At 28.3% G+C, this 1,086,002-nt stretch overlaps 13 protein-coding genes and 1 long non-coding RNA gene across 20 annotated transcripts; 9 read left to right on the forward strand and 5 right to left on the reverse strand.

Annotated features, from left to right (window-relative positions):
* Positions 1-6,103: 6,103 nt before the first annotated feature.
* Positions 6,104-67,868, forward strand: LOC107442193 (neogenin). Of its 2 annotated transcripts, none has more exons than XM_087165813.1 (26): positions 6,104-6,418; positions 17,052-17,211; positions 20,214-20,359; positions 25,169-25,453; positions 26,490-26,640; positions 28,019-28,161; positions 28,846-29,121; positions 34,681-34,903; positions 37,860-38,014; positions 40,959-41,246; positions 41,928-41,977; positions 44,308-44,449; positions 46,207-46,317; positions 47,456-47,650; positions 48,998-49,093; positions 51,062-51,382; positions 52,234-52,341; positions 53,236-53,430; positions 55,032-55,064; positions 56,860-56,998; positions 57,084-57,301; positions 57,887-58,006; positions 58,164-58,304; positions 61,643-61,921; positions 63,561-63,718; positions 65,791-67,868. In XM_087165813.1, the coding sequence occupies exons 1-26, from the start codon at positions 6,346-6,348 to the stop codon at positions 65,887-65,889; spliced, it is 4,305 nt and encodes a 1,434-aa protein (XP_087021939.1). In that variant the 5' UTR covers positions 6,104-6,345; the 3' UTR covers positions 65,890-67,868. The 2 variants fall into 2 exon arrangements, with proteins under 2 accessions (XP_087021939.1, XP_087021940.1); XM_087165814.1 differs by lacking the exon at positions 6,104-6,418 and adding an exon at positions 14,712-14,767.
* Positions 67,869-82,793: 14,925 nt separating this feature from the next.
* LOC147808017 (uncharacterized) lies at positions 82,794-83,777 on the reverse strand. Its single transcript, XR_015434619.1, has 2 exons — positions 83,690-83,777; positions 82,794-82,878 (listed from the first exon to the last, which is right to left on the reverse strand). It is a non-coding gene; the product is annotated as an uncharacterized LOC147808017 (long non-coding RNA).
* Positions 83,778-85,814: 2,037 nt separating this feature from the next.
* On the forward strand, positions 85,815-124,703 carry LOC107447762 (transmembrane protein 145-like). The gene is made up of 13 exons (XM_087165815.1): positions 85,815-86,064; positions 93,002-93,076; positions 93,965-94,039; positions 100,043-100,243; positions 109,788-109,869; positions 110,173-110,244; positions 112,156-112,305; positions 116,212-116,384; positions 116,986-117,158; positions 118,803-118,923; positions 120,705-120,764; positions 121,331-121,480; positions 124,568-124,703. The coding sequence occupies exons 1-12, from the start codon at positions 85,948-85,950 to the stop codon at positions 121,439-121,441; spliced, it is 1,410 nt and encodes a 469-aa protein (XP_087021941.1). The 5' UTR covers positions 85,815-85,947; the 3' UTR covers positions 121,442-121,480; positions 124,568-124,703.
* Positions 124,704-132,942: 8,239 nt separating this feature from the next.
* On the forward strand, positions 132,943-166,964 carry LOC107447760 (transmembrane protein 145). Its single transcript, XM_043040603.3, has 13 exons — positions 132,943-133,099; positions 139,696-139,770; positions 140,654-140,728; positions 141,513-141,713; positions 143,784-143,865; positions 144,133-144,204; positions 145,424-145,573; positions 150,699-150,871; positions 151,503-151,675; positions 153,778-153,898; positions 155,004-155,063; positions 164,430-164,579; positions 166,462-166,964. Exons 1-13 carry the CDS (start codon positions 132,983-132,985, stop codon positions 166,543-166,545), a joined length of 1,533 nt encoding a protein of 510 aa, XP_042896537.2. The 5' UTR covers positions 132,943-132,982; the 3' UTR covers positions 166,546-166,964.
* Positions 166,965-170,556: 3,592 nt separating this feature from the next.
* LOC107447763 (cytoplasmic dynein 1 intermediate chain) lies at positions 170,557-199,685 on the reverse strand. 2 transcript variants are annotated; one of them, XM_016062765.4, is made up of 17 exons: positions 199,276-199,577; positions 198,298-198,379; positions 197,872-197,959; positions 195,120-195,229; positions 194,455-194,475; positions 190,929-190,949; positions 187,343-187,531; positions 185,906-186,059; positions 185,060-185,159; positions 184,574-184,699; positions 180,750-180,896; positions 178,841-178,954; positions 178,645-178,765; positions 177,562-177,722; positions 174,187-174,327; positions 171,988-172,113; positions 170,557-171,191 (listed from the first exon to the last, which is right to left on the reverse strand). In XM_016062765.4, the coding sequence occupies exons 1-17, from the start codon at positions 199,402-199,404 to the stop codon at positions 171,027-171,029; spliced, it is 1,995 nt and encodes a 664-aa protein (XP_015918251.1). In that variant the 5' UTR covers positions 199,405-199,577; the 3' UTR covers positions 170,557-171,026. The 2 variants fall into 2 exon arrangements, with proteins under 2 accessions (XP_015918251.1, XP_015918252.1); XM_016062766.4 differs by lacking the exon at positions 190,929-190,949 and having other exon boundaries at positions 199,276-199,685.
* Positions 199,686-206,014: 6,329 nt separating this feature from the next.
* LOC107445121 (uncharacterized) lies at positions 206,015-208,080 on the forward strand. Its single transcript, XM_087165816.1, has 2 exons — positions 206,015-206,265; positions 206,802-208,080. The coding sequence occupies exons 1-2, from the start codon at positions 206,152-206,154 to the stop codon at positions 206,913-206,915; spliced, it is 228 nt and encodes a 75-aa protein (XP_087021942.1). The 5' UTR covers positions 206,015-206,151; the 3' UTR covers positions 206,916-208,080.
* Positions 207,248-220,982, forward strand: LOC147808018 (ataxin-7-like protein 3). Its single transcript, XM_087166827.1, has 8 exons — positions 207,248-207,269; positions 208,529-208,682; positions 209,587-209,657; positions 212,979-213,026; positions 213,723-213,806; positions 215,181-215,206; positions 217,595-217,704; positions 219,191-220,982. The coding sequence occupies exons 1-8, from the start codon at positions 207,248-207,250 to the stop codon at positions 219,315-219,317; spliced, it is 642 nt and encodes a 213-aa protein (XP_087022953.1). The 3' UTR covers positions 219,318-220,982.
* Positions 220,983-232,718: 11,736 nt separating this feature from the next.
* Positions 232,719-271,899, forward strand: LOC107445122 (alkylglycerol monooxygenase). Its single transcript, XM_087165817.1, has 11 exons — positions 232,719-233,093; positions 236,221-236,348; positions 240,476-240,627; positions 243,699-243,802; positions 248,552-248,647; positions 252,629-252,695; positions 255,786-255,934; positions 258,910-259,044; positions 260,590-260,706; positions 263,350-263,432; positions 271,665-271,899. The coding sequence occupies exons 1-11, from the start codon at positions 232,902-232,904 to the stop codon at positions 271,885-271,887; spliced, it is 1,446 nt and encodes a 481-aa protein (XP_087021943.1). The 5' UTR covers positions 232,719-232,901; the 3' UTR covers positions 271,888-271,899.
* An 11,652-nt stretch (positions 271,900-283,551) lies between these two features.
* Positions 283,552-906,269, reverse strand: LOC107445120 (potassium/sodium hyperpolarization-activated cyclic nucleotide-gated channel 2-like). Of its 2 annotated transcripts, XM_071178704.2 has the most exons (11): positions 906,114-906,269; positions 768,164-768,424; positions 723,901-723,960; positions 468,051-468,650; positions 388,584-388,747; positions 384,317-384,591; positions 312,636-312,785; positions 297,673-297,891; positions 288,171-288,317; positions 285,228-285,471; positions 283,552-284,434 (listed from the first exon to the last, which is right to left on the reverse strand). In XM_071178704.2, the coding sequence occupies exons 2-11, from the start codon at positions 768,250-768,252 to the stop codon at positions 283,968-283,970; spliced, it is 2,415 nt and encodes an 804-aa protein (XP_071034805.1). In that variant the 5' UTR covers positions 768,253-768,424; positions 906,114-906,269; the 3' UTR covers positions 283,552-283,967. The 2 variants fall into 2 exon arrangements, with proteins under 2 accessions (XP_071034805.1, XP_071034807.1); XM_071178706.2 differs by lacking the exons at positions 723,901-723,960; positions 768,164-768,424; positions 906,114-906,269 and adding exons at positions 351,024-351,107; positions 475,394-475,479.
* LOC107446236 (sodium-dependent glucose transporter 1A) lies at positions 575,426-593,797 on the forward strand. Its single transcript, XM_016060832.4, has 8 exons — positions 575,426-575,620; positions 577,606-577,712; positions 578,924-579,050; positions 581,782-581,952; positions 584,721-585,049; positions 587,212-587,423; positions 589,409-589,640; positions 592,665-593,797. The coding sequence occupies exons 1-8, from the start codon at positions 575,584-575,586 to the stop codon at positions 593,388-593,390; spliced, it is 1,941 nt and encodes a 646-aa protein (XP_015916318.1). The 5' UTR covers positions 575,426-575,583; the 3' UTR covers positions 593,391-593,797.
* On the forward strand, positions 610,248-619,331 carry LOC107446233 (uncharacterized). Its single transcript, XM_071179160.2, has 4 exons — positions 610,248-610,388; positions 615,051-615,259; positions 617,394-617,625; positions 618,823-619,331. The coding sequence occupies exons 1-4, from the start codon at positions 610,254-610,256 to the stop codon at positions 619,174-619,176; spliced, it is 930 nt and encodes a 309-aa protein (XP_071035261.2). The 5' UTR covers positions 610,248-610,253; the 3' UTR covers positions 619,177-619,331.
* A 64,067-nt stretch (positions 906,270-970,336) lies between the features above and the next one.
* Positions 970,337-1,034,547, forward strand: LOC107446239 (DIS3-like exonuclease 1). Of its 2 annotated transcripts, none has more exons than XM_087165818.1 (22): positions 970,337-970,373; positions 974,594-974,730; positions 976,506-976,657; positions 977,221-977,302; positions 979,200-979,341; positions 980,596-980,731; positions 982,906-983,057; positions 985,064-985,179; positions 986,281-986,393; positions 994,081-994,234; positions 1,009,266-1,009,414; positions 1,012,072-1,012,263; positions 1,014,212-1,014,314; positions 1,014,928-1,015,022; positions 1,016,100-1,016,262; positions 1,016,464-1,016,559; positions 1,018,077-1,018,229; positions 1,021,357-1,021,506; positions 1,024,751-1,024,855; positions 1,027,207-1,027,521; positions 1,029,196-1,029,303; positions 1,034,348-1,034,547. In XM_087165818.1, the coding sequence occupies exons 1-22, from the start codon at positions 970,352-970,354 to the stop codon at positions 1,034,480-1,034,482; spliced, it is 2,970 nt and encodes a 989-aa protein (XP_087021944.1). In that variant the 5' UTR covers positions 970,337-970,351; the 3' UTR covers positions 1,034,483-1,034,547. The 2 variants fall into 2 exon arrangements, with proteins under 2 accessions (XP_087021944.1, XP_042896540.2); XM_043040606.3 differs by lacking the exon at positions 970,337-970,373 and adding an exon at positions 970,715-971,162.
* A 1,558-nt stretch (positions 1,034,548-1,036,105) lies between these two features.
* Axud1 (AXIN1 up-regulated 1) lies at positions 1,036,106-1,060,993 on the reverse strand. Of its 3 annotated transcripts, none has more exons than XM_016060835.4 (3): positions 1,060,705-1,060,993; positions 1,045,934-1,046,276; positions 1,036,106-1,045,399 (listed from the first exon to the last, which is right to left on the reverse strand). In XM_016060835.4, exons 2-3 carry the CDS (start codon positions 1,046,250-1,046,252, stop codon positions 1,043,871-1,043,873), a joined length of 1,848 nt encoding a protein of 615 aa, XP_015916321.2. In that variant the 5' UTR covers positions 1,046,253-1,046,276; positions 1,060,705-1,060,993; the 3' UTR covers positions 1,036,106-1,043,870. The 3 variants fall into 3 exon arrangements, with proteins under 3 accessions (XP_015916321.2, XP_042896542.2, XP_015916322.2); XM_043040608.3 differs by having other exon boundaries at positions 1,060,591-1,060,855; XM_016060836.4 differs by lacking the exon at positions 1,060,705-1,060,993 and adding an exon at positions 1,049,748-1,049,989.
* Positions 1,060,994-1,067,513: 6,520 nt separating this feature from the next.
* Positions 1,067,514-1,075,681, reverse strand: eIF1 (eukaryotic translation initiation factor eIF1). Its single transcript, XM_016060833.4, has 3 exons — positions 1,075,393-1,075,681; positions 1,073,409-1,073,566; positions 1,067,514-1,068,321 (listed from the first exon to the last, which is right to left on the reverse strand). The coding sequence occupies exons 1-3, from the start codon at positions 1,075,424-1,075,426 to the stop codon at positions 1,068,175-1,068,177; spliced, it is 339 nt and encodes a 112-aa protein (XP_015916319.1). The 5' UTR covers positions 1,075,427-1,075,681; the 3' UTR covers positions 1,067,514-1,068,174.
* Positions 1,075,682-1,086,002: the final 10,321 nt, after the last annotated feature.

A 1,086,002-nucleotide genomic window follows, 5' to 3' on the forward strand; every position in this document is an offset into this window, starting at 1 on the left:
AGTTCTTTTTTTTTAATACCCTGAGAAGTTAAAAATACTTTACAAAGTTTGTGATCATCAATTTCTCACTTTTACTTTTAGCCAAATTTTACATTAAATGTATTAAGATTTACTGACTAAATCGAGTAAAAAAATCAAATCAATTAAACTAAACTCAGTTGTGCGACAGCCCATAGAGGGCCAAGGCCTACCGTGCCAATCTCAGTTTTCTTGGCCTTGGGTTCCGGGGTGCAGTAGCAGATGTTCCGGTCTAATGGTCAGCCGAATACGAAACCCCCAGTGTTTAGTACCCAAGCATGCTTGGTACACATTTATCGACCCACTGAAGGGATGAAAGGCTGAGTCAACCTTACCCGGCGGCTCGAGGATCGAACCCAGGCCCTGTGGCACAGGAGCGCGAAGCGCTACCACTCAGCCACCTGGTGGACAAATCAATTACATAAAAGAAATAAAATAGTTTAATTTGAGAAGCGCTTGCTCAGAGGATAGAGCGTTTGCTTCCCAGGGAGGTGATCCAGGTTCGAATCTCAGCGATGGCTGGTTTACATGAATTCTGCTCCCGGCTAGCACCGATTATACTGCTGACGTAAAATATCCTCAATGGTAGACGGAGCATGGGTTAGAATATCCTTGCTGTCGTGCTAACCGTGGGAAGTTTTCATGATATTCTTATTCATGTTACTTTAGTTTCACCAAAAAGTATTCCACGAAGGCTAGTTTGCCGCAGTGTTTGATTCAGGGGTTTCTTTTTCTTTTGGGTTGAGTTCAAAATTACAAGGCAATGGAATTGAACATTGATCGTCGTAAACTCAAAAATGGGTCTGCTTTTCCACACCGGTTATAAAATACTATAAAATGGTTTAATTTTGACTTAGAATTTCATTTAAGTAGAATTAAAAATGTTATATTTTCTTTTGCGACTACCTGTGAACTTTCCGTTAGACGTATCGACGGTTGGGAACGTCGAAAGCACAGAATACTCATATATTTTTTACGCTTATTTACGATAATAGAGCACTTTAATCGAGAGAAAAGTTAAAAAGAACTTTTTTTTCTTGTGATAGAAGACTAAAATCTAAAAAAAAAAAGGAAGGCCAGGATAGTGACCTATCCTTGATCGCAATCAAGTTTATCTCCACTGTTGAGAGAGGAGAAAATTCTGTGCTCCATCCGCCAGAATGATCCCGTAATCTTTGAGGTCAAGTAGGGATGATAGCTGCAGTCCATTCTTTTAAAGGATAGTATTTCAAAGTAGGATAGAATTTCCATAGGTTGATGCGGAAGAAGAAAATGCCATATCTTTCTCTTTTCGATTATGTCAATAATCGTTAATTTTGCCTATCACTATGAAAAACAAACGAGTTGTCCGATAATTTACTTAAATAAAATAAAATAAAATAAAATAAAATAAAACTTTTAAGAATTAAGTTGATTAAATGACTAAAAAGAATATAAAAATTTAGTTTTCGTCCAATATAAAACGAAAAACATAAGGTGAATCACTTGCGAAGATCGTGCGCTTGTGAGGGAGGATTTTCGGTTTTTTAATAATGAATACATAGTTGAGGTGAGAGTGGGGGGGGGTGATCAATTAAATGTTCTACGTCTAAGTTCTATGTTCTACGTCTTATGTTTCTAAAAAATAAGTTATTGTCTAATTTTTATTGTAGACTTGGAAAACTTTTTTTTAAAAAAATTTGTTTTACTGTTTTCTTATTTTTAGCATTGCATCTGTTTGTTAGATTATGTCGGAAAGGTGTTGCGATTTCGATTAGCGATAAAATCGTGATAAATTTTAGTTGCCCCATGTTGAATTGAAACAATTGTGTACTTGCGTAACTATCAGGCACAGAGCTATAGTTGAAATTTTAACACTATAGCTAATTAAAAAGTAGCTAACATTCTTGCTGATGATAATTTCCTATTTGCACTAATATATCAAACATTCTGCTTGCAGAGATCAGGAAACGTATGAAATTTGCATTTTAATCAATTTGAGCTCTAGTAGAGATTTGAGCGCTCTAGTAGGCGGAAAGTAGTAAAAAAATTACACCCTCATACACATGCAAGCGAGCTAATGAAAACGTAGCAATAAAATTTTTTTATAATGCTTTTAAAAAACGCTTGTTTTTACGAATTACGTTTATGTAGAGAGCAATAAGGCTTATAGGTTTTGCTTCGTGTTGAAAATTAAATTATCTATTTATATAAATAATGTTTCCCTTTAATTTCTTTTTTTTCTTTCTAAAACTTGTCAATTTTTGTGACTTTAAAATTATTTACTGGATACCATTAATTCTAAAATAAAAGCTTATATCCATATTTTTCAAAATTGTTTTTGCTTAATTTATTCGGTTTTCTTAAATCCCTTTTTTGACATTTAAGATGCAGAAATATTAGCAAACAAGGCGTTAAAAAATATTCAGGGTGTTTATTTATTTATTTTTATCTAGTATAAAGCTGAAACTTTTCTACTTTTTATTTTTTGCTGAATATTTTAATACAGTTTTACATAAGTGATAAAAGCTCTATTGACCTAAAATACAAGATGCAAGAGTGTTTTCGCTCCAGCGTTCTTTTAATTGATATAAAAATTTCAGAATAACGTCGAGTCGTGATATTTCATAACGTTAAAACTTTTTTAACCATACAGAATTTAATTTATATTAACCATAAAGTATTTTTTTAATGACTCGAATGATTTTTAAAGCTTTTAGATTATGAATTTGTCATAATTGCATCGATTGCTATTAGACCCAATGATTTTCATCAAAGCTTTTTTATCTCAAATATTTTACAAGATTGCTAACTAAAAATTTTTGCAAACAAATTTATATTTTTGAAACGTAGTCTTATTGTTTTGTGCAATGTTATTGGACAGAAATATCAGATGAGAACAAAGAAACAGCTGATTAATAAACAAAGAAGATCCAGATAGTTTTGTTTACTGGTTTACAATTATTTATAAGAAAGTAAGTCACTGCTATTTTTAAAACACACTTTATGTGAAAACGTGTTCATTCAATGCATGCTATTAAATAATGAATACAAAATAAGAAGTATCTGAAATACTAAATAAATATATAGAATCAGAATGAACTTTTTGGCATTAATACTAAATAATCTCTTCCATAAAAAACTTTTAATGAGTTATTGTATTAAATAAATAATCCCAAGAAACTGAAGAGGTAAGATCCTGATTGGAAACTTCATTCGAGTTAATATACTGACCAAATATTGAATAATAACTACACAAGTTTGTTGATGAAGTTACAATGGTAAATGAGTATTATTAGTTTTAAATTTTATCCTCATAGAATTGGAAACTAAATCTGTGTTAATACAATAAAAAATGCAAGATTTTTCAACTGAATAACTCTTAGTTTTTATGCGACAATCTGTTTATCGAGAAGAAAGAATAATAATTGTGAAGGGATTGTAAAGGTTGGTAGTCCATTTTTATTATGATAACAAAACATTTAGGTCAAGTAAAATAAAATTGATGTATCTGTATTTTCTAACAAAAAATTTCCAGTTCAATTGAAATTCACAATGAAAATTTCGGAAGTCTTAATTGTATACTAACTATACTGCAACACCTAACTACTAGGACTGGGCTATAAATCAATGTATCGAGACATATCGATTTAACGCATATATCGGTAAGACGATACAGCGACTTTCATTCAAGGCGATGCATCAGAAATCTGATTTAAGCCGTCGAGTAAAGACAACGAGCGCAAAACGATATAGCGATATTAGACACGCAAGGATATAAGATAACGATATAGCGATATAAGACTCTTCTCTTACGCGCTGTGGAAGACGATGTTCGTTTCGTTATGTTGAAATGGCCTTGATTGGTGAACTGTAGAATCAGAATCAGAGTTTTGAGAACACATATCGCATGTTCCTTTTCGCACCTCTTAGCTTTTTTTTTCTCTGTCGTGACTTTTCTTGTAGATTATTTTCAGTAGGACTAACTTCGTGATCGCCGATGTTACCTTGTTCTGAAGGCAATCTATTATTGAAAAGAATATATAAAGAAGAGTTTCTGCATTAATTAGATAAGTTTTTTTTAAAAAAAACTTCGTTTTATTTTTAAATGTGAAAATTATCGGCAATCTAATTTAGGAGCCCATAAAGAATTGAATTTGTTAGGTTATTTTTTTACTTTCTTTTAATTTATTAAAAACTTTTTGGATGAAACTTCTAATAATTTAATGAGTTTTTATTACTGATTTTAAATTTATAAATCTTGTTGTTTTTATTTTTAGATTAAAACAAAAGAAGTTAGAAGTTGAAACAAAATTTATTTTTGTCATTTGGATTTGGACATAAGTCAATCGACTTTGCTTATACAAAAAAATTTGAAAGGTTTGCGTATTTTATTCATTTTTTGAAATCATTTAGTACTTCGTTTTATTAGAGAGTATAATAATTTTTTTAAAAAAATATTCTTTTCATATTATTCGTTAATTAGCTAAATATATTATGGAATATCACAATTTTTTAATTTTTAAGAAATTAAATCTTACTTTGTGTTTCGGTCATTATTTAATTTAATTTAATTGTTTATCTGAAATGATAAGGTCCCGCAGTGGACTGATCGTTAAGACACGGTTCCCAGCAGATCACCGAAGTCAAGCATCACTGGCTGCGGTCAGTGTGCGGGTGAGTGACCACTTGGATCAGTCTGCGTAGGGACCGAGGGTGTGCGGTATTGGTCCTCGTTAAACTGTTCTACCGTAAGGGGCTCGACTTCGAGTGCAGGTCGTCGAGCTACCGAAGCGGGGGTGCCATCCCATCTGCAGAGGATCAAAATTGTGATGGCATGTCTTCGGATCATCCTCAGGGATGTTTCCCAGACCGTCGCCAATAGCCCATTGTGCAGCTCTAGTGTGACGTAAATGAACTATAGAACTATAATAACTGAAATGATAATAATAAAAAATAGTGTTTTAAAAGCGTTTTTTTTCTAAAATTTATATAGCACTTTGTTTTAATCATACAAATAATTTTTAACGTTTCAGTTAGAAAATGAACATTGCGATCGAACTTAATAATTATGTAATTATTTATGCATAATAGTACAAGAAAATATTAATTTGTAAAAAACGCTTTAAAAAAAGTTTTTAACACTTTGCTTTACGCGTATTGTGAATTTCTAAACAAACATTTCAATAAATATTTTAAGTAAGATTTGAACATTGTAGTCAATTTATTTAGTATCTTTCTTAAGCAAAACATATATATCTTCAAATTTATAAATTGATTTAAATTAATCTGAGTATGAAGTTTTGATAGAAATCTGTCTTTCTTTGCCTTACAAGTAAATGAAATTCAAAAATACCATATCGCGATACATCGCTATATCGCGATGCAAAACTGACGATGCATCACGATATATAGTTTCTAATATCGTCCAATCCTACTAACTACACTACAGCTCTTCAGTTAAAGGGACTCTAACTGATTTGTATTGTAAAAGCACCAACAGAACCTGCTTGGAAGAAAATCTCACGATCAAATTAGAAGATGTGACAGCCGCTTTTGTTTGTAACCAAGAGTGGTCCTGCAGTGGACTGATCGTAAAGACACGGTTCCCAGTTGAACACCGAAGTCAAGCATCACTGTCCTGCGATCGGTAAGTGGATTTGTGACCACTTTGAACAGCCTGCATAGGGACTTAGGGTGTGCGCTTTCGGTCTTCGTTAAACTGTTCTACCTTACATTGCTCGATCTCCCTAGCAGGTCGTCGGCCTATCAAGGCAGGTGAGCCATCCCCTCTGCAGAGGATCAAAATTGAAAGGGCATGTCTTCGGATCACCCTCAGGGATGTTTCCCAGACCATCTCCAATAATCCATTGTGCAGCTTTAATGTGACGTGAATAAAGTACCTACCCCACGCAACGAAAAAAGGATCTAGGGGAATGGTCCTGCAGTTTCTAAGCAGTGCATCTTCACAAATTAAAAACGTCACTCATAAGTCTCAACACGCTTGTGTCTGCCTCAGAACTGAAATTGACTCTATTGTAACCGTGGTTATAGCGACCTCTTTACGTGAGAATGTGTACTAATTAAATGCTATAAATTTTAAGTAGCCAAAATTATGATAGGAGAATCTAATCTAGTTTTAACCTGTCAGTAAAAAATCTCATGCTGCTGGGCAGGATGTAAACAAGTAAATTAATTTAAAAGCGTCTTTGGAGTGCATCTTCTAAAAGAGCGGCTTTAATTTTAGATAATTTTAATTTATAAATGAGATAATCGTGCTAAATACCATTAAATTTCTTTTGATATGATTGATTTCCTATTAAATCTTCCCAGCATACTGTTTCAACGATGACAGTTAATTGTGAATATTTTGTAAGGTATCTGTATGTGTTATGTGCATTGTTGATTCAAATTTCTCAAGGTAAGTAATTAAAATTATGTTTTAGATTTGATGATCCTATCCTTAATATCAGTGTTTCATATTTCACTATATTCTGACACCTTTTGCAAAAGTTCGCTTAATGTTTATCGATGGAAGACATCTATGAAATTGTTGTTTTTTTAAATTGAAGATCATATATGATAGTTTTCTTTATTTATTTGGCAAAAGATAAAAAGATTATACTTCTTAGGTAATAAAAAAATGTATGTTTTGTTCCACTTGTTTTTGATTAACGAAAAAATATCGTACGAATTTGGTTTTACCGATTTAATTTTCTACTAATATAATTTTAAGATTTAGATTTCGTGCTTTTGTCCTTTTTCAAATTTTTCTATCTTTATTATCGTTCTGCCTTTCTTAAGGAAAATCAAGTGGTCAGTCTGGATATACATTTTCTACAGTTATTGAGGGTTCAATAATTTAATAAAAATTTAAATGCTTAAGATTTTATTAATTTGGATAAACAGTTTTATGCAGGACTAATTGATTTGAGCCATTGTTTGTTAATTTATATCTTATTTGTAAATATAATTTTACAATTGCAATTATATGTTTGTATTATACATATACTTAAAAAATAAATGTTTAAAAAGATTTTAATATTGCTTGTAATTTTACATTAAAAACTAAGTTGTATTTTGAAATCTTCTCAATTTTTTTTTCTTTCCTCGACTGTCTTAAGGAGTTATTTATTTTTAATCTTTTTTTGATAATAAAAGAAATAGTTAAATAATAGGATGTCTTCAAAAAATGTACATATTTTATAAATAAAGCTACGTTTTAGCTATGACATATTCTACATATAACATATTCTACATATTTCATATATAATTCACAGAAATCATTAAGAAAATTCGCATTAGGGAACATTTACAACACTACTAAACTACGTATTGTAACACCAACTATTTATTGAACTACTTATTGTAACATCGTGGTATAAAATTATATTTTTAATTCTATAATTTTACTTTTTTTAGCTACCCTTGTCTACGATTTTATATTTAATATGTTTAAGCATTCCACTTGCACACACGCACATATATATTATTTTTATATAGGCCTACTAATTCTGATCACTACGATACCTGAATCATTGTAGCTGGTACCTAATGCTTTAGTAAAATTTGTCATTAAAAAGAATTCGGTTTTGGTACTTCATTTTCTTAATTGTTAGCTCTTAAAATTTGGCCCTAGATCTTAGAAATTCAGGATTTCTGTCAGGTTTCGTCGATTTAAAACAGCTTGATTAAAATTGTGACTTAGATCAATTTTTTTAGATAATCACTTATTTAATTAAAAAAATAAAGTTTTTTTCTAACACGTGACTTGTATTGTAGCAATTTTTCTATGTGATAATTGCACAAAATATTTATGGAGGTATAGTCATTTTTTTTTTATAAAAAACTAATTTTTTTTTGTCCTACATTTCTTGCTATAACTTAAAAAATATTCAATGAAACAAAACAAATTTTTTGAAGCAATTTAAAATTCATTGGAAAATTATTAATTTAATATTTGAGAAAAAATTGTTTAAAACTATGCAAAACATGATTAATTAAAGTAGTTATTTTATACTGCGTATGCGAGGGGAAAATGTAATTTTTTTTCCTTCAAATTTTGAACTGAATCATATTTGGCAACTACTAAAAAAAAGTCTGATTTGAGTATCTTAAAAATTTAAAAAGTTTCAAGCCATCTTCTAAGTAGTTTTTGTACTATTGAAAGAAAGCTGAAAATGACACAAATAATATTTTGTACTGTTGAACAAGGTTTATTAAAAATGATACCGACATTATTGAGGATCATCTCTCATGAAAGTATCTTTTCTTTTGCATGTTTTTGTTCCTTATACAATCATGTTTTAGGGATGAATGTTTATTGTGAGGTATAATTATTTGTTATTTAATTTTGTGTTCTGGTACAAAATAACGTTTTTAGACAACCCCTTATAATTTTTAGCTTTTTTTAAAAAGTACAAAAACTACTTAGAAAATTTCATGGAACTTTTTACGTTTTTTAACAATATTCAAATCAGACATTTTACATTAGTTTCCAAATGCAGTTCAATACAAAATTTGGAAAAAACTGCTAATTTTTTCTGCTCATGACCAGTATAAAAGAATAACTTTAATTACTTGTATATTGTACAGTTTTCAACGAAATTTTTCAAATCTGAAAGCAAACATTTCATTATTAATTTTAATTTTGTAATTGATTACATTTAATTTTATTGTATATTTTTAAAGTGATAGCAGAAAAAAAAAGTTAGACAAAACAATTAGTTTTTATAAAAATGTCCATATTTCCATAGATATTTAAGCTAAGCTCACAAAATTTCGTGTAATTATTGCATATTATTATTTTTAACATAAGGTGTTCAAAAACACCGTTTTCTGTATGTAATTTATTTTCCTCAAACCTCTAAAAAGCTTTAAACTTCATTGATAAGTGTGAGAAATCCCATGATCTAATCACTTCTGAAATTATGAAATGATTCTTTACATATTTCTTGAGCAATAAGAAAGAAAGGTATTAGTATAGAAGTGTTTCCATTATTTTTTCCATCCTCTGTACATTTACTTTGCATTTACATACATTTACTTTACATTTAAATTACATGTTTTATGTTTGTAAAAACTAAAAAGTTACTAGGCACCTAATAATAAAAAATAAAAAAAAGATTTAAATTTAAAAAAATATCAAGATTTTTCTAAATTTCTCCAAGGTCATTCCAAGAGAAGCCATATTGAATTTTCAAAAATGGCCCCCACTATTTTATTGTTATTTTTCAAAACAGCATGAAAAGTTCTAAAAGTGGGCAAATTTTCATCAAAATCGGAGATGGTGGGTGCCATGAACTGACTAGATGAACGGTGTAATATCGTTTTTCTGCTTAATGTGCTTTGGCAAACAGTGCATACTGCTATTTCAAAGAGCTTGACAGTGATAGTTGTTGTCCAGGAAGTGCGCAAAAGTGTTTGGCAAACACTTTCAATATTTGTAAGGCCATAAAAAAGTGACAGTATGGAAATCTGAGTGTTTCTATGAGAAATATTGCTTGTGAAATGGGTGTAAGTGATAGATGTATGTGGCGAGTGGTGAAAACAGAGTTTAAACTGAAGCCTTGCATGTTCCAAAAAGTTCATCTTCTCACTGAAGTAAACAAACTTATGTGGCTCTAAAAATGCTGAAAAATATTCAGATTGGCTCTAAGGCAGTTCTGGGAAAAAGATTCTGTTTCACTGATGAGAATCTCTTTACCATCCAACTAGCTCATAACTTCCAGAACGATGAGATGTGATTTTCAGATACTTCAAGCATCTCGGTAATTGTCTGGCATGGTCTTATGGCGTAATTTGCACAAACTGCAAAACACCTGGTTTTTGTGGAAGAGGTTGTCAAAATAAATCTAAGAGTGTAGCAATGATTTATTCTAGTAGCTGCTGTACTTTCATGAGCCAAAAAATACTTCGGCATTTCAAACTGGAATTTCAACAACACGCCACAGCAATCAGCAACCAACAAGGCAAAAAAGACTCGAGTGTATGGTCCATTTTGGAGTCTTTCATAAACCACACAGCAGTTTGAACTTTCTGAGGCCATGAATAAGCGTATGCATTGGCATGGCATCACTGTAAAAGGCAGCCAATTTGGAATCAATTAAATTTACTTTTTAGTAATAGTCGACTCTTATTTTTTTATTTTTCATATTTCGTTAATTAATTTTTTTAAAATAAAGTTATATTTAAATTTGTCGAACTATTGTAGTAACATTTCTAAAATTTGTTAAGAAAAATTTCAACTTTTGCTAATTACTTTCGCTAAAATCTTTTTAAAGTATGATAAATAGGTGGTATTTTTTTGTATACAATAAATTAAATCGCTTTCGAAATGAAGACTTGAAATGTTTTTAGATTTTATATAATAAAATTGCAAATAAAAAGTAAAGGGAAAATCAAAATGCTGTTATATTCACCTATCTTTTTGATTTTGGACATTTGTTTTTTCTAATTTCCAACGTTTTATTTATTGCATTTCATTGCAGATGTTGAACTTAATGCCTTAATCTAAAATAGAAAAACAAAATAGTTATAAATGTAAAAATCAGGGGCGCTATGACATGTCACTGTAACCTCCAAAAAAAAAAAAAAAAAATTCATTTTTCGGCAAATTTTGTTTGGCCATTCGGAATATTTACCGAATTGTAGTAACCGGAAAAAAAATCGACGACGAAAGCACGCGAATTATTACTCTTTAAAAAAGGGTTACTCAAATGCGTGTTTTGTTTTGAGATTTGCTTGTTGTAATAAAAATCGTATTAAAAATATCGGATTTTAAAAACTATGTGAAAATCAATATCAATAACTGTCGAAAATACAATCAAAACACTATGGATTTACGATATTATTTTCGTAAATTGTGATTTATGTCAGGAAGTGATTATTTAAATGCGCGATTCAAATTTTACATGCGGAAATAATAATATCAAATGAGAAATAACCGGAATTTTAAAAACCTCGTGGAAATCTGTAGCACTAACAATAACTGCCGGAAAAAATGTTGGAATCAAGGCATTAAAAAAGTAAATTATTAAATAAGCGATGATGAGTTTCGCTTGTAATAAAATTGTTTAATAAAAAACATCGAGGATTTTTTTTTTAAATGTTTAAATTTGTAGCAATAACTGTTCAAAGAACAATTGAAACACCTTATGGATCAACGATGATATCGGTGCAAATCGGGCGTGTTCAAGAGTGATTTCTTGAATACGGGATTTGAACTTCGCGGTCGGTACTAATATCGGCATTTTTCGAAAAAAAAAAAAAAAATATCACGAGAATATAAATAATAGTATCTGAGCAATAAAAAACATGGAGATTTTTAAAAAATGTAAAAATTCGTTGCAAAATTGCCGGGAAAAAAATTATCAAAACACTACATATATTATTAGCGAAGGAATCGTTGTGAGCGATAAAAATACTAGAATGCGTGATTTAAAATTTTCATGTGCGTAATATATTAAAAATATTCTATAGATTTTATTCAACCACATTTATATTAAAAAAAGGGAAAATGTACCGCATTGATGAATTAATTCCTTTGCTTTAAATCTGAATTTGTAACAAAATCCTCACTCACAGTCATATTTATTAAAATATAAAAAATGGTGTCCGTTAGAAATCATGGTCCTCCCTTTAATTTTTTAAAGTGAACTATCTTTTAAAATTTCGTGATTTCGGAATATATATTTTTTATATTATCCTATGCTGAAGTAAGTCATAAACGAATTTTTATGTCTCAAATGGGAACAGAAAAATCGGGAGCATTTATTTCCCCACTGATGCTAGTGAACTTGGCCAAAGGATACTCTGTGTTCTTTGTTCGCCAAGCTAGTGAAAGGCATCTTTTGAATATAATTCTGCAGAAAAAAAATCTTTCTAAAATTTTTACAGAAAAAGAAACCCAAAATTTTTTATTTCCCGGAAGAAAAATCTTTCTTCAAGAACTCAGTAACATTCTGCGACATTGTCGCCGCTATTCTGAAACGTGGAATGTAATAAGTAAATGTAGCTTGAAGTTACATTATTTATCAATTTGATTACACTGAATTTCTACGATTGAAAGACATTTGATTTGATTGATTTAATTACATATGTAGAATTTTCTACGATTGAAAGACTGCGTGAGCAAGACACAATTAAAATGTTTATCTTTTAATGTTCAATAATACTTTTAATAATATTTCTACTTATTGCCGCCGTCACCATTATTTCAGAAAATTATTAGCGATCGTGCTTGTCACTGCCTTACCTCGAGTTAATTTATTACTTTTAAAGTTTTTTAATTTCTATTTTGGCTTTTTGATTTGAAATTTCATTCTGAACTTTAGGTTATAGCTGTTTAAACAAGTGGACTATTTTCAGGATATTCTATTTCTAATCAGTAATCGATTATCTAAAATATTTATTTTCTGATTCATGGGATAGTGAAAAAAAAAAAAATTCATTTTAGCTGCGAATTTCTTTTTTCTTCTTTTTTTTGGTATTTATTTATCGAATGGTTCATTATTTATTTTATTAACCTCAAATAAAAAAAAAAAAAAAAAAAAAAAAAAAGCATTTCCCCAACAGTCCATTGAATGCCAAGGGGCTTGTGGATGCAGGTTAAGATTCCACAATTTCATGACCAACGGCCTGATTGTTAAGTGTGCTCAGTGTTATGCACAGATTGGGAACTTCAAGCCGTTGCTGAGGCAGGGGATCGAACCCCACTTCGCAATAACAGTTCAGTGACTTAACCACTGATATTTTTTATATGTGTAAAAAATATGTGTTTAAAAGCATTCTCAGGAAATAAAAAAAAAAACCCTCTTTGAAATTTCTATTTTTTAAAAATTATTTTGGAATAAAAGTGCGTTATTTAATGAGTTTTTTTTCTTCATTAATTTTATTCATCTTTCTTTCATGGTGTTATAATATGTAAGTTATTGTGCAAAATGTGAATCACTGAAAATTGATATTCTGCTTGTAGCGTGTGTTATCATAAAAGCATCTGAAATTATAAAAATTAATGCCAATTAAATTAACTCATCAACTTCCTCTTTTATAGAAGTAAATTAATTTAAACAAAATAGTTCATAAATTCATTTAAAAAAACTCTTGCTCCCTGCCCACTCTTTTTGTTGCTGTACTTTTTTCTCGTTTTTTGTGTTCAATTTAACTAAAAAATATTTCATTATTATTGTTTACAGTTTAATGAAAAATAAGAATTTGCTACCTTCAATTTAATTTCGCTTTTATATTATTGATCGTTCTTCGCAATCTTATGATTGGGTTCACATATCAAATAATCTGCACTGCTTGATATTTTTCATGAGAAATAAATGCAAGGAGAGATGACTCAGGAATGACTTTTTGGCACCCAGGTGGAGTGTGTCACTATTGGGGAGGTTGAGGTTAGTCAGCTAAATTGATGCGTTTTTCCTGCTCCCTGCTAATGGCAGGGGGTGTAATCACCTTCCCTCCCTTTATCACCATTTCACCGCCAAATCTTATGATGACGATGGGATCTCCAATTTTTACTGCTTTGCTATTTTTTATAAACGCTGAAAACAAACGATGCAGTTAAAATTGTTAAATTTTAATTATTTGAGAATGAGTTTCTGTTATTGATTTTAGCTTTTGGGTAGCAGAGTTTATTGTTAGTTGAGTCATTGATTTTAATTTTTTTGAGAGATTTTTGGTATCTATTTGTAACTTACGAAGTTTTGCAACTTGCTAACTTTGCTGTGAAAAATTTCATTACCTCAAAATTAGCTTGATGTTACATATTTTGTTTAAAAGCGGAAGTTGAAAATAAGAAAAAATAAACGTTTTCAGAAATATATGGTTGTTAATTAAATCGTTTGCTTAAACTGCGTTTTAAAATAAGAAAAAATAAATAAACGTTTTCAGAAATATATGCTTTTTTATAAAATCGTTTGCTTAAAAAACCGCGTTTCACCTCGAATAATTATTATTAAACAACTATTCACAGCTTCTAACATTTTTTCAAATATATATATATATATATATATATATATATATATATATATATATATATATATATATATATATATATATATATATATATATATATATATATATATATATATATATATATATATATATATATATATATATATATATATATATATATATATATATATATATATATATATATATATATAAATAATTTCTTATAATTAACTTTTTTAAAAAAATATTTATTTTTCCTTTCCCAGTCTTACATTTAACGTTTTTAAAATAAATTAATATTTAAAAATTGTTTCATTCATATTGATTGATAGTTCGTTCATTGGATTGTTTTTAAATCAATTTTTGAACCAAATATTGGGTTCTATACAATATTGAACGTATTAATTTTCAACATAATGTATGCATACCTATAGTTTTCTTAGATACTCCATTCTAAGTGGGGTCCCATTGCAAGGGAGATTTTCTGAAGGTTATATTTATTTCAGGATTTCTTTTCGAGTTAGTAAAATACGTTACAAATCTAGTGCAATTTGATTTTTCTACATTAATTTAAAACATCTTAGTATTAAGTTAATTAACTGCATGTGTTAGTCTCAGACTGATAAAGCAGGAAAATTGCGATTGACACTATAAAAATAAAATTTCGAATGTTGCTGCTGCCTTATTTTATTATTATTTTTTTTTTAAAATTAAGCATAAAAAAAATTACACCTGACTAACTTACTTTGTTTAATTTTATTCTATTCATCAGAAGAGGAATCGTAATAAACTCAAAATTGATTGGATGGTAGCATTTGAAATTTATGGTTGATCTTTTGTGTTTTTATTTTCATTTTTTTTATCTTGTCGAAAAATTAATTATTTACAACTTTTCCTCGTCCGATTTCGCCCGATTAATCACAAACCGAAGCTACCATCTCGACATTACTAAAATTAATAAAATCATAGTGAATTTTTATAGTTAATAAACCAAAAAATCAAAAAGATTCCATATTTCTAATTTTAATGCTTTTATTTTCACGGGGAAGTAAAGCTGTTTTACCATTTTACTAAGAAATTGTAGTTTGCTGACGCATGCGATCTGTAAATTCAGTTATTAAATCGTCTGCCGTCATTTATCATTCTGATGGAAAAGAAATAATTTCAATTTGTAAATTTGTACCAGAGTTCTTTAATAATTTGTAAAATTATTGTTTAAAAATTGTGCATTGAAATTCTTAAAAAATACGAATTTTTTCCCTCCTTTTGCTGTTACTAAATCATTTATTTATTGACATTAAAAGTGTTTATAGATGGATCGTGATAAAAACAAAAATGCTTTTCTTTTCTTGAATAGGGATTTCCTCTGCAATTTATCTTTCAACCAATTAATTTATTGAGTCATATTTGCTCGCATCAATCACTGAGTGATATAAATAGTTTTTCTTTAAGCTTCAATAAAAGGATTTCTTTAATTTATAACATTCTATCATAATAATTTACCACGAGTTTTAAAAATTTTAAATGGGGATTTTTTAAGGTCGTTAATCTTATTTCATTATTTATGTTTTTTACATTTGTGTTCTTTGATGATCCCGCCTTTATATTTATCTGAAAGAAACACATGTTTTGATTAGTGATAACCATTCGAGGGTTTGTATTCCTGATAAAAAAAAAAATATTTTGATCTTATTTGTCCTGATTTCTATCTTTTTGTTCTGATATTGTTGTTTTTCTGTGCTTTCAGAGCATCCCATTTTCGGCGAATAAAAATGAGGATTTTAGAGTAATCAATTTGAAGAATCAGAAAATTCCTACATCTTTTTATTTTAATAAATAATAGTTGGGATGTGTATAGTCTAACTTCTCATAGTCTTATTTTAACTCTACATATTCCTTGGCTCAATTTCCTATTAATTTTCATTCCTAAATTAGCACATAATCATTAATCATTCTAAGTGATATAAGAATTTAATATCGTTATACATCGTTACAAATTATTGATATTTCTCATTAAATGGCTTGCATTGCATTATTTTTTAGATCTAGAAAATATAATTTAAGCTAGATAATATTTTACTTAAATTACATTTATGTTAATCATCTTTTTTTCCCCCCTAAAAAAAGGCTTAATAATAAAATTGTAAAAAAAAAAAAAACGTTTGCCAAGTGAATTACGCAATCCACATATACAATAATACCGTTTTTAATAATTATCGCGTTATAATTTTGTTCCATAATTATAATTGTCGATAGATCCCACAATATTATCGTGTTTGATAAAAATCATTGACGATAATGATTACGATTTAACCGTATTTGATAATCATCGTGTTATTAACGTTTTTAATTTTTCTGGATATTTATGTGAATATATTCTAAACGATACGTGATACTATATTCTCAATACGTGAAAATATTTTCAAAAATACCGTAATTATGTTTAAAAATATAGATATTTTACAATACATTCATAAATTGCTGAGCTCCGCTGTGACATTTAAACAGTTAATCACATCGAAATATAGCCTCCAAAATTTGAAGTACTAAATATTACAGAAGTATAATTAGTTACCGTAAAATATATGTAATAGTACATAGTTTTAGGTATAATTTATAGCTTTTGAGAATAGTTAGAAGAAAATAACTTGCAATGCTTTTAGCTTTATAAATTCCATGCACATCCTCTGTATAACTTTAGTCAGATTTTGCAGAAGGCTTCAATTTTAATCCTATTTTTTTATAGTTTTTCAAGCATTCATCCTTAATTTTTATGACTTATAAATTTTATACATTTGTACGGCTTAAGAAAATATAGTGATAAGCCACGTTTTCATCATATCAAGAAATATTCTTTAATTTAGACTGTTATGTTTTCAGATGGGTTCTTTATGAGTGTCCGGAATTTCCTCTGAATAATATCACACTCAAAATTTTCTAGCCTACATGGAAGTAGTTGTGTTTTACACCAAAAACAACACAATTTGAAATCGTGGCTAATCATTATACTGTTATTTTAATTGTTATTATCAGATTTGAAATACTTACGATAAAAACACGTAATATGACAAAATATATTTTTGTGATTTTAGGTAGTTATGGTGGATTTCCAAATTTTCAGTTTTTAGTTGAACCTCGTGACATAATCGTTATTAAGGATAATGCTGCTATTTTAAATTGCTCAACTACTGGCCAACATACTGTCATAAAATGGAAAAAAGATGGAAGTTCATTAGATCTTGATGAGCGTCGGTAAGACTTTTTACTTTTAGCTTGTTTGTTGCGTTGGAAAAATGTATGCTAGTTAGTGTAATTTAACAGGATAATAAATATGCTGTAGAATTTGGTAACTCAGAATCGAATCAAATACAGGACATTTAAAAAGCAATTAAATTGGCATTTAAAAAGCAATTAAAACGACTATTTTGTAAAAAAGGAGACTATGGCGACTATTTTTGTCAAAATGTAGAGAAAAACGACTATTTTGTAATCAGTTGTGAAAAATAGGCTAATTTTTTTTTTTACTTATTAGCTAATAAAAAATAATAAAGATACTATTTTTTCTCTCACAGCACTGACTATGGATAGGATCAGGGACAGGGAGGATCATCATGATTTGTTTTTTCCCTTCTGTTTTTATGTGACTTTAATGTACAAGTGATGGCTTTTTTCCCCACTCTATTTGAACAATGGAATTACAGTCGAATGTATTATGCTGCTGGTGTAAGCTACAGCAAATATGTCTACTTGTTCTGCTTTTTGGGCAATTTTTCCTTGTGACAAAATTTGCTCTGGACTCACGTTTATGAAAACGGGAGTTCGAATCCAGCCGGCCAAAGAATCTCGTGTAGTAAATGGTGACTGATGCACGTTAAATATGTTGGGTCACAAAGTCCTCCATGTTCCTTTTAACAAATCAATACTTCTGTTGGTACTGAATAGGAGATTGTTTGTTCTCTGGTTCAGGTCAAAATTACGATCTGTGGATGTATGAATGTGTCCGCTATATAAACGGGTGTGGCAGAAGTTAATTTTTGGCCATAGATGGCGTCACTGGAAGACATGAACAATCACACCCCCTCTGCCTTAATGATCGACGACAACAACATTTGCGATTTTATGTATGATTGTCAGACATGTATGATATGAAATGAGAAGAATTGGTTAGTAAAATATTTAAATTTCATATTTTGGTAAAATACTTCATTGAAGGTAGAGAGAAATAATTTGTCGAATGCTAAGGAAAAATGTTTAACTTAAAGGAAAACCAAGAACAAGTTTCAGATTTTTTTTTAAGAAATGGGGAGGAGCAGCAAATAACAAATATTAATGAAACTCTTAAAGGAAAAACATGAGAATAAATGTGTAAAACGATCAAAAGAATTGTAAACTATTGACCAAAACAATTGTGGAACTATTTGGGGAAATTAAAAGAAATAGTTAGAAAAAAAAATGAAAATTTTATTCTCATTAGTGTCAGTAAACTCCTATCATTTTTCATTTGACACATTGTAATTCATAATTCTTGATAAAATTCTAATTCTTTGTTTAATTATTACTTTTGCTCTTGTAAATAAACAGAATTTATAAAACATGGGTATAATGTTTGTTTATTTTTTAAGTACTGAATTTAATATTTTTGTCTTTTATTCATTTATTATTGTTATTATTATTTTTTTTTTTTTAGAATTTTTTGGGCTACATTTTATTATTACAGTATAAGTTAAGTATTGTAAAAACATGTTAGAGGAACAGGAAATTAATTCTAGCAATTGTTTTATATATCTAGAAACTATTTTCGGGACTATTTTTTATTTATTTCTGAAGCAACTTATTCCAGTCACATCCCTGCAAATAGGTTTTTTAGAAATGATATGCTTGAACTGATGATTTTCCTGTGTTTTATCATTTTCTATCGCTTCTCAGTTTATTTTTTATTACCTGATTTTTATGTTAGATTTCTGATAATAATGAAAATAATTAAACTCCCAAAAATATTCTATCACAAATGTATATAATATATAAAAAAATTAATGTAAATATTAATTTTTTTTTAAATGTATAAAAACTAATCAAAATTAACTTAGAGTATTTATAAAGATTAAGGTCAGGTGTTGGTAGTATGAATTTTTACATTTAGATTTAGGGGATGATTCACTATCTAATTTTTGATTAGTTATGTTTTTTCAGTTGAAACTTGGGCTCTTTTAGGCAATTTTGCTACCCAAGTCTTTCATGTTGATATCAATAGTTTTAATTTTATTTAGTTATGTAATATTATTTGTTTAAAATAGTATAAGATTATTTGCATTTTATTATTTCAAAATAAATTGCTATGTTTTTTGACCTACTAATACCACTACCTTCTGTTAAAAGTTAGAAAATTTACAATACATTATTAGTATAGTATTTTTTACCCCATGAAAAATATAAGCAAAAAAAATTATTGTTATTTAATACATTTGCTGCATAAATATCTTTCTTAAATTGTTTAATTTTTTATAAATGCCTTTTCCTTTTTTTATATTTGTATTTTTTGTATGTTTTTTTTTTTTTTTTTTTTTTTTTTTTGCAATCATATGCCTGTGTTTTAAATATAATGCTACCAATTATCTACCAATATTAATAGTCAATTAAGGATATGTAAATACATTGTTTAGATAAGTTTTGTATTTAATTATTTTTTAATATTTGTATATAATTTTAATTTTTGTATTTAATTTTAATTTTTGTATTTAATTTTAATTTTTGTATTTAATTATGTTATAATTTCAAATATAACAATTACAATTAGAAATTTAACTAGTAACAGATTACTGAACTTTCTTCAAAATAGCTATCAAACTATTCAGCATAAATTTTTAAATTAGTAATATACTTTTAAATGCAACTTTTCTCTTTCAAACACAAACTTTATTTTATCAGTAATATTTTTTTAAAATCAACTTTTGCATTTTCTAATAAAATTATTTTTAAAACAGTTGAAGGCATATCAAGTTGTCACATTTTATCCAAAAAAAGGTAAATCAGAAAAAGAGAGGGAATTAAATATTTGTGTGTTTTTGAATTGTTATTTTGTGTTATATCATAAAACAATAAATAGTTCATTTAAATTTTATTTTCTGCATAATTTTTTGTTTGTTTTTAAAACGCATAGACAAAATTAAATTTTTCTTCTTCTAATTTTTGAAGTTGAATCTAATGCACTAATTTGAATATTTCAAAACTGAATAATTTTTTTTTTATATATTTAGATTTGTTATGTCAAATGGATCTTTAATTTTCAAAAAAGTTGTACATAGTAGAACTGAGAGGCCAGATGAAGGACTTTATCAATGCTCAGCATTTAAAGAAGGAGTTGGAACTATTATTAGTAAAGAAGCTAAACTTCAAATAGCATGTAAGAAAACATTATTCATTCAATTTACCAAAATTTTCTTTTAAAAACTGTATACTTTTGGAAAATGGTTAATGTAATTATTATTTTTTGAAAGTATTATGCAGGGTTCACAGTTTTCTTAATTGAAAATATTTTATTCTTCTTTGTCTTGATTTTTAGGTTTTAGTTGCGATATCTTAGATTTTTCTTAATTATGTGATTTTCCTGTTTTTTTGGAATATTTCATTCCCTACAAATACAAATGCGGATTTTAAAGTAATGAATTTGAAGAATCAAAAGATTTAATTTCCTTTTACTTTAATAATTAATGCCAGCATAAACTATTTTATTGTAAAAATTAATGCTAGCAAAATCAGAATTCGATAGTAGAGAATGCCCATTAATTATGTACAAGATTCAGGTATATGGCCTTTCCCTCTGAATTAATTCAGTAATTAATTAATTCTGAATTAATTGTTTCAAACTTTTTGAGAATTCAGTAATTTTATGATGTAGAAACTCAATTACCAGCTTTAGATCTTCAAATTTTTATGGGGATGAACTCAGGGGACACACGTTTATATATTCAGGGATGAGATTTTTCCGCTTTTTAGCGGATTTCCGCTTTTTTCACTTTTATCTCTTGAATTTCAGCTTTTTTTTTAAATCAAAAATTCAGATTTTCTAAAAATTTCACTTTTTTTAAAATAAGTATTCCGCTTTTTCAGAAAATTCACCGATTTTCAAAGAGAAACAGAAAATTCAAACTACATAGCTACCAATCCTTTCTCATTTTTAGAGGAAAAGGTGTAAATATGGGCACCCTCTTTTGTTTTTTGGATAAAGTTATTTTTAATTTGAAAATTTCTAGATTTTTATCTTTCATTAACAACTATAACAAGTTTCCTAAATGCGAGAAGGCAAAACAATGATTAACATCAATTATTTCATTTCAAAAACGACGATTTTCAAAAATCTTTTAAAAAAGCACCAGAAAAAATGGGGTGTAAATATGGGCCCTCTTCAAAAAAGCCACCAAAAATAGTTTAAAAACAGGATAAAACAATAAAAAATGGTAGAGAATTTATTTATTGCAGGAAAAAAAATTATTTACAGAAATCGCGAACATAACTGGCTCTTTCACCCCCGGCACAGTGTTCACATTTGGCACATAACGCATCTTACCAACACCTCTCCTCGAGTGTCTTCAGAGAACTTTCCATCACAAAAACTGCAAGTTGCATCGCTTGAGTCTGGTTTATCCCCACCGTTGACATTTATTAGATTCGTATCATCATCGCTGTAGATAAGAGGAGGGTTATCGAGTCTGATGAGTCCGATGATGAATCGTATCGTTGCGTGGGCCGAATTTTCTTTTTTTGAAGGCCTTTCGTCTTCCCACCCTGCCCTCTGGCCGGTCTCTTACCCCGGGAAAACTCAAGGACGTCTTCTTGAGAGCACTTGTCAAGCGTCTTGGTCAACTGATCCTTGTATGATAATCCGGTGATGAGGCTGGACCTTGCTGCTTTGCGTCCACGAGTAGTGGTTATCTTCTTAATGTTGGGAACAGGAGATATGTCGAATGGAGAAATTGCACTTGAAGTTCCCGGGGAACATTGAGGTATTTCAGCTGCCTTATCAATTGGCATAACTAGAGCCTGATGTGCTAAACTCCACTAAAAAAAGTTGGTGTAATTATGGGCACCCTTTAAATGGGGGCCCATATTTGCACCAACCCCACCTAAGAAGGATGGCCACTATCATAAGTAACCTAAAAGCGTGCGTGACTAAAGGTGTGCTTCAAAAAATAGCTTAAGATCTCCGATTTCCGGATATCACTGTCAAATTATTTTTAACTGAACATAAGTACATGAAAAGAAAACGATTTCACATACCTCTCAAAAGTTTGCAGTCCAGAATAAACACCAATTTGCACAATAACTCACGCTGCATCCACACTACTTGAAAAAATGGTTTCAACTGCTCTGTACAATCTTATATTAGCAACTGGCGCCATATACAGTCCTTGCCGCCAGTCTTCAGTACCTCCCATAGCTACTAGGGAGGGGTGCCCATATTTACACCTGTGCCCATTTTTACACCTTCTCCTCTACTTATTTTAGCTATTTTCTCCCCTTTTACACGCAGCAGATAAGATTTTCCGAATTTTTTACCCGCCCTTCAGATAGATCCGATTTTCGTAGTTCAAACGACGCTGCTTCTGACAAGCCTTTTAGAGGTCCCAAGCCTGGAATCTGCTAATATCTCGATTCTTATTCACACGATTTTAATATCAAACATAGCTTTTCATATTTGCGTGTTGTGATTCTTATTCACGCGATTTGAATATTGTACGGCGCGATTCTTATTTACGAGATTTAAAAATCGATTCATATTTACGCCTTTTTAAAAACCTATGCAGCGATTCGTATTCACGCAAGTTTAAAATTCAATGTCTTGATTTGCTCATGCGGTTTATAATATCAAACATTGATTTTCATATTTATACGTGATTTTAAAATAAGGCATTGGCATTCGCATTCACACATTCTAAAAATTACGCATCATGATTCGTATTTATGCGATCTAAAAATTGTGAATCTTGATTTGTATTTACGCTTTTTAAAAATTCTATATCCCAGTTTGTATTTTCTCATTTTCAAAATCGTATATCTAGTTTCATATTCATGTGATTTCAAAATCCATAATTGTTATTCATATGCACGCAATTTTAAGATCAACTATCGCGATTCTTGTAAGAAGTAAAATTTTTTTTTAATTAGTTACTATAAAGGTGACTGTTTTTCTGACGACGATTATTAGTATATGTAAGTGTTACAACATCAGAGAAACTGGAAGGGAATATATTCAAAACTTACATTCTGTGCTTGCAAAGAAGAAAAAATAGGATTTGTCACAAGATGATTGAAGATGGACTAAGGACTAAATATAGCAAACATAAAGATATAGCAAACAAAAGCAATCACTTAAAAAGGGATTTAATTTAATTTTTTTTTTTGGAAAAAGAGTTTACTCATCATCAAAATTTTATTTATAATTGCTGTTATTTATGCTATAAAATGCAAAATTCTTATAAAATAAAAAACAATTATCTAAACAGTTGCTGATTGTCATGTAATTTTTCAAACTAAAATAGCAATTTTTGTATGTTAAGGACCCATAAGCAGAATATTTTCAAATGTTCTGCAACAGGACTTATTAATTTATATAAATGTTCTGCAAGCATTTCATAGCGAAAAAGTCAATTTTACGTTAAAATACTATATTTTCACTTATTAAAATACAGAATCATACATAGATACACTACATTATTTTTTAAGCCATGGCAAACATTCTTGATTTGTTACTTTTTCAATCACTTTTGAAGTACAAAATTTTGTTAATGACGATGATAATGAATTATTACTAAAATGCCTATGATATGGATCAAAATATGGCCTGTTTTAAAAATCTTTCGAAGGGACAAGTGTCCAGATGCTGCACCATTTGCAAACACAAGCATTCGCTGGTCTGTTGTTCCAACAACTTCTTCATCTCCATCGAAATCATTCAGTCTTTTAAAAACTCTGTCACTTATTCAAGATGCAAATTGTTCTGCAGGACTTCATTTGTTCTGCGACGTACGTCACAGTTTTAGGCACTTTCTGCTTCTGGGGTTAAGGAGTTACTATATATTTCTACTTCACTGTTATTGATATGTTTCAGAGGGCTCTAGTTAGATTAGACTATAATATGAACATAATGATTCAGTCTATTGTTAAGGTTTTTTTTCCCAATATAATTTAAAAAGTAATATTACTGATATATTTGCTATAAATCACATAACAGTATTTATTAAAAGAAATGAAATATTAATGTATATTCTCAGTAGTTTTAATTTGCTAATCCAGGTAGTTTTTCAAGTAATAATTCTCTTATGTGAACTGTGGAAAAATATAATTTCCAGCTTTATTTTTTCAATTGGTAATTTTTATTTTCACTAAATGTTAAGTATCAATGTAATCATTTATATAATAATAGATTAGTACACAATTGTATGTCAACACATTATTTATCACATTAAACTGTGTGGAATTTATTATTAAAGGGTTGCGCTTGCATAAAATTTACTATCGTGGAAATTCAGCTTTTTTGCCTTTTGGCTAATCTCATCCCTGTATATTGTTCTAAGTAACTGCAGTGACAAATCGTTTTTAGTAGTTTAAAAATTATTGATTTATGTCTTTCATGTTATTTTAAAAATGATTGATTTCAAATAACAACTAACTAGTCATTTGGAGAGTCAGAAATACAATCAGCAGAAAACGACAAAAATGTTAAGATATGTATGTTAGCAGGACAACACTTCATCAGGGGACACACTGCGTGCTAACACACAGAAACCTTTCTGTTGCCAGTGGTGAAACCAAAAACTGACAGTGCCCCCGAGGCCCCATAATGTAAAAACAAATAAAAAAAAGCAATTGGAAAAATTGAAATGTAAATGTAAAGAAAAATTAATGACAAACAATCGCAATTCAAAAGTACATGGAGTAAGTCTTAATAATGACTTAAAAGTACACAGACTAAGACTTAATAAAGAGACTCCCACATATAAGAAAAATAAATAAATTAAGATAAAGTTACAATTAGAATAGCCACATCAAAATAAAATATAAATTGCTAAATAATTAAGAAAACTTTAGTCAGTTTGATCATAAGTTTGATTATAAGTTATTTAGGTGTCCCACTCTTTATTTTGTGTACTGTACAAAGTTTTTTTGTTTCAATTTAATTACGTACTTATTTTATCTATGCTTTTTTTGTTAGCTTTACCACCATTTGCAAAAGTGATTACGGATCTTTCTGTTTCCCAAGAACAAACTGTTTATTTTCCTTGCTCAATACAAGCTGTACCACCTGCTTCTATAACCTGGTTCAAAAATCAGCAACCTCTACATTTAGATGCAACTCGGATGACAATTTTACCGAGTGGAGCTCTGGAGATTGATGATGTGCAACCAGTAGATAGAGGCACTTACCACTGTGTTGCAGAAAATGTAGAAAAAGCAAGAGAAAGTGACCATGGAACTCTTTCAGTTAATCCAAAAACAGGTTATTATTTGCATAAAATTTTTAAAAAACTTAAGATTAACTTGGTTTTTGTTTAAAATGCTTTAATTTAATAGTTTTTATTTACTTGCAAAAATGTTTTTTTGCTTATACCAATAGATTCATAAATTAATTTTAAATTTTTTGTTTTCACCATCTATTTATTTAGGATTGTATAAATAAATGTGTTTAATGCTTATTTTACATGGTATTACATATAAGAGTGTTCTTTATAATAGGGAGAAAAAAATTGAAAGCCTGATTACTCCTTATTTTCTTTCATTTTCTAAGATCCGTCACATGATTTCGCCATTAATCTTTTTTTCGGTAGATATTACTACGGATTTCATGATTTTTTAAAATTATTTTTTTTAATGTAATGATGACTTACATAATACAAAAATGGAAATAATTGCTTTGTTTTACCCTCAACAAAATGTGAGAATAATATTAGGATAAAAAAATATTGCATATTCAATTAAAAAAACTATTTTATTTGATCAGAAGAAATTTTTTTTTGAAGTTGATGTTTTTGTTACTTAAAATTAAAAACGTGTATACTTGTTATTTTTAAAAGTATCTTGCAGAAAGATGTTAGTATTAGACAGGTATGTTGCAGAAAGCCCAAAAAAATTCTGCCCCCGGGATTAACTCGTTCAGTGTAATAATATTAAGCTTGTTTAACTTTTTGATGATATTAGTTTTGTAGATATAATTTGCTATAGAACATAACTGTCTATTTTATTAATTTAAGAAAACATTCATTTTTGAAATTTTGAAAAACCATTGTTTCTTACCAAAGAGCAATTTTTACAAGATTATATTTCTCAGATTTCTTATAAGTTTTATATTAAAAAAAATATATCAGGATGAAATAATCCCAGTTTTTGCTTGTCTTATAATCAGAAATAAACATATAATATAATAAATATAAGAATTTATATTTTTGCTATAGAAAATAGCAAAAATCTAACAGGGATAAAATTACTATGACAAATTAAGAAGTCTCAGATTTTAAAAATAATTATACTTTTTTCAGATGAATTGTTGTCATCTCCTAATTTTATTGCTACTCCTCCATCTACTGTTGTGATAGCTAAAGGGTCCAACTTAACTCTAGATTGTGCAGCTAATGGCAATCCAAATCCTATAATAACCTGGTTAAAAGGAAATTCTGCTATCGATTTTTCGTAAGTACATTTCATATGGGTATGAAATTTTAACTTAAAGAATTTCTATTTATTAACATATTATTAGTTATAAATTTATAACTCCTCAATGTTGTCTGACTTATTCTGTTGTTTTTGAAATTGAGTGATAAATTTTTTTTTTTTGCGCAATTAACTTGAACGAATTTTCTTGGCATGAATGTTACTTCATTTTATTAAAATATTTAGGTTTTTGTAAGAGAAGATGAAAGAAAGGAAATTAATAAAATTAATGTTAATTGCTTTTATGGTGAAAAACATTCAGTTGAAGTTAGTATTTGTTCCACCATTTCTTAGACATTCATTGATGCAAAGATAATTTAAATATTGCTATTTGCAAATATTGAGTTTATGCATATCCTATGTAAATCATTAGATAAATATTTTTTTTTAAATGGAGTAATTACTTTTTTATTCCTATTAAATTATTATATTATACTATATTTGTTCAGGTTTTCTTAGTAGTATTAATACATTTTTTCTAAATTTATGCATCTTAAATTTATTCTTATATACTCTTTATTCTACATTCATGAGGTAACAATTACTTAAGGGATGGCATGAGTGAGTGTAAATACAGGGTGCACTGCTGTTAATGTATATTTTTTGAATCCTTGTATAAAGCTAAGCTTAAAGGTTTACTCTTTAGGAATTAAATGCAAATAATTAAAAAGAAGAAAACTAAAACAGGTTATCCAAATCTGTTTAATAATTAGTGAAAAGGGAAGATTAAAAACCTCAATACCAATTGTTTACCTGATGGAACTTGAAAATCTTCTTATAATCACCTTTCAACTCTCCTTTGTTTCTTTCATTTGCTTCCTGTTAAACATATTTTTAAATTTTCAGTTACGTCATACTTAGTTGTGATTTGTTAGATTTCAATAGCGTTTTTTATTTTTCTCTCCTAAAAATTAATTTGCATTTTCTAATGTACTTTTTTTATATAATTTTTGTCAGGGATTCTACGAAAATAAATGGTATCAAAGCATAGTATAGCTCATTGATTCTTTTTTCAATAAAGGGAATTGAACATCAATTTTGCTTTTAGCGACAATTAACCCTGTACTGTAGCAATTACACCTTATGCTATTATTGATTGTTTTCTTAAAATAAATTTATTTTTAAACTAAATTTTTGTAGGGAAAAAAAGGAAACGTTTAAGTTTACAAATAATTGTTATAAAAATATAAAGTTACTATAATTTTTCTTAATCAGAAAACAGAGGAATATTTATTATTTCTGTGATAATTTTTTCATATTTTATGCTTGCGTGTAAATCATTTATTTAAATAATAGAATTTCAATAATTTTCTTGGCTTTTTCCAATTTTTTCATTACTCTGAATTCATAATTATAGGTTTTTAGGAAGTCGCTTTAGAATTGTAGGCTCTGGTAGTTTGAATCTTGAAAACGTTGCTGAAGAAGATGCAGGAACTTACATGTGCCGTGCTGAAAATGCTGAAGATTCCATAGACGCTAGCTCCACAATAACTGTTATTGGTTTGTAAAACATTTTAAGTTTTTATGAATTTTTTGAAATTTTTGGGGTTTTATAAATTTTATTACTTTTCTTTATAAAATTTATTCCTAAATTGAGCTTTAAATGATAGTGTTTAAGCAAATTACTATTAAATGCATTTTCATCTTAAAACTTCTTTTTGGCTGTATCAATTTTGCAATTTGGCCAGCATCAATTTTATACTTTTTCTATTGTATTAATAATGTAGAGTAGTTTCCTTCAAATAGGTTATTCGATAATTGCAAAAGGCTTTAGGCAAACAATTTAGAAGAAGAAAGGCATTAAAATAAAATTCTTTTTAAACTAATTAAGCCAGTAATTTCTATATTAATAAGTTAATATAGAAATTATTATCTAAATTAACTGAATTTATCTAATTCTACTATTTCTTTTCTTCACATCGGTTTTAACTCCATTAAAGTTTTAGGTTTCTAATTTGTAAAGCTGTTAAAAATATGTTTCCATTTTTTTATGAAAAAAAGACTTATTGTTTTGAGATTTCCTTTTTTGAGAAATGAGGCGCTGTTGTACAAAATTTATTTTAATTAAATTTATTATAATTAAATCATTTAGTTACTTTGTTTGTGAGTGTTCAATAGTATTTAGTTGATGTTAAATTTAATAATGAAGTCTAATTAAAATATAAATTTCATTACATTATCTAGTTCCCCCATATTTTTTGACCAAGCCTCAAAATCAAGCTGTTTATGAAAAGGAAGATGTGACATTCAAATGCAGTGTTTATGGACGACCCTTACCAATTGTGCGTTGGTTCAAAGACGGAGATCTCATTGTTCCGAGTGAATATTTTCAGATTGTAAATGGCTATAACCTGAGAATTCTGGGAGCTGTTAAATCTGATAGTGGAATCTATCAGTGTTTTGCTACAAACTCTGCTGGAAATATCCAGTCATCTGCCCAGTTAAAAGTCCTCAGCAATGGTAAATTATATTAAATATTTGTTTCAATTAATGTTCTCTTTATGAATTACCTACAAAGCTGAATATGTTTATGAATGTTGATTGTTTAAAATGAAATGCTTTTATTAAACTTCTAAATTGTTCCATTCTCCAGGCATGAAATTCTTGCACATATCAGAAATAAAATGTGTTAATTCATTGTTTTCTACATATTAAGTGGTTATTTACAAGCTAATGATTCTTGTTACAGCATTAGACTTGATATACATGTATCTGTATTACATACTCACTATTTAAAGGTTGGTAAACTATTAAAGACTGCACACTGTTTGCACTAGTTTTGATTTGCTTGCATTCAGCAGTTAGCATGTCTCCTGCATTTTTTTTAAATCATGGAATTTTAATATCAGCTCATATTTTGTGATTGGTTTTTATATATAATTTCATTTACATGTATGTATGATAATTTTCATTTCAAATTAATAAAATGTTTTTGAATTTTTTTTTTATGAATTAGTTTGGTAGTTTATCAATTAGTTTGGTAGGAGGGAAAAATAGGGTTAAACTGAAAAGAATTATAATGTGAAAGCAGTTTGAATTTTTGTTAACCCTATAATTGTCAAGCTTTTTGGAAAAAAGTTTTCTGTAGTTTTGAATAAAAAAATTATTTGCTCTCTTGGAATGTTACCAGTTTTAGTGATGCAGATAAGGTCAGAAAATGCAAATAATATTTAAAAGAATTTCAGCTGTGCCAGGGAAAATTATGAAAGAGATTCCCCTTTAAAATATTAGCCATGAACACATTTTACCACTATCACAATTTTGCATACTATGTTTAATAAATTGGTTTAAAAAATTGCTCACTAATTAACTAATTGCTAATTAAGAAAATTTTAAGCTAGTCATTGAAGAATAAATAAACAAAATTTTCATAATTTCACAAAAATTTTAACATAATTATCTTAAATTTGTTCTCGCTTAAAAAAGCTTATATTTACAGTTTTGTTTATGGATTTTTTTATTTATAAATTTTTTTTTATTGTCTGATGTACTGTCTGATTTTATTGTCAGTTTAAAATGTATAATTTTTTTTCTACTTTTCCATGCATTGCTTCTTGTACATCTAATACTTACAAATGCAAAGTTAGCTTATTTAAACAAATGAAACTTTATATAGTTATTGTTATTTTTTTAATACTGGAGTTGCCTATCGAGTGAGATTTTTATTACTATAAGTGGAATAACTAGTTGTATATTTATTTAGCACTGCAGGGATGAGATTAGCCAAAAGGCAAAAAAGCTGAATTTCCACAATAGTAAATTTTACGCAAGCGCAACCCTTTAATAATAAATTTCAGACAGTTTAAGGTGATAAATAATGTGTTGACATACAATTGGTACTAATCTATTATTATATAAATGATTACATTGATACTTAACATTTAGTGAAAATAAAAATTACCAATTGAAAAAAAAAAAGCTGGAAATTATATTTTCCCTCAGTACACATAAGAGAAAATTATTACTTGAAAAACTACCTGGTTCAGCAAATTAAAACTACTGAGAATATACATTAATATTTCATTTCTTTTAATAAATACTGTTATATAATTTATAGCAAATATATCAGTAATATTACTTTTTAAATTATATTGGAAAAAAAAACTTTAACAATGGACTGAATCATTATGTTCATATTATAGTCTAATCTAACTAGAGCCCTTTGAAACATATCAATAACAGTGAAGTAGAAATATATAGTAACTCCTTAACATACAAAAATTGCTATTTTAGTTTGAAAAATTACATGACAATCAGCAACTGTTTAGATAATTGTCATTTATTTGATAAGAATTTTGCATTTTATAGCATAAATAACAGCAATTATAAATAAAATTTTGATGATGAGTTAACTCTTTTTCCAAAAAAAAAAATTTAAATTAAATCACTTTTTAAGTGATTGCTTTTGTTTGCTATATCTTTTATGTTTGCTATATTTAGTCGTTAGTCCATCTTCAAACATCTTGTGACAAATCCTATTTTTTCTTCTTTGCAAGCACAGAATGTAAGTTTTGAATATATTCCCTTCCAGTTTCCTGATGTTGTAACACTTACATATACTAATAATCGTAGTTAGAAAAACAGTCGGGCAATTCCATGAAAAGGGGGAAAAGCATTGGAAAATTCAAATAAGAATAATGTTATTATTTTGGATGTTTTTTGAATTAGAAAGGTTTGAAGTTTGATAATTTATCATAATTTTTTTTGTGAATTAAGTTTTTTAGTATTGGCAACCCATTGAACATTGGCATTTGCTTGTTCTGATTTGGGTGAAGAACATGGTCAGATTTTGAAAATCAGTAAGTTAACATTATTTTCATTTCAAAATGTTCCGAAGAATAAATATTGTTTATTACACTTAATAGAAATATTGTGCAGTGTAAAAATAAGTTTTTGTTATTAAATTCACTTAATTATATAAATTTCAAATAAACATTATTGCATGTAACGTAAGTTACCGAAAACTAGAAAAAGTTTTTATGTGTAAAAAAGATCAAGTGATACAAAAGTAAGAATAATATTTTTTCTTTCTTAGAGGCTAACACTAAATAAGCAGCAATAGTTTTCTTTTCAAACATTACTTATTTATTGTTTTGTGCACTATTCAATATGTGTAACGTAAGTTACTGACATGCATGTAATGTAAGTTACCAGTGTGAAATGAGTCCTCTTGAGAATTGGCATATAAACTAAATAAGCTGTATGCAGTTACAATACCAAAGTTTAAATGAATTATCCACTGCCCTAAGATATTAATTTTAAGGAAAATCTTTGCATTAAGTTATTAATTTGGGTGTTGGCATTCATATGTTTTTAAAATTCGAGAAATCTCTCGACAAGCACCAGGAGTTAAGGATATAGTTATAATTAGAGATGCTAAAGGTATCAAAAAGAAAGTACAAAACACGACATTCATCTTCTTTCAGCTCGAGAAATGCACCAAATGTTTATGGAAGAAAATTTAGAATGCAAAATTGAAAAAACTAAATTCTTTGAGCTCCGTCCAAAGCATGTCTTGCTTAGTAGCAAACTTCCAAGAAATTTTTGTCTTTGTAAGTATCATGAAAAGTTCGGATTGACTAAGGAAACCTTCAGCAATATTCATAATGTTCCATCTTTCGAAATTCTTTAGAAATTTATTTTATGTTTAGAAAAAATAGATGAGTGCGAGTCTCTAGAGCAGATGAGTGGAGTGTCTTGTCTATTCTCAAAAGCATCACAGATTAAAAACATTAAGCAAATCCACCATTTAAGAGTACAAGAAGGTATACCAGAAGAGTTTTTTTAGTGAAAGATGTTAAAAGAGAAAATGATGAATCCAAGATAAAAGCTGGGGGTTGATATATGGTGAGATACGAGGACATGTCTGTTGAAGAGCAAGAATTTAAAGTCAATGTAATGGCTGCTGCGGGAATCTATTGTAAATGGCCAGAAAAAAGAGATGAAATATTCTACCAGAAGGAAAACATGGTGAAAAGAATTGAGCCCCCTGTACTAGTTAATAACAGAGGACCTTATAAGTTTGCAGTTATGTGTGATACAAAGGTTTCTGAATTTGCTTCATGTACACTTTTTCTCCCTTGCACTATACTGTTTAAATATCTTAATTTGCATTTGTACATTATTGGGATAAAAGTTGGATACAAAGTGAATTTCGTAACGTAAGTTACTGTAACGTAAGTTACCCATTTAAAAAATTATATTTAATTTAATTTTTAAAATAAAATCTTAAATCTAGGCTTAAGAAATATTTAAACATATCAGAAAAATAATACATATAATCTTAATCACGCAACATTTGTATAAGAACAGAATTTTGCCTTCAAGCATATTGCAAATTTATGCCATTCCTTTTTCGGTAACGTAAGTTACCACACTAATTTTAGGTTTTTACACTGTTTAAATTACAAAATATTAATTATTTTAATTAGATTCCTTTTGGTTTTGATTGTAATTTTAAGAAATCACTTAATTTTAATATGTTTATTAGTATTATTTGCTTGCTTTTAAGTTTTCAGTGCATTAAAGTTTATGTGAATGTAACGTAAGTTACCGTGGAATTGCCCAGTCATCTTTATAGTAACTAATTTAAAAAATTTTTCTTCTTACAAGAATCCCGATAGTTGATCTTAAAATTGCGTGAATATGAATAACAATTATGGATTTTGAAATCACATGAATATGAAACTAGATATACGATTTTGAAAATGAGAAAATACAAACTGGGATATAGAATTTTTAAAACGCGTAAATACAAATCACGATTCATAATTTTTAGATCGCGTAAATACGAATCATGATGCGGAATTTTTAGATTGCATAAATAAGAATTATGAATTTTTAGAGTGCGTGAATGCGAGTCCCAATGCCTTATTTTAAAATAACGAATAAATACGAAAATCAATGTTTGATATTATAAACCGCATGAGCAAATCAAGACATTGAATTTTAAACTTGCGTGAATATGAATCGCTACATAGGTTTTTAAAAAGGCGTAAATACGAATCACAATATCGGATTTTTAAATCTCGTAAATAAGAATCGCAACATACAATACTCAAATCACGTGAATCAGAATCGCAACACGCAAATATGATAAGCTATGTTTGATATTAAAATTGTGTGAATGAGATCGAGATATTAGCAGATTCCAGGCCTGGGTACTCTGAAAGGCTTGTCAGAAGCAGCGTCGTCTGAACTACCAAAATCGGATCTATCTGGAGGGCGGGTAAAAAATTCCGAAAATCTTATTTGCTGTGAGTAAACAGAGAGAAAACAGAGAGAAAACAGCTAAAATAAGTAAAAATGAGAAAGGTTTGGTAGCTATGCAGTTTGAATTTTCTGTTTCTCTTGAAAAATCGGTAAATTTTCTGAAAAAGCGGAATACTTATAAAAAAATGAAATTTTTAGAAAAATCTGAATTTTTGACAAAAAAGCTGAAATTCAAGTGATAAAAGTGGAAAAAGCGGAAATCCGCTAAAAAGCGGAAAAATCTCATCCCTGCTTATTCTGCCCTGTAATCAACGAAATTTTAGGACTGTTTTATGAAAAAACTGAATTATATACATTAACGATATATGTATCTTATGAAAAAGACCTTTATCAGTTGATTGAAAATAGTTGATGATGATACATGTCTTTTTGCATGACTTATTGTAAATTTTGCTGGTTTAAAAATCAATAATTTTCATTCTTTCATTTTTTTTATATTTATGACTGATTAAAAAAGTGTAACCAGAATAGCATGCTAAATTAAAAAGCCTTATACAAAGGATTTAAGTTATTATTTTATTTTGTGTTTAATTTTGCATTATGATTTCTATAATTTGTTTGTTTTTGTTGACAAATTCTAATTATAATTTTTCTTTTTTCCTCTTTTTACAATTTCTGTTTCTTAAATCATTATGAACTTTACTGTTTCACTTTATGATTGGCTGCTTTCTTTCCTTGCTGCTATTACAAATTTCATTTCTTGTTACCTCTGAAACTTTCTCAAATGATATATTAACAAATTAAAAGATTCTTCCGAATCAGCTGCTTTTTCTCTTCCTGTAACTTTACCTAACTTTCCACACAAACCAGGATTTCTTCAGTTTCACAAGGAAGGACCATCTGCTCCATTGAACCTCACTGCTGTTATAGTCAAAACTCGATTTATCACTCTATCCTGGGAACAGCCTGTTCAGAGAAATGGACCAATCATCGCTTATTCTGTGTATTACAGGGAAATTAACTCCTCTAGGTAAGTTTTTATTATTTTTTTTACTACTTTCTTTGATTCAAAACAAAAACTCAATATTTGAATTTTCCTGAGTTGGTGTTTATGGAAATAACGAGAAAAGTTGAGAATTGCTTAAAAAGTTACAATTTCGGTACAATATTAATAAATTATTAAAAGTTTTTTTGCCCTCCCAGTTTAGGCTTCAGTGGCCATCTTGAGTTTTTTTTTCGGGGGGGGGGGGGGGGGGGAGGGAACTTTTATCTAAATAGTTAATTTGTTAGATTTGTAAAATATGGGTCCAAACAGAGAGTTTTAAAGCAATAATATTTGAGCTATTAAGTTTTTTAAATGGGACTGATCAAACACTTCCTTCAAGTAAATAATCAGAATTATTTTGATTTCTTTTTTCAGCTCTTAAAAAAAATGCAAATTTTTATTTAGTTATATTAATACCTATAAAGTTAAGTTATAATTTTGCTTGCGTAAAATTACCAGCATACTTATTCTGTGCAAGAGAAATACCCATCCCAGTCAATGTGTCATAATTTATTTTTTGTGCCCCCTTTTCAATTTTTGACGTATTTGGTTCGCTATAACACATAAGCTGAATCACTGATCTAAATAAGTGATGTATTGATTTCTGTATAATATGCATGTTACACTTGATTAGTGAAATAATGTGTTTTTTTAAACTTATTTTTATGCTGAATTAAATGTGACAAAATTTAAGTTGAAAAATTTAAAGTTATGTGTGTTTTGTCCTTAAGTATATTTTATTTAAAAAAAATTCTTTTTACATGAAGACTGTTATATTTCTTAATTATCAGTCTTTTCTACTTGGTTTTGATCACTCTTGTTTGAACCTAAAAATAAGACATAGAAAGCATTTCATTTGTCTAAATAGTTAAGTTTTTCCTCCTTGGTTAATTAGAATAGAAGATCAGTTAATAAAGACTCCCACCTCTTACTGACTGAGAAGCAAAGGCAAACTTCAGTTATTTATATTGGCAAACTTTGGATATACTGGCCTAATAATCTGAATTAATATATAATCTGTAACTGGATTAATAAGAATAAAAAAGGTTCTAAATATGATTTTATTTAATAGTAAAATTAAGATATATAAATTTCATTCTTTTTAATTTTTATTTATTCTGATGTAGATTTACTATTCATAATTAATAATGTTTTTCAGAAATTTAACAATAATTATTATACTATTAAATTTTTTTGGATTAAATATTCTATTTTCTTTAAAGTTTTATTCTTTATGTAAATATGGTAACAATTATTCCATTTTTTATGTTAATCTTGGGTCCAGTTTTATAGAAGAAGAATTATCATAGTAGTGGTAATGTTCTGTTGTACATCTACGTTTTTGTCAAGAGGCATTATTGCATGTATATATATATAATCTAAGATTTTTTTTTATTTAGAGAGAATTTTTGAAATTAATATCTATGGTCATGAAATGAAAAATTACAAAATAATAGACTCCTTACTTTATAGGAACGAAGAGATGCATTTTAAATAAGATAAAAAAAATTATAACTTTAAGCAAGAGAAAGTTTTTGTAATTTATTTATTGTAATTAATTAATTTGCCTATTATTTTTTAAATTTTTTAAAACTATTAACACGAAGAATTTTTTGTAATTAAATAACGATTGAATTGGGGGATAATTAGGCACCCAAAACCCCCTGGTTCTAATGTCAAGAACTTTAAATTAGCAGCGGACGGTTTGTTCCTTATTAACGAACTTAGGAGCATGGGAAGAGATCCATAGTTAAGGATTTATTTAAGGATAAAATAGCCATAAACAAAGCCAAACCCGCATTATTATAATTAAATTTCAAATAATTTGGTTACAGCTTAATCATCAAAAAGGCTATGAGAATTAATATAACTCTAACTGAAACATTTTTCTGATATAGAGAAGTAAAGTAGCTAAAGGAATAAAGAGTTAATAGATTTTGATATTCTATTTTACAGTGCGCGACAGTGAATTAATGAGTTATATATTTGTATAGAATTAAAAAGTTAGCTGTTACATTGTTTGTTAAGAAAGGAATGAAATATTTATATTTGTTTTTCTTAAAATGTGATAAAAATGAAATGATTTCTTTCATTTGATTAAGAATGATTAAAAAAATTAAATTTACAAAATTCAAAAAAATTTAAAAACTAGGAAATATGTGATGCTGCCTATTATGACATCATTTAATAATCAATGTTTATTTTCATAAATTACAATAAAAGTTTTTTTTGTTTACTTTTCCTTTTAACATTTTTATTGTATAATAGTGTTTAGAAGAAATTTGGGTTTCTTAACACATATCTTTTCATAAAAATGGACCATTCACAAAATATTTTAACTGAAAACGGACCCTACACAAAATAATTTATCTTTTAATCGAACCGTTCAAAATTTTTTTTATCTTCATTATTGTTTTGTTAATCGTAAAAACACTTCTCAGGCGGGTGGGAAGAAAGACATGTAAAAAAACTAAGTTTTGTCTTCGACAGGCGCTTCTTCCCTTATTCATCCGAAATGAATATTCTGTGTTGTGCAGTATAGGCTTAATATCAAATATTTGTATGTTGAATCTCTAATTTAGTAGCAGCAATAGCTGTTACTTTTTGAAAATTAATTTTTTTTATTATAATTTTACAGTGTTGATCATAATCTTGTATATCTTTACAATTTAAAAACTCCTTGAAAAAGTTTTTTGCAATAACAGGACCCTATTTGCACAAATTCACAAAAGCAGGAGCCTGGTTGAAAGAATGTGACTTAACGTTTATTTTATATTCACAAATTACGAGTAATTTTTTCACAATTTTACAAAAACGGACCTTTCACAAAATGTTTGGACAGACCCCTAATAATATATTAATTATATTTTTTATAAAATATATCAAATAAAGTATCAAATTTAATCATTAATAATATAAAATTTTGTCCTCTGTGTTATAGGGAACGTGTACAAAATATAACTCGTCCTGTTGTAGAAGATATAAACATCCAAGGCTTACAACCTGCTACAAATTATGTTTTCAGAGTTATTGCTTATAATCAACATGGACCTGGCAGATCATCAAATGAACTTTTGGTTCAAACTCTGAATGATGGTATATTAATTAATCTTATTATATTTATTAAGAATTATTTTTTTAAACCCGAAGATTTAAATTTTTTGGTATAAACTCAGTTATGATTATTTTCTTAATGTGTGTTGATTTGATAGTTTATTACGAAACACTTAAATTTTTTTCCAGTTAAGTACGTTGTGCCTATTTTGTTTTTTATTTATTACATTTATCTAGCCTAATTAAAATTGACATTCATGTTTTTCAATATATATTCAATATTTTAATATTATCGAATCTTAAAACTGGATGTTCTGTATTTCATTTATATTTTTTGTACAATTTTCTTAAGAAATGGAATTAAAAGAGAACATTGTAAGTTTCCTGTTAAACACGTTAATAATAATAAAATGCTATCGAAATATGAAGAATCTCTTTAGAGATCTAGCGCATCTGAGAGGAAATTTAAAAAAAAACAACATTTTATTTGTTAGATTAAAACTAAAAGTGTTGATATTAAGCATCATTCCATTTAAGACATAAATTGATTTTAATGTTCTATATAGGTAGTTATCTGATCATCATGACATTTTCATTTTTTTCATCTCACTTTTATTTATTTTCCTAATAACTACTCCACATACTTATTTAACCTTTAAGAGCATAGTTGGTAGATTGCATGAATGGCCAACTAGATAAACAACTTATTACTGCAGAATGACACAATCACCAATGTCTTACAATTTAACTTTTTTCAGAATATTAAATCAGTATTTAAATTTAAAGGTTGTTAACATTTCTAACTTTATTGTGTTTAGATGAAAAGTCTAAATTTATCCACCTGTTAATTTTGTTTATAGTTATGATTTTAAAACTTTTTCTATAAGATTAAATTTAAATTCAGCACTAATAGAAATAAAAAAAATATGAGCAGAAAAGCAAAATTAATGAAGAAATAGTCCTAATTCATTTAGGAGAAATGTGTTGAATCACCATATAATTATTAATGCTTAATTAAGTTTGTTAATAGGTACAGATTGAAATTTTAAAAAAAGCTGTAAGTAAGCTATTGTACTAAAATCCAAGTGGAATAGAGAAATGGTACTAATTTATTTGAGGGAAGCTAAAAAATTCATCAAACTATTATTGATACTCAGTTAATTTGGATATTGGGTACTAATTTAAAAAGAAAAAATAAGCTACATATTAAAAAAACGATCGTAATGGAGAAATGGTACTAGATAGTACCATTTCTCCAAAACTAAGAAGTCATTATATCTCTTCTGACGACAATGACAAATTGATTTTGGTAATAAGAACTAATATTTCAATTAGTTATAATAGTAAAAAAAAAAATGCTTTGAACTGTTAAGTAAAATTTAAAAAGCAATCGTACTAATTTGTTTAGGAGAAGACTAAAAAATCGTCATATCATTTTCGATGTCAATGCTGTTCAGTTTGTATGCGAACAGTTTGTATGCCCTTTGTGTAAGCAACGAGAACTAGTGAGTGTATTACCAACCTCGAAAGAGGCAAGTGTGTGAATTCAATGTGCAAATAAAATAACAGTCCGCTGCATTAATATGTGTTTTGAGTCTTGAGTTAAGAGAAATAACAAATGCTACTCAAATAATATTGGTTATAAGTGCTAATTGAAATAAAAAAAAGTAAGCGACAATTTAAAAGGCAAAATTGATCAAGAAATTTTAAAAAAAACTGCCTACTATTAACGCCAATGATACTTAGTTTTTTTTTTTTGTTATATGTTTTATTGGTATTATGGTAAGAGCAGTTTCAATATATACCAAATCCTTTAATATAAGTACCAAGTATTTATGAATAAATTAGCTGCCTATGAAAACTGCACCAATAATGTGCATTTCTATTAAAGTCCTTCAAAGGTATAAGTACAGAAAATTGCTGGTTTGAGTTAAATTTAAAATATCATGAGTTGGCTTCAAGCAACAGTATTTTGCTAGATGATACTGAATAAAGTTAATATTTATTTTGATGGTATGTACTAAAAATTTGCTAAATCTAATAATATGAAGTCACTGATCAGAGCAAGGAATAATAATAATTAAAAAAAACAGGAATTTATTTTAGCTTTAATGATTGTTTTGTTATTTGTTTTTCAGTTTTGTGTATGATTTCCTAGTGTTGTTCTGTACTATTTTTGATTTATTAATTCTTGTTTTTTTTTTTTTATCCAGTGCAAGGTACTGGTATTCAGATAGCATTCTATAAATAAAAATTTCCATAAAATTTTTTATTTCGCTTATATATATTCATCCTAACTAATAATTTATATTTTTAACTTGTATATTGAAGGATTAAGGGCAATGTATTGATAAGCCAAATTTTTAATATTTAAAAGAATGTTGTTCATTTTTAGTATAAAACATAATTTCCATGTTAGCAGTAAGAAGATCCCATCTATTATGCTATGCATCTATTATTAGAAATGACAAAAACTTGTTGCACACCTATCTGGAAGAAAAAAAACGTAGGAATAGTTTAATGTAGAAAAGCCTCTTTATCATTATATTTTGCCACAAGTCCTTCATTTGTTGCAGGATTTGTCTTAATAATGATTATATACATTATTATCTTGTGTATAAGTTTACTCTCTCTTTAAAACTTCAAGATGGTATTTAAAGTAGGAAGTATTTATTGTATAAATCAACTCTTGAATTTAAGCTCTTTAAAAAAACAAATTTTTAACCCATTATAATTAAACTACAAGTTCATTGGCTGATATCAATTTTTAGACATTTTAGTATTAACTCAAAAGATGAACAATTAGATTGAAATTTTGAATGTGCTACAAAAGCATTACTTTTTATGCCTTTGTAATTATTTAATATTGTACAAATGTTTTACTATTGTATTAGTTGAAACCACAATTATTATTGAAATTTAAGGACTCAAAAAATATGCCAATCATTTTTTAAATTCTGTTCTTATTTCTATTTAAACTTTCTAGTTTATGTTCCCAATTCTCCAAACTCATTGACTGTCATTCCAAGAAACTCTACATCCATACTAGTTAAGTGGAATCCTCCAGACACAAAGAAGGAGTCTGCGGAATACTATAAGCTTTTTTATGTTGCATCCGGTTCATCAGATGAGCAAGAAATAGAGACCAACAGTACAAGCTATGAGTTGAATGATCTCAAAAAGTTTACTGAGTATACATTTTGGGTGACAGCTTTTAATAAAAATGGACCTGGTATGAGCACTGATGAAGTTACGGTCAGAACTCATGATGATAGTAAGTGTATCATACTGTTCTACTTTATATTTTGATAAAAATTCAAATTTATGTTTTGTTAAAATTAAATCAAACTACTAAAATAGAGCTTAAGCTACCTTAAATGAAAAGAAACATAATTAAGTGTTTAATTTTAATCAGGCCACTCACAGTGTTTATTGGCTAGTATCTCTTCAGATTTACTGTTCTAGAAAATTTTACTTTCTTCAAATTAAGTTAGTTTTATGTCTTTTATTTATATCAGTTGTAAAAAATATCAGTTAGAAAATAAAATAAAAAAAAAGCATTTTAGGTATCTTAAAAAGACTTATTAATAAGAAGACAAAAATATTTGCCTTGGGAGTTCAGAGAAGGTAAGTACAAATTGTTATTTATGGAGTTGGAATTTTTAAAAATATTTGAATATTTCAAAGCAAAATATTTGAAAAATATTTTTTTTTAGCATAATTACACTTAATTATATTACTTAATTTGACTTGAGAAATAACTGTTAACTAATATTTTATATTAACTTACATCCATCAAATTCTAGATTAGTGTTATTGTAATTTTTGTATCAGTTTTATTATTGGTCTATTAAATATAGAAATACTTTTTTTTTTAAATGAAAGACTTCATTGCTTTTGCTGAATTGCTTTTTTTTCTACTAAGATCTTTATATTATCATTTTTAATTTTTCAGAACCGGGTGATACTGCTCAAAATGTGAGCTTAGAACCAGCAAGTTCAACGGTATGATATATTTGTTGAATAGTATTTTTTTTAAAAAAAGTGTTCCTATTTTATTGAATTTAAAGGGTACAACTTGTAATAAATTTAATTGTTAATACTCAAAATGTGAAGAAAATACTTAACTGTAAAAGAAAAAAACTATCAATATGGTTTTTCCTAAATAAAAAATATGCTATTTATTAGGGATCTTCAACCTGTGGCCAGCTGAATGCATTTTAGTGGCCCACAAAGCCTTATCCACGAAATGTCAATGTAAAACTATCAATCACAAACTATCAGCATCAAAAACAATGTCAAACTATCAGTAGTCATAGTAAAACTATCAATAGTCATAGTAAAACTATCAATAGTCATAGTAAAACTATCAATGCAACATATTCACACCTGAGGTAGGGGGATAAGAGAAACTGTTGTATCAGACTGGAGACGTCCTTGGGGTTGACTAGAAAGGAAGAAATAGCGTAGAATTTCTTCTAACGTTGTTATCAGTTAATCAGGCAGTTGACAAAGATGTAAGTGAATTTAAATATAATGATTGGTTGACAATTAAGCAGGGCTTGTGCAATTGATTTACCTAGATTTACTCATATTTACTTAGGTTTCTTAATTCATAAGTATTTGATACTTGAATAAATGCACAATGGCCAGCCTTGATAGTAAAAAAAGGAAAGTTGAAAAAAAAGTGTGATTCTTTCAAGAAAAGGGGATGTCTCTTTACTTTCCTGTGGGGATGTCTCTTTTTTTTTTTAAATAAAAATTCACAAACACAAAACAATGTTTTATTCATTATGCCCATTTATTAAGCAAACAATTATGATAAAAAAAATATGGTGTGTGTATGGTGCCATTCATAAAAACTACAATTTTAGCTTCCTGCAACAAATACAAAAATTTCACTTTTATGAAAAGTTAATACTATTACATAGTTGGTATGATGGTTAACACATTTTATGTCTTCTTTGCAATGAAATACCAGCGTTTCCAAGCCTGGGCATTCTCCATATCAAATTATTAAGCTAATCTTGGGGAAGATTACTCCACTCAGCAAGCAATGCTCTCCGAAGTTCTGATACACAAATAGGAGGTGGTTTACGGGCAGCAACTAGTCGACCAAGCATGTCCCATACATGCTTTATCGGATTCTAGTGAGGTGAGTTGCCGTAAATGGAACACATCTGATAGACTTGCAAACATATAGACCAATATTTCTTTAACGTCTGTTCATGGTTTGCCTTTAAACTGTAGTAACCGTAGCTGCAAATAGCTAATGAGACACGTCGGATGCTGTGCTTCCTCTGCTTCTTTTAGAAATTACTGCCAAATACCAGTTTTCATTCAGAGTTGTAATTAGGGACATTACTCAAATCTGATGTGATGGCATGTGGAAATAATGCTATGATGACTTTTCAGTTTCATCTAATGAGAAAATTTGTGCAATAAATCTTTGAATACATGATGATTGTTGTCGTAAAAGTAATTCATTTTATTCAAAGGACTTAAACACAGATTATTTCAACAGCTCGTGAGTGATTTGGAAAGCTGAATATAAGTGATGTTGTGTATCATGCTAAAATACGTTGGTTGAGTCAGGGAAAGATGCTTCAGTGGCTATTTTTATTGCAGAACAAAGTTTAGCTATTCAGAGAATCTATACAAAATTTCATTAGTGACTTCAATGATGAGAAGTGGTTAAGGGATTTTGTTTTCCTAGTTGATATTACTGGTCACCTGAACTACCATTTATTGAGGAAAGGTCAAGTTATTCATAATATTTATGAGCATGTGAAAGTTTTTGTGATAAAATTAATGCTATGAAAAAGTCAGTTACTAGAAAAAGTTTCAATTCAGTTTCCTAAATTGATGGAGTTTTTGAAGAAAAAAAATATAACATGGAACTCGGGCAATTATATACAGAGCGTTTTAAATCTGGAGGAAGAATTTGAAATAAGCATATCTGAATTCGGTGAAAAGGAAATTTTCATGGATATGTTCTCCTCACCATTCTCTTTAGTTGTATTCATTCTCTGTAATCAATTGTTGATTTTGTAGAGTTTAGTATAAAAATCATTAATCCTTTTTGATCAAGTGGAACTGCAGATTAATCATTACAGATATTCCAAAGAATACATAATATTAGTGTTTGTAGTTCTCTTTTTTTTTTACGTTGGAAAGTTTTTTTCACAATGAACTTCCTGGCAAAATATTTTTAAGTAATTAATAATAACTTCACTTAATTAAAATTGTTATTTTTTTTTTAACTGCAAAGTTATATCTTTTTTAATATTTTGATGGAATTGTAATTAAGCTAATTGAAATTTTATGTACTTTAGAGTATAACCATAAGATGGGAACCTCCTCCTTTGGAATACCAGAATGGTGTCATTACTGGATATAAAATACGTTTTAAGAAACGAAGTGGAAATGCTGAAACTAAAACCGCAGATGGAAGCAGACGATTGTATGCACTTGTTGGTAAGTTTGTAATTATGTTTTATATCTTAACTGTAACAAATAAAATAGTAAAAAAAAAAAAAATTATGTCTTAATTTATTATAAAACTGGCTGATTAAATTTGATTTTTTTTATCATGTCAAGTCGTGCTTATTGATGCATATTCGGAAATACAGAAATGGAAGCTGTTTTTTAATCTCTGCTTTTAAAATATGTAAAATAATATATCAGAGATAGTGATTAGACCGAAAAGGCACCCTTTGGAATAGATCAGTTCAATTACTGGCATATGCCGATGACATCAATGTCATAGGAAGGTCAGAGAGAGAGAGAGCAGTGAGAGAGGCCTCAGCATAAAAACAGAAGTATACAACTGTATTAAAATGGCAAACAAATGTTTCTTTGGACTTAAAGCAATTAAGATCAAGCCTAATCAGCTGAAAAACCAAAATTAAAATTTATAAGACTCTTATTCTACCTGTATTGCTCTATGCAAGTGAAACATGAACACTAAGCGCAGACACTGAGCATACTCTTGGTGTTTTTGAAAGGAAAATCCTTAGAAATATTTTTTGCCCAGTACAGGAAAGAGGCTGTTGGCGAATCTGATACAACTTTTAATTATATAGACTCTGTGGACAGCCACAGATAGTGCAGGTCATCCGAAGCAATAGATTAAGATGGCTAGGCCATATCTGGAGAGGTCCAGAAAACAACGCAGTGCGAATAGCCACCTTTAAAAATCCTTCTGGATCTTGGGCCAGAGGAAGACCTCCAACTAGATGGCTCGATGACACTACTAAAGATCTCAAAGTAATAAAGATTAACAACTGGAAAAAAGTCACCATGGATAGAAGAAGGCGTTGGAGGCTACGCATGGTTGAGGCAGCCAAGGCCTGTAAGGTTCTGTCGTGCTGAAGAAGAAGAAAATAGTATTCAGATTAGAATTGTAACTCTACATTTAAGGTGCATCAGGGGAATATCACAAATCACTCTCATCAGCCACAAATGTAGGATAAAAACAGTCATAAACCAATTTATTTTTCAAATGAAACAAATAATGGGGGATAGGTGAAAAAAAGTTTTTTAGAAAGACTTATGGTTTTCAATTAATCAGATTTTGAAAATGCTTTTTTGATTATTCAATTCAATATTAACCCTAAAGGCATAACGTCCCTGAGTAAAATTGTGCTGAAATTTCTTTATTATGCTTTATTTTCTCATCATAGGTAGGATGCATTTATGCAAGAAAGCCTGCATCTCAAATTGCAGAGAAAGTCACGACTAACTATATGAATTACCTGATAGTTAGCCTTGAATTATACACACCCCTAATGTGTGTAATTTTTAATTCATTACTGATAGGAATACTAAAAAATTTTATTATGGCTGTGATTACAGATCAACCTGTATGAATGTTTTCTTTATCATGTTAGTTTGTAGCGATTAATATAAAGCATTTAGTACAAGTTACTCAAATTATAATTTGGGAAAGGATTTTAAAGCTTTCCTTCTTTTTTAATATTTACCACTTGTGCTAGTTGCTTATTGCCATCAAAATAATTATTTTTTAAAATTTTTTAAGATTAAAATTTAATTTTCTAGACTGTCTTATAACACTATTATTTTTTATTTTGATTAGAATGCTGTAAGAAAACCATTAATGATTTGTTGGAAATCTAATTTTTTATTTTAACATTTTTAGTTATAGCAAAAAATTTTAAATTGTACTTAATGGAATGTTATTTATGTTTTTTTTGTGTAAAATTAATCTTTAGATTTGGAAAAAGGAGCTGAGTACATGGTCAAAATTGCAGCCATTACAGCTAAGGGTACAGGTCCATTTACTGATTGGCAAACTGTTGAAACTTACTCAAATGATTTGATTGGTAAATATATTTAAGATTTATAATATTGTTATATGGACCTCATCAAAATGCATTCATATTTTTTAAATATATTTTTATGCGTCACAGTTAAGTGCAAATTTATTTCACAAATCTGCTTGTGAAAAGAACTGATAATACAGTGTTGGATTAAAGGGCAGTCCATTCACAATGTTGGGTTGCCTCTGGTGACTAAAAAGTGATTATTTGGATCTTTTTTTCGTTTTTGGGCAACTTTTTGAGCTAAAAAGCATACAAAGGCAATTATTTTTTTTGAAAAAGTGTGGACTTTTTGAAGGCCTAGGTGACTATTTTCTCATATATCATGATAATATATAAATGTATAATCAGCAATAGTTTTTTGTTCTATTCCGCTTTTTTTAATTTTCCAAAAAAAAAAAAAAAAAAAAAAAAAAAATAGCAACTTTATGCTTTTATAAACGAAATGTATGAATAAAGAGAATTGAAGAATAAGAGAGAGATAAGGGGTAAAGTCCTTAGGGTTGCTTCATATATGATCAGTTTTCGCTTAGAAGATTTTTGTTTATTGTATTGATCATCTTTGATGGCAGAAATGAATCTAAGTTGGTGTAGTTTTGTGCTACTAATTGTCATTTTTTCCTAATGGTTTTGCTCAGTTCAAAGACTCTTCAATCTATAAATTTGCATTATTTTAATTTTATTTAAGGGAACAATTTTTTTTCATTTCATTTAACTTGCATTTGTGAAATTTTTTTAGTAAATATGGAGAGTTTAATTCTTCAGTTTCAAACATTGACACTTTGGGATATACAAACTACATGATCTTCAACCGAGTCTTATCTATAAATAACATATTACGAAGCGTATTCAAATAATTTTAAAAGTCCAATTCTGTTATTTAAAAATTGAGCATCACAATATCTATTAAAACCATTTGAAAATCAAACTTTGTGATTCATATTCATGGGATTTTAAAAATATCAAGATTTAAACCAAACAGTACTGTCTGTAGTCACCAATTTTTAAAATTAAACATCGCAGTTCAAATTTATGTCACTTTAAAATCAAACATCACGATTCAATTAAATTAAATTAGTAACAATTTTTGAATTGATTCTATGTTGTATAATTATATTGTTTGTTATTTGTTTGATTGTAGAAAGTAAAGTTCCTGAAATGCCAAGCTCGCTGAGGGCAAGACCATCAGCTAATTCAATCTTTGTCAGTTGGGTACCTCCACGTGATCAAACCATTATTGTCAGAGGTTACAAACTTGGTTGGGGTATTGGTTTGGCTGACGTTTACACTAAAATTTTAGATGGCAAGCAACGACATTTTACAATTGAAAAGCTACGTAAGTAAAGTTTTTGTAAAATGCAAAATGTTTTTCTCCCTACTTTTTGTGAATGTTATTGATAAATTAAATGAACTGAAGAGAAAATAACTCTGTAATTGGAAATTTAAATCACATTTAATGTCATTGTTCTGAGAAAGTATTTCACTAAATATTTTTGTTTTTCACTTTATGGAGTTATTATTTACCAGCAAAAGAATAGATCAGTCAAAATATCAATAATGTAAGTTTACTTTCTGAAAATAACCATTTTCTTCAATTATTTCCTTGAATTTTATTTATTTACTCTATCGTATTTAGTATGCATTAACAAATTTAAGCATATAAAGTTCTAGAGTTAGGCTTATTGAAAAAAAAAAATTATTGCCATTAGTCAATACATCATAGCATGCTATGATGTATTGACTAATGGCAATAATTTTTCTTTATATGTGTTGTAGGTGGAATGTCTTAAATCTTCTATTGTTAAATGTTTAAAAAAGTTAATATACATAATGAGCGATTTTTCTGTTGTGTGACTGTTTTCTCGTTCTCGATTACCCATTTTTTACTTTTTAAAGCTGTCAACTTGTACTAAATGGAAGTAAAAAAAATTTTTTTTTTTAATTTTAAAAAAATTGCAGATTTGTAAAAGACGTTTTTTTTTTTTTTTTTTTTTTTTTTTTAGTTTCGAGAGCTCTTTTTAAGAAATTCAATTTAAAAGATGATTTGTACATTGGTTTCTAAAATGTACCTTTTTCTTCCTGTAATGCCTGAATAAGGGTTTGTTCTTTGATCTCAATGTGTAATTTAGCTTAATTATTATTTATTTTTCATTACTATTATCAAACCCTTTTTTTCCAACTTTTTTTAATGATTCAACTAGGCTCTTAGTTTATTTTAAAAATGTATAATTATGTTCAAATACTTGCGCAAATGTTTGTCCCTTTTGATAAATTTCTAATAAATGCCTTCGGCTGAGTTTGAAAACAAAGGCATCATATGATGTATTCTATAACATAAAGGCAACTACAATATTCTAGTAACTGGTATTTTGAACCTATTCCAATGTTATTATGGATTACTTAGATTGTTTGGTTAAATACTTATTTGAATTCTTTCATAAAAAAGCAAACATGAATAATATTAATAAATCGTATGTAGTTAAATGAAAATATTTCTAATTCTTCTTAAATTTTGAGTGAGAAAAATATTTATTGTTAAAATTTGAAATTCTAGCATTGCTACTAATATCTTTGTCATAGACTCTCAGAATTGTGTTACAGTTTATTGGGATTTTCATAATATGTATTGTATAATATGCATCTTTATATATTGTTTTTATTTAAACTTTGTTTTTTTTTTTAGAATCTTCGAGTGAATATGTTATAAGCTTGTTGGCTTTCAATGAAGCAGGTGATGGGAGGCCTGTATATGAAACTGTTAAAACACAAGTGGAAACCAGTAAGTTTTTTTGTCATAAAATGTATGTCACTAAGTGTGTATTCTAATGTATGTCAGTAAGTGTGATTACATTTATGTAGCCTTATTTCTTGTATAGGTTGGGAAGGATGTTTTGTAAGGGAGAAATATATCTACAAGATCATATTTTATATTCAAAGCAGAATATGTGTTATTTTTGTAGCAATTTCAGCTTTTAAAATTTTTCAAGTTTTTTTTTTTTTAATTTCCTAAATGCAATTTTTAAAGTAAAAATAAACTAAATTTTAAAAACCTCATTAGCAGATACAATTGATCAGATTGTGAATTATTTCAAGGTATAAATATTTTATAATCTGAGTGTATATTAAAGATTAATGAAAATGAGTGGAATAAAAATTATTAGAATTTTCTCTATATTTTTAACTTATTTTATGAGTTCTATATGCTTGCAGCTTTGCTGTAAAATAAACTTATTGATTTTCTTTGTTTTTCTTTTTGTCTTTTTTGTATTTATTTATTTGACAAACGAAACAACCTCTGTATGAGAAAACCAACAAAGGCCACAAACATGTCATTCCCTCCATAATTAAACTGTTAGAACTATTTCGATGTAAAAGAAGAGAGTGAGATGGAAATGTACAGTAGGGAATCGATTATCCGGAACGATCGGGACCATCGCTATTCCGGATAACTGATTTTTCCGGTTTTCTGAATCGCTACAAAAGCCGTTTTTTTATTGTTAGACCTAACTGGAAAAAAATTTGGAAATAATCTTAAAAAGAAGAAAAAAAGATGAAGTAATACACTAATGATTATTTCCAAAATGATGGCTTTCAAAAAAGAAAGAAAAATCCTAAAATCTTATGAGGAAAAAAAAATTATTTTTTTGAAAATGGCGGGAAAATTTATTGAATTTCGTTCCGGTTTTTTGGTTTTCTGGTTTTCTGAATTCCGGATAACGGGTTCTGTACTGTATAAGCAAACCTTTGTGGTTCAAAAATGAGTCTGTGTCACTCATGCCTAAATGAGCTTTTGTTAAATATTGAAGGATAAGTTTCATCCTTATTGGTTTTTCCATTGTCTTAATTAATGGTCATCCTACATATCCATACATGCATACAATGCTTTAAACAATAGAATATTATAGTTCTTTATAAAAAAAAAGTAAGGTTATTGGCTATCTACAAGAAGGTTTACAAGTTTTACATATACATATAATGTTTATAAATGTAGATATTATCTTCCCTAAAGTTACTTCTTGTAATCTTTGCTTTGATTTCATATGTACACACATGTTATGTTGCTTAGTTTCATTTGTACATATGTTTCATAAATGTTATAAGAGTTAAAACAATAACATTAGAAACATTCAAAATAATTATTTTTTATTCTTAATAGCTATTTAGAAATGAAATTTGGAAAAAATTCAGTTTAGAAAATAATTACCATCACAATTACAAGAATAATTACGAAATTATAACCAAACTTTAGATGTATTAAATTCTTTTTCTTAGTAGCTGAAGGAGAAAATTAGATTAATTCTGAGTTTTACAACATTGCTTTTTTGTGGATAAGAGAATTCATATTTTAAATTGTGGCCAGCTTATAGTAAAAAGAGACCCAGAAATTCGAAATCCTATATCCTAAGGACGCACAGTTTTTAAAGTCGTTGATCATTGATTTTAGTTACACTTTATAATCACTTACTGTTGTATTTTTGTTTTTTAAAAATACATATAGTTTAGTCTTTCAAATTTAAATGATAATCAGTAACTTTTAAATTTTTAATTTATTTCTTCATTATTTTCAACTGGCTTTTAAATTAAAAACTTCATAGTTTCATCAGTTATTGTTTAGATTTGTTAATGACATTGGATTAATGATGTTATACAAAACTTTGGTATTTATTTCCATTTAAAATAAATGATGGTACAAAGCTTCTTATAACTTTATCAAGAGTAAAACACTAATAATATTTCCTACTTTCAGCTCCAGAGCCGTTGACACCAATGTTACCCCCTGTTGGACTGAAGGCTATTGTTCTGTCATCCTCAACAGTTGTTTTATACTGGACTGATACAACTCTTTCTCGTAATCAAGTTGTGACTGATAACAGATTTTATACTGTTCGGTATACTGCTTACATATACTCTTCAGCTCCAAAGTATCGTTTCTTTAACTCTAGTGATTTGAATTGTATGATAGATGATCTCAAGCCCAATACTCAATATGAGTTTTCAGTCAAAGTTGTGAAAGGAAAGAGGGAGAGTACTTGGAGCATGAGTATTTTAAATACAACCGAGGAAGCAGGTTGGTAATAATTAGTTTATATTTTTTTAAATTTTGTTAATGTAATTTCTTTTAACTACTCAACTGTGCTCATTCCATGAAAGTATTTCGTTTTTACTGATAATTAGAATAGTTTTTGTCTTAATAATTTGATATACTTGTGGCTTAATACAAAAATAACCTCAGTCAATATTTTTTAAAACGGTAACTAATCAACTAAAAAGGACAACTTTTAAGAGCAATATTAAAGTAAAACTTGAGATGAGTAAATAGGAAAACGCTTCCTTAAATATTATGTAAAAGACATAAAATACTTCAGTACAATAATTTTTTTAAAGGATTCTAACATAAATTAAAATGTGAGAGAAAAAGTACCGAATTACAAGACCCTTAACTTTAAAAAATGTGATGGCTGTTTTTGCATTTAGCTACAGATATATTTTCTGGAATTCCAAAATATTGATGGTTTTATTTTCCATTTTCAAGTGTTTTGACTCCTGTAAAATCCATACAAGATTTCATTTGTATTAATCATCGCTTCTTCTTTTATTTTATTAGTTTATTACATATTTGTTATTGCAATTTCTGAGCTTTTTTTTTTCTCATTCAAAAAGCTAAAATTTAGTTTAATACTAATGTACTTTCATTTTAAAATATTTTTTTTCTATCATTTTCAACCATACTATAAAAAATTTGATAGTTTTTAAATAGTCATGTTATTTTTTGTTTAGCATATCTTATGTACTATTGCATATTAAATAGCTATAAAAATAATTTCTAACACTGTAATATGTTCTAATATTTTATTTAAAGTTTGAACTTCAGAAGGAATCTTTTTCTATGTTTTTAAAATCTTATTTTTGTTCTTTTAGCTCCTTCATCTCCACCAAGGGACCTCACTGTAGTTCCTTCAGAAGATGACAATTCTGTAATTAATTTGCATTGGCAGCCACCTAAGCAACCCAATGGCCACATAACAGGTCATTATAATTTTTTATATGCATAATAGATTATAAAGACAATAGATAATAGACTATGCATAATAGATTAGTAGGTACATTTCTAACCAAAGAAGTAGCCTCATAATAGTGAATTAAAGTTATTAATGATATGTATTTAAGAAAATGGACATAGTTCTTTAATACATATTTTGAGCTGTGTCCATTTTCTTTGTGTATTAAAAGCTTTTATAATTTTTTAAACACACATTTCATAGTTGTATAAAAAAAAGCTCAGTGAGAATATGCAAAGACATAATGGACTGTAAAGCCTTTGAACTTATGTTAAAAAGGATTTTAAGTAGTAATACTGGGTGTATAGCGTTTTTAAAAAATGCTTAAAGGTGCTTATTTTTTATTTAAATTTTTTAAAAGCCCTTAAAGGTGCTTTTTTATTCGGGGTTTGTAAAAAGTGCTTTATAGTCCATCTTTAAAAAAGAGATTTTTTCTTTGCTGTGTCAATTGCCGTTCTAAATTACAAAAAAAGCATGATTTTCACAATTTTCTCTGCAATAGTTATCAGAAACGAGTTATTTTATCATAATTATGTGAAGTTTGTGGAAATGTTTTTGAATTTTATTGATTTTATGTTCATAAATTAAGACATTTAAACAATAGAGAAATTTTTTTATTATTGCACAAATCGTAATTATAATTTTTTTTTTTAAAGTGAATTAGAAATTTTTTTTGAGTGCTTAAAAAGTACTTAAAATGTGCTTATTTTTTGTTGAAAAATCTGACTACTCACCATGTAATATAATAATCATAATAATTATCTTCAGGAAAGTCATTAGTTTTTTTTTTTCCACAATTATTATATTTCCTTGAAATGATACCTTGAAATAACAAAATTTCTTTATTCAATTGCTTAAACAGGTTATGTGATATTTTACACTACTGATAAAACACAACGAGACAGAGATTGGGTTGTAGAAGGTGTTGTTGGTGACAAAATGACCACTATATTGAAAGGTCTTACTCTGGATACAATGTATTATTTTAAGATACAAGCAAGAAACAATAAAGGATATGGCCCGCTTTCTTCTGAAATAGCTTTCCATACAGCTGCAGGTGCTTATTATCTTTAAATTATTAACTAATTATTCATAAATTGTTATCATTTTGAATTTTATTTATTTGAAGTTCATGAAATAAATAATAGAAGTAGTTATTTTTATACAATAATATTGAAACTATAATTCTGCAGTAAGAAGAGAAATAAAATTTATCTTTATTTGCCATCTTTTTTCCTTAATATTTGATTTCCATGTGCAATTCTTTATTTCTTTTGTAAAATTTTTTTATAACTGTCTAAAATTTCTCTCTCTCTCTCTTTTTTTTTTTTTTTAAAGTTACTTTCCCATAACAAAACTAAATGTGTTTATTTTTTGAAAAAATTTCAAAAGCTTGTTATTTTGAATACTATTCAATTAAAATTAATTTTCTTTTAGTACAACTATCCATTAGTGTTCACAGGCTTCCTTTTGTAGAAGGTTCTCCATAAACTCTCATAACTTATTTCGCGATATAAATCGTTTTTAAGTGTCTTTTCTTTTACAATTTATCAATGAAAGCACATAGCAAGCAATTAGTTGATAATGTAGCCATTTTCATTTTTGAATCTAACTTTTAAATGATTTTTTTGAATATGCATAAGAAAATTTTTAAATTTAATTATTTATTTATTTTATGTGTATAATTATATGTTACTCAATCCTGATATTTGTTGCATTCAGTAAACATGTTTTTAATAGCAATTGTATGTATCTATAGTTTTTCTGAGAATTTCTTATAATTAGAGATTTTACAATGTGCCTTGAAATTAAAAGAATTTTGGGGCTTTTAAAAATAATACAATAAGTTTTCTTGTTGGATTCTTTTATGTAATGTTTCAGTTTATTTTGCTGCGTTTAGTACCTATATTCAATGAATTATTAAAAAATTAATACTTGCATTAATGGCTTTAAGTTGAATTAGAGAAACAAGGATCTAATACATTTTATAAAATTTCAAGTAAATTTAATTTGTAAAAACTAAAATTTGACCTTAAAACTGGAAGGATAAAAAAAAACTTTTTGTTTCATCTAAAATGTTATTATTTTATTAATTTTGTATCTTTTTTTATTTTCCTTGAAGAGAATAAAAGAATATCTCTTAATTCATTTTTTAACATTAATCATGTATCTTTATGCTTAAAGTAAGCTCGTTTGGTTCCTAAAGCATTAAATTGTTATTCAATTATGACAATTTGGTTTGAAAACCATAGTTTCCAAAATGAAGCTTATTTCTATTTATTTTTTATTTATTGGTTCCTATTAATTTTAATTTCTTGATCTGTTTACTGTTATTCTTGTTTGACTTGGTTTGATAGACCTACTTTTCGAAATAAAGTTTCTTTTTAATTTATTAGAAAAATTTATTTAATTTATTAATTAAAAGAAAAATTTATTAAATGTGAGATTTGTATTCATAGGGATACTGATATCAATTGGAGTAAATAGCTTTTTTTATGTTAATGATTACCTTTCTTTTTATTGTTTTGTCATGATTTTTTTTTTCGTTTCTTTTTTTATTATTTATTTTGTTTTATTTATTAATTTTGTTTTATTTATTTATTTTTATTTTGTTTTAATTTTTTATTGCATGATGTTTATTTATATTTTGAAATTTAGGATTAGCGCTAGCATCTGGATCATCATATTTTGGTGAGTTTTTATTTTTTATATTATTGTTTCTTATTCTAATTTTAGAAAATTTGACTTTGCAATAAAGTTGAGATAAACCTCATATAAAATTAAACTGAATCTCCATTCTTGAATCATTGCTCTTTTTATTCTTTGTAAAAATGAGAAATTAAAGCTTCAAATTATTATTGATTTTAAATAAACATTAATTATATTTTTATGGATTACCAAAATTGTTTTAAATTTTTGTTTTTCTTTAAATTTTATTTCTTAGTAAAATTCATTGTTTTTTTATTTTAAAATTTTGTACCAACTTTTTTATTACTTGCTTGAATTTATTTATTTATTTGGTTAATTATATTGAATCATGATTTATTGGATTCCAAAATTCTTTATCAAACCTTTTTTTTCCAATTCTTGTACAACTACTTCTCCCAGGAAGAAAATTAAGTTTCTCTATTAAGTACACATACTTCTGGGGAAACATGGGGGCTTTGAAAGCTCAGAGGACTTAAAATTAGCTCAGGGAATACTCAGAAAAAACTTGGGGACAACTCAGGAAAAATGAAAAAATTTGTTGAAACCTGTAGAAATTGTGGTTTTTTTAAACTTAATTTTTAAATGAAATTTTTATAAGAAAATGTTTTTTACTTAAGCCCTCATCACAAAATTACTAATTTTTCTACCCAATTGTATTGTGAGGTCAATTCTGTTGATACAGCGATTTTAGGTTAAGTAAAAGCATTGTAAAAATGTATGCTCTGTAATGTTTGAATAATTTCTTTAAGGTTCAATTATTACTTAAAGGAGAAATTCAAATTATTTTTTGAACTAAAACAAATAATTTTTTCAAGATTTGTAAGTTGTTAATGTTCCTTGAACTGCTATAAATAATTTAAGTCTAAAAAATTAGGCAATTAATGTGTGAGTCATAATATTGTATAGTATAGTACAACTAGATAAAATTAAGGAAAGATAATAATTTTATATTGATAATGATACTTAAAACTTTAGTTTTTCACGCATTTAAGAATTTTACTGCTGATTTTGTCCACCAATATTATTATTTATTTATTAACTTATGTATTGAGCTGTTGTGTGTGTCTCTTTCTTACTAAAACCTTTATATCTAAACATTTTGTGTAACAAAAATTCAAATTCATGTCTAAATACCTAAAAGAAATAATGGCTATAGTGAAAAAGGAATTTGAAAAAGGCTAATAATTATCCTTACACTAAAATTTTGGGTTTTTGTCAAAAATGTGATAACTTTTGTCGAAACTTCATTTGATAAAAACTACCTATGTCAAAAAACGATTTTTTGCTATGATGAATAAAACCATGGTTAAAACCGAAAAAAAAATTGTTAATTGTCAAAAACTTGCCAACCCTGATGTAATTAGATTTATTTATGCTATGTAAATCAATAAATGTCACTTCTAGAAATAAATGATATTTGTCCTATTTTTTCAAATCTGAATTGTTAGAAAGATGATTATGTATTAATTTAAAATCCTTTTTCCTTGTCATCTTTAAAAATTTTGTTAATTAGGATTTCAACTTTTCTGTTAAAGATATTGTTTAAGTAGAATATAAATAAAAAAATTTCTATGCCAGTGCTAAGTTTTAATTGGAGGTTATTCTTCATTTTTTGAATTAATAACTTAGAAAAAAATGTTTAGGCTTAAATTTGAAATAATTTTTTTCTTGTCTCTATAAAAAACCTATAAAACATTTGGACCCTGAATAGTTGCACACAATGCAAAATTGAATTTTTTTGAAATATGTTTAGTAATGATTTTTTTTTTCTTTTTAGAGAGTAAAGGATTTGCTAATAGTTTGCTATACATTATAATTTCTTGCATTTCTGGCATTACAATGATCATCATAATTGGTGTTAGTATTGCAGTTTGTAGACGTCGCAACAGATATTTAGCCCCTGATGGTTGCAAAAGGTATTAAATTGATATGTTAAGAAAAGCAACTAAGTCTTTACTTATCTACTGCTTATGTATTTTAATTCTTATTTTTAATTTTTAGTTATAAATCTTCAAAAGGGGCATCATCTAAAAATAAAGGTGCTGCTAAAGATTTAGTCCCACCCGATCTTTGGATTCACCATGATCAAATGGAATTGAAATCAATGGATAAAAGTAGCAACTCTAACATGTATTCATCTTCATCTCAAAGGTCTTCTCAGGAATTGGGTCATGAGCCTCTTTTAAATACATTAGAAAAAAAGAAAAGTGCCTATTTAGGTAACAATTAAATCATCAGTAAATTAATGGTTGTTTTTATAGGTATATGCATATGTTTTCCTTTTATGTTGTTGTTTTTTTTAAATTTCAAGCTGAGTTTATAACTCGTCTCATTAGCTTATTTAGAATACATGTTGTTGTTTTCAGCTGGATTTTGTCTTTGTCTTCGTTTCATCTATTTTTCCAGCCTTATATTCCTGATTTGGTTATGTTTTTAAAACAGCTTACACATTTCCTTCAATGACATCTGATAGCAAAATTTGAAATATGTTTTTCTTATCATTCGGAAATAATACTTAAATTATTTTTCTCTTCTTATTGCAAACCTAACAGGGGAAATCTGGGCAGCTGTCGAATCCTTCCTTTTACTTAATTTTAATTTTGAAAATTTAAATTTTTTGTCTTCTTGTTAATTTTTTGTTAACCTTTGTAATTTTTTTTAATTATAATTTTTGTTTAATTTGCATTTATTTTTTATTTATGATTTATTATTTGTGTTACTTTTATTTTGTTCACTTTCATTTTTTTTTTAAATTTTATGTTTATGGTTTTATTAATTTATTTTTTACTTGAATAAAACTATAGATTCCCTCAATGATGATCTTTTACCTAATTCTGACAAATGTTATGTCAAGTGCCGTCCAATAAGAGCTGCTCCTTTAAAAATTTCACTTGATCACCAAAAACCTGTTATAAGTATTGACGGTAAGTTTTTGATCTAGATTAATTATTTTTTTGCTTTAAAAATATAGATGTTGCCTTGTTTAATTTTTATTTTATATAAGAGGGAGTTCGTAACATGAGATTCAAAGTAATATAACTTTTGAACAAAAAGTAAAAAAAATATTTTTTTCTCTTCCAGCTTCAGTTATCACCTCTAGTGGTGGCATGCACCCAAGTGCTTATGATGTAGGAACAACAAATAGCTTAGGACGTCCCATGTATCCTAGAACTCAGTACAATATTCAACGAAATCTTGGCCCCCATGATATTCAACCTGCAGGTATGTAACATTTTTGTATTTGAGTTCAATTTATTTGTTAAAATAGCTGGATATTATCTTTTGAGTATTAAAAAAAATTTAGATTTGGTTAAAATTTTATTAGTAATATTGGCTATTTTGGTGAATACAGTCTAATCTGTGCCTAAATAATTTGAAAACACTTTGTAACAACTTTAGAAAACTCAGAAGCAAAGCTTTACGTAAAATGTGATAATTTTCATAGTGTACAATGTTTCCACAGAAATATATGAAAGATTTATTATTGTAATGAATAGAAATTATAGTGCTAAGGGTAATTCTCAAAACCTAAGAGCATCATGTCCAAACTAAATTTCACGAGATTGACTTGAGACAGAAAGTTGTAATTTTTTATATATTTAAGAAAAATTTTTTCATGCTTTCCAAAAAGTTTCTTCATTTACAATTTCCTAAGAAAAAATGTAAAAGTTCACTCTCCTGGTCTGTCCGAAACTTTTTCTTAAATTTATTTAATTAAAAAAATTTACACCAGCATTTCAGTAATTTAAAGCAATATTAGTAAAATATATATGTTTGTTTAAATATTTGTCTCAAGGTTTTCATGACACTCCCCTTGTGTGGGAAATTTTTATATGATTTTAATAAAAAATGAAGAATTTTTAGTCTCGTACCTGCAACATTGTTTATTCCCACCATACTGTTGGATTAAATGAGTTTTTTGTCCAATTCATCTCATATTTATCATATATTATCGCAGCTTTTGAACAGTTCTAAACCGAGCTGTGGTTTCTGTTGTCCTTTTCCGGTTTTAACAGTTTTTTCTACATAGAATCATTTTTTAAAAAAAAATAATGCGTATTATAATGTGTAATAATGTGATAATTCCAATAGAAGAACTCTCTTAGGCTTAAATCTGTCTTTAGAACTTAGTAACAAGCCTTATATAGAAATAAATGTAATACTCTTCATGTACAGAAAGGTCACTCTACTTGTCTCCATAAGTATGACTTTACATCGTTAATCTAAGTTTCCTTTATTATGGTCTTGTTAAGTGTCCTAATAACGAATAAATGTGAATTTTTTTTTTAGATATTTTAAAGCACTTCTTGATTTTAAGAATTTATGATATGAAACTGTCAAATTTTTTGAGAATCACCCATGCACACCTTGCACTAAATTAAAAAATATTCAGATCAATATAAATTAATTTTAGTCACTCTCTGGAGACAAGTTTATTTGTTATGGTAAATGTGCAATAGCAACCAAAATTTGATGTTTATTCAGTTATTATAAATAGGTAATCATTTCATTTATTTCACAATATTGTGATCTCTTGTGATTGTTAGATTTTAGCTCTCTAAGATTTAGAAGTTGTAGTTATCAAAGATTGTGTAATGATTCTATTTTAATTGCACATATGTGTTATAAATTTTCACTTACTGTTGTCTTTTGCTTTTAGATATTAATTTTGTTAAAAGATTTTTACTGGTCATAATTTTATATCTTTTGTAATTTTTTAAATCTTTCTCCAAACTTTTCCCTAACAAAAGGAGCAAATAGTAGTTAAAAAGAATTTTTGTAAGACATAATAATATGAATATACAACTACTTTGTTTTTGTTCAGGAACATACTATAGTTAATTTTGAGTAAGTATAGAACATTATTTTATTCTGTCAAATCTTAAAGCAGTTTTCTGTTGAAAATCTTGGTTCATGAATAATAGCTTTCATTTGAATACTATAGGACTTCGATTATTTGGAGCAAATCGTCTTCAGATATCTGAAATATTTTTAATTATACAAACACTAAGTGGATAAGCTATATACTGCTCTAGTTATAATAAAAAGACTGATGAAACAACAAAAATCACATAATTCAGTTACTTTCAACTAAAACAAAGCAACAAACGTCAGCAAGTTTAGTTGTTACTCGCATCAAATAATCAATTGTATGTAAGCCTAGTAGTAAAAAAAGTGTCGTTTTTTAAAACCTTCCCTCTCATTCATTAAAACAGTCAATTATTTCACCATAAGAAGGGTCATTATTTTACAACATTGTTGCAGCTGTGCAACTTTTTACATACTAACAGTGCTATAAAGATAGCCTAAAAATTGACAACCCAGATATCAAAAAAAAGAAAGAGAAAAAAAGAAGAAAAAAACCAGTTTGAAACTCTGCACAACCTTGTATATTGAGTTTTGGACAGAGGAACTTACTGCTAAATAAACATATAAGGCATTGTTTCTGATGTAGGTTTTTTGTGTTGAATTAAATGAAACCAATTTTGTGATGACCAAATTAATATTTTAAAAGTTTTCGAGTTTTATATAAAAAAAAGTTGAATTTTGTACTTATATGTACGAATAAATAAATATGAATTTTGTATCTATATCTGCATCTGAAATTTTTATATTGAATTGATTAAAAATAAACAATGTAAAAAGTGTACACTTTTTACATTGCTATCTAGTGATTATCTAGACAAAACAGACACTGTTTCCTTGCACTTTTTACACTGAATATATGTTCTTAGATATTTTAGATTTTTGTCAGCTTTTCAGATACCTTCACTGATTTTGTTATCACGAGTTTGTTCATACATCAATACTTGAAATACAATACTTATGATTTTGAAAATGATAAAAAGAGCATGTTATTAACTCCTTGCTAGTGTCGTCCGAATCCTGTTCGGGCAACTATTATGTGCATTTGTTGTGAAGCCCGAGCTGCTTTCGTTTCTACTTTAGGATACTTAATTCACTATTTTCCTAATAGATGGCATTAGTGGTCATAGTTTTTTTTACCGATTACGACTTCAGTCGAGGGAGGGAAATGTGAGTGGGGGTTTGGGGATATACCATACTGTAAAAGATTTGTAAAATTTATGTTTTGAAAATCATATTGTTGTATTTTTATATTATATTATACTAGTAATATTATATTTAGCTTCAAAATTTTGTTTAATTTTTTCTAATTGAATAAGATGTGTGTGTAATCCATTACTTTTTTTTGTGTATGTAAAAATTATAAATACAGTAGTTATTGCATTTAAAATTTTATTTTTGCAATAAAAAACCATTTGCTAACTTTTATGATAATAAAGAATTAAATTAAACAGTCAAAAAAATTTCAATTTTTTTGTCCATTTTTCTGAAATATATGTCATTGTTAAGGGGTTAAAGATAGAGATAAAAACAAATACAAACACTGCAAAAAAAAACAAACCTTGGTTAATAGAGAAGTATTTTGATCAAAGAGGTTCATATTATTAAGGTTCTACTGTTCTGTATATTGCAGTTTAGTTAAATATTTACACTAACATGTCATATTTAAATTTTTTTCTTTCCTTTCTTCAAAGTTGTTCTTGGGGAACCTCCTCCTCCTCCTGTATCCTTACCTCTATGTCCCCCACCTTCTTGCACAGCTACCATACGTTCTGTATCAGAAACACACGGCAGACTAAATTCAGAAAATCAGACTGTGGCCTTCATTCCAACTGTTCATGAAACACCAGAAGTTGGCAACTGTAGCACTCTTACTAAAAAGCAATCCTCTCAGCAACATCCTATGCGAAGTTTCACTATTCCTGCTTCTTCATCTCAGAGTGTTCCAGCTACCCCACTTTCAAAACATACAGGTAATGATGTCATTTAGGGTGAAATATTCCCTTCCATATTAATAATAGTTTGCTGTTCCTTAGGGATGCAAAGAGATTGAGATAAAATTGGTTTTTCAATAGGAAAAAGAAAATGTTTTCTTTACAGCAACAATTAGTTATTGTTTATTTTTCTTAACAAAATTGCTCAAATATACTCATGAGCTCTATGTAAGCTCACCGCTAATTTAGAAAAACAACTCTGCAAATTAAATTTATTTTTGTTGCAGAGAGAGAAATCTGGTTTTGTATTTTTTTTCTTCTTTTATTTGCCCAGAATTTTTTTTATCTCAAATCTTCAAGGCTACTTAAAAATTATATCTTTTTTTTCAGGAAGATGATATTTATGTGTCACAGTTACCTTCAACACAATTTAGAAATCTAAATATATGATTTTTCTTATTGTAATAAGCTCGTATCATAATGTGCAATAAAGAACACATCGTATAAATAAATAAATCCTGATTCATATCAATGGGATTTATCAAACATCTATCACAACTCCCATTAATGCGATTAAATTTCTAATCATGGATCATGATTATTGTCAGGGGTCTGTCTAGACATTTTGTGAAAAGTCCTGTGTTTGTGAAATTACGCTTATTTTATATTCGCAAATTACTCATAATTTGTGAATATAAAATAAGCGTTAAGTCAAATTCTTTCAACCAGGTTCCTGCTTTTGTGAATTTGTGCAAATGGGGTCCTGTTATTGCAAAAAACATTTGCAAGGAGTTTTTAAATTGTAAATAGATACAAGATTTTGCTCAACACTGTGAAATTATAATAAAAAAATTAAATTTTCCTCATTAAACAGTAATTTCTGCTACTAAATTAGAGTTGCAGCATACAAATATTTGGTATTTATACTATACTGCTCAAGGCAGAAAATTCATTTCGGACGAATATTGAAGAAGCATCTGCCGAAGATAAAACTTAATTCGATTACGTCCGTCTTTCTTTTTTTTTTCCCATGGAAGGCTTTAGTTGATTAACAAAACAGCAATGAAGATAAGCAAATTTGTGAAGGGTCCAATTAAAAGATAAATTATTTTGTGAAGGGTTCATTTTTAAGTTAAAATATTTTGTGAAGGGTCCGTTTTTATGAAAAGATATTTTGTGAAGGGTCCGTTAACGGACCCAAATTTCTTCTAAACAGACTTAATCTGATTTATTACCGATATGCACACAATTTTACCGCAAATCTCATAGGACTATTCTTACTTTAACTAGTATCTGATGCGCTTGCTGAGATTTGTGCTCACGTGATACTAAAATCTTGAAACCAAGTACTGAGAATAAAAATAATTAAAATATTTCAACTTTTTCCATGATTAACAAATTGCTTGTATTAGATATTATTGTTCATTTTTTAATGAAACAATGACCTTCATTTAATCTTGTATTCAGATAAATCTCATCCCTGTTAAACTCAATATAATAACAGGCTGTTGTGTGTTTAATAATTATATTTGAATGAGATTCATAATTTTTTTAGGATATTGAGAACATTAACTAGCTTATCCCCTTATGTTTTAATCTATCTTTTGTTAGTTTTTATTTATTCTTTCTGTTATTAATCTTATGTTATTTGAATTTAACACTATTTCTCTTTTATTAGCAATTAAATCACCCCCTGTAGTTTTAAGTCCTCATAAGAAAGTAGTCCTTCATATACCTGGGGAGACAAGTTCTTCATTAGTACAGTCATCTTCCAAACCTCTTTCGACAGCAGTTGTTTCTCCTACAACTAGTGATTCAAATTCACCTCCTATTCAAGTAAATTTTTTATTCATTTGAATTTTAATAAAATATATTTAATAGATTTAGAATTTTTTAATGAAAAAAAATTATAAATTCATTTGAAACATAGCAGGTAGGACTGGGCGATATTAGAAATTATATATCGTGATGCATCGTCAGTTTTGCATCGCGATGTATCGCGATATAGTATTTTTGAATTTCATTTACTTGTAAGGCACAGAAAGTCAGATTTCTATCAAAACTTCATACTCAGATTGATTTAAATCAATTTATAAATTTGAAGATATATATGTTTTGCTTAAGAAAGTAAATAAATTGACTACAATGTGCAAATGTTACTTAAAATATTTATTGAAATGTTTGTTTAGAAATTCATAATACGCGTAAAACAAAATGTTAAAAAAAAATTTAAAGCGTTTTTTGCAAATTAATATTTTCTTGTACTATTACGCATAAATAATTAAATTACATAATTATTAAGTTCAATTGTAATGTTCAATTTCTAAATGAAACGTTAAAAATTATTTGTATGTTTAAAACAAAGTGCTAAATAAATTTTAGAAAAAAAAAGGCTTTTAAAGCACTATTTTGTATTATTATCATTTCAGTTATTATAGTTCCATTATAGTTCATTTACGTCACACTAGAGCTGCACAATGGGCTATTGGCGACGGTCTGGGAAATATCCCTGAGGATGATCCGAAGACATGCCATCACAATTTTGATCCTCTGCAGATGGGATGGCACCCCCGCTTCGGTAGCTCGACAACCTACACGCGAAGTCGAGCAATTTACGGTACCTCGTTAAACTATTCTATTTACCGAGGACCAATACTGCACACCCTCGGTCCCTACGTAGACTGATCCAAGTGGTCACTCACCCGCACACTGACCGCAGCCAGTGATGCTTGACTTCGGTGATCTGCAGTTAACCGTGTCTTAACGATCAGTTCACTGCGGGACCTTATCATTTCAGATAAATAATTAAATAAAATTAAATAATGACCGAATTATGAACGAAAAACAAAGTAAGATTTAATTTCCTAAAAATAAAAAAATTTTGATATTCTATAATATATTTAGCTAATTAACAAATAATATTTTTTTAAAAAAATTATTATACTCTCTAATAAAACGAAGTGCTAAATGATTTAAAAAAATGAATAAAATTTGCAAACCTTTCAAATTTTTTTGTATAAACAAAGTTGATTGACTTATGTCCAAGTCCAAATGACAAAAATAAATTTTGTTTTAACTTTATTTCTAAAAATAAAAACAACAAGATTTATAAATTTGAAATCAGTTATAAAAACTCATTAAATTATTAGAAGTTTCATCCAAAAAGCTTTTAATAAATTAAAAGAAAGTAAAAATATAACCTAACAAATTCAATTCTTTATGGGCACCTAAATTAGATTGCCGATAATTTTCACATTTAAAAATAAAAATAAGTTTTTTTTTAAAAAAACTTATCTAATTAATGAAGAAACTCTTCTTTATAGATTCTTTTCAATAATAGATTGCCTTCAGAACAAGGTAACATTGGCGATCACGAAGTTAGTCCCACTGAAAATAATCTACAAAAAAAGTCGCTACAAAGAAAGAAAAAAAGCTAACAAGTACGAAAAGGAACATGCGATATAACGATATGTGCTCTCAAAACTCTGATTCTACAGCTCACCAATCAAGGCCATTTCAACATAACGAAACGAACATCGTCTTCCACACCGCGAAACGACATTGGAACGTAAGAGAAGAGTCTTATATTGCTATATCGTTATCTTATATCCTTGCGTTTTTATATCGCTATACCGTTTTGCGCTCGTTGTCTTTACTCGACGGCTTAAATCAGATTTCTGATGCATCGCCTTGAATGAACGTCGCTGTATCGTCTTGCCGATATATGCGTTAAATCGATATGTCTCGATACATCCAACATCCATTTATAGCCCAGTCCTAATAGCAGGCAATGCAATTTGTAATCCAGAAATGATTTTATAACTTTTTATTAATTTTTGTTGCATTTTTTATGTTGAAGATAATATTTATTATTCTGGAAACATTTTATTATTATTTTTCTGTTATAGCCTTCAGAAAGCACAGAGCATCTAAACCAAGAAGTTGCGAATTTAGAAGGATTGATGAAAGATTTGAATGCAATAACTGCCTCTGAATTTGAATGTTGAAGCTATTTTTATTGCAAGAAGAGGCAGCTTAGTTATGGCAACTGTAGTGATTTAGTGTAATAAACTTAGAGGGAATGAAGGTTATTACTACCAATTGTTGTGTGCTATCGAACAAAAGCATTGTGAATAATTTCATAGAACAAAAATGTGCCTGACAATTTTATTTACAAAATTGATTTATAGTCATCATAGAATTAAAAGCATTGTGTAGTTGTTTTGAGCTTTGAAAGTGTCTTCAAATTAGAATAGAAATGGATCCTTTTTTTTCTTCATAATCATTGGAATTTAAAATTAAAAACCTGTTATATTTACAAAATTTAAAAATCTGTTAGTCAGAGGACCAATTTTGTGACAGGTTTCAGAAGCAACTTCTAAATTTTTACCATATTACATTAAATAATAATAATTGCTTTAAATATACCTTACATTGTGCCAATTGTGTGATCTAAAAACACTGTTCAAGTTTCATTGTAAAAGTAAATTTATTTATAAGGGTTGCTAAAATAAAAGCTAGGCATGGATGATAGTGACAAAAATACTTGAACAAGAGCAGCAGCACTTTTCAGGGTTATAAATTAAAATAATGGGAGTACATCACAGATTGTGTGTAAATATATTACATGAAAGCACTTAAAGTGACTGTAATGCTGTGCTAAAAGTGGCTGCACTCAAAACAGAACATTGCACAGTACTACAAATTTTATAAGCAGATGGTGGGCGTAACATGGGCATTTATCATCAAATGCTAACTGTAGATGAAAATTACTATGTGCAAAGGGTGTAAAAGTTTTTAGGAAGGATGTATAACATTATCAGATCTGCTCACAAATTTATTGCTACTCTTGAGGAAGTTATAAGTGGTAATCAAAAAGTTATAACTCGTAACCTGTGCAACATTTTGTTTGTCATAAGTGAGAGAACAGTGCAGTCACTTACTGCTGTAAAAAACCATACTACATTATTTTGTTCTGGATGCATTGTTCTGGCTCAACTTAAAATTCATTTTAAGTGATTTTATAAAAATTAGTTAATTAATTATACTCAGCCTGTAGTTTTCACTTCACTTACTTTAAAGCCCTAAAACTTTTCTCTGCTCTCACTAATGTATTACTGATGCTATCAAACATGCCACTCAAGAAAAGCATTGCCAAATCTTTTTATGATAAGAAATAAGAGACGAAAAAAAGAACTTGGGCATTGACTTGGAAAATATATTTATAAAAAAATTGTGTAAAAACATATGATGTATTATTGTAAAATTTGTGTACTATGCGGTTTGTGGTGCTACAAATATGAATATTTTCGTAACCTTTGATGTGCTTTTATATGCCAATTGTATTTAGCTATTTTGTTTGTTACATTTTGGGTACTAAAGTTGTAATGTTTGTTAAATTTTTTCAATCAGCTGACTTTGTAATACATTTTTATAACTCAACCAAGCAATTTTTATTGTTGGTATTTTAAATAAGAAATGCATGTCATACGAAAAGTATCGTATAACTCTAATTCATTCTCATCTGTTGTACTTTTTATTCATAATTCTCCATTTTTTAACAGCTATTGATGACTCTTTTTTAGTTTACTTGACTCATTTCTAAGAACAAGTGTATATGTATTTAAATCTTTTTAACGATGCATGCTACAAATATTTTAATTAGAATTGCAGTTTATAAACTGACCATTATCTTTATTATAATTATTATTTTAGTTTGAAAACAAATACTAAATTTCATATGATTAGGCTATTTGAATTTTTTTTTACTGATTTTTATAATTTTTTTAAAATTTAAACATTAAAAAAATAATCATCATTATTTTTGTTTAAAAGCCAATAAATACTAAATTTTATAAAGCTGAGTTATATGATTTATTTAAAATGTTGTGGATGAATTAAAATCTAAAGAATTATTTTACAAACTTTAAAGGATCCTTTTTTATTTTAGACTTTAAAAGAATTTTCGTATTTTAATAAAGCGCAATAATAATAATAATTCACTTAAACAGTGATTTATGTCAAATTTTATCATTTTTTATGTTGGGTTCTTATATGTTGTTAATCATAAGCAAAGAGATAAAATTAACAGCAATGTGCTCATTTTTCAATAACATATATTATTCATGTTTTCAGCCAACTTTATGTTCATATCTTCCTTCATTTTATTTTCATCTCTACTTGGTCACTATTAAACCAAAAGTATTATGATGCCCATGGTACAGAGTGGAAGAATCACGAGACAGATATTATTTAGTATGTTAGTCCCCATTTGGCATCGATTGTAGTTTCGCAGAGAGCTGGAGAGACTTGTCATCAGTTTTTGATAAGGGGCCATGTAAATTGACTTCTATTACAGCTGACAGTGAGGAAGATCACTGCTTTGTTCCTTCTATTCTAATTATTCTAAAAAGGTGTTTTATGGCGGAGATCTCAGAAAGGCTGTCTAGTTTTTAAGCATCCATTTTGTTAAACTGTGGCTCCTCACGTCTTGATGTATGAATGCAGTTTTCCTGTTGTAAGCTCCTTTTATATGGACCCTTTAATTTATTTTGGTTATCCTTCTCCCTTCAACCTATTCATTTTTGTATAACCATCCAATTTTGACATGCCAAACCACTAGTAACACTTTTAACAGGGTGCGTAGCGTTTTTAAAAAGGGCTTAAAGGTGCTTATTTTCTACTTATGTTTCTTAAAAACCCTTAAAAGTGCTTTTTTCATTAGGTGTTTTTAAAAAGTGTTTAATTTTTTCTTTTCCAAAATGAGATTTTTTTCTTTAACATATCAATTTTTACCTCCAATTACTCAAAACGCGTGGTTTTCACATTGTTCTATTTAACGTTTTCATAATTCATTCAACAACAATCTATTTCGATATACAATCGGTCTGTAGCGCCTAAAAGCGCCAATCATTTTATGAAATACTTGAGGGTTCGAATACTGAGTGGGAAGGATTCATACATTCTCATGAGCATCTCTGCTGCATTTTGCAAGAGAAATAATATTTTAATTATTTATAATTTTGAATAAATTTTTTTACATAATTGTGTAAAGTAATTAAAATTTTAAATTGAATAACTCACTCAATATTGAATGTAATTTAAAATTGTGAAATTGTTTTTATGGTGGCTAATATAATCACAAAAAGAATTCTTTGCCAAAAACTAGTTATTTTATCATGATCATGTCACTTTTTAAAACTATTTTGCATTTTGTTAACATATGAGGAATTTTCAATGTAAATGTTCTTTGAGTGCTTAAAAAGTACTTAAAAGGTGCTTATTTTTTGCTGAAAAATTTGACTATGCACCCTGTTTAAAACTTTCGGTTATGCAAACAGTGTTACTGGAAAAATTGACTTCTTTAGATGCATATCCTGATACTTTTAGCTAGATAGTGTACTATTACTTTTTAGTAATCCATTTTAAATCTTCACTTATTAATATTGCAAAGTAATGTCTTTTATATGTTTTTTTTATTTTTTTTGGTATAATTTTTTTTATTTGTTGACATTTCACAATTACTATTTAGAATTTGTCCAGAGGCAATAATTGTGCAATGCTTAAAAAATGTTTTTCATGTTTCTTTTATATCATTTAAACTGAGCTGTTTTAAGCTAGTTTTTCATTCCAATATTGTTCCTTTTTTATCATTTCATTATTGCATGAGTGAACATTAAATATTTGTAGGCTTATTTTGTACTTGAGCTTACTTTGATTACCAGTACTTGAGCTTATTTTGATTTATTTAAATCTTCTTAAAAAATTTTTTTTTTTTTTAAACTCCTTCAAATGTGAATTTAGTTTAGTTTTACTTTTATTGTTATTGTAATAATGCGAAATGATTTGCTACAAATAACGAATTATAATTACTTATAACAAATAATGATGTTATTACAAATATTTCAAGGTTTAATTTTTTTTTTTACAAGTAGACAAAGTTGTTTTGGTTTGAAGACTTTTTTTTCTTTTTGTAAACATAAAAAATCTTGCAGTTTATTCTTTAAAATGCAATTATAAAATAGGATTTTATAATTGCTTCTGGCATTTTGTGAAAATTTCAAAGGAAAAAAAAACTCTTATTTTTATTATTTTGCAGTTTTTAATATAAAGTGAAACCTCAATTATTTGAAGTCATTTAGACTGAACCTACTTCAGGTAATCAAAATCTTAAGATTATTGAGGTAATATATTTTAATAATAAATTCTAAAAAATCTATTTTATTATAGTGCTGTTTGTCTTCAAATTTAGTTTTGTTGTTGTTTCTATTGCTTTATTGCCAATATCAGCAAGCCTGCTTGGGAAACCAAGTGAATTTATGTGAGAGGGTGCGTTTTTTGTTTTTCAGTGGCTTCATCTATCTCTAAGAATATAATTTCAGTCGCACACATCACAGCCCGTTTTACGTTGCATACCCATACATATCTTAATTTTGACCGGAACCAGAGAATGATCAATATCCAATTCAGTACCCCCAAAGGTATGGATACATTTAATTTTAATGTGACGATTAATTTAATGTCTTTTTGTATAATAAATTGGTATAACAATATTTTATTTTCAAATACATTTGCTATCTTACTTTAGACAACTGTCTTTTTCTAATTCTGAATCATTTACTTGATTTCCTTGATTTATTTTCTTTGCAAGCTTTTTAAGACTTTCTTCTGATTCAATTAACACTAATATATATATTTCTTTCACACATAACATAATACGCTTCCTTCTAGAAGATGGAAAAGCACATTATGGTCAAACTAAACTATACTATTAATATTCAAAGGATGAAAGTTACAATATTCTTTTGAAAACCGAAGCAATCTACTTAACTAACTAAGAAAACATTAATTTATAAATCATATAAAAAAACATGTTATTGAAAGTTCCAAAAAAAAAATCTTTAAAATTGGTATTGGAATGAAAGAGGTTCAGATAATTGAGGTTTTATTGCATTTTCTAAGATTATTTAATTATGAAAATTTTTTGTGTTACATACATTTAATTTTATCATAAATATTGAGTTTTCATAATACCAGGTTTCAAAAAATTAATTTTCATTGGCTCGTCTATTATAATTTTGTTTTACTTATTAATTCCTTTTAAGTAATTAGTTTTATTAGTTTTTTTCCATTATTGAAACAATTTTGTCTTCATCTTTCTTGCTCAAGTTTAATTAATTATGCTCAAATCATTAATGCTCAATATCTATTTTATGAATCTCTAACTATGCATTTGTTGTTTATATTTCCATCAGTTCTCAGGAATTATTTTGCACATCAACTGTTGTGTTTAATTTTTGTGTAAATAAGTGTATATTTATATATTTTGATAAATTTTTTTTTATTCTGTATATTTAGTGCCATTTTTTTTCTTTTTCTCTTTTTATTGCAATATTGTGGTGAATGTGTGCCAATTTTTTTTCCTTTACCTTTTTTATTTATGCGTATATGCAATTCTACTTAAGCTGAATATTTTGGCAGCTTTTTGTTTTGTAATTGATAGTTTTTTCTTTGGTTGTCGAAGCTTATGAGGAAAACAATTGTTACATTTAAAATCAATTGGGATTTATTTTATTTATGCATACAGTAAGTAAATTAATTTGTATTATAAAATTTTACTCTCTAATATAAAATATTAAACATAGTGAAATACATGTTTTTATATAAAATCCCTATTTGTTTTTGATTGATCTCCTATTTAGTTAAAAAAAATAAATGCTTCATGCTGTTTCTAATAAGATAAAAATTATGATTTTAAATAACAATACTTTCTTTCATTAATAATGCTGATCAAAGTTTTTTTTAAAAAATTTAATTTTAAGTAACTATTTTATGTTAAAAGTATGTTTAGATATTCGTGTTCGTTTTTTACTTTAGGTGTGTTTAATTTTCCTCTAGTTTATAAATTTGTTATTTCAAAATCTGTATGATACTATATAAAGTGAACAATTGGCAATAAGTTTAATTTATAAAACCATGTGCTTTGGATCGATTGATTGTACACTTTCTGTGCATTCTATATGTTTTGTCTTTTATAATAACTTTTACTGAAATGTATGATACTAGCCATTTTTATACCTCTGGTATATGAATAAAATTTTTGTTACTCATGAGTTTTGTTTTTTCCATGCATCCTATAAGTAATATATGCAACTTATAAGTAATCTATATTTATCCCGTTAGTTAAAATAAAATTTCAAAATATTGTGTTTACAAATAATTTCCCGCTGTTCGTCACAAGATGGCATTACAAGAAGGTTGTGTGGAAATCGACTGGTGTTAAACGTCTTACTGTAAGTTTGTTCATCTAGTAAGATCATAACCTTAAAATATCAGTGATTCCGCATTAGCATTACATAATTGTTTTCTTGCAAAAATGTCAAATTTTGTGCCACATAAGCGTCATTTGTGGGAACTTTTGATTAATTTGAAAATATCTGCAGCTGAGGTTCATCGATTGCTTGGAGAAGCATATGGTGAGGATGATTGAAGTGAGAGAAGTTTTAGTGAGTGGTTTCAGAAGTTTAAAAACAGTGTGTTTGACGTGGAAGACAAATAACGCAGTGGAAGGTTGAAATTGCACAAAGACAAAGAATTGGAAGAAGATTAATCCCAAACGCAAAAAGAACTTGCTGTTACATTACAAGTGACTCAGCAAGCAATTTCATATCGTTTAAAATTGTTGGGAATGATCCAAAACAAGGAAGTTGGATTCCATACGAACTGGAGCCAAGAGACATTGAACTTCAATTTTGCATGATACTTGATCTTGCTATTTGGAAGCACATCAGTGGGAAGTCCTACCCCACCCGCCGTGTTTGCTCTTTCAGATTATCACCTATTCCTCCCAATGGTACATGGTCTATCTGAGCAGAAATTTAAATCATTTGAAGAAACCAAGGAATGGGTCGATTCGTGGATATCCTCGAACGATGAAGAGTTCTTCCGACGTGGTATCCGATTGCTCTCAGAAAGATGGGAAAAAGTAGTGTCAAGTAATGGAGAATACTTTGAATAAAATATAATGTACTGTGTTTTCACAATAAACTGCTAATTTTTGATAGAAAACGACGAAAACTTATTACTCCCAATATATAAGTAATTTCTACTGCTGTTGATTATATCTAGCAATTATCTCACTATTGTAAAGAACCTACAGGCTTAAATACAAGTTTGACAACAGGTTTGTATTTTTTAAAATTTTATTTGCATATCTTTTGTGTTTTGTTTAAATATGATTTTTATACTGTTGTGCAGAACCTAGAGGCTTAAGTTCAAGTCCAACAACAGGTTTGCACGTATTTTTTTTTAACTGCATACCTTTTTTTGTGTACTGTTTAAATGTGAACTAATGTACAGACTTAAATCCTAGTTCAAAAGCAAGTTACTATTTTTTTCTTTTTCTTTTGCATAGTAAGTTAATATTATGCAACAAGTTTATGATATAATAAAGGGCAACATTATTTAGTTATAAGTCTTTAGCTATAACTTACTAGTTTCATGGTGATGACAGCTAAAGATTTCAGACCTTTATTAATTAATTGATAATGAAAATATTTAGTTATCGTTTTACAATTGTTAAACGTTGTATAAGTCGCAATTATCATTAAATAAGTTATTTTTGCTTACATGGTAAATTTTATATGAAATTCTGTTCAATCAACTTATAATGAATACAAAGTATTGAATAATTAAAATTCTGAAGCAATATTAATAATTAACTCCTCGCATTATTGCTGAATAGTCTCTTTGGAAAAAATAAAACAAATTTTTATACTAATAGAAATTTACGAAAAAAAGGTAGTGGATGAAGTTATGTTTGAATTTTATTCCAATAGAATCCAAACTACTATAATTTACAATCAAGAACTAAAAATGATTGTAAAAGTATTCATGAGAGTGGTTGAGCGAAACGAGTAGAGCATCCAATTTTATAAGTTTCTGAAATGCTCATAATCTGAAGCTATATTTTATTTAATACTTTAAAATCTAAAGTGTTTTGTGCATGTATATTCAACACCTAGAAAGGAGAAGACCTCCGCTCGGATCAATTTAGTAGTCCGACGTAATGAACATAAGTTGCGCAGTGAGGAAAGATGTCATACCGTCCGGACTAGTTAAGGGTCGGATTTTTCGTTTATGGTAACTCGTGCTTTTCGTAGGTGTAGGTATATTTCAAGTGAAATCAATAGTTACAATCGTAGTGGCTAGAGTCACTACCTGCTAGAAGAAAGAAAGCCTCAGCACGGGTTACCATAAGTAGGAAATTTGATCTTTTAGTAGTGACCAAACTTAATGACATCTTTCGAATTTCCCTACTGCGCAACTTAGTAGCCAGAACGTAATGGCATCTCTCTTATTTTTCCTCCACTGCGCAGTTTATGTTCGTCACGTCGAAGTACTAAATTGATCCGTGCTGTGGCTTTCTCTTTTCTAGGAGGTGTTGCTAGAATACGGCAGATTGTTTTGACAAAATTTAATTGATTCGGTGTTTTTCCTTTTTTTTAGAGGACTATCTAAAGCTAATGTTTTGAGAACAAGTTATGCTCTATGGATTATAACCGAACATTCGCGTTTAAAGTCAAGTTTACGGTAGAAAAATCTCTGATTTATCTTTACAAAATACTATAATTAGTTTAGAGTTATACAATTTTCCCACTTATAACGATTTTTGGAGGAAGTTTTAAATAAAAATTTCCAGGTCTTGAAGGCGGTAACGCATGGAGGCTAAGTGATAGGGGCTGTTATCAAGAAGCAGGTAATAAATTTATAGGGTGGATATCCATCTTTACTAACATGAAAATGTAAAACTAAGTAAAGGAATGTCTTTTAATGTTCGTGAATGTGCGTTAGTTATTTTATTGTTCCGAGTTATATTCAAGTTGTGAATGTTTCTGAAAAAGTTGTTGATAATGTTTCTGATTGAATGTTCTGAATTGAGAATGTTTCTGGTTGGGAGAGCTTTGGAGAAGTATCATAAAGCATTTTATGCATAAAGAGAATTTTGGAGAGCGTTGAACCTCAATATCCCGCAAACTTTTACGCTGTTAATAACCTAATGTTAGCAAATTAAACCTTCTAAACTTTGATTACACCATACTATGTGTGACATTGCGTCACTTCATCTCAATTTTTCTGTTGGGATCGTGACCTAAAAATTAGACCGAACCCTGACCCCTCTCCTGTGACGCCTCACTGTCTGTTGACCTTCACGCCTGTGACCTTCGGCAGCCTTTGATGTGAACACATGGAGAATGGTTAGCTGCAATCACAGTTTGTGAATAATTGTAATTTGATTTTTCGCAGTTAGTCTATTCACTTCAAGTCCTATTTTAGGAAGTTTAACTTCCACTTCTTGCTGTTTCTATCAATATTAGTGCCGTAGATATAAGGAACCCGTAAGAGGAAGTGAAGGTCCTATCTTCTCAATGGCAACGAAAAACCAGTTTTCAGAGTTACCTTATTTTTGTGGTTTATCTTATTATTGGCGTTTTAAAAAAATTTACTACCTTTTTTTTTTTCGTTGAGTGTTTAGTTGTACTAGCTCTGATTTCGAATATAACAATATAATAAAATATAAAAAATGGACAATAAATTGTATTTTTACTTTTAGAGTTAATAAAACTTTTAACTCGATTTAGAAATATGTATTAACTTAGTTAATTACTTATTAATAATTAATTTGATAATTTAATTTTACAATGCTAAACTACTAACAGAGCCTTTAGTAGAGTGTACTTTAATGCAGAGCTGCCATCTAGTGATGGAATTAGTAAATCCCTACAGCAATGAAATGAAAATAGAAAGGAGTGTACAAAAAAAAAATTTAATTTTGGGAGGGATGAATTTTTTTTTTATTTCCTGGAAAAATAAGTCGTTTAAGAATTTTTTACATTTTAAAAGAAGAATTTACTGACATTGTCAAAAAGTGTAGAAACAATTGCTATTATATTCGGACCAGCAAATCATTCCAAAATAGAAAAGAGTATTGAAGAAAATTAAACTTTTACAATTTAAATAATGTTTTTTCTTCCTTTCATAAAACTTGAAACAAAAATAATTTTTTTAAAATAGTTTAATTTGTATAAAAAAATTCCTTGATGTTATGTTGACATTTTGCTTTACACTTACCTTTAAAAGTATTTAATTACGAAATGAATTCAAGTTTAAGTTGATTTAGTTGATTTTACTGTGCTTGAACACTATTTCGAGAGCACAAAGCTTGACGTCAAAGATTTTCTTTTCCGTCCACGCTGAAAATGCCCTAAACCTTCTTCGAAGAAGCATTATTTACATGCATTAACACATTGGTCACATATACATGAGTTGGTTTTCAGATATTTAAATTTAAACAAAAGGGGGAGGGAAAAACATTTTTCTAATTCTTATAGATACTATTGAACTATTGTTTTAAAAATTATATTGTGTGTGTTAATGTTAGCCTTTTCTGAAAAAAAATGGTTCTTCGAAAATTCGTTGTTTTGACGCTTCAGCTTTTTAACTTCTTCTTCTGAAGGAAAATAAATTATATTTAAAATTGTACTTAAAAGAAACTAGAGACAAAGGCTGCAAATAAATTTCATTCATTAAAATTTAAGCGAGAACGAAACATTATCTGTGAAAACCAGCGAATCCCAGTTGGGGTAAATAACGAAGCATACTTGATTTTCGGGTGAAACAGAAAAAAATTGAAAGGAGATTGGTAGAACTATATCTAAGAATCATTAGGCAATCAAATTGGTTTTGCCGTTTTTTCATCTTTTCTTCTTTAGGGACTCGATAGTTTCCAACTATCTTTTTGTTACTTCCTCGCTTCTCCGCATATTAGCCTGCGACCAATAATCAAAGAATATTATAGACAGTGTCCCCCATCCCCCCCCAAGTTCTTGGGCGCATTCATCCCCCCCTAAAATAATTTGCTAACTTCCCCCTTCCATGTTAGCTTGTTCGAAATAGTGCTACGTTGCTTCTTTTATTTATGTACTTAAAAAGAAAAAAATTCTCTCGTCTAAATCCCCCCCCCAAACCAATAATTTTATTTAGTGTAAAAATCCCCCCCCCAAGCTTTAAGTGGGTGCATCGTGCGCCCACCTTCCCCCCTGATTATAGAACCCCTCTATATTCTTTGCTATAGTTATCGGTCTCCGATAATTATAGGTTAGCCTATAATTATTCTTAATAAAATAACCTATAATTATAGATTAACCAATAATTATAGGTTATTTTATTGAGAATTTAATCTAAATAGTACGCAATTAATTGCGTACTATTTAGATTAAATTCTTAATAAATATTTAAACAATTAATATTAAGAACGAGGAAACGGAACACTCTGCTCATATATTTTAAAAATGTTTGTGGCACATGAAGTCGCAATCTGATTAAAAACTTCATGTTCTGGTGTCGCAAATAAATGTCTCAGTCAGAATTTTATCAAAATCTTAGGAATCACTGTTGAGGATAATCACAGCTTAAATGGATTCATAATTAATTAGAAAAATAGTAATAATCCAATTAGTCAAACAAATAAATCTAGTAACCCAAATAATATCCTTACTTCCCCATTTAGTCTATGGCATACTAACTGGTCTTTTATGATTTTGATGACATACATGCTATCCGTGACTGAAATTAAATTATCAGATTTTAATAATGCTCTTTTTTTATTGTTTTCTTTTTTTTCGTATATATATATATATATCAGCATAATTGTTACCGTGGATGACTGAAATCAAGGGAATGTCGATTTTCACCGGTGAATGCCAACAATCGCATAGTCGCTTTGGTGAATGTCCGAAATATTTGTTTTATCCGATTAGATATTACTTTATTCGTTGATATTATTTTATTTATTCGCTATTTTAATATCGTGGGATAGATTGGGTGAAACATCCGTGTTCGGAGAACCGATTCAATGCATATTGGGCAGTGGCACTTGACCTTAAAAAAACATCGATGTAGGACATACCGGGCAATGGCACTGAACCTCTAAAATACATTGATATGGGGCATACCGGGCAAATGTATATCGGGTAGTTGCACATAACTAGAGCTAGTATATAATTCGGACATTTACCAAAGCGATTATGTTATTGTCAACATTCACCGGTGGAAGTTAACAACCACCAATTTCTTTCATTCACGGTAATATAAATAAATTCTGTCTCATAGTATTCAAATTATCTACGAAACTGGCAGGATGTTTTGGAATTCGAAATTTATTTTCTGATTTCTTTGGATCATTAATTCCCAGGAAAGGGACCTAAGGAAGCACGTGCCATAACCCAAAAATTTTCCGATTTTTTTTAAAATTCTTTCTTTAAATCCATAAAATGATATTTTTATGAATTAAAAATTTATATAATTCATATGTAATTTAGCAAAATAAAAGATTAAATTTAATAATACTACAAAATTTATGCATCATTCTCAACTGTTGTATTTATTTAGTTTATAATTGGAGTTAGTTGCTATTTACGAAAGATAAATTTTCTTTTAATTACCTTTATTTTTCCACTGATACAGAGAAATAATTTTTAAAGACACCTTTGTTAAAATTAAAAGTTCAATACTGATTTTTTTTTTTTTTTTTTTTTTTTTTTACAATTTTAAATAACTTACAGCATTATCGAATTCAAAATTTACATTCTGATTTGTTTCAAGGATTAATTTCTTGATAAAACTTGATAGACTATGATGAATGTTCTTAGAATTTTTAACTAATAATTTCCACTTCAGACGATGTATCCTTCTTTTACTACTAATTAATGTAAAATATGGCGTACGATTTTTTTTTTTAATTTCAGTAAATGCTGGTGTTGAAAACTATTTTATTTCATTATCAAATAGCTTTTAAAAATTTCGTTTCGACTTTATAAGGCCGGATTGCGTCAAATGCATAACAATAGTAAGTGGCAGATTATGCAATTTTATTCTTTTAGCTTTTAAGGTCATTCCATATCTAATAATTACACGGTTAAATAATAAATGTATGTGATGAAATGTCTTTATATTCTTAAAACTGTTCGGAAATAATTTATGAATGAAAAAAACAAACAAACTGTATTTAGCTTTTTTACATTTTGATTGTTCTCGGCAAAGAGATTATTTATCTAAAATTAGCTAGTTTCTAAAAAAAAAAAATGTCTCTTTGAAAAATTGTTCCCGCTGCATTTAATATTATATCTTTTAACCATTGTTGAAATAAAGTTAATATGAAACAAAATATCTTTTTTATATTTACTTACTGGTTAATTTTATACGTCGCGTGAAATTTTCTGACATATTTGCATCGAATGTATTCCAAAATACATTATTAGACCATAAAATAATTTGGAGAAGCAGCGGATTTCGAGAGGATCAAATTGCAAAATGCTTCAAAATACAAAGGATGATAGAAAAATGCGATCCATAATTATTTTCTTAGTTTTTATTGATATCTTAAATCTAATAATTACAAATATACATTATGATGCGAATCTTCTACACGCATCAGGTGAGAACGGAATAGTAACATTTTTAGAAAATTTATTTGTTTCACAAATTTGGGGAAGAATATTTAACAAAATTTTCAAACTCTTTGTATTCGTACTTAAATATTAGATCTAAAGTTTTTATATATATGCTATCACATATTTTGATAAGCTCATATATAAGAAGCTCCGTTACCACAGTTTTTAATATACTTTTTGAGGATGCGCAAAATTAAATGAAAACACATACATGCGTTGCTAAGTAAAGTTCAACGAAACTAACGCAGAAATGTTATGAAAATCTGAAAAATCATTCATTTGTAATTTTAAAACAATAAAACCTGGTAGATTGCTAAAGAAAACCGGGAGGATGTGAAAGGCAAATGTTTGAAATATATCAGGTTTAAATTTAATCCTGCTTTCCTCAATGATGATTCATCATTCAAGAAGCTTATTTTCTTCCTTGTTTGAAAATTAATCTGCGACCGCTAATGTTAATTCTGTCTTTATTTTTGAAAACAATTCTAAAATTATAAATTAAAAACAAGATTTAAAGACCCCCTTTTACACTCAAATGGTTATAAAAATCAGCTGTATATATGTATATGGTCTGAACTTGTAAAGGTTTCCTAAATTTATTTTAGAACGTCATAATTAATTTTAATAAATTAAAGAAAAATTGCATACAAAGTACTTAAAATATTTCATTTATTTCTAGGCTATTTTAAAAAATTCCGCATCCATTATCTCACAAGAGAAAAAATAATTTTATTGAAATGTACCTTAAAAAAAAGTAAAACCTTTATTTTCTGAGTATATTATGCTTATTTTTAATATGTATTTTGTATTCTTCTGAAAAGTGTTCAAGATGCTAATTTCTCAGAAGCAGAGAAATTGTTCCAAGTAGAGTTATTGCTGAGCAATTGTTCCATTTTAATGGATCTGATTGCATTTTGTATAGAATTTCCCAAACTATTTCATTACCTGAAGATCAAACGTTTAAAAAATGCACTAATATTAAGGAAGATAGGACAGAAAGTTTATCTGAAAAATTGCAATAAAATTTAAAAGTGTAGAATTTTAAGTTGGTAGATATTGCAAATTGATATTTACACACTGTTTTCAAATTTCAAAAGTGATAACTCAAAACATATCTCAACAGATTTTTTTAATTAAATATTTTAAGCATTATTTACAACAAAAAAAAACAACAACAAATATCTTTACTAATTTTATTTATTTATTGTACAAAGATACTGTAATCAACATCTTGTAGGTGCATTGAGTATGAATTTTTACTTCAATAAATTGTTTTTAAGTACGAAGCTATAATAAATGAAAGAAGTCAAAATTACTACTGGTTATGTGAACAATTTAAAACTTTACTTAATAAAATAGTTGCACAGTTTCTCATTTTTCTGAAATTTCAGCAGACAGATATCACAACTGAAATACACTTCACCTAAATGCATATTCTTAAATAAATGTATTAATAACCATACAAACAATAGTTTTAGATACAAATAACAAATATAAATAAGAATTTTGCACATAAGGATTCTTTCCTTGATAGAACGGTTTTAAAAATTATTACTTAGTGGTAGCTTCTTCAAACATTACATTCAAATAGTACCAGGATTGGTAAGCTCTTGTCAGGCTAGAAAAAACTGATTATGTAAATCTACCCAATCCAAGAAACTGTCATTTACAATAAACATCTAATTTAAAAATGGAAGTTTAACATAATTCACCCAATAATTCTATACGAAAATCTATTTTATTAATTTTTAACGTTATATTATACATGCTTAAAGAATCTAGTTTAGAAGAGAAAATTATTAAATTTTGTCTGGGTTTTAAAAAAAAAAATATATATATATATATATATATTTTTCTTCACAAATAATGTGCAATTGAAAATAAAACAAAATTTCAGAATAATATTTGCCATTCATTTAAAGCCTACAAATAATTTTAATTAGGTGTTCACAACTCCAAAATATTATTTATAGGATTAATAGTAACTTTTTCAAAGTTTATTAAAACAATATCTTAAAAACACATTTAAAACATGTGTCTTTGCATTTTATAGAATTTTGTGTCATACAGAACATTGGACACATGTTTAAACTTACCAACTAAGCATGACAGTAATATTAATCTGAGAAAGACAAGCCATAAAATGCATAATATAATTTTAAGATTCAAATAGTTAGACACATAAATATGTGCTTAAGCATTACAGAAAAAAACTTTTTTTTTTAAACTTTCAAGAACATATAACAACTAATATAACACAATAAATTTATCAACATTAGTTTGCTTAACCAAGTAGAGTAGACTTAAAAATAGAAAGATATTAAAAGTTAATGTGGTTTATAGAATTTCATTGCATAGATTTTCTTCTTTAAATAAATTTCCAGCATACAAAAAAAAAAAAAGTTTCATATGCATAAGTATAAACCTTAATAACTATATTTCAAATTGTCGAAACTCTCCTCTGAAAAATTGCGTTGGAACGACAGGGATAGGAAAAAATCCAGTATATTTTACGAAACAATATACATTTTATGATAATTGTCACAGAATGTACTACATATTTTACACAAAAGGAATTTTAGAGATTTTTCTAGTTATCAAAATAGAAAAAGTGCAATATTTTCCAGTTAAAATTGACAATATACTTGAAATTCTATGTGATATGTTTACTCATTTTACAACAATACATGGAATGTGCATTAAAAGAGTTAAAGAACTTAAATTATCATCAATAACTTGATCATTTAATCATGTACAATTTTAAAAACAATACTTAAATTTTTATAAATTAGAAACAATAACCTTAACATTACTCCCAAACAGCAGATTAAATTTTGTATAAATACGAGAATCAGAACTTTGGATTACATTTCATGATATGATTATATGCACACAACTAAATGGAGAATAATGAAAACTCCAAATGTTTATTTACATATCCATATAAAGGCCAAATTACAAATAATCGGCAATATAAATATTATAATATATGAATTACAGAAAACTTTCATATCTTTAAAGATCAAAATTAAACTAAAAATATTTTGATAAAACTGCAATGTTTTACCCAAAAATGGGAACTTACCAGTTTCGGGAGTCTGTAAAAATGTCACTTAACTTTTATTGATGTCATATCAATGCAATACTAATTGCAGTAAGAGGTACATAATATAGCTAATGTAGTAATAAGCTTTTTAGAACATTCTTAAACTTATAAGTACTTGAAAATGTTAATGAATGACTTACCCTAGAAAGTAATTAATATCTAGCCAAGTTTGCAGGTGAGCTTTAGCTGTTATACTGAACTTGGAAAAAACAATAAAAAGAAAACCATTTTAAAAACATCTATATAGAAAGGTTAATAAACTTTCTAAATAGGCAGTTCTCTAGCTATTGGTTCACCAAGTTTATCTTCTCCACGATCAGCCAACTGTATGTGGTACACAGACATGCTTCCAGTCATTCCTATATATGAATCATGAACCACTAGAGAAAAAAAAGTAACATCAACAATACTTGTATTAAAAAATTACAACGTCAAAAGAGATAAATTTCTCACATTGACAAAAAATCACAATATGTTGTTACTCTTTCTTAGAGTTAACTTATTTATTTTAAATACATTAATCTCATCTATCAATTTTGAATGCAAGGCATACAATTCCTATGATAGTTACTAGGAAATTTAGAAATATATAAAGATGAATTGTAGATCTAAAATACTCTTAACTTTAATCACCACTTTTTCTTAATATAGCTAAATACAACCTTCATATATTAATACTCCATATTATAAACTATTCGTAACGTAAAATTTAGTATCGTTCCTAAATTCTAATGACAAACAGCACAAAACACAAGCATTTATCTCTAAATAAGTTCATTTACTATTGTGCATAAATAACAGACTATATAATTTCCTAAAATTTATGCAAGCTCATTTTTGCTATATTATCGCAGATTTTACTAAAACATTTTTAATGATCAAAACATTCGGTAGAATAAATATTCCAATATGAAAACATTTTTAGGTTATCAGAAATTTCCCTCTGTAAAAATTATTTTGCAATTTTTTTAAACAATAACCACTCAATCAATTAATGCTAAGCACATAAAAATAATTTTCTAAAAGAGTGGAGTTATGAATGCATTATAAAATTCATTCTCATTGGAAAATAACACGAGAATGGTGTTTACGCTTTATAGAACGTAATATATAAACATTTATGCAATGTTTTCACATTTAATTAGCTAAAAATAAATACCAAAAATATATTTATTAATAATTTTTACTTACCACAACAGATTAGATATCGATCCCATGCAGTAAAATTTCAACACGTGAAATTAACAAGACATCACAACAAAGCACACGAACACTGGCGATGTGGCGATTTAACAGATAGAAAAAGTCGCCACGATGATTGAAAAAAGTAACCCATTTTTCGTTGCCACCGGGAAGATAGGACCTTCACTTCCTCTTACGGGTTCCTTATATCTATGAAACTCCTATAAATATCGCCCATTTTTTTGAGAGATGGCATTTTCAAAATTTGTAAGTCAACAAAATCTACGATCCCTTAACAGGGATTTTTCATTTTTACCCCCTCCTCTCTTCGAGAGACGGAGTTTTTGTTTAATTGCATGGCGGTCATTATTTCACCCCCAGTGGGTGCGTAAGCTGTCCGGCTCGGCTGTGCTGGAATTCTTTTTTTCGCCATGGATGAATCTTCGGAGGGCAGATTTTGAGAAGTATGACTCCAGCGGCATCCCACTCCCGTGTTAAAAAATGATTTTTGTTACATTCTCTCTCCGTTCCTGTTTTCTCGAAAGCCTTTTTTATGATACGCCAAATGTGATTTTAAGAAGCTGTCCATGTTACGATGTCCTCCACTAATGCCTATCCCTTTTTCAATCATGTGCCAGAAATTAGTGTGCTGATGATATAGCGTTTTTGTGATAGTGCTCCTCGATGTGTTGTTCAAAATAAAATAAACAAGGAATTTATAGTGCCTCTCAAGTGTTTTCCCTTCATTTTGATGTCATTGACTCCTACTTTAGGTACCTGTTCAGCTTACTTCTGATAAACTATCAATTATCCTGGTTGGTCGAAAAGGGGTATGTAAAGAAATAAGTCTTTGATATGTTCTTTTTAGAAATTGTACCTTACCAGTTGTATTTTATGTTATTGCGGCACATCGTATAATTTAATAATATTTTATTTTCGGTCAATTTTAATTATAACAACAGCATTCCCATCCAACACTATGGTTCAACTGGAATGTGGAAACATGATTCAATTTTACATCTTGCAGGGTTGTAAGAACTGGGCGATCTCTCTGGGTTCGAATTCTGCCCTCGGCTCGCACCAGCCACAGTACTGACGTAAAATATCTTCAGTGGTTAACGGATCATGGGTTAGAATCCCTTTGCCGTCGGGCTAACCGTGAAAGGTTTTCGTGGTTTTCCTCTCCATGTAAACAAATGTGGTTTGATTCCTTAAAAAAGTGCTCCGTGGACGCTAGTTTGTCCCAATGCTTGATCCAGAATTTCTCTTGTCTTTTGGACTAAAATCAAAATTACAAGGCTTACGGAGTTGAACTTTGATAGTCGTAAACTAAGAATTGGGTCAACGACGGTAATGAAATAAAATTTTGCTATCTTTCTTATGTCATACATTTAGACCAGAGGTTTATAACTTACGTGAGGCCGGGGGCTGCAATTAAAAACAACAGTCAAATGGTGGGTAGCAACTTCCTCAAAATTTTATAAAGGACTCTTTTATGTTTGAAGGAACATTAAATATTACTGTCAGACTTTTATCAAGTTGTACAAAGCAAAAGTATTGAATTGTAAATTAAAATAAGGAGTAGATTTTTACTTGAGAAATAAATTATTTTCCACAGTTGGTATGTTAAATTTCACAGAAACAAAAAAAAAAAATTCTTTTTTTTCTTCTTTTTTTTTAGCTACTGAAAAGTATTTTAAACCCATAAAGATTTTTTTACGAAAATTATCCGCAAAAAACGACAACTAATATATGTATTTTGGTTCGCGGTTAAACAAAAAAAGGCTTTGCCAAATAAAGGCCAGTTGGTAATCACTGATTTAGACTATTGAAAATTGGGGAAGGGAGCGTTATCTAGCTTATTCAACTCAATGTAATAATTAATACAATTTATTATTCGGTATATTTCAATATTTAAACATTCATATTACTATCATGAATGTGCATAATCTATTATGACTACTATCATAAATTTAAACAAATAATCAATTAAAAGCCTAATAAGTAAATAATCTGTCTGGTTCTAAAGATATATAGGTAACTATGGTATTTGTTTCTTTCAATTAATACAGCAAATATGATTGAATAACCAAAGTTTTTCCGATACTACGTTTAATTTTCTTCCTCATAATTTTTGTTGTTGTTATTCTAGTTATTGTCCTGAATTGCATTGACTTACGCATAAACAGTGGGGGCGACACCAAATGGTTTCTATGGAAACTCACACAAAACTTAGGTGCTTCAGATGAGAGCATGGTGGTTCCGCTATGGTGGTCCTGGAGTACCACCCTCGCTTTTATGGAATATTTATAAATTTATTTCTTATTATTTGTTTTTATGAAGTCGAAAGTACAATTCTTCAAGGTGAATTACGAACCAATAAGGTATGTTTATTATAAAGTGTGTTCATGATTTCTTTAAGTAATAATTGTTTTTAAATACTGCTTCACTAATTAATCATACATACTTCAACGTCTTATAGTTGGGTTGCTTGTTTGGAAAATAAAGTCATTTTCCTCCCTTAAAAATGAAACTGCCCGCATTATTAATTAACTTTTTTGTGTTATTCTCATTTAAAATAATTTTCATTATAAACTGTTTTAAAATTCGCGATCGCAACGCTCGAGTACGCCGTCTAGCGGGAGCCTGTAAATATCAGACATTAATTTATCACGTTTTCATTTAGTTCCATTGAAATCATTGACAGAATCAGACGCCATTTTTAGCAGCAAATAAGAAACAAAATTTCCCTAAGGAAAAGGCCGAAGAACTTAAAAAAAATCTCCAGAATATTAGTAAATCTTTCAGGAACAGAACAAGCCAAACATTTGAAGAAAAATTCCTCAATAATTTTTAATTTCTATTATCAACAAATTTGCAACTGATGACTTCCGATTTCGGACACTGTTACTGATGTGTGCATTAAGGTAAAATGCATTTCTTCTGTCTTCAATTCATTACGAATTAAAGTGAAGTCAACATTGCTTTCGTCATTCCAGTGAATAAATATGAATTCAGAACATACAGAATTGTAATAGTTATAGCATATTCTTCTTCGTTATAGAATAGTATATATTTCTGTATCCATATAGTTCGGAAAACAACAATAAAAAATTATCCAAGTTACTTGAAATAGTGCCATTTGTGCTGATTCTTAATTAATTTTAATCGTTTTCTTGGTAAGTATTTTTTAGTTTTGAAAGAATAAGTTCAACTAGAATTTAGCTATTCTGTTTTTAGCTACATATTCAAATTCATATCAATTATAAAATTTTGCTGTGTAGTATGTTATCTAAAAGTAATGAAGGAATAAACTATGTATCTATTATTTGAGAATAAAGTTTTCAAACAAGGAACTTATCATTTTGGAATTCTCCGGGAATTATAAATCAGGTAAGTGCAATGATTTTTACAATAAAAAATATGCTTGTAAATATTTTTTTTTTCATTTGATGATGGTTCTCTACAGAATGGTTTTTTACGTCTGATTAAGAACTATAAGAATAATAAAAAAAGAAACAATATGAAAGTTTTTATTTCAATGTAAAGAATTCTTAAAATCGTTTTTTTATCCTAAGAATTCTTTATTTTCCGTTTTTTAGTTTATAATTTTTTGATAAAAATTGTTCTCAAAATACCTTTTTTGAAAAATTAAATGGTATAACATTATGTGTTTATGTATACTTCTTGTATATTCCAATGTTTGAAGTGATATGATTCAGAAAAGTATGGAATAAAAATTCGGTACTTACGTATTAACGCCACCGCCGCTACAGATTTGGCGGTTTTTAAGTGCCGTTAATCTACACTTAAAATTTTTGCGACAATTCATAAAATAAAACACTTTATTTAAAATCAAAATAGTCAATCGGATTTCGGTGGAAAATGAGCCGATATAGAGTTTAGCATAGATTCAAAACAATCATATCGCCATATGAACTGTGATGTTGCTACATCACACGTGCGTATACTGTCTTTTGTATTTTTTGTTTTGGCAGGTTCAAGAGATGTTGTTGGCTCCTTGCGGTCCTCACCCACTTTAAGTAATTGTTTTTATCATTTTTTTATCATGCCATGTAAGTTTTTTTCTCTCTTCCTAAGGGGGATAGTGTGATGTTGCTACATCACACGTGCGTTGTTTTTCTACTCCTCAATAGTTTTTTCAGTTGTCGTTCTTTTAACCGCAATAGCCTTTTACTTCATTTAACTTGTTTGACTCTTTTTTCGTATCGATTAACCCTACCCTAACTTTAACCGTACATCGTTTTATCGTTTTTCCGCGTGCCTTCTTGGCGGCAGTCGAGGAAGCCACCGTGAGAGAGAAGCATCGCTCTCATTTTTATGATAGCTTCAAGGCTCTTGCCTTTCTGCTCAACATTTGTCCCTTTTACAAGAAATAACTATGGAGATTCATTAAGTCAAAAATTTAACAAAAATAATTTCAAGACACTATCACGTTCCATTAAGATAAAACAATGAAGTTTGACACGTGTTCCTAATGTTCTACTGTCCAAGTGTGCATGCGGCACGATTCAGATAATTTGTTGATGAACTGGAATCCATCTTCATTCAAAATGAAAATTATCCTTTTTGTCTAAGATGTGAGTTTTTCCCCACGAGATCCCGTATGTGTTAACACCACCTGTCCGGAGCCATCAGCATCTAAGAATCAGTCATGAGAAGAAGAAATAAAGTTCCTTAAAATTTCCTAAAAGAACTCTTAAATGTTTCAAATCCAAGTAGCACCATTAGACCACACGATCCTGGAGATCCTTCTGGAACGAAGGATCAGGTAATTGATTTGAACAACATCTCACTATTACGATCACTCTTTTATGTTTTTATTTATTTCATTCAATATATATATTTAAAATCTTAACGATATAACATGAACTCTGATAAATAAGATTCCAAATGAAATAACGTTTCCAAAACGTACGTTTACCAAGATAAAGTTTTATGTTGTGGGAATTGGTACATTTTCGTTTTTTCGGTAAAATATTTCCCTCCTGAAAAAATAAAATTGCATCTTGTTTTGTTTTTGGCAAATCACAAAGACAAATTTTTGTAGCACTAACAATGGCGACAAAAAAGAATTGTTTTTTTGTTTTTGTTTCGTCAGCATTCTTTATTTTACGTTTCGTAGTTTATAAATAATGATTTTTTATTGAAACTTGAAATTTTTTGATAAAAATTGTTGTCAAAAAACTTTGTTTACAAAATTAAATTTCATAAAATTATGAGGCTTATGTATACTTTTTGTTCATTTTAATTTTTGAAGTAATATGATTCTTAAAACTATAGAATGTGAAGTTTAAATGGGCCTTTCATGTTATATCATTAAATTTAGTAAAACTATTTCTCAGGCATTAGGTTTTAACTCTTATAAGAATATACATATTTTTTTCAGTTAATGCACAAATATTTTTCCGATGTGTTTTGGATATTCCTTCTCTAATAAAAAGAGATACCATTTTGTTTTCGTTTGCATAAGAAAGAATATTAAGCATTTTTCTTTTTTAAATTTAATTAGCCACAATAAAGAAGGAACGTTGCAATGCTACGTGCTACATTAACGACGTCTCTAGAGTAACTGAATGACTGTTCATATAGAAATCGCAGGTATTAGTCTCATACAACAACGCCCCCTATAGTTCGTTACGATCGCGAATTCACTGCAGGTTCACAAGCTCTGGCAGACGTTACTGGTGAAGAAATTGATTATTGTGAGCGGCCTGTGATCCTTGCAGGAGATTTTAATGTGAATTTCTCGTTACCTGAAGCTGAAACATTATTAACCTTCCTTAAAGACAAATTTGGATTGGAAATGTTAAATGGTAGGAATGATCCAACAGGGGGAACTACCATTGATGCAGTTTTCGCAAGAAATATTGAAAAAATAGAACGCAAACATTTTGTATCTTACTTTAGTTATCATAATCCCATTGTAAATGTTATAGATTTGGATATTTCTTCACTCGAAAATGATAATTAAAAGATGCGATCAATTGTGAATTGTAAGCATTGTTAATAAAGTTTGTCTTAAAGAAACAATATGATTTCACTAAAAATCAATTTCTACCCCTTCCTATTTTCATTTCCATATTACGAAGTTTCACTTCTTACACGCGGAGGGACTCCACGCACTATTTTCTTTTCCATGCGATTTTGTTCTTTTATGAACTATATTATTACAATTACGATTTATTACAAAACTCATTTTAAAAAGAAATGGACTGAACCCACTTTCTTCAAAAGCGACTTATTTATAATGTTGACTGTTGCACTGCAATTATAATTATTATTTTAAGGACTCTGACCTATGATCCGTCTACCACTGATGATATTTTACGTCAGCACTGTGGTCGCTGCGAGCTGGGTGCAGAATTCGTATTAACCAGCCATCGCTGGTATTCGAACCCGGTTCACCTCGTTGGAAGGCGAACGCTCAATGCCCTGAGCTACCACAGCTCTGTGTCTCATATTTTTTATAGCTTAAAATATAGTCAAAAGTCACGCATTGTAATATCAGGATTTAGGTGAGGGTGAGACACTCTATCACTCAGATGTTTTTTTGCGCAATAAATTAAGATTGTCAATATTAGAGCTTCCCTACTTTTTTCGGCTACGGCCGGCTCCCCTTCTTTTGGCGGAATCCCGACTTTATAAATAAAGTATATAAAGACAATTGTGAACGTATTAATCAATAAAAGACTTTATTTTGGAAATATCTATTAAGAGGAATGAAAATTTTTTATCACTTTATCCATAATAATTTTAGATTAGGTTTTATGTTATACAGTTAAATTCGCAGTTCTGGAGCTGAGCCTAGTCTAGTTATTAATTTGTATTTGGTGCATGCTAAAAAAAGAATAAAATAAGCTGAATTGTGCTGTTTTCTTTGGAATAAAAATGAAAAAGAACTGCAATAAACATTGTTATTAGGGAAACATATTTCTTTATTAACGAATTCAGTAATTTGATTTTGATATAAAAAGCGCGGTAAGGTATACTAATTTTTTTTTTTTTTTTTTTTTTTGCAATTGCATATTTATTCTGTAGTTGATTCTATTCAATAAATTTTATTACAAAAATTAATATTAAAAAAAAAAAATCCCGTTTTTCTTTTGCTGGCATTTTAGTTTCATATAGGCAACCGAGACATTGGATAAATATCGAAATGTAATTAAAGGTTTCAAAAACATTTAGTAATGGTTGCTGGTTAAAAAAAAAATAATCCTAATCTCGGGACCCTATTTGGGAATCGCTGGTCTATATTGCTGGTCTTATTAGCATGGTGAATCTTATGAGCAGGAATTTCTCACCTTCTGTTTCAATATATTCCACAATGATCAATTTGTGGATGCCACTAAGTAATGTAATGTATCAGTTACTGATAAAATTCGGAAATCGTTAATGTGTTCATTATCTTGTTAATCTACAGAATAATTAGGGTGATCCGTTGAAGTAGGCAATCAAAGTTTTTCCGCAATTTACCTAGAAATGAACAGATTAACGGTTTCCATTTCGTTAAAGTTTCTTCGATTGTCAACTAATCTATTATTGACTAATGTTAATATTGAATATATTAACTTAATTCTTTAGATACGGAAAGTATAACTAACATGTTAATTTCCTTAATTACAATAACATTTTAAACTGTTTGACTCTTTGTATTATAACTTTTTAATTAATTGAGGATTGGTTCGATCAACTAGTGTTTGATTAATTGATTGATTAATTGTTTAATTAATTGACAGAATTGATTCTTTAAATATCAAGAAATAAATGACAATAATTTAAGATGATAAATAAGAGAAATAATTTAAGAAAAGTTGCTATTGCTTCATCAGCGATAATATTTTCACTTTAACTATTACCTAAAGATAATTTACAGATTAACTAAGCAGTTAGTGAAATAGAAAAAGATTAAAAAAATAACTCTGATTATTAAACTTATTTCTCAGAAAATAATGAATTAGCGACTGCCGTGTAGGATTTTAGTTAACCTTTGATGAGGTTTTTAAACTATATATTACGAAACACTGCATGCATATTCAGTTTTATTCCTTATGCATATGTTTAAATCTGTGTTTTAATTATTAAAAAAAAAGTTATTTGTAAGTAATTAGTATGATCCGTAAACTTATATATGATTGTGTCTACGCTCATAATATATATTTTCAAATTTCTTTTCGAAAAATGAGATAGTAAAAACCTAAAAAATAGGGATCTCAAATTAATATTTTATAGAGATAAAAAAGAACAAATAAAAACGTGAGCAAAATCTGACGATTATTATCGAGTTTAATCACGGTGAATGTGGAAAAATTATTTTCGATGTCGGATGAAAAGGGGAAGTCATTCCTAACCTAACCTAACTCAATGGCCTCTCAATTTCCTCAGACATACATAAGTGTTTTAAATTTACCCTCACTGTGACTGACTACGATAATGAATCGCCATATTTTGGCAATGCTTTTTTCTCACTTAAATATTAATTCCAGACACCTAGTGTTAAAATTTTCCACATTTTTTTGATTGGAATCTAAAAAAGTTACTGCTCGGAGTATCTCTGATTACGCGAAAACGTCGTGCTTAGCTCAGATATAGCGATATCATTAATTAAATAAAGTTATTTTTTGATTACCTCAAATTTTTCGATATCTCTATTTTAAATGCAGTCTGTGAAAGAAGTTTTTTTCATTATTTAATACGAGGGTTGTAAATTAAATAGTGGCAACTTAACCTTGAAATTCACAGAAGGGCGGTCACGCGCAAATAGGATATGGGACGGTGATGTGGCGCTGTTGTCTATGTGTAGAGTGCAAAAAACAGTCGATCTGCTTATAAGGGTAGTTGTTGTGTGGCGTTAAAGTGAGGAGTTTCGTTTCCATCGCTCTAAAGCATGTTTTCAAAAGGTTTAATGGCGAAAAAAGACGAGATGCTTGAACCCATCGTGCTACTATACGGTAGAGCATTTGCTCCACAGGCTTCCACTAATCCTTGAGAGCATTCTGTTGCATTTTTGATACGGGCAACCTCGACTTTAAGCCACGACCGCTGATCACCTTTTGAAAACATGCTTTAGAGAGCGATGGAAACGAAACTCCTCACTATAACGCCACATAACAACTACTCTTCTAAGCAGATCGACTGTTTTTTACACTCTACACATAGACAATAGTGCCACATTACCGCTCCCATATCCTATTTGCGCGTACCCGCCCTTCTGTGAGTTTCAAGGTTAAGTTGCCACTATTTAATTTACAACCCTCGTACATTGTTTTAGTGTTTTATTGTGGTTCTTTTTATATACAGAACTGGGCTTTCTTGGCGAGATTTTGTTTCTTATCTGAATTTGGAAGGTTTGAGTATACCATAGATTATCCAAAAGTAAGTAAACTTTTTAAATAATGTTTAGTGATATTGTTATTTTCTTTAAAATGTAAGGTTATTCACCCGAGAAATATTGTAAATTTGAAATAGTAGCAAAAATAAACTAATTTAATGCTTATCCACATTGAACTCACTATTTTATCTCTTTTTTCTTCTTCCCATAACACATTTTCGAGATGTTCTTAAAAAGGAAGCCATCTTTTAAAAAAGGAGTTGATAATTTGGAAAAATAGATTTGTTGTAAATTTTAATCCTTTTTTGATGATACTCTTTTTATGGAAAGAGAAATGAAGCCGTAAATAAAATTTGATTATTTTTTAGAGTTCTGAATCGATTTTCTTTTTATCATATAACTTTGGCTTAACAAATTAAAAGCTTATTAACAGTTTCATGCAAGGAGACTTACTAATACTATCGAAATTATATTCCTTATACTAAGCCTATTTGACAAACTTTTTAAGATACAGGGAAATGTAAAGTTGTTTTAAAGTTAAAGTTGTAGTGATAGAGTAAAATACTTTTCTTTCTTAAGGTGATCCCAAAATGAATCTAAAAGAATAAAGTAAAAGTACTTAAGTTTTTTTTCTTCTCATGTTTAAGATGCTGAAATTTTTGAGACAAACTTTGTTTAAAGTTTTTTTCACCCCGGCAAGGTGGTGCAACTTCGGATAGGATGATCGGTTTTTCATTGTCCTACAAAAGAAAAAAAAAACGCATGAAGTGCAGACAGTTATTTGATTTCTAATAGATAGTTTGGTATAGTCAATTCCATATTACTCTTCACAACACCAGCAGTTAACGAAGAACATTTATTTTTGTGCTTGAAATCTGAATTAAATCATCCCAATAATTTAATCTTTTTGCTGATGATGAATTTATTTGCAGGCTTTTAAAACGCAAAACATTTTATTGTACTTCGATGAAAAAAATCAGTGGCCTGCAGTGTATCAAAAGAATAAGGTAAATATACATTCTAAATCTCTCATTCCTATGTTGTACACTATTTAATGAGATACCTCTCAACTGGATTGAATATTGCAAGTCTTTTTATTCAAACAGTAAAAAAGGACTAGCTAGAGAATTTAGTCGCTCATTTTGTCTGCGTATTAATACACAGTTCTACACAGCTCAATAGTTTTTTCTCCTTGCAACTAATGGGTGTCCCTAAATTCACGCAAGGCTAGAATTTTTTTTACCATTTTGAAATAAAATGTAGCCAATATAAACAAACAGAGGTAGCAGGCAGTTTAGAGTCATGAAAAACGGATCGCTTATTGAAAAGGCAATCTGATTGTTGGCTCATTCCCTGTTCGTGAAAGGCCCTGGTCTGCTGATCAGAATCAGTGATCACACAAATCATGCGAGTTTACTCCGTCTAAAATTTATGGCTTCAAGTTCACAAACATCAACAACCAGCCGCAACAATACAAAACGGTTATTGAAAATTTTAACAAAAGAGTGCACATGTGACAGCAAAATCGTGGAGGCCATTTACCATTGTGGCGTTGCGGTCTGAAATGCAAAGTCCGAATTACGAATCTCTGACGTTGGACTACGTCGCTCGCAGCCGATAATTGACGTAAACCTCATACCTGAATGGAGATATGCGTGAAGGGCGAAATCAGTAAAATGCGCGCAGTATGTTTTGGATATAACTTGGCCGCATCCTCACAGATTGCTCTCTCTCTCCCCGTCGGTTCTAGCTAGCAATCCGGCATGTTCTCGCCGGTTACCTTTTCGCAGTTTATTTCCATGCTGCTTCAATGTTAAAGTTTTATATATGTTAAAATGTTTTAGTTAAATTTACAAGTTTCCTAAATGTTAATAAAGATAGTTATTTATTTAAACTTAGTGTTATTCATGAAGAAACCTATAACCCGTTCTCGGAAACATTTTCATGTGGAACGCCTTCCTACAGTTATATTTCTTTTTAGAGTTTAAGTGGGGACTCTAACAAAGATACCAATCAACCCCACAAGTGGTGACCCTGACTTAGAAGTAGTGATATCCTTCTGAATCAAAGAATGTGTGTAATTATGGATTACTATTTTTCTTGAACTTGGCTGGCCTACCTGGTACGCAGTGAGTAGTTACTTCTTGGTTAATGTTTCTCTTTTTCAGAGCTGTGCATTGTGCCATTTTTATAGGTTTTAATGTTTCTATACACTAGTGAAATTTAAATTTTAACGTATTGAATTTAATTAAATTCTCATGGACTTGTAAACAATTTGATTTTGAATTCATAAAGTACAATGTAAAATTGAATTAATGCTTTCGTAAACTATTCATATTTTTTCTTGAATAATGTACTAGTTTTTAATACATTTTCAAAGGCATTTAAATTGTTAACTTGATAGTATAATGGCTGAAAACGAAATAGCCAGAGTTGCATTTCGAGCTCCACCCGTTTGGAAAACCGAAATAAATTTATGGTTTCTTCAAGTAGAATCAAAATTTGTGATGTCGGGAATTGAAAAAGAATTAACAAAATACCACTGCGTCGTTGCAGCGTTAGATATGGAAGTTCTTTCCTACGTAAAAGATATCGTTGAGGTTCCACCTACAGATAATCCATACACGGTTCTTAAGGAACGTATTGTAAAACGTTTTACACAATCCGAAAGTTCGCGATTGAGGACTTTGTTACAGGAATTGTATTTAGGTGATAAAAAACCAACACAACTATTACATGAAATGAGATCGTTAGCTGGTAGTCAAATATCTGACGATGTTTTAAAAACATTGTTTATTCAGCGACTCCCTATTAATATTCAGCAAATATTATCAATTAGTAAAGACAAACTTGATGATTTGGCTCAAATCGCGGATAAAATAAACGAAGTTTCTTGTTTCGGTACTTCAAGAACAGAACATAATATTTCGTCCGTTGATTTAAAAGGGTTACAATCTCAAATTTCTGAACTTTCCGAAAAAGTTGAAAAATTGACTTTTCGACAAAAAAGTTACAATGGAAGTAAATTTCGTCAACGGTCTGGTTCAAGGCCTCGTTCGAATTCGAATAATGTCAATAATACTTCGGAAAAACAGTATTGTTGGTACCATTTTAAATTTGGTAAAAATGCTAAAAAATGTGTCGGTAAATGTTCATACTCGGAAAACTGAATTCCGCTTCTGTTTCGGTGACGACAGATAGTGGGTTAAAGTTCAGTCGCCTCTACATAATTGACCGAAAATTAGGTTTTAATTTTCTAGTTGAAACTGGCGCGTCAATTTCAGTTTTTCCACGCGACCCACACATTCATAAGCAACCGACTACGGAGATAGCAATCTACGCTGCGAACGGAACAAAAATAAACACATACGGTTTTCGTAGATTAACGTTAGATTTTGGTTTAAAAAGGCAATTCAAATGGAAGTTTGTTATTGCTGATGTAGTGCGACCTATCTTGGGTTCAGATTTTTTAGAATTTTTTGGTTTATTGGTTGACATTAAAAATCGCAAATTGATTGATAGTACTTCGAGATTTTCAGCTAAGGGTACACGGGTTCGCGGAAAATCGTTAGGTTTAACTACGATTTGCGGAAATACTGAGTATCATAGGCTTTTGTCAAAATTTCCCGGTATTACAAATCAATCTTTTCTAAAGAGTCCTAAAAAGCACAATGTTACTCATTCTATCATTACAAGAGGTCCACCGGTTTGTGCAAAGGCTCGTCGTTTAGCCCCAGACAAACTTAAAGCAGCTAAAAAAGAGTTTGATATTCTTATAGAACAGGGTATAGTTTGTCCTTCCAATAGCCCATGGTCTAGTCCCTTTCATTTAGTTAAAAAAAAGAATGATGAATGGCGGGTATGCGGTGACTATCGAAAGTTAAATTCGGTCACTTTAGAGGATCGTTATCCCATACCGCATATTCAGGATTTTTCATCTGGCTTAGCTGGTAAAACTATATTTTCAAAAATTGACCTGGTAAAAGCTTACCACCAGATTCCATTAGACGCGGATTCGAAATCTAAAAGTGCGGTAATAACACCTTTTGGTCTTTACGAATACAATTGCATGTGTTTTGGATTATCAAACGCAGCGCAAACTTTTCAAAGCTTTATTGATCAAATCCTACGCGGATTAGATTTTTGTTACGCATATTTAGATGACGTGTTAGTCGCTTCCGCAACTGAAAGTGAGCATATAATGCAATTGGAACAAATTTTCGAGCGGTTGAACTCGTTCGGTATTATTTTAAACGTCGAAAAATGCGTGTTCGGCCAAAAGGAGTTACAATTCTTGGGATTTCTTGTTAATACTCAAGGTATTTCCCCTCTACCTGATAAAGTAACTGTTATTCAAAATTTTCCCTTGCCAAAGACTGTTGAGGAATTGCGCCGTTTCTTAGCTGTATTAAATTTCTATCATAGATTTTTAAAAAACGCTGCTACTATTCAGGCCCCCCTACACGATCTTTGTAAAACTAAGAAGAAAAGGGATAAAACTCCGATCACTTGGTCAGAGGCAAACATTAAAGCTTTCGACGCTTGTAAAGAATCCGTTGCGAATGCGGTAACATTAGCGCATCCGATAGTGAATGCGGAAATTACATTAATGGTAGACGCTTCAGATATTGGCATTGGAGCAGTTTTGCAACAGATTGATAACGATATTGTACAACCATTAGCGTTTTTTTCACGCAAACTTACAACTACGGAACGTAACTATAGTACATATGATCGTGAGTTACTTGCAATTTATAGCTCTGTAAAGCATTTTAAACATATGTTAGAAGGACGAAAATTTTGCGTTTATACTGATCACAAGCCATTGACGTACGCGTTTTGTAAAAATAATGGTAATAACTCGCCTCGACAAGTAAGACACCTCGAATACATTTCTCAATTTACTACAGATATACGTTTCATTTCGGGAAACGAAAATTTAGTGGCAGACACACTTTCCAGAGTTTCTGAAATTCATATATCTGATAATATTAATTATGAGGAAATGGCACGTGCACAGTCTTCTGGGGATGAGTTGCATGAGGCTAGACGATCAGAGGTTTTGAAGCTCAAACCTTTCGTATTCACGCCAGATGGTTTAGAACTATGGTGTGACACGTCCACTGGCAAGGTACGCCCTTACGTACCTCAAGCATTTCGAAAAGTAGTTTTCGACAATCTTCATAACTTATCTCATCCAGGAGTGCAGGCAACTGTTGACTTGATCCGACAAAGATTTGTCTGGCATTCCTTAAAAAAAGACGTCTCGGAGTGGACAAAATCCTGCTTGCAGTGTCAGAAGTCTAAGGTTCAACGACACACAAAGTCTGAACCTGGTATTTATCCTCTTCCACGATGTCGTTTCAGTCATGTCCACATAGATATAGTAGGTCCATTACCTCCATCTAAAGGATACAGGTATTGTCTGACATGTGTTGACAGATATAGTCGATGGCCAGAAGCATTTCCAATGACAGACCAGGCAGCAAATACAGTGTCTGAGAATTTCTTTTCTGGGTGGATAGCTCGCTTCGGAGTACCAGATGTAATAGTGTCCGATCAAGGCACACAGTTCGAAGGCAATCAGTTCCAAGAATTGGCTCGATTTCTTGGGTGCGAAAAGAGACGCACCACAGCATATAATCCCGCATCAAACGGAATCGTAGAGCGATTTCACCGGCAACTCAAGAACGCTATCAAATGTCACTCTACTGACCGCTGGAGTGAAGTTCTACCAGTAATTCTTTTGGGCATTCGTTCCAGTTTGAAGCCTGATATCGGCGTTTCAGTAGCAGAGTTAGTTTACGGCTGTTCTTTAAGACTGCCTGGAGAATTTTTTAGATGCCATACAACTGATTTACCACAGTATCATGATTTCCTAAAGGTTTTACGGGAATATATGAACAGAATGCGTCCTGCTCCAACATCTCGCCACTGTCACAAAGACATTTTTGTGCATAAGGATTTATTATCGACAAGTCATGTTTTTGTTAGACAAGACTGCGTGCGCAAGCCCTTACAGCAACCATACGATGGACCTTATGAAGTGTTACAGCGTAATGAAAAATTTTATAAGCTCAAAATCAAAGATAAAGAGGTCAACATAGGTATTAACCGCCTAAAACCAGCTTACATTTTGAGTGGAGTTGACAATGCCAGAGAACTCCGTTCAAAACGCACTGTCCATTTTTTATTACCGTAATGCTTGCATATTGTGTTATGGTTGCATGCACAATTTTATGGTTATAACTGCATGCATGGTTACTGTTACATTGTTGTAATTGTTTTTTTTCGTCTTTCAGACTGGGAGTACCTGTGGCGTTGCGGTCTGAAATGCAAAGTCCGAATTACGAATCTCTGACGTTGGACTACGTCGCTCGCAGCCGATAATTGACGTAAACCTCATACCTGAATGGAGATATGCGTGAAGGGCGAAATCAGCAAAATGCGCGCAGTATGTTTTGGATATAACTTGGCCGCATCCTCACAGATTGCTCTCTCTCTCCCCGTCGGTTCTAGCTAGCAATCCGGCATGTTCTCGCCGGTTACCTTTTCGCAGTTTATTTCCATGCTGCTTCAATGTTAAAGTTTTATATATGTTAAAATGTTTTAGTTAAATTTACAAGTTTCCTAAATGTTAATAAAGATAGTTATTTATTTAAACTTAGTGTTATTCATGAAGAAACCTATAACCCGTTCTCGGAAACATTTTCATGTGGAACGCCTTCCTACAGTTATATTTCTTTTTAGAGTTTAAGTGGGGACTCTAACAAAGATACCAATCAACCCCACACCATACATACTTTACTATATATTTTCTAAATCCGTTTAAAAAAAAGTCACAATTTTTAATTAAAATCTAATGTTTCTATCAAAATTATTTTTTAAGAGAATTTTGGGACATCATGTACTATTTATTAAAAGTAATCTTTTGTTTTATTTCTAAGGATGAGATATTTGTTTTATAAAAACATCTCTATTAATTCCACTAATTTTTTTTTATTCTCCAGACATGTAGAGAGAAAGAATCCGTATTAATTATTGAAAATGGTCAGGTGATCTACTTGAATGAATCCACCTTTCATTCTGGATGCATTGACCACCCCGAAGAGGGCAAAAAAGACTGGCTGCGATGCCACAACGAAAGGACATTCGAGTCCAGAAGGGAAAGATATTGGTTCATAGCCATCAGCAATTGTGATGCGAAAAATGTGAGATTTATTTATTTATACATAATATTTGTTTAAGATCCTGATGATTAAGGAAATGTTCATAGCATGTTTCACCTTTTATATATATATATATATATATATATATATATATATATATATATATATATATATATATATATATATATATATATATATATATATATATATATATATATATATATATATATATATATATATATATATATATATATATATATATATATATATATATATATACCAAAGAGAAAATGAGATCGAAATATCTCGAATTATTAATGAGGCAGGTGGAATGAAAAAAATATTAAAATCAGTTTAAAAGCCGGGTAAAACATGAAGGTGATCCCCAGATGACTTTCAATTTAGTTTCCACCTGAAAGGAGACAGTTTCTGATCTTTTCAAACTGGCTTTCCAGCTTCCTAATTAGTGAATCGAAGGATTTCGCCTTTTTGTTTCTTCCTCGTTTAAGTATTAATTTGTGACCCCAAATGTACATATTTTTTTTACTTTATTTTTGATAATGATTCTAAAAATATTTATTAAGGATGGTGTTTACGGAACACCCTGCGTATTTTGAATAGTGGTATGCACAGATATTTGATCTCGCATAGGTGAAAGGGTGTTGAGAATTCTTTTGTAAGTGTTGTTGCATAATTTTAACCAAGATAATAGAGTTTTATATTCTTCCAATTTTTTTTCCTTCATAATTATATATACTTAGGTTGAAACTACATAGTTCCGAGGGTAATATCATTGATTTCTTTTTAAATAGTAATAATAGTAATTTAAACGCAGAGGAAATTCTTTTAAATCCAGAGAAAATTTTTTTAAAAGAAATATTTTAAAATTTCTATTTTGGCAGTCGTCTTTCCTGTTTATGTAATACTAGCCGCCAAAGGCGGCCAGCTGTCCGCCACGCTAAAGGTTTTCACAAGTAAAGTTTTTTAAAACATAGCAGGAAATCTGAAGATTGGTGGACAATTAAAGTGTTCCTGTTCTGCAATTTTGTCTTCATATCCAGTTCTGCTGCAGATGTGTTATAGCTCTTGAGGATGTTTGAAAATGTAACTTTGCTATGGTAACCTAAGGCCTATGGTAACCTAACCTATAATATAACTATCAGGTGGAGACTTGTTTTTTTTTTTTTTTTAAAAAAGGGACTCAGAAATTGTAAAAGCATACAAAAGTTGCTTTCGAAATCATCATTGGCCAATAGCTGAAAACTTCTTCCATTCTTCTTTGACGTTTCTCTGATACTTCTTGGGCTCTAGAATTGCTTGTCGAAATTCTGTCATGTTCCATCCTTCTTTGACATTCCACAGACATTTCTTGGGCCCTTCTTCTTTGAGAATCTCTTAACATCTTTTTCCTTGACAAAATACAAATTTTTTTGGAAGGCGGTTCTGCCATGTCAGTAATTGGGTTTTTAAGAAGTCAACGAATACTTTAGAACAACAATTACTATGAAAGCAAATCATGAAACTTCAATATTAAAATCTAAGTGCTTACCTGCAAACTGAAACTTTCTGAAAATAACTAATTACATTTAATAAAAACGGTTAAAATAAAAAATAGAAAAACCAAAGAAATCCAAGATAAGTGTGATCGTTCCTTCAAAAACAATTAAATTCCTATTTTATATATTATATACAACGCTTAAGAAAAAAAACTAAAATGCTAAATGAAACATGAAAAGAACACGAAAACGAATTAATTTTTTATGGTATCTATTTCTATATTGCTACAAAAATTATCGTTTTCGCTTAAGAAAAAAAAATAGAGCGTGGAAAGAAGAAGAAAAACTTATTATAACAATTATGAACAGCGACAAATATATCAAAGCGAAGCGTTCTATTTACGTATTGAATATGCTGCCACATTTTTAATACAAAAGTTAAACTTTTCTCCAATTTGATAAATGTAAACTAATGCGAACTTTACAATTAAATTATTAATTCCTTCGTGTATTAATGGCTTAAGTTGTCGAAAATTAATATTTCAATTTTAAGGTTCGCATTAGCATACATTTATAAGAGTGGAGAAAAGTATATGCATTTTTTAATAGTTTTTTGAATATGGCTCTTTGAAGATGAAAAAACTTAGGTTTTCGGGAAAAATATACTTGAGGGTGCCCCTTGGCGAAATTGGCGACTTATGTTTGGCGCCATACTTGTTTGCCCGGACCGCCGTGGTAACCCACAAACAGGACATTTATATCTATTACTAATTAAACCTTCATTCATGCACCAGTCAATCACTGTTTTTTTCTTCATTGTTATTAAAATCGTACAGAAACTTAAGATTTATCTTATTGACAGTATTCATTTTTAGTTCCAGAAGCAAAAATAACCTTACCAGCCGGTATCCAAAGCAGAACTAACGGATCTCTGAAATTACATTTAAAAATTCATTTAAAAACAACGCTAAATTCTAAACTAATCAGAATCACGATTAAAATCTAAACCAATCAGAATCACGATTGGTTTTCAACATCGCCCAGCTTGGCGATCAATCGCGATCACAACTTGGCGGGGGCACCCTCAAGTATAGTCTACCCAGGTTTTCTTACAAAATGACTGATAACTAAAAAACTAATCCAAATTTTTGAAAAAGAAAAAAAATACTTCTTCATTATGTCAAAACACAATTTTGTGCCGAGTTTCGTGCCTGGGCGAGGCTTCTGGGGCGATATATTGTGATTACAGACACACAGCCGCGTTTATTATTATGTATAGATATAGATTTTCATGACGTTTGGTAAGTAAGAAAGCAAAACAATTTTTAGATAAATTAAGAGAAATTGTGTCATAATTGAAGCTCCATAAGTCGGAAAAAATATTAAAAAGTTTGAAGTAGTTATTCATGTTTATATGACTTCTTTTAAAAATGCGAAACTAGGTTTGCAAATAATTGAAGAAAAAAAAAAAAAACAAGTAGTGGCGTGTAACAGTTAAATTAAATATTATTTGTATTGGTGCGTGTAAAGTAGCGTTATTTATGCATTATTATTAAAATGAATGGGTTGCATAATTGGATGTATCTCTGGATATAGTCATGATTAAAAATAGGTAAATGATTAAAAAGTCTATTGATGTAGATGTGTTAATAGGAAAGAAAAAAAAACATTGGTATTTACATATTTAGGAAATCTGGGAACACATCAGCACTACTAATTTAACTTTCACCTATGAAGCCCGTGCTCTTTATTGTTTTTATATATATTACGATCGTCGTTCCATTTTGTTTCTTTTTGTAGTATACTCAATAAATAGTTAGTTTAACTTAAAGATGTCATGTTCAGTCAATACTAGCATAACTCAATAATTCCTACAGGTTATGGACTCCAGCAAGCTATTTATGCGAAGTTAAAATAATGAAATAATTGAGTTTGGCGATAGTTAAGCGGAAGTGTTAGTGCTAAGTTAATTCATATTCCGAAAGTCAGCAATTGCAGTTAGTTTAAGTAATGGATCAAGGAAAAATCCAAGTGAAACCATTAAGTGGTAAAAGTGATTGGGCAATTTGGAAATACAGAATTAAGTTTGTTTTGAATTATCATGCAGATGCTCTGGAAGTTGTTGAAGGAAAGATGTACAAGCCAGAACTGCCTGAGCCAACAGCTTCTGAAACTATCAAAAAGAAATATAAGGATGATCTCAGAGATTTTAATAAGGCAAATAACTGTGCGATGATGGTGTTAACCAACTCCATGACAGAAGACACATTACAAAAGGTAATGAGATTTAATAGCGCAAGAGAAGTTTGGCTGGAACTTCAGAAAATTTTTGAAGATTCTTCTGACAACCAGCTCTATAGCATTTGTCTTCAATTCTTTAAATTTAGTTGGTCGGATGATGATATGTCAGCTCATTTATCAAAGCTCAAAAATTTATGGAATGATTTAAGTAGTGGTCTTGAGAGTAAAAGTGAAAACCGGCTACCAGAAATGTTGTTAATTTGCAAAATTTTGGACACTCTTCCTCTCAATTATCGTACCTTTAAATCAAGTTGGCTACTTTTGAATGATGAAAAAAGAACTCTAGATGAACTAACAACACAGTTGTGTACTCATGAAAGAGAGATAAAGAAAGATTCAAGTTTTAGTGAATCATTAAATCAAGAAGCATTAGAAGCAAAAGTAACTAGAGCCAAGCCGATTTTTAAAAGTAAAAGACATCTTGGAAAGTGCAATTACTGTCATCAAAATGGTCACTGGGTGAAAAATTGTCGAAAGTGGATTGCCGATGGTAGGCCAGCTAAGCAAAAGCAAAATGAAAATCTTCAAGATAGAGATAATGTTATTGCAAATAATTCATTATTAGCTCTTCACGAAGAAGTTTTTTCATTTGAAGAAAGCAGCTACGATTGGTTTATAGATAATGGTGCTTCAAAACATGTCACCAATAATAGTAAATTCTTTGCCGATTTTGAAGTTTTTGAATCCCCGCATGGGATTACTGCTGCAAGTGATAAGGTACTACCAGCTATTGGCAGAGGCACTTTAAAGATTATGACAAAAGTTAATAGTGAGAGACAATTTAAAGAACTTAAAGAAGTTTGGTTAGTCCCAGATATTAAGAAAAATTTATTTTCAGTACTAGCAGCACAGGATAGAAACGAAAACAGTAAATTCATATCAACAACGGAAGAATGTTGGCTGAAAATTGGTAACAAAACTGTACTCTATGGTACAAGAAATGTAAGAGGTGGTTTATATAAAGCACATATGCAAGTTCTTATGCCAAACAATCCAGTGGAAGTGAACTTAGTTACCACAAGTGATTCTATTCTGCAATTATATCATGAGCGCTGGGGACACCAAGACAAACGCCATGTAAAGAATGTTCTTGAAAGGCAAATGGATTAACAATCAACTCTGTGAAGCATGCATCTACGGTAAAGCTCATCGATTAAAATTTGGTAATAGACAGAAGACCAAGAGCCCAGGAGAGCTCATCTCAACAGATGTTTGTGGACATTTTGATCAATCATTTAAAAAGTATCGATATTTTGTAGTTTTTAAAGATCATTTTATTAAATTTCGCTATGTATTTTATCTTCATAAGAAATCAGAAGTTACCCAAGCTCTTGAAAATATGTTAGCACATGCCAAAAATCTAGGGCACAATATCAAGGAGATCTTAAGTGATAATGGAGGAGAATTCGATAATGAAAATGTGAGAAGAATCTTGCATAAAGGTGGAATTATTCAAAGACTAACAGCTCCTTATACGCCTGAGCAGAATGGCGGCAGTGAACGAGAGAATAGGACTTTAGTAGAAATGGCAAGAACTTTGAAGAATTCCAATTCAGAAATAAATTTTCCTTCATCATTATGGGCAGAACTGATAAATACGTCTGTGTACATATTAAACAGAACAGGAAAAAGTTCATTACCAAACATAAGTCCTTATGAACTATGGATGGGGCAAAAACCCAGAATAAAACATATGCGAATAGTAGGATCATCATGCTATGTCCATATACCAAGACAGAAGCGTAGAAAAATGGATAAGAAAGCCATAAAAGGTTATCTATTGGGATATGATGGTGATGAAAGATATCGTATCTGGATAAAGGAAAACAATAATGTTATCTGTTCTCGAGATGTAATATTTGATGAGAAACCTCTAACTAATTGTGAAGATTCTGCAGTAATACTTTTGATTGATACAATGACTAAAGGCCTGGTTTCTTAGGACAGGACGCCGTCAGCTGGAAATCAGCGCTAACCTTTGATTGGTCCATTTGTGAGCTTAATAGTATACGTCATCGAACGCTCATCTTGAACTACAATTGCCGTCCAACTCAACTGCAGTTGGATTACAACGTGACGTTAACCACAGAAGCAATGGCGGACAACATCCAACAGCACATTGAAATCAGCCAAGATTTTGATTTTGATATTAAACATAGCTTCTTCATTAAACATAGCACTCTTCATTTAGCTCAGCTATAATGTGTTTTTTCTTGGACAAAGTCATTATTTGTACTCTAAAACAGTGGTCGACAATAACAAAATCAAAACAAATTCAAAATAAATATTTGTTTACGTTATTAACGCATGCGCAATGAGAGATAATGTCTGCGTTGGACCGATTGCTCAGGCTGAGCTAACAAAAAAGTATTTTTTTGGCGTCCGCTCTACATCAACTTTCCGCTGACGCCCAGATAAGGCGCTAGTTCTAAGAAACCAGGCCTTGAGCTAACAAACCAGTATTTTGTTGGCGTCAGCGGGACGTTGACGTCACGCCGACGCCCAGATAAGGCGCTTGTCCTAAGAAACCAGACCTTAAGTTACCTACAGAAGCTGAAAATGAGGGAAAGCTTGATCAAAATTACTTAAAAGAGAAAATGAGTTCAGAAAATGAAAGTGAAGATAGAGAAAATTTATTTACTATGAAACTGAGAAATCGTAGTGAACTAAAACAGCCTAAAAGTTTTGAAGACTATGTAATGGCAGTTGAAAGTTTCATGTCAGATTCAAATGAGCCAGAGTCATACGAAGAAGCTATCAATTGTAAAGAACACAATTGTTGGATAAAAGCAATGGATGCTGAAATGAAATCACTAAAAGAAAACCAAACATGGATATTAACACCTTTACCAGAGAAAGCTAAGGCTTTGCCTTGTAAGTGGGTGTTTCGTATCAAGAATTATCCTGACGGTACTATAGATAAGTATAAAGCAAGATTTGTGATTAAAGGATTTAATCAAAGAAAGGGTATTGATTACAATCAAACTTTTAGTCCAGTTACTAAGTTAGGAACTGTACGTTCAATAATAAGTATTGCAGCTTGTGAGAATATGCATCTTACGCAATTTGATGTATCAACTGCCTTTTTATATGGTGATTTAGAGGAAACCATTTACATGTATCAACCTGAAGGTTACACTAATGGCACCAACGATGTATGCAAACTCAAGAAAAGTTTGTATGGCCTTAAACAAGCTCCTCGTTGTTGGCATAAATGTTTTGGTAGATTCCTGTTAAACCTTGGCTTTAAAGTTAATGAAGCGGATCAGTGTTTGTTCATTCGGGAGAAAGAAGATAAAAAGCTACCCGTAGCTCTCTATGTAGATGATGGACTAGTTGCTGCTACTCACGAAGAAGAGTCAAGAGACTTCATAAATCAGTTGAAAGCTCAGTTCAAAATTACAAGCAAGCCATCATCATATTTTTTAGGGGTAGAAATTTATAGACTTGATGATGGAAGCATTAAACTTGGACAAGAAGCTTACGCCACAAAGATACTACAGCGGTTTGGTATGAGTAATTGTAGGCCAGTTCATACACCTATTTTAAAAGAGGAAGAATCATGCACTAGTGAAGAAGAGAGGGAAACAGTATTTCCTTATCGTGAAGCTGTCGGTGCATTAATGTATCTTATGATGGGCACTAGACCTGACTTGGCATACGCTATAAGCGTTTTGTCACGTAAGTTAGAAAATCCTGCCAAAGAAGATTTTATCAAAGTAAAACGTGTATTTCGATACATTGCGAGTTCCAAGCAAAAATGTATTATTTATAAATCAGGCTACAAACCAGGAATTCTAGAATGTTTTAGTGATGCTGACTTTGGAGGCTGCATGAAGACAGGAAGATCGACGAGCGGAGTTTTAGTTTTGCATGCAGGTGGGGCTATATCTTGGTTAAGTCAGCGTCAACCTATGGTTGCAATATCAACCACAGAGGCTGAGATAGTTGCTGCAAATGAAGCCGCGAAAGAATTAATTTGGCTTAAAAGACTCTTCAATGGAATTTCCTCCTTGAAAGAAGTGCCAACAATTTTTGTTGATAATAGTGCAGCGGTCAGATTGGCTCAAAATCCCGAGTTTCATCGTAGAACGAAGCACATCAGTATTAAACATTTCTTCATTCGCGAAAAGGTTTTAGAAGAAGAAATTAGTGTGCAGCAGATCTCAACGGAGGTGCAAACTGCAGATATATTGACGAAGCCCTTGCCTAAGCCAAGACTTTTAAAGCTATGTGAAAAGATGGGACTCTTATGAACTCTTAACATTTAAGTGTTACTTAGAAATTAGTAGTTTAGTTTTTTTTCTCTTTTTAACAAGGGAAAGTATTGATGTAGATGTGTTAATAGGAAAGAAAAAAAACATTGGTATTTACATTTTTAGGAAATATGGGAACACATCAGCACTACTAATTTAACTTTCACCTATGAAGCCCGTGCTCTTTATTGTTTTTATATATATTACGATCGTCGTTCCATTTTGTTTCTTTTTGTAGTATACTGAATAAATAGTTAGTTTAACTTAAAGATGTCATGTTCAGTCAATACTAGCATAACTCAATAATTTCTACAAAGTCATGATAAAACAAATTAAGGCCGAAATGTATAAAAGGTAATTAAATTAAATTAAGGGGAATGTGATCGTTAAGGAAAGTGGTAGTACAATGCTAATGTGGGATAACAATAACCCAATGAGTTCAAAGGGTTACAAAGTGTGAGGTTTGGACAAATTGAATGATTTGGTATCACCAAATTTGGAAAAGGGGCGAAATTAAAGTAAAATTAAGATTAAAGATAAAACGGTAAAGTAATGCTATATCCAAACAATATATATGAGTTAATACAGTAAGCTGATGTTTCCAATAAGAAAAACTAATAAATTCACATTTATGCATGCCCATAACAATAATTGAAAGGCACTCACCCTGTACACATAGGACATTTTAAAAGACAACCATCAAAAGAAGACAAATGAAACACATATTTTTAACTTGCGTTTAAGATTTATTTAAGAAAAGAAAATTTAACAACATAACTAGTGGAAAGACGTCTTTAAAACAATTTTTAACATTAGGAGCACCTTTAATAGAAATGGGTGACGAAAGAAATGATGTCATGTAGAAAAAAAAGGAAAGCGAAAAAGATTTAACTATTGAAAAAACATATATAGAAAGAAAGCTTAATTTAAGAGGGTCTTTAATATAAAAAAATTAAAGGTAAAAAATGAAGCTATTAGAATTACAGAAATTAATTTCACAGATTTAATTTAAATTATAGACTGACTGAGAAAAAGATGTAAAACATAAATTTCCTTGACACGGACCGAAGTCCGCATCTTGGAGGAAAAAAAAAAAAGGAACTTGCAAGAAGGAGGCACAAAAAGAGAATGTATTCACAAAGTGACTTAAAAATTCCGTAAGGGGAAGTGCGATGACCGCAATGACCATGAGAAAGGTCAACAAGAAAGTTAAAAATAAAATTGCTAAATCGAAAAAAAGGAATAACGTTTAAGGAAAAATCAAAGGCTTAGGTAAAATTAGAAATTAAATTGTCACATTACATTAAGTGTAAATGCGACATGGCGACTGATTGTTTAGGTGAGAGGCACATTAAAAAATCTGCAGGATAATAGTTCCCCGCTTTTAACGTCTCTGATATTAAATCAAAATGTTTGATGTATGTTTTTTTTAAAAAATCTAACCCCTTTTTTATTTAAGCATTCTTTATTAAACATAATTATGTATTTAGTTTAAGCAAAAAATAGCTAATTGCAGTTTTTGTACATTTATAGGGATTGTATCTGGAGTACAAAATTACTATGACAAATGATCATAACAGCTTTTGGTTTAAGCATTTTTCAGCAGATGAGTTTTGTAAGTAATTTTTTTTTGTATGTATATTATTATCTTCTATCTATGCTTATTTTTATGAATTGTCTCCTCTCTGTTTCATGCTATTGTCTTCCTCTATTCTAAATATATTATTGTGTTCTTAGTATGGTTTCAATTCTGAAATGACTTCAATTGAATATTGTTAAGACTACAGAAAAAAAAATCGATTTCATGTTTATAAAGTTCATAACATTCTATGTTTATTAAGTTATTTCATGAATTTTAAACTCTAAGATATGCAATATAATCTTATAACTAAATATTAATTATTTTGTATATTTTTAGACATATTGCAGATAGATATTAGTTTTTTGCTACTCTACATTGTTTTACTTCTCTTGTCGTTTATTGAAGCTGGTAAGATACTCTTATGGCAATAACTTCTAACATTCAATTTAAAAATGTGTTTACTTTAGAGTGATGGTTCTCTTTGACTGCAGTGAAGAGGAGTAAGAATCGTCTTGGATGGGAGTTAAGTTTATCCAATAATTCGAAAAAACGTGTATATAATAATTAAAAGCCTCAAAAACTGAAGAAAAAATCTATGCAAAAACGTTTTTATGTTTTGCCCAAACGCTGCTGATATCAATAGGAGCAAAAGAAAAATTAAATTATTCTAAAATCGGTTTATTTGAGAATGTACGAGGCTCATCCAGAAAGTAAGTTTCCCTAATTTATTTAAAAAAAGAACTCACACTTTCGGGAACATATTTATTGGCAACTAGTACAGCAATGTTTCAGCTATTTTTCAACTTAGCCACCACCAGAATTGAGACACTTGTCGTATTGTGGGATCAACTTTTGTATCCGTTTGTTGTAGAACTCTGCCGCCTGCGAATGGAACCAGCATGTGATAAACGTCTTCAGCTCTTCGTCGTTGCCAAAACGCCCAGCGGAGGACAGGAATTTCTTGAGGTGCAAGAAAACGTGAAAATCGCTGGGAGCAATATCAGGGCTGTAGGGTGGATGATCAAACAACTCCCTGCCAAATTCCGTCAAAACAGCTACTGTGCGTCGGGCCGTATGTGGATAACCATTGTCATAGAGGAGAGCAACACTTGCAGTAAGCATTCCACGACTCTTGTTTTGAATGGCAAGTCACAATTTCCGCAGTGTTTCACAGTAACGGCCACAGTAACGGTAGACGTCTGTCGCATGCTGGTTCCATTCACAGGCGGCAGAGTTCTACGACAGACGGATACAAAAGTTGATCCCACAATACGACAAGTGTCTCAATTCTGGTGGTGGCTAAGTTGAAAAATAGCTGAAACATTGCTGTACTAGTTGCCAAGTTTAAATATGTTCCCGAAAGTGTGAGTTCTTTTTTTAAATAAATTCGGGAAACTTACTTTCTGGATGAGCCTCGTAGCTTAAAAAGTGTTTTCTCATTCTCATCGGACAAGCTGGTGTTTTGATGATTTTAATCCCTTATTTTCTTTTCCCGACCTCAATAATGCACGATAAATGTTGAAAGCATTTTTCCCCTTCATTTAAATATTAATTTAAGTTTTAAAAGTTATTTCATTTCAGTCTCTAAAAGGATTCTAAAAATGTGTAGAGTGTAAAACGTAATCGTGGGAGGACTCACTATTACTGTGATAACTTTGTAATTTTATCATAAGTTTAAGCTTTACTAATTTTAAGTTTATTGTTGATTATAGTTTTGTAGCTGGAAACTATAACACATTAAATCAAAATAAATTATGCAAGCTAATACCACTACACTCTCAGAAAAATAAGTTGAAATTTGAACAACGATATCGGTACTTGAAACCATAATGCGCTGTGAATTTGCTGCAATAGGGTGTTCAATTCATCTCTGTTTCTGTTCCGTTCAAGTTAAACTATTAATAATATTATTATTTTAAGACATGAAGTTTTGCAAATTTATAGCAATCATAATAAGGTGTTAAACTATGTTTTAGTTCCGTTCAAGTGGCACCATATTACATGTAATTAAGTTTAGTAGGTACGATAGTTAATAATTAGTTAATTATCTAGCCATATTAAGGTTACAGGATATTAGAACGGTATTATTGCACAAAACTCTCAATAATTTCTATCAGAGTAACGCATGCCTTCAATTGTTTTTCGCCATACCTCGCGTATACAAAGTTCGAGTATGATTTTGGGATGAATTTTTAAGTCTCGAAAATTTTGTGGGAGTTTCCTTAAGCTCTTAGCGCCAAGTTCCTTATTTTTTGATCACCTAATCATGAGACTATTAGTATAACATTTAAATTTGAAGAAATTTTCATTAATTTGCAGATGCTCTTCGATCCAGACATTTGTTTCATCGCACTTATGCTCTCTACCTTACTTCAGTGATTCTGGAATGTTGTGGTTTATCATTTATGTGTGCCTATTATGCGAATCTTGCGAAAGAAGGATATGCTCTAATGGAACTCAAACTCTTGGGTAAACTTATAGATTGTTGCTTTAACCATTTTTTTTAAAAATAGCGTCGACGCTCGATATGACTAATTCTGTCTCCAAATAAAACTAAAGCAACGAGCAACGAACCAGTTGGCCTGACTTTTATAAGTATGTAGAATTTCGAGTGTCTCGAGATTTGAAATCGTATAGTCAAATATCAACACAAAGTATAAGTATATAAGTGAGGCTGATGACTTTAATTTTTGCCTCTTATATGTACGCTCTTACAAATTTTAGGTGTTTTCGGGTATATTTCAGATTTGACGAAAATGGGTATTGTAGTGAATTTGTTTTTTTAAAAAAAAGATTATGTCTTCTGAATATAGCATATGCTACCATTTTAAACAAAAACTTGTCATTAGCTTAATAGCGCTGTTGAAGAAGTGTAAAAATCATAATCTAGTAACTGAGTATTTATATCAGGGGTTTCCAACTTGCATGAGGCCGGGGGCCACAATTAAAAACACAAATCAAATGGCGGGCCGCAACTTTATCAAAATTTTATGTAGGACTCTTTTATGTTTGAAGGAACATTAAATATTACTGTCAGATTTTTTTTTCTTGGATGCAAAACCTGAGAAATAAATTTTTTTGCACCGTTGATATGTTAAATTTCACAGAAACGAAGAAAGTAGGTTTTTATTAACGAGAAAAGTATTTTAAACCCATACAGATTTTTCACGAAAATTGTCAGCAAGCAAATGACAACTAATATATTTTAGTTCGCGGGCAACAAAAGAAAGCTTCGCTGGTCGGATGCGGCCCCCCGGCCGCCAGTTGGAAACCACTGATTTATATTAAAAGGTTCTGCGTTTAGTCCTTACATTTATCCAACACGGCATATGTAATTGGTAATTAAAACGGAATTTCATTTGCAACTAGTTTTCTTCAACTTTTTTTATGTCTAGGCGAGAGACTATGCTGTTAATTTTCTTGATATTGAGACCCAGCAGTTGAACCTTAACGGATGTAAAACTTAAATTTGAATACTCAAATAAATAATTTATGTATACGTTCAAACCATTTATCCGCTGTTTGATCGCTTTTGGCTTTTACTTAGGGACCATGTGTTGGTGAATGTTTTTTCAAGTTGTCCCCCACACAAAAATTGGCCTCTCTTTGACTGTTAAGTACTAATTTTAATATCACTATGTCAAAAGTATTGGCATTTAAAAATAGATCACAATCTTTTTCAAATTTGATTGATTTATATTATTTTTGCATCGGTTAGTATCTTCGTTATCCAAACAAAATTTAGAAATACTCACGAACTCCCGTATTCAATAAAATTTCGCTATGTATATAGTATTCATGATATTATATTTTTGATATATTACCAATAATGATCACGAAATTATCGTATTCGATAATTATAAACACTGATCACGATATTGGTGAATTTGCTACACCTACATGTATTATCAGGAGCCGATGACTCAGTCAAAAATATAGACATTTAACGATCTATAATGATATTTTCCAATTTCAGCCATTACGACTATTATTTTTGCATTACTCATATTTCCGTTACCCAAACAAAATTTAGTAATACTCACAATAATGCTTGTACTAAGTAATAATAGCTATGTATAATACTCATGATATTATTTTTTGAAACTATTTCGTTAAAAGAGGCAGTAAAAAATTGCCAAATTGTGGTGTGCTAAATCGGATCCACAAAAGCAACCCTTCATCTCAATGGTCAGCATAAGGAATCTCGGGAGCACAATGACACTTTACCTTAAAAACATCAGTGTATGTATACCAAGAAGTGGAAATTCACCTTAAAAACATCAGTGTATGTATACCAAGCAGTGGAATTTCACCTTAAAAACACTTTACTATAGGGTATACCGAGCAGTGGCACTTAACTTTAAAAGGAAAAAAATATTAGGTATACCGGGTAATGGCACTACGCCCTTTGATTAATCAGACCGTTAAAAATAATAAACTAAGATTACTATTGCTTGATTATTATGTTTGGTGTTTGATTATTATGTTTGGTATTATATTTTAATGCAATAATACTCATATTAACTAACAGATTAATAATAAATAGCCTTACTTTTTTCATTGTGTAACCACCGAGGGGACACTAAACAATTTCTGCATCTCAAACAAAATTATTATTTTTAAATGATTAATCTATAGTTTTCTGGTGTTTTTAAAAGTATTTTTAGTGAACTTTGAAATTTCGTAATTATAAATAATTTGATTTAAATATAGTAAGATATTTAATGTCTATTTATTTAGACTTTTATGAGCTGGGAAAATTCTTTATATCTTAAGTGGGAATGATAGAGGAAGATATTGATGAGGAATTTTCTGAATTAGGAAGCTGCTCTAGCTACATTTTGTGTCGTCAATAAATTTCATGCTAATTCTGAAAGGAAATTGAAGCACAATACATTGAAATCCTGCAAATGCCATTTTGTACCATAACTTTTTTTCCCTCCTATAAACTTAAAAATTCTTCCCTCTCTGGACTTATCAGTTGTATTGGCAGATCTTTTACAGGGGTTTTTAATCATATCGTAGTATTAATACCCCTCCCCCAAAAACGCTGAGGAACAGTTAAATTTAAAAGATGACCGAAATAGTAAAAAAATGTGAGGAAAAAATTCTGATGAATAATGAGGATGGGATTTTGGTAAATTAAGTTTTTTTTTTATGAACATTAAAACAAATTACCAATTAAAATTTGAAGAATAAATTTAATTTAAACATTATTAAGAATTACAAATAAAAATACATAAAGTTAAATGAAATTAAGATTATTGGATATCCATGCTTCACCAACCAGCACACGAGGTAAATTGATGCGTAGCGTTGGTTGCTGGTAGAAAACTTGTTTCACATGAGTCACTGCAAGTTGAAGCGCAAGTGCCTTTTGTATCATCAAGTAAAGGTGAAATTATAGGAGCAGGGCACCGTCGCATGATAAATGGATAGAACATTCTGGACCAAAAAATCTAAATTTTCAGTTAGTAGCCAGTGGCCGGTAGACTCCAAACAGTTAAGTAGCCACTTATTTCTCAGACCTAATGAGTGAGTGACCGATATCGATAGGTCCTTTTCATTTAATAGCCTGTTTTTTCCTCACTTGCATTAAATTATATATTAAAAAAATTATATAAGAAATAATATACGCTATAAAAAGTTAATTCAACAATAAAACTAATATAAATATGTCACAAAATTTAGTTAAATATACTGACTTTAAAAAAACATAATTTAAAATATTTGGGGAGGCCTAATGCATTTAATGTATACATTACAATTTGAACATACGTGGATTGCTAAAGTATTCTCCTTTCCCATGAATCTTTCCTTCACAAATTGATGCATTCTGAAAGATCAAAATTTTGAATGGGGACATTGGACATTTTAATGAAAATTCTGTTTTCCAAAGTCTTTTTGCATTAATGTATTCTTCATTAAAAGATTTTCAAAAAAATAATTAAAAAACGTTGGGAAAAAGAGATCGGTTGCTTATTTAATTTAAATCACCCCTTTTTTTTTGTTTTCGCTTTATGGAGTGTTTATTTTAAGGTCTAGAACATTTCAATCAAGCTCTAACAATTTTTGCCGAGTTATCAATGATAATTGAGATCGGGTTTTTCCATAAGGAACACACCTCCTGTTTTGTATCCAATAGCTATCTTCAATTCGTCCGAACTTTTCAAATTCCGTCTTCTGTGTGTACTCATATCTTTTGATTTCAACTATTCTGATATATTCGAATCTAGCCATCTATGCTACCTATTTAAAATTGGCATGAATTTTCAGGATAGCCCAATATGTAAAATAATTGTTAATGAACTTATGTTTCAGTAGCACGATAAGAAAAGGTAACCATTATAAAAATTTCTTCTCTTCATTTTTTAGGAAAAGTGATTGAAGCTCTCAGTACATTGTTTTTACTTGTTCTGCTGATTTTAATAGCTAAGGGTTATACAGTCACAAGAGGAAGATTAAGCAAAATAACATATTTTGAAATATTTGTTTTTCTGTTCTTGTATATTCTTGTGTATGCAGTGTTATTCTTATATGAAGAACAAGTAAGTCTTTATTAAATGTTAAAATTAGCATTTTAATTAAACCTGGGAACATGCACCACTTGAAATACGTAATAACTAATACTCAATCCGACATATAATGGCAGGAAAAAAATATTTTCATAATTTTTCTGTTCTAAATAAATTAAAGAATAATGCAAAGATGCTATTTATACAAAAAATTGACATCTTTTAAAAAATAATAAGCAGGTAAAAATGTTAATCCGTTCTGCTTAGGAAACGAGATATCTCTCAACAAACTTTAAAATGTGTAATAAAGTTCGACAAGAGATGGCGCTTCTGAATGGAAAAACTATATTTCCGTTAATTTCAACAAAACTGCTTGTTTGGGCATCTGTTAACAATGTCCTTGTACTACACCACGCTGAAATTGCAGATGGCGCTAGTTGTTGACAAATTTTCAACTAATTTTGAATCTTAGTGATATTACCCGTTTTCCATTACAGATTTAAAAAAAAACATTTATGTCTATCTTTTTTTCTTTTTTTGACCTGATATGCAGTATGATTACTTTTTTTAAAAAACTTTTTTTTTTGCAATAATTCAAGATAAATAAATTGTTCTCAAATATTTTTCTTTCCAGTTCTTTGACCCAGGAAAGGTTTTATACATTTATGAAAGTCCAGTAGGTTATGGCATAATTGGATTACGCTTAGTTGGCTGGGCTTGGTTTGTGTATGCTGTCACTTTTACAATGATACACTATCCCGAGAAATCAAACTTCTACACTAAGCTATTTTTACTTTATTCCATATGGTAAGCAAAACAAAATTTTAAATTTCTAACATCGAAAAGAATTTCTGCATGACACTAATTCTCTAACAGTCAGAGAGGCGCAGTGTTTAATATTTTGCGAACATAATCAAAGGCTGAAATAAAAGGGATTGTTGTTAATTTAAGCGCAATGTTCAGACAACTAATTGAACTAAAATTTCGATTTCAATTGTATTTACAATTACATTATAGATTTAAAATACATACATTGTTGAAAAAGCATCCAAATTAAAAAAAAAAAAAAAAAAAAAAAAGACTTTCTTAGACAGGGATAGAGCGTTTCAGCGTTTGCCTCCCAATGAAGTTTGAATCCGAACGATAGCTGATCGTTACGAATTCTGTTCCCTGCTCGTGCGTGCCGATAACAGTGATGACATAAAATATTCTCAACGGTTGATGGATACGAGTTAGAATCTCCTGGATGCGGGTTAATCCTAAAAAATTTTTGTGATTATCCTTACTGTTTAACGCATATGCGAGATAATTCTGTCAAAAAAAAAAATTTTTTTTTGTCGTATACCTGTTTAGGCAGTGGGGGTGCGATTGTTCCTGTTTTTCAGTGGCGCCATCTATGGCCAGGAATTCGACTTCTGCCACGCCATTCACACAACCACAACCCGCTTATAGGGCGGGTCACACTCACCCACAAAGGAGAAAGAACATGGAACACACACAGAGAGAAAGAAACATCCATGCCTTGGCCGGGATTCGAACCCAGGACCTTTCTGGTGCAAGGACAGTTCCCTGCCCCCTACACAGGTCGGTCGGCAAATAAATAAATAACATGAACAAATAAATATAAATAAAAGCCTCCATGGTTTCTAGTTAATCCCATTACTTGATCTTGGAGCTCCCTTGTCTTCCAGGTTGGGTTCAAAATTGCAAGGCTACGAAGCGAAAAATGGGTCTACTGTTAAACGCTGGTAATAAAATAAAATAAAGAATAACAAGGTAAACTAGTTTTAACTAATTTAGCGCCCTTAAACACCACAGATTTCAGGATTCTTAAATTATTCTCTAAAAAAGTTTAAACATGTAAGCAAAGAAATGGGAAGTTTACGTGATTTAAGTTATTTATTAGATATAAATGGCTAAAAATAGTTATTATAATAATAGGCTAAAAATAGTTTTTATGCTAATAGTTTTAATTTTTCATTTATTATTGTCACAAAATTTCCTATATTTTTTAATTATTATTGGTTGTATATGGGTTTTTTTCCCAGGAGAAGTAAAAAAATAAACGCTCTAATAATAGGTAAGCATATTTTTGGAACTTTTGGACACCCTTCTCTTTCCCTTGTGACATACCTTTTCTACCCCTAAAAAAAGCGAATCGCAACATTCCTTTAACATGTGCTCAAGCAGATTTTTTTTCTTTCACTAACTCGCATTACTTTCGCAACTTAAAAAGAGATTTATTTGTTCAATCTTTGGTTCAATCATTAGGGATTTTAGATTTTTACGTAAATATTTTTTACATTCCTTATTTCCCTTGTCAACAAATAATTGCAAAACGCAATCCCCATTCTGTTGTTAGAGGCTTCAATAGAATTACATTACATTGTTTAAGCATATTCGTTTAAAGACTATTTTTTTAATATATAAAACTGTTTGTTTTCTTTCTAGGTTCCTCGCAGCACCAGTAGTTATTCTGGTTTCAACTTATGTTGTGCGAAAGTGGATTCGAGAGAAACTTATCAACGCCGTGGAACTGTTCATTTCAATATCAGCTCATTTCGTTTTCTTTGTAAGGAAGAGCGTTATTTGAAAATTCTCATATAATTTTCATATATATTTAAGAACTATTATTAATCAAATTCAATAATACCATTCATTATATTCATCATTTGCCCCGCAGTGGACTGTTCGTAAAGACACAGTTCCCAGTAGAACACTGAAGTCAAGCATCACTGGCTGCGGTCAGTAAGCGGGTGCGTGATCACTTTGATCAGCCTGTGTAGATACCGAGAGTGCTGTTAACAGTGTCCTCGTTAAATTGTTCTACCGAAAACTGCTCGATTTCGCATGCAGATCGTCGGGCTACCAAAGCAGGGGAGCCATACCCTCTGCAGAGGATCAAAATTGCGATGGCATGTCTTCGGATCATCCTCAAGGATGTTCTCCAGACTGTCACCAATAGCCCATTGTGCAGTTCAATTGCGACGTAAATAAAAGTACCTACCCTCATTCATCATTTCATTTTACATTCATTATATTATGATATTCATCATATTATAAAGAGTTGTGTTTTATGTTTGTCAATGTTTAAGATAAAAATTCCTAATTATTGATAGCTTTTTAATTAAAAAAATAACAATGAATATTTTAAAATTAATTTAAGAAGCTGTATATTTTACTTTCCTTATCATATTAAAGGTTTTAGCATGGCAACTTATTAGAGATAAAAAAAAATGGTTTACAATTTTATCATCTTATAAACAATTCAAGATAAATGTGGTTAAAATTTTTAATATTTTATAAAACAAACTTTTTTTTAACTATCAATAAAATTATTAACGGAAACACTATTTGTACTTCAACATTAAAAAGATAATATTGTGATATGACGCGATTATTAATTAATTGAGTTACAAGATAATTGAGGCTCTTTAAAAATTACTTTTTGTAAAAACTCTCTATATATAATTAAAAAAAACTATATTGACATATTATATATAGTTATAAGTATGAAAATTCTATTTAATACGCCCATCCCTAGCTTACCACGGATAATGGGCTTTGATTCAAAGACTGGATATCACTTTGAGAGAGTCTTAGAAAATTCACTCCGTTTCTGAGCCGTGATGGCTCAAGGGATAGAGCGTTTGCCTTCCAATGAGGTGAACAGGGTTCAAACCACAGTGCTTGTAAATTATCCTCAGTGGTAGAAGGATCAAGGGTTACAGTCCCCCTGCCATCAGGCTAACCGTGGGAGGTTTTCATAGCTTTCCTCTTCATGTAACGCAAATGAGGGTTAGTTCTATCAAAAAGTCCTCCACGAAGGTAAATTTCTCCCAATACTTGAATTAGGAGTTCCCTAATCTTCTGGATTGGGTTTAAAACTACAAGGCTACGGAGTTGAACATTAGTAGTCGTAGACCCAAAATTGGGTCGGCTGTTCAATGACGGTTACGAAATAAAAAATAAAATATAATATTCCGAACAATTTTAGAGTTACAACGCGCAGTTGGGGAGCATGCTGCGGTGGCAGGGTAATTACTACCGCCATTCGCTCTTAGATCTAAATCATAGTAATTCAAGCCCAAGATCCAGTATTGTCTTAGAATCATCCATACAGATGAATTTCAGAGTGTTACCAATATCATATTAATGTTTTTTTTCCCCAATGCCCACCTGGAGAATGACCTAAGTCATACAGGCATCTGAAGGGCAGATTTGTTGGCCACTCTTATCATATTAATGTAATGCTAGAAAAATATTGACGATGAAATCAAATCTGAAAAATATAAGCTTAATATGTATTGATTTTTTTAAAACTTAAAATTTTTTTTTAAAATTTATTTTTAGGTTTTGACAAGACCCTCTAAAGCAAAAGAGAACTTTCCTTACCCCGTGAGAACATCTCAAGTACGTATTTTGCACTCCTATAACACCAGTACAGCGTTTTGAGTATGTATTCTATCCATTGTAATAGCTGTTAATAGCGTGGCCATCAAGAGGGTCATGACCCCAAACATTTAGTTAAGAGAAGATTTAATCGACGACTAAGGACACTAAAGTTTTACTATTTTTATTAGGCAGTATTATTTTAGGAATACTTTCCCACTACGAGTTACTGCAATCATTTGTTTGCATTTTGATGCTTTGATATTTTTTTTTCAGCAATTGAGACTTCAAGGATTACTTTAGGTTTACCTGGACTTAGTTTTTCTATATTTTAAATTACTTAGGCAGGTGAAAAAGAATTTCTCTTGCAGGGTTTCTCCTGCAGTATAGCGCCCTTGTGAAAGTGGTCACAAATTACAAATATCACTATTTGTTCCTCCAAAATCCACAGTTGATAAATGGATTTTTAGATCTTTTTTTTGTACAAAAATATTTTAATTATATTATTTAATATAATAATTTGCTCTAATAAATCATAATACAATTATTTCTAGCATATTTAGATAGTTTTTTTTTTACCTTCACAGATTGGTGTAATGCTGCCCTCTAATGGCAGGACTCTAGTTGGAGATAATTCATTAGACCAATTTGCCCATCATCCACAAACGCTGACATCGCCAAACTCCATACTTAATTAATCAGCTATATTTGGAATTGCTACTGCTGCTTCAGAGATAGTGAGATATACTTTTGTTACATTTATGTTCATCAGAATTAATACTTTTATTAAAAAAATTTTTTGCTAAAAAAAACAGAAGAATTAAAAAATAAATAAATAATGCAAGTCGGTGGAAATATATAATTTACTGCGTTCAGCTCTTAAAAAAATATTATACTCATAAAATTTCGAAATTAGTTGCGAACGTCGTCAACAGATGGAAGTGCTGAATGAAACACACTATAAAATATTGTCTTCTGCCTTTGCGGATGTTAATTCTGATCAAAATATTTGCATGAGAAATAGTTTTGTCCTTAGGATCCAGCATGTTTTTGTTACAAATAATGGTTTTGATATATATTGATGGATGTAAACATAACTAACTTTTTAACTTGGTAAGAAAATATTAAGTTTTCTAAGAGCGTGGTTAAACGTGAATTTTTGTCTTCTTTCTTTTTATTTATAAACTAGCTGTACCCCGCGAGCGTTGCAACGCTTTCCGTTTGAATTTTAAGTTTGCATTTAAGTGTGTAAATGAGATTTGCGATTATGATTTGAAATGAGAATTTTATTTAATGGTGAAAAACCAGTGATAGTCTCAACAGTTAATTCTCTAGGAGTCGTTAGTGCATTTTCAAACAGACATGTATGGTGATGCACACGGACCATGAAACAGATTTTGGATGATGATCTGAAAAAAGTCTGGATCAATGGCAACATCAGGTATTTCTGCTGATATGAGCTGACCAATTTGTCATAAAGTAATTTTTCAATAAGCCAAATCATGTGGCAATTCTCTTTTTTTGCCATTCAGTAGACTACATCTAACACCGCTGTTGGGAAGTCGAACTTTGAATTTTATGAACCATATTGGACGACGACGCACAAGAAGAAGAAAACAGCTTGTTTGAGACAAGAGCACATTTATTTATAGGACGAGGACATTTTACACATATAATGACACATAGGAAGAATAACTACTTAAAGACACCGTTTTCTTTTATACTTATCGATTGTTTTTTCTATTTTTTATATATTTTGTATTATGTCGCCAGATTTCAACTAATTTATTACAAATAAAATATTTATTGATTTCTTATAAAATATAGATTATGCGAACCCGCAACATCCTCCCCACGAACAAAATAAATTGTAAACTTTTTTTTTTAGAATTAAGTATAACCCTTTTAAAACATAAATTTCAAATTATTTTAGTTTTAAATTTTTTTTTTCTTTTTTTGTTTTACAACAATTTCTGATTATAAAGATATTTTTAATACTTAATGTCTTAACGTAAAATTTTTTTATAGTTCACAAGTCCAGTTTATTTGGTATTTTTATTTTTCTTCCATAACCATTCTCTCGTATTCCTTCTGAAACAGGGACTGCTGATTTCGGTTTGTAAAAATCTGTTTCTTTAGGCGAAATTTCCAAGGGAAACAGCTTTGGGTCCTATTTTTTCTCCATGGATTGTTTTTAATTTCGCAGCTCTTGATATGTCATCTTGCCGGGATATAACTCTGGTTTCTTAGGACATTTATATATTTGGACCTTAGGATATTTATTATTCAATTGTTATAGAGTGTATAAATACACTCCATAACAAGAAAATCGACGCACCAAGAAGGTGTTGTCCGATTGAAACGAAAATTGGTGGATAGGAAGACAATGTACAGAATAGTAAATGATTAAAATTTCAGAACAATTGAATAATTTATTGCAGAGTTATAGTAACAATTTTAATAAGGTGTTGATCCGCCTCTAGCCCGGTTACAAGATGCCACACTGCGTGACATAGACCGATAAAGCTCCCGGATGGTCTCTTGCGGTATTTCCTGCCAAATTCGATCCAATTGTCGAACGAGGTCATCAACATTCCGTGCCAGATGCAATCGCCTTCCCGTCATATCCCAGACATGCTCGATGGGAGAGAGATCTGGTGATCTGGCAGGCCAAGGAAGAGTTTGACAAGCTTGCAGACAGTTCAGAGCAACACGTGCCGTATGTGGTCCTGCTGAAAAACCAGCCCAGGGCGCTGCAAAAGGAACGGTAGTAAAACAGGTCTTAGGATGTCGTCGACGTACCGCTGTGCAGTAAGTTTACCTCTAATGACGACCAAAGGGGTCCAGCTGTCAAAGGAAATGTCACCCCAGACCATAATGCCTTATTGAAGGCCGGTGTGGTGTGCGATAGTGACTGCAGGATCCCCCTCTGCTCTGTGCGTCTCCAAACACGTCTTCGATGATCGTCAGGACACAGTTGGAAGCGGGATTCGTCGCTAAAGACTATACGTCCCCAGTCGGCATCATTCCAGCCAAATCTGTTCAAAACATTCATGCATACGAAATTTCAAAGCAATTGGAGGATTGCTTCTTGGTGCGTCGATTTTTTTGTTATAGAGTGTAATTATTGAAAACGTGCAGACAGACAGTAAACGTTTTTATAAATAGTCAGGGAGGCAGTTTTCTTAAGACAGACAATATGTTCCGTGTTATGACAGATAAAAATAATAGTCTTGATGGTCAGTTACAATAATGTACCTTGAATCTGGGACCCCTTGAACCTTACCAGCTAGTACCTCAAATTCTATTTTAGTATTAAAAAATGTGTGAAAGTATGCAGAACATTAACTAGTAGACCATAAGTAAAAAAGTGCGATAGTAAAGGCAGGAAAAATGTCACTCATCACAGGCTGTTACATACAGCAAAAGCCTCTTTATCCACGTTTCTATCCTTCGACAACAACAAAAGGACCTTTCCATAGTTTAAAATGCGTATTTGACATCTGAGCTGTAATTACCAAATTTTGTGTAACTTCTACACAACATTAATGAGACAATTTTCAACCACATCATCTTGCTGCATGCAGACATCAGATCTTAGGATCTACACCACTAGCTTCTACACAGAGAAATCAGTGCAGTGCACAATAATGGAATCATTAATTTTCAACTATGGAAGTGAGTTGCGCTACCACAAATCGGTTTAAAAATATAATTTAATAATTTTTTTAGAAAATAAATTATTTAATACATTTAAGTTCATTTAGTTAAAAAATATTTATAGTTAATATTTAATGATGTCCTTCTAATTTTTTTTTCCATAGCCACTATATGTGAATGGTACAAGACCAACGGCACCTTCTGCAGCACAAATTAATAATCAAAATACTGTTGAGCAAAACGAAGCAACAACTACAACGTAACCTAAAGCATTTTCCATGATGACTAAAAATTTCTTTAGTTCAACTTTTTGAGGGACTTGGTGCAAGAAATGAAAGTTGAGATCCAAAAAATCATTGGCAAGAGCTAAGTAAAATTAGAAAAAATAAAATAAAAATCAGTGACACTATTCAACTCACACTCCAGGATTGGTGTTACATTTGTGCCTCGTTCTTACACTTTAAAAAGATATACAATCAAGAATGCATTATTATTGTAATTATTGTTTTGGGAAATTAAGACTTTGATTTTTGCACTTGGTCCCTAAATTTAAAAAAAAAAAAAAAGAAAAAAAAAAAAAAAAAAAAAAAAACTGTACATATGAATGTTATGATTTTTAGTTATCATTCTGGCTTTCAGGTGTTGATTGTATTTCACTCTATTTTGTAAATAGTATTCCCAATTGAATACTAAACTTTATTGTTGTTAATATGTTTAATCACCATTTTCCTTCAGTTGGGATTCAAACCATTCTAAGGTTGAAAAAATTGCGTTTGGTTATAAATGGCAGTTTTTTTTTCTTCATTTTTTTCCTCGACAAGAAGTTGACATTTGGCCCTCATATTAAACAGCTGCGAAAACGCTGTGAGAAAACTATGAACATGTTACGCGTCATTTCAAATACGCATTGGGGTGCAGATCGTATTGCTTTACTACAGATATATCGGGCACTTATTCTATCGCGTATTGATTATGCTTGTGCAGTATATGGCACTGCCTCAGCTTCTCACCTTAAAAGGTTGGATACAGTGCATCATACTGCCTTGCGTATATGTAGCGGCGCATTTCGTACTTCTCCAGTTGAAAGCCTATATGCTGTGTGTCACCAATTGCCTCTAGATTTGAGACGCATGCAACTCGGTCTAACGTATTATTTTCCCGTAATCTCATCCACATCACATCCTCTTAAACGGGAAACACTTCCAGGGAGTTTAGAGCGGATTTCTGATGCTCGACCCTCACATGTTCGCCCTTTTAATGCTCGCATGTGCTCGCTCAACCAATCATTCAATATCTGTAACTCAACTACACAATGTGTCGATCACTCGCCTATTCCACCTTGGAACGTTTCACACTATCATTTTCATTCTCCATTCGATGTACATAGTAACTCTCATGTTACGGCTATCGTTTTTCAGCAACTATACAAAGCTCATCGTCATCAATATTGTCAATATGTTCCGGTTTTCACAGTTGGCTCAAAATCTCCTGACTATGTAGGTTGTGGTATTGTTATTGCTGACGACACCTACAGTTATAAAATACCAACTACGTGTTCCGTATTCACCGCTGAAGCCGTTGCAATTCTGTTGGCATTAAGGCTTATTTCAGCTAGTTTGAATCGGAAGTACTGCGTTTATTCGGATAGTATGAGCGTATTGCGCCAACTTAAACATTTTGACAATGAAACTCATCCCATTTTGTGTTTTATACAGCATTTGCTATTTAATCTTCATAAGAATGGTTTGGACATTTTGTTTTGCTGGGTTCCAAGTCACGTAGGAATCCCATGCAATGATTTAGCCTATACAGCAGCGCGATCTGCTACTACTGCTTTAAATTTATCTATACCATTCTCAGATATAAAAATACATATTAAAAAGTATATAAAATCTTTATGGCAGCAACAGTGGGATAACCAAGTGAATAATAAGTTGCACGCTCATAAATCAAATTTGGAACCCTTTCCTGTGTTGCGATTACGTAGTGCAGATGTTAAACTTACCCGGCTGCGAATCGGACATACCAGACTGACCCATCTACATTTGTTGTTTGGTGAACCACCTCCTCAATGTAACACTTGTGATGTTTTACTTTCGATTCACCATATTTTAATCATTTGCCCATGTTTTAACAGTCATCGTCTTACCTTTTTTGGTAGTTCTATTTTATCTATGGGAGATTTGTTGGGTGACTCTCATCATCCTAACATTTTTGCATTTTTACGTGCTATTGGCATTTTAAATTGTATATAAGTTTATTCTGTTCATGAATTTATTCACTTTTAGAAGGATATTCTTACTTTTACACTATTTTAAATGTCTTTCAAAATTTTACTGTGCTTTAACTTTGACCTGATTTTAATCCAATATTACCGCTGATTGTTTCTATACGTTTTTATCAATTTTTAATGTGATTTATGGAAAATATGTATGCACTTTAATTTTGACAAGTATAAACATATTGTTTGGCGCAGTATATTCACATTTGGATCTTGTGCTATTAAACTCTACATTCAATCAATCAATCAATCTTCTTTTTATTCCTAGCATTAAGTTATCATAGGAACACACACACTCAAACTTCTATTATAAAAATATAAAAATGATTATATCTATTCTAATATTAGGATCCTAAACACTTTTGTTTAAAAAATTAGGGAAAAAATACAGAAAAATGAGCTTAAAATTTAAAAAAATTTAAAATCCCATTTTGTGGAGTATTTCTCTAAAACTAACAATAAGTGAAAATATTATAAATTCGAAGATTTAAAAAAAAATTGAAATAAAGTTCTTTTTTTCAAGTTTTGTTTAATAATAATTGTCCTGTTTGGACATAATTTTTATAGCAAGCTATCACACATTTAAACAAATTTACTAAGTTAATAATTATTTAATAAAACTGCTATACAGAAAGTTAAATCCATGGGATTTTTGTTTTGTTTTGTAAGCTAGAAAATAAGCAAAAAAAAACTTTCTAACGCATCTTTGGATTGTTACAATAACGCAGAGCTGCGGTGGGTTAGGGGTTAGAGTGTTCGTCTCCCAGTGAGGTGAGCCACGTTCAAATCTCAGCACTGGCTGGCTTATAAAAATTCTACTTCGGGCTCAAACAGACCACAGTGCTAACTTAAAATATCCTAAGTGGTAGACTGATCATAGTGGTAGACCCCTTACCGTCGGCTAAGGGTGGAAGGTTTTCCTCTCCATGTAACATAAATGTGGGTTAGATCCATTAAAAAAAATCCTCCATAAAGGCTAGTCTGTCCTAGTACTTGTTCTAGAAGTTCTTTTGTCTTCTGGGCTGGGTTCAAAATTACAAGGCTTAGGGAGTTGAACATTGCTAGTCACAAATTCAAAATTGGGTCGGGTGATTGGTTATTATAGAAAATAAAGCAGAGCACAATGTATAAAAGTACACTGTTAATGTCAAAATACAGAATATAAAGCTAAAAATTCATTTTTCATTCTGTTTCAGTACAATAATGATCAACTGTCTTTTTTAACTAGACTCTTTGACAGAATGTGTTTTTTATTATAAGTCCCGCAGTGGACTGATCGTTACGACACGGTTCCCAGCAGATCACCGAAGTCAAGCATCACTGGCTGCGTTCAGTGGGCGGGTGGGTGACCACTTGGATCAGTCTGCGTAGGGACCGAGGGTGTGCGGTATTGGTCCTCGTTAAACTGTGCTACCGTAAAGTGCTCGACTTCGCGTGCAGGTCGTCGGGCTACCGAAGCGGAGGCGCCATCCCCTCTGCAGAGGATCAAAATTGTGATGGCATGTCTTCGGATCATCCTCAGGGATGTTTCCCAGACCGTCGCCAATAGCCCATTGTCAGCTCTAGTGCGACGTAAATTAACAACAACAATCTTTATTATAATATGTTCTTGAATCTAATCTTTGATAAAAATACAAATGCATATTCATTAAATTTTATAAACAAGGTTATAATTGAAGTCACAAAATTTTGTTTTGAAAATCTGCAGAAACAACATTGAACTCGAGTTTTAATTAAAATAATTGATAAATACATATTTTCAATTTCATAAACAAATTTTACACTGTAGCAATTGAAGTCTAAATGACAAGTTCAATGAAATTATGTTAACTAAACTAAACTAAAATGTTTTAAAGACTTTTTAATTTCTTAACAGAGTTGATACTTATCAATTATAGTGTTATTCCCTGATTACACTATTTCCCTATCTAATAACAAGGAAAAACTAGTTTTGGTATGTAGAGAAGACTGCAGGTTAAAATACGACTTTTTAGGTAAAGAATCCTGAGGGGGTTAATAAAATTAATATCCAATTTAAAAAAACTAAATTGCAATATGATTTATTCAAAAACATTGAATAATTACAAATTTTTATGGTTTTAAATCTCACCCAATTTCAATGAAAATTTGAAATGTGGATTTACGCTTTTAAAAATTTTCAATTAGATTTCTTTCAGAGTTTTTGTTTGTTATCATTTTAGGGAAAACTTGAACCTGCTTTCATAATTTATTCTTTTCACGTACCAAATAGAATATCATAATTTATAAAGTGAATAAGTGTGGTTTTGAAATTTGTGGTTACGAATATTTAGTGGATATGGGTAATCAGAGCCCAGAGTCTCCTGCCATTTGAAATTATTCAAGCTAATAATAACTCAATTACACAAAAAGTAATTTATTAAACATGACAAGCAAACCTTACAGACAGAAGAAAGTACAACATTGTGTAGAAATAAACAATATGCAAATATAAAGCTTTGGAATCACATTTAATAAATCCTGAGACAACAAAGACAAAAATACATAGAAACCAGTAAATTATTTAAAACATATTTAATTCAGAACAATTAAAACTTAGTAAACATCATGTTTTTAATATAGAATGACAGGATTGAAGTATAAGGCATCAGAAGCTCTACTCTTATTTTTATCACATAGGTTTTCCCCCTCGGAATCTGCAGATTCCGACAAAAATTTAATTTAAACTACAATATAAAAGTATTTAATAAATATAAAAGCATTGGTTCCTTTTCACCATAATAAATAAAATTTAGAACAAGTTCAGCAAAGGGTGATGAGGAAAATGGATTTTTGAATGGAACTGTAGATGTAAGGCGTAAGGATTCATCTGACTGGAGTGATTGTAAGGTAAGGAGATTGAGGAAGAGGAGTAACAGGAGTTGGAGAAGAAGATAAAACGTCTTGGGGGGAGAGTAGCTTTCGACCATGTCAACCTTCATGATTTTAAATAACAATACTTTCTTTTATTTATCAATGTTTTTTTTAAAAAAAAATTAATTTTAAATAACTATAGGTTAAAAGTATGTTTAGACATTTATGCTTGTTTTTTACTTTAGGTGTGCTTAATTTTCCTCTATTTTATACATTTGTTATTTCAAAACCTATATGATACTATATAAAGTGAACAATTGACAATAAGTTTAATTTATAAAACCATGTGCTTTGGGTCGATTGATTGTACACTTTCTGTGCATTCTATATGTTTTGTCCTTCGTAATAACTTTTACCGAAATGTATGATACTAGCCATTTTTATACCACTGGTATATGAATAAAATTTTTGTTACTCATAAGTTTTGTTTATTCCATGCAACTTATAAGTAAAATATATTTGTCCCGTTAGTTAAAATAAACTTTCAAAATATTGGGTTTACAAATAAGTTCCCGCTGTTTGTCACAAGATGGCATTACAAGAAGGTTGAGCAGAAATCGATTGGTGTTAAACGTCTTATTGTAACTTTGTTCATCTGGTAGCAACATAATTTTAAAATATTACTGATTGCTTATTAACATTACGTAATTGTTTTCTTGCAAAAATGTCAAATTTTGTGCCAAATAGCGTCATTTGTGGGAACTTTTGATTTACTTCTTTAATTTGAAGAAATCTGCAACTGAGGCGAATCGATTACTTGGAGAAGCATATGGTGAGGCTGCTTTAAGTGAGAGATGCTGTCTTGAGTGGTTTCAGAAGTTTAAAAGCGCTGTGTTTGACATGGAAGACAAAGAACACAGTGGAAGGCCGAAATTGGCCGAAGGCAAGGAATTAGAAGAAGATTCATCCCTAACGGAAAAAGAACTTGCTCTTACATTACAAGTGACTCAGCAAGCAATTTCATATCGTTTAAAATCGTTGGAAATGATCCAAAAAACAAGGAAGTTGGGTTCCATACGAACTGAAGACAAGAGACATTGAACTTAAATTTTGCATGGTACTTGATTTTGCTACTTGGAAGCACATCGATGGGAAGTCCTACCCCATCCGCCGTGTTTGCTCTTTCTGATTATCATCTATTCCTGTCGATGGCACATGGTTTATCTGAGTAAAAATTTACATCATTTGAGGAAACCAAGGAATAGGTCAATTCGTGGATATCCTTGAAAGATGAAGAGTTCTTCCGGCGTGGTGTCCGAATGCTCTCAGAAAGACGGGTAAAAGTAGTATCAAGTAATGAAAATACTTTGAATTAAAGATAATGTACTGTTTTCTCACAATAAACAGCTAATTTTGATAGAAAATAGCAGAAAATTATTACTCAGAATACTGCGTTTCCCTCTATGCGAAAAAAATCTCTTAGTCTTGTAGTCACTGTAGTCTTAAACGTGTCAACTAGGTTACCTCTAATATTCACAATTTCTTACTGCTTTTCTAATTGAGCTAATTTTAAGTTTTCTAACTCTATTTCCTGTTCTGATTCTGGTTTCGCTTTTCCTAACTTTTCCCTTTTTTCTTCCAAAACATTCTCAATTAAATCACGCAAAAACTCAATATCAGTTTTAAATGCCTCACTAGATTCAATTAAGCCCTTTAAATCCACTATTTTAGCATTTTCTGGAATTATTAAATCCAATTCTTCTGCAATAGTAACTAACTCATCCTTTTTAAAGTTCAACTTAAGGGCCATTTTTATAATTTGCTATTGCAAGAACTACACTTTAAAATCAGTAACTCTATCAACTACTCGCCGCGTTTTCATCGAAAGCAATTCTCTAAACTAAACGCTACTTAACAAAGTAAACTAACTCCACTAAAGCAATACACATAATAAACCAAAAGCATCACAGTTCACAAATTACAATTAAGTGAAAATTTCACTTACCCCTATAACATAAATCACACTCAAAAGGGGAACAACATAGCTCTTTCGCTGTATCGGGATCGTTGTCCAAACGAAACCAAAACTGTAACTCAAAACACAGAATTAAATATTATGATTCGTAAGTTCGCATAACCAAGCTCCGGGTCTACTGACCATGTTTTGGATCTCGATAACTCTATTTTTTAAATACTTCACAAATTATAACACCACAAAATGGACTGTAATTTTTCTCACAGTTTATTGTGCTCTCTGCTTCACAACTATCACTCTCGTTCTCCATATGTTTCTCTAGATGGCGCTACAACCGTGCGGATACAGAGCGTATCCCCAGAAGTAGAAAGTGCCTAAAACTGTGACGTACGTCGCAGAACAAACGAAGTCTTGCAGAACAATTTGTATCTTGAATAAGTTACAGCGTTTTCCTGGGAAACCCCGCCTACCTGCCTCCGGTAATCTTGCGATCACCATTTTTATCAAGAGAGCTTCTAAAGCAAGCCGTAAAAGAATTAAACTAAGTGATTTCCAATTTCATAAAGTTTATGACTTTTGCATTTTCCATTCCCATTTCAGAAGCAATTTGTGAATCGTGGGGATCCACGATTGACAGGATTTTTTTCTAAAAGACCAAATGCTTTCGATGGAGATGAAGTTGTTGGAACAACAGACCAGCGAATGTTTGTGTTTGCAAATGGTGCACCATTTGGGCACTTGTCCCTTCGAAAGATATTTAAGGCAGCCCTTATTTTAATGTTCGGACCTTCGAATCATAGGCATTTTATTAATAATTCCTCATCATCATCAGCAAAATTCTGTACTTCAAAAGGGATTGAAAAAGTAACAAATCAAGAATGTTTGCCTTGGTTTAAAAAATAATGTAGTGTATCTGTGTACGATCTTGTATTTTAATAAATGAAAATATAGTATTTTAACGTAAAGTTAACTTTTTTTTTGCTGTGAAATGCTTGCAGAAAATTTGTATAAATCAATAAGTCCTGTTGCGGAACATTTGAAAATATTCTGTTTATGGGGCATAATCTAACTTATTCAACTCAATGGTATAATTAATACAATTTAGTATTTGTTATATTTCAATATTTAAACATTCATAAGACTATCATGAATTTGCATAGTCTACTATGACTACTATCATAAATTTAAATAAATAATCAATTGAAAGCTTAATAAGGAAATAAACTGTCTGTTTCTTAAGATATATAGGTAACCATGGTATTTTTTTCTTTCAATTAATACAGCAAATATGATTGAATATTTTTCCGATGCTACGGTTAATTTTCTTCCTCATAACTTTTTTTTTATCTTGTTATTCTAGTTATTGTCCTCAATTGCATTGACTTACGCATAAAGAGTTATGCGCTGTTTGAGTGGGAGCGGCACCAAATGGTTTCTATGGAAACTCAAACAAAACTCAGGTGCTTCAGATGAGAACATGGTGGTTCCGCTATGGTGGGCCTGGATTACCACCCTCGCTTTTATGGAATATTTATAAAATTATTTCTTATTATTTGTTTTTATGAAGTCGAAAGTACAATACTTCAAGGAGAATTACGAACCAATAAGGTATGTTTATTATAGAGTGTGTTCATGATTTCTTTAAGTAATAATTGTTTTCAAATACTGCTTCATTAATTAATCATACATACTTCAACGCCTTATAGTTTGGTTGCTTGTTTGGAAAATAAAGTCATTTTCCTCCCTCAAAAATGAAACTGCCCTCATTATTAATTTACTTTTTTGTGTTATTCTCATTTAAAATAATGTTTATTATAAACTGTTTTAAAATCGTTTTTTTTTCATGCGCTTTTGCAAATTATTACAATTACAATTTATTACAAAACTAAGAATCGCATTTTAATAAGAAATGGACCGAGCCCACTTTCTTAAAAAGCAACTTGCTTATAATGTTGACTGCTGCACTGCAATTATAATTGATATTATTTCAAAAAGAGGAAAATTTTTCATGTTTGTATTTTACAGTATTGTTATTTCTAATGCACCAATCTGTAAATTCAATAAAATAGGACTTCTTATAGTTGTTAAATTAAATGTCGGAAAATATCTAATATAATATAATGATGATATATTATCAAATAAATGTTTTCGAACAATATATTTTATGATTTTAAATAATGTTTAATTTGATAACATGCATAACGATAAACTTAACCGTTTATTGCTAACATTTAGCTATTAAGTAATAAATAAAGGATAATAATAAATGATAAGAAACTAGTCGTGCATTTTATATTACTAATATAAATGTTCTTAATAATATTGATTTTAGGTTATATAGAATGTCTCGTAATTATCACCCTTAATTTATATATTTGGAATCCTAGGCAAAATTTAACTGAAATTAGTTAGAAAATGGGTGTAGTTTTAATTAATATTTAAGCGAGAAACAAAATGAAAATTGTACAAATAATTTTGGAGAAAGTCTGGATTAAAAACAGTTTAATTGCCGGATGAAATACGGGAGTATTTTTAGTAATTACGTTTCATTCAAACTCAACTCAAAAACTCAACAATTTTTTTACCTCGCTTAAAAACTAATTGAACCCATAATGAGTATGCAGTTTTTACTTCATTTTTGACAAAATTCTAAAAGTATATATTAAGGTTGGTGATTAATGGACACCAAGACAATACGTAACGATAAACATTAGTTGATTAATTTTAACAAAAATAAGAGTTTTTTTTTAAGTAACATATTAAGGATGTGCTCCAAAGTTAGCTTTGGGCTACTTATAGTTCAACGCTCCTTGAAAAAATACAAATATTCTAATTCTAAAAAATAAAATTGTCTTATTCTAAAATATAAATTTCAACAATTATGATTTTGTTTGTAAGGAATGAATCGCATGGTTTTAAACAAATCAATTAAGCCCTTATTTTAAAGAAATAGTCAGTGAAAAAATAAACGGACCACCGATTAACTTTTAATCTAATGATCTGATCTTCACATTCTAAGACTAAATCTAGGTTCGAGGGGGTGACCTAAAATATATTAATTAGTTAGTGTAGACGATATTTTAAGTTACAAATATCAGATACAAAAACGTATTTTTTCTGAATAAGCATGCTTTTTGTTTCGTTGAATTTAGATTTCTAACCCTCAAAAATATAGGAGATAGCCGCAATCTGGGAAATATGGTCCTAATAGTTTGATTTCATTAATGTTAATTTTACTTTTTGCTTATTTCACCATATCTCGAGTTTTTAAGAGAATTGAAAAATTTTTGAGCACAATTATAAAATTCGTTTATCTAAACATAATTCCATTCAAAATATAACCTATAGCAGGGATGGCGAACCAATGGCACGCGTGCCATTTATGGCACGTGACACAATATTTTGGGCACCCCACCGATCGCAATTGTTATTGCACTATGAATTGTTATTACACAAATGTTATTACATTATGAAGCATATGTAACAATTAAATTAAAAATCACAAAAACAAACAAAATAATAAACAACTATTAATAAAAGAATTAACAATTAATGCTTAAAAAACAATTAATAACAGTAAAAAACAAGTTAACAATAAGTAACTAGCAAAAAAAAATTAACAGTCTTGCTTAAACTAACATCCTACAACCTAATATAAGTTATTTGTCATCTAATCTGCAGCAACAGAAGTCACACTGATGTTACTTCAAGTTGAATTACACCTATAACTGAGACATTGCCAAAATGTATTATTTTTCTTCAATGTAAATAGTTTTGAGTTGATAGTATTTAGTATTATTATTTTCCCAATAATCACTAAGTCAAAATTACTTGACGGCACGTCTATGACATCATTGAACAGTTTTTTAGAAAAAATGGCACGTTAGTGTATAAAAGTTCGCCACCCCTGACCTATAGTATACTTTTAGTACTTTGATAAATGAGTTTTATAAGTGTGTGAATTTTTTTTATAAACTTAAAAATTCTCGAGTAAGCAAAAAGTAAAATTAACATTAAAGTCAGAACTTTGGACCGCTGTCCTGAACAAACTATTTAAACCATATTTGCCAGATTGTGGCAACCCCCTTTATATTTAGGGTCGAAAATTCAAATCGGTTGAAAGATGATGGTACATTGTGTCTGATTTTGTAGCTTAAAATATCGTCTGTACTAACTCATTAACATAGTTGAAGTCACCCCCTCCAACCTTTAAGATGGATTCCTAGAACGCGAAGATCTGATCAAAAGTTATTCAGGAGTGATTCGTTTTTTATTTTGAGCACTACACATATAATATTTATCTTGTACTTTTTTTTACTGGCACGCATCTGTGCAAAAAGAATAACTATATGTCTTAAACCAATTATATGTCATATTTAAAAAAAAAAACTATTTCTATATTTTTTTCATCCGATGAAAAAAGATTATAGTAACCGAAATTTCTTATCAAGGGTGGTGTTTTAAACAGGCTTTTTTCATGTTTAATATAGATAGGCAATTGTACAAACGAATTTGAAAATAAGAAAGAGGGGAAAACTTTTTAGCGATATGGTTGCAGACGAGAAATCTTCTTAAATTAAAATAAGCTAAAATTACTTTTCAAACCGAAAAAAACTAATGGAATTTGTGAAATACTTCTCGAGGAATAAAAATAAAACTTTTTGGAAATTTTATTGTTCAGAAGCTCTTCAGCTGATTTCTTTCAAGTTTTGAATTTCACAATTTGAGAATTTATGTAAGAACTAATGGCCTGCGCCACCTGCTCGCTAACGCTCGCCAACCCCCGAAAATTGCTACGCAATCTTATATGGTTTGCTTCTTAAACCAAGCTCGCTTAGCTCGCTACTAACTTAGGTACATTGCAAATGCACAAAGTTCTAAGAATTCAAAACAATCATTAAAAGCCATATAAAAACTTTTCTTTTTTAAAAAAATTACATCTTTTCAGTAAATACTAGGTCATTAAAGTAAATTTGAATTCAAATAAATGACATGTAATTTGTTGAACCTGTTAGAAATGTGCTATAGTATAATTCGTAATATAAATCAAAAATCGTCAAATAAATTCGCAATATATAAATTCGTGAAAAAAAGCGCTTTCGACAAAATACTAAAATACAGATCTATCGACAAAGACTACTCACTTCTGCCTAGCTTAATAGTATGAGGTTGCCGCAGCTGATGCTCTCTGGTTATTTCCGTTTTTAAGAGAGCTATATGTTGGCATGCGACATTTTTAGCAGCAATCATTGGTCGATTCGCCGTGTAAGAGAAATAGTAACGCAGACAAAACAAAGCAAACATTGGCACCGGCGGAAAAGAAATACAGCCAAAATTTGGGGAGCCACGTAAGAGAATTATATATATTAGATCTATGTACCTAACAATCTGAACAATCTTCAATCCTTATTGAATTTAATAATCAATTTCTCACAAAAATATTTTTTCCAATTATCTTAAATAAACGAATTTCATAATAACAGAATTTTTTTTTATTTGCCTAAATAGTTGAAGAGTTATAACAAAGTACGAAAACATTAAAATTAACAGTAAGGGACCTAAATTGCTTTTCTGACTAAATTAACGGAACTATATTTTCCATATCAAGACTCTCTCATATTTTATAGATTAAAAAAAAATCCGTCGATAAAAAGATGTTTTATTTAGAGAAAGTACATATCTGTGGACAGTTTTGAGAATTTCAATCCCATCTTTCATCTGACTGACCTCGATAATAATTTATCAAATTTAGATAACTTTCATTTTATTTGTTTAATTCTGCTATCAACAGGGCAATGACAAGGATTTTCTTTCTCCTTTGAAGTTAGAGCTTAGGAAAAATTTTGGTAAAAAGAAACACTAATTGTTTACATTAAACAATTTTTTTTTCTCTTTTTCTTAAAGAAACATTTTAGAAGAAATAGAAAAATGAGATGGATGCGACAATCATAAATCATTTACAGCTGTACAAGAAGTTACACTTGGAACTGGATCAATGGAATACGGAGGGAAAAAAATACTTAATGGATCCTTTTGCTGCTTGAAATAGATTCACTAATCGATTCTCCAGTTGTACGAATCATGGTGAAATAAATTGGAACAAGTGATATATCGTGCAGGAGTTAAATCAGTTTAATGTTCGGAAACTCGTGTTGTCATAGATTTATGTTTAAACAAAGTGTTAAACTGTTAAATGAACAGCAATTCATTTCGGAAAGATAATTAAGCATTTCGTTAGTATTTATTGCTTGTTTAAAGCTTAAGAAAAATAGATCTGTGAATAATCCAACCAAGGCAATATAGGAAGTGTGTCGATGCAAATTAACGGTATACTTAAAATATATATTTTTTAAAAATACTTTTTACAAATAAAATATTTTCGAAATTTTGGTTCTTAATGTAAATTTTCATATAAAGATATTTAATAATTCAGTACGTAAATATAAATTATATAAATTGATTCAATATTTTTCTTTTTTTGATGATTAAAAAATTGCAAAGGATTTTAAAAATTAAACAATGTTTTTCATTGGAAAAAAAATTCGATTGCTGCTTTTTTAATAAGGCTCTAACTTTAAGATGAATAATAAAATAATAAACAAATAAATATTTTTCAGTACTACTCTTTAAAATTTTTGAGGTATGATAAGGCTTACAACTGGATGTTCAACTCCGTAGCCTGGTAATTTTGAACCCAATCCAGAAGACAGGGAAACTCATGGATTGTGAGAAATTTGCATTCGTGGAGGATTTTTTGATGAAACTGATCCGCATTTGAGTTACACGGTGAGGAAAACCACCCACGGTTAGCCTCGCGGCAAAAGGACTCTAACCAATCATCCGTCTACCACTGAGGATATTTTATGTCAGCACTGTGGTCGGTGAGAGCCGGGTGCAGAATTTGTATCGATCAGTCATCGCTGGGATTCGAACCCGATTCTTCTCATTAAAAGACGAACGTTCTATCCACTGAGCTACCACGGTTCAATGTATTAACTTCTTAGGAACGAGAAAAACAACAACATGTTTTTATGGTCTTATTAACTCCCTTTTTTGACTGAAATCAATGACCGCGTTAAATTTTTTTATAGCTTAAATATAGACAAAAATCACGCATTGTAATATCAGGATTTAGGTGTGATACTCTATCACTTAGATGTTTTTTGCGCAATAAATTACTATTGTCTATATAAGCTCTTTTCTACTTTTTCAAATATATAAAGACAATTGTGAACGTATTAATCAATAAAAGCACTTTATTTTGAAAATATCTAATAAGGGGAATGAAATTTTTTACCATTTTATCCATAATAATTTTAGACTAGGTTTTATGTCTTACAGTTAAATTCGCAGTTCTGGAGCTGAGCCTAGTCTATTTATTAATTTGTATTTGCTGTATATAAGCTGAAAAAGGAATAAAATAAGCTGAATTGCTGTTATTTTTTGAATGAAAATTAAAAAGAACTGCAATAAACATTGTTATTAGGGAAACATAATTCTTTATTAACGAATTTTGTAATTTTATTTTGTTATAAAAAACGCGATAAGGAATGATAATGTTTTTTCTTTTTTATTTATTTATTATTATTTTTTTCTTTGCAATTGCATATTCATTCCATAGTTGATTCTATTCGATATAATTTTATTACAAAAATTAATATTAAAAAAAAAATCCCGCTTTTCTTTTGCTGGCATTTTAGTTTCATAGGCAACTGAAACACTGAATAAATATCTAAATATAATTAAAGGTTTCAAAAACTATGATTAAAGGTTACTGGTTAAAAAATATAATCCTAATCTCGGAACCCTAGGGTTCCGGGAACACTATTTGGGAATCGCTGTTCTGTATTACAAAATGAGAGATCTTATTAGCATGGTGAATCTTATGAGCAAGAATTTCTACGATAATGAATCGCCAGATTTTGGCAATGCTTTTTTCTCACTTAAATATTAATTTCAGACACCTAATGTCGAAATTGTCCACATTTTTTTGATAGGGACTCTAAAAAAGTTAATGCTTGGAATATCTCTGATTACGTTAAAACACCGTGCTTAGCTCATAGCGATATCATTAATTAAATGAAACAAAGTTACTTTTTGATTATCTCAAATTTTTCGATATCTATATGCAGTCTGTGGAAGAAGTTTTTCTGATTTTTTAAGACATTGTTTTAGTGTTTTATTGTGATTCTTTTTACATACAGAACTGGGCTTTCTTGGCGAGATTTTGTTTCTTATCCGAATTTGGAACGTTTGAATATACCATAGACTATCCAAAAGTGAGTAAAACTTTTTAACGATATTTAGTGATATTTTCTTTATGATAATTTAACGTTATTCACCAAAGAAAGATTTTAAATTTGAAACGGTAGCGAAAATAAACTAATTTTATATTTATCCACATTTTCCCTTTTTTTTCTCCTCATAACATATTTTCTTGATGTTCTTAAAAAGGAAGTAATCTTCTAAAAAAGGAGTTTACAACTTAGAAAATTAGATTTCTTGTAAATTTTAAACCTTTTTAGATGATATTTCTTAAGGAAAGCGAGAAGAAGCTCTTGTAAAAATTTGATAATTTTTAGCGTTTTGATTTAATTTTCTTTTTGTCATATACCCTTGACATAACCAATTAAAAGCTCCTTAACAGGTTACTGCAAGGAGCCTTACTAATACTATAGAAATTGTATTCCTTACATTAAGCGTATTTGGCAAACTTTTTGAAACACAAGGAAATTTAAAGTTGTTTTAAAGTTAAAGTTGTAGTGATAGAGTAAAATACTTTGCATTCTTAAGGTGATCCCAAAAGTATCACAAAATGAATCTAAGGATAAAATAAATGTACTTCAGTTTTTTTTTCTTCTTATTTTTAAGTTACTGAATCTTTTGTAACAAACTTTGTTTAAAAAGCTTTTTCACCTCGGCAAGATGGTGCAGGTGCAACTCCAGATAGGATCTGTTTTTAATTGTTCTACAATAAAAGAAGAAAAAAAAACGCATAAAGTGCAGACAGTTATTCGATTTTAATAGTTATTTTGGTATAATCAATTCCATATTACTCTTTACAACACTAGCAGTTAACGAAGTACATTTTTGCAATTGAAATCTGAATTAAATCATCCCATTAATTTAATTTCATTTTTCTGATGATGAATTTATTTGCAGGCTTTTAAAACGCAAAACATTTTATTGTACTACGATGAAAAAAATCAGTGGCCTGCAGTGTATCAAAAGAATAAGGTAAATATACATTATAAATCTCTCATTCCTATGTTGTACACTATTTAATTTGTCAGTAAAAGTTTTATACATAGAATACACCTCTCAACTGGATTGAATATTGCAAGTATTTTTATTCAAACAGTAAAAAAGGACTAGCTAGAGAATTTAGTCGGTCATTTTGTCAGCGTATTAATACACAGTTCTACACAGCACAATAGTTTTTCTACTTGCAACTAACGGGTGTCCCTAAATTCACGCAAGGCTAGAACTTTTTTTACCATTTCGAAATAAATGTCAATAAAAACAAACAGAGGCAGCAGAAGCAGGAAGTTTTTAATTATGAAAAACAGATCGCTTATTGAAAAAGTATAGCAATCTGATTGTTGGCTCATTTCCTGTTCGTGAAATGCCCTGGTTTGATGATCAGAATCAGTGGTCACGCAAATCATGCGAGCTAATGCTGTCTAAATATTATGACAGCAAGCTCACACCCATCAACAACCAGTCACAATTATACAAAGCGGTTATTGAAAACTTTAACAAAAGAGTGCACATGTGACAGCAAAATCGTGGAGGCCATTTACCATACATACTTTACAATATACTTTCGAAATCCGTTAAAAAAAATCACAATTTTTCATTAAAATCCTATGTTTCTATCAAAAGTAGTTTTTAAGAAATTTTTGGGATATCCTGCACTATTAATTAGATGTAATCTTTTGTTTTATTTCTAATGATAAAATATTGATTTTATAAAAATATCTCTATTAATTCAATATCTCTATAATTTTTCATTCTCCAGACGTGTAGAGAGAAAGAATCCGTATTATTTATTGAAAATGGTCAGGTGATCTACTTGAATGAATCCACCTTTCGTTCTGGATGCATTGACCACCCCGAAGAGGACAAAAAAGACTGGCTTCGATGCCACAACGAAAGGACATTCGAGTCCAGAAGGGAAAGATGGTGGTTCATAGCCATCAGCAATTGTGATGCGAAAAATGTGAGATTTATTTATACATAGTATTTGTTTAAGATCCTAATGACTAAAGAAATGTTCATTGCATGTTTTGCCTTTATATATATATATATATATATATATATATATATATATATATATATATATATATATATAATAAATAAATACAAGAAAACACGAAGAAAGTTAAGAAAAACAATAAGTATCATTTAATGCGCTTAAGCTGCAAGTAAACAGAACTCATTAGATATGTTCAAAATGAAGAAAAAAACAAAGAAAAATAATAAACAAATTTAAAAAAAAAGGGGGGGGGGAAATAATAAGTAAAAAAATAACAAACAGTTTAAAAAAAAAAACCGTGTGGGCTGAAGAAAAGATTATATCTTTTTTTTCCCCCCCCCGGTTTTTTTAAATAAATTTCACCTTTTTTTTTTTTTTTTAAACTGTTTGTTATTTTTTTACTTATTATTCCCCCCCCCCTTTTTTTATAATTTGTCTATTATTTTTCTTTGTTTTTTTCTTGATATATATATATATATATATATATATATATATATATATATATATATATATATATATATATATATATATATATATATATTCTTCTTCTTAGCAAATTTGTGTTAACTGTTAGATTAATATATCTATTTTTAAGGCATTTTTATTTTATTTTCCCATATGGGTAAATTTGTTTCGTGTTTTTTTTTTCTTTCATCTTAAACTCATTTTTAATTGCATTTTCATTTTTTAGTGATATAGACACATTATAAAGAGTAATTTTTCTTTATCTTAGGATAATTATTCTTTATTTCGAATTATCACTATTTAAAGAAATGTGTTCTGAAGAGAATCTTTACGCTTTCCCATACATTTTCTTTGTTTTATTTTATAATTCTATATATATATATATATATATATATATATATATATATATATATATATATATATATATATATATATATATATATATATATATATATATATATATATATATATATATATATATATATATATATAAGAGAAAACGAGATTGAAGAAATATCTCGAATTATTAGTGAGGCAGGTGGAATGAAAAAATATTAAAACCAGTTTGATTGCCTGGTGAAACATGGAGGTGATCGCCTGGTGACTTTCAATTTAGTTTCCACCTGAAAGGAGACAGTTTCTGATCTTTTCAAACTGGCTTTCCTGCTTCTTAACTGTTGAGTCGTAGGATTTCGCGATTTTGTTTTTTCCTCGTTTAAGTATTAATTTGTGACCCCCAAATGTACATATTTTTTATTACTTAATTTTTGATAAGGATTCCAAAAATATTTTTAAGGGTGCTGATTACGGAATACTCTGCGTATTTTGAATAGTGGTATGCACAGATATTTGATCTTGCATATGTGAAGGAGTGTGGATAATTCTTTTGTAGGTGTTGTATAATTTTAACCAAGATAATAGAGTTTTATATTCTTCCAATTTTGTTTCTTCATAATTATACATACTTAGGTTGAAACTAAATAGTTTCGATGGTAATATCATTGGTTTCTTTTTAAATAATAATTATAGTAATTTAAACGTAATAGTAATAAAAACTAAATAATAATAATAGTGCAGGGAAAATTCTTTTAAAATAAATATTTTAAAATATCTATTTTGGCTGTTGTCTTTCCTGTTGATGAAATATTTTCATGACGTTTGGTAAGTAAGAAAGCAAAACAATTTTTAGATAAAATAAGAGGAATAGTGTCCTAATTGAAGAGCCGTAAGTCGGAAAAAATATTAAAAAGTTTTAAGTAGTTATTCATGTTTATATGGCATCTTTTAAAAATGTAAAACTAGGTAGCAAATAATTGAAGATGCAAAAAAAGGAAAAAGAAAGAAAGTAGTGGGGACTGGTTGTTCAGGTGAGAGGTATATTACAAAATCTGCTGGACAATAGTTCCCCGCTTTTAACGTTTCTGATATTGAATCAAAATGTTTGAAGTTTCTTTTATTTTTTTTTATTTTAAATCTTACCCCTTATTTAATTACGTATTCTTTATTAAACATAATTATGTTTTTAGTTTAAACAAAAAATAGATAATTGCAGTTTTTGTACATTTATAGGGTTTGTATCTGGAGTACAAAATTACTATGACAAATGATCAACACAGCTTATGGTTTAAGCATTTTTCAGCAGATGAGTTTTGTAAGTATATATTTTTTTTGTTATACTATCTTCTCTATCTATGCCTATTTTTATCTATTGTCTTCGTCTATTGTAAATACATTATTGTCTTCTAAGTATGGTTTCAATTCTGAAATGACTTCAATTGAATATTGTTAAGACTGCAGAGAAAAAAAATCGATTTCATGTTTATAGAGTTATTCCTAACATTCTATGTTTATTAGGTTATTTCATGAATTTTAAACTCTAATCTTATAACTAAATATTAATTGTTTTGTATATTTTTAGACATATTGCAGATCGACATTTGTTTTTTGGTACTCTACATTGCTTTACTTGTCTTGTCGTTTATTGAAGCTGGTAAGATATTCTTATGGCAATAAGTTCTAACATTTAGTTTAAAAATGTGTTTACTTTAGAGTGATGGTTCTCTTTGGGTACCGGTACGTCAACAGCCCGCTGACGCCCAGATAAGGCTCTTGTCTTAAGAAACCAGGCCTTAAGAATCGTCTTTTAGTCTAAGAGTTAAGTTTATCCAATAATTCGAAAAAACGTGTACATACATAATAATTAAAATCCTCGAAAAGTGAAGGAAAAATCTATGCAAAAACGTTTTCATGTTTTGCCCAAACGCTGCTGATATCAGTAGGAGCAAAAGAAAAATTAAATTAATCTAAAATCGCTTTGTTTGAGAATGTAGCTTAAAAAGTGTTTTCTCACCCTCATTGGACAATCTGGTGTTTTGATGATTTTAATCCCTTACTTTCTTTTTTCAACCTCAATAATGAACAATAAGTGTTGAAAGCATTTTTTCCCCTTCATTTAAATATTAATTTAAGTGGCAAAAGTTATTTCATTTCCGTCTCTAAAAGGATTCTAAAAATGTGTAGAGTGTAAAATGTAATCGTGGAAGGTGTGATAACTTTATAATTTTATCATAAGTTTAAGCTTATCTAATTTTAAGTTTATTATTGATTGTAGTTTTGTAGCTGGCAACTATAACACATTAAATCAAAATAAATTATGCAAGCTAATACCACTACACTCTCAGAAAAATAGGTTAAAAGTTGAACAATGATATCAATACTTGAAGCCATAATGCGTGAATTTGCTGCAATAGGGTGCTCAGTTCAGCCATGTTTCTGTTCCGTTCAAGTTAAACCATTAATAGCATAATAATTTTAAAACATAATGGTTTGCAAATTTATTGCAATCATAATAAGGTGTAAACTATGTTTTCGTTCCGTTCAAGTTGAGCCTTATAACATATAATCAAGTTTAATGGGTACTATAATTAATAATTAGTTAATTTTTAATTCTCTAGCTATATTAAGGTTGCATGAAATTAGAACGATATTATTGTAAAAAGCGCTCAATAATTTCTATCAGAGTAACGTATGCCTTCAATTGTTTTTCTCTTTACCTCGCATATACACAGTTCGAGTATGAGTTTAGGTTGAATTTTTAAGTCTCGTGGGAGTTTCCCCAAGTTCTTAGCGCCAAGTTCCTTACTTTTTGATCACCTAATCACGATACTGTTGTAACATTTAAATTTGAAGAACTTTTCATTGATTTGCAGATGCTCTTCGATCCAGACATTTGTTTCATCGCACTTACGCTCTCTACCTTACTTCAGTGATTCTGGAATGTTGTGGTTTATCATTTATGTGTGCCTATTATGCGAATCATGCCAAGGAAGGATATGCTGAAATGGAACTCAAACTCTTGGGTAAACTTTATAGATTGTCACTTTAACCATTTTTTAAAAATAGTGTCGACTCTTGATATGACTACTTCTGTTTCCAAATAAAACTAGAACAACGAACTATCCGCCTCCGGAGACCAGTTGGTCTGCCTTTTTAAGTATGTAGAATTCCGAGTATCTCGAGATTTAAAATCGTATAGTCGAATATCAACACAAAGTATAAGTATATAAGTGAGGCTGATGGCGTTGATTTTTGCCTCTTATATGTATGCATTTACAAATTTTAGGTTTTTTTCGAGTATTTTTCAGATTTGACGAAAATGGGTGTAGTAGTGAATTTGTTTAAAAAAAAGATTATGTCTCCTGAATACTAATATGTTAGTATTTTAAACAAAAACTTGTCATTAGCTTAATGGCGCTGTTGAAGAAGGGTAAAAATCATAATCTAGTAATTGTGTAGTTACATTAAAAGTCCCTTTCTTTAGTCCTTACATTTATACAACACTGCACATTTAATTGGTAATTAAAATGGAATTTTATTTGCAATTAGTTTTCTCTAACCTTTTTAATGTCAAGGCGGGAGACTGTGTTGCTAGTTTTCTTAATATTGAGACCCAGCAGTTGAGCCTTAACTGATATAAAACTTAAATTTGAATACTCAAATATATAATTTATGTATACGTTTAAAGCATCTATCCCCTGTATGATCGCCTTTGGCTTTTACTTAGGGACCATGTGTTGGCTAATGTTTTTTCAAGTTGTCACCCACACAAAAATTGGCCTCTCTTTGACTGATAAGTACTAATTTCAATATCATTATGTCAAAAATATAGGCAATTAAAAATAAATCGCAATCTTTTTAAAATTTAGCTAATTTATATTATTTTCGCATTGGTCAATATCTTCGTTACCCAAACAAAATTTAACAACACTCACGAACTCTCGTATTCAATAACATTCGCTATGTATAATATTCATGATATTGTATTTTTGATCAATAATGACCACAAAATTATCGTATACGATAATTATAAACACTGATCACAATATTGATGCTACATCTACACGTATTACACCTACACATGCTACACCTACACGTATTATCGGGAGCCGGTGACATTGAAAATATGGACATATAACAATATATCACGATATTTTTTTCAATTTAGCCGCTATTTTTACATTAATCAATAAATTAGTCAATTTATATTATTTTTGCATTACTCATATTTCTGTTACCCAAAGAAAATTTAACAATACTCCAAATAATGATTGTACTCAATAATAAAAGCTATGTATAATTTTCATGACATAATTTTTTTGAAACTATTCCGTAAAAGGGGGCCGTAAAAAATTGCCAAATCGTGGTGTGCGAATTCAGAACCACAAAGGCAACCGTTCATCTCAACGGTTAGTATAAGGAATATCGGGAGCAAAGACACTTTACCTTAAGAACATCAGTGTAGGTATACCAGGCAGTAGAACTTCACCTTAAAAACACATTAGTGTAGGGTATACCGAGCAGTGACACTTAACCTTAAAAGAAAGAAAATATTACTCTAAGTTATACTGGGTAATGGCACTCACATCCCTTGATTAATCAGGCCATTAAAAATAATAAGCAAAGATTATTATCAGAGTCTGATAAAGGCAAGGGCATACGGGGCAGTTGCCCCAAGCCCCGCGTCAGAGGGGGGGGGGAATCGAATTGAAAGCTTATTTTAGGTTTCCTGCATTAATGAACTTTTTTTTAAACAAAATATCAGTACAGTGTAAAATCCGTCAGTTTTATGTTAGCTTCTTCAGTAATATATCGTATGAACACAAAAATATATGTTTCGTAAATCCATGGCTTTCTATTGCGGAATTCAGCTAAATTTTCGTAATTACAATGGACAAATGTGGCTAATTAGAAGCCTGTTTTTTTACATGTAGCAAAATGCGATGTGTTTACAAAAATACAGGCTTTTGATTGGCTTAAGTGAGCCGTGCAATTGCGAAATTTTAGCTGAATTCCGCCCTAATGTCAGCAAGCATATGTATCTTTCGCAGCTAGATGACAAAGTTAACAATCAGAAACCTGCATTCGGCATGATTGACATAGAATTGTCGGAACATCATTAAAATGGACAAAACGATAATTCGCCTGACCATTGGAGGGAGGGGGGACATTATAACTATTTTAAGTTCAAGTCAATTTTCTTGTTATATATTTATAATGAGGTGAAGAATTTAAATACCTTCATAAAGTTCAATTCCTCATTACTGAAGTAGTGAAAAAGAGCCCCTCCCCCCAAAGAAGTTTTTGCCCTGGGCCCCAATTAGGCTAAGTCGGGCCCTGATTATTATTGCTTGATTATTATGTTTGGTGTTTTATTTTTATCCAATAATACTCATATTAACTAACAGATTAATAATAAATAGCCCTACTTTTTTTATTTTGTAACTACCGAAGAGACAATAAACAATTTCTGCACCTTAAGCAAAAATATTATTTATAAATAATTAATCCATAATTTTCTGGTTTCCTTTAAATATTTTACATGAGATTTGAAATTTCGTATTTATAAATAATTTTAATTGGGGAGGATATTGATGAGGAATTTTCTGGATAAGGAAGCTGCACTAGCTACATTTTGTGTCGTCAATAAATTTCATGCCAATTCTGAAAGGAAATTGAAAGACAGCACATTGAAATCAAGCAAATGCCATTTTGTACCACAATTTTTTCCCCTCCTATAAACTTGAAAATTCTTCCCTCTCTGGACTTTTCAGGTTTATTGGCATGCATTTTATACACGGGATTTTAATCATATCGTAGTACTAATTTTTCCCCCCGTAAACGTCGAGGAATAGTTAAATTTAAAAGATGATCGAAGTAGTAAAAAAATGTGAACAAAATGGCATACAAATGCCATTTTGTACCATAATTTTTTCCCCCTCCTATAAACATAAAAATTCTTCCCTCTCTGGACTTTTCAGGTTTATTGGCGTGTATTTTATACACGGGATTTTAATCATATCGTAGTACTAATTTTTCCCCCCGTAAACGTCGAGGAATAGTTAAATTTAAAAGATGATCGAAGTAGTAAAAAAATGTGAACAAAACGGCATACAAATGCCATTTTGTACCATAATTTTTTCCCCCTCCTATAAACTTAAAAATTCTTCCCTCTCTGGACTTTTCAGGTTTATTGGCGTGTATTTTATACACGGGATTTTAATCATATCGTAGTACTAATTTTTCCCCCCGTAAACGTCGAGGAATAGTTAAATTTAAAAGATGATCGAAGTAGTAAAAAAATGTGAACAAAATGGCATACAAATGCCATTTTGTACCATAATTTTTTCCCCCTCCTATAAACATAAAAATTCTTCCCTCTCTGGACTTTTCAGGTTTATTGGCGTGTATTTTATACACGGGATTTTAATCATATCGTAGTACTAATTTTTCCCCCCGTAAACGTCGAGGAATAGTTAAATTTAAAAGATGATCGAAGTAGTAAAAAAATGTGAACAAAACGGCATACAAATGCCATTTTGTACCATAATTTTTTCCCCCTCCTATAAACTTAAAAATTCTTCCCTCTCTGGACTTTACAGGTTTATTGGCGTGTATTTTATACACGGGATTTTAATCATATCGTAGTACTAATTTTTCCCCCCGTAAACGTCGAGGAATAGTTCAATTTAAAAGATGATCGAAGTAGTAAAAAAATGTGAACAAAATGGCATACAAATGCCATTTTGTACCATAATTTTTTCCCCCTCCTATAAACTTAAAAATTCTTCCCTCTCTGGACTTTTCAGGTTTATTGGCGTGTATTTTATACACGGGATTTTAATCATATCGTAGTACTAATTTTTCCCCCCGTAAACGTCGAGGAATAGTTAAATTTAAACGATGATCGAAGTAGTAAAAAAATGTGAACAAAATGGCATACAAATGCCATTTTGTACCATAATTTTTTCCCCCTCCTATAAACATAAAAATTCTTCCCTCTCTGAACTTTTCAGGTTTATTGGCGTGTATTTTATACACGGGACTTTAATCATATCGTACTACTAATTTTTTTCCCCCGTAAACGTCGAGGAATAGTTAAATTTAAAAGATGATCGAAATAGTAAAAAAATGCAAGGAAGAAAGTCTGGTGAATAAAGAGGATGGAATAAATGAATAGATCATTCTAGACCAGAAAATCTAGATTTTCAGCTAGTAGCCAGTAGCCGGTAGACTCCAAACAGTTAAGTAGCTACTTTTTTCTCGAACCTAATGAGTCAGTGACCGATGTCGATTGATCCTTTTCACTTAAACCTTTTTTTTTTAACTTGCATTAAATTATCTATATATATTTCACAAAATCATATAAGAAATAATCTACGCTATAAAAAGTTAATTCAACAATAAAACTAATATAAATATGTCATAAAATTTAATTATAGTATACTGACTTTAAAAAAACATAATTTAAAATATATTTGGGGAGGCTTAATACATTTAATACGTATACATTACAATTTAAACACATGTGAATTGCTAAAGAATTCTCCCTTCCCATGAATTCTTCCTTCACAAATTGATGAATTCTGAAAGATCAAAATTTTGAATGGTGACATTGGACATTTTAATGAAAATTCTGTTTTCCAGAGTTTTTTTTTTGCATTAATGTATTCTTATCATTTAAAGATTTTCGAAAAAAATAAATAAAAAACGATGGGAAAAAGTGTACGGTTGCTTATTTAATTTAAATCGCTACCTTTTTTGTTGACTCGCCTTATGGAGTGTTTATTTTAAGGTCTTGAACAATTCAAACAAGCTCTAACAATTTTTATCGAGTTGTCAAAGACATATGAGATCTCGTTTTTCCGTAAGGTAGATACCTCGAGTTTTGTATCCAATAGCTATCTTCGATTCGTCCAAACTTTTTCAAATTCTGTCCTTTGTGCGCATTCATATCTTTTGATTTCAACTATTCTGATATATTCGAATCTAGCCATCTATGCCACCTATTTAAAATCGGCATGAATTTTCAGGATAACCCAATATGTAAAGTAATTGTTAATGAAATTATGTTTCAGTAGCACGAGCACGATAAAAAAAAGTAACCATTAGTATCACTATAAAAATTTTCTTCTCTTCATTTTTTAGGAAAAGTGATTGAAGCTCTCAGTACATTGTTTTTGCTTGCTTTGCTGATTTTCATTGCTAAGGGCTATACAGTCACAAGAGGAAGATTACGCAACAAAACATTGTTTAAAATATTTGCCTTTTTGTTCTTGTATATTCTTGTGTATGCAGTGCTATTCTTATATGAAAAACAAGTAAGTCTTTATTAAATGTTTAAATTAACATTTTAATTAAACCTGGAAGCATGCACCACTTGAAATACATAATAACTAATAATCAATCTGTCGTATAGTGGCAGGAAAAAAATCTTTTTTACAATTTTTCTGTTCTAAATAAGTTAAAGAATAATGCAATGATGTTGTTTAGACAAAAAATTATATCGGTTGAAAAATCATTTAGTGAAAAATAAAAGAAGGTAAAAATGTTAATCAGTTGTTTAGGAAATCAGTTATGTCTGAACAAACTTTAAAATGAGTAACAAAGTTCGTCAAGAGATGGCTCTTCTGACTGGAAAACTATACTTCCGTTAATTTCAACGAAACTGCTTGTTTGGACATCTGTTAATAATGTCTTTATACCACATCCCGCTGAAATTGCTAAAGGCTCTAGTTGACAAATCTTCAACTAATTCTAAAACTCAGTGACATTACCCGTTTTCTCTTCACAGAATTTAAAAAAAAAAAATTCTATCTTTTTTCTCTTTTGGACTTGATTTTTAAAATTATCGGTTATTTGTGAGACATCCCGTTATAGTGTTAAAACTTAATACAGTATGTCTAGTTTTTTTAACTTAAATAAATTGCTCTCAATAATTTTTCTTTCCAGTTCTTTGACCCAGGAAAGGTTTTATACATTTATGAAAGTCCAGCTGGTTATGGCATTATTGGATTACGCTTAGTTGGTTGGGCTTGGTTTGTGTATGCTGTCATTTTTACAATGATACACTATCCCGAGAAATCAAACTTCTACACTAAGCTATTCTTACTCTATTCCATATGGTAAGCAAAAATTTTAAATTTCTAACATTTTGTAATCGAAAGGAATGTTTGCATGACACTAATTCTCTAACAGTCTTGAGAGGCAGCGCTACACACTGTGTTTAATATTTTGTAAACATAATCAAGGCTAAAATTAAAGCGATTGTTGTTAATTTAAGCGCAATGTTCGGACGAATTGAATTAAAATTTCGATTTCAATTGTATTTATCCTTACGTCACAGATTTAAAATACATTGTCGAAAAAGTACCCAAATTAAATTTTTATAGTAGTATAAATAATTTGTGTTAGGTTAAACGCACCACGCTGATAAAGGCGGTGGTTTTGTCTAAGATAGCAGATTAAATACATAAAGGTGGAAAAAAATAAAAACATTTTTAGACAGGGATAGAGCGTTTGCCTCCCAATGAAGTTCGATTCCCAACTATAGCTGATCGTTACGAATTTTGTTCCCTGCTCGTGCCGATCACAGTGATGACATAAAATATTCTCAATGGTTGACGGATCAATCCTCAATGGTCCCGGATTAAGTTAGAATCCCCTTGCCGTCGGGATAATCCTGAAATTTTTTATTGTGTTACGTGAATGTGAGATAATTCTATCAAAAATAAATAGCATGAATAAATAAATAAATAAGGTAAGGTAATAAGGTAAACTAGTTTAAACTAATTTAGCATGCTTAAACATCACAGATTTGATGGTTCCTAAATTATTTCCAAAAATAGTTTTAACATACAAAACAAAGAAAATGAAAATATTTTCAATCGAATGGGAAGTTTACGTGATTTCAAATATTTATTAGATATAAATGGCTAAGAATAGTTATTAACAAATATGTCTTTAAATTATTATTGTCACAAAATTTATTGTTTTCTAATTATATTATCGTATGTATATGTTTTTTTTTCCAAGGAGAAAGAAAGCACTCAAAGTAATACGCAAGAATATTTTTGGAGATTTTGAACACCCTTCTCTTTCTCTTGACACATCTTCTCTTCCCTTCCCCCCCAAAAAAAGCATAACGCAACATTCCTGCAGAATTTTTATTTAATTTTTTTCACTAACTGGCATTAGTTTCGCAACTCAAAAAGTTGAAGCATTCTTTTGTTAGGGATTTTAGATTTTTATGTAAATATTTTTTACATTCTTTATTTCCCTTTTCAACAAATAATTGCAAAACGCAATCTCCATTCTGTTATTAGAGGCTTCAATTGAATTACACGTAGTATTTTACATTTTTTAAGCATATAAATACACTCTATAAGAAAAAAATCGACGCACCAAAAAGGAGTTGTCCGATGGAAACGAAAATTGGTGGATAGACAATGTACGGAATAGTAAATGATTAAAATTTCAGAACAATTGAATAATTTATTACAGAGTTACAGTAACAAGTTCAATAAGGTGTTGACCCGCCTCTAGCCTGTATACAAGCTGCCACACGGCGTGGCATAGACCGATAAAGCTCCCGGATTGTCACTTGCGGTACTTCCTGCCAAATTCGATCCAATTGTTGAACGAGGTCATCAACATTCCGTGCCAGATGCAATCGCCTTCCCATCATATCCCAGACATGCTCGATGGGAGAGAGATCTGGTGATCTGGCAGGCCAAGGAAGAGTTTGACAAACTAGCAGACAGTTCATAGCAACACGTACTGTGGTCTGGTATTGTCCTGCTGAAAAACCAGCCCAAGGTGCTTCAAAAAGAACGGTAACAAAACAGGTCTTAGGATGTCGTCGACGTACCGCTGTGCAGTAAGTGTACCTCTAATGACGACCAAAGGGGTCCGGCTGTCAAAGGAAATGGCACCCCAGACCATAATGCCTTGTTGAGGGCCGGTGTGGAGGGCAATAGTGAAGGCAGGATCCACCCCTCTGCCCTGTGGGTCTCCAAACACGTCTTCGATGATCGTCAGGAGACAGTTGGAAGCGGAATTCGTCGCTAAAGACTATACGTCCCCAGTCGGCATCATTCCAGCCTGATCGAACGTCGATTTTGCGCGTTTTAGTGCGTTCTTGGTGCGTCGATTTTTTTTGTTATAGAGTGTATACTCGTTTAAAGACTACTTTTTTAATATGTAAAACTGTTTGTTTTCTTTCTAGGTTCCTCTCAGCTCCAGTCGTTATTCTGATTTCAACTTTTGTTGTGCCAAAGTGGGTTCGAGAGAAACTTCTCAACACTGTGGAACTTTTCATTTCAATATCAGCTCACTTCGTTTTCTTTGTAAGGATGAGAAAATACTCATATAACTTCTATATATATTTAAGAACTATTTTTTTAATAAAATTTAATAATACCATTCATTATTTAATAAATAATATTATAAGGGGTTATGTTTTACGTTTGTCTCTGCTTAAGATTAAAATTTATAATTATTGATAATTTTTTTAGTTAAAAATTAGCAATGAATATTTTGAAACTCTTTTAAAAAGCTTTTCTACATTCCAAAGGTTTTAGCATGATAACTTATTCAAGATAATTATGGTTAAAAATTTTAATTCTTTATAAAAGAAACTTTTTTTTTAACTATCAATAAAAAGATTAAATATAATAATGCGATATTAGTTAATTGAGGCTTTTAGTTGGGTTTTGATGAGTTTTTGGTTGGGCATATTATATATATATATATATATATATATATATATATATATATATATATATATATATATATATATATATATATATATATATATATACATATATATAATATGCCCAGCCAAAGCTTACCACGGCTAGAGAAGGGCTTTGATTCAAAGGCGGGATTTCCTTATGAGAGTGCCTTAGAAAATTCACTCCACTATAACGTTCCTGAGGGGCTGGATAGTCTGGTTGGTAGGACACTGGGCCCATGCCCAAGAGTTCGCGAGTTCGCTCCCAGGTCGGTCGAAAACTCCCCTTGTAGTAATAGTAAATCAAAACCTCTGGGGGTACTGATCCAGGAGTTTCCTTGTCTTTTTGATTGGTTCAAAATTACAAGGCTACGGAGTTGAACGTTAGTAGTCGTAAACCCAAAATTGGGTCGGCTGCTCAACGACGGATATAAAATAAAATATAACGTTCCCGACAATTGTAAAAGTCTACGCGCAGTTGAGGAGCATGCTGCGGTGGCAATGTAATTACTACCACCATTTGCTCTTAGATCTAACTCATAGTAATTCAAGCCCATGCTCCAGAACAGTCTTAGAATCATCCACAAGGATGAATCTCAGAGCGTTGTATATTACTGCAGTGCTAGAAAAACGTTGACAATCAAATCATATCTGAAAAATATAAGTTTTAATATGCATTGTTTTTTCTAAAACTTTAATTTTTAAAAATTTATTTTCAGGTTTTGACAAGACCCGCAAAAGCAAACAAGAACTTTCCTTATCACGTGAGAACATCTCAAGTACGTATTTTGCACTGTTATAACACCAGTGCAGCGTTTTGAGTATTCTATCCATTGTAATAGCCGTTAATAGCGTGGCCAACAAGAGGGTCATGGTCCCAGATATTTAGTTAAAAGAAGATTTAATTGATGACTAAGGACTAGGACTGGGCGATGTTAAGATTTCAGCATCGTGATGCATCGCCACTCAAACATCGTGATGTTTCGATACATCGCGATGTCACATTACTATTTCACATTTGGTTTTGCCAAATTTTGCATTCTTGCACACCTTTACTTTTTTTCTATTTGATGCTACTGTAAAGTAAGACTAAATCTAAAATTTTAAATATATATATTAGATTTTTAGAATTTAAACTTTGTGTGTTTGTGGAAAAAGGAGAGTAAGATTTCAAGGGGGATATTCAGAAAAAATTTATAAAAGTGAAAATCTGCCAAAATGCATCAAATTTACATTATACGAACTATATTCATTTTATAGGTATTTAATTTCAATAAAGTTATATAATCAATAAGAGAAAAAAGTAAAGATAGGAGTAAATTAAATATATGACTTTATATCCGGGTATATCAGTGTTTAGTAAATTGATTATTTTCTTCTTTTGTATTAAAATAATTCGATAGACTGTCTTTTTCAATTTAAATAAAGCACATCTTTTCAAACTTTTCTGAAAACAATCGGAAGTTTTTAAAGTAAAGAAAGAGGGTATTGGATAAATAGTTAACTAGTGAAACGAATAATTCATTAAAATTTTACATGCAGCTTAAAAAAAATGAGAAATTATCTTTAAGGATGAATTAAAAAAAAAGAATAGTATTTCAACCTTAGCCAACAAAAATTATCGTTAATTTTCAACATTCTTAAAGATGGTTAGGTATCTTAGACAAAAACACATTAAAAAATTATTACATTAAGAAATAATTTTTCTAGAAAATAAAATTAGAAGAAATCGGTGCATTTTTTCAGCTCTCATATTGTAATAAATTTATCTTAACATGGACATTTTAGCAATTAATATTTGATATTTGTGGATAGAGTGCAGTGCATGAAAAAAAAATTACTGTTGACTTCATAATTGGATTTCAAAAAGTCTGATTTTTTTTTAAATTTATTTTTCAGAAACTATTCAACTAATTTCTTTTAACTTTTTTATTTTAAAATAAAAAGTTATATTTTTAAAAAAAATTTACATACCTTACAATTCAAACTTTTTTCGACTATTACTGATAAAAAAATTAATTAAAATCATTTTTACATAAAATTATCTTTGGATAAACGAATTATGTCAGCCAACTGTAAAAATAAAATAGATACAATTATAAAAATAAAATTTTAAATGTGCATTGAGCCAACAATTTAAAAATCTTTATAAACAGAAAAATAAAAAACTTAATAGAAAAAGATAAAAAATATATATATATATGGATTGAGAAAGCTAGAAAACTTAGAACAGCCAATGCGCATAACCTCTTGACCTTTCATTCTCCAGAATTTCTTGAAGAATATCTTTCAATAATTTATTGAAGGTAGTAACCTTCAATAATTGAGGAAATTGAGAAAAACCAGCATAAAAACAAAATTTCCTGAAAAAGGATATTATGGAAATTATTATGGCTTCAATATTGTAAAAATCAATTATTTGAAAATTTATTTTCAAAATTATTGATGACCTAATGTATTATTATGTTGATAAACTATATTTCGTGGAAATAAAATTTAACTGCACACTCTTATTAAAATTGTTATAAATAAGAAAGATCAAAAAGCAGTCTTGTCGAAAAAGAAAATGCTAAAGAAATAAAAACGAAACGACTGTCTTAAAAAGAAAATTTGCGTTTGAGAAGTTGTCGGTTCAAAACCTCGTTTGCAAAGATTTTTTGCAAAAATATTAGATTTTTTTTTTTTAATATTTTCTAACAATAATAATAATCATTTTTTAATAATTGAAAACGTGGTCATTATGCAAAATTGCAGCTTTATATAAAATTATTAATGAAAACATTTTATCCATATTGAGGGAATGCAATTCTTCAGATTTAACAAAGAAAAATAAATAGGTAAAAAAGTAAATAAATAAAAAGTCTTATCGAAACAGACGATCGTTTCTTCAACAAGACAAAAATGATCTCAAAGTATTGTCAAATTACAAAACATAAATAATCCTCCGAGAATCACTTTCTTTTCTTGGATTTACACGAAATGAAGAAAGCACCTTTTCATCTTTCATTGGCGATGAGTTAGAGTCACATCGTTACTTGACAATTCGCGAAGGAAGAAACACAAGGGGAAAGATCGTCTAGTCACATCGGAAATCATCGTGTGAGCACATCGTTACTTGATGCTTCGCGAAGGAAGAAACATAGGGGAAAATATCGTCACGACAATCGATGTCGCCGCATGATCGGGGGAAAATGCTCATCGCGCGTGCTTGCGAACATCGATGTTGGAGAGGGAGAATCGTGCTTCGCGGCATCGGGAAACATCGATGTTAACCTGGCATCGGAAAACATCGTGCTCACATCGGAATTCACGATGCTTCGAAAAGGAGGCCAGTCTAAGCATCGGATCGGCGATGATTGCACAACATCGATGTTTTCCGATGCATTGATGTATCGCCCAGTCCTACTAAGGACACTAAAGTTTTACTGTTATTTTTATTAAAACGGCATTTTTTAATGGATAAATAGTTATTCAAACAAAATATTTTACGAAGCAAAAATATGATTCTAGAACAAATCCATCAATAAGAAACTGTTTTACTATACAAATTTAATCACACATTTTATTTTAGTTCATTAAAATTTAAATATTCTTTGCCTTTAAAAATTTAAGGTTTGGAATAATTAGGTTTTTAACCTAAAATAATTTTCACTGGCATTACATAGAAAGGAATTTAAAATATGGATTTATATATTTCTTTCCAATTTGTGTCTCCCTCCCTTTTTTTTTTTTTAAATAAATTACTTTTTATTTTACCTTCTGCAGTAATTACCCTCCTCTTTTAGGGGACCCAGAATCGTGGTATTTGCCCCGGGCATCCAAGAATCGTTGCATGCCATTTAATACTAGAGTATATTAGGAAATAAGTAATTCTAATATGCAGTCAAGTAATGGCTCTTTATAAGTTGCATGCAACTTTATTTCTTCAGCAATACAATTTAAGTTGTAAACACATATCAATGTAAAAAGTGTTAACCTATACTTTTTCAGCTATTATTTAATGTGTTTACTTTTAAAATTTATTGTCCCAACTTGAAGATAAAATAATGTGTCAGATTGAGGCAGTGGTGTAGGAAGACATCAGATGTCGATCAGCTGACACTTTTTCACAATGCGCGTCATGTAATTTTAATGCAGTTACTGAAGCTAAATATTTTTTTAAAGTTTTGTTCTGTTGAAGACTTAACAAACAGAGTTAACATTACAAAAATTAAGTAATATATCAATACAGAAAAATCAGTAATTTTTTAAAATATTCTTATAAAGATAGGATTTATTATTATACATGTTTCCATTTTACGAATCAGTATGCACTTTTAGGCTGAATCCTAATACTACATTCGTTGATCTGCGTATAGAATTTTTTTCCCCTCCCAGGTTGCAAATTTTATTAATTTACTTTTTTTAAATATACCAACTACGATAAGCTTGTAACTCAGGACCATAAAAATATTATTGCAATATGTATAAAAGCATGTAAGTGTGTTAAATACTATGTAATCAATGAGGAAAATATGAATTAAAAGTTAAAAAACAAGTTAATGTTATAGAATGTCAATTCATAATCCGATTAATTTTTTTCAATTTTTTTTAAAGATTGTTACACCGTTTTGAAACTAATTAAATTCTACCACTTAAAAAACTATGTTGACATTTAATCCATTGTTTAAGCAAATATGGTTGCTTACTGTGTAAATTTGATTTAGACTTAAATATTTGAATTTCGCAATTTGAATGAACTAAATTAACCTTCACTAGAAACTCACTTCATTTTAATCATTACTTTTGCTAACTACATTTATTATTATATAAATAACTCCGAACTGGAATTATGATTTGATCTTAAAAAATAAACACCGGGAATATTTGTTATTTGTCACAAACAAGTTGAAACATCAAAACTAAAAATTATTCGATTCAATGATCACAAAATTTTAAATCATATTAAGACAGATCTAGTTTCCGATTATATCACTTAACTTATTCTAATAATTTAGCTCGGATACATTTAAAACTTAACCCACAAACTCATATTCATCATTTTTACTTACATTATTTCTACTTAATTATAGTTACTTTAAAAACTTATCGCCAAAGATATTATTTAACAATAATACAAAAAAAAATTCCTTATTGATCTAAAGCAGTTATTTAGTATAAATTTATTGAACTACATATTTTGAGAGCGCAGTTTTATATGAAGTTTTATTTTAAGGGAATAAAGGAAAATATAACTTATTTATTAAAAAGCGAATATATTTTATTTATCAGCTTTTGGTTGTTAAACGGTATTTATATTTTATCAAATAATTTTTATCAAGTAATATCTTGTGATTACTTTATATAATAAAGGAACTTCATTTTTAATTTTAAGCCTTTAACTTAAAATTATTATAACCATAATAATAGTAATAAAGAATGATGGTAAAAGTGGGTATATAATAAACGCATTCTATTTGTAAATGCCGTAAATAAAAGAACAAATAAATAACTTACATAAGTATAACTTATTTCTAAGAAGTTCCTTAAAAACTATCTTTGATAAGCTTTATAATTTTCTGAACGTAGAAGTAAAATTATAAGAAAATTGATGTAGCTCTTTCATTTCAGTTTTGAGGGTTCATAAAAAATACCATCATTTCTGTCGTAGAAATAAATTATAACATTTTCGACTAATAAGCTGAAGTGACAGTTTAAATTTATTTATCTAATAGATCATTTCGATGGATTATTAAAAACAACAAAATAAAACAATTCTATGTTACATTTTAATATATAGATTTGTGAAGCTGCTCACTGTAATTAATATAAAGATTTATCAAAATAATCGAAATTAATTTATGAAAAAGTACGATACCGAAATTTTTGAAAGAAAAGGCATTTATTAATTTTCATTAAAACTTACAACATAACAACAGATTGAGACAAGTTTACTTTACAAAATTTTATTAAACACAAAAATACAGAAAATTATGGTTATATAGAAGATATATTCATATAGATGGTATGCTGGCTAACCCTGGGAGGTTTTCGCTTTTTTCCTCTCCATGTAATGCTAATGCGGGTTAGTTTTTTAATATTTTAATTAACTATAACTACACTAATTAAAGTTCGCAGTGCAGAAATTTCTACTCAGAAAACTCTTCTCTATGAAGGGCAAAGGAGGGTCAGGGAAGAGAAATTAAAATAACACATTAATTACATACTTTGTTCTATCGATATAAAAGAGCGAAAAATTGTGAATAAAAATTGCATTACACATTTTTAAAATGAATTCGAAAAATTTCTCGTTATTAAATGCATAAGATATTGCATAATTACTACTCTTAATATATATTTTTAGAATATTGCGAAAAAAAGTTTTAAAAAGTGTATTAATTAGGAATTACAGATTAATATTAAAGCAATTAAAAAAAACTAATAGTTTCAAAATCTAGAGAATCAACTAAGGAATCAGGGCTGAAAACATCAAAACCAGTTTGACTGTCTGAAGTAACAAGGCGAAGCATAACTCTAAGTATTAAAACTTATTTTTATTTTTTAATTTATCGTGATGAAATTTTGTGGTGTTTATAATAATCACATTTCTCATTCTTTCTATTTCATCTGGCAATCAAACTAGTTTCATTATTTTCAGTGTTGCTTTCCTTAGCATCGATTAATTATATTTTGATACCGTTTGTATTTTTCTCTCGTGAATATTAATTATGTCCACTGTTCTTTTACTTCCTTTTTTTTAAAAAAAAGAATTTTACAATACATGCGCATATTTTCATATTTTTCTTCGTTTACTGATTTAAATAAAAGTTTCATAATACTTTAGTGTTCTTGTGTATTTACATTAAAGCCCTAAAAACAGGGCTAAGTGCTTGTTCATGTTTGGATGATGTGTGGTCTTGTGTACTAGCTATTTTTTTCCCTTACCGTGGAAAAACAAACTATCCCAGCTGTTGGAGTAATTAAAATTATTTATGGAATGGAAAAATTGCAACCTTTTCAATTTTTTTAATGTATATGTTTTTTTAAACTTACAAATGAGTGTACGATATATTTTTAAAAAAAAAAAGGAAAACTGCAGTTTTATGATGCCTATAGTATATTGGAAGATCTTTACGTCATTGTCTCGATTTGAATTAATCTCACTTGATTCGGAAGCTAAATGTTTTAATTTTGAAACATCTTTAAAAAACAAGGGAAAATTTTTTAAAAAAAGGGGAATAATGTATTTAAAAAATAAATTCCACTCTAAAAATGAATAAAAACAAGAAAATTATTACTACTAAGTAAATAAAATGCATATAGAATGAACGAATTATTAGCGAATATAATGTTCATAATAAATTACAAGCTTATAAATAAAAAGTAAGCTATCGGTTTTTAAAACGCTTCCCATATCATTTCTTCAAAAGGACAGAGAGAGAATAATATTTTCAAAAAGAGTTGAACAAAGTAAAGTACTTGGCAAGGAGGGAGCAAGACCACCTACAGAGTATATTAGACCTCAATCGTCTTTTGGAGAATGAACTTGGGGGTGGAAGTTGCCTTCCTCCCTTACTCAAAGGTAGAAAGTGACTTGAATTTCAAAGGCAATATTACAAAAATTAATAAAGGATAAAAAAAATTGACCTACATTTTCGTAGTACATAACGTGGTTTCATAACGAAAATTCGTGTAAAATATACATTAAGAATTTGAGAATTTTATTGGTCCATTTAAAGTAGAATGATCAAACCTCATTCAGTAGGAATGTATCTAAAGTTCGTAAAATTCATAAATTGTATTTGTCAAGAGTCTCGCAGTGGACTGATCGTTAAGACACGGTTCCCAGCAGATCACCGAAGTCAAGCATCACTGGCTACGGTCAGTGTGCGGGTGGGTGACCACTTGGATCAGTCTGCGTAGGGACCGAGGGTGTGCGGTATTGGTCCTCGTTAAACTGTGCTACCGTAAAGTGCTAGACTTCGCGCGCAGGTCGTCGGGCTACCGAAGCGGGGGTGCCATCCCCTCCGCAGAGGATCAAAATTGTGATGGCATGTCTTCGGATCATCCTCCGGGATGTTTCCCAGACCGTCGCCAATAGCCCATTGTGCAGCTCTAGTGCGACGCAAATTAACAACAACAACAACAGGAAAGATTGAAAAAATTATTATTATTTTTTTTAATTGATCACTCCGATTACTACACAAGAAAAATCGATTCAAAGTATGACAAGCAGAATTGAGGAATCTGTTTGGTTCGACACTTTTCTCCCGGCAACCACGATTGGGGAAACGACTTTCTGATCATATGAGCTCGCCCCGTGCTCTTTGCTTGCCAAGATTTTACATATATTTTTTTGTTTACTGTTGGCAATAGATTTTGAATTTGATTAATTGATTATAGAACAAAATATTTGTTTGCTTTTCTTTGCCTTGTTTTTTTGTTTGGGAGTTCTTTTTTGAACTTTTTTAGATTATTTTAAAAGTGGATTAAGTTTCGTACTTATTTTAAAGTACTTATTTCTGTTATCATGTATTTGATTAGTTCAAGGTGGAGAAAACCCAAGGGGAGAATGACTAAACGGCGACGTGCCTCATCGTTGAATGCTAAAAAACGATGGGGGAAAAATAATTCTAATAGTGATACAGTAAACGATATAAATACAGCTACATCATCTGAATCAACTACAGCTATAGGATTATTAGATTCTAATAATGAAAATGTACCTGTTAGAGATCCTAACGTTGAGGTAACTAATTATAACATCGTCAGCACAGCTGGTCTTCTCTTATGAAGAATATCAATTGTAATAAATGTGGCAAAAATGCTCTTACTGTAGAAGAACATACAAATTTTGGTTTTGCTAAAAAATTAGAATTAGTATGCAAAAATTGTTCTAAAAGCTTTGGATCAACGTACTCCAGTGAAAGAGAGAGTTCTAGCAAAACTTATGATGTAAATTGCAAGCTAGTGTCTGTTTTCTTGGAGACAGGAAAAGGATTTAAAATGAACTTATATAATTCCTGATTTATTTAATTTCTCGATTGTCTTAATGATTTTTTTTTCAATTTTTGTCAAAGATTATGAAATGGCATTTTTTAAAAGAGAATATAATATTTCTAGAAACAATGTTCTGAACAAATTATGCAAAGGACAAACCTTTATAAAATATTGTATTGTAGTATTTCTTATACTGTTTTTCAAATCAAAATAAAATAACTAAGTTTTTTAGTAAAGGGATAAGTTTCCTTAATAACCATTTTCAACTTTTATAGCAGTTCTTTTAAGTTTTAATCTCGAAATAAACCATGATTCGTCTGATTTTAGTCATCTTCATTCATGCTCCAAAAATAAATTTATAACTGGATTAGATGTAGCATAATGACTGCAAATTTAGTTGTTGGACGATTATCTATAATCCTAATTTAAGATTCTTAATAACATAACAATGACAAATCTTAGATATTTTATAAATAGTCTTCTGTAGGTTATAAAGTTCACAATTATCTAAATATACTTTATTTGTAGAATCAGAATTCAGCCGAAAGAAGGTTGATTATTTAGGGTTCCTTAGCTGAAAAAAATTTGGGTATAGCTGCATTAGAAGACGCTATACTGGTAACACTTTTCCTGGCAAATTATGTTTTCCCACCATTGATATATAAAAGTTAATATTATTTTAAAAATGAAAGACAATTGAGTTCAGGTAAGACCATGAACGAGAGTAAACCCTGAAGTTTCTAACGCCGAAAAAATATTTTCAAAATATCACACTGCAAATAATTTATTTTAGGAATACTTTTCCACTGCGAGTTACTGCAATCATTTATTTACATTTTGAAAACATATTTTTAGTATTTGAAACTTTAATAGATTACTTTAGGTCTACCTAAACTTAGTTTTTCTATATTTTAAATTATTTGGGCAGGTAAAAAAGAATTTGTCTTAACTTGTCTCCTGCATTATAGTGTCCTTTTGAAAGTGGTCACAAATTACTTAAATCACTACTTGTTCTAAAATCCATAGTTGATAAATGAATTTTTAGATTTCTTTTTTTTTGTACAAAAATATTTTAATTACATTATTTAATATAATAAATAGCTGTATTAAATCATAATACAATTATTTCTCGCATATTTGGATAGTTTTTTTTCTTTTCTTCACAGATTGGTGTAATGCTACAATCTAATGGCAGGACTCCAATTGGAGATAATTCATTAGACAAATTTGCCCATCATCCATATGCCCTTACATCGCCAAACCCCACACCTAATTATGCAGCTATATTTGGAATCGCTGCTGCTGCTACAGAGATAGTAAGATATACTTTTGTTGCATTTATGTTCATCAGAATTAATTCTTTTATTAAAGAAAAATATTTTTTTTTGCTCAAAAAAAGCAGAAGAATTAAAAAATAAATAATACAAGTAGGTGGAAATATATAGTTTACTACATTCAGCTCTTAAGAAAATATTATACTCATAAATTACGAAATTAGTTGTGAAGTTCGTCAACAGATGGAAGTGCTGAATGAAAAAACTATAAAAAATTGTCTTCTGCTTTTGCGGATGTTAATTCTGATCGAAATATTTGCATGAGAAATAGTTAGGCTGTCCTTAGGATTCAGCATGTTTTTGTTGCAAATAGTGGTATAGATATATCGATGGATGTAAACATAACAAACTTTTTAACTTGGTAAGAAAATATTGAGTTTTCTAAGAACGTGGTTGAATTAGTGATGTAACGAATAGTGATGGGGACGAACAATCGGCCAAAATTTAGGCCGAATACCGAATATTCGGTGGCTGAATACTTACTTTTTAAAAATTTCTCTTTTGATTGTAATTTTGTAATTAAAGTAATTTTCAAATTTTAAATTAAAAATGAAATAAATATTAACAAAATTGCTTTTTTAATCTTTGTATATTTAAAATTTTTTTTAACAACTTGATTTATTTTTTGTAATAATTTAAATATCTTGATGCCAATAACAAGGCAATATGGCTTTTATAAATCTAAATAATTAATGATAGCATATTTTAGTTATAGTTATACTTGTAATTTATATGCTATTTTATTTAAAATAAAAACTCATTACTACTGTTAAATGTATTCTTAACTTTCTTTTTTGTCAGAAAAATTATTAAAACCCAGAAAATTAAGAACTTTTTAAATAGTTTCACTTTTGAAATTTTAATTTTGTAATTAAATAATTTTCAAATTTTAAATAAAATATGAAATAAATATTAACAAATTTGCTTTTTTAAACTTTCTATATTTAAAAAAAAATTTAACAGCTTGATGTATTTTTTGCTCTTGCAAGTACAGTATACAGTGAGCGTTTATTTTCTGAAGCTAATAATATATATGAAACCAAACGAAACAGACTTCTTCCTATAAATGCTGAAAAAATATTGTTCTTGCATCATAATTTCAGACTTTACAATGATAAATGATTTTTTTATACCTGTAAACCATATGTATCAAGAGATCCATTAAATGGATAATTAATGTTTTACATTTATAATAAATAATTATATAATCATATATTTCTAGTGCATATTATTGATAAATAGATATTATTAAGGGAATCACAAATAAATTTTAATTGCCGATTCAGATAGTATTCACACTTCTATTTAACAAACTATATATATTTGTATTTTAATGTAAAAGATTCCAATGCTTGTTTAAATACATATGATGATAAATTTGAAACAAGTAAACATTTTTATTTACGTAACATTATTAAATACACTTATGTATTATACAACTAAATTGAGTAAATGTTAGATTTTCTAATAATTAATGCAGTGAAATGTAACTCTGCAATATTCATGATTAAATATATTTAAAAGCACATTTAAAAAAATATCTTTCTTTATTATTATGAATTTATTCAACTAAATATCTAATAATATTCATATTCAGCCGAATAACTTCAGTAATCGGCTAGGCAGAATATTCGGCAAAAGGGGCGAATATTAGTTACATCCCTAAGAGAAACCAGTGCAGTACATAATAATGGAGTCATTAATTTTCAACTATGGACGTGAGTTGCGTTACCACAAATCGGTTTATAAGTAAAATTTAATAGTTTTTTTAAAAATGAACTATTTAATACATTTCTTAAGTTCGTTTAGTTAAAAAAATATAGTTATTATTTTATGATATCCTTCTAATTTTTTTTTTTTACAGCCACCATATGTGAATGGTACAAGACCAACGGCACCTTCTGCAGCACAAATTAATAATCAAAATGAAGCAACAACTACAACATAACCTAAAGCATTTTCCATCAGGACTAAAAATTTCTTTAGTTCAACTTTTTGAGGGACTTGATGCAAGAAAAGGGAGTATAGATCCAAAAAATCATTGACAAGAGCTTAATAAAATTAAAAAAAAAAAATCGGTAATTTTTTGCTACACTATTCAACTTGCACTCCAGGAGTGGTGTTACATTTGTGCCTGGCTCTTACACATAAAAAAGATATACAACCAAGAATGCATTATTATTGTAATTATTGTTTTGGAGAATTTAGACTTACCCGATTTTTGCACTTGGTCCCTCAATTTCAAAAAAATTGTACATATGAATGTTATGATTTTTAGCTATCATTCTAGCCTTCAGGTGTTGATTGTATTTCACTCTATTTTGTAAATAGTATTCCCAATTGAATATTAAACTTTATTGTTGTTAATATGTTTAATCACCATTTTCCTTTAGGTGAGATTCAAACCATTCTAAGTTTGAAAAAATTGCATTTAGTTATGAATGGTGGTTCTTTTTTTTTTTTTTTTTTTCTTCATATTTTTTTTCCCTAGCAGCAGTCTATTGAATTATAACCTTATTAAAGTTATAGGAACATTCAAACTTCTATTATAAAATTGATCATATTAATTTTAATATTAGGATCATAAACTTTTTTTTTTGTTTAAAAAAAATGGGAAAATACAGAAAAATGAGTTTAAAATTTAACCAAATTAAAAACCCCATTTCATGGAGCATTTCTCTAAAACTTACAATAAGTAACGTAAAAAATATTATAAATTTGAAGATTTAAATTTTTTTTTTTGAACTAAAGTTCTTTTTTTAAGCTTTGTTTAATAATAATTGTCCTTGTTTGGACATAATTTTTAAAGCAAATTATCACACATTTAAACAAATTTGCTAAGTGAATAAATATTTTATCAAACTAATGTACAGAAATTTAAATCCATGGGATTTTTGTTTTGTTTTGTAAGTCAAAGAAAACTTTCTAACTCATCTTTGGATTGTTATAATAATGCAGAGCTGCAGTGGGTCAGGGTTAGAGTGTTCGCCTCCCAATGAGGTGAGCCAGGTTCAAATCTTAGCACTAGCTGGTTCATAAAAATTATACTTCGGGGCTCAAACAGACGACAATGCTGACATAAAATATCCCAAGTGGTAGACTGATCATGGGTTAGAACCCCCTTGCCGTTGGCTAAGTGTGGAAGGTTTTCCTCTCCATGTAACATAAATGTGGTTTAGATCCATTAAAAAAAACCTCCATAAAGGCTAGTATGTCCTAGTACTTGATCCAGAAGTTCCTTTTTCTTCTGGGTTGGGTTCAAAATTACGAGGCCATTGAGTTGAGCATTGATAGTCACAAACTCAGAATCGTGTCGGGTGTTCAATGCCGGTTATTATAGAAAATAAAGCAGAGCGCAATGAGGAACCTGCATGCTTTTTTTTTATGTTTTAAAATGAAACATCATGCCATTTTATGAAGATAGACACCAATTTAAGACCGGTGCAATAACTAGTTATTTTGTTATTAATAGTTGAAATCGCTCGATTAGCCCCGCCCCCTAAATCGCTGCTAGGTTATGAACAGCATTGATTCTGCTCTGATGACGTCACGATACAGTACAACCACAACTCCCATCATGTGAAACGGACGGTGAAAGCATATGCCGCTCCGAGTATAAATTTTAAAAATTAGCGCCAAGCAAAAACTACAAGTGTTGCATTGTATCATGTGCAATAGTTCTACATTAAACACGCCAAATAAATTATTTTTTAGTGTACCAAAAGATGAAAAAAGACAAATTTGGTGCAAAGCCATCAAACGCGATGAAAAAAAATACTCGCAAATTGTCTGCAACTACTGCATTATACTGTTGCTAAGACCATTTTACAGTAACTTACTTAATTATAATTTAATTCTATAAGATTGTTTCTCTGATTGATAAGCTTCTCTGAATGAATAATTCATTATACTGAATTTTAAAATGTTTTTGAAATGCTGTTCAGATCACTTTCTTTCTTTCTTTTCTTTTTTCTTTAAAATGAAAGAATTTTATTCTGACAGAACAGTTGTGTACAGGTTCTTTTTTTTAAAGTCAAAAAATAATTTTATTTGGAAGAAAAAATTATCAAAGTTAAAATAAAAAAGGAAAGGATTTTATATATAGACAAATATAAATAAAAATGAATCAGTATAAAAAGATTAAAAATGAATTTATTTTTTTCTAAAGTTGTTGAAAAAAAATAGTTTCAATTCGACATTTATTTTTTCATTCCTCAATTTTACTTCATTATACTGTAGGGTTTTGAGTTAAAAAATAATTAATTAATTTTATCTGGATGAAAAAATTATGAAAGTTAAAATAAGAAATGATAGGGGTTTAGCTTTATTTATATTTCTTCAAAAAAAAAAAAAAATTCCTGAAAATATTTTAGAAGTTAATAATAAAAAGAATTTTTTTAAAAAAATTTACCTATATTCCAGGTCATATACGATTCATTCCATTCCCTCTAATTGGGATCAACTCATTAAATAAAAACTTTCAAAACAGTTCAGACTCATATATAGACAAATATAAATAAAAATGATTCAGTATAAATAAATAAAAATGAATTTATTTCAAAAGTTGTTAAAAAAAATGTAGTTTCGATATTTATTTTTCATTCCTCAATTTTATTTCATTATGCTGAAAGGTGATCACAAAAATTTTCTCAAGGAGGAGGATGCAACTGATATACACTACATATATATTTAAACTATATATAAATAATATAAGCATGAAAGAAAAACAATTTTTAAAAAATGCGGTTCAAATTAAAACGCCTTTGTAACACATTTTTAGATAGGAAGCTTTGGTTTAACTCCTCCCGTTCGCTGAGATACTGTATCCTGACGTCATAGCAAACCACGCCTCATTTTGTGTCACGTGATGTTAGTTTCGTTTTGGGCTAATTTTAAGTTAAGTTTTTTTTAATATTCGGGTCAGTTTTTTAAATTCTGAATTGATTTTAGGGAGTTTCAAGATATAAACTATTCAAAATAATCAACATTCTGCGATTGCCCGAAGCATGCAGGTTCCTCATTTATAAAAGAACAGAACAGTGTGACATCTCATATGTAGCTTTGAAGTTAAAAGAGTTTTATCAATGTCAAGATACAGAATATGAAGCAAAAAATTCATTTTTCATTCTGTGTCAGTACACTAATGATCAACTGTCTTTGTTAATTAGATACTTTGACATAATGTGTTCTTTATTGTATATAGAATCTAATCTTTGATGCAATGATGATCTTACAAATGCATATTCATTTAAGGTTATAATTGAAGCCACAAAATTTTGTTCGGAAAAACAGCAGGAACAATATTGAACTTGAGTTTTAAGAAGATAGCTTATAAAATTAAAAATATGTATTTATCAATTAAGTTTACAGTGTACAAATTGTAGTCAAAATGACAAGTCCAGTCAAATTATGTTAACTAAGCTAAAGTAAAATGCTTTAAAGACTTTTTAATTTCTTAACATAATTGATACTTGTCAATTATAATATTTCTCCCTGATTACACTATTTCCCTATCTAATAACATGGAAAACCTGGTTTTGGTATGTGGAGAAGACTGCAGGTTAAAATACGACTTTTTAAGTAAATAATCCTCAGGGGGTAAATGAAATTAATATCCAATTTAAATAAATTAAATTACAATATAATTTATTCAAAAACATTAAATAATTACAAATTTTTATGGTTTTAAATCTCACCCAATTTTAATGAAAATTTGAAAAGTGGATTTATGGTTTTAAAATTTTTTAATTAAATTTCTTGTTATCATTTTGGGGAAAAATTCTGCTTTTATAATTTATTTATTCTTTTCTCGAACCAAATAGAATATCATAATTTATAAAGTGAATAAGTGTGGTTTTGAAATTTGTGGTTATGAATATTTAGTGGATATGGGTAAACAGAGCCCAGAATCTCCTGCCATTTGAAATTATGGCTGAAGGAATTATTCAAGATAACTCAATCACACATAAAATAATTTATTAAACAGGACAAGCAAACCTTACAGACAGAAGAAAGTACAACATTGTGTAGAAATAAACAATATGCAAATATAAAGCTTTGGAAGCACATTTAATAAATCCTGAGACAACAGAGACAATAAGTGTAAATACATAGAAACCAGTAAATTATTTACAATATATTTAATTCAGAACAATTAAAATTTAGTAAACATCATGTTTTTAATAAAGAATCACAGGATTGAAGTATAAGGCATCAGAAGCTCTACTCTTATTTTATCACATAGGTTTCCCCCCTCGGAATCTGCAGATTCCAACAAAAATTTAATTTAAACTACAATATAAAAGTATTTAATAAATATAAAAGCATTGGTTCCTTTTCACCATAATAAATAAATTTAGAACAAGTTCAACAAAGGGTGATGAGGAAAATAGATTTTTGGACGGAACTGAAGATGTAAGGCATAACAATTCATCTGACTGGAGTCATTGGAAGGTAAGGAGATTGAGGAAGAGAAGTAACAGGAGCTGGAGAAGAAGATAAAACGTCTCCATTGAAATATGGCTGATTATTTTGAAATTCTTCCAAAGTTTCTGTGAACTTTGACCATTCATCAGGCTTTGGATTTGATAGTTGCTAAAAAGAGATGTTTTGAATAAGCTTAGGCAAATATCTGTGTTTTGTAATTACATCTATCCCAGAAATGTTTTGCAACTGTTGTACGTTAAATATGATCCTTTCATTTAAAGGTTTAAAAATATTGAAAAATGGTTGTTTTATTCGAAATAAGTAAATTCCTAAAAAATTTCAAGGTGTAGTGTAGAATTAAAAGCAATCATTGCTAAACATTCAAAACAAACTTAAATAAAACTATCTTGTTTTCTCTCATTACTTACAATACAAACAACGATTTATGGTTTTTATACAATACAATATTTAAATGTGTATATCTTTTGAATACAATATTTAAAAGTGTTGTAAATCATAATAGAGTAAATGAGAATGTGTTTTTGCAAAATTAATACCAAAAATCATACAATGATAATAGAGAAAAAGCAAAAAAAAAATTTTTTAATTGAACTTGGTTAAAAAAAATAAGGAATAGTTAAGTACGTAACTTTTATAATATAATAAGGTAAATTACCTGAGACATTTTTCCCAATATAAAGCTTTTAAACATTATTAATAAAAAGAAATTATTTTAAACACTTTTTTTTTTGCATAATGCAAAACTCTTTTTTGCAATGGAAAATTAAATACTGAGTTAAGGATAATTTAAAAAAAAAAATATTATGAATTATTTAAATAAAAATTTCCATTTAATAAACAACAAAGCATTATGACTTTTTTAAAAAAAAAAAATTGTATTTTAATCATAAATAGAAAAACAGTTTGTAAACAATAGCGAGATACACCGAAATGGAATAGTTACCTCTCCCACATCATACAGCCAAATTTTACCTAAAGCATCACCAACTGCAACATGTTGTCCAGAATGAGTCCACGATACCCTGTTTAATGCTGGGCATCCATCGATTTGAACGCCAACTGTAGGCAGCTTTTGAATAAATAAATGCAAATTAAATAATATATAAACTATACTTTTTAAAAAAAATTCTAAACAGTAAACTTTCATGAAAATTTTCCAGCAAAACAACTAAATATATAATATATTTAAATTCAGACTAAATGTGCAACACATACACAACTAGAATATTTTTAACTATTTTTGTAAAATATGCTCATGCATTGTGACATTTATTTAAGTCACATTATTTATGCTTGCAATTACATAAATAAAGAAATAACATATAGCTTAAACAAGTTACAATTATTACTAATTGAAGGTAAATTTTTTTAACACATGATATTTTTAATTAAGAGATGTTGGCATGTCATTAAATACAGTAGTGGTGTCAAACTAATGTATAAGAATGTGATATACAAACAAACTTATTTTGGGGGTGTTCAAATATTTTTATGATGGGGGTGGTTAGTGGAGGTAGCATCATTTTAGTATCATGAATATTTTGGCCATATGAGATGCATCCTAATTTTCTTATGAAGGAGGGATATTTATCATAGAAAAATGAGCAAATTCATTTGAGAAAAATTGATTCAGTATTTAGAGAATATGGCCATACTTAGAAATAATGAAAGAAGTCCCTCAGAGTTATCAAGAGAATCATTCTCTTAACATCAAGAATTTCTGTAAAGATAAAAATTTAATGGTTGAGGCTGAGAGGTCGAAGCCCCCAAGTCTCCATTCAAAATTAAAAGTGAACTGTTCCCAACGGATAGTCAGGAGCATGGGAAGAGATAAAATAGCCAGAAATAAAGTCAAGCGCCTGTAATCAATATTAAATTTGAAAATAATTTGGCAAAAGCTAATTGCCAAAAAAACTGTGAGAATTAATATAACCGTGTAACTGAAACATTTTTGTGGCAAGAAAGAATAAACAGTTATAAATAGATTTTGTTGCGACTGTGAATTAATGAGTTAAAAAGATAGCTGTTACATCGAGTGTTAATAAAATATTTATATTTGCTTTTTATAAAATGTAATAAAATTAAATAATTGGTTTCATTTAATTAAGACTCGATTAAGAATGATTTAAAAAATAAATTTAAGAAATTTTAAAAGCTAGGAAATATGTAATGCCTATTGTGGCATCACAATTATATATGCCCAGGGGTCTGTCCTGGCCAAATTTACCACCGTTTAGCAGTACCTTCACAAATTCAACTTTAAAAAAACGGTAGTTTCAGAAAATACTTTTCTTAAAATTTTATTTTTGTATCCCTTCAGAAATGATAAATCCATATTTTTTTGTTGATTTTTTAATATAATTTTTAATTTTCACAAATTATGTCTAAATTTTCACAAAATAGGTACCTCTCAGAAAAACCTAGACAGACCCATGATGCCTATTTTTGGCAATTTTGGACTGCCCCTCTCCTCTTATCAGTATGAATAAGCAAATAACAAACCCCCTCCTATGCTTTCTTACGAAAGTTGCAACAGTCTCCCGTTGGTTTTTGTTTTAACTTTGACATTTATTCTAGTAATCTAGTTTTAGGAATAAATTCAAATAGATGAAACTGTGAATAAAATAAATTTAACGTTTTATTTAATAAAATTTTGAGCAGAATATATTTTAGAAATCTTTTGTGTTCATATCTCTTTACCAATAAAACTCTTCAAAGAAATTTTTTCTTTCCCTGAATTCACTTTTATTCCATACTTAAAATGTTTCCACTTGCAATTTTTGTTGCATTTTTCATTTTGCTATTTAAGAAAATTTTAAAAATAAGGGGACTTTAATGTCTTGTGTAAGCATTGCTCATACTCTCTTATCAACAAAAATAAGCAAATCACAAACTCAAGCTGCCATAAGGTGCTTAAATAATATTTGAACATCTTCAAGTATTTATAAAATATTCCAAGAACACAATTGCATAAATAATTATATATTGCATTTAAAAGCTCAGATAGAAACAAATAACTAATGCGAGTAATTAAAGACTATTGTTAATTGATTAAGCATCAAAACCCATGAACAGCACAATAAATTTGTGTAAATTTTAATAATAAAAAAAAAATTAAAAGTAAGCAATATTGTTTATATACCTCAGAGTCGCAATTTAAATTCCAAAGATCCAGATTACCCAAACCATCGACACAAGCAAATAATGCTGGATGCACCGGTGACCAGCTGACATCAAACACATAATCAGAATTGTGTTCAAATGAGTACAGAGGTTGACTTTTCTAAAAATAAAAAAAGCACAGCAGTTTGCTATAATATTTAATATCAAGTTTAAAATTTATAATTTTACTATAAAACCGAAGTGTATACTTTAAAAAAAAAATTAATTTAAATATATATTTATTTTACATAAATAGAAACAGGAACAAAGACTTACACACTCAGACAGAGAATAAACAGAGAAACCAACACTAAAAATATCAGCTGTATAATAAATAACAAGTCCTACAATATACATACTAAACTTTTTAATGGAATATAAAGGTTTTTATTTTTTTCAAAAGTAGGGGGCTCTCTCCGCAATTGCTTGCTATGAAACAATTCACTTATTGTTAAAATAAGGGACTAAAAGGGCACTTTTCTTACGATTGCTTTTCTATAATTAGATTAAAGATATATCTCCATTATATACTTATATATACGGTTGCTAGCAATAATACATTTAATTTATAGTAATTAGAACAAAGGAAATTAGAAAGTTTTTCTTTTACATGGAAAAACTGTCTAATGTAAACTACTTAATAACTTTAAAAAAAAATATTTGAAACTTGTTTAAAATATAGCTCATTTTCAGACAAAAAGTACACAGCTATAAAAAAAAATTATAATTCATCTGCAAATAGTTTTTGTTAACTGAATAACATAGGAGAAAAAATTCAACCATAAACAACTATTGATCACATCAAATACCATTTGATATCAGAATATTCTTAAAACATTTCTCTAGAAATGCACTAAATTCACACAACTTTTGTCAAATAGTTTTTGAGTTAGAAGAGTGAGAGGTGAAATTGCCTAAAATTTTCTTATAAAGCAGTAACAGGGTTCCCACTCTATGATGAGATTGAAATTCCAGGACTTTTCAAGGACCTCAACAAAATTTTCAAGGACCTTAATCTAAGACCAATTTTAAAAATTATTCTCTTCTACTTTACTAGAAGCAACAATGCTCGTTGTGGCAATAATTAATTTCAAATATAATACCTAAATGCTTTGCCTATATAGAGAGAAGAAAGTATATGTATTATGGACTAAAATTTATATTTTTTTAAAAACAACCCTACTGGTTTTACATATTAATTCACAAAATCATTTTCAGCACAATCTATAACTAACGGTAGTGAGGTGTTAATGGTGAAATCCTTTAATCCTGTGTATTTCCATGTGAAGGCTGCATGAAAGACAGAGCTAAATCTTAGGTATTCCATATTCCATGACTATTCCATAACCCCCTCCTCTCCTCTATTAAACATCGTTTCTGAAATTATTCATCCATAATTTACACAACCTTCTCTAAATGTTATGCAGCAACAATTCTTTCTGAATTCTATCCCATTTTCACCATGTTTAAAAGCATTATTCGGTATGTGTAATCCACAACTGCCAATGAATATGACCTGGTGGGAATATTTCTTTTTTAATTCACACTGAAGCTTCTAATAGAATTTCCAATTGACATAGGGTCCATCCATTTATAATTGAAGTATTTTAGAGAGCTTTTAACCATCATCCATGCATTTGTAAAAAGAGGACAAAATATTTTCTGCAGTTCCATGACCCATAAATTGGGAGGTAAGATACTTAGTGCAAACTTTATTATCAATTCCTTACCATAATGTCCATCTGCTTAGATTGTAGAGACTGATTTAACGTCTCATCAAAGAATACAGTGTAGCAATCAACATTCTTCAGCTCATTTATAAGAATCCCTTTGAAGTATAGTGCCAATCCAAAGGAGCCCAAATAGGCTCACTTTGTGGCACTACAAAAAAATTGTCTCGCTATACAGCTATCAGCAAACATATTGGAGAACAATTTACTAATCCCTTCACAGGAGTTACATGAATAATTACTAGTGATGCACTTCAGACTCCAGAGAATTTCAGCATCAAGCACATTCCTTTTGACCAGATAAGAAGACAATGTTACCTCGGCCACTAACGTTTCTGTTTCACTTGGGGCACACGATGTTGAAGGAGTATTTACACCAGATGAATTAGATGTTGATGTCTTTGGAAAAAGAAAACTCAGGGCATGAGACTGCTTTTTTGTTTTACCTTTCTTTCATGTGTGATTTCAGAGCAGATTCTTCCATTTTTGCGATATCGATCTCCTTCATGCATAATCGGCACTTGGCTCTGAACTTCTTTTTGGGCATCGATAAAATCCATTCTTTATAAGCTTGGTTATCCATCTATTGGGGATTAAAATAGCACTTCCCAGGCACAACTAGTCTAAACTACATAACACAAATACGAAGCCGTGCCTTTGCGGATACGCTTTACAATAAAGTTTTGAAATGACGCAAACGTAAGGACAAGTGCGGATGGTAAAAGGGCAAATTTATTGAAAACTACAAGGTACATATTGTTACGAAATTCGAGAATATTCCAGTTTCGATAAGAAAAAAGAAGATTTAAGCATATGCGACAGAAGATGAAGTGGAGTCTCGCCCCGAATGCATTGATTGTCTGCTGTGCTCCACGTGCTTGGCAGACACCAAGACGCTAGGCCCGGTTAGAAACGGTGGCGTTAAAAACCACGTGAGAGAGCTCGGGAACAAAACAGAAAGAACGAGAAAGATCCGCGGGTGTTTTATAAAAAGGGCCACCGGCAGTATTGGACAAATTCAAGGACCTAAGACGTTTTTCAAGCACTTTCAAGGACCTAAATTTAGCAACAAAAAAATTCAAGGACCGTGGGAACCCTGAGTAATGTTTTTTTTCTTAATATAGAGATATATAACTATATGAAAGTACCAGACCTTGATTTACAAAGTTTAGCTTTTTTATATCAAACACATACATAAATTAATGTGGAAAAATGCACCCACTATGCAAAGTGTTACAAAATGTACAGGGTATTATTACTGATGTGAGAAAAACAGTTCATGAAACATCAAGCAAGTTTAAAAATTAAAAGAATGCATTCGAAAAATTTAAATAAATGTTGTTGTTGTAGTTCATTTACATCGCACTGGAGCTACACAATAGGCGACGGTCTGGGAAACATCCCCGAGGATGATCCGAAGACATGCCATCACAATTTTGATCATCTGCAGAAGGGATGGCACCCTTAAATTTCGTCAACTTAAATTAATTTTTAAAATCATTCAAACACACTTCAGCAGATCAGTGAAAATGTGCACAGATAAGTGCTTTCTTTATAGTTGCTGGTTCTTTGGAACGATAACTAAATTTTCTTACTTTCTACATATGTTTAGTATTAAACATTACCCTAAGATTCCATAGCTTTACAGTCCAATCAAATGAAGATGTCAAGAATAAATCAGGGAACTCCATAGATCCTCTACTTTTATGAGTGCTAATGGCAGTGACAGGCCCTTGATGACTTTCAAATGAATCAACAATTCCACTTTTGCTTCCATGGCGACAAGCTGTACACATACATAATTAAAATAACTTAGATAATGAAGATAAACACACAAGATGAACAGAAATCTATTTCGTTTTAATTAATGGCAACTATTTATCAAAAGTTTATGCTGAATTTTTTAAAAAAAGTAAATAATAAAAATGCAATCCCTCTCTCTATGCATATAAAATACTAAGCACATATACTTGACAAGCTAAAACAGAAAATATGCATGAATTTGAAGTTAAAAAATAAAATACAATTATACAGTTAATACAATCAAATGAAACTGTTTATAAGAGAGTATACCAGTCAAATTTAAATATATTATAAATTGAAATAAACTACATTGCAAAATAAAAATAATGGTAATCCCAAAAACCTCTGTACTGATCTCCAACACTATGGAAAAATCATAAAATTTAATTGTACAGCAAACACTAAAATATTTGTAATTAAATGTTATGATTGGTTGGTTATTAAGTTTTAAAATTGAAGAATGTCTAAGTATTGCAATACATGATAAATAAACTGCACTTCAAAAGAAAGTTAACAAAACTTAGTCCTCAAAGATGAAATTTGACTAATAAAAATGAAGACAGGCTATACTTTATGCAACATATAAATAAAACTAAGCAACATGAATAAAGCATAAATAATGGCACAAAAACATACTATAGTAAGAATACACAATAATTTTGGGTCTATAAACAAGAACCATTGTTGGTGTCAAAACACAGGATTAAATGACACTGTCAATACAGGGGGAAAAAAATTTTTATGTTTAGATTAAGTTAGATTACCATTTTTCTTTAACGTTTTTTTTCTTTTGCCTGTGAGGTCAACAAAATTAACATGTGGCACTCAATGCTGTGTTGTGCTATTTCTGTCACCAGAATTTAATTAAATGCAACTTTTTGAATAAAGTTTGCATTCATAGTTACCTGAATATACTAATCCATCTTCACTTCCAACAACAAAGTTGTTAAATTCATCATTTGGAAAGGCCATGCATGTAACAGCTACTGTTCTTGATTGTTTTTGCTGATTTAGTTCTATTGTATCCTATTAAGCAGAAGAAATTAGTATCATATAAAATAAAGCAATTTAAAAAAAAAATCAACAACTTTTAAAACATACTTGAGGGTATGACAACATGTCGACGCTCCAGGTGCAACATTTGCCATCAGTAGAAATTGTAACTAGATTGTGAGCATTTTCTGATCCAACCATACATATAGAATATACAGGATGCTAATTTTACAAAAGAAATATATTTTAGTTGAAAAGTCTAAATCTATCTTTAATGTATACAAGCAAGATTAAAGTAGTTTCTTAAATCATTTGTATTAACAAATTATATTGATGAAATCTCTGTACAGTGGCACATTGCAGTATGGCTAAATCATGGATTGAATTAATTGGCAGTATTAACTACTATGGAAGCAAGAATATTAAATATTCTAACCAATGATGGAGATGTAAAGCAAAAATAGTTTTTTTAGTATACAGTGAAAGTACATCTGAAAAAAAAAACTAAAGGTTTTTACATTTTTATCACATTTCTATTAAGTTGAACAACAAAAATGAACTACACTTTCTATTTAATATCAGAATAACAGTACAGTACAGAACCCGTTATCCGGAAATAAAAAAACTGGAACGAAATTCAATAAATTTTCCCGCCATTATTTTAAAAAATGCTTTTTTCCTCATAAGATTTTAGGATTTTTCTTTCTTTTTTGAAAGATGTTTACCTTACTATCATTTTGGTAATAATCATTAGTGTATTCCTTCATCGTTTTTTCTTCTTAAGATTATTTCCAAAAAAAAAAAATTTTTTTGTTGGGTTTAACAATAAAAAAACGGCTTTTTTTTAGCCATTCAGGAAACCGGAAAAATCAGTTATCCGGAATAGTGATGGTCCCGATCGTTCCGGATAATCGGTTCCCTACTGTACTAAAATTCTTAGTGCAGGACAAACAATGAAAATATTACTTATCAATAAAAAATTCATTTGTTTTATAATTAAAATAAAAGTTTTATTTCACTGCTGTTTCTTTTTCCTTCATATTTATAATTTAAATGCTTAATATGCCTACATTCAAAACATTTTAATACTACAATATAATTTTAAAGCAATAATTCCACTACACCCTGATATGTAGGTCACAAATATTTGTAGCAGGCATCTAAATTTTTAGCATTCTGTAACCACTTTTCATTAGTTTCATATTCTACTGGTTTATAAATTACGATCTTGGTGCATAGAAGTTTTTTTTCCAGATATATATATGACATTATAACTTATATATTTGTAACGATTTAATTCTTTTTTTTTAGTCTGAATGATTCAAAAAGCGATTACTTTTGTCAGGAAAGAATATGAAAAATACAGAGCACATCACATTTGAAGTTTTGGTGGAGATTTAAAATTTTAATTTTACATTTTCATTTTTAATATTGTGCCTATATGTTTGTTACAACATGATACCGTGTTGGGAGGTGGTTGAAATTCTAATTTGCAATAAGTTTTGATTGCACCATTTAAGAAACAATTGGAATTTTTATCCCCATGGAACTTTAACTGAATTTTGAGTACTGTGTGGAAAATTGTCAAAATTACGATCAACAATCAATAAAGGATATTTGGCGATTAAATGCAATCTAAATTTTGCTTGTAGCTGTCAAGAAATGATTGAAATTTGTATTGCCATCAAGCAGAGAGCATAACTCAGTTTAAAACACCAAATCGGTCAACAAACACCAAATTGTCAGTCAAAACTGATGGTTTTGACTAACAATAAATTCTATTTTGCGCTACTTTTTGTGTGTAGTTGTAAACAAATGATTGCAAATTGGATTCTCATCGGACATGGTACTCTAGTAGAGATTTGTTTCCTCTGGTTAAAACAGGAAGGCAATTTAATAAAGCAAAGTGATATTAAAAGTTTGTCATCTAAGTTAATATGAGTTACTAATAAAGCAGAATTATACCATTAACAAAAAAAAAATCTTAAATACTCAATAAAGGAAGTCATATTCCTACCGTGTGAGCAATAGCTGATAGGGGGCTTCTTTGGACAGGAGTTCTTTTATAACTTCTATTATCCCACAACACTATCTGACCAGAATATGTTCCACCAATGACTAGATTAGGATGATATTTAGCAAAACAAGCTGAGGTAATAGGAGACTGAAAAAATAGGAGAAAATTTTATATATATATATATATACACAACAAAATAAATACAAGAAAACATGAAGAAAGTTAAGAAAAACAATAAGTATCATTTATTGCACATAAGCTGCAAGTAAACAGAACTCATTAGATAAGTTCAAAATGAAGATAAAACAAAGGAAAATTACAGACAAATGAAAAAAAAAAAAAAAGGGAGGGGGGAATTATAATGAAAAAAAAACTAATTTAAAAAAAAAGAAATAAAAAGGATGAATTTTTTTTTTACAAAAACCGGTAAATAAAAGATATAATCTTTTCATGAGCCCACACGATTATACCTGCAAAATATCATTCTTTAAATCATTCTGGAAAAATTTCCCGTTTATGTAAGTACATCTGATTTCGCTACTCGCTTTAGAGATTTAGTTTTATACTGTTTTTTCTTTTATTTTATTTTCTGTTTTTACTTGTTATTTTTACTTATTGTGTTCTATTTTATTTGTTGTAATTTTTGAAAAAAAAAATTTTTTGAGTGCTCCTCACAATATTGCATTAATATATTTTGCTTTGGCTACATTGATACAATATCAGAAAGCACTCTTTTTTGCGGATATAATCGTGTGGGCTGACAAAAAGATTATATCTTTTATTTTACGGTTTTTTTAAAAAAAAAAAAATTTAATCCTTTTTTTTTTAATCAGTTGTTTGTTATTTTTTTCATTATTATCCCCCCCCCTTTTTGATTTGTCTATAATTTTCCTTTGTTTTATCTTCATTTTGAATATATATATGAGATACATTGACATTATTTTAGATAGAAAACATAAATAAGACTTAAAGAGTGGGGTGAAGAACTTAGTGGAAGTACATGTTAACTAACAGAGTGAAAACATATACAGTGAAACCTCCGTTAAGCGGACATTCATGGGACCAAAAAATTTGTCCGTTTACGAGAGTTGTCCGTTTACGGGAAGGGTACCCTAATAACGAAATTTAACACCGTAAATTGTTTTTAGAATATTCTCAAAGATGTAGAAATAATTAAATAATATCTACAAGGATACTGTAAATATCTACAAGAATATTTATTTAAACAATAAGAAAGATAAAAAAGAATACATAAAGAAGTTTGATATAAATACATAATTCTGGATGTAGCTACAGATAAATAAATGTAATTTTCCTATTAGCATAGATCAGGGATGGCGAACCAATGGCACGCGTGCCATTTATGGCACGTTATTCAATATTTTGGGCACGTCACAGATCACAAAGTTCACTATGAAGCATATTAACGATTAAATTAAAATTTAAAAAAAATTAACAAGCTAACAATAAATAACTAGCAAAGAAAAATTAACAGTTCTGCTTAAACTGACATCTTATATCCCTAATATAAGTTACTTGTCATCTAATCTGCAACAATGGAAGTCACACTGATGTCACTTTAAGTTGAACTACGCTTATAACTGAGACATTGCAAAATGTACTTTTTTTTTCTCAGTAAAAAAAGAGTTTTGAGTTGATAGTATTTAATATTATTATTTACCCAATAATCACGAAGTCAAAACTATTTGTCGGCACGTCTATGACCTCATTAAACAATTTTCTAGAAAAAATGGCACGCTGGTGCATAAAGGTTCGCCATCCCTGGCATAGATACTCAAGTTAGGCATATGATACCAAATAGGAGCGTACTGCCATCAGTCCGTTTCAATTATTAGGTTCACATCCCCTTACACCTAGTTATCATTTGATAGGGAACATGGTTAATACCTTCTTGGAAAATAAACCTCCCATGATTCACAGAAAAAAAAGTAATGCATACATGTAAGTCATGAGGACCTATGGAGATGATTATTCACAATTGATCAGCTATCAAGTGTCTGAATAAATGCTTCATTTATATAAACACCTCAAAGATTATACTTCTGTTCTCTTTTTTTTTACCCCAGTTGTGTTAAATACAGTCTTCAAATTGATAAGAAAATTAAAGAAATTTTCAATGGGGAAGAAGCATTGAGAGAAGTCATTTCAACTTGAGGGGTCTCATAACCTGTGTGGTCCAGATGAAAAGATGCCGATGTCAAAATTATTTCAGGAGTGCAGTACCATTTTCTCTCCTTTCTTTACAAAGATAAGGCAAGGTGACAGGAGAATGATTGATTTTTCGGTGGTGAAATAGCCTAACAATATTTTTAGTTATGGATAAGGCAAAAAGCTTTATTTTCATGCTTTAAAAATGGTGAAAAGTTGCATTTTTTTAGCTTGCAATTTATTTAGAAAAAGTAGTGTCCGTTTCAGGACCAAAATGACTGTCCGCGTCCGATTACGGGAGTGTCCGCTTTGTGGAGAATGTACGTAATGGTTTATTCATAGAAGATTCCCGGGGAATTAAAAATATGTCCGTATTGAGAGGTGTCCGTTTTGCAGGAGTGTCCATAACAGGAGGTTTCACTGTATTCATATAGGATTCAGTATTTACATAAGATATAAGTATGGTTGGTAAATTTTTGTTATGTCACTTTTTGATGGTTTCAACAAGTCAATTCTAGAGTTTAAGTTTTATTAAAAAAGAAGTTGCAGAGGAAATCATAATCTTTGTATTAATTAGAAATATTAATAATCTAGAAATATTAAAACTCAAAAAGTTTTTTTTTACCATGGCTTTAAATTTATTATGCACTCTGAAAATGGTAACATATGGTAATTTTGACCTTGTAATGGCCGAATTAATTCATTTAGCATACAAACTATTTAGCTAAACATGTTAGCTTTCACAGTCAAAGAATACCAAAAATACAAGAGAAGCAAAAGACGTAATTACGAAAAAGTAAATTAACATTTAACACAAGAGAGACAGAAAGGAAGGATGTCGGGTGAACAGTGGAAAGATGAGAGTGAGCTTTCCATATACTTAGCAAAATTTTGCTCTCGTGTTTAGGGAAGCCAACATTGTTTGTTTCATTCCCTGTTATTGATGTAAATATCACAGCCAGGGAAACTGACAGTCTTAATCAAGTGTTTAGATATCATATTTGATAATAATTCCAACATTTTCAAATCTTTTTTGAAGGTTTCGAAGATCCTGATTAAATTTTCTTGTGAATAAATACATTTAATTTTTTAATATTAATTAATTAATTTTTATTAATATCAATTAAAATTAATAAAAAATAAATATTAATAATTAAAATTAATAAAAAATTAATATTTATTAATTAAAATTAATAAAAAATTAATATTAATTAATTTTTTAATATTAATTTAAAATACATTTGATTGTACGAGTTGATCGTGCCAACATATTTCATAAAAAATGATAATAAATGCAGTTGTCAAAAGAAATCTATAGTAAAGTATACTTCAGAAATCTATTTTTTATAATTATGTTTTTAAAGTCTATTTGGTTAAATTCTTCGTTTTTATACATTGTTTGTAAATCTTATAACTACGATCATTAATATTTTCAGCTTACACCACACCAGGCATGCTGATTTTGTAATTTTACCGATCGTAAAAAGTATTTTACAGTCGGTACTGTTTAAATGCACCATCAGTGTTATAGGATGCTATGCTTTGTAAAAACATCTCAAATGTTTATGAATTGCTCATTTTCTCAAATTCTGTAAAATGCTAATTTACAAGTTCTTCCATCAAGATCATCAAATGTTAGATAAGAATGTACAAACCTGACAATGAAAAATATATTCAGGAGTATTTTTCTTAAATTTTGTGTTCCAAATTAAACAGATACCATCAGGTTGATGAGGAGCATCTTCATTCTGATTATAAGATGCACATAGCAACTCTGGGAACTAGATAAAAAAAAGTTAATCAAAAGAGATAATTAAAATTAATAAGAAAAAGTAAGCTAATGTCAATAAAATATGAAGTGAATAATCATAAGAAAGAAAAAAAACTAGTGTCATTAAAATATGAAGTAACTAAACAGTGGAAAAAGATAGTTTAGATAAATAAACAATACTACCACAATATACTTTTATGTCATAATTATTATCACTGTATTATGTTTTTTTTTCTTACATCAATACTTTTAAACACAAAAAAAATGCATAGAATGTTGAGATTGTAATAAAACCTCAAAACAAATAGAAGTTAAAAAAAAAAGAAAAAAGTAGATATGTATTTAAAAAAATGAAAGAACTGATACAGACCTGAGTGGACCAGTCAAAACTAGTGATAGTACGATTCTTTGACCAAACATCATCAGAAAAGCAACGGTTTAATAGCAATGACATTCCTGACCTGTCTTCACTGAAATAAGAAAATATAAATTTTTTAATTACTGTAATTTATAGGATCTATAAAAGAATTATGAAAAAAATATTTTTTATCATTTAATTTGTTAATGGATGAAAAAAATTTAAACTGCAAGGTATAAAACTTTTTCATTATTTCAATCATAACGTAATTTTAAATGATAAAATACAGAACCTGATAGGAATTGGTTGAAGAGTTTTCTAAAAATAAAACTACGTTGAGATGTTAAAATATTAAAAAGTGAAAATAACATCAGAGGTCTAAACTTTTGACTGTTTTAATGACTGAAATACTGGGACCATATTTTTTTTCAGTATCCATTTTGTTAATAAGCCTATTTTTTTTTGTTGCTAAAATAGAATTTAGTTTTAAGCACTTTTTTTAAAAAAATTATTAAAGAACATTTTAAGATTTGTCTTAATTGTGGAACAGATTTTCAGTAATAACTTAAAAATATGTGTGCGATCTTTCCAATTATACTATATTGTTTGAATAATTTTCTGAGTTTTCTGCAAAGTAATTATTGTCTAAGAAAAAAATCACAATTAAAAACATTTTATCCCATTAGGAAAAATTATTAAAAATTCTATCAATAGTATGATTGTTATAACGATCAACAGCCAACTTTCTTTAATCATGATAATTGAAAATAATTATAAAACAATGCATAAAATATACAAGAATAGGATCATTGATGCAATAATGAGCAATTAATAAATAAAATATTAGTTAAAATATACCTCTCTGATTCTTCTTGTACACCAGTATAATCAATAAAAATGTCAGCATCTTCACATAAGGCCCTTTCAATAATTCGAGAAGATCGGTCGATGAATTGCTGAAAATTTTCACTTCTCATAAGTAAGATTCTTTCTTCCTCACTCAAATCTAAAACTGAAGGTAATAGATATTCTTAATAATGCAATTTATCATTATATGTGGAATTCAGAACATAGCATTCAATTTATAGGGAAGAGCTGTATTTACGATTTGTCAAAATACTTATGAAAATACTTTTCTTCTTCTTTTTTATAAGATAGATTTTACGAAGCATTTTTAATGCTTACAGAAACAAATATTTTTAAGATCTTTGCATTTGAAACAAATCAAGGTGCATGCTAACCCATACCAATAAATTTTTCAAAATAACTTCAGCACCATAGATATTTACAGTTGAGCTAATTCATTGCACCCCAAATTTAATAAAATCCCGGATGTAACACAAAGTGAATGTTTTTCATAATATTCTAAAAAATTATTTTAGTGAAGCTACGAAGTACTTTACTGATTAGTTGATTTTCTTCAAAAATTGTGATTAGCAATGAAGAGTTTATTAAAATGATTAACAAGATATGTTGCAAGCTAGTGCATAGATTCAACCTACTATTACAAGAGAATATCTATTTTTTGTTTTGCTCATTATATGGATGTTTTAGTTCAGGCTTTTGCAAATCATATATCTGTTAAATGATTATATTCATTTTATCAGCACACACATTTTTGATAATGGGAAAATTATTCATAGTGCTTCAGTTTTTTTTTTATAGATTGATAATAGTGTGAAAAATTTTTATGCTTGTAGAAAGTATAATTTAACTTCTACAGTTTCAATGCTTTTTAAAATAAGAAAAAAATTCAGAACAGTTTTACTTGTAAGTTATTACACATCTTTTACATTTACTTGCTCATTTTTTTGTTAACCAATCTCGTTATAAATGAATTTTGTATGCACTATTAATATGCATAAAATGAAGTGAATACTCAGTTGAAATTTGAGTAATTCTTTCAAGCTAGGGTGTGGATTTTGGCCAAAAGAGTCTTTATTGCATAAAAAGTATAAACAAAATAGTAACCACTTCATACTTAATTAAAAAACTTTATTTAAATTAAGAGATGGACTATTCTCTAGACTTGCCAGACGAGAATGATGTCTGACAAGTCTCGAGAATGGATGTCTATTTTGGTAATTTACAAATGTGGACTTTAATTTCCATTTTAAAGCCAAATGAAGTTTTTTTTTTTTTAATGAAGTTTATTTTTCAGCATCAGATTCTTGGAATTATTTTCAAAATAACAAATTTATTTCATAAATATTTCAAAAACAACACTCAAGGGAAGGTAAAAATAAAATTGGTAAAATAAAATGAATTTTTATTAGATAAAATAAGTTTTCATACTCTTTTTCTCTACTTCTTTTTCTTTGTCATTAATAATAAGTTTCTCATCTGTAGCTAATTTTGAAGCTTTGATTGCATTGACATTTGTTGCTTTATTATGTTTAGAAAAATGATGAACAATACCATCGGTTGATGTTATAGACAAACTTTCACCATCTTCAGATATAGATGAATCATCATAAGTCAGAACTAGAAAAAAAGTCAAATAAATAAATCAAATAAACAGCTACTAAGCTTATAGTACACACATTTTAAAATATGGTAAATTGAAAATGCTTAAAATGGCCACCAAAAATTGAAAGAAAGGACTAGAACTCCACTTAATTGTGTTTTTTTGGTAATTAAATTCAAAATAAATGAAGTAGATTTTATTGAAATTTCCAAAGTTAATTTTGTCATGCCATATATTTTATAAAAAGGAATATATTTTTTACAGAATTCAAGCAAATTTAAATGAAACACAGGTCAATCTTCTGGCTGCATTAATTTATTTTAAATATCCAAGAGGAACTTGTTTACTTCATTTTACTTTCTATACAGAGTTACTAACTTTTTTCCTGAACAACCAATACAAATTTATATGCTTTTATACTGCTTTTGGCTATTAACTGCAATTCAAAGTTTTATCATCTTCAGATTTTGCAAAGTTTGGAAATAATATAGTTTCTATATAGAGTCTAAACATAAAGAGTTTTAGAAAAACATGAAGAAATTACTATTCATCACCAGTGAAGAAGTTAAATCATCTTGTGCAGTTGCAACTTTTAGATTCATCACAGGGCATGATTGTCTGTGTGCCCAATCTTTTTTGTTTAAAAATTGTTGACTAAAAATTGTTGAAAATTGCCTACATGTTCTCTTTGTTTGACACAGGCCAGGATATGGCTGCTTTGGGTTTAGATGAATGCCCTGCCTTATTTTATTGATCAACTCAAGTAGAGAAATATTGAAAAGCCCATGGTCTAATGACTTAGCTGCTAAACAAATGGCATTTGAAGAAGTTAAAACATGAAGAGCAAACTAATACAAAGCAAACATGTGACAAAAATTATTTTAAATTTAACAATTAAATTTATAAGTTATTATTTAAGTAGGCAAAGCAAAAGGTTTTTTTCTGTAAACAAATTTAAAATCAAGTGTAGTTGTAGAGATTTTTAATCTCTACGTTTTAACACCATGCTATGAATATTTGCTACATAAATACTATTGTTACAAAATCTAAAAAGATTAAAATTGTTTGTTTGATTACTTTACTGAGTTGCTAGACTCTCGATTCTCAACAACTATTTTTAACAATGTCTGATTTGTATCAGTATCACTGTTTTAGAGAAATTTTATCAAGCATATACTTCTGATGACAAATTTGAAAGAAAAAAAAAATTAAAATCACTTTAAATGTAATTGTTAAGTCATACATTATGAGAAATATACAGCATTTCATAAATTAAAACACACAATAGAATTTTAGTTTTGATTAAGAAATGGTTAACAAGTAGAATTTGGCTTTGAATAGAAATATCCCAATAAAAAATAAACGGTATTTGTAAATTATATACCTTTTTGCTGCAATAAAGAAAAATATTAAATGAAGCAACTTATACAAAATTACAATCAGAAAATAAATACTTTCAAAGATACATTTTTTTTAAAAAGAAAATTTATCAAAACAGATAAAAATTTTTTTTAAAAAAAATTCTAGTCAACTGAGAAATCAGGAAATTTTAAAGGAATATATTTTAGAAAAGCAATAAGAATATTTTTTAACATTTTTTACACTGATTTCACCCAAAAAACATAATTCGACACTTTCAATGTGGTTACAGAAATAGAGGAACAGATATGATTTTTTACTAGAAGTATCCCCTTTTTTTATTTAATGATATAATTTTTTTTTCTTCGTTTTTTAGCTTTATTTTACTTATCATTTAACGTGCCAAAGCACTTCCATTTGTTATTGAAGTTGAAAAAATAATGACACACAAAAGATATAGATATTTTTAAAATTATAAACTGACTAAAATTAATTCCACAAATACTGAAAATATTGATATTGTCCACAAACTTCAAGGCACATGCACTTAGATACTCAATATCAAAATCACTATATATTAAAAACAATATAAAATAAATAATTAGCGAAATAAAAAATAAATAAAAAACTCGAACAATTATAATGGTTAATTAAAAAATCACAAGGTCAAATTGGTAAAATCTTTCCATGAATCACTCAAGGGTTATTACCATGACTGTTTGCCACCTCAGCAGTCAATTTCTTACTTTTCCAACACAAACTATGCTAAATTTGGCGACCAAAATTACTATACACAACCTATTTATATTTTCATTAGGTCTTAAAATCTGTAAACAATTTTTTAAAGTTTTACTTATATCTTTATAAATGACAATGAAGAATCGTGTATTTAAATTCAAAAGAAGTGTCAAAAAATATAAAAAAACAAAGGAGGCATGAATATATGCCCTGAGATTTTAATGTTAACACAGTAATTAGTTTGCTTATAATAGAACAGTAAACAATAATTAGTTTGCTTATAATAGAATAAGAATCTGTACAAAATAATACAAAGTATTTAGATACAAATGGAGTTTTGTTTCATTAATGATAAATATTTTAAAACAAAAACTTTACCTTATTAAGTTTATATTTATATACAATAAACAAATATTTTAATAAAGACTTATATTTAAATTAACTTTTATCTTGAAAATTGCTTTAAACAGTAAAAAGACCAAATGATTTTAATAATTAGTGACTTTCTGAACAGAAACAATATTATCATATAACATATAGTTTAGTTTACCAGATAGTTTTACAATTGAAAACTTAGATTTTACAATTCATAATGAATTTAATTGTACAAATAGGTAGAACAAGTGATTGTACAATAACCTTTGTGTGCAAGTGGTACTGTACTGTTACCTCATTTAACATCTATGTAATTTATCTCGGAAGTTTTTTCATTTCTTAGGAAATGAAAATTTTTAATATATTTCCTAAGGTTACTAAAATATTTTCTTAATGACAACTAATAATAAGTAGGTAACTATTTAAAAATAGGTAATTTAACTTTATTAAATTAGTGTTACTCTGTCTAATCATTTGAATTCTATGAATTAAAAACAAGCTTACAACATTATACTTCTTTTATTGAAGTCACACAAATTAAGGCAGTTTAAGGGAAATATTCTTAAATTTATATTAAAACACAGATTGGTCATGAAATGCCTGGTTTGCAATATCTAAAGTTCTATTGTTAAATTATTATAGTAACATAAAGACTTTTCATAAGTCAAGAGTCTCTTTGAAGAATGTTTAGTTATCTAGGGCTAAAATAAAAAACAATTAGTACATAAAGAATATAAATATCTTATAAAATATTGAAAATATATTTTATTGACATAATAATTTGAAGAAGATAAACACTAAATGAGGAGAGTGCATAAGTAAAAGCATACATTCTTATTGCATGGACACTGACATTTAAACTCAAAACTCTATACTTGCAGCAGAGAGCAAGACAAGAAGAAATAAGAAGAAGAAGTCATGCAAAAGCAACGCATTACATACCTTGAAATTCATCTTCCCACTCTAAAGTGATAAAAAAGGAAAGCTTCACCTCACAGCAGGTAAGAATCGTGAAACAATGCAAAATAGAAAAAAAAAAGTACTTTAAGATAGTGAATGAGAGTACACACAATGAAATTGAGAAAACACTTAAAATTATTATAGAGATAGGAATATGTAAACCAAAACTGTTTCTATATAGACTGAGATTTAATCAACATATTTGAATAAAATTTTTATTGAACAATAATTTTGTAAAAAAGGTAACTAAAAGTCAAAGTTACAGAAAAATTGATTTGTGATATTAATTGATTACAATCCGAGATAATTATTATAGTTTTTCAACACTATTATAATTTGAGTTTGTTCAGTTATAATAATAATTGCATCGCAATTTCAAATTGCAATGAACTAATATTAAGGGATAAGAAGAAGGTTAATGAAGAAAATAATTTATTTAGAAAAACAGTTTGGAAAAAAAAAATTATGAATGTTATAAAAGTAGTTTCCAACTGAAGGTTTTTTTTTAAATGAAAATGTCAACTAAATCTATAAAGCAAAATTTATTCTAAAAGCTTTCCTGGTAAATTAGTTTAACAATTGTAGTAATTTAAAAAAAATGAATATTAAGAGTTTTAAGAACAACTCTAAACTTTATCTCTCATTATTTATAGTTTATAACATTATGAAACTAAGAAAAACTTTATTTAAATATTAACCAAAGACTACAGAGAAATTACTAGTTACTCATTTGACTTTTGAAATCAGTGACACTAAATACTAATTAAAGGATTAAGTTTCTCAATTACTGAAAAATTTGGAAAAACGTAACTTAACGTAAACTTAATAAATTTTCCATTTTATAACTAATAAAAGAAAGGAACACATTACAATATAAAACTAAGAAGTAAAAATAAATGTTTGGTAATTCATTAAGAGCTGGGTTATAAAAATACTAAACTGAAATAATAAACATTTTTTAGTTCTAATTTTGGAAACAATTATGCATGTTAATTACATTTTCATGCTCTTGTACACTTTCTTGTGAACATACATTCACAGAGCCCTTCAAAATAACTTTGTAATCTATGACCAATAACATAATCTAACAGATATTTTAAAAATATTTTTTAATAACTATAAACAAAACATGGGATGAAACTAATTAAGTAAACAAAAGTATTTAGAAGATGCTCAAGTACATGGTTAACTAGAAAATATTGAATCAAAATTAGAATTTTAAAAAAAGTGAAAAAAATCACAGCAGCCCACATGTAGTGCTATAATTTTGCTATTTTGAACTCCTCTTGCCTTAACGACATTACGAACAAAACCTCCCAACACTAGATAATTAAACATTTGTCTGATAGATTCAAGGCATTAGAAAAATTGTAGTCTTACATTTTTATACTTATCTATATATATATATATATATATTTTTAACAAAGCGTATTCATCTTAAGCTGCTCTAATGTCTTAGATATAAATAAAGGAAATATAAAAATAAGCATTTGTTTTATTAGTCTTACTAGTTTTTAAAACAGTAAGACTAATTTAAATTTAGATAAAAAGCTTAAATAAGATTTTTAATAATGAATAAATAACAATTTTCAACTAAAAATTTTTTGACAATTTTTCCCTATAAGCATTTTTAATTTCATATAAACTTAAATTAATATAAATTGTTGAGAACCTAATATAAATGTTATAAATGTTTCATTATTAATTTACACTCTATTAAATATATTTGCTAATGTAATCAACTTTTCTTTTAATAATTTAAAAAATAATCCTTTCTAAAAAATGTTTTGCGAGCATTTAATTGTAGGGTGGGTACAAACTGATATCAATAATATCCCAGATCAATATCAAATCACATAAAGTGACAAACTTCCTCCCTCTCCTAAAGATAACAATAAATATAAACAGCACCTTTATTTAAATAAATTTTTGAAAAAAAAAAAAACACACACACACACGCACACAAATTAAATATTTTTACGACATAATATTCTATCAAGATTCTTTACTAATTAAGATACTTATTCAAAGTACAATTCAAAGATAAGGTAAAATAACAATTTTAGTAATGCAGAAGATTTCACAGCAAAGAAGAAAATAGTAAGGTGCTCATGTAAAAGATATACCAAAGGAAAAAAAAAACCCATGCAATTTTTAAACACAAAAGTAAAAATTATTTAATGCAAGTATAGAGTTTTTAAAACTTTTTTGACACAATTTAAATAGTATTAAATACTAAAATGATAAGTCATGTGTAATAAACCACTACTGAAACCACTCTTCAAGAAAAACATTTTTTCATGGCACCAGAGTAAAATGTCATTAAATGTAAGGGAATATAACTTATAAGGAAGCTTCCTTTTTAATGAAGAGAAGTAGATATAAAAGTTTTGTGTCACAAGGGTAAAGAAACAAAATTTAAATCAGCATTTACATATTCAATCTTAATATTGATGTTTAAACTGAATCAGTATTTGAGACTCTTTACGAGACATAAACCAGCTTTCCCTCATTGCTATAAGCCAGCCATGTTGAACTGGATGAAGGGAAATTTTCACTAGCGTTAAAAAGTTTGTGACATTGGAAAACTGAGGAGTAACTAATTGATATATCCATTAAAGATGCTAAATCAGTTAAAGTTATAGAATATATTCAGGTTAATTTCAAATATATGCATTTTTTTTCAAAGACAGGATGACAGAAAATAAATCGAAAAGAGAAGAAATTAGTATATTGTTCTAATTTTAAACCTATAGCTCTGAGTCACTAGAAAGATGTTCAGATGAAACTCGTAGAACATTAAAGTTTTAATGTTTCCTGAATATTTTTCTTTTTAAATTTATTTAAATTTTTTATATGTCTTCTTTAATCTGAAAATAATCATATTTCAGAATTTTTTATAGTAAGAAGAAAAGTAATGATTTATTCACTTTTACAGATTACAAAAGCTTTAATATGATAATAAATTTCCTTTTCCTTTCTTTTTTTTGAAAGAAAAATTAAAATGAAGGATTGCAAATGATATAAAGTTACTTAAAATAAAGTTTTATTCAAAGGATCAGAATTATATCCAATTGCTGTACAATAAGACTTCTTATAATTGCTAATGATCTGCGGGCATTGTCAAAATTAAATAAACAATTACAAATAATTTCTTACAATAAATAACTTCTTGACTTTCTAAACTTCATTTACCATGGGTTTCAATTTCATATAAATACCAGTGTACATAGTACATAAATTACTTAACCATTCACCTTCGACCAGTTTTTTTTTTCTTTGAAAGAAAAAAAAAATTACAAAACTGTTTTATTACGGTTGGTTTATATAATTTTAAGTTAATGTTATGTTCAATGAAATTCCTTTTATGACTAAAACTCCTAATTTAATTTTTTAATATCTGTAGAGTATTTAAGATTAACTTATTAAGTTATGCTCAATTAACATTAAATGGGATGTTTAACAAAATTAGATTAAAGTAACAAGGATAATATAATAAAAATCTTACCATAATAATCAAGTGATGCAGCTGAAAAGATAAAAATAAAAATAAATATATTTTTGTTAGAGAAAAATGAAAATATAAATTAGTAAAAATAAAATTATAATTAATGAATTAACTATTTGCATTGCCCTAAAAAACAATAAAAATACATTTATTGACCATACTTTGTTTCACATATTATTATATAGGATTCTCTTACTAATGAAAGAGTTATATAAAAAGAATATTTATTTCTTTTAAATTTTTGCTGTTGACAGGAATAATAATAAAAAATATATATAAATCATATCCACACACAAATAAATAGCTAGTTAAGTAATTCAAATGTGCTTAAAACAAAGTAATAGTAATAACAAAAAATATTAGAACAAAACTAGAAGTCTGGTTTTTTCTTTTTTAAAAAAATCATAAATTTCTTAAATCTAAAATAGTCTAGTAACTACTTTAAATTTACGAAATTTTTCTCCACAGATCACTACAGAGCTACATAAAAGTTAGCTATAAAATAAAATTTTTAAATATGCAAACTTGATAAAAAAAAAATATAGAAAAATTTATGACTAGAAATGATTATTTATTTATATCCTGTAAAGAGTAAATTAGTAATTTTATTTTTAAATTACCAGAAAGATACAAGAAAAATATATTTTATTTTAATTAAAACTTACCTTCTTTGTCACTTCCTGATTGTAATGTCTGGGTGTTTTTGTCATACACAACTTTTTCAAATGGGGGAACTGTTGTTGTGTGAACATTGACAAACGACAAATTCACTTTTCTATGAAATGAAATTAAATTGAATTAAGTAACAATTTAATTAGTAAATTACAAAATAAGATATGGATGGGTGATCGTGTAAAGCTAAGGGTGGTGGCGCTAGTGGTAAAATTGCTCTTTCAAGACTTCCGGGTTACTGCTTCCGATATATTTTTACGCCGCAGATTGAAAAAACGCGCCACCATATTATTGCATCATATCTTTTGCCGTATTTCACAAGTACCGAGTTCTTTCTTTCGGCCTTTAAACTTCAGCATTAATATATTAATATTATAATCATTAGAATATTTTCTAATTAGGCTAACTTAAAAAGATATTTTTAAAGATATTTTTGGCGACATTTTATTCAAATGTAGCCAAATAAGGGATAAAATACAAAACATGGCAAACCTTAAGAATTATTCACAATGAGATATTAACTTTCCAAAATTTTTTTTGGCCTTACGACCTCTGAGAATCAATACATTTCTGAAAGCTCTTATGAATGGTACAATTATGTTTAGATTTGAACCCAAATTACAATAACAAAACTGCATAGAATATTTGGCTTGTTCACACATCGCCTCGTAGTCATAACATAAGCGGAGGGATACACCGGAAATTTTCTAAATTTTTTCCGGTTTAAGGACGCTTGTTATTGTTTACATTAAACCACCCATCCATAAAATATCTTTTAGTTTATAAAATCTGTAATAAATACTAAATGCATAACCTCCAGAGATATACAGTAAATATATATATATTGGCTGGAACAAGTGTTACACATATTTGAACATTCATTTTAAGTTAATGAGGTTCAAAGAAATTTTTAGAACTACTATTTTGTTTTGCTAGAACATGTGAACTGAACAGGTGACAGAATCTTTCAGAATTCTTATCTAAGGCAGTCTACATTCAAATAGGTGGGGGGAAATTCACTAATCCAGAAATATTGATTGGGGACACATTTAGAAAGAAATTTTGTTTACTTAAGGACCATTCACAAAATTCTAAACTCTATTTAATTTTTCAAAATGAGTTTAATACATTTTAATATAATAATTCTTCATGAAATTATATACTCATAATAATAAGGTTGACAAAATAATTTTCTCGAAATTATATTTTGACTTTGGCTAAAATCGAAAAATAGGATCATTACAAAAAATTCTGATTTGACCCCTGTTGATAGTATAAAATAAGATTTTCAAAATATTCTGAGAGTAATCTTTAGTTTGAAATGAGGACAGGTTTAACATGGTTTTAAATTTCTTTTAATATTGAACAACAGTTTTAGAAACTATATTTCTTTTCATAAAAAATGTTAATTATTCTATCATTTTAATTGTCCTTGAGAATGTCGAAATATCTCAAAAGTAAAAAGAATATTTGACAGTAAAATATGAATTAGTAAGTTCTTATCATTAAATTTTTATCTTATATTTACCATAAAAATATACGCATTTTGTATAGTCAAAAGTTTGGTTAGTTATATAAAGATTAATTTTCAAAATTTTGATAGCACAAAAGAATTTCAGAAAAAATGCATTTCAAATCAAACTTTGATTTCAGTTGATTAAAATTTTTATTACAAAATCTAAGATCATGGTGAAAATATTTGCACTAAGACAATATTTCTATAGGGTAATATTCCTCTAAAACAATATTTACAGATAGTGAGGTTTAAAAAAATTTTTTGAAACTCTCATTTAAAAAACTCATATCTTTAGTTACTAAAACATAATTAATCAAGAAATCTTTAAGTAATGATTCTTTATCAAACATTATCGTTGGACTCAGATTTAGATTTAATAGAAATCTTTGTATAAATTATATATGTAATTTCATAACAATGGCAAATCATTTTCTAACTGTTAACAGCGTACAAAATTGTTAGTGGTTCACAGAACCTTCAAACATGTTCGGGAGGTTGTAATAATAATACTACAAACAGAATAAAAAAATAGTATATATAATATAAAAACAGATGACACAATGAATTAAGAAAAGGAGACTATTTAAATTTGTGTATTTCAGTCTCTGTGGCTGCAAATTATGAATGCCTAAAATTTGATACAGAAAATAACAAAATGAAATGCATAGTATACAAAAGCATGAAAATGATATTAAGTGATATAGAAATATATTTAATGCTAAATTTCGAGTGAATCAGTAATATTATCTATGGACCAGTACATATTGATGTTTGCTGGTCAAAAGGACCAGCAATTTTTTTAATATATCATTTCTAATGTTGGTTAATTTAGATAAAATTTGCTTCAAAACTATTACATGTTTTTTATTTTTTATAAAAAAAAAAGCTCCATATAAATTAAAAATTAATGATCATGATATTCATATATTTTTATTTAAATTTAGCTATTTTTGAAAGATATAAAATTGCCTATAAATTTGAATTATTTCATCATATATTTTTTTAAAAAATTATTCTAACTAATATTGCTAATTTTTTTTAAATAAAAAATATTAAATGTTGTTAAAAAATTTTCTACAAAAAAAAAAAAACTTTCTGCCAACATTTACATAAATTACACATATCCATTTTACATCAATATTACTTAAATGATTGTTAAGAAATTATAAGTGGTTCACAGTGTAGAAAATATTGAAATTAAAAAGAGAAAATTATAAAACAGTACTAACTTTAGTTTCGGCGGAGAAGGCTGGGGAATAACTGGCTTATTCAATGATGAATCATTTAGGCTTGATTCTGTCGTACTAGGGGACGAAGCTAAAAGGATAAACATTCAAAGAAAGTATTAATACATTTTTTTAAAATTAGAAACTAAATATATTAAATTTGAAAAAAGTTAATATTATGTTATGTTAGGAAAGTTTAAAGTATTATAATAATTTGAAAAGTAAAATAAAAAAAACCATTAGTATATAAACTTTTAACACTAAATATGCCAGCAGTGAAGAACTATTGGTATATTTAAAGTCAAGAGCACAAAATATTTAGCATATTTCATTTTTAAAGTTACACAAATCTTATTTCAGTTAAAAAATGAATAAATAATTTATTTATTTAATAAACGTAAGCTTATGAATGAAAATATTTAATATTACCAATCGATGTAGTAACATTCAAAGATGCTAATAATTTATCAGTTTCAATCAAGGCATCTTTTTGGACAGAGAGTTGTTCAACCTAAAAAATAAAAAAATAATAAAAAATAACAAAATTTACTTGTAAGGTATAAAACTATTCAGTTAGATAAAATACTATTATATGAGGTTGGGTTGGTATAAAATCTTTGAAATTCTATAAATTCCTTTTTAAAACATCACAGTCATTCGGAAATAATTTTCTGAAATTAAAAAACTTCAATAAAATATACTTTAATTTGAGTTAACTGTTCTCCTTTAAAACAATTACCAAAATTATTTTTCCCCAATAACTGACCACAACTGAAGGAAATCAGAACGGAAGTGGGATTCAGGGGAGATTTCTGTATTGTGATCTTGAGAATCTGGCAGAGTCTTGGCAACTTCCCGTCAGCGGCCCACGAGAAACTAAAAAAATACATCACAGAAAGGGACCAACTCGAAATGTATAACTCGTAGTAAAACTCGTAACTCGAAATGTAAACATCTATATTTCCCCCCCTCCCATTTAAAATTAATTCAGCACCTTGGCTAATGTAGTTCGTGTGGCAGATCAGGATATGGAAATATCCCCAGGATTAATATGATCATTTTAATTTGCTAATCTCTATAACGTGAGTGGTAATGCTTATAGGTTGATATGAAAGACACATAATAACTAACATGTTTTAAGTAAATATAAAGAGAATAATTAATGCAACTTAATTAAAATAAAAATTTGATAAATTTAGAGTAATAATTTACTGCTACTTAAAGACAGGAAAGTTATATCTGACCAAAAAAAAAAAAAGCGCAAATGAAAATTTTTAAAAAATAAACAGCTGTCTTGATGCTTATAAATAAATATTCATCAATTACCAGCATCAAGACACGCTGGTTATTATATTTGCATTGTTTCTTCATTTATAACATAACTAATAATCGATGCAGGCAAATTACTTTTTGAGCTTCTTTTTCACGTTTTCTTCTCGCCTTTTCTTCTCGAAGAAGGGCCAATTTTTCACGTTTTCTTTCTAATTCAGCTCTTCGATCAGCCATTCCATCTTTTTTAGTCAATAATTGCTCCATATATGCAGCCCAATCATCTACAAAAAATGTGGCAACATTTAATATAAATTTAAATTTATTATTATAGCCACCACACCTGTTGACACATTCTGAACATTAACATAAGTAATATTAAAAGGGAAGTGACGGGACAGGATGAGTCATTCAAAATAAATAAAAACAAAAAAGAAACCATAACTTCGTTTTGAAACTGACAACAGGTCGATTGTTCTAAATTCCTAAGCAACTTTTTCAGGTCAAAAAATTACTCGAAACTCGGGAATTTTTCATTCTTTAAAAACAATAAACTCAGTAAACAGATTGAACTCATCTTGAAGTAATGCTTATCCGAACGCTGATCGTGGCTACTGAATGTCCGAACTAGAGCACATAGTACGAACTTAATGAACTTTAAATATTTTACATCAGCACGTTAATTGCTTTTCAAGTTTACTCATAGATTAAACTATTTTTGAATAATATCATAAATTGATCAAACAATCATATAATTCTGAAGTATATTTTAAACCTCATTGCGAGCAATAAGTTAGTTTAATAAAAAGCATATAACCTGAATTGATTTTCGTAAATAAAAGGGAGCCTGCAAAAGGAAGTGAAAGTCCTATTTTTCCGGTGGTAACGAAAAAAGGGTTACCGTTTCAATCATTGTGGCGACTTTTTCTATCTGTTAAATCACCACATCGCCAGTGTTAGTATGCATATTTGTTAAGGCCTTTTGGCGTGCTAAACTTTTACAGCGCTGAATAGATATCTAATCTAGTTGACGAAAGTAAAAATTATTAAAAACTTAATCTTGCATATTCACTGCATTTTCTCCCCATTTATTTTAAAAAAAGAGGGAATCTTAAAAGAGGGAAGAGGAAGTTTAGTTTCTGTTTTGATTTTCTTATAGATTAAAATCTTTTAAGTTGGATATATAACTCTAAACTACATTAAACCATATTTCTAAAAGAAAACATTATAGGAATTTTAAGAAATAATTTTATTAATTAAAAACGAAAAATATTAAGAAAAGGGGAAATATCGAAGTACATTCCTATACAACTGAAAAGAGGAGGAGAAGGGCCAAAGGCATGAAACCGGTCTTCACCCCAGGTAGCGTATTCGAAAATTGGGTTTGCCTGTGAAACTGAAAGGTAAACTGAAAGGCTTGCCGGTCGTACTTAATTATTTTGATAATCTAACTACTTTCTTAATAAAAATGCTCTGGATTGGTCCATCAATGTTTATTCGTGCAAATCATGTAAAATATTTGAGATTTTACGAGCCTATGAAAAACTGAGAAATTTTGATAGCATAGCAAATCTCAATTCAGATATTTTGTTTCATAAAATTAAAAATAGGAAAAGTTTCTCATTAATAATTAATTTGAGTAAAAGCTTAAGCGTAGTTCCCAATCCAAATATTGTATACATATGATTTTCTTCGATTTTTTAGAGTGTACTTTTAAATATTCCATTTAAGTAGAATTCCTTATTGGGTACATATAACTAATAATATGTTAATTTCAATCTCAGTTATGATTGAAAAATAGAGAAGATTATCTAGAAATACATTTGTAATGGTGAAACTGTATTTAAATAAATTTGTCTGGCTATTTAGAGAAATGAACTCTTTGCCCAGAACAACCAAAATGTAAGAACATTTTAAACACATTTTTTCATTCATAACTTATATCCGAAAAGTTTTGAGAAAATCAGGTATTTTATCATACATATTTATTTTTTCGCAGTGTAATTCTTAGATATTGAATGTCCTTGAAAACTAAAATAAAAATTTTGCTTAATCTGCCACTTGATATTGTTATGCTTTTGACGCAGTCCGATCTTACAAATTCGAAACAAAATTTTCAAAAATTATTTGATAATCAAATAAAATAGTCTCAAACATCACATTCTACTGAAATTTAAAAAAATCGTAAGCTGGATTTCAAATTAATTAGTAGTAAAAAAATTATATATCGTATGAAGTGCAACTTATTAGTTAAAAATTCTAAGAACATTCATTAGTCTATCAAGTTTTACCAAGAAATTGATCCTTGAACAAATCAGAATATAAATTTCGAATCTGATAATGCTGTAAGTTATTTAAAATTATATATATATATATATATATACACTACCGGTCAAAAGTTTGCGAAAATTTTGAAATCTACGAAAAAATGGTCTAAATTTAAATGTTCATAGAACTGCGAAAAATCATTCAAACTGCATGAAAATTTGATATGTTCTAAAGTGAACCCTCTACATTTAGTTACATATAATCAAATTGCAATACTTTATTTTTTGCGAACTGAATCCAGCTTTTCATCATGGATTGTTTCTATGGTGAAAAAAGTTGTTAAGTTTGAACACCTGCCAAACTTGCAAAAAAAAATTTTTATACTTTCTGTTAATAGAAAATAGTTATTTCAACCGTTCTATGTAAGCCCTAAAAATTTCAGATCGATTTGATTTTTTTTGATGAAGTTATAGATTTTTGAAAAGCATGTGTACTTTTCTCGATTTTTGAGCATTCCTCATATGAGGTCTTTTGGTCTATACATCTTCTACCAAAGAACCTTTTAATTTTAATGTTTTCTATATTTTCAACTAATTAATATTGATTATAAAACAAATATTCTTATTCATTATTGTAATTACAAAGAATTTATTATGAATATAATTAAAACAATATCTCATAAATGTCACATTTCATCGAAAATTTGTTTGTTCTTGCAAACGATGCTCTGATATTTCGATTCGAAATCAGTTATGAGACATTTTACAACAGGAATGGAACTCTATATCACTTGAAGTGATTAATGGTTTGTTAGATCGAATGCCACGCATATGTAAGGCTATAATAAAAGCAAAAGGTGGATGGTTCGAGAAATCTAAGATTTAAATGTTAATTTATTTAATTACAAAATACGAATAAGAATATGTTAAATATTTGACCTGTTGTAAATAAAATAGTTTAGTAAAAATGCAAATTTTTTATACTATTGATATTATTTTTTTAGAATTATTTATGTAATTATTGTCATAACTTTTTATTTTAATTTAATGTAAAGTAAAAATATCACAACAAAACTAATACATATAAGCAATAAATATAAACAATAAATATAAATAATAATAGTTACAATAATGAACAAGAGTATATGTTTTATAATAAATACTAACTATTTGAAAATATAGAAAACATTAAAATTAAAAAGATCTTTGGTAGAAGAGATATAGACCAAAAGTCTGCATATGTGGAATGCTCAAAAATCGAGAAAAGTACACATGTTTTTCAAAATTCTATAACTTCGTAAAAACAAATCGAAACGATTTGAAATTTTGAGGGCTTACACAAAACGGTTCAAATAACTATTTTCCGTTAACAGAAAGTACAAAAATTGTTTTTTGCAAGTTTGGCAAGTGTTCGAACTTAGCAACTTTTTTCACCATAGAAACAACCCATGATGAAAAGCTGAATTCAGATCGCAAAAAACAAAGTATTGCAATTTGATCATATGTAACTAAATGTAGAGGATTCACTTTAGAACATATCAAATTTTCATGCAATTTGACTGATTTTTCGCAGTTCTATGAGCATTTGAATTTGGACCATTTTTTCGTAGATTTCAAAATTTTCGTAAACTTTTGACCGGTAGTGTATATATATATATGTAAAGGAAAATCAATATTAAACTTTTGATATTAATAATAAATAATAATATTAATGATGCTGCGTCTTTAAGAATTATTTCACTATATTAATTGAAAATAAAAATAATTAAGACAAAATTTATCTTTCATAAATAACTGCTAACTTCAATTATAAACTAAATAAATACAGCAACATTAAAATAATACAACAATTAACAATAATACTTAAATTTTGTTGCATCGTTAAATTTATACTTTTATTTCGTTAAATTACCTATAAATTATTGAAATTTTTAATACATAAAAAATGTAATTTTAAGGATTCAAAGGAAAAAACTTTTTAAAAAAATCTGAAGGTTTAAAAAAACATTTGATATATAGTATTTCTTCAAAGTCTTTGTTCCTTTCAATTTCCTTAGAATTATCAAAGTCCTTTCCAATTTCTTTAGAAATTAATGATTCTAACAAATCAGAAAATAAATTTCGAATTCCAAAACATGCTGCCAGTTTCGTATACAAGTTGAATTCTATGAGACAAAATTTAATTATACTGTACAATATATGTCAGGAAGAAAAAGTAGTTATGAAAATTATTATTTTATGTTGAAAAAAAATTATTAAAACCAAGAGATACTTTTTTACGTCACCCAATAGGAAGTTTGAGATTTCATGTGCCACAAACATTTTTAAAATATATGAACAGAGTGTTCCAATTCCCCGTACTTTATATAAATTTTAAATCTAGTATTCAGAATTTTAACTAATAGTACGCAATTAAAGGTCACAGGCTAATATTTAAACTGGGAAGTAGCAAAATGACAGTTGGAACGATCGAATCACTAGTTAAAAAGAGGGGATGAAAATTGCAAAAACCAATTTGATTGTCTAATGATACTTCGACATAGTTCTACGCTACCGATCTTCTTTCAATTTCCTTTTGTTTCGCCCGAAAATCCAATGTTCGTGCTCGCAGCGCTCGAATACGCCATCTGGGGAGAATACCGGTTCCATATCTGAACCCTCCCCTTTCCTTCTCTTCTCAGTTGAATGTAGTGGAATGTATTAAGATATTTTTCCTTTCCTTATTATTTCTCGTATTTAATTGTTACTAATAATTTTCTAAAATTTCTGCGACTCTTTCTTTTAGAACTATGTTCAAGGTAGTTTTCAGTTCTATATAGTTTCCAAATATAAAAGTTTTTAATCTATTTGAAAATCAAGAGAGAAATTGCAGTACTTTCCTCTCCTATGACTCTCCACACGCTAATGGTGAAAGCGTGTAAAGTATTGCCATCCATAGGCAGAGAGTTCTGCTCTACGCCACATATAGCCCATTTCGATAGTCAATGTTTCGTTATTTGCATTCCACTTTCCCCAACTGTTTCGCTAGTTTTCAGAGGCATCGTTTTTTCATGTTTAACATCTAATATGCATAAACTTATTTGAACCCACTGCCTATAGTATTCTTTCACTTAAATATTGACTAAGATTCTAAAAAACTATATATAATGACATCCTGTGTTAAAAATAGCAATTAGGAACACCCCATATTTTATCAAATACTTTTCATTTTATTAAATAGTTTATTCGGACATATATTTGCCAATTTTTTCAGACGTTATCTGAAATTTCTAAATTCAACATGAAATTAGAGGTTCTTTTCCAACTTTTTTCTACTCGATTAAAAAGAATTAGATTGAGCCTAATATTTTCAAAACCGTTTTTTTTTCTTCTTTGAACAAGAGTAAAAAAGCTCAAGCGACGAAACGCTGCAATTCGAAGAATAAGAATATTGCATTTTTCGAAAACCAGCCATGAATATGCGACTAATAAGTTTCCTTCCTTTCATATAAATGCAAATGCAGTCAATGTTTTTTCGAGCATTTAACGCACTTACACTTTCCGTCTGGTCGAAAATGAAATTCTGTGATGAAAAAATTATTGTGCACTCGAAATGGTGTTGCTTTTTCATTTCTATGAGATGAAAGAAATTAAATAAATTCATTCATTCCATTCCACTTCAGAGAAGAACAAATTATATCGAAAAGCCGCGTTGCCTCAGGGGATAGGATGTTTGCTTTTCAATAAGGTGAACCGGGTTCGAATCCCAGCTATGGCTGGTCGATACGAATTCTGCATCCGGCTTATACCGACCACAGTGCTGACGTGAAATACCCTCAGTGGTAGACGGATCATGGAGTCCTCTTGTCGTCAGACTAACCATGGGTGGTTTTCCTCCCCATGTAACGCAAATGTTCCACCAAAAAATCCTCCACGAAGCCAAAATTTCTCCCGATGCTTGATACTGGAGTTCTCTCATCTTCCGGATTGGGTTCTAAATTACAAGACTACGGAATTGAACATCGGTAGTCATAAGCCCAAAACTGGGTCGGTTGTTCAACGACTGTTATAAAATAAAAAAAATTACAATTTAAATTAAAATATCTATAATCGCGATAATTTTTGCTCAATATGAATTTATTATTTCATTTTATATAAAAAGAGAAATTATATTTCAATTCTTTCTCGTTTCGCAAAAATCGGAAATATTTGCTCTTCCGAATGTATTAGCAATTATGTTTAAAAAAAAGCTATGCAAAGCTATGTTTGTTACTATTATGTAACGAACTATATGTTACTATTATGTTTGTTACTAATGTTACTATTATGCAAAGCTATGTTCTAAATGCACTAATTCCTAAATGACTTATTTTTAAATGATAGAAAATTGCATCCCCTCTGAATTATTATTGTTATTTTTTAATATTATCCTTTTTCCATTATTTTAAGAGTAAAAATACAATTTATTATATGTTCTTATATTTGATTATATTGTTACATTCTATTTCAGAACTATTACTACTAAACACTCATTCTGAAAAAGTAATGACAATATATAATTATTTACGCCAATAGTAAGATGAATTACAAAAATAAGGTAAACCTGAAAACTTATTTCTTGTTGCCACTTAGAAGATAGACCTTCACTTCCTCTTACGGGTTTGTTTTACCTACGAATTTTATATGTTGTCGAAATATTTTAAGTTGTTTAGTTTTTGGAGATAGACTTAAATTTTAAGTTTCTTTTTCCCCGACAAATTGTTTTACAATGCAGAAGAGTTCCTTTAATGATGGAGTATCCTTCGAACGTGAACCATCATTGACAAGACCGCCGTCACCTTTAGCTGTTCCTGAGAATTTTGAGCCATCAGATGTCAGTGATGTAAGTGCTGTTAAAATATTTATTTTTTTCACAGCTTTCTGCAACAGCTTGATTTGTTTTTAATAATATACCGCCTTTAACATTTTGAATTGTTTTTATTGTCATTTATTGTTATAAAATTATTTATTGTCATAAAGTTATTTATTATTATAAAGTTAATTGATGACTATGTCATACAGATTGAATTAAGGCAACCTTTTAGACATTTTAATAGTTTTTATTTATTTTTTGTGTCTCTGAACTTTTTCCTATAATACACATTATTTTTCTATATAAGAGACAGTTACAACCGTCTAGCTGAGTTGAATGTAAGTTTTTATTTCAAGCATAAATGATACTGAATTGAATGTCAAACAAGTTTAATAGTTGAAGATATGCACTATTGCTAACAATGTTTAAGATTATTTTAATGAATCGGAACCTCAGATTTCGACTAAAAATTAACTAGTTGATTTTTATTATATCCTATTTTTTGAATGATATGTATTAATATGAATCTTTAATCATTACTTGCAGTAATTACTTGAATCTTTCAGGAAGCCTTTGCTGCTGTGGCTGATGATTTGATCAATGATGTCATCTTAGATTTTTGTTTTCAAGTACATAGAGCATCTAAAATAGGTCTTTATAGAAAAGATAAAGAGGAGTAAGAGAGTTTTTTTTTTTTTAAATGTTTATCATCGGAAAGTGTGAATCGAAATTTTCATTCTAAAATGGAATTTATGCATTGTATTCTAAGTGTAAATATTTGTGGGAAGTTGGTTTTAGTTTCAATCCTTTTTTTAATTTAATTCTTTAAATATTTTTATGTTACTGAGATTAAGAAACAATTACTTTATTCCTTTAGAAATGAAAAAAAAAAATGGTTTAAGTTAGTTAAAGAAAGGCTATAAAATCTGGTAGATTCAAATGGAATCAGCAAGTATTTATTGTTCTGTAAGGACATAAATTTTGCTAATTACAGATAATAGTATACTTAGTTATGAGTTTCATAATACCCTGCAGTAAGCAATATAGTATTATGAATAATCATGAAAAAGTTTTATCACGATTCAGCTTGATACAGTTGAACCTTTTTGATGTTCCTATGTGTTTGCAATAATACTAATAAGGAAAATAGAAAAGAAAAAGGAGCACTTTTATTTAAATGCATGCATTTTTCAGTGACCTAATATTTTTGATCACTGAATTTAGAATTTAAGATGTTTTTCTGTTTTTTTTTTAATTTATTTTTTTTTAAATTTTTTTATTTCCAATTCTTAAGAAACTTTCCTTGAGCAATTTTTCAAATCTTTAGAGATTACCATGTTTGAAAGGAAATTGCCTGACCATTCCTGAAGATGCAATATGTGTTACATTTAAGAATATCTGCGCATAAAAAAGGAAAGAACTTACTAACTCCAAAAAGAACTGAAATAAAAGAAACCCCTGATATTCATGAGAAAATGGTTACTGAGAACAATTAGGTTACAGTATGTGATATTAAAAAAAGCTTAGACATCTAAAGATGTACAAAAAAAAAAAAAAAAAAACAAACAAACAAAGAAAGTGGTAAAACAGAAAAACTTCAGTAATGTAAAATCAATTGAGGTTGTTTGAAATAAAAGTTTTTTGAAATAAATGTATGTTATTTAACATTTAAAATATTAGCACAGTTAATAATTTGACAGAATTACTAAAAAATATTGGGTTTTTGTCCTTGCCTTCCCTTGAGTTCATAATTTTGAAGTTTGACTGCATTACTCTTTAATAGCATCTGCATCTATAAATTTCATTATAATTGTAATCTCAAATTAAAATAAGATAGAAAATAACCCAATATTTTTTCCATTATTTAAACTCTTTTTGTTACATCACTTCAGTTATCAGAATTTTTTTTACAAATGTGTTAGTCTTATTGATGGAAAATTTTAAATTAATAAAGTGTAACTTTTTATTGATGTTTATAACATCAATTTTGCTGACTTTATTTAATTTTAAAATATTATTAGATTTTATTCATTTGTTTTATTTTGTACTGATAAATATTTTGAGCAATTCAATGAAATTAACTCTAAGTTTGAAAATTTTTTCATTCATTTTATAGTTTATTTTTATTAATTAATAATTATAATATTTCTTTTGATTTTTCATGTGATTCTTGCATTTCATCTAATTAAGAGAGACAAGTAAGTACTCTTAATAATTTTTTTTTTAATAGAATTGTTATTTTGCATATATTTTGTGCTCATTATTGTATTAATATATATTCTTTCATTCTTAGAGGTTAAAGAAGATATATTTGGTCAAATAAGTGCTAAACACAATATAAATTGTCCTCATTGTACCAGAAAAATTGAAGCTTCTCGATTTGCTAACCACTTAGAAAAATGCATGGTAGGAAATGGACGACTAAGCAGTAGAAATGCTAGGAGAAAGTGAGATTCTCTTTTTGTTTTAAATCAATTAAATTAGCGTTTGAAAAACTTCTGTCTTAATATTTTATCAAAAATAAAAACATTTCTGATTATTACAATTGTCAATAATGATATTGTTATTAATTTATTATAGTGGATAGTTCAATATTTCAAATTTTATGTCTTAGTAGGTAATATATTTTTGTTTTTCAGGAAATTTTTTCTTTTTGCTCAAAACTGTTTTTGATCTTCAACGATTTTGTCTCATACTGCATAGAATTTATATGATAAATATAGCAACTGTTCTTATGATAAATATAGCTATTGTTTTTGATAAATATAGCAACTGTTCTTATGATAAATATAGCTATTGTTTTTGATAAATATAGCAACAGTTTTTACTCTTCAAAATGTGTTTGATGGAACCTAGTTACCAAATTTTAATGTTTATGGTTGTAAGCATTTTAAAACTCACAAAACTTATGTTCACAATTATTGATATTAAAATTACGTAGAAAAAGTTAATTACAGGAATTTAAATGATAACTTTGAAAAACTCTTAAAAATACTTATAACTTTCAAATTTAAAATTTGGCTATTAGGCTCATTAAATTTTCGACCTTTAAAATAAATTTTTTTCTTAAAATTTTTAATTAATTATTGAATGAATAAGGAAATTACCATCATGTAATTTTTCATGGGTTAGCATCGAAGTGAAAATCAGGTAATAAAGTAAAATCTCTTTATTATCTGAAAAAAGTATTTAAACAGAATATAATTATTAGTAATAAGTAATGCTTCTAAAAAAATAATTCTCTATTATAAATTTTTAATTTTGTTTGAATAATCTGTACACAATTGCAAATTTATTTTTTGGAAAATTAGTTTGATTCGCTATTTTTTATTTATTTATTTTTTCTAATAGAATCGATGCAATGGGGAGTGATTATGATGATGATGAAAATGAAAGTGACTCCAGTTATTCATCAAGAAAAAGTTAGTTTTATTTAATAATTGTTTTTTTTTTTTTTAAATATAAAGTTAGGCTGCCTTCTGAAATAATAACTGTATTTTACTCTTTAATAATACTCTGAAGATACACAAGAAAACATTTTTGTATAAATATCAGAGAATATAAACTTGACCTTTAAAAGTTTTTGTAAGTTTAATATAAATTATAAACTCTACACAAAAAAGAAAGAAAATTAGAACTGAAATTACATTACCAATCATTCTGCACTATGTTTAAATTAGGGATAACTACTTGCTCTTCAGTTTAATAGATAATTTTTTTTATTTATTAGTGAAATAATTTATCATGATTAATGTATTTATTGTTCCACCAAGAAGAACAGAATAATTTCAGTTTTTTTATGTTAGAAAAAGTTAGAAAATATTAAGTTCTGTTAATGTAGCTGTTTAAATAAATAACATGTTTTCTGAAATTAATCAAGCAAACTTATATGTATTCCTCCATAGTGGGTAAGCAAAGAATTGTGAACAAGTTTTTTTTAAAGTTTTAGTTATGAGATAATAGTTTACTTTATATCATAAATATTATGAGATAATAGTTTACTTATTTTTACTTTACATCACAATTCTTGAGGTATTCCTTAGTTTTATAAAATTCATCAAGTCCTGAAACATAAATTAAACTAAGGAAGTCAGAGTCTTCAAATAAGTGATGATTGTGGTGTGAACTTAGTGTTATTGCCTTTCAGTTGTTTACAAAATAAAGTCCTGATTAATTAAAATCTCTTATTTTTGAACAGTTTTTCACAGCTAATTTATCATGCCATTGACTTGCATTTCAATTAGAATTTTTTATTTTATTTTGTATTTGTATTTATTTAGAATTTTAATTTGAATTTTTTTTATGCATAATCACTAAATCAACATTCAGGACTGTACTTGTTGATTTATTGCCTAACACCCTAAATATGGATTCCTAGCAGCTCATGCTAGCAGGAAAAAGAAAAAAGTTGGGGTTTATGAGATGTAACTGGGTGTCCGGAATAGTGAACTTCATTTAAGTAAGTTATGGTTATAATTTTGGATTAAAATTCAAAATTGAAGCTTTTTTCTGATGTAAATTAACTCTCAAGACATAGATATGAAATTATGAAGGAAACTTATTGAAATTGGCTTTATTGAAAAACTTTTACTTATAGTCTGGGACATCATGCCATACTTTTTAATTGCATTTCCATCCTCATGCCTGGTGGAAAGGGGTTAGTGATTGACAATTTCCTAAAAATTAATTAACATATAATTATGATAAAAAAAGATTAAGACACAGAGTGGGCATTGCTGATAAAAAAAGATGTCACTAAACCCTACTAAAATAAGTGCAATTTTGGAAACTTTTTTTTGTTAAAATTTTATATATTTAGTCCTCCCACTAAAAGCATTTATTTTTTGCTTTGTTTAAATTTTGTTTTATTTGAATTCAATTAATAAATTTATGAAAAAAAATGTATATTTTTTTGTTTCATACTATAATTAGGAGTTTAAATTGTTGAAGGGACTAACGCTTAACCAGCTGCCAAAAACATATCTGAAGTTGATGCATTTTTAAAAATTCAATCTTAAGTAAAGAAGGGGTCTGCCAAAAATCATGGCAAATGGTACACCAAACAAAAAAATTAAAAAAAAATTGGTGTGACTTCAGATTTAGGAGGAATTCCTATACCAGTGTTTTCACTACAGCACGAGAACGCGAGAATCTCGCATATTTTTTTCTTTTCTCGCATTAAAAAATGATTACCGCGAGAAATAAACCAATTTCAAAATTCGCGAATTTCTCGCATTTTGAAAAAAATTTCTCATTGCGCCATTTAGAATAAAATCCGTTTCACTTTTCTTCCTGGATCTTTCATTATTTTCAACATCTGCCCCATTATCTAGCTTCCCTGTTTACCAGTATTGTTCAGAATCTTTAAGAACTACAGAACACCATCCCTCCGAACCTCTTTCAGAACGCATTTCTCTGCAACCACGTGTTTACTGTAGGTAAGGTTTCTTCATGTAAGACGTTCAAATTTTTTGCGCATTAATGCAAGATGGACAAATACCTTGTAAAGGCAATATCTTCTACTCCGAAACGGACAAATGAAAATGAAACAAATGTGGGTAGAAACGATCAAAACGAAATAAATACGCATTTGAGTTACCTAATGAGAATAGCTGATGAAAAAGTAGATATAGAACATTTTCCATATGATGATGCAGCAAAAATATTCAATACTTTAAAGATTAGAAGATATTAGAAATTTATTATAATTAAAGAAATGATTTTTTTCATGTCTCTTTGTGTTTTTGCTTTTTAATTTTTAGAAATCTCACTTAACTTTTTGAAATCTCACCCTGTTTTTGAGAAAGGGTGAGAAATTCTCACCCATTTTTTTTCTGCGATGAAAACACTGTATACTATCTTATAATTTGAATGAGGTGTGTAACACTAATTTTATCTAGTTTCGAATGGCTTATATTAGAACAAGATTTAACTTAGAAAATGAAAATTTATATACTTTCAGTTTCATAATTTGACATAATCTAACTTGAAAGTATGTATATTTGGTCTGAAATAAATACAATAAATACAATTTATTCCTTTTACCATCACTTTGTTTCATGGCTATTTTTTAATGTTTAATATTACACATTTTATTTTTTCACACTCTGTGTCATGATGACAATAAAAAAAAAAAATTGCTGATTTTTTTATCATTTTTTTTTTTGGTTTGTAGTAATAATTTCACATGCTACACGACAATAATAATAATAAAAAACCCACTTCCGATTGAGTATTTTTTTTAATGTCCAATTTTATTGAAAATTGGTGAAAACTGTGAGTAAAATAAATTAAACCAAGATATTGTATGTGATATTTTAAAAATAATAATCAGTAAAAATGATGGTTTGAGAATAATTTACTTGTGATTTTTTAAAATCATAAGTAAAATTAAAAATTAAATAAAGAAATGTTGCTGTTATGAAAATAATTAACATTTCATAAAAATTCCTTTTTCCCAAAGAAATTATTTAACACTTTAGTTTAGCTATTGGTTACACACATATTACATATTAGTTGGTTGTAATCCTGGTTCAAATAATTTTAGAATAAGACTGAATCTTAATAAATAATCTTAATAAGATTTAAATTTTAATAAGTTTTAATCTTAATAAGATTTAATTATTATTGAATGTTTATTCAGTAGTCAGGAAGTTAAAATTTCTTGCAATTATTAAAATTTCCTTTTTGAAATATAATTTATAAATTTTTACTTTGAATTTTATTCTTTGTGTTAATTTTAGAACCAAAGAAGAAAACAACAAAGGGAGCATTCCGTAAGAAAGTTACCAGTAAGTGCAGAGCGTTTTTTTTTTTAGAAATAGCTATATGCTAATTATTATTTTAAAGAATTAGCTTTTGAATGTTACTAGTCTTACAAATGTTCTTTTTTCTATTGCTTTGTTTATTTTAGTTGTTATTAAATTAGAGTGTCTTTATTATGATTTATAACATCATATTCTTGATAATTATTTTAAAAATAAATCTATTCTTTTAAATCAAGTTTTAAAGAATTGAAAATGAGAATTTTCTCCTTTCTTTACTAAAGTGTTATTTTTATTTTATTTAAGAGCATGTTTTAAGACTTTTTTAATAATTCAAAAATTATTTTAGTCATTTTCAGTTTCATTTAAAATTACTTACCATATCAACAATTAAAAACATGGAGAAATTAAGCTAGTTTTGTTTTTCGAGGTTAGTTTCGATTTTGTTTACATTTCTGCAGTTCTGGTGCAGTATGTCTCAGGAAAGTAAAAAGTACATTTTTGCAGGAAGTACATTTTTGCACAATTTGTCGCAGCTGTATCATCCCTAAAATTGCAATGTTCTGTTTTTAATTTTAAAAGGTGGCTCATTTTATATATCAGTTACTTTATTAGGCAGACACTCTATTTATGTAATTATTAATTCAGAATTTTCTTAGTTTTTCTAAGACTAATGGTGTTTTAATTTCTTTGATGGGCTTTATATATTTTAAAAATTTTCAGAAGATCCAACTATGCTCTCCATCATAGAAGCTTCCTTGTCCCATGGTTCACCTTCTGTTAGTGGAAGTGATCAAGTGTCACCTGGTAAAAATCCTTTTATTATTATAACAACTTCTTTTTCTTTTAACCTGATTTGTTATGATTTTTGGATTGGAGTGACACAATAGGGGTGGAACATAGCTAATTTTTAACATCATTTGCTAATTTTTATTGCAATATTTAATTTTTGTAACTATTTTCAAAATGAAAGGAAAAATTCAGAAATAAAGCTTCGAAGTAGGTCAGGTCATCCTTTGAAAAATAAATCAAGCAAAATCAAAACCATTTTTAAAATGCCTCTTTAAAGTTTGGGATCTCCACTTTCATGTCTCATTTTGTTTTACTCTAACAGAATTATTTTCCTGGCTGTTTGAAAATTGAGGATGATTTTAATCAACTGTGATCAAAATTGCTCTGGAAGATAGCAATTTAGCCAAAGTAGCAATTTTATTCACTATATTTGAGATTTTTTCTTTCATGTCTCATTTTCTTTTCTCTATCAGAATATATTTTTTTAACCATGATCAAAACCACTCTGAGAGTGTTTATAATGTTTGAAATTTTTTTTTTTTAAATCTTACTTTCTTTTCAGCCATTCTGAGATTATTTCTTTAATGTTTGAGATTTTCTCTTTTATGTCTCACTTTTTTTTCTTCTCTATCATAGGGGTGCACAATTTTTTTGAGTGAAAGGCCACTTGCACAGCAGGCAAGATTAGCGAAGGGCCGCATACATATTTAGTCATGTTAGCGGCAAATATGATTATTTTTATGTAAGCATTAGTGTTCTAAGCACCAAATATTTTTTATCAGTAAACTTAATAACATATTTTCAGAAAATTAAATACTTATAATTATTTGAATTTATTTAAAACTAAAAAATTTGACACATTTCTTTAAAAAACTTTTTCCATTTTCATAATTAATTTATCAATATGTACATAAATATACATAAATATTGGGATGGGTGTTATAAATTCCAACCAAAAGGAAGCTTAAGGAATGAAAGTGCAAAAAGAAGCATATTTTGCAGAGTAATATAAATTTGAATTAAATATTTTAATAAAATAAAATTTATGATGTTTAAACTAAAACCAAATTAAAAGAAGCTTTTACTGAGTTCAGAAGTTCCCAGGGGCTGCACGTCAACAGTCAGCGGGCCGCATGTGGCCCGCAGGACATAGGTTATGTAATGTTTGAGATTTTCTATTTCATGGTTCAATTACTTTTCTCTGGCAGAATTTTTTTTTCTGGCTATCTAAAAATTTCCATAAAAACTCATGTAATATTGGTTAAGTTATGTTGACAAATAATCTATGAAACATATTTGATTTAAATATTTTAGAAAGTATATATGTTTAAAATATGAACAGTAGTCTTAAATGAATTCACTAATTATTGTTTTTCTTTAACATTTTAGAAAATTACAAGTTGTTCTTCACTCAGGTAAATCTAGCTTTTTTTATTTTAAACTTTGTAAATCTAAAATTTATACTCACTATAAATTATTAGATATTAACAATTATTGTGTATTAAAAATATTATGTTCATTAATTTTATTCATAAAGAAATTTTTAAGTTTAAATTTGTTGTTGACATAAAGCTAACAATAGAAACTTAAGAACTGATTCTGAAGTTAAAGTTTATCAAAATCATCTTAATTTGATGATAATTGAACTGAATACCTCCTGTTAAATATCTAGTGTAAAAAAATATGCAATACCAAACTACTAAATATTATTTTGATTTTTATCTCATTTTGTTTAAGATGATTTACCAAATTTTTGCATTTTATATCATCATCCAATCTCATTCTAATGCTTGTTTTTTTTGTAAAATTCAATGCCAAAAATATATTTTAGCTATTTTTTTGGTTAGACTCACAAAGTGATTGTCTGCATAAAATTTTATTTATAAATAAAGAATTACAATTTTTGTTAACCTAAAACTGCAAAGTAAGATAAGTTATTAAAAAAAAATTAAAATGTGGAAAATTAAATAAAATAACAGCTTGATGTTATCGGGTGGCCACAGACATGGAAATGAGGGAAAATATGGAAAAGTCAGAGAATTTTATCAATCTGAAAAAACCAAGAAAATGTCAGATAATTTAATTAAAATAACCAAAAAGTCAGGGAAGCTGAGTTAATTTAAATATGACATGCACAATCCAAGATTAGCAAGATTAGGTAAATTAAGTCCCAAGATTTTTTCCTAAAAAATTTATCCTCTAGTAACTTTTTTAAATTAATTCAATTCTAATAGAAAATATAAGTGTTTTGGTACAAGGTATAATTGAAAAGTCAATAAAATTTCTGTCACAAATTAAAGAAAAAAAAAAAAATCAGGGAAATTCAATAAAATTAGTTTTGAAAAATCAGATTTTTTTTTCTTTCTAAGTATTTGTGACCATTCTGGATATATTTCTTTAGATCATTGGATAATATTTTATACGCCTATTGTTTTTGTTTTATTTGAAAAGATATGCAAAGAAGCAGAGTAAAACTAATTTACTGTATATTTTACTTCATAAAATTTATATTTAATCAATTAATTTAACTAAAATTTTTTAACCAATCTCTTTTTTACTTAAAGTTTACTATTAACTGTTAAAATTTTAAAAATTAGGAACAAATATTTTGTTGTTAATTTGAGGTTTTGGTTCTGAATAAATGTTTTTTGTTCACCAGAAGGATGCCAGGTTTCAAGAAATTAAAAATTGTTGGCGTAAGAGACACATTATATTACACATTATAATGTATAATTTTTAATGTTGCCATCACTTTAAAATAGAAAAGTAAACTTCAGATAAGGATTACATTTGAAATTTCTGCTACTTTATAACATAGATTTTATTATGGATAGCATATTATTTGAGCAAAGTAATCATTCTAGAATTATTGATTTAATATGTATTAGGTGAAAGCATTATTTCCAACACTTCTACACTATTTACTGGCTTTCTAAAACTAAGTTAAACTATATTTATAAAAAAGACATTATTAAAATATGTTGAATTAAATTTTTATGAATTCTTTGTTTCGACAAATTTTAATTCTTGTCATAATTGACTTAAACTTGAAGACACTTATCTCCTCGCCAAATTCGCTTTTTAGATTTTATTATATTTTGAGTTACAACACCCCTTTCAGAAGCAAGCTGTAGTTATTGGCAGTGCTGGAAGATATAGTTGTTAATTTCCTGAATTCAAGATGCCTGAAAGGCTTTAATTGTCACCCTTTCTACACTCACTGCTGTATTTATAAAATTTTGTCACCTTCGTGCATTTATATAATTAATTAAAGCTATCGGTTTTCGAAGACATTAATTTATTTCATCAACATGAGCTATCAATTTTAACAAAAAATTTACACTGAATATTTTTTCTCGAGTTAGTGCACAGTGGCAACATAAAATGTCTGCAGTGGTAAACGAGGCATGGGTTAAAATCCCGTTGCCATTGAGTTAAATAGGGGAGGTTTTCCTAAATGCACGTTATTACCATAAAAAAAAAATCATCACGAAAGCTAGTTTGTCCCGATGCTTGATCCAAGAGTTTTTGTTCTTTTCTGGGTTTGGTACAAAATCGTAAAGCTACAGAGTTGAATGTTGACAGTCCTAAACTTAGAAGTAACCCAGCTGTTCAATGTCAGTTATGACTTAAAATAATAAAATATGTAAGATAGGGCCTATTTTTGTAAAGTAGCACCTATACATCAATCTTTTCCATGGTATTGTTTCCAGATAGGTACTTTTTTATTTTGAACAAAGTCTTTTTTTTTACTCTTTTTAAGTATTAAATGATTTTAAAAATTATTGTTTTAATTTTTTTAGTATTGTGGAGTAAAATCTAAGCATACAAAGAGAATGTGCATGAATACTCTTAAATGCTCTCAACACACTGATAAAATGCGAAATGATATCCGGAAGGAACTTTTAGCTAGGTAAGTTCTTAAGAAATAGGATTGTTTAAAATGAATAAAGTAAAAAATTCTATTAAATTTTGACAAATTTTTTTACGAAAAATGTAAAGATTTCTTGATTGATCAACACCTAGAGTGAAAAAAGAAAGAGTGAAAAAATTGTTATAAAATAATATTATATCTTGTTATGTGTTGTTAATATTTAGTTGTTTTACTTGTAAATTGAAAAATGGAGCATCGGCTTATACGTTAAAGGAGAGCAACACAAATATTTCTTTTTTGATTTCTGACTTTTAACAAAAAAAAAAAAAAAAAGGCGTATCTGTACGATAACTTTTTATTTGGGAATAATGAAATTTTTAAATTGAACTTGCTTATTTAAAGTGATTACAATTTAATTCCAAAATAATTTAGGCAAGGATTGACATGCATTCTGAGGAGTTTTTATTCTTTTTTATCTGCAAATTAGGTTTTTTTGTAGTAAAAACTATTGAGGAAAACTTTGATTATCATTTAGAATTGTCGAAATTTATTTTTTGTAAATTTTTTTTTAAACAAATGCAGGTCAACTTAAACGCAGAATGCAACAAAAATTCACAATTTTAAAATTACAAATGAGGGTCGATTTGTACACCAAAAAATGTGTATAAAATGGTTGCTTAAATTTGGTAATTTGCTTTAAAATAAAATTACTGAATTTAACTAACTTTTTATAGCCTGAAGCTCATTGAATGAATAAAAATTTGTGTGTTCCACGTTTCTTTGTTTGTCAAACATTTGAAATAATTTTTTGATTCGGTTCAATGTGTTAAGCTAACCTTGTGAATTATATAATGATAGTTTACTGTTTTTTTTTTTCATATTTAAAAAAAATTTTTTTTTTGTTGACATATTTCAAAATATATCCTTACATGCTAACAATTCTCAAATGATGTTGATTCAAAATATCTCAAATAATGTTGATTCAAAGTATCTCAAGTTAAGAAGTCACTCCTGATAATTTTAGATTAATGACTTAAATAAGTGTCAAGTTTACAACAAGTAATCTAGCATTTTTAATTTAAGTTACAAAAATTTAAAAAATACTGTTTTGCTATTAAATATTTTTGTGTACTTTACTGTAAGTTTTTCAAATTCATTGTTAAATAATAATGCTTTTTACTATCCATAATAATTTATATATTTAATTTATGTCCTTTATTTATTTTCCTTTTGATTAATAAAATTGTTGTTCAAAGATTTATAACACTTTCAGTTTAATTTTTTTTGATCACAGAAATTACTATGGAAATCTTAAAAATATTCCTAAAAAGTTCAGATTTCGAAATGTTAAAAATAAGAAAAATAAATACCTAAAAAAATACTAAATTTTTTAAGAAAATCCTAAAAAAAATGTACTATAGGTTAAAAAGGTTTTAGTACTATTTCTATAGTAGTTGATATTAAGTACTATTGATAGCAATTTAGTATGTTTTTATTCTTAATTAATATAATAGTATTTTTTTAGTTACAGTAATGAACAAATAGTCGATGATGTACATATTGATGTAGATACTGTTGATGAAGAAGGAGCTGCATTCTATACAGCGCCTGGTATGTCTAGAAGCTCATCCCCAGAGTTCAATTCTGATTGAAGACTTGTAAAATCTCATTTTTCCTCACTTTTTGGGACTTTTTAACCTCTTAAAACTACTACTAAAATAACACTGGAAAATTGATCTAGTTTTTCAAACATTTTCAAAAAGTATTTTTAAAATTTAGAGAAATACATCTCTGTTAGGATTTGTAGAAAATTTTGAGTTCTTATATTGTATTTAACTGGCTATATGCTATTGCATAAATTAATAATAAAATTGTTTTTTTATTTTTATATTTTTGAGAGTGCTGATTTTTATGAAATGCCTTTGCCTGTTATTCAATGATATACATAAAAGAAAAAATTAGGAATTTTAAATTTTGTATTATGTTTACTTATGTCATAGCAGAATTATTAGATATTTAAATTTTCTTGGTACGTAAAATTAAACTGAAACCTATTAGGACCGACCACTCTCTGTTCCACATTAAAATGGTCATTAATAGAGGTTGGCTGTTCCTATGGGTTACCTTCATCAATTTCAAAATGATATCGATGGCACACGATTTTTAGAAAAATATTTTAATTTTTGTCAGTGTCATTTCCTTGCTGTGGAAATGCCTTTTGTGTTGGCGTCATGAAAACCGGATCGAGAAATAATATTTAGTAACAATAAAAATAAGCAAAAACAAACTCATCAATTATGAATGATAGAACTATTTTCAAAATGAACAATTATGTTTTTTGTGTAAGTTTTCCTTTACTTTTATTTATCTTTTAGAAATGACGACAAGCTTGTTTGTTTGAGATGCTTAGTTTTTTCCAAAGGAACTTTTTTTTCTAAATTAACTTTCAACGCTGAGGTTTTCCCAAACGCTGGGAGATGGTCTCTCCTAAAGATTTTCTTCAGCACTAAGTCTATGGAAAAAATTCTGTGCCTCCCAAACGTGGTTGTAGTTAGGGGAGGTCAAAATTTTGTTTTGATCAGAATCTAGTATTACTTTATAGTTAGATATATAATAATTTGAATATTACAAATATTGTCTTAATGAAATACAAAGAGTCGTAACGAAAGAGCAATCTATATTTTATTTCTAGAAGCACTTTTTTTTCCTTTTATTTCTGGTTTTTGTTTTATTCAGGTTATTGAGTTATACATTTTTATATGCATAGCTAATTATACTGTATATCATTTTTATATTGCAAAGTGATACATTTCTATATTCACAGCATGAGTTTATTTAGTTTAGAATAAAGACCCTACTTGAGTTATTTAATTTATACCATTATTATTTATCTAGTCTAATTAAAGGACTAAATGTTTGTATTTATCCCAAAACAAACTGCCTTGATTTATGCATTATTTTTTAAACACTATAAACTGAAATTTATTGTTAATTTGCAGGTTGATGTTTTTCCTGTCAGTTTTATAAGTTATTCTATTTTATTTATATTTTTATTAAAAAAAACATCTTTGTGTTAAAATCTTTTTCAAAAATATTTTTGTACATACATTTACATGATATTTTAATTTAGGATGCTTTTTTAATTGTCAGTGCAGCATTAAAATGTGATTTAGAAAGCTTATTTTGTAAATGTATATATTTCCTAGACCTTTTTTTTTTTTTTTTTTTTAAAGAAAATAAAATTATTGTTCAGTTATTTTGTATTATATTCTTTGTAGGTATGTCTTATTTTAATAAACAAAATATTTTGTCTCTTTTTTATGAATGCTTATTTATCTGTATTTTTATCTTGGGGTCAATTTTTGGTGTACTATAGTTTGTCAAAGAGATCATTAAAAAAATCCATTGTTTTTCATCGCGATAGGTACGTTATCAACACATTTTTTTTTTTAAATGGTTGCTTCTATTTCTCTTTTGCAAAATAGTTTTTTAAACTTGGAAGTATACCAATTTGTTATTATCCATAAACAAGTAGCATGATTTTTTTTTTCAAATCCTTAATAAATCTCTTACTATATTATTTTAATCATTTTGAAACAGATTGAAATCTATATTTTTGTTCTTAAAATAGTTTTACTCTTAATAAAATTAAATTAAGATATTGAAATCTAATTATGTAATTCAATTATGAGCAATAAAATTAGTTTAAACGCAGAAACAACCACCAGGAAGAAAAAGCTGGCAAAAAGTCTTTCTAAGCACTGTCTTTTGAATTAGCTAGATTAAATACTAAATTAGCTAGATGAAAATGCTAGATTAGCTAGATTAAATACTGAAATAGCACTTGAAAGCTGTTCGTGAGTCAAATTGGCTTTAACCCTTTGAAGCAAAGTTTTTATAAAATATATTTTTTCATACTTTTGTTTTCATTATTTTGTATTAATTTAGGTCAAAATTAGTGGAAAATATTGCATTCAGCATTTAATAATTTATGGTTATGAAATACTGCGTGAAACACTGGTGTCTTTTTCTGCTTTAATAGTAAAATCTTCCGAACACGGCTCACTTCAGATCAATAATTTTTCAAATTTGCAGTTATAAATGGGACACGGGGTGCCCCATCTTTGTGAAATGGTTAACATGTAAAATTCATTAAGCTTATTTTAAATATAAACATGTTATAGAGTTTTTATTTTCACTCTTTCTTTGATAAGATAATTCTTTCCTTCAAATAAGGATTTCTATATAATTGAACAATTATATAATTGTAAATATCTATTTTCACGTCTTGGTAATACTTTTTCCCTTTATAAATGTTGATCTCTTTTAAAAGCATACTTTAATAATTAGTTCCTGCTCTTTGTATGTTTTTTTTGTTGTTGCACATTTCATTTTCTCCAATAATATATTTAAAAGACAAACAATCTTTAACCAAAACAATTCGAACAAAGCATTTGTTTTCCATTCTCATTATTTAAAGAACTTAATTTAATAGATTCATAAATAAGGTTTCATTTGTTAATAAACTATATTATTGCCTTATTGTTACTGATTTCTGACTTAAGTATTGTTAAGTAACTTCTAGAATAAAGCGGAAAAGAGACTTAATTCTGGGAACATTTAAAATTTTCTATAAAAATTGTTCTTTTTAATATTAACGCACAAAATGCTCTTATGCTCTTATCCATTAATAGTCATGAAAGGTTTACGTACATGCGCTCGTGTAGATTCAAGTATATATTTATGAATGGTAAAGATTTTCATTAAGCTTATGCAGGTTCCCCGCTGAAGTCCATATCTATACTTTTAATTTTCGAACATCTGCTGCGGTAGTCATTAAAATAACTTCTAGATACAATAAAGTGGCTATGTATGAACAGATTAAATCGTTCATCGCTCTACCTGGAGGAAAACTGCTGAGTTAGCGATCTCAAAAATGGTACGAAGTATAGAAAAATGTTGTATAGCATTGTTAGTATTGCACGTCTGCAGTTATTGCTATATAAGTGATATTCAGGTTTAGTTAAGTTACGATGTACTAACAGATTAAACCATTTACAGCGTTACCAGGTGAAAACTACAGAGTTGGCGTTTCTATCTTCAAAAGTGGTTCGTGATATGGAGGAACATTATCGATATAGTCAGAATAGACTTACTTGCGGATATTAAGGCTAAAAAGGGAGATAAATTCTATAAAAGAAGCGAGTTTGTCAGTTAAAATTCCATATAGTGTGACGCAAAAAAATTATATTAGAAAATACTGTTAAAAAATAACTTATTACCTTACCGAGGTATAAAGTTTTGGAGGATACTATACCGCGCGAGAAACTTTGCATGACGAATTTTGTTTTATCTCCATTGGTATATTTAAAAATTAGAGAAAAGTGAATTCAGTTAAACCTAGTTTTATGAAGTTTCAAGTGTAGAGAAAATGTTTTCAAAATATCAAAGTGCATACAGATGCATAGCAGGAGCGGGATAACTTTCGCAGTACTAAAAACAAGTATTCCTGCCATAATTTTTTCGAATTTTGATATTAAAAAAATTCTTTCATTATTTGAAACTTCATAGTTTACTCTGTTTTTTTTCTTCCTTTTTTTTAAAAATTTTTTAAAATTGTCGTTGAACAACCGATCCAATTTTGGGTTTACGACTTTTAATGTTCAACTTCTTAGCCTTGAAATTTTGAACCCAATCCAGAAGACAAGGGAACTGAGTTGGGAGTATTTGGATAAATTTTTCTTTGTGGAGTACATTTTAATGTATTTTTTGGTGAGGAAAACCTATCACGGTTAGCCTGACTGCAAGGAGTCTTTAACCCATTATCCGTCTACCACTGAGGATATTTTACATCAGCTCAGTGATCAGTGCAAGCTGGGTGTGGAATTCGAATCCATCAGTTATCGCTCTGATCCGAAACCGGTTCCCCTCATTGGAAGGCAAACGCTCTATCCCTTGAGTCACCATGGCTCTTACTTTGGGTTTATCCGAACTCACTTTTTCTATACATTCAACTTTAAATTACTCATTGAAAGAGAATTTTCTATACAAGATTCTTCTTCGGCATAGCGCTCTTTTAAGAACATGTTGAACACAGAAAATTAATGTTTAGTCCTTCCACCATAAGAAGACCTTCAAATATTGTTACTAGTCCTGCAGTTATGACTAGGCGTAGTTACGTTAATGACTATTTTTGCCGTGTTTTCACGATTCTTTTAACGGCGCTTTGACGATGTAAAGCGTTACACTTTAAATAACGTAACTATAACGCTATTTAAATTTCACAAAGCTCATGCACAAAAATTTCCCTACAAATTGTAGTATCGCTAAAGGGGTCTAAAACAAGGCTATTGTTACCGTTAAACGCGACCGCCCTGCAAAATCTCTCTATTTCGACTCAAAGATGTGCGACAATATGAACTTTCCGAAGGTCAGCAGTCTTCTGGTGATGGCTAGACTGCATATTGTGATTAGTTAATTAAACTATATAAATAAAGGTGTATCGTATTAGCCTGCTAAAAAGAAACAAATGTACATTTGAAGCATTATTTCCTTGACATTAATGTCCACAATGTGTCTTTTATAATTAGTTTGATGATGCAGCACAATTTTGTTATTTATATTTTCTTCCATCTCCTATCGCTTTCGAAAAACATTAACTCGTCAGTTTTAAAAACTTATTGTAGCCTATAGCCAATGTATGATATTTTGGCACCACTTGTATAGATGCTGAGTAATTTGCACCAAAAAGTTCATTATTTTGATGTTTGGTTATGATTTTAGGAAACTGAACAATAAAATTTGGTTTTACAACACGTAATTAAATTTGGTTTATGTGGTAATTTTATCCATGATACTTTATTACGTGGCATAAAAACCATTTATTCTGTTAAATTTACTTTCAGTTTTGTACTAAATGTGTGGTTATACGAACTATAATTTTGAATATCAGAATTTTTGGTAAACCGTTACCGTATCAATGACAGAATTGCCAAATGTGTTGTTTAATTACCGTTTATTTGGTTTAGGAACCAGATTTTTTTTTTACCGGTCAGTATGGAAATTTTACCATAATTTATTTCTCTGTGCTTTATGCTTAATTTTTCCAGTCAATGAATAAAATAAATTGCAGCATATAACAAATGAAAGAAAAATAATTTTCTTAAAATTACTACTATTCATAATTCTCAGTTTGAATTAATCTTACCTTTTTTTGCTTGTAGCATCGCAAGAATTTGGTAAGTTTTCGACCAATTTAACAAAACACGCAATTTCTATCAATGCAAAGTTCTTAATATTTTGCTTTTATAATAATTCGGAAAATCTTTGGGGAGGTCATAGCTACCTCCCATCCCCGTGCCCCTGGTCATATTCAATTCTTGGAATCACAGTCAAATAAAGCACGGAAGTTTAAAATTCCCTTTTTCTGTTCTTATACTTTTTTTCCCCGCAAGACAATGTGATCACTATATCGAAAAAAAAAAAAAAAAAAAAAAAAGAAGCCAATGGGTATAATATGAAAAAAGCACAACTACTTCCACTTACTAGGAATAACATTTACCTTTTAGTTTAATTAATAAACTGAGTTTTAAATATGTTTACTAAATTCATAAACTTCGGTAAACAACAATATTAATTATTTCCAAAGGAACTAGACTAATAGAATTCCAACCTGGCGAGTAGCGACTTATTAAACAAGACACTTCGTTTGATGCTTTTACTTGTTGCTAGAAATCAGGTTCGCAGAAAATGCTGTTTACTAGTTAAATTTAGTAGGAATAACACGATTTGTGACGTAGGGTATAGTATACCCAATTTTAAGTTACAATCCTGAACTATAATACTTGAGGACCATGCATGAACTATAATACCCTGACGCCATCGTACGCTTTTTTAAACGATATATTTCTCTATGGCCACAATTCGCGATCGCAACGAACTGTAGGGGGCGTTGTTGTATGAGACTAATACCTGCGAATTCTATATGAACAGTCATTCATTTACTCTAGAGACGTCTTTAATGTAGCGTGTAGCATTGCAACGTTCCTTCTTTATCTTGGCTAATTAAATTAAAAAGAAAATGTTTAATATCCTTTCTTATGCAAACGAAAACAAAATGGTATCTCTTTTCTTAGAGAAGGAACATCCAAAACACATCGGAAAATGCACATAAACAGAAAAAAATATGTATATTCTTATAAGAGTTAAAACCTAATTCCCGAGAAATAGTTTTACAAATTTAATGATATAACATGAAAGCCCTATTTAAACTTTACTTTCCATAGTTTTAAGAATCATATTACTTCAAAAATTAAAGTGAACAAAAAATATACATAAGCCCTTATTTTATGAAACTTAATTAGTAAAAAAAGTTATTTGACAACAATTTTTATCAAAAATTTCAAGTTTCAATAAAAATCATTATTTAGAAACTAAAAAACGTAAAATAAAGAATGCTTACGATACAAAGCAAAAAGAAAAAAACAATTCTAAAAATTCCTTACATGAAAATAAACAACTTCATGTTTTTTCTATTTTGATTCATAATCGGATGCAGAAAGCCATTCTGTAGAAACTATCATCAAATAAGAAAAAAACTACTTAAAAGTAAAATTTTTTATTTTATAAAAATTAACACTTACCTGCTTTATAAGTCAGAAGAATTCCAAAATGATTTGTTTTTCGACTTTTTTTACCATTTTTTATGCTACGAAAATGCGTCTTTGGGATTTGCCAAAAATAGAAAAGATGCAATTTTATTTTTTCAGGAGCAAAATATTTTGCCCATTGTCCACCGAAATCCGATAAACTACTTTGATTTTAAATAAAGTGTTTCATTTTATGATTTGTCACATAAATTTTAGGTGTAGATCGGCGCACTTAAAAAGCGCCAAATCTGTAGCTGCTGTGGCGTTAGTACATTAGTACCGAATTTTTATTCATACTTTTCTGAATCATATTACTTGAAACATTAGAATATGCAGGAAGTATACATAAACACATACAGGGTAACAAAAAATTATAGGGATCATTTTTGAATGTTTTTATTTCCAAAATTTATTACATAAATTCAGCGATGTTTCTCAATATGTCGACCTCCGGCATAATAGATTTGTCTACAACGCTTCGGCCATGATTTTAAAGCCCGCAAAATGATTTCCTGGGGGATTTTCTTCACCTCTTCTCTAATAGCTCTTTGAAGGCCTCTCAATGTAGAAAATCTTTTCTTATTCAGTTTGTTTTTCAGATGTCCCCATAGGAAATAGTCGCATGGTGAAGCATCAGGACTGTTTGGAATCCATTGTTCTGGTCTCAGGAATTTCACTTGCTGATCTGTTAGGAATTTCTGGGTGACCTTAGATGCATACGATGGGGCAGAGTCCTGATGGAACACAGCATCACTATTAGAGTACAATCTGCAGTAATCATCCTTAAAAAAGGGCTTTAATATCTTCTGTATGAAATACTCAAAATTTATTTTGGGCCCCAGGTTTCACAAACCAAGGTTTGGTCAGACCATGGGCGGATATGCCCATCCAAACCATTACGCCTTTGACATGAGGCACCGTGGTTGATGGTGTCAAGTCTCGCCTGTTCTGTCCACGGCTAAGATATTGAACTTTAGATTTAGCATTAGTATCAGATAGATAGATCCAAGCTTCATCAGTTGTAATGAACTTTCTCCATCTGTCCTTACAGAGAAGCTTGTAGAGAGGCCATAAGCGTTGCCTCCTAATTTGCACCGATCTCTCACTTAAATGATGACATTTAGGTTTTTTATGGCATTTTTTCTTCAACTTTTGTTTTAGTTGATAGCTTACAACTTGCTGACTCCCGTTAAGAGCTTTAGCCATGCTTGTCTGTGTTGGAGGATCCGGTTTTGATGTCATCTTATCAAGCTTCTGCAAATCTGATTTCTTCAATTTGCTTGACCGTTCACTTCTTTTTGGTTTTGCATTATTTTGCATCGATCCAAGTTTTGAATTCTTGATGCGACTGATATGGCTGAGTGAAATCGCAATACCTTTCTTTTTAAAATGGGTTTCTATAATCTTGTGGCTCCATCGAAGTTCTAAAAATGCTTGTACATCACACCAATTAGCTTTTTTTCAAATTTCTTCAAAAGCATTTTTGTGATTTTATGAAATAGTATTGCAATTGAAAGTCACATAGTAGAGCTTTAGATCAGTATGCTATATATGTAAAAATGTTTCAAAACTTTGGTAGATAACCACAAAAGTGATCCCTATAATTTTTTGTTACCCTGTAATGTTATACCATTTATGTTTTCAAAAAAAGTATTTTGACAACAATTTTTATCAAAAAATTATAAACTATAAAACTGAAAATAAAGAATTCTTAGGGTAAAAAACGATTTTAAGAATTCTTTACATTGAAATAAAAACTTTCATATTGTTTCTTTTCTTATTATTCTTATAGTTCTTAATCAGATGTAAAAAACCATTCTGTAGAGAACTATCATCAAATAAGAAAAAAAAATTTTACAAGCTAATTTTTTATTATAAAAATCATAACACTTACCTTCTTTATAAATCCGCAGAGTTCCAAATGAAATGTTCTTCGTTTGAAAGTTTTATTTTCAAATAATATGTACATAGATTATCCATTTATTACTTTTAGATAACGTATCACACATCAAAATTTTATAATTGTAAGATTTCGATATGAATTTGAATATGTAGCTTAAAAACAGAACAGCTGAATTCTAGATGAAATTATCTATTCTTTCAAAACTAAAAAATACTTACCAAGAAAACGATAAAAAATTTATTAATCATCAGCACAAATGACACTATTTCAAGTAATTTGGTTGATTCTTTATTGTTGTTTTCCGAATTATATAGATACAGAAATATATACTGTTCTATAACAAAAAAGAGTATTCTGTAACTATTGCAGTTCTTGACGTTCTGAATTCACATTTATTTATTGGAATGACGAAAGCAATGTTGACTTCATTTTAATTTGTAATGAATTGAAGACAAAATAAATTATTTTACCGTAATATACACATCTGTAACAGCAAGTGATCATGAAATTGTAAATTATGTTCTTGGTAATAGAAAGGTAAATATTATGGAGAAATTGTTCTTCAAATGCTTGGCGTCTTGTGCTTCATTGTTTGGCATGTTCTGGTTACTTTTTTCAAGTTCTTCAGCTTTTCCTTAGGGAAATTTTTATTTTTATTTGCTGCTAAGAAAATGGCGTCCGTCATGGCCAATGATTTTTATGGAACTAATTAAAAACGTGACAAATTAATGTCTGATATTTACAGGCTCCCGCTAGAGGGCGTATTCGAGCGTTGCGATCGCGAATAAAGGAAAATGAAACGAACGATGCATTGCATTTTAGATCATTCGTTAATTTTAGATTTTGAGATATGGAGTTTTAAGGACGACAAAATAGCTCAAAATAGGTTAAAAAGTGAAATTGCGATGGAATATCGAAATCGCATTTTACTTAGTTGGTTAATTTTTTACATTGATTTTGATTCTTAAACTTTTTTATTTGCCGAATGAACACTTATTTAAAATCATCAAGAAAATTGGGACAAATTCATCATGACATTTGCTTTAAAAATACTCGTCTGCTTGTCATAATATTAATAAATGACTTTTCTTCTGATTTTATTCATAATTTTATAATATTCATACTTATTCTTTTGAAATACATACAATTTCTTAACAAATAAGCAATAACAGTAAGAAATTTGTTTCGCTTAATTACAATCTATGCAGGCTGTTTAGTTGGGTATTGCTTACGTAGCCTTTATAAATAAAATATGGCGTAGTGATTTTTAATTTCTGTAAGCTCTCAAGATGTTTGGTAAATCAAGATACTATATAAAGATGCACAACTTCTGAATAGAAATCTAAGAGTTTCCAATTCAATGCCGGAGCCCTAACTAATCTTTTACGAAAAAGCAGCAAATTTGTTTCAGTGCTTGAAGTAATTGCTACGCTTTTTGCCCAACTAGTGAAACGACGATTTTATCGTTTTCTTTTATTATTTTAAATTGAATTTATGAAATTCTTTTAAATCGTTTGATTATTTATTTTATTTTAATTCTAGGAAATGTTTGGATACGTTTTCTTTAAGAACGTCGAATGTTAATAAAGACAAAGTAAAACACATTTTCTTATAACTTAAAGTAATGGTTACGATTTGATTTAAATATTTAAACTATTTTCCCTGTTCTTAAATTAATATCTTGTTCTTAATAATAATCCTTTTATTAATTCTTGCTAATCTTCTAAATTTCAATGCATTTATTAAATGCGTCTAGATTGTCTCTTTGTTTCTTGTTATTACTGTTTGCAGTTATGTATTGTTTTTTTTCTTCCTTTAAGAGTTCTTCGAACTTGAACTTTGTTCCTTAGGTTACAATTGGTAAGTCCTGAACACATTTTAACGTTATATATTTGCGTGTATTATGTAATAAAGGTTTTTCCTTTTATTTCGAAAACCGAAAACATTTTCTTTTGTGGGAACGATGTATGGCAAATTTTACCTTTCGTGAAAGCTAAGAACATGTGATACGCAAATAATTTTTCTGATAATATTACTGACAAAATGGCACACTGGAATAAAAAATCTTCTTTGCTTAGGAGTGATCTTCGTATCCTTGGTGACCTTGGTATCCTATTTATATATATATATATATATATATATATATATATATATATATATATATATATATATATATATATATATATATATATATATATATATATATATATATATATATATATATATATATATATATATATATATATATATATATATATATATATATATATATATAAATCTCACTTATTTATCATTTTCAAAAATATATTAAGTAAATGTTAATAATGCAACAATTTTCCAACCTAATATTCGGGAGTAATAAAGTAATTACTTTGAATAAACTAACTTTTTAATTATTTTTCTCTTAGGTATAAATGAATCGTGTTACAATCAGCTGATAGAAAGATTTAAATTTATCTGTTGTTCTGAAAAGTTCGATATTTTATTTATTATTTTTTTTTATAAGCAATAGATTATAGTTAGGTTTTAAATTTGGCGCAACTAGTAATTCTAGTGTTAAAATTATTAGTAATTCTAGCTTTAAAATTATAAGTAATTCTAGCTTTAAAATTATAAGTAATTCTAGCTTTAAAATTATAAATAAATCTAGTTTTAAAATTATTTGTAGGTCGAAAATATCACATTAGGAAAAATTCTTTTAAATCAGAATCCTTTTCAATTTTTTTAACACGAGGAAACTTTTATAAATGGCGGGTTATAGACATCGTTTCTCTTTTTTTCTTTTTTCTGCTTCTTTTTTTAAAAAAAATTTTTTATGCACAAAATATTTTTATAAAAGGTGTTCTTTTAAAATTTTTTATTTTAAAAATGCCTCTGACCAGCTTGTGTAGGGGTTAGGGAACTCCCCTTGCATCAGAAAGGTTCTAGGTTCGAATCCCGGGCAAGGCATTGATGTTATTTCCTTCTCTGTATCTACTATCTGTCCTTACTGTGTGAGCAACGTTGGCCCACCTAATATGGTGCCCCTGAAAGAGTGGCTAACAAATCTGCCCATCATGTGTCTGTATGACCCAGGTCATTATCCAGGTGGGGCATTGGAAAAAAAAATTAAAATCGTTTTCGTTCTTTTTCACTGTTAAATTTTTATTTTGGAAAAAAATGAAATAGATCGAGACTTAACAAGCAACAATTTTGTATACATATGTATCAATTTGCAAGTTGCGCAAAATTAAAATGAATTTTTACGATTAAAGAAATGCAGACGTTTAGTAAGAATAAGGAAATAGGCTTAATGGAACATTGAAATTGTTAATCACTCTTTGCTCTCAACCTTTTAAAATTAAAACACATTAATTTAGTTTTTTTTTCGTAAAATATTTACCGATTTTAAAATGTTGCTTAAAAATTGAGAAATATAAAATATGAAATGGGGATATTATTTAAGGGGGACATATTTATTAAAAACAATAATATAAAATCACATAGCGTTTGTATCAGACGTGAGCGACAGGTGACCGAATTCCGGCAATATTGCAATGACTTCCCAAATTATAAAATACGGATCATAATATACCTTGGCCTCTTATCGTGGGAAAATTTTGATGTTCAACTTTTCGTTGTACCGTAAATGCGTGTGAGTTTTATTCAAAAAGCTCCTTTACGAAGAAAAGTTTTTCGATTCCTAATTTATAAGTTCACTATCTTCTGAATCAAGATTAAAATTATAAAGTTACGGATTTGCGCAAACCTGGAGTTATTTTCTCTCTTTTTTAGATTATATATATATATATAGATTATATATATTACATCTATGTAATCCTACGTTGCTTGGTGAAAAATGTATAAAATGATATTTTTTTTTTCAGATTTGTTGTCACTTTTTATTATTTCAAGAACCAATGGAATGGTGATCTAACAATTAGTAGAGGAAATAAATAAAGCTTATTTTCAAAATTTGTGATGCTGATGTTTTATGAATTAAGGACTTTTGCCATATATCCTTGATTTAAAAAGCATTAGTTTTCAATGTTAATGGGCTTACATTTGGAATGTTTTTTTTTTAAAATTTGGTTTCATTATAATTTTTTATTTTATCCTTGGTCAATGTTTACTACGATTTCACTTTTTAAACATTGGTTTGTCTTGAATTAGCAAAAAAACTGTTTCAGACTAATTACATTGAACATGAATTATTTTATTTTTTAAAATAAATTATGTTTAGCGCATTTCTGAAGTACGTATTCATTATTGCCAGAAAATTCGATGTTTGAACAAAAACAAGGTTATAAAAACGGACTTATTCACCACTGACATATAGACATTTTCTCTTTGCAATTTCAAGGTTACACTCATTAAAAATAAGAAACAAAAGGTTTTTACGCGACTTGATGGTTCAAAAGGAAGAAAACAAAGATTAAAAAATACACCTTGCTCCTTCAAATGCCGTTTAGCCCGTAAAGAAACACTATTTACATTTTGAGCAAACATAAGTGTTTACCTAAGCTTTTAGAACTTTCACAATAGGCTGTTCCGTTGTGAAAATGGAATTATGGGTTATTATGGTTGGCAATAAGACGGACTAGGCGATGTAAAATATTTGAAAATAAAAAGTCTTCACTTTCCCCGTTAGTTGTTTTATCAGTTAAATTTTACTTTGGGCTTAGCACAAGTAAATCGCTTTTGATATGGATATTTTGGGAGATTTGGCTAAGAAAATAGGTCTGATGTTGTATGTCGTTGATTCCAAAGAAATTTTGTCTGAAGCATCGAATTTTGTGAGAGATTTTATCAAGAAATTGGGCTATTTATGGTATTTTATGAATCCGAATGATCACGCCTTTGAAACTGTTGACAAAGTACCCGATTACTACAAAGAGGTAAAAGTTTCATAGTTTCTCAAATTTTATTTTATGATTGTAGTTATAAAGAATAGAGCTTTAGAATAATTTTTATTCTAATTACCCAATTTGCTAAAAATATTTTTGCTTTTAAGATCTTAAGAAATTGAGAATATATATGACTTTGTTTAGGGCTATAATAGGCTAAGACTCGCATTAAAAGTTACTTTTTGGGTTCAAACTTTACAGTGTATGAATAGATTATTTGGAGTTTTCATATATTCTTGTAATGTAAAAAATTCTGGAACGTTAAAAAACAATTTGAAGTAAATTAAAAAAAGAGTTAAAAACTCAGTACTCTGCTTTCATCAATACAGTGGGATAATATTTTTGTAACATAATGGAGTATTGTTTTCACATTAAATGATAATTGATTATAAAAGGTTTGGAAGGAAACAAAATACAAATTCCACTGAGCAAAGTTATCATTGATTTTTGAGAAAACGATGATGAACTTCCTTTCTCAACCTTTTTGCTTTCAAAGCAACTTTTCAGTGATCATTGTGTTTGGGAAGAAAAAATTTAGATACATTTTATTTGATCTATATAGATGAGCTGCCTAAGCAATATTTTTATGCTTGTTAAGTTGCAAATTTTATATTATAATTTTATATGCTTGACAGTTAAATGTTAGTGAAACTGAAACATGAGATAAGGTTCCAATCACGTATTGTGGCGTTTCTGTACGTAAACGTTAACGTCAATTTATTATCAATAATGAAACATGTGAATACAATGGCTTTATCCCTTATTTTTAAAATTATCATATAAACCTTCTTTTTTTGCTTTCAACCACAGATTTTAGAGGTTCGCATTGGTTTTTAGCGATGGTTTAATTCTGAGACTACGTTATAGATGTTGAATTTACATGAAAATGACAAATGCCACTCAATATCGACAATTTTTTTAACGTTTTCAATCCTTTTCAAACGATTTTTGGTTATTGGTTTTATACTTACTATTGTACACATACACAGAAAGAATTCTTCGCAATTATTTTTTAGGGATGGATCGAAGAAAGCAACATACGCTAACAAGAATTATTTTTTTTTGTCATATTGCTTGAAAAGGGTGGATTTGAAAATCTAGCTTTCTTAATTTTTGATATATTGCAATTTTTGATCTATTGTAATGATATTTTTGTATACAGACAAAATGAAAACATGGGAAAAAACAATTCTCTTTAAGAAGTTCAAAATTTTAGATTTTCAAAATCTCACTAATTTTGAATATTGCATTCACATGAAAAGGTTATTTTTAAAAATATTTCTTTTATACATTAATCGAGTATTTGCAAATAAATAAGTGAATTAATTTCATTAACTGTAAAACAAACTAACTCAATAATTTTATACTAATTATGTGTAACGGTTTATTTTTTCGTAAAAAATTGAGATAGACACAAATATTTTGACATATATTTTCAATTTAAAATTATCATTCACCAAAACTCTGGTACACACAATAATAAATCAGGGAATAATAATAACGAAAGCTTGTAAAAATTATAAGAATTAGAAAATATCGGATTAGACAGCATTTAATTCTTCTAAAAAAACGGAAAACATGATTTTTAAAATAAACTAATTCAAAATTTTTTTAAAAAAAATGGTTCGACACCAAAAAGTAAGAAATAAAATATTGGGTACACTTATAAGAATCGAGTTGATATAGTGCCAGTTAATTTTACAAATATTATGTTAATTTTAATCAAAGTTTATCTTCAAATGTGTTGCAAAAATTTATTATACAATTTTTAAAAAAATCAGATGAAAAGTTGATGATTTGCTTAAAGTTATTGTTGTTGGAAAAACGACGACTTTTTATCTGCTTTTTTGTGATTGATTCTTCAACTCATTACTATTTTTTAAGTAGAAGGTCTGTAATTAGTTCTTGCTCTTAGCCCGTGTATAGGCAGTTAGTGTTTGTATATGTACTTTAATCTCTTAGTGAACTTAGAATGATGAAAATTTGATTAAGAAATCTTTCTATTAAAACTAAAATGACAAAAGTGAAATACTACTTAATGCATAATTCCGTGAATCGTGTGCTGGTTTCAACTAAGTTATTTGCGATTTATGGAAGCAATTATGAGGGCTCTCAATTTCTCCCAAGTGACAAGACTGTCACATTGCAGATCTTCAAAGTATCTTTATAGCTTTCTTTATTCGGTATATAAGCTAAATTTTTTAGTAAAGTATATGAAATAAGTACACACAATATCCTTTAAGATGGTACATAATAGTTTTTATTTTTACTATATTGTGAAAAAATTGATAATTATATAATCTTTTCCAGAACCATCCTAGTGCAGTTCAAAGGCTCTGCATTATTCTATATGATACAAAAAAAAATCTTTTTTTGAAAAAAACCCCCATTTTATTAGAGCAATTTTTAGTAATATGCAATACCCCTTATTGATCTAATGTGACATATTTGTCACGTGAATCACGAGAATTCTCATCTGAAACAGAACTGTTTCATATCAAGCAAATGTTTTTTCATTCTTTTCAAAAATTAAGTAGTAGCTCGCAGAAGGAAATGTTTAGTTATTAAAAAATTAACTACTTTTTAAATAGAAGTTTTCTTTGGCATATAAATTGTTGTTATATAAACAGGTGTTAATGAGTTAGTATTTTTAAAGATTGAAAGATAGTTGGTTGAATCCAGTTACCATTAAATTTCATGTATGATCAGTCTTGCCCACCATTTATTGCATGAAAATAGTTCTTGATATAAATAAAATTATTTCAAATCAAAATACTCTAATTTAAATACTCTAAACAGGTCTACAATCCTCGTTTTTAGAAAAATCCTACATAGCGACTTTAAGAAGAATTGCTGAAATTTATAAGTAGTGTAAAAAGTAGATCAAAATGATTTATTAAAGCAAATTAGATTAATATTCAACGATAAACTTAGTTGGTATTGTCGAAATATTTGAGTTTTTAAGGCAAGCAAAGATTTCTGTCTATTAAAAACAGTTTTAAGTTGAGATTTTTTATCTTCCAATTATGAATATTATTAACATTCTGTTTACTGAACAATAGAAAATAGCAATTTATTTGATTCCATGCGACTATTAATATATTCTTATAAATTGCAGGTAACGCCAGCATTTATCTTTGTCATAATTTTAGAACAAGTATTGCATTTTGTAAGAGGAAAGAAATTAATGAGATTGAATGATTCAGTCACAAATATATCTCAAGGCATTCTTATCGAAATTTTCAAGTAAGCATTTCTTTTTCTTAAATTTTTTATTCTCTACACTCTGTAGAGTACTGTTAAAATTTTAATCAAAATAAATATTTAAATAAAATTAGTCAGAAAAAATATCACTTGTTTACGTTTAAGAATGAAGACTTATACAACAATAGCTTTAATCCTCAGCAAAACTGAACATATTATGGAGGAATATATGAATCAGGCAATCTTACTACGCATAACGGGCAAAGTTAGGTCGAGGTGTACCATGTTGTCCTTAAAAATGAGATTACATTTAGGTTCAGAAAAAAATAAATAAAAAATAGCATTTCTTCATCCTTCAATGCAAGAAAGCTAAACGGTTTTTCAAAATGAGATTTATCGTAACTGATGAAGATTATTTTGAGATAATTTATTTTATATCTTCGATTATTAACAATTACTAAAATAAGCCGTTAAGTAAAATATGACTAGTAATGTCACAAATCACAATAATATCACAAATGTAGTAACTCGCTTATAATGGATCGCTTTCCATTCTCCTGAGCGCTTTGCGCTGTCGCGCCACAGGTCCTTGGTTCGATCCTCAGGCCGGGCAAGCTTGACTCAGCCTTTCATCCAATCAGTGGGTTGATAAAATGAGTACCAAGCATGCTTGGGAACTAAACAATGGAGATTCCGAGTTGGGCTGACTATCCAACCGGAACATCTGCTCTTGCACCCCAGAGCCCAAAGGTCAAGAAAACTGAGATGGGCACAGTAGGCCTTGACCCTCTATGGGCTGTCGCACCACGGAGTTTAGTTCAGTTTCCATGCTCCTGATCGTCGTTCTGAAAGTACTCATATACGTGGATTCTGAAAATGTTAGCGTCGGACAGTTTGGCTATCTAAAACTACCCAGTCCTAATGTCAGAATTAGTTATAGAAAAATAATAGTGCCAAATCTAAAGCCAACCCCACGTTCCTAATATTAAAATTGAAATAATCAGGTTTACAGATTAATTAGCAGAAAGACCGTTAGAAATTTATATAATCCTGTAATCGAAACATTTTTCTGGATAGAAAAATAAGGAAGCCCAAAGAAAGTAAGATTAAAAATACAGGGTGGCTACAAAATACTTTTAAAAATATGGAAACATTTTATAGTACAGATAAATCGAAAAAGATAAATTTATAAATATGATGAACACTATAAATGGAATCGACCACCATCTTTATCGATTACTAAAGATAATCTCATACGCCATTGTCGGATGGTGGCGCGAATCGTTTTAAGAGGTAATTTGTCCCATTCACGTTATAAAATAGTTCGGAGAGAGACCAAACTTCTGTGCTGTTTAGCACAGTATCTCCAAACACAGTAGTCTGAAGGATTTAGATCTGGGGAAGAAGAGGGCCAATCTTCTTGCTTGATAAACTTCGGGCGATTGACATGGAGTCAAGCTTGTGTTGATTTGGCTCGGTGCGATGGTGCAGAATCTTACTGAAATATCCAATCCCTTATGAGGTACAACCAGACAACTTGTGGCAATAAATGTGTAGCCAATACTTCCTTTTTGTAATAATCAGCATAGATTTTTGGCCCTTTATCGATGAATTTCATAGGAAAGTTTCTGTTATTTGACACTGCAACCCAATCTATTATGGACTTCTTGTTCTGAAAGCGTTGTACAGTTCGAACACTTTCAGGTATATCATCGAAGGTTACTAAATATGCAACATTACTTTTAGCATTATAACATTGTTCTCCCCACATATTTTCTCATCGAAAAAGATTATTCTGTGAAAAGTTTTACTATCGTGCCGGTTCAGCAATTTCTTACATCTTTGTAACCTTTTCAATTTTTGTGCAGTTGTCAAACCTTTAACTTTTCTTTTGCGATAAGGGTGAAAATCCAAGTCTTCATTTATTATAACTTGCATAGTTTTCCCACTGCGTTTTCTTCTGGAGCCACATTTCATTAGCAGAACGTTCTGGATTTCTACGTATCTTTTTATGAATTCTTTTGAAGCACTCTTTTGTACGAACTGAGCGTGAACTACCAGACCTGGGTCCATCTTCACAGCTATTAGTATCCAATAGTCGATTTATAGTTCTATTTATAAGTGTTCTGTTAAACCCAAGAGACTTTAATTGCTTAAAGATTCTACCTGCAGAAAATCCTCAATCGAAAAGCTGTTTAACCATCAACCTTATCGATTTTTTCATAAAACTGATTCTAAATATTTTGCTTTAAACAAAAATCGTTTGCACTTATAGAAAGTGCCACCCACAGGAACAGTGAGAGAGAAAGCAACTGTTATATAAAACAATTAAAATTAATTCCTATTTTTTGAAGTATTACTGTATTTAGAAGCCATCCTGTAAATTTTGATGTTCGTTTTGTAGTGGCATAGAATTGCAATTAGTTATGCGCACGTATTGAATAAAAAACTTAACGTTACATTTATTGTTAATAAACACAGGAATAGACGTATTTATATTCCCCTTTTAAGAAATGGGATAAAAATAAATTGATTATTTAATTAAATTTGTACGAGATTAGGAATGATTTAACAAAATAATTATAAATTGAGGAAGTAAAGGAAATCTAAAAGCTGGGAAATCTGTAACAATATGTCTATAATAGGATGCGTATAATACGAGGGTTGCTATTTATATTTCTGGCCTTGGCAACAGTAAGTGTTGCTAGTTGACCGCAGACGATTTTAATCGAAAGTTTGATATTTTTAAACATAAATTCAGCACGATTTACCATTATAGCTTCATTTGTGTTGATGACAGTAAATTGAAAAGTTCTTCTCTTTCAAAAAATGGAATTGAATCGTGAACATTTTGGTGCCATTATTTTTCATAACTTTCGACGTGGATTGTCAAGACAAGAGTGCTTCGATGAACTTAATTCTTTATTCAGCGATAAAGCGCCATCCTACAGCCCTGTAAAAAATTGGTATAACGAATTTAATCGTGGTCGATGTTCGATCCAGGACGAATCCCGTGCAGGTCGTCCAAAACCCGTTGTTGTACCAGAAAAGATCGATGCTGTGCGTGAACTGATAAAGCAAGATCGTCATGTGACATACCGTGAGATAGAGGCGTCTTTGGACATTAGTATGACTAGCATCAATAAAATATTGCATGAACATTTGAGCGTGAAAAAAATTTGTTCGCGTTGGATCCCGCATAATCTGACAAACGCTCAAAAAAAGGCTCGTGTCGATTGGTGCAAGGATATGTTGGAAAAATACGTTCAAGGTACATCAAAGGCTGTGTATAACATCTACACAGGTGACGAATCATGGATCTATGCATATGAGCCGGAAACAAAACAGCAATCAACTGTATGGGTCTTCCAAGACGAGGCAAAACCAACAAAAGTTGTTCGAGGAAGAAGCACATCGAAACAAATGATTGCCTGTTTCTTCGGCATTAACGGTCATGTGGCAACAGTGGCGTTAGAGCAACGCAGGACGGTCAATTCTGAATGGTACACGACCATTTGTTTGCCAGAAGTCATCGGAGAAATTCGAAAAAAGCAGAAGAACAGGTGAATCATTCTTCACCATGACAATGCGAGCTATCACACACCGACTCAAACAAAGGCATTTCTGACGGAGTGAAAGATCGAACTGATGGGTCATCCGCCGTACAGACCTGATTTGGCGCCCAATGACTTCTTCTCATTCCCACACATCAAAAATAAATTACGTGGACAACGATTTTCGACCCACGAAGAAGCGGTTGATGCATTTAAAACGCATGTTTTGGAGTTACCTCAATCGGACTGGGAAAAGTGTTTGAAAATTGGTTCAAACGCATGCAAAAGTGTATTGATCATCATGGAGAATATTTTGAAAAACAATAAAACCAATTTCGATCCTACATATTTGTTATATTAATAGGCCAGAAATATAAATAGCAACCCTCGTATCATCACAAATAGACTGTCCGGAAATTTGTAAAGGCCTATATGCAAATGATAAGCAACAGTTTCATTTGAAAACGTTATTTTTAGAAAAAAATAAGGATTATTATTCTATTGCTTCAAATTTTTCTCTCTCTTTTTTATGTATTAACAGATAACAGTTTATTGCTTAAGCATATTAAAAAAAATGCTTTTTGGGTTGCAATTTATGCTATGTTATTATCATAGGATTCCTGTTCGTGGTGCAGAGCTGTTACTGTATTCTTGGATCTATAATAACTGGCGACTTCATGCTCTTCCTTGGGATTCTCCGTGGACTTGGCTAACTTGCATGGTTACGACTGACTTTCTCTTTTACTGGATGCATCGGGCCACTCATCGTAAGTGACGGAGTTTTTCTTAATTTTTATGCTTTTCTAATCGAGTGTAGTTTTTTTTCTTCTTCTGAATGAGCTTTCAATGCTTGTTTTACCGAATAAGATTTTTTTTCTTTTCAGTACCTTTTTATAAGTTAATTTTAATTAATTTAATTTGTGCTCTTTTTTTTTAACTGGAAGAATCAGGCCATTTATAATAAATAATAAATATTTTTTAAAAATTTTTGTTCTGCTACTTGATGATTTTTTACTCTATGTAATTTATGTGCTTGTTTTCATGGCACGTGATAATTCATTCAGAGCACTTTTTGATTAATAAATAAAAAATATAGAATGTTTTAAAATCAATAGAATATTTGTAACAGTTGGTTGTTGAACGTAGGTTTATTAAATAAAGTAAATTATAAGATATAATGATCAAACTTGTAATAAGGGGGAGTGATGTTGTGTAAGGTTTCAATTCCGTAAGATTATTAACTCTCCATTTTAATAAACAAAGAAAGAACTAATTTATAACAGTTAGAGAGAAGCGCGCCTATCTTGGCGAGTGGTGATCGTTTTGGCGAGGAGATGAAAAGTTGGTTCGAAGAAGTTGAAATGAGAACACGGACTTTTGAACGTTCTCTCGCTCGAGATTTTTTATATATTATTTCATGTGTTGAATATGTGTGTGTATTTGTTTGTGTTGTGGAAACGAAGAGTTTGAATAAATAATAGTTTCCAACCTGGACTATTTATTTGTGCCACACATTACAGTTGTAATGTGAGGGTTTTTAAACTTTTTATGCGAATGCTCTGGCATTTTTAATGATATGACAATGTTGACTAAATTTTAAAATGGCCCATACGAGAAAATATTTGTTTTTAAAATCATTTCTGATTGTTATTTATTAAAGGTGTCATGGAGTAAGATTTTACTTTCCCGATTTCATTGCTAACTTATGGAGGATTGTATGAATAAATTAACTAATTATTAAGTCATTAATTAATATTTTGAAATATTTTGTGTTTTATTTCATTCAATATAATGTATTTTGTGCTACTTAGTTATCACATTTTAATGTTTAATGGCTTTAAGCATTTGTTAATTTTTTTAAAAACTATTATGATACTAAAATTCGACAAAGGTTAAAAAACATTTTAAACATTAATTAAGTTTAAAGAGTACATTTGAAGAAATAAAAACGAACATAAATATTGCAAAATGTTAATTAGTAATTTAATAAATAAGAAATTTGTGTCCATTAATTTTCTATAATTGCATATTGGACCAATTAAAAGTAGCATCTGATATCAGGAGGTTCATCAAAAATGATCCGTTAAAAGTGGCTCATTTAACTTGAGCGCATTTTTTCTCAAAAAAAAAAAAAAAAAGAAGAAAAAAACATCATTTTTGTTTTGTTTTGATCTTCTTTTCATAGTGCACACTTTAAAGCGAGTTTTTTTTTCTTTTCTGGAATTGTTAACAATTTATTTATTTTTAAAATTTGATTTTGTAAACATTTGGAGTTCATCTTAAATTTTATTTTGCCAAATTTCTAAAAAAAAAAAAAAAAAAAAAAATTCCCTAGCTAAAATGTGCTCTAATACAAGAGGGGTAAAATAAAAAAAATATTTTGAAAATTGATTCAGTAATTTCTTAAGAAAAGATGTACCATATTTGGCTTTTTAACATACATTGTAAAATATTCTGAATCGAATTACGATAAAAAATACCGGCATACAAGATGTCGATTCTTTTTACCATCAAATCCATTTTGACCAGAATATTACGGAACAAAAAACATGATATACTGCAATTTTTATAGTAATAACAGCTGTCAAATCACTGTAATTAAATGAATATTACGGTAAATATTATTGTAAATATTACTATATAATATTTTGAAGCGAAAGATTAGATTTTAGATTTAGATTTTACGGTTAAACAAATTTCATGGATGATGCACCCAAAGTGCTGATACTTTACACCGTGTTTTGATTCGGACTTTATTACAGTGTAGGCTGGAATAGAACATGAGCCTAAGGAAATGTTCTATCTCAGCCTATTAAGTCCGTTGAGACAAATGATTATTCATTTAAAATTAACAAAACGAAAGGAATAGTTATTTAACAACTAACAAAACGAACTGAAGATATCAAATAAAGATTTTATCGAAATTTTAGAGCATATACATAAATTTGAGGTTATGTTTAATAAGTGGTATATTTTTTAATACTTTTTTAGAGAATTTTAAATTAGATTTTCTTTCATAGCTACTTTTTTTTCCCGTAAAGAACATATATGTTTTGAGAGACAGAAACTTGAAAACTATTTTTAGCCTCTTAAATGACTAGCTTTGAAATGTCATTTAATTTATTCTTTTAAAACTTTGAATAAACTCGCCAGAAAGTTACGTTAATTAACATCATCTTTATTATTAAAATTTCATTGTAGCGACAACTTTTTTTCTCAACGCTGTTTTAAGATAAGTAGAATCTTTTAATTATGGCAAGAGATGATTTTGTGTCAAGATAATATCCGTAACTTTATTACTCCGTAGTTTAATCAATATTTTGTCAGAGTTTGGCTTGTAAGTTAATGAGATTTTTATAAAAAAGGATGATTTTAAGTTCTTATTTTTTCAAAAATAATTACATAATGAAAGAACTTTCGCATATTTTTTTTTGAAATATCAAGTTTTTATTCAAATTAAGTTAAAAAGTCTAAGCATTATTTTGTAAATACAAACTGAATGCATTAGCTTAGTTATATCCTGATTATAAATAAAAACATAAGCGTAATGTAAGCGCAAATATAGCTTAAGAAAACATTTAAATTTGTTTACTTAAAACGTTTCAAAATAATGCATGTTAATTGAATATTCCTATGCAATTTTTTGTGAAGTAAATAAGTAAAAAATTTAAAATTTATGTGAAAATTTTTAAAATTTAATTTTATTGTTTTTATTTAGCTTTAGATTTTAATATATTTATTTTCATATCATTTTTCTTCTAATTTTACAATCTCAGCTTGTTTATTTATTTTGTTAAACCGATAAATATTTTAAATATTATTTCGTTTTTTCTCTTAGAATGCAGTATTTTGTGGCAATTCCATGAGCCACATCATAGCTCGGAAGATTTTAATCTGACAACGCCTCTTCGCCTGAGTATTTTCACAAGCTGTACTATGTGGGTAAGTTTAGTAACTAATTGATATCAGTAGTAATAGCATAGATTATTGATGCGGTTTTTGGTATCCATTATTGTAGCCCAGAAATAATCATTTTCCATTAGTTGCTTTAAGTTATACTAATATCAAGTCACAAAATTTGCTTCAGTTTTCATGTGATGTCAAGTTGAAAAATCTTGTCATGCAAATTGAATCTTTTTAAGATATATAAATTGAATCTTTTTAAGATCGATAGAGGACCAAGGCCTACTGTGCCCATCTCAGTTTTCTTGACCTTGGGCTCTGTGATGCAGATGTTCCCATTAGGTGGTCAGCCAAACGCTGAACCCCCAGTGTTTAGTTCCTAAGCATGCTTGGTACCATTTATCGACCCACTGAAGGGATGAAAGGCTGAGCCAACCTTGCCCGGCCCGAGGATTGAACTCAGGACCTGCGGAACGAGAGCACGAAGCGCTACCACTCAACCATCGGAAGTCAAATCATATTTATATTTAAGATAAATTGCTGGATGTATGAATGGATTTGCCCTATAAACGGGTGTGACGTATGGTGTGGCAGAAGTCAAATTCTTGGCCATAGATGACGCCACTGAAAAACAAGAAACGCACGATCTGCCTTAAACTTTGCTCGGTTTCACCAAGCAGGTTTGCCCGTATGGCAATTTGCATTAGAAACAACAACAACAAGATAAATTGCAGCATTGTGTAATCAAATTTAAGAAGCACGGTAATATGGTTTAACTTAGTACCACATTAAAGTTGCTGCAAATTTGTGTGATTTTAGTTCCAAAACTTATCAGAATATGGTTAATCTTGAATGGAATAAGTTTCAATTAAACACCTTATTTTAGCAAATTTCTACGTTATTTTGGTTCAAGGCACCAATTTTATGATGCAACGGGAAACTACATTTTTGCATAAAAATGACGGTTGAGCGCCATCTGTTGCATTTTCAGGTTTACTAAGTTCTGCAAATCAATAACATAGAAAATAGTTTCTCCCCGAGTGTTATTACACAGTGAAGATGGCTGTACTGTGGAAAAATCCTTCCTTTCAGAGAGCAAAAGCTGTTTTTTTCCGAATCAGTTTTTAAGGACATAAAACTTTTTGTCCTCGTGGCCTTCAGTTGTGTTAATTTTTAGGATATTGTTGCTAATATGCCTGCCGTTTTAAAGTATCTAGAATATGAACTATTCTGTGGCTTATTCTAAGGAAAACCAATGTCAGAATTTAAAAATATTTAAATTAAATGTTTGAATTTTTTAGAAAAATTTTAAATTTTGAGCAGTTTATGATATGACGAAAGCTTGACGATAGTAGTTTTCTGTTGATTCGTTAAAAACTTTTTCAGGCTGTTTTGTTTATAAAAGTTATAATTCTCTTCAAGTAATTATATTTGTTCGTTAGGTTATGCCAATTATTATTTTTACAATATGTTAAGACTAAAAAAAGGACCTTTATTATGATCATCCTTATGTGATCGAAAATTTCAATAAACAGAAATTTAAACTTTTATGAATATACGAAAGCAAGAAAAATTTATGGGTACTATTATGCATTAATTAATCGAAATATGCAGTCTCATAATTGTAGAGCCCTAATCACTTTGACCTCTTTGGTCAACAAACTGGTCGTGATATTTACGTTTATATACTAACCATATTTCATAGTTTTATAATTATTTTTATATCGCAATTATGTTAAAAAATTCGAATGGAAAATGTAAATACCATTAACTTTTGAAACCTCAAAAGGGTAAACTTAGATGATACAGTTGAAGCATTTGATGATCGAAATATAAAATCAAAAATTTATTCTTTCTTAAATTAGTTTTCATAAAAACCTAAATTTTAAATTGGGAAAGATTTATGTTTGGTTAAATACAAAATAAGAATATTAATTACGTTTCTATTTTTTTTTTTGATAACATATTTTAAAAAGGAAAGTTTCTTTATTTTATTGATTGTGCATAATTGAACGTTATTAAAATGGTTGGAAAAAAAATCACATTTTCAACTCTTATTATTTAAACAAGCTCTAATAATTTGTTAAAAATGCCGTTGTTTTAAAACACGCAATAAATGAACTTCACGCTATTGTTCGTGCAAAGAGTTTACACTTGCTTATTAAATACGATACATATTTACATAATCCTTTGTGATTGAACATCATCACTATTTACTTCCTTTTGGATAAACATGCGATTTTCTTTTATATTTAACTCTTTGTTATGAAAGAAATACATTTAAAAATCAGTTTTGTTTGAATGAGTATCGAGATTATTTACTTGGTTAATATTAAATGAATCAAGTGTTACGTAATACCATCAAGTATACAGTTACATATTTTTTATTCTTTGGGAATCACTGTGCTGTCAAAACTTCTCTTGAATGTTACTTGCGAATTATTTACTTGGTGAATACAGAATATACCAGTCAATCCCAAAAGTAAAGTTGCCTATTTTTTTGAAGAAAAAAAAAACGTTTATTTTTTTGAATATTGTCATCATTTTAAAGGCTAAAGTTCTGCTTATTTTCCGATGAAATTCGCAGAAACTGTTGATGTATATTTGCAGATTCTGTGACAACTTTTGTAACCGACAAATAGAGAAATTGCTGGAGAAGAAGAATGTTGAACAAGGGCGTAAGATTTTCACAAATTGCTCATCGGACCATTGCTTTCTGCAACAGTTTCAATAGAACATCATTACATACATCTTCGATTGTCTTAACTTGGCGCCTAGGGAAGTTCTTTAATTTAAAAAAAGCGTTAAACCACCATAAAAATGTTACTTCTTTTTGATGAGATGAAATATGAGATTGGGACAGAGCGAAGAGTTGATATGGCATTGGCATAAAAAACTGTTACACGCCAACAAAAATGCATAGCTAAATCTGAAGATTGTGTAAGAAATTAGACAAACTTTCAACTTTTAAGTGAAGTAAATATCATAAAAAATAAACGGAACGTGGTATTTTTAAAAAACATAAGACTTTAATTTTGGGATTTCCCTGGTATTTCATTGTACTATTAGGCTCAGAGAACTGTTTTTTTTTTTTATTCCATTGGTATTACAACACGCTTCTAACTTACTTTGATAACTTTAAATTAACAAAAAAATATCTAAAGTCAATGCAAAGCAGTACTTAACTCACTTGTAATTCAAAAACTCACTTGATACTAATTCACTTATATCATTTGTAATTTAAAAAAAATTATAACGCGTAACACAACAGTTATGATGACCACGCGTTTTTTGCCATACACATCATTCAAAAGGTGACATATTTTCTAACGTCATGCGCACGGTTAGAAAACTTTTGAACGTCTCTCTGTTCCTTCCGCAACGTCCATTTTTTCTTTACCGGCAACAGTGTTAATCTACTTAAGTTCAAGGGCGTATAGTGAACATCGCGAAAGAAAAACTTCCTTAAAAGCGAGATTCTTTTGTGAATCTTTGGAAAATGTTTAAGATAGAAAAAGCAGAATTTCTTTAATAAAGCGATTTTTACTTCTTTTTACCCGATCCATTATGTCTTTCGTTTTTTTTAATTTTTTTTTGTAACCGTCGTTAAACAGCCGAACCAATTTTTTGGGTTTACGACTACTAATGCTCAACACCGCAGCCTTGTAATTTTGAACCCAATTCAGAAGACAAGAAAACTCCTGGATCAAGTATTGGGAGAAATCTTGCCTTCGTGGAGGACTTTTGGATGGAACTAACCAGCATTTGCGTTACATGGAGAGGAAGACCACGAGAGCCTTTCACGATTAGTCTGACGACAAAGGGACTCTAACCCATGATCCGTCAACCACTGAGGACATTTCACGTCAGCACTGTGGTCCCGGATGCGGATTCTTTTCGACCAGCCATCGCTGGGGATTCGAACCCAGTTCACCTCATTGGAAGGCGAACGCTCTATCCCCTGAGCCATCGCGTCTCTATGTCTCTTGTTAAAATTGATCAAAAGTGACCAGGGACCAATAAGTTAGCTGTAATCGAAACAGAACATAAACTTTTCATCACTTGACTGCTGTGGACTTATATGATTAACAGAGCATTTCGTTTTTAAAGACTCAAGCTTGTTCATAGAACTCACAAAGGAAATAATAGAGAGCATAAAACGTAGTAAATATTCGTAGCACGAGGTGGGATTCGAATTCATACCATCCGGCTTGGTGTTCAACATCTTGAGTTATCTGATTCAAATTTTTTAAGAAAATATAATAAAATTGCTATTTTTTTAAATTCTACGGAGCTTGCAATTTGTTATAAATATTATTACAATAATATTTTTTTTGGTATATTATAGAATTTACTAAAAGATTAAAATTCAAGGCAAAAAATGATTTCGTAAATGCACCATTTATAATATCGTGGTTTCAACTAATGGTGACTCCTCAAAATGGATATTAATAAAGCAAAAAATATAATTACCTTTTCTCAGCAACAATTTCTTTTTTAAAAAACAATAGTTATGTGAAAAGTGTGAAAGGTAATTTAAACGTATTTCTTACTGAAAACTTAAATATAAAATGTTAAGATTTTTTTATCAGTGTGAAAAATATTAAAGTGATACGCTTTATTCTAATATAATGTTCGTAACTATATTTTATCTAAATTAATTTACTTTAAATACATTTATCCTGTAAAAATGTAGCATGTATTGTATACATACTGAAGCTTTTATTTAATCCTATTGTACTTTTTAGGAATGAAATATTAATTAGTATCTTATTTCCTTTTATAAAGCTTACGTACCTACCCATGGCATTTTTCATCCCACCCTCTGTGTTTTTAGTGCACTATCAACTCAATGTCATATTTCAATACTGGCTCCATAGTGAAGTAAGTTATGCATGAAATAATTTTATATGAATATTTTGAATTCTTAAATTTAGTTTTTTGTTAGAATTCGCTTAACAAATAAAATTATTTGTAATACAAAACAAATAATATTGTTTTAATCCTTTCTAAGGCCATTGTAAGTATGCTTACCACCAATTTCATCAATTTTTAAGCTGAATGAATTTCTTTTATTTTTCTTAAAATGATTAGTTTTCTTACCAACAAATAGATGGAAGCACAATATATATTTTTATATCAGTGTAATTTAAGAATTTAAGAACACTTAGAATGTTTCGCAAAAGTTTCTTTCTTTTGACGTTTCAGAATAGTTAAGTGAAAGGTTTCAGTAATGTTTTACGTTTCTATTATATATTATGTTGAGTGGGTGTGATCAATGATATGCGGATTCTGGACTTAGAAGGCAATACCTTTCTTGTTTTAAAAATTTTGTACATAGAGATCAGTTAGGAAAACTAAGTAAGTCCCTATTTTTTTGCGATAATCTCAATGCAGTTTCTAAAATTATTTGAATTATTCCATTTTGTAAGACATTTAAATAATGAGACTAGAAGACGCATGGATAATTATATAAATTTTTTAATTTTTAAAAATCAAATTTCTAATGACTCCAAATGTAATATTTCCAATTTCAAATCTGAAACGAAGTAGTTTTAGTTTATATTTAATTAAAACTAAAAAAAGGATGTGAATTGAAAATGAGAATGAAATTAATTGAAAATTGAAACATAAAAAATTGATTTCTTATCATTTTAACAAACATATCAGTAAATACGAAGTAGGGTTAGTTTTTTATTTGGTATATTAAGTTTCATGGCTAACTATAATAATTAAAGTACAAGAAATATAAGAAATTTACATCGTGAATATGTCGTTAAATAACATCTAAAAATTTCTATAACTATTTCTATAATATTTACTTACAAATTTAACTTTTACTACCAACATCAATATTGTTATTTATAGCGAAAAATATAACCGTATAAAAATATCTTGCTACTAATAACATTTAAAAAAGATATTTCAATCGAAATGTTTTGCTAAATATGAAATATTAGCTTTCCATATCTATTTAAAATTAAACTTTTAAATTCATCTTCTTATTTTTTGGTGCAAAATAAGACATTTTATAAAGAATTGTTGGAAATATGTGCAAAATACTAACTTTAAAAATTGTGGTAAATGTATTCAATAGACTTTTAAGAGATTTCAGAACTTTTTAAGACTTTCAAGCAGTTATTTTACTTATTACATAGATTCGGCCTTTTTTTCATTTGTTTAATGCTATTCATTTTTTGAAAGCACAATAAGACATGTAATCTTTTTCTCCAAACTGTAAATATTTCTATAATTTCCATTACGCAATTTTCCATTGTGTTTGCCAGAATACTTACATATTATGTAAAATTACATAAAATGTTTCCTTGAACAATCGGCTAATGCATTTAAAATGGTTTTCTAAGCGCTATTAATTTCAGCGGATTTTTTTTTTATCTAAATTTTATTATTGACTGCTATTTCCGTGTCTGGAGAGGAATGATCCTTTATTTTAGTTTCTAATAAACGTATTTATTTTTAGTTTTACGAGGAAACCTCGTGGTTCAAATCTTATGTTTAAGCTACTTTTATTCATGCGTCAACTGAAATTATTTAAGCAAAACTACAAGGAATAAAATTATGGTAAATTTACCGTACTTTAATGACATTTCTTGTTAATGAAACAAAAATATACAGTATTCAAACCCTTCATTTGGTAATTTTTTCGTTCATATGGTAATGATTTACTGGAAATTATGTTTTTCAGAATCATTGTTCTTATTATCACGCATTTAGTAAATTTCCCCGTAAATACGGTTTCAATGCCATGCTCTAAGGTATCATGATAAAGTTACTAAATTTTATCACAGATTATAAAATTATATTTTATTGTTAATTTTATCAAAATCAAAACCAAAGCGCTTCGGGGAAAACTACTGAGCTTTTTGGTGTTAGAGACGGAAATATGGTGCTTTAAGAACTTCGTGAGAACAACGCGAGTTCGAAACGCTTTGTCTCGCAAAAATGACCCATTGTTTGAAAAAAGAAATTCTGAAATGCGCACAACAGCAAAAAAGGAAAAAAAGTTTTAGAAATTCGAATCAATTTTTTAAAAGAATATTTTCTTTAAATTTTTTTATTTTTTATTAGAGTAATTTGTCAATGTTCCTATGCTTTGAGGCAAGACCCCACTTGGATTTCTTTAAAGTTTAACAAAAAAATAACTATCATGCAAAATATGTTCTCCCCAAAGCAGTATTTTAATATATTTCAAATAGTTTAGAACTTAAATAGACATTAAAATGAGGAAAACAATGTTAAAATAGCAATTTCACTTGATTACAACGAATTTAATAAGTTAAAAATAACAGATACAATTTATTTCCGTGCTACTTGAAGTCTTTATTGATATACTTTACGAACAACGTTTTGATTGAGAAATGTTTTGTACTAAAAATTATAACGAAAATACTTAAATTTTGCATTCTTTTAAAACTTTAAAAGCTATGCTAGAAAGGGAAAAAAATCTTTTTGATTTCAAAAAGTTTGATATCATTCTTTCTTTCTTTATTTGTATAACTTTTCCGTACACTAGCTGAAGGCGAATAACATAAGTGTTTTTGGCCTAGCTTATCTTTACATCTGTGGCTGGAAACCAAGATTTTATTTTTTTTAGAAAATAAATAAACAAATTAAAAAAGTTGATTTTTCAAGCTAAAGTGAGACGGTGACTAACGTTTCGAATTAATTAATGGCAACTATCACTTTATAATTCTAATTTAATTTAAAGAGAGAAAATACAGTATTGCAGTTGGTTACTTTTATTAAAAAAGTAGTAATGAAATGCAAGAACGTAATTTTTCTGAATATTTTGTAAAAAAATTTCAATTCTGATAATTTCAGTTTCGAACTTACAATATCACGAATTTAATAATGTCTATTTAAACATCAATACATGGAAAGGAAGTTTGTTAGGATTTGAAATATGCTGTCTCAAAAGTTTTTCCCAAGAAAGCGATCATAGACAAATGTTCCAAAATGTCAATTTTTTACTCATAATAAAAGTACTCATTAGATTTTGAGTTCGTTTTTTCCTCATTAAATAGTTTTGCTGAAAAAGATTGGATAAAATACTTCAAAAATATATTTCAGACACTTTCAAATGCATTTTATTTAAGTAAAACATTTATTACAACTAATTGGCAATTTTTTTTAAGTTTGAAACCCGTAGTCTTGATAAGCGTATTTAGTAATTGTTGCTAAAATGTCAGTCTAGTTCAAATAATAAAATTAATTTATGATTTAGATATTATAATGTACCCAAATAATTAATATATGCACATTGCTATTCACGTCCATATAGTAAATTTCATTTATGCTTTGGATATTATAATGTCTCCAAATAATTAATACATGTGCATTGCTATTCACGTCCAAATAACAAGATTAATTTATTACTTGGATATTACAATGTATCCAAATAATTAACGTATGCGCATCGCTATTCACTTCCAAATAACAAAATTAATTTATTACTTGGATATTACAATGTACCCAAACGATTAACATATGCGCATTGCTATTCACGTCCAAATAACAAAATGCATTTATGATTTGGATATTACAATGTATCCTAATCATCAATACATGCGCATCGCTATTCACGTCCAACAAATAATTAACATATGAGCATTGCTATTCACGTCCAAATAACAAAATTAATTTGTTACTTGGATATTACAATGTACCCAAACAATTAACATATGCGCATCGCTATTCACGTCCAAATAATAAAATTAATTTATTACTTGGATATTATAATGTATCCAAATACTTAATAAATATTTTTTGTTAGAATAAAAACTTTCTATTTAAGAATATATGTTTTTTTTAACCTTAATTGGATTTTTTAAAATTATTTTACAGTATATTCCTCGTCTGGGTGTTTTAGAGTACGTTTTTGTAACTCCAAGCCACCACAGAGTTCATCATGGTATGCTTTATATTTACAAGTATTTTTTTAAAAATAATGTATGATTTTTCGTGCTTTTCTTTGGCATATGTTAAATTTATTATTTCTCTTCAAATACGACAGATGAAAATAGCTAATAGATGAGAATAAAAAAGTGGAATAAAAAATGGATTGAAATAAAATTTATAGTTAACCATAAAAACTAATTGTACTACAATTTAAAAGAAAGTCCAGATTAAATTACGGTATAAAGTACCGGCTCTTTAGGTGCATCATCCGTAAAACCTTGTTTACGATAAAATATTTGTGGTAGCATGTTTTCCAGTTATATGAAGCAATTGGTCTAGTTTTTATGCTGGAAGCATTATGATATTACGATGATTTTCTGTTGTATAGTGCTCGGAAGAAAAAAACGGACCACCCTGAATAACTTTTGATCTAATGATAAGATCTTCACGTTCTAGGACTCAATCGTATTGGTTCGAGGTATCTTTCTGACCCCTAAATTATAGAGGATAGTCGCAATCTGGGAAATATGGTCTTAATCGTTAGGTTGGGAGAGTGGTCCAAAGTTTGGGCACCTTAATGTTAATTTATATATATCTCGCCATATCTCGAAATTTTTTTTATCGAACTGAAATTTTTTAAAAAAAAATTATAAAATCCGTTTATCCAAGGATGATTCCATGCAAAAATTAAATTGCAGTAAGTATTTATTATTTTTTATTATTTAATTTAATAATAGTCTGAAAAAAAATTTGAAATGTAAGGTGTGCAATGCTTTACATCATTTTAAATTATCGAATTTCCAATGACGAATATCATAAAATATTGATTAACAATGTAACAATATTTAAGATTTGATTACGACTTCGAGGATTATCAACTGTTAAACTCGCAGTAAAAAAAGTATTAAGAGGAAAAATTTGCAGCTCACTGAAATGCAAAAACTGAGTTGAAATTTGACACGTTGAAAGCGCTATTTTCATTTATTAATGAGAGAGTTTTCATAGCGCGAGTATTTTTTCGAACGAAATTCTAGTTTTCTGAAAGATATTGCAATTTTAAGTTAAGTTAACTTTTTCGCCTTAATTTATGATCATTTAACCATTATTCTTGAAAATTTTATTTATCTCTCGAGATCTTCAATTTACAGGTTTGTGCTCGACTATATGTTAAATCTAAAAAAATTTCTTTTAGCGAAACAAAAAGAATAAATAAAATAAAAATAGGAGCTTAGATATTGTCAGATACAAATCTTTACATTTATATTGATATTTTTAAAAATGTAAAAAACTCAAGAGTGACCTGATAGCTGTTTCCAATTGGAACTGTTGCGGACCCTTTCCCGGGTATGTAATATTTCTGCTGCACGATTTTTTTAAAATTTGTTAACTGCTGCAGCAATAAAAATCAAAACAAAAATTTTTCAGGCTCGTATAAATTTGTAATAAATTGTTTGAAAATATCGTAACTACTCATGCGGAACTTATGCATTGACTAGATTTGTTTATTTAAGTAGGGTATGTATATTTTTGCGTCACGCTGCAAACAAAACGTCATATACAAAATATGTATTTTCTTCCTAAAATGAAACTCTAGAATCTTGAATATTGTGATAGCAACTATCTAATTTCTTACGTAAGCACCTGATTTTAATTATAATTTAAACACATTTAATGAATCATTTAAAATGTTTACACATGAGAGGATAATACCTTTTCTTCTTTTTTTTTGTTGCACTGTTAAAGTATGATTCAAGCTAGAGGGATTCATTAAACTTCATATTTGAGAACACAAAATAGTAGCTTAGATTTTGTTCTGTGGAAAAATATAGTTTTTTTAGATTAATTCTTGAAACTTGATATCTTTGTTTCTTGTATGTCCTAATTACAAACTCTGGATTTAATTAAGCAAAGGAAAAATTGATTAAAAAAATAAATTTTTTCTTCTTCTTAAAATGATTCTAAAGTTTGCAGTTTGCTTTTTAATATGGAAAAAGATTCATTCTTTGAACCATAATCAGTATTTTCATAATTAAATATTGTTTTCTGTATATCAGAAATATTCTATTTCGAAAAAGAATCAAATTATATTTTTATCCTTTTTAAATAAAGGAACTTTAGAAATTGAGAGTCTTATTTTCGACAAGAAGTTCTCCCTGATCAATTTTACTGGTTTAAGGTTTATTTGCAATGCTACAAAATTATATTAGAAATATTTAATGAGACTTTTTAGTTACTACCTTTCGTAGCATTTGAATCCTTCGTTAATAAAAGAAAATTGGAAGAACGTCTTTCAAAATATTTAATTGTGTAAGGAAATGGATTCGTATTAAATATTCATTACTTTGTTTTTATCACTAAATGAAAAATATGAGCAAGATTTTTCCAGAAAATGAATAAAAACTAAGGAATACAACAATTACTGGGAAATGTTATTCAAAAAGAGTTTGAAATATTACTTTCACCATAAATATTGAAAATTTTATTTTAGATTTAAAAATTCACGAAAATTTAGGAAGATAAACTGTTAGCAAAATTAATAATTCCAACCCACGGATTTGATAAGTAATATCAATTTCTACTGTGTTTTTTTATTTATTTAATTTTTCCACATTTATTTCATTTTTACTGAAAATAAGCAATAAAATAATAATTTATTCTGGGAAAAGCTAGAATTAACAGGGTATGCATAAATAAAATTGTAATTCTTTCAATGAAATAACTAGCTTTGGATTTCAAAAATAATTTATTTAAGATAGTAATCATAAGACCAGGCCTCAAAATATTCGTATTAAATGAATAAATGATTTTTTTTTAATTAACCAACTAAATAATAAGAGATGAAAGATTTCAAATGTCAAAAGGTAAAAATGACACTAGGGAATAATATTCATAAGCTTAAATTCTAAAAATCAATTGCTGCTGTTTTAGTTTTCTATTTTTTATTTTGTATCATCTAGTCGAAAATCTCAGATTTATCATATGTTTATACATTTTTCTTCTCAATTCAAGTGATTGTGTAGTAAAGAACTTTTTATTTTGAGACCACATTTGATTTTAATTCTGCAGTGATATCTATTGTTTTTCATTTTATTGTTGTTTTAAGGTCGTAATAGATGGTGCATCGATAAAAACTTTGGAAGTATCTTTATTTTATGGGATCGACTTTTTGGGACTTTTGAACCTGAACGAAATACAAAAATAGTGTATGGAGTGACAACACCCTTAAGAACATTCAGTCCTATACAGATACAAGTAAGTATATAGAATGAAGTATATAGAAGATAATGTATATAGAAGATAATGTATGTATGAAGATGAAGTATATACAAGTAAGTATATAGAAGAAGAGATTTGCTAGTTTGTTTCAAATGGCGTTGTTGTAATGTAATGTTGTTGTAAATGGCGTAAATAAATTGACGTTCTATTAATATAATATAATATAATATAATATAATATAATATAATATAATATAATATAATATAATATAATATAATATAATATAATATAATATAATATAATATAATATACAATGCAATGCAATGCAATGCAATGCAATACAATACAATACAATACAATACAATACAATACAATGCAATACTGGAAAAAGAATTAAATGTTAACAATTTTAAAACATAAAAAAAGCCTTAAAATATAGAGCTCATTTAGCATCACGTTTTAAATAATCTTGTAATTCAAGTATATAAATCAAAGGATCAAGAAAATATTTGAGTTAGATACATATATGGCAACGTTACTTTTAAAAAGTAACGAGTAAAAGTACGAGTATTTTTAAAAAAAGTAACGAGTAAAAAGTAAAAAGTTCTTATTTTGAAAAGTAACGAGTAAAAAGTACAAGTAAAAGTACAAGTACTAAACAAAAAAAGTAACGATTTAAAAGTACATTTCTAGGAAATCGAAAATTCAAAGTAACCTAAAATTTTATTGAATAATATTCTTATGTTCTTTAATGTTATTGCAAAATTGTTGTTATTTATTTACAATTACAGAGTATGTAATGTATTATTTTTAATTTTGAAAGTTATGGAGATTAATTTATTTTTAAATTCGGAAGAATATTATAATATAATTTTATAATATAATCGTAGAATATAATTTTAAAATCAAATATAATCTTAGTATCAAACATTTTATGGATTTGCACGAAAAAGAAATTTTATCTATTGATTTTAATTTTTAGTTTCTTATTTTTATTTATTTAAATTAGGATTGATTTAAAATTGTTTTACTCTATATAAACACGTTTTAAAAGCACAAACATAAACAAAGCAAACACGGGGTTTCAGATAGCTTTGTGATCTTTGAGCTAGTAAAAAATAATTGAATGTGCAGTATAAGTTGAAACAGAACAGTCTACAGTTTTATTTGTAACAATGGCTAATGCTGAAGTCATGCGAGAAAATCATTTTCCGGACATTTCTGCCTAACGGAATAATTAAAATTTGTGAACGAATTTTAGTATCAGCGGCTAAATTAATACCTTCGAGTTTTCAAGAGTTAAAATAGTAATTATAATAGTTTTCAATAACACAAATAGTTCTGAAGTCCTTAGAGATTTGACTGGGCGTTGTTTGACAAGGTCGGGCATAAACATAATTTTAGTAAAAAATGTACTAGGTAAAAAGGTATTTAGTAAAAATGTATTAAGACAAAAATGTATTATTAGTGAGTTCAAAAAGGAAATTGAAAAACGTAATAACAAAATCCAACATTTTCTATTTAAAATTTATTAAACAAATGCATAAAATTCGGAAATGAATGAAAATAACTTGCTAATTAATATTTTTATTCATTTTGCAAAATAATTGCATTTCGAAAGCATTATTTTTTTTTTAATTTTTTTTATTTTATTTGGAAAGCTTACCGAGTTTTAGAAAAAAGTAACGATTTCATTCGACATTTCCGTTACAAAAACTTGTACTTTTTCCCTAAAAAAGTAACGAAAGTACAAGTAAAAGTACTAAATTTAAAAAGTAACGAAGTACAAGTAAAAGTACGTACTTTTTACTTGTACCGGCGTTACAAGTAACGAAAGTAAAAGTACTGCCATATATGGTTAGATATCTAAAATATATAATTAAAAAAAAAAGAAAAACTTTCAACCAAGACACTACATAACTTTGAATAAATTAATACATATATGATATTGTATTGGAATATTCTTTTGTATTCAAGTAAATAAGTAGTGTAATCAAGAAAATATTTTAGGGTCATAAAATATAAAACGAAGCTTTAAGTAAATGATATAACTAACAATATATTTCATTTGTTTAAAGTATTCAAGACAAGGGTGCAAGATTGGGGGATCAAACTCCGCTTTTAGGGCTTTATTTCGAATGACCATGGTATGAATGGACGATTTATTAAAGCGCATCCTACTGCGTATAGACGTCAACTGTTTTGTCGGCTGCCAGGATCGAACTCATGACCCCAAATTCTCCTCCAGCTGTGGCAGCGACGCCTTAATTAATTATGTTACTGGAGCGCTGAAAGCAGAGACTTTAGTATTCAAGGTTTAAAATATAAAACAAAGCTGTAAAGTAACAAAAATATTTTTCGTTCTATTCTACCTGCCCTTTATATTTATGCTATCAAGAAAATATTTTATGAGTTAGAGTTTAAACAAAGAGCAAAGCTTTAAAATAAATTAAATAAATAATAACATCTTTTAATATTCTTATATATTTGAGAAAGGAAATAAAACAATGGAAAATAAGAATATTTTTTAAAAATAAAATTCGTTTTATAGAACTTGCTTGTTGCCGGAGCTTGTATGAAGAATTTACTTTGGCTCAAAAAAATCTTGGGTTAAAGGTAGGAAATAAAGTTTGGAAAAAAATTGGGAAAATAGAAAACTCGGTTCCAGAAAGCTTAACAATTACTTTCTATTCTTTAAAACGGTACAACATACAAAACAATCCTAAAAAAATAAATAGAGCTATAGAATATGTATTTACAGTAGGCGAACAAAAGCGTGGAGCTTACATGTAGTGAGGTGCTACATTCCATCACTACCAGAGCACAACTATTTAAAAGATTTTGCACAATTCTTACGGGCAAAGAATATAACGTGACGCACCGTACTTCATAGGGTCGTTTTGCATTTAAACTGGAAATTAAAGATCAAAATTTCAAAAGACGTATCTAACTGTATTTTATAGATAAAACTTTGGTGAGCCATAAATGAAAACTGTTTTTCTTTTTAACAGACAGGTGTTCTTCAGAATATATGGCATAGATTTAAAACTGTTGAGGGTTTGTCCAATAAGTTGTCGGTCATTTTTAAGGGACCAGGCTGGAAACCAGGAACTTCATGGCTTGGAAGATTGGAAGATGTTCCTGAGGTAATGCAGTTTTTTTTCACTTATTACTTCATGATAAAATATAGTTCTACCATAATGTATGATTAATTTCGAGGAAAAATATTTTGATGGAAATAGGCTCGTAGAAACTTTCGGTGATCAATTTTGACCATTTGTAAACACTATATTTTTGCACTTGTCTTTGCGAAAAAAGAAATTCAACTTTTTTCTCTTAGTCTATAGTTTAGAAACATGTGTGCCATAACCATAAACATTCTATCCACTGTTATCACCTTACACAAAAACTGCTATAACTTTGTAAATAAATGGAGAGCAAACAAAAGGCAAGTATTTTTAGAAAGTTAAGATTATAGAAATTCTAAATTTATGATAAACTTAATTTCGAAAATTTTGTGCAAAACCATGTTTTTGCACCACTAGTCAGATATCTATAGCAAAATATTAATCTTTTGTGTAAATGTTTTTTCCTTTGAATATTGTAGTAAAAGGGCTCGATTTATATAAAATAATATAGAGGATTTTTGATTCATTGAATCATTTTACAAAAATTGCTTAACACTTGTGTAAAAGTTTTGAGCCTAGTTTTACTATATTTTGAGAAGAAAATGTGAATCCAAACATAATTCGGCAAAAATTCGATACAGTATTATCTGATTTTTAATCTTAAAGTTAACTTTAAAACTTGGTTGCAAGTTTATTTGCTTACTACTTTCTAGTGCTAAATTTCTAAAAACTACAGGTTTAAAATAAATAGTTTTTTAAATGTTGAAAAATATTGTTACTACAATACGATCAATTATTGTTTTGAAAAAGTACTTATGAAATGTTAAATACATACTCTAATAAAAAGGATAGTACAAATAAGGGATGTTACAAATAAAGGATATTACATTTTAAGGTTAAAAGATATTACAAATAAATGATATACAATAGAACACAAACAATAAAGGATATACAGTACAACACAAGCAATGAAGGATATTACAAATTAAGATATTCTTAATAACTTTACTTTTTCCATTATCTTTTTTCAAAATGCATCAACAATTTTTATTATAAGTTATTTGGTCACTAAAAAAATGTAGAAATTTATTTTTCATAATAGAAACAGCTGAATCAAAAATAATATTTTTGGAAAAATATATTTTCATTAAATCAATACATTTTAATGAACTAATTTACTTTCTGATGAATTTCTTTAATTATTTAATAATACAGCCTAACATATTATTTGGAGTGTTAACTGTTTAAAATTGCTTTTTTTCTAATTTTATTAAAATAAAGTTTTTATTAGTATAATTACACAAGTTTAGTGATTCTATATTTACCAAAATTTTTAATTATAGAGCGAGAGAGTAAATGGAGTATATATTTAATTTCTTGAATGTGCTCTTAATTTTTTCAATGCTTTAAGCAGTTCTCAAAATAAATTTTTCGTAAATTTTCTTAAAAACATAAATTAATATTTTGACGTATGTTTTAGTGTTTGCATTTCTTACAAAGTTTTTTTACAGTTCCACTGGTGATTATGATTTATATATCAGTAAATCTGAAATTTAATTTTAGCCAAGAGAAGATGAGCCAAAATATGATCCACAACTGCCAATGTGGTTGGAAATATACGTTTCATTTCATACTGGAGCTTTAGTGATTGGCTATTTGCAGCTTATTCTTAATTTATCCGTAAGTCTTTTCGTATTTATGTGCGTTTTTTTGTCTCGATAATGATAGAAATTTTAAACGTGAACCTAATAATATTTCAAATTTGCTGCAATCTTAATATAATACTAAGTTAAACCATATTACAATGAAAATTCTTGAACTATTTTCTATTCTTCTATTTTCTTGAACTCTATTAACTGATAATAGGGTTCAAATTAAACAGAAGCAAAGCTAATAAGAATAACTTATTAGGAGTTTCAGATTTTAAAAATGCTATTGTTAGAATATAGTAACGTATTTAAAGCACAATAATTTAAAATGTTAGAAAGGTCGAAATGTTAATGCACGACTTCAAGACCGAAAGGATATCTGCATTTCGGATGAAAAACTGCTATTTAACTTTTCTTTTCTGACCACCGAGAAATAGATTTTTGTGTGTGTCCAGGTTTGTCTTTTATTTTTCTAGAGTGACAAGTTTTAAATAACTAATCACTAGTGAATGAAGGGGCATTGCTTATGTTTTCTTAGGAGTATCGTATCAGAACTTTTTACTTTTTAAGGAATTTTGTAGCTATTCAATTTATTTTAACATTTTATGCATGTAAACTAAAATTTAATGCATTTTGAACTAAAAAAATATTTTTTTCTGACATTTTTTGAATTAAATTTAAGGTTGCGTTAAATTTTTGATTTCCCCGAAATGTGCTATAAAATCATTACTTTTTTTTGTTTTCTACTTTTACTCGCTACTTTCTAAAATCAAAAAGTTTTATTTTTCACTCGTTACTTTTCTTTAAGTACTTGTTATTTTACTCGTTACTTTTTAAACGTAATGTTCCCATGTATGGACACCTCACAATTTCAAGAAAATAATGCATCTGTTAATTTTCAAAACCATTTTAATAATTCCTTAAAATATCACGTGAATTACAACAAACTTAATATGTTTCGCTGTAACCTTCACTTGCCACAATATACCTTGTATATGGATTTAAAAATTTTAGATATGACTTTTAAGGAAAACTCTTTATTGACATTGGGTTTTTTAATGACTTCATGGTCCATAAACCTTGATTCTTTTAAGAGGTCTCATTCTTCCCAACCGGGCACAACTGTCAAGGGGGTGGAGACTGTCATCTTCATCATCTTTATTTACTTTTCATAAGCAAACTGATGTCTGATATTTACTCTTCTTGGCAGTAGCCTTCATTACACTTAAAATACAAGGCCGTCACCCAATCAGAGTGTGAGAAATATAGTGCGCGGTATTTTAGATTCGTTATTTATTTTTTTCTTAAAAAATTATGCAAAAACAATTCTGCATTTAGAATTTTTCAAAAACTTGGTTTTTCAACTTTTTTCAACTACTTTTAGAGTTTTGATAAATATCTTTTTTTTTGTTCTTTACATTAGTATATTTTTTCAGTTTTATCTAAATCAGTTTTTGTCAGTTTAAACAATAATAAAATGAATTTTAAAAATCCAAAAAAAAAAATAAATAAATAAAAGAGAAAAAGAAACAGACAAATAAACAATGTAAAAGTTCTTTTTTTTTAAAACCCGAAATGATTTGCAGCATAATTTTAATGCTTTATAATCCTTAGAAAAAAAAATTATATTTTCTTAAGTTATTAAGCTCTCATAACCATAGAAGTAATTTCTGCCTCTCATTCCTGATATACTTTTGTTTTTCTCTTTTTTCAGAAGTATAGTTCAATTGAATGTTATTTTATCACCAAATATTTATTGAAAAAAAAAAGAAAATGAAAATCAGAAATTTAACTAAAATACAAGATGGCGAAAGAGGAAGTTTTTTAAGTAAAAGTTTTGGTTTCGGAGATTGAGAAGATGAATTATTTTCCTTACACTTCAAGCAGATTTAATACAGACAATTTTTTTTGGGGAGGGGGAACCCCCCCAAAAAATTGCTAAAGAAATAAGGTTCGAGGTTTTTTGTTGCAGATAAAGTTAGTAAATATTGATGCGTGATGTGACATTAAAAATTGTTTTGGAAACAGCTTAGTACAGAGGTGTATTATATCAAGAGGTAGTATGGGAGCCAGATGTATCTAATTTTCAAGGGAGAGAAATTTAAAAACACATTATTTAAATACACATTTTTTTAAAGATTTTTTTTAAAACTTAATTGATTATAAATCGATGATTACTTATTTTTTATTTTTCAGGAGCATTAAAGGAAATTTTTCCCTTTCTAATTAAGGTTGAATTTGATTCTAATTATTAATATTCCTATTCAAATTATTATTACAATTGAGATTTCTAATTATCAATGTACCAAACATCTCCTTCGCAAACAACACTCATGGGTGGAGGTTACTAACTGTTAGCTGTACATTAAATTCATAAGTTCAGATAATATTTTCAAAAAGTTCAGATCAGACTTTCAAGCTGATAACAGCACGTTATATCACCAACTAAAATTTTCCTTTTTTTTAATACGTCTCACGTTTTTTTTAATTTAAGCGTGAAAAAAATTTAATTTTTTCTTCATTCACTTGAATAAAGTGTTTTCATTTTTTAAAATTTTCATTTGATAATTTTTAGTTTCTTCTATAATTAAGTTCTATATGATTTTGAATGCTTTCTAATGGTTTAAATAGTTTTTTTTATTAATCATGCGAAATTGTGTCAAATATTTTTCAGATGGTTTCAGCATGGTCATTAACACTGAGCAGTTTGTTCATAATACTGACAACTATTTCGATTGGATGTTTGCTAGATTTAAGGTATGTCTGTTTTTCATACTTTTTAAAAACATTTTTATAAAGCCAATTAACCAAATTATTAAACGTTAAACGGAAACTTATTTTAAAATGAGGCTTCTGCAGTGCAAAATTTGATCATATGATAAAATTTAGGCTTTTTATAAATTTCACCATTAATTTATAAAGTCAAACTTATGATTTGATCTTATAAGTTTGAAGATTAAAATTTGACCTAATGGTCAAATTTATAAAATACGCAAACTATATTCAATGAGATTTGTACCATGAAACGTTTTATTTAAAAACTAAATTTTTATAAAATAGGATTGCAGCAATGCTAGGAATCATCAAAAGAACTCAAATTTATAAATTATAGAAAGAAAAAAAAAGGACGCATTCAATCATGTTTAGCTTAGCAACTACCAAATACGACTGCTTTTATGATTGATATCGTCAATTAAGTTTATTTATTTGACTTTTTTATGAATCATAATTTTGACCATTGGGTCATTCTACGCTTCTTTAGTCAACAACCCTAATACACAAACCTCTGTATTGATCTGCAACACAATGAAAAGATTCTAAATTTATCTGCAGAGCGTGTGCTAAAATATTTATTTTTAAATGTTACTTTGCAGTTCCGTAGTTTTAAAAGGCTAGAATGACGGTTGCAGTACATAACGAAATAACTGCCCTACAGAAAGAAAGTACTTTCTGGTGTTTTTAATTATCTCTTTGCATCTAAAATAATTAATTTAAAAAAATTCTGAAGCAGTAAAATTAAGGTTGAAAATATTCTCGATTTTAGGTATTTTCAGTTTATCGAAATAAGATATTATTAAAAATGAAAGTAAAGAAATGAATTAAACACTTGGTGAATTAAATAAAGCTTGTAAGAAAAATTTTGTTAGAAAATTACAAATTTTGAAAAATTAAAAATTCTGCTTGAAACAAAATAAATTAAAATTTTTAAATTTTAAATAGCATTTTAAAAATTAAACCAGAAAGTAGAAAAAACGAATTTTATTTGTTTGCTAAGTAGAAATAAATCTCGCGATGTCTGCTACAGAAGTGCCGTACTTCTTCTCTTACCTGGCTAGTTATAGATACTTCCGTTTCTTACAAATACTAATAATATTTTACAGCTAATGAAAATTTTATGTAGCGATTCAAAAATTTCTAAAACTAAAATTCCTGACCAATTTATATTTACGTTTGTTTTAGTGTTAACCATTTCTTGTTAAAACATAGTATTTAGCCTGAATTTATAGCTGTGAAAAAGAGGTAATCTAGCAAAATTTAAAGGGATTATTTATAAGCAGGCTGATGAGTGCAACAGTAGTAACTGTTCAACATATGATTATTAATTCAGTATTTTGATTGAAATTTTGTTTATAGATTTCTTCGGAATTCTTTCGAAACACTCAAAGTTATTCAAGAAAAATAAATCAAGAAATGAAAGTCATGTGGTTAAAACTAAATAATTTTACTGTCTAAGAGTGCTTTACGGTGGTGAATAATCTAGTAACTTTGCATGTTTATTTAATGCCGAACGAGACCTTGACTTTTCCACATAAAGCTTTTGTGTGCATAATATTTGGGAAATTTCAACCTGGTGACCTTCCACTAAAAGTTGCTCGTGAGGCGATGCTGTGAGAACAAATAAAATATTAAAATCGAAATCGACATACCGTCACAGATTTGTTTGTATTCTAATAGTTTTGGGACACGGTTTTGCCTCATTAATTTTTCTTTGTTTCATCTGATCGCTTTCATCTCCTTGTATTTAAAGTTGCGTGTGTATATATATATATATATATATATATATATATATATATATATATATATATATATATATATATATATATATATATATATATATATATATATATATATATATATATATATATATATATACCAGACATGGTTTTATTTATGGGTTGTTTTTGTTATTTTTGATAGCTTTAAATTTAGGGATTGCTTAAAAATAATAACTTATCTAATAATTAATAACTGACTTAATAGTTAATAACTTACTTATCTTTTAACTTCAAAGTAAAAATAGTTTTCGGGAAAAAGTATACTTACAGTAAAATGTGATAGTTATTTATTACTTTATCAGTTTCGGATCTAGTTTTTCTTACCCAATTTAGCAAATAATAAAAGTTGAAGGTTAATTAGAGTAAACGAAACTGCAAATATTTGTCCAACATTCAAATTATCAGAGAATGGGGGGAAGTTAGATATTTTTTTTCTCTATTCTGTTTGTTTTTATTTCTTACGATATATTGTTCGTCGTATAAAATTTTTTTTATTGGTTTTTGAAATGAATACCTACCATACGAATAAAATTAAATTATTAATAGTTAATTAAATCATAATATTCTTTTTAAATTTTTTTCATAATCTGACACTTTATTTTCATTAAGAGAAATATTACACTTTGTGAAAAAAGATATTAAAAATTGTAATATTATTAACTTTGAAATACATTAAAACATTTTAAGAGAGATGATTTCCTTAGTTTATATTTAAATACGAAAAATAAGAATAGAAACAATTTGTTATCATAATATTATAAGCTTATATATATATATATATATTTATATATATGATTTTAAATTCCTAATATAAGATAAATGATGCATGTTACAGTGCAGAAAATCTGATATACTCAAATTTTTACACTGTGAAATTACTGAAAAATTACTTATGAACATTACTTTAAAAATTATGGTATAATATTTTTCTGTAAAAATGGATTTTACGGATGATGAACCCAAAATGTACTTTAATCCTTTACTTGATCCGGAATTTTTTACAGATGTAGCTTTAGCACAACGTTAACATTCAAATACACTGGTGTAAGAAATTAAGAAAACTTGTTGACTTGGTCTATTATCTATAGAACTACTGCACCGATATTATGAAATTTTATGTGTACAAGCATTGCAAGGCAAATAACCATTCAACAATTGTAGTACACACTCATGATCGAGCGTAACACTCATTGGAGTCGGAAACAGCGGTTGTAAAATAAAAAAAAAAATAGGTTGATTCACTTGAGATAACTGTCATTAGTACTGTGCTCGATGTACGTTGGTAGCATAATATAATCTAAGATTTTTTTTACCGGAATTCGAATCTTGATTGGCTGTGGTAGATACTAGCGTATTATTCTTTAAGCGATTACACAAGTGCAGCACTTTTTTTTCGAATGTACTTCGATAAAATTTTCCTACTTATTACTACAGTAATCCACCAAATAGCCATGTATTAAATTGCATGAGGTGTTTTGCCAACCCTTACTCTTCTCTTCAATATTTTATCTCGCAAAAGAAAAATTAAAGGCTTACGTACAAACATCATATCATTTTGATTCTCAAAGACCTCCTCGATCAATGATTCCTAATTATCTATAATTTAAGCTGTTTAGTTTTAGATTTAAAATTAGAAGACAGTAAGTACATTAAATTTAGTACATGCGTTGAATCGGGGAAGCTCATTAAACTTTAATTCAAGTTAAAATATTAATCTTTTGTGTTTCCAGAAAAATGTTTGAAAAGTTCGAGCTAGTTTTGAATTTTTTTTCTTTTCAAGTTTATAAACTATGCTTTAAAATGCGAAACATAATATTGATTAATCTGTGATTGTTCTATTCAGAATTTATCTACTCGAATTTATTTTTCTGAACTATTCAGAAAAATAAATTCGGATATAAGAGTTAAGTGAGCAAACTTTTGTTGTTTAAACAAACTAATGACATAAAGACATTAAATGGATGTTAACAATGTAGTTACATATTCTATCTATCTTCTGTTTTTCCCTTATCGGAGAACTAAGAATGTTCAAATTCTTGTAAAAAGCTATTATCTTACTCATGTCAGAAATATCTTGATTAGAAATTTTATTATTTTGGTCATGTGTTTCTCTATTTTAGTTTCAAGAACATTTCTAATATTTTGATTGCGTACATTTTTCAAAAAGTTTTCTTAGCAAATAATCAAAGCTTTGATGATATTTCACTGTAAATGAATGAGAAAATAAACTTAATCGCTTAATCGATAAATTTTAATCGGTTGAAGAGGAAAAAATTCTGTTTAAATTGCCGTATTAAGTAGTAAAAAAATAAAACGAAAAAAATAAAACATAAAAAAAACATAATTCCGATTATAAATTCAAAATATACGGTATTTCTGTACATATAATAATGGTTTACTGTAAATTTTGGTTTTCAAAATGTTAGTTCTTATTACCATACATACACTAAACACTACAAAACTGAAAAGTAAATTTTACCGAGTAAATAGTTCTTATTCCATGCTCCAAGGTATCATGATAAAATTAACAAATTTCATCACATTTACCAAATTTTATCACATATTATGAGACTCTATTATATTTTTATTATTTATTAAATACCAAAATCATTGCTAAAGCGCTTTGGAAAAATTACCGAGATTTTCAGTTTTCCCTTAGAGCCAGAAACACTGTAAATTTTACCGTATTCCGACAGTTTTGACCATAATTTTTTTTTCAGAGTGCAGTATCCAAAATGATTGTGAGATATTTAAACTAATTTAATTTTCACAAAATTATAACTTGAAAGAGAATGCTTTGAATTATATTAAGTCCCTAAACGCAATTTATAATTTATGATTCTATTTTTGATATTAACACTTTGAATAGAATAGTCACTGATCATTAGGGTGAGAAAAAGGATTGCATAGACATATTTTAAAGTGAATCATATGAAACCTGATTGTTTAGTCCAGCAACGGTAACTGGTCTTCTGTGAGTTCAATCTATCATATACTTTAATAATACGTAACCCCTATATGAACTAATAGATTCGTAGTATGATTTAGAAATCAACTGTCTTCTTTCGATAGTAGGACAATACACGATGTACAGTGGAACAGATTATCACTTAAGATATTAGAAGAGATTGCTATTCCTTTCACCCAAGTTTCAAACTTGTAAATTGGAAATCCTTAAAAATTTAGATTCTAATATGCGGGCTTGGATTCCATATTATAACCTTCTTTTTAAAAATTTTATTTCATAACCGACTTAATTCTGCCTCCTCCATAACCTTGCAATTTTGTACCTAACCCGGAAAATAAGAGAACTCATTCACGGATTAGGACAAACAAAAATTCGTGGATAACTTCTTGATTGTGCTCACCCGCATATGTGTTATATGGAGAGGGAAACCATGAAAACCTCCCGTGGTTAACCCGATGGAAAAGGGATTTTAATCCATGATCCGCTTACCACTGAGGATACTTTACATCAGTATTGTGGTTTTTGCACTTCAGGAGTAGAATTCGTATTAAACAGCCCCCGCTGGAATTCGAACCCGGGCTACCTCATTGGGAGAAGACCTCTCTTTTCCCTGAGTTACTGCTGCTTTACAATCATTTTTATAATAAATCTTAAAATTTATCAATAATTTGGTCTACGATACATGAAATATTCTAAAATTGTCTAAAATGTAAGAGTTTAATATAGCCGATTCCGAAAAGCTCCGTAGCTTAATTTTCGTTTTAATTATATACATGAAATATATGTAATTTACCTCTTCCTACATGCCGGCACGTAAGTGTTTTTTTCAGTTCTACCAAAAGATATGATCAAAGGGTTGAAAGATGCAAAAAGTTATATATTTCCATTACATTTATGCAAGTCAATTGATTATATTAATATAGTAAATTTAACTAGGATTAAAATTTTTTGAAAATTCAATTGCATTCCAATTTCATTGCTATTTTCGTACAATAAGTATCAAAATAAAATTCAATATTTCTTAGATGATTTATTAGGAAAACATTATTTAAAATTAAGTTTGAATTTGCTTCAATAGTTTGATTTTTCTCACTACAAAAATTTATTTTTTGTCCCACTTGGCGTTGTTTATAATAAAATTGAATCAAAGAAACAAGCAAAAAACAAATGACTTGTTAAGAATGAAAATACATTCTTTGTGATAAGATTTAAAGTTTACATATAGGTAAAGAAAACTGTATAAACAAGAGGAATATAAATTGGCCTGTAGTTTTTTGTTACAAATACCAATACTAATGAAAACATACATTTTATTTTTTTGTAAATAAAAAAAAAATATTTATTATCTATCTGCACAAAAGAAAAATTTAACATTGCTATCAATAAACTTTATCAATAGAAGAGTTTAAGCAAATATATTTGATTTCATATTGATATGACGAAAGTGAAATTTGAGGTAGTATTATTTTAGTATGTGTTTAAATTCCGTAAATGCTCTTACTTAAACATGAAAAAAGTATTTTAGTCTTGTTTTAGAATTATAATTTATGGAATTTAGAATCATAATTATATTTTATAGAATTGTAAGGTTATTAACACACCACACATGAGAATTTTTTTCTCTCATGTAAATCCGAGTAGCACTACCCTTTAAATACCTCAGATATCTACCATTCTCCTTTCCTTTGTTTTTTTCCTTCAGATATAGTATAAAATATTATTTAATTTAGCTACTTATAGGCACTATAACTAAGAGGAACTATGAAAACCAGCTTCAAAATTGTCCAGACTAGGAAAATGATAAGGAATAAATTACTACATCTGTCTAAGTTTCGAACAAGTCTCGCTTTCTTATTCTTCATCATAATCATATCCTGATACATCACTATAAATAAAAAAAACAACTTTATTCTTAGTTTGTTAGCAAAACTTTCTGGTAGAAACAATTTCGAAAAGAAACTCCCAATATTTTATCAGAAAATTAGTTGTTTTTTGGCATATTGCAAATAACTTCTTAAAAGTACGAAGCATAGCTATTATAATTTTTAAAAGCTGATCATTACATAAAATATGTAACAGTAATGGGGCATATAATACGAGTGAATAGCTACGATAAATTTTGAAAGCAAGAAAAAAATGAATATCTATAATTTTGAGATTCCGCCAGTTAAGGATATTTGTTAAAGCAATCTTTTATTAAATTTTTTTCCGGTAAAATTTGGTTCTCAGCCAAGAAACCTGTATGTCGTAACTTTCTAAACTACGTTCAGATTTCTGAACTTTTCTTGAGTATGTAAGATTGTTTTCGTTTTAGATGACGTATCTGCTTTTGCACTTATGATATTATAATCTATTTTTAACTATAATTAAATATGAAAATAGTTATGTTAATAGTGAGTTTAGCATAGAGAGTCTTATTTCTGCTAAACTTACATCAAGAAAAATAAAAAAAGTTTTCCGATAGATTGAACGGATTGGTGTTTCTGCAAATTTAAGTAAAACTTTGTCTGCTGAATGAAATGTTAAAATATACACCGGGAAAAAAATGTACGGGCAAAACTACTAGAATACGGTAAATTTGCCGTGTTTTTAGATACATGGCAGCACCAAAAAGTTTGGTGAGTTTTACCAAAGTGCTTTGGCAATAATTTTGATAAAATTAGCAATAAAATATAATTTTATATTATATGATAAAATTTGATAATTTTATCATGATACCTTAGAGTATGCTATAAAAATCATTTATTCGCTTAGATTAACTTTTAAGTTTTGTATTTTTTACTAAATGATTAGTCATAAGAACAATAATTTTAAAAAAGAGAATTCCTGGTTAACCATTACTTTATGAACGAAAAAATTACCAGATGAAGGGCTTAAAATAGCTTATATTTTGGTTTTTATTTCCAGAATAATGGTTTTTTCAAACAGAAATGTCATTACAATACAGTCCTGTAATTTTATCAGAATTTTTTTCTCTGTGTAGGAGTTTCAAATGAAACTGGCGGCGAAGCAGTTTAAAAATGTAAAGAAACATTACATATTAATAATTTTATATGAAATTTATATATATTATTTTAATTGTGAGCAAGAAAATTGATAACTAACTTCTAATCTAATTTATATCCAGTTATATAGAGTCTTTCATACTTTAATTGAAACATATAAGTTATCCTTAACAATCCATTTAATTTAAGAAATCTGTGAAAAATAACTGTCGATGAATCTTAATTTTGAACTAAAAGTCAAGTTGTATGTAGTTCATAAAAATGCCTGAAAACTAATTTTTTAACAGTGCATACGTTTTAATTGTGAGATCCGGTGGCAAATTTCCATTACATATTATTTTGAAAACATTTTAAATTGAATATTAAAGACACGATCATATTAAATTTTAAGATTTCCACACTATTTATACACGTGTTTTCACAATTAATGGTAGTAATTTAATTTTTACTTTTTTTTCAGCTCTTCCGCACCAATATTGGAGATCATCCGATGCCCACTGTATTTCATACTAGATACGATCATTCAGCGAGAATTTCAAAGAAGTTTCACAATTCTTTACCTTTCAATGTATGGATTCAGAAGTTTGTTTTTGGCTTCGTTTGTCTTTTGGATCTTGGCTTGTCCTTTTACAAAGAAACTGCAGATATCTAATGTTATGCAAAAGAAGTTGGCAATAAATTGACAGCTTATCTCATTCGGTATACGAAACATATTCTATCTCAATTCACATTACACTTTTTTAAAAATCAAATAAATTTTATAGATAAGAAACTTAACTAATGTGTTTTTTTATTAATTTGAAAGGCGCCTATTTTTAAAAAAAGTCAATGTTTTAATAAAGATTAAATTTTTTTTAAAAATTAATAAGTTTAAAAAAATTATATTATGCATATTTTGTCGTGTAAGTATGTTCATTTAAGGAGGAATTAATGATTTTTTTTTATTTCAGTTTTTTACGTTAAATAATAATTATTTTTGATGTTGTACTGTTATTTCTAATAAAGCCTGAACAAGCCAAGCTCGAAATGCCATTAGCCTTGTGAGTTAATTCGGGAAAGAGCGCCCGAAGTCGGGAAGAAACCTTTAACAACAGAGCCTCAAAGTTGAAAGCACGACTTAACTCAGAGCTCTCCGAATATATGGCAGGTGCACTCGTTTCTGAGGCGACGTGCACAATTTAGACATTGATCTAAAGAGGAAGGAAAATTTTCTTCAGATCCCTGTACGGATGACATTGCTCACCGCTGCTTTGTCCATCCAAGTCTTTCACATTGTTCGAGATTAATATTTTTTGATTACGATATTTAATGCTATAAAATGTTTTGTACTTACTAATTCTGCATATTTCATGCTTAATAACTCTACCAAACAGATTTTTATATACTAAGTTTGTAATATTCTTTCTACTAACGATCTCGGACTGGACCTCTCCCCTTTTTGTGAAGCATTTTTACTGAAATTAAAATAATGCGCTCTTTCAACATCTAGTTCTCGGTTAAAGGTGTCATGAAGGTTATGGCAATCGGCCACTTTTTCCTCCAGACTAATAGGCATCCATTGATCTGAAGAGGGTGGATAACCACTAGAGGTAAAATCTTAGTCCTTTACTATAACAGCCCAGTAATTGCTTTAAGCACCGTGAATTGTGTAAAATTCTAATGTTTTTGCTTTTTATGTTTTAAATACTCAAAAAAGTGCTTAAAGTATTGTCTTTTCCTTACATTTTCATTTTATTGCTTTTTAACATTTTGTGAAGTTCGTAGTTCTGAATTTGATATTTTGAACTTTTTATTTATTATGTTTTTCCTATTTGTTAATTAAATTCCACTTTGCAAACGCTTTTAATCTTTAATAAATCCTTCGGTGATTTTGGTATAAAAGAATGAGACAAACAAATGCAGTAAATAATAGTTTTTATTAATTCAGCTTGCTCGTTCCAGGCTGCAAAAATAACATTCCATCTTTTGCTACATTCAGCTCTTTGGTGTAAATAGTAATAAAATTTTCCAATAATTTTGGCAATCTTGAAAAAGGCCAGGCTTTTCACTTACCCTGAAGAGCTTTGTGATGATTTTGCGAAACTAAGCAAAAGCGCAATGGAAATTTTCAAGCTAAAATTTTTGCAACTGATTTGCTTTAAAAAAATTATAATTACATTGGAGAACTCAGCGATAGAAGCTGTCTTTCTTTCAGTTATTGATACGAATCTTTGAGTACAAATGAGTTCGCTTCCACATCATTTCCAAATTCAAAAAAATAATTAATACTTCGTTTTCAAATTAGAAAACAATACTTGACGAATCACAACATGCACCCCTTTCATTCACTTTTGTCGTAAAACTCGTATTTGCCGCAACATTACAAAAATAGCAATCATTAGAGACGGAAGCAAGTCTCAAAACAATCGTTAGCCACAGAGTGCAGTTGTGCAGACGATAATATTTAGTGAATGAGTATTGCAAAGTGAACTGAAATAAACGTATTAACGGTTAGCAAAATTTCAAGATTGCCAAAACGTTTGTCGTACTAATGCTGCAAATTGACAGTAGCACCACTCAAAAAATTATAGGCAGCTTTTACAACTTTTAAAATATAATTAGTTTTCCACACTCGCGTTGTACTCTGACTCAGCAGCTTGGTTCTTTCCTCGTACAGCAAAAACTTCGAAATTAAGAAACAGCTTTTACAACAAATATGATGTACTTTAGTAATAATATTAGTGATGAAAAAATTAAAAACATTTTTTATTTTTTAAGAAAAATCCGCGTTTCCTGCAAATTATGTATAAATTTTTTGGAAATGAGAAAACAAAATTATACAGTATTTAATAATCTAAAACACTCTTCGCATTTAAAAACGAATGGATAACTTTAAAAGGATAAAAAGGATGTTATTTTGCTTTTTAATTTTTACATTGCACTACTTTTACCATTGGTATCAGAAAAAGTTGTGGTCTAGACTGATTTTAAGTTTTGGTATAAAGTAGTAGAAAGCGAAATATTTATTCAAAATTAAAACTAGGGCATAAATGAATTACGTTGCAATTTTTTAAAAAAATAATATGGGGTACTGAGTAAATAAAAACGCTAAATGTGCTTAATTATTTATGCATTGTTCGTACAAAGGAACTTTTAATACAGTTTATAGATTGCTAAATAGAACAACTTAATTGTTGCATCATACAACTTAATTGTTCCTTTTTTACAAATGTAAAATAATATAAAATGTATAATTATATATGCATTATATATAAAATTATATATTTATAAAATATATAAAATTTTCTTATTTTAAACAATATTGTTATGAGTTTATTTTATTATATTTTGAATTTGTGTATTATATTATAATATCTGATTTATTAAAGTTATCCATCCGTATTATGCCTTAAAAATATGTTTTAATTTTAATATTATATGCTTGATGTAGTTTCTAAGCTGGAATTATTCTCTATAGCAGCAGGTTTTTGTTTAGAAAAATTATTTACGCTGACATGAAACAAAAATATCAGTTAAGAGATTTTTATTGTTTTTTTGGAATGTGAAGTATACGAAAAGATTTTCAAGTTTGTCAAGTTAATTTTTCTAAATCACAAATGCAATAAGACTGCTTTAGTAATCCACTAGCCAGCATTGGATCAAATAATTAATTCAAATTTTGGTTTTGAATTGTTCAATTGCCTAAAGTTGTAATTGCAAACAGAAGACAATGTTCTTTTTAAGAACAAATATTTTTTAGAAATTTTATTCGAATGTTTGTTGTCAAGATATGCACGGATAAATACTAACAGAAATAATTTGCGCAAATTATATAATAAATTATGTTATTAAACTGAAATCATTTAAAATTAAATATTAATATTTCAGTACAATGTTCTTTTTAAGAACAAATATTCCTTAGAATGTTTGAATGTTTGTTTTCAAGATATGCACGGATAAATACTAACAGAAATAAAATGCATAAATTATATAATAAATTATGTTATTAAACTAAATTAATTTAAAATTAAATATTAATATTTCAATACAATGTTCTTTTCGAGCAGAAGAAAATTTTCTTTTTAAGAACGAATGCTCTTTAGAAATTTTATTCGAATGTTAGTTTTCAAGATATGCACGGATAAATACTAACAGAAATAATTTGCACAAATTATGTAATAAATTATGCTATTAAACTAAACATATAATAAAATAAATAAAGTATAAACTAAACTATAAATAAATTATAAACTAAAAAGCATATAATATACAAAATATTATACAAAATAATGTACTTAAATTACATACAAAATATTTTAAAAATTAAAAAATAAACGTAGGTAAAAATCATTATGAAGATATCAAAGCTTAATATGAAAATCAAATGCATATGAATGTACAAATGAAATATCAAATGCATAGTAAAGCTATTTTTATGTTTCATCTTTATGTTTCAAATAATCACTCACGAAATTGGGAACTTATACATAATTTGCAAGTTTCTTTACCCTTTAAGCTGTTGAGATCTGAAGTAAGTTTTCGATGAAAACAGTTCATTAGATTTGGAGCACTTTAATAAAATGTTTTCTAATAGTTGCGAGGAAAGCAACCCAGCGAAAAAACAAGCTTCCGTACAAGTGCATAGTACTACTTATATTGCAAAAAGAGTACAACGTTAAACATACAGTGAACTTGTACAATAAAGTGAGTGCTGTGCATATGAAAAAGTGCTCCCAAAAGGAGGGTATAGAATATATTTGATTGCGCATGGCAAATCAATTTTTTTTTATGCAAAAGGAACGGCCAAGGAACACACTAACAAATTACAGCGCTATAGTATCAAATACTCTGATTATCAAGACTAATTGCTTTTTTTTATATGTTTTAAATACAGTTTGCTATGTAAAATCATCACAGCTTGCAAGCATCTTTCATCTCAATACAATCGAATAAAAAGTACACATTCATAGCATTTGTCATACGAAATCAAATGTTTCATTTTCTACATTATTGCGTTTATTAAACTGTTTTAATATAAATTAAGAGTTGATTCTTATTAGCTTACAGTAAAATGAGAAAAAAAACATGTTGTATAAACGAATTTGAAAGAAAAACAAGTGTAAAATCATTTAAAATTAAATATTAATATTTTAGTACAATCAGGTCAGTTGTTAGTTTGTGTTTGGTTTTTGTTTTGTTCAAATAATTTACATTTAATATTCTGCTTCCCAAATATCGCCAGATATTTTGCATTTTGAAAAAATCAAATCTTGTTTTTGGCTTTTCCAGTCACTTTTTGAGTCTTGGTTGAATTTTTAGTTTTGCTACTTTCTTTGTGGCAATTTTAGTCGAAAACTATTTTAAGTTTATGTATTGTCCACATATAAGGGAAAATAAAAGCATAATAAACGCAATGATGAAGGTATAAATAAATTATTTCAAACAATTAATCAATTTTCTAAAATAACATGTTATAAAAGTTTATAAATCATTCTTTCCAGGAAATAACATACCTTTATGAAAAACCACAAATAAAACCTGATTAAGAAGAAAATATCATATGAGCATTTTTGTCTATTTATGTATGAAACAGAAACTTTAAAAATATTCTAAGAAGAAATAGCTTAAAAGGTTTTTCAAAATTAGGCAACTTAAATTTATCTATTGTTTCAATTATTGGTGTTTACGAGCGAATAAAAAAAGTTGCTTAAAATAACTTGGAAATTTTAGCACTTAAAGTACTCATGATTATATTATTTTTATTAAAATAAAACAAAATAGATATGATCAGTAACTAATAGAACATAAATTTAGTTCTAATGTAATTGATTATTTTTTTTCATTAATATTTTCATGGATTGTGGATAAACAAAAATATTTAACCAAAGTTTCATTCAAAGATCTTGAAAAAAAAAGAAAGAGAAAATTTAAATTAGATTTGATTTAAAAAAAACTTTTGATTTTCAAAAATTAAATTTTTTTATGTGATAATGTTTACTTCTAAATACTGCAACAGTAGCTAATTATGAGTTCAAAATTATAACAACTTAAATTATAGAATAATTTCAAAACATATTCGATTTTATTCATTTATATTTACGTTTTTTCAATCAAGATGGATGTAAGCTCATGGAGGTGTATTATGTAATTTTGTATCTGGTGCAGATATTATTTAAAGTTAAAGATAAGTATAAACCATTTATAATAAGAATACACAAAAGGACATTATGAATGACAAATGAATGAATTATAATAAGAATACAAAAAATGACAGAATCTTATAAATGTTAAATAGAAACATATAGATTTGTTATACATGCAAGTAAGAAAAACATGCTTCAACTATTGTTGTAAATTGACGAAATTACACAAAGATAAAAAATAAATATGCAGATATTGTTAATTCATGAATAAAAACTTAAACATGCTTAATCGAAGAAAGATGCTTTTTAGTCGATTTTATTTACAAATGCTTTAAGTGTTGTCATGAATGAAGTCATTATTGCAATATTGAAAAATATTGCATGAATTACAAGCAGCTTCTTTCAAACGGTTGAGACAAATGCAATAATAATTAACTTAGATATGCAATAATAATTAAATTAAGTAAAAACATATGATTTTAGATTTTTGCATCGAAATCAATATGAATGTTACATTTTTCTCACTTTCAAACATATATGTAGTGGTTTATTCTATTATTTTAAATTAAAATTCCAATAATAGACGTTTTATGAAATGGAATTGAATTAAATTTTGGCATAAATATTCATTTAATTGGTTATATCAGTAAGGGCAAACATTTTTCAGATGGAAAGATACGTTTTCTTAAAGTCAAGAACAACTTCAAAATAATCCCGAAAATAAGGGATTTTATCCGAAATGTAATTTAGTAAAGATGCATTTAATGTTTAGTAGTACATTTTATTTAAAAAAAAAAATTATGATCGATAATAATAATGTTTCATTTTTGAAATTTTCAATTTTATTGAAATAAATTCCGAAAGAAGAAGAAGAAGTCACAATCGTACATAATATTGTTTGTTAATAATAAAATCATTTTATTTCCATAATTTACGTTTTTTAAGGAAAAAAATTCAGATTTTAGTCTTTTTGAAGATCTAGCTTAATTTGATTTTGCATCAATAAATTTTTAAGACTCAGAAAATTACTTTAAATAATCTTTATAAGTTTGACAAAAATATATCATTTTCGTCAACGATTAAAAATAATTATTAATTAATGGAAAATAATTACTGGAACTTTTTTTTCCAATTCAAAATGTAGTAATAATTTTAAGATAACTTTATTTTTGAGTCATTACGAATAAAATTTAAAATTTCAGATAAAAACACAGAAAGATTTTTACAAACAGCTATTTAATGAAAAATCTATATGCATTTCAAATAATGCTAAATAACGACAGCGGTCAAAATATTTTTGGTTTTAAAATTAAACATAAACAGATGCTGCACAAGCATATGTTGTTTATTATCTAAAAATTTAAATCGCTAAGTAATTGGTGATATAATCAAAATCAAAGCGTGTTCAAAAATTACGGTTTTGCCATTTCTGTATAACATAATATTAACTTTACATAGACATGAATGAACTATATTAATTCAAAATTTTCTTTAACTGAATAAATAAAAAAAATAACCATCAAAATGTTACCCATTAAGGTTTAGGTTAATATTTTTTTTACTACCAACTTTTTCACGTAGGAAAGGAATGAATTTAGGATCTTTCACACATTTTCAAATACCTTCAACAATTTTATACACGGAAGCCTATATCATCACAATCTACTACAACAACGCATAGTAGCTACATTTGGTGGCCCACTAAGGAATATACTACAAGTGCTCAGTACTCTCTCCAGTATAACTATACATTTTTTTTTAAATTTCTTTCCTACAACAATAATACTTATTTTATTACAAACAATTGAGGGCACAGGTGAATTGCATAGTAAGGCTAATAAGCAATATTTGTTTATCTCCAATTACATAATACAGTTCTTTGTTAAAATATATCGAAGACAATGTTTGCTGCTAAGGGCTTGCTGTACAGGCGTACTCTTCGCTCCTGTATCACGTGAGTGCTTTGTTTTTCAATAATGTTTATAACATTCATCTAAACTCCTGGTACTGTTCAGTGCATATATTAAAACATCTTATACAAGAATCTTCAACCATATTGTTAGCAATTAAGTGTAATTTTACAACTATAAATTGCTTTCATCTGTAAACGTAATTAGTTTAAAGATGTAACCGAATGTTCTATTTTAATACATTTCTTTTTAAAGTGTTGAAAATATTATCATTGTATTAGAAACAGTGGTCACGTTAAAATTTGCATGATATTTAGATTATGGAATGTTAGTATAATTTAGTAGTTCAAAGGAAATACATTATATAAAGGCAAAAAATTTTGAAAATAAAATAAATTTTGTTTAAATACGTGTATAGTAACATTTTTACGTTGTATTAGCCATTGAAAAATGTAGCAATATCAACAAATCTGCAATATATTTAACAATTTGATTAAACGGATAATAAATAAATCGGTATGTGCTTTACTGATAGTATACTTATTTAACTTTTAAAAACTTCCTTTAAAGTATGCTTTTAAGACTTCAAAAACTAGTAAATTTCAAAAATTCAACTTTACACAACGTTCGTCTTAGAAAAATACTATTTACGGTTATTATTTTAACTTTTTTAAATAGCAATATTTGTTCATGCTCATTTAGATTTAATAGGAGTTTTAACTATGAAGAAAATTTGTAACTATGCTCCATTTCAATGTTTTACATCTAGGCCATTTCAATACAATTTGTATCAACAAATATTATATGTCAACATGTTTTATATCAACAATTTTATTTCAATATATTTTACTTCAATATATTTTACTTCAATATGTTTTATTTTAATATGCTTTATATCAACATTATTTCGATGAGTTGAAGGCAAAAGCTATTAAGCTTGAACTAAAATAAAGGAAAAAAAAAAAGGTTTGTTAAAACTAAATGTCTGTTTCTTTAATGGAATATACGAAATTCAAAGAAAAAGTTCCTTTGTCTAGCAAGTAATTACTTTAGTAGTAAATGCTATAGTAACATAAGAAATCAGCCTAAAAAATTTTGAACCTTGAATTTTCAACATTTAAAAGGAATATTTTTGTTTTTAATTTTTCTTAAAAGGATATTATATCATTGTACATAATCAATTAATACATGAGTGCTGCAAATTGTGTAAAAAATTGCATGTATGGTTGAGAATTCTTGTAACAGATTATGAAGAAGCTCGTTATAAGGGAAACCAGGATTTAGTTGAAGTTGAAAACACATAATAATGTATTGAATAACAAAAACAATTCAAGATAAACACATAAGAGAAACCAGCAGCGGGTATTCGGGTAGATAATTTTGGTTTAAATGTATTTTTATTGTACTCAATTAAATTGATTTCTTAAAAATAGAAAAGTATTTAATATATCTTATATTTTAATTCGTTATTAGATTAAAGTAATAAATAAAATAAAAAACTATAATAGTCAAAATAAGAATTTGTTAATTATGCTCTTTAACTTTTTTATTGATATTTCTTAAAATATTAAAACATAAAAATAAAAATCTAGTCACATTATTTAAAAAAAATATTAAGGGGGTTCAGAGCACGAAGTTTCTCAAATAAAATAAATAATAATAAAGAAATGATTTAAGCTTTCTTTTCGGTTTGTAGTACTTAACTATGAAAGGCTGTGCAAAATCAATGATAATTAATACGATGTTATAATTTTAAAGGCATTTTGGTCCACGATTCTGCATTGATATTTTAAAATGTTATGATTTCAACAGTGCGAAATTTGAGAAAGTAAAAGTTTAGAATTTGATAGATAATTTTAAAAATTTAAACAAATAAAAATGGAAATTTAATTTTAGATTCATAATTTTTTCAAACGAGTGAAGGAGTAAATTTTTAAAACAAATAAATCCTTAATTGAAATAACTAACACATTTTAAACAATAATATTGCTTTCAGCTATTCGAAACATAAATTTAAGCTTTTGGAAATTAAAAATTTTATTAAATGTCATAAATTCCATTCATTAAATGTTTATGACCTTCATTGAATGTTATAAATGCGAACAATATCAGAGTATATATCAATTGATTGAATTGTATAAGAATTAAAAAGAATGCATGCATTTTAAAATAAAAACTTGCATTTTGAACCCCCTTAAAACATTATTTAATTTTTATAGAATAATTATCAATAAAAATTGAATAAATTTTTTACTAACTTAATATTCAACTTCTCACAAAGATTCAACTAATAAATTAGGGCCAAATCATATTATATAAAACACAATTAATAAACACAGGAAAAAAAACTTAAACTTCTATCATCTGACAAACTAGAGCGACATCTTGTGATTGTGTTCAAAAATGATTTTAAAACCTATGCATTCTAGAACTGATGTTACTGAATTTACAACAAAAATGATTATCAGGAATGTTTGTCGTTACACAAAATTCACAGAACAAATAATGCAATGATTATCTTCGATGAAAGTGACAACATACAAACACTTATAATGTGTTTAACAACACATCGCATTAATTAATATTGCATTCAAGAACACAGTTAAGACATAAAGTTTTATAATAATTTACAAAAAATTACTTCTTGATTATGGAAAAATATGTATAGAATAGGCAAGGTGATAAGAAATATCTCAGAAATATACCTTAGCAGAACTTTTAACAAAAAATAATTAAATATGCAAAATAAAGAATGAATTTTGGCATGTAATGATTTAAGGTTTCATTAAAAAATAATTTTTTATAAACTTTGTTCAAGCATTTTCGGCCTAAACTAAATACTTAATGTGAACAAAGAATCATTGATTTATAATATTGATAAATGACCGATAGTGGAAAGCTTTCACAAAACAAACATTAAGTATTGACAATGCAGATAATCGCCAACTGAAAGAATATTGACGGATAATCATAAAAAAACTGGTAGATGACCGTAAAAGTATTAAACGATTGGTTAATAACAAAAAGATTATCGGCTGATTATCAAAGGAATATTGGAAGGTAATATATTTGGCCGTTAACCATAAAAGCATTAGCCTGCATCAGAAGAATATTAACCTATAACCAGAAAAGTTATGGTCAATAGCTGTAAAGTTCTTGGCAGTTAGCCATAAAATCATTAGCATTAAATTAAAATCATTATTTTTTTCCTGGAATTTTTTAAAAAAAAATAGCTTTCCAAATTTACTTTGTTTTCGAAATAGCTTCTCAGCTTGTATTTAAATTTAATGTAATTGATAAAATAAGTTTTAAATGAAAAGAATGGTGACTTTTATTCCGCTACAATTAAAAATAGATGTAAAATTGAAAAAAACAAAAAAACAAAAAATATTTCCATGGTTGTGTAAATAACTCCTTTTTGATTCTAAGTTATTTTTTGTCACCTTGTAAACTTCTTGTCTGCTTCAAAACAATTTTGCTATGAGTTATTTGACAAAGGATTTAAATTATACGAAATATTTAATCATATACTTTAATTGACCTTTTGAAATTTCTGTAAAAGTTTGCACTTTGCGATTTCCTACAATTTATTTAAAAGTTTTTTATAGTTTATTTTATATTATCACAAAATTGATATAATTTTTTTAAATTCCTATAAGCATAGCAAATCTGAACATTATAACTGTTCCAGCTACTTGCTTACGTAGATTAATATCTATACTTAATTAACCTGTTTTAGAACGATATGTTTTTTTTTAATAAAAGTGACATTATACTGCAAGATATTTTACACCATTATTTTATATAAACGGTTAAATATTCCAATTTATAATAATTAAATCAAATATAAAAATGTATTATATTAATTTTCAATGCATTTTAAGGTATATTTTGATTAGAAAAATTAAAAAAAAAAATTTGCGTATTTGGAATTTTTTTTGCGTAATTACTTTTAAATTCTAATATAAATATATAAATAAGCAAATGTTAATACTGTTTGGATTCCGGGTTGGATACTTGATTTAAAAAAAATTAAATTTTAATTTTTTCAGATATAAAATTAATTTATTTTTTAAAATTAATTATAAATTAATAAAGCGCGTCATTATATTTTATTACTTCTTGAAATTCAAAAAAATATTTCATTTGACATGATTTAACAACGGCTCGAGTGTTACAAAAATAATTTTCTGTCATAAATAATTTTCTCAAGAGCCTTTGAAAGGAGTTTGCCAAATCGTTTCAGTTAAAAATGATTATTTCAAATATGTTTTGAAAAAATAAATGTTCGTTTATGTTTATTAAATCACAATAATTTTTTTTTGTAAAAAATAGATAAAAGTATTTATTTGAAAAAGATATTTTTTGTTGGAAATTTTAGAATTATGAACAAATCGTTCTAAAACAGATTCGGAGCGACTATTAATATATATATTTTGCTCTCACAGTCTATAAGTGCTTTTAAATTATTTCACAAATCCCCAACAATAAGAGGAAGAGCTCTCCATAAAACCACGAAAAGTGATTTTTCTCTCTTGTAATTTTGTTGTCTGTTATCAGGGGGGTTTATAACACCAGACACCAGGTGTTAGTCTCTGTTGTCATTAATACTAATCAAGCAGAAGCACTCCATGGACTATACCGCGTCATCAGCGGTCACTTTTTTAGGATGTTTCATGGTCAAACTTTGCAACGTTTCTCATCGGCGAGTGATCACATGCGGTGGAACTCTTATGCTTGGAACATGGACTGGAAGACCTGCTCCGTGTTGGGCAAGCTCGTGGCCTGAAAGAAAGTCTCGGATCTGTGCATGGATCCGGGCTCGGAACTGTCCGGAAATCCCAGGTCCATTCGCGGAAAACAGCTCTCGGACTTGGGTCTGGGCATACCCCTCGCCACAGACAAGTGCCCTCCCATGAGGGGGGCTTTGTTAGAATCGTCCGAGTCACTTTGGGCACTCTGCAACAGTAAGCTGACCGTCTTCAGGTCGGTTTGCAGGTCTTCTCGATTCGAGACTAGGCTTGGATTTTTGCCGATTTTGTTGAGCCTTTCGGCGGCGATTGATTCCATGGTTCGCCGCATGAGTGGATATAGATCGAGGACGGCGTTAAAATGTTCCACTGATAAAGAGAATAAGTTGCAATAGGTCTCGGCCCGAACGCTCGCCACACGCCGGGCGTTCGTCAGCAAGCAGATTTCTAAAACAAATCAATATTGATAATTAGTACATGACTTAAATGAAACATTTTTAACAATGATAGTCTGTTTAAATTTTAGTAAATATCTAAAGTTGAAAGTTTCAGAAAACCTCATACTCGCATTTTTAAATTTTTTTTTTTTTTACATAAAATATGTTTCATAGCTTATAATCATAAATTTTTTTTTTGAGACATGAAGAGCATAATGAAAAACCATTGGAGTATATGACATGAGTCATTTTCAATAGAATCTTGTATTTAAATAGCAACAAAAAGCTAGCAAATAGTAAATCGAATGTAAAAGTAAATTAATGATAATGAACACACAAAAGTACTTATAAAACTCAGTAGGAAAAAAAATAGCTATTAAGCGTCTTGATTTAAAAAAGCCTTAACAAAGTAATCTTGACTGGTACGAAACGGATCTTTTCTTTAACGTGCGTTGAGTACTTATTTTTAATTGTTAAGTTACGTTTTTTAAGATTCCGTTTTTTTCACATTCTTTCAAGAATAAATTGAATTGACAAGACAAGTACACTTCGATTGAAAAATGGACTGCAGTTATTTCGATCCTAATCATTTTACATTTATTAAAATTGAAGATGAAAAAATAAAATTTAGATTTAATTAAATACTGATAGTTTCAATCTAATTCAACAAAAAATAATAACAACACATTCAACAAACAACAGCAACGATAACAGTAAGACATATAGTGAAACAGAAGCCAATGGATTTTTGAAAGACAGTTTTAAAATTTAAATCATAAGGAAGTCGAAAATTGTTAACTTGCCTCCAAAGTATGAGCCATCCGATAAGCTGGTGGCGACTTCACCATTACTCATAACAATATCTACTATACCTTCTTGTATGAAATACATCTTCGTACCTATAGTACCTTCTTTAATAATGACGTCACCCGGCTGAAATACCTCATATTTTAGCTTAGTGACGACGTCATTCACGAAGTTGGGATCTGCGTTCGCAAAGAAAGGAACCGAAGCCACCAGGGAACGGCAGTTATAGTTGATGACGTCCTTAAATTATTAAAAAAACATTTATTACATAATAAATCTTAAAAACAGGATTTTTTGAAGCTTATGGATTAGTTTATTTAATTTTCGCTTCAGGAATAAGCATGTAGTAAGAAATGTAGTATGTATGTACACTTAGAATTTCAACAAGAAAATGAAATGATGCTGATATGATTTTATGCCAGCGTTTAAAAATGAATTGCAGACTAATTTGCATATTTATAAATATTTGCAGATTTTAAATTTTTTATTAATGTCTATAACTGAATTATTTTACAGACATTTATATAACAGTAAAAATACCCGAAAACCAGGTATTTATATCATTAAAGAATAATATTTTCAAACTTATAAAAAAAATCCCGTAACAGTTGCAAATACAAACTTATCGAAATGTTTATGCTTAATTTTTGGTTTAATTTCATACGTAGGTTCAGAAAATTCATAAAACTAACTGAAACAGTTTCGTACTCTAACATTTCAATCACTTAGTCATTTTATTTCTTGTTATGGATTGGATGGAGATAAAAGAAATTTATTTTGAATCAATAACAATGGTATATGTAAAGAAATTATGGATAAAGAAGTTATTATGATTGAATGAAACAAGCGCTTCAAATGAATTAACATTTGATTGTGATATGCTAGTATTTTCTGCACAAGTTTTTCAGAATAATCTATCTAAATTTGAATTTTAACTAAAAGGCCATTAAGCTATATTAAAAGTTATGCTTGGTGTTATCAGAATTCAAATACACTGATAGAAAAAAAATCTCAACACCAAGAAAAAATTATTATGGAGTAATGAAATTTCGGCGATGTGCTTATCTGAGCAACATATTTAATTAATTAAAGTTTGAGGGTCACAGGTAGTTGAGAGAAAAACAATTTCAAATGTGAAATACTGGTACATTACTAACCGCTATAACCAGCAGAATTTTCAATGCAAGCATTCAAACTTGCACGCATTGTGTCATACAGATGCCGTATGCTATTTTATGGGAAGGAGTTCGCGCCTGTTGCATTTGGATAGTCAATACGGGATAGTTAATGCTGGTTGTGGATGACGCTGAAGTTGTCGGCCAATGATGTCCCATGCGTGCTCGATTGGTGAAAGATCTGGTGATCTAGCAGGCCAAGGAAACATGTCGACTTTCCGTAGAGCATGTTGGGTTACAACAGCAGTATGAGGGTGAGTGTTATCCTGTTGAAAAATACTCCCTTGAATCACCAGGTTGACGTACAAACTTACAGTCAAGGTGCACAGAATAACAAGAGTGCTTCTGCTGTCATAGGAAATTACTCCCTAGAGTATAACTCCAGGTGTAGGTCCAGTGTTTCTAGGCCAAAAACAGCTCGGTAGAAGGCGCTCATCTGGTCACCTTTTAATTAATATACAACTATGACTGGCACCAAGGCAGAACCAACTCCATCAGAAAACACAGTAGATCTCCACTCTGTCCTCCAGTGAACTCTAACTCGACACCACTCAGGTCGTTAGCGGCAGTGGTTTGGAGTGAGCGGAATGCAAGTTACACGGGGAGTTAAGGAGTTCTCACTCGGAACTGTACTTGAAGACGCCGATTTGCAACAGTTCGTTGTATCACTGTAGTACCAACTGCAGCTCGAATTTCTGATGCAGACGCAACACAGTTCGCCACAGACATAAGCCGTACACTGTGGTCTTCTCTCTGAGTATTCCCACGTGGCCACCCAGAACTCGTTCTTCTTAAGAGTACCTTCCTTTGGCCACAGCTCTCAGCAATCATAAGCAGTGAATACATCTCTCCCCAGTTTTTCTGCAATATCGCGGAAAGAAAATCCACCTTCTCGAATCCCTATTACACTACCACTTTCAAAGTCAGTGAGCTGTTGATAATGGTTCGTCTTCTTAAAAACATTCTTGACTACCAGCAACTATGTCAACATTTAACGAAAACTAGCGCTTACGAACTGTAGAACACGTATTTAAAGCAACCCTGATTTGAATGTTCACAGGGGCGCTACTAGCGCCAAACTTATGCGCCAACCACGGAATTTAAATAAACATAATTTTTTAGTTGTATAAACAAGCCTACCAAATTTAATTTATCTAGCAGAACTCGTTCTTTGTGGTGGGAGTTTTTCCCCGTCAGTGTATATCGAACCATATCGTTAGAAATATCGATATTTTTTCGATATAACTAATTTGCATTATTTCTCACATTTGTCAATGGTTTCTTCACCCCTATGAAGTTTATCAACACGCACGGCGCTATTGTATTATATAAATATTGTTAATGACAATATACTCCTTATTGCTTCTGATATTTATCGATGTCCAAAACGACCATAAATTTATCGTATCTTAAATTTTTATTACTAGTGATTTTTGCGACATTATCATAAGCGATATTATAGCTGACGATAAAAACTGAAAATTTAACATTTATGTTCAGGTGGTATGGCATTTGAATACTTAAAAAGAAATGCCTTAAAAATATCGTTATAGCGAATTTTAAAAAATATCAATTTTTCACGATGCATTAAGCCAATTTGTAAAGCTCTATCCTTAAAGAAATGAGCTGAGCATATGATGCACGGTTATTCTTTCATAATATGAATAAAAGAAATTCAGAAATAAAAACGAACAGCAATATACCTTCATTTAAATTAATTTATATTTTCAGTTAAGAAAATTAAATAATTATTTCATAACTTACTTCTCTAAGTCTCTCGGATAACTCGCCAAGGATCATCTCCTCGTCGAAGAACTTCCCTTGATATCGATGTTCAAAGTAATCTGTTATTCGAGTTCTAAGTTCTCTGTGTAGTTTTCTATAAGCCATATACTCTTCTACTTGTTTTAGCTAGAAAAAAAATAATTACTGTTATTCGAGTTCTAAGTTCTCTGTGTAGTTTTCTATAAGCCATATACTCTTCTACTTGTTTCAGCTAGAAAAAAAATATTTAATGTTATTCGAGTTCTAAGTTCTCTGTGTAGTTTTCTATAAGCCATATACTCTTCTACTTGTTTCAGCTAGAAAAAAAATATTTAATGTTATTCGAGTTCTAAGTTCTCTGTGTAGTTTTCTATAAGCCATATACTCTTCTACTTGTTTTAGTTAGAAAAAAAAATAATTAATGTTATTCGAGTTCTAAGTTCTCTGTGTAGTTTTCTATAAGCCATATACTCTTCTACTTGTTTCAGCTAGAAAAAAAAATAATTAATGTTATTCGAGTTCTAAGTTCTCTGTGTAGTTTTCTATAAGCCATATACTCTTCTACTTGTTTTAGTTAGAAAAAAAAATATTTAATGTTATTCGAGTTCTAAGTTCTCTGTGTAGTTTTCTATAAGCCATATACTCTTCTACTTGTTTTAGCTAGAAAAAAAAATAATTAATGTTATTCGAGTTCTAAGTTCTCTGTGTAGTTTTCTATAAGCCATATACTCTTCTACTTGTTTTAGCTAGAGAAAATTTTTTTTTCAATATTACTCTTCAATTGAACAGTTTTACGATAAAGGTATTTTGTTTTTTCTTCTTCTAAAAATACTATTCTTAATCTTTAGATATTAAAAAAGACGAATTTACATATTAAATATTAATTTATCAGAAAGTCAGCTGTCTAAAAGTTTCAAGATTTCAAGTTGAATATTTGTTTTTTCGTTTTCTGATGTTTTTTCTTTCTATAACCATCGTTGAACAGCCAACTCGATTTTGAGTTACGACTACTAATGTTCAACTCCATAACCTTGTAATTTTGAACTCAATCCTGAAGACAAGGGAACTTCTGAATCAAGTATTGGGAGAAATTTGCCTTCGTGAAGGATTTTTTGATGGAACTAACCCGTATTTGTGTTGAATGGAGAGGAAAGCCACTGAAACCTCCTAAGGTTAGCCTGACGGCAAGGGGACTCTAACCCATGATGGGTCTACCTCTGAGGATATTTTTCATGAACATTGTGGTCGGTGCGAGCCGGAGGCGGAATTCTTATCGACTAGCTTGGCAAAATTGTGATGATAGAGCATATTTTGACGGTACTATATATTTATTTTAAAAATAAAAAAAAGGCATCAAAATAGACACGCCAGTCAAAAACTAGTAGTATACAGTAAGAAATTCCGGATCAATTTACCGAAACACTTTACGAACATTTTATCGTAAATCCGTCGTAAAACTTTACGGAACATTTTACCGTAAATCCGTTGTAAAACTTTACGGAGCAAGGAATCTGATATACCGTAATTTTCACAGTGGTATTTACAATGGAATCACTGTAATTAAATAAATATTATCGTAAAAGTACCATATAAAATTTTACAGTAAAAATGAATTTTTCGTTAAAATGGATTTTACGTACATCTTTTTTACGTTTTACGGATTATTGGGAAACCTCCCAGAGGATTATTCGACACTCACAAAAAATTATAAGAAATAGGGTTTCTTAAATTAGAACTATCGAAATCTTAGTAGAATATTGCTAATGTATAGAAAAGTCCACGTATTTTTCTCAGAAATATGTAAAATAACAAAATTATGTGGTTAGTCATAATGGTTAGACAATTTCAATACTGTTTAATTTCAGATTTTTTAAAATTTACTTTTATTATTGTTTAAACAAACGGAAGCCAATTTGAATGATAGTGAAAATTTCATTACACTTAAATTACGTAAAGGAAAAGATATTTATCATATGCCTAAAAACAGACAATTGTATAATATCTAACTACTTTTCAAAAAATAGTAATGGTGAAGTTGAATTGTTATAGTTTTGTCAGAAAAGTCAGTAATGAATCGGAAATACACCACGCTATGTTCCTAATATTTTAATTGTCAGACGATCTTGAATTTTCCATGTTTTGAAAAAAGAAAAAAACTACCGATCATCAGTTTAATTCGTGAATTTGAATTATTTTAATTCGTAAAAATTATGTGAAAATTACAGAAAAAAGAATAAAAGAATTTTTCACATGTGTCTTCATTCCTTTGAAAGTTGAGTTCTGTCGCTAGTCTCTTGAGGACAAATTTGCGTTTAATTAGTTAATTTAATTTAACGCTACTTAATTTTGGCTTTTCTAAAACGATAAAAATTACAACAAATGTTTTTTTTACAACTGATACATTGATACACTTCTCCTTTGAAACATTAGTTATATTTTGAATATTTAAAATATTAAGCAGCATATTCGTAGAATTTAAAATTATAATTATTTCGCTTCTTCCAAGCAGAGCATTTCACTTAAGGCATAATTGCTATTCATTTACCTGTATGATATAAACTGAACAAGCATTTATCAATTATACATTTGACTGAATTTAAATTTATATCAAGTTTGAACAGTACTATTCACAAGAATAAATATGGTAAGTATTTTCTAAGAGTGAAGTATGCATATTATATTTTTGAAAGTAAACACGTCACATTAAAAGTTTAGCATAAACTAAATATGGATGGAAATTATTATGAATGCCCTAAAAGTTCACTTTCATTTAAATGCACATAACTTGAGTTTCCATAGAATTTACATTAAATCTTTAGAACTATTTGGGGTGATTCCGTCAAAATGATTAACGAAAACAGCTTTTATTTAATATTATAGTATTTTGTGGGAATAAAAGTTAAATTTAAATATGTCTGAATGTCCTTAAATTTGCATTCAAAATCTTATTTTCAAAATTATTATTGAAGATCAAATTATATGAAATCATGTAAAAGCGTTGAAATAATATTTATGAAAAATTCCATAGTAGTTTTAAAAGAATATCGTTTCAAATTAAATATAATTTCAATATGTTTAATTTCAATATAATTTGTATATAATTCTATTGTATTTCAATAAAATTTGTATTTCAATTTATTTTAGATAATTTCAATTTGAAATTTAGTCAGTATTCATGAATATCGAAACGTTTTTTTATAAGAATACGCATAGTGAATAATAGTAATTTTAGACAACTCTATTAATTATTGTGCATAAAAGTGTACGTCATTTTCCTTGTTTTTCCATAAAAGTATCTAATCAAAGAGACATTTCCTAGAGAAAAAACAATCTAAAATACTTCGATATGAAAAATTGTCAAAAGATTCAGTACGATCTGCGTATCTAATGTTAAATTTTGAAAGGTTTAACAGACATCTGTACTTGAAATTATTTGTTAACCCTATCTCACCGACTGTCACAAATAGATGGCAGCATGAAACGTAATCAATCAGTGTAAAAAGATAAAGCTGAAAGGAAACTAATTTTTTAGCAGTTTATTTGAGGGCGGGGTTATAATAGTTTCATTTATTCTTTCATTTAATTCACCACTACTTAGTTCAAACTAAAAGAACTAAGTCGATGCACTTTTAACTAACATGGATTAGATAAACGATTAGACTAACGTTGATTAAAGTGAAAGCAAGAAAAGTCTGTCAAATTATCCATAGACGAAATTTAGCTACCACTTTTTATTTTTTTTACATCCCGATTCCGATTTTATACGAATTCTCTTTGGAATCACCCGTTTCGAAGGGGGTTAAGGCGCATTTGCAGCTTCATTTGATGAAATTACTTATATTTTATTTCATTATTAGATATCATTATTATTAGTATTATTTTATTTCATTTACAAGTCTTCGTAACGTAAGTACCCAAAACAAATGTACTTATTTTACACCACTGGCGGTTTAGCAAATGAGCAAAATTTAGAAAATGCTTCTCCCCAATATATTATACCTCTCTCTAATAGCATGAAAAAAAAATCAATAACATGGAAAACCAATAATAATGCATGCACCGTTAGAAATTTCTCAGACAAAATGGTTAAATAACAATTTATTTAATTGTTATTTTACCATATTCAAACGAAACAGTCAAATAACTATAAATGAGAAGGGATTCAAACTGTTAACTGTGAGAAAAATAGTTTATTATCTGCTTTCACTTAATACGGTTAAACAACCAGAATTTTATCGCACTAACTAGCCCCACCCAATGAAGCCACTTAGTTCCTTGAAGATGGATACAAATTATAGCCGAGAGGGCTTGTCTATGCCATGACCGACAGAACGGTGAGTTCTATTTCCGCCTTTGACACCACAATATTTTCTCCATTGTCTTCAACACATGAAGAGTTTCCAGTGTCCTGCACTTTCCAATTTGTGACTCTGGACCATTAGAATACGATACGCTCATTCTCGCATAGATGGCAGTACTGTAAAGCCGCGTAACAAAAAAAAATTGTATTTCCCATCTCTTGTGATAGGTGAAATAACCAGCCAAACTAATTAAACCACATTCCTAATTTCGTACAGTTTAGAAACCATGCTAAAAGTAAATCGTTAAAAAACCATAAAGCTTTGTAATCAAGGTTTTTTACCCATACTAGTAGTAAACGGTTTCAAAACCGTAAAGGTAAGAATTTTTGTTTCCCGCAAACTTTACAGCTAATTAGATGGACAGACTGCTACTGGTTATCTTAAGGTAATTTTGTAATGAAAATTCTAACAGTGTAACACAAGTACCCAAAACACATATACTAGTTTTAACCCACTGGCGGTTTAGCAAATGGGCAAAACACAGATAATATTTCTCCCTATTACACTACTCCCTTATATAATAACATGGAAAAACCAATAGCATGGAATACCAATAATAATACGTAAAACACATTAATTTCTATATCAGAAGTTCTTATTCATTAGCATTGATCCTCTTTTAATTAAGATTATATTGCATCATCTTAGTATTAGAGCTAACCACTTTGCATCAAGAAACGACATTTCAATATAAACCTAATAACCCTTGCCGTCAGGCTAGCAGTGAGAGGTTCTCGCGTCAAGTGGGTTAGCTCCATCAAGAAGTCCTCCACGAAGGCAAAATTTTGCCAATACTTGAATCAGGAGTTTCCTTGTCTTCTGGATTGGGTTCAAAATTACAAGGCTACGGAGTTGAACATTAGTAGTCTTAAACCCATAAATTTAGGTCGACTGTTCAACGACGGTTATAAAATTATAAAAAACGTCGTGAAACCATATGTTAACATCGTGAAACCACAATGTTACAACATATATCAACATTAGGCCGGAATAGCCTGGTTGATAAGGCGTCAAAGCAAGAAGTCACGAGTCCGATCCCCTTTGGCCAAAGACTAATAGTAAATAGTGACTGGTACACGTTAAATCTATCAGGTCACAAAGTCCTCTGAGTTCTCATAGCAGATCGATACCTCTGGGGGATACAGAATTGGAGATTAATAGTTCTCTGGTTCAGGTCAAAATTACGATCTGTGAATGGATGTATGACTGGGTCCGCTATTTAAAACGGGCTGTGACGTGTGTGTGGCTAAAGTCATATTCTTGACCTATAGATTGCGCCACTGAGAAACAAAAAACGCACCCTTTGCCTTAAATTCGCTTGGTTTCTCAAAGCAGGCTTGCTGGCATGACAAGTGGCAGTAGAAACGAGAATAGATCAAAACTTCTGAGAAATTAAAAACAAAATATTATGCATCATTACGAAACATTTCATTTTCTTTTTCTAAGAACCGAATGAAGATGATTAAGAGTTTCTAATGAGATAATTATTAGTTAGATTTATCTGTTTGGATGTAAAAAAAACACTCATTATTGAAAATCAATTTCATTTTCTTGCATTTTTTTTCATAATTCTTATTTTGTGAGAATGATTTTTCCATCTTTTTGTAAAAGTTATCAAATAAAAGTAATCATAATAACAAATTAACGAAAATTATTATAGTTTGATAAAAAGAGTTAATTTTTCATAACTTTTAAATTAAAAAAATAATATTAGTAAATTACTTTAGTAATTATAACTTTCGGTGATTACGAAATCGTTGTTGATTGCCTTATTTCATATCGCGATATTGGTAACAGTTATTTGAATAAAGTAATAAGATAAAGACTAAAAGCAAAGACGCCGCGAGCTTACATTTTTGGAAGGGGGAAAATTTCCATTTTGCCGAAAGAAATTCTTATTTTGACCGAATCATAAAGTAACGGTCACAATTATTCTTCCGTAAAGGGACATCAAAAGGGACTCTAAAAAATTTCTTGGTAATGAAGCTATACGTCATAAATAACCTAGTTGTCAACTTTTCCTATTTTTTCCAGAAAGTTTTACTTTTATATTTTAAAAATTAGCAAAATGTATACTTTGATTTTTTATTGTGTTTAATAAATTTGATTTAAAATGTTCTTGCCTACCATTATACCTAATCAATTTAACCATATACATAAGCATTCTGACGATCAATAATGTGATGCTAAAGAAATTTATGATGGCAGTTTAGAAATTGAATATGATTGGTGTAGTAAAAACTCTAAAGAGAATAACAAAAAAAAAAATCTACTGAGATCAAAATCTACTATCTTCAACCTTTTGCAATTCAAGGGCCACAATAATAATTTAATAAATTTCGAAGGCCTCGCATGTATTAGATAAAGGTAAGGAAATTCAATAGCAGGAGAAGAATAGCAGCAGTATAAGGTATTGATTATTTTTTGCTTTGGAATTTTGTTCTTGGAACGAATAATACTAATAACTGTTTCAACTATACATTCATGACATGTTAACAGTTTGAAAAAATACTGTGTTCGCCAATTTCCTTGATGGATGATACAAAAAGCTAATATGAATCTCTCTATTTCGAATAAAACTGGCTTTCATGTATTCGGAAATAAGAGGAGCAAGACGAGTGATTGACAATGGCATAAATTTCTTTAAGACGAAATTGTGAAATGGCTACCTTAAACTATACTTAAGCATGCCTTTTTTCATAGATAAATAAAAATTTCATTTGTGTTTCTAAAACTAAATAAGTAAAAGTGAGAAAATAAAATTTTGTAAGTATGCCAAATGACCATACACTATTTGACGAATACCGAAAATCTTTGGGAGGTCCCAGTGACCTCCCATTCCGGCTCCCCTGACTAAAAGATTAATTAAGTCAAAATTAATCTATATAGCATTAAGGTGGCTAATAAAAAATGTTTGAAGTATCTTTTGTAATTGCTTTCCAGCATGACGTTAAAACCAGCATAGGTTTTTCGTGATTTTCACTCTCACAACCTCATATTTAATAGTATAGTAAGCTGTTTTCTTCTTTATAGCCTTCATCACCTCTCAAACTTTGTTGGTCAAATTTTGATGCATCCTGCATATCGTTAAACATTGGTAAATTTATAATCATCAAAAAAGAATAGCGTTTATTTATATATATATATATATATATATATATATATATATATATATATATATATATATATATATATATATATATATATATATATATATATATATATATATATATATATATATATATATATATATATATATATATATATATATATATATATATAAATGCATTTTTATAAAACGAACGAAATGCACTTTAAAACATCTAAAAATCTGAAAACTGTACCTTACTTATTAAAGAGTCCAAATGTTTCGTTAACGGCTTAATATTTTTTTAAAAATTAATGGCATTTTTAAAACCATATTGCATTTGGCACGTGTCTGACATGAACAATTTTTCACGAAATCTTGATAACAGTCATAGCTTCACTCAATCAAGCCAGTTTACAATTATATTGATTACTATATTCCCATTTACAATACTAAGATTTCTGTCAGAAAATATTTATTTCAAACCAATTGTCCTATTGAAAGAAAAAAAAAATAACACCGATAAAATTTCATTAAATTCACAGCTTAGGTATTGCAAAGACAAGTAATCAGTATAATTACACTCGTAATGTATGATTTTTTATTTGCCTGTAATCATTATTACTTTGCAATTAAATATCATAAAATTATTTCTAATCATAATTCTCTGTAATTGGGGGAAAAAGAGATTGCTAGTAATCTCTATTAGAATTATAATAAAAATTATGATCAACTGTTTTCACGATTACAAACGCTCTTTTACTTTTAATCATTTACAGTTTTGCTCAGCTGTGAAACGAAGATCATTTTAAAATATCTAAGTTCCTCTTTTAAAGCAGCATGTCATTCATACTAAAGAAATTCACCACTGGATTACTGTCAGTGACCGGTTACGAAGTGTTTCAGTCATTGACGGTAAAAATAAATTTAGAATCATATAACTATTAAGTTATCAGGATCATTAAATAAATCATCGAATCATATTGGAAATCATATTGAAAATAAATCATATTGGAAAGCAAATTTTTACTTGAAATTTCTTGTCGCAAAATTAATGGCTACTGACTGTAATATAACATTTGAGACTCAGGTAATATGCGTTCCAAATAAAATCAAACCGTGGAACGACGCGAAATAGTATAGTGCTGTAGTGAGAGAGTTTTATGCTCGTTGCTCCTGGTCACCAATGTACAGGAAATGAGAGAGATTTTTTTTTTCGATGGTTCGGTTCGAATCTTTGTGTAGTTGTAACAACCATGGAAAGGGGTATACATCCCGAATTGAGTACAGAAGTTTTATATAATAACCATGCAAATTGACGGTCTGCTCTATTAATTTAGTTCTTTACAATAACGAGCACGGGGCATTTTTGTCAAGGAAAGGAGTTGGCTTTATAAACTGATGGTTAACTCTACTAGTTTTGCAGAAATTTCTTTGAGTGTTGATATGCGAAAAGTGAAAATATCATGGGTGTTAATACACAAATGGTGGCTAATGAATCTTAATATCCTTTTTCATCTTTAAAAATATTGAGCTTTTAAACATTTTGATATGAAAAGTGTTTTCGTATCTTTTGAGATGAATTAATAGAAAATGTTAAACACAGTGTTCTATCTTCAAAATAGGGATAATTTCAGGGAATTTAAAAAATTGAACCTTTTTAAGAATTTGTATTTGCATTTTTTTCCTTTAAACATAGAAAACAATACATTGGGATGCACTATGTCACTATAGTCATACTATATAAAAAACTATTTAAAGATTAGGAGATAAATATTCTGAATTTAATCTTAAAAGTCACGGAGAAATCAATACGTGGTTAAAGTACTAAAACTAAATAATTCTGAAACATCTTCTTTTAAAAAAATGTTACAAATCAACGCTCTGTCTTAATTTAAGCTTGCTTGGTTCTAATACCTACCACTAGGTGTCACCAGTAACACGAAATATAGATTTACAGAATTTAAATACACTCAAATAAATTTCCCATATATTGATTTCATGAGCATATTTCTTATAAACCTTTGAAGTAAAGATGATTAAATAATAGTACCTTTTCTCTGTACTGTCTCCTCGAGGAATCCAGTGACTGTATGAGATTTGTGGTGTGACCGAGGAAGAGAGCGTAGCAAGTGGCGCCGCTTATCATACTGAGCAGAGTTAACCACATGTCGGTCAGGCTCTGTGGGGGAAAACGTCCGTAGCCGATGCATAGCATGTGTGACATCGCCTTGAATAACGCCCACGAGTACTGATTGAACCAGTGGGCAGTCTGAAAGAGTGTCAATCATATTAGCAACAAGCACATTTAATGTAACTTTCAACAAATTGAAAATTATTCAATTATTCGCTTTCGCTCCCGTCAAGACTAAAAGGGTGAGATTTTGTCTTCTATTTCTCGTGCCCGTGATATCTCCGGACTAGAGAATTCAAACGTAACGCACCGAAAAGGCTTAAGTATATCCATTTTTTGTGTCCGTAATTTTTTTTATTTCTTATCTTGCACACTAGATGGTTGCACCAGATGCAGTTTTTAATGCAACTAGAGATAGTTTATTTTAAACTAGATGTTATCACTATCCAAATATATGTATTTGTGATGTGTATTTCGTACTCTTAGCTCAGCTATTTATGATCTTTGTGAATACACGAGGTTTGTGTTCTATGATAAAATATTTTTTATATTATGTACATTATGCATATGTAAAGTCATATGGACATATTAAGTACAAATGAAGTGTTAAATTTCAAGCTAAAAAAATTTCAAAAATAAAAAATAAATACATATATTGTACAGACACTTTTTTTAATATAATTTCCTTTAATAAAAAATGACACTTTTATGACCGTTTGTTTGAAAATAATAAGATCGTTTGAAGGGGTTAAGGGTTCAATTAAATGCTATTGATAACAGCAGATGAAACGTAATAGTTATTTTATGTCACATTTGACAACATTTAAGTTATTGATTGAATAAAATAATTACAATGTCTGAGGTTTTCACCTGAAGATTCAAAATAAAATGAAATCAATGTTTTCAGACAACGCGTAGGAGTTCGTTTTACAGAAGTTTTAACAAAACCAGAAATTATTGATTGCACAAGGAGGCAGACTGGAACGAGTAGACTAGAATATATAATTTAATTAAATGTTACAGATATTTAATTAAATCATCATATAGTCAACAGATATTAAGGTATTTGATATTAATTATTAAAATGGTTCAACTGTATGAGCAAGGGCTAAATATTAAAATGCCAATCTGCCTGAAAAATTGAAATACATATTAAAAATCAGAAATCAGTCAAAGAATTTTAAAACCAAATGAACTGAAACGATAATGTTATATAATTTAAATTAGAAGAACAGTTCTAAACCTCAAAGATATCCTTACAAGGTTAAAAAAAACATTTTTTCAGTCATTTTAATATTAAGTTTAGCTACAAGTATAGCTTTTATTGCGTAAAAATATGAATTATCTATACAAATATATAATATAATTAGAATCAGTTTTACAGCTCTTTATTTGAAGCTATCCTTGTACAATCTGAAAATATCCTTATTATATAATTTGAATAAATTGAACAGCTTTGAATCAGAAAAATATTCATATAAGAATATTCCTGTTAAACCATTTACATACAAAGTATGACAATTATTCTGGAACTATCAATACACGCATAGAAAAGTCGATATTATATAACCTAAATCAATAGAACAGCCATTGGTCTGAAAATATCAGTAAAAGTATTCAAAAGAACTCTCATATGAACATTTATTGATCCAAGTACATTCATATAAGAACAGAGAATATGCTTGTAATATCATTTGAATACATAATGCTGCTCTTGTTTTGAAAATATATTCAATAAACTGAAAACCTTCATGTTACAACATTTGATAGAATAGAACAGCTATTGGGCAGAAATACCTAGATAAGAATAGACTACCTCTTTTCTTTCAAGAAGAATAGTTCTAAATTGATCAAGGGGAAGCCATTTTATTTTTAAACTCTAAATAGATTTTTTTTTGTTATCGTTTATTTCGAACGTAAGGTAGGTCAAATCCAACTTTTGCTTCAAGAAAAAGAGCAGTAGAAATTGTAGAAACAAATCCCTTTCTGAATTTTTCAGTTCTTTCATACCACAAGGGAATTTTCTTAAGAAATTCTTTCTTATATTCCAAAAATACTTGAGTCGCATGGGATGAGCGGAAATCCTTTATAAGATCCAAAACATATTTCTATTCCAAAGAACTTCTTGCATTGTTCTGAAGTTGAATAGTCACAGTGGAAGGAAGAAAAAGGAAAACTTCTGGACACGCTTTGACAACTTCGAAAGTTATATTAAGAGGGACTTTCGCCTGATAAGAAAGATTTGAATATCAAATAAGGAGGCATTCCGAATGAGAATCCTTGACATTAAAGAATAGAGTTTAGAATTTGGTTGAATAACCACTTGATTTTGATTTGAATGGAAAAGTTTTATTACAATTCATTTGCGGTTATAAAATTTTAAAATTATTTTATGATTAGCAATCTTTAAGCATTATAAAATGAGGCAGAGCTAACTTGTATGCATGCGGAATTAAACTTTTAATTATCTAGTTTCATTTTTTAATTATAACACAGATGGTAGTATGAAAAGGATATTTCAAAAATACTTAAGTTTGGAGTTGCATGGTATGAGCAGAAATACTTAATAAGATCCAAAACATATTTCTATTCCAAAGAACTTCTTGTATTGTTCCGAAGTTGAATAGTCACAGTAGAAGGAAAAAAAGAAACTCTCTGGACACGTTTTGACAACTTTGAAAGTAATATTAAGAGTAAGAGAGACTTTTGCCTGATAAGAAAGATTTGAATATCATACAGGCAGGCATTCTGAATGAGAATCCTTAACATTAAGGGATAGAGTTTAGAATTTGGTTGAATAACCACTTGTTTTTGAATTAAATGGAAAAGTTTTACAAAATTTTATTTGCGGTTATAAGATTTTAAAATTATTTTATATTTAATTATCTTTAAGCAGGATAAAATAAATCAAAGTGAACTTATGAGCATACAGTACTAAACTTTTAGTTATTTAGCTTCATTTTTTAAACTTTAACAAAGATGGCAGAATGAAATGATTTTTTTTCAAGCTATAAGTGAAGCACAGTGACTGTTTTGTGGAAGTTGTATTTTCAACGATGATCACAATCTTTTTTAAAAGATAAAACACTGCTCTTTATACTGTTTTTTATTTGAAAAAAAAAAACAACCAAGAAGAATATGAAAATGTTAATTAAAGTCAAGAGTGTGCAATATAAAATGAATATTCAGACTTCATGAAAATTTGAGGGAGCAACTGTTCACAAATTTGCACTTTGACTGTGTATATTATTTGAGGGAGCCATGAAGGTGCGAGACGGTGCAGATTTTTATTCCACCAAATGGATTTTGTCATGCATTATTTTAGGGAGACGTAAAGCGGCGAGGCCTTCAACGATTTCGATACCTCCAATTTGTATTTAATATACTAATGTCAGGAATTAAAAGTAAAGCTATAAATAATGCTGAGTTTATGGAGCCCATGTGAAACCAAGACGCAGCGTGCTCGAGTAGGCAATCAACCCATCCCGTTAGACAGTTAGTTTTTAAATAAATTGGAGGGCAATCGATTTCACCAATGGCAATTGATAAATAAGTTTATTTAGACATGTCTCTTTTGAGGGAATTACAAGAGATATCTCCTCTATAAACATTAGTAATTAAGTCATAAATCAGTTAGATAGTTCATTTTCTAAAAAAAATTTTATCTCTAACTAGCTATTTTGTGATATTTGTGATGTGTGTATATCAATATTTTTTACCGTAATTTTTCACAGTCCAATTTTGATGATTATGTAAGAAACAACAGTAGGCTAAATTAATAATTCAATTAAAGAATTTTAGATTAAACTTTTAAAGGAGATTAAAATCTCCCATAGAAGTTGAATATAGTTAATTGGGATATGTTTGAAACAAAATTAAAATATATAATCCTGACATTTTTTTGCGTAAAACAATATTAATCTAAAAAATGGGAAAAATTTTTAAACAGTGATTTAAAATAGCGATAATAATGATTTGGTTTCTTATAGACGCTCTATGTTACATGTTCATACTCACGTTAGAATAATAGAAGTTAATACACAGAGAGTTATGATTAGATTTTTTTTATTCTCGTATTTTACATAATATCATGATATCGGTGTTATGACATTGCAAAAAATTCCGGATCAAATTAAAATATAATTTAAAGCTGCTTGGGTGCATGATCCGCGAAATCTATTTCCCCCTAAAATCCATTTTTACAGTAAAATATTATACCGCAATTTTTACAGTAATATTTATTTAATCAGAGCAATTAAAAAATTTTACGATAATTATTACTGTAAAAATTGTGGTATATGAGAGTTTTTGTTCCGTAACATATTCCGGTAAAAATTGATTTTCGGTAAAACGTGTCTGCAACCTCAATGACAGTATTTTTTACCGTAATTTGATCCAGAATTTTTTACAGTCTAGAAGAACCTCCGATGCGTGTTAGTATGTACAAAACACGTATCAAAAACTTGGCCAGGATCTACTCTCACTTGCGAAGTTCTTCTTTAAGAAATAAGAAATCTTTTTCGCTTAATCCTGAGTTACAGTTTTTTTTTAAATTTTATATAGCTTACATGCTGTTTATTTAAACCTTTTATAGTGTTTTATTTTGCATGTAAAATAGTTTTTCTCAAAGAAGTATTTCCACAGTTAAAAAAGTTTTATATTGTGAACAAAATGATGTACATAGTTCAGCATTTTTAGCCTTCATTTATTAGATTTATTTCGGACGAGGCAAAGAACAATTACTTTCTTGTAACCATGAAGCCATTAAGATTTTTTTTAAAGTACCTTTATTTTGACATTAAGTCTGATAAAAACTACTAATATTCTTCTAACGTTTCACTAATTACAGTTTAAACGATTTTCTTAGTAATTTTATAGCTTTGAAATTGAAAATAAATCTTACTTACTGTGGAATTTTTCGTTTTTCGGCGAGGTAGTGGAAGTATTCTCCCCTTTATTGTCCTGTATACGCGGATCAATACATCTTCTTACCCAACTAAATCACGTTTTTCTTAACTATTTCTCGTCTTCCATGTACACACATAAAAATATTGAAATTCTGTTACATTTTTTCGTTTTTCAGGTACAAAATGGAGACTTGTGAAGTGTGAGGTAAAAACTAACGATTTGGAAGTTTTGAGGTCAACTTTAATGGAAGTTGAGTATCAGGTTTCGATCTTGATAGAAGCTTTTAGAAAACCCTTTGCGGGACACATTATATCCTTTTTTTGAGGAACATCCTCTTTTACGAGGAAAATCTTGAATCGTGTTTGTTCTGTATAGTTTACAATTGAAGAGCTTTATTCGAAATAATGTTTTCTTTTCCTTTTTTTTTATTTCGAAAACTATCGTATTTAAATGTATAGGCATAAAGATTATATACGTATGTCGAATATTTTTAATACCTTCCGCATCTGTGTTTGAGTTATTCTGAGATTTATATAAACGTGAAATAGTTTTCTCTTTGTAAAATTCGCAAATATTATTTTTTTGCAATCGTTATCTCTTTTTGTAAAATTTTTTAATATTTTTTATAAATAGAATGAAAACAGAGAAGCAGCTAAGGTAAACTTGTTTTTGACTGCTAAACTATATGAAAATAAATTGACATGTTTATTTAGTATTATGCATATTTAGTACTTCCGTTTTCTTTGTTATTATAAGGATCATTCTCCTTCAGATTTTAAATTGAAAATAAATTTAACTTACTGTTGAACTTTTTGTTCTTTTGGAGCGGTATATGAAGTGATTTTTCTTATTATATCTCTGGATGATACATGATTCGATGTATCTTCTTAACCAACAAAAATCAAATTTTTTAAAAACTATTTTCCGTCTTCTATGTACAGCGCGTAGAATAAGAAGGGGAAATCCCCTGAATAACTTTTGATCAAATCAACGGATTTTCACGTACTAGGTTTCAATCTTAAAGGTTTGAAAACGGCTAACTTAAAAAAATATGCTAATTAATTAGTACAGATGACATTTTAAGCCCCAAAGTCAAACACAGAAACGTACTTTCTCTGAATAAACATAGCTTTTCCGCCAGGCTAGAATTCTTGATCCACAAAGTATGAAAGGTAGCCGCAATCCGGAGAATATGGTTCTAATAGTTTAGGCAGGAAATAGGTCAAACGTTTGAACTCCTTAATGTGAATTTCCATTTTAATGTATTTCGCTATACAATGTTAGAATTTTAATTCTAAAATTATGGTAAAATAATTGGCAGCAGTTTGTTCATCCCATTAACAGTAAAGTTTACTGTTAGAAACATTTGTTTGAATTTACGGGTTCGTGACCGTTTACAGCTGGTATTGTGGATTTTTTTGGTAAGTGTGGTAAAATTTTGTTATTTCATCCTGATATCTTAGAGCAACGCTTCCGAAATGGTGTTCCACGGAACCCTAGAGTTCCGTGGAAGAGGGAATATCGAGGGTTAAGACTTTTTTAAACAGTATTTTCTAAAAATATTTGTCAATAATCTATTATTTATTTATTATTTCCATTGCCTTTATGAAATTATAAATATACATATATATTAAAAAATCAATTTTTCAGACAATAATTATGAAAAAGTATGAAAAGGACATGCATTTATAAAAAAACTGCAATAGTATTTCACATTGTCCTTTTCAAAACAAACTAAAACAACTGAATTCTTTAATCAAGAAGTATGTTTGTCTAATAACCATTTTCAATGTTTATAACAGCTCTTTTTTTATAGAAATATAAAATTTTTTTAGCTTGACTAAATTTAGCTCTAATGGCAACTGTCGAATATAAAACATAATTTAATGATAAAACGATGGATCAAGGATAAAACAATAAGAAAAAATTTCATTCATCCTATTAATTATAAAAAAGTCTAAGAGTTAAATTAGTGTAGTTTTTTAATGGCTAATTATTTTTATTTACTTTAATTATGAAATGGGCTTCCGTCAAAAGAAGCTTGATTATTTAAGGTTCCGTATCCCGAAAAAAAATCGCAAACCGCTGCCTTAGAACATGGCATAAAAACCAATCATTCGGTTAAATTTAAATTTCAGTTTCGTATCTTTTTACTAAATGTTTGATAATAACTGAGTGAAAATAGACGTGAGGTCTAATCTGCCAATCTCATGACTGGCTAAATGGGGATTCGAATCCATGCTTTGACACCACAATATTCCTTCAGCTCATGAAGACTTTTCAGTGTTCAGCACTCCCCAATTGGTGACCCTGGCCCACTGGAATACGGATCTCTAATTCACGCATAGATGTCAGAGCTATTTAGCACAAAAAAATCTAGTATTTCCCCTCCAATATCAATTAAAACTTTATTTTAATGGTTTTGAACCATTCTAGTTGTAATTGATTACAGAATTGTATGATCTCGTATTCCCGGTTGTTTAACCATACCAGTTGTAAATGGTTTCAAACCTGTAAAGTTAAAGAATTGTTCCTAACCATAAATTTTACGGTCAAACGGATAGACAGGCTACTGTCAATTATTTTGCTGTAATTTTAAAGAAAAAATTCTAACATTGTAGGATCTTACGTTACATAAAATTCGAGGATATTAAATAATGAGATGATTCTTTCTTATTTGGTAAAAAAAAGAAAAGTTTAATACTTCCAAGGCGGATTATATTTCTTCTATCAAGTGAACTTTTTTATTTTTCAAGACAATTGTGGCATCGCTGCTGTATCTAACATTATTTCTTGTGAAGCGAACTGAAGTGGTACCGATCTTCAAAGTATAAATGTTGTGACGTAAGTTTGATATTTGCTTTTTACCTATTCTTCTTCAAACAGCTGTATTTAGCGAGAACTGGGCGTGTGGAATCTGTTGTGTTTGAGTGTAAATAAATGTTTTCTTTAGATATGTACACAAGTCTTATTTCCTAAACCCAGGATAATTCAAGCATTTGTGTCTAATTGAAACTGCACCAATCATAGTCTCGGAAAAACATACCGAATAAAAATAATTGCTGATTTCAAGAAGATTGCAATTTTTAATGAACATTTCATTTTTAAAAGTATATTTCTCGTAAACTATGCCATTGATAGTTAGATCAAAAGTAGTTCAGAGTGGTCCGTTTTTTTGAGTGCTGTACATATCTTTCATATGCTATTTAAATAATTGAATTTATTATTATTCATCTTATTTTAAATATTTGTAAACGTTTAGTTGGGATTCTTGATTTCTTCGAAATGTATGACAAATTTTTCTTTAATTTTTCTGCTCCCCAAAAATCTCATGAATTTGTTGTTCACGGTGTTTTAAATATTCACAGATTTTTAATTTTAATATGTTTTAACCTGTTACCAGAAATTGATGGTTTTCTTTATTGAGTTGTGATGCTTATTGTTTTAAAATTTGGAATTTATAATGCTCATTCAATATGACTTCAAACCTTCATTTTTTCTTTAATATTGACAGGCCAAGATTAAAAGAAAAATACAATAAAAACGTGATTATTTCTAAAATTAATAGTATAAGAAATATAATCAGTTTTGTGTTCGTTTTGTATTACCTTTTTTTTATCTCTTTCGATTAAACGTTTTGTTAATTAATAATTTCTGTTGCGCACACGAAGAAAAATTTGTTTTCGGTTTATTTTGAATTATCAATGAATGCTGAATGTTTGAAATATCAATGAATTTCTTTTGAATTATGGCTCATTTTGTTTTTAATTGTCGCCCTTAGTTTTTGGATAAAGTAATCATAAAATGCTTGTGACAAAGTTTTATAATATGTTTTGAACTAATAAAAGTGATCCCGCATATCTTTTAAGGGTAGAGAATTAATCTATGGTAATACTTATTATAGATTAAGTTTTGAGTTTACGTTACTACGCTTAGAAATATTTTCATTTATTTTCGGTGTCGAAAAATTTAAGTTTTCTTTTTTGTTTAATTTTCACGGAGTTCAGGAGGAGATAGTGGTTTCTGACTTTAATTCTCCAAGATTCAGTGAGATAAATACCGGAGAAAAAGAATGTTTTTACGACTTTTTTAAGTACCTCATAAAACTAAAAGTTTTTAGCGGCAGAAAAAATACCGAAGTTGTTCCAGTCTGCAATACATTTACTCACGTTATCAAACAAAAGAAATAGATTTTCTAATTTATTCCATGAAAAATAATTTTCAGAAACGAGACCTTTAAGAGGATGGTAAAATGTAAAGAAATAAAAAGTAATTGAATTTTTTTTAAAAGAAACAAAACTACAAGGCAATGAATGATACAAAAATCACTCGTTAATCTCAGTGTTTCGATCCACAAGATTCAGTTTTTATAATAAAACATTGATTTAATTAAAGTTTCGATTTTAAATTATTGCTTTAATTGTTTTTCATGCTTTAATGTATAAATAGATTTTATGCTGTATTAATCAATTATTTCATGCTTTGGAAATGGTAATATATAATTATAATTCACCATGATTTTGATGAATTAAAACATATAAAATTAAACTAATTACTAACTAACTTCTCTAGTAATATTGTTTTATATGCAAAGTACTAATTTGAATGTATAAAAAATGTATTTTAATAAAGTATACAAACTAAAATTATTGAATGCAAGATTACTTCAGAAATAGAATATATTATTGTTGTTTCTACTGTTCGTTTTTCAATCCCTACTATTACTTTTTTTCATATTAAATCTAGCTTAATCATTACTGTTTACTAATTCTTATTGTAATAGTTTTTTTTTCAAATTATCTGATTAACGTTTTCTATGCCCTTAATTGATACTTTTATTTTAAATAAATATTATCACCATTCCTTTATTGCATGATTAGTAATCTCTAATCCGTTGGCATATTATTACCTGTTACCTTTTTTCGAATAGATAATCTCCGATAGAGTATATATAATAGATTTAATTATATTTTCTTATTTTTAAATTAATAACACTTTGTTGCATTCATACAAATACTTGTTTGTCTAATTCGGGTGGGGGAATCTCAAATCTGAAAGTAATTTTGCTCTTAAATCTACGGATTTTTTAAAAGGAATTTTTAGTCTTTTCTGCCTATTTAATTCTATTTCTATTTTATGTACAATTTTAAAAACGTTATATATGTTAAATGTTGCAACAAACGTTTAGAGGAGTAAGGGCACATAATTAAATCTGCTTAGGAACCCATACTCGTCTTTTTCGGCTAGGGATATTTTCTTATTATGACCGGTTCAGTGGCACATTTGAGGGAAGCGCCCGTTGCGGCGTATGATGATATTTCCTGGTATGGGTACCTATGCAGTTTTAATTTTAATGATCTGCCCTAACTACCCTTAAAGTTTATCGCAACATTTATGTGAACCCCTGTCATTTTAAATGTTTTGAAAATTGCACATTTCGACACAAAATAGACTAAAAATGTCCTTTTAAAAACAGGCTATAACTTGAAGATGGAAACCAACAGCAAATTTGAAATCAGAGATGTGGAAGTATCTGAGATCTGTTAAAAATTCTCATACTGTATTTTAAAAAAATGCCTGGTGAAGCCATTAACTTCTATAGACCTCGTTATATTTTTATATATTGTTTTGTTAACGAAATCCTACTAACACATATTTTTAAGTTCAATAGAAAAAACTAATCAAGTTTAGCATGCGAGAATACACTTTAAAACATAACAGTTATATTTAGAAAACACAGCTTCTAAAAATCAATGTAAAAGAGTACTTTGAAATTTACGAAGATGTAGGAGAAATAGTAGTTAAATTAACATTTAAATTAACGAAATTCTGGTCAGTTGGCTGTTATAAATATGAATTTAATGTTAAAGTTATAATTAAACTTAAATATTTGAATGAAATATAGCGAAAATAATTATCTTTTTAATATATTAGAATTCTTAATTAATTTAATTCAATCTCCTTCCTTACTGAGACATTTTCTTCAATTACTATGATGATAAGAATGATCTGATTGACGTCACAGGGGGCCATAAACCGTAACAATAGGAAAATATACAATCATAGTAATGTGCAGCTAGGCTTTGCGATGTCATGTAATTGTTAAAACTTCAAGTCACTGTCTTTGAATTAAGCATTTGCATTTGGTTTCAAATTTTAATCAACGGATATCTTCTTACATAGATGTGCTCTATTAATTAGTAGGTGAATGAAAAATTTAATTAAAGTGTCAAACCAACGTTGCGGCAGAGCAACCACATTTAAAGCTTAACTTTATATTCGAAGAGTACTGATAGAGATTTATAAATGGCTATTTTGACACAATAGAGGCGTGATAAGAGAATGATTTTGTTTATATATTATTTACGTCTGTAAGATAGAGGCTTTGGGTCAAATTTTTACAATGTTCATTTTATAAAGAATGGTTCGTTCTGATCACGTGAATACAATCTTAAAGTATTTGAAAATAATCATTTGGTGAATGCAAGGAAATTGAAAGTTATTTTTTAAACCACCTATGTCGCACATTAAAGTATATTAAGTAGAGAGAACGTATGTCAGACCTGTCAAGCCCGACATTTGCCAAAACACACACACAAATTTTTTAACAAATAACGCGCCATTCCATATTCTTAATAGCTGCATTTTACACCAATTATGTAGAGTTCTGGAATTCATTTCTTCTACTTTACTCGAAAATTAGGTGTACAAGCTTTTGAACCCTATCTAGAAGACAATTGGAATTTTGGATCAAGTATTGGAGAAATTAGCCTCTGTGGAGGACTTTTTAATGGAACTAACCCACATTTGCGTTACAAGGAAAGGAAAACCTCCCTTGGTTAGCCTGATGGGAAGAGGACTCTACTAATAAGGATATTTTTCATCTGCACTGTGGTCGGTGCTAGCCAGGTGTAGAATTCGCATCGACCAGCCCTCGCTGGAATTCGAACGCGGTTTTAAATCATTGGGAATCGAGCGCTCTATTCCCTCAGTCACCACGGCTTATGAATTTAATTGTACTTTAATTGTGTACAGTAGAAGCTAAATGATAGTTTTTTAGTATAAGACCTACTTATTTTAGTAGATTTTAAGAATATGAGCACCACCATGTCTACTCTGTTCTTTCACAGTCATAGCTGAATGTCTTAAACACTTCCCGACTCTTTATTATCGTTTTGATGAAATGATTTTTTCCTGTTCAATAATTTTTTAACAATGCTATCTATTTTATTCAATCTTTTCTATATTGTACGTACAGCAGTATTATTTAGGCTAAAATCTTGAAGTACAGAGTAATTTAAAAGTGGAAAAAATTTAATCGAAATATTAATTGGAAATGTAGAATCTACAAATTAATGGAAAGGGAAAAATCGGAAGACTTTTTTTACCACCACTTCGGCGGTAATAGTGTGATCGAGTACGGAAATAGGCAGGTATTTAGCTACACTATCAGAGGAGAGTAAGATGGCTATTATGCAGGATAATGTTTTCGCCTGCCCGATAGTTCCGATACATTCCAATCCCATCCTTTGTAACTTTTCTTGTGAGGATATGTTAAGGTGGCTGTTAACGCCCTATCTCTACCACCAACTGTTTTAGATGACCTGCGGAACCGTGGCGCTGTTGTGATACACTTTGAGACCTTTTCGAGCGTGGAAACAGTTTGGCTGCCACTTAGATGATTGCCCTGCTGCACATTGGAGGACAAAATGAACATTTATAACTCATGTTAAAAGCCTTGAATCACCCTTTTTCATTAGCATGTAGATGGTTCATGGTCAATTTATACTTTCTTAAATGCAAATTAACTAAATTGAGTACATACACTGTACAAAAAAGGTATCTAAAAATTGAGTAAATAAGTGTCAAAATAGCTTCAAAGCAAATAGTAGTCAAATTTCTTACCCAAGAAACTCCATGGTAAGCACACGTGTGTTAAAAACTGAAACAGAATATACTCATTTTTGAGCAAAATGCATAGTATCAACAGAGAAGTGGAGGGAGGAAGATGTTCTTTCGGCTGCCAGCAAGAATTCGAACCAAGGACCTCTGAGATCATAGTAAAAATCTCTTAACACCATATAGTTTTAACCCCATTACAGGGATAGTTAGGAATCTTTATATAGTGATTGCCGCAATGACACACCATTACATACATTTCTTTCTCTAAAATTGTTTTAAGATAAGCAAACTAAGCAAAAAGTAAAATTAAAATAACCTAAGCTATTGGGTCCATATTTTGCAAAGTGCAACACTTTGTATTAATAAAAGTGGAAACAGTATGTCATGAAGTGTCATTGCGGCTGTTACTATATAAAGCTTCTTAATTCTTTCTGAGGTGTACAACTATAGTGGGGAGAGTATCTTACTATGAATCCGGAGATCCTCCGTTCGAATCCTGTCAGTAATTAACGAACATCTCGCTTACACAATTCTCCCTCCACATCATTGTTGAGACTATGTATTTTGCTCAAAAACTAGTATTGTAAAACTAGTAAACTGACATTTTAAAATTTGAGTATTATTTGTTGCGCAGCTATTTTGGCACATTTTTGTTCAATTTAGAGAAACTTCTTTTTTCAGTGCATTTTAGAATAACTCTGTAAAAAATAGTGATAATGTTTAAAAAAACACCTAATAAAGGACTTTGAACGTAGGACGTATTAATAAATTGAATTAAGTCCGCTATGATTATAAACAAGTTTTAATCACAAATTTTTCTAAAAATCCAACATTCGAAAGGCATTCTTTTATTCTTGACAATAGAAATGTTTTAATACCTTTCTTAAAAAAATGCTTTTGAGATTTTAATTTATATAAAGTTTTTGAAAATCAAATATCCCTTACAAAAAATAAAGTGTTTTTGAGGTCATTTTGGGGTTGACATATGTAAAGAACTACACCAAAGGTAGAAAATGAAGTTATGTTCTGCATCAAAAATAACCTCATTAATAAACCTCAATTTCAACCTCATTTACACCTCACAAAATCTACCTCAATCAAATAATTTTAGTTCAGATCGGATGAAATTATCCATACCTTAAATATACGTATTTGCTTGAAGTGAAGAAAAAATAAAATGTTCACTTCAAATACAACCTCCCTAAGCTGGCTGCTCTAAAGTAGATTGTCATCAGCCTCAAACGTCAATAAAACACACCTTGGGAGATTGATCTTTTAAGGTTGTTTTTGAAATCAACTTCGAATAAACCTCAAATCAACCTTGACACCTCAAAACAATAACCTCAAATTTACCTAAAAAATACTTTAAATTTTTGTAAGAGATTGTTATTATAAATAAGTTTAATGGTTCGATAAAACAACTCTACAATTTTCATTTTTTAAAAAAACCAAATATTTGTTGACACAGATATACAAGTACTCCAGGAACTTCTTTTAACTTCATCAACCTCAAGTGTGAATAAAGCAACTTTATACACCTTGGAAGGTTGATCTTTTAAGGTTGTTTTTGAGATCAACTTCTAATAAACCTTGACACCTCAAAACAACAACCTCAAATTTACCAAAAAAATATTTATTTTTTTGTAAGGGATTGCTGTTATAAATTAGTTTATTGATTCGATAAAACAACCATATAATTTTCATTTTTTTAAAAAACCAAATATTCGTTGACTCAGATATACAAGTACTCCAGGAACTTCTTTTAACTTCATCAATCTCAAGTGTGAATAAAACAACTTTATAGGCATTGGGAGGTTGATCTTTTAAGGTGGTTTTTAAAATCAACTTCAAATAAACCTCAAATAAACCTTGACACCTCAAAACAACAACCTCAAATTTACCACAAAAATACTTATTTTTTTGTAAGGGATTGCTATTATAAATTAGTTTATTGATTCGAAAAACAACCATATAATTTTTTTAAAACCAAATCTTCGTTAAAATAGATCTACAAGTACTGCTTGTAAATTTATTTTTCTTGAAGAAGTAATTAAATAAGAGAAGATTCATACCTCAAGCTCATTGATTGCGACCCAGGAGTTGGGGGGGAAGCCCTGTAGCATGGGCACGAGGAACTGCAAACAGCCACTCCAATGTCCTATCAGCAGCATCATGCATATCAAGTTGAAGATTTTCATAAATACGCTAGCCATGTTGAAGAACTGCAAAAAGAACCAGATTCAATTATTTCAATCCAATAATCGTTTATTCAACGATGAAATGAATTCCTGAAGAGTTAGAATTAATGGAATTTGCTGTGTTTAGAAATATTGATAAAAATAATCGGATAAGATTTTTTTCTTGAATTTCTAAAGGAGCTTATTAATGAGAAGTTTAGTTTACTGATAATTTATGCAAATTAGTAATGAATCATTTTTATTTTTTAAAGTACATCATTGTAAATCATTTTTATGATAAAGTATTATCTGTTAAAGTTACCAAGTATTAATATTTTTTTAAAATCAAACATAACTCTGTTAAAAACTTTGAAGCGTGTTAAATCTTCAAATTTGCTTAAATCTTGATAAATTGAATCTCATTATTGTATTTTTTAAATTTAATTATATAATGTCATGGGTCAACTTAAGTGAACATATATTTTAATTTAGAGTCTTATTTATACATTAACAAACCTTCAGCGCATCATGATCCAGAATATCAGCATTATGGTTCATCGTTGAAGCAAATTTTTTAAGTGTTCAAGTAAAATGTGGATTTATTTTTGATTTAATATTCTCCGAGGAATGGAAAATAAGTACAGATATTAAGTACAGTAGTAAGTTTTCCTGGAAATTAAGTACATAATAGTTCTACCGCAACAGCAGGGGTAGTGTGGCAGTTTCACGCATGCGCACACGTGTATCTGGTTGATAGTCTGTCCTCTGATGCCATAACAGCGGGATTGTGTTGTATTTATAGTTAAGTTGTTAAGGAAATTAGGTTGTGTCTACAGTGAAGTTAGTATTCAAAATTAAGACGTCTAAGTTCAAAAGATCTAAACTGATCCAGCCGACTGTGAGGTGCGTTCTGTAATAAGGTTCATTAATGCTGTACGATATTGTGAAGCATTGCGAAAACTGCGTTTTGAGATTCATAACAAAGGACGAGGAATGCTCAGTCAGGACATAGTGTAACTTTATGGCAACGCACGTTCTGGTAGTGTCTCTGAAAAACATATTCAGCGATTGGTTGGGAGCAATTCGATCACCTGCCGTACAGACTCTACCTCGCACCTTCACAAAACTACTTTTTTTTGAAGTGTAGCTTTGGAGGAAGGTGCTTTGGCAGTGATAAAGAGGCATAAAAACGGTTTCTGAAGTGATTGTTTTCACCAGGGGGCATCTTTCTTTTCAGAGGATATAGACAATTCAATTTTCCATTTTGATAAATGTCTGAACAATGGTGGCAACTATGTAGAAAAATCGTTTTCGAAACGAAACTTCATGTAAAAATAAATTTTGTTAAAAAAAAAAAAAACATTGGTATGCGAGTTTTTCCAATATGGTACTTACTTTCCTGTCACGTCTTGTAAGACAGTAATGTATTCTTTCAGTCTTAATTTAATCACGATAGCAATTTCGGTTGGGGAGTTCTTTTGTTATTTTTTACTAGTTAAAATATGGTTAACCAGTAGTTAAAAATGCAAAATGCTTGTAAGTTTTAATTTTTATTTCAAAGTAACTTAAAAAAACTAAAATCTACCTATATGCAATTAACTTTCCAAAAGTGTAAGTGAATGAAAGAAAACATTGGAATGCACTTGCATTTTAACTCTGTTTTTTTATGTTCACTAATAATTAATTCAATTTCTAAAAATAAAAATTTATACATTGTTATATTTTTAAGCAACTAAACCAATTTAATTACACAATTCTTGAACTTATGAACGCTAAATAAGAAATGATTTGTACTATCTCCAACAGTAACTAAAAAATTACAATATTCAGAAACATCCAGTTGTCGTCTGTTACAACAAGAATACTATCAATCATTCATAATTACGTTTTAAAATTATGACAACCTTTCAGACTGGCATGAAATGCATAATATAACAAGGCGATGAGTTTCTCGTCTTGCTCATTAGCACATGCTTTTCAGAAATTAATTTTTCATAACATTTAGTCTGCTATATTATTCTTTAAAAATGCGTTACGCTTGTTGGGAAAGAGCTGGAGGGTAAAATTAAAATTTTTAAGTAAAAGTTCCTTTTCTTGTTTGAAGTAAAAGTTTTAATTCTTTTGAGAATAATTAATTTTGATTTATATTTTAACAGTGAAAACTGAAAGATAATTTTTATGCTGACAAATTTAAAGCTAAAGGACATGCTGAATAATACACATTAATTTAGTACGTTTGCTTTTATATCTTTAAGATCAATATCCTTTGATTCCGACGTGAATAATTCAAACTAACATTTATTTCATAGTAAACAAAACGTTAAAACTTTATTTCATAATTTTATTTTTTCCCTTCAAATTTTTGATTCCGACGTGAATGATTCAAACTAACATTTCTTTCATAGTAAACAAAATGTTCAAACTTTATTTTATAATTTTATTTTTTCTAATTTTTTAAATGGAATCATTGTCAAAGAAAATCACAATATTTGACCTACTTTTGAAGTGCAATTCCTCAAAAAAGCCATTATTATAAAGTAATGATGTAAACAAGATAAAAGTGGTAAGAAGTTTAATTGATACGAAGAATTGTTTTCTTTTTCGTTATTCATTTGCGTTTTCACACTGCTTGGTTTAATCTGTATACAGCTTAATGTAGAATGACCGAAAAAACAATGGAAAAAATTTTTAAAGGTCATTTTAGTTCACTTTGTGTATAGGATAATTTAAACTTAATGGGATCAATTTTTAAATTTCTCTGCAACCTTACCATTTCCAATTTTAATCACTCTGAGGACACTTTGAGTTGTGAAACTAAGTTCTAAAAGTCTCAGTCTAAGCTTACAAAATGAAGAAAAAGTAAAACGGGCATAACTTAAACTGGAGAGAAAATTATGACAAGTCAAAAAGTTTGAGCAGACCAAATTTTATAGCCAGCAAGCACTTTAGACTAAAATTTCATATAGTTACTGAAATAGGCAAAGGCAAAAGTGGACATAATATTCTCAAATATTTTTAGACTTAACTTAAAAAGTAGTAAGACTTTAAAGTAATTTAACTTAAAAACTTAACTGTGGTAAAGATTTCGTTTATTTATAAAAATTCTCATTAAAAAAATAAATTGGTTTTCTCATCCATAAGTGCTAGAGACTGCAGCTTATAAAATCATGTACTTTTAGTGAAGCTTTCTTTTTTTATTCTGAATTCTTTCTTTTATTCGGATTTGTGATTTGGTTAACTACTAGTTGTTCTTTATAATACCAGGTAAAACAAACAAATTTATAATTCAAATGGAAGTATGGAAGTCTCCAAAATAAAAAAAACTTTCGCTACAATTTGTGATTTTGATTAGAATGACTTTGACGGAATAAATGTAAATAAAGTTACTGTACAATATTATCCAATATAAATTTTTTAAGAAAAAAATACCAAAAACATGTTATTTGGTGCGTTAGATATTTAACAGTTTTGACTTCAATTCTCGAAACTTCTTTATCGTTCTTCCATCGAACCTCTGTCGGAATACTTCAGCAAGGATAAAAAATTTACATTTTAATTACTTAACACTGATAGATGACACTGGAGAACATATTTTTTGTTTCATTTGTACAAATTACTGGATATTGCCTGATTCCGGACTGAGGATAACTGAAATTATTTTTGCTGCTAAAGCAACAGTTTTTTAAATGACATTCTTAATCTATTTTTTGGCGAAATGTAGAAGTTTGAAAACGTTATATACAACAGAGGATCGTATAAATGTCACAACAAACTTCTAGGTAGTTAAGGTGCATCATCAGGATTAAAATTGCTTAGGAACTCATACCCGGAAATGTCGTCGTACGTGGCTTAGGATGTTTCCTTATTATGACCTGTTCAGAAGCAATTGAAGAAGCATTTCATAATAGGAAAGTGCTCCTAACGGCGTATGATGACATTTTCGGGCATGGCTTTCCATGCAGTTTTAATACTTGGGACATGCTCTAACTCCTCTGGAAGTCAGCCGCAACATTTATACGATCAACTGTTATAGATATGTAACATTTTTAAACTCGTGCACTTCCGCAAAAAATAGATGTAAAATGTTATTTAAAAACAAACTGTAGCTTGGAGAAAAAAAACAATTGCAGATTTGTAATCAGCGATACGAAAGTATTTAAGTTCTACTAAAAAAAATATCATGCAATAGAAAAAAAAAATTCCATTCTGTAATTTCTCAATAGAATTATGCTGTCGTTTGTATACTTTTTATGTGATTGGGATAAATTCGGTGAAACAAAATCTTCATGTTTCTTAACCCCTTAACAATCGGTTAATTTTCAAGAAAACGGTCATAAAAGTGCCTATTTTTTGGCTTTTGTATTTGTATTACGTATTTGATTACTGCTGACATCTAGTTTAAAATAAACTAACTATCTACAATTATCTTAAAAATATCCTGGTACTGCCATCTGGTGTGTAAAATGAGAAATAAAACGGGAGCGAGAAGGAAGGGGTTAAACAGGCACAAGCAACAAGTCGTAGCTATCTGTTTTCATTTATAGCTTAATTATGTTCTAAATTCGGAAGTGTTATACACATTCAATTCTTTTATAATTTAAATAAAACAAATTTCGCTTTCCTTTAAATGAGACCGATATTAAAATTTGTGGGATTCGAATTATTGTAAAAGTTTCTCTTACATATCCTGTTATAAATTTCGGAGTTTACTGAATCATAATATTGTATAAGTATGCTGCAAATGTAATAAGGATTCAAACCTTTTGTCGTACTTCTTAAACTTGATAATGCGACGCTGTAATGACTTTTTATTGACACGATACTATGGTTTAAAATGATGCATGATTCAACTTTGTCTCGAAGAACTTATTTGCTCTGATTTGACTTAACTCTGATGTTATGGTTCAATGTAGAACTGATTCGTTTAAGACGTAAGTATAAAAAGAAAAAAAAAATTAAATGAGATAAATACATAATTTGAATTGATTGGAAAGATTATTGACATTTGCTTAAATAATTTTCTTATCAACCAATCATTCAAATAAATAGTTTAGATTGGTGCAGTTTCTTTAACTTAATCTTGTTTGCTTTGATACGATGGAATCCACTCCATGTCCAGATTTGGACAATCTGATTACAACTAAGAGAGGTGTTTCAGACAAATGTGTATGGGCTTGGGGATTGGTGTAATTACTTCTGATAATTTGCTTGACTGATTCCTTTTTAGGAACGGAAATAAGAGAATCAGATATAAACGAGTTTTTGTTAATCCGCTCTTTATTCTTAATCTGAAATCTTTACTCTCATGAAATTTCATCAGTATATCAGTGATATTATTTTTACTTGCATACATTCTATTTGAACTTTTTATATCTAGTTACTGAAAAGTGTGATTTTGCAATTTGTTATGAAGAAAAAGGTAATCAATTATTAAGCAATTTAAGTATAAAGATAGAGTATGTGTAGTTTTGGGAATTATTTTATTACATTTTGAATTTGAATTTATTTCAATGTATGCATAATACAAAAAAGAAAAAGATTCCATGAGGGTCAGTTATTGGAATAGGGGAGTCGTCGTGGTATTATGGTTCTACAATTTTGAGACATGAAGGTGGCCAAGTGCACTTGCCATCTTTACTTTTCAGACAATCTGTTTATTTTGATCTGAAACTGAGTGATCTTCAAGAGACTAACGGGATTCCTAAATTGTTCTCCTCAAACGCATCTTGGGTTTTATAAAGTTCTTTAACTATTTCGTGTTTAAAGTTTCTTAGATTGTTTAGTAAGTATAATTGTGCTAAACCATTAGTTTTCCACCCATAAGCTAAGCACTTAGGTTACTAATTAAAAGCTTTCGACAAACCCTTTGAAATCGGCAAACATTTTTAAATTGCATCATAAAGAAAGAAAGAAACAGTATATGAAATAAAATTGTGCTCATATGTCACTTCACGTTAAAGTTGATTGGAAATTCATAAAATTTAACTTGAATTCAGTTTTGTGATGTTTGATGATTTACGCTCACGAGAGTTTGCTTTAATTAGAACTCAATATATTTGTTTCTGTAAAAAAATAGTAAGTATAAATGAGTTTTAATAAATATTTTTGTGCAGAAAGGCATATTCATCATTAGAGACATAAACAACCAAACTTATTTTATTCGAAGCATGTTTTACTTGCACCTTCAATTTTTACTAAATTTTCAAAGAGTTTACAAATACCACGGAGGAACGTCTGAGTATTTTTTTAATGATCTAGTCACAGCGTTGCCTTAAAATAAACTGTAGGTTTTAATCAAGAATGTTACTTTACGTGGATCGAAGCGAGCCAACCTATGAATAAACCAGCTATTGAAGTATGTAATTAGAGCAAAAGGGAGAAACGAAATCTTAGGGAGTGATTTCAGATGAAGACGTATTTTCAATTTTCAAGAACCATTCTCTATATGCAACATTAGTTTCAGCTTTGTTGTAGTGAAAGTTTCATAATATGTAAATATTGTGAAACACATAGATGGCTGATAGTTTATTAGAGGTTAGATACGGAAACTTATTGGGCGGCATTTCTAAACCCATATAGCAAAGGTACGAAGCCAAGGTTAAGTGACATGGAAACTTCCATTTCAACCGAAAAAGATGGTTGACTGATGCAAAAACAATTTGAAATAAACGAGAAGGTTGTGTGAAGAAATGAGAAAAATGAGACAATGAGAAAAAAGAAGCTTTCAGTTGTCTTTCATGCGAGCATGTACAGTGATTAAAAAAGTTTCGGGTTGAGTTCTTAATTTCTTCAGTGAAATATACTATTTTTTTAAACGAACTGCACATTTTATCTGTTATGTTTTGTATGTTATTTTTGACATAAAATTGTCTATATATAAGCATCGTTGAGTAAATTTTAACTCAACTTTCAATTTCTTATCCTATTATTTTTTTAATACTAATAAGCGATATATCACGCTCTCTAATATGCGATACTATTTAAAATTAAGAAACAATACGCATCTTATTGCGAATTTCTTTGCTTTTGATGCGATTGGAAATGAGCCAGCTACAAATGAAAGAGTTAAATTTCCTATTGGAATCTCAGCTAGAAGCCTGGAAAAAGTAATAGTTACTGAAATTAAATAAAGTTGTCATCCTGGCCTGATGAATTGCGGGATTGAAGAAAACAATTTTGTGCACCCGAACATTTAAACAGGAAAGCATAGCAAAGGGACTAAAAAATAGACACAATTGTTTAAAATTATAGCAATTTTAACTTACATATTTAATATGTTTTGGTACTATATTTTGACACTAAGAGACCTTTTCTAGATTCTTCAGATTTGTTAATATTTTTAATTCTTGAAACAAATTTGCGGTGTTTTTGAGTTTTTCAAATTTTACTTATACCTAATGATTTGCACTGGTCGCATTATTGAAATTGACATCATAAAAATTAGTGTGTTTTGAACGTAATTTTTAAAAGAATATCTCATATTAGGAACCCTTCCCCTTCCAGTTTGTATTCTTCTATAACATTTTTATTAACGTTGCCTTAAATCTTTTAAACTCATATTATGTCAAGATTTAGATATTGTCTTTATTTAAAGTTTAAATCAGCAATTTTTAACTTGGTTAAAAGAAAATTAAATACGAAACATTTTTGAGGATAAGAAATAGCTTGCAATGATATTCTTCTTTTTATACAATAAAGTATTGTTGAGAAAATTAATGTTTTAATAATGGTGTAATAACGAATTAATGTTTGCAATAATTATCAGTTAATTTTTGATCTGAAATAAAAATAATCCTTTTAAATAATTAGAAAACAAATCGAGCATAATCACTTTAAAAGGTGTAGTTAAATCTTAACGCCAGCAAATGATAAAACTTACATCCATCTCAGATGTTTTATCTCAATTCACGTATTATTTGAGGCAAATTTTTGCATAATTTGGAAACCGTCACACTATCAATATTTCTAGTTTACAATCGAGCAAAGAAGATGAAAGTTCAACTTTGATTTGAGGGATGCTGAACCTCTCACAGAAACAAGTACGAAAACTGTTATAAAAAGGCATATATGTTTTTTGTTGTATAATAAAGATAATTATGTCCTCATAAGATAATTTACAAAATAATCAGTTAATTGAATGAAATAATTTTATAATATTTGATTTCTTGTTTGTTAAGTCATTTTCAAATTTACATTAATATTCGCTTTGTGCTGTATGTATGTTTGATTAGCAAACCAATTTTATATTAGATATTTTATATATGCATCTTAATTTAATGATTTTCGCTTCATATTGTACCGTAAAAATAATTTTACTGATTCTTAAATATATCTTATCCTACTGCAATTATAACTTTTAGTGCTACTATATATCCAAAATGGCGGCTACTTTACACCTAGAAGAGTAAAAGAACATTCTTGGTTTGAAACGCATAGATCCAAAAGCTATATATGGTGCTCCACTACACCAAAATTTGGTGTAAAGTTGTAGCAACCAATTTAGCGTTGAAATACACAAAAATTTTTCCAGTGTAGAAAGCTAAATAAGTATTACAGAATAGAGTGTAATAAAGATTGGATAATTGAAGTCACTGAATATCATTAGGCGTTAATAATATAGGCGTTAATAAAAGATATGCTGATAACAGTAAATTAAAATGCAGGCGAGATTTTAGGAGTTGCTAAATACTAAATATTCTTCAGTTTTGTAGTAACAAGTAACATTTACATGTAACTTACATTTTCATGTAATCTACGTGTTAGTACAAATCGTGGAACACGTAAAATTTTATTACTTTCTTTAAATAATATGTTAAAAACTGTAAAGTCGATAACATTAATGTTGGTGATTGTAAATTTAAACAATTTATATTTTAAAAGTTATGTCTGATACTGAATAACTAAAGGAGGGCAGTAAATAAAATCCTTCTTAATTCCATCTCTTAAATGAAAAATTGTAAAACGAAGCAGTTTTTCAATAGACATCTTAAACTAAAAGTGGTTTATCTATAAATATAAATCAATGTATTAAAGATAAAATCTATTTGTTTCTTTTTTCCCCTTCTTTTTTTTTTTTAGGATGGTAAAATATATTTCGTTTATTTATAGAAGTAACTCTAAAAAATAAATAATGTTCTTTAAATCCAGACATTGAATTAGACATCCGCATTAAAGAAGAATTTACAGAAAAGAACAACATCATTTCAGATATGAAAAATAAATATAACGTTAACTTTTATAGAAGGAACTATAAAAAAATCTATTAACTATTTTTTATTAATCCAAGCTTTAGTAAAGTTTTAAGGACACGTCCTCCGAATAAGCTACTTCATATCAGGATAAGCTTTAAAATAAATTTCCTTTTACAGTAAGCAATTTTTAAAATTTTTTTTAAGAGTGATATAAAAAGATTTGGATTTTATTGCGTATATAAAATTTATTTGTTTGAAACTGTTTTCTTAAATGGTCGATATGTGAATAATAAATGGAGTTTATTATTTAGAGTTTCGTATTTTGTCTACTAAACTTTTCAAGGCATTGTTTTTTAAATGCATTATTTTCTATTGCAGTTTTGTTTTAAAAAACTTAAGAGAATTCCATATTGTGAACTATCAATTCTGTCTTTAGCAGCTTGGGGTAACTTTGATCGATGGGGTTACTACACTCAGGCAAAAATCCTGGAGAAATTTGCAAAATGATTTTGTGATAAAAATAGTTGAAAAACGTGTTACTGATACTCATACTAAAACTAATTTTAATATATTATTTATAATTTTTTAATTTAACAGTAACAAAAAAAAACGTTTGAATTATAAGATATAAAAACTTTTGCAACGAAATATAAGTTTAATTATGATCTTTTACGTGGCAAAATCTAAATTTTGTGATAAATACAACTGTATATAGCTCAAGCCAGTGTTCAAGAAAACTACATTAATTTTTTAGTTTACTTATTACAAAATTAATTACTACAACGCCTACAACTACTTTGCTACAATGCAGTTAACTACAACTATTTATTTTTAAATCTAGGTTCTACAAACTACTTTTGAAATGTAGCAACTACTTCACTACTTTTAAGAGGCGAACTTTGTTGGCGAAATTAATTAACTCCTATGTTCAAGACGATTTTTAATAAGAATTTGGCTTATTTAAACATGAGGAATTAAGAAATATTTGTTCATGTTCAAATGAGCCAATTTGTTATTCCAAAATTTCGTTTTTTTACATTTGTCCATTTAACTTTCAATTTTTTATACCTTTTCCGATAGCGAATTAAAAAAATGTTAGGAAATTATCAGATATTTGCAATTTTGTTACGCGTTAAATGCTCTTTCATCTCCTCTAAGAAATTAAGTACTTCGAAAATATGTTTCCTTCCTTTCAAATGACATTGATGTTTCACAAATGCACATTCGCATGCGAAAGTGCGACCAAAATGATTATTTATTTATTATTCGTAATAGTTAGTTTAAATATTATTTATACGGTATTCTAAATACGTAATTCTTGTTAATGCTCGGTCGTTATCACATCCTTGGTGTAGTTACGTGTATTGTCTCTTAGTTTTTAAAAATATTAACTAGGTCAAACGCTATTCAAAACATAGTCTGATAAGCCATAAGATCTTATGCAGGCAAAAATTATTATTCTATTATTACCGAATCAAGTAATAAAAATAATAAATTAATAAAATTTTTTTTACTTAAAATTTATTTTAAGTAATCAAGTTTTCTTCAACTATGATTCACGCAATTAGTATCAGTGTTTTGACAAAAAACGAAATATTGCAAAATTAACTTTTAGATTTGCAGAAATTTTCACACTTTCGATTAAATAGCTTGCTTAAGTAAAGTTTCATATCATTGCAGCTATTTATCATTGCATTCATTTAAACGATGAATTTAAAGTTCATCGTCTTCAACAATATATTTTAGAAAATTAAATGGAAATTGCAATGGTAAAAAGAATAATGGGACCATATTTCAAAGATAGCGGCGACTTTCATATCTCACTAGAATGCGTCAAATTCCGAACATCAGACCAAAAGTTATTCTAGATGTAACTAGTATTGTGTACTACAGCATAAACTTAAAATTATTTTCGATAATTAAAATACTTTTTTAGATTGAAACAGATCTTAGCTTAACTGGTTGCATTTCACAAAATTCTATTAAAACTCTTTTCAATAATACAAAAATATTTTAAAAGTAAAAAATTAGTTTTCACACAACAGTAAAAATATTTTTTTTCTATTATTTTTAAAATTTTGAAGAACATTATCTTAACTAACTTAAAACATTTTCAAAATGAAATGGTAAATATAATTTTGCACAAAAATGTTGCAGCTTCATAATCAAGATTATAAAAATTGAGCAAGTGTATAAAAATACAACTATGGGGACTATATAGTTGTATTTTGATATTTTATTAACGTAACATTGTTTTAGGCAAATTTTAATTTTTTATGTGTGTTTAAATCCTTTACTTAATGCCATAACTTTCAGAAAAATGAATACTTTCCTCATTTTAAATTTATTTCACGTATTAAGTTTAATGAAGTATATCCCATTGTAGAAAGATATAATTTCTGAAAGAAATAATATTATTTTGGCTCAGTTAAGCTCGAAATAGTTTGCTTAAGTTTCGTAGAATGATTCTATATTTAGAAACAAGTATTCAGTATTTAAAAAAGAGCCATAATTTCAAGCTGCATTCCATAAGAAAATTTTTACGAACTTAGACTGTTCTAAAGAAACCGAAAAGAACAAAAAATATTAAGCGCACTTTTTCGAAAAAAATATGACTCGTTAGAGTGCTCTTAGGTTTAACGATATTCAAATGTGTTCTTGAGAGAAAATTGCCATGGTAGAGGGCATTTTTATTGATGGATGTGGATTTTTAAAGCTGCAGTTAAAGTTACTGGATTGATATGCGTACAAATTAAACATAAAACTAAAGATTGACTTTTAATTTACATGTTAGTAATTTTATGCAAAAAATAAAGTTAGATAATTTTTTGTAATTAAGTGTATTTTATTACAAAGGAATTAAAGTGATAACGGTGCGTTTTTAAAGATGAAATATTAATAATTGAAATTAATATATAATATATTAATATATAATATATATAATAATTGAAATTAATATATAATATATTAATATATAATATATATAACAATTGAAATTAATACATAACAATGGAATAAATAATTGAAAACTTATCAATGTATTTTAAGAAAAGAATTCGGTTACATATATCGTGTTGTATGGTAATGATATTTCTGGTTAAGAAAACCAACACAATTTTGGATAATAAACCAAAATATACCGTGTTTAAGATATTTATTAAGTAATTTTTCAGTTGATATGATAAGCGGGAAATAGCTCATATTGCTACACTTTTAGTAAAAAATACAAAACTGTAGAGTAAATTTATTCGAATAAATGATTTTTATGCCATTCTCTAAGGTATCCTGACAAAATTACTTAATTTTGCCGCACTTTCCAAACTTTATCACACTTAATAAAATCATATTTTATTGTTAATTTTATTACAATTCTTGCCAAAACACTTCAGAAAAAATTATCGAGTTTTTAGTGCTTTTACGGAGCCAGAAAAACTGTAAATTTTACTATATTTGGGTACTTGACAAATTTATTCGTTTTCACGATCTCTACATTTTAATAAACTCCGTTTCCGAATCATGCTTTACAGAAGTTTATTAATATAAAAATTAGACACAAATTAAAAATTAGAGACAAATTAGACAATTTAATATATGCCAAACCTTTCTAATATCTAAATTAAATTAATAAGAAAAATCTAATTATTTAATTATTTACTTTGAAATCACAAGAAAATGTGTATAAGTCATACCACCTTATTTCAAGCTATAGAGAAGTGTTAAATTGGGGTAAAGTTTTGATTTCGTTTTAACAACAAAATAACCACTGACGTTTACATACTGTGGGAAATCATACAACTCGTTAAACCAAAATTTCGTTTAAATTGTTATTTCCTCTCAAATTTGAGATTTTAATCTGGAACTTTAGTTGAATCTGATTTTCATTAAACTTTATCGTACACTGAAGATAGAAAATATGGTCAAAACTACCAGAATATGGTAAAATTTAATGTGTTTCTGACTCTACACTGTAAAAAATGAATTATTCTCAAATCTTATTAAATTCATACTCACAATTCTAACATCATAAAATAATAATAATAAAAAATAACATAACACATTTATACATAGCTCATTAATTGACAACTTAGAAAAAATGCCCACGATTTTGGTTCTCCGTTAGATGACTCAGTTATTAGAAAATAAAATAATTTTTAAAGTAATTTTTGTAATATTTAAATTAAAAGAAAGACATTTTACAATATTTTTAATGAATCACTACACTATCTGTTTGAAAAAATATGCCTTGCATTAGTTGAACAACTTTATCTATTATTTCAAATTAATAAAAATATAAAATGTTAATGAATACCAAACATCAAAATAAACTTATTATATTAACTTATATTTAACTTATTCTTATACTTAACTCGAATTATTTAAACTTATTACTTTTATAAACGGGATGGGATAACATTCATTTCACTCATTGGAGATAAGTAATTATGTTAAAGATAGTTATTGAGGACATTAATTATGAATGCTCTGTTATGAATGCTAAATTATTTGAGTTAAAATTTGATACATATCAGATGAATTCCATATGCCTTGAAGCCTTGAGTGTGTAGATCTTATTTCAATAGTAGATTTGTTTAAAAATTCAGTGGTTACTAATACTTTACATTTTAAGACAATATTTCAATCGCCACCTACCATTACTGTTATTTAACAAAAGTGAAACATTAAAAAATACTTTATATTTAAAATTTAACTTAAATAGAAAATTGCTTAATATAAAAAACATTAAGTAGTTACAGAATTTAATATAATTTGTATATATTTAAAATACAAAACATTTCAAATGTGGAAAACTTCCTTTTAGAATTTTTATTAATAATATTTACGATTACTACTTTTTCTTGAGTCTATTAGTACAAATTTTCATAGTTTGATGAAATAATATTTTCAGTACCTGTATGAAAACTGGTTTATTATAATAATTAGCTATTTTTCACAATAACTTTCGAGTTTAGCAAATATAATGCATTTTTGTATTAAGGGATTCAGTTGTCAGGAAAATGTTTTAAAAGAGCTAATAGAGCTGAGTGTTATTCCATAGTAACTAACATTTAACATAAGGATTACTAAAATAAGTGATTTATAACGTAAACAATGATTATGTATCAAACTGTAACATAAATATGATATTGTTTAGCTGTGTAAACTAGTTAGTTCCCCAAAATTAGTATTGTAGCTAACGAAATATTCCTTCACAATAAATGTTAAGTTAGTTTCAGTACTAATTTTGTAGAATTAATTTTCTTAAAGTAATTACCAAAATCAATTAGATATCGAGTTTAAAAGTACAACGATATAAAACTGAGATAAAAGTTTTCTTTTCTAAATTAAATATTAAGCTTAAAAAGCAAGAATAATTACTCTCTTCTAAATCAACATAGGATCTAATTTATTTAAGAAAACTAATACTTCTTAGGCCAGCCATCGAGTGGGCAGGTGTTTTAAAGGAATTACAAAAAAGGAAAGAAAAGATTAGAAATTCTTTGTCTTTTTTTCGTCTAGTTGTTCAAAATATAACAAGAAGGTGTTAAATGAGAATCGATATCCAGGGATCTAAAGTATTGATCAGCTTTTATTCGTTGCTCAATGTTCTTTCTACTTTAGAATGCTTTTAGTGAGATCACACCTTAAGACCCTTCTCATGTCAGTAATTTACATGCTACTTAAAACGATTCCTTGCATTTTTTTTATCTTGTTCTATTCAGTACTGATTATAGTAATTTAGATTCCGATCTAAACTGCCAATAGATTGAAGTGAGATATATTAGGTGTTGGTTGAGGCAGAACATTTTATACATTGTAGACCTTTTTTTTTCGATAAGGATTCTGTTGTTATTTACATGATTTATGCATATATGGCGTAATTAGGAAGACTAGCATCCTGAGAAAGAATGATTGAAAAGACTGAATGAAAGAATTTTTTTATTGAAATGTTTTTTAGGTAATGGTTTTGTTGGTATTTGCACGACATTTTCATATATTAATTGATTTGGAAGACTAACATTCTTAGACAAAATGATTCAAATGACAGAATGAATGAACTTTTTGAAATACATATATATATATTATTAGAATTTGGCCAAAATGAGGAGCTATTGCGTCACAGTGTTTCCGCTAGAATTTTTTGATTGAAATGTTTTTTAGATAATGGTTTTGCAGGTATTTGCACGACGTTTTCATATATTAATTGATTAAGAAGACTAACATTCTTAGACAGAATGATTCAAATGACAGAATGAATGAACTTTTTGAAATACATATATATATTATTAGAGTTTGGCCAAAATGAGGAGCTATTGCGTCACAGTCTTGCCGCTAGAGTGTGAGATAGCCTAAAAAAGGGAATGCAAGGCAAGTTAACCATCAATTGCACTGTGTTACGCGTGGAGATATGGGCATGACTTAACTGAGTTACGCGGGATGATTGTAAGCTCTCGAAGCGTCGGAACCAGTATCAGCAAAACGGCTACTCTTGTGAAGTGTTCGAGAGCAGCAGTTATTAATGGGTTCAGAGCGGACTACCTACCTGTAAAAAAATTCATGTTTTTCTTCCCTTCTTTTACTTTGAGGTAAAAGTCTTGGAAATGTCTCATAAGTTTAACAGAATATTTACCTACATTCCTTAGAGTCAAAGCATGCCTTTTTCTGTGTCATTCCATTATATTCAGTCTTTTCTTTTTCAAAATTTTCCTACCACATTTTATAAATATTTATTTATGTTTCGAAAAGTAATGTTTTAACTCTTGTTATATGAAAATGATAAACCAAAACTTGAAAAAAAAATAAAATGAAAATGTGTAATATTATTTTTACTAATAGTTAAATTTTAAAAATATTGTTTCACTCTAAATAAGATTTTTTTAAAAAAAAGAAGGGTAACATTTTATTTTATTTTATTTTTTATTCATTTTTTCACTGTTTTTTTTAAATGGCCTTAAGTCGATTAAATTGGAACTACATGAAAGAAATATCAAGGTTATTAGTGTTATCATTTTGTTTCAACTTATTAATTGCGATAAAAATAATAAATAAAATATTTATCTTTCTCTTCAATCTATCCGATAGTAAGTAAATTTTGCAAAATATTTAAACTTGAAATTGTTTTGTCTTTCTAAACAAATAAAGCAAGCAGAAAATCAAAATACTATGCGGATGCTAGTATACTTTTTACTATCCAATGAATAAATTAACTAGTATTAATATTCTTATCTAACAAGATACTGATTTTATATAAATAATATGAAATTTTTATTCCTAACGCGTCCTTCTAAATATCGAAATACAACTAAGAGAACGCAGTCTTCAATACTTAACTTGAGATTTGAATGTGTAATGATTTTCATTATTATACTTATCGTCTATAAATTAAATAAAATGTAGTGCAAAAATAACTATTTTTAAAAAAAAATTAGGTAGAGAAGGTGTTCATGATAAAAGCAAAAATTTTTGGTGGATAGTTTAGTATTTATTGGAAAATGAATAAATATTAAACAACTATTCTTAGTGGTATAAATATTGATCTTCATAAGTAAGATTATTATTGAATTTTTATCAATATAAAATTATAATCATCAAAATCCAATCGTCAATACTTCATTCAAGATTTGAATTAATAATGACTTTGTTTCTATACTTAGCACATCTATAATTAAAGTTTAGACTCTTCGTAACAACTTTGACTCTTAAATAACCTCATTAAACATCACTTGCTGGAACGGGGTGAAAAGTCTCGAGGGAAAATTTGTAGTTTAACGTGAATCTTCTAGAGATTTAGTAGATATTTTAAGGTAAGTGAATAGAGTTCCCTCTAAAATTTGGAAGTTAATAACATTAGCATTTATGTGAATTATGACGCTAAAAATGTACTTACAGCGTCATAATTTGCCCACCAAAAGTGACACTTATCAACTGCGATGAGCATTTGTTTACAAAAATAATCTTAATTAAGATATCTCGAAAAATAATAGCTTTATGTAATAGTTTATTTTTAAGTTTCGTTTATTTTAATTTGTTATAAGAGAGCCGTGGTGGCTCAGGGGATAGAGCACTCGCCGCCCAATCAGGTGACCCGGGTTCGATCCCATCGATACGAATTCGGCACCCGGGTCGCAACGACCACAGTGCTGACTTAAAATATCCTTAGAGGTCAACGGATCATTAGTTAGAGTACTCTTGCCGTCAAGCTAACTATGGAAGGTTTTCCTTTACATGTAGCGCAAATGCAGGTTAGCTTAATCAAAAAAGTCCTTTATGAAGGCAAATGTTTTCCCAGGAGTTCTTTTGTTGTCTGGATTGGTTTCAAAATTGTAAGGCTATGAAGTTGAACATTGGTAGTCGTAATTTTTAATTTTTTCGTTAATTTTTGTTTAAAGTTAAAAAAAATATAAATAATATTAAAAAGTAATGCTTTTGGTTCTCAACATTGGCTTTTTAAATATTAAAATCTTTTAAAAAATGACTCATTTGAGATTTATAAAAATGTTTTGCATGCTTTTCTTGGTACTGCAGTGTAAAATACAACTTTCGCATTTTTCTTAAAAAAATTTAGATGATACTGTATTCTGGATCATCTTAATCTGAGTTTATTTCTAGGTATTTGTGCGTTCAATAAATTTTTTAATTCATTTTAGATTTATGGCATGTGTAATCATGCTTTGAAACTTTTAATTAGTTTCACTGCATGGTAGGACAAGATATCATAATACTCACGTGATACAGACAGAGCTGTATTTTTTTAAAATTTTTTTTAAGAAGATTTTAATCCCTCTGTTGAAAAACTCATAACTCCCAAAACTTTTGTAATCTTTTTTTCCTCTTCAGATTTTGAAACATCTAGCAACATTTTTGTAACGTAGCATTCATATCTTTTTAGTTTTCAGAAAACAAGCAATAAAATTTTTTGATAAACTGTTGGAAATATTCAAGCATTATTATTCAGTGCCTGTAAAGTAATAGATAGAGAAAAAAAAACTGTATTGATATTGGAACATTCATCGAAGTTTTTTAAATTTACTTAAGTAATGATTCAGAAGCTTCCTTTATGCTTAAAATGTAGATTGTTAAAATTTTGACAGAATTTTTTGCATACATTAATAATAGATTTAAAAAACATTTTGGTATTGAAGCATTTGAGCTACGAGGGCTTGGCTGGTTCATGCCATGGAGCTGTCAATATGACGGATCGGAGTTTGATCCTCAAGACTGGCATGAACCCTACCCAACTTCTGCTCGATCCTCAGTATCTGCTTGAAGTCTGCAATTGGTACCTGCTTGTTTAGAAAATAAAGGCGGCATGTACGCTTCACTAATCACAGTACTGCAATCACGCTCTTGAATGCAAAAATATGTAGCTTTAAGATCATTTTCCAGGTAGGTCGTCTACCTGAAAAATATCGGGCAGTAGAAGAAATGCTTTACTTTATTGAACCATTTACCAACACTTTTTGATGTATCTAGAAATTGTTAAATTTCATCATAAGCTGTTGGACATATTCAGAAACTATAATTTAATGAACGCAAAATAGTATACCTAAAACAGTATATATAATTCTATTCAATCATTACGAAATTCTTGGAAGTTTGAAATTGATTATTGAGAAAAGTTTATTATCGCAATTCGATGCATACACCTGTTCAGTATTTGTCTGCATGCTTGAAAATTCCAACTCCAGTCATTTCGATTGATAAATGAACCATTCTGTGAGAAAACCTCATTATTTTCTCTTGACAGTTCATTTCCTTAAAAAATTTCTTTCACATAATATATTAATATTTCAGACCACGGTTTAGTTATAATGAATAAAAAATTGGAAACCTTTTCATTGATTAAAAATGTTCCCGTATTTCATCGAGATAATTTGAAATTATAAAATAAACTAATTTTTGCTATTGGAAAACTCATTATATTGTATCTCACAAAAAATATTATTCAGAATAAATTAAACTATCAATAAAATGTAAAAAGCGAACGTGAAATGCATAGTATTTTTAAATCTGTTAATTTAATCATTAGTTATATGACTTGTTCAATTAAATTTCGTCCAAGTATTTTGATTTTAAAATTAGACTTCTATTACCATTTTTGATTCTTTTGTTTAAGTATTTAAATAATATTAATAATGATGATTATAATTAACAATAAATATAAATCAGTGACATAAAATGCATGTTTTGAATGAATTTTTTTAAAAAAAAGTATTAATTTACTTTTTTAAATTCAGAAAAAGTATAATTTTATTCAATAAATTACTATCCTCAATGGATTTTATTTTATAAATTATTATTCATAAATCATAGATACAGATATTATATGTGAAAAAAAATTATCTATGACTTGTAATTAGGATCATTACAAACGATATTATTATTTGTAATTAAGACAAGAAACTGTTACAAGCAATCATAATTATAAATGGCATTTCATTCAAGTAATTATAATTACAAAACATTTTTCTTTTTATATTCAAACATCTCTAAAGCTTTGGACATAGAAAACAACGATATCTTGTGATAAATAATTTCTTTCTTTCCAAGATAATTTCATCACGCTAAAACGAAAGAAATTGCTAGAAGACAATTATCCCAATAGCAATTATTATCGCTTACAACAATTACATTTGTAGTAAATTTACGATATTCTATCTACAAACTTGCTGTTCACAATCGTCCCTATATCTTACTGTTTTTGCAATAAGAAAGCTAACTCAGCGATTTTTCTCTAGGCGGTGCTAGAAGATGTTTCATTTTGCAGCGTATAGCAATTTTATTATGCTTTGACATAAGGTACCCAGATGCCCTCAAATTATGAGGATAATCCTTGAATTTCAACAGTTGTTTTTAGAAACTTTTTAGCTCCTCGAGTGCAGAAAATGTCTTTACATTTTAACAAATGCTCTCAAGTTAAGAAAAAACCATTATCCTTAGGGAGAAACATGTTTGCTTCTAAGTGCACGCCAAATGGATGCCAAGCTCCAAGCGCGAACGTATATCAACATTGTTAACCGTTGAAACGACGTTGCACAACCTTCTTTTCGCATGCTTCCTTAAATCGTATAATGGGGAAAGCAAAACTTATTAAATAAAAACTATTGTTCCTATAAAATTAGAAAGTTGCATCATATTCAAATAATACTTTCTGTTGGCATTTAAAGAAACTGATAAAAGATTAATAAATACTGTTTCTTACAAACGATTTTCTTCTACAGTGAAGCAAAAGTCAAAATTCTTTATTTCGCATTTAATTTGTTAAGAGCACGTCAGCAGACTTGACGTTTTTAGTGGTCCATTTAAACTCAAAGCTCTTGCAACGTTATATATTTCTTTCTTCTTCGAAAACGAATGTTCTCCTTACTTATCGAAATGTGTCGCTAAGTCTAAGATTCCAGTAATTACTCAGCTATAACCTTTTTTTCAATAATTCTATGATATATATCGTAAAAGATAGCACAAATTAAATTTCTGTCTGACGTGTTTAAATTCTAAAAGCCTTTATATAGTTATGAAAGCATATTTGTATAATTTGATAACGAAATAAAACGGAACTATATGCGGTTGCGGATTATTTAAATCCTATACCGAAATGGAGTTTTCTTAACTTGCAATGGTTTTAATAGATAATTTTGTCTGACAGAGAAAATAAGCAAAGAGCAAAAACGCACTGAAAATTAACTGATAAAAGCTCTACACTCAGATAAAAATAATTTCAGCAAAAAATAAATAAATAAAATAAGAATAAATAAAAAATAAATAAACGCATTTTAATAAGCAAATCATTTACTTATTCATTTTACGAGTGCGGAAACAAATATGAAAACTGCTAAGTAACTTAATCAAGTTTGATGAAGATGGTTCTACATTCGATATTTAGTTATTAATTCTTTTATAAAAAGATATCTTAGTTGCAAAGACAAAATAATATTTTTCATGAATATATGGGAGACCTCAATTCATAAAAGTTTTTGTGAATGCTCTGATTTGTCCTCAAATCATGGTTTAGAAATTCATGGTTTGTCCTCAAATCATGGTCACCTTAATTAGATAAAATATCAATTATTGTATCATTCCAGAAATTAAGAGAATGGATATGGACTTACGAGGGTATTCTGTTATTAACTTTAACACATTAATTAGTTTTTAAAATAATGGAGTATTTGTGCAAGACAAGTATTTATATGTTTTCATTTGGATCAAAATGTTCTATCTAATTAGTTCGATCTAGTGATTTTGATAAAGATTCTTGTGCATATAGATTAAAAATACTTTGGCGATAGTGGGCGTATATTTATTCATTTGAATAATTTATTTTGGTTTCATTCTGTTTATTTAAAACAAAAAAAAACATATATTTTTGGGTAAAATTTAGTTTATTTTTTTGGCTTTCTGTGATTGCTTTATCTTCCTATTAGTGACATATAAGGGCAAGGTTAATCGGAAAGAGTTATCTTGGATTAAGAAGCCTTACGGTTCAAAGCCCTTGTCACTCATTAATCAAGATCACTTCTAAGGGATAAAAAAAAGTTATTTCTCTATTCGCCTCATATACTATGCATTCAATTCTTCTCTGTCGATATTCCATTAGGAAAAGTTGCTCAGATGCAATTAATCATTTTTATTTTGTAAACGCCTATGCATTGGGCAAGAAAATTATTAGTCTTAATCAAAAAAATCTAATTTATTTTATAGAATCCAGAGAGTTTAAAATTGCAATATTACTTTAAATCGAAAAGAATAATGGTAATACATAAATTTATTACTCATTAACATACATTTAAATTATTACTAAGAAGAATTTTTTATGCTACTTAATAGTAATAAATTATAACTTTATTATACATATGATTCGTAAAGTAACTTTTAATTTTGTATTAAAAGTTTTACTATTTAGGTTTATAATTTAATTATTCAAGGTTTTAAAAAGTGTTTGTTGTTAACCTGCTTAAATATTAGCTTGAAACTGAGAATTTTATATATTTTTTCACTTGAATTTTGATTATGATTCAAAAATTATAGATTAACCCTTTGATGTAGAATTTTCATTTAATATATTTTTCGTACTATTTTTCATTATTTTGTATCAATTTGAGTCAAAATAAGTGAAAAATATTATATATAGGATTTTAATAATTTATAGCTATGAAATAGGGATAGATAGGCGCAGTGTCCTTTGAAAAGTATTCACCGACGGCTCACTTCCAAACGATAACTTTTCAAATTTGCACTTATTTAGATCTAAGAGAAACAGTAATTTATCATTTAAATTTCTTTAATTCACAAAATAAGTTACTAATAAATTTTGAATGTGAAAATATTTGAGCTACTTTTTTTGGATGAAAAAGCCCAAGAAACTGAAACGAAACGATATTATTTGTTTAAAAGTTCCCGCTCTTCGAAAAACACACAAATTAGAAATAACAATTTGTATGCTTTAAATTAGGTGGCCATTTTCAAGGCTTACCAGACGTAAATGAAAAGAAACAAAAGTGATTTAAAATAAAAAAATTTAAGCTGCCAACGAAAAAAAGGAAAGATATAAGGGAGGAACAAAACTAGAATAAAAGAATCACAGTAGCTGAGAGAGGGAAAAAAAGAAGAAAAACTGAACAGGAAAAACCACAGTTGCCAAGACGGGCAAATCAGGTTAAAATGCATTTCCACGCGCCATGAAGGGTTGATGAGGAACTAACGTCGTTAACAATGAAATCGGCATGCACACGAATAAAACAAGATTCCAGGGCATCAAGATGAGCTGGTGTGGAAATAATTTTGGCATTGTCGAAATTAAATTGATTCCCAAGATTCCAGGAATGTGTAGCAGTTGATGATTTTTGATTTCTTTGATGATGGACATATTTACCCTCTGTTCCACAAGTACAAATTTTAAATCGCGTATAGTTTGTCCGATGTGTCCAAGAACACACTGACAAGGAATGTGGTAAATGTCCCAGCGATTATCGAAATTCATAGGATCATTCAGAGACATAAACTTAATTTTATTAACGGGTCTAAAAATGACTTTAAAACCAAAACGAGAGTAAATATTATCAATTTTATTACAAACGGGAGAAAAAAAAGAACAGTAAAGTAACAAGTTTTCTTAAAGGATTAGAGGAAGAAATATTCCTCTTCTGAATGAAGTTTTTAAACAAGTAATACTTTATTTAGATTTCATATTTTAATACAAATATAATTCCGATTATGCAACATTTTTAGTAGCTATTCAACTGTTTTTTATAATTGAAAATGCTAAAATATATTTTTACTTGTAATTAGAGCAACAGAAAATATATATATGTATAAAAAAACACCTGTGTCTCATTATCTTCGTCAAAGGTTTAAGGGCGGTGATTACGGAACATTTTCTGTAAAATCAAGTATTTTAGATTTCTGGAAGATACACGCAAAATTTTGTAACACTCCTTTAAATCCCCCAAATCGCAAGAATATAAACTAGATAATGGCAATACTTTAAGAAAGAACCTTGAAATTAAACGCATTATAAATATACGTGATATGAGAACAAAACGTTAAGAGTTTAAACACTGACCCTAAAACTAGAGCAACCTATCACAAGACGGCACTTTCAGGAACAACCGCCTATGAATAAAGCAAGATTTCAGGATTTATGCCGAGCCTCTTAACATAAATGTCATCAAGACACAACGAGTGGTTATCATCGTTAAAACACGGTGGAATGCTGTTTGAAAAGTTTAAGCGATGTTGTGAGTTGACGGCGAGACGAATTTATCATTTTAGATGGACACACTCTTCGCTAAATGATGATTAAGGTATCTCCGTAGAGGTTACTTTAATTTCTTTGGAAGATTCCTTATTACTTTGGATGTAATCAGATAATAGCTCAGAGAAAATGGAATAGTTCCATGAGTATATATCAAAGGATTATGCAGCATGTTTTAAAAACGATGTTCTAAACATATTTTGATTTTCTGGAGGATTCGAATGAAAGTTTCCAGTTATAAAATTTTCTGTACATTGTTAGAACTCTTGGAGTGAAATCCATAACATCCTTCGTATTTTCTAGAAGCATATGGCTGCGCAAAGTTGAATCATAATATCATGCAGATTAATTAGTATTGAAATCGTTTACACAATAATACTGCTCTATTTAAACGGAATCATGGTTCAATTTAGTACCCATTTAAGGTTGATGCAAGTTTGAATTTTATCATGGTTTAAGCGACTTATATAATTCAAACTGAAACAGATTTTTCTAAGAATATAGCAATGAATAGAATATTCCTTTACCAAATCATTGAAAAGACTGCTGAAATGATATAAATTTGTGTATTTATTATTTTTTTTTAATGGCGGGCACTTGGGGTTTGTCCCATTGGCCACAGAAATGCCAGAACTGCTACTCTCTTCTCGTTACCCAGTGGGCACCTGTGGTGAAACCATGTCGGTGGAGCAGCGTCGCCCACGTCACACAACCACAAACCCGTTTATAGGGCGGATCGCATTCACGCAAAGAGGAAAGCACGTAGAACGCAGAGAGAAAAAGACGCATCCATGCCCTGAGCAGGATTCGAACCCGTGGCCAATGACTCCGCAGTCAGACACGCTAACCACTCGGCCACCTGGTCGACATTTGTGTATTAAAGTTGTTTTACCATCGGAATTGACCATTTCAAGACTATGATCATGTGATTCTTCCTTCTCGGCCTATAGTATCATATATTAAACGAGCCCTACAGAGTTCAGTGGCCCAAGATCACACAGACGTCATCTTAATTCACTACTCACATATAACTCTTTAGTATGTATACTCCTGGAACGTGAGGGCCAAAAGAAGCAGTTTTTTCCCCTTTCCCCTGAACGAGTTAAATAGATGATTAGAGGCTCTTAATAATTAACATTTGACCTGCAATTGACACCCGCTGGCTGAGTGGTAGCGCTTCGCGCTGTCGTGCCACAGGTTCTCGGTTTGATCCTCGGGCCGGGAAAGGTTGACTCAGCCTTTCATTCCTTCAGTGGGTCGATAAAATGAGTAGAAACCATGTTTGGGAACTAAACATTGGGGGTTGACCACCCAACCGGAGCATCTGCTCTTGCACCCCAGAACCAAAAGGTCAAGAAAACTGAGATGGGCGCAGTGGGCCTTGGCCCTCTATGAGCTGTCACGCCCCTGAGTTTAATTTGACTTGTAATTTGCAGACTTGTAGTTTTGAATTTATTCAGAAGGCAAAGGAACTCATTACATTCCGCATTTGCATTTAACAGAGAGAATAACCACGAAAACTCCCCAACTATTTTTTTGGTGCCAATCGGATTGACTGTTTATCTGGACACTGTACAATTTTAGTATCTTCATTTTGTAAACCAGAATCTGTTCATGAATATTGAGAATATTTTCCTCGTTTTATAATAGTTTTTTTTTAATTTTTAAAATTGATATAGAGTTAAGATAGTAGATGGATAAAGACTTTCCCTGAATTGTTTAGAAATTCTACCTTAAGGATTACCCCCGCTCAATTTCTTTTAAAAATTCTATAGATCAACTTTATTCACTACATAAGGAAAAAAATCAATAGAATGAGATAGAATTTCACGTGGATTGACATATTTTATTAAAAAAGTGTATATTATAAAAAGAGGCTGTCAGTTTTTGAAAAAAGTTTGGGAACGTTTTTTAAGCAATTGAATTTTGAATATCTATATTATCAGCAAAAATATTAGAAAGAAATAGCATTTTTGGATCTAAATATATTTAAAATGAAATATTTTAAGTAACAGAATAGTTTATAAAATAATCATTTATTTTTACCATTTATTAATTCATGCCTTTTTTTTTAAAATTCAGATTTAAAATATAAATATTAATAAAATATTTTATTCAAAAAAAATATTGATTAAGATAAGATTAAATTTGCCTTTTTAAAAATTTTCGAATTTTTATGGACACTTTCTTTATCTTGAATTATAAAATGAAAAAAAATATATACATCATTATTTTCATAATTATTTTGCTTTAAATATTTTCATAAATTTAAATAAATTGTATTTAGGTACTTAATATTATCCTTACCTTATATAATTATAGTTTAATACGTAACATTTGTAACTTTTATGTATTGATGATTAAAATACTTTTATGATTAAGAAACGTTTTAAAAAATGCACTCATTTTCTGCTGATTTTATAATAATTTATGAATAATATTAATTTAATCATGTGTGGAAATGGAACTTGATATGGCATGGAAATAAAATTTACATTCAATGCAAATGTTCTAAAAGATTTCATCTGTCAAAAGTGCTAGCACAATATAAAAGTTCCGAACCAAGACTTTTAAAAATGGAGTTTTTGCATTTATACATAATTTATACCAATTGGATAGCTAGCGGGAGACATTCAGTAATTTTTTACACTTTTGTGTAGAAAAATAGAATTTTTCTTATTCTTCAGTAAACTTAGATTAATTATTTATAAATTGTATTGATTTGTTTAAAAAAAAATTCTCCATAGCTGTAATTTCAAAAGAAAAGAAAGTTATTGCTTGTTAGAATTGATGTACATTTTGAAAAATGCATATTTTCATATACTATAAAGAGATCTCTTGACAATATTTCAAAGTATTGCTAAGAACTTTAACTCACAAAACTTAGCAGGACTATTACGGTATGCCATCGAGTGTAATTTATTATTGAAGCTATTTCCAGAGGAACAACGTTCTAGAAACTATTCCGGCGGAAGACACTGGTAAAGCTCCTACAATTTAATTTTTGGCTGATTTCTCAACTTCTCGTGGTATCGTCTAGGCAAGACCGGAGAAAGAGGGCTACGGGGGCAGGAGGCCTAGCTCACTAATAATTTTTAAGAAACAATTTTGACCACGTGTGTAAATTTTAGGCTTAATTGAATTCGATGATTTATGACTTTAGTTTTTTGAATAGTACTACTTTCACTTCTGAGTTCTCATACATAGAACACAAGGAGTTTATCTGAAGCTGAATCTGGTATAAAGGTATATACAAGTTTATTTCATATATACGTCTCAGGGGCGAAAGAGTATTTGGAAAACTCTTTCTAGAAATTTAAAAAAAATTATGCCTAAAGAGCTGGAACATTAGAAATCCACGCGCTTAGATATTAGGCATGACAAAAAGATCACAATTCAAATTTAAACTGTACTCAGAAACAAGGCTGATGCACTAGTAAAAATTATGATAGCCTAGAATACTAAGACTGAATGCAAAATTGGTAGAGAGATATGAGATCCTGGAGGCAATAAAACAGATAAAGTCACTCTATAGTGATGTAGCTAGACCAGCGGCTAACAACAATAATAAATGTTCATGGCCGAGAAGCAGTACTAAATGTAGGCTAAAAGCAAAAGAAAGAACATGTGGTGGTTATTTATCCCAAAGATGAAACGGAATAAGCAGAAAATACTCGGAAAGAATTCGTTAAAAATATTGATTCGGTAAGATTAAGATTAAGGACACGAAAACTTAAAAATTTGAAGAAAATGTCGAGTCCTGATTGAGATCCCAAATGAAAATGATGTGGATAAAATCATCAATGAAATTAAAAAAAAAGGGATATGAATGAGAATTATGAAGTTGTTAAACCAAAGTTGAGATTAACTCAAATAATAATTTACCCTATTCCATAACACATGACTTAGTAGCAACTATACATGAACAAAATGAAGACCTCAGAGAAATTGAACTTACTTGCGATTTTCCGCTTCACAAAAAAGTGGACAACCATTGGGTTCTAACGTTCCCCCTGGACAAGTATAATTAAGTAATAAACAAAAGAAAACTCAATGTCAAGTGGGAAGTCTGTCAGATGAAAGATTTTTTAGGGGCAAAATTTTGCTACATATGTGGAGTTCTAAGGAAAATAACGAGGGATGGCAGACACACAAGGAAAAATGCATGCATTGCAATGGCTGTTGCAAATTAAAACAGTCAAAGTGAGTACTTCTGCAGAAATTGCGGAAATAGTAATAAAAAATACAAAGTAAGAAAACGATACAAACCATAGTACTATGGATATAACTGCCAAACAAACGAAAATCAAATCGCATCCTACTCCCAAAGAACAGATAATAAAAACATCGAAAAAGATTTTAAACTACCTCACATGATAGATGTATTATGATAATCAACATAAGTAACCATCACCTCAATGTAGGAATTCACACTGATTTATGATGGTTCATCATAAGAATAGCATATTGTTTTGATGGTTTGTTCATGTTGAGCCATTAGAAATTTCCATCTTAGTTTCTTAGAAATCAAATGTAACGATTATGAACCACCATCACCCCAATGTCGGAATTCGAACTGCTTTGAGACAGGCCAACATAAAAAAAAACCAAAATTATTTTAATGGCATATTCCTGCTGAACCAACAAGAATTTTTATTAAACCATAATGGAAATGCACTTTTGTACCATTATGGACTATCGCGGATTTCCATCATAGTATCTTAGAAATCAAATGTTATAAAGATCATGAACAACCATCTTCTCAATGTAGCAATTCGGACTGATTTATAATAGGTCAACAAAAAAAAAAAGCCAAATTGTTTTGATGGTATATCAGGAATGGAATGAACAATTGGACGAATTATTAAGTTTAATGTGAGGACCAGATCTTTCGTAACAGATTTTGAATCACTCGAAGAACTCCAATACAACACAACAGAAATATTCCAAGACCATTGATTGGAACATAAAACCTCCAGAAGGAAGAGGCATTGAAATCAACATAGATAATAGCAAGATAAAATACGACACGGTAGATACGATAAAGCTGTTCTGCTAACAAAACGGTATTTCACCGATTTTCATCCGAATAATTAATATATTAAAACCGTCTGTTCAAATTCTAGTTATTGCCATACAGTTTCGTTTAACGTATAATAACAACAATTTTTTAAAAATCATTTTCAAATTATTTTCTTTTCTTGCTTTTATTTTTATAAGGGTGGATCTTATAAAAATAAAATTAATATCATAAAATATTAATATCTGGTACAAGAACTAATTCATTTCGCAACTTTCGTAGAGGAAACCTGATTCAATATAACAAAAATCGGTTGTAACTAAGGATTTTTGATTTTTATGGTTAAAATTTGTTCTCCTATGGTAAAATAAGGAGTGTGGCTACGGAATTATTTAGTAGTTTTTACAGAAAAAACTTGTTCTTGCATGGTAAAAAACAGCTGCGGTTACGGATTTGCTTCTCAAATTTTACGGTTTTGCACAACTGCTAGTTTAAAACCCTCAATTTTACCGTATTTATTTTTACAGTATATGTCAAGTACAGTATATGTAATACGGATGAGATGTGAAATAAATGCTTCTCATTAAAGATCTATGTTTTCTGTTTAAAATTAAGCATAAGCATCTTTAGAGTATTAACATAAATAGTTAAGATTAATAATGTAATAATGATACGTTATTTTTAATTAGATTATTATTATTATTACTATTCTCTTTTAACTAAGTCAATAAGTATATTGCTGTCGACTCTCACCTTTATGTATTTTTTCTTAACGTATTACATTTTCGATAAATCCTTTTGAATGCTTTTTTACCCTCTTTTTTTTGATAATGGGATTTTTTTTTAAATTCTGGATTTTCCAAAGTGCATAAATATAAAATAAAATGCATGCTTATGATAAATACGAAATATCCGCAGCTTTCAGTTATGTAACAAACCCATTGTGTGTGTGAAAATAGAATTTCTTAGTGTTCAAAAAATCCAGTTATCAAAGTACCTTTAAAGTTCATGAAAAAAAATCATATTGCCATTCTAAAGGAGAAGCATTAGAAAATATGGATGAAACTCAACATAACAAAATGCTTCTAGAGTTTAATCGATTATTTTCAGTCTCTAAAAGTAGCAAAGTAAATTCTGAAACACCGTTGAATACCTTTTATTGCTTTTATACCTTAAATCTGTAGAGTTTGGCAATATTTAATTCCATAATAAATATAAATGAAAAAAATTATAATATATATATATATATATATATATATATATATATATATATATATATATATATATATATATATATATATATATATATATATATATATATATATATATATATATATATATATATATATATATATATATATATATACGAAACAAAATTAATAGATACAAAAAAACACGAAGAAAATTAAGAAAAACAATAAGTATCATTTATTGCGCATAAGCTGCAAGTAAACAGAACTCATTAGATAAGCTCAAAATAAAGATAAAACAAAGGAAAATTACAGACATATGAGAGAAAGGGCTATATTGGTGCAATATCAGAAAGCACCCTTTTTTGCGGATATAATCGTGTTGGCTGATGAAAAGGTTATCTTTTATTTTCCGGATTTTTAAAAAAAATTTAATCCTTTTTTTCCCCCTAGTTGTTTTTTTTAATTTATTTTATTGTTATTTTTTCTTTCCCCTCCTTCTTTTCATATGTCATTTCATATGTTTTCCTTTGTTTTATCTTCATTTTGAACTTATCCAATGAGTTCTGTTTACTTGTTTACTTTACTTATATATATATATATATATATATATATATATATATATATATATATATATATATATATATATATATATATATATATATATATATATATATATATATATATATATATATATATATATATATATATATATATATATATATATATATATATATATATATATATATATATATAGATTTCACTATTGATTAGAGAGCTAGAAGAAAGTAAATATTGTATTTAGGAAACTCCACGAATCGAAATCGTTACAACTCAACAACAAATCTCAACACAATGGAAACCCAGGAAGCACTCAAGAAAATGAAGTATTTTGCTTTTGAATACTCTGCAGAACCCTTCAGAATGTTCACTTCTGCTTTTTCATACTTGTTTCTCTTCCACTCAGAGATCAGAAATTGCTTTGTTTCCTTTTCGTGAAGATAACCGATATTCAATGGTAAAACAACAATTTGTTGTGAGACTTGGTCCTTTTCTTATAGCAAATGAAAGACGTGTTCTTATTCAACACGGAGTTATATCCTAAAGTAAGTCATGCGGCTGGATACTTATGAAATAGTTGCTTCATTTTTTAAAGATAATTGCTTTATTTTTTAAGCTAACGTAGGTCGCATGAACTTACTACGAAATGTGTTAGTCCAGGATTAGAAATTTCTGAAACAAAAATGGTTTACTATACAGTACGAGGATTAGGAGGAAATTTGGAATAAATTAGGGAAATTCTGAAAACACGATGAGGAAAGAAGCTTGACGAAGTTCTGGAAATACCCAGAGAGAAAGAAAGCATCATGTCAAACAAAAACCAGATAATATTACCCGAAATGCGAAGCACTCCAAATAAAAATAGAAAATAAAAGTAACACGCCTAATTTCTGTTCTACAAGAAGTCAAATCATATTACGAAAAAGTGTTATCTCAAAAATAAACCGGTTTCAACTAATTCTGATGATAGAACATTTAGGTGTAAGAATTAAGTAAGCAGAAGAAAGTACTCGAACGCTAATGTGATATTCAATCTAAAAATAGTGACTCTAAAAACTTTGCGTTCTGAAAAAAATAAGAATTTTTGAAAAATAATAACGCAGCAGGTAATGACGCATGGTTACTTAATTCACGCGCTTCTCCACTCATTAAAAAAAGCCTTTCGAATTTTTGTTCTAATGACAGGTACTGAACTTTTACGTTCTTCACCTCAGAAGATGCAGGAAGTGTTGCTCATTTAATATAACCCAGTGGGTACCTATGAACCTAAGTCACGGAGGCGAGCAACATTACCTACTCCACACTGCAACAGATACCCGCTCATATGGTGGTCTCATACGGTCACCCGTTCACACATCAATAGGGACAACACATAGAGATTATAATCATGTCTAGACCCGGATTCGAACTCGCAACGATTGGCTTCGCAGTCAGACACGCTAACCGCTTGGCCACCTGGCCGGTGAATTCGAAAGTTTAAAACACAAAAATGTATTAGTATACTGGTCAGGTAAGGACTTAACTTCAGAGTCTGAAAGTAGAAGAATTTTAAAAAGCAAAATTATTTTTAATGACTGAAAATATTTTTACTATTAGCGATGTTTCATTTGCTCCAGATCTAAGAAAAAATTTAATTTCCGTTTAAGTTAATTGATGAAGGTTATATATTAGAATCAGGTGAGAGCAATGATCTTTTAATTTTAGTAACAATAAGGATATTGTTTTTAAAGCAACAAAAGTAAATGATCGTTCCAAAATTAATACGGAACTTTTCAATTAATACTGATTCTATTGATTGCAATGTTGTAAAAAGGTTCTTTTTGGTATAAAATATTTTGAAATTTCTGATTATGAATTGCGTGATTTAAGTAAACTATTTCATGTAAATCATGCGAAAATAAATGCTGAACAAACTAATTTTGCTCTAGAATTGGTTCAAAATGATTTATCAGGACCAACTAATACTGATTCTTTGGGTAATTCTATAAGGCATTTTTCTTATTTTTTGAAGCATAAATAGGAAGTGTATGATATGTTAACTGATTTTTAAAAAAAGTATAAAAAAGTTGATGAATAAGAGAAATCAAACGTTTCAGAGCAGATATCATATTAGAATTTGTGAATGATTTTGATAAATTCTCAGAAAATCTGTATAATTCATAAAAAAGTTGTACCTTATAATTTGGAAAGCAACTTTAATGCCAAAATGGTTATAAAAGTTACAGTGGATTAAGTTGGAACATTTTCATACTACAGCGAATTACCAATAAATTTTGGTGATGATGCTTAAACTTTAGCACTCACATATCTAATCTCACGTCGTGCAAAAACAAACAAAAATTTTCGCTTAAATTAAGTTCAGAAAAAGAACCAAAAGTAAGTTACTTAAAAACTTTTGGGTATGTAGCATACTTCCATATTCCTAACAATGCCGATATAGTTCAGTTCCTGTTAAACGAGGAATTTTTGTTGATTATTCCAGAGATAGACACGCATAGAGTATTTATGACATTGCCAAATATTTATGATGTATCTAAAAATATAATGATTTGGGTGAGATATGTTAAATGTGATGAATCGATTAAAGAAAGTAAATTTATAGCATGCAAAAACAAATCTTACGATTGAAATATTGATTTAACGAATAACAATCACTAATCGAAAGGGAAAATCAAAGATGAAAGCGGCATAGACAACGGCATTAACTTTAGAACGTTCTGAGATGTTCAGAAAAGATTAAAACCGCAATATTATCCATGAATTCATCCGTGAAAAGCTCACACACACTCCATAAATTATGATCAAGCAATAAATAGCCATATATGCCCATAAAAGAGGAACGCTCTGAGAAACGAGTTTTTGTCAATGAATAAGATTAATAATCATAACGTTTTCAAGTTAATAGATCAATCAAATGAAGAAATCAATAACAAAGAGAAAATAATTAAGAAAAAATAGGTGTATCTACCCTTTTTTTCTTAATTATTTTCTCTTTGTTATTGATTTATTCATTTGATTGATCTATTAACTTGAAAACGTATTAAATATGTATATGAAAAAGTAGTTTTTATAGCTCAGTTGCAACAGTATATAATCAAATTAAAAATGTAGTGAAATTTAAAATTATATTCATATTTAATAAACACAGAATCATTAAGGTGAATAATTACATTATCTGCAAAACTTGATTTAAGTGTTAAATTTTTTGATATTAAAACTGCTTATGTATGTGGACATATTAAATAAATTGTTTTTGTGGAAATTCCACCGAGTTATGAAAAAGAGCATGGTGAAAATAGCATGTATGGTATACCCCAATTTGGTAGAAATCAGCATATTAAATTAGAAAATGAACTAAAAGAGATTAGCCTCAACAAACTTGCATCTGTTAGTTATGTATTTACCAAAACTGATGAAATCAATTTTTAGCTTTTTATGTTTACGTTGATGAATTAGCAATATTTCCTAACAATACTGAATTTTGTGAAGTTAAACCTTTAATCTTGAGCAATCATTTGTTTGAAATGAAACTGCTGAAATTTTAAATTTTTAGGCATAGAAAATTATAATTATTAAAGAATATAATTTGAAGCATGAAATGGAATTACTTTGTCTCCAACTCCGAATATTGACTCATTTTATAGTAAATATGAGCTAGAAAAATGCTAAAAAGCCAATCTTCTGAACAAAAGGCGAGAATAGATGTTTTAGTTCAACATAAGAGTTAGTTATACAGACATATAATCAAGACATTATCGGTGAAATTTTATATTTGGCAAACAGAACGTGTCGCGATATTTTCCCTGTAAGTTGTTGTAATTTATGATTAAGTTATTTATCACAAATTAATGAACGTTTCGAGTTGGAAATTAAAGTTTGGATAAATAAATTTTGAAATACTTAAACGTCGAACAGAAGACGAAATTTTGTTTTATGGATTTGGATAAGTATTTGGAATTTTAAACAGTAGTGCAGATGTCAGCAGGGGAAATGCTGAAGATGGTAAATCCTTTTCAGGGCTGTGCAAGGTATTTCTCTGATCTTCTGGAAAAGTAGAAAAAAAAGATTTGTTGGATTCTGATCATGTGAAGCAGAGCTATTTATTAGTGCTGAAGCAGCAGAAGAATTAAGATGGATTATTAAAATGTTAAGTGAAATTAACTGCAAAATTTCCATTAATGCTCCAACTGAAGGAATATTTTTTTGATAGTCAAACAGCAGTTGCCTAGTTAAATAAAAGTAAATCATCTGACAAAGCTAGACTTGTGACTTTTAAATTTTAATTTGTTCGACATATGATTGACGATAAAATTTTAATGACATAATGTGTTTAATAATACTGATGACAAAATTTTTCTAATTTTTCTCAAAAAGATGTTAAAATTATTAAGCGTAAGTTTTCTTTTAAAAAAATATTTTTTTTTCGTAATTTGTTTTTGATAGATATATTATTGTTTTTCAAAAATTAGATATTTTTCACAATAGGGGAGTGTAGTATTAATTGATACTACAAAGGTTTCTTAAATGACGCCAGATGACAATTTTTTATGTTTAGCAATTGTTTGTATCTTATGTCATGATAATAATTCGAAATTTCATATATTATGTTTTAACGCAAATGGAAACATGGATCTATTTAGCAGCATACGTTGAGCCAAATTCATATAGTATTACGGTTCAAGGTAACGATATTGAGGTTCAAAATTTTGATGATTTTCTTGATTGAAAATTATTTAAACGGAAGTATTTTTAAAAATTTTTGACAAAAAGATTTCTACGCTTTTTTTAAAAATTATGCTCGTTCTTGTAGACATTAGAATTTATTTCCGTTTTCTATTTTATTAGCTACATTAATAGATAACTCTCACATAAACTTTACTCGTTTTCATATTATTTGTCTCTTCTTCATAAGCTAACTTTTTAATGCAATATAATTTTTTCGTAACATTGTATAACTTTATAAATTATGTGATTTTCTAGTTTGGAAGGAAATCAAAATCAACATTTTTCTTTCTTTTAAAAGATTTAACGGATTATTTTTGTTGTATTTATATAAAGTTTTTGATTATGTTTTTATAAAATTTTTCTCTACGTAATAACTTTTGAAAAAATTTAATGTTACGTAAAGGTTTTTTAAAAATATTTCAGATATTTATAAATGAATTGCGAAAACAATAGCGAATCCTCATTTCTAATTTGCAAAAACAATTAATATTTTTAGCTGGTTTAAAAAATTTCTTCAAATCTCATATACTGTGTGAGCAATTAGTTTAAATATACACATTTTGAAATGTCTTTAGTAGCCCTTAGTTTTATTTTACATACAAAGTGATCATGAAAAAATGATATTATAATAATTAAAATTTAATTTTCAAAGTTAATACAGTTAAATAAGTGACGACAAAACAAAGAAAAGTATTCTAGAGATTTTTGTCTCTTTTTTACCCAGCAGTTATTTAACGCTGGTCTACCATAATTTCAGTTTTACTGAATCATCTTTTTTAAGTAGATTATTTGAAGCGTTCTTTAAAATATCGAGTGTTTTTGACAAAGATGGATTTGACGATTTTAGTAGCTCTAATATTAATTACTATCTCCTACTTTTAAATCTTGCATTGCATAATTGAACAATGGTTTCAGTAATGTTTTTTTTTTAAAAAAAAACTTCAAGTGATGTGAATTAAACTTCAAGTGAATTAAAACTTAGAATGTTTATTTTTTATTTCTAAGGTGATTGCTTCAAGAAATATTTTTCAAATATTATTCTTTCTTAAAATCCGGTTATTTTTGTATGTTAAAGGTTTGTGATGCACTGAGAGAGATGTATGGTCAAAACTACCAGAACATGATGAAATTTACCGTATTTATGGCTCTACGGGGACGCCAATAAGCTCGGTAATTTTTACCGAAGAGCTTTGCTAAATACTTTGGTAAAATTAATAATAAAATATGATTTTATAATATGATATAAAATTTGATAAATCAAATACAATTTGGTAAATGAGATAGCATTGGTAATTTAGCATGGCATGAAAACCATTTATTCGGATAAGTATACTTTTAAGTTTGGTATTTTTAACCAAATACGTGGTAAATATGTTGAAAACCAGAGTTTTTGGCAAACATTACCATGTGAATGGTAAAATTATCAAAAAATGGTACCGTGTATTTTTATCTTTTACCAGAATTATGTTGTTTTTTTTTGTTAATACCAGAAATGTCATTACCATACATTCCAGCAATTTTACCAGAATTTATTTCTCTATCTACGGTAAAAATTTATTAACTAGTATGTATAATGATTTTTCTCTTACTACTGAGCTTTCCCTTTAAATGGTATTAGTAATTTTTTAGAAAAAAAACAAGCGAAAAAAAAGTAAGTGAATATAACATGTAATTACTTAATACCAAATAATTTAGGTACCTTTAAACAGAGTATGGCGAAGTTGTATATGGCAAGAAACTAAATTGAATTTTATAATATCAAACGGTTAAAACGTTTTGAAGCGAAAGCGCCTTCTGTTACTTTGCATTTAAAAATACTTTACAACTTTAATTATCTTACCATTTAACGTAGCTTTAAATGCTCTTTGTAATGGAATTTTTTTTAGAAATTCTGGTTGTATGATCCTTAACTAAGATAAAAATCTGAAATTCTTAGTAGTCTAAAATATTTCATGAAAGGGTGATAAAGCAGAAACACCAGCCTTTGCAGAAAGTGCATCAAATAACAGAAGTGAAAAGATTAAACAGGCAGATATTTAAACAAGAAAAACAACTACAGCTAAAACAAAAATGTTTCACACAGGCATCATGCAAGCAGGAGACTAAATAGCACAGCAATGCGGATAAACCAAAGAGATAACATTCATTTTTTTCAAGTTAATGAATTAAATGCTAATTTAAAACCAAGGGAAATTGTCTTACTTTAGATAACCTGATACAAAATATATATATTTCCTGAATTAACATTGGCATTTAAAATCAAAAACCTGGTGAGTTAATGAAATGATTGAGGATTTGAGAAATCAATTCAAGAAAAATGGAAAAGATAGAAATGTTCGGTTTGCTGCGCTCCACTTAAGAAGCTAGATTTTTTTCTACGGATTTTTAAATCAGTTTTCTAAGCTTGTCAAAAGATGGCGTTGCTAGTTGAGAAATATATTATAAAACATTGTTTTCAAAACAGAAACCATTTCTATCTACAATACGGCGCTGCCTGAGGACAGATACGTCCATGCAAATATTTCAGTTAGAATGGATTGAAAAACAGAAGAAAAAAAAATGCTTTTATGAATTTATCAACAATGCTAGCAGTTGAAGGATTTAGTAACTAATTTTGAAATACAGCAAAATCATGGCTTTTTAAGCCGAATGCAGCAAACCGCAAATATTATTTGATCTCTTTCCGTCTTTCTTTTGACTTTTCAAATCAAGAATCAATTTTGGGACACTCTAAAATTTCGAAGGTTATCTCTTTGATTTAGCGTTTGGTGTATTTTTTTTGTGATAAATTTGTAAAATAGTAAGAGTTATGGGGTAATGTTGAGCACCCCCTTAGTATTTACGCACCTTTAATGCAAACGATTCCCCGCATAATTCGAAACAATAGCTGAGTGGTCCCGTGCTTTGAGTGAGGGAGGCCAGGTTGTGCATCTGCAAAAAGGGATGAGTCAAATATATAAGTACCTAACTTTTTTTTGCTTGTTTCTAAGCTACTCTCTAATGCCTACTGCTGTTAGACCTAAAATTTGTAGATTGAATATGGAATTTAAACAAATGTTAAGTTATTTTTATTTTTGCTAGTTTTTTGCAAACGCACAAAAAAATTTTTATTCCATTATATTATTAATATAATTCCATTGTATTAAAAGTTATTCCATAATATTCCGTTATTTTCTTAAAATCTATCTTACAAGTTGTTTCCAGACTTGCCAGTAGCTGCATCTGTTTATAATTTATAAAATTAGAAAAAATTATATTTTCAAGAAGTTTTCATAGTATATGTTTGTTAATGCTTTTAAACTTTTGAAATGTATCAAGTTAAAAAAATTTTTATGAGGCAAAAGCAGAAATGAAAATTTTCTGTAATATCATATTTTTACGGATAATCCTGCTTTGAAACTATTTAGAAGGGTTCGTATTCTGATTAAATCTGATACAAAAAAACTGAATACATCAAAATTTTGTTATAAAATTTAGATAAAAGCGTCTTTTTTTTGCAAATTGTTTTGGTAATTTCGGTTTGATTTATATATATATATATATATATATCTTCAATTTGTTTTTAATATGATAATATATTTTCTATATTTTTCTCATGCGAATAATTTTTTTATAATATAATTCTTGAGTAATTAAAATTAAATTTAAAACATTTAATTTGACCTGATATTTATTATTTTAATTAATTTAAATAGAAAGTAATAGTTGTAAAATATTTTGTAGATATAAACCAATTTTGTCCTTTCCAAATAAAATTAAAATAGAGGAATTATTTTGATTCAGAGTGTCAAATACGTTTAATTTTTAATTTATTGAGCTCTAAATTGAAAAATAATTCTAATTTTGTTCTTATAGGATATTTTAATATAACTTTCATTGTTATAGATATAGTGCCATACAGACTGTCAGCATTAAAAAATTTATTTTATTTCATTTTATTATAATTTATTTATTTCGAATTTGAAAACAAAAACTCGAAACTGGTCAAGTATGCAAAAAATTAATTATTTTTCAATGGTTTGGAAGAAGTACATTTTAGTAATATTTTCAAAATTCCATTTAATATATAGATAATATATTCTCATAAAATAAAATATACTTTCAGTTAACAGAAAGCGAGTATTAGATAAATGCTAATATATATCGTTTGCTAATTTCATAATTTGGCAATGATTATTTATAAAATTAGGTTAGAGCTCCGAAGGGGCATATCCAATAAAAAATTATAGAATTATTTATAATTATGATTTTTATCTTATAAAAATTTCACACTCAGAAGTGTATTTGATCTGTAGGATTGTTTTAAAATAAAATATATAGTTGCAGAACAAGAGTATAGGTGTTCAAAATTCAAAAGTAGCTCTAAACGAGGAACAACGTTTAGGATTTATGTCACGTGAAAATATAATATTAGGTGCGGAAAAATGTTCTAAATTTAATATAAACCTCAGTATGTTATTAGTTCCTATTTAGTAATTTAGTTCCTTCATAAATGTGACCTTTGCCTCATTTCCTACCTTAATCATTTAAGCTTCAGAAGAAAATTTAGCAACAACTATTTTTTCGAAAGTAAAAGAAAAATAATAGTTTTTTTTAAAACTTTTTATATTTTTGAAATTATATTTCTTTTTATTTTACCTAATTAAATAATGAAAAAATAGGAAAATATGCGATACAAAAAATTTTTTTAGAAAGTTTCTAGTACAAGAAAAACCATCAATTATTCTATTATCAAAAATAGAATCACTTTCTTTTCAATAAGTGAGAAAAAGACAGTTCATATTTCGAGTTTTCCAAGAGTTGTTTGATTTTTCTCGAAACATGTTCAGCTGTGCAGAAAGCATAAGCATAAAAGGGTGCACTATATGAATAGATTAGTAGAAAACTGCTCACTAGCATGCAAAATGTTTTTTTTTCTTTACAAAATTTTAGATTATTAAGTTTGTTGAGTATGAAACATTATTTTAAGGGCCTATTTAAAAAGTACATAGTTGTAAATATTTATTAATAATTAGAGATTTAAATTTACTTTATTATGATAATAAGTCAAAAACTATTCACGTGCATCTTTTATTTATAAAGCTAAAAATCATATTCTAAGCCATTATATGAAAATGTGATAAAGTGAAAAAGTTATTTAGATATCTGACTCTTGTAGATCATTTAAGTGTGTATATTGCTTATTTAAATATGCATATATTATATATTATTATTTTATTTTAATAATTTGTCAAAAAAAAACAATCACGTGTATATTTTATTTGCGATGCTAAAAATCATATTCTAAACCATGTTTTAAAATATGATAAAGTGAAAAAGTTATTTATATATCTTACTCTTGTAGATAGTTTAGGTATGTATACTGGTTATTTAAATATGCATATGCTTTTTTATAGTTCATACAACAATAAATTAATTCAAAACTAAATAAAAAATATTACTAATAGTATTATAAAAAATTTTCCCCTCCAAAATAACTTTTTTTCCCGAATATGTTACTTTTTTTTAACTTTAGTTGTTTTTTAAAACTCAAATTTTTATTATTTTATTTCGTATCCTGTTATATGTATTTTTTAAAACTCAAAATCTTATTAATTTATTTCGTATCCTGTTATATATATTTTAATCGGACGAATTAGAGATGTAAATAATTTTAGCATCTGAACTCATTAAATTGACATTTTCCGCTGTTGATTGCATCGAAAAGAAATGGGAATTTTAAATCTCTTTTTTTAAGTTTTTGACACAAATTTTATACATTTACTTTTCCATCTTAGGAACTATGCGCAATATATTTTTATCACACTCATGCAAGAAAATAAATAAAGAACATACATGATAGCATGAAATATTCCTTATAGTAAGTTAGAAAACAAATTGAAATAGACAAAAAATATAGAATAATAATTTAATTCTTTTAAATTTAATTTACATTCATTAATATCGTTTTACATTAAATTACATAGCATTTAAATTGCTGTGTAATCTATGCAATTAACTGAATACCATCTGAGACTAATTGAGTTAATTTCGACTCTAGGTACTTTGAAATAGTTCATTTTCAATTTAGATAATTGGAAATATGTTTAGCCCTTTTTAAAACAAATTAATTATTAAGACAAATTACCTATTTAAGACATTTTCACAAAGTAACACATAAAAATCACAAAACATTCTCAATAAGGCAAACGAACAGGGTTCACATCAAACATACATACATCAATAATAAACATGCTACATGAAAAATGCAAGGTAGGACTATATAAGAAGAAATATATGTTGCACACAAAGATAGAAGCATCACACACCTATAACTTACCTGTTTTTAAGAGTATATCGTGATAGCTTCATAGTGACGTATAGACAGTGATCTAAATTCTACAAGTTACTCTCTAGAAAATATTTTAACGGTGAATGTAGGAAATCTTCATACGAATATATGGTAGTAGTAAAAATTATGAAAGCATAATTTCTTACCAGCGTAACTCAAAACGAATTTTATAGCTATTTTTACCATTGTTTATTAAAACAATTAAATATGTAAACATGGAAAGATATAGTTTTGAATCATATTTAGATATTTGTTCAATCTCCAAACATCGCTTAATTCTTATTATTTATTATCAGTTTTTTTGCAATCACATCCGTTTGAATTTCTTACATGGTTTAAAAGTAATTTTTTAATATTGAAGTATTTAAAGCTATAGAGTTTTTTTATTTGATGAATGATTTTCACATTCTTAGAAGTAATTTCAATCCTACACTAAGAAAAAATCATGGTGAAAATAATAAAAATATGGTAAAATTTATCTTGTTTCTTGCTCTATGGGATCACCAAAATTCTCAGTATTTTTTTTTTTTTTACCAAAGCACTTTGGTTAGGATTTTAGTATAATTAACTATAAAATAAGATTTCAAAGTATGTGATAAAATTTAATAAATATGTTAAAATTTGGTAATGTTATCGTGGCACATTGGAGCATGGCATAACAACTATTTATGCAGTCAAATTTACTTTTTAGTTATGCATTATTTTATTAAATGTATGGTTATAATTATGAATAATTCATAAAATTGCTATCTAATAATTGGTATAATTTGTTATAAATATTCAAACGGTTTAGACAAAAAATGTGAAATGATTAAACTCATTGCAGAGCACTTCAGTATAAACTAATATTTTGTATTAGTTTAAAAAAATTTAAATTTAAAAGTAAAGCATTGACTAGTTTAATTGAAATGACAGAATTAAATAAATAGATTGTGAGTTTTAGATCAAAATATTAAAGGAATCATATTTAAACAAAATTATTATTAATGTTTTACTAGTTAAAATTATTATGCTGCTTGACTCTAAACGTAATTGAGAAAGGTTGCAAACATTAGTCTTTAATTAAATACGAAACTGATTTGAAATACTTTTCTCTTTAGAGACATTTAAATGACTTGAAGCATTAAAAATTGTCTTGCAGTAAACAATAAGAAAAATTTGTGTCGTCACTTTTGCGGCACGTCATTATTATTTGACATCAAATACTAATTAACTATAAACTACGTAATCTTTATTTTTATGATGTTTTCAATCCTTGTTTTTCGAAATCTTAGTTTTAAATTTATCTCTTTGAAACTTATGTTATACGTGTGCAAAAAATGATAGTTATTTGTACAACCACAAATTGGAATGAACATGGAAATATGTGTTTCTAAAATCTTAAAGGTAAATGTTTTCATATGACAAATTAATTAGATGTTTTATTATGAATTAATTATTAATTTAAAAATGTAAAATAATGAAATTAAAAGCAAATAAGTAATAACATTTTTAAATTTCTTTTTACAAAAATCGGTTTTAAATGCGTATTTCAATATGGCGTTTGAAAAAGAAGGCATTTTTAAAATACAAATTGGGAAAAAATAATGGATAAAGACAAATAGTGTTTTCGTTTTGTGTAATGTTACAGTAGCTATATAAAATAACCTAAATAAAATTGGTGGAATAATTAATCAAAGAATTATCAAAAACTTATCATATGAAGATAAATAGTATTTTAACTAAAATCAACTGTAATAATACTGTATCAAAAACTCCGAATAACAATAGGAAAAATGATTAAGTATTTATCAAAAACTTATCTAAACGTAAAGAAAAATAATTTTTTAATCATCTGAAATGATATTTTTACTATATCGGATAACCCAAATAAAAATAGAAATGGTACAGGATTTATCAAAAAATTAACAAAAGACAAGAAAAAAAAGTTTCGTAATCAACTGTAAAGATACTCTTACTACATAAAATAATCCTCACGAAAAATAAAAGAAATGATCATGTATTTTCTTAAAAACTTAGCAGAAGATAAGGATAAATAGTGTTTTAATTATCTGTAATGATAATGTCACTATAAATAAACAGCATCGCAAATTTAACAACAACCTCAACTAAAAATAGAAAAACTGGATTTATGGACCAAGGATTTATCAAAAACATACGAAATCAAAATCACTAAAGCATCATAAACAATAACGCAATTAAAAATAGAAGAAATGATCAAGGGTTTTTATCAAAAACTTAACAAAATATAAAGATAAATAATGTTTCAATCATATTTAATAATATCGTTACAACATAAAAATGAAAGAAACGATAAAGGATCTATTAAAAACTACACTTGTAAAAACATGAATCAACTGGTCAGAATTGATTCAACTTTAAATCATAGTAAGGGTAACTTGAACAGGGTATACGGAATGAATTTGCTGCTGACTTTAAAAGTTGTTAAACTGAGTATTAATAATATCTTTGAATCATGTTATAAAGGTTTGGAAGTACTATGATATAGAAAAACGTAGCACTATATTAAGGTTATAATAAATTTTGTAAGATATTAAGGTTGAATTCGATTCAAAATTTAAAGATAAAGAGAATAAACTTTAAAAAAAAACTTTTAACACTTATTAAAGAAAAGGAAAAATAATATCAAACACATAAAAACACTTCATGTAAATCGGATTATAAAAAACCTTTACACATATAAGTATATTTATCTATAAATATTATCACGATGTTAAATCCAAATGCAATTGACGTTTATGGTTGTTTGAATATCTAATAATTTGCTGTTGGTTGTAAAATTGCTTGAAGTCACATCCAATGCTCAAAATCCAATATTATTAGTTAAACATGGAACGGAAGGGTTAAAATTAGAAACTTAATGGAAGGTGTAGATGAAGTCGGAGTTTTCGATTTCCGATTTCTCGAAAATTTGATGTTTGCAGAACTATACTACTTGATATGAAGTTCAGGAAGACGGTAATAAAATATGCATGCCATTTTGCAGATTCTATCCGAAAATATATTCATGACACATTTTCTCTGAAGTTGAATATGGGTTTTTCATTTTTTACCGAAGCGGTTTGGTAATGGTTTTGGTAAAATTAACTATAAAATATGATACTTTTATCATAATACATTAGAGCATGGCATAAAAACCACTTATTAGGCTAAATTTACTTTCCAGTTTTACATTTTTTACTAAATATGTGGTTATAAGAACTATAATATTGAAGACCAGAATTTCTGTCAGGTCTTTACCATGTGAACGAAAGAATTGAAATTCCACGTAGTTAGGTTTTATTACCTACAAATGTGTTTTTGTCTTTTTTTTTAAACCAGAAATATCACAACAATACAGGTAATTTTACCAAACGTTTTTCTCCGTGTGATTTCAGGCAAAAATGAATTGCATAATATGTATATTCCTTTATTCACATTTTTACGAACCTTTCTTTTTCATACAATATCAAAGCATTAAACACGAAAAGCATTTTAAATATTTTTAAAGAATGTCGCAAATTACTTTTTGAAAATTCTTTATAGTCAAAATTTTGTTGGCTAGCTCTAGTTTGTTAAATTTTGTTTAAATTTAATTTTTTGATAAAATGTTTTCAATTTTTTCATACGATTCATTTAAAAATTTGAGCATTATAAACTAAACTCAGTGGCACGACAGCCCATAGAGGGCCAAGGCCTACTGAGCCGATCTCAGTTTTCATGACCTTGGGCTCTGGGTGCAAGAGCAGATGTTCCGGCTAGGTGGCCAGCCGAACGCGGAACCCCCAGTGTTTAGTTCCCAAGCATACTTGATACTCATTTATCGACCCACTGAAGGGATCAAAGGTTGAGTCAACCTTGCCCGTCCCGAGGATCGAACGCAGGACCTGTGGCACAGGAGAGTGAAGCGCTACCACTCTGCCACCGGGCGTCTTAGAGCATTAGAATCTATGATTTATTTTAAATAAAATAAATTAGCTTCTCAATGTCTGAAATTGTTTTTATCCCAGTTTTATATCAGAATGAATTAAAATTTGAAAAAAAAATTATTCCGTCTTAAAAATTATCAGGAAAAAAAAAAAGAAAAAAAAAAACCTCAGCCAGTGAGATCTAAAATTATGCTACGGGTTTCATTTAGTCGAAATAAGTGAGAAATAGTATTAAAGTTATTATCCATTTACTTGTTATAGAAAAAAAAATTGAATTGAATAAAATCACTCAAGTTTTAGTTTATTACTTCGAAACTAGTTACTACTATAGTTATCTACTTAGAAAGCTAGTTCATTTCATAATGACTTTTTTATAGTTTATATAAGTAATGCGGGCAAGTGATTGCTTTTAGGATGCCTTAAGAGTCTTTATTTTCCAATTTTCTTATAAAAATATTCTTCTAGAATTCTTTTTAAAAAAAGTGAGATTTCTCTACATTAGATATTAAGTACATACTTTTATATTCAAAATAAAAATTTAGCAGTGTAACAATATGAAATGCTAGGATAAAAATAAGATGTTTTATAGATATTTATTTCCATTAGCAGAATAACAAGTTTACACATGTTCCGTAATTTGGTAAAGTAACTACAAAAACAAATTACTTCGTCTTACATAAATACTATTAAATTTACTCTTTTACCAATCAATTAAATTTAATAAAATTTATTACTCTTTCAGATTTAAACTGTTGAGTTATGAAAAAACTGAAACAAGTAAGGCCTTTCATTTAAGTAAAAATTAATTATGACATCATGTTCTAAAACTGGTAAATACTATGAGATTAAATGAAGTTTCTGAGCAAACTGATTTAACGGATGAAACTGGGATCATCCATATTTAGAGCATTATAAATGACTTTCCGAACTTTGCCCTGAGGCGTTAAATAGACTTAGGTAGACGTAGATTAATTTATCATAACTTCTGAAAGAGAAGCAATTTCCTCAATGTGATAGTGATTGATTGGTTTCTCTTAAAGTGTGTCTATGGAAAGGTAGGTGTTGTCTAAAGACTTTTACTTTAAGAAAAGGGGTGTTTTCAAAAATATTTTATGCTCTGATTTTATAACAATTGCAAGATTTTAAAGTAAATTTTATTTGCTTATATTTCCACCGCAACGATCTAGTTATTTTAAGACATTTAAAAATACGTAATATTGTCCTAAAATCTGAAATGTAGCAGCGTTTAGTAAAGAGTATTTTAATTTTTCAAAAAAAAAATATTTCATCTATTTCTTTGAATATTTTAAAAATATCCTATGAAAATATCTTTCCTTTATTTATTTCAATGTTTTCAATTTTTTATATTGGTTTTCATTAGCAACTTCTGTAGAATTAAGACAAAAACAACTATTATTTTGACTTTTAATTTTCAATCACTAATTTTTTGTCAATCTAGTTGGATATTTTTATTTATTCTACACTGAGGAGAATAGTACTGTCAAAACTACTCTCTAGAACATGGTAAAATTTACTGTTTTCATGTTTCTATGGAACACCAAAAAAGCACGGTAAGTTTTACCGAAGCGCTTTGATAATGATTTATAATTAATAACAAGATATGGTCTAATAATATGTGAAACAATTTGGTAAGTTCATTTAGAGAATGTCATAAAACTCTCCATTAGGTTACCTTTGCTTTTTAGTTGCGTATTTTTTGACTAAATATATGGTAATGAGAATTATAATTTTGAAAACCAGAATTTCTGGCAAACCATTTAGATGTGAACAAAAAATTACCAAATAAATGGTTTAAATATCGTACATTTTAGTTTTTTTAAAACCAGAATTGTCATTACCATGCAGTGCGGTAATTTTACCAGAATTGTTTTATCTGTATAATGTGCATAGTTAATAATGCATTGTAAATAAGATATAAATGCATAACTAATCTAAATTTAATGACATTTTTTCTGAAATATATGAATATTGTCACGTTTATATGTGCACTAGTTCTGAACTATCTTGATTTGCTTTGGTAATTATGTATTTTTTTATGAATAATGATTCTTACAATACTGATAAAAACTAAGATATTTAATTTTTTTTAAATGAAAGGGTTTTATTACCCCTAGTGTGATTTCTTGTGAGATATCTTTGGGCATTATAAATATAAATTTTATTTTTGCGTCGTAGATAAAAGGTTAATTCTTATGCTCGTCATGAAAATCACCATTCCTTAAAAGTTAAGGACTCAAATTACAAGTACGATTTTACTAGTCGCCTTCCTCTTGATAAAATTTGTACTTAAATCTTGAACTCCTCATTTCAAAACATTACTAAACTCTAAAGACTAAGCTTTTTTCAAAAATCTTTTCAAAAAGTGAGCGACTTTATTTCATAATCATTATTTTTAGTTTGTTTATGGAAGCAATAATAGTTTTAAAATATGAATTTATTTAAAGATTATTTGAAAAAAATATTTCAGTTTTCTGCATTTTAATAATAAAAACTAAAAAATTTATGTATAATAGTGGTACGATTAGTCACGTTTAAATGTAAAAACCCGCATTAAACATGCAGTTAATAAAGAAAATTTACTTATAAATAAAATCACATTAAAGTACATTTCTGATTTAATCAACATGCTCTATACCTCAAGGAATTAAATTTTTGAGTCAGGTATATCTCACGAAAACGTAATTGCATTCTGTTATCTCTTTGCCGAAATAAATGTTTTAGAAGTTATTTAAAATAAGAAAGAATAAAGGTGAACTTAGCTTGAGTTGATGAGAAATATTCTACAAAAGATTTACAAAAGAATCCTTTCATTTTATTCAGAAACCTTACGTTTGAAGAATTATTTCCATTTTAAGTCTTTTAATATTGCAAAGTTAAGGAGGTAAACATTTGAACGCTATACTTCCATGGATAGATATTACAAAATAATCAAAAGTAGAAAAAAAAGAAAAATTGAAATTTTAAAATGTTTTAAAAGACCATAAAGGAAATATAAAGTTTAATCGGGAGTATTTTTATACTATAAAAGACTAAAATAATATTAATCATAAAGTTTTTTTAAAGTAAAGCTAATATAAAACTATAAATCTATTTTAAAACAATCTGAATAGGTATTTTTTAATCGAATAATAATGTATAGATGATAATTGTTATAGATTAATAATGCTTTAGAATAAGGATTTAACATTTTAACAATAAAAAAAAAACTTATGCAAAAACCTTTATTAAATACACGGTATTGAAATATGTAGTATTCAAAAAGCATATTCATATTTTTGAACACTATAGATCTCGCTATAAAGTTCATAAATAAAATAAGTCAATTCATAAATGAAATCATATTAAATTGCATTTTTTTGATTCAGGCAGCATGTTTTATATCTCAAGAAATTAAACTGTTGAATCATGAATTGTTCGCAAAACTTAATTACATTCTGTTATTTCTTTGCTGAAAAAAACTTTCTTGAGGTTATTTAAAGTAAGAAAGAGTAAAGCGAATTTAACACGAGCTGATGAAGAGGAATAATATACGAAAGAATAAAAAAAAAGAAAAAAAAGAACCCCTTCTTTCTATTTAAAAACCCTACAATTTAAAGAATTATTTCCTTTTTAATTCTTCCAATGATTTTTCATCAACTTCCACTGCATGTGCCGGATTGCATGAACCTGTACTAAAAGTAAATTTAACGTAATAATGGAAAAGTTAAAGAAAAGTTTGGTAATGGAGGAAAAATATATGAGAGTGAAAAAAAATAATTGTAATGAGTTCTTGCTCTGCTACAAACATTAAGGCACCCTGAAATGACTTTCGCTGCAATAAAACGTAATAAAGTAAAACAGATAGCAATGCAAGCACTCTTTAGAAGGGATTCTGAATTCTGAACTTCGATTTTTTCCCCGAATTACACTATAATGTTATGCTGTTATAAAAGTTTTTTTATGTTTGTTTTTGGAGCTATAAAATTAGGATGAAGGAGAATTTGATGTGTTAGGCGAAAAAAAAAAGCGTATAGAAATATGAAGAAAAAAACATTCAATTATTTATAGGGTCAAATAACTGGATTACTTCAACTTGTGTTTGTTTTGTGTGTGTTTGGAAATTAAACTTGAGTGTTATGGAAACTTTGCTATTACGTTTACAGTAATTTTGAAGTGTATTGATATATTTCAACGATAATCGATATATAATCGATAAAAGCAATTTGTCAAATCTATCCGACATGAAGATTGAAATCCTTTGGCAAATAATCGACCAATATTTCGTATCAATTAGTAAAGTTGATTGAAACTTATTTCGTATTAAATATTCTTATCAATTAAATCTGACAAGAAGAACTTTTACGTCACCAGTACACTTTATCTTTATGTAAACAAAACGCCATTTTGGTTATATCTTGAAATTGCACAATTATTCGTCTTTAAACTTCTAATATATCGTTCAAAAGCACTTGCTACACGTTTAAAACATGCTCTACCATCATTTTCTACAAGAATTTAGTTATATAATTTAAATATACGCTAATCATTAGCCATATTTACAAAGCTTCGAAAAATACAACTTTCTGGTGCTAGCCAGCAGATTCGTGTAATCTTTACCAATTATTGGTATTAAGATAAAGTAATCATTCACACAATTTTTAAAGATTTTCAACGCCCACACAGGTGTTACACCAAAGTGTTTACAGTGTAAAGTGTATAGTCCTAGATTATGGTTTCTAGTGAAGTTCAAACTGAGTGTAATTAAATACTTCTTAGATTGTGAATTACTAAATAATTTTTATTATTTGATTCATTTCAGGTCAGAGTATTCCCTTTCGGACTGACACTCCTTTCAATTTTACTGACATTTTGTGTAATAAACACACATGATAAAATATGCAAATCTATGAATTTTTCGTTTTTTAATTTTAAAATTGCTCAAGTTATAAATATTTAAAAAAGAAAAATTTCCATAAACAACAGCAAACCTGCATCCATATAAATTGCTGTAACTATTTTTGTAATTGTAGCATAAAGAAATTACAAACTCCATTGCAAAGCTAAGAAACAAATATTTCAAGTGATATCCTATGTACTCTTCTGAGACTTGGTCAAAATTACGAAGTGACCTGATTCGACCTTAAATATCTCAACATGTGTCCTCAAAAAGCTGCAAATTTTTTTCGTCTTCTTACTGCAACACTTATTTATTTTCTGCACTTGTTCAAATTTGTAACCTGGTGTCGCAACTAGAAGTATGTAATGAATTATCATAAGGGTTGCGTTGCAGTACAACTGTGTCTTTTTACATCTCAGGCATTAGACATAATTTACAAAGAAAGGTGAGTAAAAATTATTAAACAAATCTTAAATTCCAAAAGTGTTTTTTTCTAAATGCAAATATCATTTATATCAAAAGTAATATTATAAGTATTATTTGTATCTCACTTTGCATTATGAAATAAACCCGACCTGTTTTTATTTTTGCATTACTCTTCATAACGATCTGTTTTTTTTGGTCAACGTTTAATATCAAAGGCCTCTGAAGGTACGTGCATGACAGTGAGAGTCACGTGGCTGTAGAAAGCTTATTTTAACTTGTTCTGAGGTAATATTTACATCTAATCAGTTATGCTTGAGGGACCTGGTGATTTTGAAAGGGATAGTTGGCAAGAAGTATATTTATTTTTGTTGCTGTGAAAAATGCGAACAGTTTATAATCATGCAAGACTGTACTTTCTTCAGACTCTTTTTGAAATAAATGTGATTATTTTCACCCAGAAGATAGCCACAAAAGATTTGACTTTCGAAGTCCAATTTGTCTGATGAACCTTTTCATGCAAGAAATTGATTAAATTATCTTCAATTGAAAAATGCACCTTTAGCACACAAGCTCAAAATTAAAATCACAGAAATCTGAAGATCAATTAAGATCAATTTTTGATAAGCTTATTAAAAATCTTTTTTTAATGGTTATAAAAAATAATGAATAAAAAATAAATCTGTAAAATCGTAAAATAAGAATTAATCATTAAAAAAAAGAATTTGGATGCTTTAATTTTAAATTCAAACATCTGCTTCAGCTCTCATAGTAAATGATAATTCTAATTAATCAAAACACAAAATTAATTATTTAAGACTCTTCTAAGAAGGGAAATGTCTTTTTCCCTTGTAAAATATCAGTTTATTTCCTTTAGTGTATTTGTCTTTTTTTTAATTCAAGATTGCTTAAATTACTTAACATTTATTAAATAAAACCACTTAAGTACTGTTGCTTTTAAAGAATCTATAAATTTATTTGTTATCAGGCTAATAAAAGTTAATAACTGATATTTTATTTTTCGATTAAACTAAAAGAGGACAAATGAACCAGAATTTTGTTTCTGTATGTTTTTAATTTTTTAAAAAATATTTCGAGAAATAAGTAATATAATAATAAATAAATATTAAGAAGTTGTAAAAAGGGGCATTGTTCTTATAGCCAATTATTTAAAAGAATAATTACTTGCATATTATTTAAAAATTATTTGACCACGTAAAATTTGATTTAGGCAGTAAAAGATATATATTTATATATATATATATATATATATATATATATATATATATATATATATATATATATATATATATATATATATATATATATATATATATATATATATATATATATATATATATATATATATATATATATATATGGGTGTTTGCGTGTGTGGGCGCATAGTTTAAAGATTTGGTTTCGAAAGAAATATTTTACTTCATATTTGTTTGAAACATGACATGGTTTGCAATAAAACCAACCCCCCATAGAATTGATTTTTAGAGTTTTATCCTGGATTTCCAATTGTTGTCCTTCTTATAAGATAAGTTCTGCAGTGTTATTTCTTCTTAGAATTGAGTTGGAAGAAGTGTCAAATCAATGAAGACGGGTCATCTTGAGACCAAGACTCATTTTTTTCTTCTTTCCCTTTCCTTCTCTGTCTGTAAATAACGATTCTCTGTTCACTCAGGCGTGGATGACTCAGACCAAGAATTCAGTTTCATCCCATGGGTACACCAACATATTGCGTTTCTGAGAGGGCCGTCCTTTTGTAGACCAGTCATATTTCAGATATAAGCATAAAAAGGTATATTTCAGAAAATACTTTATTTTTTTGGAGAGACAAGTTTAAATTCCTTTTATTAAAAAAAAAAACTATTTGAAAAAACCTCTAGTGTATTTTAAACTTAAAAGATAACTTAATATATAAACAACTGTTTATAAAATGTTAAACCTACACTCGTTAGTTGAAACATTTAAGTATTGTTCAAAGCACATAGTTTATTGGGGATATACTATGTGCTTTGAACAATACAATATCCATGCAAAATAAAATATTTTCTTGACCAAGTTGTATTTTAATTCGGTGTAACTTTTTAAAGTAAATACTAATAAGTTTCTATATTTGAAACTTAAAGTCAATTTTTAAATCTCTATGACACTTTTAGCAGTTTTTAAAAAATTAAATAAACTTATGCTGGTCAACCATTTTTATTTACCTTTTTTAAACCCAGTAGAATAGAATTTTTGCTTTTAAAATTTTCTTTTCTTAATATAGAGACCCAAGATTTAAGATTTAAGATTTAAACATAAGTGGTAAAATATTTAATGTAGAACCATTTATTGTACCAACTCCTTCTCTTTGAAATCTTAAATATGAATCTCTTTTTTTATTGAGATTCTTATTCTCCAGAAAAAGGTAATTATATCTGAATAGTAGATTTAAGCATTTTGCTTCATAATAAGATTTATAATATATGTCTAAGAGTTATTTTGTAAAGTTTAACGTATTTTTATTTGAAGGATAACAGTTTAAAACATACGAGTAAAAAAATGGTGTTTAAATAAAAAGGATGAAAAATATTTTTTATTATTTAAAATTGGTAACTTGATTTTATTATAAGACTTCAGTAAATTTAAATACCTTCAAATTAAATTGTCGCTTTAGTAAAGAAATATTATATTAATGTTTCAAATTGCAGGTGACAATTAAATTGAGTATATCTTTAGTTTTTGATAACTTAGTTAGCCTACGTAAATGTTTCTAGCATGCGTTTTCACTACAGCACTTGTCGGCAAAGTTCAGTGTACTTAAAATACAGTGTACACAATGTATATTTAGTTTGACTGAAATTCGACTCTGCTTTTATATATTTTAAATACTTTTCTTTCAAAATTAAAAAGATAAACATTTTGTAACGACGCTGTTTCGACAACGCAGACTAAAGCTAAAAAAAAAAAAAGCGATTTTTCAATATTGCTTGCGAACAATTCATCCTAGAGGGGTGAAAAATATTTCAAAATTATATATTTTTTTCAGTTATTTGTACGAAAAACATCAATTCAAAAGGTGAAGCCTTTCAAAAGACGCCTGGGAAACTTTAAACTGTAATACTGGATGCGCGTTAACTACATTTTGCAAGAAAGTTTTTTTTATTTTTTATTTTATTTCCAATGAACTGCACAATCGGTCTTGCCGATGAGCAGACCTAGTGCGTTCTCTAGAGGTGGTCCATTCTTTCAGGACCACCACAATGGGTGAGATACCGTTGGTCATGTTAATTTGGACGTCTAGTTTCTGCCACACTAGATGGCAGCACCGAGACTCTATTTGGATGCTAAAGTGCACTAGGAATTTAATTTTGCCGGAAATGCCAAGAGCCAATAAGGCACTACAGGGATCTTCTACATGACGCATAATCATACGACATGGCTACTGACGATTTTCTACATCCCGAAACTCCGGTGCCTGGGCCGGGGATCGAACCCGCAGACTTGGGCTCAGAACGCCGACGACAAACCAACTACGCCACCCAGCCACCTTTTTGCAAGAAAGTAATCAGAGTATTTAAACCATTCCAAGAAAATTCGCAAATTACAAGAGAAAAACATAATCCAAAATATATGGTGTCTCTCTCTCATTCTAGATTTATTAGATTTCTATTAATTTATCCATATATACAAACTAACTTTCACTTTTTAGTTTGTGGTAAGATATTAAGGTGGGCCCAAGAGTCTTAATTTTCAGAATAAATAAAACAAATGAAATAATTTAGTTATCATTCCTTATCTTTCAGAAAAAAGGATAAGCTCCCATTTTGGGCTCTCAAAATGGGAACATTAGCACTTAAAGGAATAGAGAGATCATTCAAAAAATTTGTAATTGTACTTATAATCTTAATTTTAAGCAAAACTACTACTTTCTAATACTGCCGCTTTTTGTAGAAGTTCTGAAAATAAAAATTTTGCTATGCTTTATGTTTTTAATTGAAAGTTAACTTCTCTGCACGTGTAGTCTTTTTTTATTTTCGAAAATTCAAATAAAAAAAAAATTTAAAATTTTTTTAAATGATTTTTTTAAAAATTATGTAACTTTTCTAGAGAAAACTATTATTATCACCTTGAACTCAGATAAAATAAAGCAGATATGTGTAACAGGTAGTACCAGTTACGAATTGGTCTTCAACTTTAAAGATTTTTAAAAGTTAGCTTATTTTAGTTAAATAAAACTTGACATTGGATACGGTGGACGTAACGTAGCATTATAAATAAAATACTATTATTTCAATAATTTCTGTAAATAGCTACCTAAAACTTAAAAAAAGTTCATGTTTTTTAAGTTAGATTTAAAATTTTATTCTGTGATAACAACGTTTAATCATAATTACTGAAAATCGAAGAATATTAGTTACTCTAACTTCCAATATACTACTGTCAATGTCAACTTCAAACAGACAAGGGAACCTACTTTCTCCATGTATAGATCAGAAGAATTCTGCAAACGGTATTTCTTTCTTTGTTAAGTAACCAAATGATATTTTTTGAATCATTTAAATGAGTCCTAATGAATATTTTTACCTAATTTCAAAACTTAAGTTTGCAAGTATTTTAATCATTGCTTTAAAGTTGACGTTTTTAAAATACTTCCAGCCTATTCGTTTAAAGTTTGGTAACTGCGTTTAATAGAGAGCATAGCACAATTTAATGAATAAAATGGAACAAAAATATTCCAAATAGTTACTTAACTAAAGAAATTTCTTTCACGAGATTCAAAATGGATTAACATGGAAAAAGTTTTCTGTCTAAAGGAAGCACTTAAGTTCATGGAAATTATAGATAGGACACTATATGGATTATAAATATCCTTGTGTTAATATTACAACTATTCAAATTTCCCTTATTGGATATAATTCACTTATTGGATTAAGGTTATAAATTCAGGCTTAACTATGAATATTATCATTAACAATTAAGAATAAATAATAATAAATAGTTCGCTTTTTGTGAATACAAGTTAAACGGTTTCAACTCAAACAGTGTCTCGTAAATGGGTAATTCCTAATTCTTTCTAGATTTATTTCGAATCGAATCATAAATAATTCACAACTTCACATTCCTTGGAGAGGAAATTTCCGAATATAATACATAATGGTACTGAACGCGGCAATGTCCTAAGACCATTTCATAAATCTTTTCGGCCCTTAAATTAAACGATAAGTAAACATTGTATGCGCCCCAATATTTATCCAGAACTTTGGAAACTTTGCAGTAGTCTTTTCCATAAGACAGGATTTTCTGCGTCTTAAGACCAGCCTTGCTGGACAGGAGAGAAAATTTTCCGGCTCAAATTTTCTTCTGGATTCATCGATATGCAGTAGGCGAGTGGCGAACTACGACAGACGTTGCTTTTCAGATTGGGTTATTGTCACATGTTCTCCCATAGGCGAACTCTATTACGCCTTCGTTTCGAAAGCATTTGAAACGGTAAGACTCAAAGCCGAAGGATTAGGTCTCGTGTGGTGTATGATGGAATAAAGATTTTTACGTCAGGAAAGTCGAGTTTGTTCTTCCGAGTGGGTGCTTTTTAGTGCAGAGTGCTTAAATAAAGTGGGAGTCTTACTAGTAGGAAGTGTTAACATTACGTTTTACGTTCGTAAAATAAAAAAAAATCTTAATATATTTATTGTTCACTCGATTTGAATAAATATGAGAAAAATTGAACCAATAATTGAATTTATTTTGAGAGCATAACGGTTCTAATTAATCTAATGCAGTTTTAAACAGTTGGGCCCCTAATTATATATATATATATATATATATATATATATATATATATATATATATATATATATATATATATATATATATATATATATATATAATTAATCTTTTTATATTATTCCTTTTCTGAATATCTTTTTCTTAATTTATTATTCAAAACGAAATGCTTTCTCACACTTTTAAATTCGCATCCAGTCCTTTAATCTATTTTTGGCTCAAGTATGCATCAATTAAAAGCAATACATTTCCCCCTTTGCTCTTTGTAGGAATCTCGCGAACTATTTAATAAAGCAATTACTATTACTAAAATTTCCCATATTCCCTTAAATGAAATATTTTACTGATTTACTTTGCAAGATTTTCCGCAGCTTATAATGAGGCGCACAACATTTCATGACCACTTTGATACATGTTCTCTGTCTAATGATTAATAAATAAATTTTGTACCCTCCTTCCCTGCCTAAGACCTGTTTTAATCCTTCCACTCGGCAACGACGTTATATATATATATATATATATATATATATATATATATATATATGATTTTTCCAACCAATAGAATTTTCTCCATTATGTTTGAAAAACGCCTTACCTCAATAAAATAAAATAATTTACCTCAGTAAAATATTTTCTTTCGCTATTATTTATAAAAAAAATGATAACAGTTGAAACATAACGTAATAAAAAATAACTAAGAACTAAATAATTTTAAGGAATTTCTTCTTACTTCAATTTTAAGGTATTAGGTCAGAAAAGAATGCAAGAATTTTTTTTTATCGTTTTAATAAAAAGACTAAAACATTTTTTAGGAAATTTATCTCGTGTTACAGCGAATCAATACTTAGATATGGTATAAAATAAACTATGAGGTTGAAAAATATTTTTCTTACCTTATAAATAAAAATATTTAAAAAAAAGTTAAAATTGTTTCAGGGATTATGTTTCTCAATAAATTCTTTCAAAAGAAAAGATATTAATTACAAAGTTGGAAACACAATCCAATTTTTTTAAGAAATTAAAAAAAATAATTTGAAAATATAGATTAGGTAATCAGAAAAATTATCTTTTATTTTAAAAGAAAAGGTATTACTTAAAAGATGTTTTTTATATTTTCTAGTCAGCATCTCTTAAAAAATAAAGCAGAAACTTTTTAATTTTCTATAATACAGATGAAAACCATTTATAGACGCATGTAACCTTCTTTTTATTTACGAATTTATTACGAAGGCAGAATTTGAGAGAATTTGAAGAAATAACTATAAACAGTTATAAAGCAGCTAAAATAGAAGCAGCTGAAAGGAAAAATTAGGATAAACTCCGAAACTGAAATAAGATTTAATTTGTTCTATATTAATCACCGACTGTACATTGTTAGAAATTTCTCGGAAAAAGTGGTTGAATAACAATTTATTTAAAGATTAATTTACCATATTCAATCAAAAGAATTAAATAATGATAAATAAACTAGTAATCAAATCGTTAAGTGTGAAAAAACAGTTAATTAACTGCTTTCACCTAATATGGTTAAACAACCAGAATTTTATCGCACCAACTAAGACCACCCAATAAAGCCACTTAGTTCTTTGCAACAGCGTACATATCATAACCAAGCGGGTCAGTCTGTTAATCTCATGACTGGCAGAACTGGGGTTCGAGCCCCAGTATTGTCACCACAATATTTCCTCCATTTCCTTCAACGCACGAAGAATTCCCAGTGACCAGCACTTTCCAGTGCCCATTACCTTACGAAAAGCAGATTAGAAGATCTAGTTAAATTTTATTTTTGAAAAATGCTAGTTGTAAACGGTTAAAAAAACCATAAAAGTAAAAAATTTTCTTTACTGTAAACTTTACGGGTAATCGGATGGACAGACAGCTGCCAGTTATTTTACCATAATTTTAGAATGAAAATTTTAACAGTGTATTTGAATGAAATATTACAGATGGGTGTTATAGATTTCTGAATAACTGGGTTTAATTAAATTATTTATACCTAATACATAATTATTCTCGATCACTTTGCAATATTTTATGATTTACTATTGTTAATTTTAACGAATCAGCATACTGGTGAATTTTTGATTTAACAAGGCTGAAATAAATGCTTTTAGAATAAGCTAAAGTTTAATTGATTATTCGATAAACAAGCAAACTTTCAAAATTAATTTTGTAGTAAAACTTCTTGAGCACATTGAACCTTTTACAAATCTTTTTGAACTCTGATTTTGAAGCATCACACGTTAATGAAATACTTATAAAGGGATTAACCGCGTGTCAAGCAGTGCTTTTCAATCATGTAAATTAAGTAAGGACTTAATAACGTAAGCGAAAGCTGGAGTTGAGTGGAATTAAAGGTAAAATTACTGGATAAAGGTTTGACGTTTACAAAATTTTCTTGTCCTCCAACATAATGATAACCACACTCTTCCGTGAAATTTACTATAAAAAATAGTGATGAAGATATTATTTGATTGAAAACTTTATTCCCTTCAAACATAAATAGGAATTAGCAGTCAACATCTTTTAAGCACTCAAAAACAGACGCCCATTATCAAGACTTGACAGACGTGAAGGAGAGAAAACAAAAGGGATTTGAAACACAAATTATGAAAATAATAGCCAAAGAAAAAGTGGAAAAAATAAAGGCTAGAAATAAAAACTAGAAAAATCACAGTAGTCGAGAGAGAAAAAAATGAAAGAAACAGAACAAGAAAAACCACAGTGACTGAGAGGGGCAAATCAAGGTAAAATGCATTTCCACGCGCTGTGGATAGGTGGAGAGTAACTTGAAGGTAATTTGACAAAAAGTTAATAAAATCAGTTTTAATTGCAAATAATTTGGATTACTCTTAATTCTGAACGCTAAGTTCAAATTTTCCTTATGTTGAAAGAGGTTCATTTTTTTGTAAAACATATTGGTTTTTCATTACATTAATAGGAAAATGATTTCCAGAAGAACGAATTCTTATAGTTGGATGTTTTCAGATGTTTCATTGTTTAGATATTTCATTGTACGCTATCTATACTTCAACGCTACTCTTTTTATAATGCTTCAGAATTTACTATTTACTTACATTTGATAAGTCAACTGCGGAAAAGTAACTTAAGGTGATATAGCAAGACGATTTAAAATTTGAAACGTTTAAAATTAATTGGATACTACCTAGGTTTGTAATTGTAAAAAAGTTAAGGTTTAAATAAAGTTAGCACTAAGTTTAAATCTTGATAAAATTAATTATTCGAATGTAGTGATATAATTTGGTGTTATTTGACCCCCTTCAAATGTTGTATTATAAAATATTTTTTATGCTTAAATAGTGGTGCAGTTGAGCTTTAAGATCGATTCCAGAGCAGAAGAAAGATATCTTCAAGAGTATAATAAGCTACTAGTATTCATTAGCAATTAGATTATTAATTTTCAAGTTTTTAATTGGTTATGGGTTACACTGTATTTAATATTAAAGCATGATGATAATTTAAAATCAGCAGAGAAAAACCATGCTTTTTAGCACTGTTCATTCATGCATTTGTTAAAAACCCGCCCTTGTTGCTCATTCATACATTTATTTTGTTTAATTTGTAATATGATTTTTGACGTTATGAGAGTTTGGAATATTTCAAACTTAAACAAATCTCAGCATTAACTTTTACTGTCAAGGTTATAGTTATCGTGTATGCTTTATAAAAATTATTTTCACACTTGAAAACCACTTTTCAAAGATTAGGGATAAAAAAGTAATGTTTCATTTTAATTAAATAATGTTATGCTTATAAAGTAATGTGAAATTAAAGTTACAATCAGTCACAACTACGAAAACTTATGCGCAAAAATATTACAATATATATTTAAAGTCTTTTTTACAACCTAACCTGAATTTTATAAATGCCAATGGAGAGCTAATAATAAGTTAAGCGAATTTTTATTTCTTTGGTCAAAAGTAAATAATATTATTTTAAAGACCACATCTTACAGAAGAAATGCTTGATTAAGAAGAAAAAAATATATCTGAGACATATAAAATTATGCTGATGTCTATAATATTAGAAAATAAAATTTAAGTTTAAAACAATGTGAATGACTGAAAAATTACAAATTTCTTCTATGTGCTCAATTCTGTTTGTGTTTTATTATTTACTTACATATTAAGTAATCTATGTATTAACAGAATTAAAAACTTCCATCAGTTGCAAAAAATATAAATGTTTCAAAGAAATAATCAAAGGCTACTCTCAAAGCTCCAGTCTAGACAAAAGAATTCGTCCTTTGAAGTAATTAATTGAAGTAATTAATTAAAGTTTTCTTTATGTGTTTTTGATTGATCATTTTGAAGATTAGATGCAAGAAAAAAAAATTTCGTTTGCAATTATAATTTTGAAAGTGACAAGATAAACATAGAAAAGTTTAATTCCAAATCTATACGGATAATTAATTTGCCAAGTTTAAGTCTCAAAAATGATATAGAAATTTTTAAATTATATCCAGAAAAAAGTTTGTTATAATCTCATTACTTTATTTTTTTTATTAAGCATGGAATTTTCATAATTAGGAGAGGTAACGTAGCTTTTTAAATAAACAAATAAATTCATTACTATCAAAGAATTTTTTGTTCAATGAAATTAGATTCTAAGAAAAAGGCGTGGACGATATTTTTTAATCGGCAAACTAAACCGTTATTTAAATAAATTAATCAAATTACTAATATTTTAAAGTCTGACAAAAAATGCTGGAAAAAAAGTTTTCTGCAATTCCTTTCAATGTCGATTTTTAAAAGTAAATTATTATTTTTAATGTCATGTTATAACGAAAGCTTCAGCTTACTGATTAAATATTCGATTTAAACTTAAAAAAGTAGAGTAATTAAAATTAGCCTTTTTTTAAACGGATTTGTATTTTTGATTCTCAAAAAAAAGGAGAAAGTGGATAATCGCCTTCCGGAAGAGATGTACTGAATAGTTAGTTTGGTCAGGAAACCGGTCGAAAGTTTGGACTCCTTAACACTAGAATGCCAGATGGAGTCGGTTTGTGCAAACCTTCCCTTTTTTGAAAAGTAATTTTTTTAAAAAAAACTATACGTAGGGTAATTTTCTGATGCTTCATAATATGATTCAATTGAAGTACTTATTTATTAATTTATGTTGAAGCCTATTAGATGCGTAAATATTGAAAATTATGATTAGAATGGCGGCAAGAGTTAGAGTGGCTCTGAGGAATTTTGGAAAAACTTAACAAATATTCTCTTCTGGGAATTGCTGTAACATGTCTGTCAGGGTCACGTGATGTAATAACACGCATTTTCTGATGTTGCGAGCTAAAAGCTTGATATTATAGATATGATCATTTTCTTTTTGTTTTGGTTTTTTGGACGATGGATGGAAAAGAATAATAAAATGGTGAATTAGTTTTTGTAGAATTTTGCGTTATTTCTTTTGTAAAAGGTTACGACTGACAAATGCGCGGGGAAACCCCAATGGATTTCAAAATAAAAGATTGGTAGTTGTTTGTTCTATGAATTTCAAGTTGTTTGATGGAAGATAGTGAGTTATTTAGATTGTCTTGAAATTGGTTTAGGAAGTGGCATTTTTTTTTTGTAAGAAGGTGCAGTTTAGAAAGTAGTAGGTGAAAAATGGCATTTTTAGGAAGAGCTTTAAAAGTAGATTTGAAGTGTTTGGCGGAAGAGTTAGGAGAAACGGCAACGGAAGACATGAGAGTTACCGAATTAAAGAAGATTATATTGGCAAGTACGGAGTACGAAGAGGAGTTTGTGAAGGAATTATTAAAAAGAATAGTTAGTGGAAGAGAAGAAATAAAGCGCCAACAAAAAGAAGATGAAATTAGGCGACAAGAATATGAAATTAAGCAACAGGAAAGGGAAGACGAATTAAAGCGGCGAGAACAGGAAAGGGAAGATGAATTAAAGAGGCGAGAACAGGAAAGGGAAGGTGAATTAAAGCGGCGAGAACAGGAAAGGGAAGATGAATTAAAGCGGCAAGAAAAGGAATATGAATTGGAGAGGTTGAAGATAGAAGCTTCATTGGTACATACTGGTACTATAGGAGAGACGAGCAGCTCTCGAAATGAAGAAGCAAGAGAACATGTACCTGGTGGATTGCAAAAATTAATGCGTACTTTTGATCCAAAAGAAGGTGATATAAGTTTTTATCTAATATTGTTTGAAAGACAAGCACGAAGAGTCCATATAAAAGAAGAAGATTGGGTAACGCATCTTGTTGGATTATTGCCTCTAGAAATGGCGAATTTAATTGCAAGGGAGCCTGAAGAAAAAGCAAATGATTATAAACATGTAAAATGTATGTTATTGAAAAGGTTTAAATTGAGCCCAGAAGCATTTAAAATAAAGTTTAAGAGACATTGTAAAGCGGCTGAGAGCACTTGGCGAGATTTTGGATTTGAATTGGCGAACTATTTTAACGAATGGGTTTCGGGACTAAAAATTAATGATTTCGACAGCCTGAAACAACTTGTCATTGTCGAACAGATAAAAGAACGAGTACCTGGAGACATACAAAATCATTTTATTGATGAGTGGAGTAGAATTTGCTCAGTCGACACACTTGCTGAGAAGCTAGATGAGTACGAGAATGCAAGGAAATATAACCAAACTACTAAATTCATTGCTTCTCAACCATATAGGAACTTATACCGGGAAAAACCAAACATGGTTAGTAGAAGATATCATACATTTGGTGAAGGATATAAACATGAGCATAACAACCATGGCAGAATTGATAAGCGGAGTTCTTCCCAAAATCCAGTCACATGTTTTAATTGTGGACGAGTAGGACACTTGGCACGATTTTGTCGAGATAATAAAGAGAGGAGAAGAAACATTGAAGGCAAAGTGGCCGAGGTTCAAGTATCGGAAGGGCAAGTATCCGAAGTTAAGGTACTCAGAAATGGAAATATCGAAAGCAAAGTAGTCACTGCAAGATTTAACGGTGAAGTCATGATAGGAAACAAAAAATGTAAAGGCGTTCAACCAAAAATAGCTGCCCTTAAGAAAGTTAGAATTTCATATAATGGAAATGAATACGAAGCTGTAGTAGATTCTGGTGCACAAATAAGTGTATTTAAAAACGATATAGTGGGTAAGGAAGTGGATTACAAAGGGCATATAATATTACAACCTGCGTTTGGCGAAAGTCTAAAAGCTGAATTAAAAGAAGTGGAAATCGCTTTGGTAACGGAAGGATATATTACGCCTATAATTAAAACGATGATAGCAGCCGTCAATGGGTTAAATGCTGACATTTTGTTGGATGCTGAAACTTATGAGGCATTATTAGAACAAAAAAGAGTATACAATCCCAGTTTTACTGCTGCTATGAAGCTAAGATCAGATTCCCAAAAGGAGCAGTTATATATGAGTGCAAGTGACGGAGAAGAGCAGCAGGAGCCAACAGTAGGTGAATGCGGTGATAAAAAGAATGGAAATGAAACCGAACGATTCAAGATACAACAACAAAGTTGCGATACTCTCCAAGAAGCATGGAAATTGGGGAAGCAAAATAAAGGAGGGTATGTGATACAAAATAATATACTATGCCATGAAGAGCTGTTGGACGGGAATAGAATACAACAATTAGTAATTCCCGAAATTAGAAAAGGTAAAATACTAGAAATTGCCCACGAGTCAGTATTCGGAGCACATCTAGGAGCTCGTAAAACAATTCAAAGAATTAAATTTTCCTTTTATTGGCCAGGGATGGTCAAGGAAATTAAAGCTTATTGTAGCTCATGTCATGGGTGCCAAGGTAGAAGAGTTGTTCGTTCAGTAGACAAAATTCCGATAACACCTGTGTCACGTCCTGAACTTCCATTCCAAGTGGTGAACGTAGATCTAATTGGTCCTCTAGATCCAGTATCAGCACAAGGACATAAATATATCCTTTGTTTGATGGACCAACATTCAAGATGGCCTGAAGCAGTCCCGCTCAAATCGTTAACGGCAAGGAATACATGTGAAGCACTGCTCGAAATATTCTGTAGGACAGGAATTCCAGAAGTAATCGTGGTGGATAATGCGACAAATTTTACGGCAAGTTTAACGCAAGAGTTTTTGAAGGTTTTAGGAGCTTGTCCGCGATTTTCAACGCCATACCATCCGGAAGGGAACGGATTGATTGAAAGATGGAACCAAACTTTCAAAAATATGCTACATCACATTATTAGAGAAGTAGGAAGAAATTGGCATCGACACATACCATTTGTACTATGGGCTTATCGAGAAGTTCCAAGTGCAACTACAGGAGTACCACCTTTTCTGCTAATGTACGGGAGAGAACCGAAAGGCCCGTTATCTATATTGAAGTCAATTTGGGCCGGAGATATGTTTTTACCTTTGAATATGAAAGGATCAGCGGAGGAATATTTAAAAGAGTTAAAAGGAAAATTAGAAATAGCAACCGAAAAGGCAAGGTTAACAAGTGATGTGCAACAAAGTAATTATGCCAAATATTACAATAGAAGGAAAAAATACCGGGAATTTGCGCCAGGAGATCAAGTACTTGTGCTAATGCATGATTCATCCAATTCATTATATGCCAGATGGATAGGTCCAGTAAAGGTAATTAGAAGAGTGAAACCGAATTCGTATTATTTGCAAATGCCTGAAGGAAATTTAAGATTATTGCATGTTAACAAAATGAGAGAATACAAAGCGAGAATTCAAACAGTTGGAGTTGTCTATGATATTGATGATGAATTTGGTGAAATATACGAAACACCAACTCTTCCTACAGATGTGGAAAGCTATGAAGCATTGAAAGGATTAAATTTGGATTACTTACCCAAAATGCAACAAAATCAATTGAAAGATCTTTTACATAGACGCAAAACGTTGTTTTCGGGGAAGATAAGGATAGCTAAAGTTGGGAAACATGCGATAAAGCTGAAAGCTGAGGAGGATACGATGAAACCAAAAACGTATAAGATACCAGAAAACTTAAAGGGGAAAGTGGATGCACAGATCAATGAATTGCTAGCGTTAGGACTGATTGAACCGGTGGTAAGTGAGATAGCACACCCGGTAGTATGTGTTCATAAGAAAGACGGAACAATCAGGTTATGCATTGATTTCAGAAGTTTGAATGCTCTTACCGTTCCGGATGCATATCCAATGCAAAATATGATGGAGTTGAATTTCTTAGTAGGAAAGAAGAAATTCATTACTGTGCTAGATATGTTGAAGGGATATTGGGCTATACCGATGGAGAACGGCAGCAAACACCTCACAGCATTCCGAACTCACCGAGGCCAGTACCAATGGAATGTATTACCCTTTGGATTAAGAAATGCTGCTGCAATCTACCAAAGAGCTATGTCTAAAGTGGTTCAGTCCATGTCTGATTTCACTTGTGCTTATATCGATGATTTAGCAGTATTTTCTGATACGTGGGAGGAACATTTGATTCATCTTGAAGAAGTTTTTAAGAGATTGGAATATTTTAATTTCTCCGTGAACTTGAGAAAGTGCGAATTTGCTAGACAAAAGGTTAAATACTTAGGACATATTATTGGTTCAGGTAAACATGCTCCTGACAAAGAACGAATAAGAGTAATACAGAAATTAGAGGCACCCAAAACCAAAAAACAACTGAGAAGTGCTTTGGGATTATGCAACTTTTACAGGCAGTATATTCCAAACTTCGCAAAGATTGCTCTTCCACTAACAGAGCTTACTAAAAAGAAAGTTCCTAATGAGATTCCTTGGAGCGAAGAAGCTGAGAAGGCATTCAAGGAATTGAAGACGTCGCTATGTAAGATCGCAGAGTTACAAGTCCCAGACATAGAGAAACCATACTACTTGCATACGGATGCATCTCAAAATGCGGTCGGATGTTGTTTAGGTCAGTTAGATGAAGAAGGAAATATTCGTCCCATAGCTTTCGGTAGCCAGAAGCTGAATTCAACTCAACAGAAATGGTCTACAATTGAAAGGGAAGCTTATGCTATTATTTGGGCTTTGCAGAGATTTGAAACCTTACTCTGTGGTGCTAAGATTATTTTATTAACTGATCATAATCCCCTAGTATTTCTGACGAGTGCGACACCCCAAAGCCCGAGGTTGCAGAGATGGGCGTTAGCCATTCAACGCCATGATATTGAGGCAAGTCACATCAAAGGATCGAAACTTAGTAAAGCAGATGCATTGTCCAGACTGTAAATATAAACTAAAATAAGACTCTGAACATTTTTTCCTATTATTATTATTAGGTGATTAAAGTAAATACCTAGTGTTAAGTTAAACCTAAGATTCAGTGAATATTTGGGTGAATGTGAAACATAGTTTGTTTATGTGTAAAGTGTGACCCTTAAATTATTTGCCATATTCGATCTTTGGATCTAATATGACTCTGGGGGGAAGGTGTCAGGGTCACGTGATGTAATAACACGCATTTTCTGATGTTGCGAGCTAAAAGCTTGATATTATAGATATGATCATTTTCTTTTTGTTTTGGTTTTTTGGACGATGGATGGAAAAGAATAATAAAATGGTGAATTAGTTTTTGTAGAATTTTGCGTTATTTCTTTTGTAAAAGGTTACGACTGACAATGTCTTTATAAGACTAAATTAAAATTTTAGTATATATGCTATAAATGTGTCAATTTTAAGCAAAAAAATTAGATCAGAAAAAAATTCCGTAAATATACTTTACTTTTATATGAATTATATCTTCACGTATTATACCTTATGGATCTTATGAATTATACCTTACTTTATATGAATTATATCTTATTTTTATACTTTCACGCTCTAGGATTCAATCTAAAAGATTTAAATAGCTAATTGGCCAAATAGTTCCTGAGAAATCAAATTTTAAAAATACAACTTTTCCGGTATTCGATTTCTTAGGAATTATTCGACCGATTTTGCTCAAATTTTATATTATTTTGCCATTTAAAATTGCATACTTTTTAATTCGCTTAAAAAGCCCTCGAGATATGGAGTACGCAAAAATGAAAATTAGCATTAAGAGAGAAATCAAATTTTAAAAATACAACTTTTCCGATATTCGATTTCTCAGGAATTATTCGACCGATTTTGCTCAAATTTTATATTATTTTGCCATCTAAAATTGCATACTTTTTAATTCGCTTAAAAAGGCCTCGAGACATGGAGTACGTAAAAATAAAAATTAGCATTAAGAGATCCAAACTCTCCTTTCCCAACTATTGGGAACGTATTTTCCAGATTGAGGATAATACCTATATTTTGCGGTTTAGGCAATCCAAATCCATCATGAAAAAGGTATGCTTATTCAGAGAAAGTACGTTCTTGTGTCTGATACTGTAACTTAAGATATTGTTCGCAGTAATTAATTAGCATATAAGAGGTCACCCCCTCGAACCATTAAGATTGAATTCTAGAACATGAAATTCCAATCATAAGATTAAAACTTATTCAGGGTGGTTGATTTATATTTTTGCACACTGTACACACAACCGTAATGGGGCAAATAATTATCGTAAGTTATATTTATTGTTACGGAAAGTAAAAAAAATTAAAACAAATCTATTTAGTGCCATAATTTTAATTTGATTGAATAAGAGTATTCCAGTTTATTTCTTACAAACTATAATCATTATTATTTTTAAGGATCACAAATTTAGTTATGTAAACAACAAAAGTACATGAAAAATTAAAGAAGTCATTACATTCGTTAAATCATATCATTCGTTAAATCATATTATTCGTTCAAAGAGTCATATTATTCGCTAAATCAGAAACTATTTATTTAAATAGACAGCAAAAAATCCAGTAGAATTAGAATGATTGAGCCTCTTCTATATCGTTAATAAATTGTTTTTAACTCCTTATTAGGTACACAAATACTCAAAAGTATACTTATTAGGTACTCAGACGTACTCAAAAATTCTAAGAATGAACAAAATTTGACTCTGACTCACTAAGTATACAGCAAATTTGAGTGTTTCTTATGCTTATGTTTACTCACATTTTTTTTTCCGCCATGTATCTTTAACTCTTTAAGCGAATCACAAACTTTTTAGCGCACAATTGTAAAGCTTTTTTATCAAAGATTTCACGTAAGGAAATATATTTAGCATATTTTTGGCTCTTCTCTTGAATTTAAAAAATTGTATCTTATAACCTAAAATTCTGTTCACATTTTCAGAAGTTATTGAGTGCCTCCGTTTTTATTTTGAGCAAAGTAAAGAAGATAGAAATTTTTAAAACATTTTCAGTGTTGTCTGACATAAGGGAGAGATCAATATTTTCTCACTAAAGAGTATCTTTCCATTTTTTCATTCTCACTTAGAAAATATTTTCTACTTTTTAAATTAACTATTTTTAATTGAAAATAAAACTTTTTCGGAGAACGCAAACTTTCTAGCTATCTAATAAATATAGTAAGGTAAAATTTTTAATATAAACTTGGTTTACCGTGCCATTTTATCGTTAAAATATAAATACAAAGTAAAACATTATGTTAAAAATACGATGTTATGTATGAAATATAATGTAATATATTTCAATCAAAATATAATGATAAAAATACGATATTATGTGTGAAATATAATGTAATGTTTTTTAATTAAAATATTATGTCTAAGAACTACTGTGATTGGCGTTTTGAAAATATGAGTGGCCTCAAATCGTTAAACATGAGCAAGGATATTTTTTAAAATTAATTTGCTTTATTTATTAGTTAAAACAATATTTTTTGGCTGAAAATATGAGTGGTCTGAAATCGTTAAATATATGCGGGATTTTTTTTAAAAAATGAATTTGCTTTTAAATCTAAGTTTAGTAGTTAAGACAAAATCTTTGGCTGAAAATATGCGTAGTTTCAAATCACTTAATATATGCAGGGATTTTTTTAAAAATGAACTTGCTTTTAAGTGTAAATTTAGTACATAAAAGTTTTTTTTTGGCTAAAAATATGAGTGATCTCAAATTGTTATATATATGCAGGAATTTTACTTTAAAAAGGAATTTGCTTTTAAATCTAAATTTAGTGATTAAAACAATATATGATATTTCGGCTGTGTCATGAATAGTAATTTAAACAGAAGAATAGCGAATACAGAAATTCACAAAATTTGTTAGAATATTGGTGTAATAAAGTTAATTAAGTCAAAGAGAAAATTTATAGGGCAAAATTTGTCGTTTAAAATAGCCCAGCACGTTAGATTTTCAAACATAAACTGATTGGTAGTAGAGCCAGAGAATGTCCAAAATTTGATGGTTTGACACTGGATATTATCAATTCAGGATGGATTAATGCAGATTTTACGAGGATCAGGGTACTGAACTTTGCATGGAATAGCTACAAGAAGAAGAACAGGAAGGCCAAGGCCCGTCCAGGTCTGTCGCATGAATGAAGATAAAAATAAAATAGACCAAAAAGTGGTCTGTTCTGTCTTAATCGCATATTTTAGGGCATTATTTTGACACTTATTAGTTTTTGAAAATCCAATAATAGCAACCAGGCTCTTTAAATTCCAATAGTTTTAAAGTATAATCATTCATATAACTGCTTTGAAACCATTACAACTGAAATGGACAGTTCTTGATACATTTATAAGAATAAAAAATATTTAAATAGCCACCCTAAGTAAATGCAATTGCTGATTTTAAACATCCTATTGCGATATAGGATCAAATTGCTGATTTTGATCCTATATCCATACTTGAATGCAATAGAGAACGACTTTATTTTGCCATTGGATGGAAAATAATATAAATAATAACTTTAAAAGTGATTTGGTATTTTTTTTAATTATATCTTTTCATAATTGTAAAGAATTTGTAATTAATCAGTATTATTAGCCATTCGTGAGGTATGGAACAATGAATTTTTAGTTTTGAGTGTCATTTGTAATATATTAGTTAAAGAAATAACTGGAAATAATTCAAAAACTGATAAAGATCAGGTTTTACTAGATTTGTTGTAAATTCTCTAAACTGTTTTAAACTACCTCATATTTTAAAATACTATAAAATTCAGCTCAATTTTAAACATATATATAATTTCATCAATCATTTATTGTACTTAACATTCCTGTTCAAAACAGTCTTTTATCTGTATTTCATCTATAAATAATAGTAATATCATTCAGAATACAATATATTCTTGAAGTGCATTTCGAATATTTTTTCTCTTTTTTAAACCTGCATTGAATGCAGAAATATTGTATGGAAATGGAAAAATAAGAAAGCTCATCTGAAATACATTTCGGGAATGTCAGAAGTTTTTTTTAAAACAAATATATTATAAAGGCTTCATATTTAATGTGCATACTTTGATAAAAAAAAATAAGTGAATAACATAGAACTAGCAAATTTGTTAAGAACTTTGCACATATATAAATTTAATGGAAGTAAAAACAAAATATCGTTTTTGAATTCGAAGTAGTACATTTTAACTCTTATTTCACTACTATAAATGTAAGAGTTTTGTTAAAATAATAGAATTATATGTGTGGCAGAGCATAAATTTGAATAGACAAATAAGATTCCAATGTATTGTAATAATCTCATAAATAGCGCTGGAGTTCTTCACATTGTCTGTTGATTCCACTACAAATAGTCATAGTGTTTCAGTATTGAAATTTTAACTTAAGTCAAACTTTTAAACCTTGGAATTGCTCACGATTGTGTTATCAATATCCTTAATTTATTTTTGTAAATTAACAATTAAGTATCATTGAAAAGTTTAGGAAATACCAGTGAAAAGTTTAGGAATTATTAATAACAGTGTTGTGAAAAAGTTTAGGCAGAGGAATACTTACATATACTTCTTCCCATTGACTGACGTACCTCACCAGCCTTGATAACCTGAGCAACCTAAGGAGGGAGAGCATTTTCGCAAAACGTAATATCCTCAGCGCCCTTCCCGCGTGCAGTAGCTGATAGTTGTCACCATAACCCTGATTGAAGATCAGGAAGATATAATCGAAGGGGATCGAACTCAGCAGGTCTAGGAAGAACCAAGTGCGAATGTAGGTGCGAGCGATCTCTTTTGGTTCGAGAATCACTTGCTCTGAATTGTCTTGTTGCATTATACCTGGAAAATAAATAAAGGACTTGATGGGTATGATATTCCTTTATGGTTATTTATTACCTTGAAGTAAAGGAAGCATATCTAATTATTGAGAACTGAGTCGTAAATCAGTTCATGAAAAACTTAAAGCAATATACAGGGTGTCCCAAAACGATCGCATAAACTCTGCACAGCTAGATTCCTCGTTGGGAGTACATAAAAACTGTCCAAAGAAGCGTTCCTGTACGATCCATAGTTTACGAGAAAAATACGAAAAACAAAGTATAACGTCACTGCCGGTGCAAGAAAAAACATACATATTGAACATATCAACAGCAGTATACTATGCACAATTTAAAGCAGATGTAAGATTTTAACATTTTAAACATTATCGTCTAGAAAGATATGCGAATACTGTTGTTGATATGTCCAATAAAGTGGTTTTTTTTCTTGCACCGGCAGTGACGTCATACTTTGTTTTTCGTATTTTCCTAGTAAACTATGGATCGTACAGGAACGCTTCTTTGGACAGTTTTTATGTACTCCCAACGAGGAATCTAGCTGTGCAGAGTTTATGCTGTCGTTTTGGGACACCCTGTATTTTACAATAGTGCGTGTTTCTGAATTGAAGTGCTCAACATTTTCTTAGTAATATACGTGTATTTTATTTTAACTCTTCTTTTAATAACGAGAATCAAAAAGATTTAAAATAAAAAGTTTTAAATCTTTTATTAACTATTTCTGAAATGTCTCGGGAACATCGCAGAAATGTTTCAATTGATATGACGTTTAAATATTGTGCTGCCATCTGTTTCATAAGTAAAATTAATATACTGACGAGTGATTTGTTTTGGAAGTCAAGACTACTCTTTGTTCCGCTGAACGAAGAATAATAATAATTATGAACTTAACACCACCCTTATGACTGTATTTAACTTTCGTATTCGTTATTAACATTACGGCTTAAGACATTTTCTTAAGTAAGCAGATAAGTTTTTATGTTTATAAATTCTTAACATGATTAATATTAACATGATCTTGTCTATAATCTAATAGAAGATTTCATGTCTTAAAGCATTTTTTTATGGAGCATAAAATAATTCATGCTATTAACCACTCAAATTACATTTTGCGTCGTACTTGCACACTTCATATTTTAAAAATTATCATTTAATTTGTCATAATATTTTTGAAATGAATTGATGTGGAGTTAACATTTCATACAGTTGTGTTAATAATGAAAATTGACCAATGAATTTACTTTGGAAAAGGTAAATAAAAGTACCAATCTGAGATTTTTTGAATGATAGCCATTTTAAGAAATGTTTATCAACATTTTGCGTCAAAAACCAAGGAATTTATTATCCGGTTCCGAGGGTAATAAAAATGTCACTTCATATCGGTATCAGAGACATTTCGCCAACTAATAAAACCATCGCTTTTATTATCTTCTTCATTTATTATATGTTTATCTTTAAACTGTTTCTTTAGCAATGTATAAGACTAAAAATTTACCTTTCGTTTTTCTATCTTTGTTTTTTTTTATGGCCCTTTAAGGAGAAAACTCAATAAAAATATTAATCAAATACAAAAACTGTTTCCTCAATTACATATAAAGTTTATTTTGTAGTTAAATAAATTCAAAGAGTTTATAAAGTACTGATTAAGAAAAAAATAAGTGAAAATATTTTTATCAAATTTTGAATGGAATTACTAGGAAAGTCTTAAAATAAGTAATCATAAAATACGAAAAACGTATTCCAAAATATTTGAAAAGGTTAATTTATAACGGGTTAAATTAAAATTACAAAATAAACTTAATTAAAAGTTGCTTAATTACAACTCAAGAAAAAATAAGAGAATAATTATAATATCCTAATCTAACAAGCAGACTCAAAGTATCACAATGCATCATAAGTTACAAAAAAATAACCAATATATATTTCTTTCTACAATTATACATTGTGCTCTTTAATTAACCTATCTTACGCACTTGAGGTAATTAAATTAATTTCCTCCCTTATCAATTAAACTTCATTCTATCTTTTAAGACAATCATGCAGCACATTTTCTTTTAATTATAGCCAAATAAGCCAAAATAAAATAAAAACTGCGAGGATGTTGATCCAAAGAAGTGGAAATATATTTATCCAGGTTTGTTGAAAATACAAATACACAGATTTAGTTCAGTTGCTGATCGCCATGCGAAAAATAAGTTCAATCTAAAAAAAAATATATCGGTGCAAGTATTCAAGTATTTACAATAAGTTTGAATGCTGCTTAATGAAAGCCAAACCCATTATTTTGGAAGAATGCAAATGAGCTAATTAAAAAGCTCGCCAAGAATTACTCTCCCAGAGCTAAGTCGAGTGCAAGAACAGGTTGATACATGTCGTCATAGCCCTGATCCTAATTATGGCAATATCATTCACGCTTAGTGGTCGTTAAGGTTCAAATGGCGATATCGCTATCGATTCTAAGTTGAAGATGGCTTAACTTCGCAGTTTTAAAGCAAATGACAGTAAATTAATATATGTATAGTAAATTTATGAAGCAAATGACAGTGAATTTATCATTTTATACAACAGGGGAAAACACATTTGCGGCGAAAGACAAGCTTCATAGATATAGTTATGAGATGGTCACAATAAATTTTGCTTCGTTAGTAAAACTGTAGTATTCCACCGTATATAAACTTATATTTAGAATTAAAATTATCTTGTATACAGCAAATTATCTGTTAAAATTTTTTCCAATATTTCTTTTCTTGATAAGTAAAATAATTCTCTATTTAAATTGTTTGAAATCTTTTTTCTTGAGTCATAAGCAAAATATATCATTAGATTTATTTACTCTCATGAAATTTGTCAGTTAATATTTTTTTTTAAAAATAAAAGAAATATAAATATTGACTTAAGTTTGATGGATTCAGTATTATTTACTTCAATGTAAAGTATATGCTTGAAATAAGTACTATGATTTTTTTATCATAATGGCTTGAAAAAATTGTTTTAAAAATTACAATAAATATTGATGTAATCTCATAATGAAAAAAAAATATTTTTCATATATGCTGTATTTTGTCGTATAAGCTGAATTTTGTAATGAAATTTACACCTTTGCTTGAGTAAAAGATCATATTCAAGTGAGAGTTCATTTCTTGTGTATTTACTGTAAAAGTTGAAAAAACAAATAATGGGAATATTGAACTCAATCTGCGATAATGCAAACATTGCAATTTTTGTTAAATTGTTAGATTTCTGTAGCGTTGAAGTTGTGTTTGCAGTGAAGTACTCTTACATTAACCTGCAAATAACTACTCGCCACGAATCAATTAAAAAAAAGTGGCTACTGAAATTAAGTGAACAACCGGTCACTTTCTTCCGTTGTTGCCAAAAGTGCATCAATGCAGAAAGGAGGATTTTATAAAAACACCCAATGTCCCCATTAAAAATTTTGATCTTTCAGAATTCATCAATTTCTGAAAGAAAGATTCATGTGGAAGGAGAATTCTTCAATAATTCACACATTTCAAAGGTGTAATGTATCATTAAATGTAATTTTCCTCCCCAAGTATTTTTAAATTACGTTCTTTAAAGTCAGTATGTTTGAACTAAATTTTGTCGCTTACTCATGTAATTTTTATTGATGAATTTACTTTTTATAACCTTAAATTATTTATATTATATATAATTTAATCCAAGCAGAAAAAAAGGGGAAAAAAAGGTTTCATAAAGTGGCTTTTAAATGAAAAGAACCTATCGATATCAGTTGGAGACTCATTAAGTTTGAGGAAAAAATGGCTACTAAGCTATTAAAGTCTATCTGACTGGCTACTCACTGGCGACAAACAGAAAATTTAAATTATTCAGGTCTACTCCTAAACCTTAAGGGAGTTATAAGGATAATAAAATGCTCAAAAGACATTTTTTTATAATCAACACTGTTATTTTATGCAAAAATGTATATTTTTTCCTGCAAGATTGCAAAACATTGGTTGGGAAATACATTCTTACCCGTTCTGAAATTAACAACAATATCCAACAAGAATAGAGTATCTGAAAGACAGTTGAAAGCAATCCATCTAGCTGACAAGTCGTCGTTGAAGAAGGAAATAGCCACCGGAAGAACTATCAAATTAGTTACCAATACTAATAACATAAGCAAATCCCAATAAAACCTGAAAAGAAATAATTAACATTAGTTTTCAAGACTGTTCAAATTACATACAGTGTCAAATGACAAAATTATTATCCTATCAATCAGGGTACGTAGCCAGATTTTTCAACAAAAATAAGCACCTTTTAAGTACTTTTTAAGCACTCAAAAAATATTTTTAATCACTTTCCAAAAATAAAATCATAATTAGGATCTGTGCTGCAATAAAAATTAAATTATTTTTTTCTATCGTTTAAAGTCTTAATTTATAAATATAAAATCAATAAAATTCAAAAACGTTTGCAAAAATTTTACATAATCATGATAAAACAACTAGTTTTTGATAAATAAAAAGAGAGATTTGAAAATCAGGCATGTTTCGTAATTTAGAACAAAAATCGATACAGCAAAGAAAAAATATCTTTTTAAAAAAGATAGAAAATTAAGCACTTCTACAAAAGCACCTTCAAGGGCTTTTAAAAAACGAAAATCAAAAATAAGCAACTTTAAGCACTTTTTAAAAACACTACACACCCTGTCAATAGAATTAACCTGTAAAAAGATCACTCGACTCATAAAATGGGTGAAATTCAGCTGAAAAGTTTTTATTTTTATTTTGAAAATACTTCCTGATATTGTAGGATATTTTAGTTTAGTTAGTAGAAAAATATTTCAAGTTAAATTTCAGTGTCTAAATGAAGAACTAGCTTTGAACCACACATAAATGAAGCTAAAGAACAGGAAAAGAGAACAAATAATACCACATAAGCAGGCATATTATATTTGAAGCCTTATATTTGAACCTCCTGCAACATTTGGGTTTCAAACCCAACTTCCACCACATTTACTTCGCGTCTCCTTTCTTTTGTTTGATTGATTATCCTGTTGAAACTTGTCCCCTTTTCTATTGGTCAACCTCTTTTTTTTCTTGCTGTAATTTATTCGTGGTTCTTTTTTTCTTTCTATCTTTGTGTTTTCCTCTTTCATTCTGTTTGCATTGAAGAAGGTTCTTAATTACGAAACTGAAACTATTGTAAGTCATGTGACATTATTGTGTAGTAACTATAGTATGTCATGTGACATTATGTTACGTGTTTCTTTTTGCATTTCAGTGTATAGACATATCGAAATAGTTTAGAATATATGTATAAAAGCATTTAATTTTTCTTACTAAAATACTTAAAACAAATTTAAGTTCTGTATTTGTAATTGACCATTAAATGTTTTAAAGTTGCAATCTTGAAAATTAAAAATTTTATGAAAATTAAAAAAGTTAAGAAAGAGACTTAAAATATTACATCAAACAGTTTTTGAGACTTTAAAAATTTCTACAATTGGTATCTCTGAACTTTTGAATTATTATACTAAATCATAAGTATAATATTTTGTAAAAATTAAACCAAGATGTTACTATTGTTTCTTGCTGAAAAGTTTCTAACCTAATCCCTAGCACTTATTTCATAAAATTCAAAACATTTCAAAATTCAACAGCTTCGGAACAAAATCGAGTAGATTTCTGAGTTTTTAGGTAATAAAGGTAGATACTATAAAAAAATAATTTCCCTTTGACACATTTTTAAAAATCCTATATTTTAAAATAAAGTTGTGAAATTCTGTACAACTTATAGTTGTAACATTAACGCTTAACTTAAACGCATAACTCAATTATTCAAATTGTGTGTAAGTATAGCTCGTTATCTCGCACAATGTATTCTGCAATTTTTTTATAATTTCAAACATTTTCTTTATTTTTAAATTAAGAGAAATATTAATGAAATATTTTAGCAAAACTTAAAGAGTAAAATAAATGTAAATTCAAAAACTTAAATCAATACTCGCTTTTGAGAGGCCCTTTTTGTACTTTAAAGAAAAATAAGAAATTTGCATATAGAATGAAGCAAAGAAAAATCTATTAAGTTAAGAAAATAGACTAATTACGTTAGTAAAGCGTTAGATTATCCGAATTAACCAATTTGAAGTAATGAAGTTCTTAACTCTTGTTTTAACAAAATGTTAAATGCTGTCAATTATTTAGGATTTAATATAATTAGTTAAATTCTTTTCAGAGTAAAAGAAACAGAATTTTAATTAATTGTTTCATCATGCCGAAATTGAATAAAACTTTTTTTTGTCGTAAAGAAAAGAACTAGTTGCATAAAAAAGTCTTTACAGGAATGAGACAACTTTTTTAAAGTTATAATTGCTAATATGATTTTTACGCAAAAACTTATTTTGAGTGATATAAGAAATTCGGGTACTCAGTTTTTTATTTTATTTCTAATAATATAAATTATGTAAAACTTTTTCCTACGTGAAGTGCACTTGAATACTAATTGCTGTAATTGATAAATCGAACAATTTAATCCCAGAATGTTAATTTTTTTCTAAATTTGTTATTTGTAAAATAAAAAATAAGGAAAAGCATAAATTTCGAAAATGTTTCTTAAAAGATATTAGAGATGTATAGTATCCTACAACAGTTCTCAGTGAATGGGGTAAAAAAGATCAGAAAATCCCAACATTAATTGTTAATTATTGCAATTGCATTATTGCAATTATTTAATTGTTTCCTTGAGACAATGCAAGCTCGATGCAATGTTAAATTTAACTATGCTAGTTTATGAGCAATAAGTTTCGCATTAAGGTTGCATCGCTTCCCTTTTACATAGAGATAGAATTGAATCCTAGAAAACATTTTGAAATTGAGACAAGGTTGACAACTCCATTTTTCTGTTTCATGTAAGAAAGAATAATTAAAAAACAAGATTGATATAAGATTTTATGATTATCATTGAATCAAGATTTATTCCTTTGCAAAGGTTAATATGTAATTTTTTTTAACATTTTAAAAATCATAGTTGACTTGATCAGAACTATCATCATTAAAAAAAAATCTTGTGTTTGAGAACCTTAAGATACACAGGGAAGAAAAGTTCAAAAACAAGGTTTGCAATAAAAGCTGAGAAATTGTATTTTAAGGTTTATGCGTGCCCTATTCAATCTTTAAAAAAATATTGCCAAAGTTACATTTCTATTTTGTAAGAATACTGATTAACCAGTCAACCTCTTAGTGTTATTCAAGAAAAACCGCCTGTACAATGTTTGCCGTAAAATTACTTACTATCTTAGTTGAGTCATTAAGGCTCTTAGTTAACAAATAATTTCAAAAAAAAATTTATAAATCTCATTCATTATCAGTACGCATAAAATAAAAATATAACAACACATCGTAAAAATATTTGTCATTTTAATATTTTTTCCTAGATTATTATTGATTTAAAAATATAATATTAAACGTTTTGGTATGTTACAAATTTTATACACTCGATAAACAATGTTTCGCACATTGTTAAAATAAAGTTATTCCTTATTCTACAATATATAAACATATATCATAGATAATATACCTTTAAATATTCGAAACTGATGGCGGTTATGGGATTTTAGATTTTGAAAGAGAAATGATTTAGTTCACAAACATGATTAACAGACATTTGTTAAATGACTATGTACTACATTTTCAAGTCGATAAATCTATTTGTGTATTACAAATTCTCATTCTAAATCTGACGAACAACATCAATTACTTAAACAAGCAGTTAATTCATTGCTAGTATAGAATCAATGAAAACAATCGTGCATATTGTTGAAGTAAATCCAACCATGTAGTGGGATACATTAATTTAAAGAATATTGATTGTTATGGGCAACAGTTTAGAGTATCTTTAATCGTATAGAGTTTGCGTATAAACAATATAGCAGTTTATCAACAATTTTATGGATAAATTTGAACTGATTTATTTAATTTATTGTGGAAGGGTTGCTTTATTAATCTTTGAAAACAGCTTAAAAGTTTATTAAAGTGTGCAGTATAGTCTAAATTCACATTTATACACATTATTATAGAAATTTCTTATTATTAAAAAACGCAGTTATTTGTATAAACAGTATAATAATTTAAAAAAAATTAAAGTTATCTTACGGAAAGCAAAACTGCATGGCAAAAACTGAAATTTGAATAGACAGTTTTTTATTTGGGTGAAAAACGAAGACAAACTGTTTAATGAAAAACAGTTTCAAACCGTTAAATATGCAGAAAAAGTATTTCAAGCTGTTATTTACTAGATAGTTTTAAACCGTTAAATATGCGGAAAAAAGAATGTAAATAAAAACGGTAATTTTTCGCAGCACATGGGTTGCAATTCAAAACAGTAAAAATCTGTATTTATCTGCACAGTTTTTATTTTGTAAAGACAGATTTTATTTTTTAAACAGCTTTTATTCTGTAAAAAACACATTCTTCGTTAAATTTTTCACAGTTATTTTTTTATAGTTCAAAAGTTAAGAAAAAAATAAACTTAATTTTTATTGATTGAGATGACGCATTTTAGTTTTTCATAAAATTTCAGACAGTTTTCAACATTTCACAAACATATTATTAATTCTGAATTGCGTTTAATTAGAAGTAATAGAATTCATGTTTCTGAATAGTTAAAAAATAAAAATAAATTATACGTTTTCTATAATCAGAAGCATAAAAGCTTTAAAGCTGAATAAAGGCTCCCATCATCATCTTTTTTGACGATTTTTGAGTTAAAATGTCTAATTAGTTAAAATTTCTAATTCAACTAATTAGTATAAATACTTTAAAAGATTAAAACTCTACAGGAATAAAAATGTGAACTAAAATAAAAACTGGTTCGTGATTTAAAAATGAATTCAGCGACATCTCAGTTAAACACAAAATGCTTTGAAGATTACATCTGTAAGCATGAAAAATATAAATGTTTCAAAGCATCAATCTCGATAATTGCTCCGTCGGGTATTTCTCCTTTGAAACTTTAAGCCTCGAATATTGTTCTCGGTGTAACCATTTTTCACGTCCAAACATGTTCGTTCTTTTCTCCTGAAATCAGTTTTAGCTTCTTTCATCAGGTGCCAAACTAAGAGATTTTTTGTTGTTTTAAAGAAACAGGGACGCATGCCAAATGTGAAAGTCGAAATGTTTTATTTCAAACTTATTTGCTTTAACTTATAAGAATTGCTCTTTACTGATTTAAATGAAAGAAAAAAATATTGTTGTAAATTCATGAGATTTATGCAACAAGTGTTTTATATTTTATGAAATGCTTTTGATATTTTTTTTAGATGTTAACTTTTAATGTCGAGAAAAATTTCTGAATTTTAGTTTCACTATATTGCTTAGCTATTACATACTGCCATTTTACATTCCTATAATTTACGTACACAATTAATAATTCATAAGTTCCTTAATTTACATTCCTATAACGAAGTAAAAGAGGATACAAAGAAGTTTCTATTTTATCTTATAACTGGCGTTAAATAGCCAACCCAATTCCACGTTTGCGACTGTTAATGTTTAACTTCCTAGACTTGTACAATTGAACCCAATCCAGAAGACAAGATAATTCATGGATCAGGCATTGGGACACATTTACTTTCGTCTTGAATATGAACTAAAGAGATAATTATCCGAAAATTAAGGTCTTCTTTTTAGAAATACAAAATTCAATTATTTTCCGTAACATTTACAAAAATTTAACCTCTTAATGTTCACATAATTTTGCAGAAAATGGTGCCTATTTTTTTTTATTCAAGAATATAACAAAAATCTAAGTCTATACGAAAAATATGTATTAATTTTTAATTTGTGAATTAAAATTAAATGAGTGCTGACATCTAGTTTGAAATAAAATATCTCTAAACACGTCACAAATAGTCTTGTACTATAATCAGGTGTATAGAATGAGAAATAAACGTGATTCTGAGCATAAAAAATAGATTACTTTAATCTTTTTGGAGCGTTACTTTTGAACACGCCATCCCGGAAATATTATGGGCGTGAGAAATTGAGGAGGAAACTACACACCGTCATTTTAAAGGGATTGATAAAAAAGGGTGTCAAGGTGGCTCAGAGGTTAGAGTGTTCGCCACTCAATTAGGTGTCGAGGTTCAAATCCCTGTGGTGACTGGTTGATACGAATTCTGTTGCCTACTCGCACCGACCACAGTGCCGACGAATAATATTCTCAGTTGAGGACGGATCATGGTTTAGAATTCCTTGGCGTCGGACCAATCGTGGGTGGTTTTCCTTTCCACGAAACGCAAATACGGGTTAGTTCCATCAAAAAGTCTCCACGAAGGCTAGTTTGATCCAGGAATTTCCTTTGTTCTGTGGTTTGGGTTCAAAATTATAAGGCTACGAAGTTGATCATTGGTAGTCGTAATCTCAAAACTGGGTAGGCTGTTTAAGGCCGGATATAAAAAAAATATAGTAGATGAATTTTTGCAGAAGATGGGACAGTGTCTTCCCCTTAATGTAACTCCTCGTCATGTCCTTGAGAAATAGTTGATTTTATTATTTTTATTTTTTTATTTTACCTTGCAAAGTGGCTGAATCATCTTCCAGACAAATGTTGTATAAATATTTCTGAAATGCTCGTCTGAGTGTCATCGTCTTATCGTTTTTTCACAGCATTTGCCAGTTTTAATTCTCCAAAGGATATGAAATTGATGTAATAACTGTACTATATGATTATACTTGACGAAGTAGTGAGAAATCCGGGTCTATGATTTCTTTAGGACACGTTCGGGAGCTGGTACGGCATAGACATACAAATAATTTCAGTGTCAGCAAAAATGCATTTGTCGGTTAGGAAGCAAATTAGACAAACATAGTATTTTTTAAATAATTTAAGTATTATAGAAAATTAATACATTTTCTGCATGTCTAAAAAAAGAGACTTTACTTTCTTTATTTTTATGCTTCTCTTTAGTTTTTTCTTTTGTCTTGTTGTCTTGTTTTTTTTTCTTGTTCTTGCTGTTCAGAAGCAAGCCAAATGAAAAATATATAAGAAGAGTTAGATGTACTTTCTAGCAATCAAATTTATTTTATGTCATTAAATATTCAAAGACAATGAATATAAAGAATTTCAAATTTAAAATACTTTAATTAGTGAATATTTTTCTCTACTCGAAATTAATTATAACTATTTATATAATATTTTCATAAAATAAATAAATTTAGATTTTTTTTAACAATTTGCAAAAAAGCATTGTTTTACATGCAAAACTAATTTTTTTAAAAAAAAATTAAGCAATTTTTTTTAATATTTAAAGGAATAGATGATTGAAAGGAGGTGTATTTATTATTGCATTCTCTAAAATATCAACCAGTTATTTCAAACTTTATCTGATCATTTACATTGACTTAGTAAGTAGATAAGCTAGGAATTTAGATTGATTTATATATTCTGGAATAGCAAATATTTATTTTGTCATGATACGATTCAGTACACAAAGACTTTAATAAAGTTCACATTCATGATCAAAGATTTCGTGACAATTGAGACCATATCCCTTAAGTCCCACGATATTTTCAAGCAACGGTGTGTGAATAATTGGATTACTTTTGAGCGCTTCATTTGCATTTCGATGTTATTATGCAATCACATGCTCCCTACGGTTAAGAAACTTAGTTGGGGAATTAATTTATGAATAAAACTACTGCATTATAGTGCCAAATGTTTTTATTCATTAGTTTTCTAAATGAATTTTATTTAGCAAAAAAAAAAAAAGTTATTTCATTTTTTTAAGTACCATAAGTTGGAGGAAAGAAACATTTCCTTAAATTTCTTAACCTACTTCTTCAAAAAATGAATAAATAAAAAAAAGTAAAAAATTAATTATTTAATAAATAAAATATGACAGAGAACGGTATGAAATAAATAAATAGTGCTTAAAACTATGCACATTATTTACGATTTGAGGATCTGATCCTCAATTTGATGGATTATTTTATCGATTTGAGGAAAGAAAAATTTCCTTAAATTTTTCAACTTACTTCTGAAGGAAAATGAATAAATAAAAAAAAGTAAGAAATTAATTATTTAATAAATTAAATATAACAGAGAAACGGTATGAAATAAATAAATAGTGTTTAAAATTAAGCACATTATTAACGATTTAATCGATTTGAGGATTTGATCCTCAATTTGATGGATTATTTTATCGATTTGAGGAAAGAAAAATTTCCTTAAATTTTTCAACCTACTTCTTCAAAAAATGAATAAATAAAAAAAAGTAAAAAATTAATTATTTAATAAACAAAATATGACAGAGGAACGGTATGAAATAAATACATAGTGTTTCAAACACTATTCACATTATTAACGATTTAATCGATTTGAGGATTTGATCCTCAATTTGATCGATTATTTTATCGATTTGAGGAAAGAAAAATTTCCTTAAATTTTTCAACCTACTTCTTCAAAAATTAAATAAACAAAAAAAATTAAAAAATTAATTATTTAATAAATAAAATATGACAGAGAACGGTATGAAATAAATAAATAGTGTTTAAAACTATACACATTATAACGATTTGATCGATTTGAGGATTTGATCCTCAATTTGATCGATTATTTTATCGATTTGAGGAAAGAAAAATTTCCTTAAATTTTTCAACCTACTTCTTCAAAAATTAAATAAATAAAAAAAATTAAAAAATTAATTATTTAATAAATAAAATATGACAGAGAACGGTATGAAATAAATAAATAGTGTTTAAAACTATACACATTATAACGATTTGATCGATTTGAGGATTTGATCCTCAATTTGATCGATTATTTTATCGATTTGAGGAAAGAAAAATTTCCTTAAATTTTTTAACCTACTTCTTCGAAAAATGAATAATTAAAAAGAAGTAAAAAATTAATTATTTAATAAATTAAATATGACAGAGGAACGGTATGAAATAAATAAATAATGTTTAAAATTAAGCACATTATTAACCAATGACTAAAATGGTTATTCTGGGTACTTCATGTTGGACATAATTCAACTAAACGCGCAAACCTTAAGTATTACCATGGCTGCGACAACCCGTTTACTTCACTTACTAGTAATTTTCCTAATTACTTTGTTTATCGAAAAATTTGAAAAAATTTTAAAATTAAAAATAGTATAGAATACAATATTTTTGCTAAATATTTTTCTAACATATATCTATAATCATCGCTTAAATTTGTTACGATAGAATGGAGGCTGCATTTTTTTTAGATTAGTGAGGAGTAAATTTATATGGGAGAATGACTTACGTTACAATCACTATCCATTTCATAACCATTAACCAACCATTGTAAAAAGACATCTAAATATTTACATAGTTCTCCAGAAATTGCTAAGACTAAATAGCTTATGAAACATTTTTACACTACAATAATGAAAAAAATGGTGCTCGAGAACATATATTGAACGTCACATTAACTCCGTGCGAAAATATAACAATAAACAGAATGTGTAGCTGAAATTGACTGACAATATAGAAATCACTCGGAAATTGAAATCTGTGTACTTAGATTAACGTCTATTATTTTTGAGCTAACAATTTTTTGATGCTTTTAAAAGAGCTTACTCACGATCTGCATACGGTATTTTCAATTTTTATTCCAGAATAAGGCAAGATACACATATTTCTACATCTAAATTACTAAGATGCACTTTCACCCTTGTGGCGCCCTCTTGTCAAACGAAAGGTGCTCCTTCCACAAGGCTGAGGACTCGCGATCATGGCTTGTTCAAGTGTCCTTACAAACAACAACACATAGAATTTTTTTTGTAAGCAAGTATTCATTTACTTGGAATATTTTACAAACACACTGTTAGAAAGTTAAACCATCATCAACGCTCAAATTTGCAGCAATTTTTAATAAAAATCTAAGTTAAACCATGTTATATCGTATTTCCAAAAGCTGACTACATTAATAATACTTGAAAAGAAACCTGTTTCAATTTATAATTTATAAAGTTGCTGCAAATTTGTATAGTATTATGGTTCAAATTACCTTTATTAAGGTTCAACGTTGGGCTATTTATTTGATAGCGCAATTTAAAATGTTAAAATTAGTATTTACTCAACAAAAAATATAATTATAACATCTGAGTTTGAAGCTGATTTCAATCATTAGAACAAAAACATTAATTAAAATATGCAGTAAAAAACCAAAATAAAATTTTAACTTGAGCCTTTTCCAAAATCCAATAAGAAAGCAAATTTCGGGATTCTTTGGACAATTTGCATTTTTACTGGTAAATATATATGCAAAAAAGTTTTCTATGATGATGGATAAAAATATCTATGTGATTGATTGGAGTATTCTATTTAAAAACTTTCCTCGAATCCTCTTGTCAAACTTATTCCGTAAAATACCAAAATTCTAAAGTATTTCTAGATTCTATTTTGGTTTCTATGTAGGTCAAGCAGTAGTACGTTGAAAGAAACGCCCATGTAAGCGTAATAAAATCTAAAATTACATTTAGGCTTAATTTCCTTCTCCTTATCTGACTTTAAGAACATAAAGTTGATAAATATTCTTTTAAAGTGAAACGAGCATGAAATATCCATGAAATTTCATCTTAATTTTATGGCGTTCACAGGAACATATTCTGATCGTTAAACACGGGACTGCTTTAAATTAAAGTGTTCAGGTTATTAAAAGTTGATTAAACTGCCATAAAGTTTAAAACTAATTGTTTTATTATTATTGAGCCAAAAGTGATACATTATATTTATTAACTAACTTTAAATAAAGAAGAAAAATAAACATATCAATTATCTTTGGGTTTCAGTTTATAAGATAATTAAGAATTTTTTTTTATTCGAACTAATGCGATTATTCCAAATTCTCAAAATTTTCTTTTCAATGAGCACATATTTTCTTAATTAGATTAATTTTTTAGTGCCAAGTGAAAGAGAAACAATTAAATTTAATCCAGGAATTGAAAGAAAAAGAAAGCATAATTCTTTTAAATGGATACTAAGCTATTTAACTTAATTTCGGGTGATTGCCTTTTTTAAATTGAAAGTACGTCCTGAAACATGTATTCTCATTTTATTTGGATAAAGTAATAGGAAGAAATATATTTTGAATAAATGTGATTATCTCAAATATATTTTCTGAATACATTTAAGGAAATTAAAAGTAATATTTTGTTTAAGTAATACAATTCGATAGTACACAATTCGATTTTCTGAAATGGTACTATTATGGAATTTTTTCCTTTTTTACTGCAGAAATTCTATATTTATAAATAAATATTTGTTTCCATTTTATGAGGATTTCAATTATAATAAAACATTTTAAAACAAGCAACTGGTGTTTAAACGAAATGGGAAATTTATTATAAAGTTAAGAATATTCTAAATTAAATTGTATGTAACTTTTAAAAAAATATAGCACTGCTATAATTATAATGTAAGAGAAAATTTCAATGGAAATGATTTCTTGTTGAGTTTTTATTTCAACTTACACTGAGAAAATAAATGGCCAAAACTACCAAAATATGGCTCATAAAATTAACCGTATGTCTTGCTCTACGCAACACCAAACAACACGGTAATTTTTAGCGAATTGCTTTCAGTGTTTGCTTTAACAGTGTTGAAATGGGGAGAGTACAAAAAAATGTTGGAAACTATTAATAAAAAAAGTTCAGAAGTAAAATTTTGCAAAGGAATTTCATAAAATTAAAACTGGTAAATATATTACTATAGTTGGCCAATTCAAACATAGCATTTTAACCTTCTGAAATGAAATAAACCAAAAATAATAAAATAAATACAGTTAATTATATCTTACATAACTGAGAAAAAAGGATGACCAAAGCTGCCGAAATATAATAAAATTTACCATGTTTGTATTTCTATGGGAATGTAAAAAGTCTCGGTAATTTTTACAGAAGCGCATTACATATTGGTTTTGGTAAAATTAACAATAAAGTATGGTTTTATAATATGTAATAAAATTTGCTACATGTGGTAAAATTTGGTATTTTTATCATGATAGCTTAGCGCATGTCATAAAAACCATTTATTCGGTAGAATTTACTGTTCAGTTCTGTATTTTTTACAAAATGTGTGGTAAAACATCTATTACTTTGAAAACCAGAATTTCTGTTAGACCGTTGCCATATGAACGGAAAACTTACCAAACGACTGATTTAATTGCCTTATATTTTGGTTTTAAGAAGCAAAATTATGGTTTCTTTTACCAGAAATATGATTATCATACAGTAAAATAATTTTGCTAGAATTTTTTTTCTCCGTGCCGGAATAGTTGTTTACTTACCTACTCTTTATTTATTGTATCACTTTTGATGAATATTTTATAGTTAATTCATCTATAGTTATTTTGATCAGCATGTAATCAGCAATTAGATTCGTCCGTTGTAAATGTAGATTCGATTTACGATAAGGAAATATTTGAGCTATGAATTGCTTATACTATTAAACTAGCTAAAGTTTCAAATTTTTACAAGAAAAACATTTCAGTGTTAATATTGTAGCAATGAAATCATTGGAAACCTGTTTGGCAATTATTTTAGAATTAATAATTAAAATCATAATAATCATAATAGTTTAAAACTTTCGTTTATTACCAAAATTATAAAGCCCAATAGTAATGTTCAATCAAAATTATGATTGCATAAAATTTTCAAAAGTAGAGTGTAATTTAATATACTTTATTTTCAGATTTGATTTGGAACAATGCTTCATTACCTTTAAGATTAAATTATACAAAAAAACGGAAGAAAATGCAAGAAAAGAAAAGAATCAGAGAATTTTAATCAATTCACCTGGAAAGTTGGATTGAATTTCAGAAAAGAGTGGCTTTTGATAAGACGTTGGAAAATAACAATGAAATAGAATGGAATAACAAAAAGCTCAGTTCGTTAAAATTGTTCTCGAACTTTGGATTCGGAAACAATACAAATGAAAACTAATTAATTGATATTTTTTCAAATCTTATTATAACGAAATGACAAATGAAAAAAAAGAAACATATGAGTTTCTACGAAGTTTATTAAACTAAATCTACGAATAAAAAATATGGGAATCATGTTTTAGAACTTAAAAAAAAATCTTGAATGTTAGCAATAGTTATTTACTTCCTATTGGGGCGTTAAGGGATCCGAATGGTTTTGATTTCATTGACAAAGCATCAAAGTACAACTATTTTTTTAAACTTTTCATAACTTATATATAATTTAACTTAGGATTCTGAATTTTTCACCGGTGTTTAACGTAACAAACATTATTTAAATACAAAAAAATTTATGAAATACTGCAAAGTACTATTAAAATTTGCTTTTCTCTAGGGAAAATTTTAAAGAAAAATAAAAGAGATACTGCAATAATAGCATTATTAAGGTCATAAAAAAGGTTAAAAACATGAAACAACTTTCAATAGGCAGTCAAATATGCTTTATCAAAAAACTATACTAGCTCATAGAAATAGAAAAATATAAAAAAATTAAATTAAAAAATAAAAATTTTGTTAACCCACCAAAAATATAAATTAAGTAACAATGGTCAAGTGCTATTATGAATTTAAGCAACACACTATACTCAGACTAATTACCAAGTTTTAACTTACTAGGTTTATCAGAAGTCGAGTTATCCTTTGCGCCTGATAAAATAAAGAGCATTGGGAAAACAGATTTAAAGAGATTCCACTGAAATAACTTTAAACAAAAAAATTGAGTTTTCAAACGATTCGAATTACAAAAATAAGTGTATTTCATTCTGCTTTGAGTGCGTTTCAGCTACCTCATACTTGGTATTAAATTGCTCAGGACAACTATGGATCTACAAATTATTTTTTTTCTTAAATTCGGATATTTAGTTACGAAAAATCATCTGAACCTCTTAATTATAATGTGTCGAGTTCAGATAATAAGTTGATTAACCAAATTAATAAGTCCTTCAGCTACTTTTAAAAGTAATTAAATAAATAATTTTTTTTTATTGTTAACGAGCTAACAATCCATTACTAGGAAGAGAAGAAAGAATTTGAAAATTGTTGATTTTTCGCAAATTACTGGTTTTGAAATTACTGTCGAGTACAAGTTTTAACATTTTAGAACCTTGAACATTTAAAAAGAACTGTGAAAAATGATTATGAATTTCGATACCAATAAGAATCATTAGTTATTTATTTGTAATTAGTTTATATATGAAATAGTTGGAGAATTGTATAGAAAAATTGAAGCTTTAATGAGATGTAATGAATATGATTTCTTATATGAATCTTATAACCGGCGTTGAAAAGCTGATCCAGTTCTGAGTTTATAACTACCAGTGTTCAACTTCATATTCTTGTGATTTTGAACCCAACCCAGAAGACAAGAGAACTCCTAGATCAAGAATTGAGGCAACCTTTATTTTATGAAGGACTTTTTGATGGAACTATCACGAATTTGCGTTACATGGAGAGGAAAATCACGAAAAATTTCCATGGTTAGCCCGATGGCAAAGTGATTCTAACTCGATTATCTGTCTACAACTGGAATATATTGCACGTCAGCACTGTGGTCTTTGCGAGACGGAAGCAGAATTTGGATACCAGTTGTTGGGATTCTAACCTGTGTCATCTCATTAAATAGTGTATGATCTATTCCCTGAGCCACCGCGACTCAATGTATATGAATGTGGTAATGATATGAATTAAGTAAAATATACATGTTAAAAAATATGGAGTTGAATAAAAAGTGTAAAAAATAAAATAAAAATTAGGGGTATTTGTTTTTTAATCCACTGAAAAACCTATTACAAAGGTTTGAAATATAACAGGAAAGTTAATCTCTAAATATTGAAAATTTCATTATTGGTTACTCAGTACACATTAACGGTGAGAAAGAGTGATGTAGCATAAGAAACGAGAAGCCGGGAGATTTATTTACTACTAAAGAGTTATTTGAAGTTCGTTAAGCGTAATTAATTTATATAAGAATAATTCAGAGAACTTAGTCTAGTCTATATTTATATAATGTCATATGTTTAATCTATATTTTAATTCATACAACTGTATCTACTATTTTTATATTGAAATATTGGATTAAAATTGAATATTAGATAGAAATTAGATTAATATTATTTCGAAAGGGGAGTATTTCCCTCCTCTAAGTAGAGTAACATTATATGAAACGTTTTTACTGCATTAGTGATTATGCATTACTGATGTTTAAAACTTTAAACATGTTTTATGTTATTGAACTCAGCTTTATTCAACGTAAGTTAGCATTCTGTTAAACATCAGAAATACTAGCTGGGGCCAAAAAAATTAATTTCCGAAACTATTCGAAACAGTGTTTCCAATAAAAGAAGGGAGTGCCATACACTTCGTGCTAAATTGTATCTTTATATCATACAGTTAGCCTTATTTCTGAATAATAATAATAAAAAAATTCCGTTGCTGTTTTTTCTATTCAATTTTATCAAACATAAGAGAATTAGACTAAAATGTTCTTCCTTAAATTAATTATAAACGTTTTGATTATGATTTTACAACTGTAGGTTATTTTAATCTTGGAGTATAAATAAAGATGTTTTTATATATTCTGAATGTTAAAAATTTTGTTAATGTCTAATGTTTCTGTTGTCACTTTTGTTGAATATAAGACCAGTACAATGGAAAATACCGGAAATACTATCCAAGGTAGGAAATTAACTCATGCAACTAAGCCTCCAATTCCAGAGGAGATTATCTTATACTTAGAGCTAAAATGCATTTTTGTAAAATATAGTTGATTTTATTAATGAACCGAATCAAATTTAAGAGTTAATTTTATTTATGAACTTATCAAAAACTAAAAGTTTATCTTATTAATGAATTGAATCAAAAATTAAGAGTTGATTTTATTAATGAACCAAATAAAAAATTAAGAGTTGATTTTATTTATGAACTTATCAAAAACTAAAAGTTTAACTTATCAAAAACTAAAGTTGAACTTATCAAAAGCTAAAAGTTTATCCTATTAATGAATTGAATCAAAAACTAAGAGTTGATTTTATTAATGAACCGAATCAAATTTAAGAGTAAATTTTATTGATGAACTTATCAAAAACTAAAAGTTTATCTTATTAATGAATTGAATCAAAAACTAAGAGTTGATTTCATTAATGAACCGAATCAAATTTGAGAGTTAATTTTATTTATAAACTTATCAAAAACTAAAAGCTTATCTTATTAATGAATTGATTCAGAAACTAAGAGTTGATTTTATTAATGAACCAAATCAAAAATTAAGAGTTGATTTTATAAATGAATCGAGCCAAAAATTAAGAAGAAAAAACCATTTTGTTGTTATTCATTACATAGCAATCAAATAAGTTTTATACTAACTGTTTGTCATTTTAAACTGCCAGGCTTTCATTTTTCAAGAAACAAACCTATGCCTATTATTAAATGCACTATAAATTGATGTATATTTTTAATTTAATTTCTAAAACATAGGGTAAATTTATCCGTTTATTCGTAAGAAAAATTTAATATTTTTTAAATGTTATGGTTTTGATATATTAAAATACATAACTTAGTGTGCATTTAATTGGATATTATAGGTTGAATCATTCGTTTCAAGAGAGCCGATCCTATAATTGTATTACGAAACATGAACTAATATTCCCTTGCTAATGGTATAATTGGATAATGATGATCATATATATTATGGTTTACTTGAATGACTAACTAAATGATTTGCATTTAACAATGGAATGTGAGTAATTGGTTTGAACAAACTAATTATCATGGTAAGTACATTTGATTGGAGTAATTCATTAAAGTGTGTTATCAGCAACAATACTCTAATTTGGTTACAAAGAGACTGTAAACGGCATAAAATATGACTGGACTTTACTGTAACTTGACAATATGATTCATAAAAAATAATCATGCGTATCAAAAATAGTAATACTCAAGCTTAAAAAATATTCAAAAAATTTACAAAAATCTTTAAAACTTCAAACTGAATTCTGAAATTTAGATCCACTTAAAAAAATTTTGCTGAGCTGTTAAAGATGTTTGCTGCAGATTGATAAAGATGAAAAATTCTGATGAAGTTACTGTACTGCATGGTAACGACGTTTCTAGTAAAATAGATAAAAAAAGAAATAAGATCATAATAATTTTTGTGAATAAAAATTAAAATATTAGGTATTTAGACTATTCATTTGGTAATTTTTCTGCTCACATGATAACGGTTAAAGGAAAATTCTGGTTTTCAAAATTATTGAAACAAATTGAATACAACATCATTGATAAGCTGAAATTGTTAAAGATATAAACTTTTAAAAAAGATAAAATACGTTTTGTCAGATAACTACGCTACAAGCAAAGTTTGAAATTTGGCATTCTATAGAATATATAGACATTTTATAAAAAGTCGAAAACTAGTCGGTAAAGAATGAAAAAATTAAAAAACCACTCACATTGTTTTGGCATTCTATAAAATGTTTAGATACTTTTTACAATACCAGCGTTCCATACATTGCACTGAGAAAAAAGCATGTTCGAAACTACCAGAATGCGGTACAATTTACCGTGTTTTTGACTCTACGGGAACTGTAAAAAGGTAGGTAATTTTTATCTAAATGATTTGGCAATAATTTTGGCAAAATTAACTGTAAAATATGGTTTTATAACATGAGATAAAATTTGGTAATTTTATCATGATACTTTAGAGCCTGGCATAAAAACCATTTATACGGTTCAATTTACTCTTCAGTTTTGTAGTTTATACTAAATGGGAGGTATTAAGAACTATAATTTTAAAAACCTAAATTTACGTTAAATCATTACTATATAATAGAAAAAACTACTAAAAGAACGATTTAAATTTCGTATATTTTGGTTTAACTAACCAGAATTAGGTTTTCTTTTAAAATCAAAAATGTCATAATTTATACATTTCAGTAACGTTATCAAAATTTCTTTCTCCGCGTGATAACATCGATAATAGGCTAATTTGACAGTCTTACACTTTTTTTTAATAATAATGTTCGCATTGTACAGGAAAAAGCGTCATTTAAATAATACCCTTATCATGTTTTTCAAAACTTAACTTAAAGAGCATCAATAATTTTATGAAATGCCCAGGCATAATATAAAATGTCTTGGTAAAATAATAATTCTCAAGGTCTTACATTACATAAAATACTGAGAGTATTCTATAAAATATTTAGTTATTCTATAGATGCCGGCATTTCATACTGCGTCGGCGGTATTTGTACATTTTAATGACTAAGTACAAGAAAAAAATGTAATATACATATTTACTGCAGTTTTAGAAATCCACATCTAAGAAAGTAATTAATGTAAAAATATTCAAGAAATGTAATAAAATATTCACAACGTCCTATAAAAATGCATGCTTTAAATAAACTATATTTATTTTTAAAAGCTATTTAAAAAAGCTATTTATAATGTTGTTTCAATAAAAATTTATTTAAATTTTATTTTAATACAGCCATTAAAAGAACCGTGCTTCTTTGATTTTAACAACTCTGAACATCTGGACTCATAAAATTTCTTGTATTGATACACCAAGTTTCCCTGTTATTTCCTTAGGAGAATTAGTTAATGCTTTTGCTCCATAAAAAAGGGTTAAGAGTAATTTACCCTGTGCAGTTTATAGTTGTGAGGAGGCAAACTCTCATTAAAAGCAAGTGGGAACACATAAAAAACACTTTCAACTGCTTCTTCTGACACATAAAACTAGGGAGACATTGGTCATTAAGCATTAAACCTTATCGTTGCATGTCCACTCACAAAAAGCGGTCATGTAAGAGGATAAATAACCAGAAGTTAGCAATAGTATGCATTAATAATAAAAGGGGAAAGATCGTTAGAGGAATAAAATAAGAAATTGAAATTCCCTAAAACTGATTTTCATTTAAAATTTAGATTTCATTTCTTCTTCTTTCTTAAAATATTTAATTGGACTTTGTTTAAAAGTAAAGATAACAAAATTTCAATTTTCTAAAGATCGATTAATTTAAGGTTAATGTATAATTCATAAAATGTTTAGATAGTTTAGATATTTTGGAATATTATTTTGGGATGTTTAAAAGTAACTAATCTCTTCTCATAATTTACGTGCATTTTATAATAATTGCGATCCGTTAAAATTAAAAGGTTTCCTTTTACGAACATTAAGAATTTAAGCATAAATTTACTAGTTAAGATTTTTTTTTAATCATACTATTATAAGCCGGGATAGTCTAGCTGTTAAGGCACTGGGCCCATTTCCAGAGGTCGTGTTTTAGGTGTTTTCAGAAACATAACGGAAGTTTTAATAAAAGTATTTTATTTTAATTTATAACCGTCGTTGAACATCCGACCCAATTTTGGGTTTACGACTACCAATGTTCAACTTCGTATTCTTGTAATTTTGAATCCAATCCAGGAGACGAGATAACTCCTGGATCAAGTATCGGGAGAAATTTGCCTTCCTAGAGGACTTTTAGAAGGAACTAACTCGCATTTGGGTTACATGGAGAGGAAACCTTCGATAACCTGTTACGATTAGCCTAATGACAAAGGGACTCTAACCCATGATCCGTCTACAACTGAGGATATTTTTGCGTCAGCACTGTGGTCTGTGCGAACCGCGTACGAAATTCGAATCAGCCAACCATCGTCGGGAATCAAACCCGGTTCACCTCGTTGGAAGGCGAATGCTCTATCAGAACCACCACAGCTATATTGAAAAGCATTGAAATTCTTTCAAGTATAATAATTTCTTTTATGTAATTTTTTCGAAAAAAAAAACTTATCAAAAGTAACGAAATATATATATAAAAAATAGAAAAATGAAAGTATTTGTTAAAATCTTAAAAACATCTGTAATTCATGTTTTTCTTTAAAAAGAAATTCTTTAAAATACTAATTTTAGATTCAAATGACTTGATTATAGCTTGTTGAAGTGAAAGTTATAAAAATGACTATAAGTAATTTTTTATACTTTAATTATTTCAATACAACCATTTAATACAATCTTACAATCATTAACTGTTTGGCATTATTAAATAAACTGAAACTGTATGTTAATGTTTAAAGATGTTTACGTCTTTGAAAAAACAGAAAAGTAAAAATTACGTATAATTTTAAGATTACAAGATAGAGATTAAGAAACTTAGTGTTGTAAAGTAGTGGTGTGCTGAATAATTTCTCAGGAATAATGATCAAAGTGAAGCCATGGACTCTATCAAATACCTTATCTATTATAGATCGTATTGGGACATTGCCTGTTCTTCTTTGATAAAAGCAACGCAATTGCAGATTCTTTTCCCAATCAACTTCTTTCAAAGATCTTTTCGAGGAATGTTCAGGTTCTCCAGAGATTTCTCTAGAATTGATTCAGTCAAATTGATTGATGTTACCTTTTCATTATGCCTTGTTGATTCAGAGCAGTTAATTAAGTTTAAATCCTGATTTCAGTGTGATGTTGATTGAAAAACAAATGAAAAAAGCACCATATAATAAAGTCAGTATGCATATTGAGGCCTATTTAATAATAACCTTCATATTTTGAATAAAATAGTGTAATAATATAACTAATAAAATAGTGTTTTAGTACACAATAGTACTTCGTTAGGAGGAACAAACACAAGCTAACTAAGCTATTCTCTAAGAAAACATTTTCAAAATTTGTTCGAATATTAAATTTTATTATTTTTTTAAAGAAAACTGTAAGGAGTATCTGTATGATTTTACATGTGTATGTTTAACGAAATATTGTTAGGTACCGACAAGTTTTAAAAATGAAAAAAATTAAAAAAAAAAAACTGCATAATTTGCAATGCATATCTGCCCATTACTCATTCTGGTTTAATGTCATTTTGTAGTTGTGTAAAAAGTAATTTTGAAAAATAAAGAAGACAGGACATTTTTGATTCGACCAATCTGATACTTTCTACACTTAGAAAAAAGTATGGTCCAAACTAATACAATATGGTAAAATTTACCGCGTTTCTCGATCTATGGAAAGAACTACTGTGTTTCTGGCTCTATGGGAAAAACAGCTTTTTAATTTATACCAAAACGCTTTGGTAATTATTTTGATAAAATTAACAAACAATAAATATTTTTTTATAATGTGTCATAAAATTTAGTAAGTGTGGTAAGGTTTGATAACTTTATAATGATACCTTAGATCATGACAAAAAAATCATTTATTCGCTTACTTTTCAATTTTGTATTTTTCCTACATGTGTTGTAATAAGAACTACAACTTTGAAAACCAGAATTCCCAGTAGACCATTACCATATGATCACCAAACTTACCAAATTAATGGTTTAAATACTGTATATTTTAGTTTTAATACCAGATTTTTTTTTCTATACAGTACGGTATTTTTACCAGAATATTTTTCTCCCGATAGGTGTTTACTATTATTTTAGTTTTAAAGTATCACTATAGCATAATTCCAGATTAAAATATAGATATTTATTTTTTAATACAAATTGTGTGTTTTCTCTAATATAAATTTTCGGCATGAGATTATTGTCATTGCTTTGAAAAACAAAATTCATGAAAAGATTTACTCTTAATAGGTTAAACAAAGTTTCAATTTTTGATAATATTTTGTAGATTAATCAGTGAATATAAGAATCAAAATTGCTAAAAATGTTTTGAAATCTGCTTGCATTTTAAATATAGGAAAATAAATTATTTTAAAGGGGCAAAGCAAATAAAAAAAATATCGGAATATGAAATTATATGTTAAAAACGATGAAAATTTTTAAATAACTTATACTTAAATATGAAATTAAATGCCCAAGGTATTTTTCGTACTCTTTAAAAATAAAATTTGAAATAATGAATAATAATAATTACACCAAAATATTGTCATAAATTAATTTTTCAGTATATGAAGCATTAAACCATCAAAAAATCAGAAGTTTGACATTTATGCCTTAGAACTTGTGAATGTACACAAAATCTTACTAATAAATAACAACAGTTTACAAACTGTATTCAATTAAAAATCTCTTTTTATATAATTAAGTTTTTTTACACAAATTTTAGAATAGGCACGAATTAAATTAATCAGTTATTTTTTCAAAGTTTAACATTTCGTTTTATTCAATAATGTTACAATGATTAAAAATATTTAGTATTATAATTTGTGTAAAAATATGTAGCACTTATACAGACAGTGTTAAAAATTTCTGCGGAAAAAATGGTTTCAATTAATTGCTATTTTCTCATATTCAGACAAAATTGTCAAATAACCATAAATAAGACTGTGAGTGAAATTGTTTATTAATTTCGTTCACCTTTCGTCCAAAGCAACCAGAATTTCGTCGCACCAACTAGACTAACCTAATGAAGCCACTTAGTTTCTTTAGGTGGGTAGATATCATAGCCGAGAGGGCTAATCTGTCAAATTCTTCATCATTGACAGAACCGAGGATCGAGTCCCAGCTTTGACATTATAATATTTCCTCCTTTCCCCTTCAGCACACGAAGAGTTTCCAGTGTTCAGCCCATTACTTAACAAAAAGCCTGGCTCCTATGTCCAGCTATTTTTGTACGTTTTTGAAACCATGCTAGTTGTAAATGGTTAAAAAACCATATAGTTTTATATTCATGGCTTTAATCGGTTTCAAAAATGTAAAGGTAAAAAACGTTCTTTACCCTAAACTTTACGGATAGCTGGATGGACTAACTGCTGACAGTTATTTTACCATAATTTTAGAATGAAAATTCTAACAGTCTATCCAAACCAGTTTAACACAAAAGCTATAAAAATATAAGTTTTTTACTAGGAAACTTAACAGCTTAACTATGAATAAATTCACAGAACTTTACAACTCTTGAACGCCTTTCATCAATATGTAAAGGACTTACATACCACCTTTTTTGTGAACAACTTTTTCTCAATATATAAATCATCCATAATGCAGACGTTCTTTCAAACGCTCCATCGGGAACACGTAGAACATTTTACGGTGAATAAGTATCACAATGAAAGCCTATCGCATAAAAGCGATCTTACAAAATTGCCTTAACATTATTTATTTTTCCATTTATTATTTACTTACTAAATGTTACATTTCCAAGAGCTTTTGTGTGCTGTATGTTAAAGGGAATTAAATAAGACAAGCTCAAAGCATAATTATGTATTTAGAAAAATCTTTATACATTATATTTAATAAATATATATATTATAATTATTATCGTATCAAAATATTATTAATTGATTGAAATTATGATAAAAATTTTATTAGCATATAAAAATCCATAATAACGCAATTATTGGTAATTTTTGTTGTTGTTATAAACATTACCTTATACATTAGATGCTTCATTATAGATGCTTTACTTATGAGTGTTTTGAATTAAACCTTTTACATATTGCTCTAAAAAAACAGCCAGTAGGACTATATATTTAAAAAAAATAACAGCTCGTAAAACTCATGTAATTTAGAGCAAAAGCAAAACAAACGAAATATAAGACATTTAAAGAACGTAACAATCGAAATTTATTCATGGAACTTAACAAATAATGGGCGCCTTATTCTCAATATGTAAAGAACATACATAATGCATACGTTCCTTCACAAGTTCAATCGAACGCATGCTAGAAATTTCAAAATGAATGTGTAACGCAGTGAAAGCTTATCTCACGAAAAACGATCTTACAAAATTGCTTTTAACATTATTATTTCTTATACCATTCATTATTTACTTATCAAATGTAACATTTTCTAGAGCTTTTGTGTACTACATGTTAACGGGAATAAAATAAGAAAAAAAAGGAAACATTCTTTAGTGAGTCTTTTGTTGCGCTTGCTGTAAGGTGTTCTCTTTAGTGATTCCATTCAATGGCATGTCTGGCAATTCGATAAGAATTTCTAAATACAAAAGCGGTAGCTGTTTAAGATTTTTTCTTACTTGTTCTTATTTTGATCAGATTCAAACTAATTTCAAAAGTATGTTTTCGTTATCTATGTGAAATAAAAATTTCATTAAAGAAACTCGAAATGAATTTCAGCTTTCATAAATTTAATCATTTATTGAAGAATACGTGTTTATTTATTCAGTATTTTAATAAAATAAGAGTTGCGATTTATTTAGTAAATAACTTCAGAAAATAAGGTCCACCCCTCTAAAGAGATTGATTTTTAAAACACGATTTTTGATTTAAATTTGTTAAGATAAGCATACATATAATTTTTGTTTTAAATTGACAGTTGTCATTTGCATTTTGTGAACAGAACTCGCATTCGTTATCAATTTATAAAAAAGTTTATCTATCATTATATCGACAATATTTATATTTTTACATTACCTAAATACGTTTTTATTATTATAATATTTTATTTATCTATGAATACTAAATTTGATTTTACAAAGGCTCAAAAAGTACGTAAAAGATTTATATATTTATAATTTTACTTTTCTCACAAAAATATTATATGAGAGTTAAATTTCGAAAATTCTAGATCAAATTACGGTAAAAAATACCGTTATCCAAAGTGTCGATACTTTTTTACCGTAAAATCCATTTTAATTGCAAAATTTTAAGGAACAAAGAACATGATTTACCGTAATTTTCATAGCGGTATTTATTATGATAAAATCACCATATCATTGTAATTAAATAAAGATTACTGTAAAAATTACGGTATAAAATTTTGCAGCAAAAATGGATTTTACGGATGATGCACCCCAAAGTTTCATTAGGATCCGAAATTTTTTACAGTAACTTTTACTTTTAACTTTGTCTTTATTTTTTCAAATTTCCTATATGATTTTCTAGTCCACTGCACACAGGTGTGAGGTATTCAAACAATTACTGTACTTGCTTAACTTGACAGTATTTTATTTAAGTCAAATTTTGTAGTGTCGTGCCGAGAAATTTGATTTTATGCAAATTTTATTTCATTAATTTTATATATTAATTAGGAAAATAAACTTCTACCAATAGAATTACTTACTTTTTCAATTCAGGTTTAACAAAAATATTTTCTGTTTTTTTTTTAAATGTACTTGAAAAATTTAATTTTTGAAATTTTCATTTTATTTATTATTATCTATTTAGACTTGTTCCTGTTAGTTTATCCCAGAAAGAGTTGAAATTTTGTTATATGGTAAAATATCAACTATCTTCTCTTTCAGGAGCTAAGAAACGATTGGTTTGAATTGTCAACTAACAGGGAGCGATCGTTCAGTTTTCAACACTGTAATCATCCGAAAAGTGGTCGAAACTTTTGATTGACGGTAATTTCTTTATGACAAAAATATGTAGGTAAGAAAATATAATGTCATTAGAGATTCACTAATTTAATTACCTTATTTTAAATCGCTTCCATGCCTGTGAAGACGGAATCTTGCAATCAGAAATTGAAACTTTTTCCGACTAGTTAGAGCAGTCAAATCTCAATGTGTCTGCTGACAATACTAGTTTCAATCGTTTCCTAACCAGTAGAATTAGTTGCCACATTATTGCCACAAAGAAAATATCGTCAAATCAATTTCTGACAGCTTTCCGATAAGCTAGTGCTCTAAACTTTTAACTAGAGCTCCGGCTGGATGACAAAAATAGTTTCAAATGTTTTTAAATTGTTAAAAAACAAATGTTACCGCCATATTTTATATTTTAAATTTTGCATTTTTGGGGTCTTGAATCAGAATTTGTAAAAAGGAAAGTCTTAATTCTTATAAAGAGTGTTTCTCTGAGTGATTACCAAATTTTACTTGTAATAAGCATAAATTAATTTACATACGATAAAATTGTGCTTTTGAAACCAATAAGGTTACATCTTCTTACGTAAAAATATAATCCTTAGATTAAAAATTATACATGATTTTTTTCTTTACTCTACCAAGCCAACCTTTATACCTAACATATATTAATAGCCACGAAGTAAAAAAAAAAATTCTTATGCTGTTCTGTTTCATTTACATATTAATGTTCTCATTACAAAGAATTTATATAGAAAAAAACTGAATCAATAATGTAGGGGAAAAAACTGTAACATTGACATAACAAACCGCGTACTTTATATCTCGTGACTTATACAAATTCGTTTAGTCGAAGAAGTCCTCTCCCGTCTATAACACATCCATATTTAATGATATCTGATTCATGCATTGTTCGACTGACCATCAAAAGTAGAGCTTTTTCTATGATTAGAAACGATCGAGAAGAGATGAAACGAACCAGTAAGTTACAAGACTACCAAAGGACGTACAAGGTCGATCAGAAGCTTTGAATGTGTCAGCTCGATCTAATAGTTTTTTCCATCACCGAGAAACATCTACCTGAATAAATTATCAATCAAAAAGCTTTACTGTCTGGCCATAGATGACAATTTTCTAGCTTTGAGTGGCATTTAAAACTTCGAAGGGTGGGCGTTGTTAATATTTGATATATATGTTTTATAAAACGAGGTGGTCTGGATAAAGTGTCTTCTTTTGATGTTTTAAAATGAGATCATTGCTATTAAACGGTCAGTAATATTTCGGTCACGTCATTTCAGTCCCTGTTTCGCACTGTTAGAATTTTCATTCGAAAATTATGGCAAAATAAAAGGCAGCAGTCTGTTTATCCAATTAACCCTAAAGTTTACGGTTAAGAACATTTTTTACCTTTACGGTTTTGAAACCATTTACAATTAGTATGGTTAAAAATCGATAAATAAAAAGCTATACGGGCTTTTAATCATTTGAAACTAGCATGGTTTCAAAACCGTGCAAAAGAAATTCAACAGGATATAAGAGCTAGACTTTTCGTTAGGTACTGGGCATCGAAGTTAGGTTGAGTTGTATTTTGTCAAATGAATCGCAGAAACTGGTTTATCTGGATATTACACCTATCGTAAGAGAGCGGAACTGCTGGACTGTTTTTGTTTTAAGCAGATTTACGGTGTGACCATCTTTGAGTCAAAGAAAGTATTGTATTCTAATATTCCAGAGTCGCAAATTAGAGAGTGCAGAACACTCCAAACTTTTAATGTGTTGAAATGAATGGCGGGGGAATATTGTGGGGTCAACGCTGGAACTCGGACTCCCGTTCTTGTCGGCCATGAGATTAATAGATTAGCCATCTATTCCATAATACGTACCCAGCGGCAAAAAACTAGGTGGCTTCGTTAAGTGAGTTTAGTTAGTGTAGTGTATGTACCACTACAAAATTCCAATTTCAATTCACTAGTATTTAATACCTCTTAACTAGATTCTAAGGTGAGGTACCTTTTGATAGATCAAGGTTGACATGGTCAATAACAACTCTCCCCACATTGGTAACCTTCGGACGTGATGTGAACATGCCTACCTTGACAGAAACTCCTACTTCGATATGAACACGTGCTTGTGCTATTCAGTCTCTATCACACGCAACGTCGGCCTGCATACACTCGACTGCTAATGGCAACACAGGAGCAATCACGACAGTGTACTTAATACGGCTCTCACAGTTTTTCACAAAACAGCAATGAATCAACTATTTCATTCATCGAATTCCACCACAGATAAAATTCTGGTGGGGGAGTACTGTAGTGTATCTACCACTACAAAATTCCGATTCCAATTCACTAGTATATAAGACCTGTTAATTCGATTCTATGAGGGGCTACCTTTAAATAGATAAGGGTTGACATTGTCGGTAACAACTCTCCCCACAATTGGTGAAATAAAATTCTGGTTGTTTAAACCGTATTGGGCGAAAACAGTTAATAGACGGTTTCTCGCATTTAACAGTTTAAATACCATCTTATTTATGGTTCTTTTACTGTTTTGTTTGATAATCCCATTTCTTATTTTTTCTTATTAGAGGATTTATGTTTCAATGGTCCTAATTATAATTTTTCTAGTTTATTAAATAATTTATTTATATTTTTCCAGTGACAAAAAACCCTGCAATTTTAAAAGGTTATTAAGTACTTATAGATTTTTAAGTGTAGAAAGGAGGAAATAGGGTTTTGCTTCATAATCCGTTTTCCCCATTTTATCAATGGCTTAACTGGGGAAGAGATTTGAGGCAACCTCGCCTACCAAAATCCATGTAGTCTCGAAATAAGCATTTAATGAGTGACAAAAAATACTTACAGCCAATCAATACAATCTAAAAGTCAATCAATCAATTACAATGCTTACAGAAAAATACACCAATACTTACAGACTTTAAAAATAATTAAAACAATCGAACAATCGAAACAATCAAGGGTTTATATGTAAAATGGAAACGTGAACTTTTAAATGACGTAACATGAATTTTGTTTTTTAGAGGCTGATTTTAATTACTAGATTGTAAGTGAATTCTTAAAAAAAGCTGCATGATAACTTTTAAGTATGATGATTTTTTCCCCACGTATTTCACGTAAATAATAAATATAAAAATAGTGCGTTAAAGTTTAAGATTCTTAATGTAAAATGATAATTGAGTGCTTGTAAAATAAAAAATTTAATCATATATTGTTTCACTGAACATAGTTTTCGAAATTTCTTAGGGCTAAAATTATAATGAACATTCTAAAACTTTTAATGTAGTTTAAATATAATAAGAACAGAAAAAAAACGATACCTGAGAATGGAAATCTCTTTTATTAAAAATACTTATTTCTTTCAGTTTTAATTTATTAAATATAAGTGATGCAAATTAATTTCTTTTCCACCGTGAAAAATTGTTTCCCCCAAGCGCTATTTCTCTTACACTCGAATGTTCATTAGTTACCGAAAACAAACCTTTTCTCTCCATTTATAACCAATTTATTCTGAAAAACAATTCTCAAATCACAATCTAAGAGCGAAAAAATATCCCCCCAGGAGCACCACTTCAATCGATACTTAAAAACTCATTTATGTCAAAAGCTTGAAACTTTTTTCCTCGAAAATCCCAGGCGACTTACAGTTTCCGCCGCCTTAGAAGAGGAAAATAATCCTCCAAACACAAAAGAATGACTATTCTAGAAAATCGTAAAGCGGGAAAAACTAACTAAATAAGTGTGGCCATTTATCAAACGATTCTCTTTGTTGTCCAGATAAGGCCTTTTCTCGCCTTCTTAGATATGAATACAACGAAAAAAAAATTGACTTGCATAGCTGTTAGTTTTCATCGCAGCATTTTTTTATCAATGAATAAAAGCTTCATTTTTAAGTATCTTGTTAGCAAATAAATAATCATTTTGTTTAAACCTGATGTTTTCCAAACGATCCAATAAAATTTTGTGACTTTTAATAATGCAGTGTTTGTAACTTCTTTGCTTTTTTCTCGTTTTGAAGATTGCTCTTTCTAAAATATTTTTCTGGTTAATTTTATTGCATTGTAAGTTATTTGAAACTGAACAGTTATCACTTTTCGGATTTTTGACTCAGGATGCAACTTCTATAGTTTGAAATTTTTAGAGGAGAGTTAAAGAGAATTATAAAAATTGAGAATTATATAGCAACACATGACTGAAAATGTTATTGTTTGCTGAAAAGTAATGATCTGTATGACTTAGCAGCTTACCTAGGTTGTCTTGCTCTATGACTCCCTATCTTACCTGTCTAACTTTGATTTAGTTCTGAGAAGAGTCTTCAAAACTATCACGTATCAAGATCCAGTAGAAACTACAATGGATCTCAGGTCTACAATCGAATGGATCTACAATGGAAAAACTCGTCCACGCAGTTGTCACAGTTTAAGAAACTGCTGTGTACATGAGTGCCGATGGTGTCATATCTAAAATATGCCTCATGGTGTAAACTTGGAACATTTTTTGTTTGTTATGAGCTATATTCACCTAATACTCCATTTTTACTCGTAATATGAATTTATTTATTCAATACGCCATTTTTATTCAAATGTTTTCAATGAATCACACTCTTGTGTCGTATCAGATCTTCTGATAGGACAGTCACTTTTTTCTCCTTTCCATTTTCTGCTGACGTTACCGATCATTCAACTCATAATGTACCAGACTTTCCATGGAACTTGTTCGAACAATCTGTGTACCACTAAGCATTCAGTAGACATATTTCTGGTCTTTTTCTTTTATTTTTAAAATATTTAGAAAAATAGTGTTTAATAACTAATTCAGTGAGCTCCCAAAAGAATACTTAGCAATGACATACAGAGGTTTTCATTTAATTAACAAATTTATTCGCAGCAGTTATATAATTGGCAATTAAAAAATAATGGGAAAATTCAAATATAATCAAGACAAACGTTATTTAAAAACTCATTCTTATTTTAGCTAATATAACGCTAAGTTTCATATGGCAAATGAACTGGACAAAAGTGCTAAGTGCAATTATTTGAATAATGTTAATAATACGTTTATTTCTAATCGTGAAAATGTTGTTGATATTGATTTTCGAATTAAATGTGTGAAAATAATTGTGAATTTTGCATGCGTTAATTATGTTAAATTATTTTTAAAATGTAAATTAAAATAGACAATCTCAAGTTATATTTCGATGACTACACATTAAAGGCTATACATATCACCCTATGTAACTATATAAATTTATTTATTAGTTTATTATTACAGTGTGGTGATTTTGATTTTCTGTTCAATAAAAAATGTTCTAATTTATATAAATATTTATAAATTTGCAAATTATTTGGACTCCATATTATTTAAGGTCTGTAAGGTTATCTGAAAGACAATTATTTTTTACGTTTTTTAAATAATGCACGTTTTGAAATTTTTTTTTTAAGAAAATGCTTTTAAATTACTAATATATTCTAAAACAAAACTAGATCACCCTTTTAACTTGTGTTGATAGTGATGATTTTATTACCCATTCAAATTTTTTCAACATTGTTTTCTTGAAATAGATCAATTTATGATACATTATAAAGATCATAATAAAAAGATTATTTTTGCTCTTCTATTATATCTTGCTACAGCTTTAATTTTTAAATTACAAAAAAGAAAAAAAACAAAACAAATTATATAAAATATGTTTTTAGTATAATGCATTCAGAATTAGTCATCACTGAAATTTATAAGAGCCAAAACAAATATTTATTTAAATTGGGAAATTTAAAAAAAAATATATCTCTAAAACTATTTTAAAGTAATATAATTTTATTTTCTGCATTGTTTTTTTAAAGTTTTAAAATATTTTGAGCAATTCAATAAATGCTTGCAAATTAATATTTAAGTCTTTTTCTTCAAAGTTTTTATATAACTATAACTATTAACTGATACATAATAAATTGTAATGCTAATAAATTGCAACGGAAATAAATTGTAATGGGAATAAATTGTAATGGTAATTTTAGGGTAATGACTTTTATATTTAGAAAAACATATTTCTAATTAGTGAAATTAAAATATACGGTATTTAAGAAATTCATTAGGTATTTTTTCTGTTCATATTGTAATAGTTTACCGGAAATTCTGGTTTTCAAAATTACAGCTCTTATTATCACAAATTTTGTACAAAATATAAAACTATAAAGTAAACTTAACCGAATAAGTGGCCTTTTATGCCATGCTCCAAGGCATCATGGTAAAACTATCAATTGTTACAACATATACCAAATTTTATCACATATTACATAACCATACTTTATCGTTAATTTTATCAAAATTATTAACAAACCGCTTAAGTAAAAATTATCGAGATTTTTGGAGTTCTTACAGGGATCAAAAAATTTTAAATTTCACCATAGATTGGACTATATATTTTTTCTCAGTGTAAGAAATAAGTAGCGAAAAATCTAAACAATAAGAATAGGCCCGGATACCCTGGTCGGTAGGGCACTGGACCAATGTTTAAAAGGTCGTGGGTTCGATCCCCCAAGGGTGAATACTCCCTATGTAGTAAATGGTGACTTATGTACGTTAAATCTGTCAAATCACAAAGTCCTCCATGTTCCCATAACAAATCATACTTCTGGTGGTATTGATCCGGGAGTTTCCTTATCTTTTGGATTGGTTTTAAATTACAAGGCTACGGAGTCAAACGTTGGTAACATTGGTAGTCGTAAATTCAAAATTGGGTCGACTGTTCAATGACGGTTATATATATATATTAAAAAAAGAATAAATAAATAAAGAGAACAAACGTTCCTGTATGACAACTCTAAAACGAATTTAAAGATTCCTTTAGAATAAAATCTTTAAAAATTTTTCATTTTCTTGAAGCTCTATTAAACATTCATATTTTTTAAGAGAGTCGATATAAACATTTAATTGACTTGATTCATTTTCTAGAATTTTCAGCTGAATAATAAGCATTGAATTGATACCGTCGAACTAAATTTATGAAATGCAAGCTTTCATATGTTTTTTTTCATTAAAATGTAAATTACTGATTTTTTAATTGATAATAAAATTTTTTAATTTTATTAATACTTTTAAATGTTTAAAACCGATTAAAATAGTATAGTTTTGTCTCGAGTTGTATATAAAATCTTTATTTATAAATATACTAAATGGAACAAAATGTACAAAACTAGTATTGTTTTGATAGTGAACCCAAATTAGAAGAATAAAATCACGCATAACGAGTAGTTAAATAAATCAAGCCTAATTACCTTTATAAGCTACTTAGATGATATTCCCGTTTAAAACAAACATAATTAATGAATATCCAAATGCTTTCCTGAGCAAAAACGAAGCACATTTAATTATGTTTAAAAGTATTTGAAAAAATTAACTTACAAGGATAATTTCAAACGATTTCTAAATTGTTTTCTCTATGATAAGTTTTTTTTGCAAACGATAATTTTTTTTGAAAAATTCTTCCAATCTATATTGAGTGTCACATGACTATTAATTTTATAGCCGTTAAATTATAAATAACGGTAAGTAATAAAATAGACGTTTGAAGATAAATAATAATAAAATATGGATCTAGTGCATAGGAGTTTCCTTAAAGAATTTAACTTTTCTCTAAATGTTACCGTTTTTCTAGCAAAATATCCAAGCATTCTTATGAGGTACTGCATATTTGATTAAGCATTCAACTAGGGAAAATACAATTTGCGCAGATAAATATATAAAGAGTTTCCACTCTAATTCTAGAGCATATAAAAGGACGGCGCGTTTTTTATTTTAATTTTATCGATGTGAGCCAAAATGGAAACATTCTGGCTTAAATGGTTTTAGCGCCACGTTATGGCAAAAAGCTTAACTATCAGTTGATTTGATGAAATGACGAACTTATCGTTTTCTTTTATTATTTTAAAATGCATTTATTTAGTTCTTTATAATCATTTGGTCTTTGTTTTATTTTAGTTCGATGAAATGTTGAATGTTATTAAGTTAGAGCAGTGTTTCTTAACTTGTTTGATATAATGGACCACTTTTAAAATTTCGTAAGAAGTCACGGACCACCCCTCTGTGAAAAAAATAATTGCAAAAACATCAATTATTAGAAAACATTTAATTTTATTATTTTAATAGTATATACAATTTTTAAAATTAAAATTTTTAATGTGAAGGTTGCTGCTGCTTTCCCTTAATTAATAAATTGAATTGGGGGATGGTTTTCGACAAAGCAACGTGCAAATCATGTTCAATATTCAATCGATTTCGATGTTACGTTTTTATTGTCACAAGTGTGGAAAATCCAGCTTCGCAAAGATACACTGTAGCAAACCGAATTATAGCTGCCATAGCTCGCTTTACAGGCTATGGGTAGGCTTCCAAACGTTTTAAAAATTAGGAGCAGTCAGAGGACCCCCAAAATATAACTCATGGACCCCTTAGGGGTTCATGAACCACAGGTTGAGAAACCCTGAGTTAGAGATGTCGCTTGTTGATGAAGATCAAAATGTATTTTGAAAAGTAAATTAAGATTTATTTTAAATATCTTAATTTCTCATAATTTTTCTTGTTTTAATATTTATTTCAATGGTGAATTTAATACGTATTAACATGGATGAAATGCACCGATAATTCTTTTAAAGTAATCGAAGAATAAATTCGAAAAATGTCGATATTTTTCTTTTCTCTGTTCACAGTAGAATTTATTATATATTGCTTTACTAAACATATTCTGTAATATTTCTTTACGCTGAAATTGTTATTGATATTCTGAAAATTACGTTGTAATTTAAATGTGAACAAAGAAAGAAAAAACAATACCTGAAATTAGAAATTAATTTTCTTAAAAATTCTTTCAGTTTCAATTTCTTAAATTTAAGTTATGTAAATAATTAATGAAATATGTAATACATTTTGTGCATTATACAGTTTTCAGCATTTACATTCTTTTATGGTTTTGGTCAACCATAAAGTTCGTTACACTACATCTGTTAGCCTCTGAAAAATTGTTCAAACTTTTTGTGATGATAGTGGCGAGCCAAAGTTCTAGCCAGGCTCATACCTCTGGAACTGAAATTTCATATCCTGAATAAGATCATTATTATCCAGCGTCACTAATTTTATCCTTTGTCACTTTTATCTTTCTTTCTCTTTCACTCTTATCTTTCCTATAATATTCTTTTGTTCAGCATTATGTACAATGCAATATTGGCAATTAAACTGTAAAATGTTACTGTAGATTAATCCTTAGATTTAAGAAGTATTTGTAGTATCTGCTACCTACATTGTTTTATTAGACTGCATTTTACACACTTTAAATATTACAGTGATGCATAGTATTATAAAACAATAAAAGAGAAAAGAACAATTTTATAATGATATTTTTTTTTCAAAAAGAAGAAAATTAAAAATTTAATAAAGCTTACTTTATTAAATTTTGAAAATCGTTATGTGCAAAGTTCAGAACAGCTATTCACACACACATGTATACAATTCTAAGCTTTTTCAAAGAAACTTGATCATGTATAGATACTTTTAACAATATCAGACTATCAATCATTAAATAAAATGAAAAATAACCTTGTCAAAAATGAAGCATTCCCTTTTTTGTAACTTCATTTATTTGGCCTCAAAACAATCAAATGAATCAATATCAAGAGCTTGCTCTTAGATTTTTAAGTGCCACGAAATGTGAAAAAATACAAGTTATGGGTATTCTTTGTTTAAACCAAACTTTGGGAATGTCATGCCCAAAATTAAGTTATCTGGATGTCAAAATCAATTCTCAGTAACTGTGTATGTTTCTTGATATCAAACATCTTACTCTTTTCAAAGGATTTTGACAGTTCCGTGCCTTATCAGTTTTGGTGAAAGCGACATTCACCATTGCGTTAAATGACGTTCGAGTTTTTATCTGTTTCCAAATATTAAAGTTTTTTCTTCTTTCTTTTTCCTTTGAGAATGTCAATATTCGATGCCCATAGAAATATGTTACATTTAATGGACAAAAATGTTTACAAATATGTATTACAGTAAATGGTTTGATTTAATATAAAGGAATCTTCTTGGTTTAACACCTTTAAAAATTGATTGCTTGTTTCATCAGAGCAATATAGAACTAAAATATCTATAGATACTGGATAACCCAAAAATAACCAAAAATTCGAAAAACCAATGAGAGTAGAACAAGAGAAAGCTTTATATGATTTGCTGCGTTCTGTTTTGGAAGTTCAATTTTGCTTAATTTACCTAGTTGTTAAGTTATTTTATAGAGTTCGAAAACAGATGGCGCTGCAAAGCAAAGTTTTCATAACAACATTTATTTACAAAGGCAACAAGACTAAGTCTGAAGAACGAATATACAGATATATTTTACAATATAATTTAGATATTTCGAGAATATATTTCAGACATGCCGTAGGAAACATTATTTAGAGTTATCTAAGTAGCATCAGCAGCTTATTTTAAATAGTTTTTAATAATTATTTCTTTTTAGTTTGTTAACATTAGTATATCTAGTATATTCTCCTCTGTGCAATTAATGAGAATAATTTGCATTCTCCCATGTAGGGCAACTAGGTGACGTCCATAAATTGAATTGAGAATGTTAGATAAACATTTAGCTTTTTGAGATAATTAGCTTTTTGAAAAGTGCTTTTATAAACTTTACAATGAAAAATTCAATTTTAAATAAATTGCTTGAGAAATTGTTAGAGTAAGTTTTAGAATAATTAAGTCTTATAAAAGAGATATCGGGCTGAGAAATTAGTGATTTTATTTGCTCGAATATTAATTAAATTGTTATAAAAGCAATATAATTGGTCATAAAATGAGAATATAAATGGCCAAATTGTCTATTGGCAAATTGTCTATTATTTCAAATTGGGTTAGCATTGGTAGTTAGGATGGGGTACATATTGCAAATTGGGTTATATATTGCAATTGGGAGAATATAAATTGCAAATTGGGTTGAGCATTTCATCAAAAGAATTTTGTACTGTTTCGGAATGTTGGATCATTTGAAAAATCAATTCAAGAAAGTAGATAGAAATGTATGGTTTGCAGCGTTTTGACTTAAGAACCAGAATATTTATTTTCTTCAAGTTTAGTAACTACTTACAAAATTCGCCAACAGATAGCAGCATTTACTGGAAATCATGTAAGACAGTAGTTTCCTTTTTTTTCACTGTAGATCAAAGTTGAACTAGAGAAGTTATTTAACTGTTACGTATTAGGCTGTCTCATTATATTCAATGGTTGGAATATAAAATATTATTCATCATGATTAAAAATTATTTCTGTCTTTCAATTTAGCTTTAAAAATTGCTAGGAGAATTTAAAACTTAAATAATTAATATTTTCATAAGTCAGTGATCAATCACTTCTGCACCTTCCCTAATCTATTATAAAAATAATAAAATCAATGAAAACATAATTTAAAGTAATATAGATAATTTGAAGCAGCTATTCTTTCATTCAAAAAGATAATTATTGTATTGTATTAGATAATTTCAAAATCACAATATTACTCTTCACTTCAAAATCTAGTTTCCTATTCCAAGACTGTTATGATGTTTAACATATAATCTTTATCTGGTCTATTACATATGTAAAGACAATTCAAACATACAGTAATAACAACGTTGTTAACAACATTAAAATACCAGTTGAGTTAAATTCCTAAATATAATGATTTCTCTCATTCGTTTGTTAAGACAAATAGTTTACGTTTTTTAATGTCCAATTAGTTTTATACGTTTTGTTATATAAACGAATAATTTTTGTAGGTTGGATCCCTGGAGTTGAAATGTTACAACATATTAAATTTAGTTAATGGGCAAGCTTGTATGAAGACAGCTACAATGAAGTTCATCCTTATTTAGTCCATACAGAAGTATTATGCCCTGAGGCAAATAATGATAATTTTGTTCCAGCCCAAATAATGTTTATTTTCAGAAAAAAGTGTATATCAGGTTTTTTAGTTCCCAACGCCATCTGTTATAGAAATTTCTGTTTAATTTTTAAGATTGAAATATTTATAAGATTCAAATTCGTATGAGTGATAATGTCATGTGAGTCATGTGGTTATATTTTTCGAACCAACAATACGAAAAAAAAATTACAAATTCAACTCAAAAATGCTTGATAGATCTTCATCTATAAATAAACGTAAAAAAGCGCTATTTTGATAACTAGTAAGTTTTCTTTTATTGTGAAATTTCATCTTAAAAAATTTTACAGCGTACTAGAAAGACCTTTCAAAGAAAATGAAACGTTTTAAGAAAAAAATTCGATTCATAATATCAACAAACTCTTAAAAAATAGTTCGTTTCACAGCCTAAAATTTTGTAGCACTATTTCTATGAAAATGTATAAAAGTTTTCAAATTTTGTTTCTAAAAGAATTAATATTTTAAAGAAAAATAAAGAAAGTGGGAGTAAAAGAGAGACAATGAGTTTTGTGATTGAGAAACTTTTTTATCTATAGATTTAGTTTTCCTAAGAATTATTTTTATTACATAATATTGAAAATTTCTTTTGCTCTTAACTTAGAAAAAAAAACTGTTGTGTTCTAAAATAATCATCAGAATAAACGTTGTAGGACTGTGAGTTTTTAGACTTATCCACACTTTTTATTGTATCAACTCACTGTAAGGTGCTTGTAACCAAAAAAAGAAAAGTATAGGTTTCGAAATAATCTTTGTAAAAAAAGTTGCATTAATTTTTTCTCTTATATTTTCCTACTTAAAAAAATAAAAAGATATTAATAATTTGGGGGTAACAAAGTTGGCTGAATTACTTGTAACATGTGTTAAACGTAACGTCGTAAAATGAAACAATGTCTGCCGAAATTTATTTGAAATGTGAGGTATACGGATTAAAAATTACTATTTTAAAATATATGTATTTGTAGACACATACATGTTATAGTAACGCTAGTGATATCTAATGATGATGCCACTAATATAATGACGAATATTTTTGCAAATTGAAGTTAATTGCTGAATATTGATATGGATAAGTAAATATATTTTGAATGTTATTTTAAATCATAGCTTCATGATACATTATTATAAATCATACATTGTATGCCACTTTCAACCATGGTATGATCAATACAGTGATTGGCATTACAAATTTCTTATACAATTTTAAAGCCTTACGATGTTTCACATGAAGTCTTTATTTACTTGTTACGTCCGCAAATAAAAGCAAACTGTTTTAGAAGATGTACTTGGTAAAAATAATAAATCTCTTAAAATTTTACTTAGTGTGAGTTTAAACTAAAAATAGTTTAATGCTATTTATATGGTACTTAATCTCTTCGGTATACTTACTCTTGTATTCGCCATTGTCAAACATGCGTAGACAAACAGCGATCAGATTTTCAAACCAAAAAGCAAAATAATATATGTTGATAAATATCAACTAATGCCTTTAAATTTAAAATAAAATACCAGCTGTATTTCACTAAAATGGATTTAATACAGTTAAAACTAGTTTAGTTAACTTAAAATATCAAGTTATTTCAATTTTTTTTTGTAAATTAAAATTTCAGGATGGCATTTCGGCATTTGATTTAAATATTTCCATTAAGGCTGCATAAAGTAGTTAATTAGATGTAGGCTTAGTTTTAAATTTCAGCTTATGAAATAAACAAATAGAGAGCTTAAAATGCGAATGCATTCGATTTTGAAGTGTTTAGTCAACACCCAAAGTTCATAACTTACATTCAAATTTATCTAGAATATTTTATCTTATAAAAATATAACGAAAATAAGGAACTGAAAACTAATCCAATTATCAACATGTCTCATAGCTTAACAGTATAGCTAAGACTTTAAATGACTGTTAAGTCTTTTTCCTAGAACGATAAAATTATTAAAACTTTGCTCTTAGAATTTTCTATAGAAATATTAGTTATTTCTTCGAGAATAAAAAATAATTTTATATTCCCCGCTTATTTGAATAAAAATCATCACCACATAAATTTCCAAATTTTCGAACTTTCCGGAATATTTTTCATAAACTTCAATGTTAGTCGTTTTTCGAGTGCCTATATTTAATGTTAGTAAGTTAATAAATTCATAATTTCAACATTTAGAATAATATAATTTAGCAATAAAAAAATTAGCCAGATTGCTTTCACTGAACTTTTTTTAATCGAAGTTTAATACCAACATATAACAAATTCTGTTTTAACAAAAAAAAGGAGTGAGGAAAGGATAAAAAAAATGAACCATAATTTTTGACTAGCAATAGTAATAAATAAGTCATAAACGTAATTAATTTTTCTTCACTAATGTGCATTTATTAAAGTTTCATTAGGTTTGCAAAAATATTAAATTTAACTTTCTTAATCCCCCACATGTACGTTTTTTTAGATATGATAGAGAAAAAAAAATTTAAAAAAATATTTTAACTAATAATTCACAGACTCGCCTAATTTTTATGTTTTCAGACTCTCTTAATAGGAATGGAAATGCATTTATTTAAATCAGTATTTAAAACAATTTTAGAGTTTCAGTAAACGCTGTGCAAAAATACTTAGTTTCTGAACACACAATATTCATTTCAGAGGTTTTCCAATTTGCTTTTAACTCTAGTTAAAAGCAAATTTCAGAAAGTTTGAATAAATTATCAATAAAATCATAAAGGGCAGATATAAATAATGGAATTATAAATTTGAAAAGTAGTTCTAAATAAAACACACTTTTCATACCATGAAAAATACTTCAGAATTTTTCGTTCAGTAAATAATATTAGCTATCAAAATATTTTTTGTATCAGTAATCAGTATTTTTGTGTTACAACAGCCTAATTCCAATTAATTCTTATTATAGTTACAAACACAAATTAGAACAGACATGAACTTTCCTGTATCGATTGTTTTAGAAATTGTAATTACTGTCTAAAAAATGTTTAATGTATTTTCCTTTTTCAAAAAAAAAAAAAAAAAAACCCTTTTAAAGGCCAAAGAAGACCATCATGAGTTAAAAACAGAATAAATTTATTACCTAAGAATGAGTAACATTTTCGAAACAAAGTACCCAAGGAAATATATATAGCGTGGTATACTATTACCCCCAAAGTAACAGTTGGTTAAATGACAATGTCATTTTTGCCGATTTTCGAACCAGCCAGTTTTGTTTATATACCCATAATAATTGGCATGCAGATTTAGGATTTGGAATCCTCTCTACGATAAACGTTGCTACAAAGTATAGGAGATGGTCACGAAGGGTACTGAAGCACTTCATTAGCCTGGAGGCTTCTACCTCAATTTGTGATATTTAACGAGGATTGTTTCATTTGTCCTCTCAATATGTCTCATGAACTTGGATATTATTTTCACGGTTAAAATTTTAAATCCAGCGAAAGTTTACAAGTAACTTTTAGGTCTGTCTCACACCTTTGATGCTCAGAATGACATCAGAAAACGTTTTATTTATTTGGATAAAACCCATTATGAACCTTTTCCCTCTTTGACAGAAGCGACTTTCAGAAAGAAGATGTCGAATGTTTGGATCTTTATAACAACAATTGTGCCAAAATAAATCCATCCCATTATCATATGCTCCATAGGAAGTTTAAAAAATGTTCTTAGTATTAGGAGATATTAGTAATCTTGCAATCGTGATTGAATGTAACATAGAGATAAGGCAACGAGTTGTTTAAGGAAATACAGGCTGTTATGTTACCATCGTCTTTAATCTAAACTGTTCGTAGGAAAGGGAAATTTGTTAAATTACTTTTGTTGAAGTTGAAATTACCTTGATGACGAGATAAACAGGTAAAATAGACACAATACAGACAGTAGTTTAATAAAGTTCAAAGTGTTATATATAATTTGTATTTTTGATGTATTCAGAATCATTATAAAAGATATTTAAACATTAAGATTAAACATAAGTGGAGTATGGAAAGTAAGAAAAATGCTATACCAAAAACTTTTTGTAGTTTGCAATTTGAAAATGATAAAACTCTTTATTAATTGGCTACAAATAAAAAGCGTATTTATTCATTTCTATTGAGAAGAGTAATTAAGAAAAGCGAGACAAAAGCTCCCGTGTATTGGTTTAATATTTTTAAAAAAATTATTTCGTCTTGAATTTTGAAAATCTAGTGAATTGATTTAGACTTTTAAAATGTATGGAAAAGGCTCTATGCGCAGAATATAAAAAAGTCTTTGTTTAACCTAAAAATCCACGTATCTTGAAAATGTACAACTAACTTTATAGATATACATTGAGTTTTTATGCTAATTTTGACTTATTAAGTCCAAAATTTAAATATACAGAACTTAAAGATTCAAAATGCGTACACAAAGATATAAATTTCGCAATATTACTTGATATTTAAGAAAAATGAAACACGTATTTAATATTTATGTTTTGTAATTCCCTAATAAAAAATCATTAAGCTATTCTAAAAAGCTATTTTAACAAAACATCATAAAGCTATTTCAAAGCCTAATATAACACTTTTAAAAACTTTAGTAAGACAAACAGCTCGACCATAACTACCATACTAGACAAACCGTTACTGATAATTCAGTACTTAATTTATTTACTGTTAACCACTAATAATGAGACTTTTAATGTATAATGAAGGAAACTTTTACTATTACTGATGCGCGTGTAGTCAAAAGTGATCTTTTAAATTTTAACAAAAATTAAATTTCCACTCCAGTTATATTTAGAAACTATCTTTTGTTAAATGTATTCAAGGTTATTCGGCGTAGAGGCGCCGTGACTTCGATCCATTTCCACGTAAGGGATAGGCATTTTGCTCAAGATTTTCTGCTTAGTTAGCGAAAGCTCTGTTCTGCGATGTCAGTTCTTGCCCCTCTGGAACCGCTGGTGGTCAATCCACGTAAAGCGGGAAACTTAATTAAGGTTAATTAAGTGGATCTTTTTGTTTAGATCTTTATTCAGCGAAAGTATTTGTTGACTTGAGTAAATCGCAGATATCTGTAAGGAGCTTAGTATAAATTAGGGTGTAACTGGTCTGGGAAGTAAGTAATATAAAATGCTGTCACTTTTAAATGACTGGTGCTGGGTGAGATCAAATTTTTAATGTTTCGATATTTCGTAAGAAAATATACCAATATTTCATGATATATCGAAATACTTTCTTAACTTAACTAATTTCCATTTTTCTTACAAGTTATATTTCACATTATTTTTGTTACCTATATAAAAAGTTGAAAATGTTCTTGATAATGTCGTCATCGATAAATATTCTTGCCAATGAAATCAGTGTTATTATTGTATTATATAACTATCATTATCAATAAAACTGTATGAGTTTTATTGAGAATGATAGTTATTGATAAAACCCTCAGCGTTTCTCGATAATGATAGTTATATAATACAATATTAATACGAGAAGTATTGATTACTGACGATCTATAAATATCGTTGTCAATACACGATATTGTTGATTGTCATACTAGATATTTACCTTTGCCGATCATTTATGTACTTTTGAAATTTATTCACTATGTATCATGGAAATGCTTCTCAAATTATCTTTATAGCACTATTATTTAAAAAACTTTATATTTAGTAACGATACACTGTTAAAAATTCTGGAATAAATTACGGCATGAAACACCGACATTATGGGTACATCATTCGCAAAATTCATTTTACCCTAAAATCCATTTTCACTGTAAAATATTATACCGTAAATTTTACAGTAATATTTATTTAATTACAAGGATACAATGATTTTACGGTAATTTTTACTGTAAAAATTATGATATTTCAGATTTTTTGTTCCGAAACATGTTGCGAAACAAAATGAATTTAACAGTCCAAAGCACCGGCACCCTGAATACCGTTTTTTTACCGTAATTTGATCCGGGATATTTTACAATGTATGTCCCCTAAGTCTCTGATTTAATTATGAGATTGACAGATAGTTTTTTTTAAATATTTTTAAAAGAGAAGCAGGCGTAAGTAAAAATTAAACCATCTGGAAAGAAAAATTTTTATACAGAGAATTGTAAGCAAATAGTTAGGAAATTTAAGAATACAATTTATTTTGGATTTTCAATAGTTAGGACATATTCTTGAAATTTGAACGATTCCTGAAAATTGGTTTGATATCTTCACAAACTGAAACAAAATTAAAAGCATAAAAGAATACAATTCTCTTTTAAAAGAAACAAATTGCAAGGACAATGACGCAGATTGAAATGTAACTGCTTTAAGAATGTAAAAATATTTAGCTGATTTATAGTTCAAACCTGATTATAAAATTTAGGGTCACGCAATACACTACTGAGATCATATTTGCTTTACATAGAGTTAAAAAACACGATAATCCCCCATTTAACCAGACAGCAAAGAGATTCTAACCCATGATCCATCTATCACCGAGGATATTTTACGTCAGCTCTGTGGTCGGGAGCAGAATTCGTATCAACCAACCATCGTTGGGATTCAAACCTAACTCACCCCATTGGGAATCGAACACTCTATGTCCTGAGCAACTGCAGTTCGTTCAGCATTGATGTCGAAAACGAAAAATGAGTCGGCCATATAACGTTGGTTTTAAGATAAAATACGCCCTGAACCAAGGTGGCTATTAAGTAAAACGCTGGTTGTTAAATAAGATGAAATAAAAACACTCCAGCCTGCCTAACACTTTTTGGCTTATTACAGTTATCTCATTTACATTTAGTCCAACGTGAAAATATGTCATTCATTGCACAATTAGCCTGATTTATTTCAGATTGTTTTCAATATGCCCTGTGTAGAGACGACTTATTGATAACTTTGTTAAAGGTTTATTGCAAAAAGCCTAATTCAGTTTGAATAGTTCATCACACATTTTAAAATGAACAAAATAATTAGTCTGATAATACATAATTGGACTAGTATTATATAGTTAGCCTGATTCTAATTAATACCAGTCAGATTAGAAAGTATTGAAGACGTTTTTATTAGCCTGGTGCATTGCTTATTGCTAGGCTACGTATACAAAACACTAACTATTTCAATAAGATAACAAAATATACTTTATAAATAGCCAATTTTTATTAGCTACTAAAATATTTCTCTATAATGTGTGACAGATGTCTTAACTAGCTTTAATAAAAGCTAAATATTTCAATAAACCAACAAAATACCAATGTTTCTGTCAATGGCCTGTTTTATGCTAGCTAATAAAAAAAATTCGGCTAGATTCTCAGATTGTCTTGTTGTTATGCCTTTTCATTTGGTAATTTGGGTAAAGGGGCTCAGTTAATTCAGTTGTACACAGATCACAGTTGTACACAGCTGATGCAGTTGTACACAGAAAACACACATTACTGAAATGGTCATTTCCATTTCAATTTATATATTTTCCAATGGAATTCAACGTAAATCTCATCTAAAATTATCTATCCAATAAAAAAAATTTTTTTTAGCTTCAATATTTGAAAGTATAATAAGTTTTTTGCTTCAATATATTAAACGTAAAAAACACATAAAATTAATTTGATTTTTAAAATTATTTTTCTGATTTTTCTATTCTTTCTAATTTTTTTTTTCGATTTTTCTATTAAATTCAAAACATAAAAAGTGGAAAGATCTGAAACTAAAAATATACCCAGTGGAAAAATCTAGGGAGTAAATTCTACAGTTGAGAATAAGTTAATTTTAGAATATACACTGAATTAGTAAAACGAGAAATAAAACGAAAATAATATTATAAATTATACGTTAGATTGTTTGCAATAAAATATTTACATAAGTACTTCTCCTAATATAGCCTTAAAACATTTTATAAAAGCAATAACTTTTTCTTAATATGGGCAAAAAAAGTTTTAAGTAAAGAAATCTTTTTTTGCTAAAATGCGTTAGTATATTTTGTGACTGCCTACTAATTATAAAATAAAACATTTACAAAAACATTTAGGTTAAAGTTCATATTCTCCAAAAGCCTTAAGACATTTATAAAAGTAAAAACTTCTTTTTTTAAATCTAGGTTAAAAAAAGTAAAAGAAAAGAAATCTCTTTTTTTTGTCAAATACTTTAATATTTTTTTACTTATGACTTTCTTCTTATTCTATTAATTGCTACCGAATAACTTCAAGCAGTCTTATTTTAATTTTATTGGAATTAAAAAAAACTGGACAAAGAATTCGTGAAAAGAAATTTTTGAAAAAAATCTGTCATGCATTCAGAATTAATGAAGATGAAAACTGATGATTGGTGCTGTATAATTGATAAAGTTAATAGAAGGTAAAAAATGTAAAAAAAAAGTTGCGAAGTATTTTCTAGGCAGAACTGTTTTTAACTTTACAATGTGTAAATGCTTGAATGAACAACAAATCCTTTGACATTAGATTTAATATGAATTCTGTCAAAAGAAAATGTTCAAAAAAATTCTCAACGCTTGTAAAAAAATTAAATAAAATAATAGAAAAATAAAAGTAATATTGAAAAAAGAAATCTCCAGTAGATTTCGAGATTGAGGCTTTAAAAATATAAATTTATCTTAGGGTTAGATTTCGGAATTTTTCAAAAGCAATTCAATCTGAATTTTTTAAAATAATTTAAGAAAAAAGACTAAAAAGAATTGAAAAAAAAAAAGAAACAGAAATATATCATCCCTTTGATGTTAGTTTTTACTATAGCTATTAAAAAATTATCTATAATAAGAGGCTGATTCTCTTCAATAAAAAAAACATGATTTTAATTAAATGGAATTGCAAAAACAATTAACGAATGGGATTTTTTACAAGCGAGGCTTTTCGACTCAAAAGCAGACAAGTCTAATTTTTTCTAAAGAAAGTTTTTCAGGTTCAATAATCAGTTTTTTTCCTAAACTTTTCTTTACAATCTCATGTGGATATTTAAAATAAGCTTTTAGAATTTTTATTCTAATGTTATTAATTCCCCTCCCCCTTTTTCTGTGAAAACTGTTCAATCGGATTATTTTTTCCATACATATGAAACACAAAAAGTCATACAGATATAAAAGTTTAGTTAAAAAATCTGATTTTGACTTCAACAATTTCCTTTTTTTAATATTGAAATATTCATTTTTATTAATTTGAATTTAACACTAAAGTTTACAATAATTATAATAAGTCATAACTGGAGAAGTTCAACATAAATTTTTAAAAATAATTCAAGAAAAAAGATTAAAAAGAAGTGCAAAGATTTCATTGAAGTAAATTTCTATAAATGCTTTAAACTATAAAATATTTTGGAGACAGGGTTTTCTAATAAAATTAAAATATTCTCTCGAACCTTAAAAAATATTGTTTTCGATATTTTTGTGTAAAATTATTCTGTAGTTGCTTGTTTTAGGAGAGGAAACATCTTACAGTTTATTGAATAACTGGCATAATAGAGTTGATTTTACTGGTCTTTTAACTGAATAGTTCCTGTATTAATAATTTTTTACAGGTCTAAAACATTTTATTGCGTTATTAATACAGAATAAGTATAATTTTAGAGGTTATTTAAAATTTCATTTGATGTTTATATAGCAGAAAATTGAACAATTTGCATGCAATTGCCACGCCACGTGGCAATTGCATGAAAAATTGTTTAATAACGTGGTAATTGCAATTGCCACGTTATTTTAAGCCAAAAAGAACTAATACACAAAAAAATAAATGTCCACTTTTTTAATGTCTTTAAGCTTGTTTATGTCAAAAATAAATTTCTACTTTACACATAATTAAGTTATTTTTTAGTGTTGCTCTTAGAATAAACCATACTGGAAGAAGTTTTAATTGTACAGTCAAATTAGGCGAAAATTTGATCAAACTCAAAATTGCACGTGACGGATTGCCGGTGACGGGTTTTCCGCCATTTTGAAGAAGAAGTCGGCCATTTAGGATTTTTCTGAGATTCATATAAATAAGATAAGATCCATATAAGATATAAATAAATAATTAATTAAAAATATTTAAATTTAAGTTAAAATATTTAGAAGAAAAATTGCAATTTTTAGTTTTTTAAATTCTTTTTTTGGGAATTAGATGCTCATTTTGAATTGGAACTTGTTATTAGCAGGTCAATATTTGTTGAAGGGAACTCTTAACATAAATCCCCCTCACAATTCTGTTGCAAGTTTCCAGCCATTTTGAAGAATTAATCAGCCATGTTAAATTTTCCTAAAATCAACAAAACAGCTAATGCAAGCAAACTCTCAAGTGTACATTGTTCATGTTTATTGTTCAAGTCTGCACTTTTTATGAAAACATAGTTTTTAAATAAGTAATATAAAGTTTTGTTTTGTAACTTCTAGGAAAGCAGTTAAAAGAAAAACTAATTTTTCCTTCGTTTTTATTTAGTTATGTTTTAATTATTTTTTATTTATATTTTAATGATTTATTTTTTCTGCCTTTTACTCACTTATTTTATCTATAGTCATTCATTTACTATGGAAGTAAAGTTGTTTGGAATAAAACTCATTATTAGCAAGCTAGTCAGTACACATTGGGATTTGTTTATGACAATCTCATTAGGTAATATTACATAAAAAATCCAAGAAGTTTGCAAGTTGTTCGCCCATTTTAAAAATCAGCCATATTGGATTTTACAATACAAAGATCAACGAAAACATCAGAGAGAGGAAAGCTATTAGGTTTAGAATTTTTACCTTTTTAATAAAATGTATTTAATGTATGTAATGTTAATGAATAATAAATCCTGATACTAAAACCTTCTTGAATCTTAGTTTCCAGGACTTTAGAAGTACTGAAATTTGAAAGAGTTAGTTAACTGTCAGGGAGCCTATTATATTATACATACAATTTTTTTCATTCGCATAAAAGTTCGTATGTTTTCAACCTATAAAATTAATAATGAAAAAAAAAGTGAATTATGCTTTTAAACTGCTGTTTGTAGAAAATGCAACACCATGAAAGAATCATCAGAATCAAATGAAATTTAATGCAGAAACGACTTGTACTGATACAAATAAATGATGAAATTTTCAAAACAAAAGAAACAAATTAAGCGTCCGAAATCAGTATTTGGTGCAGCCACCACGCGCTGCAATAAGTGCTGCTATACGACGTGGCATGGAGTCAAACAGATGTTGAATATCTGCTTGAGGAAGAGAATTCCATATCGCTTGTATGCGCAACCAAAGTTCGTCTTTGGAAACTGCAGGACGCGGATCACGAGTGAGACGCCGACCAACCATATCCCACACGTGCTCAATAGGCGACATATCCGGCGAATAAGCAGGCCAAGGAAGAAGTTGCATGCGTTGTGCTGAACAGAAGTCTCTAACAGTCCGCGCAACATGTGGGCGTGCATTATCCTGCTGAAAGATAGCTCCAGGGATGCCTTGAAGGAAAGGAACGACTTCGGGCTGTAGCACTTCACGGACGTATCTGTTGCTATTGAGATTACCCTCAATTCGTATCAAATTGGATCGTCCATGATACGAAATCGCACCCCAGACCATAACTCCGGGTGTTCGACCACTATGTCGTTCAATAATACACTCAGGAAGGCAGCGTTGACCGGCATAACGTCTAACACGAACACGGCCATCATGGGTCCACAAATTGAAGCGTGATTCATCTGAAAAGACAACTTGGTGCCAATCAGCTCGCCAGTCTCTGTGCTCAAGAGCCCACTGCCGACGCAGCCGTCGATGATCCGCCGTGAGGGGAATCCTGTATAATGGCACCCTTGCACGCAATCCACGGCGCAGCAGACGACGACGAATTGACGAAGCCGACAATTGTACACCTGTAGCAGTAGACCAATGTGCTGCCAGCTGCCTGGAGGAAGCTGTGCGATCATTCACCGCCATGCGGAGCAGGTGTCGATCATCGCGCTCTGACGTCACCTTCTGTCGCCCAGTGCCTGTTTTTCGAGTTGTTCGGTGCTCGTCGGTCCACTGCTTCCAAACTCGCATCACTGTGGAACTGTTCCGCTGCATACGAGCTGCTATTGCGCGATAGGAAAATCCTCCTTCTCGAAGGCCGATTATCCTCCCTCGTTCAAACTCCGTAAGTTGCTTGAATTTCTTATTCTTCCGTCGTGGAGGCATACTCAGGTCTCACTAAACGTTTGCCACTAACAAATAATCATAGACTATTTTCAACGTCCCGCTACAGCACTTTATTTATACGCTTTCAGCATCAATTCAGAGGGCGCTGCGCGCGCCACGCACGCGCGATGGCTCTGAAACTTTATTAATTTGCATAATATCCTATAATTGACATTTGCTGCGAATTTCATTTGATTCTGATGATTCCTTCATGGTGTTGCATTTTCTACAAACAGCAGTTTAATATAGAATTTTTAAAATTATACGATTTTGTTATCAGCATTTATTTTACAAGTTTAGAAACAATTACATAAATATAAAGTAAGCTTCTTTAAACATTCAAAGAAATAATTTTGAAATATTTTGTACAAGTTTGTTTTATCACAAGAAACTTAAAACAGTTATTTTCTACGTCCATCGTCTTAAATTTTAAATCTCTCAATATTTATATTTTAAGTATTTATAATATTCCTTGATTTTTTTCCAGAAATACAATAAAAACAATCGTAATTTTTAGAAGGAAAAATGCTTGAAAATAAATATTTCTGATTAAATTCAATTCTGTCTGTGGTTAAAGAACTTTAAAGTTTACTAAATACTTACACTATAAGACTTGTAAAACTTATTTCTATAAAATTTTGGCCGAATCTCTTGGAAAACTCTTATTTCTTTAAGACTCAGTTCTTTTTCTTCTTGTTCTTTATGCTTATAAACCTAGATCCTCGGCAGTGCCCAAAGCAGTTCGTGTTTCTGCATAAGAATCTTTTGAAGAGTAAAATTACCATATTCCATTTCAATTCTTTCACAAACTCAGGAATTCAAACTTCCGCAACGATATCTTTTCCCAAATCTTCGAAATTCCATAGAATTATCAAACATGGATATATGCAGTGTAGATTTTCCATGAGTTGCTGAAATTGGGCGAAGTGAATCGAATTGTAGGTGATCTATCTTTCCTATTTAGATGCAGAGAAGTATCTTATTTCCGAGAATACAAACCATTTAGATAAAACTGTCGCATTGAAGTTGAAACTCTCCGTTTTCATTTAAAATAGGGTTAGTATTTTAATATTGCAAGACAATAGTTTTCTGTCAAAATTTTCATTAAGAGCTGAATATATTTTAGCGTAATGATATATTTTCTTAAATATTTGGAATGTTATAGAATATGTGAAGATGTACGAATGCACTATGCACCATCCTAGTACTACCAGAATATGGTAAAATTTACCGTGTTTCTGACTCTAAGGAAACTCCAAAAAGCTTGATAATTTTTACCGAAGTGCTTTGATTTGATAATGATTTTGTTAAAACGAACAATAAAATATAGTAAAATATGTGATTAAATCTGTCAAATGTGATACTATTTTGAAATCGTATTGTGATACCTTAGAGCATAGCATAAAAACTGTTCAGTTAAATTTACTTTTATGAAATTAATTAAAAACTAATCAGTTTAATTTACTTTTCAGTTTTAAATTCTTTATGATACGTGGTAATATGATCTATAATTTTGAAAACCAGAATTTCCGGTAAGCAGTTGTCATGTTAATGGAAAAATTACCAAACGAATGGTTTAAATTCAGTAAATTTTAATTTTAATATCAAAATTATTTATGTTCTTTTTACTGCAAAAGTGATTTTACAAATACATTACGGTAATTTTACCAGAACTCTTATTTCTCTGTATTCAATTGCTTTAGCAGCGTGAGGGCTGTTAAGTGCTCTTTTCATACCCATCTAATTCATCGAACCTTGGTTTTTTTTCTGTGGAGTGTCTGAAATTTATTAAGCGTCATGAATATTTGGATCTCGTGGGAAATTCTACTGCGATTACATTCTGTGAAATTGGTGTGCTCGACTATGCCAGAAATCAATGCACTGTTAGTATCAAATATAGCACCTTAAGGAAAAAATATTCAAGTCTTTGTTGAATCATTAGAAACTATAATAAACTAATACGCCATTTGTACTCATAATGTCGGGTGAAAATCAACTCAAAAAGTTTGTCGTAACAATTGTAAAACGTAATAAAAAATAAGTTTTTTTTTTATTTTAAAAAAGTCATTTAATAAGTTGAGGTAAACCTCATTACTTGTATACCAATAAGAAAATCTTTCCTTTCCTTAATAAATTATGGGAAAAAACTTAGTTCTGTTTCTGAAGACAAAGCATAATTACCACAACTTAATTATACAAAATAACTTTATTTGTCTTAGGTCATTACGAAAAAAAAATCAATATTTTTTATAACTTCCTTAACTCAAATCATAAAAAATTTTCATATCGAACTACTATTATGTACCACAACTTAAACTCTCAATTTAAAAGTGTATGCTGTGTTTGGGCTTTGGCAATAACAGTCGCGATCAATTTATTAATCTTTTTCGAACTCAGGTTTCTTCCAGATAATTTCTTCTGCTCGGAATCTGCGCACTAATCTTTCTCGCAACATCTGTGACATTATGATTCAATGTGATTGCAAAGAAAGTTGCTACTGATTATCCAGGTTTCCTATTTTGGCACCTGAGTGAACATCATTTTACAATATCTGAAGGTTGAAAAGCAAAATTATTTCTTAATAGCTCCACTAGTTTTCCCAAAGTTTGAGTCATAGGTATTTCTAGAGAAATTCGAATTTTTCGTCCGGATTTGAGTTACTCACTACTGAAATAGATCTGTTCCTCTGCCGATATTCATTGGCGCATTCATAACGAAAAACTACAAAAGTCTTTATCATAATCTGGAGAAGATTCTTTAGCTACAACGAATTCAATCAATGCTTGTTAAATAGCCTTAATGCAAAGAAGTAGTCTGCACCACCAGAAAGTAGGTTTCACTCAGTCTGACTTGCTTCGCTCTATGCGCTACTAATTTGCTGTATTTCTGCATATATGTTAATCAGAGCTTTGAGGAATGTAATTAATGATAAAGCGGCTGATAATGACAGCTGTTTTGTTCTCAAGAATTCTTGAATTATTTCATTTTCTACCAAATTCATAGTTCGAGATCTTTTTATCTCTTTTTCCTTGATTATAAAAACAATTCAGAAGAAAAATAAGATTATCGTCATTTGAATTAAATACTAGCACACTCTGAAAATTTTCATGTATCGAAACACCAAAAATGGTGACAACTAAACGAGTAAACAATGCTGGCACCTTAGTGTACCACTAAACCAAAAACGTTCGTTCACACTACATAATGTAAAGTGGACGCCACAATTTTTTTTTCTGGATTCACCTGCACTAAACTTTATAATCACAGTAAGATGAGATATATATATATATATATATATATATATATATAAAGATTCAATATGGTTATTTTTACGATAAAATATAATTTTAGAATATAATTTATTTAGAATGTATTTATACACTAATTCTTGAAATAAAAAATTAGTTTGTAAATCAAACATACCTTTAAGACAGAAAAAATATAAAGATAAATTCTATGTAGGCTTGACAAAATGAAAGTGGATAGAAACTATACATGATAAAAATCACTTAATTTATTTCACAAATATTTAAAAATCGAAATGTAACTATCCATATTACGCAATTAAAAACATAGATATTTTAACGATCATCTTTTATTTTGGTTGATGCATAGCAGTGAAGAGACATCCACTAACTCCCGCCAACTAGCACTCGAGATAATGTCAACAATCTACTGGTGATATTCAAAAGCTCGCCAACATCGTATCTTTTGGAATGGAAAATGATTCTCGTTTGGTAAAAATGACGAGAGTTTGGAAGTTTATTTCGTTGTAAGTGTTTACAAATAAATTACACCCTTACATTTGCACACCGTAGAAAAGTAGTAGACACCATTTTTAGTGTTGAGATAAACTAAAAATTTTTACAGTTCATATAAACATATTTTTTACTTACTTTATTCAATGTCATAGTTTTTTTAGATTTATTTATTCATTTTCTTTGTTTATTAATAGACAAAACATACTTTTATGTGCATAAGGATCAATTTAATTGCTTCCTTGCAAAAAAATTTAATTTAAAACAAGCATATTTTTAGTAAGATATTCGCACTAATTCTTTCAAACAATTGCTATATTGTCAATTTAAAAAAAATGCACAATAATTACATAGAATTACATATCTCTTTTTTAAAATGTATTGCAGCTGTTTTATATTTAAGAACGCATTACTAGCAGCTTTATATTTTTGTTGCAAATGCAGTTTCAAGTATTGAGCTGTTTTGATTGTTTGAAAGAATTAGCTGGAATAATTTTCTAATAATGTGCTTCCTTTTTAAACGAATTATTTTTCCGATTAAATTAATTCTAATGATCATTAAAATATGGCTTGTCAATAAACTAAAACGCACAAAAAATGAATAAATAAATAAATTATAACATAGAAGAAGCAATTCTTCTATGTTATAAAATGAAATGTGATGAAAAATATGATTATGTTATGAAATGTTATGAAAAATATGATTACATACGGTGTAAAACATAGTAGTTCTCAACACTAAAAATCGTGGCAATAATTTTTTATAGTGCGTATATAAGTTCGATTTAGTGTTAACGTGATATGTAAGTTTTTGGGTTTCTTAGAATGCAAATGTATAACTAACGAAAATTTAATGAGAAATGAAATAAAAAGTAATTAATTTAAATTAAATAAACAAATTTTGAATCTTCTTATTAAATATCAATTTTTTATAGTGTGTATATAAGTTCGATTTAGTGTTAGCGTGATATGTAAGTTTTGGGGTTTTTTAGAATGCAGATGTATAACTGAGCGAAAATTTAATGGGAAATGAAATACAAAGTAATTAATTAAAATTAAATAAACAAAATTTGAATTTTCTGTTTAAATATCGTGAAGTGCAATGTTTGACAGCAATTAAAATTATCGTCGGCAGAGAAAAACGGATTTAAATATAAAGATCTTTTATTTATCAAAACTTAAAAGAGATACAGAATTATTTAGCCTCAATTTTTTTTTATTACTCATTTGAAAACCTATATAAACCAAAAATAGATGTATTACTTCAGTTCTTTCAGTTTTTTTCTAGAAATACTCTCTCCTTTACCTAATACATAGTTCGCGATGTTTCTATCCCTTTTTCCTTGATTAAAAAACAGCAGTTCGGAAGGGGAAGAAAAAAAATCCCGATTTCGACACATGAGTTAAGTACTAGTAAGAAAACTTTTCCTTTTCTTTTTTTGACAAACGATGGAAAAGAGCATTTTTCTGTTGTGCGAGATGAGAAACAAACGTTGAATCAATCGATGGGCGAGCATTGATCCGAGATCATTACGTCGTTGGAAACATCTACGCGGCAAAGATAGAAGTTGCGCTTCGAACAGGTGAGGGCTAAAATAGCATCACCGACCGCACATTAAAAAGACTCTTTTTTTTTTCATATTTGATCTGACTTACGACAGTTTTTGATGGAAAAGAACCACGCTTAGTTATAAATATCTTTTTCAGACTGTGTAAAGGTTGTGTTTAGCTATTGATTGCTTTTTGAATGAAATTGTGTCGCCTTAAAATCGATGGAATATGAATGTTTTGATCGATATGTTATTAAGAATAGAATGTTATGACCACATTTAAAATATATGATTAATAATATTTTGGAGTTTTTCATGGGGCTAATATTTTTTTGGTTGATTATTGCACTTTATAAGAACACTTATATTTTTTTATTCAAAAAATTAAGCTTTGTGACTGTATTATTTTAAATAATTTTTCTAAATCAAGATTATATATTATTCAATTCCTACTATTAGTTCACACTCTTCCTATATATATTTATATATCTTGTTCAAATTTTCAATCGTTAATAAAATACTTTTTATTCATCCACTCATGTTCAAATACATTTTTTAAGCTTGTGGTGGAGGACACTTGATGTTAATACAGTTTTTTCAAATATTAATTAATTTATTAAATTTAATTAATTAATTTTAATTTTTAATTGGGAGAAAAAAAATTCTCGTAATTTTGCTACTTAATATTGTGATTCTGTGAAATTATTTAATAAAAAGTAACTAAAATTTTCTTATCTTTGTTGACCTAAGCAGGTAGGACTTTTTTTCATCACTTGTTTACTGAAATTTATTCAAACTTTATTTAGTTGAAATTAAAATTTTATGCTCAAGTTTCCATTTAGTTCACTACAATTTGCTGCCATCGAAATGACGAAAACTTAGATTTTTTAGTGATCTATTGATGTAAGCTAAATCCTTATGGTTTTATCATTAAAAATTCTACTGTGTTAAATACAATTCTGTGCTGTTGAAAATTGTTACTGACAATGGAAAAAAGGAGGACCGATTGGAATTTAGGACATAATTTAAAAACAAAATGAACATTAAAAATTATATTTAAACAATATGAGTCGGTGTTTATGTCGTCTCTCATACGCAGGAAGGTGTACGTTAAATCTGTCGTCTCTAGTTGATTGTAGTGTGGATGTTTGGATTGAGGGGTATCAGGTCAAGTGCAGTCCATGTCATCTGACCAGGGTCAAAATTATGTGACATTCCCACCCAAACCGTTAAAAGATAGAGTCTGAAATACTTAGACAGGGTTGAGTGAGTGGTAGGAGGGAAGCTTAACCTTATTTAGAATTAAACCATCTAAAACGTTGTAAGCTTTAATTCTTGTAGTTGAAAGTTAGCTTTTAATTGTTTTGCAGATATTAACATTTTATTGTATGTAAATATCTTGAAATATTTTAAAATAAGGTGGAAAAGGTTTAAAAAAAACTAATATTGTTTAGAAAACTTTTAATATATTTTGCTTATTAATTTTATTTAATTTCAATTAAGGGAGGGAAGCATTTTTAATCATTAATTTTCTGTTAAAATTCATCAGCCAGAAGTTCATTTTTAAGTAAAGAGGGCACAAACAGCTTTTTCACAACCATACTTACCAGAGGTTCATTTCAACATTTTTAGGTATCTGCTTGGTTATTTACTACCGGCAATCACGAGAAATCACATAGCCTACGCCAACTTCAGCGGCACGAACATTTCACCGAAAGCTCATATTTCCAATACCATCATTTCGCCGACGTGATTATTTCGCCGATAGTTCATTTCGCCGACATGATCATAATTTTAACATGATAAAATTTAATTCTGATTTATATTTTCTGCCAAACTTTTTTTAATTGTTTTTATAACTCTTAGAAACTTTTTCACTTCATTTTTTTTAAACTTTCAATGCGCATTATTTTGTGATAATCGTAAATGTGTTATTAAACAAGTTGCTTGCACAGAGGATTGGTTATTGCTTAAACTTGGGAAAGCTATTATTATATATGATGGCTCTATAAAGATATCTTAAGTTTCAAATGACGTACAAGTCAACTTTAATTTTTGATCCTTAAAATATACTTTTTTAAAAATTTGTTCAAAAAAATTTAATAAAAATTTTTATTTGCAATTTTTTTAGCTAAAAAAAATCGAAAAGAATTGTTCTTACGGTTTGAGGGGGATCCGTTTGAAACATAAATATCATATCCTTTTTATGATCAGATGTGTGATTTTTATGTTTGTGTCATGATCCGACTTACATTTTATTGGCCAACGCATAATTTGTTATTTCGTGTAAGTTTAACTTTGTCATATTTGAATTTAATCGAACTTTGCCACAGTCAAATTTTAATTTAGTCACTTAAAATAATGCCATTACAGTTATGCTTTCGTTAACACCTTATTTACTATTCACGAATCCATAAAAGTTCACGAATATCATTGACACAAAGACCAACATTATTGTGAAATGTTTGCTGATGTAGAGCATTGCATGTTATATTATAAACCATTTTACCAGCCGATGGTTGTCCAACGAACCTCTAAAACCCCATGAAGACTTAAAAGGTGTTTATGAAAATCGAAAATCATGATTTCACAAAGAAATCTAAAGTTAACTAAAAACATATTTAAAAAATTTCTCTTTCCTTATCATCCCTTTAAAGGCCGAAATCGCGAAAAAAAAGGTCTCTTAAACTAATATTAGTTCCAAAACTAAAGATGGCTAATAGCTCGTGTAGAATATAATTAGTTCGGTCTCTTACACAGCTTGTGAACAACAGCAACAAAAATTACTAGACAACTTTCATGTTTATAATTTTAAAAAAATTACACATTGGTAAAACTTTTGTCTCAAAAGAAAGAACGAAAAACATTTTAAGTCGTATTTTAATATATTAATGTAAAGCCAATTTGTACAAAATGTGATGCCAATTTATATATATATGGATTCATTCGATCAATAACAAAAAGAGAAATATCAGAAAAATAAACAAACTTTCTTTAGGTCTGTAATCAATCGATTTTTCCTGTTCTTTTGTTTTTGGCAACCCCCGCGTTCTTCGTATTAATAAGTTAATTATGCCGTTGAATTTATTTGGCTAATTGGAAGGGTGGTATGTTTTTTTTCCTGTTTGACATACAACTTTTTAAAAAAGAAAACTTTGTTAGCTCAAACATTCATTTAAATATAGTTAAGTTAAAACAAATGCAAATTCTATAACAGGGAATTCTTTTATTTATTTACCAATGAACTAAAATTAAATAATAGATGTCGTTAGAATGTTGGGTTCCAAAAGTTAGAAAAAGTATAAAGATTTAGTTTTTAGTTACAGGAATGATTAAAATGCAATAAGTCAATAGAAGTTTTAATTGGTTAAGGAAAATTTAAAAAAAAAATTCATTGTCATTAAAATTTGAGGATTATTATATTATTGGTGCTTTAAAAATGTAAGAATTGTTATTAAAAGAAATCATTACCAGTAAAGAATTTAAGAGTCTATTAAGAAAAAAAATGATGGCGCCGAATTTACAAGATGCTCATCCCTCAGTGATTTGTGATCCCTCAGTGAATCACAAAATAATTCTTTGGTGTGTGCGTCGTATTAAAACATCAGGAATGATCCTTTATTTTTTCGTGTTGGGTAATTGCCCCCATTTTTTGTGCTCAATTACACTAAAATTTATAAAAACAATAATAAATGATACTCATAAAGGTTAGTAAAATTATTTTTAAGATACAATTTAAAGTAAAAACAGTCAGTTTAAAATGCAAACAATCTCTAATTCTTAAAATAAAAATAGTTTGAAAATCAAACATAAATCTAGCATAAAATTATGCTTAACATAACAAAAGTGAATAGAAGATAAAAATAATTAAGACAATTAACATATACGAGGGTCATTTTTGAGGTAAGAACCGATTACAGGCTGAGATATCCTATTTGGTAGGGCGTTGGGCCCATGCCCAAGGGGTTGTGAGTTTGATCCCCGGAGGCTGAAGACTTCCCGTGTTGTAAATGGTGGCTGGCGCTTGTTAAATCCGTCGGGTACAAAGTCCTTCATGTTCCAATTACAAATCAATACCTCTGGGCACTGAATTGGAGATTGATCGCTCTCTGGTTCAGGTCAAAATTACGATCTGTGAATGAATGGTGAATAAATGGATGTATATGAAAGTATAATGAATGGGATTGCCCTATAAACCGTCTGTGACGTGTGAGGCTGAAGTTATATTCTTGTCGAGAAATGACGCCACTGAAAAACAAGAAACACACCCCCTGCCTTAAATTCGGTTTCACCAAGCGGACTTGCTAATATTGGAAAGGGTCATTAGAAAAAAAAGAAGAAGAAAAAAAAACAGAACTGATTGCGCATTGTATCTTAGCACTCTGTCAAGTGAATTAAGTTCAACGTCTAAGATTTTCCCAAGTCTCTTATTACGCCACCATTTCGTTTCAAGTCTCTGCCGGTGTTGGTTGTGTGATTACATTGATTCATTTGGCACCATGATTGATTCATTTGGCAAAAAATAATTAAGTATTTGTTACTGTTAATCATCCGTTCGAAGTTAACTTTTGTTAATTTTCAAGAAGTGGGTTAGTGAGGTACCAAAGGAATAGCATCATTTTTATAATTTTGGATTCTATTTTAAATCAAAATCATCGAATTAAATTGTACCGTCATTACTTCGTTCTAAAAATTGAATTTACAGTTTTATTTCCTTGAATTAATTGCTAACACATAGTATAATAAATTAATTGAACTAATTTTTATTGGGTTGATATTTAAAATACTACTTTTTGGCACTTCTACGAACTATTTAAATGCTATGCTATGAAACATTCTAGATTTATATCATTATTTTGATTAGATAAAGCTGTAAGCTAGCAAACAATATCGATGCTGTCACTTATATATATATATACATGAAAAACATGAATAAAATAAAAAACTAAATGGTAGAGAAACAAGAATGGTAGAAGCAAATAGTCGTTATCAAGACACATCTAATTGCTATAAATGCGATATTTCTGAATAAAGAATAATTATCCTAAGATAAAAATTATTCTTTATATGTGTCGATATCGCAAAAAACCTTATGTTGTAAAAAATCATGAAATAAAAGAAAAATGTAAAAAGAAATCGAACTTTCCGGCGGGAATTAAAGCGCGGTTTAGGTTTAAAAGTACAATAATAAAACAGTTAACAAAAATCGCGAAGATGTAAAATATTGGAATTCCCTTTTATATATATATATATATATATATATATATATATATATATATATATATATATATATATATATATATATATATATATATATATATATATATATATATATATATATATATATATATATATATATATATATATATATATATAAAGTTAAGATAAAATTATATAAAAATAAATATAAATAATGTATTTAGTTTTAAATAATCATATAAATATATATAAAACAAATTAAGATAAAGATAAAATTCGCTTAAGGAAAAAATATGGTATTGAGATTCATTTATTAATATTAATGGTTGTTGACGTTAATAGAAAAGTTCTGAAAAACTATAATGGAATCTATTTACATATTGCTTCTTTAGTAAAAAAATAGTCATCGTGACTCGGAATGTTAAATGGTCTTATGAGATGTTCGCTGAATATTAAACGAATTCAAAGAGGCTAAAATTCTTAATTTAAAATAGTTTAGGAAATATAACTATTTTGAATTATTCAAGAACAGTGAACGAAATTGAAAGGTTTTGTAAAGATAATTTAGGCAAGCCATTAGTTTGAAGGAAGTGTTACTTAAGTTTTGGAATCCATTTAGAAAAGGAAATTGAAATTTCCTTTATATAATTCCATGTGTGTTCCCATTTCTTGTTAATCTTCTAAACATACCCGATGTTCCATTGCTGGTATCAATTTTTTTTAATCGTGGTTGTTTAAAAAGCTTTCATTAAAAGCTTTCTTTTGGTATTATTGCTTTCACACAAAATATTTTCTAATTTCGGTTAAAATTGTGAACTGTTAGAAATGGTTAGATAACTATTTATTTAATTGTTATTTTACCGTATTCAAACAAAACAGCTAAATAACCATAAAAAGGATGGTATTCAAACTATTAACTTCGAAAAAACCGTTCATTTACTAGTTTCCTCTAATACTGGTTAGCAACCTTAATTTTATCACTCCAACTAGGCTAACTTAATGAAGCAATTTAGTTACTTGCAGGTGGGTATCTATTATAGACAAGAGTGCTAATCGGCCTATCTCAAGACTGTTTGAAAGAGAGTTCAAGTTCCAGTGTTGACACTGCAATGTTTCCTACATTCCCTTCAACACATAAAGACGTTCCAGCGTCCTGCTCTCTCATAGCTCCAATATGCTGTTGAATTTCTTCTACGGTTTTGAAGCCATGCTAGTTGCAAATGGTTAAAGAACCGTATAATTTTGTATTCATGTTTTTTTTTAGTATATTGATTGCAAACGGTTTCAAAATCGTAAATGTAAAAAAATGTTCTTTACTGTAAATATTACGGTTAATTGGATAAACAGAGTGCTGTTGGTTATTTTACGAGGGTTGCTATTTATATTTCTGGCCTTGGCAACAGTAAGTGTTGCTAGGCGACCGCAGACGATTTTAATCGAAAGTGTGATATTTTTAAACATAAATTCAGCAGATGATTTACCATTATAGCTTCATTTGTGTTGTTGACAGAAAATTGAAAAGTTATTCTCTTTCAAAAAATGGAATTGAATCGTGAACATTTTCATGCCATTATTTTTCATAACTTTCGACGTGGATTGTCAAGACAAGAGTGCTTCGATGAACTTAATTCTTTATTCAGCGATAAAGTGCCATCCTACAGCACCGTAAAAAATTGGTATAACGAATTTAATCGTGGTTGATGTTCGATCCAGGACGAATCCCGTGCAGGTCGTCCAAAATCCGTTGTTGTGCCAGAAAAGATAGATGCTGTGCGTGAACTGATAAAGCAAAATCGTCATGTGACATACCGTGAGATAGAGGCGTCTTTGGACATTAGTGTGACTTGCATCAATAAAATATTGCATGAACATTTGAGCATGAAAAATATTTGTTCGCGTTGGATCCCGCATAATCTGACAAACGCTCAAAGAAAGGCTCGTGGCGATTGGTGCAAGGAAATGTTGGAAAAATGCGTTCAAGATACATCAAAGACTGTGTATAACATCTACACAGGTGACGAATCATGGATCTATGCATGTGAGTCGGAAACAAAACAGCAATCAACTGTATGGGTCTTCCAAGACGAGGCAAAACCAACAAAAGTTGTTCGAGGAAGAAGCACATCGAAACAAATGATTGCCTGTTTCTTCGGCATTACCGGTCATGTGGCAACAGTGGCGTTAGAACAACACAGGACGGTCAATTCTGAATGGTACACGACCATTTGTTTGCCAGAAGTCATCGGGAAAATTCGAAAAAAGCAGAAGAACAGGCGAATCATTCTTCATCATGACAATGCGAGCTCTCACACATCGACTCAAACAAAGGCATTTCTGACGGAGCGAGAGATCGAACTGATGGGTCATCCGCCGTACAGTCCTGATTTGGCACCCAATGACTTCTTCTTATTCCCACACATCAAAAATAAATTACGTGGACAACGATTTTCGACCCCCGAAGAAGCGGTTGCTGCATTCAAAATGCATGTTTTGGGGTTACCTCAATCAGACTGGAAAAAGTGCTTTGAAAATTGGTTCAAACGCATGAAAAAGTGTATTGATCATCATAGAGAATATTTTGAAAAACAATAAAACCAATTTCGATCCTACATATTTGTTTTTTCATTATTAGGCCAGAAATATAAGTAGCAACCCTCGTATCGTAATTTAGAATGAAAATTCTAACAGTATATAAGTATAAACGTGAACGATGTTGCCCAAAATCTAATGTTAGAATAGTCTTTTAATAATAAGATAGTAAAATTTTATGAAAACTAAGCATGGCAGTTTTATAAAAAATAAAAAAAGGTACATAAATCCGGGAAATTTGAAAACTCTATTAACAAAATTCTGTTTTTATAATAAAATCACACACCAAATCAGTTCTTTATAAATAAAAACTCCATTAAAATACAGAATTCTTTTATCCGTTAGAAGCGTATTTTTAAATCTTTGAAAATATGTGTTTCATACTTTCTCGTGAAGTAAATGTCTTAAAAGTTCAAAAGTGCTCTTAAGAAACTAATAAAGTGGCTATAAAATTCAATATAGCGGAAACATTTATGATCATTATGAAGAAAGAGAGCAACAATTTTGATCAGAATTCGGTTATTCAAAAAGAGTAAAAAAATAGCTTTTAAAATGATTGGCAAATTGTGTAAGTGAGTTGATCAATCAAGTTGTGTTTATTATACTCTACTTAATGGCGAGGAATAATAAAGAATAGAAAAGTGTTGAACATTATTACTTTATTTATAATGTCACTTATTGTTTTAAAACTTCCTAAAACTTTTTAAAATTGTTTTCAGAATGTGCCTCATTTTTTTCTGAATAGTAACCTGTCACTGGTAGATGTAATTTATTTTAAACTGAATGATTGAAACAGATAACGTTTGCAGAAAATAGAAAATTTTGTTAATAAATAACATGTTTTTGAAAAAGTTTTAATGTATTTTTTTTATTCGGGTATTAATAGATATAAATTTATTCGCCTTTCTGTTGTTTTTTTTTCCCGTTTAATTCGCTAAAAAATGGATAATATATTTTTCTACATTGAAAAAAATAGTACGTTTAAACTATCTCAGAATATAACACAATTTACTGCATTACTGGCTCTAAAGGAACATCAAAAAGCTCGGTAATTTTTATCTTGGCGCTTTTATAATAATTTTCAGTAAAATTAACAATTAAAATTACAAAATTTTACCACAATTTCCAAATTGTAACATATATTATTATACAATATTTATCATGATACCTTTACTCATGAGATTTATAACTTTCATTGGGTTAAATTTACTTTCCACATTTTTTTTTGATGTTTTACTAAATGTATGGTAATAAGAAGTATAATTTTGAAAACCAGATTTCCTGGTAAACTGTTACCATAATAACGGGAAAATTACCATATGAATAGTTTAAATACAGTATTTTTTTCTGCTTTTATTAACCAAAATTACGGTTTTTTCTTTTAGAAATGTCTTTACTATACAATATGGTAATTTTAGGCCAATTTATTTTCTCCGTTTGGTATTACCTTACGTTATCGAAAAAAAATTCGAGGAAATAAATATAGTAGTTGTGAATAATTTTGCATTGTTTAAAAAAGAATAGTTGAAATTTTTAAGCAAATCCAGAAGACAAAGAAACTCATATATCAGGTTTCGTGGTGAATTTTCTTTCTTTTTGAGGATTTTTTGAATGAATCAAGCCGACATTCAATTGAGAGAAAACGTCCTACGGTCAGCCCGACTATAACGGTAATCAAACCCAGGGTAGGAAATAGAGAAATGAGAAAGAAAAATTCAGAAAAAGAATGCAGAAGAAACGCAGGGAAGGTCTTTTGTAAGCACTGACATCAATGCAAATCAGTAGCAGCCTTCAACTAATCAGTATTACGAAGCGAGATCTCTATTTACCAAAACAAATATATATATATATATATATATATATATATACATGGACGTAAAAATATATATTTAATATTATTTTAACTAGACAACTGCTGTGAATAATTTTAATTTAAATTATTCATAAGTAATGGTTAGGCCACAAAAGAAACATTATTGCTAGACTTACAGGAATTTGAAAAAAGTCAGACAACATCTGCGATGGTCAGATTGCTTAGAAAACAATATATTGTTGGTCAAAAAAATTATAACACTTGCAGGTTGAAAACTAGTCTAGAAAATACTTCGTGAGAATGGCAGGACCCACTCTGGGCTGCAGAGCCAATGGAGAAAAAGAATTCTTTTGATGTTGTCTTCTTAAATACAAGATATGAATAAATTGTTATGTTCTAATCAAGTTATAAGAAAATAGTTCTTTTTAAACAATGACAATCTTAAATTAATTTTACGTGCGGCACATTTAAGTTAAATTAAAATAATATCGAAATGAACCACTGACCTTTAATTTTACGAAATAATTAAACTAACATCGAATATTTTCTTTTAAAAAGGAACAAGAAAAAAGATAAAGATTCTTTTATGAATGTAAAATTTTTACGCTTAATCTTATCCATAATGATTCTTCGCAGTTCTTTCTTATCAATTCCTTGAACCAAAAAAAGAATCAGACAGTACAATAAAAGTTAGCATTGTCTCTCTCCAGAAAAATATCCCTCGCAAAAGAATCAAAGACCACAAACCAGAAAACTTGGGTCATAAATATAATCATTTGCCTCTCTATCGGAAAATGAAGTTAATTTGGATGATCAGAAAGGCGTCGATATCTGAAAGATAAGAAATGCCGGATGCTTAAATGACAGGAAATCTACTAATGATTCGAAAAGACGGTTTCAATCCGTAAACTGATTAATTTTGTACCCGTTAAAAGAGACGGCGAAGAAGAAAATGAGAAAATAAACGGATTTTCGTTGGAAGCGTATAAGTTCCTCAGTTTCAGAAAGCGCATTAAGAATTGAAGCTTTCCCGTTATTTAGTAATTTGGGATTTTAATGAGCAGATCTTATTATTGTATGTCGTTTGCTCCCTCTGAAAAGTTGAAGTCTTATTTTATTCTTTTCTTATTTAAAACATGGAATTATTTAACCTTATAAATAACTTATTCATGTTAATCTCGTAATTAAATAATAGTAGAATTACTGATATATTTTGAATATGAAGTGAATAAATCCTTAAATATAAAAATATTGGTGAAATCTTTACTCATAGTAGCTCGCAATTGGTGTTCGAGAATATGTTCTACAAAGTTTAAAATTAAAAAGTATGCTAAAACTAAAGTAAAAGTGTAGTAACCTGTAGATTGAATAATTGTAAAACATATTTGAATTTTACCAAAAATTTAAACTATAAACCACTTAAAAAGCAAAAACTAACCTAATCTTAAATAAATAATCAAAATTATAATATTGTTATAAAAATTAAAAAATATATTTTAAATCTTTAAAATTAACTTAATAAATTTTATCTGTATTTATTTTTTTAATCAATTTTGATTTAAAAACCAAATTCAATTTTTAATCGAAAAATTCCTTATAAAATATCAATTTTGTATAGTTTATACATTTAAAATGGTTGAATATTATCAAATTTTTGTTTGTACTGAAAAAATACGCAATTATATATTTGAATTTTCCAGACCGAGTTGTATCCTATTGCTCTGGCCACTATACACGAGAGATACCCTTACGAGCAATGGCTGCAGGTTTTTACTGATGGATCCGCCACTTTTTCAACTGGTAGAGCTGGAGCTGGTGCTTACTCCAAATATTTCAGCCTTAGAGAACCTCTTGACACTTGGGCAGATAATTTTGATGGAGAAGTGTTTGCAATCCTTATGGCTATTACAGCTATTGGTGAACCATCTGAACAAAACATTGTTATCTTTGTCGATTCTCAGGCTGCTATTCAGACCATTTCTGAATATAATTTATATCCCTCTGAACTCGAATTTAAGTGTAAACAACGCATTGACTCTCTTCTTTGTTCTGGAAGAGAGGTAGTCCTCCAGTGGATCCCTGGCCACTGTGGCATTTACGGAAATGAACGGGCTGACATGTTGGCTAGAGAGGCTTCAGCACTGCATCCATCTTCTCATCCAGTTCCTCTTAGAAATGCAAGGCGGCTTCTTAAGAGCAAATGCAGGCACAGAACAATATCTGCTCTTAGGGACTTAACTGATGGGAAATCCTGGGCTAGCCTTCTTGATGACCAGCAGCGCTCTCACCTTTCCCTCCTTCCCAGAGCTGAGGGAGTTGCTTGCCTTAGATTAATTACCGGACATGACTACTTACAGGCCCATTTATTTAAAATTAACTTGGTCAATTCACCTCTTTGTGTGCTCTGTAGCACTTCGCCAATGACTGGGGAGCATTTATTAGATTGCCCCTCTCTTCTTGACATTCGTTCCTCTGATGACTTTTGTGCCCTTTCACCTTCTGGAGCTACTTCAGTGTTGTATTGGACTGCAAGACGCCTTATGTCTGAGAAGACGATGGCGGGCGTAATTTAAAAAAAAAAAAAAAAAAAAAAAAATATTTGAATTTTATTACATTTCTAAATTATTATTGACACGCATTAATTCTTTTCTCCCCACATTATTTGTCCATGCAAAAGAAGGTAATATTATATACAGTAATCTATATAAATTGTATAGTATACAAAAGAAGCATACTTTCAACAATCTATGGTGAACTAGGACAGTTTTGGAAGTTAAGATACCTGAATTTCGTGATCAAAGGAATGATGGAAGTAATATGGTCAGCATTGCGCACTAGCCGCCTTTTGTTCAAAGACATTCTTGTACCAATTAATCAAGACGCTTCAGTTATACATCGAACTGAAGTTCTTAACAATGATAGCTCTGTAAACTAATCACTGAGCCGTCACGGATCTATTAACACACATTTTATTAGTATTATTTACGCAGATAAAAAATATCTGGTAAAATTTCCGTACTGTGTGGCATTTCTGTAAGACATTTTTCGTAAAAAAAGCGTAATTCTAGTTAATAAATCCAAAATATATAGTATTTAAATTATCAATTTAATAATTTTTAGTCCATATCATATCGGTTTACAGAAAATTCTGGTTTTCAAAATTTTAGCTTTTATTAGCACACATTCAGTAAAGAATGCAAAGCTGAAAAGTAAATTTAACCGAATATAAATGATTTGAATGCCTTGCTTTACATAATCGCGATAGGAATACGACATTTTACCGAATTTTATCACATATTATAAAACCATATTTTGTTAATTTCATCGAAATCATAACCGAAATGCTTTGGTAACAATTATCAGGTCTTTTGGTGTTTCCAGAGATCATGAAAAACAGCAAATGTTACCATATTTTTCAATATTTTTTATAACTGTCGTGGAACAGCCGACACTATTCAGATTCACGATTTCGGGTTTACGACTACCAAAGTTCAACTTGTCAGCCTTGTAAGTCCAGAAGACAAAAGAACTCCTAGATCAAATATTGAGAGAAATTTCCTTCGCGGAGGACTTTTCTGATGGAGCTAACCAGCATTTGCGTTACATGGAGATGAAAACCTCTTACGGTCAGCCTTGCGGAAAGGTAACTTTAACCCATGATCCGTCTAACACTGAGGATACTTTATGTCATCAAAGTGGTCGGTGCGAGCCTGATGCGGAATTCGAATCGACCAGAAATTGCTGGGATTTGAACTCGGTGTACTCCATTGGATGGCGAGCGCTCTACCCCCTGATTCACCGTGGTTCAATGTTACCATATTCTGGTAGTTTTGACCATGCATTTTATTTCAATGTGCGACTGATAATATACAGATATAGTTAATGATAAACAAGGTAAAAACAACGTTGTTTAAACAATAGTAAGCGTGAAATGAAGAAGATTGCATATCATTCTTTTTAATATTTCGTAAAATCTTCATTCCGGTTTCTGTACTAATTGTCTTTTAAAAACTGCATATTTTAATCTTAGAAAAATCTTGTTGCATTAAAAGTTAAATATATTTGATTTATAATAGATCAAGTATGTTTTCGTTAAATTTGAGTTTGTTTCTATGGAAATGTAAACTGCCATTAATTCTATCAAGAGAAAAAAATACTCAGAGAAATCTTTATCACATTTTCACTTTTTCGTATCTAAGGCGTTGTGCCATTTGAATATATCACTGAAGGTTTCAATTTTATACCCAAGAATATACTACTTCTAAAAGAATGCGAATCATTTTTCTAAAATGATATATTACTCTTTTAAAGTTGCAAAATACAATATTTCTATTTTGAAATAGATGCATGGAAATGCATTTAGCAGAAAGGAATGCGAGCTTTTAGATTATTTACGGTTGGCTGCATGATTATTTTGGAGGTTAAAAATTAGTACTAAATTTTAAAATGGTAGAACAATTTTACTTCGCAAAATGTAAGGAATAGAGTCTAAATCAAACATGAAATGAATATTGCTATGATACGTGTTGTTTCTAATTCATAACAATTGGATGTATTCAGAATTTTTTTATATCCTGCTATTCATTACTCTAACAAAAGTTTTACGCTGTCAAAAGTTTAATAATTTAATAATTAAAGTGATAATTTAAGAATTTAAATTAAGTGAAGTGAATAATTTAATATTTAAAGAAAACGAGTAATTATACCAAAAATCTTAGCAGTTCAGTTTGTTTTTATACTGATTTTGAGATTTTTAATTCCAAAAATTTGGTGTATGAAACTTATAAACAAAGTAAGATAATTATGGATGATGTATTTTGTTATTATAATATTAATTGTTTTAAAACAAAACAAATATTGAAAACTTTAACTGCACTATATTATATATATTCATCACACTTTCATGTTACAAATGATTTTACATTTCGTTCTAACTTTTAATTTTACGATATCATTATATATATATATATATATATATATATATATATATATATATATATATATATATATATATATATATATATATATATATATATATATATATATATATATATATATATATATATATATATATATATATATATATATATATATATATATATATATATATATATTTAAATTGCTACTTTCAGTAAACTATTTCATTTGTTTTCTTCAAAATTTAAGCAAAAAAATTATTTGTGTTGATATTTATGGAATATTCCGTAGTTCTCATGACGTTTATTACGAATATACAGACGCATTTTAAGTGTAATAAAAATCATGAAATTTATAAATTAGAGCTGGAAAATCAATCATTCCTTGGGAAATTTAGACAGGGAGTAGTTCCGTTACCGTTGTTAAGTCATCGGCTTTAGGAATGTAATTAAATAATTAAATTTGTTACTATTGCTTATTACACGAAAAGAAAAATCTGGTAAAATTACGGTACTGTTTAGTAAGGACATTTGCCGCTCAGAAAACTATAATTCTGGTAATAAAAATCATTCATTTGGTAATTTTTCCATTTATACGGTAATCATATTTCCAATATAAATCAGGTTTTACAAATAATTTTTATTACAAAATACTTAGTAAAAATACAAACTTGAAGTATAAATTTAACTTTATAAATGTTTTTATGCCATTCTCTAAGGTGTCATAATAAAATTACCAAACTAACATATTTTATCCCATATTATAAAATCGTATTTAACTAAAATTATTAACAAGGCTCTTCGATAAAAAATACAGTGTTTTTTGGAGTTCCTATAGCACAAGAAATATGGTAAATGTTACCATATTCTGATAGTTGTGACCATACTTTTTCGCTGTGTAATTATTTTTCTAAGTCTATATTTTAAAATAATTCTATAAAAATGCGTATATATGTCCGAAATAAATGCGTTGCAATATGCAAAGTAACTTTCAAATAAGATAAACATCCAAAAAGCTTAATTTAATTTAGACCATACAATTGATATCTAACTAGTAATATCGGTAATTCAAACCGTTTTATAGTGCACATTTGTTTCAACTTTAATAAGGTGTTAAACCACATTCTTATTAAATTTCAATAGTAATTTAGTGCTATCAAGTGCAAAATGGCTTCATTAACATGATAATAGGATTCACATTTGCACCATATTAAGATATCAAGAATATAGTTTCACACTTCAAAAATTTTCCAACGATTTATTAAAATACGCATGAAACCATAATATGGCCAATTAAATTGAAATATATAAACATTTTTTTAAAGATTATTTTTTTCACGTAAAAACGAAAGAACATGAAACATTTTAAATTGCAATATAGCATTTATTTCAATTTGCTTTGTGGTCTTAATAATCTTTATTCTTAGAAAAAGGCACGTTTTATGCGACTGTTATCAGTTTAACATGACTATTTGAAATAAGAAGTAAATATTTATAACACTATTTTATGGTACCGTTACTATTCTGAAGTAGAAGAATATTAGAGATATTTTATTCTCAAAAACATTAACAGTAAAAGAAATAAAGAAAGTCACGCTTGTATAATTTCAGCAGCTTTTTCTTTCTTTAGGATCGGCACTGTTTTGATGAAGAAGAAAAATAAGAAAAATCAATAAGCAAGAAGGGTTTTTTATGAACCTCATTTACTTCGTATAAAGTTCTTCGAACAAAATTTAATATAATCTGAAGGGTTGAAGTGGTGAAAAACTAGACGGATTTCTTCGTTGCACTCTTTGTACACTTTTTATGCCGAAACTTGCGCATAGTTTTCAATAAATTACTCAAACTTGTCAGAACTTAGTTATTTATTGAAGAATATTACTTTTGATCCTCTTCAAAAAAATTTGGATCAATTTTTATTTTATTTGAAAGTGTATTAGATGTGGTGAAATTTTTGATCTCATTGAATCAAAGGGAAATTCAATTTACTACAGTTTTCTGTGCAATAGCATAGAAATATTATTGATTCTAAAACTCGAATATATTTACTAGCATTTGAACATCAAAAGTATTATTTTATTAGATTAGAAGAGTTCCTTTTTCATTCAGAATTCCTAATCGTACTTTCATTGCATAATCTAAAAGTAAAATATTTGAAGCATACATAACTGAATTAAAATTTTATAAAAGCAACTCGTTTTATGCTGAATAATTGATCAAGCATATTCTTTTATCATTACGAATTTTTAGAATAATATTCGTGTTTTATTTTAAATCTGATTTTTCGAGCTAGCACAAAAATTTTCAGATTTTATTACACCTCAAAATCTTTTAATTTTTTTCTTAGAATATACTAGATTATATCTAAGTTATAACCTATAATATAACCTATAGCCTATAATGTATCTACAATATAAACAAAAAATATAGATCAGATTTTATGAAATAAAATAAAATTTGTGGAAAACCAGTTATCAACTAAAGTTTTCTTTCAAAAAGTACAAGAACTATTTAGAAATTGCTAGTACTTTTAAAAGTTTTAAACTATAAAAATTATACTTTCTTCATAAATTGCCAATTACGATTCACGTCAAAATTATAGTTTTTTTTTTACTTTTTCAGCGCAGCACAGTATAAAAGAACTATTTTAAATAGGTACTAATATCTTTTGCAGTTTTTAATGATTTTTTTTTTCAAATTTTAAAACAAAAATTTTGTCAATAATTTTAAATTGCTTTGAAAATATTGTTAAATTACTGAATATTTTAAAAGTAATAGTAAAAAAAAAACTTAAGACGAAGAAAATATTTTTCATTATAAAAAATTTATTTATCTTCATAAATATTAGGTCCATAAATATTTAGGCTAGGTTTACGAAATATTACGCAGTTATTACAAATAACAACCAAAGTAATAGATACACGTCACTAACTTATTGTTTAATTTTCTGGCATAGGTGTTTAAAAATTCTTGTTTTCCAGCATAATTAAATTCAACTTTGTTTCAAGCTTGTATTGTTTGCTAATCAGTTATAAACCTTGTTAGGGATTAGTGATAAAGGTTGCTGCGGCATCAAAATCAGTTTTACAACTATAGGGGGCTACCAGAATGTTAGCTGTTTGTAAGAAATGAAAAAGTGAAACTTTATCACATATCTTGATCCTGTTATTCAGAGCACTGAATCACGAGAAATATGATTCCAGACGACCAATTAAACGATGGTAATTGCTTATTGCTAAAAATAAGCAAGTTTTCCACATTATAAGAGGCAAAAAGAGATCTTTTTGTAAAGAGTTATTTTAAATAAACACCCTCTAACCAAAGTAGCAAAAATACTGCATTGAGGTAGGGAGATAATCTTTCGGACCAAAGAAAGATGCATTTTTACTCTTAAAACAGCTTAGCTTTGTCAAAAAATTGCTATGTTAGATGTGTCAATGAAAACTACCCCAAAATTTTTTAATCAGGTTTTAATGCTGTTATCATAAAATTTAATAGGTTTTCAGATTTTATTGAAATTTTAATTCAGAGCTAGAATCAAATATAGAGCTTTAAAGGTAGAGACAATTTATATAAATATGATTCTATATACATTTAATCACTAAACAATAAATAAAAACCATCAAACCATGTTAATTTGCTTAGTTTTAAACTTACAGTGACAAATTCATGAAAGTTTGTCATATTTTTTTTAGAATGAGGATAGTAATTTCTAGATTTGGATGGCTTACAGAATTTATTTATGATGTTTAAATGTATATTAAGCTTTCTTGTTCAGTAAAAACTCAATACTCAGGTGGTGGTTAAAGTTATGAAGAAAACCAACGTAACTTCTCTTCCGATATAAAAACTTAACTCCAAAGATAAATATTACAAAATATAAAAACTAAACTCGATAACCAATAGTAAAAAAAATATTTGTCACAGTTTATATTTTTTTGTAGATTATATTTACACAGGAAACTCGTCAAACTGTCATTCTTTGCTCAAAAATCTAAATGTCAATCTTTGTTCTGTTAGCGGAAATAATGAAAAGAGAGGGTGAAGATAAATTGATCATACAATATGAATTTTTTAAATTAACAGCGGTCGGAAAAATGCTTTTATCATCATTATTTCATTCTTTTACAGAAGGACTAGCACATTATACAAACTTCTTATTTTACTTACATGAGAATGTTCCATATACTTATGCACTGTTTGAAAATTCCAGCAGAAAATGGTTAAATAACAATTTATTTAATTGTTATTTTACCATATTTAAATAAAATAGTCAAAAAATCATAAATTAGATGGTAATCAAACTGTTAACTGTAAGAAAAACTGTTCATTAACTTCTTTCACCTAAAACGGTTAAGCAACCAGTATTTTATCGCACCAACAAAGTACACCCAATGAAGTCACCTAATTTCTTGTAACTGCGTGCATATTATAGCCGAGAGGGCTCATCAATCAGTCTTAAGAGAAACAGCACCGGGGTTCGAGTTCCAGCGTTGACACCACAATATTTCCTCCATTCACTTCAACGCGTGAAGAGTCCTGCCCTCTCCAAAGCCCATTAACTAATGAAAAACCTAGCTCCTATCTACAGTTAAATTTCTCTTTGACAGTTCTGAAACCATACTTGTTGTAAACGGTTTAAAATCCGTAAAGGTAAAAAAAAATTTCTTTACCTTGAATTTTATGGTTAATCGAATGGGCAGGCTGCTGGCTGTTATTTACCATAGTTTTAGAATGAAAATTCTAATAGTTTACTTATTTGAATTCCTACTTATACTCTTGTTTGTAGCCGTTGAACAATTAATTCGTGACATTTTAACATTATTTTTTCTAAAATTAGCTTAAAAAACATGTTTGTTAGTATAATTATATTTTGTACTTTTTTTCTAGTTCGCAACTACATGTATTAAATAAAATTTCTGAGATAGGTACTGTCACGTTTTTGAATGAAAAAAAAACATAAAACTAATTTTATTGAATATAATCAGTTTAAAACGTAAAATCCATTAAAAACGGTTTATAATGTAAATAAATAGAACCTCGTTTTTCTTTATTACTGATGATAAACATCAACTAATACGCATTGAATAAAACGAATAGAATATGATTGCTAGTTCGTTTTCTTCAGAAGTGTTTCCGAAAATACGTTCCTAATTTTAGTTCTATTTGATCTATTGTAGGAAATAACCATTGTCATAATGCGAAATGACATTGCGGTAAGCATCTCTTAGTGACATTAAGGTAACGTATTACCTTTTAGACATACAGTTAATGTCACTGGTGAATAAATAGAGCAGTGAATTCTTATTAGGCTATTCATCGATATTATGAGAAAAATCTATTAATAAAATAGCAATTTTTGATTAAGGGCAAATACTTTGCGATAAAAATCAGTTAAATATCTAACCAATTGTTACGATCTTGCAACTAACTACAGGGTTGAGTCTAAACACGTGGCTGTGCATGGCGTGTTACAGCTATAAAACTTGAGTATATTATCACGCGGAATCAATTTTAGGAACAGATCTAATTGGGTACCTGGAAGCGACGACACGCATGTGGGTTGAATCTGATTGGTTCACCCACGCGTGTCGTCACTTGTAGGTATCTAATCAAATTTGATCTTAAAATTTATTCAGTGTAATTATATACTCAAGTTTTAAAGCTGTAATGTCATGCCTTAAAACTTGGGTATATTTTGATGCTGATTCGACACAATGTGATTAGTTGCAAGTACTATATTAATATGATTACTTGTTTATAATTAGTTATATTTTCTGAATTTCACGTTCAAAATTAACAATTAAAAGAATAATTTAAAACAAATACTCTTTTTACACTCGCTGAGAAAAATAAGGTCAGGGTATGATTATAATAACAGTGCTTTCAATACCGTGCGAATTTACAACAACTATTTAAGGGTTAGTCGGACTATTTTTGAAAGTTCATTACAACCCTGGAACCAAAAAAAAAAACATTTTTTTTTCTTTTGAAACTATTCCATTCAAATTTAGTGATCATTGGGGAGAATTTAGCACAATTTTTCTCAAACTTCAAAAGCTTGGAGATGTTGGACAACTGTTTGGTTCAAGTTGAGCTGCTGTAAATGTAATCAAATTTTACCACATTAACCAAATTTCATTACCATATTTTAATGTTAACTTTACCAAAATCATCACCAAAGTGCTTCGATAAAAATTACCGAGCTTGTTGGTGTTTCCATAGAGCCAGAAGCAAAGTAAATTTTACCATGTTCAAATATTGACCATACCTTTTTTAAGTCCATGAATTCTATCACTGTATTTTTACGAAAATTGAAAATGTAGCTTGATTGATTACTGTTACCAAAATGGTGCAAGTTGATAAAATAAAGAAACATGTAATATATTTAGTGCTGCAATTTTATTTCACTGCATAAGAGTTTCGAATAAAATTGTTTAAATGCCAAATAGTATTTTAACAGCCATTTTCATTTATAAAAATCACATAAATTTAATTACTTTGCTTTACATTAATAGTTTTATATTTTCAATTAAAAAAAACTTATCCGTCAGAGTTTTAAAACATATTAAGTTTAATTTTAAAAACTAACTAACAAACATATTATAAATAATCGTTTACAATGGAAAGCAATACAAAATAAATAAACTCCAACAACAAAAGTTATATCATTTATTGAAATTATTCATATTGGATTCAACTTTTTCTCCCCAATCCTAGCTTATTAAATAGAAAATTCAGCGAATCTATGATTGAATTATGTTTCGAGCTTTTCAGAAAAGAACAGAACGAACTCCCAGAAGGCATCTCTTTTGTCCTATAATGAGCCAACAAGTAATAACAGAGGAGGATTACATCCAATCTCCCAGGTAGCATTGATTTTCCTGTTGAAAGCAGGGGTAAAAATTGCCTCTAATTGTTGGAATATTGAACAAGTTACTTCGGGTAAAAGGTATAATTTATTGAGATTCTTGACTCTAAAAATGGAATTATCGCTTCCTTTTTTTTCTAAATGAATTATTTCATTAGTGTAAAAGCTGATCTCGTTAAGAGAAAAAGTTCACCTTGACTTTACGTATAATTAGTTTTGAAATTATTGGAAGGAAAAAAATTATATGGAAACTTTCCGTTTCTTTTTTTTTTCTCCAGTCATTTACAATACTGGGTGGGCCGAATAAAATAAGTAGTAATTTAGAAAATGATTTGTAATAACTGTAGAAAAAATATTCATTGTTTATTAAAAACAGTATATTATTTTCGATCATATGTATATGCAGACACCGAGAATGAAGTATGATTAAAATTACCAAAATATGGTAAAACTTATTGTGTTTCTGGCTCTATGGTTAGACTCAAAAACTCATTTATTTTTACCAATGCACTATGGAAATGATTTTGGTAAAATTAACAATAAATAATGGTTTTATAATACATGATAAAATTCCTTAGAATTGGTATGATTTGGTGATTTCATCATGATACTTTAGAGTATGGTATAAAATCTACTTATTCGGTTAAATTTTACTTTTCAGTTTTCTATTTTTTACTAAAAGTGTGATAAATAGTACTATAATTTTAAAAACGAACAGAATTTTCAGTAAACCGGTACCATTACCAAATTAATGGTTTGAATAACTTATATTTTGGTTTTTATTATAAGAATTGTGTTTTATTTTATCAGAAATGTCATACAACTACTGTTAGGTAGTTGTATCAGATTTTTTTCCTCCGTGTGCAAAGAATACAGAGTCTTAAAAAATGTCAGGATTTTGTTACCTCATAAAAATTAATTATTGAAAACGTTGAGATAATTTTTGAGTTGAAACGTAGTAAAACAAAATAAGTTCTTCCTTTTCTCAATAATTGGACTCCATATTTTTTCCAATGTGTGAGGTAAACCTTAAATTTCGCTGCCTCCACTAAGGCTGGATCTTACATTTCTGAACTTACTATTATTTGTCTTCTTAGAATACATAGGAAACATTGATTACAAGGAAACGTTTACTGATGGCAGAAACCTATCTTAACTGAACGTTAGCATTTCTTACAAATATATTTTAATCTTTAGTATCAAAAAATGCACGAATAATCAGTCATTTAGACTCTTAACACGTTTGCAATTGAATCGCCTTCAGGCACAGAGTACCGCTGTACGTAGCGTATTCTGCTAAGTACTCCCATCGGCATTTCAATAATGCGAGTCTCTGGTGACCACAAGAATAATATCTCCGTTTGTTTTCATTGTGTCATGTCTGTTTATTTGTGTCCGTTGATTCGCATCTGTTTCTAATATCGCCACTTTACACTATCAGTTTGAGGAGCATAACTTAAAATCTTATGGAAAAAAATGGAAAACTTATTTTTTAGTGAGTCAAATAGCAGTGAACAAGAAGGCTTTTAGGAGGCTCACAATCATTTTCTTCATAAATCCTTTTTGTATTACTCTTACAACAATTCAATAGTTTTGTTACTTGCTGTGAAATATCTTTTCAAATACATGCGAATATCCTTCACAAATAGTTCAAAAAGCGTCACCCCAATACGGTGACGCTGCCCGACCAGAAACTTTGCTGTCACCCGAACGTGGGTGAAGCGGCAGTAAACGTGCTAATCAAATTTTTAAACTGATTATATTTGTAAATATTTCAAATTAAATACTATTCTCCCACTTTGAAATTCTTTTAAAATATATGAAAACAACACACGATATTTAGTTATAATTTTTCTTAGTGAATCGAATTCAAAAATATCAGAAATAGTTAATATAACTATTAATTTTTGTAAATTATCAAAGGGTCCTCATCTAAATATTCAAAATATTTCAGTTTTTTAAAGGGTACTGTGCTTTCTCAAGAAAAGAAAATAAACCGTCAAGTTGGGTATATTAGTGTTTAAGTTGTCAAAACAGAGATTTATTTTTATTTCCGAAATCAAATAAAAACTTGAAACGGAACGTGACTAAACAGTCACACTAACGCTAGCAGTAAAAATATTGCTCTTAAAAAAATACAGATATTTTTTAAATTTTTTTTCCACTTAAAATATTTAAAAAAAAAAGAATAAAAATAAAACAAAACTTTAATTTAACAAAAAAAAGGTTAAAAGAAAGAGAATAATTTAATTTTAACGTCATAAATGTTTCATTGTAAAGAGAAAACTGCGTGAGAACTGTGGATGGAAACTGCATAGTTTAGGGGAAGATACTTTTTTTCTTCTTGAATTTGAATTAAGTTTATCTTTGGAAGCGTAATGAAAAGTCCATATACCGTTCGTAAAGAAAACTAGTTTATTTCAAAGAAAAATTTATTATATTGTATATAATGTCTAAAGTGAAGTAAGAGTTTATAAATTATTTTAACTTATATAATTAATAAAAAAGGAAACGTTGGTTTATAAAAACAATGAATCAAGCAACAAAATTATTTCTCCTAAAATATCATAACACTAAATTCATAGCAATACAATAACGTTTTTTTTTACCGTACTTTTTAAAGAACAGCTTAAAGAAATAAACATTTCAGATGTAGAACTATTTTATAGTCGATCTGAATTAATTTACCTTAATCAGCAATATTCTTTTATTTTTCCTTTACGAACAATACATATTCTGTATTATAAAGAGTGTTATATAATCTGAACCCTTTATAGATATTTTTCGAGTTTTTGACAACATAAATGAGTTTTCTAAATCTGGAAAATCAAAGATTATACGAAAATCGAAGACCAGATTAAAATTTTGTTCGAAAGCTAGCAGAAATATAAAGAAATGAAAACTGTTTCTAAAAACAAATTCAATCATCAATTAGGTTTTATGCATGTTTGCGCTAGTTTTGGGCACATCATATTTTTCATTAACTGGAATTTTTTGAGCAAAATATCACAATTGTTTTTGTCCTTATTCTGTTAGGAAATATAATCGTCTCTAACAGCTAAAAGCTTCAATGAAATTCGCTTGAGCAATGGTGGCTCAGGTGATAGAGCGTTCGCCTCCTACTGAGGTGCCCTAGGTTCGAATCCCAGGGGTTTCTGGCTGATATGAATTCTGCTCCCGACTCGCCCTAACCATAGTGCTGACGCAAAATATCCTCAGGGGTAATCAGATTAAGGGGTAGAATTCTCTAGCCATTAGGCTAACAGTGGGATGTCTCCGTGGTTTTATTCGTAATGTAGTTATTGGTTAAATAAAAAGGTAGCGTAATTATGGTTTCATTCGTTAGTTCCATCAAAAAATCCTCCAAGAAGGCTAATGTATCTCAATGCTTGATGTAGGAGTTTTTCTGTCTTCTGGATTGGGTGCAAAATTACAAGGCAGCAGAGTTGAACATTGAACTCAGAATTGAGTCTGCTGTTGAGCACCGCGGTTACAAAATAATAAATAAAAAATTAGCTTACCTAAATTTACTGCAGGGGTGAATAATCCAGTGCCCCGCTGCTTTCTGTCTGATTCTCTCTTTCATTAACGCTTTTTTACTTCCAAATAGTTTCATAGCAAGCTTATTGTCCGAAGGTTGGAACAGGGCTTCGAGCTGATTGCGCATGAAACCCGCTTTCGCTTCAGAGATTCCGGGTCCTATTTCTTCCTTCGGAGTTCCGTACAAGCTAACGTCATCTTTCTCACCTTGATTGTTTTCACCGCTTTTGGAGTTGGGACCACCACCCACGGCGGCCTTAACGTCCTTAAAGTTCATCTCTGGTGTTATGTAGTCACTCACTAGATCCTCATCGGTTGCGGTTACCAGAGAATCGGTACCCGTGTGAGTGTGATCCACCGAGATTTTGATGGAATCCTGGCGATGAATGGGGCCCCCTTGGTTCCCAGGGGGCCCCGAAGCGTTGTTGCTATTGGGACCCCCTCTGACGGAACCGTCCGTGAAATTGTCGTCGTCTGTTGGGGTCCCGTAACGGATGCGGCCGTTGGCCAGGCGAAGGCTGGGCAGACGTTGGGATCGAGGATGGCTTTTGTTGGAGTCGCCGTCCGCAGTTTCTGAGCCCCTTAAAGAAAAAACAAAAGTTTGTTGGCATACAAATATATAAATTTATATTAAAACATTTACACATTATTTCATTGAAAATGAATGATTTGAAGACGAATAGAGTACACACTGTAAAAAATTCCAGATCAGTTACGAAGCTGGCACCCTGAATGCAGCATTCGTAAAATCTGTTTTATCGTAAAATCCATTTTCACCGAAAAATTTTATGCCATCATTTTTACAGTAGTTTTTTTAGCAATTGTACAGTGATTTTACAGTATTATACTATTACATAGAAATTTTCTTAGAAACGTAAAAAGTACTGGCACCCTAAGTGCAGATATTTTTTTTATCGTAATTGGATCCAGAATTTTTTTACAGTGCTTGGAGTGACGTGATACAGATTCCAAACATGATTATACATGACGTTTATATATACCTTGCAACACATACGTTTTTAAACTTGTATATTTTGACAAAAAATAGACTAAAAATACTATTTTAATAAACAATCTGTTACTTTAGGAGCAAAACTAATTTTTATTAGCAGCAAAACTAACTGAAAACGCCACACTCGAATAAGATCAAGTATTTACATAAATGCTACAAAAATATTTGTTCCCCAGTATTATCTGCTCGAATATTTTATGTTGTGTCTAAAATCTTGTCACTTTGGATCTTTGGTTTAATTTTGCCATTAGTTTTCTTTCATCGGAGATATCTAAAGAAAAAGAAATGTCTTACAAACTGTGACATGCAATAATACTTAATATGAATATGATAGATAAGGCATAGGGGTCTTAGCAATGCATGCTATATTTTTAGCTAAATGTTTGCTTGTAAGGGCGAAGATTTAGTGATGTTTTGTTTTGCGTGATAAGTTTGACACGCAAAACTAGACTTGTAGCACGAAAAATTTTCTAGCACTTTAATAAGAGAATTATAAAGTACTGAATGAATAAAAATAATAAAAAATTTTTTTTTATATGCTATATTAAAATGGGCTTTTTAAGAAAAGAAGTGGAATAACCAACAAAATACATCTTATTAAATCTTTGAATATAGCTTGTTTAACTGGTAGTGCTGCGTATTCACTTAAAGAATAAGTATTTACTACACTGTAAAAAATTCTGAATCATATTAGGGCACAAAGTGCCGATTTTTTGAGTGCCTCATCCGTAAACTCAATTTTACCACAAAATCTTTTTTTACCGCAAAATATTATACCATAATTTTTACAGTATTCTTTATTTAATTAAGGTGATTCAGTGATGTTGCGATAATTATTACTGTAAAGATTACGATATATCAGACATTTTGTTCTGTAAAAATGAATTTTACCGTAAAAATTACCGACATCCTGAATGAATACTTTTTAAATTAATTTGATCCGGAATTTTTACTGCGTAAAATAAAAAATATTTTAATAGTCTTTTTTTAAAAAAATAATTATATCTATGTATAATTTTTTAAAGTAATATTATCAATTTTCCTACTTAAAGTCTCTAGCTCAATAATTATCGAAAACTTTAAAAGTTCTCTATTTTCAGAGAAACCAGTGTCATATTCTATAAAACACTAACTATCTCTTATGTCGTAAAAGTCTGGTTTATGAAGTTATTAGTTATTGTGATGTAATAGCTATAAACTATTGCTCAACTTTGATGTAATGGTATTTATTCTTAATATTCAGTTATTATGACTAATCAAAAAAGCAATATTATAGGAAAATTTCTTTACATTTCGTAAGTAATTTACTCATCTATTCTATTATGATCTCATATATATTTTTAAAATTATTCTAATAGAGGTGTTCATCACATTATAACATTTTAAGTTTAATATTCTGCACTTGTAAATCAAATTGAATCGAATCTTCAATACAAATTTATAAAAAAATTCTTCAATTGATTGTTGAACGTCTACTTTTAATAACATTGTATTTAAATGTACCACCAATCAAAAGGCATCTTAAGTAAGTATATAAAAGTTTCAAACATACAGTATCTCTCATTAAACCATTAATTAAAAAAAAATTTACAGAGCATCTAAAGAACTTTTAAAATATTTAAAATAGATGCTGAAAAAAAAAACAAAAACATTTTTGCAAGTTCTAAAAGAACGTAGAGCACAAATTAATTACAACACACAATGATAATCCTAAGATGAATCTTTAATCTTCAAACTAATACAGAAAAGCTTAATAAAATGTTTTGAAGTATTGTGTATTGCTCTTTAATCATTATTAAGTAATGTCTTGGAATAGATCCAGATAGCCTATTAGCTTACATGTTTCATTTATTTCAAACAGATGAGTAAGTATTTTCAACAGCATTTGTTCTCAAATATAAAGCATTTTTTTATTCCAAAGGTCTACGAACTTTACGTATGTATTTAATCCTTGGGGAAAGAAACTATAAAAAAGGAATTTTTTGATAACATTAATGCGGTACGAATACTGTATAAGCATATTTCTGGAGATACTATTTAAATCACTTTACTAGTTATTTTATTTTGTTCTTGAGTGGTTAGTTAAAAAATTTTGATTCCTTAGTTAAAAAAATATTTGAAATTTTTAAAGTTAAAGAAACTAAATATTTTCTTAATTAAAAACTCGTATATTTTTTATAATGAAATAAATTTGCTGCAATAAAAATATCTATTTAAGGAAAAATTATAGTCAATAAAATATTTATAAATTTTTAATTAAATTTTTTAATCAAAATCAAGGCTGCTTTGAAATTTAATATATTTTCGCTTTTGAGCATTGAAATAAGTTATTTTGAAATAGTGGTAAATTTTGTTTCTTTAACAGCTTTACACTCTACAAATCCTTTTTTTTAAAATATAAAATTGGTATAGAATATCCTTTAAAACTCTAAATTTCATGCTCAAATTTTAAAAGTGATATCTCGTACCCTGAAATGTGGTAAAAATGTATTATTTTTTAGAAAATATAAACACACGAATTCCATTAATCACAATTATTTTGCAGAAACATGTGTAACAAAGGTTTATAACGATAAAGATTTTTTTAACCTCAGAAACTGTTGCTGTTAAAAATTATCTTTTAATTGTATTCAAAATTTGAAACATAAACTGTTTTTTTAGTTTAAATTCTAAAAAGTTTATCAACTGTGTCATAAAACCCATTTCATAACATTTTTAATATACCTATCAAATGATGAAATAACACAAAAATATCAGAATAGTAAGTCTTAAAAAAGCATCAAAACTTTTTCCGAAGCAATTTGGCATTTTAAATTAATAGAGAAAAAAAATTGAAATTTATAACAGAAATATATGACCTATTTTTTTCTGCATTTGATTTGTAACTTTATGGAATTTTAAATTCACTTTGTTTTTAACTTTTTTCACGAAATAAATTGGTATTTCAAATGATCAGTTATAAGTGAATTGATGTTTATAAAATCCAGTGTTATGTTTCAGAAAAAACTAAAACAGTTCCTCCGTGACTGTTGGGATGGTTTCTGTTCGTTTAATCACCTCTTTGTAACTACAAAAAAGATTCAAAAGATAGGATGCGCTATTTTTTCTTAACAATCAATATATTTGAGTTTGCACGAAATGTCACGGTATTGATCGCTATAAAAAATATAATTTTTTATAAAAGAATTCTCATCAGTACAGTTGTGCCTTCAAGGTCAATATGTCACAATAAATCACAATTTATCAAAAATGAATTATTCTGACCAGCTCTACTGTTGCATGACATTTTTTTCTATTGCATGATTATTGGCCAGAAAAGGCGTCATTATAACATCTTTATTTAAACAAAACTTCAGCTAAATGTTTTTATTTTGCTTAAAATTAAAATTTTAATAAAATCTGATCTATATAATAATAGTTATTCCTCCTATTAGTCCTATTAGTTAGTCATAAAATATTAGTTATTATTCATCTTAATAATTTGCAAAACTAGGTAGTTATTCTGATTTATATAAAACATAAAGTATTTTAAGAAGTTCGGATTCTAAAAGCATTTTCAAAAAGTTGTTTTTTTGCAAATATTTCGTCATACAAATGATCCATACTAATTACAAAAAAAATACGACATGATGAACTAGTTATTTGTTACAAATAATAATTACATCCATATTTTATAAATCATCTTAACTTAAAATTTTAATATTCAAATGCTTTTCCTTACAGATGAAATGTTACTTGTATGCTGACAAATAGGTATTTACCCCTAAATATTATGCTTTTTTGTGATTTTTTGAACTCAGTAATTTAATATTTGACAGAAAATGACTTTTAAAACTATATTAATGTTTAAAATCACAGTAATTTTTTCCTGCTTAGATTTTATCGAAAAATATTGTCATATAATAGTAAAAAAATGGCAATTGAGGAAATAAATATTTCACACTTAACATTTAATATTTTCACTTAATATTTTCACCACTTAATAATATCATCACTTAATATTTTTTAATTTATGTATTTAAATGTAACTCCGAAAGAAAAACAACAACTTTCGATTCATATTGTCATAGTTCTTTCATATTTCTCATACTTTAAGAGGTATGAGACAATGAATTTGAAAAAAAATATTTAAGGAAACAAATTATTAGTAAATTATTTGTTTCTTTTGATTTCTAAATTTATTTTAAATCTTCACTGAATAAAACTATTTTTAACTTTTCATTATGCATTTCATTATTCATAAATTTAATATACATTTCCTTTTGTGTAAAATAAGTTTCTATGAGCTTACATTTTAATGAACAATTATAGATGAATTTTGATAACTTCTGATATTTTACATTATTTTGTGGTATAATCATTTTTAAATCCCTTAGTTGCTCCAAATGTTTTCAAAAAGTTTACAGTAAGAGTTTACATGAATTTGTTATAAAACGAGTTGTTTCGGTCGTACAATATGCTTGAAACATTCGTACAAGTTAAGAATATAAAACAGATACGTATTAAGCACGAGATATGAATAATTCATTTAAGTACTAGATGCATCTTGTGGATGAGCATTACTTATTCAAAAGAACACCATTAAGGAAAACTAAATGTAACCTACAAGATTCGCCACCTTTTCAATTTCATCCAGATGTCTTTATATTAATAAGAGAGAACATCCTACTGAATGTGTCAGATTAAAAACAGTGCTCTTTCATATTTTTGAAATATTAAATTTTATTGTTTTAAAAATGTATAATTTAAAATTATATTTTTAAATTATTTAGGTATCAGATATCCTAGACAGTTAATTAAAAACGTACTAGGTTAAATTGATAGTAAATTAATTGAGGTTAAATTGATAAGTTTAATTGATTGATTTAATCTAGATGTCTTTATATTAATAAGAGAGAACATCCTGCTGAATGTGTCAGAATAAAAACAGTGTTCTTTCAGTTTTTTTGAAATATTAAAATTTAGTGTTTTAAAAATATATCAATTAAAATTATATTTTAAAATTATTTAAGTATCAGATATCCTAGACAGTTAATTAAAAACGTACAAGGTTAAATTGATACCATTGATAAAATTTTAGATATCATAGACAGTTAATTGTAAAGGTACCGACTATGGTTATAATTTTTGTTTCAATTAATAAAGGTTTAAAAGAACACGCGTGATTTTAAATTTAAAAACGTAGTGAGCAAAGTAATATTTTTTTCTATTAATAAACTTTCAGATTTCATAGACAATAAAATGAAAACGTACCTGATGAAATTATATTTTTTTCAATTAATAGAATTTTAGATATCATAGACAGTAAATTTATAACGTACCGGGATAAATTAATATTTTTTTCCCATTAATAATGTTTTAGATCTAATAGATAATAAGTAAAAAATATGTACTTGCATAAAGACGTAAATTTAAGTAATTGTTTAACTTATTAGTTTAAAAAATAGCACGAAAATAATATTTCATGAGAATCATAACTTATATTTATGTTTTAGAAATCGTGGTAAATGTAAAGATTCTAATTTTAATTTTGGTCTTCGTTTAAAGTTAACTTAATTGGTAAATTATAATAACAACAACATTTTTATAATATCGTTACATTTATAATTTGTTTATTTTCAAATTCTCAGGTTTAATTTAGGGCTTATTTTACCAACAATAGTGTGATAATTTTAAAGTGTAAGGTTTTTGATAAAAAATCTTTACTATCTGTAGAACTATATAGTTTTCTTAATAAAATTAAGTAATTATTCTTCAAATTAAGTTTTACAATTGTAAACGCATACCGAATATATGGTAATGAGTTGTCGAAATAACTAACACATTCGTTGATAGGTCATATTTTTAAAATCTATTTTTTAGAACAACTTTTTTTTTCAATTAGTTTTACTCTAAAAAATACCTTTTAATTACAGGCTTTTAAGTTTTAAAGGAAATATTATAACAGTAATTAAATACCATTTTTGATATATTATATCTTTGACATTTATTCAAGTTTTTTAACTATTTATCATTATAGAAAGTATATTTAAAAAAAGCTATGCTTTTAAATTTATTGTTTTTAAATTTATCATTTATATTTTTGTATCGTTTGATCTTGAGGGTAATGCATTTAAGTACATCAACGGTAAAAAAATGCGCAGGGTAAGTAATTCACATCAAAAGCACACCAAACAACAAAAGCAAAGGGAAAAGTGCCAAAAAATAAAGGGAATAATAATAATTAAAAAAAGGGGGGTTCAGGATAATATAAAAGGTGCTGACATGAAGCGCTTGTGCAGGAAGACACATATGCAGATAAACGGAATATACCGGACAAACTTCTTTAAATCGCTTAAAAGTATTCCAGAGAAGTTTTGAGACAAAGTTAGATAACTGAATAAGTGAAGTTCTGAGTTAGAACTGAAATAGGAAAGAGCGATCTGTTATAGGTAATATAAAGTGTAGGGGCGCTGCGGAACGGCTTTCGATCGGACATTCGGCCGGCTAGGTGACGATACGGTTGCGCGAAAACTGCGATTGAAGGCGTGGTTAAGTGATAGTCGTTAAATAACACGTGTTGGTGTGAAATCATCTACAGACTTCTTTTTGCAGTTGAAAAATACAGGGGCGTTAATAACTTTCTTTTCTGCTCCAATAATTTGGTGAGAGTTTTTTTATCGCCAAGAAATTATTGGGGGAAGTTCGTATAAAACTCTCACTGGTGGGTTGCTATGTAAGATTACAAGAATATATTTGACGATTTGGGTCCACCCCCAATTCGAAACTGTAAAATCAAAGAAATTTTCGCTTTCTTTTTGTATTACTTTTTTTTTTCGCCTGATGATGAAAAAATTTTGGTGAATACTTTTATTTGTCATACAAAGATCTTAGACTCACTAGGAATTTCAGAAATTGGGTACGGAAAAATGTGGAAAATGAATGAAAAATTTTAAATATCGTGGTCCGTTTTCCAATAGTGAACTCTAACAACCTAACATTCTGTATATACCACTACAAGAGGTTTGCTTGTTATTTAAAAGAAGAGGCATCAAAATTGCGTCAAAAATTGAGTTCAATTTTTTGATTAAAAAAAACTCATTGCGTGATATGTATATGGAAATACATAATCACTGATTTAGATTTTCTCTGCTTTTCGCTTTATTTGTCTGTTGAATAATGTGAGGAAAAACCTTATTTTTCCGCAGGAGATAAAATCGAGCAGAAAACAGCGAAAAAAATTTATTACGGTTCGCCGGTTTCTGATAGTTAAATTATATTATTAACGTTCTTCCTAAATAATGCATCAAAAGTCACTTTAATTCTTCACTTATAAATTTTAGTAGTAAATTTAATTCTAGACTACTACTTATTTTACGCTTCGTTGCATGTTGTAACTATTAGAAGTTAAAATTGTTTGACAAGCTTTGACACGTAAAAAAAAGGCTAGTGCACACCTCAAAAACGCATAACCGTTTTTTCTGAAGAAAGAGATTAATAATATTAAGCATGGAAAGAAATAAACTATAAAAAAACCATCATTGAAAATCATTAAAAAAAATGGGAAATATTTGTAATAGTTTAGAATATACGAGTTAAATAAAAGTTTTTGCAAAAATTATGTATGAAACTTCACAAAAATGATACATAATCAGAAAAATAAAATTCCACTAGTTTTTAACACGCGTATAAGCAACATAATTTAGCAAACTTGTGTGCTTTAGGTTTCATAGAGTGTCCAAGTTAGGTTATTCTGATTTGATAAATAGGATTTAGGTTATTCTGATTTGAATTTTATTAACTTTAGAATACTCATAAAATAGCAAAATCTTTTTAAGTTTCCTTTTGATTGTTCGGTGTAAAAACGCTTGTATTAACGCAAACTGTTCTAATTTCTGATATTTTTTTCATTATCAGAACTGTGTACTCTTTTCATTGAATTTCGGAGTTTGTTAAATGACACCATCGAATCAGTGTAAATAAATCCATATGAAAAGATCCAATGCATAAATGCAATACATAACATTTGTTCAAATATGTGACAGCAATAGAGGTGATCTCAGTGTTTAAGAAATTCATTTAGAAGTATCAAATATGATTTGTAGTGCTGTTGAAAAGTTAATATTTATAATTAGAATTATTGTTTTCAATATGTTAAATAACACCAAAATTATAACAGTTTTTACAAAATGATATAATTAGATAACGTTATATAATATATTAAGTTACAATATATTTTATACATATGGGCAGATCTCTAAAACCTTTAACTTTTGCTAATACTAAAAAATAATAGGCACACTATTTTTACACCTCCAGAATTGTTTGAAAATATATAAATTATCAGAAAATAATCGTGAACATCGAAAATTTTGATGCCCTTATAAGCATAAACAAAAAATTTAAATTTTTGAACTAATTTTTCTTAGTTTATAATCACAAACTGTCATTCGGTGAGGTTACAGTTACGATGTCAAGACCGTTATCAGACGCAGATCTAAAAAGTAAATGTTAAAATCAATCAAAATTTTGAACGCACGTTTGTCATTGCCTAATTTATTTTCTGTGTTGTGTGCATCGCATTGCGTTGCATCTGAGTAAAGTTCTCGATCTATGCTCTAGTCCAGATCGTAACCCTGTCAAACCGTAGCCTCATCAGGATTAATTTATTGAATGTAACAAATCAGAACTTAGTTTTTTCCCTATGTTTTACTAATTGAAGATATTTTTTGACTAAAAATAATTAAAGTAAGCCTTCTTATACATTTTATAACAATTTAACTTAATATTAAAATTTTCAGTTCATTTATAATACTAATAATTTTTGATAAATAATAAAGGGTAAATATGGATGAAATTATTAAAAAGAAAAAATTGCTCAATAAAATAAAAATAGGTTCAGTAAGTTTATATGTTTATTAAATAAATGATACTTTGGTCGTTTTTATGATTTTTTAATGAAATGTATATAAACCTAGAAAAATTAGTTCAGAAATTTTAATTTTTCGTTTATACTTATAAGGGCATCAAAATTTTCGATGTTCACGATTATTTTCTGATATTTTATATATTTTCAAACAATTCTGGAGGTGTAAAAATAGTGTGCCTATTATTTTTTATTATCAAAAGTTAAATGTTTTAGAGATCTGCCCATATAACAATATATAAAAATATGAGATCAGTCTTTGATTTGTGCTGCAGGCAAATTCAGCTTGATTTGATGCTCTGGCAATCGGCTTTCCTTACAGCTCCAGCACTGACAGAAAAACATACCAAATATAGACGGAGAAATAATAACTATACCTGTCTTCGTCTAAGTGCTATAAATTTACATAAGAAGCTAAGTTTAGAGCTTTGCAGATAAAACTTATCTTGGATTCTTTTCCCCTTAAAAAAAATCTTTTTCAATATTTAGAAGACTGTACTAAATTTTCCGTTTCCTTAAAATATATCCAGGACAAAATCATCCAAATCTCATAAAATTGTGAAATAAAAAACAACAAAAAATATTGACTCGATTTACAATCTGCTCGTTCGTATCGATACGGCAGTTACGATTGAGAATAAAAAAAAATAAAGTTTCTATTTTAGCCACTTATTCAATAACAAAGTTTATACTAACATCACTCAGTTTTTCCTAGAAATCGTTCCCGTTTTAGAGTTGAACGAAAAACCGGGTGATAAAAAAAACAACAGCAATCTCGTACCTCTTTCCTAAAAATTTATTAACTTACACCGGAAAAAATGACACTTTTATGCGATCGCTTTACTAGAAAGCGTAGCGAGAACTAGTGTAAAACTGCCTTCAGAGATAAAGTCGAAGGTTTCGTGCCACTAAGCAAAATAAAGTCCAAATGTACATAAAAGATGGAGGCCGAAAAAAAACATATGCCTGGCACTATTCCAGGCAGCTAGAAAATAATGGTGAGGAAACTGATAATGCATTGAGATACTTGAGAAGGAAATTTTTAACCTGAAAGAACACTCATATAGTACTATTTCTTTCTTTCTTTTTTTAGAGATTTCGAAGATTGTTCCATCACCTGAGGGTAGAGTAATTTGTCCTTTTAGGAATTGTTTGGCAATCATACTGCAACTGTGTCTTTTTATGGTTTCACATTCAAATGCCAGTTTTTTTTAAATAGATCGGTTTTATTTTGAGAGCTAGATGGATACCCGTTGTTTGTACAAGGTACAAAAATCAAGGTACAAGGTTTGTACACAAAAATCTTAACACAGGTATATATCAACACTACGAGATAATGAATAGACACAATTAAAAATTCTAAAATGATTTTATTTTTTTATTTATCATTATATAGTGGACTTCCTGGATACGGTACGTTATTAGATAAATGAGAACAAATCAAAATTTAAATTCCAAATCAAATTAATCAAAATTGTTTTCCAAATTTAATTTTAACTTAAAGGTTAACTATTTTCAGTGATATTTGGCATTAAAAAAATTTATAAAGTCGTTTTAAAGATTGTTTAGCATAAAAACAGTAGGGTGTATCAATAAAACATTTATGTCGACAAAAAACGTTTTAAAAGTCGTTTCAAAAGTTGCTTAACCTGTGAACAGCAGGGTCTTTTTTCAAAATGTAAAACTTCAAGCCGATAAAAAGGTGTTTCTGTAGTCATATAGTATTGTATTTTCGAGAACAATGTAGAAAATATTTAGGTCCTTGACCACCCGACAATTTGATCACTTATGTCCACTATCACTCAACAACTGAGGGTCTCATGTAGATTATGGAAGATTTAAATGTTACATTTTATGTATTATTTTTTTTTATTGTTGTTTCACATTCTAAACTTTACTTTTCTGAAAATGAAAACTAAATTAGTTTTATGTTTATGCTTTGGAAAAATTTTAAAATCATTTTTAAGCTTATTATAAATAATAAACATTTGAACTATTTCGGAAATCTAAATAATTTTCCATTTGACTATATTTATTTTGTTATTGATTATTTGATCACAGAGACAACTTTTCATTGATTTCAAAATTTAAATAAGAAAATTGTTTTTCAAGATATACCCTAGTTGTCATATGTCTCACTATTCCTTATTCAATTTCTTGATATAGAAATGTAAAATTATAGATTAAGCTAAATAAAATATTTAGTCTATAATTCTAGCATAGTGATTTTCAAAGTGTTAGATCATTAGTAAAACTCAACAATTTAACAGTCTTTAAGCTATGGTTTATTAATTTGGCTATCATGTCACCAAAAAATCACTTTCTTTTGTAAAATATTATGTGATTATTGTCTATTTGACAAACTACTCTAATATTAAGCATTCGAGAAGTTTGTCAAATACTCAAGCGAACTTATTAATATTTGACAAACAGCTTTTTTCACTCAATGTAATCGGGGAGTTCTCTCTCCGTACCAGGTACCAGGGTTGGAACCAGGATTAATGGGCACTTTTATCAAGCAACTTCTCTGATTTTGATTCCTAACAGTGACTGAGTAGTTATTCACTCATATTTATTTTATTATACGTTATAATATGTTCATTTGCGTATTGGATATATCCTAGTGCTTTGGTAGAAATATGCATTCTCACTCAAGTAAAATTAGTAATTATGGAGATTTGACGAAAAGTTCATTCGTGGGATATTTTAGGAAACGGTTTTGTCAACAGGTTAGGAAATTTTGCGAGCTTTGCATATTTATTTTTTGTTACAATGATATCGTATTAAAATAATATGACTTGTAACGGATTTTTTGCACCCGATTCAGGCCGCACTGATTTTAATTACTCATTTTTTTGTTTTATAAACGTCGTTGAACACCCAACCCAATTTTGAATTTACGACTACATGTTCAACTCCGTAGTCTTGTAATTTTGAACTCAATCTTGAAGCCAAGAGAAGTCCTATAGCAAGTATTGGGAGAAACTTAACGTTTCGATGGAACTGAACTACCTTTGCGTTACCTGGAGAAAAAAACCTCGAAAACCTCCCATGGTGAGTCTGGCGGCAAAGTAACTCTAACCCATGACCCGTCTAACACTGAGTATATTTTACGTCATCACGGTGGTCAGTGCGAACCAGGTACGGAATCTGTATCGACCAGTATCGCTGAGATTCGAACTCGGATTACCTCATTGGGAAGCAAGCGTTCTATCCCCTGAACCACCATGACTCGAGACCACACTGATTAAACTATTTTATTTTTATTAATGACAATGTCTTACAAAAGCGAAAACTCATGCTACTAGGACGCATTTTATTAAGACAAAATATATACTATGTTAAGAAGCCTATAAATTAAGGACAAGTTTGACAACTAATTTTTATTTGGTGTTTATCCAAGTAATGATTATAAATAAAATTCTTATTTTCGTATAATTTAAAATACGTTTAGTTTGGAAAAAGTTTTTAATATTTTCTTTTAGTTTTAATTCAAACAAAATATATTTTTATGGAAAATATGAATCTGAATGGAGTATATGAATAAGCATTTTTAAAGTTACATATTTTATTTTAAACAAGTTTTTAAACTAAAATAAATAAAGTTGAAATAATGAAATAGATTATGGGGAAATAATTTATTAGTAACTAAGTCGTGCATCAAAAATTATCATATAGTGATGAAAATAGCTTAGATTGATAGATAATTTTTTGGAGCGTTATAATATATTTAAAGTAAAAAACTATTTTGCAACAAATAATTTGCAGTTTTTTTTCGTATAAGAGCGAAATGTTGTTGCAATTGAAATAAAAAATTATAATTTATTTTACAGATCCCGTCTCAATTTTTGATTTTTAAACTTGGTTTATCAGAACACTATGAAAAAGTTAATTTTGTTGTAAGTAGATATTTTAATATTTAAATGTATCTGAAAATTTAGATTTGATCAACAACTGATCAGTTTTTATTCTTTCCACTTTTGTATACTATAAAAATGTAATTTTTTTTTCAAACAAAGTCCTTATAAAATAAGAAACCATTTAAATCATTAATTACAATCAGTCTCTTTCTTCTTTCAGCTGTAATTGAAACAAAAATGCTTTATAAAAGAAACTTTCTTTCAAATAACTAATAATAAAGCGATGGAAAGTATTTTGACGAAAAAAACCACCTTTTTTGATTTTAACTTCATTACACGATTTTTGATTAAAAAATATTTATAATTTTTCGTAATTTCATAACAAAACAGTCTTCATTCATTTTTGTTTTAATAGTAGTAATATTACTTTTTCCTTATTGTTGTTTCATATTATTTATGTTAAGTGACATCTTAGCCTTGATCTATATTTCTTATTTCATTAAAAAAGCATCTGAAATTATAATGTTTTAATAAATAATGAAATTATAATGAATAATAATGCTGAAATTATAATTAACTAAAACATAAAAGGAGAATTTTTGACTGAAAGCTTAAGCAATAGTTGCTGCATTAATAAAATGCTTTTATTCTATCAACTGCAAATTTTTGCTGGCGATTTCTGTGAACTTGTAGTTCAAATTTTTACTTAAAAAAGTATTTAAATATTTTTAATTTTAATTAATAACTTGAATTTAAAATAAACAAATAAGTTGAAATAAAAAAAAATTAAAAGTTGTTAAAATCTCTCACAACTAAATCTATTATCTTTACGGCATTAAAACAAAGTTTGATATCCAAATAAGCTATTTGATAATAAGCTACTTGATATGCGAAATAAGCTTTTATTAACTCGCTTTCGTATATGTAACGATGAAATCTTGTTATTAAAATTTCGTCCATCTTCTGAATAGCTCAATTTTCAATTGTTCATTTGTTTCTGAGGACGATAGAAATGTCAATCATCTCATGACTGCTGCAATTAAAATTAATGGTCAACGTGAAATTTATTCCGCTATTAGAACTTTTCATCATTTAATTGTCAAATAGAATTTATTTTGGATTAAAATTTCGACGATTGCTTTTCGAGGGAGCTCAAACTTTCTATTATTATTCGTAATTACATTGCATTGTTTGCAAACTTAATAAAAATATCCTAACATGTTTTTTCCTTTATAATAAAATAATACGTAATCAAATTTTATGGATTTATGATTCTAAGAGCAGTTTTTATACATGTGTCAACAAAAAAATTTTTTTGTTGTTGCCTAATATGGCAACCCGTTTCCAATGGGATACCTGCAAGTGACGTAGGGTGGGTATCTCGCTCCTGATTGGTTGTTGAAGCGTGGCATTTGTTCACATTATCAACTCTTCTTTCAGCTCTATTTCGAGTAAGCCAAGCCAGTCAAACATTAATTCTCTTAAGTGACATAATCTATATTCTTTCACAAAGATTTCAATTCTTTCACAATATACTCGTATTTACACAAAGACAGGCATGAAGTCACGAGGAACAAAAACAAACTAATTATGCATCGAAGTTGCCAGGTGCACAAAACAAAAATATATCACGGTTCACGGTTACAATAAAATAATAAATCTGAGTTAAGTAAAAGAAGTAGACGAGAAAGAATTATAGTGCAACTAATTCGATGTGCTATACGGCTCAGAATTTAATTAATTTATCGTTAATTAACATTCTAACTTATGTAGAGAAACGTAGCTCAACTTTAATGCGCCATTTTGCTGATAAAGATTAGCTGACGCTGACATCATAGGTCACACGTGTGGGCATATGAAGTCTTCTTCTTCTTGAAGAGCAAGTACCCTATTGTTAGATGTACAAAATTTGAAAATTATAGTTAATAGTACACTTAATAAAATGCAGAAGACGAAAAGATACATCGTACGTATTAGAACCTTTATTAAAACCATTATCTGTAATAAAATCGAAGCGAAAAAGAATTGCAGAACATGTCATAAAACGAAACAAAAATGAAAGAGAACAGTCTATTTAAAACATAGATGTTATTTTTATTTTTTTTAAATAACTTTTAATTTTTTAATAAAAGAAACATTTAAATATTATATTTTTATCAGGATAGAGTAGTTATTAATCGGACTTTGAAAAATTTCAATATTTTAGAACACAGTGCAGTAAACTGCAAAACTGTCCGGATCAAATTACGTTGATAAATAAAGGCACTCAAGTGCGGTACTTTTTAACGTAAAATCCAGTTTTGCAGAAACGGAACAAAATGTCTGATATACCATGATTTTACAGTAATGATTACAGTAAAAACACTGAATCACTCGAATTAAATAAATATTATTGCAAAAATTACGGTATAATAATTTACGCTATAAAAATGGATTTTACGGATGATGCACCCAAAACTGCCGGCATTTTCTACCGTCATTAGATTCCGATTGGCTCCAGATTTAACTACAAAACCTTAAATTTACTCCTTTTTAAAAGTGTTATTAATGCCATAGAAAATGACGGCAGCTTTTGCAAAAAGTAAATATTTAAGGAAAACTTTCAATTTTAAAGCTGTAAAAAGCATTAAAATTTAAATGTTCTGGCTAAGAAAAATTTCAGGCTTTTTAAGATACTGTGTTACGGGTGTAATTAGGTCGGAGAGATTTCACGAACACAATTTTTAACCTAAACCAAAAAGAATGTTACGACTGCTTTGAAAAGAGTTTTTTTGCAGTTAATAAATACTTTTTGGATCTTTCAACAATATTTTAAAATAAAGCATTAAGTTTTAAATGCAGAAAAAGAATATCGATAACAATATTCGCTTTTATTTTAACATATGTATTAATCGATATTCGTTTAATAAAATACTCATAATTTGTAGTTGTTCACTAGCACTTTTTTAAAATGAACCCACAAGTCTAATATAAAATTTCAATTAAGTGTAATCAAATATTCGATGTGAAATAAATAATAGAAATAAACAAAAGGAGTAAACAATTTGTATGATTTGCAATGAAATTATAACAAGATTTTAGTTTAGTAAATTAAACAATACCTTAAATTCTACAGAAATTATAAAAAAATATGTAAAAAGTCTTTAAATCATCTTAAAAATTCTGGCAAACTAAAGTTTTAATTAAAGAAACAATGTCCATGTTTACACTTTGTTTTGCGAAAAATATTGTTAATTAAACTAAATATGAAACATTATATTATAATTTTAACAGTTTGTCATTAATAATTTAAATTTATTACACTAAATAAGTAAAATTTTTCAGGCTTTTAACATATTTTATACTTATTCATTTATTTCGTTTAAACATTCAAAATATTCCATTTATTAAGAATAATTAGAGGAAAATGTGAAAAAAATATGTCTCATTTAATATTAAGGCTGATGAAAGGTAGTTTTAACCTAATGATATTTAAGAGCTTCCTTCAAGTTTATAATTAGCTTCATTACTAACGAATAATGAAGATGCTTTCCTTAAAATTCAGATGTTTATAAAATAAGCTTATTTAATGGGAATTCTTGTGAAATTAATTGGAGCTAAAAATTTAGACAGAAAAAGATATTTATATCTGTTTGGCATATCTGTTTAACATAAGGATAATGAATACAAGATTTTAAATTAGTGCTAGTTGAATGAGTAGTTAAATTAGTTTAAAAATAATGATCATATTTTTAATTTAGTAAATAATTATAATATACATTTTTTCCAAAAAATTGTGTAACTATGAACGTCATTTAGGAAGTAATGTCTTATTTTCCAATTTTATATCGAATATAAATCATCACAATATTTTTTTCAAAAACATTTTGTTTTATTTATTACCCTTCATGTCTTTCTATTTTTCTACATAGTTTCCTCCTTTGTTTAAACAATTAGTAGTAAACATACAACAAACTTTTGTATGTTTAAGTCATAAAACTCTGCCACCAGTAATAATAACTGGCATTGTTTTTTTCTTCTTCTCCTTTTTAACCATGGAGAAAATTTCTGCTAAGAACGCTTGGCATCGTGAAAATCATTCGGCGTAAATTCTGAATAGTACATTGGGTTAGATAAATAATCCCATGAAACTGAAGTGGTAAGATATTTATTGATTAAGATACTGCATGAATGAGATGAAACAATAGTAATTTCAATCATATAAGGTAAAGTAGCCAACGAAAAATGGAAAATTAAGTTTAGAAACAAAACTTAAAAAACCTCAGTAGCTGACAAAAAAAAAAAAAAAAAAAAAACAAAGAATAAACCGGAAAACCACTGTGGGTGAGTGAGGCAAATTAGGGTAAAATGCATTTCCATGTACTTTATGGAGGTGATGAGGAATTAATGCCGTTAATAAGGAAATCGGCATTTATGTGAATAAAACTAGATTTCAGGGTATCAAGATGAACTGATGTGACCGTCCGTTATTAAGAATACGAAAAAGCATCAATTGCTGCACACTGTTGGTATCTTGGGCATAAATTCAGTTCGACGATACTAAAATTACTTCCAACTCAGTAACATCTTGTTGTCTTGTAATCTTGTTTTATTCATATGAATGCTTATTCCCTTAATAACAATATTAGTTCACCCCGGCTTTATAGCGTGAGGAAATGCATTTTACCCTGATTTGCAACTCTCGGATACTGTGGTTTTTCTTGTTCCGTTTTTCACCTTTTTACTAGCTCAGCTTTCTGGTTTTTTTTTTCTAATTTTGTTTCCCACTTTTATGTTTCCATTCTTCGCTATCAATTTTACATTATATAAGTTAAATCACTCTTGTTTCTTCTTATTCATGTCTGGCAGTTCTTGAAAATATGCGTTTATTTTTGTGCACCCATTGAAAAATTTTGACTGTTATTTCCAATCTGGAGATTTTTGAAGCGAATGAGGGATTCTTTATTAATCCAGTACAATGATATGTTCAAAAGATCAGATCAGAATTGGGGAGTGAATGGCTCAATGGGATTTGGATGAGATGTAGACATTTTGAACAGACACTAAACATAACACAATCCAACAATACTAGCGCAAATGGCGTCGTCTAATGAACGAAAAATGCCGGAAGTTAGTGCGTCAAACACCGTAGCTAATCGAATGCTGTCGCAGCATTCGATTAGCTACTGGGATTCAGAAATTAGTTCCCAAATAACCCTCTTATGTTAGAAAATATAAATGATGTCTCTAAATATTAAACATTCACAATAACCATCTCTAATCAATGGAACAGAAATTACCCATTAACATCTCATAGAGTCTACGCCAAAGAAAATAAAAGATGTGGCAAAATGAGAAATTGAGTCAATGGGTAATGCAACAATGAGTCTTACTCAAGTAATCACTCATTATTGTACTTAATACTCGTATATTTTCAAAAAGTAAGTATTTTAAGTGACTATTTTTTTATTTACTTAATTTAATAATTTCACTGTAACAAATTCTATAATAATGAGCAGTTTTAGTCACTAAGCAAAAAACAAAATGTAGTTTTATTTAAGACTTTGAATAGATATCCAATCTTGAAATCATGGAACAACAGAAAGGAATGCTGCATTCTTTTATCATTAAATTAATTCAATGAAAACTATTATTTTTTTTAATTTTAATGAAACTTTATATCCTTATTTAATATATGTAATAAAGTAAGACTTTAAAAATGAAAGATAAAGATATGAAAATAAAGAAAATGAGAGATAAAGATAATAAATCAATCTTCAAAATGAAAGATAAAGATAAAAGTTCATTGTCAAATTTTACTTTGATTCAAGGCAAAATTCAGAAATTGTTTAAGAAAAGTTCAGTATTTATATAACTGTTTGCTGAAAAATATTATATTAATTTTAAATTTAAAAAATACTTTGGGATAACATAAAGAGGTAATGGAATAAAATAGTTATATATTGTTGTCTTCACATTCTTATTAGCTGGGATGATCCAGTTTTCTCACATGAATTTTTACATTTCTTTGGCTGTCACCAAGGTAAAATCAGTAAAATTTATGGAGGCATTGTTTAACTAAAATGTTTTTTTTTTTTGTGGTAATTCTAACTTAAAAGTATTTGACTTGTAATATCCACTTCTGTCATTTAACTCCGTTATTATTATGCTTTTGGTTTCGATTACTATTACAAAAATCTTAAAGCTAAAAGTAGATTTTTGCCACTATAACATAATCCTTTAACATTACACTATTAAGCAACATTTGTTGATAAACGTATTTAAATTGTAATCTAATTTTATTAACCGTTTTGCAATTATTATATTGTATTAGAGTAAATTAACTTATTATAGATTCGAATTAAAGAGATTCATTAAATGATTGAGTACTTAACACGATTAACTTCGGACACAAAGTGATGTAAGTTGCATTAAATGTATTACTTTATTTGGTCAGTGAAATTATTTGATTAGGCTTGTAAACTTTTTGTATTTGTATTATTTGTTATTATAATAAACCCTTAATTTTATAAGATATTTTAATAAAGTGAAAACAAAATGATTTATATACACAAATAGATCGCAATAAAATCCTAAATGAAATATTTGGAAAGCGGGGAACGCAAGCATAAGAAAATAGATTTATTTAAGTTCAAACAATTTAAGTAAATGATTTCAATTTTTGAGGAAGAGAAACTGTTTATGACAAGAAAATAAAATTATGCCAAAGCATTCATGGAGGTTGTGTTGTGTGGGGCGAAAATCTGAGGGTTTTATGCCTCAGTTATTAAATAAAGAACAATTGTACATTAAAAAAGTGGATACTCGAGATTTACCTATTTTTTTTTCCTTCATTTTTGACGAAACTGCTCTCTAGGAAATTTTCCGAGTAATCATTTCGTCAAATTTACTAAATTAGAACCTCAACTTGTTTGCAGAGAGAAATTTCGTTATATGTATTAGGTTCTATCTTATACCTTTCGATTAACACATGTGATATGGAAATATTACGTAAAAAATATTGATTACATTCCTTCTCCACTTATCATCAGAATTTGAACCCACAAAATCTGCTTGTTAAGTGAACAAGAGCAAACTTGACAAGTCTGCACGAGGGTAACATCTAACCTCTAAACCATCCCGTCATACAATGCAAGTTGTTTTAAAATTATTGGTAAAGTTCCAGGAGGCAGTGGAACTACAAACAAGTGCGAATATCCATTTCGTCAAAAATCATGTAATTTCGTCATGAAATAGTTGTCAAATATAAAGAAATACTGCTGATGGATTGCTTCGTCAGCAAAAATGAGAGTTTTGCTTCTAAAATTAATAAAATAACTTTTTAGATTAAAATTTATTTTCCGAGAATAATTTATAATTCGTGTCACGATAGAATTTGGATTTTCATTATTTTCCTATAGATTTTAAGTTCTATTAAACCTATTATAAACCTAAATGAGTCAAAATGAATTGTCAGAAAAATGCTAGTTTTGATTTGTTATTTCTTAAGGAAGATACTTTAGATATGTCACTGTCTTTACTTCAGTCTAATTTCTTAGTCAGCATTCCATGTTACTACTGTACCAATCTAATAAGATATCTGATATCCTATTTATTCTCAACCTAGATGGATTTCAATTTTGATTCCATGCACATATATCTAGAGTACAATATTGTGTGTGCTAAAATATATTTGCATACATTTGCGGCTGCCCTTATATAAGATTGGTAGCAGTATGGGAAAAGGTTATAATAGCTAAGCCACCATATCAATATTATTATTGATTCTATGTTCGGCATTAGATATGAATTCATTTTACTTTCAAATAAATGATATGGAGGATCGGACTTAAATTTGTTAAGATTTATCAGAAGTATATATTTCAATCATTAATTTCCCATCAATATTTACATAATATAGGAAAATAATTTTAATTGATGTTTTCCTTAATTATTATTATTTGAGTTATTTAAATTAATGTAGAATGTAGAACTTATTATTATTAAAATTGAATCGGTAAGTTCGAAAATGGGTCATCTACCGTTGATTTTTTTTATAAAGATGACCTGCTTTCAGACTCATTCAATTTTTTTAATTATACTGTCATTAATGAGATCTTCAGTTCATTTACTTATGACTTAAATGTTGCCAAATTAAATTGAGAAATATCTCCGATTTTGTAGCAATATATATATATATATATATATATATATATATATATATATATATATATATATATATATATATATATATATATATATATATATATATATATATATATATATATATATATATTCGTCTTTAGAGTAAACTAAAATTGTAATTTTTAGGGAGAAAACAACTTATTTTTTAATTACTAAACTTTTACGTTTTTAAATTAACAACGTCAAAGCTAATTTTTATTCTCGAGTTTTAAAAACAAAGTGCAAATACACGAGATACACTCTACCTTTCACGGAATTGCCTACATAGAACAGAATAGGTCACATATTCATATTTTATTTATCTCACAATAGTTTTTGTTTTTGTTTTCTCTGAAGCAAACTGTCATCTGCTCTGTGCAGTAGCTGAAAAAGTGTATTGAAATAGACGTAGAGAGAATTCCTCCAAAAACTCATAAAACTTTTCAGAAACGAGAAAAGTCCATTTAGGTAGATTAGGGAAACACGTGACCAAACGCTACATTGATCAAGCAGCGTTGTATTTTCTATACTTCCACTAACGTGCTTCATTTATAAGTTTTTTTTGGTACTTTTCTAGGAAGGAAGATGAAAGTTGAAAAAAGTGCGTTCGCAATATCATTCAAATCACCGCTCATTTTCCTATTTTTTACCTGACTCTCCTTTGAAAACTCCTTTCGTTCGTGAATCCATTAGGATAGGATTTGGATGAACGAAGTGAGCTCTAGGCTTACTTAATTCGCTCCGATACGATTACGACAGCAATATATTATTCACAGTTATTACAGTTGGTGGTGGGATTATGCAAATGAGCATTATATTAGGAGCTTTTACATATTTACATGACCCTTTACAAACGCAAAAATGGAACTTTTATTTTATTACTTTTCCTTTTAAATATAAAAAAGAACAATTTAAAAAGGAACCTAATATACAGGAAGCAAAATGAAGAAAATAATTATTTTAAAAGTCTCATTTAAGTTTGAAAACAGATAAAATGAAATATTGAATACTTTGAAATAACATTAATTAATTTAGAAATTTCTTTTTACTGCAGTTAATATTTTATATTTTTTCTTCTATTTTTTACCACGAATTTTTATGATGGAATCAAAATTATTATTTTATTCTCAAATTTTAAATTTACAATGAATGTAATTTCTTCATATAAAAAGTAATAAACTTAATAGCTTGAAAGTTCAAATACTACTCATTAAAGACTATATTCTGATGTATAATGTATTGTTTGTTACATTACACTGTAATACATTTTATAAATATTTTATTACAATTAGCTTCTGCTAACTAACACGAAAATTAAATCCAGAAAAAGCGCAATGGCGCTATTATAAAATGTACTTTCTACTAGTTAACTTAATATTCTACATATTATTCTGTAGGTACATAGTATTTTTAATGCTATGACTATCATATCCATTATCTTGGATATTAACTAGATTTTATCTAGTAAATCTTTTCAATTCAATTCAATAAAAGTCAAAAGAAACCTTCATTAAATACTAAACTCAAATACCTCTATCAATCGCATAGATTTAATTTAGAAACAACATTCTGTATTAGTGATGAAAGAACAATGAAGAATTTACTTCAGAAAGTATTCCAAATGATTGATTTAACACGGCTTTTCGAAGCTCTGTCGCCAATAAAAACAACGAAGCAATAGTTTAAGTGCCTTACACTTGAAGCTAAACGATGATTTTAAATTATATACATCATCTTGCCGTGAATAATTATTTGGGCCTTAAAGTGAATTAATAGTTTATAAATATTTTAAAAGTTATTAAACTTTTTTAAAAATTGCCAATTTGGCAAATTTTTTTTCTCCTGGATGAAAATTAGCAAAATTACTGCCTTATTCTCAAGTTTTTGAAAATTTTAATGAACCCAGATAATGCAGCAATCGAGTAAGTTTTTAAATATTAAAAAAATAAACTCTTTTCATTTCCACAAAAATGTGGCTTTTCCTCATCTTAATTGATGTTTTATGCCATTTTCCGAGTAAGCCTAGACTCTAGCTTTAGATAGGATAAACTAGTCTTAACAGTTATAAGTAACTGTTTCAAACTTAGAGTAGGTTTGAAAATAGCATGTTATTCGCAAAAAAAAAAAAAAACATTTAATTTGACGACGAAGTCTTTGAAAGACAATTTTAATAGGCACTAGCTGAATAGTGTTTTTGAGCCAGGGAAAAAATTTATAATCCATAAATTAGTGTTAATAATCACAGCAAAATCCTGCACGAAACTGAAAGGCATAGACCAACAAAATTAAAATAAAACAAAATAAAACAAGTATTTATAAGTGGAATTAAAAATACAGAATCTTAGGTGCATTAATGTTGCATAGTATTTTAGGTGCAATAAGTAATTGCAATTTGAGAAAAAAATTATCGCTGAAATCACAATCACGTGTGTCTAATCACATGGTTGGGCATGGAGTGTAAACATAACAGCTTTTAGGCTTGGTTTATCATCCCACTGAATCGAAATTTCTGACCAGTATTAAATGGATGCCTGTAAGTGACGTTTTGCATGCGAGTAACTTGATTGGTTGCTGAATCGTAACTTAAATTATCACCGAATCTTTTCTGGGTTAGTATCTTTAGTCCTAAACCACGATTTTGTCACGACTTGGCTGGGCAAATTCGGGTTTCAGCATATTTCCTCGTTAGGATAAAATTAAATACGTTTTGAAATAATGACAATAATAGTAATAATAATTTTTTTTAAAGCTGAAATAATTATTTAAAGCATTGTTGATATGGAACATTTATTTAATTATGTGCATTAAAGAATGCGTATTCTATTTTCATACTTTTGTAGTGAAAAATTTGTCAAAAATACAGAAAATAATAAATGTTCTGTTTTAAATCCAATGAAAAAGAATATGGGAAACATACTATACCGAATCAAAAGGATGAGGATTTTTTGATACATACCTGCTAGCTTTCAAATTTTTCGCAAACTAAAAATGTTGTTACAGAATAGTTTATTTTTTTAACAGTATCTAGATTACTGTTCTTTTATTCAAATTTAACAAAATATGCATGAAAATTAGAAAACGATTTTTTTAAATACTTTAACTGAAGAATGGTTTGTTATTAAAACTGATAAATTTATTTCATTACTTTCACTTAAAATAATTCTATTTTTTGGAATTAAAATTTCTTTTTTAAATTTTTATTTCAATATTTTTAAGCAATTCACGCGTCAGCCAAAATGCTTGACAAAGGATTTCGATCAGCGGTTCAAGACTTTGAATATTTGAGATGCTCGAAGTGTAATAATATTTTATCAAGTGTAGGACATGGTGTGATTTTGGCTCATTTTTTGTTTCTTTTCTCTATTATCGTAATGTTTACATGATGTGCCATTATTGCTATCGTTATCTATGTTATCTATGTGGGACTAATTCCTGTAATGGGATAAAAAATAAAATGCGTAAGACAAAGCGTGACTTGACAACAACATTTCAACAATTTTTTATCATCTGATGAGGATATTTCCATCGTAGCGTCTGTTGAGTTTTTTCATGAAATTTCGGTTAGAATTTGTTCAGTTTGAGGCAATTTAGAATGCCCTGAAAATAACAATGATCGAATTAATGCGTTTAAATAATGCTCCTTGATTTAAATTTAAAAAAAAAAAACAAATTTGTTTCTATTTCCAGCATTTTTACGGTACGTAAATAGGTAGACAGACTGGCATTTTCTTAAATTAACACTTTATGAATTCTTGTAATAGAATTCATAACTTCTTGTAATAGAATTCATTACTTCTTGGTTAAACCTTTTACTTAAAATAAACTTTTTAAAAAGTTGAACAAGTTTTCAACAAATTTTCCTTGTCGGGTAAAATTTGGGCACTAAGTTAGACTGAAAAAGTTTCTTCTTTAACCTACTGACATATTTAATAGGGAAAAAAAGGTTTAGTGTGATAAAAGCTTAATTTTAAACGCGATGTAAAACCTGTCTTGACATTTTTAAACAAAGCTCAATGGGACACTAAATTATAACGTTTCCAATCGAATATTAAAAAAAACGTTGGCTAATTAATACGACGAATACTTTGCTTAAATAATAAAATAGCTCACTTTGTTTTCCATTCATCTCCAAACAGCATAGCGTCTTGTATGCAACTAGTAGTTTTATAAAATTTCTAATATCAGCATCAGTTTAGTCAAAATTGTTGAGTCTAGGTTTTATTTCCCTATCCACTTATAATGAATTAAACAACAGTTAATTGAGATGAAAATTGTTAAAGCTATTCCGATTTTATATTCAATGATGCTAGTAAGTTTAAAATTAAAAGCTCTTCTTAAAAAAGTTTTAATATACCTCTTCATAATTTTTATTCATTCTTTAATATTACTAATAGTCGTGCTTATTTGCAGTAATCTCGTAACTCCATTTTACAACTTCGAGATTTGTAAAAGGTCACGAAAAGCATTAGTGAAACATTAGAGAATACTCAGAAAATGCATTCAAAAATGACGTCACAGGACTAAAAGTAATATCAGACTTTCCAGGAGAAAGGAAATTACTTGCATTTCATCTTACTTCTGTATTTCATCTTGCTTTCGTTTCCGCTGCTATTTCTAAGGAATATGGACTTCAATGGGAAAAATAAATGAATAGTCATATTTTTGAGTCTGAATGGAAAATTTAGATAAACTGGTAAGTACATGAACTTTTTTGTATTTTATGAATTTTAGACTTTTATGAAAGTCGTTTTTAGTGTAACTTTCACCAGATAGGTGTTAGTTTGAAATTTGCACATAGAAATGAGAATTGATTATTACTTTTGAAATTTTAAATGGTGATCGACGCTTTGTGCTCGGTTGATGATAGATAGGAGTTATGTTTAATTTTATTCCTTTTAGAGATCATTAGTTTTTCGGAAAAACTGACTGTTTTCAAAATATTTATTTAATAGCTTTTTCTTAATTCAAAATTTACTGTTGCTTTATATAAAAATTTTACTACAGTAACAATATATACAGATCAAAAAATGTAATAAAAGAGCTTTATATTGTAGTTGTAGATGTATAATATGAGTATAGAATAAGTTTTTTACACATAATCAAATTTTTCGTATTTTAGTTTTTCATTCGGTAAAATGTGTATTGAGAAAAATTAGGTGTAAAATGAACCGAGATAAATTTGGGGATGTTTTTAAACTAAAATGGTTAGCTTCCTTGTAAGTTCCCGCACCAAGTAGATAAGACAGATAATTTTCCCATTGGAGACAATTATTCCCTATCTGTTTTGTTAATTAATTTGTGAAAGGATGGCAAATGTCACATTACTATTACGAAACTATTATTATTATGCAGTAATAATAATTGCTGTAATTATATTGATACTTTAATAATATAAAAAGAATTAGATAAGAAATATGTTTCTTTACTTTGGAGACAATTATCTCCCCAAATAATAAGATCTAAAAAATAAGAACAAAAAACAGTAGTAACTAAGAATAATAAGAGCGGAAAATTATAAGAACTAAAAATGATAAGAATTCAAGAATATTAAGAAATTAGAATAATAATAACAAAAGAATAATAAGAACTAAGAATTATAAGAACTGAAAAATAAGAATTAATAATAAGAAAAACTAAAGATTAATGAAAGTTAAGAATAATACATTTTGCAAATACATTGATAAATGACAAAAAAACTACGTAACTAATAAAAGTCTACGTAATAATTTCAGAAGTTCAAAAAATTAAAATATTGATATAAAAATTATGTTATATAGGATTAATTGGGATTCGTTCTTTTTACTTATGTTTTTCCCGTGTTCTAAGAATAGTGGACTATTTTTATAACGGGGAAAAAAAAGAATAAGCACGCGACGCAAATGACATGATGATAGATAATCAATAATGAAAAATAGAAGAGCTAAAAAAAAATTCCAGCTATTATTTTGTAGATTTCAAGCAATACTTCCCTACTTTGAAGTTTATAAAGGCTCTAGCTAAATGTTTCGTCAATATGTGCTTTTATATGTTCTGTCATACAACTTTTTAGTTTGAAAATAATGAACTAAAAGCTAAACAATAGAAATGAAAAAAAATATTCTACAATTTAAAGTGATTTCAACGTTTTCAAACGTTTTAAAATGAGACTATAATGATCTGCATAAATTCCAGTGTAAAATATTTTCATTTTATTTTACTAACAACGTGCTAGTAAAGAAAAAACAACGTGTCTTTACTAACAAACAATGCAATAGCAACACTGCGCTTTCTAGAAAAATTTCATTAATATCTATTTTTAAAATATTTACTTTTAGTATTACGAAAAGAAATGTATAAAAAAAATATCTAATGATTAAAAAAAAACCTCAAATTCTTGTGAATGAATACATTCTTAAATAAGACATGTAAGCGAGGTTTAAACTACGTCATAAATGTACGTTAATCTATTTTTATTTTTAAAAAATGACTATATGATAAACTGGTCTTTAAAAAAGGAGAGTATTACAGCGCGAAAGTAAATGTTTTTTCGTCATATTAAATAAAATAAAAAAATAGTAAAACGATCACTTCTAGCTTATTCATAGTATTGTTGTTGTTGGTTATTTAGGCACAAGAGATGCGATTGTTTTTTTTTCCAGTGGCCCCATCTATGGCCAAGAATTTGACTTTGCCACACCCATACATCACACCCGTTTAATAAGGCAAACCCATTCACACATTCTTCCACAGATCGTAATTTTGAGCTGAACCAGTAAATGATCAATCTCCAATTCAGTACCCCCACAGGTAAAATTTGATATGGGAACAGGGGGGACTTTGTAGCCCGACAAATTTAACGTGCACTAGTCCCCACTTACTATACTGGGAGTTTTCGACCGCTTGGATTCGAGCTTCTATTTTCACGAACGTGAATCTAGCACCCTCCCAACCAGGCTATCCCGACGCCATTCATAATGCTTAAATCTATAAGTAATCGTTTTTTTTTTTTTGTTGTTTTTTTTCGTTTTCTTAGATAATTTCAAACATCTGGTCTAGTGCAAAATAACCTTTTAAGAATTGGTTTTTGGCTTGAATTTTCTAATCCTATCTCTTTTTTCTCGTATAGGATATTTATTTTGATTTTAGATAAATTCATTTCTTAGACATTTATTTTTTAGTACTTTACATTTCATAGATAATTGATTCTGAGAATTTCTTAGATAAATTCCAAATACCTGGTTCATCACAAAATTAAGAAGTTGCAGCATAAGAATCGGTTTTCGTTTTTAAGTTTCTATGGCCATTTTTTTTCTTGTATTAAAATTACATATTAATTTCCAATTTCTTTCCTATTTTAAACTACAAACTTTTCAAGTTAAAAAATCAGAATAATTTTTTGAAAATTCTCTTCCAGGTTTCTACTTGAAACAGTTGTTCGTGGTACTTTGTTTCTGTCATCATTTAGTTTAAAATTTCTATCTTGGATTTTTAAAAAAATAATAAGCGACTACAAATTTTGAAAACCAGAAACTTTGAACGACAGATTTTATTATAAGTAGCGTTAGTTGATAATAGCGCAAACTACTTCTACTGTTGCACTGTTTTAGTTTAAGCAGTCATAAACTGCTTTAGATATTTTAATAGTTAAATAGTGAAAGAAAAACATTATAAAGAGAGAAACAGATCAATAAAGGTAATGTTATACAGGTTTTATGTAAATGCGAAGATCTTGAAAAATGAATATCATTCCTTGGAACACTTAAAGCATAATAACGTTATATCACTCAAAATAGGCTGTTAAAATGGTTTTTATTACATTTTAGTAAATAAAGCTTTTAAGAAAACTAGGTCGTATCACCACTGCTTACACTTCATGCTTCTCCGAAAGTGTTTTCTTTTTAAAGAAGATTAAAAATGCTTTCAATATATATATTGACATTGTTTTATATGCTTTAGTGGTGTAATGTTAATGAAAGTATTTTTGGAAATATTTTTTATGAATTTATTTTCCAAAGATACGATTTTTATAAATAATTGAAAAATGATGGTACTTATTTTATAAATATAATGATTGTACTATTTAAACTACAGGTTGATGAAAGAGAAATATAGCCCATGCAATAATATAAGCAGTTTTTTAAAAAGTAAAATATTTTATAATAAAAAATCTTTATTCTTAATTATTTTGATTTCCAGACAATATGATTACGGTAAATAATTTCAAACGTTCTATATTTTCCTAAATTTCTTTATTTTTCTATGAATTTTTCTTAATTTTAATCTCATTAACAGGTCATTGGGATGTCAGATTAGGGTTATTAAAACTGGGGTTTGCTGTTTTCCTTTTAATAATTCAATAATATTCTTTTCAACAGTATTTTTTTCAATAATTATATATTTTTTTCTCGATAGTTGATACTATATTTTATCTAGGCTTATTTAACTACTAAGTAAATATTTTTTTTATTTTACTAGTACTTATTAACTATCCATAAATTCTCTTACTACTAAAACTTGACATCTTCAAATTTTGAAACCTTTCAAAAATTAAATTATTTTATTCAATGACAAAGTATTAAAATGTTTTTCTAATACTTGCATTATATTTTTAATGCTTTAGAAAGTAAACATAACAATTTTCATGACTTTCTGAAATTCCTCGTAACATTTTAAGTATTTCGGTGGAAAAATTTCTTAAATCTTATTGAGGTTCTACTTTATTCCACATTTAGTGTTGATATGGTACTTCGAGTTCCTTTTCAGACGTTTGTTTCCATATGAAACTTTATCATTTCCCTGAACATGTAAAATAATTAAAATTTGAAAAGAAATTTTGAAATTAACTGAAGTAAATTTTTTGCGGCAACAAAATTAAAGTCAAATTTTTTCAGTGATGAATTTACGGGTGACGATGATTTTAAAAACTAATTGAAGATTGTGAAATGAGAGAGTAATGTACAATTTTCCTTTGTTAGAAGAAAAAAAAGTTTATTTCGAAATTAGTTGTAAGACTCAACAAAAGATGGCGCTTCTGATTTGAAAAACTTTAAATGAGAATTTACAATTGAATATTGATACAAGTCCTCATATTATTTTAAAAGCATTGTTTTTTAAATTTTCTCACGTTGGCAACGCCGTTTGTTGAAAACATTTGTTACAAATCTTGAACCTCGGTGAGAATTATTGATATGGTTGCCTGAGCAAAACGCAGTACATTTTACATATCTTCTTCCATCTTTTTTAAATTTATTTTTCAATGGTCTATCATTTTTACCGCTTATAAATAAATACGAATAGATAAAAACATTTTGTTTTGTTAACTGTATTTACCTATTTAGAAGGAACTTTGATTACTTTACCATTTTTATGTAGAAAATCGGTTAGATATATGAAAATCACTTTAAGCAGGTCTATTTTTCTTGGACTAAAGCTCGTGTCCAAAAAGTAATACGCAAATCTTTATCGCTGAATATTTTTTCTAAAGTCGATCGTTTTTTTTTTCTTCTGGCGGTCATAAATAAAATTTACAGCGTTGAAGAGACTACTTCTGAATGTTGACGATCTGATCAGTACCATCCATTATGTGCAGTTCCTGCTAAATCTATTTTCTTCCTATTTTCTTATTCTATGGTTAGAACTTTCTCTTTTTAGATATCTCCATGACAACCTTGTAAGTATCAAGGTCGGAAGTAACAAAACTTTTAGCCATCAGGTTTTTGGATTAGAAGTAATATTGTTTCACGTAATGATGGGATTCCTTCTTCTTTTCTTGGTTATTACTCTATGAATCATTTGTTTTGCATTACATATAGAGTAGTAGTTATAAATATGTGCTAAAAATGGCCGATTTTTTTAAAAATATTTAAATAAAATGTTTTTATATATGAATTTATTGAATATTTATTTTTTAAATTAATTTTACACTACATTGCATTTTGAACATATTTCAAATGGCAATTGTTGCATTTTATGAGATTGAGTAGACGACGTGCATAGGTAATTCAAACGTGTGTATAAACGGGATTTATATGACAGTATAAATTTATTAATTCAGAGAATAAGCTTTATACGTGAGAGTGAATTACGCTGTTCAGTTTAAAAATCAGTCCCAACACTTTTCCTGCTCATTCATATGCAAGATGAACTTCTAAATTCAAATATGAATTCCATTTCCCTCCAACACAAGCAAATTTGTGAAGTGTCACCCCTATATTTATTAAAAAATCTGCAGTTTTAGTTAAAAACGGACAATTCACTGAGAGTTTCCACACAAAAAAGTTTTAAAGATTCCCAGAATGACGGTGGCACTTCCAAATTAATATCTCACAAAAGTTTTTAAACACTTTTGTCTTTTCTAAATACTTATCCTTAAAAAAGAGTTTTTATCAACTCTTTTTTTACAATTAACATTTTAATGCACAGCAGAAAACGTGTGTTGAAAATTTGAGCAACGCAAATGATTATTTACTTTATTCCTTCGGTCTAAATATTGCAGTTACTTTTATAGATATTTCATCAGAATAATTGGGTATAACTATATCGTATATATTTTCAACACAAACAAGCATAAATTCAATATGTTAGTCTCATTTCGGAATTTTAACAATTTATTTTTAAGATTTCTATAGATACAGTTAAGAAAACAGTTTTTGAAAACAGTGTTACCTCTAGAGGGTGAGTTGGTTACAAAAAGGTAATGCAAAGCAATTGAACCATCAATCACACTCTGTTACGCACTGAGATAAGGGCAAAAAACGTGACTTAAGTGGGTTTGAACTCGGGGTGATGGTAGGGTCTCGAAGCGTCGGAATCAGTATCAGCAAAACGGCTACTCTTGTGATGTGTTCGAGAGTAGCACTTATTAATGTGTATAGAGAGTAGACTGCCAAGCAGAAAACCGGGTCTCAATCTTAGACTTGTGGTCGTCATAGGCTACTGAATGCTCGAGCTAAAAGGAAACTTGCCAGAGTTATCCAGTCTAACGGGACGTCAAATAGCGGTAAATCAATAGCGGTTAATGAACGAACTACTTGTGAAAGTCTCTGAACGAACTGTGTGCCTCATACACCATATAAGCTATGGGAGCCGATTACCTGTTCGAAAGCCTCTTCTGTCAGGCTTGAACAAGAGCTAGAGTCTCCAGTTTGCAAAGGAGCATAAGGATTGGATAGTAGATGACTGGAAAAGGGTCATGTGGTCTGATGAATCACATTTTTAATTACACCACGCAGATGGCAGGGTTCGAATACGGCGAAAACAGCACGAAAGCAAGCAGACCAACTGCATTGCAATAACACTTCAAGATAGTGGAATTATGGTTTGGGGGATGTTTTCTTGGCATTGCATGGTTCTTTGATTCCCGTGGACAACTTCTGAATGCCCAAGGGTACTTAAGTGTTACCTCAGATCAAGTACACCCAGTTATGTTAATGGTGAACCCTGCCGGGGATGGATGCTTTTATCAAGACAATGCTCAGTATTGTCGTCATACAGCTCGTATTGTCGTCAGATGGTTCGAAAAACATGACTGTGACTTTACCGCGCTTTGTTGGCCCACACAATCACCAGGTCTCAATGCAATTGAGAATTTGTGAGTGAATTGAGAATTCCTTCTACCACCTCCCAACGTCTCATAGAATCTATGCCAAGAAGAATTCGAGTAGTATTAAAGGGCTAAAGGTCCGGTCATTATAATTAAATGTACTGTTCATAATAATTCAGCTACTCAGTATATATATATATATATATATATATGTATGTAATACAAAAATAAATACTTTTGTATTAATAAAATAATTAAAACTCTTTCGGTTTCATAAAATGTCTTTGCTAAAGAGTAGGCGTAGAGCTATTCTATTTTGGGAATTCAAGGCTGAAAACATACCATTGAAATATAAATAGATTTATATTTCAAAGTTCCCTTTTTCACTTCCATATAAGGAAGCAGTAAATGATTTTTCTTAATGCGTAAGGTTACAAGGAATGTACGAAGTGTGCCTTTTTACCTCAAATCTATGTTGGTGTAAAACGTAAGAACACATAGTTTTGCGTGTCCTTTTCATCTTGATTTGATCCTGATAAGCTGTTCCGGAATTGTCCGGAGTCTTGTCCACGCTCCCTCCTTTGCAGGAGTGGGGACAGAAACTGTTATCAATACCAGCCTTCCTTTAAATAAACCTGTTTAGAACGTATGATGGCTTAAGACTGCAATTATTTCAAGCTAAATACAGCACTGATAACAGGGTTGTAGCCCTGTTATTACATATATATATATATATATATATATATATATATATATATATATATATATATATATTATACATTCAAAAGCAAAGCGATTAGTTTAAATCACATACTCTCAAAATCAGTAGCAAGCGCAACAACGATTGAAACTTTTAAGACTTAAAATCGATATCTAATGGATTCTAACGAGAAAAATATCTGGCAGTTAAGATATATCCACAAAAAAATATCAACAGCAACTGTTCGTCGTGATAAGGAATTTCTATAACCAATAAAATGTTACAATTACAAAACACGCGCGGATATGACTCGATGAGTAAACCTATCGTTTTTCCAATTGAAGAGTAATTGTTTAATTTAAGGAAAATCAATAATTTCTGCTCGTTGAGCATTTTAATTTGAAGTAGGATTGTGTGAACAAAACCATTGTAATCGATCATAGTCATTCAATCGAAAATGCTGAAATTAATAAAACGTACGGGCGTGGAGTTATTTCAATAAAAATAAAACATATAAAATTAACGACTTTAAATACAAAGTTTTATTATCTATTGACATTTGAAATGATATACCAAACTGAGGTAATCAATTAGACTTTGGGGAAAAAATGTATTTTATTAAGTATGGAAAAAAATGGAAAATTATTGGAAGAATGGAAAAAAAAATAGAATAGATATAAAAAATAAGAACATGAAAAAAAAACTGTAGTAAAATTACAATACTGTACTGTACATACAGTAATGATCTTTCTGGAAAAGAAAACTATAATTCTGGTAATTAAAATAAAATATTTGGTATTTATAAACCATTCATTTGATAATTCTTCTATTCATATATTAACGGTTTACCGGAAATTCTGATTTTCAAAATAAAAGTTCTTATCAAACGTATAGTTAAAACTCGAGAACTGGAAAGTAAAATTATACCAATAAATGGTTTTTGTGCCATGCTAAAAAAATCATGATAAAATTACCAAGTTTTGCTATTTTTCTAAATTGTATCATGTATTTTAACATAATATATTGTACTTGATTTAACCAAAATCATTTTCAAATCACTTCGGTAAAAATTACCGAGCATTTTGGTGTTGCTATAGCACCCGAAACATGTTAAATTTAACCATATTCTGGTAGTTTCGACTATTCCTTTTTTTTTCTCAGTGTCTAAATACTTCAATCTTTAAAATTTACATATTCATTTCTAGAACATGAAATGTAGCGAAATATTATTTCATATTGATTGACTAAAATTAACTTCCATGAAATGTATAAGTCCAGTAAAAATTCGCAAAGCGACGCAAAAAATGACATCGAGGATTAATAATTGGCATTTTGATTAATATACCTGAATCTAAAGCTCCATGTTTAAATGTATTTATAGACCTAATTTCTTTTTTTAAAAAAATGGAATATATAAGGCATACATATAAAAAATAAAGTATCCACAGTTTTAATATTTATTTTTGAAAAAAAATAAAATTGAGTCAAACAATTCATCAAGATCAATTGAATAAAATCAATTTCCATTAAAGGCAAAAGTCTCAAAAATCCAGTAGGATCCGAAATGACGTAACAATGTGACGTCATCGATCGTGGGGGTCATTGGGCAATGTCATGGGACGTAAAGGCGCCAGATATAGTTCGCGACACGGACTCAGCACGAGACGAATTTTCCTATGTCACCCCCATCGATCTAGCAACACCGTCCCAGGATAGATTTGTTCAACTCTTTCCTTCAACATTTTCTTTTTCTTTTTTATGTATATTGAAGTCACCCTCAAATTGCGCTTCATCAATTTTTGACACTCGATGCCTCACTTTTCCCGAGTACTTTTTTTTCCTGATCTTTTTTCCCGCTGACCCTTCCGGCTTCCACCCCCCCCCCCGCCTTTTTTCCCCAGTCGAGTTGAAATTTAAATATGTTTAACGTTTTTTGGTTAGATTTTGCTTGAAGAGTGGTGGGTTTTTACGGAAAGAAAAGCTTTAAGCTTCTGAAAATTGAATTGAGGGATGTATCGTGTAAAGTTCCAAAAGACTTCTTTTTTTTAATAACAAATTGAAGTTAGTTTTGAATTTGAAAGTTATATTGTTATGTTAAGAGGAAAAAATATGTTTTTTTAAAATTGAAATCAAAGTGTATCCGATTTATTTAAAAATTCAGAATTTAACACTAAAGAATAAGTTTATAAATCAAATGCATTTTTTAAAATATATTTATGATTTAAATGAAATAAATAAAGTTTTAAACTCTTTGAAGTTAAGACTTAATTGAGGTCGTACATGGAGATAAAAATCTGATAAAATTACCATACTGTATCATAATGACACTTCTAGGAAAAAAAAACGTATAATTCAGGTTAATTACACCAAAATATGCGGCATGTAAATCATTCATTTGATACTTTTTCATTTTATATGGTAACGGCTTACCGGAAATTTTGGTTTCAATATTACAGTTCTTACTATCACACATTTAATAACAGATATGAAACTGAAAAATAAATATAATTGTATAAATGTTTTCTACGCCATGCTGTAAGGTATCCTGATAAAATTACCAAATTTTTACTACATTTTTCAAATTTTATTCTATATTAGAAAACCTTATTTAATTGTTAATTTTTCCAAAATCATTACCCAAGCGCATTGATAAGAATTATCAAGTTTTTTGATGTTTTCAGAGAAATAAAAACACTGTAAATGTTCCTGAATTTTTATAGTTTTGTCTACTTTTTTTCTCAATGTAGTTTCAAACTTGCGTATAACAGTATTATAAAGCAACAATTATTTCACCTTTAAAACAAAATAAAATAAATAAGAACAAATTTTTTAACGTACTGCATTATTTTATTTTTGCTATATTTTTTCCGTTTCTTAGTTTGATGCTGATAAATCTATTAATAACCGAAACAGTAAACAATGCTTGCTAGTTAAAATAAAAATTACACAATGTTAAAATGTATGATATTCATTAATTTATATTGAAAAAAAATTTCGCAATATCTGTTCATCTACTTTAATTTTGTTTTAATAAATGGCAACTTTCGTAATATAATGCTAATAATTTAAAAAAGGTAATACATAACAGGCTTTTTTTTCAACATTTGCAACAAATTTATTAATTTAATACAATAGAAAATAAAAACAAGAAACAAATTAATCAAGCCCTTTCGGAACTCTAGGTTCATGTAAATGATTACATAAATGAATTTATATATTACGATAAATAATAAATAAAGTGCATTTTTAATACACAAGTTGGAAACATATTGTCACAAATATAAATAGTCCTTTTTTATATTATTTATCCGTTATTTATGATAAATGGTGAAAGAAAATCTATTTTCAAAATAAAAGTTTATAAGTAATCAAAAAATACAAACTGTTGATGCTATAAACAGTTAGATTTTTATAATACTCGTCTGCTTTATTAGAACTTTTTAAAAATGGTAATGATTAATCAATAAGTTTATTCTGATTAAGTGATTGAATTCATTTATTTTTAAGTGCCTGCTATATCTTAAATGTCATTTTATTTTTGGCATGGAGCCAGTTATTGCTCTAGAGAGACTTAAAAAATTAACTCAAATTAATCTGCTAGATTGCAGGGCTCTGCATTTCCCATCTTCAGAATTATGCCAGAATCTAAAAAAATTGTGATTCACGAAATTCATTATTCATCATTTCTCTCTTGAGAATTTTGAATATGATTTGAAAAGCTCAGCTGTTGGAGATGCGGATTATTTATTAAATCTAATTGAATTTTTAATAAATCATGCAGCATGGATGAAAATATTCAGCCAATCAAATATTTTTTGATAATTATTCACCTGATATTATTATGTCTGTTTTCAAAATTAACGAATTTTTATACAATTTTTAAATCATTCCTTCTAACATTATAGATAAAATTTCTTAGCGCTATAATTTATAAAGAGTTAAGTTAATTAATAAATTGAAAGTTTAACTGTTTAAAATAGATTTCCTCCATTGTAAAAGCTGATTCATGCAAAAAATATCTCCTTTTCATGCGTTTTCATACCTGCCAACATTGGAGAAATGAAATAACGGAGATTTTACTAGCGACATTTTTTAGGCTACTAGTAACGTTTTACATTATGCATAATCATGTAAGTCAAGAAGAGAAATTCAAAATTGGAAATAATGTAAGCACTTACATTTAGCGAGGTAAAAAATATGGAAATAAATCTTAATCTAAAAAGGATTTTCTAAACCATAATTTATAATTACTTCAAACTATTTTAATTTCCAACCATCGTTGAACAGCTGACCCAATTTTCTATGTTTACAACTACAAACATTCAACTCAGTTGCCTTGCTATTTTGAACCATATCCAGAAGACAAAGGAACTTCGGGATCAAGTATGGGAAGAAATTTGACTTTTGATGGAAGGACCCCCATTTGTATCACATGGAGAGGAAAACCACGAAAAACTCCCGCGGTTAGTCGGACAGCAAGGGGATTCTAACCCATGATTCGTCTACCACTGAAGATATTTTTACTTACACTCAACATACTGCAGTACTGGCAATAGTACTATCTGTTGAGGAATAAGAAGTATTTTTGCCATCAGCAGATATTTTATCGCCAAATATTATTATTTTTTTTTTAAATTTCTTCAACAAATACGGAGAAATTTGAAAAGATACAGGTAAATAGGAGATATTCATGAAATACTGGAGTCTCCGTTAAAAAACAGGAGACTTGGCAGGTATGACCGTTTTTGCATTGTTAGAATTTTTATTCTAAAATTATGGTAAAATAGCCGGCAGTAATCTCTCCAGCCAATTAACCGTATTCACAGTAAAGTTTACAGCAAAAAAAAATTTTTTTTTTACTTTTACGGTTTTTTAACCATTTACAACCAGCATGATTTCAAAACCGTAATAAAGAACTTGATATTGGAGCTAAACTCTAGATAATTGGCATTAGGGAGTAGAGGACACAAACTGGGGGAGTGCAGGACGCTGCAAACTCTTCACGCGTTAAAGGGAATAGAGGAAATATTTCGTTGTCAACGCTGGTGCTCGAACCCCAATCTGTCGGTCGTGAGATTGACAGATTAGCCCTCTCATCTATAACATTTATGCAGCTTCAAGGATTTAAGTGGCTTCACTAGGTGGGCTTAGTTGGTACGATAAAATTCTGGTTGCTTAACAGTATTAAGTAAAAGCTGTTAATAAACGGTTTTTCTAACACTGGACAGTTTGATTACCATTTTATTTATGGTTATTTGCTTGTTTTGTTTGAGTATGGTAAAATAACAATTTAATAAAATGAGAAACCATTTAATCCGAGAAATTTCTAACTTCTATTTGTGCGATGCTGTTAATAAACGGTAAAAGCTGTTAATAAACGGTTTTTCTAACACTGGACAGTTTGATTACCATTTTATTTATGGTTATTTGCTTGTTTTGTTTGAGTATGGTAAAATAACAATTTAATAAAATGAGAAACCATTTAATCCGAGAAATTTCTAACTTCTGTTTGTGCGATGCTGTTAATAAACGGTAAAAGCTGTTAATAAACGGTTTTTCTAACACTGGACAGTTTGATTACCATTTTATTTATGGTTATTTGCTTGCTTTGTTTGAGTATGGTAAAATAACAATTTAATAAAATGAGAAACCATTTAATCCGAGAAATTTCTAACTTCTGTTTGTGCGATGCTGTTAATAAACGGTAAAAGCTGTTAATAAACGGTTTTTCTAACACTGGACAGTTTGATTACCATTTTATTTATGGTTATTTGCTTGTTTTGTTTGAGTATGGTAAAATAACAATTTAATAAAATGAGAAACCATTTAATCCGAGAAATTTCTAACTTCTGTTTGTGCGATGCTGTTAATAAACGGTAAAAGCTGTTAATAAACGGCTTTTCTAACACTGGACAGTTTGATTACCATTTTATTTATGGTTATTTGCTTGTTTTGTTTGAGTATGGTAAAATAACAATTTAACAAAATGAGAAACCATTTAATCCGAGAAATTTCTAACTTCTGTTTGCGTGATGCTGTTAATAAACGGTAAAAGCTGTTAATAAACAGTTTTTCTAGCACTGGGCAGTTTGATTACCATTTTATTTATGGTTATTTGCTTGTTTTGCTTGAGTATGGTAAAATAACAATTTAATAAAATGAGAAACCATTTAATCCGAGAAATTTCTAACTTCTGCTTGTGCGATGCTGTTAATAAACGGTAAAAGCTGTTAATAAACGGTTTTTCTAACACTGGGCAGTTTGATTACCATTTTATTTATGGTTATTTGCTTGTTTTGCTTGAGTATGGTAAAATAACAATTTAATAAAATGAGAAACCATTTAATCCGAGAAATTTCTGACTTCTATTTGTGCGATGTAATTAAGAAAAAATTAAATTATTTTTTAATCTCTTATTTAATCAGTATTTTTTAAATCAAAATTTGCAAACGAAAATACGATTTTAATTATCAGTATTAGGTTCTGATGTCAATTATTTAGCCTGTATAAAAAATTTTCCAATTGTGCAATAATTTCTCTACAATAAATTAGTTATTAGTTACAATTTTCATGAAATAAACAAGATATACTGTGACGTTCATCATTATAAAATTTGAAACTATTGAACAATTATTAAAACAAATCTAAATATTTTTCAAAAGATATGATAAATTACATCGTTAATAAATAAAATAAGCTAAAAGTTAAGAAATAAAAAATATGTTTTGAAATTTAAGAACAAAGACGAGGAGCAACTTTATTTTATTTAAAACACTGATACTTAAAGGAAGACAGCGTGTATTTTTTGACAGAAAAATACAAAATTATACATATGCTACATCATCACTTATACACCGAGAAAAAATCAACAAAATATGGTAAGATTCACCGTATTTCTGGCTCTATCTAAACGGTAAGTTTTACTGAAGCGAGTTGGTAATTATTTTGGTAAAATAAACAATTAAATATTGTTTCATAAAATATGAGATTAAAGTAGGTAAATGTGTTAATTTTTATCATGTTGCCTTAAATCATGGCATAAAAACATATATTCGTTTTGCATTATTACTTTTTACTAAATGTGTGTTGTGTGGTAATAAAAATTATAATTTTGAAAAATCAGAATTTTTCGAGCTTAGCTTCATTATAAGAATTATAAAACACACACACACATATATATATACTATTATATTACGCATGTGCAAGACAAGTGTTGTATTCTCAACAGTGACTTTAAGATTACTCAGGTTCAGATACCAGCTGGTTTTGAACTCAAAGACGACCGGTAACACATTGCCACGTTCAAGCTTTAGTTTACGAAATTGTGTTTCCTTAACTTCCACGAACCATTAACTACTAACAACTGGCGGATACAGGAGTGCTTTATTATTTCCTACTATAAATACATCTACTCTCTATGATTCAAAATATACCTTACTCACAAATTTCATATTTCAATTCATTGTAATTTGAGACTACTTATTGTTTTCATACAAAGCATTCCATTATTTTTTCAAAACTTTCACGATAAAATTTTCTATTTGCAGACATTTACAACTCCGGTCTTTATCTGATGAATTCATTTCCGTCTCTCCAAGTAAACCTCAAAGAGAAGAAGTCGTAGGGGAATCGTGCAGTACTTCAGATTTGGAGTGAATGCTTAGACGCTCAAACCCTTCAACTAGTCAGTCAAGAAGGTGACTGAAGAACACTTTTATGACTCAGTAACCGTAAAGTAACGTTTTCACACACATACACGAGATGAGAATAAATGGGAAGCTGGCATTGTCTAAGAATAGGATTCTGACTGTAAATATTTACACTTGAGCTACAGATTGCGATGAATAACTCAAGAAGTTATTTTTTCTACTCTCATTTATGTGATGTAAGTTGGTAATTTCATGAACGATGAACTCTAATAAATATTTTTTTGAAAGAAAGAGACTCTTTTGTTTAATTATTTATTAATTGTTACGTTTCATGGTTACAAAGCAGACTCTAACTATATTTTTTCCCCGAACTTTTGCTCGATTTTTATATAAATTAATTTTTATATCATATTAATTTTCAAAAAATTAATTTACAAAAATTAATTAAAAATTAATTCATAAAATTAATTAAAATTAATTAACAAAAAGAAATATACAAAAAATTGCACCACATGAGTGCAAAGTTCTAAGAGTAACGTTACCGAAGACAAAACTCACATCCAGCAGGATGATCCCAGCAGGATCTTTCGAAAGATTGTTGCTCTCACCTGATTCTAATCTATAGCCTTTATCAATTAAGTTAAACCGAAATTAATTTTTTCTTTAAATCTGAAGCAAATGAAACATCGCTAATAGTAAGAGTAATTTTAGTCATTAAATTAATTTTATTTTTTACAGTTCTTCTACTTACAGACATTTCATTTTCTTTGTTAACTGTCTTTGCACAGCCGACAAAATTTTTGGGTTTATGACTACTTATGTTCAACTCCGAAGCCTTGTAATTTCGAACCAAGTCCAGAAGGCAAGCGTACTCCTGGATCGAGTATTGGGAGAAATTTCCTTTCATGGAGGATTTGTTGATGGAACTAGCCCGATTTTGCGTTACATAGAGAGGGAAACCACGAAAACATCCCACTGTTAGATGACGGAAAGGGGACTGTCTCTCATGATACGTCCACCAGTGAGGATATTTTACATCAGCACTTAGGTCGGTGCAAGCCGGACGCGAAATTCGTATCGACCAGCCATGGCTGTGATCGAACCCGCGGTTTACCTCATTGGAAGGCGAACGCTCTATCCTCATCATGGCTCAGCAGGTTCATTTGAAAAAATTAACTAGTATATGTAAGTAAAAATAATTTAGAAAACTTTCAATTTTTTTTAAAAAAAACTATTATTGCATTTGTTTTAATTTTATCTTTTTCTACACTGCACATGAATATTTATCTAGAAACAACCAATGGAATTTTTAGGAAATGTTCTTAGAGCATTTTCAAAATAATCTAATTTAAATCTATATTTCATAAACAAAGAAAATATTTTTACCATTTAGCGTATCTAAGTATACGAAAATAAAAACGTTAAGAATTATGAATAAGAGAAAGATTTATAGCAAGTATGAGATAAAATTACTGATTAATAAATTAACATAAAAATGGTTCTTTTGTAATTAAAAAATAAGTTTCATAAAAATTCCCCCAGTAAAATATATTTCATCGCATAAACTAGTTTTACTGTGCTGAAAATTATAAATTTAACAGAAATATGAATATGCAGTTAACTTTATTTCTATTTCCGATTTTTGACGCACTTACGGGAAATATGCAGATTTAAGCAAAATTGCTATAGAATTTCCTCTGTCTGTAAAATAAATGTTTTTTCTCAATCAGTAATTAAAAATTCGATACACAGCAGCGTAATAAGTAAATAGTAATTTACAAAATATTTTTAAGAAATTAATTTAAATGAATCCCTTACGATTTCAAAAGCAGATTGCATAAAACTAAATATTCAGTAGTTCTATATAATGTAACTATTAGATTAAAAGAACAGCGTAGTTTGTTTTTTGTTAGCATACATTTAAATATATGTAAATGTTTCGTAGATTTATATAAACAAATTACTCGGGAATAATATTTAAATTTAAAATTTAAGATACTTCATATGTGAAAAATTGAATAAATTAGCTTTTCAAATCTTTATAGATCTTAAATTTCTTTCAAATGTTAGATGTATTTAAAAAAAACTTATGTATGCGATTAATTTAAAATTTATATTTAAAATAATCTCATTGAAGTAAGAAAGATCTTAACTTATTTTATATAAGAAAAAAAACGTTATTTAGAAATTCTTTAGATAAAGTTGAACATTTAATCTTTATGAAATATTACTCACTTATACCGAAGATTGTTTGACTGAAAACATTCTAATTCAGATACTGCCGTGTGTTTGAATATTTAAAATGATTTAGCAAATATTTTCTTATATAGAATTATATAAAAGTGATAAAATATTTAATCAAAGAGTGATTGATCAAAAATTTTAAACTAATGTATTTGACTAAATGGACAGAAAAATAATGTATAAATTTATAAAATTTCTTAAAATGTGATTAATTTTAACTGTAAGAATATATATAGATGATTATTTGTACTTAACATCCTAAATAGTTGTATATGATAACCATGATGCAATATTTTTTGCTCCAAATCTATTTTTATGGTTCATTAAAATGCTTTCGTCATAAAATGATTTTAATTACAATTAAGGGTAAGTAATTATAGGGTATAAATGACAGCAATTTTAAACATATCTTTTTCATGAAAAGCAAGAAAAGTTACACAATAACTCTGTTTTTAAAACACATAATATACAAGGAGAAAAAAAAATCTGGTAAAATTACTGAACAGATTAGCAATGATATTTCTGTTAAAAAAATTCTGATATTAAAAATCAAAATATGCGATATTTTAAATATCTCATATTTTGATTTTTAATACCAGAATGATTGTTTTAAACAATCATTTGGTACTTTTTCCGCTCATATGGTAACGGTTTAACAAAAATATTACTACACAATTACTACATATTTAATAGAAAACACAAAATTGAAAGGTGAATTAAAATGAAATAATTGGTCTTTATACCATGCTCAAAGGTATCATGATATTTATTAAAAAAATGTATTGATTAAAAAATTCAAAACTGAAAAGTAAATTTATCAGAAGAAATGGCTTGTATGCCATGCTCAAAGGCATCATGACAAAATTAACACATTTTACCAGATTTAAATCATTTTTTCCCACATTAAAACCCATAACTTATTGTTAATTTTAATTTTACCACAATCAACAATTATTTACAAGGCCCTTCAGCAAAAATTATCGAGGTTTTTTGGTATTCCCATAGAGCCAGAAACACAGTAAATTTCACTATATTCTAGTAGTTTTGACCATACTTTTTTCTCAATGTAGAGTGCAGTTTTATTATCTATTTCATGAAAAAAAAACAGATATTTAATTAATCTCAAAACTGCGATTAGTTTTAACTAATATTTGTATCACAAAACGAACTGCCGGCCAGGTGGCCGAGCGGTTAGCGTGCCTGACTGCGAAGCCATAGGCTGCGGGTTTGAATCCCGCTCTGGGCATGGATGTTTCTCTCTCTCTTTGTCCTGTCCTCTGTTGTGTGTATGATGTGTGAATGTCGCCCACCCTATAAACGGGTTTGTAGCAGTGTGGCGTGGGCATTGTTGCTCGCCTCCTTGACTTTGGTTCACAGGTGCCCACTGGGTAACGCGAAATGAGCAACAATTCTGGCATAGTATAGGCAAAGATTCAAATTCAGTGCCTGCCATTGGAGAAAAAAAAACGAACTATAACAAAATATAACTGATTCCTATTTAGAAGGCATAATACAAAGCAGTAGGTAAAAAAAGAATAGAACAAAGCCCCCAGCAAAGAAATATAATAAAGATATTTTTTAAAGGATAAAATCACAAAATCTCAATTTTTCCCACACATTTTCCTTTATTCTAAAAAAGAAAACATGTTTCATTCTTTGGCTTCCACAAAACGCGAAAGAAAAGAGCAGTGAAGAAAGTTGCTGAAGTTTTCTGTTGCATACAATAGAAAATACAAGTAAGAGCAAACACTTGAGGAAAAGACGTGCGCTAAAAATAGATTGCATCAATAAATATTTGCTTTTAGCAGAAATTCAGAGTATAAGACATTGCTTATTCTAGTATGAAAATCATCCCCCACTTTCCACGTCTTGGGAAAACAGACTTCGCGGAATATTTCTTCATACCCCTTTGTGCACGCTTACTCGCGCTTTTGCAAATATTAACTTTGAGAAAATTGTAAGTTTTGTTTGCGGTGCGTAGGTTAGATCAAAGGATTAAAAATTAATAATATGCATTCTCGTTATGAAGTTTAGGATGTTGAGAAATTTTGATCTCGGCAAAGTATTGTGAGGCATTTAAGTTAAGTAATGGTTAAGGGAGTGTTATTTTGTGAAGAGGACGATGGGCATATAGAACAAAATAAATCTTAACTAGTACTTCAATTGATTTTATAGTATAGAAAATCTTATTTTGTAGCTAAAATTTTGATTGCGTCAATTTTCATAGATTTAGTAAACCATAAATCAAGTATTATAAAGAGGATTTAGATCAATGAAAATAAATCAAATTAATTGATGTGTTATAGATTTTAAGTAAATTTTATACTTTGTAATTGTGAAAAAAAAATACTCTAACACAATCATCTATTTCTAGAAAAATGGGGCTTTTTTGTCATATATCGTATTGCAAATTTGGTGTAATCTAACTAATGCGTTAAAATATCTACTATATTTTTATAATATCATATAATTAAATTTTAGAATTAAAATTATGCTCATCAAGCAATAAAATAAAACATTTTGCAAATCAGATTAATTGTTCTCTTCTATGTTCTATGTGTATTCTGTTCTTGTTTTTCGAAAATATTCGAATGGAATAATAAAACGGAAACACATAATATACAATTTTGCAAATAAGATTAATTGTTGCCATGTTCTATGTGTATTCTGTTCGCGTTTTTCGTAAATACTCGAATAGAATAATACAACGGAAACACATAATATGCAATACATAATTTCGCGTAACGGAATGATACATTCTTAGAAACATTGATTTTTCCTTCAACCACTTTTCAGTACAAATTCTTTACTGCTAAAAATTAAAGTGTTAAATTGATTTACTATGATTTCGTTCAGTTTGAACAAAATACACTAAGAAAAAAGGATTTTGCTCATGTTTCTGTCTGCAATTAAACTTTCTGTCTGTAATACTCTATTATGTGTTTTATAAATGAATATTAAACCAATTTTAATAATCAAGTTTGACATTTTTAAGTTATGAAACATTACTAATATTCTGCTCTCAATGAAAATTGTAATTTAAATACAAAGAAAGTAATTTTTTTTTTAAAAAAAAAAGTAAAATAAATAAGTAAGTAATGGTGAAACCGATTCAAAAGTTTGGTTTGCTATTCTTAATTTACCAAGAATTTTCTAAAATATATTTCAATAAATCAGCAATTTTATGAGTATTTAATTTTTTTCTGTGTATTGATGACAATATTGGTTTGGTCGAGAAAACTTGCACAAATCTTAGTAAGTAATCAATATGTGGGTTGACAGTTATTCGCGCTAAAATCATAACTCCAAATTACGGAAAATAAGATTATTTTATTTAACCATAAAAATTGTGTTATTTTAGTATGGTTCTATGTTTTTAATGCACAAAACACTATTTAAAAAATTGCAAGCAATTTTATACATTCTATTTATTTCTAATGCATAAGTTAAGCTTACATTTTTTAATGATAATTTTATTTTAAATAGTAAGTAAACAGAGTGTAAAAAAAAATTTTTTTTCAAAATTTTCTCACAAATTCTACTTGTTTTACCTTTATTAGCGATATTATTCATACATCCTAAAACAAACTACTTCACTTGATTTTATAACATAGTTTTATAAACTTCTATCAATTTGTCTATTTGATGGATCTAACTAACTATTTGGTCACACCAAAAGATACGTACGCAAATAATAAAATAACTTCAAAAGAATAACTTTTTAAAACATTCATATAAATTTAAAAAAAAAGAAATTTTATAGAGGGCGTGCCCTATTTTTCCCTACGTTTAGAAGGCTAATAACAATTATTTAACTTTATTGGGACTGGGTAACTGTACACAGAGAAAAACGTCTGGTGAAATTACCGTACTGTATTTAACGACATTTTCGGTTAAAATAATATAACTCTGGTTAATAAAACCAAACAACAGGGTATTTAAACCATTCATTCGGTAACTTTTCACTTTTGGCAGCGGTTCACTGGAAATGTTAAATCAATTTTTAAAATTATAGCTCTTATTACCTCACGTTTAGTAATAAATGCAAAAATTCAAAGTAAATTTAAAAGAACACTATTTCATACTATAAGATATCGTGATAAATTACCAAATCATATAACATAGTATAAAAGTATATTTTAGTGTGGTGTTTAATGTGAACTTTTTTTCCTTTATTCTCCAATTGATACTTATTGATCAGCTTTTGATGATGAGATTGAGGCCATTTGCCAGGCCTTGACATAACTTCGGCCACGCCTAGACTCCTTTTCAAAAGTTGTATTATTATCCGAATCAAAGGTCGTACTTCAAGCGATTGACGCACACAACCAATCTAGAACTTTAACCATCGATAATTGCTTAAATCTTCTCAACTGGTTTGCCAGTAATAATAAGACAGTTGTTCTCCAATAGATTCCGCCCCAATGTGGAATTCAGGTAAATGATGTGGCAGTTTTTTTGGCAAAAAAGGGGCCTCTGTCCTGTCCTCCAGAGATATAATTGCAGACTTCGTTTTAATAATGTCGTCTAATAAAGAACATTTTCAGGGACTCTTTCCTAGAAAAACTCAAAAATTGCAATTCCAATAAACCATGGCTTAAACAGATTCTCAATGTCCCTCAGTGGCTTCTGATGAAATCTGTCGCCATTTTTTGTCTGATATCTGGACACGATTACCTAAATAAACATCTACGTCGCATCAACGTGGTTCCAGAAGCTTTTTGTACCTTGTGTGATCTCCATGAAGAAATGGACATGTCTCATGTGTTTAGATGTGCCCTGCTCTTTCTCGGACATCAATCTGGGAACGCTACTGTGCTGCTTACTCATATTTATAGATTTATTGTTATCTTTTTGATATTAATCTGAGTTATCTAACTGAGTTTTAATACTAAACTGAGTTAAAAATTGTTATCTTCTGATATTCAATGAGCCATTGGAAATAATAAAAAAATATTTTTAGTGTTAATTCTAAATAAATTGCAACTGAATCTCTTCGGTTAAAATGATTGTTCTTTTTGGTACTCCAGTACAGTCAGAAACACGGTAAATTTTAGCTGGTTCTGGTAAGATTTAGCAGGTTCTGGTCATTAAGAGGTTGCACCAAGATGTTCTCCCTTGCAACTTGATTTAATAGACAAAGAATCAGTACTGCACTTGTATTATTATTGCCGCAAATGTGGCAAAAATTCAAGTTTAGAGAAGATGTCTGTTGTATCACTAAAGGTGCTCATATTAAATATTTAAATGGAAAAAAAACTTGTGACGTTTATTTATCAAGCAAAATAAAATTTGTTGATGTATTAGTTATATTTTGCTTGCTGTGAGCCGTAAAAACTCAGAAAGGAATGCTACACAATCCGTTTAAAATATGACTTTTTTTAAAAAAAATATTGATATGTACTTTTTATAAATGTAACATTAGAAATATTAGAATATATTTGATATGAAAAAAGTTTAATTTTTTTTCCTTAGAGCACATATTCGATCTTTAATGTTAGTAGTAATCTGAAACTTTAGAATAAAACACTTAATTAATTCCCTCTTTTCGTATTTTTTTAAAATAAAAATGGTAAAAGTAAGCCTAACAGGAAATTTTTTTCAAATAAATTGGCGAAGTACGTGAGTTCTAAGAATGATGGAAAACACATGTCTTTTATTTTAAAGTGAAGAAAAAATGAGTCATGTATGCAAACGAAATAGTTCTCACTTTGAAGCTTAAAAAAGGCGAAAATAAAGGAAACATAAGTCAAAAGAGAAAGCAAAAAGGAAACGTTTTACAACAAAACGTGAATGATGCTCAAATACATTACATAAACGGCTTTCTATTATGTTTTTAATCAATCAATTTATTTATAAGGAGAATTTATTTAACTTCTAGTTATAAAAGTAATTTAAAAATAATTGACCACTCTATTTATGTATTTTGCTGTTTGCATTAATTTGATTTTTTTGACATATATGTATAAAAATATACTCAAATAAATATAAATAGAAAAAATTATTAAAATTTCCTTAACAAATTTATAACTCATTGTTTCTGTGAATTTCAACAACCAATTCAGTACCCCAGAGGAATTGATTTGTTATGAGAAGATGAAGGACTTTGTTACCCAACAAATTTAACTTGCACCAGTCACACTTACTACACTGTTAAGTTCTCACCACCTCTCCATAGCGGGGTATTTATAAATTAAATTTGGATTTGAAAATTTTAATTATTTGTTGCTATTATTTTTTCAGCTGTTTCGTTTGTTTATTTAAAAAAAAAATTCGCTCTAAAATAGTTGTGCAATAAAAAGTAGGGCATTTTTATTAGCATTAAACAATGTATTAATAAATTGACATTATTTTGAGCAAAAACACCATTATATGTTTTAAACGTATTACAGCATAATTATTTTTGACACAGCAAATTAGTTCATTTTTATTTTCTGAGAGAACAAAACAGCGTACTGTATCAAAAGTCATTCTTTTACTTAAAAAAAATTAGTTCCTGTTACCTAAATGTTCTTTCTTCTTAAATTGGAATAGTTTACTGGAATTTTTTTAATTTAAGTAAAATATGGCTGATTCTTCATAAAATATTTCTTTTTCAAAATTCCATTTAAAATTGCACACTGAAAAGGTTGCAAATATAATTTGTTTAAAATATATTAATTATAAATTTGATAAATTTCAATACATTAAATTAACGAAAAATCGAAAACATTACTCAATCCTGAATTCCGAAAATACATATATGTCATAAAATATATTAATAATTTTTTTAAAATGAGATTTTGAAATGATGCATTCTGAAAATGTTCAATAAAAACATTTAGTTTTGAAAATCATTTCTTAAAGATAAAACGTCAAAGAATGCACACAGAAATTCGACCGAAAATAACTTCCAGCAAATTTCAAATCAAAATTTTGGAAACATTCAAAATGAAATTTTAAAATGCGTGCAGCAAAACTTCACACAACCGAATTTCCATTTAAGATTTCGAAGAATTTTCAATCAAGTGCAATAACTTCATTTCCGTTATTTTCAAATTCCGTTCTGAAATAAAATTTCGTTTTGTTATTTGACATGTAAATTTTAGAACGTTTGTTAAACACAGGAAATAGTTTGAATAGAATAGAATGGTTTCTAAAATGGAAAAGTGTTGATGTTGAATGCATCAGAATTATTAAATATCTAAGACTTGCTTAAAGGTGCTTAAAAGATTATGATTTGTAGTTTGTACATTTGCAGAGCTAAATATTTTAAATCGAATAAATATTTCACATTACTATATATCTAATAAAAATTTCAAATTTCTTAGCATAAAATCTAGAAGAATTTATTTCCCTTCACATATTTCTTGATTGGCATATTTTTGTGAAATTAATATTTTCAATTTTAAAAATATGTGGTACACTGTGGAAAACAAAATGTATTTAAAATACCAGAATATGGTAAAATTTACCTTGTTTTTGAGTCTATGGGTACACTAAACACTTGCTATTTCTTATTGAGGCACTTTGATAATAATTTTGGTAAAAGTAGGCAAATTTTGTAATGAGCGATAAATGTGGTATAATTTGGCAATTTTATGATAATATCTTAGAGCATGGCAGAAAAACTATTTATTAGGTTAAATTTTTTATTCATTTTTACAGAAAACCTGAGTTCTCGATAAATCCTTATCATATGAACGGAAAAATTACCAAATGAATTGCTTAAATATCTCATATTTTGATTCTATTTACCTGAATTATGGCTTTATTTCTCTAGAAAGGCCAGTACCAAACTTTACGGTAATTTCAACAAAATATTTTCCTCCACGTAAAAATAATATTATAATAAAGAAAAATATACTTAATGAGAAAAGTCGATTTAATTCATTATATCATATTTTGTTGAATTTTTTAATTTATATATAGATTCGTATTAATCCGAAACATTTCCAATTTAGCAAAAATTTTCACTTTTGGATGCTGTTATGTTTTTTTGAAACATTCTTTGTGCTGAACAAATTGTAAATCAATTTGTATTCATTGCAATTGAAAAGCAAATTGTAATTGAATTCTTATACATCCACATTTTTAACCAAAAAATTAGATTAAAATATCAATAAACAAAAATTAGAAATTTGCGTCAAATCTTTTATAGAAGAGTTTTTTAAAGGCATCTTATCCGTTTTTAAGGTACAGTTAATACAATGAAATATATAATTATCATAAAATCGACAAAAGTACATTCTGCATATCACGATGAAATGCCTGCCGTCTTATACATTTGGACATACTCATTTGATATATTTAAAATATATTATGGTCTTAAATATGATCATTTGTTTAATAAAAAAAGATCTAGATACATATGGCTGCCATCAGCATATAATTAATATCATTTATAGTAGTACTTGCCCGTATTTTTTATTCATCTATCATTTAATCGTATTTACTAATAATGCAGATGTAACATCCCTTCTTAGTGATGTTACATCTGATTTTGAATTTTCTGATTTTGAATATTATTTCATTATAAAGTTTTATTCCTCTATTTCATCCTAAATTATTTTCATGATTCATTCTGCATCGTTTTAATGCAAAAATTTGCAGTTACTGATTTAAAGCTAACTAATGATAAATGAATGGTATTTACTTTTATAATATATTTTACTTTAAACTGCAATCAATTAGTGTACGCAACTAATACAAAATAAAATTAATATCACCCAAAATAAAATTACCCACTCTGCAAACTTTTGATGACTAATGTTTTCATCGAAAAATTTTAGACGAATTTTTAAAGTAACAAAATTTTAATAGGAATTAAAAAAAAAACAAGTGCGTAGATAAAGTTTCAATAGTAAACGAGCAAAAAAAGAAAAGATTTGAACTCTTTTTTTAAATAGTTTCCCAAAATTGGGCAAAGATGCGTCAAAATATTTCTGAAACAAATATAGTCAAATATATAGTCGATTTGAAAACCCATGTATTTAAAATTAAAACAGCATATTCATAGTCTCAAAACCGCGTCGAAGGAAAAACGTCTGAGAGAGATAATAGTTGGCTGCTCGCAAGGTCGAACCAAAGACCTTCAGGTTCGTGTAAGAGGATAAACTAACCACCATAATTGTACACTCTAGTCCAAGGAGAGATAGGAAGCTCTATATAAAGTGACTAGATTTATAAAAAATGAGTCGAGGACAAATCAGTGAAGCTGTCTAGAATAATTTTCCGATCTGAGGACAATTATTAGGAAATTTTTTTATTTATATGCCCAACAAAGATTTTTTTTAAGTTGATAATTAATATTAGGTTAAAATCTCTTCATATTATATTCTGAAATTGAATGCATATAAAATGAATAATTGTATGCTTAAGGGGCTATCACAATGAATACGAAAAAAACCGCGTATGCAAATTCGGTCAGGCGAACGAGAACCTGATTGGCGAATTTTTGAGTGTAAATATATTTCAACAATAAGGTCTCCGAATTCGCGTATATGAAATATTCGCTTTCCAGTGTGAATGGTCCCTATCTATTTTTTTTTTTTTTTTTTTTTTTAGTTTTTGTTGAAATTATTTCACATCTTGTATGGCGTTTTAGGTTGGTACTTTCATGTTTTTTGCTTGTATTCTCTGTAAGAAAAAATTAACTTGTTTAAAAAAAAATCGCATTTCTGATTTTTTTTGCTGTTTTACTGCATATAAAAAATATGTTTTCGGAGAAATTCGAATACATTTTAGAACACATGTTCAAATTTGGGAACACTTTGGTATACAAATAATTTTGGGATGAACTTTTTGGTGACAATCTATGAAATTTGGGGATTGTCTTCAAGATTTGAAGACGACTGATCACATTGCTTTAAATAGCGGTAACCACATCATGACTTATATTCCATTTGCTTAGAAGTTTTTAATGCATAGCGAAGTATAAAATTAAGCATAACGATTTTCTAACTAACTATTGGAACGATTGTTTCAATATATCATTTAAATATATGATTTTTTTAAAATTCGCCTCAGGAATTATTCAACCGATGTAAAATTAACCATATTAGATGCTTTAAAATGATGTAAAAAATTGTGTATCTTACAATTCAAAATTGTTTCGACTACTATTAAATAAAATAATAAAAATTACTAAATATTTACTAAAATTTATTTTTTGCACGAAATTATGTTTGAAAAAACGAACTTTAAAAGTGTGTACAAAAGTTTTTCGATTCGCCTTAAAAGTTCTCGAGACACAGCTAAATACGCAAGAAGTAAAATTTACATTATGGGGTCCAAACTTTAGATAGCTCTCAAAACCAAACTATGGGGACCATATTTCAAACATTGTGTTTACCCCATATATTTTGGGGTGAGATATCCGAAAAAAGGTATGTTTATTCAGAGAAAGTGCGTTTTTGTGTCTGATTTCGTAACTTAAAATATCGTCTGCACTCGAATATTTAATATTGAGTACCAGAAAGTGAAGATCCAATTATTAGGATCAAAAGTTATTCAGGGTGGTCCTTTTCTTTTGGAGCACAGTACAACTAGGTTAAATCGAACATCCTCTTACGTACTCTGAGATCTATGCTTCAAATTCTGCCTGCAGCAAAAGAAGATCACTCTTATACATTTCTCCATCGACAACAGTTTTGAGATAAGAGAATTTTCTTAAAAATTAGTATATTTTTTAATTGGTAATATTTTGTAATTAGTAATAATATTTTGTAATTAGTATTTATTAGTATATTTATGATAATTTTGGAAACTGGATTTTATTTGTTTCGTACCTGTTTTGACACATTTTTGCTCAATTTTGAGAAACCATTTTTTAGTCTACTTGTTATTACAATGAAGATACACAGTGCTTATAATAAATAAGTAAAATAAATAAAAGCGAAACATTCTGAATAACTTTTGATATAGTGATCGGATTTTCACGTAATAAGACATAATCTTAACGATTTGATGGGGTGATCTCAAATATCCTAATTAATTAGAGCAAACGATATTTTAAGTTACGAAATGAAATACAAAAACTTACTTTTTCTGAAAAAACATAAATTTTTTTCGATGTCTTTGGATTTCTTGCTCTCGAAATATGGAGGGTAAGACACTAGAGGGAATATAATCCGGATAGTTTGTTCAGAAAAGTTAATCTAAAATTGGGATATCTTTATGATAATTTTACTTTTTGGTTATTTAGCCATATCTCGAGAATCTTTCAAACAAATTGAAAAAATTTTGAACACATTTATAAAATTAATTTATACAAAGATTTGACTATGCAGAAAAATTTTTTTGATAATGTTTTACTTTTTTTTAATAATTTTAACAAAATTGTACGATTAGTTCTTAGAAATAGTTCCTGAAGGTTTAAAAATATAACTTTTCGAAATTGTACAACTCAAAACTTCTTTGAATGATATCGCTTTAATTTTGTATTCTGACATTCAAAATTGCCCAATTTAAAATTAAACAAAAATTTATATCGCTTGCAATTCAAACTTCCTTCAATTATTATTAAATATAATAGTGAAAAAGTTAATAATTATTTTAAGTTATTTTTATAAGGTTACTCAAATTATCGTTATGCTAATTATCTTTGGATAAACGAATTTTACGATTCTATGCGAAAATTTGTTGATTCACATACAACAGTTCTAGAGACACGATAAGAATTATTAGCAAGTAAAATAAATATTAAGGGGTCCTAACATTGGACTGCCCCACCTCTCGTTTCTCCCAGATTGTGGCTACATCCTCTATTTTGAGGGAAATAATTCATGTTCTTTCGAAAAAGAAGTATGTTTATGTTTATTCAAAGTAAGAACGTTTTCGTGCCAGATTTCGCAACGTAAAATATTCTCTGGACTACCTAATTAGCATATTTGAGACCTCACCTTCAAACCATTAAGTTTGAGTCCAAATACGTGACAATCCAATCACTAAATCAAAAGTCATTTAAGATGTTCTGTATTTTGCTTCTTACTCTGTAGTTTCCTTGCCTGCCCGAGAGACATACATATGAGGCAGTCTACAAACTAGTTTTTCTTAAATTAATCAAAGAAGCAAAGTCTCAATTTAAAAAAAAAAATGAGTGCGTATAAAAACAAGTTAGGGGTTTACAGGCAAAACAAAGTTAAAGAAATGAAATAATTAGTTAAGTTGAAAAAGTTAAGAGTAAAGAAAATGTGGCAACAAAAATCAATTTTCATTCCAAGTCCAAACTCAGAAAAAAGCAGAAGTGTTTTTCGTTATAAAGCATCTCTCGAATCCGATTGTAGTCATACGTCATCATATTGTGGTTCTCTCTAATTTGTTTGAAGTCTTATACATGGTTTTTCTTTATATGACTAATATGAAGTGTGCTAATAAATGTTAAATTTAACATACGTTTGACTGAATTATTGCACTTTATTTACTATATTTTACTTCCACTATTCATCAAGGCTGTTAACTTTTCAACTAAATAATAATATCTATCAAAATAAGGTTTTATGTCTTCTACTGTTAAAAATGTTGACTTGAGAATTATTCGTAAGATTATTCCATTACTATAAGCGCAATGCAAAAAAAAGCTGTAGGAGTTTGTTTTTTCACATTAATAATAATTCCGAATGAAAACTTTTATTTATATTCTTACATTGCTGTTAATCAAAATTTCAAAAAATCTATTGTTTGATATATTGTCCGTGGTGCTTTTTTAATGCTTCCAAATAAAAAAACACAAAACTTGTTGCGAAATAAAAAACACAAAACTTTGATTGCTGAGGAGCAATATTTATTTTTTAGTTTGTAGTATTAGAAAAATGTACAGTTGATAATTTTCAAGAAGAAAATTCGAATTTTTGAATTTTCAATTTAAAATCAATTTTTTAGCAAATTTTCCTTCAAGTTTTAGTTTTTGTCATGTAAAGTAACATAATTTAAAATGTAGCAAATGTGTTTTCGTAGAAACTCAGTTTTTTCTGAAAATTATATTAAAAATTAAATAGTTTTTTTAAAAAAAAAATAAATATAGGGAAATAAACCTGAAATAAAGCAAATTATAATTTTCAAATTTTCTTCATTCACTCAAATGCTTACAGATCAATGGTAAAATAGGAAATTAACATTTCGCGTCCAATATATTTTGCAGATCACGGTTTTTATTCCAATACACATTGGGTCAGCATCCAAGGTTTCGTGGCCAAAACTAGTATTTCGATAAAATTTGTTTCAAAATTTGGGGGTTTTTATGTGCAGGTAAATTGAATTCATAGTTGAAATTTGGAAATACACTAAAAATACTCAAAAAAACAAAATGGCGGCTGAAATATGGCGAGCAAAAAAAAAAAATATATATATATATATAGTGCGTTTAAATAATTAAATATAGCAATGGAAATATAATGATTTTTCGTAATTTTATATTAAAAATGAAAAGCACATTATATTTACGAAGTAATATTACAAAATAGCGCGAATTGATTTCAAAATAACGCGAATACATGAATTAAAACATAATTCTTGTTTTTCGGTATATTTAGTACACCTTTGCAAGATAGGCAAAATGGGGCAGGTTTTTTGGAAAGAAGGAACATCAAAGAAGACAACAACAAAAAGTTTAGCTAATTACATAGTGGAACTTTTTGGAACTAAGTTTCGAAAGTTATTCAAACATTGTAAAATGTCAAATGATAAGATATAAACTATAAATTTGTCAAGAGTATTTACTAATCCTACAAATTGAAAAATTGTACTTTAATTTCAGACTAATTACTCTGATGAAAATGTAGCAGTAAGGTGAAATTCCCATATATATTTCTGAAATAAAAACTTAAAAGTTACATTTAAAAAAAACTTTTTTAACATATTTTTCACTACATTGTACTCTTGCCGGTCCAAAAAGTAAATTATAATGTTTGGAATTATTATGAATACTTAATTTGGGCTATATTAAAACAGCCTACACATATTTTAGTTGAAATTTAATTTTTGACTTTTGGACAAAGATCATGGTCTTCTGGCCCACAGTGCCATATAGAGGGTCAATAGTCTTAATCCGGTAAGACAATAAATAAATAAAATAAGAGAGAGAGGGAGATTTATTCAGTGAAAGTACATTTTTGCGTCTTAATTTTACTTAGAATTATTTTCATAATAATCTACTGTTAGTTGTAAGATAAATCTCTGAAATTATTATGATCACTTCTTAATCTGTCACAATCCAATTTTTAGTACAAAAGTTATTAAGATGTTTCACATTTTTATTTTGTGAGCTGTAATAGCAAACATAAACTTTCTGCTACGCTTTATTGCCTATAAAAGTTTGACCAAATATACAGCATTTTTAAATTGATACTCACAGCATAAAATGCGTACTAAATATCTAAAACAAACTATTGAATTAAAAATAATAAATTAAACGTTTTTAACTAAATATAATAGCACCCTTTAATAACAATAATAATAATGGTCTGTGAATGTTAATCTCTGATTTTTTTAAAACATCAAAGAGTGTTTTTATTATTACTTTGAAGGCTTCATTTGTAGAAAAATTCTATTGGAATTAAGAAAGGAGGAAAAAATTAAGTGAATGCGTTAGAAAGAAAAAATAAGTCTAGAATCGACTTTGGTTAATCAAGGCATTTGAAGATAATTGAGGTTTCACCGTTTCTGTAATGCTGATTAATGTAATGCTGCAAAATTATTCAATGGATTAGAAATAAATAAACTTTCTTCATAAGAATTCACTATTAGTTGTGAATGAATTTCTTTTAACAGAGCTTCCTGTTCGATTATGTTAAGTTCAGGTATATTAAAAATTTCTAAAATATATATCTCGACTGTGAATGTAACATGTAACATATGTAGCATACCTCAAATGTAACATGTTTCGCTTGAATTTTCCTCGAATGTATTTAAGCTAAAAACTATGTATTTGACATTATAATTTTCTGAGTCACAATTAGCACCAAGGAGAAAAAATAATTATTTAACCAAACACTTATTCTTTTGTTAAGAATTTAATATCTTTCTACAAGTAGTATAACATCTAGATTAATTCTTTTATCTATTTTATAGACAAACAATTATACATAATAATTACAGACAACATTAAAGAACAAATTATAGATAATTTTTACATGCCAATGGACGATTGCTAATGTAATTTTTTACAAAATTTTATTTAAGCTTCATTTTAATGTAATTAATTCTTAAGTTATTTAAGTCAATTAATAATCATTCTTAACCCCATTTTTCTTGTAATATTATCTTAAAATATTTTTTGGATTGAGACTGATTTATAAGAAGAGAATCATTTAGTTTATTACCTAAAATTAATTGGAATTTCAAGACAATTTTTTTGTGGGAAAAGTGAAAGGGATTTTCAAAATTTTACCTGAAAAGAATAGGACATAAAGTTAAATTATGTGTTTATATCTAGAAATAAATTCGATGAGAAATGAGCAAGTGAAAGTACACACAAGAGAAATGCCAGTGTTGGCCTCTCTTCCTGTCCCCACGCTAACGTTTACTGTTACTTACATTTATGTAAACAAAACTTTTTAGCTTTTTTATTTTATTTTTCTTATTTTATTTTACTTTCTGAGAATATGGTGGCAAATCATCTGTGGGAAAATAGCTTCTCAGTTGAAAAAATATGAAAATAAGTTATTAAATTAAGCAGTTAAACAAATAAAATATCTGTGTGAAGTTAACAAATAAAATCTTTCATAATATATAGGTAGCGTCGCAACTGTCACTGTAACGTATAGCTAAGCGTCATAAATTAAGTCGTAAATAATCGAATGTTTGACACAATTTATGTGTAATGCTTCAAGTACTGTAAATTATATGGAATTCTAATAATTAGGAATAAAATATAAAAATTATCTAAAAAATTTAACTTTTTAATGATTTAAAAAGTAACCCCAGTATTGGAAGTTATACCACATATTCTTTTGCAAAAGTAATTCATATATTAATTTCTTGATAAATTAACCATGTTATTTTGGATTCAGCTTACCCGGATGATTTTTTTCTGCCCGACATCTTTGAAAATTTTTTGTTTTTATCCACTAGGCCACGTGCACCAGCAACGGCACCACAAACAAGAACTAACAATCAAACGAACCGAAACGGAGGGGGATGAACACTTTCACAACAGACAAAAGTTTTTCGCTCACAGATAAGAAAACACAGAGGAAATTATTTAACATACACATACAACATACACTTAGTACAATTACTAACACACACAATTGACACTTAAGGTGGTCGTGATCTTCAGGACGGGATATTTTAGTGTCGGAATATGAAAATGTTTAGGCACGTGAGCGGTTTGACCCCCCCTTCGCGGGCGGTCTTCATAGTCGTCTGCTAGAGAAAATCAGGGTTTTCATGTAGTGACCGTCCACCACCCCTGGCGCTGCAATCGGGTTGTGTTGGAAAATACCCCCATTACTTGCGCTACCTCATCTTTCAATCGAAGATTTGGATGAGACTAGAGAAGAATGGAGATGATGAAAGCAATTTTTTATTCCTTTTTTGACGTGATAACGGCTTGAAGCTATTGAACGAAGCATATTAACTAGCATATATTTTTTTGTCTTCGGTTTCACAAGCTAAGGTTTAAAGAAAGTTTTAAACTGTTTGAATAAATTTGTAAAAAATTTAAATAGAAATATTATAAAAAATTGAGAGAATTAGAGGTATGGTATTATGTCAACTTGTTAAAACATGATTTCTTTAAAATAATTTTTTCCTATCTGGAAGTAATTTACAGATTTAGTAATTATACGTAGAATTTATTCATACAAATTAATAATTATATAATTTATACACAAAAACGTAGCAAAATATTTATACCTTCCCTTTACTTTTAAGAGATTCTTAAAAAAAGAATTGTGGTGATTAAAATTTAAAAAGCAATTTTTTATTCCATTTTTTTTTCCCCTTTTGACGTAATAAAGCATTAAAGTTATTGAATGCAGCATATTAACTCGCATATATTTTTTGTCTTCGGTTTCGAAAGTTTATGTTTGAAAGGAATTTTAAATTGTTTAAATACATTTGTAAAAAAAAATCATCTAAATTGAAATCTAAATATTACAAATTGAATAAGTGCTGTGAAGCCAACTTCTTAAAAAATGTTTCTATAATAATATTATCTTCCAAGCTGAAATAATTTACAGATTTAATATTAATATATACAATTTTTACGCATTAATAAATTAAAAATTAATACTCATAACTGTACAAAATGTTTGCATCTTCTCTTCAGTTTCAAAAGATTTTTAAAAGAACAATGGAGATGATGAAAAAGAAAAAAAAGCAAGCTTCCAATACCTCTTTTTCTCTTTTGATAGCGCATTAAAGCCATTAAACGAACTCGTATACGTGTAGTTTCAAAAGATAACATTTGAAAGAGATTTTATACCGTTAGAATAAATTTGTAAGAAAGTTAAATCAAAATATTATAAAAAGATTGAAGGAATTGGAGAAATAGTATAATGCTAACTTGTTAAAACATGATTTCCATAATGTTATTTTTTTAACTGCAAATAATTTGTAGATTTAGTATTTATACAAATAATTTATATACATAAATAAATAATTATATAATTTATACACATAAATGTAAAATTTTTTTAACCTTTTCTCAAATGTCAAAAGAATTGAGATGATGAAAATCGGGGAAAAAAACAATTTTCGATGCTTTTTTTTTTAACGTGCTAACGCCTTAAAACAATTTAACGAAACATATTAACTCGCATACATTTTTTTTGTTTTAGGTTTCAAAAGATTAAAAGAAACTTTAAATAGTTTGAATAAATTTGTAAAAATAAAAATTAAATATTTTAAAAAGATTGAAAAAATTGTAGAATAAGTATTATGCTAACTTGTTAGAATCTGATTTCTATAATATTTTTTTTCTTCCTATCCGCAAAATAATTTACATATTTTATATTAATAAATACAATTTAAACACACGAATTAATAAATGAATATTTATATAATTTATTTATATTAAAATACAAAATATTTGTACCTTTTCTTTATCTTTAAACAATGCTTAAAAATGTACAAAACCAGCTTTTATTCTTTTTTTTTTCTCTTCAATAGATAATGCTTCATTAAACAAAGTATATTTATTCATATGTTTTCAGTATGTAATGTATGTTTTATGATGTAAAGCTAAACTTTGGTTATTACTTTATTATTACTTATTACTTTTTTTACTTTTTATTTAAGTAATTTTTTTGCGTACAGTGTTAAATTATTTAAATTTATAAATATACGAAACGTTTGTACATTTTCTGCAATTCTAGAAAAAAAGGAAAAAAAAATAATTTCTATCTTTGTTTTTCCTTTTTAAGCAATAGTGTTAGCCTTAAAGTTATAGAATGAAGCAAGCTTATTTATATATATTTTCTGTGATGTCCTGGATTTAAAAATTTTCTTGTATTCCCTTGGTTTTGATAGTTAGAAGTTAAAATTATTTTTAACTAACATGACGAAGTTTATCAAAAAAAAAACTAAGAAAAAATGCGAAGGCATGCCATATTGTACTCCTCTTGAATAGGAATTGTTGTAACATAAGTTTTTACTTTTTAGCTTAAAACACTTCCCTATGAGATTCAAACTATAGAGATTTATAAACAAACTTATGAAAAAATTCAACTTTCTTTATAATTATTTAAAAAAAACTTGTTACAATGAAAAAAATAATGAATAAATTTCCATTCTTTTTATTTATTTATTTTTTGACATGATATAGCCTTAAATTTATTGAATGCATCATGACTAATTACACATACTTTACATCTTTGATTTCAAAGGCTAAACTCCAAAAGAGGTTATAAAATGTTTGAACTAAATTTATGAAAATATTAAACTCTGACAAGTTTAAACATAATTTAAGAAGAGCTGACTATTCTCGCTCTTGCTGATTAATTATTTCTTCATTTATAATTACATTTTTCTCAGTTTCAAGTAATACACTTCTACATTCAAATGACGCAAATTAATAAATTTACAAAATCTTTGTATTTTCCCTTTAGTATTTAAGAGAAGTCTGCTTGTTTCAAAGTATTTTAAACAAACATCAATTTTATTAGTTATATTTTAATGCAAGGTTTGAAACTTTATCGCAGTGGATTTTCAAAACAGCACATTATGGGCCAGGAAGGTCATGCAGGCTAACGTTCCCCGAATTCATGACTAGTGGAATGATTTTGGCAATGTAGCCAGCATTGCGCACAGGCCGACCTTAGTTCACAGACAAGCTGATAAACGGGGTGGGCTTGTAGATTTAACCGCAGTCCTTCACGTGATAATTCAGTGTCTTCACTACTAAGTCAGCGAGGTTCAATTTAAAATGTTAGCAAACACAAATTGCATATGTAGCATTAATTCAATGATTAACCTTTTACTCTATTGCTATTTTAAGCCTTTCTTCAAATAATAGATAGAAATTTAACTGAATCATATGAAATACTCTTTATATTATTCGTATATTTTTCATTTATTCAAATATAAAAGTATTTATATATCTTTTCATTTAAGAAAGCATGTTTAAAATAAAAATAAATAATAATAAATTAAATTTTACTTCATTTTATTAAATTAGAACTAAAAAATAATCATAAAATTTTGAAAAATCATTTTTTTTCTAATTTTTTTAAATTTATTTTCAAAAATTGCATTTTATGGGGTCCCTAATCATTAGGGACTCCAGGACATGGCCTAGTCTGACCTAATGGGTAATCCACCCCCGGCGATTATTATTAATATGGTTTCACTTTATATTTATTTGCATGGCAACTACTCAGGTGAGCTTTATGTATTAGACTTACGTGGCTTATTTGGTAACTAGTGATTCAAACTCGTGAATTCAAATTACAAAATTGAAAATTTTCAAATTAAAATTGAATACATATTTTAAATTATAAACAAATACGTATTTTAACTTCACAAAATACACTTAAATTTACAAATCTTTAAAAAAAATTTCAAAAATGAGTTTTTAGCGAAATATCCGGAAATTTGTTTTAAAAATATTATAATTAAACACTTAAACTTAAAAATTTTTTATTTTATTAATGAAAGTAATCGATAAATTTAATAAGAATGGCATAAATGTATGTATAAAAATAAAAACAAATACATTTCTTAAAAATATATTTAAAAAAAGTTAAATCACTAAAATATTTTAACTCAGTCTGTAAAAATACTCCATAACTCCCAAATGTAACTAGACTATGAGTATTTTAAATCCGGAGTCCTTCAGAGAAACCTTCCCAAAGATGAAAGAGACAATTCAGATCGAACTCTTGGCGGCCGTTTGACTCTGTCATTAAGGTGTCCTGACGCCAAGCCACGTGACTTTTTATCCAGTAGTTCAAAAAAGTTTTCAGGATATCTATGTAAATCATTCATTTTCATGAAGTCAATTCAAAAGATATGCTGTGCCGTGAAAACCACAACCATTCAAAACGGATATGGAGTCTATTTTAAAAAAAATGAAGAAAAACCTTCATTTAAATATGTTTCAAAATGTTCCCAGTATACTTTTTTTTCTCATCTGAAAAGTTGAAGTTGGCTTGATTTTTTGAAAACTCCACTAATTCTTTTATTTCTTTCAACTGAGTTTTCTCCTTATATTTCTTTTTTTTTTTTTACATTTTTTTTCATTTTTTTAAAAAAATATATAATTTTTAGCATCACAAATAAAAGCAAATATGTTACTTGTGTCAAAATCGTGCCATTATAAATAACGGTAACGTTAAATTGATGTTTGTAACAGCAGCGTAATATTATATTGCCATAAAAAGGATATTGATTGGATATAGTATGTACAAAATTGATTTTTTATCTGCAATGCAAAGTTATTTTTAATTGATTCACATTGAAATAATAGCATATTTTTATTATAATTCCTTTGTTCATGCTGATTTCATAAAAACTCTAATTATTATGTACGAACATAAAAAGCTTCAATCGCATCGGAACCTCATTTTTTTTCTAATCTTTGCTAATAGAATACAAGTGATTTAAATTAAATTAGAACGTAGTTAAGATTTTAAATTTGTATGAAATTTAAAACAAGACATGTAAGGCATTTTTATGTATCTGTAGCATAATGATACATTTATGTTATAATCATATTGTATGGATAACTTTTCACTCTTTTGTTATGCATCTTCAATATTAGACGATAATAGATAAGAAAAAATATGCCATGATGTTATATTTGTAATTATCTATGAATGCATAAACATAAGTTTTTTCTTTTTCTTCCGGTTTTTGTTATTTTTATTACTATTTTTCTTTTTTTTCCATTGTTCGGTAATTTTTCCCTTCTTTTCTCTACATTTTGAACTTATTTTATGAGTTCTACTTACTTGCAGCTTATGCGCAATAAATAAAACTTATTGTTTTTCTTCATTTTCTTCGTGTTTTTTTCGTATTTATTTATTATGATATATATGCAAACATATATATGTGTGTGTGCATTACCGAAAGCAGCATAAGAGAAGACATTTTTGCAAATTACATAGGTATATTCTAGTTTGAAATAATAACTGTTATAATCATTACACATCAGTTTCCATTTGATTGAATCATTACATTTCAGTTTTCATTGAATTGTTTAAATTAAATAGATGCTATACTGTTGGAACTAATACTGAATTAAATAGTCGTACCATACGAACAAGTACTACACTTAATTCAAAGTTCTTTAGCAGTTTACTCAATTTTGAAACGAAACATAAATAAAAATATATGTTTAAAATGCTTATTTTAAGCTCCCTATACTACTTCTAATCAAAAGTTGCGATTGTTAGCTTTTGAGAAACACATGACGTATAATTTCACTGCTGTTGTTGGAAGAAAATATTTCTATTCGCACAAGAACGTGCTAACATTAACATGTTCAAATATTTCTAAAATAATATCATTAAATATATGAGGAAACATAAGTGCAGAGCATTAATGAGATTACCAAACACAGCGTGTATACACTTACAGGTATTTTATGATTCGTATTAGTCTATATGTGACTAATAACTCGAATTTCAAACCCCTATTTAATTTAATGACTTCAGAATTCGATCGAATTACTTCGGAAATAGAGAAAAAAAAGTTGTTCGAAGTGAGTATATTTCCTTTAAGCAAATAGTTTAAAGCAAGACTTTAATTACCCTCTTGGAAGCCATGTTAATCGAAGTCCATATTATTTTTGTGCATTTATTTTTCGTTAATGATGCCATTTGACTCGAACATGGAACCATTAATAAAACCATTTCAGCGGAAGTCGAATTCCGTTCGTTTAATGTAAAATAAATCATTCACCGACTCAGAAAGCTGTGCGAAAAGTTAATAATTTGGAGTCTGAAAGAATTCAATAAAGTTTGCTGAAACGCAATATTTTGGGAAAATATAAGTGGGGATATAGAGGATTTAAATACGATTTTAGAATTATTGTTTGAGTTTTACATTAATTAAAAATATTTTTCTGTTAATTAATATTTTTATCAGTTGATACAGCGTATATAGCAAATTTTAAACATTATTTTTATTATTTATAATAATTATTCATAATTATAATAATTATTTTTATAATTTATTTTCGGTATTTTCATTCACTGCAGAAAAAACATTCTAACTTCATTTATACAATTTTAAATAAAATTTTGAGCGAGATGCGCTTAAATTCAGAATATGTAGGAAGTAATATCAACTTTTACACGATAGGATAGGCTAGAAAGTATTACAACTTTACTAACACCAATCAACTCTTTACACAGTGACAGTTGAACGATTTTCGTTTTCTTAATTTTTGAAGGAGAATTACTCAATGTCTGAAAATATTAGTTGCTCCGCAATCACATATGCGAAATCTTGTGCGAAAAATTAAAAAGACTGAACTTTTTTTAAAAAAAAATATGACGAATTATTTGAAATGTCACTCAGTATAAGGAAGGAATCCTCATTTGCTAGCAACTGCCATTCAGCTTAATCTCTAAATAAACTGAATTTCTGATTGTTTTTAATTTATTTAACCAATTAAATTGGTATCAAAGATAGACTTTGTTACAATGATTATATAAGCTTATACTTTACGAAACACCGTAAAAAATTTAAAATCCTATAACAGATTAGCAAAATTAAATAGTATAATGAGGGCCTGCCTATACGCTTGTTAAAAATTCATTTAAATTCCTATTTTACATTGAAAAAAAAAGAAACACTTTTCCTGAAAAAGTCTCTTTTTTTTCAAATGCATTTTTTATTAGATTTTTAGTAAGAACAAAATATTTTAAATAAAAGATTTTTTTTCTAATAATTCAGTGAACTGTGAAATAATACAATTCTTAAAAAGAGTCATAATCTTTTAAAAGAGTCTTAAATAATTTTTAAACGAGTCTCATTTTATCAATGTATGTAATTTCTTAATTTCACAAAATGCAATTGTACCTACTCGATGAAAAAACGTCTGGTTAAATTACCGTACGGTTTGGTAATGGCATTTCTGGTAGAAAAAAACATAGTTCCAGTTAATAAAACAGTATTTAAATGATTTATTTTGCAAATTTTTTATTCATATGGTAATGGCTTATCTGAAATTCTGGTTTTAGAAATTATAGTTCTTATTACCACACATTTAGTAAAAAATACAAAACTGAAAAGTAAATAAAACCGTATAAATGGTTCTTTTGCCATGCTTAAGGTATCATAACAAAATTATTAACGAATTTTACCACATTTATCAAAGCTTATTGCATATTATAAAACCATATTTTATTTTTAATTTTTCTAAAATCTCTACCAAAGCGCTTCGGTAAAAATTACTGAGCTTTTAATTGTTCTAATACAACGAGAAGCACAGTAAAATTTACAATATTCCTGTAGTTCTGACCATATTTTTTCTCAGTTTAATAATGATTATTAAAAAAATTAATGAAGTTTAATGCTGAATAATAAGTTCTAAGAATAAATTACAATTTTATAGATAATGAACTTTTTTTTTAATACGCACGTTTTCTGATATTGTTTCGCCAAAATTGTTTGATTGTATGAATAAGCAAAATAGCATGTAACACAAAAATTATTAACTAAAAAACAATGATATTTTTATCTTTAAAAACAAATAACTAAAAAACGATTTTATTTTAAAAGAAAAGCAAATAAACGAGATAAAATAAAAGATACGTTCCGAAATTTAGCTAATCTTAAAAAAATCGATGAACTAATGACTTTAAATATAGCGATTAAATACCAAAATATTTTTTGTGTTAGTACTTCTAGTGAAACATTTACACTTGCATCGATTAATCGATTTACATGAAATCGACCAGTAGGTTGGTGGGTCAGCGGATTTAAAAAAAGACTCAAGATTTATCGCGAAATGTGGGTACAGGAGTTCAAGTTGCCAGACCCGACGTCTACGCAAACGTCTTTAGCAAACTGCAAGCTTTTACTGAAAAGAAATAAGATATGATTTTTCTTTCTTACTCGTAGTTTGTTTGAAGGAAAAATAAATTTTGTTAGTTTTTGAAATACGTTTGAAATACGTAAGTTTTTGCTGCAACCTTATTTTTTGGTAGGAAATTATCTGTTTAAAATTAACTCGTTTAAGTCAGACAAAGAAATATTTTTATTTCTGAATAAATTTAAACAAAAAACCGAATTTCAACCGAACAATTTGATGGAATTTTTTTTCTGTTTTAATGATAAGATAACATTGTAGTAGAACGAAATATCTTTTCACATAACATTTCGGAAAATTATTTTTATATTTGTTGTCAATTGTTTCAAACTTTTGATCATTTTTGTTCCTACGTTTTGGCCTTATATTTACTTAAACACTTTATACTTCGAAAAATAATGAATAGTTTATGGCTAGAGGTATTTACACTCGATTTTGACTAGTAGGTTAGTGGTCGATTACTTTTAAATAAACTTTTATGCTTTGAACCGTTAAAAACATGCATCATAGATAACTTGTTTTAAACTCTTTTTCTAATATGTTTTCTTTGTTTAATCATAATACGTAATATTATCTTGACAAACAAAATCTAATGAATATATTTGTCTATGAGTTGATTCGTAGTCAAAATGGGGTAAAAGTTACACATTGAAAATTATGTTAGGTGGCAGCTTAAATTCATATCTTGTAGTTATATACTTGCTCATATACTTGATCGTATACTTTGTTCATATACTTGTAAAACTTCAAATATCCTTATAGGATTAGCAAAAAAAAAAACAAAAACATTGTTGCATTTCAAATGCAGTTAAAATTTATTTTAATAATTTTGAACCATTTACGGACGACTGCATAGCTTAATAAGTGTTATGATATGTTCTCAAAAGCACCTCTCCTAACCATCGTAGACTGATTCAGGGCTTTTATTTTTCATAAGATGTAAGAGGAGATTTTTAATATCATTCCAACTTACGTCTTACAAATTTCCGTAAACATCTATTATTGAAGCAAAAAGAGATTGTCATGAAACCTCTATCTTCATTCCTACACCAGTTAATACCTTTTAAAAGTGATTTTGGAATATGAGTGTTGAATGCTCTGAGCAATGCTGTCTTAAATAGCAGAGCATTTTCAAGACGATTTTCGGCATATGAGTACAGTGAGCCGCAATGGCTCAAGGGATAGAGAGTTCGCCTTCCGATGAAGTAAACCGGGTTCGAATCCCAGCCATAGTTGGTCGATATGAATTCCGCATCCGGCTGGCACCGACCACTGTGCTGACGTGAAATATCCTCAGTGGTAGACGGATCATGGGTTAGAGTTCCCTTGGCGTCAGGCTAACCGTGGGAGGTTCTCGTGGTCTTCCTCTAACAGTAACGCAAAAGCAGGTTAGTTCACTCAAAAAATCCTATACGAAGGCAAAATTTCTCACGATACTTGATCCAAGAGTTCCCTCGTCATTCTGGATTGGGTTCAAAATTACAAGGCTACGGAGTTGAACATTAGTAGTCGTAAACCCAAAAATCGGGTCGGCTGCTCAACGACGGTTTAAAATTTAAAAAAAAAATATGAGTACCGTACTTACTCTCAGCATTAATACCATAAACAACCACAGTACTTACAAGTAAGTAATATTGAGAGTCGATATTCGGCATATCAGTGCAAATTACTCTGAGCAGTTCTGCAGTAAACTGTAGAGCATTTTTAAGTAATATTGAAGAGCGATTCACGGCGTTTAAGTGTTAATTGCTCTGAGCACTACTGTCATAAGCAGCAGTAAGTAATATTAAAAGGCAATTTGCGGCAAATGAGTAATGTTATGAACAGTGCTGCTATACGCAATAGAACATATACAAGTAAGTAATAACGAGGGGAGATATCCAGCATACGATTGTAAAACACTCTAAGCAATTCTGACAAAATGCACGGGAAATGCGTTAATGTATCAAACGCTTAAGGCTGATTTAAATCATATGAGTGCTTCCGAAATCAGCATGGTGAACTCAGCTCATCATAATAAAATTCTCAAGTGTATATAATATCTGAAGAAAGATTTGAGCTCAAAGCAGTCTGAGAAATGCTGGCGAAAGTAACAGAACATCCACCTGTCTGTAATATTAAAGGTGATTTCCGATGTAGGAGAGCAAACTATTCTAATCAAAGCAGCCGGAAACAGCCGGATATTCACAAGTAATTAGTTTCGAAAGGTAATTTCTAGAATCGGAGTGCAAAATACTCAGAGCAATTTTAAATATAAGTATTTACATATAGGTAAAATTAAAAGGTCATTTATGATAGATGACTTCAAATCATTTAACTATTTCTGAGAACAGAAACGCCACGTTCTTAAACTAAAAAATTAACAATCGTTATTTTGACTGAAATAACTAGCTCTATCGTTTTTTTTAAATATTATGTTTTACACTAGAGTCCAGAATATAAAGATAATTCAAATTTACACGTAAATTGAACATAGAGCCAACACACGGGGTTTGTGAGCAGAGCGAACAGGGCAATGTTAAAACTTTGTGTTTAATTATTTTAAAAGAAGATTTTGAATCAAGAAATATGTATTAATTTTATAATTATTTTTTTATTTATCTTATAGAGATGGTAGAACAAAAAATACGAACATTTACTATAACAAACAAAAATAATATTAATACCCAAACATAAACGTAAAATAAATTTCCCGATATTTAAGTGAAAGAGATAAGGTACTAAAACAATTCTCAAAAAAACATAAAAAAATAATAGACTAAAGGGCGAAATTAAATTGCAAAACTTAAATACTATGTCAAACATTCATAAACAAACACAAAAAAATCAATAATAGACGATACACTGTACGGATGTTTGGCGAAATGAAAACTTATTCCTGCTGGCCGAAGCCTCCGCTATTACGCCAAATTAATATCGGTGTCGTTTTTAACAACTGTAGCTGCTATTAGTTAAGGACTAACATATAGACGAGGGCGCGGTCGGAGTTAAAGAATATCGGTAGATGACCTTTATTTCTCATTGATCTGTACTACTTTTCTCTAGAAATTCTCTTGTTCTGCGTCATGGATAGAGTATTTATGACCCTGACATTTGGAATTTACCGATCAGAAAAAAAAATTACGATAAGAATTGTAGAAAAGAAATTTAATGGATATATCATGTGAGAATATGGAATGGAAATTGATTTCAGTCAGATTTTTGAGTTTCATGCACATTTATTCTGAGAGCCAGTATTGTTAAAATGATATTTAAATCCTAAATCTTATTCTATTTAAATTCTCCTTCTTCAAATTTTAAATTCTTCTCATTTGATTTATTAGTTTTATTATTTTAAATAATACTTTTAAAAGTTTAAAACTAAGTTTTTAATTATTATTATAAAAACATAGATTTTTATTTCTTATAATATCCTGTATTGACGGCGTTTCAGAAATGTCGACTCATTTGAAAGAATTTGCCTATTTTAACACTAGACAGACGGAAAATTAGTATCTACCTATATTGCCCAAAAGCAGTCAAAATGACTGGATTGTGAATGACTGGATTAGTGGATCAAAGATACTTTTGTATCATTCAATATTATTGGCATATGAGGAATGCCTAGAATGCATGTATTTAGAAGACTCTGCCTAATTAGTGGATCTGGAATATTTCAATATCATCCTGTATTGAAGTCATTTCAGAAATATCAAGCCAGTCGAGGGAATTCGCCTAGTTCATAAATAAAAAATATTTTTGTTCCTCTATCAATGTATGGTTTAAAAAAAGCCCATCCAGAAAAATGGATAAATAGATCACAGGTTAAACTGTTGAAAATGTAATGACAATTGAAACATTATAAAAATTATTTACAACATTTCTTAGCTCTCAAATTCAAAGATAAAAGAACATTAGTTATTCCCTAATGATGTAACTATAACTATTTATAAACATACACAAAAAGTGTCTGCTTGTAACTAGTTGTAGTTCTTACTTTTTGTATATAGGAACAGTGGCGTACGCAGAATTTTTTCAAGGGGGGTGTTCATAATTTTCTGAAACTACTAAAAGAAATTAGAGTCTGTAATAAAGCACTATTATTTCCCTAATTTAGACAGCTAGACAATTTTGACTTTTTATTTAGACAACATTGTTTAGTTAAATTTTGATTTGGTTTTTTTAAGTTTAAGAACATAATGTAATATCTTCTAAAAAAAGTCCAATGTCATATGGATGGGAAGTAACATTTTGAGGACCACTTTCACATTCATCAGATTTTGTTTAGAAACGTTTTTTTCAACGGAAGTATCACATTTCTGTACAACAGAAAAACTTACATTGATACTAGATGCTGTCACCTCACTAATTTCTGGTCGCGGTTTTTTCGCAAAATAATTAAAAATTGTTAAATTCTTGCGTTTTGACATCCTAAAGATCAAGATCCAAGAAAAGAAAATATATATATATATATATATATATATATATATATATATATATATATATACATATATATATATATATATATATATATATATATATATATATATATATATATATATATATATACATATATATATATATATATATACATATATATATATATATATATATATATATATATATATATATATATATATATATATATATATATATATATATATATATATATATATATATATATATATATATATATATATATATATATATATATATATATATATATATATATATATATGGATTGGTACAGAAATATCCGCTATGCTACAATCTCAAAGCTTCGAGCTGGAATGAATAACTTCAACGAGCACAGTATCTCCAACGGTATTGTTACTGATTTCTTCACTAGTCGAAATAGTGGCGATGACGGGTTCGGCGATTGTTGTAGTTGTAGTTAATTTACGTCGCACTAGAGCTCCACGATGGGCTATTGGTGACGGTCTGGGAAACACCCCTGAGGATGATCCGAAGACATGCCGTCACAATTTTGATCCTCTGCAGAGGGGATGGCACTCCCGCTTCGGTAGCCCGACGACCTGCACGCGAAATCGAGCACTTTACGGTAGAACAGTTTAACGAGAACCAATACCGCACACCCTCGGTCCCTACGCAGGCTGATCCAAGTGGTCACCCACACGCGCACTGACCGTAGCCAGTGATGCTTGACTTCGGTGATCTGCTGGGAACCGAGTCTTAACGATCAGTCCACTGCGGGACGGTTCGGCGATTGAATGAACTTTTTGTTGAGATAAATCAAAACAGATTTAGCGACAAGCTCCGAAAGACAAGCGCCAGAGATAACTCTTAGTCTGACTAACTAACTCCACTGTACTCCGTTCCCCCTTTTACATAATTTTTCACCGCATCTCAAAAATTCTCGAATTGTCTCAAAGACGACAGACAGAACGTCTAGGATTCCAGAATCATCGCGTAAAGACCTCGCGAAGGACAGCCAGTCTCGAAAACTATACTGGTAGGACAGAAAGGAACCAGTCCGTAACAGTATCACGTGAATTTGGTTTCAAAAGTACAACCCTATTATAGTTAATGTTTTTTCAGTATTCTGAGAAATACCGTGAGAAAAAAAAAGTAGGCATAAGGCAGATAAAAATATATGGTCTTAAAAAATAATAGCTCGCATAATTTCTACTAAAATTTTTATTTTTGCCATTTTGTCTGAGTTCAAGGGGGGTGTTTAAACCCCTAAACCCCTCCCTTGCGTACGCCACTGTATAGGAATGCAGTCCAGCCACCGTAAGATGATAATTGACATTCGACGAGTTTGTTACTGTGTATAGCAATGTCATACTATTATTCTTTATAAAGAATCGTTCATTGGCGATGCCCTTCCCGCCTCTTCCCTCCCGTCTCATTGCTATTTTGACTAATTAAATCTTACCATGATTTGACATTGAAACATCTTTTTTCTATTATATAGCTGTTATTTTTTAATAAATCTAGTCTCACAATTGAAGTGAAAGCATTTAGGATTTTTTTTTTTTTTACATTTTTATATTTTTAAGCATATTTATAATTTCGTATAAAATACACATGAATAATATTCTAGCGCTCTCTTTAAACGTCAATAAGTTTAATGCAAAGGTTTTTTTCTTTGTTGTTAAAATGATTATTTTTTGCATTTGTCGTTGAAATATATCTACTTGTATGCTTGTGTAATTTGTAATAAATTCTTTTACCCATGCAGGACTATACAGGAAAAAAAAAACGGTAATATCAGTACTGCTTTTGCCCTCATCATTGATAATTATCTTTAGGAACATGCCACGTTCTAATTTATGTAACATTAGTTTAATATGATATTAGGTAATTTTTATAATGACCATATTAAATTTTAAATTTCTCCATATTCTGGTAGATTGGACTATATTTTTTTTTCTCAGTGAAAAAAATAAGTACCGAAAAATCTAAACAATAAGAATAGACCGGGATAGCCTAGTCGATAGGGCACTGGACCCATATCCAAGAGGTCCTGGGTTCGATCCCTGTCGTCCGAAGACTCGTCGTGTAGTAAACGGTGACTAATGCACGTGATATCTGTCGAGTCTCAGAATCCTCCATGTTTCCAAAACAAATCATACCTCTGGGGGTACTGAAACAGGAGTGTCCTTGTTTTCTGGATTGGGTTCAAAATTATAAGGCTACGGTGTTGAACATTAGTAGTCGTAAACCCAAAATTGGATCGGCTGTTCAACTACGGTTATAAAATGGCCATATTTTGAGCCGTGGTTGCTCGGGTAGAGCGTTACTCTAAGGTGAACCGGGCTCTAATCCCAACGATGGTTTCTAATCCCATTACGAATTCGACACACGGCTCGCGGAGTGGAAGGGGGAGGTTTTCGTCGTTTTCCACTCCATGTAGCTCAAATGCTGGTTAATTTAATCAAAAGTTCTCCTCGAAGGCAAATTTCTCCCTATACTTGATCCAGAAGCTCTTTTGTTTTCTGTTTTGAGTTCTAAGTTTCAAGGCTACGGAGTTGAGTAGTACTAGTAGTTGTAAACCCTAAATTCGGTCGACTGTTCAACGATGGTTATAAAACATAAAAAAGCCTTGTTTAATAAAAAATACCTCCTCTAACATGATGATTTATAAAATATTAATATTAACTTATTAACATCAAAAAAATATTTTTTGTTTATTTTATATCAATGCTTATTTATTTTTCGCTATCGAAATTATGCAAAACTTCTTCGAATATTATTACTTTTATTTTTTTAATAACTTTTCGATAATTGTTGCTTTGTAAATTTTTTAACATGTCAATAAAATTATTTTATTTGTAGCGATTGACTTATGAATACAGTGAATCATATTCTTAATTTAATTTATATAAATAGAATGTACTTAACAAATATTTAAATTCATTTAATAAATAAATAAATAAAATGTAGCCCTTAACTTCCACATAAAAAAAGTATTACTTAATATTTTTTCCAAACTAGTATTTCACTAGTTAACTGATTCACCTACACAATGAATCATTCAAATAACTACTATCTAATACATCTTTATATTCTTGTTGTTTTCTTCATTTATTTATCAGCTATATAAATCATCATTCCTTACAGCTGTTAAAAATATTATAACTATTAAAAAATATTATGTCGATATTTATAAAACACAGTGACTAAAACCAATCAAAATATGATCGTATTATTCTGATCACTGGTTATCCATTGGTCAATAGTTTTCACTTTATTTTTACGATACAGCATTATAGTCATTGATTGAAAAAACTGCATTAATTGATGTTGGTCTCTTGCTAATCTAATGGCCTGGATTGGTTTTTAATCTCAGTCAATATATGTTTCTTAAGACATGATAAACTTCTTTTCTTTCTTTGGTACTCATATTTATATTAAAATCAACGCCAAGACAGTAGTTATGAATAAGTAAGTCATAAAGAGAACATAAAAATACTCCAAATTAATATTATGTAAAAACATTAAAAATGCTCGCTACTGAAAATAAAAATAAAAACCTCGGTCTGGAAAACAAACAATTCCAAGAAATTCCAAAATCGTCGCCTATTTTTTTAAATTTGATCTTGCTGTGCTGCTTTTTTATTAATGCTTTTGTCAACCTGAATTTTTCTTTTACACTTACAACAATTTATTTGTGATTATGAAGTTGAGAATGATCTAGTAGAGGAAGTTTATTTAGTCAAGAAGTTTTTGCAGACATGAAAACCCTAGAACTGTGTTCATTTTCTTAATGGGTAAAAATAAATAAATAATTAATCTGCAATTAAGTTTTAACCTGCAATTTGTTTTAATCATATTCGTATAATATATTTCATAATTTTTTCAAATGATTTATTTACTATCATTCAATTGAATATAAATATCATTCTTTGAAAATATCATAGTTTTTGCTACATTTTGTCTCCAGTTTATATTCATAAATACATTCAAAGTTCTTTCGTGTTTGTATGTTTTTCACACGTTCATATCCTTTTCAAATTTTTCTTAATACAGATACCACATGAATATAAAGATATATTTCAGAAGCATTTGGAAAAAAAATCCTCCTTAAATTGTAAATGCAGAAAAGGAAAAAAGAACAAAAGTTATTTGTTATAAATAAAATACGCATTTAAAATTTAAACTGCAATTTCTATAAAAAATTCAAATAGACCGTTGGGGCGCTTGAAACGTTGAACGAAATTGGCGGGGATTTTCTTCTCTCAATTGCCAAACAGCTACCCCCCCCCCGCTTTTCTTATTTCAGGTATCTAAACTCTAAAATATCGAAATGCCGCATTGACAGAGGATTGTCATTTTTCAAATCGAAGTTCCTACTAGAAGTCTTAAAGGTATCAAAAGCTCGCTATATCGAAAGTGGCATTTGCATATTATTACCCCCTTGAATTTGCGTTTCAGTAAAATGATCATAAACTGTCTTGTTTATCGAGGAAAGCCGGTTTATTTTTTAAGCCCCAGATGTATTTTATTTTATAAACAAAATAGAGATATTTTTATAAGTTTTTTGCTTGAAAATATATGTGTTACTTTTTCATCATGTTTTCAAACAAGGCGATACATACAATGCAGTTGGATAAAATATATTTTATTTATTTTTTCAACGTTTTGTCTTAGTTTTCGGATACATCAATGTACACAATTTAGTAAATAAATGTTTATTTACCCGGATAAGAAAAGACTTATTTAAAAAACATAAAACAATACTTTTCAAAAATGTATCTCAGAAAATACTTCTATTAAGTTATCAGGTAAATAAGACATACTTGCGATAATAACGCGATAATTGGTGAAAACTCTAATATAATAAACCGTTGTTTGAAAACTCTATTATTTTATGTTCTAAAAATTTCTTTGTTATGGGTATAGAACGTTGATTTATTTAATTATGCCATTCCATTAATTGAGCAGTTTTTGGTAAAGTATTTCTTAAGGAGTTTCCTATTTTTATATTCCTTTTCATGGTCAGGATGACTTTTTATATCTATTAAAATTTCACATAACTTGATCTTCCACTGAACTTTTCAATTGAATTTTACTTTGGCATAAATGAAGGTTAATGCACACTAAAATTTATAATACCGATAAATTATCATGTAATTACACGAATAAAAAACCATGCACTGTTTGAATTTTTATTGTAAAATTAGGGTAAAATAACTGTCAGTCTGTCCATGCAATTAATTATGAAGTTTAAAGTTAGGTGCATTTATTCACCTCATCGGGTTTGAAACCGTTTACAACTGATTGAGATTGAGATACTTTTGATTATTTACAACTAAGAGTTAAATAACTCTAACTCTTCAGTTTTGAAATTATTTACAATTACCGAAGTTAAAAATCTGCAATTACTAGCATCTATGGTTGAAATACAATGCATGGTAGCAATTGCTGTTACTATTACAAACACTCGAGTGCAGGAACACTAGAAACTTCTCATGCATTGAAAGAAATAATGTGGAGTCAACGCTAGGATTCGAACTCTAGCCGGTCATGAGATGGATAGATTTTTCTTCTCTCGCCTAAAGTATGAACAAAACTGCAAGAAACTAATCGAGCTGCTTCGTAAGGTGTTCACCATACACTTTTCACATTGTAATCGAGGTATGCATTCTATTCTTATTGACTTGCGGATAAAATTCTGGTTGCTCAACCGTATTAGGTGAAAACAGTCAATAAATAATTTTTCTCACAGTTAAAAGTTTGAATACCATCTTTTTATGGTTATTTGACATTTTTGGTTAAATGTGGTAAAATAACAGTTGAATAAAGTGTTAGTTAACAGTTGTTTCAAAAAAATTTCTATCAGAATGGTTTCAGTTCGGCAAAAATAATTATAAAAACATTAGTGTCATTAATAACTTCCTGAATAACTACATTGATTTGACATTGAATATAAATATGTATTGTGATAAATCTAGCGGTTACCAGATGTTGTTCCGCGGAAATCTAGTGTTCCGTGGAAGGGCCACTAAGGTTCCGTGAGTAACGACTTTCTTTTTTAACCAGTTGTACTTTTTTCGAAACCAGGAATTGAATTTATATCCAATTAATAATGTATTACTTAATTTAATAATTCTGTAAATTATAAGAAATTTTTCAATTAAAATACTTGTTTAGAAATTTTAAAACAATTTTTTTCTAATTGCTATGTGACGAATGAATTACTAATGGATATGCATTTATGAAAACTGCATTTGTATTTGGCATCGAAAAAAAGAAAATTAAACAATGGAGTTAGTTTCTCCGATAAGCATCCTCAACGTTATTTCCGTCTTCTTTCGTTTCTATTTTAACGGAAACCATATTTCAGCTCATTCAGTTTTCAGTTTATGCATACATTAAAATCGAATTAAGAACTAAACTAGATGTCGTTTTAGACCAGTAGATTCATCTATCTGACATTAAACCTAATTAAGACAATTTTGATCGAACGATATGTTGAAAAAATTGAATTCTTCACTCTTATATTCTAAATATTTTCTAAATAATTAATAAAATTTAGATTATTACTCAATTTCAAAACAATTAGAAGTCTTCTGCAAATTAATATGTTCACAACTGCTAAAGAAATTTATCTATTAAGTCGCGCTAAGGAAAATCGTAAATCCAAGGTTCCACAAGCGAAAAAAATTGGGCACCACTGATCCAGACTAAATATTGACACGTATTGGAAATAATTATTTATTTATAATTATTTATTATAATTATTTATATTTATTATTTATAATCATTTTAATTATTTATAATTATGAATAATTTATTATTTATAATTATTTATAATTATTTTAATTATTTACAATTATAAATAATTTATTATTTATAATTATTTTAATTATTTATAATTATAAATAATTAATTATTTATTATTTATAATTATAAATAATTTATTATTTATTATTTATAATTATAAATAATTTATTATTTATAATTATTTTATCATTTATAATTTATTATTTATTATATATTATTTATAATTATTATTTATTATTTATAATTATTTTTTTATTCATAATTTATTATTTATAATTATTTATTATAATTATTTATTATAAAAGTTATATAAATACAACTGAAAAGACAGTGGGAAAATTTAAAGTATGAATAAAAAAGGCACTTATAGTACTGTATTGCTGTGTTAGTAAATATGATCATAAAATAGTAATATCACAAGTGCGTATTACATACTGTTCATATGAATTGTTTAATTAATAATGTTCTTTCCTTACCCGAGCAGTGACAGGGGAAGCAGCTGCGAGTGAATAATATTACTAAATAAACATTTAAGTTCGTCGCGACTAAGGAAAACATATTAGAAAAACTTGAAAAGGTCCTTCTTAAATATATGTCTCAGAAAATATTTTTAAAAATATCGTGAAAGCCGTTAGTGACAAAATGATCTTAGAATTGAAAATATTAAAAAAAGAACGTACTAAACAGCATTCTGAAAACTATAATATTTCCAGGTGTAAAGTCTTAAAATTGTTAACTATAAGTATATAAAGATTAATTAATTTTATTAGATAGTTAAAGAACGCAAATTACAATAGAGTAAGCTGTTAAAACAGCTCATTAATTCCAAAGCCTTTATTTTTTGTAAAATTTTTAAAACTTCACATAGCATTTGGTTATTTAATTACAATAAATTTTGTTGAAAGCTGCAGTCTGATAAGTACATTTTAATTTAAAAATTAAATGTTTATATAATATTTAAAATGAATCTTAAATGCATTATAAAATTGAATTTTTTTTAAAGGAAGCTATTAAATTCATGTATTAATAAATTAAAACTTTATATGTATTATTGATTCCTGTATTAATTAGTATTTTTATGTTTAGTTAATTCTTTTAAAATATATAAGTTGGTAAAGTATTATCTTTAAATATGAAACAAATATTTTCATTTGAGCATTTTAATCGAAAGTGTTAGAATATTCGATTCGAGTTACTATTTAGCATAATCAATGCGCACTATTAAATTTATAAGAATTATTACATTTTATAACAATTACTTCTCCTAAATCTGATACATATTTTATTTTATTTCATTTTATAACCATCTTTAAAAAGCCGACCCAATTTCGGGATTACGACTTCTAATGCTCAACTCCGTAGCCTTGTAATTTTGAACCTAATCCAGAAGACAAATATTGGGAGAAATTTGGACGACTTTTTGATGGAACTAATCCGCACTTTCGTTACATGGGGAGGAAAACCACGAAACCCTCCCACGGTTAGCCTGATGGAAAGTGGACTCTAATCCATGATCCGTCTACCACTGTGGTCGGTGTGAGCCGGGTGCGAAATTCGAATAGACCAGCTATCGCTGTGATTCTAACTCGGTCACCTCATTGGAAGGCGAATGCTCTATCCCCTGAGCTACCACGACTCAACCTGATACATATAGGGTGTTCCTCAATTCTCGTGTATGTTTGAAATCCATGGCACATATGAATTAAAAAAAATATTGATATTGTTTGTCGCATGTTAGTATTTAAACGAAGAAAAGGAAGAAAACACTATCAAACCAGACGAATCACCATTAAAAAAAGGGGGATTAAGAGGCATCGAATTCTTTTTTTCTATTGCCGCATTAAGCTTGAAAAGTGATTCTAATGGCAGACTTTTAATTCATAACTGTTTATTAGGACAAACAATCAGGTTTTGACAGATTTTGATCCAAGACTCCTTAATAGTGATTCATCAGATTTCGATAGCGTTTTTAGTTTCTTTTTGTTCTCTCAAATGTTGATTTATAGCATTTTATGTGTATTTTTTTTTTAATTTCCTTCTTGAAAAAGATTCTAAAATTTATATTAAGAGTGATGATTACGGAACATTCTGCATATTAAATAAAAATGATTTTATGGTTTCTCTAATCAATTTATCAGTAGATTTAATAGTCTATATGAGTCTCCACAAGTGTGATAAGCAATCCGAATATCAATTGTTTAACACCAGAACACTTTAAAATAACAAAATAGCTTCGAGATAAAATAATTTATGAAATCTTGTTGCAAAATGGTAATTATTTTCATCTTTCCTTTAGTCTTTTTTTTCTCAAGTTCGAAACTTTAGAAATATGTTTGGCGTACTTAAAAATAATAATAATAAATGTAAATTTTTTTTCTCCTTTGTAGTTTAAAAATCCAATTCTTACTAAATCAATGAAAGAGCCGCAATGGATCAGAGGATAGAGCGGGTTCGAATCCCATCGATGGCTGGTCGATCCGAATTCCGCTTCCGGTTTTCACCGATTTCAGTGCTGACGTGAAATATCCTCAGTGGCAGACGGATCATGGGTTAGAGTCCCCTTGCCGTCAGGCTAACCATGAGAGGTTCTCGTGGTCAACCCTCCATGTAACGCAAATGCCGATTAATTCCATCAAAAAGTCCTCCACGAATGCAAATTTCTCCCATTACTTGATCCATGACTTCCCTTGTCTTCTGGATTGTGTTAAAATTACAAGGCTACTGAATTAAACATTAGTAGTCGTGAACCCGAAAATTGTGGCGACTGTTCAGTGACGGCTGAAAAATTAAAAAAAAAATAATAAAATAAATGAATAAGAACTTATGTTCAAAATTAACAATTATCTGATTGTCTTTCGAATCAATGATAGATTTATCAAAATTTAGTTTTCATTTTAAGTGATCTAAATGAATCACACTTTTCTTTTGTATCAGCTTGACATGGCGATTAGTAGTTGCAATGTACAACTTTGCATTACTAATCAGGGCTGATTATAGCCTAGGCCCAATAGGCATGAGCCTAGGGCCCACAATTTCTCAGGGGCCTCAAAAACTAGTAAAAAGTCTAATGAAAGTTGGTCTAGCTATGTCAAATATCACATAGCTATTCATTAGATTTAAGTACTAAATAAAAACTAATTCCAGCTAAACGCTGACTTTTAGCAAAAATCACTGATTCTAATTGTTTGCTGTCACCAAACTATTTTTATTTTGACATAACATTGTTTTGTTGTTTTATATTTTGCTTTAATTTATAGATACGTAAACTTTATCTTAGAAAAATTATCTTCAATTGTCTGTTTTCAAAATTTCTTAGAATGTTTCTTTTGAATCATGCAGTTCAATAGATTCTTTTTCATTATTAGGACTACTCTTCAGTAATTTAATTTCAAAATATTTTGGAAGGGGCCCAGAAAATTTGGTTGGATTTGGGCCTGAATTTATCTTGATCGGTCCCTGTTACTAATTGCCAGGCACATTGCAGCATTCAAATGTACCTGGTAAATCAAAACCGGAAGTTAATAGTCCTGATCAATAAGAATACATTGTTCATATTTTTTTTAAAATCTGCAGCGACACATGGTCATAGCTGTCGCAATTGGCTTCTGCAGTGAATTAATTAAAGATCATACTGCAATATCTCCTTCAAGATTATGATAAAGAGCTAAATCATTTCCATTTAAAACATTATTTCACTTAAAATTATTCAAAAAATAATATATTTTATTACTCAAATCAAAAATTGGTGCATTTTTTCAATATTATTTATTAATATGTAAATTTTTACCTTAAATAGAAAAAAAAATAATAACTTAATGCTATTAGCGAAATATCATACATCTTTATTTTTATTTTATGATCTGTTAAAAGGAAACAACCCCTGAAACTTTTCATTGAACGTGATAAATACGGCGCAATAATTTTTTTAAAAAAATTGCTTTAAATAAACACCTTACTTGCGATATCGAATAACTGAATTAAAAAAACCTAAATAATAATCTGAATAAATAAATACGTTTAAATTTAATTATTTATTATTGAATAGTTAAAAAAATTGTTAATTAGAAATATGCTTGCTATTAGAAAACTTGTTTTAAAAAAATACAGTGAAGTGCATATTAAAATTAAAAAAATAAGTGTTTTATTAAAATTAAAAAAATGTTTTATTAAAATTAAAAAAAAAAAAAAAAAAACATCATCAATCAAGATAACCTATTGTCAAATAGAGTATGCAATTCTGCCGCAGGAAGTCAATAATCAGTTAACAATAAATTGTGATTTAAAAATACTAACTGTAAGTTATCTCTGTAATAAATATTATCCACTACAATTAGTAAAGATTATAGCAATCGCATCATTGCAACCGCATTAAATATTACGGCTTTTACAACACTGCATTTTTGAGTTTTTCCTAAATTGTACTTAGGTACATAATAAATAGGTACATAATAAAAAACAACTCTTTTTTAACATACATCCATTTATTCAAAAATATTAAGTGAATTCTTCCAAAAATAACATAATTAAATTGACGAGTAATAGATAAAAACGCATTTTGCTGCTATGAGAGATTTTATATTGTGTTGAATATATATTAAATTTCTAGTTAACCTATGTTTCTAGTTATGAGGTTTTCTAGTTTTAGAAAAACTATGGGACAGTTTGCAATCATTAATTAACAGCGGCGCGATTTACCGAATTAATTTGCAGCTGATGCTCCTTTTTTCGAAATCGAATTCAAAGATTATTTCGAAGACAAGTAAAGCGCATTAAATAAATTTTTCAGTCCTCACCAAAATGTGCTAATTTTATTAAGAGTTAAGCAATCAGAATTTAAAACTTATTTGATAAAATTTTAATAAACTTTAAGCGATTGCTCAACTTAAGATTCACAACTTAAAGACGGCACTTGGTAGCTTTTTTGGTGCTGCCATCTGTAAGAAATCTCTATAAACATATCCTACCTTGACATTTCATACATTTATTGGTTTTCGTTATAATTATGAAAAAACAAACAAACGAAAAACTTCAATTAAAATCATTATCGATAAGAATATTACAGTATTTTCCAGTTTATGAGATCTGAAAAATAACAAAAAATTAAATTCAAATAAATATTATTCAGATATTGAAATATTGATTTCTATTATACCTGTATTTGAAGAGCAATTGGATACTTATCACTTTACTACGCATTGAAATTCAAATAAAATTCTCTTGCAACTTTCAATTAGAATTTTTATGGTTAATGTATTTCAAAATTAGGTTTGTTTTTACTTATGTGTTTACTTGTAAACATAAGAGGTGCTTTGAAAAAAATTAAATTGACATTGACATTGTTTTTGACCTTTTCATAAAATAATTTCAACATCGTTATTGAAATTACAAAATTAATTCATAACATTTGGCTGCACCTCAAAACATGTTTTTTTTTCTTTAAACTTTATCCAATGTCTTAAATAATATTAGTATATGCTCATTTTTAAACCGTATGTAAGGAAATGCTCCTAAAATAAGTTCCATTCTTGTTTAACCGAAAAATTTTTTATTACACAATCGTTTGGGGAAAAACGTTAGAATGACAATAAAATACGATAATATGGTTTCGTGTACAATTAAAACATATATTTCCTACAAATGAATAAAATTTTGCTGTTCAAAAGAATACGTCAAAATTTTATAAGAGGAATTTAAGCACTTATTAGCACGCTTTTACTAAATGCATAAAAGATAGAACAGAATTTACTATGGTGCGACGAAATTTTTATAGAAAGTTTGAAAGAAATTGTATAGATTGCTAATAGTTTTATGCATAGTAAAAAATTCCTGATAAAATTAAGATCAAAAGTATCGTCTTTCTAGGTATCCGTACATTTTACCGTAATATCAATTTTTACCGTAAACTTCCTCTGTAACTAAAATCAGATATTGTAGTTTTTACTGCAATATATACTGTAAAAATCATCGCATCAATGTAATTTAAATAAATATTACTGTGAAAATTACAGAATAAAAGTTTTCGGTAAAAATAGATTTTACAGATTCTGCACTCAGAATTCCAGCATTTTTTTACTGTAAATTGATCCGGAATTTTTAACAGCCAAAATGAGTAAGGAGGAGGAAAATTAAATATATGATATAGCATTTTAATAAATAAAATTTAGAGAATTTGATTTTAAACTATCGCCATGTGCTCTCTATTGTTTCCATATAAACACAATTAAAAAGTAGCCACAAAACTAAAGCTGGAAAGTTTACGATAAATAAACATTGCACTAAATTACAAAAATGAACAAAAAATCAACTATTTAAAACTTAAAAGCTTCGAACTTTAGATGTTTTATTTCAAATTTAAGAAATTCCAGTATTCATTTAAGCCTACATCCTTATCGAAATAAAATTCTGAATCTTCGTCTGTTGAATAAAATTTATCTCTTCGGTTTAAATAAAGTATATTGACAAATAATAACATTATTGCATGCATATCCATTTTAGTAATTAATTTTAAGGATTTTAAATTATTAATTGAATATTTTATCTTTCAAATGTGTTTCCTTTCTATTTCCAACTCATTAACAAACCTTGCAAGATTCCCTTAGGGAAAAAATTAATAACGGCACAAAATTAATAAAGTACACATCGGCATTCAATTATCACATAAATAAAAAATACGCCTGTGGTGAGTATCTAATTTATTACTCCGATATCTATTTGTTTTAAAACTTGAGTGAATTGCATTTAGTTAATGAATTAGTGTTAATGAATTGTAGTCGACTGTTCTCGATAGAGCATCAGTAAATTACACGCAAGAAAAACTTGTTAAAAAAAAACAATGCGAAAATTATTTGAATATAAATATAATTAAGTAAACAGTGAATTCAAACATTTAAGTGAAATCGGTAATTTTTTTCCTAATTAGACTACCTAATGTACCATTCTAATTTATCTAAGTTTGTATTTTTCATTCTGTACTCTAAGAAAAAAAGGAAGATCAAAACTACTAGAATATGATAGAATTTACCTTACTTCTGGTTCTATGGGAACACCAAAAAGGTCAATAATTTTTAGCGAAGCGCTTTGGCAATGATTTTGATAAAATTAACAATAACATTTGGTTTTATATTGTGTGATAAAATTACTAAAGGTAGTAAAATATGAATATTTTATCATGATTCCTGAGAATGTCATAAATACTATTTATTCAGTTAAAATTACTTTACTCAGTTTTATATTTTTAACTAAATGTTTGGGATAGAACTATATGGTGAGGTCAAATTTGCAACTTGAATTAATTGAGTTGCAATCTAACAATCATCTGAAGCAACTGTTTCTAAATATGCCAAAGTTTGAGTTTTACAAATCATTACCAAAAGCTAGTTTTCCAAATTTAATATCTCATGCCCAGAAAATAAGTGCAATGTTTACTTCATCTTATATATGTGAACAAGTGTTTTCAACTATGAGAAAAAATCATTTCAGAAGTAGACTGACAGATAAGCATTTAGCCTCCTTCCTTAAAATAAGAACATCTCACTTCGAACCTCAATATAAAAAACTTTTAAAAATGAAATCGCAATTTTATTCATATCATTAAATATTTAAATTAAAACTTGTATATCGTTTTTTTTATTTTAGAAGTTTTTACTTTGCCCACCAAACTTTTGTTTCCCGACTTTTTGCCCTCTGCCGAAAAAGTTTGCCCATCCCTGGTCTACAGTATTATTCATTAAATCAGAAAATGTTAGTAAAATAATGCTAGAACATACAAATATCGTTGGTTAAGATAATTTTTCACAATTTCATAATATTTTTTAACGTATGTCATCAATTTAAAAATAAAAAAAGCACGTGTGAGCAAAATTTAAGAAGTAATGCAATAAAAAGTGAAACTAAACTGTATAAATGAAGCCAGAAAATACGGTTACTACAATTAAGCAATAGCATGGATTTTTGGTTTTAATTTATCGCAGAATGGGAATCTGAAGGAACACTTAAGCAAGGGTAATAAATTTATCAATTTTATCTAAGGTGCTTACGAATTTAGAATACATTTAGTTGAAACCTTTATTCCATCAGCATAAAACTAAACTACACTTCATTAATTATTACACATTTATTACACTAAATTTCACACTCATTGCATTATATTTTATATTTCTAGCATTAAACGATACGTTTCAAAGCCATTTAATTTTTAATGAATGTTCAATTTCAAGTTTAAACATACTTTTTAAAGTCATATATAAACTTTTTAAATAAATTATAGCAAATCCGAATAAACTTATATCTAAGCTAAATTCAATAACTAATGCAGCGAAACAAAAAAAGAAACAAAACTGGGAAAAAATATTCCAAAAACAATTCCTCTAACAATAACACAACGGCGAGGAATTTTATCAAAATTTATGGCAGAAAGGGAAATTTTAATCCTTCTCTTCCTTAATCCCTTTTCGACATTTTGGGTAAAGAAACACTTAAGTGTGGGTAATAAAGTTGTCAGCAATTCTCTTTAAGACGGTAAAGAATTTAGAAGAGAACAGAAGAGGTATAGCACTAAAGGGTAGTTGAACGCAATTTCCATGCCATAGTACAAGATCGTTCTCATCCAATGAAAAGTTTTAACATGAATTTATGATACGCATTTTTCAGAAGTTCCCAAACAGGGAAGAATGAATGTCAGAAATTCGGAAGGTCGAAAGTTTTATAAAAGAGAATGATAGAAGTGGTCCATTGACACGTGTCCTTCATACTTATCTTTATAATACTTATGACGTGATGCAATATAGATATTGAAAGGAGTTATTTCTAATCTTTGAATCAATTTTGTGTGGTTCTAGCATATTTTTTTGAACTAGAATTTATAGTTTAAATATAACAGAGTTTCTGAATATAGTTTTTCAAGCATCGACATGCAGTTACACAACATTATAAAACTAACAATGCAAATTACGGAAAATTTACAAACTCGTGTCCCATTTTGACCTTTATTATAATCGGTATTATTTTCATTTGTGCATATATCTCAGTGCTTTCTATGGCCCCATTTTGTAAAACTAGTTAATTAAAATAAAGTTAAAACTAACAACTAACACCCTTGTTCTTGCTTGATTACAATATGAAAAACGATATATATATATATATATATATATATATATATATATATATATATATATATATATATATATATATATATTCTGCAGGTTTTGAAGGGGTTAATTTACTACAAATTACGTTTCTATTTTATCTACTATATTAACTATAGTTGTTGATATTAAAATAGAATTCATAACTTTTGGCACCATATTTTTTTTTATGAAAGGTCAAACAACAATACAATGAAAAATATACAATTATTTTTTAATTCCTGGAAAGCTTTTTTTTATAGAAAAATAATTTGATGAAAATAAAATTATTTAAAATTCCTTTTCCTATTTCATCATAGAGTTTTTAAAAACATTATTTTTATTTTCAACAGAAAATCAGTATTATTTATCTATCAATGAAAAAAAAGATAAACGCAAACAAAAGAATTAGTACTCAAAAATGACAGAAAAAGTCTTTAATGAGTATCTTAGTGAGTGCCATACTTATTCTAATCAAGCTTAATTTAAGACAAATTAAGTTTTTATGAAAGTCAAACATTGCTCCTCAAATTACTTAAATTTCAAAGGAACAATCAGAGCATTAATAGATAGGTTTGAGAAATAAAAATTACTTTTTCAAGCCTGAAAACGTGAATTTTAAAAGATACTTTTTTACAAAAAGAAAAAAAAAGAAATCTTTTATCACATTACTCGCTTGACTTGACAAACAAGTCCTAATATTTTCTTATTTCTTACGACTTTTGCACTTAAAATGCATAAAATGCAAGGTATTTAATATTAACCCTATTTTAAAACTTTTTCCTATTTAAATATTCGAAATTGTTTTTGGAAATAATTATAGATATTATAATGCGTATTGTATTTTTAATAAAACTTGATGTCTCAAATAAAGTTTGCTGAAGGTTTTAAATACATTTATTAGTTAATTCACATTTCTTCTGATTAAAAAAAATATTATTATTATTTCTCTTGATATAAAAAATTTAGATTTTTTTTGTAATATCTTGTTTCTTATGCAAAAGGGTTTCTCAAAATTGAGCAAAAATGTGTCAAATTAGCTACGAAACAAATAATAGCCAAATTTGAAAACCTCATGTATTTAAAATTGAAACAATTCATACAATATAATGAGATATAAACAATATATGAAATATATACTATATATATACAATACAATTTCATATATGTAATATATGAAACAATCTAATGAGAAAATTACAAATGGAGGGATATGTACATGAGAGAGATGCTCGTAGGCAGCAGGCAGGATTCGAACCAAGGATCTTCAGGTTCCTAGTAGGATGCTTTAGCTACCATTATAGTACAGTGTGCCAAGAAAAAAAAAAACGAACCTCCCTGAATGACTTTTGATCTAATGATCAAATCTTCACGTTCTAGGACTCATTTTTAATGCCTCGAGAAGGTGACATCAAATATGCTAATTAATTAGTGCCGACGTTATTTTAAGTTACAAAAAAAACATAAAAACGTACTTTCTCTGAATAAGCATTCCTTTTTTTCAACGGATTCGGAATTCTGACTCCCAAAATTTAGGGGATAACCGTAATCTCGGAAATATGGTTTTAATAGTTTGATCAGGAGGGCGGTTGAAATTTTTGGACCTCTTAATGTTAATTTTACTTTTTATTTCGAAATAAAAAGTAAAATTAACATTAAGAGGTAATAATATTTTTTTAATCAGAAGAAATGTGAATTAACTAATAAATGTATTTAAAAACTTTAGCAAACTTTATTCGAGACATCAAGTTTTATTAAAAATACTATAAACATTATAATATCTATAATTATTTCCAAAAACAATTTCGAATATTTAAATAGGAAAAAGTTTTAAAATAGGGTTAATATTAAATACCTTGCATTTTATGCATTTTAAGTGCAAAAGTCGTAAGAAATAAGAAAATATTAGGATTTGTTTGTCAAGTCAAGCGAGTAATGTGATAAAAGATTTCTTTTTTTTCCTTTTGTAAAAAAGTATCTTTTAAAATTCACGTTTTCAGGCTTGAAAAAGTAATTTTTATTTCTCAAACCTATCTATTAATGCTCTGATTGTTCCTTTGAAATTTAAATAATTTGAGGAGCAATGTTCGACTTTCATAAAAACTTAATTTGTCTTAAATTAAGCTTGATTAGAGTAAGTATGGTACTCACTAAGACACTCATTAAAGACTTTTTCTGTCATTTTTGAGTACTAATTTTTTTGTTTGCGTTTATCTTTCTTTCCATTGATAGGTAAATAATACTGATTTTTCTATTGAAAATGAAGATAATGTTTTTAAAAACTCCATGATGAAATAGGAAAATGAATTTTAAATAATTTTATTTTCATCAAATTATTTTTCTATAAAAAAAAGCTTTCCAGGAATTAAAAAATAATTGTATATTTTTAAGCAAATTGAAAAATTTTTGCACACAATAAAAAAATTTATTTATCCAAAAATAATTCCAAGCAAAAATATTTGTTCTTTTTATTATATGTCAGTGAAAACGTTTATATAAAAGGCACGCGTACAGTGAGCAAAATAAAAATACGGACCACCCTAAATAAGTTTTGAGCTAATGATCGGATCTTCACGTTCTGAAACTGAATCTTATGATTCAAGGAGATATATGATAATTAACTAGTATAGGCGATATTTTAAGTTACGAAATCTGACAGAAAAAAAAATTTCTCCGAATCAACATACCTTTTTTTCTCTGGATTCAGATTTCTGACCCCCAAAATAAAGGGGTAGCCTAATCGTGGAAATGTTGTCCCTATAGTTTGGTCAGGAGGGCGATAAAAAATTTAGACCTCTTAATGTTAATTTTACTTTCTCCGTATTTCACCATACCTCGAAAACTTTTAAAACAAATTGAAACATACTTGCACACACTTATAAAATCCGTTTATTCAATGATAATTCCACTTAATTTTAGTAAATATTTATTACTTTTTATTATTTTATTAAATGATGGTCGAAAAAATTTCAAGTTGCAAGGTATAAAATTTCTTACATCATTTTAAAGTATGTAATTTTTCAAGGCAAAATACAAATTTTGTGCGAAGTTGGCAGAACAGTTCTTGAGAAATCAAATTTTAAAGAAGTCGTATACTTAAAATTAGATTTCTCAGGAACTATTAACTAATTTCGTACAAATTGTATATTTCACTATTATTAAATAAATAATAAAAATCATAAATATTTTCTATTTTTTTGCTGCATGAAATTATCTTTGGATAAATGATTTCATAATTGTGTGCAAAAAGTTTTCAATTCGCTTTAAATGTTCTCGAGATATGGCGAAACACGCAAAAAGTAAAATTAACATAAAGGGGTTCAAACTTTGGCGAGCTCTCTTGATCATAATACTTAGACCATATTTCCCAGCTCCCCCAATATATTGTGCTTCAGATATCCGAATCCGACGAAAAAAGGGTATGTTTACTCAGAGATAGTACGCTTTTGTGTCGGATTTCATAACTTAAAATATCACCTGCACTAATCAAATAGCATATTTGAGGTCACCCCGTTCAAGTGATTAGGAATGAGTCCCAGAATGTGAAAATCCGATCATTAGATCAAAAGTTAGGGCTGTCCGTATTTTTTTTTTTGACACTCTGTACACCCAAGTTGCAGTTACCGTAGCACAACATGCATTCCATTCGCTTAAAATCTTATAAGTCATAGCGAAATAAGCAATAAGAGAAATTTGAATTATCGATCACCTGACTTGGCTATTGGTATTATGTTTCTCAACATGCAACCCTTCGAGCCATTGAAATTTTAAATAAATATTGTTTCGATGTTTCTTCGTAGGTTGCCAAAAGTAAAAGAACGTTGCTTATCCTGGTGACCAATTTGGAGGTAGTCCAATTGGCTCTTTGAAATATAGGCTAACCCGTGTTTTTAATTAGTTTTTCAATTTATTTTGTTTAGTGTTTGTGTTATGTAGTGTTAAGGGGCTCTGTTCAATTCTTGCTTCTCTCAACAAGATCAACGGTTGCTACGTTATAAATTTTATATCGTTAAACAGTTTTTTACATTATAATTAAGGATCATTTAATTTAAATATCTCATAATTATTGTATTATTACAAAATTGGTACCTCAGGTTTTGTTTCCGATTCTAAGGGATGAATTACCACTACAATTTCAACATTCACAAAATTGACTTTTCAAACTCTTGTTTAATTTTTGGTTACTAAACAATTCTTTAATTTTTTTTTTTGACTTAAGATAGTATTCTTAGTAATAGGGTGACAAATTAGTTCTTAACAAAGCATTAGAGAAATATTTTATAGTTTTTCATTCACAAATTTACTTATATACGCCGATTTAACACAATTACACATAATATATAAAAACAAGCTCAATTTATCAGAGAGGACATATAACTATTTACTATTTAATAAAAGTAAAATGGTAACTAAATATCTTTATCGAAAAAATTAAATTTTAGGGTACAAATGATTTATATACTGTATTGAAGGAACCTTGAAACCTATTACCTTTATTAAATATCTAAATATCTTAAAAGCCTTTATTAAATATCTATAAAATTTAATAAGAACAAAATAAAAAACACTATCAAATATTGAATAAAGAAATAATTTACAGGCAAACAATACCTTTATTGCCTTTTATAATTTTATGCTGATGACACTTTTATACTTTTAAAATGTTTTATATATACTTTTTTTGCTTCCTGTTTCATAAAAATGCGAACAATACATATTAAGGAGTCGTGGTGGCTCAGGGGATAGAGCTCTCGTCTCCGAATGAGGTGAACTGTGTTCCAATCCCAACTTCTGCTGATAGATGCGAATTCCGCAACCGGTTCGCACCGAATAAAATGCGGACGTATATCCTCAGTTGTAGATGGATCATGGGTTAGAGTTCCCTTGTCGTCAGGCTAACAATGGGAGATATTCGCGGTTTTCCTCTCCATGCAACACAAATGTGAGTTAGTTCCATCAAAAAGTACTCCACGAGGGCAAATTTCTCACAATATTTGGTCTGGAAGTTCTCTTGCCTTCTGGATTGGGTTCGAAATTACAAGTCTACGGAATTGAACATTGGTAGTCATAAACACAAACTTGGATCGGCTGTTCAATGACGGTTGTAAAATAAAATACAAATTAAGAATGGATATTTGGAAACCTCTTATATTTAACATCCTTGCTGATTGTTTATAGATATTTGTTGATTGTTTAGTCCGACGAACGCCGTTGAATCAATGTTCGCCGTTTGATCTTCTCTCTGCATTTCTGGAATTTAATTAATTTATCTGTTTGTAACTATATTTACTATAGGCTCTAACAAAGACTAAATGGATACAGTTTCGATTTAACCATAGAACAATAATTTTAATTCCATTTTAGATGGGGCATGTAAATTGTTAATAATAAAAAAAAATCATTTTACTTTAATTATACAGTAAAAGGCTATGACCTATAAGTGATTTATTTATTTATAATTTCAATAATTTAAACTATTTCCAGAAGTGAAATAATGAATAAAAACATTTAGGAAAGAATTTTTCAGTTTGTTTCTTTTCATAATTGACATTTCACCTTAAGCCTAGAATGTAATTGTTACAGATATGTATTTACTTAAGATATCAATTTAATTGTCAGTTGTCAAATAAATAAACTGTTGTTAAATAAATGTTACTACTTCATAATGTTATTCCGATTTCGCAAACATCGATATATTAACATATTTAAACATGGTTAGAGATTAGGTTAATTTTTCGTCATTTCGTGGTTGTCTTATTATTTACATTATCGATTTATAAAGCTGCGTTTTCTTAAGATTTGAGCTAGTGAGAGCATGAGAAACTGATTTTGAAAGCTAGAAATCAGTTTAAAATATCAAACCTAGTTTTAAACTCCCACGAAAAATTAAATTATTATTCTCCATTGTGAGAGGAAAAAGCACAATTTTTTATGTTAGAGAAACAAAACATTTTTTTATATAGGGAGTAATCTAGATCAGCAGTTTCCAAATGATGTTCCGCGGAACCCTAGGGTTCCGTGAAAGAGTCAGAGGGGTTTCGAGAATAAAGACTTTTTAAACTGTTTTCACGTATAAATATGTTTTTGAAACCTGAAATTGTATTGAGATCTAATCAATAGTCTGTCATTTACTTAATATTTCGGTTGCTATTATGAAATTATTTAAACTGTCAATGAAAAAAATGGTAATATTTTTAAAAAATATATATATAATTTTTTTTGACTACAAAGTATCGAATAAACTATGAATAGGTCGTGCATTTATTACAATTTAGATTAATATCACGCATAGCGTCTTTCAAATCAAGTTTAATACGTTCACAATTGTCTTTTTATTCCTAATTTATATAGAAGAGGTTCCTTCGATAAAAGGTAAATCATTTAGGTTTCCATAGCTAAAACAAATTTTGAATTGCTAATATTATTTAATCACTGCCGTTTATAAAGATATTTTCTTAAAAACATTGAGAGCATAAATTGTTCGCAGAACAGTTTACATTTAACTTTACATATCTACTTTTAAGTCAAGTTTTTTCATCATCTTGTTTCCAACCCGATGAAAGAAGTTTCTCACATACGCAAAATACGCAATGTACACAAAAGCATTTTAAAGAACATATGTGTACGTAGTGTAAATCAGAAAAAAAAGACTACAGCATTTTAGTTTCCAACTTGTCTTTATCCCTTTGAATTTCTTTTCTATAGTATTAAATATCTATACTTTTTTTTCAATAGTATTAAATATTTATACTGTAAATTATAATAAAAAAGCACTATAAGAAACTTAAGAGAAAAACATCGAAAAAAACGTCGAAATCCTTGGTAACATACCTTAATTCAAAGTAGCATATTTTTTGAAGAAAACGAGCAATACTTACCTAGAATAAAAAAAAAGAATATTAATGCATAATACAGATAATAAACTCTTAGAATATGCTTATACAGTTTTAAAAACTTTACGGTTAGCATCAGCTTATATGTTGTAAGAAAAAAGCATATTTCAGAATACTTTTATCCGTCTTTTTCGATGCAATAAATGTATATTCTGAGAGTGTTTTAAATTTTTTTGATACCCACAATAAATAAAGATAAAGTTTGTATTAAGTAAATATTCTTTTAAACGATGTTGTCCAGAAAAAAAGTAAGGAAAGATATCCACTTACATTAAAATGAAAATAAGGAAAATCCGTTAAAATAAACTGACTGTTATAGATTTGTTAGTTAATGCATTAGTTGTCTAATTATTAAATCTATTAGTTATTCTATATAAATGGTTAAAAATTCGATACATTACAAAAATTAAAGTCATTTAAAAACAAAAATGGAGTATCTTAAATTTAAAGGCGAGAAAAGTTTTATGATTATAGTTTTATATATATTATACGTAACTTTGTGGGAAATTCCATTGTAAACAAAAGTTATAATGATGGTAAAATTACCATACTGTACAATAATAATATTTCGGGTAAGAATCCATAATCCTGGTAAATAAAACCAACATAAGTGGCATTTAAATCGTTTATTTGGCAATGTTTCTGTTCATATGGTAGCGAAACACCGAGAATACTGGTTTTTCAAAATCATAGTTCTTATTACTACACTTTTAGTAAAAAATACAAATATGAAAGGTAAATTTTATCGAATAATTGGTTTTTATGCCTTTCTTTAGCAGTCATGAAATGACTACAATTTTACCACATTTACCAAATTTTATTGTTAATCTCACCAAAATCATTGCCAAAGCGCTTTGGAAAAAAGTAATGAGTTTTTTGGTGCTCCTAAAAGCCAGAAAACGGTAACATTTACCATATTCTGGTAGTTGTGACCATACTTTTTTCTCAGTGTAGTCTAACACATAATGTTTTTCTGCAATACGTGTGACTTTTATACTCTGAAAACATAAAATTAAAACCTAAATACTGGCACGTTAAAAAATACTGTGTTAAAGTATATTTTTCTAATGACAGTACCACGAATATCTAGACATTCGCCATAATGCTTTTCAAATACGTTTATCTTCCATTAGCTATACTCAATGACCATAAACAAAATGAATAATAATCCAATAATCTCTGTTAAAGCAGGCTTAATAATTAATCGAGAACACATAAATTGAGCGTTAAATTTAGTCGACGAACTCCATTTACCAAAGAAACTTCACGATGCTTTCTAATGATTGATGGATCTCGCTAAGTATACTTCACCAGATTTTTGACTCTAGTCTGATATAGATTTTTACTTAGAGAGCATTCGACTTGAAATTTAAACACCAATAATACTTTATAAACAGCTGTTTCATTTTCATACTTCCAAATGAATAGCTTTTGAGAGAATTTATTGAACAACTTGCTATTCTTGACTCAAACGGGAGATAAATTATTACTCTATGAAAGAGAAAGTGTTAATTTAAAGCTAATTAAAATATCGCTTTGGTAATTTATGAGTGCGGTTTGAGCTTTTGTGGCGAATGTATTGTTCATAGAAAAATGAGCTGTATCGAAATTCCATTCGTTATCACTAATTATTTTCTAACCATAATGGTTTCCATTTTTACTCAATGAAAATTATTGTCATGGAATACAAATTATATTTTAAGAGGTTTTATTTATTTATTTGATAGAGAAATATGAATGCGAAAAATTATATTTCTTAGAAATAATAATAGTTTATTTAAGTGAAAAATAATAATTCAGAATATTTTTAAATTGTATTTTCGAATTACAATGACAGTAAAAACCACACACCTTCGTATCTTTTGAATTTGGAATAATTTCGCCTCTTTGCAGTATCTTATTTCTTATTTTATTTTATAACCGTCGTTGAACAGCCGACCCAATTTTTCGGGTTTACGTCTACTAATGTTCAACTCCATAACCTTGCAATTTTGAACCAATCCAGAGGGCAAGGGAACTCCTGAATCATGTATTAGGAGAAATTTGTCTTCTTGGAGGAATTTTTGATGGAACTAACTCGCATTATCGTTACATGGAGTAGAAGACCACGTGAACCTCACACGGTTAGCCTGACGGCAAGGGGACTCTAACCCATGATCCGTCTACCACTGAGGATATTTCACGTCAGCACTGTGGTCGATGTAAGCCGGATGCGGATTCGTACCGAGCAGCCATCGCTGAGACTCGAACCCGGTTCATTGGAAAGCAAACGCTCTATCACTTGAGTCATCACGGAAATTCATTTTAAACTTGTTTCCCATAAACTATAAGCTTCATTTCTTTTTTAAAAATACCCATAGTTCTGTAGAAATAATTTTTCAAAATATTTAATTAGCATTTGTTTAATCAAAAGCATGCTAAGTAAAGAGCATATAGATAATTAACATGATGGTATTTATTTTGCGAATTTTTTAAAAATATTTTGTAATGAGAAAATCATTCTTTTTTGAAGCTACTGTGCGAAATATTTGTAACGTTTTCCAATGAGAAATTCCTTTGAAATTTGTTTCAGATTTCAAGGAAGAGTCAAATTTTTCAATAATACCCATAGATGTGAATAAATAAATACTAAAAAATTTTTAAGGAGCATTTGTTTAGTCTAAACCATCCGAAGTTAAGAGCATATATATGGTTAGCATTATGAAGGACACTGCAAATTTCTCATAATTATTTGCAAACTTGTTTCAGATCAAAAAGTTAGCATCAATTTTTTTCAAATATGCCCATAGTTGTGAAGAAATAAATACTCAAAATTGTTACGAATATTTTGTTTAGTCCAAATCATGCTACGTAAAGAGCCATGCACCGTCATCCCTACTAAGAGCTTGTCAGTGAGGTTGATCTCTCATTCATACTGAGGAAGTGGAGTGTAGCGCTTATCCTATAGACGGGAGTTCATCGATTCGAAGTGGGGTGAAGCTCTTATCCCATAGCACTAGAGTAAGGAAGGTCATTAACAATAAAGTGGGGTGTAACTCTCCTTTACATTAAAAGCCACATTAAAGTACATTAAAAGCCACTGATTTAGCTTATGAGATGTTCTGTATGCTTGTCATCAATGGCTGTAATGTGGCACTAACGAATAAAAAAATTCTGCAAGACTAGCTGAGGTGTCATTGATGCTTTCGATGACCCGATGAATGTTGATTTTTAAAGCAATCATTGTTTGGTGTTTATTAGCGTAATTTTTTTTTAATATTGTCTCACAAAAATTTGTTATAAAGAATTACCACCTTGATGATCAATACATACTTATTTTGAAATCTTTGGCAAAAAATGATCAATAACTATAATTAATACCAATAATATTGAGCAATACCAATATGTGCATATTTAAAAATAAAATTCCGCTAAGTAAAAACTAAAACTCGCTAAGTAAAGTTTATCCGCTAAGTAAAAACTGAAACTCGCAAGTGGTTCAAATTTTAGTAAGGTATTTTTTTAATTTAAGGACATTCTACTCTGAAGTCATCATGACCCTTTTCTAGAAACACTTAATGGAAACAGTTAGTCGATTTCAGTAGATGTGAACATTTGCCATTCTACGCTTTATTATGTAGTATCTCTGTCATATTTTTGTTTACTTCTCAATTGGGCATACTATAGCCTACGTCACAGGTTGTGTTATTCCTACTAAATTTAACCCATGAACGGCATTTTCTGCGAGCCTAACTTCAAGCCACAAATAAACAAACGAAGTGTTTGATCGTTTAAATAGCTGCTCGCCAGATTTTATTGCATTATAAAGAAAAGTAATTGATATTCGATTTTTGATTAATAATTGATTTATGTGGATAGTGGCATAGAATTTAGCATTGCGTCATGGTAAATGTTATTCCTACTTAGTGGAAGTAGTTGTGTTTTTTTTTAATATTATACCCAATTATTATATTTGTAGCATAAGTGAATGAATAATACATAATACTTCGTGATTTATTATTTTAAAATTGAATTTTTATGCTTCATTTTAATCTAATTGCTGGATTGGATTGCTGGAACTTATGTAAGTGTTTCGAACTTTTTTCATGTTGTGCATTTAAGTAGAAGCATAGAATTTTCCATTCAACTTCAAATCTTATCTTTTCATTCTAGTTTTATAATGCGTAAAAAATATTTCTGACGTATTTCTGTTCACTGTTGTTTATTTAAATATCTCTTATAATAAATTCTGCAGTGTTCAAAGTGAAAATAAAAATATCTACACTAAGACTTTTCGTAATTTATTATTTAGCTTAAAAAGAGTAATGGTACATTTCATTCAATTAAATATGTGTTTTACTCAAAATTAAAATAAATTTAAGAACAAGAAAAATGGTGAGAAATTAAAGCATTTGAAACAAATAAAAATTTACTTTGGAAAATGTATTTTTATCTTCATTAACGAATGACTCATTAAAATCAACAACAAAGCATTTCATAGAACTAAAATAAAACAAATTACCAAACGATTATAGAAAAACTTTATCAATTTAATTAAAAATAATAAAAGAAAACGATAAACTCATCAATTAAATAATCTAACAGAAAGTTAAGTTTTTGGCCGTAACTTGGCGCTAAAACCGTTTGATCCTAACTGATGCCATTTTGGCTCGCATTGATAAATAAAAATGATTAAAAAAAGAAAATGCGGCATCTTTTTATAATGTTCTAGCATTCGAGTGGAAACTCTTTACATATTTATATGATTTCCATACCGCTTAATAATTAGGTACTTGCAACTCGAAAAGAAATGAAGTGATTATGACTAACCATGAGATTTAGACCAGAGACCATGTGATTTAATTCGATATCTGATAACAACATCACGTGCGTCTAGAACCTGATTGGCTCTTGAATCGATGAATGCCACGATTTACCTACGATGATGTAACTTGCATATCACCTCGTATTGCACTTACGTTAAACAGAGTGTTGATTGGAATTTAAATGCCAAATTTGTCAGCCTTGTTCCCCTCATCTAATTTCTAGATTTGTAAGTAGTTGGAGTGGTACCTATCTTTTGAGCATTTCTAGCATAAAATCATACTTTCGCTGCTATATCAATCGAAATATCAGCATTGTTTTTATTACTTTTCCTTGACAATTATAAATATTAAATGGAAATAAGATTTATATAAAAAAAAAATTTGTCAATCCAATTTATCATTTACAATGAAGCAATCGTCAAACGCCATTTTCTTTACTCCTTGAAAGAAGGAATTGTTTGATCTAGCAAGAAAAAAAAACAATTTTGAAATTAAAAAAAAAAAAACTTTTCCATGGTTTTGCACAAAAAATAAGAAATACAATACTGATTGTAAACTATACGAATCAAGTTGATATAGTTACAGTAATTTTCCTGACACTATATTCATTTTATATAGATTTTATCGTAAAATGTGTTGCAAGAATTTCTTATAAACATTTTAAAGAACGCAGACGAAGAGTAGGCGGTTTGTTTCATGTTATTACTGCTATTCGAAAGCAATCAACCACTCCATTCTTTTTTTTAAAAAGTTTTGCAACACATTTTTTAGATAAAATGAACATATTATCTTGAAAATTAACTAAAACTATATCATCTATTTAAGTAAAACTCAATATTTTTTTTCCGTGTAAAACCATAAAAAATACTATTTTGTTTCAGTCTTTTTAATCTTAGATTCGGAAAATCTTTTAAAAAATTGCGCTTTATTTTTTTGTCCAATATTTTCTCAACTTTGCAAATTTAGTAGTAGTAGAACGCGATATGAGGTCAAATGCATTAGTATTGCATGTAACTGTAGAGAAAAGCTTTTATAAATCTGATGATTTCGTCTATTATTAACAGAAAAGATATATATAGAGTTGATAGAAACTAAAGATAGAGGTTTTTTAGTATTGGAATAGTAATCAGTATAGTAATTAATTGGAATAATAATCAGTTTAGTATTGGAATTATTAGTTAATATAATAGTATTAGTTAAGTGTATTACAAAGAAGCTGATAAAAGATGATATCATAACAATTAATACTCTTCTGAAATTCAGGGGAAATTTTAATTGAATGTGAGTCGGAATCGGAGTCATGTTCTCGAGAACGTCGGAAGTTAGATTCGAAAATTTCAACTCCCGACTCCATAGTTGAAATCAATACTACGGAATCATACAGAAAACCGATATCGATAAGTTGAATAAAGCTGAAATTTTTCCATTTCTTTATTAGTTGCTCTTTTTGTTATTAGCTAATGTACACTTTTTACACATTTTTACTCTGTTTTAGAAGTTAATCTCATGAAAATAAAGAATAACAGTAATCATCAGTATCATTTGGTATGATTGCTCGAGGTCATCTCATAACAGTTAAAATTTACGAATATAAAGCAATTTTTTCCGGTACTTGCGATTGGGCGTAAAAATTCTACTTCTATAGTACAGTAGTACCTATATTAGTATATTTGATACTTATTAAAAAAGCATCGATTGCTATAATACCAGTATTACTAACTGCCAAAATAATTGAAACATTATTGATGTCAATATTATATGAAGATTTGTTTACGACTCCCATTAATGAATCAATGCTTTGTCTTGATTGATTTTGTATTTGCTATTTTCATATTTTTCTTTATTTCAATTGCTGTTGATTTTAAATTATTTAATTCCATGGAAACACGTTTTAAAAACTCAATTCTAAACAAAATAAACAAGTGGTGACAGATAACTTTATAAATACTAATTCAGTGACGAGACACCAATCCACATGCCATTCAAGTTGATAAAAAATATTTACCATTAAAGAATGTGTAAAAAAATCTTAAACAGAACCGTCTACAGTTTTATTTGTAATAGTAGCTAATGTTAAAGAATTGTTAAAAGCTCATTTTTCAAACACCTCTCCATAGCGGACAAACTAAAATTTTTAAACAATTAATTTAGGAATCTAAAAATGCTACTTGGTCGATGTCAAAATGTTAGAATCCTAGCACAAGCGATTCTGGAATAATTAAAGATACGAGATAGCGTTTCGACACTAAGAACAGACAAAAATATTGCGTAAACACAATAGAAAAATATTTGAAGTTTGCAGGTTACTGACATCGAACATTTTTTCAATAATTTTGCAAATCGAATCATTTTAATTTAGCAATTGATATCGAAAAAAACACTAACAGGTGAAATTTCCGCTGAAAAGATTTCAGGAATAAGTCTAATTTTTATAGCTTACTAGTATTAAGGACTAATATAACCTATTAGTATAACGAATTTTTTTTAAACGCTTAAAATTCGAAACTGGAAAGCATCTGCTTACCAGCAACAACAGTTATCAATCTATAACTTGATTAAAAACTTCATTCCTTTCAGAAATATACAAATTGGAAACAACAGTCAACATGTTTCATTCGCTCAAAAATAGACACCCATTTTCAAGACTTGCCTGACATGAATGAAAAGTAACAAAAGTGATTTGAAACATAAAACGCAAAGTTGCCAATGAAAAAGGAAGAAATTAAAGGTGAGAAGCAAAACTGTAAAAACCACAGTAGCCGAGAGGGGTAAATCAGAATAAAATTCTTTTCCACGTGCTATGAAGAGACGTTAAAGTTATATCATTAATTAGAGAATTAGCATTCATATGAATAAAACAAGATTCCATTATCAATCTATTTCGCCGTAAAACAAATTATGATATTTACAAATATAGAGTTATAGAATAGCTATTGAAAAATATTTAAAAATATCACTTCATACAGTTGAATAAAAAACCTGTAATGTTAAATAACATCTATAAAAAAATATCTAAAAATTTGTTTAATATTATTTTTATCTATTATTACACATTTTCGATAAGCTTAAAAATAGTTTTTTAGAAAATTTGATACGATAATTTTGGAAAAAAATTGTTTGGTACAGCAAAAAGATTAATTCAGAATTCCGAAAATCTTTCCAATCAGAAAAAAAATAAAGCTTTTTGGAACAGATTGTTGTGGACCAAGGAGTCCTGGATTTTAAGATTTTCCAATTTCATGCTCAACGGAATGACTGTGGTAGTTTGGTTAACTGTTAACATCGACCAAGCCAGCTGGTACCAATTGGTTTGAAACTGTGTGGTCCACCATTGAGAATCGAACCCCAGTCCTCCTCTGAAATAGCTCGGTGCCATTAACCACTGGGTCATCGAGGAGACTATTCATGTCCTCAAAATCTAGATTTTTGTGACTAAATTTTGTGAAAATAATATATAACCTGTCCCTTCTAAAGTGTAGCCATAATTCCATGAAAAAACTCGAGACCAAACTGCTATCGCGATAAAAAAATTAAAGTTTCAGCAATACAATCACTATGAAATTTATGTTAAATAAATATTTTGAGAGATTTTTATATTAGAGAAATAAGAGAATTATTAAAATATTATAAACAATTTAAAGAACATATAAGCTAAATGTCAGGTTTCTGGGTCAATAGTTTAAAAAAAAATGCTAATATTGTGTTGAAGTTTGCAGTTATGAGAAAACGCCGAAAGAAACTAGTAGCAATGTTAATCAAGTAGCATAAAAAATTTAAAAAAATTGCAGATAAAATAATTTAAATTTTTTTGTAAAATTATTAAAATCTGGATATTAATTTGAAGTAAAAATGATGCAAAATTATTACTGTACACCCTTAATTATTTTATAAGGATAACTCAACAGAGTAAATTCCTGAAAAAAGAATGATTACTAAATTAAATTATTTTCTTCATCAGACATAGTAAAAAAATGTCATAATCTAGAGAAAGCTTATAAAAAAACCAATAAATCTGGAATCTGGCCAAAAATAATTTAGAGCTCCTATTTCTTGCATTAACCTGATCCAAATTTAGAGGCATGACCTTCAGTTCCTGACCTTTTGTGGGGGTGTAGCCTTCTCAATATTTTCCCATTATCCAGAAAACGTGATTGTACTGCAATAGAAGCCACTCCTGTTTTACATTCTCTCAAAAGAATAATACACAAAGTTAAATATAAAAAAAAATCTTTCATGGTTTTCACATTTTGTTATTTATTTTAATGGCTGTTTTCTTTGTCGTTTGGTGAATTGTGCAGAGATTCGATTGTGGAACTGAGAAAGTTTCGAGAACAATCACACTTGCTAGATCGATTTTGGAAACAATTTACAGAGTTTTTCTTTTCCTCTACCGATAATATACTGCGTCATGCAGTTGAATATTTCGGAGCAAAATTTACTTTTCTTAAACAAAAAATTAACCACAGAAAATTTGCAGAATTATTAACCGAAAATTTTGTTATTTTGCAACGGTTTTATTATGAAAGAATTAGTTTTTTTCAGGAAGATAAAAATAAATGTTTAACAATTTTTTTTTAACAATTGTATTCACAAGTATTTGCATACATCTTTTATTTTGTATTTCATAAAGTATTTTTTTAATTAATGTTTAAATTAATTAATGCTATTGTATAATAAAAAAAATGAATTTTTAAAGGAATTAATAAAAGCGTATGTGTAAAAATTTAGCGCTTGAGTTAAACTGATTATTACTGAGAGGTCACATTAGAGGACTGTTCTTTAAAAAGAATTAGCCTATCCAACTTAATTATTTTAATTATTAATATCCTATTTTAATTATTTTCATTTAAAGGCTGTTGCAAAAAAGCCTATCCAATGTGATGCCTTAGTAATATAGAGCCTTTAATTTGGCTTTGTAATCATGTAAGTGCAATTTTTAAGTATTAGCTAGTATAAGAAAATACTCACTTAACTTCAATAATATACTCTTCAGTTTAATACAAATCTTTGAATCAATAAAAAAATTGACTTAATATTGAAATTAAATCAATTAGTCCGTAAGATTTTTTTTTAAAAATTGCCGATCATTTTTTTTCTTTTTTAATGCGCTATATTTTATCATATTAGAAAATTTTGTTTAAAAAAATCAGTAACTGAATGTTTACAAAATTAACGAAAAAATGAGTGCGGATTATAAACATTTAATTTGTTTATTTTTGGCATTAATGTATTTTAAATACTATTGAATGATCTAATTTGCCGAAAACCTAGTAAGCTCTACACCCAAGGACAGTTTAGTTCTTAATTCACTATTAAAACACAGAATCTAATATTTCTTATCCCTAAGAATTGTTTTAATCAACAAACTTAACATTTGTTAATACCAACAGCTTCAAAAGTTTGATTGACAATCCTTTTACCTTTTTCGACAATCAACACAATAAAACACTTTTCAGCATAAATTGTCAAAAACTAAAAATTAAAAATGACCTCAAATAAATCTGCAAAGAACTTCGAGTCAAATAATTAAGAAAACTCTAATATTATTACGTTTAATAAATTTGGAAGATTTATTAACTCAGCAACAAAAACACAGCATTGCCATTCCAAGAAAAAGATGTTACACTCGTTCGAAAAACTATTTATATTCCAAAACTATCACCATGGCAACCACAAAACTCTACACTTTGCCATCTACTAACTGACATATAATAAGTAAATTATTTTACAGAAAATACGGTACGCATTAGCATACAATATCTTATAAAAGAATCAAACATTTTTTATAACTAAGAATTGTGTTAAATCAGCAAACTTATAATTTGTTAATAATAACAGTTTCAAAAGTTTGATCAGTACTCCTTTTGCCTTTCTTAGACAATTTAACTCAAAACACTTTCTAGTATAAATTATTAGAGTTACTTTTTGGTTATCCGAGAGCAAACAAGAATTCGCTAAATAGTTCAGATCTTTCGTCAAAATAAAATAAAAACAAAATCAACGATTATGATTCATTAAAAATAATTATGACCATTGTTGAACAGCCGACCCAATTTTTCGGGTTTACGACTACAATTGTTCAACTCCGCAGCCTTGTAATTTTGAACCCAAACCAGTACAAGAAAACTCTTGAATCAAGTATTGGGAGAAATTTGCCTTCGTTAAGGACTTTTTGATTGAACTAACCCGCATTTGCGTACATGGAGAGGAAGGCCACGAAACCTCCTATGGTTTTCCTGATGGCAAGGGGACATTAACTCATGATTCATCTACCCCTGTGAGGATATTTTACGTCAGCACTGTGGTTGGTGCAAACCGAATGCGGAATACGTATCTAAAAGCATTTGCTGGGTTTCCAACCCTGGTCACCTCATTGGAATGCGAATGCTCGATCCCCTGAGCCATCAAGGCTCACTCATTAAAAATAGAATAATAGGCTTTGCTTTGTGAGACAGCCATTTTGTTTGGGCCATTTGACTGGCGAAAGCATAGCCTAAAAACATCTCCAAAAGAAAGAAAGAAAATTAATTGGTGAGATTTGCGCTCTGCTATCCGAAAAGTTCACTTTTCGGTTAGCAGAGGGAAGAAAAAAATGAACAAGAAAAATTTGCACCAGATAAAACCTAGTTTGGTTGGCTTAAGCAACACTATTCATTTTTTATTTCTTCTATATATTTAGGAACTGTTCGTCTTTAAATTAGTTTTAATAATTTAAAAAATCACTTTTATTATATTACTTTGCAAGTTCGTTTTTAAGTTTTCAGTTCATTAGGTAATATACAAACTAAAGTATCAGTAACTGTAACTTTTTAATTACCATTTATATTAATATTCGACTGTTTGTAAACTTTTAAAAAAATTTGAATCACTTGACTGTTGAGGAAAACATTTACTGAAGAATATTATGTAAAAACAGACAATTGGCTTTTTACTAGAGTTATCGAGATGAAAAAAGAAAAATCTGTCCCCCTGGACAGAGAAAGTAGGTTTAAATTTATTTCACTTTTATTGAATAACGTAACTTGCCTTTTGCAAAATCAATTTGTTTGATATTTGGGCTTTTCCAAAGTAATTAATTTACATTTGTTGGAGAAATGAAATTCGTATGACAATAAATATATTTTTTCTCATTATTACCTATTTTTATTTATTTGTTTTATATAATTTTTCAGTGTATATTGAAATATTTTACGGAAGACATGATGTAGAACTGCATAAATTATTTCGCACATAATTCATATGAAACAAAATACAATAAGCTTCAGTTAGTTTTATATTCTTCAGCAGAATATTTTCAAAATAAAACAAATTATATTTTTTGTTGCCAAAAGAATTATATTTATTTTTTTAATATTAACGTTTATTACGCATAAATAAATACATTTCACTGACTATTAATATAAACTTTACAAAATTACAGTGTGAACATTTTACCCAATTTTCAAAATATTTTCCCCAACCGAACGCCATATTTTTAAAAAGTGAATATTTTACAAAATTGCTATATTAAATTCGGATCAGTATGCCATATATTCTTTTTTATCAAGTTTAGTCCAATATCTAGATGTGATTGCGACAGCGATTTGTTGCTATTTTTTAATGCCACTTAAAATGGATGATAACTACGTTACTTTTGGCAGAAATCTTTACATTTGGCGATAAGAGTAAAATGTTTCATCTTTTTTTCAAAAAGCTCACATTAATATGTTAAATCTATGCCAAATGCCCCTTAAATTAGCGACAATAAAGTATTTATCAGACTCTGAATGACGGACATATCAGTCTTGTTTTATTAATATTTAGATTTTTGAGCACGTCTGGTTTGACCAATGGTGCCTAAGTTTCACTGGCAAGGAGTAGTAAATACCTCAGCGTTTATCAATACCTAGAGGATTTAATTAGACAAAACTCTAAAATTTAGAGAAAAAGTACGCGAGAGGCATGTCCAACAAAGTTCGGTAAATCCTCTATTGTTGCACACTTTTGGGACCTTAGGAATACAGTTAACTTAAATGGCGCCAAAATTGTTCCCAAACCAGACACACTTCAGTCTTTCTTCATTAATACGAATGCCCTCATCAGTCTCTCTCTGACATTCCACATAGAAAAGCACCCTCCTTGGCGTCATTCATATTTTTTGTCTCGCTTTAGTTTTCGTATTCCATGTTATTATTTTTTCATCTCCACTGAAACTTTCTCCATTATTGTTCTTTCCATTATTTTATTTCTGTTAGTAGCTGCAGCTGTTCTCTTTCTTTCAACCTGTTTTCATTTCTTCATACGCATGTTTGAATGAAACGATCACGGTGCTCTTGAGAATGAGAGCCGTGATCGAGAGTTCAAAACAAGTTTTAATTTTTTTACACTTAAATGAAGCAAATGAAACTTTTATTAATAAGTTTATGTTCACGTTTACCGACCGGCCTGTATTGGGGGCAGGGAACTGTCCTTGCATCCGAAAGGTCCTGGGTTCGAATCCTGGACAAGGCACGGATGTTTCTTTCTCTCTTTGTGTGCTCTATGTCCTTTCTCCTTCGTGTGTGAATGTGACCCGCCCTATAAACGGGTTGTGGTTCTGTGAATGGCGTGGCAGAAGTCAAATTCCTAACCATAGATGGCGCCACTGAAAAACAGGAACAATCACACCCCCACTGCCTTAAGCAGGCATACGACTAAAAAAATGTTCACGTTTAAAATTTTTTTTTTAGGATTTTTATTTTGTATTCCAAATAGTTTAGTCAAGGAAGTGGTTGTATTTCTTAAGATTAGGACAGGCAATTACAGAAATTCAATTTTTGAAGCGAACTTTTAATTAGTTGGACAAAAGTTATCCTGATTTATATAATTGTTTTTTTTTTTCTTCTTGCTAACTGTAAATAAGAACACCAGCAAATAAGTGTAATTTAAATAATTTTTATTTCCCATCTTTGAAGGAATGTATCCTATAACTTCATTTTATTTTGTTAGGCGTATCTGTTATAAGTTCAATCAGTTCTCGTCGATCGATTGAAGAAGAACAGAAAGGGAGGCGAGTGCTACTGACTGTGCTGATTACATCTTCTTATCTTTGTCTGGTAATTTTTTTATAGCTTCACTAATACGTATAAAACCAAAATTTTCATTTTATGCTTTTCTTAGTTCCGGGTGCAATGGACTAAAATTCTGCGGTACCTTGTAAAAACAAAGTTTGAAATATTAAATCTCTTTAGGATTTGAGATATCTTAAGGATATCTAAGAATTAAGTAATTTTAAGTGCGTCTGTCGATTATTTTTCATTTCTCTTATATTTTTTTAACTTACAAATGAATTGTAAATACAAATAATTATATTGATTGTAATGTAATGATGAAGTAAAAATAAGTTTTTGCAATACAATTTTCCTCCGAAACTCTTTTATTTCATTGATTAAATAAATAAATAAATAAAACTAACGTCTTAGAATAACAAAATATAAATAATTAAATCCTTGTTTAATTTGTTTAAAATAATGCTATAGTAAATAGTTTATGTGAATAATTCAAAAAGTTAATAAAATAGAAGAATTTTTAAACATTTAAAAAAGGTCAAAATATATATTTATTTTTGACACATCTAAAACGTTGCCGCACCTAATAATAAACGTGGGATACACCATATTCAGTAGAATAACATTGCTTTTTTTTATTTACTTTTAACTTTTTTTTATCATTTTATCCAATTTGACAAAAATGACTAAATATTCGGTTTGCTGAGATTAAAAAGCAATTGAAACTATTTTATCACCAATAACAGTTTTTCTGTTTAAATTTGAGCATTCAAGCTACTTGGAAACTATTTGAAATTTAACTGGCAATAAATTCTATTATGGAAAAAAATCATCAGGTACAGATCTACAGGTTAAATCAAAGGTCTCTAGCTGTTCGAAAAGTGATCGAAATATCAATTCCAAGATTCCATTCTAAACTAACCAAAACGAGTTATTAATGTGATAAAAATAATAACATTTTTTTAGTACTTTACTTAAAAAGAATGCAGTTTTTTAAACAAAATAATAGTAATAAAATCGATATTTTAATATCGGTGCTCGAGCGTTCGACTGGATTTATGTCTCTTTACATTCAGTTTCGTAAGTGTGTAATTTCGAACCAATTACAAAGAGTTAATTTAAGAAAAAATGAGTATTTGATGAAGCAAAAACAGTGCCTAACCAGTTCCAAAATTCGAAATTTCAATAATGAATTTAGTTTTCTAAATAATCATTGAATATTTAATATTTTTACTATAACAATATTTTTCTTTTTTTAGGGTTTTTTCAAAGCAATTCCTGGTCCTACTCTCTATATCCTGAAACGTTTAGCAGGTGTAAAAATGGAGGGTCTAATGCTCATTTTTTCAGCCCGTTCCCTTGGTTACATTTCTGGTTACGTTGTTGGTAAGAAAGATTTTGCAATATATTTATGCGTTTTCATTTCGAATAAGTTGTTCTTAAAATAAAGGGTGGCGCAAAGAAACGAGAAATTTGTAATGTTTGAGTTGAAACTAAATGTCTTTAACCGAGGCATGCCACAGTGAGAATTCCAGAATTTCCATATCAGGCTATTAGAATATACGGAAGAGGGGGTTAAGACGGGGTAGTGGGTCAAAATCAGGTACTTTGACTGTGTAGAAACTAGTTCTGAATTCCAGGCGACTAACTATAAATTGCATTTGACTAGTCAAAAACAAGGACCTACCATATTGGCATGTTGTTGTTGACTAATTCACGGTGTCTCTATAGATAAGTTTTTTTTTACTATGTCAACTCCTTAATGCTCTCTAGGTTTTAAGCAATTCTTGTTTATTAGTCTCTTGAGTTATGAGAATTATTTTTAGTCTAGCTTATTATACGTTCAATAATGATTCATTCCCTAACACACAATAGGGGTTTGTTCCAAAAGTAGCACTGTTCTGTTTCATTTTGATATCCTCTGCTCTCAGGGACAGACTGAGTATCCCCTTGATGTGTGTCTATGCTGGGCCCACTGAAGCTGCTATGCATCGACGGAAGCCCCGGGTCAAAATTTATAGCGGACCCTTTCCTTAAAGCATAAAAACCATATTTTCATATTTTGTTGAATTTTTGAAGACCCTTTATAATGAATCTTATTGTTTATATAGACATAAAGTAATTTTCTGCAGTTTTTTTGAAATAGAAAACTAATTATTTAGCACAAATTTTTTTGTAATGAATTATGAATCGAGCTATCAGCAGTTCCTTTCTGTACCCTCCTTGAGTACAGTTTTGACTACATCCCATGTAAATTATATGCATGATTTTCTTAAAATGTCATATAAAATAGAAATGTCTGATATTTTTTAACTGAAATTCTTGCACATCGAAATTTTTAATAGAGTTCACATATGTATCCGGTTTTACCCCACCGGATATTTGGCATTTTCAAGAAAAAATCATGATTGAAAAAGGTAGTACATCAATGACTTTTCAAGAAGGATATATTGTACACAACTAAATAATGAATATATATATCTTCAGACAGTTTCTAGGTTAAACAATTTAGCTCCAACAGGCCTTTGAATCTTAGCTACTTGGTATAACCCCACTTTCCCTTGAACACCGTCAGGAAGCATAATTTCCCGATGCCATTTTTAAGAACTAACGAAACATTTTGTTGCATTTTTTGACATACATATTTTTTGTAATGGTGAATGACATATTATATGCATACACTTTTGTCTATAAAAATATTTTTCCAAAATTAATTAGTGCAAATTACGTTACTTCAAAATCACCTTTTGCCTACACCAGGTTGCACGAAGTGATCATAAAATAGTGTTTTATATTCTATCCTAGTTAGTGTTTTATATTCTATCTAGTGCTTTATATTCTATGGCTTAACTTCAAGACTGAAACAAATTGCATAAAATAGTACAGAAATCTACTGTTGACCAGACAAAAAAAAAGTTTTTTTTTTTTTTAAGTAGGAGTGTTTTTTCAAAATTTGCTTACATTTAGGTTTAGAAAAAAAGAAAAGAAAGAACTTCCTTGTATTTATAGTTTACCGTATAAGTAGCGTTATGGGTTAAAACTCATCGTAGGTTTTTCAGGTTATTACTTTCGATTTGTTTTAACGCCTTGAAAAACAGGCCGTCCAAAACGGGTATTAGCTGTTTTAACTCGACAAGCTGTTAACTGGATATATCGGTCATTATTTGCTACGGTAGCACGTGAACGACCCTGTCCTGGACAGCTTCAAACATCCCCTGTTTCTCGAAATCGATTTCTGAGTCTTACTTACTATGACACTTCTTGCCACTCCAACAACGTCCGATGCACTTCTTTGCGTTAGTCTCCAGGCTAACGCAAATTATCGGTAGACTGATAATCATATCAGTCTACCGATAATGCGTCAAGCTACGGATTCTAGTTGATCACGTTCTCGCGACATTTTCAAGTAACTCATCCTCAAAACAAAATACGAAAGGTTAAATTCGACCTCTGAGATAACGAAAGACAGCAGCTTCTGCGAAATCAAGATTTCTACACTTATATTCTTTTTTTGGTTTCAGACGTCATTAACGTTGATTTGCATATGAAACTCTTTTTTTTCGTCTTCTGCTGTATTTAATACTATGGATGTTTTGTTTTGTTTGCCTCATTTATCAGAAGAAGTATGTGTTAGTTTCGTTAAAGCCGTGCGCTAAAAAAAATTTTTTTGAGCAGGATATTTTATCATTTTTTTTTTTAAAGTTTCACGCATTTAGTTAATGTACCTTTCTCTTTGCAACATACTTCCCAGAGAAATTATTTCGAATATAATCACATTTCCATAAGAACAAATAAGAACCACGATGCTTATACTGGAATGTCCGAAGCGAAGATAGAGTATCTTCAATTTGCTTGTCTAATATTTACTCTGTAAAACATACCTTCAAGGCTATTACATTGTTGCTACAAACAGACATAAATGATCAAATAATTCGACCCATAATTCATAAATATAATATAGCAAAATAGTATTATTTTCATTGTTTAATAAAAATGATTAATGAAAGGTGCACTAAGTATACTAATCTTTTAAATTATTTCATCTCACCGTACTTTTTTCTCTTAGCATGGCATGTATATTTTATAATTATTCTACAATGGTGCATTTTTATTACAGGCGGAGCGGTGTTTGACAATACTGAAAATAATTTACTAAACCGGTTGATAATATTTATAGTAGAAATTATCTGTGCAGCTACTGCTTTTGCAGTGCCATTTTGTCACGGTATCGTGGCCCTTACTGCTGCCTTTTTTGGTGCAGGAATAAGTATAAGCATATTGGAAACAGGTACTTTATTTTCTTAAAAAGATAGATAGATATATTAAGAAATCAATGTATTTTCAGTGAAATTATGTTAATTTTTTGCATATTGTTCTTAATGAAAAAACTGAAATTGCCTAGTTTTGTCTGGTTTTCTTTTCTGGTGGCCATTTTTATAACGTATCATTATCCCAATTCCCCAATCATTCTTTTTTACCTCTCTGTTCTTAAAAAATCTCAGTATTTTCTCTAAGAACGCTAATCGCAAAAATGGTCAATAATTTGAAAAATGAATTAAGAAATAAGGTTATTACATATGCGACTTGCAATATTAGCAAACCAGCTTGCCAGTAACAGCTAATTTTAAGTCAGAGAGTGTGCTTCTTGTTTTTCAGTGGCTCAATTTACATTCAATAATACGATTTTGCGCGCACCACAAATTCAAGAAGCTAAATACTGTAAAATTGACACTAATATTATTCTCTTTTTCCTCACGATGAGGTAAAATTCTCAGTTGGTTTACACATAAATGTGTAACAGTAAATACACAAATTTTTTTTTTCATAAGTTTAATTTGGTAAGAAAAGCTCTTAGCAAAATAGTGTAAAATTTGTTACGATAAGGAAAACAGTGACAATGAAACTAAAATTACAAAAATTCAAAGATAAGGCGAGATTTAGAAAAGGCGAAATGGTATTTGAACTATCAATTGATGGAATGAAAAATTCTTTTGCATAAATAATACTCCTGAGGTAAATAAGGTAATTAAATAGTATGATTTTTTTCTTCCTGTATTTTAAAATTTTAATGAAGAGAAAATTAAGAATTCTCTTTATCTTTGAAAAGAAATGTCAAACTGATGTAAACTTTAGCGAAGAAACTAAAAATAAGTTAAAAATTAAAACTTCCGTTTGCTTTTATTAGGGGTAACTTTCATCTTTGACTTTCTCATCAGTTCTTGGTTATTTACGGTATGTCACATTAAAGAAACCCCAGCGTTATTTCAATGATAGGAACGATTTTTTTTATGGCGCAGATTTTCATTTAGAATTTTGAAAAGTAAAGATAATTGTGACTGAAACATACTAATAATAGAGTCGGTTTAGTTCGGTTAGGAATTTATTATAGGATATATGTATATTAAGGGTTTACAAGCAAATAAAAGAAAGTAGCGCAACTTTTATGTAATAGATTCATAAATGCGTTTCGGAAATTTAAAAAAAAAAGAGTTTCTTATTTTACTTGCTGAAACATATTGACTTTACTGAAAGTCTATGTAATTTAGCTTGACAAAATGTATTGAATTTAAATGAATTTGTCTCTTAAATATCTTTGTTTTTTTAAATATCTTTGTTTACCCATCGTTTTAGTATGGCCAATCATCTAGACGATGTCAGTAGATAGCAGAAAGTTGAAAGACTTAAATTGGGCCTATCACTAGCTACCTGTTATAGGTACCTTGGATATTTGAGAAATGAAGGGGGGGGGGCATCCACTCTCTGGAAACAATTCAGAGGCAGCAACGTTGGTCCACCGACCTGGTTAAGATCACAAAAGGGCGACAACACCGGATCAAAACCGTTATTTGAGAAATCTAACGAAAACGGGTAGGTTCGCTGCAGCTACACAACAGTCTCACAACTTGTATAAACAGAAATGGCATCATGCAGTGACCTGTATGCCAGGTTCTCTGTAGTCTGCATACCTTATACAGTGAAAAACAAAAGACATCGTATAGCATGATGCTGAGAACATTTGTCTTGGACCGAGAATGATTATGGACAGGATCTCTTCAGTGATGAGTTGCTGTTCAGTGTGGACAGCGATTCGAGATTTGTTCTCATCTGGAGAGATCCCAGGAATCGATATTGGCACTTAAACACTGTCAAAAAGAGCCACTATGGTTGAGGTGATTTTATAGTCTGGGCAAGAATTATGGCAAACGAGCATACCGACTTTCAAATGTTCGATGGGGCACTCCATTAGGTACAGGGACTAGATCTTTGTACCCTATGTGAGACTTTTCCGTTGAAAATATGGACCGAATTTCATCTTTATGGACGACAACATCTGTTCACACAGGGCTCAGTTGGTGGACACATACTTCCAATCGAAGGATATTCAATTATTGGAGTGTCTTGCAATGTCCCCTCCCCTTAATCCTATCGAACACGGATGGGACGCTCTTGGACGCTCAACTGTAGCTTGAAGACAAACTCCAACATCCATAGATGAGCTCAAGGGTGCCTTGGTGCAAGAGTGTGTTCCACACAGGGATTAAATTTGGTTTGGGGGAATTGAAAATGACTCTCGTAAACAGTATGAAACGCCAATGCGAGAGCTGTGCAGTTGTGATCATACTTTCAATAAGACATGTTTTAACTAACAGTGTGTTACTCACAGAACACTGTCAGTCAGACAGCAGCAGCAACAGCTGATTGACAGTGTGTCATTCAGCTGCTGTGCTGGACAAGTAACCAGTTTCCTTATTTGTGGTACAATTGCTTCCATATTTGTTTTCCCATTATTGGTCTTATATCGTATGATATTTTGGCGAGTTATGGTTTTATTTGCTTTTTTAGTTTTTATAGAAAAAACAAAACCTTTTTTCCTTCAATAACTTTCACCAGTATAATTATAGATCCAATTTTTATAATGCAATTATAAGTAAAATAAAAAAAGCAGATAACACTATTACAAAAGTTTAAGATTGAAATTATTTTATTTGTTGATTGCTGTATACTTTAAAATGTATTTTTTTAGAGAAATTTTTAATTGTTATTTTATAATTGCAGGTTTTAATACCTTTGTTCTGCATATGTGGGGAAGGAAAAGCAATCCCTATTTCATGGCACTCCACTTCTTAAATGGAATTGGAGGTCTGTTGGGAATAGTATTGCAGCGTGCGTTTGTTCAAGACATAAGCGCGGCGAATGCTACAGCAAACATAACACTCTATTTAAAACCTGAAGATATAGGGAAACCTATATTTCCTCATCTGATGTACAGTTACATAGTTCTTTGTCTCATCATATGTTGTATTGCACTATTTTGGTTGATATCACTTTTTTGCCCGTGTAATCAGATGCCTTTGAAACCATTTCAATTAGAAGCTGACATAAAAGTAATATTAATGATTTTCAATCTACATTTATGCTAATTTTAACACAAAATAATCATAGATAATCATAGAATATAATAGAATAATAATAAAACAAAATAATCACAAGTTATAATTCCTAGTACAATGCTGAGGGAGTAAATAATTGACAATGTCAGGGTAAACTCAAAGCGTAAGACTTCTTTTTTTGCAAGCCCTGTATTGTTTTTTAGTTATTACCAGTTGTTATAGACTCATGTCATGTGTAATCATTTCTCTTAAAAATAAACATACAAGCAATATCAACATTTCTGAATGATTATAACACAGTTACCATTCGTAAAATGAAAAATTTTTGCCCAACGCTGTTTTATTCTTGTACTGAACAAGTGGCAAATTTCAACATTCACATAATTTTTTATTATTATTTTTTTTTTGATGGCAAGAAAATAAATATTAAAAAAGCTTGACGAGATTAATGCAACTCAATTGGGAATATCAAGTTTTTTTTTATCTTCTTGGCATCTCAAAAATTTTTTATAACTTCAATTAAAAAAAAAAGTGTTAAGATTTTTTAGACAGGATCATACTTCTCTGCAAGATATAAGCATGTTAATAGTTTGTAAGTTATTATCATTGGGCTTATATTTATTTAAATGCTTCTTTGATTTGATTCATGTTCCTATGGTATGTTTAATATTCAATGACTCGTAAATTTATTTATTCATTAATAAACATCATTTACATTTATGTATAATTATTACGCAATTATTTTTAGCAAGTTATAGCTTAATATCGAGTTACCAAAAGTTTTTATTTCCTGGCGCATAGTTGAAGGCTAGACATAAAATTTCATTTTCAGAAACATATTTTTTTTTAATTATTCATCAAAAAATTATTTCTTACTCAAAAAATTTTAAAGTTTTCTTGTTTCCCACATAATTAATAATTTAAAATCATATAGCAGAAATCAGTTTCAAGAGTATAATATCATTATTTCAATAATTGGGTACTTGCACTTCCTGATTCGGGAATCATTGGGTAATTCGGGAAGAATATCATGGATACCTAAGTATGTGACTCATGATTTCAGCACCAGCTGATAGTTATAAGCAAAATGGAGTGTTAAAGTTGAGCTTCACATAAGTTAGATTGCTAATTAATGTGAAGTTAATTAGTGCCGTATTGCACATCAAACTTGTTGAAATATAATTCCTTGTTGTCTACGTCTTTTACTTAACTTAGATTTATTATATGCTTTTGTATTTTATTGTAACTATGATATATTTTTGTTTTGTGTACCTGGCAACTTCAATACATAATTAGCTTGTTTATGTTCTACATGGCTTCATGCCTTTCAAGAAATATATAGTGAAAGAATTAAAATTTTTGTGAAAGAATCTTTGTGTAAGAATATAGAATGTGTCATTTAAGAGAAATGATACTTGACGGGCTTGGCTTACAGTAAAAAAGAATGGAAAGAACAGTTGATAACGTAAGCAAATGCCACGTTTTAACAACCAATCATGATTAAGATATCCACACTACGTCACTTGCAGTTATTCAACTCCCTACGAAATCTTTTTCCGAAAATCGGTTTTATTTTTAAAACAATAAAATTACTCCATTTTAAAATAAAATAAAGCGTATGAGGAAGCCATATAATTTAAATATTTTCTACGCATGCAATAAAAGAAAGGATTTTACTAATCTACGATTTGAGATAAAAGTTTCAACCCATTGCATCTGTTAGAGCGAAATTTTTATTTTGTCACATTTGTAAAAAAATTGCTATTCTTTTTATAATTATTGTTCGAAAAAATTCGTCCCATATCCAAAACATATAGACAAATTGATGTTGTGGTTTCCTTTAGCTAACTTTTAAAACTACGCTAGTCAGAATGTTAATGCTTCCAAACTTTATTTTATTTATTATATTAATTTTATCATTATATTTATTATATTATTATGTTTTTATATTATTATATTTATTGTATTTGTTAATTTTTTTAAAAAATAAATAAAATGAATTAATTATAGTGCTCTAGTGACTTATGTTATTATAAATAAGTTTTCTTAATTTTGTTGTTAAACTAAACTCATTAAGCGCTTTCGTTTCTTTTTTAATGTCTTTCTCATTTTTCCAACAGACAAATAAAGTTTTCTCTTCATTTGTTTATTTTTAGGTTCCATCAAAAGAATTTACAATGTTTGCTGTGTTAACATCTTCACTCTTAGCATTTCTTTGTGGAACTATAAGCCTTGGTTACGTACACATGTTTACTACATTCGCTATTGAGGAATATAATATTAGCACAAAAACTTCTCTCGATCTTGCTTCATTCTTTTGGGGATTTTTTGCTGTTGGAGGTTTTTTCGCTGTATTTGCCTCAAGAATGTAAGTAGTTGTCACTTTACAAACCTACTCTAGGGCGAGGTTGAGGCAAGAACGAGAAATCTAAAACGATATATCTTTCACTTTTCGATTGCCATACATTTGTTTTTACCGCCCAAATTTAAAATTTAACTAGCTTAGTTAAATAGCTTAGTTAGTTATTAAAAATCATATTACTTAAGGAAACTATAACTATCTTACTTTTACGTCCTACAATCTTACTCTTAAGTCCAAAAATTTTGCTTAAAATTTCTTCTAAAAATGTAAGAAATATGAATTTTTAATCTGGTGGAAATTATCGGGATAACACATTAATATTTTCTAATTGCAATGCGTTTATTTCACATTTAAAATTTGACTAAAAAATAAAGCATTTAAATATTTTTATTTGTCAAGTGAAAAAAATTTTTTTTTATTCGACAAAACTTTATTGCTATAAAAGAGGTCTGTCTAAATGATTCCTCTCCCAAATCGCACAATTTCTGAATTCTAAAAATCCCTGTATAGAATAGAGAATGCTGTATCGGATAAATTAGGAAGCTATTTTCACATGGAGATCCATGCAGAAATGTTGAATCGCTCGGACCTGGCGCTAAGCCTTTCCGCCATAAGTTAAGGTTTTACAAGTTGTTAATGCAATTTTTGAACATAATTCTAAGGATATGGAAGAGTTAAAGTAATATCTAAATTATCTGATACATCATAAAACTGAGTATAGAGAGGATAAAAACAAAAAACTTCCCCGTTAGGCGACGGCAAAGAAATTCTAACCCATGATCACTTAGGATAATTTATGTCAGAACTGAGGTTGGTTTGAGCCAAGAGCAGAATTTGTATCGACCAGCCAATGCAGAGATTCACACCTAGGTCACTTCATTGGGAGATAAACGCTCTATTCCCTGAGTCACCGAGACTCAATTTGTTACATTAGTACTTTTTTCTGGTTACATGATATGATAGTTCAACTTGGCATCAAACTGATGCAGTAAGTTTACAAAGTATAGCAATCTTGTGTCTCGTAATTTCCTTGTCAAAACTGACGTAAGGAAAGTTTTTAAACCTCAGATCTCAAATTAGTATTTAATGAAAAATTTTTTATAAAAACAAAACACGTTGACACAAGAGTGGAGAGATTGAAATTATCAAAACCAGTTAGGATGCCCACAGAAACAGAGATGAGTTGAATGCTTTACCGTAGTAGATAAAATACTTCAAAGGGGTCTGTCCAGACATTTTGTGAAAGGTCCGTTTTCGTAAAATTGTAGAAAAAAATGCTCGTAATTTGTGAATATAAAATAAACGTTACGGCGCATTCTTTCAATCAGGGTCCTGCTTTTGTGAATTTGTGCAAATAGGGTCCTGTCATTGCAAAAATCTTTTTCAAGGAGTTTTGAAATTGTAAAGACATACAAGATTACGCTCACACTGTAAAATTTAAATTTTAAAAAATGAACAGCAATTGCTGCTACTAAATTAGACATGCAACATACAAATATTTGGTATTTAGCCTATACTGCTGACAGCATAATATTCATTTCGGACGAATAAAGGAAGAAGCGTCTGCCGAAGACCAAACTTAGTTCGTTTATATCTGTCTCCCCCCCCCTTCCTGGGAAGGGTTTATTCGATTAACAAAACAATAATGAAGATAAACAAATTTGTGAAGGGTCCGATTAAAAGATAAATTATTTTGTGAAGGGTCCGTTTTTGGGTTAAAATATTTCGTGAAGCGTCCGTTAACGGATCCAAATTTCTCCTAAACAGACCCCTGCTTCAAGATAAAACGAAAGGTTGCCAAAATAAGTAATATTGTTTCAGATGTATTTCATTTTAGAATAATTTAAATTTTTTAAGTTTCATTTATTCACATAATAATACGTGACTACATTCCACAAGGGACTTCGTTCAAAGTATAAATTTAAGTTTCAGCTGTTTACATTTAAAACACGCATACAGAAACAAATTAACTTTCTTCCTAATCTTCATAGATTTCACCCTTTCTTCATGATAATTGCTTGTCTTATCTTGGAGATCATATCTGGTGTAGTATTGATAACGCTATCTAAATCGAACAATGATATGTTGATAGTGGGAAATGTATTACTTGGTCTTGGAGCAGCAGCCTTACTTGGTTGGTCGATACTTTGGATGGATCGATATATAGTGACCACATATAAGATCATATCTGCCCTACTGATGGCCCATTGCTTAGCTGAAATGGTAATAAATTTTAATTGAAAATCTGTTATAAAAATACACGATTGAAGTTTCGTACAGTGAAATCTCCAGGAAAGACCACCTCTGTGTAGTGACCTCCTTTATTTATGACCACGTTTGGGAGCCGCGGAATTCATATGCGTAGACTTTGACATAGACTCAATTTTCCATCGACTTTGTGTTAAAGAAAATCTTTAAAAGAGCCTTTATCGAAACCTCTACCAGCGACCGTTCCAACCTCCGAACCAAATGAGGAAAAAAGTCAAATAAGGAAACACGAAAAAATATCAAAACAAAAAATATTATCAAAACAAATAAGTGGATTCAAGTGTATTCAAATTATTTTTGAGTGGCTCTTATTTAAAGAGCTCTTTTTGACAACCTCTGAAAGAGATCAACAACCTTATGTTGCAGTCAGAGTGTACTAAAGACAATGATATCAATGATTCATTTTTAGAGTTGAAAATTAAAATAGAAAAAAAAATTATGTAAAAAAAACTAAGCATCAGAAAAACTCTTATTTTTTGAAGCAAACTAATTTTTATAATATAAAATTAAATGCAAGCTAAAACAAAAAATATAATTGTTTATTTATTTTAAATAATTCGATCATTCATAATTGGCAAATTTGTTTTTAAACATAATTATATCAGTAGGGGTCATATTTATTAACGATAAATTTTATTCATCCATCCGGTTTTATGACGTCAACGAAATTGGCATTTTCGCATCAAGAAAATGACACTTATGAATTAAAATCGCTTGCATAAATTCATGTACCTTCGATAAAAAGTGAATGGAAATAACCTATGAACGAGCTACTTCTACTAGTGACCATTTTACTGTTGAACAGAGAGTGGTCGCTTCCGAGAGGTTTCAGTGTGGTTTGAATGTAGTTTTGTAGTTAGACCATAGGCTAAATCTAAACTTTAGAGTATTAGGGTACCATAAATGAAAAGTGTACACGCGTGATAGCTTCAGAAATAAGGTAAAATCCTGGTTAAAAAGAAGGTAAAAGAAGTGAACAAACAGGGTAATCAGTTCGCGTAACAGCATTTAAAATGAACATCAAGTCCTGCTAACTCGATGCGTGACACAGAGGGTAATGTACCGTTTCCTTACTCAGATCGAGTGCACCATAGATGTTACGAGTCATAAATCTTATGAAGTTTTCATCAACAGAAACAAGGGATTTATTGGGGACTGAGGTGGTTGCCTGCCTTGGTCTTGGAAAATCCTATATTGATGGCCAATTCTGAATTTTCAAGAACATCTTTATATCATTTGTTTAAAACCGTTTGTCCTTAGACACTGTTCGCTGGAACCAAACACCATTTTGTCAGTTGATGTCAATAGGCAATCAATTTTTTTTGCCAGCCTTATGAAATAACAAGAAAAAGGGACAACTTTGATTTCTAGAAGTACATCGTAATTCTGCAATATGCAAAATTAAAGCATATTGTTTTCAAATAATAATAAATAACAAATAATAATGAAATTTTAAAAGTATGTATATTCATGTTATTTTTAAAGTTCTTAAAAAGTGTGGACTACTTTTGAATAGCTTTATGTCCTTAGTGACAAATTATCGAATAAAAATTCTCGTTCCATACCGCACACTTCTTAAAAAATTCGACTGCTAAATTTTGTGTTTCTAAACAAACAAACTAAATAGATGAAGTTAACATTAATTGATTGTTTTTTACTTCGAATCGCTCAGTTTGATTTGCAAGTTTAAGTTTATTTCTGACAGTTACCTATTCAACTTTTAAACCCGTAATATATCCCCGACAAACTTAAATTACCAAAATTATGATTTATTTAAATTATGTAAAAATTCCCTCTTGGGATAGTGAAGAATGTTGTGCACTTTAGGTTATTTTCTGAGGTACAACATATGCATAAGTTTCAATAAATTCCATAACTCTTGCTACAAGAATTATGTTCAGCTCTGCTTCAAGCTTTTAAATGCAGAAAATATTATATTTTCATCGTATATTTTAGTTTGAAATGCTATAATATATTTGAAACTTTACTAAATACGTATTTGGAGGAAGTAACCTTTTCCTGCGAAATAAAATTTTCTGTGTTTGTTAGTTCAATTAGTATTTTTTTTTAATTGTTTATCAAAATTATATTCCTTAATTCATCTAAAGTTTCATAAAGTTTCAGATTTGCTACTTTTAGTTTTTGATCTCCTTCAACCAACTTCAAAAGTTAATATCTGCATTATCAAAAAGGGAACATGACTTCCATTAAATGTTGTATTAATATCCACTATTTTTGTTGTAAGGAATAGATAAAAAGTTATGTACTATACAAGTTAATTTTTATACCATTTCTCACATCGACAACTTTATAGTTTAGGTTTAAACAAGGAACTTTTATTCTTTGTCCTAAACACATGCACTATGCATTTTTCTCTTTAAGTGCCTTAAAAATGAATACATGTTGGGTGACTAAAATTGATTAAAATAAAACTGTTCCAATTTACAACAGATGTTGTTAATTGGAACAGTTTTCTGGTACCCGGGGACAATTTACGATTCCTACTTTAAGTGAGCGATAAAATTCTATTTCAAATTTATTTATTTTGGTAAAAATATTTACATAATTAAAAGCAACGTATGTGTATTTAAAGGTTGCCTTTAGATTGTAAATGTGACTATAATTGTCAAAGACAGAAATTAAAATTTGACAAATTACACAAGATACTACACTCTGCTCTACAAAGATGCATCATATTTAAAATGAGATTAAATTTTATCAAAGCATTTTTGCTATAAGGTTCTGTGTCCTATTATTTTCATTTATAATAAAACTTAATATTTTAGAAAACTTAGTTTTTAAGAGTTAGTTTTTTAAAAGTTAGTTTCAATGTATTACGATTATTTTTTCAGTTTGGTTCGTTTTAGTATATTCAGTTCAGGTTAGTTTCAATGTATACGAGTAAAAAATATGCCCTCTTTAAATTAAAAAAATAACAAAATATTTATAATAAAAAAACATTATTTGCTTCACTTTTAGATCATTCCTCCTATTCTGGCATATGCATTGACAAAAAGCACTAACAGCCTCTCCTATTTTGTCCTCTACATGCCTGTAATTTACCTTATCGTTTTTGCACTTCAATGCTTTTGGTTCTTCCCTCACGGTGAAAAGTTCGTCTCTATTTCAAAACTTCCCAAGAAGATAAGGAAACATAGGTGGTTTCCAATATTTCTGGAATCTTGGACGAAAGGAAGTGACCCGCAACTAATTGCAACTGCCATGAAACAATCAGGAATAGACTTGGAAAGACCAGTGATGGTTACTAAACGAGAAAGTCCGGCTCAGACTGAAGAATTTTTTTGGAGACCTAAGACTAGGGACAGCGGAATTCAAGTTCAGTACTTGACCAGAGAGGAAACCAGGGCTTCGCTCCAAGTGGCAAAAGAAGCTCTTAAAAGAGCAAAACAGGTGAGACTCGAGGAAGAGCTTGAAGAAGAGAAAAAAGAATCAAAACCGGTATCGATTTTAGGAGGTATTTTCGGCAAGACTGAGAAAGAGGCGGACAAAGATGATGAAAAAGAGGAGAAAGAAAAACCAGAGCAAAAAAAGCATTTGTTTGGTGGTATTTTCGGCAAGAAATCTGAGGAAGAAGATGATAAATCGAAAGAAAAACCAGCTGGTAAAAAAGATGATGATGGGAAAGGAAGTTCGTCCGAACCACGCCGACAAAGTAGTTGGTATTGGTTAAATAGTATGCACTGAGGAGCTATATCACAACATTTAATATCAACTCCAAGCTTTGTTCAAAGACATCAACTTAAAAACTACAATAAACATGGGGATTTTCTTGTGATTGTTTAGAGCGTTTTTTTTAATAGAGAGTAAATGGCATTTATCATTGATTAGAAAAAACTTTCAAATTGAAAATTGGCAAACTCCTGAAAAAAATTCGAAAAAAAGTTGATAATCTCCAAGATGTTGAGTATTATAATAATATCTCAAATAGGTTCATACCCAACTTTTTAAAATATACTTTAAATTGTTTCATGAAACGAGTGCTTTTTGCTGAAAATTTAAGCAAAATTATATTTAAAACTTTGATTTCATTTATATTTGACTCAGTGTAATGCTATTGATTTTTAATTTTTTAATAAAATATTATTTCTTTATAGTATGATGCTTTTTTTTTTTAAAGAAACGTAGATTTGGAAGCTAGCTTGATTTGAACCTCATAGAAAAATATGCTGCGATAAAATAATTCTGAAACATTTTTATTTATTTTATGTAATTTCTGACTATATTTTACTGTCTTCAACATTTTATAATGCTTTAAATAAAATTTCATTTCTAAACTTTTAAATTTTGCTGATAGTGCTTCGTGGCTAATATTTAATACTTGATAATTTTTCTTACATGCGAATTACATGTGCATATGAAAAAAGAAAGTCGTAAAATATTCAAATTTGAATCATTTTAGGCGAAACTCCTAAGCAAATTTTTAGAAAAAACGAAAACGGTCACTTTGCTTTATTACTAATCAAATTGAAATAGAATTCTTTAAAAAAAATTTTCAATTTTAAAATTATTCACATGAATATGTTTTCTGTAAAAATGTCACAATCAACCTAGTTAAATGATCAAAACCATTTTATAAATAGAATACTAAGTATAAATAGTAGACAGTGAAATACCGTCAAAACTTTCTGACGTCACTTTTGACGGTCTCCTATAAATATTTTATATCCATACGAGTGATTTTTTTAATCTAGAAAGGGAGCTATTCCAAGATTTTAAGCAGATAACAGTTATTACATGTTTAAATTTTTGCAAACATTTACGGTTGCAACAATTAACGGACATTAAACGCATTATTTTTAAGTCACATTCACAAAACTAGATAACTATAAGCTTAAAATGTTGCCATAAAATGCTGTTATTTTTATCATTTAAGTATGCATAAAAAACTTTTTAATTGAAATTGGGAATAAATTGAAAGATAGAAAAATATTCTTGATGTTGAAATGGAACATTTATTACTGTTTTGCTCAATAATTTATTGCAATAACTTCTTCTAAGGAACTATGCTACTAGAAATAATTTTGAAATATAGTTTTCAATCTGAAATATGAGTCAAATAATGTGCACTCATACTATCTGTGTCTATTAGTCTTACGATACGTTTCTTAATGAATTTCACAATAGGTTTATTCATTTTGAATACTAGATTGCCCAAGGAAGTCATTTTAACCGCTTTTTAATTTCAATTCGAAAAACTATGATGACACAATTTCTTGGAATTTTTTCATTCTTATAATTATTTTTATTGTTCTCCGTACGGCATGAAAAAAATTACACTATCAATAAATTAGTACGGAACAGCACTTAGAAATCAAGAACAAAACTGAAAGACATATACCAATACAATTAACTAAGCAAAAATAATTCCCTTTATTTACTTAGTATTTTTTGTCCTTGACGAATGTGCTTAACATTATTAGATTAAGCAAACCACATTTTTAGTAGTTCATTCCAGCGAACTTCAAAATAATTCTGCACTCAGTATCTTTTCAAAAATCAAGAAATTTTAAGCGATACCAAATATACTAGTTTTACCTACAGTAGTACATTTGGTATTGATTAAATTTGAACTAATTACCGTAATACAAAAATTTCCTATTACCAAAATTAAATAAATACCATTGACGTGGATAATAGTATGAGAATTTTTTACGTTCCTCGTGAGCGAGTTAGTACTATTTCTCTATCAATTTTTCTTATCAGTACTGTTCAAGTTTTATTTCAAGTAGTGCCTATTACCAAAACTAATTAAGCATCATTGGCGGCTATTATAGCAAGGCAATTTTTTAATTTTTACCTAAACGAATAAGAACTGCTTTCCCATTTTTTTAGTACATATCTTAAAAATTTATTTTAATTAGTATCTATTACCAAATTAACTAGATATTATAGGTTTCAATAATAGTATGGCGATTTTTTACTTTTTTTCTTGACAAATTGGCACCATTTCGCCATTAGTTTTGCTATTTACTTCATAGCTTATTTTTTAAATTCAGTTATAGTACCTATTCTCAAAATTAATTGAGCATCATTGGCTTCAAAAGTGTTAAAACAAGTTTTTGTACAGCGATTTTTTATCTTTCTTCTAAACGATTTAGTACTACTTCATCATATTTTTTTTCTCAGATTGCAATTTATTATTTTTATTTAAAAATCCATTGGCGTTTAATTATTTATTACAGAAATATTTTTTAAAAGCATAATTATTTTAAAAATATAAACACGTGGTTCCATATTACGCAGGAAATACAAATTTGGTGCCGCAGTCCGTCTATGCTACCGCGTTCAAGTTCGTCATTGAATTTTTCCATCATAACAAATAAAAACTATTTAAATATCTAAGAGCATGCAATAAAATCCTTTTTTGATTAATAAAATCTACTATAAGCAAGCAAACATCACTGACGCTATCATTGAAATCGTCTGCAGTTTCATTCATATCAATGGTGCTCACTCTAAATCAATTAGAAAATTCCATTTGTTAAATGTCTCTCCTGAACTATCTAATAGAAATTTTTTCATGATTTTTAAGATCGGAGACTAAAGTTACCCTTTTAACCCACTGTCCGAATTTCAGGAATCCAACGGTTACTTATTAGAGAGACATACATTGAGAAAGACAAACTCTTCATTTTATTATTTGAGATAATTCAATAAGAGCAGATAAGATTCTTTTAACTTACACGAATCAAAATCGAGATGAGATATAAATTTCAACTATATTTAAAGCTGAACTTTCCAATAAGATAATTAGCTTCAAATTCGGTTTTGAAAAACTAAATGAATAGGGGAATATAAATTATATTTATTACTAATTATTTAATGATTAATTAATTTATTGGAACGAATTATGGTAGTCTTTTAATCTATCTAGTTAATAAAACTATCGTTTTACCTTTCTATTTAATTAAAACGATGATTTAATACCGTTTGAATCGTTCATGTTTGAGGTTGTAAAATGTTACCATTTCATGCGGGTGAGGTTTGAAGGGATTGTTGGTTTGTTCGTTTCAGGAACTAGATTTTAATTTTTAAAACCACTCGCGGTTGTCAAACTTGATTGGCTGCTGAATCGTTGCATAAACAAAAGCTAAGATTTACTGGTGAGTGGCGTCGATTGCAGGTATCCAATTTTCCAACGACTAATGATGCTACCAGCCCATAATCTACATTAAACAAAGTGTGACGCATTGTGTTATTCCATGTATAATTATGACAAGTCAATTTTAAGATTCGGAATTGTCGGTAATAAATAATAATGAATTCCATAATTATAAACAGTATTTTATTTTAAATTTTAATTCCCTGCTTTTGATGACGCGTCAGTACAGCGACAAATATAAAAGTAAAATAAATGTCGGAGTTCAAGAAAGTTTTATCTCATAAGGCTTTTGAAACATTCTCTGTCTCTCATTCTATTATTCATTATCTAATTCTCTCATTCATAATCATAATAAAACATCTCTGATTCATAATCCGAAAATCTTCATCTTTAGGTACTGACTAACAAATAACAAAGTACTAAATGCTAAGTATACGACAAATTTAAAAGTAAAATAAGTGTCAGAGTTCAAGAAAAGTTTTATCTCATAAGGCTTTTGAAACATTCTCTATCTTTCCTTTTATTATACCTTATCTGATTCTCTCATTCACAATCTGAAAATCTTCATCTTTAGATATTAAATAACACATAACAAAGTGATAAATATTTTTTTTTAAAAAAAATAGTGTTATCTGTAAAATATTAGCTACCTGCATTTCCAAATAGTAAAACATATGTACAAAATACTTCATTCTTTAATTCCAGGTCACACCTCACATTCTCACAGTTGTTCTTGATCTAAAACATTCTCTTGCACTTCCTTTCTTCCTGATTTCTATACCAATGATATATTTTACAATATTTTGCATCCAAACTAAATGGTTCTTTCCACACGGCGAGAAGTATTTGACCATAGATGAATTATTTCGAAAGAGAAGAAGTAGGCGGATTCTGCCTGTCTACATAGAACGTAGCAATCGTGAGAGAGTTGAGAGAGAACTAAAGCAACAAGCCTTGCATCAGAAAGTGGAAGAAAGTAGAGAATGTCCAGAGAAAAAAGACAACGGTGTCCAAACTGATATAACACTTATTGATGATCTATTTTCACAAATGCCAACAACCCGTCATGCTACGATACAAGTAGAATATATTGATGGGGCAGCCATTAAAAGTTCTGACCAGCAAGCTGAAGAAGTGTCTGAACTGCGAAGGGTGGGTTTCACAACAAATAGACGCAGAAGAGCGGAGGAAGCTGATGCAGGTGCAGCAACAGCAGCAAGCCTGTCTGAATCAGATTCAGGTATTCTTGAAAATCCTGATGATGTGACCGATTCGAGTAACCTGAAAAATACTAGCTTTCTAACGAAAATGAACCTGATGGCGAATTGGAAGCGGAGATAATTAAAAAAATACTTTGAGAAACGGTAGTGGATACTTAAAAGTAAGGAAAACATAGCTAATGCGTCGAAGCTATATACTCTTTTCTCCATGTTATACACTTTTTATTATTCTAAACTATATATTGTTTACTCTGTTATATTTCTTTATGTGGGAGGCATGGGTATTGATAATAAATTTATCTGCACTTAATTTTATTTCTTCTAAATTTTCAGTAAATAAAATATGACATTATAGCCTCTTTATCTTAAAGTTTGAGAGACATTATTTTCCTATGCTCTAAAATTGATTTAAATACTTTCTGCCCTTCAAATACTTAAAAAAGTTATTATTTTAAATATTTATTATTAAATTAATATTTTTATTTTTTATTAAACAATTTTTTGGTGCATTTCTCCTCCCCGCTTTTTCTGATAAATATGAGGGTATCTGTATTCTAACGTAGCGAAATATATGGTCATTTAGACAGACAAGTGAGATGCAGTTTTCAATTTAATTTTATTTTGCGCTAAATTGAATGAAACCAGTTCCCAGACGCTCAGACCAATAGCTGAGAGGGTATAGGAGTTTTATGAAAATAAAATACAAATTTGTATTACTTATGTACCTATATACCCAATACAAATTTGTACAACCTATATAATAAAATACCTACTTGCGCATCTGATATTACTATTGAAAGAAATAAGATACCGTTTCCTATTTATATATTTCAGTGAATAGAATGAGCTTATACACGAGACACTAGAACAAATAGTTCAAAAGTTGCAAGCTTTTTATGTCTAAAAAGCACATGACATGATTTAGTGCACCTTTTAATTTGCTATCTAACAACTATCTTAACAATAATTCCGATAACTTTTTTTTACATTCAATTGAATGAGATAAAATTCGACCTGTTGGGATTAATAGTTTTGAAGTTATAAAAGAAAAAATAAGTGCAAATAAAAAATAGTTCATTTTATACAAGACAACCATTCATACTTTCGAAATATTATCGCTTTTGGATCATGCTGGGTCACATTTGATTAAGAGAGAAACAATACATAGGACACAGTAATTGTCTTATTAGTGTGTATAGCAATGTAAAATGCGTAAATAAATGTAAATACAAATTTGTACTGTTGAACACAAAATTTTTATATCTTCTTAACAGTTTGCCTAATAGATTTCTATTTGGTCTCATTCAATTCAACATAAATACTACACCGGAAGCTTTCAGATAGATTTTTGAATATCGAGGCAAAGTGTACACAAAAATACATGTGAAAAGAACTACTTTTAATTAATAAAACAACGACGAAGCGTTTTATGAAAATTGAGGAAACACAACTTGTTTTTGCAAGAATATTTAATATGTTAATATCCAATCAGTTATCCAGTTTATTAGAGTTCCTATAAATTTAACTAAGGTATTCTTCATTGTAAAGTGTAAGAGAAACAAAACATTGACACAATGTAAAACTATAGTTTTTAACAGCTTATGAAGCATAATGGAACTCAATTTTTTTAGCTATGATTTCCCATAGGTTATTACCCAAACATAACATATTTTCAGCTTATTAAAATTCCTATAAATTTAACTAAGGTATTCTTCATTGTAAAGTGTAACAGTAACAAAACAGTGACACAATGTAGAACTATAATTAGTTTTTAGCAATTTATGAAGAATAATGGAACTCAATTTGTTTTAGCAATGATTTCCCATAGGTTATTACCCAAACAGATTTCTAGTTTATTAGAGTTCCTATAAATTTAACTAAGGTATTCTTCGTTGTAAAGTGTAACAGTAGAAAAACAGTGACGCAATGTAGAACTATAATTAGTTTTTAGCAATTTATGAAGAATAATGGAACTCAATTTGTTTTAGCAATGAATTCCCATAGGTTATTACCCAAACAGATTTCTAGTTTATTAGAGTTCCTATAAATTTTACTAAGGTATTCTTCATTGTTAAGTGTAAGAGAAACAAAACAGTGACACAAAGTGGAACTATAATTAGATTTTAACAACTTATGAAGTATAATGGAACTCAATCTGTGTAGGCAATGATTTTCAATAGATTATTAGCCAAACAGTTATTAAGTTAATTAGAGTTCTTATAAATTTAACCAAAGTTCGATAAAGGAACTCTAATTCAGCTTAGGTTATCTTCATTGTAAAGCATACGAGAAACAAACAGTAGCGAAATGTGGAACTAGAATTCATTTAGATATGAAGCAAAATAAAACATGGTTTTAACTACAGAACCCAATCATTTATTTTCAATAAATTAATACCAATCATTTATTCAGTTCGGGTATTCTTCAGAGAAAAGTTATCGCATAGGAATCTACGACAAATTGTAGAGCTAAAATTAGTTTTTAACTACTTATGAAGTATAATGAAACAGAATTTGTATCAGCTAGACTACGCAATCTGTTATTCAGCTCAGGTATTCCTCATAGAAAAGTAGCTCTTTGAAGTTACAAAAGCTCGATTACTTTGACATTCCTTAGACACATACATTCCAATTCGCCCAGGGCGGAAAAGAATCTTTTTCCGTTTTTATTTCAATGATGGAAAGAAGTGAAACGTCAACGACTTTCAATATTTCGGAGTTTTATTTTTAGCCTTTTGATATCTGAATAGCTTTTTTTTGTTTTAATATTTACTTTTTGAGCATTCCCTGTCATGGTAGCCTTTCTTCACAGTGAAAAAATTCAACAGAAAAAAAAATATTTCAATTTCGATTTTGAGAAATATTGTGGGTGTTAGATATGTATTCATACAAATGTGTATTTTCACTTTGTAAATGAAAACAAATAAATTTAAATTTACAGGTAATAAAAAATATGAAAAAAATATTTTGAAGCCACAAAAATGATCTTATTGGATTCTTTTTTACCTGGAGTATCTATTTATTTTGAAATATTATTTTATTTTACAGATGCCCTTCATTACAAAAAAATAACAACTGTGCCATTAGTACATATGCTCTCCAATACTTTCGACTATACCACTTAAACATAGCATATGTTTAAATGTTCAAATCATGACGTACTACTATTTGAGTAATAGCGACTATTGAGTTCAAATAGTAGTGCGCCGTGGTATTTTTGATAAGGACTAGTTGGTAATAATAGTTGGTAACCAATAAGGACTAGTAAAACGATTCATTTTTACTTTTAAATTTTAAATTTCAAATTTGGGTAACATATGGTCATAACGAAGGTAAATTCCACGAGATTTCTTTTTCTTTACAATTCAAGTCAACGGGACAACGCTTCTTTTTTTTTTTTTTTTTTTAACTGCTTATGGTTCTCGCCCTTATTAATAAAAAAAACTTTCCTCTCTCTTTTTTTCAAATTTCATATCGTTTTTATTCAAAAAAAATTTAACCGGAAGTAAAGCCCTACAATGTTTTGATAAAAAAAATATACAAATAATCAAATTAAAAATATCTAATTGGGTACGAAATTTTAAAAAAATCCTTTTTAATGCTTTTTAATTTTTATTTTAGTGATTTAAAAATACTTTTAATTTCTTAATTACTTTTTTATAACATTTTTTAAAGAGGAACTTATTTAAAACTCGTTTCATTCTGGAAGATAAGTGCATACACCTCAATAAATAATTATTGAAAACATTTAAGAACCATTTGTTCAGTCTAAGACGGGCACATACGTATGTAAACGGGCACTAACATAAATGTGAAGGGTAAAATCCTAGAATAGCCCATCCTTTAGAGACTTTTTGAAATCTCGCCAAATTGGCAATTATTACTTGGATCAATGTTGCTTTTTTACTATTAAAAAACAATTAAAATTATTACAAATTCATTAAAATATTATTAATAAAATAAAATAAAAAATAACTTGCAATAAGGTTGCAATATATCTCCCCGAAATATCTTCCAGAACCTAGTTTGGCGAGATTTCAAAGAGTCGCTAAGGGGTGGGCTATTCTAGGAATTATCCAAGTGAATAATGTGCAAATTTTTTTAAAAGTTTCGATATTGGGAATTTTAATTGAAAATTTTTTCCATCTTAAAGAAAGAGTTTTTGTTTATTTTAAAATACCAAGAAAATATGCCCAGACATATTTATTGAAAGCTTTTGTACGAATCAAGCATGCGCCAAACTAAACTCAGACAATAGTTAACGCTAACAAAAGTCTTCATAGATCCAAAGTATTACTTAATGCAAATTTAAAAATTTTCCTTATAATTTTTTTTGAAACTGTGAATTGATTTGAAACTTCTCTTGTAATAAAAGATGATCGACAAAAACTAGCCATTTATGTTAGAAAATAATAATTAGAGACTACTAATAAGGCTTCGTTTAGTCCAAAACATGCATCAGCATCGCTAGAATAAAGTAGACCACCACGACATTTCTTAAAATTATTATAATGCAAATTTTTTCTGAAAATTATCTCATAATAAAAAGTGGCTGTCAGTTTGCTTGAAATTACGTAAATATGTCAAGTCATATTTATTTCAAATTTTTAAGAATAACTTAAATACAAAATAATTAATTTCATTCAAAAAGTGATAAAATTCTTTTCAAACAGCCGAAAATATTTTTAAAATTATATTTGCATGTGTTTTAAAACCTCATATAATAAATCCAAACTGAATCTGTGTAGTTTTTATTTATTTGGATCGCAGCCATACTTGGCAAATTTAAATAAGAAATTTTAAAATTTAAGAGTGTTAGGAGCTACAAAATTGTTAAATCCCATAAAGCACTTAAATTAGTATAAATACTACTAAATGTATGGTTAAATTAAATTCTTTAAAATAATATTACAGAAAAACGTAAGAATAACACTTTAAACACATATATATATAAACATAAGAATAAAATTTAAAGCACTTGATTTGAATAAGTATGTTATTATTATTCAAAAACATTGATGATGCTATTTCATTTTCTGTAAAAGAGCTCAAATTAATTAAAATGAGAGATATAATCGTAGAACTGATTCATGATTGGTTTATAATTTTAGCGAACGAATTACGAAGAAAGGAAAAAAAATTGGAAGATGCTAGAGAAAAACCTAACAAATGACATTGACAAAAATCCAATCAGCACACTCAAGATATGTCTTCAGTTCGAATAGTTGTGAGAGTTGGCTATATGCTACTGGAATGACTTGATTTGACTTGACTCTCACTTTATGTACGCCAACTCATTATAATATTTATCTTCAGCTAGTGAGTTAATAAAGTTGCAAAAGAGTCTTGTTTAATTATGTTATTGCTATTGCAAACCAAAAGAAAGTGGACAATGAGTTCAGTTACCGTTTCTGTAATGTAGATGTGGTTAATTTAAAAAAAAAAAAGCCAAGGCTTATATCAAATTTCAAAGAAGGAAAAAAAAACACATAAACTAAAAAGTAAACAAACAAAGAAAATCAAATCTTTCTGTGAAATGAAAAGCCCAGGTAAATCTTTTTGAATTAAAAGAAACTATAACTATATGCATTATTTTTCAAAATAATGCTTTTTTTTATTTCAAAACAAGAAACCTTAAAATTCTCCTTCACATTTAAGTTAAATTGCTCAAATATTTAAAAACACTATTTAATGAAACAATATTTGAATTTATTAAATGGTGCAATGCGAATATTTAGGAACACGCATAATTTAATACATTAAAAACCAATTTTCAAAACTTTCACAGTTAAATTAAATTGCTCAAATATTAAAAAGAAACTTCAGTGTTTGTTGATAATTCATTTCGAAAACACTATTCTATAAAGCAATATTTGAATTTATTAAATATTCTAATGTAAATATTTAGGAATACGCATAATTTAATACATTAAAATGGTAATGGTATACAATCGGGGGCCTTTTTCATATTTGGAAATTTGCATATAAGCGATATTTTGCTTAATATATTTTATTTTATATTCTTGTATATTAATAATATATTTTGTCTTATTTTTGTTATATTTTGCACTTTGTTAAAAAAAAGTATGCTTCTTGTAAAAAAAAAAACTAAATTTTTATTAAGGAACGGTTTAGTTACACTCTTGTCTAACTTAATAGATTGAATTTTATATGCTTTTAATAATTCCAAGGTAAATTATTAATTTTCAATTCATTTTATTGTAATAAGCTATCAGGAGTCCTAAAAATTCTCTTAAATAAAGTTTACATGAAGCGTTTTTCAACTTTCATCAACATGCATGAATTTCAAATTCTGGAGTATTTATGCTACGCTTATAAAAATATACTTTCAAGAGCCCCTTCACTATAATTAGCGACTTTTTTTATTTTCTTTTTTGGTGGTAATTGTGATAATGTGCAACGTAATGCAATGTTTTCCGAATATAATGTTTATTCTTTGATAAATAGATTTAATCAAACTCTGAACTATTTCTAGTTGGCGGATTAGTAATAGTTCCCAAGAATCATTTAAAGGGCAAATGGATTATTACTCTGATGATGGCACTTTCTTTAGCTGTAACAGTGAGTAAAACATGTTGTATTTAGCATTTTAAAACAATTTTCTAACATCCTCTATTATTTTCTTAAAACCAATTTTTATTAAATTATCAAACTTCTCAATTAGAGAAGTTATAATAATTCAAAGAACCATTTACCTAAAAGCCGGTATACTATCTCCCATCGCTTTATGTCTGGAAATATGTTTTCCAAGCATTTCTTGCATTTTCAAATACATTGTTCAATCCATTTTGTCAATCATAAATGTTCTCTGCACGTATAGCTAACTTATTAACTATGTAACTTATTCAAAAAATAACATATTTTTTGTTAGGTCGCTTTTTTTTAATCGATTTTGGCCACTTCCTACCTCTTGCAATTTGCGAAAAATTTAAGTTCTAATTAATAAAATGTAATTAATTAAGCATATAAATCAAGATTGAAATATTCTAGGACAAACATCAGAAAATTTGATCTCCATAGGTACATTGTAAAGAATTTTAGACCAAATTATTATAAAAAGTATTGGCACTCAAGATGCCGGTACATTTTGCTGTTGAATTCATTTTAACCGGAACATGTTATGAACAAAAAATTTTATATCGTGCATTTTAGAGGAATAATAAAAGCTAATATGCGTAATCTTTATTGTTGTTCCTTATCCTCCAATTGTCTGACGGAGTAATCTTTATAGTAACAATTAATGAAAAAACACTGAATCATTCGAATTAAATAAATATTTCTGCAAAAATTACGGTACAATATCTTGCAGTAAAAATAGATTTTAAGTATGATGAACCCAAAGAGCCGGTACTCTATACTGTAGTTTGATCTGGAATATTTTACAGTGTACATTTTAGTATTGAAATTACATCAACGTGCTGAATTGTTTTCCTCCAAATTTTTCTGTGAGCAATCTCTTTCACTGTGCAAATTCTCCAACCACTTAATATCTCTAATTACGCGTCCCGTAGTGGACTGATCGTTAAGACACGGTTCCCAGCAGATCACCGAAGTCAAGCATCACTGGCTGCGGTCAGTGTGCGGGTGGGTGACCACTTGGATCAGCCTGCGTAGGGACCGAGGGTGTGCGGTATTGGTCCTCGTTAATCTGTTCTACCGTAAAGTGCTCGACTTCGCGTGCAGGTCGTCGTGCTACCGAAGCGGGGGTGCCATCCCCTCCGCAGAGGATCAAAATTGTGATGGCATGTCTTCGGATCATCCTCAGGGATGTTTCCCAGACCGTCGCCAATAGCCCATTGTGCAGCTCTAGTGCGACGTAAATGAACAACAACAACATCTCTAATTACGCAATATCTCTAACCACGCAATATCTCTATCCACGCAATATCTCTCAGTTTGACCTCTTAATGAAGTTAAAAAAATTTAAGTTTGAAAAAGAAAACTATTTTGTTTTACATCAAAAGGATATAATTTAGTCCTAAAATTTTAGCTATTAGATTTTTAGCCTTAAATTTTAGCTATATTTTTAATCATACAACATGTACAATTTTATCCAGAAATATATATTTTGTTTTTCATTTATATTTTCCGAGTTCTTTCCATCTTGCGTTGTTATATAGAGTAATATTATACATTGTACTATTTTATCCACATATAATTTTATTCGTTTTACATTAACATTTTCAGGGAGCTTTCCGGCTTGTGCTGTTATACGTAGTAGTACAAAAAGCCTCTATTCTAAAACTATCTACGAATTACATGGAATTGACGTATTATGTAAGTTTCTTAAGCCGTGCTTCTGGAAGTTTTTCAGGTAAGGATAATTTCCTACTTAAATGAGCATTGTTTCTCCTAAAACCTACATTTCTGTCAATATGAATTGAATCAGTCGTTTTCAAACATTTCATTCGAAAAGCGACTGACATAGAAGCAATTTGAAGAGGGAAAAAAAACGATTGATTAGTTGTTGTTACTAATGCTACTTACCAATATCAGCAAGCCTGCTATGGATGCGTTTCTTTTTTTTCAGTGGAGTCATCTATGGCCAAAAATACGAATTCAGCCGCACACATGTTACAACCCGTGTTACAGGGAGGACCCACTCATACTCCACTTATTCATCCTCAGATCATAATTTTGACCTGAACCAGAGAACGATCAATCCCAAATTCAGTACCCCCAGAAGTATTCATATGCTATGAGAACTTAGAGGACTCTTTTACCCCGACAGACTTAACGTACACCAGTCACCATTTAATACACGTGGATTTTTCGACCAGTGGGATTTGAACTTACCCTCTCACGAACACGAGCCCAACGTACTACCAACCATACTATCCCTGCTACGAATCATCGGTAATAACTTTAAACCAATAAGCAGATTTTCGCGTTATAAATTATATTTTTTAAATATTTAAAAAAGCTAAAATAAGTGAGTCGCTAATTTAATAAATGATTTCTGAAGCAAAACCGTCGAACATGCACAAAAGTATATTTATTCAAAAGGAGTTCTTTTTTGTCTGATTTTGTACTATACTATATTTTTTAAATGACATTTTAAGTCTATTTTTTGTCGAAATGTGCAAGATTAAAACCGTTATAAATAACTGGAGATCACGTATAAATCGCGATAAATTTCAAAGAGAGATAGAAGACATCATCATGCATATATATATTTCATATTAAAGCATACCGGGAAATGTCATCATAAACCACTAGGGGAATTCCCTTATTCTTCATGTGCCTCTGAACAGTTTATAATATAGAAGTGCCCCTAGCTGCGTACGACAACATTTCTTCTTACTCAAATTTACTCCTGATGATGTACCACAACTTCCCAATTGCAACATTTAAGCGACACTTTCTTATATATAACGTTTTTAAACTTGTTTATTGCGACAAAAAATAGACACAAAATGTAATTTTAAGAAATATGTGGCTTTAAGAGCAGAACTAGTTTCAGATTAAAAATTTCAACACCCGAGTTAGGCAAAATCAAGCATTTGTATAATTGCAAAAGGAAAAAAAAATTCCGGTGAATTATGGTTTGCGTCATATCGTCGTTTATTAATCATATTTAAGACATTTTTTTATGATTAAGTTTTCGCCTCAATAAGTGAAACTCCGATAACTAAATTAAGTTTATTAAGTGTGCTTCAGTTCGTAATTTTTCATACAATTCATCAGTTTTGTCTTGTAGAACAATAAAATGCAAATATTATTGCTTTTTTAACTGATTCAGATTGGAAATTAAAAATGCAAGTGTAAGATAAATCTCAAGTCTTGTTCCAAATTTTCAAAAGTTCAAACGTATTTATTTTATTCCAATAGGAGGCATTTTATTTGATTATTGGACAACGCCCTATGAAAAGCAAGGAAATTTGTCTTTGAATGCACAACTACTATTTGTGTTTGCATTAATCATGCTTCCTATAAGACAGCCTGCATTTCTAATCATGACTGTAATTGTATGCGAGTTCTTCCTCGCATCCTTGAATACAAGTAAGACATTTATGTACCAGATTAAAAATTTCATTGGCTTCCAAAAATTAAGAAAATTGCAATAAAAATGCATGTTACAAACACTCAAAAATAAGCACAATTTTCTCAAGACATGAAAGACGTGAATGGGCCAGATGCATTTTCTTTTCTATTTTTCATCGGAAACTTTACGTTTTATGATAAAAATACCTTTTGTTTTGCTCGTTCATGTCTAGAAAGTCTTGCGAAGAGGTGCTTATTTTCGAGCTCTTGAGACATCTTGAACTTTTTCACCATATTCACATTTTTTACGCCAATAAATGTTTTTAATTAAATATTTCCTCTTCAGTTTCGTAGGATTGTTTATAATACTTGGATACTATCTGACAGCCGTAGTTCAATTCAACACCTCAAAAATTGGGCCCTCATTGGAGATAAAACCAGTTTTTCGATCTTGCAAAAAGTAAAGCTCATTTCCCAACAGCATGAGTTCCACTTTCAGTGGATCCCGTCCCACGTCGATATCCACGGCAACGAGTTGGCTGACACTCTTGCAAAGAAGGGACTAGACCATCCAGTCCCCTCCACCTCACAGCTTACATACCTTGAACTTTTTGCAAGGCAAAAGGTCCAGAACAAACAAAAGTGGCTGCTTCCACCTACTGGTATAAAGCAAAAAGACCTGGACTCTCTCTATCTCTTCCTGGTGACAGGCAAACCAACACCTGCTTATCCCGACTGGCCAGTGGACACCTGAAAAGTCTCACATTTTCTGCAAATCAAAAGATCCTTCCTCTTTGCCCTAAATGCCAACAAAACCAGGCATCACCTGAGCACATCTTGAACTGTTTAGGGCTGGACTGGAACGACATTCATTCCTCTCCCATTCTGGTTTCGGATTTTCTTAATATCAACGGATTCATTGATCTGGTCTGACCCCGTCAGACCAGATGGGAATTAGCAACAACAACAACAACAACAGGATTGTTTATTTAATAAAGCATTTATAGTTCGATATAGATAGAAGCGAATAGATTAATAAAAGATTCTATACTGGTTCGTCATTTGGTACGAAAGTGAAGCACTTTTCTCTGCTTAAAAGTACCGAAAAAACGCAAATAAATATGAACAAATTTGAAAATAGCATAAATAATGCCACCCAAAAGATTATTTCGGTACTATAATAAATCACTTTTTTCTGCGTAAAAATACAGAAATAACTCGAATAACACTGAACCAATGTGAAAAGAGTACAAGAAATGGCGCACAAACGATCATTCTAGTATATATCATCATCACCCAAAATATCATTTCGGTACTGCAATTAATCACATTTTTATGCGTAAAAACACTTAAGGAACTCGAATTAATCAATGTGAAACCTTGCAGCAACCAATGTGAAAGGAGTACAAGTAATGACACGCAAATGATTATGTCGGTACTATAATGAAACACTTTTTTACTACGTAAGAATGCAGAAGGAGCTCGAATAATACTGAACCAATGCAAAAAGAAACCGACCAATGCCCAAAAACGAATATTTTGATACCATAATGGAACACTTTTTCTGCATACAAACACGGAAGGAACTCTAATGCTGAACATGTGAAGATAGGAGAAATAATGCCACACAAACAATGGTTTCGATACTATAATGAAGCACATTCTTTTGTGTCAATACGCAGAATAAAAAAAAAAAATAAGTCACAAACGATGATATTTCGTTATATTTATCGTTGAAACAAACCTTGTTTCTGAAGCGTTATTTGTGCTCTATTCATATCATAAGCTCATAATAAGAAATCGCATATTGCTAAGTCTGGATTTTTTCATGGTCAAGGTTAATGTGATTAAAGTCAAATCATTAGTCTCTCGCTTGACGAACACACTGTTAGTAGATTTGATAATAATACATAAGATTCTTCAAATCTTATGTATTATTATCAAATCTACTAAAATATCAGAGTATTTATCTAAGCATAAATAAAGTACTATGAAAGATTTATGTCATTGGGGCAATTATTACTACTGATAAATTATTTTTTCCTTTGTAGATATCTGCTCATATTGTTTATTTTTATGGCCCGGTGATCGTCCTCAATATTTTCAAGGCATCCAATTTTTTTACGCTTTAGGCATCTTTTCAGTGGCATGGTACTCTCATGATATATTATTCAGCTTCCCCAGAAATAAGATCTCTCAAGAAGTCAGTGTTGATTATATTATGTTCTATAGTGAGAATGCAATTCTCGCTTTGGTGTCTATTTTGTGGATGGTGTTGAGCTTTATTCTTTACTTTCACAAATCCCAGAATGATGCATATTTTTACATACCAGATTTTCAAAAGATAAATTATCGAGTGAGTATATCTTCTTAGATATCTGAATTTGTAAATATCTGAATCTTAAATATCTAAATAAATAAAAACGCTTCCTTTTGTAACTTTTAAACATACCCGATGTCACAAAACAGATCAAAGAATTGAAAATTCAACAAAAAGTAGTAGGAGAAGGATATATACAGTATGCTGTGCCGTGCCGAGGAGGTTGAAGAGTTATATTAGTACGAAGTTTCAAAATTAATTACAAATTTCGTCAGTTGATGGCGCTACTAGCTGAAAAAATATGCAAAACAGTTTTTATCAAACTAACCATTATTTACAGCAATTATTTGGTGGCAGTTTGAGGAGAAGATAACTAATATCTACCCCTGCAGATATATTATTTGGATTCTTTAAATTCTCTAGCCATCAGAGCACCACCTGTTGACAAACTTTGCAAATAAATGTTAGAATTTTTTTGTACTAAATCTTAGTTTTCTAAGCAGAACACAGTAAACTGAACTTTTCTGTCTCCTTTCATTTTACTTTAATTCGTTTTTTAAGAGTAGGTCTTTTGTTATTTATTTTAGAATGATTCACTACGGTTTTAGTTTCGTATTTTAATTTCTTGGCTATAGGGCCAAATTCTAATACAAACTCCTCCTTTCCACATACTTGGTTTCTAAACTCCTTTTTTCCACATACTTGATTTATCTTCAATACGTTACAGCAACTATCAATACTTTTGAGTCTCCAATCACAAAACTCATTAAAAATAGGCAAAATAATCCATTTAGTTAAACTGATTGCTTGGTTTGAGTCAAATTATCAGGAATGAATCTTAGTATGGAATACGCTTCGCTTTAATGGATAACATTCTATGACTTTTATAAGTATTTAATCTTTGAGTTAAGGAAACAAAATCATGAGAGTAAGATTGTATCATGTGCCATGACCCACCTCTCCATGTTCAATTAACAGGGAGTTTGAATCCTGCGAATGAGTTTGTCAATGCAAACATAATGGTTTACAAAGTTAAGATCACAGCAGTACTTTAAAACGATTGGAAAATTCGGAAATAGATAAAAATAGAGAAAGAAATATCGAGACCTTTCAAAACAAATGTTTATGGTATTTATTTTTAAGGCCTTTTAATTCAAAAATCTGTCGAAAGGAAAAGATTGAATAAAATCTGCAAGAGTAAAATAAATTCTCAAACATACATGGAGTTGACTTAATATACCCAGAGAAAAGTAACACCTGCTGCAGTTAGATAAGCCTTGGATGAGAAAATAACCATGTTGGTGAAATCTAGATTTAATTTTCAAAGTATTTTTGGTAAACTAGTCGAAAATAGAATTATTAGTTAGGAGAGGATGGAGTTTTTGTTAAATATGATAATCTTTTTTTTTCTAAAGGGCAAAAAGACAATGGCATAAATGTTTTATAACAGCTGTATAAATTATATCATGTGTAACAAAAGCTTTTCAAGAGCTAAATTTTACTTTAACCATAACTACACCGCAAAAACTGTGGTGAAACATCTCTCTGAATATGATCTTGAACAACTCAGAAAAATGTGTGAAGGAACACATTATTCCGGATTAACACCAAATCAAACTTTCATATACGATCTAAAGGGTGTGATTTTAATTTAAATACTTATAACATAAATAGCTTACGCCAAATTCTCACTCATTTACACAAAACGAGAATTATACACTGCTGGACAATTGCTAAGGACGGATAACACTATCATCCATAGCAACCACAAAATGAAGGGAAGCAAAATGTGGAAAATTAGAATAAGTGCAGGATATAGTAAGAAGGGGTATGCGCATGTAAATTTTTTTGTCCACGTTTGTTCATCACGTGATAGCGCTGATAAGAGCTTTAAAGGTTTTGACGCGTTGTGGAGAGTTGTTGTTTCAAGTCAAATTTTTACAGGAAAGATTTAGTTGACGAACTTGAAATTTTCGGCATGTCTTCCCGATATTACTCAGATGATTTTAAGCGTGGCCGAATTATTGGAAAGATCGAAGAAGGGCGAAAAATAAGAGACTTTGCCAGGGAGTTCGACATCGCTGACGGCGTTGTTTAACGGCTGTGGAAATCTTTTAAAACTACTGGAATGTGTAGTAAGCGGCAAGGGGGAGGTCGTGTTAGACGTAAGACGCCTGCTGAAGACAGATACATCGTCCTATCAGTAAAAAGGAACAGGCGCACCACAGCTCAGCAGGTGGCAAATCAGTTTCTTGCTACCACAGGAAAGCAGATCTCCCGAAAAACTGTTGCCAGACGTTTGAGGGGAGGAGGACTATACACCCGCAGACCTGTTGTGTGCGTCCCATTGACCAGACAGCACCGTACTGCACGTTTGCAATGGTGTCGTGAGCATCACAATTGGACTGAACAGGACTGGGCATGCGTACTCTTCTCAGATGAGAGTAGGTTCAGTCTGTCATCGGATTGTAGACGCCAACTGATCTGGCGCGAGAGTGGTACTGGTTATCGTCCAGATAATATTCAGGAAAAGGACCGATATCCGACATGCAGTGTCATGGTGTGGGCCAGCATCATGATCAATGGCCGCACGCGCCTACATGTGGTTGCGAATGGGACTATGACGGGCCAACGATACTTTGATGAAGTTCTACTTCCTCATGTTCGTCTTTTCCGTGGTGCTGTCGGTGATAAATTTGTTTTTATGGGCCACAACGCAACATGCCATCGAACACTCGCTGTTCAGAATTGTTTAGACAGTGAGGGTATTCAACGCCTCATATGGCCATCACGTTCTCTAGATCTAAACCACATTGAAAATGTTTGAGATGCTTTGGGGAGGCAATTTGCTGGTTGAAACTATCCTCCGACAAACAAGAACACCCTCATCCGTGCACTGACAGAGGAATGGGATAAATTGCCTCAACAGCTGCTGGATAATATTGTGCGAAGTATGATACGACCTGTAGAATGTTGCATCACACTCCACGGTGGACATATCCCGTACTGTCTCCTTTCTTCAAGTTGCCTGCTGACATTTAAATGCATTGTTCCATTATTCCGCACGCAGCATCAAATGAACATTTTTTTTCTTTCAGATGTTTCATAGCTTTTGTACTTTCCAGAACAATGAATGTTCTTTATTCTAATGTCTGAACAGTGTGGCAACTATAATTTATCCTACTAGGTCTCATGTCTCGCTTAATGTTATGCTACATTGCAATTTGTGATCCGTCCTTAGCAATTGTCCAGCAGTGTATTTCTTTCCGAAAACACCGATGTAAAAGTTAGCGTTTGTAATCGAGAATTCGTCGGCGAAACCTTATTGTTGTTAGTAATTTATTGGGGTTTCGTTGAATTATTTGTTGTTCGTCGTTAAAATATGTATACTTTTAAATGTATAATAGAGATAATTATATTTTATTTTTAAATTTCTGTGAACTGTATTAAGTGGTTTTAACATGTATAATTTCTATCCGTTCTGTTAAGCATTGTCGTTCTATTTCGTCCTTATGTTACTTTTGTAATACTAGTATGTTTGATTTACAAACACACATTAATTTTAAAAGTTAGTTGTATATTCTAGATTAATGATTCTTACTTTATATTCTGAACAATACATTTATAGACTCTTAATCTTATGTGTATCTTATTTTACTGTAATTACAAGTTTTAATGATATTGAATGCAAAAAAAAATAGTGGCTGCTATTTTACGAGAAGTAGTGTAATGGAACATTCTTGCTGTATTGGATATATATATGAGAAATATTTTTATTTGACGCGGCTTTTTTACACCAAAAATATTTTAAAAAATATTGTCTAATTTTTAATGCTTTACAGTCAATAAAACTTTTGAATTTTACTAAATATATTACTTAAGGGAATTTTTATATTTTTTAGAAAAAGATATCTAACATGTGTACTTAATATATTTTACGTATTATATAAAACTTATAGTTTAGTTTATTTAATAAAAATTTTTAACGTTAAATGCTGAGAGATAGAAGTATTAACGATATTTCTATCATCCGTCACTCCATGAGAACTATTTTTTACAGCCTTTTTACATAACATTTTTTTTTAAAAAATAAAAACTTAACAATAATTTTCCCTATTTTACAACCATTACAATTATTTATCTGCTACTAAACATATTTCAGCGAAGATCATGTTCTTGTTTCAGAAAATTTTTCTGAATCAAATTCTGTATTAAATTACAGTAAAAAGTACCGGAACAAAGGCTGCTGTTGTTTTTACCGTAAAATCAATTTTCACTGGAATATGTTACGGAACAAAAAATGTGAGAAATCGTAATTTTTTGCAGTCATTATTACCGTAAAACCACTGAAGCACGCTAATTAAATAAATATTGCGATAAAAATTATGGTATAACATTTTAATATAAAAATGGATTTTACGGATGATGCGTAGAAAGTCCGCTATTTTATACTGTAATTTGATCCGCAATGTTTTACAATGTAGTAAAGAAATATTTAATAAAACTTTTCACATTTAAATGCTATGGAGAAAACAGCACTAACGGTATTTTTATTGTCATTTATTCTACGAGATTTATTTATACTGGAAAAGCAATTTTGCATAAATGAATAAAAATAATCCTTTTTACTTTACATTTAACACAATTTTTATCCGCTATTTGATACATAATTCTTTTAAAAATATGTACATATTTCAGGAAATGCCCCTGGTGTACTTTTCAGTTATTTTTATTCTGACAACATGCTTGAGCTGTATGATTTCAGCTGTAGCTTTTGGATATCCTATGATTTTGACTTCTCTCGAAAAAATTGCGGCCTTGAACACGACAGCCTTACAGGATACAGGCACTCTCTATTGGGGAATTTTTGCTTTCGCAAGATTTTTTTGCACGATTTTGAGTTTGAAGTAAGAAACTTATTTATCTATTCCTAATAAGTATTTACAATAATAGAAAGTATTTGAAAGAGAAGATTCAAGAGATCTAGTTCAATTCTTTTGTTGTAATAGCTTTATTTTTTCATTCATTTCAAAAGATATACAGTCAAACCCCGCTATAGTGAACACGGTTTATAGTGAACTCCCGGATATAGTGAACGAAATGTTAGGTCCCGTGCCTTGCTATACACGTATAATGTTATTTTTTGTGGATATAGTGAACCAAAAAAGTGAGGAAGTTGGATACAATGAACTTTTTTCTGCCTTCAACTGATTTTTTTTGTAATAATTTTGAAATTTTTACTTTAAAATAAAAACAAAAACCGATTTTTAAAACCATCTATAGAGGGAAATTTAGCGATAAGCTTCTTTTATCTCACTTTCCTACCCCTAAACAAACCAAGCAGATATTTCCAACCCTGGCAGATAGTGCACCTGTAAGGTGTCAGTGGGATCAATATGTATTTTCTGTCAGGATTGCTCATCAGCTAAAGATTACTATTTTTTTTTATTTTTTGTAAGCAGGACGAAGAGTAATGAAAAATAACACATTTTCGCTACTAAATAATATTTTTCAGTCATTTATTTAAATAATGTGTAATAAAAGGGAGGAGTTTGGGAACCATCAGTTAAATTACCTGCATAAAGGATATAATGAACTCCCGGTTATAGTGAACCAAAATTTCGGTCCCTTGAAGGTTCACTATAGCCGGGTTTGACTGTACTTTTAAAAATTTAAAAATTATTTTTTTAATGTTCTTATTTTAACATAAATGCCACAGTGTTTTTCAGAATTTTTTTCAAATTCATTTAAAACTAATTAAAAGATTCCGACTCTCTTTGCAGAATTCTTTATTTAATCACGCCCTTGTTGTTTTTTTAAAGGGTTATTTTAAATTAATATTTTTTATGCTTTAAGACATATTTTTTGAAAGAAATTGCCTTTTCAAACAAATAAGAAAATTCTGGTAAATTTACCGCACTGTGTGCTAATGTCTTTCTTTCAAGAGAAAACTATAATTGTTATTAATGAAACAAAAATATACGGTATTTAAACTAATAATAACCAAATTTTACTGACCGGTATTTCAATTTAAGTTACCAAAATATACGCTTTTAATTTGGTAATTTTTTCTTTCATATAATAATGGTTTATTGGAAATTTTGGCTCCTAAAATTATAGGTCTTATTATCACATATTTAGTAAAAAAAAATACTGAAAAGTAAATTTAACCGAATAAATGGTTTTCATGCTATGCTCTAAGGTATCATGATAAAATTAATTTCCAAATTTTGCAACATTTACCAAACTTTATCACAGATTACGAAACTGTATTTTATTGTTAATTTTACTAAAATCATTTCTAAAGCGTTTAGGCAAAAATTACCGAGCATTTTGGTGTTCCCATGGAGCTAGAAACACAGTAAATTTTACCATATCCTGATAGATTTGACAATACTTTGTTCTCAGTGTAAACAAACTTCTCCTGATAACAAGTATATCTTTTTACAAAAAACAAAACAAAACAAAAAGACGTATCTTTTAAAAAAATATTTGCTTGGTAATTTACAATGCTATATGAAATTGCAACAAAAAATACCAAATGATTTCAAAATGCCCGATGATAAGAAAAATTAAATTAAGAAAAACAGAAAAAGTTAGAAATGTGTGAAAACTAGCTAAATTATTCTCATACCAATTTTAAAAACTGTCAACTTCATCTATGGTATTACTCGCTGTAAACTTAGACAACAATGTTTTATTCTGCGTGCCAGCATATCATTTTTTGTATGCATATACATCTGAAAATCTTATCTTCTGAGGGTTCTTATTGCAAATAGTTTAATATGTTGAGAAAAGATATTTTCAGGAAGAAATTCTTTACAGTTAAACAGAATGAAACAAACTTAGGAGAACGCAGCAAATCATACATTTTCATCCACTTGAATTTTCTTTTAACTGAATTTTGAATTCGTGAATTAATCCTGATCTAAAACTAAAATGCATTTATTAAACTTTTGTTACTGTTGAATTTTTTAGATCTAACCTTATTCTTCTTAATGCTCTTATTTCAATTCAAGCCATATGAAATTTATTTTACAGACTTTCATCAGCTCAAATAATTGGTTTTGGCATATTTGTACTACTGTGTGCTGGGGCCTTACAGCTTGTACACGACCTTCAGAGCCATACTATGATATGTGTTATGAGTGGACTGGTAGCGTTTGGAGCTTCGTGTATTTACCCTACAACTTTCTTATATCTTCACCAATATATTCCCATTTCAGCTAAAATGATGGCCATTTTATTCATTGCAGGCTATTTGGCAGAAATGGTATGTAACTTTCAGACTAGGTGTTTCGCAATGTATGGGTTATGTAATGTGTTTATGTGCATTTTGTGCGTAAACAAATCGAAACTGAATGAATAGATAATAAGGGTTTCGTTTTCATTAACGTCATTATTGTATCTTTTAAAACAAGTTTGAGGATTCTTATTTGCTGCTTAAACAGACGTTCTACCTTGTAATTTGATTGTATTATCATTTTATATAGATTAAATAAGGACCATATTTTAATTTATGTTGCAACCCTCGTTGGACAGCAGAACCAATTATGAGTATATAATTAACAATGTTCAACTCCTTAGCCTTTTAATTTTAAACCCAATCCAGATGACAAGGAACCTCTTGTATCAAGTATTCAAAGAAATTTGGCATCGGGGAGGACTTGTTGACGGAACTAACTCAATTCACTTTTGTTGTTGTTGTTAATTTACGTCACACTAGAGCTGCACAATGGGCTATTGGCGACGGTCTGGGAAACATCCCGGAGGATGATCCGAAGACATGCCATCACAATTTTGATCCTCTGCGAAGGGGATGGCATCCCCGTTTCGGTAGCCCGACGACCTGCGCGCGAAGTCGAGCACTTTACGGTAGCACAGTTTAACGAGGACCAATACCGCACACCCTCGGTCCCTACGCAGACTGATCCAAGTGGTCACCCACCAGCACACTGACCGCAGCCAGTGATGCTTGACTTCGGTGATCTGCTGGGAACCGTGTCTTAACGATCAGTCCACTGCGGGACTCAATTCGCTTTTAAAGTATGTAGTATATTTGAGGTCACCCTTTCGAACGAAGATTGAGTCTTAGAACGTTAAGATTTGATCATTAAATCAAAAGTTATTTAGGAGGGTTCATTTCTTATTTTGTGCATGTTACAATTAAAAGTGATCATGATTTCCAAAAATTAGTTATCGAATATTTTGTTACAAATCTCGTAGATGAGTATTGCGCGCTTACAGCAAATAATAAAATTACTAAAGAGCATGTCTTGTAATGTATACTGCAGTACTATTGCTTCTTATGAATTTTTAAATGCTTAAATCTAGATGCAAGATTTTAAGTACTACACTTGCTCTGTATAATCACGAAAGCAGTAAAAGAATCCATTAGTTTCAATTGATTGTTTTTATTAACTAGTAATTTGAATTAATGGAAGTTATACTTGGATTTGATATTTTTTAGACTATACCTTTATGGCTAGGAAAGATGGTTGAAGAAGATATCACTAATATTTCCCACTATATACTGTCTCTCTCTGTATCATACGCTATTCTCTTTGCCATTTTGTATTACACCATGGGCATTAAAAAATGGGAAGTGAATAAAAATGAAAAGGAAACTGTGCACATGGAATCGATTGAAAATGTTGAAAGGCAACCACCAAAAGCATCAACAATGCCACCAAATAAGTCAACAGAGCAATCAGAAAAATCAGCAATGCAACCTGACAAATCAGCGGCGCATCAGAAACATAAAAGTGAGGATGATGCGAGTACAGAGGCAAAAGCTCTGTCTGTTCATTTTCTATCCTTTTAACTTCGCCAAGAAAATAGAGATAACAGAGAATTTTCGTCTGATCTGAAAACTCTTAATAAAAAGACAAAGAAAAATTAAGAATAAAAATTGAGTAACATACTTTTGTTTTTAATATTCTGTGGTTTTTTTCTTTATGTTAATAAAAATTTCTTAAAAGCGTGTCCTATTTTTTAGTAATAGGATTAACCCAAAAGCAATTTTTTCAGTCTTGAATATCTAAAGAACTGGATTTCGGATTTAAATATACTAACGGGATGGCTATAATTTTACCGAAGATGGTTTTAAGGAAGAACTATTAGTTATGCATATTTAGTCGTCTTTCATTACGGACATTAACCATCGAATTCATATAGGTAATTTGAAATGATACAAAAAATATCACTCTGAACAAACTCTGAATGAAATCAATCTTTTATAAATGTGTTAAAAGCTGTATTTTTAAATTTTCCTTCTTATAAAACTATTACATTGATTTCGTTCACATTTTATACTCTGTCATACATACCGAAAAATTACATAGAAATTACAGCAACCTTACGATTAAGAGTTTTTTCGAGCATTACTAAATAAAATAAAGCTTGTTAACTATTTAATAATGCTCAAAACAACTCTGAATTGTAAGGTTGGTGTAATTTTTATATCATTTTACGGTATGTAAGGCACAATATAAAATGTGAACAAAATCAATATAATTTCTTAGAAAGGAAAATTTAAAAATACAGCTTCTTAAAAAAATTTCTGAAATGTAAGCTTAGAATTATATGAAAATACAGTTGAAGAAACGAATTTTATAATTATGCAAAATATTTTTCGATTCGTTTAAAAAGTTCTCAAGTTTTGGTGAAATTCATAAAAATGAAATAAACGTAAATTAGTCCAAACTTCCGACCACATTGCAGACTAAACTATTTAGACCATGTTTTCTTGATTACAGTCAAACTTTATATTTTAGTGGTCAAAAATCGAAATCTGTTTCGAAGAAAAGGTAGTTCATCAAAAAAAAGAACGTTTTTCTATCTAATTTCGCATTTTAATTAGGCCTAGAATACTGTGCAACTATTTAAATTTTTTTTCTTACTAAATAACTATGATCATACATATGGTATTAAACTTGTAAAAATATGAAAATATGGTTCTCAGAAGAAATCGTGTGATCTTATTCTTGTGTAATCAAAATTCTTGAAATTCGAAGAGTTAGACTAAATCACGATCACACGTTTTTGTGACTTAAACCCTTTGAATCAAATAGGACCTGTCAAATAGTTAGTAAAATAATCTGCTATGTTATCGGAATTATATTTGCAGGAAAATATAAAATCTCAAAAAAAAGTTTGAATTTCTTTTTATTATTCATACTCAAAATTTATCAAAAATTTATTTTGTAAGTTGAAGAAAATTCAATGACGAATAACTGTAATTTTTAGATTTAAATAACTGCAAATTTGAAAGAATATTGTTTGGAAGTGAGCCTTATTTAGAAGATTTTACCATTAACGCAGAAAAAGAAACCGACACTTGATGCTGTATTTATTTATTAATATATAATTATTAAATTTTATAAATATAATTTATTAAAATGAATATAATTTATTAAAATTATTTAATAAATATAATTTATTAAAATGCTAAATATAATTGTTTCTACTTATTTTGACCTAAATAATGCAAAATAATGAAAAAAGTATGAAAGATATGTTTAATAAAAATTTTGCGCCGATGGAATAATAGAAAATCAAAGTTGCCCTTTTATCATCGTAATAAACTTAAACAATTTCTTCCCTAATTCTTTAACATATAAAATATTGAAATTAAAATAATAAGACCGCAAAGTTCTCAAACAAAATCTTGCGGTCATATATTTGCATAAGAAAGCCTGGAGTACGAAGCATTTAGACTAATTATTGATTCTTATAACCGTGATGGTCTGATGTCGTGCTGTGTCCATAGGGAGTTATGTCCAGTGTGCAAATATGCTCGCGTGAGTTTGACCACACGAAACTTTAACACATGGTCTGGCATTCATCATGCTAAATTTTCTGCGGATATTTAACTAAATAATCACAAAACTTGTACTGAATCAAATACTTATGGACTGATATGTCTATTTTTGTCGATTTGACACAAACCTACAATAGTAGAACAAATACTTTCAGGTTTTAATATTTTGTTAAATTTCTAAAGAAATACTTAGAGGACTATTTTGTAACTTTATTATTGTTTTTTAGTTCGTGCTATTTTTCATACTTTAGAATAAAGCTTTCAGAGGTTTGAGGGGATGAAAACAAACGTATTTTTGAGCACCCTTGACCAGAAAATTAAGCAATGCGTTTGTAATTTATATTAATTACTTTGGCTGTTATTTGTAGAAATAACTGCATAAAATTTCGTAAACCTAGCTAAAGTGTTTATGGAAATATGAGTATTTTTATTAAAAACTAGTTTTTTTTTATGTATTTTTGCTATAACTTTAAAATTATTTAGTGAACTGATTTAAATTAAATTATTTCACTTTAAAATTATTTAGTGAATTTAAATTAAACAAAATTTTTAAAACATTTTAAAATTAATCAGAAAATTATTTTTTTTTAAATTTGAAAAAGAATTGTTCAAAAATGCCTAAGATATGAGTATTTAAAGTATATTTTTGTACTGCGTAATAGCGGAAAATTTTTTTAATTATTTTTTCATAATTTTGCAGTAAATCGCATTTGGCAACTAATGAAAAAAATCTAAATGAAATATCTTAAAAACGTAAAAAGTTTCAAGCAATTTTTTAAGTAGTTTTTGAACTTTGAGTTTAACAGAAAGCTCAAAACGATAGGATTTTTTCACATATTTAGTTTTGTTCTCACAGTCCAAGTGTTAAGGCAGAGTAATTTGAAATACTATTAATCAAAATTTGTGAAAATCCCTGATAATTTTGAGCTTTTTTTAAAAAAATACAAAAACTAAGAACGTAGCTTGAAACTTTTCACGTTTTTACGATATTTAAATCAGATTTTTTCCCTTTATTTGCCAAACATGATTTACTACAAAATTATAAATTTTATCCACGCTTACTCAGTATAAAATAATTACTTTTAATACTCATATCTTGCGCATTTTAGTATAATTTGCTTCTTAAATTTTAAAACAATAATACTGTAATTCATTTTTAATTCCACCAAAAACTTGATTTAAATTTACTGAATATTTTTAAGCAAAAAAATTTAAGACAAAAAATTAGTTTTTTTTTTATAAAAATGTCCATATTTCCATAAATATGCACTCCAGGTTTATGAAACTTTATACAGTTACTAAAAATAACTAAAGTAATCGATACAAATTACAAGCTTATTCCGGTTATAGGGTGTTTAAAAATTTTTGTTTTCTTTTGTAATTTATTGTTGGCCTCTCAGACCTCTGAAATCTTTAAACTTTATTACAAAGTATAAAAACTCGCATGAACTAAACACTTCTAAAGTTACAATATAGTCCTATATGTATTTTTTTGGGAAATTCAAAAAAATATAAAAAACTGAAAGTATCTCTACTTTCAGTTTTTTAAATTATTTTTCAAATTTCTAGAGAAATACTTAAAGGATTAGTTTGAAACTTTATAGGTGTTTAATTCATGTGAATTTTCATACTTAGCAATAAAATTTAAAGCTTTCAGAGATACGGAAGACCTATAATAAATTATGAAAGAGAGAAAGCAATTTCGAGCACCCTATGCCAGAAAATCAAGCAAAATGCTGGCAACTTCCTTTGGTTATTTTAGTTGTTATTTTGAATAACTGCATAAAGTTTCGTAAAACTAGATTAAATATTTAAAAAGGATGGACATTTTTATAAAGAAATTAATTTTTTCGCCTTAAGTTTTTTTGCTATAACTTCATAAATGTTCAATGGAATTAAACAAAATTTTTGGGGAAATTTAAGATTAATTACAAAATAGTTGATTTAAAATTTTAAAAAAAATTCGTCAGCTCGATAAATTAAATTTGGTTCGCTTGTTTATACAAATAAACGATTATCAGGGATCTGTCCAGACATTTTGTGAAAGGTCCGTTTTTCGTGAAATTGTGAAAAATTACTCACATTTTTTCAATCAGGGTCCGCTTTTATGAATTTGTGCAAATAGGGTCCGTTATTGCCAAAAAAAAACGTTTTCAAGGAGTTTTTAAATTGTAAAGACATACATGATAATGCTCAACACTGTAAAATTATAATTAAAAAAATTAAATTTTAAAAAACAAACAACAATTGCTGCTTCTAAATTAGAGATGCAACATACAAATATTTGGTATTTAGCCTATACTGCTGAGCGCAGAATATTCATTTCGGACGAATAATGGAAGAATCGTCTGCCGAAGACAAATCTTAATTCGTTTACATCCATCTTTCTTGTTTTCTGCCCTGGAAGCATGTAAACTCTCTTTACACACATAGTATCCCCCAAGAGATTTTGAACTCGCTGATTGGCTTTCTCGGCAACGTCATCTGTGACGTATGACTATTTCATTTTGCCATGCTTGTTATTTTCAGCATAGATTGATTTCTATACTCCAGTTTTTGTGTACAAACTTGAAATTTCAGTTTTTTTCAACAAAGAAACTGCCTTCTTCATTTAAAAATGAAGTAAAAAATATTTCCTCAAATACCAGGAATACCAATACCTCAAATACCATTTGAGGAACTTACCAATGCGAAATGGAATTCTAGAACTTCCAAACCTCATGGACAAAGATTTGTATGTAGGTAAATAACTAGTTTAGTTATTTTAAGAAAAAATTTGTATTTAATTTTTATGGAAAATGCTTTTTTCGTTACATTTATGATTATTATATACATGAATTCTTATGAAGCTAATATCTCTCCAATTTGTTGAATAACTTTGAAATATCCCTCCAATTTATTGAAAAATTTATGATTGCCTTACTTAATTCTTATACTCACTATAAAATGAAAACTGAATAGTTTTCACTTGATAATTATTTAATTAAATTAATGTTCATCGAATTAAGTTAATATTTCATTTATTTCTTGTGGATTACTAAAATTAAATTATAAAACTTTTAATTTAAGATTTATTAGTGGCGCCATCTATTATTATAAATTAAAACTAATAGATATGCATTATGCCTACCTATTTATAACTTATTTTTAATGTTTCTTTTCTTTTTTGTTCAATGTTTTATAATACCGAAAAACTATTAATTGACATTTAAGAAATCAAGCAATCGTCTTTTAAGATGTTTATTTTATTAATTTTTGATTGCATAATTCCCATCAAAATAAAAGTAAATGATTATGAATTGTCCATTAAATTAATACCATGAGTAATTAAAGAATGAATTTACAAAATATTCCCTCTTTAAATTCTAGTAAATTTCAATTGGATTGTATAGATATTTTTTTATTATTTAAGGGCAGGAAATTATTTGTTTGTCCCCACAGTGCGTTTATGAAAGTGGCGCAGGAGAAATGTGAAAGGAGTTTTTCAAAAAATTCTACAATTTTTACATTTTTTTAACATTTTAGAATATCATCCTTTAAGATATGATGAGATCTTTTTCAAACATAATTTTAAAAATTTATTCATATGCATTTTAAAATCTCATATAATAATTTCAAACTTAACTGAGTGGTTCTGCAATCATACTTAATAAATTTAAGTAAGAGATTTTAATTTCTAAGTGCATAAGTATATTCACAATGCTATTCAATTGAATATCAATCAATTCTTATATATATATATATATATATATATATATATATATATATATATATATATATATATATATATATATATATATATATATATATATATATATATATATATATATATATATATAATATTAAAAAAACTTTAATATTAAAAAATTATAATTAAAAAAACATTATTATTAAACATTAATATTAAAAAAACTTTAACATTTGTCATAAAATTAGTATGAGAAATACACTGGAACTGATTTATGATTGATTTACATTTTGGGGACAAACTATGGAGAAATGCTATTGGGGAGGAGCTACAAAAAGGCGTAACAGAAGGCAATGCCGAGAAAGCCAATCAGCGCGATCAAAATATCTTGGGGATACTATGTGTGTAAAGAGAGTTTACATGCGCCCTGCATAGGGTTTATTCGATTGACAAAATAATAATGAAGATAAACAAATTTGTGAAGGGTCCGATTAAAAGAAAAATCATTTTGTGAAGGGTCCGCTTTTAAGTTAAAATATTTTGTGAAGGGTCCGTTTTTATGGAAAGATATTTTGTGAAGGGTCCGTTAACGGACCCAAATTTCTTCTAAACAGACCCCTGATTGTATTTATTCAAATTCCGCTTTTGGCACCTAGGTTGGCATTGGTAGCACCTCTCTGAACATGCGAACCAGGATTGCTTTAAATACGCGCTCTTCAGCTCTTAAGCGTTATTTTTCGATAAATTTTGACATTCAGGAAATCATGGAACTCCTCAGGACAAAATGACATACGGCATTATGTATAAACGCAATGCATGCCTGTTAACCTGCGTGCATTCAAAATTTAAGTGGTTAAATTGGTTATTAATGTATCAGTAATTCACATTTGAAATAGTGAAATGAAATTTACTGAGACAAACGCCATTGCCGAAATTTCATTATTCTACAATTATTTTTTCTTGGTGTTGGAACTTTTTTTCATCAATATATTAAAAAAAAAATTTTTTTATTTTAAAAAATGAATGAATAACATTAAAACAATATTTTATCAAATTTCCGTTTAAAAATTTCAAAAAGTTAAAAGAGCTCATCTTTGACGAGATTTTAAAATGATTGCATTTAGGGTGGACATTATTTTTTAAAAATCTAATTAGCGATTTTATTGTAGATCAAATTAACTAAACATTGAATGAAAGTCTTAACAAAATAACACCTTAACGTTTAATAGTATTTTATACAAAAAATATGATTTTTGGCCAAATTTAGACCTTAAATTTAGAAAGAAATTTATGTTTCATAAATATTTAATAAATATTATTGAGAGTAACAATAAAAAATTTCAATAAAATCAATGATTTAGTTTTTGAGAAATGATTCCAACAATTTCAATAGTTTTGAAGAATGGTTCCAACAATTTGAAAAATAGAATTTAGCTCACACGTTATTTTTATTCACAATTTATCGTTACACGATATTTTTATCTTATTATTTGAGGTACTTATTCATTATCTACGCTGCTAATACTAAAGTAAAATATTTTCTAACAACTCATTTTCCCTAGATTTTTAATTCGATTATCTTAAAATTTGGGATAAATATTCGTCACAAGGAGTATTATATTAAAAATATTTTTTTGGAAAAAATGAATTTCTGCGTAATTTTTTATTATACATTATAAAAGAATCCTTAAAACTGAGAACCAAGAGGGGCTCTGAAAACAGAAGGGGGTCAGATTACCAAATCAAAGACCAGCGAACCAATTTAACCCTCAAAGTGTTGGGCCCCTGAGTAAAATTGGTAGATTGGTAGCGAAGTTTTCTACGCTCTATTTCTTCACTTAATAACATGGGATAACCGTTTTTTTTTTTTTTTTTTTTTTTTTTTTTTTTTTTTTTTTTTGATGCAGGAAAGCCAGACTCATGGGCAGTCTTTACAATCATAATCTCTTAACAACCTTAAAAAAAGTTCAACCCTATTCCTAACTAAACTATATCGACAATCCATACCTTATGGTCAAAAGTACAAACCTATAAATGTAGAAAAGAAAACTACGAAAGGTTAACGAAAATATGGTACAAATATGAATTATTTTTGCGCTAATAATGTGCATATTTTATTCCTGTCTCTTAAACTATGAAGTGTTTAACTCATATTACATCTCTTATAAACACAGAAAGAACTAAAGTACAAGATAAATAGTGTCTCAGAATGTTAAATATTTTTTAATTTTTTTTATTATATAAAGCTAGAGTCATTCATTGATATTTTTAAAGTTGTAACTTATCGCCTTTGAATGAGTGGCATAAAAATATAAAACTGCCGAAGAGTAAAACAAAAAGAAATAGTTTTTTCGAAAATAAGAATATAAGCTTAATTGTGACAAGTGAGTTTAGCTTACTCAGTGTTTTATATTTTCAATGTTTTTCTTTTCTTTTTTTTGTGCTGAGAAGGAAAGAGCTCGATATTGGCAGTATCATTTTTCACTTCGAAAATAAAATTCTTTTTTTGTCTCTTGGTACTAATGTTTCCTGTATCTCTATTTCTCTTTTATGCTATTTTTCGGATTTCAGTTTTATTTATGAAAAGATATTTTTATTTAAAGTAAAATAAAACGTGAAACATTTTTAACCCTTATTTTTTTTCCTGTGCTTACATTTGCAATTTTTTAGAACAAATGCATTAACGCAGAATTTTTATTAAACATATTTTTTGTAGTTTTTTTTCATTATTTTGTATTAATTTAGATTAAAATAAGTAAGACTATTATATTTAGAATTTTAATAATTTATGGCTAGAAAATACTGCATAAAACAATGGTGTATTATTTTGAATTAAACTTAAAATTTTCCAAACGAGGCTCATTTACAAACAATAATTTTTCCAATTTACACATATTTGCTGTTATTTAGATAAATCAAAGAGAAATAGTTATTCATCATTGAAATTTATTTACTTTACATAATAAATTATAGATAAATATATGAATATGAATTGAAATAATTTTTTTTCAAACAAATTGAAAATTATTTTCCTCATTTTTTTAAAATTTTTTTTAATTTTGTATTATAGTATTAATTTTTAATTTTTTATATTATAGTATTGTATTATAGTTATTCCGATAATCTAACAGAATTTTACTAACTATTAAACCGCTTTTTTATAATTAAAAAATACCAAATTTCTTTTTATAATTAGAGGGTCAATAAAAATGTAGATAAAAGGGTGTCTCATATGCCTCAAAGCGTTACATATTAATAAAATAAATATTTTACATATTTATTTCAGTAAATTCACAATGCATACTTTGTGCTTTCATACATTTGAAGTAAATATTAAGAAAGATCGAATAATCATATAAATTTTTTAAAAAAAATTAAAACAATTGAAGATTATCATTCGTATTTTTAGATGCCTTAAATTACAGATTTAAATAATTTATTTCAGAGATATCATTTTAACATTTCTACTTGCTCCTGTGGAAAAAAATAAGTCAAAAATGCAGAAAATGAGTCCATATAATTCAGTATTAAGTTTAAAATTTTATTTTTAAATCGTCGTTGAACAGGTGACCCAATTGTTAGGTTTAACTTTATTAAAGTTTATGTATAGCATTATGGTGAGCATACATTTTAAAAATAATTTTAAATATAAGCATAAAAACCGCCTAAAATGATACGCCTAAAAAACGCCTTCCATTTACTCGATCATCCACTTCAATTGAAATGAATAGGTACCATCAATAGACCAAAGCTATGGGCTTAAGCCAATTTAGCGGTCAAAAAACAAACATATTTTGGACATTTTTGTCTCAAAAGCGAAATATAAATTAAAATTTTGAAAACGTTACTTTTCTTTTGAATCGGTGAATAATAAAAATTAATTACTTCAAAGCGATAAAGAACAAAAAGTTGCATTGATAGCTTTTTGTAATAAATGACGATTTTTTTTAAATGGTGGGCTAGACCAATAAACACATTAAGTTCGGTTTAAAAACAAAAAGTCTTTCGATTACATAAGTAAAATGTTGAAAAAATAAGTAAAATTTTTTATATATATATAGAATGGCATCCATATAACTCATTCGAGTGTAAATTAAAAATTTAAAAACTAGTTAAAATTAGTCAAAAATTAATAAAAAGATCAAAAATATCATTTTGTAAGAATATATTTTTGTGTTAATTAGAAACATCTGTGCAAAAATACAAAGATAAATGTGTAAATTGTTTTTAGTAAAAAGCAATGCTTTGTTTGAAAATAAATCTCTATAGTGCCAGTTTTTGTTAAAAACAGCTCCTGAAATATCATTTGAACTATCCAAAGACTTCAAAGAAACGCCTAACTCAAACATACTTTCAACTAATTAAAAAGATATTGCTTTCTTAAAGCACAAAATTTCTGAAGAACGCCATTGAAAGAATGCTTGAAAAAGAACCCTTTTCCTTAAAGATGCAGCCAAAATGTTTTAGAAAGTACTTCTTAGTAATCTCGTGAGATTTGTCAGACTTCTTGGTTCAATTAATATCTACAACATACGAAGTCTCAAATTAGTTAAAATCTTAATAAAACTGTTATTCAAATCCACATCTTTTAAAAGTTAGTGAAGTGATACAATGTAATTAAAATAAGCAGCAGGAGTTATTTGAAATTCAAAGCGAAGTAAAATCCATTTGAGAACTGAACATTATTTCGAAGAACTATGCCTTTATTTATATATTACCATAAATTATTCAGCAGTGTTAATTACTGTCTGCTGTGTACCTTGCTGATTTTTATTTCATTTGTACAATGTTAATAATTTATTAATATTCAACATTTTTTGGTATAACAGTATTACAAAAATGAGCTTTAATTGAATGCTTTTAATTATTTCTTTAATGAAAATTACAATTCTCCTAATTTACATATAGATGCGCATAATTTTCAATCTAAGAAAGATTTGTTTTGAAAAATTTTAGAATGATTTCAAACTTTTAAATACATAAAAATAGTTGTTTGATATTTAATCTACTTACATCTCCAAAAGTTTTCGCAAATTTTAACAATTAGCAACTCAGTGTTATTTTAAACATCAAGTGAGAATTTAAATCATACTTTCAAAAACTCCATTCTTGGAAAAGATGCGTGAAGTTCTTTTAACATTTTATTTAAATTTTACTATGGCTGTATTTTATAAGTAACTTGCAAATCTGCACTGTAAAAAATGTCTGTTAAATTTACGAAAAAATGCTGTCAGCTGGTGTTAGCATAACACCGTTAATTCTCAGAAAAATACTGTTATTTAAAACATAGGTTTTGCTTTTTTCTGAAAATGAGTACTGTTATTTTAACAAACAAACTCCGTTATTTTAATAAGCAGACTCTGTTATTTTAGCACAAAATTCTATAACGAAAAGCCTCGTGCATCGTGATTGGTCAGCATCGTGATCGGTATGAACCTAGAGCGACATTCGCACGACCAGTCGATGGAGTGATTCGACCTATGCCACCTCATTGGGAGTCAAGCGCTCTGTCCAGTGGAAGTACCACAGATCCAGTATCTCAGTGTGAAGAAAATCTTAAACTGTATTTTTTTCTTAAAAGTATTACTTATTGAATTACTATTTCAGTGCAAAAACATTTAAAACTATACCGGCCCACTCTCATAAAAATGCCTGGCAACTTAAGTTACCAAAACATTAGATTTAAAGAAATATAATAATCAGGTAGAGTATCAATTTGACAGAAAAAGTGAACTGCAGTTTTGTTTATAAAATGTTCCAAATCATAAAATAATTGTTCAATGTAGAAAATAATCGTAAATGAAAATATAATTATGGTAGAGTTATCCTACGGTTAGCAAGGCTGCATGGCCTGAACTGGACTTTGATCTGGCGTTTTAATCCTCTTATAATTAGGATAAAAAACGGAGAAAAACCTTTTTATCACCAAAACAGCTTTAAACTTACAGAGAAAGTCTGAAAAAAGAATGCGAAATTTTTACAATGGGCGGAAAACGTATAAAAACAAAAAAAATCTGTATTCTTTTTTAAACAGATTTTTAGGGGGAAAATATGTTCTTCTTCTGTAGAATTTACAGTTATTTTTTTAACGCTTATTCTCGATTTGGTAATATAAATGTAGAGACTCTTTTTTTTTTCGAAATACTTTATCTTTGCTGTAGACCAGGGCTGGAAATTCCCCCCTGTCCACTCACCATTGCAGATGAAATATGTAATTCTAGTGAGTAAGTTTCAACTGTTGAGTTTTAAATTTAATTAAATGCTCACAAATTATCGTGTTTCCGTTAGATGACTTGTGGAAGTGCTTTGAAATCAAATGACTGTATTGTTCATTAATTTAGGAAAAAAAACTGAATCACACACTTTCCACATGCAAATTATTTCGTCCGTAAGCATTGTAATCTTAAGACTATCTTATTTTGACTTAATATTATTAGAATTGCAATTAATTTGTTTTGATTTTTAAGTTACCGCAATTTTTTATGGATTCTATCACTAAATTTTTTTTTTCATGTTCTACATCTTTTAACGTTATAAAAATCGTGCATATCTTTCTTGAACTAAATAGCGGCGAGAAAACATTATAGCCAGTGAGCAAAAATTATTATCTTTAGAACAGAAATTTCATGCTCTACTGCAGAGGATTATAAAATATTTAATAAATTTCTGCTATAATAATTAATTTTTGCCCCTTATGTTTTTTGTTTTGAACGTGACAAAGAAAGTACTTTCTTTTTTTTACCCCAAATGAAAATTTCATTTTTATTAATTATTTTTTGTTCATTTAGAATAATTTTAAATTGAAATATACCTCAGTTCTCGGTATTCAGATTTAAAGTAAGTTTTTAACATTTAACAAGCAATATTTTCAACAATATCGCATTTTTAAGAAGAGGGATTATGTACTTCAGCAACTGTATTTAAAACTTTAGTTATTTATTAAAGCTATGTTTTTAAATAAAAATAATTTTTTTTCGGAGCTATCAAGTTTTTTTCATAAGAAATTCTGAATTAATGATGTTGGGATATTGCAGTTCAAAAAATAACTATCAGCTTAGAAATTTTTTTTCGATACTAACAAGACATTTTGTGGTACATTTTATAGCTATTGTTTTGATGTTCCCTTAAAAGAACAAAAAATGAATAAAAAGTTATTTTCGTTTAAAACACATACAAAAAAACAATGTTATGCTGCAAAAGCATTGCAATTAAAATTTTCTATATTCGAAGAAGTACAAAACTGCACATATCAAAAAGTTATGATAAAAAACTGAGCAAACATTTTTATACTTCCGTCGCCAAGGAAAGAAAAGAGTAAAATAATAATAATAATAAACTTGATTAATAAGATGTTCTTAATTAAAATTTATTCAGGTATTCTTCGTCAGATACCTAGGATTGACTTCAGATTTAATAGAATTGTTTTTTCCTCCTTTTTTTGTTTTTTATATTATTAACAATGGAAACTTCTTGCTGAAAATTTCTGGAAGTCATTAAAATCTTTTCGGTGCTGGATATTTCTTTGTTTAGTATTCGAAAGAATTTTAAGTAATTTAAAGTATGTACTTAAAATTCGAAAGAATTTTAAGTACATACTTTACTGATAAATATTTTTTTTAACATTTTTTACCCATTTTTTTTAATTTTGCAAAAGAAATACAATAGCTTATTGTATTATATTCTGTTTTTTTTTTAATTATGCATCTAATAATAGCTTTTTAAATTATCGACGGAAATTTTGAAAAAAAACCACATTAATTCGGATTTTTGTGAGACATTAAGTGATGGAAATATGTAAATTTAAAATATTATATCTTTCTATTCTGAAGAAATAAAATTTAAGAAAAAATCATCAAATTTAAAAAATTTTCTACTATAGAGAAAATGTAATGTGTTTCATGCACATAATTTCGAGTTTTCTCTCAATTTGGATTTTGAAAGTTCATAAAGTTACTTAAATTTTTCTAAAATATTTCCAATTAAAGTTATATTATATTTCATAGTTATAAAACACACAAATATTATATTAAGTTAAATATTTGTTTTAAGTTTGCTCTGAGAGATGGTGTAGTACGTTTTCGAAGACGATTTAACGAATGACCTACTATATGGCGAAAGTTTTGCTCGGAGAACTTTCCAGGAAATGGTTTATGGTATTATTAACCGCTACTCTTATCCTATTTTTTTTTTGGAAAAAAAGCAAAAAATCAACATATTTTTTTAATTAATAAATACAAGAAACTAAAACAAAACATAATACACAAATTTTAAGTTGAAATATTAGTTTTTAAGCGTAAAAAACATCTAATTTACCATCAATTTAATATCCCGAGTTATTTCGGACAAATGAAAAAAGTTAAATATTAGTCTTTGTATGATAGTTTTTAAAACAAGGGACAACGCAAAGTGATGCTTTGCAAACGCCACTAAAGTGTAACGCTATTTTTTTTACTCTCTTTTCTACACAAAATCAGGAACCATCGTAAATGTAATCGAAAACACTTGTGCAGTCCCACAATCCAACAGCAAAATTCCCAAACAAAACTTGGCTAACTTCCAATCAAAGCAGATTATAAACAGTGGCAAAATGGGTGTTGTTTTGGGACTGATGGCTTGCACACCTTATTTGGACGTCATCACACTTTTAAACTGACGGTAAACAGTGCGCATGCGTCGTCATTGCATGCGTTGCTATGGCGACCGCTGCTGCTGCATAAATTTTTATAATTCTTTTTTTCACTTTTAATTTTGCTATGCATTAAGTTGGTGAGTTTATTTTTGAGATATGAGACCAGAGAGATCCCCTAAATACTTTTTGAGTTTCGAATGAAAGAGAATTTCCTCATTTGAACGATATTTTTCTTTTTATTGTTTTAATTAAGAATCAGAAATTCTAACCTACAATTCAAACTGGAAAAAAAAATTAGACAACAGCCATTTTGCTGATGGGTAACCTGTGATCGCCTTTCGTTGATCACAATTTTTGTTTCTTCTTTTAATTATTTTAGCTTGTCTTAAGTAATAATATTAATAATGGTGAATAGTTAAGTATTTATTTATTTTGATTTTAATTATTTATTTATTTATTTATTTTGCTTTCGGGGGAGTAAAAACGTGATGAAACAAAACGTACTAGCAAATTCTGCAACGCCCGAGTTTTCTCGGGATTGTAAATATTTGCAATACCCGATTTAACTCGGGATAATCAGGGGAGCAGTTAAGATTCCTATACTGGCAACCACTGTTTCATAATTATGAGAAAAAAAACATTCCTTAAAATGAGTTTTCTAAGTTTTTGCTATTTTTAAAATAGAAATTAATGTTTGAATGATAAATTAAAAATTGAATGTAGATATATTTTTTCTTTTATCCTGCACCAAAATTTATATACCTATATAATTTATTCTGAGGTTTATTAACTACAAAGAAATCTTATCTAAAGTGGCTCCATTATATTTTCTTAAAATTTAACGAGAGGATAGAATTTACCACAAATAAGGGGAAGAAGAAAAAACCAATTTCTAATTTTTTTTTCTTTCAATTTTTATCTATCAACTTGGAAACGAAAAGGTGACAGTTTCTTTTTTCACCATTAAAAATTCTATTTCTCTTTTGCATTACGTGAATTTTTCTACCTTTAAATTATTGCTTTTCCTAAACTTTAGTAAAAATCTTCTATTGGACGAACTTTTGAAACTGATAGAAAGCTTAATTTGCGAAAGTAAAAGGGAAAAAAAATTCGATATCGAATTCAGATGCACATTTCGAGTTGTTGGGGGAAATTAGTGAAAGCTAGCGATGTCTTTTGTTACTCTTTTGAAGGGATTAAATTTAATTTTAAAGTTAGTCTTATATTTAGAAGATTGTTTTTAAAGTTTTGGGTTGTTATTTCTTCTTTCATAAATTAAGTCCTTTAGAAAGTGTTTTTATTTTTCTAAAAATCAATTCTTTCTTTGTCGGAGTCAGCAAATTTTCTTATGAGTTGTTTTAAATATTGGTATTGAAACTATTTTGAAAAATAAAATAGACATTTACTTGTTAAAATTTTTAATTTGCTTTTTGAATTTAATAACTATCATACATTCTCCGTGAAGGATAATTATTATCCAAGAAGGAACTATTTGTAATGAAATAAAATGTTTAGAATGAAAGTTTTCAACTTTAACGGGATTTTTAAGTCTATATGTTACCCTTAAAGTGTGATATCCGTTATTTCATACAGAAACTAGGTATTTCATGAAATGACTAGATAAGTCAGTTGAGGTACATAAAAATTGTGGAATTCTGTGACTTAACTCGGTATTTTGTACAATAACGATTTCTTGATCGTTAAAGCATGGTATACTACGGCACTCAAAAGTTCTTTGAACCAGGTTTTAGCTGCTTTTAGTCAGTTTTAAACCGCTTATAGATGCTTCGCAATAACGTCTGTGTTTACGCTTCCTTCCGTTACTTTTAGGCGTAGTTGTTAATATGAGCAATAACATATTATATCATATGCTTCTCCTTATTATCTATCAAATAATCATCCGCATTATAGATAAAATGCATTTTTTAGTTATTTTAGTTATTTATGATTAATTAATTTACAAAATAACCTTGAAATTGTTTATTTTTCACTTCTGAGGCAACATATACACATTATATGCTTTCAATAGTTCTGAAAATATCAGATTAATAAGTTCTGATTAATAAGATATGCACATTAATAAGATATCATACATTTTTAACTAATATATTTTAAATGTTTTTCCAACGTGATTTTTCGAGTCTATACGCATTATATAATATCTAATTGCTGAAACTAAAGTTTTCTTCTCAAAAAGTTATTTTTAATTTGTCAAGTGTGTGAAAGAATGATAACTTTTAAACTCCAAATAACTTTCGCACTAAGGATTGAGTTTTCGCAAAGGTGTGACCTCACATATACTAATTAATTATTACAGATGATATTTTAAGTTACAAAATCGGACACAGATCAATATAACTTTTCTTCACAATAATATAACTGATATATATACATATACAATAAATTAATTTAACTGATTTGATAAATATAACTTGTTATCGATGGGTTTAGATTTTTGATTATCAAAGTATGAAAGGTAGATACAGTTTATTTAATTTTATTTTACAACAATCGTTGAATAGTAGACCCAATTCTGAGTTTACGACAAATAATGTTCAGCTCCGTAGCCTTGTAATTTTGAACCTAATCCAAAAGACAAAGGAACTTTCGGTAGGAACTTGGTGTAATTGTGTTTTTATGCATTTTTAACCTTATTAGTTGTAAACGGTTTCGAAACCCTAAAGGTAAAAAATGTTCGTTACCATAAACTGCATGGTTAATTAAATAGACTGACTACTGTCAGTTATTTTATCGTAATTTTAGAATGAGAATGTAAACAGTGTGCGCGGAGAAGAAAAATCTCGTAAAATTACCGCATGTATAGTAATGACATTTCTGGTAATAAAAAATAATAATAATAATAATTTTTTTTCCAATGCCCACCTGTGTTAACATCCGTCAATTCAGGCATATACAGGGTGATATTGTTGACTTCTCTTTCAGGGGCACCATATTAGGTCGGCCAACGTCGCTCCCACAGTGAGGACAGATAGTGCAGAGAAGGAAAGAACATCCATGCCTTGCCCGGGATTCGAACCCAGAACCTTTCTGATGCAAGGACAGTTCCCTGCCCCCTACACAGGCCGGTCTGCTAATAAATAAATATAATTTTAGCAAAACCAAAATATAGGGTAGTTAAACCATTCATCTGGTAATTTTTCCGTTCATATGGTAACGATCAACCGAAACTTCTGATTTTCCAAATTATAGTTTTTATTACCACGCATTTAGTAAAAAATGCAAAACTTTAAATTAAATGTAACCAAATAAGTAGTTTTTATATCCTCTTTTAAGGTATCTTATGAAATTACCAATTTTTACAATATTTATCGAATTTTATCTCATACTGTAAAACCATATTTTATAGCTAGTTTTATCAAAATCATCATCAAAGGTAAAATTTAGCAGAATTTTGGTGTTCCCATAGAGCCAAAAACACGATAATGTTTATCATATTGTGGCAGTTCTCACCACACTTTTTTTCTAAGAGTGCAAATTATTTGCAAAAGTCAAACTAAGTATATCCTGGTAGGTAAGTGTTTTCCTTTTTATGTATTACTAGTGGGCTGCGCCCCCTGCTCGCTAACGCTCGCCAACCCCCGAAAATTGCTACGCAATCTTATATGGTTTGCTTCACGTACCAAGATCGCTTCGCTCGCTATTAACTTAGGTACATTGCAAATGCACAAAATTCTAAGAATTCAAAACAATCATTCAAATCCATGTAAAAAAATTACATCTTTTTAGTAAATACTAAGTCATTAAAATAAATTTGAATTCAAATAAATGACATGTAATTCGTTAAACCTATTAGAAATGTGCTATAGTATAATTCGTGATATAAATCAAAATTCGTCATATATAAATTCGCGAAAAAAAGCGCTTTTGACAAAATACTAAAATAGAGATCTATCGACAAAGACTACTCACTTCTGCCTAGCTTAATAGTATGAGATTGCCGCAGCTGATGCTCTCTGGTTATTTCAGTTTCCGTTTTTAAAAGCGCTATATGTTGAGTCACCTCAGATAGATTTGGCATATGACATTTTTAGCGGCAATCATGGGTCGATTCGCCGTGTAACAGAAATAGTAACGTAAACAAAACAAAGCAAACGTTGCCACCGGCTGAAAAGAAATACAGCCAAATATTGGGAGCCACGTAAGAGAATTATATATATTAGATATTTAGATCTATTGGTAAAAAGAAGTGATTTTTCTAAATAATCATTTTTTTAAAATAACATTTATATTGTTATAACATTATATTGTTGAAACAAATTTGATGAGTTCACATACTAATTTAATATTTTCGCTTACCAAACGGAAGGATAGATTAACAACTTTTTTGTTGCTGCCTGCATCTCATTGTGCATGTAGCTGATCGTTAAGTTCTAAATCATTTAACAGATCTCTTTAACTGTAATTTATAACAGTATATTAATGTTATTTGCTCAAAAATAATAATTGTTAGACCACCTTTCTAAATAACTTTATCTTAAAATGTAAGGCAGATTTACATTATAATACTAATAAGAAAAGAGCAATTCTCTTAGTTTTAAACTCTTGAATTAAAAGCGTAATAATAGCAGTACAGGAAAATAACTTTAAGTTAGGGATTCAAAAATATTTAAAGAAAAGCATGACTTTTAATAATTTTATGCTGACTACAACCAAAACAATAAGGAGACGAATGAGGAAAAACTGGATCACACCACGTGATTTTCTGGCCAATAAAAATGCACTGACAACAATGGAAAACTGCGACACCATCATTAGAATTTTATATATAGTAAGATATTGGTCTGTTCTAAATTACGTGTTTGTCTAATCTATACTTTTACTTGCTGTAATGTATTTAAATATGTTTAAATAATGTCATGGATCGTGAGACCCTGGCGTAAAATATATTTCTCGTTTGGGTGTTAGATTTCTTGCAGCGTATAAAATTAATAAAAAAAATTAAACTCAAAAAACTCGGTAGTTTAATATTGCTTTTATTTACCAAATGATATACATTAGTGTTAACTAACAATAGTTAAAATGAATTTACGAACTCATGGAGTTTATAAGTAAATTGCATGAGAGAGAAATATATAAATTTTAGATTAAAATATATGAAACTAAATAAACCATGATTTTGTTTTCTCGCATTGTAGTATTTATTTTTCGAGAAGTCATCAAAATAACACATAAAACCCCATAATCCAATATTCATTTCCTGATTAAAACATCAAGCCAATGATATCTTTTAGTATTGTTCTCGTTCTCCGGATATTGATAAGATCTTAAGTAAGATGTTTAGGGAAAACTTCAGTAATGCTTTACGATTTACTGAGTATCATTTCTCTGCGAGTCTTTATACTCTCGATATATATTCTATTGTATTCCTTCTAATGATGAACCTCAATGAACCTTTAAATATACTTCTTCTTACATATCAAAGTGTGTTTTCAAATTTCTGCCATGTTAGTTGTATTATTTATGACTTAAAACTGGATCATTTGTGTAGCAGCTTCGTTGTTTATTTCAGAATATGTTCTTAATTTCAGAAAGCGGCCACTAAAATTTAATCAAAATGGACATATGTATTACGTGAAACTGAAGTTAATTTTATTTTAAGTAAAATATTAATAACTTTATTTCCCGTAAATTTAATTTAGTTAAAATGGAAAATGCATATTGCAGGTTTTCATTAAAAATTAGTATACCACCATGTAAATGGTTGCAAAAAAATTATAAAACAGAAAAAAATACTTTTACTTAAACTTATATTATTCTGCCACCAAGTGATCCTTTAACCACAAGTTTCTATAATTGTGATAATTTGTGAAGCGTTTACGTTGAAAATGTACGTATAAATATGTATACTATTTAGCTCATGAATAAAGGATAACTCTAGGATAAACTACTTAAGTGGGAATTATAAATCTTTGTCTGTTAAAACCCAAATACTTTTTACAGAATAAACCAACGAACATGAATAATCAAAAAATAGATTGCTGATTTCTTTACGAACATACCTAAATCAACAATGATTTCAATGCTCCACTTTGACCCGTTTCTTGTTTTATGAGTAAGTTATATATTATATGCATTAATTATATTTAAATATACAATTTACATATACGTTTCACATTAATAAGTTTTATACATTTAAATAATAATATACCTTCCAATAGAAGTAAAGTAACAAAATAAAATACACGTTTAAAATAGATAATAAATAACAATGAATATATTAATAAAATCTATTATTATTATCTATTATTATTATTATTTATTATTATTATCTATTATTATTATCATTATTTATTATTACTATCTATTATTATTATCTATTATTATTATCATTATTTATTATTATTATCTATTATTATTATCTATTATTATTATCTATTATTATTATCATTATTTATTATTATTATCTATTATTATTATTATCTATTATTATTATTATCTATTATTATTTATTATCTATATTACATCTATTATTATCTATATTAGTATCTATAGTTTATTAAAATAGATAATAAATAATAATTTAAAAAGCATATTTATACTATTAATGTGAAAATGTTTGTATATTCTGCTAATGTTTGTATATTATACTATTAATATATTCTTAACATTATATTCTTTTATAATACATAAATAATACAGAGATATCATTTACTTTTGACAACAAATGATAAATGCTGTTAAGTTGCGAGGAATTTTTTTAAGCCTTTGCGGAATCATTAAATCTACTATCGAAAACATCTTAAACTTTCCACTCAGTGTTCTCAGATTTATTTTCTGAACTTATTTTATCCTGTCAACAAAAATATATATTTGAAACTTGAAGGACAGCGTGTCTTGTATATCTTGACGTGGAAAGAAAAATGAAACTAAAATCAAGCTCTGTCAGTAACCTTAACACAATCTCGTTCTCCTCTCAAGAAAAGATTGTTCATTCTTACACTTGAATGATTTATAACACTTTTGATGACAGAAGAAAAGGGATTTCTGAACACTGTATTTAAAGTTATGAACGGAAATAATAATGCTTGGTGCAGAACAATTTGTTAAAGTGAAAAGAAAATACACTAGTGATGAGCAAAATAATTTTTCAAAACTGTAATTGTTGGTTGCAGTGATGTTTGATTTTTAAGATTTGGGAAAATGTATGCACATTCAAAAGAAGCTTTTGAAATATTTCAAAATAATGACAAGTTGAGATTTTTGTTTTGATTTCCTGATCATGGGGCTATTGGAAGTTCATTCATTCTTTTTTTTGGGGGGGGGAACGTGGGGGCGAAAATAAAATAAACAATTAAACCAGGGGTCTGTCCAGACATTTTGTGAAAGGTCGGTTTTTGTAAAATTGTGAAAAAAATATTCGTAATTTGTGAATATAAAATAAACGTTAAGTCAAATTCTTTCAACCCAGGGTCCTGCTTTTGTGAATTTGTGCAAATAGGGTCATGTTCTTCCAAAAAACTTTTTCAATGAGTTTTTAAATTGTAAAGAGATACAAGATTATGCTCAACACTGTTAAATTATAACTAAAAAAAAATTAATTTTAAAAGATAAACAGCAATAGCTGTTACTAATTTAGAGATGCAACATACAGATATTTGGTATTAGTCTTTACTGCTGAACGCAGAATATTCATTTTGTACGAATAAAGAAAGAAGCGTCTGCCGAAGACAAAACTTAATTAGTTTGTGGCGCCAGGCATGGTGCGTAGTCGCCAAAGGAATCAACGGGATGACAAACACACGATCGGCAACCTTGTATCTTCACCAGTATTTAAGAAGCTTCGAACTTTACTCAGTCTCTATCACACACTCATACTTAATTTTACGTTTCTGTTTTTATCTTGTTATGTTTCAGTTGTTAATAAATGTTTAGTTGATTTATGTCCTAGTTGTCTTCAACTTAATATGAGAGGGTTCCTCCCCCTCAAGTTTACATCTTTCTTTCCCCCCCCCCTGGGAAGGGTTTATTCGCTTAACAAACAATAAAGTAGATAAATAAATTTGCGAAGGGTCCGAATCAAAGATAAATTATTTTGTGAAGGGTCCGTTAACGGACCCAAATTTCCTCTAAACAGACCCCTGCTAAATAGTTACATTAAGTCTCTTAAATTTCACTCTAAAGTCCCTGTGACTTGTACAGGGACAAACACACAAAGTCACACACAACACAAACACACAAAGTCACAACTATATTTCAAACACAGTTCAAAAGAAACATAACAAAAATTTCCAAGTGATAGCAAATATGTTTCTGGAACATCGGGATTGTAATGTTATAAAAAAGTGCTTACAGAAGAAACGTTTCTGTGTTATCCCTTTTGAAATTATTTCAAAAAAGGTACTCACACGCAAACATTTCTGCTACCATTTTGTTGTAAGCTTTTACTGAGCAAATGCAACACATGACCTCAGTATCAAATGTTTCTGAGTTCATGTACTACATTTTACAGAGAGCCATTGCAATTGTGTTGAAATTATTCTTTAGCCGTAAAAATATTGTATTCCTGTCAATAAATATTATTTTATTGGGAGTACAAATTAGTTCGGTCCGCTTTTAAAAGATCGCTCTGCTATTATGAATGTTATATAGTGACAGCTGGTTTCGGTGGTTTCAGAGAGGTTAAACATCTGTCAATAATATTCAGTTTGTATCGCTTTGAGTTTCATACAAAAACGCTGTTTTTTACTTTGTTGAATATGTCAAAGTTTGTGGTAACGAAGCAGCATTTGCGGGGTTTTATAATTCTGCTTTAATTGGAAGAAAAGTACAGCTGAAGCGCATCGAATGCTTGTAGAAGTGTATGGTGACAATGCTTCAAGTGATAAATCGTATAGGGAATGGTTTCGACGTTTCCGGAATAGTGAATAGTGTTGTATATTATGAGTTTCTACAACCTGGCTACTCCAATACGGGCGATCGGTATAAGCTACGATTGATTCGTTTGAGCCGTGCATTACGAGAAAAACGGCCGGAATACGAGCAAAGACGTGAAAAAGTCATTCTTCTGCATAATAACGGTCCGCCTGATGTCTCAAAAGTCGTAAAAATTATTTGGAAATGGTCAAGTGGGATATTTTACCGCTCCCGCTGTATTCGCTGGACATTGCTCCTTCTGATTACTAGTTGTTCCGATGGATGCAGCATGATTTGGCAGGTCACTAGTTCACTTCTTTCGTAGAAATCGAAAATTGACTGCTAACTTGGATCGCCTCAAAAGACGAGACATTTTTTCGAGATGGAATTCGGAAATTGCCTGAGAGGTGGGAAAAAAGGAGTAGCCAGCGATGGACAATACTTTGATTAATCTGTTCATTCATTTTTTTCTGAAATAAATGCATTTTTGACCACGAAAAAACGCACCGAACTAATTTGTACTCTCAATAGCTTTTAAATATCTTTGATGCACAAATAATGGCCAATTCTTAGTTTTATAAAGTAAAGTTAGCATTATTAAAATAATAGTATTATCTTATGAATCGAAATTATTCTGAAATTTTTAAAACCTACAGCCCCAAATATATTTTTAGAAATACTTTTGATTGATTGCGATACTAACGATATTTTTACCTCTTGCATTTGTTAGGTTAAAATAATATGATTAATTAAAAGTACAAAAAAAAGTATGTTTAGTTTGACAAATAAAAGAAAATTAAATTTTTACTTCTGTTTGTATATTAATTTTTGCAAAATATAAATGACAGTGATAAAAAAAAAGACAGAAAACATAAATATTTCAAACACATTTAAAAAATTTAAACAACTATTAGTTTTAATTCCGAATTGTAACATGAGATTTCTCACTTTTGAATTCCATCGTCGACAAACCATCGTCTGCGATTCTTTTTTTTTTATGCAAAGGCGTCATTGTCTCGTTGTTATTTGTTGATATGTTTTGTTCCCGCCTTAGAGTTAGTGAGAAGTTTTATTTTATTTATAATATTCCTAATAACTTCGCTTTGTCAGAAATCATTGATCCGTACTAAAAAATTATTTTTGTATCATACGTTATGTTACTGCCAACGACGCCGTTTAACACAAGTATAAAAATATATTTATAAATTTTTTTGTGATATCTATTGTTATTTCATACACGTCTAATAAAATTTATTACCTCATATCCTGTCCTGTATTTGTTGCTTTATTTGTTTCTAAGTAATTTTATTGATTTTAATCAATTTTATTGGTTTTAATTAATTTTGATATATTCAATTAATAATTTCAATTTAGGTTTTCACTAAGCACGGTCATAGTCAAGGTTTATTTATTTAAATCAGCTTCATTTAAAGCAACTGACATATTTTTAAAAATCATTGCTCTAATTTGTAGATTTTTTAAGGAAATTGTCGATTATTTAATCCAAATCTACGAAGTATTTTAATCGAAGGTTTGAATTTATTGTTGTATTAATTACTGTATTAATAATTTCCAATTTGTAAACTTACATCTGTAGTAAAGTAATGAATTACAGCATTTATAAAATGAGATTTTAAAAATCTTAAAGTTTGGGATTTTTTAAATGAAAATTAAGAATAAAGCAAAATTTTAATGCAGTTTCTTTCATATATTAATACATGTATAAAAAAAGTTATTGAATACGGATTGTTTCGCTATCACATCATGGTAAGGAAATTTTACCAAATTTTAAAACATAATCTTCAAAACCGCAAATTTAGTATTGTATTTTTTAAATCTTATGTGAGTTTGTAAGACAACACTTCTACACCTATATATCATTTGTTGCTACGCATATATATCGCTAAAATATAATACGTATCCTACTAGAGCATCACTAAACAAAATGGAAATAAGAGAAAATAAGAGAATTAGATTCACAATATAAATAAGAAATTTAAAAAAACAGTTGAAATTAGTATTTGTAAAACGCTACCATATTTTACTTTCTAAAAACCACTTGCAGAAAGATGCAAATTTAAAGTTACATGTGTTAGCAGGGATAGATAGGCTTAGAATATTAAAAAAATAAAGACATGTCTATAAGATATAGATTTCAATAACTACATCCGAATGAGCCTATCTCATTTTTGAAATATAAGTAATGATAATACTAAAAATTTATTTCTTTATAATAATATTAAATACATAATTGTGTAGTGACAGTGAAAATTGTAAGTTGAACCATTAAAATAATTTTGGAAGGACCCTATATATACTTGCCATTAAAAATAAACAAGATTTTTGAATAAAATGAAACTTAAAATATTTTAATTAGAACTATTCAAAACTTTATATATTTAGTGAAAACAAAAGTCTAAAATATAAAAAAAATGTGCTAGAGAATTAATTACTTCACAAAATCAATCAATCGAAATTACAGAATAAAACACTGCTGATTGGGGAGCATTATAAAAATGAAGAGAAAACTAAAAAATATAATCAAAATGAAATAACAATGACTTAGCTATCGAATACAAACACAGAATACGTATTAGAAAACGAAAGAACCTTTAAACAAGGAAATTGAATAGACTTAAGAAAATAGAAAGTTAACAAAGGAAGTGAACTCAAAACATATGAATTTTCTTTAATCATCTTAAAACTCTAACTCATTCAAATTAAACTTAAATCACAAATTACTAATTAATACTCTTCTATAAGTGCTCATAAGCAAGAAAACAAAATAAGTAGGACTCACCTCTTTCATATAATTTTTTCTATTTTTATTGCGTCATCGAACAAAACGGGAGTTTCGAAGTTAAGAAATCACTTTCTGTTTTTGAAATAACTATTACGAAAGCTAATAGCTTCTTAAAATCACAGGCTTGGACAACAGTGGCTATTAACCAAACCATAAAAGGATCAAAACTTCTTCGAATTATTCAATTTTTAATGACATCATCGTTGCTACAATTATCATATGAGTTCTACGTTTATATATTCAAACGAACAATTTCAAAAGGATAGCTACCATTTTTTAAGATCTTGCATAGAATATCCAGTTGTTCGACCTTTTGCACCAAATAATGCATTACAACTGAAGAACTAAACGTTATCAAAAATCAACAGTAAACAAAAAGTATTTAATATAAGCAGAACAAAACTTTTATAAAGTAAAAGTATATATAATCGTTTTCAACGAATTAAACCCAAATCAATGAATTTTAATATTGAATATATCTCTTAAGGACGATTATAGGTTCAATTTTAAGTGAGAGCATCAAGGCATTTCCTTAATTTGAACCACTCCTAGAAAAAAAAATTAAGAAAAAAACGCGCAGACGATTAAAAAATAAGGGCAGCTGTGGTTCACGTTTGATATAAAATCGTTTGCTTTTTGGTTAATACAAGCAAATATCAATTAGGTGCTTATTCTATTGAATGAATTTCGCCTATTGACAATATCTCCATTTACATTATTCTTAAAATTAAGCTTTAAATTTTACACAAATTATTATTTGCAACTTAAATTACGTATTATTTAAGATATCTAAAAAAATTTGAACACAATATATTCTTCAATGCAAAGCGCTTCATATTCTATTGAATATATGTCTTAACTTTTTACTGAAATAAATCTTTGTAGTGTAAACATTATCATAGTCCAAACATACACAAAATAGAATAAAGCATTTTATTCAAAATTAAAAGATTGCAAAAATGCTTAGTTCATGTTTTTGTTCGCACAAAAACTTTATTTTTCTACCTCTGCAATAATATTTTTTGAATAAAATAAATCTTATCAAGACAGTTTGTGGTTGCTATAACAGTTATGCAAAATTTGAAATGTTTAACATGAATCTTAAAGAAAATGCAAGTACATCTATTTTAAAAGCAGAAAGATAAGATAACATTGAAATAGATTTATTTAAATATTATTCAGTAATTTGAATATGTAATTTGTTCTGTAATTTTGAACTGTTTACTGCATAATCAAAGTAAACTTTTAAACTATAAATAATTAAAAATAAAGTTTAATATCTTAAATATATCGTTTTTTTGATAAAAGCACTGTATTTGAATAAATGCAAATCTAATTTTTGAGTAGCATAATAAATTTCTTTTAAAATATAAGAATGCAAAATTGTGGAGACAATATTGATTGCTTAGTTTAGAACGAACGAAGGTCTAGTAAAATAGATTTGCTCTAAAACATGTTTAATATTTATATGTATTCTTTTTGTTGAGGGTAGATGATTCACAATTGTTTATTGTGCCCTCATTGTTAATATATCTGCTATTTGCATCAAATAAATATCAATATCATATATGCGGGTATCATAATGTATTAAAAATGGAACCTTATTTGGTAGTATTGTTTTCGTAAAAAGAATGATAAATACTTTTGTTTTAAAATAAATAATATAATAAATCTGTAAAGCCAAAGATAAATTCGAATTCCTAATGTAACCTCCTAACCTTCTATTGTAACAAATTATATAATTCCAAGAGTTAATTTCAAGTTTTGTCAAACATATCCAGCCGTGTTTTGTATTCTGATGAAAATGATAAATAACTGCTTGCATCATGTATAGTACTTTTTTAGTTATTTATAATTATAATTTCCTTCAAACTTAAAGGAGGAAGAAAATGTGCAATATAATAAAAAATTAGCAAAAGATAGAATAATTGAAATCAACTATAAATTATCGAATTTGCAAGATCTGAGATTTGGTTTGAGAGGCGAACATGCTTATTAAATAGCACAGAAAATAACTGAAATTACAAACTCAAGCAGAAATTTTGTATTTCTGAACAAATACACATAACGCACTATAGGTGCCAGTATGTTTTGCCGTAAAATTCATTTTTACCGTATAATTCAAGAGCATAAAAAATCGGATAGATCATAATTTTCATAGTAACATATTTACTGCAAAATCCCTGAATCACCGTTATTAACTAAATATTACTGTAAATATTACGGTCAGTATAATATTTAATGTTAAAAATGGATTTCACTGTAAAATGTGTTTTAAGAACGCTGCATTCAGGATGCCAGAACTTTTTTGCCATAATTTGATCCGGAATTTTTTACAACGTAAAGATTGGGATTATGACTCCAAGATTCTTTAGAGTAAACTACAAAAAATAAGATTATTGGCCCTTAAATATAATTAAGTAGTTTTTGGAAAATCAACCCCTTTATTTTTACTTTTACTCTTTGCATATTTTTCTAAATCTGTGAAGCTAAGTAAGAGATAAATGCACTTTACGCAAACATAACACGCCCTGATAAAACATGAAAATAATATTAAAAACACCAAATTTTAATCTGCTTTCCCACCGTATAAAAAATGCCACATCAAATTCCCGTATGAAGTACCGGTACTTTGGGTGCATAATCTGTAAATCTATGTTACTATAAATTCATTCTTACCGTAAAATTTTATACCGTAATTTTTACAGTAATATCTCCTTAATTAGAGTGATACAGTGATTTTATAATAATTATGCCTGCAAAAATTGCGGTAATTTTTTTCTGTACATGCTCTGTTAAAAACGGATTTTACGGTAAAAAAGTGCCAACATTCTGATTGCTGATACTTTTTCATCGTAATTTTTTACAGTGTAGCCGAACTATTAGAAACATTATTTTTGCCCGTTTCGTGTGGTTGCTATTTAAAAATTCCAGAACCAGAATCCCTTTTATAAAATAGTATTTTTATTCAATAAAAAATATGTATGCTTTTGACACTTTATTATAACCTGATTTAATGAATAAGTAGGGGAGAGTGGGGTCAATTGTAACAGGGTACGATTGTAACAGAGCAAAAATTTCGAGTTTCGGGTTCTAGATTCGGTTTCTAGGTGGAGCGCAATGTGTATTTAATAAATCTGCATGTACACCCCTGCTGGCAACCATTTTTATGCACTTTTGAAAGAGTTACATCACGAAAGATATTTTCACGCTACGTAAGTATTTTTTTTGGTATTAGAATATTATATTGTAACAAAGTAATTTTGTTTAAATAAATAAAAATTCTTAACCGAATATGTAAGTGGACACCTTAATTAACATTTCAAAAAAAAAAGATTAGTTTTGTTGATTAACTAGCATTGTTTTTAACAAATGAAGCTGAAATGGCGTCTTGGGGACGATTGTAACAATAAGTAAAGGGACGATTGTAACAGCTGAAAATAAATAATCTTATGTTTACAAACCATTACTTAACTCTTTAGGAACCACCAATAGTTTCCTATATCATTTATATTATGTTGCATGTGCATTATTTTATTTGTCACCTTTCACAGCATAAATTAAAATTTTTAACCCCTTAAAGTTAAAAGTTTAACCCTTTAGGTCTCTGCTCATTATTATTTTTACTCCTAAAATATCACTACTATTTTGATCAATAAAAAAATATATCACAACTATGATAATATGTATAATTAACTATGTTTTATTTGAATTTATGAACTATTACAATTGACCCCGTAAGTGGGGACAATTGTAACAAGTGCACGACTGTCAAAAATTGTTAATAACTAATATAATAACATTTGAAATAAGGTATTTATTTTTTTCTCTAGTAGAGGATAGTCTATTTTACTCGTCTGTCAATTAATACTAATAAAATATTGGATTTTTTGTTAGTTAAAAATAGTTAAGTAAAAAATGTTACAATTGACCCAACTCTCCCCTACCGTTGAGGTCCCATCTCAAACCAAATTACATCTTTAAATCAGTTTAATCCACCAACTTATATTTAAGGTGTTTCCATTTTGCCGACTGTACGTACTTAAAATTTTAAAACAAAAACCGATAAATTTTGTATCTATGTACCAATTTTTTTCCTAAACTGCAACATATAAATTTATAAGTAAGAATGGGCTGTAAAAACAATTCAGTAAGTATTAATTACGAAGCAGGTAGGTACTCTATTTACGTCGCACTAGAGCTGCAATTACGTCGCACTGGTCTATTGGCAACTTTCTGGGAAATATCCCTGAGGATTATCCGAAGACATGCCATCGCAATTTGGATCCTCTACAGAGGGGATGGCTAACCTGCTTCGGTAGCAGGATGACCTGTGTTCGAAGTCGACAACTTTACGATAGAACAATTTAACGAGGGCCGATATCGCGCATCCTTGATCCCTACGCAGGTTGATCAAAGTGGTCTCCCACCCCCTTACTGACAGCAGTCAGTGATCTTGACTTCGGTGCTCTACTATGAATCGTGTCCTTATGATCACTCCACTGCGGCACTATTAATTACGAGACTTAGAAAAGTTATGCAATTTGAATTACTTATCGTTCCTTCTGAAATTTAACTTATTAAATCACAAAAGAGAAAATATTTAAAATTCTAGATAAAAATACTTAATTTTCTGATAATAAACACTTTGATGCAATAAAGGCTACGGCAGTGTAATTAAAGATATGAATAATAATCCATTAGCAGATTAAGTCCTGAAACTTGCATCTCCTCATTAAAATGCATTACGCGTAACTTCAATTTTGAGAAATCCCATGGGTCTCAATTATTAAACTTTCAGTTTCGAGTCACTCAAGATTTGAAGTTGGACTTATTGGAATTGAAAATAGATTTTAAAAAAATTGCTTCGAATTCTCTTTTGCTAAAGAAGTTATTATTTCGGAAAAGTCACTAACAATAAGATTGTGTCAATTGAATAAAAATCTGTATCAAGCATTAAAATTATTTTTTTAAATGTAAATATTATTTATATTTGTCTTTTTTATCAACCCAAAAATATACTTCTTTTCTTGTCCCTAATCCGCACCAGCATTAAAAATTTGGATTTATATTTTCATATTCTATATTCTTTTTAATGGGATATAAAAATGCTATTCTGTGGTATATACATGTTTTACGTCATATACTATGTACTTCACATAAATTAATAAAAATATTTTTTTTTCTTTTTGTATTAATTTTAATTTTTTGTTATTTTTCTTTTCCCAAAAGAATATTATTTCATTTTAATACCTGCCCTGAACTTCCGACCCAATTCTGAATTAACGACTATTAATGTCCAATTTCATAGCCTTGTAATTTTAATTCCAACCCAGAAGACAAGGGAACTCCTGGATTGAGCATTGGATGAAACTAGCCTTCGTCGAGATTTTTTGATGTATGTATCCCGCATTTGTGTTACAGTATGAGGGGAACCAGGAAAATTTCACACAGTGAAACGAACGGCAGAAAGGATTCTAACCTATAATCCGTCAGCCACAGAAGATATTTTAGGTCAGCACTGTGGTTGGTGCGAATCTCGAGCCAAATTTGTATCAACCAGTCATCGCTGGGATTCGAAACAGGGTTGATTGAGAGGTGAACGACAAAACAAACTTCCGTTCCTAAACATTAAATATTTTTAGGCTTCAAATTCATAATAGACCTTTTAAATTAAAATGTAATACTGAATGGTTATAAGACTTAAATTGTCTAAAACCCGTGGTTTAATCTGTCTTTTAGAAGAGTCTTTTTCATATATAAAAATGAACATTAAAATTTCATTCTTGGTAACATACATTTTACTGTGCTTGCTTTAAAAAAATTTTAAATTATATCCATGTAGCATTTTGTAGTTTAACTCATGAAGTTCGAATAGCTATTAAATAAACGATTTATTTTTCAAACGAGTTTGTTTTTCAAAATCAATATTTCTAAACTTTTCTTCAAAAATCTTGGTTTTTCAAAAATAAATTCTGCATAACTCACAAATTTTAAGAATATCGAGACTTTAAAGAAATTAATCGAGTGATTTTATAAATTATCACTAATTATTAATCTTTAAAATTTTATATTTTCATTTTTTAAGCTGCATTCTTTTTTAAAAATTATAAATTTAAAAACTGATTTTAAATTAATTGAATTTAAAATTTAAAATACTGTTTTGTCACATATATCACGTTCCTATACAAATATTTAAAAACTTCTCAAGCATTAAATATTAAGTGAAAGAATTTTTAGAAGAAAAACATGTTTGCACAAAACAAGGAATTAGATGGTACGTAAAAAATCACTTTAGAATATTTAACACTTTTTATTATTTGATAAAACAAATCCTTGTTTATTATGCTGTTTTAGTTAAACATCAAAATCATTTGTATATTCATAAGCAAAACCACTTTGAAAAGGTTATAAGAAAACCACATTATGTTATAAAAAAATCCTTCTTGTAATTCCATTACTTAATTAATCTTCTTCATTTTAAAAAAATGCTTTATTACGATATTAAATTTTCCTTTGTTGAAGCTCCCTGAAAACGAACATTTTCTAAGTATTGTACATAGTTTATTACCTCATATCTCAAGTTATAAAAGAAATAAAGCGCTATACATTCCACACTAAAACATGTTCGAAAAACTGAAAATGCATAAAACAGTTTATGACATTTCTATATTTTAAGATGTAACATTTCACTGCAGCAAATGGTGTTTCGCCATTTTGTATTATTATAACCATTGTACCGATAAATTCTTTGTAGAAATAAAATTAGATTACCATTTTTGAAACTGCACGGCTTAAAAAAATCTCTTTTGTGTCCCTTTCTCTTTCTTCCAAGAACTGGAAAATCCTTTAATACTTTGATCAGGAATTTTTAAGGAAATTGTTTTATCTTTGAAAATGTCGTATCACTCGCTGCAGTGTAAATAAAATATTTTTCTGAGTGTAACGGAAATATTAAGTGTTAAATAGAGTCTTAACTACATTATTTATTTGTTTTATTGTTGAAACTATTTGAGAGTTTAAGAATTTTCTTGTTTTAAATTTCTTTTTTAATTTTTATTTTAATATAGACTTTATCGAAAAAGAACAAATATTATTAATTATTATTTTATATAATATTATTAACGAAAAGGAACAAGTAATACAGAATTAGTAATATTAAAATATACAGCATACAATATATAGTGCGCAGAAAAAGGGGGGGGGAAACGGACTACTGTGAATAACTTTTGATCTAATAATGATCGGATCTTCACGTTCTACTTCACAATCTTAATGGTTCGAGAAGGTGACCTGACATATGCTGATTAAGTGAAACAGACAATATTTTTAAGTTACGAAATCAGATCAAGGAATGTGTACTTTCTTTAAATGAACATACCTTTTTTAGAAGCATTCAGATTTTTAACCGGCAGCCGCAATCTGGAAAATATGGTTCCTCTAGTTTGGTTAGAAAAGCGGTCCAAAGTTAGCACCCTTATAAATGACATTTCTATATTTTAAAATTGAACATTTTTCTGCAACGAGTGGCGTTTCGACATTATGTATGGTCGGAATCATTGTACTGATAAATTCCTTGTAAAAATAAAATTAGTTTACTATTCTTAAATATACAAGGCTTAAAAAAGTCTAACTTAAAAGAGCGTCTGCACTAATTAACACGTTGAATGACTCGCTAATTTTACATGGCTTGCCCGTCTGGCCAAAATGATTTTTTCAGTATGTATTGCATTAATTTCTTCAAACCATTTCAGTAACTATAATAATATAAAAAAATTAAAAGCATTAAAAATTTACTCGAATTATGTGTTTCTAATAATTTTGGATTCGCCGGTCACACGGGGGTCACCTCGCGGCACTACAAACAAGCTCAGTGCCGGTCACCGGTGACTCCCATGGCATTCAACGTGTAAATTATCATATTTGAGGTCACTTTCTTGAATCTTTAAGATTAGACCTTAGACCAGGGTGATTATTAGAGCTGTCCGTATTTTTTACACTCTGTACGTGGTCCAGTGCATAGACGTTCAGGAATCCACCAGGGTGAGTATTTAAAATTTTTATTATTTTTTGGGCCGGTGGAGTTTTTTTTTTTTTTTTTGTGTGTGTGTGTGCATTCCGGAATCCATAAGGAATTTGAGCATTTAACTTTTTATATGGGTATTATCCAAGTAAAAGTGCTGTAAGATCCATAGTTATATCCTAACCATGCGATAAAGAATGGATAATTAATACCTTTAAATGACTCTCTACATCAAAGACAAACTAATCGTACTTTTTACAGTATATCTATAGGAACAGGGTACAGTAATTAATAAAATTTAAGTATGTTACTATATCATGGTTATTTGTATTTTGATGTTATAATTATTTATGTTATTAGATTATGATCAGTTACGTCATGATTATTTATTTGTAAGAAATGTTAATTATTATGATAATTTGTAAGCTCGTTCTACTACGTAACAATATTAATAATTCTAAGGAAATCTTACTTTCAGAATAATAAAGAAAAGCTTGTAAAGCCGTGAAAACATAATAAAGAAAACATTTGACAGAAGAAAATATTGATTTGAAATACAAAGTTAATAATTAATAAAAAAAGATTATCTCCAGACGCAGCTTTCAGTATGCTATCACAGGATAACTCAATAAGTTTTTCTTTACTTAGAGGCATCTACAAACATATATATCTCCATGAAAAGGACTAAGTACTACCATAATTGTTGATTCAGATATATCGAGTCTATTAGAAAAAATAACCATGTGAAGTCAATTGAATTCTCCAATAAAAGCCTCTGGGCAAATAAAAAAAAGACCAAATGTTTGTGTCCAGAAGTTGAGACTCGTTAGAGCATAGTTTCAAATTTATCCTGCACCTTGAAAATGGTAAATACTGTGTTTTAATAAGAAGTCTGTAGGATTCTATTTATTTATTTTATTCAAAGCAATTTGACAAAAAGTATCAAAAATCAAATCAAAAAGAATCAAAAGCTGAAATACTGAAACACACATTCAGTAAAAACACAAAATAATACACTTTTATTGTTCACTGGAAATCTATTTCTCTTAATGAAATCTTTTTATACCTGGCATGTAAGAATACGCTCGGAGAAAAACACGCTAGAAAAATTACCGATTATCTGGTAAAAAATTTTATATATATATATATATATATATATATATATATATATATATATATATATATATATATATATATATATATATATATATATATATATATATATATATATATATATATATATATATATATATATATATATATATATATATGGTGCCAGCTCCTGTACACAAAGCTGTAACCTAATCTCAGTCCTCAGATCCATAAGCTAGAAGTCCCGCCAGTCAATGTAAGCCGTAAGCTGATCCCTGTGCACGAGGAGGAAGCAGTGGGGATTTCCCGGAGAGAGAGCGTGATTGACAACGAACCGAAAAAGACGTGATGATATGCACTCCAAAGAGGAGTTATGATTATACAAAACTTTTAGACGAACTCTCATTTATTATTTTTTTGTTATTTAATCGTTAATTGTTAATCGTCCGTCCTTATGTAAATTTAATCTTCAATATATATGTTTTTGTTTAAGAACGTGTCTTTTTATTTAAGACGACCACTCATGCCGTCCCCATATATATATATATATATATATATATATATATATATATATATATATATATATATATATATATATATATATATTGGAAAATCACGAAAACCTTCAATCGTTAGCCTTCCGGCAACCTCTGATGATATTTTACGTCAGCGCTGTGGTCAGTGCGAGTCGGGTGCAGAATTCGAATCGACCAACCATCGCTGGGATTCGAACTCGGTTCACCTCATTAGAAGGCAAACGCTCTATCTCCTGTGCAGCCCCGAATCAGACAAAAGTATTAGAAAAATTTTGTAAAATACATATTTATGAATATAAAGTATGGTCAAAACTACCAGAATATGGTAAAATTTATCTTGTTTCCAGCTCTGTGGGAACACCAAAAACAACTAGCTGTGATTTTTAGCGAAGTGATTTGGTAATGAGGCTGGTGAAATTAACAATAAAGTATCGTTTTATAATTTAAGATAAAATTTGGTAAATATATTGAAATATGGTAATTTTATCAAGTTACCTTAGATCATGGCTTAAAACTATTTATTCGGTTAAATTTACTTCCCAGTTTTGTATTTCTTACAAGTGTTTGGTAATACGAACTATAATTTAGAAAACCAGAATTTTTGATAAACCATTAACATGCGAACAAAAAAATTAGCAAATGAATGGTTTTAATACCAGATTAATATTTTAATTATATTTTGATAATATTTTGGTTTTATTAACCAGAATTATATTGTTTTTTTATACCCGAATTGTCTTTACCACACAGTGAGGTTATTTCTCTAGATTTCTTTTTCGCGTTGGTTTTTCTACTTTTTCGGCAATTCTCCGACAAGACTAATTGTAATAAGACTCGATCTTGATAACCAAGCAAGCTAAGTAAATAAAAAAAATGTAGACAAAGTTAAGCAAATTCAAAATGGTGCAACAATACTTTTTCATAAGTAAAATATACTGATCCGTTTTAATATTTGGTTTTATGAAATCTTAAAATTTTGCTTATTAATTCTTCCAATTTTCTAATCAACAAATGTCTGCAAATATATATTGGTGTAAAAAATCCAAAACGTTTTGAATATGCATTTTAAGCTGTCAAGAAAAAAATTCACAAAAATGCATCATCTAGTTTGAAGATTGCCGACCAGTCTGTGTAGGGGGCAGGGAACTGTCCTTGCATCAGAAAGGTTCTGGGTTCGAATCCCGGGCAAGGCATGGATGTTTCTTTCCCTCTATCTGTGTTCATCTGTGTTCTATGTCCTTTCTCCTTTATGTGTGAATGTGACCCGCCCTATAAACGGGTTGTGGTAGTGTGACGTGGGCGACGCTGTTCCACCGCCGTGGCTTCGCCACAGGTGCCCACGGGCTAACGAAAAGAGAATTAGCAGTTCTGGCACTTTCTGTGGCCAATGGACAATAGCTCCAAGTGCCCGCCATTAAAAGAAAAAAAAAAGTTTGAAGATTAAAAATGTGCTCCTCAATTTTATAGAATTTTATAAATTTTTATGATATTTTGGGTTAGGCATTTTGGATTTATGATATATTGGGTTATGATATTTTGGGTTTTTATCTCTTATTGGTGATTTTTGATTTTTTATCTCTTATTGGTGATTTTTTTGCATAAATAAAGCATTTTATATCCGTGTGAATTTTTAAGCTAAAAATTATTCCATTGTATACTTAATTCATATCGAAATCATTATTTTCCAAATTTAAGTAAAAAATACAAGATTCCATTAATCGAAATTTTAATTTTCTAAATTATTGTAAAACATACGAATTTCAAGTAGAAATTAATCTAAATCTATATATATAAATGAAGAATTTAAAAAAAAAATCGATATCTAAATATAATTTCGTGCACAATATGGTATCAAAAATAGCAAAAGTTTGACAACGTGCTTTTATATTTCATTAAAGTAGTTCTCAAAATCTGTGCCGTTGCATTAAGATACTACACACCTAATTTACTTAAAACTCTATTAGTAGATTACTTTGGTAACAAAGCGAACGCTTGCCGGATGAAAATATCCAACTCAGGAAGTTGTTTTGGTTTTCAAGTACAGCTTCAAATTAGCATATTATTCATGTGGATTTCGGTCAAATAGAATGTCACGTCTTGAATACTACGAATTCTCTGTAACTTCTAAGCCAGCGCGAAAATTATTCCCCGAAAGAATGTAATTAACTTCATCTTTTTCTGACAGTTAAAAATAGACATCACATAATGTGCAGTTTTAAATTTGAAATATATTTTGTTCAGAGTAAAATTAAATGAGAGTGCTTTTCTGCATATAAGAATAAAACGACCAGGTTTATTTTCTCTGTTGCATGAGTTTTTTGAGTTTGGATCTTAAATATTTTCTCATCGCAGACATCTAATCTCCAATAGGTTTCTCTTTTCAAGCTATAGTTTTTTTAAATATCATTTAGAGCCTTTTTTGCCCATTTTTAGCCTATTTTTTTCCAAAATGTACAAGTTTAAAAACGTTGCACATCACCAGGATTGCCTGTTCGGCCAGGATAGCCTGGTCGGTAGGGTGCTGGGCCCATGTCCGAGAGTTCGTGGGTTCGAACCCTGAAGGCCGAAGACTCCCCGTGTAGTAAAGTGATTGATGCACGTTAAATCTGTTGCGTCGCAAAAGTCCTCCATGTTCCCATTACAAATCAATACCTCTGGGGGTTCTGGATTGGAGATCGATCGTTCTCTGACGATCTGTGGATGAATGAATGGATGTACGAATGGGTCCGCCCTATAAATGGGTGTGACGTATGGTTTTGCAGAAGTCAAATTCTTGGCCATAGATGGCGCCACTGGAAAGCAAGAACAATAGACAGGGTTAGTCCTACGTCATCAACGACGTCACTAGCTCTCCCCGTTCCAAACAAACTTTTGAACGGAGCAAACAATATGGCGTTTCTCATGTAGTTAAAAGGGGGTGAACTAAATCTTTGAATATATTAATATAGAGTCGAATTTAACCACTGACATGGCAAGAAAAAGTGTTGCATATATTAATATTACGTTAATCTCTTTTTATGATATTAATTAGAATAGCTTATTAATTGCAAATGATTATGAAAACTTTTTGTATATATGATTGAGAGAATTTGTATTTAATATTTACCATATAAATTGTATTTATAATCTGGAAATCGGAAATTTGTGAATTTTATTATTTGGAAAAAGTTATTTCTAATTTATGTTTAATTTTTCTTAAAGTATGTATATTATATTAAATCAATTTTTTTTATAATATTGAGACAACTTATTAATTGTAAATAATTATGAGAATTTTAAAACAAATTAAAAAGTTATGTAAGAAGCATGAATAAAGTCAGATAAATTAGTGAAAATTATAAAGCATTTTAGATACACGTTTTTAAAATAGCTCAAATTAATTGGTAAATTTACTAAAATGATAGGAAGTAAAAAAAAAAAAAAATTATATAAACAAAAGAGTTGACAGGTCTTAAAACATATTTACAACCAAATTATGAAATAAATATGGATGACTTGAATGTTACGTTCACTGCAACAAATAGAATATTACTATGAAGGTAATTTAAAAAATTTTGATTTAGACTGTCAAATGCAAATTTTATTCTATAAAAAGTGATAACAGTAACATTTGCCAAAATAAAAGCTGTATAACTAAATATGCATACATACATTAAAGAATTAAGTTTCTAAATTAAAAAATTTATTAAAAATTTTAATTATATTTATTTGAAATGCATGCGAAATTAATATTATTAAATAAGTAAAATTTAAACACCTATGTGAATACATAGATTAATAAATATGAATGTTAATTAAAAGTTTATGTATGGGATAAGTATGTTTTAAAGAATTCTAAAAAAATTCATGTTGCACTTTCTTATCGAATAAAATAGGAATCTGAGATTTTAAGATAAATTCATATATAACACCTAAAAAAAATTGTTCCTCTCACATTTTAAAATGAAAATTAGAAATTTAAAATTCTAAAATAATTTAGCTATTCTATATATTAAAATTCTGGAAACAATACATAGTATTGACCCTTTTAACATAACACTACACTTTAACATAGCACTACACTAGTTACGTTAAGAAATAATCTAATATTAATTATCTATGTAATAAGGTATCTTAATTTTTTCAAAAAATTAATGCATAAAACTACTGTTAAAAACTGATAAATACAAACAAGAAAAAATCTCAAGTCAAAATAAATCTCAGTTTAAACTAAAACTCTGTGCAGATTTAACTATATGTATACATATTAAATAAGTTAGTTACATAATTTATTCCTATTTAATAGTTAAAAACTAAAGCTTATGAGAATTAGCAGCAATAATCAGAAAATCTTAAGCAAACAAAGTTTACAATAACTACAAATTTAATCATCAGGTATAATTTAATAAACAGACATTAGTATTGATAAATACAATCTAATTATAGATTAAAAATTCATTTCTGAACGTTTTAAAACAATGCATGCCTTTCCATAACTAAAGAAAAAAATTAGATGTAGGTTAAGAATATGTAACAAATTCTAAATAAAATAAGGCATTATTATAAACATGAAACAAGAGTGACATGAAACTGATAAACATGAAACTGACGCTTAAATTTTTATACATCAAAATTAAAGATAACCATTTTGAAACTTTTTTTATAGCATTTAATGCACTTATCTCGTAAAATCTACTGAATACCCCGTATAATGAAAACTACATAAATTAGGAATATGTCCCTTAGAAGCGCTATATAAATTTATTTATTTCAATAATTAACTAAAAATCTTGCCGTCTTAAATTCACATAGGAAATGCCATTGAAATGGTTCGTTCGAAAAAATGTTTGGAACGCGTTTGGAAGGAGACGGGGTGAAATACGTCATCACTGTCCCTGTCATCACCCCCTCTGCCTAAACAGGCATACGTAAGCGATTAGGGTCACCTCCCTGCTATGAATTGTTTCTTCGTGTGGTCACAATAGGGAGTTACACGTGATCGTGCATCACGTAATTTTAATCCTGATGAAGAATTAAAATTGCTCTAGAAGTTTGTCTCAACATTTACGTTACATATAACGTTACATTACACTTATATATAATTTTCTTTAACTTGTACATTTCGACAACAATAGACTAAATATAATCTGTAGCTATCGGAGCAATCTCCACAAACTAATTAGGCAATATCAACTAATACTATTAGTATAAATTGCAAAAAAAATTTTGTTCCCCAATGTAATTTATTGTTATGTTATTACAGCTCAAAATATGTAATTTTTCTTCAAATTCTTAACAAATACATTTTCAATTCCACAAAAGCAATTCTTAGGACCTTTACTGTTTCATTAACATATTAATTAACATAAAAATTTATAAGCAGATTACCTTGTTAACAAAACTATCTCGTACGGAATGAAAGTGTACTCAGGAAGTTGTTTTTATTTTCAATTGCAACTTGAAATTAGTACATTACTTATTCATGCGGATTTAGATTAAATAGAAGGGGACATCTAAAATACAACTATGTTAGCGCGTACTGAATGAAAACATAGACCCTCGAAGTTGTTTAGATTTCCTATACAACTTGAAATTAGTACATTATTTATTCATGCGGATTTGGGTTGAATAGAAAGTGACATCTAAAATGCTACGAATTATCGTTCTAAAATATTACGATCATAGGTAATTCTAAGCCAAATAGAATGTCAATACTACGAATGAAGCTAGCTTTTAAGCTAGCACAAAAATTATCCCCCTGAAGAATATAATTAACTTTTTTTCTAACAGATAAAAGACAGAAATATTATCATATAATGTACAGTTTTAAATTTGAATTAAATTTTATTCAGAATACCGTGCTAACAAAGCTAGCTCTTACTGAATGAAAATACTCTACCCTAAAAGTTGTTTTGATTTCAAATTCAACTTGATATTAGCATATCGCTCATGGGCTGCAATAGCGACACAGCACAAAAAATCATGTTCTGAGATAAGTGGGTTCAAAGTTTTCATTCCTAAGGAAAATGCATAAGAAATGCTTTAGTTTGCTTGAACGAAGATTACCTTAAAGTTGAATTATGAGTGTGCTAGTAATGCTGCTGAAAGGAATGTGCATTTTCCCATTTACACCTGTTCTTAGTCCAAAACGCGTGTTTTTTGAGTTGTGCCACTATTGCAGCCCATGAGCGATATTATTCATGCGGATTTAAGTTAAATAGAAATTCACATCCAAAATACTTTGAATGAGGCTTCTCTTATACTTCTGGTCTAACGTAAAAATTATCCCTCGAAGGAATGTAATTAGCTTAATTTTTTTCTTCTGACTGTTAAAAGACAGACATATTACGCTAAAATATAATGTTTTTGAATATTAAGTATATTTTATTCATATTATCGTGCTAGCCAGCGTATTAATATGGATATGGGTTAAATAGAAATTCTCATTTAAGATACTGTGAATGAGGTTTCCCTGGTACTTTTAGGCCAACGTGAAAATTATTCTCCGAAAGAATGTAATTAATTTCACTTTTTTTGATAGTTGAAAGACAGACATACTTTCATATGAAGTAAATTTCTGCATGCTTTGTTCGTAACTAAGAACATCTTGCTACATATCAGAAGGATTTTTTCTTACTGCTATGGCGAAAAAATATGCAATTTTATACTTAATAAATTTCCTTAGAAAATGCCTGCTTATGATCAATTGTTCACTGCTGAGCAGCGATGGCCCAGAGGATAGAGCGTTCGCCTTCCAATGAGGTGAACCGCGCTCGAATCCTAGCGATGGCTGGTTGATACGAATTCCGCATCCGACTTGCACCGACCACAGTGCTAACGTGAAATATCCTCAGTGGTAGACGAATCATGTCGGCTAATCAACGATGGTTATAAAATAGAAATAAAATCAAATTCAGCCAGTTTGAATACCATCTTATTAATTGTTATTTGACTATTTTGTTTGAATATGTTAAAATGACAATTAAATAAATTTTTAATTAACCGTTTTTTCTTAGAAATTTCTGAGAGTGCTGCTATGTTTTTATCATCGCAATCAGGAAGCAAATTAAAATAAAGCATTAAAAGAACTATTCTTTATTATTAATTGTAAATAAACAGTTTATTAAATTTTGCTTCAATATGTTGGAAGTGCTTTGTTAATCGATAAGCACGATACTGAAGCATTTGGGAGCTAAGTTACTAAAATATTTATGTTATGTTATTTTTTGCGAAAGAGATGCAGTTGGGTATATTCATTGTTGGGTCTTTTTGTAGAATTATATTTCTTTGCTTTTTGTGTCATTAGAGGATTTGGGATCAAAGAATAAAAGAATTTTAAAATATATTAGCTACTTGGATATTATATTTTATGAACAAACTCCTACGAGAGTTTAAAAAAATTGAATATAGGTTTAAGATGGTATGCAGAAGTAAAAAAAATAAATATATGCATTAGTTACAGAAAATACATATTTACTAAATAATTCATGCAATTAAAAAAATTAAAATATGTATTGTTTCAAATGCATACAAGAGTAAAACTAACCTTAAATTCGTCCTATTTGAACAAAATCGATCGAAATGTTTTTGAATAATAAAAATTTTAAGAAAGCCCTATTATTAAACTTTCATTTCACAATTGATTTAGTTCTAATTTTGTAAATTTTCATTTAAAATAATATATAATACAAAAATAATATATAATAAATATATAATATATAATACAAAAACTTTCCCTACTTTTAAAATTTTGAAATTTTTCTACCATCATTAAATTAAAACAGTTAAGAGAAACATCAAAAGTTACATTTTGCATAAAATTATATTTAGACAAACTAATTTAATAATTGCTAATTTTTTTTTAATTCTATGAAAAACTTCCAGAGATATGGCGAAACTTATTTACCAAACAAGTGGAATAGAGCAGCGGTGGCTCAGAGAATAGAGCGTTCGCCTTCCAACGAGGTGAACCGGGTTCGAACCCCGGCTATGGATACGAATTCCGCATCCAGCTTGCGCAGACCACAGTGCTGAAGTGAAATATCCTCAGTAGTAGACGGATCATGAGTTAGAGTCCAATTGCTGTCAGACTAACAGTGGGAGATTCTCGTGGTCTTCCTCTCCATGTATCGCAAATGCTGGTTAGTTTCATCAAGAAAGTCCTCCTCGAAGGCAAATTTCTCCCAATACTTGATCCAAGAGTCCCCTGTCTTCTGGATTGGGTTCAAAATTACAAGACTACGTAATTGAACATTAGTAGTCATAAACCCGAAAATTGGGTCAGCTGTTCAACGACAGTTATAAAAAAATATAATAAAAATATATTATGCATTGTGTGAAAATATCGATAAGAGTTATGATACAAACAATTATGTAAACTGTTCATTCGTTGTGTTAAGCCCTAAATATGAGCTGGATTAGCGGACAGAAGATGTGGAGAGTATTTTACCCGTGAGAGGACTAACTAAATCTGATGAAACTAATTAAATCTAATAAAACTAATGAAAAAAAGAAGACGAAATTATTTAGTAGATGTATACAGTGTATCTGAATCCATGGTCCAAAATATATACAAAGAAAATTTTTTTTGTGACGAAATGTAGAATCGGAAATGAAAAGTATAAACAGGAAAACAATAAGCATAGCATAACATTACAGTGAGTGCTCAAATGTGAAACAACCAAAATCGATACTGGCCTGATACCCCTCAGGCAAACTCTTTAGAATATGCCAGGTATTTCACGTAGGTAGAAACCTGAGGTTCACATCAGAAATTTCAAATTGTATAACAAATTTTGCATACAATTTAGAGATAAAATAAAAGTAAATTTTATTCAGTATTTTTCGTTTCAAAGATTATTATTAGACAATCAGATTAAAAAAAAAAATTTCTATATTCTAAATATTCAATAATTGTCTTTCAATAAAAGCATCCTTCCTGTCAGCCTTGTCATTTAACTTGTAAATTGCCTGCTTCTAAATTATTTTGCAAATAAAAAGTTTTTATTAACCTTAAAATTTGGACTATGAATTCAAGAACATTTTGTCTAAAAAAAATTTCAAAATGACATGAATCTGCTATTTTATTGCAGTACTTAAGAGCGATTGTTGCAGTTCTTACTGAAATTTTAAAAAAATAGTAATTCATTTCATTGGAAATAAGTTTGAAAAGAAAAAAGTTGTTTTAGAGAAAATGCAAAAGGAGTTCATCAATTACATTTTACAATTACATACGTATTTCATCAAATACATTTTCTTAATTATTATTTATACTTAAGTTATTCGCTTTTTTTCTTTTTATTGCTAACAGCAGCCATTATATTCTTATTATCTTATAGTACAAGAAAACAATGACATTTATAGTAGTTAAGATTAGTAAATTATTGTATTAATCATACTGTGATATATATATATATATATATATATATATATATATATATATATATATATATATATATATATATATATATATATATATATATATATATTGGATAATAATATTGAACAATTATTACTAACTATTCTACAATATACTGGTTCTAATATTAATATTAGAATTTAAAAATTTGTTTAAAAATGAATACAACAAATATAAAAATTAAATAATTGATTGTGTGGCATTTTTCGATTATTTTACTAATAGATAAAATAAATAAAAAGAATATTACTTTGTGCCGCAGATAAATGTTCCAACTTATTAACTTACTTTTATCAATTATTAATTTTTCTTTATTATAAATGTTTCAATCTAATTACTTACAAAAATTTATCATCTTTTCAAGATTAACAAAATCGTTGGTAGTTTGAATTAAAATTCAATATTTAACACCTTGAAAAAATAAATTAGCAAATAAATTATATAGTAAACATACGAGCTAAAATAACAAATTAAACACTAAAAGTAAAACGTTGCTAGAATTTCTTAATTCTTTTAAAGTATTATTTATTTTAATGGATATTGGTTAATTTATAGATTGTGATGTCTGCACCTTTATTGCCAGAACAAATTTAATTTTACAAAATTATAAAAATGCTGGAAGTAAAATCTACGCATACAACCACAATAATATCTATATAAAATTCAATTTGTTTGATTTCCATACATAGTCACATATCGTTAGACTACGAGTAACTAAACTTATACCCGTTAAACTTTATCGATGAAATCGATTTTCAATAAATCATGTTAACGACAAGAAATATTTAAGATACGATATTTCTGCTTTAGTAAAAATATTTTTTTCATAACTTTTCTCAAATTCAACCAATATAGGAATGTCATTAGAAGATAGTTCTTATCGCCCTTCAACATTCCAGAAGTGTTTTAAGAGTTCGCAAATACAGCCTAGGAAAAAGGTAACAACTGGATTTTCCCACCCAGTAGCAAATTGATAAGTGGCGTGACAAATGTGAGTTAGAAGCACGAGACTTTGGAACTGTACTGTGCATAACCTCCCCTTTTTTTCGGTCAAGGGCAAAATCAGAGCGTTTTTACCTTCCCTTTGCCCGAAAAATCCCTTTACGTCACGTTAAGTCTTTATTAAAAATAGTACTAAAAGAAAAAGATGTAATGTCTAGCAGTATTAGTTTTTTTAGATTGTTGTTGAAGAGAAATTAAGGAAGAATGTCCTAGTTGATAATGATGATTGTGCTTTTTTATATAGTTAATAGTATGTTTCATGCATTTGTTTTATGCGTAAGTATTTGTTTCATCCGAAAGTATACGTATAAACCTTTTTATTTTTCATGCGTTATCAGAGTGTTTTTACATTCCCTTGCTTGAAAACGAAAAATCTCTTTACGTCATGTTAAGCCTTTATTAAAGAAAAAGATGTAATGTCTAGCTGTATTAGTTTTTTTTTTTTAGATTGTTGTTGAAGAGAAATTAAGGAAGAATGTCCTAGTTGATAATGATGATTGTGCTTTTTATATAGTTTAATAATATGTTTCATGCACTTGTTTTATGCGTAAGTTTTATGATTCATCAGAAAGTATATATATAACCAACTTTTTTATTTTTCATGCGTCATCATAGTGTTTTTACTTTCCCTTACCCGAAAAATCCTTTAACGTCATGTTAAGCCTTTTTAAAAAACAGTACTTGAAGAAAAAGCTGAAACATCTAAATGAAAATAGTTATTTTTAGTTCATTTTTTTTAAATAATGAAGAATGTCCTAGTTGATAATGACGATTGTGCATTCGATGTAATTGTATGTTTTAAGCATTATCTGAATGTATGTGTACTAGCTCCTCATGTTTTGTGTGTTGTCAGAGTGATTTTACCTTCCGAAGCTGAAAAAACTCCTGTAAATCATGTTAAGATTTTATTTTATTGAAGACACTACTTGAAGAAATGTATGCAGCGTCTAGCTGAAATAGATTTTTCAGATCTTTATTAAATAGGAATAAAGGAAGTATGTCCTAGTTTACAATGATAGTTATGGTTTTTATTTAATTTAATAGTATTTGTGCATTATCAGAGAGTTTAAGTCAGAGCTTTTTCTTTTATCTCGCGTTTGCCGAGTGTATCTTTCCTAGTCCTAAAATTCCTCTTACGTCATGTTAAGCCTTTATTAAAGAGCACTTAAGGAAGTAGATGCAATAGTTTTTTTCTGGTTGATTGTTGAAAAGAAATTATGGAAGAATAACCTAATTGATAATAATGATCGCACTTTTTAATTATTTTAATAATATATTTATGCGTCTTATGTTTTATGCGTATGATTTAAGTCTTACGCGTTATCATAATGTATAAGCACGAACTTTTTATGTTTTATGTGATATCAAAGCACTTTTACCTTTCCTGGCACAGCCCGAAAAAATTCCTTAAGTCACGTTAGACCTTTCATTAAAGATAGTACTTGAGGAAATAGAGGCAATGTCGAGCTGTAATAGTTTTTTTCAGTTCATTGTTCAAGCGAAACTGAAGAAGAATGTCCTATTTGATAATAATAATTGTGCTTTTTATTTAATTTTATAGTATTATTTTTATTCAAGTAAAGCATAAGTAAAGTATTCTATTTAAGTAAAGCATAATTTTTAATTGAAAATATCGAACATTTTTAAACCTCTGCAACACTTAAAGTATAAATAAAGCTTTGAAGAGTAGAATAGTATAAAGTGCGTTCTAAAGGAATTGAGTTTGATCCTTATTCAATTCAAACACTCGCTCTCATTAAAAAAAAATATTGGGAGAAAATATCAAACATTTCTTAATTTTCTTAGTAACCGTTATAAAAGAACTACACTTAAATCAATCTTTGAAATCAAGCTGAATCTTAGTACATTTCAATATCGCCTGAAATTTGAAATTAATGAAGTGTTCGTTGTTAGATAAATACCCACACGTTTTGATTAAGAAATAATTTTTGTCATTTTGCGCTACAGTAACCATAGAAACGACAAAGACGTTTCGAATAGGTAATAATCTCTACTCTTTAAAGGTCAAAATATCTCATGATTCGTATGGAATTCAAAACATAAAACGCTAATAAAATTCTTTAAAACTTAATTCTTCTTAAACAGTCATTTTTGTGCAGGTATATTGAGCTACATAGTTTATAATTAATATTCTTTAAAAACTAAAATTTAAAATTAAAAGTTGAGTTTTAATATATCTTTTCGGTTTTTAACATTTTACAGTTATTTATATATTATTTATATACATTATTATTATTATATATATATATATATATATATATATATATATATATATATATATATATATATATATATATATATATATATATATATATATATATATATATATTCTGCTAAAATATGTAACAGATATTAGTAATTTTTAATATTTTAACAATTTTTAAAATCAATTAATGAAATATTTATGTCGCTTTGTTATTTCCCTAAACATATTCCAACCTAAAATCTAAAAAAAACACGCGTAAACCATGTATTGTTTTTATAATAAATTATATTATGAAGTTCCAAATACCTTAAACCGTTTATATCGGTGGTAATATTAAAGTTATGCAGATTTTGTTTTATTCAATTTCGTAAATAAGTAAGTTATTACCAATTTATTTCTGCTATTCTTATTTTTCTCACTATATGAAAAGTAAATTCTAAAAATAAAAATAAAAATTTAAAAAAAAACTCTCCATCCGTTGTCATCAACCAAAGAGCATTGGTATCCCAACTAACAAACTGAGTAATTTAATCAAATGAATTAGTTTCAATTCTTAACAGATTCATTTTAGAGATTCTAAGGGAGTTTCTTTTCCTGAATGACTTACCTCAAGCGAGAAATTACATCGTCTTGAATGCGACTATTCGATGTTACTTTTTTGACAATTTTTCTTTAGCACAGATGGCAAAATTTCACACGAATAAAAGCAAAAAATGTAAATGAAAAATATTTTAGATTAAGAATGTTTGGAAAAGGCCATTCAAAGTTCTCGTTTTTTTTTACTGTGGACAGAAAGATATCTATTTCATCCGTTGAAAGAAAAAATTGAAATAAATTTATTTTGATTCTCTTTAATTTCAGAAATGTCAACAGAGTTTTTCATGAGAAGTATATAGTTATAGTTATCATAAAGAAAATAGAGCAATTTTTTCCCAACAATGAAAAATATATTAAATAGGAATCATTTCGTATTAAAATTCGAATTTAATTCAAAGAAAAAAGTTGCAAACTATATTATCGTGTATTAGTTTGTATACACTATAAGAAATTTTGGTGCATAGTTGCCACCATTTCTGGTATTTAAGTAAACTAAAAATTGTTACAGCGCATGCAATTCAATTTTTATTTACTTTTTCACTGTTTAAGTTTTATCTATTTATTCATGCGTTTTTCGTAAGCTGACAACGCATAGTTTCATACGCATTAGAATCAATTCATGGTTTCATTGCAAAAAACATTTCATTTAAGAAAAACAAGCACATTTTTAGTAATATATTCTCACTAACACTTTCAAACTATTGTTATTTGTTATTGTTATATGTGGACAATAACTACAATTTTGCATTTAAAAAATTATAAAATTTACCTCAGCACCAAAAATGTGTGCAATTATACATCAAAATTTTTTTCCAGTGTAGTCAATTAAAATATACGTCAATACAATATGATTTTTGAACAAAATTTTAAAGATTATGTAATGAATGTGGAATGAATTGAGTAAATAAGGAACTGAATATATAATAATGAGTATATAATAATGAATACATAATAATGTTTATAGATTATAGAATGATTTTTTTTTGAAATGACAGATTTCGATGTGTGGGCCATTTGCTTTTAGATATTAGTTTTGGTTCCAAATTTGGAAACTTCTTACTTTAATTATAATTTCTTACAGTTAATTATTACTTTTCCTACAATCACATATGTAGAAATAGACGTCAGAATTTTAGAATGTTATGTATATATTGGACGAAAAAATAAGTTTTTTTATGTCAAATAAGAAAAACACCTTCATAGAGTCAGAGAGTTTCAGTGTATGGTCCAGTAGCTATTTTATTTCTTAATTTAGTATCACCTCAACCCAAATCAGTAACTTGTTTAAAACTAATGTTAGATTGATTTGTGAGTTAAAATACTAATTAGTCACACTAAAGATTATTGACAGACCGAAGCAAATACTTTCAAGCATTTTATGATGTACAGGCTCATATGGTAAATTATTTAAATATTTGCCCCATTTCAGATTTGATTACACATTATATGTTTCCAATAAATCACTCACTGAGAAAAAAGGAGGGTCAAAGCTACCAAAATATGGTAAAATTTACCATGTTTCTAACTCTCTGGTTGCACCGAAAATCTCATAATTTTTACTAAAGCATTTTAGAAATGATTTTACTATAATGTGGTAAAATTTGAAAATTTTATCATGATACCTTAGCTTAAAGCATAACATAAAAATCATTTATTCGGTTAAATTTATTAACTGTTTGTATTTTTTGCTAAATGTTTGATAGTAATAACTTAGCTTATTGAACAAAATTAGGACTTTTTGAAGGCAATGAGCAGTCTATAAATATTATGTCTGTGAATTTACTTATTACACAGCATACTAACTACCAGAATTGTGAATAAACAACGCAGACTTAGTAACAGCTAAAGCGCGTTTAACATCTCACAGATATTCGTGAAAAATTTGAAGAAAAAAAACACAGAATTAATATTTTGCTGTAAATGATCATTGCTTAAAAGTGAATAACCTCTGACAAACCATAAAACATCAATACCATCACTCTATAAGGTACAAGCAAACAAAATGAATCTCAAATGGCACAAAAATTATTATTTCAAAATTTCAAACTAGATATTCTCTCTAACTTAATAATTACTTTGCATCATTATTTTAACCAATTGCCAATATTTATTAAATTTTATTTGTTTCATAAAATGTCTTCATTGTTAACATTTTGACCGGGATAGCCTGGTTGGTAGGGCGCTGGGCCCATGTCCGAGAGTTCGTGGATTCGAAACCTGCCGGCCGAGGACTCCCCGTGTAGTAAAATGGTGACTGATGAACTTTAAATCAGTCTAGTCTCAAAGTCCTGTATGTTCCCATCACAAATCAATACCTCTGGGGGCATTGGATTGCAGATTGATCGTTCTCTGATTCAGGTCAAAATTATGATCTGTGGATGAATGAATGAATGGGCCCGCCCTATAAACGTGTGTGACGTATAGGTGTGGCAGAAGTCGAATTCTTGGCCATAGATGACGCCACTGGAAAATAGGAACAATCACACCCCTCTGCCTTAACAGGCATACGAAAGAAGAAGAAGAAAAAGAGGATTGTAATCATTTTAAGAAGCAAATATATTTTCTTAGGTGAAATAAATCAATGTTAACGCTTGAAGAAGTAAATATATTTTCTTGGGTGAAATAAATCAGTGTTAACGTTTAAAGAAGTAAATATATTTTCTTAGATGAAATAATCAATTGTTAACGTTTTAAGAAGTAAATATATTTTCTTGGGTGAAATAAATCAATGTTAACGTTTTAAGAAGTAAATAAGGTGAAATAAATCAAAAACTCAGTTTCATTTGTGGAATTGCCAATTGATCTGAGGTAAATAATTGTCTGTATCCTTTTCTTTTGAAAATATAAGTCTTCTTATTTTATTTTATATGATTACAAATAATCTCTAATAAAAGGCGGAATAAAATGCTTCGATTTAGAACGGGAAACAATTGTTAATAAAGTTTGGAGAGATAGAAAATAAATCATTCATTGCTGAGTTTTTGCAATTTAGAAAAAATAAGAATTAAAAAAAAGAACTGGCTTTAAAAATGAAATATACTCCTTTTTAAACTGTCTGTAAGCTCAAATTTATTATATGTTTTGCAGGATAATTACTTATCTCTTTAAGGGAAAAAAAAACAAAAACTCTTTTCATAATTCATTTTAAATCTCACTTTCATTTTTGAAAAGAATTATCGAAAAACATTTGAGACTTTGTTCACCTAGATACCTGAAAGATATTTCTCAATGAAAGAATAAAAATGGGAATGGTAACAAATAAAAGAAGAATTGGCAAAAATGGGAGCGAAATAAGATAAAAATTGGAGCAGAAACTGCAATTTTCCTAAATGGTAATGGTACGATATTACAGCTCCTGTAAAGAGATAAAATGTTAAATCATGTCTGTAACAGCTTTTCATCATCGATTGAAATAGCACTGTAAGAAACACTGGAGGCCACGTTGAAGATTTCCGAAACATAATGAGGCTGCGCGTGGTGTATTTTTTGATTGTGCAATTTTTATGAATGTATGCATTCCTATTTTGTCCGTAGGGTTATTTTTATTCATTTCAAGCCAATCGTAACTATATACAGATCAAATTTCTTTCTTTTTATCGGTTTTAAATTTATATTTTATAAAGAAGTACCATTTTATTGGCACGCCTTGAAATGTTCTTTTAATACCAAATAGAATATCAGCAGGTGGTTTATCTGCTTCAGAAAGGAATTCTTAAAATTTATTTCGAATTTATATACTGATATCAAGAAAAAAGTTGTCTTAATAAGTTTTCGAAACTTTTTGGGAAAAATATGATGACTTATATTTGAATAATTTGGACTTTACTTCAACTGCAACATAATAAGAAGATGGTTTTTTCTTTTAAATTTTAGGAATAAAATATTTGATAACTTCAATCTTTAGAAAAATCAATTCGCATAGAGAAAACTATTGAAATAGTAAAGGCACTTGAATATATATCAATTATCTAATAAAAAAACATCATTTTTCATGAATTTTGTTTAGCTTAAAAATCACAGATAACTAACGTAGGTTGCAAAAATATTTTTATATGTATTTTTTACAAATAAATAATAAAATGACAAAAGACATTTATATAACTCTTAATTTTGAAACTATACATTTCGTTTCATTTATTTAAGTATTAAGTTTAAGTATTTTGGTTTTAATTTTTTTTAAAATTTAAATATGAAAAACACTGTAATAAAATAATAGTTACAATAAATTTACGTAAAAGTTAAATTAGCATTATTTCCGATTGGTTTACGAAGTTATATAAATTATTTATAAATTTCATTTAATTTATAAATTAACCCAATTAAATCAAATTTTTTTTTAAAGATTTATGAAATTTTTAGCTTCAACTGCAATATGTTCAAACTAAAGTCGAAATTAAATCAGGATTGAAGGAATTTGAATCAGCTTTAATAAGCTGTAAAAAAAAGCATGATTATTTTTAAGAAAAATGTCAATCTATTAAAGCTTAAAAGTATTCAAGCGTAAGTAAGCTTAATTTAGAGTACCAAATAATGCAAATAAATACTTTACTAATGTTGAAACAAATTTAAAAGTTTTCGCGACATGTTCTGCTCCAATACTTTTCAAATGTTCTAATAGTCAGATAATTTCTTATAAATTTTAATAACTCATAGTTATTATTTATTTCAACTTTAAAAATATATAGGCATAATTACGTTTATTGATAATTTTCTAAATGTAAAAGAAAAATCATTGATGTCAGTTCGAATTTTTTTTTCAATGAATTACTTTTGTTTAAATACTTTTCCGACTTTTCGTCATATGTAGTACTGTATTTTAAAAAAAGATATATTTTACCAATAATGCTAAAACTGACCTTTTTTCGATGTTCCTTTTCTCAGTATCTAAATAAGATATTGCTTCAGTTTCTCTTCACAGAATATTTAGATTTAAATGTTTACACTGTGTTAATTGTTAACACACATCTTTGGCAGAAAATTTTTTAAAAAATTTATTAACTGAGATCTATTAATTTTCTTAAAAAGTTTCATCAAAAACTTTTCATGACAACTCATAATGTATTCCTATTACCGCTAAAACATTACCACAGCATGCAACTGATATAACCTAAAATATTCCCAAAAAATTTCAAAGCGATATCATAAGTATTTTCTAAGAAAAGGTATATTGAAAAAGGTCAGTTTCAGCATTATTATATGCACTACCTACTCCCCTCAACTTTAATTATTCAGAAACAGAAAATGAATATTTGTCAAGGAAAGACCATAATTATTTATCAGCGTGCTCTGTAATCAACGTCATTAATATATATAAACACCACACATCTTTGGCAGAAATTTTTTTTAAAAAATAATTAACTGAGAACTATAAATTTTTTAAAAGTTTCATCAAAAACCTTTCATAACAACTCAAAAAGTATTCCTATTAACGCTAAAACATTACCACAGCATACAACTGATATAACCTCAAATATCCCCAAAAATTTCAAAGCTATATCATAAGTAGTTTCTTAGAAAAGGTATATTGAAAAAGGTCAGTTTCAGCATTATTATATGCACTACCTACTCCCCTTAACTTTAATTATTCAGAAACAGAAAATGAATATTTGTCAAGGAAAGACCATAATTATTTATCAGCGTGCTCTGTAATCGCCGTCATCAATATATATATAAATTAAGAATCATTGTTGCAAGTGAATTAAAAAAAAATGCTTATAGTATGTCAACGTGAGAAAATGAGCACCATTAACAATATATCTAACGAATCAATCCTGAAGTAGAGTTAATTAAGAACATTAAATCCAGTTTTATTGTCAGATAAGACATTAATATTTACAAACGTAAATGCAAACGATTTTACACAATCAAACAGAACTGGAATTTTTAATATAAAAACCGTTAATTCCACTGGGGAATTGTTTATTCTCATACTTCTGAATCATAATATAGAGAAGCTTCTATCCACGATGCGAGACAGGCGTCTAGAGGAGTTCTCCTGAAGGTCGCACTATACGACCCCCTGTTATATATTATGTTAATAACTTGGTTTATTTCCATATAAAATAGACTAAAAATTTCGCTTAAAAATAATCTATCTTTAATGGTAAAACTAATCTTAAATTTGAAATCCCTACTCTCGAATTAGGCATGATCAAGTATTTGTATAAATGCAACAAAGAAAATATGTTCCCCAGTGTTATTAATCACTTTAGTGTTATTCCCCAGTGTTATTCATCAGATAATTTTTAAGATTTTGATAACTTTATTGCTTTTCTCACTTAAGCATTCATTAGCTTATGTGTATATATAATTTTTTTCACTTTATTTTTGTCAAGGATTTTGAAAATATGGATTAAGGGTAGTTAATCCGGTACCCTCTTCAAAAAAGGTGAAATTATGAGATATGACTAATTAATCAGTATTTTTGAAAAGAAATTTGAACCCGGTAATTATAATAAAATATTTATTTATTTATTATCCTTCACTTTTATTTTACATTATTTTTAATTTACTTCAATTTAATAGTATTGATGCATAAAGAAATTACAGTTTCTTAAAAAGACACTTTTAACTAAAATTTAAATTAAAGCTTTTAATATTTTTTAATATGTTTTCCTTAATAACAGACATTTCACATGCACATTAATTATTTTTAATAAAAGAATTTAATACTGTTATAAATTAAATTTTACGAGTTTTAGATGTTTTTAAGGGCAGTAAAATTCTTCAAGTACCACAAAAAAGTAAAAGAAAAGAAAAACGCTCTCATTAAAAAAATACATGGCATTTCTTAATATGAAATCTGCAAAAATATACATGTTTTTTATCTTATGTATTAAAAGTTTTCTTTCATCACCTTCGTCAAATATATTATACAGGAATGTTTAATGCAATGTTTACTGAATCGCGTGCTGGAAGATTTTAGAATGTTATTGTGTCAAGGTCATCACAATAACACCGGTCTCAAATTTTATCTGTGTTTTTTCCAAACAAAACGCAAATTTGATGTTTTAATGACCATAAAAAAATATCGTGCGACAAAATAAGCATTAGAAGATTATTTTTACATTTCTAATGTTCACTAATCAATAGCTGGAAACTTATTTTTAGTTCAGAAAAACAATCTATGAAACATTTCTCTTCTTCAAAGAAGTGTCTTGGTTTATTTAAAGTTGTAGATTATGTAAGAATTGCATAAGTGAAATAGATTTTATGTCAGAAAAAAAAAATTTATAAATATACAATTTTTTTTAGAAATATTTTATCTTTTTTTTCTAATGAATTCTCTTTTCAGTAATACATATTTTAGTTCTTCAATCTTTTACTGCTGTTTCTTCAAGTAATCAAATACATTTCATTAATTTTTATAATAAAATAAAATTTATGCATAAACATCTTAATTCAACAAATTATTTTTTTCCAAAAGCAAAAAAAAACATTTATTTCTACATTCACGGATTTAATAAGGATTGTTGTTTTTAATGTATGGAAAATTTTGCCTGCTTTTTTATTATTTTCAAAATAAAAATACACCTTTTTAATAAATATAATAATTTTCTAATCAACATTTCAAACGCTATATGACTTTTTCTTTTTTCATAAACAAGTAAACTATTTAATCAAACTTTATCTTTTCTAACTTATCTAAACTTTCTAACTTACCCAATAAATTTCAACACAATCCATTTTTAATGTGTATTGTTTGTGAAACAAAGGATTAAAAAGAAACTTTTTTTCCCAAGTGTTAGTTAGTAAGCATCTTTTTTTATATTATTCAAAATTCACATTTTGAAACTACTCATTATAGCTTAATTTTATTCCGATTTTATATTATTTTTTTAAAAAAATGTTTGTCATGAAAGCCCAGAAAAAATATGCCAATTTTTTATATTTTCTTTTCTTCCACATTCTAATAAATAAAGAATTACATCGAATGCAAAGTAGCCAAACTTTCATGTGAAAAATAAAAAATTGAGATTCAAAAATACGTCAAATAAAAAACACGTCAAATTAAAATTGAATAGTATTTATCATTTTAATTTCAAGCAACACGAAACAAAAAGATCTTTTTTAGCTCTAAGGTAAGCAAAAAATTGACAGATCATCTAAAGTATTATAATTATATGAGCAATGAAACTGTCTTTGTAAAAGAAAAAAAAGAAAGAAAAATAAATTTTTCCATTTTTAAATTAAAGTTTTTCTGACAAAGTGAATTTTTTAAGTGAAAAGTTCCGTGATAAAATTTTAAAGTGAAATATAAAAACTCCACGAAGTTTTTTTTAATACCGATATACGACACTGATTATTTTCGATAGGAAGAAATAACTCATATTTCCTTATTATTCATATCATAGCATTTATGTTTCATAATTTTCAGAAATGTTTTTTTTTACTCCGTCTTTCATTAAAATGCCCACAGTTCTGCAACTTAAACATTAATGTTTACATCAAATATTCTACATGCTTAAGTTTCATTTGCAGAAGTATTTCACATAAAACTTTTCAATTTAAGAAAAGAAATAAATATTTATCGAAAATTACGAATGATATTTTACTAAACTTTATTCAATATATTCTTCTCTGGTATCTCTTTTTGAATCACAGCCCGTGAGGGACATGTGCTTTCTTCGGGAATCGAACCTCGATCAACATTTCAGCCTCCTAGAGACTTAACATCACTCTACCAGCTAGAAGGCGAATAACACGAAAACGCCATTTCTGTAACTTATTTACTTTTTACAGCTATTTTTTACGTCATTAAATGTCAATTATCACAATAATTGCAACTAAAACTAAATTGTATTGTTTATGAAGCATTTGAATATCATTTTCTGTTCTGCAGTTGCTGAAAAGTATATTTTTCAGGTCAGTATAGGTTAGAAGGTTGATGAGATATTACTTTTAGAATTGGAATGCTGATTTTAAGAAACATAATTGAAAAAAGTATCTCCAAAAATATAACTTTAAGAAAAGAAAGTTATAAATAAAGTATCAAATCAAGAAGTCCTGGCTGTAGTAATGGTACATTTATTTCTCGGAAATTTTCTATGAAAAAACGATGATAAGTTTTAAACCTCTCTTGTCTGTAGTCATGGTCTCTTGTCAAAAATTAAAATATAAAGAAATTAAAATATGAAAATAAAACTATATGTACTATTACTGCTATTTATTTATATATTGGTATTGATATATTATTAGTGATAAATTATGAGTTATTTATATATTAATGCGGATATTTACACATTTATATTAATATAATTATTTCTACACATCATGCATGTAATGTATTAAATATTTGCTGATCTATTAAAAAAAATCAAAAAAATACAAAAAGGAACCATTCCATTTCAAAAGATTTTAGATTTTTTAATGGAGCGATTAAAGAAAATTATACATTGCCAAAATTACTCTATGAAAAAATTTTAAGTATTTCTAGATGTGTTATTGAGTTATAAACTAAATTACATGAATGAGTATAAAGTTTCAAATAGCAAATGAATTTTATTGTTTGTAAATTCCAAAGAGGTTTGGAACAAGAAACTACATAAAATGTGCAAATCAAAAATTACATAACAAACATCGGACCTCAAAAAAGCGGAGTAAAGCTTCTTACTTTTAACTTCACTTACAATGGTTTTCATGTGACTTACTTTTTTAATTTTAATCTTATTTTTGGTATAAAAATCTATCTGCTACCAAAGTGATACAATGTCTGATAAACTGAAAATGATTGTAGGGAAAAGAATAACAATAAATGAACGATATATACATGAGTGAAAAGTGCAAAGGTTTAAATGCGTGCGTGCTTTTATAAAGCTTCAAGTGAATAGTAATTTGTAACAGCATTGCAAATGTGCATATTTAATCAGTACATACAAAGGAGTATCCACTTCTCGATGACCAGACAAGTCATTTCGGTCAGAACGAACTCTTCTATTCACCAGTTCATATCGCATGCCATTATGGGCGTAAGAACTTCTACGCCTTCTATTGTTTCTCTTAAAGAATGACAGATAAGATCCCCAATGGCGCATATTCTCCAACAATTAATTCAACACAGTTTCAATTAATTTAATATCACTCATGTGCCACTACAACCCCACCAAACAATAGCTCTCACAAGTTTTGATTTATGTAACCAAGCAACCGATAATTATACTATTCAATTTTATTTATTATTTGTAGATTGAGAATAAAAGCAGCAGTGAATTTTCAGCAGAAGATTTTTAGATAAGTTTCATCCAAAAACAAACTGTACTCAGAAATCGTTTTCAAAAAACACGCGCTTTACCGTAAGCGATGCGGAATAAGTTCTCTCTCAGTCTTAGCACAAGGTTCTGGGGCGTTACGCTTTCCACATCTCCAACGGCGCCTATTTAATCTTTAATGTAGCAGTTTCCTGTTACCTGGGTTACGTAGTACCTGCATTCCGAATGTATCGTCGCGCGTGATCTTTATCCTCCTTTTTTTTTTAGCCTACCTCTCCGAGATATGTCTTTTATATCCCCATACATAATATCAACGCTTGAACGATTCCGCTATGCGACATTACCAACCAGAGAGCCAATAGATTTTTCAGAGAGCAAATAAATCCGTTTGGCTATAATCCAATAAGAATAATCACATTAATCGAATACGTAAATACCGCAAGATAATGTTTTCACAAGGACGTAAAGAATAAAACGATTTAGCGAGCTAAATTTACATTTATAGTTTGTTATCTTATAATCGTTTGCTACTTATTTTTCTGCATTTAGGTTTATTTATTTGAAAAGAAAAAGCAATAATAAATCGTTTTCATTTGCATCGAGGTTTTAAAAATGCATTACAGAGATATTCCTTTCTTTAAAAAAAAGTTCGATATTAATTTACTTAATGGCGAAATATATTATTTCTGAATCACTGCTTTTCCATACTAGATGGCGTGACTTTCTGGACAATTTATGTAAGATCCTTACTTAACATTATTCATTAAAAGTATTTTAAAATTATTTATTTTCTCTTTACACAGTTTAAAGTTTTATTCCCGTAGATTTAACTTTATCTGTAATGGATCTTTTTATTTTAACAATCAAACTATTTTAATATATTTCGAACTTCACAGATAAAGAAAACTTTATTTACAACTACAAAAAAATAATTGCATATTATAATTTTCCTCTTTCAACAGAAAAACTGTTTTAAGCGTAATATAACTTAAATGATTTTTAACAGAGAATACCAATAAATGCACAAAGGAAAAGTACCTACATTTTAATTTTTTTTACTATTTTAAAATGCACGTTTTTTTAAAATATATAAGAATATCAAACTTCAAACGTGGTACAATCAAATATTATAATTATTTATAATTCAACTAAATATCTTATAAATATGAAGGCGTCAATTTTTATTTATTTACGCTTAGTACATAGATATTTTAGGCAATGACCATCTTTACAAATTGTTTTTCTTTTTACTTGTCACTAATTATGGAACATATTTTGTATATTTAATTAAATATATTCAATATGAAAATGAGTTGGTTTTTATTATTAGAATCATATTCTATTATTCAAAACTTTGCTCTTATTCGAAATATTTGTAATAGAATTGGTGAAAATAACTGTAGAAAAGAATTTATAATAAAAAATAACCTTTGTTTTAAAATTTTTATTTAGATCATCTGAATATATATCTACTTATTCATTAACTTTCATTTATTACAACATTATTATATTACTATAATTGATTATTTTTACTTCTTCTTACTCGAATAAAAATCAATAGCCAATATAACGTCTTTATTGACATTTAGGACAGCTAATAACTTCAGCTACTTATCCTTCGTATTTTATTTTTTAACCATCATCGTTTAACATCGACCCAATTTTGAGTTTACGGTTACCAATGTTCAACTCCGTAGCCTTGTAGATTTGAATTCAACCCAAAAGACAAGGGAATTCTTGGAATAAGTACTGACAGAAATTTGCCTTCGTGGAGGCCTTTTTGTCGGAACTAATCAGCATTAACATTACAGGGAGAGGAAATGCACGAAAACCTCCCACGGTTAGCCTGACAGCGAGGCGGCTCCAATCCACGATCTGTCTACCACTGAGGATATTTAGCGTCAGCACTGTGGTCGGTGCGAGCCGAGTGCAGAATTCGAATGCATGTCATCGCTGGGTTTCGAACCTGGTTATCCTCGTTAGTAGGCGAGGGCTCTATCCCCTGAGCTTCTACGGCTCTACCCTTCGTATTGCGCGTTTTTGGAGCAACATATTTTTTTTTATTTATTAGCATAGTGATGGAATTCGTTATGAAGATTATTATGCCTAGAACATATAAATCAATTTTTCTTATTCTTATGACGAGGATTTATTTTCCACTCCTGACAAAATATGTATATGATTTAAATAAAAAATAAAAACAAAAATTGTGGTGAATTATCTTTTTTATTATTTAGAAGTAGATTCGAAAAAGGATTTTAATATAAAAATAAAATTATTTATTAAATGAGGAAAAGACAAGAAAATCATACCAGAAAAAGATAGATTCTAAGATAATTAGCTTCAAGATAGATATGGAAAACGAAAACACTTGAACAATATTATTGCCAGATTTCTTTAATGTCTGTAATATTAAAACTTTTCGGGACGGCCTTTAGTGTGCCTGGGAGTAACTGGGAGATTTAGCTGCACTACCAGCGTGATGATGGTGATAATGGGATACATTGAGCACCGGCCGCCTTTACTTTGCAGGTTGTTGTTGCCCATCGATGTTAAGCTAAGTGTGCTTTATGCCACCACCGGGAATAGACTTCAAAATCTGACAGGTTAGTGCTTTAACCACTGTATCATTATGGTTCCAATTTTAATATTAAATAATACTTATTTATTAATGAATTTTGGTTTTTTAGCTGTTAAAAAACCTTTCAAATTCTTATACAAAGCAAATTATCTCTTAGAACAATTCAAAATTATTTAGATGTCATGTAATTTTACAAGGTACAACTTTTGAAAAGTGTCTTTTTCAAATTTACTCTGTCTGTTTTTGTGAGAAGTTCATTACTATTTTTTCACAGCTCCACATCAGAAAACATGGTCTTTTTGGACCAAACAATGTATTTTGCTATAATAAATATTTGATCGAAATTGGAAGAAATAAATGTCCAGACTCAATAGTAAAGTGACATCAAGAAAAATAATTTTAGTCAGATCTATTGTCACTGCTTTCAGCATTCAAAGTTTCTTTTATTTGCAGTGCTTTTAATATTTCTTCTTTTTTTTTTTATAAGAAGGAACTATATGTGCTGTCATTGAAGAACCAACTCAAACACTATAGATCAGAAAATATTGTTCATTGATCTGATGGATGGTCTTGTTTCGCTCTTTCAAGACAGTGTGTCAACAGCAGAAACAAAATTCTGCTAAGCGTCTTGGAAGATTCTAGACTAGTTTAGTCTGGATTTATCTCAGCTGAGACATTCCATTAAAGTCTATTTTAACCTAAAGTATATAGTCATAGATACAATGCAACGAAAAATTCTATTTTTTTAATATACATATATAAATACTAGGAGGCTCTGCTCCTGATTGCTTCCCTAACCAACTCCCGTGATTCTTTCTCATTTATTACTGTTTTTTTATATTTGTTTTTTTTTTCAATGTTTCATATATGAACATTTAACATAAAGAAATTAATGATTACCTAAATTTGAAAAATAATCATTTGCACTAACTCAAGGAACCATTTAACTTAAGAAATACAGAGTGTGTAACTCAATAAGATCAGCTGATGGAAAAATAATTTTGCGTGTTAACGAGACTTATAACAGTTCGAACAGGGAATAGTTTTCATCCCTTTTGTGTCATCCCTTTTATTTAATTTTTTGAAATTCGAATCAAAGGTTAAGATTATGCCTGCCAACATCAGCCCTTTTTCTCTCTTTCTTTCGTTTCATTCAACATTAACTCTAGCACAGGCTTATAAAATGAAGATCTCGAGAAAGAAAAATTTGTGCACCATAGTCAATTTTTAAAGTTTAAAAAAACCGCGAAAAATTGGTGGAAAAAGCACTTAATAATCCGAAAACTTTCGAACAAATTTCAAGTTAGAAAAAAAACTCGCTCTAAGTTAAAATCAAAAATGACTCTTTCAACAATTCAGGTTTCAACTTCGCAGTTGCCTCTCAGCAGGTTGCAGAATGGTCCGCATAGTATTTTTTACTTTTTACTAAACGTTTAACAGTTAATAATTCTAATAATTCTTAATTTTTTTTTATTCCATTGTACAATCTACACCTTTTCATAAATTCTAATTTCCTAATCGTCGTTGCGTAGCAGAGACAAAATGTAACGTACAGTTATGTAAAGCAAAAAAAGTAATAAACATTTGCAGAAACAGCACTTAAAATTGCAATAACTTTCAAGCTTTTAACACATTCTTGTGTCAAATTCGGAAATAAATATGGCATTTCTAACTCATTAAATTCCAAAGTATTCTCATTAAATTCCGTGCATAGTAGGCCACGTTTAACAGTTCGTAATTAACTTAACGTTTAACAGTTTGTAGTTCTAACCAACTATCAATTTCTTATTTTTTTTCATTCGTACTCCTTTTACATTTTCAACTTGCTCTACTATTCATAACTATTCTTCTACTTCTATATTCTCTACTATTCTTCTTATTTAGCGTAATTTTAACTAAATATTATTTCTTTTTTGCTCACTGAAACAAAATGTAACTAAACTGAACACACAAAGCGACGGGGACTTTTATGATTTCTAAATATAGAGAGATAACTATAGGACTTTTTAATTCGGTTTAAAATTAAAGCATTCCTAACTAGTAATGATTTCTAATATTTTAAAACATTCAAGCAAATAAAGGGAAAAAATAATATTTTTAAAAGATCGTGGTCACCATATTATTTGTCATGACAATCATAATTTTTTAAAGTATAAAAACCAAATTTAGTTATCAAGTAAAACTTTTTATAAATTATAATTTTATGGAGTTAACGTAGAGAGAAACTTTAAATTTATGAAGCTTGTGTATCATTAGAATTCATTAATAGGAGGAAAACGTCAAAATTTGAAATAACAAAAGAATTTTTTTAAAAGAAACCCTTCATAAAAATCTTTATTACAGAGTTGCAATGTTAAAGCTCAATTTTTATTCCTCTATTCGCTAAATTAAAAGGAGTAAAAACCTGGCGAAAAAGATTTTTCTTCCTTCACAGAAGAATAGACGGTTTGCTGGCTGAAAAACAAACTTTCCAATTTTCTTTTTCCGATCTAAGGTTTATTTTTGGAAAACTTCGTTTGTCTTGGGTCTTCTTTCACAGAACAGGAGCTTTCATGCGTTTTTGTGAAGCATTTCCTTATAAACTATCGCCAGAAAAAAATAAACTAAGTTTTTTTCTGTTCAAAATCACCTCATTAGTGTCTTTATTAACGTGAGTTCTCTTTCAACATGTCTGCGTTATAAAAGTCGGTGTGTTGGAAATATTTAAAATGTTATCATTTGCTAAACATACTGAACAATAAACTTGACTTGATTAGATAAATTATGTTTTATAAATTATTAATATTCAGTGTAAAGGTAAGTAAATAAATTGTAAACTGATAGTCTATTTTAAGTATCTGATAAAAATGCTTATCAATAAAATTGTTCTAAAATTCAATAATAGGCTCTCGATGTAATTTTATAAATTTCGGGAAGTGTCAATTTAATCAAGCCAATTTACACTATTTACTATTAAACAATAATTATCATTATTGACATAATTGTTTATTATCGTTATCATTAAACAATACTTAACATTAATAAGTAATATTGGTCATTATTTAAGAATGTTATAGTTCGATATAAATTTAAATTTTCCCAAGATTATTATACTTTACTTTTTGCCACGTACTATCTGATTTGATCTCAAAAACCATAATTTTTAAATTAAGAATACGCTGTTATTGAGATTGAAATATCAATTTCAGAGTGCTTCAAAATGTTGTTCTGTATGTACGTAGTACAAAAAAAAAACTCCCGGAATATTTTTTGTTTTGTTATATGATGCAGCCTTGCGCTTTACGGCACAATAATTTAGATCAACTTTAAACAGTCACTCTGTGTTTTTTTATCAATTCACGTTGGCCAATGATCTACTACCGTTACTGTGTTTAGGGTAATTGCCTTTTTAAAGAAACTCGTTGCTTTGCAGATGTCAAGGGAAAATCCAGTCTCAGCGCAAAGAACCCGAGGAACTTTTTTCAATCTTTTTTTGATTGTTTCCCCTGAAAAACAATTGATTCTTTAACAACATGTCGCGAATTTAATTTTTGAGGGAAAAGGTCGAAAAGGCGGTAGCTTTTTTAATATGCAACACTAATTTTATAGTCGAAGGAGATGGTGGACTCAACCAAAAGCAATCTAAAACACATGCAAAGGTTGTGTAAAGACGACAGTAATAAAAAAATCTATTGACGTATCTTCCTTTTTTCCGATTGAAATACGTTCGAGCTTAGATATTGGACATTGCAGTTAGGTTCTGTGATTGTGGTATGTTTTGTCAAATGAACTGTGGAATGTGGCTTAGTTTACCTAGTGGTGCTATTTATCGTGAGAGATGGGAATAGCAGACTTTTTGAATTATGCAGCTCTATGATTCTGCCATCTATGCGTGTATGAATGTTTCGCTTTTCAATAGTCCAAGGTCACCAATAGAAGAGAGCAGAACAGTGAAAACTGCTCAATTGTCGAAGGACTGTGGGATATTGTGATGCCAGTGCTTGGATTTTATTACTCGTTCATCTGGTTATGAGATTGACAGGTTAGCTTCGTCGAATAAAGTATTTAAACTTCTGCAAGAAACTAAGTGGCTTAATAAGGTGTTAACAACACACTAATAATTATAATATTATAAGGTATCAGATGGTGAAAAAAAACTACTTCCAAATTTCCAAACTTTTAACTTCCAACTTTCAAAAAATGTATGCTTGATTCTCGTTTTCCGTAGCCTCTGAGCCTACTTGGAGTGAATAAAATTCCAGTTGATTAACTGCATTAAGTAAAAACAGTCAACAAACGATTTTTCTCGCGGTTTGAATACCATATCATTTACGATTGTTTTAATGTTTTGGTTGAGTATGATAAAATAACAATTAAATAAATCAGCATTTAACCATTTTTCTAAGAAATTCTTAGCAGTGTATACTGAGCAGCTCATTGACTTATGATCAAACGGTCAGAGGCATAGAATTACCTAAAGTATCAATTTTATTTAAGGATATTACCATCCAAGACAGAAATTATTTTTAAAAGTATTGCAAATCTATTAATTAAAATGAATTAATGCAAGTAAGTAATTTAAAATTATATGAGTAGTATTTATTAAACGTGTAACTTATTACTGCATTCAAAATATTTTTTTAAAACTTTATTTGTTTGGTTCCAACGGAAATCAAAAGAAACATTTAATGCATAAGGCATATAAAAAGAACCAAGATTGTTAGAAGCTTCAAAATAATGAGGTACGTGATTCTATATAAAAGAGCGGAATAACTATAAGGTTTCTTATTATAGCTATACAGAGGCTAATTGATCCAACTTCCGAGTTAACAAGAAAAAACTCAGTTTTCATTGATTTGTTGACAAAAGAATATGCTATTCATAAAAACAAGGCATGTATGGGTCAGGCTTCTCCAATAAATTAGAACATTCTTTACGTGATGCTTTTCTCGACGAAATTGTTTTCCGATAATAAGTAAAAATATTTAAGTCTCTACTTCAACTCGATCGAATATTATCTTACAAACAACTTCATTACTATATATGTTACTGTGATTATACTGAAATCAAGAGAATGTCGACTTTCACCGGTGAGTGTCCGAAGTACTTGTTATATCCAATTTGATATTAATTTAATAGTTGATATTATTATATTTATTCAATATTTTAATATCTGCTAAGGATAAATTTAAAAAAAACATCAGTGTTCATCAGAGTATATTATAACCGTCGTTGAACAGCCGATCTAATTTTATGGGTTTACGACTACTAATAACAAGCTTAGGACCGTCCCGCCCCCGTAAGGGGGCATCCGGGGGCACTCCGAAAGTTCGAAGTGAGCGTAACAGTTCAATTACATGAGCAAACATATTCAAAATTTTCAAATTAGAGTTTTAACAAATAGGTGGAATATTAAATATGAAATCCAGAAAACGGTGCTACTTAGAAATAAACTAAGGAAACAAACATTACAAAGAAAATAAACAGTAACAATCAGAAGAGATATTGATGTCGCATCTTCAGTAGGGGTGCAAAGTTAATAAAAGGAAACAATTTCACATGGAAAATAAAGGATGTTTGTAACTCAGAATATAATTATGGCTGGCACAACAGTACTAAAGTTATCAAATTCCAGTAATTATTATTATTATTATTTTTTTTTTTTTAAACAGAAAGGACATATATATACCATATACAAAAACTCTAGGAACATACTAATACATTTACGACTACTAATGCACAACTCCGCGGGCCTGTCATTTCGAGCCCAATCCAGGAGACTGGGGAACTCCTGGATCAAGTATTAGGAGATATTTGCCTTCGTGGAGGACTTTTTGATAGAACTAACTCGCATTTGCGTTACATGGAGAGAAAGACCACGTGAACTTCCCACGGTTAGCCTGATGGCAAGGGAACTCTAACCCATGATCCGTCTACCACTGAGCATATTTCGCGGCAGCACTGTGGTTGGTGCAAGCCGGATGCAGAATTCTTATCGACTGGGATTTGAACCGGTTCATCTCATTAGGCAGTGGCACTTAACTAGACCTAGTATGTATTTCGGACATTTACCAAAGCAACTATATAATCGTCAACATTCAACGATGGAAGTCAACAACCACCAATTTCGATCATTCACAGTAACATATATGCTTGACGTTTCTTCCTTATAACTAACTATATTTAACGATTTTTATTAAAATAATATGAAAACTCTCATAGAATAATGCGAAATAAATTTTGATTTAAAGAATAAAGAGATTGTACTCCATCCATGAAGAGATGGCAGATGGAATACACGTTTTTTTTTAAAAAAAAAAGTTTGTGATTTAATAATAAATAGTCTTAAAGTTCTTTTGAAAAGAATATTCGTACTTTTTCTTTCCCGTAAATTGCGTTTGTTTTTCTCTATTTCATGTTATCATAAGATATGCATGCATATTTTTATAATTTATTCATAAATATCTTGATTTTTTTTTTCAAATCCACTGTAAATTTAAAATAAAATATTTAAAATACATGCATTCCAAACTCCCCCATAGTTTTATTGTGAAATGTATTACGCATAAGAAAACAGAATATCCACAGAGGAACTGCGCAACTTTCAGCTGCACGAGGAATTCAATACAATTGAAAACAAAACAAGAATCAATCTTATTTCGCTTTCTAATTAAACTTTTCCCCGTTTTAAAAAGTAAATTCCACAAATGAATAACTATTTAAGACTCAAACACTTCTTTTTTCTCTTTGACTTTCCTGTTTTTTATTTATTTATTTTTTATAGCTCCGGGGGTAAGAATCAAGTGACATCTATATTTAAAGTTTGAAAGTTTTCTTTGATGAAACATATTTTCTGAGTAATTTTATGGCCTGGAAAAATAGTATTTTATACAAATAACAATTGTAATGATCCTATAGCTTATTGGAGAAAAATTCTCGAACCGCGAATCAAAAACCCCCAAACCAACGACAACCAAATCTAAGACAAATTCAAATGACTTAATCACTTAAAAATGTTAAATATAACAATTTTTTTATTTTATAAGTTTCTAACTTTGTTTCAAAGTTTGACTCCTAGTCAATTGTGAAAAACTGTTAGACAATGTTTTGAAATGTGTCTTCATTCTCAAAAACAAAGTGGCGTAGACAACCGTCATGTCAAATATTTCAGTTTTTTTTTTCGCTTACCAGTCAATAACGCCATCTATTGATGAGCTTCGTTACGAAGCTCATCAATAGAGGGCCATTTGCGAAATTTGGGGAAAATAAAGACTAAATTTCATAGGCAGAGAGCAGTAAACTGTAAATATTTGCTCTTTCCGTTTCTTGATATAGATTTTTAAAATTGTGAGTCCTTTTGGGAGCAACCGGTAACTACACCATGTAGAAAATACTCGAATGGCATTGCCATTAAAACTTTATAAGTTTTCCTTTTTAAAACTTATTTTTCCTTAATAAAAGCAGTTTTTTACATACAGGTAAATAATAATAATTTTCTGACATCTTATCAAAGAATGAGAAAGTATGTCTAAAGTGAAAAATCACCAATTCTCTGAGCATAAATCCAAACAGTGACAAAAGGAAATAGTGCCACAAAGATACAATTACTCAACAATTTCATATTTTCCCGTGACAAAACTTAATCTTTCTATGTCTATTCAGTTTTCTTACCGCGTTCCACTACATATTTCTCATGTGCCTGATGTTTGAGCTTAATGAATACACGTGAAAAGGTGAAGGAATATTTCAATTGATAATTTGAAGTTTAAAACTTTGGCATCAAATTTGCGTGGATGAGGTAAACTATGATATAATGTTTTTAAGGAAACCATTATTCGCAGAAACAATGTGGTACAGCTCATCCGTTATAGCAATTAAAAAATAACCATATAAATATTTCAGTTAGAATGGTATGCATACAATTGTGAATTGTCTGCCAATAGGGTTTTATCTCTTTATGTATTTGCGTCATTATTGCTATCTGTTGACGAATTTGGTACCGATCTGTGAATTTTATACCTATTTTTCGATTTAGAAAGTTTTTTTGTAACTTTTAATTTATTTTTCAAATTTTCTCACGTTTTGAGGACTCTATGTATGCAATGGAGAAAAGATACATATAGCAGTGCTGTTTAAAGTTTTGAAATTTAGTTTAGTTAAACTTATCTTCTTAGAAGAAAATATTCTTTTATACAAATAATAGTTATATGTTCTTACATCTTATCAACGAGAACGAATATATGTCTAAAAGAGAAAAATCGTCAATTCTCTGAGCACAAATCACAAGCTTCCAAAACAACGACATTTATGGGGGAAGAAAACATTGCATCAAAGACAGATACAAATGACTTAACCATTTCCTATTTCCCCGTGACAAAAGTTCGTCTTTCTATGACAATTCGATTTATTCACCGTATTCCATAGAATACTTCCCACATGCCTGATGTTTGGGCACAATGAATGCGCGTGAAAAGATGAAGAAACATTTTTTGTTTGGTTAAAGCTGTGTTCGAGTTGTTTGTGGAATAAGTTCTTTTTTTTCTGTACTTCTACGTCCAACTTGTCCATATTGGTTGACGCAGTTTGTAAAATGTCAAAACTTTAATTTGCTATTTTAGATTGTGTCGTTACCGAAAGAAATGGGAGGCATTTTTCTTTCTGGTGCTCGTAGAATATTTTCTACATTTGTTCCACAGGGAATTTTAGGAACATCTTTTATTGTAAGAATGGGTTAAATATGTTTGAGTATAATTTGTAGTTTTGTATGAATATTTTAATGTTGTAGTAAAGATAAACCAATAAAATAGAAGTAAATAAATCTCAATTTAATAAAAGGGAAAAAAGTTAAACTTCTGTTTAGTAAATTCCCAGCAAATATTTCTATAATTTTTTTTGAGCCGGATAGAACTAAATAGCAAAACACTGTACAATAAATAAAATATGTTAAATAATATCTAAAAAAATTTATTAAATGTGCTTGAATTTACATTTATATGAATCAGTATTATATGAATAAATTATATGAATACATTATATGAATAAATATAAGCTTAAAATTTTTCTTGCATTTAATGTATTCTGTTCATTAAATTATTAAGAGCTTGTTTTCTAAGAATTTTGTTTAAATTAATTTTTTTTAAATATTTCCTTTGTTTCATGCAATATGTTATTTTTACAACGCCAAGATAGTGAAAAAAAAATGCGATAAAAGTTAAGGAAAAACCTTTCCTTAAATTAATTAAAATAATGTAAGGATCATATTTGCAAAACTTCAGATTTATTTGAGCATTAGTTGTTAAGAAAATGTTCTTCTACTGCTGAAATTTACAATTTCTAAAAGAAACGGCCATAAGAAGGAACAAATAGCAATGTATACTAAGAAGAAAAGTATGATAAAATAATACCAGAACATTGTAAAATTTACCGTGTTTCTGGCTATAGGGCAACACCAAAAAAGCTCAGTAATTATTATCGAAGTGCTTTGGTAAAGATTTTGGTAAAATTAGCTATAAAATATAACTTAATAACAAGTGATAAAATTTGGTGGCAATAACAAGTGATAAAACTTGGAAAAATTTTCGATTTTATCATCATACCTTAGATAATGGCACAAAAACCATTTGCTTGGCTGCATTTACTTTACAGTTTTGTACTCATATATTTTCATACTAAATGTGTAATTTGTATAAGAACTGTAATTTCGAAAACCAGAATTTTAACTTTTATGATATGAACGAAAAAATTACCAAATGAATCGTTTAATTACCGTATATTTCGGCTTTATTAACGGGAATTATGGTTTTTATTTACTAGAAATGTCATTACCATACAGTACGATATTTTTACTAGATACTTTTCCTCCCGTAAAAGGTAGGTACACTGTTAAAAATAAAGTTCAACGTTTCACCAAATAATTGGTGCCAATTTAGCTGTAACTAATATAATAAAAAACTTAGAGCACCCTTAATAAAACTTTTCCATAACGTTGTACTAGTAAGTCGATATCTGTTTAAATTTCAAATTCCATTTTTCAATTATAGTTAGCTCTTTTTTTACACGAAAAGCAATAAATAGTTTTTTTTTACTTCGGTTATTTCTAAATGCATTCACCTTATTAGTATGTCAATGTTCAACTGAAATTAAGTAAAAATATTAGAAAGGGAAAAATAGGAATGATTCCTTTTATCACCTTCATATCTTCACTGTTTTCATATATTTCTTGTATTACCCATTGCATTTTCAACTGTTTTTAATCAACGGGAGTTAGAGGATATCATCAGAATTAAAATTGCACAGGAACCCATGCCCAAAATCGGCGCTTCTCTACTATGACCTGATTAAAAGCACGTGAAAACCTCTATTTAACGAAGTCGCTAAATCCCGATAATAAGTTCGTTATATGGATAATTCGTTAAATAGAAAATCACCTTTTGAAATATTTAAACAATACAAAACAGGTTTTAAATTCATAATAACTAGACATATCTAAAATAACAATAGATACACCTTTATTTTGTAAACTATAGTATCTATCATTTATTTTATAAATCTTAACCATCAAGGAAATCTGCATGGAAAGCAAGAATGGAGCAAAACATTATCCAGTGTTACACTATCATGCTACATACATTTTCAACTAAAATAAGCTAAAATTATGCATAAAATTGCAGCTGCATTTATTATAAAAATGATTTTAAGCATACATTACCACATGCGTTCTTAAGTTTAATTGCTACTGATAAAATCCGTTAATTTTGTCAGAGTTTTTTGTTTGAAAGATAAACAAAAAGGGAAAGGGATTTTACTGCTTTCCCTAAAAGTCAAGTGGCTTCGAAAATCAATTCAAGGTCCCTTCCCCCATGAAATTCATTAACAAGTTAAAAATATTCAGAAATAATTTGGGAAATAAGGAAAATGGATCTCAAAGAAAAGTTCGTAAAATCGGAAATTAATTTCGCTATTTGGAAGTTATTTTACGAAGAAATTTCCAAAATGTTCTTGGTTCCTCGAAAAAATTCGCAAAATAGAGAAATTCGCGAAGTGGAAGTTCGTTAAATAGAAATCCGACTGCAGTTCAAAGTGCGGAAGCTCCCCAAAAGCGTATAATGGCTTTTCCAGGCATGAGTTCCTAAATAATTTAATCCTAATAAAGTGTCCTAACACCCTTTGAAGTTTGCCGTATCATTTATGCGATCATCTGTTACATATAATTTTTTAAACTTGTGCATTTTAACAAAAAATATACTAAAAATATCAACAACAAAAAAACATTTTGCTTGGAGAGAGAAATTCATTGCAGATTTTAAATCAGCGACTTGTACATATCCAAGATCCGTTCGAAAATATCATGCAACTATTCATCCATGTTATCGATTCAAATTCAGCAATTAAATTGATAGAAGATATAAAAAGAAACATAATAATAAATCATATTGTTCAAAGCATTTGGGGAAGAAAATAAACTATACAAGAATAAAACTGCTTATGCTATTTTGAAAATGTATTCTATTTTTGTTTATTTGAAACGAAATTTCTTTTCTAGAAAATCATAAACTCACTCACAATGAAAGCAGACCAATTTATTCCTGCATTACGAAGAACTCAAGAATGATTCTTGATCTCCTAAAGTAAACATGCTGTTGTCAATAAAAAAGATCGATAAAGCCCCGGTATGTAATCACTCAAACTTCTTGATGTAAAATAAATTCAGCACCCGGACTTTTTTTTTCTTCCTTTTACGCAAGATTTCTTTTGAAACATAAGTATTACAGTGTTTTTGTTGGTCCATATCAATCTATTTTAAAATACTTTTGACACTTTAATATGAAGTAAATTTATTCATACAACAAAGATAAAGAGAATCCAGATTATTTTGTTTGAAGGTTATGCGTTTGTAATAGAAAAGAAGTAACATTCAATTTCGGAATGTTACTAATAATGCATGCTATATCTTAAATTGATTTATTTCCAATAAGTGTTTCAATTTAATTAATTTTCCTTGGTTCAAACAATGTTTTACATTGGAGTAACATCATTCCGTTTCAGATTCTGAGATTTTTGAAAACGTCTTTCCACACCGCGATTGACTATTTATTTAAGGGTTTATGGAAAATAATAATAATAGAAAGCAGCATTTTTAAACGTTTGCTTAAATAGATAACTTTTAAGCTAATATAGTGATGAAAATTTAGAACTTATGCATGCAAATAGTTTATTAAGGAAGAAATAAATTTTTTTCTTCATATTGGTACATTTCTTTGGAATTATCTTATCAGTTATCTTATCTGTGACATTATAGGGAGAAAAGTGTTATACTTTGAACTACTATGATTCTTTTCTCATTTTTATGCAGAATGTAACAATTGTAAATTACTTAGAAATTTGCAAATTACTTTGACAGTTTACGAGAAATACATTATGCCTTCATCTGCAAATACAAATTTAGTTTTTTGAAAAGGAAAATACTGTCATGCATATCAGAAAAAAAATACTTTAAAAAAGGTCACTATAACCATAACAGTTGTCTTATCTTTGACATTATAGGGATAAAAGTGTCCTACTTCGAACTAATATATAATTCTTTTCTCATTTTTATGCAGAATGCAACAATTGTAAATCACTTAGAAATGTTCAAATTACTTAGACATTTCAGGAGAAATACATTACGCATTCATCTATAAATAAAAACTTAATTTTTTTGAAAAAAAAATACTGTCATGCATATCAGGAAAAAAAATACTTTACAAAGGTAAGAAAAATTTATTCAAGGTATAACGTGCTGTTGAGCCTTGAACCACTGGATGTTACACCTTTGTTAAAACTCATTTTGATAGTAAACTTTTTTTATTTGATAAAATCGAATATTTATGCAGTTATAACTTATTTTATAATCTTCTATAAGCCTGCTTAGCTAATATAAAATCAATAACATAATAATTAGCATAACAATAAATAATGTTTAATAGGAATGATTACCAAACATAGTTTTGGTGAAAAATAAACGATCACCAAGTTTTTGAGGGAAATTTAATTTTACATTGACTTATTTTTGTATGATTCAGTTTTATAACGCAGGAGAGTAATTGACAATATATTAAACGATATGGAGAGAATCGCTTAAAAATTAATAAAATTCGCCAGAAATTTTTGAAAAAAATAAATTCCTGTCTGTGAGCGTTTTGTAAAATTTTTCCATCATGAGAGGGGATTATTAAAGTTGGGTTATGTGCTAATCACTAATTTCCTTTTTAAAAAAACCCTCCTTATTACGGAAACTGAGGGTCTTAAAGCCCGCATATCTCAGGGATGGAGCTCAATAACCTTCAAGGGATGCAAGTGTAATCAAAATGTCTCAGAAGCAATTAAAAATGAAAGAAGGACATTTTTTCAAGAATGCGGTCTAAGTTCCATCGCATAGCTCTCATCTAGACGTCAGAGGGAAAGAGAAAATGTGAAAGATCTATCAACTTACATGGTAAAAAACGGTTGAAGAGCACAGAAACGCATTTGGACTATCAGACTGAAACCTGGCAAGAGATGTGGCTTTAGACCTTAAGAGAAGCATTAAACGTAGAACCTTTAAAAAGCATTTAAACATAAAACATAGGCCTAGATCGGAATTATTTTGTCAATGCGTACCAAGCTCCCTTACGTAGCTCTCACCTGGTCATCAGAGGCGCAGAGACGAAGATCTAAACCTGCATGGTAAAGAATGATTGAGGAGGAAGACAGTAATGCATTTGGATAATCTTTCTGGAACCTGACTGGTGAGTTAGCTTTGGACCTCAACGGATGGAGAGCAGGATTCAAATCCTTATACTTCTTGTTATTTAAGTACGCAAGCCAGGCGTAACAAGAACTATGATGGTGTTATGAGGTTTGGATGCGATAATGTTTTTGCATGCATTTAGTTTTGTTATGGTATCTACTATATATAAAGAGAATCCTTTAGAAAAATTTAAATATAGTTTATAAACGATAACCAAGTTTGAATCTATTCATATTTTTATATTTTATGGTATTTTTTTTTATTTATAAGGTATGAAACTAACTATTCCAACTGTAAATCCCGAATTTTTACAGCTCAGTGGAAGTTCAGAAAAAAGAAGGCCAGCCTTGCGCAGGCTGTTGCTTGCTGAAAATGCATGGGCATTGTCTTTTCAAACTAATGCATGAACAACGGTGGGCCCTGTTAATCTGTCCAGAAATTTTTTTTCACTGGAACATCTACAAATAGACGTTTGTGAAACATCAGGAATTTTCTACGTCTGCATGACTTAACCTTTCGTGGATGTGAATGCATTGGATGATTAAATTTGTTTTCTGGGATAAATTCTATCTCCTCTTTCAGTTGTGACTTTGTCGTATTTTTATTAAGCCATGTGTATTATTTATTTTTAATATTAGTGTCAGTTTTTGCTTTAATAAAAATATTTTTTGCACTTATAAACGCAGCAGTAAAATGCAATTTGATTTCATAAAGTGTAAGAACTATGTATCAAGCATATTTTATCCACATCTTCGGTTTTATTTATGCGGTCAAAAAAACTTAAACCGTAATCTTAGCAAAAATCTGTATAGTAACATGGAAAACGAATTTTAAAAAAATAACTCAAAACTTTCTTTCCTATCAAAATCTTTACAAATTTAAAAATTAACCATTCCGGTTTATTTTTTTTTTTAAAAGTTGAAATGTTTCTTTTAAACCACATTAGATTGCTTTGTTAAAAATTCGAAAGCCGAAGAAAAAAAAATCTCTCACACTGAAAAATACAAACTTACCTCAAAACTTTTAAGCTCCTCGTATCAATTTAGCTTCCCACACTTAGGGATTACTTATCCCTTGCCTGTCTATTCAAATGAATATTTCGATCAAAAAAGAAAAATTCTTTTCTTGAGTTACGGAAGTATAAAAAAATTGAAAGAGGAAAAAACAAATTCTTAAAAGAAAGAAAAAAGTTCTCACACGGTATTAAATAGTAAATAAAAATAACACTTCTTCAGATTTCTATCAGAGAGGGCATTCTGGGCAACAACAAAAAAATAAATAAAAACACCCTTTTGAAAAATAGTTTGGTCTGAGGAAGCATAAAATAAATCGCTTGGAGTGGAACGTTTATTATGTACCAGGATGAAAAGAATTTATGTTATTTTACTCGACCTCTGATACCGAATCTATCTGGAAGAAATAAAAAAGATAGTTCTTCGGCGGAAAATAAATTTCCTAACACCAATGCGTAAAGATTCAAGCGTTGAAAATTGCCCAGTAAAAGTAATTTACGAAAAACGCAAAAAAAAAAGATAAAAATGTTAAAGGCTTATTTTCGAATAGGTTTAGCGATGATGATTCTTTTTTTTTTTTTAGGTTTTGAATTTTAAATAGAAAAACTGCTTAATTTAATCGCTGCATTGGTTTACGAAGCATCTTTTAATTCCGCTGCTTAAGAACTTAACAGCTTTAAATATATTAACAAATTATGCAATTTTTTAATTAATTTCATGTTTCAATTTTTTTACTGCTCAAAGTTTGGCAATATGCTATTGATTAGATTTTAGAGTTACTAGAGAAAATTAAAAAATTAATTTTACAAGTCTGCATTGTTGTTATCTATGTTTTAGAACATGCGTATTTTTACCTAAGTTTAAATACAGCATAATACTTTGCATTAGAATTGTAATTTTTTTTATGAAGTACAACAGGATGCTAATTAAATACTAACATAGTATTAAATAATACCCATATCTAAATTATAAAAGTTATACAAAAAAAATTTATTTGACACTGTGGAGTTTAGAGGTTTACAGAGTATATACCCTTACTAGTAGCAGTCTTCGAAAGGACGTCATGAACTTTCCATATCGTCTTTAATTTTTTTCTTAAATAGCAGTGTAACGACGAGTTTCATGTAAGACTCGTTGCTAGATTTTAAACGATGTAAAAGATAATTTAAAGACTAAATTAAGAAATTCAACACTTATTTTTAAGGATATAAGTATTTTTAGGGTTTCATAAATTTTGCGTTTTAGATGTTACTTTTCTAATAATGCAGTGTAATGTTCAGAAAGAGAGATAGTGTCTTGATTTTAAAGTTACTAAAGACACTTTAAAATTTATGGTATCCATCTTTAAATTGGTTTCCTAAATTTTGCGTTTTAGATGTTACTTTTCTAATAATGCAGTGTAATGTTCAGAAAGCGAGATAGTGTCTTGATTTTAAAGTAACTAAAGACACTTTAAAATCTATGGTATCCATCTTTAAATTGGTTTCATAAATTTTTGCGTTTTAGATGTTACTTTTCTAATAATGCAGTGTAACGTTCAGAAAGAGAGATAGTGTCTTGATTTTAAAGTTACTAAAGACACTTTGAAATCTATTGTATCCATCTTTAAATTGGAATCAATATTTCGAGAACATAAATAATTTCTTAAACTCTAAATCTGTAGAAAAGTGATTTTAAATACTGATGTTCTTAAAAAATACACTTACCTAAATATTCACTTCACTCTGGAGCAGTGAAGTATTTCTCAAACGAAAATATTGTCGAAATTAGCAGAGAAACTCGTCTCCAAACTTTTAAGGATGTAGAAATATTTTAAAAAATTTGCATCATGAAATCAAATTTTTTTGAAGAACAAAAAATTCTCACGAATGTTAATAGATTTTTTTTTGTTTCAGTACATGACTGTATTTGTAAACGTTTAAGAAACAATTTAAAAATTTTATTTATCTAAGATTTTAAATAAAGCTAATAGTTTATATAATGGATATTTTATGCATGTGACGATCTTTAAAATACCGCCATGTACTTTACTATTTGAATAATACAGGTTGAAGGAAAAATTTTAGATTTCTTTGCAAATGAAATGGAAGTTTAAAACAAAAAGAAAATTTAAAAAGTACTGAATACTTAAAAATTACTCACTCCCTACATTTTGGAAATGATTTTAATTAAAAAAAGAAAATTGCTTGGAAATAATAAATAAGAATTAACGTACTTGTGTCTTCTTCCAAACAAGAAGGCCCAAGTTTTACTCACTGCTAGTCATTTATGGAGTGATATAACAGAATATCCTTTAAAAGTAATGAATTAAATACACCTTATAAGTACGATTTTTTTTAATTTGCTTTGGGTAAATTGCAAAAAGAAACGCGTAACAAAGTATAGAAATGTGTTTCAAGTATTAAACAATATATAAATAAATGCTCATAAGTTTTAGAAATGTTTATGTTTTCCTGACTGAACAGCTACATCTATTAACCGAACTTGTTTACTAATAAATGAAGGAAATTAGACTCATTGTAGTTTTAATAAACACAAAACTCATAAATTAAAATGAATTTAAGTTAAACATTGCTTTTTAAAGCATATATTAAAATGACCAGCTTTATATTTTTTAGAAAATCTACTGAACAATATTTTTTAATAATCTACTTTATTTGAATTCTTTGTAGTTAAAAATTGTTTGAATTAATTTTATGTAACTAAGTTTAATATATAGTTATTTTAATTTTTTATAAAAATTCCGTTTAATTAAAAGTTTCTAAAAATCAAATTTTGAAATTTAAATATTATTAAAGAATTAAATAAAAAAAATTATTAAATTGATTTTTTAAATAGAAATAGAAATAAAAAAGAATCAACGATTAAAAATTTTAGGGAAACCCCAAAGAATGCACAATAAAAAAAATGTTTTTAAAAATTAACAATTTAATTTAAACATTTTCTATTTGGTAGACATCCATAAACATGATATTTATTATAAATGAATGAGTTAGAAATGTTTACATTCATTATTTAAATCAGCTTATTAATTCATAGCTTAACATTTCTACATCTATAACTATATCAATGGAGGAAAGGCACAATTCTTATTTGCACAATTCTGGGAAACGTATGTTTATACAAATATTATGCTAAGAATTCTAAATATTTGTGCCATTGGTTAAAAATATTTTTTGATTCTCGGAAAGCAAAAAGGAAAATAAAGTAATTTGAAAAGAAAACAAATTTCCAGCGTTGCTGTTCTTTTACCTCAAACAACGTGAAGTATTTTGAATGATAAAATGAATTTAAGGGAAACCAAAATTACCATAGAATATGCTAAACAATCCTCTCCCAATTCCTATAAAAATAAAAAATGAAAACTTTTTCACATTACAATATTTTCTCTCATTCTAATCGATTTTCAAGCAAAAACACCTTAAGAAACAAGAAGGCGTGTCAATAAAACATACTAGTTACTAGTGCAGTACAAAACGTTGTAAATTATGATACATTTTCATGCACGAACACTCCTTTTCTCCTTTAAAACTCCTTTATTTTATATTGAAGTAAAATTAATTTCCTACTGTTCAATTTTTTTGAAATATTGAATTTGATTTGCAATGAATTTGTCTACCATTGCGTATAAATATTGTAAACAAGTATATGAAACCTAATAATCAAAAAGAGACGCTATTAAGTACTGGAGAAATTAAGCAACTGCACACAGCAAAATATCAGCAAATTCGTCATTTTCTTAATAGTTATTTCACAGCAAAATATAATTCCCCCCCCCCCCACTTTGTCACATGTTGACAAATAATAGGCAATAGCTCTTAAAAAACGATAACCCTAGTATAGCCAAAGGAAATGATAACACTGCCAAAAACAATTTTAAACATTTGTAAAGGCTGTATGAAGAGGCACACTGAGAAAAAGGAAACATTTTATAGGCTGTAGTTGGAGTATGAATGGCGTTTGAGGCCGGAATAGCCTGGTCGGTAGGGCGCTGGGCCCATGACCGAGAATTCGCGGGTTCGAACCCCGCCGTCCGAAGATTCTCCGTGTAGTTGGTGACTGATGCACGCTAAAATTATGTCGAGTCACAAAGTCCTCCATGTTCCCATAACAAATCAACACCTCAGGGGGTACTGAATTGGAAATCGATCGTTTTCTGATTCAGGTCAAAATTACGATCTGTGGATGAATGAATGGATGTATGAATGGGCCCGCCTTATGAACGGGTGTGACGTATGATGTGGCAGAAGTAGAATTCTTGGCCATAGATGGCGCCACTGAAAAACAAGAATCGCACACTCTGCCTTAAATTTACTCGGTTCCACCCGTGTGGCAAGTGGCATTGCCCGTGTGGCAAGTGGCTTTAGAACCAACCAACCATGGCGTTTGAGAAAGTTTTCTTTGTTCAATTTTTAAGCTCGTCATTGAAGTACATTATTTTTAGTCAAAATCGAGTGAATACTTTTATTTTATATTTAAATTATATTATATATTTAAATTATTTTATATATAAATTACGTTTTTTATTTTCTGGCATAAAATTATCCTTAAATCGCAGAGGCCCAAGATTATAACAATTAGAGCTAACGTAAGTTTCTATACTATGTCACGTGTTAGCACATTTTTATTTTTTTGCTGATTCGTTAAAATTTTTATTTTTTGGGGTATTACTGCAGTGCTTATCGGTTTTTAAATTTGGTGTATCCCAAATTTTTGACACCGGCCACAAGATACAAAAATAATGAACATTAGAGTATCTGTTGTGTTTTATTTTTAATTTCAAAAAGAGTGTCTCAAGTTAGAAACTATTCTTCTGTTTCTCTTGAAGTTGAATATTTCCTTACTAAAGTGAAAACCCAACATTGAGTTAGAATGTTTCAGTCTATTCGTGAAACATTCAACAAGATAAATTCTAATGTGTGAAAGCGAAGTAAAAGGAAACAACCATGTATCTTAATGTCCATGGACATAGAATGAATAAATTAACCAGATCTGTTGATGTCCTACAGCAGATGGGTCAACGTGTACTCCTCGGTGTCGAGTAGCATTCATGGCGATGATGAAACACAAAGCTACGGTTGGACAACACTGTAAAAAATGGATGTTCAGATTTCACGAAACTTTCTTCATTTCTGACGAAACAGTTTCTTGGTATATGCTCGAAGCTAAAATTTCGTCAAAAGGGACGAAATAACTGTCATCACTTCTTCGAGGAAACAAACTTCGTCAAAATTAAAGAAATATTTCGCCCTTCTATGCTTAAAAAAAAAAAAACTCTTTGCGCCTAATGTATTGAACTTTTCTAATGATCACTTTATTGTGGGCATCATATAAGTGGATCAAAGTTACATAAACAACACAAGAAGGACAGACAGAACAGAAAGATAAATTACTCGAAGTGAGATTCGAATCCATGATCTTCCAGATTTAAGTCCAACTCCTTGACCACCCACCATATAGCCCGGTTGGCTTCTCCCATCGCTTTATTTTCGATCAGTCTTCATTCTATTTTTGTTATTCTAACTAACAATCTCCCAGAATGCACTGTGGTGAGGTTGCGAGTTGAGGAAACATTTTCGTTATATATTTGAGAGTTCGCGTTTCGTCACAAATCACATGATTTCGTGACAAAATGATTCTCAAAATTAACGATATATGGCTCAAGGATAGCTGAATCATCAAAATGAGAGATTTTTTTCTGACAGTGTTCAACTCTATGCGGTAATCACGACCCAAAGAAACCTAAGGGGAATTTCCACGCTTTATTATTGAAAAATCTATTCGAAACTATACGCAAAGTAAAAAAATAAAAATGCATTCATAAAATGCATTATGTTTCACATGAAAACGTTTTGTGGCAAAACTCAAATAACCAGTTAAATTTAGCTTCATCTAATGTCATTTCATTTCATTTTATCATCACAAAGAAAAATACTACATAAAATTTTTTTTTCGATTTTTTTTTTCAAATAATACACTTTTAAAAATAAAATAACATTAAATTCTTTTTTTAACAATTTAAAACAAATTTTTTAAAGCAATTTTTTTTAAAAAAAACATGTTCATTTACTTTACGGACCCTGTGCTTGGCGTGATAATTTAACACATGAAAAAATTTCGATTGTGAACTTACACATGGTTAATTTTTTATACATGATTATCAAGATGGCATATAATATCTGCTTTTCATGGATTTAACCAAAAGAACTATCAAAATGGAGCTGTTATACATGGTTTCTTTAAACTTTCCTAACACATTTTCCAAACTTTTAAGGAAGGTAGTGTTCATAATTAAGATTGGAAGTTGCATAGCAACACACGAGTAAAGGATTAAAGAAAAAATAGTACCAGCTGTTGTAAATTGAAGAAGGCACGGGAAAATTACTAGTGTAAACATTTTTTTTGGAATAAACATTACATTAATAAAATAATGAAATGTTTCACAAAACTAAAATAAAATTCACCCATACTCAAACACTCAAACAAATCTAAAAGGAAGTAAAACAATAAAATTCTTATTTTTCTTAAAGTATCATGTAAAAACATAAACGCATCTCAAAAACAACCTTTTAATTTTGAAAAGCAAGTTTTCAATTAAGCTCTATTACGCATCGATAAACAAAAAGTTACAGATGCTTTCGAATCATAAAAAAAGCTTTAAGAAAGAAACATTCTTGTTCCATTTAGAAAATCAACTTCTCGCAATCATGCATCACTAGGACATATTGAAACCGAACTTAAAACACAAAATCTTCATTTAATCGACCATTTCTAAACTCACCATCCGTGAAAAGCTTTGTCTCGTAGAAATCTTTATTATTTCACTTCACTGTGTGGCAACGCTGATCCGGTAGCTTAATTACACAGTTGGCGCAATTCTCTCGCCGGATATGGAATCGATGCCTTGACAAGAGTGCCACATGAAGCAGGTGAGAGATTGAAAACCCATGATTCCTTGCGGTAAGGTACTGAATGATTACCCTTGTTGGTGGTTAACCAGTTCGATTTTAAGTGGCTGATACTTAGTAATTATCCCAGTAGAGCTGAATTCAAATGAGTCTTGTTGAAATGCATCGAAAATTTCTTTATTCTCTTTACATGGGTGCTTAAGATACTTCTTTTTCTTCTTCTTTTCGAACATTTCTCGCTTATTCGATAATTTAAGTACTTTTAAGAGGAAGAATAGAAATTAATTAGTTTGGTTTTTGATGTGAGAAATTGTAAGTGCGAAAATAAGACGTTGAAGCATTATCATAATGTCAGATACGTTAATACGTATTGATCACCTAATGTTTGAATGGCAGTTTTCACACTATGAGACAGACATAAATGAACTAAATCCTATTAAAAATAATGCCAACAACGTTCCGATATTAATAATTATCGATACAATTACAAAACTTGACGTCACAAAATAAATTAAATAAAGCTCTGACTATAATTATGATTTTAAATAAAATAAAAAATAATTAATGTAACTATTAATGTAACTAATTAATGTAACTAATTAATGTATTTTTATTTTTGCCCTGTCAGAAGAACGGGTGTTCAGCTAGGGTAAATTAAAATTAGGAAAAAGCAAATATCTACGTTCCTTATATATTTAAATTAAATAAAATAATTACAATTTTTAATTGAATGTCAATTCACGATGTCAAAAAACAGCAATTATAATTTAATTATACGTTTTATTTGGATTGTATTTTTTGAGTCAAAATTAAAGCTATGCTATTGCTCTGCTACAGCTGTAATTGTTAAAAATGTAACTTATGAGCGGTCATTACTAAACACCTTTTCTGTGCAATAAGAAAAAAAATTAAAAAAAGCGTTTTTGAAATTAGCCTTGATATGCTTTTCTAATGTCTCATTTTATTTTGTCCTCCATAAAGGCACTTTCCAAAGATAGGTGTTTTTTGCTAAAACAATTAATAGTGTTTGAAAAACTACTTTTCCTAAACATGGCTTTTTAGGTAGGATCTTGAAATGATCATTTCATCTCAATCTAGCAACAAAATTGTGAAAAAAATAGACGTATTACTAAGACACAACTTTTATAAGGATTTTTAAACTCATCAGAACTCGTTCGTATTGTTAAAATAAAGAGTATTGTGATAAAGGAAAAAACAAACAAAATATTCGTTTTTTAGTTGGATCTTAACTTAATCTTTTTATACAGCGAAAACGAAAACTCTAAGCAGATTTTGAGGGAGATAAAACTGCTTATAGCTGCAGATAAAGTTTCTTTTATCTTCTTATCTTTAAAACCATTCAAATAAAAAAAATACATTTTGGAATGATGTTGAGAATCTTCTTTTAAATATAGTATCTTTACAATTGAATTTTTCACTTGTTTACGCTTTCGTAAAAAATTAAAACTCATAATGACTATATTGTTGTACAAAGTGGAAAATAAAATACGGACCAAGCTGAATAACTTTTGATTTAATGATCGGATCTTCACGTTCTAGGACGCAGTCTTAATGGTGCATATGAGTGACATGAAATATACTAATTAATTAGTGCAGACGATAAAGTTACGAAATCAGACACAAAAACTTACCGAAAACGTACAAAAACGTATTTGAATTTCTGACACCCAAATTATAGGAGGTAGCCGCAATCTTCGAAATATGTTTCGCATAGTTTGGTCTGGATAGCAATCGGAAGTCTGGACCCCTTAATGTTAATTTTACTTTTTACGTATTTCGCTATGTTTCAAAGACTTTTTAAGCAAATTGAAAACTTTTTACATACAATTATAAAATCCGTTTTTCCGAATATAATTCCATACAAAAAACCAATTTTAGTAAATCTTTATAATTTTTTATTATTTTTTTTTAATGATAGTTGAGGCAAGTTTGAATTGTAAGGTATGTAATTTTTTTACATCATTTTAAAACGTATAAATTTACACAGTGATTTTGAGCAAATTCGGTCAAATAGTTTCTGAGAAATCGAATTTTAAGGAAGTCGTACATTTAGAACGTGACAGAAATTATTCAGGGTAGTCCTTTTTTTTCTTTTTTTTTTTGGTGCACTGTATAGTTAAAAAATATAATGATGTTTTAATTACTGCTTTCTTAAAAAATTACTTTGAAAAAGTGTAATTTAAATTTACATTGTTCTATTACATTCATATGATTTAACCATTAAAATATTATGTTTCTTTTTTCTGGAACTTTTCTTACTACTTTTTTTAACAATTTTTTTCTTAAAACTTTTCCTCATGTTTTTTTAACAAATTGTTTAACAGAACTGAACAATTTATGTATTAAATTAAAAGTAATTTTAATTTTTGATTCATACTTTTTACAAGCAATTATTTATTAAAAATTTGGCAGAATGTTCCTTAAAGACAGCTTTTAATATGCCTTTATAGAATCCTTACAAAAATGCTTATACATCGGGGGTCACAAATGAATATTTAACTGAGGAAACAACAAAAACTCAATCGAAATCTGATAAATCCTTGAGTAGTAATAGTCAACAGTAAGACAAGAAAAACAAAGCAAGAAACGAGGGTTTTTTTTAAAAAACTTTCCTTTGGTCCTTGCTTGTAAACCGATATTTTTTTTTTCGTCTCTAATTTCTCCTCGATAGTTTTAGAATTTTCTATCTTAATTTTTTTGATAGATTAAAATAAAATTTTAGTTTGCACCCTTTGAAGCAGACTAGTGCAGACGAAATATTTCTGTATTAATTTACATTTTATTCTGTGTGTATTTAAAAAAAATCTGTTTTGTAAAGTGCACAAAGTAAAATGCGGACCCTTTCGAGCTAATATTTGAATTCTCTCGCACTATCATTTCAAATGCTTCTATTATTAACCTGAAATATTCTAATTTACTAGCGTAAAGTGTATTTTAAGAATCGATAATAGATTTGAGGAAATGAACTTTTTTTCGAGAGTTGTAGGTTAATAGCCATTCAGCAAAATAAGAGAGGGTAACCGCAGTATGGAAAATATGGCTCTACTAGTTGGTTTTTAGGAGTAGTTGAATGTTTGGAGCCCTTAATGTTAGTTTCACTTATTGTAAAATTTGCAATTTTTATGCAATATTTCTACTTTGTAACTTTTAAATTTTGATAGAATAAAGATAGAAAAAAGGGATAAATCTATGTCAATAATTAATAATAATTTGTTGTATTATATAGTATTATATAGGTAATAACACAATAGAAGCTTATAAAAAAGAAGGAGATTTTTAATGAATTTAGCAATAATGGAGATTAAATTGACTTAATACATACTTTTTTTTATCTTGTTGTACATATTTTAATCTTCCTTTTATGATGTTACATATAAGTTGTATAGTTTAAACTCGATTTCTAAGGAATTATTTGACCGATTTCGCTGAAATTTTGTACTTAGCCATATAAAATTACATTCTTTAAAATTGAGTAAAAAATTTTTTATCATACAATTTAAAATGTTTTTGACTATTAATAAATAAAATAATAAAACAATAATACATATTTACAAAATTGATTTTTACATGGAATTATTTGGATAAACAAATGTTATATTTGTGTGCAAAATGTTTTTAATTCGCTTAAAAAGTTCTCGAGATACAGCGAAAAACGCAAGAAGTAAAATTAACATTAACGGGTCCAAACATTGCATCGCTCTTCTAACCAAACTATGGGGACCATGTTTCCCAGATTGTGGCTACCCTATATATTTTGGGAGACAGAATTCCGAATCCGTCAAGGATATTGTATGTTTATTCATAAAAAGTATGTTTTTATGCCTGATTTTGTATTTTAAAATATCCCCTGCACCAATTAATTAAAATATTTGAGATCAACCCTTCGAACCATTAAGATTGCATCCTATAACGTGAAGACCCGATAATTAGATTAAAATTATTTCGGTTAGTGTGTTTATTTCTTTTTCGCACTATACATGAAATTTGCACAATGTATATGCACCAGATAATGTTTTATTAATGCAGTAATTATAACATCGTGGTAAATTGTTTGTCAAAACAATGTTTAATTTAAAACACAGTGAGTAAAAAATAGAAGATTATTTAAAAATTTTAAAATAAATAAATTGAAAAAACTCTAATCTAAATATAAAATAGTTTGTGATTTTCTGTCACAAATAATGTTTATTTTTCTTTCAGCAAGTGATGAACGTACAGTGGAAAAGAAACAGTCCAAATAACTTTTGATCTAATGATCAGATTTACACGCACTACAACTCAATCATAATGTTTATGGGGTGTATTCAAATATGTTAATTAATAAGTAAAGGCACATTTTAAGTTTCGAAATCAGACACAAAAACGTACTTTCTTTGAAAAAATATACCGTTTTCCAAGGTATTCAGAATTCTAACATCCTAAATAAGGGAAGTAGTAGTAATTTGGGAGAAAATGGTTCGCATAGTTTCACCAGAAGAGTAATTCAAAGTTTGGATCTCTTAATGCTAATTTCACTTTCATGTATTTCTGGATGTCTTGAGATTTTTTAAGAGTCTGGACAATTTTTAACACAGCTATAAAATTTGCTTATCCAAAGAGAATTCCATGCAAAAAAAATTTTAGTAAATATTTATTATCCTTTTACTTGAAATTTTTGAATTGTGAGGTATAAAAATATTTATATGATTTTAAAGAATATAATTTTATATGGCAAAGTAGAACACTTGAACATAATTGGTTCGAAATTGAATTTTTAATGTGCAACATCTTTAAAATTCGATATCTCAAATCCTATTAGGCTCATTTGGTTCAAATTTTGTAATTTAAATAAATTGATTTTTTTAGTTGAATGTAATAGAGTTTTCTTAAGTCCTAGTATGTGAAAATCCAATCATTAGATCACCAGTTATTCAGGTTGCTTAGTTATTTTTTTATTATTATTCCATTTTTGTGCATCGTCCAAATTATTAACGTTTGAAACAACACAATGACTTCAAAGTAAAATTTTTATTTTCTTTAAAAATAATATTTATAATAAAAAATTTACATTTATGCCTTGTTGTAATTATTTTAATAATGATTATACCAGAAAATGCTGTTAGTTACAAGTAAAAAATGTAGAAAAAGTCCTTAAAAGTTACCTTTGATTAACTTTCCATCTAGATCAGGTCATTTAGAGGCATATTTCTCAATTAATAAAATTCTTAAACATTATTTTAACATTTTATAACAATCATCTTTGTTCGCAATTTTGAAGTATGTTAAGATTCCCTTGTTCGGATACAAAAGAAAATCTTTAGTTTACTTTACAATAAATTTAAAAACTGCTTGAAGCAGCTGCTATCTTAAATAGCTTTATAAAGGTTAGTTCCAATTGATGTCGTTCATTAAATAAAAGGACTTTCCTTCTCTATAAAGTTTCTGTTCGTAAAATCCTTTTATTTGCACTTCATGTATTATCGATATCTCCTGAAGCGGTTCAAAGGATTGTGTCGTGATTTCTCGACTCAAAGCAGTAATCGCATAATGTATACATGATTGATTTTTAATTGAAGTGAGGCGGCAATTTAGTTGGTTGATGCAGTTTTCTCAGGTTTAGTGTTTGATACATGTCAGGCTCTGTATTAAAACTATGTTTTGAGTTATTACACATAGTTACTCCTAATAGATTTGCGAAAGCGAAAATATATTGTAGGAAACGTACAACTTTTCAAAACTTTACAATTTGTTTAGTTTATATTTTCAGTTTTAAGTTCATTTATTATTCGAGGTTTTTTTATCCACCTGTAATGTCTAATTTTAGAATGCCTGGAAAAAGGAAACAAACTGCACAGATTTGTGGTCGCAGACCAATAATTTAGTAAGGAAAAAAACAAATTCGCTAACACAATCTGAATATTCAGTGTTGAGGTAGGCAAAATCACTTTTCATCTGCCTAAAATTTCATTACTTAATCGAACAGGTTTGCATACTTTTAATTTTACCAACTTCGATAATAATTCATCAAGTTAAATCATTAAAATCTTAGCGATACAAATTTTAACATTTTAGCGTCAACTTAAATTTTAGAAATTTTTAATGTTAATATTAAAAGTATCATAAAATCTGTCAAAAACAGAGGTTAATATGAGCAATAAGAAAATGTCCCACAACGAGTTAGATCAAACTGATTTGGATACTTTTAATTTCGTCAACTTCGTTAAAAATTCATCAAGTTTTTCTAATCCATAAAATGTTGTAAAAACTATCAAAGACAAAGGCCAATCTAAGCAATAAGAAAATTTAGTACAGCGAGATAGATTAAGAAATCAGACAATATTTTTGAATTTTTTTTTTTTTGTTTGAAGGAAAAGAAGTGTTGTAAATCCGTTAAGAGAAAAGATTTTTAAAAAAAAATTTTTTTTTGAGAAATACAAATTATCTATTACAGAATTAAAAAATAAATTAATGAGAGAATTTGATTTGATATCATCACCTAAAGAATGCTACGTTATTTAATTAGTTTTAATATTATCGTATGGAAAATCGTCTGAACGGATGGAATTCTCAGTTTTGTGGTTTTAGCTAAAAATGATGAAAGCTTTCTAATATTTAAGATAATGTTTGTTTTCTATATTAACTCCATCTACAGTTTATTTTTCTGAACAATATGCTTAAAAGATTACCACGTTGTTTAATTAGTTCTAATATCATCGTATAGAAAATCGTCTGAACGGATGGAATTCCTAGTTTCGTTATTTTAGTTTAAAATGATGAAAGGCTTTCTAATATTTAAATTATTGCTTGTTTTTTTTCTATATTAACTCCATCTACAGTTTATATATATCTGTACAATAAGCTTAGAAGAATACCACGTTGTTTAATTAGTTCTATTATCATCGTATAGAAAATCGTCTGAACGGATGGAATTCTTAGTTTCGTGATTTTAGTTTAAAATGATGAAAAGCTTTGGAAAACAATACGCTTAAGGAAAAAAAACATACATAATGGATTTTAATAAACCTAAAATTCATTGAAATACTTTACATTTGTTTATATCAATGACTTTCGTTTACTTTGTTACTTTTCTTTCAATCAATTATTTTTTTTCTTTATTTTCTTTTTCGCTTTTTTAAATTTTTTTCTGAATAAATAACTTTTGTTTGTCAATATTTATTTACTTTTCTTCATATATTATTAATATTTTCAAGATTCATGGAGCAATTTTTAAAATGTATGCAAAAGTATTTCTTTTAAAAAAAGAAACGAATAATTTCCTCCTAAACCATTGTAGATCGGAATTAACGATGCTTTGTCTAAAAACACAATCAAAACTTTTTGATAAAATTGCATCTTCAATTTATACGTGTACTTTTTTTCTAATTTAGAAAGCAATCTTCTGGAAAACCAAATCCACTAATTAGAAAGGAAGAAGTACAAGCTACTTAAAGTTAAGTGAATTCTCTATAACTAAGAACCGTTAATTAAGATGAATAATTCAAAGATAAGTTAGCTTTTTAAGCACAATTCCTTCAGGATATAATTGAGTTTTTTTATCTTTTGTTTTATACGTTCCTCAATAAACAGATTTTTTTTGTTACAATAGACAAATGTTTCTACTTTTCTAAAGCTGAAATTTTCGGCATAAATAAAAATATTTAAAAAAAAACATTATCTAGATTGTGTTTCAGATTTGAAGTTGATTGGTTTTCTTGCTATTTCCAATTATCCGAAATACAAACATCATTTTTATTTGCTAGGTATTTAAAAATATATTCAAAAATAGAAATAATAGATCATTCCAGGTCTGAAAATTATTTTGAATAAATAAATGTTCAAACAATTACTGTTTTGACCTATTACGTTAACATCAATCAGAACAGTTTTGAAAAGTAAACTTAATATTGTCCGAAGAGAAAAAAATTTTGACAAAATTACTGTACTGTATAGTAATAACATTTCTCGGGGAAAAAATATCTATAATTTTAGTTAATAAAACCAATTTTGACAAAATTACTGTACTGTATAGTAATAACATTTCTCGGGGAAAAAATATCTATAATTTTAGTTAATAAAACCAAATTCTACGATAGATGAACGGCAGTACTTATGAAGGATAACTGTGGAAATATGGCAGTACTCGGTTGAATCCAATTTTCTCCAATAAAACTGATTAAAAAAGCTTTTTTTCTATTGAAATTTTTATAGGTTTAACTTTTGGTATGCAAGGTTTGCTAATCGGATTTAAATGAAGAAATTACAAATAAAACTTAAATCATGCTCCTCAGTATTGGTACAGACTTCATGTTTCTTTCCTTAATAGATGAGACACTATCCTATCTACTTGGAATTTTGTCATGGAAGAAATTCGTTGCAAAAGATATAGCTTTGGTTTCACATAGGTTTTCATCTGATTATGAGAAATCTGTTTCTATGCTACATTTGCTGTTATTCTTCCGCGCTTTAACGAGATTTTTTAGTTCGTTTAAGAGTTTTATTAGTTTGCATTTAAAGTTTTTCTTTTTTGGTATTAATGTTTGATACGATTTTTTTTTAAATCTTACATTTTTATCATTTTAGTTAAAGTCGATCTTTGCAGCTTATCAGACTCTTTCACAATCCCGTTAGAGCCACTTTACATCCATTAGGGTATTGCTGATAGACTTGGTCTAATGGTTTTATCTGACATCCACATTTTACACAAAAATAATACCTAAGCATACAAGGAGAAAAAAAGTTCTGGTAACATGGTAATGAGTTATGACATTTCTGGTAAAAAAAACTATAACTCTAGTTAAATAAAACAAAATATATGGTACTTAAACCATCCATTTGGTAATGGTTTCGATGGTAACAGTTTATGGAAAATTCTGATTTCAAAAATTATAGCACTTATTATGATTTACTTAGTAAAAAATACAGATTGAAAAGTAAATTAAATCGAATAAATAGTTCTTATACGATGCTCTCAGGTATAATGATAAAATTACCGAATTTTGCCACGTTTACCAATTTTTATCACTTTCTTAAAACCATATTTTATTGCTAATTTTACCAAAGCCTTTCGGTTAAATTTATTGAACTCTTTTGTGTTCTCATATAGACAGAAACTCAATAAATTTTATCATATGCTGGTAGTTTTAGTCATGCTTTTTTCCTGAGTGTATTTTAAACATGATGCGATATCTTCTTTAATATTTAAAACAATTAATAAAAAGTATTGGCGAACCTTTATTTTATATAAAAAAATGGTCAAACAAAAACTACGTAATTAATACGGTGGAGAAAACTCAAAATTTTTCTAAACAAGTTTTTAAATTCACTGGTGCTAACTAACAAACAGCCAACACAGTTGTCTTTAATTTAATCATCAATTAACTTGGAGACCGTCTGCAACTAGTTTTATGTGATTTCTGACCAAATGGCAGTAGTTATCTTTTCTAAAATGGCAGCAAAATCAGCTTATATGGCTTTGACAGAGGTGAAATAATTTTGAATAATATTGATATTTTGAGGATATTTAGAGTTCTTGATATACTTGCAAATTTGAGATAGGAAATTTTGAAAATTATCTCGAATTGCATATTAAAGAATGACCAGGGTTTTTTAAAAGACGTTATACGAATAGCATTTCAAACAATTCGAGCTAGTTTAGGATATAAACTACATGGAAGCAACTCAAAAGTTTATTACTTTAACATTCCAAAGAAAACTTTCAAAAATTCTATTTCAATTTCTTTTAATCAATTTCTTACACCACGCATAATTTGAATTTTTTTTCTTTAAACCAATAGATAAACCAAGTGCTCACAAAATTTTTTGCTTTGCTTTGTGCAATAGAAAAAAATTAATTTTTCACTTGCGTAATTAAATATCAAAGACAAAATTTTTAATGATTTTTATTTGAGCAGAAAAAGAAATCTATCTGAATAAACGACGTAAAAAAACAGTTTTGTTAACGAAAATCAATAAGTTTTTCAGAAATTTTCGTTGAAATAAAAGCACTTCTGAAAACAAAAAGTTTTTTTTATCGCAGCTGACAAAAAAAGGTAAAGCACTGTGTGAAAAAAAAACAAATGTTACGAAAATCTTGGAGCATAATTTTTTTTAAAGAAATATGGATAAACAAGTTGAAATAAAACAGATTCAAGAGCGTTTTTTTGAATTACACTCAATATTCCTAAAAATTAGAATGAATAAAAAATATTTTAACACTGAGATTCGTTTTAAGAGTTTATTTCAAAATTATTCGAAAGCTTTTGTTTAAATAAGTAATTACAACTCAGTTTCAAACAATAAAGTTCCGTGCATTTAATCTTCATTAATGTACGATGCCAAATTAAATTGCGAACTGATATGAATTACAATCTCATTATTCTCAAATTAGAGTTACTATTTCACGAGCAATTAATTATATCTGGGTAGAAAAGATAACAAAGCCATTTTACTCTCAAATAAACCAATCATTTGTCGTACCGGTTTATTTTGTATTTTTTGTAATTAGAATTACTTTCGCAAAATGAATACAAACAATTTATAATACATTCTCTATTATTTGCATCATTCTAATTTGTATCATTTGAACAGTCTAAAAAAATTGATATAATGAATGAAACTTTAGTACTACGGACTCCAATATAGAATAATTAACTAAGCATAAAAACTAAATCTAAACGAAATTTTTCTGGTTAATTAAGTTTATGGTTTCATTAGTATGCATTTAATATAAAAGAAAATAAAAAGACACAAAAAAATTGCAGTAATTTAAAAATGCTATCAACAAATATGTTACAAGTTAAAATCATGGCAAAAAACTTTTATTTTATCTATTTAATCTAATTTGTATTTTAAAGTTATATGTTTAAAGAAAAAGCGTAGCAAATTATTACTTTCAAACAAAATTATAATTTAAAAAAGTAAACTATATTTAGTTACTTTAAATTTTTAAGTAATAATAAAATAAAGTTTTGGTTTACGGATTTGTCGCAGGAATTCTATTGTTAAGTGAAACAATTATTTTCATCTTATTTCTTCTTTACAAAATATTTCATTTAAATTCATTCTTCCAAATAACTATGCCACATTATAGTATTTGATTTTTTTCTTCAACTGCTGATGTCATTCAATTTTTATTTCTATTCTGCAAAAACTCTGGTTTAAACTCCTCTGAGATATGTTTTCTTTTCTTTTTTTTTTTTTTTTTTTTTTTTTTAAATAACGGCAGGCACTGAACTTTCGTTCTTCGCCTTAGAAGATGCAGGAAGTGTTGGAAGTTCGTTACCCAGTGGGCACCTGTGAATCAAAGTCACGGAGGCGAGCAACATTACCCACGCCACACTGCCATACCCGTTCATAGGGTGGGCCGCATTCGTACATTCACACATCAGAAGACAACACAGAGAGAGAGAGAAATATCCATGTTCAGAGCGGGATTCGAACCCGCAGTCATTGGCTTCGCAGTCAGGCACGCTAACCACTCGGCTACCTGCCTGGCTCCGAGTTATGTGTTGAATATACTATAATACCGTGTGAATGAACACTTTATTTAAGGTTAACACTGAATCGAGCTAAGTAGTGTCGTTAATTCCAAACACTAATAAAGAGGAATAACCAACCCCGAGATTACATTCTGTAACATCTTTCGCGGGTTATTTTTAATTACTTTACACCTCCAAAAACTCCACGTTGGCGAAAATTTGAAATCGCCAGATGCCAAGTTTAAGTTGATTTTTCAATCAAGCATGAAAAGGTTTAAGTTAGTCACGAGTTTAAAAGCATCGTAACTTCTATGTAATTCTACACTAGGCAGGTATGTTTTTAAATGTGTGGTAAATATAACTTCATTTGAATTTGTACATATCTGTAAACTATATTAAACCATTTTATAGTATATAATTCCTTTCTGTTCCTGTCTTGTCGATGAAGACTAGTTCATATTTGTCTTAGTATTTTCTGGGTAACATGTGCATGTCAAAAACTAATTGTATTTTCTAAATTTGTGCTCCATAACTTATTTGTATCGTAATAATTATTTTGTTGTATTAGTTCTAATGTGTTCCAGTGATTTTCAGTTTCGGTTCATTTGACTATCTGCTTATATTGTATTGTTGTAGCATCGTGTTATTTTCGTATTTGAACTCATGTGTTTCAATGTTCCATTATAATTCAATTTAATAGACTTAAAATTCATATTAATAGTTTGGGCAATAGTAAGCATTAGTTAGAAGGCAATCCTTGATATTTTAATAATGATAAAAGATTCTATTCGCAATTTTGGTTTATCTGTACCAAAGAATAATGATTTGATGCACGTTTTGAACAATATATTTTGAATCAATGTAAAAGTCTATGTTCAGCTCGGATTTTCACAAAATAAGTGTCGATCATAATGGCTTAAAAGGATGTTAAATATATGTTAATTAGTTCATGCTAACTATTAATTAAGCTACAGAATCAGACACAAAAACGCACTTTCTCTAATTAAACATACCTTTTGCTTATGACAGATACGAATTTTTGAGTATCAAAATATGAGGGTTATTCGCAATATGCAAGATATGGTCCAGATAATTCAGTCAGGAGAGTAGTCGATAATGTTTGATTTGATTTGATAGTGATTCATATGAGTCCCTTAATGTTAATTTCGCAATTTATGTAATTTGTTACATGGCGAGAATCATTGCCATAAATAGACAATATTTTTAGTTATGAAATTAGACACAATAATGCAATTTCCTTGCTTTAATATACCTTTCCTTAGAAATGATTTGAACTTTTTACCCAAAAAAACTATTGCACCTCAAATCTTTTAAATTGTAACCGTAATCTTTTAAATGTGATCAGAATTGTTAAGTCAGAAGAAATCACCAGAGTTATAGGTTTTCCTTCAGAAATACCCTTGCCATACAGTATGGTAAATTTTTCAGAATTTGTATTGTTTTACATAAATGTTAAAAATCACTGCCGGGTAATAAATCCAAATTTTACCGCCTGGGTAAGAAATAATTTTTTCAGGATTATTTGAACCACCGGGTAAGAGATTTAGAATCGACCGAGGATGAGGTACCCAAATCCCGTGAAATTTAGGTTACCCGGTACCTCTCTGGTTATTTTTGTTTTTAAAAAAATTTATCTATACTTCGATATATTTTGTTTTTTAAATCTATCTACCTATCGTATAAAATCGGTGAGAAATTTAAAAATCCTTTTATATAATTTCTGTCTTTTTTTTACTTTCTACTATGAAAATATGATATTTCCGTTTAACAATATAAACACTTAACGGTTATGAAACATGATTTTCAATAACTAGATTTTTTAGAATCTGCATATATATAAAGATATATATTGAAACATTTGACATCAATATCAGCCTAAGTTAAGGAAATATTTCGGAGAAAAGGCGAAGGAGAAATATTAGAAATAAAGCCTTTAAATAGTGCAAAATATTCAATAATGTTGATTAAAATTTTTTTTAATATTTAAATAAAACTGTTAAAGTTAACAGTTTTTACTTGAAGTTAGTCATTTAGTTTACACACTATATCAGTATTTAATAGTTGTAAAAATATATAAACTTTTTTCAAGTCCTTTTATGGTTTTCATGAGTTAAAAAAATTTTTTATTATAAATAAAAATAAATTAAGGTTTCTTGTCTTGGTTCTTTTCATTGCTATTTACATAGTATCTTCGTAATGATTATTCTTACTTATTTCGATTTCTTTTTCTATTTTTTTCTTGTTTAAAATACCTATAACCTTCATATACTTTTCGGAAAATTCTCATATAGATTTCTTACCTTTATAAAAAGCGAAATTAATATTTATTTGTAATTTCATTTTGCTGACAGATGAAAATTTGTTTTAATATGCTTTAAATTATTTATAAAAAAAATTCCGAAATTGAAAGTTAGAAAACGAATTTAAAATTCCACCATTTATAGAATAATTTTGTTAAAAAGAATCACTTCAATTTTAACTTTAAAACTTCAATTTTGAAATTAATAAAGTATGTCAGGAAATTATTTCGAGATGCAAAATATATTGCAAAGTATAGGAAAATTTAAACTAATTTTATCAAGTTTTTCTTAAATAAAAATTAATAATAAAGTTTCTTTTATCTTAAATTAAAAAAAAAACATCCCTGAGCTTTTAAAAACAATTCCAATTGGTTACCTTTTGCTTTTTTTAAAATTTCTTTGAACAAAAAAAATATTTGACTTTATTTCTGTTCGTTTACTTGCATTCAAGAGAAGTTAGAAATGAACACACGAAATTTTAAATTTAATTTAAAATAAATTTAATATTTCTTATGTAAAAAGTTTTAAAAACCGTTATACACGTTGCTGTTATCTTCCATTTTTTATTTTATTTTATTACCGTCGTTAAACAGCAGACCCAATTTTATGGGTTTACGACTACTAATGTTCAGCTCAGTAGCTTTGTAATTTTGAATCCAATAAAGAAGAAAAAGGGAACTCCTGTATTGAGTATTAGGAGAAATTTGCTTTCATGAAGGACTTTTTGATGGAGCTAACCCGCATGTGCGCTACATGGAGAGTAAGACCACGAGAACCTCCCACAGTTAGCCTGACGGCAAGGGGATTCTAACCCAAGATCCGTAAAGCACTGAGGATATTTCACGTCACCACTCTGATCTGTCGGATGCGGAATCCTTATTGACTGGGATTCGAACCCGATTCGCCTAATTGGAAGGCGAGCGCTCTATCCCCTGATCCATCGCGGCTCAAAATTATCTTCCATTACAAAAATTTGGTGTTTGCTTCTTACATTAAGTGATAGAAATAATTTATATGTATGAGTATTTTTTATATGACTACTTATACAAATTCTGTTACAAATAGGTAACGAGTTGCACTACTCAGAAATTTAGATTCAAGAGCATTTAAAAAAAAGAAAAAATAATTTTATATAGTTAGTCCCTAAGGCGTATAAATGTTTGTTTTTCTTCAACTACTACAAAAATATTTTTGATTCATTTGAAATATTTATTCTGTAACTCACAGTTAACACCTCAAAAATATTTTAAAAATAAAATCCCATAAATGTTTCATTGTCAACCAATGTTAGTTTTTTTTTCAAACTAAAATTTATTATTAAAACTATTTCTCCACTGAGAAAGAAAAAGTATGATAAAAGTTACCCGAATATGATAAAATTTACTGCTTCGGCCCTGTGGGAACAGCAAAAATTTCAGTAAGTTTTAACTGCGAGCTTTGTTAAGGATTTTGATTAGCAATGAAATATGGCTTTATAAAATGTAACAAAATTTTGCATATGTGCTAAAATGTAGTCATTTTATCATGATATCTTAGACCATGGTATATAAACCATACATTCGATAAATTAGCTTTTCAGTTTTGTATTTGCTACTAAACGTAATAAGAACTATAATTTTCTAATCCAGAATTTCAGGTAAATCGCTACCACATGAACGAAAAAATTATCAAAATGAATGGTTTAAATATCGCACATTTTAATTTTATCAACCAAAATTATGTTTTTTTCTTAAGAAATGTCATTACAATAGCGTTTAGTAATTATACAATTTTTTTTCTCTATGAAATATTGTATAATATTGATGCTAGATTTATTTAGCAAATTTATAACTTAGTTGAAACTATTTGTGACGTAAGGAGACAGTTATAAGTTTGTCATTTAATTCTGATACACCCAATAAATGATTTTAACTAAGTATAGCATAGTATCACATTCAATAGCGTAACTGAAACATCTAGAGCCAATATGAATGAAGGTGAGATTGTCATGTCCAATCCTTTTGTTTAAATAATGACAGATAGTTCCTTGTTCAGGTGAATATTAGTATTGTATGTCCTTCACAATCAGCTCTTTCATTATCCGGCACTTCTAGTAAGGTCACGGATTATAATCGGCCTATTATTCTGCTCTAGTGGATAAATCTCAAAGTTACGTGGCAGATTATAGCCTCGTCCGGCACTTAAATAACATTATAATTCACATGCATTCATTTATTCGAGATAATAATAATGCTTTTGAATGAAATATATTAAGTGTTTCTTACTAAAACAATGCATTCCAGTACTTTGCATTAATCATTTAAACTTTTCTGATTTATTAAAGATATTGTAAAGCAATTCAGTTGCTATGCAAAATGAATAGGAATTCTTGGAGAAGAATTTGAATGGTGATACAACGCATTGAAGGAATTTGAAATTGTCAATAGACCAAATATTTATCAGGAAATACGCTATTTGAAACTTTAGGGGTCTAAGCCCCACTAGTGAAAATTTTCTTTAAAAAAAGGAATTTATTCTTCAGAATATTTTGTGCTGTTTCATACATGAAAAACAGTTCGCAGTTTTTTCATTATTCTTTTAAAATAATGTAAATTTTACATTCTGGATTGCTTATACAACTGAAAATAACATACTAAGCAATAACATATACGAATTTTTTATTTTTTTTTTAAAATCGAAATTTCCTTTTTTAAAACTTCCCTTCCGACCCTTTTCTAGGTAGAATTTTTAAAAATATTTCGTTTTTAAAAAATATCAAAAGCGTTTTTATTAATTTTTGGTTTTTTTTTAATTTTATTTCAAAGTAATTCGTTTTAAATTTTATTACAACAATAGAAAGGAAAAAAATGCATATAATAATTTAAAATCAAATGGTTAATCTTTCATAGCGCTTCATATATATACATATATATATCTTTTTAAAATTAAGAGAACAAAAAAATTAATGAAAAAATGCATTTTATTACTTTTTGTTTCACTTTTTATGATTAACAAAATGGAAAAATTGCAACAATGTCATACCTTTAAATTAAGATAAATTCATAATTTTTACATCTTCATGAAAGAAAATGACAGATACTTTAAAATATATCAAAAGTTTGAAGTTAGTTGTTAATTGGACACTTTTTAATTGTTAAGATGGAACATGTAATCCAAATAATATTTTTTATCTTTTAACTGATCCAGCATTTTGCTCATTAAATTAGCATTTTAAATAATATTTTAGATCTTAAAAAAAACAAATATCTTTCCCATATTTGCAGATATTGAAACCATTATTGTGCTTGCTGTACTAAGCACAAAAAAATATTATGCTCAAAATACCGTCTTTTTTTAGCTTCACACTAGAAAAAAAAGAAATAGATTTTTTTAAAACATTTTTCATAATTTTATTCATTTCCTTCATATATTTTGAAACATTCTCACCAAATAAAACAAAAGAGTTACCATAAACAGCCGAAACACTATTGATGAAAATGGTACTGAACATTCACTAAAAAACATGAACTTGTAAAAATAGAATACTACAATACTTTTGTTTAAATAATGTAATTTGGTGGTGTTTTAAGTGCCACACTTTAAACTAATCTGTTTTATTTGGTAGTCCAACAAGTGTTGATATCTTTTCTTTTCATAAAGATTAATTTGAGGCCTTTAATGTGACCTAATTCTCTCAACGAGAAAAAAATGTGGAGTTCTCAACACGAGAAAGAAAGAATATGGCTAAAATTACTGCGCTTTTGGCTCTACGGAAACATTTAAAAGCTCTATAATTTTTTCCGAAGCACCTTGGCAGTGAATTTGGTAAAATTAGCAATAAAATATGGTTTTGTTACATGTGATAAAATTTGATAAATGCATTAAAATGTGGTAATTTTATCCTGAAGTCTTAGAGCATGTCATTAAAACCATTTACCCGGCTATATAACTCCTTAGTATTGTATTTTTACCAAATATGTGGTAATAAGGACCATAATTTTGAAAACCGGAATTTTCAGTAAGCCGTTACTATATGAACGGAAAAATTCTTAAATGAATGGTTTAAATACAATATATTTTGTTTTTATTCAATATATATTGTTACAGGGCTCGAAAAACCGCCCGTCCTCGGTGGTCAAAAATTCCCCGCGGACGACAAATTTCTCGAATCCAGCGTCCGCGCGGACGGCCATTTTCCCGTTAATGTTCGTGATACATTTTCAATTTTTGTTATCTTACAAGAGTCCAGCGCCTCACTTCTAAAATGACCCTCTAATCTCGAAATACAGCAGCATACTGCGCATGGTGGAATTGATGTTTTCTCTGTCTGGGAGTACTGCAGTGGTTGAAAGGGGCTTTTCAGCAATGAACTTACAAAAAAAACATTACTTACTGGTCTTAAACAAGAAGCGTTAAACGCATTTATGAATATCTACCTAAATGGAAAACCTATTTCAGATTTCTGTGCAGAAACCTCTGTAAATCATTGGCTTGATTGTGGAACTGGCAAACGTCATATTTGATTCATTTAAAAAACGCAGTGCCATCGGATAAATTGACAGATAACTTAACCTTTGTTATTTAAATTATTTCATCAAAGAAATAAATTATTTCATAACAGAAATACTAGGTTTTACTATTAGTAACCTAGTATTTCTTTTATTACTGTATAATGTAATCCTAGTAACTACTAATTCATTGTGCAATTTATATAAATGTTTGTAATAAACAAGAGAATTTTTTTTTTTTTTATTTAGAAGCGACGGGTTAGTTTCAAAGGAGGACAGGTACATTGTTGGACAAGCCGTCCTCGGGGACGGGTAAAATTTCTGAGTTTTTTCGAGCCCTGTTTTGTTATTATGTTGTTGGTTTTTTACTAAAAATATCATACGTTACGGAAATTTTATCAGATTTTGTTTTGGCCCCCAGCTTCAATTTTTACAAGAATTTTAAAAGTTTTTTTTTTATTTTTTTAATTTCTAGCAGCAGCACTTGATGTGTACATCATTTGCTGGAGTGTAAAAACACTCCACACAGGTCCTTAAGGAATAACAACAAATTAAGCAATTGAACAAAAAATAAATTGAAAAAAATGAATAAAAAATAAATAAATAAATGGAATTTTAAAAGTATGCAATGATAACAGTTATTACCTAAAACACCCTTTGTCGTCATTATAGTCAACGATTTTTTTTAATAAAAAATAACAGAATTTTCAGATAGCAGGCACTATTTTTAGATCATATTGCAAATATTATTTGGCACAGTTGTGCCTTAAAGAATGCTATTAAATGCGTTATAACTCTCCTCAGTGCATATTTCATGCACTATTTTGTCATTTGAAATAAACTTTTAATGTCAAAATAAAAATAAGCATTAGATATTAGTACACTTTATATGTTCTACATTTTATTACAATTCTGTTATCAATGAAGCGTGTACTTGAATGCAATACTTCAACAAAGTTTCATGGGGTATAGTTCATGATAAAAAATTTATAGTTCCACGGGCGAATCGTAATTCAGATTTTTTTTTCATTTTAGAAGCAAAAATAGTTTAACTTATTGTTGAAGGATGAAAAGCGTCTTTACTTTTTATAACATAAATCGTTGAAATGTAACTATCTATCCTGACAGTTCGAGAAAGAATTGTTTCTCCCAAATCGAATTACTAGAACAAGAAGTCGTAAGATCAGTTTTCAATAATATTGTTTTCAAAGCGATTTACAATGATTCTCTTGACAATTCCAAAGAAATTTCTCAAATAAAATTGAAACACATCTCATGAAATTTTTTTTTATTTTAAGCAAGAAACCGTTAATATATTTCATATATATTTAGTTTTAGGTGTAAGGTGCTTTTTTAATAAAAAAAAATTGAAACAATTAATGAAAGCAAGCAACGTGAATTGTTACGTTAGCAAATATACAATATTTTTGGATTCTATAAAGAAGAATTTTCACTGGTGTAAAAAAATAAGGCGCAGAGATCGAAAAGAAAATTACGAACTAGTTACAGCAAAGAAAGATGCGGATTTACCAATAGCGTAGACGGTAAAGCTAAAACAAGATGATCAAACAGAAGCTAATGGAAAGAAGCAAAGAAAGATGCATAAATTAAGAGAAAATAGGTTTTTAAAAGTTGGGATAATAGAAAAGTTGGGATAAAGAATGTGATAATAGAAAGGCTATTAACTACATTATTAGCATTTTTCAAATTATGTAATAATTCCCCGAAACCTTGGTCACTCGCCTATACTGATTGTACTTAAATCGAATCAACTTTTTAATATCCATGATCGAGTAGTGAACAGGATTTTTTTGCCTTATTGAAATTTTGCTAACAAAACAAATTACAAACAAAATGCAACTCAAGATGAAAAGTACGTTAGATTAAAACATAATATCTATCTTAACCCTTTGCTGTCGTATTAAGTTTATACATGGGTGTCATTCTGGCCGGAGAAAAATTTCGTAGAGCTAACAGTATTACATAATATGCAAGATTATGAAGGAAAAATAAGATGCATAAATTTTTTTTTTGAACTTTAGATATATGTAACACAATAATATGCTTTAATATGTTGTAAAAATTATATTTTATAGTTCTCCATCGTACGGAATCTTTCAAAGCAGTCTCTAATACGATGTCCTGGTTTCCGAGAACATGCGTCGCAAAAATAATTAGTTTGGCGTCTTCCGCCTTTAATATTTCTGTTTGAACATACCGAACAATCTTTAATCTTTACATCTTAACGGTGCCGCAATATATGTTGTTTGCCATTAAGCAGGGAATAACATCATCGCTGCGGTGGCTGAGAGCAGACATACAACTGGAACGGTAAAAAAGCGTCGGTGGCTAAAAGTGGACATAAGACAGCAGAGGGTTGTTTTGTGAAAAAGAAATCTAGTTGTTAGCAAAAATTATCTTATTTAATTAAAAAGTTCAAATGCGAATTCAATTTATTAATGGTTTAATAATATATATCTTCTTCGAACAAACAAACTGTACATAATAACATTTACGTTTTACTACTGATGAGGCCTAAATATGTTTTCGGATTATTTTTCTAGCTCTAAATGTGCCGGTGTAGTTTGGATAAATTTCCACTAACTCGTTATTGAGCTAAAAGAGTTTGACATTCTTTTTATTGATTTTTTTCATTTAAAAATCTTAATGAATTGTGTACTTACTTCTTTTTCTTTTTTTATATCAGTGTTTTTTTTTTTTTTTTTTTTTGTTTTTTTTTTTAAGTGTAGGACAGTTGAAGTTTTATCTGTTTGACAATTTATTTGATAACGTTTTGTTTATACCTAGCAATATTTATAATTATGATCATTATTTTCAAAGACGTTCTATTCTATACAAAGGAATTATCTGCAATATAAGCATAAGTAATTGGCAATTTAGTCGGAATAATACTTGCTTCTAAGAAAATAGTTTATTTGGAAATGTAAATTCGGTAAAAAATCTGGATTTTAATGCAATTTTTGAAAAATTATCTACATTTTAAATGTAAAAAATTATTAGCAGTTTTGTCTTAGCAAGCAATTGACAAATAAATCTTAATACATATTTTAATGAATAAATCATCTCAAAAGAAATATCAAATTTTAATAACTCACAGTTTTAGAGGAATGTGTAGACTTCTAGATCTATATCTTCTTGTCCTCAAAGCTCTATCCCTGTTAATAAAATTCATTTATTATATTCTCAGATTTTATAAATTTAGATAAACAGATTTAAAACATTCCAAAAGTTTTACCATGAATATTTCAAAAGTAAACAATAGTAAATTTTTAATAATATATATTTGGGCGTGTAAAACACATTTATTTCAGATTAACATCATTATAATAGATTATACAGTCAGTTTTTAATTATACTCTTAGCGTTTTATTACATCATTTTTCACTCTTCCTATACCGCCGCGCAATTGAATAATCAACGTAGGTGACAAAAAATTCAAAATTGAGATTTTTATAGATTATACATCTTTGTATGGTAGAGAGCATATGGCGGAAATAAGTTTTTCAAAAATAAATTTTGTTTTAGCAGATTTTTGTTCTTTTATTTTAGCAATCATTACATTAGCAATAGAAAGAAATTAGTTGCCAAACCGTCGTGTTATCAAGATTCACGATTAATGCAAAGCATCAGTCGTGAAGCACTTATTTTGTTTTTTCTATTGCAAGACAGTATAAGATAATTAACTGATGAGTGAAAGAACAGAGTGGTTGTAAATAAAATTATATTAGTTATGTCCTTAAATTTGAAACTACACGGAAGGAAAAATTCTGGTAAAATTAACATGATGCATAGTAATGCATTACATATTAAACTATACGGTATTGAAACCTTTCATTTGGTGATTTTTACATTCATATAGTAATAATTTACCGGTAATTCCAGTTTTCAAATTTATAATTCGTATTACCACACATTTAGAATAAAATTCTAAACACTGAAGAGTTAATCTAAGCAAATAAAAAGTTTTTATGCCATGCTCTAAGGTAAAATTACCAAATCATGGTAAATCATGGTATCATGGTAAAATTACCAAATTTTACCACACTTAAAAAATTTAATAATACATTATAGAAGTGAATTTTATTGTTAATTTTAGCAAAATCAGTATCAGAATGCTTCGTAAAAAAGAAAACGTTCAGAACACAGTAAATTTACCATAATTTGGTAATTTGGACCAAATTTTTTTCTTAATTTACTTTGTCAAACAGTTACCAAAATCGACATTGCTTTAGAATAGGACGTGGCATAATCCGTTTCTCTCAAAAAATAATTAAAAGAATCGCATTGCGCGGTGTCCATTTGAGTGGTGATATATTTCTCTCTTCTTGAAAAAGAAAATTCCATTTAGAACCTGTACATTATTTCCATTTGTTCAGATATATCTTGTTTTTAATAACCTCACAAAAATTATAAAATCACTTTTAGTATATAAAAAAATATTCAAAAAAATTAAAACTAAGTATAATTATTTGTATAATTATTTTAAAATATTTCTATTTATTTTTTTTGTATATCAATGATTCATTAGAACACTTTATCGATTTATAATGTTCCTTAAGCAATTAAAAATATAATTATTATGGTGTTTGAAAATACGAATTATGGTGGGGCCTTTTAGTTACTATACAGTACATTTTTTCAAGTTCAATGGCATTTAAATTCGTTTCTATTTTTTATAACAATAGCAGATCTCATTGAAAAAAAAGTTGTGTTTAACAATGGAACATAAGTTATTGTTGTAGTGTTATACATTGGAACATTGGTACATTGGAAAATAAGTATCTTCTTAATAAGCAAATATTTTTAAATACAAAATTTGAAATTGACTTTGATATAATATCTGACTTTTTACAAATATTTGCTAAGTTTACGTTAAAGATCTCACGGATAAAATTCATTTAGAGAAGTGATAAATCCCTTATTTATTTTAAATACAATTTTAGTGCAAACAAAATTTTAATTTTAAGAATATAAATAAAAAACGTGACTTAAAAGCAAAATAAAAATTCTAAAAGTATAACTATTTGATATATATAACTGCCCCTTTTTCGTCTTGATTTATAGCAGAATTCTATTTCTAGCTGTCCTATTTTTATCTCGTAATCTTCTTTTTAATCCGTGTTCCTCAGATCTTGAAGATTTTCTTCTGGACAATCACGCCATCTATGTTTTGTTTTAACACTTTCACGAAATCCTCTTTGATCTAAACAAGTATATATTTTAATTCTATTTTTTATGTAATTTGTATATTTATTAACTGAAACTTTTATGGAATGCCATTAACGTCATATTGCAAATATATCCAATAAAAATGCTTTATTAAACCTTAAAAAAATAACCTAACTTTAGTGTTTGCATTTTTTAACTTCAAAAATGGTAAATCAGTGAACAGTAAGCAAATTTATTATTTTAGAGAATGTTAATAATTTAGAAACAATCTTTATGCCATAACAGTTCCAGAAATATAATAAACAGATGAAAATTAAATTTTGTATTTAGTTTCTAGAAATTTATAGACAATTGATCTTCCATAGATATATCAAATATTACGAATTCTCCATAAGACTTTAATTTTATTTAAAAAATAACAAATAATTTTGTGTTTTTTTTTCTTATTTTTAATAGTTGGATTCATAAATTAATAATAAAATGGTTTTAACTACCAATAAGTAAAAGTAAAATGAACATATATAAGAAATGATGCACATAGGATGGTGCCTTTTATCTCTGCTAAAATATTTCAGCCTACAATTTATCATTTCACTACCATTTGAGAAAATTTTCCTCTAAAAGAGTTAAAATCGGCTTTTTTTTAATAACCTTACTCAAATATTCATCTCCATAATCATGAGTAATATCATCGTAAGTAATAGAATAGTAATTTGGTTATTTATATAATGACTTCAGTAATGTTATTATTAGAATTACGGAAATACTTATATGTAAAGAAATGATTTTTTAATGAAAAACTGCACTGAAGAGACGTATGGTTAAAACTACCAGAATATGGTAAATTTTTTGTGTTTCTGGCTCTACTGGAATATTAAAAAACTCGATAAATTTTACCAAATCTCTTTGTGTAAAATTTACAGCAAAATATGTTTTTGTAATGTATAATAAAACTTGGTAATTTTATCATGATATCTTAGAGCATGACATAAAAACCATTTATTCGGTTAATCAGTTTTAAATTTTTATTAAATGAGTTGCAATAACTTTAATTGTCATATAAAAACGATAACATCGTATAATAATTAATAATAATTAATACAATTATGTAATTATAATTATATAATTAATAATAGTTGTAATATAATTGTATAATGACTATAACTATAATTTTCTTAAAAATCAAAATTTTCGGTAAATCATTGCCGCATAAATGAATTTTCTAAATGAATGGCTTAAATACCGTATTTTTAGTTTATTAGCAAAATTATAATTTTGTGTTTGAAGGAAATGTCTCAATTTCTTTTAATGAATAATAATGTTTAAATTTTGTTTTTGAAGGAAATGTCTCAATTTCTTTTAATGAATAATAATGTTTAAAGTAATTCATTTCAAAAACTTTATCAAAGACGGAAAAAAAACTATTAAAACAGTTTGCTTTTGCAAACTACCAAAATTAAAATTTCCGAAAACAATAAAGCTTTTATCCAAGCGAGATTTTCATGAAATAATGCACAAAAAATAGCAAAGAATTACAAAATATTCATATATAAAATTAATAATAAATATAAAAAGTTATTAATTGTTTATTAAATAATATACCCATTTAATTAATCATCATAATGTCAATTAAATTTATTTTAACCTTATATGCTGTTTGATTGAAGTACGATAACTATATTATCGTATTTCAGAACTTAAATACACGATATTGCAGTTTTCTTGTGTTGAAAATATCTGAACTACAATTAGGGTTCAAATCGCTTTCCGTAGTATGTTGATACATCTGTAAATTTATTTCAAAGTTTATAAGTAATTTGCTATTAAAAATATTACAAAACAGTTAACTGAAAACTATCTTAGTTCTACGATAGATAAGAAAATAGACCTTTTAATTTCAAAAAATTTCATTTCGTATAAAAGTAAACTAATATCCAAAAATAAATAAAAATATGTTACATTTTCACTAACTAAGAAGGTACCCTGATTGTCATACCCACAAATTAAGTTGAATTTCTTTACGGTTAGTTCTTCTGATTATAAGACAATATAAAACTTTCTGACTATTTCGCATCGGTTACAGAGATATAAATTATTTAAAATGTAAGTATGGGCAAAGCAAAAATGTAAAAAAAATGCAAACATTTCTAAAAATGCGTAATAATGAAATATAATTGAAAAAACAACGATTAAAATACATGTGGAACATTAGATTCTCGAAAATGGCTCATAAAAGTTCTAAATCAGCAAATAAATTATTATAAAAAAGTACTTGTAAAAATGGAGAATTTTGCAGGGATTTTAGAATTTATTACTCAAAACAATAGAATTGTTTTACTAATATTAGAATTCAATCTTTTAAATTTAGTCATTTATTAAAAATTCTGATTAAGAAGGAAAGTCTTAAAGTACGCGGGGGAAAAAATTCTCGTAAAATTGCAGTATTGTATAGTAATAACATTTCTAACCTAAAAAAAGAAGCAATAATTCAGGTAATAACAACCAAACTATGAGGTAATTAAACAATTCATTTGGTAATTTTTATATCCATTAAATAGTTTTTCCACTCATTTTGTAAGCTTTACTTTCATTTGATAATATTTTCGTTCAAAATCCATCGGTTAACTGGAAATTCTTGTTTCCAAAATTATAATTCATGTTATCACACTCTTAGTAAAAAATATAAAACTGAAAAAATAAGTTTAACTGAAACCATGCTCTTAATTATCGTGATAAAAGTGCCAAATTTTATCACATTTCCCTAATTTTATCCTATATTATAAAACAATATTTTAATTTTACTTTTTCCGAAAACCTTACCTAAGTGCTTCATTAAAAATATCCCAGCTTTTGGGTGTTCCCATAAAGCAAACAAACACGTTAAATTTTATCATATTCTGATAGCTTTAACCATACTTTTTTTCATAATGTATCCTTTGTTAGCCAATAATACACTTTAACTGCAGAACTAATTGATCCTGGCGATGCAAATGTGTAAGGTAAAAAAATATATTTGTAATTTGTAACTGAATACACAAATAAAGAAATCGAAATAAAACAAATATTAGGCATATTCACAAATCCTGAAAAGACTATCTGTAAACAAAAATCAGTCTGATTAATGAGTAACTATGTTTGTTATTGTTTATAAATATACCTTTTGAATAGCAAGTTCTTCTCAATAAAAAAATCACTAATAATCATATATGTTTTACTAAACAGCGTAAAATGAACACACTTAAAAAACTCTCAGTAGCATTTATCAAAGGGAAATCCCAATACGCGCTTTATCATTCATGTTTCATAAATCTCGTCTATCACGGTTATCAATTACTAGCGTCCATTTATTAATACCTATAATTAAATATTCTGAAACAAATCCAGGCTTAATTTCCATACATAATTTATAATATAAATTGCACTCGTTAGGTTAGTGCTATCTATAATTCAGCTTCAGAGTTGCAAGCTATTATGGAAATTAAAATAAAATCCATCATAAGTAGGGGCATGTTACGTATTTATCGACATCATTTGGGGATGGTTATGTACAGAAAATTAGCTGATGAGGCTATTTATTGAGAATAAACACATATGTAATACATTTAATTTTGTTTGGTTAAGGATTTTAAATATTGTAATGCCTTAATTATTCTTTAATGAAGACTGAGCATAGATTAAGAGGATCCATTTTTAAGGATCATATCATATTAAATAATCAATATAATGAAATTAAAAACACTATGTTAATCTTAAATGAAAATGTTTTTTTAAATTAAGTTATTGGCTTTGATTAAAGAACACCATACTAAAATAAAACTGCAAGGAAAAAGCGATTTTCAAAGCGAAAATGAAAAATAGAAATTCCTTGAATAACTTTTGATCTAATGATCGGATTTTTATGTAATTAGAATTAATGGTTGGAGTTGGTGACTTCAAATATGCTAATTACTTAGGACAGACGATATTTTATGTTACAAAATCAGACACAGAAGCGTACTTTCTCTGAATAAATATACCGCTTTCCGATGAAATGTAGATTCTCAACCCTCAAAATATGAAGAATAGCAGCTCCCTGAAAATCAAGCTCCACATAGTTTAGGCATTAGAACAGTCAAATGTTTAGAGCCATTAATGTTACTTTTAATTCTTGAGTATTTCTTTGTATATCAGAAACTACTCAAGTGAATGAAAAATTCTTTGCACACTATAATAAAATTAATTTATACGATTTCGCATTCTCTTAAAAAATTCTCGAAGTATAGGTAAATATACAAGCACTGAAATTAAAACTAAGGGGTCATCCGCCTAAACCATGTGAACCATACTTTGCAGATAGCGACCTTCTCTCCCTACAATATTTTGAGGGACGAAAATTCAAATTTGTGTTCGGAAAATTTCACAGAAAGCAGTTTTTCAAAAGCGTAGAAAAATTTGTAAATTTTGAGTATCTATTATTTACTATAAAGTTGAAAATATTTTAAATGTTTATATTTTTTATAGACAATCATATGTTGTGGCGTGTTTATAAACATTCTGTAATGTAAATTTTACCAGCGCGACTGCTGAAATAACATATTCAAAAACTTGAAAAATAATTTGCTATTCTACGTGTAATATACATGACATTTAACCAAGTTTCTCTAAAGCACACTTTGAATAATTTAAAATACTCTTAAGCATATTAAAATGTTTATGACTCCAAAAAGAATACTAAAGCTCATAAACTGATGTAAAAGTTCTAGAAATTCGAACAAGAATTCTCACCATAAAGTTAGTTTCGTTTCATCTACACTCTCTAATAAAGAGAAAGAAATGAACCTAGAAGTTTTACGCGTTTTTCCAGTACAATAAATCTCATTCTTATGTTCAAATGGAAGTTTTAAGAAGAAAGCATGAATATCAATTGGGGCAAATTTATGTTAACAAATATGCGTGGGCTTTGTGAAATATCACTAAAACATTTGCAAATGCCTGCTAACAAGAATATATTATTTGAAAAATGCATGCATTTTGAGTTCTTAAAATCTTTTATTATTAAGAAATAGTTTTTTATAAAACTTTAAATGTTTAATAAAACCTATGGGTTATTTCTATGGATCATATGATTATTTAATGGAATATTTCCATGGAATTAATTCAACTATGCCCAAATGCTGCATTTTTAAGATTCTTTATTAATATTAAAAGTCAGTAAAATATTCTTTTGAAAAGTCATACCATAATGTGATTTTTTTTTAAAATTCGGAACACAATGCAATGCTTAAATCTTTCATTTAAAAAAAAAAGCTGCGAGTTTAAATAGATCAAATAATATAAAAATTAAATAATGCTGCCAAAATAAAATTACAAATAAATATTTGGGCAATTTCGGGAAGCTGGGATATATGTGTTCTTTTTAGACGGGACACACATGCTCCAGTAATGTTTTCGTTATCGGGACGTCCCATTGGGGTCGAAAGCACTCAAACACCATTCTAAAGTAATATGATGTTCATTAAAAGTTTATTACTAAATTATTGTCGTACCGCTTCATGGATTCTCATCTTGCAAAGAAGTCGCATAATATAATAATTTATTAACAAACAAAAAAGAACCTAATATTCAGATTTTCTCTATTTTCATTAATATTACTAAATATAAATTATTTATTTATCCCTCATTTATTTATTCCTTATTTATCGATATGTGCGAATAATATTTATTTATGATCCATTCTTAATCTTATTCTCTTTTAATATTACGTTCTTGGTTTTGAATATTTTCAAGTCAAAGACTTAAAATTAAAATTGATGTGTATATGTTACCGGCAAAGTTTGAAATCCGGCATTCTATAGAATGCCTAGGTATTGTATATATTGCCTAAAACTAGCCGGCAATGTATGAAATTATTTATATTTCACGCATTTCCTAGGCATTCTATAAAATGCCAAATGAGAAACCTGCTAAGTATTAAATCTTCTGTGGCCATGCTAGTAAAGGTGATGAAATGGATATTTTGTGCAATATTTGTTTTTAAATTGAAAATAATTGTGACTTAAATGTGAATTTTTTATACGAAAATTTTGTTTCCCTTAATAAGAAAGGCATAAATTATGTTTTGTACAGCTTTTATTTTTCTTTACGCATTTTGAATAAATTTTTTTTAATGGCACTCTCATTATTTTTTCAGAATAACATTTTTATTTTTGAGAAATGCTCATCATTTACAGATTAACCTCATCAGGACGTTTTTTTCATACTTTGTCTAAATAGCATTTGTCATTCTATAGAATGGCTAGGTATGATATACAATACCTTGGGAAAGTATGAAATACTTCTCATATTTCATACTTTGCCTAAAATAATCAGGCATTATATACAATGCCTAGTCATTTTATAGAATGCCGGAGTTTCATACTTTGCCGGTAACATATAGTATATTATATCAGATAATAAAGGCATGATATTACTCTTGTATGCAACATTTTATGATAAAGATATTTAGTTACAGATTTACAATTATTAAACAATACATAAGATATATTTACTTTTTATTAAATTTGACATAATTTTCGAATAAATTTTATTTATTACTGTATTTAGCTGAGGTATACAATTATATAATTAATAGAAAATAAACATTGAAAATTCTAAAGCATTATTAAGATTATTTTAACTTTTTCCACTATTGCTAAATAATATATTTGATGAAAATTTACACGATTTTTTTGCGTAACAAAAAATTTAATATGTATCTAAATAAACAAGCTTGTTGATAAAATTGTAACAGCAACCGAAAATCATTATTAGATTTCAATTCAATTTCAATAGAGATATAGAATATAAATTAGTACTAATACTATAACCAATTGGGATCTTTTAGACGAATTAAATTTTAGTTTCAAGCCAACCATCTGTTTATCGTTTAAAGTACTAAAGTTCACTTAATACTAAAACATTTACTTAACTCTAACAAGTTCCCCGCTAGCCATGCTAACATTTCAAGAAATGAGAACTAAATGTAAAAAACAATATTTCAAACGAAACTTATTAAAGAACACCAAATTCATTGCAGAATTTTAATGTTTAGTAATTAGATTTCAGGGTAGGAAAAATTATTAACCAAATGATTTCCTGAGCAACTAGTAGATTAGATAACTTCCCCTTTAAATACTTATTGGGATAAAATGAACTTATCATTAGTTTTACAAAACAAGTGAGCTTTTCTTTAAGCATCCATGTAAATAATGTTTCATAAAAACGTTTTAATTCCGAATTATATAAGTTCTACAAAAAACAGGTATAAATCCCTTTATTACAGCCGTGGGGGCTCAGGAGAAAGTGCGTTCACCTCCCAATTCAAAACCCGATTTCAAAAACCAGTGATGAGCGATAGGAATTGTGCACCCGGCTTGCACCGACCGCATTGCTGACATAAAATATCCTCAGTGGTAGATGGTCATGGGTTAGAGTCCCCTTGTCGTCAGACTAACCATGGAAGGTTTTCGAGGTTTTCCACCGCATGTAAACAAATTCAGGTTAGTTCCATCAAAAATTAATCCATAAAGGCAAATTTCTCTGAATCCAAGAGTGTTTCTTGTCTTCTGGATTGGGTTCAAAATTACAAGACTTCGGAGTTGAATATTGGTAGTCGTTAACTCAAGGTCGGCTGTTCAACGACGATTATAAAATTAAATATAAAATTCCCGTTATTAAATTAAATCGAGTTAACTGGACAACAAATACTATTTGCACAAATGGTTAAGTACACTTTAAATACAATTTTTACTGCTAAACCATTTTCAACCCTACTTAGAGTAAGTTTTGACTTCAATGGCATATTGACGTTGAAAATTACTTTATTAATTTGCGTGTTAGAAAATGCAGAGCCGTGGTGTCAATTTGAAATCCCTAGAGAGATCTTATGAATAAGGCCCTGGCCCGTACTGGAGTGTGAGCGTAAGATGATGAAAACACTGTCCTTTTTGAATACCGTATGCCTATTTTTTACGAATGCGGTAGATCTCTTAATAGCAGTAACTCTTGGATTGTTTTTAGCATTGTCCTTTCAGTTTAGTACTCACTTTCCTATTTTTATAGATTATTGCTCATATTCTGATTTCATCATGGGGTAATCAGACTTACTTCAATAGCATTATATATCTACTTCTACTTATCTACTTCAATAATATCATTTATCTATCAATCATTTTTAAGAAATAGCATTGGAAAACCTTTTTGTTTCTGTTTCATAGGATTTTTAACAGATATTAGATACTTTCATATCTAGGATTTCAAATTTAAAATCCGGTTCTCTCTCGAAGTTAACAGTTTTTTTGCCGAAATGTACAAGTTTATATACTTAATATATCCCATGTCCGGAAACATCGTCATGCACTGCTAGGGGGCTTTCTTATAATGAACTATTTTTTCATGTGCTTTTGAACAGGTCATAAAAGATAGGTGCCCTAGCCACGCACGACGACATTTTCGGGTACGGATTCCTATACAATGATGATCCAGATAATGTTCTTTAAATTACTTAGATATTTTTTCAGCACTTATGCTACTTCTTTTTATATATTACGTTTTTGAACTTGTATATTTTGACAAAAAAATTTATTAAAAATGTCATTTTAAAAAATTTTGTTGTTTTAGATAGAAAACTATTTTCATATCTGAAATCCCCAGATCTGAATTAGGCAAGATCAAATATTTGTATAAACGCAACACAAAATTTTGTTTCCTAGTCTATCTAATCACTTAATCTATTATCAAAATATTCCAAATTCCCAATTGTATTTATATTTTATAGTTTTTCCGATATACTCAACTGAAAAAAAAAACAAGAAAAAAGCTCTATTTTCTCAATTAATTTGCACAACATACTATTAAAAATTGAGAATTCTAATTCAAAAAATTATGATGTAGATTGTAGATAATAATAAAATACTTTTAATAAAGAAATTGCTAGACTCTCTATTTGTTAAAAATTTTACTTTGAAGTACTAAAATTTAATTAAAATAACACTTACTTTAAACTCGCAGACTTTTCCATAGCTGCTATACTATTTTGCAGTTATGCATAGCGCTATCTCATAACAATGGATAGGGGTAAATATTTATGAAAAGTTTTAACTTCTAACTATTTCATTCTATAAACTTTAAGATTTACAACTCCTTAAAGATTTTTTGGAAACTAGGTTTTAGTCACTTTATTGACATGTTTAGAAATAAAACTAGTGTAAAAACCGTAAAATTTCTTGCTTGGTTAGCTTACTATTGTCACAAAATAAAATATATGTTTTATGTTAACTTAGAAACAAAAATGTATTTTCATTGAAACGTGAACTTTAGAAACGTATAAATTCCATTTTTATGTAGAAATCGGAAGAAATATGATCAGGCGGACGACTTCACGTGATCTGCGTTGAGAGTAATATAAAATAAAAAAAGAGATACAACTAACTTTTAAAAAACTGCTTGTTTAGAAATTAATACAATTCCTTATGTGGTTTTTAAATTCTAGTTATTTGAGAAAACATTAACTTAATTTTAAAAGCGATGAAGATAATAAAAAAAAACACTATTTATGTTTCGCAAAATAACAATGATTCGAAATATTGATATTTGAAAATATTCAATGCAAAATTTTTCCACGAACCATTTCTTAATTAATTTCTAATAATTTTGTTCGCTGTTTTTAATTACTGAATTAATGAAAACTGTGTTATGCTCTTGAAATATTATTATAAATGTGAAAACAACAGCAGAATGAAGCGAGTTTTATATTTTATTAGTAAAAAAAGGGATATATTTTAACTTAATCTATTTTACACTAGATTGCCTAAGGAAGTCATTTTGACTGCTTTTAATTTCAATTAGAAAAATAATGGTGTATATAATGACACAATTTCCTAGAATTTTGTACAACATATAATTATTTTATTGTTAATATTTACCAACAACTCGTTATATGACTGTAAATAATATAAAAAGTATTAAAAATTAATTTAAAAAAATTTTCTTCACACATTACTCAGTCATTTTGACTGCTTTTGGGCAATATTGGTATGTACTAAATTTCAGTCTTTACAGTGTTGAAGAAAGATTTATGATAAAATAAATAAAAATAAATAAAAAATATTTACATTTCCTGCGCAGACGTTGTCTAATTAGATATAGAACATATTAGAATGTAAAAAAATAAATAAATCGCATATTTAAGTGCCAATACAAGAGTGATTGCGTATTCTCCCATAAATCCATTTAAAGTATTTATAATATGCATTGGGTAATGTATCCTGAAAAATTAATGCGTTTCATATCTAGTAGATAAAATTCATTCAACCTAAACTGAAAGCACTAAAAATATAGTGAGATATTTGTAGCTCCATAATATATGATAATTGTAAATAGAAAATCGCATACATGGTCGGCAGTGTATACGGTCAACCCATGCAACAAGTACAAAAGTCAACGATACATGAAATTTAAATTTTTATTCATAATATGAACTATTGATTAATATATATTTTGCCAATTAATAATTCAATATATAATACAATAATATTAATAATATGCAGAATTTATTTAATTATTTCAAACGTTGCTTAATATGAGCCCATTCTAAATGTTCTGTTACTTACATGCATTATTTTTTGAATGGCAGAAGAAAATGAAATAACTGTTAGAGATTTATTGGAAAAAATGGTTAAATAACAATTTATGTAATTGTTATTTTGTCATATTTAAACAAAACAGTCGTATAACCATAAATAAGATGGTATTCAAATTGTTAACTGTTAGAAAAGCAGTTTATTAACAGTTTTCACCTCATACGGTTAAACAACAGGAATTTTATAGCACCGAAATAGCCCACTTATTGAGGCTACTTAGTGCCTTGCATCTAGGTACAGCTGAGAGGACTCATCTATTCGGAACAGGAGTTTGACACCACAATATTTCCTCCATTCCCTTCAACTCATAAAGAGTTCATAGCTTCCTGCACTCTCCAATTTGGGACCACATCCCCCCTCCCCCTTTGTTTTAAATATAAGAATAAGATAATCGCGTTGGCGCATATATGATAGCACCATAAACCATACTTAAAAAAATCTAGTATTTCCTATCTTTTACAATAGGAAAAACGACCAGATAAACTAATTAAACAACATTTTACGGTTCATTTGATAAAACACAACTCAACTAAAATATAACTCCAATACTCATTACATAACGAAAGGCCTAGCTCCAATGTCCAGTTGTTGTTTTTCTGCAGTTTCTAAATCAAGCAAGTTGTAAATAGTTAAAAATCAGTATAATTTTGTATTCCTGTTTTCCTTGACCATAATAGTTGTAAACGGGTTTTAAGTCATACGAGTAAAAATGTTCTTTACGATAAACTTTGCTGTTCATTGGATGGACAGAGTGCTACCGGTTATTTAACCTTAATATCAGAATGAAAACTCTAACAGTTTACCTTATTCCTCATATTAAACCATATTTATTATAAGTAATTTTTTAAGAATAAAAATTTTTATGTTTTTATTGCATCAATTGACAATTACGTATACAATTACTACACCTATTATAATTCAAAAGCAAATTTTTCCACTAAAAACAAGTATTAGTTCTTTATTTAAAAAAATACAATAATAATCAAGCTCTGTGGACAGAGTGTTCAAATGAGGTTAACCAGGTTCAAATCGTAGCTATGGTTGGTCGATACGAACTCAACATCCGACTCGCACCGACCGCAGTACTGACGTAAAATATCTACAGTGGTAGGCGGATTATGGATCAGAGTCCCCTTGGAGGGTTAGTGTCCCCTAGAACGACTAGAGTCCAAGTTAGGTTAACCGTGGGAGGTTTTCGTGGTTTTCCTGTCCATGTAACGCAAATGCTGGTCAGTTTCATCAAAACGTCCTCCACGATGGCAAATTTCTCTCAATACTTGATCCAGGAGTTCCCTTATCTTTTGGATTGGGTTCAAAGTTACTAGAATGTGGAGTTGAACGTTAGTACTAGCAAACCCAAAATTGGGTCAGCTGTTAATAATAGAAAATCTCAAGTGCAACTTAATTTATTGCCTTAATATTTATTAAATGAGCTTGCAAGTATTTTTTTTAACATTTAAGGTGATAGCTAAAGATCAAACTCAATTTTAAAATTGTGAAAGAGGCTCAATTTATGCAAAAAATTCAATCAATGAATCTTGAAAGATTTCGGAATCTCTCAAAACTGTGTTTGAATAAATAAAAAAAATTATATATATCTTATACTTTAAGTAAAATTCAAAACTTAGAGAAAGAAGAGAAGAGTTACCCTTATATAAAAGATTAAATATGAGTTAGACAACTAAATATTTAATATCTATACTAATAAAACTATTTACTAAGTTGCATTACTGAAATCGCTTTTTATCTGTTTTCACAAAAAGGTATATGTGGGGCTACTATTTCGTCTAATTAGTGTTTCAACATACTTTTTGTCTGTTTCATTTTTAAATCTCTTATAACGAAAGAATTTTTATCATTAAATATATTTCGTTGTGAAAATAACCAAAGAGACAACTTACGTACAAGTAAATTAGAAATCAGTAGTTTTATAGTATGTAGCTTATTCACAATATGGTGCCATAATAGGCATTACAAATTTTCTTGCTTTTAAAATTTCTTTAATTTCATACATCTATTTTTCGCTCCTACTTAACATAATTTTAATTTAATTCAAACCAATTATTTAATTCTTATTACATTAAAAGCAAATCATAAATATTTTATTCTCTTCCTAACAGTCAATGTAACTGCTAACTTTTTAATTTAGTACAGAACTCATTGATTCACTGTCTCTACTTAATCGAATATCAAAATCTATTTTTAACACTTTATTCCTTAAGTTACTTTACTTTTCGTACCTCAAAAATGTTTCAGTTATAGGGTTCTAGTAATTCTCGAGGTCTTTTTGATGATTAAGCTATAGCCAAATTATCTAAAATTTAATATTAATAGAGCGGGGTTGGCTTTGTTCTTGGCTATTTTATCTTTCGATAAATTGCCAACTATGGACCTCTTCCCATGCTCCTAACTATCCGTTGGGAACAATTTAGGTACTTTTGTTTCAAATTCTTGGTGTTCAGACCGATAAAAGGTAGAAGCCCTTATTTTGTTAACTTCTGCATATGATCATGATTTATTTCCTAATAATATATCTTAAATAAAGCATCAATTCTTTTTTTTAGTGTTTTTGCTCAAATTCTCTGGAATTAATTCCTCTGTCGTAAAAAGCGTATATGTACCAAAAGTCATTACTACTACCACCAAAGTCTTTACAAAAATCTACTTCCCATCCTAAAAACTGGAATAGAAATATTTCCACGATAAATAATCTTTCCTCCCATTATATAAACTGGAACAACTTCCATCCCACACATGTTATTGAGAAGCAACAATACATCCAGATTTACGTATAACCGAAGTGTTTCCAACTAAAACAATAAACTTCTTGTGATTTTCGTACCACGTGAGAGAAATTTATACGTACATATAAATTAACTGAGTTTAATTTTTATTGTTTATTGAAAGCCTCAATGGTTTAAGCAGCACAACCAAAAAGCGATTATATTTTTTTTTAAATCTAAGAGTATCAAAAGTACGTCATTCATTAATCACATTAATTATTCTTTAAACAGAATAAAGAACTTTAGCACGTTAAAATCACCTGATCTTTTTTTTTTTTATTCTCTTAAATTAATTGCCGTTTCCGACCCCACGGATGATGTATCGAAGGTCGTAGAGAAGTGTTTACATGCCATACCCTTACATCTCTACATTCTTAATGATCTAGCTTCATATTCCTCATTAATTAAATTAATAGAAGAAAAAAGTACTTGTTGTATTGAAAAGATTGAGTGCTGAATACCATCCTCCACTTAAAATTGATTAGTGGACATAATTATAGAGGCATAATTAATTTAGAATACAAATGAATGAAGTCTTCGGTTTGCTTAATAAATGCGGTGATGGATTAAATCATTAAATCAACTTTGTGGTCATTTAAAAATTTTCTTTGTGATACATTAAAAGTGCTGTTATAAATTAATTTCAAGTTTGGACATTTTGAATTCATATTTTCTGTAATAAATTTTAAAAACTAGCTTACGAATTTCTTAAACCTTTTAAATTGTAGTTGTGGAATGACTGATTTAAAAAACCATTATTTTCTTTTGTTCGTAAGCAATAGCTTCCAGTTGAGAATCAGATGACTAATCAAATAATCCTATTATTCTAATAATTATATTTAATTTCTAAATTATTATTCTAGTAGTAGCTTCGAATTAATTTTTTTTATAATTTCTAATAATTGTTTTCGTTTCTTTTTTGAGAAATAAATGCATTTTGTTTCCATATCAAAAAAGGCACATCGAGACAATAAATAAGTTGATGCAGAATGCTCCTTCTATTAAAAGAATGCTCATGCTAGCTCGTTCTAGCTATAGCTCGTTCTAGCTATACAAAATTGAATTCTGTCAATAAAGATTTGATTTCACAACTTCAAACTTTACGTAAGCATACATTCTATGATATGGATGTTTATAGTCAAAATGACAATAGAGTGTCATTTTTGGAGCATTGGTTGGACGTTAAAGCAACCTTATACAAAAGTGGCAATATCAATCAGATTGATATAAAGGCATCAGCAATGTCGTATTATGTATACAAGTGCACCTCTGGCATTTAAACATCGAAGTCTTGGGTTTTAATGAGATCGCCAATTCAGCCAATGGCGTAAAATTTTGCTACGAGTCAACATTATGAATTAATTTTCATTCATTATCCCTAACTATGTACTTGATTTTTCCCCTATTATTCCCCATACACCAAATTAAATTATTAATATACCCAAAAACTGGAATATCAGATGATATTTTTATTTTAAAAATGAATCCTAATCTTATTTTCTACATGTAGCTCGTACACACGTTAAGCATGAAAAGAAGTATCTGGCAATAAAGACATTATTTTGCTATGACACCGCATTGTTTTCAATACGGGTATCTTACAGGAAAGTACATCAGTACAAATGCTGATTGCCGACACTTTTTAAACACTGTAACTGTTGCACTGTAGCTCCGTATAGTAAACTGTAGTTTGCATAATTTAAACAATGTAGCTCGTATCGTAGTCTGTTGTTTGTATAATTTAAACAGTATAGCTCGTATAGTAATCTGTAATTTGTATAATTTAAACAATGTTGCTCGTATAATAATCTGTAGTTTGCATAATTTAAACAATGTAGCGCATATAGTAATTTGTAAATTTTAAAATTCAAACAATGTAGCTCGTATAGTAACCTGCGCTTTGTGATAAGCTTATTGGACAGTAACAAAACAATTTTTAAAAGTATATGAGGAGATGTAAGTCCTTTTCATCTTAACCTTCTAATTATTGAAAGCTTTTATCAAATATCGAGCATAATCAATTAGATGAATAATTTGTTACCATACTCCTTTCAAAAAAAAAATTTAATATTTTTCATATTTACTTATTATTCATATTTACTTATTTGCATTACGTAATGACATTTAAAAATGAATATTTATTTGTTCAATACATACTTATTTATTATTAATTATGTATAGATAAAAGTGAGTGAGTGTATTTGTCATTTATTTACTTATTTAATTATTTGATTGAACCCTCTAAAAACAATGTAAACTTTCTCCTTTTGATAGATTTTGAAACTTCTCATTATAAGGTGTACGAAAACATTCCAAAATTAAACTGGTAAGATGAATTATTGCATTTTACAATATCCATGTCATTTTCTCAGACATAATTGCAATGGCGATATCAATACTTTGCTTTCTATACTGTGAAAAATTCCGGCTTCAAATCACAGTAAAAAGTACCGGCATTCTGGGTGCCGCAATTTTTCACCAAAAATTCCATTCATAACGGAACATATTAAGGAAAAAAATTATGAACATATCATAATTTTTACAGTAATAACTAAAGTAAAACAGCTGAATCACTCAAGTTAAGGAAATATTACTGTAAAAATAACCTTATAATATTTTACGGTAAAAATGGATTTTACAGGAATGATGGATTTTACGGATTATGCACCCAAATTGCCGGTTCTTTAAATCGCAATTTGAACCGAAATTTTTTAGCAGATATGCCATTGGTCGCGAAATTGTAGAACTTTAACCACCATGACTCTCTGACCTACAACGGACTGCTGCGTGAGTGATTTGATGATTTTTAATTATTGATAAATGATTGTGATTTTGATGATTCAAATAAAAAAAATAAAGCAGTGTTTAATTTAAAATTATATGTGTAATTTACTAAAATCTTATTTAATTCTAGTTATTTTGCATAGTCTATTTTCATTCTACAGTCTCCATCAATATAATTTTGTCGTAATTATTTTAAATCCTAAATTTATAAAATGAATTGTAGTGTAGGCATCTGTTTAGCATTAACTCCTAATGGTAGATATTTCATAAACGTAATCTTTTACAAACTTCAATCTGATACCATTTGAAGAGAATGCTATATATTTATTTGACGTAGACAAATCTTCATATTTAATTGAACGACATTTATTACTGCATGATAATTATTCTCCGTGAGTAAAATGCTTCGAGTCGCTAACCATGATTTAAATCTGATTGCATTTAATGGCTTTTAAACTTGTAGTAAACATCAGGAAATTGAAGTTTCTGTATGATATCCCAATAGATGTTCAATTTCCATGCATCAGTTACCAAAAGAGGTCATTAAAATAGTCATCAAAGTGTTACATGTCTTACATCTCCCGAAGTGCAAATAGCACATATTTGTTCACTACTCCCTATCTCTCTATATATTTTCAAACTGTCACTTCAATCCTAGATAAACATGTCATTTCAGTTCATTTAAATAAAGATTATATAAGTTGAGCTTGTTTCATAATTTATCATCGATATGGTATATGTAAATATATAGATAGGGAATATTTATGTGCAGAAAATAATAATAAGCAAGTGTAATCTAAAACTTAAAAGTATACTAAATAACAAAGTATATAAAACCTTAAAGTACAATAATAAATACATAAAGCAAAATTAAGGCAAAAATGGAGTACTTTAACATACAATAATACAGATCTTATAACAAATATTTAAAATAAAATTTTTAGTAAACATCTGCACTGTAAATAATTCCGGATCAAATTACGTAGCAAAAACCGGCTCTTTGGGTACATCATCCATTAAATTCATTTAACCATTAAATCCTTTTAATCCGCAAAATATTAACCGTAATTTTTATATTAATATTTATTTTAAAATACATTGATGATGCGCTAATTTAAATGACTTAGCATTTAAATGTCGAGTATTAGAACCGAACCCACTAAAGAAAGTAACATCCCCAAAAGCAAAACAGAAAAGGAAAAACTAGGTACACAACGTGATTAAAAAATGTCTTCTGGGTTACCTTTTGGATAATTAAGATGGCTAATAAGTCCCAGTAGATACGTAATAGGCTAAAGTGTTAAAAAAAAGTATATAGTCATAGAATTTCTTTTAATTCTAAAATATATAATTAATTTACGTATATACGTAAAGATTATGTATAGAGGTGTCATAATTTCCAAAAATATTCAAACAACTCCCTCTTAGATATAACGTTTTCAGAGTTATACATTTTGACAAAAAACAGTTTAAAAATGGGTCAGTTCAACGACATGGAGCTTTTGAAACCCGTTACAACCCGTGTGACAATGTCGTTCGAAAACAAGCTGAAAAGTTTAATAAGTTTTCACCTAAACCATCAAACTATAAACTTTTAAAAAGTTGAAGAAATGTGGAGCAGGCCCAAAAAGCTCCATGCCGTGTAAAGACCCAGTGTTATTATGTTATAAAAAAGATGTAGTTTAAAGAGTAAGTTCAGAATAAGTGACTAGAAAAAATCTAATATCTGTAAAAAAAATATGATGCAACAGAAAACAAATAAAAAAATTACTTTTCAGTGTTATTTACAATAGTTAATTTCTTGATTAACTGTTGTAAATTTTCTTGTTATTAATCTTAACATGTTATCATAAATTGTTGTTATTAGTCTTTACATTTTTATCATAAATTTCAATTACTTAATATCTTTAATAGAAAAAAACAATATGTTCGTTAATAATAACGTAAGTATATTGTAAGAAATCTAATGTATTAATAAAATGAAGTGTGTTACTTTAACTACAGAAGTAATGTAGAATATTAATAATTTATTCTTATTTTGGAAAAATTATGTCGATTTTATTTATTTAATAGCGATTTTCATGTATTGAATTTCGTGTAGTTTAATTAAAACAGAATAACTAATTTAGTAAACTTCATTATCTTAAGGAAAAGTTCATAAAAGGAAATCTGTCAAATATTCTGACTCTGATTGAAATTTCATTCAGCGCATGAAATTAATTGCATTAATTTCTAACATTTCATTCAAAGAAAAAGAATTTTATTTCAACTTTTACTTCAAATGTTTATTCAATGATAACACTCTTCATTGTAATCCTTTGATTTTGATTAATTCTTGTTCAATTGACATAATTAAATTTGTTTAATATAATCATTGGATTCCTTTATTATTTCCGTTTCAAACTGAATACAAGCTCGTAAAGGAAGAAAGTTGTATTCTCATGATTAGCATGCTGCCAACTAGATAATCCTTTACAGATCTTTTCTTCATTTCTTTACACGAAATGTCATCAAAACATAGTTAATTGCTCTTCTGATTTGATTACTTTAGGAACTAGTTCCACGAATCTCAGCAATTCATTTGAATTTCTGAACGAGACTAAAGCATACTGATCATATCAATAAGAAAAATGCATTTGGGCTGGCAATTTATTTTAGACTCTTCAAGTAAATATTATCTCGCAGTGATTGTTTCGAAAATATATATTACGCGCATCAGTCAATCATTGTGCAAGTTGATTGATCAACAGTAAATATTCGTAGCGTGACTACTTTGGTTTTTTGACTTAAATAAAATATTAGCGTCTTGTAGTTTGTACAGTATTAACAAAATATTACAACAGATTATACAGAAATTTAGAAGCAGATTATACAAGTAAATTTAGTAACAGATTATGCAAGTAAATTTAGTAACAGATACAACCAAATTTAGTAACAGAGCGCTTTTTAACGAGGCTTTTGATGTCTGTTGGTATGGAAACTAGAAGCAGTACTTTTTAGAGAAGAAAGCTTTTGATACTTTTCTCGTCTACCAGCGTTGAAACTTTACCTAAATGTTCATTCCACACCCTTATTTGACAAAGTTTAAACCACTGACAATGGGGCGAGTTCTTCAGATAGACAAACTATACAACACAACTTCCAAAGAGGCAAAGCTATGTATCAGCTCATTACTTTGATATTAATTAAAATTTTCTGTCACATGAAAAATACATATCGGGAAACAATACTAAAAAACAGTTTAATGTAAAAACAAAAACATCACCTTTCGAAAAAGTATGGCTTACGACTATATTGTCCCAAACTTTTCCAATGAATTATTAAGTCATTTTTTTGGTATTATAGTTTTTATGGGGGCAAAAAAAAATTGTGTTATGATTCTTTATGATATGATTTCTAACCGAAAAAAGTTTATATTCAACCATTTAAATCAAAGCAAATGATTTTTTTTTCTTTTTTTCTGAGATATCGTGTGTTTGTATCACATCAAATTTCGCACGCTCAAAAAAATAACTCTAATTATTTATCCATGACATTAAATTGCACCTTTAAAAATATACTTTTCCTTCTCATAAACATGTATTATTTATCCTCTACACTTATTTTAATTGCATTCACGAAAAAAAATTGTTAGATTTTTCTGTACTCAAAGAAAATGAAACTAAGTCTTCAAAAGCTTCTTGAAGATTGCACTTAATGTTTTTCCGCAACTCTCTGCAGCATATTTCTTTGGGGCATCATTATTTTTATATTGTTATTGATATACGTACTTGTTTATTACAGTTATTTTGTTACTACTGTTTGTAGAGCAGTTAGTTCTTTCAAGAAAAGTTAACGAACTACTTTTTCTATAACACTGCTTTCTCTTACTCAGTTCTTTTAGTTTATTATATTTCTTTTCCGTATCGAAAGTTCGATTTTTATTTTTAGTTTGCGTTCGGATTTTGCTTTTTCCTGGACTCGTGAGAAACAAGAAGTGGAGCTGCGAGTTTAAAAGAAAAGACAAATATTGGATCTTTTTTATTGGTTCGTATTTTTCTCACCATTCTTTGAAGTTTTTTTGATATCTAATAATGAAAAAAGAATGAAAGAAAGACAGGTGGTTTTTGTATAATCACAAATGATTTCAGCAAAATGTGTTTTTGATGAAATTGTTTGAAGCAGCTGATCGAAAAGCATAAGCGTAATGTAATTACCCAAAAAAATTTCCTTATACGATTATTTTATCAGCGTTGTTTTTTATTGCTATTTTTCAAAAATTTTATTTGAACCACTTTATACAATAAATCAGTTATTATAGTGTTATATTATGATGTAAGTCGCGTAATTGTAACAATGAACCAGAAAATGGTCTTAAATAGGTAAGATATTTAATCAATTTCATAAATCCGAAAAACTATTCATACGCTTTATTTTATTAAAATATAAAAAAAAGATTTAGTTCACTTGAGTAAAAAAACTCTGGAAGCACAAGTACTTCACATGTTAACGGTAAATTGAGAAATCTGGTAATGCAGCAAAACCGTCGTATTGTGATCTATTTAATTAAGATTATTATCAATTTAATTAAGATTATGATTTTTTTAAATTAGTTTAAAGTATGTTTATATTTAATTTTTCTAAAAGAAACTCATTCATTTATATTAATCGCTATGAATTGTTAAGAGTAACTGGATAAAAGTAACCGGGAAAATAAGGATTTTGTGTGTGATTGCTCGGTAGTTCCTAAATTATTGTTTTTCAGGAAATGTATGATTGTCAGGCATATTCTTTATTTGTTATTCCCTACACTGATGTTTTTAAGTTAACCAATGCCAAAAACACACTTATACCGTATTTTCCACAAAAATAATTTTTTATTTAATTTTAAAAACTAGCACCCGGAATATCTTACACTGATATTTTTAAGGTTAACCTAGTATGCATTTTGCCGTTATTCACTACCCTAAATGCTTTTTTTGTTTTTTAATATTATTCGATATTTTTTACATTTATATTTTTTCAACTAAGGGTATTATTAATAACTAGGAGGCTCCGCCCCCTGCTCGCTAACGCTCGCCAACCACCGAGAATTGCTACGCAATCCTATGTGGTTCACGCCGTGAACCATGGCTCGCTGCGCTCGCTCGCCAATGAACACAATGTTCTAGTACAAAGACATAATATATTATCCTCAAAGACATAGTATTTTACCATCAAAGACACAGTATTGTACTTATGTAGAAGAATTCTACCAATGTTCTTATTGGCTTTTAAAAAAGTATATTAGCTATTTAGATTGAACATGGTGAAAAAGTCAAAACATTAGCTAAATAAGAAACATATTAGCAAAATAAATTATCAAATATTGCTTCACTAATATTCTGCATTTTAAAGCGTGAAAATTCAATGCATAAATAAACGCGAAATATAAAAAAAATTCAATGCATTCAATACAAACACTTAAACGTTTTTTAGACGTTTAGATAGCTCCCAGTAGAAAAATATCAATTCAACAGCGGCCTTTTAAAGCATTCTCACTTCAATTAATTAATTAATTCCTAATTGAGTTTAAGTTAAATATTGTCATGTTTTTAGTGCATGAATCTGAATTGAACAACCTGATAATGCTCACTCTGGTTATTGTTATCTGGTTGCTCACTACGTGTTCTTGCGCGCCGAATCCAATCAATTAAAAATGAAAACTGTTGCCAGCGCGAGAAAAGAAATATCATCGATTTTATTGATACATACATACATACGTACGTATTAGCGTTTTATATAATAAGATAACCAAATAAGTCAGTTAAAATTAAATTTGTGTTTCAAAAAAATTAATTTATTAAATAAAAAAAATATTTCTCTTTGGTGGTCAACTCATTAATATTGTTTTTTTTTAGATTGTGTAAAAACAATACGCTGTATTTTTTTTTCTCTATGATATATATCCACCTTAACTATGGTTTACCTATAGAGCATTCGTCATTGTATGTAAATCCAAGGTAACGTATAATAATTCTCATGTTTCATACTTAAATTAAATTTATTTTGCTTCAAATATCTCCTCCGAAAATATTTAGCCTCACTTATACATTTACAATCTAAAGTATATACACAACTGATTTTCCGATTTAATAGGTTTACTGATTGTTTAGTTCTTTGGTATGATATTCATTTTTGTTTTGCTTGTTATGTTTAAAATATAATTAAAAGTTGTTAAGTTTTGTAAGACCGTTTTTTTTTCATTTCCTAAAATAGAGTTGTGTTTTAATAACTTCTAGTTCGTATTTTAACAGCAGTCGCAAAAATTAATCTCAAACTATAAGATTAATCACTTATGGTTTAAACTTTTGATGCTGAACAAAATATCAACTGAATTTCTGAATTCAAAAACAACATGTATAAAAACATCTTTCAGAGCTAAGCGTTTTTTGTGACACGTAATTTTCATTTATTCTTAAAATTATAATTTGTTGATAAAATAATTCTCATTAATAATTAATATATTTATGCATAATAGTAAGTAAAACTAATTTTATTTCATATTATTTATATTCGTTTTGTCATTTCCATTCTATTATATTATGAATTCTAATGAGAACCTGAGTGACGTTATAGACAGTGATTGAAATAATGGTGTTAAATTTTTTAAAAAAAAATACCGAAAGTATTTTATTCAAGATGTTTTTAATAATTTATTGACTTCAAAACAACTTTATAAAAAAGTACATAGAAAAAAATTCTGGTAAAATTATCGTACCATACGATAATTTTACCAAAATTACCGTACTATACTATAATGACATTTCTGGTAAAAAAAAAAAACACAATTCTGGTTAATAAAAAAAAATAAACGATATTTGAATTATTCATTTGGTAACCGTCCATATGTAGTAGCTTACTGAAAATTCTGGTTCTCAAAATTATAGTTCTCATGACCACACATTTAGTAAAAATACAAAACTGGAAAGTAAATTTAACCGAATAAATGTTTTTTATGCCTTGCTCTTAGGTATCATGATAAAATTAACAAATTTTACCACATTTTCCAAATTTTATCATATACTATAAAACCGTACTTTCTAGCTAATGAAATCATTGCCAAATCTCTTCGGCAAAATATCAATGAGCTTTTCGGTGTCTCTCTTTGAACATTAAACAAGTAAATTTTACTCTATTTTAGCAGTTTTTAGCATAACTTTATTCCCATTGTATTTTTCGTAACTTGAAAACACATTTTAAAAAATATGCGAAGTTGCAACATCTAACTAAAAAGGTTTATAAACCTTTAAAAAAAATTCAATAATTTATTCTAACAACTATTATAAATTGTTGAGAACCTACCTTTCCGATTCGCTATCTTTCATTTATTAAACTTTTTTAAACATATAAAAAACTTTGAAGCAAGTTATTCATTTTCGGTTTTTGGTTTAAATTCAAACACAAAGGTTGTATTGGAAACTGTTCATATATTGTGGGGATTAGTCTCCACTAAAAAACACTACCTCCTGGTTTAAATATCATCTTTAAAAAAATAAATACTCAAATATAATCCGACTTGAAATCAAGATTTTCCAATCATAACAAAAAAGTATTAGCTTCTTCAATCAATTATTATTTGCATACATCACATATTTTAGTAAGAAGAATTTTAACAACAAATAATTAAACCAACTGTACGCATTATATGAGATTTTGAAAGTAAATTTTTAGTACTTTGCTTTGCGTCTTTACATGTTTAATGGATTTTCCACCTTTTCAAATGAAGCAAAAAATCATCAGACAGTTTTCTCTTCTGGACATAATAAGTGTTTAAAAAAAAGGACCCAGCTCGAAATGTGTGTTTAAAAAATGGAGACAGCTCAAAATGGGTGTTTAAAACCCGTTAGCTCCTGATTTTTTTACGAATTTGCAGTGATGCCACAAGAAGCTCATATTAAAAGAGTCGTTATTTTTGCTACTAAATGAATATTTTCCTGTCTTAGCTACTACTTGAGATTTGAAAAGAATAAAAAACATTTGCTTGATATGGAAACAGTCCGGATTAAGATATGAAGAATTCTTGAAATTCGCTTGACGTATATGAGCGTATATGATGAACGCTCGGCAACATGGATTTTAATGGAAGCAGCTCATTATATGTATTCAAGAAAATGAACACAGCACTCTTTTTTTAATGTTGAACCCAAATTTAGTGACTAAACCAGGAATCTAAAATACTAAGCATACTCAATAGAGGGGGGGGGGGCTCAGTCCCGGATTTTGAAGTCGGGATGATTGGGTTTATTACCAATGTTGATTTTCAGGCATCTCTTCAGATTAAGTGATGTCATACTAAAGTTACGTCAAACGATTAAGTGATTTTAAAAAATCAAATTTAGAACAACGTAATATAATACCACTAAGGAGTCTTAACAGTGTTTCCAAACGAAATATTATCTTTTTATATCTTTTCAAAAAATACTAATTTCAAAAAATATATACTAAGTAATTTAGACGAATGTACAGCATCGCATTTATTTAGATTCAATAGTTTATACTTTAAAAAAGGAAAAAAAGGAAGAATTCTTATAAGAAATTTGAAAAACGGAATCATTTATTGTCTCCATCATAATCATACATTATAATCATATATTATTATCATCATTATTATTATTATCATATATTATTATCATATATTATTATCACATATTATTATCATATATTATTGCATCATATATTATTATCATGTTTTATTACATCATAAATTATTAGCATTTTCTTAAAAACGCATTTATAACAGAATAAAAAGCACACCAACTATATTTTAAAGTTGAAATTTCCCTTTAGTATTTTTAAATTACATTACGATTTTAAGAATTATTATATATAATTTTATTTTTAAAAACATTTGATATTCAGGATATTAAAAATAATATACTTTTCAGCCATAAAAATATGTTATATAAAGAAAATTTTATCATACATCTTTATCTATGAATTAATTCTGTATTAATTTTTATTTTTTTCTGATCTAAAACAATATTATTCAACTCTTTAAATTATGACATATTTTATTTACTTTCCTGCCTCTCAAGTCATTTCTTTCTTGCAAATCTATTTTCTATAAGTTGGTGGTGAGTTTAGAGGAAAACTCTAAAACAAATCTGTAAGCAATAAATGCCCACGGGAAATTTACTTCCGAACAAACTATTGAATTCCTATCTTTCGATCAAAATGAAGTTCTCTAAGGAAAAGCCCAAATTTTGGTTCGCTTATAGAACTTAATGACAGTTGGACATAATTACTATCGGAAACTAATTTACCTGAGGTATCGATAATCATAAAATTGCATTCTTACATTAGTATACCTTAATAAGTTGGTAAGAATGTTGACTTAGTCTATTTAAGAACTCATAATGGAGAATTCACAAGACATGATGTTTTCATAATAAATATATTTGGATATAGCATAAATATTTTATGTCTATGAGTGTTCTTCATTGTTACATAGATTGCAAAACCGAAGAAATAATAATTATTTTCAATCGTCAATTTACAAATAAAAAATATTTTTTTTCAAAAACAAACACTATTATAATAATCTTACTGATAATACCTTTATTCTAAAAAAGAAAATTTAATAGTTAACTATAACATGATTCTTTTCTAATCAAAATCATTAGAATCTATACACTTTGCAAACCCGACAAATTTCTTTGTTATCCTTACTACAATGAAAAAAATAGTTAAATTTTAAAAGCTTAGAAAATGTCCTTGACATTTCTAAGATAATTTATCTCACAGATAATTTATTTTACCGAACCTGACAAAATACTTTTGAATTAGCAACCATTAATGTTCAATTTAGTAGCCTCTTAATCCCAACCCAGCAGGCACAAAAACTCCTGGATCAAATAGCGAGACAAACTAGTTTTTATAGAGCATTTTCTTATTGAACTGACCCACATTTGCATTATATGGGGAGGAAAACCACGAAAACTTACCACAAATAGACCGATAGCAATGCGATCCTAACTCATGATCCGTCAAACTCTGAATTTAAATCAACTAAACCATATCTGGGACTCAAGCTTAATCGCGTAATTGAGAGCTCTATGCCCTAAACCATCCCGGCTCAACTGATGATTTATAAAAATATTTTAAGATATAACATTTTTGTAAACCAGTTGGCGTAATTCAATCGATCATTAAATTTCCAATATCAATATTAAATTTCCAGTTTTTGTCAATTGGACAATCTATTTTCAATAGTTTGGCTCGGTTAACTGAAAATAATGCCTATTTTTGACAAATCGCCAGCAATGAATTTCTTCCTGTATTGCGAAGTAACTTACGTCGCTTAGTCCTAAATATTTTTAAGACTTTATATTTTTGTAAGCCAGTTAAGGTAATTCTATCGATCTTTAAATTTTCAATGTTTGTCAATTGGACAATTTGTTTTCATTGGTTTGCCTCGATTAACTGAAAATAAAGCCTATTTTTGACAAATCACCAGCAAAGGATTTCTCCCTGAATTACAAAGTTACTGATGTCGCTCAATCCTAAAAATCTTTAGCTTTTACAAAAGCTAAAGGATTGTTTATCCGAAAAAACTACAATTTAAGATTTAGTAAAGAATTTTTTACCAGGGACAGAAATATAAGGAGAAAAATATTACCCATGGAAAGAAATCAAAAAGTAATAACGCTTCGAACATATTCGTAAGGAAAAACTATCATACCTTTGTGTAGCCTGGCTTTGGAAATTAAATATGGTAAGAACTAAGAAATTTAGATATAAAACGTCTTCATAAATACAAATTATATGCAACTTAAACTTCCGTAAACTTGAAGCTTCTTCACTATTGTTACACTACTTGATGTCTCTGCATTTTTAACTTATGAAGTAGTAAATTATTTTATACTTAAACATTTGTCAACATTTAAACATCGTCTTCAAAATTTTCACAACACTCAAGCTAATTTGAGAGAATTAAAATGCTTAACATACACACATCTAATCTCTGAGATTTTCTCCGATTTAACTAAAACTTTAGGGCAGTTTTTACATACATTTTAAAACACAATTGTTAATGAAACTCTTGTAAATCAAATAAAAAAGTCAAAATTTTATACATTTATGTATTATTAAAATTCATGCACTGTATGAATTTTAATAAAAGAAATGCTAATTTTTCTTTCACAAAACTATGTTGAAATCAGTGTGATTAACTCTATTTTTTTATATTCTTTAAAATAGTAGAATATTACCATAAAATATTCTAACTTTATTAACATTTCATTAAACTGTACTGAAAGTCTCTTACACATATTATAGAAGACAATGCAAATTTACAATTTATTTTTCATTCATAAATATTAAAATTTTTCAAAATTTATTCCATAAAATCTAATCTTTCGATGTAGAAGAGGAAATTTTTTTTTTACTTAATCGGAGTTTTCGAAGACAAGCAATTTATAATAAAAAGAAAGAACTACCCATTTATTTAACACCTAAAAGAAATCGATAGATGCATTTTGCTTTAAAGATTAAATTTTGTATTCATATTTAAAGTAACTATTTATATTTTTCTTTTAGATCTTTCATTTCAAAGCATCCATTGCATAATAGTTCGGATAACAATTCTTTAGTTTCTTTTGGAAGTTCCTTGGGGGGGGGGGGGAAACTAATAAAATGTATTTACATTTATATCGTATTTTCAGCCCTATTAACTTAATATACGTTTTGTAAAGAAAACCTAAAATTGATAACATTTAAAGAGTTTTATCATGATGGAAGTAACTCTATTGTTTCTAATTATGGAGTTGGGTGTTCTGTAATCTTCACCCTAAATTTTAATTTCTTCTCAAAAATGAAGTCAACAAAGTTTAATAAAGCAAAATTAGTATCGAAATTAATTCTGAAGGAGATACTGAATACTGAAATTTGAAAACATAATAAATAAATTAATTAATACTGAAAATTTTGAAGGTCGTAATATTACAATAAAAAACAAAGAGGATTTGTTGTTGTTGTCTTATGCTACATGTCAATACTAACGAACCTATTTTAAGCTAGTAAAAATCGTTTTTTAACAATTTAAAGAAGTTAATAAGAAGTCAAATTCTTGAGCATAGATGGCGTCACTGGAAATTAAGAAGAAGAGCACCACTTTTGCCTTAAAAAAAGAGGAATTAAAAAGCGATAATTAGAGACTCCTATGAAATTTATCAGGCAACTAAATCGGTTTTTATTTCTATATCCTTTCTTCCTTTATAATGATTTGATTATTTTTTAAAGATTTTTTTCCTTCAACTAAACTAACAACATTTAATGTATATACTTTTTTCTTCATTTTTCACAAAGCTTTTTAAAATATTCAGTAAGGGAAGTCATAATGAAAAACCTTGAGTGCTTTATATTATGTTTGTTATGTTTCTGACGTATTATTGCAGATTCCTTGTGTTTTAATTTATCATAGGTTGTTGAAAAATAGTTTGTTAATTTGTTATTGTTTTACTGTCCCGGTAAATTCCTCGAAACTAAATTATGATTCAAACGATTGAGTAATTGTATGATATTAATGGTCCTTAAATACCATAAGTGATTCCTACGCATTCATTTATAATTTATGAATTCAGATCTAAATTCAATTTTATTTTATTTCACTAATAATTTTACATTTTTTCCTGTCCCATAAATCTCTCGTTACTGAATGTTGATTTCAAAGCTTGATTAAGTGTATGATCTTAAATTACCATTAATGGAGTAAGCATTCATTGCTGTTTTAGGAATTCATATCTAAATTCAATCTTATTTTATTGTTAATTTTTAATTTTTCACTTTTTTCTCCTGTCCCATACGTCTCTCATAACTAAATTTTGACTTAAATGGTTAATTAATTGTAAAACTTGATTAATTAAAAAATGTAGAGTAAAGTTGGGGTCTCAGAACCAAATGCTTTCTATACTGAAAAGGGACTGAAACAAAGAGACTCCCTGTCATGTCATCTGTTTAATTTAGCACTAAAGAAGGAAACTAGAGAATTTGGTATACAAACGCAGAACACAATTTTTGTTAAATCCGTTCAACTGCATTTGCAGACGATATCGATATCGTGGAAAGAACTAGAACAGCTAGAGGAGAGTGCAATACAAGATACTAGTGAGACATGGCAACGAATACCGGGCAATTAATAAAACAGGTGAAGAGAAACTCAGTAAGAGAAAACGGAACTTGAAAAATTCGCTACAACCGTGAATTACAATCAAAATGCACAGAAAAGTCATAGTGAAAGTAGTGAAATTTTCTCAAATAAGGTGACTAGGATATGTATTTCGATATAACGATGAAATTCCTATTGCAAAATAACCTTCCAAACACCAGAGGGAAAAAAAAGAGGAAGACATCGAACAAGATGGTTAGATAAAGTAGAAATGATCAAAGAACGTGGGAGTTGACAGAGGGAGAAATATGGCATTGAATAGATCTAGATCGAGCAAACTGACTAAGACGGCCTAGGCCGATAGACTACTGTAGTGCATGAGGAGAATTGTATGATCTTGAGTTGGAAGTAAGCATTCATTCCTAATTTACGAATTCATATCTAAATTCCCTTGTCTTATTTTATTATATTTATTTTATAATATTTATTTCATTTACTTATTAATTAATTTATTAATTAATTTATTTATTTTTCATTTTTCATTTATTAATTTTTTTATTTATTTATTTATTTTTTGCTGTCCCATAAACCTCTTAAAACTAAATTTTGATTTCAAAGCTAGGGTAATTGGACGATCGTGAATTACCGTTAATGGTGTAAGCGATGCGTATATATTCATTCCTGTTTTAAGAATTCGTATCTAAATTCAATCTTGTCTCATTTTATCATGAGTAAATTACTTTAGCTGCGTAATTGGCAAGCAAAATTAGACATACCATATTTCATAATTAAACTTATAATTACTCCTCAAATCCAGTAGTTAATATCATTTCTCTTTGAGTAACAACACTTAAGTGGAAATCAAATAAATGTATTACATATCTACAGCTTCGAATGAAATTTGAAAAGAAAAAATTTAAAAAGTTCCTGTAGCATTGTGATTAAAAAAGTTTTTATTAACTTTGTACTGACAGTACTTTTCGAATTTCTAAAGCTTGCATTCTAAGTGCATTACAACATTCGAAACATTCAAAAAATATTTCTAGACAAATCATAGATTCCTAACTCGTACTTGGTACTTGGCGAAAAGTTTCATAGGACCCAATTATCAATAAGCTTAATGATTTTTCGCTGGTAGGAGAAGTCTTGAGGGACGTAAATCCTTCAGGCGTATTCACTGGACTTATTTGATTTTGTCAAAATCAAAAATGATTATATTTTTATTCAGAACCAGCATTTTTATCATCAATAATAATTTTTAAAATGCTTATTTCACCTAATGATGAATATCAATGTTTAACAGAGAATGCTAGCCGCTGTTGAATTGAATACAATAATTTTTCAGCATAAATTCAATATATCATAATATTTCCAGTTTTTAACTTCTTCCGAATCCTAATTGTCTTCCGAATTTAATACAATTTAAACTTCATCAGTAATAGGCTTATTTAGGATTATTAGAAATCCATATTTTTGACAAAAATGTCTTAATACATATTTTATTCTATAGAAGTTCTATATCTTTCTCTTTCGACTATGACTATTAAAATTATCCGTATTACTAATAAATCTTAGTATTGGTAAATATTATTAACGAAATTTGATACATGACTCTTAAATATACTCCTAAAAATGATCCATAATACGAATAATACTTACAAAAGGTTTTTGTGGGGCAATTTTATAATAAATCAAATTTGATAGTCGATGACCAAAAAATACTGGGAAATTTATTTCAAACATCGGTATTTTGGAAAACAATTTTCACAAACGGCATGTTTGGCGCATGCGTAAAAATAGAAAATTATATTTTTCCTACATTTACTTTAGATATGTAATGACGGATTATTTTTTGCCTATGGAAAGTACGACGAAGGTACTTTTAGAATGTTTTAAAATATACATTGCTTAACATTTTCTTTTTAAAAAATTTTACTTAGGTATACCGATTAAAGGTATACCGAAATGCAAATTATAATGAATTTTTAAATTCCAAAATGTGATATTTTCTTAAATCATTGAAATAATTGGTCGCGCAATTGGATACCAGCGAGCGAAGTCATCGTGGGTAAATTGGAAGCCAAACAGTTTTGACACTCATTCACGCTTACATGTGTCCAAATAAATCTGATCCGAAAATTGTCTCAGAGCTATAATAAACCAAGCCTTATTGCTTGTAAAGTGAACCCGCCGAGCTCAACCCCGTGATTAGACTTAACTAAGTTATTTAAATCATATGGTTGGGCCTAATCACGTTGTCTCCTCGATTTACACGTACCCAATTCTTCAAAAATATCCATTTATCGTTAAAGATGTAAAATCATTCATACGTCTTTTATAACTATGACTATATATATATATATATATATATATATATATATATATATATATATATATATATATATATATATATATATATATATATATATATATATATATATATATAAACACAAATTAACATGAAAAACATGAATAAAATAAAAAGCTAAATTGTAGAGAAACAAGAATGGTAAAAGCAAATAGTCGTTATCAAGACACATCTATTGCTATAAATGCGATATTTCTGAATAAAGAATAATTATCCTAAGATAAAAACTATTCTTTATATGCGTCATATAAAGAATCATATATTATATATATATATATATATATATATATATATATATATATATATATATATATATATATATATATATATATATAAGCTAACAAATTGAGAAAATATGGGAAAAAATACAAAATAATGACAAGAGAAAAAAATTATTAGCAATAATATTTTAAAAGAATTTAAAAGATCATAATTTTTAATACCTTAAAAAAAAAAAAAAAAAAAAAATAAAATAATTAAAATTTGGAAAACAAAACTAAGAAAAGATATAATCTCTTCATCAGCTCACACGATTATATCCGCAAAAGGAGTGCTTTCTAATATTGTATTAATATAGCCAAAGCAAAATATATCAATACAACAGTGTGAGGAGCACTCACAAAATATATATATATATATATATATATATATATATATATATATATATATATATATATATATATATAAATTTTTTTCTTTCTTTTTTTTAAAATTATTTTAAATTAATGTGCTACTCCAACGATTCTTTAAATGTATACAAAAAAATCTAACACTCAAGCAAGAATAGTCCGCGATTTTTAAAAAAAACTATATGAATCCTACTTCATCCACTGTAAGAATTTTTATTCAAATATTACGGTAAAATAACCAGCAGATATCTGTCCATCCAGTTAATCATGAAAGTTTACGGTTAGGAACATTTCTTTACATTTACTTGTTAGAAACCATTTACAACGAAGTCAAGCATCGCAGGCTGCGATCAGTAAGCTAGAGAGTGACAACTTTGATCAGACTGCGTAGGGACCAAAGGTGCACGGTATTGATCCTCGTTAAACTGTTCTACCACAAAGTGCTCGACTTCGTGCGCAGATCATCGGGCTACCAAAGCCGAGGGGATCAAAATTGTGATTGCTTATCTTCGGATCATCCTCGAGGAAGTTTTTTTTCATTATTATTTAGACTTGAAATGTATTATTCTTGCTTATAACAGATTGTGTAACTTTGTTATTTTTTAATTCCTTATACATAAGATAAAAACTTTTAAAAACAACATCAGAAATAATTTATTGTAATATATCGCTTGTAATATATCGATGCTTGTAATATAACGATGCTTGTAATATAACGATGCTTGTAATATATCGATGAGTAAATGTGAATTTATCTCACTAAAAATAAATAATAAGCTTAAAACTCTTTTTTAAATTACCTATAAATATTTCAATTTCCTTGCATATCTCGTAAAGCAATTTTGTCCACAAAACAGTTGATTTTTATAAATATTCGGAACTTCCTTCAAATGGTAATCGGCAAAATTTAGATTTTCATATATATTTTCAATTTAATAAGCTGTTTCTTAAATTGAAAGTCATGTATCGATATGAGCATTCCACTTCACCATTCAAAATACAGCGCTCATAGCTTATTTCCTATTTCACTAGATGATAGAAGCCTTTTGTATCACTCGTTTTCCATGTTAGGAAATATTTCGATTATTTCCCATGGGGAATTATTTTCTTCCGTATTTTTAAAGACAAAGAGTAATAACTCAAAATGTCAATTTTAGAATCGATTAGAAGTACATTTTATTGGAATAAAACGAAAACTATACATTTATCATTATACATTATGTATTTCTTACCTGAAATGCAATTTTTTTTTAAATATATCTGCATTGAAAAGCAATCAAAAACATTTATTCAACAAATTAAGTTCCGCCTTAAGGGTTTTAGATTTTATAAAAATTGCTATTAAAGGAGATAATTGCTTTTTTAATTAGCCTTGAAAGTAATTTCAAACTAATTAATGAAAATTTAAAATTTACTATTGCAATTAACTAATCTACTAAAAATGAATTAAAAATGAAAACTGTTGCCAGCGCGAGAAAAGAAATATCATCGATTTTATTGATACATACATACATACGTACGTATTAGCGTTTTATATAATAAGATAACCAAATAAGTCAGTTAAAATTAAATTTGTGTTTCAAAAAAATTAATTTATTAAATAAAAAAAATATTTCTCTTTGGTGGTCAACTTATTAATATTGTTTTTTTTTAGATTGTGTAAAAACAATACGCTGTATTTTTTTTCTCTATGATATATATCCACCTTAACTATGGTTTACCTATAGAGCATTCGTCATTGTATGTAAATCCAAGGTAACGTATAATAATTCTCATGTTTCATACTTAAATTAAATTTATTTTGCTTCAAATATCTCCTCCGAAAATATTTAGCCTCACTTATACATTTACAATCTAAAGTATATACACAACTGATTTTCCGATTTAATAGGTTTACTGATTGTTTAGTTCTTTGGTATGATATTCATTTTTGTTTTGCTTGTTATGTTTAAAATATAATTAAAAGTTGTTAAGTTTTGTAAGACCGTTTTTTTTTCATTTCCTAAAATAGAGTTGTGTTTTAATAACTTCTAGTTCGTATTTTAACAGCAGTCGCAAAAATTAATCTCAAACTATAAGATTAATCACTTATGGTTTAAACTTTTGATGCTGAACAAAATATCAACTGAATTTCTGAATTCAAAAACAACATGCATAAAAACATCTTTCAGAGCTAAGCGTTTTTTGTGACACGTAATTTTCATTTATTCTTAAAATTATAATTTGTTGATAAAATAATTCTCATTAATAATTAATATATTTATGCATAATAGTAAGTAAAACTAATTTTATTTCATATTATTTATATTCATTTTGTCATTTCCATTCTATTATATTATGAATTCTAATGAGAACCTGAGTGACGTTATAGACAGTGATTGAAATAATGGTGTTAAATTTTTTAAAAAAAAATACCGAAAGCATTTTATTCAAGATGTTTTTAATAATTTATTGACTTCAAAACAACTTTATAAAAAAGTACATAGAAAAAAATTCTGGTAAAATTATCGTACCATACGATAATTTTACCAAAATTACCGTACTATACTATAATGACATTTCTGGTAAAAAAAAAAACACAATTCTGGTTAATAAAACCAAAATAAACGATATTTGAACTATTCATTTGGTAACCGTCCATATGTAGTAGCTTACTGAAAATTCTGGTTCTCAAAATTATAGTTCTCATGACCACACATTTAGTAAAAATACAAAACTGGAAAGTAAATTTAACCGAATAAATGTTTTTTATGCCTTGCTCTTAGGTATCATGATAAAATTAACAAATTTTACCACATTTTCCAAATTTTATCATATACTATAAAACCGTACTTTCTAGCTAATGAAATCATTGCCAAATCTCTTCGGCAAAATATCAATGAGCTTTTCGGTGTCTCTCTTTGAACATTAAACAAGTAAATTTTACTCTATTTTAGCAGTTTTTAGCATAACTTTATTCCCAATGTGTTTTTCGTAACTTGAAAACACATTTTAAAAAATATGCGAAGTTGCAACATCTAACTAAAAAGGTTTATAAACCTTTAAAAAAAATTCAATAATTTATTCTAACAACTATTATAAATTGTTGAGAACCTACCTTTCCGATTCGCTATCTTTCATTTATTAAACTCTTTTAAACATATAAAAAACTTTGAAGCAAGTTATTCATTTTCGGTTTTTGGTTTAAATTCAAACACAAAGGTTGTATTGGAAACTGTTCATATATTGTGGGGATTAGTCTCCACTAAAAAACACTAGCTCCTGGTTTAAATATCATCTTTAAAAAAATAAATACTCAAATATAATCCGACTTGAAATCAAGATTTTCCAATCATAACAAAAAAGTATTAGCTTCTTCAATCAATTATTATTTGCATACATCACATATTTTAGTAAGAAGAATTTTAACAACAAATAATTAAACCAACTGTACGCATTATATGAGATTTTGAAAGTAAATTTTTAGTACTTTGCTTTGCGTCTTTACATGTTTAATGGATTTTCCATCTTTTCAAATGAAGCAAAAAATCATCAGACAGTTTTCTCTTCTGGACATAATAAGTGTTTAAAAAAAGGACCCAGCTCGAAATGTGTGTTTAAAAAATGGAGACAGCTCAAAATGGGTGTTTAAAACCCGTTAACTCCTGATTTTTTTACGAATTTGCCGTGATGCCACAATAAGCTCATATTAAAAGAGTCGTTATTTTTGCTACTAAATGAATATTTTCCTGTCTTAGCTACTACTTGAGATTTGAAAAGAATAAAAAACATTTGCTTGATATGGAAACAGTCCGGATTAAGATATGAAGAATTCTTGAAATTCGCTTGACGTATATGAGCGTATATGATAATTATATTACAGGTTTATGTTATAACATTTTGTTACTATATTAATCGTAACGAAATAGACGATTATATTCTATTTATGTTAGTAATCTCTCTTTATATCTATCTCTTTCTCTTTTTTTCGCTGCTTTTGATTTACATCTACTCGAGCGCGAGCTTATAAAATAACGAAATTAAGATCTCGTGAGGAAAAAATAAATGTTTTGCAACAATGGATATAAGATCAATATTTAAAACAAAAAAGGGTGTAAAAAAACGAAAAAGTACTTAAATTTTGCAATAATTTTATGCAAATTCGAGTTTTTAAACAAAATTTGACTTAAGTTCAACAAGAAAAATGGTTCTTTTAGCACAAATTATAACTTAGTTGTTGCATTTCAGCTTCACGCAGATCGGTCAATAATGGTGTTGTTTACCTTCATAGTTGACAATTAATAATTATCGAACATTCTAAGGGTTGAATCGAAATAAATTTTTATTCCAGCCTAATCTCTGTACTTTTTTCTAGGCACCTTCGTATTTTAGAAATTTTAGTGCGATAGTTTTTGTGCAAAAAAAGCAAAATGTTACCCAAAGCAAAAAAAGTAAGAAAAAACTCGCAAAAAAGCACCTGAAATTGTAATAATTTTTGAATAATTGGAATTATGAAAAAACTCTACGTTAACCCAATTACATACCGAATTTCACGTACCGAATACAAATATTCACATTTCCCATACCCAAATACCTACCGAATTTCAATTCTGCAGTTGTGTTGCATGACTGTGGCTCGTAGCGTCCGTATGGTGTTGTTTCTTACAAAGTTTTACAGTTAATAATTCTCCTTCTAATTATCGAACGTTTAAATTTATTATTTCATTGTACTCTTTGTACATTTTTTCATATACCTTACCAATTTCAAATTTTTATATATTTTAGTTTCTGCTCTCAAAATAAAATGTAACGTTAAGTTGAAAACCAAAACAGCGGCTGTGGAGACATTCACGATATTTAACATAGCGAGAAAGTTTTGTTTTCCGAAATTTATATTCCCATCGAAATATATTTTGCCATTGTTATAGGTAGGAATTGAAATAAATTTAAAATGTCTGACACATTTTTCAAATAGTTAAATCGAATAAACCATTGCAAACTTTAAGGGAAGTATTTTCAAAAAAAAAATTTTATTCTGGTGGAAAAGTTAAATTTTTGAATTTTATATTATAATCCCTTCAATGGGGCTGGTCTATACGAGTTGTACATCCTTCTCGCACCGACCACACTACTAACGTAAAATATCCTCAATTGTAGACGGATCATGGTTTCTAATATTCTCGGCGTCAGGCTGACTGTGGGAGGTTTCCATGCTTGTTTTTCTTTCCATGTAACGCAAATGATTGTTCATTCTATCAAAAAGTCCTCCATGAGGAAAATTGCTCCCAATACTTGATCCACGAGTTCTCTTGTCTTCAGGATCGGGTTCAAATTTACAAGGCAACGAAGTTGAACATTGGTAGCCGTAAACTCCAAATCAGGTCGGCTGTTCAACGACAGTTATAAAATAAAAGAAAAAATTAAAACCTACGAACTATAAAAAAATCTAAGTCTGAAGAACATTCAGAAAATCTAAAGATATCTCAAAACAAAAGAAATTTATTAAATAGGAAAGGTCAAAATAAAAATTAGTGCTTCATTTAAAAAAAAAATTACTAGACTGCGAAACAGTTTGTGAATATTTTCAGAAAATTTTAAAAATATTTTCAGAATAATTTCAGAAATTTTGAAGATTTTAAAAATCTAGCATGTCCTCAGATTAAACACCTTCTTTTTCTCAACGTCTATTTTTCACCAATTTTCCCGTCTCTTATCTTCTTATTATTTGAATTTATCTACAATGACATAATTAATATTTGAATGCAAAATTTCGCTTTTTTTACATACTTTTATGATGAAATTTTCATGAAACAGATAATGAAAGTATAAGGTTAAAAATAGAAAAAACAACAACAAAAAATTTTTAAAAAATCACGTCTAAAAATTTTTAGTGCTTAATATAATTATTAATAATATTCATATATAGAAACGTGATAAGTATTTCAGACTGAACTTTATAATATGAAATCTTGAGTTGTGAATTTCATATTTATATATTTACTGATACAGCTATAAATATAATTTTATCTTGTTTAACTTTGTATTATTTAATGACTTTGGGTAATCTCATTAGGTCACTAAAATTTAAATCATACAATTTTGAGAAAGAAAATTAGATAATTTTGCATCTATTAACAAAGAGGGGACGAACGAAAAAGTTCAATTTTTCAAGATAAGTACAAAACCATGAATAAATTTTAAATAATATTCAATTTTTTTTTTAAAAAAAGTAAAAAAGTATGATAAGGTATTAAATTTACGGAAATGTAAGGTTAAATATATTAAACGTACGTTTGTAGGACGTATTTCAGAAATCAAACAAGCTAATTTGAAATTAAATGCGGCATGTTCTCTTACTAAAGCATGTTAATATTTAACCTTTATAATTACTGAACATATTTTATTTAATTCATATTTAGTTTGCATTTATTTAATAATTTCAGACCTTTTATAATTTCTCAAGAACTATTTAAGAAAGAACACGTTATTTAAAAGAATTATTAAGGAATAACATAAAAATATGTTTCATAAATACCCTCAAAAGGAAATTTTTGAATTCTCCATATCAAACTTTTACCGTTACTGAAAATAAATAAAAATCCTTCCAATTAAGAAATAATGAAAAGAAGATCTTAAAGTCAAGATATAAAGAAATATATCTATATTTGAAGCATTATTTAACAAAACAATGTAAAAAAACTAAATAAAAAAAATAGTGCGTGGAGTCCCTCCACGCGGAAGAAGTTAAACTTCGCAACCTGCGACGTTGATTGTAGAAGCATCAGCAGTCGTAGAAGGATCACTAGTTCTATTCAACGACTCTTTTTCCTGCTCCTCTCGCTTCCGTGCTCTGTAATCACGGTAATATTGTGCATTTTTCCCTCGTGGACCTCTTGAACCAGTGGAAGTGCTTGTGGTTGCCTCATCGTCTCACCCTGGTAAATGTATTTGTATTAATAATGTATGTGAATGCGTCATAATGTAATTTCAGAAGAGAAAACCTAACAATTAATTGATATTCACAAGAGACGTACCTTGACATTACCTTAAATCCGTCGCATTGTCCGTGGGATTGTTTTCACTCATTTTTTACAATTGTTATTCACTAAATTTGAAAATAAAAAATACTACCCTATTAAATTATATGTGTATCAAATCAAACTAAAAAAATATTTATAGAAAAGCAATACTTTTATGACTTTTATGCTAGGGGGAACCAAAACAATATGGAAATGAATGAGGGAAAACTGGATCCTACCACGTGATTTCCCGGCCAATAAAAATGTATCGTTAAACGTTTAACGCAACCTTGTTGGAAGTCGCATAAGAAGTATAACTTCAACAAGTATTAACTTTAACTAAAGAAAAAAGAAAGAAAGAGTCATCGAAAAAAATTTACACTCTATAAATATGTGAGTATTAAATACTCCTATTTAAAAATTTTAAAATGTGCAGATAAATTTCTACCTCTTATCAAGATTGAAGGATAATGAATGGCTTTCTTTCAAAGAAGAATGAAAAAGATTTAAAGACCTCCATGCGTCTTTAAAGACTATCGAAATATATAAGCTAACGTGAATAACTTACAGTTAAGTCAATGAAAAACTGCAACTGACAAGAGCATAGTCAGAGTTACATTTCTTTGTGAATCAGGAAAAAAAATGCCTTTTTCTCTAGCTATTTTTAGAATATATTTTTATGATATACGTTTGCAATTTTATATGCACTGTAAAAAAATCCGGATAAAATTGCAGGAAGAAGTACCGGCACAAAGGGTAATTAATTTACATTCTAATAAATATTCCTTATATTTATTAGAATATAAATTAATCATAATATCAATCATTTTTATAAGAATGATTTGATTGAATTTTGATTTCTGCGGCCACCTCAGCCTGTTTACATCTTATTGCTCACAGCTATTCTAAATGGCTGAAAGTTGCAAAGCTGACAGCTTTTACCTATTAAGTTAATCAAAGTTACTTTTCCAAACAAATTAATCGTATATTTTTAAATACCTTGAGAACGAAGCACGGAGAAAATAAATCTGGTAAAATATCGTACTGTATGGTAATGACGTTTCTAATTTAAAAAAAGAAATACATAATTCTGGTTTATAAGTACCAAAATAGACGGTATTTAAACGATTCATTTTTTTTTTACTTGGTAACGGTTTAACGGAAATTCTACTTTTCAAAATTGCAGTTCTTATTTTCACACTTCAATAAAAAAAAATACAAAACTTAAAAATATATTTTACCGAATAAATGATTTTTTATGCCATGCATTAAGGTGTAATGATGAAATTACCCAATTTTACCGTACATTCTAAATCTATATTTTATTGTTAATTTTACAAAAATAAAAAAAAAATCATTACCAACTCTTATCTGCAAAATTTTTACTGTTCCCATAAACCCAGAAATATGGTAAATTTTACCATATTCTGGTAGTTTTGCCCATACTTTTTTTCTCAGTGTATGAATACTATTCGTATCATAACCATTCATTAAACAATTATAATATATTATAATATTATAATAAAATTATAAAAAATATAAAAAATTATAATATTATTCATACCGTATACGGTATGAATAATTATAATGTAGCAATTATGAAAAAAATCTTAAAATATAAACGGAGAAAGTTTTTTTGCCTTCACAAGTTTTTTCTTTTACTTGCGCAGAATCTATACATTTCGGCATTGTCTGAAATCGCATTTCATATTTCGGAGCACTGAAAATTCAATTTTAAAACTTATTTCAGAGGATTATAAATAACAATTTACTTATCAGAATTATGTTCAATTCAATCTAATTTGCACTATTGTGCATTACAAAAGATTCTTAACCAGACTAGACAATATGCACGGTGTTCCGTATTTAGTACACTTACCACATTTTTTCATTCCATGTCGGAAAAAGTATGCGAGGAAAAATCAAGATGACCCCAGAAATTCATCGTTCATGTTCATTCACATATTCACTATGGAGGAAAGCGAGATGAAAAAAATTAAAACTAGTTCATCCTTCAACTCCTCTCTGTTTTCTACATCAATTAAATAGGTTTTGGTATTTTCAGTCCAACCTTTAACAGTCGCTTTGAGTTAGATTTCAATACAAAGTCTTTTTCGAACTTAATAAATTATTTGAGTATTTTTTTTAATTTCATTTCTGACAAGTAATCCAAAAATGCATATAACCAGCACCTTATATATTGAGTTTTACAATTAACAGGATATTTCCTATTATAATAACTATTACAATTAATAGGACATCTAATATTAATTTAATGTTAAGAGAAACTAAGATATTAAATTTATCATTTAATTTACGAAGTGAAAGCAATATATTTTGGAATGTCGGGGTGACATTTTTAAGCAAGAAATACAACTCTTAATACATTTTGAAATAATAATTATTCAACTTTCTCGAATCATTATAATAATTTTCACGCATCAACTTTTACATTTCCATCGAAAAAAAAAGGAAAATGATGATTTATCCTCAGTAATTTGTGTTCTTTCTACAAATTTTTGGAAATCTTCTGGAATCTAATCATCTTCCATAGCTTATAAAAACAACTCTTGCAAAAAAGCTAATCACGAAAAAAAATCTCATTTACTTCTTTGTTTCCTCAAAACATTAATTTTTTTCACGTTTTTAAGGCAAATTTACTTACATCTTTTCATTTCTTCAACCTGTATGCCTTTTTTAATGGGATCTTCCTGTTGTTTCATTAGCTATTCGCACGAGAAATAAAACTGCAAACGGACTATCACAGTACATTTTATTTACATAAATCAAGTGACTGCAGCACGCAATTTAAGCATACTTATGTAGAATATAACTCCACTTACCTCTCACATAAATTTCTATAATGGCCTATCGGCTCCAGTGGTATTATAGAGTGTGTTTTTCTCTTCACACCTTTGAGATTTGTAGCCATAACATTCGTCTACATTAATCACTTTAACTACTTCTTTTTAAAAAGAGTAACATTTGCTATAATGACTGTTTGTTTTTAAATTTATTAAAATTCCACTTTCATAAACAATGGATCGGCAGCTTCTTCTAAACGACTCCCAACATTGTAGATATAATAGAAAGGCACAATTTATCTGAAAATAGAAGAAAAAAAATTGTAGTTCAAATAAATAATAAATAAATACTAGGAGGCTAAGCCCCCTGTTCGATGACGCTGTTCAATGATTGCGTCGCAATAATTGCTGTTTTTTGGATAAAACAGTTGAAATTATTCAAATAAAAATATATGTTCTTATGGGGAAAGACCATTAGACAGTGCCAACTTTCATCTATCAAAAGGTACCTCAAAATTGATCCAAATTAACAAGTATTTTATTATGAGTATGTATTAGTGAATTGATGTTTAATAATCGCAGTGGTAGTTACACCACAATACTCCCCATCCAGAATTTTATCAGATAGAGAATTCGATAAACGGATACCACTACTTGCTGTATTTGTGAGAGACCGGGAGAGCTGGATTAAGGTGACCGGATTTTTAGCTTTAACCATGAGAGCTATATTACGTTCATGGTTGTGTATGTGGTCACTCCTGTGTTGCTATTAACAGTCGAAGGTGTGCAGGATCCCTTTCGGTGTAGATGAGACTGAGAAGTAACAATGCGAGGAGGACGTTGACGCAGTCACAAATAGTAAGTTAACTAAACTGATCAATGTGGACCATTTATCGAAGTAGTCGTGATCATATCACGTCATCAGGTCACCAATGTAGGGTACCTTCTCATAGATCAAGGTTGACATTGTCGATAACAACTCACCCCACATAATACGAACACTTGTGCCTCCCCTTTCCACATCCAAATATTTCCCTTATGATACTATTAAGATCTAAAAGTGAACATAAATCATTTTTCTAAGTAATCATTTTTTAAAATAAAATTTAAAGTGCACTATTATAATAAATTTGGTGGGTTCACAGCATTAATTTAATATTTTTGCTGATCAAACAGATGGATGAATTTTAAATTCAAGTTCTGCATTCATCACTTTGTGCATGAAGCTGAAAGTTAAGTTCTAAATCATTTAACGAATCTTTTTGTATATTAATGTAGTTTGCACCAAAAAATAATTGTAAAACAGTTAATACGATCAGACACCGATGTAACTAACTTTATCTTGAAATGTAACGTGTAATCACATTATTCTAATAATAATAATAACAGAAAAAACAATCCTCTTAAACTCTTAATTTTGAAAACAAATAATAAACGTAATAATAACAGTACAGGTAATTTTAAGCTTTAAATTAGGAAAACAAAAATAATTGCAGGAATTTTACTTTATGACTTATATCAATTTTTATGCTGATGCAACCAAACCAATAAGAAAATTACTGTGGGAAAACTGGATCCTACCATGCGTTTTTTGCGGCTAATAAAAAAGCACCAATAACGATGGACAATTGCGTTATATCATTTATGTTTTGATGTTTTATAAAGAAATATTAGCTTAGAAATAAAAACTATTTCTTCAAATAAAAATTTCATTCAAAGTCTGATATTGATTTTAATATCTGTTACTGATTTTCTTAAATTTTATGTGTGCAATATACTTTCAAAATGTAATTTTCATGATACTTTTGAAACATCGTGTACACTTTGACTACAAATCGATGATTTAGAACAAAATATTCTATGGAAACTGAATAGATAATACAGTATAGAAAATATATTAATTAAAAGTTAATTCTTTTAAGTCCTTCAATACAGGTTTTTATACATAATGCGTTTTCGAAGTATATAAATCTTGTAAAACTTGCAGGAAATGGAAATCATGGCAAATCAAATTTAGAAACAGTTTACTGTAAAAAAATTTGGATCAAATTACGGTATAAAGTGTCGGCATTTTAGGTGCATCATCCGTAAACATCATTTTGAAAAATCCATCAATAAAATCGTATCCGAAAAATATTATACAAATATCGTTCAGCTTACTATCATCGTCAAAGTATTGTAACCAAATTTTGATGCAGTCAGTTGCACGGTATAAGTATTTCTTGATCATACTTCAAAATTTATATTGCAACTAAAATAGTATGATCTTTAATTTAACTAAACTGTGGGATAATAAGAAACTTCGCACCAAATACTGATTAATGTTTTTTTATCAGTGTATGAAGTTTAATAGGAAAAAAAACTTGTCACCTTTAACATTAAACATAAGAGTTTAACTCCAACTTCAGTTTCGTTAATTTTTCAACTATTCGGTCAAAGAACAGAGTATATATTTTTTCCACATTGCTTTACAGAAATAAATTATTTTTTAGTAAACATTCATCACTTTCTGAAATATGTTCCCCATGAGTGAAACGAAAGTGTAACCTAAAGTTTTTGTATGTTTCTATGGCAATAGTTGCGTGGATCATTCTTTGCCCTTCCATAAATGGCAACGTTTTTCGTTCCAAAGATTTCCAGGTGACAAACTATGATATGATACCTAATTATATGCCCTTGCTGTTGATCTGGACGATACATTATGATGCTTAGTCATTTTAATGAAAATAGATATGGAATTTGAAATCATGAAATATTTCTTACACTTGATATTTAAACTATAGATTGAAATGTTAATGCTTTTAAACGTGGTGGAAGTATTTTTAGTTACAAAATCATCTTCACTAATATGCAATTTTACTTCGTTCTTACTTTGCAAATTCCTGTAATTTAATTTTCCATCTTTGACTTTATAATAAGAAACTCGACTTAAAAAAAACCAAACTTGTTGAAAAAATTAATATAAATGAATGAATTTGATAAGAAATTGTTTTAATTCTTTTTTCTTTAGATAAACACGCTAGATAATTTTTCATGATCTTTTCTATTCTTTGACACTTTGATTACTCTTACAACGTTCCATTCTTTACCCGTGCTGGTTTATGCTTGTATTGTGAAAATTTTTGATAGAACCAATTTTCTGTCTATTTTTTTGCATTCGCGCCCCACTGATAAGCGTAATGTTTTTCAGTTTTCTATTACATGTGACAATTTTCCGCACTATTATGTTTTAAATAAATAAATGTCGGTATATTCGACTCCACTACATATCTATAATTTTTATTAATGACAGGTACTGAACTCTCATTCCTGGCATCGAGGATGCCGGAAGTGTAGCTCATTTAACGTTTCCCGATTGGCAGCTGTGAACCTGCCTTAAGCTGCAGCTGTGCCCATCCTGTAGCGTCCACCATGTAAAACGGGGGCAACCACAAACGATTTGTGGTTAAATCTTGTGGTGGGATAAATTTAATTGGTCGAATCAGAGTTCATGTGCGGAAGCCTAAATCACGGAAGCGAACAACATAACCCACGCCACAATGCCACTGATGCTCTTTCATAAGTTGCGCCACATTCACATACCAGAGGACAACGCATTCAGTGAAATATCCATGCCTTAAGCGAGATTCACCTGAGCAAGATTCACCAAGCCGTCTCCCCACTGAATATACAAGTAAAATAACTTAACCATCATTAAGTTATTCCTAACAATTTAAGCTAGCATAAGCTTAGCTGTAGTAAAACTGCCCTGCATTCAACTCCAAAGAGGTGAACCGGGTTCGAATTCCAGCTATGGCTGGTCTATGCGAATTCCACATCAGGCTCACACCGACCACAGTGCAGACGCAAAATATCCTCAGTGGTAGATGGATCATAGGTTAGAGTCCTCTTTGCTATGAGGCTAATCGTGGAAGATTTTCGTTTTTTTCCTTTTCATGTAATCCAAATGTGAGTTAGTTCCATCAAAGAGTTCTCAACGAAGGCATATTTCTCCCAATACTTGTTCCGGGAGTTCCCTTGTCTTTTGGGTTTCAAAATTTAAAGTCTACGTAGTTAAACATTGTTAGTCATAAACACAAAATTGGGTCAGCTGTTCAACGACGGTTATAAAATAAAACTGCACTTTATCGTAACATTATTTTAATTAAAACTTTGCGTTCTATTAAATATTGTATCACTATAGTTTAGCAACTTTTAAACTACAAAATCTTATAACAACGCTTTGACATTTTACCTGCTCATGTATAAATGAACACATCGTATAGTTAAAGTGCTTGAATCACTTTAGAATAAAATATAATGTTCTCTGACATTACTCTGTGTAAGGTTTTAGACAGATTTAAACGCAAAAATGTCTTCTTCAAATAAGTCATCAATCATCAGCTGGTAAAAAAATAAAATAGCTTAAAGATTTTTTTTCTGTTATTATCAAAAGGAAAAATACCGGCGGAAATGGTGATTTAAAACAAAACCGAAAAAAAAACAAGTAAAACATTTAAAAATTTGAAGTTGCATCTTTGACATCTAAGGTGTACTTACGCTGGATAAAGAAGTGAAAAGTCATTTTTGCTGCCTCTCTAGTCGATATTATTATTTTTTTTACTTCGCATGCCGATGCTTTTCGTGACATTTAAACTAGATATTCTTAAATATTATTAAATGCAACGGTGCGTTATATCACAAAGCTAAGGTATTAAAAATTATATAGCATTTCTAAACGTAATACTACATATTTATAAATTTCATAACACTGATTGCCTTAATGATATCTTTCAACGTTCAATGACATGTGTAATAACATGCAGGGTATTCCGAAGCAACCATCCTTAAAGTAGTATTTATTATCCTTAAAGTAGTATATATTATCCTTAAGATAGAATTTATTTGTTTCTTTATAGAAAATTAATTGATTTGTTAGTTTTTAACTCTTTAGACTTATTTTCCTAAATGCATAAACATTAGAGATCGCAATTTGTTATCATAAATTGAAAAAAATAAATTTTTCGGAGTCTATCGAATCAGAAGTGAAGAAGGTGAGATTAAAAACAAAAAACCTGTTTGATAGCTGGAAGAAAAAAACAAAGAAGAGTTTAAAGGTGAAAATTAGAAACACTTCCAAGTTTCATCAGGTATTCAATCTTGTTTCGATGATTTTTCTTACTCTGAGAACTACGAAAATAAGATTAAATTTACTGTATTACTGGCTCTATGGAGCACCAAAACCTCGTTAATTTTTACAGAAGCACTTTAGTAATAATTTTGGTAAAATTGGCAACAAAATGTGGTTTTGTAAAGGTGATAAAATTTGGTAAATGTGGTAAAAAATTTTAATTTTATCATGTATACTTTTAGAGCGCGGCATAAAAACAATTTATTTGGTTAAAATTACTCCTCAGTTTTGTATTTTTTACTAAATGTGTGGTAGTAAGCTCTATAATTTTGAAAAAAAAAAGGTTTTCCTCTAAACCGTTACCATATTAACAAAACAATAACTAAGTGAATTCCTTAAAAACCGTTCGGTATATTTAGGTTTCATTAACTAGAATTTCGTTTTTCAAAACAAATGTCATTACTATACAGTGCGGTAATTTTACCGGAATTTTCTCCCTCCGTGTAAGTTTAGCCAAAACTTTAAGTATAATTTAGTGCTTATAAGCAAATTACGTGCACAAGAAGTTCTATTTTTTAAAAAAAGAAACAAAAAATAATATTTTTTTTACATACAACAGACCTCTAAAACACGTGCAAATGACAGAATTCACTTATATTATTTGTATCACGTGGATAATGTGCATCTAACTTTTTTGAGAGGCAAGTGACATTTGTAACTGTTTTTAGATCATAAAATAGAAGAAAATGTTTTAAAATTCTTCGGTGGCTTTATTGAATTACTAAAAGATTTTTATTCATTAAACTGAACTTAGAACCATAAAAAAATAAATTCTAACAGCTATTAAAATATTTTATTCCTGTTTTGTATCACTTATTATAAATTTTATTCTTGCTTACTCTTGCTTTATTCTTGCTTTTTAATAAGTTCAATGCTAATAAAATACTTGTTTTTCATTAAAATGCATGGAAACAATAAAAAATTGTTGTATTCTACTGTATATGTTGTATTTGTTAGTGAAATTTTATATGAATCCATATTATTAAACTTTTATCATGCATCAGGGAATTATTGACGTGACAAATTTATTATATTTTTGAAAATGAAAAATGTTTACATAATAAATAAATTATTGCAATAATTTATTATTAACACTTTTATCAATTGTTATTGGTAATCTGAATATCACCTTATTGCATTGAATTTATATCCTCCAACAATTATTTCAAGGTTTTTTAATATCCTTTTTATTAAACTGAATTTAAAGTCATAAAAATAAAATTTCCTTCCCTATGGAACATTTTATGCCTTAACAAAATTTTGCCTCCATCTACGTTACTTATTCTGTATTATGTAGCTTGCAATTATACTTGACATAGGCAAGATTATGTTATTTAATGTTAATTATCAGTTACTTGCTCCTTAAACGTGCAATATAGTAATAAATTCAATTATCGTGGTTGGAAAATCCTTTTAAGCTCACCTAAGCTAATATGGCAAAATTTTCATTAATATTCTTCGGACTAGAGTTGTTTATTAAGTTCGACTTATAAAAAAAAAATTATTATTCCTGTAGTGGTCAAACTGTTGTAAATCTTTCACCTACCTTGATTACGTGACAATGAATATTCTTTGACTGCTTAAAAAAAGTTGTTGAATTCCAAATTATTGATGTGAATTATTATAAAGTTCTATTATCTGATCGTACTATTTTAACTAAACTCTAATAATTTCCAAAGAGAATGAAGCAGTGAAACTGATAGGATTTTCCATAAGCTTAAAACAAATTAATAGATGGGAAAACCTTTAAAAGTGTCTTCTACCCGTTTGTGTTTTGCTAAAAAGTAAGATTTTAAACAGAGATGTGAATACAGATAAATCTATAAATGATACAAATGAGGAAAAATTATCAATTTCTTAAGGTTAAGCTTTTCTTATTTTAAACATAAAACTATGTTTTGCTTTGTGTGTTGGTTTAAATAAATAGTTACAATTTTAAGCAATAATAAACTGGAAAAAAATTATAATCTTAAAGAAACGGTATAAATTAAAATAATAACAACTAAAATAAAAAACAAAAAGAATTAAACTACAGACACAGAAACTAAACTGACTTAACTAACAAACTGAAATTAACGAACTAAAATAAAAACAATACACTAAAATAATACAAAACAACTTAAATTCTTTAAACTTAAATCATATTGCACCATAATTTCATTCAGAGGCAACGCAACCTTAATCAGATGCCTAGTAGAACCAGATTAATTTCAGTTTTATAACGCGATATTTTAGATGAGCAAAATATAATGAATCAAGGAGAGAGTGTAATAACAATAAAATATTTTTCAAGGAAGTAGTAACAAATAAAAAGAATTTAACAAATTATTTTTCGCAATAGTCTGTACACTCAGGAATAAAATTCTTACTTTTGACGATTCAGCGATTCTCGAGCTGTAATTCGATATATATATATATATATATATATATATATATACATATATATATATATATATATATACACGGGCTGTGATAGCCTGGTCGGTAGGGCGCTGGGCCCATGTCCGAGAGAGTGTGGGTTCGAACCCCACCGGGCGAAGAATCCCCGTGTAGTAAAGCGACTGATGCACGTTAAATCAGTCTAGTCGCAAAAGTCCTCCATGTTCCCATAACAAATCAAACCTCTAGGGGTACTGGATTGGAGATCAATCGTTCTCTGATTCAGGTGAAAATTACGATCTGTGGATGAATGAAGGGATGTATGAATGGGTCCGCCCTATAAACGGGTGCGACGTATGGTGTGGCAGAAGTCTAATTCTTGGCCATAGATGGCTCCACTGAAGAACAAGAAAACCAGACTCTACCTTAAATTTGCTCGGTTTCACCAAGCAGGCTTGCCCGTGTGGCAAGTGGCATTAGAACCAACCAACCATATATATATATATATATACATATATATATATATATATATATATATATATATATATATATGTATGGTTGAGCAATTTATTAATTTGCGTTTCAGCAAAATAACTATAAATAAGATGGTATTAAAACCGCTTATTAACTGATTATTGAATTAATTAACTGCTGAATATATTTTCTTACTAACTGGAAGCAGCCAATTATAATAAAACTTGATCTATGTTTCACCTGGGTAATATTTCTTGTTTATAACATTTTCTAACGAAATACATTTCAACTAAATACATTTTCCTATCAATTGTATAAATATTATTTCCCATTTTTTACGATAATAATAATTGTATGAAAAATATTTTCTGCTTATTATGTGAACAGTAATTCCCACTTATTATGTTAATATTTCCTATTGATTATAAAATAATATTTCCTACTTGTTTTATGGATAATATTTCTTACTTATTATCAGAATATATTTCCTATTAACTAAGTCAAAAATCTTACGTTTTTATTTATAAATAATGCTTCTTATTTGTTATCAGAATATATTTCATATTTAAGTGAAAAATCACTTGTTTCTGTTTATGAATAATATTTCTTAATTATTATCAGGTTATATTTCCCATTTAATTAGGGAAAAATCTTACCTTTTTATTTACCAATAATACTTCTTATTTATTTTATTTATGATTATCTTGTTTATTATAATAATGATATTTATATTTTATATTAGTTTTGTTTACTTAATTTAATCATATTGTGTTTTTCATAATTATTGTCTAAGTTCAATCACATTTATTAATATATATCCAGCACATGTAATATCTAAGCTTAATCGTATTTATATTTATTAGAATACTATGTAACCAGATATATTTTATTATTTAAATAGCTGAAAATAACAGACAATAAATGCAACTTTTATAAATATACGATACTTATTTATTTACGTGCAAATAAATGCACATTAGAAAAAAGATGAAATACATTCAAGATGTATTTGCTTTCTTTTGTAATACATAAGGAACCGGAAAATGTTCGACAACATAAATCCATATAAGACATTTCTCATCCAATCTATTAGCCACTCGACTTATTTGAAGTGAATTTCGAACAAAAAGGCCTCATTGAGAACAAAGTTCGAATAAAATTGAAAAAGGAAGGTAAGCCGATTAACAACTGTAATGATGAGTTTCCTATGGAAGTCGATTGAGCTTATTGCTTTTACCTGGATTTTTCGAACATTTCCAAAGGAGTGGTTCTAAAAGCTATGTCCTGCGGAATCTTCTAATTGGAAGATTTAAGCAGAATGATAGTTTTTATTAGTTTTGTTGGAAATTTCGAAATTGAACGCTTTATTGCTTAGAATTTTTTTTTTTAAAAAAACAAATAAATATCTTAATTTGGTAAATTATATACGTGGTTTAAACTTAAAGGGAAATAGTTATTTTATTTCATATTACCAGTTATTATGTTAAATATTGAATATTGGTGTTTACTAATCTTAATCATTTTCTGAATTTTATTTATCCGTATTTGTGATTTTGCAAACCTTGAGTTATATTTTGTTATTTTGGTCAATCATTTTGTCACGAAATTACTTATTTCTTAAAAAAAAAGGTGAGCTATCAAGCGTTTAGCAACTGCGTTATAAAACTGCTCCCTCAGTCAGTGCGTATTAAACTATTCTTTTCGCAATTTTTAAGTTTATATGGTAATGGTTTACCGGTAATTCGGGTTTCAGAATTATAGTTCTTATTACCACACGCTTAGTAGAACAAAACTGAACGCACGTTAGTATGCAGAACTAATACGAAAATTTAGGCGAGTTAGTTTTATGCCATGCTCTAAGGTATCATAATAATACTACGCATTTTTATCGCATAATATGAAACCAAATTTTATTGTTAATTTTATCAAATTTATTACCAAAGCACTTTGGTAAAAATTGTAGAGTATATTATTTATATAGATATTATAAGATACAAATGTAAAACTCATTAATTCACTGTCGCGACTAAATCAAACAGCAAAATCTATTTTTAACTTTTATTCCTTATTTCTCTGTCCACAAAAATGGCTTAGTTACGGGTTATACTGATTTTCTCGATCCTTTTCGGCCATTAGTTACAGCCAAATTGTTTTTTGATTATTTTATCCGTCCATAAATTGCCCACCATGGATCTCTTCCCCTGCTCCTAACTGTCTGTTGGGAACAATTCAATCACCTTTTAATTTGACTTTTGATTAAGCTGGTCATTGGGATATTATCGCCCATGGCTTGTCCTTATTAATATTATCATACAAAATTCATTATTTCACTTAGAAAGTCTTATTGATAAAATATACTTTTAATTTTGTATCTCGCCCTCCACAAATACTTCTAGTTAAAAGTTTTATTGTAATTATGATCCAGTTTTCATCTTCAACTATCATTTTTATAATCCAGTTTTCATCACAATCTTCAATTAGTCAATTACACCATAAAACTCCAACCGCACCAAATCTCGTCATTATGTAACCTTAGAGCGAGAAATATGATAAATTTTGCTATATTTTGGATACTTTTATCATTCTTTTTTCGTAGTTTATTGATTAGAATTTCAAATAGAGGTCTACGCTAAGAAATTGCTACCTGGAAAGGAACGTTTTTTACATTGCACTACATAACATAAGTTCGATAAATAATTTTTTCTATATCACTATATATAGAGATATGAGCCACAATGACTCAGGGACTAGAGAGCTTGCCTTCCAATGAGGTGAACCCAGTTCGAATCTCAGCGATGGCTGTCCGCATCAGACTTGCACCGACCACAGTGCTGACGGGAAATAGCCTCAGTGGTAGACGGATCATTGGTTAAAGTCTCTTTGCAGTCAGTATAACCGTGGAAGGTTCTCGTGGTCTTCCTCTCCATGTAACGCAAATGTGGGTTAGTTCCATAAAAAAGTCATCCACGAAGGAAAAATTTCTCTCAATACTTGATCCCTTGTCCTCTGGACTGGGTTCAAAATTATAAGACTACAACATTAACAGTCGTAAACCAAAAAAAAAAATTGGGCAGGCTATTCAGCGACGAATATAAGATAAAATATAAGTAGAGATAATATAGAGGTAATCTATATAGTTTCTATATAGAGATATTTTTTTATGCATCTCTATAATTTACAACGAAATGCATAAATACACTGTGATTTTGTTCATAGAATAATTAGAATTATTCTAACCTTCATTTCATCTATAAATTTAAAATACATCTAAGGTATCTTTTTCAATTAAAAACTAAATGGCGCAATATTTATTGTTAGAGTTCGAAAAATAAACACACTGTTTAAAAAAAGAACTTTTAATAAAATATGTTTTTAGAAAAACTTCTCAGTTGCAACAAAATATCTGTCCTTGTGTTTTAAAAATGTTATTTCAATCATGTTGTTCTCTTTCAATTAGTATATCAATTGATTTTTATTGAAATTTAACAACACAAATTTAATTTAATTGATTACACAGCAATGTTTACCTAGAGCAATGAAATTAAATCATCTTTTTGAAAATAGTTTCGTAATTAATTTTAAGTTCACATCATTGTACATTAATCTTAAACCTTAAAAACATACACTAATCCATGCGAAGAAAAATTACACGGCCAGCTTTAGGAGACACACATTTATTCATGAAAATCTTAATCAACTGTAAACATTTTTCACTTACTAAGAAAAAGTAATTATATTTTTAATTGTTCTTATGCTATAAATTGCGAAACTTTGCGATGAAATTCAGAAATGAAATATTGCATTAAATATACCTTTTAAATAATGATGAGATTTCATATGCTTCTGATTTATTATCTGCAAAAAAAATCTTAAATATATTAAAAGACTAGCGATAAATTTAGATTTATTCTGGAACGACTTCCTATCAAAAATTTTTAAAGCTTGATGAGGAGCTATTTGCTTTAAATTACAGATATTTCAAGACGAAAAAAAGGAATATTTTTGAAAAATGTATCATAAAACGGGAAAAATTAATTAACATAAAAAATAGTCGGAAGTCTAAAAGCTAAGATTAATAAACATGCTTTCTGTGAAGTTAAGCACTTTTAGCTGTTGCTTACCTTTTCCCGTGAGGTTAATCACATTTACTGCTTCATTTTTCAAAATATCCAGATTGAAAAAAAATATTTTGAAATTGTCCACATTCTTTCTTACGAATTATGTTTTTAAAGTTTTTAAGTTTTTCTTAGTTTTAATTTATGACTTTACTTGTTTACGGAGGAAAATATTTTAACCCGAGTTAACTTTGTTTTTGTTGTTTAGAATTTAGTTAAAAAGCAAAATACAACATAAAATTATCAGTGTAAGTTTTAAAAGCTAGAGTAAAAATAAACGTTTTTAATGTTTGTTTCAAGTTCAACAAATTCCTTTGATTATATTTTTTTTTGTCTAGCATACACTTTTTCATCAGAATTTTAAAGAACAAAACATTATTTTTGCAAAGATGCTGCAATTATGTTCAAAAATATGTAAAAATAAGTTAGTAAATTTATCAAACAATTTAATGGAGAATAATTAAAATATCAAAATTTAAAAATTTAAATAAAAAAATAATGCAAAGTTAGATATTTGTTGTTCTCTTTAATTGTATATAATTAAATATAATTTTGAAAAGTTCAATATTAAATAAGTGTATTATTTTTCGAAACTAGCTATGTTTCACCCCTTAACAATTGTTCCAAAAAGTCAGATACACATTACTTTCACGAGAAGATGTGAACAGAGCATGCATAAATTGTAATAACACTTTTTACTCCATCCGATTTTCACTAAACTGACAACAATGCAAAGATAGTAGCAATCAGTTTTTTTTTAAAAACAAAACCAACAAGTTTTTTGAACTACTGTCCAGCTATCACGAGAACTTCTCCCGAGTATAAACCTGAGTTCGTCTGCTGTTATTAAATAATATCATTTCTTATGACAAAGAGTTAAAGAAATGACGTTACTCCACCAACCTTAACCAATGCAAAATTTTTACCTACAACATTAGACGAAATTGGACTTGTCTTTGAAACAACACTTTCCATCAGAACGTGATTCTAGTGTCTGGAAAAGTTCTCGCGATAGCCAGACAGTACAAAACAATTCTGAGATCATATTTGCTCATAGAAACTGTGTCTCGTTAAACACTCTAGCCTTTGAGGCTAGGTGCTAAGTTTTGCTTGAAAACTTTAATCGCTTCTCTACAGACAAGCATATACGTGTTTTCCCTTCTATCTCCGCAAAAAACTAGATATAAAATGAAAAAAAATTAAAAAATATAACTAAAAATGTAATTTAAAAATATAATTATAAAAATTATTATTGAAAGAGTTGCTAATCGAAAATTGTCTATTGAAATATTATTTTTAATTTGCTCAGTTGTGTTTTCAAGTATATATTCATTCCTTTTAAGCTCTCCATTACATGCAGGGGCCAATTGATTTTTTTTTAATTTCAAAAAAATTTTTAAACTTGTACGCTACAACAGATATGTTTTAAGAAAATAATTTTTTTTCAACAACAATAATTTTACTAATTATTTCGATTCTTTATCATTTTCTTAAAATACCTTAACATAAAAAAGTAATATAGATTAAAATTTTATAGATTAATAAAATATTAAATAGTTTCAATAGGTTTTTTCATGGTTTTTTTTTTACCTTTCCGAATGAAAAACAAGATTAATTCCGCGCAGAAGTGTGAAAATTAACTGACTCAATACAAATACACATTAAATTTTTTTCAAGTATTCATTTCCAAAGAATATTTGCTTTTGGCTCCTTTTGTTCCAAGTCAAAGAATCTCTTTCAATTACGCTAAGAACATTTCAATTTATAATAAGCGGTACCACCACAATGCTGATTTTAAAATCAAAACCACTACACTCTTACACACACACAAATCTTATTATCACCCTTATCTATAAATTAGATCAAATATTTACATAAATGTAATGGTTATTTCTTTACCATAAATTATTCCATCAAATGATTAGATCCAGAAGCTCATTTTCTACTTGTCTGAATGTGGTATATTATACATTGAATATCGATATATGTATGCTTTGTTTCCTTTAAATTCTGTATGAATTCAAGGAACTCATGCATATGGAAAAATTTCAAATAATAATACATTGTTGTATTAAAATTACATTCATGCGGGACAAGATGTTCTCAGAATGAATAGATTAAAAATAAATAATTTTGAATTACTTTTTTGCATTTAAATTTACCGATGTGGCTTTTTTCGCATTTTAAATTGTGTAGCTCTATATTAAGATTAATAAAACCTTTGTATAGATGATAATAAAAGATTAAAAACAACGTTATGTCACAGTGGTTAAAATAAGACAGAAATTTCATTGCTACATTATAATATCATCATCAGCACAAAATGAAATGCTGACAAAATAGTGATAAAAATGTTACAAATGCTAAAGGTATTTCTAATAAATTTAACTTCCAAGGGAAAATTAATAACATTAATGTTAAATGCTTTTTTTAATAAACGATATTTGACTTTCAATGGAAAATGAAGAATATTTCTAGTGTTAAATGTCATTTTTTTAAAAAAAACATTTAACTTTCAAGTAAAAAATGAAAACTTTTACTAAGCTTATATGTTTCTTTCATAATTTTTTTATTTCAACTGAAAAAGGAAGAACATCATTGTTAAATGTTTTTTTACAGCAGTATTTAATTCCGCACTGAAGATTGCTCTAATGTAGCTTTAAAATTTCGAAATTTTTAAGCTATTTTAATTATTTACAAATTTTTATCTTTGTATTTATATTTTGTAAGCTAAGTTACTAGACGATAATTTGAAATTTTACAAAATACTTGTTAAGAAACTTTTCTACCTAGAAATAGATTAAGCTATTTAATTACACTTTTACTCTTAATTCATTCGAATATTACCAATATTGGTAAAACCGGATGATTTAGTTATTTTATATATATATATATATATATATATATATATATATATATATATATATATATATATATATATATATATATATATATATATATATATATATATATATATAAATATACAGTATATATAATATACTATATATATTTAAACACTCTATACCAAAAACTGTAGCTATAGATTTGAAATTTGTGACAGTTATTTTCATTATTATATACAATAATTACACAAAATTTTGTAAACCTAGCTTCAATATTTAAGGAAATATGGTTATTTTTATTAAGAAACACTATTTTTTGTCTTAAATTATTTTTGCTATAACTTTAAAAATATTCAATAAAATTTTTGACAAAATTAATGAAGCAATTTAAAATTAATTACAAAATTATTGTTTTAAAATTAATTTGAAATAATTCCGTTAAGAACTGCGCAAAGATATGAGTTATTAAAGTAGTTAAAGCGCATGCGCCGGAAAAGTTTAATTTTTTTTATCTAATTTTGTAGTGAATCGTATTTGGCAACTCATAAAAAAAAGTCCGATTTGAAAATCTTAAGTATTTAAAAATTTTCAAGCCATTTTCAAACTATTTTTTGTACTTTTTAAAAGAAAGCTCAAAATTATTAGGAGCTTTTCTGCAAATTTCAATTTATACTATTAAAAAAGATTTATTAAAAATAACACCGGCATTGCTGGGGATCATCACCCATAAAAGTGCACTCTTTTACATGTTTTCGTTCATTATTGCATCACATTTTGGTATATGCAATTTATTGTAAGGTATTATAATTTGTCTTATGATGCAAAGCAATATTTATAGAAACCCCCTTATTGTTTTGACTTTTCTTTTAAAAAGAGCGGAAACAATTTAGAAAATTGCTTGAAACTTTTTAAATTTTTAAGATATTCAAATCGGGCTTTTTTTATTAGTTTCCAAATACGATTTACTACAAAATTATGAGAAAAAAAATTTAATTTTTTCACTCACGTGCCGTATAAAAGGACTAATTTAAATATTGCACATTTTTGAATGAAATTTTTTCAAATTTTAAAACAATAATTTGTAATTAATTTTAAATTTCTCAAAAAATTTTGTTTTTCATGAAAATGTTCATATTTCTATAAATATTTAAGCTAGGTTTACGAAATTTTATGCAATTATTACATATAATATTTAAAATACTTGTTACAAGTTAGAAATTTTTAACATACTGTGTTCAGAAACACTATTTCCCGTTTGTAATTTATTTTCGGTCTCTCAAACCTCTAAAAGCTTTAAACTTCATTGATAAGTATTAGAAATCACATAAACTAAACACTTCTAAATTTATAAAATGATTCTCTAAGTATTTTTGGGGGAATTTCAAAAAATATATGTTGGTATTAAAGTGTTTCTATTATTTTTTCCACCCCCTGTATATACTGTAGATAGTATGTGTCATACATGTATAACTGAAGTCAAACGCGAGTAGAGAGCAGATAATCAATATTTTTTAAGCCTATAAATTTTAGAAATTTGTATTTAAAATAAAAAAAATTTAAAATTTATGTCACTTTTGTTCAGACTATTAAACGAGTTTAAATCTCTGTGAATGCATTTGTTCCTTCGTGCATTTTGTTTAGCTTTTATAACAGCTGTTACTCTCTCAACATTCTATACTGAAACAGTTTACTTCTACAACCATACACGAAAGCAGTTACACCAAAATTTTGTTTCCATGAAAAATGGACTTAATAAAATAGGTACTTTAAACTTTTTGAGATATTTTAAAAAAGCTATGATCAAAGAATCTAGAAATTTAAAAAAATATATATCATAAATTGTGAAAATACATAATTCCTCAGTTCCAGTCAGAAAAATCAGTCAAAATTGTAAATTTAATTTTCCCTTATATGCAAAAAACAATTTCTTTGCGTTTTCTATGAAATAGACGGATATTAAAAGTAATCGCCTAATATTTCAAATAAAAAGAACGTAGTTTTTTTTTAAATAAAAAAAATTAAAAATCAGTTAGCTCTCAAAAATGTATTTTCAGAACGTCTTTTATTCAAAAAGCCACTAAACCGTTAACGTTTTTCGCAAGAAATAGTCTTCAAAAGCTATTCATTAGCTAAAGAAATTATTCTACTTACAGATGCATTTTTTCCTTTTAAATTATTATAAAAAATATATTATATAATTAACTTGTGCTTATGAAAATTACATAAACTATTAGAACATTTTGAATGAATTAAACTCACTATAACGTTCAACTTTTCCGCGATGTTAATAAAGTTTTAAATTACATTATCAAACTTTTTAAGCTCAATTGCATATTCCTATAGTGTAGTTTTAAAAGAAAAACGTTGAGTTTAGAATTTTTAGTGTTGCATCAAGTTCCAATCATATTATTGTACAAAGGGCTGCTATTATATTTAAATTTTGAGCCATATTTTCTCAGAGTAATCTCTTTTGAAGAAGAAAAAAATTCCGATATAAATATTTTGAAGAACGGTGAACCGATTTTGGTGTGATTTATTTTCTTCTATCCGTTATACTTTGAAAATATTAGCGAACAAATATATTTGAATGTGCGTTTTGATAATTTAAACTGCAAGACGTTTTCTTAATAAAAATTAAAATTGAGTTAAGAATCTATATCATCTGTGTTTTATGATTAGTAATCTATATCAAATCTTCAAAAAAATTTCAAAGTTTAATTTCCACCATTTTACAATGATGAGGTAAACTAAAAAATTTTACTGTGCATAAAGTTACATGTTTTATTTCATTTTTAATAGACATAGTTTTACTTTCATTTTTTGTTTGCTTGTTTACTAACGACACTTATTTCCCTGCTCATTAGAATAAATTTAAAGCTTTGCTGCAAATACATTTCATTCAAAAGACAATCACATTTTTAGTAATATATTTCTACTAATTCCTTCAAACAATTGTTCTTTTCTTCAATTTTATATACTTTTTTTTACACGATAAACACAGTTGTGTACGTAAAAGTGTATTTAGTTTAACTCAACACCGAAAATGGTGGCATCTGCACGCCAAAATTCTTAACAGTGAATGAACTTTCCAATCAATATCAGTAAAAACCCTTTAATGAATTTATGTTGAAATTTTCATTTGTTTACTAAAATTAACCTCACAATCCACAGCTTAAATCAATGTCTCTAGTTTACTTAAAACACCTCGATGCACAATTTCTTGACCCGCTAGATTATCGTTTGGACAAAATCTTGCGTAAACTAAGTATCTAAAAAGGGGTTAAAGCCAACAATATTTTAGACATGCGACAAAGAAATGTCTTACCTAGATTGTTCCCACGTAAGATATTGTCCGGGATAAACTTTGTCGAAGCATATTTATATTCAATAGACTTTCTATGTAACATTTTGTCTACGCAATATTTCACCGCAATGTTTTGTTAACCATTAAAATTTTATTTATTTTACACCGAAGAATTTAATCTGGAGTTTATTTTGTGAAAGAGTTTATATATATATATATATATATATATATATATATATATATATATATATATATATATATATATATATATATATATATATATATATATATATATATATATATATATATATATATATATATATATATATATATATATATATATATATATATATATATATATATACATAAAAATTCTAATGATATACTACCAATTTTTACGCTGAACTTAAGCGAGTCAATTACCATTAATATAATACAACTTAATCATAAGAACAAAAGCACTTACACTAACCTGCTTTTGTTCTTATTGAAATTCCATTATACGCAATTACATGTTTACTTTACATGCTTACTCTGCATATTTACTTTGCATCCCAAAGGAGAAAAAGGGTAGACAGTAGATTATAAAAATAAAACTTTTATCATCTTAAAAGTCCTTTCATTGTCAATATATTGAAATTCCAACGAATGTCAACAAATATTTTCCGATGTTTATTATTTAAATCTATGCATGGCAGGAATTTTATATTATTCTTACCTATGAAAATCCTTTAATGTATTTGTCTATTTAAATGTTATGTTTAAAATAAATTTCAATTTATTAAAGCAAATATTAAAGCACAATTTATTCACAGATATAAGTTATTCTATTGATTTTTCTTTCAGTAGAATTAAACAAATATTCGAATTAAATTGTGTTTAAAATTTTTGAATGGCATTTAAAAAATTTAACTATAAGATGTTTATCTTAAATATCTTTTAATCGAATGTACCGATTTCAAATATTCAAAGAACTAGTATCGAATTTCGAAAAAAACTATTCAAGTACGTTGATTACCTTGCATAATCATTATATAATAAAAGTTATGTCACGAAAATTAAATTTTCTTTATTGAATTTGTAATTTTTTCTAAAAAAATAAATACATTTTGCTATCCCAACTAAATTAGAAAAATATTTCATGATATTTTTTTTTTTAAATTGCCGTTAACTTAGAATTATTATTTCAGATTTGTACATAAATTTGTTGGAGGAAAGAACATTTTACTCCCAAAACATTACGGGCAAAGACTATATTTTCAGATTTTAAAAAAACTTAGTTCGTAGATCGACGCTCATGTTTTTCAATTATATTTATGAGAAATAAATAGATATAAAAACTGCAAATTTCAAAAAGATATAAATCGATTTAATTTATATAAATCGAGTAGATATAAATCAAATCGATATATCTTATAATTTGAATTTAAAAATATACTTTCAGAAAATTAGTTCAATATTGGTATTGTGAAACTTAATACCATACAAATTTGCTGGATGCATAATAATTTTTTTTCAACTGAAAAATATTTACTTTGAGTTGAGTCTAGTATTGCGTAATCAAATTTAGTATGTCATAATTTGCATGATATTATTTTTCTTGTACCATACTAATATGATTGCAGGAAATTTGCAGAATATTACATTTCAATTTGCTACAAGTATAGGTATGGTAAAGATTTGCTTCGTATAGGTAAGGTAAAGTATAGGTAAGGTGGAGATTTGCCTCGACCGGCCCTATTAAAGGGTCAACTCCTTATGTCCTCGAGAAGTAATATCAACCCGTCTCCGCTGCAGACCCATCCAGCAGAGGGGGCATAGGCTCGCACCGGCTGTACCGGCCGGGGAAGCCCAACCATGGCATTTATTAAAACTCAAAAAATACAAAGTTCTGGCAAAGTTGCGGCAATGACCCAGAATATTGCGGGCAAAAGGTTATACGAAAAAGAACATCAAAAATTAATTATGATCAACGTCTATACAGCTGTGCACATATCAAGCTATGACAATTCTCAGAGTATATAAACATTTAAAAATTTAAAAATTTATAAATACAATAATAATAGAAATAAGATCACCGAACAACTGAAGTCTATATCATTGAATAAATCATAAGATCAAAGAACCCTCATAAATTTAAAATGAATAAAACCTCTCAAGATACACAAATCCAAGACCAAATTATACAATTTAAAACCAGTTAATAAAGAAACTCCGATAAAAATGGATCACTAAGGTCAACTGGTCCTCTAAAAGTCAGAAGACACTTATAAATTTGAAACCCAAAAATTAATGAAATAGTACACATTAAAACCAATAGTAAAAAAATGCAAAGATGTAAACTTGCTAGGATAATTAAGATAAGAACACATGATCAAGAATTTTAAATATCTCAGATAAAAATCTCAAAAAGATAAAGTTAAAAGTTAAATGACAAAAAAGAAGCTTAAATTATGGTAATTGTAAAAGCAGTAGCTAAAACAAAATATTGTAAAAACAATAAAGGTTAAAAATATACAAGGTAAAAAGGTTGAAGGCTAAAACCAATTAAAATCATTAAGAGAGACACCCAAGATGGAAATCACAGTTTCTACAAGTATATGTAAATAAGAAAATAGTAGGGAATTTACAGGATATTAAGTTTCGATTGGATCTAAACTTCCTAAAAGTAAATGTAAATAACAGGGTAATAGGAAACTTACAGGATATTATGTCCCCTCGAACCATTAAGATTCAGTTTGAAAACGAGAAGATCCGATCATTAGGTTAAAAGTTATTTCTGGTGATCCGTTTCTTAATTGGCGCACAGTACTTAAACAGTGTATATGCAAAAACTTTATGTTAAATTAAATTCGTTTTTTTGAACAACTGAAAATCCAACTCGAATGCTTTCTTAGAATTCTTATTCTTAAGATTGTATTAAATAAATTTCAAATTCTTAATGCAACTTTTCTTATTTTCCTTTTATTCTCCTACACTTTTCTCAATATCTAGATTTGCTCTAAACCTCTTTATTAGAAATGAAATGACAGCATTCTACCTAACATGATTTTCTGAAATAAAAAAAATATTAACTTTTGACATATTGAGTGAAACAATCTTATTAAGGTATGATGAATCCTGCTATACAGTGCCCAATATGAAGAAGCTCATTAAGAAAACCATGTACAGAATTCATTTATTTTACAAACTACGTTCAAAGCATTAACAAGTTTGCACAAAACAATTAAAGAAGATAAAAATATAGCTATTTATTTGCGCAGTAAGTGAAAGTGCTTATCCAATTAGTTATTGTTTTTCATTTACATTTTTATTTCTTAAATATGTGCGGAAAACTTTTTACATTAAATAAACGTCGGAATATGCTCAAATTATTTCCTTCCTTTTGTTTGATAAACATCGTTCGGTACTTAAAGTTTTAATGCATTTTTGTATTAAATCATTTTGATTTAGATGAATAATAATTTTAAAAGCATTATTCGTTGATTTCTTCAATGCGCTTCTTAAAAATTGAAAACGTTCTTTGTGAAAATCGGATTATTCGTTTATTAAAATTTATTAGTAATTCTTGATAAAATGCTACTTAAGTTGCTAATAGAATAGAGCTCACATATTACATAGCAGTAAGTTGCACAACATTTTTTTTTCTAATGCCCACCTCGGTTGACATTCGTCTTTTCATCCGTATTAGGGCAGATTTGTTGGTCACTCTTTCATAGGCACCCTATTAGGTGGGCCAATGTTGCTCCCACATTAAGGACAGATAGTACAGAGAATGTAAGAACATTCATGCCTTGTCTGGGATTCCAACCCAGAACCTTTCTGATGCAAGATCAATTCATGACTCCTACACTGTCCAGTCGGTTGTTGACACAACATTACAAGTTCAACTTTTTAATAAAACGAAGAAAAAATTCTGCTAAAAGTAATAAACTGTATTACAATGATATTTTTAATATAAAAAAATTCTGGTTTTAAAACCAAAATATTTGGTATTTAAACTATTATTTTAGTAGTTTTTAAGTTCATATGGGTCAGAATTTCCCGAAAATTCTGGTTCTGGCTTCCCCATGTTTTTATTATTGCAAGAACTATTTTTACTGATTCCGTTTGCTTTGTTATTTAAAATGCATGCCACAGGTCCTGAGTTTGATCCTCGGGCCGGGCAAGGTTGACTGAGCCTTTCATCCCTTCAGTGGATCATAAATAAGTACCAAGCATGCTTGGGAACTAAGCACTGGGGGTTTCGCGTTCGGCTGACCTCCTAACTGGAATATCTGCTCCTGCACCCAAGGGCCCAAGGTCAAGAAAACTGAGATGGGCACAGTAGGTTTTGGCCCCCTATGGGATGTCACGCCACTTAGTTTAGTAGTAGTTTAGTTTTAGTAGTATAAACAGGGGTAAAAGCTTGCATAAAATTATGTTCAACTCAAATGCTTCAACCATTATCAAGTCAAATGATGAAAACAAATAAACAGTGTCCTGAAATTATTTACAAAAAAAATATTTTTGAATATACGAGTATTATTATTGTGTGTAAAGCATTTTTGATTACTAGAATCATTTCGGAGATGTGGCAAAACACTTACCTACTGCCCCCATATTTTGAAACTGAAAAATTCTGACCTATGGAGTAAAGGCGCGCTTGCTTGAAAAAGAAACAAACTTTAGATCGTCGAATCATTAAAATTAAAACTTATGTAAGATCACAAGGTGATAAATTTACCAACTTTTACTACACTTACCACATTTTATCATAGATTAAAAAGCCTTATTTTATTAATAATTTTATCAAAACGGTAAATTATGTAATCTGGTAGTTTCAACCTCACTAATTTTTCAGCATACGTGGCAAACCGTTTATTATATAAAAAGTCATTAAGGTGTTCCGTAACATATTTTGCGTACTCTACTTTCTGTCTCATCTTGAATTTGATTATAATTCTCTTTTGTGCGTTGAAGAGAATTATGTATAAATGCATTTTAGTTTACTTAAATTTGGATTGTTTTCTCCAGAATTTGATGTTCCCTTAAACACGAGAAAAGTCTGTTGCGAGTCAACAGCAAAGCAAATATTCGTATCAGATATGTTAAGTCAAAATTAGTGGGAGAGGATAGTTATTAGTATTAATTGAAACTAATATTTCACAATAATATTATTATTTCGTGTCTCGTCGTGAAATAATAATATTATTGTGAAATAATAGTTACGCAGGAGCTGCGCAAATGTAGTTAACGCAGATGTAGCAACGCAGATGTAGTTAAAAATCAAACTTTCTATTGACGAAACGAAACCTTAACTTAACAACATTAACTTCAAAATAAGGTACTTGCAAATGAAATTTTATTTCGACATAATTCAGACCCTTTTTTCGGAAGAAAACAATTCCTTTCAGTTTTCCAGTTATTAGAACCTCTTTACCCAGTTTATACAAAGTGATCCGTAAAATGCCGCCCTTAATATGTCTCTTTTAGAATCCTTATCGAAAATAAAAGCAAAAAAGTATGCTCATGCCGAGGGTCACAAAATAATACTTAATAAAGGTTATTTAGGCCATTTAAAGTACAGGAAGACAGATATACAAAACATCAAAATAGGTTTAATTGGTGGTTGAAAATTGAAAGTGTACAAATAATTGTATTTGAATTTTATTATGTTGCTCCGCAATCAAGCCTGTTTCGCTTTTACTTTTGTCCTCGTTTTGAAATTGATTTGCGATCCTTAATGTGTCTATTTTTTATGATTTTAGTTTTGGTAAGGTTTCTGATAATGCATAGTAAAGGTGGTCTTTACGGAACATCGTGTTTTGTTAATGATTTTGAAAATTCACTTCATTTTGTTGCTATTTTTAAAGAAATACACCTCTTCTGTAAGAAAATGCAAATCAAATTTCATTTTATCATTATCGCAAACAACTTTGTCAAGAATTAAACTAGTTCCATCTGCAATATATAAATATTTTTCAAATCCGAACTAACTGGAATGCTTTGCTGCCATTTTTCTCCATGAAAAATACGTAAATTTATAAGCATTTTTTCTTTTTTCCATAAAGTTTTGAGAACAAGATCGAAATAGTTCTGAAATAAAACGCTTCAAGTTTTCTGTTTTTTCTCTTGAATTCTTTATCCATGCGAAACATTTTTATCAACAGTTTATATTATGTATAGAGAACATATTGTATTACTTTTTTTCTTCTACAAATTATAAAATATTATGTTTTCGTAAATATTGTGATTTTATGTTTGAAGAAGAATAAAGGAAAAAAAATTAGCAACAATATGTTCGTTTTTAAATTCTAAACTTTTATTCGGACAATTTTAACGTTCTAATTGTAAAAATGAATATCAAAGCCGAAATAAATATGTGTTAAGTGTAAATTTCAACAATACCGATCCGGAAAAATTCGATTTAAGCTTTTTACCTAACCTCTTTTTTTCTCTTGTGTTTCCTTCATTCTTACAACTATGCAAATAAGTGCTGTTAAAATATATGTATTTTATTTTTAAGCTGGCATACGAAAGTTTAATTTTTTGCGAATTTTTTCGTTGAAAGATTTTAAAAAGAGTCGCTATTATATTTATAACAAAAGTTAAACTCGGTTAAACATACAGTAAAAAAACTGAATTCTATTGTTACAAACAAAGCAAGGAATAAAACTGTTTGTCTTTTAAGCTGAAAAACTATATTGTTTCATCGTAGAGATGAAAAAAAAGTAAAACTATTTTCCTTAATATTCAGTAATTAAATTTTACTTACGCTGGTTTAATTTTCAGGTACACAAAGACGTACGTTAGATTTAAAAGTTACTGATATTAAAATTTAATTTTTTCGAAATTGTTATTTTTTATTATACTCTCCTGGGTTAGAAATGGCTCATACGGATTATACAAGAAGATATGTCTTTAGATCCCTTTGTTTCTGAAGAGGAAATTTGCAAAAAATTACATCAGGTACTTCATTAACTGAGACACTTTTATCATTTTCGAAAACCAGCTGCATTGTAAGGAATGCCAGATCAAATTAGAGTATAAAGTACCGGTACTTTTGGGTGCATCATCCGTAAAATCCATTCTACTGTAAAATCCACTTTTACGGTAAAATATTATACAGTAATTTTTATAGTAATACTTACTTATTAGAGTGATTTAGTGAGTTTACGGTAATTATTACTGTTATAATTACGGTATATCAGATTTTTTGTTCCTTAAAATATTCCGGATAAAATAGATCTTACGGTTAAAAGTGCTAGCACCTTGAATGCCGCTACTTTCGGTACTTAGGATAAAAAAAATCCATTAATTATAAATAATAAATTTTACTGGTACTGGTACTTAACTAATGCCGGTGCTCGTAAAATCCATGTAGCCGTAAAATTTTATACCGTAATTTTTACAGAAATATTTATTCGATTAGAGTGATTCAGTGATTTTACTGTAAATATTACTGTAAAAATTATAATTTTTAATAAATCTTCAAATCATAAAAATTATCATTATTAAAATCGTTTATTTTTTGTTTCTCAACATGCTCAGGTATTTAACATAATTTAATCCGACGTTTTTACTGTGTAGGGTGTGCCACATCGTTGAAATTTTTAGATTTAGAAAAAAGGGAGGCAAGAAAAGGTTAACAAAAACGGCATCAGTAAAGACTAAAAATCATTATACTTGAATCATAGCATAAAAATAATATTTGAATTCTATTTTTAAAAGAATGTTTATCTAAAGTGTTGCACACTGTACCGTTCCTTGCCATCAAAATTGCCTGCAAAACAATTTAGGTACACTGTTAGAATTTTCATTCTAAAATTATGGTAGCAGTCTGTCCATTTAATTAACAGTAAAGTTTACGGTATAAGACATTTTTTACCTTTACGATTTTGAAACTGTTTACAAATAATATGATTACAAAACCATGAATACAAAACTATGCGATTTTTTAATCATTCACAACTAGCATGGTTTCTAAACCATAAAAATATGAATTTAATTGGAGGAGATAGTTTAACAGTTTTATGGTGCTGTTATTTATGTGTGAATGACAGTACCATATTCTAATAGTCCAAGGTCACAAATAGGGAAGTGCAAGGCAATGGAAAATTCTTCATGTGCTAAAGAAAAGGGAGTTAAGTTTGTAGTGTCAACGCTGGGATTCGAACCCCCGTTCTGTCTGTCAAGAGGTTGAAAGATTAGCCCTATAGGCTATAATATATACCCGTCTGCAAGGAACTAAAGGGCTTTAATAGGTGTGCCTAGTTGGTGCAATAAAATTCTGGCTGTTTAACGGTATTAGGTAAAAGCAGTTAACAAACAGTTTTCTCACTGTTTACAGTTTGAATACCATCTTATTTATGGTTATTTGAAAATTTTGTTTTAATATGGTTATATAACAATTAAAAAATTGTCATCTACCCAAATGTTTCTAGAAATTACTAACAGTGTGTGTCATCTGTAAATTAGAGGCTAACTGTAACTAGAGCAGTAAACAAACTCAAACCTCGTCGGGAACTCTTTACCTTATAACAATACAAATTTAAATTGTCAACAAATAAACGCTGTACTAGTGACAGTATTGCCACTGAGAATTTACTGTTAATGGATTTTCCGATCATTTTCAGACTAACTAGAATGTTCTAAACTGAACTGGAGTTCTAAGCAGAATAACAATCTAGCTTTATATTTCATTTGCTAAACCACTTCAAGCAGAATTTTTATCTCCAAATTGAGCTAATCAAAACTTTAATTGCTTTAAGGTTGAGTAATTGTTGTTCCCGAATTCCAATAGCGTCTATATAAATGAGGCTGATATACCGTAAAAGATTTCAGAAACTAATTTTGACTCGACAAAAATATCTCTAGAAATCTTAGAGAACTTCATTTAATATCATTTTTCCAATTAATTGAAAAATATTACTTTTATTTTCAAAAGTAGGAAACTAAATCGCATTGACACTGATTCAGTTTCAGAATGTAGTATACTTAGCACTACAACTATTGAATTCCAATTCACTGGTATATAAGACATGTTAATTCGATTCTTTCAGGAGGTACCTATGGTAGATGACGGTTGACATAGTCGGTAACCTAGCTTCCCATGGGTGACTCACGGATCTGATCTGAACACCCCTAAATCGACCTAAACTCCCACGTCGATTTGATTACGCCTAGTTTGGTGACATGCTCACAGTGAACAGTTGACTTGCTATTTGTGGCTATGGCATTGTCTTCCTCACGCTGTTGCTACCCAATCTCGATCACACACAAGGAGCCCTGTACACGCTCAACTGCTAATAGCAACAGCGCTGACACCGCGATCCTAATGCAGCTCTCACGGCCAGCACACAAAACTCGGTGATCTTAATACAGCTCTCCAGGCCTCTCGCAAAAAAACAATCAATCAACTAGTGGTATCCATTCAGTGAATTCTATTACGGAAAAAATTCTGGTGGGAGGGGAATGTAGAGTAGCTACAACTACAACTATTAATTTCCAATTCACTAGCAAATTAGACACGTTAACTCTATTGTAACCTGAGGTACCTTTTGATTAATGACAGATCTTAATACAGCTCTCCCGGCCTCTTGCAAAAAAACAATGAATCTACTAGTGATATCTATTCATCGCCATCTATTACGGTTAAAATACCGGGGGGGGGGTAGCGTAGCTACAACTACAACTATTAAATTCCAGTTCACTAGCAGATTAAACATATCAACTCGATTCTGTGTTAAGGTAACTTTTGATTGATTGCGATTGTCGTAGCTGGTAGCCTAGCCCCGCAAGAGGTCTCCGAAATATTAAGAAATGCTTTTGAAAACTACATGCACCGTAGCTGCTCCTTATAATTCAGAAACGTTTCGTGATTTTTCTTACATTGTATAAGTTACAATTGTTTCAAAAGAAGTGCAAGCAAAACTCATCAACATTTCATCCCCAAACAGATGTCGTACTACTTTCCGATTGAAGCATAATAACAGAAACAAAACTAAACTCATGTTTGTGAAAATTGCAACACCTTGAAGGACTTATGCGAGTGAGCTGACATTTTCAGGAAATGCAAAGTAGAGCATAATATGCAAATGATTAGAATTTCAGACCCGTAGCGCATGCGTATGCTGAGCAGCGCCTTCTGAACGGCGGATGGATCCGAATAAATAGACGGCTGTAGTGAGGCGTATATAGTTATCGGTGGTTATCTACTAGTGGTAAACGTTAGCTCAGACGTTACTTATGCCTCTTCGACGAAAGAGAGCGAGATTTCAACAACTTACGGAGTTTGAAAGGGGGAGAATCATCGACCTTCGTGAAGCTGGATTGTCTTATCGTGCAGTAGCCGCTCGTGTGCAGCGTAACAGCAGCACAGTGATGTGTGTTTGGAAGCAGTGGACGGACGAGTGTCAGACAACTCGGAAATCCGGCAGTGGACCCCAAAATGTCTCGTCAGTTCGCGATGATAGACACCTGGTCTGCATGGCGCTGACAGACCGCACGGCTCCCTCTAGACAACTGGCAGCACAGTGGTCAATAGCTTCAGTTGTTTCATTGTGTGCTTCCTCAATTCGTAGACGTCAACTGCAGCGTGGACTGCACGTAAGGACTCCTTTATACAGGATCACCATCACGCTAAACCATAGCCACCTGCGGCTACAATGAGCCAATCAGCATAGGGACTGGCGTGCTGATTGGCAGCGTGTCGTGTTTTCTGACGAATCCCGCTTTAATTTGTGGTACCATGATGGCCGCATTCGTGTCAGACGCTATGCCGGTGAACGCCACCTTCCGGAGTGTATTATCGAAAGCCACAGTGGACGAACACCAGGAGTTATGGTCTGGGGTGCCATAGCATATCATAGACGATCTCAATTGTTACGAATTATGGGTAATCTGAACAACAACCGGTACATCAGTGAAGTTTTACAGCCCCAAGCTGTTCCCTTCCTTCAAGTCTTGCCAGGCGCTGTATTTCAACAAGACAATGCCCGCCCTCATATTGCTAGGACTGTTCAATCTTTCCTTGCATTGCGGCAGGTACAGCTTCTTCCTTGTCCTGCGTATTCCCAGATATGTCGCCGATTGAACATTTGTGTCATTTCGTTGGTCGGTGCCTCGCTCGTGATCCTCGCCCTGTTGCTTCTACAGACGAACTTTGGGTACGCATACAAACTATATGGAATGCTCTTCCTCAGACAGACATTAAAAATGTGCTGACTCTATGCCACGTCGTGTAGCAGAGCTTATTGCGGTACGTGGTGGCTACACAAATTACTGATTTCGATCTCTTGTTATTGTTTGTTTGCTTTGAAAGTTTAATCATTTATTTGTACCACTACCACTCAGCGGTGTAGTAAATCCCATTCAATTATGACGATTCCTTCATGGTGTTGCAATTTTCACAAACATGAGTTTAAAAAGAGAAAAATAATAAAATGAAAATTTTAAACTACATTTTTTAAAGAAAAGGAGTAGTAAAAGGAAGGTAAGCGTTATTAAGTAAAAATAGAAAATAATTTTCAGCAACAGCAAACTTAGTAACCACCGAAACATTTTTTCCACGTATATCGAAAGAAAAGTGCCTTGCTTTCTTTATTTAAGTTTACCGAAATAAAAATTATTTTCTCATTTTTTAATCTAAGTGAAAAACCAAGTTTTTTAAAAAACAATTTTGTTTTATAGTTTTCTGTTAAAGGAGACGCAAAAATTATTTGTTTATAGAATTGAGACATGATATACTTTTCCTTTAATTGCACTCATTAATATTAAATGGAAATTCTTGCAATGTATGATGAATTAGCCGTATGTGTACAAAGCGTTATTGACTGTATTGTATAAAAAGAAATTTATTAATGATTAGAATTTTTTTTGTTTATATGGTACAAAAAAAAATACAAATTTAGATAATGATTCGCAAAGCTCTAAAAAAGCTTAAACGCTATATGATTTCAAAAAATTGTTATACCGTTAAAATAAAATAAAAACTATTATAATGTGGTATTTCCCTTTCAATTTTATAATTTCAAAATGTTTCGAGCATATTTACCTGTTTTAATCGTTTAGAGTAGTTTTTAAGCCTATTTAAGCCCTTTTATTGAAGCTTGGGACATTTCAATATAAAACTTTTACAAACGAGACAAAATAAAAAATACTCTTTTGTCAATATTTATACTCTAAACTTAGTAAACTTTCAAACCTTGATATTTAATATACATGTTAATGAGGCAGTCTAGAAAAGTTCGTAAAAAAGCCGTAAAATTTTGAAAAGTGCTAAAACTTCGGAACTTGCAGTTCAACAACTTTTAGAATAATTGTTTCATTTATATTTTATTTTATCTCTTAAAATAAAAGTTAATTAAAATAAAATTTATAATATCATGATGGATATGATGAAAATGCTATGAGTTATTAATAATAAGCTCAAGTTCACTGAACTACATTTTTATTTCATACAAAATTATTTATTGTAACAAAATAACTATGCAAACTCATTTCATTAAACCTAATAATTTATATTCCAAATTTACCAATTGCAAGTGATTATTTTTTCAAATTATTTCATTAGATTGTGTCTTTATTCTATGAAATATATAATTAAGAAATAGATGTAGGGATTTTAAAATTAATTAAATTTACAAACAATTTGAAATGCTTGCAATTAAAATAAGAGTTTGTCTAGATTGACAATAATCCAAACGAAAATTAATCAAATGAAAAATTATAAATAAAAACTGTAATATATTTAAAAATTATAAGTAAGGCTTATAGTGTCAAAACAAAATTAACAAGCTCACGAAACAAAATTAATTAATTAACAAAATTCACTTATTTCTTTACTAATTGATGTTTTATGATGGTGCTTTTTAATGGTTACTTTTTACTTACTTCCTCGTGAATTAGAACTCTGAATCTTTGTACTGCTTGGGATTTAAATAAATTAAAGTAGATTAATATATAAAAACAAAGTTTCGTTTGTATTAAAAATACAAAAATGGACGTGAAAAAATTAAAACGTCACTACAAAAATTCACTATCCAAAATGTCACTATCCACTTTATCTAAACATTTTAAAAAAATCTTAACAATATTAATAATATGCTTGAAATTAAATGACATATATAGATATCATTCTATCACTGTTTCACGCTTTTCTCAGCTTTTAATTAAAGTTTCATAATGTTGTTCAAAAAACGTTTTCCACAAATAAATCCACTACTACAAGCAATTTTTCGTTGTTTACTTTATTTGTTTACTGGTTTTTACTGGTTTTTACTGGTTTTTACTGGTTGTTTACTGGTTTTTGCCTTTCTTACTAGTGGTACGTCAGATTTAATAGGTTTTCTAAATATTTGCTTGCGACTTCTAATGTTTGTGACCTTTAAGACTTCAGTTTTGACAAGTGTTTCACAAATATCTACTCAGGATGGTTAGCATGTAACCCCCCCCCTCCGTAATATTAAGACTTATCGATTGTTAAAATGAAAAAAAAAACTTCTTTATTCTTATTTTTTACATTAGTACATTGATCCTACTTCTGATACGAACTTCTGATAAATCATCCGATGAAATTTGATCCAAAATTAAAAATCTCAAAGGAACGAGATTTTTAAAAAATACAATGTGTTTGGGATGTACAAAACCATGGCAATAAAAATAACTTCTTTGCAAATATTGAATACCTATTTTTAACAAAAAAAAGTTATTACGAAACATATCCTTTTAAACAAAAAAGCGTTTTATTCTAAAAGTAACTTATATCATAAAATAATGCTTCGGCGTGTAAAAAAAGTAAATAGAATGTTACAATCCTTTTACCTTAAAAGATATGAAACGAAAAACACATGTCAATCAAAATAACTAATTCTCTGTGAATAGTTTTTAGTATCTACTTTTAACAAACTGATTTATTACGAAATTAAATTACGTAAAATTTTTATACAAAAAAATGTATTATTCCATAAGTAACTTTTTTAATGAAATAAAACTCCATATAAAAAGTAGATAGAATATTGCAATCTTTTTAGCTTAAAAGATTTGTAAAATAAATCCCAAAGCAATATAAATAGCTAATTCTCTTTAAATATATTTTAATTTTTGCATTCAACGAAATAATTTATTACAGCACATAATTTTTTAAGCTGAATAAAACTGTATTATTTTAAATATAACAACGTGATATTCCAGTATAAAAGAGACATTAAAAAATTACAATCCTTTTAGCTAAAAACACCTAGAAACAACACCTCAGTGGCTATAGAAATAAATAATGATGCTTTTTAATGCGTATTTAAAACTTTATTAACTCTTAAAAGCCGATAACATCAGGCGAACTAGCATCGATTTCATTCTTAACTGCATTTTAATAGATCGTAAATGAAAGGTCAAAGTAATGATTTAGCTTAATCTAAACTAAAATCCTCTTTTATTTAAACTTTAAATTCTCGAGCACACATTATAGCATTCTTTATTTTTATTTTTTACATTAGCACATTGATCCTACAATACGAACTTCTGATGAAATTCGATCTAAAATTAAAAATCTCAAAAGAACGAGATTTTTAAAAAACATCAGGAACATTTTCCTTTAGTGCCAGAGAACCAGTTTGTGTGACGCTGTTTTAGCTGTTTATATTTTAAAATTAAAGCTCAATTCTTTCCATAAAATCAACTTTGTAACTGATTTTTATCACTATGCAATGACAAGAACAAATAGAAAATTGTCGAGGAAAAAATCTGACTCAAACTTTAGAACTGCGCTTACTAAACATATCCATATAATGGACCAGTTCCTCCTAGTTCTTTATATTATCTTCTTTATATTATCTTCTTTATATTGTTTTGTTCATATAGTTTTTCGATATATAACCGTTATATTGGAAATTCAGTTTTAAACTAAAGTATTCCCCCAAACGCTAAATAAACTTCATTACGCTTTAACCGCCTTTACTTCCCAGATACACCATTGCACATTATTCGAACGCTAGCAGTTTCTAACTATAATCCATTTTTTATCGTAAAATATTTTGAGAGATTTCTTTAATATCAATTAAAAACAAAGTATTTTGTCTATTTATTTTGAGAAGAAATCCTTTGTTTCGGCACAAATTTAATTTTAAATGCAAACCACTTCACAAAAGAAACCATAAATATTTCCCCTTCCTTTTTCATTTGAAAGTAAAATAGCTTTTGAATGGAGAATCTAAAGACCGAATTTAACCCACCGAAGACATACAAAAAAAAAAGGAAGAGGAAATCGAAGTCCAACTCACAGTCTTCCCTAAATTAGATTTCCAAAGATCGGCAACTTTTAAAAGCTCCTCTTCTTTGGGAAATAGATTCGCCTTATGCAAAAATAAAATAAAGTAACCCACTTTGAAAACTCACGCACTGTCTTATGCCTCGCATCACCTAACATCAAATGTCCTCCGGGTCCATGATGCAAACACAAAATGTGCCTCTTATTCTAGTACGGATTTCAGAAACATCTGTTTCTGCTGCCCCGAGCAACTATTCCTGTGCTTCTGCTTTTGCCCACCAAGAAGAAAAAGAGGTAAAATAAAAAAGATAAGAAGAAAGTGCTCTTTGAAACACTTTTAACTCAGAATTCACCGTCAAAAGAAGAAAGAATAGGATAGCTAGTCGTTTAAAGCCTGGCACGTAGATAATTCACTTAAAAATATCTTGATGTCTAATACACCCTAAGGTGGCGCCTTCTTCCAAGTTTAAATTGAAAAAATAGGTATAGGTGAAAAACCTAATTGAATAAGCTTGTCATGAATTTATTGATAAAAGTTGTTTTAGACAAATTGTATGTTAAATTGATTTAAATTATGGTTGCGTATAATGCTTCATATTTAATGGCAACTGTGCAAACTTGGGGGTTTATTAGAGGAATACAAAATATACTATTTATGTTAGGAAGTAAACATGTGTCGCTATATTCCTGTTAAAAGTGCTATTTAACAATTTCTAAAAATTGTAAGTTTATGTCTAGTTATTTATACTTTGGCACATATATATTTTCTTTAAAATGTCTTAATTTTTAACGTATTCCAAGACTTTAAAAGTAAATTTAAAATATTTTTCCGTCTGCTATTTAGATATACACATACAATATATATATATATATATATATGGGTATAGATATAGTATAATAAAATAAATATGAAAACATAAGGATGGCAAATTATCAAAAATTTTCGATGTGAAACAGTTGTATAACCTAATTTTATACATATATATATATATATATATATATATATATATATATATATATATATATATATATATATATATATATATATATATATATATATATATATATATATATATATATATATATATATATATATATATATTATTATTATTATTATTATTATTATTAAAAACTTAAAGAGGACTACACATAGAAAATTTTAATTAACTTGAAGGGAAGGAGTTGTATAACCTAATTTAAAATTGACCGATTTGATGTTTAATTATGAAATATATCAATGCGCCTTTTTCTGTCCCATTACCAACAAATTTTTTTGCCAATACCAATGTTAAATAACGATTTGCCTTTTGTTACATTTATACGGAGATGTCAGGTCATTTAAACGTACAAATGAGATAATTAATTTTAAAAAAAAATCTTTTATCTAATACTTAAGATGAGGCTGGTTTCAAGAAAAAATGAAGACAAATCTGGAGAGATGAAAAATAATATTAACTAAATGTGACATAAATTTTGCCAAATAATCAAGTATTTCCAAGTTACCTGATTTGTTTTCATTATGCAAATACAATGTTATTCTTTGTTTTATTAAGTTTTAAAATATTTGTAACTTAAATATTAGAAAAATTGTAAACTTACTGATTATTGAAAATAAAAAATAAAGACATTTTTAAGTTTTAATTTTTCTGGATATTAAATTCATTATTTTAAATATTTTTTTTTCAGTAAACATTTTTTCTTGAATATTGGTGCCAAATATTTTGAGTATTTGCATTTTTTCAAAATAATTTTATTTTCAACAACAAATTATAAAAATTATGCTAAATTTTTTTCTTTAATTTTTATTTTTCTGTTCTTTTTCTATAATATTTAAAAAATAGTTTCATTTCTTTTTATTTCAATCTTTAATCTGTATATTAAAAAATATTAAAAAAACGTTATTTAATTTAATAAAAGAAATTTATTCCAAAATAAGGTAAGGAAATTCGTACCTGGCAAACAAGAGGCATTAAAACGTGCTTTATTTTTTTCTCTTAAAATTCTTTACTTTATTAAAACGTAATAAAATTCCTGTTTAATTGGATTACATCACTTTACTTTTATTAAGCACTACTATTTTTTTCTACACGAAACTTTTATAGGCAAAAATCATTTTTAAATATTTTCACACGAAAAATGTTTAAGAAAAATTAAATTTTATTTCACGAAACTTATATCGCTTTCTACATTGTCAATCGCATTGGTGCAAATAGAGCTTAATGCCCCATAACGGAACTGTCTTGTTTGATTTTTGGTAAACAGCCATAGTTAATAAAACAATATTTTCATGCTATATCATATTATATTTAATCATACAATTCCAAAATAGTTTTTTTTATTTAATAAAAATGAGGTTCCTATTTACTTATTTTTTATGTTCAAAAGATAATTACATTGCATAAGTAAATTAAATTTTTAAAAAAAACTGTTAACTACATAACTTCTTGCAAAACTTTTAGCGTAAAAAACATAAAAAGCTCTTATGAAACAAAATCATAGGAAATTTTTTAATCTTATTTTAGTTTCAAAAACATTTTCATAACATTTTATAAGACCATTTAAAACCGTATTTTTCTAAAACAACTTCTTGCACGAAATGAATTTCGAAAAAACCTTTTATCAGATTATTTCACTTTCTTTTTACCTTAGATGGTTTCGACAAAGCCTCTGAACTCTGGTAAAATTACCGTATTGTATGGTAATAAAATTTCTGATTAAAAAAATACATAATTAAACAAAATTCTGTTATTTAAAGGGAAAATATACAGTACTTAAACCATTTACTTAGTAGTTTTTCACTTCATATGATAACGGTAAATCGCAAATTCGGCTTCTCAAAAATTATAAGTCTTATTTTTTTAGTGAAACAAATTTAGTAAAAAATGCAAAACTGTAAAGTAAGTTAAACCGAATAAATAGTTTTTGTGCCATGCATTAAGGCATCATGATAAAATTACCAAATTCTACAGCCTTTACCAAATTTTATCATATATTATAAAAAACCATATTTTGTTGTTGATTTTACCAAAATCATTATCTTTTTGATGTTCCCTCAAGTCAAAAACATGGTAAATTTTATCATATTCTAAAAGTTTTGACCATTTTTTTTAGTTTAGTATTAGTTAATTTTAGTTCAACATAACTAATCCTTACATTTTATCAAAATAAATTTATCTCTTATTAATATGAAATAAAATTACCTTTATCGCTTATAAATGCAAAAATGATTCGTACTTATAGTATGTTAAACAGAATAAAACTATTACATTATAAAAGTGCCGCTTTCTTAGTAGCTTAGAATGTTTGGGAAATACAAAACCCTGGCAATAAAAATAACTTCTTTGCGAATATTGAATTCTACCTATACACCTATACCTATTACCTATACCTATTTTTAACAAAAAAATTTATTACGAAACATATCCTTTTAAACAAAAAAGTGTATTATTCTAGAAGTAACTTATATCATAAAATAATCTTTCGGCATGTAAAAAAAGTAAATAGAATGTTACAATCCTTTTAGCTTAAAAGATATGAAACAAAAATCCCATAGCAAAACCCATGACGAATATTGAATTGTTTTAATACCTATTTTTAACAAAAAAAATTTATTACGAAACATATCCTTTTAAACGAAAAAGTGTATTATTCTAGAAGTAACTTATATCATAAAATAATGTTTCGGCATGTAAAAAAGAGTAAATAGAATGTTACAATCCTTTTAGCTTAAAAGATATGAAACAAAAATCCCATGGCAAAACCCATGGCGAATATTGAATTGTTTTAATACCTATTTTTAACAAAAAAATTTATTACGAAACACATCCTTTTAAACAAAAAAGCGTATTATTCTAGAAGTAACTTATATCATAAAATAATCTTTCGGCATGTAAAAAAAGTAAATAGAATGTTACAATCCTTTTAGCTTAAAAGATATGAAGCAAAAATCCCATGGCAAAACCCATGGCGAATATTGAATTGTTTTAATACCTTTTTTTAACAAAAAAATTTATTACGAAACATATCCTTTTAAACAAAAAAGCGTATTATTCTAGAAGTAACTTATATCATAAAATAATCTTTCGGCATGTAAAAAAAGTAAATAGAATGTTACAATCCTTTTAGCTTAAAAGATATGAAACAAAAAACCCATGGCAATCAAAATAACTAATTCTTTGTGAATAGATCTTAGTACCTATTTTTAACAAACTGATTTAAAAAGAAATCAAATTACGTAAAATTTTTATACGAAAAAAACGTATTATTCTATAAGTAACTTTTTTATTGAAATAAAATTCCATCATATAAAAAGTAGATAGAATATTGCAATCCTTTAAGCTAGAAAGATTTGTTAAATAAATCCCAAGGCAATATAAATAGTTAATTCTCTTTAAATATATTTTTTTAATTTTTACATTTAACGAAATAATTTATTACAGCACATAATTTTTTAAACTCAATAAAATTGTATTATTCTAAATATAACAACGTGAAATACCAGTATAAAAGAGACATTAAAAAATTACAATCCTTTTAGCTAAAAACACCTAGAAACAACACCTCAATGGCTATTGAAATAAATAATGATGCTTTTTAATGCGTATTTAAAACTTTATTAACTCTTAAAAGCTGATAACATCAGGCGAACTAACATCGATTTTATTCTTAACTGCATTTTAATAGATCGTAAATGAAAGGTCAAAGTAATAATTTAACTTAATCTAAACTAAAATCCTCTTTTATTTAAGCTTTTAATTCTCGAGCACATATGTAATTGGACAATTTGATTGTAGTCCATGCTTCTATCCAACAAAACGACATTACTTTTTATTTTAGATCTGAAATCTAATTTTTGCCGGGGTAAAATTATTCATCCAATTTTTGTCACCTGAAGTAATAAAAGAACGTAATTTGACTTCGATCAATGATCATAATCGTTGTGGACTTCGCTCTGGAAGCTTAGTTTTGATAGCCCTGTAGGACTTTGTAATTTATGGTAATGTTCCCTTAACTATCTGAATCTTTGAGAAATATCGAAGGTTCTTAGTGCTAATTTATATTTCTTCGGAATGATAAGTCGAGGATCTTATTAAAGTTAATCAATTATTCAAAATTTCTGAATTTAGACGTTGATAAACTTAAGGACTTCTATAAACGTTTGGGCTTTGTCTGAGTAATGACCTGTCAAGGGAAGATTGGACAATACGGTCTGGGGAATACCTGTTGGAGAATTTGAATTTGATTGATTTGACCGGAAACTAGATTTAATTAATTTCTTATCTCTTTTCAATCGGATATTTCATCATTTATGGCATAGTTTTCATGGGTTTATGGAACCGCGAATCTTTAATCGATTTGGTCTTTCTTATAATTAAAGCTCAAATACTTGATTATTCAGCTTTTACTTGAGAAAAAGAACTCATTTCGTTAAGTAATTGTCTGACAAAACAACATATATTAGAGACTGTAAAATAAAAACGTTAAATTTGATACTTTTACTGTCATAAAAACCTCAATTGAGTGTCAAAAGAGTCTGCACATTAGTATTTAGAAAAATTGAACTTTCATTATTATTTAAAAAACTTTTTATTTTACTATTATTTCGTTCCTTTGCGTGAGAGGATGGAATTATGCTATCAACTTCCGACAGTTTTCCGACCAGTTATTCTGTAAGAAACGGATACTCAAATATCACGAAACTTTCTTCGCTTTTGACGAAGCTGTTTCCTAATATATGCTCCGAGCAAAAATTTCATTAAAGTGACGAAATAACTATTGTTAGTTGGAGGAAACGAATTCATTAAAAAACAGTAGTGCCTAATGCATTGAAATTTTCTTATAACCATTTTACAGTGGGCACCATATAGGTGAATCAAATTCATCCCAGCAAATCAAGAAGGACCGATAGAACGGAGAGATAAATCAAAGCCATACCCGAAACGGGATTCGAACTCCGTATCTTTCCGGTGCAAAGCCGACTCTTTGACCATCATAAAGTCCGGTTTTTCAATCATCTAGTCTTCATTATAGTTTCGCCATTCTAATTGACTATGTCCCACAATGCACTGCGATGTTTCCAGTTGACGTAACATTCTTATCATACATGTGAGAGCTTACATTTTGTCACAAATAACGACGAAATGATTCCTAAAATTAGCGAAATACAGCTCAAGTATTGCTGAATACGGTTAAAGTGGAAGCTATTTCTGAGAGTGTCGAACATTTAAATCTCAGATGCTGTTCCTGATCACTCTGTTTGCTTCAATCGTTTTCCGACTGGTACAAGCAGAATTAATCAAGATCTTAATATAAATACAAATGTACAGAGCAGATAGTACAGAGAATGAAAGAACATCCATACCTTGTCCGGGATTCGAACCCCTTTCCGATGTAAAGTCATTTTTATATAAGCCAAATAAACTTGTTTTCCGGTAGTTTTGCATTAAACGAATATTTATTAGACAAACAAATTTTTTAACGAAATCAAAATAATTTAATAGACTAATTCAAAATTTTTATTAGACTAATTTAAAAGACTTTTTAGATTAATTTAATAAAACTAAATTATACTAATTTAAAAGACTTTTTAGACTAATTTAATAAAACTAAATTATACTAATTTAAAAAACTTTTTAGACTAATTTAATAATACTAAATTATACTGAATTATTAGACTTTATTAGACTAACAAAAAGAATAAAGAACTAGTTTTACGCATTAAAACCACTTAAAACGAAAACACTTATTTGAATCCTTAGCTACCAATCATATTTTTGCTGAAACGAAATGTCTTTTGTAAAACAAATATATTGAAATTAATTTAGACACTAAAAGGAAACCCAAGAATACGCAATTTTAGTTTACTATAATTAGATTCTCCTAATTTCTTTACACTAAAAAGATGCTGACAATTTTAAATTAGTTTAAAGAAAAGAATACATTTCAATCAATGAATAGTATTTGTCTTTAGCTTGTATAATAACTATGTTTTATATGTTAAAAAACGTCATTTATAAGTTTACTTATGAACTTTAATGAAACACAGCGAAATGCCATCTCCAAAATCTGTTTCACGAGAATTCGCTGTGAGATGATTTTCTGCCCTAAACAACAACTGATTAGTAACGGAATGCTCCACCTCAATTATTATTGCGATACACAATCTGTAGTATTGCACATAACATTTCTAAGGCTAAACTCTCTATGAATTCTCTCATATAGGTAATGCACTGAGAAGAGTATGGTCAAAACTATCAGAATATGGTGAAATTTACCATGTTTCTTGGCTTATGGGAGCATCAAAAAGTTTGGTAATTTTTACCGAATCGCTTTGATAATGAATTATAACATATAATGAATAACAGTATAAAATTAACAATAAAATATGGATTAATAATGTGTGATACAGTTTAGTAAATGCGGTATAATTCGGTAATTTTATCAGATAACTTAGAGCATGACATTGAAACATTTATTTAGTTAAACTTACTATTTAGTTGTGCAATTTTTCTTAATGAGTAGCAATACGAACTAAAATTTTTAAAACTAGAATTTCCAGTAAATCCAAGTGAACGGGAACATCACCAAATGATTGTTTAAATACCGTATATTTTGGTTTTATCAATAAGAATTTTGCTTTTTTTTAATCAAAAATATCATACGGTTAACTGACTTTTTTCCTCCGTGTGTTTCTAGCAAGTGATAACATGTTGCATATAATAGAGTGATACAAGAAAATTTAAACCTTTTGAAATTAAGAGAAGAAAATTATGAAAAGTCGTATTTTTAAAATTTGATTTCTCAAGGACTATTCAACCGATTTCGCTAAAAGCACAGAGCTCCAATTAAAATATGTGCACTCTAGTTAGTCGGAAGATTTTTTAAATTTTGAAGATGATAAAATAGCAATGAAACATTTTTTTAAAAATCAGAAAACAGTTGAAACTTGCAATTTTATTCAGCACATAGCTTCAGTTAAAGTTTTAAGGCTTTAGCTAGTCAAAAAATCAGTACGAGTTATGATTGATGATTATTCTTTTGGCTATAGTATTACAATAAACAGCTTTTAAAAATAATTGAAGCTTGCATTGTCATTAGACGCAGAACTTTTCTTACATGTGAATACTCTAGCTAGACGGAAAGTGGCCAAAATTTCAATTTTAATATTCTAACCTCTCATAAATGAAAGTGAGCTAAAAACTTTATAAATTAATTTTTTATGTTCTAAAACACATTATTTTATGTAACATAAGACATTGGGAAAAAAGACTCAAATGAAAAAGTTTTTCGCCATCATTTAGAAGATATTTTATCAAGCTGTGTACCTGACCTTCATATAAATCAATTCTTGAGGAAAGTGCATTCCTGTTCATCAATCACAGCAACATCTACTTTATATGATGATTTTTCATGGATATTTACCCTCTTTATATTAGAAATTAAGAGCAGTAAACGAAAATGTCAGATAACGTATGTCTACATCATTTCATTGACTGCGTCTAATGCTGCATTATTAATCAATTTCTGAATATCGCAGTATAGATTTAGTCAGATTATAGGGAAACGATATGTCATGTTCTATTTACTGTTATTATTCATTAAATAAAAAATAAAATAATTCTTCAAAAAAGAAATTTTTGGCAATCGTTTTTTTAAATTTATGTCTAAAAAAAATTTTACTACAATTAAATCTGTAAAGAAACTTTCCGTTTCAAATGTTATTTAGAATAATTTTCGTTTCACAAAATGTTAAAAGAAATTGTAGGCAATTAAAATCTCTGAATATTAAATTGAAATAAAGAATTTTTCTGTAAAGATTATTTGGTTCATTAAAAAAAGTATTACGCAAATTTTCTAGAAAGTTAATTTTTAAAGCAAAAATGTTTTAATTTTCAAGATAAAAGTTTTTACTACAACACATTTAGTAAAAAATACAAAGCTGAAAAGTAAATCTAGCCGAATATCTCGGTTTTTATAGCACACTCTAAGGTATCAGGATAAAATTTCCAAATTTTATAACTTATTATAAAACTTATTACAAACTACGACCAAAGTGCTTAGAAAAAAATTACAGAGATTTTTTGTGTTCCCATACAGCCAGTAGTAAGGCAAATTTTATTATATTCTAGTAATTTTGACCACACCTTTTTTTCTCAGTGTACGAATAAAAAGACACTTAACAAAGATGAACGGAATTAAGTGCAAAATTGACAGTTCAGTTTTAAGAAACAGTTTCCTTTGATAAAACTAAAATCAGCGCTTATAGTATATTCACAAGTATCAAAAACCATTGCGATTATTCTTTTGGAAAAATGTATTCAATGTGAACTATTATATCGTTGTACTGTATATCGGTATTAACTATCGGTGCACTATATCCGTGTGTCGGTATAAACTATAAAATGATACCAATTTGCTTCAACTTTAAAGAGGTGTTAAATTTATCCATTTTATCTGCTCAACTAAAATGAATGATAGTATGGGGTAATCAAGTTTTTAAAATTACATCAATATGGCTCAACTTAGAATCACATTAAAATTCAGCAAATTTAAATGATAATATTGATCAACAACTTATCCAAATTTTTAGTCGTACCTTAAAATTATGAAATTTGTAACTTTGTCGGGAGCCATTATATAGGTACCTTAAACCATGAAGAGGTCCCAAATATTTCAATTTCAATAACAAGTTAATTACGCCATATTTCTTAACAATCTGCATGATAATTTCGTAGAAGCAAGCTAAAGTTGTAAACATGGTTCAGCTTCCAATCATGCTTAGATTGAAGCAAATTTAAGGAATATTATTGACTAAAAATACTCCAAAATTTATAAAAGTGCGTTCAGAACAAGAAATCACACCTCTGAACATCGAAAAAAAGAACAAAATCGCTTTTAAAAGCTGCAAACAATCTTTTAAAAATTCTACATCTCTGCAACTCTATTCAAAATTCCGAAAAATGCAGATTGTTTTTAATTTAAGAACGTATATATATATATATATATATATATATATATATATATATATATATATATATATATATATATATATATATATATATATATATATATATATATATATATATATATATATATATATGTATATATATATATATATATATATATATATATATATATATATATATATATATATATATATATATATATATATATATATATATATATATATATATATATATATATATATATATATATATATATATATATATATATATATATATATACATATATATATATATATATATATATATATATATATATATATATATATATATATATATATATATATATATATATATATATATATATATATATATATATATATATATATATATATATATATATATATATATATATATATATATGGAATAATGGAATTCTTATGCATTCTCTATAAGCTATTTCCAGTTGATTCAGGAATCAGAACTTAATATAAGTGATCTTTGCATTCAGAAATCAATGAAGGTCTTGCCTCGTAAATATTCAGCCTGCTTCAGAAATGAGGCATTGTTATCATGATCATTGAGCTGATTGCCATATAGACTGGGTTATACAGAAGACAGTGGCTGAATTTGCATTTACTGAGCGTTCCCTGACTCTAGAGAATGCTTTCAATTCGAGAGGTACGAAGCAGGGATTGTCTCTTGAAATTGTACATTATAAATGACCTTGGTATCATGACTATTAATCCGATATCTTAAATCGGAGGTTCTATATCAGAATCCAAGATTAAATTATCGTTGATTAAGGGATGGATTAGGAGGGTTAGCATCAAATCTAAATTTAATCTGAATAATTTAACAGCTCAAGATTATTTTCATCGAATTATCTTGATGAAATTTGGATTCAAGAATAATTGAGCTATTAATCACATTAATTGTTGAGCAAAATTAAATTTTTTTTCTAATGCCCGCCTGTGTTAACATCCGTCAATTCAGGCATCTACAGGGCAATTTTTGTTGACCTCTCTTACAGGGCACCATATTAGGTGGGCCAAAGTCGCTCCCACAGTAAGGATAGATAGGACAGAGAAGGAAAGAACATGCATGCCTTGCCCGGGATTCGAACCCAGAACCTTTCTGATGCAAGGACAGTTCCCAGCCCCCTACACAGGCCAGTTGGCGCAAAATTAAATTAAAACAAATTATTTTTGAATCAATTTGTTCTTGAAAAAAGTATTTTTAATAAGTTGTAATAGAGCATTCTGAAAAAAAAACGCTTATGTATTTTTGAAAACAAAATATTTTTAGGCATTTTCCTATTTCATGTAATTTCATATTCTTTTATTGAACGAATTCGTATAAAAGCGTCATACTACATAGTATACACATCAATAAATGTTTTAAAAACCTCATTTTTTAATTAAGGAATCAAATATTATCAAAAATAAATATAAAATATGTGATTTTTTTGTAATAAACTCAGCAAGATATCTAAATAAATCTCATTGCGATAATTTTTGCATATTAACCATACTTAATAAACATACGTGTCAATACATGTATGTTTATTAAGTATATTCTTTAAGTTTGGACATTTTACAACTAGTAATACATAGGAAAAATTCAAAATAAAGTTAATAAATATAAAGAAAAAATTCAGCAATCACGCAAAATGATTTTAAAATACACGTGGAATACCCAATTCCAAAATTATAAATGATATAGCCCTGTAATGATTTCATATTTCAGACTTCCTTGATATAACAGAATAATTTGTTAACACATTGATTTGCTCGAATAATGCTGAATCTCGGACTTTTTTGTGTAAGATGTAGAAAATGATGTAAATGAAATGAAAATGTCTTTTTATACTTGAAATATATAAAAAAGCTGATCAAAATTGTTAAACTGATAAGTACATAACATGAAGTGTAAAGGCGTAAAAGATAATCGAGGTAAAAATTGATAAAAGAAGTGCACATCAATAGTAAAGCGATGTCAGTGTCGGGCCAATTTAGCCTTCTTAAACTCTCAGAAATAAAACTCTCACTTTTGACAGTTCAGCAATCCTCAAGCTGTATTTCGTTAATTTTGAGAATCATTTCGTCACGAAATCACTTGATTTGTGACGAAATACGAAATCTCAATTGCATGATGAAAATGTTTCTTCAGCTCGAAACCTCATCTCAGTGCATTGCGGGTGATTTTTGCGGGTGACGAAACTAGAGAAAGACTAGACGATCGAAGATTAATAAACGAAACAAGCCTATAACGTACCAGCTAGATCCCGCTTCGGGCATGGATGTAATTTATCCTTTTATTCTGTATGCTTTTCTGGTGTTGTTGTGGTGACTAAGGTATGTTTCACCTTATGATATCCATGATAAAATGATAAGTAGGAAATTCATAAACATTAAGCACTTCAAGCTTTTTTGAAAAAAATAGAATGATGAAATAATATTTTTTTTAATTTTGACGAAATTCGTTTCCTTGAAGAATTTTGATAATATTTCGTCAAATATATACATATTTTCTCAGAGCATATACCAGAAGCGGTTTCGTCAAAAACGAAGATTCCTGATATTTAAAAATTCATTTTCTACAATGAATAATGGACTTATTTGAATGATAAACCTAATATACTTTAATGTAATTTACCATCATTTTTATACAAATCCTTTCTACTTTGTTTGAAAACTGATAAAAGTCATGATTTTATAGCTCGTCAAAAACAGCAATATTTTATATAGTTCCTCAACTCCAAAATTTTCAGCACTTTTTAGACCTCAAGAATCTGTATAACTTCAGAATAAACGAGAATGAATATCGACCAACTATTGAAAATAAAATCCTTTACAAAACTAACCCAATTGTTTTATTAAAAACTCAATTTTTTGGATAAGCATCATACTTTCCTTAAATCGCATACAATAAGAGCTTTAACAAGCGAGTAAGCTGATTTATTCACAGTAATTTTGCTACTATTATAAAACAGATTTTCATGAATAATACGATAATTAAATACAACGACATCCCACAGTTCTCAGAAACATCTTGATGCGACATTTCAAGACGAAGCATTTTCTGCATTAAGTTGTGGCTTTTTTTATATTTTGCCGAATAATTTAATTTACTGGAATTGGAACGTGGTAATTGGAAAAGAAAGAAAAGTTTATAATCTAAAATATAAGTATTACATACAATCTATATTATCATAAGCATGTAATAATGGTTATCTAAGTATAATTTTATTAGCGATCGCAAAGCATTTTTATGCGGGTTAAACTAATAAAAATAGAAAAAGCAAGGGGAAAAAAACTTCTTTGTAGAATTTTAAATCTCATCTGGGAAATTTAAACTTCGTGTTTTTCTGAAAGAAACGATAAATCAATTAAACTCAAATAAATTAATTGTTACTCGTTGGAATTATACTTTACAGATTAAAAACTGGGTAATTAGACAAAGCTAATTCTCTGGCGATAGCGTTGGTTTCAAGTTTCAGAATGTATATCTTAATTACTATAATTAAAGCTTTCTTTGAAATTCAATCAAAGAAAAAGAATTCTTTCTGTAAATGAAGCTTATAAATAAAATAAATCAATTAGAGTAATTAATACAAGTAAAATCACTTTCATTTAATTTTCTACAGCAAAATTAAATCTGGAAAACTTTTTTTTTAAAAAAAGTCCGTTGAAATAATTTTTTATTCATTCTTTAGTTACTTAAATAAGAAATTTTCTTTTTAACTCATCAAATACTTTTGCTGAGCATTTTATACCTTGCTAAAGTTCTGTTATGTTCTTCCCCCAAATGTACCTATTTTTATTTAAAGTTCTTGCATTTTCTCTTCATTATCAAACAACTCTTTCATTATTAAAAAATTTTCATTAACGCTTCGGAAACGTATCTTCGTTACTATTGAAATATTTAATGGAACTATAAACATTTCAGAAAGGTTTAAAATATTCATTAATTTAAAACTGAGTATATGCTAGTGAACTTTTTGCACACAGTTGCCGATACGATTAGCATACCAACCTTAAATTTTATTGAATTTATTATAAACTGTACACTGTTAGCATTTTCAATCTAAAATTATGGTAAAATAACTGGCAGGTGTCTGTCCATCCGATCAACCTTAAAGTTTACGGTAAAGAACATTTTTTATCGTTATTGTTTTGTAACCATTTACAAATAGTATGGTTATGAAACCATTAATACAAAACTATGCGATTTTTAACCATTTACAACTAGCATTTTTCAAAAACGTTAAAGAAAAATATTTAACCAGACATAGGAGCTCGGCTTTTCGCAAGGTAAAGTGCATTAAAGAGTGCTGGACTAAAATTCAAAATATAAGGTAGCAATAATCTAAAAAATAACATCCCAAGAGTTAAGCAAGAGAGCTATAAAAAGTTTGGACCTCTTAATAAGATTTCTGAGCTTTTATAAACACCTCGAGAACTAGTTAAGCGAAAGTTTTGCTCACAGTTATAAAATTTAATTATCCGAAGATAATTCCATGCAAATAATAATTTTTATTAAATATTTATTACTTTATTAAGTAATAATCTAATAAGTTTTTATTTACGAAGCATAAAAAATTCTTACATCACTTTAAAGTATTCAATTTCAAGTGAAAAAAATACGAAATTCGAGCGTAAATGGTTGAGCAGTTCTCGAGAAATTAAATTTTGAATATACGACTTTAAGATATAAGATAAACAGATTTTGAAGAGGATTTCAGTGACTTAATGTAAGGGTGACCAATGTCAAAGTTTGATTATGCACTTTCTCTTCTATTTTCAAACAAAATAAATATTAGTGATAAAGTTAGAAATTTATTTATTATGAATGGAACGAAAATAACTTTTTATTTAGAGCTCTATTAGCAGGACCAAAGACTTGTAATAAACACTTAACTACTTTATAAGATTTTCTCAAGAAATATTATCGATTCTTGAATTGAAACATTTGAAATTTTAACATTTGTTGTTTTCATAGTTGCGTATTTAATTTCAATAACAATACGATAAACAACGACAATATTTAATTGCAATGCTTATTTTTGATTTATCAATGCCTATATTTAAAAACGATTTTTTATGAAGGCAACTGCTTGAACTGATACAATTCTTAAGTCAAATTTATGACTAAAACCCCAACATTTATTATGTACTAGTAACCGAGAATACCCTCAGAAATTTTTTCCGATGGAGACTTCAAATAAGAAAAAGCATTCAGCATTGATGCAATTCAGCAATGATTCAGCATTCATGCTTTTAATCCTTCCATGGCTGCCATATCATATTTAGTAATAGCAAATTTCAGCAAGTCTGACAGATGTAAACAAACCGGATGTGACTTAACGCATTTATTTAAATATTTAGAAAATGATTACTTACAGAGATTGTTGCTTTTCATGATCAAATAAAAAATAAGTATCCATTTTTTTTTCTTCAAAATGTAATGACAGAAACTACAGACATCTTTAAATGATCATCTTTCATCTGTTTCTATTTTTCAGAACAAAGGGGGCATTCAATCTTAAATAATTAGATTCATTTAAATTAGTTGTCAATCAAAGCAGAGGCGTCTCCTTTATTTTAGTATTTATTACAGCTCTTAGGAATCCTCACCCAGGATGGCATCTTTTGTGGAGGAATGTATGTTTTTCTACTTTCACGCCAATTCACGATAAGGGTGAAATCTATTCTACATATTCGGAAAAAAAAAATTTCAAAGAGATTTACAAACCTGATTGATCTGAGTTTAGACAAGTATTTATAAAGAGAAATCTTCAGACATCTGGGCACTGAGCTGGGGGAAACCATATGACTTTTGCAACTTCCGGTTCCGGTTTCTCACCCAAATTCCTAACTTTCCCGGAAAGAAGGGGTTTCACATTCCCTCCCACAGCCACCCTCTCTTTTGAAGGAAATTGCAATCCTTAAAAGTGTTTGGAAAAAGAAGTCAACTGTTTAAGAATATATAATACATTAAATTTGTAAATTAAAAGAAATTAATTTCGGGAAAAAATAATTTTTTTTTAAAGGAAAATTTTTTAAATAGTTCAGAAAAAAGTAACGATTTCTCGTTACAAATACTTCTACTCTTTCTCCAAAAAAGTAACGAAAAAACAAGTAAAAGTACTAAATTTAAAAAGTAACGAAGTACAAGTGAAAATACATACTATTTACTTTTACTTTCGTTACAAGTAGGAAAGTAAAGGTATTGCTCTTTCTATATCTTTTAAAAATCATGGTAATAATATCACGTAACTTAGTCACCTCGGTCACGTAACTTAGTCACCTCGGTCCCGTAACTTAGTCACCTTGGTCACGTAACTTAGTAACCTTGGTCAGTCAGCAAGAAAGGACTCTGAACTAGTACCTCTTTCTCGAAACTTACACTCCACAACTATTGACTGTTTAGTCCATTGCCAGGATTAAAAACGTGGAATACTAGTCCAGATAAAGCACGAAGCAATATTACCACTAAATAGAAATAAAATAATTGTAATAGAAGGGATTAATAATGGGACATTAGAACGAAGATATTTAAAAAAGATAAAATATGGGTGAAAAAAAACTATATATCATGCAGAGAATTTTCGAATACTGCTCTTTCATGTAATAAATATTAACAATATTCCTTAATACGGTTTTGTGTTTATTAGGGTTAATTCTTTAGTTAGACTTCTGTTCCATCTCTGCAGGAAAATAACTTTTACCGCGAATTTACAATTTCCTACAGCACCCGTAGCATTGCCTATTTTACCATGTGCTTTAAGAGACATTCTTTCCTAATGTGGAGCATGTTTTCAGTGCTTGAAATCTGTTAGACTGTTAGAACTATTTAAAAGTTCTATAAACCAAATTAATTCCGCTTGCATTTTTGCAACGATTTTTTCATATAGGTTTGAAGTTTTTGATTAATGGAATGATTAAAAAGAAAGATGAATATTCCACGCTTGAGAAATCGATTTTTTTCTTTAATTCTTTAAAATTTCTTGATTTTCACAAAGTGAAGCCCTTTGTATGAGTGTAAAACTTCCAATGCGGCAGAAAAATCTGCATAGAAAAGGAGCGTATTTCCGATAGTTCCTTTTGAAAACGCAACCCTATTAATATTCTCATTGCTGTTAGAAATTTATTAAGTAATAAAAACACTATCAATCAATATCTACAGTACAGTTTTTTCCCCAACTGCACTTTAATTCTAAAAGTGGCGTTATAATCTCCAACTGACTTTTAGAATCAAATTAAGTGTTAAGGATTTTATAAATTAATGTTTTTACACTTATCATAGAGCTTAGGCAAATATAGATGCAATGTTATGCAGTAAAATATTTAAATTTTGTCTTATGCGAATTATAATAATCCAAATTCAAATTATTTCAAACAGTGTTTTAGTTGGTGTTCGTTACTTTCACAATTTCAGTTACTTATATAATTATCAAAACTTGTTCTTCACGTAACTGTACACTGACCATTTAAAAGTAAATCACTCATTCTACGCAATTCAACAAGAACCAAAATAGAATGTTGCTCATATATTCATAAATCTAGTTAAAATTAAGTCCTGATTTTTATAAATACAGCATAAAAATTTTGCATCCAACAAAAAAATATTTACCATAACTATATACTCAGTTTTTTTTTTTCACAACAGTTGTTTGAAAGAAAATACATATTTAATTGAAAATTAAAAATAAAATTATATACCGTTTTTAATGAAATTCACACAACAGATAAATTCTTGCAAAATGCATTACAGCTTCTTATAAATCAAATGATTTTCTAATACTTCGCCAAACACGCATCAAACAAATCTTACGAACTTTAATTTTAAGCCAACAAAACTGAATAGCTGTTAAAAATAAAGCAATTCATTAAATTTTTCCGAAGCATTCCCGAAGCATTTATCCTACCTTCATTTCATAAATCATAAATTACTTTATATTTCAAATACTCCTCATTCGCACGCCATGGCATCATCACTTCTTCTTTGGGGATGCTTCCTTCTAAGAAGCTCCCGTTTCCGCTAAAGGATTTCTCTTCTAATATACTCCTCTTGTTCCTCATCATCAATCTCACTTTTCAAGAAGATGCTGAAGAGCCATCTGCTCGAAAGATCTGCCGTAAGGATCTCCTTAAGAATAGAGTTATGAGGACACGTGCTCTAATATTAGAGAGTCCCATTTGTTCTACTACTTGCAGGAGAAGTATATTATCGATACATAATCGTGCTACATATTTGGATTATGTAACATTTCCAAGAGCATGGCTTCCGATGGGTTATGACCTATGATATAGTTCTCCTTGTAAGAATAGTTTATAAAACTGTTGTGCTTGGTGGTTTTAAATAGTAAATGTAATATCGATTTGAGTTTTTATTTGAGTACTGTCTGATATAAGATTAATTTTGACAATATACGAAACAAATTTTTAATTTAAAAGTTACCTTTAAAGTGGATACGGGTTCGATTAATAGAGTCCCATTTCTTCCACTACTTGCTGGAGAAGTAGATTATCGATACATAATCGTGCTACATATTCGGATTACGTAACATTTTCAAGAGCATGACTTCCGATGGGTTATGACCTATGATACAGTTCTCCTTGTAAGAATAGTTTGTAAAACTGTTGTATTTGATGGTTTTAAATAGTAAATGTAATATCGATTTAAGTTTTATTTGAGTACTGTCTGATATAAGATTAATTTTGACAATATGCGCATACCCTCCAACTTATGAGGATTTTGAAAATAATTCTTTCTAGTGGTAGCGAACCAAAGTAGAAATTTTTAAAGCAAATGGATCTCTCATAAAACTTTTATCAGAACTTAAGAATCTAGCCATTATGGCCTGCACTTTTATAAGTAATGGTGGACAAGTTACGCTAAAATTAATTTTTTTTAAATATTAAGACATTAATTTCGCTACCGTCTGAAAAGAAGATTTCTGAAACTACGGAAATTCCGTATCAGTTGGAGGGTATGAATATGCGAAACAAATTTTGAATTTAAAAGTTACCTTTAAAGTGAATACGGGTTCGATTAATAGAGAGTCTCATTTGTTCCACTACTTACAGAAGAGGTATATTATTGATACACAATCATGCGACATAGTTGGATTATGTAACATTTCCAAGAGCATGGCATAAAATACATTTAATTTAGATCAAATTTAGTTTAAATATATATTTATTTACTTACTTTATAACAAATCGAAATGGAAAAAGTAAAAAATTAAATCTTACATACGAACTGCATTAATCATTTATATTGAATGTTATAATGTAAAAGTCTCTGCAGTGTAAAGGAACATAATTCTAAAACTAAAAGAGGAAATTCATAATTAGGAGAAAGATTCAGGGGTTTTTACTTTGACGCGATTATGCACTGTAAGGAAGAAAAAATTCCGAAATATTACTGAATATATGGTGCATCTACGGTGCATGTAGTTTTCAAAAACGTTTCTTAATATTTTGGAAATCTCTTGTGGGTCTAGGCCACCAACAATGTCAGCCGTCATCTATCAGTTGCCATCTCAGGATAGTTAACATGTCTTATATACTAATGAATTGGAATTTAATAGTTGTAGTGGTAGGTACGCTACTTTACTCCGCCACCAGAATTTTATATGTGTTAGAATTCAATGAATGGATACCACTAGTTGATTCATTGCTGTTTTGAAAGAGGCTGGGAGAGCTGTATTAAGATCACCAAGGTTTGAGTGCTAGTCGGGAAAGTTGTATTAGGGTCACGGTTAAAAGCGTGGTCGCTTCTGTGTTACAATTAACAGTCGAGAGTTTACAGGCCCCATTACACTCTGAAACTAAATCGGCGTGAATGCGTGAGAAATCTTTCTCAATTGAACGGAAGCATGTTATTAAATGAAGTTTCCTGAGATTTTTGTAAACAATTTTGCCGAGTCAAAATTAATTTCTGAGATTTTTTGCAGTGTTCTAAGCTTGAATAAAATAAAGTATAGCGACTATAGCACAAAAGGCTCAAGTTCCTTCTGAAACATTATACTATGAAACACTGTGTATTGATTGTAGTTTGTATTTTAAGTCCGTTTTAAGTTCCTAAAGCTTAAACATGAGTTTAAACAAATTTTTTTGAAAACATAATCTAATGTAATGAAAACTTTTTATATGCTGTTTTAAAATTCATTTATATAAAGATAAGTCCACGCACAAAATAATTTATAATTATTAGTTTTATTTTATTTAATAATTGTCGAAAAAAATTGGAATTGTAAGGCATGCAAATTTTTATATCATTTTAATAATGCAAAATACAAAACTTGAAAGAAATAAGTCGAATGGACCAAGAAAAATTAAATTTAAAAGAAGTCGTTTTTTTTTAAATTTCAATTTCTCAAGAACTAGTCGACAGATTAAATTCAAAACAATTTTTCGTCATATGAAATCACATTCTTAAAAATGGGGCGAAAATTTGCATACCTTACAATCAAAAAAATTTTGACAATTTTTAAATAAAATATTAAAAAAAGAATAAAATAATAAAAACTATCTTTTGCAGGAAATTTTCTCTAGATAAACAAATTTTATAATTGTGAGCAAAAAATTTCAATTAACTTGAAACATTCTTGAGATTCGGCAAAATACAGAAAAAGTAAAATTAACATTAAGAAATCTAAATTTTCAATCGGTCTCTTGATCAAACTATTTGGGCCATATTTTTCAGATTGTAGCTGCCATCCCTTTCAATAGAAAACACGTTCTTACTTCTTATTTTGTTTTTTAATATATTGTCTGAACAAATTAATTACCATATTTGAGATCACCCCGTGAACTATTTAGACTTAGTCTTAGCGAAAATCGTTAACGAAAAGTATTAGTTAGGGTGTTCCATTTTTTCTGCATTGTACAGTAACGTGAAAGATAAAATTCTATAAAACCGATAAAACTATAAGGGAAACAAATCCATAGAGCTTTTTTTAAATATTGAACCCAGTAAATCCATTAAATAAACAGATCCACAAAAAAATCAATCAAACATTAAGTTTTCTAAACAAGGTAAAACCTCGAATACAAAAACAATTCTACGTGGGGTAAATTCCCGAAGCTGTGATAAATATTTTTTGATACTCAGAAAATATATTTGAGAATATTTTATACAAATCGCAATTTCCCCGTCACGTGTTGAACAATCGGACATCATAATTGGATCAGTTCCACGACACGAAGATTTTGGAAAATGTATTGTTTAACGGTTAATCGTTCAGCTGTTAATTTTGCTATTGATTCAATTCATAATTTTCAGGTGAAGTAATTATTTCTTATTTAATAATATTTCTTTGTCAATATATTGATGATTCCCTTCCAAAACTTAAACTGCGATAAAAAAGTTAAATTCTTGACAAATACAAAATACAATTCATGAATTTTACAAACTTTCGATACTTTCCTACTGAATGAGGCTTAATCATTCTACTTTAAATACACAAATAAAATTCTTAATGCATATTTCATACGAATTTTCGTTTTGATGAAAAAGGGAAGAAAAAAAATATTGTTGGTGCAGTGTTGGGAAAAAGTTAACACCATAATGAATAGTTTGTTTTCAAAATAATTGAATTCTACGGATTGAAAATCTTTTACTTATAAAAAAAATGAAGGAATATCTCCACTCTTCTCTTAAGATGAATTCCGGTTAAACTTAGTTTGTTTTCGAACAGCATCGTCAGAACAGTTTGTGGCGGGATCCAAAAGTTCCGTGTCGTGGAACAAACCGAATATTTCTGGCATATTTTAGTTCAATAATGTTAAAAATACTATTATTTTTATTTTTATATAATAGTTTATTACAGTTATTCATTTATTGTCACCTTCTACTTATATCTTTTGAAACATAATTCTTGTGTATTACTTTTTTCATCTGCATATTAATTTATTTTCTCGTTTGCGTTTTGTTTATGCAGGTAACAGAGCTAAGAAAAAAATAAGAAAATGAGGAACTTATACACATCAGCCAATAATAACCTATTTATCGATGTTAGAAAAAATTTTTAAATATCTGAGGAAGAAAATTTTCAGCTTAGGAAGATAAAATGCTCTGCAATATAAGCTAGTCGTGCAGGTAAATATTTTAAAATATTTCTTCATGAATAATTTTTACAGTTTTTAACCACTGTAACGTTACCAAACGTGCGAAAAGCTGCATAATGTCCTGCTCTAACGATATGTAAAATGTAGTGCAAATAAAAAATTATGCAAATAAATTAACACTATTAAACCAAACATTCATGTTGCCATAAGACAAAAGGTTTTTAAAATAATCACATTATTTTATTGCTATTTTGATTATTGTTGTCATTAGAAAATATACAATTGCAGAGTTTAGTTTAAAAGAAATTACGTAACATTTTGATCCCGTTTTGAAAATGCTTCGACTTCTCAGATCAGAAAACTAATTCCATCAGGGAAATATATCTCTTGATTCTGACTATATATCAATATCATATCAATGAGCCTTACTATGAATATTTTGTTACAAAATCCCGTGACTTTTGTCAAAAAGCCAGTTCTCAAATGTTTCTCTACGTAACGTAAATTATATTACGTAACTTTTTTATTCCGCTTTGAAAAAGCTTCGAGATCAGATCAGAGAACTGATTTCCTCAAAGAAATATATCACTTGATTCTGACTATATATCAATATCATATCAATGAGCCTTACTATAAATATTTTGTTACAAAATCCCGTGACTTTTATCAAAAAGCCAGTTCTCAAATGTTTCTCTACGTAACGTAAATTATATTACGTAACTTTTTTATTCCGCTTTGAAAAAGCTTCGACTTTTCAGATCAGAGAACTGATTTCCTCAAAGAAATATATCTCTTGATTCTGACTATATAGCAATATCATATCAATGAGCCTTACTATAAATATTTTGTTACAAAATCCCGTGACTTTTGTCAAAAAGCCAGTTCTCAAATGTTTCTCTACGTAACGTAAATTATATTACGTAACTTTTTTATTCCGCTTTGAAAAAGCTTCGACTTTTCAGATCAGAGAACTGATTTCCTCAAAGAAATATATCTCTTGATTCTGACTATATATCAATATCATATCAATGAGCCTTACTATAAATATTTTGTTACAAAATCCCGTGACTTTTGTCAAAAAGCCAGTTCTCAAATGTTTCTCTACGTAACGTAAATTATATTACTTAACTTTTTTATTCCACTTTGAAAAAGCTTCGACTTTTCAGATCAGAGAACTGATTTCCTCAAAGAAATATATCTCTTGATTCTGACTATATATCAATATCATATCAATGAGCCTTACTATAAATATTTTGTTACAAAATCCCGTGACTTTTGTCAAAAAGCCAGTTCTCAAATGTTTCTCTACGTAACGTAAATTATATTACGTAACTTTTTTATTCCACTTTGAAAAAGCTTCGACTTTTCAGATCAGAGAACTGATTTCCTCAAAGAAATATATCTCTTGATTCTGACTATATAGCAATATCGTATCAATGAGCTATACAGTAAATATTTTGATACCAAATCACGTAACTTTTCTCAAAAAGACAGTTTTCAAATTCTTCTCTACGTAACGTAACTTATATTACGTAACTTTTTGATCCCGTTTTGGAAATGCTTCGACTTTTCAGATCAGAGAACTGATTTTCTCAGGGAAATATATCTCTTGATTCCGACTTTACAGCAATATCATATCAATGAGCTGTATAATATACTATAAAGTTAAGGGAAAAGTGGCTAACATTAAAGCCAGTAGAAGGACTTGGTAGCTTTCTTTTCACCCACTATGATATCGCGATTAGTAATCAAATATGTTTATCTGATTTTAAAACTGCTTCCACTGTGTAATTTGATGGTATAAGTGCTATTTTACTCACTAATCAAACAGAAGTCACGGGTTTGATTCCTAGCGATAATTGAGTACTTAGTCAAGCGCACTCTTATTATCTCGTATTATTTAATAGTTTATTTCTTAATTTATTGTGTTAATCTATAAGTTGGTAAGGATTTTGAAGAAATTGGCATCTAGAAATTGGCATCTAGCATCTATAGAAGAATTAGTATCTAGAAATTGGCATCTAGACTGCTTTCATCCGTAACTGTTGAAGATAGTAATTTCCGCAATTTGATTAAATGTTTATTTGAAACTTTTCCTACGAAAGAGTTCCGTCAATAATAAGTATAATTTCTTAAAATTTGTGTATCTATTTTTTACAGTGTTATAATTATCTGAAACTTACTTAGCATAATTTATTTAGTCAAAATTTTAAATTATTTCGATGGTTTATGAAAAAGACTAAGTTAATAATAATTTCCTGACGTTTCTAAATAACGTAATTATTTATTATTATATTATTACTATTTATTACTGTTACTATATTGCTATATATATACTATATTATCATCACTATATTATATTTATTATATTTATTATCATTATTAATTATTTATTATTACTTAGCATATTCTTCCACAGAAATCTTTGATCATAAACCATTGTGCGCATATAAAAAAATTAAAAATTTAAAGACAGTTTATTTAAAATGTTATATATGTTTGAATAGATAAACAAAAAAAAGCTACTTTAACTCGTGTTATTTCATCGTAAAACTATGGGTCTTAAAATGCATGACTTGTTCCATTTTTTTTTATTTACAATCTAGAGAAGACTATCGTTGTGATAAAACTGCTGAGAATACAAAGTTTTTTTTCATTTACATTTGCTGATTGAAGAATTTAACAACATTATAAAAACTCCATTCATAATTAACATAAAAAAGCAGAAAAATTCTTATTAGGATCAACTATAATTTAAAATTAATTATTTATGATTATAAGCGTAGAATATATGTTAGTCAGATCATAATTCTTAACGAAATAAAATTAGTAATTGTTTAAAACCATAATTTTAAAAAAACATTTATATGGCAATATTTTTACAAGCCTATACTTCAAAGATAACATCAAAATTTAATAACCTTTATTCTCTAGGTTAAAAGAAAAACCATTTTTAGAAGAATTCGGGTATTGTAAATGCATAATTTATGAATTTGTTCTAATTTTTAAAATTTTCTATCCAAAATTTAAATGTAATGTACATATAATAACGTAGGTAACTAAGTAATTTATAATAATCAACATATAGTTTTGAAGTCATTTCATTAAAATAAAATATGTTCTTATTTGAATAGTTTTATACAACACGAATTCTCGAGGGATTATAAAGAACACAGTGCAAAATATTTATTTAAAGCAAATTTTCTGAGAGAATTAAGAAAAAAGCATCGCACTTGTTTAGCCCTTAATTATAACGTGAATAATGTAAATGTTTATTAAAAAACTAAAAATGTTCCTAAAACGTTCCCGAATATTAAAATTATTTTTAGTATAATTTAATATACCACATCGCTTATCAATTTTTCTCTGGGAAGCATCAAATTAAATTTTAATTATTTAAACAGGACTAGATATTTCTAGACATTACACAAATGCATACAAGTCACAAATATTTAAAATTGAAAGCGTTACATAATCTTTCGTTAAAAAATTTATTTTAATTATATTAAACTGAAAGGAGCACCAATTTAACAAACAATAATGTATTTTTTAGCAAAACAGTTAACAAAATATATATTGTGTGAAATTTAGTGTATCAAATTACTTACAATAAAATACCCTACAAAAATATTCCGGATCAAATTACGGTGAAAAGTACCAGCACTCAGGATGCCGGTTTTTTTACCGTATAATCTATTTTACCTGAACATGTTATGGAGAAAATACATCTCATGTACAGTAATAACTAGAGTAAAATCACTGAATTACTCTTATTAAATAAATAAAAATTACGTCATTATTTGTAAACATTACGGTATATTATTTTAGGGTAAAAAAGAGATGATGCACCGTATTTTTATCAGAATTTTTTACAGTGTATTGGGATGTAAAAATTTTTAAACAAACTGCTAATAAGAAGAAAAAAATCACAGATTATTAATTTGATAATAATTTAGTAATTATAATATTGAGTAATAATAGAATATTTCTTCAGCAAATCATGTATGAAAGGGATTGTAGATACCTTAGTAGCTTGAATTTCTTATTTAAAAAGACAACTTCAAAATTTAAAAAAAATCATCGACCTTGCTTGTTAATAATTTTATAGCTAAATGTATAAGCATATTAAATAACTACGAAAAGAACGCTCAATTTGTCTGATTATCAAGCATTTTATTGTCGGATGGAAAAAGTAAAAAATTAAATCTTACATACGAACTGCATTAATCATTTATATTGAATGTTATAATGTAAAAGTCTCTGCAGTGTAAAGGAACATAATTCTAAAACTAAAAGATGAAATTCATAATTAGGAGAAAGATTCAGGGGTTTTTACTTTGACGCGATTATGCACTGTAAGGAAGAAAAAATTCCGAAATATTACTGAATATATGGTGCATCTACGGTGCATGTAGTTTTCAAAAACGTTTCTTAATATTTTGGAAATCTCTTGTGGGTCTAGGCCACCAACAATGTCAGCCGTCATCTATCAGTTGCCATCTCAGGATAGTTAACATGTCTTATATACTAATGAATTGGAATTTAATAGTTGTAGTGGTAGGTACGCTACTTTACTCCGCCACCAGAATTTTATATGTGTTAGAATTCAATGAATGGATACCACTAGTTGATTCATTGCTGTTTTGAAAGAGGCTGGGAGAGCTGTATTAAGATCACCAAGGTTTGAGTGCTAGTCGGGAAAGTTGTATTAGGGTCACGGTTAAAAGCGTGGTCGCTTCTGTGTTACAATTAACAGTCGAGAGTTTACAGGCCCCATTACACTCTGAAACTAAATCGGCGTGAATGCGTGAGAAATCTTTCTCAATTGAACGGAAGCATGTTATTAAATGAAGTTTCCTGAGATTTTTGTAAACAATTTTGCCGAGTCAAAATTAATTTCTGAGATTTTTTGCAGTGTTCTAAGCTTGAATAAAATAAAGTATAGCGACTATAGCACAAAAGGCTCAAGTTCCTTCTGAAACATTATACTATGAAACACTGTGTATTGATTGTAGTTTGTATTTTAAGTCCGTTTTAAGTTCCTAAAGCTTAAACATGAGTTTAAACAAATTTTTTTGAAAACATAATCTAATGTAATGAAAACTTTTTATATGCTGTTTTAAAATTCATTTATATAAAGATAAGTCCACGCACAAAATAATTTATAATTATTAGTTTTATTTTATTTAATAATTGTCGAAAAAAATTGGAATTGTAAGGCATGCAAATTTTTATATCATTTTAATAATGCAAAATACAAAACTTGAAAGAAATAAGTCGAATGGACCAAGAAAAATTAAATTTAAAAGAAGTCGTTTTTTTTTAAATTTCAATTTCTCAAGAACTAGTCGACAGATTAAATTCAAAACAATTTTTCGTCATATGATTCTTAAAAATGGGGCGAAAATTTGCATACCTTACAATCAAAAAAATTTTGACAATTTTTAAATAAAATATTAAAAAAAGAATAAAATAATAAAAACTATCTTTTGCAGGAAATTTTCTCTAGATAAACAAATTTTATAATTGTGAGCAAAAAATTTCAATTAACTTGAAACATTCTTGAGATTCGGCAAAATACAGAAAAAGTAAAATTAACATTAAGAAATCTAAATTTTCAATCGGTCTCTTGATCAAACTATTTGGGCCATATTTTTCAGATTGTAGCTGCCATCCCTTTCAATAGAAAACACGTTCTTACTTCTTATTTTGTTTTTTAATATATTGTCTGAACAAATTAATTACCATATTTGAGATCACCCCGTGAACTATTTAGACTTAGTCTTAGCGAAAATCGTTAACGAAAAGTATTAGTTAGGGTGTTCCATTTTTTCTGCATTGTACAGTAACGTGAAAGATAAAATTCTATAAAACCGATAAAACTATAAGGGAAACAAATCCATAGAGCTTTTTTTAAATATTGAACCCAGTAAATCCATTAAATAAACAGATCCACAAAAAAATCAATCAAACATTAAGTTTTCTAAACAAGGTAAAACCTCGAATACAAAAACAATTCTACGTGGGGTAAATTCCCGAAGCTGTGATAAATATTTTTTGATACTCAGAAAATATATTTGAGAATATTTTATACAAATCGCAATTTCCCCGTCACGTGTTGAACAATCGGACATCATAATTGGATCAGTTCCACGACACGAAGATTTTGGAAAATGTATTGTTTAACGGTTAATCGTTCAGCTGTTAATTTTGCTATTGATTCAATTCATAATTTTCAGGTGAAGTAATTATTTCTTATTTAATAATATTTCTTTGTCAATATATTGATGATTCCCTTCCAAAACTTAAACTGCGATAAAAAAGTTAAATTCCTGACAAATACAAAATACAATTCATGAATTTTACAAACTTTCGATACTTTCCTACTGAATGAGGCTTAATCATTCTACTTTAAATACACAAATAAAATTCTTAATGCATATTTCATACGAATTTTCGTTTTGATGAAAAAGGGAAGAAAAAAAATATTGTTGGTGCAGTGTTGGGAAAAAGTTAACACCATAATGAATAGTTTGTTTTCAAAATAATTGAATTCTACGGATTGAAAATCTTTTACTTATAAAAAAAATGAAGGAATATCTCCACTCTTCTCTTAAGATGAATTCCGGTTAAACTTAGTTTGTTTTCGAACAGCATCGTCAGAACAGTTTGTGGCGGGATCCAAAAGTTCCGTGTCGTGGAACAAACCGAATATTTCTGGCATATTTTAGTTCAATAATGTTAAAAATACTATTATTTTTATTTTTATATAATAGTTTATTACAGTTATTCATTTATTGTCACCTTCTACTTATATCTTTTGAAACATAATTCTTGTGTATTACTTTTTTCATCTGCATATTAATTTATTTTCTCGTTTGCGTTTTGTTTATGCAGGTAACAGAGCTAAGAAAAAAATAAGAAAATGAGGAACTTATACACATCAGCCAATAATAACCTATTTATCGATGTTAGAAAAAATTTTTAAATATCTGAGGAAGAAAATTTTCAGCTTAGGAAGATAAAATGCTCTGCAATATAAGCTAGTCGTGCAGGTAAATATTTTAAAATATTTCTTCATGAATAATTTTTACAGTTTTTAACCACTGTAACGTTACCAAACGTGCGAAAAGCTGCATAATGTCCTGCTCTAACGATATGTAAAATGTAGTGCAAATAAAAAATTATGCAAATAAATTAACACTATTAAACCAAACATTCATGTTGCCATAAGACAAAAGGTTTTTAAAATAATCACATTATTTTATTGCTATTTTGATTATTGTTGTCATTAGAAAATATACAATTGCAGAGTTTAGTTTAAAAGAAATTACGTAACATTTTGATCCCGTTTTGAAAATGCTTCGACTTCTCAGATCAGAAAACTAATTCCATCAGGGAAATATATCTCTTGATTCTGACTATATATCAATATCATATCAATGAGCCTTACTATGAATATTTTGTTACAAAATCCCGTGACTTTTGTCAAAAAGCCAGTTCTCAAATGTTTCTCTACGTAACGTAAATTATATTACGTAACTTTTTTATTCCGCTTTGAAAAAGCTTCGAGATCAGATCAGAGAACTGATTTCCTCAAAGAAATATATCACTTGATTCTGACTATATATCAATATCATATCAATGAGCCTTACTATAAATATTTTGTTACAAAATCCCGTGACTTTTATCAAAAAGCCAGTTCTCAAATGTTTCTCTACGTAACGTAAATTATATTACGTAACTTTTTTATTCCGCTTTGAAAAAGCTTCGACTTTTCAGATCAGAGAACTGATTTCCTCAAAGAAATATATCTCTTGATTCTGACTATATAGCAATATCATATCAATGAGCCTTACTATAAATATTTTGTTACAAAATCCCGTGACTTTTGTCAAAAAGCCAGTTCTCAAATGTTTCTCTACGTAACGTAAATTATATTACGTAACTTTTTTATTCCGCTTTGAAAAAGCTTCGACTTTTCAGATCAGAGAACTGATTTCCTCAAAGAAATATATCTCTTGATTCTGACTATATATCAATATCATATCAATGAGCCTTACTATAAATATTTTGTTACAAAATCCCGTGACTTTTGTCAAAAAGCCAGTTCTCAAATGTTTCTCTACGTAACGTAAATTATATTACTTAACTTTTTTATTCCACTTTGAAAAAGCTTCGACTTTTCAGATCAGAGAACTGATTTCCTCAAAGAAATATATCTCTTGATTCTGACTATATATCAATATCATATCAATGAGCCTTACTATAAATATTTTGTTACAAAATCCCGTGACTTTTGTCAAAAAGCCAGTTCTCAAATGTTTCTCTACGTAACGTAAATTATATTACGTAACTTTTTTATTCCACTTTGAAAAAGCTTCGACTTTTCAGATCAGAGAACTGATTTCCTCAAAGAAATATATCTCTTGATTCTGACTATATAGCAATATCGTATCAATGAGCTATACAGTAAATATTTTGATACCAAATCACGTAACTTTTCTCAAAAAGACAGTTTTCAAATTCTTCTCTACGTAACGTAACTTATATTACGTAACTTTTTGATCCCGTTTTGGAAATGCTTCGACTTTTCAGATCAGAGAACTGATTTTCTCAGGGAAATATATCTCTTGATTCCGACTTTACAGCAATATCATATCAATGAGCTGTATAATATACTATAAAGTTAAGGGAAAAGTGGCTAACATTAAAGCCAGTAGAAGGACTTGGTAGCTTTCTTTTCACCCACTATGATATCGCGATTAGTAATCAAATATGTTTATCTGATTTTAAAACTGCTTCCACTGTGTAATTTGATGGTATAAGTGCTATTTTACTCACTAATCAAACAGAAGTCACGGGTTTGATTCCTAGCGATAATTGAGTACTTAGTCAAGCGCACTCTTATTATCTCGTATTATTTAATAGTTTATTTCTTAATTTATTGTGTTAATCTATAAGTTGGTAAGGATTTTGAAGAAATTGGCATCTAGAAATTGGCATCTAGCATCTATAGAAGAATTAGTATCTAGAAATTGGCATCTAGACTGCTTTCATCCGTAACTGTTGAAGATAGTAATTTCCGCAATTTGATTAAATGTTTATTTGAAACTTTTCCTACGAAAGAGTTCCGTCAATAATAAGTATAATTTCTTAAAATTTGTGTATCTATTTTTTACAGTGTTATAATTATCTGAAACTTACTTAGCATAATTTATTTAGTCAAAATTTTAAATTATTTCGATGGTTTATGAAAAAGACTAAGTTAATAATAATTTCCTGACGTTTCTAAATAACGTAATTATTTATTATTATATTATTACTATTTATTACTGTTACTATATTGCTATATATATACTATATTATCATCACTATATTATATTTATTATATTTATTATCATTATTAATTATTTATTATTACTTAGCATATTCTTCCACAGAAATCTTTGATCATAAACCATTGTGCGCATATAAAAAAATTAAAAATTTAAAGACAGTTTATTTAAAATGTTATATATGTTTGAATAGATAAACAAAAAAAAGCTACTTTAACTCGTGTTATTTCATCGTAAAACTATGGGTCTTAAAATGCTTGACTTGTTCCATTTTTTTTTATTTACAATCTAGAGAAGACTATCGTTGTGATAAAACTGCTGAGAATACAAAGTTTTTTTTCATTTACATTTGCTGATTGAAGAATTTAACAACATTATAAAAACTCCATTCATAATTAACATAAAAAAGCAGAAAAATTCTTATTAGGATCAACTATAATTTAAAATTAATTATTTATGATTATAAGCGTAGAATATATGTTAGTCAGATCATAATTCTTAACGAAATAAAATTAGTAATTGTTTAAAACCATAATTTTAAAAAAACATTTATATGGCAATATTTTTACAAGCCTATACTTCAAAGATAACATCAAAATTTAATAACCTTTATTCTCTAGGTTAAAAGAAAAACCATTTTTAGAAGAATTCGGGTATTGTAAATGCATAATTTATGAATTTGTTCTAATTTTTAAAATTTTCTATCCAAAATTTAAATGTAATGTACATATAATAACGTAGGTAACTAAGTAATTTATAATAATCAACATATAGTTTTGAAGTCATTTCATTAAAATAAAATATGTTCTTATTTGAATAGTTTTATACAACACGAATTCTCGAGGGATTATAAAGAACACAGTGCAAAATATTTATTTAAAGCAAATTTTCTGAGAGAATTAAGAAAAAAGCATCGCACTTGTTTAGCCCTTAATTATAACGTGAATAATGTAAATGTTTATTAAAAAACTAAAAATGTTCCTAAAACGTTCCCGAATATTAAAATTATTTTTAGTATAATTTAATATACCACATCGCTTATCAATTTTTCTCTGGGAAGCATCAAATTAAATTTTAATTATTTAAACAGGACTAGATATTTCTAGACATTACACAAATGCATACAAGTCACAAATATTTAAAATTGAAAGCGTTACATAATCTTTCGTTAAAAAATTTATTTTAATTATATTAAACTGAAAGGAGCACCAATTTAACAAACAATAATGTATTTTTTAGCAAAACAGTTAACAAAATATATATTGTGTGAAATTTAGTGTATCAAATTACTTACAATAAAATACCCTACAAAAATATTCCGGATCAAATTACGGTGAAAAGTACCAGCACTCAGGATGCCGGTTTTTTTACCGTATAATCTATTTTACCTGAACATGTTATGGAGAAAATACATCTCATGTACAGTAATAACTAGAGTAAAATCACTGAATTACTCTTATTAAATAAATAAAAATTACGTCATTATTTGTAAACATTACGGTATATTATTTTAGGGTAAAAAAGAGATGATGCACCGTATTTTTATCAGAATTTTTTACAGTGTATTGGGATGTAAAAATTTTTAAACAAACTGCTAATAAGAAGAAAAAAATCACAGATTATTAATTTGATAATAATTTAGTAATTATAATATTGAGTAATAATAGAATATTTCTTCAGCAAATCATGTATGAAAGGGATTGTAGATACCTTAGTAGCTTGAATTTCTTATTTAAAAAGACAACTTCAAAATTTAAAAAAAATCATCGACCTTGCTTGTTAATAATTTTATAGCTAAATGTATAAGCATATTAAATAACTACGAAAAGAACGCTCAATTTGTCTGATTATCAAGCATTTTATTGTCGGATTCATTTTCAAAATACTTGTTTGTTTCAGAGTTCTAAATGTTTCAAAAAATATTTTCTTTGTGCTTTTAAATATTTAGACTCTATTACTTAAATTCTCTGAATTGCAACAATTTATGTTCTTACGCCTTTCGATTATTTTTGAAACAAAAACAAATTATATTTAAAGTAACCGGGAGGTTCTAGGCACAAAAATTTCAGATATTTATAGGTTTGTTTTATTATTTAAAAAAATAATGCTTTTTAGTTTTCTTTAATAAAGTGGGAAAAATATACTGAATTGCAACGTGAAATAAAACTTAATTTCATCTTTTTCTTTCTATTGAATTTAAATTCATTCTACAGCTCTATTGATACTATGATCAATTATTTTACACTTATTTTAAGTTTTAAAAAATGTCTCTAAGAAATCTATATCGTTAAATATCTCGTATAATAATAAACATTACTCGATGAAATTTTGAAGGTTTATATTATAGAGATTTAACTTTTTGCCTTCAGAAAATTGAAACTTCTGTTTTTTAGTTTTGATACATAATTTTTTAATGATTATTATAAAAAAAGATAAAAAATATATAGTTTGAAAATCAGAATATTGAAAAAAATAAATGCTAATAGAAGAAAACGCTAAAAATAGGTAAAATGTTGGATAATTTCAATAAAAATTTTACAAAATTCATTAATATGTCATTATTAATACACAATTGATTGTTGATTCTCAATAACCATAAAGTTTAAAAAGAATTTTTTCTTAACTTTATTAAGTTTTAAATTATTTAAAAAATTTCTTGGAAAATATCTGTGATAAATTTAGTTTGCTCATTATAAACGAAACAACACAAAAAAGAAAGCCAAAAACATACATATACTTTTTTAAAAATTTCAAAAATGTGCTCCGCACCCCTGTAAATCATTTAATCATTTCACTTTTTGAAAAAAAAATAATGATGATGTAGATTACGTAACAAAGTACAGCACAATTTATAACAAAAACCACATCAGTCAAAAGATTAATCATCCGTCATCATTTATCCTCCAGCTCTTTTAAAAGAATTTTTACAACATATAAACCTAAATAAACCACAAATTTTGATAACAAAAAAGTATTCTTTAAAACTCAATGAAAAAACTTGGTATTGATCATAATTTATCAAATCAATAGAATGAAAACACTCTTTAATTAATCTTCGCAGCCCCATCACGACAAAAAATATTTGCCTTATGTGTGGAACACCCCTTTACGTCCATTCTATACTAGCCGAACATGACGAATAGGTATAGTCTCTCTAAGTACCGGACTGAAAAACAGGTACCTGTGCCTATGATAAACGATGTCTGTGGCCTGAAGGGATGCCATGTAATATACTATTCGGTAATGTTTTTCACGGATGTTGGTGTCCTACGGGGGATAGTTGATGGCAAAATATTTTCACTACCATTCATTTGAGGTGCATTGAGAAAGACGCGAAAGTTGAATACTTGGATCATTTCATTCATAAAGGATTCTATCAGAACTTGACGATGCATTATAGTATTCTATTAACAAGTGTGAAAACCTCTTCGTTCAAAAGAATTCATTTTGAACTAAATATATCTATTAGATAACATACATTTGAAGTATTTTTTTTTTAAAAATTATCAGCTTGAATTGAAAACTATTATAGCTAAATAATAAAAAATAATATACACATGAAGCCAAATCTTTTCAATATTAGTCATTTGAGTTCAAGAAATCTGACATACAGTAATTTTTACAGTAATCATTACCACAAAATCACTGATTAACTGAAACACTAAACTACTTTATTATATTTTCTTAAGAAATATTATCAGTGCTTGAATTGAAACCTTTGAAATTTTAACATTTGTTGTTTTCATAGTTGAGTATTTAATTTCAATAACAATACAATAAACAATGACAATATTTAATTACAATGTTTATTTTTGATTTATCAATGCCCATGTTTAAAAACGATTTCTTATAAAGACAACTGCTTGAAGTGATACTGTTTTTAAGTCAAATTTATGACTAAAATCACAACATATATGATGTACTAGTAACCGAGAATACCCTCAGAAATTTTTTTCAGAGGGAGATTGTCTATGAACCATTCATTTGAGGTACATTGAGTAAGGCGCGAATGTTGAATATTTGGATCATTTCATTCATAAAGGATTGTACCAGAACTTTGCGAAGCATTATAGTATTCTATTAAGAACATTTGAGAACAAGAAATCTGACATACAGTAATCATTACCACAAAATCTCTGAATCAGTCTAATAAAATAAGCATTACTGTAAAAATTACTGTACAATATTCTGCGGTAAAGATGGCTTTTATTTTATGGTAAAATTGATTTTATGGATGATGCACTCAAAGTAAAGTACTTAATACAGTAATTTCATCCGAAACATTTTACGATGGATGATAGTTGAATACGTAGATAATTTTATTGCAAAAGAAAATGTAAGAGTTTTGCATTATATTATGGAAACTGCAAACTTTAGAAGCTCTCTACGTTTGTAAATAATCATATAACACTGAATCAATCTATGAGATAACTTTAAGTTGCAATATAAATTTTAATTAATAGTTTAAGCATTAGTTGCTATATAAAATTTAATTTTGATATTAAACTGTTATTATTTTTAAAAGAAAAAAAAGCAGTTCGAACTTGGAACAAAATTTCATTATCATTAATATAAGGCTAATTGAGAATACAACACTACAACATTGGATAATTTCCCTTATTAAAGATTGTGCCAGAATTCTACGCTCCATTGAAAGATTTGTAAAGCTTAAAAGCTCTCTGAGTTCCTTACTAATCATTTGGCGCTGAATCAATGCAGTAAATAACTTTGAATTCAAATAATATAAATTGGAAATAGTTGTAGTAAAATGTAATTTTAATTTCAATTTGAAACTATTGTTAGATTATTAAAAACATTACATACATGGAATAAATTTTCAAAAATTATTCATTTGAGGAATATTGAGAAAAATGCCGTTATATAATACTTATATCCTTTTCTTCACACAGGATTGTGTCAATATTTTACGCTCCATTATAATATGTTAAAAATTGAAAACTATGCACTAGTATTTATTCAAATAGGCACTAAATCAATCGATTTGAGAAGCTGTCATATTTTTTAAACGACTATCTTTTTTTAATGAATAACTAATAATTATACTTCTATAGCTAATAAGTATATATGGAGAAGTAGGAGGAATCAGAGTGCCAATTTATATTGGGATGTATTTTCAGTGATGATGGAATATTCAGGTGGTGAGGAGTAGTTGGAGATATTGATAAACTGAAGATTAATGCAGAAATCAGGGGATGATGGAAATAATAGTTGAGCCGGATTAGAATTAATAAAAAGGGCTTTTATTTAGTAGTATATTTGCAGAGCTCGAGTTACAAAATATCATTCATAAGAATTTCAGTTTAATAAGTTTTGCATAGTAATATCTATTAAAATAGGTCAGGCCATGGGAGACAAATCCCCACGACCTGCCTAATCAAAAGCCAAATTAAAAAGTACATGTAATTTGCTCCCAATCGGACACAGGAGAAGCATGGGATGGAGATCCAAAATTGGCGAATTATCAAAATATAGCATAGCCAAAACAAAGCCAACCAGCATATCAATATTGGGTTTAAAAGAATACCTTGGCGATCACGAGTCGCCAACAAATTTATGTGAATTATTACAACCATGCAACCGAAACATTTAGCCGTTGGAAAATTAGAATAAAAAGTTATAAATAGATTTTTGTTTTCGATTAAAGGCGACAGTGAATATATAAGTCTGCATTAGTAGTGAAATAAAAAAAGTATCCGTTGCATTGATCTAGAAGAGAAGAAATAAATATTTTATGTTCCTTTAAAAAAGATTAATTTTGTGATTTATTTTAAATATAATTCTATTAATAAAAAAATCAGCTTAAGTAATGAAAGATATTTTAAAAGATAGAAAATAAATATGTGTATGCCAATTGTGGCATCACAGTATACTTTTAATAATATCTTTAAGTATACTTCCAAATGTAACTTCTATTGAAAAAACCACAATTAGTATAGTGAAAAACGAAACATTGTATATAATTATAAATTTAAATATTTAAATATTGTATATAATTATTGCTAGTTGCCGTTAAAAAAACCACACTTCTTGACAATATTTTATATTATTGTATATAATTATTGCTAGTTGCTGTTAAAAAAAACCACACTTCTTGACAATATTTTATATTTTGTTTTCCCTATAGGAAGTCATTTAACTTACGTAATGCAATTTGAATTGCGAAATGTTGGCTGAATTATTTTCAAATTAAAAAAAAAGATCAACAAAGTTTGATTTTTGCTACCTCAAAAATACAATTTATGACATCTACTTATTACAAAAAGGTTACACTATTTGAAAATTTGAAATTGTAGTAAATCGATAACTTCTTTTATTCTATTAAACTAGGGAAAAAAGTTGTTGATGCATTTATATGCTTGATCTTTCTTAATTGGGGTGATGAGATTTCAAATTTGAAATCAGTCTTACCCCAATAATTTTTTTTAAATGGCGTTTTTAGATTATTTTTTGTCGGAATGTACAAAAATGTTATAAATAAGAGGAGGTCACGTAAATGTTGTGACAAACTACCAGGGGAGCTAGGTCACGTCAAACACATGCCCGGAAAAGTCATCGTACTCTGCTAGGGACGCTTCCCTATTATGACCTAAGCACATATAGAAAATGCTCATAATAATGGAAGCTCCCTGCCCTATTGACGTATCAGCACATTTCCGGGCATGGATCCCTATGTCCTTGTATACATAACATTTTAGAACTTTTCGGCTAAAACTGAAAACGTAATTTTAAAAAAGATAATAATAACTGTAGCTTGGAGAGAGAAAGCGATTGCAGATTTGAAATGAGCAATATGAAAGAATTTAAGAATTGCTCGAAAATCACATTCAGTAAAAGGCAAAAAAATGTTCTCCAATGTTATTTATTTTCCCCACTAAAGTGTAACATTTAATTGGCTTCTCTAATTTTTATTTATTTTTAAATATTTATTTTCTTGATGTGAAAAAACAATTCTTTTTTAATAAAATTGTAAATGATTAGTACTTTAAAAAAAAGAGAAAAAATTCCTTTTCAGTTGAAAAATCTTGCTTAAAATTCAAGTGCAAAATGCTTAGGAAAGAATCTAAAATTCTGAAGTTTTGAAGCTATTATTTAGACACAAATGTTTACCATTTACGTATAGATTAGTAGCTCTAAAATTTTTATAAAACTAATTTAAAATTCTTTTGCATGGAAATTACTGTGCTGTAAAATTGTGAGGCATAAAACATACATAAACAAAAACACATCCTTAAAAAACCATAATTTTAAATTAAATATAAACAAAACTTAAAATTAATTTTTTGATTGCAAAAAATCTCCCTACTTATGAAAACTATTTCAATATTCAAGACTAGCAACAAAATAGAGCTGCATTAAAATAAAAAATTAATTACGGAACTCCACATCTGGTTTTTCTAATTAAAGAATCCTTCCAAATGAGCTCACTATACAGTAAAAAATTGATTAATACCAGATCACGTGCTACTAAAAACAAAAACTCCAATAACTATCTCTTAATTAGAAATGTTAAGTTTCTTTAATATCTTAAAATTTAAATTTAATAATAAAATTTAGTATTTTTCATATTTTATACGGATTTCCTTTTTTTAAGCAACATAGAATATAAATTCAGAAGAAATATCAATAAGTTATTAAACGCTTTCATTACTTCGTTGTAATAAACAGCAAAACTAATTACATTTTTAACGCAAATTTAGTAAAAATAATTTTTTTTTATATTTATGCATTTAACTCAGATATTGCTTGAAAGCCATTTAATTTTCCAGTTTCTTGTAAAGATGTTAAATGAAATGCTAACAGTTTTTAAAAACAAACTTTTCTTTCATTTAATAAATTGTATGCTATTTAATTTTTTAATCAAAATAACTTTCATTCCAATTATCTCTAATGTTAGGAAAAAATTTAACATTTTATAGTTTTCAATCGTTTAACTAAACAAACAAAGTTAAAAACAAATCAAAATAAAGTAAACTAAACAAATAAAGTTGCTTCTTTAGAAACTATAAATGGTATATTTTTTATTTACTTTAAATATTAAATCCTTTTTTGACTACTAAAGTAAAGAATATTCTAAGTAAAATCATTAAATATAAGATGCAAACATAAAATTGAAATTTTACGCATTCTTAGTAATAAAGTTTTCATTAAAATGTCAATTACAATATTTTTAATTCCTTTTATATTATCTATTTCACTGTATAATGTTCACAATAAATGTCAAAAATAAAAACTTCTATTTTTCTGTATTTTAATATATCATCTTTATCACTGGTAGATGAATGAAAATTCGTATTAAAACAATTTAAAAGGAAAAACGTAATATTTTGCTAACTTTAATGCTAAAATAATCTAGGCAGCAGACGTGAACGCTGAAAACAAAAACAAGAAGAAAAAAAACACAAGTTGCCAACGACAAAATAGAAAGCAAGGTAAAGGTGAAAACAAAACCAGATTAACCGCGATGACCGAGAGAGGTAAATCAGGGCCAGATTCATTTTCAAGTGCTGTTGAGGACTTTAGAAACTCACGTCGTTCTATCGGGACTCGACATTCACATGAGAAAAACATAATTTTAGAGCATCAAGAAGATGTGGGGGAAAAAAGACAAAAGTGGGGAAAATTTCCGGGTTTAAGTTTCTCTATTTCTATTTTTTTTTTTTCTATTTCCAGATTTCCATTTTTTTCAACTTTATTTTTTCAATTTTTTTCGCTTAAATTTATTGCTCAAATTATATTGATTTATTGATTTATTGAGCAATATTGATTTATTGCTCAAATCTGTTTCATTTTTTTCTTCATTCACGACTGGTGAGTCTTGAGAATGGGTGCTTATTTTCGAGCACTCGAAACATGTCCATTTCTATAATTTTTTAAGCAAATAAATCTTTACGCTTCATTTTCTCGGAAGAATTCATTTCACATGGTATAGACAAGATTTAAATAAAGGCAGATTAGAATATAAATAAATACGTGAAATATTTATTTCGATCAAATAGATTATCGAAATTTTATTAGAAGTCACAAGCGCCTATTTATTAAAAAAAAAGAATCCTGGATTAAAGTTAAATGGGTCATATTCTCCGGATTCTAATATTACATGGAATATTTGGGATGAAAAAAGTTTTCAGATCAAACTATATCTTACTTCTTATTCTAGCAGAACTAAATTAACTACATTTCAAAATGATACCTATACTTGTGGATTTTATGCTCTATAAATGAGATGTTCATTTGATTTGATGTATAAGTCTATTGATGTATGACGAAATAGTGTTAACCCATTTTAGGCAAATCGTAGAAATTTTACAAAATATGGTATTATTTTCATTTAGAATATGCGTAAATCAAAATCCTTTAGACACAAGAAAAAGTTGCATGCAGGGAGAATAACACTTCATTTAAGAAATAAAATGGGGCATTGGCCAAATCAATGAACTAATCATTTACCTGAACACTAGTTTTTTATGACATTTGCTTCAGTTTTATTCTATTTACAGTACTTGTGCAATTTTACTCCCTCAGGAAAACATATGGTTTAATTTCAAATAGTTTAATTGTACACTGTCAAAATGTCGAGTTTGTCAATAACTGTTTCAAGTTAAAAACCTAGCGTAAATTGAAAATCTCTCAACTGAAAGTGTTTGAACTAATTGAATTACTAATATTTTATATATGACTTCAGAACCCTTGAAAATGGCAGGAAAATAAAATTATTGAAATGAACGCACCTTTGGGCAAAAATAGGTTCAAAAACGAATGTGTGATTGAAGAACTATTCCATATTTGGATATTATTTGACAATCCCCGAATTTTAAAATTTTAACAAAAATTACCTTTGTTGAGAGAGTTTTTTAGATTTTCTGTTCGTATTCATTACATATTTTCATTCCATTCATTTCTAAAGTAATTATTTTTTCTTTATATAGAATCCTCTTTCCTTTAACATTAAACAAAAGTATTCTGTTTAATTTTTCCTTTTGCAAATGTTTGAAATAATGTGTTAAATTTAAAAATATATGTAAAGCGTAATACATAAAATTATAACCAAAATGAAAATCTAAAAGGGATATTTCTTTATATGCTTTTATGTGAATAAATTTTGATGCATGAAATTTCCGCCTTTTTTTAAACAACTATGATACTAGATTTTAATGATAACAGCACGCTGACATTTGTCAAAGTTATAACTGTCTACTTTAATTTACATACATTTATTCATGCTAAGTTAATAAAAATTTAAAAGTTTTCGTGACTTTATAAGTATCCTAATGTTTAGTAGCAGAATTCATAAATTTTAAACTAGCTATGCTTTACAAAATAAAGGTAAAATTTTTCTGTAAAGAGTGATAATGCTTCTTTCCGAAGTAAGTAAGCTTTTAAGAGAAAATATTTCTAAAATTTGTTTACTTCTCTTAAATATGTTAAAATTTCTTGACGGTGAAGAAACTTTTAAAGATTAATAAGATTTGACAAGCCACTGAATTTTTACTGAAATATATTCATTTTTGTCTAGTTTATATTCCATACATTGAAAATATAAATTCTTTTTCGTTAAAAAATTATTAATTTTTATCAAATTTAAAAATATACACTGAGAAACAAGCATGATCAAAACTAATGGAAAATGGTAAAACTTACCTTGTTTCTATGAGAACAACAAAAAGATTGGTAATTTTGACCTAAGTGCATTGATATTGAGATTGGTAAAATTAACAATAAAGTATAGTTTTATAATATGAGATAAAATTTGGTAAATGTGGTCAAATTTGGTAACTTTATCATGATACCTTAGAACATGACATAAGACCATTTACTCTGTAAATTTTGCTTCACATTTTCTTATTTTCAATAAAATATGTGATAATAAGAACTATATTTTTGGAACGAGAATATCCGGTAAACCCTTACCATGTAAATAGAAAAGTTACCACATGAATAGTTTTAATACCGTATATTTTGATTTTATTAACCAGAATAATGCTTTTTTACCACAAATATCATTTCCATACAGTACCAATATTTTTCCAGATTTTTTTTCAGTGTATAAGTATAGTTAGAAAGACAGCAAATAAATACTTTTCAATTCTCTTATGTATATTATTAAGCATATTTTTATTTAAAAATAGTAAATTTAAACACGTTTTTCAATTTTGTAACTGTGGCTTTTAACATAATAATTCAATAAAATATCTTCAATTTTATACAAGTTTTACTAATGTTAATTACTGTTTTGTTAATTAACAATTTTTAACGGATAATTGTTTCTTAATAATTGTTAACATATTCATACTAAAAGACTTTAATTTTGTCCTATTGTAACTATAAACCCAATAAAAGAATTTGAGGGAATAATGACAAAACTATTCATCATTTTTAACGTGTTTCAATCAAACATTTATTATTGTTTTTTACCCAATTTAACTGGTTGACAAATTTTTACAATCACCAGTCACACTTGGTCACAATTTTAAACTCATCACGAGTCACATTAAGATATAATAATTTTCGACCTAATTACGACATTATGTTTCATGGTCATAGATAACACATTTAACACATTCTTTTCGTTAACACTAACTTAGACGTTAGTGTTAATGAATGTTCGTTAACATTCTTTTACTCTGAAACATTAAAAAAAATTGGGGAAAAAAACATCAAAAATTTATTGAACACGACCTGATATGATTTTTCATTATGTTAGATATTTACATTAATCAATCTATGTGAACAATTTCGGCTTCAAACAAATCCATCACTTCGAAGTTGAATGCATGTACAATGCCCCCCCCCCCCAAAAAAAAAATAGGTGGTAACTGCAATTTGGGAAATATGGTCCTAATAGTTTGGTCAGGAGAGCAGTCCAAAGCTTGAAGTGCTTAATTACTAATTACTTTTAATTAATTTTACTTTTTACGTATTTCGCCATATCTCAAGAAATTATTAAGTGATTTGAAAGGTTTGCGCATACAATTATAAAATTCATTACTCCAAAGTTAATTCCAAGCAAACTATAACTTCAAATAAGTATTTATTATTTTTTATTACTTTATTTAATACTAGTATGAAGAATTTTAAATTGGTAGACAGTTTTTCACATCGTTTTAAAATATGTAATTTTAAATGGCATAATGCAAAATTTAAGTAAAATCGGTTGAATAGTTACCGTGTAAATGAATTTTAAACTATTAAGATTGAGTCCTAGACCATGAAGATCCGATCATTAGATCAAAAGTTGTTCAGTCATCTATTTTTTTTTCTCTTTCGTACGCTGTACAATTGAGTTCACAAGTTAAGTTCAAATTATAAAATTTAATTGTGTATTTGGTATTTCCGTAAAATATCAATTCAGAGTGAGTAAATTTATTTAAAAATAAGACATTAATAGTGTGCTAAACGTTGAGTGCACTACTAAATTCTTAAAACTAAGTCTGAGATATACACTACCTTCCAATAATAAAAGAGACACTTTGAGTTTTTGACTTTTTTTTTTAAATTTCTCAAGAATCATTTAAAGTATTGTTTTATAACTTCAGAGATGTTTAGTACATGTCATTTTTTATTCGTAGCAAGAAAAATTTAAAGCTTTCAGAGGTTTGAGAAACCGACAATAAATTACGAAGGAAAATTAATATTTTCGAATACCCTATGCCAGAGAATAGAATCAAGCAATAAGTTTGTTACTTGTATTTGCTACTTTGGTTGATATTTTTAATAAATGCATAAAATTTCGTAAACCCAGAGTAAGTATTTATGGCGTAGGTATATTTTTATAAAAAATTATTATTCTTATTATAAAAAATTATTATGCTATAACTTTATAAATATTCAATGGAAATAAAAAAAGATTTGGAGCAATTTAAAATTAATTACAAAATTAATGATTTAAAAATTTTTAAAAATTTGCTAAGAACTGTGCAAAATATAAGTATTTAAGTTAGTTCTTTTCTACTGCTTATGCACACAAAAAAAACTACAAAGATTTTTTCATAATTTTGTTGTGAATCGTGTTTGATAAGTAATGAAAAATGTCTGATTTGAATATCATACAAATTTTAAAAGTATCAAGCAATTTTCTAAGTAGTTTTTGTACTTTTTAGGAGAAAGCTCGAAATGAGACCAGAGGTTTTCCGCATATTTTACTTTGTAATATAAGACAAAATTTAATAACAAATGATAATACTTTACAATAATCGTCCAGAAACCAAAACGTGATGGTAAAAGGAAAGAAAACAGGTGAAAAACAACATACTTTTATGGGAGGGATCTCCCACAGGGCTTGTCTCATTTTTAATAATTTTTGCTATATAATACAAAATGAAATTTGTGCAGAACCCTTTATCGTTTTGAGCTTTCTTTTAAAAAATACAAAAACTACTTAGAAACTTAAAACTTTTTAAATTTTTTAGGTATTTGAATCATTTTTTTTATTGTTGCCAAATACAAAGTTAAAAAAAAATTTCTGCACATGCGCAATTTGAAAAGCTACTTTAAATACTCATATCTTGCACAGTTTTAAACGAATTCTTTTAAAATTTTATATCACTAAATTTGTAATTAATTTCAAATTGCCCAAAAAAATTTTCTTTTACATTAAATATTTATAAACTTATAGCAAAAAAACTTACGCCAAGAAAAGTAGTTTTTTATTTAAAAAAATCTCTATGATATTTATCCATCCATATCTCTATTAATATTTACGCTAGGTTTACAAAACTTTACTCAGCTATTAAAAATGACAACTTAAGTAATCTATACAAGTTACAAACTTATTGCTTGATTTTCTGCCAAAACCTCTTAAGCCATTAAATTTTAATTAAACCTTAACTAAACACCTCTAAAGTTGCAATATAATCTTTTAAATATTTAATGAAAAATTTTGAAAACAGAAAGTGTCTCTTCCATTATTGTAGGGTAGTGTATAAATGAACTTGAAACTTGGTGTTTCCTTTAAATACGAAAAGTGACGTAATTATTGAAAAATAACAAGATTGAAAACCTGTTCAACGCACAACTGAATCCGTAATTTAAGTTCGAGATATATAATCAAACTCTTTATTAAGTGAGAAAAGCAACAGCCCGTTGTGTGCCAGGGAGTCAATGAGGTTAAGTCTCCACAATTTCGTGACCAACGACACGATTGGTACAATGTAGGAAGTACCGCTCATAGGACACCTTTAATTCCTGTGCATGGTGATACCCATCGCTGAAGATAGGTGGGGCTCAAGCCACCTGTGGAAAACGAACCCCAGTTTTTCACAGTTACCATTCGGTGCCTTAACCACTGAGCCATCACGGCTCTTTTATTTAAGTATTTTCAATAAATATTGATTTAAAGTTACATATTTCTTTTTTAAAAAAAATAGACTTTTTAATTGTTTCTCCAAAACTATTTTTATAGCAAAATTTCAATGACATATTGTTTTACTAGTCTATGATACTATGTTTTTTTCCTCTTCACTGCATGAAATGTCGACTTTTTTATAAGTTAGAAAACCACATAAAATTACTCTATATAAAAATAGCTGTACGCTGCATAGCAGAGAAACATGAAAACTTTGAAACTACTTCAAAGGAAATTTCACTTCAAATGGGATATCGCTGTTACTCCCTGCAAATATAAAATATAAAAGAATTTTCTTTCTTTCATTGAAAGAAAAGAATATATCCCACAAGAATAAACACACTAGGAAAAGAATAATAAAAAATAAATGCTTAACTGAAAAAAAGGTAATTCAAAAGCTAATGAAAAAATGAATACATCAAAGATGTGGAAACACATACGGTTATGATTTTTGGGTTTTTCATAAAACGTTTTTATCTAAAAGTATACAATATAAATATCATATAATAGTTAGTATTTACAACTAATTGAAAACCTTTCCTTTGATATAATAGCAAGCAATATTTTTGAAACTTTAAAGAAAAGGGAAATTTATACTCTATATCTGAATAATTTAAACAATATTTTAATTATTTTAAATTACATTAATAATAAGCTTTGATGAACGCAAATTTAACAATTTAGATAAATATCTGTACAATACAATCTTTGATTTTCATAAAGGAATGAATAATTATTTAGTAAAGCATATATGCAGCCCCTGGGCAAATTATAAGACGCACTATAAGAATCTATGCAAAATCTTAATTATCAGGTGGTACTATACAGCTTTATTGTTTTTGCCCGGCTGAAACCGGTTTGCACTTGTATGCATTCGTGCATCAATTGGTTAACATGGTAATGCAATTCGTTAAAAATAAATACAAATAGGAAGTACTATATATAAAATCTTCTGAATGAAGGCTTATTACATATATGCTTAAATATAAAAGTATTGCATATAAACTTGTGCAAAACATGTAATTATTAAAACACTACAGTGTGTCTAATAGTTTGGTCTAAGTATTATAATATACTAATATAATACCTGATATAATAAATATTCTATATATATATATATATGTAATATATCGTCAAATTTATCCAATCGTCAAATTTGTATTATATATCGTCTAATTTAACCGATTTATACACGAACGTATACGAGTGCAAACCGGTTTCAGTCGCGTAAAAAAAATAAAGCTGTATAGTATCACCTGATAATTAAGATTTTATGCAGAATGTTATAGTGCGTCTAATAATTTGTCCAGGAACTGTAAATATATATATGAATTATATTATAGCAACTATAGTATAGTTTTGAACTATATTATAATTTTTATATGATGCTAGTTGGATATTCGTTCTTCGTACAGGGGAAAATACTTTGTTTACTTCGACATCGTGCATTAACTTGAAATGTATTTACCGACACAGCTAAATAATTTAAATTTTTTATTTATCATTATTTCTGCATTTTCTGATGATTTTACATTATTATATTACGCAAAACACGCATTTAGAAGTTCTTATCTTCCTTCCTCAGTAACACGACAGCCTAAACTTGAATCCACGCGACCTTATTTTTGGCCATGCCCTTCTGCATAATTATTCTGAATTTTCTTACATCACTATTGAGACAGTCAAAGCACCTACGTTTGGGCCGCATTCTCTTTGTAGTGTTATTTAATTTCTTTATAAATACTTTTTTTGGTGGTCTTAATGCCATTAAATCTAATTAAATGTCCCTCCCATCTTTACCTTGGATATTGAATTTTTATTGGATTTTAATAAAATTAATTATGCCTGGGGTTTTGTAAATTCTTCATAATTCTATATTTGCAACACCTTTCAAAAAGACTTGCTTTACTTAAAAATTGCGAATGTTTTCTTATCTTTGCATGTCAATAACGATGTTTCAGCTGCATGAGTTAAAATAGGGCTAATTATGTCTTGATTGTTCTTGTGCAGTTTGACCTTAAATGTTTTTTAAATATAAAAATCAACCGTCGGCCGAAATCATTTTCATCATCATCATCTATGGCTCGACTGCAAAGGGTGGGCCTTGACCTTCTCAAAAAGTTTTTTCCAAGCTAACCTTTTTTTGCTAGGGTTTTCGAATTTTTAGTTTCTAAGACCAAAAGGGTTTACTATGGCAACAATTTGATTTAAACTTTAAATTTAGCTACGAAAAACTCTGCTTAAGACAAACTGCTTTTCTCACACTTAACAGTTTGAATACCATCTTATTTATGGTTGTTTTGCTGTTTGGTTTGATTATAGTTAAATAACCATTAAATAAATTGTCAAAACAATTAAATAAAAAAATCTGTGAACATGTCCGTAAATCAGATTTTTTTTCCAAATAAAAATAGGTGAAAGACTTGTTTTGTCGATATTGAAATCTTTTAAACAATGAACTAAAAGTTAATACAATAAGTAAACGTATTTCCCATTGTGTAAGTTCTTATTAACCATTAAATTAACAAAAAAAGTTATAACTATCCTTTCTTTTTTAAGTTTGACAATATTATTACGAAGTTTTGAAGTAATGAAATCTTAATATTTATATTTCATAAAAATGTGTGCTTGCACAAGACAGAAAATTATCTGATACTTAATTCTTCTACTAGTAGTGAGCGATTTCTTTTTAATGAGAGTTTACTGTAATTAGTTACGAAATCATATACTTAACAAATACTGTAATAGCCTTAAACTTTTTCCCACACTTTTTAAAATTTTAAACCTTTGAAGATGAACTTATCTTTATGGGACGAATTTCAATGGTCTAGACCCATTTACATTTAATTTAAAGTCAAATTAGATTGATTATGCGAAATTTCTTTTATCACTCTACTCTATATTACTTTCTATTTAACCTTCGGTATTTTTTAGTCGCATATCGAGTTTTAAAAAAAACTTTCTGGGCGTTTTGACATGCAATTAAGTGAAAAAGGTTTTTATTCATAAGAAAATTTTCTTATCAATTTTTTTCTGCAGAATCCGCCAGAAATCTTAAATTTAGTTTGTTTTATTTTTTGAAGTTTCGCTCTCTAACTCGTGACACGAACTTTTAATGTCTTCCTTAATAAAAAAAACGAAAGAATCTGATTTTTTACTGCTACGCAAACCATTGCATTTCCTTTTTTTAAAAAAAGGAAATCATTATGAGAAATCCAGTAATTACTCAAAGAATTCTTGCGAATTAAAAAAAAAACTTAGACCTTTATTAAAATGACCTTAAAAATTAGCTTATATCCGACTTTTTGCTTACTAATGATTTTTGGAAAATAATATAATTTTCCTCTATATGCTTTCTTATAAACTACAAATAAAATTCAAATATAATCATAAGTAGTATGCTGTAGAACTCAATACTGTTATTTAATGAAATACTAATACTTTTTACGTTAAATAAATTTTAAAAAAAAACTCGTCCTCATCTTTGGCCAAATATTACAGTCAATAGAAGAACTATAAATACCAACAAAATGTTCAAAAACAGACAGTGCATATTTCCTATTAATGTTCAAAATAAGTTTTAAAACTACTGTTTGAATTATTACTTTAGAGTTAAGTAAACAATTTGTTAAGATCGCATCAAATAAATTTTTTTTAAATTTAGGATCAATTATCAAATTTAGTTTTCGAAAATAAGAACTTTCTATATAATTTAACCATTTTTTTAATTTTGATTCTTTTTTATAGTATACACTGACAAAAAAGTATGGTTAAAGCTACCAGAATATGGCGAAATTTACAGCTTTTTGACTTTACGATTACATCAAAAAGTTCGGTAATTTTTTTGAGCGCTTTTTTAATGGTTTTGGTAAAATTAACAATACAATAGCGTTATATTACATATGGAAAAATTTTGTGCTTTTATTATTGTACCTTAGCATAAAAACCATTTATTTTTCAAAAAAAAAATTTCAGTTTTGCATTTTTTTATTAAATAACTAGTAATAAGAACTATAATTTTGAAAACCAGAATTTCAAGTAAACTGTTATCATGTGAACGGAAATGGTTTAAATACCGTATATTCATCAACATATAGTAAAATTAACTCCATATAGCAAATAGAACTCCTTGCCTTCAGATTACCCGTGGGAGGTTTTCGTGGTTTTCCACTCCATACAACACCAATGCGGGTTAGTTCCTTCAAAACGTCCTCCACGAAGGAAAATTTCTCTCATACTTTATTCAGTGGTAGACGGATCATAGGTTTTTGTCCCTTTCCGTCAGACTAACCATGGGATATTTTCTTGGTTTTCCTCTCCATATAACTCTAATGCGGATTAGTTCTATCAAAAAGTCACTCACAAAGGCAAATTTCTTTCCATACTTTATTCAGTAGTAGATTAAAGTCTCTTTGCCGTCAGATTATCCGTGGGAGGTTTTCGTGGTTTTACTCTCCATGTAACACTAAGGCGGGTTAGCTCTCTCAAAAAGTCCTGTACGATGGCAAAATTCACCCCATACTTTATTCAGGAGTTCCGTTGTCTTCCGGATTGGTTTTTAAATTAAAAGGCTACGGAGTTGAACAGTGGTAATTGTAAAACAAAATTATTCATCGTCGGTTATAAAATATTGTTTAATCCTTATAAAACACAATAAATACAAACTTTTACACATTGTATCAGAGGTATAAAAGTTGCAAGTACTATTAACTAAATGTTTGACATCGAACACAAATTCGCATTTCTGTATTTTATTCCAAATATTTTTCTGCAGTGACGGTAAGGATTTTTTTTTATTTACAGTACTTACGATATACATATCTTTGAGATCTGTCGTTTTATTTAACCATTTAAGCTGATATAACATATTTCCTATCATAGGCAAATCGAACTCACGTCGCATTTTTGTAAAGATTCTAAAACGGAGAAATATTTTAAATTTAAAAAAAACTTGGAAAATCTGAAAAAACTCAAACATAGTATTATGTTTTTAGCTCCCCTCCCCAAAGATGGATTCAGTTTATTTTAGATATAGCCTATTTATTTTTCTAGTAGATAACTAAAAAATATTCAAAATATATTTCGTGCTTAAAAATGAAGCTTGAAATTTATTAGTGGAAAAGAAGCCGAAATGTCACAGGTTATATGGGTTTATGAAAGCAAAAATGAACAATCCATTTTCTTATCTCTAATAATGCAAAATCTTAAAAATAATCTTGATTTAGAATAAATTTGTAATGATATCTGCTTAAACTATTTAAATTTACTGAAATTATTTCTTGAATTTTAATATTTTGGAGTAAAAAAAATATTTCCCTGGAGCAAATATATCTATTATATATTTATTATTTCTTAAAGCATGATACCTTTGAGCATGGTTTAAAAACCAATTATTCGATTAAATTTACTTTTCAGGTTCGTAATTTTTTTTTTAAATATGTGGTAGTAAGAACTATAAGTTTGAAAACTAGAATTTCCGGAAAACCGTTATCGAGTGTGCAGAAAAATTACTAGATGAAAGATGTAAAAACCGTATATTTTGGGTTTAATTACTAGAATTACGTTGTTTTTTTTCTTCAAGAATGTCATTACCATACTGTTCGGTAATTTTACAAAAATGTTTTTCTCCGTGAAGGACGATGAACAAATGCATTGCACAAAAAAGATCTTTATTAGAAGAAAAAACTAAAAAAAGTGTGTCTAATGTTTTTATAATATTTTCACACATGTTAAATATTTAACACCAATACTGCTGAAGATGATCCATGTTTTGTGAGAACAGGACATGTTCAAACAGGTGACAAACTTCGAGTTCAAACATCGGTATAAGATGCATTCCCCCTACGAGTGTAAGATATTTCGAACAGACTTCTTGTAACCTGGTTTATAGTCTTTACAAAACGTGTTATCAGATGAGATAGGCATATAAACAGGTTTTAATTTTTGTAATGAATCATTAATCACACATACTTGTATTTTTAACATACTTGTTACACGTACTTGTATTAGTTTGAAGACATGATGTTCAAAAATGAAAACAAGAGCTCAGTAAAAAAATAACTATTTCAAATAGAGATGATTACAGCTATTATTAATCAAAGTGAAATCTAATGGTGTTTATATATTAAAAAGCACGTTAATTAAGTGTTAAAAACACGTTAATTAAACTCGTAAATTAAATAAAAAACGTTAATTAAACAAAAACGTTAATTAAATAAATTGTATTAACACGTTAATTTAATAAAATTTCATTTCAATTTTACGTTTTTCAATTTATTGATATATAGCCCGACGGGGATAAAATAAACATTTTAAGCAGTTTCAATTCCAATTTTTTCGTTCACGAAAAAAAAATGAGTTAAAATTATAAAAATAAATTCTTCGGTCTAGGAAAGCTTCGGATAGCTAAACATTTATCTGATGTGAAATTGTTAAATTCCAGGAATGAAATGTAACGGCTTAAAAGCAGTCTCTAATGACGTTTCCTTCCTCGAAGGAAGTTTCGCTGACAAGCCAAAGGACACTAGCAACTAATTACTTTTCACACCTGCTTCGATATTAGAATAAGTTCCTCGCTGTGAAACTAGCTTCCGACACAATCTCTGTTCTCCAGTGAGATTCGGCCTTTCAATAAAACCATGAAGAACTGAAAATTTGTGGGATGATATTTTTTGAATATTCTAAAATCGATCTGAATAGTTTATGCTTCATGGAAATTGAAATCTGAGTAATTCCTTATTAAACATATGGAAACATATTTTATATTAATTTAATAAGAAGGATGCATTGTCGTGGCTTGTATTCGATTTACGATAAAATAAATGAATTTTATTTAAGAGAAAATTATTAATGTAGAATTGTTTTTTCTAGATAACATTTCGTACTAGATAACACAGAAATTCGTGAACCCGGAGGAGTTCGTAAATTTTTGCCACAAAAATAAGATCCCATTTTCAAGAAAACTAAGGTTTTCTGCTTTCATGAAAACAATTTTATTAGAAAAATATGGAAGCATTCAGTTAAGTATAAAAATGTAGAATGTTGATTTGCAAAAAATTTTATTTAACATAAATTCAATATTACTTGATTAAAAACTTCATTCGCTTCGAAAATATACAAATTGGAAATAACAGTCGACATGTTTTAAGCGCTCAAATACGGGCGCCCATTTTCAAAACTTGCAGTAATATTTTACCGCATCCGTTTCCGGGGACTATTTATTTAATAAGTTTAATTAATCAAAACTTTTCGTACTTTTCCAAGTATATTTCTAAACATTTAATTAGTATAAAATATTTAGTGCAAATTACCTTACACTATGAAGAGCAAGAAAAAAATAGTTTTGTATTCAAAAACTAGTTTTAACTATTTGTCCACTCAAGATGATTTATCATATCTACGAAAAAGGTCAAATACTTACGTAAATAAGAAACAGTTCTTAGACTTTTTGGAGAAAAACATCCCTTTTCCAGGAGAAGCTTTTCTTCCTTGATAAAAGCAGACGCAATGTCCTTATCTTGACGACGAGAAGTCTGAAATCCAGCAATTCTGAAACCCTTTTAGTTCCACCCTCCCGAAATTATACAGCTTTGGGAATATCACAACCATCTTAGAATACCCTAGAAGATTACCAGCGATTTACTATAGATGATAAACCCAAAAGGTTTTCTGTTATCTATTATTATGGAAAGTGAGAGCTTACTACAAAACTATACTTTCGCCAATCTATATAAGGAGATTACCAATGTGCATTGTTATGGACCAGTTGCATGCCGCCATTTTCAGATGGAGTAACTGATGAACAAAGATATTTTAGAAACATTTGAAATTTTTTCACTAAAATTAATCGAATGGATTTTGTTACCGTTGTTTGTAACAGATTTTTATTGGTCCATTGATATTACTTTCTGGAAAGCGATTGAAAACGTTTAGTTTATATCTAGTTTTAAACTATATATTATCAAGGAAATAGTAATGCATTAACAAGTTTAGAATCCCCTCCGGATATATAATAAACACTTTTGAAACAACCATGGAGAAAAATCGGGTAAAATTACTGTACTATATGGTATTGTGTTGTATCATTTTCGTTCATTAAACTGAAATTTACGGAATTCAAACCATTCATTTATTAATTTTTCCGTTCATATGGTAGCCATTTACCGGAAATTCTGGTTTTCAAAATTATAGTTCTTATTACCACACATTTAGTAAAAATTAGAAAAGTAAGATTAGCAGATTAAATGATTTATATGCCATGTTCTATGACATCATGATAAAATTTCCAAATTTTACTACATTTACCAAATTTTATCGCTTATTATAAAACTATATTTTATTGTTAATTTTGGTAAAATCATTAGCAAGACTCTTCGGTAAAAATTACCGAGCATTTTGGCATTTCAATTGAGCCAGAACAATGGTGTTTAGTCTTTCCTTATTCCACTGTCTGTGGAGAATGTGAATTAGAATTAAATCAATAAAAAGGTTTGAAAAAACTAGATGGACTTAAATTATGAAAATAATTTCAATGATCAACTGGAGAATGACAGTAACACATTTCATGTTTAATTGATTAATGTCCTCTGTTAAGAAAATTGAAAAATATGAGTTTTTTTTTATTCATAGATTTTCGAGCGTAAATTTTGAGGAAATTTAACTTGAATAGCTCCTGTCATGCAAAAATAAGCATAACATATTTCATTCAATTTAAAAATCAAATACGTCCTTTCATTCCCTTTTTGATAAATGTAATCATAAATATAATTTACTCATAAATATAACTTACTTCTTTACATGACTTCGACACCTGCCTTAATCATAAAAATAAAATTCCTATTTTTAATTATAAGTAGATAATATTAACTTTTATCTCGAGGTTATTTAGATAATCAGAACTTCCTCTCAAATAAAGTATGGCGGCGATATCAAAACGTTTTTCTTCATAATTATTGAACAATAAAATGACTTATAAAAAATTTAGAATGCTTGCATAATTTTAAAAAATATAGCCTTTATCATTAGCATCATTAGTGAAACATTGATACATTTATTTAATGTTTCTCAAGTTAAAAGTTTGTTCCTGAAATAGTTTTAACTGATCTCAATTAGTTTGTGCAACTAGCAAAGTACTTTTACATTGTCTTTATTACCGAAAGTTTTCTTGATACTCCTTCAACACATTAAAGGAATTGGTCGAAGTACATTGTTGAATGTCACCGATTTTCAATTATTGGTTACACAAAGTGCGCATATGAGTCGTTTCTCAAAGAATAAAGTTATGGAGTGTTTAATCACAAAATGAAACGGTTTGTTTGATAAAATGAAATACCTGCATTGTTAGCAAAGTTTTCAGGAAAGAAGTAATTTAAGCTTCCTTTAATTAAAATGGGAAAACAAAATATACACTACAAAAAAAATAAAAAATAGTTTAAACCATTAAGTAATTAATGCTAAGCAAAATTTATTGTTTTTAAGATTCAACAAGCTAAAATGATGCATTTTTATTGTAAATTATAATGTAAATATATTTCAAAGTTATAAAATGAAATCCATTAACCTTTGACGAAAATAGGATGCCAGTGTTCCCTTTATATATATTTTTCTGACTCTCTATTTACAAGCAAAATTATTTTGCGATATTTTTTAATTATAAATAATAGTATAACAGTTACTAAAAAAACTCTGTCAGACTCTTGGAATTATATTTGTACTAAAGTTAGAAACCAAAGAAAGTAGTTCAATTTTTTTACGAACATATTCAAAAATTTATCAATAATTAATTTTGTAAATTAAAGAAGTTTCAATAATGAATAACTGTTTCTCTTAAATCTAAATAACTGTAAATAAGAGCAAATCTGAAAAATTATTGCTTGGAAGTGAACCTTTAACGCAGGAAAAAAACACTGGTGTTTTTATGATGCATTTCATATCCATAAATTATCGAAATACTAAACATAATATTTTTCACTTATTTTAACCTAAATTTATACAAAATAATGAACAAAAATATGAAAAATATGTTTAAAGAAATTCAGTAAAGAGTTAACTCAAACTATATTTATTAATATATCAATAACATTTTCAATGTTTAGAAAAGTTTGCAAATATTTTATTTTTTATTTTTAAGTTCAAAAACAGTATTTCTACAAATTTTCCACGTCAAATTATTCTATCTTTGAGAAATTTTGGCAATATAATTATAACATTATCTCGATTACAAATTCAAACATGTTTAATGAGAAATGATTTACCTCATTTTTATCTTTATTTGAATTTCAAACTTATTGTTTCCCAAAGTAACATCTGCAACTTATTACCAAATGGAGCTGCAAATAATTATGAAGTTGTTGAAGCTGAACTGCCGAAATTGTCTGGCTCTTTACGCATCCAGCTGTTAAAGTTGTTTGCGATATTAAACTATTTCTGAATAAACCAATAAATTACTGAAATGAATTTGCTAAAGCAATTTTTAAATTAGCATTGTTGAAAAACTAAGTAATTAAAACTAAGTATTTAAAAATTGTCATCCTCCGTCTTCCAATACTTTAATAAAATTAGTTACGCGAGCCAGTCTTCCTATACTCCTGCTAGACATTAACATGAATATTTTATAACACCAAGAGGAGAAAATATTGCTCTAAAATTCTTAGAGTATTGCATTCTTAATTGCTTCGCTTCTACATTTTGAATAAAGATTGTGTGCATTTCCTAATGCCAATCAATATTGAAATAATGATCGATTTTGTCACAGGACTACTTTCCAAGTTACTGTATTTCAATAACGCTGGCGAATTTAACAGTAAATAATAAAGCATTATAAGCATATTATATTCAATAAAAATTTAAAAGTTTTAGTTTAAAGTTCATTTAAATTTAACTTTTAATCATTATCAGCGTAATAATATGATTAAAAGTGAAAAAAAGCATTTAAGTAGTAGTTAATAAAAATCTCAATTTATATTTCTTCCAAACCTTTAAAACCTCCTGGTGCAGTGTAGTCAGTCTAGCAACACCAATTCAACAAATGTTACAAACTAGAGATGTCAAATTAATTGTTATTAAACGTTTAGCAACCATCCAGATAGCAGGCTACCTTACGAGAAACGTTGCAATTCTATTTTCATTTGTTTGGCATCAGGGGGTGACGAATTTATCCCTGTTTAAAACTTAGTACAAATATCAGTATGACATGATTGCTTACCTAAATTCCTTAAAGATTGAATAAAGGCATGCAAAACATATTACAAAAATATATATATATCATTTTTTAACTTTTACTGTAAACCTTATTTTCGCCTTTTATTTTTAATTTAAGCTTTGCCCAGCCTCCCAAACATAACATTATGTTTGTATTGATCAATCTTAACAGTTAGTTCACTGTTCACTCTAAAGGTGTTGCAGAAAATATATAAGAACCTGCTCAAATGAACCTTGTTTCATTAATAGTCATAAAATCTAAAATAAATCTTGAGAAAGTGAATTTATCCTCAGGCTGAGAACGCACTTTACTCTTGATCTGCGAATGATAATTCAACCTCGATTTCGAAAGGTTTTTCTTGCCTTATTTTGTAAAGGCATATTTAATCTCGATACGAAATGGCTGTTTATGTAAGCTTAAAGTAAATCTCATAGAGCATAAACTAGCATAGTTAAATTTAACATTTTTTCTAGCTAGTATGGTTTATTTGCTAATCATTTATAACCTTTGTTGAATCTGTGATAAAGGTTGTTGCTGACCTTAAAATCCAATTCACACTGCTATCTAGGCACTATTCTTTAAACAGCATAGAGCTAAAGTATGTCACTTCAATTACAATATACTACCTGAAAGCGCACTTGTTGATGTCAATCGAATAAATAAAATTTTCAATCAAATTGCTATATTCCGGAAAGGGTTGCTATTCCCAAAATTGCTATTCCGGGAACCCTACGAAAGTTTTTAAGGTATCTCTATAAAACTGATTGCAAAATAGTTTGATATTCAACACTGTTGACAAATTAAATGAATTAAACATTTTTTAAATATAAAAGTGCGTTTATTATATTTTATTGAATGTACCAGTTATTGAGTAATTTGAATTCCATCACTAATATAGGTTTAAAGATTACATCGAAAAAAATTCCTTAATTTCAAAGAACCAAATGTTTATGAGCAGAAATAAAGAAAAGAAATCATGTTCGAGCTAGTGGAAGCTAAAATCAAAAAGTAGAAAGCTTAATGGTAACCCAATTCAAATTGGATCATGGAAACATTTCGGTTGAGTACAATTTTATGTCTGCGTGCTTCCGAATATAATAAATTTCTTACTTATTTTAAAATACAAGTTAAACAAATGCATCAATTACACAACTTTTCTTTTCGATGGTGATATTCTGCAACAAACTGACACAATAATAGTTCTTTCTTTTATTACTTTTTTTAGAGATCATAAAAGTTCCATTTCAGTCGTAAATACAGCTGCAACCGTAAAATGAATAAAGTTATGAAGAAAGTGAAACAAACGACAGCTGTAACAACAAAGCATTTAAATTTCTCAACAAAAAAAAAACATATGAGTTTTGTTTATATCTACTGCTTCAAATTTAATTTTAAATCTGCGTCAATGGCCAAAGCTGAAAGTTCCATCGAAGTTTCTCTTCATTTACATAAAAATCGGAATTAATCTCAGTAACTTCTCAAATTGAAAAAGAGAACTTTTTTTTTCTCCCTTTTGCTATTATGAAACAAAATTTTCTTCCAACTTCTACCATCAATCTGAGTTGGTTCTCGTCTGCCTTTTCTTAGTGATGCCAACTGCGTGAAATGAAACAAAATAATATAAAGAAAAATTTGTCCCATCAAGTGAGTTAGAAAACTTGTTTTCCGTTCCTTGTTGAGATCGATTGTATTATTTTCTTTGCTAAGTCGATAACAAAATGGTAGTTATGTACATCATTGCCTTTTAAATATCCAATATTTCTTCTGTTTAAAAACAATGCTGAACTTGAATTATGCATTTCTACCAAAAATGAATATATTTTTAAGAACAATTATTTCCAATAAACTTGTTGTCACTGGAACCAGAGATTAATGACATGTTTTTCCACCCTTCTTTCAACAACAGTCTCATTTTTCAACTTTGTTTTAGCTTTCTAAAATTGCTATTCTTCTTTAAACTTTGAGAGCACTTTTGAAACAATTATATCCAAGTTAAAAATTTTTAACTTTACTATTAAGAGTAAAAATTATTGTGGCGAAAGTGTATTATGCAAATATTTCTTGCTAATTTTAATATTTTCAAATGATTTTTGGTTATTTATGCATTTTATCATTCATTACAATATATGCGTACTGTTTTTGACAACAATTTAACTAATACTTTTCAAATTATACACAGATAAAAAAAAAAAACTCTTGTAAAATTACCGTACTGTACGGTATTGGCATTTCTGAGTAAAAAAATCATAATTCTGGTTAATAAAACCAAAGTATACGACATTTAAACCATTCATTTTGGAAATTTTTCCGTTCATGTTGTAACGGTTTAACGGAAATTCAGGTTTTCAAAATTATAGTTCGTATTACCAAAGATTTCGTTAAACATACAAAATTGAAAAGTAAATTTAACCGAATAAATGATTTTATGCTATATTTTTAAATACCATTATAAAATTACCTAGTTTTCCACATTTACCAGATTTTATGACATGTTATAAAGCCAATTTTACCAAAATCATTACAAAACCGAATGCTTCGGTAAAATGTACCAGGCATTTTGGCGCTCCCATGTATCTAGAAACATGATAAATTGTACCGTATTCATGTAATTTTGACCAAAAAAATTTTTCTTATTGTAACTAATAAAATTTTTGCTCTCAAAATTTTATTAGGAATTATGTTTAATTAGAACTCATCTTTTAAATAATATTTGCTAAAAACAGCTTAGGAAGTTTTTGCTCTTTGTAATCCTAAGTAATAAGCTATTAAAATAAATATTAGAAATTAAGAGGATGCCGGTACTAAATTGTTCAAAGCAAGAAGATGAAAAAAAGTAATACTATGATCTAAATGTCCCAAGATAAATGTCCTCTAAATGTTTTAGAAACGGCGCCAATAAAAATCTATGAAGTACAATAAAGAAAGAACTTTCAAAAGATACATGTCGATCTCTTGTTTCATTTCAACCATTATTTATCGAGACATCAAAGTTTTCGTTACAAGGTTTTGTAGAAACAAAAAATTGGCATTTTTCAAAACAATGGAAAAATCAAATTTTTTTTCCTGATAGAATAGTTTTTAGATGATGCTCACACTGACGCTTTTCTGTTAAAGGGGTGGACGAAAATTGCTTCATTACAGGTGGGAGAAAGGATTTGCTTTGTATTCCCCTTTAGGCTATACAAACTAGCTTCGCTCCAAAATAAATTTAAAAATATAATTTATACGCCAAATTGTAATACATAATATTTTGCGCTAAAATATTATTTTATTTTTTTAAGTAGTTGGGACAAGTTTTTATTTTATTTTTAAATTTTGATCCCTTTGTTTGCTACACGCTATAAAAGATTCCAGATCAAATAACTGTACAATATACCGGTATTCAGGGAGCCAGTACTTTTCACCATGAAATCGATTTTTCATCATGAAGGCAAATTTTTACCATTATAATTATACAAAAATTACTGCACATTATTTTACGATAAAAATAGATTTTTGGTAAGATAGATTTAATGCATGATGCGCCCAAGGTGCCGGCAAAGTATCCGGAATTTTTTACAGTGCGTATCAATGATTAAATAAATAGTGTATGAACTACGGATTATTAGTGACGTGAGTGTTATCAATAATTGCCATTTATCAATATTAATAATCGAGATATAACAAGGCGGAGTGTTCCATTTCATTGGTATACACTTGCATAAATACTCTACATTGATATTAATAGGGATATTGTCCGATATTCTCTTTACTGATATTTCTTAAGGTTAAGAGCCATTGTCAGTTATCCACTTGCTGAACATTCCCTGCACTGGCATTTTAGAAGGTTTAATGCCACTACCAAGTAACATTTACTCAGTATTTTTTGAACTCATGTTTTTATGAATAAATGCTATTTCCCGCATTCCCTACACTAATGTTTACCCTAATCGGGGATTTGTGATAATAATAACCATTGATTATTGGCGAAAGCCAACTAAGCCAGAACTGTGTGAGCTTAGATGAAACTAAGCGCGTAGAGTGTCCGAATTAGAAAACAAAGGAAAGCATTAAAAAAAGTCTCAAAATGTATTGGACAACTTTAAAACGAATTTGCAAAATACGTCTAATAACATAAAGATATCAAAAAGAAGTATGTGCAATATTTTTCATAAACATTTGGGCAGGAAGAAGCTGTTTTCCGAATGGTCACCACTTCGACTCACTGCTAAACACGATTCGTAAAGTTTTGATGGTTCAGTGTATTGTTTGGAGAATATTAACCAAACTAAAAACAAATTTTTCAGCTGATCAGGACATTGTACAAAATGTGGCTGCAATCGAGTGAAAAAAGCTGCAATCAGTTAAATGAACGCTCAAAATGGCCAAAAAACACAATATTTGACAAATCTTTTGATCTTTTTTTTTTCTGAGTGTGTATATGACACTATATTTATCACCCTACCTAGGAATAAAAAAAGAAAAGGCGTTCTACGGATTGTATTTTACATCATTACTGGACCACTTTTCGGATGAAACCTTGAAGAAATAGCCCCAATGACTTAGAAGGAAATTTTCTTTTATCAAAACTATTCATTTTTCTCTAGTCGATGGTTACGGTGACAAAACAGCTCGACTTGAAATCTCAATTGCTAACTCAGCCAACGCATTCTCCATATCTAGTCCCTGGTGGCTATTATCTGTTTACAAGTTTCAAAAGAATGCTCCAGGGAAGAAGATTTGGCGCAAATGATAAACTCATAACGTAAAATGGTGTCTTTTTCACTTCGACAGTTCATTTTTTAAGCTCAGGCAACAAAATTCTAGAAAAAAGTTGGAATCTATGTATTTGTCTGAAAGTACACTGCGTTGTAAAATAAAGGCAAATTTTTCAAGAAAAAGTATTTTCTATAGTATATTTCTTCTACACTGTAAAAATTTCCCGTCAAATTATTGTATCAGTTACTGGCTATTAGGGTGCATTATTCTTAAAGTCCAATTTTACAGTAGTGCTTTTTATTTACAGTTATTATTACTGTAAAAATTATAGTATATCAGATTTTTTGTTTTGTAACATGTTCCGGAAAAAGTACCACTACCGTCCTGCTTGTGTGTGTGCATGTATATATATATATATATATATATATATATATATATATATATATATATATATATATATATATATATATATATATATATATATATATATATATATATATATATTCTTTTTTTTTCTTTTTTGTGTTGTTGAATTAGGTTTTCTTATACCTATAAAAATTTCAAAATAAATTATACAATTTTTGTCTGGCAACATCTAAACTCTCTCTTTCTCTCTTCATCACTCTCAGCCTCTTTCCCTCTGAAGAGATATAAATAAATTTTACCGTGATAATATATTATTTAAAGCAAAGAGTTCAGAGAAAAATATTCCTGAGAAGAGCTCTTGAAATCGGAATAACTTTTCAATAAATTAGATAAGTCAATGAACCTTTCAGCACGTCAAATTTCAATTTTGCAGTTTGCCACATAGACTATGTGGAGTTTTTACCACAAGTTTAACAGTTTATAATTCTCGAAATAGTAAATAAATGTTTTTTGTATTTCATAGTTTTCCCTGTACATTTATGATTCACCTCTGTAATTTCCAGCATTTAAGTCTTATAGATTTTATGCAGCAAAACAAAATGTAACATAAAATTGGATATTAAAAACAACAATGATGGCTACGTTGCTTATAATTTTTTTTATCATAAAGAGATGTTTTTCCTATTTATTGAATTTTAATTATTCTATTTGTTGTATCTGAAACTTTTAATGGTTGGAAATTGAAGAATATTGACTGTGAAGATCAACAAACTATTGACAATAATGAGAAAAATTTATTAAAATTACAATTAAGAAATCAATTTTCAATACATATATAGCTTATGAAAGCGCCTCGAAATCGGAATAATTCCAGAAATATTTTTGGAAGAAATTAAAAACGAAGTATTGCATACTTAATAATTTCTAAAAAAATATATATTTATCGCTGATGGTAATATAACCAGTTCTTTAATGTTGACTATAACAGAGAGAAGGGCGAGTTTAAAGTCTAGAAAAAGAGTAGAGAATTTCGAGACACATCGTTAAAAATTTCTGATCGAAGTGATATTTTTTTTTATTTAAAAAGAGGTATTTCTTCGCGATTTTTAATGAAGTTGTGACAAAGTTTAACTCATTTGCATTAACTTACCCCTATTTTAGAGTATTTATTTTTAAATACGATAAGTAACAATAATAACCTATCTATTTGCTATTTTAAATTATATCCTTATTTTACCCAAATAGAAAAAAAATGGAAGAAATTTGAAAAACATTAAACATTTTTTTTTAAAGAATAAACTTTCATATTTTAGTTCTTACTTAAAATTAAAATTCTAAAATTATCTTATGGTTGAAGAATTTTTATTCAAAATCTTCAAGTTTCTAAATCTTTTTATTATTGTCCTAGCAATTTGAAATGGTAAAACATGATTAAAGTTCTATTATACAGCATGCAAAATTAAAAATGGAACATATACTTAACTTTTGATCCAATTATCGAAATTTTCATATACTTATAATGCAATCTTGAAGAAAATTTCTAAACTAATAAAAAAATTGCTTATTTATCTAAATATAATGTCCTACAATAAATAACCTTTATCATATTTATTTAATTTAATAATAATCGAAAATTTTTGTTATGGTTTGCCAATTTTTACTCCCTCTCAAATTGTATTATTTTAAATTACAAAACCCAAAATTTGACAAACAAAGAAGTGTTTGTGAGTTATAACTAATAAAAATATCAAATGAATGGCGAGATTTTTTATCATGAGCATTTATATATCATTCAATTATAAGTCCGTTGTAAAGTATTCTTAGAAAAACTATCCATTTATTAAAAAAGACTAACAATTATATAACAAAAGACTATTTATTAATCGTAACCAAACAAATGAGTAAGATGATTTTATATTACACTGGTTTTCAGTTCTATAGATATGTTTGTAATATTAGAAAGAGGAAAGCTCATTTAATTAAAATATTTATTAAAAAAAGTATATTTCAATGCTCTAAGGAAATACTTTTAAGTTCTTGAAGATTATAGTTTCGAGTTTCTATAAAAGTATATTATTCCTTTTTAAATTAAATTTTAAAAGTAAATATTTAAAGTTCAATATGCTTGTTCAATTAAACAGAAAGGTTTTTTTTATTGTTTCTAATATCTGAATTTATTTCTCCTTGGGCAATTCGGTTGAATTACTACAGTTTGAAAAACAAATTGCTCTGCGTGCGTACTTATTATTGGAAAAACAGTAAATTCCAGAAAAGTTTTCTTAAAAGTTATATTCCGAAGGAATTTCTTTTATCAATAAATGCATTTAATATCAAGGATTTCAACATTTATGTTATCTCCAACTTAAGAAGACTGCAAAAAGATAGGGAAAAAAATTTAAAAAAAAAAAAAAAAAAAAAAAAACAGTTTTATGCAAAATATTTTAGTTAAATTATGAAGAATACATTAACATATAGTGTGTGTATGCATGAAATATTGTAGTATGATAAAAATTAAACAAAATGCAGAAATATATTTAGTTAATAGTTCTTGGGCTGGTAACTACTGCTTTTAAATTTGAAAAGGAAATTTAACATTATCTTGCTTATTTTTACTAAACCAATAATACTATTAAAATTAATTAAAAGCTCTAATACAATTTTCCATTCGTTAATGCATCTTTTATTCATGTTTATTTAAGGACCCTTTTATAATCGTTTAGTAATGGTTTTTAAATTATTATAATCATAATTATTCTTAAAAATAAATAATAATTTCCTTTTACAATAAATTATTTTTTAAAGAAAGATACAACTGTGATAATACCACCGACCGGCCTGTGTGGGGGGCAGAGAGCTGTCCTTGCATCAGAAAGGTCCTGGGTTCGAATCCCGGGCAAGGCAAGAGTGTTTCTTTCTCTCTCTCTCTCTCTCTCTCTCTGTGTGTTCTATGTCCTTTCCCCTTTATGTGTGTGAATGTGACCAGCCCTATAAACAAGATTGTGGTTGTGTGAATGGTGTGGCAGAAGTCGAATTCTTGACCATAGATGGCACCATTAATGGCACAATCACACCCCCTCTGCCTAAACAGGCATGCGAAGAAAAAAAACTGTGATAATAATTACTGTATTGATGATAACTCTGATGATAGTTGAAACTGTGTGATAAAAAGGATTTTTTAGGTGTACCAATTTTTTCGGTGTTGATTGCAACTTGATAAATATTTTATTTATTCAAAACATTTTAGTTCTTACAAATGACTGTAAGTTGTATTAGTATCAATCTTTGTTAAAATAAATTAATTTAAAATAATAAATAATATTTTGAAAAATTATAAAGTAAAAATGTGGTTTTTACCAATGATCTAAAATTGTGATTTATGCGTGCAAAACAATCAATTGGCAATACAAAACCATTCCATTAATGCTTATTTAAGTTTAATGCTTCTTTTTAATAATACCTAATAATTTATAGTTAATAATATTTAATACTTTGAATCATGGCTAAAATAAACGTATTGATGTCGATAAATTATGAGATGTTTCTTTTTATGACAGATTTATAAATGGTACGTAGTGTTTTCATTGATATGCATTTGAAAATATGTTTCGATAGGTAAAAATTCTATTCAGACAAGTAAGTTCTATTGACATTTATTAGTAAGTCGAGAATTTCAAATTTTCATTTACCAGAAGTCACTTACTTTTGCTATTCAGCAAGCACCTAAAAAAGGTTCACTACGACAATTACGACACTTAGGATTTTCGGCGTCATTCGCGACTACCTTTGTTTACTCCTCTGGTTCAAATAATCAAATTGCTGATACCTTCCTTGTCCTTAAGTTACAAACTCAGTTTCCCTGGAAACATGCGTTTATAATGCGCTGTCTGAAGAACAAATTAACAATCCTGTCTTAAACCTACAGGATAAATTTTCAGTTAATATTGAGAAATTACACACGCTGTATTACTGTATAACGGAGTTGAGTCTTTCTGTGACACTTTACATGGTAGGATTCATTCCAATCTATCATTTTCTTACCGTAAAAAATTTTAATTTTCGTACATGAATTATCGCATTCAGGTATTAAAGCAATCGAAAGTTATTTAAGTTCGAAATTCTTTTGGCCTTCCGGGAATAAGGATATCGCTACTTATTGTCGTTCTTGCATATCGTGCCAACGATCAAAAATTCAACGACATAACTATAAGTCCTTCTGGGCAATTTACACCAGTCAGCCATAGGTTCGAGCACAGTCCTCCTGACATAATAAAGTCTCCTCCTTCTTCTAAAGGTAATACTTATTGTTTGATTATCATTGATAGATTTTATACGTTAGCAGGAAACTATATCTATACCTAACATCACCACTGATATTGTAGTAAGTATTTTATTCCTTATGAATATGTAGTCTTCTGCAAATAACTGCAGACCAAAGTCGCCTGTTAGAGTCAGCACTGTTTTGGCTCATTGACGAAGTTTTCGGGGGCACATCGCCTACACACATCTAGTTATCCTCCAAAATCAAATGGCGTGATCGAAAATTTCCTTCGGCCTCTAAAAGCCTAAGTTATGGAACTGGTCTTCGTCTTACAGGGGAGGAATTTTTTCAACAATAAAAAAAAAACCTCAAAATACATTCCTTTCTTAATTCAGCAACAGAAAATATTTCGGGATTTTAAAACTAGTACCGACAATTTATCGAAAGTAACTAAATCTAATACCTAAACTAAATAAAAAAGGATAGTAAATCTAATATCTTCTTTTGATAAGGATATAAACAACAATTGACGACATTGTAATCGAACGCTTTACTCTGAAAAAAGGAACGCTTTACTCTGAACTTTAGTAACTCCATATGATGGTCCATACCTGGTTTTGGAGGACAAGTAAGTTGCAAAAGAAATATTAAATATAGAAAAATCTGTCTAGCATAACTGTCAAGTAAAAAAAAAGTTTACGAATTGTTTTGTGAAGTAAAAAATATTATATTATTCAAGTGTGCTTGAATGTTAGTTTCAAACGAATAGCTGCATTAATTCTGCAATTAAAATGAAATTGTTATATTTATATCAATTTAAATCACGCAACGTGCATTTACCTTCTTCAATTTTATTATGATACAATTTAACTTAAAAGTAATTTATATTCTAATCTTTGCTCTTTCTCAACATGCAGTAATTAATTTTGCTATTTTTATTACTATAATCCCTCGAAAAATACATGCATCAAATCTATTCCATTAGTACGATTTCCCAAGCAAATTTAGGTGCAAGTGAGTAAGTTGAGATCCAAGAATATACTGAGAAAAAAACTGCCAGAATATGGTAAAATTTACTGTGTTTCTGGCTCTATGGGAACACCAAAAAACACGGTTTTTTTACCAAAATACTTTGATAATGGTTTTGGTAAAATGTACAATAAAATATAGTTTTATAATATGTTTTGTAAAATTTGATAATTTAATCATGATACCTAAAAGCATGCCATTAAAACCATTTGTTCGGCTAAATCACCTTTTAAATTTTGTATTTTTCTCTAAATGTGTTGTAATAAGAACTATGATTTTGAACACCAGAATATCAGGTAAGCCGTTACCATATGAATGGAAATATTCAGAAATAAATTATTTAAATACCGTACAGTTTGAGCTGAATAACCAGAATAATGAATTTTTACAGAAAAGTCATTACCACACAATATGATAATTTTACCAGAATATTTTTTTCCGTTTAATGAAATTTTGACATTTATTTAAAAGCAATAAAGATCAAACAAAGAGGAACAAGTGAGGTATCACTCATTCTGATATTCAAATTTCTAACTTATTTACAATGCATAACGGTATACAAATCTAAATCTCTTATTGTCCAAACATAAAAACAGAGTATTTTGCACTCTTGTAATTTTATCTTACTAGCAGGAACCACCACAAAAGCAGAGTTCAATTTAAAATTTGCATATTGCCTTATCCAGACGTAAATTAAATTATTTAATTGCTAATTTGAATGCTTATCATATGACGAATTTCTTATGATTCATAAGGATTATTTATTAAAATTATAGTCAAAATTTGTATAAATTAATTACTTTGGTAAGATTATTTCTAATAAATATTTAGGCAGTTCCGCGCTTATTTATTGTGAACATAAAACTAATTTTAAAAAATGCATATCAAACCTTTGAAATCGTGAAACTAATCAACATATATGTTTATTCAGATATAAGATGCATACATAATTTAATAATTTCTATGTATGTATTTTATGTACCTGAAAGTAATTTGATAACATGAGTTGCATTTTACGTTATTGTTGAATAACAGAATATAGACATTAGCTCTAAATCTTTGAATATCAACATGTATATAATTTACAACAACTATAAGCATTATTACTCTAGACATTAATTCTATATTAAATGAAAATATTAAAAATAAATTCTATTTATAAAAGCATTTAAATATAAATAACTCGTATAAATGTAATAGCTATTTATCCTTCAGTAGTTTAATTAATTTCGAAATAGTTTGCATTTCAAATTTAAACTATTCTAGTTTGAATTCGCTTTACAATAGCTACGAAGGTTTCATTTTGTATTACAGATAACTAAGCTGATTAAAGAATAATTCTAGATTCTAAAGAAATGGTATAATCAAATGTAATTTTTTTCATTCACTTTGAAAAGTGAAATATATTAATCCTTATCAGTGGGGATAAATTAATTCTACAAAGTTTCTATTGAAATTTGAAAATTTAAATCAAAAGCTTTTATAATAGAAACTCATTGTTTTGAAATGTTGAAAATACACTTTATGACTTACATTTTATCTATTAACATTTATTTAAAACTTTTCTATTTATTTAAACAATGACTTTATTAGATCCAGTCAATTAAAATAAAACAATGAGCAGCAATTCAAATATATAATCAAACTCCATTTTTAAATAATAAATACTGTTGCTAAATAATTTATCATAAAAAATGCGTTCTTCAAAATATTTATTTGCTTCAATAATTTACAAAGTTTCTGTAATTCCGTAAATGTCATTATAATTTGTCATTTAATGAAAAGAATACTCTAAAAATCTGAAAATAATATCTGATTATTTGTTGATAATTTAGACTTTATATAATGTAAATCTTTTTCTGAGTATGAATCTATAATTAAAAAAAACAAAAAATTTATCCGAAATTATAGGGTTTTTTTTAAATTCAATAAACATATTTTATTTTTCTACAAAGTTTTCGATAGATTTCAAGCTTTTAATTAAAATTCAGAACTCCTTGCATTGATTAAATTACCATGAATTTCATTTCAAATGCATATAAATTGGATTAGTAAGAAAATTCTCTTATTCAGGTAAAAAAGTTCTTAATTCGAGCGTAAATTTCAGATATTATTCATTCAAGCTGTTATGGAAATTGTTGCTCGTGCTTTATACGTTTTAAACTTCAATAAAAGAGTTCGCAAACTTTTTTATGATGCTAAAATTTTAATTTAGGGAACAAGGAATTAACATCAAGAATCATTGCAGTTCTGAGAAACAACTGCCTTATTGTGTACAAATGGTATTCAATAATTTAATAAAATTGTGAACTTCTTAAGATATGGCAAAAAATATACCCATACGCACAAATATCTTGAAAGTTTTGGTAATGCACAAATTTTAAACCATTGCACTGTCAGGTAAACGCACACGGAGAAAAAAATTCTGGTAAAATTACAGTACTGTATGACAAGGAAATTTCTGGTATAAAAGAAATTTATTCCGGTTAATAAAACCAATTCACAAGGTTCAATTCATTTGGTAATTTTTCCGTCCATATAGTAATGGTTTACATGAAATTTTGGCTTTCAAAATTACAATTCTTATTACTACACACTAAGTAAAAACCACAAAATGAGAAATAAATTTAACCGAATAAATGGTTTTTATGCCATGCTCTAAGATAACGTGATCAAAATTATCAAATTTTCCGCATTTACCAAATTTTATAGCATAATATGAAACCACATTTTATAGTTAATTTTACCGAAATTATTACCAAAGAGCTTCGACAAGAACTACCGAGCATTTTAGTGTCCCCATAGAGCCAGACGGAAAATTTTACCATATTCTGTTAGTTTTGATAATACTTTTTTTCTCAGGGAAACCTATTCCTAAATAGTTAAAAGTTAAATTTTTCCATCACCCATAATGTGAGGACTGAAAGGATGAAATAGATTATAATGATCGAAAAAATTTTATTGAAGCATTTCTAGAAAATTTTAGGACACTAGCATAATAAAATGAAAATAACTACACTAGCGTGCAAAAGTCCTTGGCTAAGCGCAATATTGTAGATGGTTGATTGGAAATGTAATAAATAATGTATAATTTTATTCCTAAACATTCTTAATATACTTATCAACCAGAAAGCAAAGTTAGTGCTTTGAAAGTCACTTTAAGTCAGTGCAATTTTTATATCAGTCAGGTATTTGTTTTTCGCTAAGCGATTTTCTTACATCTAAGAATTGGATGAAAATATAATTGAAAGGTACAATTTTAACAAATAAGCATGAGTTTCACATATTTATTTACAAAATCGTGGTTTTAACTTTAATTTATTAATGACATTTATTTTTGAATAATTAGTTCGTAAAAGACTCGAATTATGTAAAGGAAGAAATATTCAACTGAACTAAGTGCAAAGATTTAAATTTAATCCAAAGAAGATTACATTTTCCATTAAATTGCACAAAAATTTAAAATTCTGAAATCAAATGTAATATATATATTGGCTTTACTAAATAAAACGGAAACCATCTCTACAAAAAAAAGAAGAAGAAAGAAACCCGCATAGCATAATACCTTTCGCGCGTTGACCAAAAACTTTAGCACGCTAGTGTAAATAAAATAAATGTATTCCAAAAATGTTTTGATTTGGCTACCCTTTCAAGTTTTTTATTTCTTAATTAATATGAAAGAAAAATGATAAAATAACTCAATTTATATTGTGCAATGTTTAACTAATCACGGGTTTTAAATTTTTTTCACATTTAGAATTTATGTACTGCAGAAATTTACAAAACAAGTATAAAATAGTAATCTTCTGTGCGAAAAGCAACTTCTTGAATTTACCTTCTCGATTAGTGTTGACTTCGTTTTGAAAATTCTATTGTACTTACCTACAATTAAGTCAGTTAATTTCGCTGTTTGTTATTTCTGAGGCGTTGACCTAATTTATCCCTAGAGACTAATCCTCGAATTTCAATGTTAAAGACTGTGTTAAGCAAGTCACGAAAACCATATTAAAAGGCTGGTATAAAGTTGAAATCAGCCCTTGAAAAATTTAGAATTAAAACTTTAAAGATTTTTTATTTAGAGTACTTTTTCCTCAACAGATCCTTTATACACTAAGAAAATAAATACTGTTGAGGCTACCAGAGAATTGTAAGTTTCACTGTGTTTCTGGCTCTATAGAACACCAAAAAGCTCAATCATTTTTTTTTCTGAAGTAATTTAGTAATGATTTTGGTAAAATTAACAATAAAATTTGGCTATATAATATGTGATAAATTTGCTAAATGAGCTGGGCGCAAAAACCATTTATTCGGTTAAATTTATTTTTCAGTTTTGTATTTTTAATTAATAAATTACGAAATGAATGGTTTAAATAGCGTATATCTTGGTTTTTAATTCCAGAATGTTTTTACACTACGGTAATTTTCTACATTTTTTCTACTTGTGGGTAAAATTAAAACTTTTATGTATTATTTAAGAAAATGAATGAATTAAAAAAAACTGTAGCTAGTGTCTCGTAGAGCAAGTTATAGATTCATTTTTTTTATTTATTTATAAATTAATTATCCCACTTCCAAATTTAACCGTACGTAAAAATTCCTAGTCAATAAATCTTCGATTTATTTATTTTTATACATTCCCCATTTCCCTGATTTATTTCATTCTTCTCAAATTTTCTTTATACGCTTACTACTTTTCGAATCTTTCATTATTCTTTTTCATGGCATCAAATGCGAATAACAATTAGATATCAATGCTAATTTAAAAAAAAAATATTTAAGTTACCCCTGAGAAATTAAAAGTGTTAAATAAACACACGAAAAAGATAAAAACAGGCCTTTCATAAAATGTATTGGAAAACAAACAGTCGTCTGATTTTTGGAAAATATTAAATAAATATGCTATTAAATGAAGTTGGAAAAAAAACAATATTCTCTTTAGACTTCATTGGTATATAACATTAAAAATAACAAACCTGTTTGTTTTAGAAATCGTTTCTGAAAAATTTGAATTTTTTATATAAGTTTCTTAAGAAGCACTAAATCATTTCGATATGGCTTAAGAATAAGCTGTGTTTTCATTGTCGATATAAAAAAGGATAAAATGAGGATTAATTCAGAGCTTATGAAAAATGCCATTTTTTGCAACTGTTCACTCAACTAAATAAATTTAGAAAATTAAAATTAAAGCTTTTTTTATAGTAATGAAAAATAAATTTAGTTGGTTTATTTAAAAACAGATCTTATAACTTAAGTTTTATATCAATTTAAGAGGAAAATAATTTAATTTTCTTAGTTTTTATTTAAATGACTAAACTTATATTTTACATATGAAGGGAAAATAAAATGATAGTCCTAACTTTTAAATCATATGGGAGAGCGTTTTGGGAGGAAATAGTAAGTTCCCTATATAAGTAATAAATTGTTACTGTGGTACTATGTTTGTTAGTTAATGTAAATTTCGAAAATGACATTGTTATAAGTCTTCAAAACAATCTAAATAAGATTATATCAAAAAATAACTTTTGAAAAAAATGTTGCTTATCAGTAATTAGTCATAAGCTCGTCATTTACTCCAATTTTTCAGGCTTGTTTAATTTTTTACAACCATGCACTGAGAAAAAAGTATGGTCAAAATTACTAGAATACAGTAAAATTTCCGCATTTCTGGATCTAAGCGAACTCCAAAAAGCTCGGTAATTTTCACCAAAACGCATTCGTATGGAATTAAGAAAAATTATCAACAAAATATGGTTTTGTAACAAACAATAAAATCTGGTAACTGTGATAAAATTTGATCATTTTATCATGAGGCATTAGAGCAAGGCATAAAAGTCATTTATTCGATTAAAAATACTTTTCAGTTTTGTATTTTTCACTAAATGCTTGGTAATAAGAATTATGATTTTGAATACCTAAATTTCCTGTAAACCATTACCATATGAACGAAAACATTTTGAAATGATTGGTTTATAAACCATATATTTTGATTTTATTAATTAATTTTATTTTTTTACCAGAAATGCCACTACAATACCGTGTGGCGTAACTAACACAACGAAAATTAAACATCAATTCACTGGTATATAAGTCATGCTAACTTGATTCAATCATGAGGTACCTTTTGATAGATGACGGTTGGCATGGTCGATAACTCCGCCCCCACATTGGTGACCTTCGGACGTGATTTGAACATGCAGTAACGCCCACTTCGATCTAGTAACTCCTACTTCGATGTATAGACCACATTGAACAGTTGACTTGCTACTTGTGACAGCGACATAATCCAATCCTCCTCACGCTGTTGCTACTCAGTCACGTCTCGATTAAACACAACGTCTGCCTGCATACACTCGACTGCTAATGGCAACACAGGAGAGACTACGACTGTGAAGTTAATACATCTCTCACTTTCAGCACTCAAAAACCCGGTGACTCTCTCTCCCAGTCTTTCACAAGTACAGCAACCAGTGGTATCCGTTCATCGAATTCTATCCCTGATAAAATTCTGGTGGGGGAGTATTGTGGCGTAACTACCACTACGAAAATTAAAAATCAATTCACTAGTATATAAGACATGCTAACTTGATTCAATCATGAGGTACCTTTTGGTAGATGACGGTTGGCATGGTCGATAACTCCACCCCCACAACCGTATGGTAATACTACCAGGTTTTTTTTTTGCTGGATAGTATTTTAATTTTTACTTCCATAACTTTTGATGAAGTAAATCATGCTAAAAAATATTTATAAATTACTATTTTTGTCATGTATTTTGTTAAATTAAAATTCAAGTTGAAACAAGCAAAAATTTATTGATTCCTTTAATTTTATTGACTGATTAGATTTTTATAATAATAATTGGAACTTTTTAAAATTTGGATCTCCACTTATAAATTGAAGTTTAACGAGAAAGTCTGAAACTATTCGTACTGATACAGATACTCAAAACTATTTCGTATAAAATAAACCAACATATGTAATAAAATATTCATAAATTACATTTATAATAAAATTTACAGTAAATATCTACAGTAAATACTTGATTAGATTTAGAAAAAATTTTGTCTTCGTTATTTAACAAAATCAAACGATAATCTTACAATGTAGTTCTAATTTTCTTTAAAAAGAAAATGAAGTTTATTTTTAGAATTCATTTGCTTTTATTCCGAAAAACCCATTCCTAAGCATTCCTTTATATATATGACGTTTATTTACCAACTATTTCATAAATAATAGATTCAAGTAGAAATAATTTTAAAGAAAGTAACCGAAAGGAAAAAAGAATTTTTTACTTAGTCTTTAGAATAATACTTTGAATACTTCTGCGCTCTCTTAGGATATAGGAAAGTAGAAATCCTGCTGACAAGCTTAATCCTATATCGAGAACCGATACATTTCTACTCGTTTTAACTTCAATTTCTCTCTAATAAAATACAGGTAAAGAATGGTTATTTATATATACCTTTCAGTTGTATCAAAAGATATTTTTATAGTGCATGTAAAAGCTTGAGATAGAAATAAAATAAATGCTTTTTAGCCATATTGAGGCATAAAACTCAAAATTTTAAATTTATTAAAATATTCATGTACTCATAAAGCAAGTTATTAGAAAGGGTAAAATATGTAAAATTTGAAATGTTACTTTGATAATCGTGATAATAGTGAATTAGCAGTGATAATTCCAGCTAGCTTTGATTAAAATTCAACAGGAAAATATGAATTCGAATCTGATATTATGCTTTTGAGTTGAATTATATTAATAATGATTATTGATTAAATCATTAATTTTGAAATTCCTTTCAAAAGAGAGTTCTAGAAATGCATCATAAGCTAACTGGAGAGTGTTTTTTGTTTTGTTTTAAAACATGAAAAAATGAATTCGAATCTGATATTATGCTTTTGAGTTGAATTATATTAATAATGATTATTGATTAAATCATTAATTTTGAAGTTCCTTTCAAAAGAGAGTTCTAGAAATGCATCATAAGCTAACTGGAGAGTGTTTTTTTTTTGTTTTAAAACATGAAAAAATGAATTCGAATCTGATATTATGCTTTTGAGTTGAATTGTATTAATAGTGATTATTGATTGAATCATTAATTTTGAAGTTCCTGTCAAAAGAGAGTTCTAGAAATGCATCATAAGCTAACTGGAGAGTGTTTTTTCGTTTTAAAATCATTTAAATTAATTTTCTTTAACACTTGACAATTACTATTTCCTTTTTTCGATACTCCGAAAAACACTCACGTCGTTAATGTACTTACTTAATTAGCGACGTCGTAATAACATTCAAAGTATGCAAGTACAGTACGCAAAAAATAAACGGAATACCCTGAATAACTTTTGATCTAATGATCGGATCTTCACATTCCAAGACTTCATCTTAATAGTTGGAGAGGGTGACCTGTAATGTACTAAGTATTTAGTGTAGACGATATTTTAAGTTACGAAATCAGACAATAAAACGTATTTTCTCAGAATAAACATGAATTCTTTTCAACGGAATCGGATTTTTGACTCCCAATATACAAGAAGCAGCCGCAATCTAGGAAGTATGGTCCCAATAGGTTTGTCAAAAGAGAGGTCCAAAGCTTGGACCCCTTAATCATAATTTTATTTTTTGCATATTTTGCCATATCTTGAGAACATTTAAAACAGTTGAAAAATTTTTTGCACTCAGTTATAAGACTTATTTATATATCAAACTAAAAGAAATGCAAAAAATTACTATAAGTAAATATTTATTACTTTTTATCACTTTATTTGATAATAGTCAGGCGAATTTTGAGTTGTGAATTATAGAAATTTTTAAATCATTTTAAAGAATGTAATTTTGCATAGTGAAATGCAAAGTTTGAGCAAAGTTGGTCAAATCCTTCCCAAAGTCTCAAAATAAGTTCCCAAACAATTCAAAATATTAAAAAAGTCGTATTTTTAAAAGATTTCTTAGAAACTATTTGTTTCATTTCGTTCAATATTTTTTGCTATGTAGAATCACATTTTTTAAATTGATCTAAAAAATTTGTGTGCAAAAAATATTCAATTCACTTTAAAAGTTCTCGAGGTTTGGCGAAATACGCAAAAATTAAAATTAACATGAAGTGGTCCACACTTTGGTCCGCTTTCCTGATCAAACGATGGGGAACATACTTCCCAGATTGCGGGTACCCAATATGTTTCGGAAGTTAGAAATCTAAATCCGTCAGAAAAAAAGTATGCTTATTTAGAGAAAATAAGTTTCTTTCTTATGTTCTGATTTCGTAACTTTCTTTCGAGCTTTGTACATACATATCTGGCAATGTATAAGGAAAAAGAAATCTCCTTAAAGATCTCAAGATATGTCGGTTTTACTGAAATTTCTAAAAAGACATTTTTTACTTTTGAAAGTGCTTAGTGCAAATTAGTTTTTAGACATTTTATTTTTAACTAACTTTTAATATAAATTTTAAATTCTAAAATAGCGAAGAACTGTTAGAGTGTGGAATAAGCTGCCTTATGGAGTAGGCACTGTACCTTGAAGCTTTTACTGTGCATAAAATCTCCCATTTTCCTACTATTTCTACATCGATTTAATATTATTGAAGAATTTTACTTTCAATTTATTATTCTTCCTTTTCTAAGAGCATAATAAATCACCAGAATAAGTGGGCCATTTAAGTGTAAATTTTTAACCATGAAACTAAACAAACCCCCACATTAAATACATTATGGAACTTATAAAATAACACATTATGTCATTTAAAAAGTAATTACAAGTAGCCAAATTTAAAATTAATATTATTACGAATAAAAAGCCCTTCTTGTGATAATGCTCGTTATTTACACACATAATACAAATTAAAATTAGCGTATTCTGGTGTAAATTCAGCTAAATTTCAAACTTTGCAGTAATTGACACTTTTACGTTATGTAACAAAGTTTCATTTCTTAAAATCTATAAAGAAAGTAACATTATTACAAAGTGTACCATTACATTTGATCTAATATTTCAGGAAAGCTATAAATTATTATTTTTCACCACATATCTAATAACTCTGTCTGCGCGTAATACCGATAACGAGTATTAAGCTCATTGAAGATCTCATAAAACATCCGTATTATTGAGCTTTCTGAAGAATGAGGCCAAATTAACTGATTCAATGCCTTCTACTTTACGAATTGACTTAGGACCATAAAATGGTACCTCTCACTACTTCAATTTCTCAATAAAGAATAAATATAAGAACAATTGATGCAATATAAAGCTATTGTTGAAACTAGCATTCAATTGTTTTAGGTACTTATGTCAAACAAAAGCTGTTATAGGAGTAATTTGTTTATGATGCTTTTAATATTAAGTGTTCTACTAGTTCTTACTTCTTATTTAATCATTTTATAAGTTTAATGAGCACGATGTTTTGCGTTGCTTTAAAAAATATTGATTAGTACCTTTTTCAATTTCAATTATTACCTTATGTTTTTGTCTTCAACTCCTCAGAAAATTTCATTTCGTGTAATATAAGGACATTGGAATAAAATCTGATTTATTTCTGAACTCAAACAATGGCTATTAAGAGGTTAACAATAAAATTTTTAACAAATCGTTTTAAATCAAATACTATTGTTTAAACTGTTGAACATTTCACAGTATGGTAAACCATTTCGCTTTAGAGCATGGAAAAATACTACCAGGCGTTTGGTTAAGTTCTCTTATCTCGTATCAACCATAAACCATAATGATAACGAGAAATATTCTCATTTGTAAACGAATCATGGGTTGTTGTTGAACTAACAGTGGGAAGTTTCCGTCTTTCATCTTTTTATGCAACGGTAATGTGAGTTACTTCCAGTCCAAATCAAGGGTTTGTCTCAGTTCGACATAGAACAACCATTCAAGACCAATCATAAATTAAATAAAAGGTTATACCATGAGCTTATAACAACATTGCTATAAAACAACTGTTTTGAAAAAAAAACATGTTTTAAATTAATATTTTTTAATAATTCAAGCCTTCTACACTGTTAGAAATTTCCGGAAAAAAATGGTTAAATAACAATTTATATAATTGTTATTTTACCATATTTGAACAAAACAGTTAAATAACCTTAAATAAGATGGTATTCCAACTGTTAACTGTGAGAAAACCGTTTATTAACTGCCTTCACCTTATACGGTTTTAATAACCAGAATTTTATCACCTCTACCACCTAATGAAACCATATAATTCCTTGCAGCTAGGTACATATTATAGCCTGGAGGGCTAATCTGTCAGTCTCAGGACCAACAGAATGGGAATTCGAGTCCCAACGTTGACAAAACAATATTTTCTCCATTCTCTTCAACGCAAGGAATTTCCAGAGTCTTACACTCCCCAATTTGTGTCTTGCATTCTCCAACGCCCATAACCTAACAAAAAATCTAGTTCTAATGTCTAGTTAAATTTCCGTTTTACTGCTTTGAACCCATGCTGGTGGTAAATGGTTTAAAGCTCTTTTAGTTCTGTATTCATGCTTTTGAAACCATACTATTTTTTAACGGTTTCAAAACCGTAAAAGTAAACAAATTTTCCTTACTGTACACTTTACGGTTAATTGGATGTACAGACTCCTGCCGGTTATTTTACCATCATTTTAGAATTAAAATTCCAACAATGTATATATAAAACCAACCAATTAGTTTCCATGCTTTTAGTTGCAAAGTTATTTATTTATACCTCTAGATTACAGAAACATAAAAAAATACTTAAAATTCCAGAATATTGAATAACTTAGTCATAGTTCTGTATCCCCAAATCTGTGATGCTCGGTAACCATCACGCAAAAATGAATTAAAAAGAATTCATGATTCAGTATGTCAGTTACAAAATAACATTCGTCTAGAAACTAGTACTATACTTCTTTGTAGAACTTTGCATCTAGCATTCGTATTTGTTAAGCACCAAATACTTCGTGTCATTGCCAAAGTAAAAGAAAAAAAAAATTCTTAAGTCTGATTTAAAATATGGAAAAGTGAGAGAAGATCCGCAAAATAATCTTCTAGAATACTCAGAACTACACTAAGAGGGTTATTAGGTGGATACTAATGAGACAAGTTGAATCCTTCCAACTTTCACTGAGGAATATTTGGATCTTCAAACTGCAATTCTTTTGGGAAAAAACTCGTTTCTTCTGAAATTGCTTGCAGTAATACCGCTTTTTCATTACTTATTTATACGGTAATATGAAGCAAATGTACGGAATCAAGTTCAGTTTTGAATGATTATTTGACCAAAAGTAAGAAAAGTCTAGTAGTTGAATTCGAAATTGTTACCCTTTATTAAATAAAAAAAACTAAGTTAAAGTAAAGCAAAGAAGATAGCCGTAGTTCATTATAAGTTTCCAAACTCATACTAATAAAACTCATAAAGAAACATTTTTTTTTATTTATTTGCTTTTAATTGTTTGTTTTTTATAATTCAAAATATGTAAATAAATCAGATTTTTAACTTTAGAACACATTTTTACTATTTTACAATTTTACTATTATAAAACAATTCTTTGAAGGTGAAGTTCAAAAAAATAAGCAAAACTTCTATTTTAAAGAATGAAAAACAGAACCTGATCGTATAAAATGTTTCTTTTTTCTCTGAAAACAAATTTATTCAAATATAACTTTACCATTTGGAGACTTCGTTGTAAAAGAAATTCTGAAAATTAAAGTTATTAAAATCTATAACCACGATCAAAAAAATGTCCAATACACTTATAAAAAAGAATTGACAAAGCTACCTGGTAAAATTTGCCATAATATAAAGGAGTTTCCTATACAGTTTGCAAAGTTTATGACAGCTAACCTAACCTAAACATAAATAGTTAAATGTAACTTAGTCATAGTACTATGTCCCCATATCTATAATGCTTGGTAACCATCACGCAAAAATTAATGAACCACTGTAACAGTTACAAAATAACATTCTTCTGGAAACTAGTACTATACTTTTTTTGTATAACTTTGTTTCTAGCATTCGTATTTGTTAAGCACCAAATACTTCATACCATTGCCGAAGTAAAAGAAAAAAGACATTTTTCCCTTAATAGTCTCATATAACCAATGGAAGAGTAAGCGAAGATTCTGAAAATAATCTTCTAGAATACTCAGAACTACACTAAGAGGGTTATTAGGTGGATACTAATGAGACAAGTTGAATCCTTCCAACTTTCACTGAGGAATATTTGGATCTTCAAACTGCAATTCTTACGGGAAAGAACTCATTTCTTTTGAAATTACTTGCAATAATGCCACTTTTTCATTACTTATTTATACAGTAAAATATGGTAACTGTGCGGAATCATGTTCAGTTTTCAATGAATGTTTAAATAATAAGTAGTTAAATAGTTGCTTGAATAATAAGTTAGTATAAGTAGTTTGTAATAAGTAAGAAAAGTGTAGTAGCTGTATTTAAAATTGAAATATTTGATCAAATAAGAAAAACTAAGTTAGCGCAGGCAAAAGAAGATAACTGTAGCTTTAGTTCCATTATATCACAAGTTTCAAAACTTGTAATAAAAATCATAAAAATAATTTTTTTTATTTATTTACTTTTTTGTTTATTTTTATACTGTGTTATTTAAATATCTAAATTTCAACTAATTTTTTACTTTACACTGTAAAGAATTCTTGATCAAATTACGCTAAAAAACTCCAGCATTCAGGGTGCCGGTACTTTTTACCGTAGAATCTGTTTTGGCCGGAGTATGTTATGGAACAGATAATCAGATATACCACAATTTTTACAGTAATAATTACGGTAAAATCACTGAATTACTATAATTAAATAAATATAACTATAAAAATTACGATATGATACTTTAAAGTAAAATGGATTTTACGGATGATGACAAAATTTGCTAGTATTGTATATCGTAATTTGATACGGCAGTGTAAAAGGCGAATATTCTACGATTATTTGCTATTATAAAACAATTTTTTGAAGGTAGAGTTCAAAAAAATAATCATAACTTCTTCTTATTAAACAAAGAAAAAGATAGTGATTATCTCATAAAATGTTTTTTTTTCTCCTAATCAAATTCATTCACAAATTTAAAATCAAAAATAAAAATTTACCATTTTGTGACTTCATGGTAACAAAATTCTAAAAATTAAAGTTATCAAAATAATAAAAATTATGATAGATAATCTGATGATGGGCTCTCTGATAATAAATAAATCCTGCACACTGAGAAAAAGTATTGTCGAAATTACAGTACTATCGCAAAATTTACTGTTTCTGGTTCTACAGAGAATATCGAAAAAGTCGGTCATTCTTATAAAAACACTTTTGTAGAATTAACAATAAACTATTGTTTTATAATATTTTATAAAATTTGGTAAATGTTGGAAAATTTGATAATTTTAACTTGATATCTTCAGTCATAACATGAAAACCATTTATTCGATTGAATTTACTTTTCAGTATTGTGTTTTTTACTAAATTTGTTGTCATACGAGCAATAATTTTGAGAACTAGAATTTCCAGTAAACCATTACCATATAAACAAAAATATTACCAAATTACTGGTTTAAATACCATACATTTCGGGTTTGATTAGCAGAATTTGCTTTTTTAACGAATAAATTCTTTTCCATGTAGAGAAATATTTACATAAATTAAAAATAATTCTAATTAACTATTCTAATAAGCATTACTAAATTTTTAACTAAATCCTATGAAACTTGAGAATATTAAAAATAACAAAAAGAAATTCGATAAAGTTTAAAAAAATTAGTGCACGGATGCCGCTTTTTCATCAAAATAAAAAGTTTCGTACAATTTTATTTATGGAACAAGGAACAGATTTTTATTAAAAATAAACTTTAGTAAAGTCAATCAAAATCACTGTATTTTTCGAAATAAAATTAGTAACTATTAATTCTCAAGGTTTTCCATTTGCAAAAAAAAATCCCGGATTTAAATTTTTTGAAAAGGCTTTAAATAATAGGGTTGAAGCAAATTTTAAATGAAAGTTAACCGTTTTTGAATAGAATTTTTCTGAAAATCGGAAGGATGAATTTTCAGTAATAACTATTTTATTAGCAATTTTTTTGAGTTGGCAAAAATTTTAGATTAAAATTGCACTGAAAATTTAGTTATTGTTTTTTCAAAAAAGAAATTTTATGCATGCATTTAATTGATTGTTTTTAAATAGTTATTACTGCAAGTAATGCAAAAATACAGAAATATATATAAAGTTAGGACTTTTTCCCTTTAATAATATACCTCACATGTAAAAATAACTTATTTCCTCTGTTTTTAACATATATGTGTTAAGTTACCTAAATGAGTAGAAGATATTTTTGATTTTCTTAATCCTGTTAATAACTTGATTATACTTTAGTTAGATTATACAATTAAATCCCTTCTCCTTCACATTTAACTTTCTTAATTAAAGTTTAAAACAATTTAATTCACTCGTATTACAGCTGCGTGACGCAGATAAATTTCTTAAAGTATGAAAATATAACAGCTTAAAATTTTAAGCAATACTTTTGTGATAAATCAACCGTTTAGATAGAAATATTTTAGGTTATCTTACAATATTGAAACTTATTAATCAAAAACTCATTTAAAATTTCAGTTTGCTTGTTTAAAAATAAATTGATAATGTATCAGTTTAGAATTAGTTGCAAAAATATCCGGTTATTTCAATTTAATTAAATAGGAAAATATTAAAGTCATGCTTTTATCTTCAAACGTATCTATTGAAACATTAATTACAAAATTCAAATGGTTCGCAAAATAACGCTTCGGTTCATATTTTAATTAAAGTAAGCTTTTAAAACTGTCTCGAAAATTCTTGTTGAATGTTTTAATCAGGTTAACTTTTTCAACTCAATTAATAAACTCTTCCGAATTCTGCATTTATATCTAATTATTAATAAAATATACAAAGCCTTTCTACGTTACTTCGTTTATTAAACTACTGAAAACTAATGTGTTTTTAAAATTTATTCTTTAAGACAATATATCTGTATCTAGAACTAAAAGTACAAGTCGTATATTGTACCTTGTATTCTCTTTATTCGGTGATGTCATTAGGTTTGAAGATATAGCAGTGTAATGTAACAAATGTGTCCACAAGTACTTATCTTTAATTTAAGTAATTAGCATACTTGAGAAACAAAGAGTAAAAGGTACAGGTGTAAAATACAAAGAAAAGATGAAAGTTAAATTTTAAAAAAATGAGTTTTTTAATTACCATAAAAAACTAAAAATTTAAATAACAACCTAAAGTGGCAAATTAAAATTGTAAAAATAAATTCTGGACTATTTCAATTATTTTGAACTAAAAATATTTTTTTTCCTGCTTAAAATAATTACTTTGCAACAATATTACTTTTTACCATGAAATATTCCATTTTAAAATTAAAAATTTCATGTCCATAAAAATATTTATTGTGGAATATTTTCAAGCAGTTTTCATTTTGATTTATCAAAGCATTTTTGAGTGAAATTTAAAAAAATATTTAAATGTCCTAGTTTATCTTTTGGGTTTTTGTAACCTAATCTTTGGTAATCTTTCTGGGTAACCTTAAGTTTTATTGTTTGGGTTCAAAAATGCGCAGTATAATTTTTTTAAAAAAACATAATTTCAACACATATTTTATTTTCTGAAATCAGAAAATTAAAGTCCCCTGGAATCTACTCTATTGAAAATAATAGATTAACCCTCTGACACAATTGGGACACCCGTGTACATATTACATTATTTTTTCTGACACTCTAATTATAAAAAAAAATCTACTATAGTTACTAAAAAATCTGATATTATATGGGAATTATATTTGCATCAAATTATAAATTACAAAAGGAATAGTTTGAAATATTTTTTATTCAAATTCAAAAATTTATCAATAATTTAGTTTGTAAGTTAAAAACTTTTCATTGATGAATTACTGTTTTCCTTAGATTTTAAATAACCGCAAATTAAAGATAAATTTAATTAATAAGCAAATTATGTATGAAGATTTTTAAATCCGGGGTCATAGTGGTGATCTCGGCAATGATATAGGGGACCAGTTGGCCAAAAACGCAACTCGCCATGACGTAGTTCTACCAATATCTGTCCCGTTGTTACTCTGAAAGCATGTAGCTTGGGGAAAAAACTGTTTTTGACTGATACACTGAATTCTTAACTTAACCAAAAGCTGTGTAAACTAAAAGATCTTTTCCAACTACTTTTCGGCGATTGAAGTGTGGGAAGGTTTTTACTGACTTTAAACTAACTCAGATTCTTACAGGATACGGAAAATTTAACAGCTACTTGTTTAAGCTTAATTTAGTGAATTTTATTTTATTTTATAACCGTCGTTGAACAGTGTACCCAATTTGTTGGGTTTACGACTGTTAATGTTTAACTCCGTAACCTTGTAATTTTGAACCCAATAGAGAAGACAGGGGAACTCCTGGATCAAGTATTGGGAGAAAAAATTTCGGAGGACTTTTTTGAGGGAATTCACCCACGATACATGGAGAGGAAAACCACGAAAACCTCACACGGTTAGCCTGACGGCAAGGGGACTCAGACCCATGATCCGTCTACCACTGATGATATTTTAGTTCAGCACTGGAATCGATGCGAGCCGGTTGCGGCCATCGCTTGGATTCAAACCCGGTTCACCTCTTTGGAAGGCGACTCTATCCCCTGAGCCACTACGACTTAATTTAGAGAATTGTAATTTTTGTTTTTGTGGTCAAGATGTTGAAACTGTAGAACACATTATATATTATTGTAATTTATACTCGAGTCAAAGAGAAAGCTTAAAAAAGGAACTGAGTCACTCAAGTATTTCTTGGCCACCTGTTCAGTCCTTGTTTATTAAATGCACTAAAAACGTAAACCCACAAACATCTCTAAGCCTCATGTTATATTTTGTGGAGTATAAAGAGTCATGTAATAAATTTAAATGAAATATTTATGTATTAATTTAGATTGAAAGTATGATAGTTTTTTTCGGATATAATAAAAGTTAAGCCAGGGATAGAACATGATAATAAAAAAAAATTTCTACAATTGTTTGTGTTTATATATATATATATATGTATGTAATAAGCGAGACAACAGCCTCTATGTTATCCCGCCAGATGTCGCTCGTCTGAACAAAATGTATAGAACTTTCTCGATGTAAATGAGAGTCAGTTGGAATTGTCTGTTGAAGTAGTTTCTAAGTGAAACTGATAATCTTAGTGATTAAAGTCTATGTGACTATGTTATTAGTTAATTGAAGTTTGTTTCTGTGTGAAACTTGGAACCTGTGTGGTTCGATCCTGTGTAACTAAATGTTTCTGTGTGAAACTGGGAACCTGCGTGGTTCGATCTTAATTGTTTAAGAGTCTGTGTGACTCTTGTTATCATTAAAGAATAAGCATAATCATTAAATGTCTTGATTGACTTTATTAATGGTAACCAAGGCATTTACACACACACACACATATATATATATATATATATATATATATATATATATATATATATATATATATATATATATATATATATATATATATATATATATATATATATATATATATATATATATATATATATATATATATATATATATATATATATATATATATATATATATATATATATATATATATATATATATATATATATATATATGGGTCATTCTCATAAAAACAGTCATTTTAATGTCCCCAGTATATTTTATGTTTGTTTTACAGCTTACGAAAAAGAAAAATTCAGGGAAAGTGTCCTTCAGAATGCGAGCTAACGAAAGAATAAAAATAAAATTATCATTATATTTTATTTTTTATTTATTTTAGGCAATTGAAATATACCAATATGTCATTCCCTCACTTGTCCCCAGTGCTAACTTAAAAAAAGAAAAAAATTGTTTCTGAAATAAAAAAAATTTTTTACAAATTCGTGTTTTTTATTTCAGAATACTGAAATATAGAATTCAGAGAATCTATTTTAAATTTAATTTCTGATAAAAAAATATTAACACAGCACTATTTTAAACTTTGTCCCCAGTGTTTCGCGTCATTCCCTCACAACAATGTTCTTATCACCTGTAATCTTCTTAGAATAAAAATATTTAAATAAAAACTTCAGAAGTTAACAACTGGCATCATAGAGCAAAATTGCAGTATGTTTCCATCTTCAACTTAAAGAAGCTTTGCTGTGGAATAAATTTGAATGAATCAAACCAGGTAAAATTTTTTACATTTGTCATTCCCTCATGTCAATTTTTAGTGATTAGTGATTAATTTTTAGTTTTAAAATAAAATACAACTTCATCGAGAAAGTGGATAATTATATGTTGCTTTCTTGTATGAATATAATTGTATGTGATTGACTTCAGAAATTAATTAGGCCCAACTGTTATTTTTAAATTTTATTGAATTCGTCATTCCCTCACTAGTGTATAAAGTGAGGGAATGACGCTGAAGTGAGGGAATGATTCAAGATGAGTATATTATCAAATTTTTTTTTGTTCAATCGTGCCAGCCAATTTTATTTCCCAAACCTGTAAAAACTATTAAATATATAAGACTAAATTATAATAAATATTAGATATACTTAGTATGTTATCATTTTCAAACTTTAGGTAGATGTAACTTAGATAAAAACATGTATTAAAATAAAATATCATTCCCTCACTTTTTAAATAGTGAAAATAATTAATTTACTTATTAATTAATTTGAAAAATAAATTAAAAAATTAATAAATTAATTTATTAAATTAATTTATTTATTTATTAAATTAATTAATTAATTATTAATTATTACAAATTAATTCATTATAAATTAATTATTTAAAAAAATTAATTAATTTAAATATTAAGTATAATTTACAGGATATATACTTTCTTTATAATACCATTACATATTTCTATTAATATAAAAAGTTTCAGAGCTTTTTATTCACTTTACTTTTTTGGGATTTTATGAACTGAAAAATGACAGTTTTCGTGAGAATGACATATATATATATATATATATATATATATATATATATATATATATATATATATATATATATATATATATATATATATATATATATATATATATATATATATATATATATATATATATATATATATATATATATATATATATATATATATATATATATATATATATATATATATATATATATATATATATATATATATATATATATATATATATATATATATATATATATATATATATATATATATATATATATATATATATATATATATATATATATATATATATATATATATATATATATAATTATATTTATATTATATATAATTATATAATTATATTATATATAATATATATATAATTATAATATATATAATTAATATATTATATATAATATATATATAATTATATTTATATTATATATAATTATATAATTATATTATATATAATATATATATAATTATAATATATATAACTAATATATTATATATAATATATATATAATTATAATATATATAATTAATATATATATATATATATATATATATATATATATATATATATATATATATATATATATATATATATATATATATATATATATATATATATATATATATATATATATATATATATATATATATATATATATATATATATATATATATATATATATATATATATATATATATATATATATATATATATATATATATATATATATATATATATATATATATATAAATCAATTACGTTAAAAAATAATTAACTTCCATCAAAAATCTGCTTCAAAATACTAATAGTGTTCAAGTGCGTGTATTTTTTAACTCATTACAAGAATTACAATTATCTACACACTAGTTTAGTATCTCTACACTTCTACTTAACGTACGAATCCAAATCAAACGAAATCACCAAAGTAAGTTCATTTGTTTCCCTTGACATATCCAATTGTACGGCTCAATTAAGCTTTGGTTTGCGATCCTGAACTTTTGATTATCAGCCGAAAAAGAATTGTGAGGCAGTAATCCATCTAGATTAACAAGAGAACTAATTAAAAGATAGGGGGATTTAGAAATAAAATAAACAACCTAAAAAATAAAATGAAATGTATCATTTATAAAACTCAATTGTTTTTAAGAATGGAATGTAAGTAGGATAATATAAATTGTTATAATTTGAAGATTCGTGTAAATTTTTAAAATATAATGTTTTAAAGTGCAAAACTATGAAAAGAAACAAGGCATTTGGAGAAGTCTTTAACCTTTAAGAAAAGCGATAAATTTTAATCCAAATTTTAGAAAGAGAAATTTGAGTGTTTTTTAATCTGAATTTCCTATGTGGTTGCTAATTAGAATTAAATGAATAATATTATGTATTTCCTTGTTAATAAACATTCTTTCATTAATAATTATTTGATAAATATTCTGGTTAGCTATATTTTGCTACCTCAGAAATCATATCAATTTTACAACTAAATAACTATAATAAATAAACAATTAAAGTAGTAAAATTTAAAGAAAAAAGTTTAATTCTTTTGTAATTTCTTAAGAGAAAGCATCAAATACTAAGAAAGTTCGATTCTTAACGTTTTTAATTGAAGTTCAAGTTGTATATGAACATTTTTTATGTAATTAATATTTTTTAATAACTAACACTTTTTTTGTTATAATCAAAGTGTTTTTATCATAATTAATATCATTAGTTAAATAATCCACGTTATTTGTTATTAAGATATCCAAACCAATTACAATGAGGGATATATAAACTGTTCTTAACAATTAATAATGATGTATCAAAAACCTTGTTTAATTATTATCTAAATTAAAATGCGTGACTTTTGTTTTAGAAACAACGCCGATTCATGTTTCGATAAATATATTTCTTGATCTTATATTTAATTTATGATTCTTATGAAAAATTAAATAAATTTGAACAAAAATGTATAAGAGCACAAATAATATTGATAATAGAAATAGACAAGACAGAAAGGTAATGTAACAACTACCATCACCAATGCCAAGACACAGAATGAAGAGAAATATACCTTAATAATCTCTTTGTCCAATATAGTTTATAAAAAAAATAGCTTTAAACAACTGAGCACTTATTCAAAGTACTGAGCATATACTAATAATGCTAAAAGCTGAAATTTTTCGATGTACCTTTCTTAGCATCTAAACAAGATATTTCTTCAGTTCTTTTTTCACAAAATATTTACATATAAATGTTTACACTGTGATATCTGCTAAAGATCTATGATAACTGTTATCTTTGGCAGATATTTTTTTTAAAAATTATGAACTGAGAATTCTTAATATTTTAAAAAGTTTCATCAAAAATCTTTCAGAACTCAAAAAATATTCCTGTTAACGCTAAAACATTACCACAGCATACAGATACAGTCTCAAATATCCTTAAAAAATTTTAAAGCGACATCATAAGTATTTTCTTAGAAAAAGGTACATCGAAAAAAGTCAGTTTTAGCATTATTGATAAGTGCCCTACCGATATCTGTCAATACCCACCTTACACTAATTCACGCAGCACTTCAAATTGCTTATCACAAATATAGAGCCCTGATTGATTTGTAATATACTTCGTTTTCTGGAAATTATAACAAATTATTTTTCAAGTATTGTGTACTTATGCTAAATCTCGCAACACTTCAAGTTGTTTATTAAAAGGCTAGGGCGCTTTGACAAATACAGTGCAAAGCAGTTAAAAAATCGTATAAAATAATAATATAAATTAATTCAAGTAATTTATTGTATTGAATTATCCAAATCATATTTTGCAAATTAATCGCGTTATTTAATTATCACGTACATTCATTGTTGGATTAAAAACTACTTCAAAAAACTGTCAAATAAGTCAAATTAACCCCTAATAATTGTTAGAGTGACTTTTTGACCCAAATTTAAAATACAATAATAAGTCGAATCGACTTTATAGAATAGATTATGTGGAGGGAAAGTTTAAGCTCTAAAAATTGATTGGTATATTTTGAAGGTTTTTCAAACTCATAAGAAGGAAATCAACCTTTAATGCACCTACTCATCAAGGCGTATATTTTTTTCGATATTTTTCTATTAAGAAAAGTGTCATTAAGATAAGATAAGTACCTCATATTAGATATAAGATGTTAAGAGAGGCCCTAAATTTTCCCACACTAATTTTGGAGACATTTATCATAGCAATTTAACCAATTAAAAAAATATACGACAAAGTTCCTTAACATTTCTTTTAGCTTGATTAAAAAATAATAATCCTTATCCAAACTGATAAAAAATTTATTGAAAACTAATTTTAAAAAATAGTGGATTTTACTTTATGATTTACTTAATTTAATTAGTTTATTTTAAAACATTCCATATTCTAATATCATTTATAAATAGTATATTTGAACTACAGTTTTGAATTAAGACGTTGTTTTTAATAAAATTTCTTTTTTCGATTTCACTCGGTTTTTAGTATTTTGATTAAACTCTCTAACTAATTTATTGTAAACAATTTTACTCTCAACAAGGGCTATATTTTCTCTTGTTCATACGCTTAAGAAATGATCTGATCTTTGTATTAATGGATAACTGTGATTATAGTCCTTACAAAGGGTTTCAAAGAACAAACAGGGGAAGTGGTTACACTGGGCCGAATACAAACAATATAACGTATTCAAAGTAATACGTAATAATGTTTGTATCAGTTTGCATTCTATAAAAAGTATATAAAAACCGTAGCATTGATTCAAAAAGTCAATTTTTTTTAATTGTTTTAATAAAATTCATTTTTTCAATCTCACTCGGCTCTTAGTATTTTGATTAAATTCTCTAAATATTTGTTGTGAACAATTTAATTCTTTACACATGCGATTATTTTTTTTCATTGATATGCTAAAAAAGACGATCTTGTCTTTGTATTAATGGATAACTGTGATTATGGTCTTATTTGGTAGTGGCTATACTGCGACAAATACAAACGTTATAACATATTCAAAGTAACAAAATCAAACGATAAGTTGAAATTTCACACAAAAAATTTACAAGAGATTTTTGTTTATTTTTAAGAAAAAGAAACTATCCCTAGTATATATAGATATATATCTGCGAACAAACAATAAGAATTACTTAAAAATTGTAACGTAAGTATAATATTTTTGAAGTAAGAAACATACACTTATATTCATAAATTCCAGTCCACCCCCTTCTGACGTTTAAATGCATTTCAATTTCTCAAGAGAAGTATATCCTCACTTTATTCGGTTGGAAAAAAAATCTCCTTACCAATGCTTGAGAAAATCTTCAATAGAAATGCAATTGCTCAACTTATACGAAGCATTTTCTCAATTTCTAAGCCATTTATATCTTATTTATTTTTCCTTATTCATTTGAATAGCTAACGCAAATAAATATAAATGACTTTTTTGTATTGTTATTCTATTCATTTTTATTAAATGTGCGCAGTCATTTGAGAATTGAAGAACAGAAAATTTGTAATGAAAACATGCATAATATTGAGTTATCTACAAACATATTATCTATCATTTTTGCTGAAATGTATATTATATAAACAGTTCAATTTTATCTCTCTAAAATCTAAGGTTATTCAATTTTTGTTTCGGCGAAATATTTTTATTTTATAACCGTCGTTGAACAGCCGACCCAAATTATGAGTTTACGGCTATTAATGTTCAACTCCGAAGCCTTGTAATTTTGAATCGAAACCATCATGGAGCAATGTACCCAATTTGTTGGGTTTACGACAGCTAATGTTTAACTCCGTAACCTTGTAATTTTGAACCCAATATAGAAGACAAGAGAACTCCTGGATCAAGTATTGTGAGAAACTTGCAGTCGTGAAGGACTTTTTGATGGAACTAATCCACATTTGCGGAACTTGGCGAGGAAAATCACGAAAACTTCCGATGGGCAGCCTAACGACAAGGGAACTCTACCACTGAGGATATCTTACGTCAGCACTGTGATCAGTGCGAGCCGAACTCGGAATTCGTATTGACCAGCCCTCACTGGGATTCGAACCCGGCTCGCTTCATTAGAAGACAAGCACGCTATCAACTGAGCCACCATGGTTCTCGGTGAAATATTAAAATATTTTAAACTTCAGAATAAAATTTAAAAAAAAACAGCAAAATATTTCTTTCTCGTTTGCGAAAGAATAGGAAAAACACGTCGTATTCTGATTGAATACTAGTCTTTCTTAATTAGTACTTGATATTATTCCATGCTGTTATTTGATAATAATGTATGCAAAAAAAGTCTTTTAAAGTCTTTAAATGTATATTTTCATACCTATTTTGACAAATGATAAGAGAAAAATTATTCGCTAGAAGCTTTGACAAATTTTTGGATTTGAGATTCGACTGCAAAAAATTTTTTTCTTGCTCATGAAGAATATTTCATAATTGCTGAGGTTAATATGTGCCTCTGCAATCCTTAACTAAATTTAGTCCAAAATAGTATGCACTTTAAAAAAAAGGTAGGGTCAAAACTGCAAGAATATGGTAAAATTTACTGTAATTCTGGCTCTATAAAATTATAAAGAAGTTCAGTAATTTTTACCGAAGTGCTTTGGTAATGATTTTGGTAAAATTAGTAATAAAATATGGTTTCATAATGTATGATAAAATTAGGTAAATTTAATGAAATTTGATTATTTTATCATGATGTCTTAAAGCATGGAATAAAAACTATTTATTCGTCTAAATTTACTTTTCATTTTTGAATTTTTTACTAAATGTGAGGTAATAAGAACTGTAATTTTGAAAACCAGAATTCTCGGTAATCTGTCACAATATGAACAGAAAAATAAACAAATGAATGGTTCAAAAACCGTATATTTTGGTTTAAATACCTGAATTATGTATCTTTCCCAGAAATTTTATTATCATACAATACGGTAATTTTACCTGAACGTGTACATATTAAGCGTCACAAACTAGTAGTTAAGCTCCAAAAAAGGCTATCACCATTTAGCGAATCACTATTTTATTTCATAACCGTCGTTAAACAGCCAACCCAATTTTTGGGCTTACGACTATTAATGTTCAACTCCGTAGCCTTGTAATTTTGAACCCAATACAGAAGACAAGAAAGCTCCTGGAAAAAGTATTGGGAGAAATTTGCCTGCGTGGTGGAATTTTTGATGGAACTAACCCCCGCATTTGCGTTATTTGGAGAGGAAAAACCACGAAAACTTCCCACGGATATCCTAAAGGCAAGAAGACTCTAACGTATGATCCGTCTACCACTGAGGATATTTTACGTCAGCACTGTGGTAGATGCTAACCGGGTGCGGAATTTGCATTAGCTGTACTCATTACTGTAAAAATTATGGCATATCAGATATTTTGTTTCATAACATTTTGTTTCACATGAATGGATTTAACGGTAAAAAGTACCGACACTCTGAATTCCGTTACTTTTACAATGCAGTAGTTTTATCCTATTAGCGCCTATACGTTTATGCTATTAACGCCTTTTATATAATAAAACCCAAGACACCTATTAACTCAAGAAATTCGCCTCATCATCCACTTATTAACCTGTTTTATCGCTAATGTGAATCAAAACTCTATTTAAAACGAGTCTAATATTTTAACTTTTTAGTACATAAATAATATCATTTCAAAAAATATCGATAAAAACATATTACATTGAAAACTTAACGAACGGCGAGTTTATATTTTTTCACTCGCTTTCGTAATTACTAAAATGCGAGTACAGAAACTCTATCCACAGCTCATAACGACATGATGTCGTGATTTACACGTTTTCTCGTCCAAGAATCATTCCCTTTAACGCTATTCGGTTCAGAAGCACGTATGCAAAACTGCTCTCAAATTGATCGCGGGAAAGTTGTTGATGTCAGACCGCTCTAAATCATCTAAAATTCTAAGATAGGTCACGTACTATTCGTCCTAGTTATCAAGTTTCACACTAATTCTACAAAATACTTAAATACCTTGTAGGTCGTTAGGATGAACGTGCTGATTACCGCGGAAAAATCTAATGAAACACTTATTTAAACCGGATTAAGCGCTCCATGTAAAATTGTACCGCATTTTAAATATTAAATGAAGAAATAAAGATGAATTATAAATGCAGACGGAGTATGATACAGAAAACATTGTTCCACAGTTTTTAAAACAGTATAATTAAAATTAAGATATAAAAAATCTGTTTATACTTAAATAGTTTTTATATAAGAATGTATATCATCTCCATTATTTAAAGGACAATTTACTTTTGTGCTATTTCTGTGTTTCAGTTTATGTCAAATTGATTTATATTAAGTTTTTATTAATTCACTTTGTTGTCTGTACAGATGCAGTCTTGCAATCTAAATTCTTAATGACTTTATGTCAAGCTCGAGCACTTAAAACTCTACTGGATCTATTTACCTGATAACAATAAAAGTTACAATAAGACCAATAGACCAATAACCAATAACAATAAGATTTCTTAATCAGTTTGAGCAGAATTTTACGCCAAATTGAATTTATCGTCAATCAATATTTGACTAGTTTTCATGACCACTGAAAATGAAATTTTAATTGCCATTTTATCCATAAAATGAATCTTGATAATTTTTCGACTAGATGAAGAGTTCAAATTTCAATTAATCTTCCGTGCTTGATTCGAAAACAAGTTTCAATTGTTTTCTTAATGGTGCCTGCCGTTTTACTACCTAACGCAATTCAGCCCTTTTTTTCAATTCAAACAAGGTATTGATACGAAACTTAAAAAAATAAACAATAGAAAAACAACAAAAGAAATAAAGTTTTAAAAACTACGTTTTTTTTAATTAACAAGTGGAAAAGAAGCAATTTTATTTTTTCCATACTAAAAAAAAAAGAAAATGAAAACTACCTCGTTTGCAAATTTTACTTCTGAAAATCTCCCCCATGCTTTCTAAAAGTGATAAGTTCCTTATTTTTCGTTTCTTTCTTTTTTCTTTTTTTTTTTTTTCCTTTTTTTGGAAATAAACTTTTTTTTTGCAATAAACTTTTTTATTTCAAAGAATGACATGTTGTCTTGTTTTCTATAAACAATAAATTCCTAATTCTTAATATCTGGGTTCAAATCTTTTTATTAAAAAAATTTTTGATTTATATTAAATAATTTTTAAGTAAAATTACTGACAATAAATATTCAAACCATTTTAAAATGAGATTATATTAGATGTTTATTGGTTTTCATATTTTTTGCATTAAGATATTTCTGAGCAGTTCTGAAAGTTTCATTCATTACTAGAGGGAACTTGGTTTGTAATAAATTCCGGCATTTTTGAAATGACATTTTCGGAAGAAAAATTTCGTGAACTTTTCATATTGCGAGTAAATAACTAAAAGAAAATTTTATGCAGTTTCATTTCTTTATGCATCCATAATACAGCAGTTATTAAAAATGGAACTTTTTACAAAATAACATAGTAGTAATGAAAATAAATCCAGTTTCTTATTTTCAAACACTATCCTCAAAACCACACTTTAATGTAACAAATATTAAAATTCTGTCTTTCGTTAAAGAAAAATATTCTTTATGGAAAGTCTCCTAAAAGGAAATTATTCTATATGACATGAAAATAAGCTGATTTAAGATAAATTCAGATTTTCTTTTCTTACTGTGAGTATCACAAATTATTGTTTCATTTCAAATTTTTTTTAAATAAAGGTCGGTGGTTTATCTAATTTGACCTATTTTTAGTAGTTACTAATGATATTTCTATTCCATTATTAACCATTTTGTTTACTACTGTGAAACAATTTTAATGCAGCAACAAAGTTGATACAATTACGTTTCAATAATAATAATATTTATAAAATTTAACTAATTACAAAATAAGATTTTTCTTAGTATCTTCACAAATTTTTAAAAAACTCCGATAAAAAAATTTTTAAATCGTGAACTTTATTTGATACCAACAGTAAATTTTAAAGGATTTTTACAAGCTATTTTGTCACAGTACTATATATATATATATATATATATATATATATAGGGGAGAGTCGGGTAGCCCCGCCCACCTAAGGAGTTTTGCTTATATTTCTGTATAATATTGAGTAATAATCAATATTTTTGTATGTTTCTATTGTTTTACCATCTAGTTAAATAATGCAAAAAGAATAAACCAAAAAAAAATAGTATAACTTTAAAAAATAGAAATTTAAAAAAACATGTTTTTTAGCTCCTTTCAAGATGTGTCGGGTAGCCCCGCCCAGTTACAAAAATTGGGTTTTTTGGCTATTTTTTCAGGTGTAAATGAGAATGACCAATGTATCGACAATAGATAAACCTCATTTATCATTTTTATCACAAAATTATTTTATTTATTACATATTTATATACTTTTAGTGAATTCTATCATTTAATAACAACAAATGTCATACTTTTTATCATTATTAATGTATATTAATATATTATAATATTAATATATATTTATATTAAATATTTAACGAAAATAATTTAATTTAAGTAGCAATAATTAATAACAATAGTTGTTTTTCTATATAAACTTATTTGGTTGATCTCTTCTTATAAACTTAATATAAAATACTTTTTATAAAATTACAAATTCACTTTGTATTTTAATTGCATTCAAATGCTTCTGTAGATTGATTCGTTCACAAATAAGTAAGCAAATAGCTTATCATAATATTTATGATTTCTTGATATTAAATTTAATTAGGATATATCAATTACATTTTAAAAATATTTAATTTGCATTTTTAAATATATAAATTTTTGCATTTTTAAATAGATAAATTTATGTTTCATATAATATTAAAACATATTGGTAATTGATATATCCAAATTAAATTTAATATCAAGAAATCATAAATAATATGATAAGCTATTTGCTTACTTATTTATTTTCACTCATTTGTTAACGAATCAATCTACAGAAGCATTTGAATGCAATCAAAATACAAAGTAAATTTGTAATTTTATAAGAAGTATTTTATATTATGTTTATAAGAAGAGATCAGCCAAATAAGTTTATATTGAAAAACAGCTATTGTTATTAATTATTGTTACTTAAATTAAATTATTTTCGTTAAATATTTAATATAAATATATATTAATATTATAATATATTAATATACATTAATAATGATAAAAGGTATGACATTTGTTGTTATTAAATGATAGAATTCACTAAAAGTATATAAATATGTAATAAATAAGATAATTTTGTGATAAAAATGATAAATAAGGTTTATCTATTGTCAATGCATTGGTCATTCTCATTTACACCTGAAAAAATAGCCAAAAAACACAATTTTTGTAACTGGGCGGGGCTACCCGAAATCCAATTTTTTTGTAAATTGGTAATTACTAGAACAATTTTTTACATACAAACTTCTTTCTTTGTGCAAATTAAACTTAAGACTACATACTTTAATGCTGTATGTATAAAAAAAATTATTTTTTTAGTATTAAAATGAAGTTTAATCGAAACATTCAATCAATTTTTCTTAATTTCATGACTTCTGCATTCAACATATTTTCAAAACTATTGCTTACCATGTTCCCAGCTGCATAAATACTTGAAACTTTAAAAATAATCTTTTTTTAATATAACAATTAATGTCCGATGGCCCATTGACTTGAAAAAATATTCTATATACATGAAATTGACTGTGGGCGGGGGTACCCGCTGGGCGGTGCTACCCGACTCTCCCCTATATATATATATATATATATATATATATATATATATATATATATATATATATATATATATATATATATATATATATATATATATATATATATATATATATATATATATATATATATATATATATATATATATATATATATATATATATATATATATATATATATATATATATATATATATATATATATATATATATATATATATATATATATATATATATATATATATATATATATATATATATATATATATATATATATATATATATATATATATATATATATATATATATATATATATATATATATATATATATATATATATATATATATATATATATCACTGAATTAGTCTAATAATTCGTCGCAGACTTCACATTTCTTTCTCGATGATTTTTTTCATAATAATATTTATATTATCACACTCAATAAAAAGTGCTTTCCTTAACAGTTTTGAAGGAATTTAAAATATTAATATTAATAAATTAATTATAAAAGTAACGATGACACTTGAAAGTAAAATTTTTGAAAACTTCATTTTTTATACGTCAGTAACGTATTAAAAAAGTGATAATTTCCGTTGGGACAGTAAATGTAATGACTTTTATTCATCTTAAAATGTTATAAATATTAAAATTATATAAATTTTTTAAGGTCTTTATGCATTAAATATTTTTTTTTAAAAAAACTGTCCAAATGCAATTTTTAGTTCTACATCCGCCTTAAGCGCATAATTAGTACAGAAAAAAATCAATTCTTAAAAAATATATAAAAAATTTCAAAATATATAATATGAAACATTTTGTAAGAAGTATTAAACTGAATTATTTTTGTTTCTATAATTTTTGGTAAAATTATCTTGATTGCTACAATAATGTGTAAAACATGTTTTAAATTTCTTGTTACCATTTTAAGAAAGCTTAATATATAAAATATGCACTCAAATTAAAATATAATTGATGCTAAAATCTAAGTTATTTACTTATTTACAGGTAACTATCATTTTTATTTTAAAGTATTTAATGTAGTTACATTTCTGATCAAGCGTTAAATTGCTGATTACTGATTAGACTTGAGGCATTATGTTATCGTCACTCAACGGCATGACATATTATTATTTTTGAGCTAGAAATCTATTACTAAAATTACTATTTTTGAGTTTTATTTTTAAAAAATTATATTTTAAGTTAATTATGCATAGTTAAATTAATTATAAAGTTAGAAAAATAGCAGTATCATAAACACACATGCTGTTTCGTAATCACCACCTTTTCAAAAAAATTAAATGCATGTCAATAATGAAGTAAAAAAATTCGTAATAAAAGCCTCAAACTAATATTAAAGCCAAGAAAAAAGCAAAAAGGCTATCAAAATCTAGCTGATTTTTAATGAGAGGACTGAAAAAGGTAAAACCTATTCTATTGAAGAAAAAAATTTCGATTAAAAGAAACGTTTTCAAGTTTCCTCAAGGAAGCAAAGTGGTTTTGCTTTCTTTTTCATCCTGCTTTCCTCACTAATGATTCGACAGACTTCAACAGCTTTTTTATATTTTCCTCGATTAAATATTTATTTTAACCCTAAATGCACCCTTTTTCTCCTTATTATTAACAGGAATTTTAAAAATGCATATTAATAGTAATCATTAGGAAACACCCTGTATGAGATGTAGCAAATTAAATAGTTTTTAATCATTTCTTAAATGATTAAAGACATTTAAATTTAAGAAATAAATTTTTAAAAAAATTCTAAACTATTTCTTTTCAACCTACAAAGCACTTTATTTTCTCCCTAGTTAGTAAATTGCTAATTATTTAGCACGAAAATTTGATCCAAAGCCTTATTTCACATTAGCTAATAAAAGTTTTAAAAAGTTTTGAACCATAAAAATAATAAACAATAAGAATTATTAAGTTAGCATTACTTGATTAACAATCCAGCAATATTTATGTAATAAAACTAATTACTAATTGCAGGCAAAATAGGAGAGTTGTATACATACATTTATCATCAAATAAGGTGTTAATAACTTTAAACAAATCCCTGTTATTTTCAACTCATATCCTTAACTTCACCTCTCTATATATATTTTCTAACTATAATAACTTCCCAGGTCATTAAAGAAATAATTATTTTAATATGGGTCATGTTGAAAAATTTCAGCATTTAGTTTTTATTGAACACGACATTTAACTAAAAATAAATAAAATAGTAAAATATATTAAATAATCTAAAGCAAGATTTTGTATAACTTGACTACACAAATTCATATAGTATACTTAACTATACAAACTCATATTCAAATTTTGCGCAACTTTACTGTACACATAAAGGATCATAGAAAAAGAATGTTTGAATAACGTTACAAATTAGTAGTGACACTTAAGTATTGATAGAAGCACACTGTTTTGCACACAATACTGCTCCACTACCTATGCGATAATCAATCTCTTTCCTTATCTTGTAAAACATCACTAGTACAGTTTAAAATGAGGCTATGATTCCACTTTTAGATGACTTATATATAAGTGGTTGTTTCATTGAAAAAAAGTATGATCGAAACTACCAGATATGGTAAACCTTACCCTGTTTCTGACTAAATGGGAATACCAAAAAGCGTGGCAATTTTTACTGTAGCAAATATTGGTAATGATTTTGGTAAAGTTAACAGTAAAATATTGCTTTATAAACTGTATTAAAATTTGGTAAATGAGGTAAAATTTGGTAATTTTATCATGATGTTTCAGAGCATGGCATATGAATCAATTATTTGGTTAAATTCAATTTTTAGATTTGTATTTTGTTACTAAATGTGTAATAATAAGAATTTTGAAAACCAGAATTTCCGATTAACCGTTACTATATGAGCGAAAAAATTACCAAATAAATAGTTTAAATACCGTATATTTTGCATTATTACCAAAACTATAGATATTTTTTTTACCAGAAATGTCATGCAGTACTGTTATTTTACCAGAATTTTTTTTCTCTATGTATTAAGCGGAGGGAAAACCTACATTCTTACCCGCACATTACATTCGTACATAACATTAGTACTACATTCGTACATTACATTCGTACTACTTTTGTACATTACATTCGCATATAAAAATTATTTTAATAAGTAGGAAAATAAATATTAATCAGATTACAAAATCCTGGCGTTCTCTTACAAAGACCCTGTATTTGTAGCTTGTTCATTGTTGACGATGATTGAAATGCATTTATTGGTAATTAACTTATGTAAATTATTATTACTTTGTAAAGAAAAAAAATATGAAAAAATACTTACTATTATGAATTTTAAGATCATTTAAATCTATTAACAATTTTCATTATTGAAGTTTATTTTAAAGGTTTCATGCTATCTCTAATCTAAACAAAAAGTGATATGAGATTTTCGTCATATTAGTGAATACAACTGATTTAGTCGCATATGTGCAATAAAGAAGCACATTCCGTGAATACGAGTAATGATTTTCAAAAGTGTCTTAAATTGTTAAAAAAAAAACTAAGTAAACATCTATGATCAAATAGCTACGAGTTAGCTAATACAGTTTAATAATTACTTAAGTTACAATATACGTATAATCTAAGCTATCTGTTGAGTAACTTGTAAAGTATATTTTTGAAGTAAATATAAATGATAGTTTAATTGTTTTCAGATATTCAAGTGTTTAATTCAATTTTTCAGGAAATAAGTGTCAAAGAAAAAAAAATTTTAATTCCAAAATTATTTCAATTTAATTTTTGAAAAAGAAATATTGTGTCAATGAAAAAAATTTATTTTAACTGCCAAATGGCTTTTAAATGAAAGATCGAATTTTCTATTCGAATCTATTCGAAAAATTTAAATTTTCTATAGATTTCATTTATAATTTTAATGTTTTAATTAAAAAATTGAAATTTTTTAATTGAATATATTTAATGAAAAAATGTTAAATAAATTTTTGTATTTATAAAAAATGATGAATAATTTTAATAAAATTATCATTTAATTTTAATTAATTTAAAATATAGAAAACCAGCAGTTTTAATTAAAAAAGCAGGAAAAAAACAGGGTTTTTTTCTCTATCAAATGGAATTAACTGTAGAATTTATCTTTCTTGTCGAATCTATTTAAAAATTAAATTTTTCTAATCGATAAATTCGATTGTAAAATTTCAATATAAGAAATATTAATCGATGTTTCTGACTTTGATAATACTAATGGGGCGTTAAATGGTTTTATTAAATTTTTGATGTCATATTTTTGAAAAAAAATAAAAACCTACAATTTTAATGAAAGAAAAATAAATTTTAAAAGGGTACTTAAATTCGAATAGGTCGATCGATTTTTGCGAAGTAAGATTTAACAGATTTTTTCTTAAATCTAATTAAATTTATACTTTCGAACGATATTTTAAATGATGTCAAAAATATCCTATGTTAAATCATTTAAATATAATAACATTACTACTTTTTTAATGAATAAATTAAGTATTCGGGTTCAAAATCCATTAAAAAAACATACATTAGCAACTTAAAATAGCTTTTTTTCATGCTTTTCATTATTGTTCACGTGTCAGCCTATGTTTTTAATTTCTGAATACATTTTGCTTAAGAATTCTTATGAAAAAAGAAAAGAATATTTTCTTGAAAAACAACTACAGTTAAAGATAAAATACCAAATGTTTCTTTCTCTCTTGGATGTTTTAGAAATAAAATTTCATCAAAAGATTTATATTATTTCATCGTTTATGCTATTTTATCTTATTATTATTTCATCAACACGCTTCAATAGTCTTGCAATTTTATCTTTATGCTTTACTTTTAAATATTGGTTTTCATTATTCAGTTTTAATTTTCTGCAATATTTTATCATAAACATTAGATGTGAACGCTCGCAATTTTTTTAGTCATACTTTAAAAGAATGAATGCTGTTAGTTAGTTAGGAAATGTATTTTTTTCTCCAACTTCGCATACTTTTCCTCCTACTATTAATTTCTCATCCACTTAATAAATACTTAAATCAAATACCTATTATTATGTTTGGATGATTCCAAACAAATCCTACACCACTTGAAATTTTGAAGAGTGTTGAACCTTACTATCGTTCAAAGCTGCAGAAACCCAAATATGGTTCTAAGTCTAACTTAGACTGGGAGAAAATGTATGGTCAAAACGTCCAGAATATAATAAAATTTATGGTCTTTCTGGCCATATGGGAACACCAAAAATTTGGTAATTTTTACCGAAACGCTTTGGTAATGATTTTTGAAAAATTACCAATAAACTATGGTTTTATGATGCGTGATAAAATTTGGTAAATGTAGTAAAATTTGGTAATTCTTTCATAACTCGTAGCATAATAAAAAAAACATGTATTCTGATAAATTCACTTTTCAGTTTTGTATTTTTTACTAAATGTGTGGCAATAAGAACTATTATTTCGAAAACCAGAATTTCCGGTAAATCGTTGCCTTTAAAATTACCAAACGTGCGTTAAAATTAGCGAATGAATGGTTTAAATGCGTGCATCTTGTGTTTTTAACTAGAATTATGGCTTTTTTTTATCAGAAATATAATTTTCCTACAACACGGTAATTTTGCCAGAATTTATCCAGCATCTATATATTGTACGTTTTAAACTTGATAACGCAATAATTTAATCTAACACCTTAGAAAACTTGCAGCAAATTGTCTCCATATTATAGTTCACGAGCCGAATCAATTTTTCTGACAATATTACCACATAATTAAGTTTGAAAAGATTCAGTTCTCTCGATAATATGGGGTTTAACTTAACTCCATATTATTGGTCAATTTTGCCGTTTATAATGGTTTAAAATATCGATAATCACGTTGAACCGATGGTTAATCGTTGAAATATTTTTTAAATTACAGTTTCAGCATGTCCCCACGTCAAATACAAGCATGATATCAACATTTTCTCAAAACATCCGTTCTAAAAATGTGCAAGATATGTGCAAATCAAAAAAAAAATTCTCACTTTTTTTTAAAGTAGGCATTGATTGTTTTTCAAAACTAATGAGACAATAAAAATAAGATAAATTTAAATGGATAGTAACAAATCCTAGCCTTGGCATGCTCTCACGCAACAAGTAATCATAAGATTCATATTTTTTCATGAGATTAAGAAATTGTTATGAAAAAGGATTCATAAGAATATTATGACTAATCAATCATAAAAACCTCCAATTCATATTTTTTCAGAAGTTTTCAAGAAACTAATACTAAAGGAAAAAACTATATTTTTAATCGTTAAATAGACCATGGTTAACTCATAAAATAAAGAAGACCGATTACAGATACTTCACTATAGACAATAAAAGTAAACCAATAAATCGTAATAGAGGGATGAAAATAAATTCATGTTTCAACAGGTCCCCACGTGAAAATGAAGCACAATATCAACATTTCCCCAAATTCATCATTCATCCAAAAGTGTGCAAGAAAGAAAAATATGTGCAAATAAAAAAAAATGCTTACTTTTAAACGTTAAATAGGCACCGGTTGATTCATAAAATCAAACGGAATGAATGACAATAAATCGCGATAGATAATAAAAAGCAACAGCAATTCCGGAATCACCTTTGATCAAAAATATGCAACACCTGCGCGCCAGGGTGATGCCATGCTGTCTGTGAACAATCGTATTCCCTCTCTTCGACTAAAATTCCATCCCCTATGACGTCATGTGACGTCATAATTTCTTCCACGGCCCAGTTCCTCTCCACGCATCTTTTCCCGTTTCCCAACTGCACAATCTGGAAAACATTTAAAAAGGAAACCATGCTCTTCAATGTGGAAAGAATAGAAACAAATTAGAAATGGCTCACAAAAGACAACCTAAGTACGGAGGTACGTTACTAAGGCGAAAGTATTTGAATTATTTATTTCGCTGAGGAAAGAAAAAAAACATTAATTTGAAGTGCCTTGCTTACTAACTAAAGTAGTAAAAAGAAAATCGTTACATGCTTTCTCTACTTAGCACTTCACTAATGAAATTAGAAGCGAGGCTATAAAAATAAATTAACAAAACTGCGAGTGTAATATTCATGCTAGTTAAAATTTACCTGTAACTAAGCCAAATAACACACTGTCTAATGTGTTTAGTGAAGAATAAAAAGAGTCGGGAAAACTATATAGCGATAAATACACTGGACGTTTGTTTCGAGTCTTAAAATTGTTTTATCTAAACTGTTACAGTTTACGTAAATTACAACTGTATAAGCTTAAAAATACTCCAGAGAAAAGATTAAAATGAGTAAGGAAAACTACATGCCGATAAATAAACTGAAAATTTGTTTTGAGTTTTAGTATAGTTTTATCTTTAATCTTGTACTCGGCACTGTTAACATAAATTACAATTATGAAAATTTAAAAATATTCCGTAAAAGATGGCGTCTACTAGCGGTGTGATAATAATTTAAAATGATTCATTATTGTAGAAACAATGAACTAAGCTTGTTTCAGTTAAGCATGCATGTTTTTCTATGTTATAATTTAAATTATGAACAAAGGACGAAATGAGTATATGGAAAGCGAAATAAATATCCATAATATAGTACAAGTATATAAAGGGAACATGTGTACTTTCATTTATTGGACAACTTCTGCCAACTTTCCAACTTTTCTGGTGAGTTTCTGGTTTTCTGGAAAATTATAGTAAAACTACCGTGAATGAGAATCTCATTTTTAGTAAAAATAATAATAATAATTCAGATAATAGAAACCTAAATATTCGGTATTTCAATCATTCTTTTGGTACTTTTTCCGTCCACATGGTATCGGTCAACCGGAAATTCTGGCTTTCAAAATTGGAGATATTATTACTCACATTAAGTAAAAAATACAAAACTGAAAAGTTAAATTCTCCGAATAAATGATTTCTATACCATGCTGTAAAGTACCGTGATAAAATTACCAAGTTTTACCATTTTCACCAAATTTTAACAGAAAGTATAAAACAATATTTTTCTGTTACTTTTCTAAAATCATTACAAGAGTGCTCCGGTAAAAATTACCGCGCTTTTGCTGTTTCCTTAGAGCGGGAAAACGGTAAATTTTACCATATTCTTATAGTTTTCACCATATTTTTTTCTCAGTTTATAACTACAGTGAAGCACTCACAAATATCAGCTGCCTGAAAATGGAATCATAATTTTAATTTAAATTGTATAAGAGATGTTTTTTTAAATATTTAGTAAAAAATACGTTTAGTAAGTCACTTTTAGTAAAAAATACAAAACTTGAAAGTAAATTTCTCCTTATAAATGGTTTTTATATCATACTCTAAGGAATCATGGTAAAACTGCCAAATTTTACTGCTTTTACCATATTATAAATTCTCATTTGATAAAACTTAATTTTACCAAAATCATTACCAAAGCGCTTTGATAAGAATTACCATGCAGTTTGGTGCTCCCATAGAGTCAGATACAGGGTAAATTTTACCATATTCTGATAGTTTTGAATATTCTTTTCTTCTCAATGCACTTTTAGACAATCAGAAATATCTTACAACGAATTAAATTCGGAAATATTAGTATAGATTTCTAAATTGCAATTACTTTGTTGTGAAAAGAATATTAATTTGCTTATTGCCGGAAAAGGAAATCGGTACGTTCTTTTATTACTTTAATATATGAATTTAATATATATACAAGGACATTTCACTAACGGAACTAGAAGCTAATTTGTAACGAATAAATTATTCAAAAATGTGGCTATTATTGATATTACTAGCCAAAATATTTCTGCTACTAAAGTTAAGCACATAGTACTGTGCTCAATAAAAATGAGTGTCGTAATAACTTTTGATTTAATAATCGGAGTGTTAGGAATGGGACTCAACTTCATCGTTCAAGGGATGGACTTTAAATTTGCTTATTAATTTCTGCGATATTTTAAGTTTCGGAATCAGATTCAAAAACGTCCTTTCTCTGAAAAAATATACAAATTTTTTGATATATTCGAATTTTTTCACTTTAAAATACAGGAAGCAGCCGTAATCTGAAAAATATGCTTCCATTGCAAGCTTAAAAGCAAAACAGTCGTTAACTTGGACACCTTAATGCTAATTACACTTTTTGCATTTTTCATCAAATTTCTGTAACTAATGAAGTTAATCAGAAGACTTTTACGCACGTATATAAAATGTGCTTCTTTAATTATATCCAATATATTTTATCCAAATATAAATAATTCTGTGGAGAAAAAAAATTTAAATACTTATTATTTTTTTATTCTCTAATTTAACAATGAGCTAAAAAATTTTGGGCACACAAATTTTAACACTATTTTAAAAAATTTGAAGGGAATCGGTCAGATAGTTCGTGAGAAATAAAAATTTTAAATTGCGACTTCTGTGTTAGGGAAGTAAACAAATAGTGAAATTAACATTAAGGAGTCCAAACTTCCGACTGCTAAACTATTCGGGCCATATTTTTTATATTGCGGTTAAGTCCCTATTTTGATGGTCAGTATTCCGAATCCAACCAAAATATGTATGTTTACTCAGAAGTGCATTTTTGTGCCTGATTTTGTAATTTAAAATATAGTCAGCTCAAATTAGCCTATTTGAAGCATTAAGCTCTTGAAACATTAAGATTGAGTTATTGAGTTCTAGTATGTGAAAATCTTACACAGTGAAATAAATTCTGGTAAAATTCCCGTGCTGCATAATAACGTCATTTCTGGGTTTAAAAAAAATAATTTAAAAAAACTGAAATTTTGGTTAATAAAACTAACTTTTCACTGTGTAGCATTAGATCACAAGTTACTCGTGGTCGCTTTTTTTGTACACTGTACAACGTAATGTCTTCATTAAAAGATAAAATAAGTCGCTGAAATATTCAAGTGTGAAAATATTTTCATCATTAATTTTATCTTTACTCATTAGTTAAGTTCATATTATGCACATAACTTATCAGCTCTATGGAGCACTAAAATTTTTAGTTATGATTGCTCGGAAATGTGTATTTTCTTAATACTGATTACTTTGAAATATATAATTTCTTTTGCTCATAATTAATATAATTCACTTACATTTACTCCAGTTTTCAAAAACGAATGGTAGAATTCATAAAACATTAAAAAACATTAAGGCAAAACAAATCATAAATAAAAATTTACAATTTAAAATTAAAATAAGCCAAGAATTTTCAAGAGTTTTTTTCAAGTTTTATTGCTTAAGCCTATTTTAATATAATGTTGTCTTACAAAATAATTGCAGTTTTCTAATGCGCCTCAAAAATTCTTTCGAAAAAATAAGATTGACTTTTAAAACATATGAATTTGGAAATATTATATGTTTCACAGTTCTCAAAATGTTTGCAATAACAGATAAGTCGGCAAGAAGAAAATAGTAATTAAGAATATTTTTTTTAAACAATGCAAAAATAATTTTTTAGTCATAAAAAGGTTGAGTTTTTCCATAGTTACGTATTTTCTCATTTCAAAATCTGAATAATTTAAATTAGTAAATTTCAAAAGAGGGGGAGGAGACACTTCTATCATCACATAGCTACGCCCTTTTTAGCTTCATAAATATGTCATCAGACGCAGTTTTGTACTTTTTCTTTTAAATAATTCAGTTGTTTTTATTCACATAACATGAACAAAACATAAACATGGATACAAAACATAAACACGATAACTTTTAATTCCGCCCTGATTAAACACACCAAACATAAATATTAAGTATTTTAAAAAAAAGCAATAACAATGCTCGATTAACACTATTTAATTAAGAGGACTCATAATATCAACGGGAAAAAAATATACAATATCAGTTTTGTTATTGTATATTTTTGTACTTTGATAAATGTAATGCTAATTGACTTAACAAATATAGTATTTAAAATAATTAGAAAAATGTTTTAAATGAGTGATATAATCATAAATGATATAGAAAACTTTCATATACATTTTTTAAACATCTTTATCTTCCAAGAATGAAAAAAAAACACTGCTGCTCTGACTTGCATAAATACATCCCTTAGTGATATTACCTTATTTTTTAGGTAAATGAAGGTCCCACGACCCTGAGGTACTCTAGATATCTTTCATCTTTTTCTTTTTTATCTACATTAAGGTAGTGTAATTACCTTCAGTACCTATTATCGTTTAAGCTGGGAGCATTTAAAGCCACTTTGGTTCTAGGACCCAAAAACTCTGCATTCTACCTATTTGTCTACATATAAATAACAGATATGATTGGAATAAGATTTTCTTAAAGGAAAAATAAGAAGCAAACTAGAAACGAACTTAAAATCACCATAAGCCGTAATCATTTACAGTTGATTTCCTAACTGACTGAAGACTTACTGGCTGTAAATCAATTTTGCGTCCTTAATTCTGTTTTGCATTTGGAAAAAAAACGTGTTTTACCATAGTGAGACACTTGCGTTCTCTTTTACAATTGCGGGGCAAAATTTTCCTTAAATATATCTTCATAACATTTTTGTTTTTTGCTTTTTCTTGCTTTAATTTGAAATCCCTTCATGTCATTTTACATCACTTTTAAGGCATATTTAAAAAAAAATACATATTAAGGGTGGTTATTTCAAAACACCCAATATGCTAGTTGAAAAATATCTTAATAACACAATAAATACATTATAAGGATTTGTTAATTTATTTAGATCCACTCACGACTCACGGCCCTAATAATCTTTTTTAGTGACAGATTTAAGATATAGCACAGTTTGAACAGTTAACAAAGATTAAATTTCGTTTAAGTTTGGCATAGAATTATGTTTACATTTTAGAATAGATTGTGCTTATATTTGGCGCAGTATATCCCAATCCGGCTTTAGGACATTAAACTTTGTAATCACCACAAGTGTAGATGCTATTAAATGTATATAAAATAAAGAACTATTTTTAAAGTATTTAAAATTATTACTAATACTTAAGATTTATTATAATATCTAGCTGTTTCAGGTGGCTTTACATTATTAGATTAAGCAAAACACGCTATTAGTAGTTCATCCCGTCAAAATAAAGATTAACTGTATTCAATATCATTTGATATGCTGCTGTTGCACGAGATCAACTCATGAAAGACAAAATTTACCACAACCAGGCAATTTTCTCGGGTATTTTTCTTTTGAGGGGCAGTAAAAAATCTTTCCATAGCATCTATATTAAAAATGTCCTGTATTGATGTGGTTTTAACAGGTAGCAAATGCGCTAACATAATACATTGTGTTTATATTAGTATCTTTGGTACTTATTGAAACTGCACCCAAGACCGCAACAGTAGTAGTGCCTAGTAACAAAATTAATTAAGCATCATTAGCGTCAATGATAGCATGACCATTTTTTACGTTTCTCTGAGAGGAATTAGAGTCATTTTTTCATTAATTTTTGCTTATAGAGTACACAGTTGATTTTTTTTTTATTTCAAATAGGCATGGCGATTTTTTATTTTTCTCATTTTCGAATTCGTAACATTAATCCCTTAACTTCGCTTTTTAAAATACATAAATTATTTTAGTTTTTGGGATTTTTTAATTTGTGAACTCAAGTAAATTCAATTCTTTCATTTTTTTTCCTTTTTCAATTATTATATTCAATTTTTGAATTCATTTTGTTACGTGTTTAAAAAGCTAAATAAAATAAATAGATAGTTTTTAACTATTTTTGTTTCAATTAGTACCAATTCCCGAAATAAATTGAACATCATTGGTGTCAATAATAATTTTTTACGCTTCTCTTAACCGAATGATTGCAATTTCTCCATTAACTTTGATTTCTATCACGTAGCTTCCTTTTTACTACAATTAGTAACTATTACAAAAATTAAATAATCATTGGCGTCAATAATTGTATGGGATTTTTTTTACATTTCTGCTGAACGACTTAGTACGATTTCCTCATTAATTTTGCTTGTCAATACGTAACTTATTTCTTTTATTTCAAAAGCCGCACCTTTATTTAATATCACCTTTATTTTTTTTTATTTAATTATCTTTTTAATCATAACTATACACAAAATAAAACACGTCGTTCAGATAACTTTAAAAATACTAATTTTTTAATGTAGTCCGCCTATGCCACCTATGATATGTTGTGTTTATCTGACTGGAGGAATAAAAATTAACTAAATATTAAAGGACGTGTAATAACTTCTTTTTTTAATGAGGGCTATAAGCTAGAAAACATAACTGATGTTATCTTTAAATATAAACAGAATCGATGTGGGTTATTTTTTTATAAATGGCTAATTGACATGGAAATAATGGTAACCAATGACAGAATTTTACTTTTCAAATGTCTCCCTTGAACAATCTAATTGGAATTTTTAAACGGATTTTTAGATCAGTAACTTAAATTATCCAGCTGTCCAAATTTCAAGACGCTGGAATAAATGGTTCAAACACACACACACACTCACAGACACATAAACTCCTCATTTTATTGTTATAGATTATACGGAGATGAAAAAAATTCTGGTCAATTTACGGTATAGTATGGTATTAATATTTCTGTTGAAAAAATATCATTCTGATTACTAATATTAAAATACACAGTATTTAAACCATTGCTAGTACTATTAACTATCTAAACTCCTTATATGGTAACTGTTTTCGTTTATATCGTAACCGGTTTACCGGCTACTCTGGTTTTTAAAACTTTAGCTCTTATTACCAGTAAAAAATGCAAAACTGAAAAATAAATTTAACCGAATAAATAGGAATTTTTTGCAATAAGATATCATAGTAAAATTACCAAATTTTACCACATTTAATCTCCTGATATAAAACCATATTTTATTATTAATTTTACCAAAATCATTACCAAAGCACTTCGAAAAAAATTACCGAATGTTTTCGTGTTCCCGTAGAGCCAGAAACACTCAAAATTTTACCATATTCTGGGAGTTTTAATAAAACTTTTTTGCTCAGCACTATAAATCATTAAACTTCATTCAGTTCACTGACAATTATTCTACACTCACATGATTTAATAGTTAACTTTATCTTAAGCAGGCAAATTAGTACTATTAACTATTCGTCTTAAATTAAATAACTCATTTAACCCTATAATTAAAAATAAATGTAAATTAATAATTCTGCTACATTTTTTCAATCTTCTTCTAGTTGTTATTTCAACAAATTTTTGAACTAAATACTAAAAATATTGTAGACATAGTGTGTTAAAATTGAATGAAATAACAATAGAAGCTTAATAAATTTATGTACAAATTTAAATTATCAAAACTACCTTTCTAAACTAAATAATTGTATAAAAACTATTCATAATATTTCAAAACTATTGTTTTAATTCATTTAAAACACAACATATAACTAATGTAAATATTAAATATCTGCTCTTTTAAATCCTCATACTATTATTAATATTTGAATTTTTTTTAATCTTCTTCAGTCTATTTTTATCGCCTTTGAGGTAAATCCAATACCTCAGCTTAGACTTTAGCGAATTGTAAATACAAATCCTTAAAACTGAATAATGAATATTTGATTACGACACCAGTCTGATTGCAATGCAATTACATTATATGAAATCACAGTTGGAATTCTCAATTCAATGAACATATCATGAATATTTTATGTACTTTTGAATAGAGTTTATTTCATCTAAGCTTAAAAACTCATATTGTAACTAGATATTTTAAATCTCTGGCCAAACTTCATTTCCATGGCTAAGTTTTAAAATCACTTTATCTAAATTTTAATAATGAATTTCTTACGAAAAAGAACGTAATTTTTTTGTATTAAAATATTTATATTAATAAATTCTTACTTTCAGCTACATTTAAATGGGTACTTCATTTAAAAGCTTAATTGAATCTCATCGAATGAAAATGCAAATGAATGTTTTGCAGAGTTAAATGAAAACTTTAAATTTTCATTTATGCTTAACGCATTAATATGGAATAAATAATTTTCTTACATCTTTCCGCTACTAGGAGCAATTAATGATAAAAATATGAATTTTCAAATTTAAAATGTGAGTTTAGATAACACATTTCACATCATTAATGAGGCCGTGATAGCCTGGTTGGAAAGTCGTAGGGCTCGTGTTCATGTCAGCGTGAGTTCGAGTCTCACCGGCCAAAGAATCCCCGTGTAGTAAATGGTGATTGGTGCGAGTTAAATCTGTCTGCGTCACAAAGTCCTCCAAGTTCCCATAAAAATTCAATATCTCTAGAGCTACAGAATAGGAGATTCTCTGGTTCAGGCTAAAATTACCATCTGTGTGGGAATTAATGGAGTATTGATTGGTCCTCCTTGTAAAACGGGCTGTGTTGTGTGTGTGGTGGAAATCATATTCTTGACCTTAGATGGCGCCACCTTACAAATTCGCTTACATTCCCATAACAGGCTTGTTGATAATGGCAAATGGCATTAGTAACAACAACATCTTTAATAGAAATAATTTCGTTCGCAAATTTTCATCTGTTTTCACAGACTGAAATAAATAAATTCTGTGAAATATTTTAAACTATGGAATATCATTTTCTAGAAATTATTATACCTGGTTCTTGCACACCTACTTAATGGTTCATAAACTGCATAACATTCAAGTAAATGATTCAACCTCAAAATTCTTGTTAGTTTTATTCAGTTCTATTGCTTATTAGCAGATTTGCTCGAACAATGCTAAATAAATATTTTAAAAAATCATTTTAATTCAAAATATTAACTAGTTTAAATGTTATTCGATTTTCTAAACACCATTTTTGAGGATATTTACAAAAGACGATTTAGTTATTTTCTGCAATTAGTTTTTACTGTGAACTATTATCTTCATAGACGTTGTTAAAATGTACTTTGTATACTATCATTGTTAGAAATTTTTGGAATGTCTTTTGCTGCAACCTTATCGCATCCAAATTTGAGCGATCTAAATAATGTATTAAAATTTGTTGCAGCATTAATATGATGCTTTGTGGAACCACACTGTTAGAAATTTTTCTGAAAAAATGGTTAAATAACAATTTATTCAATTATTATTTTGTCACATTCAAGCAAAAACAGTCAAATTACCACAAATAAGATGGTGTTCAAACTATTAATTTTACTTTTGCTTAATACGGTTAAACAACCAGAATCTTATCTCTCCAATTAGGCCTAATGAAACTTCTTAGTTCCTTTCAACTGAGTATACATTATAAGTGAGAGGGATACTCTGTCAATTTTATGACCGACGGAATCGGGTTTCGAGTTCCAGCAATGACATCACAATATTTCCTCCGTTCCATTCAGCGCATGAAGATTTTCCAGTGTCCTGTACTTCCTAGTCTCTGGCCCTGGATTATTAGGTACGATACTCTCATTATCGCATACATGGCAGCAGCATAAAGTTGCTTAACGCAAAAAAAATTAGTATTTCCCATCTTTTACGACATTTGAAACAGCCAGATAAACTGATTAAAAGGCATTCCACGATTCCTTTTATAAAACGCAACTCAACCACAATATAACTCCAATGCCCATTACCTATTAGAAAGCCTATCTGCAATGTTTAGTGAAATATCTTTTTTACGGTTTTGAAATCATGTTAGCTTAAATGCTTAAAAAAACGGTAGAGTTTTGTATTCATATTTTTTTGACCATGCTAGTTGTAAACGGTATCAAAACTCTAAGGGCAAAAATTGTTCTTTACTGTAAACTTTACGGTTAATAAGATGGACAGACTGCTGTCGATTATTTTATCGTAATTTCAGAATGAAAATTCTAACAGTACATATTATTGTACATCTTAGCCTTGTACACTATATGGTTTAATTTGAACTAAAACATGGTTTAGTTTAAAACCATATTAAGGTCGCAGAATACGTACCGTATTAAGATCACAGCATACGCAAAATATTATAGCTTAATTATTAAAATGAAACAGAAAAATAGAATAAAAGAAGGTTTAAAAAGTTGACCTTTCATAAAATCTTACCGAACTAAAAAAGTTGACATATGTATTTATAGAACTCGAAGTTTTTATAGCAAACAAACTTTTTTATCTGAATGGTCTAAAATTCTGCTGTTCTCAGCTGAAATTTTATGAAAATTCTTGAACCGAGTGGAATGCAGAAATGTTTAATATGAAAACTTTTATTTTGTTTGAAAAAATATTTTTTTTCTCCCTTGACCAATGTTTAAAATAATTCCTTTATTTCTATTCACATGCAGTATTTTATATACTAAACATAAATAGTTACGCTGTCTTTACAATTTAAAGTAATTATCTTCTTGTCTCAAAAATGCTTATTGAAATGTTTTGTATAAGTATTCGACATAAGTAATTTAAAATATGAATCGAATTAATTTTATTAAAAAGAATTTCAAAACATTTTAAAACGGGAAGTTTTAAGTTTTATTTTTTTTGTGTTGTCTGTTAGTGTTGATTGTTAGTATTTGTTTGTTTCCTTTATTTCCTTCATACATTTTTTTGTTTGTTTGTCTGTTTGTTTATTTGCTTGCTTGCTTGCTTCCTTGCTTATTCCTTGCTTATCTGCCTGCTTGTTTGTTTATTTGTTCGTCTGTTTTTTTGCTTTGTTTTTTGTTTTTTTTTTGTTTGTCTATTTGTTCATTTGTTTGTCTGTCTGTCTGTCTGTCTGTTTGTTTCTTTCTTTCTTTCTTTCTTTCTTTCTTTCTTTCTTTCTTTCTTTCTTTCTTTCTTTCTTTCTTTCTTTCTTTCTTTCTTTCTTTCTTTCTTTCTTTCTTTCTGTCTTTCCTTCTTTCTTTCTTTCTTTCTTTCTTTCTTTCGTTCTTTCTTTCTTTCTTTCTTTTTTGTCCGTTTATTTGTTCGCTTGTTTGTTTGTTTATTAGTTTGCTTGTTTTCCTCTATTTGTTTGAAAATTCTTGTTATTGACTGAACTAAAAATTATTAAAATGAAGATCGCATTGTTTTTTTTTACTCTCATTTCAATAAAAAACTTTTTTTTACTAAAAATAATTTTAGTCAGTAATAAAATTAATCTGATAATGACTTTAAATTGCTCATTGTTTAAAAGTTTTGTTTTTAAAAAGTATTAGAAAAGCATTAAAAACCTTTTTAGGTTTTTCATTTAAAAGATAACGAAATTCGCCTGAAATTTTAGCTTCGAGCAATTAGTGTGAATCAGCTTGAAAATAATTCTTACTTAACGAAGCAAATAAAGTAGTTTTTATAACATATTTTATGTTACCATTTACCGGGTTACTCATATGTAAAGATCGCATAGAAAATTATCTAACGAGGCATGTTTTAATGGAATTCACGAAAAAAATACATCCATAATACGTGTTTTTACATATAACACTTTACTTGCAAAGGAAAAACTAACTAATTTTTTTGTCATTGACAGCTGAAAGTAGTTAATATTTTTAAGAGTCAGCAATATTTTTTTTACTTCTTAACAATAATGAAGGGACTCTCCATGATGGATGTGTTTTGTAACAAACTAATGAACATTAGTAGATTAATTACATCGTTGTTTTGCCACTTACTTATCAACATTAATTAATGAATTTTGAAAAATAAAAGGTCAATCAATCAAACGATCAATTTTGGTTCTACAATAAAATACTTAAGAAATGTTTAAACTAAAATTGTCATATTTTATTTTAACGGCTCTCCGCTCTTAGAAGAAATTCTTAGAAATACGCTTATCGGTGTGACAATTGCCCATTATTATAAATGTTAATTAAGAAAATTTATCCGTGAGTGATTTTTCTACATAAGATTGTTTCGGTGCTATAAACGAGTAGCGTAGTCTATGTAGTCTCGTAATGTAAATTTTTTTCAAAAAAATTGAACAATCAGGAATGTTTCATGTTTCAGGAATATTTTCAATAACATTTATGGCGAAAAGCACAAAACTTTTTTAAGAATTTAGAAGCCTTCTCACTAAAAGTCAGTAACCTTCCTAGAAACTTTCTGAAGACTTCTTAGCCTTTCTTACTTAAAATTTCTGGAACTAACCTGATGAATTCAAAATTCTCATCAAAGTCATCTTGAAACATATAACAGCACTTTAGAGTTGTGGCTGAGTTGTATCCCTTCAAATCACACCTAAGCATGGAATGTGAATTCGTTAGTTGAGTTCGTGGTGCCACATAGCGTGAGAGATGGAGAACACTAGATGTGTAATCTATTGAGTCGGATGGAATAAACAAAACTGTGATGCTCCATCTATTTCCTCTTGAGAAAGTTGCTTGTTTCTGTAGTCCATTTTCAGCATTTGAGGAGTGTATGAAATAGAAACTTCTCATGTACATATGGAATGGAGGAAATGAAATGTTTCCACGTTGGAATCCCTCATCACCCGGTCAGGAAAATGACTGCTATCTCCGGTAACGCAGACTGTTTCGGCATCGTTAACACCTGCTACAGGGGATCAGAAGGTCATGAATTCGATTCTAGCAACCGAATTAACAACAGTCGTATTTATTAAGCAAAGCGCTCGTTAAATCTGTCGTGGTTGGAAATCCTCTAATTAGATGTGGTGTGGAAATTTGGAGAGAGATGTAGCTCAGGCGTTATCCACGTCGCCTGACAGGGATCAAAGTTATACGTTTCTTTCCTAGCATGGCAATTTAAAGATAGAGTCCTGATGATTCGTTGGATGAAGTGAGAATGACTGGTTAGACTTCATAGGCTGTGCATTTACCTAACTTCAAGGAACTAAGTGGATTCATTAGATCACTATAGGATTTAGGAACGGCATTATCTTGATTTCACGGTAAAATCAACAGCGTATGAAAGTGTAACATAAAATGTAATCAATTAGTATGTATCATAAATATATAGACGCATTACCAAGCAAAAAAATACTTCATCACTAAATTCGAGAAACTTTCTAACAAATAAACTTGTTTTTCAAAGTATTCTAATAAAAACTCGCGAAAACCCGGATAGTTGCTGTAAATAATGCGGGACGTTAAAGAATTTTTGTTTGGGATAAGACCAAAGCTATTTTTTAGGATTGTGTGTTTTGATGTTACTTAAATATTATAACACAGATACATTTAAAAAAATAATCTGATACTTTTTCAGTTTGACGTTTTTGTTACCACAATGCTTAGATGTTAGTTATCGAAAATTGGTTTAAAAGGCTCAAATCACTAGCTTATAGGCTAATTTATGGTTGTATTCATTTTCTTGTACTTTAAATTAAACAAATATAAATAATTTAAAAACTGAGTTAAAATACCTTTGGCAGTTCTTTCATTTTGAAAAATAAGTTAATTTTAATTTGCAACCTTTTTTAGCAGCAGAAGCAGAGCAATAAAAACATTATTTTCAGGACGATTTTCAATGCGTTTAATAACCGTATTTGCGCCTTTATGACTCATTGGTTATAGCATTAAATTATCGTTGTGATGTACCAGGACCAAATTTCCATCACCACTGGCGGCTTAAGTCCTAAATAAATCCATGATCCATGATTAGAAGCTTCTCTACACTGAGAAAATAAGTGTGGTAAAAACTACCTAAATGTGTAAAAAAGATGACTAAATTACCAAACTATCGCAAAAACTATGACTAAAATACTTAACTATAGTCAAATATTTTCTATGTTGCTGGCTCTATGAAACAACAAAAAGCTTGATTATTTTTACTGAAAGGCTTTGGTAATGACTTTTCTTAAAACTAACAATAAAATATAGTTTTACAATAAGTGAAAAAATATGATAAATGATAAAAAATTTGATAATTTTATCGTGAAACCTTAGAGAACGGCATAAAAACCATTTATTCTTAATAAAATCTTGAATATACTTTTCAAGTTTGTATTTTTCACTAAATGTACGGTAATAAGAACTATAATTCTAAAAACCTGATTTTCCACTAAACCATTACCATATAAACGGAAAAATTACCAAATGAATTGCTTAAATATTCTATATTTTGGTTTTATTAACCAGAATTATGAAATTTTTTTACCGGAAATATTAATACCATACTGTACGGTAATTTTAACACAATTTCTTTCTCTATGGCGTTTGATGTGAAAGGTTAACTTCATTTCCACAAACCTGTCGTGTAGAGCAAAATTGTGGAGTCTTAACCTCTATGACAACCCCCCTGAGCAATTCTAGAAGCTCTTCTCATTTTTTACTCTTCTTAATTGATTTATATAAAAATTATTTTGCACATTAAGTTTTAAACTCTAAGAAATTCATAACTTAATTTCTAACATATTTTAAACAGAAAATATGGAAATAAAACTACCTCAACGTGAAACTATAGAAAACAGTTTCTTTTAAAAATAGAAGTTGGAACACTTACATAATTTTAAAACACTAATTGTTCCAACTGAATAGATTTTTAAAAGAAAAATATCGGTTTGAGAAAGATTTCACTCTAAACTTAAAAAATCGAATAAATTCTATTAAATAACTTAGAATCCGTAGTTTTGAAATTCCTTAAAGATAAGAATAGTGAACTGGAGTTATCGATTTCATTGGCCATGTTCTGGGGAAATCTGTAACACGAACCGATGATAAGTCGATAGAGTTGAGTAACATGTAACAAAAGGTGGCAGAAAAAGGAGAGAAAAAATTCTAAAAAAAAAAATCCGATATAAAATATGAAATGTGTTCTGTAATGCTAGGAATGTGGGGAAACTGTCTTTGAATATAAAATAAAATATAAGTTTGTTGAAAACTGAATTAAACTGTAAAGATAGTAGATTTTTAATCAAAATCCAATATATTTCTTTTTAATTTCCTTCTAATTTAAGATATATTTTTATAATAGAGTAATTGACATTTGCTTTTAGTTATGCAAACAACATCTGTAATTTAATGGCAAGTAATTTTGAATTAATATATTTGAAGAAAAAAAAAAGTTTCTGCACAAACATATAAATAAAAACATTTTTTCATTGAGCAAAACTTTTCAGTTTTTTTTTCAGTATTTACTCATTGTATATAATATGTTTCTCTTTTTTAATTATTTAATGCTATTTATGCCCATAAATGAGACTTCAGTGCCCAAATTAATTAACATTAAGAATAGTAATGTTTTTTTTTTAATTTACTTTTTTGAGGAAAGAAAAAACTTAACAAATATTGAATATGTTACAAATAAAAAATAAAATAATGTATTGTATATTGTTGCAAATTAAATTGTGTCATTTATTAAGATATGGTGAAATGATTGATTGATAATGTTTATGGAATAATACAATAGATGAAATATATAGTAATCCGGAAATTAAGTACAATAATAAAATACATATACTTTGTATAAAATACTTGGTATGAAAATTTAGTTATATTTATCAGAAGTGTCAAAAAATTCAATGTACTCTGTAAAAATCCAGTATCAAATTACGGTATAAATTATCTGCACTTTGGAGGCATCATCCATAAAATTCATTTTGCTGTAAAATCGATTTTTACCGCAAGATATTACACAGTACTAATTATTTAATTAGAATAATTCAGTGATTTAACTGTAATTATTACTCTAAAAATTAGGGTATATCAGATTTTTTGTTCTGTAACATGTTTCAGTAAAAAAATGATTTTACAGTAAAAAGTACTGGAACCCTGAATGCCAGTAATTTTTACCGCAATGAGATCCGGAATTTTTAACAGTGTATGACGAAAGTGAGAAAGAACTATATTAAACAAAAAAGATTATTTCCTCCATTTCAAGATAGTTCAAATTCCGATTATTAGAAAAAAAGAATAAAAGAAAATTCCAATTTTGTTCTATACAGTTCCAGAGGGAATTACTTTCAATCATTTTTCCAGAACTTAAAAATTGTAGAACACCACCACCTGTTTTTTTAGATTCAAACTACAAATGCAGACTCAAGAACTGGAAAAGCAATTTAAAAAGTTCTGACTTCTTTTAATAAACGAAACTTTATAAGAAAGTTTATATTACTTTCCGAACCTAGAACGAACGAATGTGGAATCAAAAGCGAATGCAGTTAAAGGAAAAGTTCGGTACATCAATCACTCAAAAAACTAGTGATCTCTCTAATCATTTTTGAGTAGCAAACTCAATTGAATACAATAACAAAGTCGTGTTACTTCTATGTGTTATGAAATGAAATACAAATAAAAGAATATACTTTTCTCTTAAAAAGAAATAAGACGGAAATTCAATCACACAAATGAAAAATATCATACAAAATATTTGAATTCGCAAACTTCTTTGGTTATGTGATAGCAAAAAAAAGCGTTTTCGATTTGAAACTTATTGGAATACAATACATTTTCTTCGACGAAAAAAAATTTTTTATTCATCAATTATGTATTTTCATAAGTTTTGTAACTGTTTCTGAATGTTTTCTTCATTTTTTTATTTCATTTTTGTAAAGAAAGGTCATGGTTCTTCATACAATGAGAACGGTTTAACGGTTACAGAACGGTCATGTCGTGAAAACGGTTTATATTTCTTCCACAAAATGGTCTATTTTCTAAATTCGCCACTAAAATTATTTTCCAAGGAGCAGTAAGAAATTCCAGATCAAATAAGCGTAAAAAGTACTGACACTCAGGGTGCCGGTACTTTTTGCCGTAAACCTTTTACCGGAACAGATTTTAGAACAAAAATCTGATATACTGTAATTTTTACAGTAATTATTATCGTATAATCACTGAATCCATCTAACTAAATAAATATTACTGTTAAAATTACGACATAATATTTTAATGGTAAAAATGGATTTTACAATGAAATGGATTTTAAAGATAATGCACCTAATATGCGGTACTTTATACCATAATTTGATCCGGAATTCTTTACAGTGTATGAAAATCTGAAATGACAAGCTTGTGAGAAAAAGGATGGTGTTAAGAAGAGCATATTTGATTACCTACTGAAAGTTATACATAAATACTTTCTTGATAAAATAAAAAGCCCTAAATAATATCCACATCTCAGAAATTATAAAGCATTTGCTATCCTTCTTCACGCTGTTCTGAACTTAGCATGCCTTGGACTAAAGAAGTTTTTCCTTCAAATTTTCAATAAACCTGCCTCAACATATGTATGTATTTTGAAGCAAATTGACGCTCACTTTTTAATATGAAAAAGTTCCAAACGAATTCCACATTGCAAAACATAATTTTCAGAAACTCGCAAATGTCCTCCCTTGTGCAAACGATGTGCATGCTCTGAATTTAGCAGGTTTTTGACTTTGACTAAACAAACTCTTCTTGAAAATTTAAGTGAATATTTCTTAACATGTATGAGTGTAAGCAAATTGACTCTCACTTTTAATAATGAAGTAAGTTTCAAATGAATTTAACATTGCGCAAAATTATAAAATAATCGCTTCTTCCCTTTATATTAGCGATAGCACTGAGCTTAGCAACTTTTTGTGTAACAGTCCTTTTTGTAAAAATTTCTGTAAATATTATCTTGTCATATAAGATATTTTCTAACTAATTGTCTCTCACTTTTTAATATGAAGCAACTTATAAATATTTTATTTTTATTAAATTTGACGAATGTAATTTATGCTTTTCGGAACCCACAGAACAATACTGCCAGAGCCATTAAATATATTTTAAATGCAAACTATCTAGACGAAAATGGCTATTGTTTAACATGTCTCGAATTCATTACATTTGCAAAGTTTGTTTAGTAGTGTTTGATATGCGCCGAATATTGTTTAATCTGCAATGAATATTGTTAATGTACATGAATTGTTTACATAACAACTGAATAATCACTATTTTGAAAAACATATGGATGATTTTATTATTTCAAATAATTGTTGACAATTGGGCCCATTGAGGAAAATAAACGGCATTTCATCAAAAAAATCCCTTCTACCAATTAAGTAATATTTTATGAAAAATGCGAGATTTATGAGCGATTGATGGCTGAAATCAATAATGACAATTTAGGGGTTGATGAACTTTAAGGGGATAACATAACTGTGTTGATAAATGACGTGAGTAAGTAGGTGATAAAATGTTATTTGAATCTATTGAGCAAAAAAGAAATGGACCGAAATATAAAAACACATTTTCTCCATAAAGAGAAAATGTATGTAACGTTTTTTTATCAGATTCTTTTTTAATGAAAATCGCTTCTATACTCAACTAAATTGCTTCTTGTCTGACTGATTCACATGGAGCAATATTTGTAAAAACTTAATTAATGATAAATATAATTAATTTGAGAAATTAAGTGTTTTAAATTACATTTCTACTTTTCTTCATTATTAAAATTTAAAAAATAAAATGAATTACTGAAAAATAAATAACTGAAGGAAAGTATGAATTGCGCAAAATAATTTCGGCATTCTTAAATTATCTTCAACTTTTTAAGAGTAAGTAACTGAGTTTTAAGAACAAGTAACCTAAAATAACTTTTATTAATTATATACAACGATTAACCTAAAATAATTATATACAACAATTGATGGTGTCCGAACGATTTAAAGAAAAATCTCGGAAAATTGGATCAAGATTAAGCTATACACTCTGCAAACTGTGGTGCAATACCTTATCCGAAATCGGTGTTGAAAAACTCACAAAATTGTGTGAATAATTACTTCATTTCAATTTAATACCAAATAGAGCGTTCTTACACACTTCAAAGGATGGAATTAAATCTTAACACCAATAATTGATAAACTTACAGCAATCTGCAGGTCATACAGGAAGAAGGTGATGTTTTTCAGAGCTCCGTAAATGTTGTGAATAATTAGTGTATATTTAAACTATTCAACTAAATTGAGTTAAATGATGAAATTGAATGTTAAAAACATTTAGCAAATGCTGTAGGATAAGAAATTAAAAGCGAATAATTGTGCAATTTCAAGATAATATCAAGATGACGGTTTGTTTACATGAAGTGTATTGGTTAAATATGAGTGGTTTTTGCTGGGTTTAGTTGACAAACTGGCTATAGCCATGTAAATATCAATCCTCTTTAATGATTGATGAAAAATATTGATTGTGGTCGATTATTTTCCAAGTAGTTTCAGTATTTTTATCCGGTTGATTTATCAAACGACTCCTATAAAATATATATAATGTATTACGTCGTAAAATCCATTTATGTTTTAGTGGTATAAAGATATTTATGTGTTTCATAAGATTTACATAAATCTGTCAATTGTATAAAATGATTTTATAATATTTAACCTCTGTTCACTTCGCTTTTGTCCAAATTTATATTAATATCCTGTCTTATGCTGTGTGTATGTTCGATAAACAAATTAAATTTGTTTTAAAAAATATTGTATATATGCACCCTAAATTTATGATTTTTGATTTAAATTGCATCGTAAAAATAACTTAACTGGTTCATATGTATCATATTTTAATGCAATTTTAATTCTTCGTGTGACTGAAAAACAGACATGGCGGCTGCTACTTTACATCAAGTAGTGTAAAAGAACATTCTAAGTTTTTCACTAGACCAAGGAACTATCCTTGGTTTTGGAATAGTGGAACACTTAGTGAATCACCACGTGGCTGTTAAGTAATTGCCCCTATTTTCAGAGTTCAGATACATGGAAATTTTTTACAGTGGAGTATCGTTACTTCAAACTATGAAAATTTGTACTTTTAAATAAGGTACTAAATTGCGTCTGTAAAGAAATCTGTCAGCATTCTATAATTTTATTTATTGTGCAGGTTAATAGGATTCAGCTCCCACATCACAATTTTTAAATGATACAAATTAACCATGATTATGATATGAAAGTTAAAATATGGTACTTGAGGAAATTCCATCTATCAGTTACTCTTTCTAAATATCATACGGTGTTAATTCCAAATGAACCTAACAACTTTTCCCTTTAAGGAAAGTGAACATACGTATAAAACAAATTAAACATCCCCCAGAGAATTCTCGACTGTTAATGCTATTAGGTCAATGTACAGTCCGCAAAAAAAAAAACGAATCACCCTGAATAACTTTCGATCTAATGATCGGATTTTCTCGAACTAAGTGTCAATCTTAATGGTTCCTGGGGGTGACCTCAAATATGCTAATTAATTAGTGCTAACTATTAATTAAGTTACGAAATCAGACACAAAAACGTACTTTCTCTGAATAAACATATATTTTTTTTTACATATTTGGAATCTAGACACTTAAATTAGGGGGGGTAGACAAAATTTTAAAAAAATTGGGTGGTAAATTGGGTAGCAATAAAGGTTTATATATTTGGCGATAGTCCAGAAAACCGCCAAAAAAAGTCGCCTGCGCAAATGAATATTTTAAGATAACCCATTGACTAATTCAAAAGAGGAATGCTTAGTTTTACTAGGTTGCTAGGCAACCACGCTCTGATTGTAAAAAAATTGAAATAATGTTTGTGATTGCTGGGAGAGGTTTAATTAAATGTTAATAGTAAATATCTCGAAGTTTCTAGGCAATAGACAATTTTTAAGCTGATTTCTGTCCAAAAAGCAAAAAAAAAATTTATTTTAATCCCCTTTGAAAGGAAAATTTGAATCGATTTATAAATTATTTATGATTTTCTAAGTTTTTAGAATTTAAATACATAAACTTTTTATCTGATATTATTTAGATTATGCTGTTTTTGCTATATTTATTCGAGGATTTCATACTAAAATCAAATTAACATAACTTATTACAGCTATATACAAAATTTTAGGAATAATCATTTTTACAGCTTTAATCGAGGCAAGAAAGTTTGAAGAAAAAAAAAGTACTTTAAAACTAAAATGTAGATATAGTTTACGATATTTCTTTTTTCTATAACTCAAGGAATTGCTGAATGTTTAGTGCCATTTTAAAAACATTGAAATATGTTATGTTTAAGAATAAGATATTGAAATAATATGTTGCACATTGTATGATTCATTGTTTAAAAATCGCTTCATTCTGCTAGATATTTAGGTTACATGGTTTTCTTTGGATAAAAATGATTAGCAAATAGCATCCTCATGTTTCGATACATTCTGAAACTTACTTTCGCAAGTTCACCATAAAATGTCGCACAGCATATTCTTCAATTACGATTCGCTACATTTAACACCAAATACTGCTACTATGATTAATTTGTTTTCTTATATATCTGATACTTTCTTTTTAAACAGAGCTCGGAAGATCTTTAAGATACTGAAATGGGGGCACAAAAACTTAAAGATAAAATATTTAATTTCATTAACTCAAAATACCTGGTCTCAAAATGTTAACTTTTAAGTGAAATATAACTTTTACAATATTGGTGCTCTTACGTTTTTAAAGACCACATAAATCCTGTTAAAATATTAAAATGCATATGTTTACTTTAATGAGTGTAAAATCCTTATCAAAATAATGATCAAGACCCAAATGTAAAACAGCATAATTGACGATAAAAACTCAACTGGCTTCAATATGACGAGGGAAGCAAAAGTCAACATGTTTCGATCGTTGAAATATAATCGCCCATTCTCAAGACTTGTCAGGCTTGAATAACTTGTGACTCTTATTATTGGACGCTCAAAACATGTCTATTTTTTATTATCATCCATTATTTTCTTAAATCAATGACGTTATTATATTTTCGATTCAGTTTCTTGGGATTATCCATTTAGTTACACAATATGTTAAATTATTTCACTCTATATTAAAATAAGTCTTACATAAGTTATAGGCACAGGTTCTTAGATTGAAAAAATAATAATTCACTACTTTGTAAAAAATATCAATGCAGTAATTTTTTTTTTGATACAAGCCTTAACATTTTAATTTAAGGACATCAAAAAATTCCGTTTACAAATGAAATTTATCTTTATATTATTTATTATCTTTATAGATATAGTGATTAGTTATTACACCATACCTTAGACACCTTAATAAACTATGTTTACTGACTAAATATAACAACTAAATATAATAATAAAAGCTTGAATGGAAAATTTCTTTGCAGGCTTTTATGCCAATAATTAGCTAAATTTTTATATTATTGCGGTCTTTAATGACCTGACGGGAACTGGTAGGAAAAATCCATTTAAAGACAATCATCCAGGTAAAAAATGGGTGAAGTTTTTTTTAAGGTGACATCCACCGATAACTCAGTGCAATGCGAAGATAATTTCAAAAAACAAAACTTAGAGAATAATAATCGAAATACTGGTTTTAAGAACTTCAGAAGAATCTTTAAGAGGGAAGTAGCCCTGGCATCCTTTTAGAAAGTGATTGCATTTACAATGCGGACGAAACAAGAGTTGAATACTGCCCTCAAACGGGAAAAATTTTTGGCCCTAAAAATTACAAGGATTTATATTCTAAAGTACCCGGAAAGAAAAAGTACCTCCCTTGGTAGTTTTTCCTTACTGAAGAATTCTTTGAGATATTACAGAATCAGTCCCTGCTATATATTTAATTGGAAAAAGCGATTCATGAAATTAAACGATGATCGCAGCAACATTTTACAAATATATTGCAAATGTTTCTACCCATGGCTAATTAAAAATGCTATCAAATTCCCTATTTTGCTTGTTCTGGATAGGTATAAATCTCATATCAATTTAAAACTGAGCAAGTTTTGTTCATCAAAACAAATTTTTTGGTTTAGTTTTCTACCTAATTCATGGAAATCTCCCGTTAGATCTTGAAAACAAAAGAATTGTAAAACAATATGTTGAGAACATTTTACATCTATTTTTAAATAAGATTTTGAGGCATCAACTGATGAAGTTAAAATGCTTTTATGAAATGTGTTATTTTTCCATTCGATGTAGAAAACGTTGACTTTAACAAATGCAGGCAAAACAGACACCAAGAGTTAATGAGCGAGACAGCTTATCAACAAAACACATGCTTTGAGAGTAACGATGCACTATTTCTTCAGAAGCTTGAGATGGAAATCTCACAAGTTATGTTGCAAATTTTTAAAGGAACACTGACAGAAAAGTTTAATCTCCCAAATATCCAATAGCCTGTGCTTTTCTCAATATTGAAGAATTTATTTCGAAAAGAACATTTGGTTAATCAAATTTTGGCACTGAAGCTGATACAACTAACATTGATAATCTTGAAACTAAAAGTATCTTGAAAACTGATTTTGAGATAAGTCTTGAAGCATTGTTAGTTGCAAAAATAATCGGTTCCATAAGTAAATGGTAAGTACTGTTGACCACCCACTAGATATAAGTCAATGAGAGATGGATTCTACTCAAACTTCGAAACTCCTTTTTCTCATTTATTATCCAGTGAGGAATTCTTGAAATGGTACTGGAAAATCAAAAGAAATTTCGAGGAAACATTTACATTGGGCAAAAATTTGGAAAAAATAGGAAGGTTAAATCAAAAGAAAAAGAAATAAATTACTTTTTTGCATTAAAGAGATTGAAAGAGCTGAAAAAAAAAGTTAAAGCAGAAAGTATGACAAAGAGAAAAAAAATACTTAAAAAGATAAAAAAGAAGCTCAAAAAATATGGGGAAAAGAGTAAACAAAAAAGTTATCTAATTATAATTATAATAAAAACATCATCGGATTACATAATAATAAACATTTAGAATTAACTATTAAACTGTGAGGAGAAAAATGAAAAAAAAAATTTTTTCTTAATTATTTATTCAAGCATATTTTACTTTCCATTCCATGACTGAAAAAAAGTAACATTTTCCACGTTAACTGTGGTTATATGTTGCAATTCCAAGAAAAATCCTGTTTCTAGACATTTGTGTGGCCTATGGATTCCTAACGAGCATCAAACATTCTCAAAATTAAGTGTTCATTCACTTGAAAATTTAATGTTTATTCACTGGTAAGAACTGTTCCTTCACTTGGTTATCTTACTACTAATTATTTAAACCACCAAAAGCTTAAAACATTAATATGTAAGTTATCAAATTTTTTTTACATAATTTGCATTTAATAACAAATTTAGAAATTTGTATGAATTTTTTTTAAAGGCAAGCTAAGCTTAAGTGTTCCTTCATTGATTAGTTTACCCTATAAGATGTTGAGAAATTTGCGATGTTGTGAGAGATGCTTAAAAATGTTGACTACGTATTTTTTATTAATATTTATGAAATATATATTCAAGAAATTGATAAATATATTATTCCAAATCTATGCATACGTATGTATATTATTGAAATTGTATCAGTTATTGAAAAACAAAATGAAAAAAATAAGAAATAATCACATTAAATAAGCACAATCTGGTGTATAATCAGAAGCACGCTTTTATAAAACTAGACATTCGATGAATAAAGTGTTTTCTGTTCAAATTTCTTTACTAAGTAGAAAAATAAATTATTAAACGACTAAAAAAGAACTATCCTATTTTACAGTTTGAAAGAAATAAAAATAAAAAGATTAGCAAACGATTATCAGCGAAAAAAATATGAATGAAATTTTACGCTACGCGCGCGAAGTCAAGTTCCTCGCAAGTTTATCACATTTTAATATTAATCGCCCCATTAAATTATTTCTTTACTGTCGCCAAATTATTTTTTTAAAAATAATTAGTTTTAATTTTTCTCAGCTTCTAATAAATAAAAATAGTTGAAACTTTAGATTTTTCAATTGAAAAATATGTAGATTAATATGGTATAAAAAAATCCATACCTTATAATTCAAAATTTTTTCATCCTCAACTTAATAAAATAATAAAAAATAATTAATAATTATTAAAAATTATTTCTTTCATGAAAGTATCTTTGGGTAATCGAGTTTTATAAGCGGGTGCAATTTTCTTTGAAATGCTTTAATAGTTTTAAAAATATGACTAAAAACGTAAAAAGTGAAATTAACATTAAGGGGTACGAACTTTGGATCGCTCTCCTGACCAAACTATGGGGACCATATTCCCCAGATTGCGGCTACCCCCTATATTTTGAAGGTTAAAAATCCAAATATGTAAAAAAAAATATATGTTTATTCAGAGAAAGTACGTTTTTGTGTCTGATTTCGTAACTTAATTAATAATTAGCACTAATTAATTAGCATATTTGAGGTCACCCCCAGGAACCATTAAGATTGACACTTAGTTCGTGAAAATCCGATCATTAGAACGAAAGTTATTCAGGGTGATTCGTTTTTTTTTTTTGCGGACTGTACACGGAATGTCGGTGACTCTTTGTACGTCTCTTGAGAATTTGCAAAGAATTATTTACGCTTTGCGTGGGCTTACTGCCAGCTTATGGGAAACATGAAACAAGAATAACAATACATTTAATAAGTTTGAAGAAAAATATTTTAAAAAATGTTATTCATATTCCTATATCAAAAAAATAATATTTATGCATTATTTACAGTACCGTGTATTTTTAACGTGTTTTTTTGTGTTTTACTGATTTATAATATTTATTGTAAAAAAGTAGCTGTAAATTCTACAGAAAAAGAAACATCTTTTTTTCGAAGAAATAAACCGTTTAAAGTAAATGCAGATTTTTTTTCTGTTTTTAAGTTTTTAATCGTCATTCGCTTCGCTACCAAGAAATTCCCGTTTTTTTTCCATTGATTTTTTCCATATACAAGAATAACATTACAGTTAATGAGTTTGAAAATAAATATTTTAAAAAATGTTATTCATTTTTCTGTATTTAAAAAATAATATTTATGCTTTATTTACAGTATCGTATATTTTTAACGTGTTTTTTGTGTTTTACTGATTTATAATATTTACTGTAAAAAAATAGCTGTAAATTCTACAGAAAAAGAAACATCTTTTTTTCGAAGAAATAAGCTGTTTAAAGTAAATGCAGATTTTTTTTTTCTGTTTTTAAGTTTTTAATCGTCATTCACTTCGCTACCAAGAAATTCCCGTTTTTTTTCCATTGATTTTTTCCATATACAAGAATAACATTACAGTTAATGAGTTTGAAAATAAATATTTTAAAAAATGTTATTCATTTTTCTGTATCTAAAAAATAATATTTATGCTTTATTTACAGTATCGTATATTTTTAACGTGTTTTTTGTGTTTTATTGATTTATAATAATTATTATACTATAAAAATAGTATTTATTAAACTGTACATATACTTTTGTATATGTAATAAATATAATAAATATTATACAAATAATATTTTTGATAATATTTACTATACTGTACTGACTGTTTAAATCTGTTTTTCACCCTAATCATGAACGGATTAAAACTGTCTGTTCAAATTCTAGCTTTTGCCATACAGGTTTGATCACCGTAAGATAACTTTTTCTTTTTTCAAAATATTTTAAGTTTATTTTCGATACTTTCTCCTACTTTTTAGAAATTATCTTAAGATTTCGAACATGACAAAAATAAAATTGAGGTTATCCAATAAGATTACCCGGGGTTTGAATCCCAGCTTTGATTGGGCATGAAAATTCTGCTCTCGGCTCGCACCGACCATAATGCTAATATAGTTATTTCATAGAGTTTATATATATATATATATATATATATATATATATATATATATATATATATATATATATATATATATATATATATATATATAAAAACAGAGTCTTTTGTTAAAATAACAAAATTTTTGTTGAAAGAACAGAATTTGTTTGTTAAAATAATGGTACTTACCTGGTTGAAAAGTAGGCGTCCGTTTTTAAAAAACAATATTTTTCTGTGAAATAAACTGTTTTAAATCTGCACACATGCTTACAGTTTTTTTTTCTTTAAATTTAACAGATTTGTTACTGTGTAATTTTACAAAAAGAAATGTGTACAAAGAGTTTCCATTCGAATACTTAAGCATGTAACAAGCCGAAGCAATTTTTATTTATTTTATTTTTTCAACATGCTTATAGATGGCAACACTCTCTTCGAGCAAATGGCTTCAACACACACTAGAGCGAAGGCTTAACTACTAGTAAAGCAATAAGTTTATCGTTTTCTCTTATTATTTTCAATTTAATATTTCTTTTTAATCGTTTGGTTATAGGTTTCAATGAAATGTATGTCATGTATTCTATTCAATTCAATAAAATGTATGTTTTTTATTGTTTTAAGATTTCGAATGTTATTGAAGACAAAGTATATTTTGTCTTGAAACCTAAAGTAAGTTATGATTTAAATATTTTAATTTTCTTTCTATTTTTCTTGTCTTTAAATTTATTTCCGTGTTGAATAAAAAAAATTGAAAATAATTGAAAAAACATTTATGTGATTGACATATACCATTAATCCACTTAAAATAATCGAAGAATAAACACATATAGCTTTGATTACTGCTTAAATGAGTTACGATAAATTATCAATTTATCTAGTTTTTGTTTTTTTTATTTATTGTCGAGTTTATAATAGAATAAATTAAGCAGGAGTAAAGGAAAATATGACAGAAACAAGGTTTACAGATAATAAAGTAAAAATCCAAGATGCAAAAAAAGATTTGAAATTGTTTTAAAAATTTCCTGTTTTTTCGAAACAGATGCTTTATTTGAAGAAAAAAAGATTAACACAAACCTTAATTCACACAATCCAATATCAATTTGGGTGATTTCAGCGTGAAAAAAAATTTGCTATTCGGTGAATTTTCATTCTAAAATTATAAACCATGAAGACATTAACAACATTTTCATTGAGATAGAAATTAAAATTTATCTGCAATTGAAATATTGACCAACACAACACATGTCGACAAAATCACTCACGCGGAGAAAAGCATTTTGGTAAAATTACCGTACTGTATAGTAATAACATTTCTCTAGTAAGGAAAACATGATTCTGGCTAATAACTTGATTCTGGTAAATAAAACCAAAATGTAAGGATGTCTTGTCTATGTAAACTCCTTACTTTTTAGTTCATTGGCAAAGTTTACCCGAAATTCTGTTGCTAAAGTAATAGTTTTTATCATCACAAATTTAGTAAAAAATACAAGACAGAAAAGTAAATTTAACCGAATAAATAGTATTTATGCCATGTTTTAAAGTCTCGTGATAAAATTACAAAATTCTACCACGTGTACCAAATTTTATCAAATATTATAAAACCAAATTTTATTCTTAATTTTACTAAAATCATTACCAAAGCGCTTAGGAAAAATTTATTGCTCTCATGGAGTTGGAAACATAGTAAATTTTGCTATATTATGGTAGTTTTGACCCTATTTTTTTCTCAGTGTAGTTTTTACTATTTATAAGATGCATGGGAGATTTTATTATGAATGACTTGGAGCAATATTAACCTTTTGCTTACGGCTGGTGCAACATATGGACCACATGTGATGGTACGACATGGTGCACCGTGTGCAAAGGGTAAAGCCACACTTTCGCGAAGAGGATATTTTTACACCAAACTAGTCTTATCAGTATTTCAAGCTTTGGCAGATTATCCAGAATTTCCACTAGATAAGAGCAAAATGCAATACAAATTTTAATTTTTAGAACAGAAATCTTAATGATTTACGCTTTTAAAAAACATTCAAATGTACAATTTGAAAATTTGGCTTATTAATTTGGCTGAAGTCTTTCATTTAGTTTTACGTTTAACAGAAGAAATCATTTTAAATTTTATCCAACATTATTAAAAAACAATCTTTCACATCGTAAATAATACAGTTCATCCTAAGTTTACGCGTTTTTCTTATTATGAATCTAGAGCAATATTATTTTAAAGGTAATTCAAAATTTTAAATAAATTAAGCGAATCCATTTTTATGCAAAAGGTTTTCTGAAAAAATAATAAATCAAAATATTTTAATATATTATATTGGAAAGGATTTCGTGTGAAGCAACCTATTTTCTGTCATTTTTGTGTTTAGCGTAAATTTAATCCAATCACTCAAGTTTTATCCCAGAAAGATTTTCTTAAAAAAAAGATAAAGCTGTAATTTTAAGCTTCTTATTATGCAACTTATAATACATGCAAAAAAAATATTATTTTACAAATAAAAAAAAATTATATTCTAGTAGATTTTATAATTTATTTTTAAAAAATTCAAAATTTGAAAAGTTGAACAGGATTTTTTTTTTAATTATTACAAGCTAGGTAGTGATGTAATTAAAAAAAACGAAAAACTTTACTTTATCCTAAAACGTTTTTACGGTGACAATAAAAACTTCACTTATAGAAAAAGTTATCAAAAAATGTATTAATGTAACTCAGAATTCTTCAAAGAGGTAGGTGTACAACTAAATAATGATTTTTACCTCCTTTCGAAATTATTTAGTTCGATCGAAAAAAGCAACAATATTGATTAACGAACTCGCTATTTTTCTAATCGTAATCCCAATATTAGTTTGTTCTCTAAGTTATGGAAAAAAAACATTAAACCAAAAACACATAACTACGTTAACTAAATAATCGCAAGAAACTGGAGCGGTAAGAGGAAAAAGTTATTTGAAATATAAAACGTTATTTCAGATCACTTTCACTTCTTCTCATTCACGTCTGGCAAATCTTGAAAATGGACGCCTGTTTTCGAACGCTTGAAACGTGTGACTGTTATTTCCTATTCATATATTTTTGAAGCAAGAGAAATGTTTTTCATCCGGTTACACATATCTATGTGTTTATTACATAATGTATGAGTATTTATTAATTATAAAGGATTTATTAAATATGAAAGAATGATATATAAATAATCATACTTTTTTTTCGTTTGTGCGTGTGTGTTTTAAAACATACATAATGGCTTAGAAAAAGTTTGGCAAATTCTCGGCGTGCACAGTAACATACGATGAGTTACAACTTATGTTTCATTCAAGCAACACAAGAATTTGATGCCAAGTTTTCACATTAGAAATTAAAACTCTATATCAAGGACTCAATTTTTATAAGGTGTTTTATTTAAGCCCAAGTCTTGATGTAAATGTGTGGCGTAACTAACACTACTTTTATTAAACATCAATTCACTAGTATATAAGACATGCTATCTTGATTCAATCTGGAGGTACCTTTTGATAGATGAAGGTAGGCATTGGTCTTTCTCCACATTGGTGACCTGCGGACATAATATGATCACGACTACTTCGATGTATGGTCCACATTGAACAGTTGACTTGCTATTTGTGACCGCATCATTGTCCTCCTCGCACTGTTGCTTCTCAGTCTCATTTATGCACAACTGGTTTCTGCACACACTCGACTGCTTATAGCAACACAGGAGTGACCACACACACAACCATGTACTTAATATAGCTCTCATGGCTAAAGCTCAAAACCCGGTAACCTTAATCCAGCTCTCCCGGTCTTTCATAAATACGGTATCCGTCCATCGATTTCTATCCCTGTTAACATTCTCTGGTGGGGAGTATTGTAGCGCAACTATATCACTACGATTATTAAACATCAATTCACTAGTATATAAGACATGCTAAATTGATTCAATCTGGAGGTATCCTTTGATAGATGAAGGTTGGCATTTTCTAATGGTCTTTCCCCACATTGGTGACCTGCGGACATAATATGATCACGACTACTTCGACGTATGGTCCACATTGAACAGTTGACTTGCTATTTGTGACTACATCGTTGTCCTCCTCACACTGTTGCTTCTCAGTCTCATTTACGCACAACTGGTTTCTGCACACACTCGACTGCTTATAGCAACACAGGAGTAACCACACACACAACCATGTACTTAATATAGCTCTCATGGCTAAAACTCAAAACCCGGTAACCTTAATCCAGCTCTCCCGGTCTTTCACAAATACGGTATCCGTTCATCGAATACCGTATTATAGTAATCCCTGATAGTATTGTGACGTAACTACCACTACTATTATTAAACACCAATTCACTAGTATATAAGACATGCTAACTTGATTCAAGCGAGAGGTTATACTTCATTTGCATTCCACAACCTCAACGAAGTACCACACAGATCAAGCTCAAGATGAATGGGAAAAGGGGACGCAAGCGGCCTCAGATGTCCAGATATTTTATACAGTTTAAGTTCAATATGGAGGTACCTTTTGATAGATGAAGGTTTGCATTGTCTATAGGTCTTTTCTCACAAATGAAAAACACAAAATCTCTTCGATTTATGAAAAATTAAGTAGGTTTCTCATCCAATTCGTTCACAAATCTATTGAAATGACCACGGAACTAAAATATGCAAGTTTTATTTGTATTTAATTATCAAGAAATGTTGAGTGTTGAAAATTTTCCACTTGGTGTAATATTTTCGTAAACCCCAGTAAACCTCGAATTACATTACTCATTTGCATTAAAAAATTCAACGATAAAATTCCTTCTCTTTGTTCTAATCGGATTTCTTCTCCATGAGCAAGTACGGTAAGAAAGAAAGAAAATACTTATTAATTTCACTAAAACTATACCGCTATATGTTAATATATAACGGCTTAGAAAAAGTTTGGAAAGTATTCGACATATACGGAAACATACGATGAATTACGATTTATATTTGATTCAAACGATATAAGAATTTGATGAGCAGGCTTTAAAACTTTATATTGGAGACTCAAATTTAATTAATGTTTTTTTTATTCCTATGTTTTGATTTAAACAAGTAAATGAAAACTGTACTATCTCATTGGTTTATGTGAGATTTAGTAGATTTGCAACCCAAATCATTCACAAATCTATTGAAACGAAAAAGGAACTAAAATATACATTTTTTATTTCTGTCTTGCTTAATTATTAGATGTTGAGTGTTGAAGATTTTCTACGTGGTGTAGCATTTCTGCGATGAACTAAATTAATTCAAGACTCACTAATAACCATAAACATTGAATTCAAGCATTAACATTAAAAAATTCAACGATAAAATTTCTTCCCTTTTCTTCTAATCGGATTTCTTCTCCGTGAGCAAGCACGGTAAAATAGAAATAAAAGAATTATTGATTTCACTAATATAACTATGAAAATTTAACTTCCGGGGAAGCAAAATCATGAAGGAGATTTAGGGAAGTTGGGGCTAATCTTAGCTTCCCGGTGGGAGAATTTTAATAAAAATCTTTAATTTCTTCGGTATTTATTCAACACCTACTTAATTAACGCTACTCATTTACATGCAAATTGTCACCTGGAGTAATGTTCCTGCTTTTTAATTATTTATTTCCGGCTTTTCCTCTTAGTTATTTATCATTTTGGTTGCCTAGAGGAACAATCTAGTTTGCATGTAGAAATTGACAAATTTTAAAATATCAAAGCAACTTTTACACCTTGTATAATTAAAAATGATTGCTTAGTTCTTCTGAGATTTATTTTTTTGTCACAAATGTAATTTATTTTTTATTGATAATAATTAAAATCTGGATAATTTAATTTTTGACCATTCTAGTATTTCATTTTTTCTAGTATTTCATTTTCTTTTATTTTCGACATCTTGTAACATCTGTGAATATTTTATTTAAATTAATCTAAAAGTCCTGCTTTCAGTTTGTTTGTTTTTTGTCAAATATTAAAAATTAATTTTCATTTTTATTCGTAAAAGTTCAAGTTTCACAGCCGTAAGTTATTAAAAGACTAATTTCTTTAGTAGTTCTTTCTTTAATTTTTTCTTGAGTATAAGTAATAATATAAGTATTGGTATAAATAATACAAGTATAGATAAATATTAATATAAGTAATAGAATTTATATCGATTTGGTATCCTTAAAATAATTACTTCTGAAATATTGCTGCTATCATTGATTATAAAGACAATAAGTGAAATAAGAAATAAGTGAAATTGGAAATCATTTCAAAACAAAAGTTATCTACTTTAAGCACTGCTAAATCATTATTAAGTAACAAACAGTAAAACATGCGTGGATAAATTTTGTTTGATTACTGGTTAAAACTTAAAAGTGTTTTTAATGCTCCTATTTAAACTATTGCCTTCAAAATCAAGTAGAATTTGTTGTTTTGTCTAGTGATTTGTAACATTTCAAGAGCGTTTTCTATTTTTCCACGCTTAATTATTAAGCTTATTAGCTCGCTCTAATGTGTAGATTTTCTTTACTTTTTTTTGCTATTTTTGACTAGTTTTTTTTTAACTGCACATTTGATCAGCGTTGACTCAGGGGATAGATCATTCGCTTTCCAATGAAGTGAGCTGAGTTCGAATCCCAGCGATGGCTGGTCAATACAAATTCCACATCCGGCTTACACAGATCACAGTGCTGACGTAAAATATCCTCAGTGGTAGACCGATCATGGGTTAGAGTCTCCTTGCCGTCAGATTAAACGTGAGAGGTTCTCGTGGTCTTCCTCTCCATGAAACGCAAATGCTGGTTAGTTCCCTCAAAAAGTCCTCCACGAAGTCAAATTTCTCCCAATACTTGATCCAGGAGTTCCCTTGTCTTCGGGATTGGGCTCAAAATTACAAGACTACGGAGTTGAACATTGATGTTCGCAAATTCAAAATTGGGTTGACTGTTCAACGTAGGTTTAAAAAAATAAAACTACGCATTAAGAGTGGTCAATGCGGAACACCCTGTGTAGAATATTAGTTTTATGCCTCCTCTGATAAAATATTTAGTAATTAATAGTGCAAATTTTTTGAACTAGGCATAATATTAAATATATGCTACGTTTTGAATATACTGCATTGTAGTTGTAGTTCATTTACATCGCACTAGAGCTGCACAATGAGCTATTGGTGACGGTCTGGGAAACATCCCGGAGGATGATCCGAAGACATGCCATCACAATTTTGATCCTCTGCGGAGGGGATGGCACCCCCGCTTCGGTAGCCCGACGACCTGCACGCGAAGTCGAGCACTTTACGGTAGCACAGTTTAACGAGGACCAATACCGCACACCCTCGGTCCTTACGCAGGCTGATCCAAGTGGTCACCCACCCGCACACTGACCGCAGCCAGTGATGCTTGACTTCGGTGATCTGCTGGGAACCGTGTCTTAACGATCAGTCCACTGCGGGACGAATATACTACGTATTGAATGTATACTAATATTGAATATACACATAATATTGAATCTATACATCTTGAATATATGCTGAATAAACGGAGATAAGCAAAAAAAGCGTTCTGTAATGACCGTTTTAATATATATCTTTAGAATACTAGTCAAAAATAAATTTTAAAAAGTATACTCAATAAGAAATGAAAATTATTATTTAAACGCAGAAAAAAAACATTATCAAAATACAACGAATCACTAGTGCAGAAAGCTAGAGAGAAAACATCAAACTTTGTCTGATTGACTGCAGAAACTTGAAATTATTTCTAATAATAGTCCGGTCTTCCACAATTAATTCGTTAGATCTCGTCATCGTTTTTTTTATTTTCCTGGCTACAATAAGTTTGCAATACCAAATATGTCACTTTTTTAGTTTATTTTTGACAAGAAATCTTAAATATATCTTGAGAGCTGTTATTACCGAACTCCCAGCATAATCTTTTCTTTATTTAATACTAGTCGTTCGTAAAGTAGAATTCAATTTTAAAAATTATATCACTCGTAAAGAAATTGAAAAATTACAGCGGACAAAAAGCAGTTCATCTTTAATGTACAAGAAAAAGAAATGCTCAACTCACAATAATGAAATGAAACGAAAATGCAATCTCATCAGGAAATAATAATTTATTTAAGAAATATAGACTTCAAGTGAAATAGTAATTCTTCACTATTTTGAAATCTACTGATAATCTGTCCAATTTCAAAATACTCACGTATGAACTCGTGAAGAAACAGATTTGTCCATAAGATTATGCAAAACATCAACAATGACCGATGTTAGGAGGCATTTTCGAGTAGGAAGATATCAACCCTATTTGCAACAGAAATATATATAAAAAATCTTAAATCACCAATTAACTTAAGTTTATTTGTTCTAATAATACAAAAAGATATATTTCATGTTCACAATTCCTACACATCATATTTTGAAATGAACTTACCACGTTTAATATGACCTACATGCAGCTAAATATGCTTTTTAATAATATTTTAAAATTTAATTGATTGTATTTTACTTACACATTTAGCGCAGTTAACATCGAAATCCTGACAATAATTTTATACTTATATATATGCCCTCAGTTTTTAGAAAACATAAATGAGAATAGAAAGTCTTGGAATCTAATGGAAAAAATATATTTATAAAAAAGAAATTCCTTCAGTGTTCTTCTTCACTAAACAACTATTGCAGTTAATTTACATTTAGAACAGTTAACGATGGAATCTTTACAGCAGCTTTGTGTTTATAGATGTGTCTTTCGATTTAAGAAAACCCAAATAAGAATAGGAAGTCCATGAATCTAGTAGAGAAGATTTATATATAAAATGTCTTACAGTTGCCTCGAAGACAGCGAACTTGAATGAACTCTTGAGACTTTAAATACTCCCCATGTGACTCATTTAAACACTTACTTCTGACCACAGAAAATTATTCTTGTCATTTTAAAAACTTTAAAATAACCTTAGCGGGAATGTTTTGTCAGACGTGACTATTTCTTGTGGACCGAATAATGGATCTCAAGAGAAAATATAAAACTTTTCTATCGATATAAACACTACTGTTCTAGATTGTACAGAAACAAAGCATATCACATGAGTATTAATAAAAATATTGTGATTTTCTCACCAAAAAATGGAAAAGAAAAAAATGGAAAATTGTTGTATATAAAAATATTTGGGAAATCGTTGTATATAAAAATATTTATTTTCATCTTAGCATTGTTCTGTATATTTTAAACTAAATAAAATATTGAAAAAATAAATAATGCTAAATTAAGAGAGAGAGCCGTGGTCAATCAGTTGAAAAAAATATTGATTTTAACGAGATACATCGATTCCTTTTAAATTTATTGAAATCGAAAACAAAAATCATCGACTTATTTATGATTCTGGTTAATATTAATAATTATAAAATAATCATTTTAATCAGTCGAGTCAAATTTGTTAATTCAAATTAATTGTGCCTGTTGATTCATGTATGAATAGGGATTGAAAAAAAATATTATTTCAACCAATAATTAAATCAGTTGATTAAAAATTCTTTTATTTAGATTGAATACATCAATTCTTTTTAAAATGGGCCGAGTCAGGGATGAAACAGTAGTCAAGAGTAAGAGCTGCTGATCCATTTTATTGCTGATTCGAACTTTGTCATTTTAATCAGATACATTAATAAATAAACTTATATAAAATAAATAAATTTATTTATATTTTAAATAAAAAAAAATGACAACGTGAGAGATAAATGTTTTAAATGTATGTAAACAAGCTAACAAACAAATCAGGAAAGAAATAAAAACTAACAACATATGCACCTGAAATATAAAGTTTAACAAATCAACGCCATTTTCAACTCGTTAAATAAGCGTGAAAAGTCTGTCTTAGAGTTTTCAACTTCTTGCCTTTATTTGATCTTTATGCTAAAAAACTTGCCGTAAGAGGATGTTTTACGAACAAAAGGATTGTAAACAAACTTTAAAATGGTCGGTAAAAATATGAAAGCTTTTTTTTTAACCCTAATATCTTTAAAAGCAATTCAAATTTTTGAACAGTTGGTAAGAAGTTCCTAATAAATTTCCAATATGGACTGATGATCATAAGAAAACAGTAAACTTTTGGTTTATTTTAGAAAAATTTAATAAGTCGAAGATCAATCATTTAGTAACAATTGGATACGGAATCAATGATTCCGTACAATAATTCAAAACACCAAAATAACTTATTGATTCGAAACATAGATTTTAAATTTATTCTAACCAGTTAAAAGTTGATCAATATCTTCGAAACAAAAATGAATCAGTGAAATTAATTTTATTCAGAAAATTAAGTAAAATCTTTCGATCCATTTTATTACTTATTTAAGTGAATGGATTGATTTAATAAATGAATGGAGTTCATGCAAATTAATTTATTGTGGGGATTTTAACTCTGAAATTAGTCTTTTTCGTAAAGCTACAGTTTTTTTTTAAGTGACACTTTTAGTCTATTTTTTGTCGAAATATACAAGTTTAAAAACGTCATATATATCAGGAGGTCGCTTAAATGTTGTGACTAACTTCTAGGAGAATTAAAAAAACATCGTCGAAATTAAAACTGCGTGGCAAACGATCCTGGCAATGTCATCGTACGCTACTAGGGTTGCTTTTTCTATTATGACCTGTTCAGAAGCACACGAAGTAACAGTTCATAATAGAGAAGCGTTTCTATTATGGCGTATGGTGACATTTACGGGTAGGAGTTTGTAAGCAGTTTTAATCCAGATGAAGTTTATTGCTTCTTGAAGTTTATTGCAACACTTATGTGACCCGTTATTGGATATAACGTTTTAAATTTGTACATTTGAGCAATAAGTAGACCAAAAATGTCATTTAGAAAAAAACTGTTGCTTGGAGAGAGAAACCTAGAGCACATTTAAAATCAACGACGTAAAAGTATCCAAGATCTGTTAAAAAATTTAAAACCACAAAAAAACTTGTTTAACAGTGTTATCACTCGATTCTAGTAAATAAATAGATGAATCCACATAGTATACACAAATTTATTTAAATTTGAAACAACTGCAAGAGAGAGAAAATTAACCTTGCATAAAGGCTTGTAAACAAATGAATAAATAAGAACGAGAAAAACTGGCCAATACTTTAAATCTTAACAAGCTTAATATAAAGACCTTTTCTACTTGGTAAATAATAGTGAAACGTCTGTCTTGAAGTTTGAGACTTCAGAATATATCATCTTTATTCAGTCTTTATATTATACTAGGAAACTACCATAAAAGGACGCTTTACGAACAAAAGTGTTGTAAACTAACTTCAAAATAGTCGTTGAAGCCATCGAATCTTTTCTCATACTAATATCAGGACAAGCTATTCAAAAGTTTGAACAGTTGTTTGAAAATCTTTAATGAATCTCCGATAGATTGATGATCATAGCGAAACCTTAAGCTTTTGAATTATTTCAGGAAAAATTTAATAGAAGTCAAGGATTAATATTTGACTGAGAATTTGATTCGGAATCAGTTTTTCCGTGCTATAGTTTGAATCACCGCAATAACTTATTGATTCGAATCATCATTTGGAAAGTTATTCTAAATATTCAAAATTAAACAGTTCGGTGTGAAAATGACTTAAAAAAACGGTGTAAAATTGTTGCAAATCGGTGCAAAAATGCAACAAAATTCTGTAAACAAATGTGAAAATGGCTCAATGAATTTTTTTCTTGCCTATTATTTTAAATAAAATCACTTCATTAATTTTGTTTTCACTCGAATTAACTGTTAATTCGAATCAGCTCTTTCAAATTAGTTGTTTCTATTCTACTAACCCGAACTAGTTGACTCAAAATCAAAACTGTTGATCCTTTTAGAAACTGGCTCAAATAAGCGATCTTAATCAAACGATTAAAAAATCAGTTAATTCATATTTTTGACTTTGATTGAAATGCTTTGATTTCTTTTAAATTTATTCAACTCATGAATCGATTGTTTGACAAAACTAGATTCGGTGATCTATCTTGATACAGATTTCAATACTATTTTATCTGCAGATTTGAACCCATTGTTAGTAATCTAATGTCGATAATATTGGGGATACTTTTTTATAGCATCGTCAAAATTATTTTTAAAAACGAAAAAATACTAGCTAATGAAAAGATTTTAAAAACACATATGATTATAAATCAGTTCTCAGATTGATTAATTTTGAGAACATCATTTAAAGTTGTTAGTTGAAGATTTTTCATGAAGGAAAGTATGAAAAAATACAGTTCAACTGGAAGCAAAGCTATAATTCTAAATTCTAAAGCTATAATTCTAAAGCTGTAATTCTTCCGCAATCTTGCCGTGAAGAATCATATGGTATTTAGAACGAAAAAGTAGTTTGAATATTTAAAAAATTATGAAACTGTTTTGAAAATTGCCGATTTCGCAAGATTTTTCAGCCCAAAATAAAATTAAAGCCAATCAATAATTCTCTGTATTTACAAACCGAGACAACGCAACATTGAAATAAGTTACCAAATATTAAAAAAATATATCATAAATGCACTGTTAAAGAATTCCGGAAAAATTACGATATTAAGTACCGGTACTTTAGATGCATCCTCCGTAAAATCTACTTTAAGAAAAATTCCAGTTATATCGTAAAATGCTGTACAGTCCGCAAAAAAAAAAAGATATCACCCTGAATAACTTTTGTTCTAATGATCGGATTTTCACGATCTAAGCGTCGATCTTAATGGTTCCCGGGGGTGATCTCAAATATGCTAATTAATTAGTGCTAACTATTAATTAAGTTACGAAATCAGACACAAAAACGTACTTTCTCTGAATAAACATGTATTTTTTTTTACATATTTGGATTGCTAAGCTTCAAAATATAGGGGGTAGCCGCAATCTGGGAAATATGGTCCCCATAGTTTGGTCAGGAGAGCGATCCAAAGTTCGTACCCGTTAATGTTAATTTCACTTTTTACGTTTTTAGTCATATTTTCAAAACTAACGAAGCAATTTGAAGAAAATTGAGCCCACTCATAAAACTCATTTACCCAAAGATAATTTCATGAAAAAAATAATTTTTAGTAATTATTAATTATTTTTTATTATTTAATTAAATTGAGGATGAAAAAATTTTGAATTATAAGGTATGAACTTTTTTATACCATAATAATCTACATATTTTTCAATACAAAAATCTAAAGTTTCAACTGTTTTTATTTATTAGAAGCTGAAAAAAATTAAAATTAATTATTTTTGAAAAAATAATTTGGCGACAATAAAAAAATGATTAAATGGGGCGATTAATATTAAAATGTGATAAACTTGCGAGGAACTTGACTTCTCGCGCGTAGTGTAAAATTTCATTCATATTTTTTTCGCTAATAATCGTTTGCTAATCCTTTTATTTTTATTTCTTTCAAACTATAAAATACGATGTTTCTTTTTAGTCATTTAATAATTTATTTGTAATTTAGTAAAGAAATTATAAATAAAGCATTTTGAATAAAAAACACTTTATTCAACGAATGTCTAGTTTTATAAAGGCGTGCTTCTGATAGAATATGATTATGCACCAGATTGTGCTTACTTAATGTGATTATTTTTTAATTTTTGATTTTCTTTTTCAATAACTGATACAATTTCAATAATATACATACGTATGCATAGATTTGGAATAATATATTTATCAATTTCTTGAATATATATTTTATAATTATTAATACGAATGCGTAGTCAACATTTTTAATCATCTTAAAACTTTGCCCGGTGGCTGAGCGGTAGCGCTTCGCGCTGTCGTTCCTCGGGCCGGGCAAGGCTGACTCAGCCTTTCATCCCTTCAGTGGGTCGATAATTAAGTACCAAGCATGATTGGGAACTAAACACTGGGGGTTCCGCGTTCGGCTGATCACCTGAACGGAACATCTGCTCCTGCACCCCAGAGCCCTAGGTCCAGAAAACTGAGATGGGCACAGTAGGCCTTGGCCCTCCATGGGCTGTCGTGCAGCTGAGTTTAGAGTAGAGTTTTTTAAAACTTCTTTACATCTTATATATCGCCTTAATCTTAAAATAAATTTGTAAATTACCTGTCTGTGCGTGTTTCGCAGAATTATTTTTCAAACTTTTTTATTGAATTTTAATGCAATTTTTTTAAAATTCTATTATGTATATTTTTGTCCAATAATATATTAATCAATCGTTTAAGTACTTTAATTTATGTTTTTCTTTAAAATAAAATTACTTTTTAAATTATTGCTAAGTTCTTATTGAAAGAAAACTTAGAATTATTGCCAGCTATCTGAGAATTAAATCTTGTTAAGAAATTAAAAATATTCTACTGATCACACACAATATCATTCGAAGCAGAACAGCTGACTATTTACTAAAAATACTATTGTTTACGAAAAATGAAGATAAATTATTAATTTTATTTTTTTTATTGCTTCTTATTTATTCGAGTAATGAAAAGTAAATGCGTATGTGCGCACAGGGGAAAAATTTAACAGATTGTTTTGTTTTTTAAATGAACAAAAAAACTATGGGCATGCAATTTTAATTCAACATTCAAAGAAAATCTTGTGCGCTAACCCTTTTGTCTTAAAAAGTTGAAAATATTTGCTTTAAAAGTTGTTTGTATGATTTCTCAACTTTTGCACAGTTCAAAAAAATATTGCTATATTAGGAAAATGTTTGATATGCCTTGTTCTGTTAAACAACTACTAAAATAAAAAATTGTAAAAAGATTAGAAAAACGTGCTATTTTTAGAATCATCATCTCAAAAATTGTTCTTTTACTCCATTTGACTTTCTTCTTCTTAAATAACTTATAATCATAGTTTTAACACACGTTTTGAAGAAATTATGTAAACAAATTCCTAATATTTCGTAATAAAAAAACAAGAATATTAATGATTTATTTATACAGTGAAACCTGCCAAGTTGACCACACTTGTAAGTTTTACAACTGAATAAGTTGACCTCAATTATCAAGAACGGAAATTTTCCTACATAATAAAGAAGCAAAACCTTTGTAACTTGACCACCTGTCTATCTTGTATGTTGACCACTGAAATAAGTTAATTTTGTCTAGGAGTATTATGAAATTCTCTTCTAAAACCCTCATAAGTTGACCAGAAAAAAAAATTCAGAAAAGTTTCTGTCATTTTGCAATGTATGTTAATATTTCACTTGTTTGGTGAAATAGTGTAAAAAGCTAATCTAAACCCTTTTGTGAGTTGACCATCTGGGGAAACTGTAGGGACTCAGCTTTTGACCATTCATTGAAAACAGGTGTGTTAGTTGAAAAGTTGCTCTTCCAGTTGCAATAGTGAGCAAATAGGCTTATATGTGTAGTAATAACAGAATAAATTTTGAAGTGTTAAAATAATTTTGTTTTGTTAAAGTTTTCAATGTTTTCGCGTTCTGATATTTTAAGAAATTATTTTTATTAAACACTTCACATGCATAACTAAGAAAATAATTTTTTTTAGAAAGTTAGTTAAATATTAAAATTATTTCTGTGTAACAAATTGAAGTTCGTTTAGGTTTAAACACATTTCTTGAGATATTCATTTGGCCATTTGCTAAATCAAATTTTTAAGTCAAGTAAAAAAAAAATTTTTAATGTATAGCAACATGTAGGAAACGAAAAAGTAAACAATGTCCCACCCCTTCTATAAGTTGACCACTTGTCTACGTTGGCCACTAAAACAATGCACATGAAGTGCTCAACTTACACAAGTTTTACTGTAATTGTTTCATTGAACCAGAGTAGTTAATTGTTTTCGTAATAATCGGCCTTACAACTATTTAACTTAGATTCTTTGGACTAGGCGTCACTTCATGCATGTCTTTCGAGATTGAAATTTCAAAGATAAAATGTAAAAATTACAAGAATGCGTAAGCTGGTTTCAATTAACAAAAAAAAAGGGACAAAATCGTTGGCAAAAGAAGTTATCTCATGAAAAGAGTGTCAGAGTTGAAAAAGTATTGTAAAAACTGTAACAATTGTTACTCTTGTTTAATTAAGGGTATTATAAACCTAATTTTCTTTTAATCATGTTTTTTAAAGAACTAACGAAAGGAGTGTGTAAATAACATCAACTCGTAATTTTCTTCGTGTTTTTTTTTTGTTTTTATTTATTATAATATTGATATATATATATATATATATATATATATATATATATATATATATATATATATATATATATATATATATATATATATATATATATATATATATATATATATATATATATATATATATATATCAAAATGCTTTTAAAATGCCATATAAACTTTATTAAGTTTTACAATTTTATCGAAAATAAATACCGTGATTTCTATAAAATTTTGCGATTATGCATCAGAATAGCTATCTTTTTTCAGGTCCACCTTTGCTTGATCACTTTTTTTTCCTTTCCTAAGAAACTCGAAGTGAGGGGCAAAAGCATTTAACCCTACAACTCTTCATAAATTTATGATAACTTATGAAAATTGGTTTTAATTCAAAACTGTCCTACAAATTACATTAAAACAGCTTTAAAAAAATAAATAATGTCAGATAAAAAGTCAAAGATTCTATAATCTTGGAGAATCAAAAATAATTTATTAATTTATTTAAATTTCCTTTTTAAAGGAGATTTAAAAAAAAAAAAAAGCCCAGAAAGCAACGCGAAAAATTCTTTTGGTTGCTTAGCAACGAGAAGCACTATCTTTTCCCATCTTGTCATTCATTCAGTTTCTTTATGGTTGTTATAAATTATTTCCCCTTCTATGGCGAGGTAATTTGGCATATTTTTAAACCATCGCCAGATATATAAATCCTTATTGCGACCTAATTTACAACCCATTTTTTTCGAAATTTTGTCTATCCCCCCTATTTTAAGGGTCAGGATTCCAAATATGTAAAAAAAAATGCATGTTTATTCAGAGAAAGTACGTTTTTGTGTCTGATTTCGTAACTTAATTAATAGTTAGCACTAATTAATTAGCATATTTGAGGTCACCCCCAGGAACCATTAAGATTGACACTTAAATCGTGAAAATCCGATCATTAGAACAAAAGTTATTCAGGGTGATATCTTTTTTTTTTTGCCGACTGTACCTTAATTTCTACACTAATATCTATTCAAAGATTTTAGTTCTTATTACTGTAAAAATTACTGTGTATGAAATTTATTTGCTCCTTAACATGTTTCGAGAAAATGGATTTTATGGTGGAAAGTACTGGCACTAAGGTAACCTGTACTTTTTTCACACATTACATCCGGTGCATTTGATCCGAAATATTTTACAGGGTGCTTTTCATTTTCGCAGAACTGTAGCTTTTCTTCCTATTCGCTCCTCGTTCCCATTTTAAAATTATCATAGTGAGCGTTAGCTGGAAATTTGCGAAATGCAACCAAACAGCCATGAATAATTGTTACAAACTCACAACAGTTAAAAAAAAACAGCATATTACGACAATGCCTTCATGTGACAACAGTATCTCGAAATAGCTTTAGCAATCAAAAATAGCTTTCATTTTCGAATATTTGCATTGACGACTCTCAACGAACGAATCGCAAACGAGCCAATGACAGTTCAACAATTCGCAAATTGTTCAATAAAATGCCGAAATTGCCAACCACAGTGCTGACGTGAAATATCCTCAGTGGTAGACGGATCACGGGTTAGAGTCCCTTTGCCGTCAGGCTAACCTTGGGAGGCTCTCGTGATCTTCCTCTCCACGCAACGCTAATGCGGGTTAGTTCCATCAGAAAGTCCTCCACGAAGACAAAAACTTCTCCCTCCCAATACTTGATCCAGGAGTTCCCTTGTCTTCTGGATTGGGTTCAAAATTACAAGGCCACGGAATTGAACATTAGAAGTCGAAAAACCCAAAAATTGGGTCAGCTGTTCAACAACGTTTATAAAATAAAAATAAAATATGGAGAAAAGGGTACAATTTAAGAAGGGTCCCCCTTAATATTCAAGGTTAAAAACAAAACACGTCTTTATCGAACAGTATAGAATATTTTTAAAATAACTATCATAAATACCTAGAAAGGAACGAAATACCACATCATATAACACGTCCATACTATCCCTTTACGAGATATTCACCAATAAAAATCTCTGAAAGAGAATCAAAATATGTCATTTAGCCATTTTCTACGACATGATCTCACATTTCAACGCGACACAATATGAGACATTATTTTATTTTTGTCACTCTATGTAGAGATTTAAAACTCATATTCCGAAAGATCCAATCTTTCATCAGAATTGACGATCGTGGCAAAAATTCTTTTAAATTTTCGTTGGCATCGATAGCAAAGTTTCACTTTTATCCAGAAGGGAAAAAAAGACGAAAAACGCTGACTGGAGATAGATGGCATCCTTAGCTAGGCATCCCCAGGTGTGAGTATAAATATATTGGATTTTAAACTAAGAAAACTTTCAAGATATGAAATTTCCTTTTGCTTCGATTCTTGCCCGATACATTTTTTTTCTCTCGGAAATATTGAACCGTTTGTCTTTATTATCTTTGAAATCTTTATCATAGCGACGAATGAGTATTGATGGATATTGACTCGTAAATTACATGACTTTTGCTATTCTTGGATCTTTTATCAAAGACTTCGAGAAATGACCAGAAGTTTTATTCAGAAATTAATATTACATCTTTCTTACGGGTCAATATTTTGACATGTTTCAAAATTTATTTCAGATATTTTATTTCAAGGGAGTCCAAGGCACGAAAATCTTAAAAATCACATGCTTTTATTTTATTGCTTAAAATGACGCCATTAATCTTTCGGAAGGTGTAAAAAATTATATTTATAAGTCAATAAGAAAATCGAATTAAACATTAGAACATGAATATATGACTGGTGTGATTAGAATATACTAAATTTATACTTACAAGCGAATTTCAACTAGGAAAACTTTTAAAACATTAAATTTCTGATTTCTCTAATTCTCGATAGGCACTTTTTTTTCTTGAAAGTGTTGAACCATTTGTCGAAAAGTGTGCAAAAGAGATTTTCTTTATTGCAGGCTGCTATTAATCTCCGGTCGTTTATGTCTGTAGTCAGATCATGTTACCACCATGGAGAAGGCAAGTGCATCCTTATATTGAGTTTAGAAGCTTTATACAATAACTACAATAATAGAAAATTGTTTGAGACCAAAATTATAACTAAAGTAATTTATTATAATTAGACGAAATATCAAGTCCAGTATTTATAATGAAACTAGCTTTAAGTTAAGCATGAATTCAAAAAAACAATTATAATAACTTATTCAAATTATAATAACTAATTAAATAATAATAATAATCAATTACTTAAATAGCAATAATTAATTATAATAACTAATTAATTAATGATACTTAATTGAAATTATAATAACTTACATAACTTATTGTTATTATTACGCTGCTTTATATTGTATCAACCATTTTCGATGCTTCAAAATTTTAATATAATTGCAATGATGTCAAATCTGCATTTAATGCATTTCATTTTTATTATTATTATTATTAATATGACCAATAACAGTCAATAAAAGCTGTTCACTGTGAAGTTCTTATTACAAGGAAGGTGTTTTTACATTCAGTAGACTTCTTCCTGGAAGACGGGAGCTAGCTGTTTAGTTTAACAGTCAAGTCTTGTAATTTTACTAAAGTTCGTCACAATTACAAGTACTTGGTTCTCTTCTCAAAGATCGAAACTGACCGCATAAATTATCAGCAAACTCTCCGAATTTCGCGAAAATTTCTGAGAGTGTAGAGAGAAATGAATATTGATGGTCTTAAATTACCGGACTTTTGCTTGCTATTCTTGGACCTTTATCAAAGATTTCAGAAAATGTCCAGAAGCGTTATTTAGATATTAATGATACAATATTTTTTTGAATCATTCTGTTTCAAAGTTTATTGCTCATTTTTTTAAAGGTGCTGAGACACAAAAATTATGAGCGTTATATAAAAAAAAAATATTAAAAAGAAATTTTTTAAAAATTATCTTTTGAATGGTAAGGAATTATGTTCTATCTTAACTAGAACACGAAATATAATTTGCTTTCGTTTTTTATTTATATTGAACTTCAGCTAATAATGAAACTTCTTATCTATGATCAGTTTTTCTAGTTTTTTCTCTCACTATGAAATGATATATCTTAAATTGTAAGAGGCATGAAAGTTGAACATGTACATTTTAGCAATTTAATTTTCATTTGTTATCAAGAAATTCGTAAAACATTTTTAGGTTTTATATAATATTTTAAAAACATATAGATAATGAAAAAGAAAAAAGAAAATTTTATTTTTGAAATTTTTTAATTTTTTTTAAATATTAATTACAAAAAAAATCTGAAAACAAATTAAAGTATGGAAATTTTATCCTAATTTATTGAAGTATCCGAATATTTGCGTGAATCGAAATAGATAGCATTTTCCTTTCCATAAAAAATTAGAAATATGAATATTTTAAAAATTAAAATTTTTTTAAACGAATCTTAGAATTATTAGAATTTTTTACGTATTTTTTGCATTTGCAACTGTACTTAAAAATTCTAAACAATGCATGAATTTTCAAAATATAATCCAGATTCAAAAGAATTAATTTTCAAAATATAATCCAGAATTTCAAAAATATATTCCAGATTCATTCAAAACTAATCTCAATTAATGGTCATCTGACCCACCTTTGGAATGCATGTGTAAAACTCTTTTTATTTAAACTCCAACGATGCTCTTAATACTCAATATCCTATTATTATTATTTTTTACAATTAAAAATTAACAATGTCTTCTTTTACATTCCAACAGTATTATGAATGTGTTGTTTTGAGTGTTACACATTCATATTCACTGGTGCACAAAATTAAGACAACATCAGAATTGGACACAGCTTCAATGGGCTAATGCTCTCTTGACTGATGAGTCCAGATTCAGTCTACAACCTGATTCAGGACGGTTATCTTGAAACCCGATCCGAGGAAACCTGGAACCCGATACCATCCCAGCAACATTATCGAAAGGGACCATTATGCTGGTGGAGGACTCGTGGTTTGGGCAGGGATCATGCAAGATACCCGCACACCACTCCATGTGTTTGACAATGGTTCCGTAAATGCTCAGAGGAACAGGCAGGAGGTCCTAGAGCCCTATGTGCGTCTTTTCAGGGGCGCTGTTGGCCCTGAGTTCATTTTTATGGACGACAATGCGCGTCCACATAGGGCTCTCATGGTTGATGAGTATCTGGAAAGCGAAGATATTCACCGAATGGATTGGCCAGTCAAATCCCCTGACCTGAATCCTATTGAACATGCTTGGGATGCTCTTGGGAGAGCTATTGCGATGCTCCAACCTCCCCCCAGAACCATTCTGAAGTTAAAAATTGCTTTGGTGGAAGAATGGGAGGGTCTTCCACAAGTCCTCCTTAATTCCCTTATTAACAGCATGCATACTCGTTGTGCATGCTGTCTGTCTGTCAGGAGTGATCATACACCATACTAGAGGCAACACACACTGTACAAGCCTTACTTTTATTGTCATCTTTTATCCTTAAGTTCAGACTACATTGGATTTATTGGCAATAGGTCTTGCCAGTGAATGGCACCTTCATTTTTGTTTTGCATACTTTATTATCATGGAATAAGCTATATCCACACCAAATTTCATTTATTTATATTCAGTATTTTTTGAGATATTTGGGAAAATGTCTTCCATCTCTAAATGTCCACCAGTGTATGTTGTTAATCGGCTATCAAATCAATCGAAGAATGGGATCAAATACATTGAACCTCCAGCAATAAATCCTAAAGACTATTTTAATATAAATTCTAACAATGGTTTTTATAATCAATATTATTATTATTATTTTTAAACAATTAAAAATTAACAATATCTACTTTATGTTCCATTTGTACTAAGAGTATGTTGTTTTAAATGTTGCACATTCATCTATGTTGTTAATCAATTATCATATAAATCGAGAACTGGGTGTTATATATAAAAACTCCAACAATGAATCCTAAGAGCTATTTTGAAATAAATTCTAACAATGCTTTTTATAATCAATATCTCATTATTATTATTTTTGAACAATTAAAGATTAACAATATATACTTCTACATTCCAACTATACTAAGAGTATGTTGTTTTGAATGTTACACATACATCTATGTTGTTAATCAATTATCAAATAAATCGACTACTGGGGTGATATATATATATATAAAAACTCCAGCAATGAATCCTTAAAACTATTTTAATATAAACTCTAACAATACTCTTAATACTCAAAATCTTATTGTTTTAATGTTTAAACAATTAACTTTTAACAATATCTACTTTTATATTTCAACTATACTATGAGTGTGTTGTTTCGAATGTTACTCATCCATATATGTTGTTAATTTATCAAATAAATCGAGTACTGGAGTGATAAATATAAATTCTACAACAATGAATCCTAAAAACTATTTCTTTAAACTCTAAAAAATGCTCTTAATACGCAATATCCATTATTATTGTATTTGCATAATTAAAAATTTTAAATATATTTTTTCACACTATAACAATAATCCAATATTATTATAAAAAAAGTTCAAGATTTAAATTCGGGGTAAAAAATTTTGCACAAAACTTTGTAAATTAAGCTTCTTTTTAAAACATACTGTAAAAATAGGGGTAAAAAATTCTGAACGGAAATTCAAAAATTAAGCTTCTTTTTAATACAAACAAATCAAGTATTTACAATATATACTTGATTTGGTATAAATAAAGCGTTTTCAAGTAGACGTCAAAAATTTGAATCCTCTTGCTGATAGATTTGCATCCTACTATTAGTCATTAAGCTAACGATAAAAAATGTTACAGATTTTTTTCTCCACGATAGTTTTGTTCCAATACCTGATTCGAAAATTCCTTTGTTTTTAGAGTTGGATTAAAAGTTACAATCTAATGTGAACGAAAGCTATTGAATCATACTTGGATAAGTTATACTTCAATGGTGATAAAATAAAAAAAAACTTACATCCTAAGACCAAGAATTAAGCTTTTTAATTTACTAGATTAGTTGCCTTCTTTTGATTAAACAAATAGATGCATAGAAAGCTGAACTATGGCTAGCAGGATGTTTCATAATGACTGCTCTTAAACTAAATTTTTTTTTAATTCTTTTCGAAATGGAAGTTTAAAAAAAAGTAAGAGTCGCAAATCAATATTTAAGCGAGAAAGAAAAATCAAAATCGGAACCGAAATCTGACGAATCACTTGTGAGGAAGACGAGATTAAGAACACATAAACCAGTTTGATTGCTGGATGTAATTTGGAGTTATTTCTCGTTGCCAACTTTCAACCTCAATATGCTTCCTTCGGCATTCAAAATGGTTCTGATGTTTACAGTTTTTCCTTCCTCAACTCCATAGCAATTCGTTAGATTTCAATGACTTTTTTTTTTTTTCTTACTTACACATTACAACATTTCACAGGGATTCTAAAAGTAGGTATAATTAGTTATCATTTAAGAAACTATGAAAGAATATTATTTTTTCTTCAATAAGAGAATAACTTTTACTTTAAATTCATTTATTTACAATATTTTATCAATTCATCTGTTAAAAAAATTAAGAGTGCAGAAGTTTTCCTCTTTTTGGAAATAAGAGGAATAATTGATTTTTTAAAAACTACATGAAAAAAATAATGAGCAGTAATTGGTACAACCTTTTTTAAAAAAATTTCCACCCAATTTAAGCTAATACTTTCCCAAACTCCCAAAAATTTGATAATTCTTTTTTCTTTCATTTTTTCTTTTATTCGAGATTCCAAACCATGCCTAATGTAACATAAGTTAATGAAATTATTGATCACCATCTTGAAATATTCTTAAAGCTTGAAAACTTTTATTCCATTTTCAACTCGAATGGAAGTTTCTTTTCAGTGATGATTGTCGTAAATAAAATCATTTTTGCTTTTTGACAATGTTATTACTTTGCTTCAGACTTAAGAATTTTAATTTTCTTTTTCCTAGAGAATTTTTACATTTAAAAAGAACTTTTGTATTCTTTGAACCATTCAACTAATGCAGATATTTTTTATCATTATTTAAATGGATGGAAAAAAATGCATTACTCTTTATGCATGTTTATTTTATTTAAATATCACGTTCTTGATACGGGCTTTGCACAAATATTTAATCTTTTTTTCTCGTTTCAAAATGTTCCAAATAAAACAGCAATAAACATATCAAAACTTTTTTTGAAAATATTAGTTATCATTCCAGAATTATTTGAAGTATGTAGACATAAATACATTTAAAGTCAAATAGGGTTAAACAAAATTTAACTATTTGGAGTTAAATATATTATCGCTTAAGCTCAAAAGCTGCTAACATTTTCCTAGTTAATCAGTAAATTAACTATGTAAATCCGTTAAAGTTCAGAATCAAGAGTTTTTCATAATTTTACCTTCGTAATGTACGCATAAAGGATTTCGGTATAGTCAAAGTTCAAAAGTTTGCTTCTATCACTCCATCAACTGCTTTGTTGATAATTTGATTGCATTTAACGATGTGATTCTTTAGGTATTGAAAAACAAATAAATAATATTATGCTAATTTCCTTAATTGAAATAATATTAAATCTTTTATTCTTTGTTTTATAGTATTCAAAGTTAGTGATGATTGATTCTATCAACTAATATGTTGATTGATTGATTGTAGTGACAAGAATTCTTATATAGCGAAAAAAAAAGAATTAATATTATGTTAATTTAAGCGTACAGAGTTGCTGTTGATACACAAAGATCTTATCTTCACTTTAACAAGTATATGGTAGGCAATGCGCAGTTTATCTTGGTAATTTGAGAAATAAAAATTTTGGGGCAATTTTAATGGATCAGCTTTGTTGTCACATAACCTAGATAACATTACGGAAACAAATTTCTTGTTGGATTCATACAAATACTTGAACCTGCCAGATTTGATTGTTGGGATTTCAAATCAGAAATTAGCTTTGCTCCTAAAGCTACAGATTTTGTAAGGATATTTTTAGTCAATTTTTGTCGAAATGTACAAGTTTGAAAATGGTAAATGTAACAGGGGGGCTCGTGAATGTTGAGACAAACTTTTAGAGCAGTTAAAGGCTCATCATCGGGATAAAAGTTACATACAAACTAGGGATGAGACGGGTGCGTTTACTGAAAAAAGTTTACAGGCTCGGGCAGGCGCGGACTCGTGATAAAATTTTCATGAACTTTTTTTTCTACATTAAACAAATATTTGGTACAGTTATTAAGTGTGAAAATATAAAATTTATTAATTAATTGTGATAAAAAGGTTCAAATGACCAATTTTCTAGTTTAAGCAACAAAAGCCTAATACCTCAAAATTTTGCGTTGAACGACGCATATGAACTCGGACTCTAAGTAATCCTATGTATCTCGGGTTTGGGTGCGCTCAGATTAAAATTCTTGGCTGACTTGCAGCTCAGAAAGGGAGTCCAAACTAATAGGAATCCATGCCCGGAAATTTTGTAGTACGTGGCCAGGAGCGCTTCCCTATGATGACCTCTTTAGAAGCATGCGAATGAAACGCGCCTATGCAATTTTAATCCATAATCCTGATGTCCTGATAATGTGTCCTAACTCCCCTAGAAGCTTGCCGCAGCATTTATGCGACCCCCTCTTATATATAACATTTTTAAACTTGTTCATTTCGACAAAAAATATACTAAAAATATCATTTAAAGAACTGTAGTTTGGAAAGAGAAACCAATCACGGATTTGAAATCGGTGGCTTGAAAATATCCAAAATCTGTTTTAAAAAAATTTCATGTAATGGAAGACAAAAAGCAAAACCAAAAAAATCCCAGTGTTATGTGTCAAATAACTAGTTTCTACACTTAAGCTGTAAATTAAGCAGTAATACTTGTGGATACAGAGTCTAAACTTATTATGAAACACGGAGTGAATTATTAAACACAGTACCCATTAAAATCTAGAACAATACGACTCTGTATTTGACATAAAAACGCAAACGACCTATTGGGGGCGTTGTTATTTGAGGCGAATGACTGCTAGCAGAACAAAACGTTCAGTGGCTCTGGAGATTTCTCCAGTGAAGCATGGTTATGTCCCTTCTTCATTGTGTCTAACTAGATTTTAAGAAAAATAATAAATAAAAGTGATATTCTTTCTTAGTCAGGCGAAAACGAAATAGAATCCCTTTAACAAAGATGGAACATTTAAAACACTTTGGAAAAATATTTGTAAATAAGGAGAAAAATAATATGTATCTATACTCTTATGAGAGAGAAATTCTAATCCGACAGAAATTTCTTGACTAAATTTAACGATCTAATATGAAGAATCTATTTAAACTTTACATTCCACAATTTTCTGAATTAAATTACTTCAAACATTAAAGCAATGTTACATCATTTGATTATATCATAATGTTATATGATTTGATTTTGTAGAAAAAGATTTTTGGCAACAATTTTTATCGAAAAATTTAAATTTTCAATAAAAAAGTGAAATTAAAAATTCCTCACATTTAAGTGAAAAAGGTTCATATTGAGTTCATTTTTTTCTTTTAATCTTAAAGATCTTAATCAGACTTCGAAAAACCATTGTGTGCAGAACTATCATCAAATTAGAAAAAAAAAGATATTTAAAAATAAATTTTCTTATAAAATCATAACACTTATTTGCTTTATAAATCCGGAGAATCCTAAAATAAAATGCTCTTTGATTTAAAAATTTAATTCTCAAATAATATATACATATATTACCACTTCATAACTTTAAAATGACATATTATTCCATGAAATTTTTTACTTGTAAGGTCTCGATATAAATTTCAATGTATAACTTGACTGAATTCCAGTTACATTTATCTTTCAAAATTAAGAAAAAATACTTACCAAGATAGCATTAATAATTTATTAATAATCAACACAAATGATGTTATTTCAAGTAAGTCTGACGTTTCTTCATTGTTTTCCGAATTGCATAGATTCAAAAATATATACTATTCTATAACACTACAGTTCTGCACATTCTTATACCACATGTATTCATTGAAATGAAGTAGGCAATGAACTTTTAACGTCATCACTTTAATTTTCAATGAATTAAGCACAAACAATACCGTAACACACATTCGTAATAATATGTGAACACGAAAACTCTCAGTTCACCAAAATGATGTTGAAAGTGTTGGAAATAAAGGAATATTATATGCATTAATGAAAAATTGTTCTTGAAATGTCTGTTCTGTTTAGAAAACATTTACCGATGTTATGTGTTCCTTTGTCAAGTTCTTTAGCTTTCTCCCTAGTGAAGTTTCGTTTTCTATTTGTTGCTGGGGGGAAAAACGACAACTTCCTCAGTCATTCTGACGGAACTGAACGATAACTTAACAAATAGTAGCCTGAAAATGTCCGCCCCGCGAGAAGGCGGATTCCCGCCAGAGGGTGTGATCTTGAATAGGATTAAAGTGAGACTATAAGACTCAAATCTCTTTTAATGATTCTATCATACATATCGTTAAATATTATATAATTTGATAACTAAAAAAAAACTTAACTAAGAAACTTTGAAAACTAAAACTTTGATAAAAACGAAACTATATGCAGTCGCGGATGATTTCGTAAATCTTATACTGCAATGGTCTTTTCTTAAGGAGATATCCAAAATAATTTAGGTACAGGGAATTATAAATTTTATAATGCGTAAAAACAACTAATTTCTAAAGAAATAAGAAATAATTATGTATGATGTGTTGTTTGCAAACAAGGAAGAAACTTCATCAAAATCTGACTAATTATTATTGAGGAAGGATAAAAAAACTTCTTTAAATGTGTTTCATGATAATCACCTTTGACTTCTCTATTTTCTTCAGCAATCAAATAGATTTTAGTGTTTATAACCCCACTTTGTTATTAAAATCTGATGAATTTCCTCGATTGTCCATTCTGCAGGAACTAATAATGCGTTTGTTTTCTCTTGGCTTAAATATTAGTTTTTAACCCCCAAAAAGAATAATTTTGTCATCATTTTGTCAAAGATTCTTTAAATTATAATCATTGTTGAGGGTGGTGATTATGGAACATCCTTTATAAACGGTTTCAATTATTTATTTTAAAACCACTGGGGATAATATTTTCTCATTTTATTGTACCAAAAGTATTCATCTTAAGTAGAAAGAAACTTATTTCATTGAATTGATAAAACTGAAATACCTGCAAACGTCATCAGAAAGAGCCTATCTATATAATAAAAACGTACCTAATTCATAAATAAATGATTATTTCTTGCTTGCGAGCAACCAAATATATTTTCTTCCAGCTTGTTCACTTAATTAATACTCTCCCAAGCTACTATACAACAGCAAACAATTCTTGTTTTTATTCAATTTTTACTACTCGAGTGCTATATTAGATTGCACCCAATGCAAGCTTATGTATTGGTATTCCCATTTACAGCCGAAGTAATCATAAAACGTTAAGACTACTCGACTTACTGGCAATTTTACGAGTTACCAATTACAGCACATTTTTACCTTTAACGGGAATGCCTCATAAAATATTCTACATCTTTACGTCAAGCGATGATTGTAAAAGAAAATGAACAGCTTTAAATATTGCAACAAAAAAAATTTAAGTATAAGAGAGAAGTAATTGCAAATTTAGATTGGTTTTCAAATTAAACTATTGTTATTAGTCATACAGTTCAATCCATAGTGTTTTTAGCACAGTGTATTTTAATCAGCTGTCAGTTCTTTAATGTTTTTAAGTAACTTTCTCTGTTAGCTTTCATATTCGATTACATTAAATGAATCATGATGTAATGAAATAAAATAAAATTTTAAAAACTATAAATTTTAAGTAAATTAAAAAAGGGAAGATAATTTTATTTTTGTTTCGTTTGTATAATGTTTGGAATTATTTTCTCCTTTTTAGTCCACTAGAAAAACGTAGTTTTTCCAATTTTATTTTCTTGTCTCCTTCTTTTTACTTTGAGTCACTTAGTTTATTTATATCGGAAAGTGGTTAAAATTGCTGACGTAGAAGTGTGTACAGCATTCTCTTTTCTACTTCAAACATTGTGCTGCAGTTTCAATTCTCAGAAGTAAAAATAGTTAGAAAATAAATATCGAGTAGCCATATCAAACATTATTCCTAGGTTAAATTCCACGTACTAGCAGCAAGCTTTGCCATCGCACTAAACGAGTTCGCAATATGTTCGAGAGCGATAGTTATTTCCCTTTGTACTACTATATCTTACATTATTAATATTTATGATGTTATGTTACCTTCTTATAAGTAGTATAACTAGCTTATTGTGCTCCTTTGGCACAAAAAAAATTTAACAGTTTTATAAATCTAAAAGTCTTTGTTTCCGAAGTGTAAGCTCATTAATTTTCTTTTGTGCAAAAACAATAAAATGTTACTGTTTAAAACCCTTTCTATAAATCGTGTAAGAAAAAAATTATAAAAAAAAACACTACTTTTATTGTCAATTATAACTTATTAAAACGCAAACGAAAAACTAGCTAATATATTTTAAAACGCGTAAGATTTGAGTTAAATATATCTGATACATAATATTCGTTATTGCTGCCCTTTATGTATTTTTAGTATTATCCTTACTAAAGTGGTGAATATAAGAACCTAATGTATTTAGAGTTTCAAACTAATATTTAAGAGAAAAAGGAAAACAAGCACTTATTACGAATCAGTATAGAGAAAGGTCATAGCATAGATGGCATTAATATAATTAAACCTAGTTTATTTGTCTGATGAAAATCAAAATGGCCAAAATAATAACCTAAGCCTCCAATTTTTTTTTTCAACAAATAAACAGATTTTGATTATTTTAATTTTACATTTACGATGATTGACTCAGATTATGATTCGAAAGATTTTAATAACGTCCTTGGTTCTTTTTTTTATTATTATTTATTTATTTATTTATTTATTTATTTAAATATTAATTGGTGCTCCATGAAATATGTTTCATTTATCTTCTTAAAGAGATTATTTAATATATTATACAGTGAGCGAAATAAAAATTGATCGCTTTAAAAGTTGACGAATTTTCACGTTCGAAGATGCAATCTAAATGTTTAACTTTAAATAAAGTTAACGAATAAATGCAGGAAATATTTTAAGTTACAGAATCGGGTACAAAAACGTATTTCCCCGTGTTAAACCATTATATTTTTTCGAACGATTCGGTTTTCTTGACTCAGAAAAATATGGGGCTAGCCGCAATCTGGAAAATATAATCTCGATAGTTCAATCTGGTTAGTGGTTGAAAGTAGACCCCTTAATATTAATTTCTCTTTTTGCATATTTCTAAATCTGTTTAAGAGTAGGAGAAAAAATTTCTTTTTGCACATAATTATGAAAGTAGTTTACCCAAAGATAATTTCAGGCTCAAAAAAAATATTTTTTAATAATTATGATTTTTTTATTTATAAATTTAGAAATGGTTAAAAAAATATTGGATTGTAAATGCATACACATTTATACATCATTTTTATTAATACAACATTAAATGAAAAATTAAAATTGTGAATAAAATCAGAGAAATGAAAATTTAAAAATACGAATTTTTTAAAACTTCTTTATTCAGAAACTTAGACAACTTTATTCAAATTTTCATTGTAGCATTTAAAATTTTCTGACTATCATTAAATTGAAAGTAACTAAAAATTTAATTTTTACATTGAAGTATTTTAGAATAAATGTGTTTTGTAATTATGAGCAAAAATTGTTTGATTCGCTTAAATATTTTCAGAGATAAGCTGAAATAGCAATAATTGAAATTAAATTTAAGGGGTTCAAAATTTTGGCAGCTTTTCCGATTTAACTAGTGGGGTCATATTTCAAAGATAGAGGCTATCACCATAATTAATCACCATCTATCATAAAAAAGCAACGTTCATTCAATGAAAGTACTTTTTTGTATTTGATTGTAATACCTTTGATTATATTGCGCTTGAGTTCTTTTTAATATAAATATTAAAATCATTTATCTAAATGTTTCTCAAAAGAATATTGAATAATTATAATTTTTATCATTTAATTTAATTACATTAGAAAATGTTTTAAATGAATCATAATTTTCACGCCACGTTACATAATTTTAAATACCAGCATAGAAAATTGGATTCTAATCAAATCAGTTGAGCGGTTTATAAAAAATAAAGTTCTTTTAATTTTTTATTCCTGAGAAGGTTTCTTCGTTGAAACATTGGATTCTGTTTAACAAAATGTAAACTTTTTTAAACCTTATAGTTCAAACAGTTTCGATCTCCCATGATTGTTGCATTAAATAATAAGATTATTACAATTATTCAGTTGATGCTGTTTGATTTTTCGATTGATATGAGATTTAATTATTTGGTTTATACTATTTCTGATTTTTTTCATTCATTATTTGAAAACTAATTTTTTCTTATTGAGGAAATACAAAGTTTAAAAAATATTTTATATGAGAACCTATTTAAAACCATACTTGTTCTTGCTATTACAGGAACAAGATCAGATATAAGATCAGATCAGAGATAAGATATGAGAGACAAGATTCTTTTATCAAATTTTTAATAAAAGAATGCAATTTTTTTTGTAAAAGTAGGCAGAAAAATTTTAAACCAGTTTGATTGCCATAGGAAACTTGAAGGTGTTTCTAGCAATTCAATCCAAACTAATTTTGTTATTATTGTTATCTAATTAATAATAAGAGTCTATAATAACTAAAATTTAAACTAATAAAATTCCCACTGCCTACAAAGATTACTATAGAAATAAATTTTTTATTATAAGAAATCTGTAAAGAGATGGAGAATTCATAAGAGTAAAAAAAAAGTATATAAAATTGAATTTAAAATCATATTCTAACTTTTAGTACAAATAAGCGGACAGTAAATATTTTCATTGTTAATTTTTTTTAATCAATGCTCAAAAATAACAGAAATTTTTAATGTATTCAGACTTACTTAAAAGAAATTAACACAAATATTGTAATCAAACCTTACAATTAATTCTAATAGATTCAATGTGCCAGAAATTTTGAAATGCTGCTTAAAAAGCGTTTAAAAAAATTAGCATAAAAATAGACCATAAATGTTAAGAATTTTATAATAGTTTTATATTTATATTTTGATTATTTACATTCTTCAATTTTTTATATTTTGAATTATAATTTTATTTTTATTTATTTTTTTCAGCAATTGAGTGATTGAGCTTTAGCAATTGAAATATTTTACATCTTCGATTTTAAGTTTCCTCATGAAAGAATCGGTCGTTTCGTAAAGAACTTTTTACCTAAATTAACATTTCGCTCAACATAGTCATAACCCAGGTGAGGGTTTCGATATTATTTTTATTTCTCCTTTGTTTAAATATCAATTTACTACCCCTATTTTGGAGAAAAAAAATTTCATTTTTAATTAGTATTCTGTGAATACTTATTAAATATATTCTGTGTACACACACACTGACCAACTTGACTTCTTTGCTTTATACTAAGGTCTGGGGCAGTGTTTAAGCTGAGTCTAAAAATTCATTAGCCAAAAAGCTAAAATCTGAAAAAAAGTTTTAGCAAAATGCTAAAATGCCATTAGGCTTATAAAATTACTTTATATCAAACAAGTACTGTAAGTTATCTGACAAAGAATAGCTTAATGTACAAGAATATCAAAAAGAATACCTATAACAAAAAAAAAAAAAAAAAAAAACACATTTATTATTTATCAAAACATTTTGGTTTATAATTAGCAATCTTCCTTTCTTTCATGTTTGCCCATTTTACAAATGCTTCTTGAAAGTTAAATGCACTTTCAGGGCCCTCAATATTAATCATTAACAAATTGTTTACATGGTTGATTAACAACCTGTTTCGAATATTAGTTTTAATCAAATTAAGGCAGCTAAAGCACCTTTCACAGTCAACAGTGTGCATTGGTATGACACTGTTGACTGTGTCAACACAGTCAACAGTGAGCACAATAATAACAGAAGTTATTAATGGGTACTGTTCAGACACATCATTGGTATATAAAAATAAAAGTAATTCATTAAATGACATGTTGTTACATCGTTGCATTAAGATGTGTTTAAATAATCCCCATTCACAAAGTAATTGAGTTTCTGTAAACTGAAAATCTTTTCTGGGAGATTCCGAAAACAAATTGAAAATGCAACGGATTTCCTTTACACCATAATGCTGTAATTCTTCCGAACTATGGGGCATCCTGCTAGGTATAAATATATTGAACATTTCGATTTTATCCAAATCTCCCAATCTATCAGTAATATTTTCAATGATACAGTTTAAAAAATTGTGCATCAAATTACGGAATCTTTCCCTCTGTTTCAGTCCATCTAAAATTATATGGCCCTGAAACTCAAATTTTTCACTTTCCTTCTTAGGCACATCATCTAAAAAACTCATATAATGAGTGCCGGTGCCATTTTTTATTTCTTCTAAACTTGAAATACAAGCCTTCACACTTGATTGAACATATTCAAAATTTAAATTAGATTTTTGAAATATGAGGCTTAATTTATTAATGTTGAACATGATATCATTCATGATGGCAGTGGTTGCTAAAAACAAAAAAGTAGTTATATTTTTTAACAACCCTTGAGCAACAGGACGTTTGTCTTCCATTAAAACACTAACAAGAGCTTGCCAGTTGCAATCCAGAGCTGTAACTGAATTCCCCAAAGACAACCACCGAGTTGTTGATAACTTTATGAATTTCCTTGATTTTTGTTGAAGGATATCTTGAACATTCTTCAATCGCCTGGTATTTGCAGGGGAGCATTCAAAATAAGAGTGAATTCTTTTTATTATGTCCTGAAACTTTACCAGGTAAGCACTCTCAGACGCTGCTTGGCTCACGGCTAATGCTAGCCTATGTGCCACACAATGTACTGAAATTAAATGCGGATTTTGGTTTTTGAACAGAGCAGCAACCCCCGCTCTAACACCAGTCGTAACTGAAGGTCCATCTGTACCTAAGGATGAGCATTTTGTAACATCTATTTTCAAACTCTCAAGTGTCTTTATCAAAGAAGAATAAATAAAATTAGCACTTGCACCCTCCATTTCTACTAAACTCTACTAAACTTAAACTTTTTTTCATGGATGTTAGCGTCGTGGTTTTTGGCGGAAGCTTTTTTTTAATGGAATTTAGTAAAATCCTTTAGCAAAAATGCGAAAATGCTTTGTTGAATTTTAGCATTTTTGAGGGGTCTTTTCGCATTTTGCGAAAAAAGCTACCGTAGCGGAAACCCTGGTCTGGGGGGAGTATCATGCAGTGAGACATGAAAATGGTGCCTTGGTGTTTCTAGAGAGTAATCAGAGAGCCATGTAATAGCTAGGCAAAAGGACGAATTAAGTTCATCTTCCAATGTTGCTTTTTTACTCCGAAGGTAACGGATACTTCATGGACGATAATGTAACTCTATATCGTGCCAGAAGCATACAAAATAGGTTCAACGAACATCTTTCCAATACCTGGTCTTGACAACCCCAAAATCTGGATGTTAGCCTAATAAAAAAAAAATTTGGGACACGTTGGAAAAGCACATTCGACAGCAATCACTTCTTCCATCTAATTTACAGTATATTAAGCTCTGCTTAGGCAAGCATAGTAGGGCATAAATGCAGAAAATATAATCCTGTAGAATCGATGCTCTCACGAGTACGAAATGTTATTCGAGCAAAATGAGAACCAAAAAAGCATTTATCTAAGGTTTCTAATTCACTGGTCAGTGAGTGGATATTAAGGAGGACATAAGGAAACATCCCTGTATTTACACATACAGGATAAAAATTTGATGAAATAAATCGGGGTGATATAATTCATGTTCTAGATTAAAGGAAAATTGTTTAAAAAAGTCCAAGTTTAACTACACTGGTTATCATAAATTAAGGAAAATTCACAAAAATCGCGATAACTCAAGAAATTACACATGGAATTTTATGAAACTTACCCACAATATACAACACATAGTAAGGTATTAAACAACATAAAAAGAAATTATCAGACATTAATAGTAGTATAGAAATTAGCACATGTATAAAATAAACAAATTGGAAGTATCGGTTTGCAATAGAAAAAGTACCTTTAATATGGAATATGATTGCCTCTAGAAGCAATACAGCACAAACAGCGATGTGTGATGCTTTCAATTATGCGGTCTATCAGTTCAATAGGAAGTGAGAGCCATTGCTCTTGTAAAGCAGTTGCAAGCGTGGCAAGGGTCTGAGGGGGCGGATTGATGGCAGATACACGCCTCCCTAGAGCATCCCAAACGTGCTCGATAGGATTCAAGTCCGGGGATCTAGCTGGCCACTCCATGCGAGTAATTGTTTCCTGTTGAAGATAATCATCAACAATGCGAGCTCTGTGTGGTCTTGCATTATCGTCCTGTAACAGGAAGCAATCACCAATTGCCCCGGCATATGGGCGCACATAAGCATCAAGGATGTTGTCTCGATAAACCTGAGCATTCACGGTTCCCCTTGGAAAGACATGGAGGTATGTGCGCCCTCCTAAGGATATGCCTCCCCAAACACAGACACTGCCTCTTCCGTATGCATCTCTTTCACGGATGTTTGATGGATGATAACGGGTCCCAGGTTCTCTCCATATCAAATAACGTCTACTGTCACTTTCTAGACTAAACCTGGACTCATCCGTAAAGAGAACAGGCCTCCATTGATCTGACGTCCAGTGGACATGTTGTCGGGCCCACTGCAAACGGTCTCTCCTATGGCGTGATGTGAGCGGCACGCAAATGGCTGGTCGTCTCGCATACAGACCACCTTCGTGGAGCCTTCTGCGCACAGTTGACGTTGACACCAACCTTCCGGTGGCTGCAGCAAGAGAGGATCTAAGATGTGTCGGAGTAGCGGTTCTATTCCTGCGTGCACTTAATGTCAAATATCGGTCATCGGCACTGGTCGTAACAGTTGGCCGTCCTTGACTGAACCTCCTAGATGCCGAATCTGTGGTTTGAAATTGCCTCCAAAGTCTATGAACCACAGATGGACTCACATTTAGCCATCTGGTCACTTCTGATTGACTCTGCCCTGCCTCTAGTCTCCCGATGGCTCTCCATCGTAGTTCTTCAGGCAAATGATGCCTAGAGGTCATTATTACGAATTGGCTATCTCAGATTTTCAATGTCGCAATCACAGTAAAATTTGTGTGCTTTCTCTCAAACTTGGACTTTTATGCTCCAGGCAGATGACGTAAGCCGAGTGCAGCGCCACTAATTTGCATATTGCAATTTTACTCAGCTACTCTTAGTGGACAACATATGCAAATTTTGCACGGTTTGGCTTACTTTTGAAAGAGTTATCGCTATTTTTGTGATTTTTCCTTAATTTATGATAACCAGTGTATATAATATAAAATATTTTAAAAAACAGTGTGATGGAAATATTTATCATCATGCAAATTTACTCGTTAAGCTCAGTGCAAAATTAATAAAAAAAATAATATATCTATGTATCATTTTTGTTCCTGAGGATAATTAAAGCAACAATTATTATTCTCTTCTTGCAGCACTCTTATAATTTCATCTGCATCGCGGTACTAGTCGTCAGAATTTTCGTCATGCAGGCCATCTTCTGATTAGCAACCGCCTTCTAACTGGCCTAAGTAGTCTTCAATCCTCCTCTTTTTTAGTATACTTCAATTTCTCTACAAAAATAACATAAAATAAGCAAATAGTAAAAAACATTTTCGTCATCGTCATACATTAGAGTGAAACAGCTCCATAGTGATGTAAATTTCTATCACATGGTTTTGGGAAGATTATTTGGGTATTCGATATAAATTACACAAAAAATGGCAGAAACGCAAAAAACAAACCTTCTTACTCATCGCTTTTATAAACGAAAAAATCTCAGAATAGCTATAAAAATATTCAAGAAATCGTACACTTCTTGCAAATCACAACAAATGGTTTAATGACAAGTTCAAACCCGCTCTAGTAATTGTGGCATTTTTTTTTTTTTTTTTTTTTTTGGCAGCTACGTTTCTTGTTACTCAATAGTCGCGATAAAAGTTGCCAGAAACAACTAATTTACAGTTCTTGGTACAATTTTTCGTTCACTAAATGATATGATGCAAATTTCCATCATTATGCAAATAAGGGTTGATAGTAGAATGTCGATATTAGATAGTCGAATTGGCGATCGAAATGGTGCTACAGGTGGCGAAGAGCAGAACTCTCTACCTAAGGCAAAGCTTCACATGTTTTCACCATTAGCGTGTGGAGAGTCATAGGAGGTGAAAGTACGTTACTTTCTCTCTTGATTTTTAAATAGATGAAAAACTTTTAAGTTAGAAAACTATTTGGAACTGAAAACAATATTAGAGTTCTAAAAGAATGCTTCGTGGAAATTTAAAAAAATATTTTTGACAATAATATTAAAATATTTTGAAGTACGAAAAATATTAAGAAAGAGGAAAATATCGTAATGCGTCAACTGAGAACAGGAGGTGAGAGAAAAGTAAAGGTCAAGTCACGGAACTGGTCTTGTGATTGCGAATAGAAAATTTAATTTATAAAAAAAACACTGTAACATAAAAAAATTTTATTGTTACAGTTTTATTTTTGTTTGCTTATTTTTTTTAATGATTTAAACATCGGGGTTAACCTGATAACTTTTTAAAATTTGTAATTAATGCATATCTTTTGTAAATGCTTTATTTATATTTATGAAATTTTAAGACATTTTTTACGTCATAAAGAAGAGATATATTTAATAATTAGTTTGCTCAGGTGGTAAACTCGTTATTTAACTGAATTTTAAAGAAAACATAGAATCTTATTTAAAAAGAAATGGGCAGGCAGAAGCGTACGTCTACATATTCAAAATATCTTCAATTTGCATTATTGTTCTAAGATTAAAACATTCTATTTAAATTGATGTTTCTTGTGTGGTTCTTTGAATCTATTATTTTTCTACGATCCACTTAACGGATAATTTTGAAGAGGCTGCACTTAGAACATCCATTCGTCATTTTAAGTATAAATTGAATTAGGCACAGCAAAAATCTTTTTACATGGCTTAGTTACCCTTTGTTAAGAGACCTTCTATCATAATTCATTCACTAGAGATTCACTTAAAAAGATGTTCTCCAACGTACCATGTAACGACATGTACTCTAACGTAACAACAAAACTAGTCAAATTAAAAGGGAAGGCTAGTCCGATCGTCCGAGAATTGTATCTTCGTGATGACATATCCTGCCATAGTTCTTTATGTAAAGCATGTGACAACACAGGTAGTGGGCACCATTACTCTTGAAAATTGAATATTTTTACTATTTTATTAATAGTTAGTCACTTATAACCAACTATGAGAACATTCTTTTTCCTGCTCCATCCTATACTTTTCACATTTTAGTCAGTAATTCTGCTAGGCATTAGAAACTACGGGTTTTTCAGAGGATATTTCTGTACCATGATCTGTCTCACCAAGGCCCTAAATGGATTTTAAACTTTCAAAAGGAAGGCCATGTAAAAGTTAAAAGACATGTAAAGGTGTTGGGAGATTTCCATATCCTGATCTGTGGCAGAATAATCGCGAAGTCTTGGCAACTTCTGATCAGTGGCCCTCGAGAAACTAAAAAAATATCACAGAAAGGGACAAACTTGAAATGTATAACTCCTGGCAAATATCTACATGTTTTTTTAAAAAAAAGTTTGCAAGTTTAAAATCTATTTGGCACCTTGGCGATTGTAGTTGGTGCAGCAGGTTACGATATGGAAATATCCCCCAAATGTTTGACCAGGGATGGAAGCTATAGTACAACTTTCAGAAAAACTCCTCCAGACACCTGTCTCATGTCATGGCAGGTACTATGGTTACGAGAAAAAGATGCTTCGAATAGGGGTGTGGGGTGAATAGTATTGTCTTAACCCTGCATAGGTCATCGTGAGTAAACCAATCGACACCTTTCCTCCATTTCACCCCCATTAGAAATGTGCTCTCGCTTGTTACCATAGCAACAGACAGTCCCAGACTTTTAGTCTGGAGTTGTTCTCAAATCCGCACTATAGTTATACTCCTCGAGTTGGCTTAGAAGTTGCCAAGATCATGATAAGGAGATCTCTGGTACTTATGGTTAAGGACTTCAAAATTTCTTGATTTTTTTTTTACTACAGACGCGTCCCTGTTTAAAATATGAATTCTATATCCATTAATGTGGACATTAATTATTATGTTAATTTATAGACAAGACAAAGAATTTCAAACAGGAGCCATATATATACAAATTAGGCTTTTAGTTAGGGCTGATAAAACATCTGCAAAAAGGACATGTTAATGTAATTTGATACTCAGAATTATTTTATTAATAAGAATATTTCATAATTATTCAAAATTATTTCCTTTCTTTTATTAATAAGGAAGAAAAAATATTTATTTTATACATAGATTTAAAATTTAGTTATACTATTGCTTCCATTATATTTTTTGCATATCTTTTTGTCACACTAGAGAATTGTGTGTCCCTAGGGATGCATCACTACTTTTTTTGGCATCTACTCTGCAATTGTTAGTATACTTGTTAGTCTATACCGAAATCGCTGTTAATTCTTGAAAATATTATTAAACTCTTCATTTAATATTAATTAATGATGTGTTTTCTTAACTAGAAATAAGAATTAAAAATATATTAATGAAGTTCCAATAACTATTCAAATTTGTATTATCTTCAAAGCTTTTTTTTTTTTTCTTATATCAGTTTATAATGCTAAAATGTGCGTACTGGAATACAAATTAAATCTCTATTTCTTGGATTTGGTTAATACTTATAACAATGCCTAAATGAAGAGTTTAAAGGAAATTTTATTCTTTATGCCTACACCACTTTCCTATTAAACTACAATTTAGAGAAAAATTATTCAGCTGTCAGTAAAGAATTAAACACACACAAACTATATGTATACAGGGTCCTCGCTAAGGATTTCAAATTATTAGCCAAATATCAAAAGTATTCGCCAATTTTCGAAAGTCTTCACCAAATGCAAATCTTAACAATTTTTTATGATAATTTTTTTTTCTCATGAAAAACTGTTTTGCAGTAGTTTGTTTTAGGCTTATATTATTTGGACTCAATTCTAATTGGTTACACAGCGCATCTACCGAAAATTACTGTAATCGAATAAAAAATATTGATTTGTTTAGAAAAAATTCATTTTGACATAATTTTTGTTTTTTTCCAGTGGAAAAAATCATTCGCCAAATTTAATTTCCATTTTCTTCATTTTTTTGTAATTTTGAAATTTCTACTTCAAATAAATACATATACCGATTTTTAAAACCATTTATAGAGGGGAATGTAGCGATAAGCATTTTTTCTTGTCAGCTTCTTTTATCTCACTTTTCCATCCCTAAATAAACCAAGCAGATGCGTCCAACTCAGGCAGATGATGCACCTGTAAGGCGTCAGTGGGATCAATATGCATTTTCTGTCAGAGGGAATGAGTAATTATTCATTATTTGTCAAAGGATTGGACACTAATCTATGTTGATAAGGTCCTCATTTCAACTCCTTTTGGCTATCAGTTCAGTTAAAAAAAACCTGCAAACAAGTGTCTCAAATTTAACTATGGAGAGCAGTAAGTAAACGTAAAACGTTCTCCATTGATGTTAAAATGGGCATAATCAAAAAAATTTAAAATGGATTTAATCAAGCTGATATTTGCAGGGAATATAAACTTCCCAAATCTACAGTTTGTTACAAATGGAAAAATAGTCAATTAGCAATTTCTGCTCATGAAAGAAATTTAGATGGCAGGTAAAAGTTGAGAAAAGAAAGCAGATCACAAGGATGTTGAAAAAGCGTTACTGAAGTGGTTCAGCATTCGAAGAAGCAGCAATCTTCCAGTATCTGGACATATGTCGAAGACTTTGCTAAGCCATTTTGTGAGACTACTTTTATGTGATCGAATGGCAGGTTAGACAGGTTTAAAAAGCGGAATAACAGAAATTCAGGAAAAATTATCTGAGAGTCAAAAGTGTTTCCATATCTGATGTTGAGGATTGCTCATCAGCTAAATATTGCAAGATTTTTATTGTACGTAAGACGAAGAGTAATAAAAAAATAACACATCTTTTGCTACTACATAATATTTTTCAGTCATTTATTTGAATCATGTGTAATAAAAGGGAGAATTTAAGGAACCATTAGTTAAATCGCTTGCTAACGGTTATAGTGAACTCCCAGTTATAGTGAACCGAAATGTCAGTCCCTTGAAGGTTCACTATAGTGGGGTTTGACTGTAATATGTTTCATTCTTAGCATTCTGAATATCAAAGGGATCATGAAGATTAAGGCTCCACTTGCTTAATGAGACCTACAGCATCATGTTGACAATGTAGAAAGCATTGTACACCACCCCCTTTATGTCTTTTTACAAGCTTGCCATGTAAAACTGGATAGGCTTTACACTGTTAGTCTGTATTAGTTAGTTAGTCCTTCTCAATGACACCATAATGCCTTAACCATTTTGCCAATAATACTTTTAATAAAATTATAAATAAATAAAAAGTTGGAAACCAATAGTCTTGTAAATTGATTGTCCATTTTAGTTTTTTATTACTTTCATTTTGAAAATGATCTTAACTGTATGCCTAAAACAATAAAATAACTAAAATCTGTCCAAATGAAAAGTTGCACTATAAATTAATTTTTATTTGTTTTTTCAGACTCAAAACCAAGTGGACTACAAAAAGATGTGACTCATTATGCCCTGCCTTGCATAGACATTATTTTGAACTATTTGGAAATTTTAGAATTACCGGAATTGCAGGGATTAATTATTTTACAAAGTATTGCTGCTAAAGTAAGTTAAGACTGATAAAAAATTCTTATATAGTTTGTTTTATCTCATCTTATTTTCCCCTCTAAATTAACTTCTAAATTGTTAAACAAATCTCATCATTTTATGATAAAGATATTCTATATTTTTAAATTCATTGCTCTTATTTCAGCAATAAATTTTTATTCAGAATTTATTTATCAAAACCAAAATCATGTACAATTTTTGTAGGAGATAAGTTGCTATGGTACTCACTATACTATGTTACTCACTAATATCTCACTTCTTAATGCCTCTTAGTACAATCAAAAAGATATATAAAAAATCCTTTCCTCTTTTTATTTTTTCTCTATGCTACTCTGTTCTGTTTTTCACTATCCTGTTTTTCACTACTAGGTGTGGTGAGTTTAGTCGTCACCTATGACATCTTAGACTTCAATTCAATTTCACATGCTAAAGGCTGAGTATCTGGTGGGACTAAACTTTCTCTGATTATGTCTTCGTATTTTGAAATCCTTTTTAATTAAATGTCACCCATAGTTTATGGATGGGAAAAATATTGGTGAAGTAAGGAGATTATTACAACCAACTGCTTTTCATCTAAATTTCTATAGTGTTTGCACAAGTGCATCATTATTGTCTTTGGATCATCATAGAGGATGAATCTCACACCCTTTTCAATAGCTTAACTCTAGTGCAATGCTAAAAACCAAACCAAAAAAATCTACCTTGTTTTGTTTTTTTCTTCTTTTTTAAAAAAATTTAAAAATGTATTAGTTAAATTTGTTCATAACAAACACAATAATATTTTTAAACTTTCAATACTGTTAATTAGTTATTGCTGATTTGTGTACAGCGTGCAATAAAAGGACCACCCTGAATAACTTTTGCTCCAATAGTTGAATTTTCACATTCTAGGACTCAATGGTGGAAGGGCTGACCTCAATATGCTAACAAATTAGTGCAGATGATATTTTAAGGTACAAAATTAGGGAAAAAAATTTACTTTCTCTGAATAAACGTACCTTTTTTTATGGATTTGGATTTTGGACTCACATAATTTAGAGGTTAGCCATAATCTGGGGAATATAGTCATAATAGTTTGGTCACAAGAGCCATCCAAAGTTTGAACCCCTTAATGTTAATTTTACTTTTTGCATACTTCGCCATATCTCGAAAAACTTTTAAACAAATTTTAAAAAAATTGCATGCAATTATAAAATTTATTTATTCAAGGGTAATTTGTTCAAAAAGTAACTTTTAGTAAATATTTATTATTTTTTATCATTTTTATTCAATAATAGTCAAAAAAATTTGAATTGCCAGGAATACAATATTTTACATCATTTTAAATGGCAAAATACAAAATTTGAGTGAAATTGATCAAATAGTTCCTGAGAAATGAAATTTTAAAAAGTTGTATGTGTAAAATTCAATATCTCAGGAACTATTCCATCGATGTCCCTCAAACTTTATATCGCTCTCCTAACCAAACTATTGGGACCATATTTCCCAGTTGCGGCTACCCCTTATATTTTGAGGTTCAGAAATCCATAAAAAAAAATGGTATATTTATTCAGATAAAGTACGTTTTTGCGTCAGATTTAATTAATTAACATATTTGAAGTCCCTCTCTCAAACCATTAAGATTGAGTACTAGAACTTGAAGATCTGGTTATTAGGTCAAAAGTTATTCAGGGCGGTCTGCTTATTTTTTTGCGCACTGTACCTCTTGAATTTTTTTACTTTTAAAAATTCTAAAAAAAATTTTATTTGATAATTTATTCTTTATTTAATAGGTAATGCAAAGTATGGGCCAACGATTTAGTAAACGCCTCCTCAATATTACTAAAGATATTCGACATGGAAGTACTGTTTTTCTGAATGAAATTTCTATCCATACTCATGTTCCTAGATCTTTTTCTGAGTCTTATGATGAATGGTTAATTAAGTATGTATATAATTCAAAATTTATTATGGAATTTAAATTGTTATTCTTGATATTTTCTTATTTAAATATTCAATCTAGTTTACCTCTGTTCTGTGCAAAATTATAAGACTTCTTTATGAGCATTTCAAATCATTTTAATTTTGAAAAACTTTCTATGCATTTAAAAAAGTACTCTCTAAGTTTATATAGTCAAATATGATTATCTTTCTTAGCAAAGTTACTCATAAAGGCTTTAGAAGATTTAATTATTACAAAAGGTTTTTTTTTTATTGCACAAGCTATTTGTAACCTGAAAATGAAGGCTTTAGAAGATTTAATTACTATTATTTAAAAAAAATTATTGCACAAGCTATTTGTAGCCTGAATATTTTAACAATGCTTGGTCTGTCTTAAAGTGCCCCAAAAAAACCATTAAAGCCGCCTTTTTCTTCCTTTATTTTTATTTTTTCTTTTTTTGTAAAAAAAAAATTACCCTGTATTTTGCTATGACATTTAAAAATAAACTTATAATTCCTTTGCATTATGGTTTTATTATAACTTTGATTTGATTTAATCTTTTTAAGATGCTGTGTCAGAGTAGCTGAATTTTATTCTGATCATTTGGAAGGGTCTATACCTATAATCTTAATTACAGATAATATTGAAGTATGTTTGCGTTTTGTTTTGTTTTTTTAATTTTTGTATTTTTATATTCTGAATTTTTTAGATTTTCCCACTCATGTGCATTTTTTATTACTTTTTTTGAAGAAAATTTAATATTTTATGTTACTTCCTGTTACTAAATATTTGATTGAGGCTGTGACATAATTATAGAAGTAGTTTAATTAACATAATTATAGATAAAACACTCCAAAACTTTTAATGTTAATTTTCTCATAAAGCTAATTAGCACTTCATTTCAATTGTAAAAAATACTATAATAAATAAAGATTTGTAGAAGAAAAGTAAAAATTTTTAAATGCAATTAAGAAAATAAGTACTTTAAAAACTTGCCTAGGAAAATTTAGCCTTGTCTAAATTTTGGTATAAATGCACCTAATTTTAGCTGAATTTACCAATACCCAATATATCAACTGTTATAAGTTTCGCATGGAATCTACAGATTTTAATTTACACTACGAAATTGCTCTAAAATTTTAAACTAATTTCCTGGTTTCTTTAAATATTAAATGCCATCTTATTTTAGTTCTTTTTTTTTTTTTTTTTTTTTGATTTGTGAATGACATTTTATCTATACTTTTGTAACTTTTTGTGATTTCTATACAAAGCCTTATTTTTTGTATGTTCATAAACATTCAAAATATCAAAACTACATTGATTTTTTTGGAAATTAAATTTAAATAGTTATTTCTGATTGTCTATCTTTATGTAATTAAATATTGATGCTTATTTTGTTCTTTTAAAGAATATTAGTACCATTGTACTGTATATTAGTGCAAAAAATAGGACACAAAATAATTTCCATTATTATTAAAAATTATATCAAAGTATCTCCTCAACCATTGAAAAGTGTAGCTGCGTTCACAAAATGGCACTGCTGTGAGGGAAAAAAGTTCAAAAAATGACTTAAAATAACTTACATTTTCAGTGATTATGTAAAACCAATCAACTGAATTAAAAAATCCCTGTATGCAACAAAAACTATATTTGTTGTGAACATTGTGTAAAAATATGAAATAAGTCCGTTGAAAATTTTACTAATTGGAGATACAGCAAGTAAGAGAAACATGGTTTCAAGTAATTTGTGTTTAAGATTTTATGATCAATTATCCATATAAATATATAAAATTTTACAATTAACTATAATACATCAATTCCTGGTTCATAAGTTGTTTTTTATCATTTTCAGCCGTCTCAAGTGCCATTTATTTCCAATTGTTCCAAAAGTATTAATAACCCCTTGCAACCTTCATTAAAACATTTTATAGCTAAATAAGTTGTATACTGAAAATACCATTAATTCTTTTTCTTACATTACTTAACCAAATTACTTCAATAAAATAGTTAAAATTATAGTATTTTACTAAAATGTTTTGATAAGAGTGAGCAAATACATTAGTCCACAAGTTCACACATGTCACAGCGTGTCTTGCATCAACATATTATGCTGTAACTTTTGCATTTGAAAGAAAATTAATTCAATATTTTAGTACAATAATCTTGAAAGGATAAACCATAAAAAATGCAAAAAAAAAATTTTTTTTTTTTTTTTTTTTTTGAAAATTGCACTGTGTTCTCCTTTAAGTAAAAAGATAATTGACTATTTTTTTGGAAAAAGAAAAAAAGTGTTTGAAATGTGTCTCATGCTTGTAATTTTATTTTAGGATATCTTACTGTTTTGGTAATTATTTATTTATAAAGGAAACTTAATTCAATTTACATTTAATAGTCTTTTTGTAAAAATGTTGCGAAAAATTGAATTTTTTGTATCTTAATTTATCTACATTGTTCTTCACTTATTTTCCTTATGGTAACTTTATTATTTTAATTATTTATTTATTTATTTTTACATTAATATTTTTAATTTCTTAAAATATTGCAGGCTTATAAATCATTGGTTCAAAATCCGAATGTGAAAGTATATACCCTTGGAGAATATTTAAACAGTCTGCACAAGAATCTAGAATCACCTTTACAACTATATGAGTCATTAAATTTAGCGATTTCTGCTGGAACTGTTAAAGGTATCTTAATTTTTTTCATAGAGGTAATTGATAATTATTATTTTTTTTCTATAAGAATATAGTTTCAAACTATCTCAATGTTAATAAATCTCAATTATTACTGAAACTGTACTTAACTCTAGGCAACAGATTTTAGTTTTCTTGCATTTTTAGATCTCATAAATATTTTTATCAGTCATGAAACTCTTATCAATTTAGATTAATCAATGTTTCAAAGGGAACATCAAATATCAAATTATTTTGTTCAAGTCTTTTTCATGCAAACTTCTGCTTAATATTTTACATTTCAACCTTATATTTTTCTTACTTAATGACTTTCATCTCTGCACTACATGCTGTATAAGATTAAATTTTAATGCTTAAATAAAATTAAACCAATAATATATTTCATTCCTCAATAAAAAGAATAACTAAATAAAGATCTTAAATAAATTTATTAAAGCTATATTCAATCAAGTTTCACACTGTTTTTGATCTGCTAATTGATCTTGAAGATCCATTATTAAGTAAACTGAATTTATCCATGCAATTATTTCAGATTAATAATGAAATGATTCTTAAATTTAAAAATTATAAAGATATTAAAACGTTTTGATGATGTAACTTAATCAATCTTTCATATTTATTCTAATCTATGCAGAAAATATGTCACATGACTTTAAAATAAAGGCTCTAAATGTTCACTAAAAGTCACATAAAATTTTATTAAGTTTAATTTCTCAACCTATATCTATATATTCATTTATCTATTAAATGCTAAATTTATTCAGTAAATCAATTTTATCTGAAGTCAGCATTTAATTTTATTTACAACCACTACTGTTTGAATAGAAAAAAATATTATGTATTTCCTTTTAATATCTTAACATCTATTTCATGAATCAAACGTAATAAAAGCCACTTATCGGATGCTGTTTATATCTTAAATATTTACCCCTAATGTATGAAATTTGGAATGCTCCAAAGAAGGAATGTAAATATTGCAGCATATATGGAGGGCTGAGGTAATATAAATAATAAGCCACATTTTGAAATTGTTGATTATTGCATTTTGGGTAAGAAATCTGTGTATTATGTTGTTTAGTAAAAATACATGGAACTTTTGCTTTCTTATTTAAAATTATAATTTTTAAACTAAGCTATACGTTTAGTTTAAAGATGTCATCTTTGGATAAAATTTGGCTTATCACTATATTACCCCTAGCCCTTTGTATATATTTTTTGACGGTAGTTAAAATTATATGTATATTTTAGATTTATCACGATCTTATGACAATTATTTGCCATCAAGTGTTCTTGAAGCTGGTATCAAAGCTGGTCGCTATTTTAAAGGCTATTTGAGAGTTAACAAGCATAATGCATCTGAAGAAGCTTTTGTAGCATCATCTAAGTATGAGTTCATTTTATTAACCACTTTAATTTTTGATACTGCATCTTATTTAAATTTATAATGCATTTCTTACCATCTAACTGAATCGTTATTATTTTATTGACTATTTTATTTTTAAACATGAATTTCATACACTTATAGCTGCCTTAACTTAAATATACAGATTATAGGGGGGGGGAGTTCAAATGTTCTTTCCAAAATGTTTTAGCTGATTATGTTGTTAAAAAAAATTCCTTTAACAGTTTTTTTTTAAATTTATTTATTAATCAGTTTTTTATTTGTTCAAGTAGTTTATTCATCACTTCAAAAAGTTTGTATTAGTTTTCAATTTTTTTTTCCTTCCTTTATTGCTCTTTAAACAGTTTTTTTTTTTTTTTTCGCAAAGTGTATAAATGAGTATCAAGCATTATTAGGTATTTATATTATTTACATTTTTAATAGATTATTTCAGGAAGCATTATTTATAGCTAATGCAAAATCTAGTATTTGATGGTTTTCATTCATACATTTGGATAATTGACTAATTTGTTGTAAAAATAGCAAATTTGTTTTATTTATTTATTATTATTTTTCTGCTGTAATTAATTCCTTTAAAGATCATATAATGTGCCCACAAAAAATTATATTAAATACTTAAAAATATCTTACTAAATTAAAAGCATGAGTAACATTAAGTCATTATGAAAGAAAACATGTATCAATGAAAAATGTTTCTTTAGACAAGTTCCAATCATTGAAAAAGCAAATTAAGTTAAGGAAAATTCTTATCTTATTATTCAAATCATTTATAATTCATATTATATTATTATCATATTCAAATATACATAAAATTCAGATCTCTGCAACCAACTTGAAGGTTTCTTTTCATACATATCTATCTTATCTCTTTTGTTTTTTATTATTATTATTATTTAATATTAATGAAAAAATTATCATTTGAAAAAAAATTGGCCAAGAAAGGCTTTAAAGCCTCTATTACTTCTCAAATAAAAATCTGTGCTATCTGTAAAACAGTCGTCACACATTAAAAAAGAAATCCTTTATTTTTTTACTGTTGGTCAAAAATCAAATCAAAAAAGTTTTAAATGTTTTTTTTTTTTTTTTTCTCAGATGAGAAATTAATGACAAGTAATTTTAAAGACCAACTTTATGATAAATTTTGAACTTTTGAAACTTTATAATACAGTTAGACAAATATAATAAGTTTGAATGAATGTACTTGTTGATGAAAGGATTAAATTAAGTATAAATTTAAAAGTAAAATGCTAAAAATCTGGAATATGTGAACAAGCACAAAATAAAAAAAAAAATATAGCAATCATTCATTTACAAAAATGCATTCTGGCAGTGAATACAATACAACTACAGGATATTAGAATGGTGACATCTATTATCTGTATATTTTTATCATACATCTTTGCATTTAAAAATAAAAATCTGTAGTTTATAAATGTAACATAAATTTGTTTAAAAAATTTTCAAATCATGTAATAGTTTTTAAAAAAGAATCTGTTTTTGTTCCTTCTGCTCAAAATGAAAATTTAACTTTTTTTTTTATTTAATATTTTTTTTTTTTTTTTTTTTTTTTTTTTTTTTTTTTTTTTTTTTGAAAAAAGCAAGTGATTAAAATTGTTGATTTAACTGATTTAGTCAATAAAACCTTTTAAGTTGTTGAAGAATCAAATAAATTACATAATACCAATTGTACTTTCTTCCAAAGATAAAAACATTTTTTTTTACTTCATATTACTTAACTAATTATTACTATAGAAAACCTATATATTGCAGTTCTATAAACTGCAATTCTACTTAAACCTCATTAACTTCACGGCTGTAAACAATGAAAATTGTAGTTAAGAAATTTCTGTAAAAGCAAGAGCTAATAACTTTTTACATTATTTGTTAAAATTAAATGTTACAATTTCAAAGTTAAAGTTTGATAAAAAAAAAATTATTTCAAGTTCTAATGCTTTAAAAAATTTACTTTTTTTTGCATATATTTTATACTTAAGTGCATATATTTTTAATTATTTGTATTTAAAAACTATTTTAAAGAATTTAAATATTGATCTATTTAAAGCAAAATTCTATGAAATGCAAAGCATTGCATTAAGATCTTTTACTGTATTTGAAATGCTAATCTAAATATTTGCTACTTTAAAATTTTAATTCAGAGCATTCAAGAAGGATTCGGGAGACATATTTATACATGGAATGATAGATCGAAACAGGGCAATACATGGTGATGAAGTTGTTGTTGAAATCCTTCCTGAGAGTCAATGGAAGTCTAGAAGCTTTAAATTAGAAGATAATTCTGAATCTAAAGGTAATTTTTAAATTATTTGTATTCAAAGATTTGCTGCTTTTTATCGAGTTTTTTACTTTATATGTTTGGTACTCATTTTATCAACCCACTGAAGGGTGAAAGGCAGAGTAAACCTTGCCTGCCCCTAGGCCCTGTGGCATAGAAGCATGAAGTGCTACCACTTAGCCACTAGCATGCTTGGGGACTAAACACTGGGTATTATACGGTCGGCTGTCCCCCCAACCAGAGCCCAAGTTCAAGAAACATGGGGTTGGCACAGTAGACTTTGGCCCTCTGTGGATTGTTGCACCACTGAATTTGAGCTTTGCTTTATTAACTGCTTTTGTGTAACTTTACTCATTACTACTTTTAAATTTATAATTCACATTTCTAAACCTTCTTATCATTACAAAACTAATTTAAATTAATTTATATTTTATTAAATTAGTAATTAAAATTGTATATGTTCGATTTTTGATAAAAAATTAATGTAGGCTCAATGAATAGATTTGAATTAAATGTATAGTTTATTCGCAATTTTAATTCCAATTTTACTTCTTTTTATTATTTTTCTTTTCTGTTGGCACTTTTAATGCTTTCACAGGACGGTCAACTGAAAACTTTTATAATAAGAAAAGTTATAGGATCATTCAATACTAGTGATTGTCACTCATTCAAGGAAAAGATAATATTGAAAGTTACAAGAAATTTTAAAAGCATTCAAACAAATGTGCTAATACAGTAGTCTTCGCTTATTGTGATTACTTTAGGACACAACAATTTTGGTCATATTAACCAATAAATAGACAAGTCATGAAATTACATAAATTTTTCAATTTAAGGCACACATACCGAGTTCAAAAATAAATTGAAGAGAAAAACTCACCTTATATTTATGTATTGTAATTTTGGTTTAACATATAAAAATTATACATAATTTAAGAAATTCAATTTGTGTCATCCAAACAATTTTGGTGGTATAGTTTACATACAGAAAGTTTTTTAACACCTTTAAAACAACGTAAATTCTAAATTTTCTTGATCAATAAAGATCTTTCATGACATACTGATGCAACAAGACAAAGTAACTCTTGTTTCCTTGAGATTTTATCTCCTTTTGAACTTTCGTTATTGAATAAGTATGTATGTTTCAGCAGTGCTCTGAAAACCAAACCAGCCTCCTCGGCATTGTAAACTAAACATTTTCTGGTTAATATGGGACAGTGTTGGCCTCTGATCTTGTAGCCAATTTTCTCTAGCTGGCTTCAGTTGGCATACTTTTGTTCGCCTAGAATTTTCTTTAAAATATTGTTTTCACATTTCCTTTAGCCCTAGAACCAACTATTTGTTGCAACAAAATCTTTTTTACCCATTTGAGTTGCTATATTTTCTGTTTTTTGTTGCCTAAGCGGTCCATTGATTGGAGTATTACATTCTCCAATATTTTAAAACCACAGTCTTAGAGCTTTTTCAAACTTATTTATCTGTACCTGATCTATTTAATTTGCACTCACTCTGAGTTTTCATTTGGTTTTTCACTTCTAATAAGATCCTCACGATTTTTCAAAATTTTGCAAAGTAGAGGCTGGGAGATCTTTAACTGTGCTAATTTATTTTTGGTAAAATCTCTCAATATTTAAAACTTAGCTATTCAGAAATTAAATTTTAAATGACCTTTTTTTATTTATAGATCTTAATCCTTTAATGCATATGTTAATGTACAAATTTCTGACAATGTTTCTCAATTATACAATATTCTATTTCAAATAAAACCAGTTTTAGCATAAGCCAGTCAATTTTTTTCAGACAGAACTGTTAAAAGATTTATGAGCTATTATGACGTTCTTGGCAATAAAAACTTATTAATAGTAATATGATTTTTGTACTTCTTATGGCATCATCCCAATAACTAAAAAGCATCTTTAGATGATTATTAACAGCATTAGATTACAAGTCAAAATATTTTTATAGAGTTTTTACCCTTAACATTATTTACTTGTTTATTGTTGCGTTTAATTTTTTTGCAGATGCTTCGTTGGAAAGCAATGATTCAACAGTATTAACAACTCTAACTACAGGTAAAATAGTGGGAATTCTAGAGAGACGATGGCGAAATTATGTTGCAACTCTTCCAGAAGAGGATGTGAGGATTATTCTATTTATCAAGTTATTGCTTTCATTATAAAGAAAAAATCATTAGTTAAAATTACTTTTAAATTTTATAATATAGTTTATTTTTTGTAATAAGTCGTAATTTTTATCATAAAATAATTGTGTAAGTTTTTTCAATATTACAGTTTTCTTTGTAGAAAATTGATTACTATAGAGTAAACACAAATATTTTACGTGACAAAAATATATAGTTTTCTGTTATATCTTCAGTTCAGCATTCGGAATCAGTACATGCTGAATGTCTCACTTGTTTGTAAAAGTGAGCAATTATGATATCTAACAAATTTTACAGACTTACACCAAAGTGAATATGTTAGTGCTGTCATTCACTGGAGAATGTTCACAGCAACCATAATTGTTCCAGAGATCTGGTTTTTTGTCATTCTAGTATTTCATTTTAAATAATGTATTAATTTTAAAACAAGCGTATTTAGATAAACGTCAATTTATTAATAATTTAAGTCCTCAATAGCACTGAATATTATAATTATATTTTAAAATAATGCACTTGATCTATGCATTTGTGCAAGACTAGAACAAAAAATTTTTATTTTAACTAAAATAAATATATTAATATAGAATTATTCATTTACATTATTGTAAAGACTACAATCTGACAAATACCAATGTTATTCAATAAATGTCAAAACTACTTTGGTATGTAGCTGATATGTATGTTAAAGATCATTATTTTTCACTTAAAAAACAGTTGTTGTCATTCAGCATTCACTGATAATAGGTATATACACTCACCATACAATAATTCATTTAATTCTAGTATTTCATTTTAAATAATGTAGTAATTTTAAAACAAAACTATTTAAGTAATAAATTAAATATATTGTGAACCCAAAAAAATTTTTTTGAATAGTCATATAGTTAAACAATTTCAATAGTTTGTTCCTTTTTTTTTTAAGATTTAAAAAGACTTTTTTAGAATTTATAAAAATAAAATGAGTTTTATATTTTTTTATATTTATTATTTGATTTAAAAACACCAAATTGTGAAAATAAGACATTTCATTGTTAGAATGAAAATTCTATTAAAAAAGAAATATTTTTCTATTTTCAGGACTCTAGTTCAGCTTCTAAAAATAAAGAGAGGATCCTAGTAATACCGTATGATTATCGTATTCCGAAAATAAGAATCGTTACTAAGCAAGCTGAAGGCATTCGAAACCAAAGGTAAGTTAGATTTCTTTTTTAAGTGGTTTAAACTAAGAAGCATAAAATGTGTCTTAACCTATTGATATTTGTTTATGTTTTAAGGTACTTATGGGTCATTCTCTCTGAAAAGGTATAAATAGACTAAAAAATTTTCTTAAATTAAAGTAATTAAAAAAGTGTTAAAAATTACATAAATGCCTTTATTTATTTTTGTTATATGTCCTTATAATAATGGTCAAGTTTTCTATTTTATTTTTTACAAGATTTAAAATACAGTACAGAACCATTTATCCGGGACCCAGAAAACCGGGAAAAATTTCGCTTCGTTTTCCCGCCATTTTGAACTGGAAGGATGGAGAAAAAATGCGGAAGTGTTACTCATTTTTGAAGTTTAGTAGGAAAAAGGGTGGGTGGGGGGAGTCATATGTCAAGAGAAAACTTGATTATTTCATCTGTAACCTTGAAGTTCTTTAGGACGGGAAGGGGCCGGAAAAGGGGAAACTTTTTACTTTCATCCCTGCATTCCCAAGAATTTGTGGTTTTCAGATAAGCTACCGTCAATCAAAAAGGGAGTGGCATGCTGTTTTCGTTTTCTCTTTGATTTATGTGGGGGGCGGGGAACAAGCATTGCACACGAATATCGTTGAATAGAAGGTGAAAGAGAAATAAAAAGAAAAATATATCCCTATACATTACTAAGTAAAAAAAAAAAAATCTGAAATGCGAGTACAAATTGGAATACGAAAACGATTAAAATTGTACGACAAATTTTAGTTCAATAATAAAGTAAGAATATAGTTAAGTTGATCATTTAAAAAAAGATTACATTTTATCATTAAAAAAGTAATCAGAATAATTTCGCAAAATAAAACTTAAAACACAATTGGAAACAATTGTCAGAGAATTTGACACTACTAAATTGCGAGATTTCGCTTCCGTTTTCAGTACTGTAATTTGCGCTAGCGCAACACAGAATTTTAAAAAAAAATCCGATTTTTACCGGACCGACGTTATTTTTTGCATCTTTAAGATTCTTCTATTATTCTTAATCATTTCTGGAATGTTGTCTATTAGAAGTCCGAGTCAAGGAACTTGTTAACATGATAGAACTTTTTTTTTTTAATCTTTTATTTTTTTTCTCCAGTTTTTTCATTTTTTTTATCCGTGATTTATTATGACAAATTATTGTTCTATAATTTCTGACAATACATCGTTATTACAATTTAAAAAGTTTTTTTTTCTGTTATATTAATTTATTTGACACTAATTAACGAAACAATATTTTTCGATTAAATAAATTCAGATTCTTTCGTTTAATCATGATTTCAAATTTTGCTTGATGTGGAATCGCATTTGCTTTCGTTAAAAATCCTCTGATTTTATAAAAAAAATTTGCGGAAAAGATTGTTTAATAATGAAGCATACAATTATTTATTACTAAAATTAAAAATAAAAAAGGCAGATTGCAGCTTTCCCTTTTTAAAAGCGATTTATTTCTGATTTCAATACCCTTTTTTCTTTCCTCCTGTCGTTCACAATAAATTTCGTACTTCATAAATTATATCTTTTTATTCATGAATTTTAAGATAATTTCTTTTTAAGTCAGTAGATTTTATAATCTCCCGGTTTTAATATTTATGATAGAGCCCTTTCTAGTTACTGTTTCCATTTGGTAATTTTCCAGTTTTTTTTTTTTTTATTTTTATTTAATTTGATTTTATTTAGTTTATTATAATTTTCCTCAACTTTAATTAAATTAATAACTTCAATTAACTTATATATTTAATTTGTTTCCTTGTGTGTATTATGATCAAAATAAGTTATCTTTATTAATTTCGCTGTTTTCCCATCTTAATTTTTATTTTTTTATCTATCCATCTTATTTGTGATTTAATTTTTTTTTTTATAGAAAATCTAAACGTATTGCATTGTTATAATTTTTTCTCCTTCGATTTTTAAAAACGTTCGCCAGTTGGTTAAATACGTTTTAATTTCCTTTAAATATAAATAAAATGTTGAATATTTCATTAATTTAGTTATTTTGGGGGATGACTGTTGAAAAGCTGGTCTTATTAATTTATTGATTAATTAGTTCTCCCTTAAGATTTAATTTTTTTTTTAATACTTTAGGGGATAATTTATTTATTTTATATCTAATGATTAAAAATATAAGTTTTTATAGTTTATTTATTTTTAATATTTATTTATTTGCTTATCTGTTGGTAAAATGCATTATTTTTTAGTTAGTTATTCTTTTTGTGATTTAACTTAATAAATAAGGATTAATTTTAAATATGGATTGTTTACATATTTGTTAGTTTCTTTATAGAACGGTCTGATATTAGATGCTAAAAATATGCTTTGTTTTACAAACTCATTGGTGCTTTTCTTTCCAATAATATATTGGATTTTAATTAGCGTTTAAATTTTAGTTTTTTTTTTTAAATCAGTTTTGAAATGACACGCAACATCAATAAGATAATCTTGCTATTTTTAGCAATGTAATTTAACAACTACTTGACCTGTCTTAATCCCTACCAACCACCTTCTGTAAAATGGATGACTCATGGGACATCTGGTCTTTACTGTTAGAAAGAATAGTTTAAAATAATTTCACATCTTGACCTTCACCTCCAGATGGGCAGATATTTTACACGCAGCTTCATTTATTTGACATTGGTTCCACCCCCTTCTCTGACATTAGTAGATCATCTATCATTTATCTACTTGTGCTAGGATTAGTTAAAACGTGTTAGGAATCTTTTTTAGAGTGTGAAAAATTTATTTTAATTTTGAAATTTTATAGCACTAGTCGTATATTTTGTGATTTTGAAAGAAAATGTCTTCGTCTATTTCAACGTCTAAAAAAAGAAAGCACGTGAGTTTATCGATAAAAACGAAAGTAGAAATTTTAAAAAAATTAGATGAAGGTTCTTCAGTAAAATCTCTTAGTGAGATTTATAACGTAGGGACTCAAACCATTTATGATCTTCGAAAAGACGGTCAAAAGAAAAAAATACTGGCTCTATTTTCAAATTCCGAGCGAGAAGATGCAATGAAAAAACGAAAGACTTTGCATCAGGCAAAAAATTAGGATGTCGACAAAGTATTAATGGAGTGGATAAGACAGAGAAGATCAGAAAACTTTCCTTTAACTAGACAAATAATTATGGCTCAAGCGAAAAATTTTCATGATGAGCTTGGCATAGAAAAAAATTGCGAATACAGCATAGGATGGTTTGCCAGATTCAAAGAGAGAAACGGCATTCGATTAACAAAATTTTGCGGTGAAAAAGCCTCAGCCGATATAGAAGCCGCTGAAAATTATGTAGATTTTGTGCTGAATGTGGTTCAGACTCAGAACTTGACCCTAGAGCAAATTTTTAACGTTGATGAAACGGGTCTGTATTACAAGTATCTACCAGATACTACCTATACTACAACAGATGAAATCAATCCTGGTGGCTTCAAAATTGCGAAGGATAGGCTGACATTATTAGCCTGCGCGAATGCAGCGGGCACGTGTAAATTGAAACTGACTGTAGTCGGCAAAAGTAAAAATCCCCGGGCATTAAAAGGTGTCAAAGTTTTGCCTGTAGTTTATACAGCTAATAAAAAAGCTTGGATCACGCAGGAACTTTTCACGGAATGGTTCAAGAAGGAATTTGTGCCTAAATCACGCGCACATTGTAAATCGGTGGGATTGCCCGATGACTGTAAAATTGTTTTGTTTTTAGACAACTGTACGGCACATCCACCTGCAGCCGTTTTAACTGCCAGTAATATTGAAATTCAATATCTCCCCCCAAACTGTACGTCCTTGATACAGCCTCTCGATCAAGGCATTTTACGCAGCTTGAAATGCCGCTGTAAGGTTGAGTTTTTAAAGAAGCTGATCGACGCAGCAAATGAAGGAAAATCAGTCCAAGATTTTCTGAAAACATTCACCGTGAAAGATGCTATATGGTTGTCAGCGAAAGCATGGGAATTTGTTTCCCACGATACATTAACTCACGCATGGCGGAAGTTAATTCCGACTTGTATTTTTTTAGAAGAAGATGTTGACGACTCTCCTTTTGAAGGGTTTAAAATTTCAAAAGAAAAAGATTTTCAAAATGAGCTCCGGGAATACTCTCGAAAATGGTTAGAGCGGGACTTAATGTCAGAAGCAGAGATTAATGAGTGCTTTAATATAGATAACGACGTTCCAATTGTAAACGAAATGACAGATTCTGAAATTATTCAGATGGTGTTGAACCCAGGCGCAGAACAAAACGAAAGTGACGACGAAGATGAAGCTGAACAAGTATCTGTCATATCTAATGAACGATGTATCCAACTAACTAAAGAACTAATAGCTGGAATGGAACAGAAGTCATTTATTGAGGAAACTCATGTAATGGCTGTTTATAAAATCCAACAGTTGTTTCTCAATCAAAAACCAAAGTTTTGTCAGCTAAAAGTTGATGAAATGTTTAAAAAATAAATATATGCGAATTTTGTAATTTTTAAACTTACTTTTCTTGTCAAAACTTTTAAATGTTATTAAAATGTTATTTTTCTATTTTTGTTAATTGAAGAGAACTTTTCTTTTCTTACAATGTTTTACTTTGTTTTCATTGTAATTTGGGTTCGATAAAACATCGATAAACTACGTTTTTTTGCCGATCCAGAAAACCGGGAAATTCAGACATCCGGGATAGCGATGGTCCCGAGCATCCCGGATAATTGGTTCTCTACTGTATTTTAAATTCTGCCTTGTCCATGGAGGAGATGTAATAGTCAACTGAGGAGTCATTTTATATTATAAAATATAAAATGTCAATGAAGACTAGTTCATTAATTATTGGGTACAACTGATATGAGTTTAACATTAATAAGTAAATAATAAAATATTTAATTATTAGAGATAGAGCTACTTCCAATTAATCATGCTGCTATGAAAGGAAACATCCATTTTTAATCTAGGTGTACAATTTTTTAAGTAACTCTTACTGAATAGTAATAAATTAAAATGTAAAGACTATTGAAATAAAAATTCAGACTCCACATGAAAGTTGGGTGTTGAGGTTACTCTTTTATGAACATTTTATGCAAATTAAACATGCTGTCATCCAAATAACGTTTTTGTTTTTTCTCTTTTCTTCTTGTTATTGTTTCTTTTTTCCCTGGGCACAAACGGCTTGCTCTATCAATTTCTAAAAATTTAAGTACATTTAATCACGATTTTTCTGTTAAATCTTTTTCTGATACAGATTTTAAAGTTTCTTGCTCTTTTTTTTTTTTTTTTTTTTTGCTTTCTTCAAACAATATAGGGTTTTCTTTTAATTTCTGTCCAGCTTGTCTCATACTAAGTTTTTTCTGCTCCCTTCTCTTTTACATTTGAACATTTGATTGCTTTCTTTTTTTTACATTTTGGTTTTGCCATTTTTTTTCCTAAAATTTGAAGAGAAAAAAAATGTTTAACATCACAGAAATTATTTAGAAAAATTGCCAATATTTACTTCTCGGATAAGAAAAAGTTCAACTTAATTGATTTTCTTTAAAAATACAAACAAATTAACACTTTTGTTGCATTTTAAAAAATAAAAGAAAATAGTTTTTTAATTATTAAAATTGTATTATGGTTATCTAACACATTGTCTCTTCCATTGACTGTGTCTTCTCCTCTGTGGACTTGTTATGTCCACGGAGGAGACAAAAACTAGTTCTTGATTTTTAATTTTAAAGTTACAAAAATGGGACAGTTCTTTTTATTAAATATACTATTTTTGCAATCTTCATCTATCATCTATCAAAAATAAAATGATTTTCTCTTACCTTCTTTATGATGTCCACGGAGTATACGGTGAGAACTTTACCAAACCCCAGTTGAACACAACAATCCAAAACTGACACCAAAGAGAACAAAAACAACTGATAGTTAACATTAAAAAATGGAATGGTTACCTTTCCCAGAAGCTATCTTATAGGGATTTCGCATATGCTGCCCTTTATTGCATATTTACCGAACTATATTAATTATCCATGGAGGGAGATTTCATTTTTGATGGACAAAGTTTACTAGTCATTTATTTTATAAAAATAATTTTTTTTTAAATATTAAATAAAAAGTTACTATAAACATTTAACTAGGTAAAACTACAAAAATCATTAAAATAACATTTAAATTGTTTAACAGCCATTAAAAATTATTTTGTGTCACAGACGTAGGGACGTCCACAGAGGGGATTTTGAAGTTATGTTTATTACAAAATAAGAATGAAATATTAAATACATTTAGCAGAAATGCATAGGGTTTGTTAGCTAGAACTGTACAAAAAATGATGAAGAGAAATATTAAGAAATCTGCTGTATTTCCTAATATTTATTACTAAGGGACTTAAAAAATCACCTTTTTGTGAGAATGACCCTTATATAGTTGTATTTAAGAAAATCAATATATTATTAACATTTTTTAATTAATTTTGAAAAAAAGTTCAATACAACTTACTAGAGTGATAATTGATACACCACTTAAAAAACTTTATAATTCTGTTTGTTACCTTACACTAATTTTTTAGAATTCCTGAAATCATAAATAAACTTTTCTCTTTTTTAATAAAAAGTAGGTGTGTGTATTAAATAATTCTTAATGCACACAGAGCTAAAAGACAGGACTTACGTTTTCCAACTTTAATTAGAGTTCTGTTTTAACTCGTAATATGGAAATTTCTAGAGAAATACAAACCTTTCCTGCGGACCCATTGTAAACCTTAAGCAAAATTGCAATTAATAATTAAAACTATAACAAATATCCATGCGCAGAGAGGGGGGGAATGTAATATGCTCGCTGTGAATCCAGATAGTTGTGCAGTAGTAATAATTGAGTATCTACGATTGTTACTAGCGTAAAACAAAGCTATTTGATCTTTAGTAGATAATGGCAGTAGTACGATACATTTTAAAAGCTTAAATATACAGCCCAACAATCACTCTTAAAAGTGATGAGAAATTTTTCCTGTTCTAGGAGAGATAATGCAGTGTTTAAGAAATGACAATTTAACAGGAAATGAAATTAATGGTGGCCCGTTAGTCCAGGACCTGTAAAATTTCCTCTATATTTATTTGTTACGGTGAAATAATTTTTCAAGTGTACATTGATTAACCTCAAATGAGAATTGTAGGAAATTTTGCAAATTAAGAAACAAAACTGTTGTGCTTAAAAACTTTTTTCTCTTTACCATCATTTTGACCCTTATTTTCTTTGCATTCAAAATTACCATTATTTTAAATGTCCACTACAATCAAAATACTTGAAATATTATTAATAATTAAAAGAAGAACTTAGTATGTTTTTATTTTCTAAGCAAAATTATTTTTGCTTCTAATTCTTATACATTGTTAATTTACAATTATAATTCCTATTGAATTATTCTCAAATTATGCACCTGTGTCCTGGGGAACCATAAGTTCCTCAATTTAGCACTGTGAAGCATTCCAATTATAAAGTTTTATATTTTTAGTTGTTAGGTGACAATATCTTCTTATTAACTGATATTAGTCTGTCTTTGAACGGCAAAAATTCTAAAAGTGGGTAGCCAATTAAAAAAGTTAGGAAATTACTGAACTATCGCACTTACTCTTTTTGATTATAAATGAATATACCATGTGTATTTAATTGTCATTTTTGCTTTCATAGTTTTTTTTCTTTGCGTCTCTTTAGAATACTTGTTCGAATTGATAGCTGGGAGAAAGAGAGTCAATATCCTAATGGGCATCTTGTTCAAGTCTTGGGTGAAATTGGAGACATAGAAACAGAAGTTCAGTCCTTATTAATTGAACATGAGCTTTTGGTTAAAGAATTTCCACAGAACCTGGTAATATCGTGCATTGTTTTGGAAACATTAATTAGATTTTTTACAGGCTTCCTTCTCGTTGCTTACTATAAGGCCTAGATTAAATCTTTGTCCTATTTATAATAAAATACTTGATAGATATATGCATGTCATCAAAGACTATCAAATATTTTTCAGTTTATTTGTAAAGTATGTCACATGTATGTATTTCTGTGAAATACGTCTGAAATAAATTAAAGGGAGATAATAATTGTGATTCAATGTTGTGCAGTTTTTGTAATTAGCATTTTTTGTTTAATTACATGAAACCATGTAAATGAAAAAAAAAATTTTTTTGCAATTTATTTTAAACATTGAATGTAAATAAACATTGGTGAATGTTTATTTTTTTAAAGAAAAATTTATCAATGTTTAAATCATTAGAAATAACTTAACAAAAAAAATGTGTTATAATATGTTGTATATAATATGTTGTTCTGGTAATTAATTATGTATCAAAGAAAGAAAGTAAAGAGCAATCAAGTTTTGCTGTTTGTTTTCTTTACAATAAGGACATAAATTCTCTTTTTTTATTTTAATTTGACTCATATTCTAATGGCAATTAATTTGCAATCCTAACAATAATGGTGAATATAAGTTCGGCAATCATTTAAAATTCTGACTAATTTATTTTTACGTATAAGTTTTTTCATTAATTTTTTAATATCTTTTTTATATATTTTATCCTTTTATATTTATTCTTTTTATTTATTTATTTTCATTGTTAGATGATAGATAACTATATATTAATAATATATCTTTCAATTTTACTATTTATTTTATTAAATTGGGAGGACGTTTAATTTATTTGTTACTTCATCTATATATAATCCCCATTTAATCAATACAAAACAAATGAAATAAAACAAAAATACGACCACCGAAGCCGACGTCTTCAGGGGGTACCGGCCCCGGTAGCCATTAAAAACAAAACCATTTCTATTTGAGGGAGAAGCAAAAGCTTAAAATATCTCCCTCAGTACCCCGATGGTTTTGTATAGAGGTCCAGGAAAAACAAGATACATTCAAAAGAATAAACAAATTACGAAAAGAAAATCAATAAAAATCATCAGAAAATTAAAAACTCACATTCACAGGTCAAGAATCAACTTCAAAAGCGGAGGAAAAGAAAACACTAAAAACTGAAAAACAACGCCCCCTATAATAATGCGCAGTAAAAGTTTAAAAATGATATGAAAAGGTCAGGAGAAGGAGATACGTAGATAAATTAATAGAATGCTTAACTGGGGCTGCTCAGTTAAGACTAGAATTGCGCCCTGTTAAAAGAAAAAATATTAAAAAAAAACCTAAAAACCATCAATCATTTTTTTAATTAAAAAATTAACATTACAAAAATTAAAAGGAAAATCATTTTTACTCAAATTATTTAAAAAATTATCCACAGCTTCTCGAAAACTTTCAACATTATTACAAATTTTCTTGATCCTAACTAATTGCGAAAAAACAAGATTTTTGAATATTTTACTACACAAATTAGTTTTAAAGTTGCAGAAAAAAATAACATTAAAATTAAAGGCTTTTCTTTTATCAAACACACCAATTTTAATAAAATTGTTAACAATATCAATTTTAAAATCTAAATATTCAATATTAAAGCAATTTTCATTAGTTTTTTTCAGGACCAAATCACCAGGATAAATTGTATAAATAAAATTAAAATCGTCACAATTAAACAAAATCAAATCATCAATATAACGGAAAGCATTAAGTACTTTATGTTCAAGAAATTTAGCCTCAAAAAAGTGCAAAAAAATGTTGGCAAAAGCCCCAGAAAAGGAATTACCTTGTGGAATTCCAATAATTTGTTTATAAAAATCTAAACCATTAAAAAGAACATTCTCAAAAAGATTAAACTTGCATAAATCTAACCAGTTAAACCTATCAATTTTTTCATCAAATAAATACTTGTCATAAATACCTTCACAAATCTCAATAATTTTTTCATGTGGTATGCTGGTATACAAATTTTCAAAATCAAAAGTGTTAATGCTGGAAATATCATTACTTTTAATAAAATCCAAAACTTCAACATTACTTTCAATAATAATATTTTTCTCCTTTTTAATTTTAAGCAAAATAATTTTTAAAAAACAAAAAAACCTTTTACTAATATCAGAATTATAACTATTAGTACCACATGCTATAAACCTAAATTTAATTGGATTTTTATGAAATTTAACTATTGGAAATAAATATGGAAATGTAATCCTATTTAATTTAAATTTTAATTTTTTACTAAATGCAATAATTCTTTTTTCAATAACTTTTTTATCTTCTTTTAACTTTAAATAGGTATTATTTGCATTATATTCTCCAATAATCAATTTTTTAAAAAAATATTTACACATAATACAAAAATTATTTGAAGCTTTATCAACAACAGTAACAATGAATTTATCCTTAAGATTTTTAATTTTTCTAGATAAATCATAATCAATAAAAGTACCTTTAGGAAAAGAACTAAAACTGGTATTAAATAAATTAAATCTAACCCTTTCAATAATTTTAGCCTTCCACTCAGAAAAACCCTCAACAGGCCAATGATATTTTCTGGAAATTTTTGCAATAAAAAAATCTAGATCTTTTTTAATGGATAAAATAAAATCTTCTTTTTTCATCTTAACTCTGGTTCTAAATTTTGAACCCTTACTTAAAATGCTAATTAGATCCTGATCACCCACAATTTCCAAATTTCCGGTAATAACATGTCCATAATCATTATCAATAAATTTTGAAAAACCCTCCTCATTACAATAACAATCAGATTTAGAAATACAATTAAGATTTCGACTAAAAAAATTATAATTACACACCTTTTTCCTAAGTGTAGAAGAATATTTAAAAGCAGCAGTAACTCTAATTTGTTCTAAAGGAAATAAATCAGAAAGACCATGAATAATCTGTGGTAACTTAGCATTTTCAAAATTCTTATCATGAAAATTAATCGTACAAAAAACCCTTTCGACTTTAGAAACATTATTAAAAAGCAAATCAGTTTTATTAACACCAATTTTTGATTTAATTAAATCCAAAACTATAAATTTAACAAGTTCAGTATCAAATTTAATTTTAGAACCAAATTTAATAAGGAAATTTTTTAAAATTTTATTTTTAAAACCAAAAATATATTTCCTAATAGTGAAAATATTATTCAAATTAACAGGTAAGTTACAAAAATTCGAAAACTCATCAAACTCAATAAATTTACCCTTACCTTTTCCACCTCCCCTTTTACTTCTAAATTTTGAATCACAAACACCAGGAAAATCAAAAACTTTTAATTTATTATAAATACAAAAATCTTCAGTATTAACAGTACCTTCCCCATTAAATTTACTATTTAATCCATAAGGAAAAAGAGTCTTAAGACTACCAATGTAAATATTTTCTAAATCAAGTCTTTTATCTAAATTTTCCATAAAATCCAAAATAAAAAGAGTAACATTATTAAAATCATGAAATTGAAAATGTAAAATTTCATAATCCGTGGAACAATTACTATTATTAAAATTTTTTATAGCTGATCTGTGGGAATTAATCCGCTTATGAAATTCAAGACCTGTCTGACCAACATAACACAAATTACAACAATTGCACTGAATTAAATAAATAATATTAATACTTTTACAAAAAAATACATTAGAATGACTGTCAATTTGAGAACTATCAGCCAAAGGACAAGTTTTACATTTTTTATTACAACATTTCTTAAACTTTTTAAATTTTTTTATATTTTTAAATTTATTTAAACAAAATATTTGACTTAGTAACTTTTTGTCCGAAGTAATCCCTAAGTCAAGACTAACTTCAGTGCTCCTTGTTTGGGCGTGCGACGAGCCAGGCGCCATAAAATAATTATATATTGTACTTTGCATTATTTTAAAATTAACCTAAAAGGAAATACTAAATTAGACAAATAAAACCTAGACATCCAACAAAACCCTTTGACGCTTTAAATTAATTAGAAAACACCTGAAGCATGAAATAAAAACAAAATAATTACAAAATAATTTTTCAAATAAGAAAAGCGCAAATGCAGCATAAACCAAATTTGAAAATTACAATACTGAAAGAAAACACAAATAATTAAGATCAAAAGGAAAAAACTTCTTTGAAAAAAACGCGCTAAAAAGCAGCAGAAATTTCAGAAAAAAGTATCAATACAAAACAAATGAAATAAAACAAAAATACGACCACCGAAGCCGACGTCTTCAGGGGGTACCGGCCCCGGTAGCCATTAAAAACAAAACCATTTCTATTTGAGGGAGAAGCAAAAGCTTAAAATATCTCCCTCAGTACCCCGATGGTTTTGTATAGAGGTCCAGGAAAAACAAGATACATTCAAAAGAATAAACAAATTACGAAAAGAAAATCAATAAAAATCATCAGAAAATTAAAAACTCACATTCACAGGTCAAGAATCAACTTCAAAAGCGGAGGAAAAGAAAACACTAAAAACTGAAAAACAACGCCCCCTATAATAATGCGCAGTAAAAGTTTAAAAATGATATGAAAAGGTCAGGAGAAGGAGATACGTAGATAAATTAATAGAATGCTTAACTGGGGCTGCTCAGTTAAGACTAGAATTGCGCCCTGTTAAAAGAAAAAATATAAAAAAAAACCTAAAAACCATCAATCATTTTTTTAATTAAAAAATTAACATTACAAAAATTAAAAGGAAAATCATTTTTACTCAAATTATTTAAAAAATTATCCACAGCTTCTCGAAAACTTTCAACATTATTACAAATTTTCTTGATCCTAACTAATTGCGAAAAAACAAGATTTTTGAATATTTTACTACACAAATTAGTTTTAAAGTTGCAGAAAAAAATAACATTAAAATTAAAGGCTTTTCTTTTATCAAACACACCAATTTTAATAAAATTGTTAACAATATCAATTTTAAAATCTAAATATTCAATATTAAAGCAATTTTCATTAGTTTTTTTCAGGACCAAATCACCAGGATAAATTGTATAAATAAAATTAAAATCGTCACAATTAAACAAAATCAAATCATCAATATAACGGAAAGCATTAAGTACTTTATGTTCAAGAAATTTAGCCTCAAAAAAGTGCAAAAAAATGTTGGCAAAAGCCCCAGAAAAGGAATTACCTTGTGGAATTCCAATAATTTGTTTATAAAAATCTAAACCATTAAAAAGAACATTCTCAAAAAGATTAAACTTGCATAAATCTAACCAGTTAAACCTATCAATTTTTTCATCAAATAAATACTTGTCATAAATACCTTCACAAATCTCAATAATTTTTTCATGTGGTATGCTGGTATACAAATTTTCAAAATCAAAAGTGTTAATGCTGGAAATATCATTACTTTTAATAAAATCCAAAACTTCAACATTACTTTCAATAATAATATTTTTCTCCTTTTTAATTTTAAGCAAAATAATTTTTAAAAAACAAAAAAACCTTTTACTAATATCAGAATTATAACTATTAGTACCACATGCTATAAACCTAAATTTAATTGGATTTTTATGAAATTTAACTATTGGAAATAAATATGGAAATGTAATCCTATTTAATTTAAATTTTAATTTTTTACTAAATGCAATAATTCTTTTTTCAATAACTTTTTTATCTTCTTTTAACTTTAAATAGGTATTATTTGCATTATATTCTCCAATAATCAATTTTTTAAAAAAATATTTACACATAATACAAAAATTATTTGAAGCTTTATCAACAACAGTAACAATGAATTTATCCTTAAGATTTTTAATTTTTCTAGATAAATCATAATCAATAAAAGTACCTTTAGGAAAAGAACTAAAACTGGTATTAAATAAATTAAATCTAACCCTTTCAATAATTTTAGCCTTCCACTCAGAAAAACCCTCAACAGGCAAATGATATTTTCTGGAAATTTTTGCAATAAAAAAATCTAGATCTTTTTTAATGGATAAAATAAAATCTTCTTTTTTCATCTTAACTCTGGTTCTAAATTTTGAACCCTTACTTAAAATGCTAATTAGATCCTGATCACCCACAATTTCCAAATTTCCGGTAATAACATGTCCATAATCATTATCAATAAATTTTGAAAAACCCTCCTCATTACAATAACAATCAGATTTAGAAATACAATTAAGATTTCGACTAAAAAAATTATAATTACACACCTTTTTCCTAAGTGTAGAAGAATATTTAAAAGCAGCAGTAACTCTAATTTGTTCTAAAGGAAATAAATCAGAAAGACCATGAATAATCTGTGGTAACTTAGCATTTTCAAAATTCTTATCATGAAAATTAATCGTACAAAAAACCCTTTCGACTTTAGAAACATTATTAAAAAGCAAATCAGTTTTATTAACACCAATTTTTGATTTAATTAAATCCAAAACTATAAATTTAACAAGTTCAGTATCAAATTTAATTTTAGAACCAAATTTAATAAGGAAATTTTTTAAAATTTTATTTTTAAAACCAAAAATATATTTCCTAATAGTGAAAATATTATTCAAATTAACAGGTAAGTTACAAAAATTCGAAAACTCATCAAACTCAATAAATTTACCCTTACCTTTTCCACCTCCCCTTTTACTTCTAAATTTTGAATCACAAACACCAGGAAAATCAAAAACTTTTAATTTATTATAAATACAAAAATCTTCAGTATTAACAGTACCTTCCCCATTAAATTTACTATTTAATCCATAAGGAAAAAGAGTCTTAAGACTACCAATGTAAATATTTTCTAAATCAAGTCTTTTATCTAAATTTTCCATAAAATCCAAAATAAAAAGAGTAACATTATTAAAATCATGAAATTGAAAATGTAAAATTTCATAATCCGTGGAACAATTACTATTATTAAAATTTTTTATAGCTGATCTGTGGGAATTAATCCGCTTATGAAATTCAAGACCTGTCTGACCAACATAACACAAATTACAACAATTGCACTGAATTAAATAAATAATATTAATACTTTTACAAAAAAATACATTAGAATGACTGTCAATTTGAGAACTATCAGCCAAAGGACAAGTTTTACATTTTTTATTACAACATTTCTTAAACTTTTTAAATTTTTTTATATTTTTAAATTTATTTAAACAAAATATTTGACTTAGTAACTTTTTGTCCGAAGTAATCCCTAAGTCAAGACTAACTTCAGTGCTCCTTGTTTGGGCGCGCGACGAGCCAGGCGCCATAAAATAATTATATATTGTACTTTGCATTATTTTAAAATTAACCTAAAAGGAAATACTAAATTAGACATATAAAACCTAGACATCCAACAAAACCCTTTGACGCTTTAAATTAATTAGAAAACACCTGAAGCATGAAATAAAAACAAAATAATTACAAAATAATTTTTCAAATAAGAAAAGCGCAAATGCAGCATAAACCAAATTTGAAAATTACAATACTGAAAGAAAACACAAATAATTAAGATCAAAAGGAAAAAACTTCTTTGAAAAAAACGCGCTAAAAAGCAGCAGAAATTTCAGAAAAAAGTATCAATACAAAACAAATGAAATAAAACAAAAATACGACCACCGAAGCCGACGTCTTCAGGGGGTACCGGCCCCGGTAGCCATTAAAAACAAAACCATTTCTATTTGAGGGAGAAGCAAAAGCTTAAAATATCTCCCTCAGTACCCCGATGGTTTTGTATAGAGGTCCAGGAAAAACAAGATACATTCAAAAGAATAAACAAATTACGAAAAGAAAATCAATAAAAATCATCAGAAAATTAAAAACTCACATTCACAGGTCAAGAATCAACTTCAAAAGCGGAGGAAAAGAAAACACTAAAAACTGAAAAACAACGCCCCCTATAATAATGCGCAGTAAAAGTTTAAAAATGATATGAAAAGGTCAGGAGAAGGAGATACGTAGATAAATTAATAGAATGCTTAACTGGGGCTGCTCAGTTAAGACTAGAATTGCGCCCTGTTAAAAGAAAAAATATTAAAAAAAAACCTAAAAACCATCAATCATTTTTTTAATTAAAAAATTAACATTACAAAAATTAAAAGGAAAATCATTTTTACTCAAATTATTTAAAAAATTATCCACAGCTTCTCGAAAACTTTCAACATTATTACAAATTTTCTTGATCCTAACTAATTGCGAAAAAACAAGATTTTTGAATATTTTACTACACAAATTAGTTTTAAAGTTGCAGAAAAAAATAACATTAAAATTAAAGGCTTTTCTTTTATCAAACACACCAATTTTAATAAAATTGTTAACAATATCAATTTTAAAATCTAAATATTCAATATTAAAGCAATTTTCATTAGTTTTTTTCAGGACCAAATCACCAGGATAAATTGTATAAATAAAATTAAAATCGTCACAATTAAACAAAATCAAATCATCAATATAACGGAAAGCATTAAGTACTTTATGTTCAAGAAATTTAGCCTCAAAAAAGTGCAAAAAAATGTTGGCAAAAGCCCCAGAAAAGGAATTACCTTGTGGAATTCCAATAATTTGTTTATAAAAATCTAAACCATTAAAAAGAACATTCTCAAAAAGATTAAACTTGCATAAATCTAACCAGTTAAACCTATCAATTTTTTCATCAAATAAATACTTGTCATAAATACCTTCACAAATCTCAATAATTTTTTCATGTGGTATGCTGGTATACAAATTTTCAAAATCAAAAGTGTTAATGCTGGAAATATCATTACTTTTAATAAAATCCAAAACTTCAACATTACTTTCAATAATAATATTTTTCTCCTTTTTAATTTTAAGCAAAATAATTTTTAAAAAACAAAAAAACCTTTTACTAATATCAGAATTATAACTATTAGTACCACATGCTATAAACCTAAATTTAATTGGATTTTTATGAAATTTAACTATTGGAAATAAATATGGAAATGTAATCCTATTTAATTTAAATTTTAATTTTTTACTAAATGCAATAATTCTTTTTTCAATAACTTTTTTATCTTCTTTTAACTTTAAATAGGTATTATTTGCATTATATTCTCCAATAATCAATTTTTTAAAAAAATATTTACACATAATACAAAAATTATTTGAAGCTTTATCAACAACAGTAACAATGAATTTATCCTTAAGATTTTTAATTTTTCTAGATAAATCATAATCAATAAAAGTACCTTTAGGAAAAGAACTAAAACTGGTATTAAATAAATTAAATCTAACCCTTTCAATAATTTTAGCCTTCCACTCAGAAAAACCCTCAACAGGCCAATGATATTTTCTGGAAATTTTTGCAATAAAAAAATCTAGATCTTTTTTAATGGATAAAATAAAATCTTCTTTTTTCATCTTAACTCTGGTTCTAAATTTTGAACCCTTACTTAAAATGCTAATTAGATCCTGATCACCCACAATTTCCAAATTTCCGGTAATAACATGTCCATAATCATTATCAATAAATTTTGAAAAACCCTCCTCATTACAATAACAATCAGATTTAGAAATACAATTAAGATTTCGACTAAAAAAATTATAATTACACACCTTTTTCCTAAGTGTAGAAGAATATTTAAAAGCAGCAGTAACTCTAATTTGTTCTAAAGGAAATAAATCAGAAAGACCATGAATAATCTGTGGTAACTTAGCATTTTCAAAATTCTTATCATGAAAATTAATCGTACAAAAAACCCTTTCGACTTTAGAAACATTATTAAAAAGCAAATCAGTTTTATTAACACCAATTTTTGATTTAATTAAATCCAAAACTATAAATTTAACAAGTTCAGTATCAAATTTAATTTTAGAACCAAATTTAATAAGGAAATTTTTTAAAATTTTATTTTTAAAACCAAAAATATATTTCCTAATAGTGAAAATATTATTCAAATTAACAGGTAAGTTACAAAAATTCGAAAACTCATCAAACTCAATAAATTTACCCTTACCTTTTCCACCTCCCCTTTTACTTCTAAATTTTGAATCACAAACACCAGGAAAATCAAAAACTTTTAATTTATTATAAATACAAAAATCTTCAGTATTAACAGTACCTTCCCCATTAAATTTACTATTTAATCCATAAGGAAAAAGAGTCTTAAGACTACCAATGTAAATATTTTCTAAATCAAGTCTTTTATCTAAATTTTCCATAAAATCCAAAATAAAAAGAGTAACATTATTAAAATCATGAAATTGAAAATGTAAAATTTCATAATCCGTGGAACAATTACTATTATTAAAATTTTTTATAGCTGATCTGTGGGAATTAATCCGCTTATGAAATTCAAGACCTGTCTGACCAACATAACACAAATTACAACAATTGCACTGAATTAAATAAATAATATTAATACTTTTACAAAAAAATACATTAGAATGACTGTCAATTTGAGAACTATCAGCCAAAGGACAAGTTTTACATTTTTTATTACAACATTTCTTAAACTTTTTAAATTTTTTTATATTTTTAAATTTATTTAAACAAAATATTTGACTTAGTAACTTTTTGTCCGAAGTAATCCCTAAGTCAAGACTAACTTCAGTGCTCCTTGTTTGGGCGTGCGACGAGCCAGGCGCCATAAAATAATTATATATTGTACTTTGCATTATTTTAAAATTAACCTAAAAGGAAATACTAAATTAGACAAATAAAACCTAGACATCCAACAAAACCCTTTGACGCTTTAAATTAATTAGAAAACACCTGAAGCATGAAATAAAAACAAAATAATTACAAAATAATTTTTCAAATAAGAAAAGCGCAAATGCAGCATAAACCAAATTTGAAAATTACAATACTGAAAGAAAACACAAATAATTAAGATCAAAAGGAAAAAACTTCTTTGAAAAAAACGCGCTAAAAAGCAGCAGAAATTTCAGAAAAAAGTATCAATACAAAACAAATGAAATAAAACAAAAATACGACCACCGAAGCCGACGTCTTCAGGGGGTACCGGCCCCGGTAGCCATTAAAAACAAAACCATTTCTATTTGAGGGAGAAGCAAAAGCTTAAAATATCTCCCTCAGTACCCCGATGGTTTTGTATAGAGGTCCAGGAAAAACAAGATACATTCAAAAGAATAAACAAATTACGAAAAGAAAATCAATAAAAATCATCAGAAAATTAAAAACTCACATTCACAGGTCAAGAATCAACTTCAAAAGCGGAGGAAAAGAAAACACTAAAAACTGAAAAACAACGCCCCCTATAATAATGCGCAGTAAAAGTTTAAAAATGTAAGTAAATTTAATGGGGAAGGTACTGTTAATACTGAAGATTTTTGTATTTATAATAAATTAAAAGTTTTTGATTTTCCTGGTGTTTGTGATTCAAAATTTAGAAGTAAAAGGGGAGGTGGAAAAGGTAAGGGTAAATTTATTGAGTTTGATGAGTTTTCGAATTTTTGTAACTTACCTGTTAATTTGAATAATATTTTCACTATTAGGAAATATATTTTTGGTTTTAAAAATAAAATTTTAAAAAATTTCCTTATTAAATTTGGTTCTAAAATTAAATTTGATACTGAACTTGTTAAATTTATAGTTTTGGATTTAATTAAATCAAAAATTGGTGTTAATAAAACTGATTTGCTTTTTAATAATGTTTCTAAAGTCGAAAGGGTTTTTTGTACGATTAATTTTCATGATAAGAATTTTGAAAATGCTAAGTTACCACAGATTATTCATGGTCTTTCTGATTTATTTCCTTTAGAACAAATTAGAGTTACTGCTGCTTTTAAATATTCTTCTACACTTAGGAAAAAGGTGTGTAATTATAATTTTTTTAGTCGAAATCTTAATTGTATTTCTAAATCTGATTGTTATTGTAATGAGGAGGGTTTTTCAAAATTTATTGATAATGATTATGGACATGTTATTACCGGAAATTTGGAAATTGTGGGTGATCAGGATCTAATTAGCATTTTAAGTAAGGGTTCAAAATTTAGAACCAGAGTTAAGATGAAAAAAGAAGATTTTATTTTATCCATTAAAAAAGATCTAGATTTTTTTATTGCAAAAATTTCCAGAAAATATCATTGGCCTGTTGAGGGTTTTTCTGAGTGGAAGGCTAAAATTATTGAAAGGGTTAGATTTAATTTATTTAATACCAGTTTTAGTTCTTTTCCTAAAGGTACTTTTATTGATTATGATTTATCTAGAAAAATTAAAAATCTTAAGGATAAATTCATTGTTACTGTTGTTGATAAAGCTTCAAATAATTTTTGTATTATGTGTAAATATTTTTTTAAAAAATTGATTATTGGAGAATATAATGCAAATAATACCTATTTAAAGTTAAAAGAAGATAAAAAAGTTATTGAAAAAAGAATTATTGCATTTAGTAAAAAATTAAAATTTAAATTAAATAGGATTACATTTCCATATTTATTTCCAATAGTTAAATTTCATAAAAATCCAATTAAATTTAGGTTTATAGCATGTGGTACTAATAGTTATAATTCTGATATTAGTAAAAGGTTTTTTTGTTTTTTAAAAATTATTTTGCTTAAAATTAAAAAGGAGAAAAATATTATTATTGAAAGTAATGTTGAAGTTTTGGATTTTATTAAAAGTAATGATATTTCCAGCATTAACACTTTTGATTTTGAAAATTTGTATACCAGCATACCACATGAAAAAATTATTGAGATTTGTGAAGGTATTTATGACAAGTATTTATTTGATGAAAAAATTGATAGGTTTAACTGGTTAGATTTATGCAAGTTTAATCTTTTTGAGAATGTTCTTTTTAATGGTTTAGATTTTTATAAACAAATTATTGGAATTCCACAAGGTAATTCCTTTTCTGGGGCTTTTGCCAACATTTTTTTGCACTTTTTTGAGGCTAAATTTCTTGAACATAAAGTACTTAATGCTTTCCGTTATATTGATGATTTGATTTTGTTTAATTGTGACGATTTTAATTTTATTTATACAATTTATCCTGGTGATTTGGTCCTGAAAAAAACTAATGAAAATTGCTTTAATATTGAATATTTAGATTTTAAAATTGATATTGTTAACAATTTTATTAAAATTGGTGTGTTTGATAAAAGAAAAGCCTTTAATTTTAATGTTATTTTTTTCTGCAACTTTAAAACTAATTTGTGTAGTAAAATATTCAAAAATCTTGTTTTTTCGCAATTAGTTAGGATCAAGAAAATTTGTAATAATGTTGAAAGTTTTCGAGAAGCTGTGGATAATTTTTTAAATAATTTGAGTAAAAATGATTTTCCTTTTAATTTTTGTAATGTTAATTTTTTAATTAAAAAAATGATTGATGGTTTTTAGGTTTTTTTTTATATTTTTTCTTTTAACAGGGCGCAATTCTAGTCTTAACTGAGCAGCCCCAGTTAAGCATTCTATTAATTTATCTACGTATCTCCTTCTCCTGACCTTTTCATATCATTTTTAAACTTTTACTGCGCATTATTATAGGGGGCGTTGTTTTTCAGTTTTTAGTGTTTTCTTTTCCTCCGCTTTTGAAGTTGATTCTTGACCTGTGAATGTGAGTTTTTAATTTTCTGATGATTTTTATTGATTTTCTTTTCGTAATTTGTTTATTCTTTTGAATGTATCTTGTTTTTCCTGGACCTCTATACAAAACCATCGGGGTACTGAGGGAGATATTTTAAGCTTTTGCTTCTCCCTCAAATAGAAATGGTTTTGTTTTTAATGGCTACCGGGGCCGGTACCCCCTGAAGACGTCGGCTTCGGTGGTCGTATTTTTGTTTTATTTCATTTGTTTTGTATTGATACTTTTTTCTGAAATTTCTGCTGCTTTTTAGCGCGTTTTTTTCAAAGAAGTTTTTTCCTTTTGATCTTAATTATTTGTGTTTTCTTTCAGTACCCCATTTAATCAAATTTCTTTTCACCTCTCTGAATAAACATATTCACTGTTACATGCCTTCTTAACTCTGTACCTCTACCTAACTGTGATCCATACCTCTAATTTTATTCCTTAAAAGCTTAAACTTTTTGTCTATGATAATTTATAAATTGGAAATGGAATAACTCAAGTACGTGTAACCCATACAAAAAAGTATCTAATATTTTCATTTAGAAACACATAATCCTGAAAGTCTGATTTTAGAAAATGTAATAATTATTTTATCCAGAGATAATTCTAATGTGCATTCATGTTGTATTAATTATTGTGAATTCAATTTCAAAAAGCCATTGTACCATGATTTATCTATGGAGTTATATATATTATAGACGTCGTTGAACAGCCGACCCAAATTTTTTTTTGGGGGGGGGGCTTACCACTACTAATGTTCAACTCCGTAGCCTTGTAATTTTGATCCCAGTCTGGAAAACAAGGGAATTTCCTGATCAAGTATTGGTAAATTTTGCCCTCCTGGAGGATGGAAAATTCGTTTGATGGAACTAACCTGCATTTGCGTTGCATGGAGAGGAGAACCACAAAAACTTCCCATGGTTAGCCTAATGACAAGGGGACTCTAACCCATGATCCGTCTACCATTGAGGATATTTTATGTCAGCACTGTGGTCAGTGCGAGCTAAATGCGGAATTCATATCAACCAGCCATCGCTGGAATTCGAATCCAGTTCACCTTATTGTAAGGCAAACACTCTATCCCCTGAGCCATCATGGCTTATATATGTCTATAAATAACTTTTGTAGTGCAACCTTTATAGTTTTTTTAAGGAGAAAAAAAAATTCCTGACTCTATTTTTCCAGTCAGTTTATGGCACCTTACTATAATTAAAATTCTGTGTAGCCATTATGAAGTATCCTTTTCTCTTTCAGGTGCCTGAATTGCCTATATATACAGATTCTATTGTGCTTTTATATTGTATTGCTCATTATGAATTCAGTTTCAAAAAGTGGATGATTATATTAGCGTCAGCCACTGTATCATTTACATATAGAATTATATTTATATAAATTAGTTCTTTCATAACCGGGATAATTTTTTTATAGAAAAAAAAATTTTCTTTCCTCAATTTTTCTAGTTAATTTATCGCACTGTACTTTAATTGAAATTGGGTGTAACCATTACGAAGCATCTTGTTCTCTTTCAGGTAGCTGAATTGCCTGTATGTACTGATGAACAACCCTGGTTGGTGGAAGATACTGAAATAGCTAAGCGAAAAGATTTGCGATTTTCTCATTTAATTTTTAGTATTGATCCCAAAGGCTGTGAAGATGTTGATGATACCTTATCAGTTAGGTATGTTTTGTTTAAACTAAATTTAAATTTTGCTTTAATTTTTTCCATAGAAATTTTGTAACTGCTATTATGTCTGACAATAATTCAGAAATCAAATAACCTGAGCAATTATGTTATTCAGCACAAACAATGAATGGTCTATCTTTTAATATTGCTTTGATTTAAAAATTAATATAATTCATGCATTCTAATATATTTGTAACTCTAAGTTAAGAACTAATTTTTTTATGGACAACTATGAAGCTGTTATTATTAGCAGTGGTTGTTTCATAAGTCATATCAATGTAGTTTATTAGATTTGTCGCATGAACATACATTGTTTATGCGACTTAATGATATTTAAGATAAATTATAATAGATTTATATTGCTCTAGGGGTTGAAATTTTATTCCAAACGAAATTTAAAGATAAATCTTTTACAAGAGTATTTATGATGTAAAAATTTATGTTTGATATTGACTGAAAACTATCCATGGACTATATTTATCCTATGTATTAAAATGAAATACTTTAAGATAAAATTTATTACTTTCATTCAAAAAGTTTTTTAGCCTTATATTCATTAACATGAAATGTTTAAATATGTTCATTATATGGTAGAAATTTTATTGTGATTATATTAAACCAAACAACTTAAAAGCGATAATGTTTGTTATATTTTATGATGCAACAAAATTTCATGAAATGTTTCATACTCTTTAAATTATCTTTTATGTGTTATAGTTCAAAATTAAATATTACTTGATATTTCTTTTGCTTACCAAATATGAATAAATATTAGAATTATTTTACAGAAATTGTAAACTATGTTGTTAAAAAATTAAACTATATATTTTGATTGCAGTGATGCCAGATTTATAATAATCATCGGTTTTTAATCATTGTATTGAAAATAAATTTATTTATAAATAATCCTAATCTTATTATGAATTCAATTGGAAAATAATATGGAAGAAATGCATACGAAAAATATAAAGAATGTGAATAAGGTTACATTTTTTTCAGCCAACTACTCTATAAAAAACTTATTATTAAAATCATGATTTTTTTTTATCATATTATGGTATAAAAGTTAGTTTAACATTGTTTGTAAATGGTGTATAATTTAAAAAGGGATTTAGCATAATTGTAAAAGAAAATCCATTATCTTTACCTTGTACTTTATAGTAAGGAACTACTTAAAAATAAAACGAGCAAACCTCTCTAAAATATTTTCTAGTCCTCAGTGTTATTTCTGTGCTATAAAATCATGTCATTCTCTTAAATATTTCGTTCTTCCCTTAAATTTTCTCTGTGTGTTAAATTATTTTGGAGTTTTTTTAAAAATAATAATAATTAAAATTTTTGCAATCCTGTTTGTAATTAATGTAAATAAAAAAAATATTCACATAGTCCATAAAAAAATTAAAAAACATAATTTAATACATACAAAAATAAACACTCCAAAGTTAATAATTTTAAATACTAAGACTTTTGTTTGCTACCGGCCGGTTGTAGCATTTCTAACTATTACCACTTTTTAAAACATATGGCCCCTTTTTCAAAAATTTTAAATTTTAAAGAGTTAAAAAACAGTTGATATTTATAATATAAGGCATTGCTTTTGAAACATTTCTTAAAATGTAGTAAGCATTACAAAGTTTTATTTCTGAAATTAGGAAAAATTTTGAGATTCAAGTTGGAAATAAAGTAATTTTTATAATACTTTAAAATCCCATAATTCATATTTATTAAAAAAAATAATAATAATATTACTTTGAGATGTATTATCAACGAAAATTGTGATCAGATGGCTACTGGCATACTATTTTATAATTGCCAATTCTTATATTTAGTTGACCTGTGGCCAGTAGCAAACGTTAACTTTACAACTTTACCCTATACTACTGAGCCTTATCACATGTGCAAAGGTGTAGGGATCCCCAAGACAGCCTTATCATTTAAATACCCTTGGAAAGAGGAAGGTCATAATTAATTTTCAGAATGAAGCAAAAAAAAACTTATTAAATTTTCAAAAAAGGTGTTGGAATGAAGAAAAAAAAAGTATGTAATTTAAATTAATTTTTATGTAAAAGCGTGTGGAAATTATTATTTTGTAAAAATTTATTTCCAACAAAGTATTTAAACTCTTAGAGACCTAAAACTTCATTAGTAAATTTGTTTGAAAATCATAATTAAATCTTTATAACATATTTTTATTTAGCCAAATAGCTATGTGGTAATAATTTAATCTCATGATACTATAAGTAAAGTACTATAGTTAATGCTAGCACTATAATTAAAATTTGAAATTACTTAATTATCAATTTGGCGACCCCTTTGACTGGGCGTCTGGGCCCATTGCCCCCTTCTCTCTCTCTCTCTCTCTCTCTCTCTGCACGCCACTGCTATGAATTTTTCATAGTTGTTCAAGTTTGTATAGAAATTTTTCCCCAATGCACACATTTCTTATTGTGTAACGGGGGATATATAATATGAGTTGAAAAACTTTTTTTTTGGCTAGTTCAACAATATGTGAAAGGACTTCGCAAATGCTCAATCGGGGAAGTTTAATATTAAGTTGTAGGTCATAAGGTCACAATCGAACTGGTAAGCCAGTCACTTTTATTGGTAAGCAACTTGAATAACCTATTTCACAATTCTTTTTCATTCATTAGAGAGCTTCCAAATGGTTTCCTTGAACTAGGTGTACACATTGCTGACGTCACTCACTTTGTGAAACCTCTTTCTCTAGTTGATCTGGAAGCAAGAAGTAGATCAACTTCAGTTTATTTACCGGACCGCCGTTACGATATGTTGCCTCATGTTCTGAGTGGAAATTTGTGTTCCTTGTTAGGCAGTGTTGATAGGTAAAGTTCTTTTTTTAGTTTATCTAAAACTTAAATATCAATCAATTTAAAATTCTTCTGTAAACATGTTATAAAAAAATATTTATTTATAAGACTAGATCTTTATATCAACTTATTATCCCTTTGAATAGTTTTCTTTCTTTTTCTGGATTAACATTTGTTTTGAAAATGTTATGAATTCAAACCTAAAATTAAATCAGAGTTACTTTGCAACTAATCAGTCCACTTATAGACTATGAATTGAAATATTTCTGTTATTTATATCCACAAGAAAAAAATTCGCTGGATTTAAATCATGCTTAAAATCCTAATTGAAACCACATTTAAAATCCTGATTGAAACAACTTTATTTAAAAGAAGAAATCCTTGATTTAAATCAACTGTGATTTTTTTAAATTAAAAATATTTTTTATGCAATATAATTAATGCATATATTCTTTAGAGTATGCATTTTTTTAAATATTATTTCATTCATAAAGAAAATTTATCACAAAGAATTAATGAAAGGGGATGCATATAAGATATTATATTTCAAAAAAGTCTGTAGAAATAATAAAAAAAAGACTAAAAGTTGATCAGAGTGGTGCTAAACTTTAAAATAATAATTTTCCATTAGCTGTGTACAAAATAATTAACTGTTTAATAAACATATTTCAATCATTCCTAGTTAATAAATTTTTAAATACAAATGCTTTTAAAACTTATTAAATAAGTAATTAAAGTGTATGAATAATGAAGAAAGAGTTGTTCTACCCAGAGTGGCTTATGAAAAAAAAAATTTCTGATCTATTTTAATTTAAATATATATATATATATAACTATAGAACCCTCTGCTTAACTCTTAATTGGATTTAATTGACAAATTGTCTACCAGTCTTTAAAATTCATGAGTGCATTGAACTTGAACAAAATTAACTCTATTTTTTTATTCAGTGATTATTTTTGTAGTAATTAAAAAATAGTTTTATCCATTTTAGTAAGATTTATAAACTATCTGAGTTATATTGTTGATAAGTACTATTAGTTGTTAATAAATAATTTTATGAAATGCTTTGGTTGTTAAATATAAAAATAAAATAAAATGAAAAGTGATAGTGAACTAAAAAAAAACATGATTTAAATCAAATAAATCTATTATTATTATTAAAAAAGATCATGATTTTTGTCACTCCTGCAAATTAGTATTATTTGACTAATGAATTTCAATTAAAGTGATAAAATTTAGCGTTTATAACTTTTGAAAATGTAAAATTGTTATGGTAACAGTCCAATGTGGCAAAAGTCGAAAGTATATTTGACGAACGTCTAGTTTTCTAGGATTAGTAATAATTGTAATTTAAAAACGTGAAATTATTTTCTGTAACCATGTTTAATGTGTCCGTATGATTAAATAAGTCAGATTTAAATAATAAGGTTACTTTTCTATACACATTTTTATAATTTCTCTAAATTTATCACTTGCATTCTTTAGAGATGTTAAAGCGTTATGATAATATCCCGACTTGGCGAAACCACTTGGCATAAAATATTGCTGATTGTGGCTAACAATGTTAAACTGACTCGTTGTTAACACAAAAAGAATCTCCAACTCAGCAGAACTTCTCTCCTATCTGAAGTTGGTAAAGTTGACGTTAAACAAGAATATTCAATTCTAATTGATCAGAGTATAGGGTTGATAAAGATAGTAGTTTAAAAAGGTAAAATTTATATGTCCCTTTTTTTTAAACTACAATTTTTAATATCATTAAATAAATTAGATTAAAATGATTATATTGCTTTATTGTACACATTTTTCTTTGAATACTTAAATTTCTGTTTAAATAAAAAAAAATCTAATTGAAAAACTTTATAAAATTGTTGCATATTCAGGAACATTTGATATACTTGCTATAATACTTATAATTCTCATTCTTAAAATAAATTTTCACCAGCTGTTAATTTTATTTAGATATGCTGTAAGTGTGCTGTGGGAATTGGACAAAAACTATCAAGTACAAAATGCTTGGTATGGTAGAACAATAATTAGGTCAAGCTACAAACTTTGTTATGAAGTAAGTATCAAATCAGGAATATATTCAAAATTGTGCAGATTTTTCTCCTTTATACCATGCATATGTCTAAGTATAAGGAGATTCTTAGAATTTCTTTTTTCTCCTCACATAATTTTTTTTTGTGTGTGTGTGTGTGATTCAGAGAGAAAAATAAACATATTTGTTCTCTTTTAACTTTTTGCATTTACTCTACTAAACATCAATGAAACTAACAGTTAGGGCAGCATATTATTGAAATTGAGAAAAGAAAAAAGCTAACTGAACATATATTAAAAAAACATTTTGGAATTAAAGGGGGGGTTGTAATTTATATGTTACCTAAAAATGTCTCTTTTATAATTTAATAAATTAATGCAAAAACAATTTATCTGTCCAATAAATTTGAATTCTTACAAAAAAAATTTCATTGTTACTATTAGCTGTAAAAGTGTGATTTTTTTTCTGTTCCCTCCATATTTGTAATTTTATTCTACGTTTCAGTTGTAATTGCTCTTTGTTCTGTATGGTGTATTTATTTCCACATGTTATTCTTGATTTATATTTATTTTTACATAATGTTTCTTTGTTGATGGTGTGTTTTTAAATGTGTTTGAATATGTATTTTAACTCTAAGGCAGCTCAAGATATTCTTTTTGGAGCAACTGCTGAGAAAATGATTGCAGATATCCCAGAGCTTCAAGGACTTAGTGACAGTAAATTATCATGGAAGTATAAATTTTCATTTCTATTCTCTTCTTTTTTTACTATTTTATTATTATTTTGTCTATTTTTTTAATCCTTAGATAAAAGTCAAATATGTATGCATGAAAACAAAATCAAAATATCAAGAAACAAAATATTCATTTTCAATATAGCATCTTTAAAATAGAAATTTCTGGAAAGATTAATGAAAATTCAAAGTAATATGCTATGAAAATTGTTGTCACTAGCTCTGTAAATCTGTCACTACCTTGTCTTTTCACTGATCATAACAAGTATGTATTTATTTTTAATTTATAAGATGTTGATGTAAAAAAAAGTAATAATAAATCTCCCCACGTATATAATCCAATTTCCACTTGGCCAGTTTAATATTACCATTGCAATTTATAAAGATATTGATGAGGTAAATTGTAGAAGAAAAAAAATTTTAGTCATTATAATTAAAAATATTTTTGTTTGAAATTAGACTTTAATTAGTGTAAGGTTCTTAAATTTGTATGCCCTTGAAAAGTACTTTTACTTTTGTTCTAAATTTTTTATTTTGAATTATATTTATCAACAACATTAATAATAAAACATTTCTTTAAAAAGTGTGCATTGAAATTTGAAATGAAAAATTTAATACTCTTTTATCTGTAAAAAAAAAATATTTTGTTTTTCCTCCAAATTTTTAACTTATTTATAAAATTCATTTATTTAAATTCATTCAAAAATTGTGACTTATTAAAAACTTTAATATAAAATAAAAACTAATAGCATTTTTTAAAATTATATTAAGTTATTATAAAAATATACTAACCTCATATTATATTTTTAATATGCATTTCCTTGTTTAGTTCACAGTTTCTGAGTTTGTTTTGTTTCATTGTATGTTACAAATACTCAATTCTTAATGCAAATGCTTATAACTTTTAAATATTAAGGCTGATTTTGAAATCAACTCAGAAGAACGAATTCTTAAATCAATCTTTAAAGTGAACAAATTTTTATAATTTAGTAATAAAATTAATTATTAAATTTCTTGTCACATCAATTTGTTTGTATATTAAAAATTAATGTTAATTTTTTTTTTAAATGATGAAGATTTCAAGACCTGAAGAATGCTCTGTCAAAACTGTATTCTATTGCTAATTCAATTAGAAGGGAAAGACTTCAAAAAGGAGGGTTAGAATTGAACAGCATCAACATGAAGTTTGAAATTGATCGGAATCTTCCTTCTGCAGTAGCAGATGTCAAATCAGCCAAGGTTTGTAAATATTTTCTTTTGAAAAGAGCTTTTGACAATTTATTAATATTTCTATAAAGGTTTTTATTAGAACAAACATTGCATAACTGTTTGCATTGTTATTTATATTTTTTAATATTGTTAAAGTGTTTTTGTTCAAAAACTTATATTCTGCCTATTCAATATCAAATTGTATAAATAAAATGATTAAATATTTTACAGGAACTTGCTGTTCACAAGACTGTTGCCGAATGCATGATTTTTGCAAATCATTGGGTCGCAAAGAAAATTAGTGAAGTTTTTCCACATCAGGCAGTGGTAAGCAATTTTTAGAAATAATTAACATTATTATTTAGTATTCATTCAGCTTTTCCTTTTTTCAAAGTTCTACTTTTTTTATTTGTTTTTACTTTTTTTCATTTAATCAGAATTCCATTAAGGCCATATCTAGAAATATTTTAGGTACATAATATTTTTTTTATTAATTTATAATAAAATACTAGGTTTTTAGTTAGTTTAAATCCTGGTTGCAGTAACCATGCAACACTTCAGTAGGCACTTTATATTATATCATGGCTTATGCAGATATTTTTTTATCTCAGATTTTATTAAAAAAGAAATGAGTGAAAAATTTTCGTTAGAGGGTAAAGGAAAAGTTAAGATCAAATTATCAGTGAATGTACAGTAAGAAATCTATTTGAAGGAAATTTAAGCGGATGCAAATCAGTAAGCAACCTTAAAATTCAGCTATTAACCCCTCCTTTTTTTTTCTTTCTTTATTATTTCCATAAGATTAAAAGATTTTACTTCAATATTATCCCCTGCAAGAGTTTTTATCAAATACTTTTGTTTTTAAAAAAAAAATAACTATTCATATTTAATTTAGTTTGATACAGAATTTTAATTATATATAGAATAAACAGAACGTTTATTACTTAAGAGTCTGCTTGCGTATTCAGGCTTAACAGTATTTGATTATAAAAATTAGTATACTAGTTGTAATTGAGAATTAAACATAAAATTTGTAGTAGTGTGTATGTTTAATAGGTGGTTTATTAATTTAACTGTATAAAGGAAATTTTTGCTTCAGATATTTTATTAGTTCTTTTTGCAATTTTAAAATTATGTATTACAACACTATTACATAAGATATTAAAAGAAACTACAGTTATTTTAATTTAAAAAATTCATTAATTTTTTTTAAAAAAAATTCAGTTGTTGCTTTTTAGTCTTTGTTTATTTATAAATGATGCATTAAATAACTTAGAAATCAATGCTATTATTATTTAAACTAGATTACCATTATAAAATGTTGAAAAAAATTACTTTTATGTTTGATATTTCTTCTTGAAAAAGAGTTTCTTCAATTTCTTTTACTTGGGTTTGGATTAAAATCATTTCTTCTGGGACAATTTTTTCTGTGATTTTTTTCCTTTTGTAGTAGACACTTGCCATCCTTAAGGAAATTAATCATTGCTGTTAATCAAATTTTAAATCCTGTCTGAATTAAAATCAAGGCACAATTTGATAAATCATATAAAGAAAAATGAGAGGAAATAGAAATGAACAGTCAGATATTTATTCTTACTAAGTTTTAAAAATTAGTAACAAAGTTTGTCAACAGATAAATTTGCTGCTGGGCAGTGTTTTTCCTGAATGTTAAACAATTTGTTCTTAAATTTTAATTTTGGTCAAAATAAATTTCAGGTTTCTTAAGCAAAATTAATTCTATTTATAGTTAAATGATTTTTCAAATCATTCTATTTTATTATATTTTTTGATTTGATTTAATTTTTAATTTAGATTTACTCTATTTTTCTCAAATTTTCCTTTAGCTTCGACACCATCCTAATCCTAGAGAAGCTGATTTAGCTGAGTTACAAAAATTGGCATCAAATAAAGGTTTTATCTTAAATGTCCACTCTAACAAGGAACTTGCTCTATCGCTAGAACAGGCTGTTGACAGCAAAGATCCTGCAGTCAATCAGGCAAGTTTAATTGCATACAATAGTTTCCGCAATGCCATTTACGAATTTATGTATCATTCATGATGTTTTCTACAAAATCAAAAAGTTAAAACACCTGTACAACAGTTATAACACCTTTAGATAACAACTCTAATTGAAATTTTGAATTGTTCTAAGGTGAATAGCTGAAATCTATTTGAAAATAGGAATTAAATTAATTCTTTTTTTTTTCTTTTTTTATAATTGCTTTTCACTTAACACATATATTCCTACTTTTACATGTTATTTTACAATGACTAGTTTTTATAATATTTTCCAATTTATATTTTTTCAAATTACTTTTTTCATCTATATTGTTCTATTTTGTATATCTTTTTTTACTTAACACTGGAAAGATGAGAGGACTAAATTGGTATTTTTAAAATTTCAATTTTCTTCAAAATGAACAATTTTGAATAATTCTATTTTAATATTTATTTTTTGATGCAATACATCTTTTTTGCAAACAAATAATGAAGTAAATATCAGAATCAATCAATTGTAGTAGAAATTTAAAAAGGAACAATATTATCTTCTCCTGGCATTTACTCGCAAATGATTGTGCTCTGAAAAAATCCGGATTTTCGGATTTTTCGCTTAATGCAATCCGGAAGTTTTCGGAAATCAAAGGTCCAGAAGTTTCAAGAAATCATCAATCACATTTATGTATAAAAATATATTTTGCTTAAAAATATTAGAACTAGAATTTATTCTTGAAATCTCTTTCATTTGTAAATATTTTTTCTGGTAAAATAATAATAATGATTAGACTTAAAAGTGAACTTATACATAATTATTCATTTAAATTATGCTGCAAATTTATTTAGAATTTCATGTTTTTAAAATATGAATGATTTAAATTTATAACGACATTAAATTTTTGAAATGTGTCATTAATGATTGTATTGATGATTGAAGAAATTTTCAGCATTTTTGAGTTGGACTCAATTTTTCCTGTTTACTAACTATTTGCTTATCTATTAGTTTTACTCATTTAAAATAACCTGTCTTTTGTTGAATTTTATGCTGTGTTTAATATTTTAAATCTGTAGGTCAATTAAGAATTCTTTACTTACTCTTATGAACAAAAATAAATGTGTCTTTTTTTTTCTATTTCATTTGTGCAACTGTTGGTTTATTTTAAAAAATAATAAATATCAAGTTGACATATTGCCTTATTTTTTTAAATTATCTTATTTTAACTTTGTATATTAGTTGCTTAACAATCTTCAAAAAACAGTCATTATATTTATCTAGCTGCAGTATAAAAAGCAAATTGAAGAACTATATGTCTACATTCTTATTATCTGAATCCGGCTATCTTCCAAAGATTGCCAGATATTTTAAATTTTTCAAAAACAAAATCTTCATTCTGACTTCACTAGCTCTTTGTAATCTGCTTTATGTTTTCAGTTGATAGTTTTAATTTTTGTACTGTTTCGACTCTACTTTTTCAAATTTTCTAATTCGTGCCTTACTTTACAGATCTTTGTTTCTGAGCATACCTTATAACAATTTCAAGTCAGTTAAATGTGTTTTAAAATACTGAACTCAAATCTGTCTATAAAAAAACAGCGTATTTAATGACTTATGTATTTCATTATCAAATTACAGGGCAAATTATGTTTTTTCAATTATATTAGAAATATAAATTTTAAAATTTTGTAATAAACTGCTAGAAAATTTTGTTTAATTAGACGAAGTCTAAAGTGTATAAAATGTTGGAACGCAATGCAAAATGCCAAAAAATTATCAAAATGCAAAATTATATGAGGGTTTAAAAAAAAGTATTATTGCAATTATGTTTACTAATATATTTGAAACAATTAACGAATAAATGAATTTTATTGATTTGCAATTTATTCATTGCAAATCAGACTAAATCAAATTACTGTATTTACCTAATGTTGCCATTAATGAATACTTAAAAATAAGCCATGTAAAAAACATGCTAGGTATTACTGGGTACATAATTCAATTGAATTTATTAACCCACATGTAAGAGTTGCCTAAGTAGTTTTAAATTATAAAATTAAAAGTGCAATGTAAGTCTTACATATCCATTAATAAAATCAAAATTTATTCAATTTTTTGTTATTATTTTTATTGTTATTATATATATATGTTATTATTTTTCTTACTATTCTATTATGTGGAATGTTAATCTCTGTCTTAAAAGTGTTATCTTTCTAAAACTCTTAAAATGTTGAGAAGTGATAAAAATTTAAAATATAAATGAGTGCCCATTTTCTTTAACTACAGTTTATAAATAGTGTATGTTTATTAATAAAATTTGTTCGGAAATAGATTGAGTTCCTCTAATTTGTTTATTATTTAGACTACATATACAGTAAAACTTCCGAACAACAGTCTCTTCTGGAATTGTGCGTATGTGACTGAAAGGTGGAAGCCATTTGGAGCTATGAACAAATTGATTGTTCAAAAACATGAAAAAATCACAAACATTAGATTCAATCTAATAAAATACTGATCAATAATGATCCCTTTTTATTTTAAGCATGGCTTTCACCGGTCAGGGAGAACATGGAATTGTCAGGGAATTTTATTTTAACTCTAAAAAGCAGGGAAAGTTACAATTTTATACATAAAACCTGGAAAATAACCAGTCTTAGAATTGTCAGTAACAGTAATCAGTTATTAGGATTAGAGTTAAATAATTCTAATTCTGTTACAATTATTTTATAAAATTTCACTTTTTAGTGAAAATTTTTCATGTTTCCATTCTCCTTCTATTATATGTTTTTGCTCGCAAATGTATATATATATGCAAGCTAGAGATAAAACATGAGGAAAAAAAGTTGACTAAAATACACTTTGAAACAAAATTTATGCTAGCAACAAGTGGCCGTTGTTGAAAAATTTTTGAGAAGATTTTTCCTCTAATGTAAATCCTGTGGAAAACATTTGATTCCATACACTTTAGGCTATTCTTTGGAGGTTGCCGTTGTTCAGAAGCAGTTGTAAAAAGAGGTTTGTATCTCCTTATGTTTTTAAAAATTCTTATAAGTTACTAGTGATTTTTTTTTGTAAAACATATCTTTAAACCTTATATAAAAAAAAATTTAATTCAAATTTTTCTATCATCTAGATACTTCGAATTTTAGCGACACATACCATGAATCAGGCTACTTATTGCTGTGCAGGTAGTTTTAGTGAAGCAGACTTCTATCATTATGGATTGGGATTAGATAAATATACTCATTTTACATCTCCTATCCGAAGATATGCTGACCTATTGGTAAGTTTCACTTTTCAACACTTATCTAAAATAACATGGGCAGGCAAAAACCGAGTTATGAAAACTTGGTTTGTAATGCAGTGACTGATTTTTATATTGTTTAGTAGGCTGATTTCAAATATGGTATTCATTGTCTTCGTCACAAACTTTTGTCGCAAAAATGGCTTAAATATATGGAGAAAAAGGCCAATTTTTCAGCATGTGCAACAAAAAAAAAGTACTAGGACTCAATTTTAATAGTTTGAAGGAGCCAGCTCAAATACCTTATATACCGATATATAAGTCGAATTTTCAGACCCCCAGAATTTTACTGAAAATTGAAAACTGACTTATACTATAGCCGGACATTCGTTGATCGTAAAATATCGATGCATTGTATCAATGTAATTGATATGAATAATTCTGTATCAATTTATCTTTACAAATAACCCCTTTCAATAACCATTTTTAATATGTTATATGCAATTGATTATGCATTTTCTCTCATCATCATATTTCTCATATCAAAAGTATTTCGAAATCTAACACAATTAAAACATTTAAACCATACCTTTGGATAAAAGAATTTTATATTTGTGTGCAAAAATTTTTAAATTGGTTTAGAAAGTTCTCGATATATGGCAACATAAGCAAAAATTATTATAACTATTAAGAGGTCCAAACCTTCTATCTGTGATCTTACCTAACTATTGGGGACTATATTTTGTGGGTCAGGAATCCAAATCCATTGGGGAAAAAAGTATGTTCAGTTAAAGAAAGTACTTTTTTTTGTCTGATTTTTATTTTTATCATCTGCACTAATTAATTAGCATGTTAGAGGTCACCCCATGAACCATTGAGTTCTAGTTAGTGAAAATCAGATAATTAATCAAAAGTTATTCTGGGTCTTCCTTTTTGTGTGTGTGCATGTACTATACATATTTTGGAGTGAAGAGAAATTAACTGTTGCTATATAAACAAATGAAATATTGTTTCTTATGTATATTTTAATGCTGAATTGAATAAAATTATGCTCAAATCAATAAAACTAATGGTTTAGATTAAATGTTTTATGTATTAAAAGTACCTTTTTGTATTTATACATATGTATGCATCTAAATTTACTATTTAGGTAATAGTGAAGGTATTGTTTTTTATGTTGTTTTTTTTTCACTGAATCGAATGAGACCAAAATAATGGAATTAATTGTTCAAAAATTATTGAAATGTTTGTAAATCAAAATTACGATCATACTTATACCTGTTTACATGTCTGATGTTGCTATGTATTTTTGAATGTTTAATCCAATAAAATAAAAATTTATATCAATAGAACTAATAGTTTAATATATATAAGGGCTTTATTTATAAATGGGTATAAAGCAAATGTTATAATTTTCATACATAAAACCATAATTTCTTTGAAACTATTAGTTTTACCGGGAGATCTTGGAGGATCAAAGTCAGGACCTCCAACTTGCTAGATGAGTGCCTTTAGCCACTCAGCCTACTGTACCGTGAGTAAAAATTTTTGGTACAATTAGTTAGAGTTTAGGCCGAAAACAACTAAAAAAAACATAAAGATCGTATAGTTTTAACAATATTAACATTAGTACACAAAAGAAAAAAAATAATAAATTAACCTAAATTTGCCGAAAGGTTCGATTCAAAAAAAAAGATTTATTTATAAAAAAAAATCACTTACCTAAAGCTTTAGAATACACATGCTGAAAAGAAAATACTACCCCCCCCCCTTATTTATCTACAACATATTAAGTAAAATAGAAAAAAGAAAAACCAACATTTTATTGAGAAATGACTCCAATCATTAAGATAAAAAAAAATTATTTATTATAATAGCATGGTTATCAGGATATATTATCAGGATTATAAAATATAATTTTAGGTTTTAAGGTTTTAAAATGCAGGATAGTTGGCAAGGTTTACGATTTGTTAAACTTAAAGTTCACTAGATGAAAAATGGAAAATAACTGTCCAGTAGCTGCATTCACACTATTACTATTGCAATTAGAAAAGAAACGAAATCATACCACGTGCCCCCTGGCACGGACTTGATGGCACTTCCTCATGATGTTAAATTAACAAGATCTTGATCATCATTTCATCTTCCTTTAATACTAATCTGCATATAAGCTTCTGTGCCGCATGGCATGCGTTTCTATGGAATTCCACATGGCTTTCTTTCTTCAGCCAAAACCTCGTGGAGCACGACGTCTAACAGGTAGGAGAGCAAGAGAGAGAGCAAACCTCTTTTTGCACACCGCGCATACTTCCTTTTATATACACCTCAAAACTCACAAAAAGAAATAATTTTTCAAAAATAAAATTATTTTAACAAAAATTGAAAGATAATTACAAAATAAAAATACCTTGCATATGTTGTGAAATAACTTAATCATTTAACTATTTAACCAAATTTAAAAATTTAATTACAAAAACATATCAAATCAGCAGAAGAAAAAAAACTTAAACTGAAAATAAGTCATGATTGATGCTGCCACCTGTCTGCTTAAAAAGAAATTAACTGAACAAATGTTTAAAAAAAAAACAAACCTGTTCACTATTATTCAAAGAAACAGTTAAATAAATTTTTTAAAAAGAAAAAGTTATTAGTCTAAAATTTAAATTAAATTAAATACCTAAAAAAACTGAACTCTTACAAGTAAAAATAATAAAGTTTACCAAAAATAAAAGAAATTTAAAAAGTTAAAAGGTAAATAAAACATGTAGAATTTTTGAATTCTACACTACCTGACACGTTCTGTGTCTATATACTGAGCAGGAGGTAGTTTATCCTTAAGAACACGGGAGCCATGTAACCTCATTCAATCAAGCTGGTAATATATACAAGTATGGATAAATAAACTTAAGCATTTAAGTCTGCAACATAAATATATTCAACAAAGAAAGAAATGTACGAAATTGTCTCCATTTCATAACATCGGAAGGAAAAAATAAATAAAAAATATTTTGAACTAGAAAGTGTTTAGGACTTTTGGACATATCGAGGTCAGGGCATCGCAATGAAATCTCAGAAACTTTTCCTAACTAAATAGCAGGATATCTGATTTTTTAATAAAATTTAGTGTGCCCATATAAAATTATTTGTGTTGTTCATTTCTGCCCAACCTAAATATAATTTTTATTGATTTATTATCAATCATTTATTAATCTCCATCAACATGCTCACTCATATATGTAGAAAAAATGAAAATGTTAGAATTGAATGAATTTTATTTTTTAAGGTTCATAGATTGCTTCTTGCTGCTGTTGAAGCTTCAAATGAAAATACTAAGTTTGAGGCAACAGAAATGGAGGAACTTTGTAATCACATGAATATCAAACATAAAGTAAGAATTTCAAATAAGATTGCATCTATTTTTCTAGTTAAACTAGTACTTCATGTTACCAATAAAAAATCAGTTGTATCTTTTTCATTTTTATACAAGTAATTATTTTCATGTAGAAATCACCAACATTGTTGTAATACGATTTTATATTTATATAGAGCAATAGTTTAATACAAATGTTTATGTTTAGAAGAAGATTGAGTAAGTAACATGTTCTGTCTGTGGCTAAGAACAATATATACTGTTTAGAATCTTATCCTTATCAGGATATGTTCATTTGGTTTTATTATGCTTACTTTTCTTAAATTTTAAAAACTATTATCAAGTATTACTTATATATTAATGTGATAAATCTTGTCTTTCCTAACAACTAATTATTGGTAGTTCTACAAATTAAAAAATATGTTGGTGAAGTATTATTAAAAAATTTGAAATTTTATAAGGATTATATATCGGTTAATTATATTTACTAATTCCTAACCATTTAATCTAGTGATTATAATTAACAAATCTTTTCTCTTCGTATTACTTATTCAAGCGAGTTTTTAAGAAATATAATGAATTGAAATAACTAGTTAATGAAATAAAGCGGATGTAAATCAGAATATAAATATTTGTGTTGAATATTTTCAGGGTTTGTTGATTTAAATCAATTACTGTAAAATAGTTTCATGACTGAGAAACAATTTTAAGCTAGTTTATTTTTAATAATATTTCTATTATAGTTATATTTATAAAAATCAGCTAATTATAAACTCAATTTCTTGTACTGATTTTTTTAAATAAAAAAAAAGTCATAAATCCTGGATATTATCCAAAGTAGTTATCTGAAATAATAAAATTAAAAGCTTTTTAACATATCACACTATAATGTTAAATCACTATATATTATCATATACTTACATGTATAATTGCTAGTAAAGTCTTCATATATTGAGTATCAGTAATATGAGTTTAAGGCAAATCAGAAGGGTTTTTATTTCCATTTCAGTTAAAATGAATTTAGAAATGTGAAGGGGGGAAAAAGTGAAAATTTTGATCTGAAAATGTATATTTCCAAATTACCTGTATAGCAGCAAACATAGTTATCTAATAGATTGCCACATAGAAGCAATGGATATAACCATATGGTACTATAAGTTGTTTAAAAAACGAGGAGGAGGAATTTGATGTTTATTGATTAGTGAATTTTTGTTAAAACTGAATGAATATTTTCTTTTGTTATTGCCACTTTGATTTTTAAAAAAATACTATAACTGATTAGTTTCAAATAGAAATTTTTAAGTAATATGATAAATATTAATGTAATATGATAGAGATAGATGTTTTTATAAATGAAATGGTGCTGTGCATTGAAGCTTAAGTTTCATTCTAGTAGTAGAATTAATGGGGCACGGCGGTGGTTGCTTCAGATTTATTTTTGCTTTTTAAATAAAAATCGTTAAATACAAATATCTAATCACAAACTCGGCAGATCAATACAGAGCTTTCTGCTATTGGGATTTTTATAAAGGGTGCTTTAAAAATGTGGTGTGAAAAATAAAAAGCCAAAACAGGCAAACAAAAAAGAATAAAAAAAGAAAAAAAGGAATAAATGTGGAATTGCAAATGGAACCAGGTTTGAATCCCAGTGATGGCTGGTCAATAGGAATTCCGCACTTGGCTTGCACTGATCACAGTGCTGACCTAAAATATTCTCAGTGGTAGGCGGATCATGGATTAAAGTCCCTTTGCCGTCAGGCTAACCGTGAGAGGATTTCATGGTTTTCCTCTCCTTGTAACTGAAATATGGATTAGATGCCACAAAAAGTCCCCCACGAAGGCAAAATTTTTCCCAATCCAGGAGATCCCTTGTCTTCTGGACTGGGTTCAAAATTACAAAGCTACGGAGTTGAACATTAGTAGTCTTAAGCTCAAAATAAGGACGGCTGTTCAACGACGGTTATAAAATAAAATATACAAATATATATAAAAAATCCTATTTTATTTATACTGTTCCATCTGTTAACAACCAATAAATACTCAAAAGTTTTTGCAAGACTATTGCTACAACAGCATGCGTTTGAGATACACCTGGTATGTTTGAAAAGGTGAGCCATCAATGCCTCTTAGCATCTAACAAAAAGTTTAAGCGTCTCCTGCAATAACATTAATTGTAAATTTATAATATGTGTTGAATCCAGTATTATTGACATTTAAAGGATTGAAATGCCATACATTATTTTTCCTGTGCAAAAAAATGATTGATCACTATTCAAAGGTGTAAAAAAGATTGATTTACATTCCTTAAAAATTTCAATTTAAAACAATTGGTCTGCATATTTTAATAAAGGATAATCATTATGTTGCAGGCAGCTCAAGACATAGAAAAAGATGCTCAGCAACTTTTCTTAGCCCTCTTCTTTGATGATTTAACTTCTAAAGGAAACGATTCTCCAATTCTTGTGGATGCTGTTATCTACTCACTTCGTACAAATGGTGTACTTGTATTTATCCCGAAATATGGTGTCAAAGGAGCCCTTCAGCTTTGTAACAAAGAGAAGAAGGTCGCCATTGTGACAGAAAAAGTAGATTGGGTGGATGGCAAAATTTCACAGAATGATTCATCTTTAATTGTTGAAGCTTTAGGTTTACATCAACAATATCATATATTTGATCATTTAACTGTATGTATCATTCTTGTTTCAATTCTATGCATGAATGTTTAATATTAATTATTCGTTAGTAGTTTTAGTCTTCTTTTAAGCCTTTTTATATAGATTCGTGGAAGGTATACTCGGCACCAACCTAATTAGTTTTTAACTGTTGATGGAAAGCTTTTTTTTGTGCAGTTATTTCCTGACAACTTAATGCAAAAAAAAATTTTAAAATAAAAACAATATTAATGGTAGTTACATAAAGTAGTAAGGTTGGGTAACAGTAGAGGTTTGAATGCAGTCTAGAAGAGAGGTCAACACTGGGAAGCTATTTTACATTATGTGTTCATTCATTTCTCAACAAGTTTTAAACTCTGAATTAATAACTAATAATAGAAATAAATTTGGATGTTTATGACCAATTCTTTTTAATAAATAAAATTTCCAAAATTCCATCCACTTTTTCACAAAAAAAAAAATGGTTTAAAAACCAAATTTTAATATGTTGGACATGGCATCTAAACAGTTAATGCCTCAGCTCATAAATTCAATAAAACGGCATGACTCTATGTGACATGTTAAACAAATAGGCATTTAAAATCCACTGTCTGTGCGAACTATTTATATTAGTTGGAAGGTCTATTATTCCAACGTCCATGCTTAATGCATTGAACAGTATTGAGTCAAATGAATTTCTTTTTAAAAATCTATCTGAACCCTAAAAATATTTTTAACATATCACTAATATTAAAAAATGGCCCTATAAAGGGTTAAGCTGAATTAAATTATTTTTGCTAAGTATTGTTATCCTTGTATTTAATGTTAAAAATATTTAGGTGTTCATGGATAAGATATTTAACTAAAAAATAAAGAAGCCTTTTTATGACTAATTTGCAGTTTTTAAACTATAAATTTTCCTTTTCTTGCACGGAATTACTTGCAGATGTAACTTCTGAAGTTTCCATAATAATACACACCAACCCTTATTAGAATCATAATCGCCCTATTATTTATCATAATAGGATGCTTCTTTGATAAATTTTTCTCGTAATGTCACTTGTTGATATTAAGGGTATTTTAATAATTAAAATTAAATATCAATACAAGTTTTAAAGCAAAATTTATTTTTCCGCATTTATTAAGTCAAATTTTACTAAACGTTAATAGAAAATCAGAGTAACCATTAAAAAGTGAAAATTACAATAAAACCATTCTTCTATTTTTGCTTATAATCTGTATTATTTCATTAACCAAATAACTATTATCACACACTTAATGTGGCTTTTGTTAATCAGTTTCAAAGGCTTAGTAGACCAAAATCTATATGCTGAAACATATAATTTACCTAATGTTGTTGCTTTAACAATTTTAATCATTTTTAGAAAATTTATTTCTATTGGTAATAATAGTTGAATAATTGTCTGTTCACTGTAAATGCTCTTCATAATGTTGCTACTTTAGTAATTTTAAAAATTTGTAGTATAGCAATCGCTATGGTACAGCTTCATGAAATATCACTTTTATGAATTGTTTCTCATGATATATCTTTATTAACACTTTATAAACTATTTTTGTCTAAAATTAATGTTATTTACTGTAAGATTTTATCAGAATCAAAAGCTGTAATCAAAGAAATTACTTTAAATATAAAAGTTATAAAATTATGGACTAAAAATTTGTAAATATTTTTTCTTAATGTTTTAGGTGAGCATCAAAGTCCAAAGGTCCAGATCGCATCAGCATAAAATACTGTTTGATTTAATTAAAAAAGAACCTTATCTTTCTGACTGGGAAACAACAATATTAGAAGAGGTAATAAACTTTTTTTTAAATTTAATTTTAAGAACTTCTTTGCTTATAATACATTTTAAAACATAATTTTGCACAGATCAGAGAATTTTATCCATCTGGAAAAATCAAGAAATTTAATTAAAATACCCAAAAAATCAGAAAAATGAATTTGTGTTTGAGGTGCAAAAAATTCCAATATTTTGACAAAAGAATTGGTCTTGTAATAATTAAAATGTTTATTTTCAATTCTAATGGGATTTTCTTCCAAGTATACTTAATCTATAACAGGATGTGTAGCGTTTTTAAAAAAGTGCTGAAAGGTGCTTATTTTCAATTTTTCATTTTAGCCCTTAGTCTTTTTTTTTTAATTGGGTATTTGTAAAAAGTGCTTAATTTTCTTTGCTTAAATCTTTTGAAGTTTTTCAGTGCTTAAAATATTTTTTGAGTGCTTTTTCTTTAAAAATTTGACTATGCACCTTGTATTAGAATAAGGCATAACTAAAAAATTAATAATAAAATCTATGCCTCTTATTACAAAACTCACATTTAAGGAAACTTGAAGAAGTCAACGAATTTTTTTCTTGAATGTTTGTGGTCATTCTGTTCCTTTATCAACAATCTATTTTTAAGCAGTTACTATCATCAATTGAAAAAAAACATACCTGCTAACATTTACTTTTCCAATTTTTTTTCAGCGATTAGAAAATAACAATTCGCTCTCTATATTATCCCTTAAGGGTCGGGGCGTATTTAAAGTTTACTTCTCAACAGATATATTTAAAATACAGTCAGTATTGGTTATATGGTCAGCTCATGGGTCCAGAATATTATGACCATAAAAGCGGTGTGACCATATATGCGATAACCAAATATGGCGTGAATATATTCTGGAATCAGAATGTATTTTTTAAACAAATAATTCAAAAACGTTTAAAAATTAATTATTAAGGTGCATAATAAGAAAGAATGCAAAAATAATTTTTATACTTTTAGAAAAATTTAATTCTTTACCTTAGCATATGTACATGTTCAAAAAAAATATTCCAATAAGCTTGTCAGTTTCTTCTTCTTGGTTGTTAAAACAACTTTTTCTAAGTCTCTGATAGTTTTTAAATGTTCATCTGCTGCATCTGAATTAGCAAAAAAACACCTTAAGTCATCTATAGCCTTAAGAGCATCAGCTGTTGATAGACTTTTTATTGCATTCAGTATCATCCTCATCGTCACTTCCTTCAGCATTCAGATTTAAGACATTAGATACAATGCCTTCCACGGTTGCTTCACAATTAGTGAAGACATCAACGTCTATTTGGGAATACAAATTTACGTCCGGCACTGCATAGCCTCGGTTTCGAAGATTTTCTGCCAATTCAGCTAATGGAAGATCTTCCTCAGGGTCCTCTAATGATACCAAAGAGTCTGGAGAACTGTGGAACCCCACGTGACGGAAAAAATTTTCAATAGTTTTCGACGACACCATGTTCCAGCTTTGGTCAATATAGAACAGTGCGTTCAAAACTGAAACGTGAAATTCTTCTTTTCTGTCTATGGTGGTGATCATATCCCGTAGAAGAAGCTTTCTATACATAGACTTGAAGCTTTGATCTAGAGGCTGCAACACACATGTGCTGTTTGGAGGCAAAAATACGAGCTAAATCAATTTCAAGCCCACAACAGAACAGTGAACAGTAGTTATCAGCAATCAATGCAACTTTTCTGTTTTTCTTTGAAAAATGTAGGTCCCACCTTCTGAGAGTTTTTTCCCAGATCGTTTGGGTCATCCATACCTTTGAATTGGCATCGTACAAAACAGGCAAAGATTTACAATTTTTCATGCATCTCGGTTTCAGAAATTTTCCAATCTCCAAAGGAATCATTTTCTCCGAACCATCCATGTTTGCAGATAACAAAACTGTTAAGCGTTCCTTACTTTTCTTTCCGCCTATACATTTTTCTCCTTTGAAGCAAAGAGTTCTGTCGGGTAAGACCCTATAGAAAAGTCCACATTCATCGACGTTGAACACGTTAGCAGGTTCATATCTTTCATGAATATCTCGCAACACTACGTCTTTCCATTCTCTTAAAGAACTGTTGTCAAAATCAGCAGCTTCTCCACACAATTTCTTAAAATATAGGTTATTTCTTGCATTGCATCGCTGTATCCAGCCATTGCTTGCAACAAAATTTGATACTCCAAGTTCTTTAGCTTTTTCTTTTAGAATATTCCAGGATATAGGAGCATTTTGTGATCGTGCATATTTGATCCATGACAGAAGAGCCTTCTCCACATTCTCATAAGGTGGACACACGCTGACGTTTTCTTTCTCTGTCGCTAATTGAAACATCTGGAGAGCTACGTTTGGCTGCTAAAATGTTGTTTAAAGTGGTTCGCGGTATAGAATTTTCTTTGGCAAAAGTAGCTTTTGAAAGTTTAAACTTTTCAACCAATTCATTATTTTCCAATATTGTTAAATTCTTTCTTTTCGAAGCCATAATGAAAGCATGGATACGTTATTCGTTCAGTAATCCAATAAAAATGTTCTTTTTTCTCAACTTCAACTCCTTTTCAAGCTCTGAGAGATAACTTCAAAAGACCTTTTGGGCTTGGACGGGAAAAAGAATGCGAGTGGTCAAATGAGGAGAGGGTAAGGTCATCAATGAATCCAAAAGAGAAAAGAGGGTAGGGTGACGAAATAGAGGGGGAAATTCCAGTTCTCTCCGGGGGTCGAAGGAATGTGTTTACCTTGTGGTCATTTTTCTTGGCTTCCTGTCTGAAGAAATGTCTTAAAATGTATCTTTTTTCAAAAGAAAAAAAAGGAAACTGACCGTATAACCAACCGGTAACTCAAAAAATAGGATGACCATATAAGCGGTGAGCTTTAACACGTGTTTCCTATTAAGTTAGACAGGACTTTAGAAAATTGACCATATAAGAGGGTGACCATATAGGCAGTACTGACTGTATTACAGTTATATAATTTATTATTCAGTAGGACCCGTATATAACGAGCAGCTCGGAAAACAGAAAAATACTCGCTAAATCTGAATTCAAGGTTAGTATGAAAAAATTATAGATTAATAAAAACAACTTCCCTGACTTGCTTCCAGCTAATTTTCATCTTAAAATACTTAACGCATTAAATGTTTCGTCATCTGTAGTATCGATTGCTTCAAAACTGTCCAAGGTTTTGTAATGTTCAACAACACTAGTGTGTGTAATCATCGATGTTTAAAACATCGTTAAACTCCTAAATGTTCTTTTGTTGTAACCACACTGAGAGTGGCAATCCACCTAGCTATTCTAAAGCAGTTTTGGATATATGATTGTGTTACACTTCTCAATGCATCTGTCAAGAACAGAAATTTTAAAATCCTCATTCTTTTCCTTTTTGTCTAATATCTTAAGAATTATTTGCCTTCTGTAATAGCATTTAAAACTGGGTACACCTTGATCAAGAAGCTGCAAAACAGGTTGAGTTAGGAGAAAAAAAAAAAAAACAAGCTTTTTGTCCTTTAAATTGCTGACAAGTGGGCGAGCTGAGCAATTGTCCACGATAAGGGCAATCTTTCGTTTTTGCTTTTCAAGCACCTTTTCCCACTCATGCAAAAATGAGACAAATAATTTTAAAGTCATTCATGCATTTTTATTAGATCTATAAATCAGTGGCAGGCATTTTACTCTGCTAAAGCATCTTGGTTTTGCAGATTTACCTACAATAAAAAGTTTTTTTCTCATCCCTTCCCAACTTGTTGCAACACAACAATGCAACTCTGCATGCATCTCTGGAGTTATTTCACCCGCCCACCCATAAACTCTTTCCTTATCTGTTGAAAGGTGTCCAGTCAGACTGTCATTTCCCCTTCTCTGAAGGTTACACCTGGTTTTGAACAACTTTGAAGAATCATGAAACTATAATACATTTTTAACATTGTACCAAACACTCTATTTCCCTCATTAAATGCAGGCTCGTTATAAGTGGGTCCTACTGTAGTAAAGGTAAATACTAATTATAAATACTAAAAAAATAAGAGCAGTGAAGAATAAAATATTTGCCGCAATATACAGGCATTTGACCCAATAAGTAAAAAGTACCATGCCTCTTATATGGTCATTAAGGGACAAAAAATTAGAACTTTTACCACCATTCAGCAGCTCAACCTCACATTTTTATTAATAAACTAAACGAAAAGTTTTATTCAAATAATATTGCTATTTTATAACTTTTTGCTTTAAACAATAACCATACATCCTTCTTCACAAAAAGTAGGAAAATTTTAAAACTTTGTTTTTCAGTGAAAAAAAGGAATAGGTTGTCATAAAATCTTAAAGGTTTACTTCAATTGCTACTTTTCACCTCAATAAAACAAAGAAAAGTAAAGTGTAATTACCGAACATATTGCATTGCAAAAGAAAATTAATAAAAGGGTATCATGCTGGGAAATAATAGGGGTGACTGCTTAATTCTATGCTTGAATAATTCAAATTTTTTATACATATAAATTATTTAGATTAAGTGGTTAGTATTTTAATTCTACTTTATTAAACCAAGCATCTTACTACTGCTTTACATATTGTAGAAAAAACTCCCCCTCTTAAAAAATATGACAAAAAGGATATCAGACAAAGAAAAATTAAGCAACTGTACAAAGCCTTATTCTACAGAACTAATATATTATGCAGTAGACATAAACGTCGCACTAAACAAACATATATTTGGGTAATTTTATTTTCTTTGTGTCACTGCTTCACTACATTTTATTATTAGTTGCAAGTCTGAAAAGGTTGTTAGAATTTTAAATAAGAAATCTGCTAATTATTCTTTAATTCTGACCATTTCTCTTTTTTTTTATTAATCAAACATAGATTATAGAATTAGGATGCTGTGGAAATTTCTAATTCTTTTAAGGTTGCCATCATTTGTATAAGCCTTGAGCATCACACACCCTGTTAATAAAATGTTTGACACATTGAAAGCTAAAAATATAAAAAGTTAACAGTGTACAAAAATTGATTGTTTCTAACTGTATTTTTAAGCAAATATTTTAACATCAGTTCTTTTACTAGCCTTCACTTCCAATACATACAGCTCTTGAAGTTGAAAAGAAAAATGAAGATTGTAATTCAGAATTAAAAGAAGAAATCAGTATGTACAAATTTTTAGAACATATTAGAGCTTTAACATTACTCTCAAAAGATTAAGTTATATATCTATGTGTAAATAATGTACATATTTTGTAATACATAGAATAAAAAGTTAATAGTTTTGACAGTCTACTTTTCTTTTAGTTTTATATTTCACAAATCTTGTTTTCTAGATTTTATAAAGATTTTAGTGAAAGATTTGAACAAAATTATTCAAATAGCTTTTGAACTTAAAAAGTGTTTTTCATTTAAATAATTATGTTCAGATTTTGCCATTTAAAATTTTGTAAAAACTTGTTCACCTCATAATTCAAACACTTTTTAAACAAAGCTGACTTGGTGAATTTAACTACAGAATTGAACACGAAACTTAAATGCATATCTCAGCAATTTTATCATAATACTAACAGTTATAGAAAACGGCATAATTTTGTTAAAAATACATTTTAAAAAAATTCAAATATGCATACATTTAGAATGTGACGTAAGAAACCACTAGAATAATTAATAAAAGAAATTCTTCAAATAATTATAATTAAAAGAAGGCGATAGCAATAGACAAATATTTAAGAATATTAATTTTAAAATATTGTATTTTATTTTCTTATATTGATATCAAATATATTATGCTTTCATAAAATCTGCCACATTTTAAATAAAAGAGAATTCTTTTCTGTAACAGACAATATATATGCAAATAAATTAATTTTTTAATTAATTCTTACAATTGATGCAAAGTTACTATATTGGCTATTTGGCAGATAAAATTTGTAGTTGGAGATGAATTTTCATGTGGGTACCCGACGACTACCCAGCCGTGGATATTTTAATGAAAATCACATTACGTAACAGGGTAATGAGAAATGATCCATGTACATTGTTCTCTCTCATTTCCAATGCAATGAACCAATTTGTATGTAATTTATAGAAACATTAAATGCTAAAAATTAAAATTATTTCTACAAAGTGGGACAAAAAATAATTTCTGCAGATGTTGGTCACTTCTCACACATTGATATAACATGCTATTCTGATCTGTGGAGTTTTCAGGAATTCCAAGGATAGATGCAAAAAATATTTAATACCTTGGTTGTAGGATAATTTTTGTCATTCTTTCAGCTAACAAAGATTTTCATCTCTCAAAAAAAAGTTAAAAGCATGCAGGGTTGGGGGTTTTTGGCATTAGCATCCAAAACTTGGTTAAACTGTCAGAAAACCTAAAATGAAAGTAACATGGTTATTTTCTATTTGTGTGAAATTGATAGAAATGTAGGAAGCAGTCTATTTCAACAATACAGATTAGTTACTTACTTTTTGTGAGTTGTCATTCCCTTCTTACACATTTATATAACATGCAATTTTAATCTGTGGAGTCATTTTTTTTTCAAGAATTGCAAGAAAATGCATCAAAAAATATATTTAATACCTTATATATAGGATAATTTTTGTCATTCTTTCAGCTAACAAAGATTTTCATCTCTCAAAAAAAAATTAAAAGCATGCAGGGTTGGGTTTTTGACACAAGTGTTCAAAACTTGATTAAGCTGTCAAAAACTGGTTAAACTGTCAAAAACCTAAAATGATAGAAACAACGATTATTTAGTTTAGATTTCATTGTTGTAAAATATTTCTTTTATAATCTTTTAGATTTGTTGCAAAATAAATGAAGTAGATGAACAATTCTGACAAAAAAAAATTTATTTTTTCAAATCTTTATATACAAGTCATAAAATTACTAGCACACACTTAAAAATTACACAGACAAGAAAGAGTAACAACTATGCAGGAAATATAACTCAGACTTATTAATGAGTTGAACGATTTATGGCGCACTTTATTTGATGAATTACACTTCATTTTTTTAAAATTCATCACTAAAAATTTCATGAGTATAGATGAATAGATACATATTTAAATATTCCCTAAAACACTCGTGACCAGATATAAAATACCATTCAGAAAAATATTTAAAAGGACTGGAAAACATAGATGCAGTTTATAAACAAAATGATTAGACCAATTCAAATAATTCTCAATTTAATATTTTAAGTAAGAAAATTTTTACTTAGATACTCTACTAAATTTCAAATAATGAGGTATTCAATTCACATAGCTAAATGAGGTATCTTTCTTGCAACTCCATTATCGCTGAAATTAGATATTAAATATAAATCTCAAATTTCATAAATTCATATTGCTTATACAACTTTATTTCACATTTAATGTCGATATGAGTGTGTCATAATTGAATAAAGAATTATAAAAGTTACTTATTATTTACATTAATTTCTTTTGCATTTTAAGCATAATTTTGCAGTCATGCATTTTTGCAAATTTTATTTTTAAAAAAATTTAATGTTGAAGTTGATACAACTGATAATGCAAAAGCATTTATTTATATAACAAAAAACAGCTTTGTGTGCAGATTAGTAAACAAACAGGATTAAAAATTCTAACCTGTTAATTTCAAGTAAAAATTTTACTATTTAATATTTTTATCTTACAGTTTAGATAAAAAGTTATCAAATTTTAATTCAACAAATAAATTGTAACTATTATTATAATTGAATAATATTACCTGAATTGAAGTCATCTTAAGGAACTATACCATAACACTATAGTAATAATATCATACATATTTTCATTTACCAATTTCGCTATATACTCGAAACAAAAACTATATATTCAGAATTTAGGTATGTGTGTATGGAACTTTTAAATGTTACTTGCTACTTTCATATTATTTTGCACTAAAAAAAACTTAGTTTCACTTGTTAAAATATGTAGTAAGTGAGCATATAATCTTTCTCCGATATTTATGAAATAAAAACTAAGTTCAGAATTTAATAAATTTTTATCGCTATAGCTATTATAGCTGAAGTTTTAATCACATATAGCAATTTTTTTAATGTTCACCCTATAATAAAATGGCACTATTCATTTATAAGTATATTTAACAAGTATTGATCTGATTTAATGCTTAAACTAAAATTTAAAGCTAGAGAGAATAGGTGATCCATCTCATTAGAAACTTAATCCAGTCTTTACAATTTGAAACAAACAAATCTAAAAAATTTTTATGTAGTACATTTTTGTAAACAGGAAAAAGACTTTGTGCTCACTCTGTACTGTACAATATAAATATAATTTAGGATATTCTCACAATATTCACAAAAAAATATTACATTGATAAGTATTTGAAGTTCCTGAGTTTATAACTAAAAAGTTAAGATTTAACCCAAACCTGAGATTAAGAAACCAGAACACCCTGAATACTTGTTTTCGATTCAGACATTATTACTTACATAAAAGTACTTATTAAATTTTAAAAGCTGAATGAACTGTTACTGATAGTGAATTATGCATTTAAAACATCCCGTTCAACAAAAATTGCGAATCATAATTAATGAAGACTATAAATAAATAATAAACTACACTTTTTTTTTTAAAAAAAAAATCGCATTTAACCATGCTTTGGTACTGTTTTTGGATTCAAATTTTTGTGTATTTTGCTGTCACTAGATTACAGCACAATACACGGAAATATTTTATTGCCAACAGAAAAATTTTCGTGTTTTCACAAAAATGTTTTCTTTCACAATTTGAAATATTTGATTTATTACTATATTGCTCAAATCCTTTAAATATATATAAATGTTGTTTCAAGCACAATAATGAAATAACTGAAGCAGCCAAAATTCATTGAATATAGTGTAAGGTTCAGAACAAATTTAAACCAAATAAGAGTAAATTTTTTAAAAACTCATTATTTAATTAAAAAGCACTTAAAACTACATCATTTTTTAAACTTAACTGAAAATAGTGAGCAATGTCTTATAAGTTTATTTTTCGTGTGTAGCTATCTGATTTTGCAAAATATTTAATTGCAAAGTAGCTCATAATTGATTATTTTACATCTATTAATTCAACCAAAGTTACCATAATGTTTATTTAAATACACATAACGTATTACAGTATATCCCAGTATATAAGCCAACCCTCGATTTTGTATTACGAGATAGCAAATTTCTTGTATGTCTAGTGCTTAAGTTGACGGCAGGGGGAAAAAAATGAAATATGAAAACTTATTTTATTGTAAAATTATATATGAAGTGAGTGAAGAAAATTTTTTGTTGGACTCAGCAGATGAAGTAGAATCCAGAGCACAAAGGGATATTTTTGACAGCAATACTAACGTTATTGAATTCGACACTGGTGTTGTAAAATTTTTAAAAATTTATCTTTATGGTATGTTCTGTAATTTTTTCTGAACGTAATTTACAGTATTGTCTCTAAAAAACCTTTATATGTAAAGCAAAAAAGATGAGAAAAAATACTAAGTTAATAGTATATAACGTATGAAAAGTAGTTTTTTAAAAGGGGTTGATTGATATAGATTTATAATGCATCAATATTTTACGATCAGTGAATGTCCGACTTTGTTACTGCTGTTATAAGTCGATCACCTAATTTTTCCTGAAATTTTGGGGGTTTGAAAAGACTTATACAATGGGATATACAGTGATTGTTGTACAATAATGAATTTAAATGGTTTTCATTTCAAATTAAATCCATATTTTATCTTTTATTGTATTATTTGCTGGTGGTTAGTTTTTGTAAAGGTTTTATTTTCTAAGAAAAAAAAGCTATTTTTATTTAAAAAAAATTCTCATTTTTAATTGTCAAGACGTATTATTCAGAGCTTTGGATTAGCTGGAAAACACTATTTCTTAAAAAAAGCAAAAAGAGGAAAAAGTAATTTAATTTTTAATTAAAAAGTAATAAATTAATAAAAATGGTATTGAATGATTCACTGATTAAATGTTTAAGTTCTAAAGCAAAAGGAAATAAACACAATTAATTAACAATTTGTTTAACAATACTTTTAGGAAATGACTATTAATTATTAGTTCAGTACAGGACCCGTTATCCGGAAATCAAAAAACCGGAACGAAATTCAATAAATTTTCCCGCCATTTTTTTTAAAAAAATTATTTTTTTCCTCTTAAAATTTTAGGATTTTTCTTTCTTTTTTGAAAGATGTTTACCTTACCATCATTTTGGAAATAATCATTAGTGTATTACTTAATCGTTTTTTCTTCTTTTTAAGATTATTTTCAAATATTATTTTTTTTAGTTTGGTTTAACAATAAAAAAAACGGCTTTTTGTAGCGATTCAGAAAACTGGAAAAATGAGTTATCCAGAATAGCGATGGTCCCGATCGTTCCGGATAATTGGTTCCCTACTGTAATATGACTTATATATTTATTTATTTTTTGACTATTATTAATATGACTTTTGTTTTTGCTTTAATAGTGTTTAGTTTTCCAGTAGCCAGGTGTTTTTTAATAATGTTTCATTATAGTTCAGTTTTTCAGTGAACTTATTTAGGTGAAGAAAAAAAAAATGCACTTTATTAACTCATCAAAAGCTTTTCTTCTTGCAATAACTGATAATCTAATCGAATAAGTTACCCCTCATAAATTAAATATGGTAACAAATATTAGAAATGAAAAAAATTACATGTACTTTTAAAATCTTCATAATTAATAAACATGAAAACTGAAAATTAAATATAATTATATATAAATATACTTATTAAATATAAATATATATGAAATATAATTATATATTAAATATAATTAGAATATATATTAAATATAATTATATATAAATATAATTAAATAAAAATATACTTATCAATTTCAGTAGCAGCTTATAAATGTCAATAAACCTAAATTTTACATTACAACATACATACTTAAAGATAGAGGAAAAAGAATTAAAATATTTATAATTAATTTAAGTGGCTCTTACAAATAACTTTTAAAAAAAGTATGTTTTTGACACTAAGTATTAACTTAAACTTCAAAATACATTTCAATCTAAAAAAATTAAAGACTAGAAATTGTTCACAAATAAATATTTAATACAATTCATTCTTATTTTTTGTGTTTAATGAAAAAAAATACTTGATTTAGACTCAGAATAGCAAATAGAGCTTTAGATGAATGAAATTTGTATAATAAATTGAAAATTACATAATATGAATGAAACACATCCATGTAAGAGGTACAGCTAGCAAATTAGCACCTTTATTAATAAATAAATATTAGGATATACACAGACAAAACTATTTTTAATATTTCTTATATTTAAAGAATGAATAAAAAATTTTACAGACATCAAATCTGAGAGATTCTTTTAGAAAAATTGGGGTAAGTGATTATGCTAAGCTAAAAGTAGAACACCACAGTATTTGTCTTTAAAAAAATTTCTTCCTTAGTTTTCGACATGAATGGTAAAAAGCTTTTTTTTTCTTTTAAAATATACTACCTGTTTTAAACTACTTTTCAGAAACAGCGTCATGAGCAAATATTCAAATTATTAGAAAACTTATTTATTATTTGCAGACAACTTAGATATTAGTCTGGATGTTGTACGTAGTAGAGCAGCTGACTGACTAAGACAGCTTTGGCCTGTGATAGACATTTTTTATTTCATCCAATACAGGTGTCAATGCAAAAAGCAATCTTTAATAATAATAAAAAATACTTTAACTTAAGACTGTTTGAAAAATGTTCTTGGTCAATTAAAAATATTTTACTGTAGTGTTCAACCATTCTTGAGATTGAAAATTTGAAACAATAATATATTGTGCGGATTAAATTTTTTCTTGTAGTTCATAGCTTTTAGACTGACTATTATTTAATGTCTGTTAGCAAGTCAGATGAAAATGCATGCAGAAAAAGATTGCCAAATTTGACCTCCACTTAATTTCAGAAAAAAAGTAAATTTCTTTGGAAAATCACAAAAACTAATAAAACAATTGATATTCAAGAATCACAATAAAAATACACAACCAATAATTCATAAAAACAATTTAAAATGCAGGCAAATGAACAAATATTAATAAGTTTGAACAAACACAATCTAAAAAAAAGTTTTATAATGCTTGCTTATAAGGTTTTGCTTTGAAAATTATAATAGCTTTTAAAATTCAGTGTCGTAAAATAAATGTTTAAAAAATTTGACACAATAATTATATCTTACACATAGTTTAAATGTAAAATATATACTTTATAAAGTAGTTAGTTATTCGTTTAAAATAAATGAAAATCTACAAAATTGTATAGAATATTTAGTTTTAGAGACTATCTATTAGGGCTTGGTGAATAAAATACAAAAAAATAAGTATTTAGAAAAATAATAAAAATATTTTTTCATATAAAAATTTCTCCTAAATAAAAACTTATTAATTAAAATGAAGTGAAATTAATAAACATATGAGAAACTTCTAACATCTTTCAAAATCAATCATTTAACATAATATACTCAACTCTAAAAATTAATAAATCTTTAGTTTCTTTATTTTAAAATATAATAAACAATAAAAAAATAAAATAGTAAACTGAAGCAAGTTAGATGTCTGGTAGAATTCCTATAACAAGGAATATAAAATATTTCTTCCATCACAGTTTTGCTATGATTGTTTAACATGTTGCACAATATTAATTATGATCCTGCACAATGTTTGCCACAAAACATGAACCAGAGATAAATAGGAATAGAAATAAATGCAAATTTCTTTATTATATCTATAGGTTAATTGGGCTTCGCCACAGGTGCCCACTAGGTAACGAGAAGAGAGTAGCAGTTCTGGCACTCCTGGCCAATGGGACAATACATCCCAAGTGCCCACCATTAAAAATCTTTTTAAAAAATCTACAGGTTAATATGCATTGTTGATGTTTCTCTGTTTCACTATGATCACTGAGTGCATTTTAGAGTCCCAACAATTGCACAAGAAGTTGTATAATTAAAGCTTGAAAAGTTTTATGATTAAAGGAATTTTTGAAGATTTAAAATTTCCTTTTAAATAGTTAATATTTGCCTTGCAACACACTGAAACCACTTAATAACCAATAATGAAATAAATAAATCATCATAATTTTAAACTCATATTTTTCTTTATTATTTCAATTAACTTAGCACTTTAATAGCATGTCCTAAGTTACAACAGGCTACACAAAAAAGATTTTATGGGCATTCCTGTAAAAACCAGTAGTCGAACAAGGGGTTGCAAAAATTAAAGCTACACAATTCTGAGATCAACATCTTAGTGGTGGCAAATAGGTAAATCTTAGATGTGATTGCCCTGGGGATAGAGCACTCATATTCCAGTGAAGTATCCCAGGTTTGAATCCTGGCATTGGCTGATCCATACGAATTCTGGACCACAGTGCTGACATAAAATATCCCATAGTCATGGGCAAAAGTCCCCTTGTCGTTGGACTAACTGTGGAGGGCATTTGTCGTTTCTCTCTCTATGTAATTCAAAAGCAGGTTAGTTCCATCAAAAATTACTTCATGAAAGCCTGTTTGTCTCAATGTTTAATCTAGGAGTTCCCTTGTGGTCTGGATTGCTTTCAAAATTGCATGGCTGGAGAGTTGAACATTCATAGTCATTGGACTGTTCAAGGGCTGGTCAATGTAGGTTATAAAACATAATAGGTAAACCTTACGCCATATAATAACATGGTATGCATATGTATATAGCACTACAAAAAAAGAGCCATTATGCATTAATGTAGCCACTAAAATACCTTTATTATAGCTTTATTAAAAGTATTTGTTCTTGTGACAGCACAATTTGAAGATTAGCAGCATGATAGTGTTAATATGATGGGAATGAAGCACTAACCGCCTTCACTTCACTATTTAGTACCCAACGATCTGAAACTGGATGATTTTCAAGCTGTCATTGGGAAATATTAGGTAAAGAGATATTTTAGTAATCTCACTTTATAGCAAATCTACCAGACAATGTTTTTTTTTATTTTTTTTTTTCAAAGCACCTATTCTTTAAAAAATTTGGTCTGGGAAAATGTGTAGAGGAAAGTATTTAATAGGACTGGATTCACAATTTACATGCACTTATTCTACAACGAAAACATTTTTATTTATATATACAGTTAAGGAAAAATGTATTCAAAATTTTGAACAAGTGTTTTTGCGTGTTAAAAACATGTAACACTACCTAATTTTTGTCTAAATTTTACATAAATTTAATTCATGGTGTTTTTTCAAACTGGTTTTTAACAATTTAAACAAATTCAACAGAAAACAAAAATGTGCAACAACAACAAATTTTTTAAAAAAAATGTGCAACTTTAAAACATCTGTAAATATTCATGATTTTTTAACACAAAAAGGTTTGCAACAAAAATACTGTAAAAAAAATTAATTTTAAAGGAGCACACAAAGTTGAATTTTTAGCTATTCGAGAGATGTTACAAAGATATAAATTGATATTATATTTTGGAATAGCATTTAGAATTCATTTTTGTAGCCTTTCAAATAACATGCTAATAAGAAACAAAGCAATACAAAAATTTTAAAACCTGTCAAATTAAAAAATTTTGAAACTAAGTCCAGTCACCATCATGCCGAAACTGTTTCAACAATTGTTTTCTTGATTATCTCACCTAAATTTTCACCAGGTTCATCATTTCTCTCATTTTCCATGCGTTGAGAAATGCAACACTTATGTGGCTCCCTTCCTAAAGCAATTGGGCATGTTTCTAAAGAGTTAAAAACTTTTTCTGTTTCTAAATTAACAGGCTTTATGGCAGTTACGTCTTGAACTTTGGAGCTGAGCAATCCATTAAACAACTCCATTTTGGACCCAGGTATAACAGAACTTAAATCAGTATAACACTGTTCCTCCTCTACAACAGTATCTGCTGTTTTCGAAGAAACAGAATGATAGTTTTGTGACTGTTCTTTCATTAATGAATGTTCGTGCTGTTCGTTAAAATCTCCCTGCCTCGCCATGGTTTCTCTAAAACCATTCCGTTCTAGGGGTGAGATTGAATTGTTATTAGAAAACTGAGTATTTGAGTTGCCATTACAGAAATGATTATCAGATTGCACCAAAGTAGAAAATGTACTCTCTTGTGCTGAAAAATAACACCTTAAGTTAAGATCATTATTTGGACTGCATGATTTGTTAAAATGATTTAAATATTTGGCTGAAGTGTCAGTTGTTTGTGCAGAACCTTCACTTAAAGATGGCTGAAGAACAGTCCTCTGATGCGATGAGTTTGAAGTATCCATATCAGAATCAATATCATCACTGGAGTAATCAGAATTTTCTGAGTAGGAGCTTTCTTGTGGACTGAAAGGTGAAGCGTACATATCACCAGAATTTTTCTTATCAGATTCGCTGATGGCCATAAATGCTGATACCTGCTCCTTCAAAGGACTATTAACAATGCAATTATTAGAGTCAGTGGAAGAGGTAGAAGTCATTGTTAAATATGATGATGGAGCTGGAACACATGACGTAAAAGCAGTTGAGGCTGAAGACAGAGAACCACAAGTATCACAAGATGACAAAGATGAAACAGAAAAATTGTTACTTTCAGATTTCAACATCAATTGTTGTTCTTGCTTCTTCTCTAACTCGAGCCTCATCAAAGTATGAATGAAATGAGTGCGTACCCTTAAGGGGTTGAATTCGATTCTACCTGCAACATTCCCACATCCATCACGACTGCAACCACAGGGAAAGGAGAAACGGTCAACTTGACACTTGATTCCTGCTTGGCTGCAAGTGCAATGGTCAGGATCACAATAAATCTTGCATTCACAACCACAAAACTCTCGTGATGAACGGATGTCGCGACATTCTTCTTTTTCAAATGAATCTATTTTTTGTACACCTGAAGCACGAAGAAGAGCTCTTCTTTGTCGAATAGGAACAGGCTGCAAAAAATAACAACTATCAGCTTCTAATTCTGAATCAGAGACGTCGCTAATTTCTTCACTATCATCAGAATCAGATGTAGATGATTGATACTTTGCTAGTCTACGCTGATGATTAATTAATTCTCGATGAACTCTTTTTTGCTCTTCAGCATGCTCAAGAAGTGAAAACATTTTCATTTGACTATGTTTCTGATCCATTCCTATCAAATAAAAAGCCACCATTAGGCAACATACAAATGTAATTCAATTGTATCATTAACTAAATAATAACTATTTTCTGTTAAAAAAAAAAAAGTGTCAAGTTCTCAATTTTCTATATAAATAACTAAAAGAATTTTTTTGCATTGGTTCTGGTAATAAATGTCAGAAAAATTGTCTGTTAGAAAATATTTAATACTAAAAAAAAAAAAAAACTTCTAGGTTGTCTTAGTCTAAACTACTATTTAAAAAAACTGGTGTTCTTTGGATAATTAAACCAAATCATATCCTGGTTGCATCCAAGCTTTGGAGTGTAAAACTTTTATATTCACAAATAATTTGACTCAGTTTTATTTTCTTAATGATTTATTAAAATAATATGCATTTAGGAGTTATTAATAATATTAAAAATAATAATTTTAATATTTTTTAAATAATCACATTTAATTTTTGAGTTTATAATTCATGCGTTTATTTTAAGTGTATTAGGCATTACATAAGAAAACGGTAAAAATAAAACAAATCTAGAAAATTACCTAGAGTGGATCCTCCCTGACTTGGAACACAAGTAAAACCTTGTGTTCTTGGAAAATAGTATACTGTTACATTTGCAAAGCAGACATTTTTCTTTTTCACTTTCTTGCGTGGAGGTTCTTCAGTATCAGATGTATCCTCAGCAACTTGACCAGTATTTGTACTAGGAACTTCAGAACTCAACTCAGATTTAAGACTACTGTCGCTAGTGTCATCTTTATCAGCATCACTGCTGCTGGGAAAGCTGTCCAAGCAGCAGTCATCAGAGAAAGTCTCTTTGGCTTCATCCCCAGAACAATCTTCTAACTTATGCTTTGGCATTATGGTAACAGTTTACCTGAAATTCTAAAAGATAAAAGAGATTGCTTTAACAATAAAAATCATGAACATATGATAAACCTAGAAACATTAAATAACAATTGAACCTAAAGTGTGATAATACCAAACAAAAAAAGTTTAGAAAGTTCACTTAAGAGAACACTATACTGAAAGAAAAACTTCTCATGGCAATTTCTGTTTCACCTCAATTCGTATTTTAAAATTTAAAGCTTAAAAAAGGTGTGTTACAGTAAACTAGAGTAAACAATGAAGTTTCAAATGCCGGAAAAAAAATTTCAAAATATTGAAATGCATACTAATTATGGCAGGATAACTTCCCCAATGTTTAATCCTGAGTAATAATTTGTTATTGCATTTTGATATTTTGAATTTTATTTTTTCCATCAATTGAAACTTCACAGTTGACCTGGGCTACCTTTTTCTATGCTTTAAGCTTTAAATTACTTATGTGGGTGAAAGAGAATTTTAAATTTTAAGGGTTACCTAGTAGGGTTCATTCTTTTAATAAGCATGCATTAAACTTGGATAACTTGATCATAAAGTGATTGAACTCTCATTTTGAAACAGATTTATTTTAATCTATTCTTTAAGTGGTTATTGCTGTTACAGTGAAGATTGATTTTCTGATTCAATAATATGTACTGATATGTTCGATTTTAATCACTATGATTGTCTGATTTACCCAACTATAGTATATATAACACAGTAATAGAATAAACTTCTATATAATATCACATTGTACACTTCTACATAATAATACCACTTCTACATAATACCACATGTTTTACCAAAGGTAGTAAAAGACAGGAATAAAGAGAATAAAAACCTGACATTAAAAATAAAAAAATATTTGGCTAATTATGATTTTTATTTAATAGCAGGGAATTAAAAATCATAATTTGAAAAAAAAAAGATTTAAATAATATATACATAGAAACATATTTTGCTGTTTCCCAGAATATAAGATTTTACTTCCTTATTTTTTTTTTTTTTTTTTTTTTTGTATTAATACAAAGCTCTGAATGTCTTTAAAATTACTAAATCTTTAATTAAAATAATGAAGCATAACTCTTTATATGTATTTCAGTGTTAATCCACATAAATATGTACTAATTAATAATTGAATCAGTTGTTTTAAGAAGGATTAACTCGTTTCACTGATTTTATGCCTTTTTTGCATCAAATGATTCAGTTAAAAATTTATAAATTGAATACAAAGAGTTATGATAATTATTAATACAATATCAAACAATACTTTCTAAAAAAAATTTTAAGCTTGTAGGTTTCAGTCGCACAAAAAATTACTCAATTACAAAAGGTATTTTGACAGTAGATATAAAACGCTATACAGGAAAGCCACTCACTGTCGATGATTTTCATATTTTCTACAATTACCTTTGAATCGATTGAAACAAGTTCACACATTGGATATCAGTGCATACTATATTGCAAAAATAATACAAAATCTTGTTAAAAAAAGTTTTAATCTGCTTTGTCTGTTTTGTCCAAATTCTCTAAAAAAAAACTAAATAAATCATTTTAACTATTGAACAAATGAATGAATTGGCTATGAATGAATTGGCCCTATTCAATGCATTAAAAATTTCAACAAATCTAACATTAAGATAGGTAACACTGGAAAATCTGAAAATTAAAAAAATATCAAACTAATACAAATAAACAAAATACATCATTAAAAATTAATTTTTTCATTGCTCAGAAATAGCTTTTTGTAATTGATCTTCTACATAGATAGAATAAAGAAGCAACAATTCTGAAAAAGTGCACAATTTTATTTCAAACATACATTAAATAACCTGCAAACAAAATATATGTAAAACAATATTATTTAAATAAATCAAAATTAGTTCTTAAAATCTATCTTATGTTTTTATCATAAATCATAACACATATTTAATTAATTTTTTATTAATTCTGATAAAATAAAAAAATATTTTTAATTGCAAAAAAAAAGTACTGTTAGATTTATTTTTGCTCACATTCCAAATTAACTATTTTTTAAACCATCACCGATCATTCTTTCATTGACTGATTACGATAAACATGTATTATATTCTTTTACAAAATTATCAACTTCATTTTAGAAGCTTGTAGGCTTCCTAGAAATAAAAACAGAAAATTAAAAGGCAAGAGAAGTAGTAAATGCTTCAGTTAATTAAATTTTAAACCATACATAACTTGCTTCAATTGAGTAGGTATTGTCTACATAATTTCAGAGTTTTAAATTTTTTTAAAGATAATACAAAAGAGAGTTAATGAGAAGAATAACAATAGTAAGGAAAATTTTCAATTTAAAATTACGAATTATTAAATAAAGGAATCTACATATCATAACAGCAACTTCAATTAGGAAATTTTAAAAAACCAAATATTAACATTAGATATCTAAAAAAAAATAATAATAACAGTATAAACAGTTACCTGAATTTCTCACAAATTGAAATCCTAGAATTGATTTCAACAAATAACAAAATTTTATTCATTAATGATTCAATATTCTAAATTAAAAACAAAAAAAAACTAAATGCTTAAAATAAAAACTCAACCATTGTATAATGATAAAATTTATATGTTAATGACAAATGAAAGCAAAATTTTCTGTTAAAAACCATTTAAATGTGAAGATTAATATACAAATCATAATAGCAATTTTAATCAATTTTCAAAAAATCGAAATCAGATATAAGATACTTAAAAATAGGGGGGGGGAGAACAATGTAAATATACAGAAACTTTTTAAACCTTTGACAACAAATATTAGGAAGGAAAAAAAATATTTATTTTATTTACTAAAATACTGATCAGACAAATATCATATTAAATAGCCAGAAATAAAATTTTAATATCATTAACGAAAAAAAAAAGTATAAACAGGTTAACTTTCAGTCTGTCAAATTAAAATCATGCCAATTGATTCAATTAAAAACACAATTTTGCTCATTAAGGTCAACATATTTCTTATAATAAGAATATATTTAAAAAAAATAGTTAAATGCTTACAATAAAATCTAAACTACTGCGCTGATATGGATATCTATACACCATAAAAGCTACCTAAATTAGCAATTTCAAAAAAAAAACCAACTTGAAATTTAATTTGATAATTTATTTAAGGATATTAAATATAATACGTCAAATTAGGTATCTAAAAATAGCAATGCAAAATACAGAAACTTTTAAGACCTGTGGCAACAACTAATATGAATAAAACAATTTTTATGTCTATAATTCAAAAAAAAATATTAATTATCATATTATGCCATATAAAATAATCCTTAAATAAAATTAAAATATCATTGAATACAAATGAAAAATTTATAAAAGAGCTACCTTTAATTACCACAAATTGAAATCACATAATTGATTCTGTCAAAAACAATAATTTTACTCATTAATGATTCAATATTCTCTAAATAAGTAGATATATATATATTAAAAAATATATATAATGCTTACAGTAAAAACTCAGCCATTGTGAAATGAAAAAATTGGAAAAGATAATAGAAAATATGAGCACTAATCCAGAGAAAACAAGCAAAAATCCGGGACAAGAGCAGAATGTTAAAAGGGGAATTCAGTTAGCAACAACTATTGATCAGGCATCTCTCTGCTACTATGCCCTGCCTCAGTACCTGCTAAATCAATGGATTCTACCATCTGCAGAAGGGTAGGATGGTAATAGGGGCATGAGGAGATCACTGCAGTCTAATGTATCCTCTCCTCTTTAATAGAAGGAAGAGAAGAATTTTCAAATCACTAAGCTATTAGAATATATTAGAATTAGATATCAAAAATTTAATAGATAATTAAGAATTTTAAATTTATTTTAAAATTTAAAGTTTTATTAAAATGATCTGTTTCATATAAATTATGGTTTTTAAAAATTATGAATTATATTTAAAAAAATATTTAAATATTTAATTTTTTTATAATAAATTTGAAATAGTTCTAAAGGGTAAAATTTTATAATTAAAATCTAATTTTAATAAATTTACTTGTAAATTTGATGAAATATTTTATTTACTCAACATAAATTGTGAATAAAACAAAATTACAACTTTAAAAAAATCAAAGGGGAATTAATTTATTAAATGCAGAAAATGGTAAAAAAAAAAAAAAGGAAACAAAGATATATTAATGGCAAACAACAAAGATACAATTAAAATATGAATATGCACATTTCTTTTGATTTACTGGTAATCCTATTGATTCTATTCTTCTGTCATTCTATAACAAATATTATATAAAAATACAATGTATTTTGAGAACAAACTATCAAAAGTCTTATGTTAAAAGGTTTTTTCTTTCTTAAAAAAGGTGGACTTGTTATAAACAGATGAGAAAACTAAATATATTTTTTATACTTTCCTTCAAATCTTATTTACATCTTAATTCATTTCCTATCTTGTTTATGTCTTCCATATCATATATCTTATTTATATCATAATTTTATACCTCACTATAATTAGCAAAATATGATAAAGAAGGTACAGTAGAGATTTAATTTAAAATCATGATGACAATTTTATGTGTTAATATTCAAAATATATATATATATATATACACAGATGTTTTATTTATTTCCAATGGCCACCTGTTTTGTCAATTCAGACATTTACAGAGCAGATTTCTTGGCCATTCTTTCAGGGGCAAAAATATTAAGCAATATTAGGCAAAAATAAATGCGAAAATTTTTTTTATAAAATTTATAAAAAAAAAAGAAACAAATTTCCACTCACTGGCCATTTGCGATCAATTATTGAAAGCTGGCAAATTAACTTAATTAACTTTAATTTGGCTATATACACTTAGATTATCATGCCTGAGTAAAATGGCATGTGGAATTTGTTTCAATATCAAGCGACAGCACTTTTCTTCTACTTAGAACAAAAAATGCTGGGATACCTCTTTTCATCTTTGAAACCTGAAAATATTGAAACTTAAGACAACCTTATTTTGACTTAATATTATTGCTGTAAACATGTTTTGATTCTTAAGTTTCTATATTCTTTTATGGTTTTGATCATCAAAAAATGTTCTTCATACCACATCTGCATTCAAAAAATTGTTATTATTTTTCATGATTGTTAAATTGTGGTTAATAAAAGTTTTAGTCTGGCTAGTATTTTCCAAAGTGAAATTTAATGTCCTGTCTTATATAATATGAAAAAATTAACAAAAATGAATAAGGAAACATTTAAGTAATACTTGATTAATGCTACACTTAGGGGCTTTTTTGGCAAAACTGAAAAAAATAGGATGGATATTTCTTATTAGACTTCAGAGTAGTTGAAGACAACACCCTGTTTATAAAGAAATGCATGGATGAACTAAAATTTTTCAAATTTATATCTCTACAAAAATAAAAATTTTTACCTTACAATGTAAAATTTTTAATTGAAATTTAAAAAAAATTTAAATATAACTATTGCATATCCCAGTGTATAAGTCAACTTCTCAAATCCTCAAACTTTTAAAAAAATCAGAAGGTCAATCTATACCTACACAGGTAATAAATTTGGACATTCATTGATCAAGAAATTTCAATGTATTATAAACAATGAGATAGATATGATATGAGAATGAGATAGACTCTGTATCAATTTAACTCTTTCAAAAACTATTGGTAATATGTTATGCACAATTAATTTTGCATTTTCTCTCATCACATTTTCTTTGCATATAATGATATTTTTAGAAACAAGTCGTTGAGAAAAAAAAAATAAGAATAATTAAGTTTAAGATAATTTATTCAAGCGTATTTCAAACAATATATCACAACGAAAACTAAATTGTATCAAAAGATTCCCAAACATCATCTGCGTCAGACTAAATAGAGTCTTAAATAAAATTTCACATGGTTAACAGTGTCTTAATTTTGCATTTTCTCTCATCACATTTTCTTTGCATATAATGATATTTTTTAGAAACAAGTCGTTGAGAAAAAAAAAATAAGAATAATTAAGTTTAAGATAATTTATTCAAGCGTATTTCAAACAATATATCACAACGAAAACTAAATTGTATCAAAAGATTCCCAAACATCATCTGCGTCAGACTAAATAGAGTCTTAAATAAAATTTCACATGGTTAACAGTGTCGTCAACATATGGAATCAACTACATCATTTGCTGCACCGCACACAAAAAATAATCTTCACCTCCATCAAAAGAATTAGAAATTTTAGACTTCCCAAATGGTTTTAAAATAACCTTTGAATGACATTTTGCGTCTAGCATCATTTGACACAAGATATTCAGAGCAGAAGTACAGATATTGCACAAGTTTTTTTTTCTTTTCATCAACCAGAGGAGAAAATTTAACATAATTAGAGAGAACAATGTAATTATTTGTAACTTGATAAAATTTTACAGACTTCTTTTTTTTTTTAATTTTAGAAATTTTTGTATATATGTACTGGGGGGGGGAGCCTTACACCAAGTAGGAGTTATGTATAAACTAAATTTGGTAGGCTTGTTTTTACAATTATACATAATATTACATAGCAAATTTTAAAACTAACTTTAATAACTTAACAGTTATAAAGTTTTTCAATACATGCATAATGTACGTGCATTCATACACTGTAAATACATATATTTAAATGTACGCATGTATTTATGTACATGTATACGTCGTATGTATAACCATTCTTTGTACAGTTTTCACTACAGCGCAAGAATCCGAGAATCTCGCATATTTTTTTCTTTTCTCGCATTAAAAAATTATTACCTCGAGAAATTTGCGCATGCTATAAATCAATTTCAAAATTCGCGAATTTCTCGCATTTTGGAAAAAGCTTCGAATTACGCCATTTAGAATAAAATCCGTTTCACTTTTCTTCCTAGATCTTATTCCTATTCCTAGATTTTCAACATTTGCCCTGTTATCTAACTTCCTTATTTACCAGTATTGTTCAGAACCTTTTTGAAGAACAGAACACAACCACGGAGCCCCTTTCAGAACACATTTCTTTGTAACCACTTGTTTACCGTAAGTAAGGTTTCTTCATCTAGGACGTTCAAATTTTCTTTTTGCCCCTTTCAGAACACATCTCTTTGTAACCACGTGTTTACCGTAGATAAGGTTTCTTCATGTAAAACGTTCAAATTTTTTATGTGCTAATGTAAGATGGACAAATACCTTGTAAAGGCAAAATATTCTATGATGATGCTCCAAAAATATTCAATGCTTTAAAAAATAGAAGATGTTAAAAATGTATTATAATTAAAGAAATTATTTTTTTTTTCAAGAGTTTTTGTGTTTTTTTAGTTTTTAGAAATCTCACTTAACTTTTTGAAATATCACCCTGTTTTTGAGAAAGGGTGAGAAATTTTCACCCATTTTTTAATATGAAAACCCTGTTTGTACATCCATACAAAACATCTTACGTGCATATGTTTTAACAAAGTATATATATATGCAGATGCATGTGTACATATGTTGCGTGTACAAACCATGTGTCTATGTACATGCATGCATTTTATTTAAGCTACTATGTTTGTACATATAGAGTACCTATAAAAAACATTCTTACATACTGTACATAAATATGTACAATGTATATACATATGTACAGTGCATATACATACATATATTGTACATAGTGCTATTGTACATTTATACAATGTATGCACCTACGTACTTCGCAAACGTATATAAATTATTTTCACATACATTTGTACATATATTGTTTGTGTATACGAACATACAAAACATTGCATTGGCATATTAACTAACATACATGAGTACATACATTCATTATTATCATACTACGCATACATATTGTTGTATGTATATTACCACACAATTATGTATAATGTACATACAAACAACATTTGTGCATACACTGTATATGTATATATCAGAATCGCATATTGTATGTACACACATGCGTACATACTATGTACATAAAAATATGTATCCCAATACATAATATATTTACATATAGTATGTGATTGTAATTACTTGTAAAGGTATAGTTTGATTACAAGTTATCACAATTACTAGTAATTATTGTTGTTGGAATTACTTGGAATCGCAATTACAGTTGTAATCAAAATATTGATGAATTGCAATCAAGTTTACAAATAATTGATTCGTGAAATCAAATATTGTAATCATGATTACAGCTATAATCAAATTATAAAAAGTTGTAATCACGATTACAAGTAATTGATTACTGTAATTGATTGTTGTAATCAAAATTACAGCTGTAATCAAAATTATGTTATCTTGTAATCATGATTACAAGTCATTGATTACTGTAATTGATTACATTTTTGCCCAACTCTGTCCCACACACCTTGACTGCAAATTTGTACATCAACCTGCTGATTCAAACTATTTTGTTGCCATTCATGAGCAGCATTCAAGGGAGTATTTTTCAACAGGACAACGCTCACCCTCATACTGCTGTTGTAACCCAACATGCTCTACAGAATGTCACCATGTTGCCTTGGCCTGCTAGATCACCAGATCTTTCACCAATCGAACAAGTATTGGACATCACTGGAAAACAACTTCAGCGTCATCTACAACCAGCATTAACTATCCCCATATTGACTGATTAAGTACGATGGGCGTGGGACTCTATCCCACAAAATGACATACAGCCAGGGTTGGCAGGTTTTTGACATGTGACAGTTTTTGACAGTTTAAACCATAGTTTAAACCGTCACATCAAAAACCTCACTGCCAAAAATGTCGAAAATGTCAAAAACCTATATTTATATGTGAAATTTAATTAATACATAAAATTTATATATTTTTTATAAAGGATAGTGTTTCTAAATGTTCTAGAAAAAATAAATTTAAAATTTTGAAGAAACACTTATATTTTGAATAGTAACCAAAATCTTGTACTTTTGAAAACTTACATCTTTTGTAATATTATGTATTAATTTTCGTGTGTTATTGAAAATCTGCAGTGATATTATTAAGAAATTTATTTATAACCAAATTTAGTGTATAGTATAGATTATACTAAAAATTAGACATTTTTAAAGATAAACATAAGCAGTTTTGTACATTAGACATCTTCTTTTAAAGAAAAATCTTTTAATATTCTTTTAAATCTTCTTAATAATCTTTTTAACATAAGACAATACAAATTTAAGTGCTTTCTGTTAAATACACGGAGTAGTTAGTGTCGATTTACAGTATATTCAGCCTATTCATTTACTATGCTGAAAATTTAGTTTATCCAAATACTTGTGAATTTCATTTTACTGAATACGATATAGTTTTCTTGAATATCTAAACATTCAGCTGTTGAATAATTACTTCTTGCTTTCAAGATATGCATTATTTGTATTCTTAATACAAGTGGAGAAAAAAAAATTAAAAGATAAAAATTGTTTTAAAATGATAAGTGTAATAATTATAAATTAATATAATAAACAATATGAATTATATTTATCATTATTCATAAATATAACTACTTTTAAATTCAAATTAACATACTGGATAATAAAGATATTTGGTAAAACATTAAAAAAAAAAATTTATACACTTGTATCAAGTTTGTATTTATACAACATAACTTGTAAGTTCCTTATAAATATTAGTTACATGTTCCTTATATGTCAAAAATGCATAGTAATAAACTTTTAATTTTCTTAAGTATCAAAAAAAAAATATATTTTTTTTTTTTAAATATAAATATTTAAACAATTTTTGTGCAATATTTTTCTGCACATGCATTTGAATATAAATTTCTGAGATTTTAAATCTGTTATTTTACCTTAATTTTAATTAAAAAATATTTTAAAACCTGCTGATTACCTATACTATAATTAAATTTCAAGGCAACTGTTGGTAGTTTTGAAGTTTATATATTTTCTTGGCAAACTTCAGTTTTTGACATTTTTGATGGTTTAAACCAGTATTATACCCTTGTCATGTCAAAAACCACTTTTTGACGTCAAAAACCCAACCCTGCATACAGCATCTGTATGTTACAATGCATGCCTGTTTGCATGCTTGAATTCAAAATTCTGCTGGTTACACCAGTTATTAAGTACCAGTATTTCACATTTCCAATGGTTTTTCTCTAACTGCAATAACCTGTGATCTCGAAACTTTAATCAATTAAATGCGTTACTCAGACAAACGCATTGCCAAAATTTCATTACTCTACAATAATTTTTTCTTGGGGTTGGGATTGTTTTTCCATCAGTGTGTGTATGCATGTCAGTGTTTTCATTACAGCGCGAGAACGCGAGAATCTCGCATATTTTTTTCTTTTCTCGCATTAAAAAATTATTACCGCGAGAAATTCGCGCATTCTATAAATCAATTTCAAAATTCGCGAATTTCTAGCATTTTGGAAAAAGCTTCGAATTACGCCATTTAGAAAAAAATCCGTTTCACTTTTCTTCCTAGATCTTTCATTATTTTCATCATCTGCCCCATTATCTAGCTTCCCTATTTACCAGTATTGTTTAGAACCTTTTCGAACAACAGAACACAACCACGGAACCCCTTTCAGAGCACATTTCTCTACAGTCACATGTTCACCGTAGGTAAGGTTTCTTCATGTAAGACGTTCAAATTTTTTATGCACTTATGTAAGATGGACAAATACCTTGTAAAGGCTAAATCTTCTACGATGATGCAGCAAGAATATTCAATGCTTTAAAAAATAGAAGACGTTAAAAATTTATTATAATCAAAGAAATAATTTTTTTTAAAGAGTTTTAGTGTTTTTTTTTAGTTTTTAGAAATCTCACTTAACTTTTTGAAATCTCACCCTGCTTTTGAGAAAGGGTGAGAAAATCTCACCCATTTTTTTTCTATGATGAAAACACTGCATGTATATATATATAATAAATTTGCCATCTCCGAATCAAAAATAGAGATTCCACTTATAAACTGGGATACACGGCATGTATTTCTAAAAACCTGTGAGGAGATTTATAATAAATTAAAACAATAATCAAAATGTTTATGAATAATTAGTATTTTAACATTTAAAAAAAAATACTGAATGTATTGAAAATGCCATGCAGTCTTATAACAGATTTAATTTATCCAGATAGAAAAGTAACAAGTGAAAATATTTCTGTATTAATTAATAAATAAAAACAATCCTCAGGGTGATATAATTATAATAAACTATAACATTCATACTCATAAACTATTTACATTTATATTCGGCTGCTAAAATTACTAATGTATAAATTGTTAAAGAGTAACAAATGTTTTACAATCAAAACATTTTCTAAAAGTATAATTCAAGTTTGTATTAAGTTAATTTTATTTATTTATCTTTAAATGGATTTTTGCCATCAAAAACTGGTTTTTGACATGACAGTGGTAAAAACCAATCTATGGCATAGAGCGGACAATAAAATATTTTCACATAATTGCCTTTATAAATGAATGTTGTAAATGATTGCTATTGATTTTGCAACTATATACATGTATTCTTATAGAAGGATATACATTCATATACAAATATTGTAATATACTTATTGAAAATAGTGATACTTACTTTTATCATTATAGCTTTATTTGCAAAGGATTCAAAATTTTGCACTTCTTAATTGTTAGAAATAAACAAACAAACAAAAAGCTTGGAACTATTAATAAATTCAAGAACTAAAAAGAAGAATTTAAAATTTGGCATTTCTTAAATATTAGAAATAAGCTAAACAAAACTTTCAAAACTTGTAACTACTAACAAACTCTAAGTCAAGAATGACTTGACATTCTTCAGTAACGTAATATGCCAAACAAAATGATGCTTGGAAATGTTGAAAATTTTGTTTAGTATCCTAATATTTTACTTCAAATAGTAGCTATGTTTTGATATAATCATGTTGGGAAAATGCGAAAATCTGTTCTTAAATATCTTTTAACAACTTTTTTTCTAATTTTATTGCCCAAAAATGAATCAATTTTAAATTATAAGCAGTTAAACTCAAATAAAAATAGTTTTACGAACACTATGGGTTTTTGACAGAGGGTTTTTTGACATGACCATAAAAACCATGGTATAAACCGGTAAAAACCGTCATGTGTCAAAAACTTGCCAACCCTAAAATATTGAGGCGGATTTTTTAATATTTCTAATTATTGAGGAAAACACATACCCACAATAATCCTCCCTCTCCCTGTCAACGACGCCCACGATAAAAACAATTTTTGTGTAATATACTCAAAAATTGCTTTCTTTCATAACTAAAAAATTTTCCTATATTATTAGTTATTATGATCATGCCTTTTTTATTAAAATTGTTGAGTAGATTACTTCATTTACTAGAACATATATTAGACTAACTAAAATTGTCAAATATGTTTACTGTTTTTGCATGCCATGGAATGCAAATCACAATAGAAAACAAACATATGTGCAACACACTTTTAAATGAAATTGTAAATCTTAGATGAGCTTAATAAATCCTTGAGTTTTAGACTGCTTTTTAAAGATGATCTTAGACTTAGAACTTAAAGTAAAAAATAAATAAAATACAACATGTTAGACATAAAATAAGTTTCTATACTAATAAACTGGTAAACTAAATAAAATAACTGTATACACTAAACAAACATAGTAATTTTACTAATTAGTGTATGTGTACAATGTCACTAATAAGTTGAAATAATAATCAAAACCTATATAATGTTTATTATTTTATTATTATAAAGCAATTGTATCAAAATTATAAGTTAAATGTAATATCAGCATTAATTCTATTTTTATTGAAAGTGACCAAACATTTTTACAGACAGAAAAAATTAATAAAATAAGTCATTTATATTTTGGCATCAGGCTTTTATATGAAAAAGAAACAATAACCAGTGTTTTCACTACAGCGCGAAAACGCTCGCATATTTTTTTATATTCTCGTATTAAAAAATGATTACCGCGAGAAATTCGCAAATTTCTCGCATTTTGAAAAAAATTTCTCATTTGTGCCAGTTAGAATAAAATCAGTTTCACTTTTCTTCCTGGATCTTTTATTATTTTCAACATCTGTCCCATTATCTAGCTTCACTATTTACCAGTATTGTTCAGAACCTTTAAGAACAACAGAACACCATCCTTCGGAACCTCTTTCAGAACGCATTTCTCTGCAACCACATGTTTACGGTAGGTAAGGTTTCTACATGTAAGATGTTCAAATTTTTTGCTCATTAAAGAAAGATGGACAAATACCTTGTAAAGCCAATATCTTCAACTCCGAAACGGACAAATGAAAATGAAACAAATGTGGGTAGAAACGATCAAAACGAAACAAATACGCATTTGAGCAACCTAATGAGAATAGCTGATAAAAAAGTAGATGTAGAACATTTTCCATATGATGATGTAGCAAAAATATTCAATGCTTTAAAAATTAGAAGATGTTAAAAATGCATTACAATTAAAGAAATGATTTTTTTTTTCAAGTCTCTTGGTGTTTTTTTTTTTAATTTTTGAAATCTCGCCCTGATTTTGAAAAAGGGTGAGAAATTCTGACCCATTTTTTTTCTGAGATGAAAACACTGCAACAACATTCATGTCCTGGGGGATGTTTAAATAAAGATATCTTTATCACTAATTATTAAATCTTTCTCAGATGTTAACAAAATAATAATTACAAAAAGCAGTTTTTTTGCTTTAATCAAAGGTTTGATTATCTTTTTTATTGATATATATATATATTGCTATTAAAACTAATACTTCAAAATTTTAATTGATGATTGCACATGAAATTTATGAAACTGTTTTTAAGTACTGTTTTAAATATACAGTTACATAGTTATACTAAAATACTACATTTAAGAAACCAGTTTTTAATTCAAATATACTGATGAATTGTGTCTCAAGAGCTTAATATTTCATAAATCTCAAGAGTATGTAAATGATTATTAGACTAATGTTTATTAGACTAATATTTATTAGACTAATCTAATGTTTTGGTTTGTGCATATAAGCAAAAACAAGATTTCACCTAGCCCAAGTCCTGACAGCTTGATTTATTCAAATTTTTTTAACTTTGCATCACCCGGGCACTTTTTTCGTAATCTTAAAAAAAAAAAAATTTAAAACAAATTAACGAAGAGATACAATTTGATCCAATTTTCAATAAAACACCTAACCTTACAAAAAAAAACACTTAACTCTTTGAATAAAAATTCTTTGAGGTAATTAAATTATTATTTGGAAAGAATTATTTCATTTAATTCACACTTTTCAATATTAATGCATAAAAATAGAAAGACAATCACTGGAAGAATACGAATTCATAAATAGTCAGCAAATAAATACAATTAAAAATTCACAACGTAGAAAAATCAAACAAAAAACCTGTTTGTCTGGAAAATCAATCCATTTTTTAACCGGCAGAATTAATACAATATTAGTGCAACTATTTTATCTCCAGGAAGAGATTTTAAATCAAGCAAAAGATTTAACGAATACCTTTTTTAAAAAGAAGAATCGCACGATTGTCAATCAATCCTCCTCAGACACGGAATATATTAATTCAACACCACAAGACAAATGACAAATTTGGAAAATAGGGGAGAAAGACGTAAAAGACGATGCTACAGCGCACGATGCCAGATTCAGCATTACGGAAAGGAAATACCTCCGCCCAAAAAAAAAAAATAATTATAGTTAACTAAATAAAACAAATAAACTTAACTCCAAGTTAATTTTATAAATAATGAAATTTTTATGTCTCAATTTTGTATGTTAACTCTACGCTATGTTGAAGAGTCAATTTTCGAATGTGTTTAATTACAATTAATTGGTTGTAAATAGTTGCGTTAGATGGCAGCACTACCTTCAACGTCAAATGTTATTTTATTTTTCGTAAAGCCTTGATGGTGTGAATAGAGTGCCTGTATTGAAATATGAACTCTAGGCGTGATTAAATAGAAATATATGATTTTTTTTTTCTAAATATTTGTATCTGTATATCTACATTTATGTCACTTACACACAGAGGTTATGTCAAGGTAAAAGCAGAAGTGGAAAAAAAAATTTAACGTTTTTTAACACAAAAATGTTAAAATAACTTGGGTTGAGCCTTAGGAGTTCTTGTAAGGATAAGGATATAAGAATCGAAATATCTTTACAGATCGGTTTTAACATTTCAAAACATATAAATTAACTTTATTCTCATTTCAACTTTAAACTGAAATAACTAATGTACGCAAAGATAAAATATATGACGTTTTAAGCTTAAACTTATAGACTTCGGCTTATGCATTTTTCGTGTATAGAAATATTCAAAGCAAACTACCTCAGAATTATGGAAGAAATTTTCAGTTCTTAACATTTTTTCAAATTTCTCAAGAAATACTTCCAAGACTATTTAATAACTTCAGAGATGTTTAGATCATGCGATTTCTCATACTTATATATGGTATAAGTTTAATATATGGTATATACTCATATATGGTATAAGTTTAAAGCTTTCAAATGTTTGAGGGACCAACAAAAAATTACGAACGAAAAATAACATGAACACCCTTTGCCAGAAAATATAGCAATAAGCTTGTAACTTGTATACAATGGTAACAATTGGTAATTATTATATGCAGCAACTGCATAAAGTTTTGTAACATTTTTATAATATATATATATAAACATTTTTAACACACAAAAAACTAATTTTTCGTTTCTTTACTATAACTATAGAAATATTGAATAAAATTAAGCAAAATTTTTGGAGCCATTTCTTTTTAAGTTAAATAATATTTATCTAAGTATATTTCTTGTCAAATATTTAAAGTGTCTTCTCCATTGTTGTAGAGAAGTGCATTTGTTAATATACCAAGTGAATATTTCTATTTGCTAGCAGCCACTAACCACATAGATTTGTAAAGCATAATGCTCTGATTACAAATATTTATGTTACATATAATAGTAAATAGAACGAATCTTAATTTTCAAAATGTTGGTGTTACTTTTTTCTTCCTTTAAAAAAAAAAACCTATTAGGTCAAGCATACGAGTTCATAGGAAAAGGACATAGTTTTAGTAGGACAGACGCTAGACACAATTATGTTAAATAAGGTTTGACTGAAAACTACGAGGTTTATTAACACTGGATTAAACCAGGATGGAATCTCTGCTCTAATCCAATTTTAAATATGGATGATCAATTATATCGAACAAATATGACATAAGTCCAACAAGCGATTTTATCCAACAAATATGACATAAGTCCAACAAGAGATTATATCCAACAAATATGACAAGTCTAACAAGCGAGAGTGATTTGAGCCCCCAAGTTTAATTTTACTTTATGCTTATTTCGACTTATCGCTGGGGTCTGGAACTATTTAAATTTATTTAATACATTTTGAGCGATTTACATCTTAAATTTTAGACGAATCAAATCCTTTACAAAGATAATTGCCAGCAAAACCCTATTTTAAAGATACATCTCAAAAGTGATATGAGACATACATATATATATGTGTGTGTGGGGGGGGGTGTAATTTTAAATGAAAATATTTGGAAAAAATCTATCAAATAGTTCAAGGATCAAAAAAACTTGAAAGTTCTATTTTTAAATTTTCATTTCTCCAACATTATACGATACGATCGATTCCCGTTCATATTTTAGATTTTATTACTTAGTTCAAATAATGTATTGACTTATTCTCTTATAAGTTTATGTTTTTTCGATAATTAGTATATAAAAAAGTAATTTTTTGTTTGCAATTTTATACTTGGATAAACGGTGCACAAAAAATTAAACAATTTCACTGATATGGTAAAATGAGCAACAGTAAAATAAATATCAGCAGGTCTAACTTTCTATCACTCTTAATTCTATTATTCTAAACATCAAGACTTATTTCCCATTTTGGCCTATCCCATACATCGCAAGTCAAATATCTGAATCCAAAGGGAGAGGGAATATAGTTCTATAAGAAAACGTTTTGCGTCTAATTTCGTAACTAATTCCATTTTTTTAATACTATATTACGTGAAAATTTAGGTTATTAAATGTATAGGAAGAACGATACATTTAAAAATTACTACATTAATAAATTATTTATTAAAAATAATAAAAGATTTATTAATAGGATAACTGTCATAAAGGATTTATTATTAAGGTATTAATTTAATAATTGAAAACACTTTAATTTACAAATAAGTTAGAACTATTTATTATTTTCAAAAACCCTGGGCTATACATCAAGTATAAAACCAATGTTTTGAAACCAAAATTATCACGCATTATAATTTTAGACCAGCTTTAAGTGTTAAAAATAATTCGGCGGTTTGGTAATGCTGTAATTAAGAAATGAAGTGTTGTCATCAGATAACCTTGAGATTCAGTGTACCTTGTCTTTGACCGCTTGACAAAAAGCTAAACATTTCTGAATTCTGATTTTTATCTATTACTTTTAGTTTTTATTCTTTGCTAATAGAAAAAGCAAAGAAATTCATTCACAAAATATTTTCCGCCACGTAAGTCAATGTTTCCACAAAAAGAACATTTTATGTCAATTTTAACAAAATGAACAATAACCTACCTGGTTTGGAAAAATTGAACTGTACTTTTAAAAAAAGTTCTTTTAAGTGTTACCTGTACTTGGAATTAATTTACCTGGAAAAAATTAAACTTAGAAACACATATTGTGACTGAATAAGAAAATAATGGGAAGTAATTTAATTGTTAAGTTCAAATAGGTAATGGTTTTATTTCGAATATAGCATTTTATATTTTTTTAAAATTTCAATATAAATGTTTAATTTAATGCATGGCAATGTCTCACTTTTATTTTATTTATTTTTTTTTTTAATTTTAACAAAAACTCAAACGCTAGCTCATAAAATAATGATCTATAGTGATAAAAGTTTTTGTGCAACAATGGATAAGAAATTAATCGAAGCAAAAAGTGGAAAAAAAAGGACTTAAAATTTCAGTAATTTTAGAACAAATTTGAATTTTAAAAGAAAAAAAATCATTCATAAATAAAAAATGGTCCTGTCCTATCGGTATGTCATAATATATTTCAGACATCAACTGTTACTTAAAATTTCATTCTGATTGAATGATAGAACATGGGCACTTCAAAAAAAAGACTATAATTTAAACTTAATATTTTAGAATCTAACAAGAAAACGAACTTTTTTTTTTCCTATTTTTTTACAGCTTCAAAAATACCTAATAAGTGTTAATCACCAGAAAGATCACAATTATTCATTTGATTATAAATTCCGCAAATCAAAGTATAAAAACATTCGCTTCAGAACTATTGTTACACCAGAAAAAGCGTAGTAAAACCAAAATATATCTATTTGAAAAAATAAAATATCCCTTACCACCAAGACTTAAAACCATATATGAGATCGCTAAGTTTGAAAGCTAATAATTAACACAAACATTTCAATTAATCCTTGCGAAGCTTTATATTCATTTTAATTTCGAAACTGACATTTTCAAGCATTAATTACACTGTATTTGTATAATATCAGTCACTAATTTGAACTAGGGGCTCGTGAACTCCTTGCTGCTTAGCAATACTTTTTGCTTTGAGGAGATAAACAGACTTACATAAAACTAAAACATCCCAAATTGTTTTAATGCATCAATTCAGGTTTATTGTTTAAATCTATTGAAATAAAATTTAAAACTTATAATTTTCTCCACTACCATGGCTATTTCAACCACCCACCTTTGTTATAAAATGTCATGTTGTTAAGTTTTGTTATTTAAATATTAGCACTTGTTAATACAGTCAAACCCCGCTATAATGAACTCCCGGATATAGTGAACGAAAGGCTCGGTCCCGTGCCTTGCTATACACGTATAATGTTATTTTTAGTGGATATAGTGAACCAAAAAAGTGAGGAAGTTGGATATAATGAACTTTTTTCTGTCTTCGACTGATTTCCCTTCCCATTTTCTTTGTAATAATTTTGAAATTTCTACTTCAAAATAAATACATATAGCGATTTTTAAAACCATCTATAGAAACTACTTTTATGTGCTCGAATGGCAGGTTAGACAGGTTTAAAAAACGGAATAACAGAAATTCAGGAAAAATTATCTGATAGTCGGGAAGTGTTACCATATCTGATGTTGAGGATTGCTCATCAGCTGAAGATTACTAATTTTTATTTGTACGCAAGACGAAGAGTGATGAAAAATAAAACATTTTTTGCTACTACATAATATTTTTCAGCCATTTATATGAATATAATGTAATAAAAGGGAGGAGTTTGGAAACCATTTGTGAAATTGCCTGCGTAACGGATATAGTGATCTCCTGGTTATAGTGAACCGAAATTTCGGTCCCTTGAAGGTTCACTATAGCGGAGTTTGACTGTACTATTAAAGAAAGGATATATAATTTATAATCAAAAATGGATTTAGATCATAACAATTTTATAATATATAATCCTTTTCAAAACTAAGTAAAAAGGAATAAGTCATTCAACCTTACTGAATATTCAGTGACCTGGATTGTTTGCATTCAATAAATTGCAACACTATGAATTTTAAAAATAAAAATAATTTTTACTGTTTCTTACACTAGTCCAACTTATTCTAGTTTATGCCAGGAAATTTAATTTTCAAATTATGGTAAAAATTCTTTCTTAAATGAAAAAAAAAATTATAATTTCAATACCTCAAGATTGAAATAGGGATCATAGTAAATTTGTTCAGAATTCAGATTATCTAGAACAGTTCTAAAAAATAATGTTCTTAGCCAGGCACCAGTTTAAAAAAAAAAAAAAATGAGAATATAGGATAATAAAATATTAAAAGCAAGAAAAATTTAAAGTTATTTGTATGAATATGCTTACATAGTTAATGCACCTATTAATTAAATTATTAGATTTCAATTGCACTCAAAGAAAAGACTATTAATTAACAAGTTGAATAAAAATTCATGACAAAAAATTTGAAACTCCCCGAGATTTCCCAGTTCCTCCTGATGCGTTACAAACACTGGAAAATTAGAAATACTTCAGAAAATTTTAAAACTAATGATAGCTATGTTATTTTGCTGTATGAAGAAAAATACAAGTTAAAAAGTATTTTAACCCAGACAAAAGACTTAGCAAAACGTACAAATTATAATATACTCTACAAAGATAAGTCATTTAAAATGTTATTATAGCATAACAAAATTCATATCGTAGACAAATTTAATGCCAGTTCATTAAAAAATAAGGAATATGCATTACTCCAGAAATTAAAAAATAAGCTTTTCACAGATTAAAAATTTACACAATTTAAAGCTACAGCGCTAAAAAATTCAATATTTTTTAACTTAAAATCTAGTGAGTGTTACAGTTAGAATTTCAAACTCTCCCTTAACAAAAGTGCAGCACTAAAGCCTAGGAAATATTCTCTGCATATAATTAATAGGTTAATTTAATTTCACACAAAAAAGTAAACCCATAATATGCTTGTTATGTGACCAATAATAATTAAAGTATATACAGGGCATCTGCTATATTTTAGATTTTCAAATTCATGATTTTCCATGACACATTCAAAGAATTTTCATGACTTAATGAAGTTACAATTTTCTCTGACAAAAAACATAAAAGTAAATTTAAAAAAGCATTATAATAACATTAATTGAAATGATAGGTATAACCAAAACTGATATACTATGCATCTTCATATTTATAGATTTTAAATTTCAAAACAGAGTAAAGAAAGAGTTGAAACAATAAAATAGCTGAAAAAAATATGAAAGCAAATAAATTTGTTTCTTAATCTCTGCAGAATTTTATTCTAAAGATACTTTTCTTGTTCATCGGAAAGGAAAGAATGACTCCCGATTTTTCTGTTTTCATTTTGAAATAAAAAAAGTTTGCCAATGACTGGTTTACTTCAGCTAGAATTTTAAATTAATTAAAAATAATAAAAATTCTTAAATCACAGAAGTTTAAAAGATAATTCGATCTAGAAATGTTTTTTCTTTAATTTTTTTAAAAAACACCGTTTTTAAAGAACATAAGAATATTTTATATTCTAATAAAATATGACTGTGAGTGATGATTTTGTTAAGAATTCAGATATTCGGAACAAGATGAAATTGGGAAGGGGGGGGGGGTTCCCTTTTAAAAATTAGGATTTTTTGGCAATCTAAATCCATGATTTTCCAGGATTTTTTTTTTTAAAAAAATAGTTAAAATCATGACAAATTTTGTTCAATATTGAAATTCATGACTTTCCAGGTGCGTGGATACCCTGTATATAATTTTAAATGTTTTCACCAGCAATAAGAAACATTCAACTACGCAAAAATCAAACTTTATTAAAATTTATTATATCGATAGCTTACATGTCATACATGCAAGAGTTACAAATAAAAATTGCTACCTCTTTGTTCATATTAAGTTCCAAGTCTTAAGCAACATTCCAAAATATACATGTTTAATAAATAAGCTAATAACTTATTACAATTTAGCTGAGTTGGTCTAAGAAATATAGGGATCATTCTGGAATAGCAACAAAAAATTTCATTACAATCAAGACCATAAATATATTAACAATTCTTGACAGACGGAGGTTAATGTCCTTTCATAGTAACTACAGAAATTCTGTAAAGTTGGCATACATGTAATTTGCAACATTTCATAGAACAAGGAAGCATTCTGAATAAATTTACTTAAAACCTAATATTTAAAATGGGAAGGCTATCTCAAATTTAATTTTACTCTCATTTTTGGAATGTATGTATACAGCACAAGTTTTAATAAAAATAAATGCCAACTATGAACAAATAAAGTAAAAAATTAAGGCTAGAAAAGAATTTGGAATCTTATTATTAAATAAGTTAAGTCATATACATTTTAAACTGCTCTTTAATTACAATTAATACACATGATTAAAAATATTTCACAAAACATAAAGAACTCCACATTTTAGGTGTAGCAAAAAGATTCTAAGGCAAATTTAGAAACCATGTATTTTAAGCTGTTCAGGTTTGGCAATGCCAACCTTTGTTAGAAACTGACAAATATTATTTCTTTGATCTCCTTGAAGTTGAATTACCTCTCCATACTCAGAATGTTCCACAACAGTTCCATTGCAAGCAAATTCCTACAACAAAATATAATTTTAATACTGAATGCTTAAGTAAAAGAATCAAAGTAGCCACAAAATAACAATAAGATGCAGATTAGAAAAAGCTATTAAACAAAAAAATATTTTATTTAAAACATTGTGCAACAATCACTCTAGATTTGAATAACAAAAAGCATTTTTTTAAAAAAAAATATTTTAAGTGAGTTTTCACGAAAGAGGGGGAAAAAAAGTTTATTTTTTGCATGTGAACTAAAACTTGTAAAAAGCAGTTAGATTTGTGAATGTTATTTATAAGACCACACTTAGAAAGTCAGAAAACTATAACTAAGGTCAAAAATAAATTAAAATAAGGCCAGTTTTATATTGCTCGGCCTGAACAGTTGTAAATTCATTGTAGTCAAATATATCTGAAAATAACTACTCGCAAAGTCAACAAAAAAGGTGGAAACTTAAATAAGCCACAAGCCACTTTCTGGTTTTAATTTATTTTTTTATTGTGCATTGAATTTTACGTGCACGAATTGTCAGTAGGCTTAATTACATTTTGTCACATATTTATAGTATTTTTATTGTAGATTTAACTTTATAAAATCTTATTGGTAATCTACAGTTAAATATCACACACACACACATATATATATAATTGAATTCAAGCAAAAGAAATAAGTGGCTATTAAAAGAATAGGATCTATTTGCATTGTCCATTATCCATTTGCATGTCCACTCTAAAATAATTTCAAGACAGAACTTACTTTTTGAACAATTAATATATTCAAGCCTTGTGTACCGGAACTTTTAGAAATTTATAGCTAACTGAAACCGAAATTTACTTTTTCTTGAGAATAGCCAACACATTAAATCAATCATTTGGATATTTTTGCTAAAAAATATTTTATTTAACAGGGGGCAACAATAGACAAATAATAGCTAATCTTGTATATCTTTTTACACCCAGTATCACTGAACAACCAATTTTTTCCCGAAACCATTCAGCTTTACTTTTTACTTCAGAATTTATTTTTTATTCTAGCAGTATAATTTTTCTTTTTTATAATCTTGATTTAACTTTGGCCGGTATACCAATAGGTTGGGGGGAGGAAAGAAGGCAAACTCCAGCAGATTTAGATTCAGCAATAGTAAATTTTATTTACACAAGCAAATGTTGAGTTAAAATTAATCCCAATTGCCAGGACTTTAAGAATAAGATTTAGTTAGGTTGGTAAGAAGAAGATAAATAAAAGTCCTGACACCGTTCTTTCATTGTAGTATGACATCATTACTAGATATTTTTGCAATACCTACATGTGAAATAGAGTAGGTATCCCGATCCCGAACGGTTGTTGAAATGTGGCATTTGTTTACCTTAGCAATTGTTCTTTCCATACTATATCAAGTACGTTAAAGTATCAAATCTCTTAAGTGACACATTCTATATTCTTTTATAAAAATTTCAATTCTTTCACTATACATCAACACAAAGACAGGCAAGAAGCCAAGTAAAACATAAACAAACTAATTATGCATCTAAGTTACCAGGAACACAAAACAAATAAATATCACAGTTACAATAAACTATATAAACAAATAATAAATCTAAGTTAAGTGAAAGATGTAGACGAGAAAGAATTATATTTCAACGAATTCCACCAGCAATACAAAGCTGTATATAATTAACTTCAAATTAAATACTTTCTAATCTATATGGAGAAACCTGGCGTAACTTTAACATGCCATTTTGCTTATAAATGACCAACTGGTGCTGACATCATAGGCCACAAGTGTGGGTTTCAGTGATATTCTTTATGTGCAAGTATCCATTTGTAAAAAATAACAATGTTTACATTAAAATGCATACCTGTCAACTTTTAATCCTTTCGAGGATGATTTTCACAAGTGGTAGTAAAATGGAATTTAAATCACAATTTTAGGCAGAAACATACGCTGCATTTTGAAAAAGCTGTGGACTGTCACAACAGTATTACACATTAATATATGTGATTAATATTTTTCATAATAGTGGTGGTCAAAAAGATTATAAATTAAGTTTATAAAATGTAAGGAATATATAGAAAGCATATATTTTACTACAACTTTAAATATAAATAAAATTATACTCCAAATGAGAAAAGTTGGTAGGTATAAAAATGTAATTTCTTTTCATTTTTAACAAAAATATTTTTAATTTCATGGTGAAAAATAAAGAAAATTTAATTTATCTAGTTCATTGATTTTTCTGAAGACTTATTTCAGTCTGAAGTACTAAAGAGCTATGTTGGCCACTATTCCATTAGATTTGTGGAAAAAGTGGCTAGTAAGTTATTAGTCTACGGGCATTGGCTGCAAACTGAAAATTTAAATTTTCAGGTCCATAATGGAACAAAATATCAAAAGGAGATTCTTTTTTTTTTTTTTTCAAATATATTTCATGCATTTGAGAATCTGTTGCAGCGGCTGCCCCCTGAAGAAATAGTTACAGGATTTATAAATCCACAAACTTTAAACTGAATAATGTACCTATTACTTCCAGTACTAGGCTAGTAAAAAATGATTTAAGTGCAAAAGTATATAATAAAATAATGTTAAAAAAAAATAAATATATAAATCAATTTGTCATCACTTTTTAATGCGCTAAAATTCCACATGGTTTTAAAAGACCCAATATTTTTAATATGATATTACAATACATGAATTTTGAATTTGAGCAGTAGTTTTTGCAGATTTCATCATAAATCCAAGTGACATTTCCATCGTTTTTTGGTATTTATTATTACCAAATTCCAAATAATATTTAAGATTCCAATATATTAATTATGATTTGTGAATTAGAAATCACACATCTAATTTTTAATAGGGGAGAGTGGCTTACCTTGGGACACAGTACACCTTGGGACATTTTTATTCTCTGCCTTAAATTTTAAATGATATTTTAGTTTTTTAGATTCAGATAAATGTCAGCATCACCTAACCTTGGAACATATTTTGATTCTATTGATTAAGCAGGTAAGAATTTATTAAGATTTCTATTTTTGAAGCATGTTTATTTACTTTTATATAAAAGTTTAATTAGGTGTAGAAAGAAATTTTAATGAAATTATTTTCAATAAGGGATAATATAATGAAGTATAAAGCTTTCCCTTTAGAAATTATCAAATTTAATTGTCCTAATGCTAAGCCTAAAAGTATGACAGTTCAAAATTTCATATTAAGTATATAGTGCACCTTGGGACAAATGGAGGTGGCCCACCTTGGGACCTTATTAAAAATAGATTTTCAACAAAAAGATGTTGTGCATGCAAAATATTTTTCAATTGATATAATCTGTGTTTATTAATAGTTATTATTTCAGGAACTAATTAGACTTAACTAATAACAAGTATTAAAAGCAAAAAGTATAAAAGTAATGCAGCAGTTCATACTAACAATGTTGAAAAAGCTGCTGCAAGTTTTATCAGGGGAAATGACTCGTAGGAAAGCTGCTGAATTCTACAGTATTACTAAGATCACTGAACCGGTATATTATTTCCTTACAAAAAAAAAGAGAGCAGACAAATTCTAACTTCAAATATACAGAATCACAAAATATTCACAGAAAAGGAAGAAACAAATTTGGTAGACTATATGTTAGTAACCTCCAGGTACCACCAGGATTGACAATATGTGATGCATCTGCACTTACAAACGTATACAGATACTCTTAAAAGATGCTATTAAGAATAAAAAGTACTCTCAGGGAAAACAAAAGCTATGCATGAATAGAAAAGGCTACTTTAATATCACTATTTTTGGGGAAAATTTTCTAACTCTTTGAAAACTACATTTTCCCATTGAAATGAAAATTTATATAAAATTTAAAAACTTAGTACAATTTAGGCATCAAATGCAATACAAGAGGAATGAAATCCAGCTTTTAAAAATCACGACTTTGATATTTCTTAAGGTGTTAATTCTTTTAAACTTATTTTTTTCCCTCCTTTTTAACAGAATTACTTAAAATATTAATAAAATAAGGATTAAATAAGGAATTGCGAAGCCACTTGAACTTGATTTTCTGAAAATTCAGTAAACAAATCATTGCTTATACTATAAGCAATTTGAAGCACATCCACAGACATAGCAATGGTAATTCAGAAAAATTAGAAACATTAAAAGGGGGTGCAACATTAGGAGATGTGTTAGAAAAGAAAAATTACTGACAGAAAAATTTCTAGAACTTAAATTCAAGAGTAGATGCACAAATGGTTACAATTATTTAAATAAAAATACCATTATATATGAATCAAGGGCGCCGGCAGCGGGGTGCAAGGGGGTGCACTTGCACCCCCCTGGCTTTTTTTTTAAAAAAACAATTAAAGAGATACAGAAAAATTTTGTTATAAAATTTTTTTGTTAAACATATTTTTATGGAAAAACAAATAATTAAGTAATTATTGATAAATAACAATTAAAAAATTGTTTAATCAAACAAGAATTGTAATCGTCTTGTTTGCTGTCCAAATATGTTTTTAACTTTTTCAATGAATTCTGAGTCATCTTTGATTCTTTTCTTATGCACACTGAGCATTCACAAACTTGGCAGATATCTAAGCTATATTTTTAAATTTCATTTAATAAAATGTAAATAATATATTTTCTATTAGTTATTCAGTTTAACAAAAGGTGTATAACACAAGCTGACATCTCGCAACTGTAAAACTTCATCAACACAATAAATACCAATGTTAAGCGTGCACAAACACGTTAGTATACGAAACTACTGTTTGTAGTTATTTGTGCTTCAAAGTCAGTAGCTATGCCAGTGCCAGCGCGATCGCCTCTCGGCAAAATTTGTAAGTACAAGAAATTCGTACTTTTCTTTAAATATCTTGCTAACAATGAAGAAACGTATCTTGAAAAAATGAACAGATGAAAGTATATGTAATAACAAAACAAAATGTAATAGCAGAATATTTTAATTTTTTTTCGGAGTGAGGGGAGAGTAGTTTGTTAGAGGGTTGCACCCCCTTTTAAATTATTCTGCCGGCGCCCTTGATATGAATATAGATTTAAATAAAAAATACCATCGTATATGAATACAGATAATTCGTGGGAGATTTATTAGTTACCTTTTTACAGGCTTTTACAATCTTTTTCTTGTCGTAATCATCAGAGATGCCTTGCACAGTAGTTAAAGTTTTACGTCCGTTCCGCTGCTGGATTCTAACGTGAATTAGTTTGTCTTGACCACCTTGCTCATCAGCCCGGATTGCATCAGCAAACGGATCTACATATTTAAAAGAAAAAATTTAAGATAATATTTCAATGAAAAGGTAAAATGGATGACAGAACACAATGAAGCAAACACATTTTGCAATAAAACATTGGACTGAAATACGATTTTGCCAAATTGGGCCTATCTTTTTTGTTTTTATTTACAAGATGAGTTTTCATTTTTTCAACTTTGCAATTATTAAAGAAATTTGGTCTTTAAACTTATGAACTGATCGTTTTATAAATTTATCTAACAACAAAAATATATGAAGTCAAAGATGCTTAGCCTGTTTTCAAAAACAAGTATATAAAAGAAATTTTGTGCAATATATTTACTTTTCCCACATATAATTCAGTTGGACTTTAACTATTTCAGGATTTATTAAAATACTTAAATAGATATATATCTGTATCATGATATATATTATATTATATTCAAAATATACTTTGAAATAAATATCATGATATCTGATTAATTGACAAAGTAACCAAAATAAACTTTTCAATTAAACGAAAATATTCTAAATTTAATTTAAGATTTCATTATAGATGTAAAGTTATTCTATCTTTAATGTTTAAATATGAAATTTTAATTGATGAATTCATTGTTCAGAGAAAAAAAATATCAATTTAAAATATCAATAGAAAGGCAAAACATCTCATCTTATTAGTTAAAATTTATTGAGAGCAATGCAGTATAAACAGCAATTATTTTAAGTTTTCAAATTAAACTTTATAAATTCTTCATTGTTAATAATATTGGAAGATAAAAAATTGGAAATACAAATCATCTAAAGAATTGAGAGATTTCAAATTATCCTTTGGAGATATAGTAAGTATGGATATCCCAGAGTAGATTATTGCACCACTATCAGCTTAAATTGAAAGTTGTGACAGCCATTTGCAAGACGGAGTCAATGAATTATTATATATTTAGGTGTAAGTAAATTTGATAAATATAAACATTACTACAAAAAATATCCAAAACTTTACAATGCAGCACAGGGATGGAAATATGAAACTTTTCAAATGTATTTACATTATCCTCTTAGTTCTACATGCTTATCGTGACAGATCAGGATATGGAAACATTCTCTACGTTATTTATATGTCATATATATCTATTTCGTTCCCGCAGAAATTCTTAAATAACATAATCTTTAAAAAAAAATTTGCTTGTTAATAAGTCCCCTACTGATTACAAATTTTATATTAAGTAAACTTACCACATTTTTAATCTTTTTGATAGAGAATTGTTCAACGTATTTAAACATACTGCAAAATATAAAAGGATTTTAAGAAAATATTGTACTACTAAAAAGTGAGAGTTATGTAACAGAGTATAACTTCTATACGACATTACACTCCTGAATGTTCATGACTCAAAGTCTTCGTTAAATCGAGGAAATATGAACTCGAACACAATTTCAAATTTTAATACCATGCTCTTCATCATATAAATTTACATTCATTTATTATTAATTTCAACGAACTTTGAAGTTGACTACACCTAAAAGACCTAAACAGAAATCCTATATACCAATTAATGAAGTAATAAAACTGTGCTAAAAAGAACATTTACATCTGAAAATGTTTTAACAATAATAAATATCGACAATAGCGTGGGGTTCATGAGCCATTACGCAGTTAGATACAATCGAGAGTTCATGACCTAAATTGAACTCGGGAAGAGCATAAAGCAATTCCAACATGCATGAATTTAAAATTTATATAGATTTCATAAAAGATTACTTATTTAATTTTATAAAAATTAATTATTAATCAGTTTAATTACAAAACAAAGAAAATTAGTCAAGGTCGTTAATATAATATACTCACCAAAAGTGTTTAAATTCTGAATACCGGTAGACATAGATTTTCTGGTGTTCTGCACAAATGCTAAGCTGACTTTTGTAGCAAATAGTTCTTCTGCCTTTCCTTTTTAACAACAAATTTAATTAATTATAATAAAAACAAAGATGAAGGTACAATTTAAGTTACACGAAATGGTTGAGTTGTTTCTATGAAAGAGAGTGGTAATATAAGCGCAGAATAAATGCGCAGAAGCAGATAAATTTTCTCTCACGGTCCTGTGAACAATGATAGAGTTGGAGCACAAAATGTCAACAAAAAAAATCGCAACACCCAATACGCAGTTGAATGCTGCAGCGAAAACTTAAGTAAAAGTTTCCATTCTGAATTTCAAGTTTTTGTTTTAGATTTCCTTGAACTACAGGTTTTAAAACTGCTAAAAAAGTGTTCCTTTTCACTTTAATGAGAGTCACCTATGACATTTCGCATTATTAAGAGTGGACTCATTTCCAGCGATTTTCTCGCATGCAGAAAAATCGCATCTGAATGAGAACCTGATAATCGAGTTTTTCTCCGGTAAATATTTTTCACTAATCCAGTTCTCATTCTCAAATTCAAGCCCAATGACTTGCGTGCAAAGTCCAGCACTTTATGGTAGAGCAGTTTAACAATGAACGATACCACGCACCCTCGGTCCCTACGTAGATTGATCAAAGCGGTCGCACTCCCGCTTACTGACCACAACCAGTGAAGTTTGACTTCAACGTTCTACTGGAAAAACCCTTTCTTTATAATCAGTCTACTGTGCGAATTTTAATATAGTTTAAATTCAATTAAATACCAAATTTACAAGATTAATAGATCAAGGGACTAAAATTGATAGATGGATACATTCACATACGGCATTCGTTATCTAAAAATAACTAAACTCAGTGGCGCGACAGCCCAAAGAGGGCCAAGGCCTACTGTGCTCATCTCAATTTTCTTGAGCTTGGGCTGTGGGGTGCAGAAGCAGGTGTTCCGGTATGGTGGTCAGCCGAACGCGAAATCCCCAGTGTTTAGTTCCCAAGCATGCTTGGTACTCATTTATCGACCCAGAGAGGATGAAAGGCTGAGTCAACCTTGCCCGGTCCGAGAATCGAACTCAGGATCTGTGGCACGGGAGTGCGAAGCGCTACCACTCAGCCACCAGGTGTCAATCTAAATGTAAGCCTATAAAATAAAATAAAGGTAATTTTTTTTATTTGAGGGAGAACAACAAATACATTGGAATCCCGGTTTTACATTGTCCTTTTTGTACGTTATCCTGCTCCCTACGTCATTTCTGCTTGTCCGTTAAAATCATCTATAGTCGTAGGTTAAAATATTCCATTTTATGCATTTTTTTAACCGATCAAAATTATTTTTTTTTCTACGAAGCTAGCATAAAATTTATCTGATTTTTTCTTCTTTTTCTTTTATTATGCTTATTAGCTGCTTGTAGGTTTTCCAACAAAATTTCAACTTTGAATCTTGGAATCATCCAATCATTTAAAGAACTCTATATCAGGCAACAGCTTCTGAAATAATTAATTTTTCTTGATTTCGGTGACATCAAGATGCTTCTGAAGTGAAAGCTCTGAGAATAATTTGTACAGCAGTGGATAGTGTCAACTAAAATGTATTACAATAAAATTTCGATGAGTTAACTTTCTCTCAGTATCCAACGGGAGCAATGGTACTCCGGAATAAAATTGCACATCTTAAGATCGCCCGAAGTCGATCGAGATATCGACCGTGTATATCGGTTTCCGTGTCGCAGATAGCTTTTGGCAACAATGATGACATATGATATTGCGCATTTACAGAGCTTGTGTCAAACATATATATCATTTAAACTTTAAACACGTGATCTGTTAAAACCTTTCGAACAAAAAAATAATAATATTGATCCAGTTATCTCAGAAAATGCGATGACGTATCGTTAGTAGTTTGGAAAATTGATCAGTCCCACTTGTTAATATTGAATTATTGTCCATAATGATAAAAACCCATTTTCCGAAGTCGGATTCGTTCCACTCTATCTGGCAACCAAGCAAGCAGAATGTAAATTTCTCATGCTTAGGCCCCTGCTCCCAATCTAAATAAGATCCTACTTTATTATCCATGCTCCTGCATATATTTTCAACCACAGTGCGGGTGGTAGGATGGTATTAAAAGTCAAAGATGCTTTAAAATTTATCTATTAGTCAGTATAGGATGCATTTTATTACTCTCTCCAGGGTAGGGCAAATGAATGGCAATTATTTTATTCTAAACACTTGTTTTATTTTTCTATGCCGTGCTCTTCTTCTTTTTTGTATCTTAGTTATATAAAAAAAAAAAATATATAAATTAAAAGTTGTCATATGTAGAAAAAAATTGAAACAAAATAGAAGTATTTTTGTCGGGGAGAAAAGTTTTCTATTTCAATTTGGAAAATAGCTACTAAATTGAAAAAAAAAGAAAGGAATTCTTTTTCTGAAATTACCAATTCTATTTCACTTTATTGTAACGGATGTCAAAGTTTCAGAAGGGGTGGCGCACAATATCTTCCCTCTCAATTAAATTTCAAAGGAAAATAAAGCTTTCTATTTGGAAAATGGCTTTAAAATTGAAAATAAGAGCCAAATAATAATTTTACTTGACTTTATTTTCGCGAATGACTGAATTTTGGAAGGGATGAAATATATTCTTCTCCCCATCACTTTAATTTAAGAGGAAAATGAAAAAAAATTTGGAAAATAGCTTCAAAGTTTTCTTTCCTTCTTTTTTTTTAAATAACCAATTTCAATGATCTTTATTATTGCAAATGTCTAAATTTCAGAACATTTTTGCCCCCCTTACTTTAATATCAGAAGAAAATAAAGTTTTCTAACCCCTCACTATAATTTAAGAGGAAAATGAAGTTTTCTATTTGAAAAATAGCGTCGAAGTTTTAAAAATATGCAATTCTTTTTTTTTTCTGAAATTTCCAACTTTACTGTTTTTTATTTTAATTTTATTAATGTCAAAATTTCAGAAAATGCGAAACAGAATTTTCGCCCCCTCAACACTTTTATTTCAGAGGAAAACAAAGTTTTCTATTTGGAAAATAGATTCAAAGATGAAATTTTCTTAACTACCTATTTTTCTTGACTTTATTTTTGCGCACGTTGAAATTTTAGCAGGGGCGAAACACTTTGTTTACTCCCTCCGCATTACTTTACGCTTTGTACCGCATTACTACTTCGGAAGAAAATAAAGTTTTCTACCCGGAAAATAGAGTGAAAATTCGGGAATGAAATATTTTTTCTACTTTTACTTTACTTTTCCAAATGTCAAAAAGCACATTATTCGCCCATTTAGTTTAATTTCAGAACAAAATACAGTTTCCTACTCGGTGTATAACTTCAAAGTTGAAAAATAATAGCTTTTTTTTCTTTCTAAAAACACCGATTTTACTTGATTTTGTCTTGCTGAATGACTAAATATCAGAAGGGGCAAAGCACATTGTTCAACCCCCCACTTAAATTTTAAAGGAATATAAAGTTTTCTATTTGAAAAATAGCTTCAAAATTGAATTTTTTTTTTTTTTTAAATTACTGATTTTACTTGACTTCAGGGTCACGTGTTTGTCAAGTGTTGTTTTTTGTAAGTGTCTACATTTCATGGGGGAAACACATTGTTTGCCCCATCACTTAAATTTTAGAGGGGCCCTCTGCCCCCCGGTAGACATGCCACTGGGACTGACGCTAGATAGTAGAGGAAACTACTATGGATCGCTAGTGGTAAAATTGCTCTTTTCAGACTTCCGGGTTACTGCTTCCGATATATTTTTACGCCGCAGATTGAAAAAACGCGCGCCATCATATTATTGCATCATATCTTTTGCAGTATTTCACATGTACCGAGTTCTTTCTTTCAGCCTTTAAACTTCAGCATTATCATATTAATATTATAATCATTAGGATATTTTCTAATTAAGCTAACTTAAAAATATATTTTTCGCGACATTTTATTCAAATGTAGCCAAATAAGGGATAAAATACAAAACATGGCAAACCTTAAGAATTATTCACAATGAGATATTAACTTTCCAAAATTATTTTTGGCCTTACGACCTCTGAGAATCAATACATTTCAGAAAGTTCTTATGAATGGTACAATTATGTTTAGATTTGAACTCAAATTACAATAACAAAACTGCATAGAATATTAGGCTTGTTCACACATCGCCTCGTAGTCATAACATGAGCGGAGGGATACACCGGAAATTTTCTAAATTTCTTCCGGTTTAAGGACGCTTGTTATTGTTTACATTAGACCACCCATCCATACTAAGTAAGACAGAAATACAATATGGATGGCGTTTTCAATATAAATGTAAACAATAACAATCTCAAGCTTCTAACCTGCTCTAGATCCGGCTAGAAAGTTGCTTACTACAGTTTGTTCTGCGAGGCGATATTTTCAAACGGATAATTTTGCTTTCAATAAAAGAAATAAATTAGATACTTTCTGAGATCAAATATGCCTAATTACATAAGATATTAAAGTTATTAAGTAATTCTGGTGAGTTTGAAGTGAAAAGTTGGTTCAGTTATTTATAGATATATTGTTAAAAAAGGTGACATGGTTGCTAGATTTTGAAAAACTTGCTTGTTTGGCCGTCCTGATTTGGCCTCTTTCCATTTGTTTATTACTGTTTGTCCTTGTTGCAAGCTGTGCACCATCTTACGTTAGCATATTGTTCGAGTAGCAAGTTTAAGTTTATAAATTATAATTCAGGTTTAAATTTTAAAGTTGGCATATATTATTGACAAGGTAAGAAGTATTTTATAGCGATTCCTTCTTCAAATGTTAGGTTTACATATTTATTATTGAGCAAACCACGTGCTACCTCTACTTAACACTACTATTTCACAATTAATATTAAAATTATATACCCTATATAATTTTAAAATCGATGAAATGATATAAGCGTACTGTCTCTTCACTATTTTTCTTATTATATAACATCTTTATTAGTTATTGCATGTGGTATTTAGACTTAGTATTCATTGTAAACAAAAGTAATAAATTAACAAATACAACCTTTGCAAGAACTACTATTCAAAAGAATCTCAAAACACAATGAACACGTTCTGAACTAAATGGCTTCAAAATACACCAGAAACAGCAACCCGGAAGTATAGGCGGTAAAGAACCAGCAGCGCTTTCTAGTGTAGTGTTAACAATCAACTACATGCAGTTGCGGCCTTAACCGCTCTCTGCGAAGCGTGTGTTTGTTCCTTTGAGAAAGGGAAATAATTCTTGGAAAAAGTCCTTCTAGCTAAGTAGGCTCACATGTTAGGAATATTTTTAACAAGCAATATTTTTTACAATAAAGCTTAAAAAACTTCTCAGCAGTTTGTCTTACATGTAGTTTTTAACAGTGCCGTTCCTGGGTTGGCGAACGCCTGCGTGCAAGAATAATTTTGTGCGCCCCTATATACTATGCTTAAATTTTGATGATAAGGCCAATTTTCATAATCATTTTTAGTTTGAGGTTTAAACTGAATAGTTTCCTTATAGACTAAAGTCACTTTAGTGTAAGTGTTTGATTATGAAAATGGGCGTAATAAAATAAAACAACGAAAAAATATGACAAAAAATTTATTTTCGACATCAAATAAAATAGACTATTAACGTACAATATAGGTCATAAATAAAACACGTCCATTCGGAAATTAACAAAAAATCTAATATAACTCAATTCACTCAACTGAGTGAATGGAGTTAAAACTCTCAAACGGCGCTCAACGCAAACAAATCCGTTAACTTGAAAATGTGCAAAATCTGTCTAATACCTAAGTACCTAATTGTCAAATAACAAGGTAGTTTTAGAACATAACACGTCTTGCTTTTGCAGATGCAAACTCATTGATCATTTCATTGTGATCGATGTTCACATATTTTATTTTCGATTGAAATAACAGCTAAATCTGAAATCCTTTCCTGGCACATCGAAGTTCTCAAATAAGATTTTACAAGTTTTAGCTTTGAAAAACTCCTTTCGCCAGACGCAACAGAAATCGGCAGCGTCAAAAATATCCTTAATTCTATAGACAGGTTTGGAAACAAAGACTGCAAATTTTTCTTTTTTTTTGCATGTAAATTCCAGTGTAGAAGCAAAGTGTAGAAGTTACTTCTTATATTAGTTTACTGTTTCTTCCTGTAATCAAAGTTTACAGCTTGCTATAATTTGATTTTTAATAATTTGCTATAATTTGATTTTTTTCGAATAGTTGAATTTGGCGCCCCTTAAATTGGGCGCCTGCGTGCGGGGCATTCGCTGCATACCCGCCAGGAACGGCACTGGTTTTTAAACATTCGCACGTGCATTCAGCTTGAATGCTCCTTTTTGGGACATTCTCGCTGAATGTGGTTCGAGAGAGAATGAAAACCTGATTCGGGAAAAAAATTTTACCACGAACTTTTTACATAAATTGACCGACATTTTTTCTTTCTTGCTTTCAAATTGAGCTAACATTTGAGGTTTGGTCATGAAAATTTCACCTTTTAAATAATCCTTATTAGTTAGGAATCATCTACTAAGTAATCAAAAGATTAGTTAGTAGTAGTATCGGTTTTATTAAAATACTAAGAGGTCCGGCATCAGTTCGCTACCTCTCACCAACTCCTATGATTGTTTTAGTCCCGCAGTGGACTGATCGTTAAGACACTGTTCCCAGCAGATCACCGAAGTCAAGCATCACTGACTACGGTCAGTGTGCTGGTGGGTGATCACTTGGATCAGTCTGCGTAGGGACCGAGGAGGTGCGGTATTGGTCCTCGTTAAACTGTGCTACCGTAAAGTGCTCGACTTCGCGCGCAGGTCGTCGGGCTACCGAAGTGGTGGTGCCATCCCCTCCACAGAGGATCAAAATTGTGATGGCATGTCTTCGGATCATCCTCCGGGATGTTTCCCAGACCGTCGCCAATAGCCCATTGTGCAGCTCTAGTGCGACGTAAATTAACAACAACAACCTATGATTGTTTTTCAATAATTTTTGTTTCTTGACAAGAAAGCTATTTTTTTCCCAGCTTCAAAAGTTAAAATTATTCACGTATGTATTAAAAGTAATTCTGTTTGCTCACTTCCAAACAATTATCTTACTTTGTGAAGCATAATCATGGATCAGTCAACGAAGGGACCAAGGATGTGTGGTGTTGGTTCTCGTTAAACTGCTCTATCGCAAAATGCTAGACTTCTCGCGCAGGTCGTCGGGCATCCCCTCTGCAGAGGATCAAAATTATGATGGCATGTCTTCGGATTATCCTCAGGGATGTTTCCCAGACCGTCGCCAATAGCCAACTGTGCAGCTCTAGTGAAACGTAAATAATAACCTTGTAATCACTTTATTTAAATAACATACAATTCACGATGGCAACGCTCGAATACGCCACCTGGGGAGAAGACCGGCCCCATGTCTTGACCCCTCTTATCTTTTCCCCTTCTTAATATTTTTCGTATTTATTTGCCAAAAATATTTCTTAAAATTTCCACAATGCTTTCGTTTAGAACTATGTTCAATGTAGCTTTGAGTTTCATATGTTACCTAACTTAAAATTTTTTTAATCTATTTGAAAATCCAGACAGAAACTAACGTACTTCCTTCTCCTGACTCTCCACCGCTATTGGTAAAAGCTTGCGAAGTTTTGCAGCAGGGAAAGAGTTCTGCTCTACGCCAAATGTAGCCCATTTCAATCTCAAATAGTTTAGCTTTGTTCAGTTACCTTTGCTTTCTAGAGTTCTATTTTATTTTTAGTTGCCATAAAAACTCGTTAAATATTTTTTACCAAAAAGTTAGTATTTAGTAACAATGCGAAAAATTATTTCCTAATTATATTTCACAATTTTTTATTCAGTATTTTTAATGTATATTAGGGAGCAGCTAATTTTTTTTTTAATATTTCAAGAATTAATAATGAGTGACTAATCAGTTTCAGATTAAATAAATTTCTTTTTCTTTAGAATTTTTAAAATATATCATAAGAGTCAATCATCATTGCATCAAAATGTCCTGCAATTCAGAATTTTTCGATATTACTGATAACATTTACCTAATTAAATGCGCGTTAGTTACATGATAAATTGAGAAAAAACAGTTAATTTAAAATGTTATTCAAGAGTTGGAAACACTTTCAATTTAATATGAAGGTATTTGTAGGCTCCACTTCTTTTTGCACTAAAATGCCATATGGACTGTAATAAACTCAATAAATAATATCGAAATACAAAATTTTTTAGATTGGTTCACATTTTGACGTAACAAAGGACCTTCATAATTTATTTCTAAAATTTTATAGTTTTCCTTTTTAATATTAAACAATTATTTATCTTTCACATTAATTACAATCACGATTCTTGTTAAAAATTTATTTCTAGTAATATTCAAAAGTTTCGGTTCAAGGAGAAATAGCGTATAATCTATTTAACAAATTTACGAAAAAAACCAACACGCTACTTAATAATTCACAATGTTAGGGGCCCGGTATCATTTAAGAGAAAAACAAACGCTAATTCCTCGCAGAAGCCCCCCCCCCCCCCCAAAAAAAAAAACTGATATGCCAGATAAGAATTAAACAATCAGAAATTTAAAAGTAAAACTTCTTGGAAAAAAAAAATTCCTAGCTGCTCCATATGAATGAATAAAAGATTAAATTAATGGGAAAATTTTATAATTTAGGAACTCGAAAATAACGTATGGTAGAAGAAAAGGGAAACTATTTTTTAGATAATAATAAATGTCGCAACATTAGACAAAAACTATAGTACTAGTAATGGTAATATTAAAAAAAAAAAAGACTAATTGTGTATAAAAAACTATACACACATTTCTGAGATTGGAATGTACACTATAGATAGTTGATTCACAAGCCGACTAGCTTGTGTAAGGGTCAGGGATTTGGAAGGTTTTGGGTTCGAATCCCCGGGCAAGGCATGGGTGTTCTTTCATTTTCTGTACTATCTGTCCTTCAAATGCCTGTATGACGTAGGTCATTCTCCAGCGGGACATAGCGGGGAAAAAAAAAAGTCGATTCACAGGAAAATGCAGTTCCTCCCTAATTTTATCGAAATAAATTGAAATATTAAAAAACTACAATATATCCTGAATTTTCAGTTCTTTAAAGAAAGAGACCAGACAATAAATATTTCAAGAAGCTATTCCAGCATTGTCCAATGTCCGCTTAGTTTCGCGATGTTAGTAAATGCAGATTTAGCTTGGAACTTTTTAATAATAGTAATGTATGAACATTGACTAGCAACTACTCAGGATCTGCAGAAACTTAATAATTAATGCCAAAACCCCCCTTTGAAACAGAAAATAACGCCATCGTACGCACTTCTACATTGAGATGTGCGTGATTCGCTTTTCTTTTCATATTACAAAATTTAAAGAAGTAAATCATAATCAAAATCTATGTGGGTGTCCGAGGTTTTACGACGCTTCTCAAAAATTTTCCGGCTTTTATTATTGTCGAAAATGAGTGTGGTTGTTTTTGCCCCCGTAAGGGTTCCAGGGATTTACATTTTTAGTAAAATTAACATGAAAGAGCACAAAAATTAAATAAGACCTTAAATGATTAGACTTAACCCACACATTTATTTTTCTTAAGATAGCAATAAACTACGTGTAACAAACCTGCGTCAGTTCACAGTTGATTAGTTTAATGTTTTATCCAATCAGAAGAAAAATTATGATCTACATATAAACAAACCTATCTAAGGTGTAAAAAACAAAAATTGACACTATTTAAAACATTGAGATAATATTGTAACAATGAAAGGTTTCAATACCTTTCATACTTATTATAAAATATACTTACATCGAAATTTTTAAGTAAGATTATTATGAAAGTTTTATGCTATATGAAAAAAAATGTGCAATAAAAATATCTGTAGAACAGTTATGTAATAATTTATATTGTTAAAATTTAGTAAATAGCTAAAAAAAAATTTTTTTTAAGATATTAAATTTTAGGATTTCATATTCTTCACAACTTTTAGATAAAAATTATTTAACTAAAGTTTGGATGTTTCTTAAAGTAGGAAGTAATACCGGTTGTTTCTTCTAAATAGGTTTCACAATTTAAGGAAGTTTATAGTTACTTCACATCACCATGAATTTGAACAAGAATGATGTCTTAACAATTCTTTTGTTTAATGGCACCCTCTTAGTAGCTTCAGTAAATAAATTATCTGCTTTCTTCCTTTTTTTTTTATACCCCTATAGTAGTACTCTGACTTTACGTCACAACCTGGTCCGATTTTTCTTTCTATATCAGTAATGTAAATAAATAAATAAAAAAATCCTGGTGTTTAGAGCGTCCTGATTATCAATTGCAATTCTGGTCCCTTTCAGTAGCATACCTGTCTACAAGACGACAACTTGTCTTCTGAAATGAAATAGTTCTCTCTGAACTTTATTTTAAGGGGAGGAAAATGATGAAAACAAATAATGTGAATGATTACTTCCCCGTTGCGTTAATTCCAAGTAAAAAAGATCTTTAAAAATTACTTTTACTTCTATAAAACTATTACTGAATTGAAAACCAGGAATGCGAACATAGAATTTTAAGTACAGAAATTT

The sequence above is a fragment of the Parasteatoda tepidariorum genome, chromosome 6 (assembly GCF_982258835.1).
Source record: "Parasteatoda tepidariorum strain Cologne lab strain chromosome 6, Ptep-v5.0, whole genome shotgun sequence".
Taxonomy (NCBI): Eukaryota; Metazoa; Arthropoda; class Arachnida; order Araneae; family Theridiidae; genus Parasteatoda; species Parasteatoda tepidariorum.

Excerpts from the sequence above, each read along its gene's own strand:
- LOC107445122 (XM_087165817.1), top strand. The coding sequence starts at position 232,902 with ATGGATATTTTGGGAGATTTGGCTAAGAAAATAGGTCTGATGTTGTAT. Across the intron at positions 236,349-240,475 it reads ATTCTTATCGAAATTTTCAA|GATTCCTGTTCGTGGTGCAG; the intron begins GTAAGCATTTCT and ends TTATTATCATAG. Across the intron at positions 243,803-248,551 it reads TCACAAGCTGTACTATGTGG|CTTACGTACCTACCCATGGC; the intron begins GTAAGTTTAGTA and ends CCTTTTATAAAG.
- LOC107442193 (XM_087165813.1), top strand. The coding sequence starts at position 6,346 with ATGACAGTTAATTGTGAATATTTTGTAAGGTATCTGTATGTGTTATGT. Across the intron at positions 28,162-28,845 it reads CTCCACAATAACTGTTATTG|TTCCCCCATATTTTTTGACC; the intron begins GTTTGTAAAACA and ends TACATTATCTAG. Across the intron at positions 52,342-53,235 it reads ACCCAATGGCCACATAACAG|GTTATGTGATATTTTACACT; the intron begins GTCATTATAATT and ends TTGCTTAAACAG.
- LOC107446233 (XM_071179160.2), top strand. The coding sequence starts at position 610,254 with ATGTTCTATAGTGAGAATGCAATTCTCGCTTTGGTGTCTATTTTGTGG. Across the intron at positions 610,389-615,050 it reads TTCAAAAGATAAATTATCGA|GAAATGCCCCTGGTGTACTT; the intron begins GTGAGTATATCT and ends TACATATTTCAG. Across the intron at positions 617,626-618,822 it reads CAGGCTATTTGGCAGAAATG|ACTATACCTTTATGGCTAGG; the intron begins GTATGTAACTTT and ends GATATTTTTTAG.
- eIF1 (XM_016060833.4), bottom strand. The coding sequence starts at position 1,075,426 with ATGTCTACCGGTATTCAGAATTTAAACACTTTTG. Across the intron at positions 1,073,567-1,075,392 it reads TCAGAATTTAAACACTTTTG|ATCCGTTTGCTGATGCAATC; the intron begins GTGAGTATATTA and ends TTAAATATGTAG. Across the intron at positions 1,068,322-1,073,408 it reads TTGTAAAAGCCTGTAAAAAG|GAATTTGCTTGCAATGGAAC; the intron begins GTAACTAATAAA and ends ATTTTGTTGTAG.
- Axud1 (XM_016060835.4), bottom strand. The coding sequence starts at position 1,046,252 with ATGCCAAAGCATAAGTTAGAAGATTGTTCTGGGGATGAAGCCAAAGAG. Across the intron at positions 1,045,400-1,045,933 it reads TCAGGGAGGATCCACTCTAG|GAATGGATCAGAAACATAGT; the intron begins GTAATTTTCTAG and ends TTTATTTGATAG.
- LOC107445121 (XM_087165816.1), top strand. The coding sequence starts at position 206,152 with ATGCAGAAGAGTTCCTTTAATGATGGAGTATCCTTCGAACGTGAACCA. Across the intron at positions 206,266-206,801 it reads AGCCATCAGATGTCAGTGAT|GAAGCCTTTGCTGCTGTGGC; the intron begins GTAAGTGCTGTT and ends TGAATCTTTCAG.
- LOC107447763 (XM_016062765.4), bottom strand. The coding sequence starts at position 199,404 with ATGGAGCAATTATTGACTAAAAAAGATGGAATGGCTGATCGAAGAGCT. Across the intron at positions 198,380-199,275 it reads GTGAAAAAGAAGCTCAAAAA|GTTGAACAACTCTCTGTCCA; the intron begins GTAATTTGCCTG and ends TTTATTTTTTAG. Across the intron at positions 190,950-194,454 it reads TGCATCACTTGATTATTATG|AGTGGGAAGATGAATTTCAA; the intron begins GTAAGATTTTTA and ends TTATCACTTTAG.
- LOC107445120 (XM_071178704.2), bottom strand. The coding sequence starts at position 768,252 with ATGGCTACAAATCTCAAAGGTGTGAAGAGAAAAACACACTCTATAATA. Across the intron at positions 388,748-468,050 it reads CACCCCTGCAGTAAATTTAG|GTTTTATTGGGATTTGCTTA; the intron begins GTAAGCTAATTT and ends ATTTCTTTTCAG. Across the intron at positions 288,318-297,672 it reads GGAGACAGTACAGAGAAAAG|CTAAAACAAGTAGAAGAGTA; the intron begins GTACTATTATTT and ends TTTTTTTTCTAG.
- LOC147808018 (XM_087166827.1), top strand. The coding sequence starts at position 207,248 with ATGAGTTTCATAATACCCTGCA. Across the intron at positions 208,683-209,586 it reads AGTAGAAATGCTAGGAGAAA|AATCGATGCAATGGGGAGTG; the intron begins GTGAGATTCTCT and ends TTTTTCTAATAG. Across the intron at positions 215,207-217,594 it reads ACAAGTTGTTCTTCACTCAG|TATTGTGGAGTAAAATCTAA; the intron begins GTAAATCTAGCT and ends TAATTTTTTTAG.
- LOC107447760 (XM_043040603.3), top strand. The coding sequence starts at position 132,983 with ATGGTGGGCCTGGATTACCACCCTCGCTTTTATGGAATATTTATAAAA. Across the intron at positions 139,771-140,653 it reads ATACCATAGACTATCCAAAA|GCTTTTAAAACGCAAAACAT; the intron begins GTGAGTAAAACT and ends ATTTATTTGCAG. Across the intron at positions 144,205-145,423 it reads CTTGTCGTTTATTGAAGCTG|ATGCTCTTCGATCCAGACAT; the intron begins GTAAGATATTCT and ends ATTGATTTGCAG.
- LOC107447762 (XM_087165815.1), top strand. The coding sequence starts at position 85,948 with ATGGTGGTCCTGGAGTACCACCCTCGCTTTTATGGAATATTTATAAAT. Across the intron at positions 93,077-93,964 it reads ATACCATAGATTATCCAAAA|GCTTTTAAAACGCAAAACAT; the intron begins GTAAGTAAACTT and ends ATTTATTTGCAG. Across the intron at positions 94,040-100,042 it reads CAGTGTATCAAAAGAATAAG|ACATGTAGAGAGAAAGAATC; the intron begins GTAAATATACAT and ends TTTATTCTCCAG.
- LOC107446236 (XM_016060832.4), top strand. The coding sequence starts at position 575,584 with ATGAAAAAAGAAAAATCTGTCCCCCTGGACAGAGAAA. Across the intron at positions 585,050-587,211 it reads AATTAGAAGCTGACATAAAA|GTTCCATCAAAAGAATTTAC; the intron begins GTAATATTAATG and ends GTTTATTTTTAG. Across the intron at positions 589,641-592,664 it reads CCCATTGCTTAGCTGAAATG|ATCATTCCTCCTATTCTGGC; the intron begins GTAATAAATTTT and ends CTTCACTTTTAG.
- LOC107446239 (XM_043040606.3), top strand. The coding sequence starts at position 971,009 with ATGTTCTCCAACGTACCATGTAACGACATGTACTCTAACGTAACAACA. Across the intron at positions 971,163-974,593 it reads TAAAGCATGTGACAACACAG|ACTCAAAACCAAGTGGACTA; the intron begins GTAGTGGGCACC and ends TTGTTTTTTCAG. Across the intron at positions 1,021,507-1,024,750 it reads GAAGATATGCTGACCTATTG|GTTCATAGATTGCTTCTTGC; the intron begins GTAAGTTTCACT and ends TTATTTTTTAAG.